General features: G+C 38.8%; 2 protein-coding genes across 5 annotated transcripts; one reads left to right on the forward strand and one right to left on the reverse strand.

The window, feature by feature from the left end:
• The first annotated feature begins 93623 nt into the window (after positions 1-93623).
• CADM2 (cell adhesion molecule 2) lies at positions 93624-764165 on the forward strand. 3 transcript variants are annotated; one of them, XM_055702988.1, is made up of 11 exons: positions 93624-94198; positions 530605-530631; positions 576773-576922; positions 633836-633988; positions 636499-636636; positions 642471-642641; positions 662747-662837; positions 692765-692943; positions 712163-712282; positions 754857-754982; positions 756593-764165. In XM_055702988.1, exons 1-11 carry the CDS (start codon positions 94138-94140, stop codon positions 756709-756711), a joined length of 1335 nt encoding a protein of 444 aa, XP_055558963.1. In that variant the 5' UTR covers positions 93624-94137; the 3' UTR covers positions 756712-764165. The 3 variants fall into 3 exon arrangements, with proteins under 3 accessions (XP_055558963.1, XP_055558965.1, XP_055558964.1); XM_055702990.1 differs by lacking the exon at positions 712163-712282; XM_055702989.1 differs by lacking the exon at positions 530605-530631.
• A 334612-nt stretch (positions 764166-1098777) lies between these two features.
• On the reverse strand, positions 1098778-1127188 carry VGLL3 (vestigial like family member 3). 2 transcript variants are annotated; one of them, XM_055703172.1, is made up of 4 exons: positions 1126857-1127188; positions 1117327-1117579; positions 1111379-1111879; positions 1098778-1104783 (listed from the first exon to the last, which is right to left on the reverse strand). In XM_055703172.1, the coding sequence occupies exons 1-4, from the start codon at positions 1126959-1126961 to the stop codon at positions 1104740-1104742; spliced, it is 903 nt and encodes a 300-aa protein (XP_055559147.1). In that variant the 5' UTR covers positions 1126962-1127188; the 3' UTR covers positions 1098778-1104739. The 2 variants fall into 2 exon arrangements, with proteins under 2 accessions (XP_055559147.1, XP_055559146.1); XM_055703171.1 differs by having other exon boundaries at positions 1117327-1117582.
• Positions 1127189-1153433: the final 26245 nt, after the last annotated feature.

Consider the following 1153433-nt stretch of genomic DNA (forward strand, 5'->3'; position numbering starts at 1 on the left):
AAAAGGTCCAGCAGCAGCGTGTGGTTTTAACTGTTTTGCTGAATAGGCACAGAAATGCTTTTCTGAATGGGAATCTATGCCATTTTTTCCTATTATCATTTTGTCATATACAAAAATTTCTGAGAGACAGGATGTGTTCTGAAAATAACATTTATTTAGTATATGGTAAAAAGTATAAAATGGGAAGGAGGACTCTGTGCTGATTAGTCTTTAAGAGGATTTATGAATACTTTCTTAAGTACTTCTCTTTTGTATTTTATGCTTGCTAACTGTAAGCTTTAGTGATCATAAATCATTCGTCTAAAGGAAAGGCCTTAAGGTTGCATATCCTCAGTTTTATTCTGATTTATAATTTGTTCATAATTGAATTTGAGGATTTCTGAAGAAATTGCACTGATAAATACACCACAATCTTTTATTACAAAATGCTAATAGATTTAGTATAAGATTATCTCATTTATCTTGACATTCTTCTACCTTTTTACTTTTCACAAGTATGTAAGAATTAGCTTTTGCTATTGATGGTACTGTGAATTGTAAGTTGAGAGTTGGCCTGAGGTTCCCTTTTTCAGAAGACACTATCATCTGTCCTTTTCAGAAAAAAGGAAATGCTGACATTTTGTAAACAAAATCAACTGGCTAAGCTGACAGCGCATACAGTGTTCTATATTCAAAGACCCTTAAAAGCTATTATCTGATGAACATTTGTGAAAAAATAAATATTACAATATGTAGTGTTATTTTAACATTTTAGTGAGGATATTTGCATATGGCAAAGACGGGGAGGTTTGTACACAATGTGAAGCTGACATGTTGGCATCACTGAAAAGATGTGGACTAGTCACTTTCGAAAGGTCATTCTCCAAAGGAAATTATTTTTCTGTTATCTCACATACAATTGTTTTCAAACTTTCTGAAGGCATTCAGATTTCAGTATAATCACAGTGGTGCATTCCATTAACTATAAAAAAAGATTACGAATGACCTTTCATCAGGCAAAAGACATAGCACAACTGGCAGCTTTATGTATTTATTTTCAATTAGATATAAAAATGCGGCAACACTCCGGTTTTCAGCTACATACTTGCACAAAGACAGGCATTTCAGACTATGCAGATACTAAGAGAGTTTGAATATTAAATGAAAAAAATAAATATATATGAAAATGAAAGGCATATTTAAAGAAAGAAATGAAAATTAATTGTGGCATCAGTGAGGAGATACAATGTGTTTAAACAAACAAAGCAAGAAAGCAAACACCTGTTTATGGTCATTGCTACAATGCTTGCCCTTTTTCTTCAGGGTTTTTTCTGCTTTATGCCAGTTTTAGGTACACGAAATATTCAAGCAGGAAATGCCAATCCTGACCAAGAGATATGCTTTCTTAGCATTCCATCAAATCTAAACACAGGCTTGATTAAAGCCATAGCATCTTCCATACAGTCTATCAACTACTCCTAAAGTACAGATTTGGTGAGATGTGGGCTGAGTGTTACCGTCTTGCCACGTTGGTCTGGATGATCTGTGCTTGCATCCCAGATTTCTTTCCAATAGGTACCTGGCTGTGAGAGGATAGGAAGAGCAGGGAAAGAGAGTAGAGGAAATGGTATGAACCTAGTGTGTCACACAGGTGGCCAGTCACAGCTTCCAATTTCAGGGTATATCTGCAGAGCACTAGCTATTCCTAGTCTGCTCCAAAACTCCTCAGATAACCCCAGGTACTCAGAGAATTAGCTGTGATGGCATAAAGCTCCATGTTAGCAACACTCAAAACTTCATTGATTTTTATTCTATAAGCAGCTATCACTGCAGCAGAGACATGCTTGAAGAGTTTGCTGATGAAATCTTTCTGAATCCCATCAGATTCGTCTCATCTGGTACACAAATCTTACCTCCAATTCTCAGCTTTCTGTTCCTTATTAAAGAGTTCCATAGGCAGGGTAGGGAGATTTCTTGATTAAAATAATTTGGGTTAGTTTGCCACTCCAAGATCTTCTGGAAGAGACAGTAAACTCATTCAAAGAAGAGAATATTTATTACTAAATAAACCTCAATGAAGCTGCTCTCAAATTGAATCTTGGAGCACCCAAGTCTCACGTACTATGACCTGCACAACAGGAATGTAACTATAGCTACTGAAACCATTTGGCTCGATACCCACTGAAGACCACCAGTGGCCACTGCATGGAGTGCAGTCTACTCATTGTCTTTGGCCTTGGGTACATGCTAAAAATGATGAGTACATTCTGTGATGGGGAAGCCAATGTCAGTTGGGTAGTACTTGTCATTGCTTCATGCATTAATCTTGCCACACACTTAGATGTTCCATATGATAGAATCACTCATCTGAAAACATCATTCTTTATCAAATTCCAAGAAATCAAATGTGGTATATTTTGAGTATTTTGCATTATTACTATCATAATACCAGTTTGTGCAGAATTATAGGATTACAGCTGTATCAAAAATGCAGGAAGGATTAATCTCAGCTTGAGGGATTTGTTTTATAATAACTTCCTTTCTTTTCTGACAGATACCCAGCAGAGAGGTGTTCAAATACTTTTTAAAGGATCTCTGTCAAAATAAACTGATAAAAAGCAATATTGAATTAGCCCATTTCCTGGATGACCTAACTTTACTTCTTCCTTTGTCACTTCTGCCTGTTTATAGAGCACTGAAAAGCAATTCTGACACTGTAGTGGAGTTAGTATTGCTAGACACATGCAAAAATACGTGCTTTTTCTTTAAGAACATCCTACCTCCAAGGACTAGAACTCAAGCAATTTATACAAGACAAAATTCTGAAAGTAATTTGGCCACTGGAGTACTGTCCCCAATGTCAATGTCTTCATTATGTTATCATCCAGCACTTACACAAATTAATTACGATTATATCAGCAGAAAGCACAGATATCTGATGCCTATATGAGACTTTTGAAAATTTGCTTTTTGCAAGTAACTGCTGTGGGTAATTTCAGAATTCATATTCTAATAGTTTCTGCACATACAAATTTAGTCACTAGAAAAGAATAGCACATAAAAACATCAATATCAAACAAAAATTCCCAGTGCCGCTACCCCAGCAGTAGCCAACCACCTTTCATGTAAAAGGAACAGCTGAAACACACTGGATTTCACAATCTAGCTTTTCCAGATTTAAACATAAGAGCTCTACTTCAAGCAAGCTTTTGATTGAGACTTTTTTTTAATTTAGTTAATTTACTCGGTGGAGAAAGGGGAGGAAGGTGGCTTGACATTTGCAGGTTGACACGGACGACAGTGCTTGCAGTAGCAAGGCCTTTTAGAAGAAGGTTTTGTGTTTGCTCCCCAAAGAAGTCAGAGTGGATTCATATAGGGTCCTGGCAGAGTGTGTTCCCTGGCAACTTCTCTTTGACTACAAAACAAATAAACAAAAGCAAGTGCAGTGAAAGCTTTTCTATTTTCAAATTTCAAATTCACTTTCAAATTAATTTTTTTTTGGTGATATTAGTCTGCTTTCCACCTTTGCACATCAGTAGTAGGTATATTCCTTAGGCAGGATAAACAAAATAGTGTATTCAGTCAGTTCTACAAGATCTGTAGAAAAGTTTTTTTGTTAAAATTACAGGTAATAATGAATGGACTCTGAAGTCCCCTAGGGAGAAATTCCCTGCCTCATGCCAGACCTTTTGTACTACTAGTTTGATATTTCCTCTAGTGGCACAAAGCTGGCAGGACTGGCATGCACTGGATGGCTCACTGCCTTGGACTGTGCATTTTGGGGCAGTATAACCAGGACAGCATATAGCTCTGTTCTGTCAAATCAGCATTGTCAGATTGCAAACATTATCCACTAAGGATATTAATAGCCTAGGAGTGTCAATAACAGTAGTTATGAAAAATATGAGAATGCAATAGATACGAAGGTGTAACAGCCAGCTCCCTGCATGCCCACCAGCCATTCCCAGACAAGAAGTTGTTGTGTAACACAGCTCCCAGTCGTCTCTGCCATGTATAGGAGGTACAGAAGAGGCATTTTACTTTTCAGTAGCCCTTCTCACTTCTCTTCCCATCCAACTTCCCTCCTCACAGATACGTCTCAGTTGCTAGCGTCACATATTTTAGTGTTCATATCTTCTATCATAATGGTAAATATATGTATTCCAAATAAACAGATAGTTCAAACATTTTTTTAGGTTTATTTTTAAAAGCATAACATAAAATGCTTTTAAAATGGTATCTAGTTTTGTAAGTATGTGTTAAGATGCACAGACTCATGTCCAGAAATTTATCAATTCTCTTTCTGTCTTCCTTTCTTCCTTTCTCAAGTTGAACTGGAGTTGGATAATACTTTATGGAATTCAAGTCCCCAGTCAGAATTTTGAACATATGGCATATTCCTATCATAATATCAAAATCATTTTTTTATCCTTGAAATACACATTTTCAGTATTACTAATAGTAGGATTCTTAGTTAATTCCATATTGTGCTGCATCAAAATGATTCTGGCAATATTATAATTTCTACTTATGTAATATTGTGATTTCTACTTATATACTATTTCCAAACATTCTAAAAACTTTCCCTCTTCTAATCATGGTTTACTTTCTGTTACAACAAGATTGAAGTGATAAATTTCCATCAAAATAGATATTCTATTGGTCTTGTTTGCAGAGATCAATTAATTATATTCTGCGCATACACACACATACATACACACAAGGGATTTAATTATGCATCCCCTCGCAGCTACCTTACTTACTTGTGGGAAATAGGTGATACATATGAATGAATAGAAATGGCATATATTGCTTTTCATACAAATAGTTGCACACAAACAAAAGGAGGAATGCAGAATGTTAGCAAACACACACACCTCCCTTATCTGATATGGAAGAACGCATCAGAAGTAGCCAACAAACACATTTAAAACAATAATCCCAGTCTAGACAATGCCTTAGAATTTAAAAGTAGATTTTCAAAATTATCTGAGAGCTATTAGTCCTCTAGTTCTCAAGATGGGATCCCAGATGCATTAGTCTTAGGTAAGAGTGAAATAGTGCAAACAGGTCAGTTACAGAACAGACAAAGTGGATAATACACTATTAGCTTCACATGAAAAAGCCAAAAACACAGGAAAGAATTTGAATCATTTAAAATATCATCAGAAAATTGGATTTTCAGAAAATCCTTGATGTGTGTAAAAACTTGTACCTTCACGGAAGATATTTATTAACAAAAGCTAAAAATTATTGAAAAAGTTTTAGCGTCCTAAAAGAGATTAAAGCAAGAAGTCACCTGTATAAAGACTAAAGAAATTTTGAAAGACATCCATTTTTTCCTGTAAATAAGTTGCCAGTGGCTGACAGGTTTTCTATTGATTCTTATTTTAAAAACTTTGAAGATTGCTTAGTTCCCCTCTAGCAGTCACAGGTAGAGAGGTCTTATTCTCAAGATGTTTCCTAAATGCTTTTTGCTTCTATGCTATTTTTTAAAAAGGCATATATATCAAGGAAAGTAATTCCTATAGGCTGGCAACCACAGTTAAAAGAAAATCTATGTTCTTACTAAAGTAAATGACTCCATCAGAGACTTCTCTTTCCAACAAGACCAGCAGAGATAAAAATTACTTTATTTAGAAAGTGAATATGCACCGAACAACATTAGATGGACATAAAAGATGATCCAATCTACCTTCTATAAATACATCCCCAAGCACATACGATTTAAATCTTATGCATGATGAAAGAGTTATTGAAAGCTATATTAACCATGAGGTTTTCTTCAGCACCTGAGCTAAAATGCTTCATTACAAAACACTGATGAGTTTCACAGAATTTGAGAATTTTAATACAAAATCAGACCATAAGTACTATTGGGTAAAGGTGGGTACAATATGTAGAAAGAAGGAACTGAGGCAGAATGTGGTCATGGCTAGCATCTCATCTTTTTGCTGTACTCATGAAAAATGAGCATACTAGACCATTTTTTTCTGTCAGAAGATTCTTGCTGCCACCTTGCTTTATAAAAGTACATTTATTTAGTCAGGCAGCTGACCTCAGGAAAAAGAGAAAAGGCTTATATAAATCTTAGAAAGAAGTAAATATTCCTTCTCTTATATTCCATAAAACATTTTAAACAAAACATTACATGGATGAAATTACTCTCAAATTATATTTTGGATAGCACATTAATGTCATTGTGGTGCCCTTCACATTACATCTGTTTATCCTACGTTGCATATTAAAATACTAGGCATAATTTAGTTATCCCAAAAATCCTCATCTGTTTATCAGTTAATGTTATTTCTCTAACAATAGCAGCAGGATAACACATCCTGCTTCCCTTGCTTTTTGCTATTGAATGGTTGCACTGCACTGAAAGGATTAAGAGTTGCATAATAACCATAATATCAAGATAGGTGTTACTATGGTACAGTACATTAAAGCTCTTTCAAAGTATACATTGTCATTTAATCTTTGTATGGAGAATCAGATGCTCAGCTCCTATAAGAACAGAAGACAAAACCGGGAAAGTTTTTGGTACAGTTAATTAGAAATATGTGTACCATTAGCATTATTATATGTTAATGCTGGACATGCAAGCCTAAAATTGGCAGCAAGTAACATTTGGGGGAAAAAAAAAAAATTTTAAAAAGCAATTATTTTCTCTCTTTGGGCACCTTGCTTAATTTTAACAGCTGATAGTACCTGGAGTATTCAGTGCATATTTGTTGATCCATGATCCTAGATAAGCATTAGAAAGACCAGAAGCATAGATTTTCCCCAACTTTTACACCATAAAGAACCTGTTTCACTAAGCGCTTTCCAGTGTCTCATTTCTCAAAAGAGCAAGCCTTTATATTTTAATTAAGCTCTTATTTGAACAAAACTACTCCTCTGTCTCAGATTTCCAAAAGTGTCAATATAGTGACTATATCATCAGCATATTATCACTTTTCCTTTCAAACACCTTTGTACCTAATAATCAAAATTTACTCATGTTGGCCCAATAGCTACATGATGCATTATTGACAAATCTGATTGAGGTATTTTTGTGATAAAGAAAAAAGCACTTTTTTCTTGCAGTCACATTATGGAAATACTAAAACAACAGTTAGGAACCTGTTGAATCAGCTTTTTTACACTTGGATAGGAGAGATGCAATTTGCATTTTCTCTAATTAAAATTACTGGGATCTTAGCCTACTTAGTGCATTACAAGCTTCGAACCAAAGCATAAAACAAATTTAAGAGCTACAATTGTCAAATTAACACAACATTGATTTGGCAATATTACCAAGATGATGATGTTGTAAAAAAATCACAATTTGTGTAACTCTGGATTATTTTTTTTATTTAGTCATATTCAAAGATCTGGATTAAAACTTTAAAATGCCACTTGTGGGTCATGACAGAGGAGGAATAGCACATATGGGAATTGTGATCTTTTCTACATGTTAAATATTTCATTTTATACCCTTCTTCTTACTGAGTTTTTTTCTATGAAGAGGGAGAATTCTTCAAGAGTTGCTGGATTTCTTGGATGTAGAATTGTCAATTTGGTATGACTGTGGGACTATAATAAAATCCAATATAATCCAATACTTTTGTTAGCTAGGAACTTTGAATGCATGATGATGTTGCTAGGTCTTTGCAAAATGTATTTCTATAACACATAAAATCCCTCTTCCTTTTAATTTGTAAGACAGCAGTGCTGTATATTTTCACTTAAAAGATTTGTCAGCTGCTTCAAACATAGCCATAAACTCTTCCCTTTTAATATTTTTGCAATATTACAAACGGTCAGTGCTGCATAGTCATCAAATATGTTTCTAAGTATGTCAGTTTAGGATAACTGCCTAGAACGTTAGCCTAAAGGTAACCAAATTATGTTCACCAGGCAACAATATCTATAACCAGGACTATCTTATTCCAGCCCTCCCCAAAAGCATTGGAAAGAGTACTGCAGGGTTAAATGAGCCATGGACAAAGTCATAAAAATGAAGAAAATGGAGTATGATTTTTATCTTCAAGGTTAGGAAGTTATTTTAAAAAAGATTGATATTCCATAGCCTCATGTCTGATCATTGCCAGAGAAAGACATCAGGATACCAGCAAACATGCTATGTTGCCTATGACTGCTCTACTGGTAGTAAAAAGACTTGTAACCGTGAAGTATTGTGCATGAATTGTCTAGCTCCTTAGTTGCAACTACAGATCCAAACTAATAAGCGTACTTTCAATATCTCAAATAGGTACATTTTCTCTCTTGTGTCACTTCTTTTCATTATTTGAGAGGTATCTTAGTCTTTTATTAATCTAACATGCATAAGCATATTTCACTGCATAAGTGAAAGTCAGTTTGGAAAAGCAAACAATCTGAATGCTTTCTCAAACTAATATTTTAAAGCATTCTGCACTCACTTATGAGAATTAATCAGTCTGGCACAAACCATCACATTTCTTTGGTGTATCACCTTTGTAATAGAAGACATGGCAGGAGGTAAATGAAAAGGGGGGAAAAAACCCAAAAAAGTTACGGTCTAGAATTCAGACACTAATTCAGTCTCATTTTTCAAATACCCAAGTCCTTCTCTAATAGACTGGGGAAACCTGAGGGGGACACCAAATTCCTTTCTAAGGTCTTTCATGGCACCCAGATTTGGTGTACATAACTTGCACATTCAGTTCTAAAAGAAAAATGAATACATGTATGACTCAAATCTCACTCCTAAGTCTTCAGAAACATGCTACCTTCTTGTGTTTTTTCAAATTTATGCATATTTTGGTTTTGTTGTCAAAAAGAGGTAAGAAAGTACATGAGGGTAGGGTAAGCACTGTTAGAACAAAATAGTTTTGGTTCACAAAGTTCTCTAGGGTGACATTAATGGAAACCCAGTTTCAGCTGGATTCAGCTTCCAAGTCACCAATTTAAAGTATCATCTATCACAGAAAGCGTATCCTAATACTATCCTAATCTGAAAGTGGAATTCATAGTAGAACCACAAGAAAAACCAGGCTGGGCAAAGCAAAACTGAATCAGACCTACGTAGAGGGATCCTCACTGGACGATAGTTAAGACAATCGCAAGTGTGAACATTGCTACATTGCAACATTTGTTGCATGCAATCATACCAAACTTTTCTAACAAAGGTGCTCAACTGTCATAAAAAGTAAATTTTCTCAAACCTTCTGACCCTCCCTCTCTCTTATCTTCGTGGATTAGTAATGCAGGAATAAGACAAGTGCAAAAGACTTAGAACTACATGGATACTTATTACCTCTTCGCTCTGAATATCAGTACTATTATTTAACATAAATAATACAATATTTTTTATTAAGTATTAAAATCTGATTAATATAATTAGTGGGAGAAAAGTGTAGTTTTACATTGGGATTTTTTAAGGAATCTAAAATTTCTGAGTCGTGCTTCATTGTCTTTATGTAACTAGTTGAGCAAGGAGGGGCATAAGTCACACAGGCTGAAAAAATTTACTCTCTCCCTAAAAGTTTCTAAAATTCTTTGTAACTACTGCATCTCAGTTCTGAACATAAGAAGGTACCAACTTAAAGCTGCGCTCATAAAATGCAATCCTAGCACAAAGCACAGATATAACACTTTCTGTTCCTGTTTTCTATCCAATATATATAATGTGATATTAGGTTGGGTAACTCATAATTTTAAAAACATAGAAATTTAACATGACTTACAAAATAATAATCTGTGTTTGTTTGCTTTTTTTTTTTTATTATTATTATTTTTAATCTTACCAGCACTCAACCTTAATATATATACTCAACTTCATTTGAAAATGCAAGTTTAGGTGAGACTGAGGTTTTTTGAAACTAGGGTTTGGAGAAAATAACACTGTTCAATATCTAAAGTTAAGCACACAGGTCTTTCCAGGGTAAAATTCTTACATAATCAGAAATAAACTTTTCTGAGAAGAAATACAGCAGAGGTTTAGCAGATATAACTCTGCTCTGTAGAAGAGTAGCTGCTGTGGAAATGGACTATATTGGTCTTCTCAGTGTGTTCTTATTTATCTGTTACGTCTTTTGAAGAAGTAACTGATGGGGTGAAACCCTTTAGGGGATCCTTGGCAAACAATTGAGCTTGCTCTGAGCAAAATTTTTGGAGGTTACTGTGTGCAGGACTCAAGAGTCAGAGGAGAAACACAGCACCCGATGCGGAGGCTGTAGCAAGGAGCCCAACAGCAGCAGCAGGGACGCAGAAGGGACCTGCAAGAACACTCAGGAAGGCTGGGCATATTTGCTACATTTGCCAGATTCATTTGCTACAATGAAGAAAGTAGAAATTCTGAAGGACTAAGGCCAGAACCTGCAAGCAGACACAGTGGGTAGGAATGGAAGTGTAGATGAGCCCATTTTACGCCGAACTACACAGTTTGAGATCGAAAGGATAAGCATCCTACTGCTTTATTCTAATAGCACCTGGGTTACAGATTTTAAAGTGTCTCAGTCTTCCTTGAGGATCAAGGGGGTCTAGTTATGTTCATCTCAAAACAGGGGCAAATTTACCATCTTGTCAGGCAGCATTTTTTGTCAAATTTTGTTGTTTTCTTTATAAAATGTTTTAGTCTTCCTTTCCATCTTTTTCAAGGAGACTATATCTTTCATAGTATAAATCCAAGAAGAATACTTTTAAGGTATTTGCCAAGACTTTCAGAAAACTGTTACAAAGGTGCAAGGTGGCACAGAGATACTCTATTAAATTATTAACTGTAAATGCTTTGGGATTGGTGGGAAGAGGGAAGGTACTAAAACTGTATCCATCTATGAAATTCAAACACCAACACTGAATTTGGACTACAGCTTAATTTGGTGTAATCAGTATAATTCTTTTGACTTCCATTGAATCCAGCCAGCATGTACAAGTTGATTAGCTGGTTCAGTTCTCCTATTCATCATTACTTCTGCCAAGGACAGAAACTGACCATAGCCTCCACACCGGGCCCCTTCCATACTGGGTTATTCCCTATGATAGACTGGAATATCAGGCTATGTGAACCTCTATGCTTATATATCCATCAATTTTGTTGAGAAGTCACAGAGGCATAAGGGTCCATCTGCCTAAATGTCTTTCTGGAGCTGAAAGACACTGTTTGTTTATTCTTTTCAAAGTAGATGCTTATCAAACTCTACAGATTGAGACTATTTCGTTTTTCAGAGCAGACCTTGTCACATTCATCAAAGTAACTGACTACTTCTTCACTCATTCATTCATCTTTTTTTCTGTTTTTTAAACTTTTCTTTCCATTGTAGCAGTTGCAGTGGATCAGAGCCATATGGCTCTGACTTTTAACTGCTGCAACAAGCTGCTCTACCACCTGGCGAAGGACTGCTACAGACTGACGCCCTGTTCCTTATTTCCAGAAATTCAGTATCTACTTTCACAGTGCCTAGGCTTTTCACAAATCAGTAAAAGGAAAGAATGAATCGAACCCCACTTAACCAACAATATGCAGATTTTTGTATTGATATTTATTGAAAATATGTGTCTTGAAATATTAGAATACAGGATTTAATTTCTTTTTAACATCTTAACAGTGCAAAAGTTGAGGAAATACCTAATGGTGACCAGAATATGTAGATTTTTCAATTAACCCTTCATCTCTTCATCTAGAAGTAGCTAAGTAGACATATTTGATATTCAGATACCACATATCTCTAGAATTCAGTGGCAACCTCTTAAAAAAGCAAACAAACAATCAAACAACAAAAAGCATCTTCAATTTTTGTTATATTTCTAGGGCAGTATAATGGAATCAGTGTTTCTCCTTTCACCTTAGTTACCTTTTCATATAACATGCAACAGGTTTTCTATATTTGTAAAGGTTTACACATTTTTACCTTTAATTCTTGTCAGTGAAATATAAATGTAATTAGTATTCATACTGTAACTGAGAAGTAGCATGAAGGCCCATGTGAAAAAAAAAAAGTAAAACAGGAGTACTTTAAAAAAACAGAAATAAATTATGCACTGAATATCCCTACCTGGGGGTGCATTTTCCCGCATATGCAGTAGTGGTATGCTTCACAAACAGGATAAAATGTACAAACTTTGTCTACACATATCGTATTCCCAAAGCTTCACCTTCATCAACACCAGCATTTTCGTGGATTTGCAATTTCATCCTTAGAAAATCTAGTTAATTTGTTATTTTATATTATACAGACTACTTGGAGTTTTTTGTTTGAAATTCATTGGTCACAACCTAAAGTAACGGTGTAACAATATTATTAATTGAAATGCAAGCTACATAAAGAGGAACTATTTGTTGTCAAAGATTAAGGTTCAACAAAAATGTCACTTCTTGCAAGTAAGAGATGGGGTGAGGACAGATCAAGGCGTGGGGGCTGAAGTCTAGCATGGAAATATTCAATAAGCTACTACTTCATATTAGACCATAAACCACTGACTGCATATGCTTTGTAACAAGACATTTTAAAAAGAAGCTGAAACATGGGAAAGACAGAAGCACTACGGAACAGAAGGAGTGTGAGGATAAATAAGGAAGGCAGGAAGGAATGATTACAGTTTAAAGAAATGGAGAAGATTGGTTCGCCTGTCAGGGAACTGTTTACGTTCTAGTGTCCTGGTGAATGAAAAGAATAAGGACTCTGGTGTGAGCAGTTTTATATAATCACACAAAAACTGCACTATAGTGACTTCTAACATCTCTGAGGAACTGGAGATCACTAAAAGAAGAGCTCATAAAATTGGAGGGGGGATACAGGAGAAGCTAAACTTCTAAGGAAGATAGGAGCCCTGATGACTCTGATTTAACAACTCGTCTTTCATTACCACCTTGTCACGTGTTACTAAAAGCCCTTTTAAATTCCAGCTCACTGGATTTCTGCCAAGTTATAGCATATTTTAAAGTGTACTTTGGCGTTAGTGAAGCTCAACAAACTTAAAATGTAAACCCCCCTTTCAGCTACAGAGGAGTTATATGACATGCAACTGCACCGTGAACTTCATAATGCGTTGTCAAAGGACACAAGAACAGCTCAGGGTCCTTTTTTTCTCTAGGATCCAAGCTAAAATCTGGTATCTTTGTGACACTAAATAGAAATAATGCAGTAGTGCTTTGGAAGTGGAGACTTTTATCTACTAGTCTGACACCTCCTGGTCATAAATAGCCTTGACTTTCAGTCCTCGTTAATTTGATGGGGTTAGATCCTGTCCATTTCTACTCTGCCAGAGGACAAATTCTTTAGAGCTCTATTTTAGCCTTCATCAATGCAAAATACCCAATTTAATGATCTCCCAGTGGAATGGAGTAAGCTTTATAAAAATTTTTTGCAGAAAATCCAGCCATTAAATTATTAACAGAGTTCATATGGCACAGTGTTGCCAATTCGCCTGTCCAGCAGTTGTCACAGATTTCATGTAATTCACCAAATTGTAATATTGTATCACTCTCGACTCCGATGCTTTTCAGTGTTAGGGAAGATGACTCACAAGACAAAGATCTCCCTCTTATGCTACTCTTCCAACTTCTTCCTTCTTACAGTCCAACTCCCCTGTTTCCAGAAGCCTCAGATTCATGCAATGTGTGAATGCAACCCACAGAAAGATGAAGAGAGTCCAGAAACAAAAACTGAATACCTGATTCATTTACACTCACTCAGCTATTTAATTGTCAATTTAAGAACTGCATAGCTTATTTAATTATTTGTGATTTCTATTGTGAACAAACTCATGTCATGGTTACCATGCAGATAATAGACTATGCACACACCTCAGGTTTTGAAAATTTCTACCACATCTTGGAAACCATAGCAATATTAATGGGCCAAAATCCCTGAATACAGAAATGCTATTCTGCTGGATTATCTTCTAGAATCTGGTAGATATCCCACCTGGCGTATCCAGTAAACAAATTATATATAACAGATGCCTTTTCAGAGCCATGGAATAGGTTCCTCCAAATTTAGAAGTCACAGAGACTTCTGAAAATAATGGGGAAACAATGCAGTACACCCAAACAACAGAAGAAGCTATTTGTAAAGAAGTAAATAATAAAAACAAAGTACTTATAATGAGAAAAAGAAAATTCTATCATTAACTAGGCAAAAGTAGGCAATGAAAAATTAAGTTTGTTGCACAGTCTTGAAACATAAAAAGTAGTAAAAAGATTCAGTAACACAAGTTAGGATACAAGGTCAACTAATTACCGAACTTAAAGCATCACATGCATTTTTTTCTTTCTTTCCCTGTTTCAGACAGACAGATAAATGCATGCTGCAAAGTGTGAAAGGATACTTTTAGAGGATACAAGTTACAAAATATATGTCTAAATTTGCTGATGCAGGCAAAATATTAGAAGCCCATGCACCTCTGGTACAGTATGGGTTTGGTTTTGATTTTAAGAACAGATTATTATGAGTATTTTAAAGGAGGTATACATGATTTACTTTATTCATCTACAGCTTTAAATTGTAGAATGTGAAAGCCAAATGATTTTTTAACATCCCGATGTCACTATAGCCCTGACTTATGGTAGCAAACTGACAGATGAAAAATATACACACTTGTCTGAGTCAGTGAAATAAGGGTATGATAAACATCGAAAACCGTTCTTTAGCACCTTAACATAGGCGTGTGTATATGGGTCCTTGGTCAGGAGGGAGGAGAAGAAGTAAAAATACCCCATTTGATTATTAGTATGATGTTCCTATAATGATGCAAGTGTTGAACCATAAAAACAATGAAACCACAGCACTGCAGAGATGGCTCCAAAGGGAGTCTTATTCTTCTGCGTCCAGTAAGAACAGATGCAATACAATTTAAAAATATAAGCTTGTGCTCTCGTATTATCATCATAATCAGATGCCTTAAGAGATTGTGAGGGGTTTGGCTATCCAAAATTAAATATATATGTTACTTTAGTTTCTTGCTGATCAGTGCTTTTCTTTCCACTCTCAGTACTGCATATGTTTAAATTCCCCTTTCTAATTGCTTAGATTAGCCCACCAACCAAAACAAGAAGATACCCCTTCCTGAGATGTTTTTTGTTTGTTTATGGATCCCAGCCTCACACTTCGGTGAAAGGAAAGCCTCGACTTTCAATTTTTAGAGATACCCCACTGTTCTTTCCTGGTATCATTGCTGAGCTGGGAAGGCACTTAAAGATACATATGTTTTTGCCCTTCCATCTCAGAAAGCAGGAATTACTTCAGTGCAGCCACTGTCTTACTTTTCCTTCTGAATTATTTGGCATTTTCCCAAGCTTTCCTTCATACTTTATTATGTCAATGTGCTTCCTCTTCCAGGCAGTCTTGCTTTGAGTCTACTGATTAGTCAGGAACTGCAGGTTCCAAAATATCTTGACTCTTGAGAAATCAACAAGTAGTGTGTCACACACAAAACAAGCCAGGCCTTTAGAGTAAGAGCTAGATCATCTGACATAGCTCTGCCTCTGAAAAGAGTAAAAGAAAGACCTGAGCACCACATTGAGATTAATCTCATCTTTATTTTAAAGGTGGGTGAGGGAAATCTAGTCTGCCTTATGCTCTGGAATATAGTTTTCTGAATAACTTAAAGTTCCACATGACAATTTCTACAAGGAGAAGCAAGAAATTCTGTCAACATGCTATCAAAGCAAAGATTTTGAACCCAAGATTCTGTTTAAATTTCTCTACAGAAAAATTGTATTTTGAATATATGTTTTCTACCCAAAAGTCATTCTGCACTACCTTCTGAACTTAGGATGGTCCAATGTTTTGGAGTGAAATCAAGAAAATACTTACCAGCATGCCTGGTTTTGCAGAATGTTTTAATAAAGTTATAGACATCAATTGCATAGATAATGTCTGCAAAAACTGTTAACAGAGTTATAGGACAGAAGAGAGGATCAGAATGACTAGAACATCAGGACACAACTGATAGTAAATTAATTAAGACAATATTATTTCCTTCCAGTATCAGAAATTCTACTTTCACTTTCTCCATTTGAAATTCAGATTCCTTATACATTTCTGTATGTGCATATTTGGTATCTCAGCAGAACTGCATTCTCTCTCACCACCGGTTTGTGGTATAACAGTTTGAAGAATGTCAAGTGTGTTTAAGGAAGGGGGAATTTGCCAATTTTATAACAGTGTAAGCCTGTTTTGGCAAAGGTCCACACAAGTGGGCATGAATTTACCAACTTTGCTAAAAGAGAACTCATCTAAGGAATCTGATATGAAAAGATCAATGGTTCTTCTTCCCTTTTTGATGAACAGCCTATGGAAAGACCAAGCTGCCACCTCTGCCAGGCTAGCTCCCGCCTAAACAATCTGCCACCAAGGGCTAGCAAGGGGATGTAATTACAGCAGAGAGGAGGGTGACATGGCAAGGAAGATCCTGCTTTGGAGTCATATAATTATGTTTTCTCACAACCAAAGGGAAGACCTATTAAAAAGTGAAATACACAGTACAACAGCTCTAATGAGCATTGTAATAGAGCTGAGAGACAGCATATGAGAATTTCTGCAGTAACCTATTATAGCATTATATGTGAATGTAGTTACCACTGTCTTTCTCAGATTGTTCATCCTTCATTAAAGTAGCTCCTCAATAATTTGATATATATTGCCATTTGAATATTATCCCTATCAACATTAAGTACTTATAGATACCCTGTGATATCTAACCGTTGTGCTCTGCACAGTGCAGAAGCAGAAATATTGTTTAAACAAGTAAGGTCTGTTTTTGGAGAAGTCCTACCTTAGTACTTCCCCATGTTTCCCATCTTCTTTTCATTGCAAGAGCATTTACATAATAAATCATAGAATCATGTGATCAGCTCATTGTCCGCATCAAGGATACATATTAAAGGCAATCAGCTAAAATCTTACTCTGCCTTGTCTGTCAGGGCTTTTCTTTTCAGAATGTAAACACTCACCAGTGTTGGAACAGCTGCTTTTCTTTCCTCATTTTCTTTATTCAACGGGACCTTTTTCCAACTATATTTATTTTCCCACAGAAATGCCATGTTTCTCCTCCCTCCTCTTCCCACTCTAAATATGAGCAGTAAGACAGGTAGATGGGACAGGATTTAGTCTACATTTGAGTTGGTTTTTGAGGTACGGCACCTACAAATTATTGTTGCTAAAAGTGGGTAAATTACACTAAATCCACTCCATACTGAAAGTAATAAGAAGACATCTTTTCTTTCAGTCAAGGGGGATATCTTAGCAAGTTGATCTGTCTAGACCATGCTAAGCTTCCAAAACAGACACGTAAGACACTGATCACACACACACAAATCCTAATCTAAATTTGTTTCGTAACAATAATCTTGTTAAAGAGTAATTTCTGTAAACCATCTAGTTAGGTACCCAACTACTCCAGTCAACACTACCTGATAGATCAGTCCTTGTAAGCTATGTGATGAAGTAATCATTTGTCCCAAACAAATTAATGGGAATTAGAGGTCTTTTAAATCAGTAGGAATTAGTGTTCTCACCATTACTGTTTTGTTTCCTTCAAGTGTTGTATATTCAGAGGAAAAGGGGATTTGTTTGTCAGCCTATAGCATCAGGGATACTCAGCCTGATGAATGACTAATGGAAGATTGATTGTAGTTAAGCGTACAGACACATTACAGAGGGATGTTTGAAGAGCATTATGATGAAAAAAGTGAGCCAGATCAAAGAGTAAAGGCAGGTAAAGAAGGAAGTTAAAAAAAAAAAAAACACCAAAAAACAACCAAGAAATATAATTACACGGGCACAAAATCTGGAGGATCACAAATACAGAAATTACTTTTATGTAATGACACTCTTAAACACTGGCCAAATTAATCCCTAATTTCCAACTAACCATGGAGCTTGTTGACACCAGCCAAATATGTACAAGTACAGGTGCTTCTGCTTTGTTAAACAGAGATGTAAAGTCCTAATGTGAAATCTCCTACACGTACCAGAAGGCCTGTTTAAGTATATGAAAGAAACTCTGCATAAAACATGAGCTGTACCAAAAAGAATGAGTAGAAAGAAGGGTACAAATAAGAAGAAAACAACCTCTTAAATAAGTTAAGTACACTAAACTTCAGGAGATGACCTGAAAAGCTACAGAAGGGAATTTTTAAAAATTTAAAATGTTTAAAAAAACACTCGAGATTTGCATGCCTTGCATGTTCTCCTGTGTCTTTACCATTGTTTAAAGAGAGAAAAATACCAAGGGCATCATACAGCTATTTTTCCTACTTAACACCGTTAATTATTTAGGTCTGATACCCTTTATCTTATTGATTAGCATTTTTTTTCTGGGAGTAACACCTTGAAATCATAGGACCTCTCAGGCACAAGGTCTCTCTCAGTAAGAGCATGGGGTGTCAAAAAAACACCCTTAATTAATCAACATTGAATTATTAAAGCTTTATTCGATATTGAAGTCTACCATTTCTACAATCAGGAGAATAGACAATGAAGGAAGGGAAACTTGGTGTCTCAGAACAAACTAGCATTTGTCATGACCAATTTTTCAAAATGGATAATAAATGCAAACTTTGGCAAGACTGGCTGTCATTAAGCTTGCATAAAACTAAGGATTTATGAACTGGAAGCCCCAGTGTAAACATTTTGTAGCTATGCAGATAAAACATGGATCACTGCTAAACAAATGTTACAATAAAGGGATATTTGTTTATTTGTGATGTGTGTGGTTTTTTCCTGCAAATACAGGAATTTAATTGTGGGGGTTTTAAGTAACAAGTATGAAATAATTTGCATATTATGGCTGCACATATTATCTAGGGACTTAGACTTGATAATGCAAAAAATTTGTTTCTGTCATAAATTCCTTGTTAAAATATCATAGAATCTATGCCTGTATTGTGTCTATTATGATAGTCTGTTTAATACAATCACATTGATGTAACTGTAACCATTTGAAGACTGCAAGAGATCAAGTTTCACTAATTGTCCTTTATTTACACATTCTGAGAAAATAATTATAACCAAACTTTATATTAAAATTGCCTCACATTTGCCACTTATAGGTAGAAGGGTGCAGAACTTTAAACCTGCTGGAATCTATGATTGGTCATAACTTTACAAAATAAAAACTCTCCTCATCTTTCTCCTCCCTGGCCCCTCCCAAAGCACCTCAAATTCAAGAAATCCTCAAATAACATGCAATGGAACAAAGATTTGACAACAGGAGTCAGAGGGATGAATTTTGCCATTTCCTTGGAGATCAGTACAAATTTTGTCAAATTCTGAAACTTAAAAATTGAATGTGTAAAAGTGTATGCACAAGAAAAAGTATATGTAAAACTGAAGTCCTGGCAATATCTTTGAACATTGCCAAAGCTTGTAACATACGGCCTTCAATTTATTATTTTTCTTTCCATGGTTTTAGACACAGAGACCACATGTGATAATAATCCTAAAAGTGTGAATCGGACTGGAGTCTGAGATCCTCCCTCAAAAAAAACAAATTCCATGTTTATTAGGAAAAGAAACAAAACAACAACAAACCCCAAACCAAAGTCCTTATTACAACTCATTCTCCATTACTTCATCTTCTTGCACCATCCCAAATTTTCTCTCCTCAAACACAGTAATTACAGTATAAGGTACCATCCATCCTGCTTAAAATGTTAGCTCTTACTCTTAGATAATGGTGTGGTCCACACCTTATTTTGATCAGAAAGAGTGACATGATTTTTTTATTTTGTTATAATGATACTAATTTGACTGGTGCTTTGATGAGTCTTATCCAGTTAAACACAAGTTTTTTCAAACACAAGTAAACACAAGAAAATCTAAATTTGTGACTAGGCTCCAGGCAAACCCTCAGTTCAGGTAAATTATTTTGAGAACACTATCCCCCCACCCCAAAGTGGAAATAAGGCTCAAAATCGATAACTGTATGGGAAACACAATTTCTTCCAAAAGGTGAATTATGTAATAGCTCTTAGAAAAACATACCTTTTCACTCTCTAGGTATCAAGCAATTGTGAGTTGTCCTCAACAGCAATGTCATTCAGGTGCTCAACTGTGTACTAGTAAGACTTGGGAGCTCATATTGAGGTGATTATCCAGATTTACTCATATATCCATCAGTGAATTAAGGGAGTTCCCAAGACAGAATACCTTTTCCAGATGCATTACCTTGCATTTGGCTAAATTAAAGACCTTTTTCTTGGAACTGATCCTCTATCCAAGTGGTTCAGATTTCCTTGGCTTTGTGCTATATCTTATCGCAGGGATCTTTATTATCTCTAAGCTTCACCAGCAGGGTTGTAGAGCATCATCTGGATCACTGATAGAAATATAACACAGCAAACAAGCTCCGAGCTCTATGAACCGTACTGGATATCATCCAATCCTTCTCAATAGCTACCTCTCAAGATATGTCAAGTCTTTAATCTGTCTAATCAGTTCCTTATATACATATGTAAACTTCTGAACCTTAATGTCACGCAGTATCAAATCGAATGTCTGGAGAAAATCAAATATACTAGATCAACAGATTTGCTTTTATCAGTCAGACTTTTAATCTTGGTGGAAAACATATCAAACCATTCTGGCTAACATTACAATCTAGCCACTACTTATTTTGTTTACAGACCCCATAAATTACCTTTCCATTATTTTATGTGTCAGGCTAATCTTTCTTGGCTTCCTACATTCTCTTTAAGTGCTGTAACAGTACTTAAGAATTTTTCTAGTTTTTCAAAAGTAGTTTAAGAAGCTAGTGATTCAGATTATTCCACAGGTGATTCTTTAAGTTAAAATTATGTGAGCTCATTTATTTGGAATTTTTAAGTTCTTCAAATCTAAGCAGTTATTAGGAAAAGGTTTTAATTGATTTGAGACATAAATTTTAAAAAAAAAAAAAAGTTTCCCTTCAAATTATTTTTGTTCTGTTTTCCTACACTGAAATAGAAGCAGAAAGCTTCATTTCTGTGGACAGCTAAAAATACACTCAAGGTTTTGGAGATTGTGCAATGTTAGTTCTGAAAACTCCCTTCCAGTGCAGGGAATGGTGCCTCCATCAGTGGCTTGCAGGGTTTCTAGGGCTACCAGACTTCTGACAAATTAAATCTGGAGTACCAATATGGCCTTTCAGCTGGCAGGAGCCCTGCCAGCATGCCTGCACAGCATTGCACTGCTCTCCGTACACATACCCAAAGGTTAAACCCTGAGCACTCCAGTGTCAGTGTTTACATGGGCCTGGAAGGCAAATGAACACATTGCTTCCCATCAGGCATCAAAATCTTTTACACAATAGATGGAAAGGGTTAAATGATTCAGAATGAGAATAGCAATAACTTGAATGTTAACATAGTATGTTCTAGAATAAACAAAAGGGAAAATAAAAATGAGGTTTTATGCTACCATCTCTTCTCCCCACCAACCCCATCTGAGATTCAGGCATCTAATTCCAGGCTGCAAGGAGAAGCCGACCTCCACTTCAGGTCTATAATTCAATTGCTGCAATATGGGTTTATAAGAAATTTCTATAAAAATTAAGGATTTACTTCTTCGTACAGCATTACATGGGAGGAAGATGTGGTAGCATTCCCTGCCCATTTTATACTGACAAACGTTCAAGATATGGAAGAGACTGTAAAATAACAGAATTAATTTTAGTCCAGATCTTCACCCTTCAGCACTTAACACGACAAAATGTCATTATAACTTTTTATTCTGTATCTTCTGATCTAGTAAATTTTTCCCGGCTTTCTGCTAACCAAACCAACTTAGCAGGTGAGAATGGAAAGCATCCTCTTCCTCTTTCCTATGCACACAGAGAACAATATATAAATTGATAATTAGACCACTGCCTGGGAGGGAAAAACGTGAGTTTGGACACTACATCTTCCAGCGAGACTAATCTTTTGCACACATGTGGTATTTATATTCTGAGTATGTCCATTAGTTGAGACCTCTTGCAGGACACAAGGAGGCAAACATCTCTTTTCAGGAGCAGATTTAACTATCTAGCTCATCACGGAATAGACTGAATCAGTTCTAGGGCTGAAATTAAACTCTGCCTAAATATTTTAGATAGATAAATTGATTATACATCTGGCTTTTTTAACTCCCCATTTTAAATCTGTGTCTTCAAATTCTGCTGTGGCTTTACCTGCTTTGAAGTCAGTCCTGAAATATATAGGTTGCACTATTACCTTGTTTAAATTGGACTAGGCTAATAGGATACATAGCAATTTACACCTGATTCCCTGATCCTATACTACCAAGAAGTATCACATTATTTAAAATGTTCTTTTATCTAAGTATAAAGTCTATTTAGATACATATTTTATCTTGCATTCTGAAGTCCAGAGAAAGGCATTATTTATGGAGCCTCAAAAATTATGATCAAATTAATCTCAGGTGTAAATTAATTCATAAATATATTTGGCCTGATGTGCTGTGTCTCAATGGTTAAATCTTCTTAAAGAACTGCTGCACTGTCTTCCATGTTCCCAAAGAAAACATTGCTTTGTGAGCAGGGGGTAGATTGCTTCCTCATGGAAAAACTGGTGAAGCCTCTTAAAATTACTGATTCACAAATTGTAGTGATTGAAAGCTAATCTCAATTATAGCACTAAGGTGTCTTGTTGCACAGTGTGATAATGGTATTTTCTGCCTTAAGTGGACTTTGAGTCAAACAATAGGCTCCAATAAAGAAAAGAGAAAAAAGAACCAGTTATTTACTGTATGCTCATTGTAAGCCTTGTAGACATTTTTTTTTAATATAGCAGGTACAAGAATGCCTGTACAGAAAGCAAGAACTTTTTTTTTTTCTTTTTTCAAGGTATTTATCTATTTTCCTACCAGCAATTCTAAATGTCTTTAAGAAGGACATGTAAGATTTCAGCAAGAGATAACAGAATTTGATTGCTTTCATTTAGTGGTGTTGCCATGCTAATTTGAAAGTAGTTCATAGTCACATAAAAGCTATGAATCAGTTTATTATTTAAATAAAACTTAGAAGGAATTTATTGACATTTTGACTGTTGCTTTTGGGAGGGATTGGGGGGGTAGATGTAGGAGAAGTAAGAGAAAAAACAAGCCTCTGTCCTAAGCTACATATAGTTTCTAACACTATCATATGAAGTTTGAAAATGCAGAATCCTCAAGAGCAGTTCAGGAACATTTCCTTGCAAAATAAATTTTAATGCAAACAAATAAATGTTGAAAAGGCACGTCTTGGAAATAATGGTGAAGTCCCAGATGTACTATCAAGTTACGAGAATAGGAAACATGGGGAATATTGCTGTATTCTAGATACAGTAATGAATCCACAAATCCCAGGAGTAAGCATCCATATAAACTACAATGAAGAACATTCACCTATTCTTGGCCTTCTTCCTGGAGGCTTTCTTTTGCAGTCACTGTCAGAGAAAGAACGTGGTTCTTGACATGCCTTTGATTAAAACAATTATTTAACAGGAATATTTTAAATTGAGCGTGAATGAAGGGTAACTTTGCTTTTTGACATTCAGTCTTTAGAGTACATTATATTATTCACCTTAAGTACTGCCAGCAGAACCTCCTCCTGCCTTTCAAAGCGCCCCTGTCTTTTCCCCTTCTGACTGAGCCTTTCCCCCTCACAAGCAGATACGTGGTAGCCCCTTTCAAATCAGTCCCAGACAATGACAAGCTGACTTGCTCAGACCCACAGTATCTATCTGCAACACCACTGTCATCATCAATGCTCCAATAGATTAGTAGGCTTTAAATGAGGATCACACTGTAAATGAATTAGTCAAAGTTTCAAGACATTGATTTGGCTTCAGATAAGCAGCCAGTATACAAAACATATTCTCAGTTTCTCCATGAATATGAGATAAGCAAGAGAATGGAAAAAGAACTTTTTCATTCTGATGAAAACTGAAGTTGCTCCCAGCAGTCCATCAAATGAGGTTTCTTTTCACCACACGAGGATCCATCCCCACAAATAAGACATTGAAACTAATTCAAATGTTACAAGGAGAATAAATTTGCACAGGACAGAAGGGCAAATCATAGCCTGGAGAGAGAAGAGAGCCAGGTGTTTGAATTCCTGCAAAAAGGCCGATTATCCAGAATAAAAAGTTTGTCTTAAATGCCACCACTCATAAACTTGGAAAGTCTCTGACTAAGAAACTTCAGAATGACTGAAATGTGTCTAGAGAACTAGATGTGATTTTAAACAGAACTGTTTAGTTGGGGGGAAAAATGGGCTGTTTATAGGAAATGAAAGTGCTAGAAAGTTTAGGCCTAATGTGTATTTTGGTCTGGTTTTGTTTGTTTGTTTTAATACCATTGTTATATTTTCAGGAAAAAGCCAATGAAATATAGGTCTACCCAACTCTGTTACCCTTAACAGAGAAGCATATAAAATTGATATTCCTCTCTGAATGGAATGTATTCTAGATGATTAACACTGCCGGGCAGTAATTTGCATTATTATTAGAAATGGACATGTGTTACCTGACCACCTTCACAAAAATTGCAGATAAAAAAAGGCTATTTTACAAATTATTTAAATAACAGAACACAAGAGTCTAAGACAGATGGTCTAACAAATAATAGAATTAAATATGGTGATGCAGCCTTCATTTGCCCTGCATTGCAAATACGTAACACTATAGGTAAGCGAGTCACATTCAGGAGTTATATTCAACACAGACAAGGACAGAGATTTAGCATTTTTACGCTGAAAGGCAGTAGAATTATTTGGAGGTGTCCTGCCATACCAGAAATCTTCTTTTCCTGGCTTTGTCATGGATAACTTCATCAAGTTTTCACTTTAGTTATCAGTAAAATAGGGTGGCAGGAGGCTGTATCTACCTAATTTCTGAATTGTGAGTATGAGACTAGCACAGACCATTTTCTTAACCAAGAGGATATTTGGGTAACGGCTGGAGGAATGTATGCCCTTTCTGAATATTTAGCTGTGCACAGACTGCATAGGAAGCCTAGCAGAGATTGGCAGCTTTTTCTCTGAATCCAGCGTGTACCAAAGCCTTTGGTACTGGCGCAGCTTCACTGGTGATATAGCACTCAAAAAGATTTTATCAGGCCCCTGACTATGCTCTACTGAGCATATATAAATGATGATTTTCAGAGGTTTATGCCCTAGCCAAATCAAGACGAATTTTCTTAGAGATAGCAAAAGTCTCTTCAACACAGTGACTATTATGCTGCCAAATTTTGGGTTCCTACTGCAAAGCCAAAGAACCATGCTTCAAAGAAACTATCTCACAACAATCTGATACTGGCAAGATGATTGGGATGGCTTAAGGTTCTTTTTTTCTTAAATACAGAGCTGATGTCTTCTGTTCTGCAAGTGAAGAAAAAAAACAAATGGCTTTAAGACAAACAAACCTACACATTTATAAAAGGTGTCACAGAAATAAATGCAGCTACCTGGTGCATAGTACAATTGTAACTATAATGACACAAGGTGGGCACATATATTTACATCAATAAATGAATCCATAGAAAACAAAAAGCATCATGGAGCCAAACTATTTGCAATTCTGTGTTCAGATTTTTTGCAGAAAAAGAAAAGGGGGGGGGGGGGGGGGGGAGGGGTGTGTGTGACCTTTCAGTAATTTCAGTAATTTTGGAATATTTCCTTTTACCTTTTGCGTAGTAGCTTTCCACTTTCACTTTGAAAATTTGGTTTATATTTGACCTTGAACTTTAAAAATAGATTGAAGTATATTAAATAATACCAAAATATAATAAAGTATTTCATTCTTAGTTAGATACAAAAATCAGTTCAAACAACCCCCAAATTTTTAATTTAAAAGGAAAAAAGTTTCAATTCAGCCTCTACTGTTTTCTCCTTAGTTATTCAGATTAACAGCTAAGCTCACAATCTGCTTTTCTGACACCGGTACTAATGCCTGGTGTCAGAGCCTTGGTACATTTCATCCAACACAACAAAACACCATGTCTCTAAACTGCAGAAAAGTTGAGATCCTTTCTTTGTTTCTAGACACGCACCTTCTCATGGTTTACCTTACACTGACCTGAAGTTTGCCAGATTGCTCCATTGGCCCATTCAAGTCACTATAAATGGCATAAAGCAAGCATGAGAGGGTGGGGGGAGGGGAAAGTGGTTTTCTACTCATTTAGTAAGTCAAATCAGCTGAGGGAAGGGGCTGGGCCAAGCATGCTGGATCCAGTATAAGGAAGGAAAAAGGAGAATATCAGCTTCTTTGGGTAAGTGAACTATTATTTTGGTACAAGTGTATGTGAAATTTTATTCCTTTAATAAAAATTGTAAGAGAAAATGCTACTTTGGAAAAAAATACACTAGGCCAGTCTAGCTCCTAGTTGCCCAATACTGATAGCTGTTACGACAAGCAGCTGAACAATATATGTAAAATACACCATCACAACTGCTAAGCATGCAAGTTTACTTTCTTACCATTTTTTCTAAGCTTATTCAATAATATGCATTCAGTTGTAGATAGGTAGATTTATATGATAATTATGAAATTCCAGGTAAAAGTATAGTTATGTTTTGCTAAAAAAGTGGTTTCCTAAAAGTATTTAGGAAAACATGAAGCAAGTACTTCCATCCTTTGCCAGAAAATACTTTCATATCTACCTAAAACATACAAGTTCCACATTATTCTAAATTATAGCTCTTAAAAAAATGTGTATCTTTCTCACATTTATGTTACTGAATTTTTCCAAACTGGTGTGTGTTAGGCCCTTTTACTTCAGTAGGACTTAATTTCAGAAGCTTTATTTGCAGTGGTGAATCTGAACGTTTTGAATTTGATGCAAGTATCAGGCCTGAAACTGGATCAAAATAAACATACATTTATCAGCCTGAACCAATAATAACAGGCATTGTGTTATGAATTTACCAGCTTCTGCAGTCTCAAATGAAAGATCTTTGTGCTGAAGTTGCAATTACATACTGTAAGAACCACTATGTAGGAGAGATGCTTAAGTGATCACTTGCTGTTGGCCTTGGACTGTGAAGCTGGAAGAAACACTGATATCAACGAAGTTAATGCAATTTCTGTTACTTTAAGATCAGTGAACTCTCTATGATGTGAGTAGAGATTTGATGGACACAACAGTCTCTGGCTACTTGCTCCCAAGAGGCACAAGCACAAATTTTACTTCCAGTTCTTTATTGTCCTAAATTTTACATCTGAGAATAGTGGAGTAGTCCAAGAATCCATTGGAGAACAGTGACTGAAAACAAAATAAAACAAATAAAAAAAACCAAACCAAAACAAAACAAAGTACAGCAAGTTTATTAATTGTTCAGCTGAGCTGGAATAGGTTTTGCTGTAACTGTTTCCTCACATCAAGAGTTTCTGATGAGTAGAAAAGTGAGAAACTTTTACAGGAACTGGACAACAGTTCTTAAAATAGTTTAAAATGAAAGAATTCATCATGAAGTTGTTTCCCCTTGAAGTATAGCAGCATGCTCTGTGTGCCTACTTATTGCTCATAATCCTGGCGGCTAGAGGTTCAAGGACTGGAGGATTACCCACTGCCCAAGTCTCAAGGGAGTTTGTTCCTTTCACCAGCATTAAAGAACCTAAGAAAGTCCAAATCCTAATTGCATTTTGGACCGCAGCATCAGTATCTTCTTTCTGAAGAAAGAATAGTTCTCTTAGGCTCCTACAGGTGAGCCACTAACAATAGTCCCACAGACAGAACTCATCAGGCTGCAGAATTTAATCCATGTTGTAAAACACCTAAACACACAGAAACCACTCAGGCTATCTTGCCTGGAAGGCAGCCGTGAGGAGTCAAGGTTTTCACAGTGCTAGACCAGCAGAGGCTGGCTTGTGCTTTTCATATTCTCCCAGCAGTCTTGATTTATTATAGAAAAGGTTAGTAAAAGTTATTTGAATGCAGGATTTTATAAACCTCTACATGACTGAAAACTGTACATACGTCATTAGAAACATTCAAAAAATGTCATAACTTGTTCAGTTGCTGTTTCGTAGGTGCGTAGGTGTGTTTCTGATGTCTATGAAATGTGAATGAGCAACTGATAATTGTATGATTTGGTTTCAACATTTTCCCCTATAGAAAGTCTGCCTGTCTTGGACTGTGTTAAGTTTTAATTATTGCATACAGACTGGTGGGGGTTTTTTTATATATTTTAATTATTGTCCATGAATTATAGGTATGATCCATGGACCAATATAGTCAGAAGATGAGGATGCCTTTTGATGAAAGAGAGATTTATTAGTGCTCAGTGACTGTTCATGTTGCTATATCAAAATCCAGATATTTTTAGGTTTTCAGAAGGGTGTTTTGTGTGTGTTGGTTTGGTGATTTTTATACAACCAGACTCTGAACACTGAGATCTTCTGTGCATCCTGCTTGGTTTACCTCCCCCCACACACAGCCCACCCCTGACATTTCTTTCTTTCTTAATCACATGGGTGACATTGAACCTGTAGGGAGAGAAAACACACATGAAGACACAGTAAATTGCAAAGTGACCTAAACAGATTAGAGAAGGAGTATCTGCAAGCAATGAAAAATTTGGCCTTAATAAATGTAAACATGCTGCAAGAAAACAAATAGCAGAGATTCTGAATGAGAGGATATGAATGAGCTGCAGGACCAAGTTGATTTTCTCTTGCTTTTTCTTAATTCTGTTTTAGTAATGCTTTTTCATGTCACAGAACACTGCAAGTTAGACGTAAAAGTGGTTGATGTTCATAAGAATTGTTGTTCTTTATTTTCTGAAAAAAATTTCCGCCAATACAGAAATAACTGAAGAGTTCACAGATTTTAGTAGTGGTTGAGATGTGAAAATTAATTCTTAATACTGAGATATTGCTTGTAAGAAAACAAAAGTGAACAGTTAGGCTACTGTTATGAATTTGTTATTTATTTAAACATATATGGCATTCATGAATATACTGGAATTATACAAACATTCAGAAGATATACATAAGAGGACAGGCATTTCCAATGTTATTCCATCTGTATATCCCAGATCAGCTGGAAGAGTGTTCAGTCCTCAAATTTGTTAATTTTTGTGTCTATTGCAAATCCTTGACAAGTTTTCTGGGGTTTCTGTGGTGTTACAATGAAATAGATATACTTCCAGTAGGAAATGTGTCTATCCCAACTTTATTTACTTCATGTAGGCTGATGAACAGCCTTCTGGTGTAAGCAATGGTTTTTTTTCCCCGCATTGGACTTGTAAAAGAGGTTAACAGCTTCCAGATAATTTAATGACATTACTCCAGCAGATTTTATGTCCCAGGTGTTTATGAGTGAGTTTAGTAAATTTAAACTAGTACTTTTTCCTGGTCTTCCTAATATGTACCTTTATGCCACAGATGCCTTAGATGTGGTCCCTCTGTCATTTAGGCTCTGAATTGTAATCCCTGGGAGTCTGGAAGACCCTAAAGAGCCTGATAGTGGTTTCTCTTAATGCCACTTTACACCATTCTAATAGCAACAGAGCCATAAAAATAATGTAAACATAAATTACTCCTGGTTTAATGCCTCTTTATATTACCAAAGTGATGTCAAGTGCCCTTCTTATAAATGAGAATGAGGCCTCAGGAGCCTGAATTGATGTAATTCGCATGCTGATGGATGAAATGATAGGAACAAAGCAAGGAAAACATAAATCCATGAGTTTATTTCAGAGCTTGTGTAATAGGCACCTTGTACTTTCCTTCGGTTCCTTGGCAGGTCGCTTGCAGTACCTTAGTCGCCCTTATGCTTATGCACACACCAGTTTCCAAAGAGGATGAAGGACGTGGCGGTCTGGGCCTAAGGCCTTCACTCAGCTTCACTGCTCAAAGATTTCAGTGATTCAAGCCCAGGCACCTCCTCCCCTGCCAGATCCTCTGGGAGCAATCTGGAAAAGCAGAAAGAGCATTTTTTGCCACTGGTGGGGTGGGAATCTTGGCCCTGGCCCAGCCCCCCCAGCACAAGCATGGGTGGCGGGTGCGGACGTGCTGCTGTGGCAGGGTACAGGCCCTCCCTCTGCCATTTCATCTCAAGAGACATAAGTTAAATGCAAGGCACATAAAAGTCTCAAGGACGTATCTTCCTAAATAGGTATCTTCCCAACAAAAACCCAGATGCCACAGCAGTAACTACCGCAGTATTGGGCATCATTTATTTGCCAGAACAGTAAGAATTTTTGTGTGAACGAAACGAAAATTAACTTTGAATTTGGTATTTGTTGACATTTAACCCATCGGTGCCTGGGGATGGCCAGGCAGTGCCTGACGCCAGTCACCAGCCCTGGTCCGGCCCAGCCTGGGTCGCAGCACAGGGCTGGCCAGGGAGGGAGGGCCGGGCCACTGCGCGCCCTGTGTTCTCCTAATGGCGGCCACCTCCTCCTGGTCTGTCCTTCCTGGGGCACTTTGCACAGAGAGTTCTAGAGTGCCAGTCTTGAGTTCATCTTGGTATTTTACCACCCTAACAATAGGACAGATCCTCTGAGTGTACATACCGCTTCATCGTGCAAGAGTACAAGAGTACAGCCTTAGAAAATCGGCTTGCTCCCCCAGAGTATGATGAAAGAAGAGAGCTTCCTTCTGCATCATCACAGGCATGAGTTATCCCCTGAGGAAGACCCCATTACCTTTTTTTTTAACCTACTTTATTACTTTTGTTGAGAGAAAAATTAATCTCTTTGCACTATTAACAATAATGCTGTGAACAAGTATGTTATGATACATTTTGGCAATATTGGCACTTTGTGTTTGCCCCTTGCTTCAACATTTTAAACAGATTGGATGGCATATCATTGGTCAAAAGTGCACAGTAACAATATCAAAGGATGCCAGAATGAGTACTGAGCTATAAATGGAAAAACTAATCCAAGTATTTAAAATAAGTAATTAAGCGTTTTTTTGTGTAAAGCTTTCTATTAGAAATAGAAGTTGCTCTTAAATGTTTATTAAAACCAAACAGGAACTCCTGGGAAAACAGCAAATTTTGATGTTTCAACAAGAGTTGAAACATTTTATTTCAAATCTCACAATTTCAAAAGCATGATACTTAAAAGTGTTGGTGAAATACCAACATGCATTTTGATTAGCATACCCACTTGTGTGGTGTAACTATACATAATTTATTATATATTAATATTAGCCATCGTAATAATCCCATAAGAGATGAAAGCCCAGATATATCAAGTTTGGCAAAGTAATGACCAGATACCATCGCTTTTTTCTGTTCAAATAGAATAAATAAGTATATCAACTCAATCTAATTCTAGAGAAATCTTGCTACTTCTGAAATAGCCTCTTACAATTGTTCTTCAAGACTCTCATTTTTTTCCTAGCAACCCAGCATGGTGTCAGCTTGGTCTGCCCGGCATGCAGAGAGCAGCTCAGGAGCAGTTAGCATCAGTGTGCTTCTGTGCTTTTACCAGATTCCACAACTTTTACACAAGTTCAATATTGCAATTTAAACTTGGTCTGTTTAAGCATTGTAGCTGAAGATTTTGGTCTTATACAGTCAAACAATTGTTACCTTACCACTCTTGTCTTAAGTGACCACAAATCAAGGGAAGAGTATCCCAGCACATTTCATTAAGTCTAGATAAACAGAAGTTCCTATCTAAACACTGTTGCTCTCAGTTTAATACCTTTAAACCATTGCTTTTATAAGTCAAAAGTTACATTGTATAAAAAGGTTGTAATAATTTAGTAGACTGTACCAAACATTAACATAATTTTTCTTATGGCATTTTCCTGGCAGCTGCAATTCTGTCATTGTATCATGCAAAATATGCTAGAGTCAAAAGGAGTCAGTGTTCCTAAGGGTAAGTGCATGTTTAATTAATCCAGACCTGAGTTATGATGTTAATTGTGATGATGATCAGTGTGCATCATAGACAAGTTAGGAATGCAGTGTTCATCTTATTTGATTATTTAGACAAAATGATGGTATGACTATATTTACCAATATTAACAGCGGCATCCTAACAGTATCAGATGCATATTAGGGGAACAGAAGTACTCGCTTTGCACAACCAAAAATGATAGCAGCAAGAATTCCCATATTGTATTCAATTTCTGAAAAATTTGTAAAAAAACATGGTAAGGGTATGTTACAAATAGCAGAGTCAGCTGAGATTCTAGCAGTCAAGAAGGTTCTCTGGCACTTTTTAATTTGCTTGTATAATCGTATGTACTTATGCCAACAGCTTTTCTTAAAGCCTAGAAAAGAACAAAGAAGGCACATTATATTATATATTGATATATTATACATAAAGCAGACATCTCAGTTCCCGTGGGACACATTCTGCCAGTGTCCTACGAATCTAAAATGTTCTGCACCTTCAATTAATAAATAGTTTCATAAAATTGCCATTTAACTTCTGTTTCATTAAATATATAAATTACATTCCTTGGTTCTTTCTTTGTAAGATATATATTCCATTTCTTTAATCATTGTTTTAGTTCTTCTTTGAAATTTCTCCAGGCTACTGATTTATTATATTTTTTAACTGGAATCAATGAGAAATTAACACAGTATTCCTGAAGCAATTACTTCATTGCCAAAAATATATAAAAATATTCAAAATGGCGTTAATGCAACTTGGTCTCTCAGAATGCATCTAAATAAAAGCGTTGCACTGGGAAATTGAGTTCAACCAATTATTTATCCAAATCTTTTGCAGAATTTCCATCCTCAAAGTATGGCTGCATTTTTTATTCTTAAAGATGTAGTTTTACTCTTGGTCATACTAAAAAGCATATTGTTTATTTGCAGCCATTTTACTAACAATAAAACACTTGCTCTTTTTACTGCATGCTGGTTATCTAACCCTTGTGACATCCACAAATGTTATGAATAATGACAGTTTCTTCCAATTAGTTGCTAAAATCTTAAATAGTCTAAAGCAATAAAGAAACCCTTCCAGGTCTTCAGTTGAAACATGTCTGACGATAAATTTTAAAAATATTAGAAAACCTGGGGTGTAACTGAACTCTTCTAGATACCACACAGACCTTGGAAGGAACTGTTTATCTCCTTGTAACATAAACTATTAGTTGAAAATAGAAAAGTTTTAAAAGTATATATAAAGCCTCCCTATCTTTGATTTCTATATCTTGAAACAACAGCATTGATGTCAGCTAGAAGACACTCTGTGAACAAATTGTGAGTTATATTTTACATAGTTAGGAAGGATAAAGTTCAAGCTTGTATTCAACCTAACTTCCATATGCAGAATAAAAAGAGGACATTTTTCAGATTATTTTCAAACAGGAAAACCAAAAAATCTATACTGAAATCTGATATTTATTTTAATTGCATATTGCTAAGAAAATTACCTGTTGGCATTATTTTTATGAGATATTATGGCAAATAAATTCTAGTTAAATATTTTGTGTAACTTGCAATGTAAAATTAAGAAAGCCATGGGTTTTGAATGTGTGAATAAGGGCTATAATTCCACTGTATGTGCCATACCAGCTGCCCCACAGAGGTAGGCGAGCCAGGAGGCTAGCATGACAGCAAGACATCACAGAACAGGGGGCAATGTGAGCAGCAGGGGTGCAATCCAGTAACACCCGAGGGAGAGGAGCGGAGCAGAGCAGGTCTGGTGCCTGCACCCAGGGTCAACCAACAGCTCAGTGGTCATGAGGAAGGTCCCAGGTCAAATGGGACCAGTGGGGCAGAGGCAGAGGTCAGGGCTGGCTCTCCTGGGTGCATGGCCGGGCGCAGGCAGGGCTCAGGCAGATACCAAGGCTGAGAGCCTGAACTTCAACACAGCCCCCAAGGGAAGGGGGAGCACAGTTCTTTCACACAGCACTGAACCAAGGTCCTACAGCTGCATTCTGGCACTGAATTTAAGCATAGGCAGCTAAGCTTTAGGTGTGTATTGAGGGTCTTGATAGGCAGTATAGATAAGACAACCCTATTTAGGAGGGAAAAGAGCTATAGGGATGCAAGCTGCCTCAGGAGTAGCAAACTGTCATGTTACCTACTGGTACAGACATCACCTCTGGTACCGGTTTGCTGAAAGACACCACAGCAGAGCTCCTGCTTTGTCTGTATCATAAGCAATGAATGCAACCTACCACTTAAAACAAGAACTTTCTAGGTATTTGCAACAAGTTCACTTTCATCAGTATACACAGCACCTACCTAAAACACTAAGCAGATTTAATTCCAGTGCACAACTAGTTGAAAACTTGCAAAAAAAGATGGGATAATCACTTGCCATAGTTCCTGTTTGTTTGTTTCTTTTAAAGAGATGCCTTCTCAGCTGGGTGCCTTGCCATCCAGATGGACATGACTGCACTGTTCATTTCGCATACACTTGGCAGCTTACTTAAGGTGAAAATAGATATCTCAAGATCTCACACACCTCAGAAGATGGATGTGTTGACAACCAGGAGATGCTGAAAGGTACAATACCTTTTTATACTTCCACAATCTGTGATTTGTGTGGTTTTGTCTCTGTTCTTGATCTTCATTGTCATGTACCATATTGAGCAAGAAGATCAGCAAAGAGCAAGCATACCAGGCTTTCACCAGCACATATCTGCAATTTCTCAGCATTAGCATTTCATGACTAATCTTTCTTCTGGGTTAATCTGATTATACTGTATGTCAAAGCTTCCTGTAAGTCAGCTTGCTGGTAATAGAGTCCAGCCAAGGACTTCATTTCTGCAAAGCACTCTGCTTCTCTTTCAGCTGAAGTTACTTGTGTCATCATTGACATCAAATCAGTTTTCTTGTCCCCTAGACAAAAGTTAGTATTTGCATAAATAATCACATGAAACTCGCCATTTTCCTCATTACTGGTGTCAGGAAACAGTTTCAGCTTTAGACAAAACATGGTATGGTTTTGAGCACGCAGTTCCTTGTAATTTTCCCTGCTTATTGTTATTCTTTACTTACTCCTGTAAAACTGTAGCTGCTATACAGCTGTTGTGATGAGTTTTGAACAAATCGAGTGACCTGTGTGGCAGTCAGCTGGAATCACTGCAGTGATTTAAAAGTCACTCAAGCAGGCGATGATAATGCAGTAATATGGGCCTTCCCAGACCACCTTTTTCTTGGTTGGTTGTTGGAAATGGTGCTGGTGATTGACTGGTCACAGCTCATATGTGAGATTACGAAGCAGATATCGCTACTATCAGCACAATCTGTTCTCTATCTGTTCAGCGCATACAGGAGACAGGAGGCCCTATTCCCATATGTCCACTGAAGTCTACCAGAACAAGAAACCTCTCAGATTTGAAGACATCCAGCTTCTGTTATACACACTTTCTCTTTTTTTTTTTTTCCCCAGGGCTAGCATACTGCATAAATTATGTTCAAATTTAGGAAGCACCTTGCAAAATAAAAGTTCATATGCATTCAATGATGATTTATATCTTACAATATTTTTTACAGTTTAGTACTGCTTGTAGTAATTATTTTTTTTTCTTATTGGAAAGCTAGACACAGGAAGACTGTGTTCTTTAAAAGCGATTACTTCTACAATAATTGCATGCTTCTTCAGCAAGTTAATTTTTGATCAGTACCATAATGTTTATTGCATTTGAAGCTCATTTTTATCAGGGAAGTACAGAGATACAGCTGGCTTTGGACTGTTCATTACTACTCAGGCATTACATGTGGTAACAGTAACTTCCTTTGGTCACCTTTGCCTTATATTTGGTTAAGATGGTGTCTTTATGTATATAGTGCATTATCCCTTTATTCCAAGTACCGTATAATTATTTTTTTTTAATGAGGCTTGTAATTCCTTATTTTTTAATGCTTACTGTGGTTCTGTAAATCCTTAAAGTACATAAAGGAGAAATAACACTGTGTAGAATTATTTCATTCCAAGAAAAGAAAAAGAATGATATGTATGATACATTTAGACAAACTAAGAAGTCTCTATAAAACGTAAGATAGTATAGAATTCTAGAAAAAAATTACCTCACTAATTGTTGGTGATTAATTGCTACATTTATACCAGATTATCAAGCAAGGAACTAATTGCTTTCCTGCATTAACTATTATATAAATATACATGCCATTTTTCCCAGTATGGGTCAGATCTTATTCTCATTTGGATCAATAGTAATTTTTCAGTTTTGTTCAACAGGTGTTAGATAAGTTTTTCTGGGAAAAGTATCTTTCTCCAAGCTGATTGCAAGCAGAGAGACTTTCCGTATAAAAAGACCTCTGCATGATTATCCCTTGTTAAAGTAACAATGTAATTGATATTTGTATGTTATGCTACAGGCCGCAGTTCTAAGGACATGCACCCAAAGCAGCACCATCCTCTCGAGATGTATCCTGTACTTTTTGCAAGGCCATTTTCTTACACTCTCTCAGTCTGAAAATATACAAGGGTTCTCAGAGTATGGAAAATTTAGGAGCAGGAGCCGTTGTCCTAGAAGTGTCATGAACAAGTTGTAGGGTTTTTATGGCAAAGTACTGTTTTGCTTGTCAATGAAGATGATACCTCAGTATATTTCATTATTAATTTTAAAAGTATTTTAGATCAAGATGTCTTCTCTGAAAGGCTTTTAATTGAAGCTATAAATTAGGGGCGGGTTACATCTTTTAAAAAGATATCACATCACTTTCACCACTTGCATCTTTCATGAAGCATATTTTTAGACATTAAGAAAGAGACAGAAATTGTCTCTATGTATCAGTCATCTCTCAACGTAGTATCTAGTATGTGAGGTTATACAGGCAGCATTTATCATAGAACCATAGAACTGTTTAGGTTGGAAGGGACCTTTAAAGACCATCTAGTCCATCTCCCATGCCATGGGCAGGGACACTTTCCACTAGATCAGGTTTCCCAAGCCCCGGTCCAACGTGACCTTGAACACACCCAGTGATGGGGCATCCACAGCCTCTCTGGACAACATGTTCATTGCCTCACCACCCTCATCATCAAAAATTTTCTTCCTTATGTCCAGTCTAAAGCTACTCTTTTCCAGTTTAAAACTGTTGCCCCCTGTCCTTTCACTACAGACCCTGGTGAAATATCTCCCTCCATTGTTCTTATGATGCCCCTTTTAATATCAAAAGGCTGCAGTAAGGTCTCCCCCGAGCCTCTTCTTCTCCAGGCTGAACAACCTCAACCCCAACTTTTTCAGCCTGTCTTCATAGAAAAGGTGCTCCAGCCCTCTGACTATTCACTTGTGCTTTTTCCTAATCTTCCTAAAAAATAAGTTAAAATTGATACTGCTCTCCCTCCACACCATAGCACGCAAAATCCCTTACAAAATAAAGGTTCAGTATCTCTTTGGCCTGCTATGTGGTCTTATGTGTAGACACAAACCCCAAAAATCGAATGAACCGAAGTAAAAATTAAATTGTATTTGATCTCTAAAGTAAACCTGTGCAGTTTACTGGTTGATCTGCTGAAATATAACTAACAGTATAAATTAAGATTAACACTTTCAAAAGTTATTTTTCTCTATCTCATTTAAATTATTTGAAATAAATGTAGTTACCTAGAAGATTATCAGCACATTTTGTGCTGCTGAATGTATCATTAGGTATATCACTCCTTAAGTAACAATACATCGCTCACCTGATACCTGCTTACATCGGGTGCTTCTGGGTTGTGAGATTTACTTAAAGGTTCTGAGATACCTGAGTTCTGTCCATCTACCTTGATAGCATGCTAATATTCAACTGTAGACCCACTCTCAGATTATTCAGTATCACTAACTTGTTGGATTTCAATACAAAAGTCTTTAGTAATGTCACTTAAAATCGAGATGTAAGATAAATGTCAAGGGACTGATAGATCCTTCATGACACTTGTACAACAACATTTGCAGTTGGACTGAACCAAAACGTAACCTCCAGCCTGAAGCTTTAACATCTAGAAGTTATTTTTATCCAGCATCAGGTTGGTGATTTCCTATTGTTTCTTCTGATTTAAAAACTAAAAACACTTCAGTACTGGAGTTCATTTTTTTTCTGATCAGTTTCAATGTAAGTCTATATTGTGCTATATTAATATACTTCTGTGCCATGTTTGCATTTCAGTTTGCATTTTTTCATTTACTGTCTTTATGTTACTTCATTTAAAAGACATAAACATCTTCAAATTTCTTCTTTAAAATTTTCCTTGTATTTGGTTGGGTGGCAAGGTGTTGGTGCGGGGCTGCAGGGGCGGCCCCTGTGAGAAGCTGCCAGCAGCTGCCCCCATGTCCCACAGGGCCCGTGGCAGCGGCTCTGGGACGGACCCGCCGCTGGCCGAGGCCGAGCCCGGCAGCCGCGGGGGCAGCGCCTCGGGGGGGGTTTAAGGGGGGGGGGACCCCAAAACCCAGAGCGAGAGCAGCCAGAGAGGCCTGAGAGCGTGCGAGAGCCCCAGCCCCGCAGCCCCCCAGGCCGGGGCAGGAGGAGGCCGGGGGGCTCCAGGCGCCGCAGCAGAGACCCCCCGGCAGCCCCTGGAGAAGCCCCCGGCCAGGCGGGCCGTGCCCCCAGCCCATGGAGCCCCCGGGGGAGCAGCTCCCCCCCGCAGCCCGGGCAGGACCCCCCCGGGGCAGGGGGTGCCCGCAGGGGGCTGTGACCCGCGGGCAGCGGCGCTGGGGCAGCTCCTGGCAGGGCCCGTGGCCCCGCGGGGAGAGGAGCCCGGGCTGGGGACCCCGCGGGGACCCCCCTGGGGCCGGCTGGGCCTGGGGGGCTGCGCCCTGGCAGGGCCCCGGGCTGGGGCAGGGGCAGGGGGCGAGGAGCCTCCCCATGGGGGGCAGGGGCGGCAGGGGCAGCTGTGAGGGACTGACCCCAGCCCCGGCCCGGCCCGGCGCTGCTGGGGGGGCCGGAGGTAGAGACACCGGGAGTGGAGCTGAGCCGGGGAGAAGGGACGGGCGGGGGGAGGGGGTTTAAGTTTTGGGTTTATTTGTCATTATCCTACTCTGATTTGATTGGCAATAAATTAAACTGCTTTTCCCAAGTGGAGTCTGTCTTGCCCATGACAGTAACTGCTGAGCGACCTCCCTGTCCTTAGCTGGACCCACGAACCTTTTGTTGTATTTTCTCTCCCTGCTTGGTTTAAGAGGGGAGTCATAGAGCTGCTTTGGTGGGCACTTGGTGTCCAGCCAGGGCCAACCCACCACATTCTTCAAAGCTGGGAGGATCCTTGGGGCAGTCTGTCCAAACTCGTCTAGATCCCAAAGATACCCCTGAGCACCCTACTCTGAGTCATGAGCCTGAGCAAAGTTCTTGGCATACTGTACTAGTTTATACCTGAAATGAGGGAGAAGTTCAGTTTTCTTAGAGTGAGTGAAATAGCCTTTTCAACCCAATTCAGTAATACTGAACATTCTATTTCTCATTAGCACAACTTTACCCGGGTACGCTCAGTTGTTAGTACAGGATACTGTGAAACCAAGGATTGTAGTTTTGTTTATGGATTAAGAACTCCTATACTTCGGGTGGCATGAATAAGGCTTTTGTGAAGCTAATGATCCATCCAGTGATTCCTGAATCACAGAATACCCTACATAAGCACCTAAACAATGACAGTTCCAAAGAATGAGAGAGTATTCATTGTGTAATATACGGCACGGTGAAGTGCAGTTTGGGGGTTTATGTAGTGAGATTTCTGTTGATACTGCATCTTCAGTGCAGAAATTCAGCTTCATAACGTATAGCTCCTTGAATAAGCAATTTTTTTTGGCATTCCAGTTTTGCATTCAATTAACAGGCCATTTCATCTGAAAGCCAGACAAAGCCAAGGCACTCTCTCTGGAGCCTGCAGGTTTGATGTGATACATTTGATCTGACCCCCATTCCCCAAGCAGCATTATCCCCCGAAGACAAAACAGTCCAAAATCACGTGCATGACAGAGAGACAGTTCCCTGTTATAATAAAGTGAACATCTTAAAGCTTGCTGAGAGACTGTTTTGGCATTGTCAAAGAAACCACCACCACCACACAATAGGCTTCTCAAAGGAAAACGGGACATTGAAGGGAAGAGAAAACTGTCTACAAAATCAATGAAACTAAAAGATAAACACTCTACTGAAGTACTGAATGTCCAATGTGTCTTATACAATTCTTTTATTATAAAAACAGAAACTGACATTTGATTTAACTGAGAAATTAGATAATTCTGACTTCAAAGGAGAAGAAGAAGATTGAACAGACAGATGAAATCAGCTACAAAAGGGTGTTCTTTATCCATTATCAGTAAAAAAGGAACTGAAGATTGAGGTCCCTGCCAGAGATCACTGATGACCAGAACTCAGCTTATTAGGAACATTCTGATTTTGTAAGTGCCCTAGTATAACAGTTAATCTCATTTAAAATGTGGGAATTTTTTTTCTTTTTTTTCTTTTTCATAAATTAAGACTGACTCCCCGCCAGCTATAAGTTCTTGTCTAGTTTCAGCACAGTATCCCTGCTCATTTCTCTAATTTTCCAGAAAGCATTCAGCGCCTAGCAGGTATCCACCACAAGGCTGAATTATCGAACCTAGCTTTCTTTACCTTTTTCTGAAAAATGAAAAGACTCTTGAAATGCATGAAGGTAACTCCGTGAGCTGTTACATTATCAGAATAATTACAAAAAAGTCAGCATAAGAATCAAATTTCTTGTATGTATGGCAAAAGTCAGGAAAACTTAAATTCCCTGAGCCATTTTAGTTGCTGCAGCTGTAATGACTCATTGGTAGGAAAAAAGACAGGATTTTTATATTTGGGAACTACTTAGAAAACAGTAACATACCTTTTTTTTTTTTTTTTAATATTATTGGACTTTTAAGGCAGGTAAAAAGGAACTGTGGGGAAAAAAAGATAACTTTTTTATTCTGACTTATGGGTTTATTGATTTTACTTTTATCTACACACATGTATTTTCTTTCAAGGTTAGAAAATCTTAACTGCCACATAATCTTAGGAACTGATGCAGTGATTCAGAGTGCTATATTTTAACACACACAAACACACACACAAATATATACCTTAATTCTTCAGATGTTCATTAGTTAGCTTTTATTTTCTAGTATCATAGCAAGCACAGATGATTTTACTCCAAAGTTTCACTATCATCTGCTTTGTATGCATCACATCTATGCATGTTTGTGATGTGTCATCTTTCTCCTCTTTATCACAGGCGTATAAAGGACTTGGCCATAAACCTAAGTTTAATATTAAATATTTGTGCCCAGAATCTCTGCTCTGATTTCTGAGCACTGGAGTTACTAGTCAAAATACAGGTCTCTTGAAGAGCCATGTTGCATTTTCCTGGGCTGCACAGTGTCAGTGCTGTTTGCCTGCCTGACATTAAAGAGCAGTTAAGTTTTCCTCCACTTTTGTTAAAAATTAATGAGAGCAGAAGGACACAAAAGCTTTGTTATTCTAAGTTGCTTATAAAGTATTTTCAGGGTATGCTATGTGTGAGAGCCTTTGAGCAGCAGAAATATATGCCATTTGAGAATCCAGAGCTTCTATGCTGAACCCATGTTCCATACACGGTACTGACATTTTACAGAAGGAAGAGAGAAAATGTTTGAGGAGATCTGTTCTAATTAGATGATAGAAAATATGCACAAATCATTGGGGGACAATTTGTCCAGGAAAAGGAATGAGACAGAGGAGAAAAGAATCCAAACCAGAATAATCCAAGTAATGCATTGCCTCCAAAAGCCTTCAGAAACTAGAATTTGAGATCTTGTATCATCTATGGGATGCAGGAAGCTGCCTGCAGCTTTTTCTCAACAGAGAACAGTTGAAAGGGATTTGATATCTCTTCTTATAAAGAAGGGATTACTACTTCGGGTGGATTTTGGCCACTAGAGAGGAAGAATGAAGTGCTTAAGTTGCCTGATCAGTTGCCTTTATCAGTTACACTAAGAATTATTTTCAGCTGCTTTTACAAAAAGTATCCAACTAAGAAGCTAGCTGTTAGATATGAGATGCATATGTTCTGTAATAAAAATTATACATATAATAATAATTCAGGCTTCTTTAACCCTTAATTTCTCACTAAACAGAGGAGAGGATTTCTACGTTTGACACAGCATATTTACCACCAGCAGCAATACAAACAGTTTTGAATTGTTTTGTGTTAACCTTCTGTCAAATCAAAACAACTCTGGTGCATCACCAGACCTAATGTGTCCAGTGAAATTAGCACACAATACTTACTCACAGCAGGTCTGAATTTGGTATATTAATTTTAATTAGAAAATAAAATGTGAAGACAGATTCTTCTTGATGTAAAGCAACCGTCACAGAGGATGACAGAAATACTCCTGAAAATGAAACTAACAGAAGATGGTATATGAGAAAGGTCTAGGAAACAATGAAAGAGCACTGTGCATCCTTCCCAACAGGAAGAAAATGATTCCTGCATCTTCAATTATATCTCAAAACATAATTCTTCAATAAGAAACACACTTTGAAAATTCCACAGAGGATGTTTCTGGCAGAAAGTTTATCTAAGATCCAAGTTTTGTCATCAAAACTGAGCCTAAGGACAGAAGCCACTATATTTTATTACGGGTGTTGCTCTAGCCATTCATGGCAAAAGGAACTGGGATGCTCAGTAAATGCTTGTAGATGACAGCCATGTCTTACCACACTGTTTCTGGGCATCCTGAAAGCCTGACTGTGTTGAAAATATCTAAAACATCTAGATGCATGTAGTAGAAAACAGACCCCTGGGGGAAAAAAAAATTAAAAAGCTGTAGATAGGTGGCTCTCAGAATTAGCAATAGCTGGACATTTACTTTGATGATTATGAAAGATCAGATTACGTACAAATGGTATTACTCCCGTAATTAGTTTCAACATTATACTACGAGAACAGGCAGCATTAAGTTAGTCATGCAAACACAATGTTCAGCTCCAACAACCCTGACCACTACTGCAATCTCCAGACTGGATAAGAGCACAGTTTCTATGCTTAAGATTAAAAATGCAACATTTTTACCTGGGTGATGACTTATGTTTTGCCTCTACACAAATATGAGCATTTTCATGATAGCTAGTTGTGTTTTTTCTCTTATGGCATGTGCTTAGAATTCAAATAAATAACAATTTTAAAGAGAAGACAAAGATGACTTTATTAATTCCTGTTAGTAGCAGGATCCTGGTAAAAAGTTATGATATTGGGGAAACTGCTGTCATTTTCTCAAAATTAAATTCTCACAGAAAAAACTTATTTTTATCAAAACTCAAATTTTCCATGGGAAAAAGCAAGTTTAGACCTCTTTTTTTTTTCCTATTTTCCAGAGAGAGAGTTCAAAATTGTTTCTCCCTTAATACATCACAATTAAATATGAAGCATCATTGGACTTTTAGTGTATCATTTTCTTTGTTGTGAGAAAAAAAATATTTTTTTTTATTTTAAATTTGGATCCCGAAGGCACCAAGTGAAAAACAGCTACATGGAAAATATTCATCAAGTCAAAGATTTCCAGAAGAATTTAAAAGAGCTATGTTAGTATAAGCTCCATATGAAGTTAGGATTTTGAAGCTTTGGGGTTGAAACTTTCCAAAGACTTTGGGTCCAAAAGGGAATTAGGAAACATGAATTTCTTTAATTGTATTAATTCAAATGCAGAAGCATCTCTGGAGAAAAGCAAATGCTCCAGTGTGATTTCATAGAGCTGTATAAAGGAGGGCTACTTTCAGACAAATTAATTTAGGGACATAATATTAGCAAAAACACTGTTGGTAAATCAGTGATAATGGCAATTAGGCACTCTTGGCTGTTCTCACAGTTCACTACTCTTTGTACATCTGCAATATGCCAGTCTTCTCACCAGAAACAACTTTCACCATTCTGTACTGACCAGAACTGTACCAAATATGGGATAAAACCAGTATTTAAGGGGGGTAAACAAGAGACTGTGATCGAACTCTAAAATGTGTTGCTGTAGCTCTGTTATAAACAAATGGCGTTAGTACACACAGTAAGAACATCATAGCTTTTGTTATTCAGGCTTAGGCTACATGACAGTTTGTTGCTATGCTAATATTATGTACCTACAGGATTTAAGATCAAATGCAGCCTTGCAGGATCTCCAGTAAAATTGTGTTAGTTTCATGCTTTCACTGTATGATGCAAAATATTGTCTACTCAGCTGAGTAAATATAGCTTACTATCCAACCCAATCCCAACAAGGGTACAGGATGGTCTTCCTGTCTTTATGTTTATTGTGTTTATAAGTTTCTTTGTTTCAGTTTCAGTACTAAGAGTCCAATTTCAGTTATAGACACTGTTCTTAACACCAGTTAAATAAATACCTGCAATAGCAGGCATAATTATAGCGACGTATTAAGAGACGGGTGTTGTTTCAGAGCAAAATTCACTGCTGCTTAACACTTGCCAACTGCTGCTTGACTATGCTGATTGCTGGAGCAAGCTTTTATTGATACCTCCTTGATTGTACCTTTCCTTAGTGCTGGATTTGTCAACAGCGTAATCTGTGAAAATAACAATAAAATATCCAAGAAAATAGTTTACCTACCAATGGTATAAATGCTAACTGTCCAGAAAGGACTTTCCAAGTCACAAATTTATTCCAAACTATTCAAGAATAGCTGAAGACACAGTATGTTCCGTGCTGTTTCACAGACCTGATGCGTGTAGAGAGAACAATACACATTGAATGTGCCATGATTACACGAGTGTTGCAATTTTCTGTATCACACTTGACTGCCTACATTCTCCTGGAATAAGGAACATATGGTCCCAAACATCTGAAAAAGACATATGTCTACACAACAGATTATAATGAAGTGAAAAGGTACTCAAATATAAAGATACAAATGTGCCTTTCCAGTACCGTAAGCAGCCTCGTTGCAGCATTCAGTAGATCACTGTAAGTAAAGTTATCCTTTTTGTTCACTATACCTTTCCTCTGGAAGCCTGTAGCAAATTAAGGTGTCTCAGAGAAATATTCTTCAAAGCAAACATCACCTCTTCACACAGAGTTCAATATAACATAAAGAAAGGCATAAACCCGTAAGATTTAGTATGTATTTCTTTCTTAGCTGTATTTAATACATTCTTGCCAACTTCTGAAATTCAGTTGCCTTCACTATCAGTGTGGGACTAAGGCCTAATCATTTCAGGTTTTGTGCTTCTATCTGTCAGAATCCTCTCTAGACAGCATGGGTCTGGAGATTTTACTTGAAACACCTTCCAGGAATATTTTTCTATTTCATACCTATTTCACAGAAATGTGAATGCTATTTTGAAATATTTGTAAAAAAAATTTAGTGTGGTAGTTGGACTACTGTTTTATTTGTATTTACCTTTCTTATAACCTAAAAACATTGGGTGGTTTCCATATTAACAAAAAAATTCAACACTTTGGGCCTGGATATCAAGTAGCACAGGATAAGGTGATGGTGATTATTGCCTGTCAGATGAAAATGCCACAAGCTGCCTTCAGCTAGAATAGTAAGTGGTTGAACAGCCCAAGGCTCTGTTAAACAAATGACCAGCAAAACCTGTCAGCACAAGTAGGTTAACTTTTATTTTCAAATAAATGAGTATAGCAAAGTAAAGAGCAGTGGGCAGGCATGCAACATTGTTTTCTTGGTATCTCCAAAAGAGCTGATAAAAATGTGCTGAAAGACGTGAATACTGTAGAAGAAGAAACAAACTATTAATATTTACTCTTCAGAAACATTCAGTACCAAAAATGAAATTTTTGAAAACAATGAGAGGGGGAGTGAAATGTGTTTTCTGTCCAAATATCAGTCACATGCTAATAGAAAATATAAGAACAACTGTGCAAACTACAGTTTATTTTTAACCTCAAGTCTGCAAAGGGTGGAGAAGATCCTACTGTGAGATAAAACTGCCTGCTAGCAAAAAGTTAACAATCAATCTGCAATAATAGTTTTCATGGACTACAACTGAGAAACTGCCGTCTAATTTACAGGATGTGTTAAAAAAATCTTATTATATCCTTCAGACAGAAGTACCAAACTTAAAAACGAAGATTGGAATCTTAGAGCATATCAGGAAAAGGACAGAAGGGGGAGTAGCATATGGATGGATGGATGGACAGATATAGATCTTCCCTTTTGGTCCTTCATGCATATCCTTCTATGTCAAGTACACACTTTCAGAAAAAAAATGGTATTTCAGTCTTTCTATCCACTATGTAGTTCATCAGCAGCTAGCTTTCTCTTTAAGGGAAGAGTAAACAAGTGAGCACCCACAGAGAAGAATTATGAATTTTGATTCACTGAGGACAGTAGTGGTCATTTTAACAGAAGTAATTTTGCATGAGCATGTATCTTGAGTTGCTCTGTGCATCTTAATGTTCTGAAACGGTGAAAAACAAGAAGGCGTATGTAGCATTGCTTCTTTCATGTTGAATTACCTGTCTGGATGATGACAAGCCACTTAATACAAATTTTGGTTCTTTATATGGAAATCATAAAGTGTTTTTTTAAGAAAACAATCAAATACTTAATGGGGGCAACACGTAATTTGTATCAAAATATTAAGAATAGAGAAACAGCAAAATAAATTAGAAATTAAATATAAAATGAAATTATTTTTTAAAAAACTGGCATTATTCAATTGAAACCTTACAGTGGTATTTCTACACAATGTTTCTTCATGTGTTATTAAAGAAAGGGTTTGAAATGTCTCATAGAAAAATATAATGTCATAATTTCTTCAATACCACATCAGCTCTTACACTGACTTTTTTTCTGGCCATCTACATTTCACTCTTTATGCCTCTCAGGAGTGCTGCCTCAAGGTCAAAGCAGTGCAAATTCATGCTCACTTCACTGCCAGTTTTGCTCTTCCAAGCAGTTTCAGAGTAAGCTCCAATTCTATTTACAATTTGTCTCTTGTGGGAAGGATGTTGGTTGTCATTTTTTTTTTTCCAGTACTGTGATGTGGAATAGATATGTGCTGTCAAGCTTCTGAGAGATTTGAGGAAAGGAAGCAACTGATTTCTAAACCAGACTTGGGCATTTATTACATAACAACATGAAAGTCATAGGAAAAATAAAGGGAAAAAAAGGCAAATTACACAAAGAACTATGTGTTTTCCAACAAATTAATTGGTGTTAGCATTAAGAATTGCTTACTTGTTTTATTTTATAGGTATGTGGGGCACATACTGTTTTGGTTATTTTGGGGGATGCTTTTTTGGTTTGGTTTTTTTAAAGACCTTTATCGCAGAGCACTGCTAATTTATTAGATACTCTTTGTAGCTACAAACAGCCATAAGAATAGAGTATAGAGTGGCCAGGCTTTCTCTTCTGCTTATAACTCCCCTTCTTTCTGCCAATACAGATTATTTTAGGCATTTTGCTCTTAAGTGATCTCTCCCATTCTTATCCCAGGAGACAGCACAAAAGATTTCCTAACACGTGCAAAACTCACAGAAATTACGTGAATGTGGCCCAACTCTTCATTCAGCCTAACAGGTAGGAAAATCATAATTCTCTAGGATAATAAAAGCTTTCTTTTGTCTTCTCTGTCAGATAATGAAATGACTACAGAAAAATCAATATCAGGAAGGAAGCTCATGGGATGTACAGGAATACTGAGCTCAGTGTTACTTTTCTACTGATTCCTTTTCACAGTGCAGCCTTATGCTCCTTTAACTCTTCTGGACAGAATTTACTCCAAATCACAGCACATACAAAGGTCATAAAGGATAAAAAAAAAAAGACTTTAGGGTCTCGGTAGGCAGCAAGCTCAACATGAGCCAGCAGCATGCCCTGGCAGCAAAAGGCCTACAGCACCCTAAGCTGCACTAACAGGAGCATAGCCAGTAGAGCGTTGTGTGGAGAAAACCCAAACATTTATCATGTTTGGGGAACTAGAAAGGTTGACAATAGCACAAAACAGTAAGTTTTACCAGAAATGTGTTTTCTTAACATGTTTACTGAAAGTAAATCTCTCTTGTCATGTAAAGGACACATCCACATCCCATGTATCATGTCCTGCCTGGTACTCTATTTTGCTTCTTTCATATCATGCAACTTCTGTATTAGTTGATGACATCTTAGTTCAACAGTTAAATGACAAGTCACATTTATACAGCAATTCTCATATATGTCCTTTACCAAATGAACAATAAAAGGGCCACTATGATATGTGTATGTTAGCATATAAAAGGCAACAAAGAAGTTCAGAGTATTAGATCTTACTGATTTTTCTTTTTTAACTAGAACAGCTTGGATATAAGTAAAAGAGGAATTCTGAATAGGTAGAAGGTACAACAATTGGAATTCATATAGCTATTTTTCCAAAATCCTGTCATTTATTTATTTTTCATCGATATAGTATTACATAAAAATAACATGAACTACTAACAGACAAAAAAGCTGTACCATAAGATAAAAGATACAAATAGCAATACCATCTTCCTCTGGTTTTCAGCACTGGGTTTTTCAGATAGGAAGCATGACAGAGACAAAGGGGCCCAAAAGTCTCTACACAGGACAATGGTGAGCTCAAAAGCCATAGCCCAATCTCTTAATGATGCTAACAACGAAGAGTTCCTATCTAACAGCTACTTCAGGTCTTATGTTAAATTCAACCTAAGAACTCCAAGGACTAAACTAGGACAACTTTTTAATCCCTAGTTGTAGCCATTTCTGGTCATCTCAGTAATCATGATGATAGCATAGCAAAGCTCCTGCCTCTTTCATCAAGCATAACACTCAGTGCTTTACAGACATACTTTTATGGAAAGAAAAGGACACACAGTCAGCAGTGACTGCCATTGAAATTAAGGGTGTAATATGTCAGAAAGTAATCTGGCCATTATGAAACAACCTGACAGCAAAGATATCTGAAAGACTGTTATGAATCAAGGCCTACTGTTAAATACATATTTGTGATAAACAGAGTGAAAAAACTATAATTTCCATCTTAGAAATGCCAGTATAAATTATTTTCCTTTCTGTGTTGCCAGCTTACAAAGCTCATTTTCTCAACCCAGTACGTTCTAGTCTTATTTCAGAGTTAAGTCAGAATGTAGTCACAGTGACAGACTCACCACACAATTTTTAAAATCCGTTTTAGCAAAGGTTGTTAAGCAAATGCTTAGCTTGAAAAAATATTAGAAATTGTCATTCTTTCTGAGGAAGCTGTATATTGGGAAATGGTTTTAAGGAATACATTCAAGAAATTGGAGACTGACTCGTGCCTTCCAAAAAGGTATGCACATATGGAATGATTTCATATACAAATACCAGATTTGTATGCACAGATGCAGTTATGTGCATGACTGCAAACTCAGATCAGCTTTCTGGTTTTGGAAAATTGATATTGTAAGTTGAGCACCTAATTGAACCTTTCCTATTTCTGCTATGCAGTACTTTCCAGAAACAGTTTTTATAGACCAGTGTTATTGAACAGGGGTAGTGGTGACATAACTGCCTCTTTGCTCAGTTACATTTCTTTCTTAGACATAGGGATCATTTCATGGATGCAATATCTATTTTGCCTACTTGAATAACTGGTAGCATGAACTAACCCCTTATCCTGAGAAAGTGTGGAATAGAATATTATTTCTGGAATCGGCTGTCAGCAACTCATGGCCCAGAGGACTCAGACGACTCTGGAAAGACTAATCACAAGCTATCATTTTATACCTGTATGAGAAGATTGCTTCCAATTCACACATCGAATACCCCAATGCTTCTTGACCTCTCCCTTCCTTGTCAACTCAGCTGTTCTGATCAATATAATGCAGTGAGTAAAGAAAGTTGGCTTGTCTATCCTCTTATAGATGGGAGAAAGAATGACTGTATGACGTGAACTTACACCTGCATGACGAGGCTGTGTTGAGGTAGTCCATGCACAGTCAGGTAAAGAAGTTTCTTATTCTTCCATATCCCTTTGTGCAAATGACCAAGCCAAATCAAAACCTAAGACTCCTGACTATTTCACTTCCTAGAAAAGGAAATTTATTAGAAATCTTGGCTTGAAATAGCTGTAATTTTTGTCCTGTTACATTCTGTTCCACTCTTTTCCCTTTTTGCTTTACTCTTGTACTTCCTCTATTTTTCAGTCCCCTAAATACTAAACACTATACCATAACACAAAGTAAGCCATAAATGTTCATACACACATGATCAGCTATTATCTTTCTAAGCTAAAACCAGATTATGCTACTAAATAAAAATAGGAAGTTATGTTGTAAATGTTTCAGGCAAGTAAAGACATGGGGCATTAAGGAAACTAGATGGACAAGGATTGAACCTTGCAGCTGAATGAGCAGGATAAATGATAACAAGCTTTAGTGATAGCAAGACTAAACAACGGGCTTCACTAAGGAAAACAACCCTCTGAACATTGTATGACAGAAATGCACAAAGCCACCTAACAGATTATCCAGGCGAATAACAAAGATGAAATTAGCATTAGTATCTCCAGAGCTTATAAACAACATTATAAAAAAATCACAGGTAAGGTATTTCTGCCTGCATACAAACAAGGAATGTTAAACCACCCCTTTCTTAATTTAGAAGTTAAGATTTATTTGTAAAAGCTTTGTGGATTAAATAAAGATAGAATCCATATCCATGGAAGTGGAAAGACTACTATGCATATTACATTTAAAATGAGAAAGAATTTGGTTAACAAAATGGTAACAAAATACATCAGAACTTATGCTTTTGAGAAATAAATGTACATCAATAACTACACAGTGTATCACATGCATCCAAACCATCTGAATCATAAGGAATAGTCTTTGGTGGTCAACCCATCTTTCTTTCTCAGAAGATATTTTTCTTAATGATAGATCCTGATGATTTTTGCTATAATTACATTTAAAATAAACTAAACAAAAATTAAACGACAACAACTTTAGCCAGGACAATCTTCTAACACTTGTTTTGTGGCCCATATTAAGTCTTTGTCTCTCTAAAATAATTTATAAAATTCAAAACCTGTGACCAACTTGTCTTTTCATTGATAAAGCAGAAGACTGCAAAACAGTTTATCTTTAGAGGCTTTTATTACTTTGGCTTCACTAGTGGAGTGCAAGTTGATTAAAACTTCATGGTTATACATAGATGAACCATAATTCTTCAGATATAGATGGTTACTCCAGAGCACAGCTGAGACTCACTGGTGAGAACAGTGTACAAAAAACCAAAAATGTCATTACTTGAGTTCTGTATACTAATTAAATGGAGAATTATGCTTTCCACAGCTGTTAGTCCAGTGTCTTTCAACAGAACAGTCAGCTCGGGTCTTGTAGAGAGAAATACCTATGTTCACAAAATATAGCATCTACTTTCAGGAAAAAAAAAAATCAAATATATAGAGAATTGTAAGTAACTGTCCATTTGTATTATTATTACCATAGTTCATAGCCAATTTTTATTACCATAGTCAATGACAATAAACCAAGTTTATCTGCAGAAGCTCAACTTCGGCCCTGATTTTTTTAAAAAAAATCAGCAAGAATCAGTTAAAATTTCTGATTTTTCTATGTTATAAATTAAAATCTGATTTCTTAGGTATGACGTGACATCTGAAGTGTTGCTTTTCACATAGCTCATTAATGTTAATAGGTAAAAATATTTCAAAATAAAAGAATGACAATGGAAGAGGCTTTTTGCTTAGTCATTCTCCCTTTTATTTGCTAGACTGTCTCATTGTGGTATGATCAAATCTTCTCTTCAGACTTTTCAGCTGACATGAGATTACGTTTGTAAATGCTTTCCATTTCAGCCTTGTAAATCCAAATCAGTGAAGATACAGGGATAAAGAGCATGTGGAAGTATAATAACACTCTCAAGGCACTAAATGACAGCAGGATAAGAGCTCTTGGAACATTAACTATTTTTCTCCTACCCAGCAGGAATTATTTTTTAAAGGACCTTCTAAAAACATACCTCTTGAGAACCTTTCTGATTGAATTTCTAGCCTTTTTTCCCCACAAAGGCCTTAATAAAGAGGAGAATTTTCTAAGACACATAAGAGAACTGAGGAGTAGACACTGAGCTGTTTGGCCCTGTCAAAGTCTTACATCACTTTTCCAGAAAACCTGCTTTGTAAGAGGCTTTAGTTTACCACATAGCATACCTAGGCTGGAAAGACATATCTTTGTACTAAATTTCATCCTTATTTGAAAATGGTCTTGAAGTATCTAGTAATGTACACTCTCTACATCAAATCAAAGAGTCATAGTTGTCATTGCTTGTAGCTCCCCAGTTATTTGTCTAAAATAAAATATTGAAAAGTATTACAGAAGGTCATAGCTGAAGGTGTGTCCACAGCAGCCAGAAAAAGATATAAAAGACAAAGTGGAGCAGATCAGAGTTAAGTGGAGTAAGCAAGTCACAGTCACAGTGAGTCTTACAGTTCCAGGCTAAAATAAGTATTAATATTAACGTGGATATTGATGGAGACTTGCAGGCAATTTCATTGTTCTTCACAGCAAAGTGGAGATTAGAACAATTCAAAGAAAGGAAAATTACAGTCACAAAATATGGTTTACAGTTAGTGCTGGTTTCCTCTCATAAGTCAAAGAAATCATTAATGTGAAAATATTACGGTGAAAAGTGACAGAGTTCAAGTGTAATGGAAAAGGAAATGTAATTGCCCAAGAGCCTTGCAACACAAGTTCTGAAAACTCTCAGTGTTGCTTAGATGCTTCACTGCTGGCTTTTCATTCCCAGCACTACAAAATTATATCTAGAAATGCCCTTCCTATCTTTAATGTACACAATGCTGTTAATAACCCCACTGTACTTTCTTTAAGATAATTTAAAAAGCACCAAAAAGAAATACCTTGTTAATGGAGAAAATAAAGGAATTGGGTTTTTAAGAATTTTTCACAAAAGTTATTCATTAAAATAGATCAATATGTCTGGTTTTAAAAAAATCATGAGGTCCAATCTGCATATGAAATTCATATAAACAAGCAATCATGCATAACAGTATACAGAACTGTCGAAGAGATCACCACCGTGAGTTGATTATTTTCCATAACACACAAGGGTGCATAAACTTTATCCTCTACATTTCTCTACTTTGTTACAGATTATCTCAAATACCACACAAATCACCAGTAGCAAGTATAACACAAAATCACCACTAGTAAAGCAAACATAATCTCTCTCTCACACACACACACAAATTACTATCACCAATAATATAATGTCAAGGTATAAGATCAATAATATCAGTAATCAAGCGTATACCATTACAGTTTGCTATAAACTTGTCATTAGGGAAGCAACTTATCAACAACGTAACAGCAGATATAACAGGTTACTTATATGGAGATTCATATAAAGATATATAGAAATATCTATAACAGATACAAGATAAATATTACCTATATAGGATAAATTGATATCAAGTGAATTAGATTTCAGAAGGGACCAAACCATCCCAAAGGGGAGGACAAAGTGACCTCAGAGGGGAACCCAAATGTCCCAGAGGCGGGACAATAAAATGAACTGATCCCAAAAGGGGGTCCAAACGAGGACTGGTAAGATAGCAGACAAAGCCTCTCTTCAGAGGTGATCCACGTCACAGAGCTTGGATTCAGCCAGGCATCCTTGGAGACCCGAGTCCAAGCCGTCATAGAGAGGCCCTGCAAAGGATTCAGCCTGTTTAGGAAAAAGGAGAAGTACATGCAGCATGGGATGTTCCCAGGAGAGAGTTTGGAATAAAAATTAAATCCTTGTTATAAGATAAGAGGGTGTAGGACATACTAATTTAAACAGCCAATAGATGCTGTGAATTTTGATTTTTCACCCATAACAGCCGACAGGTGATGATGTTTTCTGTTCTGTCAGAGCAATTCTATTTTTCCAGCTTCTCAGATAAGTTGCTGTTTCCATTCCTTGTTTTTGCACCTGTTGGACGTATATCAGGGTGTCTCTGGCTTCTAGGTCCCCTAGCTGCACTTCAAAGATGCCAGCTGCACTTTTCAAGGATGTTTCTGGTTCACAGGGCTAGTTCCTGGGCTTCAACTTCCAAGCTGGTGCACCTACCTCTGACAGTACTTTTCAGCAGGTGTTTTCTTTTTCCCAGTAATGTTCCCCTTCTAAGCAGGCCACCTTTATTCCTGCTCACATCAACAACATATTCTTAAGTGTTTCAGGGTTATCTTTGAAGCGTTTTCTGCTGTCATCACTACTTACGCAGCCCTAGCAAGGTCTGACCACCTAAGACAATCCAGAAAGACTAAGAAGGGGACAGGAAGGAAACCAGAAAGTATTTTAAATTCAAGGTGCACAGGTTAAGTAAAGCAAGCCATTCACACACCAATTAAGCTTTTATTAGAGTTACAAGTTTTTCTTTTTCTTTCAGTAAAGACCTCAATCCTCAGCACTTGTCTTGATACTGAATTTTCTTAAATTTGGAAATCCCACTGAACCAGGTAATGGCCTATCCGACAAAATCTGTGTCAGCAGGTTTGAAAATGAAACTTTTTTTCTTTCCATAGTAATCTAGAAGTGAACAGACGCACATTTGATGATTCGCAGACAGAATAAAAGTCTAAGAAAATGGAGGAACAATTGGTCTAACCATGCAGTCATTTACTCAAGCAAGCTATTTCCATTTAAATCAGAAAGCACTTCTTACCTGAGCAGGTATTTCCCATCTACATAACAACTTGCAGAAATGGAATTGAAGCCATCCCAGTAAAGTATTACTTAAGAGTAAATGGACAACAGATAAATAATCTTTCAATAAGATAAGCAAAGTTTTAAGAAAATTTTATATCTGACAGTATTTTACAAGTATCACGTAAAAATCTTCCTGAGGAATCAACATTCAAAATATTCTCCAGATGACATAGCACTTTCTCCCTGTTGTATTTATTGTAATGTCTGGTTTTTGAATAGTAGTTTGCTTTTTTGCCAGTGTAATTACAGAGCTAAGTTTGAAACAAACTTTTCTCCATTGTGCATTCTATCTAGGATAGAACTTTATCTAGTTTTCTTGCCTTGAAAAATCTATTTAGCGACATAGTGAATAAACATTTTTATATATACACAAATTTATCTAAGTATTTAGATGTTCCCCTACTACAGAGTCTTTTATACCACATGAAAGCCATTTGTGTTCAAACAGTTCACTGTTTAGGTAAGGAAGGATGTAGTTGTGGATTTTGGCAAGGATGGTGTTTCTTATTTAATAGACTTTCCCAATATTCGCCTAATTAAGAGCTAACTTTAAGCAAAGGATACTGATGTTGAAAATGTAGAACCTTAGGAGTCTCAGGTAGTCACATTATGATACACTAGCATCAGGGGATGAAAGCATATTCTTATCCCTATCCTATTTTCAGGAGGCTCATGAAACCTGAGGGCTGCTTCTGGCAATTCACCTGGATGCCCTTTTTCCCTTTTATCAGTTCCACTGTGTTTTACAAAATGTACAATGGCCTGTGGTGGCAGAAGATCACCCACAGAGTCTAAATCTGAGTCCAGCAGTGCACAGAGCACACGTATGCAAGGCATAAATCTCAGGAGGGACAGAAAGTAACTTCTTCAGAATTAAAAGTAGAAGGGCCAGATTGTGACATTGGCCTGCACTGGAGGGGGTATGGAATGATATTTTCTTGTGGGAAAACACACTGAGCCTTCCTGATTTCTGTAGGAGTTCCCAGTGCTCTTTAGATGGTGTGCTTACACTATCACACCCTGGTATTTTAGCAAGCTCTTCCCTATGTGTCAAACCAACCATAACATCAAAGGGGAACAAAAATAAAGAACTGCCTGAAGTGGTGTCATGCACACAGGTGGCAACAGATCCCTTTTCGCCTTCTTCATTCCTGTGGGTATTCAGCAGGGCCAGGAACAATCTGTTGTTTCTCAGGTTCAGCTACAGAGTTTTAGAAAAAACTACCTACTTAGAAATAAACCATAGCAAACTAAGTCACCATGAACTTTTTACATCTGTTCAATACATAATAATGAAGTGCAGGCTCATGGAATTCCCTTATTTTGCCAAGTCATTAGTTACATTGGCAAAGTTGATTTCAGGAAAAGGTAATGACGTTGGACTGAAAATGATATTTACTCTCTAGTCCTGTTACATCGTTTTATTATTACAAAAGTGGGTTCTAAGCTGCAGATTTCTGATGCCAGAAAGTATACATAGACAAGTGGGATGGAGGAGTGTGTGTTGTTCCTGGAGAAAAGTAGGGACTTGCTTTCACTGCAGTGTGAAAGCACTGAGAGGGAAATAAGACAAATATGTAACACATGGGACTTCATATTAACAAATTCAGAAGGCTTAAAAATAAGCTGGTAAGATGTAGGCACCGTAGACAGCTGTGGTTTGCTGGTGAAAGTACTTAACTAATGGTGCTTCCCACCCATCAATTCAGCCTTATTTCTTCTTTTGTGGTAAAAAATTAATGCATTTTTACTCAGAATTAAGAGACGCACACACACACACACAAAATTATAAACAACAAACAAATACAAAAAAAACCAAATACGAAATCACGTAGAAAACAAAGTGCAGAACAAGGAAACCACACAGTTGCAGCTGTTACCACCTTATTCAGAAAACTAGTAGGTGGCATCCTATGGAAGACAGCTCTGAAGAACAGAGGAGCTCGTAAAAACTAGTGGGTCTTTAAAGACAACATCCTCCAAATACAAGAATGGCCCATCCCAACACTTAAGAAAACAAGTAGGGATATCTGAAGACCCATCTTAGCTAAGCACAAAAATCAAGGCAGAGCTGCAATGAAAAAAGTCACTATGTTATACGTAGAAACAGGGACAGACTACCAATGATGGTGTTAGGAAATCCAAAGCTCAGCTGAGAGTTATCAAGGAACATTAAGCGCTACAAGATCTTCTGCTGCTACTTTCATAGTAGAATGTTGAACAAGGAAAATGTGGGAACATTTGTGAGCCTCCGTTGCACTAATAAACCTTAACAGCCTTGACCAGCTTCACCTGGGGTCTCTATCCACCGCACTCCTTTGCCCACTGCCCCAGGAAGCTGCATTTCAGCTCAAATCTAGACATTTAGTCTTTGCCTGAGCTACATCATATGTATCTTTGCCTCCACCTTTGCCTCTGGTCCCATTTTCTGGCTGAACTTCCACATTGTAGAAAGTTTGTCTCCTGGATAACCCTTCCAACTCCTACCTCCTGCTGCTAGATGGATCCTGGAACTGGTTTGCTACCTCACCTTGTCTGGAGACAGACTCAGGCTGGCCTACCAGCAGCCTGCCAGCGCCTAGGAGTAGCTACCAAGAAGATGGATCCAGGCCCTTCTGTGGTGCACAGTGAAAGCACAAAAAGCAACAGACATAAAATGAAATACGAGAGGTTTGGACTGGATGTAAGGAAAAGCTTTTACCCCGTGAGGCCAGTCAGGCAGTAGGGCAGGTTGCTCGGAGGGGCTGTGCAGTCTCCATCCTTGGAGCTCTGAGACATGACTGGATAAAGCACTGGGGAACCTGGTCTGACCTTGTAGCTAACTGCCCTCTTAGCAGGGGATTGAACTTGAGACCTCCTGAGGCCCTTTCCAAGCTTAATCACCCTACGATCCTACAGTTCTACCCCTAAGAAAATTAGGGTTCTTAATTGAAGCAGACCTGTCGATGTTGTTACCAGGCAAACCCTGCAGTGGAAGTTCATATTTTAAATATTATGCTATTCTTAGAAATCCTTTTGACAGTGTACATATAAAGAATCAAAAAGTTTGTATCCCCCATTAAGACAAAGTTTAACAAGTGTATGTAAAAGATGAAAGGAGTACCAGAAGATAATAAAACCACTGAACACAAGATTACACAAACCACAGAAAAAGAGAGGAGGCTGGACTTAAGACATGGAGAAATTTGCTCATTATTAAAAATATTCCTAATAATAATAATATAAGGCCTTATGAGTAGTCATTTTAGATCACCTGTAAATCAGTTCTAACTGAATGGATCATAATTGCCTTTGTATTACATAAATAATCAGTCTAATCAAGGGAATGAACAAAAAATGGAAAAGAAAAAAAATATATGCACAAATCTACTGGAAGAATGGCTACTCCCATTACTAGAACACAAGAAATGTGGACTGTGTAACATGTTACACCATAGTTCTTTTCTCTGCCTCGAGCATATTCCCCAAAGAAGCAGAGCTGTTCTCTTCCAGCAGTAGTTCTCCACTTTTTTTTCCACTGTTTGCTTTCACTGCGGTGGTTTTCACCACCCCCACGCCCCCAGCTTCAGCTCCTCCATTCTTTCTGGATTGCTGTCATGACCATGTGTCCTCCCAGCTGCTTGTCCTGCTCCCGTATCCCAGTTTGCTGGCTATCACCTCGCACAGTTATGCCAGTGTGCTTCACAGATGAAGTGTGTTTCCTCATTTGGGAACCAGTATCACACCTATCGCTGTCTTCCAAACTTGCAGCAAACCATTACATCTTCAAACTAAATAAAATTGATTGTGTGTTCTTTCCAATCTAAATATGCTGACTCTTGGAAATGTCTTAAAAGCAAATCTCTGATTCTCTATTTAATCTGCTAGATGTTCTCTTTTCTCAAATGCCATGCAAAATGTTTGAGTTTTTTCACTTTTGTTTCATTGCCTTTTCAGGTATCTGGCTTAACATTGACAACCGGGACAAATTTTCATTAGCATCAGATCAGAGAGAACTCCAAAAAGTGGTAAAGAAACTCCTGGTAATATATTTCTTAATGGACATTGTCACTTACTTTATTTTGATATAGGATCTTACTAAAGCAGAATCAAACAGGCATAAGAGAAAAGCTACTATGACAGGAATTATGCTAATGGTAATAAAATGCTATGTTCCTAATTTTGAGTCCCAGGAAGAGAACTTTCCTACACACATACACATACACCCCCCAATATAAATTATATATATATATATGACTTTTGAAATATATATATATTATATTGATATAGTGTCAGAATTAAAATGTGTTCTTTATCCGAGGAAATTCACTCTAAAGGAATTTAGCAGTCAAAATTAGAAACCACATAAGAAGCCAGCCGCAGCAGAACTGATTCATTATTTAGGGCCATTATCTTAGGTAACAGTAACTGACATGGATTAAGATTTAGAGTGTGATTTTTAACAGAAAGAATCTTTTATGCAATAATAATGCAAATTCAAGGAATAGTTTCGTATCACAGAAATCAATAGGTAGAGCAGTACAGAAATTCTGTAAGAGTTTACACTGTGTACATGGGTGCTAAGAAGTTAAAGACAGAAGAATAAAATATTGCGACTCATAGACCTTTTCCTCTGTAACCCATATGTTTGACTCATTCAGTTCCCTTTCCTCTACAGAGATGATAGTTCCATACTATGCAAGCATATGAGACTAATAATAGCATCCATTGTCATAACCATGTTATTAAGGCAGATGATGACAGCAGGAGTAGGAAGAGAACAGCATTGTACATAAATCACACAAGCATAGCAGACAAAAATAAAAATATGAAGGGATTCATTGCAAATCCTGTGCACTGACTTCTCCTAGAGTCTCAGTAAGGAAAGGATCAAAGCGAGGATCTTGGAACCGGTTCTGATACCAGCAGAAAGGGCAAAGAAGAAAGTTACCTGTTAAAGAAAAAAGGTGCTGCAGAAGTTCCATCAACAGGGGAACAAGCTTCAAGGAGCAGCAAGAAACAAAAAAGCCATAGGAAGAAATTAAATTGTTCTATCTATAGCATGATAGCTAGAGATTTTGACAAAGTGTTGGAAGAATAAATGTTTTCCCTAAAGCAGAAATGTCAGTGTATCCTCACTAGACCTAGCTGTGTGCTTCAGCAGTTCCAAGAAGGTGTACAATAGTATCCAGGCTACCATTTTAAATATAAGAAGTGATTCTGAAACACCAAGGCCCAGTATTATAATATGAAGGTCAAAAGATTCAAAAGAAAAAAACAACGCATACACTGTAGGTAAAAGGTCTGAAAAGAAAACTATAGGAGTGAAGAGAGAAAGAAATAGTGCTGTATGGACTGTTATTAATGCGAAGTATGAACATAAATTAGTAAAGAAAGAGCGAATTAAAATCAACACATTCTCAATAGCAAAAGTGCTCCCTAAGGCAGCAAACAGAAGGAAGGTGTATCTTGTGTGAAAGTTCATAGCCTAAATGTTAACACTATATTGTGTCTAAAGCCAGACATCTCTCTCTCAGCATGCTTTCCCTAAAAGTTGAAAAGGGGAAAAGGGGAGTGCCTTGGAAAACTGGACAGCTGGGGTTGAGCTGTGGGTAGCAAAGTCAGTCCCAGGCTGTTAAGCAGCACAGGGAAGAAAAAAAAAGAAAAATAGAAAAGAAAACAAAGGAAAACGGTTTCACTGTAGAAGTATCAGTGCTGCAGCTCAAAAAGAAATTGACACAATGAATTAAAAAGATACAGTAAATTATTTCAAATTATTAATGTTTAAGAGAAAAACAGTGTTCAAGTTATATGAGTTAACAGTAAAGACCACAGATAATTACTCTACTCTAGATATTAATAAAAGACTAAATACTCATGTATGCAAATGATTAATATTTAAAGGCATGTTATGACCTGCTTAATTATCATTGATTAATCAAAGATAATTAACAAGTGATTAATCAATGGATCTCTATAGATTTGAAAGAAAACAAGTTCCTACCTGAAAATAAGAAAGTATACAAGCAAACATTCCAGAAACAACAGAACATAGGGAGACACTATTTGGCAAGAAATATAATTCAGTCCCAATACACAGGAAACTATGAAGACTGACATCCTTATGGAGACCTGTGGAGTAGAAAGGACATGTCAGAGGCACTGACAGAAAGACAGGCAGGGCTGAGATTGCACAAAATTATACCAGCAGGTGGGTAAGAGCAGGAGAGGGGTGACGCTTAAATCAACCAAATCTTAGCACAGGTAAAATCTGAACCTCAAAGTACACAGAATCATAGAATCATTTAGGATGGAAAAAGCCTTTGAGATTATCAAGTCCAGCCCTTAACCCAGCACTGCCAAGTCCACCACTAAACCATGTCCCTAAGCACCGCCTCTATGCATTTTTTAGACACCTGCAGGGACAGAGATTTCACCACCTCCCTGTGCAGCCTCTTCCAATGCTTGACCACCTTTTCAGTGAAGAAATTTCTCCAACATCCAACTTAAACCGCCCCGGCATAACCTGAGGCTGTTTCCTCTTGTTCTGTGACTTGTTACCTGGGAGAAGAGACCGACCCCCCCTGCCTACAGCCCCTGTCAGGCAGCTGCAGAGAGCGATAAGGTCCCCCCTGAGCCTGCTCCTCTCCAGGCTGAGCACCCCCAGCTCCCTCAGCCGCTCCTCATCAGCCTTGTGCTCCAGACCCCTCCCCAGCTCCGTTGCCCGTCTCTGGACACGCTCCAGCGCCTCAACGTGCCTCCTGCAGTGAGGGGCCCAAAGCTGAACACAGGATCCCAGGTGCGGCCTCACCAGTGCCCAGCACAGGGGGACGGTCCCTGCCCTGGTCCTGCTGGCCACACTGTTTCTGATACCAGCCAGGATGCTGTCGGCCGCCTGGGCCACCTGGGCACATGCTGGCTCCTGCCCAGCCGGCCGCCAGCCAGCACCCCCAGGCCCTTTCCCACCAGGCAGCTTCCCAGCCGCTCTGCCCCAGCCTGCAGCGCTGGTGGGGTGGTTGTGACCCAAGTGCGGGACCCGGCACTGAGCCTTGTTCAACCTCATCCAATTGGCCTTGGCCCATCGGTCCAGCCTGTCCAGATCCCCCTGCAGAGCCTCCTGCCATCAAGGAGATCAGCACTCCCCCCCAGCTTGGTGTCATCTGCAGACTGACTGAGGGTGCACTTGATCCCCTCCTTGTCCAGATCATTGATATACAGAACTGGCCCCAGCACCGAGCCCTGGGGACACCACTTGTGACCGGCCACCAGCTGGATGTGACTCCATTCACCACCACTCTTTGGGCTTGGCCACCCAGCCAGATTTTTACCCAGCATAGAGCACAGCTGTCCAAGCCATGAGCATCCAGTTTCTCCAGGGAAATACTGTGGGACACTGTGTCAAAAGCTTTACTAAGGTCCAGGCAGACAGCATCCACAGCCTTTCCCTTATCCACTAGGTGGGCCATCTTGTTGTAGAAGGAGATCAGGTTCATCAAGCAGGACCTGCCCTTCATAACCCCATGCTGGCTGGGCCTGATCCCCTGGTCGTCCTGCATGTGCTGCTTGATGGCGCTTAGGATCATCTGCTCCATAACCTTCCCTGGCACCGAGGTCAGGCTGACAGGCCTGTAGTTTTCCAGATACTTCTTCCTGCCCTTCTTGTAGGTGGGCCAACTGGCCCACCACAAACCCACAAGTCCTTCCCTGTTTGTAAACAGCAGGCCCAGCAGGACATCTCCCCTGGCTGGCTCACTGACCAGCTCTGTCGGGCCAAATCACCCAACGTATCACCAAAATAGCTCTCAACAGTATATTTGATGATACAGTACAGTATGGTGAGTATGACTCATTTCTCAAAAAAGGCACAAAGTGATCAATTTCCAGAATTATTTATATTATTAAAAAAACCCAAACAACTAACAAACCAGAAAGGGGCAGGGGGCGGGGAAAGGATTTGGTTTATGCCATATATGCCAGAGCAGGAAAACAGCTTCAGATATTCAAAATAGGCACAGGTGCACAATTCAGCAGCTTTCCTTTGAGGCTATACAGATGGAGCTTGGCAAGAACTCTGACACAGTAGGCTGGGGTCAGGCGAGGCCGGCTGTGCACGCACAGCAGCCACAGGATGCAGGGGAGAAATGCATAACACAAACACCGCCACTGCAGGGAAAACACTGAGTATCGAAAAGGTATGGAAGTTGACCACAATTTTAATTATTCTGAGGAAAGCACAGAATTATTAAGGTGCTATACCAAACAAATTTGCAAATGTGATGAAGGCACGGAGCACCTTAGGGATCACTGTGGAATAAACAGCAGCCAGCTTACATTCCACCACCTCCTGCTGACCAAAAGGACCAAAGAAGCAACATTTCCTATGCAAAGTACAAATCAGAAAAGCAGAAAGCTGAATGGGTCCAAATCAAGCATCTCAGTGACAGCTAAAGCAAAGAAAAACACAGGAAAGAAAGTGAATTTTTATATGTCCAAATGTCTTAATAATGTACTAATTGTAGGAATACTACAGCCACCTCTGAAGGCTGGGTGATATGACATTCAAGTTACTATATTCACTGTGTAAGGTGAACAAGTGATGCATTGGCAAATGAAGCCAGATTAGAGAAGCGGCCTGCCAACCTGCAGCGTGTCATTTGGCAGTTGCTGATTCTTGTAAATGCCCTTTGAACCTCATCTGCAGAAGAAAGGGATTTTCTTTTTTTTTTTTTTTTTTTCAAAAGAAAAAGCACACAAAGTGCTGGAAGGACTACACAGTGTGGATGTCATAACTGACAAAATTCCAAAGTATAAATTCACAAGTCAGCAATATAACAAAAAATTCATAGCACCGCCTAAAAAATGTTGATTTGCAATATATAGCTGAATCTGCACTCACAAAAAAGCAAGTGGGAACCACACACTTCAAAAACATTTTAGGAAAAAGGTAGAAGACATGAAGCAAGATCAAAGGAAAAATAACCAATAGATTTTCCAGTATACCCACAGTTTGTCAAACACTTTGGGAGAGACAAAAAATGTCTAGTGACATGAATTTGTACTGTAAGACTTGACATTTGCCATAGCATCAATATTCAATTAATGAAAATGCCTGGAACTTAAGCAGGTTTTGTATCCTGTGTTTTGGTAAACCTTATTCTCTCTCCATGCACGCCCTCCTTACTTATTGTTACTGTTATCCTGCATGTTGTACAAAAAGTAAGCACCGAATGCAGAATTAATACTTTCACCTATGCACTGCTATGTGATTGACTTCAAAATACCTGGTGTACTTTGGGGTAAATAAAAGAAATCCCAGAATTAGTTACTTTTAATAGGATCCTCCTGCTTAAAAGACTATTACAATTCTGTTTTCTAATTTCTAGAAGCTTAAAATATTGTAAAAGTCCAGAAAATTACAAAATTGGAATTCAGATGTTATATAATTACTTTTCAGAGTTTTCATCTCTACTATATTTTAAATCTAACCTCTATTCTTCCCAGATTTAAGAAAATAGATGAATATGTCAGCCTTAAAGAAGATTTTCTAGCTTGTAAAATCCCATTCAATTAAACAATAATTTCCAACATATATCACAGTATTAGTAACTACAAAAAGAAATATTAGCTGTTATGCAATAGATTTAAATAATTTCAGAGGCTATAGAGATTAGCATATGCTTTCACTACTGAGCAGATCTGTCACTGAGGATTGGCTTAAAAATACATGGTTATGAATAAAGAAGGAAAAAATAGTGGTTGTTCAGTCCAGAAAAAAGTATTTCGAGGAGGACTTGCCTTCCAATACTGGAATGGCACCATACTCATGTTCATAATCTATCATTTTCCAGGAAACTGGGGAAGATCAACAAGAAATCATTTTCATTTAGAGCAAAGACATACATTGGACATCAGGAGGAATATATTCTAACAATAAATTTTGAAATACCGGAAGAGGTTCATAACTTGGAAAAATCCCCACACAGGGCAAGGATTGATACACTTATTTTTTTGTCACTGAATAGACATAATCAGACACAAGAATAAGATAATCTCTTGAAGCAATCTAGAGTCCTATATTACTGTGGTAAGTCCCAGAAGTAATTCAGGGATTGTTATATTTTCTTTCCATTTAACTATTAATATTTTAAGTAATTTCTTTTAATATATTTGGGAATTTGTCTCTGCTACTGATTAGTTTCTTACTTTTTTGCTATATATTGAAATGGAGATTATAGTTCAGTTAAAAATACATATTTGGGGTCTTTTCAGGGTTTTTTTACGATCAAATCACTAATGAGTGAGTAAATCTCCTTTTCAGTTTATGGTATTTCTTTCTGAATAGCCCATGTATTTCTGAATAAAGTTTGTAACTTTATCCACCTCTTATAACCTTTTGTATCCTAATACAGTAATTATGACTTCTTAAATCAGTAGCTCACACCTCCAGTTTCTGTTTCAGTTTTTGAAAGTTTAAGTTATCACTCGTCTGCTGGAACAGAGAGTAAAGCCGATTTAATTGTCAGTCAAATCTTAATCTGCACTTTTGTTAAACTGTGCAATAGTCTGTGTACAGACTATATCTACTCATCTTTGAGTGCTTCTTAATTTCAGTATTGCAGTCAGTCACTCAAAGTTTGAATTTATTCTAAGGATACAAATCCATACCTGGTCATAAAGTCTTGATACTGCTAATCTTTGTTGTTGGCATGCCTTAGTACTTTGTGATGAATTGCAATGAAAGAGAAACTTATCAAGACAATTTAACCTTCTCCATTATTTCCTTTTCACATGTAGAACTAGTAGAGACAGAACAATCACACTTGTATGAAAATTCCAGATAGGAGGAAGTATCCACAAAAAAAAAACAACTTCTTGGAGTATCATGAGTAAAACCCTGCCTCCAGAGGAAAACAGATAGCAAACAAATTCTTGCACAGAGACGGATGACACCAAAACAACCAATCCAGCAAGAACAGCTGTTATCCAGACTGAACAGCAGAGTCAACACACAGTCTAAATACAAAAGAAACAAAATGTTAAAAGAAAGACAAGTGTTTGCAGAGGCATGGCTATTTTTCAAGACTGTGAAAGAAAATAAATGGATTAATAGTAGGTCTAGTACAAATCATACTTAGTATTTTATTCTTGCCTATATAGCAGGTTCTCTGGAATATGATGATCATGCAGCTGAGCGAAGGATTATTTTATCTGTATATTGTGTTGAAAGTCAAAGTTAATACTCTATGAATGCATACGACTCTTACCAATAGACTGTATAGCGTGCCTAGAGCAAGCACAACTGGTACACATGCAACAGAAAAATAAACATTTAATCTCATACCTTGTCCTGGTTTCAGCTGGGACAGAGTTAATGTTCTCAGTAGCCGGTGCAGGGCTGTGTTTTGGGTGTGGTGTGAGAGCAATGCTGATGGCACACGGATGGGGTTGGTTGGTGCTGGGTGATGTTCATACTGAGTCAAGGACTTCTCAGGTTCTCGGGCCCTGCCAGGGAGAGGGCTGGGGGGGCACGGGGAACTTGGGGGGGACACAGCCAGGATGGCTGACACCAACTGGCCAAAGGGATATTCCATACCATGGGGTGTCATGCTGAGTATATAAGCTGGGACAAGAAGGAGGAATGGGGGGACATCCGACATTATGGCGTTTGTCTTCCCGAGTAACCATGACACGTGCTGGATCCCTGCTCTCCTGGGGGTGGCTGGACACCTGCCTGCCCGTGGGAAGTGGGGAATGAGTCCCTTGTTTTCCTTTGTTTGTGTGTGCGGCTTTTGCTTTACCTATTAAATTGTTCTTATCTCAACCCTTGAGTTTTACATCCCTTTCCGATTCCCCTCCCCATCTCTCTGGGTGAGGAAGAGTGAGCAAGCAGCTGCATGGGGCTGGGTTGCCAGCCGGGGTTAAACCACGACATACCTAAAATTATAACTTCAAATAATATGTTGCAGAATGGCAAATCCTTCAAAATTTAAACCTAATGAAATCAAAGATACATAGGCTTAAAACTACTATTCAAGTTCTGTCAGCCATACTATTAACTTAGTTGGATATTTTTCATGTTGAATAGATTCTACTTACAAATGTCACCACAGGTATATTTGTTCACCAAAATGTATGTTAGCAATTTCAAACCTTTGAGCAAAGGTCCCCCACTGTGACACTTCTGCTACGATCAGGATGTCGGTGTGTTTTGGGATTTCGGCGACCATGGCAGCTAAAGACCTGGGTGGATGTTAAGATTCATTTACTAGTTTTTAATAACTCTAAATGAAAGGAAAAACGTGGAAGGAAGGAAGGAAGGAAGGGTGGAAAGAAGGAAGGGTGGAAGGAAGGAAGGGTGGAAGGAAGGAAAGGTGGAAGGGTGGAAGGAAGGAAAAACAGAGAATGAGCAACTAGCTTTCTGAGTCCAGAAATAAGTTATTCCTTATATTAGTAACAACTTCTCAGCCATATATACCAAAGACCTTTAGCAAAAGCATCCTTCATTTTTAATTCAAATTACCTGGCTATCCCACCATAAATAGGAATTGTCATTCTATTAATAACAGGTGTAAAGAAGCACAATACTGTAAAACAGTTACCACAATGCTTGACTTATCTGATTTATTTTTGCTGTTTTCTAGTCAGTTTGGAACAATGAATGCTTTCTTTTCATTATCCTCTATTTGGAGCTATGCTTCTTTTTTTTTTTTTTTTCCACATATTGAGCTGGCAAAAGGTGAGAATTCATGTTTGAGATAATTGAATTATCAAAAAAAAAAATCAAACATGATTTTTAACTATAGATGAATATGTTATTCCTCTTTATTCCTAAATTCTTTCCTCCTATGAATCCTTGCCAGCCTTTCTGACAGAGACAGCACCTTTGCATGATCAAAATACAATGCAGTGAGTTAAAGGTTTTTTTTATTTAGTGGCATTTCTAGCTACATAAAAATTTAAAACTAATAAAAATATAAAATCCTTACTATTTTAGATTTAGGCTTTCACCTGTTGTGAGCTTTACATTTTAAGAATTTTAACACATAAAACCCCAATGATGTTGGATCTTCTGGTCTTTCTTTTGTGGTGATTTCACTGATCTTACAAATTCTCTCACAAAGATGATATTTTTAATTCGAGTAGCCCAGAAAACTGAAAATTGTCTAGTTTTCAGGTAACTTTACTCCCTGCTGTACTGGGTCTGGGTGGCAAGGTGCTGGTGCGGGGCTGCAGGGGCGGCCCCTGTGAGAAGCTGCCAGCAGCTGCCCCCATGTCCCACAGGGCCCGTGGCAGCGGCTCTGGGACGGACCCGCCGCTGGCCGAGGCCGAGCCCGGCAGCCGCGGGGGCAGCGCTTCGGGGGGGGTTTAAGGGGGGGGGACCCCAAAACCCAGAGCGAGAGCAGCCAGAGAGGCCTGAGAGCGTGCGAGAGCCCCAGCCCCGCAGCCCCCCAGGCCGGGGCAGGAGGAGGCCGGGGGGCTCCAGGCGCCGCAGCAGAGACCCCCCGGCAGCCCCTGGAGAAGCCCCCGGCCAGGCGGGCCGTGCCCCCAGCCCATGGAGCCCCCGGGGGAGCAGCTCCCCCCCGCAGCCCGGGCAGGACCCCCCCGGGGCAGGGGGTGCCCGCAGGGGGCTGTGACCCGCGGGCAGCGGCGCTGGGGCAGCTCCTGGCAGGGCCCGTGGCCCCGCGGGGAGAGGAGCCCGGGCTGGGGACCCCGCGGGGACCCCCCTGGGGCCGGCTGGGCCTGGGGGGCTGCGCCCTGGCAGGGCCCCGGGCTGGGGCAGGGGCAGGGGGCGAGGAGCCTCCCCATGGGGGGCAGGGGCGGCAGGGACAGCTGTGAGGGACTGACCCCGGCCCCGGCCCGGCCCGGCGCTGCTGGGGGGGCCGGAGGTAGAGACACCGGGAGTGGAGCTGAGCCGGGGAGAAGGGACGGGCGGGGGGAGGGGGTTTAAGTTTTGGGTTTATTTGTCATTACCCTACTCTGATTTGATTGGCAATAAATCAAACTAATTTTCCCAAGTCAGGCCTGTGTTGCCCATGACGGTAACTGCCCAGTGCTCCGCCTGCCCTTATCTTGCCCCAGAGGCCTTTCCTTACATCCCTCCCCCCTGCCCAGCTGAGGAGGGCAGTGACAGAGCAGCTCTGGTGGGCACCTGCTGTCCAGCCAGCGTCAGCCCACCACACCTGCCTATATGTAATTTCACAGGGTAGGTAGGCTTCATACAAATAGGGTCACTGCAGAATCAGTTTCCAGATTCTTCAAGCCAACCTAATGATTTTAGTCTTGATCTTTTGCTGAGCTTCATGCAATTAATTCTCTGCATATACAGCCCCACTGGCATTAGCACTGGCTTTGGGGCTGTATTTGTTTTTCAGCTCATTGGGTGCTACTTCCAACTAAATTCACTGGATTAACATTAAGATGGGATTTAGGAAAGTGGTCACAGTTTTCTGCGCTTCAGAAACTAAGCGGGAAATTCTGAAAAGAAAATATGAAAGGAAAACAGATGAATGGAAGGCAATGTGAGCAGCAACAGTACTCATGATCTCCTTCAGTTTTTCTCTTGGTGTTTCTGCAGTGTTTGAACTCCCACATAATCCCTCTTTGACTTTAATTTTTCTGCCAGCTTTCCCTGACCATGACATTTTTTATCTCTTCAGTTCAGTCTCCAATTTTTGAATCGCAATATAATGCTGGAAATCTAGTTTCAGTTTTAAAGGAAACAATGGAAAACCATTATTGTCTTCCCAAGACAACCTCAGTTACACCCTTAAAAGAAAGCAGAGTTGTGATTTCTCTGCATAATGTAAGGGTGGCTTTGGTTTGACAGAAAACTGTTTACAGAAGAGGTAACATTCTGTGACTGTGCCTCTTAACACGGCTGCCAGCTTTGTAGGAGGGGTTGCCAGAACTGGCTTGCTGTAGAGCTGGAAGAAAGAAGAACCTGGACCTCAAAAGTCTAGGGGACATTTCCACTACAATTTATTAAAGGGAATCCTTCAGGCTTATTCTTGATTCTTCTGCCATGGTTTTGGAAGTTTGATTCCCGCTTTTATATCCACCAGAGAGGGGCTGGAAGTCCCCTATGCATTTCCTAAGTTTATCCATACACAAATACATGGAGAACTGTGTAGCTAATTACGTTGTCTGAGTCAAACACATATACATATAATTAAAAAGTAGAAAAATGCATATTTATTACTAACTAAAAAAAAAAATGTAACAAGAATACAGTGTGTCTTTCTGAACTCCATATCCATCACATAGGGTTTTCTGTTGTCAATGTCCTCCGCAACGTTCCTCAGTCTCATTTGCTCAGTCCTAGATACGGTATTCCAGAAGGGATACTCTTCCTTTCTGCTTACAGGACAGGTAGGTAGCTATTGCCTTTTGATCAGCCTTTACCCACTGGCTCTAGTTCCCTTTTTTGAAACCATAGCACAAGTTATTAGGAAGCTTTAAAAACCTGTAACCTCTGTGATTACACTACCACATCCATAACTGCCCCTGCTAGTCCCTAACTGTTGTACAGGACTCTCCTCCACTGAGACACCACAAAACACATGCTGTTGACAATAGGCCCTTATTTAAGCATTTATATTTTGAACTACACATTTTACAGGAGGCACAAATACAAACTGCATTATGACTAGTAGGAAGATGGGTTTCTTCAAGAATTTTTGATATTTTTCTCTGAAACAAATCTCTTGGTATATAATGGCACGGGGCATGAAGGCTGGTGCATGGTTAAGAAATCAAAAACAGTCGTATGAACGGATGGCAGGAACCTTGCTAGTGTCTTAACAAGATACACTAGTATTTAAGATCGAGACAGTTATGATGTTATCAGAAGTATTGCCAATGCTAACTTTTCATATGATGTATCTTCCAGGCAGGTAATATGTTTATATACACGCTCCCACATAGTGAATACACCATGTATTTAATGCAATACCGGAATTTAACTGTGCTGAGGTTATATGCCAGCTTTTCAGCAATGCACAATAACACTATGAAAGCCATCTGTTAAAACTGTGGTAAGATTATAGGCAGTTAAACTGCTAAATGTTATTCGTCTGTCTTTTTTAGTTCTCCCTTCTGTTCACTGAGACTCACTGGAGCATGTGTAGTATTCTGTAACTCACTGAAATAGGATTCACACTAGTTTGCTATCAGAGAAACAATACTATTTTGTCATCTTTCCTAAAAATGTCTCAGAGCAATTGAGAATGATGCTACCAGGAGGTCACTGTTATTCTTTGACTCTGCAGTGATGGCCAGCTCAGAATTTCAGAACTTACATGGCATTACTTATTCTATATATATGCTTGTTCTTCTGATATGAAGGAAGTGATTAGCCAGAAAAGAAGTACTGGTTAAGGTCAACTCTGAATTGTTTGATACCAATTCCACTCATCAAGATTTTTTTCATGAGGGAGTTCTTCCCCAGAAAGCCTGATGTTACCTTCTTCAAGCAACTGTGTGCCTCTCTGCTAACCCAGTCCAGCTAGGCCAACAAAACCAACCCAAGTTGGAGGGAAAGCAACAACGTTGTAAGAGGAAGGGGGTGCACTCAAAATCAGCATAGAAAAATCAGCATTTTTCTTCTTTCTATTCTGAAATAAAAGTCTAAAAGCTAGAGAACAAAAGATGCGCAGAGAAGTAGTAGCTTTAAATTGAGGGATACCCCTAAAAGTGAAGGACACATGGAAATTGTTGCACCCTCTCACCTATGAAAGTTTGAAGGTGTTTTTTTTTTACCAAATAAGTTATAGATGCAAAAAAAATCCACTCTTAAATACCCATGTTTCTGCTTGAATTCTACCAGTTGTGGGAAACATTCCAAAGAACCCGAAATCTCATTCTCTGTCAAGATACCAACTAATCGAACTATGAGGTATAATACAGAATCCAAAGTTGCTAAGTTATCAAATTTACATCACCAGGGCAGGTTGTAAAGTATAAAACCCCACACTTATTATAATTAAAGAAGATCTATTTACACTGATGGCGAGCTTTTTCAAGTCTTCATTTTCATGACTGCCAAACTGAAGTTTACTTCAAGGCCACATAAAATGCAATGAAAGCCCACTTTTTAATACAGATTCAAAGAAAAGGATATTTGTATTCTTCTTCCTCTTACCTATGGAAAGTCAACAAGACTAATATGGAATAAGAACATGGCTTCATAAACTAATTTCAGGTTGCCCTAGCTACTTCTTCAGAAACTGTAGGTACGAGCTTTGCTTCAAACAGTTTCCAGACATTTTAAAAAAATTATACGTATTTCTTTTTTGAATGAGGCCTTCAAACTGTTTTGAGACACTTTCACTTAAAAAAAAAGCTGGTTATATTTTCTTTCTATTTGAGCCCAGTAAAGGGACACCTGCAAATGTGAGTCACCAAAAGAAAATAGCTTTTTCCAGCAAGGCCACCAGATTTTCACACAGAACTTGCCCGTCTACTAAAACCCAAAGTCCCTAATCCTTCAAGTTTTAACATGGAATCCCAACTTTATTGCTGTGCATCCTATTGAAGTTAGTAACACTTCTTACAGTGTTAAGTGTATATATGAATATTTACAGGATTGTTGCCTAACTGCAGAGGGATTGCTTGTTAGCTAAGGACAGGAAACAAGCACCTTTGTACTCATACCTAGTTATAGAAATTGGTGACATATTATATACATAAACTACTTCTCTCAGGAATTTGCTAGAATAAGCGACAGATCCAAGTTTTATAGGCTCTCTGATAAAACACCAGACCTGTTTTCTGACAGCAGAAATGATAGGCTTAATACTTGCTTGAAAAGCATATGTATGAAATTTTAAAAGTAAACACTAGTACTGAACAAGCTGCATGTGTAAGGGGTGTGGTAGGGTCCCTCCGTCCACTAATTTCCATGGCAGAGAAGATAGCCATTCCTGACTTTGTGCAATGACATTTCTTTATGTTAGACAAATCTTTATGTAAGACTAATCAGATGAATTCCAACTGTTTCAATTGGTAATTCGAATCTTACATATCTTACAACTTTTGGATAAGAACGTAGTTCAGGAATGCTGGACAACTTGAATGATTAATGTTTGTGATGCCTATACATGTACCTCTCAGGGGTAAATTTTCTGCATGGTTCATTATTAATGGAAATTGCATGCCTAAATCCCTGTACACCATGCAGAAAATGTGCTCCTTTACATCTATCATGATAGAAAAAGTAGGAAAATATTTATTTTGTATTTTAAAATTATATTCAAAGCATCTCTGATAAGAAGCTAATAAATATGCAAAACAGCTGAAGAGAAAAATAAGTAAGAGTGGAAAGACATTCTAGCAAGAATTTATTCTCAACACAAGGTGATTTGCAATATCTTAATGTAAATAAAAGCATTCTTTAAGGTCATATCATCTTATACTTTCAAAACACAGAGTATATTTTGTTTTTCCAGTAGTAATCATATGAGGTTACATAATGCATATTATGTACTTAAAACTACTATTAGAGAAGCAAAGAAAATAAGTCACAGATAATTCTTTTCTTACATTACCGAAACACGCTGGGAAAGCTTTTCTAGAGACAACAAGGTATAGAACCACAATAGTTTATTAAACCTTGATATGAAGTTCCCCATTTAAAAAAATGTTGATCTTGATCATACAGGTCCCCCTTCAAAATACTGGTAATTGAAATATTCAGTTTCCGAATAGTGTTGCTGAGGTCCAAATTAAACCTTCTTGCTGCCTGACATATGAAACTTTTGTCAAATGAAACAGAGAAAAATAGAACATCTCAAGTTGGAAGGGACCCATAAGGATCATCCAGTTCAAGTCCCTGCTCCTCGCAGAACTACCTAAAACAAAACATACGACGAAGTATCGTCCAGATGCTCCTTGAACTCTGGCAGGCTTAGCGCTATAACCACTTCCCTGGGTAGCCTGTAGTAAAATCAATAAGTGTCATGAGATAAACGAGTATGTCATTTAACTGATATAACCTGCAATATCTCAGAAGACCTTTCATAATATTAAGCATAGCATCAAAGATAGCCCTAGGAATTTTTTTTTTAATAAAAAAATACTGTTTACAATATGAAATACATACAAATATACTATGAAAAATCAGACAAACAAAAGCGGAGGGCAGAAAAAAATACCTACCCAGGAAAAAATAATATTGTATTAGAAACAAAGAAGCATTGGAAAGTGGGATACTCCAGAACCAACTGAAACAAAACACAATTCGGATTTGCTTACAGAGGACTGGATGGGTGAATCATGATGTGACAAAGCCCTTGGTGATGCAAAATTAATCAGAAGGAGAATCAGCGCTAGAAGAGATTCCTGACAGTTACAGAAGAGTCTCATACAAAACACTACAGTAAAATGGGAAATGGAATTCCGTATCAGTAAATGCAGAATGTATGTAACCATATTCTGTTATAAACCAAGTTTCTGAATGGTCTTCAGATGTAAACTGGTATAGACTGTGCAGTCTTGAAAAAAACAAATCCTAGACTGGCTTTGTTTTCTTGCTCCCTGGACATCCGTACACTGGAATTATTTGTTTTCCCACTTTAAGTGATCTCCTGTCATGTAATGAAAATGAGAAAGATTCCTTACAAATTGTTCTAATTTGGTATTCAGCACTACAAATCATCTTTACTTCTGTGGAAAACAAAATATACTACATAAACCTATATACCTACTTTTCATCAGCTTTTTCTGCTGGGTTTTTTTTCCTACAGAATGAAAAATACTGTTTAAGACAACCCATATGAAAGTACAAGTAGTATGAAATTAAAGAGCTGCTGTAATGCATGTGCAAAATTTAGTCTGCAAAAAGTTGAAGCACCTAATCTTCCCATTTCAATTTATATTCCCAAATTTAAGCAAAGTGATTGAATGATGAAGCAATCTTATTTTTGTGATTTGATATGGTTCTAAATGTTAAAATTCCTCCCTCCATTTCTCTTGACTATTCCATATGACTAGTTGGGGAAGTAGGAAAAGAATTCATTAAACCAGAATTTAATATTGTATCCAATTTTTCTATCCACTGCATGACAGAACTCGGTTTGAAGGAGTTAAGACTATGATCTTACCGTAAATATTTATGTCAGATTCCCTGTACTAACAGTCCAAACACTGATGGCACACAGGAGCCAGCTAAAGCCTCCATTGAAATAGGACAGCCTACGTATCGGGTTATTGGCTGTAAAGAGCTTAACACATCAATATATAAAACAGTCTACAGCTAGCACAGGCCTGTAGCATTTTCCTTTTCTGTGAAGAGATAGCAAGTTTTAATACAAGTAGACAGAAGTTGTAAACCTATTGTTTCTGTACACTGAACAGCAAATATTATAGTCTCATATATTGTTTTCTGATATTCAGAGGCTGAATAATAAAGCAGGTATTTCAGCAAGTTCCAGCTAAAAAATAAACTTGCATGGCTCCTAATCCATCATATTATCCCACACGGACCAGAGCATCCACTCACATGGAACAGCAAAGGGGCATATCTCCACTTCAGTGGACCAATTCATGTAAAGGCCACAGGAGTTAATGGGACCATTAAAACATGTACGTTTGAACATATGCTACATCTTTTACTCATTTAGTAACTTTGAAAGCTGTACTATCCAGGACTTCTTGCACCATGCTGAGGAGATATGAAAAGAACACCAGGACAATAGACTTTCACAAAGACATCAGTAAAGCATCCTTGGCATTTCTCCAAGGCTTTAAATCATTAGGAAGAGAACTATTATGATTCTAGTTTTACTGTTATGATGTTAAGTTTAATTGTAAGATTAATAAGCATGGAATATAAACAAGCAGCTATACTGAAAAAGAAACTTATCTGTGGATGAGAGACACTGGCTATAGTACATATGGACATGCAAAGAAAAAGTGAAAGATTTCAGCAGTTTGAGCATACTTTTCTTCAATATAAAACATGCCTTTTGACTTTGTTAGCTTCAAGAGATCTTATAGTTAATGATACACAGCAGCTAAATTAATATATATTGGGAAAACAGTTGGAGTTGGAAAGAGGTTACTAAAGGAGTGTCACAAGAGCCTTACAGCCTATTTTGTTCAATTGATATGAGAGGTAAGTTGCTAGAACGTGATGATGCCAATACACAGACTGAAGAAAGGTCAATCAACATGAAAAAAGACAGTATCATTCAGAAAGTGCTGGAAAAACTAGCAGTAATGACTTATGCAATTTAGTGTAGAGAAGTGTAAGACAACAAGCCCAGGGCCAAAAAGAAGAAAGAGGGAGGGGGGGAAGAAAGAGACAAGCTATTATACACTCTCCACAGGAATACTGTTCTACAACACTGAACAAGCAGAAGTTCTCAGGAAGCAGTGTATAAAGTTTTAAACCTTTCAGAATAGCATTCAATAAGTAAAAACATACTTAATTATGGACTGCATAAATGGATGCATCACATAGAAGAAAACCCTCTGCAGTATTATTATAGCAAAACTGTATCCAGATACCTTGTATAACACTTGTCCCTTTCACTAGAACTAAGAACTTGTGAAAGAAACCACTGGAATGCAGAGAATCAAAAGTTTTTTTTCCATTCTAATAGGTAAGAGAATTTACGTCTGTCTTAGGAAAAAAAAAACCAAAAAATTAAAAAGCAAAGAGAGAAACAGTGAAATTAGTTGAGCTAGTTATCTTGAGGGACCTAAATGGCATGGGAATACTGGATTTCCATGAATTTTCTGATCTTCCATAAAATTCCTCTACATATACGAAGCTATTCACATTGCTACACAACAATATCCTTGACTATGTAATCTTCATGCAGAGGTCTGGTACGTTAACTGACATTAAGTACCATTTTACCTTTTCTCTTTTTTTTTTTCCTTCATGTGCATATATCAATTATAACTTGAAGTTTTGAGTCTTTCCTAACAGCAATTAGTTCTGTGACTGCTAATGATTATTCTTCCTGCTGTACCTATCACTACTGGCAGACTACAATTCCCGTTAATTTCAGATTGGCAAAACCAGCTGTGGATTGTGATTTCACATCCTTTTTGGTCAGGAAATATAAAATGGGCCTTTCCTGTTAGTTTACATTTTAGGTTGCTAAGCTGCATTCCCGAAAACTTTCTTGAATTTCAAGTATCAGCTAGTGTAGTAGCAACACAGATGTTTTTTTCTTTTGATATTCCTCTTTCTGACATGTGCCACAGCTTGACACTGGCTCTGATTTTTAGGCAATGCTTATTGTGAGAAGCCCACTTCATACTCCTAGGACTCCTGAAGCTGCAAACACCGCATACCTCTTTAAGTGCATAATTTGAAACAGTTTATTATTTTAATTTTTGGATAATAGGTTCTATATCAAAATCAACAGCAACTTTTATCATTGAATGCTAGAGATTAGTTTCCTGAAATGGAATTTTTAGACTACTAGAGGTCTGCCTATGCAGCGTTTGCAGTATCAGAATTTGAACACAACACATCCTCTCCGCATGCTGAGCTCCTCAAATAGAAAGCAGAGAAATTCTCAACAAATATAAAAGAGCAGTATCATAGGAAAGAGTAATTAAAAACTCAAAACTATCACCAGATGGGAGAGAAGTTGGTAAATCCAAATGACAGCTTGATCATGTACAAATTCATACCAAAAGAAGAAAGCTTAGCAATTTCAGAGAAATTTCTGATTGTTTAAGCATGAACTTCAATGAAGTCATGTGGAAGGTAGATGATGCATCTGTGCATCACTGACTATATATTGCTAAGCCTTTCTCAAGTGGCACAGATACTAAATGTCAGTTGTATTATACAACTGCCATATTCAGGACATGTTTTAACAACACTCTTTCATAACAAAAGGTCACACAGACATCACTTAGAAAGGGAAGTGCTTCTCAAAACAATGTAGAGAAATATCTAGTCCATCAATACAATAGTCAAATGACTGAATTGATCAGTCCAATGTTGAAATAATGAATGGTAATAGATGCCTTATACCTAAGAAAGCAAATACTGAACAATTGAAAATAAATATTTTTTCTGTATCAATTATATTCTTCACAAAAAAATGTTGTGTACTCTAGGCTAATTCTTCTCATGCATACACTTACATAAACTGAGAGTAACACCACTGAAGTACAGGACAACTCAATTGCTCAGTTGTGGACTACTTATAGTTTCCTATTCACTAAATGTTCATTAATATTATTTGATACTAAATTCACAATTTATAATATCTCCTAATAAAAGTTATTACTTTTATATAAAAGAAAGTTTATCAATCTTAAATGGTATCGGAAGAAGTTACATGGTAGACTCACATCAATATATTCAAGACAGAATTTACTTCATACCACTAAGTCAGCATTTTTATATCAAAAGTTATGCTTTTAGAAATATGAAAAGTAGAAACAGATATCTGTATATACATTTAAAGGCTAGATTTTCTTCAAGAAAAATCTGTACTTTCTGCAGTAAAAAGCATCACTATCTTAACGTAAAAATTACAACCCAAGTAGATTTTTTTTTTTATACCGTTAATTTAATTAAGCTTGTTTGGATTTGACAGAAAAGACCCACCAGATTTGGGGGAAAAAAGCTGTATCATACGTATCCTTATATAAGCTGGACTACTGAGCCTGTCTATTTTTGTGAATGAGGTTTTAGGCAGGTAAGGATTGTATTTTGAATAAAGCCTGGCTATAAGTGGAACTGTGTCATTACCAATATCCCCATTACCTTCTAATAATTTTGCTTCTTATACACATACATTTATCTTTCCTTGTTAGGATTATCATAGAAGCTTCTTCCTGAAATGTGACGACAGCACAAATAACTTCTGGTCTTGTTACCTGGTCTGCTACAAGTTAAGTGGGTGGGGATAGCTTGAGTATATATACGAGAAAGAGAACTGAATTTAGAAACAGGAAGAGACCATGTACCCGAAGAAGTCCTTGCCAATATCCTAGGTCAGTGGAGTGGCAGTATTAAACTCTGATGTGAGGATTGCCATAATTTCTGCAGCAATGAGAGAGACTAGGCACGCATAAAATGAGAGAGAGAATCACCACCTGAGCGACAGATCCAGTACTGCTCTGATATCTGATACTGTTTTCAGGAAATAAATGATATTCCAAACCAAAGGAACACAAAATTCCCACTATAACTGAAAAAGTGCTTTTCTTTATTCAAAGGTAAACTAAAGAAAAATATTTTGTTTAAACTGCTCAGTGCCATAATATCAAAACTTCCATCCCACGACATTCAACCAAAGTCATACCATTGTCTTCAGGAAGATGCTAAGGAGAAAGACAGCATCAAAGAACATGTGCTTTTCTTATAAACATTTAAGACTTATTATAAAAATTATTATTGGTGGCCTCAAATCCCTCCCCCCCCCCGTTAAGCTATTATGTTCATATGTCTATTATTTGTTTCCTTTAAATTTTATTTACTACAATTATCTTATGTTGTTACTAGTGTTCCTTCTTACTAGCCATAACACTCCTGGCCAGTTTGCAGAGCTTCGATCTACTTTCCAAGATGCTCTGCTTCCAGTCAAGTGATAGTTTTCTCCAAACAGGGTCCCAAGTCCCAGCTTCGTCATGGCAACAGTGGAGGTCTTTCCAGGTAGTAATGACCCAAGCAGCACAGTGAGAAAAGGTGAAAAGCTTGGGCTACTTTCACTGGGAGAAGTAGCAAAATGCTTGTTTTCCTACTGAGACTGAAATGAGTTTAAACTGCTATGTGGAAAATTGAGGATTTGATAGTTCTTGATTTTCCTGTGCTGAAAATAAGGGGGAATTTAACTAATTACAAAGTCTGATCATCTGTGAAAAATTCTGTAACTATTCCAAAACTATAAAAAACCACAAGTTTTTGAAAGAAATTTCATTTAGTATAAGTAACCTTCTGAAGGAAAAGTTCAGTTGTCAGTGAAGGAGGAAAATTTCATTCTAGGTCCACAAAAATCTTTGCAAATCTAATGCTTTTTTTGTTGTTGTTGCTTCCTGTACTTCTACAAAGCACCAAAACCCCATTATGCTTCAATCATGAAACTGATACAATTGAATTCATTTGAAGGAACCCCTGTAGGTAAGGATACTTATATGTTGGCAAATAACAAGACACAGTAAGAATAGCTCCACAGAACAAAACTGTTAATTCTGAAAATATAAACATATGGGTGGGGAGGGGTTCCTTAGTCTAACTGTAATCTGGTTTTGTATATTAAACACCCATGAGCTGGTGAAGCGTTTAAACTGCATGCTTAAGCTTGCATTAAGATTTAGTTTCATGTAGAAAAAAATCCAGCTTGTACACTTCCAAGAGTGCTCCATGATGCTATGCAAAGCATAGTAAGTGTGGACAATCTGGAGGCTCACTAACAGCACACAGGATCAAAAATCAAGCACACCAATGTAAACATACCTTAAAGTTTCCATACAGTCAGGATTTAGATTAAGTAGCTAAGTGCCTGCGTAGTTTTAAGCACAGGAATGGTATCAATGGTTTTGATCAAAAGGCTCTTAAATTCATGAACTTAGTTAGCTAAGTTGATATATCATATTATCGGTATGATTTGTTAAAGTCCAGCCGAGCATCATTCTATGAAAGTGTTTTTTACATTGCAAATCTATGTAGATTTTTAATGTAAACCGTATGTTCTGAAACTTGAAAACATCCTGCACTTTCTTAGTATTTATGCAGGTAGTTCATTTAATTAGCTATTCGTTTCCCTTACAGTACAGAAGTACTGCCAGCAAGACATGTCTTAATGAAAAGGAGTATGACATCATCCTCATCTTCTCTTGAAAGTATGAATATGCAGTTGATACCATCAGCTTGGTAATAAAAATTTACAATGACTCAAAGGGTGGAAACCCCAACATTAATGGTGTTCTGAGGGTCATCAACCAAGCCAATATTTTCTGTTTCTTTAAAACCTGTGGAAGAATTACCTCACTCTCATATGACATGCTAAAAACTGTTAAAGACACAAAACATCAATAAATCTGAATTTCAAGAAACTCAAGGAATAATTTTATTTTAATGCTCATTTTTCATCATCCATGAGCTAGCATGAACTTGCATGGGCCTCAGGTAATATAATCAGGTAATTTATCTCAAAGAATTAGTTTTAAAATTATAACATCCTTGTGGTGAATGATTGTAAGCACAGAATACACATTCCAACTTTGCTACACCATACTAACAATCCATACAGACAGACTGTGAGACTATGAAACCACTACAAAATGAATACCGAGAATTAGCTATTTCATGGTCATATTTGGAAGTGAAACATACAGCCTACCATGACAAACAAAACACTTACTAGCAAAATTCAAAGTATCAGACACCCGATTTCTATGTCATATGACGCAACAAAAATTGTAAATCTTCAGCCTTACTCATGACTGTAATCGACAGTGAATGACTAATGATAACAACCAGAATTTCAACTAGGCTGACTTTATATGTTAGTTTATATAGTACAGAGAAATGTGTTAGCTAGATGTAAATCAATTGTTGCACAATACTAGTCAAACACTCACTGAAACTTGCAATGTTTTGACAGTATTCTGATAAGGGACCCATTCAACATGATTGTCCTAAGGATCTTGCATATTTTTATCAAATTAGACTGTCTAACCTCTCAAAGGAGTGGTGCAGTCCAGCAGCCACAGGTTAAAGAGGTCAAAGACTTTCCTTAAACAGCATAAACTGCAAAACCCCACATAGCAAACATTTCCCTAAAATCCTTGAAGAAACCCAGACCAAAACATTGCAGGGAGCATAGCTCTCATAACATCAAGTTAAAAAGCCTGGAAAGTCATTTGCCTTTCTAGCTTTGGTGCTGTTCTTAGTGTAAAAGGTTAACAAATGGCGTACTTAAACTACATAAAACTGCTGGATGTGATAACCTCCCTAAAAACTTGAGATCAAATGTTATACTTTGGGAAATACACTGCAGTGAAGGCCAGAAAATTCAGGAACATGCTTAAGTTTAGAAAGAAAACTAGAGCTAGCACCTACAGTAAAATATAGTTGCTCAGCAGTTGTTCCAGACTGTCCTAGTGCCTTCACTTACAGTGACTTCAGGGTCGTCATAAAACAACTGAGATTTTGGTCTTGATCTACTACTATACTACGATAGTCAGCTGTAAAGGACATTGAAGACAACGGCTGTACTCACTGACCTCTTGTTGGGTGTGGAGGAAAGGTCCACTGTTCAAATTGCCAACTACAACTACTGTACACCAAAAAGTCTGAAATGCTCAGCAATAGTCATCTGCATGATTCACTTGGCATCCAAACTAGTTGCGTAAAAATTTTTGGTAACAAAATCCCTCTGGAATTCTGTCTTTGTACCAATACTTTCCATGAGTAATACCCCATCCACTTCCTTCTGCAAATGTACACACACAAATGACATCACAATTACAAATTAGGGTTATTCCTAAAGGAAAATCACTTTTGAAGTTGATTCCACAACATTAGAAATACTGGAGTACACTCAACTACACCTGGACCAGACATAAGGAAAGTACATAATCTTTTATATGATTAACAGACAGTAACACCACGTACTCCAGCCACTGCAAACTTCAAATTGTCTCATATATGCACGCAGCCAACAACCTCAGAGTACATTTGTATATAGGACGCACAAAAAGAATGAATTGCATCTTCCCAGATTCTGCTGTATCACTTAGTAAGCTTGGTGCACATTTACAATCGGTCATTGCTTTCGGAAATGTTGTACGGGAAACAATTAGGAAAAACAAAGAATCCCTACTCCAAAAGTTTAATCTTCTTTAAATATCTGAAATAAAAATCAAGATCTCTTTTTTAAGGAAAGATAGGCATGTATTTCAGAATGCTATAATGATAATTATTTTTGATATGCTGTAGCATGTTCATATATCAAAACATACTTTGGAGTATGAATATTAGAAAAGTATCCATTCTTACCTTTCATTTTCCTCATGTAGCAGATGCCAACACAGAATGCATGACCTGAACATAAATAATGTTTCTTATTTTTCCTCTTCAACCTACCTCTTATATAATGAATAGTTATTGTATACTGTTAAAGTGATATATTGTAATTATTTAATTAACCTGTTTCACCCTCTGTAAAATGCAAAAGCTATAAATACAGAAGGAAATCAAATTGAGTTCTGCTGTAGGCAAGAAACCAGTCTCCAGTGGATAGCCTGCTGCTCAGATAAAATTTGTTAATTGCAGTCTTTATACTTTCACAGGAAAAACTAAGGGTACATATGCAGTATAGTTGTATTTAGTGATTTTCCATAGTTTGGTACTATAAAAATCATTCTGATCTTAAAAAATGAGACATAGCTTAATGCAATTAATTCAGGAAGAGAAGAATCTCTGTTGTAAATGAAACATTGCAGACAACTGAAACCCAGAAAAACAGTTTTAAAAATCACATTTTGTATGTGTCCCTATTTAACACTATTTCCATATACAGCCTCTAGCAAGGGCTGATTTTCACTCTAACTCATTTTACTCTTATCGTCTGTCACTTAAAAAATTACTGACAATAGGCTACAACACAGTCCTGATATTAATAAAAAACTCAGAAAATAACTTAGACTCATAAGAAGCAAAAATCTTGCTTTTTATGTCACTATTTTAAAGTGCTGCTAGTACCATTATCTAACAACTGAAGTATTGATGGCAACCAAATGTACTTGCCACAAACCAATTTTGTGATTATCAGAGAACTTAGATTTGCTTTAACAGGTACAAGCATCTTGAAATCGTTTTTATAGTTTCTTGTACTCTGTCACAAATATTTCCCTTTATAACTCTTGTATCTCACTGTAATAAGAACTTGAATTATGGATGCTAACTCATTAAATCTCCTGCATTATAATTTTTCAGCAGAAAAAACAAATAATGCACTTCCAAATGGCTACAGATACTGCAACATATATTTTCTTTTATTCTTAATTATATTTTCCACTTAGCAGCAAACTGTCTGACTTGATTTTCATGTATGACAATGACAAGTGATATCATGAAACGCTACTGCATCGTTATGTAGAAGAGAAGCATTAAAAAATATGCTATGTTCACTTCTATGCCTTTTCATTAAATAACATATTAACAGGGCTTGTTATACTGCAGGTCTAGAACCAGAATTTGATCCCTGGTAGACTTCATAAAGATAAATTTAGCAAACTTATGAACATTTGTATTTCATAGATTTCTGTGATACACATATATTGCAATATGATCACAATATTCTGCTTAAAAGTAATTAGAAGTTTTACTTGCAAAACAGTGTCACAAGTACAGTAACAAACACCTCTCACCTAGTCTGAAACAAGCACAGTTCAACAGAGACTTATTGTATTTTGCATAATTCCTTCAGTCTTGTTTCTTTCCAAATATACTTCCACTATTTTTCTTCCATATTTTGGGCCAGTAACAAGTAGCAATGTAAGTAATTCTTTACCTTAGTAATCATAACGCCTGTGTTCATTTGTGATTTATTGGCTTAACACAAGAGATTCACACTCCTCAGGAGAAAAACGTCCTGAAACTTTCACTGACTTTGTGATGATTACACTTCTGAGATACAATAGATGTTAAAAAGCAAGGCAAATATTTCAAGAGAGCATCTAAATCAAAGCTAATAAGCTAATATAAAGAGAAATAAAAGCAAATAACTGAATTCTAATAAATTACCAAATAGATATAAGAAGCTATATTAACATCACTAAAATTGAAAAATCAAAGAGTTAAGAAATGCCAGCATTCAGAATTGTCTATGCAACATTAATTTGTCCTCATTCTGCAAATATATTATAAGTATTTAATTATAATTAACATCAAAGGTAACCACCAATTCCAAGAAGCCAATTTTTATTACACAGCTCTGCATGTTCCTAGTCCAGTTCACCCTGGTTCTAGGATGTCTGCAGTACTTCATATTTCTGCAGATATGACTCTTTGGTATGAAGTTGGAAACTGAGAAAATGAGCATCAGTATCAATTTATTACCACTATAAAAATATTCGGTATAAGTGACTTACCTGACATCACAGAGCAAGTCTATGGCATAGCGAAACATAATCCAATTCTCAAAGGCATCACTCAGTTACTCTAAGACTGTCTTTGCCTCTTCTTTCAGACCTCTGCCATATTGATTATGTATTTTCCTTTTTTTTTTTTTAGCTAATGAATCAGAGATTCTGTCTGTTAAAGTCGTCCTTCTTCCTAAAACCCATGAATCATCCCTAGAGATACTCCTTGGGCTGAATGAGACCAAGAGTCTGTTATGTGGAGGAGGGGTGGAACAAGACAACAGGTGGACAAGGTGTGGAAAACGACAGAAGGGCGGGCTATCACATAGCTGTAGTTCACCATATAAAAAGAGAAAAGTTACATAAAGATTGTATAACCAACAAGTTCCTTTCCTTCATTATGAACACCTCGTAACTGTAAGATCCTTACATACAGCACATGCATGTATTTCCCCAAGATTTATGAAAGGGAATGAAGGAAAAAGAATGTCATCACATCAACACCCATACAGATACCCACCAGAAGGCTTACAGTCTTTAAATCCACCTTACACATTTTCATTTGAGCTCATCAGTTAAGGAGTAGTATAACAAATTACTATTCCCTAGAGGAGAGAGTAACCTCATACATACTTTATCATGAATCTCAGACATTTGCTAAAAGAAGATGCATTATGAAATTGAGATACATTGAGTCTCAGTTCCTGTAAAACAATTTGGGTACAGACATTTCTTATTTTTGTCTTAAAACCTGATGTTTTGTTACTGTAATAGTCCTGGCCCATCCACCAGTAGCTACTTTTATCTTTCTTTCCATTCCTCCAGTTTTTCAGCTCATGCTGCAACAGTTGTACTACTTAAGCCTTGACTTTCTTTTTCCACGCTTTATGACTTTTTTCCTGCTCTTGTCATTTTTGATTACCAGACTTTCTTTTCTTCGTCATCACCACACAGATTCCCTTTGTTACCTCTTTTCTAGTCTTGTCTCATGCTCCCCACCTTGTGGCTCCTTGGTCCAGTTTCTGTGCTCAAGGAATCTCGGCTCCTCTTTGAAGCTCTACTTCATTTTCAGCTTAGTCTTAAACTTCTAATTTCCCAGATGATCTTTTCCTGCTCCTGAACTCCTTGCCTGGATGATCAGACACTCCTTTCCTCCTGGGGTCACAACACATTTCCATTGCTTTGCTTTTCCACACCAACAACTTTTCTTCCCCCAGATTTCAACCGCAGTGCTACCCCAGACATTTATGTCCATTAAGCATTAGTCAGATTGTTACCCCGACTTTCCATCACACCTGTGTTTCTTCTAGAATGAGTTTCCCAAAAACATTTGTTTGAATATATTTTCCCTCCTTTTATTTTAGGCCAGGTAACATAATTTTGAGTCTGCCTAGTGTCAGTAGATTAAAAGACAACACAAATCTCTGAAACCAAGGACCTGAATCTGTTTCCCCCCCTTCTTAGGTACTGTGTTCTCTCAGACCACATCTGCTAGGCTCTAAACCAGAACGGGGCTGCTCCCTAAGAAAAAGGGAGTCAGGAACACAGGGATGCCCAGCCCATCAGGACAGAAGCCTCACCAACCACAGCCCAATCCAATAGCACTCAAGCAAGGGCAGACCCAGATGCCATAACAAAACCAAACCAAGACTCTAGATCATAAGGCATTATCAAAGTAATGAGACAGGTCAAAGATTACACCATAAAGTCAACCTGCAGGTCAGGGTCAGTGATCGCTAGGTAAGTCCATAAGATTAGGCATGCTAAGACCAAGCCATCGATTCAAATCAGATTCAAAGCATTCCATAACTACACAAACACATACCTCACTAACCAAGAGCTACACTCTTCTACCACAGCTCAATTTAAATAGAGCTTCTGGGCCCATGGGTGTGGGTGGAGACCCCAGGTGAGGCTGGTCAGGACCATTAAGGCTCATTAATGCTCTCAGCATCCTGACTAAATGTCAGGGCAAAAACTGGAGTACACAATTTATTGTATTCCATGTTTTCTTGTTAAAGAGAATTTTGGTGTGCATGCCATGACACAATCAATTACATCTTCAGTAAGGACAATTGTGGCATCAGACCTGTTTAGACACAAGCTAAGCAGAGTCTACTTTTTCTGCTCTTAATCATGGTATCTAACATTACACCATGTGACAAAATTGCACTCTCATTCTCATTGCCAGAATGGGCAAGAGTAACTGAGTCTGGCTGGACAGCTGTATTTCATCACTAGATCATCTAACTCCTTAGGAGAATGTTGAGTAGAGACAGAATGTATAGAAATATTAAATGCCATGATCCATTAAGTCAGTCATGCATTTTTTTTATTTCCCTGGGGCCTATGCATTGGGCTGATATTCACAGACAGCAAAAGAAATGCTCTTGGCAGAAAGGCCCTATCAAGTCTTAAAACCTTTTCGTAAAGCATGGATGTGCTAGAACAAGTATCTCTGGCGTCTTAAGTATGGGCAAAACAATGCATTTGCTCAAATCGTTGAGTCTTGCTTTGGATCAGCTAAAATAATTTGACTTGCATTTGAAAACATTTTCAATTAAGGATGTGCTAATGTGAAAACCTTAGTCTGAAAAAACCCGAATGTTGAACATAAATGTTTAGAGCCTCCTTTTAAATTACTAGACCATGTGAGAAAATAATTGTAAATGTACTGGTGTCAGTAAAGATGCTCTTAAGAAAGTAAAATGGTTGACATTATGTTCTACAGAATGAACAACTTCTTCAAAAAACTCAGTTCAAAACGTGAGTTTTTGAGCATTTCTGTGTTACCTCATCTGGGTGCAAGAGAGAGTTTTTTTAACACATCATATAATTGGTGAATAAGTAATAAAACACTAAGCAATTAAATATTACAAAGCACAAGAAATAAAAAATACTAGAGAATTGGACAAATATATATATATCAAATATGTTAGCTAGGATGCATCCTAAACTATACGTAGACATATTTGTCCAAGCATATTTTAAACACAATTAGTCTCTAATTAATTCTATGCAGTAATATGTATATAACAAACCGTAATGTACATTACATGTACATAAATTGTAAGTAAATAAAGGTGCAAGAGATGGTAAAGTTATATAACTCTATAATTTTGTGGTTTGTGGTAAATAACTTTAAAATGTCCTCAGGTAGTTGCTTCTTAGTCGATGGTTAGAAGATGTAGGAAAGCACACACTTTTGCTAATTATCAAACACTTAGGAAGAGGAGAACCTAACTAGAATCTATAGAGAATCACATTATGAGCACTATTTTTTCTGTGTCCTCATTCCACAAATTATATGGTTGAGAGGTCTGGTAACGAATAAAATAATTCTGCTTCCACTCATCATTGGTAATTCTCTTCTGCAACTATTTTCACGAACTCGAAGTGTACATACATTAGGTAGTTTTCAGTAAGAGAGATACCGGTTTGGTTTGACCTTGGTTCCCTTTGCATTGGCATTGCATTGACAGTGGTTTTTTATAGACATTTTTCTCTTCCAAAAGCCAGCGAAATATCTCACATTTATAATTGCTTTATAAATGGGACTTCATCCCACACATATTTTATATGTAGTAATTGCCACATGCAGTTCCTTTTACTTGGTTCATCTTACTAACACAGAACAAAATTTCACTGAATTCATAATATTGCGCTGGAACTGATACATACTGTATATTTACACACCAATATGTTTTATGGAAATGAACACATTTCTTCTTGGGAGCATATTTTCAAACTTCAATTGCTCTTTACTGAAGCCAATTTTTTTCAAACAAAAAAAATGCAATGTGTTTCATGTCTATATATTTTTATTCATGCCAATATATTGTCACAGTTGGATAGATTTAACTAAATTAGTAGTTACAGTATTTGTTCAAACCAATGCATTTTTGCTGGCATCTAGTCAGTAAACGTTACCCAATATTTATTTCTTTTTTAGGAATCGGCTTCAACTGAACCCCTATAATTTAAACCATCAGCAACTCACCTCCACCACACAGAATTTCTCACCCAAACCAAACAAAACCTCAACTCTCCTGTTCCAGCCGATGAAGTATGGTAAAGGGGTAATGTAAAAAGCCAACACACAGACTTCAGTCAAGGTACATCTGATCCTCTGGTTTCCACATAGGCCCATAATGGTGCGCTGGGCCGGGTAACTGCACTTTCTGTGATGGTGCATGTTGCCTTCTGGAGAGGGACCCGCTACCCTAGGGGAGCCGTGCTGCCACTTTCAGGTAGGAGGGGGCAAATATAAGAATTAAGGGCATGCTACTGCAGTGATGGCTGTTACCCAACCAGATTTTTCTTCAAGGCTAGGTGGCAGCTGCAGGGGGGGGGGTTGTATTGAGCTATGTAAGTAAGTCCCACTTTCCAAATTACTATTTTAAATGTGATCGTGTTTAGCAGTATTGCAGCTCGAGATAGAATCTGTCTCTAACTTCTGTCACTGCCAGCTTGCCTTCTCCATACCTTATTTCCCGTGGGTCTTTCTTGTTGTTGTTGGAACTCTGCAATCATATTTTGACTACTTCTTCACTACCCTCTAGATTATACAAAATTTACTTAAAAATATATATCATAGAACATAACACAGAACAAGTGTTTCTAGAGCTATGTTTCACAGCTTGTAATACTGGAAGGTTCTCCCTCCTTAAATTCTCTCTACATCTCTCACTGTTTGCTGGATTCAACAGAACCACAATGTTTTGTCAAATAAATAAGCCTTCCTCAGGTATCATATTCCCTCCCTAATGACTGACCACTGATGCTATCGAGAAGCAACACTACGGTCATGATTATCCCTTCAGATTTTGCTTGTCCTTCAAGGCAAACTCCAGAGGTAGACTGACCCTATACGACACAGACAGCTCCTTCTAGAGGAGCTTTTCAGGGAGATGCTCAAAGTCTTGTTGATCTGGAGGAAAAAGGTACGCAAGCAAATTAATAGAGCATGTAGTGGAACCAGGAGATGAAGTGGTTAGTGATCTGTCTATTGGGGCTGCACGCAGTTTCATTGACTATTCACCAACACCTGTGAAATCTATGCCGTCTAGAAAAGAACAAGTAGGAAATAACTGAGAGGCAACTACTAAGAAAGCTGGCTGCTCTGCTAGAGGAAAGGTTTGGCAGTTTTTGAGTGAACACAAACAAGAAAAAAATTGTGAGATAAGAGAATGCAATATGAGACCTATGCTGAAAGTGTAGGGGAAGCCAGACAACTTGCTATTTACCAATTCAGCCAGAGGGAAAACTAGTGGAATCTTTCTGAATCATGCTTGGAGATTAAATTATTTTGTTTTGTTTAGCATTAGGAGTATTTGCAAGTATCACTTTGATGGATATCAGGATAATGCAGAAGAACTTACTTCTGGTTCTGATAAAATGTTTACCGCCTGCATCTGGTTTTCAGCATTATCTCCTGTTGATGTTTTAGGGTATTACTTTTTACTCTGTTCTGAAGTGTATTTCCCGAGGAGTCCCTGTTGCCCTTTTTGACTGGAAGTAATGAGGCTTCTGGCCATTCTGTGCATGAGCTCCAGCTCCACAGACCAATTACAAAGTCCTGTCCCATTTATGTTAGGTTTAGATGCAAGCTGCTGCTGGATGTCATAAGACGTGATACAACATTTACATAAGCTGTCAAATTAACATAGCTGAATTAATCAGAAGAAGTATGACATCACATCTGGCAGTTCTAATGATTTTAATCATACATTTTTCAGATACATAGTTGGTCAAATAAACCAGGGCCTTCTGCTTGGGATGATTCTTTTCTTGTTTTGAAAAACAGACAGAAAAGTCACGTCAGCATACACAGCATAAAGATCTCTTTATGCATAAAGAACTCCTCTCCATTGCAGTGGTTTGTTGGTGGGGTTTGAAACCCAGGTTTAATATTCTAATGTTCAGTAAAGGCTTCTGCTGTGTAAGGAAGAGGAATAGTGCTAGCCACCCCCTACCCCCACCCCCCTCACCACCACCACCACTGTGAACCAGTTTCCTATCAACACGTTGCTAGCTCCTTTCAGAACTGATTGAGCCAGAAGAGAATGGTAAGAACCAGCATTTCTGGTTATGCTTCTGACATGAGGTGTGATGAAATGTCCACGTTATGGGTTTCTGGGAAGAAAATGTCAGCTGGTGTTAGTTCTAAACATGCAGACTAGCTCTTCCAAATGTACTAACATGGCAAAGACATGGAACTCCCATGATGTACAGAATGATGTACAGAATGGGTGCTTCATTCCTACACCTGCCAGGGGACCTCTTTTCACAGTTTCCAGTCGCTAAGCTGGGAAGGCACTTGTAGCTTTCCTGTAATGCTTCCTGGAACAAGACTACCATCAAAAGCATGTTTTGAAAAAAGTACAGAACTGCCAGTTATCATAGTTAATGCAAAAGCACTTCAGGATGGATTATAGTCCTGCTATAGTGAAGGGTTTAAATTACTTATTTTATCAGATTTTTTTATTCCATTCCCCAATCAAAAATAATTTGATTTATATTTGTTGACATTCTTAATGCTGCCCTAAAAATGATGACGAGTTCTTTTTTGTACTCTCTAAAATATTTTGAGAATCAATCCCCATTCATTGCTGCTTTATGTGCACTTAACCCTAAGAACAATTGTAAAAACTTTGGCTACTGTGTATTTTTTCAGTAGCAATTAAGAAAAAAAAAAAAAAAGTAAAGCAATTGTGTACTCATCCACCAGAGACAGACTTCAAATGCTTTTCTGTCCTAGGTGACATTCCACTGCAACATCCTTGATCATGTTCAAGTAACCTACTAAAGGCATGGAGATGTACGTGGTGTTCATCTGATTCGAAATCATACACATGACAAAACTTTAAAATGTATTTCTGCAATTTGATTCTGTACTGTGGACATCTTTTGGAGACAGGGTGAACTCAATATAAATCCTGATGCAGTCTCAATTGTTGCTAGACATAATCATCACTTGCTAATGAACAAAGTGGAAGATATGACTACAGAATACATAACTTCCCAGCTCCCACTCTAGTGCAAGCTCTTTAAGGTGAAGTTGACAACTGTTAGCGCTGCCTTAATGATCTGACACAACACACTCTTCAAAGAAATGAGCTTTTGAAGAGCTTCCCTCTCATATAGGTAAGGCTATTTCGTCGTTTAACTCAGTAAAGCTCTTTGGTGTTAAAGAATGGGACATCAAGGTGGAAATTCAGAGAGGTACTGTGCAAAATACACTGCATTGTGTTGGAGGGGAAACCTTAATAGAAAAAGGTTGGAACCAGAAGTGAAAGAACACCTGATTATAAGCATTTGGGTGCAGAGGAATCCTGCTCTCTGACATAAGGCAACACAATTCCCTCCATAGATTTTTATAGGCAGATTCAGCAAATTAAACATATGGTACACTGCTGTCATTAAGAGGTTTTGGCAAAAGGTGGACGATACTGTGCTAAACACCAAGTATGGAAACACGAAGAAGTAGCCTGCCATCTTGGTTTTCTTACATTCAATGTCTTATCTGTTAGGCCACAAGCAATTTAGGACTGCTAGCCAAGAGTTACTTACACTCCCAAAGAAAACCTTCAAATTAAAAACCTCCAAACTTTCTCAAGCCATTCAGAGTCCAGGCAATACTGCAAAAAACCCAGAAAGTTCTTTATTGCCATTATCTGTGTTCCTCACAACAGGAGCTGGTCTTACTGCTGCTGTGGCGAAGGCATCTCTACATGTTGAATTGTGAGGATACCGGAGACCCACATCTGCAGCTCTCAGGGAGACGGGAGGGCAAGCAGGGGAGAAGGGGCTTTACGCCTCCGTGGCGAGGACCGAAGCAAAGCGGCTGGGCCCTTCCCGCAGCCCCGGTCTCTGCCCGCAGCTGGCAGGCGCTTCCCCCCCGCTCCTCCCCGCGGCGCAGCGCAGGGCCGGGCCGGGGGCGGATTGCACCCCGGGCGCCGGCCCCGGCCCCCCCTCCGCCCCTGCACGTCACTGGCGCCTCCGAGGCAGCGGCGGGGACGCTGGATTCGCGCTGCCGTCCCCGTTCCGCGGCCGCGCCGTCGGTTCGGTGCGCCTCGCCTCACCGCGCGGCCCCGCCCGCCCGCGGGCTCCGGGCCCCGCTCCTGCCTGTGCCGCCGGGACGGGAGGCACCGGGCGGCGGCTAAAGCCGGTCCCGCCAGCCCGCGCTCCCTCCATCCCGCCCCGCCGCCCGGCCGGCCGCGGGAGGCGGCTGATCGGCGCGGCTCCGCGCATGGCTGCGCAGAGAGGCCGCCCAGCGCCGCGCCGCCCAGCGCCGGGGCTCTCCCGCCCCGCCCGCGCAGCGCTGTCAGGCGTCAACGGCCGCGCCGGCGCCCGGGGCGCTGAGGCGAGGGACACCTTGCCGCTGCTCCCCCGGGGCGGGGCGCGACCGGCCTACCGGCGGCCGGGCTCCCCGCCGCCCCGTGCCGCCGGTGCGGCAGCCGGGAGGGCCGCCCCCCGCCCCGCCAGCTGGCGCCCCTCTGCCCCGGAGCGCCGCCGCCTCTCCTCAGGTGCCCGCTGCCGCGGCCGCCCGGCCCCGCGCCTCGCCGCCGGCCGCCAATTCAGAACCGGCTCTGGACAGCGCCCCGCCGCCCGCCCCCGCCCCTCCCAAGTCGCTCACCGCCCATTGGCTGGAGCGGCGCCGCGGAGCCGAGTCTCCTCGCGATTGGCCCAAGCCGGCTGCCACTCAGCGGCGCGGGAGGTAGGGTCTGGCACCTCGCTCGCGGCGGAAGACTCGGAGAAACGCCCGTTTGTTTTGTAACCTGGCGTCTCGCGCCTCCTCTGCCGCCGCATCATTGGCGGTCCGGCCGCACCTGGGGAGTTTCTATTGGACAGCCGCTGGTGCCAGTCACACACCCACCTGAGGGGGCGGTGCGGGAGCCGATAGGCGGTGCCGAGCCGGTGGGGGTGTGGCCAAGGCGGTGGCAGGGGCGTGCCCACGCGGCACAGGGAGGGCCGGGGTGTGGCGGCAGGGGCGGGGCGAGGGGCGTGGATCCCGGCAGAAAGGGGCGGGGCGGGCGGCGTGGGCGGGGCGAGGCTGGGGGAGCCTCGCAAGCGGAGATTGCCCTTGTGTCTCGAGCCGGCAAGCGGCTGGGAGCGGAGCAGCCTCCCCGCGCGCCGCGGCGCCAGCGCAGCCCCCCGCTCCCTCCCCCCCCCCCCTTCCCCCTTGCCAGCGGGACGGGACGGGACGGGACCGGAGAGGCGAGTGGGCGGGCGAACGGACGGACACGCCGGCAGGGGCGAGGAGAGCCAGCGGGGGCACCCGGCACCGCTCCGCGGGGGGAACCTGAACCTGCCCAGCAGCGCCGGAGCCAGCGGAGTGAGCCGCTCCCCCCTCCTCGTCGTCCTCCTCCTCCTCCCTCCTCAATCCACCCCCGCGACCCTGGTCCTCCTCCTCCTCCTCCTCACCCCACTGGATACAGCGAGGGAGACACTGCGGCGGAGGCGGCGGCGGCGGCGGCGGCTCCTGCGGGGGGAAGGAAGCGCCCGGAGAGCGGAGCGGCGGGAGGCTGCGGATCTGCGTGCCTGGCGCCCACCCAGCCCGAGGGGAGCCCCCAGGATGCGGCTGAAGCCCGGCGCACTCCTGCGCTTCTACAGCCTCTGCGGGATCCTCGTACAAGGTACCGCCTCCTCCCCACCCCTGCCCCACGCGCGGGGAGGGAGGCAGGGACGCCGGGGGGGGAGCACCGCCGCGGCCGGGGGCATCCCAGCCCCCTCCGCCCCCCATCCCCGCCGCCCGCTCCTGACCCGCTCCCTCCCTCGCCTCTCTGCCGGCTCCCTCCTCCCCGCCGCCCTCTCCTCCCCGGGCGCCCCCAGCCTCCCGCTCGGGTAGCGCTATCCAGCGCTAAAGCACCGCACGGCTGTTAACCCTTGCTGCCCTTCCCCCGTCAGCCTCTTCCCGCCCTCGTCCGCCCTCCGCGCTTCTCCCCCCACCCCCGGCCCTCGCCACCCTCCCGTCCCCGCCGCCGCCAGTCGCTCGCCAGCCCCTGCAGCCACCCTTTCAACTCCCCGTCACCTCCCCGCTCGCCCGCCGCAAACGTGCCCCGGAAAGTGCGGGTGCCGCCGCAGCAGCAGCGTGAGCGCTGCAACAACATCCCGGGGAAAACGTGCGGGCTCCAGCGGTGCCTCCCCGGCGGGGGGGTCCGTGCCTCGCCGCCGCCGCGAATGCGTGTCTGTATGTGAGGTATAAAATATATACGTAGGGTAATCGGATGAGCCGGGGGCTCAGGAGCGGATCCCTTCACCATCCTGCTCCAGGCGGCTCATCCTGCAGCTAGTTCCCAGACTGGATGTATTCCTCTCTCCCTCCTCCCCACCGCCGCCCTCTCGCCCGCCGCACCGCCGCCGCCGCTCCCCCTAATTAACGTTTATCCGTCCAAGTCCGTACCGTAGCGGCCGCCGCGGCGGGAAGCCCGCGGCACGCTGCTGGGCTGCCGGCGACCGGCGCGTCTGCCCGCCGGAGCGCTTCCCCCCGAGCTCTCGCTGCCGGGGGGACGGCGAGCCGAGCCCGCGGCGCTGCGCTGCCGCCGAGAGTTTGCCCCCTCAGCGGCGGCGGGATGGCGGCGCAGCCCCCCCCTTCCCGCCCCCCCCTTCCCGCCCTGTGGGGCCCGGGCGGGGCGGGGCGCGGGGGAGGTAACGGTCGGGCGCGAGGGTCGGGGAAGGCGGGCGGGGGGGAGCGGCCTCTCCTCGGGGCGGCTGAGGGGGGCGGCGGGGCGCCTCTCCCGGCGCTCGGTGTGCGGGGTATGGCCGTGCGGGGGGGAGAAGCGAAGAGACGATTAAACTAAGTGACCTTGTAAGATCTATTTCTCACACCCCACCCCCCCCTCCCCGCCGTTTTTTCCCCCCTTCTCTCGCCTCCGTCGTGCCATTTCGCATCAACTTTAATACATTTCGCGTTTCCCTCGGCTGCGTCATGTGTCGGGCGATCTCCGGAGGGAGCCGCGGCCGGCAGCCCGCAGCGGGAGCGGAGGCAGCCGCTCGGGTTTCCGAAACACACGAGCCTCGTCCCGTGTGTGTGTGTGTGTCCCCCGCCATCGGCCCGACACCCCCGGGTGCCCCCGCTCTACCTCCCCGGGAACTCACCGGTCCTGAGGCGGGAGCGGCGGGGGCGGCGGGAGCGCGCCTGGCAACTGCCGGGAACAGTTTAATCGGGCAGGTTATTTGTATTCTTTACCAATGTTTATGAGTTGCCCTGTACGTCACCGCACAAGGGGCTGCTGTGTTGGTGCTATACAGGATTATTTATTGGGGCATGTGTGGCGGGCTGCACCTGGGGGTTGGCTCCTCGCTGCCTTTTACATTGCCCTGTGAATTGTCAATTCATTGCCCTGCAAAGGAGCGGGGGTGGGGGGTGGTGGTGGGGGGAATCTTCTGGACTGACTCTGTCACCAGTAAAATCGGGGCTGCTGCTAGAGGAGGAGGATTGGATCTTTGCTGAGATGCAATCAGCTGCATTCAGTGCATCGCAGTTTGGAGAGTAAACCAGTGATTAAAAACAGGGATGTCTTTCACGGCAGTTGAGGGAGCGTGCCAGGCAAAATGTAACTCTTGTCAACTGCGTCAGGTAAAAAAAAAACCCAAAACCAACAAACAAAAACCAACCATGTTGCAAGAAAAGGGGTGTAATACAAATCTGACTGTAACTGTGTGAAAATAACCAGATTGGGCCTGTCCTTGTGGATGGGGAGAAGCGATGCTTAACATGTTATCCAGCTTGCCCTCCAGGTGTATAAAACATTTCCCTCTTCTCAGTTTTTCACACAATTATTTCTTCACCTCCTGATTAAAACTACAATCAAAAATGCTTAGGTACTCTGTATGCCACACTTCAGGAGCGTGCTGTTTCAGGAGGCACCTTTGCTGGGCACTATTTGATTAAAAAAATATAACCAAGGAGTGGGACATAAAGAACCTGTAACCCTCAGACAGGAGTGAGAGGAAATAATTTCCACTGCCTTTTTCTCCTAAGGTAAGGGCGGATGGAGAAGAAGAAGAGTAAATATTTTCTAGGGGAAGACTGTGCTGAATTAGTGACTGTATCTGACAGAATATCAAATTCATTTGGTCCACCTTACAGTGCTACTTCATAAATGTTGTTTTCTCAGTTTCTGTCATTTATTTTGGCACAACTGGCAGACGCAGTTACCATATTAGACACATTTCTTGTTGGCAGCTATATACCTGCGTTTGAAAGTAGTTTTTTCCTGTTGGCTTGCTTTGCTTCCCCAATCTGTGCTGTGAAGTGGCTCAATGGATTTGTTAGGTTTCTCTGATTTTCAGTTTGTGGGCAATGGGATATGTGGGTTTTTCGTCAGCTGTGTACATAAATAAGATCTTTGTTCTGAGGAGTCAAAGAACTTCTGGATTGTAACTACGGATGGTTCCTGTTAGTGAAACTGAAGTTAGTTAAGTTTAAAGACAAGGTGACAGAGTCAAGTTGACGTGTGTCCTGTATGGAAGTGTGCCTTTCTGGCATGATCTGTGAAGTCTCGCTTAAGGAATCCGTCCTGAGTATTGATGAAGCATCAGCTGAAGGAAGAGGACATAGAATAATGCTTCTCAGCTTGCGTGTGGAATAACATTAACAGCAAGCAGCCCCTTCAGAAGAGAGGCAGACAAGAAGTAAAAGAGCCCAGTGTCAACTGCTTGCTGTGAAAGGGGAGCGATGGAGGTGGAAGAGGGAGTAATAACATGTTGAGCTGAGAAGCGGTTTGTCAGCCGAGTTCGGGTATGATATTAGTCTTCTCTGCCTTCTCCAGCGTTTGCTGTGAAAATAGTAGGATCTCTGGCTTGTGCACTGTAATGATTCTGGAGTACTTAAACAATGTCCAAGGGGGTTAAACTGTTACGTATGTTTACAGTCAGCCTCACGTTTTTGGTTCACTTTGGTTTTTTTCCAATTCAGGAATTTAGTCTCCCTTAGACAAAATTTAACGGTGGGAGGGCAGTTTATATTTAGAATAACTCAAGTACATCATCTGAGCTGTTTTTATGCAACCTGAAAAGTTCTTTATTGTTAAGAGTTATCCAGTGAAAAACTGTAATATTAAAAATAGTTTTGTTGGATTCATAGTATATAGATAAGGGTTAAGATTATCCTGGAATTGTAGCTGCTGTAGCCCCCTGCTGTGTGATAATGCAAATGGCATCTAACGCCTTACTGTGCTCTGCTTCTGAGAAGGCACTGGATAGTGCTGTATGTGGTAGCAAATGATCTACTTTCAGTTCTCTGCCAACACCAGGCAAATCTTCTCAACATGGTTTCTTCAGACACTTCAAATGCTTGCAACCTGTCTAATGAAAATAACGTAGGGACACTTTAATTTGTCTGAAACTGTGATCACTGATGCAACAAATCAGTGAAGACAGATAATTGCTTACAGGTGAGACTTTTTTTTATAAACCCAGCTCTATTATAAACAGAATTAAAAAAAAATATGCAAATGGCTATTGCTCAGATCATCTAAGCTCATTTAAGACAAGGTTGTCATGCATTACTCAATATCTTGTGTATCTAGATTCTGTTTTGAATTTTCAGTACAATTTATGTTAGCGAAATCTTGGCAACCCAATGCTATATGTGTAGGGATTGTCTGGACAGCCAAGTGTTGTTACACTAGTATGGTGTATAGCAGGTCAAGACCATGTAATTCTCTTAAGTTCTGTGAGGGTATAGACAATGACAGAACAGAAGATAATAATTTTGATATAATCTTTATTTGGAATGTTTTATACGTAGGTTGAAACATAAAATACATCATTTACTTGATAGTGGCTGTCTTCATACAACTTCTGTCATCTAACCAAGGCTTGGTAGACTTACAAGGTGTTTAGTTCTCAGGATAGTTCATATTTTCTGATTTTTTTTTTCCTTGATTTCTTAATTTATTGATAGTCACAGCAGTTCACGTTCAGTTTCAGAACGTGAAGTAAAGAAACAATCCAGATTCCCTTTGACAATGTTACACAACTTCCCTGAGGATACATCAATAGGAAACACTCACTACTCATCTTCATAATGTTTATCACTCTTACTCAAAATATTTATGAAGCTTCTATCGTCAACAGTAAACAGTTTTGAAGTTTCTCACTGAAGAAGTAACTCGACAGAAATGTTGAGCAAGGGAAGCACCTCCATTGAAACAAATATATTTTTCTTGTCTATTGTTAGTTATTTGTTTATTTTAGAGGAGTAAAACAGCAGATTTCCCCCTGCTTTTAAATTTACTTAATTGCGGGTTGCAATTTCATTTTAATGTACTTTAAATGTTTTTAAGCTATAGTTTTTTGTTGGTGGGAACCAAGGATTCTACAAAAAAACCCAATGAGCTTTCCCATCACTCTGGCCTGATCGTACTATTGACAAAATGTGTTGAATGTGATTACCCTTATTGTTCCCACCAAAAAATTAGTCTTTTAATATTGTTCTGTGTAAAGATTGGATTTTGAGTGGGTTTTTCTTTTTTAACTTATGCCAGATTGGATGGAACTTTGAGCAGCCTGATGGCCCTGCCTGTGGCAGCGGGGCTGGAACTAGATGATCTTTAGGGTCTCTTCCAACCCAAACCATTCTATGATTCTGCATCACAAATGATGATTAAGTAACAGATAACAACTGTATGTTTGGTAAGGACAATGACATTTGGATGTTGCCAAGAGAACAGCAATATAACCAGAGTGTGGTTGACTTGTGTTAGAACTATTATTCCCTCTTTGTCTAACATTTTAGAAGTAAAAATAGAAGATGCTGTCATTGTCCTCTTAATGCCTTCTCCAAGAGAAAGAAGGAATACTTCAGTTCTGTTTTAAAACATGAACCTAATGGCAGACTAATTCTGCTAGGCACTCTCAAAACAATGGAAGGTTTTCACTGGAAAGAATGCCACTGCCCTGCTTCTCAAAATGCACATTCCAAAACATGTAGAATGGTAAAACTATTAGACATAGCTTAGATGTGTCTCCTCTGGGATTGCATCAATATTAAGGATGTTCTTAATGAACATATCCCTTCTTCCCGAGGAGTTTTTGAGGCGTGTTTGAAAGGAAGAAAGGCAAATAACAAATACCAGTGGCAAGGAGTAAATTGTAAAATCATGATTTCTCTCAGAAATCTGCCCTTGAACAACTTACCTTTCTACATGGTGAAAATATTTTGAAAATAGAGTAATTTAAAAAATGAATGTGGGTGTCTTTGCAATGGTTTTCAATGTTGTGAGTTTTGCTTGTGGTTTGTTGGTTTTTTTTTAATTTTGTTTTTTCTGTGGACCTATTTCATGAACTTTTCCCTTCATTTTATAAATGTAGATTAAAGAAAAAATCCAATTTTTTTACATTTTCTCTTATGTTAATGCACAAATAAGTTCAGGATGTGTGCTTTAAATGGCAATACATAGGGCACTATTATAATAGCATTTTAAGGGGGGAGAGGAAGAAGCAGAGAACATTTATTCCAGTGACAAGACAGAGTGCTAACACTGGAGGCTGTTTATTGCATGTTCCAGTGTGCTCTCTTAATACTGATGTTTTGTGTGTAGGACTTTCTAACATCGGGAACTTGGCAAAAAGGATTTACTGAAAAATGTGGGTAGGTAATTTTGTTGTAGATGGCCTGGAAGACTCACTGTTTCTTCCTTTAACAATGTCTGTCTGCCTATCGTTCTGTCTCCTTTCCGTAACATTTGTAAATGTGAAAAATGAAATCATACTTGCAACCCTTCCCATCCTTTTATCTGCAAAATGGAGATACTGGGATCTGTGTAAGCCTTATTCAGGAGTGGTTTTGCTGTCTGACAAGTTTGGGATGTTGGAGGGAAAGACCATTCATTCCTAACCATGAGCTGAGTTGTGTTTACTGTTTTCTAGGTTATTCATATGGCTTTTGGAGAGTATGAATGTTTTTATAGCTTTCACATTTTAAAAAGCAGCAAATACATTTTAATATAAATTACTATTAAATTCATAAATGTAACTTTTTTCTATTTTATAATGCTCAATTTAGGATTCTTCTGTTTTTCTTTACATAGCTGTTAAAGATTATTAACTGTCTATAGGCAGCTGCTCTTCGGTTTCAGAAAAATAATTAGTGTATAGTCTGTTTGTCAGTTTGAATCCCTAAAGCTCCTTCAGAGCTGAAGGTTTCTCTGTGTAAGCTTTGTTCACATAGAGATATGTTATTGAACTCTCCAGCTTATTATTTGTTCTGTGAATGAAATTGGGCAAGGTTTAGGTTATTTGTAAAACAGTGCATGTCGTTGTATATGCAGTATAGCGGTTGTCTGCATAGCTTTAATATTCTCTCTGTCATCATCTTTCTGTAATCGGTTTGTTGACTACCTGTCTTTTGCTTTGTTGGATAGGAAGGATGGTGCAAGGGAGACTGTTTCCTTACGTTAGAGGTTAAAATATTTTGGTTATATTATAACCTTCTTTCATACTGTGGTATATATCAAACAATGAATCTAATCCTAGCAATTGAATTGCCAAATCTTAGCTTAAGTAATCAGAGTATGCTATTAAATACAAAAATAATTTGTGACCACGCAGGGGAATACAGTTACGCGTATCCAGATATTGTCAATATATAATGCATTGCATTATTACCACTTCTTTGGGCAGAATAGGCCAGCTGTACTGACCCATCTAAGCCTTAAAACTCTGGCTTTTTAAAGTTCAGCAGTGGAAACTCCACAACTGCGACTGACTGACAGCTCTGAAGAGAATAAGGCCAAGTTACTTCACAGTGGCACTTGTAGTAGGCACTTCGGTATTTTCCATTTGTTCTGATATTTATCCCAAACTGACCTACATCTGCTGGATTAACAGTGTAACTTGACCTGCTTTTATTCCTGCTATGCTATAAGGCAGGAAGGCTGTTCTGGTTGGTCCCTAACGAGGGGAAAAGCCATACTAGTTGAAGCAGAAACAATCAATTTTCTTTTAATTAAAAGATTGTACAAAATATGTTCCAGTGTCAAGCTCATTTTATATTTATCCCTTTCAGAGGCTTTTTTTCTTCTTCCTTGAGTGTTAATATGTTTGTGGGTTTTTTTATACATGAAGTTTAAATCTTGATTTGCTAGTTGGTGCATCATTGTGACAAAATTGGTGGATGTAAATTGAAGAACAGTGATTTGTACAGCTTATAAAGAGAAAGTAAAACTTTGAGATCTGAAAACACTTGTTGACACTCCAGGCCATCAACTGAATTTTATTTTTTTTTTTTTAATCTCATCAAATATACAAAAATGTCAAACTGCAGCTGTTTGCAAATAGGTAAATAAATGCATTGACAAGATATACTACTTACTAAACTGATTACTAACCAATAATTAACAGTATCTGAAATCTGTGACAGGTCATAAAATGGTTTAACATAGTGGAATTTACTGTAGTATTTCTTTGACATGAATTCTTTTGTTAACATCTAGAATAATAGTAGTGAAAATAAGAGAAAGTCTTTTCTGTATCTTTGGAGGAAATGTTAAACTAATATTGCAATTTTTCATGAGTTTCAGTAACATGAAATATCTTGTTCGTTAGAGTAAGCATGACACTGCAGTTTCCTCTTAACTTTACCATTTTTTTAGCTTTTCCCTTGCACTTGCAGCTTTCTAAAAACTTTACTGATGTCTCCAGGCTTGTATAGTGTGGCATTGTAATACTATGAGAAATAGGTGAGATTTGGACTAATACGGAGGAGGAAGCTATATAACCATCTTGTTCAATGATAATTTTGGTTAATGAAGAATGGTATTTGTACAGTAAAAAGGGAATCCCTTCAATTTTAAATTAAAACCAATTGTAGCAAAATTAGCAACACCTGGATATCATCTGACAATTAACTAGGCTGTTACATACTAAAAGAGAGTGTGTCTCATCTTTTGGTGTAAAACCAACTTAGCAGTGAATCAGCTTTATAGGCTGTGTTTTCTCTAAAGGCTGGAGTCCTGAATCTAGCACGTTACGGTGGCAGGCTGTATTTTGACTGCTGCTTATGATCAGTATGATGTGTATGTGGACCTGAATAGTGTATAAGTTAAGTATGGGCTAGCACCTTGACTATTTGCCCAGCTTCTTCAGAACATACTCCTTGGATTATTTGGAATTTTTTTGTCAAGTACTTGGCATCTCTCTCCTCACTAAATTTAAGTTACAAACATTGGGTTACAAACTGGTGGCTAATGCTGCTTTTTGGTATGTGAAATGCAATGTACTGCCATTCTTAGACTGAGTCTCATTCACTTCTTGAAGAATGGTCCAGAGCTCACCTAATTTCAGTATTTTCCCCACAGAATAAGTTTGAGTTGTAGAATTGGTTCAGACTAAAAATAAAATGTTTTCTGCTTCCTAAGTCATCTTTGTTTTGCAAACTGATATAAATCATTATTGCTTTGCTGTGTTCTGAATGGTGAATTTAGGAGGTTGTTGGAAGGCACATAATCAATAAAAATATATGGGCCATTTGTTTTTATTTATGGTAGATAAAAACCTCAATGGCTTACAGACTTTATTTATGGGATAGTCACATACGTTTAACATGCGAGATTAATGTAATGTCAAAATAGCTTAGCATATAAGATTGCTTTAAGTGACTAAGCTTTTACATATTTTGAATAAGGATCACTAGATGGTATGTGCCATTTAAAGTAACGATTGTGGAATTTCCCAAACCATCTTTGGATTTTGAGGAAATTAAATGTATCAGACTTTGTATAGATTTGCTTTTGTCGGTTAGCAAAGCAGGTGATACTTACGTTCTACAAAACCAAGATTTTTTTTTTCTAATCTGATGCAAAATGGAGTATCAGGAAATCTGAATAGAAGGCATTTGAACATGTTCAACATGAACATTCTTCTTTTACTGTGACATCTAAAGTGCAGATGCATTTAATGTTCATTAGATTATGCCTGTTCTAAACTAAAATATGCTGTGAGTCTCAACAGGAAACCAGAATCCAGTAGTCTTTATCATTTCAAGTGAAAAAACCCCAAAACATTCAGTTTAATGATCTGTTAATATCATAGGCTTATGTCTTTTAATTGGTCATTAAAAACTCTTGTCATTTAAACTTCTTCCAGGAAGGAGATATCTTCAGAAAGAAATGTCAACATAGATGACTAGCTGGTCACAGATAAATGTGGCTTTGTCTCCCCACAGGCCTTGTCTGCCTAGGATGCTTGGGAGGAAAACAAGTTTGTTTCTTGTGCTTGCTGCTTCAAGACTTAATGTGGGGAAACAGCAATAGCCCTACTGTGAATGCATGAAGGGATCGCCACCCTTAAGACTGTGAGGATAAAGGTCTCAAATTTTGATTCTATATAATCTATTTATATTATTGTGTCAGCTTTGCAACAAGTGAGCTATGCCACGCCAACACCTAAGTGGCCCTTGTGGATGATGATCTTGAAAAAATTTAGTATGTCTACAAAAGTGGACTGACTATTCTGCATGTGTAGCTATGTGGTTATCAAAGTGAAGCACAGACAGCTGTGCTAGTAAAACTTGGTTAAGGTGTCGGCACAGTAGGAGTAGGTAGCTGCTTAGCTGCTGCTGTTGTGTCGTGGTAAACTTCTGGATTGTTCAAAGACACATTGTGTTCTCTAGCAGGGAAATCAACATGAAAACTTCCAGTCAGACTAACAGCTAAAACATCTGCCCCATTTCTGAAAGGTTTCTGCTATTTGCAGAGTAGAAAAGTAAATATGAAACAACTTGCATGACCTATAATTAGATTTTCAAACATGCTGAGGCTTTTGTGATGTTTGTACCATGAATGTATTTTTGCATCTAGAACGCATGTACTATAAAGTGTCAGACTGCTGTACAGGGAAATCGATACAAAACCAGTATTTTGGTTAAATTGGAGAAATGGTCCCACAAATAATAGGGACAGATGAGCAATCCATTCAGTGTTTGTGGTGCTTCAGAACAGGGTTTGTATTGTTGCAGATTCTCTAGCATTCTTGCATATGCAAGCTTCCCCCTGCCACCCTGAATACACTTGTAAAGTATCTACATCAGATGCTTGTAATACCTGACAAACTTGTTAGTATTATTTCCTATGGAAATGTGGCAGATTTCATTGCAGAATACACATACATATGTGAATATAGATTACAAAAATAAATCAATGGATGATAATATTTGGAAACTTTTAAATAGAGAACTAGGTGGTGCTGTTCTTTCATCTTTGTAGCTTTGCTGAATTCTTAAGTATGGACTGAGAACACCAGGGTACTACTTTTCAAGAATGAATTTAACTCTCTTAAATGTTTGAAGAAGTTACTGTTTCTGATCTCATTGAGAATGCAAGTCTGAGAGCTAATAAGTGCACAATACAACACTTTATATTTTTATGTAGAATAGCTTTTGCATCCAACAAATGGTTTAGTTTTATCCAGCATGGTGTTATACTTCCTTTTATTCTCAGTTTGAATGACTTCAGAGTGAATCCTAATAATTTTTTTGACTCTTTTTCTTGGCTGTGTATTCAGGATTATTTGGTCAGATCAGTTTAGCATGATTAGATGCATGAACCTTTAATTCCTTTTCCATTGTTAGTTTCTTAAACATTTTGAAACCAATTTGCTAACAGCACAGAGATAATCCGTCGTAACTTGAAGAAATCTGTTGTAACTGTGTAGTAGCAGTATGTAAACCACAATTAATTAAACAAGGAAACAGATTTATCAAATTTTCTTCCATTAAAAAAAAAAATACAAAGTTTAATTACTGTCTTGTCTCAATGCCATTAATGCTGTAATAGAAAATAGTGAAGCTGGACTATAATGAACTGCCTGGGATCTAGATAGATTTGTCATATCAGTGTTCAATGTTGCAGCAGAATAATGTCTAATTAGAATCCAACTTCTGTATGTAGCACTTTGGTAGAGAATACCTCTCATTGATCACTGCTTAAACAGGAATGTCGAAAAAACAGATGGGAGATAAAGAAATAAGGGCAAAATGTACTTCTGTCCTGAAAAAGTGATGAAAATGTGCTCTAGCTAAGGCAAACTTACGAATGTGTTTGCTCTAAGTAGGTAATTGCTTATTCAAAGAAGAAGCTGTAGCTGTTAATAATCAGAAATGGCAGAGTGAGAAAACACTTTTCCTTGATGTTTCTCTCCCCTGTTCTTTCTAAAGTGCTGCAATGTAGAGAGGAAACTGAAGCAGAAAGTTTGTCGTGTACTTTTTAAGGTTAGAGGTTTTGTAAAATACACAAATAATACTCGTAAGATTGCAAATTAATGTCCACCAGGGTTAAAAGCAGGGTTATGTTGATTTTTGTAAGATTTCAGTGTCACAGCTGTAGTTATTGTTATTCCAGTGTTTAAAAAGTACCAAAAGTTGTTTTGGTTTATTTTTGGAAACTGCAAGGAAACCCAAAACAACTGTAATTCAAAAAGAAATAACTTTAAGAATCTCTTTTCATTCCAGACAATCAAGTATTATTTGTACTAAAGCAGAAGCCACATTTGAATAGTGTGTGTTAATAGACTTTGTACAAACGTTTTGGTGTGCACCATTAAAACTAGTAATAAAACCTCGCTGCCATAGTTAATTCAGTGCTTAGCATTTGCTTGTTCCAGAATTATGTATCGGGGACAGCGGTTCAATTTGCACGGGTTAGCGGACTATTTACTTTTTTTAAAAGGGGTGCATGAAGAGATTGTGTTGCTAACTAATTGGTTACAAGCAGAAGATTTTTTGAAAGCATATTAGAAATTGAAAGTTTGGCTTGTGGATTAGCACATATTCGTGAATATTTGAAGTACTACATTTTTTCAGTATTTTCTTCTTTTTCAGGAAAGTGCTAGACCACTGAAACAGGTCCTCTGTGCAAGAGTCTTCCTAAAGAAGCATTTGACTGGAAAGAGAGATTTTGATTTAAAGTAGTTATTTGCTTTGAATCAGAAAAAAATGAAAAGAAATAAAACCAACAGTTCAATGTATTCTAGATGGGTCTGGGCTGCCTATCAGTAAATGGAAGACCACTTCGAAGTCTTGCTGCACTGGTCCACTCCTTTCTAAACACCTAAGTATGAAACATGTGAAGGAGTGAGGTGTTAGTCAGAGCTACGGGTGTTTTACTGAGAGTTTTTCCTAAGTTACGGTTGCTATTTTAGAATGTAATTTAAGCCAGTTGCGCTGAGTCTTACGATTTCTAAAACGTTTCCAAAATAATTTTTAGATAATGGATGTTAGTTGGTACTAGGATCTGAGGAAGAGAGGTTTATTTTTATTTCTAAACATAGCAAATAAGAAATAAATCTGAATTTTTATCATCTGTTCTGTGTAGATTCTGGGAAACTCAAAGATTCTGAAAGCATCAGTAAAACTCTTATTTGTCTTCTGAGTACATTAAAATAACTCTGGTTTAGGTTGTTTTGCTTATGGTTTGTTGTTTGGACTTTTTTCCCCCCCTTGTTTCCTGGGTATTACCAGATTACCAGTAAGGGGAGAGATCTGAACTAGGTACTGAGTTTTAGGTAACTTTTCTATTTGAAATTACTCAGGTTAGTACTGTAGGGTTTTTTCCCTTGGCTTACATTGCAATGAATAATTTATACATGAAGTGCAAGATAACACCATATATAAGGTTACTTTTCTAATTCAAAAAGAGAACACAATGCAAAGAATCTTTAAAATATTTTGCTTTTTTATTTGTGAGAATATTTTTCTTAAACGTTCTTTGATTTCCAAGGTCCCTTATGCTCTGTATTCCACTTCAGCTTTTAGTTCCTTTTAATCTTTTATTTTATCTCTTTTTCCTGCATTGTCTAGGTTTATCATAAGATTTTATTTTCAGTGTATTGAATGAGTTGAAGATCAAGTAGTCTGAATCAATATGAAATTATCATCTGTCTCAGGCCAAACATATGAAAGCCACTCTTACATGAAAGTTCAACCCAGGGTTTTCTTCTCAGACATAAAAAAAAGTAAAGTTTTATGTGGCTTTTTTTATTGGTGCGTTGTGTTTTTTTTGTTTGGTGGCGTTTTTTTGGCTTGTTTGGATTTGGGTAGGGATAATGGAGAAAACACTAAACGTTGTCTGATTTAGTGAAAAGAACAACCAAGAACAACTTAACTTCCATTGCACTTATGGAAGGGATACAGGTTGTGAAAAGGAGAATTACCTTGGTTTTTGAAGCAGTATCTGTGCTTTTGCTATGGGTGCACCACACTTCAAGTTCTTAGATACTTAATTTTGATTTTTGCAGAGTTTCACTTTGTTTTTATAGTATCCTGATTTCAGCTGGGGTGGAGTTAATTTTCTTCCTAGTAGCTGATACAGTGCAGTGTTTTGGATTTAGATTTAATGTTGATAACACACTGATGTTTTAGTTGTTGCAAAGTAGTGTTTACACCAAATAAAGACCTTTTTTGCTTCTTGCACCACCCCACCGGCACAAGGAGCTGGAGGAGACAGAGCCCAGACAGCTGACCCAAGCTGGCCAAAGGGATATTCCATACCATAGGACAATAAATGAGGGGGAAAGCTGGCTGGGGACTGCTGCTCAGGAACTGGGTGGGCATCGGTCGGTGGGTAGTGAGCAATTGCATTGTACATCACTTGTTTTGTATATTCTATTTATTATTATTATTATTATTATTATTATTATTATTATTTTCCCTTCCCTTTCTGTCCTACTAAATTGTCTTTATCTCAACCCACAAATTGTACTACTTCTACATCCCACTGGGATGGTGGGGGAGTAAGCGAGCGGTTGTACGGCGTTTAGCAACCTGCTGGGTTAAACTATGAGACTTAGTTCTTCGGTTGCCACAGTTACAGTAACTGTTTACTGTCAAATAATGTTAAAAAAAAAATATTTAGTATAACTTCAGTATAGAGTATGACTTTGGTTTGATTCTTCAGACAACTCATGCTTCAGAGTTCAGATTAAAACTAAGTCAGATGTATATAGAGAACTTAAACTTGCTGTTAAAGGGAAAAAAACCCTGAAATCTTTCTTCCAAATATGTAATTTAAAAGAAATATTTCATATTTAGAGCAAACAGAGTACTTTCCCTTTTTTTTTCCTTGATAATGGGATCTTGGAACCTTTAGGTTTAACTTTTTAAATGGTGGGTCATTGACTCTAATTACATTTGAGCTCTAAGGCTATACAGGCTCATGATAAAAATATTTTTTTGTAGACTTGTTTCATAGTGTTTGGCATGATTAATTCCTCTTGAAAACCTCTATCTGTGCATAACATTGCAAACATAGGGGATTTAAATGGAAGTTATAGGATAGACCCAGATTTGTGTTTGTGTATCTCTGTCTATGGCAAAACTGAAAATAAATGATCAGACAGACAGGTAAATAATATTTTACCAGTGCCTCCCCCCACCCTCCCCATCCTTTTCTGAATTTTTTGTGTGTATAAAACTTCACTGGCAACACTTAATAAAATTCTGAAGTCCAACTCTTCTGCCATGAAAATAGTTATCTAAACTTAATAAAAGATGATTGTATCTCTTCATCTGTGGTGGAGCTATTATTTGCAGTTGTTCATTTTTGTTGTGAGACACACAAGCATTGTTATCAATGCTCAGGTAAAACCAGGATTTTGTTAGTGTAACAATTACTTGTATGTTGTCTGTAATTTTTTGCAATTTCAGTTTGAATTGTAGGTATGTGCATGCTGTATACCTGTTTCTGAAAAGTCAAAGATGCAGTCACAGTATGTAAAAAGTCAGTCATGCGACAGTGTTGGTATTTTTATCAGCTTGCCAAGTGCATAAATTGTGTATCTTGAATAATTGCTGTATAGAAACCTCATGCGTGTAACAGGACCATTTTATTTATGCTCGTTTGTCAGCACCTGCATCCCAGAATCTTTATGTTAAATAAGTACTACTATTTTGCACTTTGCACCTGTGCATGCTGTTACATTTTCTGAGGACGCTGGCAAATCAAAACTTCTTCCCCCCCGCCCCCCAAATAATCTGAGACTGTGGAAGTACTGAAATACGTTCACTGAAGTTACACAATATAAAGCTTTTAGCCATCTAAAATGTTGCCTAAATGGTGACTCATCAAAAAATACCATGAGACGAAGTATGAAGTAAAGCAGAGGTTTTTTTTATTCTGCACCAAGTCTTGTGTTGAATCTGTCTTATTTTACATTAAGTATATCTGAGCAGTTACAAGTTCATCAGCTTATAGCATATCTATGTTATGAGGCTGAAAGTAGAGATCTCCAAAGAAGTCTGGGAACTAGAAACATTGTGGGGCTATGGCAAAGTTAATCAGCCTCACGTAGTTCATCTTCAATACGCTTTTTTTTTTACTCTTGATGGTTGCAAACAAATTTAACTTTTTGTTAGTATGTGTCCCTTTCTTCTCAGTGAATTTTTTTCATTTCAAATCATACTGTCACTGTACTAATGCTGATCTAGAAATTAGTCTTGGTTTCTATATATGATATTAGTCATGATATAAAGTAATGTAACAGAATGCTAAAAAATACATGTTGAAATTAAGAGTTTTGAGTGAGATGCAGGTGAATTTACAAAAGTACAGTACCCACTGTGGTCAGTAGAAATCTATGTGAAATGAGTTGGGTTGATTTTCTGTTATCGAAGTAAAAGTATATGGTGTGTAGTCTGCATTTATTGAATATGCATGTTTTAACAAACATCATATCATTTAATCATTTCATTTGCACTGCTTTCAAAGTTGGTAGATTAATTGTCCATGCAGGAGTGCTCCTCTGATGAGAAAGAGTGGGCAAAGCTAAAAAGAACTTAAGTGCAGTATGTGAAGTGGTCTGTGTCACAGTCCACTCAGTGGACTCACGGTGGCTGGTTAACTATGATCTCGAAGCACAAAAATCGAGGCGACCACGCCAAGGGGTTATGCTTCAATCAAACAGCACAATTTTATTGTTTGCCCGTAAAGTGGCGTGCAATAGGTAGAAAGACAGAAAGTGAATAAAAGGTAAAGTAAAAAGAAAGAGGATTATAGCTACCACCACGGGTCCAAGGCGTCCCTATCGTCCCAGGTCCAGGCAGCGTCCCGCCGGTCCTTCCTATCGTCATGATCCTTGGCGGGGAAGATCTCCAAAGTTCAGTTGCTAAGAAGGCATCTTTTTATGCCAAGCAACACACCATGCTCCTCCTCTGGTCCATGGACTTCCGCCAGTCTCCGCCCTCTCGAGCCAGGTTATCTTGCTGCAGTGGCGGGTAGCTTCAGATCAGGAGGTGTGTTCTTGTATTGTTTTCCAGTTCGTTGTTATGACCATAGTTGTGATCCATCTTCTGGACAGCTGTTATGCGGCCTTATTCAGTCCCAGGTTGCAGGGAGCGGCATAGTACTCCTCATACCGTGCAGTTCTCTTTCCCAGGGTCTCTGTGTCTTGGCGTCCATGAGGACCACATTCCATCTCCAGGTCTCTGTTGGCAATGTTGAGACAATATTGTTCTCTTTAGACCGACTCTTACAGTCTGGAAGTGAAAAGTGGAAACTTCTGAAACTGTTTATTTTTGTGCTCTGTAAAGAAGTCACTTCAAAAAGATGTACTATTTGTTTTGAAGTGTTGATGTCAATACAGCTGAATTATGGAAGACCTGTTACCAGCTAGTTGAAGAGAGTCAGTCAGGGTGTTGTTCCAGGTCATTGTAGGTCATCTGGCTAATGCTGGATGTGAAAGGCTGTACTACGTTCCAGCCTTTGTCCGACTTGCGTGAAACAGATGCTTTTCACTGAAGAGGCATAATTAATTTCCGTGAAATAGGTGGATGTCTGCTTGCCATTCTTTAAATGCAACCATTTTAGTCAATTTCTGTTAAATTATTTGTTGTTTGTAGCTGCAGGAGTTTATATGTTATGTTAAAGCTGTGAATTTCTTAGACGCCGAGGTAAGCTGAACAAATGGAAACAAGTGTTTAATAAAACAAACATTTCACTTGTTTTGCAGGCATTTGAGATTATTAACCCTAAAGAAAGTAGTTTGAAATGGAAACAAACATAACTGTTAATGCAGCCTCCTCTTCTCACACAAACAACCTAAAATTTACAGCACTAGGAGGTCACTTGGAATACTTCTAGTGTTGCACTGAGTCTGGTTTAATAATTGTTTTCTTTCTTTCTCTGACATTTCTTTGTTAAGCAGTAGTTCTCCTGTAAAAGATGAGGCTATTTGCTAGCAAGGTGAAAAGGTAATACATCTAATAAAATATGATGGTATGAATTTTATTATGTATTTGAAGTACATCCACTAAATTTGCAGTGGCAGACATGCCATTCTTATCAGCTTCCTTAGACTCAAACGAGGAGAACTGCCAAGCCAGATCTTCTGATTGTGCCTTGCTAAATACTGATATTTTAAAGACTAATCTTGCTAATCTACAGACCTGAGTATGCTCATAGGCATGGAGTAAGCATCTGGAGAAAAGGATAAGATTGGCAAGGCTAGAAGAAGTCAGTGTAGTCCTGAGGAAGAGGCTTCAAGTTAAATCCAAACCTGGATCATTTTCTTTGTCCTAGACAGTACTGGTCTCAGCAGTTAGCAACAAACTGTTATTAGTTGAGCTTGACATAAGTATCCCATTTGAACACCGCTTCTCTCATTCCTATGAGAGAAGGGCATTTTTTCCTCCTATAAATGAAAATAAGAATGCCCTGTTCTGACATTGGCTCACCATGATTTGACCCTGAAACCTGCTAGATCAGATTCTTCTTAAACAGGATTCAAAGAATTCGGAAAGAGCTAGGATTCTCTAAGAAATGACAGATACCCATTTAAGCACCCGTTAAGAAATGTGCTTCATTACTGATAGTTAACTGAAAAATCTAGAAGCAAGCAATGCAAAAAAGGAGTGGAAAACCGGTTTGATACAGCTTGACAGAATTCTTGGAGGCTGGATTCATGGGAGGAATGCTGATAACAAATGTCTCCTGAACTTGTTTCACATTTCCTTTTTTCAGAAGCTTGAAGTCATTTTCCTCTGACGTCATGTTATCTGTAATATATATGTAATTGTGCTCAAATGTTCTTAATTTATGCATGGAAAAAGTTCTAAAGAGTTCGTTGCAATGAGAAGCAACGTCATAAAACAAGTTTTGCTTAGTCTCTTCTAAACAAAAACCTCACATTATTCTTCTTTCTTTAACCACTGTTCACCATGAACAGTAAGTCTGTAAAGAAGATGCTTTAAGTTTGGACTTTCTTTCATAGTGTTTTGCTAAAAATGCTTAAAAAGGAAAGCAGGAAGTTTTCATAGCTGCATTTTCTTTACTTCAAAAATAAGCAGCCGCATGTGCTGGATCAGTTACTTAAAGTCCACGTGTGTGTGTGGAAGAGCAACTGAAATGGAAGCTGGCTTAAATTCATAATGATATCTTAGAAGCACTTGGAAGATCTTCCTATGGGAGAAGAACTTCTTTTGTTCGTATTTTCTGTTTTCATATATGTTGAAAATTTGGCAATGGAGTTTTCGTATGCAGTCCTAGTTATAAGTGTGTCTGTCATCTGAGGTCCAGCAATGCCCTATCACAAAACTGTTAATGGTAAAGTTGTACTCCTGTAACTTTGGTTCAGCTACTCTAATTCTGAGGTTGAACATTAATACTTCCTGCACCTTATCATGTTGCTTCAGTTGGCTTGAACAGTGCCTTGTCTCATGAGACTTTTTGCTTTGTGGCAAGATAATGCTTGATGGCTTTTGCTTTTTGGAAGAACGGCTTTGTGTGTGTGTGGTGCAGTTTCTCAGAGGCCACCTAGCCAAAGCCCATCCTGTGACAGCACTAGTCAACGTAGCTGCAAAAATATCCCCACCTTCCTGGGTAGCGTTAGGTAAGGTGTAAGGAATGGTTGTGGGTTGTGTGTGGGCTCTTTGAGAGGTGGTTTCTTTGCTTGTTTTTTGATCTGTTGATCTGCTTACCAAAGTCTTCAGTGTGCCTTTTTAGCCAGGAAATGGTAAATCTGGAGAGGTAGCACTTAATGTGAAACTAAGCTGCTGGCTGTGCTTGCACAGATTCGAACTTTAGGAACTTTAGAATATGGCAGAAGATCATTCACTGCAAATTTTTTCACCTTCCTAACAATGTTCAACTACGCAAAACATGTCGATGTTTCTGATGGTACTGCTCTGTCAGCTGAGGAGAGATGTGGGAGAAATACTGAGGTAGCAGGCAGACAAACAAGAAAATACGACTAAACTTAATAAGCAGGTCTGTCCCTCTGCTGATCACTTCAAACAGTGGCATATAACTGAAAATTTGAGGAGGGCAGTTATCCAAAAAATAGGAGGCAGGGGAAAAAAAGGAGTGGTAAGTGTTTCGTAGTTTGGTGGAGTGGCATCTTTGCTTATGCCAGTGCAATTAGCATCATAAAATTCAAAACCTTCAGGAAATGATGTAGGTCGAGGCAGGCACAATTTTATTGACTAGGGAAATAAAGTTTGAGCTTGGAAAAATCCCAAGTGAAGTACAGTAGAAAAGAAATATTGGACGCATAGCATATGCATTGGGTACTGCAAATGTAAATATCTTCTTTGCACTTCTTGTTTCTTGGCCCGATCATAGACAAAGGTGTAAAAGAGATGAGCATTGCTTGATGCTCCGCTTGTTCCCATTCCTGGGTAGCTGTATACAGATGGTAAGATGTTACAGTGAGTTAAGAAATAAGAAAATGCAAAGAATTCTGAAGTGGTGGGTGGAAAGGAGAGGAAGAGAAGTAACGTACAGTAATATGGCAGAAGGGAGGTAAATGAACCTTGTGATCTGAGGCGTGAAGAGGGGACTGCCTGCTGTAAGGTATAGGAAACTAGCATAAGTGATTCCAGCAGGGATCTTTGTGTTTCTTTTCCATCTATGTGTAGCTAGTTCAGCCTCAATACACAGTTTAGTCATAAACTTCTTGATTAGAATTAAGAAATAACAGAGTTCTTCATTAGAATTAAGAAATTACATGTTTTGCACCAGCTTCTGCTCCATATACCTTCTGTAATAAAAGAACAAAATATTCTTTAGAGCAAAACATTAAATATCAATATATGGTTACCAATTGATTATTTTTTTCTTTCAAATTGTTAAAGTTTATGCTATCTTATTTCCTCACTTTTTTTTTTCCTGTGTGTGATTTCTTTAATAATTATGATTTACTTGTTTCTGTCATTGGTTTTTCTTGCATCCGATTTCAGAAGAACAACTTGAGTGACTTCCTCAGGTCAATTCTTACATAGTGACAAGTATCTCGTACTTCTATTCCAAATGCTGTGTGCTTGACTAGCCTCAGTCCAGAGGTAGAATATCCCTTTATGAACAGAGCCTATACTAATAGTTTTCAGAATATATATCAGCACTAATCTGCTATTCTAAGCTGCCACATAATATAGTCCCTTTTATGAACTAAGAATTAATTTATAGATAATATTAGGATTTTTTTGTTACTAATCCTTCCTTATTTTTAATGTCCGCTGCTGCTGGATTACTACATTTGTCATTTACAGGCACTGTCACGTTTAGAGGTCACACTTGTGATTTTTAATTTTTTTTTGCTTTGCTTCCAAGTTTTAAGCTGTCAGTTTAAAACAGGAAACTAGTTATAGCATGCAAAAGGAATGAACAGCTACAGTTTTTAATTTCAGACTGCTCCAGTGCTGAAAGTGGTGATTTTCTTTCTAGATGTGAAGCTGTGCTTTCTCCCTATACTGAATAGTAAAGTTTATCAACAGTAAATTTAATTAGCACATTCTTACCTATGTAGTAAGTGTTGCTTATGAAAATGTTACATGAAATTTGTCCAAAGATAAATCTGAGGCTCTCCAAAAATAAGCAGAAGCTGGTAGAATTTATTTTCCATATGATATATGCAATATTTGCTGTCTCGGGACAATCAGAATATTTGGTTCCTACCTTGTATTTTTAGGAAAAAAAAAAGTTTTTAAAATGTATTCAGTATGGCAATTATCAAAATATTCTACAGCTTTGAAATGGAAATCTGCTTTACTTTCTAATCAAAATTCCATTCACATTGCATAAAAAAAGAATACTATACAGATGGAAATATTTCTCCTTCAATCTTCTTTATATATTCTTTGCAAGACTTTACTTGTTGATAGTTCTTTTTCATGAATTTAGTCTTACCTTGTTTGGGTTTTATAAGTTTTTTTGGGTTTTTTTGTGGTGTGTTGGGTTTTTTTTGGTAGGTAGGTGTCCTTGTTTTCAGCAGGATTGGGTGAAAATTGATCAGAGTAGTCTCTTCATGTAGCTATTTATTCAGTAAAGACAGAAGCTTCTCCAATAGGTTTTGGGTTTTTTTCATTTCAAGGTGTTCCTTCCAGACAGATTTACGTGAAAGTGCTGAATATAAGTATCTCCACATTTCAGTAGGCTTGGTGCAGATGCTTTAATTCTTAATTTTGTCCTTCTGAAGTGAAAATGCTTTATTTCAGGCTTGATTTTGTTTTCCTCTGGTTTAATCTGAAATGCTTTCAAGTTGTTCAGTCCGAGGTTATATTCTGCACTCTGTGATTTAGTTACTTAACAGAACAGTAGGTACGATAATGTAATGACTAGTTGATACTTTGTGGCAAGAGATCACAAATCCCATCTCAATCACAGTCCTTTATTCCCGATACTGGTACTCTATGTTCTTGAATGGATATGTGGAAATGAAAACTCTGGAAATGGATTAATTTCTTAGTGTCTGCCCACAGACCAAAACCGCCAAGGTGTCAGTAGATTGTACTTAAAAAGGATGATGTCCTACAGGACTTCCAAAATTCTTCTATGTTAAAATCACTAAAAAGAAAAAACAAATGGCATTTTATTTTTACTATTCAGCTGCTTATAAACATGTATTACTGTCTTTGACTAATATTTTTAAGTACGGGGTTTTCAGACTTGCAGGGATTTTTTATGACTTTGGAATAGCATGTAAAGTTACTTCACAGTAGTATAAAGAAATTATTGCTTAATCAAATGTTAATAATTTTACTAAACTAAAGTTTTCCACTTGGGAAAAAGTATATTAATATTATATTCATTTATCAAGACTTCACTGACTATTAGTGCGTATAGCTTTGAAAGAGATTATTGACCATCTATAGTTGGTTTTCTAAACAAATGTTCTAAATTCATAAAAGCTTCTCATGACAGAAATTGCATTATTGTGCATGTGTATATGTATAATTTTTTAAAAATTAGGAATGTCAGGTGTATTCAATTATGCTTGATCTTTATTTTTTTCTTAGTAAGAAGAAAAATATGTCTCAGCATCTTTTTACTCATGGCAGTTTCATGTAATGTGACTGAGGCTGAAGGGTTTTTTACTTATGCTTTTCCCCCTAAAAAGTTTGGAACTGTAAAGTTTAATGTACTTTAAGAATAACTTTTAGAAAGTAGGTAGTGGACTTAAATCATTCCAAGTACTCACATTCTTTCTACAGTTTAGATATATTGTGTAAGTACATGGGCATTACATGTGCTAATACTCTGTATGTGTGTATGTGTAAACTCTCCTAGAATATTTTACGAGCATGTAATCTAGAAGGTGTTCAGGAACCATCTTCAGTTTCTCCTTTGCTTAGTCAAACTTCCAAAGTGCTCCCTTTGCAGACCGGATTAGAGCAAATCTTTTGAACAGTTTCATCAGAAACTACAGAGTGCTTAAGGCAAGTCAGTCACCAGGATGGCTGCTTTATGAAATCTGCTCATTATATGGTATTCGGGCAGATTCACATTTATCTACGAGTCAATTTAAAATTATGTTCTTTCAGTAAGCGGTAAGACAATGGTTAGAGAAGATTTCTTTCCATCATAGTTACTGAAGGAAATAAAAACAATAGGATCAGGTAACTGATCCGTTTCCACCAGCCCATTTTTAAAAGATTAGTTCACTTTATTGTTGGAGCAGACTGGAAGGTAATAACTAAAATAAAGTTCAAAATTGTGGTTTCTTGCTGTGTTTACCACAAAGGACATCTGTTAAAATCTTACTTAATCCAGTCGCATATGTAAAAGTTATTTAGCTTATTTAAATTATTAGACTGGGTATGACAAATTAAAAAACTGAATCATTGTTTATTTTAGCAGTGTCAGTTGCCAGAAAGATCACTACCCTCCTACACTGTTTCTAAACATTTTTGCTTGGGAAAATGACCAAATCTTTCATCATTTCTGACTTTGCCAGGATGCATTTTTTTCTGCAACTTAATGCTGTTAGATATGCTCTAAATACTCTGAAAATTACACGTCGCTTGGATGGCAGCGTTAGTCAGCATCTTCAGCTGCTGTGTCTTCCAGTAGGGGTGATAGGTAGAGCGTGCAGTGTTGCTCAGCTTCTGCATTTGGCTGCGTGCCTCAGTGAGGGCTTTTATTGTGGCATCCTTTGTGTGCCTGGCAGCTCTGGGAAATGGGGAGCGGCTCCTGACATCTCTGAGTATCTTTGGTTCTCCAGTTGCCCATAGGGATAGAGCCGCAGCAGGAGGTAGGGAGGAGGTGGCACAACAGCCTCTGGGGAGTGGTGAAGGTTTGCAGGAGATCCATAGGGAAGACAGGCTGGTGAGGAAACACTGTGGTGCCTGCGGGAGAGGGGAACAGAAGCTGTGAGGGAGAGGATATGGCAGTGAGACTGGAGCAGAGCAGGGGGGAAGAGAGGCTGCAGCAGTGTGTGGTGAAGAGACGAGGGTCTGTGAAATAGGGATGAGGAGCGTAAAGCAGTAGCTATGGGCCTCGCCAGAGAAGGTGGAACAAGCCAATCAGACAACGTGCTTAAAACTACTTATCCTATTTTGTTTGTGTATTTTATACTGTTATAATCATCGACATTAAAATGGTTCAAGCAAGAACACATACAATAAAATGATGTATTCTTTGTCCCTTCTAGTGATGTAGCAACATAATGAGATGACCCTGGCACTGCTGGAAGTTTAATCCATGAGCTTGGAGTTCAGGACACAGCTGGAGTGCTATTGACCTGTGTATGCCTTTGCACTTGAATGGTGTTCTGGGACACTGAGATTATCTTGCTCCAATTTTAAGACATCTTATGTTGTCTCTTACGCTACATAAAACAATTCTACAGCTGCCAACATTTGCAGGTTTAATAATGTCATCAAATTAGTTCTACATACACATTAACTTCTAAAATATTTTGTAATTATAAATGCTGAAAGAGTTTAGTATGTTTGTCTATACTTCCTTATTTCAATTTGTGTTGCTTTGACTGTACCACACATACTAAAAAAAAAAAAAAAAAAAAAAGCAGCATACTAGAAGTATAGTTGAATTTAGACTGGTTTGGTGTATTAGCACTCAGCTTTGATAGTATGATGCTTAACTTTGGTAATTGTTACAAATACCTTAACTGGTTAAGACAATGAGCCAAATATGTGTGACTAAAAAAAGAACCAACACTTATCAAATACAGATATTATTTTGAAAGGCTTTAACATTTAAGAAAACAATATGAATATTGTTTTATATATATATATATAAGTATAAATATTCTGAGACCTTAAGTAGTTCTAAACAGTGTGGTAAACACTGATTTTGTAGTAGTCATCCAGTAAAGATCAGGAAAACCTTCTGTTTAGCTCTCTTTTTTGGCTTCATGTCTGGCTTTTGCATGAACTAAGGATACTCAATTTTGTTATCCATCCTTAGAGTTGACCTGAAGTTATTTGTCAAATCTAGAAGTTTTTTAAAAAGCCCACCCCAAAACCAAAGGCTAACGCTTCCTGCTCCCTCTTCCTTTTTAAGTGAAAAATATAACAGTAGGAGACATGGGCATACTTTTCTACATGTCAAAGCAAACCTTTTTTGCCCCCGTTGGCCAGATCATCCAAAATGGCTGTTTTTTCCCTCATCCACAGTGGGGTATTTGGGAGGGTATAGCAGGCAGTTTACTGGATCCTTTTGCAAATGCACCTTCCTCCTGGCTTATATTGCCAGTTTTATATCTTTTTTTAGCAAGCTCAACATTTATGGCCCATCTATGAACATCAACAAGCTAGCAGGTTCTCTTAGGCTCTAAGAGCTGCCTGTCAGGTTCAGTGGTAGTTCCAAGCAGAGTGTTATTGGGTAGGGAGGATGTTGGGTGCAAAGAGTAGATGTGTACAGTGTTGTAGTTTGTAATACAGTGGATATTGGGGAGCAGGGAATTAGTGAGTTGTGATTGAGAAGAAGAAAGGGTAACAGATTCTACTGAGAGCTTGTTCTTTCAGAGTACTGGACCTTAAACAGTGAAAAGTAACTTGCAAGTTCTGTTGTCAAAATCTCTGAGTCAGCCACTTGCATGCATACGTGCAGATAATTACTATCTTAAAGATCCTGTATAGAAATAAATGGAAATATTTTACTCAGTTTCAGGGCATTAGGATTCAGCAGGTCCATAACTTTTATAAAGTTGAACAATTTTTGCTGTTGCTCACTGATGTAATGAATTGCATGGATTATTGTGCTTAAATTTAGCTACAGCTCACTGGAACTCCAAACCCCAGAACACCTGTTCTTCCTCGTGCTGGGTCTTGCAGAAGGTGTTTTGACACCACAGGTGTCAATGCTCCTTCTGCTTTGTCTGCTGTCAAGGCCACGTGCTAGCCTGCTACTGGATGGTACTTCAGGGCCTGGAGAATTTACGAATTAGTCCAATTTTACTGTTAGCATTGAATTTGATGAAGACTGTTTACTTGGCTTGAAAACTCTCAGGTTGCTTTTTGAGAACAATATTTCTTTGCACATTAAAAGTGCCACAGCAGAGTGGTTTTATGCAAGAAGGTGCTGCATATTCTTAAAGGTAAATGCAATCATACAGGGAGAATATTGTGGTTACATATGAAAAGGTACAGACAAAAGTGATAGAAACACAGAGCTGTTACTGATCTCTACTAATAAAATTATCATGCATAGGGAACATGTTATAAGTTAAGAGAGTAGGAATTCCAGGTGTGTTATAACCACTCTGTTGTAGTACTTAAAATTGCAATGTAAGACTGAGCTGTTTTGGTGACTTGTTTGCCCCTGCCTGTACTTGCATTTGGTATGTTTTGTCAGCTTTCTCTGTTTAGAAGTAGAAAAATTATTCCCCCCTGCCCCCAACTGTATACAGCGTATGCTTGCTGTGTAATGTGGTGGGGGACAGTAAGATTGCCTGTGGCTTTTAGGAGCTTCAAAGCTAATTAATTAAAATGCTTAGTCTGTTCTGGTGCTAAGTAGACCACTTTATTTAGACTCTGTTCATAGGTGTCAGTTCACTGATGCAGTAAAACATGTTAACATTTGAAGTCAGGACATTTTTTCCAATGCGACTACTACTTCGGAGCATCTGGATGACTTAGTGTTGGTCATAGGGTTTTTATTTATTCTTTTCATGTTATGATTTTCAACCCATGGGAATCATGTTAATAGTTTTACTGTAAAGGGGCAGTTAGCATACAGTTTCAAGGACGGTGTAAAATTGAAAAATATTCTGACACAACACACTCTCATCTGTATGTTTCTCTTTGTTTTTCTAGATGTGTGCACACAGAAAGTACTTTCTGAGTTGCCTTAGTATTTGCACAGAACAGTGGGATGTTTCCAGTGAACGCTTAAAACATCTGGCTGTTGTCTGATCCTTCTGCGGGCATCCCCTTGTAAAGCCAGGTTCCTACTCAGACGCTCATGTTTACCTGAAACTGTATTTCACAAAAGGTTCTCAAACACACAAAACCAAACCAAACCAAAAAACCCCACCTTTTCTTTTGAGGACTTACTTGGGGCTTATTTTAATCCAGAAAAAAAAAAAAAAAAAGGTGGCATGTGTCATGTGTCTGCAGAATCCTCAGCCTTACCCGCTCTGGCTAGGGCCAGCTCCCCAGGCTGCTGAGGTCCCTGTGTTTCACTTACCCCTGGCTATCCAGGACCACTGGATTTCATCAGTCCCTCAAGGGAGGTTGCAACAGAGGGGCAGGTAAAGCGTGCGGACTGCAGCCATCGCTTGCCCCTACTATTGGCAAGGCATGCCTTTGGGAGTGCTGTGCTGGTTAAATTTTGGGCAGTGGTATGTAACAAAATGGTTTAGTTCCCCAAATTCAGTAGCATAAAAATTGGAGCTTTAAGGTCCCAGTTGTTCCTGTCAGTTCTCAATCTGTGTTTAGAACATGGGAGGTCTGGATGAAAGGAAGATTTTAAACATGTGAATAGTTACATTAAAAATAAATATATTATCAGGTTTACCTAGTTTGCTGATAGTGATGTAGCTTCTTGGTTTACATTTAAAATAGTAATGTAACAACTTTTCTATACTTTCAGGCTGGCCTTCTCTTTTCAGAAAAAAATCCTTAAAATGGGATTTGTGAAAGAAAAAAATTATATTTTTATATACATACAATTATTTATATGTTGCTTTTCCAAAAAAAGAATTGATCTTGGTTTTCTGGTTGTGTCTGTTTTATGGAAGTATTGTGTATCTGTCATGAAATCTGTAGCTAAGTAAAAAGATAAACTGTACGTATCTGAAAAATCTTAGAATCAGCATGTGTACAATAACAGTTTTGAATAAACTACCACCAGAGTCTGAGTTGTATGAATACCTTTTTCTAGTCTTTGTGGGCTGGCACTTGATAATAAAGTTTAACTCTAGATAGTTTGTAGTCAAACAGTAGTCAGGATTTGCCCACTCTGTAACCTGTATGCTGCCCCTCACCGTGACAGACGCCTTCCTTGTCTTCTCTTTTCATCTGTGGTTGTCATTATGAAAATGTCTTGAGTTTTCCAAGCAGAATATTTTAACTTTCTAGTCTGTAGGGCAATGGGCTTAATGGTTTTGTCTATGGTGTATGTTTGTGTAAATTGAGGAATGTGTTTTGGTTTTGCATAAGTGAAACAACTGTAGAAAATGCAGACCAATGACTGAGTTTTATATGCAGTGGCTGAGGTCCTGAAGGTTTTTGGTTTCCTTGGAAGGCTTAACAGTTTCACGTACTTGGTTGAAGAGGGGTGTGATAATGTAGGTGTTTTAAGTGCTTTAATGTATCATGAGTTTTGATAGAAAGTGATTTCTATCATCACATCTTACTTTAAAGTAAGCCCTTTATTTTTTTTTCAAGTTCATAAGCTTTTATTATGCGTGGGTAGTTTACTGTTTCAATGGACCATAGATTTCATAAAGGATCATTTTAACAGAAGGAAAGGTAATTTTTTGTTATTGAACTTATTCTATAGAAGATTTTGAGTATCAGAATATACTTTGAATTTATGCAGTCATGTTGAAGTGCAGTGTTTATGAAGTAAGGCAAGAGAGAAACCAGATTTCTTAGCTGGAATTTCATTTTTGATGTTAATGTACAAATGATAGTGAAAGTGGAGTGAGAAGGTGTGTCTGTATGTCAGTCAGTTTTTCAAAAAAATTAAAGAGTCAAGGTAGGAAGTTTATTCTGAAGTTACTGCTTATAATAGTTCTTCAACGTATTACCTATATATTCAGTATATTGACAATGAACATGCTAACTTTGTTATTGGTCCGCTGTGGTTGTAGAAGATCTTTTTGGACATGCAGCTTTTGCATTTAGGGTTTTCAGTTGAAGCTTTCAAGATTTTCTGAGTCTCCCCACCCTTAAAATGTGCTTAAACTTGCTATCAGTTGGTAGAATACGACAGAAAATACAGATAAGTAAGTTCAGCTAAGCTAATAAAAATGTTGAACATGCATACCTAGGATGCCTGGGATGCAGAAATCAACGTTTCTGTAACCTAAGGAAATCACAGGTGCCTCAAAAAAATGTATCAAGGATTTCTTGTTGCATATGAGGTGATGCACTGATTTCTTATTTTCATGGCTGAATTTGTAAATCTTGATTCAATGAAAATGTGGCAAGAATAGTTGGCTTACTTGTACAGAGGCAAACTTGATGCTACTAGTCTAGAAAAATCATTGTTATAAGCTGTTGTGCTTGTTTCATCTAGACATTGAAGCAAATTCTATATTTCAATATTTCCCTTGCTTTCATTGATATTGTTTGTTTTTTGTAACTTAGTTTCACCCTTTTGAGGAATTTCTTTCCACAGAGCTGTTCAAGCAGATAAAAGCTGACTAGAAGGGACACTGTGCAGAGGCTTACTTGAGTTTTTATATACAAACCAGTTTCTGTAATCCACTTCCCAAACAGTTAGATCTCTCACTTCCAGTGTATAGACCAAGATCCAAGCGGAGAAAAAGAAAAGTGGAAAACTAATGTGAAACAAAGAAACTTTGCTTTTGAGGACTTCCTCGTTTTGAAAATAGTCATTTTATTTCCAGACAAAACAGAAATCGTGCCTTAAGGTGTACTTTGAGAATGATTCATTAAGACTGGAAATAAAAAGTATTATGTAAAATAGTAGTACATGTATTGATACTTTGGTAATGTGCTCAGAGTTCTCATAGTCATTCTATACCTCGTACAGCTGTATCCAGATTAATTGCTGAATGAATGTTAGTGTGTTACTGTTAAAGCAGGGGAGTTGGAGAACTCATATATGCTAGTAAGATGGAGGGAGATTTGAGTATTGTTTCAGAGATCTAAGCTGAGTTTAGCTTAGAAAATAAAAGGGGTTTAAAACTATGAAGAAGCAGGGGCTAAATTTAATTCTCTCTATTACAGAAGTCTTCTGGTGGAATATTTTATTATTACCGTCATGCAGCTCTACTGAAGGAGTCCTGCAGTAATTTTGCAGGTAGATGCCAAGCAGGTTTTGTTGTTTGTGGGATTTTTTTTGTATTTTAGGCACTTGGCTTTTAGTATTCTGTGCTACTACTAGCTTCTTAATAACATTGAGAAAATTTTTAAACTACAGCTTCCCAAAACAGAACACTGTTTTGATGGTATAAGTGAAAATGTAGGCTCTAATCTGTACTTGCTGCTGCCAGATTGATAGTGTCTTAGTAATGGTGGATCAATTGACCTTTCAAGCTTGTGATACCAAATTGACTCTGTAGTATTTTGAACTGCTTTCTTTCATTTACTTCTGTTTTCAATATTCCATTTAATTACTTAGCTCCGACTAATAAATGGTTTTGTTCTTACATCCTGAAAGTATAGTTTTACTTTAATTGCTGTATCTGATTTCACATTAGTACTCAGTATCCTAGCAACTTAATTCCTTGGTAGTTTTTCTTACTTCATCGGTATTACTTCTGCAGTTTGACCAACTTTTTTTTTTTTTTACCTTGTCTGTTGCAATACAAATCTAAACATGGTGTTGTCTAATTTCTTCAATAAAATGGAAAATATCGTTACAGAAATGGAGTCTAGATTAGTAAAGTCTACTAAAAACAGATGTAATGTGGATCTTCTTGCTGTGTTAATGGATTTCTGTTCTACATTGTTTATTCAGATGAGGTAAATGAAGCTTTTTGCCCTGAAATATTTCTTGACCCTGAAAAACTGTTTTATAATCTTTAGTGCATACAGAGTTATGTTCCACAAAAATTGGCGTTCACACTGGGGAGATCATCCTGACAAGTGTGTGTTTTCATCTCCAAAGCTGTTCATTTTGGAAAGTAAATGGAAATAACGCTATTATTTCTGCATATGTCTGATGTTGTAGCAAATAGGTTTTGTATATTGGATATCTGAATAGGTCTGTTGTTGGGCTAAATTTTGTTGGTGGGATTTTTGGGTTGTGTTTTTTTTATTTATTTTAGTTTTAGATTTTGAATGCTTATAATATTTGGATGTGTCTACTGTTAAAGTAAAATAGAAAAAGAATACCTTTGTGGAAGGAGTTTGTTTACATCTGGGGGCCCTGAAACAGCAAACAAACATCATCCTGGATTTGAGATTAACATCAAGCTTGGAGAAAATAGGATATTGGAGTGCCGTACAGCTGGAATTATTTGAAAGTGTGCTGGGGAATTAAAGGACAGATGTTTTTCCATGTAAAGTAATACGGGTATGTTAAATATGAAACTAGTGCTGATGTTTATTGAAAATAAGAAGTATAGTATATATGTATTGTTTTACTGAGAATAATTCAAAATGGTTTTTTTTTGACAGTACAAACCTAAACATCACAGTAAATAAAATTAGTCAAGCCCATGCGTAATACTTGGTTACTGAAGTGCTTGATAACATGGATCAGCTTTAAGACTATAGCTTGATTTGTTGAATTTCAATCTTGGTCTATAAGGAATGTGTTTGTAAAAGACAAACTTGACAAAGGTGTTTCTGGAAATAGGGAGAATGTGTGTGACACTTGATAATCTTTGCTAAATAAAATCTAAAATTACTTTGGGGAAAAAAGTACCTTGTTAGAAAAAGAATGGTTGCAAATACCTGTTCCTGTGGTGTAGCTGTCTTAGAGGCTGCAAAGTCAGAAGGCCTGAGAAGACTGGAGTTCTGGAGAATCCCTATGGTCAGGAGATGTACAGAGAATCCCAGCTGCACCTTCTGGCTGCTGCTGGGTGTTGGGAGTCCTTGGGGAAAACAGTAAAGCAGATTTAAATCTGATCTCACAAATCTGCGGAAAGGATAAGCCATCGCTTCAGCTTGAACTCTGCAGTTCTGTGCTCTGCAAACTTAGAATATGTCTATAGTTTTCCTTGCCTTGCTCCCCACTTTCCCAACATTCTGGATTTTTATCTTTATGTAGTGTTTATTCATTGCTTCATCTTCAGTTGATGGATTGAATGCTTACGCCATTTAATAAGAAAGTTAAATCTTTTGAGTCTTCCCAATGGAAGACTCCTTACCAGTCCCTTATCCTGTTGGGTGTTTTTTCCCTGTACTAAGAGTATTAAGAAAATGTGTAGTTGTTTTTAGAACTCGGGGGGGTGGGGGCTGGGGGGCGTTGATTTGCATCTTAGATTAAGAGTACAAGAATTCGGAAAGAAAATAATAGCAATCAGGATATTTAATACATTCTAAATTGTTCATTTTACTAATGAAATGTAATGTAATATATCAACATATTTTCCAGGCAGAAATGAAGAAAAATAGAGATCTAGTTCATTTTAATCAATTTTTATTAATTCTGCCCTAAAGCTCTGCATGGTTTCAGCATGGAACACAAACACACAGAGCAGCAGACAGAGAGAAAATCTGTCTCATTAATCTCTTTTGGATAGAGCATGGCAGAGAGTCATTTAGGATGCAGGCAGGTTTTATGGATAACATGCTGTCCGTGTTTCCACCCAGGCCAGAAAGGCTTCTGTGTCCTGGTCCAAAAAGGTGTCTAACAATTAGTACAGAGAGTGCATCAGAGAAGGGGTGAACAAGTTTCCTGTCTTCAGCTTGTGAGGTGGGGAGAAAAGGCAAAGATCTCGGGATTTTTCTTCTGTGAAAAGAATTATTGATATTAAAATGTGTTTCTCATCAGAGGCCTTGGGTGCTAGTTTCAGGGTAGCTACTGAAGGAACTTCATGCTGTTGCCTGTTCCACATTGGTGATAGCGGTCAGTATTTTGATGAACAGCAGTTGTGCGGCAGGTATGACAAAGGTGATACCCTCAAGAGCTTGTAGATTTTTTAAGGCAGTTTGCTGATAGTTATGTGCACTCTAGAAAGTTGCCAGTTCTTCAGCCAGGAGCTGGAAGCCTTCGTAGACCAGGCTCCAGCTCAGAGCTTTCATGTGCTCTCGGGCAGAGGCACGCTCAGATTTTCTCCTTGGAGCCTGGGCTCCAAAGTGCATTCAGAGTCTCTGTTCCAGAGAGAGGAGAAATGGAAATCTGGGCACAGGAAGGCTGTTCCCTGCCCATTCACCCAAGTCATTGCAGAATTGCTGACATGATGGCAGTCTGTCCTTAAGTTGCAGACAGGGGAAGATAACCTCCCTGTGTGCCCTGAAGTTTCTGATTTTGTAAAAGGTTAATCATCTCTGAGACATTTTGGTGGTATTTAGCATTTTCCAGAATTCCATTAGAAAATAACTAGTTCTATTTAAGAATCAATATTGAAAATGAAGCATATTACAGCTGTATAAAATGAGATACTAATCTGTCTTTCTGAAGTGGAATATAATCTATATTAAATTTTTAAAATTACTGTCTGGAAGAAACTAACATATGCTGTAGCTACAAAAAGTGTATGTTCTGTCATGGATCACAAAGATATTTCTTGTTCTTGGAGACATGTAAGAAGTGGAGTTTTGTGTAACCATATGGTTTGTATTCCTAATCTCCATTTAAAAAAACAAACAAACAAACAAAAAAACCCCAAAAACAAATCCAAAGTTTTGTTTCATTGAGTGTTAAGGCATCTTATTTAGTAATGTTAATGGCCATACACTTTTTCACTTTTTCTAATAATCTGTATTTTAGAAGCTGAATGAAGTGAGAAGCCTCTGATCAGATAACGGTGGTAGTTGGAGAAAAACCCAGCTGGACAGTTCCCTTGTACTTTAGCTTGGTAGATTGTAAAATAATGTGGCCTTTAAGTATCCCTAGATTTTGTTCTTTTCCCCTCCTCCAATATTTTGGGTTTATTGCTGAGTCAGCATGAGGGAGAAAAAAACTGGATTGCAGTAGTGGATTATCTAGTTTCACAGAGAGCAACTGAGTTCTAAAAGTGTAACGTTGGGGATCTTCATAAGGCAAAAAAGGAATGTGCATTTTCTGCTATATTTTCTGTGTTAGAGTTGCATTTTGCCCTTGGAGACCAATAGTGCACTGTCATAATTGGTCTTTTTCTTTGTAAAGTGTATGAATGCCAAGTCCCTATTGTAAACCCTATTTACTGCTATTTTTCCAAAAAGTTCATGTAAAGAGGGGGATTATAGCCAACATCTTTTGATGTCTCACTACATGATGATACAGAATTTCTTGACTGGGTTGGCTAAATATCTTTCTTGACAGACAAAAACCATCAGGAAATTGAGTATACTTTTGGTTTAGCCTGCTGTCTTCTCTTTCTGGTCAGGAAACTAATGCCCAGATTCCCCAGATGACACAGGTGTAGGAGGTACGGTATCTGAAGGGTGATCTTTATTTGTCTAGCAGTCTAGATATGAAGAAAATCATAAACTTCTGGGAGATCTCTCATCATACATAGAAAAGGACCACCACTTGAATATCTCAGCATCTCTTTCATGCCAAATCAGTGAGCAGACTCCCACCTGCCTTCAGGGACTGGTTGATAATAGATGTCACCCGTATTAGATAAGCCCTCTAACCAGAGGGCTTGGAGAATACTGCTTTATGAATTCCCTCTAGTCCGTAAGTTATAAAGTGCTTGCTATGCAGTATTACAATTCTGATAGGAAGAATGTGAAGTAAAACAAAATTCACTTGCTAAAAAAGCTTAATATTCTTTTGGTGAGACAGAGTGGATTAAAACTTCTGTCTGGGTAGTGAGTCTGTACTTTACCATTTTTTCATTACTCAAACCGCTGTGCTTTTAGGATTCTGTGCATCTTACTTAAATGGTGGTGGATCAGAAACACCCTGTTCCCTTCTGCTTTCCTTGTGTTTTCTGAAAAACGAGAAAGTTCCTCATTTTACGGTTCTGTTTCCAGTGATGGCAAATTTCAGACCTGTTTGTCTGAACAGTGTTAGGTTCTATAAGTTAGATGCTTAAAACTCCAAGAAGGAAGTTAAGTTTTCAGTTGTCCAACTTGCATGAATCTTCAAATTGCATTCTCTGCTCTTAAATTATTCTTTTCTGTGAATATTGTATGCAAACGGAAGCCTCAGTGTGGACTTGGACTCCACTCTTAGATAACTGCAGTGTAAATGCTGAGTATCATTGCTCTGAAGTAACATAGCTTATCTGACTATTAAAGATGGCTTCTGCAAATTTTAACATTTTCTTTTGTTTGACATTAAGAAGTTCTTCATAATTTCTGAAGGTTTTTTTGGCCTGCCTTCATAGATTTCTCAAAATTATGTGGTCTCCAGATTTAGGTTGGTTTTTTTTTTGGTGGGTTTTTTGTTTTGTTTTGGTTTTTTTTGGAAAAGCTAATACCTGCCAAGTAAAGTGGTATGATTACTCATCGCTGCTAGAATAAAGATTTGGCTCAGTTCAATGCAAGCCTCATGTAATACTAGTACAATAAGAGAAACAACAAGAGAAATTAGGAATGATAATATTGGCAGTTCTAATGGCATTTGAAAATCCAGTTCACAGCTGGGATGTGTTCTGAAAAACAAATTAATTCTCTATATAGTCTGCCCTAAGAGTACAGTCCTTTTCTTCTGACCACCAAAGTGAATGTTCCAGGCTTATGTTGCTGCATGAGTAACTCCTTTGAATATAATAGTTTTGATAAATTTGCTTGTAGAGGTATTTTTTAATAGGTACTAGCAGCCTAAAAATAACAAAAGTTTCAAGTGAGACTTTTTTCTGTGAAATTCTTTCTGGTTCCATACCTGCCTTCTTTACAGGTTACCTGTCCACCCTGGTTGTGGGCACAGTGGAAAGATGTTGAACTGAAATTGCTTAAGTGATGGAGAAAGAAGAGTTCATATGAACTTTACTTGAGAGGAAGAAATTCCCATCTTTGGGTTCTTCTTACCATATTGAGTCTTCTAGATGGCTGATTACAAAAAAAAATAAAATCAAACCTCTCTAGCCAAGGCATTTAGATAAAAGAAGCAGTCAGTGAACTAAATTCGGAGGGCTGATTCCAAAGATGTTTTCATTATTGTTTCTTACGTTTTCAGTAAAGAGTATTTACTTGACATTAAATATTTATGTTTCAATTAAGATAAATTAACTGAATCTTAACTCTAGCCTTGTTAGGTACTCATACTGGTGACTTTCAGTAATTTACTGAAATGGCTTTAGTATAATATTTGTGTTGTCACTTATGTAATTCCATTTGATCTTGATATATTTGGAAACCACATTAAAAATACCTTTGTATCTCAGTAGATTAAAAATAAGTATGAATGAATATTCTGTCACTTTTCTCACATCCTTAATTCACACAATATTCTAAAACCATTCACTTTTTAAAGTATTCTTTTAATTAGTTGGAACTTGCAAAATGTGTGTTCAGTTTATGCAGCAAAGTCTTTTATATTAGAAATGCTCTATAATTACATTTTTCCAGTCATGAAAAATGAATTAGTGCTGCATTTTATGTGATGACAAATTTTCTTGTTTGTTCTAATTTCACTGAATAGCATACTGTAGCTTCTTGGCACAGCCTAGAATAACTCTATTTAGCTATGAAAGTAGGAACTGTGCTTAATACTAGAAAAGGCCAATATTGTGTGCAAACAATTAACTTACACAAACCCAAAGTACAACAACTATGAGAAGGATGACATGGGGGAATTGGCTATCAGACACCATTACACCAGTTTGTTTAAACAGTTGGGATCAATGAAAGTCCTTGAAATGGAGCTCCAGAGGGACTGCCGGGCAAGTGGTGCAGGTTACTTCTTCTCTGGGAACACTGGTATATTCCTGGCTAACTTCCTTTTGGCAGTGGTGAAGTGGGAGATGGAAGATTGCTGGGTAATCTGATTAGAGACCTAGCCAAACCACCTGGAGTACTGTGTTCAGCTTTGGAGCCCCCAACCTAAGAAAGACATGGACCTGTTGCAGTGAGTCCAGAGGAGGGCCACAAAGATGATCAGAGGGCTGGAGCACCTCTCCTGTGAAGACAGGCGGAGAGAGTTGGGGTTGTTCAGCCTGGGGGATAGAAAGCTCTGAGGAGATCTTATAGCAGCCTTCCAGTACCTAAGGGGGGTGTAAATAAAGCTGGAGAGGGATCTTTTACAAGAGCAGGTGGTGACAGGGCGAGGGTAATGGCTCTAAACTAAAAGAAAGTAGATTCACATTAGACATTAGGAAGAAGGTCTGCACTGCGAGGGTGGTGAGGCACTGGCACAGGTTGCCCAGAGAAGTCATGGACACCCCATCCCTGAAGTGTTCAAGGTCAAGCTGGATGGAGCTTTGAGCAACCTGGTCTAGTGGAAGGTGTCCCTGCTCATGGCAGGTCCTGATCTTTAAGGTCCCTTCCAGCCCAAACCATTCTATGATTCTCTGATTTTTTTTTTTTTTTTTTTTTTTTGTCCTATGGAAAAGTGTTGATTTTATTTTTTTCCATTCCAGAGTAAAATAAAAATTGCACAAGACCAATTCTCAAAAGAAAACATATTTCAGATCTATCAAAACACTTCATTTCAATAAATAAGCCTTTGTTTTAAACCTTTTTTTAAAGATGGTAATCCGTTCGCTTACTATTTGATGTAGTTGGCTTGCTAGGGACAATTCTTACTGGTGCTTCGTTGGTTCACATAAATTGTCAGATGGAACCAACTAGCCATTTTCTTGCCTAGCTCCAGAGAACTGGGAAACACTTCAAACAAATTAAAACCCCCACCAAACTGGGGTTCACTGAACTGCCTCCATTTCATGTAGCTTTCCTAAGCAGATCCAGCTAATAAGTGAAAAGAAGGATTTTACACAGGAGAGAGAGATAATAATGACTGTTCATCTAATTCCTGAACTAGATTGCTGTTCTGGAGCTGCCTTATAATGCCCAAGTTAATATCTATTTATTTGCTTTTCTTTCTGCCATGTGTATGCTTTTTGCCACTGAGCGGCTGTGCTGCTTTATAGTATATATTTAAAGTTCACAATGCTTGTATATTATATCTAATGTAATAAATGCATTGTTCGAACAGTACGGAATACTTTCCATGTCTCTGTGCTTTATTCATAATGCAAGAGGAATCTCTTGTGAGTCACTTAATTCAGGAGGTTTTCTTTTTACTTGTCAACTGGAAGGCTTCCTCTGCTTTCAAATCTGAATGCTGTGTGAGATGATCAAAAGCTTTCCAGAAGTCAATGTGTATTGCATTCCCCATGCTTTCCTTATCTGCATAGACAGTCATTTTGTCACAGGGGGAAATTAGGTTGGTCGAGCACGATTTGCTTTTTGTAAATCCATGTTGACTGCTCCTGATTGACCTTTTTTACATGTTTGGAAATGAATTGGAAGGATTTACAATCTATGGATTATGCCTTTCTTGTTATCTCAGGTGGTTGCCTGATTTCCTTCTAAAATAAAACAAACACAGAAACCATAGTGAATTATTCTGGCTTTGTTTGAAAGCCTTTTGGAAATCTTTGTAAATTCCTTAGATGGAACATCACTAACCATGTACTTGTTGTTTCTCACAGAACTGCTATATGTTTCCAGGTATCTCTTCAAAAAAAGCCATGTTGACTCTCCCAATATAAATTGTATTTATCCACACATTTTACTAACTACTCCCTGTTATGGTCCCTGCTATTTTGCCCAATGTGAGAGGCAGACATATGGACCTGCAGTTCCCTTAACAATGGAACCATTAAAAAAAAAATAAATTTATTAAATAACTGTTGTTTCCACTTCCTAGGTAGGAAGGTAATTTTAAATGCAAGTTTAATATGCCGGCTGTGAAATTCTGCAAGGCAAGGAATATATATTGTGTTGGAGGAGCAGATCCCAACTGCCTTAAAGGTTTGTCTTTTTTTTTTAATACTGAGAAATATGGTCAAGGCAGCCTTGAGGATCCAGTATCAATTCCTGGTGCTGATCAGAACATTCATACGTTCTTTGCTAAATATGATTCTTATAGTTGCTAATACAGTAGCTTTAGGCCGTTCCAACAGGCTTAAGGTATAACACAGTGAAATGTGTGCTGCAATCACCTAATCTGAGTGACCAATGGAGGAAAACCGCCTGCTTTAACAGGGAAAGTTCATGATGTGCCGACTATGCAGAGATCAGAACGTGGTTGTTATTGCAGGCAATTCAAATAATACTGAAGCAGTCATCTTCACAGCGTAGAACCTGTCACAAAATCATATAGCAGAAACAGTTTTGTAAATATACTGGCTATAACAGCTGTCTCCTATTATTTTAGTGTGACCTCTCTTCTAGTATATACAGTTTAAACTGAGTCTGAATGACTTGGATAAATAGCCAAATGATGCGAGTAATGTAAAGTTCTGCATGTGTTGCAAAAGCACAGTCTCAATGCAATTAGGTGCCCACCTCACCCAATGTGAGTCCCTTTTTTTTTATTATTTTTTTTTTTTTAAATATATCTTTTGCTAAAATGGCATTCATGTTTCTAGCTGAGCTGAATCATTAGTCACTTTGGAAATAATGCTGCTCCAGCTGATGTGAATTCCTAGTCATAATCTGTAGGTGTTTTTTCCACAGAATGTAAGACTGGTTGTGCCCACAACAGTAGTCAAAAAAAGATGCCAAAGGAAGAGCAAAGTGAAGATCTGTGGTGAAACTTCCCTGGAATATTATCCCAGTCTCCAATAAACTAGTATTGAGATAATTTCTACGTTACAGTTGATGTTTCCTTTTTAATTAGGTGTTTGGTCTTACTCAGTCACCTTGTCTTTCTCCAATAGCTAAGTACTATCAACAAACTCTGTTACTTTCCCATTCATCTCCTCTTTGAGATAAATTAATAATGAACCATTTAGTTGATACTTGGAGCACTTAATTGAACAGTACCCACCCTTGCAGAGTTCCATCTGTGACGTCTCTCTGCTGTGAACTGTGACCATGTGCTGCTGCCCCATGCCATAGGTCTTTGCTCATGCTGGACGTTACGCCTTGTGGCAGCTTTGTTTCCTTAAGCATCTTCGGAAGGGTCATTGTTGAAGAGCTTTTGCATTTCAAAGTAGACCTGGTCCATGGCTTTCTGACATCTTAACAAGACTCCAGTAGCTTTGTGAGGTATCAGTCCTCTTCACAAAACCCATCTGTGTTCTGAAGCAAAATGTCAAAAGTTTAATCCCGAAGCCTGCTAACCTTAGTTACAGTTTCTACTAATTTGTTTAATAAATGCAACAAGTATACAGAGCTGTAAGTTTCCACGGAATATTCTAAAAAACGTTTCAAATTGGATGTAGGCATATTTTGTCCTTTAATGTCATACTATAGTTTAGTTTTTCAGCTGTTTTATCCTTGTGTTCATTTAGAGCTTTTGGGTGGAAACCATCTGGTCCTGCTTATTTGTTACGTTCACTTGGTGTGTTGGTTTCCCAGCCTTCTCTGGGAAGACTGGAGCCCAGCCCTCCGAGGCCCTGGTGAAGTAGCAGGTCTTTCCTAATGACAGCCAGTGACTTCTCTTTTGGACATGCTCTTAATAAATCATCCTCAGAAGGTGCTGCATACTTTCTGGCATGTTTCCTGCTCCCATCGTGCTTGGAAAAGGATTTACTATTAATTTTTATAAGTTATTCCACAAATGTTCTTTAGTCTAGCTTGCTGAGTTCTAACCTTTAACCCTCCAAATTTTACTGTGCTTCTTTCTTCTCATATGTGCTGTTTTGGAGAACAGCTTGTTTCTGCTATTGTAGTTTACCCTGCTGCCAAACATTTTTTTTGTGCGTTTCCTAATCATCTTTGGTAAATTATATTTATTTGTTTTGGATGTTTCATATTGTTCAGGGTTTTTTTTGTCTCTATACTGTCTGCAAAGATGAACTCTTTTGAGCTTCCTTTCAGCTTTTTTTGAACAATTATCCTTGTTTTTGTGCAGTGCTCCTTGAAAATGAGAACAGCAGCCATAAAAAAAACCCCAGGAATACTGTTAATGCAAGACTATGAAAGCTCTATGTAAAACATTTTTTCAGTGCTAAGCTTTGTGGTTCAGCTGCTTAAAGCTTATTCAGGTATTTAAATGGCACTTTAGTCCAAAATGAGTTAAACCCCATGGGACAGAAGAGTACCTATTGCAGCAACTTTTATGAAAACCCACTTCTAGTTTGTGTTGAGTGTGCTGAGTGTCAAGGCCCTGAGGGTACTAATAGGCCTTAAGTGCCTTGCCCAGCATCACCTGGGACCTCAGCCCAAACCCTCTGACCATGAGCCCTGGAGCTCTATTTAAGCTCACGTCTGGCACCTGCTCCTGCTCTGGGTGTGACTGCCTTCAGCCTTGCTCCTGGCTGGTCCTGAATTATCAGTGGGATTTCCCAGACTGAACTTGGCTTTGTTTCTTTGTCTTCTTCTCACTGGGACCTGTTGGTGGAACTTGTTACTGTCACCTTGTGGTTCTGCTTGACCTGCATGGACCTTCCAGGCCTGCTCTCTGCTGAGGAGGCACCGCTTATGCTGGGTTTGTCTGTGGCTCCCTGCGTGCAGTGTAGCGCTCCTCCTGCTGCCCCCTGACAGCAAGGTTAGCCTATTTTATAGATATAAGGGTTAAGATATAAAGTAACTGAGCCAGTGTTAAGGATTGTTTCTTCTAGTTGTCAAGGAAGATACAATGAATAGCAGGTGTTGTTTGGTGTCCCCCCCCTTGTTTTTTTGGGTTTTTTTTTTTTTTGAGATAATGATGTGGTATGTACTGCAAATAAGCATTAGCGGCGTAGTGTTCTGTGTCCTGTGATCTGATTAGTCTCCCTTCCTCAGTTTCTCATCTGTAAATGCAGATACTGAAGCTTAGTATGCTTTTAGTTCTCACTATGGAAGACTTGTACGCGGATCTTACGTTAGTTTCGGCATTTATACAAATTAGCTTATTCTTTTCAGAAATTAACTGAAAATGTATAAAAGGAGTGCTTTCAATGAGTTTATTAATTGTGGTCTCTTGTTTTTCTTTCATTGTCTTAACTTTGCAGCTTCTGGTTGTTACATAAACAAAAAGGCTCTTTGATAATTTGGTGAAGACAATTACAGTCTAGATTTAAATTGATGTGTTTTTTTTTTCTTTTTGGTTTAGCTTTTTACGCTTTGCGTCATACCTCTGAAGAGATTAGTAGTTACAGAAAAGGCTCTAGATGTAGGTGAGACATGCCCACCTGATGTGGGAAAGGCAGAAGCAGGAATGTGTGGTTGATTTATGGAGTCTTGTTAGCAGAGCAGTGAGAGTAACAGGTTCAACAATGTCAGTGGCTGAGACCAGGTGAGCAGAGGCAGTGGTACAGCCCACACAACACCTCCAGCCTTACCTAGGCCCATTCTGGCAGTGCAATGTAAGGACTGTTTTTCTCTTTATAAAGACAATGGCAAGGGTTTCAGTAGCTTAAAACTCAGCACTAGTATTTTTATGGATAGTTTCTGTTTAGTAATTTTTCTTAAGCAACCCTATACAAATTGAATTATTTAGTTCGGTGCATAACTGTGTTGTATGTTATAATTACATGATATATTATGGGCAGACATGAGACAGGTGTTCTGTGTTCTTAGTCAGCTGTAAGCAATGTGTGTTTAAGCTGATGCATTGTGTCTTTGATCAAGAATTACAGCTTTGGATTCAACATTGCCCCTGTCTTCAGGGGCAGAGCTCACACTGTCAGAGCATAGTTTGCTCACGTTTACCTAGAAAATTATAGGCTTGACTCTTCTAAATTTGTTGTAAAAGTTGACAGTGCACAGTTAGTAAAAATAACTTTGGTGTGTGCTTGGAAAACCCTAGGGAGAGTGTAGAGGTGCAAAAACAGTTGCTGCTTAAAACATGCAAGTGTGCTGCTTTAAGCAGCTTAGGTGCACAATCATATTGGTAATTGAATTAATGTAGAATTAAAGGCCTATCTAGGTCTATTTCATTTCAGGAAGAATCTGCTACTCCATCTTGCTATCAGGATTCTTTCCTGGATGCTTCTGTGATACTGCTTTCTCTGCAGACTAAAAGCTGTGTCTATTTTATGTCTGTTACCTATGAAGTTGTGCTTGAAGAAGCTCACTGTAGAGTGAGGTTTCACAGGCAGCAGCAGGAAAGTAATTTCTCTGTAAGAACTTTTTACCGTGAATATGTACTACTACTAACTGAATATCCAGGTTTAAGTTTGTGGGATTGTCAGCTAAAAATAACTTAATCTTTTTTCTTAAACTGAGCAAGCTCCTTATGTTGTTCTTAAAGGTAGTAAATCAATCTAGGTTAGTACAACCCCAGAGCAGTACCATTTTTTTAAGGTAGATGCCATCAGAACTTGAGTTTTGAGTTTAACTCGTTGATCTTTTTGAAAATGACAAATTTTGGAAGTGTGTCACAAAAGTGCCGTAAAAATTAACTATAAAAATAAAGTTCACTTAAATGACAGAATTTCTGAAAGAGACACAGTTTTGCCTGAAATAGAGGAAATTAATAAATCATAAACTGATATAAGCATATATTCTGAAAAAAGTTTTAAAGCAGATATGCAATAGCATTAAAACTTAGAGCAACGCTAAGGAAGGCCTGATTCTACATGAAAAAAAAAAAAAGTCTATCACAGAACTAGTTCTGCTTTTGAATGCCAAGTTCCAATCCCTTTCTAGCTGTGTCTCTGTGCAGCTTTAGGCTGGGTTACTCAGAGCAGCAGGCGTGTTTTGCTTCTACAGATAGTTGTCAGAGCTCCTCTTTGCATTGCTGCTGTCTCTGCTGCTCGAAGTTAATCTGTACCAATTATTCAGGATTCTGTTGCCAGCAGGAACTGAAGTTAAACTACTGTTGCTACCAGTCGTTCACTAGACCAGACTTTGAGGTTCTGAGAAAAGGCCAATGGGAGATTTAGAAAGCTACAGTAGAAAATGAAAGAATGGCTTCTTACATTATGCACTAAGACACAACCCCCCTCTTTTTATTGTATTAAAAACTCCTTTTTACTATAACCTACCCTCTTCCTCCTCATACCTGCAGAGAAATCCTCTCTCGAGGCAATCTTTTTTTTTTTTTTTTAATAATTGAGATAGGGATTGTGAAAATACTGTATTTTATTGCTAAATACTTTTTGCTTTACAGACTTTTTAGGTTTAAAGCAACACTAGACATTATTACAGCTAATGAGTAAAACCTATGTACAGTCAGTGCTCAGTGAAGCTATATATGTTGTTTATATAGTTGCATATGTATGTATTCATTTATGACTTTCCTGTGTTTCTCATACCCACCCATTAAAGAGGGAATTTTAGTATTTCAGTACTTGTGTAGTAAAACCTTGTACAAATCAGAATACGCATGGAGGCATGAAGTAATACAGCTTCACCTCTGTGGTGAGACCTACAGATCAAGGTTTTCTCCAACCTTCAAATGTACTAATGCTGTAACCACGTAGTTATGACTTGTATATGTCTCTTGTTGTTCCAGCGCCTCATTTGGATGAGTATTTGAATTTTGTACGGTGTTCAGGGGATTTTTATACTTAAGTTTAGAATCTGGCAGCCTTTGCTTTGATAAAAAAAAAAATAGTCATCTTATATGAAATTATTTCATATATGTTAGCCGTTGTTTCTTGGCTGTCAGTGTAGTGTTGTGGTATAAGTTACTGTCTTTGAAGATTTTGTCTCTGTGTTGAGTTTAACTGCATGGTTACCTGTACAGTTTTTCCCTTAGGCTTGAATATTTCTCTGGAGGTCTTTAAACCTGTCATTGCCACTTCTTTCAGTATTGTCTTCGATTTCAAAATACTTGGTTTAGATCTGTTAGATTGTATAAGCATGATGACTGAAATATTTTAGCATCAAATGTTGGGTGAGAAAACTGACTACTTTGTACATATGCTTTAAGTTTTGAATGTGTAAAAACTTGTTTGTTTCTTGTTTTCTTATATTCACTGGAAAGCCAAATGCCATCCAAATATATATTGACTTCAAATATAACATGAAATCTTGCAAACTATTAACTATAAAGCTGCCTTTTTTTTTACTTACTCAAAAAAACACACTCATTTTTTTAATTGAAGTGCATGAATTTTTTTCTAAACAATTTTTGGTTACTGCTCTGACAATGAGACCAGAAAAAGTGTGTATGTGGTGACATGTGGTTTAGGAACTTGTAGATCAAAACTAGTAATTCTGCTCGGTTATTTTGTGTTTGGATCCTTCTCACAGTCCAGATACCAGTATTAAGAGTGTAGGTGGCACAGCAGCAGAAAAAAAAAATGGGAATACAGAGAGATGAGGTTGCTTCCTTTAGATCTTCCAATGTTTAAGTTGGTGTGAAATTACAAAGTATTGGGGATAGAGGAATCTATCTGCAAGAGGGTTATCTGCCATCTCAGTACTTTTGAAGCAGGAATAATGACTAACATTTCACCTTTATTTCTTTCTGCTCTTGGAGATTTTGAAGAAATATTTAATTTTTCTCTGGAAAGGACAGCTGACAGGTTTTGAACTTCAGACATCAGCTGAAGATGCTATTTCAACAGCAAATACTTCTTACAATTAAATTGTTTTTTTATTTGTTCAGGTGTAAGTAGAGACTTGGTCATGTTCTCCTCTGATTACTGGTTTGGTGTTTTTTTCTATTTTATTTCAGCTTTTTTTTTTTTTGTTAAACAATGCAGCCAAATTTGAATTGTAAATATTTTGGAAAACATCCAGTTGAAGCAGATGTTTCTACTGTAATCTATTTAATTACAAAAAATACTTTAATTGATTTTTAAGGTTTGGGAAATCTGAAGTTTAAGTTGGGCTGGCTGTATTTATTTGCAGATACTTAGATTAAAAAAAATCAAATAATCAAAATTTAGAAAATATAAAAGGATGACAAGTAAATCTTGTTCATGATCCATTTTGAAGAAATACTGTAATTTTTATCACTTCATTGAGACTAACTCGGATAATGTCACCTCCTTCAGTTAGTTATTTCAATTTATTTAGTAGACCTACATAGGAAATTATTTACTCATACTTAAAATGTCTTCCTTGACAGGTATTGCATGACACTGAACTGCAAGTTAATGGATAGATGATGTTCAGTTGAGAAAAAGATTTTTATACCTGCCATTTCTAAAAATCCAGCACAGGGTAGAGATAGGATAATTCCAGTTGGCAAAGACCTTGGGAGGTTTCCAATCCATCCTACTGCTCTCAAAGCAGGATCAGCTGAAAGGTCAGACCAGGTTGCTCAGGAATTCATCTAGCAGTGTCTTCCAAGGGCTGAGATTGAACAGAAAGGCTGTGCAGACTGCACCGCTACCAGCTTGCCCTCACGGAGAGGAAGATTCTTCTTGTCGCCAGTCTGAACAGCTGTTGTTTCATCTTATACCCCTTGTCTCTTGTCCTGCCACCGTTACTGAGGACCCTGGCTCCATCTCCTTGATGACCTCTTGTAGGCATTGGGAGGCTGCTGGGTCTCCCCACCCTGCCCACCAAGCTGTCTGTTCCCAAGGCAGAGCAAATCCTGGTCTGTCAGCCTTCCCTCACTGGTCAAATGCTCTTTTGAACTTGCTCCAGTTGCTTGACATCTTGTAGTTTTTGGTCCCCCTATACCAAAACACAGTTTTCTGTGTTATTTTTAAATAACTGCTGAAGGGGGTAGTGGCTTCCCTTGATCTACCACCTTGATCCAGACAAGGATACTCCTGGCCATCTGTGCTGCCAAGGCAGGCTGCTGGCTCAGCTTTTCCCACAGCTCCAGGGCTTTTCCAGTAGAGCTGCTCCCCAGCCTGTACGGATGCTGGGGGTTAGTCTGTTCCAGGGGCAGGATTTGGTAATTGCCCTTACTGAACTCCCTGAGGTCCCTGTTGACCGGTTCCTCTAGCATCTATAGGTCTCTCTGAATGGCAGCCATGTCCTTGAGCCCACCAGTGGTACCACCTCAGCTTGGTGTTGCCATGAGACCAGATGAGAATGCACTTCCTAACCTCTTCCAGGCCATAGATAAAGATGAGAAATGGGATGTGTCTGGTTTCTGTCCAGTAGGTATCATGAGTTTTATACAGTCTGAAGAGAATTGGGAGTCGATGTTATGTGTAGTTTATAATGGCTTAGTTCATAGCGTCCCTTGAGTTGTAAAATAATTTTTGTTGCTAATACAGGGTAGATTTTGTGTGTTGTTCCTTAGTATTAATAAGGGTACCCTTTTTAGAATAAGAAACAGTGTTAAGGTAGCTATTCTAAAAAAAATAATCTTATCATGTTTTAAAGCCTTAAAATTCATTGTGTCATGTAAAATGAAAACTTAGGTGCTTCTAAATGTAGTTTATTTGCCTTTGGTCTTGCTGACAGTATTTCAACTTCTACTGTCTAAGTCTGGGAAAATCTTTCTCAGACGGGTCAGAATTAAGCATAGACCAATTTAAATGGAAATACAGGTATCATTTTAGTTAAGACTTGGGAAGTAGAGTATAGAAAATAAAACCTGAGATTACATGTTAATGTAATATTAAAAAGATTATCAGACTTAAATGTTACTTGTAATTCTGTTTGAAAAACTTGCTTTCAAGCATGGTAACTATGCTTGAAAGAACCATGGATTTTGAGTGGACATTATGACCATCTCTTCTGTTTTCTACACCCTCACCCTGTGACTGAACAGATTTTATGCAGCCTTGTCTCTAACAAAAAATACCCCACCAAAGAAGCCAACAGCCTTAGTCACTTGGTGGTAGTACTTATCTAGATAAGGAGAATCTTGGCAGACTCTGCGTGTAGACATTGCCCATCCGACCTGTATAAGAGGAAAGGCTGCTTCTGTCTCTTCCCACAGTTAGTGGATAGAGAGGGAGGAGCAAGGGATGTTTCCAGGAGAAGATCTGGCAAATAAGCAGCAGGAGGAAGTCACAATTAGTTAGTTTTCCACTACAATGTGCTTTATCATTTACCAAATGAGAATCACAAAAGCTTAATTGCTGAAAAACTTTAGTTTCCTTTTATTCCAGTGAGTATTGCTACCATGGCATTTGACGTGCTACAAGCTGTTTTGCCTACTGCTCTGTGGAACTGGCCTGTTCCATGTTCCCTTAGCCATCATGCCATTTAGGTAACCAGCTGTGTAGCTGCACAGAGATTCAGACTGGAATCACTTCATCACCTAGTTTGGTCTCCCTGATGTCACAAATCCATTATATGTTAGTCAGTAATCATATTTTAAATTCAGTGACTTGGGTTAGGCTATGTAATTCCAGTCCTTAAGACCACGGGACTTAAGACTAAGGCGCCATCCAAGACTAGATGTTAGTAACTAGTAGTTAATTTGCATCTTTTCCATAGAACATCAGGGTGTTATTTCCTGTCCAGGTCTATCAGTTTGTTCAGATTATAAATCTCTTCAGAGCATTTACTTTTTTTGGCATCTGATTTGTCAGTATGCATCAATGATGACACCACAGCAGCAGGTGCAGTCCTAGCCTGAAGAATGAGCCAAGGGAGATGCAAGGATGTGATGATCTCCCCTGAAGCAGGGCTGCGTACGCTGCACTGTGCATTGATAATGGGGTGTTACCTCCTTAACTCAATCTCTGTGTTCCTTCTGCACTTGTAAATTGCTGTCCCGAGAGAAACTTTGCCTTTTACTCTTCAGTCCAGGAGTGTTGTTAGTACTTGCTGGTTTTGGACTGAGAGCAGGAGTGGGGAGCTGGAATTTGCAGTCTTTATACAAACCAAAAAATTGTTCAGTTACTTGAAAGCAGTGTTAAAACAGGATAGCAGCTAGGATTTTGTATTGTATCTTACTGAGTAATGGAAGGAATTGGAACGTCTGAACATTTTCAGATTATACTAATAGATAGATAATATATGTAAACTTAGGGGATGGGGGTGATTTTGTTGCTTTTGTAGGTGTGGGGTTTTTTTTATGGGTTTGTTGTTTTGCAGGGATTTCTTTTATCTCTCTTTTTTTTTTTTGTTAATATGATACTTCTATCATGGAGTCCTTGGAAAACGTAAGCTTACATATCAGACTGAAGAGAACAGCAGTAGCTGCTGGTTCATGTTCTCAGAGCCACTTGGAAAACAAAAGTGCAGCTTGCTAGTAGAGTTAACTTGAAATTGTAATAAATGTATAGCTTAGAAGCCTAGGACAGCTAATACAGGCAGCATTGAAAATGAGGTTTATGTTCAGGCATCCTTAATATTGAATTTGTGTTTATTGCTTCTTCTTTTGCTGAAAGTGTTACAACTTTAAGAAGTCTATCAGATAGTCTCCTGCCATTGTATTTTTTTTTTCTAGCTATCTGTGCTTGAAGCCATCAGCCTCCCTACCTTTTTATTTCCCTGTTTAGCCTTGAGTCTTATTTGCCCTTAAAGATTTGCTGGTGAAGATACTTTTCCATGCGCATATGTACCCATCGTCCTGGAAGTAATATTGTCCCAGGCAGAGAGTATTATGTTTTGCCGCTAATCTGGTTGTAGTAAACTGTTGACAATCCGGCTTACAGTATTGTTTGTTCTGCCAACTGTTTGTATGGCACAGAGGTGTTCTTGTGCTCCTAGCTATCCGTCTTTAATGTTGATCTAGTCTAGTGCTCCCCATGTTTCTGGCTTTTTGACCATTTGTATTCCTAACTGGAACCTTCCCCAGTGCAGTTAATGTGAAGATTTGTACTTGTGTGCAAAATACTAAGCACAGCTGCAATCTCGATTGGAAATTTAAATAGGACTTGTGGTTTGCAAAACATTTGGAGACAGAAAATTCTTTTTGAAGATGGGAACTGAGATTTCTGGTGGTTGCTTTCAAATGGACTTGTAGTTGGTGTCCTGAAGGAATATAAGAAGATGATTATAAACTGTAGCCCTTGTGCTGTATTGTTTGACCTGTGGCTTCCCTCACCCCCCAAAAAAAAACCCTCCCCACTGAACAGTTTTGGAAGCACTAAACAGGAGATAAGAGTTTTGGTTAAGTTGTTCTGTGTTGCCTACTTTGTGGACATGCTTGTGAAACTCTGTTCTCCAAATTTTAGGTATGTACCTAATATGTACCACATATGCTAACATCGTGTGTGGTGGGTTGGCCCTGCTGGGTACCAGGTGCCCATCAAAGCTGCCCTATGGCTTCCCACCTCATCTGGAGGGAGGAGGAAAAAAAATAGAGGCTTGTGGGTGGAGATAAGGACAGGGAGATCACTCAGCAGTTGTCCACATGGGGATTACAGACTTGACTTGGGGAAATGAGTTCAATTTATTGCCAATCAAATCAGAGAGGGATACTGAGAAATAAAAACTGAATTTTAAAATACTTTCCCTGCACCCCTCCCTTCTTCCCAGACTCAACTTCACTCCTGATTTCCTCTACCTCCCCTTCCCAAGCAGTGCTGGGGCTGGGGTCAGTCCCCTCTCACCATCTAAAAATCATACTTACATGAGACCTATTTGGTAGTTATTCTAAGTTATTGTATAATAAAGCAATTCCTAGAAAACCCCTGTCCAACATCGCAGGGTGTAGTGGGCTGGCCCTGGCTGGACACCAGGTGCCCACCAGAGCTGCTCTGTGACTCCCCTCCTCAGCTGGGCAGGGGGAGAAAAACGTGAAGACAGACTCATGGGTCAAGGGTGAAGAGAGATCACTCAGCACTTACAGCCATGGGCAACACAGACTCGACTGGGGAAAAGCAGTTTAATTCATTAACAATCAAATCGGAGTAGGGTAGGCTTTGTTTCTCATTACATCTTAAAAACGCCTTCCCCCCTCCCGGGCTCAGCTCCACTCCCGGTGTCTCTACCTCCTGCCCCCCCAGCAGCGCCGGGCCGGGCCGGGGCCGGGGTCAGTCCCTCACAGCTGTCCCTGCCGCCCCTGCCCCCCATGGGGAGGCTCCTCGCCCCCTGCCCCTGCCCCAGCCCGGGGCCCTGCCAGGGCGCAGCCCCCCAGGCCCAGCCGGCCCCAGGGGGGTCCCCGCGGGGTCCCCAGCCCGGGCTCCTCTCCCCGCGGGGCCACGGGCCCTGCCAGGAGCTGCCCCAGCGCCGCTGCCCGCGGGTCACAGCCCCCTGCGGGCACCCCCTGCCCCGGGGGGGTCCTGCCCGGGCTGCGGGGGGGAGCTGCTCCCCCGGGGGCTCCATGGGCTGGGGGCACGGCCCGCCTGGCCGGGGGCTTCTCCAGGGGCTGCCGGGGGGGCTCTGCTGCGGCGCCTGGAGCCCCCCGGCCTCCTCCTGCCCCGGCCTGGGGGGCTGCGGGGCTGGGGCTCTCGCACGCTCTCACGCCTCTCTGGCTGCTCTGGCTGGTTTTTTGGGGTGAGGGGCTACACCATCTCTGGGCTCAGCCATGGCCACTAGTGGGTCTGTCTTGGAGCCAGCTGCATTTGGCTCTGTTGGATCGGGGGGCAGCTGCTAGCAGTTTCTTCCAGAAGCCACCCCTGTAGCCTCCTGCTACCCAAACCTTGCCATGCAAGCCTAGTACAGGTGGCCATTTGCTCAGTTGTGGCCAGCTGTTTTCCAAACGATGGTAGGTTGATAAAACTGCTGGAATGGATTGTGTTGGTAGAGCTGCTAGGTCTGAATAAACTTAGTGAAATAAGATGTATTGTTTTTCTTAGCCTGTTCGTAACTTCTGTGGCTCTGTGTAGGAGAGTTCCATGAGGGCGAGAACAAGAAAGATCTGCTGCGACTATAATAATGCGGGAAAAGTCTTTAAAAACAAAATGAAATTGGGGTGGGTGGGAATGCAGAAAAAAGAAACCCAAAGCCATTTTTGTGTAGAAGGTTGTTACAGACTCTGAACCAGAGGTGTATCTACAGCGAGACTATGCTGTGCGTGCTACTTAGGAGAAAATGGAATCATTATGTTGGAACTCTAGGTGTGAATACTTGTAGCTGTAACATAAAGGAAGGTCACAAGTAGGCTCACTGTTTCCATAGCTGCTGCTTGGAAGGTCAGGTGACAATATGGAAGTGGATGCAGTGTTGGTTCTCTTGTCCATTCCTTCTGCCTAGTGAGACAGCTGTATAATGGGTCATCTGGCTGTGCAGCAGCACTTTAGCCCCTGCTCTGTATTATGACCATGTCTTTTTCTGTATTTTTCAGCATGTTGGAAGGCATCTGGTGTTCCTAAAACATTATGGGAAGTGATTTAAATACAGGTTTTTGCAAGAAGCTGTATTGCCCATTCTAAAAAAGCAGTAAAAATGGTGACAAATTAGTAAGTCTGGATTTTACATACAAATTGTTGAGGCTTATCTATCTCATATATTAGCTTTTCTGAAAAGCAAAACTGAGACCTTATATGCAAGACGTTGTGTGATACAGATATATTTCATGTTGTTTTACTCTGAAACTCAATGAAAACTCTTTTAGCTAGTTCTCTTTATGGTGAACTAAATAAATTCAGTGTGTGATGTGGTGTGCTGTTTGGGGGTGGGTTGTTCTTTTACTTCATACTGCTTTACCATTTCTGCTTTTTTAGACAATGCCTTTTTTCTGCACTCTCCCATACAAGCAAGATTGCATTGGCTTCATTGTTCTGTGCAGGCTCTCTGAATGAAAGTGGTGTCTGAGAAGTTGGTAAGGCAAAGGATGGCAGGGGTTTTACTCTGACATAGAATTGGCGAGGTTCGTTGTGGAGCAAGGGTATTCACTGTGGTTTTAAGGTCTTGCTCTGTAGCTTCCTTGCCTTTTCAGTCAGATGGCATGAGGCAAAGAAAGTATATTTCAGTCCTCAGAGATACATTTTACATATGCTGTTGATTGTTACTGGACAGTTCCTTTTGGACATAGTAGAGGTAATTTGTTTTCTTTGATAAAAACCCAAGGAAATCTTTGTTCTTTCTCTCAGTTATTTCCTGGTGCCGAGACTTTCACCCTTTATGTATTGGATGCATCGTTTTGAGGGTTTTTGTGGTGTTTTGGAGTTGGGGGTTTTTTTTGGTTGTTTTTTTTTGGGTTGTGGTTTTTTTTGGTTTTTATTTTTTCTCCCCTGCCAGTTCTTGAAGTGGCTTGTTGTTTCTCAGCAATTCTGGCATGTTGATAATTAACTTCCCAAGGAATGACAGGAAACGAAAAGAGCAAAAGGCAACCATGGAATGAGAATCCGGCCTGATTTGAATGCTTGTCCAGACCTAGGAGTGGTACTTGAGTGCATGTTCCTAAAAGCTCTACCTCAGCTTTTGCTGCCAGCATCCATGGAGTATGGCCCATGGATCTGACAGCCTGTTTAATTGGGACTTGAGATCACTGCCAGCAGGAGAAGGAAAAAGGCTACGTGGAGTTAAAACCTCAGTGACTGGACTATTTAGTTCAAACAAGCCTGTGCACGTCAGAGCCACCCCGCAATCGCTTTGCCTGCTTATGCCCTAGAGTCAGCTGGGGAGCTGGCCTGTCAGTAGGACGGTGTTTTGCACCTCACGCTTCATCTGTCCGCTTCAGATTTAGCGGTGGCATCGCCACAAAATTTTTTTTTTTCCTCATCGTGCAACAAGCTACTGATTGGTAACTACCGTGGAGGTTTGCGGAGAAATAAAAAGAAGGAAAAAGAAACAACTAACATTGTGCTTCCAGTATAACCTTATTCTTGTTGATAGACAAAGGGGAAAAAGAATGAAGTCTGGTGACATCAGACATGTGAATTTTAACTGCTGTCTGGGGCGTGGGTGCGGAGGGTCTGTCAGGGGCCGGGGGCAGCCCCTGTGGGGAGCGGCCGGGGCTGCCCCGTGCCGGGCACAGCCGGTTCCAGCCGGCTCCAACGGCCCCAGCGCAGGGTACGGCTGGGCCCCGCAGCCGCCATGGCCGTGGGGAAACCTGTGTGAGGGAGGGGAAACGGGTCAGGGACAGCCCGGCCAGCCCGAGGGGATGGAGGAGGTCATCAAGGTGGCAAGCAGGGGTTGTCCTGCAGTGGTGAGAGCAGGTGTTCCCTGGCAGCGTGTGGAGAGGACTGTGCCAGAGCAAATACCCACCCTGCAGTCCCTGGAGAGCCCACGCTGGAACAGATTTACCCCAAAGGACTGCAGCCCTTGGGAAGGGCCCACACTGGAGCAGGGGAAAAGTGTGAGGAGGAAGGAGCAGCAGAGAAGAGGTGAACACTGACCATCAACCGCTGACTACGCCGCTCAGGGAGGAAGGAGCCAGGAAAAAAGTAGGGAAGGTGTGCGGTGGTGGGGGGAAGGTCTTTGTTTCTCACTATGCAATTCCATTTTAATTGGCAATAAATTAAATTTCCTCAGGTAAAATCTATTTTGCCTGTGTTGGTAAGGGATCTCCCTGTCTTTATCTTGACCCACAAGCTTTTCCATCTGATTTTCACTGGTGAGGAGGAGTGAGTGAGCAGCTGGGTGGTGGCTGGTGGCTGGCCAAGCTCAGCGCATCATGACTGGGAAGCTGAAATCCATGTGTGCTATTGAGAATGCTCAGCACAGTTGTTTAATTTCTATTACTTTACTGCTAAAGCATTTTCGGAATTTGTGCGTTCAAGTGTAGCCTACCTGTGAGGTCAGCAAAATTTTCTAATTAAAAATATTTATCTTTTGAATTCCATTACTATGGTAAGTGAAGACAAAATATTTCTTCCATCACTAATGTAAGATATATATTTTGCTGCGCCTTTTTGTTAAAAAAAAAAAAAATTCTGAAGAAACTCTTGAGCAGTACATACTTCTTAACTAAGGCATGCAAAAGGCAATTTAGTTCTAGGATGCTATGCCAGGTAAAGATTGTTATATAGAAATGACTTGTGTGGGTTCTGAAGTAATGCAAATTAGGAAAACCAATGTTTGGCAAATGAGGAGAACTTGATGGGGTAAATAGTAAGCTTCTGGGAAGATTTGAAATAAAAATTATCATAAAAAATATGTTGGGAATTTTCCTAGAGTATATTTACAGAGAACAGATGGTATGGAGATTATTAATGGTATACAAAGCCTTTTACTCCTTGGTCACGAGTTTGAACTGCCATGAGGCTGGATGTGATTGAAAGTTGTGACCATCTGTCCAATGGCCAACATGAAATGAGTTAGTTGTCTAAATCCACTTAAAGAGCATCACCTGCATCATCATGTAAATATCACAATTAATACCCATTTCTGTCTTATATCAGTTTGCCTTTTGGAAAAGAAATAGCTTTTAAAGAATAGTCAAAGCTCCTATAGATTGTAAATACATTTTTGCTGTAAGGTGAATTTGCTTTGTTTTTCCCCAGATATAATGGAACTGAAAATACGCATTCTTTTCAGATGTCCTAGTTTTAAGGAACTACACTGATGTCCTGCCTTACTATGTTGAATGAGGCATTTTATTTCAGTGGTCAAAGAGTCTTAATCTGACCCTGATCACATAGTTATGCCAGTTTTCTAAATTTCTTTTTTTGGCTCTCCAAAACTCAGAATGATGTTAGCAAACTCTTTAGTCCACTGACCTTGCAAAGCAAATGTTGCTATTTTCTTTTGAAAACTTCAATGGTGTCAAATAAATGAAACCTTTTTTTTTTCTAAGCAGATGTTTGTAAGAAGGCCTGATTGAAAATTATGAGTCTTTTGAATCTTTAGTTTTTAGATCTTAGGCTTGATTTGCAGAGAAGAAAAAAAAAAACAAAACCAAAACCAGAAAATAATTACTGCTTTGAAGGAAACAAACAAAAAAACCTTTGCACCCCTAACTGTTGTCTTTGTTCTGCTTACTGTATGTACCATTGAGAAGAACTTTCGTACAGAGCTGAAAGATTTGTTAAGATATTTGACGTACTTGGTTTTAAACTGAGCATTTGGAAGGACTTGAAATGTTGACTGCTTTCTTTTAAAGGATTTTAAAAACAGAACAGCTCATGCTGAGGATTCCTATGCTCTGTTTGGAATGCTAATAAGCATGTGAAAGGAATCAATGGACTTTATTACTCATCTGCATCAGTCCTGATATGTTTTTGCTATTTTTAGTGACCATGGTTTCTGATAGCTTACCTTGTAGTGAGGGAAGGGAAAGCTGCAAGGGACAGGAAGATAATTCGATTCCAGTTTATCATAGTCGGATCCTTTTATTTCACTGAAAATACGTTCAAATACTTATTTTATAGTTGTTACTTATGTTAATATGTGAAAAATACAACTGAATGCAGTAGATCTTAACCTAAGTAATGTTCTTTTAAAGATTGATCCTACAGCACTTGCACTTTTTAACTTTCATTAATATTATTCTGTCAGTTATGCATAGTATATTGGTTGTGCCTAAACAATTTGATGCATGTTTTGGCTATGCATAGATAGGAGTTCTGAAGTAACTAGGCTTTAGTTTCTGTACCCTCAACAACTTCCCTTATTGACAGATTAATTTTTACCATGTCTAGTGAAATGCAGGCTTTTCTGGTGTGCCTAATAACACTGTAGACCATATTGTGCGTTCTTTACCCACTTTGCATTACAAAAAATGGGGGGTTAGAGGTGGCAATGAACTTCCTTACGTCAGCAAAGCTAAAATAGTTGGAGAACAAGATACATTTATGGTAGAAGCAACAGATAATAGAGAAAAGGTGAAATGCCTTTTTCAAACTTAATGTTACTCCAGGTTGGAAAGAGCACCTGTTGCAACCTAATGAGAAAGGTAGTTTCTTTAGTCAGAAAGGAAACAATTTTGTTTATTTGCTCTCTTGGTTATTAGTCGGGCGGGGGGGGGAAGAAAAAGCCATGAAAGAGGAATTTGCCAATGTTTCAAACAAATCCTGAGAAAACGCTGTTAGTTATATCCATTCACTGGTTCCTCTGAAACAATTCATGTAGCAAAAAGAAACAATAAGGAAAAATACCATTTAGTAGTGTTAAGTAAAGCGTTCACAGTCTCAGTGCCATAGAAGAGAAATTAAGGGGATTAGGTGCTTTGGATACCATGTGAAGGCCTGTAACTTCATTGTATTTTTTTCTTGCCGTGTTTACTTGTGGTCAAAGAGCCGGCAGGTACTGTGTGGGCAGGCTTTGCTGATGGTTAATATACTTTGGGTTTTAGTCTGGTATTAATTAGGAGATTCCTTGGGAGACATACCTCTTTCATCTCTGGGAACATGAGTGAAACTTGCTGTAGACGGGGCATCTCTCCCCACAGTCTGTAACAGTCCGTGCTATGTGCCTGCATCTGATAGTGTTAGTACATCTAGTTTTAACGAAAGAATACCTGTTTACAGATGAAGTTTAGATTCTTTTAAAATCAATGCTTATTTGTTTTTAGTGCTTACTGATTAAGTTTCTGGCTCTTAAGAGAAAACTATAGTCTGTGCTCCATAGAATACTCTTTTTATTGAAATGTTGGCATGTTATGCAAATGTGGGACACCCTCTGAGGAAATGCAAATCTTAAAGGCCTAGTTTGTGGAAGGTGAACACGTGTGTGTGTGTGTTTGTGTGTCTGTTTGCTTTTCTTTATTTACTCCTTCTGACTAGAACGGTGAAAGCAGAGGTTTCCTGCGATCACGCATAGGAGTTCTGTAACTTGGCACTGGTAAAGCTGTGTATTGGTGAGAACCAGCAGTTTGAATTTGCAGAAAGAAAATATATGTCATTATCTAGGAATGTTTTATGAGGTTCCGAAATAATCTTCAGCAGTGCCAGTCAGAACGCTCTTTTGGCATGCTCCATAGTGTCTGCAGTGTTTGCGGTGTTCTGCAGCTGCTAAAATTGTCAGACTTTAAACATAGTATATCTTTATCTACCATTGGGATTGAAATAACATGGTTTCATTTTTGCAGATAGAATATTGGTCATTAATATGCAAACAGATACCCAATTATTATTTGTCCTGCTGTTTTCAATTCTGGCAGATTGTCAGTGCTGGGATTTGAAACAAGCTCCTTAGTGTGAAAGGTCTCTCTTGTTTGTGAATAGTTCTGGAGAGATGACATGCACGCTGACTTTCTAAGGCTTACTGAGTCATTAGGGAATGTTAAATGTATTACTTTTTGTTGTAATTTTCAGGGTGTTTGAAAATGAATTTGGCTAGAGCATTTGATATAATGGAGCTAATATATTTCCAGATACTTGACACATTGCTATTTTTGTCCGGTAACTTACACAACTATGCTGATGCAGTTAATGTAAACTAGTAGTTGTATAACTTTCACAGGGAGTTGAGAAAGAAGCATTTATTTTTGGCTGAGTCTAAAAGCTACTTAACTGGAAGTAATACAAGTTAATATTTTACAATTTAATGTGAACTGTGTTCTCAGAATTGTTAATACCTTAGGGGAAAAGGAATGTACAGAAAATATTTTAACCGTGCATACAACTTTTATCAGCTTTTGTAAAAATGACTAAGTGATACAGAAAATACAGGTTAACTTATGAGTAACTACTGGTGGCGGGGGAAACAACAACAACAAAGCAAACCAAAAATGTTCAGACTTTTGGTAAACTGCACTTCTAAAAGGTTTCCATGTATTCTTATTTCCAGCCTTGAGCAAAGCCAGATGCATATGTCTTACACTTCATTCATTGATTTCACTGATACTAAACTTGGTTTCCTTTGTGCCAGCAACAATTTTTCTGGGTAATGGAACAAACCTTGTGCTTGTGTAAATGTGTAACTCTGTCCATGTCAGAGGAGTTCTTTAGACAAATAGAATTTTTTTTAATTTTTTCAAATAACTTTTTTCTAGAATATTACTGAATTGTCTTAAAAGGTATGTTTGATCTTTTGTTTAAGTATAAGGACTGTAGTTAATAGGAATGTATTTGTCACACTTCTGTAAGCCTTCCTCTTGGAGAGCAATGCAGACTTTAGAGGATTTTTCAGGTTTTGGGGTGTTCCTTGCATAAATGTGCAGCAAGATACAGATTATCGTTCCTGAAGAAATGGTCTTCAAAAATGTATTTATAGTGGAAGCTAATATGGGACTGATAGTCATTATGAGTTTGTCTACTTCTATAAACAGGAATCTTAGCAGCATTGCTCTTGACTCTGATTAAATTTTGATCTAGAAAAGTAGTTTTGTGGCAAAAGTTTGCCGTGGTTTATTACCACATTTGCATAGGAGCTTTGAAGGGTGTTTTGTGTATTTTGGGCTTGGTTCTGGGTAATGATGGAGACATTTGTCTTGATGGTTAAGTCTGACAGACCTTCATACTGAAGTGTGGAGTGAATTTATTTCTACTAGCTTGCATTACTGAGGAGATGTACTTGTTGGACTTTCTCAGGTTTTTCTAAATCTGAGATTGAATAGATTGATAAATAAATCTGGGGCTGAGACTCTGCTGGGTTATCTGGAATCGTTACTGAACTGATGGAACTTTGTTAATTTTGAACTCCATGAAAGCAGGTAGGCTTCTGTTTGAGAAGTAACCATGCTGTTTGGAAGTACTCCCAAATGTGTCTCATGTTTTATGTTAAATAGTGTGGAGCATCAGCTGCAGTAAGAATGTATTCAGGTTACAGGCTTTCACAACTCATGATGCTGTTTATGGTCCCTAGGTAGCTCCTTAAGAAATTTGTTTTAAAGAAAAATGAAGTAACATGATTTTCTTTTCTCTTGATGACTTTAGTGATTCTTATTAGAGCTATGAAGTGTTAACCCTCTAAGAGCTGTGTGTTCAGTGCTGATCTGCAGTTTTGCTAACAGTATTTAAAGGATTCCAAAAGTATAAATAGTAAATAGTGTGTAGATCTATTTAACATTAGATCTATTTTTTTTTTTTTTACTTACCAGAGAGAGGTTCTTGCTGAAGTTTTGTTGGAATGAGCAGTAAGTGGAACACTGAGATGGTGCAGAATATTGACTTATTTCCTATCAAATACACATTAAGATGTTACTACGTCATGTATACAAAGGGTTGTTAAACACATTTGGCTTAACGTGGTTAGCCCCATTTATCATTTTACAGTTTTTGAACAATATTTTGCCTTCTGAAGAAAGAGAATGTTAAATTTACCAGTGAATGTCTTTTATGGTTCAATCTGAAACGTGATAAAATTCAAGTGTTAAGACAATCTAATTTCTTGTGCCTTTTAGTGGCTACAATGTTTTTAAGCAGAAGGAGCTTTTAATTTTGGGGTATTTTTAAAAAAAGGTCTAAAAGACACCATTACAAGAGAGTATGAACAATGAGATGACAGTTTCTTTTGTAATTGACTTGAGGTGGTGGGTTTTCCTTTTTTCTTTTTTTTTACTCTTTGATACTGCTCTTATGTAAAGTAGTTAAAAAATGTGGTTGTGTTGCAAGAATGCAGGTCTAACTTAGATGCCATATTGTATCTGATAATCCAATTTGCTTTCTTCAGTTATTGTCCTAGTACTTAGTCAAATGGATATTTTTAAAAAATAATTATTTCAACCCTGAAATAGACTTAAGGCTTAAGGTAAAAAAAGGCAATTATTATACGATTGCAACTTTCTAGTTTAGAGAACACAGGATTGACAATCTGATATAGTTTATAAATCTATAAAATGTTATCTCTGTCTAAACTTCATATCAAGAACTGACATTATGATAAGGTACACCTGTCTTTGTAGGCTGGAATTTACTTTTGCTACATAACTACATTTCTAACTCCAGTCTTCGGCAGGAAGGCTGGGGTGAGAGCCTTTCCATGAGTGTCCTGTTTCAAGCTTTGCAATGAACAGCAGATATCCTTAACTATCACCTTTGTGTAGCTGGCATGTATATGCACTGTTTTCCCCCGAAAGTTGAATCCTAAATGAAGGTTTTGAACGTACCTGCATCATGTTGAGATTGAAAAGGGTTTATTTTCCTGCTTCTGGCTCACTCCCTCTTGTTACGGGCAAAAGGGAGCCCACCGTAGTATACAGGGCCAAGAATTTATTTTTAGTCATGTTAGTTTTTTTTTTACAGTGGAATACTCCAAGCTACCTAATTAATACAGGAAAAGCCTCAGTAAAAATAACTTTTAAGTCTTTACCTGTATCGATGTAACCAGTAGCTTACACATATCAGAAAAGCAACACTGAATTTGGTTTTCATGTGGTAAATGAATGGCCATCTTCAGCTTGCAGCTCTCTTAATGACATTTATCTTGAGATTTTTTTGTGTTCTTATGCTGTGTTTGTGGGGTGAGGCAGAGGGGACTGAGTGATTTTAGGGTCTATTGTAAATTTATGAATGTAACAAAGGATAGCTTGTGCTATTGCGTATAGCAGCGATTTGAGAGCTGAAGCTGAGTGCAGCGGAAACCCATATTTGATGTAGGAGAATGATGCAGGTAAAAAGCTCAGACACAAACTAGGTGGCTAGTGAGGTTCAGACACTCTTCACTCACAAAACCTAATTCAGCTTAATTTTCTTGTGTGATTTTATTATTTTTATTAAAGCAGGTGTTACTTCACAGGAGCCCATCTTTGAGTTTGGATGATTTTAAGAGATTTAAACCTCAGTGTTTCAGTTTAGCTTGCTTGGGAAACACATCAGCAAATGTTACCACAAAGAAGTTTATGCTCACCGAAACTGATACGTGTACACTTGTGTAAAAGTGATATTCCTCTGATAAACTCTTAAACTTCCCCCAAATTGTGGTATGATGGAGAAGTACTGTTCTGTAAATCGTACAGACATCTTGATGTAAGAAAGGACAAAGAATTTCTTGTTCTGTTTAAACCACCCAAAGAACATATATTTGAAACCTGTAGCAAAGAATGTGTACTCGTGTTTCTTTCTTAAACGAGTTTTGGTACACAGATTTAAAATATTTTGGGGTTTGTGCCCTAAGCTTGTGACAGTTACGCAAAAAATAATCAGATTTCATGTAATGAATCTGCTGATGGCTGTGGAAGTTACTGATGGTGCAGTGTTATGCTTGCCACAGATGATGAGGGGAGGCAGAGCTCCCGAAGAGGGAGCTGCTTCTGAGCTTGAGGGGCCGGCTGCACCAGAGGGTTTCAGGAGCTGCGACTCAGATGAGAACTGCCCAAACTGACGTGCTGGAATTGGGAATCTGCCTTCAAGGACACAGGGACTGAGGGAGGGGTTTTATATAGACCTTACAATTTTATTCCAACTAACCAAGTGACTCTGCTTTTTGTAATAGGTTGTCACGTTGTGGGTTTCATTATGACTCTGCAAAGGGATGTCTGCCCTCTTTGTGCGTCATTGACTTCTTGAGTTGTTTTAGCTGTGTACAGCTGTTGTACAGCATTATTCAGAAATAGCTGGGTTACTGAGATGCTTGCAACTGTATTTGCTATACAATTTCAAGATACGTATACTTTCAGATAGCTTATTTTACAGTAGATTATACTTTTATTCTAGCAAAGCATATTTTGTAAGAGAAAAGAATAAAGTCAAGTCTTCAACAGAAAAATTAGAGCTTCAAACAGGCTTTCCCAATCATGACATCTGTTCCAAAACTTTAAACAGTTCTCTGTCCTGACAGGTAACAATATTAATATACATGCCAGAAAACTGATTGATACATGATTTAAAGATGGATTTATTGCAGTCTCCTGAATACTGCACAGACATCTCAAGAAAGACTTAAGTAACTTAAATGTGGATCTGAATGTTGCTGTGCCTCCAAATATAGGAGAATGATGTACCAATACTGTGGCAGACTTTTCAAAGGCGTATAGTCGTGTGCTTGCTGTCAGTGGTGACCCAGGTGGACCGGAATTTCCCTCTAGCTTTTGAAGACATAAAGGAACTTTTCAAAAATAATACATCTTGCTAGTTCTTGTGTATGTTGTTACACTAATACAAAGGAAGAGGAACACTTGTTTGATTCCCATTTGGTCTTTGCTGGGGGTTCTGTTAAGGTTTTTTTTTAAGGCAACAGTATCTGGACAGTTTGACTTTGACTCATACCTGCATTTTATAGTATGAACATTTGTCATGAATACGACTAATCGTGATTATGTAGCGTTTATGTAGAATACAGTAATATATTTTTGGTCAATGGTTTAAAAATAAGAACAAATACAGTTTCAATACTAGTGCTGCACTAAATATAAGTATTAGGAAGGGGGAGGGGCATAAGTAAGAAAAGTAGGAAAGTTACAAATTTATGTAATCTATCAAAAATATTTTGAAAGAAGAATAAAATGGTGTGAAAGGATCAAGCAAGATAGGAGCATGAGTGTGAGTTTGGGAAGAACATAGAGTTCAAGATGTGGTGAATTGTTGGCTGTTTCAGGAGAAAAATGTACAAATGCCCAAGCTGCTACTTCAGCTGTTGGAAACAAATTCTTACATGCAAAAAGATCAGTGATGCAAACTGAAATGATGTGGAACAGTAGAGGAAGTGCCAGGAGTTTAGAGCTATAAAAAGCTTTCGAAATAAGACTTTGGTATGAACTTCCCTGCAAAAAGAATATTGTTAACGACAGTATTAGGCTGAATGAGAGGTTATTTTCATGAAGCAGTGGGACAGGAAGTACTTGCTGAGATCTACACCTGTGAAAGAATGTATAATGAAAGGTGTCTACCAAAGCAGAGCAGTTCAGCTGGTGTTATAACCGCTCTGAATCTTAGGATTTGACAGCAGCAGTCAGTGTGGGTACTGAATTCTGAAGGATAGCTAACAAACAGTATTTCAGCTCTAGGTACTGGCTGTACTTCTTCAAGCTCAGGGACTCAGAGGTTTTGTTAGTTATTACACTGTAGCAGTATAGTTAGAAAGCAACTGGAAATAGTCAGGATAGTTGAGAAATACAGAGAAACTTTGTTTACTCATCAGTGGACAGATAACGTCCTCTGTGTAATCTGTACATCTGTGCAGCAGTAAAAATTAGATCAGTAGTATGTCATGCGACTATAGTGAATACTGACAGAATTGATTATTGCCTGCTCTCCCACTTGTTTTTGAGGTGTCTGTAAGTTTCTTCTTCTGTTATACTGAGTAATAGTGGGAACCTTTAACAGAGGATAGCTTCTTTTTTCCTATATTTTTGTGTAACCTGGCAACACGACTGGAAATGGAGGGCAGAGATGCAGTTCATCCTGCAGTCCTCCTTCAGCAGCTCATTCCAGAACTTTGTCAGACCCAGAGAAGAAGAATCCAATGATATTGCTAATGTCTATGTTTGCAGCCAATTTCAATCAATTAGGATGGAGGTATGCATATAGGAAAAGTGAATAGTTAACACAGAGGCTGGAGGAAGCTTTGATTTTTATTTTTTTAATTTGCCACATTTTCTATCTACCAATACAGATCTTTCTGTGAATTATGTTCTTAAAGATAACTTCAACAGATTGAAGAAGAATTTTCCACTTAGGAATTACTGCTTGACAGGGAAGTATTTAGTGTCTTCTGTATGTAAGTATAATGATAAAGACATTTGAATGTGTCAAAAGTAGATTGTATAGTGCAGCATTCATCAAAGCAATAAATTTGGTGTTACTTTTTTCTCCTGATTCTAAGCTGAGGTGCCTTTATTTAGAAGATGGGAAAGTAGGAATTGTTAAATGAAATTTTGACTTAAGAGATCTTATCTTGTTATACAGATCTTACACCTTCCATTTTTTCCAGAGAACCTACACAGTGTTTCTGAAGTAGTCAGAATGACAAGTCTTTGGACCTACACTTCACTGTGTAAGGAAACTGAACTTTTGCACGTTGTCAGTTGACATTAAATAATATGACATAAGGTTCCACTTGCCTGTGTGTGATTAATGTCCTTGGTTCTGTCTGTGATAACTTCACACAGGCCATACAGATGGGTATAAAAAAGTAGAAAACTTAATGAAATTGGGGCTTATTGGGTTTTCCTTTCAACAAACAACGTGTTTTGGAGTAGTCCTGTACTCCTTTCAAAAAGAAAGGTTCTAAAAGAGAAAGCAAGCAAACTGCCAAACCACTTTTTCTTATTGTTCAAATAGAAATATATTTTGCCTTTTGGGTATGTCAGACAAAACTTTTTGAACTGAAAGATCCTTTTTTTTTTTTTTTTTTTCTGATTAGGAGAAGTTTTCTGTTTGTCAACAAGGACTTTAACAAAGCAGCCATTTGGTGCACAAAAATGCTAATGCTTGATAATTTGTAAACACTGGCTAAATAGAAAAGTTCAAAATTGTTGGGGGTTGGGTTTTTTTTGGTTTTTTTTGTTGTTTGCTTGTTTTCCAGCTACTCTAGGGGAGTTAGGGTTTGAAGTTACAATTCAGTCAACATTTCAGTTTAGACGAGTTGATGCTGATAATGCAACTTTTGATCCAGCTTTGGATTCGTAACAACAAAGCTATAGAAGACTTTGTAGGCCACGTTTGTAAGAACACGTGACTGGACTGAGTCATGCTAGAGGACCGTATACCATTCTCCTGTCTCCAAGCAGTAAACAGAGTAGCACAAGTATTTACGGTGCTACCCCTGATATCTCTGTATATCTTCATTTCGTGAACTTCTGGAGCCAGATGTGACGTTTTACATAATTACTTACCCTCATTGGATTGTTATTGTATGAACACGTCCAGTCTCCAGTGTCGTTTTTAGCTTTCACTTAGCTTTTGGCAAGGAGTATAGGAGGTTTATTGCCTAGTGCAAGCAAACCACTTCCTTTTGGTTTAAATCTGTCTTCTACTAATTCATTTTGATAACTACTAGCTCACATATCAGAGCATACAGTGGTACTTAACTGCTCTTTCTGTACCACTGAATGACTATGTAGACTTTGTAGTCATGGCTTTGAAATGCATGAGTAGGCTGATGCATGAGTTTGTCATTGCTGTTGCACTTTGAATTCCCCTTCCCCCCCCCATCTGTTTTTCCCCCTGTATCCTTTTAGGTGAGGCAACCAGAACCTAACACAGTATTCAAGGTGCAGACAAAGTGAATTTATGGTGTGGTCTGATGTCCTCTGTTTTGTTCTGTTGTTTCCCTGATTAATACTAGATTTCCATTAGGTTTGGACAACCCACCCCCCAACCCCTCCACCCCGAGTAACAGCTTGATTTTTATAGCCTTATCTAGTGTTATAACAGAGCTCACTCCTGAATTGTGATAGTCAACTTAGCCTTCATAAATGTAAGAATGAGGTTAGGATTTTTGCCATGTGTGTCACGTGACTTGTACTGAATTGCATATACTGTTTTATTGCAAGTCACAAAGTCTCATTAAGAGTATCTGCAATTCTTCAGTTGCTCATTGTACTTACTATTTAAAGTCACTTAATATCATCAGTTAAAGCATGTTAATTTGTTTGTCCCCCTTTTCTAGGTCTGTTTTGTGTATTTAGGTTTACTGCTACCTATAAACTTGTCCAGCCTTTTGCTGTCCTGTTCAGTGTCAAAGTTTCTCTTGCTCCTTTACACTAAGCCAACTTCTGCTGCCTGTTAGCACTTCTAAACTTTCTTCCTTACTGTTCTTCAGATGTATGAGCAGCTCTCCATTAACATAAGCAAGCTGCTTCAGGGTACTACTATCAATTGCAGATAAGTACTAGCCTTTGCCAGTTTCTCCTAGAAAAAAAGTCTTGACTCGTTTCAAGTCATTACATTTTCCTTCAGCTTCTGTGAAGTTTCACTGAAACATCTGGCTGACATGCTGTTCCTTTCTCTGCATTCATTGTTCAGGTATGATCCTCTCCCCCCATTTAGTAGGCATCATAGTAGGAACTTGGTCTGTGTTTTATGAACTTTACTAACACAGGTAAATGAAGTATCTTATGCAGAAAGGAGCAGCTGCTGCTAAATGTAGTGGAAGTCCTATAATCATGTGTGTCAATAAGGACACTTACCGTAGTCTCAGGACTGAGATTCTGGCGTTTTTTTAGATTGTGCTTTCAGGTACATTTAAAAAAAAAAAAAAAAAAAAAGGCTTTCTCTCCTGTTTTTTGGTTTTGTAAGGTGTGATACAAATGGTGAAAGATAAACGTGAGAGGAGATTGTGTTTTATTTTCCTGCACCCTCTTGGTTTTAGGTCTGGCTCTTGATCTGAATGTTTAAACAGTATTAGGATTCATGCAAGATGCCATATTGGTTGGCTGTAAAGAAATCCAGCTATATTTGAGCTGTATGTTCAACAGAGGAAGCAATTGGACTGAAGTGGGGCTGTGTAACACATGCTTTAATATTTGAATTTGAGTTAGGTGATACTAGGGTAGCTTAGCAGGACAAGTTGGCTGGATATGGGTGAAGAATGGGGCTGCTATTCTCAGCTGAAGTGGGAAATAGGGAATATAATATAGAAAGGAACAAACCACCACTAGGAATTAAACCAAGAAGATTAATTGGGAGTGATAAGCTTTATTAGGAGAGGCAGGTGCAAAAGAGGTCTTGAACTGCTTGAAGAATCTGGAAGGCAATCCAGAATTCCCGAGTCTCAGACTTCATTAGATGTTGGCAAGTAGCCATGAAATCCACTAACAGAAAATGTGTGCTCCATTTCTCTCTTGCTGGTTCACACAGCTGTTGTAGGTTATAATCTTATATCAGTTAGGAATGCCAGAATCCATGCTACTTCTTCAATTTTAATTTGCCCCCCATTCTCCCTGTGAGTATGTATTATAATTGTCTTTAATTACATGTTCACACACTGTCTTTTGCTGGATTCTTACTCAATTTAATGCATAGGGTGGATGGTATTTGGAGAATGAGAGTTGTACAGTTAATGAAGCTGTTGTCTCTAGGGTTTCTGCTGTGACTTGGTGCAGAAATTGAAAGTCACGTAGTGACTGCGACAGATAAATGAAGGAGAAGAGCAATGATGGCCTTCCAATGTAAGGCATTCTAGAGGACCAAAGATTACTGTTCTCATGACTTCTAACTTTGAAACTTCTAACTTTGAAGTTCTTTAATCCAGCTTTTTGTATATGTCTCCAAAGCATTGTTTGTAAAAACTACTACAATACCTACTCGCTTTTGTTGTATGTCTTGGAGTAGATTTTCAGACACCAGCACAATGAGGAGGAAAGATGGCTGAAGTTAGTTTGCTGGAAATATGAGGGAAGAAAAATTCTTAGAACTCATAGCTACAGACATTGCTGTGTTGTGCCACGGATCACAGTCTTAAACTTGTGTGACACTGAAGAATAAATATCCTATTTCAAAAAGGAAGAAGGCTTAAGGGATTTCAAAACCAGAATTGTATTGCTACTTTTTTTCTTTCTCCTCCCATCAATTTAGAGGGAATCCCAGAGGAGTACTGTATCCAACATCGTTTAAGGCCGGTCTGTTTCCCTCTTCTTGAACTTCTTTTGTATATAAAGCCAGTGGAAGGAAATGGAAACCAAATCTTAGACTTTTATCACCATCTGGTTAAGGCCCTTTTCATTAGATAATTCATTTAATAATAGAGGCTTTTTCGTGGCTGTGTAATGTTTCATGTGATGAAATAAATGAGTACCAGAGAATGGCATGAAACAAAGGCATATGGTAGAATGATTAGTCTTGTCAGTGTTAGCAGGTTTAGGTGTAAACTGCTCAGCATTTGTATTATATAAGCAGTTGTATTTATGTAATTAAAGTAGATACCTTAAAATCCTTTTGGCATTTTATAGTAGTTGTGCTTTTCTGGCAAATTTTGCATTTAGGAACCCAAAAAGCTAGCTAGCGCCATCCCTTGGCTCTAACTCTGAAGCCAAAACACTGAAGATTTGGAGCCCAGGTTCCTTAACATGGATCCAGTCATGCTGGGGCTTTCCAGCAACAGGGCATTTGTTTCCCTGACATAAAATAACGCCCACAGTAAATGAGGGTGGAATCTCCTTCCTCATCGTCCATATCTGATATTGCCTGAATTGAGTCTAGCTGTGACTTGACTGATACCCAGTGTGAGAAGGAATGAAAAATAAGAGTTGGACAGTAAACCTCATGCTTGTGAAGTGGCATTGTATTTAAACCAGTCATTGGTTGTGTTTGTTTTTTTTCCTTTTTATATATGTGTTTATTTTTTAAAATCAGTGTGTGGAAAGGTATCATGTCACTAACCAGGTTGTTAGGTTTCTTTAAACTGACTTTCACAAAAACATTTTGTCTAGCAAGTTTTTTAATCACCAAACATGGTTAGAAATGCTAGCACTTTTTCACTCAAGTTTAACAGCAAATATGCTGAGAATTCATAATTTGGGGAAGGTGAATAATCCAGAGCGGTTTGCTATGAACAGGAAAATAAGTTATCTGGAGTGTATGTGTGGGGGAATACTTGGTGGTTATGAGGTTATAGAAATCTTAATGGGCCACGGAAAGCAGATGAGGATATTTAATATTAACTGTGATGTTTTATATTCCTCATCTTTAAAGAAAGATATAACAACATATACCTTTACCTAATGGATTTTTTTTATAAAAACAAATCAATGTTTCCAGATTGCTGTGTTGCTACACTGATGAATGAGGTGGAAAAACACATAAGTGCCCAATTGGGAGAAAGATCCAGCTATTTTTCAATAAATGACACATTAGAACACATATGTAAGGATGAGAATTCAAAAATACTAGTGCATATTTTTTATGGTATGAACTTTAAAGTTTTTTCCAGTATGATAGTGTCCTCTTTTCACTGTCACATGTAACAAATGTAAATGTGAGCTTTTAAAAAGCTTTTTCTGTAAATATGAGCTTAAAAAGTGATATTTTGACTATGGGTAATCAGACTCGGTTATATGATTTTATTTTAAAAAGAACGCTAGCAGAGTATTGTGCATCCTTTTGATGATACTGTATTCTTTTTCCCTTTTGACATAATTAACAGGAAAGGTAAATGGAATCCCCCCTCCTCCCTCCCAGGAGGAAGAAACTGGGGATTTTTTGCTTGCAAATTGTCATTTAAATTATTTTCATTATATCATATTCTCAGCTTTTTTTAACAGAGCTGGAACATGATCAGAATAATCAGCCTCATGTTTTCAATCACTGTCTTCAATTCTTTCCTCTTTACTGCACTCATGTTTTCCTAGAATTTCCCTTCCAAAAAAATCTTAATTTTTCTAAAAGATTTTATTATCAGGTGGGCAGTAGCAGATTAATAACAAAAGCAATAAAAAGGAATGTAATTTTAAAATCTTTACACTAACTGTAATTGCTCAATTAGTAAGGGTTTTAGAATTCTTGAGGGTGACCTTTTAGCTGAGTTGTTAACCAGTTCCTATTCAGTTTTCTTCCAATTAGCTAGAGAGCGCTTAACCTGATATTTTGAAGGGTGAAAATCAAAGCTAACCTTTCACCTTTTTTAAGATTTTTTTTTTTATCATTTATGAATTCTGTCCTTTCAAATTACCTTTTGAATCACTTGCATTATTTCAAAGTGTTAATACTGCTATGTAATGATGAACAAATTTTAACAGAGTTAGTGTGAACCTGATCTTCATTAAAAGTTTGGGGAAAATGGAGTAATGGGTGTTTAGCTAAATTGAGTGGATTGTAGAGAAGAAGCTTTTGTTTTGCTTAGGGTTTCCCCATCCCCCCGGCCCCCACAATAGTTTATTTACATGCTCTGTCAAATACATGCACAGCAAATGTGGCTGTCCTCAGACTTTCTGTGCCTTTGATGAAAAATTTGGCTGTATAGGAATAACTTCTCAAGGATTTCTTGTGATTTACCCTTTTTTTTTTTTTTTTTTTTTTTGGTACGGTTAGCCCAGTTAGGTTCAGGTAACTGGAAGCTCTGGATGGAATTAACAACATCGCATACATGCGGATTACCTGTGGTGCCTGTGAAGTTGGTGGCACTGGGCATCAGCAGCCCTGTGCCCGCACAAGCATTTCCATCTGGATTTTTTGAACACCTGCATCCTTGTTAACGCAGCAGTCTCTGATGCAGTTCCTGGGGAGGTAGAAGGGGATGTGTGTCGCTTTCTTCAGTGACATGGATTTAGGCTCTGATTTTTATTTTAATTTTTCTGTAGAGCTCTCCCAGAGAAAGAATGCTTTGCATTTTATAGCTGTCAAAGGACTTCTTATTTGAAGATGTATTGATTTTATGCACCCTAGCTCTTTATGGGGAGAAAGCAAGTTTATTATTTGTTCTTTGTTAAACTTAAAATGATGTGATGGCCTCCCTCAACCCGTCATGTCTTTTCCAAGCTAAAGGGTCATGGTCTATTTGGTTAATTCTGCAGAAATAATTTGGTACCTTGTTCTTGTTATTTTGAAAGCACTCAGCTTCTGGAAGAACAAACTCTTGTTTAAGATGCATCTTTGGCTGGTTCAGCTTTAGATGTTTGAATAGGGGAAAAAGAAATTTAAGTCTTACAAAGACCTTTTAGCTTCAGCTGAAATTAACCATGACAAAAATAAATTTGCCTTTCCTTTTCCTTCCAGACATCCCATTGAAGATGATATTGTGGATTCAAATCTAAACTTTGTCCACTGTAAACCAAATCCTAATGCAGTGATAAGACTTGATCTTTAGGTTTTGACTTGATCACGATAACAGACTAACTATCCATAGAAATGCCATTATTTTTGACCTGAAACCTTTTTGCTGTACCGCCTGTGCAAGATGGAGCTTGCCACTTTGTAAATTTGCCTTCTTTTCTAAAACAGGATACATTGAGAGTGCTACACAGAAGAAAACATAAAATAACCAGTCACATCCAGAACTGTCGGTATTCCACCTGAACGAAAGGCTACTGTACTTAAATGCATGATAGCAGTTTGATTTGTGCTATCTTATGAGCAATTAGAGCACAAAAATTGGAGCTGAAGTGCTTTGTGATTCTGAAAGAAAGATAAACATTGAGACTATGCTGCTTTATCTTTTTGAGTAGCAAGCAAACAGAAGGGAGGTCAAGACATCAAAGATGTTATCACATTTTGCACTTTAAAAGATCAGTGTAGTTACTAGTTTGTTTTTTTTTTTTTTTCTTCAAGTGGCAGGATTAAATTTAAGGCAAAGATTCTTTACCAATGACTGTGGCACAGATTTATTGCTTTCAGTTGCATATTTTGCATTAGGACAAACAAACAATAAAAATAACTCTGTTCCAATTTCAATGTTTGAAAGAATTCTGAACTGTAAGAAACTTGGATAAATGTTGTAGCCGAACAAGACAGAAATAGCTTTCAGAAGTTTCTATGCAGACTTGAAATTTCTCAATTTCTTGTATTAGTATTTTAGTGTTTAAGTATTTCAGAAGAAGGTTAAATGTTCAGCAGGGCCTCATATCCATGCAGCATGTTCAGAACGCTGATGTATACCTTTTCTCAGCCACCTTTTCCTTTCGAACATCAGTGTGGAGATTGGTTATGGTAAGATTTATGTACAAGACAAAATCTATACAACATTAGGACTAAACTTTGAGGCAGACTGGTAATTTCCAGTAATCAATCTGCTTTTAAAAATCAAACTGTAACATTTCATCTATTAACACTCTTTGTTTTTGTTAGATTTTTGTCATGACTGTTATGTTCTAAAATCATTTTAATGTTCAAAATTATTTTAGTGAATCTGCAATTGAGCAAGTCAAATTTATCTCTTGTCCTGCAAACCAATTATAGTAAATTACAGTCATTCAGAACCTAAAGACTGTAATAACTCTGACAGAATTATGAGCAAACTAATGGGTCATTTATTATCAGATAACTTTGCTTTCATTGAAAATGGATATATACTCAGCTATTTTTCCTTTCTAGCTCAAGAATAGCTGTTAAACAAAAAACCCTTGAAAGAGATCCTGCTATATTACTCTAATACAGTTCTACCTACCTCTTACCATGTTAACAAAGATCTATTAAACTGGAATAATATTTTACCAATAACAGAGTTGACAAAGTTAATTTTTATTTCAATGGAGAACTTGTTAACACTTTATAGTTTTCTGGCAAATGAGCATAGTCTGGATAATATTACTTGGGGGGGGAAAAATCATCCAGTATTACTGTTGCCAAAAAAGAGTGTCTGTATCAAAGATGATCCTCACCATTTTAAGTTGTCTTCTGTACCAGAAAGTAGATCATGGTTTTTTTAGTAATTTCTTTGTGTGGTATATGTGTGGAGACAGTAGAATGTCAACAACAAAGGAAGCATCATGGAGATATTAGATGTATGGTTATTCTCCTAAAATTTGACAAATAAAACTATCATTGTGCATGCAGATAAATTTGAAAATACGTATATTCAAAACATAAGTGACTCGCTGCTTTTTATACAGCAACAGTAGTAGTTGCATGCAAATCTGGCATTTATACAGTTGCTGTACAAAACTATAAAAGGCAAACTGAATTTAGATTCTGATTATACGAACATTTTTAACTGCATGTTGTTTTTTGGTTTGTGGATATTTTTTCTCACATGCATATTGATCTATTACTTGCTCTAAAATGGAAAAGTTTTTCATATCCTTAAAGCTGAAGTACCTGCAGATGCATGCCACAGCAACCTGGTGATCCTTTGATAAATATGTCTGATCTATTTTGAAATTTTAGTGCTAGCTTTGTGTTTAATCATGAGCCTAAGAGGGGAAGAACATCAGTTCATCTGTTGTCTATAGTTGGAGGCAGCTTTGAGTAAACGTTTTAATAGAGTAATTGAGTGATGCGGTCAACCAGCCTAATCTATAAAATCGAGGAGAGATAGAAGCTTTTTAGTAAAGGATAGTTGACAAGCGTTCAAAAATATCAACCCAGTACTAAGAGTAAGCAGTATCTAAGCCTTCAACTGCCAAGTTTGCTAAAGGCTGTTAGATCTGATGAACTTAATCCAAAGAGACTTAAGGCAGAACGATAGAATTTGGAGCTATTCATAACTTTTTAATTCAATTTAGAGAGATACCAGGAGACTAAACAGGGACATGTGAAGATGTAAGCCATCAAAATACCTTTTGTTCTTCAAAATTATTGGGAGAAATAAAATACCTGATTATCTTTTGGCGCTTACAAGTATGTATAACATCTAAACAGTGCTTGAAACTAAGGTATTTTGCGGTCATCTCACTTCTGTCTAAGAGAGCAGGTAAAGGGGAAGTGCAAAACATGGCTCGTGTTAATTCTGGTATTTAAATGTACGGCTTATTACTTCCCAAGATGCTTTTAGGGGATCTTTGCTTTCATAGACAGTATGTGTAGGAACTGAAAATGATAATTAGGGGCACAGTTTAGTGGTGGACTTGCTAGTGCTAGGTTAAAAGGTCTTTCCCAACCTAAGTGATTCTACGAATTGTTGACGAAAAGTCACTGAGAAGCTGTCAAGTTTACCAAGATGAGGGGAGGAGGGTAAACAGTTTTTTGGAGAAGTAAACTTTAAGGGACTGAAGGCCTGTGGCAGAATGGCTGTACATATCAACTGGACCCTTTTTGGTCATGTGTCATCAGACCTTAGTTACCTTTGTGAGGCAGAATGATTCTCCGGTATAGATGTATTTGTAGTTCAGTTTTTCTTGAGTTTTGTTTCTCCTATGGTTGTTAGCAATTATTTTGTGTATGTATATATATATATTTATTTTTTCTGGTGTGTTGTGATTCCGTTAAAGCTTGTTATCTGAGGGTCAAATACTAGTAACCTCTTTCTTTATTTGCTGTTTGTAGTGATGGGAGGATTCTTGCTAGTTAGAGGCTGTTTTCTACATCTTTAAGACCCACGGTTTTAATAAGAAACTGATGAATCCTCTGAAAATTCTATCAAGTAAATATGGGTCATTTTTCAGCCCCTTGCAGCACCAAGAATGATTCCTTTCTCCTTTTATAATAATCTGTTATTATTTCATACACAAATCAGTGAAGTCAAACACTGAGATTACACCAGATCCTTAAAGAGGATCTGTCTAGTGGCAGCTAGTATTCAGTGTAGACTTCCCTTTCCACTTTTCATCTGCATCATAATCTCTGGAGCTGCTACAGCCCTCAAAGAGGTTCTCAGCTGCCCTTAATTGGACTTAATTTTGGGGGCTAAATGGCATTTCTAGGTCTATGGTGCATCTCATACTTACCCTGCCCACTTCACTGCTTCTGGCTACCTTTAGTCCTTGCTTAGTGTTGCCAGATCACTCCTCATTCTTTTGAGTTAAATGAGTATTTTAGTTTATGCTATCTGTTACTAGAGTTTGTCAACTCAATTTCATTTTTTTTCCTACTTTCATTTTTCTCCCAGAACTTTTCCAAGATCCTCTGTGTGTGTGTATATATATATATATTTCTTACTAACTTTAATAGAACATTCTAGCTTAAATTCTTGGGCAGTATTAAAGTGAAGGGAAAAGAAGAGTTCAGTGTAAGACAAATTCTTGGGTCTTAAGCAGTAGGGTTTTCATACAACTGTAATGTGTGCAAATGTGAATGTGTTTTGAAGTGCACTGTTTTGTGATAAGTAATTTTTCCAGCTCATTTTTCTGTTACAAGAAAAATAACCTATAGCAGCGTGTCACATGGATACAAAGCCTGTTATATCAATCTGCATTTTTTTATTATACTGGTTTTTATTAACACCATTAGCTGTTAATGATATTTTTGGAGAAAAAAATCAGTAAATTAGAAATAAGAGGTTAGTTGCTACTAATAATTGAGTAACTTTCATTAAGGTATCGTGAAAACAATGTGTTACAGATCACTTCTAAAAACAAAATCTTTCTTATGAAGGAGAAAATCAAATGGACTAAGGGTTTCAAATTGGGAAAACTCAGTCTCTAAATAAATATGGAATGCCAGGTTTACTGTGGTTAAATTCTTTCTTGCTGATGAATGGATACTTGCAATGGCTTGCTGATTAATTTTTACACTTGAAATTATTTTGACTGTGACATTTAGATAACTCTTCCTGCGACTGTTTTTGTTGCAATGATGAAGCACTACCTTAGTCATCATTTAGTAATTTCAGTAATTATGGCGAATATAAAAGAGCAGAAATTTAAAGCCAAGTGGTCTTGGTTTTTTGGTGCGTGGTTGGTTGTTGGTTTGTTTTTTTTTTTTCTCCTTTAAGCCCTATTAAAAACATTGGTCTTTCTTCATTGGCCCTCTTCAATTGCGCTGTTTCCCATTATTTTAGTGTTATTTCTTTGTGGGAGGGATGCTTGGTTTTAAGATGTTAGCTCTTCTAGGTCTCTTTGTGTAGGTGTGTGTTTTGTTTTAATGTAAGACTTTGTGATTTAAATAGAATTTAAAATATCAGATATGTGAAAGTATATTTCCTTTTAGTTTTTCTCCTAGTTCTACAATTTTCTTCTCTAACTGTAACCTCAAGAGTGTCATTGTTTCCAGCCATAACCTTTATTCTACACTCAATTTTAAATGATGTTATTCAGTAGCTAGTTGATCATAGACACAGTAGAATTTTTCTCCTTTTTTGTTTTGATACTCATTATTTTATCTTAGAATTACAGAATGCTTTGGTTTGGAAAGGACCTTTAGACATCAGCAGTCTAATCCCCCTGCAATGAGCAGGGATGTCTTCAGTTAGATCAGGTTGCTTTTCAATTTATTTATCATGATGAATTAGTACTTCATTATCCTTTATATAAAAGAAGCATTGCAAAAAAAGAAGAAAGGATGTTAGACCCTTGCTACTTTGATGGTTTCCCAGTTCTGTAGCTGGCTTACAAGTATAAAGACCTTTTCAACAGTATGGAGCATCCTTTTGCCACTACTCCTTTTACAGGATTCAGATTGTATTCTTCTGAAGCTGGTGTAGTTGATTTAGTCAGTTGCTGAATGAATACTTGATCTAGTTCTCCATAGTCCTGGAAGAATCTGACTGTAGTAGACAAACAACAGTAACTCAGCCATGAATGCAGAAACTAAGATTGAGTACAACTGCACATAATCCTTGGCTGTCGAGTGGTATCTTCATTTTAAGTTTCTGGGTCTGAATGAAAACATCCTTGAACTTGTTGGTTATGTAGGTTAAAGCTCCTTTTGAGCAAAACACTGTCGTCACTGTATGAAATGTGTCCACGTGTTGACTTGACCAAGGTAGTGAGAGTATATAAGTAGTAATCTGAAGGGAAACCATGTGTTTTGTTTTCATGATACAGGACATTATGTATGGCATCTCAGGTTAGGGTGAGAGCTTTCTTTGGCTGCTGTTCAGACAGCCTCTTAAAAGATTTCCTGTATGAAAATCACATTGTAATATTGTACCTAACTTGTGCCGCTCAAGACTTGCTGCTTTTTTTTTTATACAGACATAAAACTAGCAGCCTTTGGTCTGTCTGTCTCCGTATAAACGGAGACAGTGACTTGTTTCATTCAAACCAGTCCTAATATTTCACAGATTTCTGCACACTGTCAGCTATTTGACTAGGTTTTGCTTTGGTAAGATATGGTGGACATGGCCTAGTCCACCTGACATAGTAACAGTATCCCCATATATTGAAAATACCCGATAACCCACGCTATTGTAGAATTCTGTAATGATGTGCCTGTAAAGCAACACAAAATGCAAAGTCTTCTACTAGGATAGTTAAGTCCCTGTGTGACTTATAAAAATATGTATACAACCCTGTCTTGGTCATCTTCATTTCAAAGTGGTGTATGAGCTTTTATGCCTCTTACTTTCCATCTATAACTTTACATTTATGCTAGCAGTAAGCTTCTCATCTACCTGTACACCATCATATAAAGTTCAAAATTAGTGTATATGCATCTAAAAAATCAGTGGCAAAACATGGTGCTCTTTATTTGAAACTTTTAGCAATATTCAAAAGTTGCTTTGACACTTAAGAGCAATAAACCTGAAGAAAAACGCAATCAATTAATATTGTGTCAGGAGTAATGAAATGTGGAGGATTACTCTGACGTTTCTGTTTGGCTATTTTTTTGTTTGATTGGGGTTTTTCTTCATGCTGTGGTATGCATCTGAGTCACTGCAAACATGAAAGTGTGACTTGTGTGAAATTTCCTTTTTCCCCACTCATCTAACATCTATCCAATGTAATGTTTCGTATGTGCTTTTCTGCATTTTTATTCGAATTATGGTCAAATTCTTGCCATCTCTTGGTACTCTGGTGGAGCATTTAACATCTTTCCCTCTTAAAATTCTTTGAGTATTTCCATAAATTACTGAAAATATCTGATAGGGGGTCAATTTCTATTTAGAACTTAGTACGTAGACCATTAACATCCACTTGAATCTGATCTCTGGTTTTTTTACAACCATAGTATCAATAATTGAAAAATTTGTTATTTAATAGTCCCTTATCTAATGCTTACGTGATTCATAGTTTAGCTTATAATGAAGAAACTAGGGTTTTGGGGTAGTATTCTCTTTTGGTTTTTTACTGTTTCCGTTCTTCAGCAGTTCACTGAATAAAACACCTTAACGTAGGATTTCTGGTTATTGAAATTTATTCATGATATTTGGGAATTAATGTTAGTTTTCCTTTACAAAGGAAACTAAATACTAAGCTCAGTTGCAAAATTAGTCTGCTTGAGTATCATTGACAAATCATTTCTGTTCAAAGTCAAAGACACTAAAGCACCTGCAGAAACTGTAAAGCCCTCAAATTTTATAGCTATGTAAGCCTTGACAGGTGAATTATTTTTTTTTTTTTAAGTCCTTTGTCTACAGGAAGGCAGGAGGAATCTAATGCTAAAGACAGGTTTTTAAAATTATGAGTAGATAAAATGAGAGGAATTCTGGTACAATAGGGACAAAGAACTAGACTGAAAATCTAACAACATACTAAAGAAGTGATTTCAGGTGTGGAAAAAAATAAAAAGTTTTATAAAGGAAAGAAAGGGCCCTTGCCAAGTAGGAATCTTAGATTTTGCAGTTAAGGATTGTGAAAGCTTGTGTTATCTAATGGCAAGGCTGATGAAGGCGCTTCATAGCTGAAAGACAGTTGGAGAGCATGAAGAAATAAGAAGTAATAGTATAAAAACTATGTTGTCTAGGAAGAAGTAACATTATTAGTAGATGTTTAAGGGGCCTCCAAAATATGAGGAGTATTAGGTAAGGAAGGTCCAGCTGTGTAACAAGCATTTGAGGGCATTTTAAGCAAAACAAAGGATTCTGTGGAAGTTTCAATTGCAAGTATTGAAGGGGACATGAGAAATAGAATGGCAGGTTTAAATGTTAAGGAATAGGTTTTAAAGTAATATCATTATGTTTTGGTTTGGGTTTTGTTTGTTGGGTTTTTTGTGGGGTTTTTTGTTTGTTTTAATTGATTGCAAGAGTATGAGGAAAGTGACATGTAAGAAAATATTTAAGGGTAGATCAAGTTACCAGAAAAGATGAACTGGTATCTACCAAGAAAAACACATCTTTCTGGCAGTGAAATTGGAATGTTTGAGTATTTCTTTTCCCGCAAGTGAAGTGAGCCAATATAGGTGAAGAAAAAAAAAAAATGGAGCAATTTTGAAAGAGAAATCATTAATTTTCAACTGTGTTAGATAAAACTTGCTATGCTGTAATGTCTTTTTGGCATATCTACATGTAAGCGACAGCAGCCATGTAGTAGCAGGTGTTCCAGAGGAAGTCACCACAGGGTGGCATTAAGAAGTAGTAGTCTCTTATTTTCAGTACTAGTATCTTTAAGCCATCAAACTATGTGGGTGAAGCAAGGCTGAAAAAACTTGGAAAAAAATGTAGTCAATGTCACGGGCAGCTGAAAGACTTCAGTTCTGACTCTAAAACCAAATACCATTACATACTATATACATTATACATCAGTTTGTGGAAAGTGGATATTTCAAATATAATACTGAATTTTTCTGTATTAAGACTATCATATGCCAGGTAGTTAAAACTCAATTAAGTACATCCTTTGATTTCATAAGGTTTGTTTTTGTAAGGTTACTTAGCCTTGTCCTTTATGAGTTGTTCCCTTTATCCATCAACAGGTGTCAAAGGTCTGACTTTTTCCAAACCCACCCCCCCACACACCCCCTTGTAAGTTGTCACTGTTTTCCTGTTGATAAACTGGGTGCTAAGAAATGTTTTTTCAAGTAGAACTAAATTGGATAAGGGGATAGAAGTCTCAGGGATATAGGGGATGCTTAGTCAGTGTCCCTGCTGAATGAATGGCTTCAGCGTGAGTTCACACCTTGGTACAAATCAGACAATCTAGATGGAGCAAATGCCCTAATTGTGCATCTCATTAGATGCCAGAGAATATATTAGAAGGCAAGCGATTAGAAGAATGCCCTAACTGTGTGGAAAAAAGCATCAGTTGAAGTTCAGCTACCAGAGAACTGATGCAGAAACTGAACATATATGGATATATGAACTGCGTGTATTTTTCATATTTTATATTGTATTAACATATATTTTCTAATATCTAGTAATAGAAGTGCTAGGGTGAGTTTTTTGTAAACCTTCAGATGCCAGTTTCAAATACAGAGCTTTGAATGGAATTGACATGGGGTGTGCACACTTTTTTATCCAACGTAAGGCAACTGTAAAAGGAAAACAAAAGACTGATTGAGATTCATAGCATTGAAAAAAGTAACAAAATAGACGTATCTAAAATCTGTTGTAGCATGAAGGATCTTTATTTTAAATATATTTTTTTTAATAAAAAAGTTGTCATTTTAAAAAAGCCTATTTTACAACCTTGAGTTATGGTTTCACATATGTAAAACTACTGTGTTGTTACCGTTTCCTAAATATTTATTTTATTCTTTTAAACTTGGGTTGCTCTGAAGGATGAGTGCGTAGCAGTGTTTGTACCGGTTAAAGTCCATTTCCTAAGGTAGAATGAAGTTGGTCCAAAATAATACAAAATAGATTACATTAGAAGTTCTTGGTATCCATATCTAAACTTGAGGTTGCAGTGCTCTGGTACAGTGCCTCAGCCAGTTCTCGCCCTGGGGTTTTTCTGCAGGCCATGCCCTATGCACATGTTCTGAGAGAACAGGGCTGCTGTCATGCTGCTCTGGTCTAGGACAGCAGGAGGAAGGAGGGTCCAAGGTCCTATTTTGATGTTGGAGCAAACACAGCATCGTGTCCCTTGGCTTTGGAAAGAGAGTCAGTACCAAGAACAAGGATATGCAGCCCAAAAAATATTAGGATTTCCAGTTGCTTCCACACTGTATACTTATCTTTGGTTTCACCTGGTCTGAAATAGCCAGCAGGAAATCTAACTTAGTTTCTCAGTTTCCTGTGCTGTTTAACTTTACTATTTAGAGCTTTAAGCTCTGCATCTCACCTCTCCATATTACCGAACAGAAACTTTATTTGCACTGTTCTAGACTGAGCTGATCATTCTGACCTCAAATTATGAAGTTCAGAGGGCTCCTTGTTGGTAGCACATGAATTTCAACGTCTGACTCGGCAAAACAAGGTCAGTGGAAATGGGGCCCAAGTGCAGTGCCTTCCAATAAAAATAGAATAGTTTCAAAATAACCTGTGATGCCGTGGAAGTAAAGCTAATGGAAATTACTTCAAGTTTTCAAGAAGAAAAAGGATATAAATGTCCATCTGGTACGTATATTGTACATATGTATATGGTTTTGTGGTTTAGTTCATTTAATTTGCTAAACTCATCCTGAGTCCTTTATTTCAATTTTTTTGAGAACTGGATAAAGGATCCTACATACATGTGTGATTATTTTCCTACTACTTCTTATTATTATCTTTAAATTTTATCCTTCTATCTGTAGACATAATTAGAGAAATGGATAACTAGATAAATAATAAGTTAACCATTTTCTCTATAGGGAAAGAAGCTAAAGTATTCCAGGCTTGCAGTATGAATCTGACTGCTTTAATTGGACGTCAGTTGGCCAAACGCTGGAACAGGCTTCCTACAGAGGTGGTCAATGCCCCAAGCCTGTCAGGGTTCGAGGCATTTGGACAATGTCCTTAACATGTTCTAATGTTTGGTCATCCTGAAATGGTCAGGCAGTTGGACTAGGTGAGGTCCCTTCCAACTGAAATACTCTGTTTTTCTTTAATTAACACTGTTACGGTCTAATAGCTTGAGAATGAAGACTTTGAGCCATGAATTATGGATTACTTTTAAAAACAGAAGGGACTGTGCAAAACTTGCTGAAATGCCTAAAAAAGCCTCAGGCTTGGTTATTTTCCTCTGTCACTTGATCTACAGTATATTTATTAAATTGTGGTATGTTATTGTGTTGGCTAAAAGTGGCAAATGTAATGTCCCTAACTAACTGTTTTTCACTTAGAACTGCTTACAGAGTGTTAATACAGCTTATGGTCACTTTTTCTTCAAGCTGTCTTTTTCCTGAAATCTAAAAATCCTTAATTACAGGTTTTCTGGGTAACAAAAACCCATATAAAGTACTTAAAAATGAAACAGCAAATGGTAGGCTATAGCTGATAGGAAGTAAGAATTACAAATTTTGTTTTCTGTGGTTTTAGTTGAAAACAGAAAGCAAACAAGTCCAAGAGTACTACAGGCAAAATTTACTTTAGGACAGAAATATAGAACTTGATAGTAATTTTGATTATATGTATTTATATAGTGTGCACATTAAGTTCCACTACAAACTGCAAGTGAACTACTCTTTTAATAATGTCTTCTGTTTGAATAAAGCTGATTTAGTTATTAGGGGTGGGTGTTGTTCAGGTAGTCCCTTTTGATTGAGATAGACATAATTGCACTTTCTTAGATTTCTTGCAGTCTTGTTTCTTTCTCAGGAGTTTCATTTTCCCCCATTTTTGGGGATAAAGGAATATTACGTTAAAGATACTATTCTGAGGATGAAAAATAGCGTGGTATAGTCAAAGAATGTCTATTTTTATAATTCCCTTGCTATTGTGAAGTTACTGAAAACAGTATACAACCTGCCAGTGCTTACTGTTTCTTGTCACATGTTGAAATGAGTATTACCCTTTTTATGTGACAGAATAAAAATATGAGCTGGGGCATTCTGCAGCCAAAGACAAAAAAGGAAAAGTTTTTGAGCAAGGATGCTGGTAGGGCTTGTTTCAGAGCATCAGAGCATTTCTCTCAAGTTTGGTAAAACTTCTGCATTGCAAGTTCCCTATCATTTCTCTTTCTACTGTAGGTACCATTAGCTATATAAACATTTCCATAGGGCTTGGTGTGTAGATGACTTTCTCTCTATGTAAAATGTTTTAAGTTTATTATACGGTCTTAATTGCTTCAGACTAATTTTGTTTGGTCAGATCAGTGAAACAGAAACACTGATACACTGTACCTCAAACGTATAATTCTCTGAGAACTTAGAGCAATTACGCAAGCCATTGAGCTCTAGATTATGCCAAAATGCTAGTCGTAACATTGTAGTAAGATTATCTTCTGATTGCCGCAGTAAAAGCAGCTACTGTTAGTCAGCAACAAAAGATTTTTAAAGAACAGAAAGATACATGTTAAAATACAGCTGAAGTCCCACCAGAGCTTTTACATTAATATGTGAAGTAAGAGGGCACGTGAAATAGGGATATTTTACCACTTTATTATAGTGTACCTTGAGGGGGTGATACCTCGCCTTTCTCCCAAACTTCTGGATTGGGATGTTAGTGATGCCTGAAGTAACTGTGTTACACAGTCTATGTGTACTTTCAGGGCTAGCTTTTAAATTGTATAGCTAATATACCAAGATGCAGTAGGTTGCTCCCTGGCCCCTTCAGGTACGTTTGTGGTGTTCTTGCAGATTCTTGTCCTCATGAGAGCTTTAATCTGCCTGATTGTTCTGTATTGGCAGTAGTGCCCGTACACATCTTGGTGATTTCCTCTCGAGATTCATTACTTGAGTGGGTTTGACTGAAAGCTAATAGCCTTGCTCCTCCTTCTTTGTGAACCCTTTTATGGGGTCCAATACCTGTTAAACCAGCTATGCATTTTTAAATTCTGTTTTTAAAGTTGTTGATTTGAAGAACTTGCTAATTGTGCTGAGCTTGGTGTATCTAAGTGAAAGGTCTATTATTTTGCTAATCAAATTTTAGTTGCGTCATGACGACAGCATCGTACGAGACCATGTTCTGTAGTGCACATCAAAAAGAGTTCTAGTATTCTTGCAGGAAAAGGCAACGTGTGGTATATTAGAAAGAGAAGGAGCAACAACATTTTAATACTCTTCATAGTTGAAATACCATGGTTATAAATAAAGAATTTGTAGGAAATAATTGTGACAACTATGCGTTGTGTGATAAACTTGTTTAAAGGACTGCCCTATCATTCTGTGAACATGGGAAATAATGCATTCACTGGTTTGTGGGGTGTGTCCCCCCCCCTTTAGATGGTTTCTTTTTTAAAAAAAGTTATGTCTGCAAACAACTTTTTATTGTTGTAGAAGATAGCAAAAGATTCAAGTACTTGTGGCAAAGTACACAAGTGGCAAAAAAGAAGCACTGCTGTAGTTGGTACATTAAACAATTTCACTGAAAGATATTTCTATGAAAAAGCTGATGCATTCCCCTGTGATCATTTGGTTACCTGGATGAATGCCCATTCTTTGTGCTAAAGGCTGCAAAAACTGCAAATACATTTAATTATCCATTGACAGCATCTAATGACTATGTTAATATGATTAGTTAGAATTTGGAGTTTTCAGTGAGATATTAATGTTTTTTGGCAGGGTCCCTGGAACATGGTGACTCGCGTGCTGTAGCTGCATTTCTTTTATTTGATTTCTTCTGTTTCATTTCCTTGAGAGGTCTCTGGCACACACAGATTCAGCACTCCTTGTTTTCTGCCGACTCCCTTTTCGCATACGTCTTTTTCCTAGTCAACAATGCGATGTGACCTTCGGATTCGTGCACGTGCTGTTGTTGGCATTGTTTGGGTTTCTCCTGGGCTAATCTTGAGTTTCAAGGATTTTGCATAGGTAGCAATTCTCCCTGAAGTGTTACAGTGTGTATTATTAGCCAACAAAGCATGTTCATCTGCAAAGTTGTGACATTTTTGCGAAGTCAGCTACTGTATTTTTTTCTTTTGACCTGTCTTTTGATCTTTAAAAGAGACTGTTAGAACATTAAACTGCTGGGTAGTGCTGCCTTTGTGTAACTCCCATTCTAGGTTTATTTTGCAAACCGTTTAGTTGGGTTTCATGCAGACTTGTTTTTAGATTAACATGGATGAATCTAGATCACTGCTTGTAGACTACAACTGTGCACATGGAGCATAAGTCCAGTGAAAAGCTGTGCACGTCAGGTCAGCATGACATTGGGCTGTATTTACTGTTCTGGAAAGGCAGGTGATTAGCTGGGGCATGGTCTTTCTGTCAGGTGATTTCCAGACCAGGATTGTCTTGTGAAACCTGGGTGGGGTTTGCGTGATAACGAGATGCAGCATGTGTCTGTGAATATGCCCTTAAGAAAGAATATTTCAAGTTCAGAAGTGACTTAGGCATTTTGGTACTTTTGCAAGTATTACTCATGTATTTTTATGTTATGTGTGTTACAGGGTATTTGGAATGGAGGCTTTGAGCCTAGGTATCTCATTTCCTTACTCCAAATGCTTGCTGTAGCTTCTGTAGTCTGTCCTGAATTTCTGGTTGGTTTTACATGAAGGAGTTCAAATATTGTAGGGAAAACTTGTTCAAATTAAGGGTGTTTGTCTGATGCACAGCCTCCTTCCTAAATTACTGGTTTTAGCTCCAGAATAACTCTTATAATCTTACCTCTTACTCAGAATTTTTGTGTCCATTAATGCCATTGGAAACAACATGGTGTGGCCTGGCTTTTAAGAAAGTTGCAAGGCTTGTTGTGGCGAAAGGCAAAGCAAGTACCAACCATGCAGGCCATATTTTGGTAGGGTTGTCAGCTGCTGTTGTGCTTCAAAACAGGTGCTGTTTCAGCAGACAGCTCTTCTGAAAGAAATGTTTTTAAAAATGAAAGTAAAATGAAGTGCTTTGAGAGGAAAAAAAAAGTGAATACAAAGCTCAATAGAGTTTACGATGAGATTTCCCTAGAGCACTGGGAGCAAGCCAAGCATAAAAATTAAATGCCTGTCTGCTTTTTGTCTTGGAGAAGTATCTTAAAAGCTGGTGGGCTAGAAATGGTCAACAAAATGATGCACTGCCTCACTACCATCTTCCTAGGGTAAAGCTGCTTTCCTGAAGCTCTGTTAAATCACTTGTATCTACTGCTATGCCTCATCTGAAGTATTAAATGAGTCAAGTGTATGCAGCTTCCCTGGTTATCAACCTCCCACAAATGTTCTCTGTGTTTTGCAGAACAGTCTTCTGTAGAAAAACAATAGACTTTCTAGGTGACGCCATACAGACCTCAGGCTGGTGTTATTTAGTTACAGATAAGTAATTCTAACTAGACAAAGAAGAACTTAGGCTGTCTCTAGGATCATCTATCAAGCTGTTTTTAATTAGTGTTAATTTATTTTTGTGGATTTTGGAAACTAATTGTTACAACCAAAACCCAGAAAAATAATCTTAAAGCTTTGTTCAATGGCATTACATTTGAATATATTAATTTTATGCCCAGGCGAAATCTTTAAATTTCTTCTTGGTCTAAGGTAATCTAAAAATTTCAGATTCCTGCAACTATGACCATTTTTTTCATAGAGAGAATTTGAATCCTTCTGTAATCCTTTGCCCCTGGATGTGGTAACTATTAATGATACTTTCTTGGTAAGGTAGTCTCCAGACAGTGTAGATAAAAGATAAATGTTATGGGGAAGTAATTTCTACAACCAAGCTGAATATCTCAACTCTGTTTTCCTGCTTAGCCATATGCACTGGGTTTCAGTACTAGCAGAAACATTTCAGGTTTTCAGTTGTTAGTTGGACCGTTGCTCATGATGTATCAAGCTAGAATTGCCAGTAAGATCACAGCCTAGGAATTTCTTGTTCTAGATAGCTCAAAAAAATCTTCTACAAAACATGTTCCACATTGTACTAAAATCCAAGGTATGGTTATGAAAAGGGCTTTGTTTGGACAGGAGGTGCAGGAAAAGCAAAAGAAAAAGGTGGGGGAGGTTGATTTAGTTCGGGTTTTAGTTTGGATTTCCTTGTTTCTGCTTTTGCTTTGGTTTGGGGATTTGTGTGTGTGGGTGTTTTTTGTTTGGGGTTTTTTTTTTTTTTGAAGGTATGCTTAGAAACTTGTTCTGGTTTCTGTAATGAGCTGAAGTTCATGAGGAGAAATTTAGTGCAAGGGTAATTATTTCCCCAGCAGGTAGTCTTTCTGATACATACAAGTGGAATGAACCTGAGCAGTGCATGCTTTTGCATGGTTAGTTACATGTTCCAGTGTTTTTGTGTATGCTATATTCTCTTTTTAATCTGTTATTTGCTTCAATAGATATAGGGAAAACAAAGTATAAATAAAACTACTTTTCATTGTGAACATATTCTAAGAAGTTTATTATAACACACTACTTAAACATATTAATATATATCTGAGAAGCATCACATTGTTACGTACTCTGAAAGCAGGATAAAAGGGTGTTGTGATGTTGTATTGCTTATGGAAGGATGTGATAGTCAAGGAAAGTTGTAAAGATACGTTTGTGTTTGCTGTGAGATGTAGGGAGTGTCTAAAGTTGATACTTAAAAAAATGATGACGACACAGGGGTGGTGGAGAGAGGATTTTCATTTACTTGCAATGTATGCAGTATGAAACCGGCAGAATATGTTTTCTGGCCATCTAATTATGTCTGAAAAAGAACCCTCTTAGGTAGCTGACAGTGAGGTGCGCAAAACTGTAGTGAAGAACAACTTTAAATGGAGATTATGGCTGGAAAATGGAAATTCCTTGTCTTCAGCTTAGAAACTTTTGTGAATATTGGATTTTATAATCCCATGAGAATGTGTAATAAAAACTGATGGGAAGAAGACATCATCTGCTACTTCTGTTGGTAATAGTTGACCATAATGTCAATATGAATAAACGGGTGTATATTGCTTCATTCAGAGAGTACTTAACATTGTAAAATGCCCACAAATGTGAAAATATATAATAATATTCCTACCTCAGTTCAGTGACTGGTGAAGAAAAATTTTAATATTATTCGTCTATGAAATATATAATAGCAGCTACTAAGATATACCTGGTACTTAGTGTGAATACAGAATTGGTCATTTGCATCATGAAATTTTCTATGCTAATGAGATTTGGAGGTTTTTACTGCATAAATTTGGATACTAGAACACTGAAAAAATCAAATAAACCTCTTTTTTTTCCTGTTTCATGAAAACGGGTAGAAAACTAATAGATGTCCTGATTTCACCCCACACCCCCCAGTATTTTTGTGGTGGTGGTGTTTTGTTTTCAAGCCAGATCTGCAAATGTAACTTTTCTTTCTACAGTTGATGCAAAGCACTTAAGGAATTGAAAGGGCACATAAATGTTGTGTGTGGAACTTCGATTCAGTGAGTAGCAAAACAACAGCTCTGCAGTAAGAAATATGAAATCTGTTCTAAAGGAAGGCAAGTCTTAAGGAAATATTTTAGATTAATCATTTAGAATAATTTAGCATTGGGTTTTTTTTCAGTGGTGCTTTTGTAGTTTTATTCTTTTTTTTTTTCCCCCACTTTTTTTTTTTTTTGCTATAAAATGTAGTAAATATTACAGTTGCATTTTTCCAACCCTGTGTATGCAGTCTGTTAGCTCTAGATTGTCTGTTGCGGCCACTGTGAGAAAGCTACTAGAAATTACAATGAACAAGAAGAAATAACAACACTTTGTGTCTTGTATCTTGATGAAAAGTAGGCCAGACAGTTTTTAAGTAATTTCCTTAGACTGTCCCTCCTCCAACCCTGTCCCAGCCTTTCATTTTTTAAAAACTAGTAGCCTTGACATTTTTTAGGAACTTAGTATAACTTTCTCTGATTTTTTGTCTGTTTGAATAATGGAGTAATTTAGTGAATTCTTTAACTTGAGTATTATAGATACTGATTAAAATTACTAATTACTTAAAACTATTGCTTTGTTAAAATAAAAAGGTACTAGTATATTGCTTTTAATTTTTAAGTATTATCAGTTTATGACAATTTCATACTTGAAGAGGACTCTAGACTTTTAGTACTCAGATTTGGAAAAGCTGTAAAAGACCCCAGAAGCACTGTAGCAAATGTATGAATAAACATGTGAAGAAATGAGAATATATGCAAACATGGTAATACATTTTAAATTTACTTACTTAAATTCTGTTATTTTATGTTCATGGGAAGAACTGGTGAGCATTAATTGGTTCATGTGCAAGGTAGTTATATTAGCAAGTTGTTCCTTTCTTTTTATGGGGTTAGATGCTAAAGTAAAAATACATGAGGGAAGCCTGAGATCGTAGCAGTTCTTTAGCAGAGCTGGTGTCAAGTCTTGGTTCTGTGCATTTACTGTGAGATCATATCCCTGTACCTTTCCTGTGCTGTGCATTGTTTTGATAATGACCTAATAAATGGTTTGAAGTTTTTCCTTTCTCCGAATAGGAAGTTGAAAAGATAAGCTAGTTCTAATGGACTGGAAAACATGAGCAGCATAGTTCCCTCATTCAACATGCATTTTATGGAACTTATATACCGAATTCATGATATCAGATTAATGAACCCTGGGTTTAAATTTATAATAAAAGAAGAAGAGGTTGTTTCTTAGCTGAGTTGTAAAATATTCATAGACTGGAAGGAAATATGCCTCTTGATTTCATTTTTTTTTTTTTTCCCCATCTCATCCCATGGTGTCTTACAAGTGGAATAGAGTTCTAGGGAAAAAACAGGTTGCCCCTTCCATTGTTGAAAGATTATCAAATGGTTTTAAAGAGAAAATGTAATATTTGTAAAGATGTGTCTGTTGTACAAATGTGAATGTAATTTACCTACCTACCTATGCAATATTTCATTGAGCCAGCATGAAGTGTTCCGTTCATAATAAACCAGAGTTAAGCTTGCCTTGAGCTCCAGCCAGTAGGTAGATCCGGTTTGACAACCTGAGCCAACCTTTTCAAAACCAGCTTTTTTACAGTCGTCCTTTGGAAGAGTTTGGAGTGATAAAGGGTTTTTGGATTTGGGGCAACAAACACTAAGACAAGGTAAATTCCCTTAATTTCTTGTAATCTTTATTACTTAATTCTTCTGTCTGAAAAGCAGTGTTCTCAAATAGATTGCTGCCACGTGCCCCCCCCCCAATACATTATTGACTAAAAACACAAGTATGTGTACAAGGAATGTTGTGTCGCAGCTGTTTCTCTTACTCTTTGCCCTTTTTTAATGTGTTTCTTGCAGTCCAGAAAAATCAAGATTAGTCAAGCATTATTATTCTCTCATATCAGATCTGTTTTAATTTTGAGTATGATGCTCATCTTTCAACATTTCTTTCTTTTATTAATAATGCCATGTTTCATTTTTCTTCAAGCCTGAGAGTCTCAAATTGTTTATAAACAGTAGTCAAAACATTCCCCACTGTTACTCATATTTTCCAGGTCAGGATTATGTGATGAGAGAGATTAAGTGACTTGGTGTCAAACTAAGTATGTACTAACAACAAGCTTCTCTTTTAGCTACAATATGCTTTTCTTTGTTTAATGTGTATAAATACCTATTTATTCCTAGAGACGAGCTAAGAAATAGGGGAGAAATGCTCCATGCAGAAAATGAAACACACTTGTGCATTTACGTGCTGTCAGTGCCTTAAAGAGGGAAAGAAAGGATGGAAAGAGACAATATATGCTGAGATGGAGCTGATAGCAGGTAGTGTTGTTGGGCTCTTGTTTTGGTTGGATTAAGAACAGCTGATATGTTCAGGTGGAAAGAAGGTAAATCAGCTTTCTCTCTGGTAAAGTGTCAGTAGTAGGCTTGTTTTTTAAAGCTCAAGCCTGCAAGATGCAGTAACTTACAGAGCCAGGGCTTTAGAGCGCAGCCCTGGAGCAGGGTCAGGGTGCTGAGATGCAGGGGTAGAGTGAGGCTGGACCCCACGTGTTCACCAGCCCACCGCCTGCCTTGCTGCTGGCTGGCTCTGCAGCGGGAAGCAGGAGGTCCGGAGACCATACATCGAGTTAGTATGACAGTCTTTAGCCTCAGCGAAGCTCCGTGTCTGAATGTCAGGTGGTAAGTTACTAAACTCGTATGTCCTCAAAAGGGGGATGGGACAGTGAAGTGGGGTCTGTAAGCAGCTGCACATAGGGGCAAGACTGTGATTGTAGGAACTAGGGTGACAGGTGGACTTTTATTTCTGCTTCCTGAGCAGGAGTGTTGTACAAGATGTCTGAGCCTGTGTGCTGGCTGGAGTGACCTGTCCTCTCGTGCCCTTCTGGCCACCAGTGGCTCTGATGGCAGTTGGCAACACGGCTGCAATGCACAAGGCTTCTACTTTTACATGAGAGGAATCCTGAGGTAGGAGGGAGTGAAACTCAGTAATAGCTTACAAACACATAGCACGCTCATGTTTCACGAGCAGCTTGCGCTGGTCTGTGAACGGTTTGGGCTTGGGAAGGCAATGGTTTTGCCTGGAGTCCCAGGGTGAATTCAAGCAGTGTCAACTACTTCTGTGTTAAGTGTCAAGTTCTCTGTTCATTGCACAGGAAGAAAATGAAAATGGTGGGTAGGAGGTTATGCAGCACCAGCAAAAGCAATGCTGTTGGCCAGTTAAAAGTGAATTTAACCTGGGAGTAAGGGTGGGAGAAAAGAAAGGAAACAGAATGAGGACGGGGGAAGATACGGGCTGCTGTGTGGTCACTGGGTTCTCAGACAGAGGGGGTAGGTATGTGATGGTACCTTGCTCTGCTCATGATCTGGCTGTGATGGAGGTGTGATTTGCCAAGTGCTGTAATTTTCTGTTCATTCTGTCATTTTGGCCTTGATAAACACTCTTTATATGAAACGATGCCCTGTGGTGGTCCGCAGGAGTTGAGAGATCTGATGGTCCTTTCTGGACTTCTAATTACAGCCATGCCTTATGCTAAATATAAGTGTACATAAAGTGAATTAAGGATTGTAAGTGTGATTGAAGACAAGCACACTGCTGATTATATATAAGATTAAGTCTTACATGTGAATGCTTTGGCTAGGTCACCTTCTGAACTGACGTCTACTGTGGTTCTAGTGTTGCTGTCTTCAGCATGTACTACAGGTCTGGACTCCAGAGTCATATAAGCATTCTCAAAATAATTATCACAAAGACATAAAAACATTCTCATATTCACGTGCTTTTGGGAACACCCAACCCCCTTCCTAGTGTCCAATTTAGCCTTTTGGAAAATTCAGTGAACTTTGTATCTAAAGGTTATGCCTAGTAGTCCCGGATCTTCCACAGACTGCTGTTAACAATCCCTATTATAAACCAGGGATTCCTGCCTTGGGATGTATCATTCACCTAGGTTGTCTGATGATTTGCACAAGGTCGTTTCAGGTGGAACTGGGAAAAAAGCCAAGATTCAACTTTACCATGCAGGGTTTTTCTGTAAATTATGGCTGTACTGCACATTGATGGTGTGGCGCTCTGTTAACCTTCAGCAGCTACCCTGCACGTCAACACTGCTACTGTTTTCATGCTAAGGAATTTAACTGTACTCCCTAGAGCCCACATTTACTCCTTCACATACTTTGAATAGAGCTGCTATTGTATGTAGCTGTAACAACTGGACAACAATTTCGTCCTGGAACTGAGAAAAATCCTCAGTATCTATCGTCTAAGTAGCTTGTTGTTCATGTGGTGTGTATGCGAGTTTAGCACCCTTTTAATGTAAATTAATCTTGTATTCTGGAGGACAAGCAGGGCAATTACTTGTTTCTCTCTGCTAATTATACCTGTAACTAAAATGTATTTGGTAAGCATCAGTGCCAATTCCATGCCGTAGCTTTAATGTGATCTATATAATATCATGTGATGGTTTGGGGTTTTTTAGATAAAGGAACAGATGATATTTCACTCTCTTGGGTTCTTCAGCATGAAATCTTTCAGCTATAGCCAAACTCAGTTCATGTAACTTTGTACAATGGCAAAGTTCTTTCCTTGTGTACCCGATCAATAAGGAGAAAACAAAAAATAATAATGGAGTATTTAACCACAGAGATGTAAAAAGGTTGCCACAGATCAAAAAAACAGATTTTAAAATCTGGATGCTCCTGGGAGGTTCAAAGAACCTAGAGAATGTAGTAAAAAATGGCACGCAGATGACGGGAGTGAATGAATGTGAGGCAGATTTAGGAAGGTGTGAAAGGAACTCACTGTTTTTCCTGGTTTCTTTCTGGCACAACAAATTGGAAAACTATTACTATTCCATAGGAAATCTTGTTATTTAATTTTCATTCCAATTTAGGACAAAAGCTTCGCTTACCATAGAAATACATCTGAAATTAAAATATGAGGATGCTATTGAAGGCTTGTTGCCTAAATCATGTTGGATCGTTCCTATTTGATTTGAAAAATCTAATGTTATGGATTGAAACATAGCAAAAATTGAATAGAAAAGTAAAGTTGTAGCAAGATGGAAAAATCCTAGTTGAAGCATTTTGAAACTTAGCAAGATAGAAAATGTTTTAAAACTTTTCTGAACAAACAGAATTTTGATAAAAATATTCTTGATGAAAAATTTTATGCATTTTGTAAAATATTTTTTAGTCCTGCAGGCTATATCACATGAAGATGAAAATGCGGAAGATGAAACTATTATTTGACAAGGTTAGCTAGAAGGTTGTGGTAAAAGTGATAGGCTGAGATGGCATCCTGTTTCTGCTGCATTTCTGTGTTGCTGCAGAGCAGCACAGTACTGATTTCAAAAGGTGCGTGGTTCTTGTGTGCCTCACAGTAGAAATCGGCTCCACATTTTTAAGGACCGGACTTACAATGTTTAACCAGAATGTTCTTATAACACTAAAAGAATCAATTATTGACAATCAGGCTGCTCGTGTAGAAGTCCACAGAGTTATTCTTCGTATTTTTATTTGTCTAAAACAACTTGAGGTGAGGGGTGTTTATTTTTTCTAAGCAGCTTTTAAGGGATTAATATAAGGAGATCTCCTGCAAAGCCAACTGGAGAAATTACACAGTAACAATCAGTTCTATGTTTGTGTACTTGCTTTTGCATAGAGTTGTACTGTCAACAAAAGCAGTAAAACAGATTTTCCAAATTTGTATAATCCCAGAGGAATGCACAAAAACTATACTGCGCTGATTATACACCTAATGAAATAGGTGTATATGCAAATAGGAGAAGCAATTTTTGCATACTTGCTGTAGACTCTTACAAAATCCAGGCCAGACCAAGAAAAGTCCTGCCTCTTATTTCAAACTAAAATTGTTTGTACTAGAGGATATGCTTAGTCAGCAGTGAAGAAAACTGTTTCAGATTTTTTCATAGAAGGTCAAAAATTTTAAGTACAGTTTTCGAATAGATCTTGTTTTCTTATAGACATTTCTGTTGATACTGTTTAACAAGATTATGAATAGACTACATTGAAGTGAAATAAACCATCGGGTAACGCTCTGAATTGAATGTTGTGTTTATCTGTCTGTTCCTGTGAGGTTTCATTAATATTTGTGCTTGAGTTTTAGGTTATAAGTTGACTGTCATTGCAACTTGTAATTTAAGGAGAAGGCGTCTACTCATATGTAATCAGTAATGTGTGTGGTGATTTCAGATAGCCAATGTAACAGGAATCAAATAGAAAAGCATGAAGATGGAAGTGCCCGCAAGTACTGGTCTCAGTGTATCTTTTCTATGTATTCTTGGGTAAAAAACCCCAACAAATAATACCTTCAGAGAATGTTGATAAAGAAGTACTGGTATAGCAGTATGCCTCTTAGTCTTACCTAAAGAGGAGAAAATAGGTTAAGATAGAGGCTTTTTCCCCCCCTAATTTGAGAGAACGTGTAAGTTGTTCTGGGTAATTACTATAAACTTATGAAGTAGTTAAATCTCCTAAATGAGCATCAAAACACAGTAAAATATGGCAAAATTCAAACATGCCATAAAATAACATAAAGTATTTGATATGGAATTGAATCATATTAGGGTTTTGGTGGCTTTCTGGCTTGGTTGGTTTTGTTTTGTTTGGGAGGTTTGTTTGTTTGGGGGAATATGTGTGTGTGTGTTAAATGTAGGTTGGTATGTTTCTCAGCTTGTGACTGGATTTCTAGGCTTTGTACTATCTGATTTTGTGTGGCGTGGGGGAAGTATTTAGGTAATTAATCCTAATGTATTTATATTCTTTGAAGTTCAATCTAAGTTCTTCGTTCACTTCCACTCATTTTAAGTAATTAACAAATTTATACATTGGCCCAATTAAAAAAAAAAAAAAAAAAAGCCCCAAACTCTTACCAAGAATACAGCAGTGCAGTATTTCTACTGATCTCAAAGATATCTATTTCAGGTCAAAAATACTGTCTTGTACTGGGAAGTATTTTCTATGTTAAGAAGGAGGATGCTAGACAACATTACAATGTGGATGTTCTTTTTCAACAAACTGTCTCTGATTTTACTAGAGATGGTGCTTGTTTCAGGAAAAGAACACATATTTTAAGATATCTATATGTCTTCTATACATACATGTGTATGTATATAAATAAATTAAAAAAAGTTGTGCTTTACTATGTTTTCTCAGTAATTTACCAGTTTTCTCTCTCTGAACCAGAGCAGGTGTTGTTCAGTCAGTAGTTATTAAATGCTTCCCTGAACACTACTTTTAAATACTTACACTCAGTGCAGTATTCATTTGTATAGCTCTCGTTCATTCATGGACAGTCTCTTAACGCTGGATTGCTATCAAATAATAAGGAACATTTTCAATCAGTTGTTTAATTTATAAGAAGAGACAGTGTCTATTCCTGAGTTTACTTAGATTGTATCAGGAAAATTAAGAAGCTTTTTAATAGCAGTTATTTTATCTTTTAAAGTTAGGCTTCTTGGTTGTAGCTTCACTGAAAAATAGGGCATATGAATCTCTATCTTTTCAACGACTTTATTCTTCTAGGTTTAGAAATTCATTTTCTGAAACACTCAGCTAGTTCTGCAGAGATATTTTACTGATAAATCCGAGTTGTCTTCCTAGCTGATTTCCACACCCCACCCCCCCCCACCCCCCCCCAATGTGGAAATATTGACTATGAGCAGAGGTTTAACCTTCCAGCATGGGAAATGTTAAGTGGATCAGCCACAGTCTGACTTTTTTATTTTCTCAAGAGAAGTAAAACCCTTAGGTAAATAACAGGAATAGTAATAATGTATTGGAAAGCCCAGTAATACTTTTGGATTTTCTGAACATTAATATTTTGAATAGCCTGGCCTTCAAAGCATTTTCATACTCTGTCTAGCCATTATAAAATTGATGAGCACTTATTCTGTGTATCTACTTTTGCATAGAAATACCTACCGTTTTCCAGTGTGATCTTCATGCTGCTTAAGTAAATTGGACCTGTAAATGAAGTTTCCATTCACTGTCTGTGCTGGTCTTCCTAAGAGATGAGTGGATATATGAGGAAAAAAATATGTACTATAAATCTTTTACTCCCTTGGATAAGTTGTATCAAAAGGACAATTTTGTCATTGTATTTTTTAAGTAACTATTTTTCATTTATCATGTTTCATTTATAGTGTTTGGTCTGCAGGCACACTTTATTACCATGATCACGTTAGTGTGTCATGTGCTGCTCAATATCTTGTGTGTTTTGGCTTTCATCCTTCTAATTTTTATGCTTGCTGAGTCCTAGTGAAAGATCAAGAAGGGAAATCAAATTGTAGTTGGAGTATGACCTGTTTTGTGGCCTTGATGACGATGATAATGATGACATGACTCTGTGACAGTCAGTCCAGCATGTTGCTGTTCTGTTGAGGTAACTCATCAAGGAGGGAGGCCGTTGTGCTGCGAGAAGTCAGAAGTGACCACACTGTTTCCACTTTCTCTAGATCACAATGCTACGGTCTGAAGGTGGCAAATATATTGTAGCCAAATCCTCATGGGGTAGGAAAGGACTCTGTCTCTCATCCTGGAAAAGGTGATTTTTGGAGGCTCTTTGGAGGGAAGAGTGGACTTAAGTGGTGTGGGGTTTTGTTGTTGGGGTTTTTGTGTTTGTTTTTTTTTTTAACATTAGCAACTTGGTTTTGTGTTAGCCACAGAAACTTTTAGATATTTTTTCATACTCTACTAGAATGTACTTGTCTGCGGGAGGTTGAGGTTAACTTGATTTTTTCACTTGGAATTGAAAATCAATTCAACTACCCGTTGGTCATAATGCTGTACACTACATATGAGAAGCTGATCTAGTGTTGAATTATATCTGTGAGTTTTTGCTGGGCATAGAGTCCTGGCTTTTAGAAATGGAACTTTTTATAAGATGACAGGCTTTTAATTAATCATTTTTTTAAAACGAGTTCTAATAGCATCTGCTTTAATAAGAAGTAGCTATGAATTAGGTTTTCTCAAAACATGGAGGAGGTAGGATTTTTGGACTTGGCTTAGTTGCTGTTGTGGGGTTTAGGGTTTGGTGTTTTTTTTTTTTTTTTGGTTGGTTGGTTTGTTTTATTTTACTTGTATGTACTTGCATACTTCTGCATTACAGCATAATGTAATAATTCTATGTATGATTCCGAGAATCTTTTGTATCTATGGTTGGGTTGCAGCTCATAAAGATTGATTGAATAAACAGGCAGTAGTGCTTAAATGGATGAATAACACTTTGGCTGTCCATGAGACAGACATTTTTAGTGTGTTGTTTTGTGGTTGTTTGTTTTTTTTTTTGTAATGTTCAGGCTTCCTTAAGGTGTAAATCTCAGACTGTAGTTTTCCAGGTGAAATATTTTGTAACTTTCAATAAATCTTTTAAGACTTGTTTTACTTGTGTCGTATTTTTTTCCCCTTAGTCTCATCTGCCAATGATTCTGGAAGTGACGTTTATACGATTCAGCCATTTGAGTCAGTCACTCTCCTGACTTTGCTCAATTTTTTGACCAGCTTGCAAATTGCCATCAATTTGAAGGAAAGGAAGAAGTCCCATTAGTGTCACCACAGAAGTTACAGTTATCTGTTGCATTTGGCCTGCTGACTAATCACATACATGATTCAACTATCAGCACATATATATTTTTGAATTAACTGTGGCAGGCATCTTTTGCTGCAGCTCAGGGTATGATTACATGCAGTAGAACAGAGAGGAGAAGGATGTGGAAGTTAGGGGAAATGAAGGTGTGTTATGGTGGAAGAGTTCATATGAGAAGCTACTTATGGCTTTTTTGTGTGGAAATACAGGATGTGTATTCAGAGAAGGCTGAATTCATTCAGCTTGATTGTTCAGCTTGATCTTTTCTGCTTTACACATGGGTCATATGTGGAATAGCTCTGTAGAAGATGTAAAATCTCTGTGAAAGTGGACAGGTTATAAAGGCTTTGGGACTATTCAGGTAGTTCTAGTTATGAATTTGTGGCAGGAAGAGAGGTGCAGAGAGCATGCAGGTAGCAGAGAGCTTAAAAGAAACCAGTCTATTCAATTTGCTCAGAGTTCAACTACATGTTTATATTAATATAAATGAGTTACAAATTCATTGAAGAACTGTGAACTTCATAGCAGTGTTCAAGGATGTGTTCTCAGTTGTGCTTAAGTGTACTGATTGCCAGCAGTGATGTGGAGTGGCATTCCTTGGTTTTTATTTTTAATGTTGGGAGAGTGTTACCGAAAGATCATCAAATGAAACTTCTAAGTCTCGTTTTGAGGTTTAGAAAGCAGGCATTCTTTATTACAGTGCTGGGAGCGCGGGGCTTATCTCCTTTTAATGTGCTTACCTTGTCCTTGAGTACATGTCCCTTATATATTATATAATCATACATATGCATTACATTTCTCTGAAATCCCATACATGTTTGATTATTTCGCAGAATTCATTTACATTAGTCCCTCCTTCATTTGCACATGTGTAGTTTCTTCTTATTTGAGTTGGAGGGCTGCTTTTGTGACCGCAGAGATGTTGTTTTCTAAATACTTCATGACCTGGTCATCTTAGTCCTTTTGCAATGCTTTCTTGGCAAAACCTGCTAGGTTTCAATGAGATTTAATCAGTTGTTTTGTTGTTTGTTTGGTTTTTTTTGTTTTTTTTTTTAATTCTAGATGTTCCTTTCAAATTGGATCATAAATCTGTTCCATACAATACCAGGTCTTCTCCATCACAATCCAATAATTATACTGATACAAGGACTTACTGATTGCAATCTAATTAGTCTACTGAGATTATACATATACTAAGGTTATACGTTAAACTTCAGGCTTCAAGAGAATAAAAATCTCGGGTATTGATGAATTTTGCAGGCAAGTGTTTAGGTCTAACCTGTTTTCTCTGATTTCTTCAAAATGTGGTCTGGAAACAAAGTTTTCTCATCAATCATGGTGAACTTATGGTACTTGTAAAAAAAAAATTATGAAGAGCCTTATAATTGCATTTTTGTACTGGTGAATGAATCTGTTTTGCTCTAATATTGTAACTGTGACAATCAGGAGTTTCTAGTTTTGATAAACATGGGCCACATTACCACAGATGCTAGTGGGTACCCATTCTGTATTGAAAGTCACTAGAAGTTATGTATGGATAACCTACTGTTTTAGTATCTCTTTTTGAAAACACTACCAAATTCTTGGAAGTGAAAGGTCAAGTACTCATCTTGGATTTTTACTTTAATAACTGTTTGTGTAAAAGTTTTCACTGAGTCTCTTTTATAGTCAGTACAGTTCTATTTTGTATGTGAATTCAGTGGCAACAATTAAAATAAATGAAGTTAATAGCTAGCCCAGATACATTAAAATTACTTGCTTTAATCTAGTAAGACCACTCTGATTTCATATGTTGTGAATGAGAGTAATTTTCTGTCTTTCACTTGGAGCAAGGCACTTGATCTTTATCGGCTTTTCATCTGTCAAAGGGTGATTGCTGTCTTTTATCACCTGAAAGAGCGTAATACTTAAAATGTATATAGAACCTGCACATGAAAAATATTCTATGAGCTGTTATGTTGACATTCCCTCTGTGTTCCAAATTCTTCTGAACGAACCCAAACATTTATATGCAGTTGTGGTGTTTAAAAAACACAACCACCCTACGTGTTCAGGAATTAGTCCAAATAGCTCAGTGGCACATTTAAGCAAGTAAGGAATATTCTATTTTTATCACCACCACCCCCACCCCCCTTTCCTGCCAGTGATGTTGATGACAAAATACAGTATTTGAACTGTGATGCCTAAATGTAAGAAAAATCTAGTGATGTAGTGATGGACCATGTAGGTCTGTGGAGAATTAAAGAATACAGTGAAATAGGTGCCCAGGAGTACTTTTACAACTGTGACAAACACAGAAATGAAACTTTTTTTTTTATGGTAGCTATAAGAATGTGAAAAAAAACCTATAATTTCTGCAGTGTACAGCAGTGAGTAATTCCAACTATTTAAATGGGATTACAATACTTAATTGTACAAACTATCTACCATCCACCTACCATTCCAGGAAGAAACTTGTAGAGAAACTTTTGTATAGATACATCCAATATCACTATTGAGAACAATTATTTCTTGTTATACTTTCATGATTTGTTTTTCATATTAATAAATACCCTAATCTTACCTCATTATGTTTTTCCTCTTCAAGGTAAGAGAAAGCCTTGATGAAGTAGTTCTAGATAGTTTTGTTGTGGTTTTTTTTGGTTGTTTTTTTTTTTTTTTTTGTTTGGTTGGTTTTTTGTTGGTCAATCAGGCTTTTTTTGCTTGCAGTTTCATTGTCTTAGCTGAATTATCTTCAATGTGACTGAATTTCTGTGAGCCTTTAACAATTTGTGTACAACGTTGTGATTGGGGAAAAAAACCCACGAAGTAAGACTAAACACTAAGCCAACCAACCGTTATGTTACTGTAGGTGCTTGTCTGATAAATAGAGATTGTGCTGAATCACAACCAGTGTAATGACTTATCTGCTTTATTACATGTTGTGGCTTGGTAATGTTGACTGCATCTCAATACAAGCTATTTAATTATCTTTTTAGGTCTTATAATAAATGAAGAAAGCCATTTCCTTTAGAACTTTACTGTAAGTCTTCATTTATAAAGTAGTTGTATATACTACTTCAAACACTGCGTACTTCATAAAGCATGAGATTTATCTTTTCAGATCTTGTAGTAAATGGAAAAAAGATGTCAGTGAATACAAACCTGCATCATCTTTGTATGTCAGAAAATGACAAATTCTAAAAAAGTTATTTCTTAGTATTTTAGTGTGCAGGAGATGTTCTGTAATTTTAACAAAACATGTGACATCTTGGTTTGAGCCTCATGGGTAGAACTGAAATAATTTGGAGTGATAGGATTTTCTCAAGTTTACATGCTGTAGAGAAGTTATGTTCCATTTCTATTTTAGATTTTTTAATGAATTTTTTAAAATAACTCTGCCTCCTCCCAAACAATACAACCTACTAAGTCTTGGCAGCAATAAATATATATGGCTAAAGTAACCTTATCTTCTATCATATGGTTCATATGAACTCTGATTCTCTTGTCCCCAATTATCAATGACAATCAGTGACAACAGTAGTCAAGTTAAATTTTTGAAAGTGGTGATGGCGTGTTTTTAAAGAATATACAGGGCATTGTTTTATGGTTGTATTAAATTACTGCAACATCATCTTGAGCACAGTGTGCAGTTCTGTCATTTTAATTTCAAGAAATTGGAGAAGACGGAGAGAGAAGACTGCAATATTATTAGGGGTGTGGAGCAGCTGGCCATGAAGAGAGATCAGAGGAACTCTCAGAATTTCAGTCTGAAGAGGAGAGAGTGAGGGGATATGATTGAAGCTTACAAATTCATGTAAGTGGTCAGGCAATTGCAGAACTGATTGGCAAACAATGCCAATGCTAGGGACATCTGATGGAACGAGCAGAGCTGTATAAAACGTATGAAAGAAAAATATTTCTTTACACTGGGTAGTGAGCTTCTGTAAGTTGCTGCCACAGGATGTTTGTGGGAGATGGTGCCAGCATGTTCAAAAAAGGATTAGATGAATTTGTGAGTAATGGATATAAAAGGATACAAAAAGGATTAAGCAGGGACGTACCTTCTAGTACATCATCTAGTATCCTTAATTGAGCAGCTGAAGATCAGAGAAACAACCTCTGGAAAGAGATCTTGGGAAAGCACATGAACTTCAGTGTCCCACTCTGCTGACAGTACTGGGTTAGGTAAAGCCTGATCCAGTAGAGCATTACTTAAATAATTATGAATCCTTAGGAAAATGTTGACGATGCGCCCTAGTTCGTGTGACTATAATAACACGCAGGAGGATTTTCAGAATGAGGCTACATGTTCTTTCATTTTGAATATTAAACCTTCTCAGGGTTTTAAAGAAAAATCCTAACATTTGGGACAGAGGCCTTTAAAAACAAGCCAAACCAGCTGCACATTGGGTAGGAGATCTTCTAAACCCCCTCTCCTATCTACCCTGTATAATAGGGTTGGGTGACACCAGGTCTTATGGATTTTGTAGTAGGCATTGTTGAAGTTCCTGTGTTGGGAGGTGATATTACTTCCTCCCTCCTCCTTATAATGTGGGGCTTTCTGGAAAGATTCTTGAAAAATTTTGGGACCTTATGACCTTGTGTTACAGCTGCAGTACTAGTGTAGTAAAGTAACCAGTGCGGAGGACTGCTCTTCATAACCCCAAACTAGAGTCTCCTTACAGTACAATGACACTTTGTTCAAACACTATTTGGCTAGTCTGTTTTTACTGAAGTCACACTTTTTATAGTTATTATAAAGGACAGTAGCCCCTTTTTGTGTTTCCTTGACTGTCAGATTGTAGAGGACTGCAAAATTAGTACTAATTTTGGAGGATTAGTTTTGACCTGTTGTTAGTCCTTCCATCAAAGTGGAACAGAGGAGTTGCAGAAAAAGACAGAATTCTTGCTGGGATGGATTAGCAGTAGGTTTTTTAATGATTGCTGTTTCCATTTGGTACCTTATGTAAGCTAAAATGCACCTGTGCAATTCTGTCTGTCTGTGTGTGGTGTTCAAGACAATGACTTAATTGAACCATTTGCAGATAATATGGTGTGAATTTATTAACAGAATTGTACTTATAAAAGGATTCCTGACACAAAATAGGCTTTGTTTGAGAACCTGTGTATCTGGTTTGTTCATAGAATACAGTACATCTTATTTGACTTTATTTCCTTTCAGTATCTTTTAAAAACTTTCACATATACAATAGGAACACAGCCAGATCCACACCAGACAGGAACAGTAGTTAAGTGCACTTGTACTTGTTGCTGCGTGCAGTACATCAAATATAATGGGAACATAACAATAAACTGTTGTACATAGTGGTTTTTTTTAAGTCAGTCTCTTTAATAATAATTTTTAGTGTTGTAGCTTTCTTAACTTATACTTTGCTGTACTTTTAATAAAATATATATAAAATGTAATGCTTGTTTTCCCCAAAATTTCAAGAAATTGAAATTGTGATGTGTAGTGGGGTTTTGGTGTGCAGGTGTTTTGTTGTTTTGTTTTTTTTTTAACTTGGGTGTGAACAATGTATTTGAACTCTGGACGGAGTTGTGATGTATTCATGTTCTCCACATTTTGAGTTAATGGCTTTTCCATATCCCATGATTTCTAAGTGTAAGTGATAAAGAGAAAAGGTTCTTTTTGTAAGATAGAGAAATCCTCATTACTGTGCTTCTATGAAAGCTCAACTGTCTCAGAAGAAAATGTGCAATATTGAATCTGTGTATATTCCAAAATCAGAGGAAGTTACATAGCTAATAAAATAATTTCATGATACATCCCATATTTCCAGGACAGCAGTTACAATACTGAAATTGTACTGGGTTGTTAATTCAGATAACGTTTAAGCTCCACTTAAAAATGTGTCCAAGCCTGAACTTCAGACACGTAGGAGGCGTATTAATCTCTTAGTATTGCAAATGAAATGTGTCACTAGGTATTGAAATAGTTATGGCCATACCTAGTTAAAATCGTATTAGAATAATCTTCTTCTGTGCTCAGGTAACAGGAGCGATAGGGATTGAGGATGCCAAATTTGGTCTCTGTCGTTCTATCAGTCATGAGCCATTGGGTAGCAGAATTGACATCAGTAGAATTGTAGTGGGCATCTGCTGGCATGGATGTCATTACAGAAACGGAGCCATAATATTTATTTAATCTTCAGCTTTTCTTGTGTGACATGGGTTTGTTATTTAAGTCAAATGTGGTCTTTTGGCTGCTCCGTGTCAGGTACTGTCAAAATTTATTGTATGTTAGTGTAACACTTTGTTCACTTTGAAACAACTTTTGGGGACTAATTTTCTGTGGGTTTTTTTGGTTGTTTTTTTTTTTTTTTTTTTTTAAATCATTCTGTAACAGTATCATTACAACACTAATGTGAACATTGACTTTCTGTGGTTTTTTATCATCTTTGATTTTGAATGATTTTCCTTGCTGCTTCATAATTAATGTTTTCTTTATGTGTTTCAGATTAAATTTTTCTTGTTTTGAGACTTTTAATTTCCTAGGAATTGGTTTCATAAGAGGCATTCAAAAGTACTTTTAATTCTCTTTCTTTAGATTTCCCAGAGGGATCATTAGTTGTGAAGGCAACTTGAAAATACAAAGTAATTTATTTAAGCCTGGGTTTCAGGGATGGTTTCATACAACATAGGGCTACACAGAAAACTAAGATTCCTTATGTCCATTCCTCCGTTAAATAGTCCCCTGATAGTTAACTCAAATAGAAAATGTGTTTTTTGACTGTGTTACTGAGCAGGGTGGAATTTAGGCAGTGTGGGTGGGACGTAACCTGTACATGCCAGGGATCCATGAACGGGACTCTGTGGTCCTGGAAAGGGATTTTTCTGTATCTCTTACTGTGTCAAATTCAGGGGCATCTCTTTTCAAAGCGTGTTTGAATTGTAATCTTCAAGGGAAGCGGTCAATTACAGGCAGAACTGCTCTGATCTTTTTAACCGGAGAGTTTCTTTCCAAATGTCACAGTTTTGAGGCCTAGGGGGAAAAAACTCTTTCATTCCAAGATAAAGTAAGTACTGCTAGTGTTGAGACCTTGGGTATACAGTAAAGCCTTAAGGCTGGATCATGAAAAAAATGGACATGACACTGAGAACTTACAAAAATGGAAACATTGGTATTTTATATTTTAGTTTAGCATTGAATTTAAATTACTATGAAACATACAAGATTATCACACTTCGGTGAATCTTAAAATTTTATTACTAATGCAGAAACAATGTACGCCTGCCTTATACATTATTTTTTGAGTCGTGCAGCCCTTTAAGCCTATTTTTAGAGCACCCAGTTGCTAATTCAGCTGCTAAAAATGTACAGTGCAATTGCATGTAAGCAGAGCTTTAATAAATATGAAGATGATGCATACAAATAAATATAATTCAAATTCACCCTGCGCGTTTGGGAAAGTGGTTCAATCTTCATGCTGCTTTAGCTTCAGGCCATGCTTTATAAAGGTCCAACAGAGACTGCTAGTAGCTAAGTGTGATACTTCTTCCCTCCCCTGCCCTGTATATTGGGTTTGTGTGGTGAGGTTTCAGTAGTGGGTGGCTTCTGTGAAAAGCTGCTAGAAGCTTCTCCCATGTCTGCTAGAGCCAATGCCAGCTGACTGCAAGAGAGCCCACGCTGCTGGCCATGGCTGAGCCCATCAGTGATGGTGTCGCACCCTCGGGATATAATGAATTTAAGAAGGTGGGAAAAGTTGCTGCTAGCAGCAACAGCAGCGAGAGAGAGGAGTTGGGAGTACATGAACGCCCCAGCCCCGCAGCCCCCCAGGCCGGGGCAGGAGGAGGCCGGGGGGCTCCAGGCGCCGCAGCAGAGCCCCCCCGGCAGCCCCTGGAGAAGCCCCCGGCCAGGCGGGCCGTGCCCCCAGCCCATGGAGCCCCCGGGGGAGCAGCTCCCCCCCGCAGCCCGGGCAGGACCCCCCCGGGGCAGGGGGTGCCCGCAGGGGGCTGTGACCCGCGGGCAGCGGCGCTGGGGCAGCTCCTGGCAGGGCCCGTGGCCCCGCGGGGAGAGGAGCCCGGGCTGGGGACCCCGCGGGGACCCCCCTGGGGCCGGCTGGGCCTGGGGGGCTGCGCCCTGGCAGGGCCCCGGGCTGGGGCAGGGGCAGGGGGCGAGGAGCCTCCCCATGGGGGGCAGGGGCGGCAGGGGCAGCTGTGAGGGACTGACCCCGGCCCCGGCCCGGCCCGGCGCTGCTGGGGGGGCAGGAGGTAGAGACACCGGGAGTGGAGCTGAGCCCGGGAGGGGGGAAGGCGTTTTTAAGATGTAATGAGAAACAAAGCCTACCCTACTCCGATTTGATTGTTAATGAATTAAACTGCTTTTCCCCAGTCGAGTCTGTGTTGCCCATGGCTGTAAGTGCTGAGTGATCTCTCTTCACCCTTGACCCATGAGTCTGTCTTCACGTTTTTCTTCCCCTGCCCAGCTGAGGAGGGGAGTCACAGAGCAGCTCTGGTGGGCACCTGGTGTCCAGCCAGGGCCAGCCCACTACACCCTGCGATGTTGGACAGGGGTTTTCTAGGAATTGCTTTATTATACAGTAACTCAGAATAACTACCAAATAGGTCTCATGTAAGTATGATTTTTAGATGGTGAGAGGCTGACCATTGTACCTATGAACTGTGCTGTCTAGTTAACTGAATGTGGCCTCTACTTAAGGATTTCCTGAGATTCAAGTTTAAAAATTAATATTGATGTCAAACATAAGCTTGGTAGTCCACCCGTGTAGTAATGAGGATCTCTAATTCAGCCACTGGTAGTACTGGGGGAGGGAACAAAAACAATCCTCCTGGTGATGTTATAGGTAGTTGTCTGAAAAAGTCAACCTTGTGTTTAGTCATGATTATTGACTTTAAGAAACTAAATGGAATCAAGAGCAAGAGAGTAAAGATCAGTATGTAGGTTGAAATTGGGAAGCCACGCTATCTTGAAAAGTTGTAAGTTACAAAGAAGGAAGTTGCATGGCAGGAAAATGAAGACGATAATTTTGGAAAGGTTTCCATTTGAGGTGAAATTAAATATACTGTAGTGTGCTATGATGTGACAGAGAGACAACTGAGAAGGGTATGCCACGGTACTATGCAACTGTGGAGAACATGGAAGACAGGAGCAAAGAGGTATTTTTCACAAAACAGTAACTTGGTTGTAATAATATGAAAGTCTCAGGGAACTAGCTTAAAATTAAAAGAAATTGAATTCACAGATCAAATAATTACTGTGAACTACATGGATTCACGATATTACAGCTGCCAAAGCAGGAGCTCAGAAAGATATTACACAAAATTAGCAGACACATCTGAGTGACCTTTCATACCAATTACATATGTGTAACTCAAAGTGCTTAAATGGCAGGTTATTGCAAGTGGGGATAATACAGAGCCCCCTGCCATAAAAAAATTCAGTTTATTTGTTTTTGGCCATCAGTGGAGGCATGATTGAGAACATGGAAATTGGTTTTCAGTTGGCCATGTGTTGTAGAGGAAAATGAGCTATTTAAGAAGAATAACTGTTTCTCTAAATTCCCACTTCACCCATACTTTGACCACTTAGTATAGATTGGAAGCGATTCAAGAGAAAAATCTGTCCATTATTATATATTTGCAGTCTTTGTAGAACTGTGGTGCTTGTATTTCATATGTAGGAGAATCAAGAAAGCCAAGGAAAACTTGTTAAATTCCCAAGTCAAAAGTTGGGTCTTCGGGCTTCTCCCAAGACTGTAGTAGCATAGCTGTTCAATTTGTACTAAAACTTTCTCTGTTCTTATCCTACTTGAACAGAACTCTTATGGTTTCATAGCTGAGTGAATGGCTTCTTTTCAAGGAACTCAAAAATCCTTCTTGATATGCTTTTTTACTGAGAACAAATACAAATGTTAAAAAGCATGAAGAAGTCAAGAAAAGATAACTTTGAGCTGCTTTGGGAAGGGGTGTCATGTTGGAAAGAGGAAAGGAGAAAAATCCGATGAAAGTTTGTGCTTCCTAAATTCAGGAAATTAGTGGTTAGAGCATCCTTGTAAATAATAAAAAAAACCAAGCCACACCCCATTTCCATTACTAGCTAGTAATCAATAAATTGTAGATTACTTTCTTATTACTTATTTTGTAGTCAAAAGGTAAATTAATAATATGAAGCGTTTTCTGAGATAGAGCAGCACTTAAGAGTACGTAGTGCCATCGCCCCCCCCCCCCCCCCCCCCCCCCCCCCGTAGACCCTTTTTTCTATTGAGGAAATATTGTGCTTATCTTGAATGAAAAAAAAGTCAATAAGTGGAGCATCTGCTGGATAGTTAAGAATTAACAAAAAAAATCTGTAAATCAGGAAACAGATGTTTCACTTTCTAGTATTTTCTTACGTTTTTTGAAATCATTTGTATAGGAACAGTCAATTTTTATTATTACTTTATTAATTCAGTAATATTTTCTTATTCCATGCTCATTTTAGGATGTAACGTAAAGATAACTGAAAGGTACCTCAGTGTGTTTGAAAAGAAACACTCAGAGTTTTATATTTGGTAACATGACTCATTTGTTTTTGAAAGCTGACAGAATAAATGGTTGCTGTCAGACAGGAAAACTTTGGGTTGGTTTGTGTTGGGTTTTTTTAGATCCAGATCTGGTGTGAATTTTGCTATAAATACTGAGGCAATTGGAAAATATCAGAATATTTGACATTTAAATAGAATTGTTAATGTGTGTAAGTTATTTGGGTTTTAGATAGACAAGCTCTAGTTCAGATCTAGATAATTATGTTCAAATGTAATGGAACATTGTCTTAGAATAAATAATCTCTCTCCTTTTTGGAAAAAAAAATATGCAAGCTCCTAGAAAATGTGACATGATAGCAGACCAGAAGTCTGCTAGGATGTGAAATGTAGCTACATTATAATTGCAAAGTCAGAAGAACAGAGATCCTTATCTTAAAGTTCAGGATCTTCATTCAAAAGTAAGATTTCTATCAATATACAGATTTTGTCAATTAAAAAAATCAGTCTGTTAGTACTCTAATCAACACCAGTTGAAATACAGGTAGCTTTATGTCTTTTTTTAATGCTTCTGCGTTAAAAAAAATATTTGATGGACACTAATGTAAACAGCATTATTAATTTAATCTGAGCAAGACTGCCAGTCTATATGTTCTTTATGCTGTTGTTTATTTTCCTAATCTGAATATCTTTATGAAGCCTAAAATATGAATATGAAACTCAAAATAACATTTGCCCTGTTACATGAGGAGAGAGGTTAATGAAATACTGGAACGTTCTGAGGCTTTTTAGCTAGAAGTACAGTAATAAAAAGAAGTAGGTGGGGTGCTTATTTTAATGTTGGTAGCATATGTGGTGTTAGCTTGGGATGCTATAATGTAAGAAATTAGAAACAGTATGGCTTTTTGAATTTTGCAGCTGTACCAAATCCTATTTTCTCTCTATAAATAAATATCATCCCTTTTTTACTACACAAACTTAAAAATGAGCTTGCTTTATCATAGAAAGAAACTTGTGCAATTTATTAGAATTCACAAGAGTAAAATAAACCTTATAGCTAAGCTTTTTTTTAGAATGGAGAAAGAAATAAACTAAAGGATTTAAATATTTAACTGATTTTCAAGGTCTTTTTCAAGTGGTAAATGCTCTCCCCAGTTTCACTGGGCTGAAGGTTTCATCTGCGGTCCTTATGATAGTGCCTATATTTTAATAGGACAATAAATCTATATTTATAATGCTTAGCTTCAGTTAGTATTTCCAAAATATAAAAAATGCTATTGCTTGGATACTTGCTACTAATAGCAGATGCGATGTGGTAGACTACAGACAAATATTTTCTTGTTCTTTCCTGACTTTTAAGTTGAAAATTGGAAAGTAGGGAATTTTTTTTAAAAAGATTTATCAGCATGAAGGATTTTATGTGCACGTGGTTTCGGTATGCATGCAAATTCTCACATATCACTGACAAGACTATGTAGGTATTTTTAATGTTTATGCATTTCTGAAGATAGATTAGTCTTTTTATAGATTAGTCTTTTTTTAGCTGATAATTAGAATGTATAATGTGCCTCTGTATAAAAATATAAAATTCAGTTGAATTATATAAAGTAGTAGTTGGAATACGTGGTTTTAAATGTGTTATGTAAATCTTTTATGTGATGCAATTTGCAAAAGGTAATCAATCCATAATCCAGGTGATGTAAACAAAAATTATTTTTTCAAATTTAAATATTTAGCTTAAATTGCATCAGTGATAGTGACAGAGGATTAAAACATTAGAGGTTTAAATCTGTCAGGTCTGGTTAATCAACAGATTCATTTATTGAACCATGAACGCATTTTTATTTTCCAAGACAGAATCACTCATTAAAATGACCATTGTACATAAATAGCAGTGTCACTCACATAGGAAACTGTAAAACGTTTGTTCAGTATATAGGATTTTGTTCATAATTGTAGTATTCAGTCAATATCATGTCACTGTGTGCTTTCAAAAGAAGCACTACTCCAAAAATATCTATCTGTTGAACATTCCAAATTGTTCACAAAAAAGCTGTAAACTTGAGGTAGTTTTCATTATATATGCGTATACATATAGTTCTTTATAATTCTCAATAAAATAAAACCCCAAAATGCTAAACAGTAAATTAATGCGAAATTTTCAATTAGTGTATTTTGAAATCATAATTAACTTGGTTTTATGTCCGAGATTAATGGGTATATACAGATGCCAATGGAACAGTATATTTAAATTGCTAGTAAACAACCTAATAATTAAATATCATATTCCTTAGTTTGCCCTGGATAATTAAGATAATTCAGATTATACCACCTTCTTAAAACAAACGAATAAAACCTGAACAACCACACCACTACCCCCAAATCCACAAAAGAAACCAAACCACAAAACCCAGAAACCAAACTTTGAAAATTATCTATTCTGCACAGCTCAGTATCTCTTTGACTGTTAATCAAGTGGACCTGAATAAACAGGTTTGGTAAAACTACACATTTAATGCATTATGAAAAATTAATTTAAAGAATGGAATAAAAAAGGAATCCTGGAGGCAGGGTTTAGCGGGCTTTTTTTGGCTTCTCGCAGTCTTTGCCATCACTGTTCATAATGCAGAACATGGCAGGGTAGTTGTGGAAACAGTTCCTCATATAACTCATCTCCCTCAGCAAATACATTTGGTAGTGGAGACTTCTGAGCTACCAAGTTCTGCATTTCTTACCTAGGGAGTTGACCTCTTTTCCTCATGGGTATTTCTGTTCTCATCTCTGAAGATCAACTGTCTTTGTACATGGTGTCCCAGGTCAGCTGTGGATGCTGTCTCAAAATAAGTCTCACTTTATTGCTAGACCAACTGAAGAGGTGAAGTGACCTTCAGTTTAGGTGTTCTGGGTGCTGCGTCTTTTTTTGTTTAGAGAGAGGGGTGGAGTTTCATAGAATTCATCAGTGATATGAGTGTGAGGGTTGCTTGGCAATTTGGAGAGATGTATGAAGAGAGGTTTAGAAGATCTGAGGATCTAAGGGAAGTAGGTGAGGAAGACGCTTCAAGGGATAGACACTTGTGTAGGAGGAGGCTTTGGGGAACGGTGCAGGGTTTAATAAGAAAGATGCATAACTGAGACATTTGGGAGTGTGGGGAAGAGGAAGAATAATGTTTCTTTCCATTCTTTAGTAATCTCTAACTTGGACTATATTTTGACGCTCACAAGACACTCTTCTGTAGTCTTCCTCTCAGACAAGTAATCATCCTTACCCAGACAAGTAATCATAGAATCAGTCAGGTTTGAAAAGAGATTTTAAGAGCATAGGGTCCAACTGTTAATGTAGCATGGCCAATTCCACCACTAAACCATGTGTCTATGTGACACATCTGCATGTATTTTACATATCTCCAGGGATGCTGATTCAGCCACTTCCCTGGGCAGCCTGTTTGAATACTTGACCACCCTTTCAGTGAAGAAATTTTTCCCAATATCCAGTCTAAACCTCACCGGGCACAACTTGAGGCTGTTTCCTCCTGTCCTGTTGCTTGTTATCTGGGAGAAGAGACCAACTGGATTTAAGTCCATTCACCACCGTTCTTTGGGCCTGGCCGCCCAAACATTTTTTTTAACCAGTGTAGAGTATGCCCATCAAAGCCATGAGTGTCTCCAGGAGAATTCTGTGTTAGACTGTGTCAAAGGCTTTAATAAGGTCCAGGTAGACGACATCCACAGCCTTTTCCTCATCTCCTGGGTGGGTCATCTTGTTGTAGAAAGAGATCATGTTTGTCAAGCAGGATTTGCCTTTCACAACCCCATGCTGGCTGGTCTTGATCCCCTGGTTGTCTTGCGCATGCTGTGTGATGGTACTCGGGATCATCTGCTCCATAACCTTCCCTGGCACCGAGGTCAGGCTGACAGACCTGTAGTTCCCCTTATCCTCCTTCTGGTGTTCCTTGTAGATGGGCGTCACGCTGGCTGACCTCCAGTCTGCTGGGACCTCCCATTTAGCCAGGGCTGCTGATAAATGATGGAGAGTGTCATAGTGACTACTTCTGCCAGCTCCCTTGGTACCCTTGGGTGGATCCCATCCAGCCCCGCAGACTTGTGTCTCACTAGTGGTACGCTGTCATTCTTTTTCTAACAAATTATTGTCTCAGATAAGAAAGTATCTACATCCACTAGAACCATGTTTCCAGTATTTGCAGAGCTATTGTTTTAGGGAAGTTTCTGTTATTCTCATTTACTCATGGCTTCACTGTTGTTGGGATTCTGGGAGCCAAACTGTAATCTTCATTTAAGTCAAAACTTTACCAGAATCGTGGAATGTAGTTAGTATCATGTAATAAAAACGTTTTCCATAATGTAGGAGAATTTTTATATTGAATTTCTTTTTATTTCATGGAAGGAGACAAAATAGCATATTTTTAAAAGTAAACACTGTGGAACTTTTGACATTTATTTAACATTATTACTGTAAACATTACCGGTAGGAACTGTGATACAGTTTTTAAAATATCTTTTATAATTCCTTTGTTAAAATACTTTTTCCCATCTCAGAAGCTGGTTAGCTTTTAACTTTTACAAAGGAAAAGGAAAATTATCACTTAAGGCAAATATGGGACAAAACATATATGGGTTTGCTTTATTAGTAATGTTACCATTATATTAATTGAACTACTACAGTTAGTCCAAAAGCAGCCGTTGTAACCCAGTGCGGCTAGACTGCCATCTTTGTAGTGGTGTATATCTGTGTGCTTCCTGTTTGATTCCTTGGAGTTCACTGTTAATCTTCTAGCATATCAGGTACACGTAATAAAGAATATACTAAAATAACACTTTGGGAATTTGGAGAATCAGAGGGTATAATTAGTATTCTATAGAGAGGTTAAGAGTTTACAAAATCTTCCAAAAAAAGAAATTGGGGAGGAATTTTCCTTCGCTTACAAGGTCTTGTGGATCTCTTTGAAAGCCGTAGTGGTGGGACAAAAAGAATCCAAGTGCAGAACTTTTATAGATCTATACAGTAATTCAAGTAAAACTACAATTAAAAGATAAGTTATATGATAAAAGATTAGTTAGTGGAAACAATCTACTATCACTTCCAGTGCATCGTGTTTCAGTGACAATGAACAAATAATTCTGTATTAACAACAGATACTGAAAAAATCTGCACATGGGAAGAATTCTCCTTTACATACTATATGATTTTGTAGTAGTAGAGCTATTGTTGACCTTCAGTACCAAATGGCATAATATGATTTGACCCATCCTATTAATGGATTTTGCGTCTCTAACCATTTCAGTCCAGCCATCAAATTACACATCACAAGTCAAGTGCTTCCAAAAATCTATCAGCACTACTGCTTTTAAAATAAACTGGAAAGAAAAGTAAGCAAGGAAACATTCCCATAAAACTGAATTCAAAATTTATGGTTTAGATTTTAATGTAATGGAAGAGTGTTGACTACAGTCATCACCATTTACAATGATATTGGGAGAAATAACCTTGGAATTTATATTTTAATGATGGATCTTGGTATAAATGAATAATTTACTAGAAGTTTTCAGCTTCAGTTCTTTGGACTGACACAGATTTCTCATTAGTTTATCAGACAGAAGAATATAAATTTGAATAGTTGGTAAAAATGTGAGAAAATCCTACAGAATCCTTTTAAGGATTTGAATTATTTTGCAGTATATCAGTGTTGTGTTTTGAAATGTCAACAAATACAAATCTGACTAGTTTATATTTTCTTTGAAGAATTCTTCTCTTAATAAGAAGTTTTAAGAGTATTTGAATTCAAACTGCATAAGCTACAGTAAAAACCTTTTTATTTGTTGGGAGAAGTATAGTTTGCATTTGTTTATGAAGTGATGTCTATGCCAATTACTGCTGTATATGTTGATAAATCTCTTCAGTCTCTTTAGATAAGATCCGTGTAAATTGCATTTGTCACTCCTGACAGGGATCTAAATTATTTTATTAGTAAATCAAAAAAGCACGAACAACTTCCCCCCCCCCCCCCCCCAGTAGTTTATTATAAAAAGAAAGTGGGATTCTTTTTCAGCAGTTTAAATAGAGAAGAAGTAGCAATAAGAAAGTTGAAATAAGGTAATTTTTAAGTTCTTAAAAAACACCAAAACAACACAACCAAACCAACCAACCAAGAAAAAACACAGCAAAACAACAACAAAAAACCCCACACCCAATCCTCCATACAAGGGAAAACCATTATTTGAAAGTATTTCAGGAGGTTGTTTACTAATATGAATTTTATTCATATTCTCTTTTTTCTTGATCTTTTTTCATACTCATTACAGAATTATTAAAAATATCGTCCTTAAGATAGCACTATTTATCTAAATTAGGAGAAAAACAATGGAAAAGTTACAGAAGTCCAGTTAAGCTTTTTCCTTAACTGTCGTAAAGAAAGTGGTTTTTGGCATGTCATGATTTGAAGTGAAATCTATTGTCAGGTATAAATTGGAATCTTTCAGATGTTAATTTGCTTGTTAAAATTTCTTATTATATCTTTTTACTTTTATGCTGTTAGTAACGCCAGCATATACTTTTGGATTAAGTATCCCATAAGAATCTAAAGTTTACAATACATCAGTAGCATGTTTCTTCCTTTCTGTGTAAAACAATAATACATTGTAAATGAAATGATTCTTCACAGATTCTTCACTTTTTTTTATGTTTCAGGACTCTAAACGAGTATGAATTTAGTTTTAGGCACGATAATCCTTTGAATTATCTTTGTCAAATCAGTATGTTAATGTAGTTAAACTTCTAATTTGAAAGCAAACAAATGTGTTTACTGAAGCTTGTTCTTACGTGTTGTAGTTACTAAAGCGGAAATATATTAAATGACTGCATACAAAATAGCTAAAGTCTTTGTGATAATGATATTCATAGAGTTTAACTTTTAAGTGTGGTTAGTATTTTCTATAAAAAAGCACAGTTCCACAGACAATGCGTGCAACATTAGCTGAGGTCTGTCATAATTCCTACACACTGTCTTTAACATGGTAAATAAAAGTAATTTCAGTAATATATGGAGCTGTAGACAAAACTAGAGATCTAAATCTGGAATATTTTGAAGAAAATAAAAGCTCTGCTTACCTTTTTGGACGAGGAAAATTACTTTAAATTTGAAACTGTAGAGGAAACTTGTTAAGGCCATCTTATCTCTGCAATTTTACCTTTCTGTAAATAGTAGCAACATCTCAGTACAGAGCTTTTAGAAGTGTGAATCTAAACACACAAAACCCCTTCTGTGAAGGAGTAGAACAAACCTGTTCCACCGTAAGTCCAATTTAAAGAAAAATAGGAAAACATATATAGGAAGATAGAAGTAGAAATATAGAATTCGCCAGATCAATAGGAAAGTAAATTTCTGAATATCTTTAATTTGGTTTCTTTTGGTTTTTTTTTTCTCTACTACTATTGAATAAAAAGAAACAGAATGTGTATGTATTTTAATTTAGGTAGCTATTCTCTGTGCAAAATACTTAATGCACAGATTTCATCAGTCATAGAAGGAAAACAAGGTGCTTGAATATTAGCTTTAGAAGTTACAGGATATCTTAAGTGCTTAGAGAGCTATGAAGGAGAAAAAAAATTAAAAACAGGGGGGGAAAATTACTTTTTATATCTGTGTTTTTGTACTTAACCTAAAATAGCTTGACCATTAAAGGCAATGAATTCCTGTAGGTCCACTTCAATTAATTTGTTGGTATTCAGTGATTCAGATCAATTCAGTCTAAAGCTGACCCTTCCCCTGTGTCAACTGCTTCTAAGACTTCTCTTTTCAAGTAATGGAAGGAAATGAGAATGGGAAAGGTAGTGGTTAAATTATTGCTGCACTTCATAGTTGAGTTGTTTGGAATTATGGCAAGTTGGCACCAATGCTACTTTTCTGGAAACTCCGAACACTTCACTTGATTCTTTACATCTTGTGTGTGTGTACTGTGTCAGGGAATTTTCAATTCGGATTTTCAAATTTGTTGGAATTTTCAATGAAATTTAGCACAGACCAAGTATTACTTTCACTCCAGCAGTACTTCATGCTGTTCCACTAGCATGATTCCACCCTGATTTAGTGATATCTCTCCTGTGTTGAGAAGGTTACTTTCTTTTCCAATTACACAACAACAAAAATTCTCTGTATCCTTGGAATCTGCATAGACTTTTTAAGAGTAGAAGCTTGCCTTTTTTGATTTTATATTATTTTTGTATGTATTTTTTTATATATATACATACATATCTTGTCAGTCTTAAAATAATTTTAAAGATGACTCTGTTTTTTGAAATGACAGATTCTTAGTTCTTAAGATAGTTTTTTCAGGAGGGCAACACTAAATAATTTTTGGGGAAATACAGGTAACCGTTATAAGCCTCAAATTAAAAATTAGCTAACCTGGTTTTCTTTAATACAAAAAGTAACATCCTGACATCTGAAGATGCAAAAGTGGTCCTCATATCATAGGCGATCATAAACAGGGGAATTGTGGATGTCATCACGTGTGCTAATAGAAAAAATAGTACTAAAATAAAGTATACTTTGTATGTAGTATACTTTTGTGTGGAGACTGTATTGAAAGATGCAGATCTATATATGATATCTCTTTGTATGTCTTAGATTGTTCCTCAGCATGTGACTTTTGTGTAATTAATGGCTTGCAATTGGTATTTGAATAATCTAATTGGATAGTGATTGTTTTTAAATGGTTACCCTAATTGTATTCCTAACAGTGTCCTGTAACTGCCACAGAGATGAAATGCACTTCACCACTGGCTCTGGTTTATGAAAGTCATGCTTTGTGGATCTTAATTGTTGAGGTCTTGCTTTATGGAATCATGTTGTTCTCTCATGCGTAGGTGGGACCCTGGGCCAATTTCTGATATGGTTGTTCTGATGGCCTGATTTAGCTGCTGATGCTGAAGTTATTCTTCTGCCTTGATAAAGATGTTGATTTTTGGATGATCAGTCGCATCAAAGTATAATAATTTAAATGAAGAACACACATGTAAGGCAATACATATAAAAACTAATAGAATATATATGCTTGAGCTATTCACTTGGACTTCAAAATTACAGGAGCTGTAAAGGTCTAGACTTTCTCTGTGTCTACTTGTTTCTTGTCAGAGCACCACAGGGGTTATGTGCTGGCCAGCTGCACATCAGCTTGTTCCTTTTGGGTCCGGAGTGCTTTTTGTGATGACTCCAGGTCTGTGCTTTGTTAGGTCCTTAGTGTGATCTTTCAGGCATGTGCTTTACATATCCTTGTCTCTAGCCCTTACTTAGACTAAAATAGAACAAAAAAGGGAAACCTCCTTTTATGAATACACAATATTGTCCTTGTTGGCTAGGTATTCATAAAACCCAGGACTTCTAGAAGCTTTCCACTGATAGTGACTGGGGGAATGAGATGCCTGTTCCAATGTGTTCAACATTTCTTTTTTTTTTTTTTCTTTTTTTTTTTTTTTTTTTTTTAAGAAACTCACCCCAAAGGCCTAGATTCACATTTCTGTTCTTTTCCCCACCTAGGAAAGTCTTGTGATAATTGTTCGTGGAGGTCCTGTTCATGTTTCAGATTGGACCAAGTTTCCAGTCTGAACTGGCCCTATAAGGCAGAGAATGAGTTTCATTTATTTGTTCTCACATTGCAATTTATATTGTTTTAAGAGTGGAGAAAATAGGTAAAAATGCCTGGAAGAGTTGCTTCCTTCCTGTGAAGAGCAAGCAAACATGGAGATGAAGAGGCGCTTCCTAAATGCGGGGTGGGTGGCCAGAGGGGAAAGAGGGAAGAGTAGCAGAAAGGATCTGGTGTGCAGTGTGCTTGCAGACACTTGCAGACTGTCAGTGCAAACAGGGTAAAAAAGTAGCCGGACCTTTGAAGGGTGGGAAGAAAAAGCTTCTCAGAGACGGGAAGGCCCTGGGGTAGGTTTTGTTACAGCCCAGGAAGTCTCTGAATCAACTAAAACTGATACTGCAGTTGGTGGCATATTCTCTGTGTAAAAACTTGACCGTCCTAGTTGATATTCTAATAAAACCTGACTTCTCTGAGTTTTGATGTTTTGGGGTAATTCAGTAAAGAATGTCTAGGCACTTTCTATGGTTCTGGTCAAATTCTAGTCCCTTTGTAGGTTCCGTAATAAAAAAAAAACACCCCCAAAATCCAACCAAAAAAAACCCTCTAAACAAGAATACCGTCAAAACTGCTTGAATAGACTTCATCTGCCTTTATAGACCTCTTGAAATATCTTGGACAGATTTTTAACTGTAATGAAATCCCAATGTGCCTGAAATTTTTAAGACTATTTATCAAATCATCATACCTTATGCAATAACATTAAAATAGAAGAGAAAGCTAATAAACATTTACTTCACTGGGAAATGTAATGAAGTAGTAGTTCACTGGGGAGTATGTTAGTTAATGGGCACATAATTTAAAGATCTGAATACCCAACAGCAGCGTAAGAATATGAGATCAGCTGTGCTATTCTTATGCTTGTAGGGTCATGTAGCTTGGCTGTTGTGAGTTCAGCTACTGACTGAATGTACTTCAAGCCTCAGCACTCTGTCCAGAGTAATTGTTGAAAACTCATTTTGTATTTTGTGGACTGTATTTTGCTATTTAGTGAGGCAGCCGTCCTGCCAAGTAGCCTTTCCACATGGATATTTTAGCCATCCACTAAATCAGTTTGATGTGAAAATGCCCCAGGATCTTAGGCTTAGAAAATCTGCTTACTGTTTTGTTCTTTTTTGATACCTTTCACAGTGAGTTTTTTCTCTTCCAAAACTGAGTCTGCAAAACTGACTTCAGCCCTTATTTGATTGCCTTGGCATGGCAGCAACTTGAAGGTTATGTCAAGTCACATTTTATCTGTAATATATAAGCTTTTATAAGCCTTCTCTGATCAGATTTAGTACAGAAGACTTTCCATCTGGACACATGGATCTTGCGGTCTGGTTTTTGAACAGCGTTTGTCAGACTTGTCATGAGGATAAAGCTTTGACTCCTTCCCCCGCCCTTACCCTGTGTGTGTGTGTGCTGCTGAAAAGGGGGGCAGAACAGAAAAACATTGAATTGACCTAAAAGTCTCTAGCCTAAAATCTACCAGCCCCAACCCTGCAACACCTTCTCGTGCCCAAAGGAGGTTATCAGAAGAATAAACAAGCCATGGATAAAGGCATCTGGGAAAGAAGCAGGAAACAAGAGTAGCAGGTTCATACTTTTCATTGGCTTTCATCTGAGGCTGCCAAGTCTTTGGTAATGCAATCTGTGTGCAAAAGATCTCACGTGACTCTTGAAACTGTGCTGTTATTAATCAACTGGTTTCTCTACAATAATGGCTCTTAAGAGTTTATTAAAAATCTGGAAAAGACACTGTGCCATATGGATGCAATTGAAGGAAATTGTTCCATTTTTGAAGGGGAAGTGCTGTGGCAGAAATTAAATAAAACAAACCATGTCGGTTGGGTTGAGTTTTGTGAGAAGCAGATTGTCATGAGAAGAAACAAGTGAATAAAATAGAGGTTTGTTTGGTCCAAATACTGGCAGCAACTGCCATGGAAGAAGGAAAAGGGATAGTTCTTACGGGAACTAGAAGACATAGTACAGGTAATTATGGTGGTACTGTCAAACAAGGTTGAAACAATGAAAGTTACAGAAGAAAATACTAAATTTTAGATGCCACTTAAATCTGCATGGAAAGGATGAAAAGGAAGCAAAATAAAAATAATCCAAATTTCCTGGGTTTCAGTGGTGAAGTTTCACCTGCAATAGGCAGTGAAGGGGAGCAAGTGTGACACAGAATCACTTTTGTGAGTAGATTTTTCATTTTTCTTCCTGTGGTAGCTTTAGTTTGTTTTTCTGGACATTCTTATTTTATGCTTGTGTTTTTTAATGGAGTTTTGTATTTCAGCTGATGCTTTTTAATGGAGTATTCATGTCTTTTGAATCAAGAGAGATTTTATTTGCAGATCTTTCTGCTGTTCCTGATGAGTTTGCATATGTCTGCACTAGTGCAATTTATACATTATAATTTTTTTTTTTTTTAAACTTGCAGGAGATACAAGAGTTATTGCTGACAACCATAATGTACAACCTGTGGTGGTTCTTACTGAGGATTCAGTTTGACTTAAATTTACATTTCACCCATTAAGATCTTCAGTTGAGCAACATTTAAATAACATATATATATATAAATTCTGGCTTGTGATTGGGAACCAAATTTTAACAGGAGCGTGGAGGGGTGGTGTAGAAGGGAAAGAAGATACAGAGGGTTCATTGGATAGGTCAGTAAGTTGGACAACAGAAAGGTACAGCAGTGCTTTTATTTGGATAACAAGGAGTGGAAGGTGAAGTGAAAGGCATGGAGACAAAGCTGCCTTTTTTTTACTAGGTGGCTTGCCAAATGTACAGACAGTAAAAAATTAACCGAATAGAAAGGCAAGAGGGTTTGTGGTTTGTTTTTTTGTTTTGGTTGGGTTTGTGGTTTTTTTATTGTTGTCAGTGGTGGTTTTAGATTGGTTTTCTTGCGGTTTTTATTATTTTTAATCTTATTTGATTCTCAGGTGGACCAGTTTAGTTATATATTTCTAGACTTTCTATATAGCTGAAATGTTCAGATGTGAAACCATTTGAAAGTGGGGACCTCAAAATTTGAGTTATGGACAAGTTCCCTATTACTGGGGGAAAAAAAAATCAAAACTTTCCTCTGTCAAAGCTACCTATCTATACAGAACATTAATATAACTTGTTTTTCATAATTATTGTGGCCTTGCATTAAAATGTTTTAATAGGTGTGGACCTTGTTTTTCAAACATTTCATAACTAGAAAACCAGCTAGCATGTGTGGTCAGCAAGGGAAATGGTTCTGATGTATGTAAAAAGACATCAAACCAACAGCAGTGAAAACCAGGGTTGCCAGCAGAATGACAGGAGCAAACAGTAACAGTGTGATGTCTGTGAAGACTTTGAAAGATTAATAATAAACAGGTATACATAAATAATTATTGTTTTTGACAGTTTTAATGACAAGTAATTCAAGGTAAAAAATTTGCATATTTTGAATTGAAAAATGTCAAGTTTGAGATGACAGAAAGAGGGGTTTGGGAACAGAGACAGGCAGCTTGTCTAAATATCTGTAATACTAAATATAGGTGATTATATTACTTGAAATTAAAAATAAGCAGTGATTCAGTTATTTTTAAATTGTTAGACGGCCTCAGCTGCAAATTTCAGCAGGTGTTAGGAGCAGTTGTAACAACAAGCATGTCATGTGTTACTTAAAAATAACATTCCTAGGCATCAGTGGATATCATTGCATGAAAGGAAAGCTGTTTAGTATGTTGAGAAGCAAATTCCACTTTTCATTTTTTCCCAATGTAATTCAAGATATATTCTAAAATTGTGTAATACAGAAGCAATAGGAAAGATTTTAAAAGGCTGCCTTTTTGAAATTAATATATGGATGAATTAGGCAACTATTGCATATGCTGTGGATATTTTTCTTGTGGTTTAGTTCTAAAGCTGAATGAAGAAATGCCCCTTTTGGCTTGTAAACCATATTTTTTAAATTATTTTGTTTCCCTTCATTGCATCTCATCGATCTCACTCATCTCACTGTAGCTTGAAGTACTGTGCATATCAATAGGTAAAAATAGAAACCTGTTTTTTTTTTTTTTACAGGAATGTGTCAACACTAAATATGTATAGAACCCGTTAAATATGTAAACCCCCCTTTGTTTTTCCCTTGTTGGCCTGTATAAGTAGGATAAGTTGGTCACTGTTCAACAGCTAAGTCAGGAGAAGCCTCAGAAGTCTTACGGTAAATGAAGTTATGCTGCTCTGCAGGTCCAGTGTCCATGCTGTCCTGGAGCCAGGAAAGACTGGTGTTGGAGCAGCAGTGGTGACTGTAACTGATTCTGCTCCTAATGATATGCAGTAATGGTGGCCCAGCATAGAATGGTCTACAAGGTGTGCCAGTTTTTACTGGGGTCAACACAAGTCCAGCAAATGAGAAGCTGAGGGGCATTAAGGACAACAAGAAGGGCTTCTTCAAGTACGTCAGTAGGAAAAGGATGATTAGGGAAAATGTGGGAGCGCTGCTGAATGAGGTGGGTGCCCTGGTGATGAAAAATAAAGAGGATGCAGTTACTGAGTGCCTTCTCTGCTTCAGTCTTTACTGCCAAGGCCAGCCCTCAGGAATCCCAGACTCTGGAGGCAAGAGAGGAAGCCTGGAGAAAGGAAGACTTTCCCCTCGTTGAGGAGGATCCGGTTAGAGATCGTTTAGGCAAAACTGACAGCCACAAACCCTTGGACCCTGATAGGATGCACCCCCAAGTGCTGAGGGAGCTGACAGATGTTATTGCCAAGCCACCTTTCATCATCTTTGAAAGGTCAGGGAGGACAGGAGAGTCAGTGGCTTTCCTCCTGTCCTCAAAATGGTGAGGAGGACTACCCAGGAAACTGCAGGCCAGTCAGCCTCACGTCCGTCCCTGGAAAGGTGATGGAACAGCTCATCCTGGAGGTCATCTCAAAGCACGTGGAAGAAAGGAAGGTGATCAGGAGCGGTAAGCATGGGTTCACCAAGGGGAAAACCCTGCCTGACCAACCCGATAGCCTTGTGTGATGGAGTGACTGGCTGGGTAGATGAGGGGCGAGCGGTGGGTGCTGTCTGCCTCGGCCTCAGCAAGGCCCTTCACAGCGTCTCCCATGACATCCCCAGAGGCCAGCCCAGGCAGTGCGGGTGGGCTGAGGGGACAGTGAGGTGGGCTGAGAACGGGCTGAACGGCAGAGCTGAGGGGGCTGTGACCGGCGGCGCAGAGCCCAGCTGGAGGCCTGTAGCTCGCGGGGTTCCCCAGGGCCAGTGCTGGCTCCAGTCCTGTTCCACTTACTCACCAGCGACCTGGGTGGAGGGGCAGAGGGCACCCTCAGCACCTTTGCTGGTGGGACAGGCTGGGAGGAGCGGCTGATACCCCGGAGGCTGCGCTGCCATTCAGGGAGACCTGGGCAGGCCGGGGCGTCGGGCGGAGAGGAACCTCATGGAGTTCAGCCCAGGCCAGCGCAGGGTCCTGCCCCTGGGGAGGAGCAGCCCCAGGCACCAGCACGGGCTGGGGGTTGAGTGCGGTGTCTGGTTCTGGGCTCCCCAGGTCGAGAGAGACGGGGAGCTGCTGGAGAGGGGCCAGCGGGGGCTACCGAGGTGATGAGGGGACTGGCCCGTCTCCCTTATGAGGAAAGGCTGGGGGAGCTGGGGCTGTTCAGCCCGGGGCAGAGAAGGCTGAGGGGGATCTTACCAATGGCCACAAACATCTCAGGGGCGAGTGTCAGGAGGCTGGGGCCAGGCTCTTTTCAGTCGTGCCCAGCAACAGGACATGGGGAAAGGGGCACCAACCCCAGCACAGGAAGTTCCACCTGTATAAAAGGAAAAAATTCTTTGAGGGTGATGGAGCCCTGGCACAGGCTGCCCAGGGAGGCTGTGGGGTCTCCTTTTCTGGAGACGGAGAAATTCAAAACCCGCCTGGATACGATGCTGTGCAGCCTGTTCTAGGTGCCCCTGCTTTGGCTGGGGGTTGGATGAGATGATCTCCAGAGGTCCCTTCTGACCCAGACCAATCTGTGATTATTAGTATCTGGAAGATTATCATACTACTAAATGTTTTCTATCTCTTGTTCCAGAAGATGATAGTAAAAGAGTCCTCTTCTGAATTTTTTATTGAAGTATGTCTTTCTTTTAGGCTTTTGGCACTGAGAAGATAGAGATAACGTGTTAGGCTTATGCTATAAATAAATAAGGAATCCTTATAAATACTTACAAACTTCAAAAAAATAGCTTTTAAGTGAAGAGAGATCAATTCATTATCACAGTATGATGTGGTATGTCAGGATCTCATTATTTTAAGATAGTAGTTTGTTTTGACTGACAGTAAGTATAAAGGTCTGGTATACTATTTGCAAGGTATTTATTGGTTGTGGGTTTTGTTAATGGCTAGGCAAGGCTTGGCTCAGATAAGCTTATTTAGTTGTCATGTGTCAGGCCTCCAGTTAGCACATGATCTGCTAAAGAGGTATGTTGTTGTAGTTATAGATGTGTCAAAAAACAGACCCATTAAGATGATACTTAAGGAACTGACATCCATAAATTGTAGGGAGTTTTATTTTCATTTCTTGATCTGGAATTTCATATGGTAAACACTAAACTTTGGGAGAAAACCTGGGTTCCTTTTTAATCTTTGTGAATTTAAATGCTGTCAACTTTGAAAAAGCAGAAACCCACAAATCTCTATGCATTTTGATGTGATGCTCATGTTACCATGATTGTCACTAGACTGAGAAAGTTTGTTCAGGACTATGAAGATCTTAGAATACCAATACAAACTCCCAAGTATCAGGTCTAGTATATTTTGAAGAGCGCCTGTGTAGTGTTATGTGCGTGTTCATCTGGCTGTGTCTGAATATACGTGAGCTGTTTTATACTCTTAAATCGTACAGTATGTTTCCAAATGTATTTTACAAAAATGTGAAAGCTTTGATCCAATACTTTAATTTTATCATACATCTGATCTTTTGATAATTGCAATTACTTTCTAATGTACTCATATTCATATTGTGCATAGATGAAAGAAGCACATTGTGTTTGAAAAAGCATAAAAATGGCCTTGTATCTCTGAAGAAGATTATGCAAAATATAAGGGTCTAACTATTCACAAAAATATATTTCTAAATTATTCTGATTGCTTTTATGTAATTGCTGGAGGGAGGTTTTTTATGTTTAGAAAGTGAGTTACATGTAGCTCAAATACGAAACTTCCAAATTTCAGTTGTTTTAAAGTTACAGAATTTCTATAGTTGTGTTGATTTGTCCTATCACCTTGTAAAAAACAATTGAATTGTCCAGAAAATGTGTTTACCTAAATAATGAGTTTACATTTATTGCTATGTCATTACTGAGTGACTAGCTTCTTGTTTTCTAAGATAGTCACCAGAGTGAAGGTAGCTTGTCATGACCCACAACAGTCTCTGGCTTTTGGTACCTGATCTTACACATACATACCTCAGGCCTGCTTGACGTGGTTTCCTGTTTTCATAGTAGTGGTCCATCATCTCAACTGATGCTATATTTCATGAATTTTGAGTATCAGATCAGATATGACAGTTCTTCCCTTACATATCTTTACTGGTGTTTTACTAGGTTTCTTCCATGAGTGAAAGAGTTAATACATCTATAATGGCAAATACCTGTTGTTTACTCAGGAAAAAAATATCCAATGTTTAAGGTTTGACAGAAAATACTGAATAGTTGATGAGAAAACATGCATGCTTGCTACTTGTTAATGTAAAAATTAGCATTACAAGCAAATGAAATGAAGTTACTTTATGCCTGACCCAAGATGAGATGCTAAGAGATGCCATTCATTTCAGAAGAGCATTGGGATGTGGGAAGTTGTGTGAAGAATATCATCACGGTTCTTCAGTGTTTTGTGAAGGATATATGTTATCTGGGATAACCAAAATTATGTTCGTTTCTATTTAAATCGTTAAAGTTCTCATTAAGGTTAATTGCACTGGAAGTTTGAAGAGCTGGTACAAAGTAGAAAAGAAATAAACCTCTTAACAATTTCTTTGCAGTCCTATGAAGAACTCGCTTCAAGTAGTTAAATGATTTCTTTAATATTTAATTGACTGGAAAGTTTTCAGGAATTAACCTCTGCTATTAATATGTAATTGTCATGTGACTTTTCATATGTAGACAGCTGAATTCTGGCTTTGGGTGTACACCCCAACCTTATTTCTAGTTTTTCTACAACTGAAGCCCTCATAGAACACAATATTTTCTCTCTAAACTTCCACATAGATTGCCTCATCTGTTGAGTAGGTAATTTTTCTGTCTTTTGTGCTGAACAGATGTTTACAAAAAGTTCCCCAGTGCTTTCATGACTACTTTAACTGCCACTTTGCTTTATGTGTTCAGGCTTACAGATTGGTACCTTTAAAAAACCAAACCAAAAAACCTGTCTAGTTTTGACCTAAGTTACAGCAGAGAGGGAGAGCTACATGCCTTGCATTGACGTGTTTATGTATTGGTTTTGCTGCATAGCTTACACTTTTCTACTGTAGTTTTACTGATAATAAGATTCCTTCTCCTATCCAGCCTGGATATTGAGCATTATTGTAAGACTGTAGCTAGAAGGTGGTTAGAAGCAACAAAATCTGAAAATCCCAACCTTTAAGATTGTGATTTTTTTTTTTTCCCTATTAAAACCTGAGATGTTAGTCTTTAATACTGTGTATGTATTTCCTTTTAGTTAAAAGTAGTCGTGTAAAAATCAAAGGTGTTAGATTTAAGTGTACACCTCTCCTCTATTCCTTTGAAATGCTCAGTAATTACTAAGAGACCTTTGTAAAACAAGTTTTCACTTTCTTTGAAGAAAATAGTCATTTGGCTTAAGCTACTTCATGTGTCCTTTCATTTGAAGGCTAATTGCGTATCTTTGAAAGTGGGATTTGTCATGACGGCAATAATAAGATTAACTGTAGAAATCCAGTTGAATGCCACTGTAATTGTGAATGAAGCTATTTACTTCCTAGGTATGTATTCCCAAGTGGAGCATGCCATTTAGTGTGCATACATCTTCCTTTAGTGAAATTAGACAATCTAATCGTAGCATTTACTTAATTTACATGAGACATGCACAGACAAGTGCTAGTTAGCCAAAAAAGTACAAAGCAATCAAAAATTCATTGTTAGCAAGAGGAGGAGTCTGGAAATACCAGAGCAGTGTGAAATCTCTGAGGATAACTCAAAAAGTAGGGTGGTGAGTATCTGAAACAGGACCTAGGGGGTGTGTACAGTGAGATGAGAATATGAGGGGGAATGGGAAAGCTGGAAAACAGATTGAGGTAAAAAGAACAGGGGCAGGAAAAGAGGAAACATTAGAACACATAGAGTACATTTTCAGCGTTTTTGCCTTTCCCGTATGTTAGTAGTACTGCATTAAGGTAGAGCAGTATGTTTGCTGCTTTTAAATGGAACAACTTTATGCATAATAGTAGTCTTTGCTTTAGTGGTAACTGTTGCTGCTCTTTGGATAGTTTTCAGAGAAGTCATGAACACATTTTTGTGTTATCAAAAAAAAGACTTTATTGTTGGCAAATTTGTCTATTTTTAAGTTTGCCAAAGAAGGGAAAAAGTAATATTGGTGTTTTTTGCCCCCTGCCAAAAAGGAAAAAAAAAAAAAATCACATGAAGGCACGCAACCAACATAAAAACTTAGGTTACTATGACTGAAGTTTACCCAATGCTGTGGGGCTTCCGTTTTTATTAATTGGATTACTGTATAAAAGCCTTGTAATTCCAAAGGCCCTGATCAGAAATGAAAGTCCCACAGTACTGGGTTAACTGATCAGGGCCTTTGGAATTACAAGGCTTTTATAGAGCACTGCAATTAATAATGGTGCAGACAATTCCTTATTTCTCAGGAATGCTAATTTGTGGCTATGCAGTACTATACCAATGCAATTATTGTGCCAGTATGCCAGCAGCACAGAAATTTGATTGATAGTCTTTAAGTATTAGGTATGTTTTTAACTGGCTACACTTAGTTATGTTCACATTTCCTATATAGTCCCATATACGTTTGAAAGTAGCAACCTGATGAAGAATTAAAAATTTGCTTATGCCCTTTAGTTCAGTTTTTCAATTGAAGTAAGGTTTCATTTAGTCAGGAACAGTCCTGAAAGAGCAATTGTTTGGGCTATCAATAATTTTCAAGACAGTCTCAAGGTCACTTTAAGTATGTAAACCATTCTACTCACTATTTTTGACTAATGACTACAATTTGCTGTCACATTAGCAGTCTGACACTGGGAAATCACAAAAGCATAACGTTGGAACATGCAGTTGGGTAGATTTTTCACTGCAATGCTGCTTTAATTTGAAGTACTTCCTGAAAGAAGTTGCAGGTTTGTGGGTCTCTAAATTATACTTATGTATAGTAGCTGTTTTTAAGACTGATTCTTATTTAAAACAGTAACAAAAAGTAGCTCTCTTTAATAATATTGCAGCAACAAAAGCAATATAGTATATATTAGAACATCACAAGCTTTCCCTTTGCTGGTGTCTGCATTTGTCATTTGCCCTTACGGAAACTGGATGTAGAGAGATACACTTCATGGTTTGGTTTCATAGTAGAAATTTGATGTTTTTCATTAAACTACACAATAATGGTAAATAAATATTTTAAATGCTGTAGGTATTGATTTTCAATTGTTTGCTTTAGAAAGAGCTTTGTCTCAGTAGAGAGTATTTTATACTGCTGTTACGAGTTTTACCTTTTCTAAAGTTAGGTAAGTCTTATCCTTGCTAGCTTACTTTCAAAGTATTACAGCTTTGGACTAGAAACTGGCGGAGATCACAATTATTCTGGTACCGACCACAATCAACAGACTTCTTACACATAATATTAAACAAGTTATAAAAATTAAATAGGTGACGTATTCGTGCAGAGTTGGTAGTCAGATACATGGGGAAAGTTCCACAGCCTCCAGCCACTGGCATGAATTAATCCTTTCTCAGTATGCATGTGGTTTCATCATATGGATTTCCTGTTAAAGTGAGATGTTCAGGTCTGTCTTTCCATAAGTTTTTGGGTTGGTTGGTTTGTTTGTTTGTGGTTTTTGTGGGGGTTTTTTGTTTGGTTGGTTGTTTTTTTGTTTTTACTTGACTTTCAGACCTTCAGCTGTACGTTTCTTCTGCAGTCTTTTCTTAAATGGTGAGACAGGGAGGACTTGATCTCAGTCTAGACTTGCAGTCATGTGCTTAAGTCCTAGGACATGGGACATACCAGCTTGAGCCTCATAAGAGTAAAGATTGGCTATTATCCTGCAGAAATACTTGACATTCTTTTTTGAAAAAAAATGTTATGTACTATTCAGGTTGTTAAAACACTGTCATGTACTCTCTTCGAAAAGTGTAAAGCCTGTTCAAATAAGCAATTTCACTCTAGCAAAAAAAAACAATAAACTGCGTCATCTAAACCTTGGATACATATAAGAGCATAAAATTACATTTAAGAGGTATTATGATACAAAAAAAATATTAGATTATCCACAATAAGCTGGTCTAACCTCCTAGACTTTGTAATGTTTTAATGTATTTGCTGAAGGACCTCTGTAAGAGAACATGAGTTTTTATATTTGTACAATAGAGAATGGCAGGGGTTTAACAGAAGTGCTTTTAATAGTTCTGGGCACACCACTAAAGTGACTGCAGTTCTTGTGGATTATGCAAAGTGCCTAGGTATCTGGATGGCTTTGCACCTCCCTGTTAGTTAAGCAGTCTGGATTTAGCCCTCAGGGTACTGAAGTGAGCTTTACGAGATGCATCAGTGGCCTTCCATGCACTCAGATGTAGCAGTGCATCAGTAGTATCACCCTTGAGACGATAGCTGGGATGCTTTGGGGTTTTGTTAATTGTATTTCTGAAGAACTGTTTTTTAGATTGCTTATGGTTTTGACTGTACATATTGACTGGGTAATGAAAGATACATAGAAAGCTTGACAGATGATAATGGCTATTAGCAGCGTTCAGGAACCTGGGAAATTCAAAGTACTTTCTATAGCAACATTAAAAGATGAAGTAAATCACATGTCAAACCCATTATTTACATGGACACTTTCACCTTTTTGAAGCTACGATGGAAACCCCATGTTGCTTGGAAGCTTTCTTCACTCATTTGGAAGACTAGCAAGTAGTTTTTTTTCCATTTATGCTCGGCTTCTAGCAAGTTCTATTTCATTAAATCCTTTGTATTTTAATTCATTGGCAAAATCTGCCAAATCTGGAAAGGCATAGACTTCCCTGAAGCTAATGCAGTTTTTGTTGAATGTAATACAGGAAAATACTCACTTCCTTGGTAAATAAGATGCTGCTGCTTTTGCTTTTATTGCTTGGGTTTTTTTCCTATTTATTTTAAGCAATTGAGATCTGAGACTTTGTTTTGTTTTTTTTTAACAAATATGGCTTACGCATATGCAGTGATGAATAAACTTTTTATTCTGATATCCATCATTGCTTTCCTTTCACAGTGCTCAATAATAAATGCCGGAGTCATTAAACCTCTAGAAGAACATACCACTGTTGGTACTTATTTGGCACCACCTAAAGCATAGTATGTTCACTTTTCTGTTAAAGAGAGAAGGTAAAAATACATAAATACATCAGTTCAGAAAAGTTGTCTAGTTTTATCAGGCAAAACTTTGGATCTCCCACCAGGCTTCACAGGAAACCTTGAAAGTGATTTTGGTAGTCACAAAAGTTAATTAGTTTTGTAACTATGTTCTGTTAAAATGTTGCTTTAGGCAGTGTATTCTGAACACACAATCTTCATCCATTTTGGTTTTAGAAGATTTTGAGACTCCTCTTGTGGTAGCAGAACAGTATTGTATCAGTGCTACAGATGAATGAACTGGTTGGGTTTTACACAAATGCAACTTCCATTTAACTGCTGTTTTGTGATTCGTCTTGCTATACAAATATTTTCAGCTCCTTCCTTTAACTTGGATTTGAAGATAAAAAATTCTCTTAAAAAAAATTCATAAATATAGAAGTTATTGCATACATTGCAATTTAATACTGTCATCCTCTTCCCCTTGAAAGAGTTCTTATGAATTTTCTTCTTTTTCCTAGGTGAGTAACTGAAGGTTAAGAGAATTCCTGGTTGTCAAGTATGCTTAATGCTTTTGTATAGTATGCTGTGGGTAAGTAAGAAAAATATTGCATATTATTTAGTTTTTTTTAATTTTATTTTATTTTAAATGAGAGCATAAACAAAAATGAATAATTGATAATAACTTCTGCTGTGGTGATTTAATCAGTGTCATAATTGGCTACTATATTAAGACTACGTAAAAACCTGTAACAGATTTGAAAAGGTATTTTATATGGAGAAACTTGGATGGTAGGTGTTAATTTCAGAGAATTTTCTGACTGTTCAGTCCCATTGTAATTGAAATTATATATTTAGGGCAGAGTTGTAAACTTGTGAGAAGTTGGTAGATGTGAAAATGTTTTTTTTCTAAAGGAACAAGTACATGAAAGTAGACTAAAAGTCACAGTTGTACAAATTAGGAAATTAATTCACAGATTTAGAAAAGTTTTGTTCTTGTGTGTACATCTATGAGTAAACGTATTTCAAATTTTGTTTTGTTAATAAATATTATGCTTTTGAGGATATGTTGGTTTTGCAGAAGTTGTTAGGAAAATCTGTTTGTAGTAGAATACTTCCTGTTCCTTAGTTGTCATTTCCGTTTTTCCTATGTTTAAGTATAAGTTAAAGTACTTAGTTTGTGAGATTAGTGTTTAACCCCTGCAGTGTCAGCTTGGTGATTCTTCCTTGTGAAAGTAACAGTGTGGTGTGAACATGGATGCTTTGTTTGTCAAATGTCCGGTTGGTTTATGTATTTTTGGAAGGAAGGGTTTAAAATACGCTTTAGACATTGTTTCCTTAGATTCTCTTGGAAGCCTGGTATATGCTCTACCAGTAATGCTTTTGTGCTTTATATGGTAAAAGTAAGAAGCATGGGTTTATTCAATAACACTTGTACAGTAATATTCATACAATGTGAAAATAGCATACTTCTAGGAATTTAGAGTTTTGAGGTGTTTTTTTTAAACATTGAAAACTTAAAAAAGATTCATATAAATAATGCTGAATATGATGCGCATCATGTGCAAAGAAGAGTACATGAGTAAGGAAGATTTAATAATCATGCATTCATAGCCTCAAGGCAGAACATTTATATTAAAAATGTACTGAATGAGGCTGAGGATGCCTCGCGGTCATTTTGTTACGGCTTCCTTATTTTGGTGCTCTACCATTGTTTGTCAAAGCCCTATTACTTTGCAGTAATAGCTACAATGTATAGACTACTGATTGAACCAAGTAATTAAAATGTGAATGTAGTTTGTAGGCTTCAGAGGTATTTCATATTCATTTCCAACTACCTGGACATGTAAATCTAACAAAAGAAGTTAACTGAACTTTATTGTTTGTTCTCTGTATCAGTTCTGTTGTTGTGAACTATTCACAGCTGCATATAGCTTTATATATAAATAAGCTTAAAAGCAGGTTCACAAGATGAAATATTGAGGTCATATATTTAAATACTAGGTTGGATTCTGTCTAGAAATTTAGATGTGGAAAAGGTATTCCAGGAAAAAGAAAGATAATATGGACTACAAAACCAGTTCCTTCCTCTATCAGTACTTTCTAACATAAAACCAGTATTTCAAAACATGTGGCATTTTTATGGCAGCATTAATTAGCTGCTGGAGAAGTCTCTGGCAGTATATGAAGAGTCCCAACATATTAGTGGTTTATATCTCTTAAATATAGAATAGATTTTACTCTTCTTGCATGTTCTATAGAAATAATCTGAATTGCATTGTATAAAACTCAAAAGTAGAGCAAAAGGAAGTGACATTTGAACGTAGATATGTTAAGAAAAACAGTATTGGGAACAATTAAGTTTCAAAATACCGATGTCATTTTCATGGCTACCCAATTAAGTAGCTCTACTAAATATCTTGTGGAATGCAGTGTGTTTGCTAAATACAGAATTCAGTACGTAAGATGAGCTATAGTTTAAAATTATAGTACCTTAAAAACTTTCTACAGGAATGACACCTTGATTAATTATATCAGCTTTGTTTACCTGCTAACATGATTCTTCATATCTTTCTTTGAGTGGGTTTGTGTTACTAATTACAGCAGTTATGGAAAACACTTGTTTTTGTAAATATTGGAGACTTTTTATAGCACTGTTTAAAAAAAAATATAATTGTAATTTCCATTTTTGTAGCCATGCTGGTATTTTTTTGGTTCACATAAAACTTGATATGAACTCTTAATTAGTTTATTGTTAAAGAACTGAAGATCTAATCAGTTTTAAGAAGAAATCAGAGCACGTCCATCCTTCCATCCTACTGTTCCTCTTCTCCCTCCTGCCCCAGCCCTTTGAGATTGTCTCTTGGTGTTAATTGAACCATAAACTGCCTGGATCTAAAGAATAACTGGAGCATCTTCCCAAATCTTTTAAGGAACAGGTTTCAGATTTGGCTGACACAAAAGCAGGCACTGTACTTGTTATCAGCATCCAAAGGCATTGCATTCATGCTGTCTCTCTTGCAGCTATAAAATCAAGGTGCGGCCAAACTACATAATTTCTGAAGTGCCTCAAGAATTCGAGCAGTCAGGATCATGTCTAATGAAAAAGGTGTGTTTAAAATATAGCTTGGTAAAGGGTTTTCCCTTATCTGTAGGTAATGAATACTTCATTATTTGCCCCAGTTTGAGATGAAATTTAAATTTAGTAGGCTTTGGAGCGCTATGACTTTGCCTTCATTTATTCTAGTTGCAGGCAGAAAAACCTAAAGAAATAAACAGTCTAGTGATTTGATAATACATTATTTATTCTTTGCCTCTTGGAACTTTTTTTGGGTCTGTGTGGTGGTTTGTTTTTTGTGGGTTTTTTTTTTTTTTTTTGTGTGTGTGTGTGTGTGTCTGTGTTGGGTTCCCCACACACACCCCTCCCGACAAACATGCATTTATCATTTAAAAAGATAAAAGAAAAAAGAAAAAAAAGGCTGTTTTTACCCTTTTATTCCTAGGGCAAATAAATCCTTTAGAATGCCTGCAATGTACTTCAAAGTGAAGCAATAAAACAGGAAGTCTAACACTTCAGACTTGATAGGTTTAAGTTTCTTGTATATGGAAGTACTACTTGTGGAGCATTTTTGAGATCTCAGCAATTACAAATCAAATTATTTATTCAATAATATCTGCAAATCTTGTGAAACTAAGATCAATTTGAAGCTTGTCTATTTATACACTTTGTAGGGGACAGTTCTTGGCAGCAGTTATGGCAATATCTTTAGTATCCCTAAACAAAACGTGTTTCTTGTGTAGTTTTCTTTAAATGTTTTTTTGGTAATACCTACATACTCAAAAGGAAGTCTGTGTAATATATTTAAAATCACAAATGTTGTTTCTATCAATGGCTAGTTTGTGTATCAAGTGTGGGTTTCTTCTTTGAATTATTGGTGGTTTTTTTTTTATAAATTTTCTGTACATGGTAGAAATTTTCTATATATGCTAGATAAATTCTTGTATGAATGGTAATTCACAGTGTGGGTTAACACACCTCAAATTTCACATGGTTTTGTAGCGTTCCACTGAAAGGTAACAAGTGAACCTTTACAGTGGCAAGTTAAGTGGCACAGAGACTGCGTTTAAATAAGGCATACTACCTATGCATGTGTATATGAAAATAGTTCTGTGTGGGGTTTCCTGTGCATTTTATCTGCTATTAAGTAGGTGACTTGAGGGCAGCCCTGGGGGGAATGGAAAACAGAGAGCAGAACAGCTAAGGCAGATCAGTGGGAACAAAATATTAGGTAGAATCATTTAGTCAAGCTGCAGCTCTGAAGTGGAGATAATGGCGAATAGAAATGCACATGCCATCAGCTGTCAGCCTGGAAAAGCCTGGAAAGCTGGGAGGTCTGTAACGGCAGCATTAGGAACGGGAGAGAGCAAGGCTGGACGAGCATCAGTGGACGGGCTGTGAACAGGAGCGGGCACCGGGGCTGGGCAGGGCAGAGGGTCCAAGTGCAGGGGAGGGGTGAAGGGAGAAGCTTAAGCCAAGTGGCGAGCTGTGCCATGTGAAACGGGGAGGGAGGCAGCTTCTCAAACCTGGGGGGCTGGGAATGCAAACTGGCTTGCACTGGAGCTCTTTGGCCTCCACTACCCTGGAAGTTTGATTCTGGCCAGTGGCATGGGATGAGCTGCAGCATGTTGGCCAACTTGGCCGGGCAGGGGCAAAGAGCATTCGGAGTTCAAGTTTAAAGAGGGAAATATATGGTGTGTGGTTTATGGATAGCTCTGTTGAAAGAGTTCATGTTTATTGCTAGCAGCTTTGCGCATAGGTATGCAATACTAAATATTTTTCCATATCAAAGCTACCCTGTAATGACAGCCTGCGTTAAGCAGAGTAATTACTAAGGGAAACTTCACAAAGATTTTTCATGTGTACAGCATATTTCTGTGCAGTGAATGGAAGCTGTTGCTAGGGGCACGATGTACTTTGTCTATGATCTGCAATTTAATTGAACATCTTGTTATGTTTTTGTTTTTACTTATAGCACAGAAAATATGCTACGTGACTTCCAATATAAATAAAATATATTATCCTTCATTCAGCTTGCAAATTAGTGCTGTGCAGGAGTAAGGTGATAATAAGGAGAAGGCAGGGAGGGGACATTAAGCTCATAGAGATGGTATTCAGTGGGAGGTAAACCAGTGTGTTGATAAAAGACTCTTGATTTGATGTTAAAGGAATAAAATAAGTAAAAAATCTTTGGGTCTTTGACTTCAGAAGACAGTCATCTTTCAAAATATAACCTTGTACCTAGGTTAGCTCAGGAGAGGCAGTTGGGCAATGGAGCTGCCACAGAGTATCTTGAATTGAAGTCAGTTGTAATTTTTGCAGATAAACTCTAGTCCAGCTTGTACTATGCAGGAATCATGAGAGAATAAAACCTACTAATTTATGAAGTTGCCTGTTTGGATGGTGTCTCTGGCTACCTGGATGCTCTTTTCTGTGATGCTTGTACAATTTTTCAGTGGCGATAAGTACAAAACAAAATTGCCTGATTTACAGGACTGCGGTAGTTAGGTGCCCATTCAATGATGGTGACTTTTGTGAGTGAGCTATTGCTTCTCCCCACGTTCTTCACTCCAGGCTCTTTCTGGTCTGCTATGTTATAGCTTTCATCTAGGGAAGCTCAATTTCTTCCTTCTCAACTGCCTGCCATGCCTTACTTTAAATGAGTTGTTTAATTGGTGGAGGATATTTTTGTTTGGTTGGGTTTTTTTTAAGGAAGGAAGCACAAAATTACTGTCTTCTGTAATGAATGAGGGACTTACTCTGGCTATTTCTGTATAGGAATTTCTGTGTCAGTCTTTTTATTTTTATTTTTTTAGTATCAATAGTTGAAAATGTGTGAGGCCACATCTGAAAGATGGATCAGATAAATAATTTAGTAGCTTCCTTATTTGTACTGTGTGTGGAAACACTGAGACAAACGCTGTTTTAGGGAGTGCCAGTTGCTTCAACGGGAAGCAGAGGCTTTCCATGAATCAGCCAGTAGTAGCGGGCAACTTGTGTGTCTATGGGGACCTGAGATTCAAGTGCTGCTTCTGTGTCAAAGAGAAGAGGAGCCAAAACATGGGGGTTCTAAATGCAAGATGAGGATCGTAAGTGATGTGCTGTTAATGTCTGTGGTGTAGTGTTTCTCAGTGCTTTTGGCCAAAGATTGGCCAAATCCTGCTTGGATTGAAGAAATATTTCCCAAACTGTTAAGTTTTCCAAAATAATGTTAACATCAGTAAAAATTACTACACTTTGATAAGTGGTGCTTTTTTTTTTTCTGAGTTTTGTGGATTTTTCTGGAAAATTCATGATTGATTCCACTCCTATGTCTCGACAACTAATAAAATTTTATATGGAGATTCATCTTCCTATCCTGCTATACTATAAGTATAGTACGTTCAGTATTGTGTGTCACTTAGCTTATTAATATTAGAACAGTTCTTTAAAATATTTTTATACTAAAAACTGTTTGACTTTTCCAAAACAGTTGTAGTTACCTACATTGGATTTATTTTTGCAGGCTTGCAGCCTTTAGCTAAGAGTCAAAGACCATAAGCAACTTAATTTTGTTGGGTCAGTATCATACAAGTCCCTGACTTCTACATCATCTCTTCTAACAGACAGTTAGATAGTTAGTGTTTTATCCTGATTACCTAGTTAAAGTCTGTCTCATGAGCATGTCTGTAAAACCATAGTTAATGAGATGATCTTTAATTTATTGTCAAATCAATGACATATTTGTGTTAATGTAAGTTGCTGTTTAGGTCTATATAGCTTCCAGGAAAGGAGAAACAGTGAAAATCACTATCCAATATTAAGAAATTATTTCATATTAAGAAATGGGAGGCCTACACTTATTTATGTGTAAGAAACCTGATTAAGGTTCAGAGTTTTTCTCTGATACAGGTTTGCTATGGTTTTGTGTTGTTGTGTGGTGGGTTTTTAGTTTGGATTTTAGTTTGGGGTTTTTTTTTTGTCAGGTGGTTTCACTGACTGTTGTGTGTGTGGGTTTTTTCCCCTACTAAACAAACTGGGTGAGTGGGATAGTTTCACTTACTGCTATTTCAGGGGAGTAATAACAGGTTTTAGACATGAGTGTGGTCTCTGTAGTATGATCTGTTAAACAGAATGAAAACCAGTGCCATTTTTGATAATATTGTGTATGGTTTATTAATAAAAACTTTGCCCTCTGATTATGAATATATCCAGGCAAATTGTTTTGAACTCAGTCTGGCTGAATAAAAGCTCTGACATACAGTCAGGTGCATTTACTGAACTGGATCCAGCATCAGGAACTTCTGAGGTTTTTATGGAAGACAGCTGCAAAAAGCAAAGTGAGTGGCTCTAGATCTAGTTCGCTTTGTATGATTATACTTTGTGTACTTACAACTCTGCTTGATTGGAGGGGGTACATTTCAAAGTGAATTAGTGTTACCCTTCCTTGTAAGATAAATTACGCTAGTTATAGACTATCTCACTGCTCTTTGTTAGGCATGTTGGGTTTTTTTTGTCCTTAAAAGGATATGATTGCACTTGATGCAGTATTATAAATTTATATAATGCAATTATACTTTCTTATCACATGCTGTAGTTTCTTAACCCAGGACGCATAATCTATCAATAGGAACCTGTAATGAGATAATTATATTTGACTGAACATATTTTCTGCTTTTGCTGTCTTTTCTGTCTACAAATTCTGACATGTTCTTTTCTAGCTTTCTGGTTTGCTTCTTTCCACTTCATCATCTTGTAGGCTTTGTAACAACTCTTTTTCTACAACTCATTCCTCATTGTTCTCACTTCAAATCTTAATTTTCCTTTCTCCCTTTCTATACATGTTAGATTTATTTTCTTGACTGCTTTGTAGCTTCACTGGACAGTAGGAAAAAGTAATTGACACTTTGATCCTATAGTAAGCTATTCTCTCAGTCTTTGAGGGCAGAAGTAATTCACAGTACAGAATAAAGCTGTATAATATTGCACTTATTTAATGGATTAAGTAGTGCTACAGTACTAACCATATTAATGCTAAATAATCACGTTAAAAGTGATCTTAACTCTCTTGGTCCAATGGCAACAGTCACTATACTCTTTTTAATTTAAAAATTAAGATGCAACAACAATATTAGGACACTCGACAAGTCAAGTACAATGTAATTTGAAAAGTTTCTCCTTTACTTTTAGATGTAGAGGTGATAATTTTCTGGTTATGATTGTTCTAAATTACAAGAAAAGTCTTGCTTGAAGGTGTTTTGTGTGGAAAAAAACCCCTAGACGAAGTAACTTAAACCCTCTTATTACTACTGCTCCTGAGGAATAATTTTGTTTCTATAAGGCAAATTCATGAGAAGTAGAAAAATAAATTTAGATATACCTGTTACTTATGCATTGACCTGTTTGCAGGTGATGTTCTAGAGTAGCAAAAGTTTAGCACATGGATTTTCCTACACACTAAAAGCCAAGGCATACACTTGCCAAGATCAAACCGTTTTAAGGTACAAAGTAATTATTTCTCTAGCAGTAAATGTTTGTTTAAAATAGTTGCTACCTTACTAGTGATTACCACCTTTGCAGCTGAATTAATAGGTTGTCTGAATGTTGTTCTTCAAATCACAGTATGGCTCCTAGCAAATCCAAATAACTTTGTGCTGAAATGACCGGAGTCAGTAATGAGCATCTGGTACCGTAAGTTTTCAATCATTCCAGCTAGCTGTGCCAGAATTCATCTCTCTGCCTGTAGTCGTTGATTTTACCAGGCTTTTTTGCTCATTGACTCACGACAGTGTTGCAACAGAAAGTCTTGACGAGCTAAATCAGAATCTTGTTCAGCAAGGTAGTCAAGGAATGAAAAGATGGGGGGGGGGGGTGTTAGAAGAAAAGAGATAAATCAAGGATAATAATACAAGAGAAAGCAAAAATGCTGGTGTCAAACTCGGATCATTTTCAGAAAGCAGCAGAAATTGATAGAAGCTTCAACTGCTTTGAAAACCTCTGCATCCCTCTCTGTGGTTTCTTTGATCTGGACTAGGACAGAAGTTCCAAAGAAAAAACAATTGTTCTTCAAATCCCAGAAGGTGGCCTAATTGGCAAGAAGGGTTGTATTTCTTCCTAATTTTAGTTCTTTTTTTTATCTTTGCCAGTGTTGAGTAGTTTTGTTGTGTTTACATCCAGTATAAAATTCCAAATTCAGTGTGCAAAACAGCCTACTGTTTCATCCCTTGATTCACTATTTAGGGCACACTTTTTGCCCACCTGGATCACAAATTTCTGCTGGTATGCTGGTTTTAGGTACCATCACTATTTTATCTTCTTAAACTCAATTATTTCTATAGAATAATTCAGTCTGTCATTACTGTTTCTGATTATTGTTGGGAATGTTGTGTAATACCAAACTGAATAGTGCGGGCAGGCTAACAGTAGCTGTGCTAAATATCTGGCTTTAAGTGATGTTCTCTACCAGCTTTGACGAGACAAGATCTTGCTATGCATTCATTTCATGTGACATCCCAGAGAGAAATGATACCTTTTTCTTGCCTTACTTTTTTTTTTTTAATTAAGATAATAATAATAAAAAAAATAATCAAAGAAGGCTGATGCTTTCCATGCCACAGTGAACTCTTAAAGCAGGTTATTCTCTTATGCTGCAGTAATCTGTTTTGGATTAGACATTCAGTAAAAATTCCCTAAACCAACATAGACCAATTGGTAGTGTCAAGAGACTTTTCAGCTGTTTGTAATTTTTCTATTGGCATATTTTTATAATAAAAGTTGACTAGATGCAAGACATTGAATATTCTTTGTATAATCAAGTATCATTAATTTTTTTATACATTTTTCCTATACATTTTCATGCTCCTGTATTCTGTTCTGAATAGAATAACTACCAACTCTCACTGGAAAATCACAGATAACTTTCTGGTACCTTTTTACTTAGCAATTCCACTAGATTTGGAAATGTGAAGGACACTGATATTCTTAATACATGTAATTGTCAAATTTAGCCTTTCCATCACTGATGAAAGACCTGCAGGTGTGGTTTTATGCCTTTCGAACACTTCTACATGGTAGGAACATACAATGATTTATATTAAGCGTATTTTTTGGGGAATGCTTTTTTCGTCTTGTCGTTTTCACTTCTAATTTGGTGTTCTAAACTTACACTAGCAGCTACCAAAAGAACTCTTCTATTGTTTGGTGGGTGGGTTATTTTTGTTTGTTTATTTGGGGTTCTGTTGGGTATTTTTATTTATTTATATATAAAGGAGAAAGAGGCAACTTGGATTATTTCACAAATGCTGTATTGAAAATATTGAAAAATAATTAAAAAAATCTAATTTTTTTTTTGTAATGTAAACATTGCAAAATTCAGCAGTTGTACTTCCACTCCATTGCATTAAAGAATTGCTGAGCACTGCATGAATGGACTTCTCAGTTTCTTAAAAAGCTGAAAATAAAATTACAAACTGGCTTCCTTCTGTAAACCATGTCCACGCACTACACCCAGGGAGCTTGCTTAGCAAACAGTGACTGCTGCAGTTGCTTGCAGACCTCTTCCTTTAACATGTAGACACAAACAAGCACTCAGTTTGACAACTCCGCCTGTAATTAAAACTTTATATAGGAATACATCACAGAGATCTCTTGGTAACTTCAGAATACATTTAGTTGCGAATGAATCGGTGCTATTACATTCTAAAAGATGTTGCATTATTTGGAGTGCCCACGAAGAGGACTTGTGTGCTGATGGCTGAAAATATTTTTTTGCCACTTTTTCCTTAATCGTCTGAAAGAAAGTTAACTTCGAAGACAGGAGATCCCTCTGATTTATAGATTCTAGATGCCTGGGGAGTCCTTTAGTATCAAGGTCATTATACCTCAGTGGCTCATGGTTCAGTCTATCAAAAGAAAGGGGATATTAGGACAGCCTTATGTGTGCTGACTCTGTTTCCTGAATAGGCTTTGTTATAGTATTTGGGAGGTGAAATCATTTGGAAAAAGTGCCTCATAAAATGTCAGAGACACAACAAAAGGATTCATCTGAAAACCGGTCAGACCCCAAGACTAATTTTTGCCCTCCCAAGATAGGAGAGCAAACCAAATGAATATTATTCTTCTGGAGTAATTTATTAAAGAACAGCAAACCTGGGTATGCAGGGAAATGAATTTACTAGTGAAAAACTTATCAAGAAGTATTTATCTCTGATGGCTACTGAATGGTAGTTTTAAGCTCCTAAGGCATACTATATTGTAAATAATTTTTCATAACAAAGAGGTTGTAAAAGTATAAGTAAACTTAATGAAGTGGCTGAGAGCATTCTTTCTAAGGAATAATTAATGGTTTTATTGATTAATGAAAGTGATCTTTCTACACAGATAATATGCTGGACTTTTTATCTGCTCTCTCTGTTTCTTTTCAGACCTCTGTGGGTGGTCTTTTTTAGCAGTCCGTGTTTTCATCAATATGGAAGAGTTTAATCACCGTATGTCTGTAGGAGATGGCTGGTATTAGAGACATGCAAAGCTTTTATAAGCAGTAGTAATTTTGGCTGAGGGATAGTGCAGGAATGAAGAGTTCCTTCAGGATGGGTTGACAGGTTGCAACGCAGAGAGCAGTGGTCTGAGTTGCAGGGGAAGGTATCTTGGAGATTGGCACCACTGACTGACTCCTGCTTAGCTGATGCATTTCTGCACCTGTACCATGTGAAGAAGTTTTACGTGGAATGGTCCCTGGAACACTTGAAATTCCTGAATCATCTAATATTGTCTTCATTCTGCAAGCTCCTTGGGAAATCTAATTGCTTGCGGCTTCTTAGAGGTCAATATTATAGATTGCTTTTTACAGAAAGATCAAGGAAAAGATCAAGCTGTACTTATTTGAAGATGGGAGGGAGGAAGGACAGGTAGGAAAGGGCAGGGAGCTCAATAAGAGAATGTGATCTGCACACTGGGGCACTGAAACAACTTTTCATCATAACCTGTGTTTGATGACGGTGTTTCAAAAAAAAGGGCAAAGATGAAAACAAAACAGAATAATTAAACAAAGCCACCCCTAGGAGTACTGTCCCTGTTAAATGAATTCTAATGGAGAAACAAATGTTTATTGTAAAACCTCTTTTATTACTAAAAAAAATTACTTTGAGTCCAACCTTTATTTTGAAGCTGTTTATATATAGTTAATTAAAATAAATTTAGATCTTGTTAGTTTTTCATAAAGTAACTCTACCAAGCAAGTCCTGTTTGATGTGACAAATATAAGACATACATAGAAGTACTGAACGCTTTTATTTAAAACTGAGAAGATAGCAAAAATGAACTTAAACTTCATCTGGTTTTTATAAAATTATGAGAAATACCTTATTCTACATACCTGACACTGAGTATGTGTCTCATTTTCTTGTGTTTATTCTTGCATCTCTTCAGAGTTTTCCAGTGCAGTTATTCTGTGAGTGCTTTAAGTAACTAATATGAGTTGAATACCTAGAGTATTAGGCAGTACTAGTAAGTAGATAAAGTGAGTGTGCAGCATAGATAAAATAGGGCCGCAGGATAGTGATTTTTGGAGATTCTTTGTGCTCTCACTTCTCGTTATGGAGGCTGAGTTCGGGTTAAACAAAGTGGCAAACTGAAGCTACAAGAGAAAGTGGTTGCTCTGCAGAATCTGTTGGCTGATTAGCACATTAACTATTTAAATTTATATAATCAAAGTTCCAAAATAATCTTCTATTCATTAAAAAACCGATTTATGATACCGAAAGCCTAAGTTCTCTTAGTTTATCAACATGACCAGGCAAGCTTTCAGTTCGATTTCTGTAGAAAATATCTGCAGATTAGTAGAAAATTTGAGTTTCTAAATGGTATCGTCTGTCTGAAAACTAGTAGTTGTAGAATGGGCTTGATAGAACACAGAGCAAGGGAAAGAGACTTGTGCTACATTTATTTAGCTTTTATAATGAAATAGCAGAAGTTGATAGAAATTTATTTCACATTTAAGTGGGATAATTTAATACTAAGAGGTCTGTTTTACTGACCATTTAAGAAAGCTCTGGGCAACGTCGCAATAACACAGTAGTACTGTAATTCTGAAAGTATGTTTTATTATCACCTAATAATTTTGATTGTCATTGCAGTGTTGAGATAACTGCAGTGCTAATCCTGGGCCTAAATTGCTACTGTCTGGCAGCATCTAGTCTCTTAGGCCTTGTTCCTTTACTCCAGGTTGGACTGTGGAAAAATTACTGCAGCAGCTTCTCATTTGCAAAAATGAGGTGGGGAGCGAGAGGCTGGAGGTGGACACCGCGGTGTCACATCACTGCTGGCCTCTGGCTGTTGTTGCAGTGTCTTTACCACGGTGCCATGTCACACTAAAGCTGTTGTGTGTTTATAGGACTGGCAACTCCTGAGGTGGGAAAGGGGAAAGGAGAGGAGGTGAACAGGAGCAGGGGATGTGGTGGTGGAGAGGTGAGTGGTCGGAAATATTCCCAGGTGTACTTGTCAGCATAGTGTTTGGAGAAGCCCTCAGCTTCATCCTTCGTTTTCTGCTGCCCAGTGAGAGCTGAAGGGAGGTTAGAGCCACATCCTATGCTCCCCCAGAACCAGATTTCTTAATATCAAGATGTACAAATCAAGTTTATAAGCAATTATGAATAAAAAAAATGCAAAGAAGCATTATTTTTTAGGCTGTGCAAACTTTGATTTGGGAAACTTAAGTGCTCAAGGAACTCATAATGAGCAAACATATAAAAGGTGGTGGGTTTAAAAAGATTGACAGGACATGTAACTGGACAGTACCACAGCTTGTCATCACTCTGCAGTGAACTTTGTCTCCATTAAAGCCTGAAAGCCAGAGATGCAATGGGACAGTAAGAAGAAAACAAGACTGAAAAAAGACCATCATTGGTGGTATCAGGTCCCTGCAGAAACAGGATCCCTTTTAGGTAAATTGGAGATCGTCTTAGGAAGGACCAAACAGCATACTGCAGGGGAGGGTCAGGTCTGCCAGAACCGCCTGGGTGAAGGCAGGGAATTCACTTTTTTTTTTTTTTTTTTTTATTATTGATACTGTTGTCAGATTGAGTGCTGGCCTGGATGTTTTGTATGCTTTGCTTTTACAATTAGCAGTGTGTTGTCTTACTGTCTGAAGCTGCATTGAATCACATTTAGTTGAATGAACATTTTTGTTTGCCATTTTGTTCCAGTTACCTTTGAGTAGTGCATCTTAAGTGATGCTTCTCTGTAAGACAAATATTTTGCAGGTACAATGATCCAGTCAAAAAAACCACTAGGATGTTGTAGTGTAAATTTTGTCACAGGTACTGTACATACTGACTGAACTAGATTAGTATTTATTGTGGTATTATGATTTCTTTTTCTGCTTGCCTAAATAAGCTTTTGTATTTTATGCATAATTGTTTTGACTGACACTGGATATTTACTCTAATAAAGTATAGAACAATTAAAGGAAAAGGAAGATGACATGAGGAAGACAGGACATTTTCACTAGACTTGATCATTTATCGTTTTTCTTTTATATTAGAAAAAGAAAAGCTGTATACGGTTCTAGAGTGAAGGCAGTGGAGTGTAGAACTGCGTGCCCCTGTCAAATTGATAGAGTGAAGATGTTGAGGGAGATAATAGAAACTTTCTATTCAGTGAGGAGTGGAATAAAGAAACCATTTGTAGTCATTTTTCAGCATTGATTGCCTTCGTGCTTTAGGGTTAGATAAGAATTTACACATACTAAAGAGAAAGTTTAACAGATACGGAGATCCGCTTTGGAAAATGTAGTTGGATGAAGCTTATCCTTTGGTGCAGAGAAATTACAAAAATATTTAACATGGAAATTATCTGTAGTTGATAACTACAGTGGTGATATAAAAAGGACTAAACTGCAGGCAGTAGCTCTGATAAAAAGTAAAATGTATATTTTGCAGTGGAATGAATGGTCCTGTAAAAAAACATATGGCTTCACATTTCTTGTTTGACCTTACCGCAAGGAAACAAAGGCAGTAAAATGAGGTTACGTTTCAGTTGTGGTAGTTCATACTGTTCTTTCTTTGGGATAAATCAGGATTCACTTAAATTTTCTTCACACCTGGCTATATCAATCAGAAGAGATTTACGTATTCTGTACCTGTTAGTACCTTGCCTCTGCAATCATTGCTGCAATGATTAGTATATAAAATTAATCATTTAGGAATTTTATCATGCAACCTTCTGAAGTTTTAACGTACTGTAATTTTAAAGTAGTGTCATTATGGTTACCTGCTGGGAATTTTATGTTTAATTTTCATGATGCTGTGGTATTAATTATTTATAATTTAGAGCTGTCCAGAAGATTGGATTTTGCAAGACTTTGTCCAAGAATGTAGGACCACAGACACTTGTCATAACAATTGAAAGCAGATGACGTCTAAGAAAGCAATCGAAAGAGCTCGTGCTGTTACATATACCAGAATTTGCTGTTCCTGCACCAAAAACTGAAGTAAAACTGATAATGCAGATGTTGAGCATTTTTCCATCTGCTTCCATTAATTCCAAAATATTAAGTTTCTATTAATTGACAGTGGTTTTATTAGCCTGGGGTCAGGAATGTTCATTATAATAAAAGCAGTGGTGATTGCTGTAGCTGAGAAAGAATTAGAATTTCTGAGTTGCAGTTTTCAGATATTCATCAGTTTTGAACATTTTTGCTGTAGAAGAATGAACATGTGAGTTGATGTGTAAATAAAAGAGAAAGCTATCTCAGTATTCTGAAAAACAAAACCTCAAAACCTGCAACAACAGAAAACCCCCATAAAACTCTGCTTAATTTCCTTTATTTTTTAAATTTTTTTATTTTTACATTTTTTTTCTTACTCTGGGGAGGGCAGAAGAAAGGAGACAAGGTTGCAGGTAGTTTTACACCATAAACTGGATTTAAACTGAGAAGGTTGTAAACCATAAAAGAAAAAAAATCCACACGTGGTAAATTTTCATCTGTCATATTACTGTGAGAGTGAAATATGCATGAAGTAAATCACATTTCCTAATTTATTCTGGACAGTTTCTTGTAGTGGAACCATTTTAGCCTTTTTTTAAAAAAATATCTTTCTTTTCCTTTTCTCTCATTGTTCTTGTAGTCAAAAAGTTTTAAAAAAATATATAGAAGGTATCAAAATTTTCCATAATTCAGTTTGTTAGTATGTACTCTGGTAGATCTACTTATATGTTGTTTGATTCAGTCTGACATTGGAGTACGCTGGAGAAGTTTACGGTTAGAGGAAGTTTCATGACTGTCTTCTCTGCTTTAGCCAACTACTTAATGGAAAGACATACATTATTTGGGTCAATCTGATTTGACAGCATTATTCAAACTATTGCTGCTCATCTGAAGATGAAATAGTGAGTATCCATTTGCCTAATTTTAGGTACAGTTGGTTTTAATCCTGGCTTTAAATCAGAAAGATTTGGGCTCTTTGTCTCATTTGTATGCTGGTCTTTTCTGTATAACTGTTAATATTTGTTCTTCAGCTTTGCAGCATTTGTTTTCATGTTTTGACTTCTAGGGTCCCCTCTCTTAATTTTAATTGAAAATTGTGTTTCTGATAAGATTCAGGCTAAAGCAAACAACCAGTATTTATAATATAGCCTGTAAATGCAAATGGAAGAAGGAAGAAAATTTCTATTTAAATCTGTCATTTTTACTAAGCGAGTTGTACTTTATTATGGTAAAAAACTGTTTCCCAATGTTCTTTTCATTGGCTCAGAACTGGAGACAACAATTGAAGTTTGTTATTTATATCTAAATAGAGCCAGATTTTTTTTTTTTCTTTTAAAGTCGTTTCTTTCTGTATCTTTAGGGTTTCAAAGAAATAGAGTTATTAGAATGATAGTTAAAAAGATACTGAATGCACAACTGGTATGTTCTCAGGAGCTATACTGGAATTTAGTGCAAGGTAATACAGTGCTTTGTACCACAGTGCCTAACCTGACTGGTTGCAATTCACACCAAGTACAAACTTACTATTACGTTTCATTTGTTTGAATAGCATTTGTGTATATCCTTACATGCTTGTTTAAATTTTTCAATCTCTAAAATCATTGCATAGATATAACCATTATGTGTGTGTATATATATATAAAAATAATACATAGTTCAATTAATTAGCATTTTGTTGTATGCCAGCGTATCTATGTATATGTTTGTGAATGTGTGTGGAATTAAAGAAATTAGTAGGTTTAAATCTAATTATTTACCATATCTAACATCTACTTCAGAAGAAATTACTGAAAGTGTAAAACAAGCCCTGAGAAGCAGAAGCCTTTTTAGCATTGTAATGAATTATGGCTATGAGACAAAATACTTATTGAAGATGTGATATGAATGTTAAACAAGTGGCAATATAGTAATGGTAGCTCATATATTAGGCCAGATTCCGATTAACTTGAAATAAAAGAATCTACTTACTGGAATTTCTCAGTGTGCAAACAACAGCCGAGGTAACTCATCATTTTAAATAGCCATTCAAGAATTACTTTAGTTGCTAACATTAGGAGAAAGAGCTTTTTATTCTCTATTCTTACTCCCTATTTTATTTTGTTAATTTTAAACACTAGATTAACCTGGAGAATATTAAAATTAAAAGCTCTTACTAAATAAATGAACACAAGTGAAATGAAAACAGTACATTAATCCATTTTTGTGATATTGTTAAATGGTTAGATTTGTTAAATAACAAGTTTGTCTTATTTTCAAGAGCAATCACAAAATTGCAGCCCTGTAACATTGTTCAGATAAGGCATCCGCATAAAGAAATGATTTCATATTGTGAAGAAGTAAAATGACAAAGGTTATGCAAAATCCATAAAAAATCGTGACTTTTAAGTATTTAAATGTGAGCAGCTATTCATAACAAATATTGAACCTCCTTTCCAAAAGAGTTTTCCCTTGATTCCTTGTAAATTACCTAATTACCCGACAGGGTGGAGAGTGGGGAGAAGTAAGACTAACCTTGTTCTTGTAGTAGTAATAGCTTTTTCATCATTTTAATAAGTTTTGTTAGCGGCTCTAATGTGTTGTGGTAGACTCTGAATACAACATATCTGTTACTTGTAGTGAGCAGGACAAGTATCACAGTCTTAAAGTAAACCTGAACTGGGAAACTACATGAAATATCCTTTGCATAGGTAAGAATTAAAAAACAAAACAACTTACAGAAAGGGGAAGACAGGCTTAACAAATTGCCCAGTTGGCTTGGTTTTGCCCAGAGGAGGGGAGTACTAGTTCATTTTTGGCTGAGGTGGTGGTCAGGGGTTTTTTAGAGGTCAGCAAAGGGCTATTAGAAATTACAGAATTTATTGTTAAAATTTATTGTAAAGGGGGTTAATACTTGATACCAACACTGCTCCTCGCTGTGAAAACATGTCTTCCTTGGTTTGAGGGAAGATCTCTCTGACAATTGTTTCATTCTTTGCGATTTTTGAATTTTTATATGTTTGTAAAGCTGGGATTGGGTGAAAAATACATTTGTTGTCTTAGCAGGTGAATTCCACTAACAATCTCATCTGTTTTTTATTTTGTGATTGCTTGGCTTATTATGATTTTTTTTAAGTACGAGATCTTTTTTTTTTAATTATTATTAGACTATCTTCTTCTACTAGACTATCTTAATTCATTAGATTTTTTTATTATATATATTAGAGTTTTATTAGACTACTGTTACCTTTATTGGAACATCTGATCCTTGGCCCTGATGTTTCACTCTTGCCGAGGAAGCCAGGGACACGGCATGGGAAACAACGCTTTCAGCAGGCTGAATTGCTCTGACTCTGTCCTTACCTGTCAGATTTTCCTGGGGCACTAGATCAAAAAAAAAACAAACCCTGATTGTGTGAGTTCAGTGTTTGCAGACAGCTGCCAGTTAGCTAGTAGGAAACAGCAGGGATAATAATTTCCTGATAAATGATGAGATGTTAAGAGGAAATTACTGAAGTTCAGCTCTGTTCTGTGGATTGTGCTGCCAAGTGTTGTGCTACTTGTGACTTCGAGATCACAAGTGCTTCTTGCCACCATGTCTTGGTGTGCGTTGAACTTCTCTTTTTGGGGGAATGTCTTGTCAGCATCGTTCATATACTTGTTATTTGGACATTAGACTAGCAGAATACTTTCTTCATAGGACTTTAACTGTTCTTTTTGTATCTGTTTGCGTAAAGACTGATCACCTTAAAAATCTGCTCTACTTAGGCCTTTCTGGACCTTGTATCAGCAGAGATAGCTGAGATACAGCCCTTTAAAAATAACTAGAAACATTCTGATAGCAGGATGTAGTTGTGAGGGACATCTGGCTTAGAGCTTTTGCCTGTCATTCCTCCACCTGCATCCAAACTGATGAAGCTGCCAGAACACTACAAAAATCACACTCTCCCTTCTCTTCCCACCCATTTTTTCCTGCCCAGCACATGTACATAATCTTTTCATTTGCTATAGTGGAACGAATGGGTTGTGAACATTCATTGTCATAGAGAAATTGCTTTGTGTTTTTATTTGTTTAATATGGTATAGGCGTGTATTTTATGGTCTTTTAAAATGGGTTTGGGTAACAGCCTTCTGAAGAAGGAATAGATACTTGAGATTCACAAGGAGGGAAAACAGTGACTTTCATGTCTGTGCTGTCATTCTGGTAAAATTTTCAGTGGGTAATGAGTGACAGTTGTTACCAGCTGATGGCTACATGATGACCTGTGTGAAGGCAATTGCAATCTTGCTCCATTTCATGGTCTACAGGTGTCTACGCTGCAGAATAAACCAACAAAACTGTCAGTAATTGGCACTGGTTTCAGCAGTCTGTGCAAGAGGTCAAGGAGAATGCAGCATTCCGGGACACTGCCGAGGCATTTTGGAGTTGTCTGAGGAAACTTCAGCAGTTTCCCAAGCTGTAGCTGCCCTGAGGATCAAGTTAGGGTTTTGGTCCAGGAATGTCAAGCGAGTGTTTCTGGGTGTAAAGAGGATGGGCCAGGCTCTTTTCAATGGTGCCCAGGAACAGGGCAAGGGGCAATGGGCACAAAGTGCAACACTTGGATCTCCATCTGAACATGAGGAAAAACTTTTTTACCCTGAGGGTGGCAAATCCTGGCACAGGCTGCGCAGAGAGGCTGTGGGGTCTCCTTCTCTGGAGACATTCAAAACTCATCAGGATGCGATCCTGTGCAACCTGCTCTAGGTGCCCCTGCTTTGGCAGGGGTTGGACTAGGTGATCTCCAGAGGTCCTTTCCCACCCTGACTATTCTGTGATTCCATGAATCTCAGTTTCATAATTATCAGGACTGTCTTTCCATTAAAAAAACCCAGCAAACAAACAGTGAAGGGGTGGGGGTAAAATAACCATCTAGTTCTGAAAATATTAATTTCTTCATCTAATTATGCAATTATAAGAATAGCTTCCACATTTTTAAAATAAAATTGGAAATTACCTTTTAATAGTGGTTTTTCTTTCAGTTTTAATTAAGAATAGTAAGGGGAAAAATAGTTATTTTCATGAATAAGCGTGTACAGATACATGCATATATGTGTAAATTCACATGGTTTTGTGTAAACCTATTAAGCACAGCATATTGTGTGTAGCTGGTGATTTATGACCAAGAAAGTGGCATGATTAATAACAATTAAAAGCCAATAAATCCTTAATTGCGCCTTATGCTGTATGTAGTGGTGCGGTCGTTTCCTTTTTTGTTTACCTAGGAGTCAACTATCAAAACAATTTCTAGGATCCACCATGAATCTCTTTATTTTGTGGGTATAAAATGATTTTGGGGGTTTACACAAAAAATAAACAAGAGGGGTTCTCGCTTTGAGTTTTACTTGTGAAAGAAGATTTATTTGTTCTACTTCAATTAAAGAATAGTTTATTGGTTTTTTCCCCCTAATCTCTGTTATCTTGCTCAGTGATAGTTAAAGAAGTAATAGCAGAAGTCTGCCAGCTTCGAACTGGTATTTAAATATAGCTATCTTGGAGTTCTGGCAAGGACAGCTGGAAGAGACTCATCAGGTGTCCGATGTAGTGTTCAGCTATCAAATCCTTCTGTCCTTCTTTGGAGAGAAAGACAGTGGAAAGAGGAGTAAGGAATTTTCTCTCTTCCAGTGTAAACCAAAGAGTACGAGTGAATGACTCTATGGGGGTGTACGCTGGGCGGTCTATACTCTCTAGCTTCTTGGGAAATAAAGGCTGGGATAATTTCAGCTGAGAACAGTCCTCTTTTTCGACACTTTTGGATTAGGTTTGATCTTAATGGTGATATCCCTCCCTGTTCATACAAGACGGTGACATTCTAACCATGCAATTGTGTGCCTGTTCCTTGCTTCCATAATTTTGCCTAACAAAATTAATGTAAATATTTTAATAGCATCAACAAAATAGATATATTAATTCATAATGCACTTGTATTTTGCTTTAGAGTACTCTGAGGACCGCAAATGTTAAATTACCTAGCTGTAAGTACTCAAAATCCAAACTTGTGCCAGCTCTTAGAAATCAGAGCATACTTCTAGAAAAGAAAAAAACCCAAACCCCACCACTGTAAATATGAGTTATAGCTATCACAATGGCTATCTTTGTATGTTTTTTCCACAATTTTCATTCTCCGAAGTTACTGCGAACTCAGCAAATGTCTTTAACCATTCCATGTTTAAGAAATGGATTAATGTCTTTCTGCTATCATTAGATATATTTGGTGTATTTTTCTCATTACAAAAGTTTAAAGTATTTAACGTTGATGTTTAGCAACATAGTTATGTATGTGTAATAAAAGGATCAATACGTAGTGCTAAAAATTAAGTTTTTTGAAACAAACATTTAACTCTGAACAGAGTTTGGTATTTATCCAAGGGACCTGGAGAAGTTAAATCTTAGTGTAACCTTGTATTTTTTTGGAACCAGTAACATTTTTTAATCCTGTTTCTTCCTTTTCCCAGACCTTTCCCTTCTGTATGTTCCTTCTTTGTCCTTCCCCCCCCCCCCCCCCCCCCCCTTTTTTTCTTTTTACTGGTACACAGAAACAGGATTTCTTATTAGTGTGCATTTGTCATGAAATACTCCCATAATATGAGACTTAGTCATTTATAATCCCATGGGGTAGGAACCTGATATTTTTGTGCTATACCGCAATTTAACCAATAAAGCAATTTCAGCACAGTTTGCATGTTTACTTAAAATTCATGCTAGGTCAAGGAAGGTATTTGTTGATTCTTTGTACTATTTAGGATAAAACCATAATGCGTTCAGATACTTTTCTGCATTATAGTATTCACTGAAAAAGTATATATAGTTACAGTTTATCAATGTTGTTAAATTATTGATGCTTCTAACCTAAGTGATTCATGTAAATGTTATATTTCATCCTGCACTTCAGTGCAGAGTGACAATTTAATTAAAGCACATTTACACAGAACCATTAAATTTCTTTTATAAGTGTATTAATGCTGTGGTTTTGAAAGATACTGAAGTGATGGCAGAATTTGTTTCATCCCATCACAAACAGCTTATAGGCAAAATAAGAGGTGCATGATAGAGGTACTAATGGCAAGAGGAAATACTTTTCTAAGAGATCTGAGATTGACCCGAGGGGGCGAGTGCGAAAGGAGAAATTAATTGATGAAGGGGGGCAGAGATATTTCTAGAAACATAGAGCAGTTCTTTTAAGGCAAAATAGGGAAAGAAAATGAAACATCTTAGAAATTCGTAAGCATGGAAAGAAAGTTGATCAAGTAGCAAGTCTAGTACAGTCCATGTGCAGAACATATGTGACAATGAAAAACTCCATTTCAAGGATAACGATGAAGTTTGGGAAGCTAGGGAGAGACTCAAAAGTGGATTGCCTGATTTGGATGGTGGAATACAAGATTCATTCAATATTAGCTTTTTGAGAAGGTAATAATTAGAATTGGGTTAAATTGTTTTACTATAAATATATTCAGAAGTTTTTTCTAAGCCTGAATAGCTCACCCAACACAGGAGCTTAAGGCATGTTATTCCTCTATAGGGGCTGTTAAAGAAGAAAGTGGGATCGTCTTTTGATTTCTACAGTGCAAATGACCAAGCTCATTCATATCTGGATTAAAATAAAACAGGTTTTCGCATAGGTTCACAGCAAGGCTGATGCATGACTGACATAGTGGTGAGGTGCATTAACTGTATATTAATGATATAAAAAGTAAGTTTAAAGGTAAACCAAATTTTTTGCAGCCCATTTCTAGTAGAATTGTATTTGTAGAAATTTCAGTCACTAAAGCAGCAGCACTCTTCTGATTATGAAGTGGCATATTATAAACAAATTCTGCATCAATAAAAGTAATATTCAATATAATTTGTCTAAATGTGTGCTGCATTAATCATTACCTTTGTGTATTAAAAGAGGGCATCTGTCTTTGCCTAGATGTTTGCTGTCTTTTTGTTTGTTTGTTTGTTTTACTGTGGTGTAAGCTCTTTACTCTGATACTTAAGGTGGGGGTTTTGTTATTTTTTAATTGTGAGTATTTCTGTATTAGGTGTTCATTTTTAAGTCTTTACCAGATTTTCTTAATCTTTTTCATATGTCTGACCAGCTGATTTTGATGCAGTTTGGGTTTTTTTGGGGTTTTTTGGTTTTGGGTTTTTTTTTTTTTTTGCATGGGTTGGAGGACACCCAAGTGAAACCCATTTTGCTACTTGCACAACAAAGGCATTTTTATTTTTACATTCCTTGAATGAATTGTATGGTTTTTCTCTATTTGAATTTGATGCTGCTTTTTATTATATCATTAATGGGTCACTTGAGAATTCTTCGATCAGTGTCACTTTTGCTCCCTTGCTGACTGAGCTGGAGAGTCCATAGTATTTAAATGTACGCTTGTTGTTTATTGATCTGTTATATAAACTTGCTTACCATTTTTTGTCAGACCGTACTGTGTTTTTAAGTATGTGACTGCCACTAAGTCATACAGGTAAAATCCTACGTGGTGATTTAAAACTGCATAGTTTAGGTACTACACGTATTTATATTTGCAGTGTTCACTATACCACTGGTTTGGGATGAGATGGTGGGTGAGTCTTACTCTTGGTAGTGCTTTTTGAGTAAAAGGTGCCAGGAATACAAGATATTACAGATGTTCATCTTCTCTAAGATGATAGTATATGATGAATCTAAAAGTATGCATGGAAAATACAAGTTTCAGAAACTGGAATAACTGTTCAGTTATGAATGTGGTGTTAGAGAATTCAGAAGAAATAGGGTGAAATATTTCTCCTGACACAGCTAGTTTGTGGTCTTAGGGTAAATGACGGAGGGCCAGTAATTTGTTATAAAAGCATCAAACCATATCGGTTTTTATTTTTAAAAGTAACTTAATTTTTGTGTGTTTTGTCCTTGTGCTAGGAGAGTAAAATAATCCAAAATGTAAACACAGGGGTGAGTGAGTTGCTCTAGCAATAGGGTACTTGCATACGTGTGAAAACTCCTGACATGGATGCAGAATACTCTGATAATGTCTAGTGCAAGTTTTTGGTGGTGTACTGAACTCTGTATTTAAGAAGATATGAGTGGCATCCTTCCTACTTAAGAGCGTTATTTTGTTATAAATTGTACAGAAATAAGTGTTTTGTCAGGTTTGGGAGCCTGGCAATCAGGTGCTTTAAAAGAAATGTCAAGAAACCAAGGAACAAAAAATAAGAATCTAGACCTTGATCAGAGCAGAGAGTGGGGACGAAAGAGGAGCAGGAGCCTGTTAACTACACAACACACGTTTGTGACACTACACAAGTAAATGCTTGTGGCAGAACAAGGAAGAGGCTTTTGCAATACTTAGTCAAGAAACTAACTTTAGAAAATATTGAAATTTGGTATATTTTGAGAGTTCAAGATAAAAGTTGTTACTTCTCTGAGTTACAAGTCTTCAAACAGAGTGGATTCCAGCTTCTCTAAATGTATGACAAAGTCAATCACTGAGTTAAATTCTTCTTGATTTTCATATTATAATGAGGGAAAATTGATTTAGTCTTATTGACTTAGTCAAGTAAATCTTGAATGTCATCAGGTCTCTGTCTCCACTGTGACAATAGCAGGATGTTCTCCCCCCCCCCCCCCCCCCCCTTTATTTATGGGGGGGGGGGGGGGGGGGGAAGATTTTTTTGTGGAATAAGTAGGATCTAAGATTAAGACTAACAAGTTTAAATTGTATGATTTTAGTTCCAAACATAACATACAATCAAGGAACTAGAAGCATTACTTGTTAAATCTGTCTCTCATATTATGGTAGAAATTAAGCATTCAAAGTTATAGTTGTAAATAAACACATTCTGCTGTGTTGATTGAAGTAATGTAGCCTCCAGTTCCAGTCACCCTTGTTTCATGGTCTCTGGAGGGAGTCCGGAGGGAAGTATCCGTTGTTCCCTTTCTGTTGGGGTGAAAGAACAGATCTAGAACAGCCCAGCAGTATTTTGAAGTCTATTTGAGGTTTAGTTGCTAGCTATTTTACCCGTGCTATGCTTTAGGAATTGGCTGCTACCTATTTTTTCTTTTACACAGATAGTTTGGTTACAAAGATCTCAATAGTATAGGGTTGGAGAGATGACAGGCAATACCTGTCTTTTCTCATCTGAGTTTATGCTGTTATACAGGGCTTCAGGAGACGTAGTATGTCTGTACCATTCGGCAGCATCCTTAGGAGAAAAGCCGGACTTCTGGAATGCATTGCCGCCTTCTCCAAGGTTTTCCGTTTAATTTGATAAACCCATGTGTTTGACTTTTACTTAGAATGAAATCTCACATGAGGACTTTATGACAATCCCTCATCTTTTTTTATTACAGTGTGAAAGATTTCAAATTTATTTACAGCAAGCCAATAAATCTAAGCTACAGGGCTTTATTAGGTTTATTCATACAGTGTTTGAAGAAAGAAGGAAAGAATAAAGCAACTTCAAAATTATTTTGAGTCATTTGCTCTTTGCACTGTTTACAAAGTTATTTTCTGCATGTGCATAGACATGTGTCTGAGTATATATACATGCATACACTTTTTGTTTTCTAGTGCCTAAATAGCTGACAGGTTATAGAAGAGAGTATTTTTTTTTAACCTCAACTAAAATATGTCTTCAGAAAATAGAAGATGACCCTAGAACTATTCCTTATATAATTTGTGCATTTATGCTGTTGACTGTAGCACGTTATGTGTAAGGCCCTAGATCATTTTCAGTGATATATGTTAAAGGTTTAGGAACTAACTGTCCAAAAGCAGTGCCAGTTAAATATAAAATATCCTGCAAATACATTGCTCATTAGTCATTATTGTCAAATGTTAGTCTTCTAACTATAGCAACACTCAACAGTCTTAAAAATGTTTTGTCTTTCTTGTTAAATTGAAGTTAATTCATATTAGTCAAATCAATATTTAATTATTAGTCACATAGTGTTTTCTGGACGATCAGATTTCAGAGCAAATATTGGAGTTGTACTTATCTGTTTTGTTTTTATTTTGCTTTTGTTTTTGGAAAACAAAATCTTCTATTTCAGATGTTAGTATTAGCAAGATACTAAACTTCAAATTGTCTGTCTGAATATCTGTGATTTAAAGCTTTCACACATAAAATAGGGTGATTGACTTTACCTGGGATCACCTTATTCTTAAAGAAATCTAGCATTTACTCCTTGAAATAGGATCAGAAATAAGATGGTAAAATATCTTAAGTCTTCATCCTGATATTGATGAATTTTTATGGCTAACTTTATTGTGTTTTGATGCAGACAAAATTTGAACCCATGTACTTAATAGGTGTATTGATTATTGTTCAGATAAGTAGTGGGTTAATATAATTTCTGTGAAAATAAATACAAATTTTAAATAGCTTTTTTAAAAAAAGTGCACCATTAAATCTGAAGTTGTATAAATAAATGAAGCTGTTTTTTCCTCAAATTCTAGTTTACACAGTAGAGTCATCAGTCATTTTTATCACCGTTTTTCAGTGAAGTTTATTATGATGTGTCTATGTGGATGTCTTAAGTGTTGATAGGTTTCATGCCCTCCTTGTGAGAGATGTTATTGCTTTGAAGATTTTTAGATTAAACTTTGTCAAATGTTAGGTTATGTTGAAATATTTCTTCTTTGAATTTCCATTGTTAATGTCATTGCTTGCTACTCTGGTGGCTGAAATGGCCATTTGTAGGGATGAACACTGCAGTTCGGTGTATTTCAAAATGCAGCCCTCTAACTTCCCAATATGACACAGTCACCCCTGCCATGAGCACAGGTTTGGACCAGGTGACTTATGAAGGTCGCTTCCAACATAGTCCACGATTCTAAACTTCTCCATGGCTGCCAAAAGTCTTGAGGAGTTTAAGCTTGTAGGCACTCCTGTCAGTAAAAGCAAAGCAAATAGCTTACACTTGCAGGAGTGCTTCACCTGGTCCTTGTAAGAGCTTGATTACTTTAACTTCTGGATTTTTTCCAAATTCTATGGAATAACAGTTTAATGCATAAAATGTTTGCACACCAGTAGCTGCAGCCTTCTTTGAATGTATAGTATTTTGACATCTGTTCTCTAGATGTATTTGTCAAGACATCCCAAGTTTGGGGTGGGGGGTGTGTGGTGTTGGTGTTTTTTTCATTGCTGTGGTTTTTGATTCCCTGCTTGCTTGTTGTTCCATTGCTGTGACTGTGTGTGACTGAGGATAAGCTTGAAAACATGAGGTAATACATATTTTGTGCATGGAGCACTTCTTCCTAATGATGTGTGAAACTTGGAAAAAAAAGAGTTTTCTGGTCAAAACTTTCAATTTATTTTATGCTGTTAATTTATGTCTTTTTTTTCCCCTCATTATCTTTACTTTTATTTACAGATAGTGGTTAGTATAGTTGCTGTAATATGCTAGGCTACCTCTTAGCTTATACATACATTTGAAATTTACTATTGTCTTCATGAACCATTTAAAAATAAAAACTGTTGGAGGATACGGTCACTGGAATATCTTTCTGACAAATAATACTTATTATAATGAGGCTGGAGGTCATTACGTTTGAGGTAGTGTTATATAAATGTCTACTATTATTTTTTATTTCTGACTAATTTGCAATTCCCTTGTCAGTCAGTGACCCATGTATGAATGTTTCTGTATACCAGTCAAAGCAGATCTTTTCTTTCACAGGAAAAAAACCAAGTCCTCATTGCATTACAATATTCTCTGACAAAAGACATTATCATGAGAGAATTGATTGTGCTGGAGAATTACAAATGTTGCAGCACCACCAAGGTCATCTAACCCTCACCAATGTCGGTTACACTGTGATAAGAGTGCTTTGTTCAGAAATATTGCTATTGCAAAATGGTTTAATAGTAACACAAAGAGGATGTTCAGAAATTGAAAAAGCCGTATTTTGAGAGGGAAATGCTACCTAGAAGCACAGCCGATCCTGACAGTGCTAACAGTTTAGTGGTACACTATAGATGGTAAAAATGCTAATGGTTGGAAGTTAAGTATCCTATACCAAGTTCACACAGTTTGCAGTATGGTCTTTATTTTTTGAACCAACTTGGATTTATGAAGACTTGTATACCAAGCTATTCTAGGTGCAGAAGGCATGCTTAAACTTCCTGAATCTCAGATACTGAAATCCAGGGTGTCAATGATTCTAATAATAGTCTGATGACAACTAAGAGGTCAAAATCATTTTGTATAATTGGCAGGATTTCTGTCATCCCTGAGTAGATAATTTACTCTAAGCGTATTATAACAGCAATTCAAGCTGTGGCATATTCATGTCTCTGTTTATGGCAGCAGAGAGCCTTATGATTGATTTTAGTTGTGTCATTAGGATATGGAGATAGAGAAAGCTACAACTAGGAAAAACCTTGTGTGAAAAGGCATATGTCAAATAAAAAAACAGCAATGAGGTGCTCAGATTCATTTGTTTCTCTTTTGAACATATGATTCCTCTACATTCCATATACTTACGCTTCCAAATTAGATGAGATTGAAAAGAATACCCTTCAATGTAATACTTCTACTGCAACAAATGTGTCTTTAGTGGGCTCCTGATTAATGTGAAAACACATTAGCATCAGGACATTACTGCAGTAAAGTTATACTGATAGATGGTACTTTTATTCCATACTTTGTGCAGTAGCTGCTTCAGCAGTTTTGAAGTTGAGTATTCACACATTATGTTTGTTAGGGTCCTTGTTTATGCACTTAGTACTCCTGTGTTGGTGTGATGTATCTAGCGATTACTCATTTTCATAGACAGACTTTCAAGTTGAGTTCTGAATGTGTGTTTTAGTGCATGTATTTTCACCTTTTAAAGATCTGAAAATAGCTTCTCATGAGTGTAATCTGCAGAAGGATCTGTGGTGTTCAAAAGTCATACAGCATTGTAGCTGTCATAAAGACAATGCATCAGCTTTCTGACGTTCCTTCATGCATTCAACGTTAGGTGTTGTGGATAGGCTGCCACAGGCCAAGAAGTCACCCTTTCTGATTTAATTGGCATCTCGGTGGATGCAGAGGAGGGGGGAAGATATGCAGGAGGTGAATGGAAGTTCCTTTAATATGATGCACCAAATAGTAGCTTGATCGTTGTGCTCACCTAAAACCTGTAGTTAGAAAGTCTCCTTGGGAATGGCTGAATAGTTGCATATTTTTATTGTCATGTGTAACACTTTGAAAAGCTTTTTCTTATTGTGCAAAAAAAATAAAATAAAATATAATCAGATCAAGCCAAGATACCAGGAAAATTATTAGACTGTGAACCTAAGGTGTAAACCTAACACCCCTTTGCTCTTTCTCTGATATAGATTATTCAGGCTTTTTTGTAAATACTATTTAAGAAGTTGGCTCTTTTTGTAGGCACTACTAGAACTATCTTTTAAAAAAATCCTTACCAGCATGCAACTTGAATTTCTGTTATGAGAGATTTGACAAAAAATCCTGGTTTTAAGTGGCAAAAAGTGGTCTCAGTGTTAAGACCTCTTTCTTCTATGAGGTGATTTCTGAAAGTAATTAATGTTTGTAATGCACAGCCAGTTAGCAGCGGGGAATGAGTGCTCACACATAGCCTCAGGGTTACAGCAGTGACAGTGACCACGGTCTGAGACCATTCATTTTTCTGTTTGTGTTACTGTCCGTTCTCACTGTATCAGCCCTCGTTCCTCCTAGTTTTCTAGCTTGTTTGCTGTAGTTTGAAATGCTTAATCGTATAAGTACAAGATTTTCATTAGTGAAATATCAGGGACTGGGATTAATAATGTAGGTTCTGAAGTACTTGGTTCTGGAACATGACTAACTTGTTGGATTTCTACTAGTATCTTTTATAACTACTGCTCACTGCAATACTGTGGTATGTCTACTTACATTAAACAATTTCTAGAGGTTTTACATTTAGTTACTTATTTTAACAACTCAAATTCTGTGCTGCATGGGGATTAAACGACGTTACAAATACCAGAAACTGAAGCTCAGAATGGTGAAAAGACTCCTGTGTGATTAAGGACCAATGTAGGCTGGGTCTGAATACCAGGCTGTCTTCATGCCTGAGAGAATATGGCAAGAGTTTTTATCCCTCACAACAAGAACTGTTCACTAGTAGACAATCATTTCCAGATAACCACTGTATACTCTGCTACCAGCTATGACGTTTTTATGGCTGGCTTTTAAGTCATCATTAGCTCGTCCGGTCACTGCCATAAGCAAGATTTCATTTTATCTGACTATTTTGCTCTGCAAACGGTAGCTACAGAGAAATCAAAGGTATATGAACATGGAAAGATGGAAAGATTTTTGGGTTTGGGTTTTTTTTTATGTTGTTTTGGTTTTGTGGGTTTTTATTAAAGTTATTTTTGATACACGTCTTGGGAGTGAATAGCAATTTGAAGACTACATCAGTCTGGGAATGTGAAAGGGTCATTGTCATGTGCTGATAGTCGCAATGGTTAAAGAAATTACGTAAAATGGTGCTCGGATGTCAGATGATAACTTGAGTTTGCAATGAATACGACGAGTTTAGCAATAATTACACTGACAGGAGCTGTTGGGTATTTGAAGGATAAATTGACTTTTTGTTTCTTTTTCTTCAATTTACTTTTTACATGCTATCATTCTTGTGTAGTTATAGAGCTGTACTAATCAAATTGAATTGCCTCTTATTTCTAATGTTAATTACAATAGAAAACTGAATTTTCAGGTAGCTAATTATAGTAAACCCTCTTAATATTATTTGAGGTTTATTTATTTTCATTCTCTTGTTGGGCTCAATTCTGAGGTTTTAGCTGTTCATCCCCCTCTAAATAACTATTAGCACAGTTGCACTAAAATTACTTTGACATAGTTTGATTTTGGTCTTTATTAGTTTGGGACAAGGACTCAGATTTGAAGTCAAGCGTAGGGATAGTCTGCTGTGTTGCCTCAGGACTAGTATCAGGATGACTCTTTAGCTTAATGGTAGGGAGTCCTACTCTATTTACCACTTTGATACAGTGAGGTGCAGTTCTGTCAGGTCTGTATCTAGTGAACACAAGAGTGGTTTTCGGTCAACTGACCCTATAGCCAGTGATGGATTCTCTCACCCATAAAGGAAGGATGTGGGAGATTTAGGAATTCAGCTTCCTATCTGAGCTACTGCCTGCAAAGCTGATCCCAATGCTAGCTGTGTGATGCTCTACTGGTTAGGCCACGCTTCTCATTTAATGCTAACATTTCTGATCTGTTTTTCAGTATTAGATCACTTACTGATGTTGAATTTCTCTCTTCTTTTTTTAAAAACCAGATTCTGGCACTCTATTTGCTTGCTTTCAGTTTTCTTTTGAAACCTTTACTTGCTTTTGGAAAATCTTACTCCTAGATGCTAGTTTTCCTGTGAATTTTCTTTACAGGCAGTATAGATATATCTCTTTAAAAATCCTAACCGTATTGGTTGAACCTTCATTCTTTTAAATTTGTCATTTTAATTTGATTTATCCTCAATATCATGATTTCTTTGTAAGACATTTCCTACAGTCTTCTTGTTTTGACATACCAACATCTCAAGAAGATAAATCTCTACAGATTGTTCTGTTTAGTTACCATACATGTTGACTGATTTATTATTATTATTATTATTATTATTATTACTGTTCACGGAAGTGCTTGACACTAGTTACTGCAAACAAAGAGGGAGTTAAATAAGTCTTCTGAAAGATGACTCAATGAAACATCTGTCTTCATATGCAGTGATCCAATGAAGTGGAGTTTTCTCCTGTAATATTTTCATTTCAGAGTGTTTTGCACTTTTTATCTGGAGAGTTCGATGAGAATGCAACCGTTCTCATTGCCCTTGTGCTAGAAAAGCTTTAAAGTGAAGAAGGCTTTTTGCAGCCTCTAATAGAAAGCAATATTGCTTTTGCTCTCAATATTGCTAAAGCTTTGGCAAAGAATCAACACTTCTGAGAAGAGCTGGTAAATGTGCTTTATCTTCTGCCAGAAGAGGAAGGGGAAGGTTGGAATGTTGTCCAACTTGATTGAAGCTGCTTATAAAGAATGTCCACATCAAGAAGACTGGGAAGTCTCATACCAGCTGGCAGGTGGGCGAAGTCCATGCCAAGCCATCCAGGTGACTGTGTGAACCCACCTTTACTGATGCCAAGTCAGTGTAAGTTTTGTGGAATTAAATGTGCGTTTACTCTGTAAATTTTAAGAGGCAGCAGCCTTTTCACTCAAACTCACTGGCAAACAGAGGCAATATTACTAAAATTGAGATGGGAAATGTGAACCAGTCTCACACTAGGACCACCTCACTGAAAAGGTTTTTTTTAGAAGATTATATTCTGATATTTTTTTTTTAATTTCTTCCTCTTTTAAACAGTCCTTAGTTTTGTCTTTGGCTTTGTAAGTGTGTTTAAAATACATACGGCTATGTTCCTTAAGCAACAGTTAACTCTCCATGCTACTTAGTCCTGTGATTCTCCCCCAGAAGGTTGATACTCCCCAAAAGTTCTTTTTCTGCATCTACCTCATCTTCGCTTTTGCCTTTCATGGGTTTCTTCACATCTGTTTCAGTTTGAAGTGGGGCTATATCAGTGTCTTTTCCTCGTCATGCTGTGTTTTGGTAAATCACTGTGAGCCCTGCAGTTGTTTTCACATTTCTACATATTAAGGTTCCAACAGTATGGCTGAGTTAGACTTGTAATTTCTGAATGACAGAGGTCACAAAGGCTGTTAATCAAGTTTATATCAACATCTGTGGTCTTCTGCATTCCTGTACTCTGACTCCATCCGCTATGTCTGACTAAAGCTGCTCTTGATGGAGAAAAATACCTCTGCATCCACTTATTTAGACAGTGTTCTGATTTCAAACACAATGGGGCTACAAATCAATGTCTTTTCAGTAACTGAATTCTGTTGCTATTGCGGAACAGGGCTTAAGCCTGTATTGTGAATTTACTTTTCCCTAGTCTTTCTCTGCAAGCTGAAGTAAACCAGATTAGTTTACCCACCACTGCACTGCACCTACTGGTAGGCCACCATCCTTCACTACGCTGTGGAGAATCAGAAGCTGTCATTGCAAACCTGTCACTTGGCCATTCACTTGTCATGTTTTACTAAGCCCTTGATAAAAGAAGAGGCTACCTAAACGCAGTATAGCTCATAGCCTTGAGATGATCCTTTTGCCACAAAGTGTTTTAGAGCAAGAACACCCTTTAGAAACAGACTAGTCATAGTTTCTTCTCTTCTTACCGATAACTTAACCTTCCTCTTTTCAGGTACTGGCTGAGATGGGGAAAGGTTTAAAATGTTTTTAGAATGTCACGAGAAGCAGCATTAGAAATTGTTTCTCAAAACTCAACACACACCCCCCCCCCATCATTAATATAAAGCAGAGGATTACATTTCTTAGCTTCTGCAGCAGTGGTAGTGTATTTGTTGTTCAGATTCTCTGTTATGTTAGTATGAGAACTATCAACTTTTTGTAAATTCTTCTTTTCCATACATACACATCAGAAAATAGTCAAAAAAGCATTTTTACATTCACAGTCATGTTTACCCTAGCCTAGAGGACAGAAATCCATCCCAGAAAGGGAAGATTCTTTTTATAAAATGTTTACTCTGTAATTGATACTGTATTTTAAGAGACTGACAAACTAACAAATACTGAAAACCAAAACACAATGCATGGTTTATTTGTTTTTAATACTTTTAAAGTTTATCCCCCAAATTACTGTCATTTTGGCAATATTTAATTTCAGTGAAGAGGAGAAAAAATGTGTAAGATCCATTCAAGCAATTTTATATTGTATACATTCAAAAATAGTAATCTATTTAAGCAAAGATTAGTTTCTCGAAGTTCATGTTATATGGAACTAATAACCTTCATCCAAAGCAAATTCAGTCATGCTTTAACCTTTCTCTCCATCTAGTGAGGAGGAGAAGAAAATAAGACAAAACATAATCTGAGACACAGGCAAAACCAACATTTAGACAATTTTACCTGATTTAGAGAAAATGAGATCCTGTTTCCTGAGTTGAAATATGCCATCACTGAAATAAATACTGTGCACATGAACTACAGGTACATCCCCAGAACTGTCAGGTCACATATAACAGGTAGTCCTTCCAGGTACCTGATTTTCAGGGAGTAGGGAGGTATTTTTCCAGATTTGCAGGGCAGAGGTCAATGTAGATCTTCCTACAGCTTGGAGGATTATAGATAATGAAAATTTACTGAATCCGAAATCCTTAAGACTAGCAGGAAAATCAAGCATTTTTGTTTCTTCTGTGCAGGTTTCACTCAAGACAGGTTTAGTTCTTAAGATCATGAAAATTGAATCTGTTACTTCCTCTCTGCACATTTCTGCTTTTTTAACAAAAAAGAATCTGAATTTACCAGCCTTTGTGCCTTGTTTTTGTTGCTTCATGTTATCTTCTAAATATTTGCTTCTGCTCAGGATATTTGTAGTTTGCACAAGGGGACAATTTTGTCCTTTCTCAGTGTATTGGCAAATCAAGCATATGAGTGGACATGACTCACTGTAGGCAAGGGCATTTAGGTTCTGAAACAAATTAGCTTTTATGTTAAATTGCTTTTGGATCCTGTTGTACCCAAGGAGTAACGTGGGACCCTCTAGAAAAATTTTAATATGTAATGCAAATATGAAAAGGAATAATTTAATAGTTTTTCATGTGTAATGTAGTCCTGTTAATGGCCTGAGTTCTTCAGCCAGTTTGTGTCCCTTTGTTCTATAAAAGGCCTCCTGAATCAGTCTGAAAACAACAGAAGTCACTGTTGGGGATACCCCTCCAGATTAATGCTTGTTTGGAGAAAGCAAAATGTCCATCAGTTATTCTTATTCCAGCCATCCCATGCTGCTGCTGAAAGGAAGGGTTTATGCAAAGGAATTTGCAAATGTTGGAAGTTATGTTGTGGAGCAAGTCTACCTGGAATAAATTTCATCCATAATTTAAGATTTCTTACATTACTTCAATCAAAAAGTCAAAACAAACAAACAAAAAAAACACAACCAAACAAAAAAAATGCAGACTTTGAGTTAGGCTTAGTGAGTATAAGAAGAAATAGAAATTAATCAGCAAGTACTATCATGGTAACGGTTAAGCTTCTCTTTTTTTACAGAAGTTGTAAGAATAGCTATAACTTTTCATAGCAATTTAAATTAAATAGAAGCCAGCTACATTTCAGATGCAGAATTTTAATTCCCATAGCTTCCAAACAGCAGCATGTAGGAGTTTTGTTATCTGTATTATAATTTGTTGCCACAGACAGCTTTTAAGAAAAAAATATAATGAATAGATATGATTTCCTGTGCAACATGTATCAATTGATGAAAATATTCTCATGTATGGAAGCTTTGTATGACCCACATGAAGAAATAACATCTTTTTCTCTCATCCTGTAAGTGACATATATTGGGAAAATATTGTTGAGGGGGTTAGACCTTTTTATTTTTTTTATTCTTTAAATAGCTAACATTTGCCCCACTGTGTGAAATGTATTAAAGCTGGAAAAAATGCCCATCTTTGATAGAAGAAAAAATATTTTTCACATATTTTAATTGCTGAATATAATGATCACTATATTGTCACATGAAGATATTATCTGAATAATTACTCATAACAGCAAAGTGATGTGTTATGTTGATGTTCATATGCCTGCATGTAATTGACACCAGATTCCACTCTTCCTTTATGAATCTCAATTCAGAGTTTCACTTATTTTGTATCAGGATAAATTATCCAAACCAGTGTTTTACAGCCTTTATTAACTGTAATTAATTTCTCATTAATTTCATTTCACTAGAATGGTGTTGCTGTAATGTGGCTTTTAGCATTGTCTAAAAGATCTCTTTTATTTGGGTTAGAAAAATAGCATTTTCTGTACATCAACTTTTTTTTTCCACAGTAGCTTAAGTGTTAAAGCCTGAAAGGATTTAGAAAGCTGCAGTGAATGTGTTAAGACTGTTAATGAAGCCTCTGAATCTAAGGACAAAATTAGCTCTCACACCCACACTGGGCAAAGTACAGCAACTGTCTGATAGAATTGCATCATGACTTTTACCTGGGGACACTAGTGTTATATTCACTTGAAATGATGAAATTGGGAAGACAGATGTCCCCAAAGGACACTTTAAGGAGCTTGTACCTACATAAATTGCTCGACAAAAATCCCTGAAATTTGAATATAAGACCTATGTAAAAACGCTTATTGAGTGTGAACAACAGATAACACATTCTATCATGTAAAATTTGCTTTTAAGAGTGTACAAGAATATACTTTCGATACAGAATAACCTGAGAAAGAGTGGAAGGAACTTGTGAAATCAAGGACTTTATGAACTACTTGATTTCTTTAGAGGGAAGGATATGTCTGCATATGAGTTTGATTCATCAGAATTAAATGCTGGAAAAGAAAAAAAGGGGCAGCTACTTGTTTCCTCCATTTCAGTGGGTGGGAAAGATGCCTGTGGCTGTAGTCATGGAGAAGCAGCAGCTCCAAGATCCAGAATATCCTGTTCTTCTCGCCTCTCAGCCCACACAAGTTCCTTTTTTCAGGTGTAGCACAGCCATCAGGCTCAGCAGATCTGTAAAGAGCAAAACCAGGAGTTTGCTATTCCCTTGGCATCTCGCCACTAGTTTGCTGCTGCTGATTTCATCTATTCCTTCCTGATTTTATCTGTCCATTTAAACTGCCTGTATTTGCCCCAGATCATGAGGACTGAATAGGGCTTGGCACTATCCTGCAATGTAGGCTTGGAATAGGCTATCCGAAAGCATGGGAGCAGGAAGAGGGAGTAGAGGGAGCAGGAAGGAAAGAATAAAATCAGATTGCTATAGAACACGGAAATAAAGATATTCTAGATAGGGGTACATAATGGAAAGTGTATATACCAATGTGAATGGATATAACTGATGGTATGAAAGCACTAAGTAAAATTGCTAATTACAAGAATAAAAAAATTGCAGTTGCATATGCCTTTGAACGGTTGCCATAATTTAAACTGTTTCTTTTCATTGGCTTTACCCAGAAATACGGGAAGTGATCTGCAGGCCAGATGTTCACCAGCAGTACAGTGGTGCTCTTTGTCCAGCAGAAGCTTACAGATAAGCAGAAGTTATAAAAGCATTTCCCTCCCTCCCTGCCCCCCGCCTTTTTTTTTTTTTTTTTGGTAACAGAAAACTTCCAAGAACAGGAGCCTTAAGCAGGTAGTAGTTAAGAAGAACTTTAGTAGAGATGAACAAAAAGGGTATTTGTAATGAGTCTCATCCCTTTTTAAGAATGCTCGTGCCTCTTCAAAAAAAGTACCTAGGAAAGGCACCTTAAAAAAGTAAGGAAGGGTTAAGCTTGAAACATCCAGCCTCCACAACAAACTTCCCAAGACAAAGTATAATTTCTTCATAGTGGGCTACTGAGTGTGCTGATGGCTAACAGGAAGCACTTCATAAAGAAGGGTTTAGTTATTTCTCCATAACATGTGTTGGCTCCAATAACAGAGAACTACACGTTTCAGTATCAGGTCTGCTCCTGTCTCTCTAACTGTCACAGTGCTATGCAGCAATGAAAAACCCACTGGCTAGTTCATCCTGGAGGAGGAAGACATGCTGCTTTTAATAAAAAGGAGGAGATGTATTTGATGTCTGTCATTCCATTAGAATACTTACGGTTATCAAGATAGCATTTGTCCTTCACTTCATGAAGGTGAATGTTATTAAAACTATATAGCCCATCATTGTGAAATGGAATTTTTAGATCTGATTCTTCTATGTGTTCTTAGAACCCTTTGTGGAATTAAAACAAGAGTTTGCAACTATTGAACGACATCTATTTGCATTCATCAAAATTTAGAGTGATTTCGCATCATGTGATAGTAGAAGGACATCAAAGTTTAGGGATTTATTTTGGAAGAAATTTAGTGCACATGAGAATATTAAAATTTTTATTCTTATTATTGAAGTTTATGAATTATGACACTGTTATCATCCCTATTTTTTAGATCAAGGGGAGTATTTTGTAAACATGACAATAAGGTGAAGTAAGCTAAAAAGCTTTAGACTCGTTTTTGCAGCTATGGGTTAAGACACGCACAAAATCCTAGGCCTGTTATCAAATAAGACACATCAGTTGCCTGGGATACTGAAATCAATTTTAAGTAGGACTCTTTGACGAGGAAAATTGAGGAAAAGCATTTATAATTAGCATATAAGGAATATAAAATCCTGTAAAAAACCTATTGATAGAAAGCAAGAAATTTAATAACTTAAAAATGCCTTTAAGTATGCCTACAGGTCACACAGGAAGATGCATATATTTATTCCTTATTTACTATTTACTCAACAATTGATAAGACATTTGATGTGTGCCTTCAGGCTTTTTGTGGCAAAGGTTGGATCTTATTATGTTGGAAATAGATTTGGTCTTAACCACATTTTCATAAAACTATAGTATCCTGCAACTTAGAACACATACTGAAATCCTACCCACGGATCCAGTTATAGATAAACTTAATTTTACTTCTGTAGAGCACAAGGCTATATTTCTTACCACTTGTTAGTCATCAGATCAAGACATAAAAAGGCAGCCTCTACTACAACGTTGCCTATTTCGAAAAGCAACAAACTATGAAGGAAATCTAAAATACAGAGTAGAAAACAGATGTAGTATAATTTTTTTTTATACAATATCTAAAGTTTATGATACAACGAATACATAGGATACAGTTGTCAATGAATTCAGCAAATAAAGTTTACTATTTTAATTGATTAAAAAACCCCTTCAACATTTTGGGGAGTGGGGGAGGAATCAGTGTAGTAGAACTGTATTTTTGCAAAATGTTGGCTGTTGCCTTGCTAAGCCTTACTTGCAAAATTAATTCAAATTGGCTTGGATAAGGGCACTGTCATGTGGATTAAAAGCTGGCTGAAATACTACAAACAAAGGGTGTCTTGAGGGTACCACAGGGATCACTGCTAGAACCAGTAATTTTTAACATCTTTATTAATGATCTGGGAGAGAGTGTTAACAACATGCTAATAAAATTAGCATGGAATACTTGAAAGTTTAAAAAAAAAAAACACACCCCCCCAAAAAAAAAAAAAAAACCAACCAAAAAACCCACACCCAAAAACCCAGATACAAGGTTTACAGAGAGATAAGAAACACTGGCAGAAATACCACAGTGAGCTTCAGCTTCAAGGAAAAGCAGTCCAATTAGATCTCGTGAGGAGATTTTGCAAGATGGATAACATACTTAAAGAAATTTGGAAGCAGTTACGTAGAAAAAAAGCTGTAAGTAGGAGCGATAATCAACAAAAAAATGAATGTGCATAAGCTAAGAGGGATGACAGCAAAAGGAAGCAGCCCACAGCCTGCAAGCCTCTAGGGGTTAGGCTCTCTGCAGCTAAGTTGGAAGTGTAAAAGTTTATTAGAGCAGGCACCTGGTAAATGCTGCAGTGGGGAACAGCCATAAAATGACAAATCAGTTTTTTATGGGTTTTCTTCCTTCTTTCTAATTTCTTTGGATCTAACATGGTGTTCTAAAGGCAGCATCGCTTCAGTGGTGCAGCTATTAAATACAACCATTTAAGCTAATGCTGAATTATTATTCCTGAAGTATCAATGGCTAATATCCGACCGAATCTTAAAAAAAATATTCAAATCACAAATAAATAATAGAAAATACAGTAGCAGTGTGTACCTCTGGGAGTGAAACCATTTTAGTACACGTACAGCAGCAAATAAACATCTTCAGATCTCAAAAATTTGGTATTTCTGTAAGTGAAATATAAGCAGTTTCTACATCAAAATAATAAATGCTGTCACGATTATGTGATATGCCTACTACTAAATTCTTAAAAAAAAAAAATAGATTGGCTGTCTTAAAACTTTATTCTGATCACTTCAAAATCTAATATACTGCTTTTGGAAATCTCAATATGCGGTGAACAAAAATATAAAAAATATAATTAAATTTAAAAAAAAATATTTTAAACAATATCTGCCCCTACCTGAACTGTGTTAGTGTAAAGATGTATCTTTCTCCCTGTTTGCTGCATCTGTCTAAAATTTGCATTTAGACTAGGAAAAAATAATCTAGTGTTTTGGAAGCTTAAGTATTATATAAAAACATAAATTATTGTAACTGCATTCATAGTTTAACTACTAATTTCTTCCATTTGGAACCTTAATTTTGAGTTAAGTAAAATTCTACTCTCTTTTCTGCTGGAATATGTTATTGCCAGCTGTTTGTATGAGAAGTAAAAAAATGAAAAGGTTTATTAGCTTCAAATGCAGTGCCTTCCTTTTTAAGAAGAACAGATTATTACAGTTAAGAGTGTAAAACTACGTGCAAACCATGAATTTTACATCTGGCTGTAGGGGTTTTTCCATCCTAACTTAATATATATCTATATATAAAAAAATAATAATTAGTGTTTTCTTTTTCTAGAGGTCTAAAGGCAGTTCTGCCTTACAACAAACCTGAGTCATTAAAGTTGTGCTCTTTTATTCTTTTTGTAAATATACAAAAATATCATCTTTTGTCTGTCTGTTGCTGACAGGGTGGCAAAATGAATATTCTGTTCTCTGGATGTATTTTGTGATAATTGCTAATACACACATTGACCACATGATTTGCTTGGTGGAAGTGGTGCTTCTCACTATTCTCTTAGTTTTGTTAGCAGTTTTTTTCCAGAAAGTCTGTTTAACAGAAAATTCACAGAACTCCACAGAAGTACCACTTACTTTTTCAAGGATTCTGGATCCTCCTCCTTCTGGATTTGTAAACCTTTTTTATTCACTAGATTAAATCAACCTCTTTATAATATGAATCTATCACCTAAATATTTTAGAAAGTACTTTTTTCTTTTCTCCTTTCTCTTCAAAAGAATCTTTCTAACCAGTTGAAGTTTAGAGTTGCAACAACAAGAATCTGTAAAATAAAGCGTCATTTCTCCAGTAGTGCTTATTGTGGTTTTTCCAACTTTGTCAGTTTGAGGCAAGATTTGTTGTGGAAATGTGTGAAATGTGTACAGAAGATCTTCTTCACCAGCCGTTTATTCTGACATACCTGATTCCAGCTGGCCCACAGTACTTGTTCTGGACATAGTCAAGCAGCTTACATTGTTGGAAAAGCATTTGCATTGATTTTGAAGCAGCAGTGATAGCCCGGGCTACATTTAGTGCAGCAATTGCTTGTGAAACTAAAGGTGAATTATAGTGGAAAAGTGATCTGGCTGAACAGTAATCATTATTTTATCTTTAAGCAGTTTATGTAGCAATGTTATGTATGAAATGCATCCTCAAAAGACAGCATCTCCTATTGTAGGACTGTTGCTTAAATGAGAAGGAGCTGAAAGTCTGTCCGTCACCTCTGGTGGGATATATATAGGTAGCATCAATTGAGGTTTTTGGGGTGTTGGGATTTAATTGTAAGGACTTTTTATTATACATACATTTCTGTGAAATAGCTAACAGAAACCAGACAAGAAAATGCTGGGGGAAAAGCCTTTGTGGTAACTCATTTAAGAGCTACACCTTTTTGAAAAATAATAGAAGTTTGCATCTTCTATAAAATTCTGGAAATGAAATGCACACCAGTTGTGAGTTTTGTTGGTTGCAGTTCCAGTAATCTGTTTAGTATGCTACTGAAACCTGGGTCTGTCTGAGTGCTCTCTATCAATAACAAAGGTTCAGTTGTTTTATTTGCTTAGCGGTTTGCTCCAGCTTTACTCAGCACATTCAAATCTACATTTTGAGTGCTTTTTCGAAACATTTGTTAAATAGATTTTTGTCTTCTGTTGATGATTAAGGTAACATTATACAGTTCCAGACTGCAGTAAAATACACTGGGTTTTATTTGTGATTAAATAAATGCAGATCTGCATATATTTCTTTTCCATTTTTACTTCAAACTGTGGGGCTACGCAGTTTATTGGACATATTTATTCCACTATAGTCCTGGCATAAACAAATAAAAAGCTAGGCATTAAATTAGATTTTGATCAGAAAATGAAGTTCTGTTGAAGTATTCTGTATGTGTGTAGTGGAGTTTATAGTTTTACAATATTTGAGGGGACAAATATAATATGCATCTATATTTCTGAAGACTGAGGTATATCTTTGTCACACCTGTAAATATAAACAAATTGAGTTCGTTAAGTGAGGTTTGTAAACAACTAGAACTTGCAAGGCAAGGTCACTTTGCAAGTTTTTTGCAACTTTTTAATCTTTTAAAGGTTTTAAAATATTAACTATCTAATCCTTTCAAAAGCTCAGTGAGAAAAGCAGCAAATACATTCACACCACTCAACTCCAGGCAGCTAGGACTAGGCGCCACTGGCACCCAGGAGCACTCGCCTGACTGCATTTAAGCATGTGCTCTGACTTCCAAGTCGGGCTGCGACCTAGGCACACTTCAGTCCTCCCCTTTCTTCTCACGCTTTTGCATGTTGTGGTTTTCATGAGAGTCAGCCAGCCTCGTGGATGGCCATGACCATGGAGCACACACCAGAGCGCACCACAGACTGTTCCTGACTGAGGTCTCAGTGCAGCCTAATGTTAGATAAAGTAGGTAAGAGAAAGCTGGTGAAATAAAGTTACATTATTCCTGTTTCAGTGGTGGGGTGGTTTATCAAAATGTTTAAGCAAACAAACAATCATTAGAGTGACCTGCTTGTTAGGAGCAGTGATTGCTCTTTCTTGAAGGCTGTGTACTGCATATACTTATTGATGTACTGTAGAAGTATGGCCTGTTATTAATGAAAAGGCACTTGGCAGGATCAATTAATGTAGATATTTCTTTGATTCATTATAGTTGCTCTTTGTTCTATCAGCTATTTATTGAACTTGGTTGATGAGCACATTCTCCTCAGTTTCAAATTGCAGCAGTAAGATAGATCTTCTGAAGAGTTTCTTTAAAGGTTTCACTTTGACATGTAAAGGCTAAAACTAATATGATACATTGCTCAGATGCTCATCAGTAAAATTCTGGCAGTGATGCTGTACAGAGTTGCACGAGATATGTTGATAAACCCGTCTGTTTTTGCATTTGATTCACAAAGAAGTAAGACAAACATCAGTGGTTAATTGTGTGGAGAACTGGTGGTAAAACCAGGATGACATTGCAGGTAACATGCCAGATAAAATGAAATACAGGAAGTACAAGGCTAGCATCTCTAGAAAGGAATATGGATTACCTAGCTTATTGCTAGAAAATACACAATCAGTTTTCTCTTTGACCTGCAAAGGGACAGGGACATTGTACTTGTGGGTTGCATTTTTTGAGTTTTATATATGTGGAAGTTTTTTTTGGTGGTTGTTGTTGTTGTGTTTTATTCCCTTTTAATATGACACAAAATTAACTCTCAAAAAGGGAACAGAAAAAATATTTTAAAAAACAGTTTTAGCTGAAATTGGTAATAGTATAACACTGATGTAATTGTTGCTGTAATGTAAAGACTTGTAGTGCAGTTACGCAGGTGCTAGAATGGTTTTGTTTTTAGGGAACCTCTATGACTTACCATTGTATGCAAGGTATGTTGTTACTTCTGAAATGTCTTTATAGGTTTTGTTGTTCGATAGCATTTCCTAGTCATTTCTTACGGTTGAGAGAACTTTGTAGCATAAAACCACTTCATAATGTATGGTTTAATTGGCTATAATCAGCATTATTTGAAAGGCACTGAGTCATCTCAGCGAGGAACATTGTTTATAGGATGAAGTTCCTGCACAAATTGCTTTCTCAAATGTAAAAATGTAATCTTTTTAAAATATCTAAACCAAACTTTGTGAAATTATGTAATTTTGTGCTCACTGTATTAGAAGGAAGAAAACAGTGCCTTATATAAACGAGTGGGATATTCTGAATTTTGAGAACACCTGGTGGTGAATGTTACTATGGAATAGTTAGGAGCTTGAAGTATAGCAGCAGTAGTTCGAAGTAACAATTAACACACTGAGAAAAGCTGAAGGCTACATTTTAGAAAGAATCTGGGTACTATGAATTAAGCTCGTGCTATCCAAGGCTGCTTGGGCACTTGGATTTATGTGGGATGGGCTGGAATTTTTCTTCGATAGTCTCCAGCCTGTAGTTTGTGGTTGCCACCTCCTAGATGCTGCCCCATGGGGGCTAAGGCGAAGTGGGCATGGCCCACCTTTCCTCAGGGTTCAGGAGGAGAGAGCTGTGCTGTGTCAAAGGTGGCTGCTCCCAGAGGTGAGCAAACAGTAGGAGAAAAGCAAAAGGGGAGCAAGATGCGTTAAATACTCCTAGGCTTGAAACAATGAAAAGCAACAGGATTTAACTTGGTGGAGAACCAGGGCAAGCCCAGCCTGTTGATGCTGCGTGTGCACCTTGTTTGGATGACGGCTGGGCTCTGACCCTCGCACGTCAGGACAGACACAATTTTATAAGCAGTGTACAGTAAATAAGAATTAAGAGGAGACCATTTTTTTCTCCAGGATTTTGTTTCATTGATTCCTTTGGTCCTATCATGCCCCAGCTAAGAGGCAGTTCCTTAAAATTTAAGTCTGTTCCTCTCGCAAATGCCTTGGAATAAGACAGATAATACTCTAAATCATACATCAGAAATTATTCATAGCTCATTCCAGCAGCTCACCTCCAGCAGCCTTTGAGAGAAGTATCATATTACCCTCTCCATCCACTATGTCACTCCTTGATGCTGCATTTAATAAGAATATTCACTGGTGCCTTTTTTCTCCAGTAAAGTTCAGCAGTGACACAATTAACACTGACTTTTAAATTGTTCAAAGTTTGCTTTTCATTAGCACCTGTTTTGACAAATAGGATCAGTTCACACCTCTGAGTAGCTATGTCAGCCTGTCTGCAGCCCTCCACAGGTATTACTGTAAACCTGACCAAACCCTTTGAAGGTTATTGTCTCTGGCATATATGGACTTGAGAATTTGGGATTGGTGAAGCTAAGGTTCTGGAGTGCAGTTACGAAGGAACCTAAACTAGAAAGGATAATTATGCAGGCATTTTTTGCAGCTGCGTAATTGCTTCATACAGCAGGTCATGATTGTGCTGCAGTAATAAATTGTAATGTTGTCTGTGCCTTTTAAAACGTTATCTTTGCTTTTGCATGCAAGGATATAACAAATAAGATGTATTCCAATTTGCAGGTAATCCAGTTCATTTAATTCCAGTTTGCATACATCACATTTCAGCTGAATTTATCACCACTACCAAAATCACCTCTTAGAAAGCAAAGTCTGAATAATTTTGAATAATTTTGGCAATGGTGCAAGCATTGCTTTTATTTGCATTTGGTTTTGTTGCCACACAGACTTTTCAATTTTTTAAAGTATTTATTCAAGAATTATTTTTTTTCATTTGCAAATGTTTTCTGTTTAGTCCAGCAGCTTTTATAGAATCAATCACCAATTTACAATGAACCTAGTTTTCTTCGAACAGTTGCTTTTACGTTTTCAGAAGCAGTTCACTAACATGTTCAAAGCAAAACCCCTGTAAGGCTCCATGCCACCCATGACTGCATGCTTCTAGCTTTAAAAAAATTACTATAATTTCAATAATTTTAATCATGTTTTAGGATTTTCATACAGAATACTTGTGTCATGTATTCCTTTCCTAAAAGTGAAATTCTCCTTTCATTTTAATAGAGATTTCACTATTTAACAAATGTTTTTTCAGATCCAATTACTAAACGTTTTATTCAAAGCTTTTGCACTAGTCTCAAAGTTAATAAAGTTTGGAAAGAAGTGATTTCAAATGTGAAAGGAAATTTCCTAACACATGGATACTAAGTTTTCACTGAAGAACTCACTACTGGAGAAGTGGAATATGCAGAATTATAATCCATAGTTAAAAAATAAATCTACTTTTAAATGTTGTCTTGTGGAGTTTAATCGTCAATGGAAATGTTATCTGTACATTTCCCTTGTCAAACTGTATCAGGAGAATTTAGATGGACTTCAGTCCAAGCATGCAAACACTGTTTCTTGCTGTCAGGGGCAGATGTTTGTTGTTTGTGGGGTTTTTGGGGTTTTTTTTGGTTTTTTGGGGGGGGGGTTTGTTTGTGTGGGTTTTTTTTTTTTTTTTTGGGGGGGGGAGGCAGGGGGGAAAGGAGGAATGGGGAACCAGTTGTGTGTCAGCACTCTTTTCTGTCCCATTAGGAATTTCAACTTGTTACCTAAAATTTTACTGCTGTTGGGGTTAGAATGACCTTCTCCTTTCCTATGGCAAAGTGGTTAGAATCAAACCTTTATCAGAATTAAGCAAAGTTTATATATATTTGTTGTGTTTTCTGTGACTATTTCTGCATCATAACTCAACAGCCCTGGCTAGCTGGGGAGGTCAGCCGGTATGTGCTGTGGGTATGGGTTAAAGCAAATCGCTACTCTGTAGGTAAATTGAGTGCATTTACCTATGATTCATAACATAACCCCAATATGTTAAAAAAAAAATATAAGAGTGCAAGTTTTTCCGAACAGATTAATGACTGCCTTGGGGTAAATGCAGGTTTGCTTGTTTAAGTTCTCAGCATTGTGTGGTAACAGTTACCCTACCTGCCATTTGATAGCAGGTAGGCTTATCATTACTTAGATGTAAATGTGTTACTGTCTTACCTTTTTCCTGTACTTCTGCTAAGTCTTATCTGTCTCTTAAGAAATTAAATTAGGCACTAACCTGTTTCTTTTTGGACTTCAAAGAGGTTCTGAACCTTTTTTCCACCTTAGTATCTCATGTTTAAATGGTTTAAGCTTGCACAAATCAAATTTCAAATAAAATCATAAGACTTTGAGCCCATTCATAAAGTAATTACTGGATGTAGCAACTCTGCTCCAAACTGACTGCCTATTTGCTAGTCACTGGTGTATCAGCTTTCCCCCTTCAAGGAGAAACACAAACACCTGCCTTGGTGAAGAGGGAAATGTAGGTGATTGGATCCAAGCTGTTTTGTGTGGTGGGTTTTTTTTTTAGCAGTTCTAATGAAAGTGATGTCTGTTTGAGGTCTCCTGCCCTGCTGTGGTCTCTCTTCAACTTCTCCCAAGGATCTGGTGCACCTTTTGTATTACCTGCTCTTAGCAAAGATACAGTCAGTTGTGAAATTGACTGTTGTTTGCTTTCATAGAATCGTTTTGGTTGAAAAAGATATTTGAGGTCATCAAGTCCAACCCTTAACCCAGCACTGCCAAGCCCATCACTAAACCATGTCCCTAAGCACCGCATCTACGTGTTTTTTAGACACCTCCAGGGATGGTGATTCCACCACTTCCCTGGGCAGCCTGTTCCGGTGCTTCGCCGCCCTTTCGCTGAAGGAATGTTTCCCAATATCCAGTCTAAACCTCCCCGGCATAACCTGAGGCTGTTTCCTCTTGTTCTGTGACTTGTTACCTGGGAGAAGAGACCGACCCCCCCTGCCTACAGCCCCTGTCAGGCAGCTGCAGAGAGCGATAAGGTCCCCCCTGAGCCTGCTCCTCTCCAGGCTGAGCACCCCCAGCTCCCTCAGCCGCTCCTCATCAGCCTTGTGCTCCAGACCCCTCCCCAGCTCCGTTGCCCGTCTCTGGACACGCTCCAGCGCCTCAACGTGCCTCCTGCAGTGAGGGGCCCAAGGCTGAACACAGGATCCCAGGTGCGGCCTCACCAGTGCCCAGCACAGGGGGACGGTCCCTGCCCTGGTCCTGCTGGCCACACTGTTTCTGATACCAGCCAGGATGCTGTCGGCCGCCTGGGCCACCTGGGCACATGCTGGCTCCTGCCCAGCCGGCCGCCAGCCAGCACCCCCAGGCCCTTTCCCACCAGGCAGCTTCCCAGCCGCTCTGCCCCAGCCTGCAGCGCTGGTGGGGTGGTTGTGACCCAAGTGCGGGACCCGGCACTGAGCCTTGTTCAACCTCATCCAATTGGCCTTGGCCCATCGGTCCAGCCTGTCCAGATCCCCCTGCAGAGCCTCCTGCCATCAAGGAGATCAGCACTCCCCCCCAGCTTGGTGTCATCTGCAGACTGACTGAGGGTGCACTTGATCCCCTCCTTGTCCAGATCATTGATATACAGAACTGGCCCCAGCACCGAGCCCTGGGGACACCACTTGTGACTGGCCACCAGCTGGATGTGACTCCATTCACCACCACTCTTTGGGCTTGGCCACCCAGCCAGATTTTTACCCAGCATAGAGCACAGCTGTCCAAGCCATGAGCATCCAGTTTCTCCAGGGAAATACTGTGGGACACTGTGTCAAAAGCTTTACTAAGGTCCAGGCAGACAGCATCCACAGCCTTTCCCTTATCCACTAGGTGGGCCATCTTGTTGTAGAAGGAGATCAGGTTCATCAAGCAGGACCTGCCCTTCATAACCCCATGCTGGCTGGGCCTGATCCCCTGGTCGTCCTGCATGTGCTGCATGATGGCACTCAGGATCATCTGCTCCATAACCTTCCCTGGCACCGAGGTCACGCTGACAGGCCTGTAGTTCCCCAGTTCCTGCCCTTCTTGTAGGTGGGCATCACACTGGCTAACCTCCCCAGCTAGCCAGGACTGTTGAGTTATGATGCAGAAATAGTCACAGTTATTTTAGGAGATATGTTGTCTGTTTTTCCTGTCGGTGTGGGTTAAATTGAATTGCTACTCTGTAGGTAAATTCAGTGCATTTAACTACTGATTAAAATTTCTTCAGCTTTAATGCCCGGAACCCATAACCATGAAAGAAAACAACGTCTTTGGCCTGTCCTCCTGTTGTCCTTGTCCTGGTTTCAGCTGGGATAGGGTCAATTTTCTACTTAGAATCTGGTTGTGTGGTGGTTTGTTGCCAGCCAGGGTTAAACCACAACATCCTTAAAACCTTCTATTCCTTTATCTACCTACTACGCTGTATTTTGGTGCTGAATACAGGGGTCTGTCTTCCCTCACAGTGAGAACTGATTATTTTTTTTCCAATTTTTATTGTGACTCTGTTACTGAGTAATTGAATCTGAATTATGCATATACAGACTAGTGACATGAAGTGTGTTACAGGTTTTCCAGGCATATATCTAAATATTTTTTTTCTAGCTGTATCGTATTAATTTGCGGTGGAGGTGATGAATTCCATTTGCCTTACTGAGAAAGTAAACCAGAAAGTTAATTCTGTTTTCAATTAGCGTGTGAAAACAACAGGATAAGGAAACGTAGGAAGGAAAAGTAAATCTAAAAACTTGATTCAAGACTAGAGAAAATACTTATGGGAGCACAAACGCCAGTTTATGCCACTAGAGAAAGCATGTATCCAAGAAGATGTATGGCATATAATGGAGGAAGGTAAGAAGAGAGAGGATCTTGCAGGAGTTGCTTGATGCTCCCAGTGGTTGCAGTAAGTCCTGCTGGACACTCGGGCACTGACCCCGGCCCAGCCAGGCTCCTTGGCTCTGCTGCGCTGCTGAGCCGCGTCTGCTGCGGGCCAGGGAAGCTGAAGCAGTAGTTAACGATCCAGGGTCGTGATTAGTACCAGGACTGAAGTCTAAAAAAAACCAACTCACCGAACACCTTTGGTTTGCACAGAAGCAATGCCAGAAATGCTGATTTGTTACTTCTGTAGATAAATGTTATTTCAAAAATTGAAGACCAGTGCCCTCACAGTTGCTCAGAAAGCCTGTTTTTCTCTATAATAAAACCTCATACTGGGGTTTAAAGAATGTTCTGTTTCACAGAGGAAAACATCCAGCTTTTTTGATATTAGGATTTTTTGTTGTCTTACATATCTTTTAGAACAATGTGAAAGAAAGGAATGGTTAATGATGGGGAGGAGTGAAATGAACATTCTGAACTAACAGAATTGGTATGGTGACATATATAGAACATTGGAAAAAGAGGAGATAGTCAGAACCAGTCAAAGAATCAATGAACATGCAAACTACTTCAGGGATGATATGGATCTGGATATAAGGATTCATTCTTTAGACTAAAGAAGAGGACAAGTTGTTCTAGCCCTTACTATCGGGGATCTGGAGACAAATCTGTTTTGAAAGGGCAGTAAGACCAGCCCTAAGAACCAAATGATAATTTATCTCCAAGCTGTTTCTCCTTCCAGCTTCTCACTTGAAAGATAGTGGAAGTTAAGGTGCTGAAGTTGTGCTAGGATCTCTTTAGCAGTGATTAAATAAGAGTAATTCCCAGAGTAAAAATCTCTAGCAGGAAAGTACAGCTTTACGTAAGATTTTATGCTTATAAATAAGAAAATTATGTTTGTTCTCCAGTGGACAGCAGACTGTTGGTAGATACATTTGTTTATTAAGCAGAAAAGCGGGAAACATTCTAAAAGGGAGAAAATGATTGGGATTATCATCAATGAAATCCAAGATGTAGATGGGTACAAGAATTGTTTGTCAATTTATATTCATGTTACTTTTATGTGAAATCGAAACAAAAAATTTTGCCATTTTCTGGTGTTTTTATCCAAACAGGTGTTTAACAGAACTAAGAAATTAAGCAAACAAAACTCATTCAGTACCTTATTAAACATTATTTTGCCTGTCTCCTCTGAAGCAGCTGAAGTAAAACAAATGAAGCATTTCTGGTCACACTCAGTTTATCAAACATAACAAACTTGTAATACAAATAAAATAAAGCTGGCACCAGAACACCATAAGCTGGGATGGTGCTTGTCTTGAACTCCATGACATTCATTTTGGACCAGAAACTTTGTCAGTTCACAGGCCCTTAAAATATCCTATTTGCTTCCATACAGTTGTGTCTTTGAGTAGAACAAAGTGCATCATCTTATTTTCAGCACAGCAAAATGAATAAAAGCCCATCCAGAATTTGTTTTTTAACTGTGAAACGTTTACATTTTATTCTGCCTTATATATACCGCGGGTACTGCTGGGAGCTGGGGCACCTTGATGGCAAAACTCTTGAGAGCGTAACAAAGGCCAGGTAGATTGTCATACCAGATGTCAAGAAAATGTTTTAATTTAAGGGATACTTATTTATGTAACTGTACAGACAACTTATTTGCTTTGTCAGTGGCTGTATGAGGTGTATCAGATATTTAAAACATCCCAGAAATAGAATGTGATTGACTTGACCTTATTCTGCACTGGTAGTTAAAGTAGAACTTTGTTATGTACCTTGACAGGTTTTGACTCATGGTATATGCGGACTTGTCTAAATACAAACAATCTGCCCATAATACTCACAGCAAAGTAATTGGCATTTCAGTCTGCACGTTCTTGTGACTGCTGGGCCCAAAGATCTATCAACACTGACGCAATTTTGTGAATGCCTGGAATCCTTTATGCCCAAATCAGCATGCAAATAATGTAAATAATGAAAACATGAATCACTCAAGAAAAGTAAGAAGACTCATCTCATTTTTTTCTATTCAGTGATCTTTATGCCTGCATTTATACTATTATGCATCCATATCATACCATACCTTTTCTCTTTTCTATTTTTAATATTATGAATTTGGCAAGGCAACTTTGTGCACAAATTGCAAAAACAGTATGACCTGAACTAATACATTTTCCAGGAGCTGGGCTCAGTTTCTCATTTAGGTGTAAGAAATCTACTCAAAATGTGCTTTTTTTAAAATGTGTGTTGTGCTAAATGTAACCCTTTGATCAGACAGTATATGAATAAGGAATGATGTTTTTCTGAATTAAGTGGAAATGAGGCTTAAGGCAGCCTGCTGTCAGGATCGTAAGTACTAAATAAAATATAAACTAGTTAAACTTTGCAACCTTCAAGGATGGGCATAATTTCCTGTATTGAAAGAAATCTCATATCATGAATTAAGAGTAATTCATCTTGTATCATGTCATATATGCATTGTTACAGCTTTAAATAAAAGGTTGAACTTTAAAAGTACTTAAGTTTTTAGAAAAAACAGAAAAAAATCTTTCTACTTTCTATTAACGTTCAATCTGTAGTTATCAGAATAATATAATTTACCTTTGTATTTTGCTGACCTTCCTTAAAAAAAAAAATATATATATGAAGTTCTACTTATGTTTCTCTTGTAACCTAAAGACATAACAAAAGAAAGTTCATTCTTTATGCAACATTATCTGTCTTTTATGTTCTTCTCTCTTTTATTTCCTATGGCTCACGACTCCAGTAAATAACTAGCACGAAACAGAGATCAGTCTTGACATGATGACCAAAAAGTATATAAACAATTTAACAATATTTGTTCACATTCTTGGAATAATTCTGACAATATTGCTGTGCTCAGCCTTTATTGGGTGTTGGGGAACCATTCATAGTCTCTTCTTTGAACGTGTTATTTTTGCATTCTTGGCTTCTTTTATGGTCATCTGCTATCATTTTTCTTCTTCCCCCCGCCCTACCCCCCCCCATGGTGTTTATATTTCAGTTTTCTCATTTTCCAATATATCAGCTATGTTTTGTGCATCAAAATTTCGGTCATAAATGCTAAAATTTTTAAACTTTGTGATGTAAGTCATTCCACAACAGTAACAAGAACAGAGGAAGAGCCTTGCAGCTCCCCCTGCACCCCCTTCTCTACCTCCGCATATGACCGCAGGCAACCACAGCATTTGTGCCAGCCAGTGAACCATTTTAAAAAGCTTATAGATCAGTAGTGGTGCATGTGCTGTGGTTTAGAAATTCATGCTCTGTATCATTCTTATACCCTGCAGAACTCTATGGGATGTTTTCTGCCCGTCACCAGCACTGACATTTTTTACAGTCCTCATGAGCTTGGACTACATAATAGCAAAATCTAAAGTGTCCTTTTTTTTGGTATTATTGCTTATATATTGCTTAGACAAAAGGGAATGCCACTGAAATCACTCAAGATCAACGTTCCCCTGTTTGTGTGGCGCTCAGGTAGCTGTGCAGTGGCCTGCTGGCTGGAAATGTTCTATCTGCTCTTTGCTGCCCTGTTTGTCTGATGTAGCCTTACAGTGTTGTGTTTCATGAGTGTTTTACTTAATGCATTTTAGGCATGGTGTGCCATTTTTTACTGGTGTTCTAGATGTGTTCATTCATTAAGTTCTTTATTTAATTTTTAGTGCAAACTTTTAAAGCTAATAAACAGAAACTGCTACAGGTGTTCTGCCTCAAAACTGCGGATAGGTGTCTACAACTTTTTTTATGTCCTAATTTTATTCTGTGCACTCTTTAGATAAATTATTGGACATTACCAAAAATTTTCAGTAATATACATATAAAGACTTGCAATATTTTCTTATGTTGCATTATCAATGGTATTTCATTGAAGCCATTTCATATTTAGACTAAAGCTTTTACTTGGCTTAACTTTCAGCCTTCTGTGAAAACATTATCCATAATATTGTAACAAATACCAGTTTATAGAGTTTTTTTTTATAATGCAAAGATGTTAGAAGTTTAATCTGCACAGAGGAATTGCTTTTTTAATCTAATAATCCTGTTTTATATCATACAAAACACTTGATATGGGGCTTCATCACTTAAAGGAAAAGAAGATAGCTGAGGTATTGATTCATTTTCCTGTGCAGTTGTCAATAATGCCACAAAATAATAAAAATTAGCTTACTATTTTTAGGTGCTGTCTGGTTATAGCCCAGGCCAGCAACCAAGCCCCACGCAGCCGCTGGCTCACTCCCCCCGCAGTGGGATGGGGGAGAGGATCGGAAGAGTACAAGTGAGAAAACCCCTGGGCTGAGATAAAGGCAGTTTAATAGGGAAGGCGAAAGCTGCACATGCGAGCAAAGCAAAGCAAAGGACTCATTCCCCAGTTCCCATGGGCAGGCAGGTGTCCAGCCACCCCCAGGAGAGCAGGGCTGCAGCACGAGTAATGGTTACTTGGGAAGGCAAATGCCATAATGCCAAATGGCCCCGCTTCCTTCTTGTTCCCCCGGCTTATATACTCAGCATGACACCCCATGGTATGGAATACCCCTTCGGCCAGTTGGGGTCAAGCTGTCCCGGCTGTGTCCCCTCCCAATTCCCCGTCCCCCCCAGCCCTCTCCCTGGCAGGGCCTGAGAACCTGAGAAGTCCTTGACTCAGTATGAACATCGCCCAGCACCAACCAACCCCATCCGTGTGCCATCAGCATTGCTCTCACACCACACCTAAAACACAGCCCTGCTCCGGCTACTGAGAAAAAAACTAACTATCCCAGCTGAAACCAGGACAGGTGCAAACACAACTTACTGTGTTTTCTGAAACTGGTATTGCAGAAATGCTATTGTATTTCAACTTGTATTACATTCATTAAACTTTGGTAGTTTTTCCATGTGTAGTGAAAAAAAATAAATGAGTGGTTGCCAAAATGGTGACAATAACAGGGTTGGCTGACCTTTCTGCCCATGTCTGCACTTACCTTACCTGTACTACTACTGCTCTTCTTTGGAGTCCACATAATACAGTGACAGAACAGCATGATGCAGAAGACTAGGAGACCAAAATTCCACAGTTTTTTCTGAAAAACCGAAAACTGGCTTTACTCATTATTTTGAGGATGGTAGTAAGCCGGATCTCTTTCTTCAGCACTTAAATATTAAAACATTTACATTCCTCAGTAGCTGAGCAGTACTTTGAGGAGATAGCTGTAAGATAATGATTGCCAGAAGCAACTCGGCAAGAAACGCCAGGAAGAAATATATGATAAAACAGGATTTGAAACAGGAAATCAGGAAGGGTAATTACTGATAACTCTTCAAACAAATAGTTTATACAGATATTCAAACAAATAATTTATCTGCCATTATTTTTTTTTCAAATTAGGATATGATTTTAAATGGGCAATTCCCTTTTATTTCTATTTTAATTATCTTGAGATGTTAACTCTAAATCAAAAAGTTTGTCCATGCTTTTAGCAATTTGAATGTATTTTTATTTTATATGTATGTATATTACATGTGTTACTGATATCTGTAATTTTATAGCAATTTTAAACAAATATCCTACACACGTATTTAGTATACATTCATTGTTCACAGCTTACATGTACTGCGGCTAAAGTTTCACTTTTACAGTATAGAGCAAGGTCTGTTGGAAGCTACGAATAACCATATTCAGCTCTTTATGCGTTCCACAGATAGTTTTTTCCTAGGGTCGGGGCAGGGAAGCATTAAGAGAGTTGTCAAAGATTTTCAATAGCCTTTGCTGTCATCTGGTGTTTGTACTTTCAGGGGACCTGCATTTAAACCACCTGTTGTTCTTCAAGATGTGGTTTTCTGATAGCCTAAGTAATGTCTCGTTACCACAAACTAATCGCACATACATCTTTGTTCTAAGACCATTAATGAATCATTTGGCAAAAATAATGATCCATTAGAAGACATGCATGCATAAAGTAACATGTAGACATAGTGCTCTGGTAACCATTTGCAGCCTGTATTTTCTAGTTACAGTGACTTTTTGGCATGTTATCAAAAGTACTTGGAAACAGCAGTTAACTAGGTCTTCCCCTCTGCACCATGATCCAATTAAGCAGCTCTTGCATTTAGCAGTTAAGTTCTCTCCTTCTGACGGTTTTTTTTCAGTATAAATTCCAGCTCAGATCCTTTTCCTCATCTGGTTAATTCTGTACCCTCCATAATATTTTTTGCAACATAACTAAGAGGGGAAGAATGATTAATTGTGGGGGTAGGAAAGAGGGGGAACAGACGTTGCTCAAAGCATTCTGCTGTTCAGGGGAACATGTGTGCAGGTACACCTTTCCGTGTCCAGTCTGATCTTCCACACATCATCTCTCCTGTTTATTGGAGCAAAGAATGAAGGTGCCAGGACCAAGAAGGAGGGCACAGGAATGCAGGAAAGCCTCCTGACAGTCATAGGGAACTGTAGGAAAGTGTCAGGAAGAGAAAAGCAGGGAGTGGAAGCTCTGAGGCTAAGACTGAAGGATCCTAAGAAAAAGTAGAAGCTCTGCTAGAAGCTGGAGATGTATCGATTCCTAGGAAAACTATCCAGAAGAGTGAGTAAAGCCATGCAAAAGTAACTTTTTTGCTTCTTTCAGGGGTGCGGGGTTCTTCGTTTTATTTTTTCTTTTTTTTTCTTTTTTTTTTTTTTCTTCTTTTTTTTGTTTTATTGGGGTTTTTTTGGGGGGTGTGTGTATTTCTTTGTGCTACTAAGTAAAACTGCACCATGTTTTGCATATATTGTGTTCTCTTTTACAAGTGATTCTAAAGAACATGTGGAACAGAAGTTCTTGTGTATTATCAGAAATAATGTCACCACTGGTCTTGGAGGCCTAAAACAGATTGGCTTTTGGACTCCTTTCCTGTCAAATATTAATAGGCAGATGCCACAGCCAGGCAATATGCGAAGAGGCTCAGGGATTGAACAGTGGGGCATCTTAATACAGTAATCTTGCACACTGCAAAACGGCTTTGGAGTTGGAGGCATTATAGCTTTAGACTAAATTACCGGTGTACAACCTGAGCTAAGCAGCCTTGCTGGCAGCAAGACTTGGCTAACCTCTCAGATGCACTTGAAGATGGCATTGCATTGTGGCCTGACGGTTCTGACCGGGCTCACGTGTGAGCTGAACTGGAGCTGGCAGCGAGGCATACAGACATCGTCTGCTGCTCACAGGAGCTTCAGCAGCTACGTCAATTAAGGACACAGCAAGTATGAGCTTTGCACAGTAACAGCTCATCTAACTTCTAAAGCTAACTGCAAACCTCCAAAGAGAAGGTCTAGCACTTTGCGTTTGGAGATAAAAAGAGGGAGAAAAAAAAAAAAAAAAAAAAAAAAAAAAAAAAAAGCCTTGTTTGGTTTTGCTCAGGACTTTTCTTCCAGCTTGTGCAGGCTCAGGCATACATGGCTGTTATAGTTGCAAGTGAATTGTGTCTTCAACAAGGTCTACAAGATGTTTATTTGTGAACAAGGGACATTTAAACATTTTTGGAGTATTTGTTTTGGGTTCCCATTCCCACCCCACCCCCAAACTCAAAAGGGTTATTGGAATTTTTCAATATCTGTGTTATCTGAAAAGTTTTCTAAAACCTGCACCTATGTGAAAATTTTAACTATGCATGTGACATGACTCATTTTAATCAGCCTGACTTTTGGTCTGAGCTGCGGACAGAAACACTTCTCCCCACTCTCTGCTTTCAACCATACACCGCTAGTGGTGGACTTGGAAGTCCTAGGTTAATGGTTGGACTTCATGATTTTAAAGGTCTTTTCCAACCTAAATGGTTCTATGATCATGGGTCACAATGTGAAGACCTAACATTAAAACTCTCTTTGCATATAGCGTGATTATAACTGAGTCAGAAATAAGAGCGCTACGAGTGTACTAGAATTTTTCTTTGAGAAAAATGCACAGAAAAAAATGTCTGAGGGATATGTAAGAAAGATTTTGTGGAAGAATTTACTGAAGCTTAAAAATATTTTTTTTTCTTTTAAATTTAATTTTTCAGAAATGTTGATTGGTTGATGTGAAATGGAACTCAGTAGTGGTTTTTGTGCTCATTCACTATCTTTCAGGCAAGGGTTTTAAAGTGCATCTCACATTTGTGGCAGAACCTGTAACTGAAACTCAGATTTGCAGGCACATTTAGGATGTAATTAGTGGCCTTGGTTTCATGTGGATGTACGTGGGCAGATCAATACAAATGTATTAATCTTTATAGAACAAAATGGAACTGAGCTAAGTATTTACATTTGCCCTTGCAGGAGCAGGTTCCAAATTAAATTTTATTTTCTCAAATATCTTACAACAGCCACTGAAAACTGGAGAAGCAATTGAATGTGATTAACCCGTCGTCATGTTAATTATATACGGTGTAAGGTTCAGATGGTAACAACGCCTCATCAGTTTTCTTTCAAACACAAGACTTTCAGGGAAGTGAGGATTTAGTAAATTTTAATTCCATCACACATGCTGAGGTTAAGCTCAGTTGGAAGAACTTTTATCCTTGAGATTTCTAGTCAAATTTTAATCACTCGATTAACTTTCGGAAACTAGAGGATTGACCTCAAATCCTCAGACTCAGTAAGAACTTTGCAGTGGGTAAGATTCAGTAGAAAAGGATTCTCTATCTCCAGAAAAACCTTTCTTTACATTCTTTTATGAAAGTGGAAGGGTGTAGTTAGCCTTCCAGTGTCAAATCAGGCTTCTCTGAAATTTAAACTTCATGACTGGTGCTATCAAAATTATAGTCCACTCGTTATTTGACTTTACAGCATTCCTACTTTTTCTCAGTGTAAAAATATAATTAAATGTTTAGCAGTTAATGCTGCCTACCTCAATTCATGGTAGCATCCATGAATTAATGGGAGGTAGCCTCCACACTGCTGTTAGTCACTGGTTTCTTGTTGAGACTGATGCACTGCTGGGAAAAGGTTCTTGTGGTGTCTTAGTATGTTCATCCTGACAAAGAATTGGGACATTTTTGGTGAAAAAGAGATCAACACAGTGTATCTTCTACCTTCAGAAAAATGTGTCGAAATAGATTTCTGCACATACTTTGTATTGTTATTTCTCAGCTAAACTGATTCTCAGGGGTCAGATGAGACTTTATTCAACTACAGCTTTTTCAGACATGATAGCATGCCTCAGGATACTCATTCAGATTGAGATCTGCAAAGCAGACAGTTTGAGTTCATTTAACACTTTGGCAAATTGTTGTTGCTTCAACGTTGTTCCTTACAGAAAAGCAGAAGTGTAGCTTGACTGTTTGCCAGTGTTTTGTGGTATTGGTTATGCAGATTTTTCCTATCCTTGCTTTGTATTTTTTTCAGAATGTTCCTGCTATTGCCTATTTTACCCAAAATTAAAACTTATTCTTAAGAATACTTAACTTAGAATTTATTTTGAGTATATTTATTTTCTCTTTGTGTATTTTCTTTTCCCCTCTATAAAGCTTTTACTGAATGTTACAGGTTCGGTAACCTACTACTGCTGAAAAGCAGAAAGGTAGAGCAAGATTTCGGTCCTTTGTTCACTGGCTGTTCCTTTGGAGTTAGAGTGGTAGCTTTTTCGTGTTGTGTTTGCAATATGGTGTAACATTTAGGATTATCAAAAATCCCTAGCTGCAAGGTACTTGGAGTCCACTTAATTACAATGAGAGTTGTATTCCTAAATCACTTTAGTACAGATTGCCATATTCCCAGGTGTTAACCTAAAGCAGTCATCATACCTGAAGAGCATCTACTGGGCAAGAAATTGGACATTTTCCATCCAATTACCAAATGCTAATTAGAAGATGAAGTAGGTCAAATGAAAACGAATAACTTCTCTTGCTTGTCTTTGCTCAAATTCTTTGAGCAGGCTCCTAGGCAAGGCTTGGGAGAGATCAGACTTCCACAGGCAGATGTTTTATGTGCCCTGGCTGATTTCACTGTGGCTCTTTTACACCATGTGTTTCCTGTCACTAGGGCTTATCTAATTTCTATGTGATTGATAGTTCTTCCTGAGGCCCCTTAACTCATACCTCCTTTTGTATATAGCACTGGTAATTCTATAGGTAAGAGCATTCCTAAATGTCTCCCAAAAATCTAGCGAGACTGGACTTGGTATGGGGAGCCAAATTCAGAGCCAGTATAAAAGATATAAACGTATGCGGTAGTAAATTAGACAAGGAATATGATTCCATGGTTTGTTGGCCATGGACATTTTTGCTGAGAGCTTCTCAGTACATCCAGTGAATGATATTCAACAGTAAAATTTGGAGCGTTTAATACCAAGGTTGATAAAGAATTTGTGATAGTCCTTAAAACATTTTATTGTTTACCTGTGGTCCACTGGTAAAAAAAAAAAAAAGTTTGCATTTCAATCACCTATATTTAAGGAGAGAAAGAGTGCAGAAGATACTGAATTTCTGTAAGCAACAGTTTTTTAAAAATGTCTTAAAATATGATGAATGAATGAGAATACATTTTTTAAGCTTTGTTCTAGATTTGTTTATGTGATTTTTCTTTTCAGTAGTACTAAGGTGGCTACTGTCTACTAATTGCTACTTCTGTACTGCCTATCCAGTAAATTACAGAATTTCTGCAGTGTTTCCCCTCTTTTATTTATGATAACTATTTATGTTCTATGGCGAGGCCAAGACCTCTCCATCCCAGAAGGAACACACATTGTGGATTCTTTTTTTCCTCTTCTACTGTCATTAAATCCTGATCTTATGGATTCTTTTGGGGTTTGTGGGTGTGTGGGTTTTTTTCATTTTACAGGCAGCCGTTCGAACTAATGGAATTTAAACTTGATCAGGCTTATGGAAATATTCAGAAAGGATGGTTTTGAAGGGAAAACGAAACAGCCAAGAACACATTAGAGAGAGTGAAAAAATCAGATAATTTGGCTTTGTTTTGAAGAGAAAGAATGACATCTGCTAACTGCCTGGAGTTAGGAGGAAATTTCCTCTTGAGGCTTTCTTATGTCTTCTGAAACACCTTATACTGTCAATGTCACAGATGGAGCATCCTATTAGACTACTTATGCTGTAATTTTTATATTTTATCTCTAAAGTACAACTCTAAAGGAATCATGGCAGGAGAAACAAAGCACATCTTGAAATACAATGAGCTCATCAGTGAGTAAGCCTTTAATGAGATTAAAAACATGCATAAATATCTTTCTGAATAAGGTCCATGGTATGAAAAGTAATGTAAAAACACATATTATTCAAATCCTTCCAGAATGGACAGTATAAGAATAGGTTTTCATTCAGTGCTTGACATTTTATTCCTTTGCTTAACACTGTTGAAATCTCTCTTTATGCTTTTTTAATTTAAACACTTTTTAAAGGGTAGTATTTTGGAGCAATTCCAAGGCGCTGTAAAGTGGGTGGGGAAATTGTTCTTCCTAGAAGTTCTGTCAGAACAAAGTTATAGCTTTTGCATCTGGAAGTCTAAACCCAAGCACTGAAGCTTTCTGCTTTTACAATGAAAGTTAAATGAGTCATTATTCTCATTATACATTTAAAATATCAATAGAAGTACCCAGTAAGTAGCAGTAAACATCTCTATATAAATTTCCTGTTACATTGATTGTATGTCATATAATAGCACATTACCTGATTGCCGTTGATCAGCAAAATAAAATGAGATTATATTTATTACTTTTCACTGTTGGGTCTCATCAGAAATTATTATGGTAAATGCGAGATGCAGAAAAGTTATTGACGCTGCAATTTATGTTAATTATTCATTATTTTTAATATCAAACCTCTTTAAAATATATATGGAAAAACTTAAACCACCACTTTATTATTGTACATTCAGAATTCAATAATTGTTTGATCCTTTTAGATTTTAGACACAACTGACATCTTTGTAATTTTAAACTCCTGCAGTTCTACAGCTCTTTTACAGTACTGTATAGTTTAATTTTTCCTATGCTGGGAAACAAGAATGATAGTGTAGCTGATGTGCATGTGTGTAGTTGCTGACCTTGGTGACACTGTACTTTTGCATTGATGATCCCAGTTAGAAGGTCAGTGTGCTAATTTCCAACATGGATGGAGCATAAACTTACTCTGAGCTCTAACTACTTTATTAGCTGATTGACTTGTGGAAGTGTCTCTGTTCCCTTGATCGGTCAATTTCCCTCTTGCTAAACCTATTTTATGTGCCAGTTCTGTCACTATATTCTGCAGATTCTTGTATTACCCTCACCTCTGTCACCTGAATGTCAACAGTCAAATTGCCAGAGTAGCCTGGTTTCCAGGCATTGAACTAATGCAAACTGAAAATACTGAGATATTTTTGTGGGCTTTTTGTATTTGGGTCATATTCAAATGTCCTTTGACTGGCAAGAGGAAAATACATCACCAGGCGATAGTGGATTTAACTTATGATTTCAGTGTTGTGCACTTATCCTTGTTTGATGTATCAAAAATCCTTTTGTGTACTGTGAATTATCATATTAATAACATCTCGGAACAGAAGTCTGTGCCTAGGTGTACAGTGTCTGCTGAGCTGGTTCTGCAGCTTCCCTCTCACAGTCTGCACTAAAACTGCTATTTATGTCTTCATTGCAAGCTCTGAGGGTTTCTGCAGGCTGCTCCTGTCAGGAGGCCTTGCACTGTTTGTTCTGCTGCTGACTTGCTCTTGTCCTTAGTCTCTTTAGGCATCGTTGACAGCTAGAATGCAAAGGAACATCGTGCCCAGCTGGGATGGGGCAGTTGCTCATATATGTTTTCATCTAATGTCCCCAAGTGGGGGGATGTTAATGACTCTCTATCTAGGTTGCCTGCGAGCATTGAAGGTCTTCTAGTGTTGCCTATGAGATGGGCTTGAAGCCACTGTGGAGAATGTCAGACCCACAGTGTGTTGCTGTGAGCTTCACAACAAGTTACAGAAGCATAAGGAACCTTGGGTGGGTGTTGTGGAGGACCCTCATTCGGTGACAGCCTTGGGCACTGCATTAATGTATATGGCTCCCTGCAGGAAGGAATAGTGTACTTTCTTAAGTAACAAGATTAGTGTCTCTGCCTCACCTGGAGACTTTGAAATCCCCATTGCAACCTTGAAAACTCCACTTCCATAAAGGATGTCTCTGCACTAACTGGTGGAAATGTTTGCCAGCTACTCTTCAACCCTGAGATCATTTGAACAAATCTTAATCTATGGGCATGATAAGGATTGCAAATGAGAAAATACCATTAACAAAATTCCACATTCTATTGCACATTATTTCTTCTGTGCTTGTGTTTTCTGTTTGTTTTTACTTAAAATAGCTGTGACTTTCAGCTGTGTGTAATAGTGAAGCATAATTCCTTCTATATTTCACAGCGTAATATGCCCGTACCTTTCTGACAAACTAAACAAACAAATAAACTGTCGCTTATGTTGAATTAGCACTTACCCTGGGGGCAACCAAAGGTAAGTGTAGTTTTATGTCGACTCTATGAAATCCTTCTCTGTGTGAACAAGAGTACACAATGGGCTGTAATGGGAATTTCTTACAAATCCCTCCCTGCAGGGAATTACATTGTCAGTAGTCTCCCACATATAATATGCCATAATTGAAAGGCAGCCTCAGTCAGGTGTTTTGTCTCCTAATTATACCATAATATTGTTTTATATGTCATGTAAAGTTTTTTCATGTTTTGTATATATACACACTTTTAGTGAATCTGAAAGTGAAGGTACATTTTATTTTTCATCTTTTTCTTTTCTTCAAAACCAAGTGTATATTCAGTGGCTTTCATACCAGTAGGTTGTTTCCCGTAGTTCAGTGGGGTTCTGCCATAGTCAGAGACAGGTATAACATCAAAAAGAAAGCCTGACTGAGCCTTTCACATAGGCAATATTTTGTGAACTATGAGTCAAGACCTTTATCATGCATTTATTTGTGGCAGAAATGGGTATTTGAAAGCAACTGACCTAATGAATGTATTTCTTGACTAGCCTGAATTACATATATTCACAGATGATAAAGGTGTCTAAAAAACTGGGTAAACTCCAGGAAAAATTAAAACTGTAAGAAAAGGCTGTGGAAGTTGGAAACCTTGACACACTGAGGTTATTTGTGGTGGTCACAAAGATTAAAGTCTTAGGATTAGTCTATCTAGGCAAAGTAATCTTGCAATTTTATTAAGATGTACTGAAAATCAAATCACTGATAGGTCATGTGGCCCATGTGGTTTGTCACCAGTAATTTCCCTAGAAGGTTTTTCCTGTTGCTTAAACCCCAGGATAATGTGAAATTTGGTCAGCCTCTAAGGAGGAAGTGAATCTGAACAAAACAATCTATATATGTACCTCCCGAGGATGAAAAACTGAGACCCAAGCACTGGGAAGCCATCCCTAACAAGCTGCAGTGGTCTGCAGGTGCTCAGATTTGAGGTCTGACCCTTTATTACTGTCCTGGAGGAACATGAGGTAAGCAGGTACGTCACACGTCTAGGCAGACCCTGAGGTGCCATATGTCGCTTTGCAATTTGGCTTCAGCTGAGTAAACCTTTTGCAATAGCTGAGTTAGGAGAGGCGATGTAGGCATGATTGCCATTTTTGTGCAAGTCTAATGTTAAGCAACTTAAAGAGATAGGGTAGAAGAACAGACCCGGAAGACCCGGTCTTGGCATTTAAATGTAGCAATTAATATAGCAATTATACAGTACACAAAGAACAAAAGGCCACATCTCTCATTTTGCCTTTGCTGGTCGATAAAGGGTATAGATAACAGTAAAGGGAAAAAAAAACTTCTCAGATATCCGAGTAGTCTTTCCCTTTCTTTCTGGGCTACTTATCACGTTAGAGTTCAGTAGAGTTTCATCTGATGATGCAGATTGGTAGGTTACTGCTGGATTACGCGACGTGATCCTCTGACACAGCTGTAATTATATGATGTACAAGCTGAGTGGTGGTAGATGGAAATTAGGAAGGGAATAGTGATTTTTTACTTAACTTTGCTAAAACAGTCATTATCATAATATATCTATTTTTAGTATCTGGTCTTAAAACAAAACAAAAAGGAACACACAACCCCAAAAAAACCATAAGAAATTGGAAAGGTGGCAGAAAAGAGTTACAGGATACTTTAGAAATTGAAATTATTTTGACTGTGCAGGCTAAAGAAACTCCAAGCACAGAGTTTATCAAGCGAGGGGATATAACATCCCTTTTGTATCAATTGTACTGTGTATTCTGTGATGCTGTCCATGTAGTTGTCTCCTGTGGTTTCAAGATTTTCTGAATTTTTACTTTACTCAAAAATATTACGTGGCAGAAAGGAGAGTTTGTATACAAACGCCTAGGGGTGCTTCTTGTCTTTTAGGGTGAGCTTTGTCCTGTGGATGGAAATTGCCTGTTCAAGACGGAATGGAGGTGCTTATAATTGTATCGTTGACATAACTTTGGCATAAGAAACATGCCTGTGATTCCTGCTTTGCAGGCATGTCAGACAATTCCACCTGTGCAGCATAAATTGTATAAAAGATGAACTACTGATGTTGAGTGGTGTTGATATATATAATCCAACAATCTGAAAAGTCAGATTTTTTTCTTCCCAGGACAAGTAGGCAGTGCTTACAAGTGTATTGCTTGATTTCAACTTTTCCTTGCAAATAGTGGATTGAAGGATTGAGACTAGCAAGTTCATAACAGTTTGAATATTCACAAAAAGTTAATTTTCAGGAAAAAAACCTGAAATATGAAAGAGTCATGTAATACAGACCAGAAGAAAGCTATATACCTGGTATGTATATGACAACACTTGAAATCTCCAAAATAATAATTCCAGGGGAAATGGAAGGCTAATGGAGGGCTGGAGGCTGCAATGTTTGCTCTGTCATTCCTCACCTATTTACCTTGTCTTCTGTAGAACTGTGTTATTTACCCTTAATAGCAAAATTTCATCTGCTGCACATAAATAGCCATATTTTCTTCAGCAGCATATAGGCTGATATTACCAATTTGTTCTCTTTGCATATCTTATTAATTTTAATGCAACATTGAATAGAAAGGAAATACAAGGGAGGGGAGGGGGTTAACCCTTAGAAGTTCCATTCTATTGTATTTTTAGATGATTTGTGTTCCTAAGTTTCAAAAGGTCTTCCGTCAGTATGGATGTTGCATTAGAGTCCATATGCTCCTCTTCCCCGCAGGGGATTAGCGGGTCTTTAGATTGCATGACTCCTCTTGAAATATAACCAACCGTTCGTCACCGAAGCACCACCCATGATGAAAACATGAGTGTTGAGCAGTGAAGCATGCAGCACTTTAGTTCCATGTTGGGAAAAAGTGTAAATTTGGACTCAGTTACAGATTACTTACAAAAGTTACATATTGGTTCTGAAATGTATTCTAAAAATACTTGGGTTTCCAGGCATTAATTAGACCGACTTTACCACAAACCAACAAAGTTTATTGGTGGGATAGATGCTTATAAGATTTAAAAGATGAGTTGACTTATCTTATGTAATTACCTTCAAGGTTTGTACGAATGAAGGAAAACCACTTTCCTCCCCAAGAAAAAACAAACCAAAAGTTATGGCAGGTTTTTAATTGTGTTTGATCATGGAGAAATAGGAGGATTGTCATTAATTTTTTATAAAAATCTGCCTTTCCTCACAGATTTTTACCTGGAGCACCATTATAATTCACCAGAGCATATTTCATATAAATTTGCTTATCATAGGCATTACTTTAAGCACAACATGTAATGAAAATGTTATTCATAGTTTTCAAGCATTGGAGTATTACAAATTTTATTTTCAAAATGGTATTAAAACACGTGCTACAGACAGAAACAACTTAAAATTCGAAAAGATTCAATCACAGCAAAAAAAATACCCATTTTTATTATCCAAATTCTTATTTTCTAATGCCAGGAGCAGCCAAATTATATGTTGAGGAGACCTTTCCATTTTTTCCCCTCCACAAATTGCTGTTTTAGGGCCAGGCTAATGTAGTGGCATGCCAGGCAGTCAGCAAGAAAACAGAGGATAATGGAAAAAACCTTGAAAATACCCATACCGTTGGGATGTGCAGCACAGCCCAGCATGAAAGCCATCATATGGGCCCAGCTTATTAGTGCTGGCTCAGGTCCATGTCAACGGGACCCAGGCTGGCTCCCCTTGGCTCAGCCCCCTGTTCCTCAGTGTTTTGGATCCAGAAGGAGCTTATTAGCTCAGGTGCATCGCCTTGAAGGGGTAGGTTTTGCTTGGGATTAAGCGGAGGCTAATAGGAACCTGGAGCTCCCTGGAGTCTCCCGAAGCATTGCCATAAGCAGCTGCACCGCTGACCTGGCTTGGCAATCGTTGCGTGGCTCTGCTAAAACATCCTGCTGGAGCAAGGATGCCTCCGCAAACTGCCAGGTCTAATATCTCAACATCTGTGGTGCACTCTAATCTACAACCCAGATAAAACTCTATGCGGGTATTTCAGAGCTGATCATGTTTTTAAAGCATGGCTGTGAAGCTAAACGATCTCTGACTCTTTCGTGCCTTTCTCCCTGTTGGCAGCTTGCTGGTTGACTGAAAGGGCAGCGAAGGTTGAGCTGGGAGCAAGCATGCACTGATTAACAGGCTAGTTAACCAATTAGTTCATAATTTCTCCAGGCCTCTCTGTAGTTGTGTGGGCTGCACATTGCTTAGTCATGTCGGAGGCGGTTTAAAATTGCTGCGTGAGCTAGATATTGTCATAGCTGTCTGCTCCAAACTGGGTTGGGGGGAGGGGGGGCGGGGAGGGAAGTGTATTTATGTGGAATTTGCTAAATCTGTAGTGGGGAAGAAGTAAAGTATTCACAGATCTTTCTGTTAAATTTTAGTAATTTAATTGATTCAGTAAATCTGTATTTTAAAAATTTAGCTGATCTGAGTTAAATTACTATTCTGGCTTGCCATTTTGGTAAACCGGCCAACTGTCTCACTGGAAGGAGAATGTCAGTAGAGAGAAGAGCAAAGAAGAATGTTACATTGCTTTCTTCAATAATGAAGAGATGGGGAAACCAGATGTTTTCTATTCCTTAAATAATTTGATCTCTTCCTGTCATAAGGCATAATAATAAAATATATTAGTAAAACCAAGTCATGTTGGAGAAGAAAAAATGCTTATAACTTTTTTTTTTTAAAAAGGCTTCCTGTTTAAAGTATGAAATGAATTTAAGTTTAAACTATGAAAATCAGCTGGGACTTATTAGTTACTAAGTACAAACAACTGTTTGTACCCTCTCTTTCACTTCTCTTCCAGATATGGTTTTCCTCTTGCCATAGGGAACATTACATTTGAAAGTAATTTGCTTATCTTTAAGCTTTTTGTTTGTTTGGGGGTTCCTTGAGTGATTGAACATGGAGCTGTTCACAGCAGTTTAGTATTATATTGGTGGTTTCTGTCTTCTTACCAAGTCTTCCTGAATCCATGGGAGACCTGCTTTTTCAGGTTTGGATTATTATTTTTTTAATTAAATATTTTATGATACAGAATGCATAGAAGTTAATGGAATTAGATATATGCTGTAAATTACTCTAAACTTTCACCTAATTGTTATGGTACGCTTTATATGTGTATTGCCTCAAAAGATACTTAATTTTCAAAAGCTTTCCTAAAAATAATGGCTAAAAAGTATATTGAGGGGAACCAAGCCATTAATTTACTTTGTTGATATGCAGTTTTATTCTATACAAAGTATTTTCTGTTTCCAGACATAGCCACGGGATTCTTATTGGAGAGATAATCTATTTTAGAGAAGATGGAAAAAAAGAAAGTCAAGAATTTAGGTTCTCTTTTTTTTTTTTTTTTTTTTTTTATTACATTTTATTATTGTAGACTTCAGTACAATTCTAGTTAGCAGATTTTCAAGCCATTTCCCTTCCTTTTGCTTGTGGATTCAGTTACTTCTAGCCGTTATTATCCATGTTTTTGAAAAGCGCCCTTTCAAAAGGAAGGAGGAAAAAGCAGTTATATTTTAAAATACAACTGCTATCCAAGTAGTATTTTTGGTGATTTTTTTTCAGATTGTTTTTTTAATATCTTCTCATGTTATACATTTAATACAATGTGTGACTGCCTGTTGCTGCTTCATTCTCTTCTTCTACTTTTTATGATCTAGTCTACTTTTGTTAACAAAAATTTCTTTTTCTGCAAAACTAGCCCTGTCAAAACACTTTCTTCCAGTCACTTACCGTTATTGGGGTTCTATTACAATCCAAGGGATTGGTCTTTTAAGAATCTCATTAAAGTCTGAACAAACAATACGAAATGAAAAATCCTTCCCCAAGGCACAAAGACTATAGACAATACCACATTGCATGGATAGCTAGGTGGGATAATATTAGACAGTTCCATAATGAAAATATCAGAATGATTTAATAGCTAAAACTGTGCAACAATTAAGGTCAAGAAGGCAACCTTTTTTCTGATTTTAAACGTTAAATGTAATTCACACACGAGATAACACATAAAATATTTTATCATAAGGCATCGGTCAGAGGGGGTCTTTCTCACGGACTTTTCATAGACCTACTGAAAATCTTACTGTAAAGGCAGTACTTTAAAGATCCTCACCAAAAATATGCCTAAAGTTGGTTTGTAATACCTTATTATTAAGAGCAGTTCAAACAAAAAACCAAAGGTACGTTAGCAAGCTTTAAAGCTCACATGCTATAAATATTTGCAATAAATTTAGTAGCATTAATTTTACTGCCTGAGACTTGGACATAACTGTAAGAAAACCTTGCCAGTCATTAATCTGCGGGTAACTTCTGTTAGTTTTAATAATACTTGGTTTTAAACACATGGAGATCTTGAAATAGACTGGTCTCTAAATCTGTATTTTATAAAATCTTAGCTGTAGCCAGGGCTTACCTCTTTTTTTCTAGATTAGGGTTTCTGAACAGCTTTTCTTATGGTGGCTCAGCAGTTTGTTGCTGGACTTCTCTCCTGAGAAGGGAAGAAGCGCTTGAAAGCTCCTATTCCTGAAAAGGCAATGGGATTAGAGGGATGCTCCAGAGACAGTAAAAAAATAGACTCTAAATGAAACCCTTTAAAAATTGTTGTCTTGGTACTGAAACTTAGTTGTGGAGTTCCTGACAATTCCTGTACTCTTGCGGGTGGCCAAAGACTGGTACTGTTCAGAGCAGACAGACTTGTGAGTTGTGCATTTTTTTCTGTTTATAATTTGGATGGAAGGCTGAGTATTTTCCTTTTTGATACAGACTTCATTACAAGTATTCATTGCCTCTATCACCTCCATTTAGAATCTCTTGTTTCTGTAGCTGCATATTTGCCATAAAGACCCCAAGGGAACGTAATCTAATTTAATAAAAACTATCCCTGAATTAAAGCTTGAAGAAAAAGGTAATTAATGTTATCAAAATCCGTACCTTCTAAATAAAGATATACAGTAACGAGCTTTTGTGTGCTTTGCAGAGTTAGGATTTTTATTTTGGGGTGTAGTTCTGTTTGTCTTCATATCCTACTAATGTGTAATTTGTGGATTTACTCAAAGACATTAACAAAGGGTTCATCAATGGAATTAATTTATCAAAACAGGAAGGTTTAGCTATTTGAGGAGTAGGCACTGTCAATTAAGACAGATAGTTATTGGCTGATGGGAAGCTCATGAGCAAGCAATTATAAGAGATGTTCCCTGTTGAACTACCACACAGTATTCATCAGATTTCAAGTGATGTGGGTTAAGGCTGGTGAATTGAGCTGCATCATTTCTGCCTTTCTCCACTAAAGTCACTTGCACTTTTGAATTTTGTTTGGTTTAGGAGGGGGAGGACGGAAGAAAAACTTGTAAGTTCATTTAAGTTGTTAGTAACTGAGCTGAGAAAGTAACGTAGAATCAAAGTTCATGCTTAACCCTGGCTAGATGCAATTCCCTTTTGTACTGAGGATGAGCCCTAGTCGCTCCAGAAGAGGTAAATAATTTCAATGTTCCTTTCCATGGGCTCTCAAGGGTAACCCAGTTCTTGTGAAACTGACACAATTGACCAGTTTTTTTAAAATATATATTTATATATCTATATCTATCTTAGAGTGACTCAAATCACAGAAATATGGGCTGTTTTCCCACGTACACAAGGTTAGAAATTGTGGACATAGAGCAAGGCAGGCTGAAGACAACACTGGGAGCTCTGGTTGTAGGCTTGACTGCCCATGTCCATCTGGGGAATGTCGTTTGGTCCTGGCTGTGTTGCTCTCCATCTCCTGCAGTCCAGAGGAAGGACAGCAGAGTAATCAAGAAGTAGTAGTTGCCTATTTCCAATTAATTACTTACCATGTAGCACAACACTAAACAAGAGTTTAGTGAAGGCAATTCCATCAAGACAGAGGCTACTGGTAGAGTTCAAAGCAGGCAGTGACTTGCTTAAAATCTCTGCCAAAGAAGTTTATTTTTTTCCAGCTACTGCTGTTCACAGGGAAAAAGTGCAGGTATGACTTTTGAAGTGCACTGTAGAAATTGAGGTTTTCATACCACACACATCAGTTTCAAATTCTAAATTTCCACAACCAAATACATGAGAATGATTTTATATTTTAAAAACAAAGGCATAGAGAAAAAAGTTTACTATTTCCAAATAAAAAAGACATACTCATCAGAAAAATCACTAAAAGTATGGAACTGTGAAATTGCTCTTCCTGTCCTCTGACACAACTATTTTTTTTCTATTTAGATAAAATTTGCTGGCTGTATAGGGATTGGATCCCTTTGGAATAAGAATGTCAAGAAACATTATCAATCCCTTAGAAAAAAGATATGAGCCCGTTATGTGCTTTAGTTCTGGAGATGATATTTGTGTTTATTTGGTGTTCATTACTGTAAGTATAAATGAAAAAAAAAAAAAAACAACCAAAAACTTGTGTACATTCATATTGTGAAATAAATAGACTGAATATTAAAAAATAGAGTTTTAAAAAGCAATGAAAAATACCAGGTGAAAGTAAATAAGTACATCTAGGCCCTAATGGGTTGAAAGTAACTTATTTTTGTTTGCAATTGCTTGTGTATGTTAGTAAATTAAAAAAATAGACACCACCAGGCACTCTTGTCTGACTGTTCCCATATGCTGTTTCATACCATGTCTGAACACAACATACAGGAAAAAGAAATGCATAATTATAAAATCGGGACACGGAAATCTCTTAGGCCAGACTGGAGGCTTTTTTTTCTTTATCAGTGGTTAGAGCTTTGGGGACAATATGGTGAGGAGAAACACTAGCAGAAACTTCTGGTATTTATAGTATAGATCTAGTAGAATCTTTTGGCTTCAAAGGGCTGTATCACATACATATGTTGGATTTTGCTTTAGTAAAGACAGTCATCTGTGCAATCTATACCATGAAGCTGAGCTCAAATTATCCTGTCGTCCTTCTTCTGCTTGCACTGACAGTGACATGAATGGTAAACATGGGCATGATTCAGGGGATATTCACTGAAATTACTGGGGCTTGCTAATCTTTAACAGCCTAACAATAATGTTAGAATTTAACTGACTACCAGCTGCTTCTCTCAACGTTGTTTTCTTAGAGGTAAGTTTGTTTGCACATGGGATGTTATGACACCAGGCTAAACTGCAGTGTCAGATGTAGATGTTGTTGCATATGCCTGATTAGGAACACACAAACAAAAACAAATACAAAATTCCACTTTGTTAAGTAGACAGTTTTTGTCATAAACCTGTTTCAGGAACATTACTCTGAACTCTGTGGACCGTATAGTACTGCATTATTTGCATGCTATACAAAATGTCTGGGTTTTCCATAACACAGAAATCCGGTAGGCTATATCAATGTTTCACCTTTGATATTTATGGGTGATTTTTGAAAAGAAAACTTTTGTAGAGTGATCTATCTCTAGACATGTTTTTGTGTCTAATGATGTGATACAGTGCAAGAAGTATATGTGACTTTCAGTGAGGGTGAGATGTGCTTTGTGTGTAGATCAATCTATAAACAAACTTATCTTTTCCAGCCAAACTACTGTTCACTGTGGGCAGTTGGGTTGCATAAATACACAGTGGATCCAACAGCATGCCATACTGAAGCAATCTGTGGCGTATGGCTTCCTTTTGTAATTTTTCTCAATTTTCTGTCCTGATACAACCTCGAAAAACTGCTTTAATTTGGTTGAGCTATAGAAACGCCTGATACTGCAAGTTACCACACATAGAATAACTGAGAAATGAAGTTGTGCATACCCATTAGTGAAATTTGTGAGGCTACTATGTTCAGTTTTCCTCACAACATTTCAAGGGCTTTTCATGTGGTTTGCAAGCCTGGACTGATGTTAATTATGGAGAAGATGAAAATGAAGCCTTGCTACAGAATAATCTTTCACATGGATAATCGAGTGTGATGGGCACTATCCTATGATGCTGAGCCAACCTAGCCCATTCCCTCTCCCCGTTTTGCTGACTATATTAAAAGATAATCAGAGAGGGTTCTCAATAACTGCTATCCATCAGCTGTCGGTATTTACATCTTCTGAACGTTTTAATATAGCAGGCTACCTCTTTTTTTTTTTTCTTATTCTTTTATTTATTTATTTATTACATTTTACATACTAAAGTGAATTTGGGTATAACTTCAGTGCATCATCAGTGTTTTGTTTAGTTTGTTTTTTTTTTTTTTTATTAGAATCTTAGTCAGACAAATCTCATTAGACATTTTCCATGTCGTTAATTTATGAAGAAAATATTGCATGTATTAAAATGTAATTTTCGTTAATGTATAACATGACTAAAATTATTAATTACATTTCTGATAGTCATTACTTTTCAAACCTCTTCCTCCTCAGAAATCTGCAACAGCTGAAATAGCAGAACACTGTGTAAAGATAAAATATCTATCAGATATTACTGAGGATGCTACACAACAATGACAAAAATGTTTGTGAAAAAAGCATACTCTCTTTTTCTGCTCCAGCAAAGCAGGCAAATATCTGCACACTGCTTTCAATGTACTTATTTAGATATGTATGAGAGCAGAGTGCTTTGCACATGGCTAAGTAGGAATACATTTAGTATTTAGGAAAAACAGATGAAACTTAGACTGCAATTCAATAGAAAATACGCTGAGAAGTATGCAGGTGAGGGGGAAATTATCCTAACCTACATTGTTATCTAAATAATTCACTCTGCAAAGTATAAATTCAGTTCACATTAAAGCTAAAAGATACATAGTAAACCCAGTTTCCTAAAGGATGCAGTTCATTAATAATGTTTAAAATATGTCATAATCTGTCCTTTTTATGTAACCCCTTGGATCTTCCAAATTTTTCAGTGTTACTTTGACTAGACTCTGTTCTGTAAATCTTTGTCAAGATGTTTGTAACATCGACGCTGGCTCCTGTAGTCCAAGTGACGTCTGCTGTCTCCCGTTCAGAGATAAAACATTGTTCCAGTCGCTCGCTTGGAACCAATAGATTGCCTGCTGCAAAAACAGGCTATCAGCATTCATTAGTACGGCATTCTTCGCAGGTTTAAGACAAATGAAACATTTGAGAGGGATGAAGCTGGTTTGGTTGGTTGTTTCTGTTCCCCCTAAGAGATGGGAGAACGCTGTTCTCTTTGACTCTCACATTTATATATACACAAGTATATATGTGTGCACAGACCGTGTAAGACTTAATATTTACAAATTGAATTCTGTCCTTAGGTTTTATTGTTGGTCGATTTTACTAACTCAGAAATGTTAGGCATAACACATAACACTTTGAAGTTGGCCATGGTTTGGAAATTAACGGTGCATAATTTTTGGACAGGAAGCAAAAGAAGTTTATTGCTTTAATTACAGTGTAATGTTCATATTAAATATAAATATATTTTAAAATTCTAGTTTTAAGGAGATTTTAATAGAAGCTGGAGCTGATGAGGCAAAGCAATGCAAAAAGGCTGTTCCAGATGGCATATATCCAGAGGGAGACATTTGTGTATTGACAACGGTGGAAATATATGAAAAGAGAAATAAGTGATGAGTATGAGACTAGTGAAGAGAATCCGAGTGAGAATAGTTTAGGGCTCAATCTGTTGTTGTAAGGAAAGGAGTAGCAGTATTCTGTACATGCTATAATCTGATCCCAGGGAAAGATACTGAAAATGCTAAGCGCTTCAGTCAAGGGATAGAGGAATGCAAGAATGAGTCAGCAGGGCAGTTATGGATGAAAGTGCAGAGCAGGAGAATAAAAATTTCGCAAATATGGGAGGAAAGGGAGAAGAAGATGCATTTATAATGAAGGTCAGGCTTGAGGTGATGGTAGAGATATAAAGGTCATTTTTATGGATTAGAAACAGAAAAGGGTATATTGTGTGAGGCTTTAGTTACTGTCATGGGTAATTTGGTGGACAACTGATCTAATCTGGCATAATGGTGATTCTTCCTTGTGTTGGAGGGTATTTTTCCTCTCTAAGCACTCTGTGAAGCAAAATCTTACATTTCACTGCATTTGAAATTAATTAAAATAAATAAGAAAAATACTATTTAAGAATCATTCCCATTTCTTTTCTATGTCTTTTAAAATGACAACACCAATTTTATGAATACCTTATAAATAGCTCAAGCAAAGGTTAGAACTAAATATTGTGTCGAGGAAAGCAGACTAGATAAAATCAAATAGTAGGTGCTACCTTTGTAGGGGGAGTTTTCTTGCAAAATGCCTAATAATAGCGCTGCCTGTCTGTTCACCTTCAGTGCAATGTAACTTTTGCTGAAGGTCCTTACTCTGAAGTTTTTTTCAAATTTGTCACTTAGCTTTTAGCCCAGTGCTATGTGAATATTTTGGGTTAGGTATTTATTGGTACCCCATGGGCTTCTTTTCTTCATCCTATAGCGTGTGCATTGTGAGGACATAGGCACAGTGCACCAAGGGAGGCGTTATTTTACCTCCCCAGTTACTAGCCAGCAAAGGCTTTCTGGGAATACTCCTGGGACCATGAAGGTTTTCATAAATTGCAGATTAATCAAAAATTACCCTGCTTGATAATATATATGCACTACCTTGTAGTTCGTAATTTCCATCTGCAATCTGCTGCCCAACATGGCAGCATCTTCACTCTGACTCTGCTGACCAGAGGACTGGCCGCTGCCTTGCTGACTGATTCTCCTTTGCAATCTGAGATGAAGGGCAACGCGCAGTTTTGGTAGCCACCTTGTAGAACTAACAAGAGGTCGTTCTGGAGTGGAAGTAGGTTCCCTGTGTAATACCAGAAATCTAAAAGAATAAATATAATGAATTAAAGTGTGCTGATTATAAAGTGGAGCTTAAAAAATATGAGAGTTCCTTTTTACTCTGCCAGAAAGAATAACAGTTATGCCCCTCATGAAGTTAAAGCAAGCCTGCTTTTATAATGAAAATTATCATGAGATGGTAGAGACATGGTTCAGTGGCTGTATCATTGCCATCTTATCAGCTTTCTGAAAGCAGTATCCATCCGTCAAGTACTGATTCATTTTCCCATATTAAAATCACACACGATGCTAAAAGGGCACTGATATATACCAAAACAATTCTGTATTTTGCAACACTTCTACTGTGACTGCTCTGTCTTTGCAGTCGGAAAATGGTATCTGTGTCATCCTAATTTATTGTGCAGTATATTATAGATCTGATTTTTTTTAACATGTTTTCTTCAAGTTAGCTTGATAAATACGAAATGCAACAAAATTCAGTTGCTATAGTTCCTGCAGAGAATTGGCCATTTGAAAAGCCCTCCTGAGCAGGAAGGCAACATGGTAACTTAAAACATTGGGATTGTGAGGGGGAAATTTTTCAAATGCATGAAGGGGAGGAATGTGCCCAAATGCCCCTGCAGGGGAGGCTCTGTGGCTGCACCAAGGGTGGGTGGGTTGCAGGGAGCATGTTGCCACCTTTTCCCCCCCTGCCGCACCTCCCCCCCTCCCCCAATCCTTTTGAGCTGCCCAAGTCCCAGCTGGGCAGGGAAGGGGGCTCAGCTCTGCTCGGGAACCATGGGGCTGCTGCTGGAGAAGACAGGGAAGGAGAAAGGAGGATAAGAAACAGAAGCAGTATCAAAAGTCTTGGGGCGGAGTTGGAGGGGTGCAGGGGCACGAATCTATGTTTTGTGGTCCTTTGCTTAATTAGAGTTGCTTTCTAGGGGATGTCTTCTTTATCAAGGTGCGTTGGAGATGGCTTTCAGTTTACACCAATGTAAGCTGCAGGGTCTAAATTATTATGCTTCGCTGTATAACAAAGATGGAAATACCCTCTGAGAAGAACCTGCTAATATAGGCCTGTAATTTCAATTTTTCACGTATTTTCCACAGTTCTTTCATTCTATATTTCAGTAAAAATCTAATCTACCCAATCATTGCTTTAGTCTAATACCCTGTAATACAGTATAGTGTCAAAAATTTCAAACTTAATGTGAGGGGGGAAAAAAAAAGGAGGAACATCCTAAGTGTTCGCTGAAACCACTGCTTTGAATTTGTTTCTCCGTAAGATCTGTGCATTTTCTTTGGTGGATTTTGTGGAATACATATTAGTCAAATCTGAAATAAAAAGGGATGGCAGTACCACTATGAAGCTCTTCCATGTCTAATATAGGTATTAAAGCTATAAATCTGTTAAATATATTTTTAAGAAATCATTGACATGTAAACTAAAAGAAGAAAAGTTTTATGCTTTGTATGTCAGTTATATCTTACTGTAGCTTGTTGAGACTTGTACTTTTTAAAAATGAAAACCTGTGTTATTTTTTGCAATCTGTTGGGCAAGGTGGTCAAAATCTTTACCTTTAAAATAGATTAAAATTTCTATTCTTAAGTTAAAAAGAGAGGACTAGACCCTTCAATATTCATGCTATTTAATTGCAACAAATAGTTTAATTACATGACTCACTCATGTATGAAACCCCCCTGAAATCTCATAGGTAAATTGATAGTACATACAAGATGAAACACCTGCATGTCAATACTTTGGTTTATTTGCATAACTCCCATAAACAGGGAGGCAGTGGAAAATCTGAAACAATGATTTAACAAGTCTTTATGTGTTCACTGCTGTCCTTCCATCTCTCCCATTAATATTTGGTTTGTTTTTCTCCTTCATGCTACAGCAGTAATGCTGATGATGCAACCCCAGACAGTCATTTCTGTGTAATAGCTTTGGGCATGAAATGCTTGATTTGCACTCCTGAGCAGCTCTCACGGGCTTTGCTCCCCATGTCTGTATGTGTGAGGGGTCGTGAATACGAGGAGTTTTCTTAAACTGTAAGGGTGTGGGTTATGCACAGAGTAAAAAAGGAATAGATTAAATGAGTAATGCAGCCATAGTGGAATCGAAGGCAGGAGTAAGAAACTTTTGACTCCAAAGAGCAGCTTTATTTCATTCAGTCCTTGGGTGTTTGTTTGCTTTTATAAAAGAGAAGAAAGGTAACAGATTATTCTTGGTCTGACCTACCATATATAAAGCCATAACTAAAACTGTACATAATAATAAAACCCACATTTTTTCCTCTGGACAAAGGCAGTCTAGACTCATGAGAACTGTTTCTGTACTTATTTAGGTAGTAAATACAGAAGGAAAGACGATTATATGTCAACATATTAAATATTCTTCTTTTTAAGGCTCTCAGAAAGGTCAGTAATTACAGCATTGACTGTTACGGTTTTATATCCGTTTAGAATTTCAAAACGTCCCCTGTCCTTCATAGGTATTCAAGAGATTTTACAATTTTCTATTAAATCCTTCTCAAATGGTCTTAGCTAATATGATAAATGTCAAGTATCACTGAAAAAGTTCAGACAAACTAGTGTCATACAATGAATTTGAGGCTGAGCAATTTGAATCTTTTTGTCCTTGTAATCAAAAGTTTAGAGGAAAAATCCAGAAATAAAATTTTAATTTGCTCTTGTAATATCTAAAATTGTTTGACCTAGGTGAAAATTAATTCATCTGCAGAGAACTGAGCACATTTATATGTGGTAATTTTGATTTTGGGTCAGAGATTGAGAAATAAGAGTAGATAACTAAGAGTATTCTAGTAAAAATATACTATATGCTTTTATGCTACTCTACTCCTATGTACTAATACTTACGAAATATGTTATATCCCCAAAATAGCCTAAACAGAAGTCAACAAAAATGTGAATTGAGTGGACCTGTTCTTTTCAAGTTTCTTTGGCAAAAAGTTGAGTAGCGGTATTCTGAAAAGTTGAAATACCTGAAAAATCATCAGGATGTAAATTCAACGCATGCGAGTAAATTGTTGTCTGTGCAGATAGCAAGAATGCCAGTATACTGTGTCTGCTGAGGGCATTTCCAAATGCTCTTTCTTTTCATTAACAATGCCTTAAAATTAAGTGAAGTAGTCTATTTTTACTTGATTTAGTAGCAATACCCACACTTCGGTCTTGAGTTTTTGTTTATGAGCTTATCTCTACCCCCGCCCCCACCATTTGTTTATAATTGGCAGAGTGGTGTAAAAGTCAATGATAAAGTTAGTCTTGTCCATCTGCCCAAAAAGTGTTTTTTTTCTGGAAGTTCACACATGCATTCATAGAGGTCACTATCCTTGCACAGCAAGCTACTTATGCCCATCTGAATGAGCAGGGTTAACTGCATTTCTCTACAGAGATTTGCTCGTGCTTCAAGTTAGATGTAAACCAAAATCGTATCTTTATTAACTAAACTCAGTGCTACTGGATCCCACAATGAAGAGTTTATTTATGTTTAAAAATAGCGATCGCTGCACTTTCTGTATAAATCCGTATGTTGTTACTTGGTTCAAGGCCAAACATTTGGGTAGGCATGATTGTGGTGTGTGGGTGTGTGGAGTTCCAAAACTGTTGCTCCATTATTCAAAGGTCCCTCACCATCTTAACCTACATTCACTCGTTATAAGTCTTGTTTTTTGTTTTAATACCAGGTTTCCCTTTGTCTCTTGTGCAAGAAAAGGAAGGAGATTCTTAGATTTATTTCTACGTATTTCAGTCTAGATAATTGTTAGAGGTATTCCTCAGATACCAGTCTCCACAGTGTTATTTATGGCAGTAACTAAATATTATATTCATTAGAAATACTGATTAAATTCCAAGGTTTGCCTTTGACTTCAAGGAAAGTGGGGGTGAGTGAGCATCTATAGAAGATTAGCTTTGAAACATGCATATATGTATGTATAGATGTGAAATCAGATGCCTTACTGACACAAATCTATGAATAAAATTATGACAGTGTTACAACGTATTTTCTACTAATCGGTACATGGGCATTTTGCATAAAGTCACTACACTAGAATCTATTAGACAATGTTAAAGAAAAGAAAAAAAGAAAGAAACAAACAATCAAACCCCTTGGTTACTGTTACCATATCCTGCAGTTTGTATTTTATCTACCCTTAATTCACTATCAAGGTCTCAACCTCTTTCAGTTTCTTTTCTTCCCCCTAGATTTTAGATTTTTGTTGATTTTTGACAAACTTGGATCTGAAATGAAGAGCCTCTTTCCCATTCAGTACTTTATAGCAGTGATGGGAAAAAAAAGAAATGGCCAGAGGTGAGGTTGATGTTTTAGTAAACAATAAAAATAAGAATTTAAAAAAGTGAAAGAAATAGAAATTGCTTTAGTAAAAAATGTCATTTAATCCTAAATGAAAGTCTTAATTTTGTATTTTGAACAGTTGTTTTCCAAAACATAAATTTAAGAATGTTTCAAAAGGAAATTTAACTTTAAAAAAGATCTACCATTCTCACCCCGCCCCCATCCTTTTTTTTTTTTTTTTTTTTTTTTACTTGATCAAAAATATTAAGCAAAGCAAAGAGTAACACTTCATTAAGAACAACATCAGATTTGCTTGTAATTCTCATCAGAACTATCTTGGTCTCAGGAGACAAACATAGTTATGACTGGATTCCTCCCTGTACTGTTCTTGAAGATTGTTGAGGCTCTTTAATTTATTCATAATCCTGTGTAGTTCTTCACTGAATTTTTTCTGATATTAGCAATGTATATGTGATAAAACCATGCACAAAACTGTTGCACTGTAGGAAAAACAATGGTGACAAAGATATAATTCATTCCTTTAATCTTTCACAGCTGTGAACTGTGATATCAGAACAATTAAACTGTGACATCAATAGTGTATCCTACAAAAGTAATAAACTTGCAGGAAAGAATCATCAGGATGTGTGTTCATGGCTACATTCTTAGATGAATATAATCAAATATGAATGTATAGATCTTAGATGAAGTGAAGGATTTTTACACATTCTCAATGTCATTTAATCTACTTCCCAAGTTTGGTATGTCATTGCTTCTTAGGTGTTACTATTTATTCATATTTTATTTTGTAAGCATAAGGACTGTATAAAAGTTGTGTGAGAAAAAAGATGAGACTTCAGCTGACACACAGAAGAAGCATAACTGGACTGGAGCATAAATACACATTTTAAGTACTCAACATTTTTCTGGAAGAATTATGAATATATATCTATATAAAAACATGTATAAATAAAAGAAGTCTGTGATGCTGAAATACATCTTTGAACATCAGTAGACAGAACTTCATGGAATCATTCAGAGGCTGAATTTTTTTTCTTTAGAACACCCACTGTGTGTTGTATGGATGCTCATTCTGTCAGTGACCAGTGCATACTGTTCACAAGGATTTTGCTGAGACAGAAAAAATAAAAGGTGTTAGAAAAACATGTACAAGGTAAGGGCTATAGAGAAGTCTCTCTAAACTCCACGAAGATAAAGTTTGAAGAAGAAATATAAATCCTAATCAGGTTCCATCCCAACATTTCCCATCTATGAGACCATGGTAGAAGTACTGGGAAGAATTTCAAAATAATATTTCCATCTTATGGGTTCCCTCTAATCTTCTAAAGGGTGAATCATGATGAACAGTCGTGGCTTTTGCAAATATTAAAGTATTGGCACTGTTTTGTTCATCAAAGAAACAGTTCATGCATTTTCTTATGGTTTTAGATAGATTAGAAATAACATGTTTAAGCTCCGTTTTTCCCATCCCTTAAGTGTGCTTATCACAAAAATAAACACAAAGCAATTGCGAATGGTGAACTCCTGAAACACGTTGGATGAATTTTTTCCTCTGTCTTCTTTACTACCCATTTTCTTTTCTGTTTCTTTATTCCTTTCCTCTTTCATACCCTACAGGTCAAGCTACATTAGAATGTCTGTTGTTGACTTGCTAAGCAACATCACTGAGAAAATCCTGAATGCTTGTTGAGTCACATTGAAGATTGTTTTGTTAGGGCTAGAGTGGCTTCAGGTCAGCTCCTCCTGATGAGATATATAGGATAGCTCTTCGGAGTTTGCTGCGTACTCTCATTAAACCTGCTGTGCTGACACGGTGTCACGGACAGAATCTAAATGTGGATGTGTGAAAGCCACCACTGCTGTTTTTTGTCTGAACATTCACAATTCAGCTAACCCCTCGGTTTCTCTCCTACGCTCAGGAAGTGTCTGGGCAGAGCGTATCGGGCATTACAGTTATTAGGGAAATAGTCATTTGCTCGGGCTCCCATATGGAACAGCTTCACATTGTACGTTCTCTTGTTTGAGGTAACAACTTTCTACGTCCTTATGTAATCAGAATAATTAACTGGGTACCTGCTTCAGAGTTTCAAGTATCTGTCTTGCAGTTTAGATATTTAAAAATTCAGAACTAGCAGAGGAACAAAATACCAAGGAAAAGTAGTATGCCTTCTGCTGGGATTGATACATTAGTAGTCAACATCATCATCTGTACCTGTGTGGTTTGCAGATTTTGTGAAAGCATTTTTGTGTGGGGTACTAAAGCCAGTACCATATGAACTGCGGTAAGAGAGAACTCTTAACAGAAGGACAATGATATAGCTAACTATGTCAGTAATACTGTCTGTAAGAGAACTCATCTGAAATCTTGTTTTCTATGTACATTTTTGATGTAAAGGCTATTTCTAAAATGAAATCTCTTTGGTTTAGACAGGGATGGCCATTTCGTAGAATCAACAGGGTATACAGAGGAAACAGTTACTGAAATGAAAAAAAAAAAAAAAAAATCATTTTTTTAACCAACTATCCTCATAAAATCCAACTTAGTACTTGAACCATTGTTTCAAACTACACCTACACACCCTGCCTCCCCCAAGGTGATTTTTTGGTTGTTTTCGTTTTCAGTTGTGGTTGTTTGGTTGTTTTTTATTTTGATGGGGGAATGTTTGGAGGTTTTTTGTATCTTTTTTTTTTTTTTTTTTTTTTTTTTTTAAGTGTATCTTAGAAGTCTTGAATCAGCTTTGCATAGGAGGGAAACGGGGATACCTACTAATGTCCAAGTGTTGATATAATTTAGCCAACTGTGTTTGATATTCCTACTGAAGATTAACATTTCTATTTGCTGTGAATTAATTGTGTTACTTGTAGCAAATGGAATTTTGCCACTCGCATGTCAAAATAAAGTACAATAGATATCATAGTGGAAAGCTACATTTATTTTGCGTTCCCAAACTTAACATGAACAGTGTTTAAATTAGTTAAGCATCAAAATGTTTACTGAAGCTGCACATTCAAATCTTGTCTTTTCTCAGTAGGCTTTATCAATGGAAAATCCCATAGATATCCATCAAAATGAAACTCTCAAGGACATAACTCATTATCAGTGAAGAGTGTTTATAGCCTTTGGATAGTTTACAGTCATTTGGATCTGCAGTATTAATTCTGCATTACCCAACATCATACATATATTATTTAATATATACCAGACAATCAGCTAAGAGAATTCTTTGTTCTCTCCAGCTTCTCATTTTCTCTGAAAACAAAGCTATACAGAAAAATTCTTCGAGATAAAATGCAATAATTATTTGAGAAAACTGATGCCAGGTAAGGCCAAAAGTGGCTTTAGGCTAACAGTATTGATTAGCATTTTTAAAGTTTGATAGCTAATAGTTTAACATTTTTTTTGCCTGAAGGATTCAGGTTTTTGCACAAATCCTTTGGTTTAACATGACAGCCACATTATTAATTAACAGAAATTGGGAAGAGTGACTTCAACTAAGTGCTAGCTGCATAATTTATTAATTTATATACAGTATAAATACTTCTGGGTGTATGCCAAAGGAATTAATAATCATAGGAATAATATCACTGAACATTCATATCAAGGAGACATGGTAATACTTTATTACAACATTTTAATTGATTTGCAAATTTAATGTCCTTAGTCTATGCTATGCTTATTACAAGTCAGAGAAAAACTGATAACATTACAGAGCTAGAAGCAGGAGAGTACAACTCTGGAAAAAAACACACACAACCAAACTATAAAGGTTGCCTTTCAGTTTGTAATTGTTGAATATGAGTAGTGGAAGAAAACTTCCAACATTATCATCTTTGTCTGGATGTCTGCTGGTTAAAAAAAGAAAAAAAACCCCACAAAACAAATCAAACCACCAAGACCAAAACTTCCATGAACGGCCAATATATATTTACCTAATTGAGCTCCTACGTGTCTCATATTTTCCTGTGTAATAGAAAAGGAAATTAATATTTTACCAAACATGCTTACCTGATAATGATGCTAATAATATTTTTGTGTTATTGAACAGGGGGGAAATTAGCATCTTTTTTGTTATGTTTTGCATTCTCAGATATGTAAGTCTCGAATACTTGAGTATTCTAATGAATTCTGGTCATATTTTTCAGCTGTCCAGATTTGAATAATTCACTTTTGAAGTATTTTGTCCAACTATTAATTACTTCTCCAGGTTGATTATATTTAGATACAGGACATACTGAAAGCAGACATCACCTGGGAATCTACTCAGTAGTTTAAGTTAAATCATTAGTTTGCTCTTCTTTGATGTCACACATTAGCTTTTCACATTCTGGTTTTGTGTGTTGTGCCTCTAGGCTTTCAAATTCAGGCACAGTGGAGGCCAAACAATGCAGTCAAGGCTATGTATTGTTCATTGAAGTGATATCTCCTTAGAATGAAGAATAATGGTGACTAATGACTGCTAGAACATTCCTATGAGTGTTATGAATTGTTAGTGATCAGAAGAATCTACTTTTCAAAAGTCATATGCATATTATCTTCCCAGCTGTTGTTTAATGGATGGATGGAGTTTGTATCAGGACTTTAAAGTTTCCATATCGAGTTTCTTAATTTTTCAGTCAAGGCATTTGTATGCAATCTTTTTCTTTGCAAAAGACTGAAAAATTCTCCCTATATCCTCCTACTAGGTGGATTTCCCTTCTTAAATGTCCTTTTTTTCTGTAGAATATGACTTTTACCTTTTTTTTTTTCCTGTTATACCATGATTTTACTGTGCTTTTTAGATATAGTAGTCTCTTTATATAGGCTCTTTCGTTTCAGCCATGTGCAGTATTGTATGTTACCTGCATTATTTGGTTGGTATTAATGAAGTCCTTGTGTGGAGTGTAATTGCAACAGTTTTATGTGAAGTGTGTGGGTTTCCAAGAGTAACAAATACAATTACTTTTCTTACTTTTCTATCTCTTAATTTCCCTCAGGCTGACAGTAACTCATGGAGACCATGAAAGTTCCAAAATGAAAACAAAAGTTTAAATTATTGAGTTGTTAATAAAGAATAAAGTGTGTTGCTTTTGTTTTTTGTTTTAATCAACAGAAGACACTTCTTTTAATTGTACCTGAGTCTTAACGCTATTGATACCTTTACCAGTTGATGTGGGAAAAAAAAATAAAAATCTTTAAAAGACATAAGAACACTTTCTTTAAGGTACATTTCATTCTTGACACAGAGCCAATGAGTCCGAGTTCAGTCATGTCATGTTACTGAAAGGATTATAACATTTTTCTAATACTCATACAGTTGTAGAGTTATGTCATAAAGTACAAATGGAGAGGAAAAAGCTGATCGTAGGCATAAGGTTTTCATCAATGCAGTTTATTGTTTTTCTCCCATTTGGTGGTTATGCACAACAACAGCAAAATCAACCCCCCAAACAAATCAAAAATACCCCTCAGCCATTACAACTGGCGTGGATCATGCTGAACTAGGTAATTTATAAGACTCAAAACTGAGGAACTCTGGCTTCTGCTCATGTCTGACAATCTGCTTGTTTCAGCTCCCCGAGTTCAAAGGTGTTATACAAAAGCTGATGTGAAGGAAAGGTAGAAGTAGAGGCATTAACACAGCAGCAATCCGTTGCAGTCAGCCAAGTCAGGATCCTGGATAGTGCACAAAACGATGCTATTCTGCGTGGCTCAAACCTAACTCCTTTTAGATAAGAACAGCTATGGAATTAAATAGACATCTAATAGACCTTTTTGCAAGTTAACCATCATCTTGTAAGAGCAATGCTTAACGGTGTATGCTACTTAACTCTTACAACCTTATTATGGTAGATTTGTTTGGCTTATTCCTTCTACTACTCACAGAATCATAGCATACCATGTTGGAAGGGACCTCAGGGATCATCTAGTCTAACGTTTCTTGGCAAAAGCATGTCCCAGCACCCTGACCAGCTGAATCTTAGAGTCCAGTGTTGGGGAATCCATCACTTCCCTGGGAGACTATTCCAATGGCTGATTGTTCTCATTGTGAAAAATTGACCTCTTGTGTCCAATTGGAATCTCCCCAGGAGTAACTTGTACCCATTGCCCTTTTCCCACGTGGGAAGTCTCGGTCGTCTTTGCAGCCACCCTTCGCTCTTACGGTCTCCCTTAAGCCTTCTTTTCTGAAGGCTGAACAACCCCATTTCTCTCAGCCTTTCCTCATATGGCAGGCTTCCCGGTCCTTTGATCATCTTTGCGATTATGATATTGACTTTGTGATAATGTTGTTATGATCAAGAGGATGATTTCATTTTTGGTTTACATCAATGATATTTACTGAGTCTTCAGCTAAGTGGTATAAACAGTGTCCATTTTTTTGTGCTGTATTAGAATTACTCCTTTTGTTCTGATTAATATTTTTAAGCTGTGACTATCAGGTTTATAAGTGAACATTGATAAAAGGTTTATAGTTTCTAACTAAGGGGAAACTGAAAAGGAATTCTTTTTATTTGCTATCTAGAGTACTAGAGTTTTATTTTAAGAGAAAAATATTTAGTCTCATAGTTAAGACACTATGCTTTTGAGGAACAACTGAGTCAATGTTCCAAACTAAATGCCAAATGTCAAAAGAAATATTGCTTGGATAGGGAGCAAAAAAAATCTTAGTGTTTATAAAAGCAAGTATATTGAATATCGGAAAATGCACTTTAAAAGAGAAACAAAGTATGTTTTAATTAAACATTTCCATGACACCCAAGATAGAGGTTTTCCATTAACATTTTTAGAAATATTTATAATTTTGGGGTTTATCTTTGATTATTTTTTTCAGTAATAATGGAGTTGAAATTTTAGCCTGAACTGTAACTCTTCTTTGGTAAGTTCTGCATTAGTTTCAGACAGGTAATCAGAGAAGCAATTAGGGATGTTGTCCTGAGGCTCCTTTACTGCAGGTGCAACTGTCTGATTGCTGTTTTGTAATTACTGTATAATTCTAACCACCCATATGCATCAGATAAGTGAAAACCCCTCTCAAGTTCAAATAAGTACTTAATAATTGAGGTGATTCTGTTACTTAGTCTCAGACCTACTCCTTGTTATATTATTAGGTTTGTAAAACTCAAAGCTAATGGAGATTTTGTCATGCAATTGGTTGAATTGTTACAGAAAAAATGTTGAATAACAGTGTTGATTAAAACATTGAAACTAGAATTCCTTGAAATATGCAAAAAGGTTTAAATGATTACAGAGGCAATGCCAACTTCAGGATTTTTGTTTTTGAAGTCTTTGAAGTCTGACTTTGCAGAACAGATTGTGAATCCCTGGCCCATTACACACCTGCAGAGATTTTGGTGTTTTATTTCTCTTGGGTGAAACAGCAGAAGCCCAAACCATGTTAATCATTGTCAGAACCAGTTGTATAAAATGCCAAGATGCAATGAACCAGGCATTTTATAATAAATATGACAATACAGTTTAAAGTGTTGTTTTGTTAGGCTTGCAATTTGTTGTAATTTATCACTTATGATAGTACTGGAGGGGAAAAATATCTGGGACCTCCAAGTGATCCTTTCACTTGGAAGAAATGGCCCTGTATTTGTATGCTGTTGTAAATATTAAGGAAGGAAAATTGAAGTGCGGCTGAGATGTCTAATGCATGTATTTTAAATACATGAATTTAAAATGCACCAAAATTCTCTGTTATTATCTACTTAATACATGGATTCTGCCTGAAATAATATAGAATTAGTCACATCTTGTTTATGAAAAGGGGCCTATATTGTATTATCCTTCTAGATAATTGTCAGTTTTAGCATGTGAGAAAATTGGACTTGTGTGTTATAGAAATGACACTACAAAATGCTAAGTACTAAAAGCTGAAAAGGGAAACCACTCTCAGCTTCATAACCAAATCCTGCTTTTACTGCTTCAGTATTCATACTGCTCTGTATGAGTGGATTATTGTATCAAGAGTCACTTTTCAATATAGTTTTTAAGCAACTTCGCACAATAATTTTCAAGCAGCCTCGTACAATAATTTTCAAAAGTCTTTTCTTGAAAAGAAACTGCTCCGTTTCAGCTGCTTGTGTCAAGGGATTGACAGTGCTGTTCTAGAACAGAACAGTACTGTTTTCTATTATATTGCAATACATGCAAGTACAGTTCTTATCCTCTAGACTAGTGATTTCCTAAGTTACTGCTTCACTTATCTAGGAGTAACTGAAATAGGCTGAATTGAAAACAGATAAAATTATGGCCCATTGTAACAGAAATTACAGATTCAGGTTCTGATCTTTAACCTGCACATGTGTATGCATATGAATAATTTAGAGTACAAGAATAAGATGGTTTACTCCACTGGAACTATATCTGAAATTAAACACATAAGGAAAACTTTGCAAGGTTAAATTCCTAATATACTTCCTCCCAAGTCTTTGCTGTTGTCTGTTGGCTGCAGATTTCAAAGGTACCTTGGAGGGAGCTTTTGAAGATTCTTGCTTTATTCCCACAGGAAATTTTCTTTGCTTTTGGCATATTGATAGTCTACCTGCTGACCAGACACAGAAAAATTGCCTCTGACTACGTCTGTGTTTGTTCTTCCTCCTGCTGTGACACCTTCTTCCATCACCTAGCTGTATTACGTTCTGGCAGCATCCCTCTGATAGTTCTTGACGTCATCATAGTACCTGTGTCAGGTAGTTGCTGAACCAGGTCACTGGCAACTGAAACACTAGGGTGTGACATAATTTCAAAGATAGTCATAGCTTCTGCTCTCAAATAGGTGATTGCTTATATGTTCTATGAAGTAATTTTTGGTTAGAACAGAGTAAATACGTTTTGAGGAAGAGTACACGTGATCTCCCTGGGAGGGGATCAGAAGAAAAATTACCCAAAACTCAGTCCTGAAAGATACTATCTAGTTTTATGAATCTGTTGTTGTCTTACTCCTAACGTGGTCTTCCCAATCAGTAGTACACCAGCTGATATATTTCTCTGCAAGGTTGATAAAAACAGATATTGTAATTGTTAAAAGTAACTGGTCTTTGTCACACTGGCCATTTCCACACACTGCGTCACAAACACAGCTTTGAAATGGCTATAAATGAGTACTTGCATCCTGAGATGATTAAGAAGGGTATGGTCCCTTGGAAGGGTGGTGAAATAAGTGCCCATATCTATCATAATGCCCAGGGGATCCGTATCAGTGACATAGTCGGATCCATCACTCTTCAAAAACTCTGACAAGCCTTTCATATGAAGCCATAATATTATTTATGGTACTTAACACAACTTCTTGCAGGAGCTCACCTGAAACCACTTATACATTGTGACCATACAGATAAGAGTTTGCACTGTGAGCATTCTAGACTTTTAGAGCAAAAAACAATGTAGGTTGAATGTAGGAGCAATTTTTGGCCTCACTGTATTGCATAGGTAAAAGGTTTTCAAGTATTTCTCTCTTAGGATAATCCATTTGGATTACTGTCTAACAACCCTGTCTTTTAATGCCACAGAATGATGTCACACTCTTATTTTCTCATGAAGAGATAGCATTTCTGGGCTTCAGTTTTCCAAATTTCTTTCCTTGAGTTTTTGATTTTTGCTAACTTCTAAGATTCCTCAAGGAAGAGAAATGAGTTTTCCTATAGGAACAATTGGAGAAAGTGCTTGATTTCTCTAGCTCACACCCTAGAGGAACCGGTTTCTCTTCACTGACCAAGGAAAGAGCCCTGGATCTCCTGCATAAACAAGCCATTGCTAACGATCCACCTCCCGTTCTCAGGGGTGCATGCCGTTCATCCAGTTGCCCCTTTCATTCTCACCCATTATTATGACTTCTAATAGCTGCCTTCCTGGGGAGACAAGTTCTTTCTAAGCCTATATTTTAAAACTATCTTTATTTGCTTAAAACAGGCATAGTTTTGATTTTAGGAGGCTTTCATGTGCACAGTCCTTTCCTCTGCTCCTTTTTCCTACAACAGAGATCTACTCTTCCTTCATTCATAGTCGGACTAGTGAAAGTAAATTGCTTCACTGTTGCTTCCCAGAAAGCCTTAGGTCCGAACAGAATAATAGGCTAGGGGATTCAAATATTACATGACCATGTTTTGGTATGACAGCTTTTTGTGATTTCCTCTTAAAGCCTGAATGATGTTGGTGTGAAGTAGGTCTCTACTGAATGGATCTGAATTGAAACGAGTTCTCAAGACAGTGACTTTAATCTGGTTCCCTGTTTTCTTCGTATTATCTACTTTTATCTCCCGTTTTGTCAAAAGTATGTTTTTTCCCCTCCTTTTTCTGTTATATCTCCTGTACCTGTTTGATAAGCTCTCATGTTTGTTTATCTTTTGATGAAAGAGTTCTAAAAGTCTTTTGCTTGAAAGTCAAACAACAGTCTTGTTTGAAAGTGTCTTGTCTGAAATATCTTTTTTGGATCTGGATGTTCTATTTAAATTTGGCTTTAAAAATATATCAGGAAAGAACTGGGTATCTGTGTGAATGGCTTTATCTTTTTTTGAACCTTTCACCATTAATACCCATCACTGGGTGGGGGAATGCTGTATGTGATATGTTTGTGAAGTATGCCTGCAGTCTAGAGAGTACAAGTTTAGAAATTATAAATGTATTACAGAAAGAATAAGCCCTTTAGGCTCTATAACCAGTAAAAAAGAAAGAGGGAATGGCCATGAGATACTGGCATATCTAATTTATGTTCCTCCTAAAGAATATCCCACAGCTTTCCAGTGGGTTCTCCCCTGAGCGTGGGCTATAGAAGAGGAACTGAGAGTTTAACTCTCCAGAAGAAATCTAACTTTAAGCCAACACACCACTGTACTGGGGAACAACTTGCCACAGGACATTGTAGATGCCAAAAATTTTACATAAGCTAAAAAAGCAACAACTGGGGTTAGAGAATAAAAATAAAAATAAAAAAAATCATTCAAGGCAACTAGATCGAAAGATATGAACTCCAGCACAGGAAATCCTTTAATGACACTTTTCTGCAGGATGCCAGAAACTGCTGAGAAAGCGTAATACTTTTTTGTCCTGATCACATGCTTATCCTTAAGCACCTTCTATTTACTAATGATACTTGACTTTATAAATTGCATCTAGTTGTTCATACATATTTACTTGGAAGAAATGGCTCTGACTTTTGTGGATACTCCTGATGTCTTTTGGTTACTGCAGAACAAAATATTTACACTGTATTTTTATTAAAATAAGGTCAAACTAACTTTTTGGTGTGGATTAAACTGATATATTAATATTCTCATAGTTTTTATATAAGAAGTGTGGAAATCTTGAGGATAGATCTAAATAAGCCCACTGAATGAATGTTATTCATTCCTGCATCCCATTCCATTATACTACAGCTAAGTTTATTAAAACAAATCTTGAGTTAATTAAAATAATTTACACAAAAGTAGACATTTCATTTGTTTGTGTTTTAAAGCTTATAGTACGACCTCAAGCCTGAAAGAATTTAGACCCGGGATAGGTAAAATAAATGGGAAAGTCATGCACTGAACATGTTTTTAGCTTATTTTGTAGATGAGCCTGGTCTTATAATAATAAATTTGAGTTACTTCTTCTCTTAACACTTCTGAAGACTTTCTGTTGCAAGTTTATAATGTTATTTCTAATTCACACATAAAATACTGTTTAACTTTTCAGGTGCGTATCCCTGAAATTTTGCGTATCACTAGCAATCTGTAGCGGTGGTAGGACTGGGCATGCTTGATTTTCAGTGATTACTTTTATACATGTGAACAATTTCTACCACTAACAAGATTGGCTTGTGTTCCCTACTTGCCAATAATAAGTCTCTAACAAGTAATTCAAAAGTTTAAGTATTCTTTTAAAACAAATTAAGTCTTTACGTATAAGAAGATCACTTGTTTACAGTTCAATATATAAAAATAGCATTGTTTTAATTTATTCTGAGTGAAGTAATACTTATGAAAGAATCACCCAACTGAATATCAATTTGACTATATCCCTAAATGTATTTGCGTCTTAAGAACTCTGGCTTTTTAGTACGTTATTGGAGTGATGAGTAAAAATACCATTTCTGATCTTAACCACGTCTTGAATACAGTTAATGTTTAAGTTTCTTACGTGCACTTGAATCTGGGTTTATATATCTAAGGGTGTTGTTGAGCCGTGACAGAAGAACTGTTGTGCCCTTCACAGGCCACTACCTTCTGATAATCTCATTTTATCTTCAGTGCTTGTGTACAAGAAAGATCGCATAAATGTGGTGCTGCTGAGTGATGCTGTGGCTGTTGTGACGGGGTGTTTTGGCTAAGGTTGGTACCACAGCAGAAGGGAGGGGAAGGTTCCTGCGTAAGGAGGACTGCGATGTGATGTTCTCTGGTTGCTTTTTATGGGCTTTCTTCCTACACTCCCCAAAGGCTTTACATACACGGCCTTGCAGGTACGCTTCACAACTGCAGCTGGAATAGCATGGGCAACTTTTCTGCAGTAATAATGGTGGAGCTTATGGTCACATGAATCTGGTGTTATTTTTCTGACTTCCCAAGAGAGCCCTTGACATCACAAGGAGTTGTAGCCCAGGGTTTGGTACAGAGAGTGACTTGTGGTTGCTGTAGAGTGAAGGGAAGATGGGAACAGCTTGCCAAGGTATAGGCAGGGGCTTAGGGCAACTCAGGGGAAGAAATGCAGGTGTAAAGCCTTTAGACTAAATGGGTGTAAACAATGTATTTGTGTTAAGTATAGCATTATACAAGGGAGAGTGCTTTGGGCATGCAAGTGCTTCACCAAGCATTCCTATAATAAAAATATTACTGATGTAGATGAACTGCAAGACCGAAGCATATGTTATCGTAGACACTGGGGCACTGGTAGCAGCTGAAGTCTACCCAATGCCTTTTTTTCTTTTTTTTTTTTTTTTTTTTTACGTATTAGGCAGTATATGATAAGGCTAAATTTACCTAGTTATTGAGGTGAGAACAATGGAAAACATCACTGTGGCTCTGTGATCAAAAAGAAACAGGAACATATCCAGATATGCCCACAACACTCTTTCTAATTAAAAAAAATAATCTAAATTTTTTTTTTTTTTTTTTTTTTTTTTTGAGGGAGGTGTAGGGAAATGGGGGAGAGGAGGAAAATGCAGAACAAACCCAAACTTCATCCATCAGTTTCTGGGTAAAGCAAAATCTGAACATACATGGGTTATAAAATAGGTGATATTAACATTTTAAAACCATGTTCTACTTTTAGTTCAATCAAAAATCCCTATTCTGTAAATATTAAATGTTGAGTAGATAATACGTTAAAACTCTCAGTCAGGGTGTGTTTTTTTTTTTTTTTTAAATGTATTTTCTCCCTTACGCCCCCTTGACACTCTATAATAATGAACAAGTTATTTAGTTAATGAAGAAAGCATCTTGTATTTAAAGATCTACATATTAATGTGACCTTCCTTTGTTCATAGCTGTTAATATTTATTGCCTTTTCTTGTTGAGATTTTATTTGGTGTTCTGTGACAAACAAGAGTATGATTAGTGAAGCTGTAAAGTTCTCATGGTGGCTGCCTGTGTTCCCAAGATAGCAGCATTAGTGTCTGCAGAAGCAGTTAATGCCGTTTATCATTAGTGACAGAGACTGGGAAGGACCTTCTGTGGCTTTTATCTTTCACCTTGCCAACAGAAGTTGATGAGCTTTGTGATTTAAATGCATAGGTGATATTTTAATATTTATATTCATTTCACATAGACAGGTGCACAGGTAAACTAATCTTGTTGATTGAGGATAATTAAAACGATGGTACTGTAGGACTGGGCAGGCTATCAATGGATATGCGTGGAAAAAGTAGTTATTACCACTTACTTTCCTTCTGATTAAGCTAACATTTTCAGAATTTGGGCAACTGAAGTATAGATTAGTACTGTTATAACTGGTTTTCCACTTGATATTTTATTTTAGCTGCAATTTAATTAATTTTAAGGTTTCTTTAGGAAGTTTTGAGTTTAGAATCTTGAACTCTACATCTAACATCTTCAAGTCAGAATAAAAGAATTTTAGCAACTTGTTGCAATGGACCGCACTTTTGAAAATGCTCAAAATTTCTTGTAAAATTATATGGCTTATGGAGCTTCATGTTCAGAGCTCTTTCTATACGTATGTGTTTGTGTACCTTGCATCTCCTCCATTTCAGTGTCTGTACAGAATGTTTCAACATTCAGTTTGTCCAATATGAAACTTTGCAAAGGTGTGTATCTGGAAAACAGATGGTAAACACTGGTGTCATGCCAAACGTGCATTGTACAATTCTACTTATGGAAATAGTTGGAAATTAGTTTGTTTTCTATTTTACTAATGAAACTCCATTTCAATGTAAAGTAAGGTTACTGTCTGCGTTTCATACAATTTCATTTTTTAAGGAAAATTTGTAATGAAAAAATAACACTCAATCACAAAAATAATTTTACCTTTGTATATATGATAATTTAGACCTCTTACAAATCCTTTAACTGTTAAAAACATATTTATTTTGAGAGAAAAAACCAAAAGTAGTAGTCTTTCATGACTACTGTCCAAAGAAGGCTCAGACTGCTAGCTTTCCTGTGAGCCTTAATTATATGCTGGGAAAAGCAAGAGATTTTATTGGATATTTTCATTAAAGTAGTGTCAAAAGAAAAAAGGTGATAAATCTGAAACTAGCCATAGGAAATGTTATGAGCTGAGCTCCTTATCAAAAGCTAAGGGTCAGGGGTACAAAACCTTTCTGAACGTAATGGTATGCAGAGGAAATGGGTCAATGGCATCAGAATTTTAACAGCAATGTGGGTACAAAGGATATGGGCCTTTCCTATCAGCTCAGAGAATACAGTGCCCCTCTGTACAAAACACCTTTTTCTGATGATAGTTATCCCATTTTTTTAGGTGAAACTCTTTTTAAAGTATTGGTGATTTACAAGTATTTATAGGTTGGTAATTATAATATTCCAGAAATTGTTCTGTGTTCTTTTTCCTAATTATTTTAAGCCGATTACAGATGTATTATTTAACCACATTAATAATGCATAGTTGTCTGTAACACTTTGGTGTCTAGCTGGCTGTAGCTGCTTTGAGGGTTAGGGGAAAGGAGTAGAAGAGATGCATGAGTGTGGAGGATTTTGTGGTATATGAAGTGGCACCTATGTAACCATGAAGATTAATTGTAATGTTTCTTGCCTGTTTTCATTATGACAATATTTCTAATAGGTGTTGGGGGAAAAAAACAATACAACTTTAATTTGTTTCTTAAAATGGAAAACTTTAGGACTTTTTCTTAACTTGTTTTAAAGTTGTGTGCCTTTCTAGTTAGATTTGTTCCATTGAGTGATCTCTCATATTTTTTCATCTGAATTTCGTTGAAAAGTAAACTTTAAAGACTGAGTGTTACATTTTCTTATTGCAGAATAGAGTATTAGGATAAACCACACACACAAATACACTTGCTTTCATTATATATTATTAAAGATGGTTTTTATATTTACTTGTTCTCACGAATGCAAGAGCGCTGCTTCAGTTTTAAAGGGTTGAGAGTTAACATTTTAAGTCTGGTTTGTGATGATTTTTATACAGTAGAAATAAGGCAGTTATTTTCCATTACTGATGTGTTTTCTTACATCAAATACCAGCTGCAGAAGCAATGTTAGACTTTCTGCTTGACATCTGTTAAAGCATAATCTAATCTCTACTTAGACAATATAAGTCTTATGTTTTTTTTTGTGGAAGAAAAACAAAAACAAACCACTGTTCTCTGCTTTCTTCCTTTTGCTGTCAGACATCTTTGAATCTACACCTTCTTCCAAGATTTCCAAGATATCAAAGAAAAGCCTATTTTATCTTGTCATTAATAAAAAATTGTCTTGTTTTATATACAAGGCAAATATATTATATACAAATGTTACTAATATAAAGTTTTACTATGAGCTATTTACAATAAGTAAACAGTAAGTTTTGCCTGTAGAAATTTCCAATTTGATTTTCATTTTGTTTCATTTCATTTCTGAGATTTTACCAGTAATATTTTATCCAAGATATATTCTGCATTTACTTTAATCCCTTTCCAGTATTATTTTATGCTATCCAATAAACCTAGTATGACTACATCAAGTTAGTTCTAGGCTGCTCTACAGTTCAGATTTTTACACTGAATCTTCCTCTAGACAGTAGGTGAATGTGAAGTCTGGGAAAGCTGCAGTTACACTTTGCTGAGTACCCCTGTTTGCAGACATTTACTGACATGGACCTAGTACCTACAGCAGAAGTAATTTCTTTCCAAGTGATAGAAGGCCTTTGATCATCCGAGCCACTTTTTTCAGTTTGCATGAAAAGGACGGTATTATGATTTCTTGGGTTTTGTTGGTATAAAGAGGACTGAGGATTCCTAACGACTAAAAATTAAAAGAATGTTGGGTCTTTTTACTAAGCATTAATAACTGGGAAATAAATGATTGGAGTTTGCAAGTTAAGAAAATGGTTTAAGTGACTGAGGATAAAAAAACCTAAAATTTTCTGCGTAAGTAATATCTCTGTTTACCAATTCCTTGAAAAAAGATTTCCCTGAATGGCTAAGTCATGTGTCCATTTTCTCTATTAAGCATTGCAAACAGGATGAGATTATCATATTCACCCAGAATGTAATGGCTATTTTATGTTTTCCAAAAATAAAATCATTTGGGTATAAACAGATCTTTCAGTCCTTTTGGAAATAAATCACAGACCTCACAGAAGTCCTAGGCTGTCTTTTGCAAGAATGGTAACCTTGGGGTGCTCCAGTGGGAGGAGAAACCTGGTTTTCAGGACAATACTAAGAACAGATGAAATACCTATCAGCGAGAAAAAATAGTATGGTTTTATTAGAATTTCTCACAATTGTTTTTCATTAAGCAGAAGAGAAAAGGTTTGAACCCATTTTTCACACTACATTTAGGCATCAAATATTTCAGGTAGTCTACCATCCAGAGCACAGGTAGATCAAAATGGCCATTACTCTCAAGTCTCAAAAAGCTTTTCTCTTTTGTATCTTGGAAACACTTGATTCCGTCACTGTCAGTGAACTGGCTTAATAAGGGTAATTATTTAATAGAACGCTTCTGTAATCTGAGTTTCATTTCACATCCACAAGAATCTGTCTTTCTTTCACTGCTGCAGTATAAAATACCACATAAATTGCTACTGATGAAACACAAAAGACTTACAAACTTTGCTCACTTATGAATGGAGGCTTTGTAGAAAAAGTTAGTAATATGGTTTTAATTTAGAACTCATAAAACTTTTATATTCCCGTGTTATAATATGGATTTAAGCTCTGTATTTATATAAGCTTTTTTTAAATAAGTTACCTCTGCTCTAATCTAACTTAATAGACTTTATGTAGTAGCTGGGAGATTCTTAGAAAACAATTAGTCTAGGTAAGTTCTAACTTAATCTTAAGAGGATTTCATTAAGGTCAGCATTAGTTGTGCCTGGAACGGAAGCATACAAGGAAAAAACTGAGATGAATTTTCAGTATCCATTACCATCAGTAACATTTGATTGTTAGTGCATGCTCAGTGCAAGTAGCGGTGAACTTCACGGATAAAAGTGTGGTCAAAAATTACTTTGTGTTGATTGATTTTTAGCAGGCTGTATTTGCTTATGACTTACTTGTAGAGACCATCTTAAAAAAACCCCAAATACAACCAAATTTTAACTGAGAAAGGAGATTGAAGGGAGTTGATCCAGCAGCTTCTTGATTGTACATATATGTAGCTACTTTTGATACAATTGGCATTATAAATAATGGTTCAGAGAGAAACTTCTCTATGATACATATAAGAAAACCCTGGAACTCTCAGAAGAGAAATGTTCTTAGGTGATACTTAAATTTTACTTACATAACAGTCTTCTCTCTTTCTTCATCAAGAAACAAAGATGTAGATAATGTGGCTTTGTTTGGAATGATCTCTTTTCTTGATCTGGTAAAGGCTTTGACAGTAAATTGTAGGATGCATGTCATCTTTCCTTTTATATTCATTTCTGTCTGTTTTGTGAGCACACCTGTCATTTCTTTTCCTTTTTCAACTAGGTCGAAGGCCCTGCCAGAGACCTTACTGTCTTTCTTTTGAATCAAGATATATGGTGCTTTTAGTGCATTTTGTGCTGTGTGAGAAGTTACAAATTACAGCCTGCTCTTCCTTTGCTTTATTAAGGGAGTCTTCATGAAACCCTGCCACCATCTAACGTAGAAGAGCTTGCACTCACTTTCTTCATTGGTTTAACTAGGTTACTGACCTGCTGTGGAATAAATAGGAAAGCTATTCTGTCCCAATAAGCTAGTATTGATATAAATTGTTTCCCACATAAAAAGCCAAAAGATGGTAGTCAATAGAGAGGCAGGGAGATGTTTATACAAACCATTTTTAGGACTGGAGTCTTAAGAAACATTTTTTAGTCAATTTTATCATGTTGGGGTTTTTTTCCTAATGTTTTCGTGGAGCTGACTCAAGCACTTTTTATGGAATTGAGGAGGAAGAAAGAAAAGACTCATCAGTTTTCAGAAGCTAATAATTTTTTCACAATTTGTAAACAGAAATGGAAGTGGAAAATGTCTCAATTAAAAATACATTGTATATGTGCACGAACAAAATAATTATCAAATTGTTGCCATTTATGGTAAGATGTATTCTCTTTTAAGAGGAAGCGTTCTTCAGTGTTGAAACAGTGTCTCACATTTTTCTGACTATTCTCCCCAGGATACTCTTGGAAGAGTGCTGAACTTTACTTTTCTGTAAAATATTTTAAACGTTCTCCTTTGCACAGAGGATGAGCAGAATGCCAATTAGAAAGAGTTATTCAGTGGGGATTTTAATAATATTTTTTTCCCCTCAGTCTCTTTTTGAACCTATCATTGTCCAAATTTTTCATTAAAAAGTAGTTGTATAAAACTACCAGTCAACAACATTCTGATTCTGATTAAAGAATACACTGGCTCTGTGAGTTTTGTTCCTGCCATGTGTTTGAATCACAGATAGTAGTAACAGTGATCAATTGCAATGGTGTTTTTGGTTTATGAAAAATTTGCTTCAAAATTAAATACTTTTTAATTTTCTAAGTGTTACAATTCAAAGAAGGCTTTTTGGTAGCAATAATTAAATCAAGTAACTCAGGCTATGCTCATATTTCATTTGGTTATATCATGCATTTGCCTTTGTCAGGTTAAGAAGCAGAAACTTTTCAGAACCGAGTGAACCACTTGAGGATTAGAGGCTGCAGAACAGGGTGTAAGATGAAGACTTCGTAGTAAAACTATTTTTTAAGCATGACAGTGTTTGGGGAGTGGCTATAATGAAATAATCAATGCTGGCTCTTCAATTTGTATTTGGAAAGTGCTACAAATCTTTAGTAACACACGGTTCTTCAGAAGCCTTTACCAACACCTTATTTTGATGTTTTATACCAGTAATGAATTTACTGTAGAATTATAGGAAATATTGGTTGGAGGGCACCTCAAGAAATCTCCATTTCAACTTCCTGCTCCAGCAGGGTCAGCTGCTGAGTCAGACTGGGTTGCTCAGGATTGTCTCCAGTCAAGACCTGAAAATCTCTCTGGGCAACATGCTTCACTACCTGACTGTCCTCAGGAGCAAAAAAATTGGTCTCGCTTCCAGATTGAATTTCTCAACTAAATGCCTGTGAAAACAAAACCAAAAACTTAGGCATCTTTGAAAAAATTTCATATTGGGCAGTTTTCTATTTAACAAAGCGAAGAATGCAGGGTAAATTCTGGAGGACATGTGAGTTTTGTTTTGGTTTTCTTAGCAGTGAGGTTTTTGTTAGCCAGTTGTGTGTTTCTGTACAAAGATATTATTGTACTATGCTCTTCCATCATTTTTTAAGACTCTATAGATAACTTAGAACATCCAAATGTATTGACACAGATTTCCATCTGTTTAATATGATGACACAAGAATGCAGGATAAATTCTGGAGGACATGTGAGTTTTGTTTTGGTTTTCTTAGCAGTAGGATTTTTGTTAGCCACTTATGTGTTTCTGTGCAAAGATATTATTGTAGTACGCTCTTCCATCATTTTGTAAGACTATAGATAACTTAGTACATCCAAATGTATTGACACAGATTTCCATCTGCTTAATAAGATGACATCTTGGAAGGTGTTCTACATGTTTTCTGATGAGTCAAGGAAGATCTAAACCCACTCAGAAATGTCTTTCAATATATGTTATTATAAATTGTTACAGCTTTAGTGGCGCATTAGAGTTCTTGGACACTGGTCACTGCCACAGGAGAAAACTTTGGCATACACTGGACATAGTACTATGTGGCAGAAACAATTATTTTGAAGACAGTAAACAGGTCAAAGATCTCAGTACATATGAGGAATCTTGGTGGAAATAAAATGGTAAACAGAACAAAATGAGATGAAGAAAGATCAAAAGAAAAAAGCGATCTAAAAATATAAAATACATTAATGTAAGTGTTGTTTATTAACTAAATGGTAGGGGAAGAGTTTATCATGATCACATTAGACACAGATTTTTTTCTTCCCATTGTTTGTGCCAATTTTTATTGGCTTTGCCCATATTTTATTGCTTGTCAACACTTATTTGGTTGTGATTTAATATTTGAAGCAGAATACATCTCTCATCATAATGTGGGTTTTTACTGTGGGGTGCAAGGAGGCTGAAACAAGGGCAGACCTGATTTTTTTTTTTCCCTCTGCTAATAAATATTGTGATTTATATTGGTTAAAACCAACAGCTATAATTCTCCAAGATCAGTTCATTCATGTAAAGCCTAAACACTATCCTGGTTTTCATGGTGATCAATTAGTTGTCTGTATTGTATTTCATTTCACTGTGTGTTTTTTGTCAACTAAATTCAGTTTATCTGACCATGAATAATATTTATGCACCTGTAGTACCTATTGCTGTGTATTTTCTGGAATGCTTGTCTGGCAGCTAACCAAAATATTTAAAAGCAAAAGAGAATTAAGTATTCTGATTTTCAGTATAACTGTCAGAGATTTACATTTCAGACTGTTCTATTCAAGAGAAGAAACGTCAAATGCTCCTAAGTGAAAATAAGTCCATGCAAAGATATATTACCAACAAAAAAGGCTCCTAAACATTCCCTCCAAACTCCTAAATGTGCCAGGATCCTAAATATACTTGCTTTGGTAAAACTTCTAGCCAAATGTAAAAGATACTTAGGAAAAGAGAAAAGATCCAGGGGAAGAAACAGCGAGATTCACATCTGTGTGTGTTCTCAGATTCCTAAGGTGCTGCAGTTTAGGATCTTTCTGAGCTAGAGGAAATATTTTTTCTGCTCCATAGTCTTGGAGTGATTTTTGTTCTGTGAATTTAAGTTCGTTCTCTCATGAAATCTGTGTATGTTGTTTTATCATCCAGAGCTGTCAATGGCAGTGACTTGCAGAGCTTGGCTACGCATTGTGTAGTAAAAGGACTAGCTCCCACTCTCCATTATTTAATGATTTCATATAATGATTCTAGTTTTGCATTGTGAGCAATAATGAATTGCTTGCTTGCTTGCTTGCTCAGTAATAAAGATGATGTACTCTGCCATATTCAGCATTAAAAATGCTTTAAAAAATAAAAATTAAAAGAAAATCCTGTTAAGCATACCAAGCTTTGAAATGAAAAGGCCTTTACCATATGAAGATAAGTGTAAAGGAAGGATGTTTGATTATTTTTGTAAAAACAATATCTAGTTTAATAATATTATTCATTGTTTTTAGACAAAGATGATGTCAGCAAAATATGGTATTAACTCCAAGCTGACAACTGTTATTTAAATCAAAATCATACTTGTATTTAAGAGTGCTATCATCTCTCATTGTTCCTGGGAGAAGTGCTACTTCAGCAAATGAGAATTTCCACAATTTTGCAAATTACTGAATGTCCACTAGAGTGATTGTAGTTTAGTTTCTGTGGAATTAAAAAAAAAATATCTGGGGCAAGATGAGATCTTGTAGCCTGTCAGTTAGAGAACTCCAATGATGGGTGGTAGTTTCTGAAGCAATAGTAACTTGGTTGCCTTTGGTCCATAACCTTTATTTCCCCAGATGCTGCAATCCTCCTAATTCAGACCTGTGCCAACCACCCATTTCTCACAATAAAATCCCAGTTTGCCTTTACCTGTCCAACTGTGCCTGGACTATATGTCCTTATGTACTATTCAGAAAATGATCAGTGGATCTAATTTTGATTGAGGACTCATGTGGTTCTCTCTGCAGGAATACATTAACTGAAAAAAAAAAAAATATCCTTGAAATATAGTACCATGTAGTAGGAAGAAAACATGTTTTTGAGAAAACATATCTTAAGAAATAAACCCTCCAAAAAGAAGGAAACCAAAACCACTCTGCATAAGCTCCAACACCTTGTTTAACTACCTTCTTCTACATAAGCCTCTAGGGATAAAATCCAGGGCTACAGGGGTACTTCGGTATGTAACACAGCTAAAAGTAATGCATCTCTCATCTCATGAAGTCCTATCTTTTTACATGTTCTCTTTAATGTTCTTCTAGGTCAGCTTCTTTCCTTTCTCAAAACCCACACACATGCCCTGGGAAAGGTAATTCTCTTTTTCTGGAAAGTTGTTGTATGAGGTTGAACAAGGCTCAGTGCCAGGTCCCGCACTTGGGTCACAACCACCCCACCAGCGCTGCAGGCTGGGGCAGAGCGGCTGGGAAGCTGCCTGGTGGGAAAGGGCCTGGGGGTGCTGGCTGGCGGCCGGCTGGGCAGGAGCCAGCATGTGCCCAGGTGGCCCAGGCGGCCGACAGCATCCTGGCTGGTATCAGAAACAGTGTGGCCAGCAGGACCAGGGCAGGGACCGTCCCCCTGTGCTGGGCACTGGTGAGGCCGCACCTGGGATCCTGTGTTCAGCTTTGGGCCCCTCACTGCAGGAGGCACGTTGAGGCGCTGGAGCGTGTCCAGAGACGGGCAACGGAGCTGGGGAGGGGTCTGGAGCACAAGGCTGATGAGGAGCGGCTGAGGGAGCTGGGGGTGCTCAGCCTGGAGAGGAGCAGGCTCAGGGGGGACCTTATCGCTCTCTGCAGCTGCCTGACAGCGGCTGTAGGCAGGAGGGGTCAGTCTCTTCTCCCAGGTAACAAGGGACAGAACAAGAGGAAACAGCCTCAGGTTATGCCGGGGAGGTTTAGACTGGATATTGGGAAACATTCCTTCAGCGAAAGGGCGGCGAAGCACCTGAACAGGCTGCCCAGGGAAGTGGTGGAATCACCATCCCTGGAGGTGTCTAAAAAACACGTAGATGCGGTGCTTAGGGACATGGTTTAGTGGTGGGCTTGGCAGTGCTGGGTTAATGGTCAGACCTGATGATCTCAAAGGTCTTTTCCATCCCAAATGATTCTGTAATTGCTTCACAAGGGTTTGTGTATTTTGAGCTTTTCTGATCCTTATGCTTTCAATCTCGGAAAACAGTTTTCAATGTAATGTATCTTAGGAAAATAGTGTTTTCTCTCAAATTGTGCTTGTCAGTTCTTTTCTGGAAAGAGGTGGCAGTGTCTTCCTGAGCAGATTGTATTAATTTTAAGAATTATAGACATATGGTGAGACCCCCATGAGCTCTAGCAAAAGAACATATTTACTCCGAAAGTTTTTATGCCTCATTATAGTCACATAGTTATCTCAGAGACTACATTTATAAAATAGTTATGTTTCAGTATTCATAATGATATTACATACAATATCCATATCCATTATGTTACTATATAATATAGCTTCCTAAAATCCTGTTCTTAGTATCACTGAGGATGCTTTTAAAATTTCTTGTAGAAGTATAAAGGTAAAATAAATGTTTAGAAACATAGCTTCCTGACGTTATATAGCATGGTCAAAAAAACCAACAATAGTAAGAGGAATACAGGTTGTGTTTGGTGGGTTTTTTTGGTGTGTGGGGTTTTTTTGGTTTTTTTGGTTTTTTTTCCTTTTAAACAGGTGGGAAGTGTCTAGACATCATTTATAAATGCCATTTTGAGAAGGAGACTGTAATGACATTGAGCTATACTTAGTATATGTATACAGTTATTATAACTTAGTTCTATTTCTTAGGGTGCTATTTGTTGGTTAAACGCATGTCTACTGCAGTTCTAAATACAGTAGCCCCAGGACTGTAGCTGCTTCTCTGGAAGGGTGAGAGCTTCCTACAGTCGTTTGTCATAAGCAAGAGAGGCCTGTCACAGGCTGGTATAGGTTTATCAAAGGATAGTAGATGCCTGCAGTTTAGGCAACTGAATTCCAGTTCTAGTGCCACCTCACAGTGCATATCAGAAATTAATGTCATGAATGTTAACTGCATTTTTTTTCTTCTTGATGCTTTCAGCAAAACAAAATCCATCACATCCTCTTTAAGTGTAGAAAATACAGAATATTTCAGTAAGTTACTTGGTTGAACCAGCTATTTTAGGTTACTTGTGTTGTATGATTTTTTGTAGGTCAGAAAGAGGTTGTCATGTTTATACAATTGCAGTGTCTTGTAAATTACCTGTTAATGCATGGATTCAATTTTAGAAATGTGTATCAATTTTCAATATCTCATTTGTGGGGGTTTTTTTCTATAATGATGCAATAATTCTGTTCTACATTAATTACATGTGTATTCATCCTCTTGTTTCTAAGTTAACAGTTTACAAAGTAACAACTTTAGGATTAAAACCAAGAAATAAAGGTTTATGTAAGTCTAGATTTTATGAAGAGGTGTGTCAACTTTGATAGAGTTGAAATTCTGGGCTAAAATATTTGGAATTCTTTTGCGATAGGGGCTGCCTCTGACTGACTGTGTGATTTCAAAGGAATCCATTAAGAGCTGCAATTCAACAGGTAGAACAAATAGCAATAATCTAGTGCTGGGGCAAAGAAGAAAACTTGTAGCATCAAGATTTGCTGTTGGAACAAATGTTGAAAGAAGTAATGGGAAGTTCTGTTTCATGACAACAGCTTAGCAGAGTACATTAGATTTTTCAGAGCATGTCTCATTGTGTAAGCCGTGATTGTCGAGTGCACTTCTAGGCCCTCTAAAAATAATAACAGTTATTGCTAGGTATGCATCCAGAAGTGGATCATAACAGCACTGAACCTGCAAAAGGGGTAGACTGTGTTTCATGATTTCTTTTTTCTATGCCTATAGTCTCTTTAAAAAGAAAAACAAACAAAAAAAAAAAAACCAAAACAAAACAACCCTGCAGAATTCTTAGAGGAATTGAATCAAGCATTGCTATCCATCCTTCATTTTCTCCTGAGCTCTAGTTCGTGTGGCCTGCAGAACTTCAGAAAGACCATGCAGTTTTGTGGTCAGAAATTTGTAAAACCACTGCAGAATGCTTTCTAACTCACCCAGAACTTCTTTGCAAGATTAATGCAAAAACTACTGAGACCCCTGGACATCAGAATTAATTTACAGTTTTGAATCATACTGTGGTTGCTTCCCCTCTTGCTTCATCACTGTGTCTCTTCATCAGTCTCTGAGGCCAGAAGTTACCAGCATCCTTCTCTGATTATAGTGGAACTGTTAGGCAGGATGCTATGAAACCCAGCCGTCTCCATTAGTCTGCAGGGACTGGGTTTACAGGAAGGTTTTGTTGGCAGTACTGACTGCATACAATACTATTCTATACCTTTACCTTTTCCAGAAGACATGAGACCAAAACGCTTGAACTTCCTTCATTTGTGAGGGGGCCCTTGGAGGTAAAAATTAATGAGGTAAAACCTGTTCCAAAGTATTTCTAAATGTGAAAGAGAAAAATCTTATTAAACCATAAGTACACACTTCAGCGTCCCCAACTGTCTGCAACAATGTGAATTAACACACATTCAAATAAGACTAATATAAACATTCAGTTAAATTTTATTTGAATTGTGTGTTTAGATTCTCCTTCACTGTGACATTTCTTAACATAGGGAAGTTTAAATAAAGTTTAACATCAAGGTTTGTGTGAGTGTGTAAAGCTAGGTCCTACAAGATCACGTGAAGGTGTACAATTCTCCCTGTCTGGAGTCCTGTTGCTCTCACTATGACTCCACGTGACAATAGCATATCCCCCGTTTAGGAGATCAGAGAAAATGTCTTCCTTTATATAAAAAGAGAACATGATAATTAGCACGATTGCCACCACAATTTTCTTTGACTGTCTAGCTGATGGGGTTGAAGGCTTGTTCTGTTACAAGAGAGGATTTTCAGAGCAAGGCAGGATTATTAATCTTCTGAGTGCCGCTGGCGGTGTGAAGTGTGCCACCCTCCCCTGGGACAGCAGTTGTGACTCCATTTGCCATTTGGGATGCCTCATGTTCAGCTTTCTCCTCTGCTGTGCAAGGGTCCTTGCACCCTACATGGTGGTCTTGAGTACACACTGGCAGCTGTGTCATGGCAAGCTTCTAATCCTGTAAATTGATCTCCTTGCGGTCGCTGTCACACTGGAAGGCAGCTGGGCGGCTGAGCTGCCATCAGGTTCGCTGTGTGCTAGGCTGGCAGCACTCCTGCCACACTGCTGGCCTTGGCACACGCCATGCCTCGGCCTTTTGGAAATAATTAATGTATGGACTTGGTTTTGTTTTCTTCAAGGGTAGAAGTGTAATTCTGTGCAATAATTGCACTCTTTATGGGTTTTGCTGTCTTTGCTTTCCACAGTAGTTTAGCTGAGGACGTTTTGAGCTGGTTGTTCTTCATGCTGTGCTAAACCAAGAAGAAGTTGAAGTAATGCTTCATTTGTGGGATTTGATTATTTCTGCAAAATATTTGTCATGCTTCTGTTCAGAACTTCCACTTAGCTGACAAAAATTCTTCTGATATGCCAGTGTTAAGGAAATAGCTTTAATATTCTGCTTATATTTGGTAATCTCGTTTGGTCTTTCTTGGAATTATACTCCTAACAGCTCATTCAAAGAGACCCTTACATTACACAGGTGGTGCTTTGAAACTGAGAGCAGGAAAGCATTCAGATATGCTAGTTAGTGTGATAGGAATCCCATTTAATTATGTCAGAAAAATAAAACATTGAAAAGAATACCAGAGGCATACTTACGTATTCACAAATTGATGAATTATTGATTATGCCTATCAATGCAGAAAACAAAGATAAGAGAAAAGACTGTTTGAAAAACTGTGTTCATTCAAAAAGCATTATAATCATGATATACATACTTACAGAAAAACTAAAATATTTTTAAAAGGCGAGACAATCGCACTGGTTCTGATTAATCTTTCTGGCAGTTAAGACAGCTGCTATACATGAAAATGCATGTTTCTCTTGAAACGGTGTGTGGATATTTGACAGAAGAAGGCTTAATGTTAAAACACAAAATACAAGAAAATCGGAGTACAAAATTAATTGAAAGCTAGAAGGAGGTTCTTCTTTCTAAACAGGCATGCATGAGAACAAAATGTGTTTGAAGCATTCAGTCCCCATAGAATTTGGTTATGGAATGAAGCAGGCTATGAACATTTGAAAAGTGCACTCTGAAAGTGATTTAACTCTTCAATGCAGTGTGATGATGCCCACTCAGGAGTATAATAATTACAGGAGGGAAACTGCACCAGTCCAAAGGAAAATCATAACCTATTATCATCTATTATTTGAAATAACTTCAAAAAGTGCCATCATCATTTTTTTTCCTGAATAAAGAATTTCAAATTAACTATTTTGAGTATATCTGACATAACTGCATTTTAGTTCTGTGTTAAGTAGAAATGTCATTTATAATATATTTGGAATGAATCCTTCTTTTGAAAATTTTTAAATGCTTTTAAATATGTCCATTTGCTATCAATGGCTTTCTAAGCAATCCGAAGCAAATTTAGTGGAAAGCTTGTGAAAAAGAAAAGGCTTTATTCATTTTCTTCTGCACTTTTTAAATTTAATTCTATTTAAACAGAAGCTGCTAGAGCAGATGACAGTTTTAAGGGTGTGAGTATTATAACTCTGTACACATCTGTCTGGCATAGACACACATCAGGTTATTATGCATAAAATCCATCTCTTAACTAATTAGCAGTCTCAGCATGTCTCTGAAGTATAAATGAATTATTAAATGTTGGCCCAGGATTGATGAGGAATAATTGAAGAGAAAGAATTACTTCTTTAGCCATTAAGGATGAAAACCAGGGGGGAAAAAAGGACTTTCTACATTTAAAAAAAAAAAAAAAAAAAAAAAAGGAACTAAGTGTAGATTGGTTTGATTTGCTTGATTTCCAGCTGAACTCTCCAAAAGAAGCATACTACATCTCTTCCCTTGACAGTTCTGTCAAAAGAGAGGTAGGGTTTGGCACAGAAATAAAGTTGCAGATTTCTGAGCTAATCCTGAAACCGTGAAACTCATTGTTATATATTTCCTCTCTATAAAATTAACTGGTGGCCTTTTCAGGTACAAAAAATCATTATTTGATCCCTATTACTTTTTATATTAGGTTTGAGGAGAAAAAAAATGGAGAAACACCATGGCTTTGGATTTGTCTTTGTGTTTGTGCTGTGCAAGATTGTCCTCCATATGTTTTGCTTATTTGGTCACCAAAGCATATTTTTCTCAGTGAAGTGCTGAACTCTGATATAAAATGACTATCAGCTCTTTATTAAATACATGAAATGAAGAACCAGACTATGGCAATGAAACAATGTCAGAACAAATTGTGACTGTACGCTTTAAGCCTGGTATCTCACCAGATGTCATTGTGAGGACCCAATTCATTTCAAAATGTACACAGTCTTTGAAGTAATACCCCCCGACGTCTATGCCTATACTGTGCTCAGATCAAAAACTGTAATCTTTTTGTCACTATATATTTTGTGAAACTATCAATCTCATTCCCTCGAGATGCGATCTTTGTGAAGAAACTGTGTTTCACCAACAGTACAGGGAGTTGTAAATCAGATTTGAGTGGATGTTTGTCTAAGCCAAAGAAGAGTTCACCCTAGAAAATGTATCCATGCTGAAAAATGCATTTTGTAATAAAATGTGTTAGGAGGCATAATTTCAGCCTTGTTACAACTTATGATAAAGACAACGTATTTTAAGGTAAGGACTACCTGTTTAAGTGGCACTGCATGTTTAGTACAGTACCCTTTTTCTCACTAGACTAGCTCGATACTTCATAGCGATTTAGTAAGTTTATTCATACTCTCCTTAATCTGCATCCTTGTCCTGTTTCTCAGTACTGCTTTACATATTATTTATTGGCTTTAAGAGGAACCACTGGAAAAACACACTTCCTCTGAAGTGATTAGTAATTTGTTGTACATCTTAAGAAATCCAGAGCCATTTTTTTTTCCCCAACGCTTTTCTTACTATAGTTTCATCTCTGTGAATAAGAGAGAACGTTACAGAAATTTGAATTAAAAAAATTGAGCAATATTTCTGAGGAAGAAAATGCAATTTTATTTTCTTACCAATGTGAAAACTGTAGCTGATGGAATTATTAGCTCATTTTAATTGGGGTCTTTAAGAAGGAACAAGTAGTAGTTTGTTTTATTTTCTGAATAATACCAACTTCTTTGGACACTGGTTTTTTTAACCTTGTAAGTTCTTCTGCTTTGACATCATCTGGCCTTTATGCTGTTACAAAAAAAAATCTATGCATTCAGATGCTTATTTTAATATCAAATGCTAACATTACTTTGTCTCCCCTCTTCCAAATGTTTGCTCCTTCTTAGCTTCGTGTCTCTGTAGAAGCTTGGGGTTTGGTGTTTGGTTTTGGTTTTTTTTTTTTCTTTTGCCCTGCTGTAGAGTTAGGATTCATCTTCACAGTTTCATTGTGTCGATAACATCTTATAGCCTTTAGAAAGCATTTATTATTAATGCTGTATTTTCACATAGGGTACTTGCAATGAAATTAAAGCAGTCTTTTGCCCTCAAAATCAATATGTACCCCTTTCCTGTTTTCTGTATTATATGTCAGTCTCTGAAACAAAATAAAAATACAAAAAAAAAAAAAAAAAAGCTAAAGGTGTCAAGAAAGTCTTACTTTCCCACTTTCTAATGCAAAGCCTGAAACAGAAGTCAAGGAACTATCCTGAAATTATTTTCCTCTCCCATATTTTCTGAAGACAGTGTTTTCTTTGTAAATCAAGAGATGTGCATATATTTATGTATTATGAGCCATTTTTGTTTACACTTTCATGTAAACAGGATGTGAACTGTGTTCTTGTTGCATTAAATGTGGATAAGCTAAGAATTTTTGTGAAGCAACTTTAAGACTTGCAGAGATTTTTTGTCTATTTGTCTACTTACCTATTTCTCTAATCTGCAGATACTAGAATTTCAGAGGAGTGTTTTTATAGATCATAAATGTTCAGCTTTGTTTCAGTTTTCATTTCGAGGGAAAAAATATCTAAAATTTATTTTATCAATTCTTCAAAGGTACATGAGGCTGCTAAAGAATAATGTGCTAAATGTAAATCACTCTTATTTCTGAGGCCAGCCCAGGCAGTGTGGGTGGGCTGAGGGGACAGTGAGGTGGGCTGAGAACGGGCTGAACGGCAGAGCTCAGGGGGCTGTGACCGGCGGCGCAGAGCCCAGCTGGAGGCCTGTAGCTCGCGGGGTTCCCCAGGGCCAGTGCTGGCTCCAGTCCTGTTCCACTTACTCACCAGCGACCTGGGTGGAGGGGCAGAGGGCACCCTCAGCACCTTTGCTGGTGGGACAGGCTGGGAGGAGCGGCCGATACCCCAGAGGCTGCGCTGCCATTCAGGGAGACCTGGGCAGGCCGGGGCGTCGGGCGGAGAGGAACCTCATGGAGTTCAGCCCAGGCCAGCGCAGGGTCCTGCCCCTGGGGAGGAGCAGCCCCAGGCACCAGCACGGGCTGGGGGTTGAGTGCGGTGTCTGGTTCTGGGCTCCCCAGGTCGAGAGAGACGGGGAGCTGCTGGAGAGGGGCCAGCGGGGGCTACCGAGGTGATGAGGGGACTGGCCCGTCTCCCTTATGAGGAAAGGCTGGGGGAGCTGGGGCTGTTCAGCCTGGGGCAGAGAAGGCTGAGGGGGATCTTACCAATGGCCACAAACATCTCGGGGGCGAGTGTCAGGAGGCTGGGGCCAGGCTCTTTTCAGTGGTGCCCAGCGACAGGCCGAGGGGCAACGGGCACAGACTGCAGCCCAGGAAGCTCCATCTGAACATGAGGAAGAACGTCTTTACCCGGAGGGTGACAGACCCTGGCACAGGCTGCCCAGGGAGCTGTGGGGTCTCCTCCTCAAAACCCATCTGAACGTGATTCTTTGCAACCTGCTCTAGGTCAACCAGCTGTCTAGTCAATGTGTTCAATTTACCACTCCCAGCCTCTCTAAACAAACAAAATATGAATAGTTAACTTTAACTTATACAATTTAATTTTTCATTTGCCAGTACTTGTGCTTCACAGGTCTCAAAATATGAGTGCATCTAAAGCATATCCAATTTTTAGGAAATAATGTAGTAAAGACACACAGGTTATTTTAAAAATGGAAGAACTTGAAGTCCATAAAAAGAAAATGAGAAGAGGAAAAAGAACAAAAACCCCACTGGAACAAACCAAGAAACTAAACCCAAACCATGTTCAACAGGAAAACAGCAAATTATTAGGAGTTAAACCACCTGATTTTAATCTGCACCCGTTTGTTGGATTTTTTTTGAGGCACGGCAGAAATGAGAAGGTCCAAATAAAATATCTTAAAGGTACATATAGGCTACACGCTTTCCCTCTCCAGCCCCCACAACTGAATTGCTATGTCCTCTGTGGACCAGCAATCTGCTAACCTGGGTGTTCTTTCAGTAGGGAAAGAAACCAATCATTCCCCTGGAGCAATCTAATCACTTAAATTATTGATCTCTGCATTTGGGTCAGGAATCAACTAGACTCTCAGCAACTCAAGATCATGTGGAAAAGTGAAAAAAATAAATAAATACGGGCTTAAGGAAATCATTCTCCTGCTGTGCTTATTAGTTTGTCTTTGGCTTTTTTCACCAAACCCTGCCTCTGCCTACACTACCACTGAACTGGTCAGCCTGGTCTCAGTTTAGATCATTAGCTGCGAGTATGCTTCCCTGAAAATGTAAGAATTACAGCAGGCAAGAGGAAGCTACAGTAGAAGAAAATATCAATAATAATAAAAATAAATATCTGAAATAGTAAAAAAGTAACAAAAAACCAAAAAAAAAGCCAAACCCAACCAAACAACAACAAATAAAACACACCGAACCCCCCTGTACATAGTTTCAGAATTTACTCTATTATAATCTTATACAACATCCACACTAAAAATGGTTAAGAGTCATTTCAAGACTCATGGATATATCCCATTGGAAATAATGTAGTGAATATGAACAGATTTATGTGCCATAGAAGTAGAACTTCTGTCTTCATTGGGAATTTATGATACAGCTGTTAATCCTCAGACTTCTTGCAAATTTCCCTGTGAAAAGATTATTTTATGTGGTGTAAGTTATTTTATCCCAATACAAGCAACAATTTATTTGGTAATTTAGTCTGTGTAGCCCTGCACAAAGATTAAAAATATATTTACAGTACAGTCTTATTGGAGAATTTGCATGTCTTCTAAACCAGCTGTAAAGTTCTATGAGGCAGAGTAATGAATGGAGAGGTATCACCCCCAAAGCAAAAGGAGTTTTCTGATTAATTGGTTTGTCTCAGTGTAACTGTTTCAGTACTGGGGGACAGAACAGCTTGCTGCAAGAAAAAAGTCCTTCTTTGAAACCAGTGCTTAATGTAATACTACATTCACACCATCTGTCTTGTGAGTAGGAACTTCAGTAGAGTGGATTTTAAAGGTAGTAAGTTTTGGGTGGTTTTGAGGGGTAAAAATCTCTTTTAAGTTTTGATCTCTTGAGGGCTAATCCTCAGGTGCCTTGAAGTCTGTTTATTCTTTTGACTTTGGTGGAGCTGTAAGCATGTATATCAGTTCAGGATCTTGTTCTCTTCCCTGTCTGTATTTCGACCAAGTCAAGTAAGAAATAAATCCTCACTGAAGAGGCAAGCAATTCCCTTTTACTCCTCTCCTGATTGGGATAAGATCTGGCACTTTGACAAATTTATTAGATTTGCAGCGTCCTTTGGTTCTCTGTTTATGTATGGCAAACAAGGCTTCATTTCACTTCTGGGTGGGTTTGTGGGGTTTTTTATTTGTTTGGGGTTTTTTTTGTTGTTGTTGTTGTGGTTGTTTTGTTTGTTTGTTTGTTTTAAAGAATCTGTGCATGTGATACTAGAATTAATTTAACCTGAGATGAATATTTTCTAGCCAGTGTTGTCTGTTGTAAGGCAACTGTTTGAAAAAAGAAAAATCCTCATCCGACAACCAATTTAGGAAGTAAGAAATAGCATATAAAAAGAATTCGGTCAAGCCAAAAGCATGCTTTGACAACAGATTATTCCTAATTTGAATTAGGAAAAGTTTTCACACACTGCAAAACGTATTGGCAATTAAGGATATTATTGTGAGTCAAAATCAAAGAAGAAACTCACCTTTACAGTTCAAGAAGAAAAGTATAGGCAGTATGTTTAAATAGAAAGCAATGTGATTTTAAAGAGGAGTAGATGGGAAATGTTTATATAGTCCCCCAGAAAGGTGTGTCGGGTGTGTTGCAGGACTTTCTTTTAGCATCATTTATTTAAACTTCATTGAGTTGTTTAGTGAGATATCTAATGCTATGTAAGATGCCTTAATGTAGCCAAGAGATCTGCATAGGGTTAGCAGACATGACACAAGACGTGTGGGAAGCCTGAGGCTGTCTGGATTAACAGTTGTGTAACAGGTAGGATACCCCTGAGTATCTCACACAGCACAGGACGCCTGTCTTTGGGCACAGGACATCTCTGTTTGAGTATGGAAAAATATGTTTGGGCAACAGAACCACTCTCAGGATAGCTCAACAACAGTGGCCTGGCTCTCTTTTTTCATCCTTCTCCTTCTTTATTATTTTCATTTTAAACTTTTTAATGATGTAAGTCATCTAATGAGGGAGAGCCTTTATTTAATTCTCTACAGTTTAAGTCTCAGAATATTAAATGGTTTGTGTGTTTATATCATGAGTACTGCTTTTAACATGTCATTCTAACATCCGCTTCTGTGTAGTCACAGAGTTAATTTAAAGAAGGTTTAGATGTCTGCGTTTCTCAATAAAAAGTGTTATAGACTGAGCAATTTGGATAAAGGAAGACACAATGGAGAACAGTACTATCAGGACAGAAAGGCATACCAAGTAGTATGCCAAAAATTGAATGAGCAGATAATATTGCTGCCTGTAGCGGGGATGACTTAGTCATTCACAGATAGTGGGATCAGTCCTAAGATGTGCTCTTTCACTGTCAGACAGTAGTTCAAGAATATCTCCAGGAAGATACAGCTTTTCAAACAGTCATAATCCACTTTACAAGTTTGAGTTTCACAGTCAATTTTCATATTGACTAAATGATGTTGTTCACTCGTTAACTGACACCATGAAAAATATTGTTTTTCAAGTCAAACATAAGCCAAATAGTATTTTCCTATTACCTAATATTTTCAGTTTCCTAGATGGCATTATAAATGTACCTGGCAGATATGACATGTGAAAAGTATGTATTAACATGAGAAGTGACACATCATCTGAATTAGCTGTAGTTGAGCAAGAGCAATAAACAAAAAGTAGATAGCTGACTGTCAGAGTAGTTTTTTAACATATGAAAATCAGCCTATTGCAAGAGGGTGTACATGAATTAGAGTGCTTTGATGACCTGTAATTGGGTTTGGACAAATGTTTTGAAGGCAGTCATATTTAAAATATCGATTATATCTGTCTCCTATGCGAGGGGTTCTACTACAATCCAGCTATTATTTCCTCAAAGCTTTGTAATGTATTACCTCCACATTACTGGTAGTATATTACTACTCTAAATCTGTTTTTTCAGTTCCCGAAAGCATAATTCATATGAATGTTTGGGCTTTTATTTCCCTAAAATGTTTTCTTCTGAGGCATCGTTCTCTTTCTTCTTACAACTGTCATTTTGTTTCTCATGTAAAATTAAAATAGCCTTCAACTTTTTCCTTTATATTATATTAAAATATTGATGAAGTGGCATTCACTGGAAGGATGATATTTCTTCTTTTAGTGATTTTAAGTTTTCACGTTAAATAAGAAATTAGTGTGTCCTTCCTTAGTATTTTATTATTTTCGGAAGAGAGAAATAAGGCTTAAGTCTAGTTTGAAACAATACTACAGTATGTGCATTATGAGTTTTGTAATTTGTTTAAAAATAAGCCAAGTAATATTAAATGATTCCTTCTGCTTCCTTGGGTGTAAAGAAATGCATGCATTCCTGTGTCTAGGTGCAAATGTATGTCTCCATGTGAGAGACAACGTGTATGTGCATTATTTTGGGTACTATCTTTGCCCTGATATCCTCTGACAGTTTCGTTGATTCTTCATTCATCATGTGCAGTCAAATAAAAAGGAAGTTAATTAACCAGCTAACTATAGAGAATAATTACAACAGTGAACAGGAAAAAAAATAATAGAAAGCTATAATTTTTATTCTTTAATTACTGCTTTGCACCATTTACCATTCATCTAATAAGCATTTTTGTTTTCTATTTAAACTTCAAGTGTAATGTTTCTGCAGAAAGTTTTTTCACATCGCCTTATGTGTAGCCATTAATGTTGTTCTGTATTTCTCTCCTTCCTGCCTGAGCAGGGAGATTCTGGGAAAATGTTTCCCTCTGAAGGTATAACCAGGTGCAGGAATTTCAATGGGCAAGTTTCTCTTGCAAGTATTTTATTTTACTTTGCGTTGATTTTATTTTATTTTATGTACTGGAATATTTTTCCAAATTGCTTTAGAATAAGTACTTTGATAAATGGCCAGTTCTGCTTATTGAAATGGAAAATATTTGAGTGGAAAACATAATAGATTCATCATGCAGAATGGGAAAATGGCGAGAATAAATTATTGGCTCTGACACCTTCAATATGCATTTAGAAAGTTCATATGCAAGTCTGGAGCAGTATAGAAGAGCGGTGGGTTTTCTGAGCACCAATCCCAGGAAGCTACTGTGACAGACAACCAACAAAGAATATACACCCCAAGGGAATGCCAGAGACTATTCATCCCTTGATGATTTATATTTTAAAAATTAATATTCTATCCCTGCTTGGCATCTTCAGTCAACTTAGTCTAAATGGACAATTAGCAAGACTATGCAGTATTGTTTACGTATGTAAAGGCTTAGGAAAATTTGTCCCCTGTCCTTTTGTAAAAATTATATGAAATATGCATTCTACAGAGTACAGAAAAATGTTCTTCATGTTTCTTTAAAATACCTTCAATTTTAATGTTGTAATATTAACAAAACCTAGTTATGCTGCTTTCTTGAGAAATAATAAACTTGCACAGAGTGTTCTGCCTGGTGCCTGTCTTCAGATCTTAGTAGATTTTAGATTAATAAACAGGGCCATTTCATAGCCTTGTATCTTATTTTCATAAACTGTTCCTTTACTCTTGATTCTTACGTTATTTTGAAGGAATATATCCTTATCATCAACAGCATACATACTGGTACTCCCCCTATCACTTTGGCTTTTGGAACACCAGTGCCAAGGATGTGTAGCCCTGGACTGAACAAATTCCCTCTGGCTTCAGTTTGCATCAGTACGTCAGGTCCCCATAGTATGGAGTTACAACTGTGGTTGAAATGATTATTTGGAGAACCCCATAGAGACGATTTTATAGGAATTACACTCAAGGAGATCTTCCTGAGCTTTACTGTAGTTTACAGAGTATATTGTGTTTCACTGGCGTGGAGGGCAGAGAGGCAGAGGCTTCTGTTCCATCTATTCTACCTGTCTGGCAAAGAGTGGAAAGAAATGTCTCCTAAAGCACCTGTGGGTTACGGGCTTTTTTCCCCTGGAACAGGGTGGTAGATTGTTAGCCTGGTAATAGTTCTATGATCTGACTTTTAGAGTTGGTGTCTCCCATTCACACCACCACCCTTTGTCTTTACCTTCACATATATGCACGCCCCCCCAACCCCTGGGGTTGTCATAAGAAAATCCTCCCGTAGCTAAAGAAATGAAGTTTTCAAAAAGAGGCTATCTCAGACCAGCGGAGGCCAGCTGAGTCCATCTCCTCTCTTCAGCCTGCAGAAAGGCTGTGACAATGATCGGAAGGAAACCTTGTTCTGTGGCTCTGTCAGGTATGACAAGGGAGGGCTCATTGATGGCTTGACAGGTCTTGGAGTAGCTGATACATTTGATGCAGGTCAGTTCCCAGCTCAGGCTTTGGCGTCCTCCACTAACAGCCACCGCTTGATGGAGGAGCATGAAAGAATTCAGCTCAAGAAGAAATCAACCAGAACGACTTTTCAATCTAAGGGAAAAAAAAACCACCAAAACCACTCAAAACCGATAAATACTCCTGGGAGTGCTCTTGATTGTTTAAAAAAGTATCAAGGAATGATAACACTAAATGAACTTCCATTTTTTGAAGGCAATTCAAATTTATGCTGCTAGTTAAGGAATTTTGAAAATGGATTTATTAGGTAAATTTAAAATTAAACACAATCCTATATTTTAAACAAAGGGAAGGCTATATTAGCTCCTTCAAGGCTAAGGCAATATGTGTAAGTTTTACCTGGGTAATTAATGAACAGTAGTTTTAACCATTAGGGAAAAGTGAATATAAGTGATTGAATAAAGTGAATTTTAAATTGTGTCTTCAACAAAGCAAATTAATCAAATTTTGTAGCCTAACCCTAGGCTTCAGATTGTTACAGTACTAATCAGAGGTTACAGCTGTGGGAAGCCTTCAATGAGTACATTTCCTTTGAATTGTAATCCTATATGGGCTCCCAGTAAACTGTAATGAGGTAGATTACATTGTCAATTATTTAGACAGAATTATGACCTGTATTGATAAAAAAACCCAACATTTTTTTGTTAAAGTGAACAGACCTGAAGGAAGTGGGGTAATTTGGGTTCCAGCATTCCAGTAGTGCTGCAGTCTGTCTTACTGTGCATAGTAGTCAGCTGAAGAGGTTAACAGGAAAAACAATTTACTGTGCTTTTCTGTAGTCTTCATTAATGATGTACTTTACCAGAAAAAGAAAAAGACAACAAATGGGAATGGAACCAGCTTTGCAGGCTGAATTGGTATTCTGCTGTGCACAGTGTGTTTTACTCACTGGCAGCAAGATGCCTTGTTTTTTCCAATTTTTGATGGTAAAGGGTCAGGAAACAGTATTAACTAAGGCAAGCGATTAGAAAGAATTAAATTGAAAACTTTTCTCTGCCCAGCAGAAGTCAGCATTGAAAACAACTTATATTGCTTAAGAGTGATTTATCATTTCACTCTTAAGTGATTTCCTCCTCTCCCCCACCCCCGATGATAAACCAAGTGCCACACACTCAAAGGATGTTATTTGATCCTCTAAGTTCTTTCTTTTTATTAAGGTAGGGAGATACTTTGCAAAGCATATTTGGGGATATTTCATATATGCAATAAGCCTTGTGCTAGCCCTTGTGGGTTTTAAGGAATGGATTTAGTATGCAAGGAATGAGGAAATATATTTTTTTCTAGCTCTATGTTATCCAACAACTCACTGCTCTGAAAAGTATTTTGGGAAGTCAGTGTTGGTATACAGCAAAACAGAAACATTGGCATTCTCATTGCTAGACTGTTTCTTTTCTGTCCTCAGAATATATACCTGATAGTACTTGGTAGCAGAGATTCTATGTTTCCAGTGTCCCGGATCTTCTTTAATGGTGGTAATTTATAAAATATTGTAGGAGGTTTCATTATTTAGTTTTTCAGTAAATGCCACGTTTTTTTCTTGCCTATTTTTGGTGTAACACCAAGTGATTTATGCTAGCTTTTCCAATCTTTTCTGGTTTTGTATTGTTAACGGCAAGATTATTAAGTATTGAAATAATTTCAATGGGAACTTTCGATATCTTTATATTAAAGGTTGTATTTCTATGCTAATTTTACCTTTTAAAATTACAAAAATTTGGATTTATCTATTTTTTAGGAAGACGGTAATATAGAAATTAGTATTTTCCATTTATTTGCTATATTTATATTCTTTGGGTCATGGAGCGAGGAAGAATATTTTTTTTCTCTTCCTTGTTTTAGCATTAGCTTTGGTATATGCTGAGGTGGAGACATAATTTCCATATCAACTCTTCTAAGTTTAAATATTGAAACACCTGATTTTTACTGTTTTAAATGAGTGCTCTCTGTACCTGTGCTAATGATTTTATTTACACAGCCCTCTTCATGAACACATACTTTGCAAAAATAAAGCATAAAAGTAAGGCAAAAAGTCCAGAAAAGGTACATGTTTAAAGAGAAATCCTATAATTCTTAGACTTTCTAGAACATAAAACTATAAAGAACCATTTGTGCTATCAAATAGCATCTTTTCTGTAACCATGGCAACTAGAAACATGCAGTATTCCCCTTAATGCAGGGGTGTGTGTTATATCGGGAAAAGAGTATATAATTAATATTGTACATTTGTTGTTTTTTTAGAGTAAACCATATTGTTAATGTTTTGTTCAGAACAGTCCTCAAAACATCTGCTTCCCTAGTGGATTTGCAAACCAACATTTCCATTTATGAGGCCTGAAATCAAATTTTTAAACAAGATTTAAGGGAGGCATTTCCTTACCATGTCAAAAAAACAAAATCAAGTTATCCATTTACATTTGTATACTTGTTTTGATGAAGTAGCCTGTCCATTTACTGTGGATTATTTTGATATAGAAAATGTATTACTCTAAAAACATTGATGTACTTTCAAGACTTACTTCTATTAATTACTGATTTTTTTCCTTGTTAGCTTTCCTGTATAATTTACCAGTATTTGAATTGAATAGATAGTTTTATCAAAACTTGGTCATTGAAACCGTTTTACAGTCTGTGTGGTGTATATAACACTGTTAAACGATTAATGCATTCTTTACAAAATTTGCCAGCTTCTCTTTTAGTGCTTTTTGGCACAGATTGGTCTTTAAAAATGAAAAACTACGAACTGTTTTATTGGCTCGCCTATTTATCAATATGTTGCAATTAAAAATTCAGACCAACTTGCAGTACACAGCATGATTCTGCTACAGTAGTTATAATATGTAGGAAAATCACAAAGATTTTTTTCTGTATTGATGCTGAAAAGGTTAATTCCCCATTTCCTCCAGATGTATTTGGCTTTTCTTTCTGGACAACTAATACATACCACTCAACATCTATTTAACCAAAATATTTAGTGATCACCATATTACCTTTTGCTTCCAAAAGCCATTTATTTAGTATTTCCTGTGTTGAAAATATTTTAATACATTGTATTAACTGCAGATATTTAAATACTCTCTTGCTTTTAATCTAATGGCTTAAACTTAGACACTTTTGAAATCAGGAAAATCCAAAGTATTTCTCTCAATTCAGTAGTAGAAGTTTATTTGCCTTTAACTTGGTAAACTGTTGTGTGATTATAGAAACAAAGCAAATTTTCCTTTATAGATATCTTTTATGGAACATAAGTGCAGATATGCGTGATATTGAACATATAATAAATTTCCATATGTTTGGGGGTTTTTTCCCTATTTTTTTTTCATTTGTTTTGTCACATGATAATATAATTCTGTTTCACTGTCTACTCTCCCTACCTACTACTCTTCTTAAGTGACGTAATTTTATCCTTCAAAAATATTGTTGAGGGTCTAGTCCTTAAGGTCTAAATTAAAGCAAAAGTACTTGTTTATGTAGTCATTACACAGAATTAGCTCACAGGATGGGTTTAGAGTCAATTCATTATTATTTATGAAATGTTTTGATATGCTTAGATAGGAGGACTAGCAAAATTCAAAACTAATGACTTAAGGTATTTATTAATAATTTCTTACTTTGCAATTTCTTTGTGTTTTTTTCTAAAGATAACACCTCTAAATACTAAATTCTAATATAATTATCGTGGTTGGCCAAAAAAAATCTCACAACTTCATCAGGCTTTGTATCTCTTTTATACTGTATTTAAGACGGTTATTTATACAACTATTTTATGTATAAGGATTGTACAATGAATTAAAAATTCTTGAGAGTGAATGAAAATATATTTAACTGAAAAAGAGTCCATTTTTGTTGGAGATAAGAGGAAGTAAATTTGTGTGTTAAAGACAGTAGATATGTTTTGGAAAACAGAAACCACTAGCTTCTACTGTAAGGCTGCACATTGAGTTTTCATTTATGTTTTTTTCATAGAATCTTGTTAGGGCAGTAGTTTTGGGCTTTTGGGTTTTTCATTGTGGCTTTTTTTATTTTTAATGTATGATAAAATTCTTATTTTTGGGGGGTTGCTTGAGTATCTTACATTGGTTAGTAGCTATCTATCTATGTCTTAACATAGAAAAATTCCTCCTCCCACCTATCCTCTGATACAAACACAGGCATTTGGTTGTTCTTTGAGAAATAGTCTTGAACTTGGAAATTACTAAGGAACTTAATCTTCTAAGTTCTGTTGTATCACAATGTATAACTTATAATTGATTCCATATAACTAGAGCACTGCAAGCCACCCATGTCACCTCACAGATAAGGTGCACTGACCCGCCTCGTAGCAGACCTAATTGCTACCAATGGAAGCGTGACTTGCTTTACTTGGTATTTATACTGTGTATTCACATTTGGTGTTACTGACTGAGAGTTCACAAGCACCTTACAGGGACAAATATATAAAGATAAATAGATAGAGGAATTATAATTAGTTAACATTAACCATTTCAGTGGTTTAAACCTGTTAAAATTTGAACCAATTGGTAAAATAAATTCAGCAGAGTCCTAGAGTATTATGTCTTGCAATTAAACGATAAGATTTGTTATGACTTAAAATGTAATTTATTTTCTTGTAGCATCACATAATAAGGAGATTTCTATTTTATTTATTAAAAAGCCATTTGGCACATTTCTATTAAGAATCTGCATCCTTTGGTCAGATGTTACCCTCACTGTGCATGCTTAAACAATTTACCTCTAAATAGGAAAAGTATTAGAAGGTTAAACAGAGAATGCTGGACTCAGATTTGCTAGATTTACCTGTCTCTTCTCAGATGCTTAAGCTGTTATTATTTTTCTGTATTGCAGTATTAACAACAATAAAAAAATAAAAAAAAAAATAAAAAATCACCTTGCACATTCTATGCAGACGTGCAATTTAAACTTGGGATTATATTTTTCTTATACAATGTTTTGGAATTTAATAGAAATATCTACTCAGTGCTTTCCTGAGAAAATTAAATTCTGGGAAGGCTTCCAGTTCTTGTCACCTTTAACTTGTAGTGGCTACCACTATTGGGAAGAAGATAATATTATTAGTTTTGTGCCAATCTTGGCAAGCTTTCATTAGCTCTAATGTAGTCATTAAATTCTTGTGGATACATATGCTATTTTTCAATTCTCACTATTGTCTTTTTCTCTCCCAGTCTTTTTCTTTCTTTTATCCCTTCATTTTTCTTTCCTGCTTTTCTCTTTCTTTCTTTGTCTCCTTCTTCCTTTCTTTTCTTACTTTCTTTTATCTTTCTTTCTCTCCTTTCTTTCCCTTGTTTGTTCTCTTTCTCTTTCCTCTTCCTTGTTCTTTTTTCCTTCCATCCTGATTTTCCTCCTTTGTCCATCTTTCTCTCTTTCTTTCTCTCATTTTCTAGTTCTCATTATTTTTATTTTTAATATTTTTTCTGTCTTGATAATTCCCTCTCATTCTCTCTTTATGTTTATGTTTTACAGTAGGCTGGGTATTTAGAATCTGCTGTGCATCTCAGCTCTAAGGATGACTCCACAGGACGGTGTGGTGGGTTTGCATAGTCCCTTGCATGCTTAGGAGGTACATGAATCTCTGACCCATCAGGGAAATCCAGTAATGCTTGAAAGGACACTCCGTGTTTTGCCTTTTATACTTGAGAAGACAGAAGCAGCTTATCTCTTTGTATTTATTGCTATTTATTTTAATACGAGATTCAATTGGTAAGTGGCAGGTTGAGAGTCACTTTTTGTCACCTCTATTTTAGTGCACCTTTAAGTAATACAAATGCAATTTATAGGTATTATGATATTCAGGCCATGCTGTTCTGGTGACTAGGTGTATCAAATAGTATCATTTAGAACTGTCACATAAAAATCCTAGTCCATTAAAATTTACACAGTTTCAACAAACACATTTCCCCGTTATGGAAATAAATTATTTCCCCATTACTTCATTGAAAGATGTCAAGATACTAGCAGTTTTACATGCTTTCTTTAGTGATCTAGCTACATGACACTAGTTTTCATTCATGAAGCAGAGGCGCAGATTAAATTACTAAAATGAAGTATTTTTTCAGCTGTATATTTCCTACAAAAAATACTTTCTTCCTGTAGTCAGGCATTCTTGTTTTCCAGTTTTAATACATGTGAGTTTAGTTTCATTCATACTGCCTGTATTCTCCACCAATATTTGTTATTAATAAAAAGAAATAAAAGTGTTACAGTAGTGTCTTCTTAATATGTATTGGTTTTATCATCAAAGCTTTAAATTTTATAATACAGCGGCAAAGATGCAGGGGTAGAGAAATTGGGTTTGTAATGAACGCATAGAGTCTCAGTGATAAACCTGAACTTTGAATTCACATTTTTCATTTGAAAATACTGTAATTGGAATACACAGAACTGAATATTGAATCCATCATTTAATTTTTAGTCTGTGTCTTCTCCAGCATAATCTGCTTGACTTTCACATCTTCTAAATCAGACTGAGGTCTAAACAGGGACATGACAGAATTTCTTAGCCAATAAAATATCTCATTTTGTTGTTCTTTTCATCATATAAAAGTTTTTTGTCATTAGAGATAGTAAGGAAATTCTCCCTAGTCTTTAACATACTTTGACTTGATAGCTCATAGAGACAGAGCCATGAGTAATTTCAAAAATATACAGACTTTCAGAGAAGCCTAATTAATGAAATAAGGTTCTATTTCAAAAGGAAACCTGGTATATTTTGGAAAAAAGCTTTAAAATTATATCTGTTGCAGATAGGATAATGTATAATGTTATTTTAGATAATTTGGGAAATTTGGTGTAGGTTTTATGAGTCAAAAATTATCACAGTTTGACACGCTGGTGCTACTGTTCAATTTTTTTCTTTTGTAAAAATTATTTCAATGAATCAGAAAATAAACATACTGTATTGCTTTGGTGCAGAAATTGTAGTTTCAGAAAAGTTCGCAGAGTATTAGTCTGTGGCTAGAGGTGGAGGGTTTCTTTTAAAAAGATACCTGGGGCTATAAAAAAGCTGAATCATAAAAGATTAAAATTACCTTAAAATTAAAGTAAACATCCACTGTCGGAAAGTTGTTTTATCTAGTGTACTGAGAATGAAAGGAAGACACTTAATACTTGTGGATGAGTGTGATTGCACTTTGTCACCTGCTGGTCATAAAGACAGACTTCAACAGATAATTAACACAGTAGTAAGAATGTAAAATGAGCTTTTGGTTCCATATTTGAGGGGGCAGGAGACTAGTTAACGCAGAAGTGACAAAAGGGCAGTTAGTTTTAAACTGAAGACAAATGAGTTTAAGTCTCTTCCTTTAAATTTCCTCAAATATGCTGAACATCGGATTCACCCACTTAATAATAGTAATAATATTTATAGTACTGGCATGGTAAAAAAGCATCATTTAAAGTGTTTGTTTATTTTCCCCATGACGTATTCTTCTCTCTTCCAAGTAGCTTTATTTTGATCCTACAGTGGCTGTATACCTGCACCGAGTAAAGCAAGCTCTGTCTCCTTAGAGTCGTCAGCTACTCACCTTATCTTCTGTTTCACTCTTCAATCTTGTCGTCGTATTGAGCACTCTCTTAATATTTAGAGATGTCTTCACTTCATACATCACCAACATTTTTGTCCTAAATGGATCATGGGTCTGTAATGCTATACAGGCATGACAAAAAAGACCATGAAATGATGTAGACAGACAATGCACTTTTGTGTTAGTCTATTTGTCAGGTGGAATACAGATCTGACAAAATGAAATATGAATTATTATCTAAACTTAGAGTGTACAAAGAACTTCCTGCAGATAATCTCACAAATAAAGGTGATTCATGTGTATTTTTGTTGCACCCTTAGGAAAAAGCATTGCACAGGCATCCTGCTCAAAGGAAAAGTGCAACACAGCTTAATGAGGCTTTTGAACACAGACACGACATTAAAATAAAATAGAAAGACTGTTAGTATTCTCTATTTTACTTCAGAGGCAGAATAATGTTACACTTTAAGCCATCACTGAATACACATTTTCTGCTTGACAGCTGGAGGTATCAGATTGTGTGGAGCTGGTTAGGTACATTTGGGAACGGTTTGTCTGAAGGTAGCAGCCAACTCCATCGCAGCTGAGGGGAGGTTACGGCTGGAGAAGGAAGGGGACCAGGGACAGGCCCAGCAGCCTGGTGAGAGGCAGGCAGGGGGAAAGTGGAAGGGTTGCTCAACAATGTGGCACAAGAGGAACTGCAAGACAGGAGCAGAACTAGGGTTGCACTGCGGCTAGTAGGGAATCGTAGTTCAGAATGTTAGAAGAGGAAGAAACAAATACCAGTGATGACAAAATCTGTACTGTATCAAAAGCAGGGTCAAAAAGAGCAGTTGAAAAGTTGGGTGCTGTCACTGGAAGTTCTAAAAATATTCACATGACACAATTTCTTTAGGTATTTGTAGTCACAAATGAAATGTTTAAATATTCCAGAATCAAATTACTGTGCTTGTTTGTAGAACTGAGTTATGTCACATAATTGTATTTTGGTTCAGTTTGCTTACATTTCAAAACAAGAGTTAAGTGCCTGGAAAAGATCTGTAGTCTTGGCCATCTGAGCAGACAGAACCCTTTTTATGCATTGTTTAGCCGATTCTCTTGAAACCTAACTTACCTTCTCCTTCAGTGTCCACTGAGCTTTCCAGTAACTCTCATATTTATAAATATTTTCCATTTTGAAGTGATATATAAAAACTTTTTTGGGGGGAGAGTTGTGGGAGAATGTTTCCAGCTCAGTGTCCTCAGGCACAGCTACTTGAAAAAATGTTCAGCCTCTGGCCTATTCGGGTTATTTTGTCTGCAATGGCAAATTACCTATCATTAGAGATTCCTCTTTCTAAATAGTCATATGAATAATTTTATTTGTGGCATTATAAAAGGCTAGGCTAGAACAGGTAAGTTAAAACATAGTTTTGTCACAGATTGAAGTTTGTCGCTGAAATTACGCCAGAGTTGCTTTAGTTGCTGTTTTTCCACGTAATGTAGCCACACTATGTTACACAGTTACATTCCAAATGGTGTAAGATGAAGTCTAGCTCCTCTGCTTCTACAAAACTCGGAAATTTGCACTAAACACAAATTACCAATGGATTCAGCAACAATAATTTAATACATAATTAATTCCCCGTAATTAACTGGCTACTAGCCAATGATGAAAGCAGGAGATCAGATAGCTTACAATGTTTCAATTGTATTTTATTTGAGTTAATAACTGTAATGAACAAGCATTTTATAGATCACCTCAGGACTTTAAATCCTTCCCTTACTTTTGCTTGACAGCCTAACAAGGTACTCACAAGGTTGATTCCTTTCCATAAGAAATTAGCAGCTCTGCTGGCACTTCTTTCCATGCACTTCCAAAATGTGGAACTTTTCAAGTCCCGTGTGTAACGGTTTTGGTGTAATTATATTCCTTTACTCCCTGAACATGTAAGTCCCTTGAGAACTAGCTTTATGCAGCACTCTAATTGGCAACAGTGGAGCTGGGTTAGTTAAATGGTCAAGTGAATCATCACATACTCTTGATATTCTCTGTTGACTGGCACCAGAAACTGGCAACAAGGTCCTAATGATAAAGCATGTAATAAGAAAGTATGGAAATTTAATTATCCATTCGTGACCCTGAATTGGCTGTTCTTGTCTCTGAAGCAGGAGATCATTGCAAATGTTATCATTTGTATTGGGGTGTTTTCTGGAAGCTACAGTCATGAAATTGCAAAAGTGCTTCAATGATCAAAGCTTTCATAGCTGAAAAAATTAGATTTGTTTACTGTGCAACAGAATAGAGACCTGTCTGTACCAGCAGAGAAACGGATATTTCTGAGCTTCATCTAACAATGGGTGGCATAGGATGAGGATATCCCTTGCAACTAACTGTCATCTCCTATACCAGCTACGTCTGTCCTTTTGCTTAAGTAGATGCTTCAGCAGCAGTGGTTTCTAATCTGCCTGCTATTCCTTGTATCGCTTTCTACAGCTACATCAAGAATAAGCAGAATTGAATTGTTCCTTTGTTCTTCCTCTTGTCATAACCTCTATATCAGATGTCTGAGGTAATGCTTCTTTCCTTCCTTTGCTGTTAAAGAATCTCTCCTGTGGGAGATCTTGTTTTGATTATACAGTACCTTCTTAAAGCAAGCAGCATGCAAACTAAGCCCCCTCCTACTTTTGTTTAAAACCTGAAAGTTGTTAACAAGTTATTGCTCAGCAAGTCATCTCATCCATACATGTTACTTTAGGACAAAATATTCTCTGGAGTCGCCAGTTTTTATTTCTACAAAATTCCTAAAAGGAAACTGAAACTTTCAAAGCAGAAAAAAAAACCCAACGCAAAAAATCAACATTCAATGCAGCAATGTCTAGAAGTGGTTTTTTTTAGTTACGTGTTGTCATGGAAAAATGACTTGTCCTAATGAAATTCAGGCATCCAAAATACAAAATCAGTCTCACATTGAATTTCAATTATGCCAATTCTGCTTTAAATACCTCTGTCAGAACCCTGTAATAGGGTTTTAGGAAATCCCAGCTCAGACAAACTGTGGAAAGCATAAGCATGAGTATGAAAAAAATGGTGTGGCCGCTTCTGACAAACGCTTTACAGAGTGCCTGTAAAGAAGTCCCATCCTAGCCTAACTAGTCATGGAGATCTGATACTGAGAGCACAAACCACAGGTTACACTTATCAGGTCCAGTATCAAGACTGATTTCCCAATAAGGTTTTAATCTTCCTAAAATCTGCCTGTTTTGTCTAAATTAAAATCAATTCCTTACATATCTAAATAATCAGAATACAGCACTACTCTGGAAGCCTGAGCTTTTGCTTTAGGTTCAGAACAATGAAGAAGTGACCTTGAAATGAAATAAATCTGCCTAATCTGTCCTTCTCAGCGTTCCAGAAATATGTGAAGGAATAACATGGCTGTCAGTGACAAATTTTTACCAGCGGTATTAAATGCACATAGAAAGCCAGAAAGAAGGTTTTGCTGCTTTGCTTTCCCATCCCTGCTTCCCTTTTCAAGGGAATAAGCGGGCTGGTTTTAACCTCGTTTCGCTCTGCAGGATGGTTCAGAGTTGAACCTTATTGATCATAGTAATTCTTTCATCTGATAGTTGTGTGGAATGCCTATATAAAATGATAATTTAATAAAAATTCTAAAAGGAACAGTATTTTCAAGACTGAAATACTATTTTTTTAAAAATGTGATATAAAATTAATGTGATTTTCTCATATATCTCTGCATAATAGGATGAATACAGAGTAAATTAGGGTGTGAATTTAAAGTGAGACACCTATGCTACATTTACAAAGTAGATTAACCCAAACTAGACAAGGTACCTCTGGGTCAGAGTAAGAGCTCTGAGTCACGAGCTGTGCCTGTTCCTGATTGGCAGCTGAAAAGGATCCTGAAAAGGTGTCCATCCTTCCTGTCCCTCTGCTGAAAGCTTCTGTCTGGGGAGTGGGGGCAATGAACCGGTGGCATTGCTACACCAGAGCCACGCTGTTATTAACTTAAAGCAAAGGACATTTTAGTTTATTTTAATATGTGAGATGACAAGTTGTGGTGCCCGAGACGGCTGATTCACAGTTTCTGCAGGATTTAGCTACAGCTATTGAAGAAATTATGTCCTGCAAACTAACTGTTTATTTTAACTGCCAAACTGGGGAGGGGTGGTGCAGGCAGTAGCCTCTTCAGCTGCTGCAACTTAATCAGGCAAGCATCATGAATCAGAGCCGTAGAGCTGCTCACCTGGAGGTAGCAAAGGAGTTATTTTACGTACTGATTTATTATGCCCTCACTTCCCACGTTACACAATTCTCCCAGCAGTTGTGATACCTTTGGGTTGACTTACCCCGCTCCACAGCACGGAGCCCCCGGGTCGGGAGGCAGTAGCTTCCTCATGCAATAAAACTGGTTAGCCTTTTACCTGTGCCACTGCCAGTCCTGCAGGAGCTGGGGACACAGCTTGTACCAAGTTCAGTGCAAAGGGAGTAGGCTTAGCCTGGGAGGGGACAGTGTCTCTCTACCGTAGTTTTGAATGCTCTAGGTTCCCATGGAGGAACTGTGGGTTTGTATGAGATTTTAAAAGATGACTACATTATAAACTGTCTAAAGAGCTAGTTTACAAACACAGGATAGGGTGAGACGTGCTGCCGAGAAGCACTTCAAAAGAGAATTTATAAGAATGATCTTCTATCTATTGTTAGAGCCGTTTAAGCCTTCAAAGTAATTCTCTTTTGTTCTGTACATATATGCTGAAGTGTCTGTTTCAAAGCTAGTTATGTGGGGAGAAAGCTTTTTCTCCAAAGAGGTTTACAAAGTATAAGTTTGTGGGTTGGTTTGTGGTGTGTGTTTTGGTTTGGGTCTGGTTTTGTTTTGTTGTTGTTGTTGTTGTTGGTTTTTTTCCCCCTTGGCATTGTATAAAGACAATATGACAGCTTAGGCAGGGTAAATTTCACATCGGGTGGTTCTGAGGTTGAGTTTCTTTTCCATATCATATGGGGGTTTTGTAGTTTTTTGGTGTGGCTTGGTTTTTTTTTTTTTTTGGGTTTTTTTTTTTTTTAATGTGATTAGCTAGATTCTTGACATGGCATAAGGGAAATGTCAAAATAGACATCTATTCTTAGTCTATAAGTTATTATTTAACAACTTCAAAGCTTTGACAACTACAAAGTAATGAAGTAAAAACACCTAGGTATTGATTTTGTCTTTTGCTTTGTATCTGCTCCATTAAATGCTATCAACATTGACAACCTCTGAACTCTTCTTCGAAATTCTGTGAGTTTTCCATCTTTAAGGACATCTTTATTTCCACACATTTTACTTCTAAAATCTCTTTGTCATTAAACAATTAGAGCAAACTTAAGAACTGTTTAAAATTAAATCTATTGAAGTTTATCCTTCCCTCATGTCTCTACTGAAAGATAATGCTAAGATAACATGTCATTAATGAATTTATGGGCATTTTCCATGAATTTCCAATATTAGCTTTAGTTACCCAATGTGAGGACTAATAATCAGTCACAAATGGTTGGTATCATATAAAAGTGATGATATAAAGAATAGATCACAGAATCACAGAGTGGTAAGGGTGGGAAGGGATCTCTGGAGATCACCTAGTCCAACCTCTGCTAAAGCAGGTTCACCAAAAGGACATTGCACAGTTGCATCCAGGTGGGTTCTGAATGTCTCCAGAGGAGACCCCACAGCCTCCCTGGGCAGCCTGTGCCAGGTCTTTGTCACCCTCAGGGTAAAGACGTTCTTCCTCATGTTCAGACGGAGCTTCCTGGGCTGCAGTCTGTGCCCGTTGCCCCTCGGCCTGTCACTGGGCACCACTGAAAAGAGCCTGGCCTCAGCCTCCTGACACTCGCCCTTAAGGTACTTGTATATATTTATGTACTTGTAAACATTTCTAAGATCCCCTCACAGTCTTCTGTTCTCCAACCTAAACAGATCCTGAAAAAGATTTTTTTTCAACTGTATTCCAAAATGCATATAATCATACTAGCTGAGGGGAAAAAAAAAAAAAAGAAAAAAAAAAAAAGAAAAAAAGTTACACTTCTACTTAACTAAAATTCATTAGAGCAGTTGGTAGATTGCTAGCTGGGGGTATATTAAATTTTAAAATGAAAAATAAGTAAATATGAGTAAGCACTTCCAGAAATAGCACTTACCTCTCCATGGAAGACAAGATGACATTTAGAAGATGTGTAGATACAGTGCTTATGGACGTGGTTTAGTGGTGGACTTGGCAGTCCTGGGTTAACGGTTGGACTCGATGGTCTTAAAGGGCTTTTCCGACATAGATGAATCTGTGACTTTATGACCATCTGAAACTAGACACAGGAAAACATTTCATATTGCTTTAGCCGGTGCTGGAAGGGTGACTGATTGGTGCAAAAGTCAGTGCCTTTTTCAAACCATTTATCTTCAAAAATAGCTAGACCCAGCTTCATACTAATGTGGTGTTCTTATGGGTATGCATGTGCACATGCTGTGTGGTGCCTTCCATGATGACAAATAACATACAACGTTGGTTTCATTAAACCTGAAATCTTTTCACCTTCCTTGGCTGCATTTCCACTGTGTGACCTAGCCCTCTTTTGCCTCAGTTTGCACATGGGAAGGGCACTAGGTAAGAGGACTAGGGAAAAAAAAAAATAATCCACTAGAGTCAAGTCATTTGAGTGGATAATACAGTTGCCTGATCCCACCAGGCAAGGATAGTCCATGGAAAACCCTCAGCCGATGAAGAGTCAACAGACGTGTCAGAACCTGACCTGAAACTTGGGAGTTTTTGACCTGAAACTTGGGAGTAAGCCACTATTTACAGAGTGGTTTAGCTTCAAATAGTTTATGCTCTTGGTAACCCTCCAGTGAAGGTCTGGACTGCAGCATAAAAAAGACAAGGAGCAACCCCAGGCCCTGTGGTTAATGGTACAATCAGAGCTGTGTTTAAAATGATTCATATGAGTTCCCTGTACAGCACCATGCTGGCCATGCCCACATCAAAAGTCACTTTGCTCTGGTTCCCCAGCCTTTATGGTGTCAGAGTCCATAGATATAACTGTTTTTTTCTTGGTTTAAGTTCAAACTGCATAAAATGTCGGGCTTGTTTTCACCAACCAATTTATTTTGTAGTATGAATGTGCAAGTATGTGTCGCTCTGTCCTGTGGCTGGGGTGTGCCTGAGGAAGCACAAGATGCCAGGATAGTGTTGAGGGGCTGTGTTGGGTGATGGGGGGCAGCTGTGTGTAACGTCACCGACGCTGGGTCTGCAGAGCAGACCTGGGAGTAAAGAGTCTCTGAAAATGGAGAGGGGTTTTACTTTGGGAAGAGCTAGTTTGTTCACTCAAAAAGAGACTCTGGGATAAAAGTAAGAAGCAGTGTGGATGATGAGGGATGATTCAGTCCTCAGTGTGATTTCTAGACATCTTTTATGTTCAGCGTAGTTGTACCTTCAGGGATGTTTACAAGGAAGTTTTATATAGAGGGACCCAAAGATTGCGGAAACTATTGATAAAACAAGCTACAACTAGCTTGAATATCTGGGAACTGTGGTTCTTTTATTTGTCCTTATATTAGGGGAAACTAGAGATGGTTTGTCAATAAACATAGATCATATAATAACACATGATTTCACAAACTTTGACCTTTATAAACGGGCAACCACACAACTTCCTCACTGAGTCATTCCCACAGTGTGCACTTTTGGAATGAGGAATATGGTGCAGAGCAAGTAGTAAACCCAGAGGTTTCTCATTCTGAGAGTGAGAGAGAGATGTGTGATGCATGTTAAGATGTGTGAAAATAATATTTCTTCTTTAGGGGGTAAAAAGAAAAAAAATAGCAGGAGGTGGTATTTGCATATGATATTTTACCTGCAAGTTCAAGAACTTTCTCTAACTTTAATTTCTTCAGCCCTGGAGATACTGTAAATCATCTTTCTCCAGTTTTGTGAATCTGGACCCTCACTGCCTTTACTTTCATTTTTCTTGTTTAATTTCATATCAACTGGAACATATTAGGATGGGCTTAGCCTTTACTTTGGAAAGGCAGGTCAGGATGAAAAAAAATAAAAATGGAACTTTTAAAACTCAGTTTGATCCTGTCAAAATTTTTAATTCAAGTCTTTGGACTTTGCAGATGAAACAGTATTAAGTAGTCACCTTCTTACAGCTGACTTCAGAGTTTGTTTTGGTTCAAGACCTAACTGTTCCTTACAAATTTTATCTGTCTGGCTCTCTATGAAACAGAATTGGAGCTACTGAGGAAACACTAAAGAACGGTGTAGTAAAGTGTGTTATGACTGACTGAATAATTTGTAAGGGTTTTTTTTTTTGGTAATAGTAATATATCAGTAAAATAAGAAACAATTGAATTTCAGCCAAGCAGTAACTGCATTTCAACAAAATATCCAGCTGTAAGCGATGCAAGCATTATCATTGCTGGTTTAGGTGAAGTTTTAGTGACAGTGAATAAAAAAGGCAATGCATTTTTTTTTTAACCACACTTTACTTGTCATCCAGACAATGCAAAACAAAAGGAATGGAAGGAATACTATAATTTCTCTTTTTAAATGTACTTCTATAATGAAAACACTATGAAAGAAAGACCTTCTGATTTTTCCATATGTAGGGAAATTACCATGATTTTCCCATTCCTTTATCTTTTGCAGAATAATCCATAAGGGTTTATTAGATTTCATGGTAGACCTTTCTGACAGTAAACTTGTATTGGATATTGAAGTGTCAAAAGATCTTTGAAATACTTCTAGTAATTTAAGACATATAAGTTTCTATGTGCATTTTATTTGATCATTTTGGGGAAGACAAATAATTTTAAATTCAACTGAAGTCATGAGCCTCTCAGTTAAATTTTTTTATCGATCTCTTAGAGCAGGCAGAGAATTGCTAAAGTAGCTAGGTAACAGAATGAAGTTACTGGTACTTGCAGAACATGGAGAGTTATGTGGATTATTTTAATGGTATTTTTAATTTTAGAGTAGAATCTGAGAGGTGTAATTTTCTTAAGCAAGAAGCAGATTTAAGAATGCAAAAGTTTTAGAGTTATAATTTTGTTGTTTTGCTTAATATTTTGGTTATTATTCAATTTATTCTTCTGTAAGGCGACAAAATATCGTTTGGATATTGTGGTGAAATAGCGAGCAGTTACATCCCTGTATCCACTTATCATGGCCTTTTAGAAGGTATCGTTGTTCAGCTTTCCAGAGAGGAAATTTTTCAGCTGTCAAATTGAAACCTGCACCTAAAATAATTTAGAATAAAATAATAGAACTGTTTAGGTTAGAAAATACCTTTAAGATCATGATGTCCAACCATAAATCTAAATCTGTGAAGTCCACCACTAAACCATGTCCTTAAAATCATTGCTTGAGTAGTAAAGCTTAAAATGACAAATATTTGAGGACCCTCCTTAACCCAATTTATGTTTTGTGTTTCCAAATAGTTAATTTGCAACTAACCTATAGAAATCAAATGCTGTCCAATCCCAAGATGAGAGATGTCAGAGTGATTGACAGATTAAGTGCTGGTTGTTTCCAGAAGTGGGGAGAAAGAACATAACACTAACTTTTTAGAGGGACAGTTGTAGCTTAGCTCCCAGTAGCTTGGCTAGAAGGATAAGCATTTCTGGGTTCACCTGGCTTGAGTTACTGCTTTCTGCTTACACATTTAGCTCCTGTCTGTGTCTCAGTGCTGGGGAGATTCAGAATTTACTCACAAGTAATGAGCAGCAAGCAATTGGCTACTTAAAACAGTTTTGGGTTTTTTTTTTCCCTAACATACAGATTTTAGGGACCTATGGGACAGATAGTAATACACGTCTTGGCATTTAGAAAGTAGTTCGCTAGTTCGCACATCACCTGGTAGATTATGTCATCTCAAGAACTTTTGCTGCTGTTTCCCTAATGACTCACTTCATCTCATCTTAGACCCAGAATCCAAACTTGGAACAGGACTTGTTTCAGTTCCTTTCAAACATGTAGCTTCAGGCTTGTTTCTCAATTGCACCATGTTCCCAATCAAAGAAATGCTTTCTTCACCTTCAACAATTGTAATCTAATTCAGTATAAATAGTTTCTGCTTATGGAGTCTGAAGGAATAACATTAAATGTTACTGTGCTTAATGTTGTTTTTACGTAAAATCATTAAAATGGATTCAACTGCCTGTACAAACCACAAAGCAATAGTTTGTTAAACTGCTCAAAATATCATCACCTATTTTAATGTTCAAAGGACTCCTTCAGTTTTCTAGTAGAGAAGGCAGCCCAATATCATTACAAGAGATTCAGTAAATCCAGGCTGGGAAGCTGAAGGGGAATCCAATTTCAGAGTGAAGGGGCTTTGACAGTGAATGCCCTTCTAGGAGGTCCCATTTTACTATATGCATAGAGCTCTACCACAAAGTTCTCTGCAGCTCAATCATACAACAGTGAAAATGTCTCTCAAGTAGCTTTTTCCCAGCTATTTAAAGGTCACACCTAACTCCTCTGGTTCTATTTGAAAGCCCACAGGTGTAGTAAGTAGCTTAGGTTACAAAATTAATGACTGATAAAGTTGATTCTGCATGACAAAAGGAATACAGAGATTTCTCAAACAAGATTTATTTTGTTATCTGTATTGCTCGCCCTGCTATTTTAACCTCCAGTAATGATGCGACAGCCATCCAGATTTGCTAAAATATGTGAGGAACTAAAGGGACTTCAGGCACCTAAGACTTGACTATTGATCAAGTAGGGCAGGGAGGATTAGGGAAGGAGATATTACTTCCTTTCTAGCTGTAAATAGGTGTCGTACAAAGTTTCACACTGTAGAAAGTTTTCTTCTACTCCATCTGGGCTTTTCTGTTTTTTGTCATGGATGTACTACCAAAGAGTCACTCAGCTTGGTTTTATTTAAAGGTTCTATCTTAAAGAAAAAGAAGAAACGCCCCCCCACACTAATCCATTGGTTTAGAATCTGGGAAGTTAGGGGAAAGCATGACCGAGGAGAGGAAATCCTTTTGTAAAAATTCAGTGTTTCCCGGCTCTGGTTGCCCCAGTGAGGCTGCTGGGGACCTGGGATGCTCACCTCTGCCAGCTGCTGTACCAGGCTCAGAGCTTGGGAGCTGATGACTTCCACTATTGCTGTCAGCTGAGCTGGTGGATTTGTGGGAGTCTGGGAGATGAAATTCCTCAGAGGCTGGATAGACATAATGGCAAAGGACCAGAGAGGAAAGCTGTCGGGAATGACCCAGCACTGTATTTTATTTTGACAACTGATGTGCCTCGGCCCAGTTGTGACAGCCAGCCCTGCACGGTCCGGTGGGGAAACTGTCTGGTGGAAAATTCATGACTGGGTCCAGCAGGGACATAAATTAGTGAGGAGAGTTCCCCACTCGCAAATAGAAGTGGTAAATCTGCTAAGTCCTTCATCTCTTTCTGATTACAGTAGTGCCAAAGAGCCAGTCAGGATAGTTAAGGTCTTTTTAAAATGCTCTCAACTAGTGGTAGGCAGGAAGGGTACAACAAAATTTCACCCAGTAAGCAAGAATACCAGTTCACCTTTTAATCTGGGAGTATGATAAAAGAGATGTATTAAAAGAAGCCTAAGATAAAGGCAAAAAGAGGCAGTAATTGCCTGGAGAATGGAAGGAAAAAGAGGAGAGGGGAAAAAGGCTGATTGTGGCAGCACCCCAGGAAGATTAGAGGGAGGAACGAGTGAACATAAAGAAAAGCCTAATTGCGGTCAAGCAGGGAATCCAAGTCATGCTCTCTGTCTCCTGAAAAATACTTCTTTGCCCTTTATAAGTGGTGAGCTTTGTTATTTGTCAGAGAACTACTGCCACTAAATTGTGATCCCACACATTGAATACATAAATTCATCCTTCTAGTAATTTTCCATTTCATTAATTATTTTTTTTTTTTACTAATTCAGTTAGGTTTTGTTGGGTTTTTTCCCCAAGACGATATTTTAAACAATTTATTTGTATTTGAACGTGGCTGATTTTATTTTTTTCTGTCTTACTTCCTTTTGTTGCTGGTGGTTGGACATTTGAGATCAGGAAATGGCAATAGTCTCATTCTTTCCTAGTTTGTGTCTTTGCTTTTTTCTTGCAGTGCTGGTTTTTTTGAGGGCACTTGATTTGTGACCATCTTGGATGATCAATAATCCAAGAGTGGTAACTAACCAAATTAACATGTAGAAAAATCTAAAGATTATAAATGCATTGAAGTATTCTAATCATGCAGCATCTTGAAACAACATAAAATAACTCACAAAGCAACAGCCAAAACCATCATAGTAAATTAAAGTGTACCATTACCGCAAAAGTATACCCCAGAGCTGTCTGTATGGAAAATCAAGACTCTCACTAGAGTAATACTAGCCACTTACATTACACTTTACATATTTCAAGCATTCACATGTGACAAGGGTTGTTTCACCACATTGTTTCTGAGTGTCTAAATGCTGTTATCCTTGTTTGAGAAGCAGGAGAGCTGAGAGGGAATCCACATTTTTACCATTTGTGTGAAGGCTCGAGATCAATAGCACTAGTCTTTAATTCATGTATATAAGTACATGTGATTCCTACTTCCTTTATTTTTTTTTAATATTCTGAGAACCCTTCCTAGTTTCTGAAAGAGAACTTTGAGAACTACCACAGAAGGATGTATTTTCTTATGTTTCATAATTTCATTCAAAGAGTCATAGACTATTGGAGATGTTCTCATGATGGGAACATTAGAAATGCCTTAAAGTGATGGCTGGGAAACACCTATAAAACAGAACACAGTGGCCTAGCATTCTTATATTTACGCATAAATTATATTGCTGTAGGCAATTTCAGTGGAGGATGATGTGAAAGGTAAGGATGAATTTCAGTTGAAATGAATGGCTGTTGGTCAGGACCATGGAATAACACAATTCTTCACATGCTACTCTATAGTATATATGTGCATATGTATACATAACATGTATGATTATGCAGTATTTACTGTGTATAGGTAATGGATTAAATGCTGACACTTAGGGAAGCAAAATTTAAGTTCTAAAAGTGATGTTGACAGTAGCAGGGAAGAGGGATCAGCCAGCTCTTACACAGATTGGTACGCCTACGCTGACCCACAGTATTCTTTCTGTTCCATTCTTGAACTAAGACAATGGGAAGGGGAAGGTTTCAGCTTTTTTAATTTCGTCTCCTCCCTCCCTTATCTGTGAGTGTTTGCATTGTGTGTTACGGCATCTCTACGAAAACACTATGCAGTCTATGTGGTCAGGACACTTTTGCTTACGGATGATTCATTGTTGTCTATTCTTGAAGACTATCTTCACATCTCTTATTTAGCTGTGCTGGCCGTTCCACACTGTCTTTTCTAAAAACATCTGACTTCTGAGGTAAGAAGTAAAATTTGTGGATGCTGACCTCTTGTTTTCAGTTTCAAGGACTGGGATGCTGTCGAAAGCCGCAGTGATTAATTGAGCCAGACAAGATTAGATAAGAATATATCTTTTCAAGGGAATGTAGGTTTGCAGGGGAGTAAAGCATGGGAATTAGAATCAACTATTGAACCACTGAACTAGTAAGTACAGCATGAACAAATGTCATCAACATGCTACACATCAGAGGCAGGATAGATGGCGGTTCAGTTGTTGGCTTATGCCAAGACCGCCAACAAAGGCGATAATTGTGATGGGCTCCTTGATGCGATGAACTGTCCACCAAAGCCAGTCAACAAGCAGCTGCCACATAGGAAGGTGTTTAGTTAACTAAGACCTGTGGCCTCATTTAAAATTACAATTAGCTGTTTTGTTGGGGAGTGCTTACCAGTTCCAAGAAACACCTACTTTCCGTTTTTTCTAAAATTGCTGCCAAATAGTAATATCATGTAATTTTTCTGAAATCAGGTTTTGTTTACCAATGTATGCTATTCATTTGCTAGGTCTACTTTTGAAGGATCGAGAAACTTCTCTGAATGCTGTATGTGGGTTTGCTTTTTCAGCAACATCTGTGCATAACATGAACTGAGATGCACTTATAGTGTGCGCTTGTGTGAACTTCTCTGGTCATGAAATATTCCTGCTTGTAACAGAATTGTTTCATTTCAGAGGGTTACTACACTGAAAATACAATACATAAATACAATGAAATATAATCAAACTATATGCTTTTTGGTTTTCTCACTGCAACATCTATAAAAGGAAGAAAGGAGGAAAGAGGAAAGTAGTGTTTTCTGCCCTACAAAGTGTACCCTTTAAATAAGGAGTGAAAATGGAGGTACAGAAGCTGAAATGCCCACAATTGTGACACAGAATGGGAAATGTGGGATTGAGAAACTGTAATGAGGGAGTTTCACAATTCGGCCAATTGACTGAGCAATGTGTTTGGTTTTGAGTTACTGCTGGCATTTCTCCATTTAACATTTCGTAAGTTATCAAGGTCCAGAGATTGTTTTACCAGTCAGCATCTCTCCAGGTGGTAACATTTTCTCTGAGCAATGGGAAAACTTGGAGGGACTGTAGAACAGCTGCATTACCTGCTGGAATTGTTACCTGAAAGCAACAGCTATTTTGAGATGGCGGTTTTCTTTGTGTGCTTGTTAAATTGACTCAGAGACAGTTCAAACTTCCCATACAATTCCATGTGCATTCCAGTGTGAGGATTGGTAGGCTCCAGATACAGGCTGGACGCAGTGGGACATCGTGCTCTCACTGGTATAAGTGGGTGAGGAGCTGCAAGGCGCGTAGCTCAAGCAGTGCGCGGTGCAGATCCCCCAACCTTCACCCTACCCTGGAGACCCAGGTGGCAGTGTTTACAGGACTTGCCTCGAGTGGGGCATATTTTTCATAAGCTAAAGAAGAGAAGCTTTTTTTTAAAAAAGATATTTGAAATCTTTGTGGGTCGGTGCTGTTAGTGTTCAGGCTGCCTGTTCCGATCTACATTTTTATCTTTTCAAGTGTTCTAAACAACCTAAGAAATCATCAGTAGGGCTGCCTTGGTTTGTGCAAGACAAAGAATTATTAGTCCTCTAGTTATATGCAATATTTGTAGGAAATAATGAGGTGTATTGGTTTGTTACAACAAAGATGTTGTGTTAGTTTGGTTGGGGTTTTTTGTTTGTTTGTTTGTTTGTTTTTATACAACCCATTTAATAAAATGAAGGAAAACTCTTAACTGTGAAATTTCTTGAGCTTCCAGAAAGTTGGTTGGTTTTTGGTTGGGTTTTTTTCCCCCCAATTGGATCAAATGAAGCCTCTTCAAAATCATGTTTGTGAGTGTATGGCTGGGAGATGTCATTGCTACATCTTTTGTTTTGGTATGAAGAAAGAGAGAAATCAAAGGAAACTACCCTTCCAGAATTGGCCATTCCTACAGTAGAATTGAGATGGCAACAAATACCCAGGTTCTTGTCTTAACTGATGTCTAACATGTAGGTCACTGCTTATAAATTTGGACTTATTAATCCTGTGGAGATAGTAAGTAACATAATAGAAGAGGAGAGATAGTCTTTAGAGAATTACAGATATCAAATAAAAGAATAGAGTGATTTTGATGGTAAAGTCCTACTTAACTAATGTGTCATTAAGCCAGATTTTAATAATCCAAACCTATTAATGATGCCGTGCATGAGACATTTTTTACAAGGAAACTTTTACATTTTGAAGAAAATACAGAAGAGTTTTGATGTTGTTTTTATCTCTGTGCTCTGTCATTGGGAAAGACAGTAGAAAACAAACATGACAGTACATTAATTCATTGTTTCAGTAAAAGATCAGATACATTCAAAATGCACATTTGTTTTCCTTCTTTGACTGTAGTCAGTGCAATAGGGGGAAAGACCAGCTTTCTGGTAGTAGATGAATGTTGCAAGTACATAATAAACCCAGATCTTCAAACACATCAGTCATGTGTCATCTGAAATATGCATTGTATCTCACGTTGCAATTGCTTCCCCAATATTCATGAAACATTCATGCTGGATATATGTAGTACGTGCCACACAGATAGATGTGACATGAAGCAACAACAATAATCAAGTCTTCAGTATAAGAAGGCCATACAGAAGCAAAACAGCCTCAATTTCACCTTTACATATGGAATTAAGAAAAAAAGTTATTACAAATAAAGTATGTGAGGATTCTGTAGTTACACACGTGCGTGCGCACGCATACATACAAATACAAACACACAGACGTACACATGCACACCAGTGCACTCGCTTCCATCTATCCAATCAATGAAGTCAATGAAGAGTTGAGTGTCTAGTAACTCTATTTCCGCCCCCCCCCCCCCCCCCACCCCCAACTATAAGGGAATGACATGGCCCTCTAATCATGGAGGAATCTTTGTTATTAATGGTAAGTTTAGCTTCTTAAGCTCATGGAGCAGTTGGGTATAAGAGAATATCCACACCTTATTCCCACTGCTTGAATAACAACTCTCTTTTCCCTGTTCAGTTAGTCAGTACTGTTTATTTTCCTTGGAAGGTAAAAAGATAAATGGGTCTGTGCTATGGTTTGTCATCACCCATAAATTCTCAGGCGAATGGACTAATAAATTTCATTTTATAGGTACACTGTATAGTTTGTTTTTATTTAAAGTATTTTTATATAGCTTCATGTCTAGATATCTGGTGCATTTGCATGACCTGGAAGAATTTCCAGGCTTCAAGGGCTGGTCAGGTTCCAAAGACATAGACCAGGGAGGCTTGACTCAACCCAGAAGGGTGGGAATCTTTGCAGATATTTTCAGTTGTAAATTTCTTGGTTTGTTTTACAAAACCAGAAAATAAATCTTAGAGGCTGAAAAGGGCTATTAGTCATGCTGGTTTATTATCCGTAGTGCTGTTGCCTTCCTTGAGTGTTCAAATATTTTCTCTAGTCTTATCAAGTGATCCAGGGACTAGAGCTGTGAGCTACTTCTGAAGTACTTGAAATTATTACATCCCATTTTAATCCCTTTTGCAGCTAAAATAGTGAAATGTGTCTGTCATAGTGACAGCTGATAGACACAAAACATGACTATCTTAAAACAGACTTTGAAACCATCACCTGGTGACCTTCCAGAAGAGAAATCCAACACTTTCTAAATGAAACTTTTTATTGGTGGCATACCTTCTCTGCCACTATTTACAGCTTGATTTCATTTCACCATCATTAAGTTTGCATGCAGGCAGCCTTTTTCAATGCTACTTTAGATAAAAGCTCTTAGCTGTTCATAAGAGAAGTTTAGGAGGACTTTGGGCCAACAGATGCAGAAGCTGCCAGCCACTGAATTTTTATTCAGTCAATGCCAGCAGTATTTGAAATAGGTGTCAGAGAGGAAAGAAGGAAAGACCAGAGGCACATGGTGATATCAGCTGCTGAGCTCACTTGTGGAGGTGGTGAAATCTCTGTGGAGATGTGCACTAGGCGGTGTGGCTGTGAGGGGTTCCCGTACGATGTGCTGTGGGTGGCGATGCTCAGGCAGTCCGGTGCGGAGGACTCTGAGGAGGCTGGGTCCATATGGTGATGTACAGCGGTCCGTCAGTCAAGAAGCTGCAGCAGATTTATTCTTCATCGCATGTGGGTATGGGGAGGAGAGAAGCATACCTGAAACCAGCAGGTATGCTGAGACTGCAGTGGCTACAGATTAGCAGGATTTTGTTTCCCTTATAAACTACGTCCGGCCTTTCAGATACCAGATGATACAGAGGATCACCTGAGTTTCTGGCTGTTTAGTTGTCTGCATTATGCAGTCCTCATCCTCATAGTATGTGGAATATTAAGTGTAGGTTTTAAGCACAGTATATAGTCTAATCCTCACATGCACATTTCATAAAAATTGATAGATTTTCCCCTACAGCCATGAATAGCAAAATAACAAATAATAACATACTAGCAAATTATTACCTTAACAAAATAATGGGGTTTTTTTCCAAGAGAAAGGTGTTTGTGTTACCTTTTTAGATGCACTTCGTTATTTAAACCAGCCACCCAAGTTTTAATCCCACAGTGGACCAGCCAAAGAGATTTTTGCTCATTTGTACCAGTGAATTCATACTTCGGCATGAAGAAGAAAATTCTAAATGGTGGGTGCTTGTCAGTCTTTAACTGACTTAGAGAAGGTGTTATTTTTTTTAAATTACCATGTCAATTTAACTGTGACAGTAAGAGAGGCAGGTACCAGCAGCTTTCTTCTGATTATGTTAAAATCTCATCTATTATTTAGTTTAAAACTGACAGCATATATTAAGGCTTAATGAAGGCTTTCAGTAATTTCAAAGACGAGATTTATCTTTGCCGATTTTGGAATGTTCCTGTCATTTATGAACACTATGATTTGAACAAAGGTTAGTCTTGGGAAGAGTTAATCCATTTTTAATTTTTTTTTAGATTTGGAAATAAGGAACTATGAATTTACAAAAAAAAAGTTATTTGAAAATTACTTAAATGTAATCTGGTTTTAAAAGCAACCAGAATTGTGTTTTTTGTTTGTTTTTTTTTTTTTGTTGTTGTTTTTTGGGGTTTTTTTTAAGCATATACTAAAATAGCATTACTTATGTAAAAAGTAATAGAACATCATGAAGAAAAGTTGAAAGTTCATACTGGTTTATGAAAATGAATCTTGTTCATAGTCTTTTCATAGTGCTCATTAAAACTGAATTGAAATGAACCTGTCTGAGGGAGTACGGAGAATTTTTTAAATTCATACTTCTGAAACAGAGCTCAGAGAAAAGAGAGTTTCCACTTTATTTGTTAAGGTAACACTGGTTTTGTTTGCTTGGTTGTTTTGGTATTTTTAGTCTTTGTTTTGGTTTTGTATTTTAAAGAGTTGTTGTAGATCATTCAGTGTTTATGACTTTGTATGACTCCCTCTGAAAACATCTGAAGGTATTGGCTGTTTTCAATCAAATTTGACAGAAGGCTAGAAGTTTCCAAGGTAATCATGTTTCTTCAGATTTCATAAAGACAGACAGTCGAGGGACGGGGGGAAGAGTGAGCTTTGAGCTATCATACATTTGCCTCAGGAAGTTTTGTTCTTGTTTTGGCATGGCAATTTTAAGGATGTCGGAAGTAATTATATTAAGAAAAGGAGGGAGATACATAAGCATATGCACAAATTCTGCAAAATCTTTCTAAATTTAGTTTTTTTAAAAATAAATCAACTAATGGCCATAAAGATTTAGGAAAGCAATAGTTGTTGGGGTTTGGGTTTTGGTTTTTTTATGGGTTTTTTTTTGTGTGTGGGTTTTTTTTTTTGTTTTGGTTTTGGTTTTTTTTTGTTTGGGTTTTTGTGTGTTGGGGTTTTTTTTGGTTTTTTAAACCCCACTGCATTTCCTTGTTTTAACAGCGGAAAGGGAAAATTTAGTCAAGTTGCCATAAAATACCATTAGCTCATCTTATGAGAGAGTTAAGAAAGGAGATATAGACAGGATGACTTTTTTATCAACTGCATTTCTAAACTAAGGCAGTACTTGACAAAGAATAATTTCCATTTTTGAATAGTGTTATATTTTTTTCAAACACTCAGAATTCCACATTTTTCTAATGGCATACTTTGCACAACGACAGACACATTAATCTTTAAAATTGAGCAAGAATTATGATTGGTATTTAATTTTTGCTGTCAGCTGGGGAAACAAGGAGCGACAAGTGGTTATGAATCTTTAAATATTTTTTAAAAGTAAGCAATTCTGAGATTAATATATCTGAAAAGTGGAGATTGCATTTATGTTGTACTTCTACATGTTTTCCTGACATTAACTCTTTTTGTTTTGCACAACAGCACACAGCTGAATTTCAGCCATAGACACACAGATAAATAAAGAAAATTTACTTTGTATGCACAGGTTGAGTGTTGTGATTAATGTGGGGCCAGTATGCTCCCCCCCTTTTTTTTCTAAGCAAATTTGAAATTCCCTGTGAAGATATATGCATTTTGTCTCTATTAGTGCAAAAGTGCAATATTGTTAATAAACTGGTTTCTAAAAAAATACATTTTCTAGCTTTTTAAATTCTTCATTATTAAACCTTTCTTTCTGGTTTCTTTGGGTTTTTTTAGGTGTGTGTGTTTGTTTTAGTTGTGTTAGTTGTTTTTTGTTTTGGTTTGTTTTTTTTTTCCTTGGGGTGGGGATGAGACTATAGATAACGTACATATTTTTTACTTGTCCTACCATCATTTCTTTAAATTTATGCTAGTATTTAATGAGTGATTCAACCATAAAAAACTTGGAATAGTTGAGGTTTGGAAGGGAAAGAATACCAGCCAAGAGGAGCTGAGGCTTGTGACGTGTATCAGAATGTCCACTCTGGTGAAATAAGGTAATTTGCTATCCTGTTGATAGCAGGTGTGTGGGACAGCAGGTTGTCTGGGTTAAATGTGCTAAAATTTATCTCAAAACATTCAGAAACAATTGATTTTAGTCACAAGGTAAGAAAGTATCTAAGGCAGATATTGCATTAATCTAGTTTGTTATTTAAAGTACAGAGTAAAACTCAGAACTTGCTTTTTGTGTGTGTGTGCGACATGAAAAACTTTGAATAACTGAGCTCTGCAATGGAACTTCTTCATGAAGTGGCAGCTGTCTTCCAGAGCAGGCTGGTTCTGGGAAGTGGGAACGTCAGCCATTCCTGCTCATGAGTAGCATATGCACCATACAAAGTATTAATAAACAGCAGCTGTCTTTCCAAAAGGCTTTCTATATCTTTAGAGGTACTAGTTAGTATAAATGCAGAGGACGTCATTTTCTGGTAGGGACCTAGTCCCTGACAAAATTGCCTGTAGACAAGCATTTGCCTTCCTCATCTGTGGAAAGGAGTGGAATAACTGTTCTTTCCAAGAACGACAAAATTCTGACTCGGGAAAAATTATTTTTACATACAACATCATTTTCCCATGTGCCTTAATTATTTCAAGGAAAATCCAAATTATGCAGAGCTCACAAACAATGGAAAACTAGCAATTTGTTAGTGAAAAGAATCAGCCAGAAGTGAGCAGGCGCAGAAGTACAATTCTTATGAGACCCTATCTTTAATTATTTTTAATTCATAAGCTAAGTGACAGATTTAGTTAAAATCCTGAAAAAAATTCAGTCTTTAATTAGAGTGTGTCCTTTGAGCGGGGAAGGTGATACAATGTATCCTTCAAATCAAACAAAGAGGATATTTCGCTTTTTTTTTAATACAAATATCTGAAGTCAATCTTAATACAGGGATTGTTTATATAATATGACATTAAAAGGAATGAAAATTAACATATGCCAAGGCTACTTCAAGGTTGCAAGGCAAGAACTCGCAGCCTAGGAAACGCTGTGATGAAGATTGTCTATGCAACACTGATTGTCCCTTTCAGGCAGGTGCGCTAATATAGTCTTTAATTACCTGCTCACAGACTAGTATTACCCCACAACCTTTAACTTCTGTGGAGTATTGAATGAGCTGCTATTCCCTATTTCCTTCCAACTTCACCATTCCCATCGGTGTGTGACTACATGTAATATTTACAGCACACAGTCCAGTCCTCCCAATGAACGCAGGCAGAATTATTGATTTCCTCATGTGCTTTTACCAGGTATTTCATCTGTTATATCTTACAACTAGATCCGCAAAGGGACAGACATACTTGGCTCTTTAGCATTGTAATGCCTAATTTGTAGGTGTCTTGCCCTCGGCTTAGATTGCACAGCCCTGAGTTAAATTCCCTTATCAGTGCACAGACACCTCCGGGTATTGCTGTTACAGGCTCCTGTAGGGAGCAGGAGATCCTGGACTGTGCTTAGACGATGTGAATTCTTGCAGTCAAGGTGTTTCAGCAGGATTCTAAATGACTCTGCCATAGTCCGATAGAGCTTTGGTGCCAGCACGGCAGTTGGGAAGCAGTGCAGCACTGCGCTGCTTTACCATGGATGCTTGTACATACAAGGGAAGCTTGTACACGTCAGGTCTGAACCCAGGTGCCTTCTCCCACTCCTGGGTCATTGTCAGAAAACACATCCAAGGTGACTACTTAAGTCTTTATTTTTCCAGGGAAGGAGGGCAATTCTTGCATCTTTCCTGTTGGGATGGTAAAACCATGTCCTCTTACGTACCTCTTACCTGTTGGCTCCTGGTTAGATACTGAAACTATGGGACACCTGGGTTTACTTCTCACCTTTTTTTCAGGTGAGCTTTCATATCCACAAGGACAGTGTTTTGGGGATAATCTTGTAACTACCAACCAGGTGATGTTGAGGTGGGGATCTTGCCAACACCTCCTGCCAGCTGCCAGCAGAGACCACTGCCAAACCTGGACTGGGCTCGGGGTCACTTGGAGCCTGGGGTGGGTTAGGTATGGGGAGGGGGACAGCAACAGAGCTGTTGGTGGCCATGGTGTTGTGGGCTGTGAGTAGTGTCTGGGTGAGGCTTGCAGGCAGGCCCTGTGGTGCCAGGATTGGGAGGAACCAGGGCTGGGGGCAGCACAGCAGGCAGGGCAGTGCCTTCAGCGAGCACAGCCCCGTCCTGCGGCAGGCAGCGAGGCAAGCCAGGCAGGTCTGGTGATGGTAGGCCACATTCAGCCAAGGGTCCTGATCATCTGCTGTGGCTGTATGGACCAGGAGGGCCAAGGTCGGGCTGGCCAGGCACCAGCAGGGCTGTGGCACAGCAACAGCGCAGCTGGGATCCAGGTGTGATCCCTGTGACACAGGGATCCAGGGTGAGAGGCTCAGCATAAAAGCAGCTCCCAAGGGAAGGGTGTGCAGCCCTGGCTGAGGTTTCTTCTGACATTTTTCACAGTAGCCATCTTCAGATCACCAGCTATGCTCTGAGCTGGCCCAGCGCCCAGCTAGCCAAATCCCCAGGAGGTGGGGTGCGCTGGGGTTCTGACAGCCTGCTTTGTTCCCACTGGAAAACTTGAAAGTGTCAGAAAGAGCGAGAGAGCATGAACACTTTGAAGACTGTGCAGAAGTAGACCTGAGCTTTCCTGTTGCAAGAAAATGTTATTGTAAGATGTATGCCCATTTATCTATCTAAGCACTAATGATTTCTAAAGCACTGACAAATTCAGCTTTAAAGCACCTCTGTGACTGCAAACCATGTTACTATTATTCCTGAGTTGTATACGGCAAACTAAGGCACGATAATGTAAGCCCAAAAATTAAAAGGCATCGGTTGGGCCTTTGGTTTGCCATGCCTAGGGCATGGTTGTGGAGAGGTTTATGCACTGATAACAGCATTGCCCTTGTCCGTGTTACTGTTGTGAACGCTCTGTGTCTGCAGATTATGTCCAAGATGTCTAAAATTAATTGCCCCCAAATAAGGATCAACAAATTAGTAGCCACGAAGAGGAATTTGGTTTAACATTTTTGTATAACAGTGTATAGGTAGGATCAACTCTGCTGGCTTCAGCCGTAAGATTAATTTTCTATGGTTATTGCCTCTTTCCTCACAAGACAGCTATGAGCTCCCATGTCAGATGTGATGTGGGTGGCACATAAACGATCGTTCTGAGGTGGCAGTGCTGCTTTGAGCGGGTGGGATCCCACAGGAGAAATGGCTGACCTGAACCGGGGCTGTTCAGCTCTCAAGGGAGCTGAACCATGTTTCTACAAAGAAGCATAATGGTAATGTTAAAATCGGTAACCTCACGTTCTTGAAAAATAGTTTTACAAAACACTAAGTAATGTCTTTGGTGTAGAATATTATTGACTTGTAACGGATTGTTTATATCCTTTTGGGGAACAGTGGTATAAATAGACATATATACTTCAGCATATATACATATATAGGAACAGACATATAATAGGAAATGAAATTTTAAAGGTGCAAACGGTGATCTGGCCTGCAGATTCACTCATCACCAAGACTTACATACCCACCCCAGGCCAAAAACGTAACTCCTGTGACCTGTGGCTCTGTTGAGCTCTGTCTGTAAAAGTCTGCGATGATGTAAAAACAAGACTTTTCAGAGGGGTTAATATGTTAATTACATTACAATAAGAAGGGAGAGTGAGAGAATTGGAAATGCCCCAGGTATGTATAACGAGTAAGTAATGGGAACGACTGACATGCATTAATATTAAACCTCCACTGCATAACTCATTCTTATTGGACACAGCTGTCGATAAAATATGCCCTTACTCTTGACAAGTAGCTCCTGTGTTTTGCTTGTAGATTAGCTTGCAGCCCTGCTCTGTATTCTTTATCTTCATCACTGCACCAGTCCTTTAATTAGGCAGTGAAATCTTCTGCATAGTGATTAGGAAATCACATTTAAGAAGGTGTCACAAAGAGAGGCTCTGGAAGCTGCTCAAAATAACTTTCAGGTTTGGAAATTCCTCCACCTACCATGGGAAGGAAATGTGTGTAGGACTCAGAAGGGCATGAAAACTAACCTCTGCTCAGCTGATGTAGAAAATTGTTAGCCTTTACTGTAAGGATACTGTGCTTGATAAAAATTAGTCTGCGAGTGAGTAGCTAGCAGTTCCTTCTTGTCACCTGGCAAGAAGAAATTATACTGAGATTGCCTACTGAAATTAAAGACAACTTCAACAGCTTCATGTTGATGAAGATTTTTGATTTCCAGAGAAATTATTTGACATTCAATCCAAATGTACTACTGAGAATTTGGCTACTTACATTTAAATACAGTCAAGCTAGATTTTGTTCTTCATAGCATTACTCTTTGTAATGTGCTGTATCCCACTGTTGCTGGTTTGGTTTTTTGCTTTTGGAAACATATTACTTCAGTTCTTGGCAATCAGTAGCATTACCTTTTTTGTTTCCCAGCCTCAATCATTGTTGCATGTGAAAGCATATGCATAAACAGTGAAGCAGATTAGATTATAACATTAGTTATTAAAAAAAAAAAAAAAAAAAAAGTCTTTTTCCCTGAGCTTCATGCTTATGATTTTTGGAGAGAAGTTATGTGTAGTGGTGGTACTGAAATGGTGTTAATTCTAGCTGGAAACTGTGCAAGGAAAAGTAAAAATCAAGGCTTTCGTTACATGCTACATTATTACGTATAGTACCTACAGACCAAACTATAAACAGAACAAGGAGGTCTGGGGTTACAGAAACTGGCTGAGGACAGCCCAGTGGTCAATAAAGGGCTCATTACCTTCATCCTTCCTACTATAGGGAATGTGCTTGGGAGCCACACGAGAAGGAAAGGCTTCCTAACCTTACTGTGTGGAGGCAGAAGGTGGTGGAGATCATCTGCTGAGGAGCAGAGTGGTGTTCTTGCTATAAATGTGTGTGAAGAGAAAGAGGAAGCCACCATTTTTCAAAACACCTCCTATTTTTTTTTCTTCATGTTTGTATACCTGCATGTTCATAGTCACTATTGTGAGAAATACCTTCTTTTCAAGCAAGGTGGGGGTTTCTGTGAAAAAAGACAAAACCCCCTTAATCTTTGTATAAAGTTTTGAGTTGAACATACAGTTGTAACAAAAAATATTGAAGAATAAGAGTCCTTTGTGCCTGTGTGCTTTTAGTGGCAGTAACATTTATCCCCCATAGTTCTAGCATACTTTTTTATTTAATGAAAGAGATGTCCAGCATCACTTGGATCAAACTTACTTTATTTTTTTTCTCCTCGTCAGAAACATTTATAAAAAAATTTGGAAATTGTGAGCATTGAACTGTAGATTTATTTCAGGAGACCTTAGTGGTATGCTGGAGAATCATCATTCACAGCATACACAGGATCAGTGTTCATGATTAGAGGTTGTCTTCTTCCATCAGTTTGGCTGCATAAGTTATTTAGTGTCTATGCCTTTTTTTTTTTTTTTTAGTAGGAATTTTTTACTGCTATGAGTTGTCTGCTGTTATTGGAGGAAACCATTTGGAGATTTCTTAGTGTCTAGATAACAGCAGAGGTCGGAAGAGCCTTTATGGTTGGATGAACGAATACAACCTTTCCTTTTGCATGCAAACTTTACCTTGTCAGTTAGATTGGGGAGACTTTGGCTGGTTTATTTGTTTTGTTTTGTTTTTAAATTTTTCCTTTCTGCTTTCTTGTGATATAATGCTATGAACTGCAAGGGGGTATAGCTTAAAAATAATAGGAACTTAGGCAATTTATATTGTAGCTTCTTTCTTATGACAGTGGTAGAGAGTTCTCTTTATTGCAGAGAACATATCACATGATGTCAGCATTACTTGTTCATTCCTGGAAAAAACTTACATTGTGTTTTAAAATTTAGAACTGTACAAGGAGTTGTAAATATTGTGTGTGCACAGGAATGACTCATATCTATTGTTTCTGTGTTTTCAAGAATACAGTATGTGTTATTAGGACAGGTTTACAATGTGAATCATCTTAGTCTTATAGAAACAGCTTTTCCTCTTTATGTAGCCACAGATCTCACTTTTTACTTTACTGTTCTTGCTGCACAATGCATTTCTTCTTTAGGATTGTGAATAATGTACAAGGGAAATCACTGGACCAGGTGATGAGAAGGATACCAGGCTGGTATGAGATTATTTTCAACACTGGTCTCAGTTTTTACATACTCATATTCTGCGTTGGTGTATCTTAAATCAGAATATAGCAGATTTCAAGGCTAAAGTGCATATCTAAGATTACAGAATTATGGGATTAAATGTGTCTGTACTTTGCCACATAAAGTTAAACAGGGAGGTTGAACAATAGAGTCAAATGCAAGGCAAGCAACATGCTGAGCAATAAAATACACCTCCAAGTCAGTGGATAACACTGAAATTTCTGTGTTGAAGAGAAGGACATGAGAAAGAAGCGAGGTGAATAGGAAAAAGGGAAGATGAAGAAGGTGCTGGTGTTTTCCTTCCTTCCTGGCACAAGTGTCAACTTGAAGACTTACGGTTCATGGTCAAAGGCTCCTGTTTGGTTCAGATATCTTGCTACAGCACTGGAGCAGGAGGATTAGACTTGTCTTGCAAGTCAGGAAAAGAGTTAGTAACCTTTTCTGTGTGGGACAGTTTTACTTGCTTGCGGGCAGCCACAGAGCTCCCAGGCTCGGGTTTTCTAGAGGGCTAGCTTGGGTTTCATGCTGTTGCTGCTGCAGTCAGCTGTTGAGCAGTTGGTGATGTAAGCCCAGTATGGGGATAACAAAGTAGAGGGTAAGAGAGTTCCTCAGGGGCAGGGGGACAAGGATATGAAAGAGGAAAATGTCATATTGAGACACTGCTACAAAAGGACAGGCTTTTTCTTATGTGTACTGCTCAATGGGAGACTGCAGTTCTGTTTCCCCTCAGCCTCATTGCTTTTGAATCCCACCTCTCATTTCAGAGGATGTTTGGACATTTTTACGTTTCGTATTATAGAACAAGAGCATTTGCAAGCAGGGTGTAGATTCAAGCGTGTGGCCTAACCTGAACCTGCAGGCTCGGTAGCTAAGCAAGGCTGGGGTCGGGCTTGTATGCTCTTTGCTACTGAATCCTGACCAGTCTGCAGCAAGTTTTATAGGGTGAGAGGGAGAACAGCGAGCATTTGCTTTTGTGACCTGCTGCAAATTAGGCTCCTTTGGAAGGACAGGAGTCCTGATTCCCAGCCCTGCTTCAATGAACGTGTATGTTTATTTTGCATTTAGGTGTTGTTGAATAACAGTATTGACAACCAGGATCCAGACCCTAGGACCCGTTTCCCTTCTCCCTGAGCAACAGAGGCACAGATCTACATAATAAGTGGAAATTTTGGTTTAACTTCCAAGTCCTTAAGCTCTAGCTAAAATGCAAAAGGGGTTCACCTATAATAGTCCTTTAAAGGATATGACAGAGTGATCTTGATTTTAGTTTGGCCATCAGCATGTCACTTCCATTTAAAAGTACCTAACTCTGACAACTTTTTAACTCTCATTTACTACCTGTTAGATAAAACAAACATGGGGGGAAAGAACAAACATCCAATTTTTCAGTCAGTTTTTTTCCCTCTCTCTTTTCCTTCCACAACCCCCACCCAATACAAGTAAATGTGATGCCAGTGGAGGAAACTGGGAGCATCTCCCCTACATGTCCTTTGCTTTACGAGGTATGTGTGGTGGGGTAAGGGTGCAAGAGGCTGAACTTTTAATCTTCCTTTTAAGTTACACGCTGTACCTTGATGTCACTAGTCCAAAGTTGATCGCCATTCTAAACCAGCTATTAAAAACCATTTTTTGTGACTGATTCACCTTGTTAAAATTCAATCCTTCATAAACAATATCATCGCTTTGTATACAATAAATCTTTCAGGCAAAAGATTCAGCTATGTTGTTGTTCTCATCTGCAGCTGTATTTTGTTTTAAAACGTAAGAACCTTTTAGAACATTGCATCTGAAACTCTAAAATAATTAATGTATCTTAAATAATTAGGTTTTGGCAAAGTTTAAATTCTCCCAGTGACATACAAATAGTTTCATTTATACTACAAAAAGGTATTTAATTATAGCAGTCAGCTATACTGCCAAGTTACAAGAATGTATGTGAAAACACTCTTTGGCTGTATGGCCTCTAGCATGTAACATTGGAAAATGGATTTGTAACTTGAGAATTAAGACTTTTTGCCTAAAGTCACAACTATTAGGCATGCATTTTACTTGGCTCTGTGGGTACGTACACCTCACCTGTCACTTAAATCTCTGCTCTTTTCTTTACTGATGGCTGTAGTACACAGCTTTGAGTTTGCTTTTTTCAGTTCTGTTTCCAATAGTTGTTACCTGTCCAGCTTTTTTAAGTTGGTTTTAATCTTCCAGTTATTTCAGTAATATCATTATATATCTCTCAACTCTACATGTCCTGACAAAGTAAACCCACCAGAAAAAGTGCCATTTTTCTTCAGAAAAATAAAGCTGAATAAAAATAAACTGTATTTTATATTTTTCAAATGTGATGTGCCATTCACTGCTGTTTTACATAGCTGTATAGCTCGTCTAGATAAAAGATCCACATGGAGCAGTCAGTCATTGGGCCAGAGTACGAGGAGTTTCTAACACTGCAGGATGCATTGAATGGCTTAACAGCTTCTGGAGAACACTTAGGGGCACTTTCAATAGTGCCATTAAAAGAATGTTATGTTTAAAGGGAATTACACTCCACACATCAGATTTTAACCCTTCAGAAAAATAACCAGAGTTATTTCTGCACTTTGAATGCAAGCATATTTTGAAAGCCTGAAGTCGGACAGCAGAGATTTTTGTGGATCAACTGAAAAGCATTGTTGAGAAAGCCAACTGACTGTGGAGGAATTATTTTCAATAGACAATGAGAAAGCTGTGAAAATTAGGGTAAAAACAGGGTGTGGAAGGAGAATGGATGATGCCACAACTATACTTAGTCCTATTTCTTTCAGCATTGTAAAATGAACTGGCAGAACAAGACACTAAATTAGCTTCCTTGTGGATTTAACTCCTTGTCCTAAATCTGGAGGCGAAGATGTTGCATAAATGAGTAGTATAGATAATTTATTTCCATATTCTTAGCAAAGTGGTTTTGACAATTAAACTGGAACAAAGTACAGCTGAAATTAAATATTCATGTACATTTAATGTCTTGGTCATTATTGTTATAGAAATTATTTAACCCTTGAGACTTCAGGTATCTCTGCCATTTCCATTCCCAGCAAAATAGTAACAGTCAACTTTCACTGCAAAATATTTGTGTGCCAGAAATTACATTTATTTTGTGCAGACATAAGTGTCTGGAGGTCACTTCCTTGGACTTTTAGGTAGGTGAAAACTTCTCTGTCCACTGAGATATAACACTACAAGCCTAAGTTCTTTGTCTCTGCCTGCTCCACCACCATCACTACCACCATCCCTGCGTAGTGATGTTTTCCCTTTAAGCACTGCATAATGAATTAGAATATTTTTTTTGCGTGAACTACCAGAAGCAGTGAAACTAGGCCACATAGAAATGCCCAGGCATATTTGGTACTGGAAAAGGCATAACTCCAATATTCAAAGTGGAATATTATCCTCATTAGCCATCAGAAAAGCCTGTCTTTTTATTCTAGGTGTGGTTTATGTGACTATATGTTTCCAAGTAACAGGCGATTTAGAAATAGATTATTTGAAAGCTTAATAGGGGAAGTATAGTGTGGCATACCTGTTAGTGTCTACTAACAGGCTACTACATCACGCCAGAAACCATTTATGGTTTGTTGGGAAAAAGAACACTGAGTTCTGTATGTGGCACACTGGGCATTTTGTGCTGCCAGTTATTATTTCTGAAACCTGGCAACTGTTGTTACAACCTCAACTATTGCCTCCAGAAGCATTTTCCCATCAGCATGAGGGCTAGAATACACAGGTAAATAAGTACTGAAATAAATGTTTGCCCCTAATAGCCACGACATTTTTTATCAGTTTTGCTCTGCAAGCACATGAATCCAAATCAAAGTACTTACTTGTGCAGATGTACTTACAAAAGTGGTATTTAAAGAAACCAGCATGCGCCTTGAGAAGAACAAATTTTTAGTGCTGGAGAGAAGAGAGAAAAATAAATTCACTGTCCTGCTCTTGTGTCCCACAAATAATTATAGATGAGTCTTTATGGTATACCATGGTGCCATTACATGTGAATCCTAAAGGGCTTGGGGATGCAGTGCTAAAACAGAAAATAAGTATTGATAACTGTAATGTATAAAACACACATTCTGTGTTTACCAAGATGCAATTCCACAACCTGGAGAAGGGATAGGGGAGAGGGAGACCAGTTTTTTAGTATTCTGGGCCAGTGAAAATGACAAATCAGTTGCCAAACTAGGAAGAAACTGGACATGGTTTGTAAAGGCTTTGTATCCAAAACTAGGAATGATAGAAAACTGGTAGGGGAAAAGAAGACAATCGTTGACTAGCAGCCAGCAAGGCAAGTCCAGAAAGAGTTTAAACATATTAGAAGCGAAAGGAATCCTAATGATTTTTATTATAAATAGTCTGTTAAAAGGATGTGGAAAAGATAGGAGGACTAGATAGTATCTTTGTATTTGGGGAGGAAGAAAGGCAGACATCTAATAGAGTCGTATATGCAATGCTGAAATACTTTGTGTTCCCAAAGGAAAGGGGTGTTAGTGACTGTGTAAGTAAAACCATACTGGGTATTTGCTTGAAACTCTTTTAAAGAGAGTTGGTCACACAGATCCAGTTTTTCTCTCACACCTTCATTACTGTGCTGGTGATGCTTTACTCTGTGAATTCAGTCTAAGAAGATCTCATGGTCTCTGTATGGAAGCAGGCAGAAATCTTGCACTCTCTTCTGCACACTCACTTCATCCTCCTCCCTGTGAGTTCATCCAGCTTCTAAACTCACAGCCTATATCTCAAAGAACTCCCTCTAATTGGCAATTAGCTTGCATCTATCAATCTTATTGTTAGCAGGATTGACAGTTGAGACAGATGTCCGAGCTTATTCAATTAAAGCTCCAGTTGCATCCATTGCCAACCTTATGTCAGGTCAGTCCCTTTAAATGCAATTTGCAAAGCTTCATGCAGGAGCTTTTTCCATACACTGTCAAACCTGCCCTTTAAAAATATTTTCTATAACGTTTTGTTAATATTTTCTGAGTGCATTTGGGATCTAATTTTAACTTTGTCTCCATTTTTTTTTATGTGCTTGTCTAGAGCATAGATTCATTATATTTTAATAGTGTGAACTCTTTTAAGTACCAGGCTAATGCTTCATGAATCAGTAGTCAATATCCATAGGTAGCATTTCCAAAGCCATTATGAACTATGTGCAGGTAAACAATTCCTTTTATTTATTTTTAAATTCAAGTCCTTTCTGTGAATTCCACAAAAGAGATTAGTTTCTCATTCAAATAAATGAGTCTCTAGCCAGATAAAATCTACTTGCAGCCTGACTATTAAGGTGGTGAATAAATGCCTTTTGTACATCAGAAGGATTTCATTAACAAGTCAGAAAGGGCATTTTGACTTGTTTCCACCTTTGTACAAGTCTTTTTCATTCTCATTGATCAACACAAAGACAAGCAAGAGATTTTGCTTTGTAATGTTTCAGAAAGCCACAAGAAAAAGGGGTGTGTGTGTGGTTTGTCGGGGGTGTGTGTGTGTGTGTGTTGGGTTTTTCTTTGTTGTTGTTGTGTTTTGGTTGTTGTCGTGTCCGTCCCGTCCCGTCCCCCCAGTTGCATTGGAGGAGAAAGATAAAGCTAGTCTGGTTTTGTCTCCTGAAAAATACTGAATTATTTCAAAAGCACTGGAATTCTTATGCAGAGATTTCATTACAAGTGCCCTCCTGAGCAATCTATTGATGTCATTAGCCTTCTTTGTGAGCTGGAAGGAAGTTGTACCTCAAAAGAAGCTAGGAAGGATTAGAAATGGAAAAAAAAAATAAAATAAAAAGGAGAGATTAGAACATCAATGCTTCTTCTTTCTTTGTAGCATGCTGGAGTGCTACCACTGATGAAAGTAAAAGGTGCAGCATAACATTTCATAACTCTGAGGGAAGTGATCTAACTGGTAACTGAACTAAGAACAGATATTCATACAAAAATCAGTCTGAATAGTGTTGGATGACCATTTATGATTTTTGTTTCTTGTGTTCACTGTAGCACCATATTGTCGTGTTTTGAGGAACAACAAAACCATTTGGATTCAGTCTTGTTGCCCCTTTTTTCTACTTTCCCTTTTTCATTCAGAAAGGTTGCATAGAAGCAGTGAGTCTGTATAGGTAAATTATTTGAATGGATTGAGTCATTGTGTCCCTAAAGTGGGGGAAAGCAATTGAGAGAGATATTTATTTTCAATTTTATACTAGTACTAGATTGCTCAGTTGTATTTTGTGCAGTGTGTATCATCTGTAAACTACTTACTGGTGTGCCTATGTTGGATAATTGAAATGCTCAGCATAAAATCCTCTGCACAATATGTTAGCAGGTATTTCATTTAGCTATGTCGTTTTTCCTGGAAAATCCAGTTTCATTTTTGTGTTGATGTTCTAGTTTGCCTTTATGGGTATGCCTACTTTTTCTTTTACGTGATAGAAGTACTTTATTTATGTACGGTCATTTTTCCTCAGTCTGAACTGGTGCTCTAATTGGTTCCATAGCTCATATCTAGCAACATCTTTCAAAACTGCAGGAGAAGTTATGGCTATATCCCAAAATATTGCACACTGGATTTTAATCAATCTGAATTACAAATGTATTTTTAAAATATGATACATATAATGCCTTAGCCTATTTAACTTTTAAAGTTGTATGGGTAATAATGTGTGGAGGAATTCCAAAAGAAAGACTTCCTTCGTTGTTGCTACGAAGGAGGTTTTCTTATGAGAAGCACTTCTTTTGTTCTCCACTTTCTAAATAACCTTGAAAATTTATAGGCTGCACAACTGGGGCATACTTACTGAGAGTGTTCAGGGTCAGAAATTGAAAACTCTCTTTTTTTATAGTATCCCAAGAGTTTATGTAGAAGTTTTATGTCTTCCTTTATTCCAAGGCGTAAAAAGCCTTCTGGGTTTCTTTTAACATAGTAACAGTATCAGATTTTTGTCATATTTATCCTTATGTATAACCAAAGCCCATAAACAAAGAGATTTTTTGCATTACTTCTATGAAATACCACAACTTGGTTTACCTATGTATTTTGTATGTGCATGCATATATGTTTGTTGCTTCTTACCCGATCCCCAAGGGTTAACATTTTACCAGTGGTATTCTCCATTTTCTTGGGCATTGTTTATGATAGGCAATAACTGGTTAGGGCCAGTGAAAAGATTAAAAAAGTTCATTGCATCTGAATAGGTCTACCTGGGCATATAGTGGCTACAGTAAAGAAGCTGGCCAAGCAAGACAACAGCTTTGCCAAACAGGCTGGTGACCAGCTGAAGGATCATCTAGCATTTTGCCAAAGGGCATTTTGACAAAACTGATTGCCAGATTACTTGACAGTGGCTGGACACTGACAGTTTGGGGAGGGTAGAATGCTGGACGCAGCTACAGGTGATAAGAGAGCCTCCTGTCTTAGAAGAGAACCCAGCATCTTACAACAGGAAGAGAGTGAGCATGCCTAGCAATTTCAACCAAATATTACACTGCAATCAAGAGTAATGAGCGATACCAAGGACACATTTATAAATGTGATATGATTTGACCGCATCTGCATATTAGGGCTATGTTAAATGCAATAGAGATAACAATTTGTGAAAATTGCTCTCTTTTGCTTTAATTGGGGCTCAGAAAACGTAAACTACAAACGTGCCGCTCTGGTTTTTGGTGCTCAGGTATCTGGGGTTTGTAAGCAAATACACAGAGTCCAGAAAAACTATTGGTTTGTTTGGGGTTTTTTTACTCTGATACAGTGAGAAAGTAAAAACTAATCTTCGTGGAATCCTTTCCCAAGATAATTTTTTCCTGTATGCTTTTCTAGAAAACCTGAAGTCAGAGACTGCATCTGATCTCTTTTCACACTGAGGAAGCTTAGCAATAAATGGATCCTGTCAGGGATATAGGCATAGCAATGCAACCAGATTTGATCACAGAAAAGCTTTACTAGAACTAATGTCAGGCAGAAGCAGAATTAAGCTGCTTGTTTCAGCTCTGGAACAGAGTGTTCAGAAATGCAAGATATAAGGCTTGTTGATTCCCAACCCAAACAGAGTCACTTATTATCCAGTTACACTCAGGGCAGTCTAGCCTCAAAAGGTTTATTGGCATAGCACAGTGGCATGTTAATGCGGCCAGACTGTTTCCAGAGCAGGATGAATAATTTCCTGCAGCACTGTATAAACTTGCTATTCTGGGACCTCTCTCTTGATCTTCCTTTCATGCTCTAATTACGTAGCCACTAATTCTCCTACATCCTTCATTCTGAGAAGGACTGTGTCATGATACTAATTTAATAATGCACACTGCCGCTTCATAATGTTAAAAGTGCTTTGGTCAGCACTTGAAAATTTAAGTAGCTGAAATTAGGCATTGTAACTAGAGACCTGGTAATTTGTTCAGGTTGGGGCTGGGGAGGAGAATATGAGGTGCCAATCAGGTTTCATTTTAACAAACTAGAACTGCAGGTGGTCAGCCTGTTGATAAGAAGTTGACAGCATAAGGATTTAGGAATTTAGCTTTAGCCTCTGTATTTTGTATTGCCCTACCTCACTTTTTTGTCAATTATAAATGTAAACACGATGATGTAATTCACTGGAGTATTGTTGCCAAATGCAGTGATGCTTTTCAGTGACAGTGACAAGTGGCAAGGACAGTGAAGTGTCTAAATTTATATATGACTTTTGAGCACTATATGCTGTTTTAGAACAAGAGGGCACTTTCATTATGTGAACTTGTGTTACAGTTGACACAGTGTACAGCTAAAGTTCAAGAGGGTTCCGGTCACTGTTGACTGAGTGGTTAATGGTCGCATGGTAAAGATAACATACATTTCTCTTAAAGAGATCATCAGCTTAGACCTGAAGTATATTTTTAGGTGAAGTCAAGGAGAATACAAATATATGAAGTAAGGCCTAATTTATTTTGTAAGCAAACTGAAGGTTTTCTCCCTTTTGCTTAAGGCTGCTTTGGAGTGCTTGTACTATGTTACCAGCAATGAATTATTTCATTGAAAATACACAGGAACGGAAGAGTGGAATTCTAAATGATGGTGCCGGCGTTATTTTGTCTCCTATTATTGATACAGTTTGTACACTGCACATATGGTAGCGTTCACAACTGAAAAGTGAAGCAAGGGGAAAAAACGTATCTCAGCTGTGGTGAAAAACTGATAAGCTTGGACGTTAAGCTTCTGGGTTGCAGTGACTTAGCTGGGCAAGAGCCAAAGAAAGAGGTTGTTTTGCTTTGGGTTTTCCTACAGTTCATAATGACATCTTCAAAGGTCTTATGACTAGAACTGTGTAGAAGATAAAATGTTAATGGTGCAGTAGTAAAACAGGCTCATGTATCTGATAATTGCTCACACCTTTTATACTGAAGGTTGCCTGACATGTAAGATCACACAAGTTTTCACCAAATATTTATGATGGCAGTGTATTTAAAAGAACAGTATTTAAGGGAGAAATGTAATTTGCGCTACTAAACCTGCTGCTTCTTCTCCATGGGAGTTATCATTTACTTTTGGTCCACGAATTACACCCAGGCAGATACAAAAAAAAAAGCAGAGAGCTTTCTGTAGAGGTCATTGTAGATAGATCCTTAAACTACAACCATGAGAAGGAATCTCATAATGGTAACTTTCTAGTTAGTAGACAATTTTTTACAAGCCTGTGTTGCAAATAATATTGAGTCGAAATGGCAATTAGTGAATATCTGTGGTCACTTGTCTTTCAATCCTGAGGAAGGTATAGTCTATGCTAGATTTATTGGATAGCAGAGGAGGCTTGATGCCTTCAGATTGTGTTGGCTCTTCTTTAAGTTATTACACACCCACTTGTTTACTATATGCTTGCCCCATGGAAAGTGGTTGCTGCCTCAGGCACCTATAGCCCTGCATAAGGACTTCCCTTGAGTTGCAGTGAGTATTTACATGACAAGATTGTGAACTGAATGTAAATGTTGCTTTTCAGCTGACTAAGTTCTCTGGTATTATGCGTGCAGCCACGTGAGTGCTCATACTGATACAAAGTGGTGGTATGGGGGCAATAAGAAGCAGAAGCAGCAACACCTTTTGAAGAGATAATTGGAGAACATTACCCCAGCATTTCAGCAATCACACTACAAATAGTTGTTAGTATAATAATTAGTCTAATGTTAGCATTCTGTTTTTTCTCTCTTCTTAAAAGAGCTCTGAAAATGTTCTTGCCCTACAGTGTGGCGATCTGGTACTGGTGGTTGTCCATGAGTCCTTATTATCTGCTGTCCGAACAAGCTCCACATCTTTCTAAGGTGTCTGGCTACTGCCTAATTACTCAACAGCTCTAGTTATCCTCCTTCAGTGCCTCCACAAACCCAGATTCTTATCATAAGCTCCTGTGTTACCTCGATATGTCTGGACCCTGTCAAAAACACAAATTAACTTTGCTTCTGCCCCTTTTTCTCATCTGCCTTCTGCACCTCTCAGCCTTCCCTGAAATCCAGCTCCTCATTATGCAAGTTCTCAATGTTGATTGCCTCAGCCCCTTACCTCAGCTAACAAGCTGGCGTCCATTTACTCCTCAGACACCTTCAGCTTCCATTTGCCACATCCAGCACAGCTTGAAGCTGTTTGTTTTGCTATAAATTGGAGTTTATGGTAACATACAATGTATTTGGAAATGTCACAATATTTAAATAATGAAGTTCCATACCCATAAGGAAAAACCAAAAAAACCCAAACCATAAGCACTGGTAACAAGATTACAGTTTCTGCAGACTTAGTGACTTAGGTCCATGTCTGTAACTGAAGGCTCTTCAGGAAACCAGAAACCTCTCCTAACTTCAGTGGGTCTTAGATCAAGCCATATGTTTCCAGACAGTCTGCCATACCACCCACCATCATCCATCTTCATCTTCTATTTATTTTTATTGTGACAACTTCTAATTACATTTTTCCTGTTTTATTCTCAGAACTTATTTTGCTTTTACGACAATGTCTTCCGATAAGGTATTTGCAAAGAAACAGATGGTGATCTTATTTCTGTGCTATGAAAGGACAGCAATGCTCAGTTTAGTAAGCAAAGTGAGACCCTTGTGGTATTTGGTGCATATAGAAGGATAATTGAAGCATCAGAACACAGTGTCAGTCCCTTTTCCAATAACTGCAGCAGCAACTATATGTTATTTCTTCAAAACGGCTAGATTACGTCTTGACAGTTGGTACGAAGAGTCAGTAATGACACACCTTTCCCACTGACCACTAATCCATTTTCAGTATAACTAGGTCTTTAATAAGAGTATTTGTTTTCAGGAACCACTGTTACTCTTCTATTCGTTACTCTCCCATGTTGGGAGCACAGAACATAAAGTAACTTTTTACCATTGGATAAAATAACTTCTGGAGTACGGTATCTTTACAGAGGAGCGTGTAATTTCTGGTAATATCTTTATCTCAATTTGCAATTAGGAGAATAAAGATCCCTCTGATCTTGAAATACAGTTCAATAAGAATACTACTTCTGAATGTTCTATAAGAAGAAAGTCTAGAGAAAGGAGATATTTAATATTTTTTTCTTATGGAATCACTTAGCATGTTCATTCATACTTAATAAACTATGTTGCAGGGTTTCTTTCTGTTGTGGTTAACTACCATTACATGTCTTAAAGTGATATACTTTGTAATAATTACTGCATGCTCTTCTTTTTATTCTTGCTTTCTTCTGAAGATTGCCCATCTTAATGGTAACTTCAAAGATGGAAAGACCTAATGCTTTTGTCTTCATACGTATATACTGATATATGAAAGAAAGAAGATTATTTATTTTTTTGAATGTTTTAGAAGTCACAGCAAGGGCAGCTTAATAGGTAAATGGAGTTCTCAAGTGTTGGAAACAGTAAAAAAAAAGTACTTTTTTTAAGGAATTATTTAAAGCCAGTTCAAAGTTACATGCTAGCTTTTATGGTGGTAAATGTTAATTTCATTAACTGCAGATGATAAGAATAGTAATTGTTTTGCACATGTATGTGATAAGAGAAGTTGTAATAAATATCCCATGCCACCAATATCTTATTCAACAACAGCAATACCTGTTAGTCTTGAAATGGCTGTTCCTTCTTCCTTCACGGTTAGATTTAAGAGCTGTGTAAATATGATACTAGTGCAACAAAGAACTGTGCTTGCTAAACCAGAAGGTGGGTTCATGTCTGTGTGAAGTCCATGAGGATTTGTATTTAGTTTCACTAAACGTCTGGAATGGGAAATTTAGTAAAATCATGGCATATGACTGACTGTAACAAATCTGACTAGTGTAACAAATCTGACTACTGTAACGATATCTGATGAGCACTGTAAGAATTAAGAGACATGATAGTAAAATACAAGATAAATTCAATGGGTTGTTTCCTTCCTGCTTTCAGTTTATTTTTATATTTTTTACATGTGGCTTTTTAGTTGCTTCTGAAGACTACTGGAAGAAAACAGATGACTTTTAGTATAAATTTCAGATATATGTGCTTATGGGCACATATTACTGAGATTGTTTCTTCTGCTGAGGTTGGCTGACAAAAACATATATGGTCTGGGTTTTCCCATGGTCAAAAATATTTATACAGACCTGAACCTTTAGTGGATTTCCTGTTTGACAGTAAAATTACCATGCACTGATTTCCTGGTCCTCTACCTGGGAATTTTCAGAATAATTTCTCCAAATAAGTATTTTTTTATTATTATTTTTTTATTTCCATAGTTATGGACTCTACAGATTGCTACATGCTGCTTCCATTATTGGCTAAGTGATTATTTTACTTCTAAACATTTTGGTCAAGTGTCTGCTGACAAGTTAAAATAGATAAGAAGATTTAAAATATCTTGGAGTACTGTTTCATGTTTGTTTATATCACTTGAATTGCTCATCTAAATTTGATAACAAGTAGCCTTTGATGTCTGACAGCTGAAATATAATTGATCTTTAAAATGTGTATACTGCAGTGCTAGGTACCAGTCAAAGAACTACAGTCACAATTAGCACATGAAGTCACCATTGTGTTACTGCCTGTATTCTAGTGTCTGTTACTTTAATTCATTTTAACAAACACTCATGAAACCGTATGTCAAATAATACTTGATTTTAACACAAAGTCTGGCAATAACAAATGGGCAATATAATCACCACTGTATAATGTCTGGTATAACTGGTGGCCCCATGAGAAATTTAACAATTTAATGTGTTTAATATATTCTTCTGACACAAAGATCCACAGGAGTATTGTATAAGAAACTTATGAATGGTAAAAGATGGTAAAAGAGCATGGAGAACGAGCTCAGGCCTCTATGGGTTCTGAGGTTTCTGTTGTCTAGAAATACTGTGATATTTGCTATAATATTTTATTTCTTGTCCATCTTTTATCATGTCTGGGACAAGACTGAAGTAGTCAGACTCATCAGTTAAGGCTGATGCAATCAATTTGATTTGCTGAAGTCAGTAGAACTGCTCAAAGGGTTACATTGAGGTGTGTGCTTATGCACCTTTATTAATTCATTAGAAAAGAGGTGTTCTATGAACATTGCCAATGGAAGGTAGAGAATTTAGCTCATACAGTAGAAATTTGAGTAGATATTTGCTTTATTTTATACAGTTTCATATATATAGGTGGGTGGGTATATCCACAACATTGTTTAGTAAATGCACTATGTGTTTAAATAGGGAGAAAATAGACTATTTCAATGTATCAGTGGTTTTTTATGAAATTTATTGATATGTTAATATTTCATAAAACAATTTGTTTCTTCAGAGTACAAGTATTTTAAATTATTGTTGTAGTCTTCTGCCTCTACCCATTGCTTTATAGTTTTGAATATAATAATAAATTATTTTCTACTTATTTTGCTGAATATGGAAATATAATTTATAATCTTCTGGCAATTAGCTTTTCTCCTTAGTAGTATTTCTGAAGCATTCATTGGTGTTGTAAAATTCTATTAAGATAAGAAAATACAGAGTATTAGACTCCTTTGCTTAATTTTCCTGGAGAGTACCACATAGTGTTCCTCCCAGTAAGCTGGGAAGAGAGAACATGTAATTTGTACTTTCCAAGGCCTTTGATTTGAACTGATTGGTATATTCTTTCCAAAAAGCTGACTAAGTTTTATTACAGTACAAACGTGACCTTCAGGAAAAGGTTAAAGATAACTTTAACAAACTACTTTCCCAACCACTCAAAAAGAAACAGTTAGGAAATGACTGGGTCAGCTCCTCAGGTAAGTAGCCCTCATTAATTGTCTGTTACTGACATACTCATTGTTATCAGACAGTTGACAATAGTTGACGTTAAATCTGGACCAAGCATACACAATCGACTAATGAAATTGAAATTCCAGAATTAAGATGCTGCTACTTGGCTTTTAAAGCTAATGAAGAGATTTCAGTAGTCACACTGGTAGTTGCGAGTGGTTTAATGGGATCCTTTATGGCATTTATAGTTAGTAATATCATGTGTTTTAATTATTTCTGGCATCTTAATATGATCTTCGTTCTTTTCACCTTTCACATGAGGAGACTCATTACTTTTCTCCAAGGATCTAGTATGATAGACAAAATGTCAGAAATAATTAAAACTAATGATGGCCACACACAGAGAAATGTTGAGTGGGGATTCAATCTATCTGGTATTGAGAATTCCCCCTGGAAATATGAAATGAAATGCTTCCCAGTTGTATTCGGGGTCCTTCTCATCAGTCTCGTAGTTTCACCAGTTTGATAGTGTTGTGCTGCTTTGGCACCCTGATTTATCGGTTTGTGGGAAAGAGGTCAAACATTTTATAGCCTCATATTGTTTAGGCTGTCTTTATAACTCCCTGGATAGAATGATTGTTTTGAGATAGAAGTGCCTCCAGTTTAAAATCCAGTGTCCTGAAATTTGTTGTCATGGTCCCTTGGCAGTAAGCACTATGCTTGGCTGTGCTGTAACATTGATATGGGCTTTACTACCAAAAATTAATGTTAGTTGAAAACATAAATTAGGAATCTTTGCAATCCTTACTCATTACATGTACTCCAGTAGTTTTTCCTTCGTTAGAGTCTTGGCAAATTTGCATAACAGTAATTTCATGTGAGTAATAAGATTTTTCCTAAAACTAAATATTTACAGCATAGCAGACACTAGATTTTATTTTCAGAATATGAAGAAATTAGAATAAGATACTGTCTTCAAGTGGAATATGAAAACGCAGCTCTTCTTTGAGTCTTTTGAAATTTTTGCCCAAAATTACTGATTCGGTTTCCTAGCACTGCCTGTAATCTAGGCTAGTTGTGACTGGTAAGCGCAACAAGATTAATAAAAACTAACCAAACAAAAAAACTTTGAATTGAAAATGAGAGGCTTTCCATTTTTGGATGGATATACTGGGCTAAGCCATTACTACTCAAGTCTGGGGCTGCTTTCATTTATACCTCTGTATACGTATGCCACTGCATTTGGTCATGGGACGGGGAAGAGCTGAAACCAGATGGTCTGCAATTTACAGCCAAGGCTTTTAGAACTTGTCGGACAGATCTGTTTGCTTCAAGCCTGGTTCCACAGAATGGGCAAGCAATGTGGAGCTTTTGGTGGGAGAAGGTAGGCAGTGGAGAAGGAAAACAGCATGAGAGTTGGACAGTCAGACAGTCACAGTACTGTTCTTAAGTAATCTATACAACGTATACGTCAGGCATAAGCAGCTGTCTTTTCCATGCTTGCTGTGTGAGCAAAGGAAGAGGGGTGGTGAAGATAATTGTGGAGAGTACCTAGTCATACTAGCTGATGGCGCAGCTCTGTCTCAGCTGGGTTCTCCTCAGCCAGGTAAATTCTCACCAATAGGCTTATTAGTTCTTCTCACTTTTTAGCATTTATTCATGGAAAGGAAACTGAACAAAGTAAAGTACATGGGCAAAAAAAGGTAAGTTTTGCTGATACTCTGAGGTAAAAAGTCTGTCCCTCAAACTGTTTAAGTGCTGGCTGGTTTAATTATATTGATTTCAAATTAGTATCAGTAGTGTGAGCTGCATTCTTCAATGAGTAATTGCTTCAGGATCTTAATGTAAATCTGATTTCTGTAACTTTTTAGCCACAACTAGAAATGATGGCCTGTGTGATTTCTGTAAATAACAAAAACAAAAAAACCCACAACAAAACAAAACAACAAAAAACCCTAGGAACAAGGAGTAAGCATAATACTTCTTAAATACATAAAAATAATGCTTACTTTAACCCCTTAATCACCCGTTCCTCAAATCTTCTCATTGACCAATCTTTAGAAACTGTAAATCAAAGTGACATGGTTATAAAGCTGTAAATTCTAAACGCATGAGAGTCTTTGAGTGAGTTTCTGTCTTTCTTATTTATTTATTTATTTATTTATTTATTTATTTATTATTTTTATCTCTTCCATATGATACAAATACAAAAAATGCTGGGAAGGCGGGGTATTTTGCACACTGAAATATTACTAACTTGGCTTCTTGCATGGCTAGACTTCTTAGTTGTAATATATGTCATTTTCATCTAAGACCTACACCAGACCGATTAATAGAAGTCAAGTGAGCATAAAGGATGGTCCTTCCTTCACCTAGAGCTATCAGGGCTCCTTCCCTTTTCACACAGTATTAGGAACAGTGCTCATTTATCTTCTGATGCTGAATCCCCATCTTTCACACTTGATGAAGCCTTGCTTCAGAATAAATCTTGTGGCATTGTGCTTTGTCTTTCATAAATGAAATGCTGTAAGTAAACCAGTTACACACAGACTGCATCGTATTGCTAGCAATCTACTGTATGTTTCTATTGGTAGATTTAACTGATGTTACTTTTAATTTTGCTTATCAGATCTAACTTCTCTCCATGCATTTTTGACAGCTGTGACTGAAGTGGAAATTGATTCTAGCTTTTTAAGATCACTTTGTCATTAGGCTTGAATTGCTATATTGAAAATCCACAGAGAAAAGGTGCTGATGGACAAGGTGCAAGGATTAAAACTATGCTTCGTTTGTGTTGGTACGTGAGGCAACAGATCTGCAAGACTGAGTTCATTTTCTCCTTGCTGTTGTTAATGCTATTCTAGAAGATGGAAATACAACCTGCTTGTGTCGCAGTATTTTTTCCATCAGTGCATTTCCATTTGTGAGATTGTTCACCAGTGCTAAAACTGCATGCCCTATTTATTTCTGAACAAAAAGCATTTTTTGGTTTTTAAGAGAATATTTATATCCACAGAGTATTGTAAGAGGAAATAGAGGAAAGGTACATGAAATTTTGCACCCAACATGTGGTGAAGTTGCAGGCTTGCACAAAAAGGAAGTGTTCAGCTTTGACTGGAGAATATACAAAAAAAAAATCAAGCATTACTGATAGCCTGAGTAATGACTCCCACCTTCACCCACACACAGCTCTGAGCCAGCATTGTTAGTTTATTCTTCTGATGTTTGAAAACCTAAAATCTAGCTTGCTTTGCCTTCCAGTAACTATCTTGCCTCTGTGGTGCTGAAGAATGGTTTGTGGGTTGTGGTAGAGTTCAGACCTTGAAAGAAAACCAAATTGCTCAATTAGACTCTTCTGAGGAGCTTTATTTGTGGTAGTGAATTACATTGGTCACTGGCTACCATTAAGAAAGGAAAAGGGAAGGAAGAAGGAATCATGCATTCTGAACAGGTCACATTAAACCAGCCAGAAAGGTTCATGGTGTCATAAACATTGCAGAGAGTGAAAAAAGGCTTTGATAGCTGATAACTTAATTATGTGCCACTATCAGTTTGGAAGGCCTTTTAAACATGTCCAAAGTGTCTACCAAAATTTTCAGCAGGAGTGACAGCAGATTTTTAAGTAAGGATAAAAATGCAGCAGCCTTCCTGGAATAAGACTCTGACAGACTATGATGAATTACCTTATTATAGTTGTTCGCATGACAAATGTACTTGATCAGTGTTTCTTCTTGGGAATAGTTGAGCTTATCCAGAGGCAAAAGTTTAAAGGAAATGAAAGCTAACTAGTAATCCTAAGTGGAATACATCAGAATTTCTAGCAACAGAAGCTGAGAAACCTAATCAATTATTGTGTATGTCAATAAGAAAACACTTCTCATGTCCCCCGTAGTATGACTTTTTCCTTTATCTGTTTAATATTATTGATAGAAATTTCACATACGAGTACTTTTATAATCAACTCAGTTAAAATGAAGAAGTCAATTGAAAGCAAAATGCTTTATAAATAATAAGATCTAGCTTTTTTCCATACTACAGGAGCAGTCACAGCACTGACTGTTGAGTACCTACCTTCAGCACAGAGACTGACAGAGAAATTGAGATGGGCCACATTTGCCCGTGGACAAATTACAACTGACTTTGTTGTCCAGCTTTCAGAATGATTTTTTGCAGTCTCGACAGTTCTGGTTACAACGCCAGTTTGTGGCTGTGTACGGGGCCCGGGTGCGGAGGGTCTGTCAGGGGCCGGGGGCAGCCCCTGTGGGGAGCGGCCGGGGCTGCCCCGTGCCGGGCACAGCCGGTTCCAGCCGGCTCCAACGGCCCCAGCGCAGGGCACGGCTGGGCCCTGCAGCCGCCATGGCCGTGGGGAAACCTGCGTGAGGGAGGGGAAACGGGTCAGGGACAGCCCGGCCAGCCCGAGGGGAGGGGGTGGGGGTGATCCAGGAGACCGAGCAGGGGTGCCCCTGCAGCCCCGGGAGAGACAGGGGGGCAGGGTGAGCAGGGAGGAGCGGCAGGGAGCAGCTGCCATGGAGGTACCCAGTCAGGGTTCCGCACCCTTGCTCCATGCTCAGGTGCAGCAGAGGCAGGAGTTGGGGATGAAGAAGTGGATGTGTTCCAGTTGTCGGTTGGTTTTGCTTTTATTTATCTACCACCCAGTTCCGTTTTAACTGGAAAAAGTTAAATTGATTTTCCTAGATTCAAGCCTGTTTTGCCCGTGGAAACAAAAATTTAGCTTACTTGTGTTTTTCTTTCCGTGTCCTGTTGAGGAAGGGGAGAAAGAGCAGCTGGGTGGGCGGCTGGCAGCCACCTATGGTCAGCACACTACAGCTTCTCTATCTGGGTTGTTTTTTGGGTTTTGTTTGTTTGTTTTTCCTTGATACAGCATCTCACTTAAGGCCTATATCTAGTACACACCTATTTCCTCTTTTTATCCCACTTCTCCCCCTTCATGTTTACAATTAATAATAAACTTATAATGTGCAATGTAGAATAAAATTCAGACTTTTTAGCTACCGTTTATCAATGCAACTGGTATCAGTTTTGTATAATGCTAGAAGTGAGACACAATAATTATCACTATTCAATTCTTATATTATTTCAAAATTGATTAATGGCATAGGACCTAATATATGATTATTTAGCCAGTATATCTGAGCTATCCTAACCTGTAATTATCTGATCTGCCCACCTTACAAATTAAGCATGAAAATAATGGAAATCCCACTCCAGAACTTAGAGTTAACAAATAGGCTTTTGCTTAGTGATATCTGTAAACATATAAATTCCATTTTTACCCCAAATTGCCGTTAAGAGTCTACCTCTGACCATTCTGGCTTTGAGAAACAGGGCTACAACCCTGTTTGTCAGGACACAAAATCCTTGAGATTGGGATGGAGAAAAATCTCAGTGGTTTTGGACAAATTGGATGTTTTGGTTTGATACCACATTTTAAAAAACAAAACAAAACTTGACATGGTTTTAAAGTATTCTCAGCTTTGTTTGTTTGTTTGTTTTATTGTTTTGTTTTTTTGGCTGGTTTGGTTTGGTTTAAATAATAAGCAAAGTAGATCTAGGTATGATTTCTAGTACTACTTCTTACAAGACTGGCATTGATTAGTTGATACAGTTGATTAGTACACTAATGCTGTATTGTTCTAAGTAAGAGAAATTAAGCTGAAGTCAAACTATAAGTAGAAACAATCATTTTGTGGTGCATATATCAAAGCTGTTAGGGTTTGGGGTTTTTTATATATATTTTTACTATTCTTCTGATTTAGTCATTTGCAATGGTTTTCCAGTCAGTAGTGTGAATTAAAGACATTCTTCTATGTTTCTAGTTGTATATAATTATTAGTTCCTTTCAAGGCATGATTTGAAAATCAACCACGCATGCAAAAAAGCTTGTACTGTTGTTTATCTTGGCTTTAGAGGACAGATAAGTACATCTGCATCCCAGCTTTCAAAACCTGTCAAAAAATCATTTTCTAAAGAAGAATTATTTTTGTCAGTGCTTAAATTTAAATTGTGGAAAATAGGAGTTTGTTATTGCATGTTCTTTGTAATGCTACATTCATGAAGTGCTCAGCATACTTCAATCGCCTTGATCAAATTAAAATAAATACAGTTAACGTGATGTGTGGTCAGCTATTTTGGGATTAACGTTGCTGATGCAACACAATTTTCCGCATTGTTTTCTTTGATTTGTTCTAGTGTTTCTATGACTTAGGTAACAGGAGTGGGATTCTATTTGGATCAAAAGACAGAGTTTATTGTCCCTATAATCTGTCCAGACCTGGAACAAATAGAATGCCTATGAAAAAATTAGCACCTGGCTAGGTTTGTAGGAAGTTCTTTAGCTCAAGCTCATTAGTTTTTGTGTTCAAAGTGCAGTGTACATAGTCACATCAACTTAACAGGCAGCCAGGTCTGCTAAGTTGTTCTAGAGGCAGCAACATACTTCAGCTATATTTTTACAGTTATAAGCGATAGTTTTTACTAAGTTAGCTTGATTACTGGAAGGTTTTGTACACAACAATAAAGAACTCTGTGGGGACTTAAGTAGAACCTGTTTACTAAAGCAGATGCACAAAAAAGAGCTGGTTTTTTGTTCGGTTTTGTCCTCACCATAGGGAGATGCAAGGCAGATACATGGAGGAGATTCACCCTCCAGAAGTAGACAGTAAGTTCCTACTGCCCTATGTAAATTTACAATTACTCTATATAGACATTGTGCTCAATCATTTGGGGCCAGGGGGGTGGGGTGGGGTGGGGGAACCCCACAAAGTATATTTGCTTTACGGGACTCTAGACTGATTGGGATTCTTCTGAACTCTTCTATATAAACATAATCCTAAACACTTAATGATAATTTTCTTTACATTTACCGAACACATTTCATCTTACTGTTTTTTTGCTTTTACTATAGCTTGTTTTGTAAAGTGAGAAATGGGTTCTCACATTCTCCTGTTAGATGCAGTTAAATTAGGTATAATCTCTACTGATAACTTACATATTCATGTTAATTAACTAATTGTGTCTGAAAATAAAAGGGTTCTGTAGTGTCTATACTACTCTTTGATTAATGTTCTTTTTCAATCACTGTACATCTCAATCAATGTTTAAAGTGAAAAATGGGATTGAAAGGTTGAGAAAGCAAGTGGGGGTTGTTTGAAATAATCGAGGATGAAGCAGCTGGACCTGACAGGCACAGCACTTTATCCTGTTTGGGACTGATTTCATATCTTAATTTGACTCACGTGTTATTTGAGGTGATGAATTCTAACGGATATTATAACTAGACAAAAGAATTGGCAGTATCCTATGAGTCTCACCTGCCTTGTTATCCTTGAAGGCTTCTTTAATTTATACATTCACTTGTTACTACAGTTCTTGAATATTTTACTGGTTCTTTGTAACTCTTAGTTTAGTTTCTTTCCTTATGAAATCAGAAAATTCTAGATTGCCAGTATAAAGCAAATGCTTACATTGAAAAGTAAACTAAAACAGTAAGAGTTTGTGTGGGTATTTTTTTGTTTGTTTTTACTGTGTCATCTTGCACAGATTTATCTATTTTGTCTTTATTTCAGATATTTAACTTACTATTGTGCACAGCATAGATTCAGTCATATGCTATTTCTGTCTAAATTTTAACAAAGCAGTTAAACAGAAGAGTGGGTAACACTGCAAATTAATTGAATGGATAGACTTGGGTCTAATGCTTCTTTAGCTGTCATTTGCTTGTTTTGTTCTGCTTAATTTAGCTGCTTTTCAGCTCATAAACTTCAAAGTCAACCCAAAGTCAAGCTCAAGTAGGATTCATATGATTCAAGCAGGCCTGTTTTGCCTGAGAACTGTGAGCAAGTCAGGTTTCTATGCACAACTGTGGTGAAGATGTAAATATTTATTCTTTTGACTTTGAGGTTTGAGGTCAAGGGATTAATCTGTAGTAAGAAATTAAGAAGGACGTTGCTAACATTCAGTCTACAAACCCATCAATTTTAAGATCTTAAATAAGGTGTCTGTCTGAATGGAAGGTAATTTAGTAGCTTGTGGTTTATAGTAGTTTGACTCATCAGTAGTGATCACAACTGAAAATGATGCTTTCTTTCATTACTGTGGAGTATTTTATAACAGATTTTCCCAACTGGGTTGTAAGAACAATGTATCTGTTTATTCAAGACTGCTAATTTATACTAAGCTATGCCATAAGCACTGTGGTTGATTGCTAACTGGTTGGATATTTATTGAACTCAGTTTATTCCTGGATGGTAGATCATAAAACATTAACTTCTATTTTACATCTCAGTTGTAAAGCTCTGATCTCTTTAAATCATATTGAAATAAACTCTAAACCTTCATAGAAATCTGCAGTGGTGTCCTTTCCTCATGCTTTTTCCTGTTTCTTCAGTCTGTTACACAGATTTTTTTCCTCCGTCTTGTTTTCTTTGCTCCCTTTGACTGTGTCAAATCAGAGCATGTCAGTGCCATTTTGCTGTCCCCACACTAAAGCACTTTCCTTAGTAATTATTACATCTAAATTGCTTGTTGCTCACCAACATCTGCTGCTCAGTTTCCCAGCTGAAAACACAGGATATAATACTCTATCTTATGCTTTTTTTTCCCCCTTTTCTTTTCTTTTTTCCCCCCTTTCTATAAAATGTGTCCTGGCTACTAAAAACTGCAGGTGTTTTGTTATTTCAGATCTAAGTAATATATCCCCATAAACACTCTTAGAATCTCTTTCTCTGTTGCAAACACGAATTTAAAATTTCTCTCACGTAACATGAAAGAGACAGTACTGATGGCTGCAGTTGTGATAGTCATTAATAAAAAGAGAATAATGCACATAAATCCTAAGGCAAATATATTTTTGATTCTGCAGTTTGATAGGAAGGGTAGAAGGATGCAACAAAAAGTAATTCTCTGGAGCTCTTGTATTTTATGTCTTAGACAGATGGTATGAGCACCCAATAGGGGAGATCTGTAGGACTGTGGCAGCACATATAATAGCAGGACTTTTGGGTGACTTGCCCCAATGGGAGTCCAGCATGGAAGTTCCCTTTGATGTTCCCTGCAAGGTGAGGTCTCTGATAGCAGCATCCAGAGACTCTGGCAGGGGCAGCTGTGATTCAGACAGCCTAGTGTTAAAATTGCCGTGGAGGTTTTGATGCTGTTGCAAGGGTGCTGGTGTGCTGAAAAACTTGGTGGAACATGGTTATTTCTGGTAATTATATTCTATAAGGAATTCATAGGATACAAACAGCCATTTTTGTTGTATCCTGTAGATTAACCAATAATAAAGTTAAGTGGTTTGAAAAGATCTACAATGCCAGGATTTTTGCACATGTAGGAAAGTTTGTCTGGAAGGAGCTAAGAAACCTTTGCTTCTTGATCATTATGAGCATTAGCGGATTTGACATAATGAACCTAAAGAGTATTTTAGTAGTGCAGTGTGCCCAAGTATGATGACAGAAAATTACATCTGTGTATTCCAGCAATGACCATTTCACACATTCATTGTAATTTTGCTAAATTTATTTCAGTCATGAAAGAAGAAGAAAAAATAAAAGTTTGATTTTTTTATCTTATTTTCACATTGTGGCACTTTTACATCCTTATTCAAAGTATTTAGCAACCTCTAAATAAAATGACATTTTAAAATCTAAATGCTTTGTTTCTTAAAAAAAAACCCTAGTAGTTTATATTCTTGTCAGAATGTTCTATAATTATTCCAGTGTAATAAAACTCTTATTGGATGTTATATAGGTGAGGCCAAACAGCTTTCCTATACAATAAAAACATAGAAACAAACACTAGAAACCATTTACCATTCGGAAAGTTTCCTTTTTTCTCCATCCCACCCCAGCCCCAGCCCATCAACTCATCCCTGACCTCCTAGTAACAATTAGGAAGGAAAATCTACAAAAATAGTTTTCCTAGCCTAGTGTCTACTTATGCTGGGACCTAATACTTATAGTCCTTTACTGTTTACGAACAAATTATGAGCTCGACAGAGGGAGCAGGAAAGGTGGTTTTAAGGAAAGCTCTATTTTACCGGTTTCAATAGCAGGAGAGAAGAAAAGTTAGCTTTCCTGTCCCCTGTCCCACAGCTGTTCATGGAGAAAATCTATTAGATCACCTTAATGGATAAACAGAAGCAGGTTAAGGAAAGGTTGGTTTCCTCTGCCAGCAAAGCTAGTTTACTTTCCCCACTGAGAGTTCCCACTCTCTCAGTTGTGCCATTTCAAGCATTGCTATTACCAGAAACTAACTCAGGTCTGTCTAAACGTTCCAGTTAAAAAAGAAAATGTTTTATAAGTGATTGAAGTTTAGAGTGGGAAATGTCACCAAGCAGTTTTGGGTCAGTGCATGGCCACCTAAACAGAGCATGAAGAAACTGCAGCTTTTGTGGGGAGAAAGAAATAAGGAGATAACACGGTTAAAGAAATAAGGAGAAAACACAGCTGCTGTCACTGGAAGAAACTGTCTCCAGCGTGCACTTGCTGGGTACATTGGCAATTCTGGGCAAGGACCACTGAAGCGCTGGGGTGCCTGGTGGACTGGGTGCTCTTGGCCAGCCTCCCCCGATCTGAAACCGCCACTACTGCCTCACTGAATCCTTTGCTTTGAAATCCAATGTTCAGATCCAATAATGAGAGCAGTGGACCCTCGCCTCTTTTTGTCGGATTGGTGTTTTTCTAAAGAAAATCTCCTCATCGCTTCATATCAAGTTGGAACATGGGCTAATTGATTGAGGAGCCCTTTCCCAGGCCAGTGTGCGTGGCAGGGCCTCAGGGTAACAGGGCGGGGGGAGGCCAAGCCACCCCGCTGCTCTGCCCTGTGATGGCGGGCAGGCGCTAGGCCCCCGGCTCGGAGCTGCTGTGGGGGTGCGCGCAGGAAGGCTGTTGCCCCAGGCCTTGGTGGTTCCTAGTGTGAGTCTGAGCCAGTCGCCGAGGCCAGGGCCCGTTTGGCCCCAAATGTGAGGGTGAGCCCCAAAGCACGGATGTTGGGGAGGGGGTGGTGAAGGAGACACAGCAAAGTGGTCGACTCAGAAATAAAGGGTATGCGAAAGTACTCCTTGGAGCCCGGATGGGAGGTCTGAATGTGGAGTTGTGCCCTTCAGAGCAGGGTTCTGGCGGAAAGAGTGCAGAAACTGGAGGAAGAGAAGTACTACCTGGGAACCAACAAAATTCCTCCCAACTCAGTGTCAAGGCTCTGGGAACCTCGGACCTCCCTTCTCCCAGGGTGTTACCTCTCCAGGGGTGAGGAGCCCTACACAGTTACTGAAGAAGAACAGGAGGAGGAAGGCAGGTGGATCCCTTTGAGGGGCCATGAGTGAGGGAGGTAAGGGTGCTAAGGCCTGCTGAGGCATCTTACACACGTAGACATGTGCCAGCCCACCCCTGCCTACACACACCCCCCCCATGCCGTGAGGGTACGATCTGAGAAGGGCGTGCTGATGGCAAATGGGAACAGGGTCATTTGGAAGGTTGGTGTGGTGGTGGCCGCAGCCGGGTTAGATGGATGGTGCTGCAGCGCAAACGGGAAAAAAACCAAACAAACAGTAACGGATTGTGGAAGATGATGTGTGGGGAAAGCCAGGGTGATGTAGAAGAATACAGATGGAAATGGGAGAAATCCATCTGGGCAGCAACAAAAACCTGTGTTAGTTTGTCAGGTGAGGGAATTGCCAACATGTGCTGCTCGTGTCAGCAATGATACCTAATCTGGTGGTCAGGAGCAAGGGGGGGAGTTTGCAATAGCTAAATGTTCAGCCTGTTATGATGTTAACCCATGTAGTCTGAGCATATATACACATTGAACATCATTATTTGCTGTTATTTGGCCTCAGGGACAAAGGCAGAATTTAATGAATGTATATTAATATTGTGATGATGTTGAAAGTAGATATTTTTAAGCATACACTTTCAAAGAGTTCTTAAAATACATATTTCATAGAGGCAAGGAGTGCAATGTACTGGATTTAAATGATAGAGTGCGTGACAGGGAACTTGAATTTGGTGGCCATGCAGGGGGAGAGGGTGAACTGCCCTGTGCCAGTCCCAGCTGGCTGTGAAACTGGAGTGCACACTCCATCACCTGGCAGAACTTCAACCAGTCGTGGAGTCTGTAGTGCACCTGCTCAGACATGCTGAGGAAAACATGGCAGCCACTAGTGGCAGGAGACGTGTGGAGAGGCTCCTAGTGAGTCATACCAAGTAGACACTCTGGAAGATGCTCTTGGAGACGCATGAGGGAGAGATTTCAGGGTTATATGAGATACTCCTGGTGTACATGAGGGAGAACCCTAAATTTTCAAACCAAGAGAAATGGAAGGAGGCTTCCAGGCGACCTGGCAGTCCTACTCCTGGACTGCACAAAGCAAGCATAGCCAGAGCCTTTATGCTGACCCACCTACCTTTTGCCCAGACTCTGCTGTGTCTTCAGTAGGGCATGGAGGTCATATAATTTATAAAACCGCACATGTATTTGTGATTAAAATGTTTTCATGTCTGAGTCTATTTAGTCCCCACACTTTCAACGTGGTCTTAAACCATGACAGTGCATGTTGGAGTAAGAGGTAGTAATAATTTCTCAGCGTAGGTAAGGTCACTTCTGTCATATGCTGTTGGACAGGAAAGTATTAAAAGTCTTCAGACTAAGTGGTTGGTCAGCATTAGGTACCTCCTGCAATAAGTTATAGCTTGTTAAAACATACTGTAAGTTATGTTAGTTAACATAAACATTACCTTTAAGTAGATAGAGATGCTACATCATGGTGAAGGAAAGAGGTGAACATAAATGAAAATTACCAGCAGCAGGGCAGTCATAGGTAGACAGGATTTCATAGCATCAGTGAAGTTAATTTAAATGGAGGGGTAATGACAATGTGAATTGAAAGAAAACTGTAGAGGTAGCTTTCCTAACCAACCAAAACAGATCTGAAGGAAGCGAGATTGCAGTGGTGTACTTCAAATTATCTATAAGCATTTGTGCCTTGAAGGCATACTGAGCTGGTTGTTTATGTACTAATTCTTGCTGTTTTACTCATGAGAAGTTAAACCCTTGGTAGGATTTTATACAAGCTGTTGCAAAATCATAAATATGATGGCACTTTATAATCTGTTGATATTTTCCAGTCCTCCCTTCTCACCCTAAGATTTAGATTCTAGCACAGTGAGCACTGGTGGCTTATGCCTACAGCTCTGAACTAAAGGATTAATTTGTTTTATTTTTCTCATAAGGTGAACTCTGGTGAAAAGTGAACAATTCTGTTATCTTGGTTTACACCCCAGTAATCCACACAAGTTTTGAACAGCTTGTAGGAGCAAAGTTTGAATTGTCCCAAATCCATATATTCCATAGCTCAGGCAGTTCAAGTAACTTGTAATTGCTCTGTTGCTGGTATCATTAAAGTTACTTTGCTTAAGAGAATGTGTACCGTTTAAAGAGCTGATTGCTTGCAAACATCAGTATTTCCTAGCTTATACACTTTATAAAGAGAAGATGATATACTAAACAGAAATTCTTTGAGCCTCAAGACGCTTTATACTGCTGACAAAATCTCATGGTACATTTGTCATTGTTGGCAGACTATTGGGAAAAAAGTGGATGAGAAAATGACACCAAAGCAAAGCATTTGTGTAGTATCATTAGACAAAAAAAGAAAAAATAAACAAACAAAACAAACAAAAAACCAAAAAAAACCCAAAAAACCACACCCCACCCCAAAACAAAACAAAAACCCCAAACAACCACCACACAGCTGTGTAGAGTGAGGAGTACTAAACTTGCCATTGAGTTTATGGTTTCCAAGAAAAATTGAATATGCATGTGCATTCATACACTTGCATCATACCTATACATGCATGGACGTGACTCTGGGATTTTTGTTGCAAAATTTGGCTTTTGACCATACTTGACTGAAAAGATTCGTTTTATAGTCATTCAAGGAGAGGAAATGACAAGGCTGTGGTAGAAGATGCTGTCAAATCTTTTGTGTGCTAATGATGCTAAAGACCATTCTACAACTAGTCTACCTAACTTGTTAGTTTTGTGTCATTCGTTCTTCTTGAATTTGCAAAATGCATGATTTCAGCAATACTATGAATTAATTTTTTTATTTTTTTTTTGTATTCTAGGTAAGAGAATATCAGGTTTCTCATTATACTCAGACTACATCAAGGTAACAGAATTCAGATATCTGAAGCCTATAATAGGAATATAATTATGTATGCATGTATATATACATAAGATTCTCTATCATTTTTAAAAAATAATTGTCTGATTCATTAACAGATTTTATTTCCAAAGGACAGGTAGTCATCCTTTGTAAATTTGAAAATCTAATAGAAGAAGTTATGTTCTATTCTACAGTGTCATTAAGTTATGTTCTACTTTTCTTCTGTGAAAACTATATAATTAGTTGTTTCCATACTGGATGTATTTTTATGTCAATATGTTTGCAAAGTAAAACAAAGACAATATGGTCACTTTGTGAAGTGATTTAAGAAACAAAGAAAAAAGGGGAAAATATATTTTGATGCAAATAATAAAAAAGTATTGAGTTCCATGGGTAGTTCACAATAGTAAAGATGAAGGTAGAAAGATTCTGAAATACCAGTATGCTAGAGGGCTACACCATCCTCACTTCTCCTTGTGGATAGTATATGTAAGCCAAGAGTTTCCTAAAGAGTGGGATTGGCACAGCTTGCAATGCTGTGTAGACTAGTGTGCTCAAGCATTCAAAATATTTATATTGCCACAATTTATAATCTATTAAGTCTCAAAACCAAAAGCACTTAAGAAATTTCAAGAATCTTGTGTTTCTCAGCTTTTTTTCAGAGATAAAACAGATCTCTATCCAGCTTGCTTTTTTTCTTTTATTATAAATTAATATTGAGTATGAACAACTTAAAAAAATGCTTTGCTTTTACATCCTTGCTGTTGGTCAAGGTTTATGGATATGACTCCTCTAAGTCTTGTATTGTGAATAGACAATTGAACATCATTTATCAGTCTGGTTATTGAAGTAAATTACAATGGGTTCCTTGTGGCTAAGCAGTCAGCAGTAGTTTCAGGCAAGATGCATTACTAGAATGTCTGTCACCTACAGTTTTTTAAGATTTTCTGGAAAAATTAATTAAAATTGATACAATTTTTCCCCTCACTAATAATGTAGTCCTTGATATGGTAGTTTTCAAGCGTGAATAGTGTTTAGTATCTTGAAAACAATCAGAACATTTATAGAAGTCTTTCTTTCATTGATTTATCTTATCTTTGAAATACAACATTAAAAAAAAAAATGGTAGTGCTGGTTTATCCTTGATAATGTTGTATTCTCAGTTCAGCAACTGAGATTTTTTTTTTGTTCCCAGTATCTGTTGGATACTGGAAAATATAAAATCCTACAGATACACAAAGTCTAGTAAACAGCATAAATCCTTTACTGCTAGACAGAATGCTGTGATGAATCTAAATGTTGGTTTTTGTAAGGTAGGGTATGGTGAGGTGTCCAGAGATTTCAAGATTATTTACTTAAAGTAGAAATCACCCAGGGTTCTTTAATGAATACTGTTGGAATGGGTGTGTCTTTCATTGTCCAGCTGCATTTTGAATGCCTTGTCAGTGCAATTAGATCAGCATAAGATTGATAGTTATTTGATAAAGCAACATCTGTTGTTCTGCGATGTACTTCCAGCAGATGCTCTTACTTTAAATGTAATATGCTATATGTTTTAATCTTGGAGCATCTTACCTGTAGCAGATGAATAATAGTAAAGTTGCAGTGCAGGTTTTGAAACCATAGATTGTGTATCTCTGGTATAATTGATACCTGAAAATTGTGCAGAACACCATTAAGTTTAATAAGTATGGCAGTTGGAACAGTTTCTAAATTTATTCCACAAATTGGCATACAGAATTATTCTGACTGTAGGGTAATTTGTGTTTTTCTTTTTCCTTTTTTATTCCCCCCCCCGCCCCCCTTCCCTTCTCTCCCTTCCATCTCTCCCTGCCTCCAGTAGCCAATCCTTTTCTGTGCCAGGTGAATTAAAGAAACAGAACTAATAAAACTGCATGGACACGCATCTTAACAGAACTAGACAAAACAACCAAAGTTTGTCAGTGTGTTTTTACCTGTCACACCATATGAAGAGTTTTAATGAGAAAAATGTCCAGCAATGAAATCTGTAACATTTTTGCCTGCATAGCATGCTGGCAAGTGGTCTAGATAGAGATCGTTTAAAGACAATCATTGTTTCTTGCTTTATGTAAGTGCATGATAGTATTAAAAATAATGGTGATACCATCAAGTATTCCTGTAGGCAAAGGATATTTTAGTAAAAAATACTCCTTTTCTAACAAGAATATTCAAACCAGAATATTGTACAATGCGATGCTCTTAAATATGTTTACACAGCAGGCATTCCATATTTCTTCATATTAAGCAGTCCTCTTTTAAGTACCATTTCCTTCTTTCAAGGAGTGGCTTGCTATTACTTGTGTGCAAATCACGGTTTCTTTTACAAAGCTACAGCAATCAAGAGAATCTCATAATGACAGCATATGCTGAATGCTGTTAAAATTTTTCATACAAACACGGACAAAAAAGTTTGGGTAGCTGTAGATACTTGCTTGCATATTCCCAGCTATTTAACCAGTGTGCAGTCTAAAGTTACTTTTCTGTTTATTTTTTTAAATAACTGAAAGAATGTTTGGCTTTAATAACTCTGTATGTTTGTTTCACCCAAGGAGAACATAGGAAGTTACCTAAGTCAATATAATAGTTCCTTTTCCTGTCTCTGTCTTCACCCAGAAGTCTCAAGTCACTATGTTTGCAATACCCCTTTGGAGAATTTTATCTGTCTTAGTGTTCTGTGGAGATGTAGAAAAATCTATAATTTTTTTGACTGTGGAGAGCTCAGACCAGGCTTCACGTGGGTTTTTCTTTGACACATATTAACTCTGCTTCTCTATCAAGTACCTATGCATTGAAAGTAGTAAGGTATAGCTTTTTTGATTAAATAATGGTCATTTAAAAAAACATTAAAAAAAGGCCATTCCTATTGCCATTGTTTAACTCTAGCCAGCAACTAAAGGCCCATAGAGCCACTCGCTCAATCCTCCCACAGGAGGATGGGGGTAGAGATTTGGAAGGGTAAAAGTGAGAAAACTCATGACTTGAGATAATTTTTTTTTAATAATTGTAAAAAAAAAAAAAAATTAAAAACAAAAATGACAAAAATCAAGAAATAAAACCCAAAAGAGACAAGTGATGCAAATGCAAACAGTTGTTCACCACCAACCAAGTGATCCCCAGCCAGTTCGCAACCAGTGACTCCCCCACCAATCTTTCCCCTAGTTTTATTGCTGAGCATCATTTCATGGGGTGTGGAACATCCCTTCGGTCAATTGGGGTCAGCTGCCCTGACTCTGTTCCGTCCCAGCTTCTTGTGCACCCCCAGGCTACCCACTGGTGGGGTGGGGTGAGAAGCAGAAAAGGCCTTGACTCTGTAAGTACTGCTCAGCAGTAATGAAAACGCCCCTGTATTATCAATGCTGTTTCCAGAACAAATCCAAAATGTAGCCCCTTACTAGCTACTGTGAAGAAAATTAACTCTATCCAAGCCAAAACCAGCACATCTATATTGGAAGATGTTACCAAAGTACTTAAGAGATATGTTTCTTTGGGTCTGCTAAAATTATTAGAGCTTGCATAGCAGTTTCCAGAAATAGCTAAGCATAAGCATGTTATTGCAGTATAGTGTTAATAAAGCTATATATTGCTTAACCAGAATTACTATTGATAATTCCTGATAATGGTTATTATAATCCATTAGCCATAATTTCGAAGGCAATTTCCAGACATTTTTAAATTGTAACAAGTGTGAGTTGTAAATTATTAAATTAAATGCAGAGGTTTTTGGGTTTTCAAATAGTTTTCACGTACACTACAATGGTATATGCAGCCTTTTTACATGTGAGGTTACAAGAGGGCAAACTGGATTTTTGTCTCTGTACCTATTGTGAATGGAGGTATGGTCTCTTTGTGATAAAAATGGGTAGGGATAATGGATAATCCCTCTGCATCCCTAGCCTAGGAAAAAGTAATTGAACAGAAGACTTGACTTCACCAGTAAAATTAAATGCCTGCAGTATATGAGCTTTCTTGCCAGGGCAGGGATTAAATGAAATGTAGGACTATAAGTAGATTTATCAGGTTAAAAGCATACTGTTTCGTCGTCCATCCCCCTTCATGGCCAGCCATCCCTCCTCCTCCCCACCTCTGCTGTAAACCTATAAACCGTCTAATGCCATGAATGAAGAGGAAGTTGCAGAGAAGCACTGATCTCAAACTAAGTTGTTAAAGCATGCACATGGCTTAAATATGCATGTGCAATCAAATAAGGTTTGTGGAATTTTGTTCCATTATGTGATAAATGGTGGGTTTTTTCCAAACAATAATTTTGCTCTTTATTTTTCAAAATTTAACATTCTTGTGTAATAGTTTATGTGCATATTTCTTAAATCAAACTCCAAATTTAACTTTCCTACAGTAGTTGAACAAATAGTAAGAGAAAAGCAAAGTTACAAATTTTCTATAAAGTCATTTAAAATGAGAAAAAACCCAAAATTTATATCCTTCAAAAATATACATAGTAATTATTATGTCATTTTTTTATAAATATTTACTCCTTCCCTTATGCAGCACAGGATCTTCTGCAGTTCAGATGTAAATAATATCATTAGAATATAAAAGGGAAATTTTAATTTTTTTCACAGAATTCATATGTTGTATAGTACTTATGCTGTGGCTTTATATGTTGTGATGGGCAGCAATGTGAAATGATTTACCTACTGCTGAGATTGCTGGAATGTAACTCAAAATACTCCTTCAAATTTCTCCAAAAGCAGTGCCATGTCCTTGACAGGGGACACATTATTATCTCGTATTTTAGTTTATAATGGCAGACTATAAAATCTTAGTGCATGTACACACAAATTAATAGCAAGCTGAAGCAAAGCTTTTTTCTAAAGTGATCAAATCATTCAGTAGAAATCTAGCAAAATTACTCTACTGTTGTGAAAATTATTAAAGAGAAAACATACTTTGCAAATCATACAGTTTTAGAAAAATAAAGCTAGAAAGCTAAATCAAAACTGCTTCTGTATCAATCAAACACAAATTAATGTTTTACTTGATTATTTAACAAGAAACCTTAAAAATTAAGCTGCTTTTAATGCATTAAAAAACAAATGGAAATATAATCTTTCCAGATCATTGTGTTTCAAACCAAGAAGCAAGTTCTGGTGGAACAGTCAACTAACTTTTCCTCATCTGAGTCATTCAACTTTTCATCATTGTTCTCTCTGTTCCTCTTGATAATGACTGTTCAATAATTCCATTGGTGTCACCCAGTCATAAAAGATACGTTATTGTTTGGGGGTTTTTCACACTTGTTTTGACCAAATTCAGTGTAGAAAACAATACTATAGGGTGTTCCAGCTCTCCTACGTTGAAAAGCAGGTGGTTGTTAATACTGTCCTGCATAGGTGACACTAGTAATGAAGGCTCAGATGTCAGATGAAATTGTTAAAGCCAAATATGTAATGTGGGTACATGTGATGGTGGTTGCTAGCCCATATTCAAGTCTCTGCCTGCACATTTTGTTGCAGTTAAAGATCGTTTGAGAAGGCATAATCACCTAAACACCACACATTCATTTAACTGTATAGTGTTCCCATAAATTCAACCATGTTGACTCCCTCTGTGTAACTGAGTAGTACAACTTGTTCCCATGGATATTTATTCCATTCTAAAAATCATGATATCCAAGTTCCCTATACAATAGTAATGAGAGTTATTTGTTGTGGTTTTTGTTTGTTTGGTTGGTTGGGTTTTTAATGGGATGCTTTATGTTCTTTTGGGCCTGGCTGAGCCCTGTAGCAGCGCTCATAGTGCTGTGCTTTTTGTGTTGGTATCTACAAAGGTGCTGGTAACACACCAGTGTTTGGGCTACTGCTGAGCAGTGCTCGCACAGCACCAGGGCTGTCTCTCCAGCACTCCCCCCACCTCCCCTCCCCAGTAGGCTGGGGGTGGGCAAGATCTTGGGAGGGGACGTAGCCAGGACAGCTGACCCAAAGTGGCTAATGGGATATTCTATACCATGTGATGTCTGCTCAGATAGAAAAGCTAGGAGAAGGGACAATGAAGGGGGGCATTTGTTATTTACAATGTTTCCCTTCCAGAGCAACCACTATACCTAATGAATCCCTCCTCCCAGGGAAGTGGCCGAACATCACCTGCTGATGGGACGTTGAGAACAACATCTTTTGTTTTCCTTCACTTCCAAGTCGATTACTTTTGCTGTTGCTTCATTAAGCTGCCTTCACCTTGACCCACAAGGGTTTCTTTCCATCTTATTTTTTCACACCCCTGTTCTGCTGAGGAGGAGAGCAATAGAGCAGCTTGGTGGGCGCCTGGTCTCCTGCCAAGATCAACCCACCACATAGCGGAAGAAAAAGTCTAGTTATGTTTTATCCACTTCCAGATTTATTAGAAACCAAAAAGGCTTTTGTAGGCACTGATGTTTATTGTCCCCTTCTGACCTGTTACTAAGTCAATGCCGAATGCCTAGCGCTGCGCAGAAGTACAGATGTTAGAACTTCAGTAAGAATCCAAAAAAAATATTTCCTGAGTGTCTGAAGGTTAAAATAAGATTTTTCAGTTAAAGTGATATTTTGTTATTTCTTGTTTTGAGTTGTTCTGTATTCCAGTAATGCTAACCCATCATGGTCTTGGGCTTCTTCATGTTGCCACCAAATATTTACCATGCCTTCTTATGAAACTTGCAGTGCAGGAGGACTTAATGAATGGGTTTGATTTTTAACTATGAGGCTTAAATTCATGCCTAAATGTAAGTACATGGTTAAGATCATTTCCTTCAAAGGAATGTGTTCTATTATTTCATAAGTCCTTAATGGGTTACTTTTGGTAGCAGTAAGTATTGATATTGTAATTTAGAGAATGCCAAGTTCAGTGAAATTCCCATAATTATTTTGGATTTGCAGTGCTATGTGAAATAATAAAAAAAGTGTCTATGAAAACAAAAAATATTTTAGCACTATTGTCCAAGTACACTTGATAATTACTGATGTTTATGTGGACGATGAGTTGAGGAATACAATGAGTTGCAAACAAATAAGTGATTTAAGCTCTTTAAGAGACCTCTGTAAACTAACAAGTGAATTACATGTTATGAGAACCCCAACACATAACTTTTTTAATGTTATACTTAAGTATGTAAGTCTACATACCCAGAGTTTTTGTTCCAGAATTTTTTTTGCTATTTTTGTTAAATAGTTGCCCAAATATTTTAGTTATTGAGCAGAAATATATCAGGCTCCAGGAAAACCTACTAGTAATCCTTGTACTCTTAGAAGAAAATCAGGTGAGTTAATTGACTGCCTTATTACCATAGTAGTAGTAAAAAGGATTCAATATTATTTTTTTCCCTTCTTCTTCCCCTTCGTCCTCCTGCTTGAACAGTCACAGGAATACTCACAGCTGAAAACTCCTCTTCAAAATGGTGTTAATGTCTCTTTGGAAAGAATCCTTTTAAAAAGAGTTCATTCTCAGCATAACACGAAATACCAAGGAGGTGGAATTTGAAGTTGGCAACTATTCCTTAAAAGCAAAAAAACACATTGGAACTAATTGCAAATGTTACACATTATAGTGCAAAAAAAGGCAAAATAATCCCACCCTCTATTCACCTTTTTTTCATTAAGTATTCTTTGTTTCTATTTGCAAAGCAGGTTTACGTCTACAACCTTAATTATTATTTCCTGTTTTACAGACAGGTTTAAAAAAATACATGGTTTTCTTTTTACTTCTGTAGCCCTCACTGTTTTTCCTAGAGTCCATGAAATGCTTGCCTATTACATCCTTAAATATATCCTCTGTCATTTGATTTTTTCAGTGATTTAACTTAGTAGTAACAGGCAGAAACGAAGTAAACTTTTTTATATTTATGCAAACTTTCAGAGGCTAAAAGGTGTTCACAGTAAACATGATTGCATATTCTGTGATACTCAGAAAAATTTGGAAGAGGGTTAGTATATAACCCTGTAATCAGAGATCCTTCCTTTATCATTACCTGACCTTATCTGGATAGTTATTTGTAACACTTCTAAAAAACTGATTTCATAGATCATTAAAAAAAAAAAAAAAAAAAAGCCACAAAGCAAATGGTTTGTTTTCTCCTGAATGATGTATTAGATCCACATTTGTGCCCACGTGTAAAGTCTTTTATTTGCCCCACACCTTTTCATTGTCTTACTTCTAAGCATGTTGGCACAAGCACATATGGAATCCAAGTAGTCTGTGCAAAGAAGGTACATCACAGTACCCAAGGTGCTCTATTTAGACAGAATATGCATCTAAATAGATTTAGATGTAATATTCTCTTTGGCAAAGAGCTTTGGCTTTCACACTTAACTGTAGGAAGATTCAGCAATGAAATATAACCAAACTTAAAGAAGGCAAAGAATTACAGGTTGTCTTTTAGTGCATTCTGATTATGGAAGGACATTTCACTATAATATGTGACTTTATTTGAAATGCAGAACACTGCAAAACAACATGTTCTGTTAACCATTAACATTACCAATCCTCTTTATGTGGCATCTCCTGTCCTCTGGATTTTGTTCATTGGTGGTCAGTTTAAACGTGTGGATGCAGGGGAGTCTACTTGGGATCACCCACACAGCCTACTAGTCACCCATCACACTGTACCTTGCTCTTCTATCATCAAAAATCACATAATTTCCCATCGCAAACTAAGAACGATACTGGATCCACTCTGCAGCAGCACTTCCCTGTGTGCCTAACTGATTTCTTAGTTACTGTCTCTGAGAACTCAAGTCTCCCATGAGTGTTCATCTTCCCATGGCATAGACACTCTCTGCCTTTCCTCAGAGACCCCAGACTTCCTATTGCTTCTCTTTTTTTTCCTCCTTAGCTTCCTTGGTGTAGAAAATTAACCTCTGCCGAAACCTGGAGGATTTGCCAAATCTACAGCTGTCTTTAAAGAGGGAGTGAGCCTTTGGGAACAGTAGGAGGCCTTAGTACTCAAATCTGTTGAAATAATAATGTTCCTTTTAAATAGCTATATTCACATGACGACATGATAATTTGTTCTGTCATACACATGTTTTTGTATGTAAGTGTGTCATATGTGTCATACACACTTACATTACATAACTGGGTGTTGTCCCATTAGGTGATGCTTAGAATGTTAATCCTTTTCATTTAAAAAGCTTTTGAGAGGAAAAAGTCATTAAGTAGCAAATTTAGTTAGATGACAATTTTTTTAACTTTGTGAGGCCTCTTAATTAAATATAGTATCATAAAACTATTTTGTGTCCAATTTATACACTTTTATATTTCTAGAAAAAATCCTGGTAGGTTTTTTGAATGTTATTGCTTCTGCCTAACGTGCGTAGCGTAAGCAGTGTGGAAGGCCCAGATCCCATTTAGTGTTAATTGGCTCAGCTTTAGTGAAGCTAGAGAATGAGTGGCAGTGCCAGGTATGGCCAAGCCATTCTAATGAAGCAACTTGTTTTCCAGTGATCTGCATAAAGAATGGATGCATTGCTTGTCTTACTATACACTCAGTATTGCTGATGTTTTGAACTTTGCATTTAAGATGAAGTTATGTATTACGAACTTCAAGTCACTGATCAGTAGGCAGACATACAGCTCCTTAATTGACCTGAAAATTAATTATACACAGAATTCTTCTGATGCTCCTTTACTGTATTTTATTCAATAACAGTGAGATGCTTATGTGCTATGAATCTGTAAAACTGCAGTGTTCACAGGGAAGCTGTCTGCATCTTGCAGTGTTTCTCACTTCAGATTATTACCTATAATTCAAGATTTTTTAAAGGAATGGATACCTACAAGATAAACATATACGAAGATGAAAACTGGGCTATAATTTCAGAGAAATTGTACAGGATTTAAGTCATTCTTGTTTGCAGATACGTAAAACTGAAGAAATTAACTTACAGATCCTAAGTTACTGGGATTTGCCATAAATTACCTGGTGGCTAAGTGCCTTTAGAAAAGCATTCCCCCCACCCCCCCACCCCCCCGCAATAATAAAGCCTGAAATAAAAATGGAGTGAAAGTAATATATTACCTTAATTAATTGTTCCTCTTGAAAATAATAGAAAATCTGATGTATCCTGAATACAATTATTTATAGAAACAAGCTTTACTTCGATCAGACATTTGACTGGAGTAATTTTTTCATTATTCAAATTAGTGAAGACTTCAACAGGTGGCTGATAATGTGAGGGTTTTTAGTAAATACCTTTGTTTGGCTTTAACAGAGGTCAACTGTCTTGTCATTCTGGTTTCCTGACTTGTTTGTTGTTGTTGCTTTCTATCTGTGACCTTAGAAACACCTTTCCATTTCTGGAAATACTGAAGAAATCAGTTACTCACATTAAGAGCATGTAATGCATTGCAAGCCCTAGCTTTGGCAGTAGAACTCTTGTGGTTTACAAATAAAAATAAAATAAAAAAAAAAAAGTTTTATACTTTTCTGGTGTTACTTCCACTTTCTTTCTTCAGTTATGAAGTGCCCATGGACACATGGAAAATTGCAGAAACATTCGCTCATCTGTGTTTTATTGGTCAGACCCTGCCTGGCCTTTGACAAATACTGACCTGTAACCTGAAAAAGTGGCATTTTATAACAAGCTGGGTACTCTGTCCTGCTCTGAAGTGTGCATGGCAATTCGAAAACTCCTTTTTCATACAACTGAATGCTTTGCTTTTATAATAACATTCAACTGTCATCCATTAAGGCATTTATTTCTGTGTTAAGGCTGGCACCAGATGTTAATGATAAAAGTAAACTGAACGTGAACAATCAAAGAAACATAGATGCATGTAGTTTAAGCAGCAACTTTCTTCTCTGGGAAAATGATGTGACTTGATAATAGTAGATTTAGCGTCTCTTAAGTAAAACAAAGTGAGTACTGTAGTGAAAAGTCCTCTAATGGAAATAAATGCTGTTTTTTCTTGAGGGCTCTGTTTTTCACTGTAGGTCTAAAGTACTTTTTTAAGTATCCAGGAGAGGTAGTACTTCTGAACACCCCCTGTGTGCATGTCTGTTATTGTGAGGAAGGAGGTGAGGAAGAAATCGTGATTTTGTTTAAGAAAAATGTTTACTTCATTTTCTCTGTGAGACTTTTCTGTTGAAGAAAGTGTTGGAGGTTGAGCTCTTCAGACCTTGACAGGTTATATATCCCCTCAGCTCCCATTTAATTAATGGAAAAGAATGCTTAACAATATTTTGATTTGAGAATCTTCACAAGAGGAAGTGACAGAAGTTGAGCCTATTATCCACCTTATCCTGTCTGTTATCTTTTTTCTTGTCCGCCTATCAAGCGCAGATTCAGTGCCTCATCATTCCCCTTGCTGTACGCTACTGACCCACAGGGTCTGCTTCAGTGCTGATACGGGTCAATCAGTCATGGGATGGATTGCTGACTACACTGCAGGAGGTTGAAATGTTTCCCAGGGTTCCTTGGTAGGATGAGAGAAAGGAGGCAAGGGATGTCTAAGGCAACATAAATTAGTACAGAATTTCACTCAAAAGGGTATTTTGATTTAAATACTTCTATTAAGAGTTTAATAGAGTTGTAGCTTCTATCCCCACTGTGCTGACATGTAACTATTTTTCTCCCAGTCCTTACTGTTTATTCTCACTTCTTTGCACCAAATGTCTTTTCCCATGCGATTAATAGAGATATACTTGAGTTGCTGTATATCTCTTGTAGGAATTAAAATAACAATAGGAAATATTTCGGCTTTCAGAGACAAGTGTGTGGAATAGCAATCCTTAAAAATGAGAGGAATTTGAAGTCTTCAAGGACAACTCTCTGAGAGCAAGCAGCATGAAAAGTTGTGAGTTCTGTAGGAACTGCATGGAAGTAGTAAAGACACAGGCAAAGAATAAACATTCCTCATACCTCCTTGAAGATAGAGCCAGTCATCCCTTGCTGAAAAGAAACCTGAAATGAAATTGAGCTTCACTGTAGAAGAGAGAGCTGAAATAATAGGCACTGTAGAAAATGCAACTTGGAGATAATAGTGAGGTTGTATGGAAATGTAGAGGGAGATGTTAACAGAGGAATATAATTTTTTCAAAAGAAATAGAAAAGGCCTAGCAAAAGAAGCCTGCAAAGTGTCTCAGAAACACTCTGATATTACTGTAACCAGGTTAAAATAACTGTATAAATTGATATTTCCTAATAGGTGCATGCTTTGTCAAGACCAAGTCTAAGATTCCTGTTGTAATCAGGAAATACTTTTTAATAAGTTCTCTGTAAATAGGAATGGTTTCTGTACCAGTGAAGACTTCCTTAGCTTCCTCTCCAAGCAGAAACCGTCTGTAAGAGCTCAAGCAGTAACTGGCAGGCTGGCTCAAATGGATAAGCAAATTCCTCAACGCTAGTACCCTCAGTTACTATTTTCAAAGATTATTTTAACTGTTGAATGATCTCATACATATGTGTGTGTATGCGTACATATATTTATGCTTAGATATACACCCATAAATTACCCTTACAAAGCAGGTCTGTGTGGGAGACTGATTTTGGTCCCATTTCCTGTAACCATTCTTGAGAGAGGATCTGTTTGCACTAGTGGTTACATTGGGAAGCACTTCCAAATTACACTTCCAAATGCATTCCCTAGCATATCTCAGCAAATTTTGAACAAATCTAAAAGAATGGCAGGCTGACATAAGGGGTTTGAAGTCTTTTCTTCCTGCACTGACCCGTGTGTCTATGTAATGGTGCAGTATCATCAGGCAAATTTTAGAATGGAGTAAGGAGTCACTTGGTGTTTGCCAGTCCTCTGCCTTGTTTGACACAGGATGTCAAATACTTATCCTTAAGGAGAATATATTCATACTGTGAGTTTGGTGAGTCTTCATAGTGCTAAACCAGTGGTGTCCCTGGTATACTTAGAAATGGGAGCTACAGGCTAAAACTCCTTCTGCCACCAGGAGGGAAGCGAGCTTTGCTACTGTTTCAAGTGGGGGATTAGTAGGGTGAACTGTAGTATAGACTCAGGTCTTGGGTTTAAGCAGCCTGTTATTATAGAGTGTATGCACAAGGAGTTGTGTATGCAATTGCTACCATATAAAGTGCAGAAAATAACGATTTTTTTTTGTTTGTTTTGTCAGATCTACAAGTAATGGTGATAGTCCAGGTTTTCCTGCAGGTAGCCTGCAGTTGTACGTAACGCCTACTATTCCTCTGCCTAAAGCGTGCAAGTTTTGTTTACATTTACATTGATGCCTTTCGGTAGTACTTGATAGCTCCTTACTCATTTTCTTTTCCTTTCTGTGGCTTAAATTTTGAATTTTTATAAATTGTGCACCTATGTGAACTAAAATACCAATAATTCTTGATTCTTTTGTGCAAAGCCAAACCTGTGCAGTTAGCATTATACCTCAGCTCCAGCTGGCTGAAATTGCTGTGTTTATGTGAATTCATACCATATGCTAGCATTCCTATTTTCCATCTTTATGTTGCATCTTTAATAAGTCCTAGATCTCTTCAGTTCATAAATAAAAGACTGTCCTTTCTTCTATAGACAGAGGCAGAAGTTACAAATTAGAGCAGGTGAGTCCCGTTGACTGTAAATCAATAGTGGGCGAATATATTTTCAATTATTAACTAAACAAATCAGCTTATTTTGTTTCACTGTATTTTTGCATACACTGGCAACATTGTTAAATAGAAATTAACCCATAGCCTTGAATTACCTACTGTTTAATATTAAGTACTACTTTCCTGTGGTTTTTTTTTAATGCAGCCTGCAAAGCGTTTTGTCAGTTCTTATCAGTCCTGGTAGATGTTTTAATTTGCCATCTCACTTTTCTATGTGGAGCTCTGTGTCATGGTTGCCTTACATTTCAGTAAGGCTACAGTTCTGCAGAGAGTCTAAGGGATAAGATCCTGTTCCCTTCACCAGGTTTTCAATGATTTTTGTGGCATTCCATGTGTGAATAAGGATCTGCTTAACTCCTTTTACAGAATCAGACCTGGAGCTTACCCTTGCAATATAGTTTTGACATTGTAAGTGTATTTTCTAGAAGGACAGATGAGAGGCTGCTTTTGCAGCTGGTATATAAGTAACTCCGTCGGTCCCCTATGGAATGTTGCAGTGTGGAGCCTTACATGCTGTGATCCATAGAGGGGGTAGGCATTATCACTTCCTCAATCCAAACTGCTATGTAAATCAGCCAGGGCTTCAAGGTTTTAAAAGCTGTCTCTGTTATGGGTTTGTGTGTATATATATATATCCATATATTAGAAAAAATGTAAGAAATGCAGTTCATTATGTGCTGTTAAGTGAGTTCATTTTATATTTACAGACTCAAATGCAAATTACTCATTATACTTTGAAAAGGAATATATTAATTTGATTATTTTCTTACCTTATTTAAATCTTATGAAATGTCACCTGCCATTCAATCTACACACCAGTTATAACAAAAAACCAAACATTAAGAAGAGGTGAAGCATTAAATTTCTCCTAATCATAAGGCAAATGTGACAGGTCTCAGTTTAAGCACACAGACATTGATGAGTATGCTGAAAATAAGGAGATATTTTTTCTCCCTTCACAAAACTCATTAGAATAAAACCTTTGGTTTTAAATGTGTCATGGAAAACAAATACAGAGTTCTCTAAATTTTCTGGTGAGACTGTAAACTAGATTTGATTTTCTGTATAGGCAGAACCAAAATATAAATGAAATACAGAATATTTTGAAATTTCATTTGGGGATTTTTGGAGGGTGGGGTGGGTAGCTGTTTGTTTTAGGATTTTTGTAAGGGTATGCTTTGCTGTAGGCTTTTAGAAATTTTGTTTCTGAAATGCATTCTTTCCTTCATACCTTCATTAGATATAAAGTACGCTATCCTCCTGTGTTCCCTGGGGCATCCTGTCAGTTCCATTACTACAAGAAGGCTTCTCCCAGCTGTCTTTAGCCATACCTCATACTTTGCTGCAGAATGTTTGAAATCTGTTGATCTGAGCTTCTTTTCTGTGAAAGAAGTGTTAGTCCTGTATTTAGGGCTTAAAGATCTTGTCTCGCTTGAGTCTGGGCAGATAAACTTTTTTTATGCCAAAGCTTTACTTACTATGACATAGATGATTGCAGCCTTCCTAAGAATTCTGTGAAATACAATGATTTTTAATGTTTTCAAATTAGCTTGCTGTCTTCTAATGCAAGCGATATTCAATTCTACTATAACAGTATTGTAATTGTTATTGTTTCTTTACTTCATCGGAGGCTTGCTAATAGATTTCTTATGGTGTTAGGCGTCACTACTTACCTCTGATTTAAGACATTTTGATCTCCAAATGTTTCCTGAGACTGACAAAGCACAACATGAATTAGCATTTAAACTTCATATGAACATATATAGATTTCTGACCACATATAAAACACAGGTGCTGACTGAAACAATCTTTGCTTTTTTTGAGAAAGGGATTCTCAGTTTATGAGTGCTTTGTGCACTATTGGTTTGGGGAGCAATTTGCTTACTTGTATCAAAGAACCTATAACACAGGTTAGAATGACCTTGAGTAGAAAGAAATATAATATTTCCTTAGTTAAATATGCATATGAAAAGTATATTTCAAAAATTATTCCATAAGAGAGTAATGTCTACCTAGATTAATAGGGGTTTTTTATTAATGGTTTTAGACTATATTATATCATTTAATTGATGTTTATAAATAGCTTCCTTCCCTGTGGTTATGAAATATAACATTTACCAAACTTCTTCTTTGATGGAATTTACATATGGCACATCATGATGATTAAAAGCCAGCCGTCTTTTCACAGCATGGCAAGAAATAGGATTTGATTTATCTTTGTTGCTCGCCTACCACTTGCTGTGACTGTACTTTTTAAATTTTAATATTCTCATTTCTCAAAAGGAGCTTGTTATGTAAGGTATTATGTAAATATCTTTTATGCTTTGTTTTTGGCTTTCTATGTAAAATATAGTAATTTTAATGTGATGAGCAAGTACACCAGGAAGGTGGAATGAAAAGTCTTCTTACTCAAACAGATTTTTCTCAAAAGAAGCAGATTTCTACTTCAAAATCTGCAATAACTCAAGTACAGTGAACAGTGTGTCTTGAGTTCTTTTCATATGAACTGTTTAGGAATTGATGAATGAATGGCTGGAAATGTGTTAGTTCTAGATATTTATTCCTAACTCTTATAAATTAGTCCAAGCACAGTACAGTGTTCTAAGACAAACAGTAGAGCACAATCCTGTTGTGGACAGATCGATCTCTTCTACTCTCCTCGATCACGCACCCCTCTCAAACTGCCTTCCCAGTAGCAGATACGGTGCAAGGTCCAGGCCTCAGGCTAGTCAGGCTGTTACGTGATAATCTTTTTGGGATGGAGATGCAGCAGTGTGCATCTGCTACAGCAAACTACGTTTTGAAAGAGTAGGGATTGTGTATTCCTGTTGCATCTGCTCAGACTGTAACACTCCCTTTTAAGGCTGGCCTTCCCAACACGAGATTTGATCAAGGTGTTCTTCAAACTTCTGTGCCATGCTGGGAAAGTCTAGTGTAAACCTGTCACCTTCTAATTTTTTTTAAGCAATTAAGCACCTGCTGATTTACTGAGGTTACACTAGGATTTTTACTTTGATTTTTCTCCATATTTTAGCTTGGTTCTTTTTTTCTGTTGTTCAGTTCAACAAGGGAGCTAAAACTAATTTGACTGTCCTCCTTTCCCCTCCTTGTGCAACAGCCTGTGTCTACTAAGCACCTGTTTCTTAGTAGGACGAAAATAAAGACAAATTAAACGTACTCAATGCTATGGTTTAGAAAACTGAATACAAAAGTAAGTACTAAATTCAAAAATAATATTGTGTAAAACTACACACAACAGAGAGAGATAACTAACATCTGTACCAAAGGTTTTAAACAGGAGGTGCACAGTAGGTGGTTCCTATCAAATACAGCAAACCTACAGATAGATTGATTTTATTTTTTTTTAATTGGATGGTGTTATTTTAAAAAGTCCCATTTCCCTTGCCAATGTAGCTACATCCAAAAAACCCAACCAACCAAACAAAAAAACCCCAAAAACTTGCAAAGCCTTTAATGTGCATAGTAAGAAGGAATAAGTATATCAAGGCCAAATAAAGTATATGTAGCTCTGGCAGTTTGAACTAGGGGATGTGAAGAAATTATGTCCTTTGTACAAAGCAATCCTACTGTGTTACACTATGAGAAACTAAGAGGAAGCAATCATATCCCTCTCTTAATGTTTCTTAGACTATTTCATACACTTATCAGTTTTCTTTGCCAGTTTTTAGAAATAAGTATGATAAAATGAGTAATTACTAGTTCTAAAAATAACAGATAAAATAATTCCAGAAGTGGAGCCCTGCTGTGGCTGTAAAGCTGGTTAAGATAGGGTTTTTCCTGGAATGCTCTCAGGTCCTGCCCCATGAGATGCTGTACATCCTTAAATCCTGTTGGATCTGAATGGTAAAAAGGATTAAATGTTTTGCAAGGCAGAGTAAATTACTTCCTGTTTCAGGAAGAATAAACATTTAAAACTACAGCAAAATATATTTTTCTTGCTCCATGCATTGTTATAAATGCTATTTGTTGTGATAAACAGTATATACAAGTAGATTGTAACCATATTACCACGACTTAAACTTGTTTTGCTAGCTATAGGAGAAAAAAATGAGGATTAGGTAGGACTTCTTGGGATTTAGTTTATAAACTGTAAACTGTGGCAAATCTCCATTTAAATAAACCTGGAAGGAAGCGTGACACTCCTGAGTTTCAAATTCAGAAGTTCCTCACTTGCTAGCTGGGTCTGAAATAGTGAACTCATGCTGTTACCAAACAACCGTAAAGCAAAAGACTGCTCTGTCTGGAGTACAAAGGCTTACAATTTCTAGCACAGCAATTTCAGACGCTCTGGTTTTTATTATTTTTTTTCTTTATTGTTTCAATTACACAGCAGTATAGAAGTCAGTAATTAACCAAGAACATATGAGGTGAATTATTAAAATAATTGATCTAGTAAATAGATTGCTATTGGTTATTTGTCTTTAATACACACTTCCAAATCACAGTGAAAACTTTATCAAGATATTGGTTGTGGGATGGGAAATTATATCACACAGGTGCAGTTTAAATAATTTTCTGTGTCCAAAGGATACACTATAAGGAAAACCAAATGGTAGAAATGATTTCTGGCTGATCTTTCATAGCCTTGCAAGAGTATTGTAACAAAGAGGAAAGCATTTTTTTTTGTCTCCGCTATTGTTTTGTAAGATGATTGTTGAGGATGCTGAGCTGACAAACATTCAATTTCAGTGCAGGTATTTTAAAAGCTGTTATATAATGCTAATATTTAAGCTGGGGTAAATATCTTTTTATTCCAATCATACATTCATTTTTGTTGAAACATAAAAAACCAGCTTATCTTTGTCTTGCAGAACAGTGTATAATTTGTATTTACCATTTCTGAGGAATGCTGTAATTACACTTGCGAAGATTAAGACACTGATGAAAAATGAGGGGCCTTTTCATTGCACATGCCAGGTAGGGCGTAGACTACACAACAGTGCTTATTTTGCTCCAGTGCTGGTCTCAGACATGCCCTGTTCTAATAGAGATTTTCTGTGCCTGCTTGCCTGATCTTCTACTAAGCACAAACTGTTGCTGCAGTATGTCTGATAATTTTGTGCTTTTGTACATAGGAAACAATAAAGTATGTATGTGGTCTCATGATGGTGGGAATAGTAACAAACAGATGGCTTCAGTTTATCCCTGCAGTGGGTACCCAATGAGCAGAAGCGAGTTATATTTTGCATTGTTCTCATAAATCTCTCACTGCACTTACTCAAGATGTGACTAAGTTCAGAATAACAGCAGCAAAATGTGTATAAACAAGGCTAAAAAATAAAAATATACTTTTGTGTCTAGTTTTGAATTTGTTAAATGATTGTTAGATACATGCAGTGTTTATCAGAACATCTCTATAATGCTATTAAAATAAGAATATTGCATAGCTTAGTCATAGTATAGATGTGTGGTAGCCGACAGCTATCCTGACAATTGAATGTATCCCTTGTCTATAATGATATTTTTTTTTCCATTGTTTTTCATTGGGGTTGAAGCATTGAGTGTTCTGATATTTGGTTCCATATGAGATGCTCTAGCTAAAATGAAACTGCTTTACCTGATGGCTCAGCTTCAAGACAAATGCATCCCAAAGAGACTAATGCCCAAAGAAAATTAATAGCAGAAAGCTTTGTACAGACCAATGAAGCGTTTAGTGGTTGGGAGAGGGGGTCAAAACTCCTACTGTTCTGATTTGTTTAATATACTTGTAAGACACTTTAAATTATTAAAAAGGTAGAGAAGAAAGGGAAAATAGACAATCCTTTTGGAAGGATGGGAGATACTGTTAAAGTTGCTAGCAGTTGTTGCTTCTAAATCAAGGTTATCTCTACCAATCTGTTGTAAAGAATTTAGCATTACAGTCTTTGCAGTTTATATGGACCAAAACCCCACACCTTATGTGTAAAGCAAGTTTATTGTTAGTCTAACTGAAAACTTAGCAGTCTCATCAAATAGTTATTATTATTATTATTATTGAGCTCTGTTACATACAAATAAAGTTGAAGAATGATATTACATAGAAAGTCTCAATAATGATACATTAAATAATTGTTACATACACTTCCTAGTATATTCCTGCTTGCTCTGATGTTATACTTACCTTGCAGTTTCTTTCTGGGACCTCAACATCTTCAGTCGTGCTCAAGCAGGAATCAATATAAGAGTGGGTTGAAATGAGTCATCAGCATCTTAACTCCTTTACTGGGACAAGTATATTGTAAATGCTTTCTTTCCCCCTCACTATAGGGTTCCTTTGCGGGTGATTTAATATCTTGTTGTAATGTGCTGGACACCTTGCTCTTCCACTCATTTACAGTCCCACATTACATCCTAGATGGTATGTTTTACAAATGCTGGATGCTTGTTCTTTTTTCTCTTATGATCCAGCTCCCAAGATTATATCCTTTAGTGACCAGTAATTGACTACCAAACATTTTTCATCAGTCCTGGGTCTTCCATCTGTAATTTGAAGGCTTCTGCTATCATTTCATGCCTGCAATCTAGCATTTTTACGCTAGATTCATAGAGAGCTTGCTATATACAGAATAACAACTCACTAATAGTTTCCATTAGTTATAAAAATACATCAAAATTCTAGTAACAGTAGGGTTTCCACACACCATTGTACTAGGCCATGCCAAATTAGGTCAGGTAGCAGTTACCTGTTAATTAGACAGTTGCTGTTACAGCTTACTGTGCTAAAATAATGCTCTATGCAAGCCTACAGCAAGTCTAGACAGAAGCTGACAAGTCCCTGTCTTGATGCCTTGTAGAGTTAGTGCAAAGCATTTGATCTGTTGCTAGCAGTGGCATCAACTTTACTGGGTTGCAGAGCTGCACAGCAGCTTAGTGAATGGAAGCCAGTGTTGCCATTCATTACTACTGTTTATATGATTTCATCGTTAAATCGCATGATTATATTTTTTCCTTCTCTCTGTTTGAATTTTTTGGAGTTGTTTTTCTATATTTGGAATTCTGGGTTGTATTAGGGTTGTTCCCATCCTATTCTGAAAGCACTAGATGGGAAGAAAAAACAGAAATATGTCTGTTGTGTTCTAAATATTTTGGGGGTAGGTTTACTTTTGCTTTACTTTAAATTAACAGATTACCAGCTAAATCATGGTAGTGATACCTTAAAAAGGTCATCCCTCTCTGAAAGCCTGAAAGAAATAATCGATATTCAAGGTAGCCTTCAGAAGGCGCTTTGAGGTAGTGGTTTCAGTTGCCTCAAGCTGACTCTCAGCTGGCCTAGAGCCTTGCCCCTTGCTCCCCAAAACAGGCCAAAACCTCCCTCTGGAAATTCTCTGCCATGCTTGGCAAATACACCCAGACAGAATCCCTATAACAGCTTTCACTGTTAGAGATTTAGTTGTCCAGTGATATCCTTTTCAGGACATGTATTTCAATAAAACTCAACGTGGGTAGGAAATAGAAAGACAGTGGCAATAGGTCATTACAATTTTAATTCATGTGCCTCTTGAAGTTAATAGAAAGTATCTGTAAGCAAATCAGCAACTTCTCTGTGAGGCATTCCAGTACAGCGGGCGAGGGGAAATACAGCAGCTTGGCGAAGCACAACGTGATATAAAACACCTGGGAGGACTATGCCCTTAGGCTTAGTTACTTGTATATGATCAGTATAAAATGGTGTATTCCCCCTCATGAGAGGTTCATTAGCTTCTTTTCACAGATGCTTTGTGTATGTTGGGCCAAGGGCTGAGCCGGTAGTCATCTTCAGGGATTTCTTGCAACTAATCTGAATGTTCTGGAGGTTTAATGATAGATAAGTGAAATTATAGATTTAGATGGATTATGTGCATATGGGTAAGGAAGCTGTAGAATGGGAAAAAAGTACTTGGTAAGTATCTTTTCTGTGAAGTAGGCTGGAAATGAAAGATGACTGAGGAAGGAATTAAACATAGGGGACTGCAAAAATAGAGGATTACTAAAATCATGAGTACTAAAAAAAGAGGTAATAGTGTTAGAAATAAGTTTTACAGTACAGATATATAGGTGCTGAATGGAGATTTGTAGGTAATTTAGCAAATTTGTAAATTAGGAAAAACCAAAGGGAGTACTTTTTCAGATTATTCAATGTGAAGCTGATACAAGTTGTTGCTCTAGAATATTGTGGATGGCCAAAATCTGGATGCATTGAAAAACTATAAAACAGATAATGGAAATTAAAACTATCAAGACTTTCTCAACACAAAAAAAGAAATGCCCTTTGTTCTGGGTAATCCTTAGACCTCAGTCTACATGAAAAGCCACTGGAAGCTATGCTATTTTTGCAGTCATAAAATCATAGAATCATTTAGGTTGGAAAATATCTTTGAGATCGTCAAGGCCAACCATTAATGCAGGGCTGCCAAATCCATCACTAAACCATGTCCCTAAGTACCACACCTACACATTTTTTAAACACCTCCAGAGATGGTGATTCCACGGCCCTCCCTCAGTAGCTTGTTCCAATGCTTGACATTTTATTTTTTCCCTAATGTCCAATCTATACCTCTCCTAGTACAACTTGAGGCCTTTTCCCTCTGTCCTGTTGCTTGTTACCTGGGAGAAGAGACCAACCCCCACCTCTGTACAGCCTCCTTCAGGCAGTTGTAGAGATCAATAAGGTCTCCCCTGAGCCTGCTCCTCTCCAGATTAAACAACCCCAGTTCCCTCCGCTGCTTCTCATAAGCCTTGTTCTCTAAACCTTTCCCCAGCTTAATTACCCTTCTTATGACATGCTGCAGCACCTCAGTGGCTTTCTTTTAGTGAAGGGCCCCAAACTGAACATGTTATTCAAGGTGTGGTCCCTCCAGTGGTGAGGAAGGGGGCCTCTCTCTTCCCTTGTCTTGCTGGCCACACTGTTTTGGATGCAGGCCAGGATGCTATTGGCCTTGGCCACCTGGGCACACTGATGGCTCATATTCAGCTGACTGTCAACATGCACAACCGGGTCTTTTTTGGCCAGGCAGCTTTCTAGCTACTCTGCCCCAAGCCCGTAACGCTCTGTGGGGTGGTTGTGACCCAACTGCAGGACCCAGCACTGAGCTTTGTAGAATCCTGTACATTTGGCTTCAGCTCATTGTTCCAGCATGTCCAGATCCCTCTGCAGAGCTTTCCTGCCCTCAAGAAGATCAACACTCCCCTCCAACTAAGTGTCATCTGCAAACTGACTGAGGGTGCACTTGATTCCCTTGTCCGGATCATTGATAAACAGGACTGGCCCCAGCACTGAGCCCTGGGGACACCACTTGTGACCAGCCGCCAGCTGGATGTAACTCTGTTTACTACCACTCTTTGGGCTTGGCCATTCAGACAGCTTTTCACCCATCATAGACTATACCTGTACAAGCTATGAGTAGGCAGTTTCTCCAGGAGGACGATTCAAGATACAGTGTCAAAGAGTTTACTAAGGTCAGGGTAGACAAGATCCACAGCCTTTCCCTCATCCACTAGATGGGTCTCCTTGTCATAGAAGATCAGGTTTTTCAAACAGATTTGCCTTTCATAAACCCATGCTGGCTGGTCCTGATCCCCTGGTTGTCCTGCATGCACCGCTTGATGGCACTCTGGGTGATCTGCTCCATAATCTTCCCCAGTGCTGAGAGAAGCCTGTAGCTCCTGCCCTACTTGTAGATGGGTGTCACATTGGCTAACCTCCAGTCTTCTGAGACATCCCCAGTTAGTCAGAACTGTTGATAAATGATGGAGAGTGTCTTGGCAAGTTCCTCTGCCAGCTCTCTTAGTACCCTTCCGTGGGTCCCATCTGGCCCCATAGACTTGTGCGTATCCAAGTGGTGCAGCGGGTCACTGACTGTTTCCTCCTGGACTGTGGGGACTTCATTCTGCTCCTCCTTGTCCCTGTCTTCCATCTCAGAGGCCTGAGTACCCTGAGGTTAACTGGTGTGACTGTTGAAAGACTGAGGCAAAGAAGGCATTAAGTACCTTCAGCCTTTACCTTGTCCTTTGTGGCAGTGTTCCCCCCCTGCATCCAATAAAACATGCAGATTCTCATTGGCCCTCCTTTTGTTTCTAATGTATTTGTAAAAACATTTTTTTGTTATCTTTTAATACAACAGCCAGTTTAAGTTCTATCTGGGCTTTTACTTTTCCAGTTTTCTCCCTGTGTAACCTAACAACATCCTTATAGTCCTCCAGAGTTGCCTGTCTCTTCTTCCAAAGGTGGTAAATTCACTTTTTTTCCCTTAGTTCCAGCCAAAGCTCTCTGTTCAGCTAGGCCCGTCTCCTTCCCTGTTGTTTGCCTTTTGGCACATGGGGATAGCCTGTTTCTGAGCTTTTAAAATTTCCTTCTTGAAATATGTCCATCCTTTCCTGGACTCATTTGCCCTTCAGAACTATCTCCCAAGGGAGTTTGTTAACCAATCTCCTAGAAAGGCCAAAGCCTGCCCTCTGTAAGTCCAAGATAGCGCTTTTGCTGGCTGCCCTCCTTACTTCTCCAAGAATTGAAAACTCTATCCATGGCCACTATGTCCAAGACATCCTCTGACCACCACACCACCCACCAGTCTTTCCCAGTTTGTAAACAGCAGGTCCAGCAGGTCCATCTCTCCTGGCTGGCTCACTGACCAGCTGTGTCAGGAAGCCATCTTCCACACACTCCAGGAACCTCCTAGACTGTTTCCACTGTGTTTTATTTCCAGCAGACATGGTAAAATGAAGTCCTCAATGAGGACTAGCGATCATGAGACTTCTTCCAGTTGCTTGTAGAATATTTCATCTGCCTCTTCATCCTGCTTGGGTGGTCTATTACAGACTCCCACCAGGATATCTGCCTTGTTGGCCCTCCCCATGATCCTTACTCATAAGCTTTTGACCTTCTTGTTACCAGCATTAAGCTTTAGACAGTCAAAATTCCCTAACATACAGAGCTACCCCACCGGCTCTTCTTCCTTGCCTGTCCCTTTTCGAAAGTTTGTAGCCATCCATTGCAGCACTCCAGTCATGCAAGTTATCTCACCATGTTTCCGTGATGGTGACTATGTCATAGTTTTCATGCTGCACAATGGCTTCCAGCTGCTCCTCTTTGTTGCCCATCCTTTGGGCATTGGTGTAGATGGATTTCAGTTGTTCTATCCATCTCGCCTCCAGCACTGGCATGATGTCTCCAGGCTCATCTCTAGCAAGCCTGGTTTTTTTTCCTCTTCCCTGTTCAAATTTAGTTTAAAGCTCTATCAATGAGCCCTGCTAACTCCTGACCTAGAATCCTTTTTCCCCTTTGAGACAGCTGAACCCCATCTGTTGCCAGCAGGCCTGGTGCGGTGTAAACTGTCCCATGATCAAAAAAACCCAAACAGCCTGTGACACCAGGCCTGGAGCCAGGTATTGTTCTGTGCGATCTTCCGATTACTCGCACCATCGCTTCCTGCAACTGGCAGGATAAACAAAAACACTGCCTGAGCTCCTAATCCCCTACCAGTCACCCCAAGGCCCTGAGGTCTCTATTGATTGCCCTTAGACTACTTCTTTCTTGGACTTCAGTACTCTCCTCTCTATCTGCTTGCTACTTGTTGGTATCAGAGACTGACAACTCCTGGTTCACAGGGATGAAAAATTGAGATGCAGCCATCTGTTCCAAGGGGGCCTAGATATCTGTCCATCAATAAGAGGAAAATGCAGACCTTAAGATTCTCCACTATATTTCTTAGTCCATGTTTATGCTGTCTTCAAAGTTTTATTCTTCATTTCTTAGTCCTTACTCCCTCTTCACAGAGGCCTGGATCACCATATAATTTTGTCTCTACTTTCAACATTAAGAAAAGTGGGTATAGATCTCCCTTCCTTCTTTGCCTGCCTGTGTCCAAATGTTAGTCCCACTCATAGCTGTATAAATGAGTGCTATATTATTGCAAATAACCTACTTAAAATTATCCATTATTTGTTTGAATAGAAACAGTGTGGACCCCTTGGTTTAGCAAAAAAATGAAATGTCTGCACAAAACATTTGAGAAGTAGGCCAGCATTCCCCAAAGAACAAGAAAGAATCTTTCTTCTGCAGTGTTACAGTATTTTCATAGGGGCTGATACCTGTAGTAGCTGGGTTTCAATCTTTGCACCTGTTGCAAGATTAATGAAGTAAGTTTCCATTTCATTTTAGAAATGACTGCAAAAAGTAAGGCTTGGATAGAAGCATTTCTTTTTCCTTAAGCTGAGACATACCAATGCATGTGGGTTGAAGCAATTTATACTATTAAACTTTTATGCAGCAACACTGAAAGCAGAATTTTAAGGCACTTTTTTTTTTTTTTTTTTTTTTTTTTTATCGTTTCTTCTATTCTGCCATGGGCCTTCTTCTTCTGGTAATTAGCTGAAGCTATCTACTGCAATCAATAAACTTGTTAAAGAATAATTATCCAAACCTGTGTTTTCAATGTACTTTGAGTTACTTGTGTGTTTGTTATACGTGCACAGTATTGATGTTTGTACTGTATTAAACACAGAAAAATTAAAAGAATGAACTACTCTTTATTAATAAAGAGTGTTTTAAATGCATTGTTTTTCACTGTCACCAGGAGAGCAGAAAAAATTCCTCCAGTATACTGATTAGGTAACAAGGCATCATTACTGTATGTTTCAGTGCTGGCAATTATGATTTAGACAATTATTATTATAGGAATAAATTATGCACTGTAGGAGTTGACTTGTCAGTTGCATGTGCTGCATATTACTTGTGATTGTTACTTATAACAAAAATAAAGAGAGGAGGAGCAATAGATGTCAAGTTAAGAATTTTGGTGTATATTTAGAGATGTGTGCAGGGATCTTGTGTGTTCATCTTAGCCACAAAGTTAGTCTAATTAACACCCTTCTACAGATGATATGTGTAAACTATCAAATGATCTTTTGTAAATGAAAATACTAACCCATCCAAAAACACCTAATTTTCTAGACGATAAACTTTTTTCCTCCCTTTCTAGCTGTCATTCACAGCATGTGCAGATAGGCATGGCTGCCAGTGCTGCCAAAGCCTGTGTCTGTGTGGAAAAAGTGAGAAGAAGGGCAGGAACAGCTGTATTGTTTTTTGAAGTGACTCTCAGGAGTTTGGATTTGATGCAAAGTTTGTGACAAGCTAAGGGTTATAAATCTTGAAGTGCTCTAACTGTTGAAAAGTTTATATCAACCTTGGCAAATCACTTACAGTCTTTTGTTTGTGAAATTATGCAATGTTAATTAAAATTGCTGGTTTAAGGTATCTGTAAAGAAAGGAAAGCACCTTTTCAAAATCAAGTGTGTACTAATCCTGTAGTATGTGCTTGAATATACTTGATTACCAATCTCTTAAGTTTGAGCGGGGAGTCGGAGCCAAGTGGAAATTACTTATGTTAACATGTGGTATTTCTGTTCCCCATTACAGAGGTACAAGGGCTTGCAGAGTCTGTTCTCTCATGCTAAGTGGGGTAGGTCATTAAAAGCAATCGCTTTGGGTAGCTGGAGTACCTTTTTTTTGTGTGCTCCCTTTCTGCAAAGACAGAGCTCTAAGAGCTCCTCAGGATGTGCTGCTACTGGGCAGAGTCACTGCTGGAGGTGCCAACTATATCTTTGTTGATTTTTGTCATTAGGCATAATCTTTAATAATGGGGTTAGTATGTTGTTACGCCTTTTTTCTTGTAGTTCACAGTTACTTTTAAGTGATTTTTTTAAAAAATAATTCACGTTGTGCAAAGAGCTCTGGGTAATGGCCATGATATTGCTTATATGGGGGACACATGCATTACTCTGAATCAAGATACCTGCCAGCCACTGGCTTACACTATCCCAGAACTCTTCAAGGAGATCGGAAACCAAGTCTAAAAGGGTGTGGTCTTGGTGAGCAACAGTTTGCCAGCACAGCTGAAAGTTTTGCTTAAACAGGGGTTTCTCCACAGCCTGAAAAAATTTTGGCCTTCATGCTCAAGCCCCTGCTTCAGCCTTACATGCTACCTCATTTTCTGGTTCCCAGGAGCAATCTTTGCATCCCTGCTTGGCATCTATATTTTTTATTGAGTCTTTTTGCCTCATTTCTGTAGCCTCTGGCTCCAGAGTTTTCTGGCCTGTTCACCCACTTACACATCTCATCAGACACACAGTAGTGCTAACACCACTTTTTAGAGCATTTTCTTCTGACTTGGTAACCCCCCTTCCCCCCCCATCATTCTAGACATATTTTTTTTTCCCCATGGTATAATTTCACATGCAAACATATCACAACTGTACATCCCTTCCTTTTCTCTGTCTTCCATACTTATGTGTGTGGCAATCATAAGCAAAACTAACCACAGGATAACTGCTACCTCCATGCAGGGGTGGGTGATGCATATTAGTATCCTCTAATCATAACGGATTATAAGAAATGTGACTGTATCATCTATGCAAGCATATGTAGTTACTGCTTGTCCTTCCTTCTACTAGCTTACTTACCTGTCTTCTGCATTCCCTGTGCTTGTTTACAACCACTTGGTGTGTATTGCTGTTACAACAGATTTTAGTCTATTCAGGGTATAAACAGGTGTTTGTACAACTGTTAGCACAATACGGATACAGACCTGATCAGAACTCTGTGCACTTACAAAAAGTAATCTGATAGGTAATTCTTTTAGGGCATTTTTCTCAGCAAGATATTGAGTGAATAAGTAAGTCAATTATTTTTGTTTCTCTTGATGTATTTTTCAGCTTCTGTAACCTTTAACTGTATAAAGAAAAAAAAAAGGGGGGGGGGGAACATGCAGAAATTGAATATGTTTTGGAAGTGCACTTCAAGATTTTGATAGTCACAACAGACAGCAGAGTATTTAAGTAAATCAGACCTCAGTTGGCTTGCATGGTGGGGGAGAGAAAAAAACACAAAACAAACCCAGAACAAATTCACAAACATTTTACCTGCTTGCTATGCTGAAGAATTAGCAGGCATATTAAAACAGATCTTAGCATTTATTTTTTATTAGGCAGCAACTACAATTTTATAGTGTTAAATGTTAATAAAAATAATTGTTTGTTTTAATAAACTCCTAAAAGTTGGTTGTTTTTTTTTTTAATAAAAAACAAAGGCCTAGTCTCATGGAAATATTACCAATGGCTTGACCAATTCTTCATATAAGTTCAGTAAATATTTTTGCTTTCTGACTATTTCAAGGTATTTGCTACACTCCGGTGCCCAGGAGCATACTAGTGCAGCTCCAGATATGAGTGATAGGAGCTGAAAATTGGTTACAATCAGTTTCATCACTTTAAAGAAACTGGTACTATGTCCAACAACACAGGCATGTAAATTGACAGCTATCATTTCAGCTATAGGCCATTCAGCTGCTGAACAACTAACTCCTGGAGAAATTAATTTTTCTTTCCACTGGCTTTGCTTACAGTTTTAAGTAGTACGAGAGTGGAATACATTTCTCCAACTCTTAATTTAGCTGAAGCACAGCATAAAATAAGCCTCTGTTGATTGACAAGGAAAGTTACCAAATAAAACCATTATGTGGAAGACGGTAAACCTGTGCAATTCTAAGTAGCAAAGCTCACACGTGCTTAAATGGCATTAGGAGTTCTTTCTGAATATGCTCCATGTGTGTGTGTTAAGGGGTGGGTTTTTTTGTTGTGGGTTGGTTTTTTTTGTTTGGTTTTTCTGGGGGGTGGGCATGTGGGTGTTGTTTTTTTTAAAACTGAAGTTGTTAGTTCTGGCACTGAATTTAGGATTACATTACCCACTGTGTCATTTGCTGCTTTCCCACCTACATCCATAAATGAAGGGTTGTTTGCTGGCTGTGAAACTGTTCAATGCTGTTTGTAACCAAAAGGAACTTTTAAGACTTCAAAGTGGTGGTCACCAGATCAGGAGGAAGAATCGAAGAATCAAGCTTCATATACATAATGTCATCATTATGTATAAGGTCTTGTCCAGCATTACCCTACATGAATCATGAGGGTTTAGGATCACCATGATACTATATGCACAGTATTTCTACTTTCATTTTGCTCATTTTTTGAAAGACTTTGCAGGAGATATGGCATGGTTTACTGTCAGAACATTATTTTTTAATAAAGTCAATATTAAATACACATCAGTTTACAAATGCAACATATAGTGCCTTTGTCTATTCTTATGTGTTTCTTTGTTGTTGTTTTTTTTAATTTATGTGTTGTGTTTCATTTATTTTTACTGTTCAAGCTGCAACATCAGGGAACAGAAGCAGAACAGAAGCCTGAAATGAGTGGGCAGCTTTACAGGATATGCTTGCTATTGAATATAGATATGAATCTTGCATTACAGGTATGGCCAGAATGCAATTGGCAATTAACACTATGAACATAAATCAAAGTGATATAGTCCTTTTTATTTTATTAAAATCTCAGATAAATTACCTTAATGAGTACTTGTTTTAAAATTATCAAAATGTGCACTATTTAAATCAGAAAGTTCTTTCAGAGAGAATTCAATGCTAAATTGGCTATCATGGAAATGTTAAAAAAAATAATAATTATAGCAATCAAATTATCTTTCAATTATATCCAATAAATTCAGTTAATGCATATAATTCTTTATTTATGAAATTTCTGTTTAAATGTACTGGAATACCTTTAAACACAGGAAATACTAAAGCAATTAAAATTCCACTTTGTATGAAAATTCTCAGTTTATGAATGCATAAGCAGCCTAAACTGGAATTACAGTTCTACAGAAGAATGTGTGGGGTTTCTTTCTCCACAAAGAAAAAAATCTTTAGCTTCCACTTTCTTTGCTTTATTGAAATGTCCATAATTATTATATACTGCCTGAAGTAATGGAATTTGAATTTTTTTTTCAGCTTGTGCACTTCTTATTCTTCCTGACCTTTCTCTGTAATAATGCAATGGACATATACTTATCAAAGTATGTCAGCCAGTAAATGACTTTAGCATTTTGATGTTTTTTCTCCTTGCTCCACCCTATACTCTTCCCAGGTGATTAGTGAGTAAGGACAAATTAGGCACACTCTGCTTCTACCGTGTATGTTTGTACTGGAAGCTTATACTGATGAATCCCGCCTACGTTATTGTTTGGGAGGGTGTTCACACTGGTTTTTTGCTTATAACCTATTTGACATATTTTCTAGAAAGAAAACATTTTTAATTATTGAGCACTCAAAGATGTAACATGAAGTGGAAGCTGAACAAACACTCTTATAACCTGACGTTCTATTGTACAAGAAGGACAGGTGGTAGGAAGGTGAGGCAACAGCAGAGGAAGAATATTGAAAGCATACAGCAAAACAGAGAGTACTGAAAAATAATAGTGAAGAATCTGGGAGATGAGACAAGCCCGTTAGGCTGTAAGCAGGAGTACAGTGATGCAATTTCCCTTTTCACTTCCTGTTTGTATGTTCATCCTTACAAACACATAAGTATAAACAGATTATTATAGATGTACTTCCCCTCAAGCATTAAGGGTCCAACATTAATGAAGACATATTGTTTTATACTCTGGTAACAATATACGTATCATATTGTCCATATGCACAAGTCAAAATGGCAAATTCACGTAACTGAAATTTATTAGCTTAACTTTTTAAATTCTTTTGCTGGAATGTATTACTTGTGTCACTCGATTCCTGAGAACTCTGCAGTTCATGCAGTGACCTTGATACCTCTTTATGCATAGAAGGTTGCCTGAAGTTTTACAAATCAAGATAGGCATTGACATATCCAGCCTTAGAAAATTGCTGCTGTGTGTCAATGTGGATAGATTTTGACCTAGTTTATAAGATCTTACTTACTTCAGTGAAGCAAGGCTTTTACTCATGAATACATTTGATCACTATTCAAGAAATACAGACTATTTGGTTGATACTACTAGCTCTCTTATACTCATGTAGCTTTATAATATCCTCCTGACTCTGTGTATCATTTCAGTCTTGGGGGGTAAGGGGAAACAAAATTGCACTGCATAGGTAAGTGTCTTTTATTTATTTATTAATTGATTGATTGGTTTCAAAATATTTTTTTCTTTTCTCTCCACATTATGCAACAGAGATTTCGTCAAATTAATTTACAGTACTTTTCCAGGCTGTAAAGCAACAAGAGCATAATGCAAAAAGTCATTGGAGAGAAGTTTGTAATCTTTCCCACAGTTTTTCCTTTTGCATCAGAGTACAGTATTACTAATACTCCATCCAAGCATTAAAAATAATGATAATTAAAAAAAGAAGAGGAAAGGTCAGATAAGGGAAAGCCAGGACTGTGAATGTCCCGATGGTTTAATGTCTCCCACCCTTCAGCCCTTGGAACAGTAAAATCAATAGGCAGGAAATTTCTGTACACAGCGCTAGGGATGTGGTTTTGCATTATTGGTTATACCTTTCTCCACCTGAGATTCTTAGCGTGGAATGCTCTCCTGACAATGAACTCTTACGTTATTGCTGCCAATGATTTGAGGGTTTGGCTGCTTGCTTGCTTTTCTGAAAAACAGGAGATCTTTGTATCTCTTTTTCTTACGATGTCCTAATAGTTGGTGAGATAAAAATCCAAGCTTCAAGCCTTACAGATGTTACAGGTAGTTATCGGACTGGGGCCACTTAAATGACTTCTCTAAGCTCAAGGGTCATTGGGACAGTGGGGAGATAAGAAAATAAATTGTAATGGTCACCACTTAAACTGTGCAACCAAAGTGGTGAAAATCTGAATTTCTATTGCTGCTCCAACATCTAGGTATCTGTTTTATGTTGAGTTTTCCAACAGCTGCACGATCTGGCCAAAGCAGCGTTTGAATAGAAATGAGCAGTTGTCACAGCGTGTGGAGCGGAGCCTGTTGAGATTGCTGTGTTAGAAGTACATTTACGCGGCAGACTGAACTCTTTAAAAGGACTGGGTAGAACACACCAAGTTAATGAGTAACCTCAGTAAGGCCTTCCTGTGAGCTACATACTGAGTTATTGAAAGGTTTAGGATGTGTGCAGTACTCGTGGGCTTGGAGTCAGCAAACTTCTGTAGACTATGTGGAAGGGAGGAAGATGGATCACCTCTATCTAGCTTTCTCACCAGCAATGTAGTCTCTTGTAATTCACTGCACACTGTTCCTTACTTCTGCGTTTTTGTCTGCTGCCCAAACATTGTAGAAGGGCAGAAGTGAAAGTCTCACCTCACCAGATTTCATTGTACAAGATCAATAAAATTAGTTCAGTCAGAATTTTAGGCAGGTAGGATATATAGTCTCTGATAAAGCTGCTATATGTATATATATGTGGGTGTTAGCTTTCTGGGGAATATGGTTTTTACAAGCATTTCTGGAGAAAGCAAAACAAAGTATGTAAAACATATGATTGGTTAAAATAGAATTGTTCTTCTCATTCAGTAGGCTTAATATTCTGCATAGTATCTTTGGTTTTAGTATCTGCAGTAAAATATATAATTAAACTGAAAGATGTTTACAATGTCTCATGTAGCGTACAGATGTATCTTTACCCCTATCCATATGTCTTGTCCTTTCAAGGACATCCCACTAGGTCCGTTGCCTTCATAGGAACAACATCATTTTGGAAAGAGGTGATCTTTAAAATTTAATTTTATCAAAGTAAACTAGATCTCATGAGTGTAAGATGGTTGCCAGAAACTAATTTTCTTCATTTTTCATCCAGATCATTTTTCTTCATTTTCCAGCCAGACCTGTTTGTAAAGGCCAAAGAAACGATTGCTGTCTGTGTCATATATAAAAGCTGGATAGAATTAACATCCTTGTCTTGGCTGTGGAGTGTTTTGGCCCTAATCTTTCAATGAATTCCAAATAGATGGACGACTATTTCCCCACAGTACAAAATGAGCCTCAGGGACAGTGAGGCTGAGTTACAGCTCATTACTGTCTCATGGGTTTTGTGTATGTGTGCCTTAACAAAGTTGAATTTGCTTTCTTGTGTTGTCTTGTGATGATGTGGTAATAAATTCTAATGGCTTGATCCTCCAATATCCTAAGGCTATGCTAAACCGGTTTTAGGAGATCACAGGTCTGTAAATTTGACTTCAGTTTGGTGGGGGAACATAGGATTCAACAGGAGTAGCAGGCAACCTCTGTAATAGACGAATACTTAGTAGCTAAAACTCTATAACCCATAGAAGAAAGAAATTTTGAGCTGTATTCTGCTCTGCCACTGTTCAAGTGACAGAGAAGACAAAAAATTCATGCCTTTCTAAAAGGGATTAATTCTTATCCACAATAATTTGAGTTCATATCTGCAAAGACATGAACAAAGACACAGTAGCAAAAAATCCAGAAGTATCACAGAAGACTTGCTTGGCCTGTGACTTTTGATTGAGTATCACTGGTTTTGACCAGCGATAAGGATCAACAGACTTACAATGTTGGGGAGCAGGGGAGGAAGGATTCCAGTTTTTATGTTCTCTGAATCTTACAGCTGGCACATGCGTCACATGGCTGCTGGCTTCAGTAAAAGACCAAACACCGTGCATGAAAGAAACCTCTAAGAGCAGAATTATCCAAGCCAGCTACATAAGGAAGTAGGGCCAAATAGGTGCTGAAACATTTATGTGTTGAGGGGTTTTTTTGGTGTTTTTTGTTGTTTTTTTTTTTTTTTAAAGCATCTTTTTAATTTGTTCCACAAGCTCCCCAGAGATTCTGTTTTATTAATTAAAACTGTCTTTCCGTTTCCGACAATGTCACTGGTGAAGAAGACAAATTGCTGTCTGACACTATTAGTACTGAATACCTCTGCAATAATCACTGTACTTTTAGTAAATGGTTTAACACGTAGCTTCTGTTTTCTGGATTGGCGTTCTCTGACACTGGAGGTGCAGTTGCTGCTGATGTAGGATTAGACCTTGTATACTATATATTCCTTTGCCCTTTTGATTAATTTAATTTTTGATTTAGCAGAGTTTGTTAATTCTGCGTAGCTTGTTATGTGAATGACAATGAAGTCCTCTTTTAATAAAATCAGTCTTTTTATGCTGAAAGAAATCATGGTACCAGGAGAAGAAATAATAAATCCACCAACTCTACCTGAATGCTTATATTTGTGCATAACTATAGCACTGCCAAACTATCAAAAAATGTTTTTTTTGGACAACAGATTTATCCTGCTATGATTTTATGTGCACTATAGGAATATAGTTATTAAATATAAAAGCGGGGGGGGGGGACGGACGACGGACGGGGATGGGGACCAAACAAACACCCAAACCAGCCAAGCAGCACTAACAAATCTATTCAGCTTTCCTTCATGTGGAACTGTTCTGCTATCAGTTCTTAAACAGAACAAGCTTCAGATTTCAAGGAAACTTAGCCCCACAAGCTGTAGTCTGGTCAGGAACTCTTAAGGTTAATGTCCTTCATGGCTGGAGTAAGTGGTGGTCTCTTCTGGTTTGGTCTTTTTCTCTCTCTAGAGAATTAACACTAAAAATAAATTGCCCATGCCATGAAACACATAAAACCTGGGGGTGAGCTCTAGTTAAACTCTCATGTCTGCATTTATTTCTTAGCTTAATGCTGCTCTGAACTGACCTACAATCTTGGCACAGATGTTTGTCCTTGTTACTGTTCTGTTTCACACATTAGGATTGTATTATGATTTGGGGCTTTTTTTTTCCTTTTTTTTTCACCTGAAATATCAAAATACAGGATATGGCTTATTTTTTTCTTCTGTACTCATGATTTGCAGCAGGAAGTATTTTGTAATATGTCTTTAAACATTCGGTGTTTTGTACGAAATATGTACCATGTGGTTGGTTTTGCATTAAACAGCTTATATTTATAAACATAATTGAAAATTTGTTTTGGAAAAAAAATAAACAGATCTTAACAGATCAAACATTACATAGAAACATGTCAAAGAAGGGCTGGAGTTTCAGGCACCGTGACTTCAGAACATGTCACTTGAATATGCATTTGTATATTTTTTATACAGATCTGTATTTTCAGAATGCATTACTGTAGTGGATTATTTTTCACATTGATGCCAAAATGTTATTGCAACACTAGTGATGTTAGGCAGCATAAGTGAGTTTTCTGTGCATTGCAGCAAAGGCTAATGGTGTCTCTCTTCTCTTGCTGTCCCCAGGCAGTCCTGGCACACGGCAGTTCTGGGATCAGTACCTGACACACCCTAGTACAAAGAAGGGTTAGGACCTACTGCTGCTTCCCTTTCTTGATGTCCTTGGAGAAATAATTAGTTTATCCAAAATATCTCCCTTCTGAAAACCATCAACCAACACTTATCTTATGCTCAAACTAGTTCCGTTTTGCTTAAAAGAGGAGGGAACAGCACTCCTGAAAGGGACGGTGGAGGGAAAGATGAAATGTGGTTCGTCTCCAGCTTTTCTGTGTCAGCTGACAAAATGGAGACACAATGTAGGTGCAGCTAGAGGTCAAGTGCCTGTTCCCCAGCAGGGTCCTACTCACTGGTCTAAATACTTATTTTTGCTCTCTGGCAACATGCAAAGGCTTGCATCAGGGTGCTGTTACTCATATTTTCCTGAAGCATGAAAATTTTTATGCCAAACTCTGCCTCTAAATCTGGGAGAGAAGAGACTTTAGTTTGTCTGTGTTAGCCATCAGGTGGCTGTCTTCATTACTGGTTCACAGGATTTTCCAAGTTGAATCCCCTTTCATCATTCCTTTTCAAAGTCTGCTTTTCTCCATCCTTAGTTTACTATTATGGTACTCCTTGTAAACAGAGAGAGGCTGAGGGCACTCTAATCAATTTGGAATCACTTATAAAATGTGCATAGTGCAGATGGAGAAGTCTGATTATTTATTTTTTTTTAATTATTTTTTCCTAAGGCTTCTGAAAATGACACAAGTGAGTGGTGACTATTAAAGATCTCGGGGGAAGAGTTCTGTAGTGAACAGTCTGAGAGTATGCCATGCTATTCTGGGTGTGTTTTAAGCTGTGACAATATAGTTGCCATCGTTACTAAACACAAATGGTGATTTCTGTCTTTGACAGCAGAACTTCAACTACAAAATAAAAAGAACACTTCTAGCAAAAGTCTTCTATCCTTCACACTTTATCTGCATTTCAGACATTGAAATAATAGGGCCGTAACTGCTAGATATTAAGGTACTGAAAATATGAAGAATAATGCCTTTATATACAGGACAAGTGGTGTGTTTTCCCTGCTTCTGTAGTGCCGGGTGTGTTTCAGGAACTGGAAGGAGTGTCCTTTGAGAGCCTGAACACATGTCCTTTGGTGTACCTTCTGGGTGACTTGTTAGAAGTCCTGTGATTCTTACAACCTCTTCCTGTGAGAAAGGATAAATGAATTCAAAGGAATTTAGTCAAGATGCTTATTTTAACAGTCATAAAGCTCTTCAAATTCAAGAGAAAATGCCGCAATAGTCTGCATTAAAAAATATTAACTCTCTTCTGAAATACAATACTCAAATACTGCCAGATTTTGTGTGGACAGAAGTTACTGGAAAAAGAAGCAGCAGCAATGTACCTACCTTCTTCTGTCTCCAGATCCATGGTTTGACACACACAAAATACCTCGAAACACAGTTCATTGAAGCAAGCATCTTTGTCTTCACAAGCTGCTTACTTGTCAGTTGGTTGTCAGTTATACCACTGCATACTAGTAAAAGTAAACGTGTTTTACTAAAGTAACACATTCAGCTGGGGGGGTGTCTGGGGAAAATAACAGAATTCTGTGTACACCCATGGCTGTTCATCTGCCAGGATGTCTAACTGGCAGTCTAATGGGAATATGAAGTACGAGGGAAATAAAAATTGCTTAGCAAGATGCTCTTTACTGCAGACTGTATATAAACTATTTTTTGACATCTTGTGGAGTTGTTTCCATTTTGATTAGTCTGTGTATTCATTATTCAAAAGGCTCTTCAAAGTTGTGAGTTGATCTAGAGATTTTTTTAATATTTTTTTTCTCACTCATGCTTTACTAAGCAATCTGGATGGAGAGTGCTATTTTTTCTTAGTCATGTGTGATTTAGCAAATGTATAATGTGACCTTACAGGAAGATGAAATACTGTTACTGCTAGAATTTCCTGTAAAGTTTGTTTGTGGTTTTTGGTTTTTTTCCAATGGTTTTCCACATTTACAGTGGCCAAACAATGTACACACCAAATGGCTATTAGTGTGCTGCATCCTTCTGCCCAATTGCTACAGGCATTCCTAAAGGGTAGTATTTAGGCTGTTTGTAAACTGAAGCAGTTGATGGATAATATTTCTAGAGATGAGGGGTTATATGTTGGCATCAGTAAGGCAGATCTAGGAAAAGAAACCAATTTAGAGTAGAGTTAATACTTTCTTGTATATGGAAAACTCACAGACTCTCTGCAAGAATTACCTAAACCTGCTCAACATCTAGATTTTCTTTTTTTCATGGTAAGTATGAAAATGTCATTCATTATTTAAGCATGCTTCACAAACAGATCAGATAAGCTCCATGACTGGAAGACAGTGCATGTAATTTCTGGCTGCGTTTTCAAGGTGTTGTCTGAAACCAGTGGAATTTTAAATGGTTCCTTGCTGGCTGAAATGCTTTCTTTGCTTGACACTATAGCAACAAAGGTCAGATGATAAGCTGAAAGTAACCACGTCTTCATGTATCATATGAAAGAGCAAAATGCAGGTGCTTTTTTAATGAAGGCATGATTGTCAAGTCTGCCACATCTCTTCTGTATTTGTCCATCTAACTGCAAATTTGTTTTGACCTCAGACTATTATAAAGCATATCTTTGTTTTGAGGTTTATACATGGTAAGACAGGAGAGAAGATGACAGTGGGTCTCTGGAGAACTTTCTTGTGAGAACTTTTTTACTAAATTTTATTTCATTCCTGGTTTATATGCATGCAAAGCAAATAATAGAAGAATGACACTGGTTTGTTTATAAAATAATACAAATGGAAGTATCCAGATCATCAGTGAAAAATCTGGTAGTTTTTCTAATGAAATTATACATGAGAATGTAACAAATACTGGCTGCAAAGCATAAGGACAAGAGATTCAGATTTACTTTTTCATATTCTTTTATACAAACAATGCATTAAGTCTTATAGTGTGGTGGTGGGGCTTTTTCTTGACAGTTATTCACTCCCTTTGTTTTCTCAGTGAGCTTGAGAAATTAATGTTTGATCACTTTCACTGCTGTCCAGGTCAGGTAGGTTGACTTTCTTAGTAACTTACTAATGGAATGTGTCTTAGTAGTATATCTGGTTCAGAAAATTAAAAATTTCAGCAAAATGGTTTTAGCATAATGATGTGCACAAAATGATTCATGCTCATCTCAAGTACAGAATGTCAGTTTTGGATGCCAGACAACCAACAGAAGTTGGAACATTTTTTAAATAGGAATTAGTTCAGGAGCAGGAATGTTGTTACTGGGAAACAGCTGGTAATGAATGGATCTTTCTGGAGGAAAAGGGGAAAATTTTCTGAAGTTGTAACTGGCATAAATAGGTAAAAACAGTCACTTAGCTGCAATTGGAGGTGATGTCAGAATGTAAGATATTCCACAATTTCCTAAACCTGCATCCAAATGGATTTAAATAATCTTGTTTTGTATTCATGTTTTTCATGCTGGTGGTACAGCCTTTAAACACCTTGTCCTACATCACATTTAGCAATTAAATTCTCTGGAATGTATTATGAGAAAAGTGCCCGAATATAAATTTAAACCCAGTCTTTTTAATATAATCAAAGGTGAAATAGTTTTGTGAGCAAGTTCCTTCTGGATAATGTTCTGGTTTAATTTGGTGAAATGGGTCTTCCTTTGGTGATCACAAAGTTGATGTCTCTTTTTTTCCAGTACCACATACATTAATAGCTCTGCTGTACAGGGAACGTGTTTTAAATGAGGAGGTGGAAATTGGAAAGTTTTTCTCTAGCACCAAGTAGGAGGGACCACACTAAAAATATATGCATGTTATTGCTTTGAAATCAAAGGCCATCTCTGCATTAGAAGGTACTGTGTTATTAGAGGAAGAGAGCTCTAGATTGGAACAGCTGGTGCTGAGGATGCAACGCCCATGTTGTGTGCCTTTTTGAAAGTTTGGTTTGGTGTTAGCATTTGTCTTGTGGGCTGGAGCACCTGCCAGAGGTTGGAGAGCCTTAGAGGTGTTCTTGGAGTACATCTAGCTTAGTTATACCGTCAACAAATCTATTTCTGCCTTTCAAGACTGATGCAAGATGTTAACTGAAGCATTATAACTGGGAATGATCAGATTTATTGTAAGAAAGTGCTGCTCATCTGAACTGAGATAGTTGCATAGGACCCACCCAGAGGCAGGTATATACGAAATTTTATTCTAATGAAATTATGCATTCTAATAATGAGCAACTTCTTGTAAACAGGTAAATATCTAAGCAAGATTTTATGCATCAGGTATGTTCTGGGAAATTATGCCTGAATGAAGTAGCTTGCTTGCTAGGGTATTTTCTCACTTTATCTAGATAAAAACCACTTCTATAAGATTTGCAGTGATCTTTTTTCTGTTTTTAGTGAGCAGTTAGCAGAGGAAGCTCAGAACAAAGGATGTAAGCCTGGCCTTGCCCAAGTCAGCTATGAACTCTTCTTGACTTTAGAGGCTTATCCTGAGTTTTGAAAGATGTTGCCCTTTCTCCATCTGCTGCTTTTTCAACTGCCAGAAAACTGTCTTGGCGGTTGGCTGGACCTATTTCAGATGTTCTAGGGGGTTTACTTTCACAGCCCTAATGGAGTTGGGGAACCAATCCTGCTGTCAGCTAAAATCTAAGTTTTGTCCTTCCCGTTGCATTTCTGAACTTTTAATAGTTTGTATTTACATACTCTTCCTACCATTTTTCTTTTTCAGTCTTGACTTGCCATTCTCTCTTCCCTCTTTCTCTCCCTCTTAACTTAAAATACTCAACATACTTCATTGTGGGGAATGCATGCTGTGGGTTTTGACTTGTTTAATTTGTCCAAGTTTTTTGTTTGGTTTTGCTTTTTTGTTTTGTTTTGTCCCCTCTGTTGTCACCACCACCTCCCCAAAAAGGAATATACCTCAAAGGCAGCGTAAGTAGATAAAGACAAACCAGTGCCCCTGCGCTCTGTGTCAGTCTGCATAGTCAGGAATTGAGGAAGGGGAGAATTTTGGCTTCTTTGGCACTTCCTATATTCTGTATCCAGTTTGTGCTACAGCAAGACTTGTGGTCCATAGGAAGCAGAGAATGTGTGATAACAGAGAAGAGTCTGCTCCCAATTTCCCTATCCCAGGGACAGAAGCTGGGCTCAGGCAGGTTTGTTCCGAGAAATAAGATACAGGGATCAGCTTCTGTAAAGGATATTCTTCAGGGACTCTCAAATGTTTCCTTATTTCCTTCAGGCCTCGATGTGATGGGAAACTTTCCTCTGATTCTAGGACTCAGTCACTGCCACAACAGCATTGGGCCTGGCTCCTGTTTGAAAGGAGATAACCCCGAGCAATGTTTAAAATCAATCTTCTTTAGTGTATCACCCATAAGTATTTAGGAAAGATGCTGTTTCTTCCAATTAGGTCTTCAAATACAAGAATTTCTGGGGGAAAAATTTAGAACTTTTTTCTTTGAATGAATACAGTATATAGGGAGTTCATGCTTCAGGTAGGGATTACATTCACATTTTGGTTCTACAAACTCAGTCTACATAGTCAGTCTCACTAGGTAATAATATTAAACAGTGAAGCATACAAGCACACTGATCTCCAGAGACAACTTGAAATCTAGAGGGAATACACCCATGTTAGCTGCATGACAGCGCCAGCAGGATCTGTCACGAGAAAACTGAAACTTGCCAGATGATTGTATCTGAATTAAACCCCAAGCCCATAAGACATCAGAATGATCATTGTGTCAGAGCAAAGGCCTTTTCAGTATGGAAACCCTGCATTTACCATACAGGTAAAGGTGTTTTTCAAGACAGAGTAACTAATTCAAATGGGAGCAGTTACATCTCCTCATTTTGTGTTGAGGATGGCAGTGAAAACCTATGTCTCTAGAAATAATCTGACCAATACTAAAAGATGAACTTCCATGTATTTTGAGGTGTATGCTGCTGTTGTGGTTTAAGACCACAATTAATAATTCTGGAAAATGATGCCTGAACACTTTAATCACACATGCTCACTTTTACAAGTTAAGGGATTTCTGTGCCTTGCAGGAGAGGTGGTGGTCTGAGAGAGAAGCTGGATGTGTCAATATAAGGATTTCTGTGACAATGTGCTCAGACTGAACACAGGACTCCAGGGTCCCCTGGGTATCTACCTTCGCTTTCTCTCTTCTGGAGTCTCTCGTTCTCTTGTGTACCCTGGGAACCTGTTAGATATCCCCAAGCATCACCATTAACTGAAGTTGTTTTCCCTCTGTGTGTCTCCTGGAGTTTCTTTCAGAATGTCTACTCATGTTTTTGTTTTGTTTTGTTTTTCTCTAAACCCTCTTTCCATGTGTCTCCTGCCACCGTGGCAGCCACTGTCATTCGCACATGTGACTGCTGGGGTGCTGTGGCCAGCACTGCTGGACACATTGGCGTGTTTCTGCCAGTGCTGGAGCTGGCTGCGACTGGCATGAAGCGATTTCTGGCCTCCTTGAGCAACTCCCCACCACATAAACTCTACTAGTTTTGCCCAATTTAACCGTGGTTCATTTTTCTTAACTAAACATTTTCATCAAATGTTTTTGACAACAATAACTGTTCTATTTTTGAACCCATCTAAACTAGAAAGACTGAGGGACAGAGAAGAAAACAAATATCAAGTAAGGCTCCCTGTCTGTAGCTGTGTTGGAGTAAGGCTCCCTGTCTGTAGCTGTGTTGGAGGTTATCGTCTGACCCAAGCATAGACCCCAGACTCTCCATGTCTAGCACAGGGTCACTAGGTCCTGACCCTGCTTTCTTTGATGACAGGAAGTTAACATAGCTCAGTGTCATTGTTGATACCATGACTGAAGATCCTAACTTGTCTATTCTGATGGCTTTAGCAGTGATGATGTGAAATGCCACCATCCACTGCTAGCAGCTACCTGTTTCCTGGGGGTTACTGCTGCAGGGGAGCATACTGCCTAATACAGAGTAATGTACCTTAAGAATGGGGCTTTGGGAAGCAGATTCACATCCACTTCTGATGCCTCCTCAGTTGATAGAGTCATGTCCCTCCAAGTTTTCTGCAAGATAGCTGGGAGCAATAACACCTTCAGTCGCACAACTGAAATTCTTCTGATTCTGTTTAAAAACCGGAGGCATTATGGCGAAGATCTAAGCTAATGGAAGATAGAAGTATTTTTCAGTAAGTTCATTACGCATTGAAAAGCAACGCTATTTTGTTTATTTATTTTCATTTATTTAAAATGTGTGAATCCATAACTCTATTAGCAGATGGGAAAGTGCTATCAATACCCCAAAATCCATTTATCTAATCCCCTTTATGGAATTTACCTCCATTCAGTTTAGAATTGTTGGCTAGTTCCCAACAGTAATTGATTTCTTGCAATGTACCCATATATGTACATTTTTCTTTGGAGATAAAAGCAAAAGTGAAAATAAAAGCAGTTTAGTTAACATAATGTAACACCACTTTCACGTGTTACAACCTGTTTTAGAAATTAATACTAAAAAAAAAGAAAAATTCTCAAACAAACTGAAGTACAGCAGTAGGTGGTACTGCCTGTTTGTTTGGTATTGGTGTTTTGTCAATGTAGCAACAGCTACATTGCAAATGGAAATATGACTGAAGCACAGTTAAGTGCTAAAGTGATATTGATTACAATATATGGTGTGGTGGAACTACTGGTGTGTGTTTATGCTTCTTTCAACTTTTAACTTTGGTTAAAAGGGTGGTATATTGTGTCTATAGGTGGCTCTTGAAGGGTGAATTGAGTACAACTTTAAAACATTTCAAAATCCTTGGAAACTGAGTTGCTTTGAATTTGTATGAATCTGTTAATATCTGTTGTGACCGATACAGTACTTTTTCACCATCCAGTATATAACTTCAAGAAAGCTCTGCAGTAAGACTTTTTTTTGAATGCTCTGTGCTTGAAATTATTTTGTTTTCTGGTATTTGATTTAAAACAAGACCAAATCATCCATGACATTGCAATTAAATAATGAGATAGAGAATGAATGAAGGCAAAATGAGATAATCAACATATAGAAGCAGTTAATCATGCAGGTGTCTTATAAGCACTGACTTGGAGGATTTCTAGTTGTGACGGCCGTGGCTCATGAAGGAGGCTTTCAGTACTGACTAGGTCTAGCTTGAGAGTGTTGCATTAAAGTGAATTTCCCTACAGTTGCTCCACCTGGCTGCCAGACACCAAGACTTTGAACAGGACTGTAACACAGATTCAAGAATAATCTGTAATTCCATAAAGGGAATTTGAAAATAGATTTTTGGTGTTTGTGAAGTCCTTAAATACATCAGTGGAATATGGCAGAAATCAATTTACTGCAATATGCAGGAGTCCTGGTAGTGAAAGGTAATATTTTACTGTTTAATTGGGAATTGTATCATAATATAAAAACCCTGGATTTTACAGGCTGCCTTGAGTCTGGCATTTCTTCTTTTTGAATACTTTGCTTAGCAACTGCCTGTTTATGTGATTTTGTGGATGCAATTTAATATTTATATAGTGGTAGTGCCCACGGGCTTGATCACGATCAAAGACCTGTTGTACTAACATGCATATAAACACAGCTCCTTTGCTGTTAACTGTTTCTCAACTGGAACTTCTGATTCGATGTCATCAAATTAAAGCTTCAGGGGAAATGTGTCATGTTAGAGCTGCTTCTAGATTAACCGAATTGCATTATGACTTTTCAAATAGTAATCTTTAATTTTTTTAGAAGATACTTGGGTTACAGAAACTTCCTTGAAGATGAAATAAAGCTGAAAGGAGTGCTGAAAATGAAGGTACCCGTAAGAATAAAATAGTATTTTTTGGCAGGGTGATACAGGGACAATTTTACTGAATATCCTTTATTAATTTTTTCATACCTATGACATAGTTAAATGAGAGGTAATGGGCTATAGCAGTTTTGAAGAAAATGGCAATGTTTTTTTCTCTCTCTGCCTGCCTGGTACAGTGCAAAATCAATATAAAGAACATAGCACTGTGACTGGGTGTGTGGGGGTGTATGTGTGTCATGCTCTTGAGCATTATCCACATTCAAAAGATAGCATTCTTACTTTTGGAAGAAATATTCAGACCGAATCCTGGGCTAAATTTTCAGTACTGATTCTTAGATCATTTCTCTTCAGTGGACAAAGAGAAGAAATAAAAATATTACCAGGCTTCAAAGATTTACTTTATGAAGAAAGATTAAGAGGCTTATTTTGACTGAAAAAGATTAATATATTTTAAAGTGATTTTAGCAAACTATATATTTAGGGGAGGATGGCTAATGTTAAATGAACTCTATTCTTGCAGGAAGAAAAAAGAAAAGGGGGAATCAAAACAGATTAGGAAAGGTTGAGAAAAATAGAGTTGAGTGAAACATTTTTACACAAAGTAATAAATGTATGGAAGAATACTGGAAAGGTTATTGAAGCATGAAGCATTGATGGATTCTGAAAGCATCTGGTTTAGTTTCTGAGGGTAAGAAGATACGGAAATAAAATGGTCAAATAGAAGTGAGGAAAGTGTAGATAAGGTTCCAAGGTTTGTTTTTATCTTTTCTGGAAATTAAAGTACAAATGTATGTAAGCGAGATGTATGTTAAAGCAAATTATTCTGTTTTTCTTTTTCAAAAATATCCTTATGGGATGAAATCAAGATTTCAACCTCTAATATATCAGATGCCTATTGAGATACACTTTAAGTTCACATTCACCATCCTTTAATAACTGTTAACTTTTGCTGGCTATGATTGTTGAAAAATCCTGTTGTAGTGCTTAACACTTGTGGCTTCTTCCAATTTCAGGGAGAGTGTCTGTGAACTTTTCCTTTGTTAGAATTATCACTGGTATGAATGTAGCCAAATTAACTAAGACATTGTTTCTGGAAAATTAATATGGGCTGCCCCATTAAACATGCCCAGAACATTTTGATTTCAGCAGTAAGCATATGTTAGCATAGTCACTGTTTTCCACGATGTATAAGACAAATATCACTGCAAGATGAGCCCTTTCAAATATCAAATTTTCTCTAGGAAAATTATCCTAAATACTGTGTTGATTAAGTTTTATTCTGGTGCTGAAAAAAACCTGAGATTTGATATTTGTTGCCTGTTTGATGAAATACATGCAGATTTGTCAGGGTTGGCTTTCCGTCTCATATCAGAATTGTAACTAAGGAAACATTAAAAAGAACCCCAATGTTATGGTTTGTCAGGTGCTTCATGTTATTTGCACAAGCATCTGCTCTTTAACCACCTTGCTTTTACTGTAAATTAAACCAGCTGATTCCTGACTGGGGCAGGAGAGGGAGCATGGTGTGAGCTACCTGGTATTCTACCATGAAGAGCTCTGTGCCATCTAGCAGGTCTAGTGTGTCTTGCCCAGATGGCTGACTAAGCCAAAGGAAGGGAAATGAGAGGGAGGGAAAGAAGAACCTAGAAAGACAATTTTGTCTGATTCTTGCTGCTGTCGCAAATCTGTTGATCTTCACCTGTCTGTCCACCAAACAGCTGGAGTAAGCATGCCTCCACAGCACAATCCTGAAAAACGTGCACAGTGGCAGGCCGGCATTGGAGAGTTGGACCTGGTACCCAGACTGAGTTGGTTTTACCAGAAGACTTGTGACACTTAAGTCAAAGAGGAAAAAAAGTGAAAGTGCAAGTCAGCTGACTTGTTGAAATTTGCTTTTCTATCATTTGTGAAGCTGTTACCTCTGCTGTTACAGGGGAAGAGAAGCAGTGCAAAATGTCTGATCTGAGCATAAAAAAAAAATACTGTCTGGTTATTTGGAGTTCTAGAACATAATGCTTAGAAAAGCAGGCTTGATTAGGTCTGGTATTTACAAAGCTACTTGTTATGATTACTGAGTTTAAGTTCTGTTTGGATTTGAAAACCCTAATAGATGGTAAAGTACTTTCTTGGACTCATTTATGTCACTTCTCAGTAGTAACGTCCTCATTACCCTTTTTCTTTTATCATGTATTGGAACAGTTCAAATGTCCATTATTTTTTTTTACTTCTTACGTTATTCTTCCTTCTACTTAATGGGACATAGGCTGCTTAGTTATGTTAAAGCTTTTTCAGAACAGGTTTTCATACCTGGATGCATTTTGGGAGACTTCAGCAGCCCAGGACTATTATAACCTATCACAGGAGTATGCAAGATAGTAGACGATTTGTAAGTATTAGCTCTTCTATTCAGACTTTTAAAAATGCTGAAAAGGCATTTAGCAGCATACTGGATATAGGCAACTACCCTTTTTATTTGGTAGCTCTTCTGAATCTGAGATTAGATACAAACGAAGATATGAGTTTAAGTAAACACCTACCAATTAGCAAGTGCGTTTCCCCTCTTCAGAACTGAGTATTCATATTCCATGCAGGTTGTAGCACCCATTTTTTTTAGAGGCATCTGGATCAGAAAAGGTCTTATACTGTGCTTAAGTCAGTAATTGGTTTACAACTTGAGGAATGCTGCAATTTGCAGACCGTGTGGTAAGACTACGTGGTGTTGCAGAAGAGATGGAGGAAATGTTTATATTATTGTGCCTTTTTATAAATGTTCACCAATGACACTTCTGTTAAAAAAAACGATTTCTAGATTAAATGTGCCAAATTCCACCATATTTTAGTTTTTGTCCCACCAATATAGTTAGATGTTAAATCAAAAACACCATGTATGTAGTCAAGTGCTGCCTAGTTAAGTAGTGTTGTATTTAAGCATATGTAATATGGATGAAAGCAAGTCGCTTGTCAGTACTACTTCTTACTTCCTCCTGTAGGTCATGTGTATGCCAGCTAATATAGTTGTCTAGACTATCCATCCCTTCATATTCAATGGAAAGAAACAAACATCCCAATATTGAGTAGGGGCCTAAAATCAGCCAGATGGATGAAAGAGAAATGCTGGGTTTTCTCCATGGACTCTATATAAAGGGGGGTCTTTAGCTGTCTGAGCAAGACACCTAAAATTAGGTGAGCTGGATTGCACGCTTCTTTCCTTTGCCATGCCATCTCTACAATATATGTTTATCTGTATTAAACCAATTAATAGGAGGATTATAATGCTTTTAGGATTTCTCCTTCATACATAGTGTTACCTGGCCTGCAGATCATAGTAATGTGTTACCTTTTAGACATGGAGATGACTCCTGGCTGTAGGAGACTCCTGCTGCTGTCTTGCCCTAGCTGTGAAAAACATATTTCCAACATAGTGTTAGTGCCTTAGCATGGTTGTTCAGGATTCGGTGAAGATTGGGACCCAATGACTATTGAAGTCATGTTACTTCTGCACTTTTAAAAATTGCTTAAGTGCCTCTTGCATATGAAATCGTTCCTCAGTCAAAGGGTTCATGAATTTGTTACTAAAATTCCTCTAGTTCCATATTCACACACCTATATATAGAGAAGTCTGTTAATTAATTCGGATGTTAATGCTAGTAAAGTATAACCTGAAGCTGGAACTCAGCTAATATAAAACAATCCTCTCTGTTCCAGCACCCACCAAGTTAAACTGTCCATAGGACACTTTTCAACCCTATCATTTCAGTGGCTTTGTATGAACTGAAACTTAAAATTTAAAAGCAATTACAAATAAAGGTTTTCAATTTAGGCTTTTATTAAAACATAGGCATACATCTGCTCTAGACAGAAAGGTAAATTTGTTTAACTGAGTACAGCTGGGGATTTCAATAAAATCTGGATATTTAAAATCATTTTAATTTATGTTCCCTGCTCTTTGAACCTTACCTCATAATGTAGTTATCTTGATAAGTCCTTCAAAATATTATGAAAAATTACAACAGGAAGTATCATGTAATATAATGTAGAGAAGTTTTTAAATTTACTAGTTGTGCTCAGTGACGTGCAAGTGCTATGTGAACAGAGTCCAGGCAAAGTTTTCTGTATTGCTACAGCTCATGTAGGCCCATCGCACCAGGAACCTCAAAATGCTTCAAATTGTGCTGCAGGCACAATGGAGTTTAAGTTTAAGGAACATACTGTAGTAGTGGTAATTATATGTGAAGTAATAATAATTGCCAAGTTTTTTGGTGAAACAGGTTGTTTCAGTCCAAGATTTAAATCATCAGAGGTTTTCTTGGTTGTTCCTCTTTTAGTCTGTTGTGACACTGAATTAACAACTTGGATTTGATACTTTTGTTTTTCACTTAGCAGACCAACAGGGTAACTTAGATCTCAGTTCATACTATGACGTTTTGTTAGTTGGAACATACTGTTTCTATCAAGTGATTGAAATGGGGTTTCTGGACAGTAGAGCGTGTTTGAATTCAGACCTGCTGGACAAACTCACTCAACTTCTGAACCGGCTGCCTGATCCGTGTCTTCCAGGTGGGTGTGTAGTTAGGGTCTGCATCTCTTTGGAGAATTCCCAGAATGTAGTCTTCCTGGTAGTAATCAAACAGCTGTGATACATGCCACTTTAAGCTTGTATCATCCTATAATAGATGGTTTTCTTCTTCATGAGAACCTGCTACAAAATCTCATCCTTTAGACTTTTGAAAGGTCTTCAAGATGTTTTCCTGACTATTCAGATCTGCCAGAAATCACAACTTAGTCCAGAATGTTTTAGTCCTGATGCTAATTTTGGACCAGACTTTACCTTTCTTACACATACTGCTGAGGTAATCCATCATCATGCTAAAGCAAGGGAAATTCAATCCATCAATGTTGGATTCTGATACAGGGCTGTAAGGGGGATGCAAGTCATCTTCCTGGTAGTAATCAAACAGCTGTGATACATGCCACTTTCATCTTGTATCATCCTATAATAGATGGTTTTCTTCTACATGAGAACCAGCTACAAAATCTTCTGACAGATGGACTGTCTTGCAGAGGTTTCTTTTTGTGGAGTTTAAGGCTGTGAACTAGTTATTGACAAATACTACATCATCAGTTCCAGCTGAAGACACAGACTAATAAGTGGAACATTGGCACTAATCCTTATTTAATCAGCCTTAAAATGGTAATTTCAAATTGATGAGGGCATAGGGAATAGATTTTATACTTTTAAAGTGCTACTAAAAATACCAAGAATATGTGTGTACAACCCAAGGATGAAATTAAAGTGCATTCTGCATGTATGGTGAGTGAAGCATGCTACAGAAAGCTGAGGTTGAAGTCAGACTGGGACCAAAGAATTCCTTGTTTTAAAAACAATGCACTCCCTCTCTGAGTTTCATAAAGGGCTTGTGGGAGCACTGTAGCTTTATTTTTGTTCTTTCAGGGTTTTTATACTACTCAAGTAATTTAAAAAACTGTTAAACCATGCTAAAGTGTAAAGAAACTTTAATATTTAAAAACTCTAGCAAGCTAAAGCTTCAGAACTCATGAAACTGAATTCCTTTACCTATCTAATATAGCCTCAATATTGACAATAATTTCCCAGTCTACCTTACTGTATATTTAGAGATCCTAAAGCTGACAGTTAACTTTTTGCTTTGTACTTCGTAATTCACCAATTTCTATAATTCATTTATTTTGCAGGCTGTTTAAAAATTGTACTGGTTATTGTTCTTAAATAAGTACAATAACTATTCATACAAAAGTAGAAATACTTCCTAACTGCTCTTAATGTTTCAGCACAAAAACACACAGTGTAGCAGGGGAAGGTTGTCTGTTCAGATGGAGTAATACAAATATTGTATAAGCCTTACTGAATACATTAGTCTGCAAACATCAGTCTCAGTCCACTTTGCAACTTGGTTAGGTGAGCCATGAAACATGTAATAAGCATACAAGTGCTTTAGTTGCTTTTTGAAATTTCCTAACTTGAATATTTTGGGATTTGAAGTGTATCTGAATGCAGTTAATTAGTCATCTAATGCTGTGAAGTAGCTTCATTGAAAGCTGAGGTCAGAAATGTGTATGGGCACCAAATAAAAGGGTGCCCATAAGATATTTAAAGTATGGTCATCCTGTAGTCTTAAGCTATTTGAGTACAAATATTCATGTAGCTATAGCAGAAAACGTTCAGACTGGGCTGACTTGCACTGGCAAGAAGAGGGCTGAATTCATCCAGTGCTGAAGTCTGTGCTGCTTAAAGGAGATGGCTATTGGCACTGGAGTTAATTAAGTGAATCTGGGCTAGGGTGGCTTGTTACACTGCAGCGCAGACTGATTCTGAGGCAAGAATGAATGATGCAGTATCTAGAAATAATCTCAGTAATTTTATGTGGAGATAGTTATATGTATAACAGGACAGTCATACTACTACGGGCAATATTTTGCTTGTTCTTCAAGTAAATAAGTAGCAGAATTACTCAGGATTACCTTTAAACCTTTCCATTCAGAAGCAGTTCAAGAAAAGCCAAACAAAAGCAGAAAAAATGTTACTGTTAATGAACTTAACCTTCTATTTTCCTCTTTCAGTTCTTGCTCCAAACCTACAAGCAGAGTTAGATCATGTTTATAAAGCTTCTGATAGTTGGTACAGTAAATCTGCTAGAGATAATTTTGTATTTTTAAAACATCTTTAAAATTAATTTTCTCATTTCATTTAAATAGTCAGTAGATTTACTTCCATGAACATTTTTAGTTATTCAAAAAATTTTCAACTACTGTGGCAGTTCTGGATTTAGGTTACAAAAAAGAAGAGGAAATCATCTAAACCTTATTTTCAAAAAAATATACCAGGAATAGTATACCAGGTGATATAGAAAGCCTAAAGCAATTGATAAGACACCTGGAGTACTGAAGATAAGTAAAATAGATACAGAGAAATGGGTCATGCCCTTTGGTAAGTAGTAGAATTTTGAAGGCATGTTATAAGCTTATGACGTGCCTTTCTCCCTTTCTCTATTGAAAATACCTCAAACCTAACAAGCATCCATGTATGCATGCAAACACACAAACAAGGGATTTTTATTTTTAATATCTCTTGCGATATATTGGATATGACCACTTTCTTTGACAGTATCCTATTGTGAGTTAAAATTGCTAAATGCTGGCGAATACAATTACAGGACCCTTTTGTTGTGGTGAGTATATCTTTTGTAAATCTTTCAGAAGTGCAGCCCTGATGTAGCCATTTAGACCAATCCACAGCTATCTCATTCTTTCTATAATCTCTGTCTACCTTCTGCCTTCGATGTCCTCTCCTCAGAGGTAACCCTAGGCACTGTGTAATGAACCCTCTTTAAAGTATTATCCTTCTTTTGTAGAAAACAGTAAACTACACTTTGTAATTGCTCTCTAATAACTGGATTGAAAGTGACTATGTCAAATCCAAATACTAAATTTAGATCAAATAGTTTACAGAAGGAGAAGGAAAAGAAGTGAGACTATGATACACCAATTTTGGGTTTTATAGACTTGCTCTTTTTCAACAATGGCTTTGGTAAAGAAAGCATCATGGAAAACAGGATGCCATAAACAGAATTTCAGTGCCATTGATGGCCGTAAGCTGCAGGCCTGTCTGTCCAGGCAAGAAAGGACAGATGAAGTTTACAAAATTCTGCTGGAACCAGTTCCATTACTCAAACAGAAAACGCACAAAATGACACAGGGGAACTTCCATGATCAAAGTAAACTGTTCCCTTTGTTTCTTCCTCATTGTTCCTGGGCAAACCACAGAAGCCTGTGTCATTGCTGTGACTAGCTCACCACAGGGTCTTTTGTTTGTTTTTCTAATTACTTAATTCCTGTGTAGACTATAACTGGTCAGCCACTGAACTGGTTTAGTTCAGCTTAGGCACCATCTGTCAGGAAGGGCTTAAATAAAGAGATACCTCTCAAATAACCAAACAGTGACAATTAATTTCCTAAATTGCTTTTAAAAAGATGATTTAGTACCCAGTACACACAAAGGTGGGAAAAAGGGGAAGATGATTTGCAAGAGCAGATTCAGCATTAGAAATGACAGACATTTGAGCAAAATATGCATGATGTGGTATAGACGAAGCCTCTAGCACTAACAGTTAGAAACTATGAAATATTAGTAATAGTACAGTTTGGTAGAAGATACTCAATGTTTCATGTACATAGGTTGGAGCACAGGAGTCCTGGAAATCATACTCTCTCGTACTGAAAAATATAAGAAATACTTTAGCAGTGAACAAACTATTTTATCTGGGTCTTTTTCAAATTACTACTCTCGATACCTAGTCAAAACTACCAGCTAAAATTCTAATGCGCACTGCTGACTGAAAGTTGGCAAATGAAGGCTAAGCCTTTATAATATGTTATGTAATACTAATGATTTTTTCTTGCTGAGCTCAGTTTTCATTAATATCATCACTCATCATTGCATTTTTCCTAACACAGATATTATAAAATACTAATTAAAAATATGGTATAATAAGCAAAATAGAAGAGTTCTAGGTTTGTTGAGTTTTTTATTCATTTTTTTTAAAGCCAGAGGACCAGAATGTTAGTGAATAGGTTCCTTACTGGGACATGTGGCAGATTGATGGCATTTGATGTGGTGGCTCATGAGTTTATATGGGCACTGTAAAGGTAGGTATTTGTTTATCTCCTGTCCAAAAAGTCCTAAGTGACATGATGTCGATCGAAAACAAGACAAATAGACTTTGTTACCTCAGCACCACACTGCATGGATGTTACTATGCTGATTGATTCATACCAGTCTACAATTCCAATGACCTGTGTACTAAAAGGTTGATTTGAACTTGGAAAAGGGCATTTTAGTTTTTAGCAAAGGAAAATACCAGCAGCTGTAATAATTTGCTCACAGAAATGAGGCTTGGCCCTGCTTTACCATTTTTTTTTCTTGTTGATAATGTGCAAATAAAACCTGTTTTTAAAGAATTAATTTTTAAATAAATAAATAAATAAAAAATCCAAAGTTAGATGCCCAAAGATCAGTGGTTCGCAGAGTACAACGCTGAATTCAGTGACAGCTTTAATATGAAGTGTTGTGTCTACTTTTTTAAAGTATTATTGAAGGTAATAACTAAGCAACGGTGACAAAAAAAATATTGGGAGTTCATATTTAAAAGAAAATCATATATTTGAGGCTTTTGTCCTGTGCTACAAACCCCTTTCATAAGCATTCCAGATTGTGAAGTCAATTGCTCACTTTCCTGTAGCCAGACACCAAAAAGCAACTGTCTCTCTAACAAAAAGATCGGAAAGCTTCTTCCAGAGGCTTTGAGTTACTCAGACGTGTCATTTATAAACATTAAGCCGTGTTTAGAGGGTCTACAAGTTCAAGCTTTTGAGAAAGCTTCCAAATTGCTACCCTGCCTAACTCATGAAAAGGCTTCTTATAATCTGGACTAGATAAGACAGCTGCAAGAAGTGTAGCACAGTGCCTGCTGGCAAGGGAAAGGGGTTTATTCCAGTTAAAGAGTGTGCAGAAACTGCCAGAGATCTGGCTCACCCTCAATCTGGAAGTCTCTCGATCAAGATAAGATCATGATAGTCAGTCTCTCAGCCTTCAAGGGGAAGGCTGCTAGCTATCTAGTGTGGCCATTGCACATGTTTACAAGGAGTAACTTCCAAGATCTGCAAATATTTCATATTTGCTATCAGGGAGCAATGCTGTGACTATTGCTGCTGTTTCCATGCCATTACTGTGAAAGTCAGAAGTCAAATTAATGTAAAATTTCCATGTCTTTTTAATACATTAAGAGGATACACAGGCAGAAATGAGAGAGGCTGGGGATCGTTTACTAGGAAAAACCACCTTTTGCTGTAGTATTTTTAAAACCCTAAATGTAAATCCAGGAAAGTTAATAATATCTTTTTCTTCAGTGGAAGTCCTTTAGCATTAGCTAAGTTTGTGCTTTTCTTTTTTAATCTTTTTTTCTTTTTCTAATCTTTATTTGTTTGCCTCAACTGTGATTTTTTTGGGTGGTTTGAGAAGTCTTCTACAGCAAAGCTAGACAAAGAAGTTTTAAAAATACTAATGAGTCCTGCTTATCCATACTGAAGTTAGTTTAAATTTAGATGAACATATCAGTAGGAAGCCTGAGTGGTAAATAAATTCACATCTCCTAAGTACAGTCAGTTTCAGCTCCTATCTGATGAAGTAAAGTTTAGAGAGCAGATGAAATGTAAATGCAGGTGTCTTGTTAGAAGCAGCATTCATTTCAGGTGTCAGTGTAACTAATATTCCGAAGCCTTCACTTACATGTAAGACATAAATGTCTTCAGCTGATATGTTAGTTCTAAAGGTATGAAAAGAACTCTCAGTAATTAGAGGAAGTGAATCTTGAGTGTTTTGGAAAATGAATTTGGTTTATACAAAAACTCTTGTGTCATACTGAATTAGTTGGTTTCTATTCTGATTCATGGAAGCATGTGTTCCTGTTGTAAAAGCTGAAGGTAACAGGTTGCTGATGAGAAAAGGATTGCCTGATTTATTTTACTGATGCTTAAAAGTATACATTATCTTTTTCAGCATTCGATCAATCAATTCTATCAGACAGATCACAAAAGCTGGCAGTCAGTATTGTATTATTAAAGAGATAATTTGTATACTAACTCATATATATATATATATATATATTTCTTTTAAAATCCATGTTGCTCAGTGTATTGGAAGCTACCTAGATGGGATGTCAAATAGGCAATATGGTTTTGCACAATTTCCACTGCAGCTTCTAATGTTCTTTGGCAGGTGTTGACCAAAATCTTCTCAAGCCTTCTGACATTTGGGCTGTTTATACCACTGCAGCAGTACTGTGATTATGGAAGAAGTGCCAATGGTTGCACTGTAATTAAAGCTGCATCTGAAGTAAGAACAGTTTGGAGAGGGGGAGAGAGATTTTAGATGAGAACTGAAATGGCAAAATAAAAGTTATTTTAATTTTTTTTGCTTCACTTGATACATTCTGTGAAACAAAGGAAGCAAGAACCCACAGCATGTTATTTGATGAGCTGGTATTTGTGTTGGATTAACTTCCTGGCCCTTTCCACTGGTCTCACAGCAAATCTCTGCTACATGTTCTTTTAGACTCATATGCCCAATTGATGATGATGTTTTATTCGAATAATGGAGGTTAGGGAAAAAAAGTCATACAAAAAACTGACGACTGTGTCTGATGCACCGCCATTTACCTTCCTTTTTTTCCCCCAGAGCCACTGTGTTGGGCCCTCTCTATGTTTTTGAACTAGAGCAGCTTTCTGAGCTGCAGGGCAGAGGATTGGCATGAGCTGCCAGATATTGGGCAGCTCATGAGGGAGAAAATGAGAACTGCAGCAGAGGTGGTGGAAGACACAGTTTTACATAATCTATAATGCCTCTGGAAAAATAATTTTAAAATACAGTATTTTGACTCCATACTGACTAATACTTGTTTTAGATTTCAGGAGAAGCATATCTTTATTACGAGAAAATCTAGCAACATACATGAGAAACTTCATGTATTGGGCATCTTGTTAGCAGCAACCTATCAGTAGCTTGATGCTGAGTTGCTTCCAACTAGCTGTTACTGCTGCTAGTGCAGCATGTGGAAAATTTACCCGATGGAAATTATATTAAACAGAGGTATAGCCACGTAAAAGTGTCTGTTTCAAATAACGTTATGCCTGCTCCTTTCTTCTTTTAAATAAATGTTAAAACATGTGATCATATTACTCCTTTGTATTCTTATTGAAAACTTTAAGTCACTGCTCTGAAGATCTGAAGAGCTATCACTTCCATTTTCTTCATTAGTAGTTATTGATCTTTTCAGTATTAGAAATGGTGGCTATAGGTATATATATATCGTGTGTGTATATTAATTGTGTATGTATATAAGTTTGAGAAACTTCAAATTTCAATGCTTAGATGGGAAAAAAAAACCCCACAAAACAAAACAAAACAAAAAACAAACGAACAAACAAACAAAAAAAACCAACCAAAACCAACCAAACCCAAAACAAGCAAGTCCCAACAAAACAAATGCACTCTTTCTCTTCAGAGAGTTGTTCCCAATGTTATCTCTACTGCGAGATGCATCTTACTATGTTAAACTGTGGGCCTGGATGCTCTTTGTCTGTCTTCCCTTGAGAGTCGAGTTCTAGGGGGGACACCGTTTGTCCATATTGGAGTAGAACACCAAAAAGAAGGAAAAATGGTATGTAGATAACCAGAGGAATAATAGTAAAAAAGCTTGTTCCGAATGCTACAGCCAAGAATATATTTCAACCCAAAATGTTTCCCTTTCCCTCCTCCTCTCACAGAATCCCTTTTTCATCTCATCTTTGCCTCTTGCCTCTTACCTCTACTCCTTAAACTTCAGCATGAAAAACATAGAAAGGCGGGAAGCCGTAGCTGTAGAAGCTTGAGAGTAGTAGAGAAGAATGACACATATTCAGTCATAGGGACAGGAAGACATTGCATCTTGAGAGGCAGAGGTTTGCTACCACCTTTGTTCTTCAATCGTGTATCCAAGAACACTTCTATTTTCTAAAAATTAAAACTAGCTATTTATTACTTTCAATAATGTTATATTAGGGAGTGTGGTTGCGTTGTTTAAGCATGCATTTCCTTTTTCCAAAATAAAAAAAACTAAGCAAAGTTTGTTGTTTTTTTTTTTTTTCAGAGTACCAAGATAAAATATAAGCAAAAAAATCTGGGTCTAGACTACTTTCTTTTTGAGTTTTTACTTTCAATAAGTTCTTAAGGCTCATTTCAGAATCCTAAAAATGAGTTCTGTAATGGGAATGCATTAGTAAGAGGAGCACAGATGTGACAATTTATATGGTCAGATCATCACTGCAGACCTTAGATATCCCCCTGCATACAGCAGAAGCAAAGGAGACAGTATGTGCTGTTTTCAAATGATGTAAATGTGTATTTTAACATCATGGATTACAAAGATTACAACAAATTGCTTAGCAAGAGCTGAATTACAAAGTTAAAAATTATTTCAATTTCTGTTTAGAAGGTTTCTTGATACTGTTTTTTATGTGGTACAGTTCTAATGTGAACGTTGCTTTTAGAGAACCTATGTTCTAAATTAGTAAAATTATAATAACTAGGAACAGAAATAACCTGTATGATCAGATATTTACTGTTCGATCCATTTCTTAAGTAATAGTTAAAAAGAAATAATCTGTGTGGGTTTTTTTTCTCTTTAACTGCTATTTATTAAAACTGGTTTCTAATAATTTGTTGAGATGTGACCTGACTCTTCCATATAATGAACACAGGAAAAGCCTTAAGTTATTTTTCTGTCTGCCTACTTACACTTGAGGGCAGGAGAGACTGGCTGGATATGTTGAACAAAACGCTTCTGTAGCCTGAATAGAAAAATGTGTAAGTATTCTTGTCTATGTTACATGCATTTATAATATGTAGAGTTCTGCATACAAATGTAATAATGATAATATAACGAAAGATGTAAAAACCAATTCAAATAGGTCTCCATAAAAAGCAAAAAAGGAGAGAGAGAGAGAGAGAAAAGAGAAACAAATTGCAAGCAATTAGAACTGGAAACAAACATTTAGTAAAGTCTCACTGCATTTGCAAGAGCTTAGCACTGAATAGTATATTGTACCATTCCATTAACTTCAAAATAAGCATAATTTAGGCAATTGTTCCAGTAGATGAATTTGTGTTTTGTGATGTAGGCTCTCATAAGGATAGTATCATTTGATTCTTCTCTGCTCTGGATCACTCTCACCAGGCTACCCTACCTTGACATTAATTACTTATTAATTTTGTTGACAGAGTATTCGAGAGGGCAGCAGAATGAGAAGGAAACTAAAAAGCCAGTACGTCCACAACGGCAGAATTAGTGTTCTGTTCAGTCTGTGCTATGCCAGAGCCACTACCCAAGTTATGTTTTGTTCAAATTAAAATTAAACAAAAAATGTAAGATTTTCTTGTTTTGGACAGATCTCTATTGATGGATCACTTGCAGAATGTATTTCAACAGCAAAACAATTCCAAAGAATTTTAATAAGAACATATTAGAAGACCCTGATGATTCTCCAGGCTTTTACAACATTTGAAAAACATAAAACCAGCATTAAAAGTACATTTGATACTAAAAAGCAATCTGGCAAGAGAAATAAGGGCCCTGTATACAAATTTTGAGCATGCTCTGAAGTACAAGCTCAGCAAATAACCCGTAACACAGTTGCTTTTCAACAAGATAAAGGAAATTAAGCTGTCAAGTTATTAGAATAGCTCATACTGGGGGGATAAAACAGGTGCAATAACCTATATTAGTATGCTGGTCTACATCAAAACAAAAATATGCAGTTTTCAAAGATTTAATTTTGACACATCGATGCATTTTCATCCTCCAGTAAATAGTTACCCGCTTTTCGATAATAATTTCATTTCTAGAGCATTTTAAAATTTATTATTATATTTTTAATTAAATTAAAAAAAAACAAAAGTAGCCAGCAAATATTCATATAATTCCAAATACATTTTAAAACCAGAAAATGGTTTTGAATTTTAAGATTTAATTCTCTTTTTTTCTGCTACAGTAATGCTGTCTGTAACCAAATGCCATATACAGAGTTCAGAGTTAGTTTATTGTTAGGTTCACAACTTGATTAATCAAAACCAAACAAAACTGTTGCAGGTGAAAACTGTTACTGGACAAGTGATCTTTTTTGACAAATTGCTACTATATCAGAAATTTAGCCAATATTATTTTTTAACCTGGATTACTCCTCAATTTCCTTACCAAAAAAATGGGAAGGGAAGCTTGTAAGGAGAAAAAAATTAAATCTGGGTTTTCACACACACATACATACACACACACATCCCATAATAAATAAATAAATAGTAATAAATAAAGGATTTCTCTAGTTCATTTTCTCCAGTTTCTTTCATGTTTCTTTTTGGAAATTCTCAGTTGCTCAAGTCTAATGGATTCTCCTGGTGCACATACTCTTGGTGCTTTTGCATTAGTTTTGATTTTCTTCCGTGCTTACCTTCATTCGTATTATGGCTTTTTGTTAAATAAAAGCATTCCGGAGAGTGCTTGTCCTGAAGTGGCAATTTTATTTATAATATGAAAGTTAAATATTTTTATTATTCCTGATGATAAACTGTCTGTACGGTATACTACCAACAGGGAAACCAGCTGCCAGATGAACGATGTCTGTCTCTTTGCCTCTTCTGAGGAAAGCAAAGCAAAGCTTTTCTATGACCAGTGGAGAAGTCTGGAAAGATTCAATCTCCAGTTCAATGAACAGTTCTCAGTCTAAAATGGCAGTCTCAAATTTAAATGAGCATCTTGTGAAGTGTGGGGGACTTATGCAAATATTTGCCTAATAAATTACCTTCTTCAAATTGGTAATTTGGAGTAATGTACCAACGGTAGAGGAAGCAGTAGGAATGTAAGACAAGCATTAAAAGCAAAAAGGATATTTTATGTTTCTCTCAGAAAGTATCCCTCTTTCCTGATGGAGATCAATTCCTAATAAAAATGGTTTTATGCAGTTTCAAAATGCTGAAGTAAACTGCTGACCAGCCAGTGAATGCCATGTAACTGTACCATGTACACATGTAAAATAGAAAAATATAACCAGAAGTATGAAGTAGCATGAATATGCTAAAGAAAACGGAATTTCCTCCATACCTATACATTTTGATCTGCAATCGGCTGCCTCACTTAGAATCGTTTAGTTCTACGGTAATCCTGGAGACTATCACTGCCTGCACTGTGGAAAAATGATTTGCTTAAACTTGGTGAATTAACACAATCTGGTTTGAATGGGTGTTTGTTTTTAAAGCAATTTGGTAATACTCTCTTCATGTTTCTTCATCTAACTTGGTTTTGCCAGACCAATCTTGTTGGCTAAGGATTTATTCCTGGCCTTTGACAGGAGCAAAAGAAAGAGTAAGGAAATATCTTACCCTTGGACATCTTACTCTTTCTTGTATGGAAACACAATGGTCACTTCTAAATCAAAGTCAATACTAGATGTCAGAAAGTACAAGGAGTAAGTGGAGCGATAGTTCAAGCTGCTTGCCTTGTGTATTAGCGAGCAGCAATTCTGAACGTGGTTTCCTAAGAGGCTACGTGCACTGTCTGTCTTTTCACCATCACTTGGATTTTATGAACCGATAACTTCAAGAGCATTTCTCAAAAGGTTAGAGGTCTTCAAGATATTCAGTGGACAGAATTCCATGAAAGCAGCAGTGGCAAGATAATTGTAGTAACTGTCTAGGGTGGGGTTGGGGTGGGGGGAGTGGAAATAAAAAAAATAATTGTATTCTGTTTTAAAGCAGCTAGCTCTCTGGTCAGTATAGATATACCAGCTAGAAAATCAGCTCCTGTCTAACCATGGTATGTGTTGTTCCTCTTGTCCAGTGGGTGTTTGATGCAAGGGATATGGGAATTTTTATGATGGAGGGAAGAGATTTAGTACGAAACACAAATCTGTAGGAAGATAATTAGTTTTGCTGACCAAAGAAAACATATTTAAGTCCTCAATGAATTGGAGCATGCTGGAAAATTGTGTTTGGATATTTCCTTAGCAGCACAGTAGAGTCATAATGTAAGTTGGAAGGAACCACCATAGGTCATCTAGTCCAAGCACCTCCTCCAAATGTGTCTAATTAGGTCAGGTTGCTGAGGGTCATGTTCTGTCGATTCTTTAACATCTCCAAGGACAGAGATCCCACAACCTCTTTGGGTAACCTGTTACAGTATTTAACCACCCTCATGGTTTAAGCAAACAAAAAGCTCTAACCCCTTTTTTTTTCCTAATATATAAAGGGAATTTCCCACATTTCCACTTGTCCGTTGCCTCTTGTCCTATCTGCACACCCCTGAGCAGAGTTCAAGCTCCATCTTCTCTGCGTCCTCTGATCGTTGCTTTTCCAGACTGAACAGCCCAAACACCCCAGCCCTCTCAGCATCTCCTTGTATGTTGTCTTCTTCAGCCACCTGACCAACTTTGTGGACCGCCAGTGGTTCCACTCGCATGTGACAATATCTTTCCTGTACTGGGAGCCTGAAACAATATCCAGATGTGGCCTCAGAGGCTGAAGAGAGGAAAGCAGTCTCGCTTCCATAAACCAACAGGCTGCACTGTTACTAATCCAGTCCGAGCATTGCCTAACGTCCTTTGCTGCAAGGACGCGCTGCTGGCCCACGTTTGACTTGTCCACTAGAGACCCAGTACTATTTTCCTTAATAAGGTGCCGTGTGTTAGGGCACAATTTAACTGCAACAGGAATTCTCAAGATGAAAAATTAAGTCATGCTTTTATTACACAGGAAATAATAGCGAATGCTAGTCAGTTTTGTTTATTCGGGGTTTTTTTGGATTGTTTGTTTTTTTTGCCGTTCGATTTGGTGAAGAATTGCTTGGGCACGTTTTGTATTTCTTTTCATTTTTACACATTTGACTTGTTTTAATTAGATTTCTGACAATTTTTATTTCATATCAATTTATTGGTAGAACATACTTTGTATTCTAGAAACCTCATCTGCATCCATTTGAGAAAAATTTGGAGTTTTGTTATGTTCCCCTACCCCCAGCCCTGTATACCCCATAATAAAAGCATTATGATGTGTTCTGTTTTAGATCACAGAAGCAGTAAATTACTTTTTAAGTTCATTCTGGACACTAGCCTGTTATTTTGCTTTAAAAATGCATACTTTATTTGCTTAAGAAAATCAGAAAATACCTCCAATGAGATTCTGTGTCTGATTATTCTTTCTCATTATTTTTAACCTATTTGTTAAAATCACCAGCTGGGTAGCTTCTTTAATTTACTTCTGAATCTCTCTGGAAACCTTTTCTAATCGGAATACTTTACCTCGTGCACATATGAAAACAGCTGCTGACCAGAGAGCAGCTTATGGCTGTCGGAGTGTCAGCCTTACGTGCAACACCTGCCTTGCCTTTCTCATATGCTGTAAACAACAAGGTGAGAAATAAATACACTATGGAGCAATAGAAACACAAAAGGAATCTTAATGTAGATGCACTGTGGATAAATCAGTTTGGAAAAAAAATGAAGCTGCAAAATATGTAAAACCCGCACAATGACTGTTTTGTGTATTCTCCAGCTGCATTTTACGCAGTTAGTTTAATGCATCTTTTATTCCTGAGATAGATGTATATACAGAGAGAGAGAGAGAGAGAGGTAGAAAGCTAATGAGCATTCATTTTTCTTATAACAAAAATTATTGGTATTTAGGTGTAAGTCTGTTGGTGTTACTTGAGGTTTTTTCCAAACATTGAAACTCTTTGTGAATCAAAAAAGTAAAGGGTTGAAGGAGGCTTAAGTGTTTACTTAGCTATGCTTTTAGCAGAGTTCTCTTATACAGAACCTGTATAGTGGGTTTGAAGAACATTCGGTAACAGATTGTTCAGCGGGTTGAGATCATCTCTTCCATTGCTTTAGTTCTTTTCTAGGGGGAATTTCTTTTTCATGCCTTCCTGGTAGTCAATGTGAATCTTTCCCTGAAAACCGAGTCCATCTCTTCATGTCCTCTATCGGAGGACAGGGAAAAGTATTGACCAACTATTCTCACAGACTTTCATATATTGGGAACCTATGATCAGTCTAGAATTCAAGCATTGGATTCAGACACAAAAAACAGGTTTCCCTTTAACGTTGTGCTGTAAGTAATGCATTTTGACCTATGTGAACTTCTGAAAGCTTCTTCCTATATGGGTCTACTTTTATATTTGATAATGTTATGTGGTATTATTTGAAGAACACATACTTTACATAAAAAGAAGTCTTCTCTGTGTTGGTCAAAAGCTATCAAAATTAAAGGGTTTTGTACATATTTTGCTGCTTTTTGATATTAGACAGCCAGCAAGCCATGAATAAAGAAAGTTCAAAGCTGATTTAATCCTTGTTCCCCTACTCTGAAAATCCAAATCACTTCAGTAATTCTGCCTTGACTGGGTCAAGTGTCAGCCTATTCAAATTTCCTGTTGGAAATAAAGGCTAGTTTATTTTTCAGTATGTTTAGTTCCAAACTTCAACTACCCGATTAAAAAGTGTACTCTGTGTGTACCATGGACATGTACCTATTTTTTCTAGCCTGGAAACTGTAAAGTAACATTCACCAATTTTATTTATTTTAGTTGTCTTATTTAATTGATCTTGGTGGTAGTGGCCTGAAATTGCTCTTTCGTTCTCTTTTTGGAAGAGGAGACTTTATCAGACAATGGAAGTCCTAGCTTTGCACTCTTTTTGTGACAAGAATATTATTTTGTAGCCGGTTGTGGGGAAATTTTACAAATGTTGACATTTATGGTTTTTTATTTTATTTTATTTATTTATTTTATTATTACAAATAATTTCTGCAGAAACATCTCAGCTTCTAGTATTTCAGGCTATGAATGATGGCCGTATTTAAGGAAGTACAAGTCATTTGCCTCCATGGCACCACTGCCTCTAGACAACATACCCAAAATCATGTTTTACAGTGCTCTGCACCACAGCTTAGCTGTGCCTGAGCCTATGCTTTCCAGGCTAACTATGTTTTTAATACAGCAACTTTGATATATTTTGGGCCCTTTACCTTGCCACATATGCATTTTTGGTCTTTGCGTAATTTCTATTTTTGAAGGACCCTTTCTCACTTCCTGAAAAATGAATACATACTTACTCTAATAAAAAAACCCCCACATTCTTTTTCTTTCTTTCTTTCTTTTTTCTTTTTTTTCTTTTTTTTTTGATATATATATTGCAGACAAACAGAAGAGTTTCATCCATATACAGCAGTATGTAATCATCCCAGCGTTCTTGTTTCTTTAGTTTTACTTATGTCCATAAATTAGTATATCTGAACATATTTTTGGCTGGTGGTGGTGGTGGTGTTATTTTTCTATATACATGTCACAATTTTGCGTAAAATTTGTTATAGTAGAATTTCTGGTTCTAGCTTCTTCCTTAAACATGTCTTCTTTGTTACTATGAGCCTGTTGCTTACACATCTTTTGGATTCAATTCCATATCAGATTAATCACTGAAGTTTCCAATACAACAGGAGCAACACCGAAATCAGTGGTGCATTTCTAGTCAAGAGATAGTACAGCAAAATTGTCCTATCCAGAACCCAAAGTCTGAATATGATTGCCCACAATCTACCTTGGTGTTTATGTTGTTCACAACATTATAAATATACTGTACCCAACAGTACATTGCTTGTAATGGATGATTAGTACTTAGATTGCATCAAAGAAAATCATTGCATTATCATTTGGTGTGATATCTTAAAATTGTCCTTACAGTTTACAGGTACTGTGCCCTCTATGTATTCTTTCAGCTATGATGCTTAAACTGCACTCATCAAATTTCTGTTAGGTCCAATTTTGAATTACTAAAGCTTGTCAGAATAATTGGATTTATTGTCAATGTCTAGCTTATATCGAGAGTCTTTTTTTAATCAAAATTAGTTGTTCCCTTTTATACTTTCGGGTTCAGAGTACTAAATAAGCATATGTACAGTTACAGTTACACAGTCTTAAATTTACACACCATTTATGACCTCAAAGTCAAAAAGGAGTTTTTTTCTCGACTCTTTCCTATCTTTGTACCTCTTCATAAAATCTTTCCTGCCAATAAATTGAACACATCTGTTTTCCACCAGAGGCTGAAATTTTACTAGCAATGTGCTGGCTCTTTACATGTTAAGAGGCATGTTGATAATAAGTTTAATGCAATTTCACAATGACTATGCATTAAATGTTTTTCACGTTTAGACAGGGAAAAACATAAATACCTTCTATATGAGATTCTATAGTTATTGTAGGTTATAGTCTGCAGCAAGGTCTGTCACAAGAGAAAGGCTGATCTCAGGAGTGATTTCTTCTGTGCCAAATACTAGACTGGTTGATACCTTTTGCCACCTCTGTCTATTTCTTCTAAAATACAAGAACCTTCTTTGACTAAAATTCCTCAGCTTTTTTTTAAGACTAGGTTGCCAGCCAAGTGGAAAGTAGACCAATACTATCTAGAAGTTATTTGAAGAAAATTGAAAAGAACTTTTGGTGACTGTATCTCTAACGGCCTGCTTTTCGTAGCTTACTCTCAATTCTGCCAACACAAATTATGTTGCATATCTAAACGGTGTAAAATAGCTTCTGTCTAGTCACCTTACCAGGTCTATGTAAGTAACAAAGCTAGTTCAAGCTCGTTCTGGGTCTCTGTTCGATCTTCCCATTTTGTGACTGGTTTTCTAGCACTCACATATTACAGACTGTTACTGATGTTTACATTTCTGCTTGTGTGTATATATGTGTATATATATATATATGTATATATATATAACAATTTGATTACATTCTTGCTTATCTATCATTGGAGATATCACATTAAGGAGTACAGATTCTTATCTTGGGAAGACATTTCTTTGTACACCATCTATTTAGCTGTCATTTCTTACTGAAACCTCTGTGATTTGAGTAGACATGATCTGAGAGGTACTTAAGAGGTGATTTAGGATTTCTCAGTACCTTTGTCTAAATCTAAAACCTCTTGGTTCAGTATGAAAACTCTCCTGGGAACACAGTTTTTTTCCAGTGATGGATAAAGATGAGGTAACCACTTTAATGGTTCTGATGATACTGGTGACTATGGTGCAGGTGTTAGGCTGATGTGTGTAACCCCTGAAGCAATGGACAAGGTAAATGAGTGTTTGCTGCTGTCCTTCCGAGAGACCCAAAGCAGTATTTCACCTCTGACTCCCTTTAGCTATGTTTAAGAGGGCAGAGCACTCTCTTAAGCTTTTAAAAGCAGTATATAGTAAGACATGTTGTCCAGTCTTTCTCATTGCAGGATAGGAAATGCTTGGATAGTGTAGAAAATGTATAGTACTTCATGGATGGAACATACTAGCCTTAACAGTTTGCACTGGTTGTAGGCAACAGCTCGGTTGCAAGTAAAATTTGGCGTGTCAGTTTTTACCTACATCAGTTAGATTCTCTTTTCTGGAAAGACTTCTTCTCTCCCTCTGATGTTATATTCCCAAGAACTTTTTATGCTGTAGGAATAGAAACGAAAGAAGTTGTTACTGAAGTCCAATGGCTTATATGCCATAAGAAGCAGGTATTTCACACTTTGCAGTCTTATTGTTACTGTTATATCATTTTTTCCCACTAAAACATTTTGTGTTCACACCAGCTTACGTGTTTCTAGGACACAAAAACGCACAAAGAACTTCAGAAGCATATCGCTTTTAGAACTTTCACTGATTCTACTAGGATTTTTCATTTTATTTATGTTATCCCTAGATAATTGCTAACACAAGTTTCCAAATATTTTAGGAAGGCCTGTTAATCTCTAAGAATTTTTGCTGGAAAAGTTGTTGAAAGGTAAGAAATATACAATGACAAAAATTAGTACAAAACAAATTATGCCTTTTTCTTTCACTATAGGGCAATTAGAATATTCTGTATGCTGCTTCGTATTTTAGTAAAACGTATTATGACATTCTGTAAAATACATAGTGCTGCATCAGTCTAGGTACTTTTAACTCCAAATTTCACAGCTTTTTGGACTACGTTTCGGTATTGGGTCTGGCTGAGCCCTGTAGCAGCGCTCATAGTGCTGTGCTTTTTGTGTTTGTGGCTAGAAAGGTGCTGGTAACACACCAGTGTTTGGGCCGCTGCTGGGCACCACTGGCACAGCACCAGGGCCGTCTGTCCAGCATCCCCGCCTCTCGACAGTAGGCTGGGGGTGGGCTAGATCTCGGGAGGGGACATAGCCAGGACAGCTGACCCAAAGTGGCTAATGGGACATTCTATACCATGTGATGTCTGCTCAGATAGAAAAGCTAGGAGAAGCGACAACGAAGGGGGGCATTTGTTATTTACAATGTTTCCCTTCCAGAGCAACCACTATACCTAATGAATCCCTCCTCCCAGGGAAGTGGCCGAACATCACCTGCTGTTTGGAAGTAGGGAATAACATCTGTTTTCCTTCACTTCTGCATGCACAGCTTATACTATTACTTCATTAAACTGCCTTTATGTAGACCCACAAGTTCTTTTTTCCACCTTAATTTCTCCCACCGACCCCAGTTCTGCTGAGGAGGGGAGCAGTAGAGCAGTTTGGTAGGTGCCTGGCATCCAGCCAATGTCAACACACCACAGTTTTGCTAAAATGTTCCCCAAAATTTCCTTTATGCTGTCCTCTGCATTCCTTCTGTTACACTACATGGTTTTTTATGAACTTCAGGTAACCCTGCAAATGTCCACCTGTTCACTGAGGATTTTCTTGGCCCCAGGCTCTTTGATTAAATCAAGATCCATGGTGATCATCAGGCTATATTTTTCCTTTCCTTTCATTACACAGATTTGTTGTTTAGGGGACACTGTAACAAGGTAACATATTTTTAACTCCATAGAGTGTGTTCTTATAGAATTAACATGCATGCATCTTGTGGAAAATAAATTACAGCTTATATTTTCGACGCACTTTCAAATGCTTTGCAGTATTTAGAAGCAACGGTATTGAAAAATGAGTAGACTGATATCCTCAGTATTCCATTTCTCCTCTGGTCAGTTTAAATGAAAACTTCACAGAGATTTTGCATTTTTTTTAATTTAATCTATTCATCAGTTTTATTGAAAGTAATATAAAGTGACACTTAATTCTGTCATATTTGGCTAATATGTAACTCAGCTGCCATGCACCCAGAGAGATTCTTTAGGGTGTTCAGCTGTCATGTGTAATTTATAATACGGTTTTGTTGAATGAAAAATGAAAATTTCAAGCTGACTATATTTGGTTTTCTTTCTCTGTGAATGGAGGGGACAAAACTGATGGTCTTTTCAAGACTCAATTTCCATATATTTGCTTTGATAATATTGACCTTGGATTTCTATAAGAAAAACAAAGATTCAAAAACTCAATGAAAAAAAATTCTTCCAGAAACTTTCTCTCAGAAATTATATGCCTGTAACATGCCGGCTATTAGGAAGAAAAAGTCAGAAAGAGTAGAAAAGATCAGATGAATTCAAAGTAACAACTCACCCAACGCAAATTACTATAAACACAGTGTTTAATTTGTGTAATGCACTCAAAGTTCTACTGTCTCCTTGGCAGCTCTTTTACTAGGTCTTCCCAGGTGTTGCCTACAATACTTGGTACTCAAAATATTGAACTAAACAGTCTAGCTTACCGTCAAAGGAAATGAATCTCAGTGGAATACATCAAATATGTCACCCATGAAGGGTGATTGTGTTTCATTTTCTGAACTATTGCTGCATGCTAGATTTCTTTCTTATCATACTTGTGAAGTAACAGATGCTACTTCTATATATGACACAATAAACATGTCAGTATTTTTTCAAAATTTTACAATTCTGTTGGATAAGAACTGCGAAGAGAACTTTAAAAAGTACTGTTATTGTTATAATGAACCAACCAGTATTGTTTTTAAACTTTTTTTCATGCTCTAGACAAATTTTCAGCACAAATAAATCAGCCTCTCATGATAATATATTTCAGGTTTTCTCAGTACATCGTTTCTCTGTCATGATTTTAACAATTTATACAACCTCAGGAATAATGTAGAAGTAGCATGGGTAGCAAACCTGATATTTGTTTTTTGTGGTTCAGCGACTGACTCACTGCTTTTTTGTTGAAGTGCTACCTAAAGGAATGATGATAGTAAAAAAAAAAAACAAAAAACAAAAAACCCAAAACCTTGCAGCTTATAACTCTAGTACACTTTTTGTTGCTAAAGGAATCAAAGATACATTATCAAACCTTTATTTGTTAACAGCTGTAGATTTATGACTGCCTTTGGAATTTTCAGATACATGGGAGAGAAACTTAACTTTGATTAACATTGCAGCTTACTCTGCTTCTTGTCTTTTAGTAAATGCTGTGCATCCAGCTTTAATTGCCTTCCTGATGCTTTTTTCATAGCCATATCATAGCACTTTCATTATGGCCTGGCTATTTGGGGATAAGCATAATTTTAAAATGGTATAATTTCTTATATAGCCTCAAAGTTATAGCAGCTTTTTCTGTTAATTTATTGAAAATGTATGAACACCAGTGCTATACATGAAACTATGTTGATGTAGAGGAACAAAATGTCCTGAGACATGTACTGTTTTCTGAGACATTTGGAAGAAAAAAAGACGCTGTGACTTTAGGCTGCTATGATATTGTTCATAATGGACTATCAAGCCACCAGATAGTTCTAGATTACATAACTTGCAGCACCTAGAGAAAGACAAGTGTAAAGTTTATAAAAAAAAAAAGAAAAAGTATTGAATGGTGGTCTGAGAAACTATCTTATCTCTCCTTTAAAACATTCCTGATAAATGAGACTAGTTTTACTGAGGTCCCATCACATGCTTTGTTCCTGAATGACAGTCACTGCTGGCGTCTGAGTGACAGACACTCACCTGATGCTCCACACTCTGCTCTAAAAGATGTTTCCTTCTTCATTAAGGGGGTTGGGGGGTATGCGTGTGAGGAAAAAAAGTTAATGGTAATATTTTTAAAGAAGGGGGAAAAAAATACAGGATGACTGTGTGGTTTATTGATGTTTGCACTGAAAGTGCATGAAAGAACTATGTTGTTCTAGTTCACAGAATCACAGAATGGACAAGGTGGGGAGGGACCTCTGGAGATCATCTAGACCGAACCTTTGCTAAAGCAGGTTGTACAGCATTGTGTCCAGGTGGCTTTTGAACATATACAGAGAAAAAGATTCTGCAATTTCCCTGGGCAGCCTGTTCCAGTGCCCTGTCACCTTCTAAGTAAAAAAAAAATCAGATTTTTAAAATGTGGTATTTGCATCATTCAGTGGAAACCATTCCCTTTTTAAACCAGTAGTTGAATGTGCCAGGTTTTTTTCAGTTGCTGATAAGGGAAAAAAAATATGGGGTTCTTTTGACAGCACTGTGCTCTTCGGTTCTGGTATTTATGGTAAGTTTTATAAAGGCAATTGAATTGCATTCTATGGAAAGTATAGTCTTCTGTAGGCTTTCCAGTATAGATTGTGACAGAAACTTACTTATGTTCAAGCAAGATTCCAGTTTGCATCTTTGTTCCCACAGCTACTTTTTATTTTTGTCCATTTTTAAGGCCTTTCTATGAACACTTCAGCTGGGAAAAGTACATATTTGAATCAGCAAGATTAGTTTTCAGCCTCCTACTGGGATGTACTTCATGTTATTTGGTGATACCATAATGAAAGACATAGATGCCTAACTAAGAATAGTTTGCAACCTGAAAAAATACATACAATACATATTCTGTCTCTATGGGACATATACATGTCAGTTATTAAAAAATTATATAGTCACTGTTTAGACATCATCCTTCTGCATCAGTAAATGTAAATATCATACATATTGACTCATAAATCTTTGCTTTTTTCAGAATCTAAAGTCTCCACTATTCTTTTGCCACGTTACTTCTTGTACTCTTGGCTGATTTGAAACATGCTTGAAAAATCCCTATTTACTTATCCCAGTAGTTTTCTCTTGCCACAAAACATACTGTCAGAAATGCTGTGCTTTATAGTTTGCATGCATTGTATGCACATTAATATAATTTTAAGACACTTAGTCTTCCAGACCTGTGTACTCCTCCTGAATGCAAGCAAAGAAGAAAGGGCATCAAAAAGTACCTAAAAAATTGACCACAAAAAGTACCAGCCTAGCTTATGCCCACTGCCACCAACCAACTATGTACACATTGCTTCTGTCAGTGCACCTTCAAGACCTACAATTATTATACTTCCTACTAGTCTAAAATTTCCATCTCTACTGCACCCAAGATTTTTTTCCAGGCTCTTCCTCCTACCCTATAGTTTCTGTTCCTTCAATACTTTGTGATATCTAGGAGGAAGGAAAAACATGACGGGGGGTGGGAGAGGGCAGGGGTCAGCCAGGGGGTCTCTGAGGGAGGCAGGGGTCCTGAGGAACACTCCATAGTTCAGAAGTCCTTTAGTCCTGACATACTTGCTTCCTTTTGGTTGTGAGCTGGTTCCCATCAATTCTAGCGCATGAGAAACAGCAAGGTATTGTTTCTATCATGTATATGTTGTTCAGCTAAGATTCATTTCTGTGGGTTGACAGACTGGGAGGAGATAAAGGGAGGGGGACAGTTAGGACATGTTCAAAATTATTCCCAGCACATCTCAGTGGAGGCAGCAATTGAAATATATGTTCTAAATAGATTCAATTAATTTAGCATGAGCAATTTTAACAAATCAGTTACTGGGATTTGTTACGATCGTTGCCTACCTCTGTTTCTTAAGAAAGATCAGCTTAAGAGAAGAAAATTTTGATCCTAAGTGAAGGACTAGAACAACACTTAGTGTTTTGTTTTCTGTTTTAGTTGATAATGTAGAAGAAACAACCATTCATTATATTTCTGCCTGCAGGCTTTCTAATATCCCATTTCAACCTATTCTTGGATCCTTACTGAATCAGAATGGGGAAGAGAAAAACATATTATTAGGTACTACTAACTTCTCCTCTGGGTTCTCTTAAGGAAAGGAAACCAAATTCCAGCCTTTCTTTAAAGAATTAATCATTGTGGAAGTGAATTGATGAAAAATAAAGTGTATCTGTGCTTGGGAAGGAAAATAGTCACAGGATCTGAGATAGCCATGATTAGACCCTAGACCATTCAGTGATGCATCCTGTATTTAAGGTGATCAGTATACATGTCCATGTTCGGAAAACAATGTTTCTTATACCTCTTTCTGCAGTCCAAGAACTACTTCCTGCTCAAGTAAGCCTTACTTTTCTTTCTTGGAGTGACTGATCACCCCAAACTAGGTTCCCTGTTTTCTGTAATTTCTATAATTTTCTACAATTCAAGCAACATATATGGAAACATAAGAGGAACAGGTAAGACGTGGTAAAACCGACCAAGGCATAGGTACTGTACTTTTTAATTCTACAAGAAGTCTGTGCTTACAACTGTTGGGTATTTGTGTCTTTTCTTAAAAGTAGACAACATTTTCAGAGTTATGACTAGGAGAATTTTGATGAGAATTGAAAGGTATGTTTTCTTAAATGGACAGCACCATCAAAAACAAAATTTCAGGCTTCACTTTCCTAAAGCTATTAAAAATTCTGAATCTCTGTTCTCTTAGGAGTGTGCCTTAGCTGTCATGTTTTCAAGGATGCGGAACTTGGGTGATCTGTCTATCTTCTTTGAAAACTTTTACACTCTTGTAGATATAAATCAATGAAGCAGAAACTGTAATAACTTCTAGTACAGTGTCACTCACCACAGAATAGGGAAAACTTTTCATTCTAGTGATGTTTCTGTCAGTGACTGTTTACATATTTTGCATACAGAGGCATAAATACAGCAGGTTTCAACTCAAAATATCTTGTCACGTGTTAATTAGGAGTTATTTTACTGTAGTATGGTTATACTTACCTTTGTGTGTTTCTTAAATGGAAAATAAAGACATGGTATTTTCCTCAAGTTAAAATATTTGTGGTGTTTTCCAGTAATATCTTTCATCAGGAGTTAATTATATGATCAAATTGTTTTGACACGAGGCGTCTTGCTAGATACTTGAAAGATTAACATGAATATGAGCATGCAATTTATACAGCTACTAGGAACTGGATTACTTTAGTATGTTAACAAGTGTGATGAACAAATGAATTTGTAAAGGAGGTGAAGATCTGTTTAAGGAGATCCTCAGCTTGCTTTCAGTATCACAGCATCATGTTCTGACACACTATATAACAAGTAAACAAGATCAGGATGAATTCTTGTTGGAAGACAATTGCTTCAGTTGAAGTAATAGTATTTAAAATATTCTTCATAATTTCCTGCTAGACTGAACCAGTGACTTCTTGTTAAAATTGCTGGGGGGGGGGGGGCGGGGAGAAGAAGAAGAATAATTAAAAAATCCCTAGCAAAAGTATTAGTGTTACTTTAGCTCTATTCAAATCTTACTGTAATCTGACACCTTGATCATTATAAATTTGATTGCTGTTGGATAAAATAGTTCTTTATGTCTTCCTAATTATTTTTGTAACTCCTTGCCATGGCTTTTCTTCTATGTGGCCAAAATTAAATATTCCGGATTAAATTTAAAGGTTTCATATCAGTGTCTTGTATGTTCTGTACTTGCCTTGGCTATATATTACCAATATATGGCTTGAAATAAAAGCCTTCCGTTTTTTTGTTTAAGTCTGACCGCTAAATTGGTTTTCACCTAGCTGTGGCTTTGATAAAAGATCATTGGGAAACAAGAATATCTATTTGCAAAATTGAAAAAAATCACTTTGCCTCAAAGAATATGCAAGCTATCAATGGGAGATTAACATGAAAAAGTACAGATTGCAATGAAGGTTAAAAATATTTTTTTAAAAAAAGTGAAAATGACCTCAGAACCACCAGAAATTGCCATCAGCAGATCTATCAAAAATGTATCAAAAGATATGCATAGGAAGATTAACAGCCATTCCACCATGAATTTTATGACCACAGATGCATAAAAATTAAATCCCTAGCAAACTTTTATTCACTACAATTTCATTGCTAACAAATGGAGTATTCATTTGAAGGAAAGGGAATGATAACAGGCTTCATTACTTCTAATTTTCCTATAAAATCTGATGTATGATTCATGATAAAGGGTCTGAAGTTTGTATCTTGCCTTAGCATACTTTCATTGTTCTTCACAAAGTAAACTTGTCAACATCCTGGTTCCTTAGTTCATTTAAGTTACGATTTTTTTATTAAATTACATATATGAATCATTCCAGTGATTTGTTACGTGAACTAGCAGAGGCAGTTATTAGAGCAATGGCTAGAACAGACAGAGAGAACTGTATTCCTCAAAAAATAAATGGAATTTGCTAGGAAAATTAGTTTCCCCAAGAAACACAACCAGTGTCTTCCTGTTGTGTATTGCCTTTCTACAAGAAAAAAAGCTTAAACAATATAAATTACCAGTTTGCTGGTTTGTCACCAGTTTTGTTGTGGTTTGTTTTGGGGGTTTTGTTTGGTTGGTTTTGTGTGTATGCGTTTGTAAGTCTTTGGATTTCATAACACTTTCATTTTTGTAAAGACGAATAAAGTTGCAGAGATCAAATAGATGGACTGATCTGAACCATTGGTCTTCAAAAGATTTTTGCTGAGTGTTTGGCACTCGATCACTTACTACCCAAACTGAATTGCCGAGTTGTTTCGCTTTTTGAAGGAAGAGAGTGGTAGTGTTTTAATTTCTTACAGAAACAACCTTTAAAGTTCTTGATGTTTGAAAAATAGCTGTTTAGATAGATATCATCTCAACTGTATGTTTCAAAGTCTTTGCAAACTCTGAACGTGTGCCTTTCTCTGCATAATCCATTTCATACTGAAGTTTTACTTCAGTAAACATTAAGTTTTTAGTTATGCTTTAAACATAAATTAAATGAGAAATGGCATTTATTTGTAGTTGGTTGAGACCTGGGAGTTAGGTTGAATGTAGGACGTTTCATCGACAGAATCATAACAAATGAGTTTATAGGCACAACATTTTGTGAAGACCATTACTGGCAAAAATTAGTAGTGCTCTGTCCTGTGGTTTCCATTAAAATAGCTAAGTTATTTTCTAACTGTGCTTTCCAGTTTTTGAAATAACTGCCAAAATCACAACTAGCCGAGTTTAGATTGTGCCTGCAATAACAGGAAAATAAAAAATTCTGTGGAGTTATGGTATTGGTTCCGCAGTCCTTTTATTTTGTGTTTTTGAGGTTGTTTTGGAAAGCTTCTCGTTTTTGTGTTCTGAATTGGAGATGGGAAACTCTTACCAGGTTATGGAGTGCAAAAAGTAAAAATATGGTGTTTATTTTTAATGGGCAACACCTAGAACATTATATCAGAGGGAATATATTTATCATCTAATTCATTTCATTTGTATTTGAAATGAGCTTAAAGGGTGGTTGCACTGTTCAGCGGGGAGATAGCTGGTGTTTTGCTGTGGAGTATAATATGGGATATATCAAATGTCACAAAGTCTGCATTTCGTGTTTTAGAAGGTTTCATAGTTACCTTTATTAGTTTCTTGTTCCGAATTCAGTTAAAGATAATTAAGAATATGTCTTATGCATAAGTATTTTACAGGGGGAAGGTGAAGAACCAGCAAGTAGAGATGTGCTTGCTATGATTTCATGGCAATTGTTAAAAAGAACAGAGAGTTCCTAACCTTTTACATTTTGATCATTAGTCAAACTTATATAAATACTATATTGATGAAGCTATAGTTTTAAATCTGTATTTTATTTTTTTTCTAAAATTTATATACCGATTATGAATTGTAAAACCTTTGACAGTAATATCAGTTATGAGCAATCGGTCATTTTTGTAACGAAAGACTGTAAAGCAACGTTAGTACTCAAAAATTGAAGCCTGCCACATCAATGAATTGGTGACACTGTCAAACAGTGTCTTTAGTATTCACTTTCCTCGGCCAAGCCTCTTCCTCTTCTATTGTTCCAACGTTCAGCTAGAAAGCAGAATAGAGAGATGGCAGCCTTTTCTGGGGAAAAAGAGTTAATAGTAATTCAATTAAATCAGCAACTTTGAGGAAATTATTATACACAAAAGGATTATAGACAGTAGAGACACTTTTTACAGCCTTTTTTACTACGGCCTGTTTTTGATGGCTAGATACATCTGGCTAGATAATTTATTTCATGGAGGATGTACAAAATTCATTCAAGTTTGGAACAAAATCTCACCATTTGATTTTTTTCATTAAATGAACTCTTGAAGAAATATTTTAATTATATTTTTTGATTCATAGTAAATATTTTCTTAAAAGCTTATCTTTCAAAGGTCTATAATACCAATACAAGATGTTTTAAAATGTTAAATGAAAACTAATGGTAAAAAAAAAAAAAAAAAAGCCAGGTGTTTTGTAGGAAAAACTCCTTTTAAAATGTTTTTAACAGGCTCCAAGTGCATTTTTGTTATTGACATGTGTTTTCTCAAAAAAATCGACCCATTTCAAGTTTTTATTTTTTTTAACTTAATCCATACTTTATTTAGGACCGTACTTCAGTTCTTTCCGAGTCTATTTTTTTGTCCCAGTGTCTTCTGTACAGAGGTAGACAAGACTGTTTTTTAGTAAATTAGGCGTAAATGGCTGTTGGCACGTCCCCTCCCTGGTCATCTGAGCTGGAGGAGTGTCGTCTCACACTGCTGCCTACTTGCTCAGTTTCCCCACAGCTCGGGCGATGCATGAGTGGGTCTCCATCGTGGTGCAGATCTGCAGGTCTGGAACTGTGAAACCAGAAAGAAAGGAGGCAACTTTCATCAACTCAGATGAGGAAAACTATAGGTAGGATACTCCATGTCAATGACTCTTCACAGAAACAAAATAGAGCAGAACCCCATTGTCTTTCCCATTTCACTGTTGCTTTCAGAAATAAATGAAACCACACAGTCTAATTTCTTGATTCGTGCTGAACTTTTTTATTCTATGTAAGGTAATTTTTTTTTTTTTTATATTACTATTATCTTCTGCATGTGGTGTAGTGCTACTTCTAGAAATTTATTCTAAATAATTATTCAAAAAATGTTGGTTGTTGAAATTCTGTGTTGGTGTGCTCATCCTTTCCAGATACCTTTTGTTTCCTACATAAACTATACTCTTACATTGCGTTGTATTTTTTTAATGTAGCATAGATACCCCTTGAGCTTTAATGGTAGTAATACCACAGCTCCTATCGATGTTCATTCTCAGGACCACATAGAATTCTACAGAGTTTTTATTGAGAGCACTGCCACAATAATAAAAATCAGGATTATTGTTAAAAGCACTGAAATATGGGGAAAAAAAAAAAAACACAAACAAAAAACTAACCAAAACAAACAAAAAAACCCCTATGCACAATATCCCAGTTTCTGTACACTAGTCCTGATTTGCAAATGTGAGTGAAAGATTGACTTTACATTTCCAGAGATGATTAGCTGCCAGCTCTAATCAAATTGAGAAGTAATTAGCAAATCAAAACTTGATTAGCTCTTTGCTTGATTTACTAAAATTACAGTTTATGCAGTTTAAATGATGGGGGAGGGGAAATGTCTCTTCTCTACATATAGCCTAATGTTCTGTATTAGGGGAGCAAGGGAAGAGAATCCGTGCTTGCGCTACTTAGTTACTTCAATACCCTGGCACTGTTACTTCAGTGAAAGTGATGATGGATAAGCAAAGACTTCACCCCTTTTTATCTTTGAAGTAAATGTGCTGTGAGTAGCTGTTGTGAGACTTGTTTGTGATACATGTGGCCCAGGCAACCTGAACCAGTACTCCTCTTCCTTCACAAAATGCTGCAGTATCATTACACAATTAGTAAAATGTGAAGGTTACATACGTGTTTCTGCAATAAAGTTATCTAATTCATGCATATGCTGTAAAGGTACAGGCAAATTTGAAAGAGGAGAGTGATCTTGGCAGTTCTGGAGTTCAGTTTCCATGTCTGCCACCTACCAGCTGTATGGCATTTGCCTTTGCTTAATTCCTGAAATAATGTTTTTATTTCTGTGGAACAGGTGTAATTTATTATGTTCTTTCATCTTATTGAACTTTGAGCTCCTGAGGAAAAAAAAAAATATATAGCTGGAATCTAAAGTGGTCTAATAAGATGTCCCTCTAGCTACATAAAATAAATGCAAAATGTTAGACTTTTATGTGCATGGGGCCAAAAATAAATATATATGTATTTCCAGTATGCAGTTTGCTACAGTCTTCCTTGTCTGTCTTCTCCTTGAGATTAGATGGCTGTAATTCTCTCTGCATTTACATTGTGGCCAGGACACGTTTTAATGCATCTTTTATACTTGAGTCTTATTTGTTACAGAAGTAACTGCAGTGGAGAGCTTCTCTGAATTAATTTAATGGCAGAATTAGCAGGCCAGCTGTAATCCCATTGAAGTACCTTAAAAGCTGCACTTTTTGGAGGTAGCTTTATTAGAAAAGGAAGAGGTTTGAAACAAATTCAGAACAGAGTGTGACATGCTTCATTTTTTTGGAACTGCTATGCCAGTATCTTAAAAATAAAAAGTACAGTTTAATTAAACAGAAGACTAGAGATATAAGCCTAGTAAAATTACAGTATAAAGTATTGCAGAAATACTGATATTTAGGGAGTCCGGTTCTGCTCTTAAATGCTAAGTATGAAACACGAATTAAAGAAAATGGAATCATCATTGCGTTTGTATATATGAAAGCCAAATGGATCCCTCTCATAGTCTACATTTCAGAGTATATTCCCGCAAACTTCATAAAAAAATGGATGCTCTTTTCAATGGAGAATTTTTTCCCCCTTTAGTTTTTAGGGCACTTTACTCTCAGACATGGGTTGTTTATATAGCAATTTAATATATTGAGTATTTCTGCCTGAGGCTGAAAGGTTGTGCTATGGCAGCTGATCTATTTCTCTTTCAGATAAAGTATTTAATCCATAAAATTTTTCCTTTCTCTAGGGGACGTCAGTAGCCTTAAACATTACTCTTGGGCTTTCAAACTTGGATAGACTATTAAATGAACTGTTGTATATTTTTTATCAAAAGCTTTATTTACTTTTTCTTAAGCTCTCAAGAACTGCACCGTGCTTATCTTCCTCGATTTCTTTCCTTCTGTAGGTTCCACCTGCTGTTAGATCCCTGTCTCCTTTTCCTACCCCTACTGATCGGGAAGCCTTTCCTCTCGTGGGACCGAAGCGTGGTCCTACCATCAGTTTGCAGGAACTGTCATGACATCACAGGATGTCTCCTCTAGTGCAGCAGTGCCACATACTGAAGCGCAATTATTTTCACTGCTCACCTGCAACTAATTTGTGCTATCGAAGGAGGCTGATCTCAAGTGGAACAGCAGTGGCAGGAATCCTTAACAAGCAATGATGCCTGATAGCTCCATGAATGGGATTAGCCGATGTGTTCTGCGATATGGGAGGGCTTAAGCTGATCTCTGATGTCCTGTCCGATGCTTCATTCAGGTGCCTGATAGCTGGAACTTCAAGCTGATATAACTCATATACTTAGGGGAAAATCAGACTTTATCATTTTCAGCTGATGTTCTTACAGGAATAAGGAGGACAAAATTATACATTTTTTTTCTATGTAAAGGTAATTTATCTGTTGTAACTGTGTTGGTGTGGATTGATTTCAGTTAGAGAGAACAGAGTTTTCACTTAAGGAGGGTGAAGTTTGATATTTAGACCCAGAAGTGTTGCAGTGGGGCAGGCAACATTTGATGAAAGTATGCATTTGTCAAAAAATGAAATATATTCCTTTAACAGAGAAGATTAGGAAATAGTGACTAAAAAATCATTTTTTAAAATTATGTTTGATATTTAGAGTGTTTTGTTTTGGTTATGATTTTTATATTTTCATCTGGTTGTGTTTCCAACTGCTTACAGTTTTTCAGATGGTTCACACACATGGTGTGCTTGTACTCAATCTTGTTGATAGAATTATTTTGTAAATTCTTTTTGGTTTACTAGTGCCAGCTGTTTGGGGTGAGGTGAGGAAATTGTCAGAAAGGCTTTAGAATCTCTTTTTTTTTTTTTTTTTTTTTTTGCAGACAGCAGGTTTTCAGGCTGTGATAAAGGTCTAAAAGGTATTAAGAGATTGAAATATTTTTTCTCCAGGTACCTCAGTTGCTTGGCTTGGGTGTTTGTAGCACAAAAGTCTTCAGAAATGATTGTTGAGGTTACTTTTGTACATAATTTGGGGTTTTGAGAGTCGTGACTGCATTTTCCATTAAATTTGTACCAAGTCTGGCTGGGACAGAGTTCACTTTCCTCACAGAAGCCTGTATGGTGCTGAGCTTTGCATTTGAGGCTAAAGCTGTGTGGATAACCTTGGTGTTTGGCTGGTGCTGAGCATGCTTGCAGAGACTCAGAGCCTTCTCCTTTCTAGCCCTGCAGAGGCTGGTAGGCTGGGGGTGGGCAAGAGGTTGGGAGGGGACATAGCCAGGACAGCTGACCCTAACTGACCAAGGGGATATCCCATACCATATGGTGCTCAGCCGTAACGGCTCAGGGAAAGGAGGACATTCAGGGTCATGGTGTTTGTTTGCCCAAGCAGCCCTTAATGTGCACTGAGGCCCTGCCTAGGCATCTGCCTGCCGGTGGGAAGCAGTGAATTTTGCTTTTCTTGCACATGCAGCTTTTGCTTTCCCTATTAAACTGTCATCTCAGTCCACGAGTCTTCTTGCCTGCCTTATGTTTTCTCCCCATCCCGCAGAAGAGGGGAGTGACCAAGTGGCAGCGTGCGTGTTTGGCAGCTGGCCAGGGTCAACGTCCTGCAACATGGCAGAGGGGAAAGAGCTTGGTTGCTTTTATCTGTTGGCTTAAAGGAGGCAATCTGTCACAGGCCTGGAGGATAGGGCTGTCCCCAAACCTGCCTCTCTTCTATGGTTAGTGTTAGGAAACAAAACCTGTAGGTACTGTCAGGAGCTAAACTTGGGAGAAAAACTACTGCTTTGTGATTTGAGATCTTTTTCCTCAATATTGGGCTGCAGTTCTTATGTCCCATCCCTATGTTACATCTGCCAACCCTCTGAAACAGGGGCAGAGGTTACGTGGATAGGCAATTCCAGGTTTCTTTTCCAGAGCCTCCAATGTTTTTGGATTATAGTATGTTTTCAGTATACACTTCACAGTCTAAACTGAGTCCCCCTTCAGCAAATTAACCGTTACCACCAGCAGCGGTAGCTGTAGCTGCAGCCATGACATTTTATGTGCAAAAAGGTCTGGTTTGTTCTGACTGACCCTCAGGCAGGCAGCTACTGCTACAGTAGTGCCGTGGCAAATCCCTTGTACCTTTCCCATGGCTGTTCTGTTGTTTCAGTGGGAATTATTTGTGAAATACATTACTTTCAGGTAAACAACCCAATGCTTGGGGAATTCCAAACTCTTATTTATAAGTATTGCATTAAAATACTCATTATTACTGATATCTCACTTTTCCAATAGATACCCCAGTTGAGTACCCATGTAAAGTATAAAAGGTTTTAACCTCAGAAGCATTATTTTTCAACGTATGTGATGCTGCTTCATGCTATGTGTTGCCATAATTAAGTATTCAGAAGTTGGTTTTCTTTCACCAATTTCAGACATGTTCTTGTGATTCAAATTTTAGTGAAGATTGTAACCTGTACTCACTAGTACAATTAAGATAATTGACAAAGGCAAAACTAGTTTGTAAAGTTAATTAGGTTTTTCCATCTCCTCACTTTCAATTAAGCTTATTGTTCTGATGTGTTTCTTCCTGTTTAATTGCCATTATTTTTACACAGCATACAGGTTGTAGAAGTTTAGTAATCTGTCACATAAACCCTGGTTATTGAAATAATCATGGTGCTGAACATGTTTTTGAAAGTTTTGATTTTCCTTTTCTGGTTTAGCAGTTGGGTGTTGTAATTAATATTTACTTCATTTATGTAGCAGCTTTGATTTGCACTTTAAAGTATATTAGAGTTTTTTGTGGTGGGTTGTTTTCTTTTTTCTTTTTTTTTTTTTCTTTTTTCTTTTTTTTTTTTTTTTTCTGGAGAAGAAGAACCCTACTGTATCGCAGAAAAAGACATAGCACATTAAAACAATTGTAATTACAACAGATGAAATACTTAGAGACTACAAATCCTTTAAACTGTTCCTAGATTAAGGCAGAAATTATAGCAATGCTGAATGTTAAACCTGACACCGTCAGAAAAATATTTATGGCTTTGTTAACACAGCAGTATTAAATTTTGGATTGCTGCCCAGAGGATCATACAATTCGGTCAAACACTGTTCATGGGCAACTGTGTTATGACTCAAGCTAAATAATTCACCCCTTTCAAAATATATGTTGGTTTGCAGTACTGTTGAGAAATTTGTTCTTTTGATTGTCATCTAGGTGAAAGGAGGACAAATACAGCTAAAGTAAGACTAGCTGCAAGATCACAGCTAATCTTTATAAAGTACGTATAAATATATACTTTTAACAGAAAATGCATTTCAACATGTGGACGCAAGCGTCTGTCCAGTCCCTGCAATCATGAGACACCAAAATCACTTGGTTCAGTTAACTACTTTGCAGTATGACAAGTAAAAATTTCTGGTTCTTTTAAATCTAATGACATTTTTACATTTTGGAAAAAGTTCATGGTTTGCCAAGTTTGAGGATTGAAACAGCAACTCATATGACCGTATTCTCCATTATGCTGACACCTCCTATATCTTACCCCTCATGAGCCTGGATTTAGCTTTCCTACATGCTGTCCTCCTTTCATTTGCTCCACCTCTCCCCGCTGTATTATGATTTTTTTTTTTTTATATAAAAAAACTTTCCATAACTGACCTGAACATAGACATCATCTTCATCAAAGGGGTTCATTAGGAATTAATGCTGCATCTATGGTTGTCCTGGCTGCACCACAGATCAAGTGAACTGGCTCTTTGGATATTGCTGCAGAATGTTTTCCTGTCATGTCTTCTTTAATTCACAAGAGAATGTTCATTGAGATCCTTGTCCCACAGGACATGAGGCAGCTCTGTGCTGATAGTCTTGAGTTCTCCTAAGCGGTGTAAACTGGGCCTGGGTGAGGTCACTCCTGCCATATCATTGTGTGGCTTAAGGTCCTAATGAAAAGCATAGCTGTATTCTTCCTTGTTGATCACTATTTTATGGACCTTGCTGCAAGCTGAGAGCCTTTGGAGAGACTGAATGATTAGGGCATTGTAACAGGAGTGCTTTAAATGGCCAAAAGCAACTCACTGAGCAGCCAGGTTTCTGGTACTTCCCTGACCAAACAATCTCAGCAGTGGAAGCAGCTGTACAATACCTTATGCATTTTGGCTGAAATACCAGTATGATGCAAAGATCTTCCCAACATTTGAGCGGAATTATATTAAAATGCCCCTCTGCGCAGGAACAGTGAGGGGTGCTAGCTGACACCTGAGCAGCTGCAGAATTCCTGCACATCTGCACATAATACCATCACTGTGGGGGTCTCAGTTCTGGGGTGAGACAGGCACGCTGAGGAACATTTTGACACACTTGAGGAGAGCCTTCCTTGTTTGCAGTTAAAGTTGGACGTCTGATGCTGCCACCAGTGGTATGTCTGGTGATGGTTGAAGTAAATTGCTGACCCTGACCATCTCACAAGTAATGCTAAAATTCAATGTGAAGCATCTGTGAAGCACCAGCTAAACTGCAATGGGTGGGGGTGTTTCTGATTTTTTTACTTGGTGTTTTATGTATCTGGCTTACTGTTGTTGCACTTGTAAGCAATTCCAGTCCAGCTCCCTAAAAGTTTACAGATTTTTATCATGCACGTTGGCGCAGAACTGTGAAATTTAATAATCATATGGATAAATGTCCCTTGACTTCAAAGTAATATTCCCATTCTGGTCTCTGCTTCCTAACAGTTTCCAAGTCCAATGTTACCTAATACAAAATTCTTTGCTACAAATGATGTCTCCAGTTTCTTTGAGACCAAAATCCTTTACTCCTCTGAGAGGAGATGTAAGAACATGTAAGGGCACAAAATTTTGTTCCTCATAGGCATTTGCAGTGAAACATACTTTTTTAAAATGTGTTTGAGTTGATGAAGCAACTAGATTTGTTTTCAACTATTGTTCGGTAAAATCTAGGGGTCTTGTTTGCTTCTTTACTCAGTAGAGAACAAAAGAGACTGCAGAAGTGTAGGACAACAGGTTGGTTTTGCATCCATATTTCCCTAGAAAAGACAGATGAAAACAGTATGATATTTCCCCTGCTGATGTATGCAGAGATTTTTCTGAGTGACAGGGTTAAAATTTATGGTGATCTATTAGGCAATTGTCTTGCTTAATGATATGTTTCAAATATATCTATACATGTCAAAAATATTTAGCTTTCGTCTTGTATTTATTCAGCTTTCTGAAGTACTGTGATCTTCCCATCATGAGAACGTGCTGTTTGAATTAAAAGGACTAAGGACAGTCGTTTTGGAAAGCAACGTGGAAGTATATAGCCTGGGAGGTTTGGGGTTTTTTGTTCTTTTTTTGTTTTGTTTCCATCAAGTATGTTTGGGCTTCCATACCAGAAGGTTAACGGAGCCAGCTCTCAACTAATTTAAGATACAAAGAAGAGGAGATCAGGAACCTTTGAAATCTTTGCAGACTTTCAGACCCCTCAAACAGTAAGGATAGTTCAGAAGTCAGTTGATCTGTGGCATGAGAGCTGGGATGTATTTCTTAAATGGAAGGCTTTGTGGAATCAGACCCTAATCTGTTTTATTATGGGCTATGTGAAAGTGAGAGGGCATGTCTCTTGTTGCACGTATGCAAATAAATGTGTATTCTTTTCTGAAAATGTCATCAGTTATATCCGTTCCAGAAGACTGTCCTTTTTCAAAGCTGATTTCTTCGTGTCATATATCAGTGCTATTCAGATAGCTGCTTTTGTTTTCTTTTTAGTACTGAATAGATAAGTGGGAACTACATACAACACATTGAAAGCCGTTATTTCTGAAGTGATACAAGCAAGGAAATGCAGGGTCTGAGAGTTCTGTGTCTGGATGCTCAAACTGTAATGCAGGTAATGCACTGGTAGAATAGGCTTTTTCGTTTGAGGGCACAATAAATGCACTATTACATTATAGTAAATCAGTGAATATGTATTTGGGATGCTTCTGGATCCCAGAAAAGAGAGAGCACTCAAAAGAGTTCAAACAGAAAGTTTTCTTTCTATTATCGAGATAAGTATATAAATCCATTTACTTCTCTTAGAAATGAATGCTTATCAGTGTGTGATCTATACAGTACTTTTCCTCAGAGTTCACCTGGCAGACACTGCTGCTTTTTTATCAGTTGAAGCGAGGAACACCAACTTCTACACATTCCTCTAGTGGCTTAGTTTATTAGGGAAATGATGCATTTAACACCCCTACAAACAAATCAGTTGTGTCATGGGATATTAACTTTCTCTTGCCTGAATTAATGAAATCTGTTTGAGGATAATTTTTCCCCAACCACAAGTGCCTTAAATAGAAGGTTATTTTCTGGCAGAAGCAAATGCAGTTCACAGGCACAGTAAACTGCAAGGTCTAGTGACTGAACCACGAAATGTTAAAGCTAAAATGATGTTGCATGTTAATTCAGAATTCTCCTCTGTGGAGTAATTCCACGGCAATCAGGCAGCCATGTCAATATTTTGTTTCTCTGAGCGGTAGTTTTAGAAAAGCCTAACTTCAAAAGAGAAAGCCTGAAGCGGAGGGGGGTGGTGGTGATAAGGCAGAAGAGCATAAATCTGTCCATTTTTAGGAAAAGCAAATGCAGATATCCAGAAAGGAAAGCTTAAATTTTGTTTTTAATATTACCTTTTATACCAGCTACTGTCCAGGGAACCTCTGTAGTAGGGAGTTGGCTACTTGCACTTCTCATTGCTATTCTTTAGTGATATTCATGCTTGTAGGTCAAGTAAAAGGTCATTCAACCACAGCAGAAGAGAAGATGCCTTCCAGCCTCAGGTTAGTACTGTCTCTGGAGGTTTATATGTCAGCCACTTGGATTTCATTGCATACCTTTATTAAATACTAGAGCTACCATGTAGTCATTCAGGAGTTAGTGGAAACTGTGTAAATTCTTCTTAATTAAAATACTCTAGGCATATTATAGTTCTGATGTATGTGATTGAGAAGATACCTGAATTTTGAACTGTACGAATTCTGCGCGTCTTTGACTCTTTCTCAAGAGCTAAGACAGAGACACTTGTTTAAATATTGGTCTGAAACTTGTAACCCAAATTCTCTTGGAAACAAATCCTATTTTCCAAACTGAATATAAAGTATGAGAAGTCAGAAAAGCCACGTTTTAGAATTTTGGGGTTTTTTGGTGCCAAATTGTACTCTTAACACTAGTGGGAAATAGATAAAGCAGTCAGCTGCCAGCAGAAATCTCTAAAGGATAGTTCATGTTTTCTTCCTCAGCAGCTGCCATCGTGTTATTTCTGAGTTTGCCTCTACAGGAAAAGGTTCAGAAAGGATGCTGGAAGAAGAGCTCGTGGTAACATTAACCGGTTTAGGTTTTATTCTCTGTAAAATCAAGCCTCCGTCTTTTTTACTTAAAATCTTCTTTTTAAAAAACATAGAAAACATACTAGCCAAAGGGCAGGCAGGCTTTTTAGCACTTAGGAGATTTAAGAATAGCCTCATCTCTTTTTAAAACATTTGACAATAATACAAATGTTTAACTAACATTTTCCTAAGCATCAGTATTTATAAGTACTTTTTTACAAACTGGGAAATAAATTTGAAAATCTATGGTAGTTCTGTGATTATGAGTGAATTCAAACTGATAATTTTATTTCTTTAATAACTTTAATGGCTGGAAGTATTGAGTGGATGGAACAAAAAAAAAAGGAACATCAAAATAATCTAAATAGAGGAAATTTAAAGGCTGCATGTGTTGTAACATAACATTGTAAAGTTTAGGTTCTGGCGCTTCCACTACAGAATGAAAACATTTGGTATCGGCGGAGGGATTTCCCCGACGTATTCCTGTAATGATATTTGCTCTCTGTGGGAGGTGCAGACTTTTAGAGCAAATAGGAAAAAGATTGATAGCTGTGATGATAGAACTGCTTAAGGTGATGAAAAGGAGTGTCTTTGATTCTTTTCTAGTGCTCTAGGTCTTTTAGAGAGTTTGTATTTCTACGTTAGCTTTGTGAGCAGCACTTTCCCTTCCTCATTGTGGGTTAAACAGGAAAAAAAATCCTACTTATCCGATAATTACTGATATCATACTTAAAAGTGAAGCAGGAAGAAAAGTAAAGATGTATACAGTTCTGGGACATGTACAGAGCCCTCCCACCTCTACCTCTCAGCCTTCCAAAAATTCCCTTTCAGATTCGTTTGTGAAAGAAGGTTTTAAGCATCTGCTTCTGGTCTCTTAGTTACATGTAAGTGGGAAATGATCCGATACGTCTTTGCTTCTGCTGAAAAATCATTGATCCTACCATTTCGGATACTGTTCATTTCAGATACACGTTCAGATACAGAACTTTAAGATTCAACTTGTTTGTTGTCCTTGTTAATTAATAGTACCATTTAAGTATAGGTGCATATTACATGTGTTATAAACTTCTTTCTTGATGTAACATCTCAGATTATAGTCATTCCAATATAGATTCTATAGGAGAGGAGACTTCCCTCAGTTTTTCAAGTACTTGGATTAATCTATGTTTTCTTTTATTCTTTTAATAAAAATGCTTGTTTTCTGTAGTTTGTCAGTTCAATCATAGTCTTTCTATTGTATTCATTAATGTTTGTTTTGAATTATGGTTCATCATGACTCATCACCATTAATACCAAGAGCTTAGCGTTATATTTTGACCTCTTATTAGTATTCTTACCATACTATAGAAAAAAGTCTTTCTTCAAAAATTGATAAGATAAAGAAATGTAATGTTCTGCAACTATCTCATTTTTCCTCATTTGGCTCCTTTATAAAGATGCTGCACAGCCATCTTCCTAAGCAGAAAGCACATTCCTTGCCTAAGGCCAAAACAATTATCTGCCATCATAAAGAAGTTAAACCAGTGTGGACGAGGGGGGAAAAAAGGCTTGAAGTGCTAGTTATAAATTCTAGCAGCAAATCCACAGAAAAGTGAAAAGCATCAGTAAGGGTACCTTTTGAAAGCAAAGCCATGTCCTATTTGGTATAGGACACACTAGGCTGCAGAGTTAGGACAAACAGAAAGGGTAAACGTGCTGCAAGGTCTTTGTATGTTTGCTGTTTGAAATGGCTGTGACTTGAGAAGTAGTTTGGCTAAAGATAGACATGTTTTTATGTTTCTATATATAGTCGTATAAAAGGGTAGCATTGCCAACTGGAAGCTGTGGCTTAATGTATTTTCAAGGAGTATTTTCACAATGGCTAATGAAACTATTTGTCCTTTAATGTTTTAAGAATCTGCATTATTTTTGTTTCTTTTAAGTTACTGCATTTTAAATAATGTCTTTATCACTGATATTAGACATAGGCTTGTCTCTTAATGAGCAGTACTTGATGAAGCAGCAAAGTTACCAGAAATACACAATATTGTATCCAATATGAAATCCAATGATTTCAGAATCTGAGGCCTTAAGAGACATTTGTGTTCTTGCACAATTTGTCTCCTTTGCTTTAAGTCAAGTATAAGCATACTGATAAATTTATTACTATTCCTCTTCATGAATAAACTACTAGTTTATGGATGCTGAATGTGTAATAATCAAAAGAGCAGAATATAAAACATATTTTAAAGAACTTTATTTTTCTTGTGATAAAAAGTTCTCATTTGAGTATAAATATTAACGGTTGAGTACATTGTCAGCTAGACACAGCTTTTCAATGAAAATATTTAAGAAACATTTTGCTACAGAAAACTGTTGATTTAAAAAATCCTCCTCACATAATGCCCTTTCCTGCCCTCCCCAGCTCTTTCTGGTACAGATGTATTTAGGATTTTGATAAAGCTTTTCTTTGGAAACATGTGGTCCTGGAATATAAGTCATGCTCTGCTGTTTTCCAGATTAGCTGTATCTTTTACTGAATTTAAAAAGGCAACATCTCAGTAAGGTTTTTAATCAAATTCATTTACATTAGTATTTTTTATTCATTCACTGAATAAGTGATAAGGCTGCGCTGTACTACTTGATCTATAAACGCAGAGGTAAAAGAAGGTCCATGTCTTGCAAGAATAGAAAAGCTAACTAGAGCAGCAAAAAACCAGAATGAAACATGGAAACAGAATGCTGTAAGATGGTGTCACGATCCCGGCTGGCTCAGTGGGCTGTAGTTTCAGTGCTGTAACAGCCTTTGTTGTGATTCTGACAGCAGGAAGAAGGTGAATTTGAAGGGGCTGTTTCAAGAAGACTAACACTTTAGGTTTGCCCGTTTGTAGAATTTGTCATCTCCAGTAAATGTGCTTTGGAGGCCTGCAGCCTGGGTTGAGCTTCAGGAATGGGTATCTTAACGCTGAGGCAGAGAATTGGGATAGGACAAAACGGCTGTGGAAATAATGAAAGGTTATGTTTATGCAATAAAGAAAATTATTCAAACGGCTTTAGAAAAGCACTGATGGATACAGATGAGCTCACGTGGGGCTTTACATAGTTGTACTGGAGTTCGGAATGAAAAGGGTGGAAACATTTCTAGGTTGTGCAGCAGTGATGATGCAGAGGATGTATATTGCAACAGCCATTGCTAGTGGGGTACTGCAGGGTGCTTATCTGTGCTGATAAACCTTTCTTTGGTGGTAGCTACCTTTGGAATGGATTTGAGCAGTGCAAAACTGCACTTATCTAGGCCAAACCTAGGAATGCTGCCATGCAGACGCTCTTTGTTTTCTGTATGAAAAGATGAAAAGAGCTATATTTTAGAGATGCAATGCAAAAGGCATCTGTGGACCAACAAGGTAAAGTACTTAGCAGAGGGTGTAATCAGTATAGTGATTGAATTCAAGTGTAGAAAGCTGAGCTGCAGGTGGTTATTACTATAGGTAGTAGTCATTAAAGAGATTAAAAAAATCTGGGGTGGGTGGGGGGTGAAGAGGGGGATGTAGAATGAAGAGCTTCAGTTGAGACATATTAGAGATACATGCAAGACATCTATAAGAAAAGACCAGAGGAAGAGGCTAATGATATTTTAATTTGGACATAGTAGAAAAGAACTAGAATACAGAGGTAGGTTGGTGAGGCAGCAGCTTAGAGATATTATGTGATCATATGTTGACATTGTGGATGGGTTTATGCAGTTAATGAGACCTACATCAAGTACAGTGGTCTTGAGGAATCTTGCAGAGAGCTGGTGTGAAGTGAAGGGGCTCTGCTTAAAGGTCACTGAAAGAAAAATCACAACACTGAAAGAACTGAAGCCATTAGTAAACAAGGAGGGGGGCATAAGGTTAAAAAAACCCTGGAATTTAGATTAGCTAGAATTCAAAAACTTGGAGCAAAAAGGCACATCTGGAATTAAAATCAGAAAGGGTAGTAGTTGGTTAATTCAGAGCAATTAAGAACATCTAGAATTTGTTCTTCAACAAGTTTGAAAGGACAAACAGAAGTTGGAGAGGAGAGAGACAGAATAGTTACCCAAGAGTTTTTTTCGGTGAAGTCTGCAGATAAAAATTATCCTTTTCCAGACGCAGAAATTAAAGCTCTTCAGTGGCCTCCTGCATTCTTCAAAGTAAGAACTAGATAAATGTCTAAGGAATGATGGTCCTGTCAAGAAAGTAATTAGATTTTCTGTAGAATAAGGGGAAAAGGGGGGGTGGGGGTGGGGGGGGTGTATGTTGTTGGGTTTTTTTCTTTTGTTTTTCTTTCAGGAATCAAAAAGGATTATTCTGAATTTATAGTTATAGTCCTCCAATAAATTTCCATAATTATTTTTATTAACAGCATATTTTATACACAGCCCTTTTAACTGTTGTAAAGAATCTTGCTTATGTAATAAAAAGATGTCTATAAATAATATGGCTATGACTAATAAGAAATTTGTTTGTTTTCCTGTAAAAGTGTTTTAAATAACCTTTCAAAATTAAATTTCACAAAGCTTTTTCAATTTATGCAGAATTCTGTATAATATATAATATATTTTCATTTTAAAATGAGCAAATTAAAAATAAAAAATAATTTTTTATCTGTTGTTTTCCCCTTAACTTTTTAATGGACTTTGTTCAGATAAAACCCCTTGATAATAATGACTTCTAGAACTTTTTTTACAAAATATTCCATGAGGGTCCAGCTATGAATTCATCACTCGCTATTCTGAAAGCTCTTAAGATCTAGTAACTGCTAACCTTTACATTACAGCAACATATATATCTATGTATGTATGTATACACATGTATATACAGATGTGTAAAAAGTCTATTATGTTCAAAAGACAAAGACTATAGAAAAATAACTTTTCAGGTCTAAGACTTTCCTCATAAATGTGAATGTTTCAGCATTGTCACCTAGAATACCTCAGATATTAAAAAGTGAGAATTTTAGATGACAAAGCTGAAATAATGAATAAATGTAAAATGTCCGTAGTTCTTTTCTGTCAGCATGAAGTACTCTGAGGTGTGACAGTGACTGAATTTTTATATATACATAATTGAATAACTTCTATTAATGTGTCCAAAACACTTGTCAGAAAAGGTAACAGGGATGGTTTTATCAAATTTGATTATGATAAAGATTTCCCACCACCCCAATACTACTAGCATTATATAAGCCCAGTTCTTCCAAAACTGCTTTTAGAACTGTGAATGCTTTTTCATTTAAGATAGCTGCCTAACGGTTCTTTTCTTGAGATTTTTGACAGCAGGCAATTTTGCATCAGAGCTGCTGGGGCAGCTTTGCTGGTGTTAAAGTAATTGTTTGGCTTCATACATTAATAGCAAATGTTGGTGAGTTTTCAGATATTGCTATAAAACAGTCAAAACTTGTTTCTGAGGCACTGTCCTTATTAAGATAAGAACCTTGCCCTTTCTCAAACATCGTCTTTTACTTTCCAACTCTTTCAGCAGTTTAGGGTCATCATCATCGTATTGTCAGGTCACCAAGTTTCCGGGGTTTATAGTTGTTTTTTGTTTTGTTTTGTTTTGTAATTTGTTCCTCCAGTCACAAATTAAATTTGAGTCATGAGCATGAAAATTACTACATAATCTAATGCTGTCTTGGATTAAGTCATAATTTTCTGATGATGTCTGGTTTTTTTCTTACTGGACCTGGACATTTCTGAGTTTTTTCTTCTACCAGTGAAAACCCTAATTTTTTTAATTTATAAGCACAGTGTGATTAAGATATCTCAGAACATTAATTTAAATGCCTTTTCCAATTTCATTCACATAACAGAGGGAGAGCAATCTCTGCACACGGACCACTGGTGAACACCAGTGGTTCCAAGCCTGAGCATGGCAGTGCTGTTCCCGTTGGTAGGGGATGGAGACCCCAGCCACTGCTGGAACTGCAGTGATTTGCTGTCTCACTGCACTGAAGAGAGAGACTGAATATTTGCCCCATTCCTCTACCCAAAATTTCGTTTTCCTCTATCGCTGGGCAAAATGGATCCGCTCAACGAAAATTATTTTCTCCAACTTTGAGGAGGAAAACAAAGAAAGGAGCTGTGATTCATGTTCTAAGGGTTCATTAAAATGTATTTTACTCTGAAAGTATTACAGCTAAATATTCCTGTTTCAGTTGGTCAGAGTTCTGCCTGGCTACGGAAATTTCAGATAATAAAAATGTTTACTCGGTTTAGTTCTGAATATGCATTTCAAAGAATTTTATTATAAACATAATGCTTCTGAGATGCATTTGTTGGATATCAGAACAACAGGGCCACCGAGGGATGCAAAAAATGCCCTTTGGTTGGGCAAGTAGCAAATGGTGATAGTGTGTCCCCCTCAGCCGAAGCCTGACAGAACTACCACAGAGCAAGTAGAAAAAAGATACGCTACTTGTTATTTTAGGCTTGCTATGAGAAGTTAGTTTTCAGAGAAAAACAGAAAATTAATACCCAAGCTTCTCTCTAGCTTCTGAGGTGTTTGTATATAGATGAGAGATACAGAGCAATATATGTTTTCAGCAGTCGGCTTCCTGTCACTCATAAATATTTCTTTCCTGAGGGTATCTTCAATCAGTGTACTTTTTATTGAAAAGTTTGTTTTGGATGTCTGAGCGAGAATGTCAGGCTTACTCAGAAAAATCTATGCTTGTTGATTTTGATGTCGGAGAGAAAAAGCAAACTTTTCTGTAGATGCTCTAACAAGTCCATCTGATGATTTTGTATCAGGACTTCTTAGAGTTATTAGCAAAAGTCTGTTAGAGCATGAACTAATGCAGTATTAAAAGAAAGAACCATATCAAGTTGGGGCTATGGTGGAGAGGGATTTTATTTCTTGAAATGTAATGGGGTTTCCTGGAATCTACCATAGATGACAGTGCCAGTGCAAATTATAATTTGAATTTCCTTGACTAGGATTCTGAGAATATCAGTGGTTAACAGTATTCTTTTTTTTTTTCCCCTCAAAAATATTTTTTTCTTTTTTTCCCTCAAAAATATTTTTTTCTTTTTTTGTAATATTTGCCTTGTAGAAATATTTTTAGAAAAAAATTGTTAGAATTCAAACTTATTTAGGTCATGATGATAATTATGTTCTCAGAAATGTGTTACAGAATGAACTATCAAATGACTTGAGCTCTTACATCAGTAGTCAGTTTACTAAGGAAAAATTAAAATAACTCATAGCATACTGTAATATTACAATCTCTGTTAAATCCTGTGCTTATCCTGTGCAAATAGTTGTCAAAGATTTTATAGTATTATTAAAATCTGCTTTGATTCTAGAGTCTCCTTCAGGAGAAAAAATAATCAATTATATACTGTATGTAATGAACCCTTGCCAGAAGCCATTTAATATCACCTTTTGATTAACTATAAACCTGTAATATATTTTATACACAGTGAAATTCTATGCAGGCTGTCACAAGTACTGGCTTGCTGCTATTGTTGCGGTACCAGAAGTACAAGTGGAGAAAAGTCTGTCTGTCTTTGTCTGACCTGGTACTAAAAAAATCAATAGCAACAAAAGTTTATGGCCAGAAGGATGAAAGGTATAGGCTGCTTAAAGAGGCATTATATAATCCTTTGGTAGGTCTTAAAAGGTTGGGTTTCAGGAGAAATTTTAAGGGCTGTGTAGCTAGATGGTGCCAAGGGACAGGCGTACTGGTGTAGGCACAAATAGTGTCAAAGAAAAGGTAGAAGAGAATAGTGGAACCTCTTAGCATAAGATGCTAGGAAGACTTGAGTAAGAAGCTGCAATCAGAAGCAAAACTATGTGACATCTTGAATAAAGAAATAGGCAGCCTAAGTATGAGATTGATTAGAATTTATTAAGATTAGAACTGATTTCATATACCTGGAAGGAGTCATTGCCCTTAAGGGGAAGAGAAGTTTCTGTATTATGGTGTGTTGCACGTAGAGTGTAGATACTGCCATTGGAAAAAGCTCTTCTTACTGGTTTTCTGGTATCACCGAGTGGCAAAGCAAACAGTATAATTCATATTCTGAGCCCAACAGTCCTCATGGAGCAGGCTGTTACCATCTCTCTTTCCATTGATCAGATGGCTTTTAACTTAAGTGCACCCGTGGTGACAACTGACAAAGTGATCTTGGACTCTTGTATCTTTAATCTCTGACTTCATGGACATAATATTTTAAATTCAAATGTGAAGGGACATATTATGCAATTATGCTATCACCACCTCATATTTCTTACTAGTATGGGATTCATACCGTAGTCACTAACTTGTGTAGTAGTTAACTATGGCTACCTTAAGTCTCTATTATATTCTCATCTTCTGTCTCTTTGCATTATATGGGTAAGAACGAAGTCAATAAGTAATTTGATTTGTAATTTTCAATTTGTGAACTGTTTCCTTTCACCTCGTTCCCAGTAGAATAAGTTTGGGGTTCCCCCTAATTTTACTGTAGTAAACATTCCAGAAAATACACACAGTGATTTCTGCTTTCAGAATGGTGGGGGTGGAACTATCTGATCTGCAAGAGAGAGATACCCTCCTCCAATAGCCTGTTTGCCTTAGTAAATTTTACCCAGTGAAATCTCCTTCCAAGCTGTTAATTTCCGTGCTGTCATTTTCTTATTTGAGAAGTTTCACTGGTGCCTGACTGCTAAGGCTCTGATATTTTATCAGTTTTAGGTGTTCATAGTTAATTTCACTTTTTTTTGCCGACAAAATAATTGTATTTTGAATATAGATAGGGTCTTTAACACCTTGTGCTGGGTCTGGTTGGGATGGAGGTAATTGTCTTCGTAGCAGCCTGTGCAGCGCTGTGTCTTTTGTGATTTGTGACCAAAACGATGTTGGTAACGCACCGGTGTGGGGGCTGCTGCTGATCAGGGCTTGCACGGCATCAAGGCTGCCTCTGTTTCTCACTCTGCCCCTCCATCAACAGCTGACCTTAACTGACCAAGGAGATATCCCATACCATATGTCATGCTCAACAACAAAATGGGGAGGGGGTGGTGGAAGTTTTTCCAAGGTATCCATTGCTCAGAGAGTGCCTGGGCATTGGTCTGCTGGTGGGAGGTGGTCAGTGATTGCCCCTTGCACCAGTTGGGTTTGTTTCTGGTTTGGATTTTTTTCATTTGTGTTTGAATCATTTGGACTTTTTTTGGTCTGGTTTATTTCTTTGTTTTTATTAAACTATCTCAACTCACGTTTTTTCCCTGATTTGGCCCTTCCTTTTGTCTCCCCCATCATGCTGGGGAAGAGTGAGCAAGCAACTGGATGGGGGCTTAGGTGCTGGTTGGGGTCAACCCACCACACACATCCATTCTTCAGACACTGGGTGTAAAAGCTGTTCATAGTGTCAGAATCTGGAAAATCTGTCCATTTCCCTTTCCCTTTGAGAACAGTCGATCCTGCAACCATATTTAAGAACAAAGCATTGACTTGGTCATTTGGTGGTGTCTTTCATCTTACTCATTAGGGTGGCTAATGCATTTGCCTTGCATTATGGTCATTTGTTTGAATAAATGTCATCATTATATTGATTAATATTCAGCCTTTCACAAGACCCATAAAATTTTCTGTCTAAATTCTCATGTCCTATTTTCAGTGATGCAGAGCAACTATTTTTCATACTTACAACACTGATAATCAGTTTGGAACAAAGGAGTAAATGAATGGAAAAAATTTCTATAAAATTATTCTGTCTTAGGAGGTATTGAAATAAGGCCAAAATGTCCTGTAAGAATCCAGACAGCTGCTTAAATCTGGGTAACAGGTGTTTCCCCTATTTTGCATGGTGGAATCATCACTGGACACCCACAAACTCCCTACTGGTGGAAACGCCCAGTGCAGCTGGGCATGGACTTCAGTAGACATGAGCTAGACTGAAGAACTGGGCAGAGAATGATTGATGTGAACTTGGTGCGTAGTCTCTTGCGCCCCATTTTGCTGTCTGTGATGCTCTCCACTGAGCACATCTGGCAAGACTTAGTGTGGGAGCCATAAAGTCTAATGTGTCTTTTCGATCCAACTCTCCAGCCATTCTGTGCAGCAAGACAGCTCTGGAATTCAGTATCAGTAGGGCTGACCATAATATAGCAAGAGAGGAGAAAAAAAAAAACAAAACCAAAAAACCTCCAAATTTGTCTTTGAAATACTCTAACAAAGGGGCTAAACTGTTCACATCTTTTTATATAAATGTGACTTGTCAGATCATCTGTATGACATGATAGGTTGTGACAGTTTCAGCAAAGAATTTTCTTTTCCTTGATCAGCTTGCTTTCTGAGGAGGATAAGCCTTTAATATTTTCTGTCTCTTCTCAAGGACTTCCTCTGTTAAGGACACAGCCCCGAGTACTTTGTATATTGTGCCCTACTAGCTAGTGTACAAACACATGAATGGAGAGCTTTAGATAGTATCTTAAAGTGGTTTTAACTTTGGTGGATCCTTACCAGCCTCAAGTTGTCTGTGATTCTTTGTTCTCAGCCAGTCCTTTGGTCTTTGCTTTATTGTTGTGGCACAGTGGGACAACTGGGTCCCATGCCACAGCAGAAAATTTTGTTCTCCTCTTCAGGGAATTGCTGCTGACTGTATCTCCTATGTCAGCTGTTAAGTCCGATACCTTGAGCACAGGCTGCTTTCAGTGTCTTCTTTCTGGGCTTAGCTTCAGTGGTGTTCAGCTCCTTCTGCCAGTGCTTTCTCAGCACAGACTGCAAACTGTTTTGCTCGGTGTTAGTTAGATTTTGTATGGTAGCTCTGGCTCCTCCTCCTCTTCTCTCTTGGCTTCATGCATGCGATGAGGTGGCGTCAGCACTGTTTAAGGTACTGTTTCTTCAGCTCACAGCTAAAGCTGTGCGAGCTCATCTGTCTGTCACATAGAAGACAGTCCTGCAGCCGCTTCCCTTCTGGAATGTTTCCATGCTGTTATCTTTGGAAGCTGCTTCTCTTGGCCTCCACCTGGCAGTGGGCTACAGCCTCTCTGAATGACACTACGTTTTGCTAATAACCCTGCTACTGTTTTAATGTTGATGGTTCTTGCACGCCAGTGTTTTTTCTTTCTTTCTTCACATTGCTTCTATATAATGTGCCTCTTTTATAACATGTTTCTACATTTTTCTGCTGAAATTGGAACTCTGTGCTCTTTCAGAAAATGATATATAATGAAATGATGGAATTTGGTACTTATTGTGATGATAGCTACTCAATTAAAGCTTTTTTTTTTTTTACCCCCATGAAAAGCCCTTGATATTCTCTCCAGCACAAAAGCTGGTTTCATAAATATTGCTGTCTGTAGTCATTCTGAGAATAATAAATTTCCCATATTTATTGGAATATAAATATATACTTGTTTTCTCTCTCAAGAGTGGTGAAGATGTACTCTAGGTGATACAGTTTTAAGGAAGCAAGATTTACTTGAAACTCAAAACCTTCAGCATCTGAAGATTACTAGTCCTATGATAAGTTCCTTTTTCTGGGTAGATAACCTGTTAGTTCCTTTGTGAGTGGCCCTTAATTTGTACTGGTTGCTTATACTTGTCAGTTGTTTTGTAGATATTTGTCAGGGAGAGTGTGTGTGAATATGTACTGTTTTCCTCAGTTTAGAAACAGCTTTGAATATTCTTTTATTGTTAACTAATATCTTTGTTATTATAGTTCACAAATTAGCAGTGTAGTTAACAAATTCAGCTTGTCTTCTTTTGCACCTTGTATTGAGTAGTAGCTTATAAAAATGAGTTGTCTAAGTGCAGGTATTAAATAATTGCCACTGCATACTGGAATAATTTGGAGCTGTTCATATATGAAAAAATGTTTCTCATAGAAGTATATAGTTAATAAATAATTGCATTAATAGCAAGTACACAGGAGGAAGTATTAATCATGGTCGGTGTTATTATAATATGTTGTGTTCATTCACATGTCAGATGTGCATTACAAATGCTGATTAATCTGGGAAGTAAACTAATAGAAGAGCAGAAAACTGAATGTCACTGCAAGCATATTTATGTGAGATTTTGATTTATTCTTTGCCAGCTAAGTGCTGTAGGTGAAGTGAGAGAAGCTTCTACCTGTGAAGTTATATTTAATGAATACGTTGGAGATCTAGTCATGGGTGGTTCGATGGATTTCATAAGTGTGGTAATCTGCTCTTCTATATAAAGAAGAGATTTCAAATGTCTCCATCTTCTATGCATTGCAAAACAGTCATTGAAGAGGATGCTCTTCAATTAAATGAGAAATATTGGGATAGATGGGGGTGTTGGTGTTGTTATTTTTAGTTTCACAGACTGGTGTTTTTTGGGTTTTTTTCCTGTGCATCTATTCTTTTTTCTCTGTATGGATGATTAAAATATCAGTATCATCAAATTATGTTTTTCAAAGTGCAACACCTTATTTTAAAGGCTATACGATGAGAGTTCCATCATGCAATGTCTGTACCTCCATGCTACAGATAATGTTTGTAAATAGAAAGCATTCTTTAACTTGCTGCCACTGTAAGAGGTATAGCTGGCTTCAGCTTTTTGTGAATCAGATTTTTCTGGGGCATGAGTAAAGGAATATCCCTTTGCCTCCTGTTCTAACCATTTTTTCCCCTCTGGATATCTGTTGGACATATACAGACAAGCTGAACAACATATTTGCTATCTACAGGCTAGCAGAAAAATTAAATAATACAAGTAAGAGCCTAAAGAGGAGTGAGTATATAATAACAAACTGACAAACCCTTACAAAGCAGCTGAAGAAGGAGAGCTGTTTGATAGTCCTGGCCTTTGTTAGCTTCCTTTTTTTTTTTTAGAACAAATGTTTAAATTAAAAATCTATATAAGGTGCTGTGTATTTATAGAACGAGTGCCGTTGGTTGGTTAGTTGGGTTTTTTTCTATTACATTATGTGGTACTTGGAAGTCGTAAGGTTCACTCATGCATGGCTATATTCTTAACGTCTGGGCTAGGTGTGCAGTAAAGGAAAGGACAGCCAAGAAAAAGGAGGCATGCTTATATTTAGCAACTCCTAATCCTAAAACTAGCGACTTTTGTCTAATCCAAGGGTGCAATTGGTAGACCTTTGCAGGAAGGTGCTACTTGCTCCCTCTGCCTCATAACCTGACAGGAGGCTGCATGAGTGCCACTGAGCCCAAGTTGCAATGCCAGTATAGCAAATAGTGCTCTTGTCAGCACTATTAATTTTGACTCTGTAATATTCGCTAATACTCTGTTGGCATGTTTTCCAGTAATTATTTGGATATTCCATAAAGTTTCCCAGTGATGTAAACATTTTTTAGTACAGCAAAACAACTGTGAAGGTTTATCTCAGAAAAATCCCGTAAGTTTTAGCTGAACTGGGACAAAACGTTCCCGCCTCCCCGGGGTTTAAACCCTTTCTGAAAACAGGGTTTTTGCTAAAATAAGAATAAAAATCATAGTAGAAAAAGCAACTTTCATGGGGTGAAAACCATTCTCACTTTCTCCAAAACTAGAATTTTGAGCAACTGAAAAGTTCTATTTGTAACACGCAATCACGTACCGTTTCTTAAAAAAACCTAAAAATTAAATCATTATGTGGAGGTATAAAATGAATTGCAGATTAAGAAAAAATATTAAATCTATAATGCAATTTATTGAAACAAAACACTTCTACATTTCTTAAACAGAATATTTTTAAATAAGCAGAAAAAGAGACTTTTCTTCCAGACTTGTTTTTTCCTGCTGGTGAGCACACCTGGGATGCGGTGATGCGGTTGTGTGTCCAGTGGAAGTCTGTGCTGGCCTCTCTCCTTTCCTCTCCCGGAGGGGTGATGGTGGTCAGTCATTTGCCTCTTCCTCAGTCAATCCAGACGTTGTTCTTGCTAGTCTCTCCTGGTAGCGTGCTACTTACTTACGGTGTTTATTGCTTAGCTTTATTATATTATTTCCTAGCTAATATAATATTATTTTTAAAATAATAGCTGATTAAATCACTCCTACAGGACACAATTTCTTATATAAGACAGAACATATACAGAGGTAGAATGTACACTTGTCTCCTGAAGTTTCCTCAGTTTCTACTCAACATTCCTCTTTCAGGAAGAAGGGGGGGTGGGAGAAAATAAAGCATGAAAAGCTGCCTTAGAATGTCAATAAAGGAATGGCAGATTAGTATGAGACCTGAAGTAGTGTCTGTTGCTTTTGATATTTCTGCAGTGGCAGCCTAACTAACCAAATGCGTGCTACCTATAGTTGTTTTAAACTGTAGCACACTGGTCAGCTGAAAACTTGATTTAGAAAATATGGAAATCACCATCACTTACACTTGTATTCATTATTTTTACACAATTTCCCAGAAATTTCAAGAATATCATGACCCCTGTTCTGTAAGTTAATTTGTACAGTATGTCCGAACCACTGCAATAACACATAGAAAAGGTCATATTGTAACAGGTGATTGGTGTTTTCATGCTTTGATACTGTCCTCGCTTCCTCTTATCAGAGTTGAAGTCAGTGTTATGAAGCTAAGTAAAAGCTGTGTGAAGATTTATTTCATGTTACTCTGACCCCTGTTTTCTACCCTCCTCAGCCTTGTCCTCCCCAGAATAATAAAAAAAAACAAAAAACCCAAATCAACCAAAAAACCCAACAAAAACCACAACACACTAAGTCTCTCTTGAGTCAGTTTCACATTTTTCATAACCATAGGCGGAGGGATAGCTACAGCATTAAGGGAGCTTCTAGATATTTCCCCCCCCCCCCCCCCCCCCACCTGAGTCAAGGATTTTGTGGAGGGTTTTTTCTCTTCCTTTGTTTTGTCACTATTGAACCTGAATACTGTTGAGTCTATTTTTCTTAAAAAATGATAATTCTTTTACCAGAATAGTGTCAGCCTAATTTATCCTGCTTGTTTTATCCTTCCTTTTGTTCTTCTTCCATCTGCCTTTGTTCTTCAGCTTTGCTTTGTAACATTCTTCTGCTATTATCCTCTCCTCCTTTTCTCCAAAATGCCTTTGCTACTGGCCCAGGCATGTATTCCACTCCTTTATTGTAAAGCCACGTAACACGTGCTAAGAGCCTACGCAACTTTCTCGCTGACTTGGTTCTCTTGTCCACCAGCTTAACAGTTCTCAGGGTAAGGAACGTGTCTTCCAGTGTTTGTATTAAGGAACGTGTCTTCCAGTGTTTGTATAATGCTCGATGCAGTAAGGTCTGTAACCACACTAGACTCTTGCCCTCTGCTGTGCTGCTTATGGAAGTGACCATTCAAATGTCAATGTACAGTCCAGCCATTTGTTGCTTTATAGTAATCCCATCTAACCTTAAAATTGTGATTGCTTTGCTCATGGGGTTGATCTAGAGATAATTTAAAAGTTGCAGCCTGTTTTAACTAGCCCCTTAAGCTGTGTGCATGCATGTTTTGTGCCATCAGATTTTTGGGAGCAGTACTGATACTGAACAGACTTTTTTCTAAGTTCTATTTTCTTATAAATTGTTATCAAATGGTAGAGCCTTCAGAGCCTTTAAAATACATATATATTTAATTCAACACCAAAAGTATGTGCAGGGAAATATCCAGGTCATCTACCCATATGCACCAGTTTTAAGAGAATCCACAATAAATGGAGGGAGAGGCAAGTTCCTCTAAAGGGCAAATTGGAGAGGAAGCATCACCTAAATGCTCTGAGCTCCCGCTGCTTTTCCATTCATTAAGACACCTGGGTTTTTTTTCTTTTTTTTTTTTTTTTTCCAGACATCTCGGTGAGGTGACTAAGTTTGAGTAGCATAATTAGACGACACTCCCCTTGCCCATCTTTCCATACAGCTGACCTAAAAGGGCTCAAACCCAGCACCTTGCTCCACAGCAGCCAGAGCTGGGCTGCATGGAGCTGCGTGAGAAGCAGGAGAAGCACAAAGCAGAACCATGCAGGCACCTATGGGTGCGCTCAGTGCCGGCCACCCAGCTGCTTCGTAATGCACATGGTAGCGTTCCCTCCCCATGGCAGGGCTGAGAGCAGTTCTTTGCACCCAACAGTGCAGTTCCCCAGTACGTGAAGAAAAATCTAAGCAGATTCATCTGGCATTGATTTCTAAGGTCAGGAGACTTTTCTGTCAAGTTCCAATGTATTCGAGGTGCTTAATCAATGCCAGTGTTAAACTGCCACCCATAACCATTTGCAGGGATATTTTTCTTTGATTTTCTGACTTACTCGTATAACGCCATGCATGTCTTCACAGACTAAAAATGGGAAGAATAAGTGTGTAAATGTTTTTGATTAATAGGATCTTTAGTAGAAATTTAATAAACTCAGATGTAAAATATTGATCTGGTAGTACTCACTGTTATAAATTCCTTTAAAACGGTAACTTTTTTTTTAGTTGCTATTGCATGGAAAGACAAACGCAGTCTTAGCAGCTGTAATATAACATGTGACATGATGCAATGTACAGTTTGCAGCCCTGAAGGACAGGAACTTGGATGTTATTTATTAGAGAGAGAGAGAACATTAATTGCTACTGTGGCAGGAGGGTGTATTTTTAGACAGAACTGGAGCATAAGGGAAAGAATTTGTGACATGTTGTATGCCATACACCTTGAAAGTGACTATGGAAATCAAGTGCATTGATGAATTTTAGTAAATGCATTGACAGCAGCACCAAAAAATATAATAATTGAGTACTCACTATCATATATTTTACAGAAGCATCTGATGATGTATATAATAAAATCCTCCAAATGGCTAAAAAACACTGTTAAGCAATGTTGTGCTCTGAATTTTTGCAGCTACTCTTGCTCTGGAATGAGAAGGCTGGTCTCGGTGTGTATCTGAAATAGCGTGACTGGATTAAGCCAGCATTTGAAACAGCAGAGAGTACTATCTGTGGTGAAAGTGTGATAGAGTTTTTACTGTTAAAGCAGGAGTGGTAGGTAAACTGTTTTGGTGTTTTCTTTGATATTTACTATATCATGGTCTGTAACTGTTTCAGGCGTCTGTATGCTACAGAACTTCCCTGGCCAAGTTTGACCATAGTCAAACGGCCTGGCTAAGTTTGACCACCTTTCTAGCCGACTCTTCCATTACCAAAGTGGCTTCTTAACACCTTCCATACTTCGGTACTCTGAGGAAAACTTTGGTGGTGTGGGCACAGTTACAGTTTCTTGGGGTTTAGGATTACCAAACTACTAGGTTTCAGATGGTTTAGTGTTTGTTTGGTACCTGTTAGTCACCCTTAGCATAAACTAGTTTACAATATCATGTAAAATTATTAAGTAATTTTAAGATTCTAACTGTAGAGAACCTATTTACATCTTTATGAGCTTATGCTGTTCTTATCACTTTCTAATCTACTCAATCTCCTACTTTATATCATCTGTCTAATAACCAGTTTGTAATGCAGTAGTAAAGGTTTCTTATAGAAATCCTTAATTTACAACTAGAGGGAAAAAATCCTATTTTACCCAGACCCCCTTGAAGTTCCATGCCAATTCAAATCTTAACTCCATCAAGAATAATACATTTAATTCCTTATATACATCAGGGATGGCTTTAACGTTTTTTTCTCTAGGTGATTTAAGAATCAGGGCAATTAGTAAATACTAGAACTGTAATTGTATGAGGAGATACAGCATTCTTTTTCTACTGTGATCAAAAGTCCTTTTAGTTCTTCAATGTACCAAGTGTATCATTTCTTATAAAATAACCAAGATAAAGCTGAAGTTCAGCAGTGCAAACTCGGAGATGAGATTATTTTGGGTAATATTAGTGATACATTATGGAGCTAATGATGGAGTAACTGTAGGCTGGAAAAGTCCTCTGGAGGTCACATGATCAGCCCCATGAGCAAAGCAATCATAATGTTAAGGTTAGATGGGGTTACTATGGGCCTTAATTGAACAACTGTTGAGCTTCTCCAAGAATCTGAGATTCCTCAGTTTCTCTGGCACCATGTCCCAGTTTTTGAGTACCCTCATGGCTAAAGTTCTCCATCTGCTGCAAGAGCAGATTGTGATAATGACTTTTCTGAGGTGATGATTGCCTGGGGTGACTAGCTTCTCACTCTTCAAAGGATTCCATGATAGCGTCTATGTACAGTTTATTAAAGGAAACCAGGCTACAGCTCCCAGCAGTGATATCTGTAATGCCCTTAGCCAGCGAGCAACTTCTTAGCCCTGTGTGCTAGGGTGCCAGGCTTGAAGCTGGCACGTCTGCCATCACATTTATTGCAAGAGAGAAATAAAGCTCAGATTTTAGCAGGGATTGTAAAGCTGAGGTGAAGATGGATGGATGCCAGTGTTTTCTGCTGAGCCACAAAGCAGCCTGGATGTGCTACCATACTGTGCTGACTGCACATGGGTAATTTTTTTACAGTCCTCTCAGCCATTGGGACGGCAAGAGAGAAACTGTGAGCTACACCCACTTTACTAATCCACTTTTGTTTCTTAGTCTTTTTTTTTTTTTTTTAAATGGTAAATGTATGTTACTGTTTCCGTGCCTTCCAACTGATTTAATAAAATATTTTACCTCTATCTATGAATTATATTGCATTATAGCAAGAACTTAATCAGCCATAGAATAGTTTAGGTTGGGATAGACCTCTGGAGGTCGTCTGGTCTAAACCCTGGTCAAAACATGTTCACTTGCAAAGCTGTTGTTAGAGATACAGTAAATTTAGACAATAAAAATAAATGTCTGTGTGTTTTCTTTTTGCATAAAAATATATATAATTCCTAGAATGAAATGACCATCTGTTATAACAGAAAAGGCTTTGACCAAGCTCATGAATTGCTGTCAAGGTAAATGGAGTGAACACGGTTCTGAACCTGGGTATCTGTTGAAAACTGTCTTCTAAAATCATGGCTCTGTTAGCAATTCTGAAGATCTCTCTTAAACCTAAATGGATAGGATGACTATTAATATATTTTAACTAAGCCTACCATTAATAAAACAAAGCTGTTAACAGTAAAAGGGAGGTGGAGCTTCTATTTTTTTTTCCTTTCTTTTTGCAGATAACTGGTTTTAATTCATGAGTGAAAAATGTAGGAAACTAGAAAAGCTCTCAAAGCTCTCAATTTAGTTTTCTACTTCTGTCTCGTTTATGTCACTGAGATGAAAATTGTCACAGGAAAAAAGCTGGTTATTTTATTTTTACTCTGTGAACTCTGAATATAGATACAACTTCTGTTCAATAGAGTACAGAAACTGCAGACGAAGGAACTCAGAAAGGCACATTATACTGATGCTGCGGCAGATGGCAACTCCTGAAAGCCTGGGGGCATGGGAGAATATTGAATCTAACTCAAAATGCATTTACTCAGATTCTTGTTATAGGGGTTCTGCAACCTGTTTGTAGTCCGTGTTGCTGCTGTCGCTTGTTCGCGAGAGCCGAGGAGTGTAAGAGGTTGAGGAAGCGCATGCCCTTGCTCTGAAAAGGAGCAGGGGCAGCAGGCAGCATGGCTTAGCTTCTCCTGACCGCTCTTTGCAGTAATTGGAAGGAAAGAAGTGGCAGAACCAGCGTGCCCATTCTCAGCAGCCTCGCTGACAAGTTCCAGGGACACCTCAGCAGTGAGGGATTTTCAGCTTTGATTCCTTAATGATGAGTGCCTTACCAGCGGCGGTGCTGCAGGGATCAATAGTGCGGCCGCCTGGACTCCAGGTGCGGGTCAGCCGTCTTTTGGCTGCAGTTCTTCACAAACTGTCCTCCCAGTTACTGTATTACAAAGTACAAAAAACATTCATCAGGAAATATGGCAGGTTCCTGTAGCTTGCCTGCTTTATTGGCTTAATGTTATTTGACTCACCATTTCCTTTCGTAGAGGTGTTTTCTGTTTGTGGGACACTATTTTTACATGCCTTACTGGTTTCAAGCAACATTGCTGGACTGCTCCTACCAAATAGTTGTTAATTATATTTACTATTTTATTTCTTGTTGTATATATATGACAATAGGTGCCAAAAAGTGATCAGGTTGCAAATCTATTTGACATCACATATGTTTAATAAAATGTCGAAGTCCTCTTTCAATCATTTAATAGGTGCACACTAATAAACTTAACTTTTGTGGGCTTCCTCAGTATTCGTAATAGACTTACTGTGAAGTATTCTGAAAGGTGTTGTCTTAAAGCTGTAAGTTTTCTGCTAAATATCTGCATAAGGCAAAGACAGTCAAATTTTGTGTCATGTTTTTATGGCTTTCCACATATATGCGCTTCCTTCCGCTTTTCCTCACTTTTATTAATTTTGCTGGATCAATAGCTTTTATTCACATTTTCTAATGTTTTCGCTTATTGAAGTGTTTGGTCACAGAAGAAGGTATTTAAGTATTAAAGCAGGAAGTAATGTGCATATGTTACATTGCCAGTGTCCAAATAAATTTTAAAAAATTGTAATTCTTTTTAGCAATTAAAAATAAGTATTTCATAAGTATGCAATGTACCTTTTCCATGTTTTCCAACCCCTTTTTTGCATAATGTGCTTTCTCCGCTCTCTTCTCAGTTACACTATTGAAAAAGAAGCAACAGTATAGGAATTTCAAGAAGATAGTTGGAAAATGTAAAATTTGTTTAGTCTGTATTTCCTTTTATTGAGTAATTTGTCATGCTCACTTTTATTTATGGCAAATGATTTAGCATTACGTGGATAATACTAACGAAGGTGTAGTCTTCTAGAGTTTGACTAGATGAAGGGTATTTGAAGAGGGAGGTTTAGTTCTGCTTTTCCCTTTCTGATAGCATTGTAGCACCTCACATAGAAAAGTAGGGACTGCCAGACCAAGTCAACCCAGGGATTTCTCTAGTCTCATATGCTGCCCTTGGCAGCGACAAACAGGTTAAGAGGCGGGACAGATAACATAATTCACCTAGGAGTTTACTTTTATGGTATGAAGAAAATGTTATTAATAATATTCATGCTGTACTTTGGGCAGAGGGATTCTACTTATACCTTGAAGCAATAGATTTAATTACTCTTACATCACTGTCTTTGCTTACAAAGCTGCCACTGTTGTTTATTATCAGAAAATTATCCAGCCCTTTTAAAAAGCAGCTTTAATACTTGTCTCAGTGAACTTTCACAGCAGTAATTTCATAAATTAATTAAACCCTGCCTTAGAAAAGTGGCTCCTTTTTGCAGTTGAAAGTTTAGTATAATTTCATAGAAGCAGATTTTTCATATTCAGGGAATAAAGTTCAAAAGAAATTGGATAAATTTTACTATACCTTTCATTATTTTATTACACTTTTTCCCAACTGATAAATTGATTGGCTGATTTAATATAAAATGTGGGCTTCCTCCTCCCATACCCCACAATCCCTTACCTTCTTTTGGACCACTTCAGTCAAAATTTAAATATATGTTAGAATAACATTATAAGAAGTGTTAGTAATCTTATGTTCTGTCTTCAGTAGCTCTATTACTGATAGTAAATTTATGATCTGTCAGAAGTACGTTCCTCTAAAGCTACAACTTTAAACTTCAGTCAAATTTAGCAAACTAATTACAAATTAGCTTTGTTAAATATCTCCTGTTCACAGATGCCAAAATTTTCAAGTTGTATGGTGGTTTTATTTGGTTTTCTTACGTTAGTATTCATTTCTTATTTGTGAGGCAAGGTGTAGATTATATCTGATAGCTGTTTGACGTTCCTGACATTAATTATAATGCATGTTATATAATATTTGCACATTAAAGATGGAAGGGAAGGGCAATATTGCTTTTTATGACAGTGACATATAAAACAGTTATAGTTATATATAGTGAAGGAATGTAGTTTGTAATTAGATCCGCAAAGATAAATTTAAGTCCAAACCACAACTGAATCCAAAACACAGCAATGCAAAGAAATTAGTTTCAGCTGCATCAGTCCCTTCATCTGACTCTTCATGCAGTTGAAAATGTATTGATCCTGGCATAAAAGGGGGTGATGGTCTGGGCACAAGTGGTTGAGGAATGAGCATGAGAGTACAGGAACATTCACTCTAGATTTATGGTCACTTAATTCAAAATGTAATTATGGTCTAAAAAAATCTATATGTCTTTCTAAAATTTTATAGTTCCTGTATAAAAAGGCCTAATGTTAAATAATGTAGCATGTCAAGATGACTGTCTTCTGGTATTTAATTCTCTTAATTACTATTACACTTTTATGTCCTTAATGTTTTCTCCAGTACTCTGAACTGCATGTTTTTAAATTACCTGGGATTATTGTTACTATAGTTTTTCATGGACTTTTGATGACTCTGCACTGGCTCTGACATTAAGCTTGAAGAAGACCTTCATCTGTCTGTCTTGCATATAATTATATATTTATAAATGACCCCGTACTCCTCAGTGGCAGTTGCTTTACTGCTTTCAGAGATCTAGAATAACAAATAATTTTCTATACTTGAATGAACTATGCAGCTTTTAAAAACGTAATTCTTGATAAAGTTACATGCTGCTTCTCAATACACCACTGAATTTTAGGGTGAAAGTATGAAATTGCATGTGGCAGTTTAGGGAGTAAAATCATGGCATTGACAGCCAGTGATCACCTTACTGGAAATTTCCTTTTAGTTGTATTGATCCTCAACATATAGATGTGAACAACAGGTGAACCATGCATAATACCCACAAAGAGCCAGAGCATTTTACAGTTCCTTGCTCTGTTCTTACGATACTTTTTCTTTTTCTTTTTTTTTTCTTTGTTACTAGATGAACTTCATGAGCTAGCTGTTTGCTATGACAGTATTGGTTGCATACTGATTGCTGGATCTTATTATATGAGTTAGCAAGTCTTTGAAGAAAGTTTATATTCGTTGTGCATACTCTCACTAATAAATTTTTTTGGTTAGTTTATTTTGTCAATGATTTACATTGTGCAACAATCATTAATCTCGCCTGATAAGTATATATAATAATATATACATGTGACTACTGGTAATTGCTGCATTAGAGGATGCTGCAAAATGCAATTCCATCTAGCCAAGGTTGATATCAGATTATACAGATCATCCTAGGCCTATTCCCTTTTTTCCGTTTATTTTTCCTCAATCACTATTATTTTCTTTCAGTAATCTAATGGTATAATTATTGCTTGATTCATAGTCTACTAAAGTCAATCAAAATATTAATCATATTCAGGTTACTGAGATTTGCCCAGACAGCACAGCCTTGTTTTCCTCCCTTAAAACACCAAACCAAAAACCCCAAAAAACTTAACAGTGTTCATTTCTGTTGTCTGCAGAACAAGACATGGCACTACAGTATTTTCTTTGCGTATTTACTTTTTAAATGTAAAATTTGACCATGTGTTGTACAAAGTACAATTTTACAAATCTGTTAATAAAATATCCAATCATTCTAACTAAACTTGCAACCAGACACTATTTTTGCTTTCCAGTGGTACTGGCTTTAATCATCTGATAGTCTGATTGTGTTCTTCCTGTGCTTTCCCAGATGTAATGGAATTTAAAAATCATACACCATGGGAATTATAGAAACAGTAAGAGAGCTTGCAGAAAGAGACCTTACTGAATATGAATACAAGTATCAGAATGTAGCATGGTGTAATTAAAACCTTTTTTAACATTAAAGCTTTTTTTTTTTTTTCATTTTAATGATACTTTGGTCTGGTGTCAAGACAGCATTTATTGTATTTAAAAAATAATGAAGGAATGGGAAAGTCACCTTTGCCATGGTGAAAGCATAACCAAACATCTCTGAAACACAACTAGTCAAAACAGCACTGTAAAAATGTTCATTTTTGACACTCTTGCAGCTCATCAATCCAAATTATTGTTTTCCTTTAAATAATTCTAACATACAGGTCCTTTGCCATTGTTTAGTTGTAAATCTAATAATATGATTGGAATTGCTCAATAATCTTCTGTCTCAAGCTTTTCTTCATTTCTGATTCATTGTGCCTATTATTAAACCCAGCTGTTGATGTTTTTGAACAAACTGATTTCTGAATTAACTCTGCATTGTGTTCTATAATAATGCCACTTCTGAATTATCATGGGCTGCTCCCAATTTACTTTTAGATAATTAAAGGCTGTCTTTATTTCTATCCAAGTTGCCTGTTTTATTTCCCAGAACACAAGGATGTCATTTCATTCGTGCTGCTCTAGGGGTCTGAAGTTGATAATCATTTTTCTACATCTGCCCTCATCAGTGTCATCTTCCAATATATGATGTTCCAGCGTTATTCCTTGGCTTTACTCATTAACATTCACAGTGTTGGTGCTGTGTTGTGCTAGTCTGCCACAAGCCATTCCCTATTGTTTTCCTGAGAAGTCTGTACCTTCGTGCTGTGGAGTAGCCCTGCTTTCTAGCGTACATTCCTCCTCCTTTCATTACCCTTTATTCATGTAAACTCTTTCCATATCAAAATCAGCGATACCTTAAAATCAAACATTCTCTAAATATTTAAATAGGTTGTATATGATTGAATATAAACATCAATAGGATCATCACAGTGTATCTCGTATGTGGTGCATATACTAATTACTAAATTAAGGACTTTAAAATTAAGACCTCAATATAATACATTCTAGATAACAATATCAGGGGGTTCTGTAAGCAAGCTGATATATTGTTGTTTTAAATAAGCCAAACAACTAGAACCAGACAAACCCAAAGGAACAGCAGCCCAGATGTACTTCAGATGAAAAGACTGACCTGTGACATGCATCATTATAGGGTCTTACATAATATCTGATTTCCTTCTTTCACCAGCTCATGTCATTGCTAAATACAGTAGGAAGACTTCCTAAAAAAAAAAAAAAAAGAGGGGGAAACAATAAGAGTTTAACAGCAGTAACCCCCATAATAATTAAAAAGAATTATCTTTTTTATCCACACTTAGGTTCATAAGAAGAGGTAATTTAAGCACTTAATAGACTTTTTAATCTTAGTGTTAACCCCAATTCATGAGAGTAGTGTTTATTTCCCCTTGGCATAAACAAGAATTTTAATTTGTCCTGCTGCTTTTTTTCTTCCCAAGGTGAAATATCTGAGACTTCTTCCACATTTAATAATTGAGACCTTTATGGACTGGTTTTTTTGCCTTTGTTATTTTTCGAGGGACGGCTTGTGGTACTTCTAACTATAGTAGTAAAGCTGGACAATGGACATGGCAAAGACTGATCTTCACTTTACTAATAAACAGGGTTAATTATATAGGGAGATAATTTGATATACAAGACGTGCAGGTATTTGCTCAAAGATGTAGTAGCAAGTTCTTCCGGGTTAACATTGCCTTCGCAGAGCAACTACTTTTACGTGCTTGCTGTCATGTTACTGCGTACAAGTGAAATCTGCACTGGAGGCAGTGTATTAAGCTTCTCTTTGCTTCATGACTTTATATGTAGGAATTTTCTGTGTTATTCCTCAAGAGGCAGCACTGTTAGGATGCTGTGTAAAATTTTCAGACAAGTGCTGAGGTACTCTTAACAAAAAATGTGTCTTATTTATGATGTGTCAAATTACTGTTCTGAGAGTAGACCTTTTAGGTTGCATTCAGCCTTTAATTTGACTGAATTTAAATAGCGTAAAACGCCTTTTAGTTGGAACTTGGCTTGCATATTATATCTCTCATTTCAATGAAAAACATTCAGATGCAAATACGGTTTGTTTGGACTGAGTACAAATGCCACTATCATGACTGATGAAGGCTTTTGATCACACATCTACAAACTGAAACCTTAAAAAGGAAGAGGCTATTTGGACTGGCATCTGCAGTGCCATGAATTATTTAGTTCCCATTATTCATAAATCTCTTTGAAGAGAAGGCTTATGAGGTTTTTAAGGAGGAGTAGTCATAGTTGTGTTGCCAATTTCTATTTATGCTGTGACTGACTGCATGTGCAAACTTCTAAACTGCAAGAGTTGTACTGAATATGAAAGAGGTGCATGTACAAACTCCTCAGGAGTGGCCCTGAAATGTTTGTTTGGTTTCCTAGGATAAGGACGGGGATGCCTCTGTTGTTGCCATCTGCCTTGGCATGCTCCAAGAGGTGGGCAAGGCAAGAACATGTTGGTATAATTTGGTGAGCTACCCAGTTAGCTGCTAGGGTCCTGGTTGAATCTCACAGAGCACATGTTCACAGCTGGAGTTTGCTCTGCTGCTCCGTCACTGAACTACAAATCTCTTTTGGCTGTGCTGCGCTGGCAAAACAAAAATAGCAACATCACCTTCCTTTTTGCATTCTTTCACTGAGAATACTTTATTGTACAATGTTTTTACTACAAAAAGGTGACATTTCAAAACATTTCCTCTATTTCCAGCAATGATTCAAGCTAAACGCTGTATATAAACACTATTCTGCTGTAAAGGGGGTTTGTGTGCTTGTTTAGTTTGTTGTAATTGTGTAATAATGTTGTCTAGAAGATGCATGTTGGCAGAGGTGTCAAGGAATGAGTTAGAAATACCCAATAGTAACTTCTTCATCTGTCTTGCAGGCTTCTTTAGTGTTTGGTCTTTTGGTCTTTTTCCTTTTTTTTTTTTTTCCTTCTCTTCTCCCTGGGAGGATTTCGGTTTGCATTAATGAGGGATACCATGGGTAGTTATTTGTCTGGGATATGTTCTTCATATGAAACATCTTCAGGATGTTTTCAAACTCACACTATGAATCAAAATACTATAAAGACTCAATATGCAGTTGTTGTACCGTTCAGAAATGTACTGGGTTCACAAAGCATTTCTTTACTGTAACACATTTTTCATCATAGAAGTCCTAATAATATTTTACTTCAGAAGTCGTAATTAAGAGGATTACTCCAAGAATTTCAACATTTCCTTTAAAAAGTCACTCAGACTATACTTGGTTCCTTTAATTTCCTAAAAAAATATTATTCTAAAATTTCTCAAAAGGATTCCACGAAAGTGTTTTCATCTTTCATTTTTCAATTGACTGTACATGTTACTCTAATTGGATTTCATTCATCGTTCATATGTACCAAAATGCATTACACTTTACAGGCAGTAATGTGTGTGTGGACACACACACTTTTATAAGTTATATAGTATATCATTCATACCAATATCTCACACATAAATTGCTTTCATAGGAGATTTTTTCATAGAATATAATAATGGATGTTATCTATTGTATAGTGATGTTACATATTTTATAATTACCATAATTAGTAAGTTTCTATAACAGAATATGGTTATCTTAGATGTACAAATATATATCTTAAATTTATATATAAATAGTTATACATTCATATTCTTTTAAGTTCTGGGAGTGTTTTCACTGATGTGAAGGGAAAAAGAAACATGAGAACTGAGAAGTGCAAGAAGCACGCTTATTTGCTTATTCCTTACGTGTAAGAAGGGAGTTTGTTTATATAAAGTGAGTAATGTAACAACTTTGTGGCAGTGTTGGAACGAGCACAGGCGGAGACCATTGTAATGATAGTAAACAAGCAATTTTTAGTAAGTTGAAAACTTTCCTGTTGTGTTACTATGTTAAGTATTAATTTGCAGTTACTGTAGAGGTTAAGTCATTCTTCGTGTATACTGTATCTCTTACTGCTTTAGAAATACTTTCTCAATCTTGAAATGCTGAAAATACAGATGACTGGACTTCAAAATTTTGAGATTTCTGTAGTAGTATGTTTCATATACATTTGTTTCTCTGAGTTTTGTGATCTGGATCTTAGAATTTAATTGTCTTCCCTTCTTTCCACTTAATCTTGGCTTTTTTTGTTTTGTTCTTTTTTTCCCCCCTCTTTTCTCTCATTTCATCTTTTTTATTTCCCTGGTTTTTAGTTTTTCTTCTTGACTCTGAAGATCTTTTTCTTTTGTCTTCTATTGTTTTTTAATTCATCTCAATTTATTAACTTGCTACATCTCCTAGACTCAGTTTTTAAAGATCCTGTGCTGTCTACAAGCTGTGATGCTTCACTCTTTTAATTTTCATTCTACCAAAGCAGAAGAACTTGCAGGATGTTGTTTTTCTCACTTCGGTCCTTTCTAGCGTCACTCATTTGGTGCTTTCTCTGCAGTGGACCATGTGCCGTCATTAGTGAGTCTGCTTGCCAGGTGCATATGCTGACTATACTGTGACTGCGTACACACACCCTGATGAAGATGTTCTCTAATAAGTCCTTATTTTGATGACTCATAGACAGAACTGAGCAGTTGATGAAATGCATCTGGTCTATTTTGGAACCAATGCCAACACGTACACTAAAGACCAGGAGAGAAGGGTGTATAATGAAAGGCTCCGATACAGAACAAAGCTGTGACAACCATGTCAACAGCTCATGTCAGCAGCCTGTGGATGTTCTTGAACTGGCAAATTGTGAGCCACCCCTTTTGAATCTAATGCAGATGAAATGCAAGCTGAAGGGAGTTTAAATAGAAATGTAATTTTCTGACATTAATTGCTGACCACCTAAGCAGAGCTTCTCAGCCCATGAGCTTAGTCCCCAGTGTTAAAAATCACTTTGTTTTTTCTTGCTGCAAAAAGCTTCCAGATTACATATTCCCTTACAGACACTGCTTCCAGCTTTTTTAATACCAACATTTTAGACGTATTATTGCATATAGTAACCTGAGAGTGATATGGAGAGCCAGGACTACTGACAGCTGCTGTAAATGTAGATCAACTCTTAAATGAATCTTGCCTACAAACAATTTCAGTAGAATGGCATTATAATTAAAGGAGGAATAGCAATGTTTTTAATGCTCAGATCAAACAAAATTGCAACTCAAGTTGCAATTAAGAGTATCATATTTGAACATATTTGAACAATTATGGCTTCTTCAAAACTATTTTTTTAATTTCTTTAAGTTTTTTAAGATTTTGAATTTAATATTACTTTTTCTGCCTGAAAAGCCTAATGGCTGTCTTATGAGTTTTCAAATTCTGAATATTCAGGCATATGCTTGTAGGTTCTGCATATTCGTTTCTGCAGTCTCATTCTAATAGAGCATGATCAGCATATATTTCTTTATACAAAAAGGGGTGAGGGGTGCATGTAAGTTCTTAAGTCTGGAATTGTGAGTTGTTTGAGTTTGTGAATTTTCAGCTATGTTTCTTGTAACTATGGGGAAGATGTAGAATGGCTGACAAATTTTACTGCATTCGTTTGTATATGCAACACATGTATACATTTAAAACCAGACAGGGAGATTAGAACTACATACAGGAAATGAAATGGTTTTTAATATGACTAGTCAATTGTGAATTTAATGCAGATAGGTAAAATTTCAAACATGCAATGAAACGTGGTGTGAGGTCAAAAATATCTATAGTAAGGATGAAATTTATCTTTGGACAGTGCACCTCTGTAAAAATAATCTGTCATTTAAATGTCTCATCCAAGCTACAAAAATATGTCTTGCTCAATAAGTATTGCCAAGGCAACCTTTCACCCTAACAGCAATAGTAAGCATCAAATTTTATATTAGCTGACAAAATTGAGTGGCAGTGAGTCTTTTCTATTTCTGAGACTGAAGCAGAGTCCTTTTTTGTGAAGTTAGATGTAAAGAACAAGATAGTACTTAGCCTTATGTTTTAATATGATTATGAATAGCAGATGATAAATTCTTGGTCAAATACTTGAACTTTAGATATAGTATGCAGTCTTAATTGTTTACTTACATTTTACTCATGTTTCTTGAACTGTCAGAAAAATGTAGAAAAATGGCAGTAAATCACATTAAAAAAAAAAAGCAGGAGTTCTTTTTTTGATATTACTTCACTAACAGCAATATGATCATGTTGAAATATTCACCCTCAGTTCCACATCATCCAAACTGGGTGCAGATGCAATGAATAATTCATATGGAAAGCAATGTGTCTGTCTGCCTTGTTTTGAAGAAGCAATAATGAAGTATGTGTTTGAAACCAGCTTGTTTGAGTGTGGTTAGTACTACTTTAGCATAAGTTTTATTTTGTTCTCTAGGGGTCTTAAAAAACCGCCATGATTGATTTGCTATTACACCTTCACCACTTTACTCATAAAGACATAAATTACATTTTTAGATTTTGATTACTGTATAGATAAGGTTAAAGTTTTTAATTTGCTTTGATAAATGAAAAATTGCTGAGCAAATTGGTTTCATTACTCTTCAGAAATTAAGGCAAATTTTAATATGTATAATATTATGCATTTTTAATTAATAGAATTTTCATCAAATTATCATCACATATAAATAGCTATTTTCAGGAGTAATGCATACAGTTCCTCAATTTGGAAGGTATTTTAATGTCTCTAAATTATTCTGTAAGGTAAGGCTCACTGCTTCCAAAGGAGCCATGTTCTAGAATATTGAAACTTACTCTCCAGGTCTCAGGAGGAATGGCTATAATGTGTCAGGTCAAGACAAGGGTTAAACTTTCCAGTGTATTTCTTGACGTGTCACCTGCAGTGATTTTAAGTGGTGGTGAAGAAAATTATGTGCAGAATTTTTAATGGCTGAATAAAATCATCACTGAAAAGTCACTATCTGAAATTCCCATTCTCCAACTGGAAAAGAGTTTAGATTTAGCACATATTTACTGACATCCATGTAAATTTATGAAAATCCTGTTGATTGAGCTCTGCACTTCCCTTATTATGGTATTGTTTCACCAGTCTTGCCAGGTACCCAAGTCTGCCTTCTGATATCTCAAAAAAGCCTAAATTGATAATTTATTAAATTTTTTTGGTGGTGTGTGGGAATCTTACTTTTCTGTTCAAGGTTTTCATTCTCTGTCCTTTAAGTTATGTGCTTGTTTCCACATGCTTCAATTGCTGTCCCAGTGGCCTTTAATACGCACCTTAACCTTATTCAGAAATCATTTCATACAGGAGGTCTGTTTTTGAAGTGATGTAATACTTTTTATACAGGTGTATACTTTATGCAGACATCCCATGGGCTATGATATTTAGTAAATAAAAAAAAAAAAAAAAAAGGGGAAGGGGGGAAGGGAAGGAGGAGTAACCGTGCGATGAAAGCCAGTTGCCTTCTCAAAACATTCTTAGGGTTTGCAGTAGATTAATTAGTTGAATGTAGAAGTAACATAAGGAGAACTCTAGCTGTTTGCCTGCCTACCTAGGTCCTTGGTTTTGATTATAATGTTTCTGATTTCATCGTGGTTGTATAGGGCTTATTTTCAAAAAGGAGAACACATAAAGCTTTGTGGGTTATCAGATCTGTGGAGTGTGAATGGTAATTAATGTATATAAGCATCATAGACTCAGAAAATGTGTTTGTAATAATGTAGGAGAGCATCTATATTAACAAACAAACAAAACCCCAAAACCTACCATGAGACCTGAATGTCACAGGTTGCTCTTGGGTTTAGCAACATGGACGAGGCACAGTTTCAGGTGTTTTACATGCACTGATCTGCAGATGTGAGAAGAAATGTAAGCTCACTGCTTACAGCTGATTGTGCCCAGTCAGGTATGTGATGACAGCCAAGCTGTGCCTAAGCAGTTTGCTAAGTGTATCCAAGCAGGACATTTTCCTTTCTACTCGTTCTGGAGACCTGACATAAACAGGGAAGCTGGGCAATTGTGTGTATGCGCATTTTGCATGACAAACAATTTTGATAGGTTGTCTGAGTTGCTGATTGAATGTCAAAGATTTTCAAATATTTGGTTTAAGTTTTGAAATACCTGTTAAAAGAGATCTTGAGGGCAGAACTGAGTACTTGTATCTCTGCCTGACAGAACCACACTTACAGACTCGTGGAGTTCATCATTCCACTACTTTGGAGTTGCTTTTATACACCCTTTTTAAAACATTCTATTACCTTGATAAATAAATATAAAAATTGCATTTACTCCTGTTTGCAAACTGTATTATTTATTTGCAAATTAAATTTGTGTGATGTTTATGGAATCCCAGCAAATTATGAAATTGCTTACTTGCAACTTGTGTTGCTTGATGTGTCCAGCTCTAGTATAACATGCATAAAGTTGGCATTTTGGGACAGGCAAATCATGTTGTCTGGATGTCTTTAAAAGGAGCCTTTAGGGCATGACTATACTCATCTTCTAGTTTCGCTATACACAAATAATACTGTTATCTGTTTCCAGCTGCTAATTTGAATCAGCTACAGCTGGAATCCTGAACTCTAGTGATGTTTAGATTATAAAATGCTTCTGCTGATCTCCATCATGCCAGTTATAATGAGTATCGAGAACAAAATTACTATATTTATAGTCTACTTTTCAAAAATAGAATGAAGCTGTATGTTCTTCAATACCTTGTGATTAGTATGGCATAATAAAAGTCATTGCATGTGATAATCTAGTCACAGTTTTAAAATATTTAATGTTTTTAGCAGCATATTAGGAAGTTTGAAAGATGCTTACAGTCATTTCAGCTTTTCCATTCCAGTATATGAATTGCTTCTCATTATCTGGGTTCAGTAATTACTATTTTGCAAATCTGTATTCTGTTGGGTTAGAAAGAAAAGATTCTGAACACCAGAAAATATTCTGTCATTACCTGACATTGAATTGTAGAGCGATATTGCTGGGGGAAAACCAAAACACTGAAGTCTGTGCTCTTTCACCACATTTTCTTTCATTTACATTTTCTGTAAAACAGAATTTAATAGAGTTTCTAGAGTTTCTGCGTATACAGAAAAGTCTGCTTTAAAAACAACTTCTGTAAATGTTACTTTTTTTCTCACAGAGCACAGTAAAAAACATACAGCAGCTGCTGTTTTGATTTTTTGTTTATCATTTAGTAACGGAAGAGCCCACTATTATTGCCCAGGATGTATGGTCAGTTTGTATATTTGCTAGATGCAGTAGTATATAGTACTGGTTTGTCATTTCAATCAGCATGTTAGTTTATGTAGTATGTTTGTCTTGCTTACAGGTTTTACAGTGTTTGTGTAGGAGGGACATGAGGTACAATGGATTAGTTTGGTTTTGTTTAGCAACAAGTTGCTATTTATGTTTTTTTGCTAATTATGGGCTGAATGTAAAAACGCTGAACACAGTCGAATTCCTTTACATCTTTGTTAATCTTGCATTTGAACATCTGCTACTGCTGTCAGGAATTGTTATATTCAATAGAGTAGCAAATATGTAAAAATACTGTGGTACAGTATGTATATCTGAAATAGGTTTGTATTTCATAGATTAAGAGCCAAGTTAGTATTTATTCATGGAATTAGACGACTGGGTTATTTTTCAAGATGGGGAAGAAACTTGAAAGCAGCAGAATCTTCTAAAGACAGGAGTGAAGCCTGATATTTAGAAATTATAAAATAAATATGTGAAAGTGAAATAGTCAATAGGCAGGTGTACAACAATATGGAAAGGAGGACTAAGGGATCATTGCGGAACACAATGTGATGCTGTTCTCTTAGAGGCAATTGCTCTTTTGCAGTGCACAGCCAAAGAGCTAGGTGGAAGGCATCATAAGTATTTATTCCACTTTGCCCTAGTGCCACTTCAGCTGGATATCTTGCCTGATTTTAAAACAATGTAAATGAATTGTAAAAAATTCATGGGGCAAAAAAAAAAAAAGGAAAGACAGTAAAAAGGAAGTTGAAAAGCATATGTTAAGAAAGTGGAAGAACATGATTGTTTAGGCACGCAGGAGAAATCTTAAGTCTTCAAATTTGCAAAGGGTTACGTTGAAGGGGTATGTGTTCTGTTGTTATTTATACTCATGAAAGGTATGAGAAGGGTTAAGTAATTGGGCTAGTTTCTTACATATTATGGTTAGGTTATATGTCAGGAAATCAATTTGCCATTGAGAGGAAAACTATGCACTAAAACAGATTACCTGGACAGCTTTTGGAATCCCTGTCACCAAAGGTTTTCACAATATGTTAAGCAATCTGTTAAAAGAAGTCCAAACATAACTCATGCTGCTTCAAACCCAGAGGATGCAGTAGCTGGACTATTCACAAGCCTTCTGTATTTGCATTTTTGTCCCCTTTTCAGTTGTTTCTTCAACAGTTCATTGTATGTTCCAAAAGGAAAAATTATTACAAATAACCATATACGTAATCCCTAGTATACAGCACATATTAAATACATACCATATTTATACCCATTAATGTTATAGTTGCAATAAAAGAAATGAATCAAATCTTTGTCATTGCAGAATCACATATTATTTTGCATACCACTTCACTTGTATTTTTTCTCCTAAACCCTGAGGGAAAAATGTATTAAATGAATGAAAAAGCTTCTTGTTTTTTCAAAGATTGAACGATTATGTTAGTAAGTGAAATGTGTCTCTTTCTGAGGGAAGTTACCTGATGTCATCTTAGGAACTTATGTCATAGATAGAATGATGCAAATGTATAATAAATAATAGAAGTTTGCATGTTTTAACTCCATATAATTCCATATGCATGACTGCACAGACCTTTAGTGGTTATACAAATAAAGAGATGAAGACTTATCTAGGAATATATGCATTCTAATTATATCTGCAAATGCTACTAACTAGTACTGTAGAAATCTCCATGAGAAGAGTGTGCAGAACTTAGGGGCAAAGAAGAATATTCACTACAAAATGCAAAGGCATATCAATAAAGGCAATCAAACGAGAGGTCAAAAAATCAGAAGTAAACAAATTTAGCTATGAAGGTGTAATTAGGGTTTTTTTAATGGTATCCTAATCTAAAAGAACCTTCCAGGGTCCCATGTTTCTCTGTCATCTTTTGGCCTCTCCACGACTAGGCAGCAATATCTTCCTGAATGCAGGAGTCTCAAAGTCCCACCAAGAATTTCAGGTGACGGCGGTGGTTTCTTTCTTCTTCAGTGGCTTTTGGAAAATGCTGTTGTTGAAAAGGCGGTGGTAGAGCATGCTGTGTTACGGTACATACTGGGACCTTTGCTTTGAATGGGTCTCTGCGTGTGAGAGCCTAATAATTTGCATTATACTGTGGAGAACATGATCCTGCTAAGCCTTCTGTCACACAGAGGAGCTTTCTCTAATTCCAGTTAGAGAATCAGAGCTGGCATTTAGGTGACCTAAATGACCAGTGATAATACATCGGTTTATCCAAAGGGAAAAAAAAGGGAAAAAAAAAAAAAAAAAAAAAAAAAGCTGTAGTTATCATCATCATCAAATTAAAAAAAAAAAAAATCCAAATTTAGGTAGTGTAAAAATAACCCCATTTCTTTTGAGAATTGGCAATCTGCATTATATGTTGGGAGTGTTGGGGAGGGAGGTTTGTTTGGGGTTTTTTTAATGTATGCTTCTTCTCTGATAATTTTTAGTATTGCTTGATTGCTAAAGTTTTTAAGACTGTAGTAAAAGTACAGATGAATAAATATGTCCATCATATGCATTGTTGATATCTTAATGTATTACTGAAGATGAGAGGACCTCTGGATTTCCTGGAACTGTAGGTTTCTGTATTCAGGAGAAAATCAATGCAATGTACTTCATAATTGTGACTTTCATCTTGTTTCTTTTCTTGAAAAGAGCTATTTAGTCATTATAACATTTAGATATTTTGCTGGTTTTTCCTCTAGCTGTGTTCTTAGTACCTGTAATAGGTGAAATGAGAACAAAACACTGACCTCAAACCTTTCACTTTTATTCTTTTTCTTTCTCCTTGTTTTGTGAAGTAAAAGGTTAGGTAAGCTGGACATCTGGGGGAAATACTTTTCCCCCTTTTTTATCTTTATTGAGCTATTGAAGTAATTGGAAGGACATGTTTTTTTCCAAAGACAAAAGACAAAACCCCAAATCGAATAATAAATCACATATACGAGAAAAATAAAATAAATGCTATATCAAATCTGTCTAAAAATGTCCACAAAATTGAACAGCATAGAGACAGCTGAGTGGTGGAGAAAATATTGAACAAGTTGGAGCCACCATTTATCAAAGAATGTAATTTAACAATTGTTGGCATACAAAAAGCAAGAAGTCAGAAAGATATATCACAGAAAAATAAAGCACAATGTATTATTGATATTTGAGAGAAAGGGTGTATTAGAGCTTTTGAAATTTGAATCCAGCTTTTTACATTCAGGCAATGATTTTTTTAAAAACATTGTTTCAGCAAAACAGCTACAGCTGAAATGCTTTTCTGGTGTTAAAATGCCCTAGAAACGTAAGTTCTGTGAAAATTAACTGCCACGATTCAGGACTTGGCACAATTTTCCTCCCCTTTCCTGATCCCTCGGGGTGGACTCTCCCGAGATTTCTGACCGTGACTTTTTGCTGCTCTGTGATCCCCTCACTCCCAGACCTTTCCTTACTAGCCAACTTTTTTTTTTTTTTTCATATGCTGTGACCAGAAAAGCCTTCAGAAAAATAAAATGTTTTTTAATCTTGATAGAACTAAGGATTACTAGAAGAGAGTTGTTGATATTTTTTGTTGTTGTTTGTTTCTCAATCTTACCTAGAAATCTAGTGGCTCTGTCATACTTTTCAGCCTGACTTTTGAGAATATGGTGTTTCTTCGCTCTTTGTCTTTACTCTCTGGTCTTTGAAATCTTCCTTAAATTCCAGCAAAGGTCACTGTTCACACTTTTCTGTAGTATGCCTCCTTATCCAAAATCAATTTCCTAAGAAAGGCAAGGCAGAGTAACGAAAGAAAAATGCCCTTGTAAATGTGTTCTCTGTTTTTAAAGAAATCCTTGAACATGGGGAAATACCAGTAGTCATTGTCTTTCCTTTTTACCAGTTTCCCAACTGGCTTGTTAATTTAGCCAAGTAAAGTAAGTGCCAGCCAAATACAGTAAATTCTCCTTTTCATGTTACATTGTACCCATAAATAATTACTGGCCAGACCAAATCCATTCTAATTGTGTTACAGACGTTTCAAATTAGTATCCTACAAGTATACTGCTTCGAGAAGAGCTTTTTGAAGAGCTTGTCTCTTCAGGCAGCAAGCAAGGAAGTCTAGGTGGGGAAAAAGAGAACATGTTATGTGAAATGCAGAGAAATCAGTTGACTTGCTGAGCACGTAAAGCAAATGTAGATCCTTTGTAATGTTGTTTGTTGAAACCCACAATTCTTTTGTAACTGACTTCTGTGGCATAAAAAGCGAAGTTATCCCATATCTGGTGCTCTAACCAAGAGATCAGCCTTCCTCTGCTAAATTTCAGTCTTGATGATGCTGATTTGAAACATTTATCTATACTTGTCTCCTCCTATGACTTTTCATTTATTAAGAAGAAGAAGAGGTGGATAAAAAATCTCAAACATATTGGATATAGGTTGAAAATTGTCTTCTCTTTACAGCAGAGTGACAAGGAGACTAGAGAGGGAAGAGAAAAAATATTTCACCTTTGAGAAAAGAAACACTGGCCTCAATGATGACAATGAAAAGGAATTTTCCCTCATGCTAGGTATCAAAAAGATGGGTCATTGATGGAAACAGCTCCAGCTAGTTCCCTTCTGTAGGCAGAATTATATCTTGAAAGACCATTTTCAGCTAATTTGGCTGTTGTGCAGTTTGAACTTTACGAATTGACTTGTAATTGGACTGTGCTGTCAATGGAAAAACTTACAAGTATCAAACATGACATTTTTAAGAAGGTTACTGTCATCTAGTCCTCTATTAGTGGATTTGCAGAGAGTTATAATTGGACTAACAAGCTTAGTAACCTGTCCTACTTCCAATTATAATGTACAACCTCATTTATATCTTTTCTTTATTTACTGATACATGATAGGTAATCATTCTCTACCTAGTGCTCATGCTTCAAAATAAAGCTGTCTAATCATAGAACGGTTGGATTCTTTTACTATACATGTGTGTGTGTTATATATATATACATACATATATATATATATACATATATATATCTCCATACACAAAGATTATATAATTCACATATGCATATATCTGTGTGTTTATATTCTGAACAATTAAAAGTACATATTTAATTTTCATATACACACACACATATATATATTATTCTGAATGAATAATGTGATTATAAAGTCCCCTGTTGCTTTTTAATCACTGGGGGAGGGTGTGTTTCCTCCAGACCTTTCTTATGTTTATTCTGGCTCAAAGTGACAATGCATTCATGTAGATGTAATTCTCAGGACTGAAAAAGAAGGGGAAGCATAAGAAAATGAACAGGCTGATGAACTCAACGCATTCATTATCAACTTATATTTGCATGAAGGAGAAACTGTTCACTTATTACAAAATTAGAATGGCACCATTAATTTTGTTTACTACAGGAGCAATTTTTATTGCATGTAAGATTTACTGGCTGTTTTGTGGGTGAATATGTGTTGTTGAACACCCATATTTAAAGAGCTCTGCAGAAGCATCATGATTTGTTGTACCTCCACCAAAGCAGAGCTCTTCCATGGAGTACAGCTGATTTCATTCATCACGGGACTGCTTTTCTTTTTTGCTTAGTTTCCACTGCCAGGAGAATGATGACAATGCAGAATAGTACATCTGGAAATAGAGAAGGAATCAGTGAAGGAATAATAAAAAATAATAATAATAATTTAAAAAAAAAAAACACAAAAAAAGTCAAGGAAAAAATCTAGAGAACTGACATTTTTTAATGCATTCATACAGTTAGAAGTTTTATTATTTCAACAATTTCTTCATGTATGGCAACTTGGCCTTTACTGCCATGCTTTTTTTACTTGTCTAAGTAGCGATCGATTGGTGAGGCATCTGACTAGGTAAGGTGAAAAAAACAAAACCAACAAAAACTGACATAGAACCTTTCGGTGTGAACAACAGAAGCAGGGAAAGCAGAAAGGGATTTTGGTCTTTCTCCTTTTTTTTTGTTTTTTTTCTTCTGTCTTTTGGTCACAATTCTAGCTGCCTTTGAATTGTTCATGTAGCTCTGCCTTAGAAGGGCCAGCAGAAGAAGAATTACGGGGTTTTTTTCTGAGGTACCTTTTTTATGAAAATGATCTTAAATGAATGCCTGTTCAGAGTGCTCTTGAGAGTTTAAAGACTTGTGGGTATTATCTTCTGTGTAATTTACAGCTAACAGTGTATATAACAGTGTACAGTACAACAGTGATTCCATTTTCTCTTCAGGTTCTGATTAATATTATATTTCAGCAACATTATCTATAAGCCTCAGAAAACAGAAAGTAATGATTCTGTTGATCTGGCAGTAGGGCAGATGATAGCAGAACATTTTAAGCTATCATTTTTGTGACCGTGTTATCCCTTTAGAACTCACAGCATTAAACGGTTGCTTCGGGAGATGCAAGAAGGCTGTAGTGTCTGTCCCTTTTTCTCTGAGTCTGAACACTGATCACTGCTTGTTAAAGTATTGTCTGCTCCTTCTGCCTTGCATGCTCCGTTACAATGCACAAACAATCCGAAGATACAGACTTCAGTGAAGGAAAACAACAACCGTATAACATAGGTTATTAATAATGGTAACAGCAGCTTAACTGATGTTTGTTTGCATGAGCTTCACAGGTGAATGGTGGTTTAAGAGATAGGAGCAAGGGAATGACGTAAGGTTTAGGTACTTCAGAATATACTTCAGAATGAAGCAAGGCAAATTGTGCTGTAAGTTTCAGAATTCACAAATCTGTGTGCATATGTTCTCACTTACTTGTGAGTAATGGTCCATGATTTTTCTGCACTTCTCGCCATGCTTTCTGAGTGTGTTTTGTGATATATTTTCTAAATTCTCAACACACATCATCTGACAGAATCATAGATCTGACTATCTCCTAGTACTGCAGTTTCTCAAATAAATAGGTCAAATAATCCTAGAAACGGTGTTTGTTAGCTTTGAATCAATAGTGATAAAGTTTCTCTGTATTCTTAACTTGCTCAATCTTCTGTCTAATCTATCTTTGTTCTCTTCTTCTTGTGCAATCTTTTCCTTGCTGCCAGTGGCTGCTACAAAGAACAAAGCTAGAGGTGAGTTTCTGCCTGCACTCTTCAATTTGCATTGCATGGTTCTGCAGCCCACATATTTTCTCACAAGGTTTTTTTCTGCTTCTCAAAATGAAGAAAGATATTTTTAGGTCTCATGGTATAAGAGATTAGGTTTTTACCATTTTGTAGTTGCCCCTAAGTGCAGACTATTTTCATTGTTTATCAGTCATCGCTACTCATACTCTATTTTGTTACTAGTTTTAATTTAGGAAGTTCTTAGAAAAAAGATAAAACCAAATGTATTGTAGTTAGATTTCTGACTTGCATTATAGTAACGTAGGGTTATTGATGGCATTTTGATCGAAATGAAGATATTGCATCAAAGTGCTCATAAATATGTAAATGCAATTTATATTTTTTTATCTCTAGATATAGTCATAAATATCTGAACAGAGAACAATGAACAGAAGTGTCTCCTAAGCGTTCCCCATCTTTTTGCAGTAGTATAAAATGATCATCACTGTTTCTGATAGCATGCCAATATAGAGAGAGGCATCCTATAATGTCTGCAGAGATTTATGACTTCAGAGCAGCAAGGTGATTGTCACAAATCAGTGTGGCAAAGAAGTAAACCTTTCAGAACTAATCATGTAAGGTCAGTTGTGCCTTAAAACAGTTCCTGAATTTCAATGAAGCAGTGATGTAGCAAATGTAACCTGAAGGGTGTATTTTTTCTTGCATATACGTATAAATGTATGCATACATGTTTATATATACATATGTGTGCATATATATGTGAACATATATTTTCATATAAAATCATGAAAAGTTTTATTTTACTAAATTCATCTATCATTTCCGGTAGATAAAGTCGTTTGATAATTAAACATAGGATTTTAAGGCAAATGTTTATGCTTGGGTACATGCAGTGTGGACATTAAGAACTCCAGTATTCACAGTGTTCCTGAGGTTCAATTATATACATTGTCTAGCTTGAAGATGTGGAACAATAATAGTGATCAAAGAAAACACAGACAACTGATGGTGTTTATGTGTTAGAATAATTAATTCAATAACTAAAATACTGCTCAAGTTGTGGCGTTTTGTTTTTTTAAACCCTTGCATGGCTTTTTGTAAATTCTTTTTCTCAGAAACTGCATGCATTGGATGTCCTGAGTGAGGGGAGTAGATGATGAATTCACATATTCGTCTGTGCATGCTATGAAGTTTGCTTTACTCTTTTCTGTACTGCCATATACTCCTCTGTGGTGCTGTGTAACAGTGGTCAGGAGTTTAAGACTTTCATAATAAATCTAAAAAAAAAACCAAACAACAACAAACAAAAAACCATCCACGGAAACAAACTTTAAGCACAAATAAGCATAATCTCATCAGTATTCAGCAATTACTTGATGTACTCATATATTGCCATTCACACAGAAACTGCCCTGGAGGCACAGGAATTATGAGTCAGAATTACTCATGGGCCCCACTCATCTGTGAGCACACTCTTAATTCAGAAGTGCACATTCATATTGAATAAACAGCTGAAACTATATATAGTAAACAGGGTTTGGCACCGTGATAAGAGGAAATCTCATAATCTGTAGCTATACATTATCTTTGGAGCTCTCTTGCTGAGTTGCACAGTGACTTCAGGAAGTCATCAGCTTTTCCTTTGGTGCTGAACAGCCCTGTGACAGACGTACCCGATATCTACAAGGAATTCAGTCCTGCAACGGTTCTCTTTTACCAAAAGCATAGGACCCATCTTGTAACCCCCTGTGGTAGAAGACATAAAGTAGCTGACATCTTACTGCTTTTCACATTGCTCTGTCCGAGCAGTAAAGAAGGATCTGTTCCTCCTTTTGAAGAACAGCTGGCAAGCAGTTGTCTAACACAACACTGGAAACAGCAACTCACAACCAAGAGAACGCTTTGCTGCAGAAGTTTCTTTTTGGGGATTTATCTCCCTGAAATCCAGGACTTTTAAATCTGTGCTCCTATTTATGTATCTTCAAGTTTCCTTTCTGAACGTTTGGTGTTTGTGCTGTCATTTGCAGTGAGGTGAAGTTGATGCTAATGCCTTCCCTGGGGTCTGAGGGTCATGTTATTGGGTGATACACTGTTGGACCGGACCACCTGTCTTGAAATTTTGTTTGTGCTTTGTTAGAGTGAGAAAACTGCTGCTGGTCTCCGTTGTCGTCTATAAGCAGAATATCAGAGGCCTTGTTCTCAAACATTGCATTCAGCACTGTTCCCTTAAGCATTTTCTCAGGCTGTTGGAGGGTGTTTATATTAAGTGGTGTAAAGCAACTGTTGAACTCTCTAGCTGACCCTTACTTTGTGGCACTTAGAATCAGTTTAGTTTGGAAGGTCACTTGGTCTGCAGGTCATCTGGACCTAGCCACCATGTAAGACCCACTCAGATCTGGTTGCCCAGAGCCTTCCAGTCGAATTGAAGTATCTAAGGGTCAGAGATTCCACAGTTCCAGGTTAAATTTGCGCTATCGTGGCTTTATTTTACCATGGTTTTCTGATTTCTTTTTAATACTTTCTGTTGCCTAGAAGAAAGTACATGAAAATTTTTGGTGGTGTCCTAAAAGAGCAAATACTTGGATTTTACATAGAAGGAAGGCTCTTCCTTTGGACTACCTTGGGTTGCCACAGATGCTGCCACAGAACAGTCATGTTCTGAACATAATACTTGCGACATTTTCAAGAAATCTAGTTCAGAAGGATTTGGAGGAGTAAGGGGTAAAAAATTAAACAGAAAAATGGTCATTCGTAGTGCTGAATATGGTGAAGCAAAAACCAAAGATGTCACCTGAAAATCTCAGACTGACTAGAGTGGTTTCGGTATATGAATGTTTTAAGGACTGTTCCTAAATACACCAGATGAGATTTGTTCAACTTGAGCTGTATAAATGAGCATTTCCTCTATCAAAGCACCGGTTTGAAGACCTTCTGACCTCTTAAGAAGGTTAAGAAGGGCTGTTGTGAGTTTTTGGTGACAATACTGTTGCAGATTACCTTCTGGCAGCAGTTAACACCAGTTTCCAGGCTCAGTGGTCCTGTCATAGCTGCTAATGATGTGTCAATTCTTAGTCAGCAGGTGAAAGAGAGAGGCCAAGTGTCTTCATTCAAATCTAATTAGCGGAGAAATGGAGTTCTGTGGTCCACATTTTCACTTTTCTGATACAGTCTGTGTCAGCTGGTATTAAAAAAGTTATTTCCAGAACTGCCCCACTAACCTCATGAAGTTAGGCACTTGACTTCAAAATTGAAATTGGAATTTATGATAGTTGGGGATGAGGGGGCTGGTGGTGGTGGTGGTGATTTTTTGTGGGTTGTCTTTTTTTTTGGTATTGGGAATTGTGTGGAAGAATATGATAATATCCTATTAAAAAAAAAATTAAAAGGCCAACAGCTGTTTCAGGAAGAGAAAGGAAGTTCCCCAGAAAAAAAACTTTTATTAACTGCCTGTTGGGAAGTACAACATTCCTTCTTGTTCCTAAGACTCCTGAGGCCCACAGATCACAAATGGCGAAATTCCCAAGAGTCCCAAGTCCCAAGAAGATACTTTGCAGAGGGGAAGATGTAACTGCCTTAACATTGCAGGATTTGTGCTATCCAATCTCCATAAAAATGTGGTGGATTGGTAGCTATTTTTGCCATGCTTCTTTCCCCCATTTTAGCTGTGTATGAAATTCTATTTTTAATTTCCTCAGGGAGAAATAACATTCATATCATGATCCCACTGTTTTTTTATAACAAAGTGCTACTGTACCGTCCACTCAGTCTATACATACACAGCGCTTTGTTCTCTCTCCAAAACTGTTGTAAAAGCTGTAGTTCTGTGGGTTCTAGGGGATGTCCTATTGATAGGGGTTACCATCAAACTTTTTTCTGATAATGCTACACTTTTAAGTACTGTAAATGCCTTTAACACTAATTCACTTGCCTCACAAGTTTGATATTGATAGGTTGATTTTCTATAGCCCGTTGGATATCCAGGAGATTTTTGAGATGCCTCTTTTCTTGACTTGTATCCCATGTGTCCTAAAGAAATCGTCATTATTTTTGCGTTCCATGGAAAAGTGCTTTTTTTTTCTTTTAGTCATGTCTTCTACAAATACAGAGGTATGTTTTTTATGCTTTGCTTTTAAAAGAGGAGACTGATTTTCCTTCAGAAACAGAAGATTAAATTTAAACTTTAACAACACTACTTAAAGCATACAACTGGATCTCTAATATAAATCATCATAGCAGTTGATACACCGTCTAAATGCATCTCATCCAAGAGGCAAAGATCACTCTGGACTTCATTCACTTGATTTATTTTGTTTGTTCTCATTATGTCAACAAAATTGGTATCAGCTTATTTGAAGTTTAAGTCAGGAGGGATTGTGTGAAGAATGCTGTACAAATATACTGTTACTGCCTGGATAGTTGTGCAATGACTCATGTTATCTTTTACTGAGGAATCAATTTGTTTATCAAGAATTCACTGCATCTTCATCAATGGTCATGTTCTACCCAACTGTCTCTCTGATTTTCTTACAGCATATGATAAAGTTTATTTCATTGCCCTACATAAGTGTTTGTCATCTTGGTAAATAATAGGTTTGATTCATCGCGTTGCTTTGCCTGAAAAATCAGACAAACCAGGATAAATTGTGTTGCTCAGTATTCCCTGTGTGGAAGACCTATGTTTTTGACTCTTTCGTACATGTAACTAGCCAAGCAGATATCTCCTTTGAGGTATTATCTATCCCATATTTTCCTGAAATCAAGAAGTAACAGAGCAGCTGCCCATGTTAGGAACACGATGAAATAAATGTACACAAAGGAGACCAAATACTGCTATTTGTCGTCTTTGCATTATCTTCACAAAGTTGTGAGCTCTTCAGCTATTAACACCAGTCAGGCATTAGCTCTACTGTAACAGAGGTGCTCTGTTTTGTTTTGTTTTGTTTGGGCGTTTTTTTGTGTTTGTTTATTTTTATTATTATTTTTTTATTGAGGGATACATAACTCATGGCAAAATTTACATAAATATGACACACGTTGTGGAAAAAAATACAAACTCGTGGAAGTATACAGATGTTGAAAGTGTGAATCCAATACAAAGCCATGGGAAACTCCATAACTCACAGTAGTTTGAAAGAACATTTACTTATGGTTACAAGCTTTCACCACTGAGACATGTGGAAATGAAAACCTGTCAGATTCCACCTTTAATACAAGGTCATTACAAAAAACTTGCTAAGGCTCTTGTAGTACCATAGCATGATCTGAAGCTTGATTGAAATTTTTCAGATATTTTCTAGTGCTATTGAAAAAAAAGGTGATCTTCTTTGTAAAATATTCTGCTGATATTTTTATTCAAAGTATAGTTTTTCCCTCTAATTTTCATATGTCATTGTAAGGCAGTAAAAGCACCTTTGGTATTTATAAATCATTGTACTTTTGGAGGGGAATAACAGAGCTAGTGAAGCCTTAATAACCATTCCTTTACTGTCTGTTTGGTATTTCCTCCCCTGTAGTTAAGTCACTGCTTCCAGTACATAACTTCTGAGATGCAGTGCTTTTCTGTGCTAATTAAATTATGTCCAGTGCCTAAACCTGTGACTTTGAAAGGTCTGGATATCATTCCTACATCTGCCATGGTTTTCCTCAGTGGTTTCTCATGGCACTCAAGGCCAGAGTTTTCTCATATTCGGTGTTTCTGATGGGGATGGAAGTGGTGATGAAGAACAAGATTTGATGCTTGTCTGTGACAACAATGCACAGAAAAAGAAAACCATAAGTTTGAAAATTCCCATATTAAGAGTGCAGAAGGACTGTGAAGGCATACATGAAACATTGCTAACACTTACACAGGAGCAGGTATTTGGGAAATTTATTTAGGTAGGCAATTGTTACAGTGTTCCTCCAGTTCTTCTTTTAATTTGGTGAATAGAATGTGGAATTTTCAATGTAATGGTTAGTCTCTAAATGTAAAAAATTTGTTGGGTATTTTATTTAGTTTTGTTGGGTTTGGTTGTTTGTTTTTGTTTTTTAAATCCTTCTAAACGCAGAAGTCCATGTTCGATCAAGATCATAGATTATTTCAGTTCCAGTTTTCCGTGAGATAGCATAAAACATACAATTACATTAGACTTAAAAAAAAATAAATATATATCTACTTCAGTATAATATATATGCCAGTTGTCAAAAGCAATTTGGAGAAGTAGTTCCCTGAGTGCTGAGGGTCTATTTAGAAGATTCACAGATTATATTGGTGGGCTGTTGTTTTTTTTTTCCCTTACAAACTCTAATTGATCCTTGGAGGGAGAAAGCTGTAATTATAATGATGATAATAGTTCTTCACAAAGTTGTTGACTGCTCTTTACCCTTTGCAGTGATGTTTGGGAGATACTTGGCCCTGGTATCTGTAAGATCTTTCCAATACTGAGACAGCTGAGATTTCCACATAATGTGCGGTGACAGTCCAAATGCTCGCTGTTGTCGTTCCAGCCAGCATCCTTCTGCCATTCAAGGTCCTAACTTGTGCTACCTACTAAGGAGACTGAGAAAACATGAATTGGCTTTTCCTTTCTTAGATTGAGGGACTATGTTAGCAGCACTGCAAACAGCAGTTACACAAGCCGATGTGTCCTCTCTGCTCTTTGAATGCATTTTATTTTGGTATGTTTTCCAGAATAGATGTAAACAAAGCAACCATTAATAGTCTCAGTAATGTAACATGCTCATTAAAATTGTTGATCACCATGACATAAAGTAGCTCTAGCAGCACAGAAATAGCAAAGGAAAGTACAAAGCCCCAGTGAGAAGAGATTGGTAGGGGCAGGCTATTGCTGTTGACGTGCCCTTTTCATTTGAGAGGCTTCTACATGGAGCCAACATGTCAGTCATGTATTGACTAAATAGTTTAATAACCAGTATAGAAGAGTTTGGAATGGAGTAAAATAACGTTTGTTGTCATTCTTGTGAAGTGCAACATGGTTATGGGAGAGGGACTCTAGGGAGGATGCTCCCTTTAGAAGTGGACCCGGTTATCATCGACTAAAGCGTTTTGTCAGTTCTTATTCCCCAACTTTCAGAGAGGCGACTTTTCCCTCTGCAATGGTTAATACAGATTCTGATTGCTTTTTTTCAATTTGTCTGCCCTCGTTTGGTTGTTAAGTATTTGAGACCAGACTGTCAAAAGCAGCATATTAGGAGAGCTTGCCATACTTGAATAGAACTCTGCTGGAAATTTAGTTGCTTTATTTGCTGTCTGAATGGATATACTGTTGTAAATCTGGTCATGGTATTGAGCATTGAGCCCTTATGGCTATCTGCAAAGAATTTTCATAGGCAGTGGGTTGCATTTCGAATATGAAAGTATTGTGAACCCATGAGACAGACATATATTGCTGTGTGCTCGCCCACTGAAGTGAATTTTCATATTTCAGCCATACAAAACTCTTCGCTTCAGAGTCTAGACTTTTAATTTAGGCACAATCAAAAGGATATAGTGAGTACCCAAGATGTGTTCAACCTGTTTTATACGTGTTATGGAATTGCTGGGCATGATTTCCTAATACCTGCCAGCTGGATGGAGCTGCTGCTCTCAAGTAGGTTGTCAGCTTCATTTTGTCCCAAATACTTAAATTCCTCAACTTGTATTGAGACAAAATTCTGATAGAGAAAAGGGCTTTGATGGCAATACCTAAAGATGGGACAAAACATGCTGTTGGTGTATGGGTTACAGCAAACCCATGATCACCGATTTTTACTTCTCTATTGATAGTTATAGACACTTTTAAAAGCATAGGCTTTTCTTTCAGGCTTGGCTTTGTTCCATTATGCTTTTATAGCCAAAGGAAATTGAGAGAGTGCTTTTAAATAAATAATAAAAAAAAATTGGTTGGTTTTTTTTTCTTTTCTTTTCTCAAATGCTCCTTTGAAAAAAACATAGGATTTACACTGATTCTTCACAGTAGCTCATTTCTCAAGATTTGCTTCTTAAAACTCTGTGTGAGTTCAGATCTTCAGAGAATTTGTTTTACTTTAGTCGTCAGTGGTCAGTGAAACGCGTGGTGTTTAAATGGCTGAGGATTCACTATCGCTGCTAACGTTTTGTGCTTTATATTAATACTTGCTTGGTTTCTTGGATTGGGCGTAGGGACAGAAGAAAGGAAGTTAAGACTTTGCCGTGTGTGCTACCATTGTTCTATAGAGGATCACTAGAAGTTCTTTGTAATTATGCTGTGCATAACTGTGTGATTCTTTCAAGGGCTAATAACTTCAAGGTTTTCCTCACATTTTAATTACATTATGGACTGGATTTAAGGCAAAGGTAGTGGAAGACACTTGAGCAGAGTATGTAGGGATTTTTGTCCCTGTGCTGTTCATACACAACGACCTAAAAAAATCTGGTCTGATTAGAAACAATGATGGGATTATTCATGTGCATCTATTGATCACCACAGCTGGTGGATCATTAGAGAAGGGGGGAGGTACACAGTGTTCACTTACTATGTACCTTAGGTTGTTGGTTCTGAGTTAAGATCTTGACTTACTACTCACCTGATTGCAGAATACCCAACACCTTTTCCATTAAGCTGATAAAGTGAATTTCATCTCTTACAATACCTAGCTTGCAACATCATATTGCCTTTATTTAGCTTCTTAGCTCAAGTGAAAGAACCAAAGCTCTATTTTGTCCCATTGCAAATAAATGCAAATTTCAGTAGGAACCTATTTCTTTTATGTTTTGGAAACTGTTGCTGGCTCTCAGGAGGCTAAACAGATGAATAAGGGTGTTCCTGTTCTTCACAGATTGCTGTAGCTGTGTCAGTAGTAGTATCCCAGGAAAGTGAAAAATCGTAGATTTTCCTTTTTAGGAGCATGATTCTATGAAATCAGGTCCAGAAGCTGATTTATTGAAGCTGTAATTATAATAAATAAATATTGTTGTTTTGTTGGGGTGGTTGTTGTTATATTTTTGTTTGTTTGGGGTTTTTTGTGGTGAACACTTATATACAATATCTCTGAACCTGGTAAAAGATTTAATAATAAAGAAAAAACCACTGAAAATGTTGGCTCTTTTATTTGTTATGTCAGCATTCTGTTCATGGGCTCTCCAAGGAGCTAATAACAAACAAAAAGTCATTATACCAACCTGACAACCTTCTATGTTTATTCTGGTGTTTATAAAATATGAGGAAAATTCTTTAAAATGCTGTAACTTGACAAAAATCCTTTAAAGGGAAATTAGCAAGAGAATTAAGGAGTTCAAAATAAAATTAAGTGAAGCTTTCAGAAAGGAGGGAAACACTGGAAAGAGGGCAATGGAGAAGAATCGTGTGCAATGGCTAAAAATGCTGTGGGCCTTTGCAGTGGCCAGCACCAGAGGCTCTACCTGGTCTTTGTGGGTCCCCACGTGTCTTACAGCTGCTATTAGAAATCCCTGTCAGTTTGCCAGATTCTGGCTTTCCTGACTGTACTGGTTAAGAATGTGTAAGCGAAGATAAGACTATAGACTCCTGATTTATATCAGTACCTGTGCATGATACAATACATCCAGCTGATCTCCCACAGGCTCAGGTTTCATTTGTTTACTGTTGCTGAATGTACTGCAACCATTTTTCATTTATGATGGATGGCTTTTCTATTCATGTTTTTTTTCTAATAATTATTGTTATTTCTGTATACATGCATAATACATGTTGCATGTGGTGCATCAGGAGAAGTACTTAAAGGATTTATTGTCCTTGGATTTGAAACAATTGTACATAATCATAAGTTTCTCAAGGTAGAATTTTTTCCTTTTCATGCCATACTTAGTAGATTCAAGGTGTCTGTCATCTGCGATCCCTTTGTTTCATTTCTTAGTTTCCTTCAGAATTATTTGTTTCCATTTGTTTTGGGGAATAGTACTTACTGTATTTATTTGTCACTGCTTTCTGGAAGTGTAAAGTGTGTCAGCTAATGCTTCCCAAGTAGCAGCTCAAAAATGAAGGGAAACTATCAATCCCTGCATTGATGTCCATTTACATTTTAGGAATTTACAAGTGTATAAAACTAATGAGCTAATAATTCTCCATTCTTTTCAGATAATTTTATGTACAGCAATTAATGGGATGAATAGGCTTTCCTCTCATGGTTGGCCTTCTCTTACAGAATTTAATTTTTTGCAATGAGTATCATAATGGACTGCCCATCCGATTCCAACAATAAGTATTCCCCAGGAGGCAGACTAGTAAAATAAATGCTTCTCCAGAGCAGACATGATAATATTCCTCTGATTTTTGGCTTTTTCTTTCTCCAGAAGCTCAGGAGAAAAAATAGGTCTTTGTAACACTGTTGAAAGGTTACAAATTTCTGGTTTCTGGGACACCAGCTAGGAAGCAAGTTCCAGCATCAGGGAAATGCACTCAAAATGTACTCTGCCTGCATTTCCCTTCTGTTTACTTTCAGACAGCTTCTGCCCCTGCCGATTCAGTGTTTGCAAGGTGATGTGCTATACTGTGGTACCCACTTTGCCTGCCAACCAATATAGCATGTTCTCCTGGTCCTTCCCTCATGCTTTGCATTTTTTTAAATTTTATTTGTTTAAAATCCTTCTGGCATGTCCCACTAAGACAGGAGTCTGTTTTGTAATCTTCTATCGTTCCTTCTCCTCTATTCAGCTACTATCTTGGTTTGATCTAAATATCTTTCAAAATATATTCAGTCATTTGTGTAGGTTAGTGTCAACTATTTTAATAACTTCAGCTTTTTCAAAATAAATCTTACATTCTTTAGTGCTTCTGTGAAAAGCGAAGCATTATTTTTCATGACAATTCCTTAAAATAAGATGTCGCATCAGGGATTTCAGCTGTAAACTTGTCAGTGTTACCTATAGAATGTTACATGTTTTCCAAAGGACGTGAAATCGATTGACTTTTTGAGGTACAGTATTCTAGCCCTTTGGCTGCTTTTTAAAAGCAAATTGTGCATGGTATTCAGGAATGTTGGCAGCTATAAAAGATATCCTTGATCATCAAGTCCAGTTTCTCTTTATAGACATCACATACTACCTCCTCCGTACAGTCATTCTTCTGAAAAGCTGGGGGTTCCAGTTGGCTGGGTGGGTTTTGGAAGGTTTTTTTCTTTTAGTTTGGTTTTGGTTTGTTTTCCTCTTCAGCTAGAACCCTTCCTTTGGAAGTGTCTGCTGTCTTCTTCTAATTCTAGAATCAGCTTATTCACATTACTTTTTCTTATGTCAAAAATATCTTTAGTTCATGTCTTCTCTTAGTCTTTGTTTTGGTAAACAGCCAGATATTTTTCAGTCTTTCCTCTTTCAAAGAGGGCCTGGGCTATATTATACTTCTCCAGCGTGCCGCAGTGTGAACTGGCTGCTGTGGAATGAAGTGAGCAAAATGGTCTGCAGTGTTCCACCTGGGGTTCACCCTGTCTTTTCTATCAAGCCTTCCTACTGCTACCAGGACTACTTCAACTGGCTTGTCTTATGACTGCTTTCTTTGAAGCTGCTTCATATTGGTCACCCATGGTCATCCAGTGATAAATTAAAAACTGTTTTTTCTTCCTGCTCACTTTTTTTCAGCTGACGAGTCTAGTATATAGTTGAAGCTTCAATTATTAATCTCCTAGTACAAGTCTTTTTTTCTCATTTCTATTACTGCAGTCCTAAAGGTTGTCCAGCAATTTCTGAGAGACGTACCAGCCCTCTTCTGTATGAATGATATCTTTATAAAGATGTGGTCATTAACTTGCTCATGCTGTCTGTTCAGAAAATTATTATTAATATAAAAAAGAAAGAGTGAAGAAGGCTCCTTGAAAAAAGCCCAAGCACCAGTGACTTCTCTCAGATCTCTCCTTGCTTTCAACTCCAGCCTAGACACCATCTCCCATAAGCAAGTTCTTCATGTTTCCCACATTTCCTATGCTGGTGTCTTCTGCCTAATTTACATGCTGTGTTTACGGGATTTCATTCTAACACATTTAAGTAAAGATTAAGCTACTAAATTTCTGTTGCTTGCCAGCAGTCGGATTAGACTTGACTGATCTATGTTTGTTCACTTTGTATTAATTTCCTGGTCTCAGTTGACTACAACAGAATTTCTTATCCCTTCTTTCACCTCTTTCTGGTCATTTCCAGGGAACAAATTCACTTACCCTTTCTGATGACTTGATGGTGGTTTTATTAGCTAGGTTTTTATAGTCAAGACAACTGATATTTAGCAAGCGTAGTGCTGTTTAGTGGTGATAAAACCAGCAAGCAGAGGAATTTTACAAATACAAATTATGTCTAATCTAGTCTAAATTACAGCTATACTCCATAAAAAATGATTTCCTGATAGGTGGTTTTTTGCATCTTTCTTACTATTGTAATTTTCTACTGGCCATTTTTCATTCGCTTTGTAGTTGGCTTGTTACTTTTTCTGTACACAAAGTACGTATAGTAATTCTTGTGCTACGTATCCAGCAGTATTGTACTTTGCCAAACTATATATGTTAAAGGACTTTATTGGACATTTCCTATTTTTTGCACCTTTTTGCATACAATTCCACAAATGTCTTTTGTGTATCTTCCATAGTCTTCCAACCTGCAACATATGTCGTAAATCCTATTCCATAATTTGTTACCTGTATGCTTATTAGTCACACTATCTAGTTCATTAGTGCATCAGTGATGGCCTTTAAAATGATTATATATTTCTCCTCTTCTCCCTTCTCCCTTCTCTCCTCTCCCTTCTCCCTTCTCCTTTCTCCCTTCCCTTCTCACTTCCCTTCTCCCTTCTCTTCTCTATTTCTTTTCTTTTCTTTTCATTTCTCTCTCCCCTCCCCTCCCCATTATCTTATGTTATGGAACTAGAATATTTCCCAATAAAATCCCATCTGCCAGCTTCTTCAAAATGAGTTTAGGCCAAACAAAAATTTTTCTCCATCTCTTTTTTTCATGCAGTTCCTATTAGGACATGGCTAACTTCACCTTTCTTTATCTTTCAAGAAAAAATCGTGCTCTTGTGGTACTCTAAACATGGTTTCTATTCCATCTTCTCTTCATTCTCTAACAGAAGGCACTCATCTACAGTTCCTGCATTTTGCTTCTGTTTTCCTTGCATTAACGCGTAAATACTTTACTTGTTTCTTATCTGTTCACTAATTGAATGAGACACCACTTTTCACCAGCACGCCTCTTGCATGTGAATGCTCTGTAAATCCAGATTTAGGGCTGTTTTTCTCATCTGTATATTTCTCATATGGCTGCTACAGTGATAAATCCAAATTTATTGTGGTGTCCTTACTGCCCTCCTTCTATCTACTAAACCAACATTTGGTGATTTACACAAAATCTCCCGATCTTCTCTCTTCATGTCTTAGTCTGAGATGCTTCCTGTTGAGCAGTTCAGCCTAAATAATAGAAAACTGTTTTGAGGAGGTCTGTCCTTTGAGGAAGAGTTATGTTTCCAGTGAAAGCATTCAAAATTTAATTTTAATTTGTCTAGTCCTTGAGGCATTTACTGCTGTTAGTTGTCTTTGTTATATTCCTTGCTTCTCCCCTGTATTTCCTTTACAAAGAACAGGAAGAGCTATGACCTAGATTTCTTAATCTTTGCATATCTTTTTGGTTTGATTTTGGGTTTGGAGGATTTTTTTCCTCTTTCTCTTTCATCGTGATTGTTATACTTAACACCATGTTGATTACTAACAATATGTAAATATAAAAGCGCTCAAAGGGTAAGCATAGAAAAAATGAGAAAACAGCCTGTTGAGTATATAGGGATTGCCACTGGATCCTTTTGAAGTAAGGCAAGAATACCGTCCCTAAATAAACAAAAGCAAGAGCACATGAGTGCTTTTGATATAATTTTCCAGATTTTACAAGCTATTTTGTTGACCAGAAATGTATGGGTCATCATTATGAGTTGCTTCTCTGTAAGCACATGCATTTTTGAATTGCCTGTGCTTTCCTTTCCTCATGAATAGCATTTAAACTCTCATGTGAAATGGGAATTAAACAGATTAATCTTTCCAAGAAAGGATCATATTTTGCCAGTCTTCACTGTAAGAACTCCAAATCTTTTGATATATTTGTCATGTTAATGTGTTAACAATAGTAGCGGCCATGATTTTTTTTAATTTAGTTATTTTAAAATTATTTTTTATATATCCCTTGATTTATGTAGATTCCTCAACAGAAATTTGTTTTGTGAATGAATGGGTGTCCAAACAGCGGTTTGAGCTATAGGTGACTTCCTAGCACCCTGCATGACTGCAGTGATCTGTGCACCCTTGTGCCTCCTCTCATTTTACGCAATGCTGACAAAAGGCAAAGCCACATAACTGGAGCAGGGAGCAGAGTATTAAGAGACACGGTGGGAAGGAAGTGGCCCACAGTGGCATTGGGCAAATACCTTCTAGGGAGGGCTTTTCGAGTCCTGTCTGTAGCACAGCATGATAGACTTTCTTCTGCCTCACAGCCCTGATGCCTGGCATAGCCAGGGATGCCCCATGTGGTGCACGGGCAGTGACGTCCCAAAGAGGGTCCTTGCTCTGAGCCTTTACATGAAGCCACACAACCCAGGAGGCAAGGTGTAGAGATGGACAACAGGTTCTGGGTGCAACAGCTGTGGGTTCCAAGGAAGATCTGTATTTGGTAAACTTAGGAGAGCTATATCTTGTTTAATACTTTCAAGAGGGAAATCAAATAACTTTTCAAATACTTTGTTATTACTCAGTAGAAAGTGTTATAAATTGGAAAAGTTGTTTATCTCTGTTATAAGTATTATTTACATTACAGCAACATAAACCAAGTTCCATACGAAAAGAGTTCAATTTTAAACCATGACAGACTGCATTTGATAGGAGTGTCATTGTTTATTTCAGATATATGTATACATTCCCATTCTCAGCTTCAAACTTCTTCAGCTAGAGCAAAGCTAATTCTTTCTGTAATGCGCTGTAGTTGTCTACATTGTGCAGAAAATTTCATTTGAAGAAGGTTTTACAGCTTTCTTAGGTAGAGAAGTGAAGCATCAGACTTGTATGGATTGTATATTTGAAACTTGATCCTATAAGCATTTACTTATGTGCTTAAAGTTAAGCCTGTAGTTCTCCTGAAGTCAGAGAGTTTACCCGTATACGTAAAGCTGGGGGTAAAGTCAGCGTAAACATCTGAAATATCTTAGTTATCATACCATATCTAAGAAATAAATGCCTTCCTTGATTCCGAGCCAGCTTTTGTACCAGTGCATCTGTCAGTGCCTTTGGGTCATAGGTTTTCTTGCACATTGCTTCCAGTGCTTCAGAAAATGCTGGTAAATTTATCTGCATGAAAAAAAGACTCAGGGGGGCTGGGAAGCCTGAGGGGATTGATTGGGTTTTTTTTAAATAAAGTCAGACCAACTGGCCAATACAGAAGGAGTTTCAAACGCCTCATAATAATTAGGGTAGTAACAGTGTTGTATTAACGACAGAGGCTCAAAAAGTAGTTTGAGTGCCTTCAAACTGGCATCAGAATTCACACAAAATTATCTGAACTTGCTCGGTATCTGGTATAAAGAAGCCTCACGCTCAGAAGATGTGCTTCTCAAAGAGTTTATTCCTAAGTTAGTTTAAGGTGGGTTATTTTTTTTTTTTGCTTTGTGTTTTTTTTTTTATTATTCTTAGCTCACTAAAGGAAGTCAGCTCATACGCTGGGTGTATCTCAGTACTCGACCAGACAGCACTAACAGAATTCATCAAAGTCTTTTCCTCCCTCCAGTGACCCTCAAACATTTTCCCTTGTTAGCCCAAGGCTGTGGCATCTATTTGTTGCAACAAACACTCATGCCTCATAAAATTACATCTTATTGCAGTTTCTTGTCAAAATTGGTATTGTTAGTGACAATTGCAATCCCCATCACCTAGCAGCAGCTTTATAGCCTGGCTGTAAGGTACCACAGCGTGCTCTTCCTGCGAAGTCGGCGCTTGAATTAAGCACTCAAAACATGCCTCTAAACTCTACGCTTTTTTGTCACTTTCATCTCTTCAGTGCTCTCTCTTATGCTAAATGAATTTTCAGCAATATCTCTCCAGTTTTTTTCCTAGTTTTATTGTACTACTTTTTGTCACAGTTGGAGGCTTCTAGTCCAACATAATAGCTAACCATGTACCGGATTTTCTTTTAATGTCTTAGAATTTCCATAGTTTGATGTTTCTTTTCTAATTTCTTATTTTTATTCCTAGGAAAACAGATTCTGAGTCTTCCAGTTTTCCATGGCACATGTAAAATCTGTTGTATTTTTTTTAAAATTATTTTTAAGTCTCCTTGCTATCTTGAGAAGAGTCAAATTTGCCCTATACTTACAAAACTGTGTATTCTTAAACATTTAAAAATGTTTATTCTCTGTTGACATATCTGTGTGCTTGAATCTCATTTCTCTCTTTTGTTTCTGTATTCGAATTGAAAATATGGCAAGGGGAAAAAGTAGGAAAATACAAGTGATAAAAAAAATAAATCACTATAACTATAAAGGTAGAGGCAGCCAGATTATCTTGAAGAATGTTTCCACTAAGAGTCTGCGCTTCTCGATGAAAAAGACCACAGGTAAAATTTCAGGAATGCATGGGTATCTGAGAAGAACATAAAAAGAGGGGGGAAAAAATACCTTCAGATTTCAGCCTGTCACCTGATCTGAGAGGATTTTTATTACTGTTTCTTTAATGTAATTAGTTTGTTTTGTTTAATATGTGTGGGCATCAATTTAACATTAAAGTTATTAAGGAGAAAGGTGAATGTGTATCAGATGATGTGTATTGGGAAAAAAAAAACTATATAGATGCCCTAAGTGCTATTTTACCTTTTGTTTACAACTTAGCATGGGAAGGTAAATGTCTATTCGGTCACTAGGTCTGAAGAAAGATTATTTCACAAATACTTACAGTTTTACTTAAAGATATTTTAAAAGATCCTGGATAACAAAATAATATGGAATTCACTATGGAACTGGGCACATGAGTAGCTAGGTCTTAGGTGTGCCAGAGTCAAAACTCCACATACATTTCTCTTTTCCAGCTGATCACCACTATATTGCAATTAGAGTAGAAGGTAAAATGCAGAAAGATTTAAATAAGGATACATTTTATTATTATTATAATATTATTTAAATAATAAGATTTATTGGAGGAGACATTCACAACAAAACCAAGTTGACCAAGCAGAGTGAGGCCCTACATTGATCTTGATAATGCTTCTTGCCCCATATTAATATATTTGAATCAGGTACAACATATGGAAAGATATCCTACACACTGATAGAATAAACCTGTTATTTTGGGAAGATAGCTCCATGTGTAAAGTTCAGAGTAAAAAATAAAAGCTCTAAGTACACAGATTTCCCAAAGTCTTTCCACCCCATTAAAGTTCCAGTGTTTGAAACCCCACAGATGTGATAATGGGATGCTCACAAGCTGGCCAGCTGAAACCCTTGAACTGCTTGGCCAAGGGAGTACTGAAGCCCCACATCTCCTTGACCAAAGAGCTTCGTGCTGCTTTGGAGTGCTTTTCTCTTAAATCTTATTTTACATTCTCCTTGAGAGGTGAGATAAGAGCTGGGCTTGCTGCAATCAAAGCTGGAAAAAGGTTTTGGTTTTAGCAAAGCAGAGTACTTGAACACTTTCACAGTACCGTGCTTGAAAAGGGTAATTGAAAAATCCAGTGTGATCTTTGCATCTGGTGGGCTAATCTCAAAGCATATTTCTTTGGGAAGCTACTGGCTTCATTTCTTGAGCTTCTTGGGTTGAGGTGAAGGTATCAGTTTCTATAAGGTTAGTAGCTTAGTCCTGGGACATAGAATAGATAACATTAAGGGAGAACTTAAAACGGGAAGCAAATTTAAGGACTTTTCATTAGCAGGAACCTAGTTGTACAGAAGACAAGTGCACACGACTGTGTGAGTCTTGTCCACTTGTTCATAAGTACCCTGTCCTGTGCTGATGGGAGTAGAGAGGAGGTTGTCTGAGCCCCTTCTGTAGATTCTGGTCAAAGCCTGTGTGCCAGCGTTTCAGTTTTCTAGGGCTGGGGGCTGCAACTTGTTACAGAAATCAAGACAAAACAACAACAGTTTTATATACTCAGGGCCTGTGTCAAGGGTGATGGGAGGAAGAAACTTGAGATACCCCTGAAATAAGCAGGGGAGGATTTTGAATTAAATGCTTAACACAGATTTTACATATTGATTAAACAAAACCATATTTCTAGTGCTCAGATCTTACAGCCTCTATACTGATTTGAGTTTCAGACTTTTTCCTGGTGGGCCATCCCCTGGTCTCCCACCAGCCCCTAGGGTGGTTTCTTTTCTCCATTTTCAGTGTTGGTCTATCACTTTTGTCATTCAGGTATTAAGGCCTTGCAGCTATAGAGGTCTCTGTAATGGTACTTGCTGGGCTGTTCATGGCAAATTATCTTACAACACATTGTTTCCCTGTTTCTCTCAGCTTTGTTCCCTTGAGTGTGTGATCTGAGCTTCTATTAGACATAAATTGTGTATCCTGGGGGAGCATAATAGAAAAACACAAAACGCCATTCAGTCTGTAAAATTTAAAGCCGTGCTTAAAACGTGTGGGGAAGAGCTGGTGTTTTTTAGAAGAGGAACACTATGCTGGAGGAGCGAGAGATCTGGGCTGGTGTCAGGAGGATGCCAATGAAAGGCTAGACAAGGCTTTCTCAAATTGTGTCACTTATGATTGGAATAAGCCATTTAAACCTAAAAGCTGTTGAGCTTTGTGTTTCACCCATTGCTATTCACTTATCTACAGGATGGTAATGTATTCATTATGCTTTGTATTGCTGTTGAATGCATTACAATGTGAAGTCAGATGGTAGCATGAAAGTTCGCTAGAATGCTAGGTCTGCTTTTTCTCTAAACCAGTGTGAAATGAAGCAGAATTCTTCTGATCCCGAACTCCATGTGCTGGCCTCCAAAATGAGCAGGTGCTGCCTTGCATACCTCTAGATTTATTCTTAATCAGAAGAAGAGACTGCCCAGCTGAGAGAGGCTTGGGCAGCTCAGGAAGCCTAGAAAAGTGATCTAAAAGAGCAGCTGTACAGAAGCAGCACCTCAAACTTATTTCCCATTGATTTAAATTTTCTATCAGAAGGTAATGATTGCAGTGTTTTCTAGTGGGGATTGACATCTATTTTCCTAAGAATAAAGGGCAAAAACGACATTTGGATTCTAGAAAAGATGTCATTTAGGTATGTCAAAGAAAGTATCGGGGACTCTAATGACCTAGTTTCCTGCTAAATCTCTAGGCCATTGCTGAAGTTAGGAGCATAGGGAAAATACATTTCATCTTCAAAGACTTCAAGATGAGGTTTATAACTTTCTTAAAGAGGAAAAAAAAAATGAATCCTCTGTGCTGAAATGAGACAGATAAAGTTTCAGCCCAATATGGATATTTTTCCCTGAAGATCTGAAAATTAAACCACCTGCTTTAAATGAGAAGTCTGAAAAAAATGCAGTGTGCTAAGCCACTGTTCACTGTGAAAAGGGAGAGGAAGGAAATTATATGTTTTTACTTATGTATAGGTCCAAATAAATAAAAAATACTTTGAATTCTGAAAATAGTACAAGGACTAAAAAGTACTTTCATGTTGTTGAAAGTTGGAAACAGAACTGCTTTAAGGATTTGGGGAAAAAATGCATTGTTTGGTAGCATTTTTTATTTTCTTGCCGTGCTGTGTCAAGATGAGTTGCATATGAAGTGTATTTCACTGTTTTTTTACCTGTATCTGATACCTTGCCTACAGATTTTTATCATTCTCTTTTAGGAAACGATAAGCTACTCACAGTCACATGCGGCCTAGCCACACACGTGTCAGGTAACCAAGCAAGCTCTCCATGACTGTATGGGTGGGAGTTTTAGGCTAATCTTTTGCTCCAAGTCTCCTGCAACAAGGCAGACAACTGCTTCTTTGTCCCTCACATATTTCTCCACAGCAGACTGCTGTCTCCTTATGTGCTCCAGATTTGGATGGGAAAACTTGCATTTCTGCTTTGGTTTCAATTCTGTCTACTAAAAATCCCTGCACACCCACCAACTTGTGGAATCCGGTAAGGCTACCAGAAAGAAATAACTGACTTAGGTCTCAAATCAGAAATAGTACAACTAGGGCATAGCTATGCATCAAGGCAAGCTAGGGATATCAATAGGAGCGTATCATATGGCTTCTGGATGTTTCTGGCTTAGAGAGGGGAAGAGGTGATGCGTAGTGCTCCTCATCGGGCCATACAGACATTCCCCACACTTCACTAGTGCTTTAGATTCTTCTGAGTCTTGAATATAAATGAACCTGTTCTGAAATCATCCTTGTTTTGGAAGAAGCAAATGCTTTTTTTGAAAATTAACTCTTCATGATGGAGGTACCTCAATTGACATACCTGCTGGCTGTTATATTCTCAAGTGCTATTTCTGTTTATGGAATTCGCTGTATCACTCCAATCAGTACTTCAAAGATTTATGCAGTTACATCACTTGAGGAAGGCAAGGGGGGGGAGAGGGAGCGGGGGGAGAGAGGATGGCGGGGGGGGGAGGTGTGGAGGGGAAGAAAGAAAAAGAAGAAATGGAAGGGAGGTGGAGAAGACAATCATTTTATCTGACATATTCCAATATATCCATTTTTGTGTTAGTGGCAATTACTTTTCACAAAACTTTGGACCTGAGCAAAAGGAAAAAGGTGATATTTTTGTCTCCTGCTTATTGTACGACTCACAAACCCTCATGTACATGAACTCTGGCAACTTAACATAGTTGTGGTGTTGGAACTTTCTGCATAATTCATCATAAAAGAACATGAGGCATTCTGCAGTCAGTGCTCATTCAGAGATGTTCTGCATTACTAGCAGCACTAGTAAATATGCCTACTCCATACATAATTTATGGTTTTCAGCAGAGGTAGTTTTATGCTTCATAATAGGCTATCTTTGATCCCTTAAAATTTGTTTGTTAAACTTAGAGGTTGCGTACAAAACAAAGACTTTAAAATCTTTCCTGCATTGCTTGTTTCAACAGCCTTCATTTCCACATCCTGTTAACAAGGTTGAAATTGATTCTGACCCACTTTTGGGGAAATGAGCCTTCCTATAATGGATTTTGTGTGTAAGACTTTTTATTAGCCAATTCCCTCCACACCCAACTTTAAGTAGAATGAAAATTGGTTTAGAAACCTTTGTATAGTCTGTTCTGTACCTCTGCTTAAAGAATTTACTGTTATTTCTTGTGACCTGTAGGAAGAAAATGTAGATAGACTTTGTGTTCTGTGAATCCTTCTTTTAGCGCTGTGATGCAGCTAGAGACCATGTACAAATATAAATGAACGTTAGGACTCATTGAAATGTCCTGGGTTTGTTCTGTGGGAAAGCTCCAAATTAAAATAATCCATAATAGACAAAAATACATTTAATCTTTCAAATTCAGTAAGGTTTCATGGTAAAAAAGGGGGGGAAAAAAAAAAGATAAGCTTAAAAATATTTCAGTCTGCTAAAACTTAAATGTTTTCTTTTAGCTTGTTTAGCATTCATTATACAATATGTGCATTTAAACATTATCAAATATAAGAGGCAGTATTAAAAAATACCCCACAATCTAAAATGCATTTCTAAAATACAATTCACAATGTTTTCCTCTCTGGTGTTTCAAAGACTGTGAAGTGTATTTTTTTCTAAACAGAATGTCGTCAGAATTGATGCATTTCTGTGAAATGTTTCAGTGCTGACATACCGGCACTTTCTGACAGAGTTTGTTCTTTCACCTTTCTCCCCGTTCATCCAATTTTCTCTGTACTGTTTCTTTTTCTTTATTTATTTCCAGTTATCATTATAATTCAACCTGTTATCATTCTTTGTTTTTAAAAGCCTTGTTCACACCAAGCTATTTCAGCAAGAACTTTTGGAAATTGCTAGTGGTTTTCAGTTTTTCAGAAAATACTACAATCTGCCCTTTGGAAACTAGGTTTCTTTTATACATGTCAAGTTAGGCATATTAAAGACCAATTAAAAATTGCTCGTTGCTGTTCAGACATCTTGTCATAATCTTTTTCTCTCCAGCTTCCCAGTGTTTCAGCCATCTGCAGGTAGTCTGCCCAAAGCAATGATTTCAATATTCTCTCTGCCTGAACTCAAATTCAGTTACTCCTTTTTTCTGCGCGCTATACCAGCCTTTTGACTCTCGCTGCATTAGATTCAATTTCTGTAGTGTCGTCTGCAAGGCATCAAATCATTTTATTCCCTCCTTTGTTTCTGCTTTTACACTTTAAAATTCTAAATGGGGGTGGGGTGGGGGGGGGGTGGGGGGTTACATAATGTGGTTTCCTGGAGATTTGTTAATGATAGTAATGGAAACCTACATATACACCATGAATGCAACATAAAGAATGAGGTAGGACTAGCTCTTTTGCCAGCTCTTTGACATGTCTTCTGCAGTCATTAATCCATGGGTGATCACACAGAAGCAAAGGTTTTTCTGGCTTATTAGGAGTGTGCTTGCTTAGAGGATAGATACAGCTTTTCTATCTCATCTGTAATAGCACAGCCACACTGGGCAGCTGTATGAGTGCTAGAAAAATTATCTTTTACTTTTTACCTCCATTTGGTATTTTAATATTTTTGGTGCTGTTATCTGTAAGCATATGAGCGAGAACAAATAAAAAGTTTACTTTCCTGGCTAACTTTCCTGGCTGCTAGAGCTAGCAAGTGTTGTTTGTAGTACAGAGGGGAGGGGAAGTCTCTTAGCATCTCATTGGAACTGTTTCACCACAGCTCTTGAGGTGTTATGATACCTTTAATGAGATGAATATGATTTCTGTCATTTGAGAGCAAAAATTTGATTTAATCTACCTTTTGCAATAAGTGTATTGGCATTTACTCATACTGGACAATTCTTCCTACTGTTGTTTGTTGGGGTTTTTTTGGCAGCAAAAAAAAAATAACCTAACCCCACAAACCTCTGCTTAAGCTTCACTTAAGTCCATGCAGATCAACGTTTCTTGAAGGCCAGGCCACACATCTCACCTCAGAGGCAGGGAGAGACCCAAACAGACCTGCTGTTCGTGCAGAGTATGTGTGTGCAGGGCTGTTCACAGGCAGCATACGAAGCGTTTCCCAGAAGCCATGCGTTGGCTGTACCTGAATCGAGTGGCCACCCTGCACAGGCCCGGAGGGCTTTCTGCGAGCGCTGGGTTTGCTGTACATTTTGTTCCAGTCTTTTGGAACAGAACTCCTGTATACAAACAAATGTGATATTGCTTTGAGGGGTGAGAGGGGTTGCTCGTTTTGTTGATTTTTTTTCCTTCTTCTTTCTTCCCTGGGATGTTGTCCTTCTGTATATGAAGTCCGAAGCAACGGTGTCTGTAACAACAGTAATTAGAGCAGTCAACAGCAAGTGAGTTTTCTGTATCCTTGTACCAGTTCTCAAACATAGAACAGCATAGAGCTTTTGTGCTTTTTCTGCTGTCGTAGCAGCAGCTTACTGGATTTGGTGTGGCTTTTGGAACAAAAGAATCAGAGTACTGATTGATTCTTTCACATTTTCATTTGTATATGAAGAAGAGAGTTGTTATGTCCTGCTGTCCTGTGACAAGTCTCATGTTGTTTGTTGTGGTTTATTTCTCTTGTATTGAAGCTCCAGCTCTTGGAATCACTGGATTATATTTTTTTTTCCATATGGCATTGCATATAAAAAATAGAAATATTTATGCAAATCACAAATCATAATTTCAGTTGTTTGCTTTCTCTTCTTATTTTCATCCTCTCTTGGAGCAGGTTCATTTATTTTAAACAAATTTTTCTTGATGGTATATTTGGATGGAGTTGTTCTGCCTGTTGTAAATATTAGATTAATTAAAAAGTTCTCTTTATGGGCCAGTGCATGTCTACAACAGCTGTATATAGGCAGTTCTTGCTGAAAACATTAGCAGGGTCTGGTTTTGTTTTGGATTTTGGTGGGTTTTTTTCCCTGCTGCCCCAAAGCAAAGCCATTAAGAGCTGTTTTTACAGAGGTCATCTTCTGAGGACCTATATATACTCATAGAAAAGAAAGTTTCCATGCATAGGGAATGAGATCCGCTAGCTACAGTGAATTTATTTTTTCAAAATAATTGCCCAGAAGCAGCGTAAATAACATTAGACTCTTTCAGTGGAACAGACACTGTAACAGCAGCTTGTTTGGAATCCATAACAGTCACCTTGTTTTGTTCTGCTCAAAACATGGGACAGAGTTATGTTTAAGTAAAAGCCAACCAATTATTCTTGCTCTTTTAAAGATGTAAGCTTCCTTTGTGAAATGCTATTGCAATTTGTTTCTGTAAGTGAGTTTAGTGTAATATTAAGTAAGAGAACTCTCCAGCTATGTTTTGAGTCACCTTTTATAATCCTATTGCATATTCAGCACATATTTGCTGTGTGTATCTGCATATAAGTTTTTCTTGCACACAGGAAATCACAGGAATGTGATTTGAGACCAGTTTTCCCTCTTAAGAGTTGATGTCAGAGAAGTTCTACCCACTTCTCACAACCTGGGTTGCACTGATTCAGCTGTTCGCCAGCCAGTCTGGGACTGTGGAAACCGAATCATGTCATAGATTTAATTCAAGGTCTGGCCAGCCTGACAGCTGAAGCGGTACAGCAATACACCGGGCGAAGGGAGCAGGACTTGGCAAGGGAAATAAGCATCTAGAGAAAAGCAGCAGAGACCTTCTAGAGTGTTCTGCCAGTGAAAGGGTAAGGTAGACTTACTGATCCCAGTCTGCTGTACGTGAGAAGCGTACTTGACAATAAGCTTCAAGGCAACTGCTTTTGATGGCACAAAGTATAACCTGTAAATGGAAGAATATCTAAATTACACATGATTTAATTACAGATCAAATTAATGGAGAAGATCAAATGGTCTTTAATGCCCCTGGTTTTTTTTAGAAGTCAATGATTTTACAACGGGCTACATTTCTCCTGAATTTTGTCTCATATAGGCATTACTGGGTTGATAAATCTGTTTTCATCAGTGGATATTATTCTGGGAGAACTGAAGAATGGAAAGTCCAACAAATGCTATAAGAAAGATTTATAAGTGCATGTAATAGACTGTAGTTCCATGGTGCTCAGGAGAACTCACTCTGGTTTTTTATACAATGCGTGGTGCTAGAAGATGTCTTCCTTACTGTCATTCTTACTGTTCTCAGCACCGAGCAGAAGGAGCAACATCCAAGAGTGAGTAAAATAGCACTTGTAATGTCAAAAGGTACAAGCCTATAGAATAGCTCCCTTTTACTAAGAGTTTATAAAGATATTGTTATGGATTTTGCTGTATCTTCTTGAAATGGGGATACATAACTATTGAATTGAAGATAGTTTAAAAAGAGTGATATAACAATGTTGAAAAGGACAGTGATCTCTACCCTAGAACTGCCTGGCCCAAATGACAGACATGGTAGATACACTCTGGTGATAAAATTTAGTTTACCTGAATCATTTAGTTGATACGATTTTGTGTTTGTGGTTCTTTGAAGGAAGCTCAAGAAGATCAGTAAAACTGACAGTTATACTGCAAATTAGGGTATGGTGTGGAGGTAGCTGTGCTTGCTGTAGATCATAAATGGAGAAACAGCATATATGAGACCTTGCCTTGGTACTGTAGCAGTTAGCTAATTCCCACAGCCTGTTTTGAAGCAAAAGCACTGAACACTGACCTACAGACTGGGGGGAAAAAAAAAAAAAGGAAAGAAAAAATCTAAGTGCAACAGATTACTTAAGGCTGAGTATTGACTGAGAAAGGATTTGAATCATGGGCAAAGTCACCTTTTTGTGTTGTTTCACGTGCTCTGTGCTCAGAGACACAGAACTTCGTGCGCTCTTTTTAAACTGGTATGAGTTCATCACAGAAAATCCCCGCTACATCATCAGCTTCCCTTCCCAAATGAAATGATTTTTGAATCTTTCTATTCTTAGCTAGCTACTTCAGAACAAAGCTAACCACTCTGTAACAGCTGCAGAGGAGTCAATGCAGCAAACACGCAGATACGTGTGGGTATAAAATTTGCAGCAACCATGGTAATAAAACACAATATGTTCGAAGTGCTTGCTTGTTTGCTTTGTCACCGTACATAAACAAGTGCACAGTTCTGAGAATGCAGAAGTCTCGATACTCAAAACAAATGCACTTGTTTGAGGGAGATCAGTTCTTTTACCTTCCCCTCATACATAGTCTGTCAGGCAGGGGTTCTGATTGCCCAGAAAGAGGTGCTTTGTGCAAACAGAAAGAAAAAACGTGGTTGAATGCGAGCAGGCAACAAGATTTGGATATTTTCATATTGCATTTTCCACTATTTAGGTTGTTTTGTTGTTTGCGTTTGGGTTTTTTTTTTTGTTGTTGTTTGTATGTTTGATTGTTTTTTAAAGACCAGATAGAAAAAATTGATTTATTTTACTCAGATATAGAACATAGTGTGGTGGTCAGTTGCTCAAATTGTTATACTCATTCTGAAGACCTAAATGTATGCAATGTATTTTAAAAAACTTACTTTAACAATCAGAAGTTCACAACCTCTCATTTAACTTGCATTACTCCACCCTGAAACAGATTATTTCAGTGTATTGCTCTTTTATTTCTTCACCTGAGAAATGCACTGTGCTGTCCAGAAAGTGGCTAGTTGTCTCAATCTGTGCAGCAGATGTTAGTCCTTGTGTCTCCTCTTCTCCTCTCCTGCCCTTCCCTCATATGCAAATGTGGTCTTTGGCATTTGTATTTCCCTGATGGGGAAATATATTGGCATGTTTAGACTAGTTGTTGTGACTCTTGAGATTAAAAAAAATTAATAATATCTCTATAATGAAGCTGATAAATCAGGGTGTTGTTTTTTTCTTTTATTATTTTATCAGATACTCTCCTCTGCCATGTAATAAATTCTTTACTAAGTGGGAGATTTTTCTTCTTCCAGAGTGTGGGCATGCCCCTACATTTTCAAAAATGAATTTGTAGCATATTTTAAGGCATTTTAATTCATGTCTGCTCTGTTTGCCCGCTGTTGTGACTAAAACCCATCAACACTCAATACTAATGTAATTAGCAAACACTCAGCAGAACAGACTGCAAGAAGAATCACATAAATGTTGCATGTGATTGTGGGGCTCACAGATTGCCAGGCTGCTAACCCGACAGCGATACAGTAATAGATGCAACTGAGAAATTCTTCTTTTCTTTGCATTTTTTAATTACATAACAGCATTTTTGTTAGTTTTTCAAATGTTTCATCCTTTAGGGTGATTAAGGAAACAGCACACCTGTGGTTGCCCCATATGTTCCTTCCATGAATATTGCTGCTTCTTACTCCATGAGCCACAAAGAGGGGCTGTTTATCCTCACTTGCTGAATCATTTTTTTTTTCTTCCTCACTCTCATTGCAATACACCTTAGTTTCATTTTTGTATGGGCATGTGAGTATGGCACAGATTCAGGTAACAACCATGTGTGGATATGTCATCTGAGCTACTGACGCCCATGCTAGCAAGATTCCAAAGATGCTTGCCATTCAGCAAGCAAACTTTCAACTGCACTACACTTTTTTTTTCTGATATATGGTCACTCCACAGCCATTTTCCTTGTGGGCTTAGAAGAGATGTATGTTATCCTGCCTTTTGGTCATGAGAAAATAATGCTATGATTTAATAATTTTTAAAAAAGCATATTTGTATCAATTTATTATGTACAACACAAGAATTAAGATAATGTTAATGTGAGCGATATCAGATTTTTTGGCCATCCTACAGTATTTGATGGAAGCAAACATTTTCTCAACCATATGCAGAATAAGTGTTGTTCTCTCTTTTCTAGAAGAAACTCATTCAAGTCAACATTTTGTTAGGTACCAAATAACCTTTAGAATAATTCAGTAAATTATAAAATAAAAGGCTTCAACTAAAATATTCTTGCAGCCAAGTAGGAAATGTAGTCAACCATTACTGACATGGATTCACTGATCTAGAAAATTACTTTAATGCACATATCAATATACTTGCTGATTTCTTACATTTCAGTGGATTTAAAAAAAAAAATGTTATTGCAGAGAGCCCTTGTGTTCAACATGTTATAAAATTCACTAAAACTTTTCTATACTAAAGCAATTATACAGTCATTGTATCTCCTTAGGTTGACCTTTTTTTTTAATTGAAATTAATGATTTTTTAAGTAGAGCTTAGCTGTAAAAATATGAGAGTGTTTATATGGAGCTGATAAATTAACTGCAATCAAAGGCAAAAAAATCAAACTGTGAATCTCATTCTTGATCCGTAAGGTATTCTTTGTGTAAGAGGACATACCAAAATGTGATTTTAAGAAAGACAGAACGTTTGAATTATTGCATTGACATCCCCATTGTTGTCAGGATTTGGAATTACTTTCTAAGAAATATGCAAATTAATTAAGTAATTGATGATCAATTAATAATTGATGAATAGAGTTATCCTGTTGGCCTGTTGGATATACAGTAGGCTTTTTTAGTTAAAAAAGAGGCAAAGATTTCAGGTGACATTGAAGCTAATGGTAACATTTTACTGCTTTTGCAGAAATTCAGCAGTCAGTGCTGAGTTCCTAGTTCTGCCCTTGGCTTCACATGGGTCTACCTGTCCTGTCCCTTTTTGTGCTTTCTGAGGAGTCAGAATTTAACTGGCTCCTGAGACAGGATGAACAACTGCCTCGATCTAAAACATACACTTCATGAGTGCATAAAGGGAAGAAATTTGAAAAATGTTTTTCTGCTGATTCCTTGTGTCATTCCAACTCATTACCCTTAAGAACAGTAAGGACAAGAATTTCAGAAAAATATGATATTTGAGTTGAAGCTTTTTATTCCTAGACCACTGGAAATGACACACCCCATGTTACATTCTCACAGATGAAAGGGACCCAAAGGTCACAATCAAAAAAGAAACAGGCTAGAATAAAAACTTGGAGCCTTTGAAGAAGAGACTGTTCCTTCCATCTACTGTGAAAGTGAGGTCAAGTGATAAAAAAATTATTTTCTGTACAGCTATTTTTGAGGGCGGCTGGAGAATCCAGGCATATAATTTCCTTTTAATTAATCTATTATAAATAAAAATTTTAAAATTTAAATTGTCTTGTACCTAAATCCCCTTAACGGTTTCCTTGACACAGTCCGTACAATCTGTTAGGGACATGATGCTACGTGCAGCTTGCATTTAAGTGCTTCTAAATTTGTCTTGGCAGGGAAAAAGAAGTCTAACACATGAATCTGTCTTTTTAATTAATATCTGTGTATTAATCTAAGATTCAATAGCACAACAGGGTAGTGTCTAGGGATATGTTTAAAAAAAGCAGATTTAATGTTTGGCTATATATGGAGAGTGTGGCATTTGTAAATAACCCTTTCAGAGAGGACTGGAAAAACCCACAATTAGTATACAGCACTGTGTATGGCTGGGATAGAGTTAATTTTCTTCACAGTCATTAGTATGGGGCTATGTTTTGGATTTGTGCTGAGAACAGTCTTGGTAATATGGAGATGGTTTTGTTGCTGCTGAGCAGGGTTCACACAGCACCAAGGGCTTTTCTGCTTCTCACTCAACGCCACCAGCGCGTGGGCTGGGGGTGCACAAGAGTTTGGGAGGGGACACAGCGGGGACAGCTGACCCCAGCTGACCAAAGGGCTATTCCATACCATATGGCATCATGCACAGCATATAAAGCTAGGGGGAGAAGAAGAAGAAAGGGGGGGATGTTTGGAGTGGTGGCATTTTGTCTTCCCAAGTAGCCGTTACACATGCTGGAGCACTGCTCTCCTGGGGGTAGCTGGACAAGTGGGGAATGGATCCTTTGCTTTGCTTTGCTCACATGCACAGTTTTACTTTCCCTATTAAACTGCCTTTATCTCAGCCCAGGGGGTTTCTCACTTGTACTCCTCTGATCCTCTCCCCCATCCTGCCGGGGAGGAGCGAGCCAGTGGCTGCGTGGGGCTTGGTGGCCGGCCGGGGTTAAACCACGACAAGCACCAGGCTTAGCGAAGCCACAGCAGCTTTTTCCTGTCTCTATTGCTACGTGGCACACATCCAGATATCTGCTGTACTAACATTTGCTCGTGGGAGAGACTGAAGGAAAAAAGGTTCCATAAGGTTTCCATTGGCCTAGACAGCTGAAACATCTGCTAGATTCACGAGCAGCTGGCTGGCCCAAGTCAGCGGGGAGATCTGCTGCGGATCAGCACTGCCATAGCAATAGATATTTCATAGACCGTAGGGAGCGAAAAAGAAAGTCGGTTAGAGTAAGTGGTTGTATTTCAAAGTACACCAAAGTCTTACGTGGTTTTATATAAATGGATATCTAAATTGCACAGAATTAGAGCCACAACTACAACAGATCGGCAGTGCAAGACTCATTAGGGAACAGGTACATGAAGGGATAGCAGGATGCCATCCTAGTCTTCTAATACCTGCTAATAGGAGCACCTAGATTCCCAAATGAAATTTAACAAAGAGCAGTCACCTGAGAAAATATTCCCTTTACTCTAGGCTTCTAGCTTGTACCAGAGGAAGCCTCCTCCATCTCTCTGAAATACAGATCCTGTGAAGGTGGTTGTTGGAAGGGAACTGGCCGTTCTTTATCGGGACACACAGCAGAGAAGAAGAGCAAGTGTTGAAGCAGTGAGGGTGGAGGACAGAAGAGAATATACATACTTGTTTGGTGTAAACTGCCTTTCATTTCTTTAGTTTAAGCCTGGTTTCAGGCACCTACAAGTGTAGGCTGGGCTACATAATTTTGTTCTTTGTAGTTTGGTGCCACTTATGCTCATAAAGGGCTATTTGAACTGTATACAGCGATCGTGCTCTGGACTGAATTCCTGGTATTTTATTGTGTAAACTGAAAGAGAGTCAAAAAAAAAATATCAAGAACTAAGTCCATTTTAAAACTGTTCTTTCATATTGAAACTTTTATCAGTTTAAACAGAGCTGTGTTTCAGAGAGCTCCTCTGTACTAGAAAAAGAGTCAAACATCAAAGAAGGTAAATATTGACATGGTGGGTGAAATGACCAGTAACAAAAACTTTGTGAATATACAGATGATCACAAGAGGAAAACCTTTTTATTAATCATTCAAGCTTTTGGTCTGTGAGAATCAGAACTGCTTTCTTCAGGGAACGTTCCCAGTTGGTTGGGATGTGTCTATGTATTGATCAACACAAAGTCATTAAGGGAGTGCCTGTTCAGATCAAAACCATCTGCAGGCACAGCTTTTCCAACTTTTAGACAGTACTGCCTTGTAACACACACACACACACGCACACCCCTTCACAACAGTTTTTACAGTGAATATATTTGTTATCAAAGTGATTTTATTTGGAAGTCTGTTTAATTGGTCCATATTGTGTTACATTGGCAGAACTCATGTATCTAACTGCTTGACACTGATTCCCTTTTACCACTAGGATACTTTTAATCAGGAGATTTACAGCTAGAGTATTTCACTGAACACCACTGGTAATTACAGATAAAGGTAACACCACATGTAGTGTCTCTGATGAAACTCTGATTTTTCTACCTTTGCTTTTTCTTCATTCACCTTGGAGGATTACATACCATCTGAAGCAAACTGAACAGTGAAAGTGAAGAAAGTACAGGTAGCAAGGATTTATCTGATGTACTGGAGCAATGACAGGTGATACTCATTCAGACTTGTTTCCAAACTAGAGGCAGTAAGACCCATGTTTAGATATACTGTTCTATTCTAATTAAAATATACTATCCAAATCAAAAAGAAGTAAAATTAACAGAAAAAAAAGTGGGGGTTTATTGATGACTATATTGCTGTTCTTTGTGTTCCCCTCCCCCCCCACACCTCTTGTTTCTGTACATATTTTTAAACATTTACAAGATATGCATTTAAAAGCTGTTGTGTGGGCACTTGCTTAGACAAACGTAAAACAGTTTTCATTTTCACTTTTGTTCAGCTGTTTGGTATGGTGAAAAAATCAAGCCTCTGTTTGAGACACAGAAGTTTAAAGTAGTAAGCGAGCTTTTGCCAGGGTTACTTGTAAATAAGGGTAAACAGTTCAGTGATGGTGCATACTGGGGATTCCTGAACCCTCCTTGGGGTTACAGATGTTCAAAGAACAGCACTACTTGAAGCTGTCTTGTTTGCATAGCTGTCTCTTCTGTCTTTCATCATCTGTTTTGGATGTGATTTCAGAAGGTGATGAGACAAAGCTAAAAGTAGAAGGATATTAAGCCTTGTGTTCTGCTCAGATGGGAAGAGTGATTGAACAGAGAACATAAACAGACAGAAAGAATGTCCTTGCCAGATGGGTTACCTGCATGTTGGACTTCAAACTCCATTGTCTTATTTTAAGGGTGAAGAAAGAAAACTCTGTTTCTGGAGAGATGCAATAATACTTTCTTTTGTAATGACTCAATGGCTGGAAAGCCTGGCAGAGTGGTTTTCTTTCAAATAGATTTCAAATGTTTCAGAGATGGGAGCAAGGAAATGAAAGAGTTTGTGGCAAAATGAGGGGGAAAAATTAATCCAATTTACTGATTTAATTGTATTTTTTCTTGGTTATGTGATTCTCTTTCAGTAGAATGTTTAGTTTGGGAAAATGAAAACCAAGGTGCTTTGATTTTTTCTGAATACAAATGGCTTGTTGTTAATACTTAGAGAAAACTAATATCTCTAATTTTTTCAGTCCATCTCTACTTTTCCTCTAGCCAAAACTATCTTCTCAATCATTTCTGAATTCCTATTAAGTTCAGTCTTCCTTAAACATTAGTTTTTTGCAAGAAATGTACTATTTTCCAAAATACCTTCTCCCAATATTAAGGTCATATACTTTCATATATTTGCAGCCTATTTCAAGCCAAGATTTAATTAGGGTGGAGTTGTAGGAAAGGCCATGATTAGGCTACTGAAGTATCTGTGAGATCAGCACAGGTTCTGCAAGCAGATCAGTTGAGAGATCAGTTGAGTTTCTGACTTGACTGAAGGGGTAATACATGCAACCCGTGGGGAGATGCTCACTAAGACAATGCTGGACACTACCAAGTTGTAAGGAAACACAAGAAACATGAGTTTAACATGCAGAATCCAGCAATGGTTGCAAATGTCCAGTGCAGAGTTTGACCAGTTAGTGACAGTTGTTAACACTAAACAGCTTACAAAAATTCTCAGTTCACAGAAAAAAATGAAGCGTATAGGATTACACTGAAAACCTGTGGATCAGATTTAGGAAGTCTGTGGAAAAGACTCGTTTACTGCTTTGGTACATTAGCTGTTATTTGTGATGTGCTCCATATTAAAGCTCTGTATATGAATATTTGCAGTTCTCAGTGGATCCAGACTAGTACATTCTGGAAGAACAACTTAGAAAAAACAATGTGGCAACCTAGCAGTCTCCCCTTCCTATATAAAAAAAAAAAAAAAAAAATCAAAAAAATAACTCCAAAAAACCAACCCCGCAAAACCCCTTCAAACAAACAAACAAACAAAAAAAAGCAACCCCAAAGCCTGCATTACCTTAGACGGCTGAATCGTCACACTAATCCTAAAGAGTTTAAGTACCTGTGCAGCATTTTTCAGAACCCTTGTTCTAGGCTGATACCTCTAACCTAGGATTGGGAGAGTAACTTTGTCTTCTTGTGAACGTCTCTCAAAATGACTGTAGTTTTATAATTTTTAAACTGTTTGCATTTCAGCTGTTCCTGTTGCTAGAGGAGAGAGACATCTGCTTCTCTTGATTACCAACCTTTCAAATGAATAGAAAGATAAAAGTGCTTGTGTGAGCCTCTAATTAGCAACTTTCAGGGAATTCTTTAAGCCACATGTCCATGTAATCTTTCTAGTAATTTCTTATTTGAGAAAAATTAGATTCCCCCATTTATAATTGTTGCAGAACCGTGGCTGATAATTTAATATTCTTCCCTGTCCCCCTTATTTTCCTGTGAAACTCTTTCTGGGTGGAGCGTGCTTGGAAGATGATCAGTGGGCTGCTGTAACCTGTGGGCATTGCTTCAGGGCACTTTTCCCAGTGTTTCCTGTCTAGGTGCTGAAAGAGTTGCTGTTAAGAGTATTAAAATATATATCTACACACCCACATTAGTTTCATATTAAGTAATTCTTGGTTTTGTGTTTGTTTAAGTAAAAAGAACTTATATAATGTGCACTTTAAAGAGCAGGTGCAGTTTGCATTACATTTAGATAAACATGTAAGCCTTTGGACGCTTATCAGCATTTTCTGGATATTTTGGGTGTAGAGAACTAGAAAGAAAATCTCTCACACAAAATAGTCATTCAGGCCTTGTGACCGTTTCTCCAAAGTGGAACCGTGCTGTGCCAGGCTGGAGTGCATCAAAACACTTGTGTTCTTTTTTGATTTATGTTTTTGTTGGTGGTGGTTGGTTGGGGGTTTTTTTGCACTTGTTGAAGTGCAGGGTAAGTGGCTAGGTCATGCCATCACAGTGCCAAATACCTGGGGCTTGCAGTGAGTTATCACATAGAGACAGAACAGAAAATGTGTGAAAATTGTGTGCTTTAGATTGCATTTCATTGATTCCGTTTTAGAACAGTTATAAGTACTTACTAATAGATCATTTATATTAATGTGTTGTATGCCAATTACACCGACAGTGTATTTTAAATTATATTTTATCATTGCGAAACATGTGCATGGTAGTTTTTTGATGAGATATATAAAGAATGGACAATCTATAACATGTGTAGCTGCATGCCTTACTTTTAAATCAACAATGTAGATGTAAGTCTTTACATGGTGTTGAGGCTCAGATAGTTTTCTTATTTTCCTGTTGCACATCAGGATGATACTGGTGTCAAAACATTTTTAACACACATACTACAGAATTGCTGGCTTACTGATGAGATACTGGGAGGGGACAACCCTTGCTCTGTTACAGGTATCGTAGAAAGACCAGCAATGTTAAGTTCTTCTCACCCTTTTGTAGTCATATGGGTAAACTGTTTACATTTGTGTGTGCTTAAGTAGAGTCAGATTGTTTACTTGAAAGTGCTGATTATTCCCTTTGTCTGACTCTTATTCTATGGAGATTTTCCACAGTGAAAGAGAGGAATATCCAAAGCAGAGTATTTTATACTTTTAACTGATTATTTATTGTAGGTCAGCAATTAATCAGAAGACACAAAGTAATGTTCAAGCAGAGTGCTGCCTCCAGATTGTGTGGTGATCAGTTGTTGAGGTCTCCAAATCAGACTGTTAAGGCAGCAGTCTGGAGAACTGATTGTATTAAACACTCTTGATGCTGAACAAAAACCTGAAACCCTGACATAGCAAACACCAGCAGTATAGGCTGACTGGCTGCTGGTTTACCTGTATGATGTTTTTTGAGGGAAGGTCTACACGGGGCAAGATAGGAGCTTTCCTCTATTCTCTGCAAAAGTCACTTTTTTGTTGAGACTGGTTGAGTGTCATGTATATTTCTATTGGAAATATATTTTCTAAGTTTCATTTCTTATCTATGTTAGTTTCATTACTCACTCTAGAAACTTTATTGTTCACTTATGTTCTTACCTTATGTTGACACGCTTCACATTTCCAAATGTGAATTTCACTTTGTCCTTAAACGCCCTAAATATTATTCTTTCTGGAAAACTTTGAGCCCTATCTTCAGTTCTGTCACTAAGTCACCTGTCTCTAAACCTGTCTCTAAAGAGAAGAACATATTCATGCAAAGTCAGAGTCAAAGCCCTGGAACTATACTGCTTGCTTGTACACCTCCAAGAACCTTATGTAGTGTGGTTGTTGATAAGTCCTTAGAAGGCTGATAAGTCATCTGTTTCCAGATCTTAATTTTCTTTGAAAAGAGCATATCCAGAACTTTTTTTCATTTGTTACTCAGAGGAGAAGATTCAACAGGCAAGTAAGAAATGTAGCAGAAAGTATTTTTAGTAGCACAAATGGCCAAGTACATAACTGATGGGAAGCTGATAGTGCCTGATACTGACTTAAACCCATGGAGGTTCCAGACTGACTGTTGTGTACTTGTTGTTGTTGTTGTTGTGTTTTCTTCAAGAAGTACCTGGTTAATTTGATTAAATGCTTCGGTTTGGAGGAGAAGAAAGTACATGGTACGTTCTAACTTTGTAGCCAGAGATAGATTCCATGTGTGCATACGTGTATTTGTCTCCACCACAGCTTTTTATATATTTCTTCAATTACCCTATCATCTGGCTTCTGTGTAATTTTTTTTCTGAATTTTATTCCTGGAGCACTGATGTGAAGTAAGAATACGCCAGTACTCTCATTGTACAGATTAGGAAACAAAACGTGGTGACAAGGAGGCCCAGATCCACAAAGAAATGAAAGTGTCCAATTCCTTATCCTTCATGTTAGAATTGGGTACCTTCCTGCATTTAGAGAAAAAGGACTTTAAAGTTTGTTGAGGCACAAAGAATTGAGCACAGGATTTTAAAGTGGAAAGTGACACAGAGCTCTAAACCAAATTTCCTCATAGGATAAGCAGAAAGTTCAGCATTCTGTTACCACAGCTGTGGTAAGATGAAGTTCACTTCAATTATTTCTGGGTTTTTAACTTAATTCAGGAATTCAGAGTGGTGGAGGGGAATGCCTTTCCCCCCTTTCTAAATAAATAAATAAATAAATAAAATCACTGGGTGCTCTTCTCCATTCACAAGCAAATAATACCATGATGACAGTCTGAAAAGTATAAAAAATAGTCATTTATGCAAGGTTCCTAGGAAACAGGACTTTTTCTACATACTTTTTATTCCATTGTTTCTCTCACACTTTTTCCTGTTTATCTTTATGGAATAATTGTACTTCAATATGTAATTTTCTCAAATTTATATCTGCAATCTCTTTCACTGAAATATGGTCTGAAACAATTATATCTTGACTTCACTGCTGTTATAGAAACACACACCTGAAACACAGGGAGTGAAGAAAGCAACAAAGGCTTCCTACTTCTCTATTATTGCTGTCTAACATAAATTCTATAGTCTGAAATCAGTGGCTGTACCGGCATGCTCTTGTCCTTTGCATTATGCTAGTAATTGCTTAAACATTTAAAAAAGCCCCACGACCTTGATTGCACAGTTTGAGGGTAGCAGTTGGTTTCTGAGTTGTTTCTTCTCTCTCCCTCCTAAAACTGTCATTCTGGCGTAAGTTTCTGCAGTGTTCTTATTAACTCCAATTTTCTCTGCAAGTGGTTTTGTTACTGGAGCATGTAATAGTAACTAGAGCACAGAATTATTTTTTCTTGGGTTTGTTTCTTTTTTAAACAATGTTTCTTCAGTGAGCAAACAATTTCAGGATGTTGTCTCTGGGGTTAAAATCTAAAAGCTATATGCGACCCAGATATGAGACTAAATTATTGCCATTTAAGATAGCAAGTTAGGAAAAGCCAGCTGAGCCAGTTAAAGACTCTCTGTGTATTAAATTATGCTCAGGCAAATTTCTTTTTTCTTTAAAACTGTTGTATGAATATAGTATGCAGGCTACATTGTCATCTTTTCTTTTAGAGTAAAGCAAAGCAGGTAGTTATGTATCGAGTTAAACTATCTTCTTTAATCTGTAGTCAATATTTTACCACGTTCTCTAAGACTGTTCTTAGAAATGAAATAATCAGGCCAACAACAACTGTAGTTTTGTCCAAAATTTCCAGGACGCTACCCTTCTATATGGTATTCATGCTGAAAAAATAGAGAAGGGGATTCATTCCTATTGAAAAGTTAGAAGAAAAATTAGTTGCACCATAATGCAGACTTCAGTTTATGCTTGCTGAAATGCAGTTCAGATATCATTTTTCTTTAAATTAGATAAAGACAATCTAATAACATTTCATCCCCTTGGAGAGATGTTTGCATTATTTCATATATAAATTAAGAGAGAAAGTCAGGAAAATGATTCAGTATATATAGACGTTTCATTATAATGGCTTTTGTTTCTAATGATTTAGTTCCTGTGCTAAAAAAAAAGGCAAAAATTGATGTATTCTCCCTACAGATGCAAGCTGCTATTTGAAGTAGTAAGTTGCTTGCCTCCCCACCCAAATATTTAGTCTGTTGTTTGGTGTGGTGTTTTTTTTTTTTTTTTTTCTTTTAGGGCCTGGTTCTATTGAAGTCAATATTAAAATATCTGACCACTTTGAAAAATTATTTGCTCAAGACTTATTTTCTTTATTTCCTCTCATATAGTTTTGCATTTTTTATGGGCTCTGGTTTTGGCTGACATCATGCTATAAAGGTATCAAAGAAAAGGCTTTGCCTATCTATGCAAGATTGAAAAGAAAGAATTTCTGCTATAGGCGTTCTGTGTGAGAATGAATAGAACTGTAGGCTTTATTCTTTCCCTCGCATATGCTGATAAACTTTATTTACCTCCTAGGGATGCTGGGCAGCCAGGCTTGCAGGAGACGGTAGAGCTGATTGGGCCAAAAAATCGCGCACTCACTGCTGGCATCTCTTGCCTAGTCCCTCCTCTCCTTCCACACCCATTTATTTTTATAGCCTTCTGATACATGCTGACATGAGTAGGCAGAGCTTGCTGCAACGATACTGGGAAACACTTAATTTATAACATAACTGTTCCCTACCAAAACAGACCTTTGCGGAGACGGAAGCAGAGGATTATGTTTTCTCAAGTGCTTACAGCCACCAAGTATCATTTATAATTAGCCTGGTAAATTGATTAGAATATACAACCTAAGCATCAAATGGAAGTGTTGAACTCATTAAACAGCTTTCATTTTAATTGCAAAAAGTATAACAAAACCCCAAACCCAATCATAAACAGATAAACATAAGATGAACTCACAAGATGAATGTTTCCAAACTGGACCAAATGAAGGTGATTATTTTCTGTAGTCTTGTCACATACTGAGGTAAAAATCAGTTTTAAAATCTGTAAAAGCAGTTGAGCCATGATTTCTGGGTGGGGAAAAAAATAATAAAAAAAAAGCCTTTCCTGACTGAAAACAGCTTGTGGCTAATGAGATATAAGCCTGTCAATTGTACTGGAAAGCAGTATTGGTCCTCCACAAAGCATCGCAAAACCAACCTGATTGAATGTACTTAACTATAGCTCCATCTAGTCAAAACAGTTGAAATAATTCTGCTAACACAGCTTCCTAAAATGAGCAGAGGGACTGGGATACAGCATGGTGACAGCGATACCTAGCTGCTGCCTTCTTTTTGCAATAGCTTCGTCGCTTATTGTAATTCATCTCTGTATAACCTTGCAGAGTTTTCCAATGAAACATACTTCTTTTTCAGGTACAAGGGAATTGTAATGTGGACCATCAGTTGTTCTTTGGTTTTGTTTTGGGGTTTTTTTCCCCATTTTTTCTTTAGTAGTATACTCCTAGACAGACAGAAAAGCGTTTGACTTTCCTCAAGGTTTGATCATGGAACAGAACTGTATATACTGTAGTGGATATATATGTGTCTGATTGACCTGACCTGCTGGGGGAGGGTAGACGTGTCATTGCCAACCAGCTGTTCTGAAGAAATCAAGGAAGCTGGATGGGTAGCCCTGGCTGTAGAATGGTGATCTTCTGAGTCACATTGATGATCTCAGTCATACCTGTCAATCACCCCAGTTAATAGTAAAGTAAGATGTAAATTGCACTGAACTTACCTAAAAAGCTGTGTTCAGAAGAGTACGTATTTTTTACGTGTGTTACATTTTCTAGATGTTTATAAAAATCAAATGGCCCTTTAATACTTAATAAATAGCATTTGAGGGGGGGGGGAATTTTCTGATCCAAATTAAAACTCAATGTGAAAGGTACAACTTTCACCCCCTCTCCCCTGCCCCATCTTACCTTCTTACCCACCCCCCCCAGCTTACACACCCACCTTCTGTTTCTTCATCTAAAAAGGGATAATTCCCATATTCCTGGCATTGAGCAGCCTCATGTGTTTTTCTGCATTCTCTGAAAAGCTGACAGGCAGCAAAAACCTGGAATGCATATGAGTGCATATTTTCAAGGCCATTGCGAGCCCAGTTATTCCATCATCATCATGTAACCCCATATGCTAGTTGTTCTCCTGGTGAATCTCCTAAAGCAAGTATCAGTATCTGCCCTTAGTACAAGTACCGATTTTGGGCATCTTTTCCATACCTCCAAACTGAAATATGAAATTACTAGTGCTATTGCATAACTCCCTGCTAAGGTTTCTGGAGTGGCATGTAGTGCCCTGACTGGTTGTGTTCAAGGAAGAGAAGGGCTGCCGAGTTGCTCTGCGAATGGAGGGGCCATCCAGTCAGAGGATAATACATCTTGGTTTGTTCAGCTAGCACAGTGCAGAGTTTCCAGGTGATGTCCCTGGAAAAAGCTTAGTGCACTGATGAGTAGTGCAAGAAGTACTTAAAGGGCTTCCACTGGATGTTGAAATTTAACATATAATCAATATTAAGTCATATACTGTGTTATTTATTCCTTTCTGCTCACATGTAGTGACCATGTAGGAGTTTTACTGGTATTGTTTGCTATTGCTGTGCGTGCATTTTGTTACTGCCATCATAATTTGGGGTTTAAACAAGATAAATTAAGAACAGCGCAAGAATTTTGATATTGGTGAGTCCAATTGAGAAATTAAAAAATTTTAGGTAGACTTGGATTAACTCCTAAAATCTGAAAGTCGTCTTAAAGTTCTTGGAAATCTGCTGTTGTTTTGATTATACTTCTTGGTGGTGTCCAAAATTTGCACATGCAATATAATTTTTTTTCCACAAATACAGACATTTATATATATTTTTAAGTTAACATGATTAGAAGGGAGCTATGTTTAGATGGGAAGAACAGAAATTATGTCCAATCATTTGTAGGGTAAAGATGAGTATAGATGTTGTTTTGCAGCATATATGATTAGACCAGAAGATACATGTGATTTGAACAATATATGCAATGAAATAAAAATTTTCATGCATATATTCAAATGAAAAAATGCATTTTATCACTGTTTTGAGCCCCTGTTCTCCATAAATAGCTTCCTCTGTGCTATATCAGCAGCAGTTTGGGCTGAAATCAGGTGAGAAACAGTGGAAACGTATATAAAAACTGAAAAAGGCTCAACTTTTAATACAATTTTTAATCCAAATCTTTCTACAAGTTGAATAAGCATCATTATTACTTTTGCATAAATTGGTTAGCAAAGCATAGATTAAATGGATTGCCTGAGGTCATGTGAGAAGTCCGTGGTAGACTTAGGAATGTTCTTCAAATATTTGCAAAAGATTTCACTTAGTTTCATGGAATTATGTCTGATTACCATCACCAACGTTAAAGGAAGTATGGATATTAGTTTGTAGCTGTATTTTCTGTCTTAACAGAAACTTTTATCGTGCTCTATTTTAAAACAAAGCTTCATTGAGAATTAATTGCTTTGGAATTTTTTTAAAAAATATACTCATAATTGATTATAAATCAATATTTTCATGGCTTCTTAAAATACAGTTATGTCTGGGAGAAAGGTAACCAGAATCTTCAAAATCTTTCTGATGGCTGCAAAGCCTTTGACTTGAAATAGTATGACATCTTGGGTAATAATCATCATTCAAAACCAACCTCACAAGAATTAAGCAGATTAGAACTGTTGGGAAAAATAGGGTGAAAGCGTAATGATAAATAAGAACTCGCCCCTGTACAGTCATGTTCTGTGCATTTTGTCTGCATAGGGAAAAGTGGTTGGTACTGTACTGTTTAGATGGTTTTCAGAGTTGGTTTTTAGAAACACCCTGGGTAACATAGTTTTTGTCAGCGGTGTTTGCAGGTGCCACAGACTGTGGATATACAAAATAATGAAGATCACTGCACTTGGAGGAATGTATGTTACAATGCAGTGAAACACGGACATACACCTAACAGCTACAGGAGGAGATCTGGAACAGGGGGTTGATTTTGGAGCAGTATCTGAGAAAAAAACATTGACATCATGGAACATCCATCAGTCAAACCTGAGCCCCCATCTGACCCTGTGACCAAGAGGACTCATTTAGGTGTGCAAACAAGAATATGCAAACAAGAACATGAAGTGCTGGTAGGGAAGTGGTGTCACCTTTGTATTTTTTTCCTTCTGTGACTGCTGCAGTAGGGTTTCCAGGTCTAGACTCCACGTTTCAGAAGAAAGATGACAAATTGAAGAGGGCACAGAGAAGAGCCACAGGCTAATTAAAGGATTAGAAAAACACGATTTCTACAGAAAGACTTAGGAGCTCAAGTTATTTAGATTATCAAAGAGAAGGTTAATGGGCAATATGAACACAGTCTCTAAGTGTCTACAAAAGAAAAAAAAAATTGATAATAGATGGCTTTCCAGTGAGGGAAAAAGATATAATAAGGACCAGTGGACACTGAGACAAATTCAGACTAAGACTAAAATCCTGTTTTCTTGTTTAAACAATGATGACCGTTGCTCTCCGGAGTAAGTTACTGAAGATGCCACTGTTTTCCATTACTAGACTTCTTCAGTCAAGGGAGAATAGTTTTGTTAGAGGATGTCATCTTGTTCAATCTCTGGTCACAGAGTTAAAGAAGAAGTAAGAAATGGGAGTGTAATAACTATATTAAGAACTATCCATACTAGAGAACTACAATGGTAGTGTCCAGTTGTTGAAATGATGATGGAAACTGTGTTTCTTTTAACATACTGGCCTCAACCTGGCAGGGCCTTTAGGCTTGCTCTATTCTTGAAGGCTCCTCACCAAGTATTCTCGATTTAATGGGAATATTCACATGGATCAGAATCTGCGTACTCAATGTTGGGAGGACAAATGGGTTTTTTTACAATGGTAATAATTTATCCTAGGTGTAAGGGTTTTCCAAAGTGAGTCCTTTGGGGAATGATGGGATTTCAGTCAGTGGCCTCCAGCCATGGGTCACCATGCTGCAGCAGGAACATGCTACCCCTGCAGCTCAACCGTGGTACCTAGAAGTGGCTGAGGACGCCTTGTCTGTGTCACCAATGGCCTGGGTTCTTCATCCCACTGAGCACTTGCCTTGGATGGCATCTCTGCTGGCATGCTTCCTGGGCACGTGCTACCGACCCATGTAACAGAAGTGAGGCATCTCCCACAAAATAGTGTCAGTCTCCCCAAGAACCAGTTTTGATCTTTAGTGGCACAAAACCACTTGTGTGACACTTATAATGCTGTATTAAATGGCACAATGTTAATGTTTTCCTAATGTTTATCGATCTGGTAGAGGCTTTTACAACCTTCTCTGGTCCTTCCAGCCCCCAAGTTCCTATTTCAGTAACACAAGTTAGATACCGGTACAAACAATAAAGTAGATCTCATAAATGTTTCTTTGTTGTAGTTTTCCCGTCAGTTACTAATAATTTTGGTCTTCATTAAGAGGTAAGCAGTATCCATTCTTTTGATCTTGCTTTGTCTGTTTTTCTCTGTTCTGCACAGGCTCCATTCTGTCCCCTTTGACTAGTTTCCAGATTTAATGGCTTGTTTTCTCTCCACCTCTTTCTCCACTCCAAGCTTCCTATGAGGTTCTCCAGATCCACACAGCATCTGCATTGCTAAGAAACAGGATGAATGCTTTGGTTTCACTTTTATATGCTAGATTAATTTTTCCTTTCAAAACATCAGAACACAGTGGAGAGGCCATAGAAAAGAAAGTTCCTCTGACTTCCTTCAGTTCGTGGCATCCACAGTTTCCATTTAATGATTGATCAGAATTCAAAGGTTGATCAGAAAAGTTTAACTCCTAACCACTCTTCTGGTCAAACAAGTCTGTGACTTGGCAATCATTAGCAAATGATAGGCTGCATATGCACTGACACCTTCCTGATAAGAACTATAATATCCAAAAGATATTAGAGGTTAAATCTGGGGAGATCTGCCACATCATGTTAATAGGGTCCTAAATAATTACAGCAGTTCTTTATTAAATGATCTTCTATTCCTAGTCTTTAATATAAATGACAGATTTCACTGTGCTACTCTTTGGCACTAGGTTCTGTTTTATGTTTCTTGTATGCAAAAAATATTGTAGCCCACATAGCCTTTTATCCACAACTCATACTTTAGAAGGTTATTTCTTTGCTAAGATGCCTGTAATTTAGTGGAAGTAATAACAGGCTGTGTACATTTTTCTGGATTTTTAAAATTCTAATTTAAGCAATAAGCAATTTATGCAATATCTTGAGGTTCCTTGACACATTAGAATTGAAGGAGGAGAAATGGAAGGAAATGACAAATCTTTTCTGTTTTCTTTTTTTTTCTACCCTTGTTTATGATTTTTCACTCATCAAGTATTTCGCAACGTGTGGTTTTCAAGAAGCAGGGTTTGATTAATGAAGTGTCAGATACAGAGGATGTCATGAGAATTTTGGCATTTATTGTTTGCAGCATTTAAATTAGCCATGGTGTTTTCAATATTCCTTATTTTTTATTTACTATATCTGTTATCCTGTTGATAGTAAATACTCTTTTATAGTAAATATCAGTACATAGTAAATTTTGATCTTTAGACATCTGTAGGAAGTTGATATTTATACAAAAATTATACTAGTTATTCAGATTTGCATTTTGATGGAAATCCTTTATTCATTAGTTTATTTTTAACCAAGACAGTGGAGAGTATTAGACTACCTTAACGCTAACAGTTTCAGTGATGTAGATGCTTATATACCGGGCCTAAGGCCATCAAAATTATTTTACATAGGAGAATGGACAGCTATCAAAACCTGGCTAGAATTGCATTTTTTAAAATATCAGCAGGTCAAATAGAAGTTCAGTTGTTAATCTTCTATTTACTAATGCTTTACCCTGGTCATCTGAAAACCTGTACTAGGTAATAGACTTCTATATCATCATGGCTTCCGTATAGAAGGCATGCCTTGTTTTAACTTAGCAGGGAACAACTCTGAAGAGAGCCACTGAAACAGGGTGTTACTGTGAAGGTTCTATGCCAGATTTGTGATTCCATATTGGTATAATTACTGGCTATTGTATATATAATTTTCTTGATGTACTAATGAAAAGTCTATGAGCTTCTTCACTCCCATAGGACCGTAGGGAGATTTTTCACTTCTGGCACATCTCACTTGAGTGTCAGTCTTGGCATTTTACTTCTTATGCTAGCAGCTCTACCTGCCCTTGACTGCTTCTTCTATTAATAGAACCTGTATAAAAGGAGCAGAAGAAAGAAGCATATATTTGATTTAGAGTATTGGATTGTCTTTCTTTTGCATTGTATCCTTGAATAAATTAATGTATCTTCCAGATAATGATGTATCTTGGTCATTATTGAAGAACTTTTCTTCCCTCACCCATGTTAAAGAATTACTTCCATGTTTTTACTGTGCTCCCCTGCTGCAATACCATTTATCAGAAAGTGTTATGCTTTTTGATGAGAGGGTTGCCGTTCTCATAAGACATAAATGCTTTAGTCTGTGCCATTGGAAATGCTTCTGATTCAAGAACCTGGGCGATACTGCTCCTGTATTGTGTAGATGTATTTGGAAATCTTCCCAGTGACTTTCAGCAAGCATTTAATGTGATTCATAATGCTCTGGGATAAAATTACAGATATGAAAGAGACCTACTACATCATCACTTGCATTTTCATCTGAGATCAGGTAATATTCCCTTCGCAGAGGATGCATCGAGTATTAGATTCACACTACATTTGCTCTCCAACAACTTTCCAAACCTGGCAAGAAAAACAGCGTGCCTGAGAGCTCTTTAAAAAAGCGTAAAAAGAAACAGGGAGTCAAGGCTGGCCTGCTCTTTTTTAAAAATCCAATGTGGATTTTTTATGTTACGCTTCCAGTGATGTTTTCAACAGCCGTTTAACTATATTATCTGTACTGAGACATCTGTGTAGGTGTGTAGCATGTGAGCCCTGTGCGGTGGTATAGCCTGGATGTATGGGTATGTATGTGTAAGGAGATAAAACTGCAAGGCATTTCTTTGGAACCAATTACTATAACTTATGGGCGAGGCGGGGGAAAAGGGGAAAAAATCTTTTTTTTAATATATTGTACTACCTTTCTTTGGCCAGAGATCACACTTAATTCAGGCTCTGCCATCTGTGGGAACTTGCTGCGATACATTCAGTTCTTCAACTTAAATGCTTTTTTTTTTTTTTTTTTCCTCTCTTACTCTCTTCCCTTCCCCATCCCTCCCCTCCCTCCCCAGGCAGCCAAGGGCAGTTTCCACTCACACAAAACGTCACGGTTGTTGAAGGGGGAACGGCAAATTTGACCTGCAGGGTCGATCAAAATGATAACACCTCCCTCCAGTGGTCAAATCCAGCTCAACAGACGCTGTACTTCGATGACAAGAAAGGTAAATCCTCTCCCGAACTCATGGTTCTGCATCACTTCTTCTAAGAAAGAAAGGTTGAAAATCATTTCCCTTTCATATCTTAATGTGAACATATCTGCTGGGAATATATGTTTTCAGCTATAATTATTAGATAATATTTTGGAGGAGGGTCACTGGAGTACTTTTTTGCGTATGAAATTTTATTTTTTTGTTAAAGGAAAAGAATAATATGTTAAATTCTTACTGCAAGCTAAATTGGAAGACATATCTCAGAAGAGCATTTATGGTTAGTGAAAAGGCAGGCAAGGGAAGAAGTAGTGCATAAACCTTGTGACTTGCTTTTATGTGTGTGTGTATACATATATATATTTATATTTTTTATATATGTATGTATATAATCCCACTATTTGCTTCAAGTTGCTAGTGTAATATGCAGTTGCTGTGGTAGGTGTTCTTAACAGCTAATAAAAATGCTTGGGTTTAGTGCCCCAATTTTTTTCCAATTATACCATGCACAGATTTTATAATTTTAGTTCAATTAGTGGGGAAAAAAGAAAGGAAAATGTCCACTCCTTACAAAAAGAAGGGCATTATCACTGCAGTAGGATATACTTTCTAAGCCATTTATCTTAATCTGAAATGAAAAAGCATTACATTTTACATAATATAACGTTAACATAAAGTTTGCATTAGATTCCATAAAGAAATTAAAACTAAAGTTATGAGGAACAAAATCATCACTTGGCTTTAAAAATGCAAAAGCTTTGGTGTTGATAGGGGTACAGAAGTTTAACAGTATTTTAGACTGAATTCTACTGCTTGAATTTATTCCGAAAGGTGCTACATACTCTACAATACTCATATTTTAACAAGTGCAGTTATTCCTCTGCGTAAAATTAAAGAAGTGCTGTCCATATGCTTTGCTGAATGATTACAAGATTTTAAAATGCCTTGTCAGACTGAAAATGCTTTGTGGATCTATGCACTTCAATAAAAGTAGAGTCTAAAACCTATCATTTTATACCTGCAGAAGCTGCAATCAAAATATGTTTTTTTTACTATTAATATAATAGCTGAACAGAATCTCTTGATGGTGTTGAAGTGGTTCCTTTTTCTTTTATCTAATTTCCTGTAGCGTGTAATCATTTGATTTGCAATTTCTTTGAAGTCATAAGTACCTTTTGAATGTAGAATTCAAGAGGAGAGATTTATAAAGGTACAAACTTTTGAGCTGGAAGTCTAGTCCTGTAACCTTTACTCATATGGGCCCATTTATTTTAGCTGTAGTCATTAGTGATTTGGGAAAGGTAAATAATATCTGCGAAACTAAAGGCAGAGAGGACTTGTCTGTTGATAGAGCACATCAATACTCACAAAAATCTATATCTTTTATAAAATAAGTGACATTTTAAGGGATGCTGACAAGGACATGGGAGGACTGCAAATAGACTAATTTGAACTTTGTAGCCATTTTGGTGTGAATTGAATTTTCTGTGTACTTTAGCTAAATCTGTACTTTTGCAACGAATAATTGAAGTTTGTATTACTTTTTAATGTAATGAATTGAAGCAACATAATTTGAATGGCATGCAGCATAGTAAGTACTTAGAAGCCATTTGTATTCCCCGCAGGAAATGTGAGGAGATGAAGTGTGTAAATTTAAAGGCCCGCACTCTTTATTGAACTTACAGCTTGTCCCAAGACCTCAAGGAATACTGGATGATTCATTTTACAGAGGGGTTACTGTGCATCTATTAGACAGGAAAATTTCTTGATGTGGTCAAGAAAAATTCTTTCAATCGGAGATATTTAGTCTTTCTTACATTGGCGAAGCTTTGCATTCAGCATGACAATTCCAGGCTCGAGTATACTGAAGGGAGTAAACAGTGCATCCAAGCGCAATAGGGAAAACGTTCTGCCTTTTCTGGAAATGAAGTTACAGCCTTCATTGGCATTTTTTTCTGTGCGCATATCTGTGTGTTCTTGTAAGTAAGAAAGATGTCCTTTACATGTTTTTGATGCTTGCATTATTGAGCCAAAATGGAGAGAGATATTTATGGCCCTGATATCTTGGTGGTATTCTCAGTAAATGATGGCAAGCACAACTGTAAAGGCTTCCACATTTCCACTTTTTGTCTTTTTTTTTTTTTTTTTTGTACCCCTTTCCCACTTCTCTCAGCCAGGCATGCAATTTGGCTATAAAAGCAGCTTTCTACTAGATCCAGCCATTACATTTGATTTATTGAGAGCTGTGCCTCAGCCAGAGTCTTTTCAAACCTGTCTCTTAATGTTAGCCAAAACCAACCTTCAGATCTTCTCCCTTCAACACCATGAAAATTGCTATTTAATAGCTGTGTTTCTCAAACCCTGAAAATTCATGAAAACTGTTGAGCAGGTGTAGGGTACACAGTCGTGTAGGCTTAAGTTCTGTGTAGGAAACGGAACATTAGAAGAGGAGCGCTGCCTTTATAGCCATCAGAGCTGAGTAACTGTGGATACCTGTGGTTATCACATTTACAGCTAAATCAAATCTGCATGCCTTTAACTTTACCTTCCATTCAGTAAGTTATCGTCTATATATGTACTTACATGAACGACACATATAGGAATGACAGTATGTTTCTTCTATGTCTGGAAGCATTAAAAAAATCAGGAAATCATTCTATTGATTGCTCTATATTTTAATAATTATGAGAGTCAGCTAGTAAAATGAGGGAAGGCAGGTACATATCAAAACAGGGTCCAAACTGCAGCAGCAGATGAGGGAGATGACAGCTGTCAGGTGCCTAAAATAGAGCAAATTGTCTGTGCAGTGGAAAGCCCTCTGCTGCTAGATTGTCCTTGGTGGGACCCCTTTCGCGTCCACACTTCTTTCTCAAGCAAATTCATTCCCCTGTCTTGCAAAAACATTTTCTGTCCAAAACAGAACTTGCCGTGTGCCACAAAAAAAAGAGTCGCTTCGCACATGGAGGGAACGTCTACTCCCCAGCGCCATGCCTTTCAGCAAGGGGGTTGTTATTAGTCTCCGTTTTATCCAAAATGGGTGACTGTCACGGTTCAACCCCGGCTGACAACCCAGCCCCACGCAGCCACTCGCTCACTCCCCCTCACCCAGAGAGATGGGGAGGGGAATCGGAAAGGGATGTAAAACTCAAGGGTTGAGATAAGAACAATTTAATAGGAAAAGCAAAAGCCACACAGCAAGCAAAGCAGAACAAGGGATTCATTCACCACTTTCCATCCACAGGCAGGTGTCCAGCCATCCCCAGGAGAGCAGGGCTCCAGCACGTGTCATGGTTACTCGGGAAGACAAACGCCATAATGCCAAATGTCCCCCCCTTCCTCCTTCTTCTTCCCCCAGTTCATATACTGAGCATGTCATATGGTAGGGAATACATCTTTGGCCAGTTGGGGTCACCTGTCCTGGTTGCATCCCCTGCCGGTTCCCCGTGCCACTCCAGCCCTCTGGCTGGCAGGGCCAAGGAACTGAAAAGTCCTTGATTTAGTATAAACATCATCCAGCAGCAACTAAAACCGTCAGTGTCCAGTCAACATTGTTCTCACATCAGAGCCAAAACACAGCTACTGAGAAGAAAATTAACTCTGTCCCAGCTGCAACCAGGACAATGACATACTATGAAAAGCATTCGCGTCATTTTGCTTTCTTCTGACCTGTGATGCAGTCATTGACTTTGAAGTTAGGAGTCATACTCTTTCTGTTTTAGAAATTCTAAAGAAGTATGGAAATGCAATGAGCCAAGTACACTAATGCTAAAGCTGCATTGTTAAAATTATTCTTCTGTTTCTCCTCACATACTGTGGCTGGTAAAGTATACTTCCTCCCTCACCCTTCCATCACTTTAATATTTATTTGATACTTATGAAGATGACAAGGACTATTTTTAACTTGAGACATTTTTGGCACCCAGCCTGTACAGTCTTACAGTGATATAGATAGAAAAGGAGTAGAGGGTTGGGTGTTGTTTTTTTTTTTTAGAAAAGGCAATGCTATAAATTTAGTGAATATGAAACCACAGTTCAGAGGTTGTTTCCAGGTCCTCGTCACTTGAAGTAGCTGATTTGGTTTTTTTCTTTTAAGGCCTAAAATGTTTAACTCATTCTGGGAATGGCAGAGGAAAGAAGTCCTATTTTCCTATAGGAAAATAAGTTATAGCTTTATTTTGTTAGCTAAGCAAGGTAAAACAGTTGCTTCCTTCCAATTCTTGTTTTGACACTCCAAAATATATTAAAGCTGGAACTAACTTTGCCTTCATTATTATTTTAACACACAGTAGCTAAAGTATGTGAAAATACAAATGTTTGATCTTGTGGATTTGGTCTCGTTGATGACCTGGCTTCTTCAGCATGCTGTGTCTCTGTTCTGGTACCTCTTTTTTTCTGGTTCCTCTACCTTGTAATTTCAAGGACGTTGTGTTTCAATTTGATTTTTAACTGTTCCTCTTTCATTTAAAGCACAAAATTTTTACCTGACAGTCAAAAATAGATAGTTTAGTTGCATAAATGGATAAATGATCTTAAATTTCAATACACTTGACAACCTTATGAAGACCCCCCTTGGTTTTCCACCCCCCAGACAGAATTTTAGAGATTGTGTTTTCCTAGAAAATATGAATTCACAGCTTACCCTGAGCAAGTTCAGAATCTTTGGAAACAAATGCAAATTGTATGCTGCACACGAAACGAGTTTTTCCTTACACAATTTTCAATTAAAATGAATAATTGCCATAGAAACCTCCGTATCACTTTATGCACCCAAGTACCTATAATTGTATAGCTGCTTTTGGAAGAAGCACAATGTGCAACAATGTAGAACTGGCAGATATGATTTTTAAATTAATATAGGTTATTTTATTTTATCTTCACTGGTGGAACTTCTTAAGGATTTTAAGTGGGCAATAAACACAGAGAGTCATAAACATGAATGCAGATGTATAACAAAAAGGCTGTAACATGGAAACACAGAGATGGTTGATAAAGAAAAGACTGAAAAGAACCTTCATTTAGCTTGTTGTAGCAGCCGTCCTCGTATTCCCTTTTGGAAGGGAATATAGATACATGTGGGGCGGGATATTGAGTTATAAAGGAGACATGTACAACTGAACAATGGCTGTTGATGTCAAAGGTGTTTAATCTCATCAATAAAAAAAGATATGCCATCAGAGTATAAAAAGGAGAGAAACGGTACCTGGTTTATAAATACCTAACAGTTTGGATCAGTCAGGCAAGTGCAAGTGTTAAAATACCTGCTCTTCACCTGAACAGGGAAGATTGCAGGTCTGTTGATAGTAAAACAAGTGCTGTGTTGACTTTGATGATGGTAAGTTTGCCACAAACTGACACACCACATTTTGACGAGACATATGCCTGATCCTCATCATAGACGGGTACATGTCCCTTATGCTTTCATCTAGTAGCACTTCCATGTCTTACTGAAAAATTAGAAATTGTATTCCGACCTCAGGATTATTCATCCCTCAGCAGCAGAATGTATTTCTTTAGATGACCTTTGATTTTTTACATGTAAGACTACTTGGCATTTATGTAACTCCCTATCATCTTGAAAGCTTTCAGAGATACTGGTGCACTAGGCTGGGGTGATGAGAGGGCACTGCACTTGCAAAGCTCCCAAGAGCATCCCCGATAGGCACAGTGCCTCAGGTGAGCTTGTGGAAACATGTTTGGGTAAGGCAGCTGCCATAAGGTGCTGCGTTTGCTCCCTCTCGGGGGTGGCCCTATTACATTAGAACTTGAGGGTAAATTTAGAGACAGGATTTTTTTTATTATTTATTTTGATTTTGTCTCAAATCAAAACGTCATGACTTTTGGCATATCAAGCTGTACCACCTCCATGAAAACTAACTCCATGAAAACAAGTCCTAACCATTTTCTTTCTCCATATAAAGATATGTAGAGGGAGACTGAGATTCCCAGCGCACAAGGTATGGGATTTTAATTACAGTGTCACGTATGTCAGTTTAGGAGGATTCGTTAGTGCAGAGATCTTTAATTTTACTGCAACACTGTCAAAACTAAATGGTGATAGAATTGCCATACAAAAGGCTGGCATCTTCAGGAAATAAAATCCTGTCTCTGATGCTGGAGACATACAACTGCTTCCTAGTTAGCTGTATTAACCCTTTGACTTCTTTTGTGGAAGCCAGACTCTGAATATTGAATTTAAGTATCAACCCAGCTTACAGCATTCTGTGGTGAATCAGCCTCAGATTCTAACCTACATAAACAAGCAGAGGCACTTGTGAGCTACAAAAATAATTTGAGAATATTTCTGACTGAGGGGAAATGGTGAAATTCCTTCCTGTAGGACATTTAATGAGTCTAGTAAGCAGCTGAATTTAAGATGTAGGTATACATGTATACAAACAATCCTCAGACAGAAGGAGTAGGTTCGTATAAAAGTCAAGAAGCAAAGAAAATAATGTTTCTCTTTTTTTTGCAATAGAAAGGAAAGTAGAAAATACATGCTTTAGATTAGTTATGCAGACAGGGGGGTAGACAGGCTGCATTGTTGGGAGGACTGAGAGTGTTAGCATTTAAGTAATGAGAAATCAAGTAGCAATGATGAATGGACTTATGTCTCCACCTTCACACGCTCTGTTTCCTGTTACATAATTGAGTGAAGATGGTATCAGACAGTAGATGATGACCAAGCTTAAAGCCATCCTAGGCTACACATATAAATTAGAGAATCACTGTTACTTAGAGTTTAATAGACCCTTTCATTGACATAATACCTTGTAGTAAACCTATAATGTAGCATGAAGAGCAATAGTAAAAATGCAAGAAAGCTACACAGAAAAATATCAAAAATTGACTTTACAGTTGGAAGAGCTGGCAGGAAGGTATACAAAGGGACAGGATTTTCTTTTTTTTTATTTATTTATTTTTTTATTTTTCCCCCTCCCTGATGTTTATAGCAAAAGCTTGTAAATGCCTTTTAACATTTGTGAGGTTTCTAGCATTTAATGAAGAAATTGTAGGAAGCAGAAATCTGGTTTTCACAGAGAGCTTTCCATGAAAAGCATTCCATGAAGATCTTTCAGAATTATTTTTCCAAAACTGTAGTTAAGTTTAATTTGTTATGTCAGATATGTTGATTTCACAGTTGTGCCACATGACTATCAGTAGCTGTCTGGCCAGCTCTTACCTTTCCTTGAGGCTCATGGTATAACATAGAGGGATTGGTATCCTGGGTTAAGTCTTTCAGCTGCAATTGTGTTCCTTACTAATGGGTTCTTACACTCACTCACTCCCCTGCTGTGAGGTGGAGGGGAGAATCAGAAGGGTAAAGCCAAGGAAAACTCATGGTTCGAGGTTAAGACAGTTCAATAAGTAAATGAAATAGAAAGAAAAAGAAAAAAAAAAAAAAAAGTGATGGAAAAGCAATCACTCACGCCCTCCCACCAGCAGATGGATGCCCAGACGGTCTCTGAGCAATCCCCGCTTGGGGAAAACAACTCCCAAGTTTTATTGTGGAGTACAGCACCATATGGTATGGAATATCCTTTGGTCAGCTGGGGTCAGCTGTCCTAAATGTGTTTCCTCCCAGCCTCTTGGCCACCCCCAGCCCACTTGCTAGGGGTGCACAATGAGAAGCAGAGAAGAGCCTGACACTGTGCAAGCGCTGCTCATCAGCACCCAGTGTGCTGGTGCATGAGCTGCGCTGTTTGCATCATGAATCCAAAACACAGCACCTCATGGGTGGCTATGAAAAACATTAATTCCATCCCAGCCAGACCCAGTACACCTTTCTTCTCAGCCATGGGCAGGAAATGAGCTTAAAAATGATTCTGGAGAGTAGTTCCTTAGGACTCAGAGGAAAAAAAGAAGCTGTCTTAGAGCTTTCAAGATCAAGGGGTACCTCACTGGATCCTTAACAGCTAAGGTTTCAAAAATAAGGTTGCTGCTTTTGAAAGCCAGAATACTTGTGTTCATGCATCTAACAAAAGATGACATGATAAAAGAGAACAGGAGTCTGTTAATATCTTGACAGTTATTGTCTGTATGAATATGAAAATTACTTTTAAAAACCTATTACAATGCATTAGAATATTATTTCATTGCAATAAATTAGTAGAAGTACTCCCACTTACAGCATTTATTTTTTCATTTCATAGCAGTATTAAGAGAGTAAATGAGCATGTTGTAGAGATGGTTAGAAAGTGTAGGAGTTTACATTATAGTGTGCAGAAGTGTGGGTACGTGCAGAAATTAAGTTTGCCAGCACTCCAGCTAAACAGAAAATGAAGCTGATACATTGGGGTATGATAAAGTGAAGCAGCAGTTGTGATGACACTGCCAAGATTGGTGGCTATTTTTGTTTTAAATGGAAAAGAGTCTTCTCAGGAGTGAGAAATTCCGGGTGAGGGTGGAGGCATGTATCAAAAAAATAGGTGGAAAGAGGAATTTCATATACCTGGCCTCTCTGTGCTAGTTGTTTGTGTGAATAAGCAAAAGTTCCTGGGGTTTCTGAAGAAAATGAACTTAGTACATTAAATTCTGAACCTGTTGTTTTCTTTCAGACAACGCTTAGAGTAAATGATTGCGAGGAACAATTTGAGTGCAGAGAAGGGCAAGTGGGAGAATACGCTCACGATGATAAGCAGTAGATCCAGGAGCAGTAGAGCTCAGCATTGTACATTGTAAGGAACATGAAAGTAGGCAGAAAAAGACATTTCGTTTTTAATCAGGAACATGGTGAACAGTGTTCCTGAGGGAAAGTGAAGGTTATTTTTTAGAAGAAACTAGGTGACAAGCAAGAGTGCTGATTGTTATATCACAGTGTATTCAGTACAGTAGTCATAGGGGTAAGAGAATTACCAGACAGAGCAGAACCTGAATGTTTTGTTATATAAGTGATTGTTGAATCCAAGCAAACTTAACTTTGGAGAATGTAAAGAACTGACTTTGCAAAGAATAGCTGATATTTGCAGGGCTGGTGAAAAATATGCTTCTAAAAGGAAAACAGCAGCATTCGAAAAAGTCGAAGTGCAAATATTTAGAAATGGCATATCAGATCATAAAGAAATAGATAACGCTTTAGGATAAAAGTAGAAAAATATTTATAATGAAAAGGTAAAGACAATCACAGAACATTCGGGTATTCCCGGGACAGAAAGATGTGATATATTGCGTACAGATATAAGAAAAAAATCCACATCACAAGTACAGCCGTGACTATGCACCTGGATGACAAAACTCTTAGAAGGGCAAACCAGAAACCCCTGAAAAAATGAGAATATCAGTATGGCACAGTGCCATGAAGAGACATTTGAGCTAGCACATAAGCTAGCTAAGATTTTGCTGGCAGGTCTGTCCAGCTTCCACAAGGTTTCTTCAAGAAAATTAGGTCAGCTGAAAAGAAAAGCCTTTTTATCATGGATTATAAACATGGATATAGCTTAACACATAAAAAATCTAAGGTTCTGCAACACACTGTCTAGTGATACTGGAAATAATCAATCAAAAGCTGACTTGGAAACAGAAAATGAAATTGAATACAATATAATCACAGCAGCCCTAGACTCACAGCAGGTGGTACAGTCACTGCCATTCCAGCTGCTTTTAGAAGGGTTAATGTGGAGATTAGCTATCAGTCAGTAGATGCCGGAGGAATAGAAACACAGCAGGTCAAGGAGAAATGTAGTCCAGAAGAGTGATTCAAGAATATATTTTTAGACATTTACCCAAGTGGATGGAAAACAACTCCAAAGGGTATGACTGAAGGACAGTGACTACTGTGTAGGAAGATCGTAGAGGAACAGGCAGACCCTCTTCTATCAGCATAACACAGAATTCCCAGTCTCCTTTAACTAGACCTGAGACAACTGGATTCCAAACCCAGCCCAGAAGCCGGTTTGATAATATAGTTCTGCCTGTGGAATTCAGCTCTCTGCCTTCTGAAATTACAGCTTCTCCGAGAAGAAGATGCCTTGCCAAATTGTGTGAACATTTCCACATCGCTCAGTCAAATGTGGTAGAGAAGTCCCAAACCTAGCTGCGATCCAAGATGGCAAGTCCCCGCAATGTTGTACTAGTAGGGCTTAAGAGTTTATTGGCTAGGGGAGATAAATTCCCTCTGAGTTAGAGCTAACGGGCATACGCTGAGTGTGAATGTCTCTGCAGCATGCTTTCCTACACTTCCATTTTCACACTTAGCAAGGGTGAAGACAGCTTGGGTCTTTTTTCACTGGCAGCATGGATTTGCTTTCCTTTAACCTAAAAATGGAGACTGTAATACTAAAGGCTCGTTTTCAGCCACTCTGTATGCCACAGGAAGACTTAACGGTGAAAGACTGGAGTTCTTAAAGACAATAGTGAAGCAGAATACCATTTTTCTTTTAGTCACTCTAAAAAAATAAGCCCTTGTTGACTGGCAGTAGGTGATACAAAGGAATGAAATGAAAAATCTTAATTTTGTTTAGACTTGAGAGCTGCTAATAAAAAAAAAAAATCACAAAAAAACCCTAACCCCAAAGAAATTATTAAAAGTGTGTATAATATATCTCCTGAAACAAATCTGTAAAAGATGAGTACCAAATCTAACTGAAATTTTTAATACTTCCCGCATATTACAGTCACACCTTATCATGTGAATATAAATCCCGCTATATGATGAAAAATAGAATACCTTGTTTAAATTTCCATTGGCAGTGGGAAACAAATTAAAGACAAATTTTACCACATCTAACATCAGATGTTATGAGCCAATGCCAAAGCTAGATTATTAGTTTATAGGAGAATCACAGTATTAAGGTCAGAGAAGCTGAGGATTTTAAGATATCCAAAGATTTAAATAAAGGCAGTAAATGTACACATTCCTATTGTCTGGACATAAAGATATGACTATTTTCAGTTTCTGCAGTGGAAGTGAAGGATCTACCATTATTAGAAATGCTAATCTCCCCACTCCCTTCCTGGTAGAAACTTGTTTAAGGAACTTCCCTTCATGATTGTTTCAGCACAGAAAGTGTAACAAATCATCATGTCCTGGATCTTTAAGGATCTGTGTGCAGGATCAGTAATTGCTGATGAGCTGCTTGATAGGGGGTGAAAATCCTCAATAACTCAGTGAGAGTCTGTGTGATGGTCTGCTGTGAGCCAAAGAAAATAACTTTAAATTGAACAGAAATGAGAACTGAATCAACCTGAATGAGATTACTTTCAGAGGTATGTACTCTGGGTAAAAGAAGCTTGAGGAAACACAAAAACCAAAGGGCAATTGTGTAAATGAGGAAAAAACCCAACAAACCAGCAGCACACAGAGTTCAAGAAGTGTTAAGAGATGTCAAAAATAAATAAATTTAAAAACCACACCTGTAACAGCTAATCTACAGTAATTGATGGATAATTATTTTTGTCAAATATTAAGAAGTTTTCAGAATGCTGCTGAAAGAATATAAAATTATTACAAGTCTCAGAAGTAAAATAAAGCTTCTGAATTTTAAAATAAAACCAAGACTTAAGTTAAGTGTATAGGCTCTAACAGAAGTATTTTTTCTATCATGGAGCCTGAGAAACAAAAAAGCATTTTTTTTTTATGTGGCAGCTGTATTAATACTTGGGCTGCATCCCAAATGCCTTCCAGTTTGGTGAGATATGGACAAACTGCTGGAACAACTATTATCTTTTCCTTCCTTGAACCTCAGCTTAGCTTTTGAAGCAAAGGCCCATTGATCAGTGTGATCAAACATTTTAAACGTAACCTGTCACAAGCCATTATTATTTTATTTCTATCTGTAGCTTTATTGTCCAGTAGCAGCCTAAGAGCATAAAACCAAGCAAGTACACTGACTGCTCAAATGTATGTTTAATGGAAGCAAAACCAACTTAAACAGAATATCTTGTTATCTAAAATGATATTTAGAGGAAAAATACAATTCTATCTTACTAGATCATTCTTCCCATACAGATTATCTGGTTGTGGGTCAGTTTATGCCACTGAACAAAAGCTTGTTTGATAAAATGTGCATTGCAGCGTACAATCTTAGCACATGTGCATTCCTTTTCATTTCATACACGTCATATTTTCCCTTCTGATATTCTTCAGACTTTGTAGTCAATTTTTCAGCCTAGAAATAATGTCATCTGTATTTTTCCCATCTTGAATGAAATTATCAAGTATCTCAGTGCAAATCCCATAATATCTATTTCAATACTATGGTCATGCTGCCTAACAGAGAGAGAAAAAAAACTGTCTGAATTGAACCATATTAAATGCATATACCGAAACCGACTCGACTTGCATGAAACTTCTTGTAGTGCGGGTAAGTATTACACAGAACTAGTACTTACAATACTTGTATATAATACAAATAAGTGCAGATACAATTCAAAATCTGCCTTATTCAAAGGAAGAAAAAATTCTAATGACTTGCCAAGCAATTCATAGCATATGATTTTGGGGATATAGTACCCTTAAATCCTTTTCATCTCAGTTACAGACAGAATAAGTTGTATCAGCCACTAAAACATTTGTAAATGAAGAGTTGAACTGTTTATAGTAGAATCAAATAGTTTTCGCTTTACTTACTTTTTGAGCAATTGAGTGGTGAGCATACTTCAAAATTGTTATTATATTAGAAATATATATGAATAATTCAATCTCTTAATTGTCAAAGATTGCTAAGGAGTATCACAGAACAGTCACATTCCATTTCTTTTAGCAGCATGATAGAAAGTTTTTGTACACAATTAATGCAATGATTATCTGAAAATGAGAGATAGGGTCTGAGAAGTAAAGAGTTGCCTCTGTTGAGTTGAACCATGGGGAATTTCTGGAAGATTTACAATTGTATTGGCTCATTGCTTAATCAGATGGCAGAAAGATGTTCTCAGTATGTATTCCTTTCCTTAATGAAAGAGGCGATTAACCCATGCCAAGTGCTATCTTTAAAGGCCTTTTTCTCCAACTACCTAGCAAAATTTAATTTAATCCCTATTTTGGTGCTCTACAGATGCACAGTATGTTCTGCTGATGTGCTTACCAGAAGACTTTTTTTTATCTTTTTCAATTTTTGAAGGATAAGTGTTTGTCATAGTCACATCTTGTGAGAAAACCAGAAGAGGCATGAGGAAAGTCTAAAGGACTCTGACAGCTGAGCTCTTGGCAAGTCTAGTAGCAACACTTTAAATGCTCCTGTCTCCAGTTGTCTGTCCTGCCCGCTGCCAGATGTTACTTAAAGGCATTGTGAAAGCAGCAGCAGAAGGGAATTTGCTCTTTGCCCATATAGGAAAATTTGCAGCTGGTTTCCTTCTGATTCTGTTCCTTTGTTCTGATTCTGTAATGAGAACGGTAATTGCCAGTGCTGGGAATAGTGTCTGAGGCTGTTTCTTAAACCACCATTGCTAATTCCATCAAAGCACTTACGCCACAACTCTTAGACTGCTACAGAATAACTCTCCTCTGCAATCCTCTGGTCTGCCTGCACAACTCTCCTGACAGTTCTGATCCACTGGAAAAGCAGAAATGTCAACTTTAAAAGTCAGACTTGTATCTGCATTAGTCAGAGCTTTCTTAGCAACTGCCTCACACATACGGAAATTTCTCCCTGTGCCGATAAGCCAGGCTTGTGAATGGGCATTTTTTCAGAACTGTTGAAGGCTTCAGTATGCCCTTATTAATGTTAAAAAAATTGCTTCTCATTTCCCTTCTTGCAGTGCACAGGACTTTGATGCTGCCTGGTCCATTTTTTCATATGGCTGTCTTCCTGCAGATGAGCATCTGTTAGTGTGGGGCTGGGGGGAGACACGGAAGGGAGATCTTATTCCTTCTTTGTTTGTTGCAGTGTCCAGTTTCATACTGGAGTTGTTCTTGCACCCAACTGGAAGGATCACTTTAGAGCTGAGGCAAGTAGGAGCCTTGAAATCATGCAGCTTAATGTTCCTCTTAGATGGTGCTCAGCCCCCTGACTGTGGCGTTCTCGTTAGAATGCCTGTGTCAGTCTCTATTCACTAGTTCTTAGTAGAGCATTTGACAAACTTCATGGAGTTCCAGTTCCTTGTAGCTGCTAAGGATCCTTCCTATGTGTTTTGCAGGTAAATTTGCTCCTCAGCAGTCATAGTATGATTTATGTTACAAACTAAATATCAAGGCTTCATGTGAATGGCACATGCCTGATCTTTCACCCTGAATTACCCTCTGTAAAAGGCTGTGAAAAGGGAACATCCTTCACAGTGAAGAACAGAAAATATTTGGAAAAAAGTACCAGACTACTGTACCCTCACCATCTGTAACAGGCATCCTTAGTCATCGAGACATCTTGCCTTTGCTTGTCTTTCAAGCATAGTTGTGTATTCAGGATCTGCAAGCTTCTTTACTGAAGCTGTTGAGCATTAATAAGACACTTACTTCTTTTTTAAAGCTATTCTGCTTCAGAACTTACCTGGAGTGAGATCTGGACTTGCTATTGTGAAGGAAATATCACAAATTTAATATTCTTCTTTTCAAAATGCAACAAGTACTGAACTTGATCTGAGCAGGAGAAATTGCCTGGCATAAGCAAAAACCTTTGTTAAAAATTTAAATGTTTATTTTGGTTCACCTTCTCATATATATATATAAAATGGAAAATTGTGCTAAAATGAAAATACTGCATTTCCATCCGATCACCACAATTAATTTTCATTTTAAAATAGAAAGTAAAAAATGAGGCATTGCTATTATTGACGTATATGTAATAATTATTGACATAGCACTATTTAGTGTAATTTTCAGCGACTAATATGCTTTTGCCAATGCTCGTTTTTTACTAGTTTTGTTTAGAACACAACAGCCCATCTGCACAGTTTACTGATGAAACATCGTTCATTTTTTTGTGTCTGGCTTCAAATTGAAAACTAAATTTAATATAGGATTTGGTTTTATCACCTTACTTCACACAGTGTGTTATGTCAGAGAGTGGAAAGGTCCACTTGAAGAATCAGGTTCGTATCTGTCAGACTTGACCTAAAACTCTAATTTTCAATCCCTTGGGAAATAGGAGCAAGGCATGAACCTTGGCACCAAGAAGTAAAATGCCACCAGAACAACCTGTTTTTCAGAATGATTCTTCCTTGCCAGCGGTTCCTTACTATCAGAGCAACGTCCTGTTCTCCCAGAGGGAGGATCAAGCCGCTGGACTTGAGAGCTGTGAGCTCCATCCCCTGCTCCATCACAGATCCACTGGGGGCTTGGTCCCACCTGCCAATGCCTGGATGTAGGCAGTGAAGGGAAAGAATGACGAAGGAACGTGTTGCTAAATAGCATTACTTCGTGTTGTGAAAATGCTTGACAGTAGTATAGCTGGGTCATTTCCGATTCCTTTTGTGTCATTTTCTGATGGGGTTCATTCCTGGTAGAAACAGAAACAGAAAAGATGGCTGCTGCTTCTTCACTGGGGCATCGTAAAGGTGTTTTTTTTCTGTTTATTTCAAGAAAGAAAGCATCACCAGTAGGGACAAAGAAAGGTACAGTTTACAAGTCCTTTAACACTTTATTTCCTTTCTCATTAAAAATGAAGACCTTGGTCACAACTGTGCTCTAAATAGGAGGGTAAGAAACCACGATGTATCATTGTTTGGATGCCCTGCACTTTCGCTGAACTCTTCTACTCTTAACTCCTGAGGAAATTAAAACTGTAGCATAAAATATGTTGTGCTTTGTGTAAAATAGCTCACTTTTTTAATGTTAGACTTTCAGCATCCAGCTTGGTTTGAGTATTGAGGTTACCGCTGAGGTACGTACTTTTACCCATTTATAAGCGAAAGTGTGCTAAGCAGAAAGAAATATTTTACCCAGTTTTGCAAACTATGTCCTTGCTTCATTACTCACATTATTCTCTGTCTGACTGTATTCCGGTTGAAGTGATGTAAGAAAAGTTAATTCCAAACATATTTCTTTCTGCTCTGTCTCCGTTTCTCGAGACAGAGTTCATCACCACAAGATGATGCAGTGCCACATCAACACACAATGCCAAGGCTCCCGACGACAGTCATAAACGCTTTCCTATCATGTTATGTTTGAACCGCTTCTTTTGAGAGCCTATAGAGGAATTCAGAAAAGCTAATGCAACTCAGGTCAGCTTGTGCTATTTCCCAGATTTTTAAGCCTGGATGAGCTTAGACTCATCCTCCAGATCGATGTGTCCTAAAGCGTCTATCATTTCTTTTTCAAAAATGAGAGGATTTACTGTCCAAAAAATGTCAGCCTTACTGCTGAAGAATTTAAGAGGTGCAGTTCATCTGTGTTTAACAAAATGTGCTGGCAATGATGTTGTCAATTTGTAATGTAGTAAGTTAAGGGGTCTGTATACAATCTATCAGCGTATTGCAGCTTCCCAAGAGGATGGTTTTCACACCAGTCAGTAATAAACCCATTTTGCTGAAAAAAAATCACTCCCCTATTAATATAGATTACCTGTTTCAGATTGTGACAGAATCTTCCCCTTTCTCCTAAGGCACTCAAATAGCCTGCGTCTATGTTTATGTTTTCAAACATGGGAGAGACTAGCAAAGGAAAAGGGCAAATGGCAGTGATAAGAAAATTTCCTTATTCATTTTATGTGCTTTGTAACAATTTTGAAGAAAGATACTCAGGCAGTCCTGTTTTGTAGCAAGTTCCTATTTCTTCTTCTAACTACCAACAACAAACAGATATTTTTTTATGTCAAACTGATCAAGGCACAGTAGATCAGAATTGTCCTTCAAGATGTAGTAGAGGTGCTAAGGATTAATTTATTATTTTAAAATGTGGAAATTACTCTCCTTGTCTGAGAGCAGTATGTCACACCACCATCCCCCCATTACCACTGTTTAACTTATGATAAAAAGGGCCTTGCATCTCACTATATGGGCATGACATGAAGGAGACCTATTAGTAAAGATTTAATAGGCCTAGAATAGAGGGTAATAGAAATTGAATTGGTGTAATTTATGTGGTACTGGCAACAAGATGATCGTAGAATCTTCAAAGGTTTTCCCTTCTGTGGTGGTTTGAAATGAGCAGGTATTTTCAAGTCATGTTCCTGCAGGGTGTGTACTGTCAGTGTAGTTTTTTTCAGGTTTGTTCTGGAATTTTGTGAGTGTGTGTATTTAATCTGAAATGTTGGAAGAAAGATAATTTTTAGCCAGTATTTCTAGTGTATGGTAGCATCTATGATTGCACCATTGATAAACTCACATTCTTTCCTTCCAAATGCTCCCTCATTAATATTTGAATCTGTTGTGCAGTTCCAACCTGTTCGAAACAAAATGTGAGTATCAAATATGTATAAATTCATGTGCATTAGGAGCAGAAAACAAAAACTGATCTAAATTTATTCTGCTACTGCGGGAAAGGCAGGTAGAATTTTGTTCTTCTCCACTCAAAGAGGCAGAGATCGACCAGGCAGCTGAGACAGAAGATCAAGGCAGTCAACTCATGCAGAGCTCATGCAGATGGGGGGGTGTGTGTGTGTGTGTGTAAGTCCCATTCGTTTCTTACCCAGCAGGGAAGGGTGGAGAAGGAAGCTGAGAATTTTTGTAAACTGAGCAAAGCAAATGAAGTACTGTGGTATAAACAGGATGGGTATAACTTCTTGGGAGTTTAGGTTTCAGTAGCATTTTGCTGAACAACTAACTGAAAAAGCCATGGATAGCGAGTACTTTGAAAACCTTCTCTGTGTTCAGGAAATAACGTTACAACAGGTTGAACTCCAGACCCAATCCTAAGGATAAATACATACTAACAACTGCCTAATAGACAGATTTTGTTGGTAACAGGCCAAATCATGACCTGGTGTAGCAGATACAACCCTGTCCATTTCAGTAACATTAACTTGCTTACGTAAGAGTTTAATTTGGCCCCGTGATTCTAGGTGTACTGAAGTGCTGCACCAGGCTGCAGAAGCCTGTGATACGCAAACGTAAAGATGCTCTCTTTGCTGGAGCTCAGCTGAAGTGAACACAAGCAAGCGCTCTCTGCATGCCAGTTTTTATTCCCAAGGTAAGGAGCAGTTTAAAATCTTGACTCACTATAAAAAAGATAAAATGAAGGAAACTTTTGTTCAGAACAGACTAGGAGAAAATGATCCATTAAATACCCATATTAATGACATAAACTGTCTCTGCAAGTAAAATTTTGACCATGTAAGGGTGAGCTTTTTTATTAAAAAAAAAAAAAAAAAAAGCTGAAAATTGTGAGTAATGAGGATCTCTCCCACTGCTCAAAATTCCTTGGGGGTAAGAATGCAGTAAAGAAGAAAGTCAACACCATTAAACAGATTAACTCACTATTTTATGCTTAAAAACAATGCCAGGTTTATGAAAAAGTGGAGTAATGTGACATGGAAATCTTCCTTAGGCATGTCGGTAATACCAGATTGCAGCCCTTTGGAATTGACTAATGGGCTTCAGCAGTCATTTCTTGATGTACTGTACACCAGAGACAGGTAGGGTTTTTTTAAAAGAATAGGAAGTGGAACTTAAAAGTATTAAAATGAATTATGGAAAACTTTACTTCTCAGCTGAGGAGATTGTCTTTGCAAGATTAAAATAACAAAACAAATCTGATAGTTCGCTGGATATCTGTGCTACCCTTAGCTATGCTATCATGTTTTACAACATATACTTATTTGTTCAGTGCCTGTGGATGGTGACTTAGTAGGATAATGATACTGTTGAAGATTTACTGGGAAGAATTCCCCTCATTGTTTCTAAACCATGATTCCAGAATAAAGGTGCTGGAAGTTGAGTATTTGGATGAGATTCGCTTAACTGGGGCCATGACTGTGACCCTTCCTACAGGAGTTACAAGATCGAGTTTTAGTTAAACAGTAAGCTTTTAACATATTTTAGAATTGTTTGACAAATAGTACTTTTATGTTCATTTTCATTCTACCTTTTGTAAACATCTGGTTTTGTCTGAATTATTTTTCTAAGTCTGACACCATGATATAAAAGATGTACAACAACATACAGGAAATACAAGCACCTTACACTCACTACAGACACCCCCACTTCAAGATTTAGCACCAAGACTTTCCATAAGAGAAGAATTTCTGGCAGTTGGCCATAATTTAAATGTTACTTGACATCAGGAATTGAGTTTTGCATCCTAATCCTAAAACAAATGGACTCCTAGATGTTAATTACTTGCCCAAGGCGCTAAGGCAATGAGTTTCAAAGCTAAGATGAAAACACCAGAAGTCTGGCTTGTAAGCACCCTGTTAGGCAAGATGGTCTCCTAAATGTCAAGTATTAGTTTATAGAAGTAACTGATACAACAATAATACTGCATTGTTTTTGATTGATGAGTCATATTTGTTTACATGCAAGACCTAGGAATTACTTATAAAGTTTCTGTATTAAGACCCTTTTATTCACAGGCAGTTTAACACAGCATGTCAGTCCTTTTGTCTTTTGAGGTAATGACTTGAATCTTATTCTGTAAGTGTCACCCAGAGAATAATTATCTTTGTGTTACTATTCAAAAACAGAGTTTGGTTGATTTCTTTTAACTTGACAGCCATGTTTCTTTGGTTCAATAAATGTTATCAGGCATTCTTTGGCTGCTCCTATTGCATCAACTTTAATTAGGTTTTGATTGCTGTTAATTTCACAGCTTTTTCTCCTTAATAAATTGCATCAAAACTGCTTTAGTTTTTGTTGCATCAGGTTTAATTAGTTTTGTGCTTTGCTTACTCTATTTTGCTCGTTCTTTTATAAAGAAACCCCCACGGTGTCTTCCTCTGAATTTACCTCTGAGTCACCGATTCTGATGTTGATGATTAAAAGAGGTTATAGAACCTCTGATCATCGAGCTTGTCTCTCTCCAGAACTGGGAGAGTGCTCCTGCCTCACCAGGGTACACTAGTGAATGTGGTGCATGATAGAAAGGTCACCAATGGGCTTTGCAATGGTGCAATTTCCAGTGCATTTTTTACAGTACATCAGAAGCAGAATTCTTCAATTTTGGTATAAAAAGAATTGCTGCAGACTTTAAATGCAACAAATATTTCTTCTAAGCAACTCAGAACAAAATTGAAGTCTGTTTCCTTGGTAGGGTAATGTGCAAGTGAACTGCTTAGATAGCTTGTAAAAGTGGTATGCCCACACCATTATTTTTTAAGTATAATAGGTGCTTTTGGAAGGCCATGTCTTGTGGGAAGTGATAGGATACTCCATGAGAACCACCGATTCCCACCCAAACAGTCTGGACCTAAAGTAACTTTAAGTTCAGATGCATAGACTTGGAAGTAGACCCTTGGCATTTTCTAGCTTTCCTGCCTCAATACTTCATAGGTGAAGTTTGGTTCTTTCCAAACTCTGTTTAACCCATTGTTAAGATGTAGTTTTAATGGAAATATGTAATTTTAATCTCACTTCTGGCATCATCTGGAAGTCTCTGTGTTCCTTGTTACTCCCTTCACTTTTTCATGGTTTCACTGAAGGTTTCTGTAGGACCAAAGATTTTGAGTGAGTGTCAGAAAGGTCCTTGAATAACATCAAGAGATGAAATTTCAGTGCTCTGCTTCTCTCTGTAGAAGAAGGTGGAGATTTCAAAGAGACAAAGGAGGCAGAAGCCATATGTGGGAAAAGAACTGAGGGATGAAAAAGGAACATAGATGGCTTCAAAGGAACTCAGAAGAACATCTAAAAGAACACTACAGGAAAGAAAAAGAGATTGTTTTAATTCACCTTCAAATACTTTAGCTTTCAGTAGCAGAATGACTTCTCAGTAAGATCATGGGGTAGAAACTGGCTCCGGGGGTGGTAATTACAGAAAAATAATTTTATGCTTAAGGCACTGGGTTAGGATTCACGACTCTTTCAGTCAAAAGCTTCTTATGTAACCTTTGGTAAATAAAATAGAGTATTGTTTTCAAAAACACCATGGTACTGGTGAGACACCTAAGCAAATCAAATGTTTAAGAAAGATTTAAGCAAGACCATAAAATAGCATTCAGTGAATTTTAGATGTCTAGAATTGGATAGGGGCGTGCCTTTTTTTACTGGAAAGCTTACAAGATGGGTAAATTTCTACTTCTGCTCATGTCCTGAGCTACCTCAGCTAAAGCAGCTAAGTCCTACCAGTATCCAAGGCAAAGTTTAAGTTTTCTGAGTAGCCAGTCTCTCTCATAAATAAATATGATCCTTGCAAGATGTTCATGTTTCACCCATTTTTTCTTGTAATGGAGGTAATTGTAATGCTTAGCCATATTTCTGTAGCATTTCCCTTGTTCAAACATGAAATCAGCATTTTAAAAAAATCATACCCTAATGACTTAATATTCAATGCCATCTTCAATTTAAAAAGACTCCAAATGTATGTTTTTAATTTCTCAGATAAGATCCTTGACCATCAGGTAAAAGCTTGTAAGGGCTTTGATCATTTCTTTAAGAAAAACTATATTGTCTGTTTCCAGTAACAAGTGCTCTTGTATCTGTCCTCATAAAATTGTGGTCTAGAGAGAATGAACCTTCAGGGCTTTTCACAAGCTTGTATGTGTTTTCAGCATGAGGGTGGGGGTTGGATGGATATTTGGGAGCCCTGACCTCTTTGGACATCTAGGGAGACAGTCTTCAGATGTGGTTTCTGTTTTAGCAAGTAAGACCTTTGGGAAATACGGCCATCAAACTTTCTCAGCTTTTATATGCTGCCTGTGGCTTGGAGGGTCTAAATTTTCATTCTTTTGTCTCTTCTTTACTTCTTACACCGTGGAGGGCAGGGTGTCATTCCCTTTGTTAGTGTGTAGTGACTCTAACTTAAAGATGTGTTTTTAGGTATTTGTATAACAACTGGAGCAAGTAGTAATTGTTATTTTCCTAGCAGTGGGCTTTGAGGCTGCTTTGCTTTATTCAAGTTGAAAGTGTGTAGTATATTGAATAACCTGTAGCAAATTTAATAATATTGGTTTGTTTCCCTATCAAGGTTCTTTCAGAGTTTCTAGCTAGAGTCAGAAAAGATACATTCTTTATTCCACATATGAGACTTTACAAGTAAGTTTTTTCCTTGTGAATTTATGAGTTTCCATCATAGCCTTTCCCTTAGCAACACCACATATAAAATTATTGCCAATGTTTCAAATTGCTGGCTTATTCTGAACAATACCTACCTTTTCCTAAGACCCAATATTTAACGTGTAGAACCACTATGCTGGAAATCATACTATAACCAAAAAATTTACTTAGCTTCTCGTAGCTTCCAGAGTCCAAGAGTACTTTATAACAGACATCTGTCTTAGAAATGAATGTATTGTTCATGGTAGCTTTCAGTGTATGTGTAGCAACACTCCTATGAATCAAGGAGGTAATCAGATGTGTGGGAGTGACCTCCACGGTGCTTGATAGCGGTGTAAGTTCTTCCAGACTTAGCTGACAAGTAGCTGTAGGAAAAAATTGACAATAAATCTATGAATAACAGAGTAAGGAGAAAAAGAAAGAAAAAGAAGCAAACAAGAAAGAACTCGATGTACTCAGGATTTGAAGTTCCTTCTCAGAATTCTAATTTCATGTTGCTAGCTCCTAATGTGTCCTGATGCCACACAGCTATTGTTTAATAACAGTTCCTCTATCACAGCCTTTTTGAAATATGGTCACTTTCCATCAGTAAGCTTTCCAGGCTCAGTCATGGCACTTTTCACTTACTTTCTACTTTTTTCCTCTGTATTAAATGGGCTTATTGGCGCCATGACCAGACTCAGCATGCTGTCTTTTTCTCAGAGGCGTTTTGGCTATGTGTTGCACAAATTCTATATTGTTAATGAAACTGAGTAAATAATTAGTGGTAATTTTAATGCAGCAGTTTGATAGAGTTATTAATTGCAATGCTTCCTGTGAGTTTGCAATGTATGTTAAAGGTCACAGTTGTTTGCATATCAGATATTTGTCATAATTATAGACATATTGGACCAGTGTTCCCTTTTCCAAAGGCACTGTAGATTTAACTGTAAGAAAATATTTTCCCAAGGCAATAAGAAATTTGCAGGTCATATGCAAGGAAAGTCGTTATTGGATTAACTGCTGCTTGTTGGAAACAAATCAAGTAGTAGTTGAATGCTGAAGGTGTATATTTTGTATTGGGAGATTATTTGTGGTGTTTTCCAAAAAAACCCAACCATACAACAACAACAGAAAACCACCAACAAACAGGGTAAAAAGTGGAAAGGCAGTGAACTAGGGAGTTTTATTTGTATTACTTGAAAGATGTACATGCTGATACAAAATTCTTCAATCTAGTGTTCTACTTTGGGAAAATATATTTAGGGGTTTATGAATGGTTGGTTCAAGAGTACAAGTATTTGTCTGGATCTTCAAGTTACGTCAAAGCAGCTCAGTGCAGTATGGCAGGAGGCAGATGAAATCTGGTGTGTTCCCTGTATTTGGTAGCCAGTACTGGGGTATCTCTAGATTCTGGTGCACCCACCCACTCCTCAGTCGGCATCCTTATTAGTGTACCCCACTCATTATGATGTGGGAGTGTTCCTAAAATCTAAGGCAAACCCAAAGCCTGCTGCCTACCCTCTCACAGTCATATGCCTCCCTGTGCTAAGGGACGTAGTGACAGCAAACTGCTGCTTCCTTCCCTCTCCAGGATTCGCCCAAAGCTTTGTGCTTGGGGCCGGTTGTTTTGACGGTTCAATAAATCTGGTTTGCAGTGCAAGCTCAGGCCTGCCTTCAGATTAAGATATAGATATGTGTCATAGGAGTTAGTAATTGCAGTGAGTACAAGTATAAAGAAAGAAAGTATATAGCACCTGAAGCGTAGCGTGACAATGTCAGAGGACCATTCTCTTCAGCCTCCGTGCAACTGTGGCTCCTTTTCCAGTTGCAGCAGCAGTAGGTGGATAAGCTTGGACATAGTTAGCCCTGTTTGACATGTCTTTTCATTCCACTCCTGTTAATTGATTACTACTGTAGAATCCAGCAAAAAATTAGATTTAGAAGGAATCAAACTGCTATCTTGTCTGAGAAGTAATGTAGAACTACAGTTGATACAGTAAAATATATAGCAATCTAAGCATTTCTTTAAAATATTGTGAGGAGACTTTTTGTTGTTTCCTCAGTATCCAGTGCAATTAAAACACAGGTCAGATAAAACTAAATAAAATAAAGTTTGTCACAAACACTTAAAATGTGATCCCTGAAATATAAAACCGTAACTTAAAACCCTAGTTTTATGAATTCTAGATTTTTAACTCTAAAATTTTCATATTGTTTGGCCAACACTAAAGGCTTTTGTATGAAGCTTTCATTGAGCACTCAATTCCAACAATTAATCATTAACTAATGATAAAAGGCAAGGACAGAGTGAGTAACGTTCAAATGGGCTTTTGAAAGTGGTTTTAGTAGTTGGTTTTCTAGTTTTTTTCCAGCATGCTTTTGAGATGGGTGGTGACTTCAGATAAATACTCAAAGAAACTGTAAATACAGGGGCAAAAGTATTTACACAGACAAAAATGTGCTTATTTTCCTGAAGGCTGTGGGGGTTATAGTGGCATCCTTTTTTTTTTTTTTTTTTTTTTTTTTTTACTTTGGCCAGTCATAATGTGCAGAGTTTATTTTTCCTTCTGCACTTATGAAGCCTTGGCTTTACACACATTTGTTGTACAAACAGGATCAGAAAAGTTTTCTTGGATTTTATTTGCAATGGAAAGTTTAGCCTCTTTTATTACTTTCACTATTGATTCTTGATGTTTTCTTGTCTCTGCAAATACTGCTGAAATAGCTGTTGTCAACCGTTCTTTGACATGTTTAGGCTGGACAGGTGCTTTAGGGTCAAATGATGGCTCATTCAGCCAAAACTGTGGTAGGAGCAATTGCCAGCCTCAGGCCAGATCCTGCAGTTTAGATTTTCAAGACTGCAATGTGTGATCACCTTGTAGTTCTTAAAACTTTCACCACACAGCAGTGCTGCAGTGCTGCTCCTTGTTAAAAGGAAAAAAGAACCCAAACAAATAAAAAGAAATTTTAAAGTTCTGTTGATATTTGTCCTGGTTTCAGCTGGGATAGTTAGTTTTCCTCTCAGTAGCCGGTGCAGGGCTGTGTTTTGGGTGTGGTGTGAGAGCAATGCTGATGGCACACGGGTGGGGTTGGTTGGTGCTGGGTGATGTTCATACTGAGTCAAGGACTTCTCAGGTTCTCAGGCCCTGCCAGGGAGAGGGCTGGGGGGGACGGGGAATTGGGAGGGGACACAGCCAGGACAGGTGACCCAAACTGGCCAAAGGGATATTCCATACCAAGGGGTGTCATGCTGAGTATATAAGCTGGGGGAAGAAGGAAGGAGGGGCATTCAGCATTATGGTGTTTGTCTTCCTGAGTAACTATTACACATCCTGGACACCTGCCTGCCCATGGGGGGTGGGGAATGAATCCCTTGCTTTGATTTGCTTGTGTGTGTGGCTTTTGCTTTACCTATTAAATATTTCTTATTTCAGCCCTCAAGTTTTACATCCCTTTCCGATTCTCTTTCCCATCCCTCTGGGTGAGGGGGAGTGAGCGAGCGGCTGCGTGGGGCTGGGTTGCCGGCCAGGGTTAAACCACAACAGTATATTTCTAAACTAGTACATGTTAACTGTTACCTGTGTGCTCGGGGATGCAGATTATAAAGGAAGTGGGTAAGTGCTTGTACTTCATAGTGTTTCACGGATGAGTCCGATATGGTTTAATGTAGCTATGTCTATGGTCAGGAATTGATTAAACCATGATTTCCAAGATGTTGGGGTTCAGTGCTGAAACAAACAGCTGGTGTTTTCAGCTGCTGCTTATGGGATTCATTCGTGGGATCCCTAGAAGTTAGTCCATAGCAGATGACAGTTCAGTAAACTCAAACATGTGTTGTGCATTCCTTTCTTTTATCGACAAAGCCCTTTTTTCATCTGGTAAGAAATTTTTCAGATTTGAATTTTATAAGAACTTTGGATAAGATAAAGGAAATGAGAAGATTTGGATACATCAGGCATCCAGAAGCAGGAAGGGGCAGCATTCATGCTTAGTTAAGTTTGCTACATTAGTGTGGATACTATCAGTATCTGTCATTGAAAAGGATGCCAGTTCTCACTGAAAATGTAATGTAGAGCAGGCTTTTTTAACAAGTTCTCTTCTTCAACAGCTTCAGTATTTGGTCCTTCTACTGAGTGTCTGCAGGACCCAGAGGAATCTCTTCTACCGGTGGTATTTCAAATGAATCAAGTCTTTAAATAGCATTGTGGTCCTGGTTTTGGCTTGAAGAGTAACATGGGCTGGTCAGAGGTGCTAGACTGCAGTATGCATAAAATAATCCCCAACATTTACTACTATTTAAAAAAAAAAAAAAAGTGTACTAAACTTCTGATAAACCTACTTACATCATTCTGATCTATGGGTCCTTTCCAGTATTTGTTTTTGGATGTGGGTTTTTCTTATTGTATGTTATGTGCTGCCGTAATGAAAAGTACTACCTCTGATAACAATGATAATTAAACCAGAAACTGTTAACAGGATAAATGTCCTAGCAGCTGCTACTATAAGTAGATTGTGACCTTGTTAAACTCCACAAGTAAAAGCTGCAAGTAACAAGGGCTTCTGTCTGTAGAAGTGTTAATCACAGGAAGTTTCCTTCCTAAGTGGTTTGGAGAGGCTTACCTGTCTTTTTAACTCAATTTTACAATATTCTTAAATTGACTGACAGTAACATTTGAATACTTTTAAATACGTGATAATGACAATTTCATGTAGGTTTATGCCTTGAGCTACATTTTAAATATCCAGATTATTGTCATATTTGCAGTCTACTCTGATGCATACTAGCAGTATTCAGAATTTGTTTTCTTTACTGATGTTCTTTCTGCCAGTACTCATTCTATCAACCATTCACAAAAATGAAAGGGTATCACACAACAGTTTGCTCTTTCACATGTCCTAGACTGATAGATGATGAACTGTTGCAAATTTGGAATTTGATTGGAATTGGGAATTCAGAGTGTTGCTTAAGGACTCAGTTCCAATCTTTTCCTGAGCTCAGAAACGATTTTATCTCAATCTTTTCCTCTTCTGCTGTGGAAAACAGTTATCTGAATGTGAAAACATTTGTTGCTTTATGTTTCATTGCCATTTTGAAGTACCTATGATTGATAACACTAGTTATTAAGTGAACCATACAGGTAATATTAGATATTATCTTTAATATTTTGTGTGTTTATATATATATATATAATATATACTATTTATTCATTCATTGTATGATGTATTCATTTTAGTAACTTAAATAATGTCACTATTTTTAATGCATTTTACAAAATCAAGAGTTGACATTTATAGAAAAGGACCACTCCTAAGTGACCCTGCAGGTACCTCAAAAAAATATGGTTAATTTCTAATTTTAAAATAATTCTTTGGAGAAGCTCATCAGGTATTTGCAAGAGAAGCTGTATCCACCAAACTCAATAGGATTACATGTTTATACCCGGGTCCTGAGAACTTAGTTTATAAAAAACTGTCTCATTTTCAATTACAGTTCTTGAATTCTTAATTTCCCTTTATTGTCAGCTCAAATAGGGACAGAATGTTCTTAAGTTAATGGACTTTTCCCTCTGAACTACTTCTTTTTTTTTTCTTTTTTTTTTTTCCAAAAAAACCTTCATCTTTGCCTCTTATGTTTCCCCTTACAGAACACTCATTCACATTTTGTACCAACAGCTTTGAGATAATAAGGCTTTTCTTCTCTGCTGAATGAGTCACTGTTGTAATTTTCCAATAAGTCATATAAACAGAATAATATTTTTACATTCATTAATATTTTAAAGTGAATAAAAGCTCCATAATTAAATGGACCATTTTCTTTTCTTCTGATATCCATTTTCTTAAGATTTGTTACTAAAGTAGATAAAAGAAAGTAATACAACTCACAAAGGATATTTGAGAAGTTTACTCGTCAAATTTCAATTTGTAGCTTTACTGAATGTTGTTTATAGTTTGTTCCACTTTTATTAAGTCATTTTGTCATAAATGTGGTGACTGTTGTCACTTTCAAGATTCATATGCACTAGAAGCAGGCAAATCTATGCTACAGTGACATAAGACTATTGCCCTGGGGCTGTGAAGGATCTTGTGACTCAGTTATCATCTTAGGGTTTTTCTAGAACTGCAATATTTCAAGTTTATGTGCCCATTTTCATGCTCTTACAGTGATAACAAGGTATCATCCACATGAGTAACTGTTTGCAATGATGTGCCTGGAAATACTGTCACAGGTGGGTTAGACCTTATCCTCTGCCATTAAGTAGTTCTCAAAACATCTGCTTCCCAGCTGACTGAGATCAAAATTAAAGGCTATTCCATAGGCTTTCCCAAAACTCCGTTCTTTCCATTATATGAATGGCACTGATGTACCTCAACTGAAAATACTGGCCCTGGAAACACTCAGGAACAATAACTTTAGTTTTTATAAGGACTTTAAAAATTTTTATGTTATGCATCAATAACTGCATGACTCATTATGACTTTAAAAAGTAGCAGCCATTGTATTAATGGAAATGTTTCCTTCTAAATACAGATAAAATAGGAATATTTTCTATTTGTCCCCCCTTATTTTAGTAGTCTGCACCCTCATTTATCCTTTGTACAGAAATTAAGTGTGCTTCTTCTATCTGGGTATCCAAAACTTAGGTACAGTTACAGTTTTATAGAAAAAAAAAATCCAGTTGGACTATATGCAGATTCAGGTATTCTACCTTCTTAAGAAGCACTCAAAGCATCCAGCATTAAAGTGCAAAAAATAGCTCCTCTACCTCCTTTTCAAAGACAGCTCTGCAAATATCTTACCCCTTTTCTCTACTTTTAGAGTTGCCACAATGCTGATTAACAGAAGAGTGAAAAGTAACAAGTAAATGAGCATTGCCAGTATGAAGAGCCCAATTTAGGTGGCACCATGTCCTGTGCAAAGAAGGGCTGCTGCAGCACGTTCAGGAAGGCAGCAGTTTTGGTCAAAGGCAAGAACAACTGCAGAATTAAAAGCCAGGCATGGAAAACATTTTCCCTTCATTTTTGTCTGTTCTGCACTGAGCCGTTTCCATTTTAAGCATTTCTGCCTATCCCAGCCTTGTGTGGGAAGAGACACTGTATCAGCCGGAACTGTGTGGCTCAAAACTACATCTTATCTCATGCCTGGAGATCAGCGAACAGCCAAGGAGATCCCTGAACAGTTATGTGCAGTTTTGGCAATATATACTTCCCTTGAGGTATGAGACAGCATAGTATGTGTTGCAGTACTCTGGATTAGGATTTTCCAAGTAAACCAACTGCTAATTTATTCTAAATCAGCACAATAGTTGTGCCTTTTTAAACCCCTTCTAAAATGTATGTCTGAAATATTTGAAGCATAATTTTAGAATAGCTGGCATCAGTAAGAAAATTTGGCGAACTCTATCCTGCACAAGAATAAGTAAAAACCCATCCTTTTGTATTTTTTCTTCACTTTTTTCTTCACAATGTCTTTGGCTGTAATTTTCAAGAACAGAAGTCTGCTAGCCCCCTCCATTCAGTGAGCATGGGCAATCCTTGTGATATTATCCAGGTCCTCCTCCTTGGACACAGCGGTTGCCTCAGTTCTGCCTGCCTGGAGCTACAAAGACAGGAGCTATGCTTCCGGGCCCTGTTCCGAAGGATGTGTAAGGCACTTGGCAGCAGTAGTTAAACTAAGCAAGATATTAAGGATTTACCAAATGCCATGCATGTAAAACATCACTGCCCTCGCTTCTCACTAACCTTCCGTAGGGAAATACAGATATATTGATTGATGGGTATGTTGAATGAGAATGGGGCTCTGTATGAGAGAACACCTGAGGTAGAAAGTATTTGTGTAAAATTGCCTTCTTATTGCCTCAGAGAAATAAACCATTAAATGGTAGCCAACTGGAATTGTAATTGAGAAACAGTTTAGCTGGTAACCTCTCCTAATCTGTGCTAAAACAAAGCAGTATAAAAGAGCACATGCCTTTTATTTATTTTAGAAGCCTATCTGCAGTAGTTACTCTCATTTTCATAAAGGCTAAGGAGAAAATGATGAGTGCAAATACTATTTTTTTTCCTTGTCAGGCTGTTAATAGGAAAAATAGGAACCAGGGCATTTATAAATACAGAAAAGTCACATGCCCGTACTTGGTAATTCTCAGTGCAGCAAAACAGTGTGGTTATACAGCTCGTGGGAGGCAACAGTAGCAAGTCTCCCAAAGGTTTTGCATCAGTGGTGTGTTATGCAACCTGGGCCTTGGGCCATCGCTGAGAAAAGGTTTTGAGAAAAGGACCAAACATCCAAATTACTTGCTAAAGGGAAGCTGTGAAAGTGACTGTGACCTTCTTGATCCCAACCATCATGGTCTTCCCCAGTAAATAAGCTGTTCATTTAGAGTACTTCTATAAACGGGGATTTCTCACACAGAAATGGTATTTAGGGAAAACAAAAAGAATTAATTCTTTCTCTTCCCACCTTGTGGAGCACTTCATGTAAGAGAATGAGGAGATGCTAACATATGCATCAAATGTCATCTCTTTTTCATTTCTCCCATCTGCTTGATACATAATACTTATCATTACATAAACCATTAGGGAAAGAGTGGAATGTATCAAGATGGACCTTTTCATCTTCTTCTTTCATTTGGCAATGTGAAGCATGAATGCTCAATGCCCCAGTGTGTCATTCATTTGACAGTTTTTGCTGACACAGAATGAATCAAGGCTGTTTCTTCACAAAAGGATTTTAGAGGACAGCAGTTCATTCAGTATTCTGCATTTCCAGTGTTTTCTTCAGTCCCGTCTGAGGCTGTCCCTCATTCCTGCATTTGTTTAATAGATGCTTGTAATCGCCCATCCTGGAGTCCGATGCAGATTGCTCTGTCCATATTCTGTATCACCTGAGGTAGCTACATGTTTCGTCTCAGACAATGACTAAAGTATTGATTCTCAACCCCACCTTATTCTCATGGATTATACCGTTAGTCTGGTGATGCCTTACTTTAAGAGTTTTAGGCACAAGGAAAAAAACAGCTATACTGAATTATTCTCTTTGATGATCTTAGGCAAACTGTGGCATAAGATGAGGCTAGGCAAAGGCAAAAACTTACACCATCACCAGACAGGCTTGGAGAGACTGAAGACTTTGCCCACACAAATTTAACATTTTGATATTGATAATGAATCTCTTTCTTCACTGAAGGTTACGTCCTTTCTGGTTCAAGATGGTTATTTTTGGGATATCATTTCCAAATATTTTATTCAATTCAATTTTGAAAGTTGCCCACAAAGGGTCATCTGCTGTTTCTGTGCAGAGGCTATTCTGTGGTCAAGCTCACTTGTATTTATTTTTTTTAGGAAAACAACTATTCTTACTTAGGCTACAGGTGTAGTGCATCTAAGAAAATGGTCCTCATTTTAGCTATGGTTAGCTAAAACAAAGAACTGGCATATAGCTACAGATATAGTTACAGCAAGAGAGATTATCGGCTGCTCATTTCATACAGTCTCAGTGTCATTAGCCAAGACACCCATCATCACACGTAATGTCTCGTGTGTTGCAGACTTTGGAACATAGACCAAGGAATCAGCTGCAAATGCATCACTTCACCATAAGGCCTGCTGAGCCCCTTAATCCTTACACGATTGCGGATACAAGCAAATATTTTAAGGGAATGAATATGAATCAAGAGTTTATTTTTACTCTAATAGAGGAAGTTAATTTATTTCTGATTAAATTATGCCTGATTGAGTCAATGAGAACAATCTAATATGATTGGCACAGAACATTTCAAAGATAGTGTGTTATGATGCAAGATTTTATTTTCATATACTCAATGTGTTCCACTAAATTGAAAGGCTCGAGTTTTAATAAGAGTTTTATAAATAATAATAAAAAAATATAAATGCCAGGGGTTATTTATGGCTTTGTTACAGAGAATGCTTTTTGTCTTGTTTTTAATATGCTAAAACTTCATGAAGAAACAATTTAACAGAACGTGCAGTTTTTGTGACATAATATAATTGCATAACAATCACAGAACAGGAAGAACTAATTAGATTACTAGAATAAGTATAATCAGAAATGGGAAACTTGTCAATTCTCATAATATTTTGAGAGTAACTTTAAAAAGACTGGAAAAAATGTTAAGAGAGAACTGGGAGTTTACTTCCCACAGTTATTTTGCACTGTAACGGAACTATAGATACATAGCATTAACAAAGTAATTACCATTACAAAAACAGGTAATAATTGAGAACAAGTATTCAAAAAAATAAAACAAATGGTTATGTAAATGCATTAATAAATCAGGTTTTTTCTTTATTTGCTAGACTAAATACGTATTGTAGAATTGTACCTCTGAGATGGTGTTATTAAATAAAACAGAACAAAACCCCTGCTACTTTATATATAAATATGAAATCACAGCCAGACATAACTGAATTATTTGCCACTCAGCCTTCTTTTCATGTCTACCTGAGGTCAGTTCCAGGTGTACACATTTTGTATGTTTATGAAGTGGACAGCTTAGAACATAAATATGTTTGGAGGGGGATGGAAGGGCAGGAGAAAAACAGGAGGGAGAAAAACAGGAGCATTGAAAAGTTTCGTTGAAATACCTGCCACACAATGGTTTACCCCTGTTCTAGTTGCCAAATAAGTAATTGTTGACTTTTGCAAATTCTGAAAATTAAGTGGTTTTAGGAAACAGGAGGGTTTTAAGTAATGATAACTAAAGCTTCTTAAAGAGGAAATTCATCATTAGTGCAGGCCTACCAGTTACCCTGTCTTACATGGAGCAGGAGACTGGCCATTACTGTGCCATCACTATGTCTGCGTCTCGTGCAGGCAGCATGGCTCTGAATCCATTGCTCCATAACCTTCCTATGGCATGCAAGAAGAAATTGGATTAACACCTGAAAGCATGCACTTTAAATTCTGACTGGTTGATTGGTTGTTAAAGAGTATTTCCATTAATTTATATTTTCAATATAAGTATGGAAATAAAGAGAAAAACGGCATGTGAAAGTATGAGGAGAAAGAGACAGGGGAGCTGAGATATGACAGTTTATGCATTCTTCAAATGTTTTTTAATACTTAATGTGATTATCTCAGAAATCATATGGAATAATTTACTATTTAGTCCCGTTCATGTTATCTTATCTCTTAATATGCCTGTCACTCTATTGTGTTCAAATGGCAGTTTACAATTTATTTATGAAAGTGTGTAAGCCACAGCCATCATGGTGTTGGGTACAACCGTACAAAAGACCTTACACACATTGTAATTAGTAAAGAGAAAAGTCTAACAAAATAATATTCAATATAATTAGATACTGGCAGCACAACTGAGTAATTACCTTGTTAATAAAGAAAAAAAAAGGAAAAAGAAAAAAGGGAACTGAACCGAGATTCAGGCTGATTCCTTCCCCCTCTACATTCATACGTCCTCTTTAGGATGCATGGTAGCTTGTCTCCTACGGTGTACTTCAGCACACTATAACAGTACTGAGACGTGAAAGAGGATAAAGGGAAAACAAAAGAAATAAAAGCAGTAGCATATAATAAAGAGACAGCATTAAAAAAATAAAGACTAGTAAAACTCTAAAAAACAAAGTACGTTTGTGAAGTACAGTGACGTAAGAAAGGAAGGGAGAATGAAGATAGGGGAAGAGTACGTGGGAAGAAATCTTGAAACAGAAGTAATCATAATTTTTTTAGGGCTTGATTTATTAAATCTGAAATGCTGTGTAAGCCACAAAGAGCGAAGTAAAAGAAGCAGAGACATTATTCAAGGAGAAAGTAGCTCCGAAGATTTTGAGCAGCATAAATTGGATTGTAACAGAACAGGACTACACTAAGATAATTGATGAAGGATTTTATGTCACTAACTTCCTATTTCATGAAAGTAGTATAGTCTAGTATACCTCTGAGATGTGTTTTGGAGAATATTTTTTTTTGTAAAATCAGTGATAATAATACTTAATGTGAACTATGGAAGTCATGATATTAACTTGAAGAAAACAAGTTGTTTCAAGTATGCCTGCAAGTACTTGAGAGGTTTTTATGTATTTATATACTGATCTGAGAGATTGTCTGTCTACCGTGCCTTATAGTTTGGAAGATAATGTCATGTTTACTATCAGTTTTCTCTCCTAAGCATGCGCTGTCTTCTTCAGTGGCACTGCAAATCTGCATCACATAGGTCTCCATCTTGGATACAAACTAGGTAGATCTTGCAAATTCTCTTTGTCTATCAGTTAATCTGATTACAATTCATTAATATTGTGCCCTTATCCTAATCTCAGTAAAAAATATACAGTCTTGTCAGTATGTTTTTCACTTCCTCTTGGCTCAAAAGAGAACACAGTCTGGGCAGTTAGATGAAGAGCTACATGGGTTCTCATAACTATCATTTCCAAGTAACCGGTTACATGGCCCATGTCTGCTTCTCTGTGAGCCTCTATGCCTTAGGATAAGAAAATCATGCACAAAACTACCTGCCCTGGTGCTGATATAACCAGGTACCCACTATGAGTCCTTGAGAATGTCTTTGCTGAAATACCACGTTCTCCTGTTAGGAGAAGGAGGGGAGTGGAGGCATCCCTTTGAGTCAGACTGTGACGCACTTGGACCAAAGGCTACCACAGGCAGGAACTGCCTCATAATTGATTGCAGCAGGGCTTCTTGCCAATTAAGATGCCTCTCAGTATGAATAATAGTGATGGATGCTGTCTTGACTAAAGAAGTGTTTCACTGTAAATCTCTAGTGTCAGTTATAGAGGGCTCTCACTGATCCTAATATTCCACCAGATCTAATAGCACAGAGTAAAAAGACATCTGTGAAAACACTAATTCTAGAATTCCTACAGCAGGTAACTTGCCTATGCCTGGCTGAAGTTTTGTAAAATACAACCGTGTCTGAGCTATGGTATAGCAGCTATCAGCTCTGTCTGCTCAGGTCAGGTCAGTAAGAAACCTGTTTGCTATTTCCCAGAACAGTTTTCTTTGCCCTTTGAAAAGTAATTAAGTTTATCTGTGTTATATATTGTCTGTGCCAAACAATCTTTTATGGTGCATTGATTCTGGTAGTCTGATTAACAAAAACATCACCTTGCAATAAAAAATAGAGAATAATTTCTGGTTTATCTTTCTGTTTATAGACTTAAGACCCATTTTTTATTCTGTACTATAAGAACTTGTTCAAAGGACTACAACTCCCAATATGATTTCCAGAGATAATGAGCATAGGAAAACTACTTAAATGTAGAATAAATATTGCAATAGATGAATGATACAGACTGATCAAATATTTAAGCAATCAATGGCCCTGTAAATCGTTACTGTGAATTCTGATGCACTCTTGCTAGTCCTGCTGGACAAATTATTATTATCCACTTTGTAACGGCATAGTGCAGTATCTGAAGGATAAAAGGTTTCCTTAACATGAAGGTTACACCTTATTAATTACAAGAATAAAACAATTCTCTGTTTTGTGGGGTGTTTTTTTCAGCAATCAATGTGCCAGTAAAATCAGGTTCAACTCAGTAGACAGGAAAAACTTGGAAATTTCCCACAGTCAATTTCAGCATTGCTATGTTAGGGAAACAAAAACCTATCAAGATGTCTTGAAAAATATCTATGGCTCAATCAGCAGGCAGAGATACTGACTGAGACATGCAGCCAACCAAAGTACTGTGCAGAAACACCAGCATGGTTCCCCAGAGTGGTATAGCCATATCACTGTGCTTACCTTACTGCTGCTGAGCCCAGCTCATGCAGCTGGTCTGGTCTCAGATGCCTCTGCACTATGCTGTTAGCTGCACGCTAGGTCTGATATTCTTACCGTGGTACTACATCGTCCACTGCAGAATCACCTTTTGTTCCTTATTATAATGCACACTTTGTGGTGCTTTACTTTGAGACTATCCAAAAGGTCATAATTCGAGCAGTGACTAACAAGAAGTACATTTGCACATAGAAGCACATGTTCATTGTGTATTATATCCTGTTCCCACTTACTTTCTGGATACAGCTTAGCCTAGCTTTCTTCTTAGTCCAGCCTTATACAATGGCATTCAACTATGTTCAGTGACATTGCACATTTGCAGTGAGTGTCACTTCCATGCATATCCATAGGAGATCGTGACATGGTACATGCTTTGGCCAGATAACAAAGGAAGTTACAGTAGTAAACTGCTGCTCAGGTGATGTCCCTTCAGAGTCACCACTCTTTCATCATATAGGGGATTTCACATGCCAAGTATGCCCAGACTAAGAAGTAAACACTTCTCTGGGACTGTGCATATACAAGATGTTTCTACTGTGGCTGGGAGCACAGGACGGCTGCTCCACGGGGTACAGCTGGGTTGCTAAAGTTCAACACCACTGTGCAAATCTTTTTTCTTTTTTTTCTACTTTGATTTTTCTACTTTGAATTTTTCTTCTACTTTGAGTCTGGTGTTGATATTTTTCTTTTTTATTTAAAAGCTAGGATGTGTGGTGGGCTGACGCTGGCTGGACAGCAGGTGCCCACCAGAGCTGCTCTGTCACTGCCCTCCTCAGCTGGGCAGGGGGGAGGGGATGTAAGGAAAGGCCTCTGGGGCAAGATAAGGGCAGGCAGAGCACTGGGCAGTTACCGTCATGGGCAACACAGGCCTGACTTGGGAAAATTAGTTTAATTTATTGCCAATCAAATCAGAGTAGGGTAATGACAAATAAACCCAAAACTTAAACCCCCTTCCCCCCGCCCGTCCCTTCTCCCCGGCTCAGCTCCACTCCCGGTGTCTCTACCTCCGGCCCCCCCAGCAGCGCCGGGCCGGGCCGGGGCCGGGGTCAGTCCCTCACAGCTGTCCCTGCCGCCCCTGCCCCCCATGGGGAGGCTCCTCGCCCCCTGCCCCTGCCCCAGCCCGGGGCCCTGCCAGGGCGCAGCCCCCCAGGCCCAGCCGGCCCCAGGGGGGTCCCCGCGGGGTCCCCAGCCCGGGCTCCTCTCCCCGCGGGGCCACGGGCCCTGCCAGGAGCTGCCCCAGCGCCGCTGCCCGCGGGTCACAGCCCCCTGCGGGCACCCCCTGCCCCGGGGGGGTCCTGCCCGGGCTGCGGGGGGGAGCTGCTCCCCCGGGGGCTCCATGGGCTGGGGGCACGGCCCGCCTGGCCGGGGCCTTCTCCAGGGGCTGCCGGGGGGTCTCTGCTGCGGCGCCTGGAGCCCCCCGGCCTCCTCCTGCCCCGGCCTGGGGGGCTGTGGCTCTTGCAAGCTCTCAGGCCTCTCTGGCTGCTGCTGTTGCCCTGTTTTTTCTCCCCTTAAATACATTATCCCAGAGGCACTACCACTGTCATTGATGGGCTCTGGCTCGGCCTCTGCCAGCAGAATGTCCATCTTTGTAGTCCCATTAAGAGCTATTCTCTTCCCAGTACCACTGTTTATTTCAGGTTGTTGCATGTAGCTGCGTGTGATTTCCATTTACTATCATAAAGTTCTTCGGGATGTTGCTTTAGCAAAGCACTTAAGATTTTGAGGGAGAAACATAACTGATCCAATGTCATCTGAGAATCTGTTTACAACAAGGGATGTGTTAGAGCAGGAATTGCATCTGAGCAGTTCTGACTGAGTGCTTCCCTTCATTGCTATTTCAGTCAAGATCACATTCTTTTATAATCAGAATAAAGCTACTTTGACAGGAGGCTGACATCAGGGTGTAAAGAACACAGTGCTTTCAGGCTATCTTTTAATATTTTTAGGCTGCCCTTGAAACGACGAATTTGTTTAAATGCTTTCATTTAATTGTTGCTGGGTTTCACTATGGAGTGTGGCATGGAGAGAGGAGTAATGACATGGTATTGTGGCTGTATATTTAAGTGACTGTCAATGTATCATGTTACTGCTTTAAATATATCAGATGAAATTTGTCATCAGATTATTTTTATTATAAAATTAACAATAGCAACAAGTCCCTAATTTCCAAACAAAAAATGCAGACAAAATAAGGGCAGATACTCATATTAAAATGCAATGATTTCTATATAAAATTTCTAGGGATGTGCGTGTAAGAGGCACAGATCTCTTTAAGAAGGCTAACAGCGGTACTGCAACAAGAAGAAGCAGTTGAGCTCATGCGCACTTCTGCAAATAAAATCCCACTCTATTCCTCTCATGCATTTCATTCATATATTTTCCTCTTATCCTGCCCCAAGGAAGGCAAGATGGCTGAAACACTGGCAGATTCCTGCAGCTGAAAAAGCAATAAAATACTCTGTTATTACCAGAAATGTGAATGGAGTGCAGGGCAAGGGGGTGGAGGAACACTTACCTGCTGCTGAGGCCACTGGCTAAACAGGTTTTATACGTTAGTGAAAGGGTAAGACATGATAGGGTGTGCATTTCTGAGCTGGGGGGGGGGATTCAGGTACCGAGATGTGATGCCAAAAAAAAATAACTTCAAGAGCTGGAATAATGTGCCTGTAACACTGTGGTGCACACTGACACGTCTCATTAAAACATATCTAACTGAAAGGAAGGGGAGTTTTCCAATTATCCTTCACATACGTTGGTTGGTGTTAAATATACTGCCAAAGCACGACCTTAAAGATAAATTATTTGTTGAAACTTAAAAAATGTATTTGTCATCAGTCGAAATCACTGAAATAAGGGAGAGGAGGATGCACTGGTTTGGTGTCAGGGAGGAGATCAGAACTGAAACTTCCGTCTCAAATGCCGCAGCAGCAAACACGTGGACATATCGTGAGGGGGCTTAAAAGCATAGGGGTATGCTTGTTCAGTTCAGCTGTTCCAGCCAAAGACTCTTCCTGTCCTTGCTGCTGGTGCCCCAGCACTCAGTAACTGGGAGATTAACAGAGCTGATAAAACACAGCTAATTTGCATTTCTGTGTCAATAAAGGAATATTTTCCAGTCCGCTCTGGAACGAGATCTCCACCTTTCTCCTGCACCTTGCCTTTCTCCTAGTAACACTTTACAGTGCGTGTTAGATGGAAGGAAAAGTCACTGTTGCTTTGTGGGGTTAGAAATCATAGGCTCAGTGAGCTAAAGTGCCTCCAGACAAGGTCAAACAACAAACTGGGATCCAAAGCAGAAGCAGATGGCATGTTTCTCAGGAGTACATTCAGCACTTTGCAGGGGAGCAGGCCAGTCTCAGTGGGAAACATATTGCTCCTCAGTATTGTGCCTCTCAGTGTTAGTTTCTGTATGAGGGGAAGCGTCAATCAGGATCCAAATGCCCTTCTTATTATTGTGTATATTTGCTTTTAGAAAAGAAGATATCTCTTGGAAGTCTTAAAGATGTACCTTGCTAGCAGAGGCCTGTGTAACCCCTCCAGTGAAAGGAATGAATTGCAAGACAGTGTGGCTCTATAGGGTTCCTTCTTCAATTGTATGACAGTCTTGACTAATAAAGCAGAATAATTTGAATTTTACTGGCATTGCATCCTCACACACACACATTTACTTAGGGGAAGATTTTGAAAATGCTGTCTCCTGTGTTTTCAGTAACACAGACTTCTTCATTGAATTACTCTCCAGGACTCTGAAAGATACTTGGTTCATTTCAGAGTATTTTCTACCAGTTGTTTCCTACAGAATGATTGAGGCAATAACCAAATAAGTCACTTGTTTTCAGCAACTCTTCACTATGTAAACTGTTCCTTGTTCTCTCTCTTTGTAGTTTTACCTGCCTTACAAGATTTATGTGCTAAAATTAAATGGTGCTGCTTCAGTGTTGTGTTCTACAGAGACCTGTGTCATTTTCCACTTTTAGTAGCTGGGAGCTGATGTAGCAGGATGCATTTAGGCTGTTTTCTGAGATAGCTAAAAATAGATATGTTTGATAATATTCCATTATTCACCATGATAGTACTTAAGGGGTTATGCAAAACTTAGGTTTGCTTTCAACTAAATTGGACACTTGTTCAGAAGGTGATAACTGTTAATGAGTTATGAGGGTACTGCAATATTAGGAATTATAACTACTAATCATGAATTTAAAAAAGCAATGATAGCTTTTAAAAAGTTTTATCAAAAGTTTGTGAAAGATCACAAAGGTAATGCAGAAAAAAGCAATAACAAGCTACCCCTAAAACCATCAATACATTTTTCAAACAGCGTGCAAACTGTATGCGTAGGACTGTGCCCATGTCTGTTCTGTCAATCACCAACCTCCCTTTATTAGTCTTAGATAGAAGATAAACAACAAGACTGACAGCTTTGTGTCCTTTGGCATTTTTGTGTCACCATCACAGAGTAGGAGGGTATTATGTCATCACTCAAGTCTGTCAGGTTTAGTTTAGTCTGCTGTTTGTCTTAACGATTGTTTTCCTCATTTTTTCCTCTAAGTTGATACACATACCCTGTATAGATTGTATATTGTTGATGTTAACAGAATCCATTTTTCAGATGAGAGATGTCTTTAACTTCAACCATGGAAATGTCACCCTTTTTCCCTGCACACCAAAAGAGAAATTAGAAAAATAAACATCTTCCTCACTCAGTCAGTTCTGGTCTATACAGAACTCTTCATACCTCACACATTCAAATATCAGTAGTATTAATATTACAAGTAGCAAGAACTGAGATGTTTAAAAAAGTTTTATTAAGGTAAGTTCATTATGTATGCCTCTCTTGTGGAATCTGTATAGACTTTGGCACTGTATGTTGATAACTCATGCCCAGTACCTAAGTTTACTTATATCATTCGTTAGATGATGACAGAAAAGAGAATCTTACCTGGTGTTCGGCTTTTGAAAACAGTCAAGTAGGTGTGGTGAGAGGTTGAAGAGTCAACACTTGGCTTTTGTTAGTGACTTTATCACACGTGACCATTTAATGAAAACCAGTTTTTCCTCATTAAGGAAACAATAGATTGGTTCCACAAAAAGCACTTCTACCTATAGTAAATATACTCAAATTACATATTCAAACTCTCTGAGAAATGTACCGAGAGATCAAGACAAATTAAGAGTGGGGTTCTCCAAAGACAACAAGCTGAAGCAGAAGTTTTGTAAGCAAAACATTAGGAAAAACCTAATCAGGGGGAATAAAGCCTGGACAAGCAACTTCAGCCTAAAGGAAGGTATTTAGTGCTTCTTGGGATTCTCTACTCTCTCTAAAAGATGTCATTTAAACTGGGTCAGATCTTCCTCACACTGAAACAGACACAAATGGAAAAACAGACGAGGCTGCTTGGCATAGCCAGTAGCCAGGTGGTTACAGCAATCACTGATAGCGGGATGCATAAGGGAGGGACAAGGTTTTCAATTGCCACAGTCTCTAATAGAAACCAGAAATAAGACCCGTGATCTCCCAACCTTCTCAGAGAATGCCCTGTCTAGCCACTGTACTTTCTTAATAGGCTTTGCCCACATCTTCACTTACTGAATCTATTCCACTGCAAAAATTCACAGCAGGCAAGAAAAAAAAAAAAAAAAAAAAAAAAAAAAAAAGATGAGCTAACAGGTGGGAGACATGGGGGCATAATGTTCAAGTCTTTGCTTCAATTAATGTGTATTTATATGTGTATAGTACGTATTCATACAAAGTAGGACAGTTTCAAAGGAGGCTTTTAATGGCAAATGCCCCAAAGTCCAGTAGCAATGGCATGCAGATGGGCAAGTGAGTTGGAAATTCTGGGTCTGCCCCTTCTGAGGAGGCATTCTAACCAGAAGTTTGGGGGTGACAATGAATAGGCAGGTTTTGGAGAACCACAGTTTGCCTGCAAGAGGAGATCTAGCAAGTTACTCTGATGATGTCTAGCGGGTGAGTTCATGGGTAAAACAAGTGGAGGAGCACCTTCTTTGTGAATTGCCCTGATGCAGACCCAGGATCTACCCCCCATCCTCCACACAGGTAAGTGACCCAGGAGAATTCAGGCAGTTGCCGTTAGGTATTTGCGCATCCGAGACTTGAGCTCAACAACTCAGCTAGGTACCTGTCGTTGCATGATTGAAGGGTTTCAGCGGTGCCCAAAGATTTTCCTTAGGCACAGGAATTCATGTTTCTGATGTTTGCTATAGTTTTATGTGGTAAGTTCACCCCCAAGTAGAGCTAGGCACTGTTCCTCAATAACTTGACAGAAATATCAGAGACCAAATAACAGTGCAGAGTGCCAGTGAGTTTCCTGGGTATTGTTGTAGTGGCTTTTTGACATGTCTGTCTCAGCTGCCAAATTTATTCCAGTAGAGATCACCTTACGAGATGATACTTGATTTACATTATCTGATTTGTTCCATAATGGGGGAGATCAGAGCAGAGTCTTTGATTTCATTTTCACAGGGAACAATATATCTTTAATTTTAAAATGGATGATCAGCGCCTACATTCATAGAATAATTCAGGACGTTACTTTGACTACCGCAGTTCACATTGCAGAGCAATACAATCATCATTCCCATCCTGCTTTGTCTGTCACAGTCAGTAATGTTTCATCTAGGCTCATCTGTAGCTGTCTTGGATCTAGACAGACACGCCAAGGCCAGATCCTTCAGTAGTTCCACAGTCTTTTACCCCCCTTCCCCTTTTTCTGAATTTAAGCAATCTCCGAGGAACTTTATCCTCTGAAGTTCTCTTGAGGAAGACAAAGGGGGGGGTGGGGGGGGTGGTTGCCTCTTTTTGGCTTTAATCCACTTAATGTTTTATGGCTGTGGGAAGAATTTGCATATGAGAATTTCATTTTGTCTTCATCCCCTGGAGATCAACCTGGTCACAGACTATGCTAATTATTGGTGTAAAGCTCATGATCTAAATTTTACACTAGGAGCTTCCCTGTGCTCTCTTACAGAACTTCGCAGTGCCTTTGCATTAGCGTTAATCCATGTAGTGCTGATTACCCTTCTTCTCCTGGCTCTAAAGTGAAATCTGCCGGTCCTCTTAAATTGATAGGATTGTCATTTTCTGTGCTCCAACTGTTTGATTGCTGGGCTTTTTTTCCCCCTTTTTTGGGGGGAGGTGTGTGGGTGGGAGGGGGTCTTTTATTCTGTTTTAATCTATCAGTGTTTGGTGATACTTTCCAGGATTCAACTAGAGAACATTAAATCTTCAAAGACAGTTTCAAATTTAGGAAAGCTGAGAGAAAGTATCAACTCTGAGCATTTTTCTACAAAATAATTGTGTTTTTTTTAAAAAATGCAGATTTTTAATTGAGGTTTATTAAGTGCTGTATGATTTGATTATTTCCCCCCCTGCTCTTAGAATGGACCTCTTGGAAATAAAGTAATCCAGTACGATTCTTGGCTATCAAGCCTACAGGGTTCCAAAGCATATTCAATAAGTCAGCATTTACAGACACTTCATAACTGCACCTTTAATAACTGGATTATAGAATTAATTTTTTTGTCTACTAGGGATTTTATTAACTAGATTTTTTTGCCTCCAGATGAATCCTGGTAACATCATGGGATTGCTGTTCTGAGGAGGAAGCATTTTAAATTCCTAGCTAGCAGTAACATCCATTCTCAATGAGGAAATTAACCCTAGGTACAGAGGTAATTTATTGGGCTTTTCAGTAACCCTGAAGGTGTAAGCTGCCAGAGCTTCCAAATAACTCTGTTGTTGTTATTACTGACCATGATGCTGTAATTCAGTGTTGATGCAAAAGTTTTCTTGGGGAGCTGAAGCTTGTGATATCCTCTAAGTAGCTAACACAGCTGAGAACAGATCACAACCACCTAGAGCGTGATCCTGGAGCATGAGAGCGCTCATCCGTGCGTACTCACCACCGAAGTCTGGCAGGCTTCCGTCTCTCCAGCTTCTCCCTTTCTGTTGTTCTAACTGGACACATTTTCAGTGATGCAATCAAAGGGGTTTAGATTTGTTGTGCTGCAAAAAGACATGTTAATGGGAGGCCCTGCTCAGAACAGCACTCATTTCCAGAGGGCATCACATTAATCTGTCAGCATTTTAGCAATACCAGGTAAAGACTTGTCTCTATGGATGGATAGTCCTCAAGCAGTTGTCTTCAGTACAGTTCAGCAGAGTGCTATTCAGGATATCAGTTGTTCATTATAAGAAAGCAATTTAAAAGCCAAAAAGGAAAAGAGGAATGCTTGAAAATGTTGGAGGTTTTTTGTTTGTTTGTTTTTGGGTTGGTTATTTTTAGGTATTATGATACAGCTTTTGCCTGTATGAATCAAGAGAATCATAGGCTAGCTGAGGTTAGAAGGGACCCCTGGAGACCATGTGGTCCAACCGCCCTGCTCTTGCTGGGTCAGCCAGAGCAGGTTGTCCCAGAAGATGGTGTCCAGTCAGGTTTTGAATATCTCCAGGGATGGAAACTCTATAATCTCTCTGGGCAGCCTGTGCAGGTGTCTAACCACCCTTAGAGTAAAATAGTTTTTTCTATGCTTAAGTTAAATTTCCTGCATTTGAATTTGTGTCCATTCTCTTTTGGCCTGTCAGTACACACTACTGAGAAGTGCCTCGCTCCATCTTCTCAACTCCCCTCATCAGGTATTTATCAACATTGACGACATCCTAAGCCTCCTCATCTCACCTCATCGTGGGTGAACGGTCCCAGCGCTCTCAGCTTCTCCTTATATGATAGATGTTCCAGTCCCTTAATCGCTTTTGTGGTCCTTTGTTGTACTCGTTCCAATATGTCCCTGTCTCTGTTGTACTGGGTGAGCCCAGAACTGGCCAAAAGAGTTCAGATGTGGCCTCACCAGTGCTCAGCAGAGGGGAAGGATCATCTCCTTAGACCTGCTGGCCACATTCTTCCTTATATGGCTCAGGATGCTGATAAATGTAAAGTAATTTAAATTCAGTTGTTACATTTTTGCACTTCTGTTACAGAAAAGATAAAGTGTACCTTGGGGTTTACATTTTTAAATACAAATAAATGAATTATTTTTATGTACTCTTCCCATTTAAAGAGTTACTAATGAGTATTCCAGATGTATATTTCATATGCAGTTGGTTTAGCCCATTCTTATTTTCTAATTTCTTTTGGGTGGCCTCATTCTTATAGAGAAATTATGTATCAAACAAAATTGCTTACTACAGAAAATGGGAGCATTGTTACTAGGAGGGATGTCAACAAGTTTTTCTATCAATTAAAGACTGATGGAGATAAGAAGAGACTAGATGGAGGAACAAATTAAGTCAAAGACAGCTTATTCCAAGGTTTTCTAACACCCACATATATGTGCAGTCAGGGAAGATTTCAAAGAAAAAGAAGGAAGGAAGATGAAGAGTAAGAGGAATGAAAAATCAGGAAAGATGGGATCACTGAGGCAGGACAAATACTGTCAGTTGGGAGGTGAACATACATTGAGTATACTAAAGGCTGTTACGGGGGAAAGAAATTAAATATACAATTTAATTTAGTAAGTTTTGGTTGAAGAATTTGGAAACACTGATTAAAGAAGGGCAAGAGGAGGATCTGAGGAAAGCATCAAACTTGGCAAACAGTTTGCAAGCAAAACGGAAATCAGAAGAAAAAGTGCTGCTTTTGTCAAAAGTGGTAGTGTTAAAATATCATTGTATACCAGAGGAAGTATATTTGATATCTGGAATTTTTCCAGAACTGTTGAGTCTACCAGGACTTGTGTAAGATGGGAAAGGAGATTCATGTGTATAGACAACAGGTTTATTTTTCTAAAAACTTTTTAAAATAGAGGTCTTAAGTTTTGTGCCTGGAGAATAGGGAAAAGAAGATGAATGCTAGGTAAAAAGGAGTTAAATGATCAGCTCTGAAGTGAAGAGAAGAGAGAGAAGGAGGAATCAAGGACACGGTATAATTAAAAAATGGGCTATTATAACTTAGATATCAAAAACATTCATGTATCCAGTGTTGCAGATTGTTACTGCAGCACTCTTTATTACATCTGATGCTGTGAACATATTATCATCCAAATGTGCAATTAATGTCCTTTGACGGGCACTTTGTCGACAAGCCCAAGAAAGAGTACGGTAACAGTCACTGTCCTGAAGGCCAAATACCTTTGCTTATGCCATGTCTCAGACAGCTTGTGAAGCAGAATTGGAAGTTACTCTTGATCCATTATGTATGATTCAGTAGTACACAGTAAATACAGAAATTCTTCTTAGACTGTATCTCCAATACTCAAGTGATTTACCGTCTATTAAAAATAGCCACAAAAATCAGTCAACATTGAAACAACTTCTTGCATTTTTTAAATATTCAATGCTACCTTTTGTATGGCACACAAATCTATCTGTCAAAAGTAACAAACTGAAGACAGGTTAGTTATGGTGGTTTCTTAGTGAACCTTCAGACTATACCAGTTAAGAAAAGTGCAGTATGAGAACCAATATAATTAATCATCCGTTGCAAGTGTGAAGGGTAAGTAGCATTCTCTAGCTATGAAGCTGTAAATGGTAGTTACTCTGTGTATTTGCTTTTCAAATTAATGTCTTCAATCCTGTATCTACTGCTATAATTTCAACTGCAGAAACAACCAACCAGAGGAATATTTTTCCCCAACTCTTAAAAAAGAAAATGCCTTCAATAAATATTTGAATGAAAAAGCCAGTATGCAGTCAGCTGTTTTTTGTCTATACATATATGTTAAGCGTGGACAGGTTTCTTCTAGTATACTCAAATATATCTGGTGTATGTGAATGGCCCCAAAAGTGTCAGATATTGGGGACAAATGCTACCAATGGTAGCATGATTCTACACTTCTGTTACTGTCAGTAACTGTTAATTCATGGTAGAGTTTTTGTTCAGTGCAGCTGTTAGTACTTAGTATGCCATTTATGCCATTGTATGTCAAATATTTGTTTTATTTTTCCAAACAGTATTCGGTAGTGCTTGATGAATATGTCTGGCCACCACTCTGGACTCCAAATATTGTATGGCTGCACTTCTGAAGCCACCACCTTCTTGGAATATAGCTGCACAAAAAGTGTATTTTCACAAATGTAGATATGTAGATTCTTTACCCCCAAAACATCTAGAATAAAAAAATCACAGAATGTTTCACATTGGAAAGGACCTCTGGAGGTCACCTAGTCCAACCTTATTCTCCAACTCTGTCCAGTTAGACCAGGTTCCTCAGAAAATTAGAGATCTAGAAAGTTCTGCTGCCAAATTTTTCTTTTGAATTTGGATTAAGTTCATGATTTGCTGCTTCTTCATGCTAAAATTCCCAAATTTCTCAGCCTCTCCTTGTATGAGAGATGCTCCAATCCCTTAATTATCTGTTTTGATCACCATTTCTCACTAATAGTTTCTTTCACAGCGCACCTGCATCTGGAAAACTAAGACAAATCCCACAAAAGAGGAAGCATCTATGTACTTGTAGTTCAGAGGCAGATTGTGTGCTGTTAGGCTATATGGGAGACATCATAAAAATTTAAAGGGCTCTGTCAGAAAAGATGTTGAAACCACCAAAGAGCTTTCTGAGAATCCTCCCTGGAATTGCACTCGTCTCAGATGTCTCCTGATACTTTGTTCCGTATTTCAATTCCCTAGATAATGAGATCTGCGAGTCATCACTAGCACCACTAATATCTTCAGTATTGACGTATACATTAGTGGTTGACTCTACGTTGGTACTGGAATCAATTGGTAGATTGATTGCAGATAGACTTATCAATCGTTGATGATTTCTTTGCTGTTTTGTTCAGGTTCTGAATATTTTCAGGGCAGTGACCTGTTCTTAATTGGCCTCTGGAGGAAGCTATCTTGCTCCACTAACTGCAGCAGGAGTTCAGGGAGTCTGACTTCATAATGTAGTTAGGACATATGAGTATTCCTACTGCATGTCTGGCCAATGTAGCCATCTGCTACAGGAAGAATGATGTTAATTCATGTATCTACATGAATGATCAAGAAGTGCAGAAAGAACAGACACATATTATACCTGTTCTCACTTAGAAAGCAATCTCTCTTTGTTCTTTAATAAGTGAGAAAGTCTTTCCAAACCCTGCTGAGATAACACATTTGAACAGGACTGCACTCTTTAGAAATTAGAAGGCTGTGACTTTCCAAGAAATAAGAAGCAGTACCGTAAACATGACTCTGCTGTGAGTGTTACTTATTTGTGCCACTAAAAGCATTTTCAGTATGATGGGATCATTGTTTAGCTAATGAATGAGCAGAGCTGTAATGTCACCATCTACAAGGTTAGAGGAATATAGGTATAATTCAGTTCTACAGCTTCCTTAAGACATGGTCAGCTGCAGACATGTATGAAAAGCATATTGCACATGGGCAGATTTGAGGAGAAACTGAATTTCCAGTAGTGCTGAGTGTAAAATTTGGTGGAGTTGTTCCGTGTTCCCTACCTTTAGGATTCCTTGCACCCAAAGGTGACTAAAGCCAGTGCATGAAGGTCACCAGCAATGACTGTAAAGAGCAGTCTCCTAAAGAAAAAAAGTGAGTACACTGTAACTGATGTTCTTTAAAATATGTACAATGTTTTGGTAGAGCTCTGTGCTGTTCGGCTAGACATTTTTTAATACCTATATAAGCTTAAATCTGCCTTGGTCAGCAATCATTCAAGTACTGTTAACACAATTATTAGTATCAATATCAGTAGCATGAGCAGAAATTACCTGGTCTGGTCTTCACAGAAGAGCAAACTTAGAAATCTGCGTACCTTTGTTTTAGTTTGCAAGAGGATTAGTATTTATCTATCCCTTCTACTTCAATAAGGTCTTTATCTTACATTTCTCACTTACGAAAAACTATCATTTAGCCTGAAACTTACTGTTTTTTCAGTATTACCCTCAAAATTATAGAAAAAAATTAATTTGTATTAGTATTTTCTTAGGCAGGTGTGGACTGTTATTACAGCTCTCTATTGTATTATTTGCATTTTTGTAGTATTACTTATGCAGTAGTATTTCATTGGTAGACCTTCAGAAATTACCTTCCCAACTGAGAGCCTCTTTCTACCTGTAATTTACATTATATGACACAGTATGATGTATGCAGTTTTGGAATATTGTAGCATTATTTTTTCCTTTTACCATAATTGCCAGGATTAGTACAACCCAGAACAGGATTCATCTTTTTAGAGTGGTTTTGCGTTTGAACATAATAGTTAAAGAATTTCCTCTTTAATCCTCAGAGCTTCTGTCCTGCATTACTGCTTTCAAAATACCAGTCTCCAACTCAGTATATAAGATTACCAATTACTTTTATCTATTGAATCTCATTTATTTTAATTCTGTCCATTTCTAACCTTGCCAGATCATTTTGCAATTTTAATTTTTGCAGCTGCACATTTGAGAAGTATGATCTTTAAAGATTTTTCTAGGGTACCATGCTGTGGCACATGTCCAGTTGCATTAGTATAATAGGAAATCCTGTAATTCCCCATTGCAGAAGGAACCAGATGAGCAGACCTTGTAAGATGACATTTCATCCCGACTAATGTGGTTCTTGCTTTAGTTTTGGAGGTACAGTTAAACGTTATCCCAATGCAATAAAACAATAAAGCATCTTTGTAGGTCAAAACCTGTATGTTTTGGAAAGATTTGAAACTTAAATTTCTTATGTGAAAGTGAGGCAGCCCTCATCCTTCAGAGAATAAATGTCATCCTTATGATTCTCAAAAGCAAGCAGAACATAAGTGCAGTGCCTCTCTAATGCCAGAAGCAGGCATTATAAACACTCTAGAAGGCAAGTTCTTTTTTTACATATTGCCATGTTTCTTGAATGCTCTGAAAAAGAGACAAACTGAAGGCAATACAGAAAATTATTGTGGAAGAAAATATAGCTCAGTGCAGAAAATCTGGTATGCAGGAAAGTTTTACCATATTTATTCCATTCATGAAGGGCATATAATCGTCCTGGCCTTCTTTTGTCAGTTGGCAACAGTTGGTGAAACCTCACTTGGCAGATGTGTTCAAGATTGTAAGTCATTGTAAGTCACCTTAAACTGTTTTCATTCCATCCAGACTGCAGGAAACGGTGAATTGTTTCACTGAAGAAATTACCTTGCAGTTTGGATCTTCTTCGTAAAGCATCTAAGATTGTTCTTTAAATACAGCCCACTCTGATAAGTAATAGCTAACGGTGTAGGGACAGGTTCTGGATCCCCAGTGCTCTGGCCTTTTCAAGGTGAGCACAGAGAAGATGCCTCTGTTAGTGAGACAGTCAGAACCTCTTCTAATGAAGGGAGTTTGCTGTACTCCTTGACATATGCATTATCCAATGTGCAAAAAATCTGAAAAAGATAAAAAGGAGAAAGCAGCTTGCTGCTGAATGTTGTTCTCTAAGCTAATCAAATATTTCAGCAGTATTTCTCAGCTAAAGCCGTCTAGTCTTTGCTTATTATATTGCAAACCAGAGCATAAAGTAGAAGCTGACCAGATGATTAGAGATAGAAGAAGTATATTCCTGTTGCCCCCATTGTTTCTTCCTTTTGATTACCAAGTACTTTAGAAGGGTTCAAAGAGAAGTAGAAATGCACTGGAATTAAAGTAAAACTAATCTCTAAGGATTGTTATGTCATTCTTCCATTTCAAACACGTTACTTATCATCCTCAGTGATGACCTGGATTTATTAAGTACATGAATGGGTTGGGAAATTCAGTGGAGTTGAAGTATCCACAGCATCTGAGTGACACAAAACTGTGAAAGATGCTGTTTGGAATGTCTCTTTGAACTCATCTATGTTACTAATCACCTTCCTAATGGGGGAAAAAAAATCATTATGTATCTGCAAATTGGCCAGATTACTGTTCCACACCCAATTAGCCAAAGATCTGTCCCCAGTATTGTGACCTTCAGGTTTTGTTACTTCCGCTAATTTTACTTACAAATGATGTCACCTTTAAAGGACTCCAACGGTACATGCATCAGCCAATCTAATAGGTTGCATAGAAACTCCTAATGTATTTCCATGAGCTTTTCTGTCTACATTAGCATTACCTGTGCAAGTAGATTCAATTTCAATGTTTCTGTCCCAGTACTGAAATCTATCATGGCTCTAGACTGATTAGGAGTTCATCTATCTTTCTGACCTTTGGACTCCGTTGGAATCACGACCAGGTAGTTATAAGAGCAAAGGTAGTAGTTTCACAGCTGCAATGCTATGGACTACATTTCCAGTGAGTGGAAATGGGGTGAGGCAGACGTGGCCTCACCACACACATAAAACAGGAATAGAAAACGTGATTACTAAATATCCACACTTCTGCCTAGCCTTGTATGCCTCCTTGTATGAAAATAATCAAATTGCATGACTAGAAAGAAAGAGGAAGGAAAAGGATTTTCTTTCCACATACAAATAATTAAAAAGTTTGAAAATATTTGGAGTTCAGATACCATGCAAGTAGCTACTAGATAGGTTAGGCACCAGTGTACTAACTGCATATCAGTTGGAAATGGGCAAACTGGTAGTACAGTAACAAACCAATGTGTACATGATTTTTTTAAAGGACAATTAAATGTTTTGATAAGAAGTATGAAGGCTTAGAAGACTAAACACAGAAGAAAATAGTAGTTCGGGTTTTTTTTTCCATTTGCTACCCTTCTGTCTCTTTTTTTCTTGCTGTGGTGGTCGTCTGTAGCCTGACAGATTTTGATGTACAACTATAAGCGAGTGCTGTAGATCATCCCTGTGGGCATCTTGGTGTATTGAATTAATTAGGGACAAAGCAAAAGGCCTTCTCAAGTATATTCAAGTATATCTGGAAACACAATATACATTCATTGAAAACTAATTCACATTTGATGACGGTACTGCATTCAGAAAGTTACAACCTGGAGATCAGAGGGATTTTTTCAGTTTCTTAAGTATTAAATTTCTGGGACTTTAGCACAACCTGTAGAGCATCAGAAATTCTTCTGGTTCCAGCTATTGGTTACATTATTCCCAAGACAGAGGGAACAGCTCTAACATGAGGAAGAAAATTTTCTTGAGTGAATCCCAGGGTGGCAGCATATGTCAAGTTAGTATTGTCAAAACATCTGCAAATTACTCTGGAGGATTTAGGGGTTTTGTTGTTTATTTCTTCCTCATTCTTCAAATATAAAACTCAAAATACTATTAAGATATAGTCTTTTTAAAGAAATTAGATTAAAGATGCTGCCCTCTGGCTACTACATCTAACAAATCCAACTGCCTTTTATGCCCAGGATGAAACGTGGATTTTAATTTTTTTTCCATGACACTGTGTTTTTAAGTTTCTTTTCTCTCTTTGATATAATTCCTATTGCAAGATTTCACTACATGACTACATATGATGGTTGTGTTATTTTTTGCAAAAAGTAAAGTACAGGTTTTTGTGCTTGTGAACCAGACCACCAGTTTGTTGCAGTGGTTGTCAGTCTCAACAATTGCTAATTAATGCAGCTGAAACACTGCATTAATACTAAAATTTACTCATAATAACCTAAACTATGCAAATTATCAAGGTTACTTGTTTCTGTCTCAGAAAACATTCTGAAAGGAAATCTTTTCCGCAGAAAAAGAGAATGACAGGTAAAATAAATGAAGTGTGTCTGCTTAGGAACAAGTATTTTATGCATAATTATTTCATACTTTGCAAACTAATTACATCATATGTGCCTGGGAATTACAGAAAACTGAAATAATGTACTTAGGGCATATTGGAATTTATTATGCAATTATATTTTTTGTTGCATTTTATTTTTTTATAAGCGCTTACAATGTAAGAATCCAGGAAGGAGACATCAGTGGTGGTATACTTTATTACTCTTTTGGCATAGGTGTATTTCCCAGAAGTCAAATATATATTCTGCTTCTTTAGCCGTTTTCTGGCATCTCTGTAACATGCAAAAATTCTGGCATTTCAAGCTATTGATAAGGTAATGATTCGGGAATGTAGGTCAGGAAGAGGCCAAAAAGGTGTATTGGGCTTCTAAGAAAGTGAAATGGGGATTAAAAAAAAAAGAAAAAAAAAAGAACTTCCAGAGAAGGTTCTGAAAGAGCAGGGAGAGTTAGGAGTGAGGCTAGGAAACCATGCAAGTCCATTGAGCATGGAGCTGGCTGAGTCTTTAAGGACAAAGCTTTCTTTTCTGTGCTCTACCTGGGCTGTCTAGTCGTTGCCGCAGTGCAACTAATAAATAGTTTTCAGAAACTACCCATGGAATACAAATGCAGCGATAAGTACAACCTTCTTAAAAAGTGGAGGAATAAATACTGTCACCTGAGTACAATATAGAAGCTGTATTTTAGTATCAGACACATTAAAAAGAAGCTTGGTGTCTCCTGTTACCTTCTGCGGGGAGCCAGAAATATTTACTACTGTTTGTATTGAGCAACCCACGGACATTTCAGTATATAGAAAGTCTGTTTAGTGTGTACCAAACTCCAAATTCTTGCAGAATGTCCCCCCAGATTCTTGCAGAATGCCCCCATACATGTTCTACTGTTTGTTTTTTGCTGTTACTTAAATAAGAGAGAATGTTCTGCATTTCACTTTATGGTTCTTTATTTAAACTATTATAGCAGAGCCTCGAGTAGGCTTGAACCTTGTGGTGAAATTTCCTGTTTTTGGGGCAATTCTCACTACAAAGAAAGAGCGGTCAAAAAGCTTACAGAAAGCTTTTGAAGCTCATGTCCGTTAAATAGAGAATAATAAACTAGATGAGATCACTCTTTAAACAAGTAGAACGTAGGTCTTATGAAAGAGATTGAATAGAGAGTATTGTAAATAAATCTCCTTCCCATCCACTAGCTCCTTGAGGAGTATGTCTTCTCCTTCAAGCTTTTGCTTGCCAGTTGAGACCTTTCAGTAGCTGGCTTCTGTTCAGGCTCCACGGGCTTCTTTGCTCCAGCAACCAGGCTTGGCAAGGGTTTACCTTCTGCCACACGCAAGACCCCTGCTCCACTCAGTCTCCATGCCTGGAGATTGCCAGCTGGCTAGAAGTACTCCTGGCTTCTCCAATGCTGTCAACTGTTCATTTGCTGTCCAAGGAAGGAGCAGCCATCCTCTCCCAGAAGGACCCCTGCCCCAAGGTGCGGGAGCCAGAACTAGACAGTTAGCCACCTTTGTTCTGATCTAACTTTACCCTTTTAGCAAAGTATACCTGACGCAGAAAACAGAAACAAACCAGTTCTGGCATCCATCACAGCCATCAATTTCGCAAGAGGAAATGGTGTATTTCTAAATAGATATAGATACTGATATAGTCGTAGATGTAGGAATAAATTTTGAAAGTAAGATTCTAAAAAGATTCCATGTAAGCGCTAGCCTTGTCTATGCAATAGCAGAGTTTTCTCACTGGTTTGCTCTCAAACCTGCATTAGACAGGAAATCTTACAGTTTGAATTGATTTGGAACTCGGGTTTGAAATTGATGGCACAGATAATTAATTGCATTTAGACTTAGCACTTATAGAAATGCTTCTGACAAACAGCTTTCCTGCAAAGGAGTATATGTCGGTGCTCTTTGCAGCACTTTTTTTTTCAAAGGCTCAGTGTTGGTATTTTCATTACTATTTATTTCTGTTCTTCCAATAAAAATTCACTCCAGGCTGAAACATGGAACATCTGATCCTAGGCCTTGGTCAGTGGTTGTTTTTACCATTTTTCCAGAAAACTGATTGAACTGAGGTTTCTATTTTGTACAAAGGTTAAAAATGGTGTGGAGGGGAGGAAATGAGGGAGGGGAGCAATAGGAATGTAGCTGATGCAGGTGGTTTGTATTTCAATTGTTTTTTTTTTCTACAAGTAGGATCTAAATGGAAAATTTGTGTTCTAGTGGAGTTAACTGCAGTTCTGTTTAGTGCATGAAAATCTGCACATTGTCCCATCTATAGGAAAATATTTCAACTGCTACATAAATTTTTATCATGAGACAGTAGCAATTGAAAATTATAAGAAAGTAAAATACGCTGTAGGATGATATACTGCATTACTTTTAAAATAATTTCTGATTAAGAGGAGGCAAAAGTCACCACTTTCAAATTATGGGTTGCTGAGGTTTTTTTGTAATTCCTATGCTGTTCTCTAAATTGTATGTATGGGTGTGGTAGTAATCAAACCATTTAGAAGCACTGGGTCATTTTGAAAATATTTTTTTTGAAAGGTCAGTAATGTGAAATAAACTACCATTCTTATGTCTGCTCAGTTTGCATCTGACTAGAATTGAAAAGCTGAGAAATGAATTCTGAGTCCCCATCTACTACTTCCTCAAAGATAGCAACAGCTTCACTGTTGTGAGGACTTTTGGCTAGTAAAGCCACAGTCATCAGCTTTGCCTGCTATTCTGGGTTGGTAGAAGCTTGCTTCTATGTGTTTTTTGTTTTCTTGAGCTTGTTTTTCTGGGCTGTTTTGTCGGCATATTGGTATATACATGGCTTTTCATTTGGTGGCTTTTGTTTTGCTTGCTTCTTTGCATTGACGTTGCACCTATTTTCCATCATCATGTGCATTTTATATTATATACTACATAATTATTTATTTCTTGCTGTTGGTGGCCAGCAGATGTCTCGGTTATGTTTGGAATGTGTCCATTACACACAATCGCAGTCACTTCGATGTGCCTTGGAGCAGTTTGTGGCATGCTTGTGTGTTAGGACTGCTTAAGCTGTCACCTTTCAGTTGTCTGACCCTGCAGAGAATAAGTCAAGCTTTAGCTGTCCTACCCTAAAATAACCAGCAAATTCAGCTTGAGTTCACTGTAAAGAAACCTGAACAGTAGCTTTAGAAGGCAGCAAGTTCAAGTGACGTTTTTGCTGAATCTTCATTGTAGCTACTTATTTCAGTGTAAATCTTCCTGCATTGGCAACACTTGGAGAGCCTTGCAATGGGGCAGAAACATGTAGATATAGTAGCAAAAGAACCATGGTAAAGCTTTGCTTTTATCGTTGGCAGATATAAATGTGAGGAGAAACAAATCTATGAGCCTTTAGGGACTTCAGAAAGCAGCGAGTGAGAGCATCATTAGGGACTTGCACACCTTGGTTATTCTCACAAATCAAAGCATAGCTCTCCCAGTAATTATAATATTTTATATTTTAGTTTTGGCTTTCAGAGGCTTACTGTAAAAATAGACTTACTGACGATTCAAATATTGTCATGTTAAAGATTTGAATCTAGAGGTATACAGCAAAACTTTCTGAGTTACAGAGGGGTTTTTTTATCGTTCGCTTAGGAGAATTATGTCATTTACTTACTTATGATGCTAGTATTTCTGTGCTGTGGAAAGACTTGATTAATATATGTAGATTCCTGAAACAGCTTTAATACAGAGAAATTTAATGTTTGGAAATGTTTTGACTGTTTTTCAGAAGAAAATGTGGGTTACTCTAAATATAACCTTTAAAATATTTAAAAGTTTAAAACATTAGCTAAAGTGACATTTTGAATTTAAGTACATCTACCTATTCCTCTTCCCTCAGTGGTTTCATGCAAAGAAAATCTTGCTAGGAAGGATATTCTGATAGAAGATGAGTAAAGTAAAGCCACTATACTCAATTACCTGAACTCTTTAAATGTATTGTATATGCATGCAGAAGTAGAACTTTCAACATATTCATGATAAGAAATACCCTTACAGCATTCCAGAAATCTGATGTTCCCATTCAATATGAGTAGTAGCGGATGTAAGAAAAATCTATAGGCAAGCTATGCAGTGCTAGACTTCTTACTTGCAAAAGGTTTGTTACTAGAAAAAAAGGGATTCTCAATATTCACCCACATTGATAAATACATGAAAGAAAAAATGGATTTAGGAAGGAGTTATTTTAGACGCTGTACAAAGCTGCTAGGGGGCAGAAATCAAAGTCAGTGTTAGTATTTTTAGGGGAAGGTCAAAGGTAACTAAAGTTCCTTAGTTTCTAGATTGATATACAAGGCAGTAAGCTATTCAAAAACTTGCTGGAGTCTTGTACTTTACTCCACAGAGAAAGCAAACTACTATGCATAAAGACAACTGTGTCCATACCCCTGTATTCTAGGGTGTGATTTCACTAGGCTACTCATAGAGTCTCTTGTACAATATACCATGCTTTGTTAACGTCCTGTTTCCTACCTTATAACACGATTTTTTGTTTTTCAGCTCTGAGGGACAACAGAATTGAGTTGGTCCGAGCCTCATGGCATGAACTGAGTATCAGTGTCAGTGATGTGTCTCTGTCGGATGAAGGGCAGTACACCTGCTCTTTATTTACTATGCCTGTCAAGACTTCCAAGGCTTTTCTTACTGTTCTCGGTAAGTATAAAGAGCTGAGCATAAAGAAGCAAGTGTTAAACTTCTCAGGCTTTGGAAAATTATGATAAGAACAAAGTTTTCTAAAGCTTGGCAGAAGATAAATGTAAATGTCTGATCTTGTTTCCCTGAAGTTTATTGTTTCATACTGCTGTGCTGAAAAATAACATCCCTCTTACTAGTTGCACTGTGGCAGGAGATGAATTAGGGAGCACACACAAATACCACCGTATGAGTGCTCCATAAAATGGACATAACCTCTACATCCCAAGCACCAGAAGTGCGAAGAAGGTGCATGTGTTCATCTCCTAACAATGTATTGTATAGGGCAAAGGGGAGAAAATCAGAGAGCATGAAATCAAAACGGGCTTTAGAGCTTTATTGGTTTTCCTTAGCTGTGCATTTTCTTGGCTCATTCTGCCTCGTTTTTTCTCTATAAAGTGCGTATCTTCACTGGGTTTGCTGCTGCTTCTATGCTTTATCCTCTAAATGCTCTGCTGTTTTCCCCAAAGGTTATAGATACACATAGAAAAGCAATAGATTTCGAGAGATGCCCAGGAAATAAAGTTTCTGCTCGAAGCTTTATATGATTCTATGAATGTCAGTAGCCCAATCAGCTGAAATTGCTATAGTTCATTGAAACACACCTGCGTACCTAAGAGGTTATATGATTTTACAGATTGATTTTTATTCTTTTCTCCTTTTTCTGTCCCTGAACTTGATTCTTTCTTTCCTTTTGTTTTATTTTTATACGTAGACAGGCAGACAGATGAATTTAATAGGACTAATGTAAGATGTTCTCTGTGCCAGTAATATTCACATTAATCCAGCCAGGGAATTGGTTTTGTGCATAGGATATGAAATATGTCTCCCTTTTAGTCCCTGTGAGACTATTTTACAAAAATCCTCACGAGTTTGCCATTAAGGACAAAAAACACCCACTCAAAGCAGAATATTCTGCAATAACAACTGCCTACCTTTGGTCTTTACTGTAGGGAGGCATCTCATGATCTAAACAGTAGATGAGTAGACCAGTTCAACCTTTTAAATGGCAGAAAGACATAGAAAGGTGTTACAAAGATAAAAAAAGATCTAGACAATATTAATTAACCAAAGTAGCTTGATCTTTCACAGTTCAATATTAATTAACCAAAGTAGCTTGATCTTTCACAGTTCTTTTAGTTCTACCTTCATTTTGGGGAAGCATTTCATGAAATTTTCCCAACATCAGTTACTAACCTTCCCAGAAAGCAAGCTGCAAGCTTTAAGATGCCTGTCTTTTTTTTGTCTTTTTTTTTTTTTTTTGTAACTTTCTATTTCAAATTAACATTGTAAACTCTTTGACCACTTTCTATCTGAGAAGAGGTTATTTCCCATTGAAATGTAGTACATCTTTCAATCAATTAAACTATCTTTTTATGTACTAATAACCTCTTTATCGACTGCTTCTTTATGGATTAGAATATTTAAGTGTCAAGGTATTATAGTAGACATCATTTTGTGTCCTGAAAGAGAGGAGTATATTTATTACAGAAATATACTATGTTCTAGGGACTGCTGCTTGGGTTTCATGTACATAATCTCTCATTTTGGAAAAGAGATGTAAACAAACCAAATTGTGAAATACAGGGCACAGGGTCAATTACTGTGGCTGGTCTCTTTTTCTAGCCACAAATATGAACACATCAAAGTACTGCAGATGCAAGTTACAACAATGACATTTGCAGAGAATTTAAAATTATGGTTGTCAGGATCACTTTAAAATAAGTTATTCTTGTGTTTTCAGTAGTCCAATGGATTTATACAAGTAGTGATCATATTTTTCCCAATTATCTTCTCTATTTTTTTTTAATTTTCCATGGTTCATTGAAAAACAACTATTTCCAAATTTAATATTACATGTATAGTATGTCATGATCATATGACCTCCTCAAAATAACTTGGATTTAGCTGAAGAATTCTCCGTAGCGAATGGAATTGTGATTATACCTGTTGGTCTTTTGATTATGTGTTCTCTGAAGATAAAGTAACTCCTATATTTATTTTAGTCTGACCTCTTCCCTGGATTTGGTATTAAAATCTTCATAATTCATGCTCTAAACATGTGCTCTGAACTTAGATCAGTTCAGGTTTTTGTTGCCAGTTACATTTTATTTTCACCCCTGTACTTCTAATACACTTTGTCATCCTGCTTGCTGTGAAGACCGGTTTAAACCCTATAATAGCAAGTCAGACTAGACCTGCACGCCGAATAAATGCAGATAAGATAGTTTTAAAAATACAGTGTTTCCCTTAGAAAATTAGATAATTTGTTTTCTTTAATTCTTTAGAACCAGCTACACTTCAGACTGACAGTTTATTTGCAATAGGAAACAGGGTTCACTCACAAGGCAAAGAACTAATTATTGTGTTTCCAGAATTTAGAGCGTATGAAGAAGTGAACTTTAAGTTGGTTGTATATTCATGGCAGCAGCTGACACTATCAGAGACATTTTGCTTGTTTTGCTTGTTAGGTGTTCCGGAGAAGCCACAAATTACTGGATTTACCTCACCAGTTATGGAGGGAGAGAGGATGCAGCTAACTTGCAAGACATCTGGTAGTAAACCAGCAGCTGATATTAGATGGTTCAAGAACGACAAAGAAGTTAAAGGTATTTAAAAGGACTTTTATGTAATTTGATCCAATTGTCAAAACTACACATCATTTAGAATTCAATTTTATATATAAATAGTGTTTGTAGTGTTTCTCATATTTGATCGTTACATGAATCAGTGATATAGTACAGAGATAAGGAATTGATTGTACAGTACTAGAGTGGTCATATAACCATCTTTTTACTTTTTCTTCAGATGGTAAAAACTGATGTTTTGAATTGATCTGAACTCTGTTCAGCATGATAAACTCAACTGTGATGCTCCATAGAGAAACAGTTTATGGATTATTGTTATCAGAGCCATACCACTCACACCAGATATTTTACCTTGTCATGTCTTTTTGCCTTTCTAATATGATGTATGTCTGATCTGGTCATAGCCAGTTTTATGTTACACTGCTCAAAGTGACCATTTGTGGCAGAACCGTCTGGAGGAGATAGGAGATTGTATTTCCCATAGGGGAGCCACAAAGCCAGCACCAGTGAGGAAGAGTCGCGATGTAACAATTGAGGGGAACCTCAGCTTGGAAACTGGGAACCTGCAGCTGTGGCACGGATGCTGACAGTCTGCAGTGAGGAGCAGGGAGAAAATAGATTTTAAAGTGGCTGAGGAGAACTTCACAGGGACCTGGGGGAGCTGGACACTGCTGTAACTGAAAAGTCATCAGGTGACTAAAATTGAAGCTCAAAACAAGGATTTGCCTTTGAGGATGCAGTGAGATAGGAAGGAGTTGCATATAAAAGCTGTTTGGTTCTTTTCTGTCTTCTGTTTCACTTTGCATGTATTTTACTTAAAACTTAGTTTTCTAGTCCATATGCTCATAAATACTGGGATAGTTTAAAATCCTTTTTGGTGAATGAGTGGAGAAAGCTTTCTATAATGGAAGGTTTAGTCACATCTTCCACAGCCAACTGAGATGCCCATTATACAGTAGATGAATAAAAAGCATAAGGTGGTGGTATTTACTCATGTCACCTCTGTTCATTCTGCTATAAGACTAAATCAATAAATCATTCAAAATCCACCTTTTCTGTGTAGCTTTTCAAAAAAACCCAAACACAACTTTTATCTGCTTTGTCTCATATTTGTCTGACATTGTGGATGTTGTTAGCTCAATAAACTGCCTCAAACAAAATCACAGTGTTAATTACAGAATCCATTAATCTTCCTTTGCTGTTCTCTACCACAGTTCAATGTACATAACCAGAGCTCTGATATAAAATTGGTAAATAAAGGAGATTGCAGTTGAGTGTTCAAGGAACCCAGTCCCTTCTAGAAGTGTCTTTAGATTTCTGATGAAAATCAGGGTAGTGTTGAAGGAGACAGGAATTTTAGGCTGTAGTCATTTGAAATGTGTTTGAGCACTTGTAGCAAGGGTAGAAAATGAGGAAACAGAACCATTCTTTTCAGCCACTGGAAAATTTGAGGAAATTGCTGGAAGAAAAGCAGTGCCTCATCAAATGTAATTAAAAAAGAAGAATTTAGCAGCACAGCTAACACACATAGCACAGCACAGATTCTGTCATCCAGAAAAGATGAGAGGATGAATATATGTATTCAAGACATGTAAATATTGAAAATTACTCTAAGCAATGTCAATACTTTAAGAGAACCACTGATGCAGTTGGTCTAACAGCAAGGCAACACATCTGAAAAGATGTTATTTTTAAAATTATATTTTAAAATCTGGTGGAATAACTTTGCCTTTCTTTCAGCTGACATGTAATTGAAGCCAGCAAGCAATTTGGTGATTTGACCCTTTAACTAATTTGCTCTTCTCAACAGTTCCTCAAGGGATTATTTTTTTTAAATAAAGGAGATGGGGAAGGAACAAAGATGATGTGTGAAAAAGATAAAGGGGAAAAGAAACAACAACCAAACAGAAATGAGAGGGAGGCACTGAGCACATTCATTTCAGTTTCGTTTTCTAGGTCTTCTGAAGAGCACATTGCCATTTCAGAAAGGTTAGAAATAAAATCACCTAACCAGTTTGCAGTGGCATCAGCAGAAGTTACATTAGCTTTGTGCACTGTAAAAGGTGAAATGATAAATCTGAGAAAATAGATATGAAATTATATGCTAATGCAGCTGACATTAAAGGTTAGGAGTTCGTCTGTCTAGCACCAGTAAATCCAATTGTGTTACAGTGTATTATACATGGTGCGAAAGAATAAATGATGCATTGAGTTCAGAGTTGCACCAAAGGGGGAAAAGCCATTCTAAAATTGTAGCTCCATTGCTATTACTCAAAAAAGGAATCATCATCTGGTAAAGGAATACTGTTTGATAGAGCAAGTGTTAGTAATGAGAGGGACTGAATGGGAAGCACTGGGTATCATACCTTTTGCTTTAGTGTTCTGTCTCTCACATAGATGCACCAAATTAAATAAGAGATCTGTACTTTAGCATTCTGGTGGCATTTCCAGAAGATTATTAAAAGCAGAAATACCGGAGAAGCTAAATACATAATTTTTCTGAAAAAAAAACCCCTATTTTTTCAATATTTTTTTTTACCTACTATGTCAACAATACTATGTAAAAAGTATGTTTTTAGGTCTCAGGAATATTTTTACTGTATTTTATTTTTTCCCCTAACAAAACTGGGCTTCAAAAGTAGATAAGATAATATGTTTGTTTTGTTGCAATAGATTAAGTCATTTTGAATTAGTTTATGTATATTTTAGCATACACAAAGAACTCAGAGGCACAAAACATTTTGTCTTGATAAACCTCTAAACCGAAGATTAAATTTGTTTAGATAAGAAGGTCATTTCATGTCAGAACTTGATTTAAAATGTAAACAGAAATTATATTTGCCTTGCAACAGCAGAATGGTCTTACAGTGTTTATATATATATAAAAAATATATATAATTAAAAGTGTGTGCTTTTAAAAATAGATGACAATGAACAATGAATGCTAGGCATTCTATCATTTCTATTTATTATTTTCACTATCAAACATCTATACTTGTGAGATATAAACTTGTATTAGTTAGTACAAGCATATCTGTATGTGCATTTATCTGACAGACTGATGGAAGTGGGCCCATAGTTGACATTTGGCCCAACCTCGGTTCAAAGTTTAAGTCAGGTTGCTAAGGTCTTCTCCAATCCAATTTTGAAAAATCTCCATGGACAGGGATTCCATAGTCTGTCTGGGCTAGATGTTTCAAGCATTTCAAAGCCCTGATTGTGGAGAATTTTCTTTATATGTAGATACTTCATGATACATAATCAGAAATTTTCCTTAGTGTAACTGGTGTTCATTGTACCTCAACTTTTGCTGTACGCCTCTGACAGGACTCTGGCTTTTTCTTCTCTATGACCACACGTTAAGTACTTGAAGGCAGCAGTTTGATCTGGTTTTAGTCTTCCTCAGGTTGAACAAACTCATCTATCTCAAGCTGTCCTCGTATGTTTTATGCTCCCACCACTGACCATCTGTATGGCTCTTGGCTGAACCTACTCGGGTTTATCAATATCTTTCTTGTACCCAAAAGCCCAGAAGTGGACCTGGTACTCTAGATGCAGCCACGCAAGTACTGAATAGAGAAGAATCACTTGTCTTGACTTGCTGGCCATGCTATTATTAACGCAGGGCAGCCCTTTTTTAGCTTACAACCCTGTAAGGGCAAACTGTTGACTAATATTCAACTTGTCCTCAAGACCTCAGTTCCTACTCTACAAAGCTACTTGCTATCTAGTCATCCCCCAACCTGTTTCATTATAGTGATTTCCAGACAAAGTGCCTCTGTAACGTATCATTTAAAAAAAAAAATCAGTGGGTATTTAGGAGAGAGAGGAGTAGCAAGAAAATAAATTAAGTAATGGACAACAGTGGACATATTTAAAAGCTCTGTAAAACACCTGGGTGAATATTTGGAACACTAGCATCTGTTAACACACCCAGTACCTGATCTGCACTGCTCTTACAACCAGGTGGGCTTACATTCCGTTAGCATACATTACCATTACACCTTCACTTTGCTATGAAGAAACTTTTAAGAAGATAAAGCTGATAAAGTGGACAAGCTAAGTATTTCTGCTGGGGATGTCAACAGTTTATAGAATAGTATCACATCCTTTTCACAGAGGTAATTAACTCCAAGAGTTGAACTCTTTCAAACAATAGATGTCTAGAGGAAGACTTCTAAACATCCGTTTAGGAAATTAACTGCTTTTGTTTTTCTAAGGGATTAAGCATCCACAACCTCTCACTGAAATTAAAGTTGACGTTTTCGGGAGCTGTCTGTCCTCCTACTGAAATCAGTAAACAAAGGAATGTGTACATTTCTTATAAGCAGAAGGCTATCTATATAGGTGCTTATTATTAAATTTGGAAACCTAACTCTGGGAAAAAAATCTCATGTGTTTGCTTTAAATATGAGTGAAGACATTGGTTGTTTGATTATAATAACTGCACTTTAGCCGTGGTCAATATTTCTCTCACCTACTGATCCCTAAATATTAATAGTCAGAAATGGAAATCTCTTAAAGCCTAGCAAACAACAGGCAGGAAAATGCTTGTATGCAAGAAATAATTATTTCTTAGGGGAAAATGTGTGTCTTTGTAGTGTCTTGGTCTATCTGGAGACAACAAAAAAAGAGTACCTTTCTGAATTCAGAGGTATTTTAAATTTAAGGTGATGTAGCTTAAGCCGTTTAAGACTTGCTTTCTGAAACTTATATTTCATGTAAATTTTATTTAGGTCATCTTCTCTAATGGGAGTTAGTATAATTTTTAAAACTGAAACTTCTCACTTCATTTTTTAGGACACAGAGGACATATGCAATCTCAGTGTAATTTAGTATATGTGTTTATGTATTTATAGATGTCTTCAAAGGCTTTCATTCTAACAAATCAATATAATGAGCTAACTATTTTGCTGAAATAAATTAAAATCAATAAGCATTATAAGTAGTTGGGAACCAAGTAAAACTGTTCTAAATGATGTGTAAGAAGACCTCATTGCAGTTAATGCATTAAAACTTTTTAAAATAAATGTTCAGTCTTTGGGATCTTCAGCTTTGATCTGACAGATATGTCCTACAACAGAACTTTCTGAATTTGAACCTTGAGATGAGTTGAATACTTATTAATCTGCAGACTGAATCTGCACAAAAGCAGAGGGCAAATTTAGCATGATATAAAGCAGTGAGTGGAAGGTCTCTGAAGTGATTTTATTTCCAGTCTTCTTGGGACTTGTCTGTAGATTCCAGTGAATACTATGATGTGCTCTATTTACAGTTCACAACCATTGATAGCTTTGATAAACTTTGGTTTAGTTTAATCATAAATTACCATAATTCTGGACAAACAAAAAAATAATCAATGAACAAAGTAAGCACAGGATTGATGTGACTACATGCATACAACTCTTAGTTCACATGACTTCAGTAATATCCATATATCGCATTACTATGAAAGATCATAAGCATGGACTTGGAAAATGTAATACTTAATGACACTATATACATAAGGGAAGTGAGGGTGGGAGGAGGACACTTTTTTTTTTACTAAACTACAGAGAAAGTTTATATCAAATTTGTCCCTAAACATATGAGAGATAATGATGAAAGAAAATTCCACTTGAGTGCAGCGTCATGTAACCAATTTTAAAATTTTATTTTTCAATATATGTCTCCTGCTCTGACAATTGGAGCAAATTGAGGACCAACTACAGTCTAATTACTTTTGTTTTAAAGAGATCAATACAGATATGAAAGAGGTGTCTTTTCAACAGTGTGATAGATAATTTAGCTGTCTAATGCTGGACTAATTTTCCTAAAAATATTGGAGAAAATTGTTTGTTTCTTCTTTCTTTCAGATGTTAAATTTTTAAAAGAAGAAGATGCAAATCGTAAAACATTCACAGTCAGCAGCACACTGGATTTCCTAGCAGATCGAAATGATGATGGTGCAGTTGTAAGTTGCAGAGTAGATCATGAGTCGCTAAACTCTACACCTCAGATAGCAATGCAGGTTCTAGAAATACACTGTAAGTAATACACGTTATATATGCTTCTTTTTATAGTGGTGTTTTGTTTCAGAGTTTTTATCATGGGAAAATTAGAAAAATCTCTGGTATGGTATGGATGGGTAATGTTTTTCTATTAGCCAGCTTCTCTGGTTTGTATTTGGTTGGTTGATGGGTTTTGGTTTTTTGGGGTTTATTTTTTACAGAAGTCTAAAAAGTTTAATGAGAACTTTACCAGTGAAAACACTGAATCTGAGTTGCTGATTTGCTTTGAGAAATGGTAGAGAGGAAATGCATTTGTGTTTTATCTTTGTCATTCTAGCAATGTGAAAGATTTCTTAAAAATCAAAATCATGGTAGCTCACAATTTTCCTTGTAAGTATCTAGAAACCTGAAACAAGGGTATGAAGAAACAAAGTTCACAGTAGCCTGCCTCAGTAACTTTGAATCTTGCTAATGAATCTCTGTGTAATGCTATTAATAACACAAGTCCAGGAGAAAAAGCCCTTTAGAATTTATTTTTAGGCCTTGTCGATACAGGATATTATTCTAGATAATCCAGTATTTCTATATACTGGTTTATTTTCTTCAAACAGGATTTCTGGAAACAATGTTTTCCACAGTGCATCATTCCAAAGCTGAATGAACCTGCCTGTGTATCTGTACGTTACACTCTGAAGTCATGTTGTCCTTTGAGTCAGGGTTTTTTTTTTCACTTATAAACTGTGGGACACTCAGGTGAACACTTTTTCACCATCAGATGACATTTTCATAATCACTTGCATTACACCCACCATTCTTAAGGGGACAGCTATTTGGATTTCTGCAGAACACCTGCACTTTTGATTGCCAGCGGACAAAACCAGGCATCTGCGAAATATTGTCAGACCAGGTGAAGGGGAGAGACCTTTCATGAATCTGTTCCTAGGGTAGGGGTAATCAACCTGTTACAAAGCAGACAAGTTTGTCCATAAAGCAGACAAGCTTCCAGTTGCTGCAACTAGCTCCTGAGATACCATGTCAAGGACTGCTGGCATATAAAATGTGTTTCTAAACAGGGATATTTCTATCTGAGCATCTGAGACTCAGCACATGCAAAATGCAGTAATGGCAAAAGCACTCCATGCATAGAAGCTGACAGCATTGCTAAAAATTCCATCTGCAAAAAAGTCTGCAAATGAAGAGGATGTGGATTAGCATCCACAAGTAATAATCTACTGAAAATAACTGTTTTCTGAAACATTCTACCCATCATCTTACTGAGGGGCATCAAAGCCTTTCTTTACCAAATGGCTATAAACACCTGCCTCCCCTAATATGTTCAAATGGCATCTGTACTAGACACATGAACCCTTAACAGCTTCATTTCCTTGAACTCGAAATCCCACAGCCATCGGCCACTGAGCTGGCCTATGCCTTCACTTCCAAATTGCTTGCTCTTCTTCCGCTACCCTGCTCAAGGTGGTGGCACTACAGGAGATGAACCACATTGAATGAAACAGTAGATACAGAAACATGACAGCTATACAAGGTTTAAACTAAGTCACAGTGGCTGAAATGTGATGTGATTCAAGGTAAAGGCAGGAATCTTCTTTGTGCCACCATCGAAAGATCATAAGGCAAACAAGCTTTTTTGTGGCTCTCGTATATAAAGCTTCTTTAACATTTGTTGTTTCCTTCTGATTTGCACCCTAGGTAGCAAGATACTACCTTGCTAAATAGCAGTGGGGTGTCTCTTCCTCTATGCCTGTTGCTTCGTTTTGAACATGACCTTTCTCTCATCTGTGCGTTCACTGAATTTCTCTAACAAGGACAAACTTCATTGGGTGTTTACAATTACTAATGTCCTTTATGTTACTTCCCCCTCAGACTGCCAGCTTACCAAAAGCCACAGTGCACAAGTAATTAATTATTCTCTATCATTCCTGCTTGCTCATTTTCTACCAATCAGTTTAATACTCTCCAGCACTAGTATAGAGCCATTATATATGGAAAGATAAGTGAGAAATGTGCCAAAAGAAGCTCAAGTTTAGAAGAGAGCGTGGAAATACCTTTTAAAACCATGGAGAAAGCAGTATTTTTTTATTCGTGAGAAGAAGACTAAGAACTGGCAATTACTGTCCTTTTCCTTACCACCTACATACATACTCAATATACTCAACTCAGTCAACATACTCAAAGGTCTTATACCGGAGAAGTTTCTAAAGGAAACTTTATAAAAAGGGGAGATTCAGGGAACTAATGATGTGGTTCGGTAGAAAGCCTTTAAGGAAAAAAGAGGAGAAGGCTGATTTACTAGAACAATAGCTAAGACTGAATGGAGTACACTGCACTGGAACTGGACCTCCTGATTTTTTTCTCCTGGTACTGTGCACCATCATTGTGGGTATTACTGGAAAGTGCTAACTTTTTTCCCATCAATCTATAAGACTCCAAACATGTAAGAGACATCCTATTTGTATTAATGAGAGGGATGCTCACAGGACCCGGTGTGAGCTGACCCAATATATCCTCAATGCCACCTGACAGCCCTTCAAATATAGTGCTAACAAAATAGATGAATTATGGGAACCCATGAGAAAAGTCAGGAGAATTTGTTAATCTGAAGTCCTGTATAGGCTCCGAAATCACAACCAGGTAGCATGGCATTGCTCCATAGGGTGCTTGTTCTGAATGTCCCAGGGGTATTTCAGATGAGCAGAAGCTATAGGAGAATGATAAAGTACCTTAAAACGGTCAAACAGAACAGCACAGATGAGCATCAGTTTGGCAGAGAACAGATGCACAATGAAGGGGCATCACCCACTAGAACTGCACTTGGTTTTTAAACTCCTTCCTATAATCTGAAAAGTTTTATCTGTGGTACATGGATGCTCCTTACAAATTATCAGTGTATCATCACAGGTTGGAAACAAAAGGCAATAATACATTGTCTAGCCATTTCTGTCCTGTATAATCATGCTTGAAAGTAAAAAAGTCATCTTTCTTTTAAGCAAGTAGCCCCTGACAATGAACAAAACATTTGTGGCTTCATCAAAACAAAACCAAAAAAAAAAAACCAAACCCAAACCCAAAAACAGGCTAGGAAAAGGAAAACAACAGAACAGTAGGAATTACAAGATTGTTTTTGCATCCAGTGGATGAGAGGTAAAGAAAAAGGAAAGCAACGTAATGGTTGGCATGACAAGTTTTTATTTATGCGTAGTGAAAGACAGAATAAAATTAATTCTGTCCTACACGATGAGACTATGTGAAACAGATATTTGTAATGAGTCCACGGAGTGATGTAGGTAGAGGTGCTTATGAGTCCACACAGCTGCTTTTATTCTTTAACAGGAAGTAAACTTAACAAAATGAAAGCCAGTAATGCCATCAGCAGTGATATCAATATGGAATATACTATGTTCCGTCTTCCCCTTACACAAATCTTACCTTTTATTAGTGTGACAGAGCAATCAAATCAGCTTTCTCCGGTAGTACTACATTACATGAAGTGAAGGTGAGGACTAAACTTTAAAGATAAGAAAGTTTTAATTTTCTTTTAAAATGTATATGTGTATGTAACAATAATAATGTCTGAGTCCTTCTGCTGCCTTTTTTTTTTTTTTTTTTTGATCAGCCCTTGTTTTCACAGGGCTTTCCAGATTAATTTGGCAGGCTTCAAATATTAAACTAATAGGGATGCTTTTGGGGTAAGCATGCTGTACCCCACTCCAGACTGTGGGATAATTAGCTCCTCCAGCCTTTTGAGTTTTATTTATCACTAATTTATTTTACGTCTCACTTGTGCTTAATCCTGCTCATCTGTATGTCATGCTCTGTGTACTGCAGTGCAGCCCAATTGCCCAGGTCTTTCTGGTGTGCTGAAAGGTTTAGCCATAATTTAGTTTCTGCTTGGCCAGCAGAGGTTTTGTGGTTGCATGACACTGCTTGCCGAGTTTATTTTTCCCCTGACCCTTACTGTCAACAGGAAACCTAAAATAGACTTGTATCCCCCGTGGCTTTGCTCTGAAGTTTGCTCGTCAGCCTAGCTGCCACTGATTATTAGGAAGTGCTTCTTGTAAATGATAAATACAAATCTCAAAGGGATATTTCATTTCATTGTTTACTTCTGCATTCAGACTAAACTAAGAATGCATTCTTTGTTCCTGTATTAAAGAATCACAGGTGCAGTACTTCAATTTTGAAAGCTTCTCAGTACGGTATTTGTGAGGATGTATACTGCGAGTCCTCACGCATACTCCTGAAAAGACATTTTGAGGGCAAGTAGAACTTGTGGTCCACATCTGGGAAGTGAGTGCATTCTGCTCATTCCTCCTCCATGTCTCAGACACGTGCTGTTGCACAGAAGCAGCATCTTCACTTTCCTCCAGGTCTTACCTGAGCAGAAGCCAGCCAACACATTGCTTCCTACTGAACAGAGTGCCGTAAAATCACCCAGTGGCAATTACCTTACCTTAGTGAAGATTCTCTGACTACAGTAAATTACCCAGCAGACCTCAGTAAAAATTAATTGTATAAGGCTGCCCCAGAGGCTGCTTTTGAAGCTTTAAAGTGAAATCAAATCATTTGAACTTCAAGCCTAATCATCGCGATTCTAAAATGGCAGCTGTGATGTGATCCGTGTTAATGGATTCAGTGAGATTTTGCTCAAAAGCTGACCACGCTCCCAAATGACAGCACTAATAAGCTAAATATGTGTTATATAAAGAAGTGCCTGGAGAGGCAATTTTTATTAAATTCTATATTGGCAGACATAGATGTGCAGATTGTCAGTCTGACCATTCTGTAGCCATCAGCTACCTTGCTTCTACAGGCTGTTCCAACAGTGTTTGTGCAAACAGGCTGTTTCTTCATTTGTGGGTTATTAGATTCTTTTGCAATGAAGGTCTGAACTTGACTTTAAAATTAAGCAGCTATTCCAAGAGAATGTCGGAATTATTGTCCGGGAAATAAGCTTATTGATTTTGAATTAAGTAAACAAAATGCTTCAAATGCGGCAGACTGCAGATAAGCAAATCAGCAATGCACTTGTGCAGCCATGTAGAAAATGGTGTGTATGTGTGTGCATGTGTGTCTAACAACAGCGTACTGCTGTGATTTCTGATATATTAACAAATGGAGGTTGCTCTGACAATGGGATGGGTTTAGAATTTCTGCTGGTGTAAAGCAGAGTAATTTTATCAAAGAGGTGCACTAGCTTATGCTCACCAAGAGAATTTAGCCCATTATTTTTACTTGGCTGGTTTCAAGTTTTTGTTGGAACACAGTTTCTACAGTTACATGTTCTGAACAAAAATAATATGAAAACATATGAAACTTAATATCTATATACTTGTGTGTGAATATGTGAAAATAAAAGATACTATATGTAATATTTCTTACAATATACATTCATATAATACTACATGAAGCAAGACATTATAAAGGCAAGAAAAGGGTCGTGCATGGTTGACTGTTAGACCCTTAGTCTATGAAGAAAAGACTTACAGTTGCATATGAGAATAGCATTTACAGAAAAAAAACCTCTGTGTCTTCCTTAAATCTTAATGTTTAATTCTCATTAATTAGTGACATTTTAAATATGTTTGGTGGCTGTTCAGGATGACTGTCTCAACCGCAGACTTGCTGTCTTTTTGTAGCTCGGAAGAGGCAGATGCATGCCCATGCAAAAGCACACAAACTTGGACACCTCTTAGCTATGATAAAAAATGAGGCTGGAGGGAAAGTTTTCCCTGTTGCCTACATATGGTCCTTCTGTACTGTAAGTGGGTAAAATATGTGTCACACATTCATTTTCTTTCAGCTGTGTGGCTGAGGCAGACCACTTGTTTTCTTGAAGCTGTTCAACTAATACTTAAGATTTTAATTTTGGTTTAGTGTGCTGCTTTCTTTTTACTTGCTTTACTTATTTGTGCCAACTTTGTGCTTAAAAAAAATTCTTTTACTCTGGCACTTTGGCATGAGTTCTGTCCTTTTTCCCTTAGCGTCAGGATTAATTTATTTATTTGTTTGTTTGTTTGTTTCTTTATTTTTGCATGAGTTATGTCTCCCAGAACTCCCCAGGAGTTAACTGGTACCCATGCTTTAGGAGCAAAGGCACATTTGTCTGTTTCAGAAGCAGCTTGTGCTGTCTAGGCAGACAACATGTTTTTCCAAAGTGAAGAAAATAGAGAGTTCAAAGATGTCTCCTTCAGTGATCCTGATCTTTCATTTCTGACCAGTCAACAGCATTATTGATCATTCTCGTTTGCTTTTGACCATCTCTTGATTACGCTGTGTGACACCCTAAACCACACGCGCTAAAGTAAAATCTGGGAATATTTGGCATAATTACACACTGCCTCAATCTTTGCACGAACAGTCTGGCAAGTGATACGTCCCAGGGTCAGGAGATGCTTTACTAACTAGGAAAATGAGGTGTCACAGCCTTCCAATTTTTCATTTTATTTTTTTTTTTAACAGGGCCCCAAAATACTGAGCCAACTCAAGTTAATACAGATAGACTGTATGTTGAGTCAGGAGTGAAAATAGCTGGGATTTCCATAAGAACCAAAACTTGCTTTGGCTTTGCCATGAGGGAAAATGTTGATCTGACTATACCTGTAGTCGGCAAGCCTAAGCACACAACTCTTATGTAACTTCTGATACAGTTAAAAGATTTGGATTTCCAAGGGGATAGTTCTCTAAGGCCATAAAACAAAGAACTCACTTGAGATTTGCACATCCAGGGCTTTGCAGTTCTATTTTCCAAATTAGCACAAATTGCTCTTTTGCTATAAGCATTTTATCTTAGAGTAATTCGAGTGTTTTGGAACTGTGATACCTCAGAGACCTCTAGAACTTGTGGAAGGTGGCCAGTATCTCAGGCTTAAGCCTTCTTTCAAGAGTCACATGATGGCACAGATGCAGTGGCATATTCTCTGGCATGGTCCATCCTACTGCATACTCTTCATAACAAATGGCAAAGAAAATTTCCCTTTGAGGAGACAGAATTGTTTTGTTCCAAACTGATGCACTCTTAATGTTTTTGTTGGCTTTAATGCTTTATTCTTCTGAGTTCTTAGACTCAGCTCTGGGAATGAGACACATCTAGGCTATGTGTTCTTTTTTTTGTGGAAACAGTCTGCTGTCGGTATTGTACAGCTACCTAGACCCAACCTTTTGGAAGTCACAAAGTCATTATCAGACTCTTATCTCTTCTGCTAAGCATACCTGTTAAAGCTGGGTATGAATAGTAGGGCACAAGAAGGAAACCCAGAACATTTTTTTTTTTTTTTTTTAATTTTGACTGATTTGTCAGGACTGTGGGTGCTGTAAGAATGTCTTTGCTTCAGACAGCAGCGTGCTAGGTTTTGCTCCAGCACTGGTCTATCGCAGGGATGTTTTTGACATGTGTCCTTTATCCTTAGCAATGAAGTATATTTCCCATCCTGGGTTAATGGAGGGTAGTAGCTGGTTAGTGTAAGATACCACCCAGCATCTTGATCACCTGGGCATGGCTATGGCAACGTTGTTCCTACAGAACAGAAGGCCTGGCCTCGAGTTCTTAGATCTCAGCTTTTCAGGTGGGTTTCTCTATCCGACCTTCATCTAACAATTTAGATTGTCTTACTGATTAAAGCCACTTTTTGTTCCTGCTTAAAAAGCAAGAGGGCTGTGTTTTCTGTGCGATGGGCAGGCAATCCTTGGTCTCTCACAAAACCTTCCTCTCTGACCATAGGCAATCTTTGTAAGCCTAAGAAAACAGGAATTTCCTTCACTTCAGTGAAAATCTGCCAGCTGTTTGAATCCCTTAAAAGCTCATGAGGAAAAGCTAGATGTTTTCTTAAATGGGTACCTGAGTCTGAAAGAGTCACCGTCTCTTGTGACTGATGCTCCCATACTTCAGAGGTCATCTGAATGTGTTCCTGGTTTTCTCTTCCAATGAAGATGTTCTGCTGGACTGCAGTGACCTTGAAAATGAGAAAGTTTCAAGATATTCCGGTTATGCTGTGAGATAAGTTTACCCTTCATACACATTGAGGTTTCCACCCAAGACTCACCTATGTGGAGATACTGTTCTGGTGTTTTACCTGAACTGTTTGGGTTTTTTTATTCGTCAATCATGGTGTGAATGTTAATGTGGACAATAAATATATCTCAATGTTATTTCAATACTTCAGTGACCAGCTTTCCATTCTGTATCCCTTAAAATAGGGATATTTCCATATTTACTGGTGTAAGATGTAGTTAAAAATAGTAATAATAAGAATGCAAATTGAAAGATACAGCTTCAGCACATGTTCACCTCTTCACATTGAATGAAAAGTAAGTAAGAAGCTCTTCTATTTAATTATTTAGCTCAATAATTATGTAAACATCATGTTAGTAAGTAAAATTATCTAGTTTAGGCTTTTCATATTAGTGAATGCTTGGAACAAATGAAACACAAAGGATAGTTACTGTAAACAGTAAAGAATGATATCTGTGAACATGAAAGTTCAGTGCCACAATTTGCATGTTTAAATGAGATCAATTAGGTTAATGATGGATGAAAATAAGAAATCCATAATTTAAATGCAAAATAATTCAAAAACTTGTAGGACCATTTACTGCCAAACTTTCAGCTTTCAAAGGGGGTATCTAGTTCAAAGGGTTAATGCACAATCCTGACCTTTCCCATCTGGTGGCTTCTGTTCAAATATAGCTTACAACTGAAATATAATCTAATATAATTTATTTCTTGCTAAAATCCTTTGTAGGAAAATCCACAGAGTGACTTGTCTATTCTGCATTGAAACTAAAATACAGTGTGGGCAGGTTGTTTCGTTTGCTTGTTGTGTGTTTGAGGGCTCAGGAAGGTTTTAAAAGAAGTTTGGGAGGGAATGTTTAATAATATTAAAGGTAGGATGTTCAGCAAGTAAATGTATATGCATAATTCCATTCCAGCTGTGTAAGCCTTTAGACATAGGGAAGAGACAACCCAAGGATAAAAGGCCTGTAAAGACAGAGGGCATGGCTACGCTGGGAAATGGAGCACAGTGAGATCATCCCTGAACCTGTTCCAAATGCATGTTTGAACCACGGAGCGCTTGGCCATGTGGACATGCTAGCTTTGGTCAGTGTGGTGATGTTTCCAAATTAATGAGCACTGGCAGGCTAGCAACTGTTTTCTCTCCAAAGGGGAGGCTGGGCACAGAACCTTGCAGAGCTCACTGTAGGATTTTGAGGTCGCATAGTTGATTCGGTTCATAACTGGCCACGTGCCATTGTCATCAATAGGAATCCCCCACAGTGAGTGAGCCAAGACGCTGGAGGATATCCTTAGGTGGACATAAGAAAGAGAACAAGTTAGTTCATCTACCTGAAAAGACCAGAAAATTAGCATAAAAGTGTAAAAAAGGCAATGCAGCTGATTTCCTGAAATGATAAACTTTTCTCTACATAAGGAGATAGGTTCCAGAAATAATAATCTATCACAGAGACCCCAAAAGCAGTATCCCCCAGACTGGCTGACTGATTTTTGAAGCTCCTAAGTAACATGTAAATAACAGTCAGCTACTATCAAAGGGATTTAAAACATCACTTCTCTGCATTGTATTTGATAAGATGAATGCCTACATGGATATAATGTGAATATGTTAGATTATCCGTGTTAGAGATATGTAGTGAAAGGTTGAATTTACAGAAAAAACAGAAAGCAATTTTTTAAAATATATGTGTTATAACAACTTTATATTGGGTAGCACTAAGAGGACAATAAAGACTGAGTAGCTGAATGAAGGTCCATTGTCTGAGCAGTTCCAGGTGAGGTCCCCAACCAGAGCAAGAAAATTTCAGGTACATGACTAAGATCCAATAAGATCCATGCTGTCTTTGAAAATATGCTTAAAATACCTTTTCCTGTTTTGCCTAGCCTAGGCTTGGTGTTATTTCAAATGGAATCATCTTGGAAGGAGAGTGATGATTATAGAATCTGTATAGCTCACCCCCCAAGTTACAGCTCTGGTCACCTTCAGCTAGTCAGCCTAACGACAGGAGGGCAGAGCTCTTCCAGACCCTCCCTATAGAACAGTTTGGGAGGCTGCTTATTGCCAGAACTGATGACTAGGAAGCAGGTGAGACGGTTTGGAGAAAACCACATACAGAGATTGTTAGCAGGACCTCCCAAGGAATAGAAGTTTGCCCTTCGTGAGTGTGTGGTATATATTTATAAGGAAGAAATCAAATTTTCATGCCCTGATACTACTGCTCAGTTATTTTTATATAAAGTTTTATAGTGTCCAGTATCTGATACAAATGTCAGAGAAAGGCTTGAAGGGGTATTTGGGTATGCTGAGCATCCAGAGCTCTTCATTTACTCTTTCAGCAGTTTTGGATGTGCTGCAATTCTCAACCCATATTCAAGATAATTTAAATCAGACACAACAGAAGACTGAAGGCCTTAAGCAAAAGAAACTGAGGATGCGGAAGACAAAGTTACAGTGAAAGGTCATGTTCTGACTCAGAGTTAGGTATTTCTTGATAACATACGTGATTTAGGCAGAAGGCTTTTTTTTCTCTTGCTTTTCTTCCTTACTCCTCTTAGGTGACATGGCAAAAATGAGATAGATCAGTTGGAGAGTGCATGGTGTAAGGCAATAGACATTAAATCAAACAGATTGTTTAGTCTGAAGAAGTGGCATGACAGAAATAATTAAACAAGTTAACAGTTGTAAACCTAAGGTTCATCACTTGCATTCACTGAAGGAAACAGAACAGAGTTGCCAAAGAAAATGTATTTTCAATCATATCCTTCATGTGTGTATGTGACTTAAGGGATAACTAAGAAACCAGTGACCCATTCTGCAAAACCCTGTAAGGGGCAGTAGCTGTAACTGGTGCTAACTATCTCCATGAAGGGGCACACATCAAGAGCTGTGGTGACAGTGCCGCTCCGTCTACCACTTAATCTGGCAGGGTCTACCAATATATCCAGTGCTACGCTCACAGTTTAACAATCATGTTGGAGCGGCCTGGTATGACTGACAGGTGAGATGTTGAAACAGGTGCTAGGAATATTTTTAACGAAGTACCAGGTAATCAGTGTTCACAGAATTAGTAACCTAAATGGTTTTCTGCAAAGTTGGTGCTTCGATTCAGGCATTTGAATTATGAGTGTCAGGGTGGAAAATTTCATTCATCGAGCTTTCTTTTCCCCCACATTGCCATTTGGCTTGCTGTTTTGCATCCAGGAGGGTGTTTTTACAGTCTCCTGGTACAAATTGTTATTACTTTTTTCTCCAACAAAGATTGTTTTAAATAAATTAAAAGAGAAGAGATAAAGGATGACATAATAGTCATCAAAGAATCTCAGATTACAAAGGGACCATATGCTGCTTCTGGTCTTGCTTGACTGTAAAGTAGTTTTTGAAGGAGTGTGAAAAGAAGATAAAGGAATATCCATGTGGATATGTTACCAAGTTTTCACTTTTCTCAAAGCTAAGTATTTAGAAAATATTATAAAGCTTAATTTTACAGTATCGTCGAACACATTTATTGAAATGAAATACCATTGCCCTGACACAATCATTTGATCTAGATTGTCTCACCCACAAACACTACTAATAAAATAGCTTGTCAGATACGTAATACTGAGTTTTTCTTTCATCTGTTTAAGCAATGAGTCATTTGTTATATTCTGAAGCAGAGCATCAAACTGGCTGTATGTCCCAGGGTAATTTGATGACGTTTACCAATGCAGACTTGCTTTGCAAGTGCTTAGTCAAAGCAATAGGGCACAGGCAGAAGCCGTGCTACTTGTCATTTACAAAGGGAGCCCAGTTCTGGGGAATGCTGATTCACAGCTGTAGGATGCAGGCAGCTGGGAAGTGTAAAAGCTATTAAAAATGGTGAGCACTTTCACAGAGCTGATTAGAGTACTCCTCTCTCTTCTTTCAGATCTCATTTGGGATATCCAATTTGTTGTTTATTTTTGAACATACTAGAGTGGTTTGTCCTTGGAATTTACTTTGAAAGTCTTTTTGTTCTAGGCTTAATCCCGTAGGCTTTTTAGAAATAGTAATAAAATTGTGTAGGAATACAGAATTTTCAAGGAGTTTTGTAATCCATATATTGCTTTGTCATAATTTTTTTGTAATCTATATATTAAAATTATGATCTTCTCATGGTTTCTGGGGGATAAAAAAGATACCTTAAACTGTCCTGTGCTTACTCCAGTGCTAATTATCTGGGAAGTAGATACACCATCATTTTTGGAGTTATCTGCTTATTTTATCTTGGCATCTGGAAATGATGGAAAGCTTCCAAGGAAATAAAAGAGAAAAAGCACGATGAAAAATGTAGAAGACTGTGACATAAATAGATTTTGCAAACATGCCTTTTCAAAAAACAGGCAAAAACAGGTAGAGAATAAATGAATTAGTCTCTCAGGAAATGCTTTAAAAATCTTATCATCTGGCAGTCATTTATTACCAGGTAGCAATAATCTTTTATTATTGGACTGTTAGATTTTTATAACATTTTTTAAAATGATAGCACCAGAACTGTTGTTGTTCACTGCCACAATAAAATATCAGAGAAATTTATGGAAGCTTTTCAATATTCAGAAGGTTTGCGGTCATAAAATAAAACTATGAAGTAAAAACATGCTGCTGCTAGCTCATAATTTAGCTAAACCTGTAAGAAGAAAAGTGTGTTCTAATGAATCATTCATAGTGATTTGGACTCTGGTACAAAAGGTAGCGGTGGTTAGCGTGCAAAAAACTAAACAGGGTAAATAAATTAATTAGAAGTGACAGAGTAAACCTGAGTATTGTAGATCCAGGCGGGAGATGCTGCTGCACACAGTGAAACGATTATATCAGAACTTACAGTGATCTGGGAACAGTCAGTGGGCAACGGTAGGAAGGTGGGGGGCTAATACATGGTCTATCCCTTTTGGTAACAAAAGAAAATGTGTGAGTTTTCCTGGGTAGTGGCAATCACTGGCTATGCAGACAGCATGAAACAATAACTCTCAGTGAGAGAAACCTACCAGTTCATCTGAGCAGGATAGTAGTATCATGGTCCATTGCTCTTGGGACTCTAGTTAGAAATAACTCAGCAGGTTATGTCAAGAGAAGAGTGCGGGGAGCCTCACCAGCCAACCACAGCAGATTTTCATATCTTGCAACAAGGCACAACCTGCTTGCTGAGTATATGAGAATCCTCCTGTTATTCCTAGAAATCCCAACTGAATTTCCCGTACAGAAGGAGAGACGCCTCATTCCAGTGCCTTTGCCAAATGAGCTGGCAGCCATGACATGGATGCTATACCATAGCTAGGGCCTATGGATTTTGTTCTGTGGGCTGCCTGGAGCTTGAGGGAGTGTTTTCCGAACTGGTGAGTAGTTAGTAAGACGTGTTCTTTGTGTTGCTTAGGGTTTGTGAAGGTGAAAGCTGGCATTCATGGTAAGCTCACTGATCACAGTGTGAAGAGTTGCTCTGTCACACAGTCGTAGCTCTCTCCCTGAATGGATCCAATGACATATTTAATGTTATGGCATCCAATGCAGAATTGCATTGTTAAACAAAGCTTTTTTTTTACTAGCACTACTTTTAAGGCTTTTTAAATCGTGTATAGACAAAAACTTCTAGTCATAAAAGGTAATTAAAACCATCTAGTCACCATTCTAAAAGATTAAATAAGAAGGCAGTATCAGTGTTTTTAGAAGGGCTGTGAATGACACTTGTAGCACATCCTGATGTAGCACTTGCTTCCTCTGACAAACCCAGCAAGTGATGTATTTGTCCCTCCCTGTACTAGTGTCTTTCCTATTACTGTTAACATAATTTACACTCAAACAATAAGTCCCTCAAGGATCACAGACTTCATTACAACAAACTCAGCTTCTTTTTGAGGGTGAAGAGATGTTCATAACATGAACTACAGAGAGAGAATCACCTTCAGAGAAAAAACACATCAGAATCAAAGTATTCCAGTGGAGGCCTAGGGTCAAATTATGTTAATGAGCTGTTTTCAATTATTTATAATGTGATTAGAGACAGGATCTGTTTGCCCTGATTTTGAAATAGGCACCTGACAATTTGGTTCCATGGAAACTAATCAGATGGGAGGGTATGATTAGGGGGATTTAATGATGTTTGTTGTAAAACTATATTGTATAGAGGTATACATTTTTGTTCACAACAAACATGTTTGAACAGCTGTACCTCCCTTTATTTCTACCATTTTCACTAGGTTTTTTGATACTAGTTTGAACTTGGAAGACTAAATGGGACATGGTGAAAAATAAAAGAAGCACAGAATCCCTCATGTTTTAAGAAAGAGAGGTTTAGACAGTATATATCACACTGACGTGTGCCATGCAGAGAGGAAAGAACCTTACCTTTTTTTTTTTTTTTGAACCCCAAAGACTCATAAACTACAACAACTCAAGAGATGAATCTTTCTCTATACACTTTATATATCTTGAACCTTATATGTTACTGTCACCAAATGGGACATTTTTTTCTGTGCCAGGTCTTTTAATATCCTACAGACCAGAAAAAATGCATTCTCTGATGAAGGGACAGCAGTGGAAGCCAAGAGAAATGTGATTTCTTCTTGACAGTGTCACCCATGTCCTTAGAATGATGTGAATCAACCTTCCCAAAACTATAAGTTGAGACTAATAGTACTTTATATACTGACTCTTCCTTAAACATCAAATAATTTCTTTTATATTTATTATTGGACTGCTTTGATCATGAAAAAGACATGGTAGCCAGGTAAAAAGAGAAGATCCAAACATTTTACAAAATCACTGTGTAGCAAGCAAGACCATGAATGGATAATACTACAGGAGATTGTCGCTGAAATTTTTTAGAACCCACATCTTCTGTTATGCCATTTTACTTTGAGAAGTAGAAGTTGCAGACTTCATGCAACAAACACCTTTAAAAACCCTGGGGAAGAGAAGGCTGAGGGGGGATCTTATCAATGTCCACAAACATCTCAAGCGTGAGTGTCAGGAGGCTGGGGCCAGGCTCTTTTCAGTGGTGCCCAGTGACAGGACAAGGGGCAACGGGCACAGACTGCAGCCCAGGAAGCTCCATCTGAACATGAGGAAGAACGTCTTTACCCTGAGGGTGACAGACCCTGGCACAGGCTGCCCAGGGAGGCTGTGGGGTCTCCTCTGGAGACATTCAAAACCAGCCTAGACGTGATCCTGTGCAGCCTGCTCTGCCAGGCTCTGGCTCTGCTTTAGCAGCTTTAGCAGGTGATGCTGATCTCCAGAGGTCCCTTCCAACCCTGATCATTCTGTGATTCTGTGATCTTTGAATTACACTTCCAGCACTGTGTGAATTCTAATGGCTATGAGGTCACTAATATTTCTACTCCTGACTAGTCTACTACTTTCAATAATTTTTAAAAGTCTCAACATAATTTATATACTCCATCTACCGTAACATCTTCCCAAGGAAAGAGGTGGTCTTATTTTCTGTTTCTAGCATTGTAATTGCATTAACTGAAGATGAGTACATTAGGGAGAGGTTATTTGATAAGATAACACGATGCTATCATATCTTCCTCTTAATGTTACCCTTTTGTCTTATGAAATGTTTTTTCTTCTGAATTCTGGTTATTCCCACACACTTTTGGCTGGTTAATGCCCCAGGATGCATAGGGGTCATTTAGTTACTCAGCCAGTAGCTGGGAGTTCCACAAAAAGGTGTCAGCAGAAGCTCTGGTAATCCAGCTTGCAAAGGACTGAGGGGACTGAGGACTTCTGAAGTTACATGGGGAAGAGAGGCCAAATTACTTTTTTACTATCTTGGCTCTAAGAAGAAGCTAGTAGAAATTAATTTTCTGATTCTCTTGGTGACCTGATTTGTGATCTTAAGAAAACTTGTTTACTTTTATGAATTCATTTTCCGCTTTCACACTGTGGTTGTCAAGGGTTTACACATATAGTTTAACGTAACATCATATGGCAATCTTTCAGGAACTTCCATGTGATTAATTTACATAGGTAATTTATGTGAAGAAATTTATATGAAGACATTTAATCCTGCATATTATTTATATATATATATATATATATAACCTTATAAGGGCTTGGTGATAAAATACACCAAATAATGAAATCTTTCTTTCTTCAAGCAATATAAAAACAGCAAGTGCATTTTGGAAAAAAACAAAAGCAAAACCAAAACCTACAAAACCCAACCCTTTTAGCATTGAATATCTGATTAACAGCAAAGGTCTGGTGACTAAGAACCATAGTTATTTTGAAATGGCTTCAAAGAGATTAAATCAATCAGTAAAGCAGTTCCGCAGGTATTAAGATGGTCATTAGTTATTACTAAGAGTACAACAAAAAAGCCCATGTGCTGAAGTGTTGAATTTCTTCTTATATCAGATAACATTAATTACCAGTGTAAACTGAAATCAATTTTCCACATGTATTCACTGATTTTCTTATGTTGCTCAATAAAGATGATATTGCCTGATCAAAAATAGATACATTTTCCCAAAGCTTTGAAATGGCTTCTCTGGCCATGTGCAACGAGAGGTACAAAAAGCCTAGAAAGATGGATGAAATAAAGTCACTCAGTGGAGCTTTTTCCTTTGGTCTGCTGAAACAGGAAAGGATATATGAAAAAACCCCATGCCATAGTTTTTGTCTGTAAGTGCTGTTAAGCTATTATTTCCAGCAAAAAAAAAAGTAGATTCCTGGCATAGGAGGTGTAGAAGATGTCTTGCTATGTGTCTAAAGACATGTTTGAATCTCAGTTCAGGCTGGTGCTGTCAGTTGCAGCTCGTAAGAACCTCATTACTAGAGGGCCAAAGAGCTCTCACACTGTTGGAGATGCATGTAAACAAATAAGTCACTGGGTACTGAAACCAGTGTGTTTTACTGTGAAGGCTTGCTCTAATACCTACACTCACAGAAACCACTGCGTAGGTGGGAGGGGTTTCTTTTTGGTTTTGATTGGACTTAACACATGCCTATTCTTTTTGAAATATGTATCTTCTCCATAATGTCCTTAGAGCTCAGGATAAGGGTATATTTGTGGGTATTGTAAAGAAATTTTAGTGACAAGTCTGTCATTCATAAGAATTCTGCTTGAAATACTGTTCTACAGTATTTTATTACCATGAAATTACTGGGCCAAATCCTTAAAAAGATGCAAATTGTTATAGTACCGTAAGTTTAACTGATGTAAATTGCTATAGTTCTACTGTCTTTAGAGGAGGACCAACAGAAGATCTGACTCACAATACACCCCTGGATCCTACTCCTTTTGTTTGTTTTGGTTGTAAAAGTAGAGATTTTTTAGACATACCTACTTTACTTATAACAAGCTGATGAGCATATCTGATAATAAATCAACCCCTCTTACTGTATTACTGTTCTTTATATGTTTTTCTTTCTTTAGACTTTGTTTCCTAGCAGTGGTGGTGTTTGCTGGAGATCAGGTGATGTTCCAGTTGTTATGAGTAATACTTCTGAGTGTGACAGGTGAAAGCTCACAGTATTGATAGAGTACATATATACTTGTCAAATTCTTCAAAAATGAACAGTCGTAGCAGAAGGTAGTATTTTGTAATAGCTTTTTGTGTTCTGGAAAAATATCAGGCAGCAGGGGTTTATTATCTTTCTTAAAATAACATATTTAGGTTCGTTTTGATGCAATTATTCTAAAGATTTCATCTCATTTTAAATACTGATGTGAACGTTAAATGGGAGGGCAAGTTTCTCTTAAAAGTTTTCACCTTCTAAGTGTACACTTTAATTCTAGAGAGGAATCAAGTACAGCACAAAAATGAAGTGGAAACAATAACACTGAGAATGAAGCACCCAAAATAGAATATCAACTAGTTTTTGAAAAGGGACTATTAATAAAATACAAAAAATGTCAATTGTAAGCTTCCCTAAAAACTATATATTGAATTAAACCCTATGTTTCCTATTCTAAAGAAACAAGCAGTTACTGTACAAGTCAATTAGTAAGGAAAACCACAAGGGAGTATTTTTCCTACACTACTTTATTGTGCATTAAAGAGTGAAACATAAATATAAGACCTTTCTTATTCTGTGTTATTAAGCTCTGTTTAGAAGTGCACGGAGAACAGAGAGCTGTCTGGGGCATTAAATAAGTAGATTGGGCACTTCAAGCCGAGGGAAACAGCATTGCATTGATCCATGCAAATCAAAGCTTAATTGTCTGAAGGCCCCTTCTTTTACATGGGTCATTTACAGTAATGCATAAAATGCTGATAATTTCTGAAATATATAAACCAGTAGTGCTAGCTACGTGAGCCTTTAATTTCTTTCTTAACCTGTGGCTATCATGATTACCTCCATCAAAGTTTAGCTCTTTTTCGTATTTCTCTGGAAACCTCTTGATCTCATTGCATTAGTTGTCTCCCTCCCTCAGTTAAATTCTTCATGTATTCCTAACTGACACTAATTTTTTCCTCTGGTTTAATGTATAGTCAAGAGAGTAATTTATTAATCTTCAATAGCACCACTGAAATCACAGAAGTACTCGATGACCTGATTTATTAAGGCACTTGAGGTCAGTGCCTTAAGCATGTGCTAAAAATGAAGGAAACACCAGCACGACCTCCAAAGGATTAGGCACCTGCATAATAGTTTGCAGGGTCCTTAGAAATAGGAACTTGTGGAACAGATTTGCTGCTGGTGTACAGTTAGCGCAGCTGTACTGAAAGCTAAATGATGCTGACAATGCTTTCAGTGGAATTATGACAAGCCTGCACTAAGCCTTCCCCTTTTCTTGTCTTGTGCCATGTTGATACATTATGATATGCCAAAAAAATAAAAATCAACCTTAGAAAAACACTTCTGACTTTTTCAGTTTTTCATATGTCATTTAGCGTTCAACAGGACTATTAGCGTCTCAGTAAGAAATTATATTGTTACAGTATATAATTTTTTCCATTTGATTGTGTAGGGTCATATTGTCACGTACTTTCACATTTGCTTGATAATAGGATATCTGTGTTGTCACTGCTACCTCACTGCTAATGATTGGATGAGACAAAACTTAGATACCCTAGATTTGCAGGTTAAAGGATTTCTTGTGCCATAGGTGAAGATGCGTGTTTTGTGTTAGGAAACTGAGGAGGAAACAAAAATTGGTATTTTCCTATTGAGTCTGAAAATTTTCCTCACTGTGACTATGAACTCTTTCTTCCTTTTCCTAAGGAAAAATATGTTTCCTAAGGAAAAAGATGTTTCTTTCTTTATGGTCTTTTTTTTCCTTGTAAGAGGAGATTTTACTCATGTAAAATACTTTGATTATGAGAATGTATCCTTGCAAGCCAGCTGGAAAAAATTTTTAAAAGTTAAATATCTACTGCAAATGTTTATTTTGCATGAATTCACAGTAGCTACATTGTATATCTTTTTTGCAATTAAAACTATAAAGTTAATTCCAATATGTAGTAATAATACTTTTACATTTTCAGGGCAGATTGCAGACTTTTATATAGTGCTTTTTGCAGATATTTAAAACATTCTTTTTGTAAATTTTGTTTTAAAAAAAGAGAATGTTCTTTTATAGGGGGAGCATTATTGCATTTTGGAAATAATAACCTGTGAAATGCTTGTAACAAGGTATTTTATCTGAAAGCCCATTGTAGCTTTCTTATTATGGGTTTCAAGCTTCTGCAACAATAAAAGTGTTCTTATTCAAATGTATATTATTGCATTCATTCCTCTAATAGCAGCATTCCATCATATCAACCTATAAATAGATAAAGAAACAATTGCACACAGTACTGCTTATGCATTCTCAATATTTTTTATTTTATTGTTAGGTATCAGATTTTGGAATAGTAATATGGAGTATTTGCATTGAATACAGAAAGAAAAAAGTTATTTCCTCTGAGTATACACATGCTTTCTATCTGTGTTTCCTTGGGATATAAAAGTTACTGGTTTAGTTCCATGGGTCATTTTTATTGCCATGCTGTAGACAATGAAAATTGCACAAGGCTCCATATAAAAGCATCTCCAGGTGTAAATTAAATCTATGGTATAGTCTTTTGTAAATGGAGAAGAATGTACTCTTAGATAATAAATCTTTTTTGTGTATATCAACAAGATGTCTATTTTTTTTCTTTCTAGATACACCTTTAGTTAAAATCATTTCTTCCAATTCATGGCCTGAAGAAGGACAATCTATAATTTTGACTTGTGAATCCAAAGGAAAACCTGTGTAAGTGATTTAACAAGTAATATGTTTTTGCATTTTCCTTATTCTGCTGTGATTGCAGTCTTCAGCTGCAGAAAACTACTGGTTTTGTCTCGTCCTAGGGTGTAAAGTAATCTCTGGTATAGAAAACCCCTTGAAGCCTGTCTTCATTAAGTGTCTGTAGAGGATTGGTCTTTTACTTTGTTATCTATTTTAGTTTTCAGGAAGGATTCCAGCTGTGAGATTTTTTTTTTTTTTTTTCCAGTCAGGTTTATCAACCTGAAAGGAGTGCAGGCTTAATCAGTCACTGTTTACATCATTGAACTGATGATAGAAGAGAAAATGTCTCATGAAAATCTTCCTACATCAACTAGCCTCAGGGAAAATATATTGAACTTTCTGGATGCTTTGGCTGTCATTTACAGGGGAATTTGAAGTTTAATGATATGTGCAAGTTGGCTGCCTGTTTCTACCAGAATTTGAAAATATGTAGCCTGCTTTAAGAATATAAATCATTTTACTGGGAAATTAACATCTCTGATAGCAATATTTTTTAAAGGCAGATCTGGAGAGATTAACTCTTGCACAGAATCTACTATCTAAATAGACTTCACTCTTTAAAACAGCATCTTCTCATATGAGGTGCTATATATTTACCCATAAAGATACATAAAAAATCCAATTGCTTAATATTAAGTTAATAAGAATCAAGTTGTTTAACTACTGACCTTCTGCTCAAAATATTAATATATAATGCTATATGGAGTTTTGATACACAGCTTTAGAACAGTCTGGAAAATGATAGTGCAATAATATTTTTGTTCTAGAAAAGGTGCAAATTACATGCCAGAAATCACGTCACTTAGGACTGAATTTCTCCCTGGTGTACCTTTAGTGACTTCATGGAATTGCTTAATGTAGGAACCTGAAGTCAGATTTAGGTCAAGTCAGGCACTGAAGTCCAAAGTTTCTATTTTGAAAAGCCCTTCTGAATTTACTCTGGCATCATCTAAACTCCATAAGTACTTTTCTTTTTTGTGTGTTATATGCCTGTATCATTTTAAAGCAACTCCTCCATCCAAATCTTGACTGGGCTGAGCAACTCACATCTAGATCATGCTTTTACCCTGCTTGAGACCAGAACACTGGGGGTCCATCCAATTAGTCTTAAATGTGCCCAATGCAATTGGGCTTCTGTGTACCTATGCACAGCTGAAGTAATAGGGGTTTCTGAGATAGATACCTCTGTATGTAACTCACAAAAATTAGTTGCAAGCTATCTCTTGCTTTTATAATATACTTGAAAAAGAAGCAATTACCCATTTACTTAATAGCCTTTGAGCATCCCCCTAGGTATCAGGAGGTACAGAGTCTGTTTCCCCATTATTTTCAAATTCAGCAGAGGATGTGCAAGTGCTTAATTTTAGGAAAGAGGTCAGCCCTGATTGCCCTGAATGCACTGTTGGCTAGGTGGTATTTAGGATTTTCCCTGTTGCAGTGTTTTCCTCATGACTTACCAGGTGACAGCAACATGCCAAGTGCTGTCTTTGGCAAATAAAGACTACAGGCATTCTAGCCCCAGGTGCTTGATTTTCATTATTCATCTAACATTCACTGTAGGGATACAGATTAGAAGTAAAGCAGTCATTATGTAGTTTTATATTCTTAATTACCTGCTGTTTGTTGGGGAGGGGGTGCTGTTTGGTCCTTCACATTTGGAGTCATTAGATAACAAGAAAATCTGGAGGTTATGGGTTGATTTCTTCTTTTTGTTCTTTTTAGTTTTGTGAGACAGCTGGAGGGTTTGACAGATGGATGTAATCGGTATGTGGATGTATAATACCAAAGAGGGGTTCTAGTCCTCCAATGGTTTCACCTGCCTCTGAGTATTACACAAGGAGGCATGGTGCTTTTCATTTTCTGAGTGTATGGGAGTCATTTCAACTGCCTTTAAATATCTGCACAGTAGATATTTAGATCTGAGCTTCTCCCTTGGGCTTCCCTTTGCATTGAGTGGAGAGATATGGGCACTGTTATGACATGACTGGTCTGCTCTACATTAGACAATTACAGAAGAAAGCCAGACTGGATCATACCTCTGTTACTTTCTCTCTGCTATCTACATGGAGTTTATACAGTTAATTCAGTCAGATATCTACATTTATATTTTGGGATAGCAAATACAGATATCTAAATATAGACATCTATATGAAATTCTGTGTTTAGTTTCTATGAGATATATCTTGCTCTTTGTCTACATCATATAACCACATTTTCATACTCTTCATTGAAAATGGGCAATCAATTTGATCACATGCCAAAGGCATTAGACTCTGTTAAAAAAAGAGACAATTAATCCTCTCAGATCTTAGATTTTGCTTGAGAGCCCTGTGTTTTTTAGTCATTTCTGAAGACAGTAAAAAGCCCAATAATAGTGGTATGTTTTTGCTTGACATACACAATATAATCTGTTTGGTACACATAATATTGTAGATATACATTATATGTCACCCTTAGGAGACACTAGTTAAATCAATTAAAATGGAGCTTCAACTGAGGTGTTTACCAGTTTTTTTTTTTAAACAAAACTCAGTTGCATCCTTGATGGATTCAAATGCAAACCTTACATATTGTTTTGAAAGGGCAGCCAAATAAAAACTCCACACCAGTGAATTATCAAGGCAGGGCACCTGTATGTGGTAGCCTTTGGGACACAAATATTTTGCCAATAAATTCACCTCTAATTGTCCATGCCACAAGAACTGCCAACATCAGCTGCTCTGTATTGCTTCATTAGGTCAGTCTTTCACGGCGCAGAGCCAGTAATAAATAGGCATCCTCCTGGGAGCAGTTTGCAGTTGCTTAGCATGAGAAACAGTAATGTCATGCTCCCAACCTACATTATGATTACCTTCTGGCTTGTAGAGGGAGAGAAATCGGAGAGGTCCACAGAGCCCAAATGCGTCAGTGTCACAAGATAAGTGATGAACTGTGGACTTCATGGAGAGCTCAGAGACAGCCATGGTCCTTCATAGCCATTTACACAACATGGGTTAATTTCTATACACTGACAACTTCACGTCACAGTTACAACAGTCTCTCCAGTTTCCTATAGGCAACCGTGAATCATACCAGTAAATGAACACTTCCTTATAGGTACATTTCTCTTGTATCCCAGAGCAATTTTCACAAGTTTCAAAATGACATTTGAGATGAAAATGGAGAAAGAATGAAGCCAGGTTGTGGCTGTGGTGACATTCATGATACTTAATAGTTGCTGCAGAGTAATTTTTTCCCCAAAAGGGAAAACAGAATGAGGCTAAAGCTAGAACACACTTACCCTGTCTTTTCATTTGGAAAAATTCTACTACGTGTGTTTGTGGCAGAGTCTTTTCTTATGCAAGACTCAGTCTCTGCCTTGTTCACACTGGCAATTTTAATAATATTGGTGTCCAGGTTTCTTTTTTTAAATTGTAGTTTAAGAAGTATTTAGCCATTTCTCTGCATAACTTAGGTCAGGACACCCTGTTGCTGACATCACTATTCAATAGCATTCCTCTTTTGGAGATACTGTTGTATAGTTTCAAACTAAATTGAACCTAATATCTTGTCTTTACAATCCTTAGAGCTATTTTGTGTTTTTCAATATTTTTGGCTAGATCCTTGGACAGTTGTCAGGCTAAAACATTTTGGTTAATGAACTTGCCCAACATGTCTGTAAGGTGTCAGTGGCTCTTTTTAATTTCTTTCTTATTTAGCATAATATAGTTTTGCCTAGGCTTTGTTTATTTTCCAAATAAGGAAATCTAATTGAGCTTCAGAAATCATAGACATTCTTTTTATGAAATCACATGCAAAGTCTATATTTTTCTGAAGTCATATTGCCTGACAGTATTTTGAATATTTTAAAATAGACGGCTGTAAAAAATAAAAAGCAAAGAACAAAATGATAATTTACAGTCATCTGTGCTTACAAAAGATTTTAAAAGTCAGTGTTTTCATATTGCAAGTTGTAGCTTCTATACACTGTGTTGGCTTAACAGTACAGTCTCATGACTCAAAAGTGCTCCAAAAGTGAACTCAAAAACTGCCCCATAATGAAAGAAAGATTCATTTTTTAATATTCTTAGTCAGCGCTTTTACCAAAGCATGCATGAAATATGTGGGGTTTTTTTAAGTCAGTGTCATTTCAGCAGAAAGGATGTAAAAATGTAATGGAATAATTAGGGCACAGGAAACAGGGAGAGTTGGCTGTCTCCTGTGTGCTGTAGAGAAATCTTTCCATTTCCATACAGCTCAGGGGAATCATAGTATAGTTGGTTGCCTAATGTAAAGTGAATATTTGGCCTTGTTTGAAATAAATAGGAAGGGTGTTTTTTTCAGGAGAACACTCATGTATGCATCCTTCATTAGAATAACTTTATTCTTAAGGTCATGAAAAAGCTGTAGAGAAAAGCACAATTAATAATAAACACTAATGTTGTATGTACCCAGTAATATAAAGTATAGCCAAATACACATTTTAATATCAGAAAAATTGATTGATCCCTTTCAGAAATGAGGGCACACCAAATAATAAAGCTTGCACAATAAAGCTGTTGTAAACTACATGTATGGTATCACCACAGAAAGTTCTGTCCTTTCTAGTATCTATTTAAAGAAGACTCCGTTGAGACAAACATTTTGCAAATGCTGATGGAAATAAATACTAATGATAACAGAGATACATACAACATCACTCTGTCGGCGACCCCAGCGAGTGACTGTTTCATTTGAGAAGGACCTCACAGGGCTCCAGGTGATAAGAGAAAACTTAGTGAAGAGAGTTAGCTAAAGTTCAGTCACCTGAAAGCAGCGGAGCCGGCCCTCATACTGGCTCATGTTTAGCCTACTGTCAGGCAGGATCACCAGGTCCTTCTCAGCTTAGATGCTGGATTTTGCATCCATCCTTGCTGAATTCCCCTGCCTCACATAAGGGAGCTGTTGGCCCATTCCCCCAGCCTGTGGAGGCCTCCCTGAATAGTGGCCTTCCCTCCAGGTATACTCAGTACAGTAGAGATTTGGTGTAAACAACCAACTTAATGAGAAGAAATTCTACCACCTCAACCTGCTCTTTGATATTAAACAGTAAAACAGGACACGACCCAGGACAGGCTCTTGAAGAAGTCTGCTTGTGACCACTCACCAGGCAGTGTCCCTTCAACCCAATCAATGGTCCAGCCTGTTTTTCACCTGTTGAGTAGTACACACATCCAGAAGAACCGTAACACACCAGCCTAGATACAAAGAATACCACTGGAGACAGTGACCAAAAGCTTGCTGAAGTCAAGGTAAACAGCATACACTGTCTTCTTTATCTACACATCCTGTGTCATTTCTTAAGAGTTTTCACGTTTGGTAGTGAGAAAATGATAGAAACATTTATTCCATGAATCGTTTTGTCACAAGCTCAAGGCTAAAATGTATTATAAAGAAAAGAGTAGAAAATCTCTTCCTTCCTCTGAACAGTTACCTTAGTTCAAACCAATTCAAAGTGGAAAGGCCTCTGAACCTAAGAAAGGTATTTTGAGAAACGCTAAAGGGACACATTTGGATTGCCTGATTTTCACTATACGGTGAGAAATATCATAATACTTTGCTCCCTGAAAACTGTGGCATTGTGGGAAGGATATAGCTTTTCAAGAGGATTGCTGACTCCTTCAGTGGAATAGTAATTATGAATGGTAGCTATGAATGATCTGTCTGACTCAGGTCTTATTTGATTCATGCCCTCAGAATACAGAATTAAAATAATTTCTTCACAGGTGTTCATATTTTTCTTCCCCCTAGTATCTCAGGGCTTGGCAAATATTTAAATGTTTATTTTTATCACACCTGAGGACAATTAGGGTATTCGATTGCCTCAAATTTACAGCTGGGAACTGAAGCAGAAAAAGAATTCTAAGATCAAAATTGACAAATAGATCACGTACATTTTAGGTCTAATATTGAACACAGTCCCCATTTTCCCAAGAGTATTTGATGTGACATAGCATCACACTCAGAAGATAGCTCATCATTGGTTTGAATTGCAACAGTGAGTTCTTAGCATGTCTACAAATCTGTGCTGGAGAGTGAAATCAGAACTAGCAGAGAAAATTGTGGAAACCCACTTGACATTCAGCTGTTACCATTTTGATGTAAGTAGTGTGCCAATAATGCTTTGAAACTACATCATAATGGCAGGTTTAGATTCTGAATCATTAGTCTAATGGCCAGCTTTTTGTCCATGTACAATTCTTTCTTTCCTACTTTGACATGATACACTTCCCAGCTTTTCTAGCAGGTGACATGGAAGTTCTGTAAGAAATTATCTCATTTTCTGCATAAATTTTATTCACTGCAGAATACTATCTGGATTGTGCCATGAATACCTAGCAGCCTAGAAAGGAATGCTAGTATCAACTCCGCCTGTATGAATTATCATAATGAATCTGGAAAAGCATGCATGTTTCTGTGTTTATAAATCACCTTGCAGAATGAATCCACAGACCAAGCTGGATGCTCAGGCAGTATCAATAAATATTAATGATTTGGAAAATTGGGTGAATTTGTCCATATCCAGGATGAAATATTACTCTAGCAAAACATGAATGTGATACCAAAGTATTTCTCCCTTAAGCTTCATACATATTTGTTCATAAGAAAACCTGTATTGTAAGAGTCTATTTCCAAGTTTCTCTGGAAAGGACCACCTAAAACTGAAATCAAGTAGGTGAAAAGAAAAAAAGAAAGGAAGTTAGATATTGGAGTTCCACTGTTTTATGTTTAGATCTGGACAACCTTTTTCTTAGCAGAAAGGTAGATGGTTTGAATTTTGTCGTAAGTGCTATGCATTTAACAAACTGGCAGTCTCCCTCGCATCCTTCACCTTGATCCCATTGACCTCCGATACCTGTCAGTAAATGAAGTATCTTTTTTATCAGATTCATGCTTTCTGAGCACTCTGAGTTTACAGTTAAGTTTCCAGGGACACGTCACACAGCTTTGGGCAAGATTCTGTAAATAAATTCTTGAACAAATGCTTACATGTACAGGACAAAGTATTGTATCTGTGTGTGTAGACTTGTACAAAGGTAAGGACCCCTCCTCACAGTTCTCAGCCCTGTGTTCCTTGTCACAGGGGAACAGGTCTCAGGATAGCTCAGGCTCTCCTATTCCTGTCTTTTGCCTTGCTCTCTGTCTATTCCAAGTTGTCTTTCTTTGAATTTGGCTTGTTCGGCAATTAGATAGAGCCTGTCTCCTACAAATACAGTATGTATCTCTGTCCTGTCTGTCTCTCCTGCCTTGTTCTAATTCCTTGAAAAGTTTCTTCCTTTTTTTTAAACAACGCTTTTTCATCTCTTTATCTTTATCCCATTTAGGGTCTGTCAATATTCTTTTCTGTCTGGAGAATTGTGAACCTCCATTTCTCCAAGAGGAACTGATTATTTTTGAGTAGGTGATTGTTAACTCAAAACCAACCTACTGTTCACTTGATCTGATGGCATATAATCCATGTCAGCTAATGTTAATCACTCTGTATCCCATGGTTATTGTCAACCACATAGAAAGGTCTTATCATCAACCAGATTTGTAGGTTAAGAATCCAGATTCTCCACCCACATAGGCAGCAGTGTATATATAAAGAAAGCTTTGCCAATATGAAACACTACATTTCAAGCTCTTTCAGCCTGGAAGGTAAAGAGAAAGTTTATCATGTGCAACACAGACTGATCACATAGCACGTGACAGAAATGTGGCAGATCGGAATATACATAACTGTTAATAACAGAGAGCCTTTTCAGTATCCGATTCTTATGCCCAGTTAATTTTTAAAAAAATTCTAGTTAATAGTCACTGATGCCAGCCCAAATCTCTGTTGAAGCCAAACTTGGCACCATTTGCCAGTACTTTGCCATTGTTGCTATAATTACTTTGGATAGTTGACCAATTTTTAAATTATTGTAATTTTGAAGGAGTTCATACTAATGATATCTCCTGCCTTGATTTAATAGGCATCTGTTATATTCTGTGTTGAATGTGTGCTCATTTGCAGTAAAATGTTCTAAAATCTTGCAAAGAATATCATATGAATTGTAGAAAAAATCTGCCTAGTGAAACTTTCCAGATAGGTAGTTTGTCTTTCCAAACCCCCAATTATTTTAAAGGATTAAGTAAATATTCAGCTTGTAACTTCCTACACCAGTATCTCATTGACATTACACCTCCACAGTAGAGTCATGGTGTGATGTAGTAGATAACATAAGAAGCAGGTAAAATTTTTGCTGAGATACAGCATGTATATTCAATAGATGAAATTTCAGTTTGTGTTAAACAGCCTAGCTGTCTGAGAGGGTTGTATCTTCTTTTTGCAGCTGGGACCTTCTATGCTCCCCCCTCTCCGCCTCTCTTCAGTATTTTGCAGAGAGTAAGGAAATTGGTGTTATAAAAAGTGTGACACAAAAAGAAACAGATGGGAGCATTAATGCCTGTCTGAAAATTACACTTTACAATAAAGCCTCCCACGGTGCTTAAGAACTTCCCCTTTAGTGTTCTGTAAAATGATCACATTGCCTAATAGGCTCAATTCAATAATTGCTTTTCCTCTTCTTTAAGTGTCCCTTTTCTGCAGTGTTTACACATAAAATGGTGCAGCAAGTACAGTGTGAAAAACAACTAAATGCAGCATTTTTAGTGCTCATTAAATCCATTTTGCATGTATTTGCCTTTCAAAAGAATTCTTTTCCTTGCTTTTAGGTGGGAACACATTCTAAAATGAAGAAAGGCCCATGGAATAGAGTAATAGATAAACTGAGATACAGCATGGGTAATTCTAATTGAGTACTGAACTGGAAGTTAAAACATAAGAAAAAAAAATAATTGGGAAAGGATATGATGCCCAGTCTCTTAAATGCTTGTTTCTATACGTAAGAGATTAGCTACACGTGCAGGTAAAATTACAGCAGTCTTGAATCAACCATTTGCAGTAGAACACAAGAAGACATGCTAGTGTAACTCCTTCAGTGCAAATCATCCTTATGGTATCTGCTCTGTTACACAATTACAGAAACAACATTTATTCCCTGTATAGCAGATGTGATCTGGAACACGCAGTGCCATGGAGAACACCAGCTCATTGCATATCCACATTTTTATCCCACATTTATAGCAACATAGTACCCTGAAAACATGTACATGCTGTAACCTAGCAGGGTAAAACACCATCCTTCTAAAGGAAAAGAAGTGTGCATTTAAAAAACAACATAAGGAAGGCACTTTAAAGCCAAATTAGGACTTTGTAATTATTTCTTTTTTATTTATTTTCTTCTTTGTATTTGGTGTCCTTTCATTCAAAAAACATCTCCTTTTCTGAGGACATAACCTCTCTTTATGAAGTTGGACACTGATTTTGGAATTGGTAGTTTTTTCCCTATTGAGAATAGTTTGCTTGGTTACTTTCACCAGTTATTTTAACTTTTTCAGTTCATTATTTTCAATTAAAAAATGCCTTTTCACACTTCCCTAGATTACTGGGACTATTAGATATGATTTTTCTTAAAATACAATTACCTATTTTTTTCCCATTTTTAAGGTGCTCAAAACAGGTTTCTGTGACTTGATTTATTATACATAATTCTGTACGTTTACTGTGATCTCAAGCTCTTGGTGTGCAGATCTCAGATCAGAGATTTTTTGAAATCACAGAATCACTATGGAGGTGTAGGTATTGGCCTGTTCACCAGTCATTGCAAAGCTGAGGCTCATATACGATTAATGTGCAAATGAAGTGCAGAAAATGAACATGAGAAGAAAGGGTTTAATCTACAGACTCAAATGTAACCTGCTTGATCATCCTTCCAAAATTAAAAATTCTCAGACTCTGTGCAAACTTAAAAAGGGGATATAAATGGGGTGAGTATGGGAGGATAACAATACAGCAAGGTCTGTTGGCATACTTTTGGAATGGCTGTCATATGTGAAAGGCAAAGCCACAAGTGAGTTGCAAAGGTTTTTTTTAACTGAGCATTGAAGCCTGTCCCTGCCACGTTCCTACCTAATACTGCACTAGTACTCATGCTGCATTTGCAGTATATACCTATTCAGTAAATCCAGTGCTCGCTTACAAATTTTCTGTAAAATGTGTTGGCAATTTTCCTTTTCTCACAAAACTGAGACTCATAGTCCCTATTGGCAGGAGTTCTCTTTGCTACAGGACAACGCAGGAGAAGTATTTTGAAAGGTGGAAGTTTTCCGCTGCAATGGGAGACACTGAATTTCCCAGTGTTGCATGCATATTGGTCTTTTTTTCATTGTTTTCTGGAAGAAGCTCTTTACTTTCCCTAGAGTTATTGCTGGGAGAAATCACTTGATACAGATTTTCTTGGTTGCTCTGAGAGAGTACTATTCTGACATATATTTTGACAAATATGCCAAGCGGGTGGCATATTTACAAAACATATGATATTCGTATGGATGGAAGGAAGTGGATATCTCTCCACACAAAGAATTTTGTGGCACTAATCCGGCCAATTATGTCACCTGCTAAGGGCTGGAAAACAAAGGCAGGAAAAATATCCAACCAACCTTTTTAGGTGTGAAAATGTAAACTTAACACTGCTCTTTGGTGTGTGGGCATAGCCCTGGAACAAATGAAGATGACAAGGTAAGTGGGATTGTGGTTCGGACAGGCATGGCAGGAAACAGGTAAGAGAATAAAAAAATCAACACCATGTATTATTAGTGTAAATTACAATTTAGATGTTCATTTTAGATAGTCTTTGTCTTTCTATTGCAAGGAAAAACTCAGAGATTTCTCAGACTAAAGTTTGTCTAGTTGAAATGAAATTTCCACATTCAAGGCTTAGTATTTAAGCAAAATAAAAAACCACTGCAAACTGTTTCCCAAACTTGTTAAGACCTGAGGAAAGACTAAGTCTGTGATTTATAGTCTTGCACAGGAGAGCAAAAGAGGCAGGCTGGTAGGATGCAGAACTTCAAGGAGATAAGAACTGCCAAAAAGCTGCCATAGCTGGTTCCCAGGCTTCTCCCTCATGTAAGAACCTGCTATAAGAAGCTAAGGGGTTGAGCAACCTCTCAGGGCTCTTAATCATGGATAACCCAGTCAGGGAACGATCTAACTGGTTGACAGTGGTGAGTATGCTGGATTTTAGCTGGTGGGGCCTGAATAAAAAATTTCATCACAGATGTGTGCACTGAGCTGAATGCATACCTGCTTCTGTGCATTACACAGCAGAGGCTTGAAGGAACAATCTTTTACAATAGAGTAGCAGCACAGGTTATTCATTATCAAAATAATACAAACAAGATGAGAGTATTCGGTGTTTATACATTGGAACACAGAAAACAATGGCTACTGTTTAGTAAAGGACCCTGTAACTGTTGCCTGTGCATCTTCTTCCATGCTGCAGGGGAGCTGCCACATGTCCATCTGTGCTGGGTGGCCCATGGCTGGCTGCCAGATGCCCACCCAGCCGCTCTCACATGCACCCTCCGCAACAGGACGTGGTTTGAGATAAGGGCAGGGAGACGCTCACCAGTTACTGTCACGGGCAAAACAGACTTGGCTTGGGGAAAATTGATGTAATTTCTTGCCGGTTAAAACAGAGTTGGGTGGTAGAGAAACAAAGACAACAATGGAAAACACCTTCCCCCCACCCCACACCTTCCTCCCTGGCTCACCTTTCCTCCTTCATTCCCAGCTCCTCTATCTCCCACTCCTGGGGACAGGGAATGGGGGCTGTGGTCCATCCCTAGCAGCTCCTCCCTGACACTCCCTCCTCACACTGCTCCAGCGTGGCCCCTTCTCCCGGGGCTGCAGGGGCACCCCGCTCGGTCTCCTGGATCACCCCCACCCCCTCCCCTCGGGCTGGCCGGGCTGTCCCTGACCCGTTTCCCCTCCCTCACGCAGGTTTCCCCACGGCCATGGCGGCTGCGGGGCCCAGCCGTGCCCTGCGCTGGGGCCGTTGGAGCCGGCTGGAACCGGCTGTGCCCGGCACGGGGCAGCCCCGGCCGCTCCCCACAGGGGCTGCCCCCGGCCCCTGACAGACCCTCCGCACCCGGGCCCTGTGCAGCACCTGGGTGAGCGCGGGGACGGGCAGCAAGGTCCTGGCTGAGGGCGGCTGCACAGGCAGCGTGGGCACGAGGTTTCTGTAGTGAACGTTATGGCGTGGACCTGCTTCTTAAAAGACGTTGCAGGTTTCCGTACACACGCACGTGTTTTGTTGCTGTCAATGATCTTTTATTACTACTTAGAAATACTGCACTGGGCACTTTTAAGAAGAAATTATAAAGATTGTGTGAAGGAGTAAGAAGCAGTGGCGGGGTGGGCTGTGATGTCCCAGCAGCAGGAGCGGGACACCCAGGCGCCACAGGGCTGGGCCCGCTGACAGGCACCGAGAGCGTGGCTCCTGGCAGGGCCGTAGCAGGCAGGTACGTGGGAGACAGATCAGTGTTTCTCCTTATTATTGCTATTTAATTGTGATTTTTTGGTTTGGGGGTTATTTTTTTTACTTTCCATGGGTCTCAAACAACCCTAGCCTATCTTCTTACCTCACACATACAATTTCTAGAATGCTCCACATGGAGTCAGCTTGTCCTGGGGAGTGACAGTCTGAGGGAGCTCTCAGCACCGTCTGCATTCAACTTGTTCTTTAAAATGTATTTACTTGCAGTTTGCACCTAGAGGCAAAAAACAGAAGTCTAGACAATTATATGGTAATCAACATCAAAAAGGGGAACTACATAAAACCGAAGAATCTTGTTAAGAAGAAGCTAAAAGGGGCAGCTAAGAGAATTAAATCTTTCCAGGCAGCCTGAGGACTATGTTAGAAAAATAAAGAGTTTAGAACTACAGGGTCAATACATATAACCTAGCAGAAACACTTGAGAAGGAGAAATTGGTGAGGCTAAACAGAAGACAGCAAAGTAATAAAAACAGTGAAGCCATACTTGAAAAATCTGAAGTTGTTTTCCAAAGAAAAGAGAAGATCCTTAGATTTTGGCAGATTAAATATGAAAACACAGTAAGCCAAACCACCAGAAAAAGTAAAAGGGAAAAAAACCCAACTTTTTTTTGAGGAGCAACTAGCAACAGGAATTGACAGTAATGGTTAATCTTTCTTGAAATATATTGGGAAGTGTGCAAGTACATTTCTAGAATCAACTGAGGATCAAGGTATAAGAGGAAGCCAGATGAATTTGTTACAGCTATGTTTACTGTGGAAGAAACTGGGTATATTACAGTATGATTCTCTTTTTTTCTGAGGTGCTCACGAACAAGATTTTCTTAAATGGACTGTGGAGGAGGTTGTGGGACAAACGGGCAAAACAAGCAGTGACAAGCCAGCAGGGCCAGATGGTTTCACCCCATCATTCAAAGGGAATTCAAGGATGAGATTGATGAATTAAGAACAGTGACAGGAAACGTAGTGCTTAAAACCACCTTGCTAACTTGGAACATCAGGGCTTCAGAGAGATCCCAGAGTATGCAAGTCTGTAGAACTGACGTCTGAGCTTCACAAATACTTAAAATTTTAAAAAGAACTAGAATTAGCAGATATCTGATTAAAAACTAACTTTTGGGGGGGAATCCAGGGGGAAAATCCTATCTTAGAAATGTCTTAGAGTTCCTTGAAACATACAGAAAATATGCCTTGTGGTGGCCTATTTGATATAGAGGGGAAATATTACAGGTGTTTCTAAAACTTTAAGTGGACTGTAAATGGCAAAGAGATGGTTGTTAGGGATTGTTGGTGCATTATCTCTTCAAATAGAAAAGTTTAAGTGTAAATTAAGCTGCTAAGAATCAGTTTTGGTACAAAGCAAGGACGTCATTTTTCATACAATGACTGGTAAACTTTGGGAATTTGTTGTCAATGGATATGGCAGATGGTAAAAATTCATGGTAATTCAAGGGAAAACTGCGTAAATTCAGGGAAAGGAAAATCCTTAAGGTCTACAGAATATTTTAAAAATGTTCTTGCTGTCAGAAGTGCCTGAGATAGTTGTAGATAGTCGCAGGAGTGCTTGGGGAGGCAACATCTGTGTTTGGCCTGTTCCCTAGACATCTGCTTATCCCTGCTGGTGGAGATAAGGCACTGGGCTAGCTGAACGTTTAGTGTGATCCAGTACAGCTGTTTCTGTGCTGTTAAGTGTTGAACGTAGACTGTTGTGGCTTGCTAGGACTAGATGCTGATGGAGCTGGATCCCATTGAGAGCTTCAGGATATCTCCTTTACAGGGCTAAAATTATTACCATGGAGGTATTAATGAATAATTTTCTGTGTGAGAGAAGTTTGTGTGAACTAAAGCACTCCCCTCTGTCTGGAGATAATGATACATTTGGGAGAAGAAAAGCAAACTCCTATAAGTAAATAATGTTTGTCTCTTTTTTTCCCTTTATTGTATTACTGTTTCATAAGTTATTTTTAGATGTAAAAGAAATTGACACAGACCAGTGTAGGACTTAGCTCTGAAATATAAATAATCATAAATTCCCAATATATTGTTATTAAGATTTCATTATATTATGAAATGAAAGCATGAAGCTTATTTATTATGATCTGATACACTGTGCTTCACATCAGCCTTCTTTGACACTGGCGAAAAAATGTAACTGAGGTACAAAGATTTTATGGTGTATTTCCATTCCTTGGTGCTCCTATAACCCTTATAAATATCAACAAACATTTGGTTACCTGTTGAGAAGAGTCATGATTCAACTAAAGATCTTAGAAATGTCATTGTTATGGCTAGTTATTAAAGATATCTTATCTGATGAAAACAGGCTATTCTTCCAAACTTCATGATGTTCTTACATGCAGTGGAAGTCAAGAAGTGCATACCTTGGTTAATGAGGGCTGGTACTGAAGACTTTGCACAGTCCTTGCTTGTCATTCAAGTTGCAGCACTGGTACTTTCATCAGCTCTCTGGGTGTTGCCTCTGCACCTCAAGTGCATGAAGGAATTTTAGTTTAATGAGGCTTCTCCTTGGCTGTGCCTTACATTGACAGCGAATAATTTTAAACAAGTAATATTTGGACAAGCAAGTAACTGTGAATGAGACTTTTGACTGTTTACTTCATGGAAAAAGCAAAGTGAATTAGCTACTTTTCATTTTCCTCTTTGATTCTTGTGCCAGCAAGCATTTGACCTTAGCTCAAAAAACGCAGCTGGTGTTTCATAGATGGGATTTCTCAGCTTGTTGTGATAACAGAGTTTCTTGTGAGTGTTGGGACACAGCTCTTACTGAAAACAGTACCAGTTAGGCATGTGAGTATCCATCGGTGTCTCAGCCTGAAATATCTAAACAGTCTAAAATCCTGACTCATCAAATGAGAGGGGGGAAAAAAAAAAAAAAAAGATTATAATAATCTTTGCTCATTAATAACTTGATATACCCTTCGGGTCTCAGCTGGCAGTGGGGATATCACCAACAGATGTAGTGTTGATTAAGGAAAAAAAAATAAAAGGGAACTGAAAATGCGGTGTGGCAGTAGTTCCCTCCTGTTCCCTCTTTCTTGCAGTCTCCACCATTATCTTTATGTGGCATTTCAGCATAGCCTATGTAAGCCAAGCTAGTTTCAGAAATTGTATATTTTTTACTCCTGTAATATGAAAATGTAAAAAATTTAAAATAAGTGGTGGTGAAGCTCTTCTGCTTTTCTGTTATTTCTGATAAATCGATATTTTCCCCAGCTCTTGTTGCCCTGGCTGGGGATGCAGTACACTCGTAAACTTGTATGAAGAAACACAATGTTATAAATGGATGTGAAGACATGCCAGTTAAGAAGATGTTATTTTCCTCTGTTCTGTGAAATGCATAGTAACTAAGGTGTGCACATCCTATCATTATGCTTTGCTGCTGCTTTTCTATCCCCAGCAGTACTTCATTAACATTAGGAGCATAGTTCCTGGCTAATCCCAGTAATTTTCAGCAGCCATTCTGATGCATCCACTTGAGCACCATATTATCTTAATACTGCTGACATTTGCATGTCTTTGAAATACATTTTTTTTAAATATTGTCCATTTAATCCACTGCAGTTTCTATCGTCCTTTGTTCTTATAGTCATGCTTTACTTACAGCTGATGAAAAAGAATAATCTACTAATTTCTCAATAGCTCTTAAAGGTTAAGAAGGAATCAACAAGGTGTAAACAGCAGCATAAGAAACTCGAAGATTTAGCTGTTTGAACACAGACTACATAATTAGAAACCTATAGAACTAGAATTATAGTGAAACCAGGCCATTAAGATTTCTATGTTTAATCAACGATTTTTCATGTGAATGAAATTCTTGGATGCCATTTATCATCTCAGCTGTATTCTGACAGAAAGGAAAAAGCCCCTAGGAACAGCAATAAAATATTTAAGCAAGGTGTGACAATTATACTTTATATTCTCTTATCTGTATATAGTTTCTCCTTTCCTTTCTGCTCCCCACCCCACCCCCACCCACCCCCGATATCATCTGTGAGTGTAGATCTTAGCTTATAAAACTGAAAGGAAAGGGATTTGTCTTTCTAATTTGCACATCAATATATGGCACTGATCCCAGGCAGAACAGGGGAAGGGCTTATATTACCAATGTGCTCCAGTACTGATCCAGAGTACTTCCAGCTCTGGAATTTAAAAGGAGCTCTCAGGGCATCACTGTTGCTCTGCTTAATCTTTTACCCATTCCCTGGGCTGGAATAATATCACTGGCGCCCTGAGTGGACTTCACTGCTTTTCCTGTGTGAGGTTACCTGGCTACCAGCATGAAGCTCGGGCTACGCTGACTTTTCATTCTCTAGATGAAGCAGGAACTTCACCGAGTCTGCCATCCCCCTCTGCCTGCCGCAGTAAGGGAGATGCACCTTACGGAGGAGGTCTCTCCCCCTTCACTTTCTTGCACAATCTCCTAAAAGCAAGGCTGTCACTTACCCTTAATTATTGATATGTTGTTAAAGATATCTTATCCATTGCCTGTGAGAGCTGTTAAATGACTGGATGGCAGATAATACATTGTGCATCCACCTGAACAGCTTGTTGTGCAATCTGTCTGTATCAGGCCTTCAATACAAGATTTCTGATACAAAAGCAGCATCTTTTCTACTTTACAGAAATTGGAAAACACTTTATATAATCTGTGGTCAAGTCTGGGCTGACCCTTGGATATTCTCTGCAAAATATTACCTGGTACCATGTCCTTGAGCTAGTGTCAGTGAGCTGGTGGTGGTGGCAGTCACTTCTGCAAGGCCTCCATTCCCCAGAAAGTAAGACAGATTTATGAGATAAGATTTTTTAATGTTTTTTTTTTTTTTTCTTTCCTGCTGCTGTACTGATGTACACCTCTCCTTCTTCCTTTTTAGCCTCAGGAATCTTTCTGAAAGAGATGTTGCGCTTCTGTGGAGGACCTTTTTTTTTTTTTTTTCCCTGGTTAAAAATTAAAAGAAATATACATTAATAAATAAACTGGCAACACAAAGTGAATGGTATAGCCATACATACCATTGTTTTCTATAGACAGAAGATTTTAAAGTGCACGTTTCTTGAACGCTGTTCATAAGCTGTAGAGGTTATAGTGTTTTCTCTGAATTTAAGATGTTTGGAGCCTCAGACTTTAAAATACATATAAAAAAGAAGTGTTGCAAATAGCTGGCTACTAAAAAAGTTCTAAAATACTAGGTATTTTGATTTGAAGTACAAAAGATGCATGAAAATATCCAGGTCACTTTTATAATAAATTCAAAGAAAACGAGGTCAGTGCCTGTTCCCTGACCTTCTAATGGTGTCTTTAAGAGAAGTCTAAATTTTTTGTTTATGGTATGCATCAGTGTGCCTGTGTTATTCAGTTCACTGTTTGCTCCTACATGATGGTCTGTCCTCGAAAGTTGTGAAATATGGAAGCCTCTTTCACCATCCTCCATATTTTTTTCTACATTTATAACTGATGGAAGGCAAAAATAAAGTAGTAGTTCAGCAAATTTTGCCATTTATAGGAGTAATTGCCTGCCTGGTGCAGGAATGTCTGAAGACTTGAGAAACTATATAGAAATAGAAATGTCCAATCTGTGAGATGAGACACCAAAAGTTTGAAAGTAGATGGAGCATCTGACAAGTGTGGGAGAGGTTTGAACAAAATGGAAAACCAGGTGAGGTTAGAGAATGAGCCCTATAAAGACTGAAGGCACTTACTGTTCTCTGCTATGAACACCCATTAAAATTATCACATCTGCAGCAATCCCAGTTTCTGGCAGAGGAAGTAGAAGAGGCAGATGCCCAAGAAAAAGAGTGAAGTAAATCAACAGCCCCTTAGAAAGCATAAAATGTTTTGAATTTTCATTTGTATCAAGAAGGTGGAGGGTATAAGCACAAGATTCTTCTCTTCTTTTTTCACTGTGAACATTCATGTATACGCAAGATGGAGTGCACAGCTCCTGTGCAAGAGACACGGATCTGTAACACCTTTTTTTCCCTCCCTTCATTTTCTTTCTTTTTAAGACTGGCCTAAAAACCCTACCGGTTGTGTTGCATCAGTGTGTGAATGAAAGCTGCTGTAGAATGAAAACTGGCAGCCTTCTCCTAAAAAATGTTTAGATACATGGTATATACATTGTATGCACAACTCATGTAAACTGCATGTGTTTCTATGATATTAGTCTAACTATTTAAAAATAATGCAGTTTTGAATTTATGAGCTCAGCCTACAAGTACGGCTATATCAAAATATTGGCAGGGCCTAGTAAGCACAAGGAAAATAGCAGTCAGTTTTAAATAGCAAAGGAGGAAAATAGAAGAAAAAAAATCCATTAGTGAGGACAATAAGATTTGAATATCTTGAAGAAAATTAGCCACAAGTTCTACCACTTAATCTGATGAATAAGTTCCATTAGAGAAATTAGCAAATTGGTTGGATACCAATAATAATAACAACAATAAAACACTTAAGGACTGTAGGAAATTTCACAATTCAACTGAAGAGTTCAGATCTCAAAAAAAACCCCAACAACAAAAAAAAAAAACCCAAAACACCAAAAAAAACCAAAAACTAAACCCAAAACACAAAAGAAGACCGTGCAAATAGTTTTGAATGAAACTCAAAAGAATTCCCATAGAGATGGTGTCAGGTTTGGAACTGAACCAGATGTATGCTTGAGGAAATATTCAATACCACCATAAATTAGTTTAAAAGTAAAATTGGGATGAAAAAATAAAGGATTTCTGAGGTCTTATGACGAAACTTGAACATGAGAGTATTGTTCATCAACAGAATAAAAATAGAAGTATTGTATATATATATTAAATAGTAAAGCTAGATTACCTTAGAAGAATATTATTTGGATTTATTTTCTTGTTTTAAAGCACAAACTTGGAGTCTGAAATAATTCAGAGATTTCATTGCACCAAAATAAGACTGGCAATCAGTAAGCAATTAACCATTCTTAAAACAGCTATAAAAACTGAAATACATTTTGCACTTCCATGAGAGTTAAAAATATTTTTCTACAGCTTATCATGAAACAGATGTCTGAAGCTACACTAAGTAGAAAAGATTGGATATTTAGAATATTTCGTAGATTTGCCTTCTTTAGAACTTGCTATTAGAAAATATGGTTTATGCACTGGAATAATATAAAGTATTACATCTTTGCATGACTATGAAAATGGTAGCTGAAGCAGGCAACTATCATGTAAACCAAAGGACTTTTGTTCTTAGTGATACTGATCCTCAGAGTGGGTTTGAATATAATTCTGAGTCTTACACTTTAAGAGCAGAAAATATTCTGGATGTAGTCTGTTGTTAAATACTAACAAAAAGTACGTTGAGTGAAAGTTATATTCCTTTCTTAAGAATTTTTATATAGTCACACTGTTTACTCATTTCAGTACTCTCAAGTCATTATGGTAGTGCTGGGTTAATTCTTGATTCAGATGTGGACAGAGTAATTCATTGATCAATGGACATAATGTCCTTGTTCATATGAATCAGAAAGGGCTCCACTCCAGAATGTATACCAGATTTGGATGGCTAGGATTTTAATGCATTTTCACATTTTAATGTATAATCTGAGCTGCTGTGGCATGGAAGTTCTAGACTTGGGAAATAAAGCATACTGTGTGGTGCAATACCTTTAGGAACAGTTTCTCAATATGGCATATTCAAAGAAAAATGTTTTGCAGAAATTATTATTGCTAAAAGATAGAAAAAATAGAAAGATTACTTTAAAAATACAAGCTGGATAATTTAAACAGTCAGCATGAACTGTAAGCCTTAAGCAGCAGCAGATGCCTGTCAGTTCTGATCTATCTTTACACGCTGGCACACAGCTAGGACCTTTTGTCAATAGTTCAGGAGTTTATAGTTAATTTTCATTTAAGAGTAATCAAGCTCTTTAAGACATAAAATCTGAATTTGTTCACTCTACAGGAGATCCATGTGATTTGTAGAGGCTATGAACTTTGCAAAAAGGTTTCTAGTTCTTATCTAAATTGAAGATAATAGGGTTTCTCATGTTAATCAGGAAACTAAAAATAAGCTTTTCAATTTATAGGGTAGAATTCAGCAAATAAATTGATATATGAATTTGAAGTTATTAATATCAGTTAGAAAAGCTGACTTTCTGAGTGTCTCTGCAAACCTTCCATTATTAAAACAAAATTTAGCTGTCTGTTGCAATGGAAGGGTAGGTCAGGATTTGCTGGTACCTCTGCTAATGGTGTTGGCTGTAGTAACAGGGGGCTCTAAGGGAAAGAACTGCCTTCTTTCTGGCTCATGTAGTAGTCAAGACTAACCTCATACCGAGGAGCTTCTAATGGGAAAGAAGGGAAGCCAAGTGTAGGGGAAAGGATTAATAAAGTTAGAAATACAAAATAGATTATATTTCTCTTCCAGAGCAAGATGCCAGCCTTGTTTAGAAGGACTTTTTTTTTCTCTAGTCTATTATGACCACATAGAGGAACTTTTAGGAGAGGTCTCCTTCAGAACTTACTGAAAAATGTAAGGCAAAACAGTTTGTCTGCATTCTTTAAAGACAGATGAAATTTGCAAGAGGTTAGCATGTTATTTTTATGGCATGCAATGGTAATTTCACTACAATGTGAGTAATAATTCTTGAAAAATAAAGGAGATTCCTTCTGATAGAGAAGAGTAGAATAGATAAGATATTCAGATAAAAGCCTTAAAAAAATGAATAGTATTAGGAGCAGCACTGCTGAAACTAGCAAAATAAAACATGTAACCTTAATGATTTATAATAGTTTCTTAGAAAACTTTATAACAAGAACAGTTTTTAATAAGATGCATTTTTAGGTAAGTGTTTTCCTGACTCTGAATAATTAGAGGTACTTGGGGTGATAAATGGTGTTAGCAACCGACTGTGCACAGTTTGATATCATGTCTCGCTGCACTTACTCCGAGTTGGCTGTTTGCATGCTCTGCTATTGGGGGCACAAGAAATCACTTAAGTAAGTAACTGTTATCCCATACTGCAGTGATGGCTTTCTATGTATTCCACTATTGAGAAAATCTGCTGAGCTGACCTCAGTTTTGATGCAATGCTCAATATCACAACAAAGCTTTTTCTGACAATGACCCGTCAGCCATATTGCACATTTGTCAGCTCTCTGATTTTGTGTTTCCTTCAAAGCTAAAGGACTGGCAGTGCTAGCACAACCAAACTGACCCTGGCAAAACACTGCTTGGCCAACATATACACAGTGATTCCTGATAATGAATTATAATTCTTTACACTATTTTTTCACTTATAATGTGGGTCACAGGAAGACAGTGGATCACCCACAGCAGTAAGCACACCAGTTTGGTGCCCTCTTTTTCCTCCTGCATTAAACTTACCTTAGGGAGGATGGTGCTTTGTGAACAAGCATAGGAGGCTCCCCCACATCTGCCTTCATGTGGCAATGGATTTTGAGTTTATTTAAATGAAATTCTGGACTACATCTTATAGCACCTCCCTTACAAAGTTGGTAGGGGTTTTTTGAGACAAACTTTTTGTCCATCTCTAGCCTCCCTGCTGCTTACAATAATAGAATACAAGGGATATTTCTGATGCAATTCACTGATAAGTTATGTTCTCATTTCATATAAGTTCTCTTGTTGATCTGTCTCATGACTATGAGAAAGCCAATCTCCAAAATATTATTCACAGCAGGTTTTTTATACTTCTTCAGGAACATTGTGAATAATACTGGAATTGAGAAAGAAACTTCATATACATAGATAGATACATAGATAGATAGATATGGATTATGCACTTTTCAGGATATTTGTTTGATACTGACTTCTTGAAAATTGCTAACATAAAGGAAACATTTTGGCTCCGGGGGGAACAAGAAATGCACAAAAGGCAAAGGGAAAGACTAGCAGTAAGTAGTTTCAAAGAAGTTAACATTGATCAGTTGGTAATGAATTAGGAAAAAGCTATCCAGACAGAGACCAGCAGCATTACACAGCTGTGTTAAGGGCTGAAAGCCTTACATCAAATGGCATCCTAGACTCTAAAGATACTAAAGGATAAAAGGAAATGGGTTATCAGCCTGATGAGAGGGAGATACAGAAGGAAGGAGAATTATGGCAGCAAGAGAACAGTCAGGTTCTTACAGGCAAAGAAAGGTAGGTATTAACTGACCTGAAAGGAACCTTAAAATTGGTTGCAAGGAAAGATTAGCATGTAGATAGGGAGAAATATGAATATGAAAAATTACTTTTTTACATCTTAGCAATCTATGCTTTATATCTTTCGTTAAAAGAATAAATAACTTTGCTTTGAAAAGACTCTTCTTGAGTCACTTTAATCAGTTGCTGTCACAGACTGATGAGGGATAAGGACTTTTGGCTGCAAATTTAGTCTATCATATCAACATGGTTAGCAACTGCAATGCAGTGAGCAAATTGGAAGGTGAGAGGGCTGCCTCATTTATCCAGAGCAAGCTACAGGCAGGGAGGCCTTGTCACCCAAGTGCATTCGTGATGGACAAAAGAAAGGCTTTATCTGTATCCAGGACAGAAGGTAAGGAATGAAGAGGTTTTGGGAGGTTTTAATTTGGTTCGTTTTCTTCCCTTTTCTCCTTTCTTCCACCCCCCCCCCCACACCCCCCCACACCCCCTTTTTTTGGTGTTCTCTTTTTTTCTGTTAATGATGAATACTGCAACAGCATTTGAGATTCCTGTCACCTCTTTATCATTGAAGGAACTTTTTAAAAGGCATAATTCACTGCAACTGCCTTCAACAGTTCTTGTTCTTGTCGTCTTTATAGCTGTGAATTCCTGTCAGATTTTTGTGATATAAAAGGTAGAAATCTCTATTTTGTTGCCACGTCCTTTTTAACATAGGTTGGTAATTTAATTCTTAATTCTTTAAAAACAATGGTATAGAGCATCATAAATATTCTTCGGCTACATTATGTCTGCTGAGATGCTTAAAAGAGAAAAGTAGAGACAACTATAATACTCAATTCAGATGTTCAAAGCTTCCTTCTTAAAAAAAAGAGAACTTCATAAGAGGTACTTACGATGTTCTTTACTAATTCTTCTGGGGAGAAAAACACTCTGTGAAGGTTACTCAAGCTTTGCAGAACTACAAAATCACAAAGTTCTTATCTCATAAAATAAAAACCATCTATCCAAGGCTTTTATGAAAGGCTAGTGACTGAGGATATTGATGTTTTTGATAAATGAAATGCTCCCAAACCAGCTCATCCCAACATGACTCATCAGACTGAGACTTTATATAAACAAGAGGTTCCCTCAGGATTCAAACTTTCAACTGGATGATTAACTGTCAGAGCTAAAAACTCAGATTCTCAATACAGAGAAACTATAAATTTCAAATTAATGAAGCAATCATTCCCTTAGATGACTTTTAACATTGCAGCAGGATTTCAGCAAAAAATATTCTGATAGATGTGGTGATACCTTTTCCATTACTCATTTGAGCATAGCTGCTAGATTATGTTATTATGGACTTCAGAGAATACAAGTGTCCCTGTTTGGAGAAGTAAAAGACATTATTCAAGTGGGCCATACTCAGAATAATTAATTTACTTGTCTTGTTAGTGTTCCACAAATCCTTATTCCATCTTTTTTATATTTATCCACATTTGTTGGGGTCTGCAGCGGGTCTGCAGACAAGTTAGTTGACTTCAAAGACTTAGTCGTGTACCTTTAAGACAGCCACAAATTGTCAGGTATGTAAACAGGATGTGAAGAACCTGAACTTAGAACTGCAGCGTACGGGCACCTACAGCAACAGCAAATAGCAAGCAAGAAGAAGGACACAAAAACCAATCAGGGTCTGACACATGTACTGTCCAAGATATATAAATAATTTGTATATACAATAAAGGCCAAACCCAGCCATGCAGACGTAGTGTTTTTTCAGTCCGCCTCAATCTGCGAGTCTTTGAAGTCAACTAACTTGTGTGCAGACCCACTGCAGACCTCAACACACATTGGCTACAAAATTTTGAGAGGATGCTTAGATACCCAGATGGGTGATAATATCCTCAGTGAGACTGAGTATGTAAAAAGCCAGAACTGTAGGGTTTGGTTTTATTGCTGTTTTGGGAGCGTTTTGAGTGTGATCTTAGGGAAATCAAAAGGTTATCCTGTGTTAATATTATGGGCCAGTAAGTTATCTGAGTGTTGTTTACTACGGTCTCAGTGAAGAACACTTTGTACGTGAACTTTCTGTACACAAAAATCAGAGAAGGGCAACAAAAATGAATAGGGCCAAGAACTTTCAAGTGAGAATGGATTGCATTGCTCAAATTCACTTTGTTCAGAAGGAAGAGGTGATACGGTAGATCTATCATTTTTAAATTAAGGGTAAATTAAGATAAATATAATGTTTAGATATAAAGATATCACTAGAAGAGAGGATTATATGAAAGCACTGACACATCATAGTCCTTTGGTTCAGGATGGAGAAAGGGATGTAAAATTAACATCTGTTTTAAAATACTACTGTGTAACTTTAAATGCCTAGAATATAAAAAAGATTAATGTGAACTTAAATATTAACTGTTGACTTCCATGTTACTTGTTGAAAAGGTAAGTCTGTGCCTAAGAGTTCTTTTCTAATCAAAACTAGCTGTAGTTTTGAATTATTTTTTTTTTTTCCCAACACATTCCAGTTCGCCCTGAGCTTTCTCTCTGACTTATTTTGGAAGGAAAGGTTTCTTAGCCTCAAGATTAGAAAATAATTTTGCTTTACTTACAAATTTCGTGTTAACTTCCTTGCAAGAAAACTCCTGTAACATAAAACATGTATCATCCTAAAACATGATAACAGTTTTTTTATATCCTCGTTGCAGTCCCATTTCAGTTGGAATGGGAAAAAAGCTACCAAATTCTGTTGCTTTTTATGTCAAGTTTTGTGGCTAACATGAAGACAGTTAACAAAATATTTTATTTATATCAAAACAGTTCCTTTCTGCAAGTCAGTTACTGAAAGCTTCTGGGCCTTTCTACTAGGATTAAGCATACATTGTACCAAAGTCTAAGCCCATTTAGAAGTTCATCAGAGACAGCATAGAGTTCAAATGTATTTTGGGGGGCTGGAAGAGATCTCATTGGTCATAATTAAGGATATTTAGTATGCTTGTGATTAGTACCTCTGTCTTCTTTCAGTTTAACGCAGCCCTGATAGTGCTGCTGTGGGCAGCTGAGTGCAAAACCAAATCAGTTAAAGCAATGCATATTAGCCAAAGAAACAGCATGGGCTGTCACAGTTGAGCTGTGTCTTTGAAAGAATTTCTTCAGTACAGCATGCTTAATTTGTTTGTTTTTGTTTTAAAAGGTGTCACACTGGGAGCAAATTAGAATAGGTAAGCCAGAAGCAGAGCTGTGTTTTGGGGAAGAAAACAGCATCTTGGTGCTTCAGCTCTGCTACCTCTCTCAACCCAGTGAAGGGTCTCAGTGGTAGCACAGCTCATTTCCACTTAACTGCATCTGCATGGGAGGGATTAAACCTCGGCTATAGAAAAGCACCTCTCATCCAAGATGGGGAAAAAAGGCAGGACAGACTTGTTCTTTGGGTGACTGCATTGGTACCAGCAGGCTGCATGCTCTTGTTAAGACAGAGCAGGTCAGTGAGCTTGTTTGTGCCATGAAATGTGTGAAGGCAGTAATGTGCAATTGCATTAGTGGCCACAGTGCTAATCTTGACTTTATAGCGATTGTGCTCCAAAAAAAAGATGTTTTCAGGATTGTCTGAGAAAAATGGGCATTAAACTGGTGTCTTCTTCACACTTCAACTTGAAGTAAGCCCAAATGCAAGACACAGGGACACCCTGTTTGTTCCAGTCCGCACAGTAATAGATAGCATTATGGCAACTCCTTAGTATGTGATGAAAAGCTGAAATTCTGCAATATTAAAGATGTTTGCAATGGAGAAAAGTGTGCAATATAAGGAGTGTACATATTTGCCAGGTGTTTTAGAATATCAAACCTAAATATGCCCCAGTTAATCCAGAACCCTTTCAACATGTTGGGTAAGAGCCAGAACCACTGTCTGGTGTGCAACCATGAACACATTTCAATAGGATCAACAGTGGGGAATTCACACGTCTTTGTGCCTTGTGTCACAGAAAGAAGCTTCCCCATCAATGCTTCAGCTGCATTTGTGCTTTGGACAATGAAGGTACTAAAGGAATTATCAAGGAATAGCCAATATGCTCTAAATTTATGAGTCCTTTGCCCTTTTTTCTCATGAGTTTTCTCTTCCCCTGCCAATGATCTCAGAAGGTATCAAAATCAAACAGACAAAGAGAGGGAGAGAGGCCTATGCAGTACAAGGCTATCGTAACTTACAACAAGGTTATAATATGCAGAACCATTACTTAACATATCCTGCAATATTCATTGCCACTGCTAGGAGGTCAGTGTAAGACAGATAAAAGTAAATATCTTTTTGCACAGTGGGTAGGGAACTTCCAGAATTCATTGCTACAGGAGCCTGGGTTGACAGACAGTATAAGCAGGTTCAAAAAGATATTAGAGACATTCATAAGCAAGATGTCGGAATGCTAAGGAGATACAAAAGAGAACAAGAGATGCCCTCCAACATCCCTGTTAGAATGATTGTGGATGCTGGCAGAGAACAGGGGGAACAGACTGCGGGAAATGGCCACACTCACTTGCTTTCCTTAAACAGCCACTTCCCTTGCCACTGACCACAGCAGCATGCGGGCCTGGGCGCATGAGCATGTCTCATGTTCTTAGCTCACTTCTGCCTAACTAACGAATTGTTTAGACCAGAGCATCTCAAAGCTTCTCAGCAGTGCAGGCAAAATTTAATTTGGTGGCTCTGACAGAATTTCTTCTTTAGGCACCGTCCCCCCCTGAGAACAGTGAGATGGAGTCAGAGCTATGGCCAGCCACCGTGGTGTGTTGACTGTGGGTCAGCTGCCCAGGAATTGCCCTGCTGCTGCCACTAAGCCAGTACAGGATATCTTAACGTTAACTGTTAATTAGCAGCTTCCCTGACACCCAGAGAATGTAGATCTGCCTCTCTCTAAGCCATGAATTTTGTGGCAGCATCATTTTGCAGCCACAACTAAGCACTCTGTATAAGACTAGAGTTAGTATATTACAATGTGACAAAGGTCCCTGAATAATTTATATCTAAGGCTCCATTTCATACTTACTTGTTATCCTATGGGTTTTCCCCTAGGATATGCCATCTAATTTCAATTTAAAATGTAAGTTCCATAAATTACCACTGCACAGAAGTTGCTTTAACATGCCATTTATGAAGATAATGGTGCACATTGTAGCAGAAGTGTTTCAGAGTTTCCACTCCTGGGATTACAGATTCACAATAAACTGATAAATGGAAAACAATGAGGAGTTTCCTAGAAAATTGAACAAATCCACCTTAACATATCAAAGCAAATCACACCTTAATCTTGTGAACTCTGTAGGGCAATGTTTCTGCAACAGCACGGACATCTAGATTCCCTGTTCACATTAAGCAGAAACGAAGCATGTATATTGTCTGGCATGGTTTTTTAGATACCAGTTCTTTAAAGTCCACTCAGGAAGAGTATGAAGATATATTTATGGTATGGTAAAGTAAGGCCTATTACACCAACAGTTCTTAATCCTTGGTTTAAAATTATGTGAATCTTTATTCCCTCAGTATATGTTTTTTCTGAAAAAGTCATCATTTTGGAGAATAGCCAGTCTAGCTAACAACTTCAACAACAATTTAACAAGGTGTCATCCAAATATTACTAAAATATGTATAAATCTCTACTATCTTTGAAGAAAAAAATGTTACAGATTTTTTACTTACAAAATTAATATAAATTAAGTGGCATTAAGTACATTTCAGAAAAAATCGCTTTGTTTACATGTCTTGCCTAACTTAAAATCATGTCATTGCAGTCATTAGGACTATTTGTCTGCAGGAGGCCACAGTTTGACAAAATGTCTCTCCTTAGGTATTTAGATTTAATTCTTACTCTTAACACTTACTATATTTAATAGGCTTTAAAAGCTGCTTAAATTAATGAAATTAAATATTTCTTGAGTAAAGCTGGCAAGTAATTTGGCATCTACTGATGTTAGAACAGCATTTTATATTTTGTTTTATTACCTAGCCATACTACTGCAGACTTCAATTGGAAAATATAATGTAACATTCTCCTGCCAAATAAGTGTGCAAATCCAGAATTGCTTCTGACTGAAATGACTTAAGTAGTGTACCCAAAAGAAATGGATTGATAGTTGGACTGTGGTGCACAAAGCTACCAGATACAAGTAATGTACAGTGGATCCCCAGGCTGTATATATCTTGCTTAAGTGACTGGTATCTAAGGGCCTGAGATGCTCTGCTTGTGAGAGAGTCAGGATTCAGGTAGCCAACTTTTCATTCCCAGTCACGGACCAGTCTTTTTGGTGATTGCTCTCACATAAACTTGAAAATAGATCTTGTTATGTGTAAGTAAAGACCACATACCAGTAAAAAATACATGCTGGTGTGTGTTAGCCAAATCTCATGAAGTGTGGAGTTTCTGGAGTCTTTAGGAAAGAGGTATCACTTGCCAGTGGGAAAGTGTTTGTGAACAAGGCTGTCGGTTCCCTTCCCTGCAGTGCCCTTAACTTGCCTAGGGGGTTATCACTGTCAGTGCTTTGCCTTTGGCCTGTTTGATGTGAGTTAATGGGGCACAAGAGGAAAGGTTTCACAAAAGTAGGATATCCAGGATTTTAAGTTACATCTTTCATTGTTTGTGATAACATGTGTAACAAGCAATTATTTGAGGGAAGGATGCAGAAAGGGTGGAAAAAGGGATGGGCTGTGACACAGTGCCGCAACAGAAATAAATTTAGATTGTGTGTAAGATGTGCTACTTTGAGACTGATATGCCTGGTTGAGGAAAAACATTCAGTGCATGCAAGCACACTTGTGAATGTGAATGGCCTAAATAATTTTAGAATCCATTTACAAACCACTTACATATACCTCAGCCTGCTTGCATGATTTCTGATGCCTGTCAGCCACACAGGACCATATTGCTCATCACACCAATGGAAAGCTGTTTTCACTTAGCTTGCCAAGCATCTTGTTGAACTGTGGGTTCTGAAACCTCGCGAGAACTTTTTTTTTTTTTTTTTTTTAAATTTAGGAAAGATCTTGGCCTGTTCCAGTATTGTTCTGCTTCCTTTTCTGTTTCTCTTCTTTTCCCTGCTTGTTTTTTTTTCACTTTCTTTAGTAGTTCCCATCTGGGACAGTGAGTTTGTAATAGTGACAGTTCATTGTATTCAGTAACTCAAACAATCATGTAATATTCTTTGATGGCAGGTTACCATTTGTAAGTTTCTGATGCTACTGTTTCTGATGTATTGTGTTGTATATACGTGTTTCATGTATCTGATTAAATGCATTGCTCTGGATCCAACAGGCCAGAACCAGTACTATGGACAAAGGACGGTGGAGAGCTACCAGATCCAGAGAGAATGGTTGTCAACGGCAGGGTCCTAAGCATCAGTTTCCTAAACAAAACAGACAATGGCACATACCGATGTGAAGCAAAAAATCCTATTGGCCGAAACAGCACAGAATATGTCCTGATAGTACATGGTGAGTGTGTTCTCAATAGTTTTTTGATGCATTTTATGCATACGTAGCATTTCAAGACAACACAATCAGTTGCTTTTGATCATTACCAAAAAAATAGGATGAAAAAGCTGGAACTCTAATTGCACTTTTATTGATGCTATCATCTAGCTGTGGGGAGTGCGTTTACTTCCTTTTATTGGCATGCCTCTCTTCATACAGTTTAAGCAAAATATAGTCACTTATGTTGGAAAATTTTTGCAATGTAAGCATGTGTAAAAATCTTCTTCACTATGTCAGAACTGTTTTATAAATACTTGCCTCAGGCACACACTGTTCAGATAAAGCTGGTTGCAAAAGGATATATGAAGAAAAATATGGAAATACCAGAGAGATGGGTGCTTGAGTTTTTTTGTTTAGGTTTTTATAGGCCACCAAAGATAGGACATCAGATACTTTTCTTACACAAGTTACAGCCTGCTACTGAGAAACTTCAGCTTGTAAAGGTTAGCTGATAATCATCCGGCCTATTATGACAGTCAATGATCAAAACTATGTCATGTCCTAATTTCATGATACTTCTAATAAAATAAAAAAATAGGAGGGTTCACATTAAATTTCAGTTGATTTGTTTTCCTTAATTAATTAGGCAACAATATATGTCACATGGAAAGTATAGCTGGCTTTTACACTGATCATGAAATATAGGAGAAACTATAATGCAAGGTTAGCATTTGTCTTTAACATGGCTTTGCAATATGGATCTAGCAATCTCAAAACATAATGCCCTCTTATCACAGATATGTATGTGGTAATTCCTGGAAGATTATGAGTTCTGTAATTTGAATTTTAACCTAAGTGAATGTAGAGGTGAAAGCACCACTATAGTTTATGATGGTACTTTTTTTCCCTCTAGATTTTTTAAAAAATGCAACTTCTTGGAACTATGACAAAAGAAACTGAAACAATCTAATAAAAATTGTAGTTTGTAAATAGACATGCAAACTATATAGATTTTATTTGCTTATGATGAATTCAGGCATAACAAAAAACATGTTTATTTGATGTTTGTAAGGTCTCAAAACCATTTTTCACTAAAGGTTTAATCTGCCTTTAGGTATTTGGCAGAAAACTTCTAATAAGTGCTACTTTCAGCTTTCAGTAATGAGCTGTTTATTGGCACTGTGGATGGAATGTCATTTATCAAAAGAACCCCTTAGATTACTTTTTGTCTTTCTTAAAGTTCACTATTAGTTTATGTAGGATTAGTGGCACAAGTAAGGAGGAGGTCTTTGCATGAGGAATACAGATCCTGTACTGCTACGTGAGTATTTCTGTATTGAAGACAAACAGAAAAACTAAATCCTTTAACCTCTACTTACATCGATTGCTACAAGAAAAAAAAAAAAAATGTCTTTTACATCCTGGAGGTGGTGCTGTATTGGTTGCTGGCAGCAGGCACAAAGGGCACTGCCTTTGATGAGGTAATGGCTTCTGTGCTTACCAAATGTTGAAACTTCTGTTTGTGTTTTCTGCCCAAATTATTTCTGTGATTATTTCTGAAAACATAGCTGTTTATAATGGTAGATTTTTCCATCAGTAGTGACTTTGCAATATACCTCTATCAAAGAATATTTCACAATCTCCTATGTGTCTCTCGCATAGTGGCATGCCCCCTGTTGATCTGATTATCTTGCAACAACTTCCTGGCAGTCTGTAAAATCATTCATTATCAGGAAGGCATTCTGTTATGTTTGGCAGCACATTAGGCATGTTATCAGGTTTAGCTTGCACATTGCTGACCTTTTCTGTTATGAGTACCAGAGTTTTCTTAATTGCGTATCTGCAATTCCAGTGTTAGAACTAGAGAAAGTAAATGTCAGGTGCTTCCAAGCTTTCTGAAGCAGAGTACTGTGACAGAGTATGTGATGACGTTTAGTGCTTAACAGCTTACTGCCTTTCAGAGTCGTTAAGTTTAAGTACAGAAGGCACTGACACAATTATTTTATCAAATGTAGCACAATCAGCTGTATAGATCAATTTAAGCAGTCTTACCCCTTCTTTAGCTCATTACATTCGTGAATGTCTCTAGTGAAACAAAATCCTCCCCAAATTATACAATATTCTCTCTCTTACCCTCTCTCTTTCTCTGGGGGCTAGCAAACCTACTTTTTATCATTTTCTGAGATGTGTTCTTCCATTTAATAGAAGATGTATTTTTTTTTTTCTATATCTTCCTAAATATATCTGGGAGCATCCTTTGATTTCTCATGCCTTCCCCTGTGCCTAATGTATTGATGTAATTCTTTTGTCCTACCCCTTTGTTAGAGCTGATTTATCATATAAGTATGCCTTCTTACTTTGAATGTTAGGTCTCTAATACAAGCACCTGCCAGATTTAACATAAGGGGAAGTACGTTAGCAAAGATGTGGGAGAGGAGAGGGGAGGAATCTGCATGAGGAGAGAATCTCTGCACAAGAGATTCTTCTAAATTGCAGGTCAAGGAAGTAACGTCTAGGAAAAGTGACGTACCAGCTGTGTAAGGAGTGAGGTGTAAGTGCCCTGAGTGCTAGTAGCCACAGCCTTAATGGGGCCTCTGGAAGTCCAGCTCCACAGCTGTTAAACAACTGTTTTTCTAGGTAACTCTCGAGCCCAGAGGAGTTGCAGTGATTGAGAGAAAGAATGATAATGACATGCCTAGGTTTAAAGAGTGAGAATGGCTGATGTGGTTTTTCCAGGCAAGCTTGTGTGGGAAGGCACAGAGGACATCAGTGGAAGGTATCCTCTGCAGAGGCAGGGACGTGTAACCTGATTCACAGCTTTGCTTTTCTTATCCATACCGTGATTTCCTCTGCGTTTTTTTCCTTTTTTCACTATTACTACAACAGATCTGTCTTTCTCTTTATTAAGTCTGTAAAAGTTTCATCTGGCTTCTATTCCTTTTTTCCCCTATGAAATCTCCCTCTCAGCAGGACTCAGCCTACTAATTCTCTGTTTCTGGTTATCTTCCTAACTCAGAGGAGATTTAAGCAGCTTTAGCACAGAGAAGCTTGCCTAAAAATGGAAGGTATAGTTTGTCATAATTAGAGATTAAGCAAAATATTTATAAATACTGATTTTACAAACCAAGCAAAGAGTGTCTCATGCCTGTAACTGGACAAACCTAGACACAAAATTGTACAGAAAAGTAGTATTTTTCCACTGTAAATGATGATGAGGGAATACTGTTTTGATGTTAAGTGATGGCAGTGGAAATAAATATTGCTATAGGCAGATGAATGGCAATCTGTCTAATATAATTAGTATCTGATAACATAAAAAGTCTTTTAGATTTGCAGTATAATTAAAGAAATCACACTTCAGAGGAATTGAATATATTTGAATCAAGTAAAAGGCATGGGCTATTAAATATGCTCATGCTGCTTTGCTGAATCAATACAGCTGCTACTTTAATTTTTCTTAACTTTTATTATTAATAATAAATGTCAAGAAAATACTTCATGAAGCAGGAAGGTGGGCACAAAGTCAGAGTATATAGGCAGCAGTACAAAGGCAAGACATGTACTTTGCTCAAACATCTGTCTCATGCAGTAACAAAGGCACAAGCTTTAATGCCTGTAGCTGTTGTCATTTCTGTATTCTAATTGGCAAGCTTAGTGCTTTAGAAGTGCATATTTTGGCTAGATATATTACACTCTTTCTTTGGTAATAGGCCCCAGGCAATTTTCACTCTCGTCCAATTTATTAAGAATTTTTGTTTACCTTTGTCCAAATACTAGTCGTTAATCATCAGTAAACAGAACTAACTGTCAAACTCATGATGCTCAACCCAAAACCATAGATTCTACTTGTAAAGCTTAGGTAATAACTGCATTGATTTAGCCAGAGTAGAGAAAGGAGGTGGTCCATCATAATCAAAACGAAGACACAGCTGTTATGTATATAGCACTAGTTCATAACCTCTGGATGTCAGTGCCGAAGACTTAGTTCAACATCAAACTGAGTGGGTGACAGAAGTCCACATCATTGGGAAATCTTCTTAATGGAAACAGCAGCATTTGATAATTTGCAGACCTATTTAAAATACAGTACCTTGGTGAAATATCCTGATCTAAAGACACACATTCCATTAATTGAAATATTAATGGCTATAATGTGTCATTTTTCAGTTATATGTCAAAGTAATATAGAAATTAACATGAATCAGCAGCTGTGGATGGTCAAGGCAGTTCTTACTGTCACAATTACACATACAGTCGAAGGTGATTAAGTCAGAAATTCAGTATCTCTGGAGAATAAAAAGTGGCATAGCATATTCCCTTGACTTCAGCCTTTCAAGTATTTTGTATTTCTTTCTTCGTCAAGCTACTTTTTGCAAATAAAGGCAATTGAAAGACCGAGTCACATCCTCGTTAATATTTTGAAATGTACTTTCAAGCAGAAGGTCTCCTACAATGAGTAAGACCAAAGGTCCCACTGCACCTTTATTTGGACTATTATGTATTTATCTTCCACCTGCTTGTCCAGTCCCATTTCAAAACATTTATCATCTTAGTTTTCACAATAACCTGTGGCAACAAGTTTCTGAATTGAATTATGTGCTTTGAGGGAAAAGTATTCTCTTTTGTTTGTTTAAGCCTGCTGCTTGATCTCTTCACTTCCCAACTTTCCAATTTATTTGACCTCTTTTGCTGTTTGTGCTATAAGTATGCAGTTAAAGTAACTTTTTTATTTTCATGCTGCTTCCCTTGAACAGATTCTGAAGTATTTCCTCCTCGCTCTCAATTTCTCACTAATTACGATCTTGGACTCTTTATTTCCTGGGTTCCCATCCCCTGTATCCACTCTTCTTCTTTCATGGTCTCTTTTTCACCTTTTTCTTCCTTTTTGGTCTAGCAGTAAATCTCTGTGATAGAGTCTTCTCCATACCTGGAACAGCACTATGCCGAATTTGCAACAGACAGTTTATTACCTCCAGCCTCCAAATACATTTACAGAGATTCACCTTCTCTGGCCACCCATAATTCTAGCACTGTACTTTTACTTCCATACAAGTTTCTTTTCAAATTAGTAGAAAGTCTGTGGTATCCAAAACATGTCTGAAATGAAATAAACTCCATTATCTCTATCTGTTCTAGATTCCTTTATCTTTGTCTGTTTGTTCGCCCACTATCACGCTTTTATTGTGTTGCATTATTGTGATGTTCTCATAGGCGCCTTCTCTCTTTCCTTTATTTCTGTAACTCACTTGCGCACATCTTTCACTCAATGAAAGTAAAAACTAAGTAGAAAAGAAATTTGAAATAAAACTGAGAAGGTGATATTTTTTTCTGTTTTCTTTCAAAGCTGAGCTTACCTGATAGGCAATAGATCTCATGGCTTGCAAATATTTTCATTATAAGCCTCTGATAAATCTTGTGCACTGTTTTTTGACATTTTATCCTCATAAAAGTATATAAAAAAAAACCCACATAAAAAGTATTCACTGGAGGGGTGGGAGGGAGGTGGGAAGGAAAGGAACCAGCATCCATGTGAAACAGCACACTCATCAGTAGTCTAGTTGCCCTCTGTTTTGGCGTTAAGACCCTGGACATTATGGTAGCAGGACAATTTCTGAAGTTTTCTCCTTTATAGTTCCCGAGTTGAAATGTCTCATTTACAGACACATTTCAGAGAAAAGACTTTTTTGCCTATGGGAAAATCCTACATTTTGAGTGAATAAAGCTTGGGCTTTGCGAAAAGAGAATTGAGCAGACCCATAGTGTAATGGAACAATAAGAACATGTATAGCTAAATAGAGGGTGTTTTTAGTAAACGAATAATCTTACCATTACAGCAATCAAGACATATCAAGTATATGAGGCCCAGAAGACTGCTTAGGACTTCATTTGAAATTCTATACATGTGAATACCTATGCTTTTTGGTTTTGAGATTTTTTTCCGTGTTTGAATTAAAAGAAAGAGAATATCTCAGATTTGAGTCCTTAAAACAGAGGTGAAAAGTCTCTCCTATTGCCATCTTATAAAGAGTAAAATTAACATTAAAAAGTACAAAAGACAACTCACGGACAGAGGAGCCTGAGCTTTCAGCTGAAAAATAAATAAATAAAAGAATGCGCTTGAATAATTTCTCCTTCTCAAAAGCCTTCCTTCCCCCAAACCATCTTTTTTTTCTTTCTTTTTCTCTCTTCCCTTTCCCTGCTATGCATGCATGCATACACACATTCACAGCACACACGCATACACACACAAACAAAACCAAGCAAACAGAGGTCTAGTCACTTATCAAGAAAGAGATCTTTTTCATTTTTCATCTTCACATCTTTTGAAATCCACAGCAGCTGGATGGTTTTCTTGCAAAAGCTGAGTTCTGGAGAAGTGAAGTTTCTATGGCAGACCTAAGAAAGTAACTCATTATAACCCTATGTTAGAGGCAGCATTACAAATACACAGAGAATTTCATTCGCATGTTATTCTGCAAAGCATAGCCCTTTAAATTATGTTGAAATATTTTGATTTAGTATATACATCGCTGTTCTAAGGTGACATTAAGGTATTAAATCATTACCATAACATTAAAGTTAACTTCTCCAGAGAACTCTTGGTTGTGCTAAAAGAGGTGGCCCAGACTTTAGAGCACAATGTAGATGAATGCTGAACAATCAGATGAATTAAGAAATCATTGTATAGCTTTTATTATTGGACTAAAGAAGAATAATGTTTAGTTGACATTTTCAGGTATGAGAAGTCTGTCAAGAAACTTATGGTGGAATTGTTGGCTTAATTTTATGGATGAATTGTCCAGCTATTATCCCTGAACACTCGCAAGGCAGCTACTTTGAAATTGCTTTTTGTTGATAAATACTTGAATAGTGGGGTTTATACTTGAGCTGTGTGAACTGATATTTCTTCATTTAAGGTGACTTTAGAAAAATAACATACAAATTTTTTTTTCAGATAAGCGCAAAATCATTGTGGAAAGGTCAAGAAAATAACATTCCAAACCACAGTAACACTTTTGGGGAATCTGTTTGACACTTCTGCATTTTTACATTAAAATGCTGGTTTTGATGAAATAAAATATTAAAATAAATTTATTTTCTTAGATAACATATGGAAGATTTTATTTTTTTTCCCCATACTGGGGTACTCATTGACATTATTGAATTCAGACTATTTCAGTTAAATTAAATCTAAATTTGTCCTGGGTTTACTTTCTTTTTTTTTCTCCTGGTTGATGCAGCAAATCTCTCTCCAGGTCCAACCTATAACAACATATTCTAACATGTATAGCTCATTCTTATTTGAATAGAAGTTGTACTTCTAAAAATCTGTAGTTTTGGATAATGTATTTTATAACACACAGTACTTGAAAATATTTAATTTTATATGTACACATATAGTTGGCTAAAGTGATGGTTCTTAATTTGGATTCCCTATGCGATCTCTGAAAAGAAAAAGATTGCATGTTGGTTTTGAATTACGAAGTTTTTCCTCCATATGTAATAATTACAGAAAGTTAAAATTTTGGGTGCTTGTATATGGGTATAGCATCTACAATAAAGTACTTCTTGAACTAGATATACTACATATGTTGCTGTTGCTTTTTTGAAAAGAAACTGGTCTTAAGAAACTGTTTTAACTGGTCTTAAGCGATGTGTATTTCAAAAATAGTGCTGTTGAGTTTATTATCACTGATTTGCTGTAGTAGCACAGCTTGCTCTCTAATTTTTCTGGGCTTCAAGCTTTGCTGTTGTTTATACCTCTAACATTCTTGAACTTTACTTAAATTGAGCTTTTTTGTTTGAGCACTCATAATGTTAAATTACCATGTCTATGAACATCATATGCAATCTTCTTGAAAAAAATATAACTGTTAACAGAATAATGTCACTTGAGACTGATGACAAAGTTATAGTCTAACAGTTGCTAATGGTCTTCTGTTTCCATCTAGATCATTTATTATTCACAAAACTCCAACCATAAAGAAATTATTAGTGGCTTAGTAATTTTCTAAATCGAAATCTCTCCTGCACCATTAGGTGCTACGTGGAATGCAGATAAGGGTGTCCTCTCTCTGTCTTTCTCATATGGTGCTTCTATAACTTATCTTTCTTTTGAGACTAGGTTGTTCAGTTTTACACTCAATTCAAGAAAGGAAAATGGTACACTATACAGTGATACTGCTGCAAATGTCAACTGGTGATGCTAGCCTGGTGATACATCAGTACCATGTTTTGTTCAAACTGAGACTACAAACCTTGAGAAGGTGGCAAAAATCATTGGTTCTGAGCAAATGAAGATAAATATAATTGCTTTGGGGAGATTACAAACAGAATCCCAAGTCTGGGGAGGGTAGGTAAAGCTTCTGTAAAAATTATGCCTCTTAGAGGGCTTTGAGAAGTTCATATCTTAAGTCTCTGATCACATGTGAAGATGAGCAGAGAGACTTAGTGAATAGACACTTAGAAATTTGCTCATCTCAAACCATTAATATTTCTAATATCCATAATTTGATGTTAATAATTATTAGTTCTGATTATTCTATTTTTACTATTTGTAATTTTAATGATTAATGATGTGTGAACTTTTTCTGGAGATTTTCTTAGCCTGCATTTCTATATTGTATAAAGGAAAACATACTCAATAAAACATTTCTTACAGTATTTTATGTACAGCAAATAAGGTTCCCCCCCTTGTTTTCAGTATTCTTCCAACTGAAAACCAAACCAAACTGACAAAAATTTGAAATTTTCCTAAAAAAAAATTTAAAATCATCATAACATCTTTCTTCACAGTATAGGTTCAGTCTGAATTTATTGTGGGACTCAAAGTGTCTGTAGCACCTCCTCCACCTAGGCTGCAGTCGCAAACTATTTTTTCTAGCTCTTACTGCTTGAATTCTTGACCCAATATAACAAAATTCTCTTTGCTTTGTAATTAAAATCACTTTTTTTATTGCTAAATCATACCATAGGCTTTTTTGCAATGGATCTTCCTCCGTCCTGCTGTGCCTTACTGTGGATCTGTGTGATTCCCATGGAATGGAGACAAGACAGCAAAAGCTAGCCAGGAGGACAGTAAGGGTATATCTCAAAATCATCCTCAAGTTGCAGGGAGAAAAAAAAAAACAAAAACCCACAGAAACCATTGCTAGCAGGTGTTAATATAGATTTGCAGAAGTTGATAAAGTCGGCTGGAACGGCCAGTGCCATATGGGGATCTCCCACAGCAGCCTGACTTCTTTCACAAGGCCGTGGGTCTTTCACTAGCATCAAACCCCTTTCGATGAAATTTACCCAGCAGGTGCCTGTGAACAGGTCTCCAGATACCTGCTGCAGCTGATGGAGTTCATGTTATTGTGTAAGGTGATGTGTCATTTGTGAGTAGTCCAAACAGTTTTCAGTCAGGATTACTTTTGTTAGAAGGCCTGAAGACAGAAGGATTAGCGTTGTAATTTCTTTTTTCCTTTATCTACTTTATACTCTGACACAGATTTCCTTTACTTTTTACTTTTCCTTCACTGGTATCCACACAGTGTGTTTACTCCCCAGATATGCCCTTGAATTAAAAAATCGCATTTGCTTGGTAACCTCATGCCTACGGAGGGTATACCTTTCAGCTGAAACTACCCATATTAATCCTCATGGCAAGTGAAGAATGAAACAAACCAAAGGAGCAGAGGAAGGACAGAAAAAAAAAAAGTTTGGCAGGGTAAAACTGTAGGAGTTGGTGAAGTGTTTTATTTTTCATATATTTCTGTGGGTCATTGCACTAGTGGATTTTGTTTTCGTTCTGTGGTTTCTGTGTTTTGTATTTCCTGCAGGTTTCCTAATCCTTGATTGGTAGGAGGCAGGGAGGAGTTGAAGGAGGGTGACATGTTGAAGTGCTAGTTTGCTGCTTGATTGAGGAGAGCTCTGGATGGCTTTCATCATTCACAAGCAGGAACTGAAATCTTTTTGCACGGCTTTGTATATAATTTTGTTTAAAATAAATTAGCAGGTATGACCAAGCATTCTTTGCAACAAATACTGTGATATTCCATTGGTGAAATGTCCTATTTAATGGCTTAGTAGTTAAAGGAACCAAATGTCTGCCTACCTGAAAGGAAGTTGGATAATATTAATAAAAATAAGTATTGACTATATTACGTGTCCCACCATTCATAGCATTATGTTATGCAAAGCCAAAAAGTCAGGGAGGGAATTCAACTACATGTATAGAAGTCTTTTAAGCAAAAAAAGACAGAGCAGAAAAGATCAACAGCTAGAAAGATAGGGCCTTGTTTTCTCAGGCGATGTACTATGGTGATGAGATTGTCTGAATTAAGCCAAAGGCAGTGCAAAGAAGTGCAATAAACTATGCTCTAGGTTGCAAAGATGCCATTACCTTGTGCAAGATGATTTTCATTGGGATACAGCTATCCCACTATGATAAAGCATTTCAGATTAGTGTTTGGACCCCTTTGATTTTATTTTGAAATAAAGTAATTTAAAATAAATAACATTCCCTGTTATCTCTTTTTACTAACCTTAAAATAATTGCAGTGAGTTTTGAGTTGTTTAAGCAATTTCAGTGGTTTTTGCTGAATTTCTCAGAGCAATGAAAGTAGCAACCATAATAAAATAGACATCAGCAATCTGTTTACCTCCATTTAGTTTCAATACTTGTCTCCTTAATAGGGAAATTTTAGAAAATTCTCCTTGGCCTCTTTCTTCTTCCTAGTGGAGTTCTGGCTGAGCTTCTTAAAATGTTTTGCACAGAAAGAGTCAAGTGTCATTCTGAGAAAGCTGTCATCTTTGTTCAAGGCTGCTAGTATCTGAATTTGTATTGTACATTAGCTTTTCCATATAGGTTTTCAAGGGCCAGCTGCCGGTACTTTATTTCATTTAATTTTGAATACTCCTATTTTATGGCTTGGAGAAACAAGGAAATATGGCTTGTCTGTTTACTTAAAAAGAATAAAAATGAACATCACAGCCTTAATGTGATTTTTAAGCAGTGGCAATGGGCCTAGCACACCGTATTAATAGTGATAGAATGCTGCACTTCTGGGGCAAATTGTGCTGGCTTTATACATACAAGATGTTTGGTGCCTTTTCTAGTAACATTTTGTCTTGAATGCAGTGAAATTGACACTGCAGGTATAAGGGCAACTGCTTTTTTAAATAAAATTTTAAGCGGGTTTGTTTTCTTTCGTGTTTCTAATTGTTTTGGGTTTTTAAATAGAGGATTAAAATGGGACTTGGGAGAGCTGTTCTGAACTCCCCTGTCAGGCTCAGAAGTCTGTAAAATATAAGACATTCTACTTAATTCTTCTGTGTTCATTTCCCCAGCTATGAAATGGGAATAATGCTACCTCCTTTTCCCTAACACTTGATCTGTACTGTCTAAATCATGATCTTACCAAACCACAAGGCAGACATCCATTCCTTACTGCATATGTGTGTGTGAATGTAGAATTGTGAACAAAATCGAGGCTTGTATAGATGCCTTTTTATAAGTAAAACTTCTTCATTTGAGGCTGCAGTCTCAATGCTCTAAAACTCTACCTTTTATTTAAAATGTTGAATCGCAAAATTCTTTTCCGTAGCCTACTGCATGCTCTGCAAATTTTACTTAATTCCTTTCAGGCAAGTTGCATAAGCTTCAGTGACTTGCTCAGTGCAGTATTTGTAACTACTTTAATTAGAAAGATGGGCTTTTATAGAAGATAGAATGACTCCCTTAAAACAATAGGCTTTATTAATATTACTGCTATTAAATGGGAAATTACTTTTATTTAACTACTAGCAAAACTTATGGTAACTCTAGGAAAAAATGGGTCTTACAGAGTACTTCTGGAGTGATCTGAAGTATGTATTGTATTCATATAACTCCAGAGCATGAAAGATTAATCTTTCTGTTGAATACTTGTTTTGATTTGTCCTTAAAAGTACATCTGCTAATAACCATTAATAAAGTAAAACCTCGAGCACATTAAAACAGATTCCACAATATTAAAGAATTTGCCTACTTGCAAATTTAGATTTTTCTTGTACTAAGATAATCTGCAGTATCTAATCACCAGGTCAAGCTACTATCTTATCAAATTTATCCTTTTATGTTCTCTGTTTATCACTTGGTTTTAGCACAGTTAGAATTTAAGAAATAATGCATTACAACCTATTTGTTTTCTGCTGTAGAAATCTTGCAATTCATATAATCTGCCCCCCCCAAACTGAACAGCAATAGGTAAATGTATTGTGAGATACTACATTATGTTACCTGTTAACCTTCTGCTTCACTGAATGCAAGAATGGTGAGCTTTTCAAACGGCTAGACTGGTGACAGATAATGAGTCTGATGGACAGTGAAATGGGAGTGTGCTCACAGCATCTCAAGGCCTTCAATGCAAACTTCTCTTTCTGTTTCGAGGGAGCTGCAGCTGGAGAGTGCTTTTGCTTATCACAAATTCAGTGGGGTGGGGTGGGGAGCAGCGTGATCCCTAAAATACACACTGAGGGCTTCAAAGTTCAAACCCTACATTTTGAATGTTATCAGCCACTAGTGCAATACTTAAATGCTCATGTTAGATGTTTTTCTGTGAAATGCTTGATTCATGTTTCCTGTGGTCCCTGTGTGTGCAACTCCACCAAAATGTGTGTGCAACAGAGGTGTTAAAGCCATATTTCTGGCAACATCTGTGCTGTGGAGAAAGGTCATATTTTTCTAGCCAGAAAAAAAAAGAAAAAAAAAAAAAAAAAAGAAAAATGCCTTTTTTTGTGTGCTTCCTGCTACTTTTTGAATTCTAGCAAGTACTCATGAGCATTATAAAGCACATAGACCCAGTGCCTACTACTCCCAAATTCTGTTCTGTGCAACGGGAGAGGTTCAAAGGGAAGAGTGGAAGCTTCCTCCACTCAGCATGCTCTGCCCGTAAGAGTCCCCATGGAAGGTGGTAGAGGTGGGTTTTATCTAAATACCCCTCCCCAGCCACCTGCCTCAGGACCCCACAGCACTGCCTTCCCGATGCTTCTTGTCACCTGCCTGAAAGCCACAGCTCCTTGTTTTCTGACAGCTCGCACACCTGTCCTGGTGGAAACCTGGGTTTACTGGTGTAAAATCAGCCTTTCACACACTCATAGTCTTTGTAAGTCCTACTGTTGCTCTCAATAAATAAATAAGATATTCAATAGAGAAGTTGTTTCAGGACAATTAAGGGTAGTTAACTTTTTTTGTCAATTTTCAATGTATGAGATGGCATAATCAGAAATAATTTGTTACTATACCTTGTTTTTTCGTATTCATCACATTCTTTTATTTTGTCATAAACAATTGTGTTAAGAGCATGTCTTGTAAAATGTGCTGTGGTGTGCTACCAGGTCCTCATACTTTTAAGGGATTTGGGGTGACACCATGCTGCCACTAGTAAGTACTAGTACTGAAATGGCCTTTGTCCTTTCATGTTATAGTCTTAACTTTTTAAGGATAAAATTTGGACCAGCGATGTGTAGATACCAATTTTTTGATTGGCTCTTTGAAAACAGGAGACATTGCCTTTTTTGCTGTATTTTTGTAATACTTCGTCCTCCTTCATTTGCTACTGAAACCTATTGCTTTTGAAATAGGAAAAAAACCCCACAGAAATCCACCAACCTATGAAACCTTCTATAGGAAGAGAGAGCTATTGTTCTTCCCATTTCCTAACTTAGGAAAAAAGAGCAATGAGATCAAAATCCTAGCATCTCTTAACCCTTGGAGTTTTTTCCCTCTGTCCTGGCTGTTCAACCAAACTATGTTTAATCAAACTTTAATAAGCAGTCTCACATCTTCCAGCATTTAATATCATCTACAGGCCCATGAAATGTCTTAGAATCATGGGTCTATGTGAATTGCTTTTCTAAGCTGCCTAGCCATTTTAGCTGTATGTCATGCAATGTGAACACATCCACCAGACGTCTCTTAATGGTTTTAACTAGGGATCTAGATCTACATGGAGCTTTTGTTAAAAGGGTTTGGATATTTTTCAATGACATCTGATTTGCTAGCAAAAATGTCAAGCACATAATTGCCATTTCAGAGTTTCATAAATCCGAATCAATTAGTAAAAAGAACCCCTTGACCTCATGTCCGTGAGCCTTCGTGATCATTCAGTCTAAGTGCTAAGGAGCTATTGGCACATGATATTCAAGCTGAATGATCCTTTTGTTCAATCACGTTTTCTCAGAGCAAGGCTAAATGCAGCTCCCTTTGAATTTAAAACCTTGCTAAATTATTTAGTACTACATACCACAGACTGATTAAATTTTGCACAGAGTAGTGAGATTGTTTCCCAGGTAGGTCATCACTCAGTTCAGTTTACCACTTAAAATTTCTTTCATTCTCAGTCAAAATACAGCAAGGGCCATCCATCATTATCACTTTGTCCTTTAATTTTTCTGTCAGCCTTTGTCAAGCTTGAAACAAAAGCCTTTACATTTTTATCAACTGCAGCTATTGTTGTCTGAGTTGTGCTCAGTCATTTCAGAATATCGTCGTGTTTTTACCAAACAAGTCAAATATTTTCAATAGGTCAGGTCTATCTTTCATATAAGCCTGCTAAACCAAACAGGACCATTTCTCATTTCTTTGGAAATGGAAAATAAAAATGCTTAGGGCCAAATCGACAGTGAGAGTAAATTGTCCAAGCTCCCTGCACTTAAATGGATGAATGTCTTCTGCCTTAGTAGAAGAACGTGGCGTCAATTCAAGAAAGAAGGAGAGGTGAACAGGAAATTTTGATCAGGCAAGGCCTGACAGTGTTCTGAGATGATCTTGTACAACACTCTTCTGCCACTCGTAAACAGACCACATCTGTGCCTCAGCTACAGAGCAGCCTCCAGACCAAGCCAAGCATTACATGCTCCTCCTTTTTCCACTGTCCGCTCGCAATTAGCCATCAAATTACCTTCTGTCTGCCTTCATCTTGACAGTGCTCATGTAGCTTAATGGCTTGCTAACAGACAGTAGTGGCCATCAAGAACACCTTTCTAGAACCTTCCCTGTAGTTTTCTTTGCATCCACTGAGCTCTGACATTACCTCTGGTCCTCACTGAAAGTTCTTGGCTGAACATTTGTGGCTCAGCCCAACCCCCTGCTGTGCCACTAGGGAGGGGTTAGGAACCCATCTCTTTCACTGAAAAACCAATTCAGGTCTTACATGTATAACCTGTGGGAACATACGTGAAAAAGAGTTGGAACTGGAGTCAGTAACTCCTCTTAGCATGAAGTCTAACCCCTTTTCCATTTCCAGCAACTTTCATGGAAACAATTAATTCTCTGTGAATTGTTTGTATTTCAGAGGTAGCAAGGTGATGAAATGAATGCCAACTTAAATACAGTATTGAATTTTTGACTGCATATCTGTCTGTCAGCAAACATCCATTTTTGATGATTTTGAGTGAGGTCTCAAAATTAGTGGTGACAATTGCTTGACTTCTAGATCTCTGAGCATGGCTTTTCTATTTCTTTGGTTCCCCATCTGCAAAATATAGCTATTTTCTGCTTCACAGGAGGCTAAGGATTAATACCTTAGTATTATTGAAATAGTGATCTGGTGCATTGATTTGGGTATGGTTACTCGAATTAAAAAGTTCCACTTTACAAGGTCTCTCGGTCATAATGATCCCTCGGTATTTAGTGGCATGAGAGCCATATTCAAAACCTCTTTTTCAGTTGGATGTTCGGTACAACTATCTCCAGAAATTGCAAGGCCAGAAAATGGAATTAAATTTCACTCCGCCACAGGTTTTTGGGGTAGAAGTCTGCAGATCTGTTCTGTTAAGTTCCTTCATGACAGAGAGCTCAGAAGGACAAATCTACATGGTCCCGTTGATAGTGTGTTTCTGAGCAGCAGCCAAGAGGGGGCTGTGGGTAACATCAAGTGTGCCTCGAGATAGCTGTGCCCTGCGGTGAAAACGATGACCAAAAAAACCTACAGGACTAGAAACAGGTCGAATTGTAATTCCGTTTTCTGTCATGCATGCAAATGAAAAAGCACACCCTCTTTAAAGCACAGTGGTTCATATGCCTTGAACAGACGCTTGGGCTGCTGAGTATCAGTTTATACCTGTAGTCTGTCTGATTTTGGAAACTACCAAACCTGCTTACCTCCTATGCCCACAATGCTTGATGGGATAATGAGGGGCACTGAACAGTACTTCTCTTTTTTTCTGAAGTGCATATTTTGCATTTTCTTACACAAAAACATTTTCAAGGCAAAGACAAGTAAAGTTTTTGCGAGCATCTATAAATCTTCTTGGAAGAACTGGTAAGGAGCCTTTCTATCAGGCTCAGTAGGACTGGGGGGTCCCGTACATCTAAAACTTTCAAATGAGGGGTTTGGGTGTTTTTCAGAATGCTAATCTATGCCTGGATTTGGGCTGTCCAAAATAGGGGTTAAGGATGGGATATGGTCCAAGAGCCCCAAAATGTGTTGTCTGGAGAGGTGGGAGCTATGCCGTTACTTTACACATACATTCCTGTTGCACCCTGATGTCGTTGAAGATGTGATTCTGCTGGGCAGAGTCTTGAACCTGAGCAGGTATGAACCAGGCATTTCTATAGCCCAGAACAGACTTCGATTTCATGCTTGGGCAGTGCAGGGTTCTTCAGGCTGCTGATTCCTGCTTTGCCTACTTGCACTGTAGTCTTTGAGAGCAAGTAATTGTAATGCGGTGAGCAAAGCAGACCAACTGCAGTCATTTGCATGGTGAATTTCACCTTACTCTGCTAAGAAAGAAACAAAGACAATGTTATTGCTTGTATTTACGTTTATTTTGAGAACATATGTTTTCCTTTGAGGCTTTTGACAAGCTGCCACTTTGATGTTTGGCATCAGAGTTTGTGACTTTGATCAGGAAACTAATTTCTGCACAAGTTTTCATTATTCTTGATCTAATCAGAAAAGATGAATCTATCACATCTGTATTAAACCACTGATATATCCTAGTTTCTGTTAATTAGTCTGTTTCCTAGGTAGCTTTTCTTTTAAAATAAGAAATCATGTTGGAAATACTTCCATGAAGAGAAACCAGAAAGCAATGAACTTCTAAATTCGACGGTGACTCATTTAAGCTGTTAAGTGGCAAAATAGGCTGGCAGTTTGTTAGCAGAATAGAAAGCACTGTCATAAAACTATTACTGTATTTGCCAGTTGCAGTTACCTTGCTATTGCATGGTCTTAAGTAAATGGTATATTTAAGAAAGATAATTAATGGAACCATAAATCACACTAATTGGGTTTTACCTACAAGACTGATTTGTAAAGCTTTTCTAATAAACAAGGCTTTGCTCTCCTTATGAAGCAGGTGGGGTTTTTCTGTTTGATTTCATTTTAGGCAGATACTTATCAGGGAAGGAGTTTCCCTTTTTGGGAAGCAATTCCATAGATCAGTACATGTGACATGTATCTTTTTAACATGTTAATTTATTTCTAATGCTTGTTATACTCAGTTCTGTTTAATTATTGTTGTACTCACACTCCAGGTTGTTACCATTTTTCCTGCTGATTAGAGTGGCTACACTGTAGGGTTTTTTTAAAAGCCTGTTATAATTTTTCTGGTTTGGGAATATTTTTACTGAGAAATGTATTTAATAGCAGTGTGCAACAGATGAAAGAGGGATCTCACGCCATTTTCTGAGGGCTTCAAAAGTGGAAAATCCCACAGGTGTAGATTCCAGGAGAGTAGTGATGATGTTTATCAAAACCAGAGGAATACAGAAAATTGTAGGTGACTCATAGATGTCAACTGGCAAGGAGACCTTTAAAGTGACAAAATAATCTGTCATCTAGTATGAAAATAAGGTAAGCATGCTAATTTGAAGTCTTAAGAGAGCAATTATGCAATGCTGAACTCAAGGACCCTTTGTCTGAAATGTATTCTGTAGGGCCCAGTACTGTAAAACTGTGAGCTACTTCAGCTTCCATTGATTTCAGTCAGAATTGATGGTACCGAGACCAATTGCATTTCTTTCCACAGCAAAGGGAAGACAGATTGTGGGTCAGATTTTTAGTCTTTTATTGCATTGAATAGCACCCTTCAGAAATATTTTCACTGAAATCAGTATGGAATGGGTTACTCACCATCAACTGCTGAGCAACTAGTCCTTTCCTTTCAAACCTGCAGTATAAATAATCTGAAAAAATGTCAGATGCTTTTTATGTCCTTGCGGAAATGCTTTTCTCTAGTTCTCTTGAGGGCTTTTTTTTCTTTGCTCTTTAAAACCTGCATTCACCTTATAAGCAAAAAGATACTGGTCTTTATTGGTTTTGGCAGTATAATCAAAGTATTTTCTATCTGTGCATCTGGTTATGTTCTACTCTGTGCTGGAGCATTTTGCAACAGGCATTGTTGGTTCCTCTGCAACGAAGCAGAGGCACACCTAAGCCTGACATACCTGCACTTGATCAAAAGCTGAAGGGTTTTGTAGGATGCTATCATCAGGGCTATGCATTTTTTCTGACTAGTGAACATTAGTATACAATAATATATATTATCATTGTGACACAGGTCATAATATTATTAACAATTCTGATTTTTAGTTCTAAGCTGTTTTAGAGAAATACTGATATATGTATTAATAATACATTTTAAGTAGTAAGGTTGAAAGATGACTGTGCCTGCTAATTAGGGTAAAGATTTTGAAATATATTCTGCTCTGGATCTTAGCAGACAACTGTGTCTTAAACAAATGTGTGGGAAGAAGAAAAGCAATCCGGAAAAAGCAGCTCTTATAGTTAGTAGCATTTTCTCCCCTTTCTCCTTCCATTGAGTCTGTCTGAAAGTGGGTGTTTTAACATACAGCCATTTCTCGTTAACATGTGTGTGTTTATTTTAGCATGATGGTGTTGTTTTTTCATCTCCCACTCTGACACAGCATGTTTCATCCGTATATGGTTTCTAGTATATGAGACATTTAAAATGGCTCAGTGAAGAAATAGATTCTTGTCACTTAAACAGTCACTCTCCAGATCTGTGGAAACTTGGTCATTTTAACTGTGTTTTAAATTCTGTATGCTCGAAGATTGACTATAAAAATTGAGAGTGATATAATGTCAAGAATTTAAAGGTACTCTGTTGTACCAGTAATAATTTATGTTAATCATGTTTTAATTTAGTCATTTTTACATACTTGTGTTTACAAATTAAACCACTATTATGATTCTCCTTTGTTTGCATGATATGATTTTATTTTATATTTTTTTTTTCCACTCACCAGATGTTTTCAACACTTTGCTTCCCACTACTGTCATCCCCTCCCTTACCACTGCAACAGTCACAACCACTGTAGCCTTAACAACCAGCACAACCACATCGGCAACAGCCATCAGCACCAGAGGTACAGTATGCTTCTTTGTTATGGCCTGGAAAACACATTCTAAATAGGAAATGACAGGTTTGATTTTTAAGAAGGATAGAAATTGCTAAAGCAAGGGTTCAAACACTTCAATATATATTTTTAATAGAACAAACCACAGGATGGTACACGTTAAGAAAGATTTCGTATGACCTTGGATATTTTCATTGCTCCAGCAGTGTTATGTGAACTTTGACAGGTTGCTTAAATTATTTGTATACATTTGCATTTATTTTTTTTAAGGTTAGTAAATTAACTTTAATGTAAAATGCAAGCATGCTATTTTTAAATAAACATGACCTTTTAAAACTGGTTATTTTGGGTGCTAATGTTTAAAACAAGATAGGCGTCTCAGCATTGGAATTACTGTTGATGCAACCTTGCTTGGTAACAGAGGCACTGCATTACATCACCTTGTTAGTCTTTTATATTTTAAGGTATTCCTGTCTTAGGGGTGTCTTTATCTTACCAGGACTAGAGTAAATGAGCTGAATTTTCTCTCTCCCCTCCCCGCCCCTCATCCTGTTGGGTTTTTGTCTGTTTACAGCTTTTGAAACGTTTCTCGTAATCCTTTGCTTTGTTATGGGCAAAGTATAAGGCTTAATTTTACTGTTGTATTCAGTGACTGATCAGATAACTGTTCAATAGCAAAGATGTGTGTGTAAAGTTTTGCAGATTATCATCTTCTGAGTAGTTAGTAATCTCTCATAGTGAGTGAAATAGCAGAAGGTTCCTATGTGGTTGTTGAAGGCTTTCATTGTGCAAGGAGACGGGAAATAATATTCACTTACCACACTGCAAGTATTCACATGATGAGATATAATTATTCCATGAAAGTTAAGACAGAGCTATGAAGTCTTCTCTTCCTGGAAGCATTGTTATGAATGAGTCAGTTGTAGTAACCTGCCTAACTTGCATGAATAAGCTGACCTAAAAGCAAGTCCATTGTATAAAGATTGTGATAGTATCAGATCACCCGACTTCTGCCATAGGGCACTGGTATTTTAATATTGTGGCCTTTGTGTAATAACCTGTCATCACATCTGAGATTACATTTTTAAGCTTTAATATTACTTATAGTGTGAGAAAAATATTGTTGTTCTAGTGAAAAAGGGAAAGAGTGTTAGAGTAGTCCTTTCCATCCTGAAAAAAAGGATAGACCATGAAAACAGTGCTCACAGGTCTGAGTATTTGCAAGAGGAATTTCCTGAAAAGGGACAGAATGACAGGAATGAACATGTATTTATAAAAGAATCTTTTGGGGGTCAAGCAGCAGAAGCTTCCCAGCTTTCTGACGGATCAGATCCTGAAAGGAAAAAGTGCTTGGTGTGCCATGTTGGTGTTTGCTGTCCTGAATGAATTCTTTTCTTTTTGTTGTGTGGTCATGACTAAAGTATGTCACTGTTGTGATTGTACATTTAGTGTACCAATGTTATTAAGGCATTGTGCTAACTCTTTAAGTGTGGTTTAGGACCTCATTTTCCTTTACTCTGAAGTGTTTGTTTTCACCGTTTGTGTGCCTGGCATCAAGAGAAAGATCTGGAGAAGCAGAACCCTCTTCTCAGCTTCAGCTCTAATATGCATGAGAATGCACGTAATTTCATGCTACAGTAATAGAGACTGCTTTAAGAGAAAGCAAAAGAAGGAAATCTGGGTGAAGGTGATCAATCACTGTCGTGGTTTAACTTCGGCTGGCACCACCACACAGCCGCTTGCTCACTTCCCCTCACCCAGAGAGATGGGGAGGAAAATTGGAAAGGAATGTAAAACTCAAGGGTTGAGATAAGAACAATTTAATAGGTAAAGCAAAAGCTGTGAATGCAAGCAAAGCAGAACAAGGGATTCATTCACCACTTCCCATGGGCAGGCAGGTGTCCAGCCATCTCCAGGAAAGCAGGGTGCTAGCATGCCTAACAGTTACTTGGGAAGACAAACACCATGTCAGATGTCACCCCCACTTTCTTCTTCTCCCAGCTTATATACTCAGCATGACATCATATGGTATGGAATATCACTTTGGCCAGTTCGGGTCACCTGTCCTGTCTGTGTCCCCTCCCAATTCCCCGTGCCCCCCCCCCCCCCCCCCCCCCCCCGCCCTCTCTCTGGCAGGTCCCAAGAAACCAAAAAGTCCTTGGTTTAGTATAAACATCACCCAGCAACAACTAAAACCACCAGTGTCCAGTCAACATTGTTCTTACATAAGAGACAAAACACAGCACTGTACTAACTACTAAGAAGAAAGTTAACTCTATCACAGCTGAAAACAGGACAATCACTAAAATACAAGCACTTGCTTTTCCCAGAAAAATAATTGAATGCAGCAAAATGGATGAGAAGATAAGACTATTTCAACCTTGAGGAACTGGTAGATATGGTCTCGGGCAGAAAATCTAAGAGACAAAGGAGTGTAGAAAGACTATTTCTTGAAAAGGTGGTATTTGAAGGAAAGTGGCAGTCTATCCCATGAAGAGGGAAAATAGGACACTTGTAATAGACTAATGGAAGTGCCTATCTAACAATTTAAGAAATCAAAAATCACAAAAATGTGAAAACGAGATTACTGTAGGCATAGGTCATAGAGTATACCAATGCTGAAGAACAGGAAACCAGGCATAAAATCAGAAACAACCAGATGCAAAAGTAACTGTAACTAGCAAGGTGTGAGAAACTTATCAAAACAAAATGGTTTAGAAATCCATTAGGTGAAATACAGAAATAAAGAAATGTAGTGATCCTATTCATGAATGATTAAGACAAGGCTGAAGTAATTGGTGTTTTATCTTGCAATGTATGACAACTGGAGTGCTGTTTCTAATAGGGATGTCACCCTGAAAGATGACCACAGAGACAGATCAAAGAACAAAGACAGGAAGTCTAAATACATGCACTACGTGGAAGCTGAACGCACCAGTTTGTTTGCTTTTGCTTTCACAAAAAAGAAAAATCAGTATGACTGATGAAGAGTTATTTTCCAAGTTCAATGGGAAATTAGTAGCAAAGGCATTTAGTGGGGAAACTTTCTAAGTGTACGGGAGACAGTGACACAATGTAGCTATTGAAGTTCTACAACTTTCTTCAGCCTTAATTTCTTTAAGAATGCTTGATTGCCATGGCAGAGGGAAATGGACAATATGCTCTCCTTAGGTTGCTTCCTCCTCTATGTTTCTTGGATCCATAAACAAATAATGTTCACAAACTTACAGTGAATGCTGTGAAGGCAGATTTCTGCCATCCTGAAATGCTAGACTGAACCTTCTCTAGACTGTCAGAGCACCTACACACCAGAGATACAAATGGTATAACAACCATTTTGGAGAGGATCAGATTTTCAGTAGTATCTGTTTCTGGCTGAGCAAAAAGTACCATATAAACATATCTTCCTTCGACACTTTGGCTTCTTATACTGACAAGATTTTTGACATGAAGGAGTATATAAGAACATAAAGTTGAGAAGCTATTCATGTATTTTCAACCTTCAAAACTTTTTTTTTAGTTGAAAGCAACATTTCTCTCTTTCTTTCTTTATCAGATCTTGTTTGATCATGCCTTAAATAAACAGAAGTTCGTCCCAGATCATCAGGAGGTCCATACTAATTAATAATATTTTTTAACTAGATTTCAAATACCTGATATAATAGTCTTGCTGGATGTATTTCACTAATTCTATTCTAAAATTATTACTTGATATTTATGAATCACCTCAGGTACATTTTACAAGACATTCCTCTATTCTCCGTGACTTTTATGTAGTCCACCTTGAGGATATGTTACTCAACATCCAGTCACAGGAGATGTATTTACAGGAATGTGACACAAGATATAGAGAGCCCAGACAGTCTGTAAATCTAAGGCATTTTACACTATGATCATCGTACCTCATCATTACCATACCAAAAGCCTGAATTAATAGGAAAAAAAATATCTCCAAACCATCATCAGTTAATTCTGGAACTGGGACCCATCTCTATCTTAATTTGCGTAGCATTTAGTAAACAACATGAAAAAAAGCTACTGATCCAGTTGGATGACAGCATGATAATTCGTAAACATATTGTTTAGTCAAACTTTTCACTTTCTCAAATGTATGCTTGCTTTTGTGCTCAGTCCTTTAGGAATTAATTATTCTTTTACTGGTACATTACCTACTAACTCAAAAATTCTAAACACAATTTGATGCCAGTGAAGAGTATTGCCCATTATATGTTTGTCAAGGGTATCTTAAAGCTTAATAAGCATGATGAGTAATGTACAAAAAAATGAGAATAAAATGTATGAGAAGAAACAATTCTAGAGGACTACAGAAAGGATAGTTATGCTCTGTATGAGTAGTTTCCTTTCTATCAGGTTTATGTGATGTTATTTGTGAAAACTATGCATGGATCCATGCTCGTGTTCCCTTTTGTGACTGGGAAGAGGCACAAGAGGATTGTCGATTTGCCCCCAGTAGTGAAACAAGGGATGCCTCCCTTGGAGAAAATTTTTGTTAGCATGAAATTAATTTAGATGGTTCTGTGCCAATCCTTCATAGTTGTGTAGGTGGAAAGGGAGTGTGATTAACAGTCTAGGAGAATCCACCTCGAGTGAGAACAGCTCTGTGTTCCTGGATTCACAGAGGAGAAAGGCTTGAGCACACAAATATACATAAAACCCTCCCACAGGCTGGCATTATGTTAATTACACACACACACACACTGTGATTTTTTTAAATTTAAATCCTTTTCTTGTCATGACAAAAAGTCAAAGCGGTTCTAAAACTTGGAATCTTTGACTTACTATTGAAGATTGAAATCTCACAACCATTACCCAGATAGGTAAAAAAATAACATTGCAAGAACATCCCAAATTCAAAGGATAGATCCATTCCATTTGATTGCACCTATCAGGTTGATTCAGTCTCAGCTGACTCACTTGTCTAATGTCTGTGCCAGAATATTCAAAGCTTTATATAGCAACGCCTAAAAACATCTCCAAAAGTCATTGCATATAGCAGAGACATGGTGCTGCTCCCAAGCAGCTGCACTTTGAAGTTCAAGAGTTTATTTAATAGTCACGGTGACCAAAAAGCCAATGTACACATTTATATATGAATGAATGAAATCCCTGCTTTATTATAGTCTAGTTTTCTTTTATTGTTTTTGGCTCTGGTATAAAAGAAAGGTTTCTTAAAGTAGATCTGTGAAGCTAAATTTAGAAGAACAGTTTACAGTGGGTTAAGGAAGTGTTTGAGGATCTGATTATTTTGACAACTATTGCCAATGTAATTTAAGTGTATTTCTATTTAATAGCATAAATTTCAACCATCTTAGCTAAAATACTATGTTACTTTCTTTTTCTCCCATTTTTATCTGGATCAGGGGTGTGTGTGGAGAAAAAAATAGAATACCTGTTTCATTATAGGCAGTTTAAATGCAGAAACAACTTGGATAGTACTTGCAGTCCTCAGGTTTTTTCATATAAAAAAAAATGTTAAGCATTACCAGTTCTTGTTATTTCATTTTTCTTACACATAATCTGATTGATATAACTTGGAACTTTGAGATATTGACAGAGAAAGAATCAATAAAGCAAGGAAAAGGTGCAGAATATGTGGGGGACAAGGAAGATGAGGGTAGACGTATTTTAAATATAGTTGCGTATGCTTACTTGCATTCAACCCTGCTAATAAAAAAATGACCATTGTCTAATGTTATAATCAATTTTGTATGGCAGCATGCTAAAAGCTAGTTGTTTTATATACTACTCCTTAGCTGTAAAAGTAACACAAAATCTAATTTGTGTCTGGTTTTACTCAATCCATGTAAGAAAATTACAACTTTTGGGGTTTTATTTCTTCTTTCTTATCTTCCCTTCTCTTATAATGATCTCCTACTGGTTTATCCAACTTCTAGATTTCCCAGGAGACCAAATAATTTGAGGTTCAAACCAACAGTTCTTTAAATTATTTTTTTCCCACCTGACATTCAAGTAAGCCTTTAGCACCCATCTTGCAAGAACTGCCATGTCTTGATTTTACAATTACTTCTTTCATTACCTTTGCTTTTCATTCTGCTTGTTTCCTGGCTGTTTAGAAGGTGTGCTAATAAATCATGTTAAACCTAAGTTAGACCATGACAAAATCCCAAACCTATTTTACAAGCTTCTTTTTGTTAGTCTTGAAACCTCCAGGGCTGTCTGGTCAAAGCTATCTGTTACCCAGGTGAAACATCCACAAGCTACAGCTGAGCAATAGCTGGGAAACCTTCCCTAGCCAACATGTGCAGCCAGCTGAGAAGCCAGGAATAGAAAGTGGCCTTCCATTCCTTGGCACTTGTATGGGCTAAATAGAGATGACCAGGAAGAGAAATGGTGCCCAGTTTCCCAAGGTCCTCTACTAGCTAACAGGTGCAGAGGGTCGATGCAGGAGTCTAGCATTGTCTGCCTTCTTTTTCTTGTGCTCTCAGCTCCCAAGGGCTCTGACATTGGAAGAAAAACTCCGCAGCTGTGTTGATGTATGGCCTCGGCTCATCGGCAGGCAGGTGGCTCCTTGGGCCAAATCCTAGGTGTCTGTGCAAGCAGAAGGACAAACTCAAACCAGAGAGCCAAAGTACCCAGAGAGCAGACAGTAAGATGGCAAGATTTGAAAGTTACTGTTTTAGGATCAAACAGTTGATTTTTTTATATCAAAATATACCTGTTGCAGTGTGATTAAAATATGATGTTTATGGAAATATAAGGAAATTAGAACCCAGAGTTTAAAAACCAAAAGTATTAGGCAGTTCTGTGCTCCTCTCTTCTCCTGTGATACCTTCAGGATGCACAAGAACGACGCCATGCACAGGGGAATCCAGAATACTTTTGCCCAACATGAACAAGGAAGGTGAATTTTATAAGTTCTGTCTGTTTTCTTGTAGATTCCTCAGTGTTTCTTCTGACTCCTTCAGTATATACAGCTAATTTGGTTTCACTTGCTGTTTAAGATGCATCACTCCTGCTAATTTCTAGAGTTTCTGGAAAGAGAGAAAACCAATAGCATTAAAACAGATTAAAAACACCCAAACCCTTTGATGTTAAAGTCTGTTTTGCCAGCTTTTTCTTGAGAAATTATTCTTCTAACGTGTACCTGCCCAATCCTCATGCATTTGTGCCGTCTCTGGCTCCTTATGTGTTGAACAGAAGATCTACAAGTGTATTTTCAAGAGACTTAGTAGTCCGTGGTGTCTATTTGAGGGGAAACAGAGTATTTATTCCTTTCCCTAAGCAACATTTAATTAGGGTTTCATTCCACTAGTCGGGCTTGGTGGTACAATTAATGCTGCAAATTCTCAAAGCTCACAAAATTAAGATCGATAGGAGACCGTAGCATCTGTTCTAACTCAAAAAACCCTTTGTTTTTTAGGTCTGATAGATACACAACCAGGAAAAGCCTTCTTATAATATCATGAAAATGGCTTTTGAGAATATTAATGCAGTGGATAATGTACACAGATTTGATAGATACGAAAAATTTTAAATTAGGAGTCCTCAGGTGTTTCTCTTATGCCTTAACCTCATGGTATAAGGTATCTCCCCATAGCAACCAAACAAAAAAAAACCCCAAACAAAAACAAACCAACCAACCAACCAAAAAAAAACCCCAAAAAACCAACCACAAACACACCAAAAATCCAGACTCAAGTAATTTCTTACTTTACTGTCTAGAATCCTACAGATTTCTATGTTCACAGAGAATTAGAATCATGACAAAAAGTATATGCTCACATGCGTGATGATCATAGGCCAGAAAATGCTAGCTGCAAGCAAGAGGTTGTACATAGTGTGAAAATAGTCTATGGTTATTTTTTTTTTAAATTAAAGCTAGGAATTTTGGGTATTGTTGCATCCACAGAAGGTATCTACCTGTGGCTCAGAGGAAATAGGACAACAGGGTAGTAAATAGCATTGGATTGTGGTTATGAAAGGAAGTACTTTTTCATGCAGTGTGAAACTAAATATGAAACCGTTTATCACTACATGCTAAAAAATTGGAAATATCCTGATATGTATATTGTGAGCAGACAAAACTGAAAACTGAACATTTCTGTGTGGAATCCCCAGTTCTCAAATACTGTTAAAAGGATCTTCATAGTTGTAATGTCAATCCAAGAGTAATCGTCAAGTCAGCAGGCGTAGCACTGAAGCAGTCTAGCCACAAAAATTCTGGCAACATGACCCACATCATGCTACTTACCTCGATTGCCATGATACACACTTTTGGGCTTTTCAATTTTTATCTTTTACAAGCTAAAGGAAAGAAATATGCAGTTTAGAAAATTGTCATTTTCTCCACTTAACAGCTGTTGTGATGCAAGATGAAGACTGTCGTCATTATTGTGTGTTATTTGGTCATATTATTCGTGAAATGAGGCTGTTGCATTCTGGAACAAATAAAGATAGATTTCATACTCTGAACAGTTTGCCATGTAAATGAACATCATAAACGAGACATAGATTACAACACAGGCATGCTGAATACATGAAAGGAATGGAAATATCATAATATCATATATTAGGAACCTGCTTTTTGTGTCTGGAACAAATATTTCTAGTGCTAACAAATCCATCCAGCTGTCAGCTTGCAGTAATGAAGTATGCAACTTAAAAAGTACACAATGATTTCCAGCCTTGATGGATTATCACTTAACCCAAAATGCAACGCTGTACAGATAAGTATCACAAATGGGTGATGGTCTGATAAAGATTCCATTATATAGCTGAGCTCCGGAGAGGCTTCAGCAATGCGTCAGGATTTCAAACATTCCTAAACCTGAGCTCTAATCACACTGGGGGGGGGGGGGGGGGGTAGGGTTTCTACTGCGTATGAATTATGCAGTCTAACAGTCTCTATTGTAAGCTAGCAGTACAAGAGATTTTCCAGCTTAAGAGTCCCTTCTGCTGGAAGCGTGCTTACTGCTTGCAAAGAAAGTCCTTTGCTCTGAATTTATCCTGAGATTTCCCCTCAGGTGCTACAGATTGTAGGGTCTTAGTACTCCTTCTGCCCAGCCTCCACACGTAACTAGCAAGGAAGCACAGGCCTTTCAAAACAGTGCGTGGGAAGGACTGAAGTCATCAGTATCACCACCTCTATGTCACATGTAACACCAAAGTCAGTATGTGCCGAAGCCTGTAACCATGCTGACCATTTTCGTCTGACCTCAGGCATAACGTTTCCTACATTTTATTAATATATAGTCGTTTTCAACATGCAGATGTGAACAAGACATGAAACCTATATTTTTATACTGTCTTCATACTAAATGAATACTCCAGTCATGCTTAATAATCTTGTGACTTTCAAAATAATAATTCAAAAAAATTAACTATTCATACCTGCTGCTTTGAAAGCCAGAATTCAACTGATTTCAAGACACTTTGGGGATCAAGTATTTACAGTTCTACTAGTGGTTTGGCTTGCAAATTGTTTACGTGAGTTTATCCCATCTAGCTGACAGGTAGTTTTGAGGTTTAGATGAATGTGGATTTTCCAGTCCAAAGAGAGACAGACTATTTTTAGTGTGTCGCTGTTTAGTGCAGTCTGTTGCCTGCACATATGTGAAGAATTTCCTCTATAGAACTATATAGGCTGTAATATCCTTTCTTCTATGTAATACCTTACATATACATAAGCTCATTAACTGTCAGTGGGAGTCTATGTAGTTTAGTATGTTATTCATAGATAAAATCTGTGATCTGCTAAGTCCAGAGGGACCCATTGGGTCAGTTAGCCTAAATTCTTGGATAGATTCCACTGTCATAGATTTATAGTGAAGAACAGAAACCTTTTTATTAAAGAGCATTCACTGGAACAGAAGTAGACTTAATTTAGGAAGGAAATAACTAAGGAAATGGAAAATCCACAACTTCCTTTGGTGTTTCTCCTTGACAATTAACTATCCACTTTGTTATAGACTTGAGCCTTGCTTTTCAGTTAAATTTCTCTGTGGTTAAGCTATACATTGGTTCTTGTTAAACCTTTCTCCAGTAAAAAGGCTTCTCATTCTGTACATATTTTCTTCTCAAAAGTGAACATTTATTGTAAAGAAGATGGTAAATATGCTTCCAAATGTATTGTTGGACTGTATTTGAAATAATTGAATATATGGTCTTAAGGATCTTATTAAGACTTTTGGTTGAATTATTTATTTTAAAGATGTTGTCAAGCAGATCTTCAATGGTGAGTTTTAAGGGAAATGCATTTCTTATAACAAGGAGAAATATTAGGCACATAGTTCCTGTTAAATATGTTTCATTGTTGCTGTATTTATATCAAATCACAAGGCTAATGTAGTTCTATTTTATTTAGGGAGGTATTTATGGCATTTAAAGATAGTACCAGCAAAGTCCAAGATCTTTTTTTCTCACAGTACTGCATAAGGCAGTTTTTGTTAAGTTTTTTGCTGTCAGGATACTGATGAAAGGCTTCATTGCTAAAAGCAAAGGTATACAACTAAGTATCGTTACAGTTAATCACAAGGACAACTAAAGCAACTATTCCAGTGCCATGTGGGGTGTTAAAAAAAGACTGAAATGATTCCAACAAGGTCTACAAGTGAGGAAAGGAAAGAAAATGAGAGGAAAAAATGCTTATAGTTTCAAATTTATTGCTAACACCTTTAATAAAAAATGCACGTCTTTCTCACTAACCAGTGAACTAAAGTCATCAACTGTGCCTTTGAAGCTGAAAAGATTACTCTCTCTGCCCTTGGTTTCTCTGACACTCCACTTGAAACACAGTTAATAACTTCCAGTGTAAGCCTCACAAAATACAGAATTGATACTAATTATATTAAGTTTTTTCGATGAAAGATGACCTTGGTAAAACTCGAAGCTACAGCATTCCCCAGAACAATAAAATAAAAGCAAAATCTACAAAGAGTGACTTTGGACATGATTTAATCTGACCTATTAATTTTTGCATGTGAGGTTATTCAGGCAGTGAATACAAAAAAGGGTATTCTTAAAGTAATATTTTAGCATTTTCTGAAGGATTGAAATCAATTGCCTAGCCATCCCCTTTTTTTGCCGCATTAGTGATTCGGGGAGTCTGTTCTGTGTTGACTTCAGAGACTGAGCCATGGAGAAAACTGGGTGCTGTGGTACTGGGAGAGGCTGGCTTGTGTGCACACATCGTGTGCCTGCCGGAACGCTAAAGGTGCCTGGCCTGCTGTGGTGGTGGTGCGTGTCTTGACGTCACTCTGCTTCTGACAGTGGGGTTAAAATGTGTTTCCATGTTGCAGCTAAGACTAGAAATACAAAGAAAGCGCTGCTGTAGTTCTATTTCTTTAAATCAAAAATCTTTAAAGGCTAATATTTTCCTGCGGTGTGGCCATCACATTGGGTGCAGAAAAGCCGAGTCAACAAAGCTGAAGTGAAAAAAGGCAAAAAAACCCCAAAACCCAATGTTTTAAAAGATTAACTTTAAAGACACCTTAGAGGAAAGAAGCAGAAGAGAAGTCTCGTTTGAAGTGTACAGTGTCGTAAATGGCTGTACCTAATCACAGCCCAGTTCAGTTTTTTCGTTGTAAAAATTGAGAAAGCGAGAGAATTACAAACTCATCTACTCTGAGAAATACAGGGTGGAAAACCGTATTCAGTAACACTTGACTCACTGTTTGGCTGAGTATAAAAGAATGAACAGGAAAGCACAAATGGAAGTGACTGAAAAAATGAAATTCAGAACCAACACAAGGAAGTACTTTTCTCTCAAAGAGAAATACAATTTTTCAATAGCCTACTGAGCCAAGTTTGGAATTGGAGGCATTGGGGTCATTAAAGAAGAAGGGAGATAGTATTCTGGAGGAACTGTGTTAACCAAGATGACTTGCAATGGGCTGAATGGCCTTTTCCTTTTCCCAAAATTTATGTTCTTTTTGAAAAACTTTGATTACAAGTCATCCTGCTGTGATTTAGATAGCATGAATTTGAAAAGAATGTATCAAATCCTTTTCAGTCAAGATGCTTGGGTTTCCTTCCAGCCTGAATTCTTGCAAGCCTGTAATAGAAAACCATCAGTCAAGGGGAAGAAGTATCAGTAGTAGCAATTTACGTTAATATACAATTTCCTTTTACAGCATAAAGGGTAAGAGACAAGGATCCTGGGCAACAAAGGCCACAATATAAATCTTTATGGGAGTATGTTATGGGTAGTCAAAAAAAAAAAAAAGGAAAAAATCCCCAAGTCTGACAAACCCCTAAGATTGTCAGTTTGAGGAGGCCATTTATTTATTTGATATACATCTTTTCTCATGGCTAACAAGTCTCTACTGTACACACATCAGGTCATGAAGTACATTCAGCACCCTGCAGGGAAGAGACAACTTTCATTTTAAGGAATCCAGAGTGCCCCATCCATTTTTAGCATTAACTTTGGACTAGGTGCCTGGACATACTTGACAGAAGCTAGCTTTAATGACTATATTAATTCATTAGAAAATGGGAATATCATAGAAGGTTAATATGTAAAGCCTTTCCCTTTTTATTTTTTTTTAATGTAGTTTTGAATACAGACCTAACAAACATTTTTAGTGTTTCGGTTTAAGTTTGACTCAATTACTGTCTCCAGTGCAGGAATCCGCTCTGTTCCTGGTCTGAATTGGATTCTTGGGCACACATTATGATGCTCTGGCACAATTACTGCCATCAATCCTGAACTTGTTTATCCCCTTCAATGCAGTTTTGTTAGTGTGAGTGCTGGGTTGCTATTGTACATGGCTATCCATGTCAGAATGTCTGTCTGGTTTTGTTCCCCACCCCACCCCACCACCACCCCCCCCCCCGTAGATAAGCTGTGTGTTTTAAAAAACAATAGCAGCCCTGGGTTATTTAAGTTTTTAAAGGATGCTTAATTCCAGAGCCCTGTCCCTCCAGTTCATCTCAGAAGCATCTGTTCCCAGTATTTCTGGAGTTAGTAATGCTAAGAAGAAATCAGTCTTTTATTACAATCAGGTTGGCTCTTCTCCACCACAAGACCTTGTGCCAAGTAATTTGAGTGGTTTTATAGAATCCCAGTCCCTATGGGACTTTTTTGTTGTTATTATTATCATAAGTCCCTGTATTGTAGCATGACCGTTGGGGAGTGTGCTAATTGTTTTTCTGTGATTGAAATGTCCACTTTTTTATTTCATGGTGCTTTTGAGTAGTATCCACTAATTCTTACCAAATCATTTTTGTGGGAGAAGTTACTGCAAATTCCTACTATGACATTCAAAGATTTTGGTTTCTATTTCCCGTACAGAATTTGCTTCTCTATATTTATTATAAAATACGAGTGAACTGTAGGAATTTTACATAATTTTAAATTCTTCTCAACCAAATAAACATTCAGGGGACTAATTCGCACATGAGAGAAATTCACATTAGTCTGTGGTTGCCTTCAGCACAATAATAAAGAAAATGGGTTGTATGCAGTGCGAAACATCTTGCTCTTGGTATATTTGCGGTGTGATGGAGAATTTCAGAACATCAGAAAAGTTCAAAGGCAGGAAACTTTTTCTTCTGTTTTTATAGGCAATACTTGCATGCACTTGTATATAATAACTGAATAAATAATGATCATAATAAGAACAACACATGGGTCTGTCTAAAATACATTTTCTAGTGTGTCTTTTATTAAAAAAGTGATGAACTGTTAAGCTGTGTTCTGAAGACAACACAATGATCAGATTCTAGGGCTTTGGATGTTAATGCTGCTCAAATAATTTCAGTATGTTGGTTTTTCTTTAATTCTTATTACTGATGAAAATATATCTGAGATGTCTTGCGTTACAGTCTACTAACCCTGTTCATACTGTCCCAGTTTCTAGTCAGTCTGAACAACTTTAAAAATCTTAATGTATTAAAACATTTTGTGAAGAATTCTCTGAATCTATGGTGGATGCATGCCAGCATTTGAGCTTAGTTCTGTATTCACATGCAAGCCTGAATAATTTTTTTTTATCTCAATGCAAATGAAAATTAAACATGCTTAACAGCTAGCATGTGCTTTAAACAGGGATCATATACAACACTGTCTTCATTCCCTTGGGGATCATCTGATTAGGGGTTTGTAGGAATGGACATATCTCAAACTGTTCTCTCTCTTGACTTGATGGCTACAGAATGCTGCTGCTAATTCTCCATGGTTTCACAAACTTCAGGGGAGAACCTGGAGTAAAATTTAAATGAATGTTTAAATCACAAGTGTCTAAAATTGAATGGGTCTGTCATTGGCCAAACAAATGGTTGAGAAAGGCGATAGGAGAAACAGAGATGGAGAAATGAAAGAAAATGAGTGGCTTCATATTCATTAAAATTTTCTGTGCATAGTAACCTCTCCAAGTTCTGTATTGTCCATTTCAGCCTTGTATTTCTCTATCACACTTTTTGTTATTATCACATGCCTTTTATTTATATCCCTTTTATTATTGATTACCTGATTTTTAAAAGGAAATAGCTTACCTGAGGAAGTATTTTGGATATGCCTATATTTAAACAGTTCTATTCAGTCAGTGTCTTAGATTTGGAATTAATTCATCATCAGTGGCTAAGGACTCTGTGTTTGTCTGGTTTGGAGAAAGGGGGGCTGAAGGATGATCCCCTTGCTTCCTGAAGCAATTGCTTTCCTGACACAGCTTCCTGAGGAGGGGAAGTGGACAAGGAGGTAGGGACGTCTCCTCCCTGGGATCCAGTGATGGGACTCATGGGAATGGTTCAAAGGTGCTCCAGAACAGCTTTGAATGTTAGAAAACATTTCTTTGCTGAAAGGGTGATCAAACACTGCAACAAGCTTCCTGAAGAGTGAGGTGGTTGATAGCCCATCTCTGTCTCTGTTTAAGAGGATTTGAACAATGCTTTTAATAGAATGCTTTAACTATTTGGCAGCCCTGAAGCAGTCAGGCAGTTGGACTAGATGATCCTTGTAGGTCCCTTCCACCTTGACTATTACGTTCTGTTCTGTCTGTTCTACTCCTATTCTATTCTATTCTATTCTATTCTATTCTATTCTATTCTATTCTATTCTATTCTATTCATCCTTAAGATTTATATCATGGTGGTCACAGCAGATACCTGATGTTGCACTAGAAATCACAAACCTCTACTTGAGATAGGTTCCTGAAAAGATCTAAGTTTTACATTTAATATCACACATGACAATTCAGGTCATCTTTACTTCCAATAAATTATAATCAAGGGATCTGAGCTATTTAAGAATGTAATATAATTAAAAAAGAAGACAAACAAACATTATAAGTGTTACCATTGTAGGTTTCCCCATATGTTGCTGGATTCCTTCAATACATGGCTATTTAATGCTTCAAAGAGCTATTTTAATTCTCTTTGTAAAGGTTAGAAGATGATCATTTATACTATGTTCAAAAGACTAATGTGGGAAAAGTACAGCTATTTTAGCCATACTGCAATATTAACAGTATGCTACAAGGAAGTCTTCTGGAAAGGGAAGGAATGAAAATGGCAGTCAAATGTCCTCAGAGTTAGTCTTAGTCAGCTGAAAGTTCCAAAAATCAGCTTTATTAGTCATGAACATCAACTAAAACCTAACTTCTAACTTCAGATCTTGGTCAAAAAAAACTGTGGATGTTTTATTTCTTAGTGAATGCACTAAGTCTGTTGGGATTTTTCGACATGATTATCGTGAAAGTGGACAAATTTTCTGTCAAAAAAGCCTGTTCTTTATTTAGTTTTAATTAATTGACCATTGTCAGTAAATTTATTCTTTCCATCAACATCTTATATTTTAAAATCTGTTTTACCCTCTGCTATTTCATTAGCATTAATTACTGTCTTTGCATTGCCTGTATCTTAGTGAAATAACAATACAGATAAAACCATAGAAATGCAGCACTGAAAAAAATATTTTTTTAACATTGTGGCAATAAATGCCATAAAATACATGATGACCACTAACAGTTGCAGGAAAGTGAACTAATTCTGACTGCATCCCAGTGCTACTCTTTCAGCAATCAAAACTAAAATGATGTATCAGCAGCAGAGCTGTGCTGCATTGGAAGCACTACTTACATACATAGTAGGGCAAAAGTATTAGAAAGAATGGGGCCTGCAATCTAGCAGTGTGTTACTCAGTCTAAACTTTATAATGTCATCTTTTTGTCAAGGCCTGGACTGAAATCTTAAGAATTTTTCATCAGTTTTATGTAACATTAAACATACACGTTAATTGAATTAGTTTGCAACTACATAATCACGCAGTATGTTGTTAACATCAGCACTTATCAAAGTGCTTTCCTATGATCTGTGATTTTTTTACCTTCTTGACATCTTGACATCTTATCAAATGTCATTAATCAGGCCGTAGATACCAGCCCAATCCTGGAAAAGCTTACCTGCACACTTTGTGTGTTATGGGCAATCCAATGGGAATCAGGGAATCATAGAACCATAGTATCACAGAATCATTTGGGTTGGAAAAGACATTTGAGATCATCAAGTCTGACCACTAACCCAGCACTGCCAAGTTAACTGCTAAAACATGTCCCTAACACCGCATCTACGTGTTTTTTAGAGACCTCCAGGGATGGTGATTCCACCACTTCCCTGGGCAGCTGTTCCGGTGCTTCACCACCCTTTCGCTGAAGGAATGTTTCCCAATATCCAGTCTGAACTCCCCAGGCATAACCTGAGGCTGTTTCCTCTTGTTCTGTCCCTTGTTACCTGGGAGAAGAGACCGACCCCCCCCCGCCTACAGCCCCTGTCAGGCAGCTGCAGAGAGCGATAAGGTCCCCCCTGAGCCTGCTCCTCTCCAGGCTGAGCACCCCCAGCTCCCTCAGCCGCTCCTCATCAGCCTTGTGCTCCAGACCCCTCCCCAGCTCCGTTGCCCGTCTCTGGACACGCTCCAGCGCCTCAACGTGCCTCCTGCAGTGAGGGGCCCAAAGCTGAACACAGGATCCCAGGTGCGGCCTCACCAGTGCCCAGCACAGGGGGACGGTCCCTGCCCTGGTCCTGCTGGCCACACTGTTTCTGATACCAGCCAGGATGCTGTCGGCCGCCTGGGCCACCTGGGCACATGCTGGCTCCTGCCCAGCCGGCCGCCAGCCAGCACCCCCAGGCCCTTTCCCACCAGGCAGCTTCCCAGCCGCTCTGCCCAGCCTGCAGCGCTGGTGGGGTGGTTGTGACCCAAGTGCGGGACCCGGCACTGAGCCTTGTTCAACCTCATCCAATTGGCCTTGGCCCATTGGTCCAGCCTGTCCAGATCCCTCTGCAGAGCCTCCTGCCATCAAGGAGATCAGCACTCCACTGCCAAACTTGGTGTTGTCTGCAAACTCACTGAGGGTGCATTCCATCCCCTTGTCCAGATCATCAATAAAGATATTTGACTGGCCCCAGCGCTGAGCCCTGGGGACACCACTTGTGACCGGCTGCCAGCTGGATGTAACTCCATTCTCCACCACTCTTTGGGCTCAGCTGCCCAGCCAGCTTTTAACCCAGCGTGGAGCACAGCTGTTCAAGCTAAGGGCAGCCAGGTTCTCCAGGAGAATGCTGTGAGCAACAGTGTCAGAAGCTTTACTAAGATCCAGGTAGACAACATCCACAGCCTTTCCCTTATCCACTAGGTGGACCATCTTGTAGAAGAAGATCAAGTTCATCAAGCAGGACCTGCCTTTCATACCCCATGCTGTCTGGGCCTGATCCCCTGGTTGTCCTGCATGTGCTGCATGATGGCACTCAGGATCATCTGCTCCATAACCTTCCCTGGCACCGAGGTCAGGCTGACAGGCCTGTAGTTCCCCAGTTCCTCCTTCCTGCCCTTCTTGTAGGTGGGCGTCACACTGGCTAACCTCTGGTCTGCTGGGACCTCCCCAGTTAGCCAGGGCTGTTGATAAATGATGGAGAGGGAAGCTGTATCTTTTTTTTAAGTGAAATGCATGTCTTTGTGAGATTAGGACCATTTTTAACATTAGGCCCAAACCCCATTCTTTGAGCTTTATTTAAGAAAATTTATGTGGAAGGTTGTGTAACAGGCACTGTGACATAATCATGCCCAAATATTCCATTAATTTGATTTTTTTTCTCCACTTATTCATTGCATACTGAGACAAGTAGAACAAAAAGAAGTTCTTGGTTTGTTCTTTTTTCTTGCTGCTCAGTCTGTTATTATAGATAAATAATTTTCATGATAAAGTTAAAGCATTTATATTGTTATGCACTTACCAAGCATTTACTCTATTTGCTTATTTTGTGTAACACTTCACAACTTTGATAAGGTGTGAATATTAAGATAAGACCCAATTTCTGTCTGAAGTGTCCACAGAACCTGCTTCAAAGAAAGAAAAAGTAACAGGACTTCACATTTTTACTTCTTTTCAAAATGTATATCTGAACATCTGTAGTACCATAGTAGATAATGCTAAATATTACTGCTGCTAGACAGCAATAGTATAACTATATTTTTATGACAGAAATTTAAAATAAATTAAAACTATACACTCATATGCTGTAAAGTCCCCATTCCCATTTCACAGACCTTTTACATAGTGAGAGTATTTAGCAAAACTACATGATTACTTTGCAATTCACAAACCCTTTGAAATCTCTTTTATGATAAAATTGTGAGAGTTTTATATTTTTCAGTGTCGGAGTATTTATAGTAGTCTACAAGTGATTATGCATATTTTTCCTTCACATAATAAGGGAATAATCCCACCCTACCCCTCCTGCCCAGTAGTGCTATTTTCACAAGCCACATGTAAAATAACTTGAGATATTTCAAGACTGTGAATAGTACAAAAGTCTTTCATTTGTTATCTGAAGTGGTATTAATTATTTCACTATCATGAAACAAGTCATAGGGCCCTACTGTGTCATTGACACAGTCGTTTGACCCCACAGCGCTCTTGCTTTTTGCTGGGGAGGGAAAGGGTGACTGCCAAGCAGAGAGAGGAGGAGGAAGAGCTGGATTGCTCTGAGCAGGGAAAGGCTGCTAAGCAAAAAGACGTGACCATTATGGGCATGTGACATGTAACTGAGACAGTTTGTGGAACCACAATGCACAGTTGCAGAAGCAATCTAATGAAAATATTAGAAGTGATGAATGCAAGTGATGCATTGGTTCTAGAAAACCGATTCAACTGTACACATCTGAACAGCGAATGTGAGGTCTGCATGAGCTGCTGATAATACTCCGTGAAGCGATGCCAGATCATTGCAACGAGTTCTTTGAAAACAAGTCAGGATTCTGTGACGATACAGAAAGGGAGCTAAAATGGTAGCACCAGCAGGAGAGGAGTAGAAACTCAAACAGAAATAATTGTGTGTCATTGCATAAAACTATGGTTTATGCACCTTAAATAGTGCACCTTATGGTATGTCTTACATGCTTAATACTACATCTCTGCATTGGAAATTCTGCATGAATTTCTGGTTATCTGGAATCAAAAAGATATAGAAATGAGGAAAATATATGAGAAGGATGGTTGGTGTTTGAAAATGGTGTCTGAGCTAAGAGAGATTGAACAGACTAGCACTATCCAGCTTGGTAAAGAGATAGCTGGAGAGAGAGGTGGTAGCAGTTGAATTAAATTAGGAATTACACCAAAAAAAAGTGAATTATGTGAATACAGTCACCGATGCAGAAAGTTTCTAGACTCTGGAGTCAGAAAATGGGGAGTGAACAAGGGGAACTTTAGGTATTCCATTTTTCATATGGTTGTAAACAAATTTAAGACTAGATGGTGGTGTTTTCCAATCTAGTACAGCCATTCCTATGTTCCGAGATCTTTTTTTCACAGGAAAAGAATTATAAATCTTATACTGCTCATCATTTAAATGAATAAAACTGCACCAACCTCAAGTCATAGCTTTAATTATTATTAAACATAATAGAATTAAATCAAAATGGGTCTTTATAACTGTTAGACTATTGGCTAAGATAACTGTAGACTACAAGGCTATTTGTGTTGCAATGGTAAGAAAAGTAAATTTGAGTATGTTAATTTAATAACCACAGATAAAAATACCAAAAATTGCAAGATGGCTAAATCACAACTGCAATAAACCTCTACCTTAATCCAATGTAGTTAAACTAAATCTTCTAGCAGTATAATATCCTGTTAAAAGCTTACTGATGTACAAACCATGTAAATATGCTGCTATCCATATCAGAGTTAATTTACCACAGCAAATATAGATAAAACATTTGGTACAGTTCTTATGAAATCTCAATAAGTTGGTGACCATTACACAAATCTAAATTTCAGTGTAGTACCAATGAGGGTAGATTTATATGAGCATGAATTACATTGTGAATAATTTATGCATATGCATTATCTTTTCCGCCAAAAATCCCCACGTCTCTATATTCAGAAGTTACGAAATCCATGAATGAAGCCATAAAAATAGGGATCTTATACAGTGGGTTAAAGAAAATAATTGAATATGATGGGATTTTGTGTTTAGTTTTGGTTTTTTGGCTTTTTTTTCCTTTGAGAAAAGAGCTATGTAATTAGAAACTTTTCATTGGCCTTTTTTCTTCTGGTGATATGCATAAAATTCAGGCTGGTTTTCATGTTCATGAGCACTCCTAGGAAGATCATGCAGCAAAGGTGATGCTGTTCACACCTGAGATGCATCAACAGAGCTCTTACAGCTTATTGTCTTGAAAGAGTAAGCACTGGAAATTGGCACCCAACTGAAGCTGTGTTCTGGTTCTTTCCACAGACAGCGAGGAGAGGCATGCTGCTGTCTAGGTCTCAAGCTGTGCCCCTGCTGTAGACCAGCAGTGAAGCTGCTGCGGTTCTTGCCACTTAACTAGCATGCCCTTTTCAATTTCTGCTTTTACTGAAGTGCTGGATGTGAAACTCTAGCTGCTAAGAGGATACATAACTTGGTCAATCTATCCTCTTCCCTCTGACACATAGGCAGGTGAAAGCACGGTTGATGCACATCCAGTTATAAATCAGAAACAGTGACTTTTAGCTCTGAAAATTTTAAAGCATCTGGATTTTCCTCTCCTTTGGCAATACTCACCCATTTATGAGGGAGAGAAGAATAACTGGAAACAACTAGAGAGGTGTCAACAGGTAGAAGTTAACGATCTGTGTAGACATTTTCATCCAAATGATCTGGTTTTACATACCCTGAGCAGGCTTCCTGCTACTACACATCAGTGACGGCTGTCGAATAACAGCGCTCAAGCCCTGTGAGTCTAACCTAGTAACTCCATGTATGAGATATTGTGCATGTTACATTGAATACGTGAGGAAATATTCAGGGTTGGATTGTTTGGGGGAGTTAGGATAGGTGGGTGAAGAAGGTATAGAGTTGACTCATGGCAAATCCATTAAGTATGTCCTAATTATATATTTTGCTAAAGAACAAAAAAAGCAATACCACAGCTTACTACAGTCCTATAACTGGAGTAATATGTACGATGCTTGAAGAATGTTAAAGAATATATAGCAAACATGTAACAGCACTTCAATTCCTCTAGATGATGCAGGGAAGACTCTGCTTCTGTGAGTATATTCAGGCAATTGAGCTGAGCATACACTCTCAAGGCATACTTTTGTTTGCAATATGAATGTTGAAGTTTCATTTCAGCAGAGTCTCTTGCCTGCTTCAGGCAAAAACTGGAATCCTGGCTTGGTCCCAGCAACTTGAAAAGAATCTGATGCCTATACAAATATACATAATGGCAGTCTTAATCATTAGGAATTATGTTATTTTTCTGTTTCACCAGTAATGTTTCATAATGAATCAAAATGAGCTAGATGGTTTGCTAGTAGTTTGAATACTAATTAAATGGAGACCTTCAGCAGTTTGTGACTACTTCTAATGCTTCTAATTTCTGTTTGTTTATATTTGTTTATCAGGGAGGCTTGTGTTGTAGGAAACCCCAGTGTAACAGAGGAATCTTAATTTCTCGCTTTCTTTCCTTTTTTTTAACAAGTCAAGCTTCAAGATCTACAGTAAACTCTTACTGCTCAGACATCAGGGCAACTCAGACTATGCCAACAGGGTTTTCAGCTCCCTGAAGAAGGGATTCAGAATATTAAGTAGTTTGGAGTAGGATTTACAAGGATTTTACCTGTATTGTTGCCCCATCATTTTCTCAATTCTTTTCTTCAGTTTTGCTTCAATGGACAGAAAATGAGATTCTTTGAAAACAAAAGGAATTTAGTGACAGCAAAGCAACCAACTAATTGGGAAAGAAATAGAAAAAAAGGAAAAACATCCTAAAATGTCTATTGTTTGCCCATCTGGTTTTTGCTAATCATACAACAGTGAATAGCATTGGCTAGTATTCTGGCTTGAAGTCTGGTTTTGCTAGTTGGTGTTTCTTGCTGACTGAATAGGGACTGAGTTTCACTGCTGTAGCCATTCCCATCCTTATTCTCCTCAAAGAGGATATAATTTCATGTCTCTGCATCCCCTTTTTGATAGCATTAAATACTTAGGAACACATGCAAAACATGAAGCAGAACCCACGAGCTCAGTTGTGCCATTGAGGTTTTAACTGTTGTGACTGATGAATGGGGCAAGGTTCAGAGCTGGTTCCCTGCTAGGAGGCAGCAGCTCTCAAAGCCTGGGGAAGGGACCCAGCACTCCCGTGCACACCAAGGAAACAGGAGCATTTCCTAAATCTCGGTTTCTGCTTTGGTGGTGTTCATGTAGAAAATCAAAGATAAGCGGGGATATACAAGCATGCATGTCATTTCTCTGTTGGTATGCTTCTGTTTTTCAATGCCGTAAGAATAGAAATGGGCAATAGTGCAATCCAGGGAAAGATGTATCTTAATTCCTTTTACTATTCAAAGAATGCCTCATAGTTTCTTTAAAATGGTGTGTCAAGAGAGCATTTGGAGGAGGCAAACAGAAGACCAGTCTATAACAATTATTCTAATTTCCCTGAATGATAGAGAGAACTGTATATGTAAATAAAATAGTACTCATACTCCTGCTACTAGCAATAACAGCAATAGCTAAAAGAAGGGCATGATCATTTTAATTCATTATTCTTTCAAGGAACCTCTGCAAATATGCCATTCTTTTCCCCATCCCTACCACACAGAGAGAACAAATGTAGCCAGTATTTTTTCCTGGTCCTAGTTGGTTTCATCCACAGTTTTAGAACTCCTTCTGCTGAATTTCATAGCATTCTGTCATGTAGGAAGTACCACAAATCAGAGAGCATGCCTGCATCTCTATGATTCAACATTATTTATGAACATAAGTGAATGAAATGGGAAAAATAGAAGGAAAGAGCTTTGTGTTCACAGGATAGATTCTTTTCTCCCTTCCTGTCACTCCAGTCTCTCCTGTTTATTTGAAATCTCTTAAAATATTGCATTTCTTCTATCAGTGATGTTAATAAGCATATAATGCTGTAAAGAAGAGCATGGCTTTGCTTTTCCCAAAATTTCCACAACCAGCACAACATCTCTTTCGTTGTAATTGATTTTCAAGTTTGTTTAAACTGTTTCACGAGGCGTAACCTATTGAAATGAGTCATCTAGTTTTCAGGGCGTTCTGGGAATAAAAGGTTCCTGTACGATTTAAGTGTAAAACCACTATTAAAATGTTAGCACTAGAATAACTCTCCCTAAATATGTTGAAAATGAAGTTTGATTTTTTGATTTGAAAGAACAGTTCAACTCACCATCAATTACACTCAGAGCTCATTATGTTTGTTCTGCTATAACTACCGGTCCTTTTATGTCTTAGGTCTTTCTTGTAGCTCTTTGGAAGAATATTTTGGTTTTGATGCACAGCTGCTTGTTTCACACAGGTTCTACCTCAAAAAGGAAGATCTGTTATCAAAATGCTGTTGTCAGCTATGAAAAGCAATCACAGCCACCATTTTTTATGTTTCCTCAAAAGGCACATATGAGACATTTCAAAGTGTTGTATTGGAGTGTTTCACAAAACTCATTTTGTTCTCTTTAACCAACTGGTACTTTCGATGTGTCATGGATCCCATACACATTGTTGCTTCTTTAAAGGCCAATACACTGAAGTTCTTACACTGTGTGGTATTTTACTCCTCAAATAATCCTATCCATATTGCTGTTGGCATATGAAGAGGTGGAATAATTTAAAGTCAGAGTCTGAGAACTGAGAGTTAAAAGGAGAGACTTTCTCTAGTGCTCCCCTCAGTATTTGTTTCTCTACGTGAGTCTTTGGACTAAACAATTATTATTTTTTAAAATATTTTCCTTCACATGTCAGCAATTTAAACAAGGATTTCTGTAATACCTGATTATAAAGCTTGTCTGGTCTCTAAAAAATCACCACTCCATAAAAAAGATTTTTTATTATTATTATTATCATTATTTTAAAATATACAATTTGAAATTATATATATTATGCTTCCTGAAATTCTGCTGCTTGGGCTTGGCAGCTGACAATGTACCTGCACAAGGGTTGTTCTTTCCCACTTGGCTGCGCATACTTCCTTGAGTTTATCTCTGCTCTGAGATAATGCTTGTCCTGGTTTCAACTGGGATACAGTTAATTTTCTTCTTAGTAGCTGATGCAGTGCTACGTTTTGGATTTGGTGTGGGAATAATGTTGATAACATACGGATATTTTTAGTTGTTGCTGGGTAATCTTTATACTAAGTCAAGGACTTCTCAGGTTCTCAGGCCCTGCCAGGGAGAGGGCTGGAGGGGCACAAGAAACTGGGAGGGGACACAGCCAGGCCAGGTGACCCAAACTGGACAAAGGGATATTCCATACCATGGGACGTCATGCTCAGTACATAAACTGGGGGGAGATGGCCAGGGCATGCCAATCACTGCTCAGGGACTGGCTGGGCATTGGTCAGCAGGTGGTGAGCAATTGTATTGTGCATCACTTAGGTTTTTCTCCCTCCTTCCCTTTGGATTTTATTCCGCTCCCTTTCTCCTCCTTTTCATTACATTTGTTGTTATGAATATTTTTTAAAATTTTATTTCAATTAAATAGTCCTCATCTCAACCCTCAAATTTTATCTTTTTCCGGTATCTCCTCCCCATCACTCTGAGGGCACAGGGGAGACTATGCAAGCAGCTGCATGGTACTTAGTTGCCAGCTGGGGCACTTCCATTAAAGATTATAAATCTGGTTCAAGAAGTCTTCTTGGTGATTCTGAGTGTTAATACATTGCAGGCCACAACATGAGTATATGCATGAGATAAATACCTGTACAGTGTTTTTCAGAATGTTTTTTGTATTCTTGATATTAAGAAGAAACACAACTTTGACCATACTACACACAAATAAGTGTAGTAGTCTTTATTGGCTGAGAAACATCTCCATCAGCCAACCACACTTAGTAGTATTTTTAAGTTGTTAAAAATATTTTAAAGCTGAAATGTGCATTGAGTCAGATGGGAGAAAGGCTACATCCTTAGATACTGAAATAAAACAAGCATGAAGCATATACAATGTTAAACTGTTCATGGTTAAGCCTCTGGTGGGGAGCTCAGCAAGATAGTATTTTTTTAAAGTGTTGGCTGGTGTAGTTCTCCATGGACATAATGGAAAACCAAAGCATTTGTTTTGTTTGGGCAAGTTTTGTTTCCAGCATATTTCAGGAAAAGGCGAGTCAACTTTTTTTCTCTGCATCTGTTCTGTGAAATGACAAACATCTCTTCTGGAAAGGAAAATCTTGCAGTAATTTGTTTATCACCAGACAGGTAAATAAAGCTTGAAACCCAGATGTTTCAAAGAACACATTTAAGCAATGCTAGACGATGTAATATACATTTAACTCTGCTTCTTAACCTCTACAGATTTTCTTTTAATAACTAGAAAATAAATTCTGTAAAAAAAAGCAGTGCTTGGAAGAAAACTTTCCAAGAAGATTTCACATACACTGTTTTCTTCTATGGTCCCATAAAAATATTAACAGTTTAGAAAATTATTGACTGAACTAAAAATTCCTGTCATACCATGTTAAAATGGAATTGTTTAAAGTGAATATTCATGAACATTAATGAGTCATGTACCCTATCAACTGAATGTAAACGTGCTTTAAAATCACAGCTGCTGTGTCAGCAGTACACACCTCTGAAGAGATGCAAGGTGGAGAGAGAAAGAGAAATTAATTTAACTGATTAAACATACAGTCAGGAATCGAACTGATCATTACAGAAAGTAACAGAACATGTTAGTGGCACCATGTCCTTCATATATGCTGTATTCAAAGACAGTGTTCCAGTTCATCCATAGGTGATGTTGAGGAGCTGTGCAGCTGAAGGTAGTTCATGTCTTGTTAGGAATGCTGGGAACCTTTTGATCACGCCCAAGGCCAAACCGTTCCGTTGCTGGTCAGCATACACTTGCTCGTGCATGAAAGGGAGATGAGACAAGAGATGTGTCACTGCATCCATCTTCTGAGTTATTTGCCCAGAAGGAATTTGCCTTTCTAGGGACACCTAGTTAACAGAGAACCAGGCCAAAGAAGAGGCAGTCTGACAGTCGGTGCATGATGTTAGGCAGGCATCGGTAGGGGAGGAGGTCCGTGCAGGCTTAGGCATTTCAAGCAGTTCTTTGGATACAATAGTTCAGGTGTTCACTCTACCTATACTCCAATCCAGTTCCATTCAAAAGTGGTGTTTTCTTAAATTAAGGTCACAAAACCTTACCTCTCCGATAACATGACTATCGGCTTCTGGGTGCTTGACTTCGTTTCTGTCTCATCGTGCAAAGGGGCTTATCATGGCTGTGGCGTGTGGTTTTGTTGTAGTGATTACCTTACGATTTTCAGGGGGGTTCATTCTCATTCATGCATGCCAGAAATGTATTTATTCTAATATTCACTGTTAATTTCCACAGGGCTAGTGAAACATAATGATTCTGCTCCTCTTCATGTTGCATTTTGAATAAAATTGTCTGTGGCCAGTGCAATTTGGATTTAATTCAGTGTTTTCAAGTGTGTATTTAACATTCCTGAGGTAAAACGAAGCAATTGGGCCCTCAGGCAACTCGGGGCTAGAGACACCCACTTTGTGAATTTAAAACAACTTCATGGGGCAGGAGGTCACACAGATGATCAACTCAGCCAAAACAATGCTGCCTCTAGGCATGCACCGTACAGCATATTAGTTATCCAAGGATGCATTTGTCAGGGACACATTTGTCTCCCTGTCTGCTGAATGGCTCAAACCACCCTTTGTAAACACACTTCACAACTTTGTTGCTCAAATCTGACCTAAGATGTATTAAATGTATTATAATGTGCATTTGGTTGTCATCCTGAGTACACAGGAACATTGAATAGAAGAAAATGCAAGAGGTCTTGGTCTTGTGGAACCTACTTTTGGGACAAGGAGAACTTCTTAATTTCCAAAGCAATAGCAGGAAGTAATAACAACACAATAGCAAGGCAATAACAATATTTGTGTAGACGTTTGTGACACTGGGGAAGTAATTTTAAATTACTGTTTTGCTGAAGCCGTATGAGCATCTTTCATGAAAAAGTAACAAAGAATAGTGCTAGACCTGTGGAAGGCAGGAGACCCAGAAAACTGTGTGGAAGCACACTCCTAAATATAGTTGGGCTACTATATCATTAGCAGGTTTTCTGAGAATTTTTCCTCTCCTTGAAGTCAAATTACCAAAGAGGAAAGGACTGGGGACAGCAGGAGGAAAAGAGAGATGGCTGAGGCACTCCAGAATGTTTTCACACAGAACTTGGGGGCAGAGGGTAATTTCAGATCAGACTTTTTGCAGCAGGATTTTATCTCCCCAGGTTTGTGGAGAAGATTTGGACCATATATTTAGTTGTCAGACTGTTAGATGAGGGCTTCCGTGTGGTAGTCCCATCAGGGCCCCTACCGTGTTTGGGGCCAACAGTGTACTTAGAAAGATGCGTGCTCACTGTTATTACATGGAGATAAGCTGCAGTGTATTTTTATCTACGAATGTTTTGTGCATTGAATATCAAGTCTGACAGGCAGAGAAGCAATTTCTGTGGTTTCTGGTTCTTACTTGGTGCTATTACAGAGAAACACCACCAGCCGGATTTTTACTTGCACAATTTCTCTAGTGAGTAAAGAGATACAAGAGATTTCAAATGAGTTGACCTTGCTATAAATAAACCTAGCTGTACCTGAGAAAAACAGAATTACACTAGTTTTCTCAAGCTGGCCATAAAACTGAAATCCTCAGACTGAAAATACTGCAATTGTCACAGAATGCTGAAATGTCAGCTCATTTCTTTGCAAATCTAACCTCTCAGTAATTGTAAACATAATTTGATGGAAAGTCCATTGGAACAATTTGCTGACCTTTGACATTCATGTTATGTATAATGCTTTGTAAAACATTATCTGAAATAATCTAGTACAAAATTATTATTTTTTCAGAATGGCTGCTGTGACCCTGTTTTTGAGATAAAGAAAAAAAATATTTCAAGAAAAAATAAATTATTAGAGCGAGACAAGGCCCTTTTTATCACACAGAGTTTTCCTCTGCCAATGTGCAGCTGCTTTCTGTGGTATAATTTCTAAGGCTTTATGTGAACTCCTGCTCCTTGATTCAAGTGTGTCCATTACTAGAAGGTAGAGAAAAGTAATTGAAGAGCCTGGTGAATTTTTAACAGTATATATATATAATAGTGATGGCAGCAATAAGACAACATAGAAAGAACAGTACATCTTAAAGCAATTGTAGAATCTTAGCATCCATCTACTGGATTGCAATTAATTATTAATTCTGTTCGTTTTAAGGTGCAGAAATCTGGAAAACCTCTTTATTTTTTTCCATGCATTTTTTGTTTTGTCAGCTTGTGACCCATTTCCTACAATTGTAGAATAGTATAAGCAGTAAGGGACCTCTGGAGATCATCTGGTCCAAGGCCAGCTTAGGGCAGGGTCACTGTACATCAGGTTGCTCAGGGCCTCACTCAGGTGAGTTTTACATTTGTCCAAGGATGGACAACCCACAGTATCTCTGGATAGGTTGTTCCAGTGTTTGACCATACTTGTGGTGAAAAAGAATTTATTAACATGTAGTCTGAATTTACAATTTTCCAGCTTCTGTCCATTTTCGGTCATCTCTGCACACCTCTAATAAGACCCTGGCTCAATCATCTCTTCTCCTTCCCATGTAGTAGCTGAAAATAGCAATGTTTCCTCCCTTAGCTCTCTCTACTTAAGACTGAAAAAATGTAATTCTCTCAGCATCTCCTCATACATTATAAGCTCCAGCCCCCAACCACCTTGTTGACCCTTACTGTCTTATCAGTGCAGGCAGCCACTAACTAGCTGACGTATGCAGGCTGTGAATTTGCTGGTTTATTTTATTTTTGTCTATCATTCACCAGGATCGTCATGCTTAACATGTGAAATATATTATATTATGGCTTATATTTGCAAAGCCATGGTAACTTTTGGAACAATACTAGTTTATAGCACCACGAAGATTTAACTGCTTATACCCTATGGCAGCAATGAAAAGCACAAATGCCCTTGAAATATCTAACATGTTCTTGTGCTTGAACAGTTACTAAAGTTATTAAGAGAAATCACTGTACCTGTACACATATTATATTAAAACAGAAACATTTTATGGGTCTATTGTGATTGTTGTGATTGCTTTTGTTGCTCAGTTGTCACAAAAATGGTAAGATTACCTTGTAATACTATTCACCGAAACCTTGACAGCTAAATGCGCGTTTGTGTGCTTCATGTAATTTCACAGTTCAAAACTGTGTTATTGCATTTGATTAACATACACATAAAGGAACTAACCTTTAAATGCTCCCCTGAGATTTTAGGAAGTTAGTGTAACAAAATATGAAGAAGTTCTAACTGTAATTTTCTAAGTTTAATTGTAATTCATAAATTATTAGTACTTGTGAGAAAGTAGACGTTACTGGGATGAAAAAGTAAACTGAAGCCAGGAAACTATAGCTGTTCATTTTTTAAACATAAATTCTCTGCTGCCTTCCTGTGTCAGCTGACATACATCTCCAATGATTAAATTATTAAAATGGAACAACTTTTCCTGTTAAATTCAAGGGTTTTTATGAACCCAAGGGTTGATGTCGACCTGTTTAACAATGTTCAACATTTAACAACATTCCTAATACTTCTCTGTTCCTATAATCTGGAAGTAGATTCATCGAAGTAGATTCATCCTATTTCTGGCTCATTCCCATATTTCTGGTTATTCTTATTTTCACCAATTACCTGGTGTTAACGGCTTTCAGTAATGTGGCTGTGTAAGGCTATCTTGTTCAGTCTCATCTCTTGGAAATAAAGGTATCCAACTATTAATTTCTTCATTATGCAAACACATAATAATATATGTTTGGTTTCCTTTTATTCAAAGAACAAAAAAAATATCCAACAAAAGCTGAATAAAAATTAAACTCACTTTTGTGAGTCCGTTTAAAACGTTTTCCAATACTGTTATATAGAACGTTGTAAGGGGACAGGCAAAGTACCTGCCTTACTCCTACTACCACGGTATCTCAAAGTCATTCATTGTTTTGTAAGTCATTCTATGAGTCAAGATCATACATTGTTTGTGGGCCTCAGTTTATTATAGGGGAACTGAGGCACAGATAAAGAAAACACTTTGCCAAAGCACACCCCCAGGTATTTGTTGCATGGCAAGCATTTAAACCTGATTTTCCATGATTATCCTTGGAAAAAACTAACCTTTCTCTCAAGGGGTTTCACTAGCATGGTGTTCTGGAGGGACACCTCACCAAATCCAGGCCTTATGTGTTGATTGAGCAGACTAAGTCATCACTAGGCAGAGCAAACATACGTTTTTATGGTAATGTTGGACTGCAAAGTGTAAAAAAAACCCTTCCACCTTAAGCACTGAACTAGATTTCGCAGGAACAGGCCACATGCTGCCTCCTTGGTCCAAGTGACAAGAGCAGCGCTTTGAAGAGAGGCTGCTACCAGCGAGGGGGACTCTTTGATTATGCACTGCCCAGCGCCGCAGGCTCACCGCTGCTGCTGGCACCAGACCCAGACATGCTGGTGTCAGAGAGAAACTGTCACAGTGGGCTCTGAATTCATGAATCTCACCTCCGCAGGAGGAGGAGCAGCTTGCTAAAGATTTGCAGAGGGCAAGAAAGGCTAAGAACACTGCTTCTTACAGCTAAAGGAATCCTAGCCTCTTCTTTAGTTTATCTCTGTCTCCTTTGGTAGCCAGTGTCTTCTAAACTAAAGCTGAGATCTAACACTCCAGTTTGAACTCAACAAAAGCGCTTAGTCTTGTTTTAATTCCCATTTGTTGTGTACTTACTTGTTTTACTGAATTAAGGGCTTTAACACCAGAAAGCTTGAAATATCCACATTTGGCTTCATATGCTCAACTTTTCAGAAATGATCTCTGCTTTTCAGCTGAATGTAGTGTCCACTAACTTCATCTTGGGAATGATACTATTAGAGCAGTTAGTGAGTTAGTCATAGTTAGTCATAACCAAAATTTTGCTGACCAACAAAAGCCTCTGCACTGAATGGAATGTCATAATCATCAGAACTGAATTTTTGGAGTGCATCTTTATTTTTAATCAGTTTAAGCACACATACTTCAGAGAGAAGCATCATGTCCCTTAGATGGCTAAAATGTAAAGGGAACAGACTTATTAGAAAGGAAGGGAAGAAAGATAAGAAAGGTTGCTCAGCAGTGGCATTTGGAAGAGTTGTGTTAATTCCAGCTTTGTTTGGAATGTTGTTTTTACTTTCACGTTTTGTGTTTCCTAAAGAGATGAGTAAGTTTTTAGAGGCCTTTTAGGAGGAAGTGTCATTTAATGAACCACTTCAGTTAAGTAGGAGTGGATGCCAAGTGATGTAGGCTAATGAGACAATTTAGGGTGAAGGGATTATATGGAAAAGCTCATGCAGTTAAAACAGAATAAGAATTGAATAGGGAAAATATTGGAAAGTTACTTGTTGGAGTGATCAATTATGAGATGAGCAGAAGATCTGTACAGAAAAAAAAATGCCATGAGATGTTTCCCAGGGTCATGAATGCTTCCAAGAACTTTTTCCAGACCAATGACTAGAAGGAAACCAGTTTTAACCACTGAGATACAGAGATGCTGTCCTATTAAAATCTGAAGAGTCCTGTTGCTACAAGGGATTTCTGCTAAGCTTTACAGCAATAATTAAAGGGCTAAGGTTCTCCTTGCTGGGCAGCACCTTGTTTTAAACAGTGTCCTGGCAAAATGAGTGCTCGACAGCAAGTACATATGTGGCACAGTAAACCAGAAATATCCATGGTTTGGCTTGGGAAGGAGATCAGTATGTTTTTTTTAAAAAAATAAGCACTAGTATTTTCAATGTTGAATTAATTTTTTTGTTGCTCTGTGAGTTGTAAACATCAAAAAGCTATAAATCATAAGAAAGAACAGCCCTTCTCACCACAATTAGTTGCTCTGTGCATATCCCGCACGTTTTTCCCCAGCCTTTCTTTCTTACTATAAGTTTTTAAAAGACCTTCAGTAATGTAGCAGATTTTGACTCTCCACATGTCACAACCACCACTGCAAGGGGAGCTGTAAAGTAAACGGAGAAATGGCAGCATCATTTTCTATTTTTCCCTTGAAATTTCTATTGTTTCTTTTTTGGGTAGCTGTTTAAATTTTTCTTAAATGAAAGGTCCTGAATCTCTGAATTTCTGTTCCAAGAGAGGCCTTCATTTTTCAGCAGTTAGAGTATAGTTTCAAACTATTGACATATTTTGCAGGACTTTTCTGATTTTTAAAGTTCCTCTCAATAACTGCGCCAGCATATGGCTTACTTATACTTGTTTCCCCAACATTAGACTTCTTACAGCTTTCCAGCATCAGAAACAGGCTCAAACTACTATTAAATTGGGTTTGCCATCTTCAAATAGCGTGAGCACAATTGGCATTTAGTTAAATAAACATGGCCCCATTATTTCTTAATGCCTTGCTTAACAACTTTAAGATTAGACCACATCTCCCATACTCCCAGTAGGCAGCACTTAAACAGTGAGTAATATTTCTGTCTGCCGTAGTCAAGTAATCCCAAATGTAAGTAATTTACAGGATGGCATTAGGGACTGTTACAAGAGACATATTATAATATGTCACTGAAAATCAGCCTGCCACTGCACGTTTGATCAACAGCCAGATGGAACCTTTTATCACATTTATTTAATCTGAAATATACATAGTAATTACAGTGGACCTCTGATTTTTTCAGTTCTCATTGCTGTCTCAAGAGAAGGTAGGAAATTAATCTGTCAGTTGCAAACTGGTTCGGAGTTGACCCACTTGGTAGAATCCAGATATATTGCAGCTAGCGGTGCTGACAATAGAGTTCATGAGTCCTGTTGGAAATAAATGCATGCTGTTGAGATAAAAAAAAATAGGCCCATAAACCAAAACCTGTGTAGCTTTATTTTTTTGTGAATACAAAAAGCCTTTAGGAAAGCAAAGACCAACCTTATTCTTAGCAAATCCATTACCAATCAATGGCATTAAAAGCAAACAGTCTCTTACTAATAGCTGGATGGTATTTAACTTTAATGCATCTGAAAACAACAAAGTCTTAATGTTCCCAGAGGAGAATTTGGTTAAGATATTGAATTCCATCAAGCATGTCATTATTAAATGGGGAAAATATTGTTGTTTCCATTAGTACAGAGTTGGCAAAAAGAATGGATAGCATTCAATTACACTATGGGCAAAAATTCAAACAAATTGAAGGGGTTTTATTGCTTGGACAGAAACTTCACTGATGGATAATGCCATTGTCCCAAAGAATTTGCACAAGATTTTACGCCCAAATTAAAACAGCTATAAAAGATGCCTTACATATTAACAGGAGTGCTCAACTTCCTATTAATAATTTACTTTTCTATTACTCTGTGCATTACAACAGACTGTCTCTGCTAATGTCTCTCACATCTTTGTTTCTGAGATGAGCTGGGTCAGTCAACAGCCTCTTTTGGATCAGTTACCCTAACCGCAAGTATGCCTGGCTAATCTTCTAGAGATATATTGACAGATAAAATATGCTATTAACTGCCAAAGTGGAAATTCTGTTACAATTACTCATACTGAGTAGTCCCACGACAGATTAAATTGCAATTCAGCGTGAATAAGGTGTCAGATTCTGGCTGTAAGTGGCTGGTTTACTGGGGTGTTTTGATGTCATAATAGGCTTACAATTATTCTAATCTGATTTGGTAAGAAAAAATTAGTATGACAAGCGTAAAGAATTCATTTGAACAATATGTTTTCTTCCATCACAGAGTAAGTTTTAATTAGAGCTGTTCTTCAATTAAATCAAAGCTGCCCTTCTTGGGTTTAAAACTCTCGTGAACATACCCAGTGCATTGTATCTTGTGTGACTGTGAATCTGTTCATGCCTCTCTGATCCTTATACAACCATTCATGTTCTCAGCTGACATTTTATGTCTGTGGCTCTGCTTTACTGGTGAGAAAGCCTTCTCCTCCTTAGCTTCCACCACTGGGAACAGCTTTGGCTCTCTCTTCTCCATTTCACTGAACCTCTGTTTGTTTCGTATCATTTCTCAGCTGAAGGCATGTCTTTCTTGCACTGCTCACTTGAGGCAGTATTTATTGTTTGAGCTCTGCAGTGGTACTGATCAGGTCTGAGAAGCAATCTGTGAGGGAGTTTGTGTAATAGATAGCATAAAAACAAAGTGGCAAAAAAATCACAGTGGAATCATTTATACTACTTTCTAGTAGAGTTAAGCTATTGGGACTTCCTTAAGGTTAGCAGAATAACTTTCTTATGTGCTTTGAGCCATTACTCTCCTAGCACTCTCTCCATAGTCCATGATACGTACTTGTGGTGATGTGTTGCTTTCTTGTGGTATGTGACAGATAAGGCTGCCAGAGACCACCTGGGTGCCTGGCCCCAGCCCCCGTGGTGGCAGGCAGCAATAGATGCCCGTGCCCAGAAAAGTGCTGAGCCCGTGCTGCTCCCTTCCACATCATGTTCATATTCCCTCTAGCGAACCAAAATCTGTAGGAAGTGACCAAAAGCCACAACTATGAGGTACTACAAGGAAGAGAGCAGAAGAGTACATTGGCTTCTCCAGTCTCTGTGTTAATTAGAGAATGGTTCATTATTTATATAGATAATTAACTTCTGATGACAGGAAAAGGAGTTGTGTGCACACACACACACCTACTCCAGCTGGTCTGTCCTTTTTTTGATGAAGAAAACCAAGAGGAGCAGGGATCCTCTTATATTTATGGATGGAAAATCGTCAGAAGAAAGATGACAAATAGGAAATGTGTTTTTTCTCACAAAGTAGGAGGTCATGCATCTTGATTTCTGGATTTCCTAGGTAGGGATGGGTTTTTGTTTTTTGATGTTGGGTTGTTTGGTTTTTTATTATTATTAATAATAATATTTTGAGTATCTAATAGGCTGAACTTTCCAAACTTCAATCTGCTTTCTTTTATTTTCTGCAATGAAAGCACTGAGCATTCTGGAACTTCACAAGACAAACCCTAAAATGCTGGAATCAGAGTGAAGGCATCACCTGCCAGTTGCTGCAGCCCACGGTCAACTCATTCAGGGAGAAACTTAAAGGGAAATTCTACAGTCATGTGTGCCGGTTGTCTCAATCCCTACAGCAGTCAGAAGTTATAGCTGGACAGGCTGCAAGTATTTCTCCAAACCCTGAACAAATTATCCTCTACAGGGAACAGGAAGAAGCCAAAAATTAGCAGATTTTAGTTCTTTTTTTCTTAAGACAAAGTCTGAAGCGATTAATGATTTTATTGACAGACAAAAACATAATGTTGTCAATAAGGAAAGTCTTTTATGTGCTCTAATTAGAGGAACTGTTCCCTTAGGAAACTGGAGCTTTTAAAGCAGTATTACGGGGAGGTGGGGGTAGGGTGAAAGAAAAGAAAAAAAACACCATTAAAAAAACCTGTGTCAGTGACACAAGGCACAAAATCTGGAACAAGGCTCTAAGGGCCCTGAAAAATAGTTATACTATTCATCTTAACATTGTAGGTATACAGCTCTCTTATTAGCATTGCAAAAAATGCATTTACAAAATAAATAAGTATGGGTAATGCTTTTATTTACCTTTGACAAGGGCCACCTACATACAAATACACATCAAAAGACATTTGGGTTTTTCTCTCCACTGAAAGAAGTCTTAGATTCACGAGAACAACATGAACTCTTCAAAAGGAGCTGCAGGTTCAGCTGCTGAAACATTAGTGTGGGACTTCTATCCTTCTGGGATGTCAGCTCTTCTTAATGGGAATGTATATATAATTCAGTAAGCACTGTGAAAAAAAAACACTTAGAGGCAAAATGGGCCAAATGCGCTACTGCAGTAACACGGGAAGAAAAGGCTATCAATTCTTTTGAAGGTTTACAAGTAAACTTTCTGCCTGTCTTCTCTATGGTTGATGATGTTCTACTATTAAAATAGCAGTTTATATATGCTGTATATTAGTACACTGTTTTGTTCTTCTTTGCTTCAGGCACTGAAGGAAAAAGAAGCTTGTCACATATTTTAAGATCAGAATTGGTTAATAATAAAACACATTTTCAATGAATGTCACAACCAGCCCCTTTGGGCAGCTACTCTTTGCAATTTAAATGAAGGTGCAGAAACTTTCTTTTCCCCCTTAACAATACTTTCACAAGTTTCACATACGTGTATTTTAGTGGTTAGCAGTATATTACAAAGGCAGATTAAAAGTACCTGTTTCAGCACTCCAGGCCAGGCAAGGGAAATTGAACTCAGGGGTGGCCAAATTAAGATGCTAAAATGGATAAATTCTACTTCCCAGCATTTATCACAGACAGCACTACTGCCACTTTTCCTAAAGCAAATACCTTGTCAGCTATCACTTCAGTCCTACCTCCTATCCATATTGTGAGTAATTCTTATTTTACTCTTTTTTCCTACTGCTGCTAGACAAATGATTGAGGTTTTTGCTTGGTGGTTGGTTGGTGTATTTTTTTATTATTTTTTTTTAGGTTTTAATTTTTTTCCAAATGTTACATTTGTGGAACAGTTAAAAAAAAGATATGGACCCTATGATTAATCTGACAAATTATATTAGCCTAAATACATTTTTAAAACCAAGTTCGTTCCATAAGCTGTAGAGAGAAATCTTTTCTGATTTCCGATAAGATAGTGCCTCATGGCTGACTGCCTTTTTAACGGAGTTGTGCAAATACTGCAGTGTGCGCTGACCCGTTATGAGACAAGGAGAAGCAGGAAGAGTGAGTATGGGGGAAAGGGGAAGAAGGTGAGGTTGGAAGGGCTCGGATGTTATAAATGCCACCTAACCACATGAAAAGCTTCCAGCAGGATCTGTGCCATATTGGACAGCAAAGTACTTGCAATGACGAGAAACCTCTAATGAAAACTTGATTCTTGGGCACAGATTTTGACTGAAGCTCATGTCTCTGCTAGGGTTTTTCTAAACGAATCCTTCCTACAGGTTTTCTGATATCTAATAAGGTCTGAGTTCTTGCAGCAACTTGTCCTCTCAGGCCAGTTATAGGAAAACAATAATCTTGAGGTATATACTGTCTCTTGAAGTTTGTGGTAATGAATCCGTGAGTAATTTGGACAGAGTGAGAAATCATGATCACACAAGCTATCCCTCCTTAGGAAATTAATTTGAAATGCTGAGAAATTTCAATGGGTAACATTTCTAATTTAACTTACATTCACTGGTGGACTTAACAAAATCCAGAACTACTTGCTTCCCATAGTTGTTTGGTCTCCTCTGGCTGGGGCACTGAAAAGTCGTACAGGTTTAGATGCCTCATGATTTGTGGTTCCTTTCGTTCCTTGCTAGATTTTCTCCAGAGATACTCACTCTGTCTGGGAGAGTGGGGTGGGAGCCCACCACACATTTTCACTCTGCCCTCATCTGCAACAGTTCAACAACCCTTCAAATATGGCAGAGCAATTTATTTAATTTTTGTGCTTTTTGGGTTTCCCCACCCTGAAATGCTCATTGCTTTACCAATCTGATTTTGAACCAGGCCCTTCAAACAATTGCTTTTGCAAATCTACAAAGTATTGGCAAGTTGGACAGTTATCACCTGTGGTCTCTGAATATGGGGAAAGAAGCATGAGTCACTGGAAGAGGTTTTTCTTCCACATAAATTACAACATGGAGCCATGCCCCAGGCTCCCTTACTGGAGCGGTTCTACTTTGCCTCAGCGATTGATTATTCATTAAATCAGTAAAAGTGACTGTAGGCTGGTGTTTTGTGCACTTCTCTGAGAAGTGGGACATCCCTGTTTTTTTCCCAGCCTTAAGGAACAGTACTTTATGAATAATGCATCTGCATAATACATCTTCATTTTGTGAATGCTATTTAAGCTCTACAACAAATTAAGAACTTTATTTCCTATTTTTCTTTTATCAGAAATGGTCAAAACAAATTGTTATTTTGCATGCCTCAAACCTGGGTACCTCTCACGCTCAGAGTGATTTTTTTAAAACTTCATAATCTGAGCCAAAAATACATGTTAGCGACGTTCTGCAACAGAGGGAGCTACTTGAGCATATATTCCCAAAAATATGCCATTTCAGCATTCAGAAATGTGTTTGTTCCCTTTGCTCAAGGAAGGGTTATCTGACCCTTTCCTGCAGCCTGCTCAGTCAAGTCAACTATGCATAAATAAGGAGGAAACTTATGCACAAGAAAATGAAATTAGATTAATAATTAACATATACTTTATGCAAAAGCATGAAAAACTGTTCCAGAATTTCTCTGCTTAACTAACGGGTGAATTCATATAAAAATATTCTACGCTGAGACTTTGTCAGCAGGTCATAAAAACCACATACCTATTTACTAAACGCATCTAAGATTTATCTGCTGTGTTTCATTTCTTAATGTTTGATACATTTTTTTCTTCTTATCATTTTAAGTGTGTTAATTCTGCAAGTTTCTGAACAAACAGTAATGGGCAAAACCCAGAAGTTCAAAATGGGTGCAGCTTCACGGCATCAGCAATCAGTATTTCGAAGAGGCTTCCTAAATTGGGGACAAAAACAAACAAAAGAGAATTATGAGCTTTTGTGTCATTATCTTGCTATAAGATTTCCTTAGTCTCATCAAAGAATGAAATAAAGAGAAGAAAACCCCTGATCTTTGAAGAAGTTCTAGTCTGATTACAAAAATTTAATTTCACTGTTTCAGGCCATGACTACTGTAGCTGTGCTCATGCAGTAAAAAAAACAGTCTACATTTAAAACAGGAACAGAGTAATCTATATTTTTTTTTAATGGAAACAGCTGGATTATAAGTATTTATTGCACAGTTGCATACCTAAGATTTCATTTGCTGGAGTTATGTGTGTGACAGGGTAGTTCTTACCTGGTAAAGCCCATGAAGCTTATAATAGGATTCAACAAATAATCTGAATACTGTTCTGTTTTTTGGAAAGCAAACTGTGGAGTGGTCAGTGCCCAAATACACACTTAGCACTTTCAGGTACTTTAATGAGAGTTTCTAATACAAATGCCCAGAACGCTTGGATAATTATACAAGTTCACTGTATAAATAGCTAAAATACAAAATTCCAAACCCCTGTATTTCTATCTTTCAAATACTGTTCAGGCACATTTTGACATAGTAATTATTTATTTGATGATAGATAGCCCCAGATCTATAATTCACTCATGGGGCTTAGGTCATTTCATGAAAGGCAAAAGTATAGTGCATTACTCTGTATGCATAATGTAGAGCATATTTATATTTAATGCTAACATTATTTTTATATGAGGAGAGTATTTCTATGAGGTGCACTTCCTGTTCAGAATATTGTTTATGTTGTACAGATTTTCATTCTGAGATGAAAGAATGCTTGTTTCTCAAGAAAATGTTTGTCCACTTTTGAGGATCTTTCTTTACTCCCTTCTTTTCCATCTCTTCCTTCCTCTCCTTCCTTTCCTTTTTTCTTTTTAATTAATCAATTCTTCACTGGTAATATAATGGTAATAGGTCACGCTCAAGTTTTTTTCCTGGACAAACTGGTCTAGCAATACTAATGAACATAATCTGGTTTTGATACCAAGGTTAAGAGATTACATCAGAAATGGAATACTACCTTTGCATTCCAATGAATACCTAAATTAATTTTAAAAGTAAAAGTTTTCAACCTATAGCAGCAGTAGAATCTCATTAATCCACACTAATAGGTGGGAACCTTTTATTTCTGCTGGCTTTAGGTCACTTCATGTAGTCACATCAGGTATGTCAGAGGGGGAGTGAGTAGACATGGAGGAAATCACCTAGGGATGAAAACACAGATGCATACTCATCTCAGTGTATTATGAGGACTTTTTATCTATGATGTTTATTAAAGCTCATAGAGGAGATACGTTGTAAATCTGGGTATTGAGTTGAGGCTGTACGCTGCAATCAGCTTTTCAAAAAATGCCTCTAAATAAAGCACTGTGCAAACCCCTCTTTGGATTATACTCTGCATCAGGAAGTATATTATCCCTTAAAATACCTGCAGGAGGAGTTAGCTTTTAGTGGGAAAACACGGTCATGCTGCGCCTGGCCCGGTGTTGGGGAAGAGCATCTCCTGCAGGTCACATGCAGCTCCTGGGGACATTGGTGCTCCTTAGTGCCCAGATGGGTGCTGCCTTTTGCTGCAGGCAGGAGGTTCACAGCAACATTGCTACAGGCACTACAAAGGGAGGAATTTGCTAGATGGCTCAAGCAGGCTGACAATCCTGCAGCAAGCTGTCACCTTACATTTTCTCAAGCAAGCAGTCACCTCCTTCCTACTCCCATTGGAAAACGGAGCCTCTGCAAGTGTGGGAAGGGGTGGCTGCATGCTCCAAGCTCTTGCTTTTGGGGAGGCAAGACTTCAGCAATCTGGCTTTTCTCTGTGAGGCTGCTGGTGCACAGAACTCCTTGGGGTCATTTCAAATCACCAAAATAGAGACAATGTCCCCTTGGACTGATTCTGTGTGCTCGACGTAGTGCCACCAGCAGTAGCATCATGCCAGGAGGTTCATGGAGACGGAGGAGGGTCAGGCACAGCTCACTTTATAAGGTGTTTCTAGCTTTTTTGAGGCCCATACCTAGTATTTGCCATCATGTTCACAGAAGTGCTGTGGCCAGCTTCCCTCTTAGCAGCCAGAATAAAAAGACAGGGAGCTCAGAAAGCCAGCAATAAGTGACAAAGCCATGCCTGATGGCTTCAGTGACTGTTAAGAGCAGAACTGCAACAGTGGTCGTGCCACTCTGTGCTCCAACAAACCTAAAAGTGTAGTTTCTGTATGCCTGACAGTTTACAAAAGGAGGGGAAAACACAATTCTTTTATTTCATCTATATAACATTATAGTTTTGTACACTTGTATATGTGTAGATATATCTATACATCTTACTCTTATATGATGATCCTGGTCAGCAGAATGTAATTATGGTATCATGGAATCACACCTCCTTGGCATTATCAGAGGTCCTTCTATCATCTTTACAGACTTGCCCTCTTTTCTGTATAAATATTTTTCCTGCCTTTCCCTTTAGCAAAGCAAAGAAGTTGTTTGCAAACTATTTGTAGAATATAAACAGCTCCTACAAGGGAAATGCCCTTGAAGCAGTGAGAGTAGACTGACTGCAACATACAGTACATGCTAATAGCATCTTCAGAGAATTACTATTACTTCATAGCAGAGGCTTTTTCATTAAAATAGAAATCTTACCATGATCCTTAGATTGAATTTTTACCTTCTTTTGCATATTTTAGGTGAGTCAACAGTCACAGGTTGCTGGTTCATTGTTCAAAAGCTCCAAAGAATTACTCACCCCTAAGCAGTGCCATTTCCCATGATTGCCTCTTTGCAACTTTTGTGAAGTACCAGGCAACAGAACAGGCAAATGACCAGCACAGAAAGCTTCAAATCCAGCAGTATTCCTAGCGCTCTGCAGTTAGTAAAATGAACCTGCTGATACGTTATTATGTCTATTACAGCCTGCTAACGTTGGGTGTTAATTGAGTATTCATAGTGAATTCACAAACTGATGCTTGAGACTGAATGATGTTCTTTCAGGTTGCCTGATACCTTTATCTGACCAAATTCATGCAGACTCAGCCGTGTGCAGAGGAACTTGGCATGGCTGCACTTTATCTGCCTTTTTATTTCTGGTGCAATAGGACAGGAACGAGAGGAAGAGAATATATAAGGGTTACCCACTGAGAATCAATTCTATAAATTATGTATTATGCAGACACTATTCTGCTGATGCTATCTGATCCCCAATTCTCAGTTCCTTGTTTTTCTTTCTATAAATAGCTATGGCTAGGTTTTCAATTGTAAAATGATGAGGACAAAACCAGAAACCTTTCCCATTTAATAACCTCTGCCAAAGAAGAATAAGGTAATATTTTTCATAACCCTGATGTCCTCAGGGCTTTAACAATCTGGGAATACAAGCAGCACTATGTTGTTGATAAGATACTGGTAGTAAAAGTGGGAATAACCATGCTGAATATTAAAGAGGGAAATGCCCTATTTTCAGGATGATTGGTATAAAACTTGGTATTGTGAGTTTTCCTGTCAATTTTTGTCTGTGTAGGACGACTTTTGCTTTCTGTTTCTCCCTCTAGATCCAAATGCTTTGGCTGGACAGACTGGACCTGACCACGCTCTTATAGGAGGAATAGTGGCTGTAGTTGTCTTTGTAACACTATGTTCTATAATTCTCCTTGGTCGATACCTGGCAAGACATAAAGGTAGGACAGATTAAGTGGAAGTTCAGTAACTTTTGGAAGTGAGGCATAATTTCATCTGGGAGTGCTGTGCCCTTTCACCTTCCCCCACCTGCTAAATGGTTTGGCCAAGAAAGCTGGGTTCCCAGTCTAGTTGCAAGTGAAGTCCCTGTGAATTTTACCCACTTTTCCAGTGGACTGGCTAAGGCAAAGGATGTCTAGCCACGTGCCCAAGGTCATCTCAAAAGTCAGGGATTTAGAGACTAAGAGGTAAGATTGCCCCTTGGTTTTGGCACGTAGCTGTAGACACTTCATTACATAATCTCATAGTTTTAACTAGTATATCAATTCACCAGCATATGTATCTATATTAAGTGAACAAGATTTTTCATTTTAATAAATTGTGCTGATGCTTTAAGTATGTATATAAGCGGTGATATTAGAAGCCAGTGGTGAATTTTCAGATGAGTGACTCTTTTACCAATGATTCCACTGGAATAAGGGGTTCTTTCCTAGGCCAAGCTTTAATTTATTCAGAGATTTCACCTTAAGAATTTACTCCATTTTCAGTCCCCCCTGCCATTAGAGATAACAGGGATGGAGTGACACTGACTTCTAACTAAGCTTCTTTATGATCCTATTTTGACCTAGTTAAATCCAAAATAATTTATTGAGATTTGACCTCCAAATGGCTTGTAGACCTACCTATTGTTAAAACTTGATTGATTCCCTACCTGAACCGCTAAAAAAAACCAAAAAAAACCAACACACCAGAAAAACCTGAAGAGCAAGTTAGTGTTGGTATCAACTCATTAAATCTCATTTTAGATACAATAATCATATGGCTAGCACACATAAGCTGATAAAAACATATTTTTTATTTGATTGTACTGTGTGTGGGGGGAAACAATTTTATTTTTTTTGTGAGCCAGTGAAAGTATGTCCTTTTTGTTTTACTTTCCTGAATGAACAGTTAGACATCTTTTGGCAACATAAATAATGCTTTTCCCAATGGGAAAATTGACTGTTGCACACAATTCTTTTTGTTCCTCTCCTTAGCATAAAAATATCTGTGATAGTATCATGTGAGTGGGTTCAGTTAATAAAACTATCTCAATTTTTTAATTCTTGGAAGTGACTATGATACAGTTCTGTAAAATTAAAATATAGATATGATCAAGAAAAAATAGAAATACCAAAATAATCAGTGGCCATTTAAAAAAAACCCAGCTGTTTATGAATATCTAAGTGTTCAGAGTTGGTTTATTTTCCATGGGTAGCTGTTCCATGAAATAACCAAGATTTTATCACTTATTTTATAATTGCAAAATATATTGCATATTACTACAGTTAGATAAAGCAGGTTTTTATTAGAAGATTTCCTTAATTTATTGTGGATATACTTGAATTTGTGTATGTGCATTATCAGTATTAATACTATAAATATTTTTTAGGCAAATTAGAAAGTTGAGCATACCTTTATGATATATACTGAAACTGTGTAAAAATATTTGTCTATTCAGCAAGCAATTGGAGCATTGTTAGAAATGTACTTCCTGTAATGCACTGTAAAGTTAAAAATCCCTAATCTTTCCTTTTTTTTTTTCTTTTTTCTGTTGTACTGATTCCTATAGGAACATATTTAACAAATGAAGCAAAAGGAGCTGAAGATGCACCTGATGCCGACACAGCCATTATCAATGCAGAAGGCAGCCAAGTCAATGCAGAGGAGAAAAAAGAGTATTTCATTTAGATGCAGAGCTAGAATCTTGGAGTTTTACTTATCAGGCTGACTGCTGGAGAAAACTGGCTATCATTTCTCAGAATTCATTTCTGCCATCTTCTGCTATCTTTATTAACTTGCATACCTGCTATAAGTAGCCAGTTTATGCCAACAATCAGCTGTTGACATCATCATTCTATAATTACAGTATCATGCTTAAAGCAGGACATTTCTTATTGCCTAAAATTCATATCCACTGCTCTCTTAACATACAGTGCTTGAATATACAGCCTTAACAATGTTAATCATCATCTTAATCCAAGTTTTCTACATTTTTAAATGTTACGCAGCTTTCTTTTTCAGTTTTATTTTATCATGTCCCTTCTAGTGTGTCATAGAACAATATTCATAACAAATACTATTAGGTAAGGACCTAATTTACTTACATAAAATGTTGTCTAAGATTAGAGGTTTACAAAGAATGTTTTATACATGTCTATCTATAATTCAAAAAGTAACTTGGTTTTGAAACATATGCCCTAGGAAACACAATTTGAAACCTTTTTAGTAGAGTTTCCTGTATGCTTGGATTCGGTGGAAGAAAACTGAATTCAGTCCACTGAATTTTTTGTTTTGTTTTGCTTTGATTTGTTATGTTTTAAATGGTACCTTGACAACAGTGCCATGTTTCAATGGTAAAAACATGCTGAATAGCTATACAGATTCTGCAAAGTTAGATAATAGTGCTTCATTTGAAATAAATTTGTCCTGCCCTTTTATTGCTTTTTGGGATCGCAAAGATTAGAGAACTTTCTGAGTAATTTCTGTTTTTATAATTTATTTGCTTCACATGAACTCACCTGCCTACTCAAATTTGAAGTGTTCATGGGGCACAACTGCAAGGCATTTTAGTATCTGTATATAGTGCATATAATAAATTCAATTAAACATTATTTGATACATATTTAACTTTTTTGGCAGTAGCTAAGTCAGTCACAAGTAAGCATTTTCTAATGTCCATTATATCCCTTTAGATATGACTCAAATCAGTATTCTGAGTAGATAACATGTATTAGTATTTTTTGTCTGTATGTCCTAGCACTGTTCAGCAGCAAACTTTTCTAGTTCTTGTTAATTTTTTCTTTGTTATACAATGGAAGCACAATGTTATATGGAAAGGTAGTTTTAAGCTAACAACCAGTGCACAGCCTCAGGTTTTAAATTACAACCACATTTGATTACTATCCTTAAAAAGTACTATTGAGTTGCTAAAATTATCAAATTTTAATTTGGCAGTTCCAGAGCTGCTTCTCTATGTTGGTTTGCCAAAAAAAAGAAAAAAGAAAAAAAAAAAAGAAAAAAATAGAAGTGTTAAAACAAAAGATATATGTTTTGTGTATACAGTAAATGGACTAATTCTTTATATTAAATTCCTGTCTATGCATTTTGTGAGGTACAAACTTATGTCACCGTGAATGATAGAGAATTCCTGCCATGCTTTTAGCTCCACAGTGAAAGTCTCTGGATTATTTCTAAAATTTTTGTGTAATTGACAGCTGAAAAATCACATGCTCTTAAATATGACAACAAAACACTGTAAGCCCTTCGGCTTATTTCCTCTTCCAATGAAATAAAAAGGTTGCCATAACAGCTCTTGGAAACAATTCTGCAATGGGGAATGCAAGTTAGTCTAGTTGGAGCTTCTCTTGCTCCTACCTTCTGCACCTTTGGCAAAAGAGTATTTCTCTCTGGTTGCTGTACTTGTGAAGCCTAAAAGCATGATGGTCTGCTGTAAAGGACTTTCTCCTGGGATTTTATTTTTGTGTGGGGAAGGGAGAGTTTGGAATATGACATCATGTAGTATGGTAAAATGGAAGATAAAGGTGCTGTGTCAGATTATTTATCAGAAGAGTATAATCCTTTTAAGGACAATATTAGAGTATTTTAATTGTTTTTCTTGAGACATTTATCTTGTTAATTTCTAAGAAAAAAGGGTGACATCAATCAAAGCAGCACTTTTTTTCAAAATATACAGACATAAATAATATGATGTGGTTGAGTGTTAACATAATAAATCATATACAGTATGACATTTTAAAGAAATAAGTCTGCATTGATGTGATTGCATGCTTGTTTTTACAGTTCACTCCATACCCATCTGTGGAAAAATGCAATAATATGTTAATATAATATGGTAGTTTGAGAGAACCAGGTAGGTGCTACTAGACACATTGAAAACTAGTATAGGTTTACAAGATATTCATGTCTTTCAAAACATACACATGTAAAAAAAGGCTGGCAAAGGAAGTCATTCAGTTTAATACCAAAAATATGGGTTCTTGTCACAACAGCAAGTTACATTAGCTACAGTAGAGTATGGCATATGACAAGGTTTTATTTCAAGACCTGGGGCCCAGTTCAACTCAGCATATGCTCAGCTTCAGGCTTCAGAGGATTTCCATTGGACTGTAAGGCGCTATTCATATGCTTAAAAGTAAGTGCTTCCCTGGATGAGGGCCTTACTTGCTCAAGTGGAATTCTCCACCAACAGGGTGTTTATGCCTTTTTCACTCTTCTGAACTCCAGCTTGCTTGAACTGTAGGGTTGTTACTTGAACCATTACCCAACCAAGGTCAGGTAGGACCTTCAAAAGCAGGATTGCCCTTGGGGTAACCATTTCAAACCATTTTCTCCAGTGGCGTAGAAACAGCACTTAAACTTTGCAAGAGATACAACTTGTACACTTAAAACAGGTTATTTCATTGGTTTTCAATTAAAACTTCTCACATGTGCTTGTTTTTAATGCAGTTGATCTTCCGTTACCTTGCACCTGGTGATGTCCCTTGCATCTGTGCAAAGCAGGTGTGAAAAACCCCACACCTAGCGTTCTACCTGGGTAGCACTTTGCAGGCCTGTCTGCTCTTCACGGGTTTAAATTACTACACTAGGTGTAAAAAGGTATCCCTCTTTTTTTGTAGGCAGAGCCATGGCTCAGCACTAATGACATTCAGTAGGCTAAAAGCCAGTCCTCCGTTCTCTTTGTCCAAGATCCCATTCTGAAATACCGCTTTTATTATGGTGTGAGGTATCCAGCAGGTGTGTAAAATCGAGGCTCTGAATGGGAACCGCCCTCACTAAAATGTCTGTGACATTCTCTCCCACATGCACTTGCAGAGTAGTTTTCTCAAGGCCAGGTAGCTAGTTTCTGCCAGTGTACTGTTTACAGTGTCGATTGCTGATTATTTTTAAACTTTCTGATGTAGGTTTTGGGGTTTTTTTTTAATGCTTCAAGGACATTCTCATGATTTGAACAAGAAAGCGGTGCATCAGAAGACAAGGGGTACATCATCCCACTCTTTTAGTGTCATCTGACAAACCAAGAAACAGTGTAAGGAACCTGATGTTTAACTTGAGGCTCAGAACTTAAGCTAAAACACTCTAAAAAGTTTCCACATTATTTAAGGATGGTTCGTCTTGCACTGAGACTCCCTCTGTAAAGGAGTACATGAAGAAAACCAACTTTTCTAAAAAAGACATGAAAGTTAACATCTTGTGTATTTTCATTACAGTATAATATATATATAACTATTTCAATGAAAAGAAAGGACAGAATCATCTGTAATTATGTAATTCATGATTGTAACAGCACTGAAGTTACCATGTACGCACATGTACAGTAGCTATTTCAACAGTTACAGTGTAGTTACATGTAATTCCCTGTAACATAGCAGTTATAGTGTAATTTAGTGCCACTTATTGTAAAGTGTTACCAAAAGGAAAATGGAGTTCTTACCTTTACAATTCCATTAAAATTAAAGGTAAGTTTATTAAATTAGCACCGTAAATCTAATATTGCATTTCTTAATTAAGGAGGTGATTGAAAACTTCATGTTCACACTGCAGCTTCCCACACCGCTTACCCAGACTCCTCCAAGTGTCTAATCTCTACACTCCTAGGAACTGGTTAATCTGTGATGAACATACCAAAAATCCAGCTACTTCAACTTCAATTGAATAAGCTGTCTAACAGAGAAAAACAAACAACAACAAAAATAACGAGTAATGCTTTTTATTAAGTGGCACAAAGTACACACTAAAAACTATGCAAAAATATAGGTAAATACAGTGTACTTACATGTAAGTATCTTGTACTTGCTGTGTATGGATATTGGAAAACCGTGTAATTATAATATGCATTTTGATTATTTCAAGCAGGGGGATGATCCCTAACAGTCACAAGGAAAAGCTGGAAGGTACATATACAAGCAGTGGATATCCTAATGCAATATGTGTAATTCCTCTACTTGCAGTGACAACTAATTTATAAAAACGCTTATACCACTCCTCATTCTCACTAGCTTTGCTTTCCATTTCTTTGAGGCCCATTACATACCACTGAAACACCTTTAGGCAAAGTAAGACACTGACTCCACTAATGGCTTTGCTGCCAGCACTCTTTATGTCTGGCAACACTGTTCTGTAATCTATTTCTGGCTCAACAGCACAAGTTTCCTCTTTTTTTCTGTCCTCAAGGGAGCCTAGTATGTTAAGATGCTGAAATATGCTGCCATATGCCCCGGTATTTTTAGCATGAACAACAGAGAAAGAGAGAGAGAGAGAGAGCGCTGCATTCTTCTGACCCCTATTTTGCTGAATCACCTCACCTGGAATTTCCACTACTTGCTCAGTAATGCCAGGTAATCTTAAATTGTAAGTACAAAATGCTTCCATCAAAGTACAAAGGATGCTTTTAATGATAAAGCTAACATTTTGTAAACGTGAAGTTTTGTATTACTGATCTTTTTACTTCTCGCCACTTTTCCATCCCACCCTTCCAGAAGGAATGCACCAAAAGATAGATAACACAGAATAGCAAAAGAAGAAAAGAATAGCATAAACCTTCTTGTGGTTGCCATTGCTATGACCCTCCTTTGTTCCTGTGTAACAGGATGTATTTAGCAACTGCCATTAGCATCATTCCACACTGTACTGTTCCTAGAATATGACATCTACCTCTTAGTCTAAATACTAGCTATGAGATGTTTGTATACATTTTAAATATTACTGAATCTTTGGTCTAGTCTTGAGGTCACTGGGGTTTTTTTCTGTTAAATATAGAAAAAAAAAATTGCCTGCGTTCATAATTCTTGCCCTGTTCTTTACTAATTTAGGAATAGTTTAAGCTTTTAACAAGGCATAAGGACACAGCCTCAGCTGGTATAAATCAGCTTCACTCTATTGCCTTAAATGTGGGCCAATTTACACTGGCTGGGGATTCATCCCAAACGGCTTAAAAATAAACTGCTATAACACATCAATATTTAGTCAGCACTAGATAATGATGTGCTATCCAACTGAAACACAAACCTTTCCAGTAAGACATGCAGGTTTGGAGAGAAACTTTTATAAGCACATGCAAGCTTTTGAATTAAATATGCAATACCAATACTGTTGAGATATTCTGATGTCTCTTACTTATTTAAACATAATATTGCCAGAGCATGTTTACATTAAAAACAGTCAATGCATGTGGGACAGGGAAAGACTACTGCAAACAATAAAAGAATATTAAATGGATAGAGCAGCCTTTGATGTCAGCAGAGTAGAAACTCTTAATCGAGAGTAGGACTTCCTACATGGTTTTTCACAGTGGACTTCATAACTCTAAAGCAAATGGGAGCTGTCTACTTGGAGTTAACAAAAGCTAGCAGTTCCTGCTTGCTATCGATGAATCTAACCCAGCACTCCGCACTTGTTTTAACTCAGGAGGAAATAAGGGTACAAACATGGTTTAACAGCACACTTCTGCATCACTCCACATCCTCAGGATGCTCCAAGCTTTGTGCGCTTCCAGCAGCCCTTAAGGGAATTCTTCCAGCATCTAGGAATCATCTTGTTGGCAAGCCATGTTAATTTTCTGCAGCAACGTTTAATGTACTCAGAACCAGATGGAAGATGTGGAGCCAACATGATGACTCTACAGTACTAGGGGCTTCCAGAGCCTCTCAGTAGATGGCAAAAAACCCCTATATATATATATATTCTTCATGGCTTCTGTGTTTACTAGAGATCTGCCCTCCATGTTCTGTGTCTAAAGTCATTTATTCTCTGCTGGGCTAAAGCAGCAATCTTAATTGGAAAGGAGGTAGGGGAGAAAAAAAGTCCTCTAAAAGGAGCAGTCTGTGTTCCTGTTAAAGAAAAGTTCAAGGATTTTCATTTCTTTTTTTTTTTTTTTTTTTTCCTTTTTTTTTTTTAAGATTTCAGGTGCAAAGCCAAGCCTGTTGGGGTCAGCACTTTAGCACTTTAGCACATGCCAGCAGTGTTTCTTGTGTGAGCTCTGATCTCACATTTCAGCACAAACTACAGACAGCCTTACCCTGCCCTTATGCATAGTGCTGAAAATCACTGATGCTATTTTCTTCTAAACATATTCATTTTCTTAGTCTTATTCTACAATGAAATCATTGAAGGGTTTTTCATAATAGGTTCAGAAGGAGGGGTTTTAATGTAATAACTTCTAAAGAAAATAATAGTGATGATCATCAACTGTTCACGTTGATTATGAAGAGGAGGAAAATCTTTAATTGCTGGACTGAATTCTTTATCACTTCCTCCTTCTCTCCGTTCTATGCATATTGATTAATGTTAGTAAATATGCAGTTGCACATGTCCTTTTTCAGTGAAAGCAGATTTGCTTATACCCCTATATAGCTTCCATAGAAATATGCAAATATGACCTACGATCATCTGCTTCTGCCTAAACAGTGAGCCAAGAGAGTGAACTCATAGATTACTGGATTCATATATGTCCTGCTTCCATAAAAGTTGAGTACAATACGCCTATTGATTTCAAAAGAACAAGGCTCAAGTCCTTAATGCACATGTTTGAGTTGCTATTTAGCTCTTTTCCAACAGAATTATAAAGCAATCCTTGTGCATCCTTTACTTTTAGCCTAGATATTTTATAACTACAAAAAACCTTCAGTTCAGCAGGAAGTTTCCTAGAATAAGTAATAAGGCGTAATTAGTGAAGGGTCTATAACAACTTCATCTATTCATGGTCAGTGTAAGTGTATTCTCCTAGGAGCTCCAGTGTACTCTGCTTGTACACTGGCACTTTATGGCCTTGGGAAGGATATATGCGAATGGTTCAGAAATACAACCACTAACCTGTAAACAAAATTCATGGGAATTAAACATATTGCACTGAAGATGAGACACATTTACTTCATTTAATTTCCTCATTAATAACTTTAAGCAGACAAAATGCATATTGTAATGTTAGGTACATGACACTTGCATGTTGCTATGCCTATATACTTACAAAGTATTCAATGTGTACTTAGTGGCGCTTAAAAAATGTCATGTACAATTCTTTAAACATTCTTACAGGGTTCCCATTTGCACTTCATCTTTCAGAGAAGTCTTGTCAGAAAATTGTCTGATGAATATTATTGAAAAAAATAAAATTTCAATTTTAGTTATCTGTTGGACATTTCTGAATTGTCTATTCATTTAATATATTTCCTGGTGCTTGCCCGCTTGGCAGTGGAGTTGATTTAGACCAGTGGCTGTATACACAGACTGTTCACTGAACAGATTTTGCTGTTTCTAGTGGAATTGTTATAAGCATTTACTTCGCTAAATATTGATTCTGAGATTTTTAACAGATATCCAAGAAAATAATCTGTAAGACACTGGTATTTTACTGATAATTATAAATTATTTTATTTTATTTGATGTTTATGTACCATTTACTGTGTATTGCTTTATATTTTCTTCTGACTGACAAAGTAACAACTTTTGGATGCTGTCCTCACTGTAGGAGAAATTCATCCTTATGGAGAGGTCGAGTGCTGAGAAAGCATTTAAGCCTTTGGGACTTACATGGTGGCTTAGCCCTCTTGAAGGAGCTAGAGAATTCATGCAAGGTTTTCTGCACCACTTACCATGCCTGAATTGATGTTATAAAGGGCAAGAAGGCCACTGGTCTCAATGGGAGAGAGGCAAATGTCACAGGGAAGAGGAAATTCTTAAAGGGTCCATGTTTATGAAAAAGAAACAAGTCCCGATCACAGAGAGAGACACAAATAGGGTTTGGTACCTCCATGCAGAGGATATCCCAGTGCAGTTGCGCATCTCTGATGGCAGAGCTTTCCTATTGTCTTAACCGAGCATACATTTGATGAATGTACAACCCTGTTAGATTCAGCAGATTTGTTCTTATCTTACTTCTTTTCACTAAACCAAAATATGTCCCCTTAAGCAGCGTTTAATGTCCAGTAACATATATTTTAAATACAGCAACAATGCAGATTTCTACGTGAGCCTCAAAAGTCCTATGCCCATGGTTTCGGGCAAAGCCTGCTGGAAATCTACAGTGTACCCAAGAAAAACAACACAGTCCAGAAAATTATACAATTCGCTATTGGATTTATAGTTTTCTGCATTTAAGCTGTATCAGTCTTCGAGTACTGTCCTGTTTGCCTTCATCAGCCAAAAGTTCCCCCAAAGATCACCGCACTTTGCTCTGTGCCTTTCCATGGCCGATAGTAGATTCTTACAGTGATCACCCTAACCTGGTATGTCCCTCACATGATTCCTTTTAAAGAAAAGAGTCCTAAATCTATAAATGCCAGTAAGCGATCTCTTTCATCAACAGCCAACAAAATACCTGCCCTTCTCCCCACCCTCTGTAGCAATAAAGACAAAAGTCCCTTTTTGTCTGGGTATTTAAATAGAATTGGTTTGGTTTGGTTAGGTTTGATTGTTTTTTTCTGTTTGGTTTTCTTTTTCCCAATATGAATACTCTAAGGGGAAACAAACACGACTTCTTTTAAACCGTAAAGGCTGCTTGAAATGTCATTGAATACTGAGAATAATTTTGTTGAATATGGTCACTGTACCAGACTCTCATTATACACTGATGTGAAAGAGAGTCTACTTACCCCTTTTAATAGCCATCAGGCACCTATATGGAGATACACACACTTTTTCAAAAGTACTGTTATAGAGCAACACTTGGCCAAGCTCCGTTGGTAAGTGTAAGGTAAAGGTAAGTGCAATTAGTGATATTCAGAGATAATCAAGTGGGGATAATGAAGATGACTCCTCGCTTGACGGAAAAGTCATAGTACATTGCCTTCTGGTTCTGCTTCAAGCACTTGGCAACATACTGAGCCATGGGAGGGCACTTTTGATTAGCTCTGGGCTGCTTACTTGCCGTAGCTCTTGCTCCTGCTGAGTTCGTAGCAATAGCTTCTCTGCTGCTCAAGGCTGAGAGGCTAGGGCCTTATTGATTCTGCAAGCTGCATGCAGGAAGAAAAGAAGACAGAGAGTGTTTTTAAGCAAGCCGGAAAGGTTTTTTAGAAAGAGGCCTCTTCTTTATTCTGTGGCAACTTACAGGAAATTAGCACTAATGTCAGCTGGTAAGGATGGTAACCATCCCTGCTTGGTGGATTGTGGGGGAGTACATCCTCTGAGTTATGCCAGCTGGCTGGATGGAAGGGGGAGGGAGTGGAGAGAGGAGGCAAAGCTGTGCGCATACCAGAAGCATGGCAGGCAGGTTTGTCCTTCTGTAGGTGTAGGACCAAAAGGGAGCCTGTTACTCTTCTTCTCAGTCTGTATTCACTTCTAGAGCTTCACCTGAAAGGGGTGAAAGAAGGAACTGGTCCAGTCCGCAGAATCACAGAGCTACTGAACAGCGAGAAACGTTCTCCAGAACACTGATGCCAACACCTGGCAAACAGACAGCGCTTTCCATTTTAAGGGCTTTGAGTTTATTTAACTTCTGGAGAGCTGGAAATTTATAAGATACAAAGAAAGTAAAAAGAAGAAGCAAAAAAAATAGAATTTGGACTTTGACAGATGAAATTAGATAGAAAGTCAAGTAACTGAAATGGGAAACAGACCTTTTGCAAGGGCTTTTTTTAGTCTGGTATCAGAGTATTAGCCAACCCTGTTGTCACCGAAATCTCGGAATGAAGAACTTATCGACACCAATGTGATGCAGATAAGCAGACACTTCTTTATTGACGGCCGGGTGCGTGAGCGAGTCCTCTCACGATCAACACCCACCAAGTTTCAAAATCATACACCATATATAGAACTTATCCATGCATATTCATTAAGTATTTGCACATAATCATAATAATTCCTGAAATTCATTAACATACTCTCCTCCCATATTCGGTTCTGCGCAGTAAAGGTTAGATAGGTTCAGAAATGGGTCTGGGGTACGATTTGGGTAGGTGGTATATGAGTCAGTGGTCGCGATCTCCCCCCTGCCGGAATTACCTTTTACTAAAGTTCACGGTTTCTTGGCAGGTAACTACAAGTTGTTCCAGTCGACTCTCCCCAGTTCCCATTAATTCTATATTCGGACATTTCAATACGCTTTCTACATACAGAAGACTAGTCAAATACAAAGAAATCTGTAAAATCCCAAATTTGTTACCTAAGTTTTAAACAATGATTCTAGCCCATTCTTCTGGCCTCGGTACAGAGCTGTACAAAGGATTTCATAGCAGCTTTTGCTGTGCAACTACAAGTTTCATTAAAATATATCTCTCATTCCAAATGATTTTATAAAATCAAATAAAGTCAATTAATTCTAACTTATTAGCAGATCTGTAACACTGTCTCAGGACAAAGAAAATATTTTGTACAATTCTGTAAGTTTTCCAAGTGCGTTTTGATTCTTTCTGGAGCATCTAATCCTAACATCCTAACCTCAGAGACAAAAGTGCATATACCATGATGAGATCCAGTTAAATGTACATCATTATATTGTACTTACTAATGCAGTATGAGATCACCTTCCGTAACAGCAGTAAGCAACACGACTAAGAGCTGCCATATTTATTTTCTCATCCACTCCCCATGGAAGAGTGTGTCTGCAATGAAGCGTTGTCATTTATTTACCTATTTTCTTATTTCCCCTATGTTTATGTAAAAAGTTTAGATTGAAAATGCACTTTCTACTCAGAGAAGAAACGAATGCAGTTTGTGATGGTCCCTTCTTCCTGTGGAATTCAACGTTGCAGTTTTAGAAAATTCTCCCTGTACAAACTTCAGTGTGATGGGGGAATAAACTTATTGATGATGGTCCACATTTATGAGCTCTAGGAAGCCTTTCAGCTATGCTCAAATCTGGCCTTTAAAATAAAGTTCAAAACCTTGGACTAAATTCCAAAAACTGTAAGAAGCCAATGTAGGCTGCAGAGAGCAGGCTGAGCTTGGTTGTTACTAGGAAGATGCATCCAAGTTTTGCACGCCTTTGAGGGCGCGTGAGGATGTTCTTCACAGTCAGCTATATTGCACGGCTACAGCCCGCCTGGGAGGTGACATAAATAAATTGTTGCCACCACCTTCAAATTCATTTATTGCCTAAAGGTGGTAAAAACCAATGGCCATGGCTGTTGCAGTAGAGAAGGGTAGCAGTACCCTTGCTGGTAGGGTAGCAGTGCTGCTGTGTCAGTTTGGAGCTTGTTTTTGGCATCACCCAGAGGCAAACTGACCCCTAAACGTTATTTGCTGGATGCAATTCATAGTGGTGCCCTCTTCATGCAGTTAGCAGATGACTGCAGAGCACCTGACCAGCCAGCCTCCTGTCTGCATGGGGAACCTGCAGCTGATGGTAGGAGAGGATTAATCTCATGGGACTGGATAGCTGAAAGATGGAGGTAAGGTTTCCCATAACTACTCCTTGGGTGCCTCGTGCCAGAAAAGCTGAACTCAGTACCTTCCCCTTGTATAGCAACCCTTGTGCAGCACACAAAAACCTTTTTGAGAGCTACATATTTTCACAGAGTAGAAGGGAAGATGGTTACTAGGTCATTACAGAGAGTCTCATTTACACATCATAAGCTTCTCCTCTGATGGGTGGTTTAGGGACTGTAATAAGTCTGTTCACATTTAATGTCACAGGATACTGAAACATGAATGCAGGGTCTTCTGGTTCTGTATGAATATAGCGGTGGGCTATAATTTAGGGTTTTCTTTTTTTCAGGTTGTATGAACTCATAAACACGCAGGCACAAATGCACAGAAACATACACACACATAAGCACACTTTGTGTATTTTCCTATGCGTTCTTACCCCACTAGATATCTTCTACTTGCTCTGCTACACCAAGCTGATGATTTTACAACTACCATAGCCTCTCAGGACACGGCTTTCTCTTTTTCATGTGGTTGGTTGTTGTTTTTTTTTATAACTGCACAACTGTCAGTGATGGTCTGTGTGGAACAGGTAAACTAGCTCTAGGTTTACTCATTGATCAGCAACTTTGGTTGAAAGTTTTTTTTTACCAGGAAGCATATTCAGGCTTTCTAAAGAAGGTCCTAATATATAAAAAGAGGAGTAGGGGAAACATTTTGAATTTTCCCACTGTACTCAGTACATGGTTGAGTATTAGGCTGTAGTCACCAAAGTAGGAAAGATTCAATGTCAGTCCCTGAAGTTGCAGATCGCTGCACCCAGGATGGGAAGGAAGCTGTTTGTTGTGTCACTGCTTTTTGGCTCTGCTGCAGCTTGGCAAAGTGTGCATGTCAGCAGGAGCTCCAGAGCATTATTTGACCACCAAATCACATACTTTTCTCCGCCAACATCATTCTTTATTTCTTTCAGAGTGGGAGGGAAATAGCATGGCTTGTTTCAGTGCCCCTGGGGCTTTGAATCTATGTTTTCATTCAGGAAACGAATCATGGTCATCCTGCCTTGCTGTAGGGCAAAACCAGACAATATGGTATTTCCCTTTAATACACAAAGATAACAAACAACTGCTCTTGTAAGGAACTGGGAATAGAGGGAAGAGAATTATATAAGCTGGTTGGGGTGGAGAACAAGAAAAACAATAAAAGTGAAAAAGAAAAGTGTTGGCAGGAGGAAATGCTGCAATACCTTGCCCCGCACCACGAGTCTCACAATTAAAATCTGAATGTGAGTTTCACAATTAAAGAAGTGGGACAAAGCTAAAGATTTGGATAAGAAGACAGAAACTGTTGAGGGCTCACAGAGGGAATGAAAGAAAATTCAAAGCAAAGACAGAGACAGTAAAAGGCCCCTGAAAGAAGATGACGGCAGACTGACAGCATCACTCAGTGCTGCTGATATGCCTTAAAGTCCCCAGAGCTGGGACTGAGGCGGCATCACATCAGGTTCCCGACAGAAAGGACTTCCACTGTCACTCACAGGCGGCCTTCGAACTGATCAAAGGGTACTGCTAAAAACACACACTGAACTCAGGAGTTCCAGGAGAAAGCAGGTTGCCTACAGGCAACACCTTCAGCATAAAACATGTAGCAGACAACAAAGCAGAAGGCAATTGCTTGAGGTTCCTGTAGCCACAAGAGAGGCCCTCCCCATAACTAATGGGAAATGATAACACTGTCTAATGCATTCCTTATTCTTTTGGGGTAAAAAGTATGCTACCAGCCTCAATTGGAATGAGCATATTTGATATAAATATTTACAACTGCATAACTCCCCTTCCTAACCATACTGGAGACATAAGGAACTCAGCAGCAGTTGCTTCAGGCCAACGCTCTGCTTCAGCTATCACACAAAAACGGCAAGTGCAGTCATAGCCTTTGTCCCAGCTGCCACCCACTTACTCGGGCGCTTGCCAAAAAGAAAGACAAACAGTGACTCTCTGACAATGGCAGAGGCATTTTCACTCCTTTATAGCTAAAAGGAACTCTAAACCCCCTCTGTTACATTCATACTGAAAGAGGCTAAACCTTGGTGCACTATTAATATGCTCAAGGGAAAAAAACTTGGAAATCTCTCACCTTCTTATATACCTCAGGCAGGAATTTCCTTCCCAGAAATAATCCCCTTTATAACAAGGCAATGAAATTTGTTATAATTAACCAAAAGAAAGGAGTGAAGACCATTGTCAGAGTTTCATGAGCCACCGAGTTCATTGTGCACATCATGAAGTTCTCTTGCAAATGGAAATGAAGTGTTCTGCAGAAACTGGGATCATTATATATGAGGATAAAGGAAAGCCCTTGCTGCCCTAACTGAGCTAATTTATGGTCTGACTTAGTTTTTTCTAATAACCAGCAATGATTTTGCAGACATCACATATGTATGAAACAAGCTGAACCAAAGAACCACAGAAATAAGACTGAATTATACCAAAGCTATCTCAGTTTAAAATCAGCCTCACTCTCTAGACTTTGTGAAATTACTCCTGATTCATCTGGATGCAAGTAAGCATAGAACCCAATTATTGCTTTTGCAGAGGGCTGGATGTAGTGTCATCCTGGGGCAAGGAATGAAGAAAGGTTTAGTTCAGGTTTTTCTTTTTCTTTTTCCTTGTCTTTTTTTCCCCCCGTGAATGACCTCTTTTGTCAAAGTTCTTATTAGGCAGCATCAGAGATGTCAAAAAAAAAAAAAAAAAAAAAAGAAAGCATGAAGTGTTACACTCCTGCTCACTCTGCCCCACACCTCGTGTAGCCTTGAAAAACTCAGTAGCATATTAATGCACTGACCTCTTCCAAGAAGCAGAGACAGCTATAGAGCTTGTTTCTAAGCTAACGCATAGAAATTGGGAGTGGGAGGATATTGGAAAGGGTGCGTGTTTGGCACAGTCATGTGCTGGTAGTGAATTGTCTGTGTTTCAGGTTAGAAAATACACAATTACAGCTGGACCAGGAAAAAAAAAACAAAACAAACAAACCTGAAAATAATAGAGGGGCTGCGTATTTGTTTGTTTGTTTTATCTGAAAGCCTATATATTTATTGGAAGTCATGGGAAAGCAGGGGCTTTTTTGTGATAGGCTACAGGAACATTTGGCAAATATGACAGAGGAAAACCGTAAGCAGATATTACTAAGAAGAAGTTGTTATGTGAGTGAATTGTGGGCCTGCAGGGAAAGGTCTGGGAATTAAATGTCCTCGTAAAATTCACTGGGCACAGCTGCTTTCAGTAGCTACGCTAAGTTCCAAGAAATGCAAATGACTGATTTCTAAAGAACGCAGAGCCCAGTACAGTGTGACTAACACAGATCCCTTTGCTCCTTGCTGGCCCAACAGCCACTCTAAAGCTCAGTTTGCTGTGAAAAACTCCCTCTTTTGCTGGTGCAGAGCTGGCACCAAGAACCAGCTAAATCTTGTATGATGGGACCAATCTAACAGCTTCATCTGGCTGGTACAGGGTCACAGCAGCATTTCCCTAGTGGAGAACCGGGCTTCAAACTGAAAGTGCCTCTGCAAGACTCCTGTGTGAAAGGTCCCTTTTGCATATCTTCTCCCACCAGGGGTCTGTCACTTTCCCATGAACTGGTAAAAAATACTAATAAAAGCATTAAAAAAGTCTTGACGTCATCCCTTAGCTTTCTGATGTTCCCTATTCTTTTCTAAATTTACTTTTACCAGGTAACATTCCTTAGGAAAGATCTGATATTCAAAAAAACCAAGAAAACTGGTAAGAAAGAAGGGTTTAAATGGTATGCAAAGTTTTGCTGTGGTTTTTTTTGTTTGCTTGTTTGTTTGTTTGTTTTTAAAACACAAATACAATCTGGAAGTACCTGGGTTTCTTATCGCTTCCTACTGTAATGAATTAGAAAGTGTATTCGCACAGGCAAAACACATATTGCAAAACAGCATCTCGGATGGGACTTGAGCTGTGATGAATGAGGCCAAGGATTGCCTGATTTACTAATGTGCCGTGCCTCTTGTTAACCAGAAATCCCATAGCAGTATGGCAGATCTATATCTGATCTGATCTCAAAATGTATTTGAGATATGTATACTGATATCTCTAAATATATTTATTCAAAACCCTAGGCGTCTGAAAAATCCTTTTGTCTCTGACTCTCTGCCTATGTGTGCAAATACGTTTTGTTGTCAATGTGTTGTGGGGGGAAAGACTTATTTTAGGAGGTGTTTTCTTCCCCAAAGCCCTTTAACTGACAGGAACAAAATCAGTGTCAGGATACCTAGGTTTTGTTGGGTTTTGAGCAAGTCTGGTATCCATTACATGTTTTCCACCTATGAAATGGAGGTAATCCTTAAGGCACTTTTTAAAAGTACTTTGAAGATTGTCATATTAAAAATTAGCCTTTGCCTCTTACTAATATGTTGGCCTAACACCTATTAAAAATCCCATTAGATTTGCACTCGCGTTAGATCGTATCAGGAAGCAAATGTCTGTGACAACCACTGATGTAGAAAGCAACTGAATTCAGCAGGATCTACTGAATTTGCTAATAATCCCAATTCAGATATCTGACAGAGCGGGAACTGCAGTACCTAGTCTGGGAATAAGCAGGTACCTCTGAATCCTGACACTGGAAGTGTCCCCACCACAGGGCAGCTTGTCTCCTGCTGTAATGCCCACTGCCGTCTTCAGCAATGTAAAGCAAAACATCTTTGTCAATAGATGGGCTGTGCGACAGTCAGATGTGTCAATATGTTGACTCTTGAGAACAGGAGGTTGTAATTAAGGTTTTGCTTTCGTGCAGGAGTTTTGAGACTAAGGTATTGTTCCTGGTATCCGTTTCAAATAGAAATCAGTAACTTACAGGGAACTGACAGTAGTGACAGGTATTGAAGTGGCAAAAGCTACTGGAGACTTTCCTCTAACTTTTGCTGCTTTTATAAAAGGTTTGGATAGTCTGGCTAACGCAACCTTCTTTGTCCACCCAAGAAAGATAAGTTAATGTGTGACTTAATTAATATTAATGATATAAAGATATTGCCTGATACTACTGTACAACCTGATTGCACACAGTTATGAGTTCCTGTACAGACCAGTTCATTTTTTTCACTTTAGCTTTTCCTAGCTGTATTTAGAAGTAGTCAGATTATGTTTTCCTACTTTGTCTGTGTCTCTAATATGGACTAAACAATAAGTATTACTAGAAGACGTGGCAGTATAACAGTACATTTTACTGGAGCTACCACTGAGTTAGAAACCTTGCATCAACACTTCTACCAGACTCTTAGACATTAGTGCTTCAGCTTGTATGGTTAGTTCAAAAGATTGCAAATGCAAACTTTACAGAAATGTATGACAGTGATATATTTGCCAGTAGCAAATTAGTCCAAGTGAGTTGTAAAGCTTGCACTGACATATGTAATTCTTAGCAGGTTTCAAACTGTCTCCTCCAGGCTATGATTAATTTCATTAGATATTCTTAAAGTTAAGAAAAAAAGGAAGAGTAATAAGGTAGTCTGTCAATCACAAGTTCTAGGAAAAAAAAAGTATCTCAGATTAAGTAATCTTTCCATACTGCAGACTTGATTCTCATCTCACTGACATGAGAATGTTTCTGCTGCACTCGTAACCCACTCACTAAAGCAGATAAAGATTTAATTTCAGCACTAAGCGCTGAAATTAGTCTGATGTATTATTCTGAAAAGATCTCCTCCAAAATGGAGATAATGTAGCAACATGTTTTAAATTTACCTCTTCCCAAATAATATGAAATACCATATATATGGTAAATTACGTGCCCAATGTAAAATGCCACTGCATAGTTAATATGCAAAACTATGCATATTGTGCAACATAAAGTATTTATGCCATAAGTGAAAGATGAAAACAGCAATTTATAACCAGAATTCTGCATTCATATGGTCAAGTTACGAAAGAAATTTATACATTTATTGTAAAGACAGATCTTATATGGGAAGGCAACAAGCAGCCCAAGTATCTAGTAACAGAAAACATCATTAAGAGGCCCCATTGGCTAAGGACAATGTGGCTTGTCTTAGTCTTTGATGATTAATGATTTTTTTTCTCTGATTATTCCATCAAAGATTTGAATTCCCAAAAGAAGCTTGACCTACTGATAACAATGATATTTTTAAATGGGGGTTAATTCACAGCTTGGGCACCATTTCTCTTCTCTGGCAGCATCCAGTTCTCTCTCCCCTCCACACAGGCTTTGCCCATCTCTTGCTCAATTGGCTGATTGATTTCTGTGACCAGGAGGCAAAGGCAAAGCCTTTGCCATGGTGTTACCTGGCACCTGGCTATCAGTGGCCTCAGCTGTTGGCCTTTCCACTGACTCTTTCATAGGTATGGGAGAGGAGGGAAAAGGGAGGAGTAGCAGTTGCTTATTTCTTACCTCTGCCTGCAGCCCACTCCTCCTCAAATGCCGTTTGCTACAGCTTTCTACATGAAAAACCTGACCTCTCTCCTCTTTGTTTTGCTTTTACATCATTACTGGATTTTTAGGGTTTGGGTTTGTGGGTTTTTTCCTTCTTTTTTTTTTCCCCCCCCTTTTTTTTTTTTCCCCCAGTTTCTTTTTATTCTCTGCCTTCTTGACTAATGGGCTTTTGCCCCACTTCCAGCTCTCTGTGATAGCACATCTAAAGACAGACAACGGCAGCTGAGCAGCATGGCAGTGAGTATATAAAACCTGCATTCAGCACAGCATCCATATTTTTTTGGCGATTACTGCTTTTATTTTCACAAGAGGCCTGTGATAAAGGGTGGGTAGTGGTTTCATGTCACAGAGAGGAATCTGAACACAGAGGTAAACTGGTAAAGGGGTTTAAAGATGAAAGTTATGTGTTTTGGTATCTAACCTCTGGTGTCTACCTGTTAGAACAGAGTCCAGAGCTCTGCATCAAATCTATGTGGGTGGATCTGGGGGCCTAGGACGTGGATCCTCAGCCTTAGCCCACTGAAAAGATGCATTTAAAATTGATGCAGAGTATTAGACAGCAGGAGATGCTTACAAAAGGGGGATGTGTCTGAACTTCTACCCTCCTCTGGAGCTTTGCCAGATTAGCTGAGAGTGTAATAAATCAGCTATTCATTTGGGCTCAGTACTGCAACCTTTTACCTGAACCTCTTCCAGAAATCAGGTCAAACAGCAGATTTATCAGGAAGGGTAATGGGGTTGTATGGTCCCCAGTGTCAGCATTCTCAGTTCTGGCACGAGTGCTCTTCTGTAAAGTGATATAGCTGCAGAGACACCCACATTTGCTTCGGGGTTTGTTAGTCACCACTGGCCACTCCTGAAAGAGTAAAATTATGACTTTACTGGGTCAATGATGATGGGAATAACTCATGAGGTTAACAGCTAGGGACCTAACCCATTCTTCTGCAAAGTCAGATCACCTGGCAAAGGAGGGGAAGAACACATTCCTCCTCCTCCCCAGCATTGCTTTTTGTTTTAGCTGTGTGGTAGCTGCACAGGTGCTGGAAGATGTGAGCGTGAATTACCCCAAGTGGACTGACCTTCCCTCAATTCTGAAGTGAAATGAGATCTCCAAAGCATGTGGCTTCTTTACACACTTAGACCGATGTAAGGTGTGAAGGCACTGTTGGTACTGTTTTCTGCCTGATTTTTGAGACAAAATGAGATCTGTTAGTGGTTCTCCACCTCAGCAAAATGTACAAAGCACAAGGCCATCCATTTTCTTGGCATTGGTCGACCGGTGTGAATAGCTTAAGGGTGACCAGGGTGCTTCTCACGTGGGAAATACACCAGCCTGCCAAGAAGGGAGTTTTATATGTCCAGCTCAGGCAGCTGCAATTTTCCACTTGGCACAGCTTGCTTAGGAGTTACCACTAGTGCCAACATCAACTTAGGGACTGGTTCAAGAAAGAAGCTATACTTTATACAACCATTTGCACCCCCATTCAAGCCTTTGTCGTCACAGTAGATCCTTTTCAGTCATCCATGGATGTTGTCACATGGGTAACTACACAAACTAATACGTGTAGTCATTCTTCTAAAATCTGTGTAGGATTATAATGCAGTGTAAAAATAAGAGCTAATAGCAATGCTTGAGCAGGTGAAGGGGAGTTGGGCTTTTGCTGTTTTCTCACGATAGCTCCTCTGATGCCTCTCACTTCTGCTTTGCAATAACCCCTGCTACTCCCATCACGTGAATCTTGATCAGAGTCTGTCAGTCATGGTTTCACTGTGCCAGATGTGATGTTATGTTATGCCAAATGTGGCCTGAGCTGAGTGCTAGCATGACTTGTTATCAAACTGTTTTCTCCTGTGAGCTAAATAAGATTTAACAAAAAAAAAAAAAAAAGTGGCTGTGGGGGAGATTTTAGGCATGACTGTTTTGTATGTTGGCTGGGTCTGCTGTCTTAGCTCTTTACACATGTTAAAAAGTAGTATATTTACTAGTAGTAAATATACTACTAGTATATACTAGTAGTAAATATATCTAGTAGTGTATTTACTAGACTTTGTTTTTACATTAGTGAACAGTGAGTGGCCTCAAATAATATGGGTAGAAAATAGCTTGAAAAGAGGATTCTTTTTGTTGTAAAAGTGCATGGATTTTTGGGGTTGTCTGGAACAATTTCACAGAAACAAGAGCAGATTAAAGGAGGTAATGACATGTTTGTAATTTCATTCCTAAGGCTCACAGTGTCCTTGCTTCTGTCTAGTTTTCAGCCTGAAGATAAATCAAGGGCTTCAATTTCCAAATCTGTCATAGAAGCTTCACAAATAAAAATGCTGACAAAAAATATCTGCTTTTAAATGGCTACTTGCAAGCGCTGACAACTAGCAGTCTATACATCTTCCACCTTACAGGGAAGAGAAGCAGTGTGTATTGCCAGGAAAAATGAAGAGGAGAAAGGCAGTGCTCCTCTAAAGTAATCTAAAAGTATGACAACAGTAAACCATTTACAGTCATGTTTTGAATGCTAGATGAAAATAGATTTCAGGTGGTGTATTAACAAAGCCTTACAGCTGCCTGGCGTGGGAAAAAAAATAAATGGTTGTGGAGTTAGAATATGAAGTAGAGAGACCATGTGGACAAGCAAAATTCCTTCCCAGCCCCAGCTGCCTTCGCAGCTGCCGTGGCTGCTCCACGTGCCCACCACCGTGCCCACAGAGAGAGCTTGTGCATGACTGGGGAGGAGTGGGAAACGGGCACCATGAAAACCAACACAGATTATGCTGGTTAATACTGAATAACTTGCTGTATCTGCTAGCTGCAGGCTCTGGCTTTTGCAGGATATGAATTCCAGTTAAAAGGCAGAGCTGAAGCAGTCAATAGTAATAGGTAAACTAGGCCAGTTACTTTGCCGAAACCAGGGGTGATGGAGCTGAAATGGCAGCTAGGAGTGTTTCATCTGGAAGTGGGGCAGAGTCCCTGAACTCCTGGCCATGGCCCGGTTTAGTGCCCCCTCATGGGGACCTGTGTCTGGGGGTCATACCTATAGTTTCTTTTGTCTGTGGGACTGAATTTTCTACAAAGTTTGTAGAGTCATATCATGTTCTTGAATCCCCTTCATAGCCTTGCCAACATTAGAGGTAGAATGGTGCGAGTCAGGCCCTGCACTGTGCCCAGGTTACCTGGCTTCGTGAAAGATTGGACCTGTGTGGTGGGCTGACCCTGGCTGGACACCAGGTGCCCACCAAAGATGTTCTGTCACTGCCCTCCGCAGCTGGGCAGGGGGGAGGGAAAATAGCCAGAGGCTGATGGGTGAAGATAAGGCCAGGGAGAGCGCTCGGCAGTTACCATCGCGGGCAGCACAGACCCGACTGGGGTAAAGTTAATTTATTAAGCCAGGATAGGGTAATGAGACAAAAAAGACCAAATCTTAAAACCACCCTTCCTTCTTCCTGGGCTTAATTTAATTCCTGATTCCTCTTCCTCCTCCCCTGGAACGGCACAGGGGCTGGGGTCAGTCCCTCACAGCTGTCCCTGCCGCCCCTGCCCCCCCATGGGGAGGCTCCTCACCCCCTGCCCCTGCCCCAGCCCGGGGCCCTGCCAGGGCGCAGCCCCCCAGGCCCAGCCGGCCCCAGGGGGGTCCCCGCGGGGTCCCCAGCCCGGGCTCCTCTCCCCGCGGGGCCACGGGCCCTGCCAGGAGCTGCCCCAGCGCCGCTGCCCGCGGGTCACAGCCCCCTGCGGGCACCCCCTGCCCCGGGGGGGTCCTGCCCGGGCTGCGGGGGGGAGCTGCTCCCCCGGGGGCTCCATGGGCTGGGGGCACGGCCCGCCTGGCCGGGGGCTTCTCCAGGGGCTGCCGGGGGGTCTCTGCTGCGGCGCCTGGAGCCCCCCGGCCTCCTCCTGCCCCGGCCTGGGGGGCTGCGGGGCTGGGGTGCTCACATAGTCTCACACCTCTCTTCTGATGGTGCATGTTACACACCCACCCACACCCACCCACCCACACACACACACCCACCCACACACACACACCCCTTAATATGCTATCCCAGAGGTGCTATCACCGTTGCTGAAGGGCTTGGCCTTGCCCAGCGGTGGGTCTGTTTTGGATCCAGCTGGCACTGGCTCCATCAGACATGGGGGCAGCTGCTGGGATCTTCTCACAGAAGCTGCCCCTGTAGTCCCCCTGCTACTAAAACTTTGTTGTGTAAACCCACTACATCCTGCTTCAGGCTAAAGCCAGATTAATTGGCACACAGGCTGAGTGGGGTTCTGGTCTAAGTGCAAGATCTAAACTAATGTGGCACAATAAATGCACCCACCCATTCTTCCCAGGAGAGCTCTTGCTCTTCATTCCCTGGCAATGTGTACTTGGCACCTTCCATTTGGCTTGTCTCCTTAAAGCTTCTGTCTGGGAAATCCTGGAGACATGTCCAGCAGTTCCCAGATTCAGGGAATGAACGGTACACGCTTTAGGCAGCTGACATGCCCTATGTAAACTTTTCATGCACAAGCACCATCCTTGTGGTGTGTGGCCTCTAGGATTCGCCTATGTGCGTGTGGTGGGCAGGATCTGCGATGGTCGCAATTTCTTTTCGGCCAAAACCATGCTCTTCTCCTGCGCAGCAGACAAATGGCTGTAGTCTGCCTGGATCTGATTTTTAAGGCTGAAAAAGAGAATATGCCAAGGGAAACGTATCTAGTGCCACCACACTGATGAGAAAGGACAGGGTATAAAAGATAGAGGGCCGTGTTGTCTAACTAAAATAAGGATTATTTGAAATGCATGAAAACTACCTGTGGGACATAATAGCTTTCTAGAGCAGGAAACGTGTACACACATACCGCTGCCTTCTATCGATGGGGATATAAAACCTGCTCAAGACTGATTATCTTCATCGCTGCAGCTGGTTGGATTCAAAACCAGTCTGGAGAAGGTGAGTGCTCTCATTTCACTCTTCACAACTTGCACTTCAAGGTCAAGCAAGCCCTGTGAACCTTGCCATTCTAATTTTGCTTCCAGTTTTATCACAGCTGTAAAAGGAAGGGTTAGGAAAAGTTTTTACCTGACGTAGAGGACTTGCCACCTCAGAGCCATTGAGAAACAGGGCTCAAAGTAAGTAGCTGTCGCTGAGGTTTTATTTCAGGCAAAGTTTTAGAAAAAAGAATACTTTAATCTGCAGATCTGGAAAGTAATCTGTGAATAAGGGCAAAAAGGGTTAGTATTTTTAGGACATATTATATGTTCAAAGGGCTGTGCGCAGCGCTAATGCACAGCCATTAACAAATTGATCTTCAGCCCCTGTGCTCAGTTAAGTGGGAAAGTTTTACAGATGGGAAGACTGAGACAAAACCTCTTGCTTGTGGCTGCCCGGTGACAGAACTGGCTTCAGAAGTCAGCATCTCCCGTCTCCTGTGTCATTCCTCCAGACAGCACTGCCAAGCAGCAAAAAAACCCCGAATCAGAGGCACCTTTCTGTGAGGCCTAAAAAGAATGACTGTGAAATAAATATAACAGTTAAAGCAAAAGGCAGTTCGCATGGTTCCGCTGCATTTTGAGTGCCGGGGTCTGCAGAGCAAAGCCACTGATATTTTGGTAAAACTAACACCAAAGACATTAAGTTTTATTATCAATATCAGATCATTGCCCATCTCTGTAACCACTGGACTGTGTGTTTGATAAAAGAACGTTTGAGAACTGCTAGGCTGTTATTATATATAATTGCTCTTTACAATGACTGGATATCTCTAGTGAAAATGAATCGGTGATCTCCACTGTAGCAGAATCTATTAAATAATTGGAAAGCATGGCTAGTATCTTTGATGTTGAAAGGAAGAAATTCAATAAGCGGCCTCATCAGACTTTCTAACACAGCGGAAAAAAAAGGGCTGCAGGCAGGAACATACCGACACTACAGGTCAGTGAAGGTTTATGGATTTGTGTGCCTTAGAAAGAAGGCAGAACCTAGCTGTACAGGACTGTTGAACCATTAGATACCTCAGGGGGTGTCAGAGTATTGTTGTGTAGCCTTCTAAAAATATAAATGGTAGGGCCAGACATCAAATGTCTCTCCCCTGCCCAGATTTTATGAGAATATTGTGTGTCCTGAGGAGATGTCAGAACTGTGCTTCAGCTGTTTTGCTACTTGACACTGGCACATTATCCTTAGAAGATTCATTTTCACATTTATTAACCCATTTCTACCTTACAGACTCACATCTTTCCATCAAAGAACTGCCTGTTTGTCTTTGAATTAATAGCTTAGATGTATGTAGTGGCCTTCATTACAAAAAAGCATTCCGCTCCCTCTGCTAGATGGAAGACAGCAGGCAGGTACTTAGTACATTGCCCTGGGAGGAGAGTGCTTGGTTGAAGAAAGCACAAAACCCCCCCCTTATTCTCCTCTAACAAGAGGTACCCTGGGACCTTTAATGTGACCATGGGATCAGCTTTTACTGGCTCCTGTGAAAAAACTGCATACAATACACCTCATGATGCACTCTTTATCTGGAAGGCTGAAGGAGGAAAATGGATCAAGGAGCTTTGGGAATCAAATTATACCTCCCTAATGTTCATAGTAACATTTGTGCTGGCATTAGGCTGTAGAAATGATATTCGAAGAAACAGTTGAGATCGGGTTAGTGATTTCCTCTGTAAGGATGTATGGTAAAGCAGAGCAAAGCACCCCAGCTGCAGAGTTAGTTATTGCTTCTGCAATCTACTGGGGGTGGTTAGTACGTGGTGCTGGGACAGTGTCAGTGGACTGCCCCACAGCTGCGTGGTGGCCAGGTCCTGTATGACACCTCATCTATCCCACCCGCCTTGAGGAACAAGTCAGACACATTGAAGGAAACTGCTCGGAAGAAAGCACAAGCACTCTGCCCGTGGTGACTTTTCAGTCTCTAGGGCAGAAAAACAACCTCATTGTGTGCTCAGGGCGAGCGGCAAAGCAGTGAGACAGGTAATTGTTGCCAGGGTCTGTGGGTAGGAGTGCTGTGCTGGAGAAGCTGGAAGGACCTTGGTCTCATTCTCTAATCCCTCTACCAGTCCTGAAGCTATGTGGCACAGGCTTGGGTGCAAGCAATAAAATGGGGTCACCCCAGTGCCTTCATAGACAGATATCCACATCTTTCTGACGTGTAGGCTATCTGTGAAGCTACTGTCTGTTCTTTTCCTTGGTACGTCATTGAAAATCCTCTGGACAGCATTATGTACTATGCAGATCCATTACACAATGTTTGCAGTATGTCTTGTCGAGTCCATGTTACTGTTGTTCCGTATCAGTTCATCTCGCATTCATTAGCTGTTTGTTTCAAAAGTCATAAATACAGAGCTAATTTTAAATGTAAATTTTGCGGTTGTAAGGTTTTAATTAGTAATCTTATTTAAAAGGTTCTCACTTCTAGTGAGACTCATCTCCTGTACAACATGATGATCTAGGCACTTCAAGGGCTATATGAATATAAAATATCTTTTTTCACTTTGTGTTAAACTCGGGGGGGGGGGGGAAGGAGGGAAGTATCTGAAAGAGACAGATTTATAGTATAAGTTAATGCTTTATCAGAAGTCTCAAACGAAGTTGGATTGCTGTGAAACCATTCCTCATAAAACCTTCTCTTCCTTGTCCACCTTTTTCAACTTAAGCAAATTAAATGGTGAAGTCATACACAGATCAAAGAGAATGTTAACTGTAACTTTCTTGACTCGCTTTCTCTTTTAGGATCAGTAACTTTTAATCTCAGATATAGTGTTTGATTAGCTTTTTTCTTACCTCAATGCTATGCTACAGTATTTCTATTAAAATTGCTTTGCAGATTCATAACTCCCCAATACAGCAAGGAGCTGAACCCTCCATGTTGTAGAAATGAAGCTTTGCTTGGAGTACATAATTAAAAAGGGCAGATGAGTGCAGGAAAGCAAGCTAATCCCAAGGGCATACCGAGCTTCAAATATCGATCCATGTTTTAGACACTACTTAAAGCATCCTTTACAGCTGTTGGGTTCTGTAGGAAAATGATAACAAGCTTGTATTTTTGAGCCAGCTTCCAAGATATCGCAGTATTTTTGCACTCAAGGTATACTGGTGCATGCTTAGCCACAACAGGGCAGATAATCTTTGTTAGAATGTGGCTGTGGGTAGATTTGGGATTCAGAGCTTGCAGCTCTCGAGGGCTGAGGCTTTAAATCTCTTCCCCTGTGAGCAGGGTATGAGCTGAACACAGAGCTGGAAATTGGGGGGTGTATGTTCTGCTTGTCTGGCAATGAGCTGCTGGTGCTTTGTGCTGCCCAGTTGCTTTGAGGCAGCACTCCTTGCTGCTGTGCATAGCATTCCAGCTACTCTCCAACAGCATGCCCCAATTATATGTCTCTATTTTTTAATTGCCTCTGTTGTGTCTTTTAAGTGAAAGAAATTATGACCTTTTAGTTTTTCATTTGTACTTCAGTGTGTATTTTTCCTTTGATGCCAAACAATGAATTCTTTCTTCTGATTTCCAAGTTATGAGAAGTATAAGCCAGATCATGCGTCCCATTTTACCTACGCGACCTCAGTGTCGTGCAATGCTCATAGCTCTCTGGCCTGGGGTCCTCCCGGGGGGAGGCACCAGCTCTCAGCAGCACTGATGTGAGGGCTCCAGTCCCCCTTCCCTGCAAATCCCCAAGGTGGGAGGCACCTAGTTAAGAGCAGGGCAAAGGAAAAGGAGCTTCACTCATGCACCACAGAGCTTTGTGGTTCTTCCACCAGGATATATTTGGAGCCATGTGGCTGTTGCCACTTACAACAACCCTGAGTGTCTCCATGTTGTAATGGCGAGAGCACTGCAGTGTGTTTAAAAGCTGCTTTTGTGTGCTACTGTGCCTCAGCTGAATGTGGGTATTTTGCTACAAAAGCAGACCAAGGTCCTTGGGGTACCCTGGCTTGTGGAAACAATAAGCCAGTGTAAAATGGCTTTTCTGTCCCTGAAATAGAAAATAACTATGGAAAAATGTTTTGAATAGTTTCTTAGAGGTATCTCCTCTAAAAGCCTATGCTTTCCGTATTTCAGATACCCTTTTTATCTCATTCAACGCTTCAGTACAAAGACCATCAAGGTTTTAAATTGGCTCATTTTATGTTTATGAAGACTTTCTATATTTAAAATAATTGTCAATTAGAAAGCTTACTGGTATATACTGATACTTCAAAAGCAGTAGAGAAAGATGTATGTTTCAAGATAGTCAGGACTCCTGGGGTGAGCTGGGTTTCATATTTTGGCAGGGAGACATTCCATTAACTTCATTTAATTAGCACCAAAGAAAGGTATTTATTTATTAAAAAGCTTAACATTTTTATTGCATTAATCATCAAGATTGAATTTTGTCTTTTTTTATCTGAACACATCCATTTTATATTTAGCATTGAATGTGTAGTTTTTGCCATACTCTGCTGTTATAAAGTTAATATGTACCCCCCCCCCCCCCCATTTATCACAGAGCATCTCGCTTTCCACAGCCTCAGTTCACTTGCCATGCTTAGATCCTTTGCTGTTGGGGCTTTACAATTATCATTTTTACTTTTCAGTTTATTGTATAATTTGAAGGACATTATCGTATATGTAAGATTCATAATTAAAAGTCACTGGATTTTTTTAAAGTTATCTTACAAAAACAGCAGTAAATTAAAGCAGATTCACAAGATAGCTTTCTGAAAACAAACAAGCTGACCCCTGATCTACTTTCCAAATACCATGTAACCAGTCCTATGCCAGTGATGTAGCCCATTGGAGTGGAAAACATGGAGCTGGATTATTATGTGCTCAGCTGACTCTTAGTTCATGGGTAGAGTAACCTCAGCTGTTCTGCTAGCTGCCCTAAAGTGGTCCCATAGCTCCTACAAATTAACTAGTTGAGGTGGGAAGTGCTTGGTCCTTTGAATGATTCAAGATAAGGAAAAGTAGAGGCGCAACTTTAAGCTCCAAGCAATTTAGAATCTGATTTTGGAGGAATATGATACACACGATAAGAGTAAAATTGTAAGATAAGGTGTGATACTGACAGTATTTAGAGCACTACTGTCAATCTTGGTGAAATGTAGGTTATATGGAGGCATTTGAAGGAAGAGAACGAGAGTGCTTTGCTGACAAGAGAGAAGGATTTTTTTAAGTATGAGAACTTTGCTTTGAAGAGTATAGCAAGTTTAGAGAAGGAATAGACAGAAAAAAGGAAGATGCATGAGCAGTGGTATTATACTGATGCTAATATCTGCAGTGTTTAAGAAATAATGAGCCTAATGACATACGTGAAAATTCTTTTGAAAAGTGTTGCAGGGAAACCTAACAAGGTATTTCTCATGGTTAGTGGTTTCTAAAACCTACTCTGCCCCAGAGTTTCCTTTAATTGGTTACAGAATTAGCTATTGCCCTGAATGTATTTGGAGTTTAAATAATATTTGTTCAATATTTTCTCTGTTTAAAGAGGAAAGGAATAAAAGAAAAAGTAGATGAATTCTGGAAATAATTTTAGATCTGTGTTTTCAAAATAGTTAAACACAGGACTGCATAAAAGTGGCACATTCTTACTCATCCACTTCATTGAATTACCATATTTACTTGTTTTACTTATTAAACTTCCATTCTCTTAGGGTGGGCTTGTAAATTCAATAACAAGATAGAGAGAAAACTATATTTTTATTACATTCTTATATTAGAGCACTGAGCAGTTCCCTTGATTCTTTACTTTAAAAGTCTCTTCCTCCGTTGCACTTACTTGTGTTTACAATGATCCTCAGCTGTGTTACCCACAAGGATAAAGAAAACAGAAGTATCAGAAGTGAGCTAGAAATATTTCCAACCTGGTTAAATTGGACAGGGAATCCTTATAAGAGAAGGGTGAGGTTCTGGGAAGGCAGCTTTACAAGCTGCAGTCAGTCCTAGGTGGCTGCATGGACCCTGCCTCACTGTATTTTTGTAGTACGTGATGCCTAGACCTCTCCTGTTTGTTCAGGAAGAAACTTATTCTTGCTGCTGCCTTGCCTCCCTCAGCCCAGGTTTTATACATTTGGGCATTGATTCGTGCTATGAAACCCTAATGAAATGTTTTCTGTCATCTCTGAAAGTAAAGAGCGAGTTAAAAAGGAGCAACAGAGACACGTGAAACTATGAGAGTTTAGGATTTGGTGTCCTATTGAGGATTTCTGTCTGTGCAACAGAGCTCGCTCTCTCTAAACCCACCTGGCTTTTTCAGGTAGACTGCTGTAATGAAAAGTGAGGCCAAAGCTTTTCTGCTCAAGTTAAATGTGTGCTGCTGTTCTGTGCTTATAAGGCAATCATTATATCTTAATGGCATACAACAGCCAGAACTATTTTCAGTTGTTCAGCTGTTCCTGATTGGGGTTAGAGGACTGCAGAGTGAGCCCAGGCAGTAGCAAACCTCTAAGGAATACAAATAACTTAATCCGGGCTGTTTCCTGCCTGCCGAGTGTAGTGGCTAATGTGGAACAAAGGGCTGGCACTCAAGCCCTGGATTCCTCCCAGCTGGTCGCCCCTTTAAGGGAAAATGGGATGCAAACATGTGACAAGAGCATCCGGTTAATTTTTCAGTGAGACAAGTGTTTATCGCCAAAAAGTGGGAGCCCGGCTTCTTTAGAAGACCCACATTTCATAGAATTGAAAGCAATGGATGTTTTGTAGCTTGCTTAGAGTGATTTCTGTTAACATGTCTTACTGATTACTCCGATAGTTAGGTGATAGTCAGTGCTTCAATCCACCTGTGCACTTCCATGTGAATACAGTTTTAACTCGGTTTTCAGCTGTTGTTCCTTATTGTGGTTTGCTACTGAAAAGATCAGTCAACTTCCATTCATTTCTATGTTTCAGAAGAATCTCTATTTTTGAGCCTAGATAGTTTAGGTATGGGTGAAACTTCTCTATGCAGGAACAAGCTTGAAGAACAGTCAAAAGCTTTTAAGCACACGTGTTCTCTTGCCTCCTAGATAGAGAGATGTAACAGCATAGCAAAGAAAAAAAGTTTGTGTAGAACTTCCCATTCTTCTGACCTTAGGAAGGAGAGCATTAATCAACATCTTATAATAATCTATAGCAATCTAACTACTTGAACAAACACTTTGGAAACTTTTTATAGAAACCTACATAATTAATTTTTTAATAGCTCATATTTTATTTGAAGTAACTTTGAAGTGGGTTGACATCCTTTCTTAGTACTAAACAGCTGTTTAGATACTTTGTCTCAGGTTTTCCCTGAATGTGAGTGATAGTTCACTCAGAACTTGGAACTACAAAAACATTGGCTTTAAGAATTTATTTTAGATCTGATTTATCAGTTACTCTTTTTGTGTCAAGAGTACATAATGACTTCCTGGATATGGTCTTTCTAATCTGAAAACGTTTCCCTTTCTCTTCTTTTCCTTCAAATTCATCTCATTGTTCTGAGACGAAGTTCTCCTCTTGGCAATGCTGACAGAGCTTGCAGTTTCCTCCTAATAAATTGGCCTAGCTACCTAATTAATCTTAATTTTCCCTGCAAGGGGTACTTTCTCTTAGCAATTACTTGGATTTCCAATACTTCTGTTTTCTTCATGAAGAAACTGAATGTGTTGGATTTGCATGGCAAGGTTTTGGTAGCAGGAGGCTACAGGGATGGCTTCTGTGAGAAGACACCAGCAGCTGCCCCCATGTCCGATGGTGCCCATGGGCTCTCAGACGGACCCGCCGCTGGCCGAGGCCGAGCCCGGCAGCCGCGGGGGCAGCGCCTCGGGGGGGGTTTAAGGGGGGGGACCCCAAAACCCAGAGCGAGAGCAGCCAGGGAGGCCTGAGAGCGTGCGAGAGCCCCAGCCCCGCAGCCCCCCAGGCCGGGGCAGGAGGAGGCCGGGGGGCTCCAGGCGCCGCAGCAGAGACCCCCCGGCAGCCCCTGGAGAAGGCCCCGGCCAGGCGGGCCGTGCCCCCAGCCCATGGAGCCCCCGGGGGAGCAGCTCCCCCCCGCAGCCCGGGCAGGACCCCCCCGGGGCAGGGGGTGCCCGCAGGGGGCTGTGACCCGCGGGCAGCGGCGCTGGGGCAGCTCCTGGCAGGGCCCGTGGCCCCGCGGGGAGAGGAGCCCGGGCTGGGGACCCCGCGGGGACCCCCCTGGGGCCGGCTGGGCCTGGGGGGCTGCGCCCTGGCAGGGCCCCGGGCTGGGGCAGGGGCAGGGGGCGAGGAGCCTCCCCATGGGGGGCAGGGGCGGCAGGGACAGCTGTGAGGGACTGACCCCAGCCCCTGCGCCGTTCCAGGGGAGGAGGAGGAAGAGGAATCGGGAATTAAATTAAGCCCAGGAAGAAGGAAGGGTGGTTTTAAGATTTGGTCTTTTTTGTCTCATTACCCTATCCTGGCTTAATAAAGTAACTTTACCCCAGTCGGGTCTGTGCTGCCCGCGATGGTAACTGCCGAGCGCTCTCCCTGGCCTTATCTTCACCCATCAGCCTTTGGCTATTTTCCCTCTCCCCTGCCCAGCTGCGGAGGGGGAGCGATAAAGTGGCTTCGATGGGCACCTGGTGTCCAGCCAGGGTCAACCTGCCACACTGAAGGCTAAATCGAAGACATAACTGATATACCTGAAAATTAAGTGTAATTTGCTCTCTTCAGCTCTGAATTTATAGTGTAGAGCCCTGCGGTGGGTGCCCAGACAGGTGAATGGGCAAGATTGCCTTCTTCCAAGTAGCGTGCCCAGAGCCAGCTATGCATCTTAAAGCCACTTAAAATTGGCATGCTGGACATGGGGCTGCCTTTTACTAGCAAATAAAAACCTTGGAAGATGTGACCAGCCCTTATCTCCCAGCCCTTCTGTGCCACATACACCCCTGAGGGAGCAGGTGTAATGATTTGTATGGAAACCACCAAGTCCCACTTCCTAAAGTGTTGAGTTTACAGCTCTTGACTGAGACCGCTCTCACTTTTAACAGGCATTAACTGGAAGAGGTGGGGAGGAGGTGGATGATATCACTCCCTACTATCTAGTAACTTAGTATGTATTGTCATTCTCTGTCTGAGGAAATAAAAATGGATGCCTACCCTTTACCTGAGTGCTGCTTTAGTAGCAACTCTTCCTTTTGAATTCCTTCCCACAGATCTCCAAAATCCATTGGAACAGGATCAAAAAGCCCTGTCATTCTATGGGAGAGTGCTTCCTGGAAGTAGAAAGACCTAGGTTCCTGGTCAGAAGCTGTTTGCTATTTAATATGTATTATATAACATATTGAACTTTTGAGAAAATATTGAAACACACAGATTACCCACTGTCTTCCTCTCCCTCCAATACAGAGTACAAATGGGCTTACCCATGCATGCACATGCATGTAAACTCATCCCTTAAGAGCATTACCGGCCAGAGTACTATTTAGTTGTGGTTTTTGCCCCTTGCCTCACAGTATTTGCCAACAGGTATTGCAGATTCAGCAAACTCCTGGCCAAAAGCCTAGTGATTTGGACACTTTTTAGGGAAGCAGCAGGATTTTTTTTGGTTTTGTTTTTTGAAAGGAAGGTGCAGAAGCATTTATTTTGTGAATGTTTTAGTGGCTAGTCTAATGCATCTCTCCCTCTTCCTCCTCTCCTGCCACCCCCTCCTTTTTTTTTTTTTTTTTTTTTTTTTTGCTTTAGTAGAGAAAATGGAGATTACTTGTTGGGCTTTTTCCCCTTAATGCTTCTTACCAACATGGAGAAAACTGAGTATGGTCCATTCCAAAAGAGGAAGATGCCTGTTGTCTCATGTTTTCATGTTCCAGCCCTTCTCTGCTCCTTAACCACCACTGACCTCTTGATGTTGAGCAGGAGTTTGCAGACTTTATTTTTCCTCTCTTTATATGTGTCTTTGTGTGAAGTGTCTTCAGGCTGATGTTCAGTTGTTAGTTTGGACACTTTCTTGGGACTACATCACTCCCTCAGCTTTTTCAGAAACACCCTCACTCCAGTCTGCCCAGCACCTGCAGTGCTTGGTTTTCTCTGCACCAGTAGCAGGTGAATCCTGGGTGATCTGCCTTTGCCCCGGGTAGTGGCAAGGTGGACCTGCAAAACCATGGAAGAGAATGGAGAGACAGTTTTCTGTCTGCAGAGGCAGTCAGGATGTATGGAACTGTGGCTGCTTACTTTGGAGCTGAGGAGCTTGCTCAGCTGCTTGGCAAGGGGCATTCTCCAAAGGAGTTGTTGCTTTGTCCATATTTTAATTCATGTGCAAAATTATAGTTTGGGCAGTTTAAAAAGTATGATTTTGATGCAATATAGGGGTTTGCAAGTTTAGGTGATTTGAGGGCTGAATTTCAGGTCTGCAATTTGAGATCTTCAAGCACAACTTCTTTATTTTCATTTGCCTCGTAAGGGTTTTACACCCATAAAGTAGTTACTGGGAGAGGTATTTATATTTCATGCTTTGAATGACAGATATATCTGATCTCAGAAACTATTTTTTTCTGCCTATAAAGATTGTTCCTCTACATAACCCAACATTTTTTAGTTTTTGAGTCTTCATACATCCATGACATTTTGAGGATAGTGTTTTAGGTTCTGACTGCAAAAAACAGACCTATAGTAAAACAGACATGAAGTCTTAATAAAAAGTATTCCCTTTTTAACTTCTTCTTGAAGTTTAGCTAGTTTCATTTTATAGGAGTGAAATGAAGAGCAGGGATTTATTGAGTAAATGTGCTGTTAAGCTCCTACAGCTTAAGAATATATCTGATGTTTACTGTGTTGACCAATTTGTTCTGGCAGCTCTAATTCCCAGGTTGTAAGGTATTTTGGCTTTACCCTTTGGAGAAAAAGCTAGGGCATAAAGGCTTACTTCTTGTGTATGGTCAGTAAATATCAATTAAAATTATTCTTGAAGATTTTTGACATTTGTTGTACACCCTTGACAACCAGATTGACATGAAAGACTATAATAGCTCCAGAGCAGCTGTTAAATTCCATTGTATCAATGATCTGTGAACTGAACAGAAGTTGACTGATAGACTGTAGCTTGCTTTGAAGAAGCCATCATGGGCCATTGGGTCAAAAATGGTCTTTTAAGAAGGGGTCTAAGTATAAATTCACAGCACCTTGGAAGGAAAATTAAATAGCCTCAGGGCTGTTTGGATTCTATTTCCAAACTTCAAATGCTTTTCAAAGTGTAAACCCTTAGAAATGGAGTTCAGGCTTAATATGTGTCCGTAAAGCACTGAGCGTATCTACAGGTGAGTAATCACCATACACCCTGATGGCATATGAGCATACATGCCACATCTACAGCTCTGAATAAGAGGAACTAGTCCCTCACCCCAAGGCTGTATGACATCCACCAGTTCATGTCCAGACTGCATGAGCAGATTAACCAACTCTGTACTCATGTGGTCCTTGAACCCGGGATTCCTCTGGGTCCCCAAGACTGCTTTATTATTAAATAGATTGTGCGGTTTTCTCAGTTTGAAACATCTCATATCGCATCAAAGATTTAGCAGCAGCCTAGAAGAGTGGATTTCCTTTGTCAGGAACCTTTCGGGTTAGAAATAAATAACTGTGTAGAGAAAAGGATCCAGATCCTGTGAAGTCTCAACTATACCACCTCTGTAGTGAGCTGTATCTCTAGATGGACTTGGGTACTGTGATGGAAAGGTATAGTTGAAAGAGTCAAAACAGCCAGGAAACAGCCAGTCTGGGTGGTCAGGGTCCAGTGCCTAAACTCATTTCCTGGTCCTTTTTTAGTGAATGACAGAGCCATAGCTACATGTCTCTCTGTGCCACCCCCCCTGCTTGTACAGTAGAAGCAATAAACTTCTATTCAGAGGTCTGCATTATCACAGAAATTTTTGTTTGTTTGTTTCTCTAAATTAGTGAGTGTCTGCTGTCTTATTCTTTCCACACCTGGCCTATTGCCTTTTGAGTAGCTAATAAAATCCCCATTCAGGGCTCCCTTGGGAAGGTGTATGAAGGAAACAGCTGTCTGTGACAGATAGTGCTTTGTGTGCCTCTGAAAGGTGCTAAGCATTAAGGAGGTACAAGGCTTCTATGAAAAACATCAAAAATCAGATGCACAGTTTTGGTTAAATGCGGATAGCAAAAATAATTTTGCTTTTGGTGTTGCAATAGTCCTTTGGATGTATACAGCAAATCAGTGGTGGGCCTCTTGTAAAAACTGACAGCAGGGCTCTGTGGCAGGCAGTGTCATGTAACCAGGAACCTCATACCAGTGCAGTAGTTGCAGACCTAAAGGTGTAGTATAGTGCATTTATGCATCAGATTCCTTCCCACCCCAACAAAGTTTGGGAATTCCTCTTTCTGCCTCTTTACCCATTATTTTTGTCTGTCCTAGGATCAGATGAGTGGACAAGTGTGCAGGTGAGGGCACTGAAGAAGTTCCTTCTGACCTGCTGCAGGTGCAGTTTAAATTACTTCAGTTGACTTCTGTTGAGGTGCTTGTTTCCCTCTGCTACTTGTGGTTTGTACTGGCTATAAAGAATGTACTTTCCATGCTTAACTGTTCTTCTGAAAATGAACTTGTTCAAGGCTGGAAGAATTGTCCAAAAGATCATAGTTATTTATTCCCAAGTAAATTGCTGTGAATTAGCAGAAAAAAGTTGGTAAGATTAATAGTCTTAATTACCCACTCTAACTAATAACCACAGCGAAGTTTTCCCCAGCTACTCACACAAATCGTTTTTTTTCAAAGTAAGAAGATCTCCCTGTAAAGCTAATTGGTTATGAGTTCATGCATCTAGAGTTGCTCATCCTTAGACCTATAATGAGCTTGCATCTGTGTGTCGATGAAAAGTGGAGCAAACACTTCCTTTTTTTAGGAGATCCACATAAAGCTGATGAATGGTGAGTGATTTGCTTATGAAAAATATCCTGAAGTATGACAACTGCCAAGCAAAACTTTCTCTTCTCAAGTCCTACGGAGAAATCTGAGGAGCAATGAATACATGCTTTTGTTTATGACAATGTATTAAAAAAGGAAGCTGCTGAATACTGAGAACAATTTTCTTCTGAAGATACACAGAGAAAGCTGACAAATGCCAAATGGATTTTTCTGTAATAATGAGATGAGGAGAAAGCTAACAGCTACAGCATAGATGGTTTGCCCTATGCTTATTAAAATTTATAGAGGAGAAACTAATTGTTCACTTGCGGAAACTCAGTCAATGGGCCAAAGATATTTGCATGATTATGAATACTCTTGAGCATGTGGTATTAGTATACGTTGCTTGGTTAGTCTAAGTATCTTGCCTAGCTGATTGTTTGCCAAAAGAAGGGATGCAACTGTTTTTGCTCTTGGTTATGCAGAGATATTCTACAAGCACCTCACAAAAAAAGCCATTTTATTAGCAGATACTACTTGCTGCTTGGCTAAGGGCAGTATGAAAGCACAATAAAGTTAAAGAGTTCCAAGCCTGAATTACAGCAAACTAGCTGATTTATGTTGGATTTATGCAGCTTTGTTTAACTGATACTGCTAAGAGTTTGATGGCGGGGAGGGGGGGATAGGAAAAGATTTCCCACAAATGGTTAGAGCTCTTCATCACTGTGGGTTTGACACCAAAATATCCTGCATGAATCTCTGGTATTAAAGGCACTGCAGTCCATAGCAGAGATGTGACAGATGAGAAACAAGGATTGCTAAAGATGAAAGGGCACGATAGGTAGTTGAGTCCTGCCTGTAGTGCCCCTCCTTGCCTTCATCCCTCGGAGCAGACTAGATTTGACTTCTCTGGTCCACAGTAGATCTGTGACTTCAGGGAAGGCATTAAGTGATTTAAGAGTTGAGGCTTATCCCTTTCTGGGTAACATTTACTTCTTAATTCTGGGTTTTCTGCTAGAAGTCTTTTATCTTTTGTTTGCTCACAACCGATTTGAGACTATGAGGGAGGATATTGTTTTTACTTGCTTGCTCTTTACTTTGTATTTGGGGAAGAAGTTAGGGTGGAAGGCGTGTGCCTGGTGCTAGCTCTTGGCTGGCTGCAGTGCTTTGTGTCACCAGGATGGTTTCTGGAGGGAGGGCGTGAGGCAGTTTCACCCCAATGAGCAGCAGGGCTGCCTGGAGAGAGACGGATCATGTAGGAGGCAGAGCAAGAGGTGGCCAAAGGAAGAAAGCAGAATAAGGCAAGGAGGTTGCTTAGGGGAGCAGAAGCACAGTTGTGCTAACAGCCCAGCCTAAGAGGACACAGTGTTCAGGAGAATTCAAGAATAAGATGATTTGCCAACCAGTCTCACTGGCAGATCTGAGCTGTTAAGAGTTAGTGTTTGCTCTGATAAAATATTGTGTTAGTGCTTGCTTTTGAGAAGAGGCATTAAGACCTCAGAACTCTAGTTAACTAATGGTAGCAGCACAGAAGCATTTAAATGCTTTTAGACATAGAAAAGACAGTTCTTTTTGTTGATCTTTTTTTAAATATTTTTTTAATTTATCCCTTGATGCTTGATTAATTTTTGTTTCTGTTAAAGCAAATGGAGAACACGTGAACTCCATAGTTCAGCAACACTTTCCAGGCCCTGTTCCAAATTATTCCATTTGTACATGGGACTTTAGGAGAGGAAAGGAGAGTGGGAAATGCCATAAAATTATCTTCTAAAACAGAAGTCAAATCTTATTCTTGGTTCCAGTGGGAGCTCTACTTGCTGACTCAGGATGATCCTGTTCTAGAGCAAAAGATCTCCCCCACCTTTCACACAGGGCATGTATCCTCTTTATTTCAAAGAGCTAATTACGCTGCGCAGCTAGGAAAGGGATGTGTCTTGTGTTGCGACTCAGCTGTCTGATGATACAGCAGTGTCTACCATTCAGATATAAAATCTGCAAGAACAATGGTTGTAACAGTGTTTGATCACAATTCGGTCATAAAATATGGATTGCATAACTAAAACAAGTAGATCACAGCTCTGTTTTTCAGATGGAGACTCAGCTGCTCTTAAATGTGCATTGGCTTGACATGTATCTGTGTTTCTTTTTTGTCTTGCTAAAACCTGAATAATTTATGTAAGGCACAGCCCTTCTTTCCCTCTGCTATCATAATGCAGATTTTCGAAGTCCCCCTAATATGTATTCCAGGAAGGCTGTACATTGTGACTGCAGTCGTCTTCTCCAGTCACCAGTCTGCCCTCCTAATGATGTGCTTTGGCTGTGCCATAGGCTAATTCATGAAGAGGGCTTGTAATCAGAGCTAGCTTTCTCTGAAGCCCTCAGACTGGAGAGGGTTCTGTGCCCTTCACTGGGAGATGAAGGTGTCTGAGTGGCGTATCTGGGGGTGGTGATGGCCTGGCATCATCGGACTGCCCAGGTGTATTTAAAGCAGCCCCCGCTATAGTCTTTGGAGGCTTCAAGATTGTGCTTCCATTGTGCAAGAGCTATAGTTCAAATGGACTTTTCTCCTCAGGCCACTACTTTTAGCCCCCTCTGTCCTACCACCTTTCTGCTGCAGCATGACAGCCCTGAGTTAACATCTAAGAACATATACTAAGGTGACTTCTTTTAAGAAGAAAATTAGCGTACAGCTTCCCATCCTGTAAAATCACGTGCCACCTAACAGGGGCATCACCCTTCCCTAAAAACACCCATTTCACTTCTTGGTTCCCTTTTGTATATGCTGAAAAGGGCATTTCTGTGCAGAGTTCTTATGTGTAATTAAATTTCCAATTTTGGTTTAGAAGCTGCCTTAAAATCTGAAGGCAAAAGTGTTTCTTTTACTTTGCCCCACCTGTGAGGAGAATTTGAATTTCTTCTAGAAGAAACTGCATCCACTGGATTGGGTTCACTCCTACCTTATTATTCTCCCATCCATGCCCGTGCAAAAGCACATAAAGAGAACTGCATTAGGAGAAGCCTGTAATCCAAGTCCCATCACAGAAATCCTAAGCGAGTCAATCTTATTCTAGGCAGCTTCTGGTATTTGACCATTAATTTCCTTTATTCTTCCTCCTGAAATAACACATAATAGATGCACCTGTCCAGTCATGCAGAGAAAATGAGGGCACTGCATGTAAGTTAAGTAATGATTCTCTGGCCCTAAATGTTTCCCCCAGCACTTTGGTCCCCAGCATGTAGTGGTACATATTTTTTGTCACACTCTTTTGAAGCAAGACTCAATTCAATTCTCTCCAAAGTGTCAACTGCTGTGATTGCTTTATTACAGTCTTATGCCACTCATGGCTTATCAGATTTTAAATTACCATATAAATCTACATAGTTAGACAATATAAGAAACATAATTTTAAATGTATCTAATCTCATTTTCAAAGTTAGATAAGAAACAATCAACGGTTTAGAATGAAAGTGATACCCCTAAGCTAGAAAATGGGAACCTAACAAAATTATCTACACTAATCATCATTAACTATAATAGTATTTGCAAAACAAACAAAAAAAAAAAAAGTGGTGTAATTAATTGTAACACCTAGGGGGTAAAAGAACCAGACCAAAAAAAATAATTCTCAGATTACACAGTTTACTTATTCTACTGCATGGTAATGTGAGGGTTTGCTGATTATATATGCTAATATTGCTTAGTTTTTAGCAGAATAATTGTAGTGTACTGCGTGTATTATAATGTGGTAGGCACGGCATAACCTCTGTGAATCTGAACTCCCCAAGTGGAGAAAACAAAAATTAAGTTAGTAACAGTGCTTGGCTGGAAATCTGTATACAATTACCTTGTGGTCAGTGGGAAAAAAAGCCTGCTGCAAATACAGACCTGGGAGTGATGCTGTATTAATATACGGGAGGAAGATAGTTTGGAAGAAACTTTTGCATGCCTTGGGAAGGGAAGCTTTGGCAGGAGTTGAAGTGGGAATACTGTACCAAAGAAACAAATCTGGAAGACTTGTGTTGAATTTTATTAGTTGTTTGAAACCAAGCTCTCAAAAGTCCTATTACTGAGAGAGCATTCGGTCTGATTCCTTAGACAAGAAAGGAAACGGAGCTAAACATGCCTGAGGCAAGAGTGGCCAAGATGCCGTACCATACCGTAAACATGACCTGGGCAGTGTAGACCTGGGTCTCGGCAGTTGAGTCTCAGAGGACTAGGAGATACACTGACCAAAGACACGGCCGCCTAGTGAAAGCTTGACCTCCTGTGATCGGAGCGGTGTGTTTCACAGGTGGAGCTTCTGCAGCAGCAGCTGCCTGATGGCATTGGCATTCTGCTGCCTTATGCGCTTGCTCATAACTGCAGTGCTCAGGGAGCATTTCTAGCTGCTTTTCTATTAACTCCTGTTCTGAACGCATAGTGAGGAGACTGCAGTGCTTCCTTAACTGTTTTCATGCTTTTGCTTGGGTTGATCCTGATTATTAAATATTCAGTGTGTGTCCTGGGCTGTAAGCCTTCCTTTTGTTAAAAGGATTGTTTGACTACGTGAATAAGAATTGACATGAGTAATTGAAGCTTAAAATAATGTGACTTGGCCCAATACATATGAAATGAAATATAAGTAGACTGAAAGGAATGGGACTTCTGAGGAGAGTAGTGCTGCCCATCAACTGGATGGATGGCTTTGTGCTAGAAAAGCCTGCCTTCACCTGCATATAACTTCTGACTTTAGGAGTCATACTGAAAGTTTCTAAGACCTGTGCCTGCTTTAGAATGACTAATGTGTGTGGGGAGTGGCATTTAAAAGTTTCAGCTTGATATAAGTTGTTCCTAAAAGGAAAACCACAGAATTTTCCTCTGGTAAGTTAAATATGAGCACCTGACTGAGAAGCTACAGGCCCCCTATGATAAGGGGAAGAAACCTGCTGGATTTACCCAGGGGAAATATCCAAATCCCACAGCTGATGCTCCAGTAAAGATCAGCCTGCGGCCAGATGGCTGCCTCTCGAACCCCAGCAGCTGAAGCTGCAGCAGGCAGCGCCTGGGCTGATGCTCCTGGGGGATGGCTGCCCTTGCTGTGCTGGGCCGGGCAGTTGGCGTGCGGAGACTCAGGACTCAAAGCAGAACACCCTGGCATGTCCCCAGGTGGTCCCCAGGTGCTGGCAGGAAGCGAGCAGTCTCCATGCATGAGAGGAGAGCTGGGAATGGGAATGCCAGGTTCTCAGGGGATTGCTTCAGGCTCAGGTGAGTAGAGAGGCTGTCCTGGGCAAAAGCAACTTACTCTTCCCCTCTTCTCCCACCTCTTCCTCTTGTAGCTGCACCACTGTGCCACAGTGTGCCTCTGCCATGCCCCATGGGGCGTGAAATGCCACATGGCCACTGCCCACAGAGTGGGGAGGCAGGGAAGGGGATGGCTGGTCAGTCACGCCTGACGGAAGCTGGCAGCCCTTGCCTCTGCACTCTCCTCTGCTGGCACCTGCAAAGCCCATGGGCAAACCTGGCTCCCTGGCCTGCTGGCCATTGTCAGGGAGGCAGAAGAGATCCCTGCTGGCACCTGTGATGCCCAAGGTGCATGGCCACGGATGTCAGTGGGCTTCTGTACTGTGTGGCTTCTACTTGAGCAAGTGACGTTACCAAACAAGTCTGAAAAAGTACTTGTAAGGATGGCACGGTCAAGCCTCCAAAGATAACTAGGAGAAACCCCATCTTTTCCTGATTGTCAAACCATGAGACAAAGTCCCTGGTGGTGCTAAACTCATTTGGCTCTTGCTCTATTGGAGCTCTGCTGCTTCATCTGGGCAGACAAACTCATTCAAACATAGATAGTGTCCAAGATTCAAATCACTAGCTTGTAAACAATTGAAAAGCACAGGTACTTGCTGTAGGGAACACTTAATATTTTTAATTGCAGGAATAGAGAACCTATGATTTGCATTTTGTCCACTTGTTTTGTTCGTGGTTTCCCAGCACTTCCAAGTCAAGTCTCTTTATCTGTTCTCTCTTCCTGTTAAGATGCATTTCAAGAAGACAAGCATAGATATCCTCAAATCTTGTAGAGCTGAATTCTAAGAAGTCTTATACTGTACTCTTTTCCAAAATAAGGAAAGACTGTAATTCTTTTCTCTTATTCTGTGCCCACCCTCCTCCCTCCAGTGGAAACTATGTATAAATTGCTGTTTTGTGAAAATAATTCTGGCTGAATACATCTGTGGTTTTTTACCTTTGTTTATGTACTGTATTTGAAAATTCAAATCTACTAAAAATGTACTGAACAGGAAGCTGGGCACTTTGTTGCTAGTTCTGCTTTTTGGAAAACTTACAAAACATGAACTCAATCTGTCTGGCATGCAAAATTCAGTGCAATATGGGTATAAAATGTCTACTGAAATCTAGTAGAGCTTATGAACTGTAAACTGGTCAGCCCAGTCTCTTTTCTTTAAATATTAAAGTTGATTAAACATTCTCAGGTGAAAGCTAAAAGACAGATATATACTGTCTAAGAGAAATGATGTTATAAAAGTGATGATGTCAACAGAACAAAGTAGGATAAAATCCTATTTTCAAATAAGTATCTGGCATGTCTACCATTTCGAACCTGAAACATTTTTCGTTCACCTCTTGTTCACTAGCTCTGTGGTTGCCATGGGTCATCAGATTTTTTTTTTTTTATTGTTGTTTTTTGGGTTGTGCGTGTTTGGTATTGGGCGGGGGGGGTGGGGGTGGGTGGGTGTTTGTCCCCCATTCTGACTGGTTCAGATGATCAGCTTCAGAATTTGAGAGGAAGAAAACCTAGGAAATATATTTCTCTAGTTGCTTCTATTCTGTATTATGACAGATTTGCTTTCTGATATTCATTTTCCTTCTGACACTTTATCAGATTACTGCAACTTATTTTTAGGCTGGGAAATTGAATGAAAAGTTGAAGCTGGTGTATGAAGTAGGCCTGCTTTATTGATAGTAGATGGAAGAGGCACTTGCTGTGCTGTAAATGATGTAAGTCGCCTCCACTGCAAAGCCACTTTCTAGCCTATCGGTCCCCAGCCTGTACTGTTGCTTGGGGTTATCTTGTCTCAGGTGCGGAAGTTTCCTTTTGTCCTCCTTGAACCTCCTGAGTTTTCCTGCTGGTCCTTTATCTGCTGTGTCAGGGTGGCAGCCCTTTGCTGTTACCTGGTGCCATCCACAAACTGCCTTGAGGGGTGAGCCCCCGCCATCCAGCTCACGGGTGATGATATTTAACACTATCAGCTCCACTATCAGACCCTAAGATATTAAAAAACCCCAAAAGTTATGACTGGCTTCAAACTGTTGACCCTAAAAATCCAGCCAGTCTAGCCACCTCGTAGACGACCCCTTCAGTCCCAGTCATTGTAACTTAGCTGTCAGGTGACACAGTCTTTAGAAACTGAAATGTCATTCTCTGCTGTCTCATGGTTCACAGAGCCAGTTGTTTCATCCTAGTAGGTAATCATGCTGCTCAAGTGCAATTTTGTAAATCTGTGCTGACTGTTCCCAATCACCTTCCTGTCCTTCACATGCGTAGAAGTGTCTTTCATAAGGACTTGCCAAATAAAAAAATTTCCCACTGACTTAAGGGTACATTTGTAGCTCATAGTTCCCTGGATCCTAGTCCTGCTGTTCTGATTTTTTTTTTTAGGTTTTTTTTTTGTTTGTTTGTTTGTTTTTTTAAGATAGCGGTAACATTTGCCACCTTCTAGTCATTTGGGACCATGCAAGTCAGTACAGCCTTTTGAAGATGGTGGAGAGTGGCCTCATGGTGATCATGCCAGCATGCTTTGGTATGCTTTATCCTATTCTGTGGATGGGTATGCGCTTGGTTTACTCAAGCATCCCATGATTTGATTCTCCTCTGTCTGGTAGTTCCTCTTTACCCCTGCTGACACAGACTCACAGCAGACCTCCTCAATAAAGACTGATGCAAAGAAGGCATTAAGTGCCCTGCCCTCTTCCATTTTTTTCTTATATAGGCCAACTCCCCATTCAGCAGCAAGCTCCTATTTTCCTACATCTCGATTTTGCTACCAAGGTACCTGTAGTCTCCCTCTTTGTTGCCCTGCTCAACTCTCAGCTGTTTCAGCTCCAGCCAAGCTTTGTCCATCCTGAATCCAACCTTGCACATGAGTGATCTCTCTTTCATAGCCTCTCCCTGCTGCCACTTTCCCCCTGCATGCTTTCACCTCTGGACCCCGTCAGGATTTCCCAATCATCCAGGGTGTGCCTGCCCCACTTTGGCAGGGGTATCCTGCCAGTCCCCAGCAGCTCTTCACCCTTCAAAGAGGATCCTGCTGTCACAGAAGGCCAAATACCAGCAGCCGAGCCAGCCCTTGGGTGCAGTGGAGCAGTCGGTGCAACAGCCCCAATATTGTCAAGAAGTCAGCAAATAGCTGGGGGTGGCAGAAGGGTCCTAGCAAACTGAACCTGAAAGCGAGCCTATCGAGATCCTTTCTGACAAAGATTGGCAATATTTGAGCAAAGGAATTCTGTTCCATTACTTGTGTCTGCTTTATTGATTAGGCAGGGAAATTTTTGTGCCTTGTATGAAACATACACAACTTAAACCCCCACAGCAAGCAAGCAATCAGTAAGATTTTTCTCCTCAAGTGTCCTCCTGACCTTCATGAGTCTGGATGAGTAATACTTTAATTTTCTTTCCCCACTGTTACTGATGCACCCTTCTCCCCCCCCCCCCCCCCCCCCTTTTTTTTTTTTTTTAGCTGGTGTTAGATCCCTGCTTTTTGGAAAACACAGAAAAATATAGCAATGATATTAGGAGCTCAGGAAATAGAAGAGTGAGATCAGTCCGTAGAGTATTGTTGTTCTGTGCTGCTCAGGTGAAGTGGGACTAAAGTAGTTTTGTATCAGCATTCATCAGTATCCCCAGTAGGGAAGATGACTGGGTTGCTTTGTTAATGTGCTCTTGCTGTTCTCAGTTACTGAAACAGCTGTTAGGGGTCATTGACACTTGGGCACAAACTAGGGCTCTTCCCAACAACTCTCAACAAGGAGAGCAAATGAAAGTGATATTATCTCAGGTCAGGCTGATAAATAGATGCTCATAATCCTCTTGTCGGCATTTTCCCCCTTATTTCTTCATTCTGTTTAAGAAATCAGAGGTAACTCGTGCAATGTTATTTTTAAGAGATGCAAATGAATATAACTGTGCTATAATTCCCACGCAACTTAGGCAATAACAAAATGAAGCATTTGGGGTGTGTGTGTGGTGTGTCTGTGTTGTATTTGTTTGGGGGTTTTGTGGCTTTTTTCATCTTTCCAGGCTGTATGACTTTAATTTCATACCTTTTAAACCCCAAGAATGTAACTTTGGGAATACTAAGAACACACGTAATTGCACAGATGTTTTTACACAAGCTGGGAGTACCCACCTCAATTGTAATTACAAAAACAGTGAACCTCCAAAATGTCTGTTTAATTAAGAATGAATTTGAAATAACAGAGGACTTCTTCCACCTTGTCTTGGATATTTGGAGTTGTGTTTGGGGTTTTTCGTTATAGTGTATAATACAACATAGAATATGGAAAAACATATTTTGACAAGTTTATTATTGTGGAATTATGGGTTAAGGAAATCCTGTTCCTAGGGTTTTCATCCAGGTACAATTGTTACCATGTTACCAGGTACAATGTTGCTGTTTTTCCTGCAGTACATATTGTTTTAGCTATAATTGATTTCCAGATTGGCTTTTACTTAACGATTTTTCTAGTTGTGTAGAGTCTTTTCAGATTACTGTGTGTATGCTCGTGTTACACAAAATTCAGACCATCTCCAGTATGTCTAAAATATATGGGATTTTGCTTGTGGAGTTCTGTGCCTGACCGCATTACAAGATTTGCAGGAAACAATACAAATAACCCTGTTAGGTGCTGTTACATGCTTTCCCCTGGATTTTTGTTTGGTGGGGTTTTTTGTTTGTTTTGGTTAGGGTTTGTTTGGGGTTTTTTTCCTACTTCAGCGATGATAGTCTGATTATTGATCTTTACAGTGTTAAAAGCCAAATAATTTTATTTTGATGTTTCCTTTTTTCGTTATAGTCAGTTTATCTTTCTTTCTTTCTTTGTGTGTGTGTTGGGGTTTTTGTGTGTGTGTTGGGGTTTTTTGGTGGTTTGTTGTTTTTTTTTTTTTTTTTCCTTATAAATCGCTAGTAGAAACTTGGTTGGTCTTGGTTGGTCTTTCGGCATGGGCATTGTGTTACTGATTTCAAGCAAAATGCTGGTGATGGGGGTCTCATGCCAACTCCATCCAACTGTGACATATAGATTCTTTTTAAAGATTATATGCCATGGCTGTGCAAAAAACAAAAATGATTTTCTGCTTTTACCCTAACATCTGTTCCTAGAGGTTGATGGGCAACTCCTTGCTATCATTACCTTGGCTGTATGGTTAGATTTTGCTTGTTATTCTGAGCATGGAATGGCAATAGGGAAATGGTGTCTTTCCTCACAGAGTGCTGCACACCAATAGATTTTAAAAAAATGTTATGAGGTCCAGGCCTCAATGCTAATAAGATGACAAACTGTTGTCCACTGTCATACTTCCTTTTTTTTGTGTGTGTGTGTCTGTAGAATATCACCAAGAAGGTTTTGCCTGGACAAAGACTGGATCTTGTGAATTATTTTAATTTTCCAGCCCCTGTAAATGCATGGAAAGATCTGGTAGAGAATGAATGTTCTGTTAGCAAAACATTTTAGTTTTGTTCCATAACTGCAAAGCTAATTCCTAATTCCTTTAGATTTGTGGCTACCTTGTAGGTGAGTTTTTTGGTTTTGTTTTTTTCTTCCACTGAGTGCATGTAACTGTTAGTACACATCTTGCAACAGATGAGTTAGAAGAATGTTCTTCTGGTAGCTCTTCATACTTTGTATTCTTATCTTCCTGGGACACCACAAAAGCAGCTGTGAGCAAGGTTCACTCTTCGCTCTCTCCCAAAATCCTCTCTCAAGGTGTTACAGCAGAATACATCTTTCTTGCTAACTGTCTACACTGTAGGAGCATTCAGGAGCAGGCATGAAATGAAAGCATGCAAATTGTTGTCTTAGTTAAACTAGTATAATGAAGCAAACAATGTCTAAATGAGGGTCTGGGATTATTAATTAGGAAAATGTTAGTCTGTGTGGACCGTGGTAGCACTTTGGGCAGCTCCTGAAGCTTGCAACCAGGGGAGACAATTCCTGAACTGAGAAAAAGCACACTGACCTTCATGTCTGTGTGTCTGCCCTGTGTCTCATGGATGTTTAGAAAAGGAAAGAGTGAGCAACAAGAAGTGAAAAAGACAGAAAGTCAGAATGACTTGCCATTAAGGCGGTGTTTGCAATGTTCCAAATTTGGGTTAAGAACTTCTGGTCTCACATTTCTCTGCGTTACTGGATACGATGTTCACAGGGTCTTCCAGGTACATCAATAAACCCTTTTGTTTAGATGAATTCAGTCCTTTTGGCTTCATATTCAGTGGTCTAATGTTTCCTTTTGAATTGTCATATTCCTACCCAAAAGAAAACACCAGACTCCAGTACTTTTGCAGTGTATATGTCTTCCAGGTGAGACACTACGAGCCTTTCATCTTTCCTGTCAGCATTAATGTGGTTGGAGTGCTCTCTCCCAGCGTGGAAAGGTGAATGGAAATTTAAGCATATATTTTTACTGGTTAAGAATGGGAGATCCTGAATCCTAAGTGTACCAATTTTTCCAGTTTTGCCTTGCAAGATGACAACTGCCGTGTTTGCTCTCCAAGCTGATTTTGAATAATAAGCCTTCAAGCCTTTATTACTTAAAGGTTAAATGTTAATATACTCTATGTGGGACTGTACCTTGAAGTTGTTTGTAAGCTGAATACAAGATCCAAACTGTTGCTTGTTATGCTTTGCTCTGCCCACACCTAAAGACTTATCAAGAATTATGTCAACTATTTGATTTTAAGCCTCTAAGGTTTGATTTAATGCAATTTTATGTCTCCTTTGTATTAGAAGTCACAGAAAAGAGGAAAATCTCAATGGACCTGTGACATGACAAACAATATCAGTTTTTCAGTAGCCATTATCATTTCTCATGTCATTGCAAACAAATAAGGAACCTTTAATCCAAGGGCAAACGTCATGTAACACTTTTATCTGTCATCTCAATATACATTTTCATATTAAAAGTATCATGCAGTGTTAGCAAGCTATTGCACTGCATATTAAAAATATTGTGAAAAAGTCATCAAACTAGTTGTGAAGACTCATTACCTTGGTTCTAGTTAAAACTTCTAATTGCAGTAGATTGTTGATTTGCAGGATTTTTCTTTTCTTTTTGTTTTTAAAAGGAAATTTCTCAGTTTACTCTCCAAAGCTCCATAATTATATTTTTAAAACCTAATACCACCAGGTAACGGGTAAGACTGAATGTTCTGTTAATACAACTGGTAGTAAATTTCATCCAGGGGGAAAAAAAAAAACAAACCAACAAACAAACAAACAAATGTGAGACGGAATTCTTAATCACAAATTGAATAAATAAGGAAAAGAGGGTGAATATGTCTTTTAGCAGAGAGACGAGACTCATTACCGCATTTCATATTTGTTTTCACTTATTGTGCAAATGAGCATAAAAAATTGCTTAAAATTTTCAACATAAGGCAAAGGTACATGCCCACCTAATAATCTCTACAGTTGCTTCTAGCATCTCAATAAGGATCTCAAATTCATTGCCTGTTGAGATATATAGGGTTTCTTTATATATAGTAGCCTGATGCAAGAACTCAAAGAGCATATCTACCTATCTCGGTTCAAGAAAGTATCAATGGGATTGATCTAAATGTTCAGCAAACAAGGGTTACATTTTAGGTGTAACCCCAAACACTGTATGACTAAGAAGGTCCAGGAATCACTGTGATCTAGACAGTTCTCTGAATCACTGCGCATCCTTCTTATTTGGAGGGGACAAGAATTTCCTGCTAACCTGTTGTAGTACATTGCAAAGTTCTTTCCAACTCTTCTTTGCTCAGCTGCTTCCATCAGTGAGTTGGAGGGGGAAAGCAAAGGGGACAGTCAGCAGCTAGCCTTTTCTCTTCTTAAAAATGCTGATAAGCCAGGTAGCTCGAGGATGATTTCCCTTATGTAACTGTACGACCTGAGACAGAACTGAATCTGACTAAAAGATGTTCTTAAATACAGAAATTATTTACTGTACTTTATTATCTCTTTATCCAAACCCAAGAAGAGCTGAAAATGCAGAGCAGATTATTTTTTTCTTACTGATTTTATGTTCATTGCTTTCTTTTCTTCACCCCCAGCCCCCATTAGAGAGAAAATCCCCTTCTGCAACTATATGCAACTGCTTAGCCTGTAGGAAAAGAAGCATAAAGATGGCCATCATAGTACTTCCAACATTTTCAAGTCACTGCTTCAACCACGTAAATTCCTATCCATTGCATCACTGCAGCTGGCTAGCTACTGTTAAAGTGTTGTTGGACCTTAGTGCAGATAACATCTACTATCACATAAACCACTTTGCATCAGTGGAGTGATTTTGGCTGGAATGCTTTTAAATAGTAAGTAGGATGTGTTATACACAGTCAGTAGGTAAAAAGAGCCTTGGACCACTGGTGCAGTCCACAAGTTTATTTTTCACTACCATCTTTAAGAAAGACATGTTTTGGCCCTTCCTAGTTATTTTCCTTTTTTTATGTGATGGACTTTAGTTTGTTCCTACTCAGTCTCCCAAATGTTGTCTCTTTCCTCCTGTAATAACTTCTTAAACAAAAACAACAAAAAAAGAAAGGGTGAGGGGGGGAGAGGACGGAAGGCAGAGTGAGGAAAGGCCTTCAACTCTCTGAAACATTTTTATGATCTGTTGGTACGCCTTGTCTCATTTTCTTCTTCCAAATCTCACCCTTTGTCTTAAAGAGCCTTATTCTTACACTCCATCCTGCTGGGTTTATCTTGAAAGTCTTGATGCTCTTTCCACTTACTGTCCTTCCCCTGCCCTCAATTTCTTCTTCACCTTTTCTTTTTCTTAGAATTTCCCTTTTGCTCCTTGCAGATTTCCTACCCCTGTTCCCACTAAATGATGAGGTAATGTGGGTGTCTGCAGGCACCAGCTCCTGTGATGAGTGTATGTGTACTCAGAGGTGGAGGGAGAGGGGGAGCAGAGAGGGACCAGACACTTGCTGGCAAAGGGCTCTCTCTGCACCTCCCTCCCAACTCTTGAGCATAGCATCCCTTCGGTAGCTTAGGTGGGAAGCGAGAGTGGCTCAGTCCATCCCGCGAGCACTGTTTCCCTCCTATATCCCTTTTTTTCTCTTCACGGCCAGCCCAAGATAGGAGTAAGTGTCATGGACACAGTATGTGACATATGAGGTATGCCTTAAACTTTTTGCAAACCTGCAGAACTGGGAAGTGGCAGAAGATGGTGTAAGGGGCTGAAAGAAATAACATGCATTGATGTCCCAAAGATTGTTGCAAGGAGCAATGACAAGAAGTTGGTTAACATGGGATGTGGAGGGCGTGCCGGCGTGTGCGCAGTTCTGTGCTCTGACGGGTCCGGCATGACAACACACCTATATGGCCAGTGACCACACAGAGTTTATTTGAGGAAGGGGCTCACAAAGACCCCAAAAGACCCTTTGCAGCCACCCCCCACAATGGTGCCTGCACAGAACATCAGGAGTTACATAAGTATGTGTGTGTGTATATATATATATATATATATATAAAAATATATAAGCATAAGTGTCCCCTGAGGGATGTAGCTGGTGCAATCAGGAGGCAGGGACTAGATTACAAAAGGTGCCACTCCAAGGAGCCAAGTGTGCACCCATCACCAGAGGACTGACCCACCCACCACAGAATCCAAGGGTAGTGTTATCTCTTTTTCCTGTCATTTCTGCTTCTCTTCCTTTCTTTTTTTTCCTTTTCTCTTTAACCTGCTCTAACTCGCTGATAATATATGGCATAGAAACTTCCACTTTGCTTGTGTAGTATAGCTTCATGCTACAAAATAGTTAAGATTGCACTTAGTCATTCCTTTTGGGTAGTCAATAAAAGTTTAATTGGATTTATCTGTCGCTTGGTGTAGACTTCACCTTTATTTGTCCACGGGGAATCATGAAACCTAATGCAATCCGTTTCAAGACACAGGGTCAGAGATTCGGATTGCGACAGTAAGTGTTCTGGGCCCTGAAGTGGAAAAAGCACGTGTGGGCAGAGGAAAGAGCATTGCTCCCCAACCTGACTCCCACTTGTAATATTTAGCTCTTAATGTATTTTTCTGTAATAACTAGTGTGCAGTTCTTGGGGGGGGAGGAGGAGAACTGTGAAAGCGTCATTTTTAACTTCCCTAGGGTAGGGTTTGTCTTCAATTGGTCCTATACAGCGATGTGAATATGTGATGTAATGTGAGCAATAACATTTCAAATAAATACAAGAATTATTTGCCTTTGTTAGATTCTTGGCTGAGAACTGACTGGCTGAGGAGAATGAGCCACTCTTTCACTTGTAAGTGGCTGCCTCCAGCTGCACAGGAAGGCAACCTGTGCTATACTAATTCTGTGGAAAGATAAAGAGCATCACTCTTCAAGAGCTCTTAGGATTGCTTAAAAAGTGTTGCAGTCTGGAAATAAACAAACAAACAAAAAAACCCCTCACAAACCCCCAAAACACCAAAATATTAAATAAACCTGAAGGGAATGCAAACAGAAGGAACTGGGAGTTAGGTTTTCCTTGTTGCCAAACTGTACAATAAGTAGATAATGTTAAGTATCTGTAGCATGGGATTTTGTGTGCCCTGCTGTCCTCACCCCTGAAAATCAGAGTTGCTCTCTACTGAATGTTAAAGTTAAATGCTGATTCTAATTAGCCACCAAAGAGTCTTGCTGTTGACTTTCATGGTACCAGAATGTCAATCTGTGGTTCATCAGAGGAGCAGAACTTCCAGAGCTCTGGGGATGAACTAGAGGGAATTTTATAAATTTAAGGAAAATATAGAAGAGAGGAATAGACCACATGGTTTCTAGGCAAGGATAGGAACCATACCTATGGAGGGTGCCAAGACCAGAGCAGCACCTAGATGTTCCCAGCTCCCTTTCCTTGGGAAACTCCCTGCTGGAGAGCTGGATCAGGAGGATTTAGCCTCTTCCAGGTGGTATTTTTCAGCACCCTTACAGAGCAAAGAACCACATCCCTATGCCAGATAATGCACATTCAGAGTTTTAACAAAAAACAGGGTTTTCTTGGTAGTGTCTTGCCAAGGAAAGTGTTTTGCAGTCAGTGATGAGTTGGGACACAAAGGCAGTGTGTCAGGCATCTCCCTTGGGACCATGAGCTTCATCACAAGGCAGCATGCTTTGCCCTGGTGGGGCTGGGACCACTGCAGGGGCGCAGTGGCTCTGGATCTGCTGTGTTTGCAGGCATTGGTGGGAACCAAAGCTCCTGCTGAATTCTGAAAAGCCGTGAAACAAAAAGCGTAATTTGCCATAGCCTGTACGGCACTACTTCAAGCACTCTGCACAGCAAAAAAGAGACAACAGCAGAGCCAAGTTCCCTATCTGCTAAAAGCCAGGCTGCTGTAGAAATCTGTGCCCTGTGGTTGTCTCAGACTGCACACTAATAAATCAAATCTGGCATTTTTTTTTTGTAAGAGTTGAATTTTGCTTTGGACAAGATGAGGTTTTTACCTCTGTTTTAAAACATCTTGTAGCGTGTGATCCTTTGGGGGAAGGAGAAGGAAGAGTCAGGGAATCATACAAACCTCAGTCCTGAGGCTGAGTGTAATGACTTGGAATAAATCCTAGATTCCTTAAAACAATAAATGGATGTAAGAATGCTCTGAAATTATATGCCTAAATGTATGATCTTACCTCGGTGAAAATGGAGGTAGCCAGCTGAATGAAATGTCCTGTCTCACGCCATTTATTTTTTTCCTGGCCCAATAATATACTAAAACAGAGGAGCCATACGGGTGGAGTCCATACGTTTTATTTCTGTGAGAAAAGACCTGATAAAATGCAGAAAGAAACAAGATGAAGGAAAGCTGAGCACAGTCTTTGTCTTCCACAAAATTCATTGCCCTTGCATCTTTTCTGTTCAATATCTGGAACTAAAATCCTACTGCTTTCTGTATTTGAGCAGTCTCAGTATTTTTAGAATAACACTCAGTAACAAAAATCTGAAACAAAGAAACCTACTGAAGGCTGAGTAAGCCAAACTCCCTGCCTTCTTCCCACTACCTTGAAAAAACAGACGGGCTCACCAAGGTTTTTCTTCAATAATGTGGAAAAAACTCCATCTGTAGCCTTGTGAATTTTCTGTGTGTTTCCAGAGATTCCATGTTGGAGTTTTACAAAATTATCCTAGGAAAGGTTTGCCCTTGTATGAACTTAGCATAGAATACTACTAAACCCTGGAAAGAAATGCTTTCATAAGCACCCCATTGCCTTTCATTTTAAATCCTTTGTGGTTTTTGGATGTGGATCACAACACTAGTGGAAAGTAAAAGTGATGCCGTTTGAATAGTTCCCACCAGCACCTGTGAAGGCTGCTGGCTTCTGAAGAAAGAGCACAAAGCTCTGAATTAAATCTTCTCTCTGTTAGCTCCTGACATGTCAACAATTGGTGAAGAGAGAGGCGGAGAAGGAGAAAATAACATTTACATTTTCTCGCTAATTTAATGAGAAACAAAAAGACAACGAGAGAGGGGTTGGTTAATTTTCCATTCAGCATCGACTTCAATCCTTTTACAAGGACAGGCTAAGAAAGGCAGGGAGCTGTACAATATAATAAATCTAGAGCTGGGGGAGGATGCTGCGATGCTGAGTTCTGGGGGCGTAATGCCTTAATTCAGTGGTTCCAGCCCAGCGAGTGCCACACTGCTTTCCACTGAGCTCATTTACGATCCCAAGCAGTTCCTCACTGTCAGTTCCTATTTGCATCTTCTCCTTCCCAAGATTTTTCCTTCCTCTAAAACCTTCCGTCATATTTCATCTTCATTCTGATTTCTCGTCATCTTTCCTTGAGCTGTTTTAACTTACGTTTTTCCTCCTATCACCCACCATTTCCGTCATTGAAGGGTTAATGAAGCAAACCACCTCTAGGTCCCCGGCTCAAAGCATTTCATATGTTTTCTCTGTCTCAAAGCAAGTATAGGTTCTTTACATACTTGCTGTCTCTATATCTTGTTCTATATATATCTATATGCCTAATTTTTGCAGCTAAACCAGAAGTTCTGCTTCTTCCTCACATCAAGCCTCCAACAGAAGAGCCCAACTGATGGACTCTTTACAGGGCAGTGAGACTCGGTGGCGCACCATAGCCAGTGTATGCTGACACTGTCGGAGCTAATAGTCATTTATACTAAAGATGGATGTAGGCTATTTCAGTTGCAGTCTGATATTTCTTGATCTCCCTTTTCTGTTTAATACTTTTACGTTCTTAAAGCAGACAGATTAATCTTCATCTCTTTCTTCTTGTCTGCAGCTTCTTGAGACTAGGAACTCATTGCAAATTGATTTTAATCTGAGTACCTCTGGGTTATTATTTGGCTTCATCTTTTATATAAACAAGTAATAAATTGCTGGTTTATATTTTACTGAGCCTGCAACTGGAACAGGTGTGTGCCATTGCTGTCTTCCCTAATTTCCTGTTAGTTTAACGCTGTTCCTCTCGAGCAAATTCCATTCCCGTCTCAGCATTAGTCATGCATAATCTTATATCCATGAAACTTTCCTGTTGTTTGGTCAGTGACCCAGCTATCTCATTCTCCTTGGCAATCCTGTCACTCACGGTTTCAGTAAGCATATCCTTTCAGCAAATATATTCTTCTGTCAGCATTTGCCAGTGTTGTTCCACCACATCTCACTCACTTGGTTTCACAAATTTTCACATTATCTCATCCCAGTCCAGTTGTCAGCATCTTTGCTGTCCTGCTGATTTTGTCATGTCTTTGCATTCCAGCAACATTCATGTGCCACGAGGTGCAATGAGGCTCGGTAACATCAAAAAAGCCAAGCTGACTTTCTCATGGAGACATCCTCAGTGCAGTACCACTGCGGGAGTTGATAGGCAGGAGGTGCAACCTCCGAATCCTGATGGTTCTTTAGCCTTGGCTGGAATGGCAAGCTGAAGAGCTGCTCAGCTAAGGACTAGGAGTGGAAACCCTTCTTAGTGTGGAAGTGCACCATTTTCAGGACCTCTTCCCCAAGTACCTGTATCTCAGTGATGGGCAGGGTAAGAAGTTTTGCAAATGAGCACCATCCCGGAGTCATCTTATGTAGCTCAAGGCAGCTGTTACACTTGCCTGAGAGCTGCTTGACACCGGTAGGTTTGCCGAATCTGCCATCTACTACATTTGTAGCTGTGAATCTGAAGAGTGCATTTAGTTTTCCTTTCAGTACTTTAGCACGTGCTCCAGCTTTAAACCAAAGCTTTTTAATAACTGACAGTTCCATCATAGTACATTTCTTTTGGGTTGAGCAAAATATTTTGTTACAATTAAACAGAACTTTTTGCTGTTCAAGTGGTTTTGGAGATTTTCAGAACTATATAAAGTTTTGCACGTACATAAATATGATATGTTTTTAAGAATGGTGTGTACTCATAGGTGAACTGTGGTAAAGAGGTCATCTTGTTATAACAGAACATTTTAGGGCAGAAGGGAATTGGATGAAGTTTTGTGCTGATATGACTGATTATATATATTCTCTTCACCTTCTGAGAAAGAATTGCATGTGAGAAGTTTGTCCAGAACATTTCAATCCAATAATTATTTAAAGCATGTGTATACAGTATCTGTTCTTGTATGAAAGACACTCACTCTTGAACATAGAGCTAACTCTGTTCTTCTTAGAACTCCTTAGTTTTTCTTCTTTCTATGAGAAATATTTTGGATAAAACCCCATTTAGATGTTACCAATGTGTATTGAGACAACCTCCAGGGGAAAGGGAACAAAATGGTACAGACCAGTATGCTAGTAATAAAAAACAGTATTAATATTTAGAAGCCATGAATGCAAAATTTCCAACAAGGACATGTGGCAAGTGATATAGCGAACTATTTGGCATGGCGTGTGGCTTTTTTCTCCATTCCTTGTAAATTTGATTTTGTTTTGTTTACCAGATCTCTAGATAGCTACTAGTGGTGTGCTCAGGGTGGACTGGTCTTAAGTTATTGATATGCAGAAACCTAAAAATAAATAAACAAATAAAAGTGAACAGTTAGCTATTGCTTCAACCTAAATGATAGGAAAAAAATATGCTTCCGTTTGGACAATGCTTCTGTGACCACATGAAATACTCAGGACTGTGGGGTGACTACAACAGGATGGAACACAGGAGGATTTAGTTAAATAATAAGAAAAAAGTATAAATTCTGTTGATTATAAACCATTTTCTGCAACAGAGAATAGATATTTGATTACAAAAGGTTGAAAGGCCCAATATTTTCACCTTTGTAAAGAGCAAAAAAAATGTTCAGACACCAATAAGGTCAATGTTTGAAAAATACTGCTTATTTGGGGTTTTTTTATTCCTTTTCTTTTCTTTCCTTTTTTTTTTTTGAAGTTTGGGGTGGTTTTTTTGTCAGATGGAAAAAGTCACAGTAGAAATAGAAAGCTTCATCATGAACAGACCATAGACCTAAGTCATGCTTGTAGCAATTAGTGTCTTATTCATATCTGGCAATCATACTGATTAGTTATAAAAAAGTATAACCTTCTCAAAAATATTTCCACCACATTTTTTCAGGGTAGCAAAAGGAAATATAGTGGCTTAGTAAATATTTTGAATGGGCAGGGAACTGACTTCAAATCATAGATTATAGGGTTTAAAGGGATTTCAGGATGCCCTGAGGGAAGACACTGCAGAAAATGATGAGACAAACTTTGTCTGTATTTCCAGAAAAATGCTCATCTTGCCTGTTCTTAAAAAATTCTGGTGATGGAAAGTGGATTTCCCTGGCTGCAGTTTCAGCCCGTTATTTCTTGTTCTTTCCTTTGTGGACATGGAGGATAAATTAGTCTTTCTCTGTCTCTGCAAAAGCCTTTAATGTACTTGAAGACTGTTTAAGTTAGCAACCCCAATTTGTTCAGCCTTTTCTTGTAGGGTGTGTATCTTAGATCTCAGATCTTCCGGAATCTTTGCAAGCAATGCACATGTTTTTTGTGGGCAATACCCAAAGCTGAACCCATTACTACAAAAAAATGGACGAAAGCTGAAAAACACAGAAGCAGTACAGTTTGTGCTGTTGTCTATAATCCTGCCTCAATGTCCACCTTTTTTTTTTTTGCCAGAGAATTACACTGTTGATTGACGTTCTTTCTGTGATCCACTGTAATACCATGTATTTGTCTGGTTTTACCAGCTTGCTTTTCAGTCTATATTTGTGCAACCATATTTTTTTTATTTTTCCTAACTAGCTGGCTATGTGGAATGCCATTTAAAAAAAAAAAAAAAAAGAGGTCCTCCACTATGCAAGACAATTTTAAGGTGATTTTACCTCACAGTCTCTTGTATTGTGCTTGCTGCCTCTCACATGCTGGTGTCACCTTTGTATTTAACAAATAGATCAGTTCTGTTCCATCACCCAAACCACTAATGGAAGTATTAAATTAAAATGGTACCCATTGGACTAAACCTGATGCATGTTTGGATTTTTGAGAGTGAACACCTAATAGGTACTCAGAAGACAGCCCAGGAAAAGTTATATGTGGTATTATTCGAGACTTCAGTTCCCTGCATTGCCGCCCATGACTTCCTCATAAGCAGCAGAGTCAGTGCATGATGTTTGCTGGTCTCCCTATCACTCAAGGGTTAAGGTCAGAAGATCCATTATCCCACCATAAATAGACACTCGATAGATTTGATAAAACTTTTCACAATTAATGATGTCCTTGTTTCCTTGCTAGTTCTTAAACGTTATTTGATTGTGCTGATAGCTTTTTAGGTACTAGGTCAAGGCGACTGATGTATAATTTCTACAACTCTTTTCTGTGTCAGAAATACATGCTATATTTGATCTCTTCCCATTTTCTGGAGTTTTACCCATGTCCCAGAGGTTCTCACAACCAGCCATCAGTGTGAAAGAACTTTCAGATGTTTAAAACTTCATTTTGGAGAATTTATCAGGCTCATGGAGTCTAAAAAACAAATTGTAAGTCTCTGAGTCGTTTATTCCTTGCCCTAGCCTTTTGCTGCTGACATCAGTTGTGCATCATTTTTCTCGTGAAGACTGACAACAAAGGTGGCATGCAGTACTTCAACTTTGTGGGTATCCTCTCTCTCTGAAGAGGAGGTCAACTTTTTATTTAATTTTTGGCCTCATGTTTGTGTACTTCTAGGGTGATTTGTTATTTTTTATATTCTTCACCAGTAAACTATGTTTCATATTGCCCCTGCGTACTGGTGCTACTCTTTATTCCCATCCTTAGTAATCTTGTGTGGCTTCCTCTAAAATGAAGGCAATGTCAACTGACTTGTGATTTTTCCAACAGGGGTCTAATTAAATTTTCTGTCCCTCCTTTACACTGGGTTAGGTTGCTGTTGCCCCCTTGTTATAATTTAAGGAATTTTTAGCTCCCCAGAATCTTTAGGCTTATCTCTTCCCTACAAAGCTATGGTCTACCAGTTCTCTGAATACATTAGCTTCATTCATGAGATTCACTATTTTTATTTTATTCTTCTCAATCCTTCCTTTTCTAAGAAGAGTTAATCCTGCCATTTTTTCCTGTCCTAAATTACTCTCCATTTGCCCATTTTCCCTTGCCGGATAAAGTTGTATTTAGAACACATGCTATTTTAGTTGTTTTCTCTGTATTCTGTAAAGAAAATAAAAAATTCACAAAAGTAACTTTAAGAAATGTACTGATCTCCCTTAATACTCAGCAGCTCACAGGGTTCAGTGTCAAGCCGCATATGCAGTTTCTGCAGGCTTTGATAAATACCTTGTGTCTGGAAGAATACCAAAGACCTCAAGCAAAGCATGGTCCGTGGCCTTAACGGTTTGACATCACATTACCAAGCAGAGATCCTACGAGATGATTTAAATAATGATTTCCTTTTTTTTTTTTTTTTTTTTGCATTCTAACGCAGCCATCTTACATGCTGTGCTTATTTCTTTTCTGTATATTCTTTCATTTGGAAAAACTTACTGGATTTCACTGATTAATTTAAAAAATAATAAGATATACAGTGATACCTGTGAATCTATACAGTCCCAACTGACAATTTCCAAATACATTTTCTACGTATGCTTATCTAAGATAAGATCTTTTTTCTTGCTTGCTTTTCTCATGTATACACATGTACCGTCATATCCAGTCTTCGATAGAATCGAGTCAGTGGTGAGGACAGAAGCAATAAATCTCTTTATCTCTGTCTTTTATGGAAGCAACAGCTTTTAAAATATTTTTTTCTCTTGACTTCTTTCATTCTAGGTTGCTGACTGATCTAGGCAATGGAGCACTGTGGTCAATTGAATCTCCCAAAATCTAATATTAAAAGATGAAAGGGAAGGACCTTTGTGTCAACAGAACAAACTGAGAAGTGTTCAGGAAGCACCAGTAATTCTCTCTCAGGAAAGCAGAAAAATGCATTTATATTTTACTATTTTCTCTCTGTGCTTGCTCCTGACTTCCCTTCATTACTGTTACAGCTTTCTTGTGTTACCAAGATAGTTCCTAATTTCTCCTAGACACTTCTGATTTGGACAGTAGAAATGTGTTGAAGAACCACATTTATTTCTTTTTTGATGAATGTCTCCTATTTAAGAATATTATTTTGCAGCATACAAAAAGAAAGGGAACATAAATTTATTTTCACTTAATAAATGCTATCAGGGACATGAATGAAAATAATAAATACTGTAGCAACAACAGAAAGCTCATTTTTAGTTTATTCATTGAGTTATAAATATAGTTTCAACTTATTACTGAAGTTTTCCTGTCTTCCCCACAGTGTCTCCCCTCTAGACACACTGATGGTGTAATGCAGGTAAGGGTCTGTTCACATGTCTAGTATGCTCCTCACATTTTTTAGGTAGAATTTCTGTAGTTAGAGTTTTCAGATGAATACGATACAGCCAGCACAGAGATTAGAATAATATGTGCCAGTCTTGTTTGATATAGAATTTTGGCATAGTGAAAGCTTCTTATTTTTATATTGACATTTCTAAAGGTGCTTCTATGCAGACAAAACAAATCCAAGCAACTCAGCACAAAAGCCTCTGGTTTCTCTGATTAGCCTTGCATCAAAAGCAGTGTTTCATCTCCATTTATCCATTTCAGGCTGAAAAGTCTTTCTTAGACGTTTCCTCTAGTACCATTGTGCATGAATAAATGAAATGTCTACATTTCCAGTTTTACTGTAAAGATATTAGCAGAACAGCTCAATGCACTTTTGCATTTCCATAGGACTTGCTCACAGAACTGCTGCAAAGCCATTCTGTGGTGCTTTTCTGGTTTTACATGTTGGCCTGATTGTCTTCAGGGCTAGTTACATTAGCACATAAATTGTTATTGTGGAGTTAATGGCTTCATTTGTCCCTTACTTTCTTGCAAAGCAAGGTCTGGGTGTGGTACCTATTATAGTTTTACTTTAATGCTGAAAATGTGGTAATATTTTAAAATTATACCAAGATTACTACAAGTGTTTCCTCTTTGATGAAATGAGAGATGTAATAGGCTAGGATATGTATTACCTGCAGGCACTGAAGCACATCTTTTCTGACACATCAGGGCTATGGCATAAAGAACCTTCACACTAACAAAAGGTTTCCAGCAGATAATTTCTCCCTGTGACCCTGGTGCAGAGTGCAGGCACCTTCCGTGTCACTAGCCGTGATGTCCATGCACATCAGCTAGGAATGAGGGAACATTTGATGACTTTCCTTGAAACTCCATCCTGATGGTGTTTATCATCCAGTTTATAAGCCTGATATATTGAATGAGTTTTTAGAGAGGCTGCCCCAAGCCCTTTAAGACAGAGCACCATGTTGGAAGGACAGTGTCTACGATTCCTCCAGTCCTAAGAACAGTAAAGCATAATATTTGGTGTATGAGTACTCTTGGTTCCTGCAGTCAGTAGCTGCTGACTCAAAGCATAAATGAGAAGTAGCACTTTCCAAATGACTGTGAAAAGAAGCTTTATTTAAATTATTAATGTCCTGTTTGTGTATGCCAGCATTTTCTTCGGGCAAAGACATCCAATTTATACACGACTCTGCAGTGACAGCGAGGAAGTACCAGAAAGCTGTGCCTGGCCATGGGAAGCCTTGGAGAGGTGTCATGGGGATGACTAATTCTCAGACATAACCTCTCTGAAGCCTCCCATGGTGGGGCGAGGCTTCACAGCATCTGGTGAACAATTATTTCTGGGCCACCCTGGCCTGTGAAAGGAAGGTGCCTACCTGTATGCTGTTGCTTACAGCCATTCTTCCTGTTTCGGTGGTCGACCTTGCCCTGGGAGCAGATAGATGGCAGCTTTGATGGCTTTGCTCCTGCATTTCTCTGAGCGCAGAGCCTGTAGCTGCAATTCCTTTGCAGGAAGGGAGCACACAAGGGGCTGGTGCCTTTCCATGCTCTTCTGCCTCCTTTCATTGGGATGAGATCCACCTGAGGGCTGCTTACACTCTGGTTCCTAGGATTTGCTTACAGTACTATGCTCTGAGCATCTAGGTGCTGTATTTGTGCATGCCAAGGAATTATAGTTATGCATTACAGCAGATGTTTTATGGTAGTTCTGTAATTAGCACTCTGCACTATTATGCCAGAGGCACAGATTTGATCTCTTGCTCTCTGAGCTGGCAGGGGATGGGAGCACTGCTTAGGCAGTGTGCAAAACCCCAGATGGGCAGGGAAAAGGAATATTTTCCATTGCTCTGCAGTGGCCCTTATAGCTAATGATAATGGCATTTTGTGCTGTTATGCCTTTCATTTAAGGATCTCCAAGTGCTTTACAAGCATTAAGTAAGACATTCTGTACCCCAGTGAAAGAGCTACTGTGGGGTACAGAGGGATCACTTCATCACTTACCTCTGGGCCATAACACAGCAGCTGTCCGGCAAGGCAGGGCAGAATTAGTCAAAATTTTAGGACGGGCAGTAAGCGATATAGCTTTCAATTAAGACCATGGGGAAAATCGAGGTAGGCAGAATGCAATGGTACTTGCACTTAGCCAGAGCATTTGGGCCAATGCATCTATTTTAAGGGGAAATTGCTGGGCTTCTTAATCCAAACATACAAGCCTTCCATCAGCACCGGCCCCTCCCTGTCCCCAACACCATGACGGGTTGTTGGCTTAGTGATTCAGTGGGAAAAGTGCCATTCCCTGACTGATTAGAGGCCCACAGTCTGGCACTGTGAATTTCAAAAGAGCCAGACAAATGATCTGAGCCTCCACCACTCAGAATTTAAGACTTGCATCAATAAATGTGGATTAAGGCCTTTGTGCAGCAGCCATCAGATCAAGCTTCCAGCTCCATTTAGCAGCTCCTACCAGGACTCCGTGTGCATTTTGGTGAATTTTTGTTGGCTTCCTCTGTTGTTTCCGTCAGACTGTTTAGTCCTGTAATGTACTTCCCATGCTCAAATTAGAAGTGTTTTCATCTCAGATGTTCAGCAGCGTTGCCTTGGTAAATACAGAAAACCCAAAGACATTCATTGAATTTGCTAAGCTAAAATATGTGTGTAGGTTTTTGATTTAATCACCTTCTCTCATCTCTAATGTGTCTACCTTCATTTCTTTCCTTAGTTCTATTTCTTTTTCTGGTATAGATTATTTTATTGTCATTTGTTATGCTCCCCTTTAGCCATAGGGCCAAAATAATTGTCTTATTCTCTTTGCTTTAATCTGGGATCAGTGCAGACACCTACATTTTGTATCTGTCTTTTTATATATGCATATATATAATAGATTTTGTGGCTGTATTTATGTAACTGTGCATGCTGAACTGTGACATCTTCACTTTTCTGCTGTTGCTGTGCAGTTACAAGTGACAGTGTTAATTCTTCGTTCATCTCTGTTGTTCAACAAGTGCAACAGCTGCAAGCAGGTTGGTATTTCCATCCCAAATGCTTGAAATCGAATACAAGCTGCAGCTTGAAAAGCTCCTGGATTATCATCTTTTTATTTAGCTAAGTTGTTGACTACTTCTACAGAAACAATCAGCAATCACAGGACATTGCAGAATTTGAGCCTGGGAACTCTGAATACTAAATGACAAATGTAGCCATTCAGCACAGCACATCAGAATCATATTACCACTGGCTACCACCAAATTTTCCTCTTGCGTGTATAAAGCCTGGTTAGGTGATCCAAATTGTCCATGCTTGATTTGTTTTGATTATAATATGAACTAATATCAGGCTTGCTGTCTTCTGAAATAGCCTTGTTGTCTTCAGTGCAACATGATGATGCTACAGCTTTTCCTTTCTTTGGCGCCTAGCTTACTAGCACTCTGGTCTGGTGAAAACAGAACACAGATGCTTTCTTTGCACATGGATGATTTGGGAATAACTCCATTGGAACCTCATGTCAGTTTTTCCAGATCACATCAGCAGTTGCACCAACAGCAAAAGTTCCTCTGCCAGGTTCCTCTGCAGAAAAAAATGCCATTGTGACATTTTAACCTTTCCTTTCTGTAGATTTCCTGTTATCTGGCGAAATCAGGGATATTACTGTCTCTTCGTTCCACCTTTCCTGCATGTTGTCATGAATGCATTTCTCAGTCAGGGGACATCATATTGTAAAACCACTATATCAATGTTTGTACCCCGTAGCTCTGTCCTGTCTTAGCAATACTGGTACAATTACTTGGTGAAGTTTTCCTGTCATACTTTCACAAAAACATCTCTACACCTCTCTGAATGCAGCCACCTTTCATTCTCTTGTCTATTTTTTCATGTTAACTTTTTTTTTTGCAGAGCAGCTAAAGCACAGCAAAATCTGAAACTTTTGCTTAAGATATTGTGATGCAAAACATTCAGATGACCATGGCTATCCCATTAATTCTTTCTACTATCTCATATTGAAAAGTGCTAATCCAAAAAATACAATATATTTTATGTCTATCCCTTGATCATACTATGTCGGACAAACTCTGCTGTGGATGGACAGTATTTGCTTCTCTGTTCTCTTATGTATTAGCTCATAATATGCCCTGGTGAATGTAAATTTAGTTAGTTTATTTGTAACATCTTTTTCCCTCCTTTGTTACAATACATTGTGGTTGGTTGGTTGCACAGATCCATACCTAAGCGTGGTACCTAATTAACACATGTTGTTATGTATCATGCAAATACCTCTGCAAAGAAGCCAGCTAGGCAAACTCGTTAACTCTTGTTTCCATGGATGGTGGATCATTTTCAAGAGAATGCTATTGTAGACATCGGTGTCTTCCAATTCAGGAAAATTGCCAACATTCTTTTGGTGGTTGTTGCTGTATTGAAATGGATAAGAACAGCAACTTTTGGAGGAAAAGTGTATCCCAGTTGTGCCGCGTAAAAGGGCCTGATTCACCTCTGCAGAGTCCAGCCAGTCAGGCAGGGTATTTGTAGAGGTCAATGAGCTGGGGAGCAGCATCTGGTCAGTGACCAGCACAGACCTCTCCTCCGGGTGGGCTGGCACCCTGCTTTCATTCTTGTCCTAGAGATCAAGTAGACGTGGAGTTTCTGGAGGCTATAAATTGTTATCAAAGACTTCTACGCGCTACCCAGCGAGAACAAACGACAAGATTGCTTGTCAATACTTACCGCAGTTCAATACACTGACCTATATAACTTGGGGCTCTCATGGGTTCCGCTGTGTGAAAGTGGGCCATGCTCCATGGGGAAAAAACTGAGCTATTACGTTATGGAGTGTGATTGCTATAGAAATACATATGTGTTTAATGTTCCATTGGTGTTATCTTTGAAGTGCTGTAAAGAAGGCTATTGCAAATATTGCTGACTTGTAATAAAATGGCTTTTTTCTAAGGCAGCATAAAGAGCTAGACAAGTAAGGGTTAAACAGCATAAATAGTTTTATTTCATCTTTCAAGTTACCCACCTATTTGATTTTTCCACGTTATTCTTTTACTTCCTTCCATGTTTATTTATATCTGACTTAGAAGCCAGAGCTTCAGTGTTCTGGGCATTGCACAAATACAGAACAAAGGCAGAGCCCCTGTGACAGAGGCTTTGCTTTTTTTCATCTATTTCTTGTAGCCTGTTGTGGAAAGGCTGCCTTTTGACAACTAAAGACAAAATGTGTGTGCACCTGGAAATTAACTGGAAACTTGGGTTCCTCTCCCCCCGCTCCCTCTTTCAGCCCTCACCTAAATAATTTGCTTTAACTTTGGCTGTAAAGAGAACAAACTTTCTCGGCATTTTTCAAATTCAATTATACAAGATATTTCATCCTCTTGTTTGCTCTTAGAAGGAAATAATTAGCAGACATTTCTGTTTTCCGCATGGATCTTAGTATTCTGGAAAGAAGATGACATTATACCTGGGTAAACAGCAAAGTGATTATCAAAACAAAGTCAAATAAAACAAAGGAGACTTTCCTTTGCTTTCAGAAACTCCTGATACTCTCCAGTGTTTCATGTGTAACTGAATCTTTTCTTCTCAGATTAATTTTTGTTATTGTACACATGGCTAAATATAGACTAATCGAAGTAGTTTTAAGACTAGTAATTTATTTACGATAATTTTATTGGCCTTAATTCTCTTGTGATTGCATTGGGTTTAATTTGTACTACAGCAGCCTGCATGTAGAAAAATAGGTTTAATGATTTTTCGTTATGGAACTTTATTTTACAGCATGCTTTGTTCTTTATTATTTGGCAAGAACCGTTCCTCCTCTTCCTAAGGTCAGAATGATTTGAGCTTCAACTAGTTATTTAGAGAGATGTGATAAAGAAATTTCATCTCTGTGGGTGCTGGCTGGTGATGAACAGAACCCCAGGTTTCAATAGAGACTAATCTTAACTCAGGAGGGAAAATTCAGGAGGGGAAAAGCAATCTGCTCTTCGGTGACAGATCGCTGACAATTTACTTCCACTAGCCACCCCTCTCTTCCTGCCTAAACTGTCAGAGTGCCATGGAAGAAAAAGCCCTTTGTGCCTGTGTGCAGAAAGTGACTGTCATCACCATTATGAATGGTATTTTACATAGGGCTTGTAAAGATCAGCAATTACTTCATCCTTCCTGCCTCTTCTTTGTGCTGGTTTCTCTTCGTGCTACAACCAGCTGAGGTTCGGCCCATAGGACATCTGCTTCCCTGTGGCGCCGGTACCTCTAATAGGTTGCCTCGTGCTCCGGCTTCTTTGTTCTAGTTGTCTTCCCACATCTGGGGGGGGGAACAGCTTTCCCTTCGTTCCCAGCAGGCTGGGACCAAGATTTCTAACTCTGATTTTGACTCGGAGCCCTAACTCAGGCTCAGGGGCAGCCGCAGTTGCTGACCGTGGTGGCTCCGGCCCCCACGAAGCCTGGCTGGCAAGAGAGAGAAGGTGGGTGGGGGAAGTGAATGGATGGATTTGGGGGAGGGGGCAGAAGGGACAGAAATGGGTGGGTGTGCTAAGGAACATTGTGAATGGCAGTAGGAGCATGAAAGCTGGATGGCAACTTGAAGTGGTGTGAAACAGCTTGAAAATCTGCAATTTCAACATTTAATTTTTCCCTGGATTGGGAGGAAAATAAAATATTTCTTAGAATGGAAAATTCTAAAAACCTTGAACTTCCAGAACTTGTTAGGCTGGGTGTTACACTGTGTCCACCTGAGTGAGACTAGCACCTTATGAAAACTGAAATACAGCTCTTTGTCTCCTTTGTCTCAAATTTGGGCTCAAAATATATCCTCCAGCAGGCACTGTGGTCTTGTGACTCAGATGGTGTGTTTATCTGCTTAAATGGAGGGGATGCTGTGGTGTGTAAACGTAGCTGTGGTTTGACAAAGGTGTCCACAGGGAAAAGGTGAGCTCTGGAAGGAGCAAACTATTGCTTCTGTAGCAGCTCTGGAAAACAGTAGTGGTAGATCCAGCCCAAAATGAAGAGGCACAGATTGGTTTAAAAAGACGGCACTGTTCTGTTTCAGATCAGGTGGTCTCCGAAGTAAATCTTCCTTCCTTCCATCCTGAAAAAGAAAACATAAAACATTGGCATAATAGAGATTTTCCTGTATAAAGCATCTGGGTTAGGCAAGGCACTTTGATTTCCATCAAATATGCTTGTCACAGTAAGATTCCCAGTCCCTGCTAGTCAGTGAGTCAGACAAGTGAGATGAATAGGGGTGAGTCAGGGGTTTTATGACAAAGCAGTGAGTGAAGATTGATGTGATGAAGGTATCTCTGGTGTGGGTGAAACGGGTGCGAAATGACTTTGTGAAGGCAAAGTTTGTTGTGAGAAGTCAATGTGTCTGACTGACACTAGGAATGGCTTTTTAGATAAAAAAGGACAGTCCTTGCACACAGCTAGTGAGGATTATTATTGCTCACATTTTTAAGTAGCTCCTTTCCACATTTCTTTTAAATCCGATGAGTTCTAAGTTAAGGATCTTGTCTGGATGCAACAGCCAGATCTCTGGTTTAGGTAGAGGAGAAGCCTGTATATGGTCTCTGCTTTCCTCATTTTCAAGAAACCATTTAATTTGTGGGTGGGTTGTTTGTTTGTTTGTTTTTTCTTTTAAAAACCAAATTAGCTACATTAAAAATTATTTACCAGGTTCTGTGTATTAGAAATGAGATATTAAACAACTCCGATTACCATATGAATTTAATAAGAATCATATAAATTAGAAGGTCAAAGGATAGGAATTTCTTTAATTCCTGATCTGAATTGTGGGATCTTAGCATTACAGTCAGGTGGTTTACGTACAAGAATCAGGGTGGAAAAGGAGATTTCACTGCTGCTGCTTCTTCGTGTTTTTCTGCTATTACAGTGAATTATTTCTGTGCTATTGTTTTCATTCCCTTACTTGCTTTTCATCTCCTTATGCTCTGTCTATATCCACTCTATGATATTTATCTCATTTCCTTTTTAATCATTTGAGCAATTGTCCTTCTAAATATTCTTGTTGTTTTAATGTCTTTGGAACTGTTTAATGTTGGTGTCTGTGTTTTTCAGTGGTTGTTTCCAAGGAGATGTTTGTTTTGGTCCCCTACAAGTTTTATGAATATTTCTTAGTAATATGTAATACAAATATCATTCTTTTTAAAGTGTTTCAGTGGTTTATTTATTTATTTAAAATTTGCTAAATGAATTATGATTCACATTTATAAAGTGCGATCACTACCTCTCTGGAGCAATGGTAAATATACTGCAGAATCTGGAGGAGGTGAGAGGTCTTAGACACTCATAACCAGTAAATTTTTTCACTAGAGACCAATGTCAAAACAAACTTCACTGTGTAGTATTTTAAAATGTAGAGAAGGTTCTGAGACCAGCAAAATATACAAGAACTTGTGTCTGTTTTGTACGTACTAAGTACATAAGGAAACTGTGGTGATGCTCTTCGGCCTAAAATAGGTTTTTACTTTCTGCTCAGAAATCCACGAACCCTGGCTGCAGTACACATGCTTGTGTGTTAAATGTTAGTGTCCTCTGAGATACGAGACCAAGGACATACTGTACTGTCAGAAGTGGCTCTGCACAAGCTAACTCCCAGGTCAGAAGAGGTGGGTACTGTCTCTCCCATCTAGTGTCCAGGAGCAGAATGTTTTTTTTCACTTAGGCACAGTGCCTGAGGCACAATAATCAGTTGCAGCAGAACTGGTACGCCCAGCCTTGGCTTGTGCCATGTAGGACTACTGGCATCAGCAGGTGCTAACTGAAAGGTCTTCACACCGCAGCCTGCTGCGTGATGTTGACACAAGAAAGAAGAGGTGAGTGAAGGTGCCTCAAAACTGTGCAGGATTGCAGAGTAGTCTCTGCTACAAAGTCTTGGATTTCCTCACTTGCCATTTCTCAATGCTTGGTATCTTCAGCGCCTACTCTTGCCTGCTAAACCAAGTAACATATTATTTCGTTGGGGGTTATCAACTCCATGTCTAAAGCAAGACGCTTAGAGCTAGAGACAGCTTTTTCACTCCCAGTCAGCAGGTGATAAACCTGAAGACTTTTAGTTTCGAGTATTTTATTTTTTTTTTAATTGACTCTATGGTTTTGGGCAAAGCACTAAGCTCTCTATCATAAGGTTTTAGCCTGTAAAACTTAGAAGACCAATAACCTGTTTCCTGAATCTTGGGGGATTCTTACTTTTGGGGAAAATAAGAGTATCTTATTCATACTGTCTTATTAAGTTCTTACTGTGGACAGGGGTAGGTAGGTCTCTTCTCCCAGGTAACAAGCAACAGAACAAGAGGAAACAGCCTCAGGTTGCAGCAGGGTAGTTTTAGATTGGCTATTAGGAAAGATTTCTTCATGGAAAAGGGTGCTCAATTATTGAGACAGGCTATCCAGGAAGGTGGTGAAGTCGCCATCCCTGGAGGTGTTTAAAAAAACACTTGGATGTGGTGCTTAGGGACATGGTTTAGCAATGGACTTGGCAGTGCTGGGTTAACGGTTGGACTTGATAATCTCAAAGGTCTTTTCCAACCAAAATGACTCTATGATTTTATTGCAGTAATGGCAAGTGTCATGATATTTCATGTTCATTTTTCTCTTAACATCCCAGCTCTTGCAGGCACATGACTGTATAAAAATTTCAGCTTTATCTGAAATAAGTTTCTAGCTCTTGTGGTTGTAAAGAAAGGAAACCTTGATAAAGTCACTCTTGAAGACTAAAAGAAAAATTAGGACAGAAATAAAAAGGACCCAAACTATGCTGCTACTTAAAATGAATAATATCTTACAGCCTAAGCCATGGTGTGTGAGTGCCAAGTCTGGCAGATTACATACATGAACAGCAAGGTAGGACTGTAAATGTTGAGCATGTGCAGACAGGTTGATAGTTAGGGAGTCATCAACCAGTTGTCTTCAATTCAGAGGAAACATTTGTTGATCAGAGAGTGTAACTGAACAAAATTCCAGGCAAGGGAAGCAAACATTAAGGATGCTCTATTTCCACCTCTCCCTCTGCTTCTCCCCTTGGCACCTTGCATCAGAGGAGTTAGGTGCAAAGTTTTCTCCCCATTTTTATTGCAACCTGTCACTCTTACCAGAATTAGAAATTAATAGCCTTAGTTTACCTTCACTATTTAGAATTTTTGATATGCAAGATGATTATTTTAAAATTACATTTAAGTAAACAAGGTGATCTTTGTAACCTCACAAATAAGAAAAATCAGTGTACCTTTACTGCGGGTGCCAAAGGTGTAGCTATAGTAATGTTGGTTTCATGCCATTGCTACATTTTGCTTTCCTGTTTTTCCCCAACCTTTTGTCTAGACTAGATCTTATGTTTTAGGTGATAAACTCATAAAAATGCCTCTATCTGTGCCACACTTTTATGTCCACCAGTGTTTTCATCCTCAGCCCTGCATACTATCAATGTGACTATGAAAAACCGGAGCTAAAAGAATCATGATATGTAATAAACTAAGGTTAAAAAAAGGAATAATCTCCTGCATACATCATTAAAAAGAAAAGGAGTACAAATTCCTTTGCAACATTGCTTCTTAAGCAGTTTAAATTAAAGGGACAAATCCCTATGTGGAATAAATTGAACATGTACCCATTGAAATCAATGGAGCTATGCAGATTTAAAGCAATTTGGTATCTGGCCCTCTATTGGAAATGCTAGATTAAGTTGGAAAGATATGTACTTGAGATCAGTTCATTTCAAAGCACGCCTTTCACTTGGGAATCTATAATGACCCTAAAAAATCTGAAATACTCCCCAAAATGTGATTTGCACAAAGGAAAAAAAAATAATAATCTGCTTTATATCTTTGTACTGCTTTTACCTGGGAAGATATACTTGAAGTAGTTTTCAAAATGACTGAAGCAAATCTGACAATTTATCATAATTGAAAGTGTCTTAGGAAAATGTCTTGGAGGCTCAATTTCCTGCTGAGAAAGGGAATGTCACTGTTGTCACTGACCTGTGGCTGTAAGAGGCACATGATCAAGACTTATTAATTACAACATTAAATGCCAAATATATGAGATACCACAGACATTTTATTGGATGTGGGAACTAATCAACTCGCTACTGAAGTAATTCAATTCTGTGCAGGTTTATTATTCAAGCACTTTAAAGCTCAAGGAATGACAGCTGATATATATGAGGGAAAACTAAGAGAGACAGCAATAGTTCCTTTTAATTGTATTTATTGTATTGGATAAAAGTGATATACAGCTTTCTTTTTTGGTCTTGAAGTGACTTGTCTCATGCTTAATTATCATTTAAGTATCAATGACCAGAATGGAAAAATAACAGCCATCCTGAAAAACACAGTCATCTTCAGAGAACTTCTGCTCTGCAGGCACCATGTGTGTGGGCTGCAAGGCAAAGGTGCCCCCACTAGCTGTAAGTTAGCCATCCCCAATACCTACAGCCTTCCAGAGCTCAGTCTGAGCCAACGTGCCTTCTGAAGCTTCTGAGGTGAAGTGTGTCCCCTCATGTCACTATAGACAGCAGGTGCCCAGGCTGCCCCCCAGCAGCGATGCCCTCCAGGCTGGACTTTCAAGGCAGGAGCTGAGCAGTACGTGATTAGCTCACCGTACTTTGCAAAGGTGGCTCCATGCTTTTGCTGCCTCATACGTGAAGAAACTTTTTTAGCCAAATTTACACTTCTTGACTGCCCAGGGATCAGTGCTGTGTGCTGACCGAACCAGCCAGCTGACAAGCTGGAGCTCCCTTGCCAGCTGAAACCGTGTTTTCCACAGTCTTGGTGGTGAAGAATGTGGGATTGCATTAGTTACAAATGAGGAAAACCTACTAAATTGTATTTCTCTGTAAGTACAAAGATAATTTGTTAGTGGAAGGCAGGCAGATGACCATTTCAGTAGGACAGGATTCTTGATGGTAGGTTTTTCTTTCACAGAAGTGTATTACATGGCATATGTGAGGAAACGTGCAACTTAGTGAAAACAGAAAGATGTTGATGTTGTTGAATGATGAACTAGATGGGGACTAGATGGTCTCTTTGCAGATGATGCAACTCCTTCAAATGGGAATATTATGGCTTTGGAATTGACTAAACAAGACAAACTGATGCTTCCTCAGTTCTCAGGGACTGGATGGTTATGATTTGAATTCATTAAAACACATTTTGTTTGTACTTTAAGTTTGAAAGCAAGATATGCCCTTGGCTTGGGAATGAAACTTCGCAGGAGAATATGCATCCACTTAGCCTCTAAGGCTGAAACTTTCTGAAAATATTTGTTTTGTGAGTTTTGCTTTTGAATTTGAAATGCAGACTTCATTTCTGTTTACCCTAAGTTCAGTCATTCATGAACATATTGATGCAAGTATTAAAGGTATTGTGATAGAGTCTGTTTGGGGTCTTTTTTAGAGTAACCTGAAAATACCCGGTTGTTATTTTTCCAGCACGGCAGTAGAAGGACAGAAATATTGTTATTTTTTTGTAATGCAGTAGGGAGTCCAGAGATGCTAATAAGATCAAAGTTTCTGATTATTTTTTTTTTTTCTATATTATGGCTGCTCAGCTCTGTTTAAATAGAATGTTCATATTTTGTTGCCCAAAGATTTTCTAAAACAAAAAAGGTAATATCTGTAGATCTATTTTCACTGTTTTCAAACTTGTCTGCACATTAACACCTCTTTAGAACATTTACACTTCTGCCTGTATTTACAATGGGTAACGAACTCATTCCTTGTGTTAGTACCTAAAGCCTTACCTGTAAATCAGGTAGGAGTTGGGAAAGAAGACAAATATGCACAGCGGCATTTAAGGTTACATAAAATCCTGTGACAGTTGAATCATATGCTTGCACAGATTGACAGTGTTAGAGAAAAACTAGAGAATCATTAGCAAGTGATTTTTTTTTTTTTTTAAAAAACTTTTTCAGGTGATTTAACCGGAGGAAATAAGGAGGAAGTGCTAACATAATTAGATAAGCGTTTCACGTGTAGCTAACAGTCATAAACACAGTGATATCAGCTAAATTTTGAGTTGGAATTTTGGGCAGCAAGCTAAGCAAGGGAAAGTGTGCCCCCAGGAATATTTCTGTTATTCATTCCTAATGGAGCTTCACTTAGATAAGGCAACGGTTGTCATCTTCATACAGTGCCTTCTGGCTAGAACTAGCAATAAAAATACACAATAGATTTAATGCGGCTTGGCTGTCCTCTGACCAGCAAGTTATTCTGCCAGTTGGCTATAGGCAGGGGCAAAGAGTACACTGAGCTTCTTCAGCCTTACTCTTAAGTCTTTTTTTACCAGTGTTATGGGGTGGCCATAAGATGGGCTGCAAGTGACCCACGGAACCTATGAAAATGAAGAACAGAATAATAAGGGTGAAAGTATAGACGTTACCAGAAATGTAAGCAATCTTGCACTAAAATAGAATTTTGAAATGTATTTGTAAACGCATTTTTGGCATTCTTAATTTACTATGTTATTCTTAAGGATATGATTACCTACTCCCCAAGATTTTTCTATTTGACAGTGTCACGTTTAAATAATGTTTAGGCAAGGACATTACTGACTGATGATAGTCATATGGAAATCCTATCCTAATCAAGCACAAGTTTGTTTTGTGGTTGACTATAGCAGTCTAGTGTGCAAGACAAGTTCTTTTTAAATATGAAACTTAATTGAAATCCACAGCTGAATGTTATACAGTACCCTGTGCATAGCCCTGGTGCATATAAAATGTTTTCCCTTTTGCTGAAATGAAGGTGGAGGAAGCATGAAGAATGCTGGTGCTAATGGGAGCACAAGGTACCATACTGCGGTGTAAGCTCTACTAGGACCAAAGTCCTCCGCTCAGAAGGTACACTTTCCAAACAAGTATGCAGGTACACCATGCTGGAAATACATACAATTTTTTGTCCTTCGTCAAGAGAGCTGAAAAAGATCAGGAAGGCAACAGGTTCTGGCACCGCTCAGATTTCTAACCAAGGCAGAGTTATTGATGATTATTAGCATGGAGCAGTATTGCTGTTGTTATGTGTAGGTGAAGCAGGTTACTGGAGAATTTAATCTGTAAAGAAATCTAGCAATAATTTATTTAGATTCCAACCATCAGCATCTAATAGGTAAATTACAAATTAATTTAAATGAAGAAGACAGACCTGGGTCACCCATCCAAGAAGTGCAATCCAAAGACCCTCTGTAAGACCAGAATCAGAACAAATGTGCGGATTTCTGTTTCCTACAGTGTTAGTTTCCTTTTAAGTGGAAGCGAAATTATTTCTGATTTATGCTAGTGATGTCTTGAGCAGGTTTGTGCCCATTTGCTTACCTGGTTTACAAGAGGTATATTTGTCCTCTGGGCCAGATGTTGTACTCCCTGTAAAACAAAGGTTATGGCACTAACACAAGCTACTTCCTTGAGGCCAAATTCTACCTACAGTTTCTCGAATGCAAATCACTGGCATTACACATGGGTAACTGAAAGCCGAATTTACCCTTGAGTGCTCAGTTCAGTTAAAATTATTTTGCAGCTTCCCTGCTGATGGCTAAGAAATCATCCAAACCCAGTAGCGTATCTACCTTTCATTCAGTATTCCCTTGACAAATGTAACGTAAGGGTTGCTTATAAATTTACATGCTTTATTTTAAAATTGCTATTGAAATTCACTGCTTAACATACTACAGGTATAGTGAAAGCAATATCTGAAAGCTCATAATTAACCATTCCTTTTGTTTAGGGAATGCAAAGTGGGCTAAGTCTTCAGATATTTTATCCAAGTTGTCTGCAACAATTCTTTGCACAGGTGTGTCTGGTTTATGGCAGAGCTGTACTAGTTAACATTCCTGATCATCATCATCCCTGCCAATGCATTGTGTCTAATGCTTCAGATCCAATCCTGCCCTGCTCTGAGCACAAATAATTTAACTCCCCACTGTAAATCCTTTCTAATTAGGTTATTTTTGTCTTTTAATCTCTTACTCTGAGAGCCATTAATGATTTTGAACTGAGACATGTATAATTTGTAATAATTTAGCTTATCTGGCTTTAAAAGACCATTTGTTTTGCTTTTAATCTTTAACAACCCTATTTGGATTTAAGAATGTGTGCAGTAAATGCCAAAGCTAGTAACAATTTTGGTTACATTATGCAATTATTAACCTAGTGCTGAGGCCTCCAGCTGCAAAGTTTATGATGCCACCCATGAAAGAATTTAAAAACACAAACAAACAAAAAAAAAAAAAACCAACAAAAGAACCATCCCAAAGCAAACCACAAAACCTGGAGGGCTTAGATGATAATGGTTGTGGTGTGTTCATATGTTCATTAATGGGTATGCTGCTGTACCAAATACCAAACTTTGTGGTATTCACTTGCCTATTTGAACTGGAAGCTTCAGCTTGATTTTCCATGATGAAATGTCTCAGATTATTGAAAATTTATTCAGTCTAAACTTTCAGAGGTTATCATGGACTGCAGGCTAAATGAGACAAACTACTTTGTGCATATCTGGTTTGAAAAACTATGCAGAAATTTGTTTTAGTGGAAAACAACAGTGAATTCCTTATTCACATATCAGAATTACATTACTACATTAGACAGTAATTGGAAGTAATAGTAGAAAGGCCAGGAATTTAATTATTTTTTCAAGATCTTATCACATGAGGTTGCTAGATGCTCCTCTATAATGTGAAATATACATATAACAGTCAAGTAGGGCTTAAAATCCCTGTTCATTCATCATATGTTTTAAAAAGCCTTGCAGAATGATTTATTTATTTTTTTAATTTATTGTCGAACCATAAATTTAAATGGAAAGCTACACATGCTTTGAAAACTTCTGGAAGACAGTTGTCAATGAAGAAAAGCATCATTCTTTATTGGAGTACATTACTTTACTCAGTAAGCTCTGTAGAATCCCTGGGGAAGTCACTATATTTTACATCACTTCTTCCTATACATCTAAAAAGTTTTCACTGCCAACACTTCCTATTTTGCTGCCTCTTGGAAACAGCTGTTAACTCTTCTACGGGGTCTAGCAATGCATTATTTGTTGCCTTAACTCTAGTGCATGTCTGGGATGTTACTGTGCTACTAACAGTTTTGGTTAATCAATCATTTATGGCAAGACAAGGTGTTTAGCAAAGTTGGACAAAGACCTTGAATACAGATGGTCCTTCAATAAAATGATCTGTAAAAGGATTTTCATGGCAGTGTAAGGATCAGCCAGCTAGTGATTGTTTATGAAAGGCTTGGTTACATATAAGTGAAGTTTTTTCTTGTCGTTGTTAAATGCAACAAAAAGGAAAAGAAGTTTCAGACGTTCTTGGTTTATTTAGCCTTCCCACTGCTTCTGCTCTACACAGCCAGACAAGTGCACGCCTGTGAAACTTTGAGAGCTACCAAGGGTGCCAGTTCACATAAAACAGCACTTAAACATATGTTCAATCCTTCTAGACTTCAAGTCAAGCATGTACTGAGAGCATTTTTTTGGGGGAAGGATGAGCAGTTTCTATTGCAGTTGCCCATGACTTTGTCGAAAGGATAATTTTACATACCAGTCAAGTAGACTGGATGAATCTAAAACAACTTGAGAAAATTAGCATGAAAAGTAATTAGAAGAATAATGACATAATAACTTATTTATGTCTATCTGTGGAGATTGCTGTTGATTTCTGATCGATGTAATAGTCTTTGAAAATTTCAGCTAAGTATGCTTGTAAATAGGTATATGCAGGTTTAGGTATTTACACTGTGGCAAAACCAGATGTAACTGTAAAGGGAAACAGGTTTTTTGCATAAGAGGTAATTTTTTTCTTTTGCTGTTGCGAGTCTGTCAAATATTGACCTGGACTAAATTTCCGATGTCGGTAACTTCACAAATGGCTTTGAGCTAAGGTGGGTTTGAGTAGTGCACAGAGCTGTGACGGTGCTGGACGCACTGCTGAGGGTGCCTGAGGGGTGGGGTGGGGTGGGGTAGTGGCCTCCCTCCCTCAGTCCTGTCCCGTGGTCCTCAGCAAGGCAAACTGTGCTGGGCAGGGGATGGTGACAGAGTCCGTTGCAGCCAGGTCACCCCCAGGTGCTGGTGTCTGGCCAGGGAGATGGTGATCCTTCAGTGGGGTACTGGAGCCAAGTGAAAATGCAGCCCCAGAGCCAAGGGGCATCATGTGCATGGAGGACCCAGGGGAGGCTTATCCTGTCTTTCTCTTGGCTTAGCTATTTTTTTACAAAGGCTTCTCCAAGGCTGCATGGTTACGCTGTGTCAGAGCACAGGCGGATCGCTCCAGCTGTTTCCTGTAGGACAAAATAATCCCGGGTAGCAGATGACCTCCTGCTGGCTGTGTGAACCTGCACAGTGTGACGGTCCACCTCTGAGTCCAAACCCTCTTCAGTGTGAGAAGTGCCACTGACCAGGAAGTGGAAAACTATGTTAAAATGGCTTTCCGTGTTGGGAAAGACTTCGACAAAATGTGTTTGTGGGAGAATAAATGGATCTGTCCATTACTCTGTTGCTTTGTTCCCAATAACCACAAAATAAAAATTGTCCCTCCCCCCAGATCCACGTTATTGCAGGCTTTCACTGGACTGATCCCTTCACATTTCAAATCTCATTGGAGTTGGACAGTGACAGAAGTTGAAAATAAAGTCAGCAAGTTTTTTCTCATCAACAGGGGAGCCTGATTGTAATTCCAGTTCATTGGGGTGAGGAGATGGTGCTCATATGGACAAAACCCCACCTGAATACCCCAGGACTGGAGAACTGCCATGAACTTTGAGGATGACAAGATACTTTCTTCATGCTTGACAGTCTAGAGAAATTGAGCTGCACTTGTGACATCAACTTATTTCTAGCCTTTCCAGCACTTCTACATGCTCCGACAGGGCACGATGCTTTCACTGGCACCACGTAGACTATACTTCCTTTTTCCTCTCCATCCAGCCTTATTTGCCTGTGTGGCAGAGACTTTTCGGTGGACACAAGTCCTCTTATAAATGGCAGTTTTTACCCTGCTTGAAATCTGAGAAGAGGCTTAACTGCTGCCTTCTGTGCACAGTCTCTTAAGAAAGAAAACAAGTCTCATTGTGAAAATCTCCTTTTTTGCTGGAAGGTTCATGCATGTAAAAATCCCCTGGTTTAATGATTATCTTTGGTCAGAGCTTAGTGTCTAAATTTGCTGAAAATAAGCAGAAAAGCGCTTCTTTAGAATGGGAAGACAGGTGGCCTAAAAAGTAGACCTTAATATCCTAGAGTCCTTTTTTATTAACTTCACATTTGAGGAAAAAAAAATCTTATGACTTGTGTCAGGATCTTTTGTTCACTTAATGAATTTTTCAAGGTATTAAAAATAATTTGTGCAATGTGATGACTATTAAGCTAGTAGGTGAGGATGGGAGTAGAATATAATTTCAATTAATATCCCATCTGAAATAAAAAGAACATTCTCAAAGATTAAAAAAAAAAATCTTCATTGATTCAGAAAAGAACGTCGTCTTTGTTGGAAACTAAGCCATATGACATGGCAATAACAGCTCCATAGAAAAGAGAGTAGGTGGTATGTTGAAGTTCAGTCTTTACATTTAACACTTCAAAAAATGAACCTCAGCAAAGCTACCAGGCAGCCATGCTCCCCGTGCACACTCACACAATGTATGTGTGAGGAGATATATACATATATATGTGTGTATATATACACCTCTCCTCCTCAATTTGCTAATTTCTGTGGGTGTTATGATTACAGATCAGGAGGAGATTAAACCTCAGAGCACAGCCACATGGTGGCTCTAAGCAAGTTTACTTTGGAAGTGTTAAATGTGTGAAGTGATCTTCAATATATGCAAATTAAAAGCTTCTGGGAGTACTGTGCATGCAACGAAAAGAAAATATAGCCTTCTGCAGATGGAAAAAGCAAGCTTATTAGGAATTAATAACTGTCTCAGTCCTAGGGAAATAAGAGAAAATGGTGCATCTAAATCTTACTGTGGCAAAATGTAATTAACAGGAAGGTCAGAGGGCAAGGACATAGTATGCAATTAAGTCTTCCTCAATCTTGCACTACACAGGTAAACACAATACAAGTTTAATAATGAACAAATCCTCTAGTACCTCATTTACATGAACTCTGTGGGGATCTTATTTCTTGCTATAGTGTGTTTTGCAGTTCTATATAGAAAATTTAGGGAGACTCTAAAGACGTTTTACTCGCATCTTTCTTTAGGTTTCCTCTGATCCTTCTACCACTGAAGCGTTACCGTAGTTCATTTTTCTGCATGTTACTTGAGATTTAGTGCTAATGCAGATAAGGTAAAGCTGTAATAAGGCTGCTGCTAACATGTGAAAGCTGTGCTTTGAAGTGCTAGTGTAATGGATACCTATGTTAGTTACTGCTGGATACGTTCTTTACCTTTCAAATGTCAAGCTATTTTAGGAGGTGATACCCAATTTATTATTTTTTTTTTCTTAGTCCTGGACACTTGGTTGAGGATATAGTATTCATTACATGCCTGTTCACAAATGCATAGTTGGAACGGATTCTGCTCTGATCGTGCTTTGAGCAGAAGGTTGGAGTAGATGACCTCCCAAGGTCACTTCCAACCTGAATTAATCTATAAGTCTAAGATTTGCATGCAGATCTCTGTGGTAGTTTTTTTTACAGTTCTTTTAAGGAAGCAAAACATTTCAGCTAAATATTGGATTTCACCTGCAGTATATTCAAGATCTCAGAAGTGGTCTGCTTTTTATTCATGCCCCTCTGCCACCACTTTATTTCTCTTGTCTCATTTTCTGTCAAGAGCTTCCAGACTTGCCCTTGATTTCTGCCTCACAGCGAATCTGACTAAGACCCACTTCCCGTTCTGCTTTTGCTTTCCCAAGTCTGTCTTCTCGGTGGCTCCGAGCCCAGAGAATAATGTATAAAATGCTGCAAACCATAACCCAGAGACACAGCACCTAGCAGTCACTGAAATGGGATGCAGTTTTACAAAATAACACCAGCAGAAAGCACTATATTGTAAACTTACTTTTTGAGGCAGCATCAGCTAAGATTTATGCAAAGGGGCTCTCTAGACTCAGAAACGTCAAGAAACATATCAAAAGGGCAAATTCATACACTAAATCATCCCCTAACCCCTCATGTCAGACTTCCCAACCTTATACTGTGGATAACTGTGAATGACAAGCTAGCACCTAATCTGAAAACTGTGTAGTCAGATTAAGGATGAGTGCAAAACTGACCTGGTTCATCTTTTTTGTCATCAGTGGAGAGGCCCTTGTCATAAATGTTACAGGATTATTTTTTTTTTTTTTTCCCTTGGGCAAGCTTCTTTGTGAGCAGAAAGAAAACTGCAGTAAAGGGTCAACGCCCTTCCCCCAAACAATCTGCAAAAATCTAAACTGTGCTAATTTAAAAAGGGGGGGGGGGGGGGGGGGGAAGAAAAGCATATTAAAAGGGACAAGTACATTAGTATGTTGACTAATTAGAAAATCAGGCCAGAGGATCTGATTTAGCCAAAATATTATCTCTGTTTCTCGGGCTTTTGACCCATGACATTTGAGTAACAGTAAGAAATCATTTTGAAAATTGGGGGAATTCCTATTCAGTCTAAATCCTCCTGAGATGGGAATAAAAGCCCCTGCAGAAAACAATTTTCATCTCAATTAAGGTAGAAACAAGGACTAAAGAAGAAGAAAGCCATTTTTGTCTCCTTTGGAAAAGACAAGTCTGAAATTCAGGTAGCGGGTCCCCCTCTGCCAGATGTATGAGATGCGAGGCGGCAGAAGAACGAGTGCCAGTGTGTGAGATACGAGCTTGCTCCCACACACACGCCCTTTTTCCAGAGGCTTGGATGTGAACTGAATTTCATGCACTCTGCTGCTAAAAAAGGTGCATGGTTATTTTTTTTTTTTTTCCCCAGACAGCCATACTTTTTACTTCATCAAAGCAAGAAGAAATGAACCAGTGACATCCTAGCAGTGAGGAGTGCAGGGGGTGAACAGGGGTTACCTTTGGAGAAAAGGGCTCGGTGACTACGCGCGACACGTCCACCTCTGCTGTGGCCCCAGCTCGCAGCCTCGCACCTGCTTGTGCTGCCTCGGATTTTGTTGGCGCCCTCATCTTCTGCTCCCCCAGTTGCCAGTCAGGGCTGGTGCTGGAGGCTGCTTGGTCCACCCCAGCTGCGGCTCCCCTTGCCAGCGAGGCTGGGGGGGCTGCCGGCGGTGCACAGCAGCTCCAAGAACATAGCGCTAATTAGGCAACAGCTCTGTAAAACGTTCCTTTCTTCCTCAGCTTTAAAACTCATTTACCCTTTCCATACGTGTCAAAACATGTCAGTTACCATGAGCGCGATCTCTTGAGATCACGCTAATTCACGACTCCCTTAATCTTACAGCTCTTTTTATTGAATGATTGTGTTATATTTTATCTTCATCTTTTGCTTGCTTGCTTTCTCTGGTAGAAGTTGAGGTTATGTTTGTTTTCAGGGATATGACTATATTTTGTCTGACAGAAAATAGGTGGTTAGTTTGAAATATCTGTTATTCTGTGCATCCCCCCCTTTCTTCTGGAGGAAAATAGGGAGGTAGAAGAAGATGATCGCACTGCAATGCTTGTATTGGCAGGGGAAAGAGTACAGATATTTTTGGTTTACTGAATACTGCATACAAAAAGAATAAAAAAATCCCAAATGAATCAGAAGTAATTTACAAACAAAATCATAGTAAAATTATTACGAGCTTGAACAATCCTAAAGAAGGTAGTGCAGGCAGATTCAGTATTTTAAAATATTTTCTTGAACTTGTGGATTTGGTGGGAAGAATGAGTTTCTTTAATATTAATAATCTCCACATAGCTGCATAGAACAAACGGTGATAGGGGAAATAACCTTACCTATACTCGGTAGTACATATAATGAGACTGATATTTACAGTTCTTTAGACCTATATTAATTTTACAGAGGAAATCTCGTCCTCTTTTTTTCTCCTTTTGTGTTGGTATTTGCAATTTAATATTTTTAAAAACCAGGAGCAAACCGAAGCTGCTGCACATACGCTTTTTCCTGCAGATCTCATAGCTGAAGAATGATGGTGATAACCTGACCAAGTTTTTAATTTTTGCACTCAATCAGAGCTCAGTTTCAGCCATCTTATAAAATTAACACTAATATTAAGGAATGCATTGTCTTTGTCATGGTTCAGATATCAGTCTGAGATAACTGTACGGAAGTGTGTTGTGCTTCTTACCTGAATGCAGTGACACAATAAATACATTAATACTAACTGATGGTTTTTTCTCCTTACAGTGACCGAGGAGCTTGTGCTTCTTGTTTTATCAGAAAGAGAAAAATAACCTGCAGCTGACTTTGGTAGGAATACTGCCTGAACAAAGACTAGCGGCTGCAGTCCAAATGAGATTCCTTTCAGTGCGTATCTGTTTCATTTTCTAAAGTTTCTATATTTTGTTAGCACATATGGGAGCGACTTAAATTTGAGCTTAAAATTGCTGCTTTAGGAGACTAAGCTGCTGCAGTGGCGTTGGGCTCTTACTCATGTGTAAAGGCTCCGCTTTGTTGCCTACCTGAACACTCGGAAGTTGCTAGTGTTTATCTGAAGTCCACGTGAGTAGCTAGGAGGATTTTGTGCAAGGGAGAGGAGGAAGAACAGCAGCTGCATTCGTAGAAACTTTTTCTTTATGTGAGTGCATTCATCCACGACAACCATCCTCCACCCTGACACAGGACAAAGGTCTTGCTAATGCTGCTCCTATCCAGCGTACTGAGGGCTTTGGGCACGCTACACAACTGCAGGTTGGCAAGGGCACGACACTATTAACCAGAGCTGTCTCTCAAATCTCAACTGACCTCAATACCAAACTGGAACTTGCAGCAAGTCCTTACTCCCGTCAAGTGCTGATCAGTCCTTTTGAAGTAGATGGGGACGTAGGGTTTCAGGCTTCAAGCACAATTTGCAAAATATGTTTTACCCAATATAGAGAAATTGAAGGAAACTGCATAGAATGTCAGATTTAAGAGAAAGTGCTTCATCACTGAAGTATTAAGTATGTCCTTTTAATCTGTATGTTTTTAAGTGTGTACATGTAAGTAATATATATTTATATGTATACACATTTCTGACATATGTCCAACTGGTTTATTCAAATCTCGGCAAAACCTATTAAAAATGGCTGGTTATAAATATAAATACCTGAAGCAGATATTTGCTTTACCATTACTCCACCTACTGGTATTACACTAAACTGACTGAGAGATCAGAGCTTAGTCAATAAAATAAAGGAAATAAAAGTATCCCCAGAGCACAGGCACCGAGTGATTAATTAAACAGCAGTTTGGGGGAATAATGGTTTTAAGGAATAAATAATGGTTTATTTCAGATGGATGGAGGCTGTACTATGCCTTTCTGTCCATTAATACATCAGTGGTATTCTTACCGTTAAAAATACCTAAAACTTAATTTCAGAGGAGTCAATAACATAACAGATGTATCTGATTATATATTTACAAGAAAACCACGTGCGTGTATATTATTTGAATAATGGTGTAGAATTACCTTAGAACAGTAAAATATCAATTAAAATTAAGTCTTCCAGCAGCTACAGAATGTGAGTAAATAGAGTATGACACTGTCTAAAAGATCACAGTGGGGAAAACAAACACTGTCACAAATGGACTATGCTCAGCTACTCGGGGCTGAAGTTTACAAGATATGAGTTCTTATCACAGTGTAATTGCTGGAGGAGCCCAAGCTCCAAGATACGCTTCAGACACCCCCATGGAAGCTGTCAGTTCTGCGTGTGACGTGGCCCTTTTTCAAGGGCAGTGGATGCTTGTGACATCTAAATGAAACTCAGGTAAATTAAACACAAATGTAGGGCCACTCCACGCTCTGCTGCAGGAAAAAAACCCAAAACCAACAAACAAAACCAAACCACACAAGAGCCTTTTGCTTTTCTAGGGTCTGTAGCCCTGAGACAGCTTTGTGGTTGCCTGGTTTTCCATTCTCTCCACCCTCACTGTACTAATACAATACATCCTTTTGCTGGGGCTATCAAAGGGTTTCATAAAGAGCCCACCACGCTGTGACATTTGTGAGAAGCCCTTTCATCAGTGAATCCCCTGTGCAAGGCTATCTGTGCTGGCTTTTAATATTAAAACAAGCTAACAAAACCCCAAAAAGGAGACTGTGATGAACTGAGTCCACTGTTGTTTGGCAATCTTGCCGGTATTATAGATGTTTGTCATACGTATGCTCAGAGCCAGCTCCCTCATTTCCGTCTTGTGGGTTACCATCTTGTCAGTCAGTCAAATTTTCTTAATAGGTGCTAAGAAAGAGTACACTTATTTTAGTGAATTTAACAACAGTGTAAGTATACAAAGCAGAAATTTTAATTTTTGTGTCATGGCTCCCTGCAAAGGCCTGGTAGTGAAGCTTTTCCTCTGTTTTTGTAATTGAAAGGATGACGAGGGCACAGTACATTTTACACTGTCAGACCTGCTGACACGAACCAGAGAAGAGTCCTGTTAGTGGTAGTTTAATCATAGAATCATAGATTTATTTAGGTTGGAAAAGCCCTTTAAGATCAAGTACAACTGTTAACCCAGCCTTGCCAAGCCCACCACCAAACCATGTCCCTAAGCATCACATTCATGAGTTTTTTTCAACGCTTCCAGGGATGGTGATTCTACCACCTCCCTGGGCAGCCTCTTCCAATGTAAAGTCTATGTATTTTCCTTTTCTGTAGAGGACTCCCTGCATGCAACAACAAAGTAAGACCTGATATCTCCACCCAAGGGACCAGGAATCTATGATGGACTTCTACTGCTAGGTGTAACCAGGTAGCCCACTAAAGCCAGGCTCCTCAGCTAAGCCTAAATCAAGGCTGAAGGGGAGGGTTTTTTCATCGTTGTGGGTCTGTGTGCATTGAGCTCTTGAATCCTGGTTTACAATAGAGAAATACCCTATCTGGACCAAGCAGTTGGCACACTGTGCTCTGCTCAGGTCTTCATCTGCATGACAGATCACCAGGACCATGGCACATGCCGTGGTGCGTAGCTGTCACCCAGCCCTGCCACACTCCATGTTTCTGCTCTAGGTTCCAAGCCCCATTTGGCTGAACCCCTTCACACAATCACATCGCTGGCTGTGTAGTCTTACTGGTGTTGTATCTTCCTCTTCTTCCCAGCTGCTAATGCCTTTCCTTTAGATAACTTGACTGAAGCCTTGGCACAGGAACAAGTACTCTATTGTGCCAAAAAAGCCACCCAAGGGTTTAGAAAGAGAGAGGGCTGAAGAGAGGAGTGTGCAATGACTCCTTTGGACTGGCAAAAGGTACCTCCTATACCCTGGGGATGTAGGAAGACCACAGGTGGAGCCCCAAGGAGGGAGCAGTGCATGGGAAGATGTCATTATAGGAGGACTTGTGGCAGGGTAATTAGGTGAGCTTGCTCCATTTCTGTGCCGTAGTGCTGAACATGGTGCTTATTCTCAGCAGTGCAGAGGTTAAGAAGCACAGGTCTAAATGGTCATCCAAGGAGTATGCAATTAGCTTTCATGCGGAGCAAAGCCAAAGCCAGAGAGCTTGCACCTGTGGATTCCTGATGGGAAAACACTCTTGACTGAGCATAGTCTAAAGTGAGATCTTTTTTTCTGTGGAGCACAGAAAGGCTGTGCGCTGAATACAAGAGGATCAACACAGCTGGTTGCTAGCATCTTGATGAGGGATGGATGAGCTAGTTTGGATAAAATAACAACTGGTCTGACTGTGCACAGACCTCATACTGAGCCTAAATTTGGTAGGGGCTAAACAACACAAAGCTTATATTATTATTTTCACTCCTACGCATTAACATCTGTCTGCAGTTATTGGTTGTAGCAAAGTAGCTGAAAGGCAGTGCAAGGATGGCACATTTCCTGGCTAACTGGAAATAACAGAGGTCACTCGGTCTCTCTTTCTACCATCAGACAGATTTCTAGCCACGTATCCGAATGTTTGCCCATCTCTATTTCAGAGTATTCAACCTGTAGCAGTTAAGAGAAAACTGCCAGTAACATCACTATCCCTGAAAGGTTTTTTGAAGTGTCTGTGAAGTTTCTGTAGAGGAGGTTGGTCTGGGAGCACTGAAAATTGCCACGTGGGCTATTGCCAGTGTTTTCTCATCATGCTCAGATGTCTGCGTAAGCTCGGTGGTGTGGCGGCTTTGTATGTCACAGCCAAAGGGAGGCGGGTACTTCTTGCTCAGTCATGTAAATGGCATCTTGGCTATGTTCAGAGTTGTGGCTTTGTGGGAACATTTTGGAAATATCTGGATTCTGATTTAAAGTAAGCATCCACCTGGCAGTTGTGCTGGAACATCTGTTTTTTGAAAGCGCATCTCAGTATTTTACACAACAAAATACTAGCGTTGTCCAAAAGATATCTTAACATACAGTAATAAATAAATTAAAGTCCACTATTCTTATTGAATATACTCAAATAGGCCTTTTTTATGTCGCCTTTAATTTCATGAAGATAGAACATAGGAAATGCTGTTCTGTGACCATTCATTTAAACCGTGGCTAATCTTTGGAGAGCTATATTTTACAGTGAAAGCTGCTATTTAACATAGAGAATAGGGTGGTTTTTTTTCTCTTTAATTGCACAGAAGGGATTGTTTCCAGTAAATTAAATTTTTTTTGACACCAATTATTTGGCAATATGAAGATGTAGTGTTTTACCTTCATTTCATTTCCCCTAAATTAATCTGATGATGATTAGATTTAAATAATAAAAATAATTAGGTATGTTTCCTTCTCTAAATTACTTCTTTGTCATGTGTGCTTCCCTTTGTATTGAACTTGGTGACTTATTTGCTTTCAGTGGTTCTGAAATATTCTGACACTAATTACATTTTGAAATATAACCTTCCAACTATGTTGCTTCTGTTTTTTACTCATTTTAGATTGGTTTAGAAGCACTGGCTTGTTATTTTATTGCTGAATATTGAAGCTGAGAGCCATATTACATATATCAGTGTGTTTTCTTTTCCATCTTTAGCTTTGTTAATTAAATTCTGTATCCTCTATATTGCTCATGATTTGTAATGTCTGTTGCCAAATTTCAGGCTCTGCGATGTAAAATCTATTCAATATAAATATTTTATTTGTCCAACTGGTTTTGAAAACTAGTTCCCCCATAATCTCTAGCATTTTCTTTCTTTGCAGTATAGCAAATGGCCATAGCGTTATGTAACAAAACCAAAGCGAAATGTTGTGTCATACTCCGTGCAAAAATAACAGATTATGCATATATTTCTCCTGCTGCCAGTCAAAACTGAAAAGATCTGTCATTAAGGTTTCTGGGCTATATGCGACAGAAAGACAGCAGATTAGCAACCACAGCAGATGTGCCCAGTGCTCCTTCTAGTTGAGCACTGGATATGGGGCAGAGCCCAGGAACAAGAGTATGAGAGGAAGTTGCGAACAACTTTGCATTCTTCAGTTGTTATATTTTAATCCACAAGGATTAATATGATGCAGGTGACACTTGTCTTATATCCTGAAGCTATAAGCACATACAGTCACAGTGGATCAGACTAAAGATTCATCTAATGCTGTATTCTGACTCTGTAGCAGTCTATAAGTGAATGTTTAGCAAAAAGTAAAAGCAGAGTAAGGATGTAGGATGCTTCCCTTTGGTATTTTTTCTGGTCTCCAACTGTATTCAGTTAGAGCTGCTTCAGTCAGGGAACTCTGTAGGCTGAGTTTGATCTCCTTCTGTTTAGTAGTCATCAGTGGATTTCTCTTCTATGTTCTGTCTCCCCTTGAATCCAGATTTTGCATCTCACAGCATCATGAGGATCCCAGGTACTGCACAGACAAGCAGTTCCTTTTTTGCATGTGGAGCCTGGCTCCGGCTATCTTAATTTGATGCCCCCTGGTTCCAATACTGTAGAGAAGAAATTAAACAGTTCATCTCTATCCACTCTTTTCATACTAGTCAGGATTTTGTAAAGTTTTCTCATATCCTCCCTCAATCACCTCATTTCCATGCCACAGATTGTTAGCATAGTTGTGCCCTGTACAAAAGCTGTCCTACACCTTTGATTTGCTCCTGATTTTTTTCTGCACGTATTTCACATTATCTGTTCTGAGACTAAGGAATACACAACATTCAAGATATGGGTGTACCATAGATTTATACAATGGCATAATGAAGTTCTCCATTTTATTCTCTCTTCCTTTTGAAATAGTTTCTGAGATGTGATTTGTCTTTTTTGACTGCTATCGAGCACTGAGCAGCCATTTTCATGGAATTGTCGATCATAATCAAAAGATCACGCTCTGAAGCTGTAACACCCAGTTCAGCAGCCATCTCTTTAAACGCGGAGTTGAGATTATTTTTCTTTTCTCTGACTAACTGTACTTTCACCTGTATTGAACAGGATCTGACATTTTATTGCTCAGCCTTTTAGTCTCATAAGATCTTTCTGCAATTTTTCATGAGTCTCGTCCTTCCTGCTTTAATAACTCAGTATCATCAGCAAACTTCATCAGCTCGCCACTCACCCCCTTTGGGAGGTTATATTTATGACCATATAGAACAGCAGGGGTCCCAGTGAAACTCCACTGATGGTTTGCTTTCACTGCTTGAGATCCCATCGTATTACATCTTCTTTATCCCATCCTTAAGCCAATTATCTTGCCAGGATTTTTTCTTTTGCATATGGCCGTCTAGTTCTCCAAAAGTTTTTGGTGAAAGCATTTGTGGAAAACTTCTTGGAAGAGTAAATAGGTTACATATGATCTGTATCAAGATTTATGTTGAAATCCAACACTGAGAACCCACAGGTTTTTAAAGTATTGCTTCCTTTTTGAAAAGACATGTTGGCTTTTTCATGTTTGTCCAGGTTTCTATTCTTCCTCTCTTTTATTAAGGCTTTTACTAACTGGCCCCGTGCAGGTACCAGTTGTCCATCTTGCTCCTTTGGCATCTTTTTCCTGCCTTCATTTTATTTTATTTTTTAATGACACCATTTTTTTTATCTCCTAGGTACAAGCACAGTTTTAGGCAGGAATTTATAACCCACTGTTTGTCTGCTTCACCCCCAAGCTCCCTTGAAACTCCTGGGTGGACACCATCTGGTCCCGATGAACTCCTACCATTCATTTTGTCCATTTGTGTCATGACTTTTTCAACAATAATTTCATTTTCATATGGATCCTCGGACAGGTCTCCCAGGCAAAAGGATTACAACATGGGAGTCTATTGTACTTTCCATAGTGAGCAGTGGTGTAAAAAAATGAATATGGCTTCTCTGCCATATTTTCATCTTCTCTGGGTATACTTTTTATAGCCTTATCATTTATTCGTCATACAGATTTTTTGTTGGTTTCTTGTCCCTGTTGGAAGGATTTATTATTAGGTTTTGTTGCATGTTTATATTGAGTCTGTCAGTTTGATTTGTGTGTGTGTTTTCATTAGTAGGGCTTAGTCTATTTGAAGGACAGCTTAGAATACCCCAAACCCTATTGTTTAAAGGTTCAGGTGGCTTCTTGCTGTTTTAGAGGTGTTTCTTAGGTGTGTTTATGTGTTTTTCAGAAAACTCTGTGTATTTACTTTGCCATTAGCTTTCGATATTTGGGATATTCAGGCTTTTTGATATCCAGTTGCCATGACTGTTCCAGTAATCTGTGGATAAATTCTGAACACACAGTTAATCATTTAATCAGATATATAGAGTAGCCTATAACGGCTGTTGCTGTATTTTTTCAAATTAATCCATTTGTAGTAGAGCTAGCGAAAAGTATCTAGAATTCTAATCAGCTGATTTCTTGTTAATTTGAATCTGTATATAAACAAGTTTTAAATGAAAAGGGATATGGAAATTGTTGAGAAAGGGAGACCCACAGAGACTTCTATGATTGCTATAAACATGAGGGATTCCAGATGGGATCCCCCACAGGAGCTAACGTATGGAAACCTGAACATTGTGCAGATTCTGTAAAAAATCAGTATAGTGAAGATGCAGGTTTTTTCTCTGTTGGTTATCCATTTCATTGCACATTAAAAAAGAAAATATTTAAAAAAAAAAAAAGGTTAAGTACTGTCAAGGTTAAATTCCTGTCTTGTCATAGACTGAAAAATTACTGAACACCTCTAACAGCTCCATACAATCTTTCTTTTCTAAGTTATGCAATGTTTATTGAGGTTATACCGTGGGCAGTCTTTCCCATGGTTTTGGGGAGCTATTGTAAAGTGGAATACCACATTATGTTGTCAGTTACAGAAATTATTCAAGATCTCCGAGAAGCACATGTGAAATTCTGTTTTATGATTTTGATTCCAGGAGAGGGACCAGGAAAGGCGATAAGAAGGAATCCTAGAGTCCAGAGGTGAGATGAGGTTGTGTGAACAAAGGGTCTGGAAAGGCTTTTGGAGTAGGGGGTTGGTTAGGAGAGAGTGAACTAGGAAGGTTGTCCTATCCCTTCTGGGAAAAGAGAGAAAGAAATGGGCCAAGGGTCTTGAAAGCAACATTGCTAATGAGGGAAGGGATAAGAGTGGATGTAGCAACAGCACCCACCCCACCTTGCCTACAGCCGTCTCTCAGAAAAGCTCATCAAAGAGGAGCTAGTTGTTCAGACTGACCCCGAACCAAGCTCATGAGCCCTACCTAATCTGAAAGGCTAAATCTGAAATCCAGACGTTTTCTTCAATCCAGATACAGATGCTTCCACAACCACAGCCTGAGATTTGCTTAGTTTGTTCATTTACTTGGCTTGTTCCCTTAAACAGAATAGAAGAAAGATACTTTACAAGCCTGTGAATAGGAAATTTACTCAGTGAGAAGTGACTTCCTAAACTTTTACTGACTAGACATTTTCCTCAATTACTCATTTTGGATATGTTGATTAGTGAGCACTCAAATAAAAACCTTGGCTGTTGGGTAAAGGCAGGCACTCACACGTCTGTGCTGTTAAGCACAGAGAAAATCTCACCTTGAAAACTAGATATATTTATCTTAATTTATCTTATTTTTTGTCATGCACTAAGTTAGATTCCCATGTTGGAGGTTGTCAGTGGCCATCACGCTCACAGCGCAACATGGAAAAAGGCTGAAGATTATCTACACAGCTCAGCTGTGGAATAAACCAGTGGCATGATGCTCCATTTTTGTCCCTGTTTTTTTTGGGGTTTTTTTTTTTTTTTTGTGTGTGTGTAGTGGCTACCGCATTATAAGCGTTGTAAATGGAGCTGTAGAGGCTTCAATTAACCTTAACTGCCTCATAACTAATTCCTACCAGGGCATCTTTTTCCTACTCTCACAAGAAAAGCTAAGCAGCATTAGTATCAAACTTGGAAATTAGCATTGAAAAAGACCCAAGAAGCATAGGTATTTGTTGGCTAAGGTCACAAGGTCATGAATTTTCTGCTCTCTTAAGTATCTCTGCAAAGATTGTTCCTGGGTTTCTCCATTTGCAATGTTGTTATTTGAAACCTAAGAAGTAGCCCAGAGTTGTCAGTTAAAAAAAAAAAAAAAAAAAAAAGGGATAAAACTGGGGATACCAGAGCAAAACAGTTCATGGGCCTCTCTTCGTGCACACACTGGCACAAATAATAGAAGCGGATTAAATTTAATCTGCTTAGAAAGAGAGGCAAAATTTAAATGAGGTAAAACATAGAGGGAAGCAAGAGAAGCAGAGACGAGCAAAATCACTCTCCAGACAGTTAGTCAGTGAAGTGTCCATTAGTTAAGTGCTAACACGGCACAAGATACAGCACTTTATTGATTTTATTTTATTTTATCGGTAAAGCAAAGCGTTGTGTATGTGCATAAACTACATTTCTGCAGGTTAATCTTAGGGGCATGTATTTTTAAGACATATAATTAATGGGAGCATCTGTAAATGATAGAAAAATCAGAAAAAATATAAATATTTCATCGGGAGTAATTCTACCCCACTCTTCTGCTATTCAAGAGATAAGAGCTGAAATGCAGCTTGGAGAGAGACTCAGGGGAGTAACGTGCATTGGAACTTTATGTACAGGAGCAAGAACAAGTCCCATTTCAATGGAAAGTCCTCTTGCAAGGTTATGCTAAAGAATGAGGTCATATCACATTTATTCCAGTGAACACAGCACTCCAAAAGCTCCTGAAGAATATGAAGTATAAGAATTAATTAAAGTACTAGGGAAAGGTGCTTCTGTCTGGAAAACAATAGTGCAACTGGTGGTGCTTCTGCACGGGCAGCAGCAGGCAGGCTGTCGATTTCTACTTGGTGAAATAATTTTCTCTGGATTTCTAACTTTCTTTGTAAGTAACAGACGTAACTGCAAAAGTAGAACAGCACGCTAGCGTGAACAGATGCCTGCCTATAATGCCATGTTTGTGTACATTCAAGACACCTACTTACCCTGTTGCTAGTAATGTGTTGATTTGTAGTTTAAGCTGGCGTTAGGCACCCATTGGATTTCATGCGTGGATAATGAGGAATTCAGAGAATTGGCAGCTGACAGAGAGAGCACTACAGTTCTAGAGGCGGCTCTCTGCTGGCGCTGCAGCTTGGCAGTCGGCACTCCTTTGGGGGGAAGGGGTACTCTGCCGAAACACGGCCTGGGGCTCTTGCTCCCATGGCTGGCAGAATGCACATGCTTTTGGGATGACCCACAGCTATGAAAACCAAGTTCTGAGGCTTCCCGGGCAGTCTTGGCGCAGTGCTCAAAAGAGGTCTCCTGCCCAGTCTCTTCATAAGCTTCAAAGGAAGCTGCTTGCTGATTTCTTCGGAAAAAAAAAAAAAAAAAAAAAAAGGGCAAATTTCACGTTCATACTAATCTAAATTTTTGGAGACATGGCAGAGGAAGAGGGGTGGGAGGGAAAGTTCTCATGTCACCTTCAGGCAGACTGTTGATAAGGACAGGAGGGTCATGGCCAAGGAACCTCAGTGGTCTCTCCTGGAGGATGACTTCGTGAAAACCTTGTCTATTTATATGTCATCTCACATTTTCTCTCTTTCTCTTTTTTTTTTTTTTTTTTTTTTTTTAACCTTCAGAGACAGATTAGAGTTAGAAGGTGCTCCTTTCACATAGGGTCAAAACACCTGCTTGTCTTGTTTTGACCTTTCCTGCCTAAAATCTGACTAGGTTTAGTGTACCTGGTATATGATTCAGTGACTACTGCTGCGCATAAAATACTAGAATCTTATTTTACGAAACCTAAATCCAACCAAGGATGAATTCACTTGCTTTCAAATACTGGTTTTCCATTGGATAATGGACTGAAAGCTGCTTCATAGGTGCTTTGACTTTCTTTTCTTTTTTTAATTTATTTTTTTTAAGCTGTTTTGTTGCGCTGCTTTAAGAGGACTTTAACTTAATTCGCCCTCTTTACTTCTGTATATCAGATTATTTACCTGCTCTCCTCCTTCCCCTTTAAAATGGCAAAGAACCATTGCACAAGGTTGGCTTATCCCAAAAATGTTGCCGTTCCTTTTCATCTGGAGATTATACATGCAATCATTGAGTCATAATCTTCTAAGCCTCCTTTAACTGAGATGGGGATGGAAATCGTCGTGGTGATTAGAATATGATTAAAGAACACTGTGTTCCTTATCAGTTGTAAAGAGAAGGATAAAAGGTTAGAGTGTCTAAACTTCAACTGCAGAAAAGACACCACATTTCTGCATGTCTAGAAAAAGGACTTCAACCTAGGAGATCTAAAAAACACAGATTGGGGCTTAGCAGTGCTGGTGATCAGCACTGTTTTCGACTTGCTTCAGATATTTGGCTTGAAAATGAACCCAAGAAACAAGTTTTGCTAATCTTAAAAACAGTGATTCAAACACACTACTGTAATCTCAGAAAACTTGGCATACATATTTACCACAAAAATAAGCACTTTCAGAATAATGACGTGCCTAATGCTGAACAGTGCTCGTCCATGATTTCGTGTGGTCTTCTCTCCACTAACAAGTAAACCCCAATCTAAGTTAATAATATAAGGCAATTAATGGTGTTCTACCACTGAGGTCATTCATCAGCCTATGAGCTTCTCAAAGATTTAATATATTGATCCTTCTTTGTTCCATTTTCCTCTACATCCAATATCTTTTGCACAGTTGCTAATTATTTATTTTAGTAAAAATACAAATGGTCTAGTGATCATTGCCAATAGTTCAGCACTAATGAGCAGCAGCCTTGTTAACTAACCATTGTGTGCATTCAATATGAGAGAGCAAATCGCTAAGGAAAAAGCTTTAAACAATGTTATGTTGTTATAGATAATAGTGAGGAGTAAAAAAAAATTATCTTTGCAATTAGTAAAAAGTTTGACTATCATTCTGAGAACTAAATCTTATTGGACTATAATTATTATCACTTTTGCTACCATTATTATTGTTACTGGGAGAGCAATGTTTTGTTCGTGATAAAATAACAAAGGCAGTGGAGAACCACTGTTTGCAGCAGTTACTTTCTGGCTGAATGGGAACAAGAAAAGCTTTTATTTTATCTTAAAATGCAGTTCAAGGTAGCCTATAAATCCAACACATTTTTATCTCTGTCAGATGTGTCAGACATTGAACTCTGTAGAAAATCCTTGAGGTATGAGTAGGAATTCGTAACTTTTCAATAAGTTAATTTAGCAGAGGACAGGTTTGGATAGCAAATGGTTTATTCAGCTTTACTAGAACTGTCTTCTTCAGGGTCTGCACTAGTAGTCAAGACTCCATTGTATCATCTGCTCTGACCACCTGCATATCCCTTGGCTTTAGCATTTCACCAATTTGCCAAAAAAGGTGGTCCTGTGATATGGATTCTTGGGAGCTTGCTGTGGTTTGAACCCATGCTGCAGTCTTTCAGCAGGAGCTTCAGTAGGATCCCTTTCCTTACTTTCTTGTTCTCACAGAAGTTCTAAGAGCTTATTATTTTTGAAAATAAATCAGCCAGTTAATGTGAAAGATAGTCACACATCCCACCCATCTTCGTTTTGGTATTTCTAGCATTCCTACGTCTGCCATGAAGTATGCACTGGAACTAGGTGCATAAATTCCAATAGCTGTCTCACCCATGCTGGGACCAGTCATCTCCTGTCTCCAAAGTCTTCATTAGGCCTTTTAACAGTGATACTTTGCTCACAGTTCATCAACAGGCAATCTCTGACCTCACCTTCACCCGACTCACTGTTTTCAAGGCTGTCCCCCCCCAATGTCTAATATATATCCTGCGATCCAGATCTCCAGGTATTACCCTGAATTTTTGGCTGACTTAAAATATATAGTGATGGACCACTATTATTTAACCAAGGGCTTCATTTCACTCTTTAATGATCTGCTGCATCTGGTTGCTACCCATTAACCCTCCTGTGCTCTGCAGATTTGAATATGCTTATGCCCTTGTCCATGTCATGGATAGATGTGATTAATACCGTTGTAAAATTGTAGCCATTTAAGTTCTTATTGTAATGTAGGAACCTTGTATCCCTGTCTAGCGTGTTACTTCAGCCTTCAAAGTTGGGTGTACAGAGACATTCAAAATGTAGATACAACACAGACATGAGTTCTGTCCCCAAAAGTTCCTCTACTTATTATTAGTTCAAATATTCTCTGTGTTTGTGATTTAGAAGTATGTGGCTACTGAGATGCCGCTTCAATCCAGTGCATTGGTGGTGATCACATATGAGATATTCTTCAAACCTTAGTGGAAACAGAGATTCAGATATGTCTTTTTTCCAGAACCTCACAGTTCATCCAATACTGAATTTTTTTCCAGATAAATTTTTATTTATTCTATGTTTCAAAAATATTTGTCTTGTTGTATTTTCAGTTCTTTGTTTTGCATTCGTTTCTCCTCAAAATAATCGCTAACTTTAGTTAAATTAGGCAGTTTCCTTTTCTCAGCACTAGACACTTCATCAATACATAATTCTTATAACATCACAGCTTTCTTCAGAAGAATGTCTTATTTCATTCAAATGCAGTGAGCGCTAATTCTGAAAGTAGTCTCACTTTTTTATGAATGTCATAGTGTGAAAATCTTTTCCAGTTATGGTCTTTTCTTCAGCCTAAACGCTAGTGAATGTATCTTGCACTGATTCCCGATGTGGTAGTTGCTGTGCAGATAGCTGCCTTCTTGCCTGCTGGCTCCGGAGCGCCGGCAGCCACTTGTAGTCGGTAGAAAGGTTGCCTGGGATTCTGATAAGCAACGTATCAGCCCCTTCGTAGGCTGTAGCTGTTGTGCTCGGAACCCCCTTGCTTTCATTTATTAGCTGTGGTGCATTGTGCGTGTTCCATAGGGTTCACACTCTTCCTATTGCTTCTTACAGATGTACAGCAGCAGCTGCCTGCTCAGAGCAGAGTAAGAATGCGTTGCTGAAGGTAATGGTAGAGAACAGGCAATGGAAATCAGAAAGTTTTGAAGTTTTAGAAGATATAGTGATTGTATGAAATAGCTTTGCAGGTTTGTGCTGATAATGTACAATTTGTTTCTTTGTTGCAGACAACGTTTCCCGGAATTATGCAGACAGGCCTTTTAAATTAACTGATTTAGCTCTCTCTTTTTCTTTTTTTTTTTTTTTTTCCAAAGACACCATCTCATACCACCAAAAGAAAAAAAAAACAACACTCACCACTTCACCACTAACACAACACAAATCCCCGTCCCCCCAGTCTCTGTGAAAGCACTGGGCATACAGATACAGAGCTTAAGATAAAGGATATTTGTTTATTCCACTGAATTACTGTGTGGCAGAAGTGACTCTCAGCATGATCCATCCCCTTCCTGTATATCATCACAGCTGCAGTACGTGCTTTACCCGCATAATCTCTCCGGGTCTTGGGCATCGTTGTGGTTCAGCTGGCACTCAGCCATGCTCGTACAGTGGGTGAAGGCAGAGAAATCAGACTGTTCAACCAAAACAATGAATTATAATGGTTTGGGGTGGGTGCTGACGTGATATCTGTTTGCTTTTCTGAATGTCAAGGTGAGGAAATATATTTATACAATATTGAGTAGATGTTGTAATTCAGGGTAAAGTGAAACTTAAGAATTATTTGGGAAAGGAGACTTGATGTTTATCCTGTTCACACTCATATGCTTTAGGGAGGTCATTGGAGCAGTGCTAACATACAGGAGATCACAGATCAGGCTCAGATTCATTTTTGCAAGCCCTACAATGACAGATAACATAAACAATGTGCTTTAGATATACCACATATTTTTTATTATCCGAGCAGCCTTTCTTCCAGATTGTCTCTGCACAACTTACTGAATTTTCTAAGAATACTTAATACACTCTTTTAGGTTTTCTTAAATTAATATTTCATTAATTTAAATTAATTATATCTTGATATCAGCTTGTTGAAGGTGTTGCTGTGGAGTGATTGAAATTGAAGAGCAATTCTTGGTTACCTTAGGCAAGGAGAAGGAATACAGGTTTTGGTCCCAGCCCAAACCTATCAGCTATTAATAGCTCAGACATAAACATCGGTATCTAAAATGGATGTTGAGGTGCAAAAAACGACTTAGTTTTTAGGGGAAGTGAGGAGGCAAAAATCTTTCTCAGGTTCTTTGTCATGTTTCTAGTCCACTGAGGCCTTTTTTAACCAAAACAGCTCCTATATTCTGTTACGCTTCAGATTAAAATAACCCTGAAGCGAAAGTTTTGCAAGGAAATGATGTCCCTTTGTTGAAGACGGTTCCTGCTGAGGAACAGTCTGGCTTGCTTCCTCCAGTAACTCCTATAGATGTGTGTTAATGGAAGTGTTCCCTCAAGTATGAATGGGGTGGAAGAAAGCACAGCAGGGAAGACAGCAGCATTCACATTCCCACCCTCTGCCCCTCGCTCTCCTTGTGCTTACCTAAACCTGCAAACAGAAGAGCTCTCAGGGCCCATTTTACTTTGTGGGTAAGAGGGCTGGTTCTCAGCAATGAAGCCAAAACTCAGGTTTTGTCAGGTTTTCTTTCTCAGCCTCCCACCTGTTACTTTAATATTTCCTGTCTTTCCTAAATTGTAGATGTTATTAAGTAGTTTCTTTTTCTCTGTGCTGCGTTAGGGACCGTGGAAGCACCTACCTGGGTGCAGAAACTTCCCTCACGACTCAGAAAGGGTCTTGTCTCCCAGGCACATCATGCCGTTCCTCACCCATGCTATGGGGAGAAGGCTGCCACTGGGAGCAGCTGCAGCTGCGTGGCCGCTCGCCTTGGTTTGCTGGTGGGCTGCTGGCTGCTGCGGTGGGCTGCACCGGCACCTCGCTCGGTGGCTGCTTCCACGATGGGTTTGGGCATCCCTCCCAGGAGGATGGCACCAGCTTGAGCTGCAGGAGGTAGCAGGAGCTTGAGGCCCCTGTCTGAGGTGTAAAGGGAGGGAGAGGGGTTATCCTGGCAGGAATTGCAAAGCAGTGAGGTAGGAAGGAGAGGACAGAGGAAAAAAAGTCCTTCTCTTGGTCCTTTTTGAAGATCTACACAGAGCTGGGAGTGAGCACTGGTAAGGGTAGTGATGCTTGCTGCAGCCAAGCACAGAAAGCTGAGAAACCACTTTCCAAGCTTTTGCACCAGATGTGGAAGATTTTCAATTCCTTTTCAGCCTGAATACCTTCAATTCTGTATTTCCCATCTCATAGAGGAGAGTCAATTATGGGATGCTCTGGAAAGAAACCATGCTACACTCTTCATGGTGAAGCTGTTCCAGTTTTCAGAAAAGATTGTACGATCTGTTGGGCCAGAGATTAAAAAAAGAACGACAGGAGCATCTCTGTACAGCCTGTTGGTTAGGCATTCCATGACTGAAAAGAGATACAGGGTTTAGTCCCTACTTCACACAGTATTACTGCATTTCCCTATACTGTAAAATAGATTAAAAAACAAATATTGGAGATTAATTATTTGTTTCCAGTCAAGATAACTGACCTTGAAAGTCTGAACCTAGTAATGTACAAGGTTAATTGTTGATGTGGCAAGAACTGCTGAGATTTATTTTCATGTTAATTTCTGAGGCTTGCCTTTAAGTCAGCAGCACTTACAGAGATATGGGACTATCTCAAAGGCATGAGACTTCTTTTAAAAACTTTTCCTGAGGATCTGCCTAAGGTTTGGCACAGTGCCCTGTTATTTTTACAGTATTTCTTTCTGTAATACTTCTTTCTGTTTTCCTTCCAAAAAGACTTTTTTCACTTTTTTTTCTCTCTGGCCTAAATTATTCCCTCCCACAGAAATATTTAGCTGTGTTTGGCAGCATGGGAGCCTAACTTAGAGATTCTTTTAAGGTGTATGAGTTTCTCCACTGACTATGTAGGAAGCTGGGGAAGATTAAGGTTTCATGTCGTCTAATTTCAGATTTCTGCAATATCTAGATCTGTGCTAGTTTTCTAGACTCCACTTATCATCAAGGGAGAGAGATGTCAGTACAAGAAATTATTTGATTCATTCAAAGTGACAGAGACTGGGTCAGAGGAGCCGCTGCCTAGAACTAAATACTTCTCTACACTGACTGAATATTCCATCTGCACACAGACACATATTGAGGTACCTAGTCCGTTACAAAATAGCTGTGTTTGACCACATGCATAGCAGGCTTTGTTGTATGCCTGCTGTTGCACTGATTAGTTCCAAGGATCTTCTAAAATGTAAAACACAGTGAAAAAACAACGTACATGGTTTGGGAAGTAGTTAATGAGATATCACTGTGTGTTTAATACAGTGCATAAAGTTACCAGTCAGCCCGTTGGTCACTGGTTATTGACTCCAAAATCTAACGTAATGTCTGCTGGTAGGATGGTAGCACAAAAACAAGCTGAATGCTGAGTTTCATCTTTGACTTTCTAAAAATAGTCACTGCTTATGGCATACATTTGTTTATTTGGGTTGCTAGAAGCATGGGGAATCTCCTTTTAACTCTTGGTGGTCCTCACGTATCTTCCTTTGCAAGGCACTGGGAGGAGACCGGTGTTTCCAGTACTGTGTGAAAGGATTGTGAATTGAGCATGAAACTAGAAGCTTTGTGACTAATTTCCCTCTGGAACCTTTTCTTTTGTTTTCCCATTTGATTGCCAAGTATGTGGTCAGCCAGCAGTGCTTCCAGTCTGGGGAAAGGGGAGAGGGTATGGTAACCCATGTAATGAGAACCACAGCCTTGCACGGGAGTGCATGCCAGCTTCCATTAGGAAAGGCAGCCGCCTCCCAGGTATGGGAGCTCATCAGAGTCTGGGAACAAGGAGGGGCTGCCTCTTGTGGAGCAAAATGCTGTTAATCAGCAGTTCTCTGGGCAGCCTGCTCCGCTGTGTCCAGAGGAGCTCAGGAGGCTTCTAACTCTTACCTGACCATCTCTGTGCGATACAACAGTTCTCTCTCAGTTTCTGCAGAAGCTTCTCCCCTCCTTAAAATGCTGTAGTCCTGGAATGGTTTAAAACGTTTTTGGGGTTGGTTTTTTTTTTTTTTTTTTCTGTTTTTTTCCCTTTTTTTAAATAAAAATTAAATAGTGGCATTTAATGTGTTGAACAAAACGGAGGTCTGCAAGAGTCAAAGCTACAGGCGTTTTAGGTCCTGATCTAACTTTTAAAATCCTGCTGTGCTCTCAAGTGCAGACGGATGTTTGGTTGCAAATGGTTGATTCCCTTCCATGTCTAGCCTGTAGGCTGAGGACATATGGTGTATGTACGTTCATTAAGTTTTGAGGTTCCTTGGGCAGCTCGACAGCCTTGCATTGCATGTCCTGAGCTAGCTTTAAGAAACTATTATATGGCATGCTAGTATGCAAAGATATTAATCTGGACTCCCAAAACCCAAGCAGCTATGATAGGCATGCTGACTAATAGACCCTTCCTCTTCATAGGAATCGTTCTGTTAACTGTGCTGTGCTGCTAGAGTTGCACTGGTTCCAGTTGCAGACCTTGCAGCAGTCAGTGCAAACACAGCTATGTATGCACCATGCACAGTGTGACCTTTTCACAGTTAGTGACAAAAGGAAACAAGGCAGAATAACTGCCCTGAGCATGCAAATATTGCTTTCAAAGCTTCAGAAAACACAGAAGATTGTGTCACCAGCCATGGGCGGGGGGGGGGGGGGGGGGGGAGCGCGGAGGGTTGGGAAGTATTTCCAGGTTGAAGTATTGTCACCAAAGTGCTAATTGTGAGAATGATTTTAGAAACTTCCAAACAGGAAAGAAAGATATACCACAGCCTAAACCCATCTTAAATTGAGAGAGGGTGAATGATAGAGTACCCCCCACATCTGCATTCACACAGGGAGAGAGAGAAATGGAATGTCTCACTGAGTGGCAAATTTAAATGTACATCAAAAGGAGACACACCAAAAAAAAATGGACTAAAGCTTCCCTAGAGACACATGCTATAAATCATGGAGTCCTTTTGATCGCATCAGTTCAATAACTACAACAACAAAAAAGATTATTTTTTAATAACTTGGTCTCCAACTAGGCCAGTACCTTGTAAAATCAAGAGAATAACTGACAGACGCAAATACCTTTCAAAAGAGACAGAGTCCCTTTTTAATAATGCAAGTTCGACTAAATTATAAATCATTTCATAGTCTTTGCCCAAAGAAATCCCATGTCACCGGCCTCACTGATAGTAGCCTGTAGCTCAACACCTATGATGCCAAAACAGCTGCTCAGATACAAGCTTTCCTTTTTTTTGTGTGTGTGTGTGCAATTTCCCCATCATTTTTCCCTCTGTCAGTTTAATTGCTTAGAGAACAGATTCCAGATCAGATAGCCCCCATGGACAAATATAGAGAAGCGATGCCATTGCTGCAGGAATGGAAGTTGTGGGAGCTTCTCACAAGAATTATTCCTTCTCTTTGGGATCACTTTAAAAGTTTGCCAGATTGCCCCTGGACCTTTTTAGAAGTATATACAGGTGAAAGGAACGTTAGCCTGATAAATTGTGCAAGTCAGGACAGTCACAACCTCCCTGCTTGATAAAGAGCAGGAATTCTTCCATCCACACAGTGTCCCATTTCCAAAGGACCCTTTATGCCCCTCATGCATTCTGTGCGGTCGTGGGGGGCTGGATAAGTGTGGTTTCCCCCCAGCCCACCACCTTTCTCTAACAGCTTTTCTGCACTTATCCAGCGGCTATGCTGCACAGCAGCCTATTACATCCTTTCTTGTTTCAGAAAGCCAGCTTCAGAAGAGCTAACATTCACTCTTCTTGCTTTTGGTTCATCTTTAAAATGCTGTCTGAGATGTCCAGTATGGAGAAGGAAGACATGTAAAGGCAGTCCTGCAAGCCTGCCACCCCGCTGAGGAAGGCAAGGGCAACGGAGAGCATTTCTTTGTGTGTTCTTGCTGGGAAGGCAGTTGTGATGTGCTAGAGAGTATTAAAGAAGGTTGTGTGATTCTTTCTTGGCACGTGATTACCACACGAAGGCTTGACATTAAAAATAGCTGGCATTAAGGCAGATAATAAATGAACGCTCTTACATGCCCCAAGTTTTAAAAAATCTTGAGAATACCTTAGAACACATGAGAGAGTTCTTAAAAATGATACATCAAGGTTTGTTTTTCTGTTACCTTTGCTTTTTATTTCTGTGTTGCTAGTTTGCATGATGGTAATTTTTTTATTCTTGCTCTCAAAAACGTGTAGGCTGGAAATTCATTTGAAAGAAAAATCAAGGTAGTTGATATATTAATACATTCTGATAATTCTGGCACCAAGGACTACTTGGAGGAATAAAAAGCAAACCAAGCAAACAAAAAAACCCAGGACTAACAGACCTCCATGAGACAACCAAAGTGCTAAGATTGGCAGTCTTGATCGAGCTCCCTCGGCTTATATTTCTGGAATATTTAGCTGTTTTAATGAGTGTTGCCCAGCAGTAAAAGAAGAGTGGCTACTTTTTAGCTAGCAAGTGTTTGGAAATAGCATGTCACTAATGAAATCTTTCTTACTACTCTCAGCCAGCCCCTTTTTCCCACTCTATGTATGAGCTTGTGACTTCCACAAGTACATAGTTCCCTCTCATGAGATGGGGATGCCATGCTGAGTAGAAGCATGTTTTCTGCAACGACAGACTTGGATCCAGTTTTTGCTGTCCTACTCAGATTAACTACTCTACTTTCTGTCCTTAGCTGAGGACAGCAACAGTATGATACTTCCTCAAATGGGCTGGTTTATTCAACAATATTTAAATCCCTTTTATGTGTATTTGTGTGAGAATGAGATTAACGTGTTATACAACTACTTACATGTGCTTAAAGAAATTTTAAAACAAGAAATGTATTAAAGATGTTAAAAGGACGATTTGTTCTCCGGAGGGTTTCTGCAGTGTTTCTGTAAAATATGGTCTCAGAAAAACCCACCCAACAGCAACAACAAACCAAAAAAAGAACAAAAACACCCTGGAAATTTAGTACTGTTGCCTGACTTGTATAGGGAAAAAAAGATATAGTGAGGTGCTATATTCCCTCAGCCAGCACATGTTTCTGAGATGTTTCTAGTGGGTAATAGTTTGTTAGTGGGATGATGTATGTTACCTAGTGGAGGCAACAGTGTACTGTCATTTCTACAGTTTGTCCAAAGAATTTTTGCCAACCATCCTATTTTTCTGAACAGAGCGCAGCTACCCATTCTGTTCTGACAGGGCCGGGTATGCTGATATAAATCATACTGTGGTTCCCGAGCTCCGATGAATCTCATAAAATGAGAGGATAGTCTGCTGTAATTAAATTGTGGAGCAATCCCTATAGAAAAACATACTTCCCTTAAGGTATAATATGTTTTTAATAAAAAGGATAGATCTTGATGCAGTGTATTCCATCCCAGCTGCCTGACAGTGCTTAGGTATGCAGGATGTTAAATCAAACCCTTGCAATAATAAAATTTGAATTCTGAGATGCTGTATTTCTTTTTGATGAGGAACTAATTGTACCGTATCACTGACATGCTGAAGAAATGTTGCTTAAAGATCAAGCCCAAACATCAGTAAGCACTTTTTGAAGTTGAAGCTGCAGACTTTCAACTAGGAGGACTTGTTTGTGATCTGTCAGTTATGTGAGCTTGTGATTTTCAACACTACAGCCAAAAGCAGTCCACTGAGGTAGCAGCTGGAAATATGTTGATCTTTTCAGTTCTGTTTGTTTTACTTAATAGTTTTTAATTTTAGTATACAGAATTAATGAAGATGACTGGTATAAAATAGTTCTCATAAACAACTCAGCTAAGTAAAAGATGTAAAAATTCTACATTCAAACAGCCTGGCCAATGTCTATCAGCATCAGAAACCTTCATTTCATGAAAAAGAGGTCCTCCAGTGAAATTCCAGTAGTAGCTGTCTAAATGAACTGTTTAAATTAATTGTCTCATTTGGGGGTTCTTTTGTTCTCAAAAAATGCCGTTCTACCACCTGGAAATGTGCGTGTGCCTGCACCCACACACTTGAGAAAGCTTCGCATATGGAAGGACCTGGCCTTTGCCACCTGGCAACAAGGCATGGAATACCTACTTAGAGATGGCCCCCCATTTCTTGCGTAAAGACCAAAATAATTGTCACATTTGTAGCTGGGAAGGAATTTTCCATTTTAGCAGTTTGGTAAACACTTTTTGTTTTCTTTCCCAGCAGGGCTGAGTAAGAGGGTGATTCATTCTTATCTAACTTTTCTGAGATGTAAACTGGATCAGGATATTTCACTCTGGCTTTGTATGAGGGCATGTTTAAGAGACAGTACTGACTCATCAGTTCTTCGGTTGACCGGCCAGATTGCCAATTTATTATAAAATTTTAAACCTGAGGGCAGGATGGGGCTGCCTACATCCAGCTTGGCTGGCCACTTTCTCTGTCTTTCTCATGGGTTACACTTCCTGAGCATTTCCAGTTGCCATAGGAAGACGGACAGTCGGAAAGAAAGGACAACCCTGTATTTCTCTAATATACCTATATGATCCTCCCATTACTGTGGTGTCTGAGCAATTCCTCTTGTCTACTGCAGTTACCTTCATCAAACCTGAGCAGCGTGGAACATCCCTGTTCTCTGCATCTTACTGACAGGAGCTGAGAACCAGGCTCTGTCTGTGTGCATATTGACAGATTTCTTCTAGGGCTGCCCTTTTATGCAGAAGTGTTGTGGTTAGAGCATTTGAATGGGAAATGCAGCCTGAAGAGGCTGAATTTTCACCATCTATTTTCTCTGGGAGTACTGCAAAGGCCACACTCTGGGCAGCTGGGCTGAGACAGGGGCAGGGACTTTGACTTCCTTGGGGGAGGCAGCACAGGGTGCACCACAGAGTAAAAGATCCAGGATGCTAGGAAAAGATATTAAGAAAATGTTAACCTGACGTTATGACCTACTGAGGATGGGTGTCCCTTAAAAAAATGTGTCTGAGAGTGTGCGCCGTGCTCGAGGGACTGCACTGGAATTTTTCAATTTGAGCATCATTAAGTGAAATGTATAAGCTGATCACATTGCAGTGCTAAGAAGCGGGGACAGCTCTGCATGAATCTCTTTTGAACGAGGTAAAAATAGGGTGACTAAAATCAAAACTGAATTGGGGGTGCATTATGAAGGACTGCCTTCCACTTAGTTTCCCGTCAGCCTTCCCTGAGGCCAGGATCGAAGCAGAGGGTGCGTTTACTTCACCGTTGCTGTTGGTTTGTTTGTGTGGGTTTAGACAGGAATCCATATACCCTTAAAGACAGAGCTGTAGTGCCATTCCATGAAGATCAAAAATTCCCTCAAACAGCAAAAGGCCAAACCAGACTAGATACTGAACCAAATCCAATGGAATTCAGCAAAACTGTTTCTGTTTGTGAATATTCATCCCTACTTTGCCCTTTCTGTCCCTCGTTTTCCAGCTGACTGTAAGGACTGTACTCAAACACTTCAGGGCCAGGGGTGCCACTGAGCAATGACAGTGTTTATGCATCAATATCCTAGGGACGTTTTTCCATCAGGACTCATAATTTAAAGAAGCTTTTTTGGGGGGGTGAGAAAATGGGTGGGAGACCAGCAAGGAAAATCCAAGTACTGTTGATGACTTGATAAACACCATTGTTTTGGGGGTTTATTATTGACTTTACACCATGACCAGAACCACAGAATATGTCTGTTACCAAGATGCTGTCTCTCAGCTGAGAGAAAAATCTGTAATTCAACAAGGAAATGTTGAACTTGGTCTCATACTGCTTTTCAAAACATAGTCATAGGCTAACCACAGTGTTTTGCCTATTTGATTGGTTGCTTTCAATAGGTTCAATTTATTATGGATTGTATTTTCTTTAATTGCATGGAGACCTAAAGATGCAGACATGCTGGTATGAGTTCATAAACCTTGAGGATTAAATCCCTATTGATACCAGCTTTGAAGCTGCTGTAGTCTTTTTTTTTTTTTCCTATATTGTTGTGCAGTGATCCTCTGTGTTGCTAAAGCACTTCCAAAACTCATTGCAACCATGTCTGCATTTTAATAATGGGTGAAATGATCCTTGCCTGCAGTTTGTGAAACGCTTTGATATCCTTTTGAATTAAAGGTGTTATAGAAATGTAAGACCATTATGTGGTTTTAGATTCCTGAACATCTCCTACATATATTTGAATATTGATAAACTGGTGGCTTAAAAATGCTGCGGTTGCAACTTCAGAAATTTCTTCTGTTCCAGTTTGTTTAACCAAAGCTTGTTTAACATTAAATATTTAGTAAATTTCTCTCCTCAGATCAGCATACTCATTAATAACTTAAAATATAAACTATCGTACATTAAGCATGCAAATCAGACTTTTTATTCAAACTGGGTCCTCAGTCTCCTACACATAGTTATGATAAATAGGACCCTCTGCCATGAGTCACAGCACTGTTTCTGTCAAAACGACTCCCCGAGCAGCAAGCGAGACAGAGCGCGGCAGCAGCGGCTTTGGTGGCTTTGGCCGGTGCTGGCTGCCTCTTACAACACACCTTTAAACTTCTGCCCTCCCTTGCCCTGTTACTGTGCTCTGGCAATGCATAAACTCTAACTCACTTCATGGTGTCTTTGCATGGGGACAGTGACAAAACTTCTTTTAGTGCTGGGGTTTTGGCAGCTTGATCTGCCGCACGTTTACCAAATTGTCGCTACAAACCAGCTTGTCCATTTTAGGAATACTGGGAGTTGGAGACCAGCCAGCCTGGTCCAAACTAGAGTTTTGTGAAAGAAAGTGAGGCTGGAATGTGTGGATGTCTAGAGGAACGGGATCTGTTTCATGGTGTTGCATATAGGTACATAAGACAAACTTTTATCATATCTCAGTCATTGGTACAATAAGAGACTCTAGAGTATTCATAGATAGGAGATTCCATCCTCATATGAAAATTGGAAGGGTCACAGTGAAATACAGGCAAAAAAAAACCCCTACACATAATTTTTTCTGAGTGACACATTTGCTATAGGTTTTTGAGAAGAGTTCCCAAAGGCATTATGAGGAATTGATAAAGACTACAAGAGCTATTGAACCCTGGGGGAGACTTGGATGATGGTAAAAATAGGAATATATGCCGAATGGTTTTGACTCTGAAAGAAGCTACTATTTTGTATAAACAATGTAGACCCTGGAAATAATAAGTAATCACATCCAAGCTTAAAAGCGTAAGTAAAAATTAATTAGTCTTTGTAAGGAAAAAGGAAGTTTGAAGAAACAGTTAATACAGCCTGTCAACTCAACTTTTGGCAAGGAGGGAAACTGAGGCAATGCATTACCCAGCCCTAAAATAAGCAAGCTCCTGTAGTCAGGTTGAGAGCATTTGTTATTTATCTTCCTAAGTCTTATCTTAATGCTGAGTTTTCATATCACATCACATCAGGATTTAGCAGACGTGCTGCTCCTCTGCCTTCAGCACAGCCTCGCTGCTTGTCTGCAATGCCAGCAGGCCAGTGGTGAGCATACAGCAATTTCTTACACGATGTGACTTAAAAAAAAAAAAAAAAAAAAAAAAAGTCACTTCATACATACATTTTTTCCTTAAGATGAAACAAGCAGTTTTAAGGATTTTTAAACAAGAATTGCCTTAAAAGACTAGGATGGTTTGAATATTTGATTATTTAATTCTGAAAATGACATAGTTTTAGTATTTGTTTTGTTTGAGGCTCTGTTATTAGATAAAAGCCTTACCTGCAGAAAAGAATTTCAACAGCTTTAGCTAATGCTGTGTCATACCTCCTATTTCAAACTGTTTTTAAGCTTGTAGGACCCAGGCTGTAAGACCGTGAGACAGAGGGAGACTTGTACAAGAAAGGACAACATTAGCAGGACATGGATTGTACTAGATTCCACGAAGGACTTTAATTCATATGCATTTTCTGGGCATTAGTAGTCTTATTTTGACTCCGGCATGATATTGGTAAATAGCAGACTTTAAATTCTGAAAACTCTGCAGTCTGTAATATGGTGGCTTAGTTTATATCTGAGCTCTTTGTTTGAAGCATATATAGGTCTTACCTGGTTATACTCTTTTTCCTAGGTCTCATACCAGTGATATTTATTAAAACAGAAAGGGTCTGAACATTGCCCTTCAGCTTTCAGAGCATTTGGCTAAATGGCTATCACACTGCAGGCTGCCTTTTCTTTTAAACTATTTATAATGCATCTGAGTATAGAAGCAGTTTAGTGCACTACAGCCATGTGAAAAGTGTTGTTTTCCTTAATTCTTTATTTTCCTTTCATCCTAACTGATTACCACCTCAGTCAGAATTTATCAGCACTGCTCTGTGCACTGGACTGTGTGACCTAAATTTTATGACCTTGCATCCAAAATCTAATTCTCTGGTACAAACTCATATTTCTCTGTTGATCTTTCAAAGACATTTTCCTCATTAGCATGGCAGGAAAGCATGTGGAAGCCAAGTGAAACAATATGCAATTTTGCATTACGCTCAAATTCCTTGCTGCAGTGCACTCAGCTAACCTTCTGTTAAAATTATATTTTCTCCCCATATACTTGTTTTCTCTTTTGCAAACAAATAATCAGTGCCAACGAGTAATTTATTTTGTCCGTCTTTTGATTAATCCTGTTAGCTACCATCCTTCAATTTGGCCATTTTTCTGTGGCTACTCAGGTAACTACAGTGCTATCAAAGCCTTTCCAGTACTTTAAAAATCCTCAGCTACTGTGTTTCCAGTGCAAGGCTACCTTTTTTTTTTTTAAAAAAAAAATTGTAATATTAAAAAGAAACTATATACAATAAGAAAATAAATCAAACTCTCAGCTTACACAGAAATCAGATAAGTGATTGTGAGTAGCAGCTTTTTTCTTTTTCCCTGCAAGAGTTCCACAAGAATTTAGATAATTTTAATAAATGTGAAACTAAGGACCTCTCCCAGGCATTTATATATCCGTTCTCAGGCAAAGAAAGGTACTTGTATGTAGCTGTCAACGCAATTTTGTTTGATCATGTCACTTCCTAATAGACACACAAATTCTTATGGGTCACTTGCAAAGCTGTGTTAACAAATTTCTCTCCAGAAATAGCTAGGATCATCAGTTGAACAACGTTAGATACAAATTTAAGGTGCCACAGCCAGTGATGAAAAACAGGTTTTGTACTCTATGCATGTAGAAAAATCACCACAGTAAGAAGTTGGAAATAAAATTAAAAAAATGAGGATCATCTAAAGGATTTTAGTGATGCATGGCATAAGCACAGGCTGACACATTTTTGTTTTAACTTCTTTGGTGAATTTATTGGTTGCATTTACATACAGCTGATGTAGATGACACGACACCTTCAAAAATACTGAACTGGAAAAAAGATGTTGTGTCCTAATCTTGTGTGTATCTTCAAGATATTGCCTGACCCTGGAACGTAACACCTAAGCTGGATCCCAGTTGTGTTCCTCCTCAATACGCCACAGTTAACACGCACCAGGCACGGGTGAGGATTTTGTTCTCATTTATATAAGACCACTCTACTTGTCCTGTGGTACATTGTACACTGCATATTGAGTGAGTAGCTGGAGAAATGCCTAGTAGAGCTATTTGGGGGAAGTGAGGGAAACACACTGATGATGAAAATGCCTGACGTTTATACATTTCTGTGGTTTCTGTTACGAAGAATTGGCAGAACCCGAGGCTCTGTGCAAGGTAATGTGGTCCTTTCCTAGTCAGCACAAGTGAAAAGCAATTTTACGGAGTTACAAAGTTAGGAAATCCTAAAGCATGAAACCCTTTTTTCCTTTGTTTGCTGCTATTAAAATATGTGTAGCTTTACTAGCTTCAGAGAAACTTTTCACTGTTCACAGTTTATTCAGCACACGATAATGCACTTGATTAGGTACTAAACCTCCTGTTAAATTCATTGACTCTTGCTGAGTTAAGGAGGGTTGACTTGTGTGCATGCTGAACTGGATACCTTTGTTGTATGGGTTTTTTCTACTAGCTGAGAACTTCAGCATCCCAAGGTTTCCTGCTGTCTGTCACAGGTGACAAGAACTGCTGCCATGTTCTTTGTCAAAAGTAGTCTGGGAGGCCCCAGTTCCCACCATAATGACCCTCAAGTATCTTGCCACCAGGAGCATCTCAGCCAGCCATTTATAACCCGGCAGTGGTCAAATGCAAACACTGATTTAGCTGAAACGTGCTGAGATCGTAATTCCAAGATCCACAACATCATTTCAGTCTCAAGAATGCAAATACCTTAGTTCTGAAATAATTGCATACAGAAGCATTCAAAGCACAAATAATAACGAGACAATATGCAGTGTTTGCTATGGCAACATGAGTTCAAAAGCCAGCAATACAGTAATGATGCCTCTGAAGAATAAAATGTGGAATTGCTCTGGAAGGCAGATTTGGAGACAGCTAGTGAATCCCAAAGTAAAAAGATAGAGCGAATCCACATAGGCAGCTCTTCTAATGCTGGTGTGAGGTAAACTGAAATCATCATGTGGCCACATTAACAGAAGCTACTGCTGTGTTTGGTTATATTGGCACTGCTACAGTCCACCATCCAAGAAAATAATTCTGGTTCTAGACAAAATGGTGCAGAATGGCTTGCATCTGCACTATCTCAGGGTGTTTCAGCACTGCTTAACACTTGTTCCAGACCTCACCTGGGCCCCACCATTGCCCCCTAAACAAGGTTATTTGTATATGTGTGGTTTCTTGCCTCATTCAAAATGTCTGAAATAATATTACAAAAACCTATAAAAGTAGTAGTATTTTTCTAGCATGAGAGCCAAGTGTCTGCATTGCATGCTTTGGAACACAGAGGGAAAATTTATTTTCCTTTAAAAAGATTTTAGGATGCAGAAGATTCTGTGGTACGACACTTGGAGGACGACACTTGGTGAGGAGAACCAAACCAGTACAGTGTTATTTACAATGCAATATAGGCAACTGTCCCTGCAGTAAAATATTTGGAACAACTCAGTTTTGGTTTGGTGGAGACTGGTTGGTTCACTTCAGGAAAGAACCTAGAATTGAATTGACTTTATATACGGTTTGGACAAAGCAAGGTACCAGAACCTGGGCCTGAACTGTGGAGTGGTGTTGATAACAAAGAAGACAAACCCTTCATTGTGTTTGCTTCTCTGTTCAGTGGTTGAAGGACTGAATTTTGTATATAAGCATTCAAATGCTTTCTAAGTGTTACATTCCCAGGACGAACGATTTGGAAATGTGTTTATAAACCTGTGTGGAAATCAAAGGCCAAAGTACATCAGAATCTTTGGATATATCTTCTATAACCTCTGGGGCTGCAGTGTCTTGAGTGACAATAACAAAATATTTCAGAAACAGCTAACATCAGATCATGACTTTGTGTTGCAAAAGAGATAGTTGAACAAGTCAGATGGCTCTGATAGCTGAACGATCACGACTTCGCTCATGTGTTCACTAGTGCTGCGTTTCAATAAGACTTGGAAAAGTATTGTCAGAACCCATCTGCTACCACAGATAATGTGGTTAACATATTGACTGCAATTAAAGCAGCAGAGCTGCCCTCTCATATTAGATGCTTTACACATTCTCAGTTCAGTCACTGAAAAGGGCCTAAATGTGCACCAGGTGAACAGTGTTTGCATCATTTTTCCAAAGCATCCACACAGCAAATACTGTGCTAGAAAAAAAAAAAACAGCTCCTGCTGGCTGTTTCCCAATGTAAATTAATAACAGATGTTCCAACAAAGTTATGACATGTTATGTAGATAGTTAGAGCAACAATCAGCTATTAGTGCCACATTATTGTCAAAACAGGTCTGAAGAAATGGATAAGACCTCATGACTTCTTTGAAGGTGATTTGACAGGAGTTGAAAGTGTCATCAGGATCCTCGAGCCCGTGCCGCTCTTTCTGACAAAGCCACGCCTACAGCTTCAGTGATCCATCCGTGTTATGAAATGATGCGTTTGTCACTGAAAGGTACCAAGCCTGGATTAGCAGCTCATTGGTAACAGCAAGGAAAACTTCATAAAAAGCTAGATATTATGAGGGGTGTGTGTTTCTTTGGACAGAAAGACATGCTCACACACATCCACACACATGGGGGGGGGGGGGGGGGCGGGGGAGGAAAAGATGTTCATTTTTTGCAGGAAGCTGTGTATTGGATTCCATATGCAAGATCTGTTCCCATGAAGAAGCCCAGAAAATTCAGATTTATGGTAAGTCCTGTAAGTCTAGGTCTATAATATTGCATGGGCAGAGACACACACCTTTAGGGGGTAAAAGTACTTCTAATAAATCTTTAGAAGTCAAATCCTCACAATTTACCCCCTATCTGTGAAGTCCTCAAGTGCAAGAATTCCAAAATGTGAGCTTGAGGAGATACTAGTGGGTGTTCTGGTACAAATCAGGAGGGTATTAAATAAGCTCATGTATGAGATTACCAGCTGAAAATTGAAGACAGTAAAATGTGATTCCCCCATGTGGTTGAAGCTGTGCAAAACCAGGTATTCATTACTTTCAGCACTAGCAAAGGAATACCCTACATGTTCCAGCAATTTCAAGTAGTTAGTGAAAGAATCTGCTCAGCTGCTAGTGATATAATATGTGTTCAGAAGTCTGCCCCTCTGGGGAGTATGTCAATCAACTCATTATCATTAAAAAAAAGAAGCACAGAGGAAAGTTTGAAGTGTGGATTCTGCTACCCTGGATTTGCAGTGTTTTTGACATGCTCCTTGTTCGTTAAAAGCAATTAATCTGCTTTTGTCAGAGCTGATTTCATTTGGAAACTGTTGCAAATGTCTTGTGTTCTGTAGTGGCATATACCTTAAAAAAAATATTACAATATGTATGATACTGTTGGGGATGCTTTTTTCCATTGCTGTTTACAAATTACCTTAAAGAAGCTTCAAAATTCACAATCGTTTAGGAAGAAAGTCGCTGTTGTTAAAATGGGCTATCTGAAGCACGGTTAAGAGATGTGGCAGTTGATAGAAAATGTCATGAAGGAGAGGAAAAGGCTGATGATTACCAAAAGGAAGAAATAAGAATATGTGGTATATCCAAGTGTATGTGTATGTTCCACGAAAGCTTTGCTTGATAAACTTTAAAGATGAGCTGTAAAACTCCAAGATTAGGATACTTTTAAATGTGATAGCTGAGATCAAAGAGAAAATCACAATGTTAAATATACAAAAGCACTCATATCTCTAGAATACATTACTCAGTCATGGTAAGCAATCCACTTTAGATTTCATGATTACTTGAAAAACACTTTGTGGCTTACGCTTTGCAGACAGCACTTAAGATACGCTGTCATTCACGTGTTGTAGGAAACAAGTTAGGAATTGCATAAAAATCTTACATCTATTGCATAGGAAATCAGCTAGGAAGCTTAACAGTAAAGGTTGCATTAAGATGTCAAAGGCAGTTCAAGAATCCTTTGCAGGTTTTTCCTCAACTTCACAAAATAGACATGTGATCGTCATTGGCCTTAATCTTTCAATAACTCACTTCTTAGGGAACAGAAATAGTGTTAAACAAATGAGAAAGAGTGAAAGTTGTATGAGCACAGCTTTTCCAGTTCTGAGACGCAGAAGATAATGTTTATTCTGTTAGGTTATTACCTCTGGTCAGGGACAGAAGGCATTACAAAGGCTTTTAATTAGCATCCCTAGAGCCCTTGTTACAACAGCGGATAATCAAAAGTACAGAGGAAGTTCCCATTTGTATCTTTCTCCATATGAAGTAACACTTAGAGAAATAAAAGTATTAAGAATGAAAGCAACAAAAATAGGTCTTTTTCCCAGTGGCAATAATTGTGAGTGTTTAGTGACTTAAACACACTAAATGGATGTTTCATAAGAGATGGTGATGATCCCCTTGAAGCGGATGTCTAGATAATGACCTGTGCAAGAGGAGAGAGTAGGAGAAAAAACCACCTTATTTTGTGTAATGAATGTTTAGGCATAACTGCACACTGATGGAGACAGTAGTGTCATAGGGAGAGCCACCAGTCACCTATTCTTAGTGTTTATATAACACTTTACAAGCTTAAAGCATTAAGGACTGAACAGTCTGTATTTATAAAAGTGAGTTTAGCTCCCCGTGGGCTTTCTGGATAGTGTTGAAGCATGCTACTTTTGTTGCGTTTCTTGTGTTTTGCTTTGTTTGGGGGGTTGGTTTTATTTTTCCCTCTGCAAAGTTACGGTCTCTTCAACAGGCAACACTGCATAATTGTCTTGATCCATTTTAGCAGAAGAAGGATTTTTTGACGATCTCATCTCTGAGTAGTCATCTATGGAGACATGTCAACTGGTTCTTGTTTATGAAAAGTGCAGCCTGGCATTCTTTTTTTTACTGTATTCTGGGCTCTACCAGAAACTTCTCTCACCGTTTCACATTTCAGTAGCAACTTGTGATGAATTTGGAGCTGCTTGGTAAGAGTGATGTGATAGATTTGGAGCTATTCAGAAGTAATTTATTAGTTCAGCCAGGAGACTGGTACCTTTTCTGCTTGATAAGAAAGTGTAACTTCAGTTTCTCCTCACAGGAGGCACTGTAATGGTCCATGACTCTGAAAATCTTTTCTGTATAGAACTGGCACATCCATTTTCAGTCTGGTGCTTTCTTTTCTTGTCCTCAGCACTGAGAGGATTTCTCAGTGGAGCATATAAATCAGGCTGCTTTTTTACTGCATATCCCATCTCTTACTACTTTGTTATTTATAAAATTATGAGCATTCACTGGTGTTTTTAAGACCACAACCTGTTTGAATAATTCTTTATGCTTGCATTATGTGTCAATTTTAACCCCAGAGTGACAAAATGTATGCTGCTGTTTCCTTCATTTCTACGGATGACAAGCTTACTAACAGGTGCCTGTAGTCACACTAAGTATGGCAAATCTTTGTTTACTTTCATTCTTTTCTTTCCTTAACCTTGGTTACTGTTGTCTCTTTCTCCATTTGCTGGAATCAGTTTTATTTCTCTTTGCCTTTTTCTTCCCTGTCCTCTTCCAGCTTCTCATCTTTAAATATTGTGTATGGGAAATTCCTTTTCTCCTCTGTTAGCTCCTTCTTCAGCATTGCCTAGCTAGCACTATTCCACATGCCTGTCCCAAAACGTGCCCTCAATGTCCTGGATTTAGAGTCAATCAATGAATCATACCCTGTATCTCCTCCAATATTTCTTCAGTGTATTTGAATATCAGCTGCATCTCCAGACGCAGGAAACTCTTTTCCATGAAGTCCATTAATGAAAAGTTCACAGAGGACAGAGTATTTCTGGTTATGTATGCTATCACGCTCCAGCTGATTGTGTTTCCTTTTTGAATTGTGGCCTTAAGAGCAATGAATTCTTTCTGGACCTTGTCAGTCAGATGTAAAATTTCCTCTTTGTATAGGTTTCAGCAGAATTATTGGCAGGGCACAGCAGGTAGTATCAGTCCTGAGACTTTACACCTCTACCTGTAAGAAGAACATCTGTGGATAGCTGTGCCTTAATTTCTGCAGGGGGGTGGTTTTGATGTGGTTTAATGCTCTGGTGTATTTCTGAAAGGTGGTGATTCTTTTGGTTTAAATCCCTTGAAAACAACAGAGTAAACTACATGACACAAAACAGTCCATTCCTGTGAAACAGTTTCCTGTAAGATTAAAAGCAACCTTGTGTTTTTGCAGCTGGAAAAAAAATAATCCTGGAGAAGGTGTTTTCCCCAACAGGGAGTAGGTGTTGGGACTTGACAGCTATTTTCACATATTGCAATCTGAAGCCAACCATTGTGCTTCAAACCATGACTGTATGCTTTCATTTTGGCTTGGGGCATGGCATACTTGGGGAATAGAACTGTTGTCCCTCTTTCCAGTGCTGAGATTGCACAGGCTGTATGGGTTTCAAATAGTTTTGTATTTATGCAGCTAACTTGAGACAAGAAGGGTTCTTTGGCAGGTAGCTCTCATTAAAAACACGAGTGCTGCTGCAAACTCTACCGGTACTGAAAAGTCAGGACTTTGGATAGTGGGAGTGCATGTAATCATTCAGTATTTTGCAAGTTTGAAAACTGCTGGGGTTTGCATGCTACAGAGAGAGCTTTTCAAAGGTATTGAGCACTGAACTAGCTCAGCTCCCTCGGCTGCTGAGAGCTCCTTTCCATTCATTTGAAGCAGTGCTCAGTCAATACAGAGTGCCTTTGAAAGTATCATCCATTCCACATTCACCACCAATTTCACAGCTCCAGAACGTCTTCCTTCCCATTTGTGTTTTCTAGTACATTGTGGTATGTGGTTCTCTTCTTCAGTGCCTTACTTGATAAAGATGATATTCAGAGTTAATGACTTATCTGATGATGGCTGGAGTCAGTTTTTCCACGTCTGAGGACTCTCTGGGCTGACTGGGTTTACTTCACTATCTGGTTTTGCTCATTTTGAGGTTTTCTTGGTTTTGTGTGGAGGATGCTCAGCATTAATATCTTGTTGCTACTCTTGTTTGTCTCTGGCTTGCTGGTTTTTATTGAAGAGACATTTATAAAGACACAGGTTCTTGCAAGATGTGTGTGAAACCTCAGGTATCCCAGAATTTAAAATCAGGCAAATTATTTCCATATACTATTATGTATTTTTCACATGTGCGAAGGTACAAAACTTTTTTTTTTTTTTGTGGCAAGTTGAAGATAATGAACCCTCACATAAGTGTCTGCATGTAATATAGCAGAAAATTACTTTGATTTATTACACTCTAATTGTATAGAAAGCCCATAAATTGATATGTCATATGCTCAATGTAATATAATTTAACTAGAACAATTATGTAGCTAAGTAGAATTAGAACTTGATTGCTAGTCTATAGTAACCTCTCACAGCAGAAAAAATCTTATTTATCCTTTTTTTTGCAGTAATGAAACTTAAGATGGTGTCTTCAAACTTCAGGAAGAGAAGGCAGAAGAAGGAAAGATGAAAGCAACGTGGAGATTGGAACCGAATGTATCTGTTTTTATATAGTGGTGTTTCTTTTCTCTGCACAGATTAAAAAAAAAAAATAACCCAAAAACCCAAGCAAACATCACAAAGCCAAACTTAAGCAAAAATCCCCCCCCAAGAAAAAAAAAGTCTTTTTTCACAATATTCTGGTTCAAGCCCAAGATGGAACCAAATCCTAACCTTGACCCTCGCAAACCCTCTGCTGTAACCTGCGTGGATAATTCTCCCCATGTGCCATTGTAATGCAAGGCTGTACTTCATAGGTACTGGCAGCTGCACTAACTAATGCTGAAGAATCAAGTGTGTGGTGGTGTGAAAATTTTATTGTGCAAAACTTGTGCATGTCATTGTTGTACCTGGCATCAGAGGAGAAAAGGAAAGACAACGTCTTACACCAGTGGTAGACTTTTACAAGGTGTCTTGTGAATTTTCAGTAGCAATCAAGCTTGCTTTTGATGGGTAAGTCTGTGGTTTAGGTACCAACATTTAAAGGAAGTGAAGCTCAGGAAAAGCAGCAAGGCTAAAATAGGAGACTGATGGACAGGAGTCCATAAGGTCCTTTACCTTGCTGTGACATTAACCTCTTCTGTGACTTCTGTGACTACACCTCTGAGGCTAATTTCTGATTTGTGCTGTGATGCTGTGTTGAGAGAAAACAGGTTGCAATTATTCGCAGCTACTTCACAGAAGACTCATTTAACAGGTTTTGAAAGGTGTAGGGTCCCTACTGATATGTCAGATACATCCTACAGCATCAATTGTTAGGCTGGTATGGTGACTTATGCGGTCCCTCAGCAGGCCTTGACGCTGCTGCTCGGGCAGGAGGGGCTGGGGGTGGTGCAGTCTGAAATGCAATGACCTTCGCTACCTACCTGAGGTAGCAAAGTAATGTGTTTCACCCTCTACTTATGGTAGGGTGTCAGGGAGCAAGTTTTTTTCTTCTGGCAGTGAAACAGGGAGGCATACTGATTAGTGCATCCCACCACCCACGAATGCCAGAGTCCAGCTTGTTTCTCGTTACCGGCAAAACGAACATAAGAGATGCCTTCTGCCAACATGTTCCCACAGAGCCAGTAGGGTAGGAAGGAAACAATTAACTGGCATGTACTGCCAATAATAGTTGCTCTAGGCAGCACATTAAGCAGTGCATTAATTGATGTATTAATTGATTTATAAACACCAACTTCCTGATTAGCTTGATTATTGCCATCGTAGTGGGATGAGTAGGATGGTGGGGTTCTGAATAAGCCTTAGTGACAGTGTAATTAAACATTTCTTTTGTTATACTCTCTGTGACATTCACTAAGACAGTGCAGATATGATGCATTTTTTTCTGCTTGATTAATGAGTTGGATTCATTTCAGCAAACTTTGCAATACTCAGAGTTGCAAAAGGGTTTTCTGAACTACAACTTACCTAAAAAAGAAGGTGATTTAGTGAAATGAACAATTAAAAGATACAGGGGTCTGGAGAAGGCAGAGATGGGTTAAGAAACAGATGTTTAACTGTAAAAAAGCATGTAAGGAAAGCACACTGCCACATCTCGACCTTAGAAGACAGTTTGCCTGACGACGACTTTCCAGATCCCTTCTCTGACATGAACAAGCTCTAGACAGTCACAAGGAAGTAAATTGTGACTTTGTGTTACTCATTAAAGCAGAGAGATGAGTGGTACAGCTCTCCTTCCCTGCTGACTCTGCTTTTGCATACAGGGCAGGTGCTGCCACTCCATGCCCTGGGTATTTCCACCTGCAATGGGCAAAGGGAAAGCCAAGAGGAACAGGGCAAGGAGCCTGTGCATCCCTGGTCAGTCTTCCCTGATGCTGGGCACAGGGGAGACTGCAAGAGTGTAAATTACATCCTTCAAGGGCCACAGGAGAGTGTGTGTGAGACAACACAACTACACATTTCTTCTCAACAGGGTTTGTACCTAAAGGTTTGCGCTGACCCAGGCTTCCTCTTTCTCTGCAACATCATTTGCTCACCTTCCCCCTGCAGCCTCTTCCTCCTTATCTATCTCTGCAGCCTGCTTCTCTCTTCCCAGTGGATCAGCTGGAGCTGTGACTCATTCTACATCTCATACTGAAACTCAGAACAATATTTAATCCCTTGACATCCCCCTCAAGTTTTTAATGGACTCTGTTTCTTCTCCTTTTGCCCTCCTATCACACAGGGGCAGAGAAGCATCTCTGGGGTCCATCAACACTTTGCTCCATTGGTTGTTTGGGCATTGCCTCTGTGTCAGCAGCAGGCATTAGTGGAGAGCCAGGAGTGTAGGGAGCAAATCTATTCTAGGTTTGAAGTGGTGCAATGTTGCGGTTTAAAATACAGATGCTGGCCAGTGCATAGATAGGGTGTCATGGAATCATTACTAAGTGGGTGCCCTGGGAAATTAGAAAAAAAGTTATATACGTGCATCCCCCTCCCCCACATACCATTTAAAACATCTCATTGATTTTTTTTTAAGGTGAAAAGGTTTGTCATTACCTGAAACACAAGGATGGAAAGAATGGGAATCTGCAGTGGAAACACAGAAGAAAAATATTCATCTGAAAAAACCCCTGATTCCAGGATTTTCCTGTGATTACCTTTTCAGTCAGATGTCTTACACTAATTTCTAGCAGTTCAAGATATGTGTGAACTCCATGGAAATGAAGTTCTACTCATCACTCTCTGTATTTGTTATGAGCCAAATATATTACCCACACCAGTGAGGTTTCATTCTCATAGACGTGAATTATTCTTTCCCCATGTATGAATGCTTGAGGGCAGTGTAGTGGTCAGGGCATGAAGCTGGTGCATCTGGACTTAATCTTCCCAAGTTGCTAGAATTGTGTTAATATTTGGGCAGTGAAGGAAGCTACTAAATCTAATTGTACCTTGGGAAATGCTGCAGACATTTGTAATCTGGGTACCAGTCTGGTGAAAAGAATGCCTTAGACTTAACAAGGAGAGTGAAAAGCAACTTGAAGCAAAAGTCTCATTAGTTTCAGTGGAATTTGTGTTGCTGGAATCTCTTAGATATTTTTTAAAATCCCTTTTTAGCTTGGTTAGAAATGTTGGAAGATTAAATATGAGATATGTTCCTATGCTAAATAACACTCTAGAGTCTATCTTTCCCTGTTGATTGCAACTGACAATGAGTAGTCTTTTGTTGCTTGGGTCATTGGCACTGTTTGAATAATTTGGGGAAAGAAACAGAATAACTTCAGTAATGTTTATCTTTCATTTATGTTTATAGAATCTGCCCCAAAGGGACCACAGCTGAGGTAAGAGTCTGTTTCTTCTTTAACAGCAATGCCATTAGCAGCCTGCTGGTGGAAGAAGGCATCTGGATACAGAGGCAATGAGGTTGGGAACTGAGGTTCACAGGCTAATGCCAGGGTTCAGCTTGAAATGGAAGCACGGGGATGATTTTGTGTTCCGTTTGCCATTTTGCTCACCTTCAAATCTGGGTATTTTTCCTACATGCTCTATACCTCTGTTTTTTCATGGGCAAAAAAGTAGTAGCTCAAAAGCAATGCAACCATCTGGTCTCTTAGTAAATACACCATGACCCCCTTATATTACAAATGAATAAAACTCAGAACAAATTTCATGTAGCTCAATATCTTACATAAAGGCACTTCATCTCTAGACAATTCATTTCTTACCATTGAGACAGTTCTTCTGGCTAGTCCTTTTCTGCAAGAGTCCTTTCCTATAATAGATGGTAACGCTGTTCTTGAACTGCATGCAAAGTTTGTAGATGAAAACAAGTTTATTCTTTATAAATGACAGGAAGATAATATTAAGTTTAATCCTTTCATATATTACCACATAATAGTTTTGTCCTAAATGCTCCAGAGATACTGAATTCAGCCATTCCAATACATTGGCTTACGTTGTATAATTACTAATAATTTGTTAATGCATTGTTTGACTGATGGTGCCACTTTAGAGTGGCAGTCTTCCTGACTGTGGAGATGCATGCAATACCTGATCAGAAGCTAGGGACAAGTACTGCATATTAGCTGTTATTACATGGGTATATCAGTGTTGCTAAGTATTGTTCATCTATGTCTCTTAAATGGAATGAACAATATGTATTATTGCTACCTTCTACAAATAGCAATGCAGCAGCAACAGATGCTATATGTGTGCTTTGTAGGGAGTAACATGCCTAAACTGGTGCCTTTTAGTATGTTGTTTGCATATGTATTGCTGATACTCTGGACTTACCATGCAGCAAGCCAGGTCCATCCACTCTGGAAAACTGAATAATTCAGGCTGTCTTGAATTTGATGCTATAGTAATCAGAAAACCTCTTTCAACCTGTTCAGGAAATAATCCCATATGATGCAAAATGTTATTTCTGAAGATATGGATTGTGACTGTTCCTTCCCTTCAGTGAAGTGAGCATGAGCAGATGAAAGACTGTCAGGTACTCATAGATACTGGAAATGGGGTATCTCAGCTTTTTCTGGAAAAGTGACATAGATTTCTCCTGTACTACTAGGGGTTAGCATCAATGACACACATTAGCATCCAGTCTGTAAGTTCATTTGAGCCACAGAACAGTCACTGTGATTCTGGGGGGGCAAAAGTGGGGTGAGAGCTTGTGGTTGGGGTCCAGCTTGCATCTACAGCTCTGTTACTGGTAATTTTCCTCTTGGGTTTGCTAGCATTCTGTGATTTACTATTGCATGGTAGAACAGTTGCTTACCTGAGCTATCCTGCACTCATAATAAACAGCAGCATTGCTGATATTTCAGGGGATATCAGAAGATAATGGTAATTCTTCAGCCCACCAGACACATTAAGATGTTTTCTGATTACTATTTGGGTTGCAGTAATACCTGGAGTCTCCACTTGCAAATTAGGCATTTTTCTGAGCTGCCACAAGTGGAAGGCAAGCCTCCTGCCTGATACTGTGTGCTGAAGATGTTGGCCCTGCAGACATCAGAGCAGGATTGTCACAGAAGTTGGTTCTCGCTGCCATTAGTAGCAAAAGGCATAAGGTTAACTTGAGGGAAGGGACTCTCGTGACAGCAAAGACTCTAACTGTAATTAAAATAGAAATCACAGATTCACAGAATGGTCAGGGTGGGAAGGGACCTCTGGAGATCATCTAGTCCAACCCCCTGCCAAAGCAAGTTCACCCAGAGCAGGTTGCACAGAGTCACATCCAGGTGGGCTCTGAATGTCTCCAGAGAAGGAGACCCCACAGCCTCCCTGGGCAGCCTGTGCCAGGGTCTGTCACCCTCCGGGTAAAGATGTTCTTCCTCATGTTCAGACGGAGCTTCCTGGGCTGCAGTCTGTGCCCGTTGCCCCTCGGCCTGTCGCTGGGCACCACTGAAAAGAGCCTGGCCCCAGCCTCCTGACACTCGCCCCCGAGATGTTTGTGGCCATTGGTAAGATCCCCCTCAGCCTTCTCTGCCCCGGGCTGAACAGCCCCAGCTCCCCCAGCCTTTCCTCATAAGGGAGACGGGCCAGTCCCCTCATCACCTCGGTAGCCCCCGCTGGCCCCGCTCCAGCAGCTCCCCGTCTCTCTCGACCTGGGGAGCCCAGAACCAGACACCGCACTCAACCCCCAGCCCGTGCTGGTGCCTGGGGCTGCTCCTCCCCAGGGGCAGGACCCTGCGCTGGCCTGGGCTGAACTCCATGAGGTTCCTCTCCGCCCGACGCCCCGGCCTGCCCAGGTCTCCCTGAATGGCAGCGCAGCCTCTGGGGTATCGGCCGCTCCTCCCAGCCTGTCCCACCAGCAAAGGTGCTGAGGGTGCCCTCTGCCCCTCCACCCAGGTCGCTGGTGAGTAAGTGGAACAGGACTGGAGCCAGCACTGGCCCTGGGGAACCCCGCGAGCTACAGGCCTCCAGCTGGGCTCTGCGCCGCCGGTCACAGCCCCCTCAGCTCTGCCGTTCAGCCCGTTCTCAGCCCACCTCACTGTCCCCTCAGCCCACCCGCACTGCCTGGGCTGGCCTCTGGGGATGTCATGGGAGACGCTGTGAAGGGCCTTGCTGAGGCCGAGGCAGACAGCACCCACCGCTCGCCCCTCATCTACCCAGCCAGTCACTCCATCACACAAGGCTATCGGGTTGGTCAGGCAGGGTTTGCCCTTGGTGAACCCATGCTTACGGCTCTCGATCACCTTCCTTTCTTCCACGTGCTTTGAGATGACCTCCAGGATGAGCTGTTCCCTCAGCTTTCCAGGGATGGTATGTGAGGCTGACTGGCCTGTAGTTTCCTGGGTTTCCTTGGCTTTTCTCCAGTCCTCAGGCACCTCTCCTGTCCTCCATGACCTTTCAAGATGATGAAGTGTGGCTTGGAAATATCTGCTAGCTCCCTCAGCACTTGGGGGTGGATCCCATTGGAGCCCATGGATTTGCAGCTGTCAGCTTTATCTAAATGATCTCTAACCTGATCCTCCTCAACGAGGGGAAAGTCTTCCTTTCTCCAGGCTTCCTTTCTTGCCTCCAGAGTCTGGGATTCCTGAGGGCTGGCCTTGGCAGTAAAGACTGAAGCAGAGAAGGCACTCAGTAACTCCACCTCCTCTGTAAAGGAGCTTCTTTAGACTAAATGGGCATTAGATCAGGTACTCATTGAGAGGTAAAAAGGAAAGACTGAAGAACCTGCCTGATGTCTTATCTGGTTTTGTCTCATTTTGTTTCCTCTAAATCATCACCACTTTTATGCTCAGATTTTCCCAGACATGGAAAGAGTCGAAGGCAGGAAGATTCTTGAGGGCTCATTGCTATGATGAAAAGTGCAGAAGCTTATGCCGGTGGGTTAATTTTTCATTCTCTTGGCTATTGGAGAATGAAAAAATGTCAGTTTACGACATAGAGCTCCAAATATGCACTCTTCTGTAAGGCTGGATAAAGCAATATAATGAAATTACTGCTAATACAATGAGTTATGGTTTAGATTAGTGTTCACAGACAATGCCCGTTGATTATTAGTTTTTCCCCCTGTAAGCAAAGCATTTTGATTTCAGATTTAATAATCTCTAATAGCTTCTTTTTTAAGGTCTGCTAAACTAACAGTATGGGGTAACTACCATTGATCTTAACTTGATTTATGGTCTATAGATGACCAAACAAAGACTTGCAAAACTACTTTCCACTAAAGAATAGTTATAAACTCTGCTTTCCCATCAGAATGGATTTTGTTAGTCTGAAGATTCTGGTAGAAAAAACCTTGGTATCATGCTCACCAGATAATAAATTATCTGCAACCTTTCCCAGTCTGCAATCAATATGTTATTTGCTATTTATTTCCCAATTTTAATCAAATCTAAAGACAGAAAACTCAGAAAAGCCAACCCAGGACAAAACTGATGATAACAATGACATTTATTGACATTTCTGAGGCACAAGGAGATTTAAATGAAGTTAAAATACCTTTCAGCAAATGACAAGGGGTGTAATGAAAACCCAGTGAACACAGTAAAATATGCACTGCCAGCTGCATGCAGGTCAAAGATGGAGTTTACATAAAAGTAAGATAACTTTGCTTCTGTGTCAGTTTATCCTGCTGCTAGACAGCTGCCTGGTTGTTGCAAGCCACAGCAATAACATGCTGTTCAGGCCACATATCCTTACTTCTGATTATCTAAAAGGGAAGGAAACTGTAAGGAAGGGATGAGGAGCATAGACAATCCATCAGGTAAACCTCAAAGATCTTTAGGTATTCTTTTAGTCATTTCTGACATATATATATTTAACTGCATTTCTATTTGCTAACAGACAGATTTAATTATTCACATTTCTGATTCTGCTGGCTACATGCATTTTAACATCCCATATGTTTGGTCCTCACGTTGCTGACACATTTTGTCCTGTTCCATCAGGTCTTCTGCATGTACAGCTGTTAGCAAGCCCAGCTGCAATTAAGGAGCCTTATTTTTCCCAGTCTCACCAGGGACAACGTTATTTGACGTTACTCTGCTCAGTATAAGACCCTCAAAATATCTGACAGGTCCCCTCCTAGCTGTCACCTATCATTTTTATGATCACTTTGGCTCTAACCTGCAGCAACAGAGGCAGCTGGATAAAAAAAAAAAAAAAAAAAATCAAACAAAAACCTTTGAGGTAAATTCCTGTAGCAGGTGACTATCTTTGCGAGGCTGAGTAAATAAAAACCTGGCTAAAATCTACCTGAACTGCCATATTGCAGTGCTTCTGGCCACTTGAAGAGGCCATTTTTAGAGGGCAGGGCTGTGTATGGACAAGGGATGCTAGCCATTTGCAAAACTTAGGTTTCAATTTCTAGACTCTTTGGAGCAGGTAGTGGCATTTGTTCTCTTGGCACCTAAAGGTTTTAATCGTAGAACACAAACAGTGATTTAGCAGTGTGGAGGGATGGAGCAGTATACCTGATCAGCCTGCCATACAGCCATGGGAGATGTTTAAGGGAAATGGGTTTTGGAAGCTGCAGGAGAATCCAAGACTCAAAGCAGCCTTTGAATGGTAGGGCTGATTTTGCAAGGATATTCGTATACTTGTGAATTGTACATCATAAGGCTCTGTCAAAAATTGCAATGCTATTGAAGCACTGCACAGTAATAACTATTCTGTTACAATTCCTCCAAACTGCTTTTTAATGGCTCTGAAATAGAACTGTAAGTCCAATGAGAAGTTTAAAAAATTTGGGAGTAACTTCAATTTTCACAGTCCTATCATGCATGATCAGAGAGATTCAGGTTTTATTTAGAAGTGCAGTGGTGTTTAGAACTGAGGCACTGCAATTGCAGACCTGGATTTCACACTGCTACATCCTTGTCTGATCTTTAAATTCAAAATCACACACACAAAAAAAATAGAGGCGATACTATGAGATTATATTGGTAGCTGATGCAAAAAGGCATCCAGTTGCCTTTTTGAACACTGGATCAGGCCCTTGGTAAATACATACAGCCACTGTATATTGTTTATCAGTCTTTGTACTGTAAATAATTGGGATACTGAGTCTTACTCTGTTAGTAGTCATTTTGTATGAATAATGTATAATTATTCCTTTGCAGTGTCAAAAAGCAGGAAAAAATATACAATCAAGCAAAATTTGTGTGATACAGTCATTTAAAAGGTATATTTTTAATATTCCACGTACAGAGAAACGAAACAAACTGATGTGATATAAATGACAGCTTCTGAAGGGGTGCTTCCATTTACTTAATTCTGCCTTTTTACTCTTTCCCATTGTATAGCTGATGACTTGCTTTTAAAGCTGTTACTTTGTATGAATTGTGTAAATACCTTTATTGTTCTGGGCATCTGTTGAAACATTTTTACAGTTAGGCAGCTGAAAGCATTAGCTTGTCTTTTATTATAGGTTGGGTTTTTGCATTTGTCTTTGGTACTTCATGCTCTCCTGTGATCTCTTTCTGTCCTGATAAGGTGGAAATCACAATCAAATAAAATTTGGATTGATTTTATATTTATACTTATCATCCTACATCATACAATTTGTTGAGAAAGGAGCTGTAGTAAAGCTGCTGCTGTACCTACTAAAGTCATTATACCGTAGCTCCATTGTGCTGTTTTATGAGACCATAATCTGTTTCCTTATGAGGCAACTAGATTAGTGCCTCATAAAAATGGCAAAAGCATCACGATTACTGTTCTACAAGTTTTTATGCGTTGCTGAATTTTATCATTATTATTATTGTTGTTTTACCATTAGCGTGGCCTCGTGAAGCTGTGGTTAGAAGTGAGAGTTCTTTGTCTATTAAAAAAAAAAAAAAAACCCAAAAACAAACCCAACCCTCCACTAGCTTGACAGAAGTGTAACTCCCTTTGACAGTAGCAGGAATTTTCTCTGTGGGTTTTGTACAGGATACATGCCCAGGCTATGTATCCATCCATGATGCTGTTGATGGGGATATGTGATGTGTGAGGCTAAGTAAGTATGCAAGCCTGACTTCTTTACGTGGGGTGAAACAGTTGACATCAAAACTGTTGAACTGATAAAAGGGAGAGATCTATCTCCACATTTAGTTATTTAAATACCTGTAGCAATATTTGATCACTAAACTTCTATAGCTCTTATAGAGCCCCTTACTTGTCGCTATTGGCACGCAAATTTATTGACACATACCCGCACTTTCAAAACTATAGCCATTTTTTAATATCTCCATTTCAGTCATGACGACAGGCTTTAGCATGCTGAACTTGTGACAAAAGAGGGGTATTTTGCTTCTAATTGTGAGCAAGCAAGCAGTTTTATACCTGTTTAGTCTGTGTGGAAATTCCCTAAGGAAACTGAGGGAGCCTTGTCTGTCTATTTACGTATGTATTTAGTACCTGGGAAAGCTATGAGCAGTCTTTTTTTTCCTCTAAGTGTGCCCTCAATTTCAGGAAAGCAGGATAATCATAGGGACAGCGGTCCACAAGTTTTAATGAGCAGTTCTGCAGATGCAGAATGATATGAATTATGTCCCTTGTGCCAGGGGGAGGAAGGGAAATCCTTGGAGTGAAAGGGAAGGCAATTTGTCTGCCACTGCAGCTTTTGAGGGAGAAAAGACCTCTTTTAGGGGGAGGGAGCTGTTGTTTCTCGTGGGCTGCTAGCCAAGGGAAGAGCTGAAAGCAAAGTGTCTTGGGGGCAGGTGGTGATGTCCCCTGTCCCTTGCTCTGAGCACTTTGCCTCTGCCAGGACACAGAGCTCAGGGCTGACCTTTGCAAAGGCTTTTAGGTGCAAGGAGCTGTAACAGCCCATCATAAATCATTATCCCACCTGGCTGAGTCAAACCAAAAGAATTAACTAATTTCTTTGTAGCTATTTGATAACTGACTTGAACCTTTTAGTTACCGTTTGGTGCTGCAGTTTCTGAACACCCTGCCTTTGAAAGTTCACTTTTCTTCTATTGTATCTGGTGTTTTATACTGAGCAGAAATCATAATTGCAGGCATAAATAAGAATATTTGCTTTGACATCACTTTTGACATATTTTAGCAGAGTGACTCCTGAGTGCCTATTCAGCAAAATGCATCCCTTTGGGTGGGATCATTGGCTTTTCCTTAACCTGCCAGACAGAAGACTATTTCAGCTTTAGTCTCAGTATCTTAGCGGGCCTCTTGGTTTGAATTTATTAGAAGCCAGGGAAGTTGCCCTGCTGCGGAGTAACCTTGGATGTCTTACAGGTTTTTCAGCTGCAGTATAAGGGCAATGCCCTGAGCAGATACAAATTTAGCTAGACATGAGAAATTGCGAAATCCTTTCTTTTTTTTTTATCACCAGCGTTCAAGTCCCTTGATTTGAACATCAGAATAAATTTTCTATGATCTCATAACTTCAAAGGCTGTCTTCATTCCCCTTTTCCCCCATCTGCTTAACCAATAACCTATTCTCACAAACACTGAAAATCATATTATGAACAAAGTTGTCTTGATAGGCTTGGAATGTACTGTGGATCCATGATGAATTAAGTTATATGTGTGCTGAGACTATGCAGTCTAGAGTAAAAGCAGGACTATGCAGTCTGGAGTAAAAGCAGAAAAGCAGGACTATGCAGTCTGGAGTAAAAGCAGCTACTTCTTTTTCTTTCCCTAAGGCAGATTTTCTGAAAAAATACCTTTTTTTCAGGGAAAATAATAATGCATTTGGGACAAATTTAGAAAAATGGGGATGATTTCTACAGCTGAAATTGAGCTTCTTTATTCAAAAATATTATAAATCATCAAGGAACATGGATAGAATTTTTTTCCCCACTAATTCCTGATAGTACTGACAAGTCAGTGACTTGTTTATTTTTTTCCCCTAAATAATTCAACTCAATGTTGTCAATAATCTCTCTCTTAATAAATACACATTGAGTATCCCAGATCTTAATCCAGTAGTAGGAAGTGAGGTTGGGGGGGGGGGGGGGGGGTGTCAGAGATGGTGGTTATCATGGGGGATACTACGATGCCTCTCTTTAAAAACTGAAGGAGCCAGTGAAGTATGGCTGTATTGTATAATCAACAGTTTTAGAAAGATGTTATACAAAAGTTCCTCCAACCATTCTAAGCACTTGGAAGTTAATGTAGAGACAAATAGTTCCAGAATGGAATTTTTCTGGGAACAACTGTGTCAAACCAACCTACTTCTGTTCTACAGCATACCAGAGAAGAAGCACTGAATCCCTTGTGGTTTGAGTTTGGGAAGTCTTCTGACCCTGTCATTCCTGACGTTCTCAAAAGTAAAGAAAGCACGATCTGCAAAGATCTGTGGCAATGTGTATGCAAAACTGCAACTTCTATACAGAAGGTAATTATCAGTTTCCCTATCAAAACAGAGTGATATATGGAACTGCCTTGTACTGCTCATTGTTCATTAATGATCAGTACCCTCAAGGCGTTAACAAGTTAAGAGGAAGGAAGCGAGATGCGCTGGGCAACAAGAGCAGAATTCAAAATGATCCTGGCAACCTGGGGAAGATGAGCTGAAATGGAAGAGCGGGAAGTGCATGGTACTTCACGTGGGCAAGCTGAGTCAACTGCATAAATAAAGAATGAGGAGCAGCTGGCTAGGAAGCTGTTATACAGAAAAGGGTCAGGGGTTGTACTGAACCACAAGCTAATACATATGAGTCATGAGTTAAAAATGTCATACTGCTGTGGTGAATCCAAATGCCATACTGGGAGACAGCAAGGTACCTGAGGTAATAGTTCCATTCCGCTCGACTTTGATAAAGATTCAAGGGCCTCAAGGCTAAAGGGCTATACTGAATTTGGGGCCCTCACTTAAAGAAAGATCTGAATCAGATGGAGGCACTTTAAAAGGAAGTTACAAGAAGTATTAGATACCTAGAAACCATCACCTGAGATCAGAGAACAAACTGGAATTGCATAGCCAAAAAAATAAAAATAAAAAAATAAAACAAAACAAAACAAAACAAAACAAAAACAAACAGAAAAAGAAGATGGAGAGGAGCACATGATATTTTTTAGAACCACAAAAATTTATGGAAGGAAGGAAGGAAGGAAGAAAGGAAAAATGGATCTCTCCTTCCTTCTGATGGGGTAAACCCCACAGTCTGTAGTGGGCTACAACTGTAGTAGGATAAATACAATTTACTGGAAGATGCATGAATATAAGGAAGGCTTTGGGAAAGGGAAGAGTTCGGGAATTTCTTGACTGTGTAAATAAGGATTAGGAATTGTTTGGATTATCAGGCAAAAAGTGGTGTAGTGTCACTGGTAGGCAAGTAAGAAGCTGGGATAGTTAATCTTGTCTTTCCCAGGTGTATAAATGTTCCAGATATAGTTCTGCTGACGTGTAGAAAAGAGGTACTGGCAAGGTGACAGGAAGGAAAGTGTGACAAGGAACAACCTGCTAGGTCAAACTGACCTGGAAAACAAGAATAAAGGACATACTATTTATGGAGGAAGAAGAAAAAGATACTCTGCTAAGGAAATAATATTGCTATATTGCATACACCAAAGGTTTACATGCAAACTTTCTTTGTATTTTTCTGTTTTAAAAGACAAGAAATTAAAGTGCTTCTTTTGAAGCTTTAGGAGATTGAAAACACTCAGGAGGGTCTCTGACAGCTCTTACTCTACCGAAAAAAGTAGTCAATGTACAATGATACGTGCTTGTAAATGGTCCAGAAACTTTCTATACCTCCTTTGGCTGCCACTGCATGGTGAAATGCACATCGTCATTGCTGTGTAACTATCAGTGTGCTAGGCAAATACACTAGCAAGGAGTATATTGACACTTACAGGTATAATTACACCATTGTTCTGCTTTGTACGTCCCCTAAAGTGCAAAAGTCTTATAGAGTGCCGTTGGGCTTTGCAGGATGAGGTCACTTTCAGGGGGCAGAGAGAGATGACCAGTGAAATTTCATCTTTAATTAAGATCCCATTCAAATAACATCATCTGTGTCTTGGCTCATATTAAAGAAAATATGTAAGTCAGGAGGTGAACTCAAAACCTCAGGTTACACTGTCAAAAGAATATAGAAAAATTCTATCCTTCAGGGACAAAGGAGGGGAAAAAAACCTAGAAAAAAACCTGGATCTGACTGATGCAACAAAACGTTTCTGAATATTTGGCTAACTGTACAGAAGAGAGATGAAAAAGAAGGGCCAGGAGGGGAGCTGGAAGATGGAGCAGGGGATATACTTTTTCTATTTGTCGTGGGTTTTGGCTAGGATGATAGGTAAGACAACTTGGACTATGGCTACAGAAAGGGGTTGTTTTGCTGTAACAGGCATGCTCGCTTGCAAGGTCCCTTCACTAGTGCCTTCCTTTTGTGAGGAAATCCAACCACCAGTGTGGCAATCTACTGCTGTTCTGTGTCCCAGGCTGCTATCACCATGGCTCAGAGGAAAACAAAAATCACAATCAGGCTGAGTAAGGATGGGTAGAAACAAAAATAAAACATGCAGAGACACCAACATGTTAATTTTATGGAGATGTGAGTTAAACAGGTCTGACCCAACCGGAGTTCTCAGTCCTGAGCAAATTTTAGTTCACCCCTATAGCCGCACAGGTTTTGGGATGACTTCCTTGTTCTTTCTTAGATTTTTAGAGTATGGTACTTTAGAGTTCCTGGACACTGAACATATCCATAAAAATGGCATTCTCACTGAAATCAAGAAAGACATATGGTCTCCTAAAATAGTGTCTGAATTCTAAGCAAGAAAAACAGAGAAAGGAAAAAGAAGAAAAGAATCCCTCACTTTCTTAAGATGAAGAGGCCATTTATCATTCTATCATTAATCTTCCCATACTGGGGAAAGATTATGGGAAAAGTGGTAGCTCTTCAGTTACTTCATTATCTCTTTAGCCATGTGTCTTCTGAGAAACTTCAGTGTTTTTCTGACCCAAACATAGCAGTGAGATAACCCCACTTCTTATTAACGTTGACAGAGGTACCTTGTCTCAACAGACTCCACAGATCTCTCTTCCTTTGGCATTGTACATCACAGAGTCCTTGTATGAACATCTCAAGGATACGCAGTAGCTGGCTTTGCAGCCGTGTCCTTTAAGGCTTTTCAATCTTTCATATCACTGCCCCCAACCTTTGGAAATCTTGTGTTATCCAATTCTTCACATTAAGAATTTACCATTCCTTGGGATGCCATGCTAGCATCCAGCCCCTGTGCTGCTTAAAAAGATAGCATTTTTTCATCGCTTTAGTCACTGTAAGAGTAACCTAGTTTTCCACGCACTTTTAAATAGGATTGCTCTTACAACTTTGGAGTGAGCTTTAAAAACTATTTGAACTCACCCCATAACCTGAATATTCACATTCTTGTCACGCCCATCCGTTTGGATCTAATGACATCATAACAGATTTGGGGAAGGCTCAGGCAAGTGGCTTTTCAGCTTAAGTAATTCTGGAGAATTCTTTCCTCATAAAAGCTAAAGCACATTAAAGCCCTTAGTGTAGGAGCCAGACAATGTAGCTCTGCATGCTTAAAACAAACATTTAGCTTTGAAAATGCACTGGGAAGAGTGGAGGAGAGGAGCTTTGGAAACCGTTTGTACCACGGCAGCCAGGAAAGAAGTATTCAGGACTCTATCATTTAATGATAAAATCCACATTATTTATCCAATCTTTTTGCCACAGATCCTAAGAAATAAATCATATACCAGGGAGGTGCAGCATGGAGTTCAAGTAAGTGATAAATATAATAACCTAATCTCATTGGGGATTTTTGTTGTGTGTGTCGTGGGGGGGGGGTTGTTGTTTTGGTTTTTTACCTATATCCTGCCATTTGATTATGCAGTGTCAGTTTTCTTCACTGCCATACTAGTAATTTTCTTTTCTTTTCTGGGTTTTATATTTTTTGTGGTTTATTGCAGAGTGCATTCTGCCATCCATGTCACTGCTGTATAGCACACATTCTGCCCTCCCAGTTACAGCAGGAATATAAAGGGAGTAAAAGGCTAATCAGGGTGAGCACAAAAGGAGACAGAATGTAGCCCTGAATGCTTAAACTCATCAAGAGAAGGCCTGCTGCCTTTTCTATTTTGAATGCACAGTTGGTGCCCAATATCAAATACTTTTCTTATGGTAGTGAGGTCTATAGTCGCCTGCACTGAAAGCATTATGATCCAAGAACTAATTCCTATTCCCTCCTCTATTCTACAAAAAGTTGTCAGTGCTTACATGCACCCATTCAAGCAGTTTAATCCTACTGCCTTTCTGAAACCTGAATAAAACCCTACTCCCTGCATGGTTTAAGGGCTGAGCAAATGTTTCCATGGGACAGAAATGAAAACAGGGGTATTCAGGTCAATGGCATTGCAGAGACATTAGTCAAGAGCCAAAAAAGACATGAGATGTAGCAGCAAGTTAAAGATCCCTGGCAGGCTACCAAAGGTAGGGGACACCAGGACAGCATCTGCTAACTCCCCCACTGGTCCCCTCCTACCAAAGTATATATACATTTATATGAAGGAAGAGGTGAACAAGGGTGTCTGTGTATGTAGAGCAAGTTACATACAACTGTACCTATATTTGCACATGCAAAAGGAGGAGCATGCTTTGACTGGGATGTAGCTGTAAATACAATAATGTGCCACAAAAAGCGAGCTCCACCAGAGGCCAGGAAGAAGGGGTACATGGGATACAATCCAGGCTCTGTTAGGTATTTGTAGTACTCTGAAATTTAGCAGGATCAGACATAGGGAAGCCAGAAAAAGCCCAGTAAAGAAGAATGTCAAGGTAGAGATAATACATATGATTATTCTTTCCAATCAAAAGAGATTGGAAATACTTTTCAAAAAATAATGTTCATTTCATGGCCAAAAGACATAAGAACACATTTTGAAAATAACTTCTTTATTTAAAGACCTAGCAATAAACCAAGAGAATATTAGGGCCTTGGTATCAGTGGTAGAATTTCAGCTGTCATAAAGCAACATCAGAAAATGCACATCGTGGCAGCAAAGAAAGATCTACAAGACCAGGTGTGTAACTAAAATAGAACAGACTGCATCAAGACACGCTTCACAAACAGCAGTGGTGATTCAGCCCAAGGTCCGAGCTTTTAAGAATAAATTCTTACAGAACTCTAGCACACTGGAAATGTAAAAATCATGGAAGGCTGTAGTCACACTCAAAAATCCAATTTTGCCAGTTTCCAAGTGTCTCAGACGTGCATCGTGCAAGGGTAAAGGAGCAATTACAATAGGAATGGGCTTGATCTGTGACTTCTGCTTTCTTTCATCTCACAGTGCTGTGCACCAAGGACAACCCAGCTTCCCTTGTGAGGCAGCTGTGTTGCTCTGCGCAGAGATGGCCTTTTTCTGCTTCATGTTAAACAACAGCATTTTCCAGGAACAGCTCAAAAACCTTTTCCTGAGGTCTCTAGGCATAAAGGTTTTATTTCTTCCATCCTGACCGAATACCTTGCTGTACCCTTCCCTTAGCTCTTGTGGGCCTTCATGCAAATAACTGAGCAGCACGAAGGCCCTCATGCCATTAGCGGCTTGCAGCTTCTGCCTTCCCCAAGCCCTTTGCAACCTCCAGAGCAGCGTGTTAGCCATAACCAGCATCTGGAGAAATTTAGTGGCATCCACTCTTGCGCTGCACCCTGATACCCTGGGACCCCTTGAGAAGGTTGCTTTTTCTCTGCAGATTTGGCCTTCCTGTGGGCTCACTGTGATGTGACAGGGCTCCCGAGGTACGTTCCTTGAAACGCATTCTCTATTCTTCAAATAGTTTCTTAGAAAAGACTTCAGGAAATTTAGGATTGACTTTTCTTCTTTCCACAGCTATCTAAAAATTTGTGTTTCCTCTGGTAGATTTGGCTGGCAGTGGGGTAAACCTCCCTATTTTACTGGAAGACTCACCAAGAGTCAGAGGTCCTGTACCGCCTAGGAGTTGCTTATGAAAAAGTGTTTTGCAGGCCTGAGAGGTAAGGATGGCAAGGTACCAGAACACTAACTCTTAAGCACTGGACAGTAGTACCATAGGTTATTATGAACTAGAATCAGCAAAACACATTCTCTCACCATTTTTTGAGACCATCTACTACCCCTACTATGACAGACACATGGCCAGCATCCTTCTCTATTTCAAATGGATGCCAGTGATAAATCAGGAAGACCTGTGACATTCCCTATATCCCTAAATCATGCTATACAAGCACTGTGTTCTCCCCAATGATGTTATGAACGAGCATCTGCAGAATGTATTGCTCTTTTCTTGTTTGTTGTGAAGTGTTTACAGTGCTTCCTTCTCTGATGCTTGCATTCAATGAAATGCATGTCTTTATTATGAAATTCATTAGAACACAGATGACCAAACAGTACTCTTCTCTCCAAAAAGTTTCTATAATTTCTTCATATGGCACTTAATTGCAATATTCTTGCCAACACACAGCAAAAAAGGCAGGCAATTCAGTACTCAGGCATACTGTTAAGATCTTGCAGGACCTCTCTGATCCGAGCAGAGTCTTGGTAGATTTTCATAACTGCCTTTGTATCTGGATGTTGAAAGTTAGCAAGCACATTTTATAGTTTTAATGTGCCTTTAACCTCTGCTGCTAATAGTCACCTTAGTTTACAAAGGTGGTTCGGTACATTGTACATAGCAATAATAATGGAAACATTAACTTTGTTAATATCAAGCTGATTCATGATAAATTTTCAAATTCTTTCAGGAAATGAAAAGTATATTAAATTTAAACTGTGCATATTCTTAATGGTTAGTTGAATCTTTGTAGTACTGGTCAGATGTCTCTCTTATGGCACCAAAAATCAGGGAAGCAAAGGATAGAATTACCCTGATATTGTAATTCTAGAAATGTGGAGGGCTTAGTCAAGAAAAAAGGTCCCTGCTTGCATCTTCTGAACATGATACACGTTCCTAACAATGTAAATGTTATGCCGCACACTGCCTTTGACCAGCCAGCACAGATATTCAGTGAAATGCTCCCACTTGAGACAGGTGCTTATATAGCTGAAGAAAATGAACAGCTTTCCTGTTTATGTGGTCATAGGAAAAATATCTCATTAGGATATAGGTCCTATCTCTGACTACACTGCTCTTCAGGAAGCTATTTCTTTCTGACTGTGTACAGAAAAATGCAAGTAGTGGCTTTGCATACTTGATTGACAGCCCTTTTCTCTGTGTATCTTCTGACCTGAAACTGATTCCCCAGTGACTGACATCTGCCTGGCACAGGCTAGACTTGTAACCTGATGATGTTCACCATTCCTTTTTCCAGTGCCAAAGTTAACTTGTTTTCTGCTTCTGAGCTGTTGAGTTGTGGTCTAGATTGAACACTTCCTGGCCAGAAGTTCGGCAGCCATTCCCAGTAGGTCCAGATTTTCATGAAAGAGTAGTCCTCTCAGTTAGTGTTTGTTTCTTAGTCCCTGAAGTATCATTCTTCCTTGTGTAACTGATAGATGCCTCCACTAGCCAGCATTATTTGCTCGTTCAGTTCAGTAAACCCTATGTCCTCTTCCTGATCTCTTCAAATGCTCTTTTAGTTATACTTGTTGAATTTGTGCATATGCAGAATTGCCTAGGATGTATATGCATTAGACATCAGAATGCTGCAGATCTGTTCAGTGTCCATGCAGGTGGAAGAAAGACTAAAAGTAGGAAGGAATGCTAGGATGTTTTCAAAAGGGTATTTTAGGATATTCAGAAAACCTCGTAGGATAGAAGAAAATTAGTTAAGCATCTGACATTCAGCCGCCATCTCATTGTACACTGCAGCTGCATCTCTGTGCAGCCTGGCACATAGAGCCACCCAAGAGATGGGGAGCACAGAGATGCTGGCCATGGGGCACTGACTGCCACGCTTATCAGCTGGCAGTAATGACACAGGACTGCTAGTGTGAGCACCCAGAGTTCACAGGCACAATTAAAAATGCAGTACCGTTGACTAATAAAGCTTCTGTAAGTTTCTTCCAGAAGTAAATTTGGCTGATCTCGGCAGAGATTTAGATCTAAATACCCACCCAACTGATGGCAAGGCTTTTAAATATTTTTTTTCAGTGAGGAGAAGTTACTAAATGTGCTTAAGAGCAAAAGAACGCCAGCCCGCCCTGCAATCACAACTTGTAGTGACACCAAGGTGACACACTGAGGCCCATGGCTGGCTCACGATCAAAGAACTGAAAGGAGCAGTTCACAGGAGGCTGTTATAATAAAGGTGTCGCAAGACATAGTACTTCCCTGTTAAAAAGAAACAAAACAAATATAAATATTTCTTAACTGCCTGGTAAACGTGAACTTGGCTGAACTTTTTAAAAGTAGAAAGAACATAAATGATGCTTCAGGTATTTATTTTCTTTTTTAAAAAAAAATCTTTTTTGAAAGGAAAACATGTACCAATTATAACCCTTTAGGAGCAAAATCCTTTAAAATAAATTGTCAGGAGAGATCAAAGAATGAAGCAGGAATGTAGGAAATGCTATGTCATATCCAATAAATAATGAGCATTTCTTTAGCGTGTTGCTAAAGGTAGCTAGGATCTGGTCTTTTGCATAAAGCACAAGAAGCCTTGGTGTAGGTGCTGAGTTAACATGCTTGAAGAAAAGAGGAGGAAAAAGTAAACCAGGAAAAGTTTTTAGCATCTTCTTTTGGCTGTAGATTATTTTTCACAATCTGTTATTTGATCAGTTGTTGGGACTGGTCAGACCTTATAGCAGATATTGGCAAGGATGAAAGAAATGTCACAGACAGGGAAGGAAGTTGCTGAGACCAGCAGCAGCACAAAGATGACTCATCTGTAAACAAGATATGGGTAACGAAGAAATCTGGTTGGTTGTACAGCTCAATTAAAAAAATATATATAATCAGGAGTAATCTCACTGCAGATCTCTCATTTTTCTCGTTACTCAGAATTTTCTGGAGTGTTGCAGTTGCTTTTTTTTTTGACTTGTTACTTTCAGGTATCACATCTTTAGCAGGTCAGCTGCTTTTCTGTAGATTACATCTGAACATATAGTGCTTCTGTGGTTGTCCCTAGTAACAATGAGTGACCGGTTCTCTGCCTCTTCCAAAATCAAGACATGATTTGAAATACAGGATTTTTAACACACACACCCCCCCGCCCCCCAGAAAAAAAAAAAAAAAAGGACTCATCAAGTGGCAGCTCTGGAAAAAAATTACTGTAGATTGAGAGCAGACCCTGCATCCTTGCAAGTTTCCTCACTTTCCCCATACACACCTCAGTTTGTGTCTGCTGTATTTGTCAGGCACCCTGACAAATCTGTTTGGAGGCTGCGGGTGGGCTACAGAGTCATCGCTGCGCATTGCACAGCCAAGAGTTGGTAGGCATTTCTGTTAGTCGAGCTCCTGAAAAGCAAAGCTTAATGTCACTGGCAGGATACCCTTCTGACTTCCAAGGTGTGACTGCTGATATGACACCTAGCTCAAGCAGAGTAATGTGAGGGGTCTATACCACAAAACATTTAGTGCTTAAAGATAAGCATGACTAAATAACTAAACGCTCTGCTAAACGCAGCTGCATGCCAGAACCAAGGCATATATAAAGTTTGCCTTTTCATGTTTCTGTATACTTATATATCACAGGGGTAGTGTTGTCCTGAGATGGGTACCAGGAGAGTTCCTGTGGTGGTCATCACGGCACAGAATGCGTAAGGAGTTGTGACGCACGTTTTTGCAGCAGGCTGCCCGGCTGGCGGATAGCGGTGTCCTGGGTGGGTGGGTGGGTGGGTAGCTTTGCAAATACGTTTCATGTGGTGGGAGTGACTCTTCCCATCTGACGATAGACACGTCTAAACGGGGACCTTGCTGAACTTTAATTAGCTAAAATTAATCGTTCTTTTAGCACAATAAAACAGTACATGAGCTGGTGAAAGATAAAAGAGGAGGGCTATTGGAAAACGTTCCTGTGAGTCAGTGACAATATCCAGCTAGTTAGAGAGGGTGGGGTTCTTGTTTATTTACTGTTTTTTTTTTCTTGATGAGCTCTCTGGAAGCCCCGCCTCATCTGCAATTTCAGAAGTAGGCTTTCCCCGGGTGAGAAAACAGATTATATATTTTGTTAAAGTTATAAAAATAGAATAATGAATGAAGAAACTGATAAATTTGTATTTGGATAAAAAATTCTATTTCGGAATACTTATTTTGCTTGAAGTTTCATGACTTAGGCCCGATTTTCCAGGCAAGCAAGAGTATATGAACCTGTCGTGTCTCAGTCCTGCTTCCACTGACTTCTGTACTTGTTCCCCAGTTCAGCCAAGACTTGGATTAGGAGATCTCAAAGATGAAAGTCCTATTTCATGAGAACTCATCCAGGAGAAAAACTGGAATCCTTGCTTCTATGAAGAAAAATTCACAGCATCAGGTCAACAGTTGATTGCCCCACTGGCCTGTAGTCTAAATAAATCCAGAACTTGGGAGGAGTGCTACGGCTGGCTTTCTGAAGAAGGAAAGTGGTAAAACCCTGTTGGCACAGGGAATAAGTGTTTAAGTCATACGCAGAAGTAGGAGTGTTCTGGTAACAGAGAGGGATACCATAACCTGTCTCTGAAAAATCTGCTTATGATGGAATTAGTTGTGTTCTCCCTTTTCCTTTCAGACCAGCTGGTGAAGTGAGTTCTCACCTGGAGGTAAAATTATATTCATGTCTTTTTTTCTTCTTCAGCCTTTTTTTTTATTTTATTTTTTTTTTTAAATAGTGTTATCCCTACCTTTACCATGGATTCTGTGGAGCTGAATTGAGCTCTGCATTCCAGAACAATTCCTTAAATCCTTCGTGGAATGATTTCCATGTCTAGTGTTTGTGCACCACACAGTGGTAGTGCTGTACAAACAATGCGATAATAAGCATGTGAAGGAGTCTCAGTAGAAGATGATTCATTTATAAGCATGACAAGATCCCCTTCCAATATCCCTTCTTAATTCTCTATGTCAATTTTCAGCTTGGAGTTCTCTGATTTTAGCTCCAAGGTCTTTGCTTAGCTGCTTTCCTAAGTGGACAGAGAAATGCTTAGGTGCATCTCACTCCTCTCTTGAGTGCCTGGAAGCACGGGAAGTCGGAAGATTGAAGGCAGGTGAGTGCAGGACGGTGACAGGTTCTCTTTTCTCTTGCCAGCATTGCTCCATGAACTGCTCTTGTAGCTCTGTACTTGCTATTCAGCTGCTGAGCCCTGGCTCAAGGTAAGACCTGGTCTGCCAGAGTCTTGCAGTGACAGCTTGATGAGATGCTTCTTCAGTCATTGTGTGCAGAGAGAAACAGGGGATGGGATTTAAAAAAACAAACAACCCAAACCCAGGGTTGACTGCACCTGTCTACAAAACAAGACTGCAGGAATTGCCATGCCCTATTAGACCACTGGTCCATTGAGTCTCGTGTCCTAACTCAAATTCTGGCCAATGCCAGATGCTTCAAAGTGTGAAACAAGGCACTGTGCAGCAGGCAGCCATAAGTAGCAGGAGGTGTATCTATTAATAATCATTTGCTTATATTTTTTTATTGCCTGCTTGGGTTTTCTTGAATCGTTAAAAGAATTTCAGCACATTCCTTTCTCCTAACCTTTCCTCTACTTAAAAAAAAAAAAGTTCATTACTTCTACTGCAATGGCAATTTCCCCATCATCTTTGCTAAGCAGTTGAAGGATTCACTCACAGGGAGAAATATGTGTTCCCTTAATAGTGGTTTATTTCTGTAGGGATTGAAAGATGAAGGAATTTGTCTGCAGTTATATCTGCTCTTTGGCTGTGTGTAGTAACTTCTCAGGCAGGTCATGTACTCCATTCCACTGCTATCTGCTGTTTCTCTGTATATTTTCCTGCATTTTGCATTATCATTTGTTAAATACATTCCAACCTGCAATTTATCTTAGTCAGCAGATTTAGGACCTTTGTGTCTCTCTGGACACCCAGGGAATTCAGAAATAAATCACTGCTCCTAAGGGTTGTTTTTAATGCAACAAATGTTTTAGAGAAAGTCAAGAGGGGCTTGGTCAATATCATCTGGACTCTCCTGTGCAATAAAGCATTTTCCACATGCTTTCCCAGGTGGTAGGAGAATCCTGATTCAATAGAATTTTCTGCACTTGCTATTTTTAATTTTTAATATGTATTTTTCATTGAATTCCAGCTCTGATGGTTAAATTTCATGTATTAGAGATAATACAGGCAGTAGTCAAAATTATTTTTATACCACTTATGCATTGATTTTTGTTGGCAGGTTTTACACAAAAATATTCTTTCTGAAATGTTTTGTAGGTTAGATAACCCAGAATAAGCTAAAAACCCCAAGAAATCATATACAGCTCAAGTTTGTTTGTCAGGGTTTCTTAGATATTCAAAACCATAAAATATTATGTATTTAATAAGATGTTTCCTAAACTACCTTGATTTACTGGGGTGGAAAATGCATTAATGTAGGGCAACCATGAATTTGCCTTAAAACCTGTCAAAAATAGGGTTCTTTGAAGGGGGAAGTATTTCTATAAAGATCTAGGTCTCCCTCCTGCAACCATTAAAACAAGTGAAAACCTTTATGCATCCCAGTCTGATCTGGCACATGTGGAGGTTAAGATCCAGCTCCCAGTGAGGTGAGTTGTAGCTGCTAGTAAATGGGCTGCTTTGGTACTCAGTGTAAACACTTGCGTCTCTGCACTCTTCTGGCTCAAAACCAGAGCACGTGCCACTGGCAGGGTTGTGCCATCACCCTTGATGTCCCCCTTGGGTGCTGGGTAGGTGGGTGGTGAAGCTCCTCTCGTCACCACGCATGGCATGTTCTAGCCCCTTGCCCACAAATGCTTGGAAGCAAAGGCTGTTTGCCCATCCATTTGTGTATCGCTCTCAGCAGGATGAGTCCTCTGCAATGACGGGAACCTCTGAGCACTCAGGTAATAATGTGTAATAAATAATCACAGAGTAAAAAGATCGTTGCAAGGCTAACGTCAAATAGATTCAAATGGGAGGCAATTGTCACAACTTAGTTCAAAACCAAACCCAGTGTTTTTTAACAGAGCTGTAGCTGTAATGCTTCGTTATTGCAATCAAGTTTCTGTCAAGAGCTAAGAAAGGCTGGGAGCTCACAGGGACCCCTCTTGATAAAGAAGTAACATTCACTTTTTGTTTGTGAAATTAGTCCACGGGTTTAACAAATTATAAATAATTGCTGAAATGAAAAATGATTGAATAATGCATTCAAGGGACAGTTTTCATATTAGCAAACTGATCTGGTGTATGTTCAGAGGAATTCTCTGCTATGTTATTTAGCAGCAGGGATCAGAAATACTCATTTTCTCACAGTAAGATGCATCTAACGCTTTTCTTAATTTGGAGACAATTAAGACTGGAATGCGGAGACTATTGCAGTGGAGTGACTCATGCCATACTTATTGGGGGACAATAAGATTACTTTGGTTTCTGAAGCAAAGCTAAATCTCTGAACTACTTATTTTTAAATAACTGCAAACTATATACGAATTGGGATAATCGGATTCTAGAGATTTTTCTCTGTTACTGAACCAACAAAAAGCTGACACATCTATTTGCCGTGTCTGAATAAAATGAAGAAAAACCCAACAGCTTAGAGAAAATGACTGAAGTTTACAAGTACAATTGATGTTTGCATGTGTGTGTTAATATTCTCAGTGTGTTTTTTTGAGGTGCTCCCAACAGTGGTAAATGAAGTTATTTTCATCTGAGGCAGTGGGCAGGTCTTTGCAGCTTGTACTTCCTTATCACTTTGTCAGAAGTACAGTCCTGATATATGCAGACAAACTCTGAAAGAAGGAAGATATTATCTTGCCAATGCACCTACCCTTACCTATTTGTTATGTTGCAAGACTGCTATGTGTGGTAAACGTGGATTTAAAACACATGGTATGACTTTGCCTCCAGCCAGATGGGCATAATTCTCTTCGAAGTTGTTTCCTTTTCAGATAGGCATGTGACTTTCAAATGGTCGTCTTTCTGCCTTATTAGCCTTAAAGTCACCATCTTATAAATGTTTTGCCAGAAAGCCCATTTGCTTAGACATCTAGGGCAAGATAATACAGCTGAACAAAATGTGTCTACGCTTCTCAGGTTTTGTAGTTTTATTGGCTTAAACAAAATTTCACATGAAATTCTTCTTGTAGGCTTCAGTGTTAAAGATTTTATAGATAAGAGGTTCTGATGTTGCAAACAGATTTTGAGCAGAATTAGGGAATCACTGAAGTAGGAAACACTAGCAAAAATGCTCAATAATGTTGAAAATTGGAGTGGGACTACCTGTGCAACCCTTTTGGCTTTCTTATCTCATCTTCTTTTGGGGAGAGATTTGCCTTCACTGAACTTCAAGTGTAGAAAGAGACTATAAGGAAAGAAAAGGTCAGTTCTGGTCAGAGGAAGAGTTTTATAGAGATGTGAGGGCAGAGTATATGAACTGAGTGGGGTGAGAAGGAGAGCATGGGAAAAAAAAAAAAAAAAAAAAGAGTATGACCTTGCTGTAGCTGCAGCAAGAAAGGCAGATGAACTTGTGCTGGAGGCAGGGAGAGGAGCAGAGAAATTGGGAGGAGGAATTCTAGTCGTTGCAAAGGAAAGAATAGGTTTAGCAGTAGGAATAATGAGGAATGATCAGCTCTAAAACCCAGAGACAGAGGTAGCTGTTAGGGAAAGGAGGCTGTACAGGGGTAGCTACAGGGAAAGGATGACGGAGAGGTAGTTGCATAGAAGTAAATCACAAAGCAATATGTCTGTATAAAGGATTTAAGAAGAAATTCAGTAAAGAATAAGATTTTTTTAATACACTTTCAGCTAGGTTTCAGCTAAAATAGATTTAATTTAGATATTAGCTCTTTTAAGGATTGGTGAGGAAGTTCTTTGCAACATCCTTCTGAGGAAGGACCATTTGTGGCATTTGCTAGGAAGTGCAAGGATTTTCAGAAAATAGTATTGCCTGTTTACAGTTAAGCTTCCAAGAAAACCCGAAGCATTTTAAGGCATCAGTAAAGTAGCCAGTGGCATGCTGCTTGAATTCTCCAAAAATCCAGACATTTTTGCAGACGTAATTGCTGGACACTGAACATTTTTTGAAAGTGTGTCCTACTGTAGTCACGAGCGTTTAAAAATCAGCTCCTCAATGAAAAATCTTCTTTTCTCCAGAGACTTCTGTAAATTTTTTTTGCCTTTTCTTCAAAGTTTTATCCAATAAAAGAATCTAATAATATATCATCAATTTCTTCTTGTCAATTTTGACAAGGGCACTCTCATTACGGGCTAATACTGCATATCCAAATCCACATACTACCATCAACAGGATAGCTGGTGAAAAATTAATTCAGTGTCATCTCACAAAAGACATCTGAACTGATAAACTCTGAATACCTCAATTGGATTTGGTAGAATTGTGGATGCTTTGAAATCACAGGGGAGTCATTCAGTGCTCTTTAAGACCATATCAGCAAAAGAGCTTGATAGAACAAGAAAAAATGCTATGAGTTGCAGCAGCATTGGGATAACTTCACTTAATAAGATTCCTTTTTATTTGTCTTACTGCGTTGATCATTGCGATCCTAAACATAGAGGAGCTTAGGAAAAGCAATTTACTTATCCAATTTCTCAGGGAAAAAAAATGGCACAAGAAGAATACCAAAATTCAAAAACTAAAAATGTAGGGAGCTCATGACTCGGTTTGCATCCAGCTGTGAGCCATTACTCACATGAGTAGTCACACTGATTGCAGTGGATCTATTTGTGGAAGCTGGAGCTTATGCCTGGGAGCAGAGCCAGCAAACAGCATAGGAAACATAGGCACCAGTTTAGGGAGGCAGGCTGCAGCAGGGAAAGGCTGTTTGGCCTCTGTTGGAGGACATGTAGGTCAGCATGGATGTACTCCTACAGTCCCAGTCTCTGGTGGCATCGTCATGCATGAGGCATGAGGACAGCTATTGCTTTATTACCCTGGGGCCTCTGCTCTGCACATCCTCCCTGGCCCAGGGGCGACAGAAGCAGTAAGCAAGGGACTGGGGTAGGTCTGTTTGTGTCATGGGCAAAGAAGTGCAAAAGAACAGAAGGAAGAGCAGCAGAAAATGAAGGTGAAATTCCCAAGCTGGGCTTTCTTCTCCCCTCACTTACCTGGTTATTCCACCAATGACCCTCTATCCCTTTCCTACTCTGCTCCCTTTCCTCCACGAAGAACCCCAGCTCTACCTCTCCTGTGGACCCCAAATTCCTTCCATTTACCCAGTAACAGTGCAACTCTGTCTCATCCCCCTGTAGTCCTTTCTGCCACATGGAGAGCCTCAGAACCTTGCTACCTTCCTGCTGCCACACAAATACCAGCTTGCAGCTCCCTGTGCCCCTCCCGACCCTTCAGCCACCCCCAGTACCATGCGGCGCGCATACCGGCGGGCCACTCTCAAATCTGGTCTGTCGCTTATGCTGCTCGGTTGAATTTGCTTGAAGGATCAAAGGAAGGACAAAACCGAATTTGTAGCTGAGAAGTTTTGAGCCTTCTCTTCTACAAAAGAAGGTGGGGGAAGAGTCCAATTCAAATCCAGCATTTAGTGATTCATATGTAAAATGAGTTTCACAGAAATGTCTTAAATGGGCAATGGCACAGAACTTGGAGTTCTCAGCTAACAGCTCTAAGCCAAAAGAATAAGGCGTGACGTGTTAAATCCCCTTGCTGACAACTACTTACCTGTTCCAATTACAGAGATGTCTCATCAGGTGGCTGAAATATGCTCTGGAACCTACTCCCCAAACTGTTTTTATGGTGGCAGAAATTTATGGTCAGTTCACAGAGAAGCAGTGTGACAGATAAAAGGGACTAAAAAGACCCTTTATCCTTATTATAATTTTCCTCCTTGGATTTAGGACTTGGGAGGCTCTGGTTTTGCTACACACACAGAGTGTGGTGGGCAGCTGTATGCATCTCAACTTTCACATGACAGTGGAAAACTGGAAGGGTAATTCGCCTAACCTGTTTCTCTTTGACTTGCCTTTTTTCCGTTGGTGTCTTTAATATTCCTTAAACAGTAATTTGTTTTCAATATAGAATTCAACTGAAAAGATCTAAAAGTGATGTACAAGCAAATACAGTTGGAAGGCCAGCTTCAGTGTCCCTGGGAAGCCAGTGCCTCATTCTAAGAAAATATCTTAATTTAGTATCATATTTAGACAAATACTTATGTTTATGGTAAAATAAATATGCATTGGAGCAGGTGCTTCACCATTTGCATGGATCAGAGACTAAGATTATAATAAGTACCTAATTCAAATTTATTTTGATTTTAAATGCTCAAAGTATATCTGCAGGGAATCCAGACAGTTATCCAATTCCGTTAATATGTAATTTAATAAGACAGCAGCCACTTGACATAAATTATGTCATTTTATTATATTTCTCTTACACATAACCTGAATGGTCCTTGCTTATTGCTGGGGTTCTATTTCTCTTTCTACAAAGATAAAGGCAGTCCATAATTCAGTTTTGTTGGTTAAAAGCCACTGTGATATTCAAGACAGTCAAGCTCAGTGGTCTGTCCCAGATGTAGAAATCTGTGCTTTCAGGTGAGTGGCTAGAGTCACCACGATGTGTGCATCCCATGTTCACATTTGGTTTTGTAAGAGCAAGATGCCTAGGCAGCTCCTCAAAACACATTGCTTAGCTCATTGGAGATCTATACTATTACGTGTAAAACTGCTCAAATTAGATCTGGCTGTGAGTGTGCCTTGTGGTATCTAATCCTGAGAAGGACTTAGCTCTGATCAGCTGTGTTGCAACCCACAAAGAAAGATTTTCCCCCCTGTCTCATCCATGTGGCCACTTCATGTCAAAGCAAAACTACTCGACGCTTTCTTACAGAAAAGATGGCAGGTCATGGCAGACATACTGTACCCTTTTTATTTTCCCTTACTACCATGCTAAAAAGTAACATCCCCTCCAGGTTCCCCCCTTCCTCTTTCTTATACAGTTATGACTTCATTATCTAACACGAACCAAACTATTTCCAGCATTGAAAGTGAGAGCCTCTGATCACCCCTGAACACCTGTCACTCATGGCTAGAACACCTTCCCCAGAAGATCAAGAATACGAGTTCACATAATCTTAAATGACATTCTCCCTATTTCTGCCTATAAACTTTAAAATGTCTGCAGACCTACCAGGCTGTGCATCTGCTGAGCCCAGCAATCCCAGAATGTGTCAGATTTAATCTGTGCGGTATCCAGCGCATCCAAGACATGCTGAACTCGGAGCGCATTTGCTGTAAGCTGATCCTGAATCTACAGTGGCATTTGTCTGGCACATTGGGGCATCCAGACTTCCTGCTCAGATGGTCAAAATCCTCACGTTCTGTTGGCTGGAAAAATAATTTCTCTGAAGAAAACCTAGGTAGTTTGGCTTAAAAGGAAAGGTATTTGGGCATGCCAAAAGCCTGACTTTGCCCATGCAAGGGGTTAAGTATGCAGAAGACTCTGAAAGCCTGTGTGATGGACTTTGGCAGTTAACCACACAGTCATTAAGTACAGGGCAGCCATTACCACAGCTACTATCCTCGGTAGTAGCTAGACTAGCAGCTAGACCTAGACACCACAGCAGACCTAGACACCTAAATCCCAAGATGATGGAGAGAGTCTTAATCCCAAATGGAGATCAAAGAGGGGTACCTCTCTGCAGCTCATCGTAAGGCACCTGCACATCTTGGAGAAGGGTAACTCTGCGTCTTGGGTTACTTAGGTGACTCCTTCAGGAAGCTGAGGTTGGTGGAAACCCGTACATAGGTACCCATTTTTTCTAACACGCCGCACACCTCACCCTGAGCAAGGGAGGATGGTAGTAGGTAGTAAACACTCTAAAGGTTGAGAACTGCAGCATGGGGTTGGAAACTTTGGTTTTATGGATGTCTGGGCTGATCTTGTGACTTTCATTCAAAAGGAAGCAAATTCACTTTTTTCAGCTTCATACAGAACTTTGGTACCCGTCAGATGCTTTTGGAAGTTGTGCTCTGCCTTTCCTCTTTCGGTAGGAGATGACTTTCAGAGCAGCTCACTAAGTGTGCAGTGCTGCTGAGGTTCACAGCCTATAAACTGCAAGATAAAATGACTTCTTAATGGATGCCCACACTAAAAGACAGTAAGGGGCACAGGTGTTCCAGTAATGGAGATAATATAACTATTGTAGACAAATTTACTGAGATTATCTAAACTAGATAAAATATTTCAGATGAGACAGTGTGTTAGGATTATGGAGTGCAGCAGCCTCAAGTTTTGTACTATGTGTTCATCACCGTTGGAGAGCTCAATGATGGCAAAGGTATGTACTGGCTGAACTGGATACCCTCAGAAAAGTGAATATTTTTAGACAACATTGCATGCAGTCATGTACATCATGCAAATGTGTGTGCTCTTATATGTGCCCTTGATTTCTGCATACCAAATGGTGCTGTTTCCATCTAAACAGAGTTGTGCTGAGGTCAGATGGAAACAAGACCAGGTATTCTCATTAGTCATTTTAAACTGTTATGCATTTTTAAAATTCATTAACATTTGTCTGAATGCATACTTATTATTACAAATTTGAAAGAGTTCCATTTATATTTTTGAAGAGCAAATTAGAAATTGTTTTGGCAATTTTATGCACTGTGACATAGTATCTTTATGCATAAACACTTTTTTTCTAGTTTTCTGGTTTTCACTACTCTAACCATTGCTATGTTCTAGAAACCATCTCCCCACCCTACTCTGCAACACAAGGTTGATGAACCCCAGCATGTGCCATTTTGCCATCTCTGACTGCTCGCTGAACTTGCTTGGGTTAAAGCAGGTAAATATTCTAATTTCCATTCTGTTTTCCCTGATTGCTTTTCACATGTCTGAGGAGTTGTCATATTTGTGAATTTATGAAATGTTTCAAATATTATTATAAGTGCTTCTTAAGTGTTGTCAAAGTTAGGGCAGAAATGACAAAAGTCACAAAGTTTTCAGTAAAGTAAAAAGCATTTATCTCCTGCTGCTTTGGCCCATATGAATTAAAGATGACATGACTTTCTCAAATCAGCAGAGAGAATACAGCCTAAAATAATGCATTTTGAAACAAAATATTTGAATAACAGTTTGTCATTTTGGCCCCAGTGTTGCACATTTATGCATATATGTAACATTCAGTATATGCATAATAAGTAACTTCAGGTATGTATGTATGTATGTGTATACATAAATATGCATGTACACATATATATAAACACTCATACAAATAGAAGTATTTGTAGTATTTGAAAAATAATGTTAAGTTTCCTCTGGAACACTTAGCAATATTTCAGATTGTTGGCTATTAATATATTTAGGAGCAATGCTCTTCCTTTTAAAGAACTACCTTAAGAAACCAGCATTTCCCAAAACTGAAAAATAGCACTTATTTTAAAATATTTATGTGCTTAATAAACTTTCTTTTTATGAAGTAGACATATATGACACTTATTTTTTTTTCTATAGCTTTAGATTCCCTAGTCTTATTTAATATAATGAATGTGGTATTGGATATCATGCACTAATATTTGTTATTTAAAATACGATACATGATATACCCATGAAACATATTTTCCTGATGAGAGAAAAAATTACCAAGAGAAAATAGAAATTGTAAGTCACACATGAATTACCTGGAGAATGAAATTTCCTTCTATTGTATAACAACTTTTATAAAGACAGTGGTCCCACTGAAGATTTCATATTGCTAGCTCTAAAATACAGCCACTTACATGAACTTATGACAACACAGAAATGTTGGAAGGAAAGTGAATGCACTCCTTTATTACAGTAAAGTTATTGAGCTATGGCAACCATTTCTGTGGAGTATATATTGACCGAGGGAAAAAATGTGTGCTGGATGGTAAGCCATTGGGCTGAGAGGAGATCTGGGTTTATTCATTTTGGCTGTTCTCCCAGAAATAGATGGTGGACCCAGAGCACACTCAAATCCACAGTGTTTGGATCCAGGCCCATTTTAAGCTGCAGACCCTGTTGGCATCCGAGAGCTTGGTGATGGGGAACCTTGATTGGTTGCCCAAAGCCTGCCACCTCTTGCAGTACGGGTGGGCTGTGTCCTCTCCTCATCCTGTAGTGCCATGGGGTTGACCGACAGAGCCAGCAAGGAGTGGCACAACACAATGTATGTGTGTATGTTAGTACTGCAGTCTGGGTCAGGAGAGTGCTTTTGAATCAGTTATCCTCACTTTCTCATGTGATTGAGCTTGGGTTTGTACCATGAAGCAGCCTCAGAGCAAAACTGGATTCCCTTGACATGAAATTAAGCAGGAAGGAGACCTCCAGCATGTTATCAAGAACTCAGCCCACAGGGCTATATTAGTTATCTCAAAGTAAAACCCACTGGAATGCTAATGGTGTGAACTCTGCAAGTTTGCCACCAGCTGGGAGACTCAATAAATCTCCTACTGAGTTGCTCTGCACAGCCATGGTGTGCCGTTGTGTTGTTGAAGATGGGCAAGCATTGAATTAGCCTCATGGTCTTCCTGACAGTGGGGTGTGTGGGGTATGGGGGGGTACAGTATGTACCAAGTCCCCTCTTAGACCAATGCACGGCAGGATAGACGTGCCCTATTTGACTCAGAGCAACTGGGTTTCCAATTATTTACCATTTTCCATTTTCCATTTTTTTTGCATTCATTATATTTCATTGGTATTTATGTGAATGTGAGTCCAGGACCACTTGTAACATTCCTACAATGACAGAGATTTGATCTCATCTGAGTCTGCTAGGCACTGCTCATACAGGTAAGATAATGATGTTAGTAGCCTTAGAGAACTTGTAACAAGGCACTGCAAATTTGGAACCGAAGTATTTAATCCAAAGCATCTTCTCGATTGCAGTTTAGTTTAGCACAGTAATGTGAAACCACTGTGTTTCTCAAATGTCCTTCAGTTTGAGGGTTCTCTTCATGTAGAACATAATTAGAGTCAAAGATATCACCATTCTACATAGTTTAAAAGCTGAATTTCCTCTCAATTTTCTTGTTAAAATTACCTTTGGGACAACACTTTCCCCTCCCCCTCAATAAACAATGATATAGAGGAGTTGTTTCTTAAGTGGAATGAAGCCTATGGTGTTTTAAAGATGTTGAGTTTGGGATGCTTTTTTTTTTTTTTTTTTTTTTAGTAACTATTTGGAGTCTCTCATTCTGGTTCTTTGTTAGACATTATGCAACACATGTGGACTCCAGCAAGCTGGGAGCTATGGGAATAATTCTGATCTGAAACAGCCTTTTGGTAAACACAAAAATGAGTGCATACCCATTTCAGAACCTGTCTATCTAGAATTACCAAAACAAACAGCTTTGAAATTGGAAATGTGTTTACCCTGGCCCTTCAGGCTGGCAGGGCAATCAGGCCCCATGGAATGGCAACTATGCATTTGAAACATCACAGGCACTTTAAAGGATTGGAGACCGAATATGGAAAAGACTGTGAGCATTCTGGCTTGAAATCCATGAGGAAAGGAGGAAAGAGCTAGATGGGTTCACAAGATAATGTGAGACCCTTTGGTTGCACAAAGCTCTTCATTTTCCAATGCAAGCAACTAATGTAACTTCAGGAGCCTGGAATTCCATGAATGCTGAAGTAGCACTAATTATTTTTCAGTGGCCTTGAAAGCATTGTCATGAGAATTGTAGTATACTTTTGTACTATCAATTTATCAACAATAAGAAGCAGGATATTATTCTTTTTAAACTCTACAGCGAACAGTCTTGGAACTTTTTGGCAAAAAAAATATGCTGTTTTCTATAACTTACATGATTACAAGTTAAAATTACAAATTTTACAAATTAAAATATCCACTGGAAAAATTAAGAAGTAGTTTGATAATCCCAAACTTTAATGATTAAATGGTTTTATTAGGTCTTCTGAAAAGGTTCTGGATAATAGTAATAATCTGAAGTAGGTCACATTAAGAAATTTTGTACATTGTTAAAATACATGCTGCTTGGCAGGAGTTTTAAATGTAGTGTGGTTGTCAGGGTTGACCATTATTTTACACACATAAGGGGCCAGAGCTAACTGAAAACAGTTTATCTTAAGAGTACCTAAGGACTAAGTAAGTGCTTAAGCATATTGTTGCTATATTCTGTGAATTTAGAGGGATCCTAAGAAGGAAGTAATTAGCACATTGCAATTTTATTTCCAACATCAAATAGCACTGCGAATCCGCGCCAGGTTCACAGATGGCACAGTCAACTTTAACTCCACTGATTTCTATTGTGCTGCCCTTATTTAATCCACCAACTATTTCAGAATTAAATATTATTTCAACATTAAATCTTTAATTTCATCTTTTCCTTGGTGTTGCTGAACCATTCTAACCAGTGCAGTCTAACTTACTTGTAGTTATAGTCTGGATTGTATTCAAGATACAGCTGTGAGCTGGTTGTATTTCTCTCCAGATATATTTAGGCACAGAGGAAAATTACTGGCCTTCCTAAAGTTGTGTATATCATAGCAGGATATGCTAGACAATGGAGAGGCTCAGGGCAGAAAAGCAGGTGGTGCTGAGGATCCTTCAGACGCTGTAGGCATTCCTGCATTTTCCTTTGGACTGGCTCTAGGCTGTTCCCAGGGGCTGAACACCCAGTTCATCAAGTGCTCATCAAGTGCATCCTTTGGTTTTGCTCCATCTGAAAGGAAACAGTTTGTGGGCTCCGAGACTGGTTTGTGATGCAGATCAAGGCACGGTGAATAGGGACAACCAAAATTTAACTGCTGGTCTGAAATGAAATGTTATCCTAGAGGTGTTTTGTCTAAGACGCTCAAAGTCATTTGGAGCCTGGATAGGAGTTTGGATAACCTCATCTTTCAGCAATCTTGTTTCATGTCAGAATCACACAGCCTAACTTCTGTGTATTGGTGAGAAGTAATCCATGACACAGGTCTGGAATTCCTTCCAAAATACTCTCATTGTCTTCCCTCTTTTTTGTTTTACAAAGTCTGAGCATCCCTCACCTTAGGGAAGGAAAGATGCAGTGATTTGAGGGTTTTCCTTTTCTTTAATACTGTGAAGAAAAGACCAAACTATGAAAGTAATTTTGTCCAAAAATCCAGTGCAGTGATGGAAAGAAAAGCAATGATTTTTCCAAAGACATAGTAACACCATGGAAGATAAATTACCAAATTAGACAGAAAGGAAAGTAAGAAGTATTCAGGGATTCTTCAAGTAAGTACTTTGCAGTACAAAGCGATGGAGTACAGGATTTTCGTAAGTGTTTCTGGTGACATCTAAACTGCAGTAACTGTGTGAAGCTGTTGAGATTAAATAAGAGTTTGTAAGAAAAGCTAGATCACTTAACCAGTCCTTGTCTTGTCTTTGAATGGGTTGCGGTCTTAATGAACAAGTCATCACACACCTCTTACAAACTTTAGCCTGACAGTTTCCAACGCTCTGAAAGGCTTTACCGTTTGGCAGCCAGTAAGCACTTCAACAGAATATTGTCTCTTGCTTCTTCATTGAACAAGTTATGAGTGCTTTGTTGATTTAATGAGCAGATACCTCGTTGGTGCAGCAAAGAGCAGAATTTTTACCATGAACAAATGATGTCAAGTCCTTGACTTAGGTGGAGTTTTTAGGTGAATAGCGTTACAGTATCTGAAAAATTTACACCGACAGCACAAACCTTCCTTGTTGCATGTTCTAGCAAGACAGCATAACCATTCTCCTCACCAGTCAAAGTATGTACCCATTTGAGCATGCCATGTCTAATCAAGCCTACCATTTCCAATAGCTGTAACACTTCTAGGACATTTTTTCGACTCTTCGAATAAACTTTGTGCAGTGCTGGTAGAAGAAGGTGAACAAAGGCGGTTCTTCAATTATAGCAAAGTTTCCAGGAGTACACCGAGCAAAACCACTCAGCTGTATAGTGACAGAATCACAAGTCTCATGTCTAGCAAGTGAAAATTATTTATATACAGCTTTTTAAAAAGTAATTTGGGTTGATATATCATTGGGGACCTCTTCAAATCTTTTTCATCATTATATTACATGAAACTACAATCCCATCAAATGGTATCTGCTTTTTCTGGGTCACTGCTATGCACATCAGTGCTGGCTGATTCTTTCACTTCTTTACTGCTTCCTGTAAATTGGAATTGGGGTTATTTCATGTCATCATCATAGATTATATTTGATTTTATTATATATTATATCTATAGGTATGTCTGTGTACATTTATCCTATGCCATTACATATCTACATCCATGTAAATTTGTGTGTTAAAGTGCATAGATAGATAAATACATGTCTCTGTGTGTGTGTGTGTACAGAATGAATGAGCTTCAAATGAATGTTTGACTGGGTTGTTGTTGTTCTTCCTAGTATGAGAAACGGTCACATAAAACATTTGCCAGGATACTGTGGAATAATTTCTTTGTGGTTTCTGTAAAATGCTACACTGTATTGAACATGTGGGTGTATTCTTACAAGCCAAACAGGCTGAAAATCAGTCCGTAAATAAGATGTCTCTTTCCCATATAATTATTAATTCTTCTCCTTGCTGTGTCATCATCCAGTTTTCCTTTTTTTGCATGATGTTTTGGTCTGCCTGTTCCTGATAACAATATACCCACTTATAAGAAAATCTGGAGTAACTTTTGAAGTTATTTCATAAAACGAGGCAGGTGAGACACTGGCTGCGTTCTCTGAGGGCTTTTGGCCCTTTATCATTTTCTTTTTCTGAAGCATCATCAGTCACAGATGAGGCAAAGCTTGTACCGTGCAATGCCAGACCCGCAGGCAGCTGTTAAGAATTTGCGCTGCTGTGACTACATGCAGAACTTTTCATCACTGGGTGTCTTCCTGACTGCAAATTGTTCACTTTGGTTATTTGCTACTTGAATGTTGTTGCTTTACAGGTTTGTTTTCGGGGAGTGCCACACTAGTTTATAATTCTTTCTCTCTTTGAGGTATGAGTTCTGTCACAGTTGAGAGTGTACAGCATCCCTCGTGGTGCATGAGTCATCGAGTGGTCAGTCCTGCTTTAGACTTAGAGAACTAAAATAAATTCTGTGGCTCTTTGTACCTCCCTTTGGGTTTTTTTTTATATATATTTTTTTTTTTTTTCAGAGAAACAGCATTTGGAAGAAATCTGCAGACGATGACTGCAAATTACCATGAACCCTGTAATAAAGTAAAATGAACTGAAATGCTTTAATCTTCCACATGACCAAACTGTAGTTTGTCCTCCACCATTATCTTTATAATTCTGCCTACTAATGAGTTCTGTGACTTGCTTCTGGATCAAAATGCATCTTACCAATGTCAGTGAACCTTTATCACTTTTCCCTTAAAAGTTGGTGTTCTGAGCCTTTGGGCTGGAGGAGTGTTGCTAAGAGAGATACTTTACAAAAGAGCTGTTAGTCTTGTGCAACCTCAGATCTGACAACCTGGGAAGGTTATGGAGACCATTTACCGGTATCATTTCACATTCTTTAGGCATCTCCTTCTGCAGCCAAGGAAAGATACGATACCTGGCCTAGTTTTCTTACAAACCTGTGAGACATTGTAGAAAAGTATTTATTTTGTTACAGGTTGAAATAGGACATTTCATCTAAGTGTTTCTTAAAGGTTATTTTTACACTATTACATTTCAAGGTAGGCAAATATGTTGGTATACAAACATGCACAGTAGTTGACATAAAAATAGCTGCATGTATGTTTCTTAGGCAAGGGACTTAATCAGTTTAAGGAGTAATTTATTCAAACGCTTATTCAGAAGCTTAAAAAATTTCAAACTTGGAGATGCATTATTCTATGAATTGGATTTAAAACTACAGCTCACTTCGCAGTGAGGTATAGGTCCCTGGTTTAAAGAGTGGGAGGCAGGCTATATTTTTTCCTGACATTTTTGATTGGATTAACGTTAGGTACAAATAAAACTACTCTGTAGCTCTGAGCACGGACATTTTTCAAAAGGACAAAAATGCATGCTGTTTAAATACTAGATATTCGTGTCAAATGTTACTTTTGTACATATTCTCTGAGTATATTGCTATTACCTAGGTTTAACTTACCACATTTCTACTTGAGGAATTTAAAAAATATTATTTTCTGGATGTGTTTTTTTTAACATTGACAGTTTTGTCACATCCTTCATGTCAACATTCTGCTTCTCTTTGGGAAGTGATGCTCTACTGGAAAGTAGCATTAGGATTTCATGACAACAGCACGTTATCCAAGACAGTCAATTACAACTGTAATTTCTCACAGATGTTTTAACCCAGTGGGTTTAAATTGATATCCAAGTAAGTTTTAAAAGACTTCACAAAATGGATGTATATCGCCACTCTACATACGATTACCTTCCTGACAGTACAACTTATTATCTGTAAGAAAACACCATATGGCTTTAACTCAGATGAGACAGCACCACTGTGTAGTAGATGAGTTTCTCTAAAGCTGAACAGCAAAACTTCCATGCACCATGCTAAAATGCATATGTGAAGAAACCAAGAGTGTTATAAACACAGGTGACAGCCTGGCAGGCTTTTCTGGAAGCATCACCTGTCCTATCAAGATGGCACATGATGAAATATATTGGCTGTAAACCTTCTTCTTCCTTACTTAGTGCTTGGTGATGTTTATATTGCTTATACAGTTGGGTTCTTTGGTAGTTCAATTAATAATGTTGTCAGTTTTGACCTCTAAAGACCTATGCAGTAAATTACATTCTCCAGTGCTTTATATTAGTCAGTCGACTCTAAATCCATGGAAAATGCATGTATTATAACGAAGGTTTCTTAAAAGTTGCATTTCCCACTGGGCTGCTGTAGCAGTTGACATATGGCTTCATGTTATGTGTAAAAGTTAGCACTGTACAAAAACCGCTGCAACTCTGATGAAATAAATGAAGAACTGGCTTAAACCAGAAATCTCACAAAGAAATTGGAGTAGGGGCATTTTTTCTGGGGCCGTGGAGAGATCTGTGTTTTACCATTGTTATTCAAAAAGTTGCTTGTGCCTTGGCTTTTGCAAACTGATGCCTTGCCACTTGTCACCAAAATATTTTGGTGTTTGATATTTTGCTGAAATATCTTCAATTTGTGGAAAATTTTGGTCAAAATGGATTTTGTTGAAATGCTGTCACTGAGAAATAAAGTTTAAAAAAAAAAAGGAAGAAAATGAGTTTCTTATTTGACACAAGTTTTCATCTTAAAATGTAAATATGAAGGTCACCAAAGGTGAGTTTAGCACTTATTTCTTCTGAGCCTAATTGGCAACACTTTTTAAATGGGATGGGTTCTTAGGTGAGACATCCTGGCCTGTGCCAAAAATAAGATTCCCTCAAGGTTATATTGAGAATATACTATTTCTTTAACTCACCCTGGGTGTTGGTTGACTATTAGATGCCTTTTTTTTCCCCCTCATCATTTTATGTATACAGGAATTGCTTCTTTTTTTTTTTTTTTTTTTTTTATGCCTATATCAACCGTGCTTTATCTACTACTAGGGCAACATTTTCCAGTAGGCTGGGTTTAGAATTACAACCCTGGATGAAAGCTGATCCAGTACCCAGGCTCTCAGCTATCCAGGCCCCACACAACACACTGTCAAATGACTTTAATTTATGCAACCATTGTAAGGTTTACTGGAAAACAGCACAGGAAGAATATCACTCTGCCACATCTGTTACCATCATTCTTCTTCATCGCTGATATCACTTAAGAAAACAGCACAGAACTTCATTGCTCACTCTCTGCACAGAACAAATGAAAATTCTCTTTGCAGAGTAGGGAGAGAAACCTCAAAGTAATGAGACTGGGTGCTTTCCCATTCCTTGCTGGAGTATTTTTTAAGAGAATGGTTTAATTATCTAAAATGACATGATTGTGACGGCAGAAGTATAACCTGAAGACTTAAAAAAATAAGAAGACATTGAAAACTAGGAATCTGAAGATTTGACTTTGACAAGGGTGAAACGGTTGAGGAAGAACTCCTAGAGATCTTGCCAAGCTGCTTTTTTCTGCTGAACATCTTAATATTGTCAAGAACTTTTTAAAGCCTTCTTGTGCCCCTGTAGCTACTGAGAAAAAAAGGCTCAGTGCTGTTTTGAACAGCTCAGTCAGTGACAAGGCTTCAGGAGTATGGAAAGCAAAACAGAACCGGTAACACAGAAAAAAGTATTTAATGCTCTGAATTCATACTGACTATTCACCTCAAACAGTGTAGTTTTCATGGTACGTGTTAAAAAATGGGTGTGGAAAAAAACAGGTTAATTGGGGAGTAAACAAGTGTCACACACAGTAAAGTACAAGATCCTAAATTTATACAGGGTTGTTTTTTTGGTGTGGTTTTGTTTAGTTTTTTTATCATAGTGCTAAACTGACCTTGGCTTTCATTGCCACAGGATGAATAAACAGAGAGATATTGATGTAGAAGCAAGTATAAAAAGAAATAGGCAGTTCTCCATTGAGATAGCATGTTGTTGTTTTCTACTTATAGTAAAAGAAATATATATGAAAACTTTTTGGCTTCATGCTTCAAGAGAGGAAAAAAAAATATGCCTTTACTTAAAATATTTGGTATATAGAAAAGAAAAACAGAGAGATCATTGATTTGATCCATGTTATGATTACATTGTACTTAGCCATTATTGTAATAATAATTCTAAAGTCTTTGAAATGCCTCATTCAAGGTAGATGGGTTTGTTCCCGAATGCACAGAATGTTAATAAAGATGACTTAATCTTCTTTTAATTTAACAAAAATGAAGTAAAATAATAATGACTGCATGTATATCAATGAAATTCTGTGTTCTTTAGGGTGTATATTCTCCTTCTAACTCAGTGTTAGTTGGGGGTCAAAGTTTAAACTGCCAATTTTCTACCTCATACATTTGAAATTGTGTCCTCCATCCTGAAGAAATGTTGAAACAGTATTTTTCTTTTCATAAAAGCAAGAGCACTAATTCAGCAGCATTGGCTGCCACAGTGGTTACAAGAAAAGAGCAGAACTGTCTGTGGCAATCATTCCCACACAAACAACAGCGAGGAGCCAGAACTCCTCCTGGAAAGTACATCCTTTTGAGAACATCGTTATGGCATTCAGCTGGGAAATGTTTCACACTCCAAGATGATAGGTCAAATGACCACGGCGAGTAGTAGCTGCACTTTTTTAAAATTCTTGGAATTATTTTGGCTCATTTCAAAAAATGTTATACAGTGCTGAATTTTAATATTTGGAATTTTTATTACAAGTGTAGTTTTTGCTCATCAGGGTTTTTTTTTAAGATTTCTTTTTTAATGCAATTTTATTGTAAGTGACTTCGGGAAAGATAAACATTTATACTGGATATCTAAAGTGTTAGTGGATTGATTGCCACAATCCTTGCAGAAAACAATCAGGTGGTATATAAATTATCTCGTCCTTACAGAATTAGGAGAGCGAGACATGGTATTCATGGTACTCATTTCCCTTGGCTTTTAGACTTGTGAAGCTGAGCCAGTTTCTTCACTGAGTTCCAAGTGGCAATGTCTTCCTGCATTCTGGAGAAGTAACAGTCTTAGCAAGCAGCAGTGGTCATGTATGTGGAGTTCACCCAAGTTGGCAAGACTTCCAAGTTGGCAGAGTCTTCTGCCTGGTATTTGTTCATCCATTCACTGATGGCTGAATGCAATACTTCTAAATTATGCAATTTTCTTGAGTAGTAAAAATGCATAGGTCTCTGATACGTTTACAACCAACACCTCTGATATCTTTATAAACAACTCTGTAATGAACTTTATTATGCCAAATATTGTGCAGTGAAACTGGTGAATTTCCAGCTATCACTGTGAACAAAGTGGAATTATTTAAAAGAGAGCTTAGATGGGCTCACCAAATAAACTGTATAAATAATAAATTGCATAGATTTCCTTAATCTCTTTTCCCTTCCTGCTGATGCTCTCCTTCCAGTTCCTTGAGGTTCTTTCCACATCATTCCTGGTGTTCTTTTTCCTTAAATTTATTTGTCCCCTTCTCCATTAGTCTCTCTTCTCCTTTGCATCTCACAGGTTTCCTCCAAAGACAGCCTCCCTGTGTTTAGCCATCCTCCTTTCAAGGCACACACTCTCAACACATGCTTTAGGAAACAGAAAAGCATAATTTACTCTCATTATTGCTGCAGGCAATACAAAATCTTTTTTCACCTTGACATTTATTTTTTAAAAAGCTCAGATTCTTCTCCATTCAGGTCTCTTCCTTTTATGATCCTCAGCAGAAGGATGTGATTATTCAAGAAACTAATACAGGTTAGACATGGAGGCGAATACAAGAGATTTCTGTTGAGAGCCAAGAAAGTGTGGAGCAGAGAAATACAAAGCAGGGGTAAGGCTGAGGAGGAAAACACCAGGAGTTGGCCACAAACTTGTGAATGGTCTGTTTGAGAGCTGCCTACATCATGCCCGAAACTGCATTTCCAGACAGTTCAGTAACAAACCCACACCTCCCATCTGCTCTGGAAGCTCACCAACACCTTTAACCTTCTCTGCACCAACTTTTCATGAGATACACACATTTTGTACTGCCTCACCCATGATGTAGTAAAAAGCAACAGGTAAATGAAATTTGCCAAATATTCTAAAAAAGTTTTCAATGGAGGTTGTTTTTTTTTTTGAAGTGCGAAGTGTTAAATGATCTCATCTCTACATCCCTGTCCCAAACAGTACCACTATCTGGATTCCTTCTTTATATATTTCTTCTTTGTGTTCCTTTCCTTTATACAGGTTTCCAGTCTTATTCAAAGTGGAAACCGCTCCTACTGGGAAGCTGATGTGAACAGCCATATAGGTGACATGATTATGAAGGAGAAAAGAGTAATTAATAACAGATAGGAATAATAAATACACTGTAGTATCATCATGGTAAAGATATGCTCTGTTCAGGATGCCCACAGTTTAAAGCACAGTGAAATCAGTTTCATATGATGACTTTGTAGACAAATCAGTTGTAACTACTTTTATACTTTACAGTGCATTTCAGGTTTTTTGTTTGCTTTTGTAGGAGGCAGGGGGAGAGAACATGGGGGTTGCAATATTATTCTGACTATAGAAGTGAATTTCCATTCTACTCTTGTTCACTGCAAAGACATTTCACTGTGCAGGCCTTTCAATAGCTCAGTAAAACGTTTCAGATCTGAACTCTATCACTCCACTGACCGAATTTTGCAATTTAAAACTGATGTGCTGTTCCACTGTCTAAAGGCACTCCTGATGGGCAACTTTAACATTGTTTAGGTGCCAGGTAATTTACTACAACCTGAATTTCCTCTTCTGCTTAATGGCTGAAAGTTAAATGTTTGCCATCAAAAACGGGTGGTCTGTTGAGCAGTGATCCATATGAGAACAGTGAACCTGTGTCTCTGCAAATTTGTTAGTCATCTATGAGGCAAAGCAAAGCTGACCTCGTAATGTCAAATCCCATTTAGAGCTGGTGCATAGGCTGGAAAGAAGGTACTTGATATCTTTTGAGCAGTATTAAAAAATACACTGCTGTGCAGAAGGATGAAAGCCTGAGTAAATTAATGTGGAGATTCTGGCCTTTCCAGATAATTTATAGTTGAATTCTGTCTTTTAGGAGGAAAGGAATGCAGTTAATAAAGGTTGTGACTTCTGTAAACAGTTTCAGAGAGTGGATACTTCCATATAAGTGTTTGAAGCTGTAGCTTTGCCCTTCTGTGTGCATCATTTTCTTTGAGTGGTCTTTCCTTAAACCTCATTAGTCATTACACTTTCTAACTTCACTCAAAAGCAGTCACTCGCATCACTTTGCTAAAATACCAGGTTGAAACTGAAATGTCATATACGTAACTGCATTTTTCTAAAAGATGCAGGTTTCTTCTAGTCTATATTTTGCTTAAATTCTTCTATTCATTGGCTATAGGTCACAGGAGCACCTAGGCACAGAGTCATGAAGCTGGCACTGATGCCCACAGCGAGACAACTCACATTAACACTCCGGACTAGTCATTCCATTTCTCTGCCAGGTGACTGTGTTGTTCTCACTTAATCAATTCACTCCCCTGAATGTCAGCTATGAAACTTTAAGGGCTTCCAGTCTTTCACCTCTAAGATCTGCCTCCAAAATCTTGCAATTTGCTGCATAATTTACTGTATAGGCATCTACTTTATTTTGGAAATTGAGTGGCCTTTTTTGCTGGTTTAACATTAGTTTTTGCATATAAGGAATTAAATTTTAAGGTTGGTTCTTCTTTTTTTTTTTTTTTCCCCAAACCATATTTTCAAACCTGAATCGAACTGCAAATATTTAGGTAACCAGGCTTTCACTTGTAGGTCTCACACAGGTTCTGAGCAAATGAAAGAAAGATCTCCATCCACTCTCCTGTCAGAGTGCCACCCCACCTTCTTAGACACAAATCCACGGGCAACACCCAAGGTAGCATGTGAAATAAAAAATTCTTTTGAAGGGCAGCAACAATCGATCAGAATTGTCAGAGACCAGTGAAGAGGGCAGTTGCTGGGTATAAAAATAGGATGTGACTGTGACGGTTGTCTGTGCTAATATATTTATGAGTTTGGGCAGAAGGATGACCGGACACTTCATCTGTGTCTAATGCAATTTCAAGCAGATCCTCACCAGTTGTGACCTCTTTGCATTGCTCCAGAATGTTATGCCTGAAACAGCTTGCCTTCTTCATCCCAGTATTTTTAGGCTTCTCCTGTGGCCAAAACCTACAAAATCTAACTATGCAGATTGTGAAGTGCAATGCTTTCTGAGGAATTTAAGAGGAGCCAAAACCCAGGCTCCAATTAGACAGCTTGCTACATTCTCACCATGGAGAGGAGACAGCATGTAAACTACCCGTATGCATTAATTATAATCTCCTTCCCCACCTTCCATTTTTCAGCTTGCCAGGTTTCTCCCCTAAATGAATTGTCCTGGTCTTCCTTTATGGAAAAGGAGCAGTCATCTGGCGTTTGGTGATGGCTAAGATTAAGGGGTTTTCCCCATGAAATTAAAAGGAGATGGACACAACTCAAAAAGGCTGATCCACGGGGACGCAATCAAGCTGGTGTATGCTTGTTTGATTTTTTTTTTCTTTCTTTTTCACTGAGTCATTGGTGGTTAAGAACAGTGGGGAGCAATTAGTGTTTTCATAAAACTTAGACCTAGGGCTGAGGAGAGAGCAGGAAGCAATTTATCTGTGGTAAGCCTCAGGAGTCATAATTTCCCTGTTTGTGTTTCAGTTCAGATGAGTGCCATCCTGTTGTTTGTTTTATAAACTGTTTAATAAACTGTAATGTTTATTAACAGTAATCCATTAAGATTGTCTCCTTTGAGACCTTTTCTGTACAGTCAGTGTTTTGCACTTCAGCTAGGAACCCAGTTTTATTTTCCTCTTGTTGTTTCTTGCTTTCACACCCATTCAGAAACTTCAATGATTATACTGAACTTTTATACTGTTCTGCACAAAGAAAGAGCTCTTAAAGCTGTTTAGATAAAACCTCTGCCAGCTCCAGAAATACAGAAAATATTATACGTACAGAAAAATAATAAAGTCTAAAATATGTGTATGTAAGCCCCATAGTCTAAACTTTTAGCAGCTCAATTTCCTTGCTAGGAAGTGGGAAAATTAGCTGTGCTGTGTCATGTGGTGGATCAGGGTGGGAGGTAGTACAGGTGGTCATAACAACTGCAAAGGGTTTATTATATAAGCTCTTCTCATTTTTATTAAAATTGTCCTTGAAACCCAGCTAGACCAGGAATTAATAGGAAGCTTGCAATGATTATTTTTTTTTCTCAGTAAAGCACTCTGAAATTTCACATGGTGAAAATCGCTTATCAGTGCATCTGAGTTTTATTTTAAAATACAGTTTTTAATTAAAGTTTGCAATTCTGAGCCTGCTGCTAGTACCTGATATCTTGCTAAAAGGTCACAGCACTGGTAGCATTAATGGTATGAGAACCCGATAGAGGAGATTATGAACATTTGAATTGTGTTTCAGTGCTGGTTTATCATTAGGAGGGGGTGCAGCCGTTCCTCGCTAAAGGCAGGCTTAGTGATGAACCTCAGGGACTCATTCTTTGGCTTAGTTGTCACAGGCAAACCAGGCAGGTCCCTAGGGGTGTGTATGTGTGTGCAGGGAAGGGGCACATGGTTGGCTGTGGTCTCAGCTGCCACCTTGGAGGATGGGGGGGCTCCAGTAGCTCCCAGCATAGCTGCTGCAGTGGGGTGGTGGGCAGGGTGTGGGTGGTGACTGGGGCACAGGCACGCTCTCACTTCTGGAGATGATAGGGACAAAAGTTCTACCTCACCGTCCAAGCCTCATGATTGCTTCTGAGCTGTCCTTACCAAAAACAGGGACCACTTGATGTGGCTCATGCCCCTGACTCCTTGCGTGCCAGGAGTGACTCTGCCTGTCCTGCTGGAAAGCCTTGAACTGCTTTGATTCCAGTTGTATCTGGAAATGTACATTGGAAGATGCTAGAGGTGCTTTATTGCAGCTGACTGTGATACAGGGGAACAGCCGACATTCGCCAGGGGAGAGGTGGGTTGCAGCAGTTCTCAGAGTGACTCTGCAGGGAGCTGAAGAGGAGAAAATTTAATCTGGAAGCTTTACAGGTCCTTGCAAGAGAGAAGCAGAAATAGGGGTTGTATTGCACTTGGCTGGCGTTAGTCTCTTCTGAGCTCCTGAAGCAGAGCAGCTTCACACTCCTGGCTCTGGAGGATATCCGAGGAAGTAAAACAGAATGTGGAACTCTGCACTGGAGCTGGTGCAGCTAGTGCTGCCTGAGCCAGAAACCCCACGTTGCTGCTGTACACAGCCAGGGGAAGGACAGGGATTACAAATCCTCCAGTATGGCACAGGGGAAGATGTTAAGGAGGCCTCAGAGCCGAGGTTCTCCAGCGCTAAGCACAGGACTAAGCTGTCTGCAAACAACCCCAAGGGTAGATAGGATACAGCCATATTACCACTCCGGTCATAACTCTAAATCGCTATTCCTTCAAAAATATATTGGGCTACCGAAGGCTGAAACTGAGTGGAATGTACTGCCATTGCCCAGACGGTTCTGGCATCCAACCACCACCACGAGCAGAAAAGATTATTCGCGAACAGAATTGAAACCAGAGCTCTGATAGAGGCGCATGCTTCAGAACATCTGCCAGATAAGCCATGGCAGAAATTCCAGTGTTAGATTATATGTGTTAGGCTGTTGGGTTTTGTTGTTATTTTCTTTTAAAATTATTGTTTGGTCTCAGATAAAACGATGCCTCTTTGCCAAAGCTGCTGCTGAGGGTGAGACTCCAAAGAAAGCAATGAGGACTAGCACGAGGTATCTGAGAGACCGTATTTCTAAAGCTGTTATCTGCATATTATCAGTATGAAAGTGAGTTATCAATAGCAGATAAGTGTTTCTTATTATGTACCGAGATGTTCAGAATGCTTCAGAAAATAAACAAGCAGATAAAAGGGCACCTTTAAAAGGAATTCATTTAGGAATGGAAAACCTAAGCCATAGGCCTAGCCATGCTGAGGAAACTACTATTCCAAAAATACCTGCAACAGCTAATAACACCTATACAGTGAGATAATAGGCTTCTTTCTGTTTACTTTTCCTATATAGAAAAGAAACCGTGCTTGTTCTAAACTATTATTTTTGTATTTCTGAAGTATCCTTTCTGTAAAACGACAAACCAAACAAATTTTGTCATTCGGAGCCTTGGGAACTGTGACACTTTTGAGAGAGTAAGTCTATGGAAATCAGCAGTGAGAGGCAGAGGTCGCCGGTCACAGGGATATCAAAAAGGACTTTTGTCATTGCAGGGAAACACGTGCTCTGGCAGAACGGGTTACATCAGTGAGCTGCCAAAATGGGAGGGAAGCAAAGGTCCTTCTGCCCAAGACAGCTTTAGATGGGCAATAACCACCCCGGGATGAGCCGGCTGAACCTGGAGACATGATTCATCTGGTACTAATGAGCTTTTTGCTACCTCGGAGTAGGTGAGACAACACAGGGTGTCTCAGAGATTAGCTGACTACAGTTAGCAAGTTGTTTTTATGTATTGGAGATTTTTTATTCTGCTGACTGCTATTAGGGCTGTGCCTGGCTGAGGAAAGAGGAGGAAGTGGAAAACTATTATTCTAAGAAGATCTTTGTGCAGAGGTTTGTGTTAAAGGTTCAAGGCCAAGCAATAGATCTTAGAAACTTGATGAGTTTCTCAACACAGGTTTTGTGTTGCTCAGCACCCGGGAAACTGACCTGAACATAATGACTTTTGAGAAAGGTAGAGACTAAACATCTTTCGGTTTCCTCATTAAAATCTTCTCGTTATTTAAAAAGATGTTCACCTAGGACGGCAAGTTGCTGGTTTGTATTTCAGCTGTCCTCTGAGCCTGGGCCTCTGAAAAGTTTATACTGTCAAGCAGACAGAAAGAGTAAAAACCGGTAGGACCCGATTGCCCAAGATAACAAAGCAAATCCAGGAAATAAATCCAGGCTGCCTTATTCCCCCACCCTGCACATATCCTGAGGATGCTCTTTTGGCCAATAAACAGGCTACTCTGTACTAGCAAGTGATACATTGGCTAACACATAGTTCTGACACTTAGGAAAAAAAATTACACCTGAAAAGAGTCTCCATATGACTTGTCCTTTTAAAAACAAAGTTAACCACTGGAAGAGGCTTTGCATGTCAATGAGATTGTCTTCGGGTTTCAAATCTAATAAAAATGGATGCAACTTTCATCTAAAGGATATGCAAACTACCTGGTCAAGCATCCTTCAGCCTCTTAAGTTTATCATGAGCCTGACATCAGGCTGGAAATCCCAGCTTTCTTAAGAGATGATAAATGTTATCTGCCAATCTATTCCACTGAATAAACTCTGTTTGATCTGCATTAATCACACTTGGCAGAAGCTGTTCAAGCCTGCTAGCAGCAATCCTGGTGAACAGCTTGGCATCATTGCTTAATAATGAAGTGGAACAGTATGAAAAACAACATGAAGGAGACTTCTTCTCATTCCCACCCCAAAATTAATGAAACACACATTAAAGTGAATGGTTTAAAATATTCAATAGATCTGAAACTGCCTTGTTGTAATCATACTATTACTCTCAAGGGCAAAACATATTCCTCTCTATTTTACTTTTCTGCTAGAATACTATGTGCCAGAAGTGCATAGAACGGAGAGATACCAGGTAACTTCAATAATTTTCAGTATTTTTCATATTTTTAATAAATAATGTTCAATTTTCCAAATTAGCCTTCACAAATTTTGCCCAGGGGATGTTTGATTCACTATCAGCTTCACTCCAACAAGGCTGATCACAGATCAGAGCTCAGCCCGTCCTTGTCATTTTTCTTAGTCAAGAGAGGGGCAGAGATGGGTCCGTGCATCGCTGCAGTCCAACAAACCCTGTTGTGAGGGGCTCTCCTGATATTTAAGAGATTAGTAGAATACATGCTGAGTATTTCTACAAAATGCTAGAGCTGGTTGTATGTTCTTATCCAGCAAATGCTTCAAAATTTTTTTTCAGTAAGTTCACTTGAGTGTGTAGATGCAGGAAACTCAGTGGAACGGGTGACTCAGGGAAAGTTCAGCACAGAAATAAGGTATTGGTAGAAACAGCTAATAGACTACTCAGGGAGGGTGAGAAATGTACTTCTGTGGGGTTACTTAGCACCTGCCTTGGTTTGGAATAAATGGGAAGAGGGAGCAGCAAAGAAAGAATGCGGGGAGGGAAGTGCAGAAAGCAGAGCCGTAACACGGAAAAGTGAGGTGGAAAGGTGGAAAAGAAAAGAACTGAGGAGACAAGGAAAGACCAGAGTGAAAACAGTTTAATAGTGGTCAGATGGAGAGAACAGTACTTTGAAAAAGGGAAAGATCTTATTCAAAAATTTCTGTGACCTCCCATACGAATTGTGGGGATTCCTCATGTGTGGGGCCCACTCAGCTGTGAGTTGCAATGTTTTCCTGAGGAATCAGTCTTGTAAAAAAGAGCACTGGTAAAACCAGCACGACTGACAAAGGAAAAACCACCAATGAACTTTTTCCCCCTCAAATGGATATTAGACTTTTCATGAGACATTTTAAAATATTTCCATGTTAGGAGAGTATAGGGATGTAAGGATAACACAGTTGAGCTTGATTATGAATGTGTGCTCATGTCTGCCTAAACCTCAGCCATCTGAGACTAAAAGACAACTTCCATGCAGGTTTTTGGAAGCATCATCATTTTGTGATCCCCTTGTCCCCTCTGGGCCATTTCGTAAACTTTCATTTCTGGATAACTGAAGTTGCTTTAAATAAACCACTTAAATAAGTAAAAAAAGCTTATTTCTTCCCAGTACTCTGACAGAATCAGTGAATCCATCCTGTTCAGATATAAACTTCCTCCTCTAGCCTATAATATAAACAAACTACTGTTTGTTTTCTAGATAAAAACTATGTAATCTTAATTCTGAGAGGCAGATGTACTATGAAAACAGTTAACATTGCAGTTAAAGTAACAATTAACCTTCCTATTTTTCTCAGGAATTTATTGCATTGCACAAAAGTTTATTACAGATGGGAAACGCTCAGAATAAGTAAATAAAGAAAGGAGGGCATAAACATATATCAGATAAGACATTAGCACAACAGTATGACATTGTTCTGAAGTTTGTGGATCCAGCCTACAGGGAAATCAAGAAGAAATAAATTAAGTTATAATGTTTTGAAAGATGTGTTCAAATATCTCAGCTTTGTGCTGGTCACAGATGCAACTTGGGTTCTTGAAGAGGAAAAAAAAAATAATTGTGACATAGCTCTTCAGACAAAGCAGTAAGTCCTCTTCTGTGCATATTCTGGTTTTGGTAATGTACCACACATTCATGACTAACTTGAAATCTGCAATGAGATGAATTTTGTAAAGTAGACACACCTACCACTTCACTAGTCAGAAGCAATGAATTAAATCACTGCAAATCTGAATTTTTTAGAGCAGATGCTTCTGCTGTCATCGTGGAGCTATACTACTTCAGTCCGCATCCTTAGCAGTTGATCAGTCTCTAGTACAGGCACAAGTTAACGAAATTTCAAAGAGAATCTATACATAAGACACTTGGAAGTCTATGAAAATATTTAATTACTAGTGTACCAAAAAATTTCCTATTACTAGTAACATATGTTTTCTTTCTGGCACACACATGCACACAATGTCTCATTAATTTAATCAATTCACTGCATAGTCATTTCTCTGGATATTCACTTTTGGTTATACCCACAAATAGCCCTTGCTTCTAATTTTTGTTCATTAAAACTTACAGTAACCAAATGGCAATATATATAAACACATAATGTATTAATCCAAATTGTTCTCTCTTCTCTAAGAAGTTGTCAGTTTAATGAGACATCACAAATAATATGCTATCTGAAAAAAATCTCTCAGCTATCATTGCTCAAAGTGTGCATTCTGTCTCTAAGCTGCATTTTCACTGCATGCATAATGTTTCTAAAGTGATGCTGGCTGTAATGCCTCATACTCTGAACACTCAGGACCCTCTGAACACTGGCTCGAAATTCTTTCTTGGTATAGGGGGGAAAAGTAGAAATTGCTTCTAGACATCTTGGGAAACCCCTAGAATACAGATTAGATTCTTTACAAGTTTTTGTTATGTCAGGAGTCCACTCTGAGAAGCATTTAAGCTAATCAATAATGAGGCAATGTTAATTACTTTATGTGCTTGTTCTGAGGCATCATCTTACATACACATAAGAACTGTCAAAGGCCACATTCTGTTTTTTCTGATATTTAAAGGAGCTCTTCCTAAAGCCTCTACTGAAAACTGAATCTAACCACACAAAACAGGAAGCATATATAAAAGGAAAAAATATAAATGAGGAGAAAGAAATCTATGAAACAAGAATCTAACAAAAAAGCATGGACACAAAAGCATGGAAACAAAAACATATAGATAAAATTTTCAAAAGCATTTATTCCCAGGTTCAGAAATGCCACACTATACTGAACTGAAATTTACACCCATCCCCCAGAGTATCTGCTCTCAGCCACTTTTAAAACCCACAAGTCTAAAAGCAGTTGATGCCCAAGGTGATTTCTGCTAGGAACTTCTGAATTTAAATGCAGATGTTCAGACAAAAAGTCATTTATAATGGGATGATATATACATACTGGTAACCATAATGTCTCAATTTAATTTTCACTTTTGATGGTTTGGTTTTTGTTTTTTTTTTTTTCTGTAAGTGCAAGGTTCCTGTAATTTCAGTTCTCTCAACACAGCTGTTTTGGTGGGAAAGGGTAACTTATGAGGCATAATACCATTTTGGAAATATGCAGCGTTTTGTATCAATCTGATTTTTTCAGATAGAGGGTCAGAGTAAAAATTGTCTTGAATAAAATAGAAGACCTTTTAAAAGGTCTAATGTAAACAGCAAGCAACCATTTAGATTTTTTAATTTTTTTTTAATGAAGATTAAAGGACTTATTGCTGTTTAAAATGAAACTTCAGTGCCCTGGGAGGGAAAAAAAATCTGCTTAGAAATTCAGATACACACTATGGGGTGAAATATCTGAGAAAACTGCTGCTTAGCCTGCTTGAAAACTTCAAAGATTATTAGCAAGACTGAAATGTTTCCTTGCTTCAACATATGTTTTAATAGTCATATATTTATACCATAGAGAAAAGGGTTATTCTTTATCAGTTAATTCACTTAACAAATCAAAATGAAGATAGTGAGTACTCTGCTGTCTTTCAAACCATACTGTGGTTGCAGACTAGTCAGGGCTGTGAAGTACTTGGAGATTGACAGGTGATCTCAGTATTACAACCAATGAACCTAAGTATATGCTGAATAGATGAATTTGATTGAGATGTTATAAACACTACTCTTCTGGAAATGTAGAAGTGATGGAAAGACACTTCCTAAAGATGGTTTGCCAGGATGCCTGGTGAGCACCTCTTCAGGTTTCATTCTTCTGCCTTAAACTTTTCTGTTGGCAACCAAATAATTCCCCAAGTTTTAACTTCACACCTACTGGCAGCTGGGACCTCGAGGTGAATGTACTTATCTTTTCAAGGGAAGAAATCAGTCATTCTTCCGGAGATCTCAAGGGCTTCTAGTCCTAATTTTCTTCCTATATGGATTTAACTCTCTGGGTAACCTGCCAATTTTGTTTGTTTGTTTGTTTGTTTGTTTGTTTGTTTTTCTTCCCCAAGTTGTGGCCATGCCTGCTGTTGGCATTCACTAATGCTAGGTGTGTTCATCAACACCCTTTCCTTTCTGGTGACCATGGTAGTGTTTTCACTGCAAATTTATCAAGAACTACTGACAGAAATTGAAGTGTAAACAAATAAACAAACAGGGCTGGTCAGAGTCATGGCAGATTTGTAGTTGTCTTCCAGGCAGCTGACAGTGACTTAATCCTTTCCAAGTAAATGCCATCTTTCTTTGAGGGAAATGGCTATTGCAGTATCTGAAATGACATGAAAACCTTTAAAATAACAAGACAAAACACAATAAAGCACACAGTAATTTTGTCACTTAAAACCAAAAATCCAGATTCAAAACTAAAATAAAGACATGGTATACTTGAAGTTATTTTTCCAATTGGATCACATAATGCAGATAAAATCAAGCATCATGTGACTTAAGGACAGAAAAAAGCTGTTTGAACATAAAGCAATGAATCTGATGGGGAGTTTTTGTTGGACTGTTGTTAGGGAAGCAGAAATGTAGACCACTGACTGCAACGAATGTATTCAGAAACACTGGCTACCAATATTAATATTGATATCTGGAACCAACGGCAATTTTTTTCCCAGTATTGAGATGGAGTAAGAAGCACCCTGGAGTAATATTTCATTTTCTTTAAACTTTTATTTAAACAGTGGAAGTTATACTATTGAATCAAGAATTTGGAAGAACGTGGCTTTGAACATATGTGTGCAGGTTTAGTTTCAATATTTCTTTTAATACTTGTAGCCAAGATTCGTTTTCCTCTTGGTTTAACCTTAGTGTATTGCCATCAGTCTTCCTTGGAAGTATTTTGTACCTTTATTACTTTAAAAAAAATTTAAAAAGCATCAAAATATGTCAAGGTTCTGAAGGTGAACACCAGGACGTACCTTGACAGTGTTAAAATCTTTGTAAAAATGCTTGACAAAAATATGTGATAGTGTCTCCAGGTCACATATCTCAGTCAACACAGATTCCCTTTATGGACATTGGTTACTATTTCTTCAAAGAGTTGATTTGATTGTCTAGAAGCTCACACAACAGATCTTCCTCTGTTTCTGCTTATGGGATTTTTGAACGCTCCCCATTTCTCTGGAGATACACTAGACAGATACATGTAGGTTAATTTGATTATTTACTATAACACAGACTTTGAGACCCAGCTCTATCATCATTTATCTGGCCAGGTGATGTTTTGCCTAGGATTTTTTAAAATAGGACCAGTTCAGAGAAGAAAAGCTTTTTGCACTTTCAGGGTTAACTCTACCTTTGACAGCCTGCAGCGCTTCTTTCAAGGCATCTCAGCAGGCATCTGACCACCAGCCATCACCTTTGTAGCCCTTCAGCCTTCATCCCATGCTGTGAAGCTGGGTTTATGGATTAAGCCCCTTGCCATAATCAGCTTAAGAACTCTGACTTCAGTTTATTATTTGCAGTTGCTGTTGTCTCTCAGGGCACTGACAGAGTTAATGGCAGCCTTCATAAAACGCAGCATTTTTTTCCCTGTAGACAAATTAACTGCAGGAAAAAAATGCAGCTATGAACTAAATGATTAAACAAACGTCCTTAAACAAGGCATGCTACACACTAGGCAATAGGTAGGAAAGAATTGAAACCTTGTTTGATAAAAACACATTCCTGCTTTGTCTTCAGATATGTGTCCTGCCCTGAGCTGATGGACAATTGTTTAAATTCTTTTCCCCTAGCCTCTTCCTCAAAAAAAAAAAAAAAAAATTGTTATTTGCAGTTTGACTGTAGAAGGAGAATGGAAAGAAAGCAGAAGGGTATGTTTAGAAGCTCTTAAGGCTGTTGTAATCTCAAAAAATTTGCAACAGTTACTTTTTGATCACTATGTAATATATAAATTATGGACTGTAATAGGGTAACAGGTTGGTGCTTGGTTGCTTTTTTTTTTTTATCCTTCTGTGTTCATGACCTCACATGACCAGTAATGGCTACTGCTTCACACTGGCACAAGCAGTCAAGTCTCAACAACTGGCAAACTGATACATCCCCCGTAGCATTAAAGTCCTTCCTTGTCCTAGTAGCAATGGGCACAGAGAAATTTCATCTTTAAATGGATATGTGAAAAAAGAGAACAAAATTTTCTGTAATGTAATTGCACCTGAGCTTTTTAATAGAGACAATAAAAGGAGCATGCATTTGTTATTGACTGAGGGAGGAAAGCTAAATGCTCTGCCATCTGGGGATTTTATCGAGCATCAGTTTGAAATATTCTCAGAATGAAAGTGAGCAGACTGATCCATGTGTTGGAAAAGGAGAGAACGATTTGAAATAAATTTGCTACTGTTAGTTCTAAGAGAGTATTGGTCATTGTAACCTTGGAGGTAGGAAAGGTGTAATTGCCTTCCTGCAATGACAGGTGGAGTTCATATAGGAATACTTCCTAAAAAGACAAGGGAAGTATCTGCAAACAGCCTACTAATACCAGCCAAATTATCTGCCCATAGAAAGAGATATGACCCCATTGACATTGGAGGCGTTTTATCCATTTACAATAGCAGGGATCTGCCTTCTTACTGAGGTTTATTGTACACATTCTGCCCCAGGGTCATTCTGTAATTACTATAGAAAATAGTGTATTCACTTGATAACTTCTTCTAGCAGAAAAGCAATTAGCCTGCCGAGTGACTTGATGTTCCTAAGAAGGTACTGAAGTTTTGGAGGCTGGAAGTTTTAGTAGAAAGAAATAAAAGTAGAAGAGGGAAAAAGTCTGGTTGGCAGGCAGCGTACAAAGGAAAGGGCTGGGTGGGCAGACAGACAGAGATGGCCATTTTAGGCGATACAGCTCCCAACAAAAAGCTCAAGCTTTAATGCAATACTAAAACTAGGAATATACTTTGCTAGCCCACTAACTCCTTTCAGTACTGACCTCTTTGCAATACTGAGAAAGACACCTGAACTTTCTATCTGAACAAATTCATGGCTAGGGGAGCAGTAGCCACGTTCTACAAGATCAATTGTCAGATCTTTCTGATCTAAAATATTGATGCGAGAAGAGGTCCTTCTACACAGAGGAGTTATTAGCATATGAATAGCATTTTCAATATGTAAAATACTGTTTGACCAGTTTTTCAGCCCTCGTTTACTGGATTAGCGTGGTGCTGATGAAATCTCAGTTTATGGGGCACAAAGGCAGAGATGGAAATGCTGGTGGAGATCTGATTGTTGCAGTATTATTATCACAATAGCACAAAGTGTTAATATTTTGTTATGGAAATCAAGACAATTTCCCTCATACAGAAAATAGATGCAACTTATGATGGTCTGTGCTACGTTTGAAAAAACTGCTTAGGCAGTTAAGGAATGGAAGAATAAATTAGATAAAGAGCAGCAACCTTAAAGCATAATAACCATTTTTTGACTCTGTTAGAGGGGAAAATGATTTTGCAAACTGTGATTTACCTGGTTCCGTAGAGCAGACTGTATTGCATGCCTCTGTTGCATTTTCTTTTCTCTTTATAACTGCTCAAACAGCAATTTAGAATCAATAGGTTGTGGAATATTGGAATGTCAGTTTCTATTGAAAATGTGCTGGTTTATGGTGATCTCATATAATTAAAATCAATGTCGATATCTTTAGAAAAATATGTTTTCTTTTGTTGGTGAAGCCATATAGGGATGTTAGGTAAATAAAATGCTCCCAGATGTCTGCTTTTTTAAAGGAAGTCTTTATGTGAATTGAATCTCTATTTATCGTTAGCTTATGCCCTTTTTTATTTCATGCAAGTTAGATTTAAAAAATAAGACTGATCATTCACACAAAGACATATTCTAAGAGATAAGACTACATATGTATAAATAAACGTTATTCCCAGGTTGTACATTACTAACATATAGTTGGAACAAATAGAACGTTAAGTCCACATGTACCAAAAAGCTCCATGTTTTAGATGCAGGAAAAATCCTTGAGTTGCATTCCCCCCCCGCCCCCGACTTTTCAAAAATGTAAATAAAACACCAACCATTAAAAAAAAAAACACCTTTGAAAATCCCAGACAAATTCCTAGAAGCCTCCTAAGAGCCTTATTTCAGTTTTGTAAATCATTATAATGTAAGAAGGATGTGGATTTGTGCTTTTGCTATATAGTGCTTCTCAGGAGACAAGGAACAGAGACTAGATCGAAGAAAATGTTGTTTTACTTTTTTTTTCTTCTGACAAAAATGCACATTCATCTAAGTTCCTAATTTCTTCTTGTTCTAAACTAAAAAAAATGAATGTATGGGAAACTGTTGCAAGTTGATATTTGTTAAGGGAAACTTTTAAAATTTTATTTCACTTTAAGTTTAAAAGGAGAAATAAAATTTCTGTGTCCATGAAAATAAAGTTTGGTCAAATTTAAGTAGGCATCCAGCTCTAGGGTGATAATGACACTAGTAAGAACATCACTTCATGCATATCTCCAAGGAGGTACAACAGCAGGAGTTCCCACCACTGGTCAGGGACTACATACAGGTGGTGGGAGACTTCCCTAGTGAGCAGGAACAAGAAGGCAGCTGTGCAGAAGGTCTCATAAGCTCTGGTGGGCTTATCCTTCTCTACTTTCTAGGTTTTACAGGGACAGAATCCTGCAGGTGCATGTACAGGGATCCTATGGATCCCTGGTCTCACTTAAAGGAGTGAAATTCCCAGGTTAAGGAAAGCACTTACAGGTAAGGTTTGATTTGCAGACACATTATTTTGAGCATATATTCTTGTTCAGGGAAATTAGATGAATATTATTAGATGAAAAAATCCTCAAAGTTCAACAGGCCACACCAGTGCAATCAGTTTTAATCTTGCTTCAGTCAGGAGAGATGAATCTAATACTCACGTTTGGTTCATAGGTTTAAAAAAAGGCACTTGCACTATGCAGTTACCAGGGACTGTTGTACTGAATACAAATCTGGGATTTCATTAGGACAGCTCTAATAATCTTACCTAAAAATCAGCTTAGGTTCCTTTCTTCCACACATACACAAAATGCTAGCATTTTATGTATTCTATCACTGGACACATGGAGAACACCACTTTCAACTTCAAAGCATATATTCTGCTTTTTAGGAGATACATGTTCAAATGCAGAAAAGAATGTACTCAATTAAAGTCTACATGCACTTTTGTAGAGGTGTCATCGTGTTACTTTGACATGCAGGGTCTACACATATAAGGGTATGCTTAAGTTATATGTATATTTAGGAAAGTATTCAAGTGTAAGCCTGTCATAGCTGCAAGCTGGGAGCGATAGTTATACGCAATAGAGTTCAGTCTGCCAGTATTTGACATCCATACACAGTGTCAAATAATTTTCTAAGGCCAGATAGTCATGAATAAAAGTTCATAGAGTAATTCAACACTTTTCTCTGCTACACTTTTTAATGAGTTCTCTCACTTAAATACAGATTTCCATAAGGCAGCCTGTTAAAAATGAATTTCAGATGCTTCCACCATCAATCTGAGCATGCTAGAACATTACAGCTCTACTAGGGCAAAGTAAAGTTTGAGATATCTTTTTTTAGCATCGCTTCTAGTTTTGCATTGGTTTTGGAGGGCAATTGGATGACAATTTTTTGATCTTGTAAAGTTTATTTTGGTATCTTGCTTTCGATCTGCACTCTATTGTAATAACTTGTACGTGTGTCTATCCCACATACTGGGACAGATCAAACATTTTGTGATGAAGCTTGTACAAAGTAGGCTGTGTACAGTCACAAGTATAAATAGCGTTATGCAATTAAGTCAGGTAATTCCAAGAGCACAGCTTGAAGTAATGCTTGTCCTGCCACTGTAGAGAACTTTACACAAGGGGAAAATGTCATGTAATTATCAGAGGTGACTCCTAAAACAAGGTGTCTTACCTACTTCTAACATTTCCAGCTATGGAAGTTTCAGAAACTCTGCCATAAACTCACCCTCTCATAAATCAGTGTGCTTGGCTTTGATGCATCCCATTCCTTTGACTGCATTTACAGCGCCTTTTCCCCTCTCATTCCACATGTACTCCCAAATTGCCTGTGCTGGCAGCTGTTGCAGTGAGCTAGCATCACAGTTGTAATAAGGTGGTGTGTGGAAAAGTTTTTTCTCTGAAGGCATATCAAGCATTGCAGACCTCTAATTAGTGGTAGTCGTAGTCAAAGTTCAGTAGTTGGGTCTTTTGAGGCACTAAGAGATTATATCCTTTAATAGCTCTGAAATGAATGGAAAACATCCTTATTTCCTTCTCATTTCTTAGCTTTATCAATTTCAGGACACAGTTTGTTGTCGGGGAATGTGTGCATTACGTGTGATCAAGAGGCTATGCTGGTGCATTGGCAAATCACCAGAACAGGGAGAAAGCTGTTGCTGATAAAAGAACAATAACAGCCAAACAATTGAGTGAATCAAAATTAATGTGTGTGTGTTTGTTTCTGTCAGGGAGAACTTCTATTTCTTCGTCCTTGACTATGAGCTTGCAATAGATCAGATTGTCCCTTCTCTTTCATTTGACTGACAGCAGAGCAAACACTGGCTGAAACTTCTTCTGGCTCCTTGTGTTTCTCACTCCTTTTATTTTTTTAAATTTAATTTTTCTCTCTTCCTCTTCAGAGATCCATCACAGCAACACAATTCCCAAGTGTTACCTTTGATTTGTTTGGCAGTGTATATCTAAATCAAAGAGAAGGGGCAAAATTATCCTGGCTGATGTGCAACCTTATAATGATTTTCTTCCATAATCACTCACAGAGTGCCATTCAAGGAAAAGCAAAATAATTACTTTTAAAACAAGACCTTAGAGCTTCATGATCATGTTCTGCACATCAAAAGCTCATTCTGTATCTCAAGTGTATGAAATAGCCTGTCAATCAGTCAGTCAATTGAAAAGAACATCAAAAATCCAAAACAAAAAGAAGCCAAAACCTTGAAATATACCCTGACAAACCAGTAATCCCAGGTAGTTGGACTAGTCATCAGGCTTGATCCCAGATATCCAAAATATTCCCTTCTGTGACTACTGTGACTAATGTGCTACAGCAAAAGTCAATGAGGACTGCCTTCAGTTACTTTCCCACCAAATTAAGGGTATTAAGTTGTCAATATACCTCAGGCTTTATAGATCATATCTGATGCAGCTGAAATCTGCAACGTAAGAGATTTGTTTCTTTTCTACTGCAATGTTCAATTGAAGAGCGATTTCAATTGTTTGTTGTCAACATCAAAAGCGTTCAGCAAATTACACTCACATCTCATTTCAAAGATAGCTTAGCAGGAATTAAACTCCTTTTTATGGACTTGCTTATATGTTGTAATTATGGAGGACATTTATTTATCTGTGAGGTTTGCAATACTACTGCCAACACATCTGTTTACTAGATATACAGATTTGCTTACTGTATTTTGGTTTTAACTGTGTGTCAGTACACGTACAATGTATGTATAAGAATAGTAAAGTGCATACATGGACTTATATAAAAACCAAGTGTTTATTAAGATACACCTTGGTTCATTGCTGTGCATATTTTGACACATTTAAAGGAGGATGACTTTTTGGTTCTTGAGTGCAACTGTCCCAGAGTTGAAGCCACTGTAAAGGAAACATCTCAGTGTATTTTCAGGATCTACGCCCCTGTGATAAAGTTATGGCAGAAGAAAACGTGTCAATGTCTGTTTCTTCAAAGCTGAATTAATTTTACTTTTTTCTCTCTTAAGTTCTTCACAATTTTTTAAAATATATTTAGCTGTGTGACATGTACCCAGCTGGACACCCTCATCTACAATGTAAGAATGACACTTGCAAGCTACAGCCTGAACCATAAATCCCCAAATGTCTGTTTTGGTCTGTGAGATCCCCTTGGCACCTAAACTTTTACTTTCTAAGCTGTTCAAGTTCTGCTAATGTATATGCCTAGTAGCACAGCCATCATGTCTGAGCTAATGGCAACAATTTCACACCTTAAGACCATTTTCTATGCTTTGAGAAGTCTGTTCTGGCGGGCAAACTCAGTGTATTGCCTTTGCAGTCACAGCAGTGATGGGCACTTCCATCAAAACTGCAGCTGGAGAGGATGATGCCATTCTCTAATTTTTGAACAAGTTAATAACATGGGCTCCCCTCTGGGAAATGGAAGACTTGCCTTCTTAAGTATCAGAAGGTTCAAACCTATATTACTTTCCTACCAGATGAGCATTCTCATTAATGATTGGAATTACAATTTTGTTCATCTCCCTCTATTATCTGTTTGGTCTTCTGAATCCTGGATTATTAGTTTTTGGGGGTTTTTTTCAGTATGGTGGCAATGAAGTGTTTCTTTTCCTGAATCTAGTGGATGGCCATATGCTTAGGACATCAGACAGGAAGGTCAAAGCTATGGATTTAAACTACTTCTGGCTAAGGAAGGTCAAGAATTGTACTTCTAATCTCAGGTAATTTATCTTGGTGTAACTGTAGGATAACGTCGATATGCCCCCTTCTTGTCCTACTCTCCTAAAGTCCTGTTATGGTCCTCAAAAACTCAGCTTGTGCTAAATGCAGGAATACATTTCCTGGACATATACCCCAGACGTATATAGATTATAGCCCTGAGTCAAAGACATCATTTCAAATTTGCATTTCTTTGGGGAACATTTGTGCTGTTTGAGTTGTTATGAAGCTCACTCTTAACTGGAAATCTTGTTGTGTCTCTCCACTTAGGAGAAAATTTTGGACCTAATCTGGATTTATTAACACAAAATTTAGCACTAGGTTGCTCTGGCCTTTTATTTGTACACATGTACTGGAAATATACTAAGTCCAGATTTCTGAACTATGGAGATGACCATCATTTCTATCAGACTTCCTTGTGTTGTATTAAGTAATGGTGCAAGCATGGAAAATTTTCAATAGAGACAATGGTGAAAGACTTGGAATTACCAAAGGAATTATCACTAATTTCATTCTCTTTTTCATTAAAATATTCATAAATCTGCTGTAAGTGAAAGTTCATAGTGTTGGAGTACCTTATGGAATCAGTAAACCACAGTCTTATTTGATGTCCAAATAGCATTCAAAGTTACATAATAACATAATTATCATTTATTATGTAACTTTTTTCAGGTTCTGCATAAGTGAGTGAGACTGCGCTGTTATTAGCGATTCAGCTAGTGTGCAAAATGATACCAGACAGCATAAAAATAGAATTCAGCTTGACGTAATGCTTTTATTCAAGGCTTCCCAAAATGCTTTACAGAACGTGTTGTTGTTAGGCATTATAAAAGACCGCCCATTAACTGGGAAAAGCTGTTTGATGACTTCAAAGATAATTGAGAATATGTTTCTTAATGTAGGAATAAAAAGAAAAAAAAATTCACAAACGAACTCATGCCACAGAGAACAATCTGGGGAGAGGACTGACATTTGTCCTCTCTTGGTCAATAGATAGTTATTAAAGCTCTAAAATCATATTAAACAATATTTTAAGGAACTGACTTAAATCCACAAGGGGAATAAAAGAGAATGAAGGCAGATATTTATTCTGAAATTTCATACTATTGTGACTGTATTTCAGAGGCTGATGACATACTGTGCACATGTTATTATTAACCTCGGTCAGACAGCATGGGTTAAGATTAGGAATGTCATCCCAGGCATTAGCCATTAATCTGGGTATCTCATTGCTTTACTGAGGTTTAGGTTACATGGAAAATAACTCCGGGCCATATTTTGACACCTTTATTCATGCTGAATAGCATCTTATGCAGCATCAAGTCCCACTAAAATGAGGTTGTTTCCAGAGAAATGCATTAGTCAATGTAGTGGAATATTGTCCTTTGGCAACATCTGTAGATGAAATTGTACTGTAAAATGTTACCACATCAGTCAGAGCAGGGTATCAAAATGGCTTTGTATACAAATTTGAAACAGATTCTGAGATAGCGGCTCCTGATAATGCCATTTCAGTCTTTCTTTCAATGTGTAATTGCTTGCCACAGAGCAGTAATGACAATACAGCACTAACATTTTATCAAAAAATGACAGTCAAATCATGGATATATGTTATCAAAGTTATGACACTGAGACATGTTTGGGGCTCAAAGTAAGGTAGAAATTTAGTGCAATGATCTTAAAAACTGCCTTAGTTCATTGTAGACCATCCTAGTCTATGGGGACACAGACCTCTTGTGTATTTAAAGAATTGCAGAGAGCTATGTTTTAGACATATATCACAATTAAATGATGCCATTTTAATGTTTGTCTTTTTTTATTGTAGGGTTTTATGGCTATGTTCTACAAATAAAATGACAAATAATTCTTTTAAAGCATAGTTTAAACTCCTTTTGATAGCCAATTAGGCTCTTTCAGAGCCTTTTCAGTCTACTTGAGTCAGTGTGACAACCATAATATTGGAAATTATTGTAAGGCCTGTAACTGTAATATTGCTAATGGCAAGTCCCACTCCAATAACTTCAAAGAAGTACATTTTCAAAGAATTCACAGGGAACTGGCTTTTGGAGATATTAACAAAACAGAGAAAAGAAACAGCAAAAATTAACAATGGAAAACCTCAAGTTCAAGGGACAACAGAGAAATTATTTTTAGTCACATATCCAGTTTTATCTTGACCTTAGTAATTTACATAACCCAAAACCCCTCACATCAACAACTGATGGAAAACAAATGTTATCATATAATTCAAGACTATACAATAATGAATGTGCACCAGGTACTCTTGCCAACAGAACTAACAGTTCTTTCTTCAAGAAGGAGAGTTATAGGAGAACCTTGGACCTGATTTCAAGCATCCCTGCCATTGGATCTCATGTAGCTACATCTGTGTCTTCAGCAAGCTTTCTTCGGGAGACACAGGTGTCTGGGCACATGAGAGCATCCTAGGGTGTCTTCTGAAGTAGTGAGAAAAAAAAAAAGTAGAAAAAGCATTCCATTGCTGCCTGTCTTTCAGAGGCTTGGTTTCCAGTGCCACAGACAGCTTAGAGAGAAGCTGATGAGATGTTGGCAGGAGTTGTTCCATTTTCCCAGGCAATAGTTAGTTTGCCACTGTTGTAGTTGGGGTCCAGAACAGTTTTCCTCACACGGGGCACCAATTGTTGCAGCACAAGCAAGCTATGTTGCAGCACAAGCAAGCTAGCAAGCTTCAACAAGGCTTTTACTGAGACTCAGATTCTACTGTCTGTGCTGTTTCTCTTTCCTCCAGAGGCCAGACAACACTGCTCCTCATCCATCCAGCCTCTCTTCCCATACTCCTCAGGGGTATTTAACCACTTTGCAGGAACGAGCTACAGTTGCACATCATCCCCATCAATCAACCCACTGCCTTCTCAGCAAGGCCACAGCAGCATATTATCAATGTTAACCCACTGCCTTCACTCCTCTACACTCCACTGCTGTACAGCACGTTATCAGGCAGCCATGGTAGGTCCCTGCACCATGACTTTCGGTAACATATGACCAAGAGCTTGCATTGCTTGTGGAAACTGGGAAAACCTTTTTAGTTTCCAATATTTTTGACACAAGGGGCCAGAGTGAGTGACCCCTGTATCAGTGATCGCTTCCTGAGAGTGTTCAACCCAGGTAAGATGTGTGGGCTCCTGATGAGAGCTCACTGGATGGAAGGTCACAGCCCGGAAAGAGACATCTGAGCTGGCCCCCAGCTCCTTTTCAGGAGCTCGCAGCCCCTCTGTGCATCAGTAAGGATGGGCTCATGCTTCAGGAGGCATAAGGATTCATCGAGTGTGCCAAGGCCAGTCGTCAGGCACACACTCCCTCCCACTCAGACCAGTCAGATTGCTTTTTTATAAGATGTTGTGCAATGTTTAGCATCATTACTTTTGCCATGCTGAGAACTTCCGCATCACTTAGTTTATCAGTCAAGGACAAAATGGTTTTGACCATAAAACGTGATCTCACTCATGCCTCCCTCCATCAGAGAGTTTACCCAGCAGATCCTCTCAGGACTTGTCCTTCTGGTTTCCTCTTTCTCATTATCTGTGAAGGAGATTTTAAGGGAAACTATTAATTATATATTTATATATTAAATATTGCATATATATACCTAATCTAATAAAGGAAATTAAGAATTTAACAGAAATTATTAGATTGCCCCAATAAGCTTCTGTGTATTTTGTTATGTCAGGGTAGCATGCTGCTAGACTCTTCCACTCTCTTCAGCTGCTGTCCCCTCTGAAGGTTTTTTGGGCTTTCTAACCCTATTGCTGTCTTCTTTTCCTTGCCCACCTCTGTTCCTTGTATCCCCTTAAAAAATGCTCCTTGAGCATATAAAATTAAGTTTTGCCAGATATTAAAACTTGCCTGGTTATAAGTCTTTTCTATGGGAACAGCATGGAAATGTCTGTGACATGAGGGTGACTCCCTTGTCCCACTCCATACCATCTGCTGCTACTGCCACTTTGCTAAATGTTTTCTGCAGAGCAAGTGAACGTTAGAGATTCTCAATGTAATGGTAAGAAAACCTTATCCTGCCCCTAGAAACAGCTAAAATCATTAATCTGATCCCAAAGACCCTGACATGCCTCAAAAATTAGTCCAAAAGAGAGACAAGCAGCTTGGAAAATTTCACATTAAGTGACAAAAGCCTGGAAGCTTTAAAGTAGATGAGTATGAGAACAAAATACTAAAATGCGAAGTGTTGTGCAGCTTTAAGATTGGCTGAAAATAAAAGCCGGGCTTGTAATTAGGTTCTAGATAGTGAAAACAACACGGCTACTGATACCAGGGCTAAACTCTGCCCTTGGTTATGTATATTCTAAGGAGTTCCTATCAACTGCCAGCAAAAGCACTTGCACAGGTCCAGTTGTGGACTTCAGCCTGAGTTTGCAGGGAATCGTGTTTGATTTTGTACTGGAATCATTATCAGTTACCACTGCCATCGTTTATCTCATTATATATGCCTTGTCATGAAGAGAACAGATACCAGCAGCGTGTTAGCATGGTAAAAAAGAGGAAAAACTTTAAGTATAAATACTTTATAATATAATCAAATCATACTATTGGGGATTATAATGCATCTATGACATGCACAACGTTACAGATGGAAATTTTAATTTTTACTATTGATAAGATTATTTCTTTATTGCTTCCTTGAAATTTTCATTCTTCTTAGGGGAGAGTTCCAGGGAAACAAATGTGAAGTAAACGGAACTGAAATGTGCAGTATAGGTGATGAATCTGCCAAGTTAAATTACTTTGTTCTGGGTTTATTGGTTGTAGACAATTCTTTTTGATTTATTAAAAGTTAAGAATGTACATTAAAATAATTGAGACTCCAGTGAAGTACAAGGAATGAAAGACATCCTTTCCTAGACAGAAATGTACAAATACAGTATTAATGTTTAGCATAGGTAATGTAATAAATTGTCCACTAAACAAATTTGAATGCATTTGGGAATCTGAGCCTTTCCAGGAATTGATACTGATGCCAAATGGATTCATGTTCTGCATCCAATATGAGTAATATAGTAAAGTGAACACTTAACTCATATTGTGGCTTAGTAATTAAATTGTGGCTCTTAAAACAGTCCCCCCACAAAAGTCTTTGCAAGTAAATGAGTTCCCTGTAAGTGCAGTTTTAATAAAATTGACTTAGCATTCCAGCCCACTTCTATATCCATGTGCTTTTTAAATGTAACACAGTATTTCTAGTTAATCCTTTTTAACACGATCAAAATTTCTAAAACATTTGCTCTGAGATTCCACATTAAAGTTTAATCGGTGAACTTTTGTCTAGCAATCAAAGAACCACTGCATCATATTGATTGCTGCTGCCAAGTGCCTCTCAGTCCTTAGGACTCTGGGCAATTTTCTTGGGGGATTGGAGCTAACTAGGGCCAGTAGCAGCTCACCTCTGTCTCATTCTCTGACTGTTCGTAAAAGAAAGTTCTTTTCCAATGACTTGAAGTCTTTGATTTGCAGGCTGCTCCTCCCACAAAGCAATAATTTAATGGTTAATCTCCCTCATCTGTTGCCACTCTCAGTTGATCACCAAATTTCAGCTCCCAGACCGAAGTGTCAAACTTCTTTGGCTGCAAAGCTATTGCACAATCTTAAGCTTATTTTGCACTCTGTTCTTCCAACAGATCTACATTGATTTGATTTTGTTACTTTTTAATAGGAACATCTCCTTCCTGAGCGTGGTCTTACATGGTATGATTTCATACACACCTGTGATGTTAGTCTAAGAACGTGAGAAGTGTCTGCTTCAAGAAGAGCTTGCATGCTTCAAAAGCTGGTCACTTTTCACCCATGGCAGTGTGCCCAGTAAAACATGTTCCCTCTCCCTCAAGATCCTGCCATGTTGAATGCATTTGTATTCTGGGCAAAATAACTTGCTACAGCAGGACTTACTCCCCTGATTACTCTACATGAGAAAGAGCAGAAGTGGCTAGCAGATATGGCAAGCAAAGAGAAGTTACACTCTGTGCGGTGCAGAGGCCCATTTAATCTTATGGGGTGCAGGCATCAACCTTAAGGTGCCGTGTTGAAAGCAATACTAACACTTCAGTCAAAAGAAAAAAAGATATCACAAAAACCCACAAAACACCAAACTAAATTATATTTAGGAAAATCTTGGCCCTCTTGAAGTCAACAGCAAAACTTCTGCTAACTTTGGAGAAGCCAGTTTTTCTATTCTATTTTCAAATAGTGCTGAGTGTAGAAAAATGGAGCCTGAGAAACTGCTCCACCAGCCAGACACAGCAAGCCAGCAGCTGGGATATCCCCCATTCCCGTATAGAGGGCAGTTGCTTGGATCCGTTAGCTCCCAACATCAACCTTCCTGTTTGAAAGCAGCACCTAGGATCTCAGGTGATACTACAAACGATGCTGTACTTCTGTTAAAACCATCTGCCTTGGTACTCTCTGCCTGCACAGCTAGAAACAACCTACAATGGAGTAAAGCGAATGCTCCCAAAGTCACCCACCGGTTTCCAGTGATGAGGTGAAATGGGGATTAATTCTTTTCATATATGTCACCATCACCATACTTTGTGCTGGGAAGGAAATTTCTCCTTGAACTTTATCAGTCACATTTTGAAGCTTTTTTCCCTGTTTTACTTGGTGAATAAATACAGGGGACACTTGCCATCACGGCTTTAGACGGATGCACTGCATTTCACTGAGCTTACAGCTATCCAGCAGATGTAATACACAATTGATGTGATGAGTATTACGACTTTCCCATTTCACTATCTTGGTCTAGGTGGACCGTGTAAAACACCTTTAAATTTTCCACAACCGTCCTCTGAGCTCCAGTCTCCTGAGAGCAAGGATCAGGCATTCGGCTCAGCGAGTCTGCACTGCTCTCTATGGCAGACCACGCTGCTTTGCCTCCTGACTTTTTTGTCTCCTTTCCAAGGGAAAGAGCTTTTCAAAGGACCCCCGGTGCTGCTGGGGGCTGCTTTCTGGCTGAGCAGGTGGGATCACCGCAGCCGAAGCCAGGGCTGCAGCCACAGCAGCACACTGTGCACAAGTGCTACTTCTCGTGGGTCCAAGCTAGCAGAAGGGGAAGGGAGAAAAGGACAAGATCTGGGAAGCATTCTCCATATTGCTTTTCTTTCTTGGCTTCTTTAACGTTTAATTTTCCATTTCTCAAAGGCAGAGAGTGAAATGGTTTACAAAAATATGATTTCCTGCTCCCTTTGAGGCTATGTCTTGTATAGCTCATGGAGTAAAAGTGTTTGCAAACAGCACAGGGTCACTGCAACTGAATCCCTGTCCTTTAACAGTGCTGTAAATACTACTTTTGGGGTTTTGTGGTTTTTCTGTTCTTTTTTTTTTTTTTTTTTTCTAAGTGCTTGTTATTTTTAAATGTCCTATATGTGCTTGGTTCCTTCCACATTTCAATAAATACCACTGACACTTGCCAGATGTTTTCTGGGAATTCAAAAGGGGGAACAGACAAAATTTGTTAGCACTAAAGTCTTTTTTGTCATCCTGTCAGCTTTACTACATGACAAGGGATAAGGTTTAGAGGAAACGGCAGGACTGATCCTACATCAAAATAAGGAATGAGCTCTTTTGCTTAAAACTGTGCTCACATGAATGCAACCATTGAATGGTAAGTGAATCTTTGAAGCTGAGTGTTTTCAAATAAGATTTCAGCCATTTAAAAATAAATACACATGTGCATGAGTCGTTCTGAGAATTTGACAGTTCTTATTCATACTGTGCTGATGGTGACAACTGGATGACCAATCAAGTGCCCCAAGCGCAAACATCCGTATCAGCATATCAATAAATAACTGTGCCAAACAGTGCAGAGACGAACTGGGACTTCTCTTACCTGCAGGCATCCCCACTAGTTTAAAAACAAACAAACAAACAAACAAGACATCGCCTGCCTGTTATTAAGAAGAAAAAAGAAGCACACACGAAGCAGTGAAAACTCATTGTGAATGTCTGAGTGAAACTTTGCAAGAACTTTTTGGCTATGGATGCTGCTTACTCAGTGCTTTGACTTCCATTAGAAGCTTCTCGTTGCGTTTGACTTGTTTATGTATTCATTGCAACATATTTTCATGCAAAACTTCTGGTTTTTGGTTGGATATCGCAGCCCTTTTCACAAAGTGTATAGCATGGCAGTGAAGCAAGAGATGTGGTGGCCTGTAATCAGCTTTTACAATGAGGCAAATGTAAGTGTTTTGATCAAAGGCATGGCTCAACTGAAAAGAAGCAGTTGGTCCCATAATTTCCAGTATAGGGTTTAATGCAATTGCACCGGTTCTTAAACTTCGGCCATGGAGGCACAGAGAAACGAGGTGATCAACCGTGTGTGGGTTTAATATTACAGAAAACAGTCTATTTTAGCTGTAGCAACTCTGCAAGGTTTGTTACTCTTATCCCAAATGGCAAAAGTAGAGTCACTATTGCCATATCTGCCCTGCGATTTGAGGGTCATTTGCTGTCACCGCCACAGCACGGCAAGAATGTTGAAACTGAATTAATTGGGGACCGTACAGCCAGGGAACACGCAGTGGATGGAGGAGGCAACAGGAGCAGAAAAGTGATGTTGCATTTCAGGCAAACAGGCTCAGGATGAGAAAAAGCCACACATACACACACAAAACACCCAAAAAAAGTAGAGTCTGGAAAGAACAGAGTCAGGTGAAGGCTGGGTGGATTGAAAGGACCCATGAAATTATAAGACATTGTGCCACATTTGCAATTTCCATTCTCATCTCAGCTTTTCCCTTGTTGCACTAGGCTGGTTAATGCCTGACAACATGATTAGACTTTTGGTCTTTTGATTTCACAGAAGAAAATGCAAAGTTATTTCAATGCTTCTTATTTCCCACCTCTCTCACTCCATATCTTTAAAAGTTTAGGATTATTTTTTTTCTTCCCTCCCTTCACAATACTCTTTAGCATACCTTTCTCCATGAGCAATATTTTTGCATACTGCAGTTCTGTACCCCACTGATGTGCAACCTGCAATAATATACAATTAAGTGATGTTTTATAGTAAGGCATCTGTCTTGTGATGATCTTTGTCTGCTGCCAGTGCAAGTGTCAGTGTTTGCCAAGATACGTTTTTTGTAACAAGAAGAAATCATTACTGAAATCAGATTAAAACCAAGGGTGTGTTAGTACAACTGATGCTTTTATATTCCTCACAGATTTTATTCATCTTTACTGTGGTTTGAGAGATTTTGCTCCACGAGTATATGATTCTGTAAATAAAAACTATTTAAACTTCAAGTTGGAAAAATAAATAAAGAAGGAAGAAATTAACTATAATGAGAATTCATCTCTTTTTCAGAGAGATTATTTGTATATCCAACCCCCAGCAATTTGTCGGTGTGCCACATTCTGCTTTCATGTCTTTATAGGATTATTACTTAACAAGTTTTATTGAAATTTTTGATACAGCATAAAGACAAGCGAAGCCGGAGGGACAAAGATTTTGATTTATGTATGTTTTCCTGTTTGTGATAGTAAACAAACCAAAGAGCAAATAAAGTTCTTCACCAGATGTATAAAAGTGAACCCATAGGAAGAAGTTTCAAAGGAGAACAGGATTAATGGCAATTTTAACACAACCAAACAATCAAAGGAATCTCTGCTGCAGTACTACTTTAATAAGAATACTGGTGAAAAATTTGCTAAAAGGAAAAAAAAAAAAAAGACTTCTTTTCTCAGTGAAATGATGACAAGGCCTGCAGAGCATGCTAAAAAGAGCAAACTAAACATGGTAATTAGACTTTTTGCTTGTCAGTGCAGCCTCTGAAGACTTCAGCAGGTTGAGCTAAAATGTCGAACTAAAAAGGAGAAATTGCCTGCAAAAGCTATGATGGCTGAATGTTACTGAAACATATTTTGTATTTAAGTTTTTTGTGGAGTTCTTTGCTTCTTGTTACTTCAGTCCGAGCCGTTTATCCCTGTGCCTCACTGTCACTGCCAGCGTTGGGGGATAACCTGGCCCCGTGAAGAGGTGGCAGCGTGGCTGGCTGTCAGAGTGGCATGCAGGGGCATGGTTCCCTCTGCTTGGGACTGCTGTGTGGAAATAACATCATACCCCTGCTGCTTCAAACTGAGTTTCACTAGCAGCAGTAGCAAACAGCTACATAAAGTGTGACCCCCCACACCTTTAAGCAAGAGGACTGTATTTTCCCACCATAAGGCTGATCATCTGAAACACTGCCCATGGGTTTTTTTTCCAAAAAAAACTGGAATTATTTCCCGTGACAGAGAAGTCTTTGGTACAGGATTATATTACTGAGAAGGTTTTGGCTGCTGCTTCACTTCATTGGCAATCCAGAGGAACTAGTCAGAAAGATGACACTAAGTTGTTCAGTTATCAGTTTAATAATCAAATCAAGAAGCAATTGTAATTTGCAGTGACATACCTAAACTGGATCTTGAAAGCTCATTTATTCTGAGAGTCATTTCCCACTTTCTTGGCCATAATGATTACTGGGCTCCAGAGGCAGCTGGTCTCTGGTTGCAAAGTGAATCTTAAGGTGTTTTGTGCCAGCGTTAATACAAGCACCGGGTGACACGCAGGTGCCCTGCATATAGATCCCCCCAACCACTTGCAATAAATTCTGGTAGAAGTCATTTGTACCACAAATTACAAGAATGTTGGAAAAGTCTCTTCAACTAGCCAGGCTCCTTGCTGCCAAGGAGGTTTCTTATGTCAAGGGCTGGTTCTCCACTCTGGCACATCAGGTGAGGCTGGAGTTTCTACAGGTGCCTCCAGGCTATCTCAGGAGTCAGGCTGGAGTTTCTACAGGTGCCTCCAGGCTATTTCAGAATGACTCCTACAGTGCTGAAACCTTCCGCCCGAGGGCTGCAGCCATAGAGGAGAACTGGCACTCCTACTGTAAATGTTCCAAGAAATTAGGTGCTCGAGTAAATTTTAAGCAAGTTTCTTCCTCTGCCATCCCTAATGTTCTTGCTCCCTTGGCCCTGTTAATAATTAAGCTTTTGTCCAGTTGAAGCAGCCTTTCTCTCAGTACTCCTCTGGGACATCCCACAGGATCAGCAGCTTTTTACCATTTCTCCATCAACCACCATTTCAGCTGCCTTCACTGGGAGTCCCTCTACAGATGGAGCCCTACAGCAGCAGCAGCCCCTCCTCTTGTCCTTCATGTCAAGCCTGCTCAGGTCCCTCAGCCATCCTTTTGCTTTGGATAGCAGAAATCAGGTGGAATCAAATACATGTAGGAACAAATTTGCCCCACTGTCCATTTCATGAGGTCTTTTTATTCCTTCATAATATGTCTCTCTTCTGACTCGTTACCTTACCCCCTTTTTTTTAATTTTTCTTTTTTTTTTTTTTTTTTTCTATTCCCTTCTATAATTGTAGCCCCACGGTGCTCTTCTCTCTCCATGCATTTTTGTTTCATGTGTGTATAACTTCATCTAAATCCCCTAATCAGCATATGAGAACAGCTCCTCTTTCCAGCTCTCAGGCAGCAGCGGTTTCTACCAGAGGGATCTAAAGTACTTCCCCCCTTGACTTTAAACTGGTTTTGTTCATCTTGTTTTCAGTGAAGAACTTGGAGAAGCAGATGAAAATAAGAAGCTCTAACATTAAGAGACTTCACTACTGCAAAGATGGTCATTGAAATCTTGAGATTAGTTCTCAGACTGCAGAACGGAAAACAGTATTTTATTTTTTAGAAAATGAAAGAAAAGTACGAGTAAATGTAACAACCCATTAAAGCATAGCTAAGTATAAACTAAAGGCTACAATTATAGCAAAGTGAATTGTTTTTCTATCTCTTAACATCAGTCATACTTAAGAAGTTAATTAATTCTGTAATAGACTTCATTTAAAATAGAAGGAATATCCTCTATATTAAGACACCATTTTAAGAAGAGAGCTTACATGGAAGCCGCTATATGTCTTTTAGAAAAAAATAAGGAATTTTAAAAGAATGAGTTTCAGAGTGAACTGAATCTGAAAAATTAAGTAGAAAGCGTTTATACAGGATCAAGGTATGTGGTCATGTCCCCACTTGCTTTTCCTGGGGATAACAGTAATGAACTAGTCAGGTCTGTTTCTACAAATTTGCAACTGCTGCTTCTGATTTGTTCCACCTTGATACAATCAATCTGAATTCATGGTATCACCCTGTGCTGCCACAGAAATGACTCGTGGGAAACAGAGCAAAATGAAAGGGATCCTGCCCTAGTACAAACAGGTGTGACACAATGTCATTACTACAAGGTCAGTTAAAAGCAGGCTGCCTATGACCTTCTTCTTGCTTGTAAATTTAATTGCTTTGGTTGTTAGCTAATATCCTGGAAAAAAAAGAAAAGGAAATAAAGTAACAAGCTGATCTATATTTATGTATTCTATATTTGAAAGTTATTATTTAATAATTTAATATTTACCTATTAAGAAAGTCATTGCCTGAAATTGTGAGTGTTACCTGAACGTGAATATTTGCAGTGCTGATGTTCCAGAATAGTTTACTAGATTTTTGTGGTTTCAGGTGATGGTTTATTGCTTATGTCCTTATTCAAGGATTGCTGTCCTGACTGCCTTTGGATGTCCATACATTTAAAATCAAGTAGGCTGCCTGGTGATGGGGTCTGTCCCTGAAAACCTCCCTTACAAACACCCCATTCACAAGGCAGAAATGAGAGGCATTACAGTTCAGATTGTGGGATTCATGTGGATTCAGTTGCAGTGGTGTGAAACTGTGCAATTATGTGTATGAGTTGGGTTCTTTTCATGCCTGGTATGCAGATGGGCAGGAGGGCAAGGGAACCACTGAGACTGTGATTTATAAACAGTTAGATTTCATCTTTGGGGATTATTTCCCTTACTTCCTTTAAACTGGGAAAAAAAATAAGAAAAATTAAAAAAGAAAGTGTAGTGTGTGCTTTTCCCTTCCCGATTCATTTAGTCACTTGCAGTGAAGACAAGCACTAAGCTAGGTTTGGCCTGAAAATCGAACGACGAGATCATTAAAATGCAATGGGGGATGGTCCAAAACCTTTTATTGGTTTTGTTTACATTTTTCTTCAGTTGTGCTGTTCACTTTCTGGAATAGTCTTGTATCTAGCTAGAAATTTTACTGACTTGACCGTCACTGAAGCGAAGTCCCCAGAAGCATCTTCCAGCCACTTTTGCAACTTTGACTAAATTAAAATGTCGGTCACTGTAGTGACACTGTCAGAAAAAAAAAAAAAATCACTCCTGAGACACCCTAGTAGATAGGAACGTTGTTAATTAGCAATGGGAAATGGGAGTAAGAACAATTTTCTTTTCACAGGGAAGGTATTAGGTTTTTGTTTTTTACTTGGATATTAAAGCAATAAAGCCTTGATATGTTAATTTGTTGGATCTGAATGTACTTAGACTCTGTGATGAAGCTGTTTTGACATTGGATGATGGGGATGTTTTGATGGTGCTTTTCTGAGGTTGGGCTGTTTTGACACAAAAGGCTGTGACAAGATGTTTGTAAGGTCACTGTGACCTACCGCTGCTGTTAATGTGGAAGTGATGGAAATGGAAATGCACTGGTGTCTAATCAATGGAATAAAGTACTGTGGGATATATGTAAATTGAGATGTAAATTAGCTAGTTTGGGTTATAAATGAGCATGTTTGAAAAATGATTCATGGGAGCTTTTTTGGCCATCTTGCTCTTCCAGTCCTGGGGGGAGAAGTGTGTTTAACTATGAAAACCTTATGAGACTTTACAGTGGCCTTCCAGTACTTAAAAGGGACCTAGAGAAAAGATGGGGAGGGATGTTTTATCAGGGAGTGTAGTGATAGCATGAAGGGTAACCATTTTAAACTGAAAGAAGATAGATTTAGATTAGATATTAGGAAGAATTTCTTTAGTGTGAGGTTGGCAAGGCACTGGCACAGGTTGCCCAGAGCAGCTGTGGCTGCCCCATCCCTGGAAGGGTTCAAGGTCAGGTTGGATGGGGCTTGGAGCAACCTGGTCTGGTGGAAGGTGTCCCTGGCCCTGGCAGGGGGCTGGAAATGAGATGTTCTTTAAGGTCCCTTCCAACCCAAACCATTCTGTGATTCTCTGATTGTATGAAAACAGTGTCTGGCTTTGCAGAAGTGCCTCTTTCCACTCATCAAGACAGGGAAAAAAATACGTGCCTTTTGATTTCTGGTTAAGCAAACTTGTGACTTTCTGTAATAACCTTCCAAATCTGAATTTAGCAAAAGCAACCACCTTTAACTGGGCCTTGTATAATCTCAGCCTAATCCTCTGGTCAACCCCTGAAGGGAAAGCTGCTGCTTTAGTAGTTGATGTAAAAACCACTTCACAAAATTCATTTTCCCTCTTACTGAAAAGAGACTGCTGTCATTTCCACTCCTGCGATAACGCCTGGGTAAAGCAGGCAGACCCAGCAACACGAACTGCTGGGCTGGCAAAGCAGAGGGAAGCAGTTAGGCAACAACCAGCGAAATGATGCTGCCCTAGGCTGTGGAATGCTTGTGGCTGCTTTTTTGTACTAGGTTGTGCCAGGCTAGCCAGCTATTGAGAATTAACAGGGGGCTGCTACACAAAGAGAGCAGCCTGTTACATTGGTGTGTTATGCAATTAAATGCCCTAAGAGGAGCTGGATCAATATCACAGCAGGAGAGCTAAGGAATCCAAGGAGATTAGTCACAGAAACTGAAGACTGAAGAGAGAGAGGAGGCTACAAGAAGAAGAAAGTTTCCTCCTCTCTTCCAGAATTAATAAATTAATATTCTTTTTATTTTTTTTTCTTTCAGATTTGGTATGTGTGCCTATATGTATTTGGGGTTTGCTGGAAGACTTTTCCTAGGGCCTATTTCTGTTTTGGTTTTTTTTATTACTTTTTTATTATTATTATTTTTGCAATGATGTCTGTTTTGTTGCCCTAAAACCTGCCAGAGCTTGATGTCGGTGAGTTGCTGCCTGAAGAGCTTGTACTGACGTCTATTTCCAATCCTGTACAATCTCAGTTTAATCACTATGGCAGTCAGCTAAGAAGTGCTTATAGGTGGAAAACATCACTATAACATGGTGCAGTTGATTTTACTTCGGCATGGCCTTGAGACAAACCAGTAACTCCTCCTTCCCTGTACCAATTCACACTCTTGCAGATATGAATTTGTCCTTTCTGAAAACAATTTTAGAAAACGTACAATAAGCCACGGTTATTCTTTATAAGGTAAGAGCAAGTATTAAACAGATCGCAAACAAGGCAGCCTGACAGAGAAATGTAAGATATCCTATTAAGTAAATGCATCATTCCTTGCTCCCTTCAGTACCCTTTCACCCATCTTATCACTTCCATCAATCTTCAATCACTCTAATCATCTCCTTCCAGCCTCTGCAGCCTGCAAAGAGCATAAAAAGCCCTGCACTGGCTTTGTGGTTTCATTTCTCTTCTCTTCGCTCCCAGCAACACAAATAAGTGATTTTACAACCGTTGGGAAGGGGGAGCAGAGGGGAAAAAAGATTTAACCTACCTCATCTAATCAGAAGCTCCTAACAGATGGAGGGAAACTGCTCCCTGCGCCTGACAGGGAACTGAGCCAGGGCTCTTTCCTCACCACCAACTGCTGCCAGCTAAACATCTGAATTTCCTCTCTCCTGGAAGCTTACAAAAGCTCTAATCCAAGAAATGGCACCTTGTTCTCTCCTTTTCCCTCCCTCATGCCATTCCCTTCTCCCACAGCACTCAGCAGAACACCCATCCAGCTTTATGAGTTTCAACATTGTGACAATGTCTAAGCCACCACTTTCCACCCACTGTCAAACCCAATGTTTAAAAAAAACCAAAACAAGACAAAACAAAACAAAACAAAACAAAACCAGCAAAAAGTGGTAATGCTTTCCTTTTGTATCATGGCCTCAAGCTTTTTGTCAAAAAGGTTCAGAGCATAACTGTGCAGGAAACAGTTGTTTTGCACTGTTTGGACCATAGTTTCTGAAATACCATGAAGAATTCCATTTTCTCTCAGGAGGTTAAAGGGTATTAACCAGGGCAGAAATAAGGATAAACATGGCTACGAACAACCGAGTCAAGGAACTGATTTGTGGTTTGAGAAACCTAAAACTCAAGCCTCTCTCTAGCAAAAGGTGGCATCTTCTAGCCAGCCCCTTGCCTCTTCCTGGGCTTGCCTTTCCTGTTAGGAAGAGAAATTTCACCCTGCACCTGACAAGCCTCAAAACTGAAGATGATACCTGGGTCCCTTTCAGAGCACCAACTTTATTTGCCAAAATTTAATCGCCCATTATACCAGTTGCTCATCTCCAGCTATTTGCCATGTCTGGGCTGAGTAACATGTATACATGATAGTATATTTCGAAGTCCAGCTCCTGCCCTGTTATCCAGATGGAGGAGCACAGTCCGTATTCCTTTGCTCCCTTCCTACAAAGTATTGTTGTGTAGAGGATGAGGCTGTTGGGCTACCCAGACAGGGGGCTACGGCTAGTCACATCCAAGGGCTGGAACACTGCAGTGCTCCCCAAGTTAGACATAGCTTTACAAGTTTCCATAGTAAGGAAAATTTTGTAGACAATAAAAGTGAATATAATTAGTATTCGGTCCCAGGGAGGCCAGTGAGTTATTAGCTCATGTGGACTTGAAACAGAAAAGCGTTACTTGGTACTGACCAGGGAGGATCTGTGGGCATTTGTTGCATAAGATCTGCCCAGTGCAACCCACCGGCAGAAGTTCAGCAGAATGATCCTTGACAAAAATTCAGGTTTAATTCACTTCATCAGACAGATGGTCAGTGTTCTGTGTTCCGTCTCCCTTAAAGGAAGGAGATACCCCCCCTACATAAATCAGTTTGAATACAAGTTATGTAAGTAGCAAGCTGGGCACTAATGACTTTCTGAGGAGGGAACCAGAAGAAATGGCTATTATAGCACTGAAGTTTATGAATTTTTGATTTTAAAATTGCTCAAGAGTCATGCAGATAATATTTTTGATAGTCACCACGGTGCTTCTGCTGAAACTCTATACCAAAGACTCCTAATGGATTATCCAACATCCAGTTTTGAGATTCAAACACAAAATACATCTAAGTTTGCATTTCATGTTTTCTTCAGAGACCTAATGCGCATGCACCCACACACATGCACGTGCACACCTCTCACATACACCAAAACAGAACCTAATAGTAAAAACCAAACAAGCTAATTCTCCTATAGTTTTAAAGAGGGGACAAGAACAAAATTATATTTCTGTCTTCATACCTACTGATATTATTATAACAAGAATTATTCTATGACTTCTATTCCAACATCCACTGGGAAAAAAATCTTTACTTTTGTATAGTGCCAGCATATTTGTCATATGCATTACAGTGAATAAGACATTACTTTTGTTTCATAAAGACTTCCATATATCTAGTAGCACAAATATCTAGGTTGATATTACAATTGCACTTTGACAACTTCTGCAGAAAAATAGATGCACATTTGTAGCTGATTTATTTTTTCTGCAGAAAATACCTTGCCAAGGAACCTGTTTTGTAAGTGTAATGAGATGTGACTTTCAAAAGTAGTAAATGGGCAGAAATTAAATATAAAAAATTCTTTTTAAACAAAAGGAAAAAATGGGAAATCTGTTTTTACTGTGAAGGTGATTAAACACTGGCACAGGTTGCCCAGAGAGGCTGTAAAGTCCCTGAGCTATTCAGACCCCGACTGGGCATGGCCCTGAGCAACCCGCTGTAGGTTACACTGCTTTGAAACAGAAGGGTTGGACTACACCACTTCCAGAGATGCCTTCCAGCTTCAGCTACTCTGTGATTCTAAATAGTTGTGCTTTCTGTACAGTCACAAAGGGGTTGTTTCTTTTTAGATAGTTCCATGAATTCCTCCCGTTGTCAGATTCAATAGCATCAGTCATCTCTCTGTTTTTGTAATAGCTGAAGTTTATCAGAAATGAGGGACAATTCCGAGGCGATTTCTACCTTTCCCAAAGAGAGTGCTGAGACAAAGGTGAGCTTTAAAGCTATTGCAAATTATGGATGCTGAGTTAGAGATAACAGAGTACACCTCATTTAAGTCGGAATTATTTACAGTCTTTAATTTTAATAGTTCCTCTTTTTAATGTTCAAAGACTCCCCATTCTTTGAATGCAAAAATCTTTCAGGTAAATTAGAAATAAGGAGAGTTAATGCACTAAGTGATTGAGACAAATGAAGACTTGCTGTATTCCTGAAACTGCATCCTAAGCGGATATTCTACAAAGGGATGAAACTAAAAAGAGAGGGATAAAATGTGGTTGGACCAACTGTGTAACTCATGTGTCAATTGTGACCAGAGGAAGAGAATATGATAAACTGTGAAGGTTAATTACTGATGAAAAATAAACACAAAAACGGAGGCTGTTAGGGGGTGAAGAGAGGAGAGACAACTCTGGAGTTTGCAATGATTGAATGCAGCCTGCTTAGGGGACTGTTGCCACACATCTGCTTTGTGACAAGTACAGTAAAATTAGTTATGGATCATCAAAGAGATTCCTAGCACTTAACAAAATGAGACTGAAAATGCTTTTTTTCCCCCAAGTTCAGACATCTGGGAAAACATTAATCAAACATACAGATTCAGTGGGAGGAAAAATTTGGAAAACAGCAATGTTGAAAGAGACTGAGTGGATAATATTGGCAGAAAACTAGATATGAATCTGCAATGCAGTATCACAGCAAAAGAGCCATTTTAATATTGTATTTTCTTTTTCGTTTTTCAGTCTGAGGATGAAGAACCATCATACCCTTATTCAGGAAGGAACAATAATCCCATTCTGTTTGGAAATAGTGAGATGTAAAATCTTGGTTGATCCCACAAGGTGCTTAATGTTTCCTACCCAATACCCTTGGGTGCCTCTGGCGCAGAAGGGAGCTGGCCCTCGGAAGGCAGCGCTCGGGGCTGGACAACCTCTTACCATAATGCTGCAGAGCAGCTGGAAGGGAATTCAAGGAACTGCAATGCTAGTGTTTGCTGAAGGGACTGGCTTATGAGAAGAGATTAAAACTTCTCTGATTATATCTGTGCCTGGTGGGATGTGGTGAGGATCTTCCTAACAAGCAGACAGCAAAAAGAAATTTTGTGGTATTGGCCACTGCATAAGGTCTGATTTCTCATTTGAGGAGGCGAATTGGCTCTTCTTTCTCTAGCATGTAGAGGCAATCTCTTGGGCAGAGCTTGGCTTTCATCTAATTTGCTTTTAGCTTATCCTGAACATTTTTTCTTAAACTAATTTACATTGGCAGGCTTAAGAGTCTGACTTTTTTTTTTTTTTTTTAATCTCTGTGTTCTATTTATCATTATTTCTAGTGAGTAGGTGATGATATCAAACAACAAACATTTGCAAGTACAGAATATGGGGAGAAGAGTCACTCTACAAATGGCTGTAAGGAAGAGCAAGAGAATGATGCTCTGAAAGGGACAGCTGGCTTTGAACATCAGCAGAAATAGCTTCTCCCAGACCTGCCTATGTGACCTGTTTGGTTTGCACAAAAGCATGACCCCTTTAGCAGTTGCTTATTCAGTACCGCACTATATCTCTCCCAGTGAGCTTGCTTCCTCTTCCCTACCCACTCTGCTCTATTTTTTGTGTGTGTAGGCAATAAGCATTGTGATTTTTTTTTTTTTTTTCTTTTGGTGTGCTGTGGACCTTACCTCTCTGCAACTGCAATTCTGGGACCAATTTCACACATACCTATTCCTAGATCTGGCCACTTTTGACAGGCTGGAACCTTTGCAAACTGCTTTGAATAAAAAGCGCTCAGTGTTGCATTGCTGGTCTTTACCAGCATGTATCAGGTTGGGAGGTGGGATGTATTCAACCTCTTGCTGTCTGTGGGGCTCAGCTCTGCAATTCACTGCTCTGAGTCAGACCGGTTTCTGTAACGCTTTTGGCCTTATACATTATTATGGCAACTTTATCAATATCACTGTAGCATGATTAGCAAAAGCACAAGATGCACTGCTCGCTGGTAAGCCATACCTATTTTCTTTAGTGAAACAGATAACACTGTTCCCGCCACCTTGATCACATTAATAGAGATGACAGAACATTTATCCTAGGAGACTCCGCTAACTCTCTCCTGCCTTTTTCTAAATAATAAAAATTACAAGAAAGAGCAGTTTGACTATCACTTAAGCTACTGGAAGATGATAGAAGGTTTTGGGAACGGAGGGCAGATGACATTGCACTGTAAGTAGGCTACCAGCTGCTGGGCAGTACCTACTCCTCTCACATAATGGCATGCGACAATTTGTGCAGCTAAGAGAGCGGCCAAATGAAGAGAAACTCCCTCCCCAAAATCACATTTGCCCTGGACACTTTATCAGAGAGGGCTTTTGTGTTCTATATGGAAGGTAAACAGTGATGGTTTAAAATTCAGAGTTTAGGGGCTATATAATTTTCCCCCTTTTTTTGTATGCAACATTTTCTTGTGTATTTCAAGAACATTTAGTACATTATTTCTTAGGGAGCTCACAGACTATGCTGTGAATGTTGCATTGGTATTGAACAAAAACCTTTTAAAGTGGGGAAACACTGCTTTCATTGTGTACATGGTGTGGTTATATTCCTACTGTTATCCCATTTTATTTTAAACTTAGTCCATTGAACCATGAAATAATCTTAAGTATGAGAAATGTACTTTTCTTTTATGTAGCTAGTATTATAAGCTTCATAAAAAAACATATCTCAGATGAACAAAGCAAATCTTGATTTTTGCAAAATACAAGAAAGAAGATATAACTATTTAAACACTTCTTGAAGAAACTGCAAAATTATACATGTTGCAACCAACATGTTGTTTCATACCCATGGGTGGAAATGAAGCCAAGTTTCCCACAGATTTGTGCCCTACATCCCTTTCCCTTGCAGCCCCCGCATGTGCAATAACCCCGTATCTCCTCCTACAATTACCCCTCCCGCACATAGCACATCACAGCTATATCCGTCCATACTCACACACTGTATTCTAACTTTCCCTCTGTTCCCCCAGTATTCCTGACTGCAGTCAGCCATCTCCTCTGCACACATACGGTACGCAAGCAGCAGCACATGCCACCAGCGGTTTGGAGCTAGGCAAGAGGAGCCTGCCCAGCCAGGCTGTGGGCTGTGCCAGCCCTCCCTGGCCTTTAGCGCACTTCTGTCTTCCACCCAGCCTGCATTTTCCCAAAGTTTCTTGGAGCACCGTGTATTTAAAACCTGATGTTCTTGGTCAAACGTAGCTGAAACGCTCCTGTCAGTTCAAGTTATTGCAAGGGAAGGAGGAAAGGCAGGCATACAGGCGCACAGAAAGCTTGCTTGTATAAACTTCATTTCTGCAGAAAACCAGCCAAGTTGAAGGTAGGAAAGAAACAGCAAGGGCCGTAAGGGTGGGACGGTTTGACATTGTTCGTTCACAAAAAGAAAGAGAAGCGTGCAGCCCTTCAGCTTCGTGTTGCCATGAATTCTTTTCCTGCTGCTTCCCACCTTGGATTTGCCATGCCGTAAATTCCCCATCCCATCTCTTCAGGACAGGCACAAAGTACACAGAGGCAGCAACAGTGTTTTGAAACAACTCTCCAGAACATCAGGGGTTAACGACGTCCACAGCCTCCTGCCTCACTGCACACTAAGTCTATGCATTTCTTATACAGAGCTGATTTACAGCTGCACTGCTAAGTTTTATCCTGGGAAAAAGCCTCAAAAATATGTTTCTGCTACAGAAATTCTGTAATTGGGGGAGAAAACAACTATAAAATACGCTATAGGGCTCTATGATACAGCACTTTGAAACGCGCTTCATTATGTACCATGAAAGCTGGAACTTCAAACCCCAGTGAATAAAATGAGAGCATTACTGTACCCTGTTAATTAGGATATAGTAGTTAACACTACTCTTAGTTTGCACTATGCACAGTAAGTACAATTCTATTAATAGTCTTTTTTTTTTGGGGGGGGGGGGGGGAGAGAGAGACAGTGTTTATATGGGGTTTTTGGGGGGGGGGTGTGTTTGTTTTTTTTGCATCCAAAGGCAGGAGCCAGCAGTCACCATTCTGAGAGTGCTATGGGAAGAGGAGCTTTGCTGCCAGGAGAAGCCAAAGAAGAGTGGAAGAAAAAAATATATGGCAGATGGCAGAAGGGAAATGGGGAACGGTTAAGAATGGATCGCTGAGATGCAGTGAACTACTACCTTCTCATGACATCTTTTTTTTAAACCAGTATTTCTGGGGTTCAACAGGGAAAATCGTTACCTGTAGAGGAATAAAGGCAGGTTAATTATCATTGATAACATACAGCTGTGGGCTGGCTTCAGGGGCGGTGGGTTGGCTGATGTAGACAAGGTGCAGCTGTGGCTGGTTCTGTTAAGGGGTTGGGCAGCCGAGAAAGAGACAGGAGGAAGAAGCAGAGAGAAGAGAGAGTGAATACATGCCCTGGCTGAGGAGAGACAAGGAGAAGGCAGCAGAGGGACTGGCATGATGAGTATGTTAGTATGAGATGGTAAAAGACCTTGTTGCAGCTTGATAGTTTGGAGAGTGCTGTGACAGTTACCCTTCTGAACATCTAGGGGAAAGGGTTATCAGCATGCTGGAAATAAAATGGGTCTTGTGCAAATACATACAAATACCTGTTTGACAGTCAGATTGGGAGCAGGGAATTTTAAATGTACTCAACAAGCAGTGGGTCGAAGGAGCTTTTTCTCTGCCATAGTCACAGCATTCAGCACATGAGGAAAGATGAAAAATTCAAACAGCTACAAGTCTCCAGCAGATACGTGGAAAAAACAGGTCCTGGAGGTGTATCAAAATATATAATATTGGTAGCATCTAATGGAAGCAAAAGAAAAGGTAAAACCAGGAAAGGCAAGGAAATTGATAATCACGAGCCCAGATCACTTCCTTGGTAATAACAAGCTGCCTGTGCAAAGTTCTGAAAAGGTTTACACCAGCAGTGTAAAAAGATTCATGCTGGCCCCTCACTTCAGTCCAGAAGAGCAGAAAACCCCAGCACTGACCCATCAGCAAACCAGTCACTTGCAGAGGCATCCTTGTTGCCACATTTCATCACCCAGCAGCCCCCATCGTCACCTTTCCTCTTGCAGGCTGCCTGTCCCACACTCAGCAGGCGATGCCCTTACACCAGGGCATGGTTATATGAATCAGGGTGCATCACCAGTGCGACCTGCAACCTCGGGGCTGCGTTTGCCTCCAGCAAAGGGCTGGCCACAGCTGCTTGCCAGCATCTAACCAGGCAGCAGCACCTGATGGAGGGAAGCAAGGGCAGGAGGGGCAGGCAGGGCTGGCCCAGGCAGGGGGGGCTTGGAAGCCCTCCGGGAGAACCTGTGCTCCAGCTGCACCCGATACATATGAGCACACTCGCAGTAAATGCACTCCAAATCTTCTGCGGTTTCAGAAGGAGCACAGAATAAATTTTATCTCAGCAGCTAACGCGCGGTAAGATTTGCGCTGTGTGGATGCAGGTCATCTGAACGTGCAGAAACCGAGCGCCGAGCGAATGTGCAGGGAGCCCCTGCTCCTCTGTGTAAACAAGTTCTTAATCTTTCTAGGCTCTACCTGAGAAAGGAATTAGGATGCTGATCCTCAATTTTGTCAGTCTCCTCTCCATCATCTGTGGGTGTTTACTGAAGTACTGTGCTGGTTACATAATTTTTCACATTATTCTCGCAGGCTGCCCGATGGATGAAGTCAGCCTTTAATTGAAGTTTCTATTTGCATGCTTCACAACCATTAAAATATTCTGCTTGGAAACCCAGATGAGGTTAATTGAGGACCCTCTTGATGATGGTATTATTGTAATTTGAACTTGGAGAAATCCAGTATTAATTCTGGGAGGATTCTGTAAGATTTGCTTTTCCTCTTTAGGTTTTATCTTTGTATTGAGAATTAAAGTTTGTAGTTGGAATGAATTACAGAAACTGTGCTTTCCTAGAAATAGGATGATAGCGTTGTATTTAAATATTATTATTTGGATTCTACAGCCTATGAGACTGCATTATTCCCTTTTTGGGCTGGTATGATTTGGGGGATTTTTATTTCCTCTTGGCTCTATGCAGGAAATTATTTTTCAGGTTTGGCTGAGATCAGCTGTAGTTACTGTTCTGGGCTGCTGCCTCGCTGTGCCTGGAGCTGTGTATTTACCTTTGGAAAACTGACTGTAAGGGTAGTTTTTTACCTACCAATAATGTTGTTTAGGAATCCCCTCCCTTCTATTTTCTCCTCCATTTTTCAGCAGACAGATCATCTCCACAAGGAAAAGCATTTGTCCCTGTTTAAAATACAGGATAGCACTGTAACAATCTAAGTGAAAGGAATCTTTGTTAAAGGATTGAAGCATCCATTCAGATCTTTTTGAAGATCTGTAAATGCAAACTTTATCACACAAAAGCTATGGAAACATTTCCCCCCCCCCCCCCCCAAGCATATCTTGGCATCCATCGTTCTATCATAGTAAGCTCATGCCCTGTTGAAGCATCAAATTTTTACCTAGTGTTGGCAATATTTACCATGTTTACACTGGATACATTTATATGAATTCTGTAACCCAGCTATGTAGTGGTACAGTAATAAATGTAAATTCCTGATTCATTAGCAAACTTATTGCAAACTAAAACTTACAATGACTTCAAAAAACATATATAACAGCTTTAAGTCCAAACTTTGGTGAGATATATTGAAAGCCTCATACCAAGGATAGTTTACCAAATGCTTTAAAAAGGCCCGCGCTGACTTAATAGCTAGGTATTCCCTGCACAGTTTACATTTTCCATGATATAATCCTGCATCAATTGATTTATATTGGACAGCAAACTGAACGTTTGTTTCCTAGCACATCATACTCTGCTCCCATAGAACCGAAAAGGAATTGGGATATAACTGTGATATTCTTGCAGCGAATCATCAGACCATTTTTAAAAATCTGTATTTCAGGCAAAACTCTACATGGATTTGTTATTTCAAATGTTGTGTCTGATCCTTCAGAAACTAAGAGAGGCAGACTTTTACCTCCATACGGAGTCAATGGACATGTTCCAAGGGTCATCTGCAGGGGATTGTTTGAAAACACCAATTTCATGCTCATGTTCATATCAGTTCATGAACTGATGTTCATGTTCATATCAATTTTATACAGTATGACTTTGCTTTGCTCTGCTGGACTGTTCAACAAAGTATCTTCCTGTTTTTTAACTTAATATGCTGACCTTTCATTTTTACTTCTCTGCACACCTGTGTTTGAGTTGTGCACTGAGAAAAAGTGAGACAATGTTTTATTGTAGAGCGATCAAGTAAGCATTCTCCTGCCCCACAGCCATTACAGTTGTTTCTGTGCAGAGGATACTCATTATCCAGTACATGAAATTACAATGGGAGAAAACAGTGAACATCTCAAACAGAGATGTAATTACCATGTACCATAAATTATAGTCATGTTGGTCTTTAAAAAATGATATGAAAAGTTTTTCTTTGTTTCTTTCCTTTTTTAAACTTCAGGTGTTTTAAAGTACTGTGGATTTCAATACCATCATCCTTTTCTATCTTAAATATCAAAGCTTTTCATACCATCTTGGGCTATCACTATTGCAGCAACAAATGTGACATCACATTATGCAACTAAATACCCAGCTCCTAGATGTTCAGTGGCCAATTACAGAAAACAAAAATGTGCATAAAAAAAGCATTTTTATTTCTTTACAAAAGAGCAGATGAATTTAGCCTCCTAAAAAACACTCACATGCTATTCTGAATAGTTCTGAATAGTACTGAACACTGGAGTAACTCAGCAATACAGCAGGAACACATGGTTCATAGGTAAGGATGCTGTAAAAGTCAAATGGATACCTTATTTTTGTATTTTTCTTAAGCAAGGGCTAAAGGTCAGAATCTTCTGCTCCACGATGTATAGACTTATAGCAAGGAAATCAGAGTTTACCCTTCTCATTCTTCTTTTATAAAGCAGCCAACTAAACTGCCCAGTACAAAGGGTCAGTCACTAAGGGCCAGAAATAAGAATTTGGGCTCCCCTGACAACACTGGCTTTGTTCTCCTTAGCTAAGAATCTGATCCAAATACACTAGGTCATAAAGGGGAATGGGTCCTCACCATAGATTTATTTTCATTCATTTTCGCATGGTGCATGAAAGCTAGATTGCTTTCAGAAAGGATACACATAAACAAGGAAGAGATCCTTAGTCTCACTTAGCCTTTGCGGAAGGCTGTCTTTTCTCCTAAAAACTCCACATTCCCCTGTGTTTCACTGCATCAGGAAAAGCAAGCTTGGACTGCTCAAATCCCCGCGTGCCACCATCCTGTTGATATTAACTGCAGATCACTGTAACACGTCTAGCCAGGAGCAAGGGGAGCTGTTGTGAGGGGCATATGGATCACTCTGCTCTTTCTCCATAGCCTTTCCCTGTGGATTTTCAAGCTGCTTCTTATCCTGTTCCCTTTAGATGGGAACTTACAATTGTCTTTCTCTACTGGCCCTCTCCCTAAGGTGTTATAGCAAGGGGAGGTGATTTGTCCATGGGTTATTAGAGCAGACACCACATACACTAGGAATTCCCAGTATATAAATAATGTCCTTGCTAATTAATTTATTTGTGTTTGAGTCTCTCCTCCTGTCCTGTTAGTGACATTTGTGATTATTAGAACAGAAAGCCCGAGTCCTTTCCCAGACTTTGTCAGATGGCCGCTTCCTGTGTTAACTAGCGGGCTGCTCTGTATACCGTCCCTGGAATGAAAATCAACCGCTTTGCACATAGCAACAGCAGAGGAAGACTAGAAATTATGGTGTTTAAAACCTCACGACTATATGTGATTTTTAAATAGTGTACTGCTGCCACGGCAAACCTGAAGATTAACAAGTCATGCAAAACACCAAACTGCTGGCTCGATGAAATGAGATGCCTCCTTTCTTGCAGAAGGAGAAGAGTTAAGCTGGTTATGACAAAAGCACATCCATTCATGTCAAATGAGGATTTCATTACAAGTAGTAAATAGCAGTTTCACTCTTGCGTTGCCCAAGTGGTGCCGTGTGGATCTGAAGTTGTTGCAAATATCTGGCCCAGAACTTCCCCCAGCCAAGGTGAGCTGCTTACTGAGAGGAACCCAATGAAGACGATAAAGGCAGCTCCTTTGGTGTCTCATAGGAGAGGGATTACTGTCGAGGAAGCAAGCTGAAATTTCAGCTTGCCAGCACCGTTAGGTCGAAGAGATCAGAAAGTCACGGTGGATAGGAATTGCTCTGACATCCATGGGAGCATCCCAAAGGCGCAGCTCTCAGTGTAATTGCAGCGTGTCCCCTTGTCCTTCACCAGCCTCTTCCCAGCTATGCCTGAGTGGTAAGGAGACAAGATCTTCACTATGAGATGGGATATAGTAAACAGGGTGCTTTAAAAAATGGTGTTGCTTGTCTGACCACTGTTATCACTGCTAGCAAATGTCACTATATGGATTTCCAGTAGCTACAAGAAATATAGCTAGATCTACCCCAGCAGATGTTCCAAACACTGTGGCAGAGTCTTGTCTAAGTGAAGAAGACAAAAATAAATGTATATCAAAGAGTTCTGATTGCTAGAGAATAGTCACCCTGGCTCCTAATGGAAAGTTTCATTTTGCAGAACAATTTATAGATGCTATCTCACAGCTGTCACAGTGAAATTACCTTCACAGAAGTAAGCCAGGAGCTCTGCTAGGAGTCCTAGAGTTTGGAAATGTCCTGAATCCAAGAGTACCTCAGTGGTGTAAAGTTATTTCTCATTTTCATTTCAAAAAAAAAAAAGAAATAATGCAGTAGGGAAAGACTTGACATTATTCTTTAAGATTAGATGGAAACCACATCAATTCTGGACTGTAACGTTCTTATTCTACCCAAGAGTAATTTGCTTCCTATGCATGAGTAAACTGCTATTTTGTTTTGTGCATCTCCAGAAGTATGTATTTTGTTTCCTGCTCAACAGAAATTCTGTGTGAAAAGAAATATATAAATTACTTCTAGCTCTGTATGGTAACTATGCAGAGTGCCTGACTTACAGTTCAGAAGCTTGCGAAAGAAGCCTTTTCATTTTATATTAGTATTTTTTCCCAAACAGTGTCTATGCTGAGGGCTATGGAAATAATCAATAAACTGAAGAGACAACTAGCAACAGTCACCACAGAAAAGTTCAGGAAAATCTAACTTATGAAAAAGTTAAGCAAATAGCCTACAGAAAATACAACAAGGAATCTTTTATTTTTTTCTCTCTTTATTTTCTGTGAGTGAAAAGCAGGATGCTATAAAAATATGTGGTTTGGGCATTTTGTTTTGTTTTGTTTTCCCAGGGGCTGGACATGTGCAAGAAGCAACTATGGCCTAAAATTAAGGTAAAAATGTGGACTACCTAGTGGAAGGCATTTTGTTACAGTGAAGGCTGTTAGGGAAGTAAAGTAATACCCAGTTATCGAAGGCAAAACCACACACAAAACTAAGGTGGATTCTCTATAAACCGCTGAACAATGCATTTTCAGAAGACATGAGTCTTGGCTTTTTATTTTTAATTTAAAATGTAAGATCTTTTCTCCCCCTTATTCAGTAATACCTAGGTTAAACTGGTCTTCACTGCAATACGTACTCTAAAAGACTTTCCAGAATGGAAAGCTGTAGGTTCCTTAAAAGTCCACATCTGAAGAAGGACTTTGTATTTGGTGGCTAGAAGTGAAAGGACAATTTGTCTTCTCATGGGTTTAAGACCAAAACGGCAATGTATAAAGGGTGCCAGAAGCTGTTTTAACAGAAGCTGTGGAGGCAGACAGAGGACTGTGTACTAAAGCCATGGCCAAGGCTTGATGCTCCTTAATGAAGAGCTGTCAGTAGCACGTTAGCATGGCATTGCTTACTGCCTTGGACAGAGTATTAGAAAGACAGACAAGTTCTGACAAACAGTGATCTAGTTCTTGCACCCCAAATGTCTAGATCCTTCAGAACTTTTAGCATTCTGCCAACACCAGCTCTGCAATACTTTTGTTTCAAAAATAAAAAAAAAAAAAAAAAGAAAAAGAGCAAGATTGTGCCTGTTCTTGCTTCTGGAAAGAGGGCACATCTTTTAATTCTTTCTTCCCTTCCTTCGCCTACAGCTTTTTCACCTACTTCTGGCTGGACACAGTCCAGTGCTGAACTACCCACGTGCGCAGCCAGGGCTCCCTGTGGCTCTTTCCTTGTGAGGAAGCTGTACTGAAGCCGAAGCCATACCTCCTGCAAAATGCATACAGCAAATTGAGCTTTGTATCAGCCACCCGCATCTCAGCAGTTCAGGGCTGAGAAACGACAGGCAGGGCTGCAGAGTTATGGGGGGAGGGAGAGGGGAGAGCCCTTTATTTAATTATCCTACTTCGGTTTGATGGCTACAGCGTTATCTTAAAAGTGAAAAGATTTGGCAAATACATTTCTAGTAATTAGTGTTCAGATACTGTAATTCTAGCACCCCGGATCCTTCGCCGGGGATTTACTCACACTAGAAAGAAATACTCAGCCCCTTACATCCTCTGATCTCTGCAGCAGACCAGCTCTGGGACACGCAGGCAGGCAAGCGCTTGCGGATCAGAGGCACTCCTGTGGCAGGTAATGAAGAGGGGACTACGTGTCGGGGCTGGAGAGAGAGAAATTTCATCCCTCATGATGAAGCCCACACTGGCTGTGCTGTACCTGCATGTTTGTAGGCATTTCTGTCACTGCTTCCTAATTCCAGGTGATATTCTGCCTTGGGTGAGGCTGAAGTCCAGCACATATAATAAAAAGGAGCTATAAGCAAGTGGTGGAGAATGAATATCAATTTTGCAAATTGTTGATGTAGTGTTGGTAAATTAGTCAGCCTACAGCTGCAGTACATGGGGAAACCAAAAGAAAGTATCACAAAAACATTAAGCATCACCAGTGCCCTTCCACAGTGGGAAGTGAACAGCGCTGTTACCTGGAAAAAAGTTATCTTTATATAATGATTCACAGAGAATCAGGCTGTAAAAACTCTCTTGGGGGTCTGTACATGTAACATATCCAATGGTAGAATATCAGCAAAACCGACAACACTGTTTTCTACAACTACTAAGGCAGCACATGCAATGTGAGACAGGTCAGAACAGAGCACTTGCATGCCCCAAATGCCTGCTCACAGCTGAGTGCAATCCCTCCATCACCTCCTAGACCCGTACCCATATCAGGAGACATTTCGGAGTATATATTGGCATAAGCAGGCATATGCACCAAAATGAAGGAGTTTGCCAACATAGAATAGAGGAAACCTGCTATCCACCAGCTGGGAGCTGGGGCAACTCCCACCTAAACACCTGTTTGCATGTAACGAACGGTGCTGTGGCACAGGGTCAAGCGGTGACGTGAAGCTCTTCACATGGACACAATCTAGGTTTAAAGCTCCGTAAGCAGCTCTTAGCTGGCAATACCATGTGATTTTATTTTTTATTTTTTTTTTTTGTTGCATGCAGTTCGTCCTCAGAGTAAGAAGAGCCTCTGTGCTCATCTGGGCTTTGGAACATCAGTTCTCTTGAACACAGCAGGTGTTCAACCTGAGGCTGGCCGGGTTCGGGCATGGAGCTGTGCAGTCTTAAGTATGCATGCTTGCCTTGCATAAAAAGGGATTTATGAGTTGCTACTAGGAGCAGGCAGGTGTTATTTGAAAATAAGAGAAAATGCATTCACAGAAATTCAATTTAAGTTAAAAAAAAAAAAAAAGAGAGACCTACCTAGTTAATTTTAGGAGAATTCATGAGCTAAAATATAAGACCTTTAGTTAGGAAATAATTGCATACTTCTGACCTGAGGCAACAGTCAGAATTTGCTGGGAAAAAAAAATGGCACATGTCATTAAATTTAATAATACTTAATTATAGAATCATAAATATTTGAGATTGGAAAGGCCCAGCAAGTCATTTAAGTCCCCCTTCTTATCAATGCAGGGCTGTTCCCCATTGCACATATACTGGTATGTTTTCCACAGACTATTAGAATTCATTGTCAGGAGGATTTGCCTTAAATTCTGCCTCAATTTTCCATTTCTTAATTTCATCCCATTACTCCTGATATACCTGCTTGTTTCATGCTAAGTAATTCCTTTCCCTCCCTAGTGTGTATGTCAGTCAAATATTTGTAGATGGTTAGCATGCCTCTCCTTAGTTATCGCTTAGCCAAACTATACATGTTTATTTAGTTCTTTTAATCTTCCTCATAGGTAAATCCCTCCAGCCCCTTAATTATTTTGTTGCTCTCTTCCGAACTCTCTGTTTTCAAATCTTTCTTGTGGTCATAGTGAACGCACTATCCCAGTTCTTACCATCCAGTACAGCAGAAAAATCAGGGGGGCTATTGCATCTCTGCTGCAATGCGATGCGTCTTTGTGTCTGACCCAGCATAATATTTTCCCCCCTGCTTTATCATGCTGAGCATCATGCAAGTTTGGAGAGAGGTCAAGACAACCTCTGTTTTTGAAATTCTGCCCTGAAGCTATCCCTCACGGTGCTGTCAGCAGGGAAGACATTTCTTCTTCTAAAACCTTACTTCTGATAGTTTTTCCATCTAAAGGTGTTGCAACTTGAGCCTTCTTCTGCATTGGGCAATAACTTCACTTATACTTCTCCCCTCTTTCTCTGCTGCTTTGCTGTCCTCTGCCCTCTGCGTTTCAGAGATCAGTAAGAATGAGAGAACAGACACAGCAAGAACAAAAAAAAAAAAAAAAAAAAAAAGTGGCTGACTGCAACAGCATGAAAAAGCTTCATCTCCTCTCCTGGGTTTATCATCCCACAGATTAGTAGCCAGGATGAGGAAAAGGCTCTAGGGAGGCACTGTGATGAAAAACGCAAGAATGAAGACTAAAGGGAGGAGACAAAGTAGTACAGAAATAACTTAGTGGGGCAAGCTGACAGGGGAGATGAAAACAGGGAAGACAGCGCATGTATTATCTTCCTGGCCAGCACCTAGCAACAGATTCTCTTCTTAAATAATTGGTACTGCGTTGATTGCTGCGGATGGCTTTGTTTGGACATTTCCTTGTCAGTTTTGACATCTCCATTTGCTCTCAAACACTTTCTTCTTCCTCAGCCCTTGGTTCAACTGATCAGAAAGGTGGACCTTCCCGGCTTTCCTGGCAGGGCCACCGCCCTTACCGCAAGGTCCCCTAGATAGTGAGGTCCATCTCTTAAATGTCTTGGGTACTCACCATGAAGTGGTTTCTAAGAGCACATTGTGGAAAACCTAGGGGACTTAAAGTAACCTGGCTGATGCCTGGGGTTAGAAAGGGACTAGACAGCAACCGCTACTCTTGAGACCCTACCCGATTAAATGGAACACAAATATTGCCCGAGAAGTACTAGATTCAAATAACACATATCGGTTGTATCAGTGTCCAAGCTGAGGGATTTTGTAGTGTTTGACTTACCCTTACCTTTTTAACTTTTTATTTCATCTGGTAAATCGTGTCAATTGACAGAGCCGTGCAGGAATGTTAAAAGTAAATGCAAAAATCTGCAAACATAGAGGTATATATGTAAATATTCTAGTACAAGGATGAGTGCCTACCTAAAGGGCAACCTATTTCTTCTTCCTTTGTCAAAGTCCTCAGCTGTCCTGGGTTTTTTCCACCTGAAAATAAAGAAAGGGTGACTTGGAGAGGTAGGACAAGCTGTAACACTATAGGGTTCTAGTCTTGTAAGGGTATTTGGGCACCTAGCTGCCAACATGCCAGACATGAGGTTGTGTTTCCATTTTTTAACATTTTTTAATTTATATGTCAATTGCCACAATATTTGTTAAAAATAGTAGAAAATATGTATTTTTTAGTTTTCATGTAATTGCCAAGTGTCTCTCCTGCATAAATTACACCTGATAAGTCATATTAGCAGAATAACTGTCTAAAACCATTCTATAGGAAGAAACTGACCCTTACAGGGAACCTGTTTCAAACAGTAGAGGAAGGACACAAGCAGGGAATGTTTCCATCTTTAATACAAACCACTATTTTGCACCCTAGCCATCAATTTTCTGCACATCCAGCCATACACAAAACAGTGCCCACGTGCATGTTTGGATGAATAATCAGTACCTGAGGCTGACAGGATGCACGGAAGCCATCACCTGCATGTGAAAGTCATGGTGCCTAAAGAAGGGATTCGAAACAACCTTTTGCAGTTGCACATGCACGTGAATCTAATAGCCACAAAGCCACGAAGGCAAGGAGAGCAGGGTACTGTGAGACCACGCTCTTAAAGCATGGGCTTGGCTCTGGATGTCCACAGTCCCAGGAGTATTCCCCTTGTAAACTTTTTGAGTGCTACAGGAACATAAATAAGGTTGAAAACTGAAGTCCTGAGATAAATGCAGATGACAGACACTGAAAGCTTTTGCCTATGTCAGGCAGCCAGCATAATGCAGGAAGAAGGGTATTTGTTTATGCAGCATTTTTCCCAAACTACACCAGTTTTTCAGCCTATGCCTTGAATGCTGATACTCTCAGTTGTTTCGTCCCCTTTTAAAAAGATTTTGAGACCTTTTTTTTGTAAAAAATATGCAAAGTATATAGAGATTAAACCCCAGCCTCTGAATCTTCTTATTTCATATCTTTGTTTCGGTGGCTCAGAAAATGAAGGCTATTGGCTCTTGGATTATGTAAACTGACATGGTACATTTCGTTTCATTTTCTTCAGAGTGCATGCATCAATTTATCCATAAAGTATTGATTGCAGGGGGCTGAAGCTGTCTTCACAGTGTTGGCTGATTTTAGAAGAGATTTTACTCACAATTCTGCCACAAAAGCAAGGTGTTACTGTTATTTATAATAGGAAATATGCAGTGCTAAAGATATGCAGGTGTCTGTGGGAGAGTGTCTTGCACTTAATGCCCCAGTTTATGTTTTTAAGCACAGTATATGTGAAAACATGAAGAAGTCACTGCACATGAGTCATTCCTCCGGGGCAAATTGCCTTCAAAGCCTTCTTTTCCCTGCTACATCTGCTACACTGCTTACTTTTTCCTTTCCACACATGTATATCTGCAAGGGATTTCCCAGGCAGAAGTACGTACATACGCGCCAAACACTTGTTCTGTGCACAAGCAGTAAAGATAATGTTTCGGGGATGTCTCATACACTGAGCTCATTCTCAGCAGATCCGTCAAACACATCCTGGAAGCATCAGCCTTGCTGAGCAGAGCTACATGGCACAGCTACAGAACGCCTGAGCATCTCAGCGCATGCCTGGACCACAGCCACAGCAGAGATGTAACGTGTCTGAGAGGACCGGGCATGCGGTAGAGCCCTGCCACAGCTAAATATCTCAGAGATCTGGGGAAACTGCAAAGTCTTCAATATGACCTGGAACAAACTTCCTCAGACAAAAGGCTGTTTCCAGGAAACCCACAACCATTACGTGGATCTTGACACAGGAGTCACTGAAGGGGCTGCACAAGCTCCCGGGGCAATGCCACAGCTGCGCCTTCTCCCTTCCCCATCCTCCTCCTCTCCTCGAGGAGAGGGCAGGCTTCGCCGCCTGTGCTTCTTAGAGTCACAGACAGTGCGTGTTTCTTGTGTATACATAGGTATATGCTTTTGTCTTCGGGCTGAATGGCCCAGCCGCCTGACCCAGGGCCCCGCAGCACCGGGGGAGGGGTGGCCCCTGTGCCTGGTGCACAGGGAGGTGGCAGGGCTGGGACCCCACGAATCACCTCCTGTTCGAAACGCTTGCTCCATCTGCTATCCTTTGCCTCCTTTCTTGCCTCCTCCTCAGCCCTCAGCTCTGGAGGCAGCAGCACACCCCACTGCTTTTCCGATTAATTAATAACTAATTAATGCCAAGGATGCAGCGAGGCTGGGGTCCTGGGCTCCAGCTGGGTACGGGTGCTGGTGTCCCACAGTCCCCCACCTGCATGGCACTCCCGTAACAGGTGCTCACGCTACAGCCTGCAAAGAGCTTGCTAATGTTTCACAAGATTTTTTAAACCTTCTCTGACCGCCGTAACAATTTCCTACCTGCATTCAGCATAGGTCAGACATTTTACTACTGAGATGCGATGAACACAATCTTGCTTGACTACCAGAAGGTGTTAAGCATTTCTGATGTTTCGTGATGCTCAAAGAGCTGGTGTTATACACAAAATGGACATCGCTGCCTGTTGGACTTTTATTTTTTTAGGCAGCAGTTTGCTGCCTTCTGGCTCCTCGGAGCGGCCGGCGCTGGCAATGCTTCACTCCGCCGGGCACGCGCCGGGCTCCCACACGCGCTGCGGGCGGATTTTTGGCTGACCCAGATTCTGAAGCACCGCAGAATAAAAATGTACAGCTCCTAGTAGTCCTGACTGATGACTGGATTAGTAAACTGATTAGGTAGCGAGGTATCTACGGTTTTTGCTGCGTCTCTGCGGTGTGGTTCCGTACTCCATGCCCAGCGCTTTACACAAAGCATGCAAAAGATTTTCGGCAGCTGAATTTGCCACCCCCGTGTCACACTTTTTTTATAGGATTTCAAAACCAGAGAGGTCTAGCTAATTAATACAACTCTATAAACATATGAACATATATTTAAGAATTTTAATAACACTGTGTTGCAGCAGGTTTTTGTTATTTTATTTTAGGGAATCAAGAAAGACAGAATCAATCACTTTCTCAGACTTTGTAGCCCATCTGCCCTACACTGGAGATCCCGGGAGATGTCATTACTGAAGTGACAAGACATTCTGATTTAAGTGCTTGTGGTCTCTGCAGAGCAAGGACCTGGGAATTAAGTATGTGTCTTATGCATAGTAGCGCGGAACAGCATCAATAAATGACTGTTCTCCTCCTTAATGTTTGCTTTTAGATTTATTCATTCCAGAATGAACTAGTGCCAGGCCAAAACTCATTTATTTTTAATTCCTGATCAGGCCTGTATTGGTGCTGCTGAACTTTGTTGTGCCTCTGGAAAGTGGACATGGCACTTGCACTTACCACGGAGCTGCTGTGCTGGTCAGCTGCTGCTTCTTTAAATACAATAGTGCTATATGGGAAGGAAGGTGTATGTCTGTAATGCAACAGGGCTCCAGTAATGATCCTCGGCTAAGATGAGGACCTAGAGACACTTTACCTGCCCTGTCCAGTAAATTGCGGGTGTTTACCCACTGTCTCAGAGGGAGAATTATTTCCTTTTTTTCATGTAGTTCTTCTGCTACGAACACTTCTATTTCTTTCTTTTAGCATATGCAATGTGGCATGTCAAACATGTCAGTGTTTACAACACGTTCTCCGGTTTGTATTTTTGTTGGGATCACACACATTAGAAAACAGAGCAATCACCTGATAGCAAGGTAAGCTTTGTGTTAAGGTTAGCACTAACATCTAGCAGAACTCTTTGTGCTTAAAACGCAGCTCCGGTAAGCTGAATTATTGTCCCTGTGCAGTTTTCATAGTTATTACTTGGTAGGTTGCCTCTTCAGTGTCAAATTAGAAGTCATTCAGCTAGAACCATTGCAGTGGTGCCTCTTGAGGTTTGTAGGCCCACACACTTGAAGTATATTACATATTTTTTCAGAACAGTTGTGCTTTCACAGGGGTCTGTATTAGAACAGCATGAAATCTGCTGCTGTTTACCCAGGTTTCATCTAAACCTCACTGGTGGGTTTGCTTTGTGCAATGTCAGCAGCACTGAGAGTCAAACTCTGTCTCTGTTTCAGGCAAACTTGAAACTTAAAAGAAAACTTGAACACCACCTCCTGAATTCCTTCAGTGTCTTTTTTCCTTTGCATTCCTTTCTTCAAGGGCAAATTGGCATTTAGCTTTCTGATGTTTTGTGAACACCAAACAGCATCTTTTCCTGCTTTGCAAGAGCCATTTAACTTTGCGGTTTTGCTTCCCCTTCCACCCTCCCTTGCAGACACTCATCCACGTCTCATACTTACTGTGGTATTCTGAAAGCAGGATGGGAAGCGAGTAGAGATTTCATTCACCTTTGTGGTTTAGATGTTTGTGCCCATGGAGGACAAATTTTCTGTGTTAAAGTGTTTGTTTAAATACTGGCTGCAGAGACCGCAAAACAGAGGGCAGGGGAAAAGAAGGGCTGAGGAAAACATTCGAGCAAGCAACTGCTTTATTCAGGTGAAGAGGAACTTTGGGTAAGAAATGCTTACAGGTTAAAAAGATGAGGCTTATGCTGGGCATAAAGGTAGAAAGTCTTTTTCTGTACCTTAGTAATTCAAAATTGGACTGGTTGGTGAAGCAGAAGCAGAGAAGGGTCGTGGTCCTCATTTCACTGTTAAGGGATCTACAGCTCCAATAGTTAAGTGAAGGTGGAGATACATAATCAGCTTACATTTCTGTAGAAACATGGTAAAAGGGCTAGGGCACCAAATGTAAAAGTGTTGGATTAAGCGAAAGAATGATGAGTTTTCTTTAAATACTCTCTCTTCACTGGTTTATATATGGATCTTCTGCTGTTGTTATTTTGTTTGGTCTCACCCCCTTTTTAAAAGAATTGATCTTTTAATAAATGACACGAGCAGGTATTGTGATACCTTGCCCTTTAGACTTGAACTGAAAACTGGCGTTATTTTCCAGATAGTGACTTTGCCTAAAAATTATCATTACAATGTCCTCTGGAAAACAAGAAAGAAATCTGAGTATGGTCAAAGACAAATCTGTGCATAGGATTAAATCAGAGAAGAGTTCCAGTCTTCCCACAAGATTCTAAATCTTAGAAAGTAAAAAAACAGATGAGATAAAAAAGAATTATACAGAAATTAGAGTTAATGCTTTTATCTAACATAATAAGAGGAGGTAATATTTTAAATGCAGACAATTATTTTTACTTAAAATTAATGAAACAGTGTTATATATACATTTTTTATTCTACAGGGCATGTCAACAGAATCTCCAGGGAACCTCTTAGAGTTTAAAATTCAAAGCAAAAAACTGTGACTGAAAATCTAGCCTTGATCATGGATATTAAAACAGATATCATGAACCTGAATTGTTCCTTGTACGGTTTAATTCCTTTGTGTAATAAGATGAACTACCGTAAACTTTGGTTTGATACTTCTTTTTCCGTTCTGGAGAAAAGATGAAAAAATTGCCCTCTATTATATCTTGTATTTGCAAAGCATGATGGATAACTGGGTTCAAAGTAAACTGAGCATCCTCTAAAATATTTTTGTTATGTTCGGTGTGATTTTTTTTTTTATGTGAAAGCATGACAAATTGTAATAATCAGGAGAGAGCCCTTATAAGCCTTTTTCTATTAAAAGGGCAGGCATATGTGTGACAGTTCCTTTATTTTTCAGACATGAGAATATATAGAAGCAGCACCTTCTCTAATTCCTTCCTCTATACATCCATATCTATACACATACTTGTATACATGTATATGTGTATCCTGGTTTCAGCTGGGACAGAGTTAATGTTCTCAGTAGCCGGTGCAGGGCTGTGTTTTGGGTGTGGTGTGAGAGCAATGCTGATGGCACACGGGTGGGGCTGGTTGGTGCTGGGTGATGTTCATACTGAGTCAAGGACTTCTCAGGTTCTCGGGCCCTGCCAGGGAGAGGGCTGGGGGGGCACAGGGAATTGGGAGGGGACACAGCCGGGACAGCTGACCCCAACTGGCCAAAGGGGTATTCCATACGAAGGGGCATCATGCTGAGTATATAAGCTCGGGGAAGAAGAAGGAAGGGAGGAGAAAATAGGACATTACGGCATTTGCCTTCCCAAGTAACCATTACTCGTGCTGGATCCCTGCTCTCCTGGGGGTGGCTGGACACCTGCCTGCCCATGGGAAGTGGGGAATGAGTCCTTTGCTTTGCTTTGCTCGCATGTGCAGCTTTCGCCTTCCCTATTAAACTGCCTTTATCTCAGCCCAGGGGTTTTCTCACTTGTACTCTTCCGATCCTCTCCCCCATCCCACTGTGGGGGGAGTGAGCCAGCGGCTGTGTGGGGCTTGGTTGCCGGCGGGGGTTAAACTCCAACAATGTGCACGCATTTTACTTCAAGAAGACCTTTCTATGGCCCTGCCAAACTTTTTCCTTTTATATATGTCAATGAATTTGTTTCATTTTGCTGCTGGGAAGAATATTACATCTGGATTATAAGCAGATCTCTGCAGAGCAGGTGGGGTTGTTGTGTTGTCTAGGGGCGGCTGTGATGACTGAGACTGCTTAATACTGATGGGGGCTCATGGGCCCATCCTTTGAGGGCCCCCTTTGGGTCCATTCATACACTGCTGAATCAAATACAGAAAGCAGAGGGTCCATGGAGCAGCACTGATGCCGAAAGAACTTGAAGTTTTGGGGAGGGATACTCTTGGCTTTCCTCAAACCCTGGCAGAGACTAAGCAAGGTTAATGGGAGACCGGGCGCTTTCTCCAAAAGGCTTTTGCAAAGCCTTGGTGGGAGAGCATGGCTGCAGCTACACCTCTGAATGCTGTCTAGAAAAATTTTCATACGTCACATATGATGTATTGGCCCAAATGTTGGAAGCTACACCAAGCATTCTGCTCAGGCTTCCCAACAGGGAAGTGTTGCTTACACGAGAAGATGCTGGGCAGAGTCTGCTGTAAGATTAATGAGTGTAAGTGACAGCTCAACAGAAACGGCAAGGAGAAGGAGCAAATGAAATCTTCTCCAGGCCTTTCTTGTCTGCAGAGTATAACACAAAACCCTCAGCTACATAAAAACCAAAATAAATTCTTTCTAGGTCATTTTATTTTTAAAGATTAACTTGAGATCAGAGACTTGCATCATGCTGTGCTGATGCCTCTGTGTTTTGCAATATAGTTATTGGTACAGATTTTTAAGGACTAAATTGTCAAAATAGTTTAGTAGTCCTATGAAATCCAATAATTTTGCACAGATTACAGTACTTCTGTATTTGAAATGGATTTTTAAATTCCAATTGCTGCAACTGTTTCTTTAGTCGTTCCTTGATTGTTTGTATGAATGCCTTTGGATCCAGACAGAGTGATAATGGCTTTGAGCACAGAAATGGAGTTGCAGCTGGATTCTCAGGAGAGCTTTCTACACCGGGTAATAGCTCACATATTGAAATGTGCTCATCGAAGAGGCATTGTGGGGGCAGTAAAGAGAACCAAGATTTGCCTACAAAGTGGACATGAGAAACAGGGACAGGTAGGAAGAATCTAATTTCTCATGGAAGATCTGGTAAAAATCAAACCCCATTATTTTCATTACTAATTTTAGGCCAGAATCTGCAACCGTTACTGAAGGTACCCATTACCTTGTTTCCAGTGCAATTCCATTTATTACAGTATGTGTCAAAGAAACAAGGAAAATTGCTCTTCCCAGGGTAAGCTGCTGCTTAACATAAGTGTCAGAAGTGTCTAGCCTTTATTGATTCAAATTCTGAGTTCTTTATATGATAGAACCATGCTAAGCAGAAACAGCTAATGCTGCTGAAAGGTAATACATTGTATTTGCAAAAAGAGCAGCGTGAAAGGATATATGTTCCAGTGTTGTCTTGTTTTCTTTACTGTTGCTACAGAGTTGAAAGCCCATCTGTCCTCCTTATTATGTTAAATTCATTCAGGAGTCACTTAACTGAAGTATCCTTAACCTAGTGCTTCTGCAAACTAGTACATCTACATAGAGAATAGTTTTTAAAATAAACATCTCATTATCAGCATTCTAATGCAGTACCATTGTGAGTAATCAATGAGGTGTCTGGCAATCATGGGAATTATGCAATATAATTGAGTTATTTATAATAAAATTGCTAAAGAGTTGCTGACCTTCCCAGTTAAATCTTTTTTTTCTTTTTCTCGTACAGCCTGCTGATCTTGCTCTGATTTTTTAACACACCATGTTTTCTTCTTTGTCCTAATGCAACTTTAGAATAGAAATCTTTTAAGTTCAGCTCAGGTTAATATAAGAAGAATATTATCATGGAGTTGCATTACAGAAATATGTTGCATTCCTTAAGCTTTAAAACCATCGCTCCAGATAAGAATTTGATGCTCTCCTCCTAAATGAAATAGAAGCTGAAAAGATACCATATGAGAAAAATTTCTGTGTTGCTTCCACTTCATACTGGCAGTCTATATTTTGCCCCTTTTATCTTAGTCTCTTAGCCAGCCATGCAGTAAAGCGAGTTTGAATCCCCTGCACGCCCATTACAGAGAACATGTAAGAATCACGCCAATGCTGAAGACCTGGCTCTGAGAAAGCAAATATGGGAACAAGAAGCTTTCATCAGACACAGTAATGGCATATAAATGCCTTTTCTGGGCAAGCGTGTGCACCCCTCCCCCTTTGTCCCTGCTTCTCCACTGGGGGTTACGCACGTACAGAAGCCGTGGTAGAAAGCTGCTGGTGTCTACTCCTCACCTGCCCCAGTGCCAAGGCTTCCAGCTTAGCTTAAACTGATGATGAAGGTGATGTAAGATAACCTTGCAGATTTAACACAAAAAATGAATAAAAGAGCATCCATGTTCTGCAGTTTCAGAAATAAGGGCAGTGCTCTCTATCAGGTGAGTGCTGATAATCACCTGAAGATAGTAAAGTTACTAACCACATCCAGAACAGGGTATTTGCCTGCTCCATAACTGGGAAGGGAAGGGATATGCATGCAGTTGTGATTTTGCCCCCTAGACTGTCTGACAATGTAAAACATGGATGTACTGGTTATCTTTAAATTTATTACAAGTATTTTCCTCTCTCCATAAGATGCTCCAGCAATTATTTGGACCCTCAGAGTTAGGTTGTCATTATAAGTCATTGTCCAGGTCTGCATCAGGACAACTCTGTTGTGAGACCATCAGTATCAGTGGGTTTGGATGAGTGTCAAAGGGATTGGAGTAGATGCTGTAGTTTTAATAACATATTAAAAAAAAAAAAAAAAAAAAAAAAAGAAGCAATAAAGAAGCAATAGGCTGGTCTCCTTCTCGGTGGGTGCAGGATTTGCAATGCTGTGCACTGTTTCGGGAATGATAGGTTATAAGCCATGCAAGTGACCAGCACAAAAATTAAAGGAATCATATTTAGAGAGCCTTTTCTATGTCAAGAAAAAACTCCAGAGAGTAACAGTTACAGCTTGCTTATTTTTCAGGCACTTGAGTCTGTAAGTGAGCTGACTCTCAGCTACGGTGTAGTTGGGGAGCTTTTCTGTTGACTGACAACACTGAGCTGAGAAGGCCACCCCAGAAGTCAGGTGGGAAAAGGTTGCTCCCTGCAGGCTCAGTAGTCCTTCCAAGCAGAGCACTTAAGGACACCGTGTGTCTGTGGGAGGCAGGTGAGAGAGGCAAAACATGACTGTGACTGGCATAAAATAAACATTAGACCTAGATCCCCTAGGCTTGGAGGGTCTTCATCCTGGCTGAGGGACAAACAAGGTCACATCACATGAAGACTTGCAGGAGATGCTGCCTTGCACCTTTTGTTATGCATAGGAGTGATGATGGAGGAGGGGTCTTGCCAGCTCTTCTTCCTCATTTGAAAAGCTGTACTGCTGTGTTTCATTTTACTTCACCACACAAAAATGGCAGAAGGAGGGAGGCAGGAGAAAAGCATCCACAGCAGACACAGCAGAAGGAAATACGGGAGGAGGGCGGAGAGGTGGGCTGGTGGTGTCTGGTTTATGGCCCTTCTGCGCCATCCGAATGGTACAAAAGGCTAAAAACCAGCTTGAGCATCTGTGTTACTGTCTGTGCCACTATGATAATGAAAATCCGCAAATGCTTAGAGGAATAAACAACATTTCAAGTTTCCTGAGGTTATATAGAATAAATATTTATTCTACCCGAGAAAGAGTATGCAGAGAAGTAGTGCACTTAAAAAAAAGGCGTAATGCGTTCACAATGCGAAGGAGCAGAGCAGCACAGTGAGCAACCTTAACTAGGCTGTTTCCAAACTTTTGACTGCCTAACCACGCAGCCTTAATGCTCTGTTACCATATTCGTCATGCACACGGTATTATATAGATATATATAATACCAACTGTCTGGCTAGATATAGATATCTTATTTTTATTGGAATTTTATCCTCAGTCTCTTCTCTGCTTCTCTTTTCACAGTTTTTCTTAAGCAGAATGTGAAACTAATACTTTAAAATTTCAGCTGCACTTTTGAACCCATGATATTTGAAAGCAATTTTTTCTCATCACAACCCAAAACTGATATGTTGTTACACAGGAAATGTTGCACATCTCAAAACTCTCCACTTACAGAAGATGCAGCACATATCCTTTCAGAGATATGGGATGCATGTGAAAAAAGGTATCAGGATTACTTGGCTCATTGGAAATTGTCACTGCAGCTCTTTTCTCTCCCTTCTTTTTTCTTTAGACAAATGACAAAATTGTCTCTTAAAAATATTTAAACTTCATACTCCATCATGTAGATCCTGGAGTTTATTTTCAAATGTGAGCTTGTCTGTGAAAGCTATAGTATGTAGTTTGGGAATTATGCTACATAAAAGTATTAACATAAAGTAAATCCAAGCTGAAGTGCATAATTACTTCTAAAACAGCAATTAAAGCAAATCCTGCCTGCCCAATGAAAGACAACCACACTGGGCTCCTCCAGCTCTTAGATGATCAGAGGCTTTTAGCACTCAAGTGGCCCCACAGATTTAGGTACCTAAATCTACCACCTGAGGGTGGGCAATTTCTCTCTATTTTTTTACAAAGGCATATGATTTTGAGGCCAAAAAGGAGGGACAGAAGATGAAGCACAGTCCTGTAGTCCAGTGAGGACAGATGTTTTGAATTTGTGCGCATTAAAGGAAATTACAAAACAGTCCCCAAAGCAAGAAGGAGAAGCCCTGGTCCTTCCATAAGGAAGGAGGAGATATCAGGAAAGTGATGCTGCTTTTTGTCACTTCTGAGCAGGATCAGGTGCAAGATAGGCTACACCAGGGAATTTTCTGTTGAAATTCCAAGTATCCTTAGCCTTTTGGGTGCTGGGAGGTTAAGCAAGGGTTTCATGAGTTGCGTTCTTGGATTCAAGTGTCTAAATCTCACAGAAAACCTATTTGGAACATCTGCCTCTGCTGAATCGTGTTTGTTTCCCAGTATTTTACAGGTGAGACTGAATCCCTCCCTATTCCTCTTCACTCCCAGAGTTCAGTAAACCCTACACAGGAAGCATTCGGCAGGCAGGAAAAGCTCTAGTGTTGATTCCGGCTCCAGTAATCACCCATCCATCTAATCCGTCATACTTGACCAGATCATATGTAAATCTGATTAGCTCACATAAGAATGTAAAAGAGTTTCTTACTCCCTTTGGTAAGCACATCAGTCCAATAACGTAGACGTCAACAGAAACAGGCTTTAGACTTTACAGAGGAAAATCAATAATCCTAAGGCTATGCCTATTATGAGTGCATACAACCACCAGGAGGGTTGCAGGCAGCAGAAAAGAGAAATTCTTCATCTCTTAAGCTGGTCAGACTCAAAGATTTGTTTGGTTAGCTAATTATGCTTTGTTTGAGAAGACCTATGTGCTTAATGCAACAGCTCAATATGCAACATTAATTTTAATTAACAAATTGCTTGTGGACCTATAGCTCTACCATAGTGTTACTGTAGCCAAGGTTAGGAAATTGTCTGAAGGAAATAAATTTGAAGCAATTCAGGCACAGGTAAATAGCCTGTTATTATCTATGAACCACTGTCATTATGGTCACTTCTGAAGAATCATGTGTTTCCCATGGTTCATTAAATCTGTTTTACTGCCTGAATAAATGAGCTACTTTGAGCTGTCAGCTGTGAAGACTGAAACAACCCCAAACAGAAGGATTTATTCCACTAAGAAAGATGGCAATCAGCGACATGAAAGACCTTCCAGAAAACATCTCATACAACATTAATGGTTTTATTAATTCATAAAGTTAAATGTTTTTAACAGCTAACTAGTCAGAGGACTTCATCAAGATGTGCATTCATGAACAAGGGAAGGCACTTGCTTTTCTTTAGCAGCTTTGCTCTGATACCTTTATTCTTTCAGAAACAAAATGAAACATTCTCAAAATGGAAATTTTCAGTTTCAGCAGCTCTAACTACCAGGTTGTCTGCCAATTTCTTCAAAACGGCCAGCATGAGGCTTCCACCAAGTCCTATCCATGACTGAGGAACAGAAAGCCCCCATGTTACGGTCTCAGAAAAAGGCAAGAAAGCAGCAGGGGAGCCGGCAGCGCACTCCTGCCAGCCAGGAGCTGTGCTGCCCTTGCGACAAACAGGTTGTAGAGCCGGCCAGGCTGGTTAATGCGATTGTAGCTCCTGAGCAGATATTTACATGATGGCATATTCTATTTAGATAATGCAATATCATTACAGGAATGCTGTGAAGAGGGGCAGCAGAGAGGAAGACTGGTCTTTGTGACTGTACTGTGGTTTGAAGGGGAGCACCCTAGAAAGAATGGAAGGAAGGGAAATCACACCTTCCAGAAGAGCATCCAAGCAAGCTAGATTGCCGATCCTTCTGGAGAGCAGGGTGGGACAAGTGGTGGGAGAATAGCAAATCAGGGAAAAGCCTGGAGTGGAGACTAGAGGACTTCCAAAGAGAGAAAGAGGCTACCTGCGGTGCAGGGCAGACCGACACTAAGCCTCAGAAATGACAGCAAGTGACCTTCTTAAAGACCCCAAATTGCAGTCAAGGGAGAGGACACTTTCTCTCAACCACAGAAACACTGAAAGCTGCTAAATCTGAATGAAAGCCTGGAGAAAAGGACCCATCTTTCTCGAGATGGATATTGGTTTTCCAGCTTTCCATATGTTCTATTTCTCACTTTGTAGGTTCTGAATTTTCCCTGCTTAGATGGTTATCTTGTTTTAATGTGTGTGAGATTTGGGGATTTTTTTTTCCCCCTAATAAATCTTAATTTTAAAGGCTACAAAACCATTAATTCCAGGTTGACAGAAAGGATTCGCTTTCTCTTTCATGGCCCTTCTGGTGCAGGGCTTGTGAGCAGGCAACCCTACACCACCACCTGTAGCTGTCAGTACTGACAAACCCTACAAAAGTAGCAGGATAGTTAAGGAATAATGTTGAAACACCATAGGAGAGGTGCACACAGACAAAGAGAGGTAGATCTTCCTCCTTCCCTCTTTCATCGTGGCACCAAAATCTGGGGAGCATATATCTTGAGTATTTGTGATCCCTTGGAGCAAAGTGACACCACCTAGCCTCTAGGACCTTTCAAAGGCAATATATAGCTGGCCTTGCACATGAAAAGTGACGATGAGGAAATAAGGAATTGGTTGCTAGAAATCAATCAATGGCCACCCTGAAAGCTGCCTGTGACTTACTCGAGGGTGTACGGCCAAAAGATTCATGTTGATGTGTATCTGTATTACAGTCTACTACACGATGGCTCTTGTGTACGCTCCCCAGCAAAGCATAAACCTGTCCGCTACCCAACACCGCCTGCGCGGCAGCCTCTGCTCCGAGCCAGCCACAGCCAGGATATTGGACGTGCTTTTTTCCCCAGTGCAACAGGGTATATATGGGATATGTACAGCGTATTAGATTGGTTTCCAGCCACCTGCCAGAATTTGACGGCAGGAAATTTGCACGGCTCTTGTTGTAACCAAGTGACAGATAATAAGAGAAAGGTGCCATTGTTGGAACTATCAGGATCAGATTTTCTAATACAGCCCTGTTGTAATGAGATCACACACATTGCTCAAGCTGCAATCAGAACTTCCACTGAAGGAATGAGCCTGAATAATAATAAAAGCAGAAAGCATTTTAAGTAAATAGAATTTCCCAGATACTGCATAATGTTGTTTGTTATTGCTATCTTTTATGAGCCTTGAGAAATATATTGTGTAAGAATGATTTCCTTCAATATAAGCTGTTATCATGGAGGTCTCCTATGTCAATTCTTATTTAAAATATATTTCCTTACAGTCTAGATATTATGAAAGCATAAATTAATGTGACCTCTTTGCTTCCATTCCATGTTCTTATAAAGCCTCACCGTAGCTCTCCAAAGAACAGTTACGTGCTCCTTTCTACAAATGTAGCCTAAAACACTCCAAATAATAAGATCCATTTTGGCAGTAAAAATTAATTTTATGTACAGCTTTCACAACCCCTGAAAAGCCAAGGTCTTTCAGTGAATGTTGCACACAACATTTTTTTCTAAACTCAAGTGAGAGTGAAGAAGCATGTAGATGATCTCCCTCTCTGGTCTCCTAATGGAAAACCTCCATGAGCCTAAACAAGTGCCGCTTCTTTTGAAGAGCTTGTGGGAGCATAAACAAGGAGACTGTCAGCGCTAACAGCCAGTGCAACAGCAGCACCCCGGCAAGTGTAGAAGGGAGGGCAGACTATTTCCATGAGCTGCAGTAGTACATTATTTCCCTCTTGCCTAAAGCTTGCCACTGGCGAAAAGACAAAGCCAAAACAAACGCCCATGGTGAAATGTGCATTCCTGATTAACATTTCCCTAATAAGACCATCTTCCTGTTTTGCACAGTTTGCTTTTTATTTTGATATGTATTTATTATTGCTGGCAGCGTATAACAAATATTGTTTCATCCACATTAATTTCTGACCACTGGCTCTTACTATACTATTTTCTACTAGTGTAAAAGTGGTGTACGTTTCCAAAATGTCTTCCTTTAGGTAGTTAAAAATCTTATTTACAGGCAAAGAGGAAACATACCATATACATAAAGTCAAAATTTATCATTAGTACAACTGAAATCCTAACTCTCTAATCCAAGAATCATTACTAATTCGGATATAATTATTACGAAAAGAGAAAGAATATATCTAATGCAGAAAATACTTGGTAACAATAATAGTAACATATACACACGCACTGAATGTCTACCTCTGTTTCTGATGTTATTCTCACCTTTCTGGTGTAGTCCTAAGGTCAGGGGTTTCACTCTGGTGTTGGTGGTGTTAGCAGCAAGCTGTCAGCATCTGAAGTTCTTTGCCAGGGGGAATATAATCTTCACACTGATATTTTCCTCTTTTTTCTGTCTTGGAGTCATTTGATGTCATTTTTATATGTATGCTACCATGTTTTTATACCTAGCCTTTATTCCATCTCCACGTTACAGATTTTTTATGGTGGATTTACATATGTTGGATACTATTTCTTTGCTCACTTTCTTATCCTAAAAACCAGTTTTGTCCAGCTCTAGGCCTGCATTTCTCTAGTTATTGGGTCTTCAGTCTCAAGCCTGTGCCCTATATCTTATCATCCCAAGCCTGTACCCCTCCACATGCACCCTGTCATCGCTACCTGGCCTGTATTTGTAAAAATGCTGGTAAAGCCATGGTGGCACCACACAAACACAAACATAAGGCAGATCAGCCATAAAGTCCTCAAGAGTTAGAGAAATCGCTGTCATAACTAAACAAGTAAAAACAAGGCTGCAGGCAGGTCAAGGAAAGTTCAGACAGAGCAAGTCCTGTCCTGACACCTTGCAAACTCAGAGCAAAGCTTATGGCATGTTACTAGCTGTGGCGATACTGTATTGCAGATCAACATAATCACAGTAAGTGCTTGTATAATATCTTTTCATATCTCTTAGAGACATGAAACAGATTTATTTTCTTTAGGCTTTTACCATAAAATATGAATTTCACCCCCCAAGTAATTCTGTAGTTCTTTTAAGTACCTTACTTTCTTTGGTGATCTTCGGTAAAATGTTTCTATGAAAGTGATAAGAAAATAGTTATATTATGTAATATGTATAGGTTAGTGAAATTCATCATAAAGGACAAGGTGTCAAATTTTCTGGCTGTCAGCTGCCCGGACAGTGCTTCATGCTCATTTAGGCTCCAGCATTTTTGATTCTGTCACCCACATGGCTCAAAACAAACCTAGAAATTGTAACATACAGATAAAAAGAAAACGCTGGTAGGCGCAGAGCCTTTTATAAGCAAAGGCAACTGTTGGGACTGTTCTATATGCTTTATTTTAAAAATCATCACATGTCCAGACCCTATCACTGGGTAATCCAGCACATGTCCACCACAATTGGTTTTAATGAAATCTCATAGTCTTATTTCCTAAGGACTGCCATTTCAGATCATGGTACATACACTGATATTTTGTTTTGATCTGTTTCCCTTTCCTTCCAAAAAGTTTTCACACCATTTCCAACAGCTGTCTAATTCAAAAAAAGGGTAAGTCAGCTCAGAAAATACTGGTTTCTTACTGAGGGAAACGTGAGTTCAATCATTATAAAATACAGCAAAACCCTATAGACAACCCAGACACAAGCCGGCGTCTCACCAGTCTCCGCTGGGCTGCGGCTCATGGAACAGCTTGCTGACGAGTTAGTGGCTCCCTGGGCAGTGTTCAGTGCTAGCCATTGTGACAACTCTTGTCCAGCTGAAAAAATTTTGCTAGATAAATGAGAATAAATAAACATAAGATGGGGGGATGTGGGTGAGGGTGTGTGTTAAGACCCTTAAGATTAAGAATGCTGTGGCAAGAACATTGAAGATAGAAACTTACAAGGGTCTTTATAAGTTTCTGTCTTCAATGTTCTTGCCACTGCATTCCCAGTGCAAGACCACAGTTTCCCCCTGATTGCCCATGTATCAACCTGGGAGGTGCAGCAGAGCTGTTGCAGTGTATAACAGCTGGGGCTAGAACAGCTGGAATGGGCCCCTCTGCATCAGCAGCCCCACACTACAAGTCTGCCCCTGTCACACAGAGAACGTAACAGGATGAGGGAAAAGAAGGCAATGTAGTGCTCCTCAACCACCTGCATCGATGCTATGTCCACTCTGGTATCCATACTGGGAGCTTTCTTCTAATTTTCCAGTTGTTGCTACCATCAGCACGTAGCACAAGCGTGGAGATAGTTGCAAAAACAGGACCATGAATAGGAATGGAGGTGGAGATTTATACCACTTAATGTTCGGGTCAGAATACAAAGGACTAATGCTGAAAATGCTAGTATTACCACAAACCCAGTTTACAGTTGAAATATCTTCAGGACATTGCTGTTGCTACCACAAGTATGACATTTTTGCAGTCTTTTAGTACAAGTCTTGTAAGACAGTAGTTGTCTCTTTGAAAGAAAAAAGTCTGTCTAGAATTTTTATCCAAGAAAGTGTACAGCCACAAAGTAACTGGTAGAGTCTTTGGTTGTAAAATATCCCTTCTGTTTTCTTGGAGGTTTTGCTTCCACCTAATTCCTACTAATTTGGTAAATTATAAGATTTCATAGAGAAATATTTCTTTCCTCTGTGGCAAATGCACTGACATCACACTACCAGATACTCATGCAGAACTCATCTGAGTGAGAAATAGCAGTTCGTATTCTGCTGCTGCTGTTTCATTTCAGTAAGATCTAGGTATCCCAGCTGGAGAGAGGGGACAATATACAAGGTGCTGTCTACGTATACAGCGAGCAGCAGCTTCTGTTCTGATAAATTCATGATTATCCACTCCATTTATCTCAATGAGATGTGAACTTTTAAGCTTGCATGGTCCATTAGGGCCTCAAGTGAGCAAGGCATTTAAGCATGTGCTTAAATCCATCCATATTCAGAAAACCAATTAAGCACATGCTTAATTTTAATGATGGATCCTGTACTGAGGTCTGTAAAGCTACACCACCATTAAACTTGGACAATGTCCCTTTTCTTTTTCTTTCAAAAAGTATAACCTAGGAAGTTATATGCAAGAGCTCATGCTCGTGCAAAACAAGGCTTTTCATTTCCCACGTGCAAATAGCAGGGACTGAAACAGTGAGAATTAGTTGTGATAACTTTAACCTAGCTAGTACACTAATATGCAGGGAGGCAGAAGGGTTAATTCACAAAAGCTGACTTCTACCTAGTGAGACAGGGCAATTCGGAGCGGCAAAAGAGGGCTTCTGCCTCTTTGCTGACTACAGAGGCAGCCTAAGGAGATTAATACGACTGGTGTCAAGCTTGTAGTTGTTCAGGACTTGTGTAACCATACCTAGATTTCAACACTCTCCCATAGGAGACAATATAAAAAGTACAAAGTAAATTAGCTAATGTTACATTTCTTATCCTGACTTCTGTGCATTTTCCTCTGCAGCTTTAATTGTTCCATTAACGGTGCCGTAAATGCCTTTATTTTGTTTTCTAAGCATTGCTATCACAAGACCAACCAAAGCTATAAAGTTATTTCACACTGCGATATGTATGATGCCTATTGATGTCAAAATTAAAGGTTTCTGAAGAAACAGCGTTGCAACCTTATTATTAGTTCACTAATTGCTCATCCAATTTGGACTGGGTATGACATTTCATAATAGATTCCATTTCACCCTCTTCACCACACTATGCAGGGCAGCTAAGTACTTTGAAAGCTTTAAGGAGGTCTTTCTATTTATGAGGGCAAAGGTGATGTGTAGGCATTCCTTAATAACGTAGGTCTGAATCAGCACAAAAAAAGTTAGAAATTAAGCAGCAGCAGCAGCATATTCAAAAGGAGATTTAGAGAGAGCTGAGTTTTGCAAAGCTATTGCTGGTATTTGAAAATGCTGGGAATTACCTGATGCCACCACGGAATTCAAACAAGGAGACAAATAGCATGGCTTAACCCTGCAGGTACCAGGAACAGTGGGCAGAGTCTGACCCGTCCCTGGAGGACTGGCATTGACCTATACTAACTGCTTAATCTATGGAGTTCAGTTTAACGCCATTAGAAAAAAACTGGGTACACGTTTAGCAAGTGAACAGACATAAAAATACATCAAAGCTCATGCTCAGCTTGTACCACTCAATATGGCTGTTAGAGCAACATTGGCCTGGGGCACATGACAAGTGGTAGAACAAGAAGATAAAGGGGCAGCAATATATTTACAGATACTAAAATTATACGTCTGGAAAGAGCTATGAGTTCCCTTCATAAACATACATTTTAGCAAAAGGGTAATGTTTTCTTTTAAAGGAGTGAATTGATGAGCTGTTTTTTTCAGGAGACAACTATAATAAAAAGGACTTTTTTTAGTAGCATTTGTGTCTGAAATTCAGCAGCATGCAGGTGTACAAGCATTAGAGATGGGAGGAAGGCACATCCTTACCTTTTCCCTCCCCCTACCTGTTTGTCAACTTTCCATTCTGTACCCGGGTTCCCTCTCCTTTTCCCAACCACCGAGTAAATTGGTCCAGACCTACACGTATACGTGACCCTCCTTACAAATGCTGTATGTCCCTGGAAGGAGGAGCTTTACTGGCAGCCAGTGTGAGCTCACGCGTGCACTGTGGGGTACAATTGCCCCTGGGAACTGGGAGAGCTCTCACAATTCCCTTTTTTGTGGCGTGTGAGATTTTGCAGGGTTTACAATATGGAAATTATTTTCAGGGATATGGGAGAGATCTTATGTTTCCATTTATGAGAAATAGTTAAATATCTACTGAGTCAGAGAGAGAAAGCAAATGTGCTGCAGAAATGAACCCAAGATGCACTGGGACAGAAAAGAAAGAGAAGGTCCCTCACTTCCAAGGATGTTTATCCAATGCTGTCTTGTTCCAAAGTATATAAAACACTGAAACAGTCCAGGGAGCAACTCTCGTTTTCTTGTCTGTTGGTTGACTGCCCAGATAACAAAGCTGTTGTGTGAAAAGTGGGCCCTCCTCCTTTGACCACATTTTAAAAGAAAACATCTGTTGCCTCTGTATCCTCTAGACATCCTCCACAACCCCTACAGATCAGCCCCCATTTGGAGGAAGGTTTTGTTTCCTCGTCCCAGCTGACATGAGCTTTGCTATGAGCCTCTGAGAAATGGAGCAATTCTTCATATACCTCCAGGGACATAAGAAAGTTGCATGTGGTGTTTGGGCATCTCCAAAATTAGAATGCCAATCAGTGGGGGTGTTCCAGGGTTTCAGTGGTAGCTTTGGATGTGGCTTTGGATCTTGTCCCTGAGCCTGCAGGCAGGCAGGAGTTGTGTGACAGAGCTCTCCTAAGCGTTTCTCACTGCAGGAACCTTCAGCCTTTGCCACAGTATCTCAGCCGCCTTCTTTTTTTCTTTTATATGTATCTGAAAATGTCCTAAAAACATATGCCTTCAATCTTCTTTAAGTCATCAAAGAGCCTAAAACAACACTCCTGAGAACCTGGGGACAGAATTGATGCTGTGTGACCATGAAATTTGACATTTTGCTAAGGTGCCACATAAGTCAGTGTTTTACTGCAGATTTAATTATTTTGCTGCTTTCAGAAGTCTATGTGAATTTTAATTTTTTTGGGACCCATTCCTTAGTGAGACTGGATATAGCTGCATCTTGCTCTGCATTCCTCCTTGCAAAAGAGGAATTCATTGATTGCAGTGGGGGTAGGAGAACAAAAGCTATATCACTTAGTCTAGAAAAAAGGGTGAGAGCAAAGAAAGAAGTGCTTTTTACTAACCATATTTGCCTGTTGGTTAGAGAGATCATAGTGTAAAGCAGGGTTATGAATTCTTTGTATAGGGACAGAAAGCCTGACAAGCAGAGAAGAAAATACTCCTTAGCACCTGCTATGACTGCAGGAAAGTGGGAACAAAGGAAAATCCTGTATAACCTTTCCCATTACCCGGTATGCCCATACCCACACAACACTTGGATTCTATTAAAGCTCTTTCTTCACTGCACACAGACTTTGTTCCTTTGATCTTGGTGGACCTCTGTTCTTTGGATGAATTTTTCCTTGGATCATAAAAAATCCGCATGTTTTGGAGAGGAAGATTTTATGCATGCCACTTGAACAGGTACTAAATAATGTTTGCAACCTTAAAAGGGGAGTTTGATCCTGATAAAGGCATCAATTAGAAAAATTATCTTAAAGATATGCCCAGGAATATGTAAGGGTTAGGTCTGCAGCCAATGGGAAAGTGTGTAGGTGACATGGACCGCTGTTAAACTGCACTGGTGTTCACCACCTGTGGATCTGGTCCAAGGTCAGGATGGAAGAATCAGGGCAATAATTAGACATTTTGCTTTGCAATTAGAAATCACAGATGAAGTAATTAAAAGCTTTCCAGAACATCACTTACTATATTATTGGGTGGGGGCTTTTTAATTGGCTCTTAAAATTAATTCTGCTTAAGTGACTAAGTAAACAGTGACTGTTCGGCTTGGGAAGTGCAAACAGGCTGGGGTAACCAAAACAGAAAGGACTGAATTGATTTTCATATTAATAGGAAAGTTCATTCTAGAGAGAAAAGGTTAATTTGCTTTTCAGTGAGTTTATGAAGGGAGTACTCGTGGCTAAGGTGATAATTCATAGCTAAATCATATGTTTAAAGGCAAAAGTGATTACAGAAAAGCAAGGGACAACATTTGCAGTATTATGCAACAGAACTGTTAGCAATATTCTCTGTGCTTTTCAGAAACAAGCCAGCATGATAGCACTGTCAGTTCTGGTCTTATATTTTTCTCTACACAGCAGATATCTCAACAAATGTGGAACCAAAGACACTGTTGTCCCAACCAGCTTTAAAGCTGCTCTGATAGTCTGCAGTTACTCCTCAGATATGCATGGCTTTTGTTGGACTTGGCTTCCCCACAAGGCAGCTGTCTGCAGGTACTTAATTTTCACCTGATTAACATACAGATCCTTGAGATTTGTGACTTGTCAGAGATACAAGCAAAGCAATTTATGCCTGTGATGAAGACTTGACATATAGATAAAATCATGGTGAATATGGGTTGGTTGTTTTTTGGTGTTTTTTTCCCTTCTGTTTTATCCAAGAAGAAGCTGTGATATTTAGACAACAGAGTATGAGATGGGCTAACGTGTTTCTTCAATCCATCTGGGTTTAGTAGTTGAAATTTTGGCTAGCCACCTATAAGGTTAACTAGCAGTAAGTGGTAACTGTGCTACTGAGTTAAGTGCTGCTATAAATGTGACTTGATGCAAGTGACTTAGAAGGAGATGTTAATATAATAAGGAAATGTTTGTAATGGCATTGCGCTGATGTGGGTGAGGAGCAGCGACAGCAGCTTGCCTGTCCTACCTTTAATGCCATAATAAAGGCTTAAACAAACATGCAAACCTAGACAAGCTGAACAAACAAATACATAGCAAGGCTTGCCCTTCAGAATTTTTGAAAGAAAAAAATGTTAACTTACCACCTTTAGAACTGTGATTTTTGCAACACTTGCCATAGTTTGGATGGTGGAGCGAGAAGCCCCAATCAGGCTGACATCCGAAGGGCTGTACGTTAAAATTCTTGTGTGAGTGTGCGAACTTGCAGATTTCTAAGGCAAAACCCCTAAGAAAATAAAAGGTTCACTCAAAATGTATCATTTAGCAGTACCTGAAATAATTAACCAAGCAATGACAGTAACACTGGCTTTCTGGTTCCACCAAATTCTCTTAAAAGCCTCAAACGTCCCATTTGTCTTTTAAAGTTAGATGGAAACTTCCTTTTCTGTGAGAAGTGTTATGGTCACATATGGTCACAAAGCCAGCACCAGTGTTTTAATGATATATTTCATGGTCAAATGAAACCATTTGAATTTAAAGTAACTGTTCAGGTTCTATGCGGGTTTTATTGTTTCATAGTGTATTAACTGTAACTTTAATCAGAAACTTACCCAATATTCATTTTTTTTCAATGTACTGCTGTTTTTCCTTTGCCCACAGTTGCCCACAGGTTTTAGATAAATAAAGTGCAATCACTGTCAATGAAAGTTACCCATGAACTTCAAGGTCTTAATCCTACAAACATGAGCTGTGCCATTCAACTGCACAAGGGTTTTTACTTGCTGGAAGTTTCTTAGGCAGAGATGATGGAAAGATCAAGCACTAATACATCACATTCATTCAGAGGAGAGCGTATACCTACATTGTGTAGCTTATCCAAAAGGAAAATGATGGGCAATGCACCAATGTCATCAGTGGGTTTTATTTTGGTTGGCTGTCATCAGAGGTTTGGTGGGTTGGGGGTTTTTTGCAAGACAGAAGTGGATCAGTAGAACAGGAATGTTCAAAACTGAAAGTCTCAGTCTCAAAAGAGTTGATGACATATGAGAAGAGCAATAAACAGTACAGCAAAGGCACACTGGATTTGTCCAGCTCTAGTAGAATATGATTGGCATTTAAGCAGAAGGGAAACCATGGAAGATCTATAACATGTTTGAACATCAAGTTTCACTCACATCTCATAGCTGAATTAAACTGGTGGCAACTTGCACGACTGATGCATCATTTCGTCCAACTAGAGACACCCTGGTACTTCTTTTGTTCCTGCCAAATTATCACTATTTTCACTGTGAAGGAGGTGGTAGATATCTCTGCCTGATATAAGAGAAAAAAAATGTAAACAGCTTGTAGCTAAAAAGAAAACCAACAACCCTCTTTTAGCATCACGGCAGGACTGGAAGATATTTGAGGATGTGGAAGCAGTCGAGCCAGCACACAACGCTGCAGAAGCGGGTTTTCAAAGGGTATTTTTACATTTGTTATTACCTTAGTTTTAGTACAGCGATGCCCATGAACTTCAGCCACAGACCAGGATAACACTGAACAGCAACAGTAAAAAGCCTACTTCCAAGCAGTTTGAAATTGCACCAGACAACCCTCTTTCTGTACAGAGCAACAGATCTGCACAAAAAGGGCATCGTTTTTTAATGCTGAGAGCGAATTCTTAAGGACAAGGAACGGGTGGCGTGCCTGCAGGGGATTTTTATAAAACTTGATAGTAAAAAGTAACTGGCATTTCAGTAGTCAGTGCTATCCTTCAAAAGAACCTTCACTTTTCTTTATGCCAATAGACAAGTTTTGCGGTTTGAGGCTGAACCTTGCAAAATATCACAGCTCGTCTCCAGGATAATGTCTGAACTTCACAAAGGTGGAGAAGACAGCTGAACCGTTCACAATGCAAAATCAACTCTGAACACCTCTGAGAGGGAAAGGCATATATCAGAAGATGATCTGAGGCTGGTTTATTCAGTGGTGCTTCAGACTAGAACTATTCTAGGCTCATATTCTAGTACAGAAAGTTCCTGATGCTCCTGAAGCAATGGCGCAAAAACAATAGAGTACTCCTGCACATTAGAAAACCTCTCAGCTGACATGCACAAAAGTACATACAGGCATTTTCACAGGCTATAAAATAAGAGTTCAAATTGACCAAGAAATAGATAAAACCTGTAATCTTCTGGATGCTATCTGCAGTAAAGATTATGTATTGCAGATCAGAAACTATGTTAAAAGAAGTATCTTCCTTCCTATGGCAAAAGAACGGTTGCACCTTCCACATTTCCAAGCTCACATGTGGGTATGATAAAATCTTAACAACATGCCATTAAATATGCCTTTACAACATCCATTCTGCCTCAGCTAGATATATCTGTGAATCCTCCCTTTGCGCTGGAGATTAAATAAACTCCCTGGACAGCTGAGAAGAATTAAAGTATGACCTGATAGTTTCTCTGCTTGACAATAATATTGTCTGTCGGTTTGTGCTGTATCCAAGATACTGTTCTCTGATCCATGCTCAGAAAACAGATATTGATGGTTTTAGCTGATTAGCATCTGTATACCATTTGGCATTTCAGGCTCAAAACATATTTTACAAAATGTTGCAGCAGGTGGTTTCTAGGCTGTGCAGAGTGATGCTCAACGCAAATATTTCCCTGCATCACCTAGCTAATGCCTCAAAACTTCTTTCTGTCTTAAACAGCAGTGCTGTTGAGTTTGGCCAGTGGAGTCCAAGCTTTGGACTGAGACATGGCTTGCACCCAGTATGAAGGTATGGGAAGGTTGTCTAACCATTCCCATCCTCTATTTTAGGACTATTATAGGACTGCTAGCTGGTCCAAATGCAGGTACTCTGACACCCCAAATACCCAAAATTACTGGATGTAAGGGATCTGGACAAGTGACAACACAGGGAAGGAACTCACTGTTACGTGCTCTAAAGCATACAGGTGCTCCTTTAACACGACCATATTCTCACTTACCACACAACTGGAATTCCCAGATTTTAGTCAAGCAGCAGATGTGCACCAGGTGATGTGAGAAGGGAGGAGATGTGAGGATCCCTCAGGAGAAGGGCAGAGGAGAGCAGGACACAGGGCTACTCACACGGGCTGCAGCCTGCTCCCTGCCCTGCCTTTAAGAAAATGTTTGCTCACCCATGGTTTATTTAATAAAACAGTATTTCAGGCCTTTCAGTCATTCCAGCTTTACATCAAAATTCCCTGGAATTCCTTTAAACACAGAGTATTTTGGCAGCCGGTGAAAAAAGCAGGTAACTTTGATGCATCTCACAGGAACCCTGACTCATCCTGAAGGCTCATGAGGAGGGAGGGTGGACATGAAGCTGGGAAAGACAAGCAGCTTCCAAGAAAAGACACAGTTTGACATCTGTTACCTTTCTTCTTGTAAACAGACGGTCCAGTCCCAAAATTGAGGGAGTGCATCAGTTTTCAGAATGAGGAACAGGGTCACTGTGCAAAAAGTCAAAGTCACTCTTCCCATGAAAAGCTATGGAGAAGAAAACTTGTGAGACCATCCTCAGAGACTTCCCCTCCTCAACCAGTCCATGGAAAATGGGCAGAAATTTCAGGAAATAGCACTCAGTTCACAGCAATGATTCAACTCCCTCCAGCCCCTGAGAGAACAGGGCCAGAGCTGCGAGTCACCCACCAAGACCTGTCTCCAGACAGGCTCTGCAGGAGCTGAGCCCCATCAGCCCAAGATGGATGATGGCACCATCACAAGCTGCTGGTCCCACACCGACCACAGGGCAGCTGGGGAGAGATTCGGGCACTGCTGAGCCCCCATCCCACCACCCCTCGGCTCCAGGCCTCCAGAGAGACCCAGGGCAAAGGGAGAGAGAGGCGGCAGCTGTGGGGGTTTGGCTCCTGCTTGGTTTTGGTTTATGACCAAGATGTCCTGTTCCAGCTTCAGGTCACAGAGCACGAGCCTGCCATGCCATGCAGATGGCATCTGTGTGAAAAGCAGTGAAAAGAGGATAAATTAGCCAGAAAGTGTGTGGTGGCATAACAAGGATGATGAAGTACAATCATGGTTGCATAAGAATATTATATGTTCTAGTAGGTATAACAATGAATTAATGCTGCTATGAAAACACATAAATTCTCCTTTTTATTTTTATTTTTTTTTCATTTTCATTAACTTCAGCTGGCTTGGGAGCCATTCCTGTACACACTTCCAAATTCCATGAAGTGATTTATGGACCCCTGGAAATTATTTTAGATATTCAGGCCCATGTTGCAACAAACTTCAAGCTGATGGCTGAACTATAACTTTTGAATCCAATTTAAATTGGCCATTTTAGCACAAAGCTACACACATTTTTTTATTGCAAATTGATAGAGGAGACATTCTCCGTTGTAAAACAAATTGTATTTTGTTTATCTAGCATTTAAATGTCCAGTGGTAAAGCAATACCAAAAAAAAGAGCTAAAGTAATGAATAAGACAAATTCCAACTCAGTTTGACATTTTCCTCCAGCGTGATGGTTTTCAACCTTTTTTTCCCTCCATTTTCAGACACCTCCTAGCCTTTCATTGCAAACTGCTCCCATTTGAATCCATCTTTCTTAGATATGGCTGATTAAAACTGGAGATAGTATTGCAGATGAGGTCTCAGCAGTACCTTGTAAAATGGCATGAACTCTCCCTCATCTCTACTGAAAATATCCTGTCAGGCATTTTTGGATTGCCATTGCCTTTTCACAGCACTGGTGGTTCTCAGTTGTCCCATGGCCAATACACCCAGATCCTTCTCTGTGTCAGTCATCCCTAGCTAATGAGCTCCCAGTATAAAGCAAAAAAGTGGTAATAGTCCCCAAGCCCAAGCCCATTTACACCCTGTACTATATAATTTAATTCCACTTCTATTACTTTTTTCCCCTGAGGTCATCCAGTTCTCCCCCCATGACAGCCTGATGCTCTTTACACCGGTGCCTCCTTATGGTGCCATCAGCAAATTTCATTTGCGCCCTTCGCCTGCCAACACCGCTGAAATAAATATTAAGTAAACACAGTCATGTTCTCTATCTCATTGCTCTGAAAACACCCATGAAACTAAAGCGAGCCCGTTCTTTTAACAAGGGCACAGATATACAGCTAGAAAAGTGCTTAGACAAGTAGTAGCCATACCTATGAGCCCCTTCCCATGCCACTGCAGCTCCATCCCCCTTAGGGACCTCACCGTAGAGCTCCTTTGGAGGCATACTCTGAGGGAGCAGCCCACGGCGGCATGGACGTGCCAGACGGGAGCTAAAGCACTTGGAAGAAGAGCCATGAGGCGAGCACAGGCCTCCCTGCTGCACCAGGGCTGCTGAGCCCCAACGTACCCGTGTGTGCAGCAGCTGTCAGGGCATCATCACCCATCACCACCAGGGCCCCGGCAGCATCAGCCCCGCAAGGTTGCCAAGAGCAGGGCCAAACCACAGTAGCCACACGGTGTATGGGAGCAATAAGAGAAAGAAGTAGTGGCAGGGCATAGGCCCTCCAGGTGGTGAATACAACAGGTGTCACGAAATTTCATTTTGATAATCTTCAACTCGTCTTGCCACTGGCTTTAAATGCCCATGTACAGGTGTCACATCTTTGTCCTCGAGCTCTCTCCCTGGTCATGTAATACACACACTTTTATTTGAAGGAAGCCCAAGTAAGCAACAGTCTGTGGCCTTGGCTTTTATTCTCAGGACCCCATGCAGGTTTTCTGAAAAAGAACTGTTATAAAGATTTTTCAAAGAAATTGGGGTCACCTGCTGCAGTGAACTGAACATAATTGGGAAGTACTGTAGATATCCTCTGTTTGGAAATGCATTGCGTGTGGATGATGGCAAGTTCAGTTTTGTATGAGTTTCTGGCTTCTTATGCTATTTCTAAGAGCTGTAAATGGAGCAGGTCTTGCGCCCCCCCTCCACACTTTCCTCCTACTCACTGATTTTTCATCTTAAATTAAATTGGGTACAAATACTGTAACAAATAATTTTCTCTCTACATTATAAGATAGGCATAGACAGAAGTTCAGACACAGCATGTAGCATCTTTACAAGATAAGATCAGCAGCATGGCTTTCTGTGACAGGGTTTGCCTTTAAAAATTGTAATCATCAGCTTAGTATGTTTATCATCCTGTAAGAGGGATACTCTTACCGCTGCCTATGAAGAGAGATGGCTGATATAAAAGATTACCTTTATGTTTATCGGAACCTTTTAATTGCCCACAGCATCCATCCCTGGAGGATCTAAACTGTGGCCCTCACAAGCATTTGCATTAAGGTGTAGCTATCATTGCAAAAGTCATTCTCAAAGCTGCCTGTTAAAATGGATGCACCTCCTTCAGCCCAAATGTAAAAGAGGAACAGAGAGGTTGCTGGCTTCCCCAGCTTCCTTTGCCCGCACAGGAGAGAGGAGCTAGAAGGCAAATATCACTTCCCTCCTGCCTGTGGCGGTTTTCTGCTTTTTGCACTACTGAGGTGAACAGAGCAGCCCTGGCTGCTTTATTTGTTCTGGTTGAACCAGGAGACTGGTAGGAGCAAAATCAGACCCCCCTCCTGCCTTGCTCAGCCTTTCACGACTACCAGCCCCAGAACTGTTCACAGAAGATGAGTTACAACTTGCTGATTCAGCCCAAGCTCAAGCTTTTTTAACTTGCTCCAGCTACTGACTGTGTTATAGAGTCAGATGCCAGCTAGAAATGGGTTGCCCCAAACACCACAAGTAAATGTTCTCCTAGCGCAGTTTCATACAGCAAAAAGCACAGCACAGAAGATCCTCCTTTGAAGCACAGAGGGTAGCTTAGGGAGTCTTTAGAGCAACTTGTGCAACGCACAGGTCAAGAGGATTGGGTATTATGGAGTTAAGTCAGACCTGCCAAAAGAGCTGTCATTTTTAATAGTTCTTCCCTGAATCCTTACCATTTCTATCTTACTTCTCTTACAGGTCTCAGGACCATTTCCCCATTGGGCCCAAGCAGTCAAACAAAAGATGCAGGGTCTCACTGTCTGTTTCATCCAGGAGAACTTGGTGAGGACACCAGATAAGTTGTAGATAATTGTGCCCTTTCTCAAGCACAGGCAAAGTCTCCCTTTTTACTATTTCACAAGGAGTTGCAAAACATACACTCATTCCATTGCTATCAGAATCTGTCACAGCACATGTAAAACCAGCAAGCTGCAACAAGGCTTTACCGTTGGGCAGATTCTACTGTCCATGCTGTTTTTCCATCCTCCTGAGGCCAGACCACCCCACTCCTTGTCTCTCCTACATCTGGGTTCTTCCTTCTCTGGGCTCCTCCTTCATCCAGCCTCTTCTCCCACCCTCCTCAGGGCTGTTTAAGCACTTGGCAGGAACGAGCTACAGCTGCACATCATCCATGCCAATCAACCCACTGCCTTCGTGGCAAGGCCACAGCTGCATGTTATCAATGTCAATCAACCCACTGCCTTCACTCCTCTACAAGAACCAAACCTCCCTGAAAGGGACCTCCCGTGCCCTTTCTTTGGGCCAGACTTACCTTAAAGATTTGGGTTGTGCTGGAGCAACCGTCACTACCTGCCTGCAGTGTGTGTGTGTGAGCGTCACCTACAGCTTCAGCTCAATATGGTGTTGAAAGGAAAGCCCGTTGTTCTGGCCAGTGGGGTTCCGTTTGCACACACCTTTGGCTTGAACAGAGAGGAGGGCTACTTTCTAGGGTTTGGAGATGAGCATTACTTCAGCTGTCTGCTTTTAGGAGCTCTAGAAACTTCTTGAAGTCAGCTTGAAGGACTATGATTTTTTCCCACCAGTTTGGCCCAATCTGCAAGGCAAGAGAACAACAGTCTCTGGCTCTGTGACACAAGCCTTTTCCGTGCTGCAGCCAGCTTGCCAGGCATGCTCTTAGTGTCTCTACTCTGCTTCTAAAATTCTTCTAAAATAGACTGATTCTAGGTAATGAGAGAATTATGGATCTAACCCATTTATTTGCTATTTTCCTGAGGAACAACTGAACACTTCAGCACAAAGGCTCTGTTGGAATCCCACCCTGATCGTTACAGAAGTGTTCTTTGGAAAAAGCTATCCCTTTGCTGCTTCTCACACATTTTGTGTATGTACTCACCATCTATTTGCCCTTCAGTGGTTGGCATCCATTACTATATCAGCTCAGAAAATACAGGTGGAACTACAGCAGATGGTGGCATATCCTTGCAAGCTTAATCTGACAGAAGTAATATTAAGGGCAGCTTCTTCAGGAAAAGCAGAATTTTGCTGAAGGAGTAGAATATGAATATGTCCAGATACCAAATATTATGAATCCAGCAATAACGTAGCTAGCCCGATAATGACAATGGTTTGTAATGTTTTGTATTTGAATAGATCCGCCTGCATTACCAATATCTACAGTGTTGCTTGGTAACTATTTTCTGATACCAGAAGACTGAAAAGCACTTTTTCAAAACTAAATTCCAATTCTTATACTACGTTTGCATTTTAGTGGTTTCAGCCTGTCCTCTATATCAGTATCCAGCTACAGCAATACTCTTGGTGACTTTTGTATGTGGTGTGCACTTTTTTTTACTTACTTGCCTTTCCTATAAGATGCCAAGTGAGTTTACAACTAAATATTTTACATTCCTTCCTTGGAAGTATATTGATGTAAGAAAAGTCAGTGAAACCGTAAAAAGAGAATGCAGGTGACCTCAGACACCAGTTGCATAATTCAGAATAAGTTTAATGATCTAAGTAGAAAGCAATTCTAAATTATCGGTGGACGGAAATAAAATTAGAAAAGCAAATTATATTAAAGTGTTGTGTGGAACAGAGGTGAATATGTTTGAATGTTAGTCACACTTCTGTGTATACATTTTGCTGGTGGTGCAGTGACGACGTTCACTTATTTTTCAGAAACTGTGTTGTGTGGTCATGAAGATAAAGGAATAGAATAATAATAGTAATAACAATAATAACAAATGTATCATAATTCAGTAATGAGTGAAATATCACAATGCTCTACTAATTTACTTGTTAAAATTTAACTCAGACAATAAAAAGAATAATTGAAAAGAGGAAGGAACAAAACCCCACTGTGCTATAGTTTAAAAATTATGTCTGCTTATTTCCTCACATGTTGCAAATTTCTGCTACAAAGCCATTTCCTTCCAATTTTATGAGGATTAACAAGTTCACTTCTGCCTTCTATGCTAACAGTGACAGCACTACAGAAGGTGGTAGGACGCTTGTAAATGCCATGGTTTTGTTGATTTGTCAATACTTCTGTGACTAAAGAAATGTAGCCGTCGTGTGAGACAGCCCCTAAAATCTCTTTTTGCTCTCTGACAATGCCAGATTGTGCAGTTAGCTGGCTAGGGAGCTGTGTTTGAAAATGAAATTCCCACCTCCCCAAATATATGCACAGTGACTTTCTGAAACATGACTGGGTTTAACAAGAATCAGTTGTATGTTCATTTGCTTTCTAAATGGCCTTTTTTGACGGAAGGCATGAAACTGGCAGTTCAGAACTATAAGGGTAGGAGAAGATCAGAAGAAAGCATATAACATTTATCTAACACCTATCAGGAGTAGCGAAATTTTAGCTGTTAAGTGGGTAAGTGATTATACCGCTTCCATTTCATAACTCTTACAAAAGAAGAAGAGCTTTAAAAGCACTTTAGAACACCCTTTCCCTGGCTTTGAAGGAACAGCAAAGCCCGCACGGTAGATGATGGAGAAGTTCTGATTCCCATAGAAGTCCACAGCCAGCGAATGACTTCCTCAAAAGAAATCTTTCTCAAATTATGGCCAACCAGACAATTTGGTGCACCCTGGAATTTCAACAGTGGCAAGGCTGTAAAATAGAGAAATGGACATCTGTAGAAAAAGCAGCAGTCTAAAACTTCCCACAGTTCACCAGCTGAAACTGTCTTCTCATGTTTTAAAAAAGAATTGGAAGGCTTGCTTTGTAGCCCTGGCCTTAATGTGGTCCCCAGGGCCCAACTGTGTCCTAGGTGCAGCCTTCCTAGGGAGGCTCTGGAGCCTCCAGCAATAGAAGTTTTTAAAAAACAGGTTAGGCAGTGCTATCTGGAGGTCAAAGGAACAGCCCAGAGGTCAGCCACCTCAGGAGACCTCACTCCCATCATTAGGTTTCTAATATCATTAATAGGATCCAGTAATAATTGTACTAATAGACTTGTCCTTTCTCTGCAAACACTGGAAGTACTTAAGTCATGCTCAGGTAACTTTCAGAAGGAACGCTGTGCTGGGCTCCAAGAAGCAAGTGCGGAGATTTTTGCTTTGCCCTACAGAAAATGTCAAGCCCAACGGTTGCAATGATACCCAACAATTCTAAATTCACGTAATATATATCACACCATTTGTTTCTTCATTGTTTAACTACAGATGTACTTAATATTGCCCAAAACCAGACATCAAGGGGGTGTGTGTGTGTGTGTAAGTTCTTCACTCCGCTCCCCATTGACCTAAGAAATATAGCAGCTTTGATTCTTCAAATTGCTGTAGCATGGCTCATTCAATCACGTAGAAAATTCCTTGGACAGTAAGGGCAGGATATAGTCTTCGTATCCCCAAATACTCAAAAACTATGAAGTCCATGCCAAGAAACAATGGTTGAGAAATTGTTGGTTCTCTTTATTTGTTTTTGGGGCGTTTTGAACTTCTAGGGATCACATCAACTTTTTTCTCAAAACCATGAAGTTCTCCCGAGACTGGTATGACACAGTCTGGTGGAGCTTCTCAAGTAGTAGTATCCTAGAGTGGGCAATGCTGCTGACAAATTAACAATAGATTCTTTTCTTGCTGCTCTTCTTGCTGAGGGGAAAAAGGGCACGTTGTTGGCTGGTTTGGCATTTCATGGGTGTGATATGCTAAGCACTCAAAACTCTTCCCAAGGTCTGGGCATTTAACATCTCAAGGCATCAAGCCACGCAGAACCAGAAATTACTGTTGCTGTTACTTTGGTGATCTTTTACAATTAAACATTTTCCTCATGTGTTCTGATGCTTCTGACTGCTAATATTGCACTGTTTATTTCTCTCCTTTTATTACAGTCAAAGCTAAAACTGTATGTGGGGGAGAAAGGCACTCAGAAAAGATAGATTCCAGTTTTATTCCCACGCCCACACTGCAAAATACAGCATACAATAAATCTGCGAGTGAATCTGGATTCGTGACTTACGTGGGCCATTAATATTTAATATATGCGGTACCTACTTTTTTGCAGTTTGTCCATATCCTATTATAATGTCCTGTAAACAGGCTCCAGATAATTTCTGACATCTCTGGAGCAGGAAACTGCTATGTATACAAAACTCAAACTGTGCTGAAGATGAGAAATGATGGCAGAAATAAGTATTAGAGCCCTTTGATCCCCTCTTTCCTGTCTGCAGCAGTAAATATATTCAGAAAGGCAGCACTGTAGACTTATAAATGTTAGCACTCTGAGTGAAGTCAAACTAATTTACTCTATGAACTTCTCTGACATTATGAAAACTTTACAAAGAGATCACTGCGTGTGAAGTATTAAAGTACTATTCTTTTAACTTAAAAACGCCACTCACCAGTCATTTAAGTGTCTTTCTGTATATCTTCTGTGTTTAGAAGTGTTTTAAGAGTAAGTGGGAACACCATAAAGATGGCAAAATAAATTATGCCTCTTGAAGTTTAGGAATAACACCAACATAAAATAAAATGGCATGAATCCATTTTTCATAGATCCAGACTCAAGCAGTAGACCCAAGCAGGTAGGGAGAAGTGTAGAAGGAGCTTGCTCCGAATGAATCGAAGGCAACGAGGAAGATAACAGCACTACTGGAAATGTCTAGCAGGGTTACAGAGGGATTGAGCATAGGTACTTTGTGAGGCTGGCCCTGCCTTTGTCCTGGGGGAAAACTGTTTGATTGGTGTCAACTCAGGACTCAACTAGTCACAAAGTGGCCGAACGGGGTGTCTGGCCATCTTATCGTGAGCACTGCACTGGACCATTTTCAAGACAGATGGCTTGAAGCTGTAAGTTAGAGCGCTTTGCCACGCTGCTCCAGTCTGGAAGGCACGCACTCAGCACCGCTGCCTTGCAGGGGCAGATCAGCCAAGGTAGGCGTACAAACCGCAGTTGAGATTTCAGACCTTTTCCTCTGCTTGTGCTCCATGCCGAGAGCAGGAACAAAGGAAAAATCCCAAAAGGAGGCAAAGCCTGGAGGCTGGATAAGTTCTTCATCTCATCTGAGCAGATTATCATCTTTTTTTGAGAAAGAGGATAAATAACGGGTAGAGGAGTATTTTTCCTGCTGATGTGAAGCTCTGTCTTAGCAGCAATTGTAGGTACTGCTTTCATAGCATCTGTAACAGGCTAGAAAAACCTTGATGCCTTAGTTCAAAAGGGTGCTCTGCATCTCTTTGGCTGCAACAGATCCATAAGACCTTTGTTTCACTCTTTACGGTGATTTTCAATAGATTTTAAAATCCTGTCCTACCTTTTGGTTCTTGTCTGAGCACATGCTTCAGTGGCCATCTGTGACTCTGAGGTAAAGGTCATACATGACACCTACATTTTTCTGACATTTGGCTTGGAGACCTGACCTCTCCTGGGTACTGGTCAGATGATGCTTCTCACCACTTTCTAAGCCGAAAGAAAGTAATCTAACGCAATCCTAAACAGCAACATATATCTGCTTTATACAGCTAACGAATGTGACTATCCAAATTTCAGTATCCAAGTTTAGACTGCTGAGAGCTAGCTCAGATACTTTTCTTCACAGCACCATCTAGTGCTACTTAAGCAAGCCACAATTTTCTTTGACCCTGCCTTCTCTCACGTAAATACACAATCACATATATGTTTTAAAATAAACACATGATAAACCCAAGTCCTTTCCAAAAGAAGAACTTGAATAAATACCATGGGTTTATGTTCCGTGGGGAAATATTGAAAGAAAAAAATCACAGCAACAGATGTGCAGTGACTTATTGCACTCTAGAAACAATGCTGATGTAGACGTTACAAGAACCTTAAAAAAGAAGGCTAAAATAAAATAAAATGAAATTAAATGCTGCTTGTTTAAAACTACACGTTTTGCCTGGACTAAGAAAGTGCTTGTGGTATAGGTGTGGGTTTGCTAAGGTAGACTCTGTTCTCTTTAATATGCCTTGCTCATGTTCTAATCTCAGACAAAGCCTTTTGCTTGACCTTGTTAAAACATGTTTAACTTCACTGAATAATGAATGCTGAAGATAAAGATTGCCTTTGCCAATAGCTCAACAACCATCATCAATTACAGCATGAGTTCTTATGGTAAACATTCCCTGAGCTTCCATGATGATCATTGCCACAAGAGCCAAACACCCTACAACTTCTCCCCCAAAAGCTGATTTGCCCTTTGCTGTGGTAAAAGCAAAAACAAAAAACACACACACAAACCCCCCCCGCCCCAAAGTTAAAAAAAAAAAAAAAAAAAAGCAAAGGGAAAAGGAAAAAAGGAAAAGGGAAAGGGACACAGGAAAAGAATAAAGGGAAAGAGGGAAAAGGGGGAAAAAGAGAGAAAGAGGAAAGAAGATAAAAGGAAAGGGAAAGGGAAGGGAAGGGGAAAGCAAGGAAAGGTAAACACAACCAGGCAAGCAAAATGCTTATTTATGTTGTTTGTTAAAATCCTGATTATAAATAAATAATAAAACCTTTCCAATCATCCTGAAAATTGCAAGCGTATGGAGGAGGAAGCTGTGACAGCAGCCAGAGGTTTGCCCAGGGATTTTTCACACGTTCATCTTGTACTACTGCCATAAATTCTTACAGAGTCTTCTGGAGATCACAGTGGGAACCAACTGCCATTCAGACAAAGCAGAGCCACAGAGAGCTGTAGTGAATACCAGAACACTATAGACTGATAGGATTTAGATGTACGAGTATTCTCCCACCACACAATAACTTCTCATCTAGTCTTATATTCATTGATTGTAACTCTGTAATTTGACCTTGACAGCTTGTAAATTTTCAGGACACTATTCTTAAAAGCAATTCTGGCAGGTTATGCTTTCAAATCACTAGTTTCATAGTTGGACTTTATAGGGAAAGGTACATGTTTTAAATAGCTTTTGTGTAAAAATCCCACAGGGTATGCCAAAGGCAAACTAATGACCACTGGTGAAGCCACAAATGGAATTGGGTAATATATTGATAGGAGTAGTAAACAGTATTCGATTTTAACAGCAACTAGTATAGAATAACATGTCTAATTTAATTTATGAACCTAATTTAAACGTTGGGGAGACTTGACACAGAAAAACTAGTCGCCGTGTTGTTTCTGTATTTTTATTTGCTGCCCATCAGAAAATGGGAAGGGCATTATAGTAGTTGATGTTAATTTGTTCATCTGCTTATGCTGTTGGCATTTCTTGCCTGCTTGTGGCATTTTTGCAAGTAATTCTAGCTGTTCTTCATCCTGATTCAAAGAAACAATTGATTTTCTTGTTATGATTTATTATTATTGATCAGTCTGTGAATAACACATTTTTGCTTTTGGCACATTGTACAGCCACAGCTGAGGTTACCAACCTTTTTCTATTTCTCTCTGCAGGGAAGAAATAGCTATGGCTCCAGAAGTGCAAATGTTCTTTCTTTGTGAGCAGCTCTGCCCGTACAAGCAAATCCCAGTGAAGTCACTGGGATAATTCACGTGCACAGGACTGTGATGCTCAGGACCATGACACTTGTATACAGCTCAGCTGGAAACACCTTTACTCTTCTTTTCTTTATGGTATACATTTTAAAGAATTCAGCACTGGTTTTATTAATAATTGTGAAAGCTGAGGGTCTGAGCCTGCCTGAATTGTATTTCTAGTATAACCCTGAGAGACAGCAAGGGTCCTTTACAATGAATAAACAAAAAATCCAGCTTTGTGTTTTGGGTATTTGAGTGCTGACCTTACAAAGTATATTGAAATGAAAGAAAGAAGCTTGCTGCCAAGTTTTTTGTGCAAATTAATAAGCACTGCTAACTGCTATCTCTGTCTCATTTTCAGGTCTTATAGGCCTGTCTTGTTTCACTCCTACTTTCACTAAATAAAAATGATCATTATATTGTAAAACATAGCTAAAGGGGAAGGTTTCACTCTGACAACCACTGACAGACAAAATGCACCAGAAAACATATATATATATATATGCTCTAGAAGATACCTTTTAGTATCTAATAACAAAAATATTTCTGACCTTCACAAGGAAAATTATATTTACGATTCTTATTATTCCCTTGTGCTGGTGAATAGTGTGGCTTTCACTTGGCTTTTGGTATCAAACCTTTGCAGGAACTCTCCATCCTGTACAACAGGAGACTTCCACGGTCACTAAGGAGGAAAGAGAGGAGGAGTTTGATCCCCTGTGACCCCCTCCAAACAATTACTCAGGTTTTCTAGTTCTCAAGAACGGCCCATCCTCCAGGTGACTTTTTAGAATCAAGGGTGTGGGTCAAAATGACGTTAATGAAGAAAGTGGCACTGCAACACAATCACAGCATTGCACCATCTACCTCAGTTGCATTTTTGGTGTGCAACATTTTTCTCAATGGGATGCTTTTTGCGTGTAGCTGGATATCTGCAAAGTAAAGCTTAGCAATGCATTGCAAAGCAACGTCGTGGTGTTTCTGAGCTTTAGCAAAGTGGCTTTTAACAAGACATTTTCAGCAAAAGGCAGGTTTGCTGAAATCAGAAAGGGATGACCAACAGCTTGACAGAAAAACAGTCTAGTTTTAATGATAGCAGGATCTGGCACAGCAAAGGGAATTCTCCTGCAAGGGTTAATCTGCAGTATCAGAGTTTTTCCTGACAAAAACAAACAAAAAACACAAAAGGGGTAAATTATTTTATAGCTCATCTGGGTTTTTTTTTAGCTAAACTATGCTTAACAAGAAAAGAAAGATGTCATTTATTTACCATTCTGAATACAAGAACTTGTGACATTGAAAGTCTTTTACCTTCATAAATTTACACCCTGTGATTGAGTATCCAACTAACGTTTCACGTATACTGTCTGAGACAACACTTAAAACCACAGGTAATGCAGGTTAGTAGCAGTTAAAAAAAATAAATCCTTTTTTATATATTTTTACTCTGAACCATCAATAGCTAGATAGCTGAAAGTAGAAATTCTTTATGTACATGCAGAGAAAAAGTAGATTTGGAGTGGAAACTTTTTTGGTAAGTATGAGTGTAACAGTATTTGAAGTAGATGAGATATTGATCCCTAAAATAAATAAATAAATACAAATGCCCAAACCATTTAAACTTCAATTACCTGCAAAGTTAACAACTTCACACTCAGAAAACTGATTTAAAAAAAATCCCTTTCTAAAAACTGCCATGAAACAGGACTTCTCTCACCTTTCCTTTCTGAGGCCCACAGCATGCCCACACTTTAGTGTAGCAGGAGGAAAAGTGCACAACCTCAGGAGTGGCTCCTGTACTTTGTGGTCCAGGCCAGTCCAATTTCATAAACAAAGTTGTATAAAAAAATACAGTCAGTGCCCAGATTGGCTCTTAAAATAAAATTCCCAACCCTCCAGCAAAGCTCATTCAGGTTTGGAGGCTCATTTTTTTCCTCTGGGTTGTTCCTGGGAACTGAATACTGTTAATTTTGCATCATACAGTTGACCAGAGCCAAAAAGATACATCTTCAGACTAGTAGCAGTTCTAAACAATGCTGCAAGTTCTCCAGGTGTGAATCAGCTCCAGTCCACGAGCTACATAAACATGGCTCCAAGCCCTAACCAGTGTACCTTGCCTTTCAGCTGCACTTTATATCTTATATCAAGTTCCATGCTCTCGGGCTGTGAGAACTCAAAGGAAGCTGTTAGTATCCAGCTGCCCTGGCTCGTGGCAGCAACATTTTTATTAGCATTTTTTATTATTCCCCAGTAAAGTCCTACTGTTCGTGCAGAGGCCATGCCATTTGTACGCACTAGCTCTGCTTGCAGCTGAGCAGTGATGTGAAATCAGGAGCAGCACTGGTTTGAAACCCACGAGGCAACAGTCCTGTAGGTCATATCTGGCCCCAGCTCTGCAAGGCAGAGTACTACCTTCTACCTCCCCCGAAGGGCTCAGCAAACTCCAAGCACATCTGCAGGAATGTCTCCAGAATGTCTCCAGATAGGTGTCAGTTTTCAGATCAGACTTGAGGGCTAGGATGCAAAAAAAAAAAAAAAAGGAAAGAAACTGCCCGTAATGTTCAATGTTCAGTAATCTGAGAGGGACATATCGCATAGCAGGGTCAAAAGGATAAATTAATTCTCCCAGATTTATTTCACCAAAAGGCTGCAGGAGTATTTCAGCTACAGAAACAGCAAGCACCGGATGGGAACTCTTCTGCTCCTGCAAAGCCCTCTGATGTCCAGCACCAGCAAGAAACATTCAGCCTGTTTTTCTGGGGCACAGGTGGCTCCTCCTGCAGCCTTGGGTCTCAGTGGTGTCAGGCAAAGCATCTCCTAACTCCTGAGTCATACACTGTCTGCCCAGCTCTCCTCAGGCTAGAGCAGAAGTTTGGGTCCTGCTTGCTTGCTTTCTCATTTATGACTATCAGGAGGCTCACGCATTTTTCAGGCTTTCCTTTAAAACAGTTACAAATTTCCTCTTAAAAAAAAAAAAAAAAAAAGTCTGAGAAAATGTTATCTCTACAAGTAAAGTAGGATGAATCCAAACACAAGGCATCACAAAACAGAAGATAAAATTTTCAGAGCTGGCAGCACTGGAATATGATTTTGGTACATATTTTGAATAAAACAGAGTATGTCACTAATTTATCTCTCAACAAGGAAGCAGCTCCCTGAAAATGTGTGTGGAAAGAAAACTTTGACTTACAATCAAGATCCACCGAAACAGGATTTTATTTATTTAGTATTGTTATTATTGCTATTATTTCAACGTTGATCCTATGTTACGAAAGTAAATTTGGCACTGATGGAATGACTTAATCTGTAATACATAACTTTCACAAAGAATAGGCTATCTAGTTCATTTATTTAGTGAACCTGAACATATCATACAATGAAAGAGAAAGCAGTCTTGCATCTACAAATCGTCATTTCTTCTAAAATAAAAGCTTAGCCCCAGCCTACGGGCAAGTACAAGATGTCACAGAAAGACAAGCAATTATTATGAAGAGGTATATCTGCATGCACATACAGTGCAGATTTTATGGAAAGACAAAATAAATCAAATAAAATCCCTTTTAAATATAAATTGTCACTGCATTCCAGCTGGGGACGAGGGTGGAGGAGAAGGGGGAGAAGAGAGTTAAAATCTGAATAACCTTTAAGTCCTTCCTTGCAGCCTTCGGTCCTCTCCTCTACCTCTTACGAGTATCTGGTATTGATTTCCCAGTCTTAATAGACCATTATGGATGAAGCAGTGCTGCACTCTGACATGCTCATTGGTAGGAATGCGCAGTGGCTTGTGAACAGTTATTTGAAATTTTGCTACCAGATGGCTGCAGCTTTGCAAACCACCTGCCACAAGACCAAGCCATTCTGGCTCTGGCGTGAGCAGGAGCAGCAACTGCTGCAGCTTCAGCTTCCCCTTCTAACTGCACCAAGAGAGAGCGAGATTGCAGATAAAGATGGGAGGGTGGAGGATATGGAGAGGCATCTCCAGTAGGGACATGTCTTGGAATATCTGTAGTCTGTGCAACCAGCATCTTAGTGGACTTGGGGGAAGGGGGGAAGAAAAAAGGAAAAAGAAGAAAAAAGAAAGATCAGAGAGTGGGTACAGATGTACAGATGAAGTACAGCATGCCAGTCCTCAAAATGACAGATACACCAAACCAGCATATGTCTCTAAAATGTAATTTATTAACACAAAAACCCTCTCAAGTACAAAAATCAGTGTAAAAACACTGACCTTATTGCACCCTGTTCTCTACTTTTAGTGTACTCTTTACTGACCATATCTGTCTAATCTAGATTTCATTTATCTGATCTGCAGAATTGATACAATAGATTAAATTATTTATCTTAACATTCTGACTATGTATAATACATACGTATGTAGATTATATGAAAGTACAATAGATGATCCAAAATGTGCAGCAAGCAGTATTTATTTTTTTTACATGAGAATTAGAGGGATCTAAAAAAGAGAAACCTGACACACTTAAATACGCAAAAGTTCCAGTTTTCTTGAAGAGATAGATTCTATCTTCCTGGCTTGTTACCTACATGTTGCTATAATGTATAGTATTTTAATTTCACTTTAAAAAATAACTCTGAGATGTTGATATTCAGCATCATATCCACTAGATGTCACTCAATAGTCATAATAATTTCCAGCATTGACGTAAACATAAAAAAGCCCCCAACATTAAAAGGGTAAAAAAATGCTTTTTTCTTCACACTCGGAATTATGTTCTTTCAAAAATTTGGATAGTCAGGTGTCTGAAAGGTTGTTATCATCACTTAAAAAATTGTAACTTTAAGCTTGTATGCTGACCCCATTTAGAAACCCTGATTGCCATCAGAAAGTTACATACTTCTTCAATAAATCTGGTTAGTTAAAAGAGGAAAAAAAAAAAAAAGAGAGAGAGTTTGGAGGGTGGTGGACTGATGCTAATAGGTAATTGTACCTCTGGACCGTGTCTGTTCAACACTTTGATTTGCATGATGCCTAATGACGTTGATCTTCAGTTATGTTGTTTTCTAGCTTATATGCTCACACCCTCTGGGTTTTTTCCATTAAGAGATGTTTTGAATCCACATCACCCCAAAACCATCCATTTAACCAGGACGGATGGACTCTGTTACGCTGCTTGCGATGGTGTATTTCTACCTGGACATTCCCTAGATCCCACTTCCAGGCATTTGATCTCATTTGGCTTCCAGGTACTGTAATCACATCCCTATGCAGCTGGCTTTTCTTGGGAAACTAAACAAAGACATTTTTCTCTAGCCTTCAAATTATTTTGTTGGCTTTTTCCATATTCCCTCTGGCTTCCAAACAGCCTTTTCAAAATATGGGTACTAAAACCGTTGCCAATATATGCAACTGGAAACATTGCAGATGAGGCGAAAACAGCTTCACACACCCGCTTGTTACTGTTTTATATCATTTTCATTCAGAAAGAGGCCTACAACATTGCTATGATATATTTGGTTCTTAAATTATTTCAGGGATACCGTGCTGTCCCACATTACACTAGATTTGTATTTTCCCTAATGTGGCTAGCATCCGTCATGAATTCATATCTTCAAGATATATTGATGGTTCACTTATTCCCCCCAATCCCAAGGGAATCCTTTATCTCTGAGGAAGGCATAAACTTTTGTCACCTCTTACCCTAATCACCAGTGACAGTGACATTTTCAAACATGTACTGCAAAGACACGCAACAAATTCTGCTCAGCTCTGTATTCAACCCTACTGCTCAGAACAAGGAATGCTAGAAACATTCATTTACTCTTCTGTGCAAATTACTTCTTACATGCAAATTAAACTTGCTATATAAAATTTCCATAAAGAGCCTTCATGGAAGGATGAGCTCACCATCACTCTGAAATGGGCTGAAAGGTCCAGAAGAAAACAAACCCTTTCAGCTTCTGAAGAAAACTGCCTCCTCCATTTGGTAAGACAGCCCTAGGCTAAGCACCCGGTCCCTGGGGAGCTGCACCTCAAAGGCAGAGGCTGTTACCCCTAAAGGCCGTAGCCAGGTGGGTTCCACTGCACCAGGACACCTCAAGCACACAATGAATAATACTTTTGGGTCAATTCGCCTTGTCTTTTAGCAAAAGACACTGGTTTACTCACAAACATCAAAACTGAGCTAATCTTGGTTCATTATAAAACTTGCAGTGCTTATAAAGCCCACATTATCCCTTTTATTTCTTTCCCACAGACCCAGAAGATGACATTTTAATCTCAACAGGTTTCTCTTTTCAAATGCATTTAGAAGCCCTGATGGATCTAGACCCACACCATGAGATGGAGTCTAAAAATTATGAAATTCTCTGCATGATTTAAACAGGCCCCAAAATTGCCTATCCCTTCTTAAACTCCTACTTTTATATTATTGGTAATGACAATCCTGCTGATGGGAAGTGGGCCATGTTTCTGTCGCAAAGATACAACCCTATTACATGCAGAGGTTTTAATTTTAAAGCTTATTTTCTACCATTTGTCTAGTGCTGCGCTGAAGAAACTTTTTTATGAGACCTGCATCTAACCCCTGCTTTGCTGTGTTTAGCTATAGCAATAGGCCAAGGGTGTCAAAGGTGTTTGTGTCATCTTGGTTTTGGACAAAATTAAATTCTTGCATTGATCTGAGGTTCCAAGGGCAAAGACCATAGCCTCCTTAATCACATGGAAAACAATAATAGAATAATAATTTTCACAACTGATTATTACAAGGGCATAGCAAAAAAAACAAAAGAAGGAAAAGTTACAGAATTGAATAAAAATTTCTCTTTTTTTCCAGCCTTTGTTATTCTTCTTCTCTTTTGCCACCAGAGTTTTGACATACAAAGCGTGCTGTTTGGCAAATCTATCAGAGGGTGCTAACAAGGGAAATAACAGTCCTTTTGATGGCAAAGAAAAACAGATGCTGAAGTGAGATGAAATTATTGTTGCTACTGCTGTTTCTGTTGTAGCTTGATCCTCTTTCCTCAAAGACAAAGCAAGATTGGAAAGGGCAGAAAACAAAAAAGAACTATGGAAATTAAAAAAATGCAGCTTCTCTTTCTGAAGTTGTCTCTCACTTACTATCAGAGTGCGGCAGGTCCCCAGCACAAGGTCTTAAGTGCTGTGTTTCAATCTGACAAACCTCTACAAGTCAGGCTATTTAAAACTTTGCTTGAGCAGCCTTTGTGATCACAGGCTCTCTGACATGCTACAAAGCGATCCTAGCCAGCAAAGCCCAACTCTTGAACAAAAGCAAAACAAGAAGAAGAGAAGGGAAGAAATACGCAATACACTGCAAAACGGGGAGGGGCGTGGCGAGGAAAGAAAGGTGTTGGTGGGGAAAGTGAGAGCAGGACTGCAAAACTTCAGGTCTCGTAGCCTAGCACTGGCCAGGATTTTGTTGAAGCCAATGGAGATGGTTATGATTACGGTTACACATGGGTCACTTTCAGCTATTCAGTGCAATAAGGACGTGGTTGAAGAGGAGGATGTTATCCCTGGTGGTGGTTTATTTCTGATGTAAGAGCTCACTATCCCCTGACACTCTCCAGAAGCACTGTTGTTTCCTGGATATGAGGAAGAGACGATGGACAGAATAGCTTAAGCTTTCATTGCTCTGGTCAATATTGGATTGAATGCCCAGCACATCGATATTACTCCATTATTTTTTATCCATATGCCAGTTGTTTACCCACCTTGATATCACCACATTTGGTTAGCCTATTTTGATAGACTAATTCACATTCATATTTGTTGACTTCCAGTCCATTGGCTGAACTGAAGCATCACTTACTTTAGAAGGTTTAGAGCACTAGTTTCCAAGGAAATATCTCCTGAGGCCACGTGATACAACAACTGGAACTGCACATCATTTTAATCCAAACTGCAAGACTGCACTTGCTATTAGGTGAAACTATTTACTCCTGTGGAATTTGGAAAGAAACAGGTAGGTAGGAACCGCGCTGCTCCACTGCTTTGTTTTTAAATAAGACCTATTTTAAGTTATCTGGAGATGTCAAGAAAAACAGAGGTTGTACAAACAAGCACAGGAATGGTTTCTCCTGCACAGAGTTCATATGGTACAGAAGTAGGCACACAGTCAAGAAGCACAAGGAGGAATAATCCATGTTATTCAAGGTCAAAAAGCCACTTGATAGATTTCTGACTTCCACTTCAATGCTTTTTCCATCCCATACCAATAGGAATGAGTATTAAGGGCAATCTTACCACTCTGAAATAACAGAGATTTGCTTTTCTAGTAGTTAATTCAATGCGGAATCTATTTTCTGAACAGCAGTAGATGTGTCATCTGGCTTACTTTGCTGATGTATTTGATCAGATACATACATTGTCCTAAGAAAGATGTATTACACATCTCAGCATGGCAGAAGAAATTACTGCACTTATAGGAAAAGAAGGTGTATAGCAAGGAAAGAGTAAAAATCAATGACTTGACTTTACTATAATTCCTTTTTCACTACTGTGAAGGTTGGGAAAAATGGTCGATGATGTGAAAGTCGGCATGTAAAAATAATTAGCCAATGAGTCCAAGTCTGAGATGAGGAAAATAACTTCGTGAAAACTCTTTCCAGTGAAGCAGCTGTTAATTGTGCTTATCAGTCCAGTGAACGTAGAGGAAAATGAAATGAACTCCTGACCGACTGCTCTTTGGAGAATTTTTTTCTACCATGTTCATTCACTGTGCTGGTTCTGGGTGCCTGCACTGAAATAGCATGCTTGTTGCAGGCTCTGAGCCATTAATACTGTCACTACTTTTTGGACCTGCATAAGCATTTCAGTACTTCTTCTCCACAGGATTTGTGATAAAGGAAAAAAATTCAGCACCAAGATATAAGCCCCATGTCTCTTGAAAGTAATGCCTCATGCCTTCTCCAAGAGCACAGAGTGTGCTCCAGAAGGTGAGACCAACACAACTCAGAGAGTCTCTGGGCTTGTGCCGAAGGAAATAACTCAGCCTCCTACCCTCGCCTCTCTCTATTCGAAGTGGAGTACAGAAAAGACACACAGCTAGTTTAAGAAGTGTTCAGAGGGAGTCATATTTTGTGGTACACCCCATTCCCCAGATGCTATTATCCTTTTTTTTAAAAAAAAAGAAAAATATCTCCCCTCAGCAATATTCCTCTGTTGCTGTTTCTGGTGTGTTGTTCCTTTGCAAAGATTCTTTTCTTCTTTTCTTTTTTCTTTTCTTTCTTCCTTTCTTTCTTTCCTTGTTTTACTTTTTTCTTTTCTTTCTTTCTTTTTTTTACTTTCCTCTTTCTTTTTTTCTTTCCTTCCTAACATTTTTTATTTCTCTTTAATCTTCCTGGAACAAGGGCTTCATAATCTTCCCTAATCATGTCAAGATTGGCCTTGTTTCCCTAATAAACAACACAGATATGAAGACATCCAAATTGAGAACAAGAGAACATGAAACCATGTTATGTCTTCAGTGGTTGCTAAAAGGCTTCCCTCAAGACAAGACTCAGGTACCATCACCAGGTGACCCTGAAAGCTCACACCTGAATTCGAGCAGGATGATCTTTGTGCAGTGTATGAGACCCATACAACCCAACTTTTCTGGTCAGGTAACAACACCAGGCACACTCAAGCAAGCTATCCACAGGTAGCCTATAAACTGTCCAAGCAGACAGACCAAAGGGGAAGCCACTGCATGAAATACTTGCAATGCAGTTGCTAGGGAATTTTTATTTTTTTTCCTTCTCCCCACTTCCAGAGTAGTGTTGCATGGTCACTCTATATGAAATAAATATTTGACAATGGAAAGCATCTCAGACCAGAGAGACTGCTTAATCTGTGGTAAGCTTAGGTAGCTGTTGCTAATCTTAAAGACTATACAAGCAAAGCATCAGATTTCTTACTGTTTTCACAGTAAGTCAGAGAAAAAAAACCACAAACACAAGACTTAAACATACAACTACTTTTAAAAGCTTTACATAAGAGAAAGGGAGTCAGCATCTAAATAAACTCAAAGCCCTACAGCAGTTACATTAAAGGGACTAACCCTTCTGAAAACCTGAACTGTCTTCTTAAGAACTGAAAAATTGATTTAAAAGGAGATGCCATCAAAAGTATTAAAGGTAAGTCTTTCTTTTGAAAGGCAACAGGTTGGTGACTACAAAGACAAAGGAGCTTTTAAGGAGAACTCTGAAACCCTTATACCACTGAGCTTTGTATAATGAGATTCATGCAATAAGGTACAATTGATGCTAACCAAAGTATTCAAATTAATAGTTCTAAAATTTAGATTTACAGATTATTTCATTAGTTTCTCACTGAGCAAGGTATACAATAGATTTTAAAAGGCTACCTGTACTAAAACTACAAAAGAAAATCTCTTAATGCTTCTTTTGGTTAGGCAAATGTGTATCTTTTCTGTACTCTACATCTCTGCAGCAATAAGTGGTAAGGGTAATTAAGTACTAGTTAGGAATCTGCTGAGTGTTGCATGTCCTTAATGTGCTTTAAGGAAATTCTAGCATTACAGATTCATGACATTCCTATTACTTGATAATTGCACTTTAAAATTTGGCATTTTAATTATGCTAATATGCATGGGGTTATATTTTAAATTTAGTATCTTATTTTATGTACTGAGTGCTATAAGTTCTTGCCCCTAGATTAATAAAATTTCATGGAAATCTGGATTGTAACATTCCATCACTTTATCCTCATATTCTAATTAAATGCTGACATTGTTTAAATGAGTTAAATCGAGTATGTTGGGTTTGTGTGTGTTTTTCCAATTCAAAACAAATTTAAATTAAGAGCCTTTAGGAGAGTTTCATGCTCCTTCTGGCATGTTGCATTATTATATCATAATAGAGGTAATTTAGAAGATTATGTCACTCCCTAATTCATTCTCTCAGTTGTTTAGGAGACAAGTTTGGGCTCATCAATTTAGGTTGAATATTTTGTCGCCTGTCTTGGCTATGTAAGGAACCAAGTAACTCTTAGTGAGTCACTTTAAAATTTGAACAACTGCGGGATGCTGTGGTGGGGTCTGTATTTTTAAAAGGGACTGGTGGTCCAAATCCCAGTTCAGTTCTTGAAACACCTGCCTTAAGAAACATGTAAACAAGCCTCATTTTCAGAATAGAGGTGCTTCACTTTTTCTAGAAAATACCAGTCCTCTTAGGTTTGTCATGTCTAGCAGCCAAAATAATTAGCTGTTTTGAAAGCTTAGGCTAAAAAGTAATTAAAACAGAAATTCTCAGAACTGATTATCCTTCTTAAAATGGCTTACATACTTATAAACACTGGCTTTAGGCTGTACTCTATTATCTGCATTTAAAGTCTGTTTATAACCTATGGCTGAAAAAATAAATAGGGACGATCAGTTGTGTCCTGTCTATGTTAATTCTGCAGTTGCATCAAAACAGATGAACAAACGAATGTGATTTGGCTACAAGAACATGGCACCACTCCAGTGACCAAGGAACCTTCAAAGGAGGGAGGAAGTGCAGGAAAAAGGGAACTTACCCTCCTTAACATGAGAAAAGCAAAATACTATAAAGCTGAGGTACTTTTAATAACACCAAAAAAATGTATTAGGACACCTGGGCAGGAAGGAGTTCAGAGAAATTAATGAGAGTACGAAGGAAAGGTGACTGGAAAGGGAGGACAGTGAAAAAACAGAAAACATTCTGAATAGCAAAATTAGTATCCATCAAGGTGACAGATGAAATACGATACAAAGTAGAAGAAGAAATACAATAAAGCTATCCTGAGCTGAAGTAGATTTTGAAGTTTCAGGGACATTTTTACAAACTCATCATCAGCTTTCAAGGCTACTTAACATCTGAAAGTCTGTACTGCATATGAGATTCTGTTGAGATGATTTAAGGTATCACATTGGTGCTTAAAACCGTTTGTATTTATTTACCCGTAACTCTTGTTTCTTCAAGCATTTATTCTTGCCTTTGTTTCATTTACAAGGTTATGGAGCGCTAGGGCGAACTCAGTGAAAGAGGTAAAACTAAGAGAGTGCACTGCCAGCAGGTAGACTTGCCATGAATACGCAGTCAGACACAACCAGAGCTTCCAATGCCACACACAGCCTAGAAGGTGTGAAACATAACTGGCGGTCTACAAAGTCTTATGAGGACTAACGTCCTTGGGGTGTAGAGGGAGACAGAAAAGGATGGAAAAGGAGAAGACAGCAGAGAGACAGCTGATGGCTATGTATAAATCAGAGTCCCTAAGGGGAGATGCTGGCATGTGTACAAATAGGATAGAAGACACCTGCTTCATGAATAAGCTTGAAAGGTATCACACCTGATAACCCACTGTGCTTCCTCTCCACTAATCAAAAGGTAATCACTATGCTTCTGACATGATTAGGATTATTTTTAAATTCTCTTTGTAATTGCCTATCTACAAGAGGAATGTTTAACCAAATTAAGGCAAATCAAATACTGGCATCAAGTCAATGTCTGCATTCCAGAATCATCTCTTAATTTTTGATCCTTCTTACTGACCTGACCCATGTTACAAAAAATCTGAAAATTTCAAAATGTCAAGTACTAGGACACTTAATTTCAACATGCACAGGATCTCAGCCATGCCTTACTCAGGAATTTGCCTTCTGGCTAGCAAAAAAGCTGAAAAGAGGAACCCATAGCTTCCCCCAAACCTGAAAAAGTAGAGGAACAATGATTTCTGAACCAGTTTCTTGTCTTTTAAAAGTATCTGACTCCAAGTATTTTAATTGTTACAAGTTTACCTTTGTATTTCAGGCATAATTCCCATGCTCCACACTGTCAAAAAACTCCAGTGCCTCCAAGCACGACTCTCTAAGCAGCTTCCTCCTACAATCTCAGCATTTAATAGTCATGGGGAGAATGCAGAACCAGGAATGACCATGCATCTTCATCACAGGACTTCTCACCAAAACCCTTGAGGAAGAGAACTGAGAATAGAAACTTTTAGGAGCATAAAGTCATATTACTTTTCCTTGCTAAATAAAGAAACTGAAACGAATGTTGTGATGCTTTTATAGAGACAAAGCTGATCTTTGCCTTCCACCTGACAACCCAGTAAACCAGCAGATGATCCTTCTAGCACAGAACAGAGCCATTCACCTCCTGCCTGCTCTGAATAAAGAGCCGCCAGCATCTAGTTTCCTGAAATAGAAGACATCTCTGCTCCCATTACAACAAATTAGTCTGGACAGTCAAGAGAGACTTGCACTATCTGGATTTGAAAGCAATTAATCCCAGTGACCAGCTTTTTACTTGTTAGCCTTTTCCCACCAGGCAACAGCCAGTTCAAACCCAGACCATTTTATATGCTTGTGAAAAAGATTGCATATAGTCATATAATTAATGCATGCTAAGCAGGGACAAAGTGGAACAAATTAATTCTAGCATTTCCTAGTTTCTGAATATTTGGCAAACATTTTTAACCAGTATGCTGTTGTAAACATTATGAATGGTTTATTAGAAATACCTGCATCCTAAGCTCTTGGGAGAATGTGGTTTGGACTCCAGCGATGGCTGCCATTTTGTGCAGGGAGTCTAAGCTCCTAGTCTTAGATACTAGGATCTTACTAACCTAACTACTAACATAACTAACTACTAACCCTGCAGATACAAAAAGCGTGCCTCCACACATTAACGACCGCAAGGGGTGCGTTACTTGTCACACGGCTCTACAGAGCCTAGAGAAAACTTTCCTTCTCCTACATCGCCACACCAGGGCCAGCTGTACTGTGGCCTTCTGTCAGTCAAGCTGAAATTGTATTCTATTTCGGACTCCATAAGCAGTGAAACTGTCTACTGTTCTATGTCTGTGTGTACCAACATTCATACATCTTTTCTAATGCAGCTATTAAATTAAAAGATCCTGCTGGTTCTGATTGGTCTTCCTGAGCCAAAGTGTTTTATCCATTCCACTTTAGGTAAAGCTCCATAGAGAGTCTATTTATAAATGTTGCCAACATGTGGTTAATGCTTTTGACCTTTGATGGTAAAGGATTCTAATGGTTGTGCAACACAGCAGCAACATTTTTCGTTACCATTCTGGATGTTCTTGTTTGGGAACAGTCTGATGGCCTCTATTTCCCTTTCTCTCTCTATTTTTTAAAGTCTGCCAAATAAAAGGAATTATTTGCTCAGAGTGCAGACTGAGTTTTGCAGCAGCTCATGAGCAATAATCCACAGAACAGTGCACATGTCAGCTTCTGAGAAAGATATTGACATCCACCCCATTGAAACGCAGTCCTTGTGCCAAGTTTTTTACCATATCAGAGCCAAAATGAACATGAGGGGAGGAGGTACCTGCACTTGTGTTCATAGGATAAAGTATCTGCAGTTGCATCTTCCTCATATGAGTGGTGCAATTACTTCCTGGATCCTGAGTTAGGGCAGATGAGGGGAAATTAAGCAGGGCCCACTTAAATTAAGCAGTTGCTTAAATTATAAAGGAGGACTGGGTCTACTTTAAAGAAGTGATAACTCAAACTTTGAAGAATTTATGAAATACGTCCTTTGAATTTTCATCAACTCTTGCGTTTATTTTAATTCACTGCTTTAGAGGTGTCCTACAATTCTACCCTAGCTCTGTTTGTTTAATATGCAATGGACAGACTGGTGCATACATGATTTCAGGGTGATAGGAGGTAATAGTGACGGGTCCTAATCCTGACTGTTTGGAGGTGCTTACTTAAACAACAGCTGCTGCTGTTATGGGAGGCGTTTGTCTTCAAGCACTTCCCTTCCCAGCTCAGCTTGCATGCTTCCACCCAGTCAGTTCCTTGGTACTTGTGCCATGGGGTCAGTATCTCCAGATAAATAGATACTGTACCACCTATATTTGTCTATAGCTGAGTTCCTTGTGCCCCAGGTTTTTCCAACAGTAAGCTAAAGTAAGCTAGCCAATATTGACCATCCACTTCCTAATCCAGACACTGGATCAGGAGCAAGGGAGCACAGGGCTGGTAAAGAGCAGGTACTGCAGATGAAGGTGAGGCAGGCAGACGGGGCATGGTGCAGGAAGCTTTGGACTGTGGAGGTGAAAAGTTTGGCTTGATAGTCACAGAGTTTAAATCCCTCTCATGTAGGTAAGTGCAGGGGGAACGTGCTGCCGGACAGCTGGGGACAAGGAGGCAGAGGGGTTCCTCCTACTACATTTACAGATAGTACAGCACAGAGCGTTTGCCTTCAGTGCCCTCTGCAGTAACAAGAAAAGAGTTCCTGGTCTCCTACCTTCCTGAATTGCTGATTCAAGATGTTTACATTTTAGCTGTGTAGGAATTAGATCTAAACCTTTGGTGTGCAATGCAGAAGAGGGAATCTGTGATGGGAGAAATATTGGCAGTGTTCCTTCATCCTTTCTTGAGCTGTTGGAGTGAAGCAGGATATGCTCTCCTAATTTTTGAGTTCTCAGCAAAGAAACAGGATTCCCAGCATGCATTCAGGTCTGGGAAAAGGCCAGAGCCAGTAGTACCATGCCAACCCAATGTCATCACTTACTGGAAATCTGCCACAACAGAAACTGCACAGCTGAAAACTGTTTGGTTACACCAGTGGTTCAGCTTTTCTTGCTGGAAGGATGCTCATCTCCTGTATTGAACTTTAAGAAAAACATAACTCCCCTAATCCTAGTATTTCTCTGAGGGGGGAGACTGGGCAAATAAAAAAATGTTCCTCTATATTATCTAGATATCCCTCTCAGAGAGCTCCTGGGATCCTGGAGAGGAGATTACCATTGTATTTACACTTTATAAACAAGTGAAGCAAACCATGAAGAAGGTAAGGACTACATCCCAGAGAAGCACTGAAAATGTCACTTATGCCAAGAAATTCCAGTATGAAATCCAGATATGTAGTTTAAATGCTCAGGGACCCGGGATACTATAAGCATCTTCATGCACCATGCATCTATCTTATCTCCTGCCCAGGGAATACTGATGGGCAACACTTTGCTTCTAGCTGTGTCAACAACATGTTTCAGCCCAGACCAGGAATTACTTTTGAAATGATCCCCACTTACAGTACTTTAGTTCACGTTGTGGACTGGTCACAACACACGCACGCACATACACACATGCAGTGGCTTTCAGGTAAACCTGTCCCAAAAGATGAGGATGAGGTGTACATCTGATGCTCTCCAGCTGCTAACGAGCTCTCTGCACACCGGCCCAGACTGGCACTAGTCCAGAGGAAAACCCCTCAAATGGTGCAACTGCCAGCTTCTCTGCACTAATTGTTTTGCTCTGCAAATCTACTCCTCTTGGCCTACAACTTGCTGAGGGCACCTAAAACACAACACAACAGCTGCAGGCATCTCCCTGTTAGAAAGAAACATTCAGAAGCACTGGAGGCCTCACCTCTTGCAGCATTAAGTTCTCAGTCATCCTCAGCCCCAGGCATGTTCACAGCTGTGCCAGCTGCCTCCCTGGAGAAGGGTTTAACCACAAGTCCTCCTGAAGTGCTGGTGCTTGGAAGAGCTGAAATATTTACCAAGTGGATAGCCACACCACCATACATGCTAGCCAAATGGTAAAGGCACTTCCCTGAGCAACAGCTCTGATCTCTGCCTGGAGGTAACTTCATATACATCGTGCAGCAGAAGACAGTAACTTCCTTGGCATTAGAAACCAAACTCAGGATTCCCCAGCACTGGCACCCACCGGTCACCTGCCTGAGATGCTGTATAGGCAACGTATCTTGGGAGTTTAATGAAAATAAATCCATAAACAGATATTGCACAAGGGCCATGTTTCCTGCAGTCACAAACCACATGGCTGGACTCTCCCGCATTGCCCATGGGCTGCCTGAAGTGTGTCCCTCAGTTAGCTTTTGGGGCACGTACCTGCCCCCATGCACTGCGCAGGTAATTTCAGCAGCCAGCTGAGGTTTGTGAATTGTACTCCTGGAAGCATCTGCCTAAAATTTAAGTGTAGCAATGCTCAGCACAATTACTCTCACACTGACTAGTGGATCTGGGCCAATGTGACAGGTCTGGGGCCAGAGCCAAAACTAGGAGTGGAACTCAGGCATTTTTTTTTTCATCTTTTGACTATCTAAATTGCATTCTCAGATACACGAGTCACAGACCAAGGTGAGTGCAATAGATGCACACTATCTCCCCTTCATTGGCACAAAAAAAAAAAAAAAAGGAAAAAAAAAGGTATTGTTAAAAAGGCAGACTATAATTTGGTTGTTCTTGTTGTTTATTGCTACTACAATGACAGCCTTTAATTCAGTGTTAATTTGAGACAATAAGAGATTGCATATGCCAGCAAAAGAGTACAGATTGTGATAGTTACTTTGACACACCGCTTGCAATATATAGCCTCCAAGGACACTTCTATCCAATGTCTTTTAACCTTCTTCAGTTGTGAATTACAATCCAGGAATTTCATTACATGTTCATCTGTACAGTTGCATATGGCAGAGTGACTTACTCCACATGCCCCAGTAATGGGACTGTGAGAGTAATTGGAGTAATGTGTTAATATATGGCCCTTGGAGGACTTGTCTGACAAAAAAAAAAAAAAAAAAAAAAAAGGAAAAAAGAAAGAAAGAAAGGAAAGAGAGTCATGGAAGAAGGAGTAATTGACAGAATTTCTTCACACCCTTAGCCAGACAACATCTGTTCAAATTAGACTTTGTGAATTTGATACTATCTGAACAACAGGCCTGGTCCAAAAGCCACCAATAACTCTTTTTCCCTCCTTCTCCCTTTTCTACAGAAATAATCAGCTCTAAAACAGATTCCTTGGAAAGAGATATGTGCAAATGGATTTTTTTATGCCAAGCAGAACTTTATTAACATCAGTAAAATCAACATGGGTATAAGGGATTGCTCATTAAAAGGTGGAATCTCCATATTCTGCTCTTCCAAGAACTGAGATATTTTAAACACAAACATATTTCTTATTCATCTTTTCCCCTGATGACAAGTTGTTATTGGACACCTTATTTAATAGCTTTGCAGACACTCCCTGCAAAGAGGAGTGAGAAAATTTATCTCATCTGAAAATGGATTTTCTTTGAGTTGGAAAATCCACAGATCCAGCTCACTTGGCATGAGGATTACCATTCTGAGACAAGCTTAAACTGCCACATCCATCCAAACAGCTTTTTTTTAAATTTTTTTGACCAGAACGTTTAGAAATAGAAGAGGAAGTGGTACCCTATAGTTAAAGCCTCCTTAAGACCTGTAATTCTTTGCTGGGTATACCAGATCTATGGACCTGGCTATTAAAAGAAAGGAAATTTAAAGCAAGAAAAAGTTCTACATTTAATTTTACTACTAGAACTCACTAAATGCAGCTTTCAATGTCCCATGCAGAATTCCTGCAGACAAAACTGTAAAGTCTTATGCATGAGTATTTGAATCAGAAATGATGGCGTGTTTATTTAACCACTGTATAATGCAGTGTTTACAGCCACAGAAAAACAGAAGAACAGTCATAACAGGTCATATTGAAGATCCATCTACTCAGAGTGCAGTTTCTGATAGCAACAAGTAGGGGCTATGTACAGATAACGCACAAGGTAACCCTTCCCCTGTACTGTCCTTAGAAAATAGCAAACTAATGGCAGTTAAAATAATTCATGAACTTCATCAGATGCTGTTAATAAAATTAAATTCAGCTGTGATCTGGCCATTTGCATTCCACAAGCAGAAAAATAAGAGCCAAAATTAGTCATTACTCATCCCAAATTATTTGGTCACATCTAAAACTATTTCAACGGATGAAATTATTTACAGATGTTTCTCTTTAGCTAAATATTACACCACACAAAGTTAAGTTATGTGTTTAATGTGTAGCTACAAGTTAGAAAACTTCTGGGACATCGGTAATCTTAGATCCACTTTTAAAGACAAGGACAGATACTTTTAACAGCTTTAACAGGAATTATTTTGCCTTCTAGGCTGATCCAGAACAGCAAATCAATACCACAAAGGTTATGTTATGCCTCCTTCTGCTGCAGAACAGCAAGCTGTTGATGATTTGCTTTTTGTAAATGGCTCATTATAGTAGTAGAGAAGTCATGCATTGTCTGCCTCTGAAATCACTGTGCCTTTAGGATTTTTCTCCCTTAATGAACTATAGTGGCTCTGGAAGCTAGTGGTTTAAAGAAAGTTTGCTTTATGGAAAAAAAATCTGAACATTTACACATGATTTCATATATATGGCATCTTTGTCATGTTAGGATTGAAAATACTCCCCCACAGCTACTGAGGAGAGTTCTCAGCTTTTTTAATGCCATTCAGTTATTCATGTTTTATGCTAAGTAAGGAATATCATATAACAATAAAATTAAGCTGCTTACAGGAAATGTGCAATAATCCATCCTCACTCAAGATTGCTAATGAAAACTGGGATTCATCAAATTCTGCTGAGATAAGAGACTAACTGCATCATTCTGGCAACAGCTTAATGTACAGCCTCTCTTTTCATTAGCAAATCTGTCTCTCTCATTTGATTCTGTGAGGCATAAACATGAATAAAATAAAACTCCATGCTGCATGTACCAACTTATAAGTTCACTAGACAGAAAGGATGATTCCAAGAACATTCTCATTGGCAATCAAGGCATCTGTGCTACAACCCATTCAAATCGGGGATCCCTAACTAAGTGCATGCTTAAAAGGTCAAAGCATTCCGACCTCTTGCTCTGCCGGTCACTATGCAAACAACACCCCAGAAAGAGAGCCATGTACTTAAAGGGGATTTAAAAAATGTAGGCATAAAGTCAACCTGCTGCAAAAGGAGGTGGCAACACTGAGGATAACAACTGTGCTTCAGATGAAGAGGCTGAAAGGGAGTGGTAGAGCCAGGATTTGGAAATGCTCAGAGAAGGGGAAGGCTTCCCTGCTATCATGGCCTGTGGAGTCAGTGATGGAAAAGGAAGCAGCAGCTGGATCACCCCATAGCCAAAAAATGAAACACAAGGTCTGTGCAAAAGCATTCGGCTATTTAAGCTGCAACTGCTAAGGGGGCATGGTGCTGCTGCCCCTCCGCTGCGGCCCGCTGTGTTGCTTTATCTGGCCATCAGGGAGAAATATGGGAGCTGAATCTAAGTGGCTCTCGTCCTCTGGCTCTTTTCTCGCTTTCCTGGTTCTCCGCATTTATCTATCCTTCCCTCCCTCTTCTGCTTCTGTAAGTTTTATTTCTTGGCTCTATCCATAATACACCAAGATTATTTTTCATTAAACTGTACTGAAAAGGCAGGATATTTGTATTGCTCAGGCTCAGGTGGGGATAAAAGAATAAATGAAGCTGGAGGCCGTTTGCTCAACAACTTGATAATTTCTATTACAGATCTTATTGTTAAGAATAATGGAGAGAAACTGCTTTTGTCCTTAATTGGGGGGGGGGGGGGGGGGGATGGGGAGGAAGGAAGACAGGCATATTACACTTTAAATTCGTAGTCAGTACACTAGGAAAAAGACACATTTAAGCAAATGATGAAAAGCAAACAAAATTGGGGTTTGCTCTTCCACCATCCACAGCAAATCAAGCCCCACTCTTTTTTATGCTTACTGACCCTAGGGAAAACACACTTTTAAATAAAATATAAGTTATTACACAAAAAGAATTGGCCAAATGACCGCCAGAGCACAGGCAGAGGGCACAGCGGTGAGCCAGGCTGGGCCAGGGCTGGTCACCAGGATCAGTCACAGCCCAGCCATCCCCCAGCACTACCACAGGCCCCAGGCTGGGCCTGGAGGGCAGCCCCTGGGCTGGGGCAGGGCCCAGGGCACCATCTTGAAAGCAGTGAACCTCTTCTTGCAGTGTCCCCCCAGTCCTGTGAACGTGCTTTGGCTTTCATGGTTGCGGCCTGGTGGAACCACGCACCAGGTCTCCCCTCCTCCACCCATGGCTCGCGGCCCGCAGGGAGCGCGGCAGCCCCACGGGTGCAGCACCTGCATCGCAGCGTTTCAGCACGCACCATGCTAGGCCAGCATTTCAAAGTCAAATCTAACACTTTTTACTGCCTCTCATTCAACATTGCTCCCTTTTATTTCCCTCAGAAACGTTCCCTGGAGGCATTATGTTTATAGCTAGGCGTGGAAGCTACCTTTACCAGTCTTCTGCCAGGAGGAGGGCCGTCACTTTGTCACAGCTGGGGAGGGCAGGGGGACAAACCCAATGGCAGGGGAGGAAAAAGAGGAAAAAGTGGGAAAAAGCCTTGTCTCACGCTCCTGGATGCAGGCTGTGACTAAGCCAGCCTCAGGGCTGTGGAAGATACCCAACTGCTTTGGTGGTGCCCAGATAAACTACATTTGGCAGCACCTGATCTGGATGACTTACGGAAAAGAAGCAGTAGAATATAGCCTGTATGTTTAAGAACAATAGAAATAAACTAAAATAATTTTGGCTTCCATGAGTCTCTTCCTTCTATATATATCAGAGGAGTCTTTTGAATGGGGTGGTTTCGTGCACCTGTACATATACTCCTAAAAAATTTCTAAAGCATTATGGCCTCTTCCCAAGCCATCTCCTCAACAGGATCTTGCACACTCGCTAATGCGGAGGGAGGGAAGGTGTAGCGTGGTTTGAGCTTGTACTCTTCTCTCCTTTCAGCTGAGATGCTTTTTCTCTTTCCCATCCATTGATACTCTTTGTGATGAAAACGTTCAGCTTCATTGTAACTACTCTTCTAATGCTCTTGGGGCAAAAGGTATGCTAAGGAATGTAAGAGATTCGGCTATTTCACCTGTACGCAGTGGGGTTTGGCAGCCAAGATATCTTAGAGCTTATACTCAAATAAAATTAACTACACTAAAGCAATACAGAACATATAATGTTGTTATCCTGATATGAATGCATCTTTCTATCAATACTCTTTGTCCCCTACAGGAAAGCAATAACAGCAATGATATAATAGGCATTTCCAGACTGGTATAATTAAGTATCCCTTTGACATTGCGGTGGTTTAGCTGTATTAGGAAAAAAACCCAACCCTGTAATTGACTGACAGCACTAACCCATACACAAACTCTTCTGAAATTCTTCTAAACAAAGCTATACACTTTGGTAACCAATACAACATATCATATTAGCACAGGAAACATGCAAATATACTGTTTAATGAACTATGGAAAGATTTTCATGTATATCCTTCCCAGTGACACACACAGAACATTACTAATATATTTGCAAAACACAAGGAAGAAGATGATGTAGACAATACTAGTTATATATTTAAATGGAAAACTGCAGTAATTTTTTTTAATTGCTTTAAGCAACTGTAGATAGCAACCTAGTATTCACAAGCTAAACCCTAATCTGGAATGCTGTTTCATTTGAACATTAACTGCTTTTAAAAAACACTCTGATGTGTGAAGGGAAAAGAAATAGGTCTTGTTTTCTATGCTTTCAATATCAATGAAGAGCTGCAAATCTCACTTCTCATAGCATTAATTTCAAGTGGCTCTTGCTAGGAGACAAAGCTTCTAAACCTGTTGACTAAAATATTTTAGACACTTGACTACACATAATATTTTCTCTCTTTCCCTCTTTACAGACTAATACAAATTTTATGTAGTGTCAGAATAATGCCACAAACACTATGGCAGTACGCCACGTGCTAAAAGAGTGCACGTGCTCTCTCACGACACTCGAGCCCTGCACCTGTAGGCTTTTGGGATGTAAACATCCAAAGCAATACATTTCATCTGCGGTGAGAAAACTTAAATTCTGGAAGATGGAAGTGAGTAAGAATGCCGGCCCAGTGGAAATTAGAATCAGTTTTCAAATCCAGATTTCTTAACTGCAGCTCAGTAACTTAAGTTTTAAGCATAAAGTTTGCATATATTTGGACTATGGACTCAGAGGAAGAGCCAGGCACAATGGTGCTGTGTGCCATTTTCACATCGTGTCTCTGCAGATTGGCAGGAAGCCAGCGAAAAAAAAAATTATATATATATATTTTTTACCAAAGAGAAAAGCAACTTTCCCTAGATAAAAATATTAACTACCCTCAAACTGAGAATTCTTTAGTTTATTTCCTTCTTGCCCCAAGTTTTAACACTCAAAAATGTCCAGTAACCTAGCATGTTTCAAATACGTGGTCTATTTATTTCTGCATTACTGCTACAAAAGACTTAACATAAACAGAACATAAAAAGAACTCTTCTGCACAATGTAATACCATTTCTTACAGAAATACTATTATTGTATCTTACAGAAGGGGGGTGAGGTTTGAGAAGCATCTTTAAAAAAACCTGCAAACAATTCAAGGTATCTCTCAGCTCCTCAGGTGCACTTCTGGCCCTGTAACTCCACAGTCTGACAAGGACTCCTAAGAACATCCTTGCCTCCAACATACCGTTAAGTCCTCAGCGGTATTAATCCCTTACAATGATATTAAAACTCAACCTCAGTGTATTCGTGTAGAGAGAATGATATGTTTTGAATCTACAATTCAAATTTTAAATAACAGTATTGAAGGTTTCTCAACAGTGTACTTGGGAGCTAAAAGCCCTATCAAAGCCAGAAAATTACCTTTTCTCTTGTCTCTGTCAAGGCTTGGCTCACCTAAATGCTAACCTTAAGAAGAAGAAAAGCTTGTTAAAGAATGCTATGGCAAGGTATGTATTATAATGCTGTATTTGGTCTTTCCCATGGCACATAGGAAGATTCTGATGCTGAACCATGAGGCTAGAAATCAAGATCTGAGATTGGTTTTCAGCTCAGTCAGACCTCTTTCTGATATTGTGACAGCTAGTAGTTTTTCTATGCCTTTTTTTGGGGGGCCACACTACCCATCTCTGTCTCCTAATGACAGAAACAGACTCGATACTTCCGTTTTGTGTTTCCAAATCGTTTTTCTTTTAGAAGTGCTTTATAAAGAGTGTAGTTTCTACTCCTCACATGTGTTTCACCAAGTGTATTTGCATTACGTGAGCTATAAAAGTATGGGCCAAACTCTCTCTTTCTTGAAAGTCCTTGACACCAAAGCTTGTTAACCAATCCATTGAGGCATAAGAAGTGGAATGTTAACTAAAGTACTGTTTCTGAAACTGCAAAATACCTCCCAGTTGGCTGATCATACAGGTGACTGTTGTTCCACGTGTACAACTGTTACATGCTACAGAAACTGGAAAAATGTGAAGTTACATCCCTAAAGAGGAATAGATGAAAACCAGGTTATTTCCCTCCTCTGCTTACAGAAAGAGAAATTAAAATTTTAGGTTATTCCAAAACCAGACACAGGTTTATTCGAGCTCTTTAAAAATCTTTGAGAAGAAGAGCTTTAACATTTCACTTTGGCAATATCACATAATTTCTAACTTTTCTTTAGCATTGAACAGTTTACCAAGTTTAATCCGAGTTGACATAGTACTGAATTCTTCAAAGAGCAGCAATTTTAGGAGGTAAATCTACCATTTCTATGTACCTCCATTTCTACCACTCCGTTTCCACATCAGCAGTAGATACTTTGGACTAAAAGTGAGGTAACTGCTCCATCAGTAAGTCTGAAGAAAAGCTAGTCAATCACTGGGACATAGGACCGAAGGGAGGTACGCACTCATGCCTGGCTATTTTTCTCTGAGAGACAGAGTACTGTTCAAATACAAATTGCAGGCTCGATGAAGGAATTACAAGATGTTATGGCCAGAGTTATACAGGAGATTAAACATAATTATATTGGTTCCTTTGAGTGTTCCCAATTCAAAGTTTCCTGTTATTTGAGTCTTTCACAAAAGGCAATACCATAACCAATGAAAATGAGGAATATCTGTGCCGCGGAAATATTCTAGAAGTTTGTAAGAAAGCCACTGGTTTCATTTCACTAGCTGGAGGAAGGCAAGTATTAGAAAGTACAATTTTTTAATGACATGACAGCATACTGGCAAATATGAAAACCCTTTGGCAGGTATGAACCAATACCTTGTCTTTCTGAAGCATAATAGCACTGGAAACACACACCAAAAAATTCAATCAAACTAAACCATCATGCTAAGTAATTTTAAATTTTAAGATATAAAATATACAGTAATCCAGGGAGACAGATTCATTACGGTAGATTCCAAACAACAATAAGATGACTGCATTCAGAAGGTATGTGGTATAGCGCTCATTTATTTACTGTTGTGACTTCAGAACATAGAGCATCTCTGATGAGGTCAGTATAAATAATGTCAACAGAAGCGTTTCTAGCCACTCAGGATGCTTAGGAGGGAAATTAAGTTGCTTTTTTACCACTGGCAGAGTACTAAAAACATTCTTCTTGAATGCTACTTTAGGAACCAGCATTCAAACTTGGTGGTCAGGTTTAGAACAGAAAGCATCTCCGTATCCAAGTGCACGTGAGTGCCACAGAGGCTAGGTCTGTAATGACTGCCATTAAAGCCACACCATCATTTACCCCGCCACAGCATTTTCTCTTTACTTTAGGGCAATTTAGCATAAAAACTAGACATTAAAACCAGTTGTAATGTTAGGACAAGGATGTCCCATGACATTTCAAAACCTAACCATCCACATATTTAAGATTTTTATTACAGAGGCTATTCAAGATCTATGTTATACTCTGGTATCAGTGAAAGGTAGCACTATTTCAGCTAGGTTATTTGCTATTTAGGACTTGAAAGCTTTGTGCTGAGGGATTTTACTTTCACAGGAGTAAAACCATTTCATTTAACTTTTTGGTATTTAAATCCGGGGTTTGAGAGAAACTTCCGGTGGAAGAAACGTAATTGATGGCATTCTACTTATTAGTGTATGTTGAAAAGTTGCTAGCAGGGAGGCTAAGGCAATTTCACAAGTCAGTGGCTGATAACGGTGTGAGCGCCTCAGGTTTTAGGACTGTCGAGTGGGAAAGGCCATCTGTAATTGTCCACGAGGTGGCAGGAGAAGTTCAGGAGAGCTTCCCCGGCCCCTTCGTGACAAAGTAATGCAGGGGCAGCAACTGCTTCCACTAATTAGCAAACCCATCATGAGCTGGGGAGCACAAGTCACCATAACTAAGGTGACAAAGTCTGGATCACGCATGGATTACTAAAAAATAGAAAAGCCTCTTCTGAATAATTGTTTTTCGGATCTAATGTCTGTGCCTGTGTAATACGTGCAGTTAAAAACACACTTTTTAAAAGGAAATCTGATCAGCAACAGCATTCCAACATTGTAATTAGTATCTAGAGTCCAATTTCATTTTTATTCCAACTTCATTACAGCTTCATTTTATAGAATGTGGTTTTGCAATACTCAGTTTATCTGAAAGGCAACAATTTAAAGGAATCCAGTGGCAAAAAAAAGAAAGAAAAAAATTAAAAAGCTGTGACCCAACTGAAAAACCATCCATCGCTGATGTTCACACTTTGTAACTGGAACACCAAGTATTTTTACTGAGAAATCTCATTAGTACTTTCAAATTTATCCATATTGCAACAACAAGAGAGCCCAGGCCACAATACTAGATTTTGTACAGAAAAAGTCGGTCCCTAATTTGAGTTAAAAATAAAAAGAATGAGTAATGAAAAAATCAGCCTCTGCCCATATTTCCTAGAATTGGAGCTTTGTTCATCCTCTTCTAATTATTTCAAACTCTATTTGTCACTCAGTACATTTTCCCCTTCTTTCATAACTACTGTGAAGAGGAAAAAGGATCAGTCTTTCAGGAATCACATATTGGTTAAGCACCAGCCATTAATTAAAATTAATCGAAGTTTTCTGGGTTTGTAGCAATTATTAAATGGAAATCACTTAATTTTGCTTCAGCAGCACACAAAATACATTTAGAGAAATTATTCCAATTCAGCCAAAATACAAGCCTTGAGAAAAAAATCAGGAAAATGTTTTTCAGAAGTTGGTAATTCACGCAAATGGATAGCCTGGGGTGAGAGTGTCTAATACCATTACTTATTCTGATGTTTAAATGATCAGATTTTCTTTTTTTGTTTCTAGAAGCACAACTACCACAGTACGTAAGTTACATCTGGAGAAGAGGCATGAAATAAACAAGTTCTCTTTTGTTATATGCAGCACAGAAAATAGCTACCCCCAACATGCAGTGAACAGTTTAGGAAGCAAACAACCTTAGCACGTATCAAGCTTCTAAGATACCGGATCAAACCACACCACAGGCAGCCTGTGACTGAGCTCTGCTGCAGATTCATGTGTGCTCTGCTCATAGGAAACCTCTTAAGTGAGTGTGTCTTAGTAATTAGGAACCTTCACCCAAGTTAATTGACAGTTCTAAGTGCAATGGGGAGTTAGTCTGCACTGCATTTTCTCAGACTTGTATCTGTCATTGCAGAATGGCTATAAGATGGCATGCGATGTTAAAGACCATACTAATATAAGTAACAGAAGAAAGTCAGTTTTCTCCATAAAACAACAGAAAGCCGGTATGCAAAATGCAACTTTAACAACATCAAGGCAGCAGCGAGCACAACAGCCCTGAAATCAGACTTCATCTCATTCAATACTGACAATACATACTGGGACCAGGAGAAAAGACCTGCTGGGTCAGGGCCATCATACATGCACACATTGACAAGGTCATGAAGGCAGAAGGCACAATTCTAACCCAAGCAGAGTGCCCAGGCATCTTCCCTATTCCTCAGCTCTGTGAATGTCCCACAGCCAGAGAGAAAACTCAGCGCTGAGCTTGTGCAGGAACAAAGAAAGCAGAAGTAGAGAAGCCAGACATGGTGCAAGTCTCACGCCCAGAGCACAAGATGCAACTGTTTCCTTCCCTAGCCAACCCCCGTCTTCAGATCATCAGATGCTCACCAGCATTTTGTTACATCATTCATACTTTGTTTCTGATCACATGGATTTAATTCTCTCATTAGCACTATTTTGATGAGTACTGTTATGCCAGATTCGCAGTTACGGAGCAATGCACAAAGATGTGTTTGCCGTTTACTGACTGCTTACGGTGGCAGGCCTCCGATCCTAACCAAAGGCAAACCCATCAATTCTGTATATGTAGGGACCCTGAGTTTTTCCCTTTCAAGGATTTACTGAGGATCCTTAGGAAGGTGAGAGCTCAGCCTCATACTATACTGCTTTGGTCTCCTAAGGACACTAGTAGGCTAAATTCAGTTCCAAAGAGAAGAAAGGTCAGGAAATAGTAACTTATTTTTCAAAAACAGCATGAAAATGTTGTCTTTTTAAGATTTCCTTCACTTGCATCAGAATTCAGTACCAAAGGGTAAACTGTTTTGCTTTGCCATTAACTTCAAAAGCATGCAATTTTAGTACTCCACCACAGCAGACAGGCTATAAATTAACCTGTGTTCAGCAGAGGACAGATGGCCTCATCTGAAGTTCTCCTGGCTCCTCTGTTCATTAGCAACCTCTCTGCAGTTGCTTCTTGGATCCATATGGAACAAACCGTATCAACCCCATTTAATTTCCCTGTCAGACAGGGTAACTAGCCTTGGGACTAAGAGAGAAGTAAACATTGTATCTTCATTTTAGTAAGACCTGGTGGTGTTCTGAGTCACGTTCTTATTAGAAAGGGCTATGTGGCAGGTTCAGAATTGTATATTAAAAAAAATAAAATCACTTCAAGGAGTTATTGGTGATTTCTTTTCTAAATGAAAGGGAAAAGGGGGAGAGTAGTGCAGGAAACTGTGTCAGATTTGGTACCACTACAAGTTTTCTAGAAAGACCTGAATAAGGTGGGACAGCTGGACCACCCTAGCAAGGGCTTCGAATGCAAGAAGATACAAGTCACAGTAGGAAGCAGTTGGGGGTGGGGGGGGTGGGGCAGAAAAAGCTTGAAGATACAGTGTAAAAATCCCTTCAAGTGAAAAGCACAGGGGTTTGCTTATGGGCAAGGATAAGCAAATGCAGAAAACAGGATGGGAAACTGGTCAGGAAGCAATTTTGCTGAAGATGACCTGGGATTAGAGCAGATTACCTAACAAAACAACCCCCAAAACAAAACAAACAAATCCTGGGCTGTGTAAACAGGAAGCCTGGTAGTCTCATACAGTAACCCTTCCATTTTACTCTGAGCTTGTATTGGAATACATAATTTTAAGTATCACACTTAGAAAAAATAACGGAGATATCATAAAGAACAGTTTTGATGATTACAGAATACATGATTTATGGAGATTGTCACTTTTCCTTACTTCTCCACATATGAGCAGCTAATTAAGTCTTCAGATACAGAATGGTTTTAGCAATGTGATTTTGCCACAGTGAGGCATTCTGGGAACACGGAATCAGGAAAGTATGGATCCTTTATGCTAGGTCAGAAATGTGTTAGACATCTACTGCAATATATGTAAGGGTCTGTTACAAACATCCTCCACAATTAGAGATGAACTTCAGAGACAATAATTTAAATTCTGTTATTAGAAGACATTAGCTTCCTCTATATAGAATGGAAAGCAAACACAAGTAATAAAATGCTCAAAGCACTTAAGCTTAATAGTTAGTGCCTGAAGGTAACTTTCTAAGGCAAAAATGTTTTAGGTTAGGGTAATACTGGTTTAGACACAATTTTGAAACGTAGCATGGGCCTTAGAGAAAAGCTGATCATAAAAATGGCCCTGAATAGAGTTACCACAAGATTATAACATAAGAGACCTGCAAATCAAGTTTATGATTTCAAAATGGCAAATCTAGAGAGTCAGGGAATTCACCTGGACTGAAAACTCAAATATCTGAATTAAAGTTTAACCAAGTACACCCTGAGGTAGGGGATCAGTGATGTTGTCACATTCTTGTATGAACATAACACAGGACCAAACATACTTACCTCCAAAAAGAGGAAAAGATCAAGATAGAAGAAACAAGGGTATAGTCACAGAGATTGACAAAGGGACTAATCACTAGAGAAAGCTTCATGTTATTGGTCATCAAGCATAAGAATAACACAAACATCGCTAAAAGTGGAGTCAGAACTTATGAAGCAAATTAATGGAAATAACATATGGCTCAGTAGGCATACATTGGGGGGATGTAAAAGAATAGAAGTTAATCACGTACCAGAAGGAGTAATTTCAATTTATTATTAATTCAATTAATTTAAAAATTAATCCGTTCAAATTCTAAGGCTAGATTAATATTCTGGCTCTGTTTTCAGGAAACTTATTTTGAATGCAGAACGGAGAAGTAGCTAGCAAGACGAGGAGTCACTACATGTAATATAAAAGCACACTGCCAAAAATGTACACACAATACATTCAAATCAGAAGAGTTGGTTCTTTTCTAAAACATTGGCAGATTTCATACTCGAAATCACAGGTTCTGTAAGAAGGGTTTGAGGTTTGTTTTGTGTTGTTGATTCGGTTTTGTGTTTGGTTTTGGTTTGGTTTGGTTTTCTTTTTTACTTTAAAAGATGTCAAATTGAGGTAGCTGCAGATTAGCAAGGACCTACGATACTTGACCATAAAAAGGAGAGAAGAGATACCCATTAATCTGCATTCAGTAAAAGAGCTATGAATAAGTTTTGTAGGAGGTAATTAGAAACAGACATAAACAAGAAAATGGGAGAAAATGCAACATGCTTTCACTAATGATATCTTAGATAAACAACTTCTTTTTATTAAGATAGAAGTTTTACCACCAAAGGAATTGCTTTAACCTAGAATACACTTAGCCCATTTGATGTCATCTAACGCACAAAATGTGTAATGAATATATTTCACCTACCACTTAGTAAAAGAAGAAATTTGTAACGCAGGTTAAGAACTGGCTAAGGGAAAAATGAGAACAGCATTTGCAGACAGGGAGACTATTGATGTGGAGGAAAGTCCTGAGTGAAACTCCACAAGCTTGGGTACTAAGTATTTATTTAAAGGTGATGGTTCAAAAATGCAACAATATACTGAATAAGTGGTATGGATGAAACGGTTATTCATTGGCAACTTGAAAGGGATTGAAACATCATGCAAAAAGGTCTGGAGAAAATTGAGGAGTGACATAAGTGAAATGAAATAGCATATGAAACAAAAGATCATTCAGTTACTATTTGATATAAATATTTCCTACAAATCCATGTTCATGAATCAAAATAGATCAAGAAGAGGGAAGACACAGTGCCCTACAGAATGGTGAATCCACCACTGATGTATCACCGATAGCAGGCTACATTTTTCCACAGAAATAGGAAAGTACACACTAGTAAGCTCTTCACTGGAGATACAAAACACCTGAACCATGAGCAAATTCATGGAAGACAAAACACAGCTGTAGACCATTCAGACTACTAACGTTGTAATCAGAAAATCTGTAAAGAGAGTGTTTCACTAGGCCTGGTAACATGAAGTAGTTGCTCTCTATCCCAGTGAAGTAGAAAACTCCTTTAAGCTAAGGGACAACATCACCCAATGAGTTTTAGTAGATCAATTCATTTTGAGCAGAAATTTGAAAAAGGTCAAAACATAAGGAGAGCAATATTTTGGAGCAGGTATTTTTCAAAAGCAGCCAGCACAAGAAATTACAGTAGTATAGTTCAGAAAAGAGATAAATGACTCAAATACTCATGGCAGCAAAACCTGGACCTCTTTATCTAGGTGGTCACTTAAGGTACAGACTCCAGATTAGAACAAGAACCTGTGCACTTTTTTGCAGCCAGCATAGTTGTGAAAAGTTGTCTGAATGAATCCAAGTTTTGTAGGTTAATTTTGATTTGGGAGTTGGGTCAATCTTCTGGTCAGAGTTGTTTTTCTTCTCTTCTCCATCTTAAATATGATTCACTTATTGCTAACATGTGCTGTGTCTGAGTAGCAGGAGGAAACTGTTCTGCCTCTGAAGCACAGGATAAAAAAAAATACAGCTGGCTTGTGTATACACTTGAAAAAAAACAGTCTTGCTGGTTTTACTCCTTTAGAAGTGTTGGGCAGCTTGTACTATTAATGCCATATCATTCTTTGAAGGCAGATTCTGATATCTGTGCCAGGAGAAGAAATAACTTTCATCTTTTAAAAAGAATTAGTTGCTGGTGCAAGAGGTCGTTACAACATTTTCCTGTGAATCATGGGCTGGATAATAAAGCCAATAGTCTAACAAGACTTTGCATCCCACTATTGTCCTGGGATTCTGAAGAATGCACACTGAAAAACTCAAATGCAAATTATCTGTGACTGCACTCCACACAATTGCTATTGTTAAAAGAAAACAATCAGTAAAATTCCAGAGATATATAAAAATGTTTATCACATTAGTGAGAGTGATGCACAAAAAACCCCTGGCAGGATAGTACAATTATATCTTTTTAAAATTGAGTTTTCTATATAACTGGATACGATCAAAAGTATTTATATCACTTTATCTTCATAGCCTGCAAAGTCACAGTGGAGCTGTCTCAGGCCCTAGGAACTGTATTTAGAAGGCTTACCTATTAATGCAAGCATTCAACTACACATCATGATATTCATTATACAGTCTGCCCTCTAGTCAAAAATTCTCAGATATCTCCACATGATTCAAATGATAGGCCCTAGAAGAACAGAGTCCAGCCCAGGGTTGAAGCTGTAGTGAAATGTATCTGTGAGGCACAAGGTCAATTTTTAATTACTTCATATTTGGGAGATGGCATGACTAAGATCTAAGAATCAAGAAGCTATCAAAATAATAAGTACCAGACCTGTTGTTTTTTTTTTTAAAAGCAAATGTACAAACAACACTCACCTGCTCACACACCCATCTTCATGTTTTCTTTGTGTTCTGCAAATACAGACCTTGACACTGACAGTGGCCAACAAGGCTGATTAAACACAGGAACTGGTTGCCCAAAGATACGGAAGGACTTCCAACACTGAAGATATTCACAACTCACCTGGCTGAGACCCTGAGTTATCTGAGCTCACCTCAAACTCAGGTCCAGCCAAGTCAGCAGGAAGCCTGGAACCATGGCCAGGATTTTACTAGAGTTAGCCAGTGCTGCCACTTAAGGAACATCCCTGCCCCGGGACATACCAGGGATGTGCTCTGCTACACAGTAAGACACAACCACCTCTCTCAGTAAGTGCAAAAACTGCTTTCCTTTCCTTGATGACTTCAAGAACTCTCACTTCTCTTTCCCATGCCCCTCAGAATTAACCTCTGTTTGTGACTCTATCATAGGTGTCTAGAATTCCTTAATCCAAAGTGTTGAGCAGGTGACTACAACCACCAAGCCTGCCTTGCAGAAGACTCAGAAATGTGACCACATATGAGCTGTAGAAGGGTGGATATGAGTCAGAGATGAGCCCAGCCCATCCTTCTCTCTTACAGTTATGACCAGCTCTGTACCAAGAATTAACCTACACTGCATCACCGTATTTTTTCTAGGAGTAAAATACTTGGGAAAATGCTTTGCATGTGAGCCATTAGAAACTGGATCACCGTAGTGGAAAACAGGAACATCATCTGATCTCCCATTGTGATTAAAAATAATGGGTTTTTTTAATTTAAGTTCAACCTCGTCTTCTCCTTTCTCAATGACTTTTTAATGTTGATAATATTTCCATTGTTTCAGCCATTTTTTTCAGTCATTTCTTTTTTACTTATAGGAAAAATTATCAAATTACTAAATACCATACAATACCATGGCAAACCTTTCAAAAAATTCCTAGCAATTTATTGGGAATTTTTAAAAATCCTACACCCCAGGCAGCAGCAATTGCTGAAGTCAAGGTCCAAGCTCATACATCTGGAGTGTCCATATATTAGAGAACTCTCTTATTAAATTCTTACACAAAGGTTGCTGATTTATTGGTATGTACACTGTATCACAGGCAAAGAGATATTTTCATACTATATTTGAACTCAGCTATCAAAACCAATCTCCAATTAAATAGGGCCTGATACACCTAAATAGGAAAAAGTCAGTTTAAAGGGGTCCCGCAGTAAAATCAAGATTTACCTTTTTATCTAGATATATATGTAAAAATACACATTAGAAAAGCCACACATACATAAAACAGGATCTCTCTTTGTACTTGTGAGACACCAAGCTGTCACCAGTGAGCTAGATTTTTCTCATGGTGCAGGTCTGGAGGTTACACAGAAAGATTTGCAATATCGTCTCCGTTTACCATAGACTGAGTCCTCACCGACGACACTAACAGAGCTTTCTCTCCATGCAGAACTCTCATTCGAGCCCCTTTTTATTTTTTTTGCAGTTATACCATTTCCTAAATTCTATCTCTCGACTTTCCCTTCTTCAGTCACAAGTCCCTTGTGAGCAGTGCCTCACTATTGCCTCAAAAACACAGGGACAGCAGAAAAAGGCCATCTCTTCTCAAACCAAAAAGGCAGAGTAAGAGTGCACGTTTCTGTTGACTCGAACAACCCTGAAGGATGCGAGTCCTTTCCTATCCAAAGATAAGCCAGTACATCTGGCTCTCAGCGTATTCTCCTACTGTTCCAGTCCAAATGAGTATTGAGCACTGGGGCACATTGTCACCCTGGAGAAGATGGTGTCCCAGATTTGCAAGCTTTGGGGGTTTTTTTCCTCATAACAGTAAACTTTGTTTTACTGGATTTGATGAGAATTCAAAAGAAATAATTTTTGAAGGCTAATGTGTAACTTATGAAGCATTAATCTTTCTTTCCTTATGTTACTACTCAGGTAGCCAAGCAGATGAGAAAACAGTGATTCTAGCCCAAGGCATGTTTTATCTTGAGGAAAATGAAATCTGAAAAATGGAATTCTTCCTTATATGGAATTATGAATCCACGGCCAGCTCTCATAGTTTCATCTTCTTTGCAAGCACCATTCTTGCAATGGTGCAAAGTACTGAGACACAGCTCCTCCTAGGCAGAACATCACAAGTTTTGCTGACTGATATTTCCATCGCTTCTCTCTTTGATGCAGATGTCTTGCTGAATAACATTTTCATTTTGTCTAGAACTATGGCAACCTGGGCAGCTGCCAGAAGGCAGCTTTGGTTGACAACTCAAAGGAGTGATTCTCAGGCAAAACAATTAGTGGTAACTGCTCTTTTCCAGGGAGGCAGACTTTTTGGCAAATTGCACAACTAAGTCAGAGAATTCAGACAAGGAGAAATCCAGCCTGCTTTGCCCAAAGGAAGGAATGCAGGTTTTTATAGCATGGAAGGAGGAATGCTTTTGGTCTCTCACTGTAGCTCCAAATACCAAAGCTGTCTGTAGCAAGGGTCTGCCCTAAAGCGTGCTCCGTGGTGGCACAGTAGGCACCATCAGGGCTATTCAGGGTGCCGCAACATCACAAGCTACCCACAGAAATAGCAGCACTGAAGCTTTCCTGTGGGTACATTAACCTCGCAGCTACAGAATTCTTGCTTCTCAGGCCTGGTGCTGCCCACCCAAGAACACCAGGTTGCTCGGTTGAGTGATGCACCCCTGCACTATGCTGCAGGGAAACGTCTGCAGCAACCTGGAGGTTCCTGCACAGGGTGCCCTGCCAAAAAGGTCAAGTTCATCCTTCAAGGGTCTGTTTTTGAAGCAGAGCCTGGCAAAGCCCATTGCAATTCCCACTCAGCAGGGCGCTCAGAGCAAGTACTGCTGCAACGAGCTCTGAACTCCCTTAGACTCCTACAGACTGTTTCTAACAATCCCACTCTCTCCCCTCAGTCCTCAGGCTTTCTAGGCACTGGCCTCTCATTCCCCCCGTGCTGCCAGGCAGCACCAGCCACACCTAGGAAAACTGCTTTACTCATTAGTAGCACAGTAGCAATTGCAAGGTGAAAAACTTCCAAAGAATTTGCTTAAATCATGCCTGGAGAGTGGCTGAAATTGGTTGCAAATTGCTAAGCTTAAGCCCACGCTTTCCTTACTTCTCTGTTCTTGATTTGCAGCTTTCTTTTTGGTCTTACTTTCCCCTCCTCACATGTCCGCTGTATATACATTAGCAATTTGCAGCTTTTTCCATTAACAGGCACTAAGAGTCAGTGTCTGTTTGTAAGTGCCACCCTGCGCAATATGTAATCCAATAAATTTGCTGAAGATACCTATGCATTAATTTTGTTTTAATCTGATTGTTGCCTTTTGAAATATTTCAAACCTATAGTCTTTTCATTGGTATGTTTTATTAGATACCTGTTAGATAGATGTTCTGTATCTGCTCTCTCTACCAACAGTTTATAACTATAGCCCAAACTTACAGGCCAGTTTAAACAAGCTGTAAGGCAAGACAATTAAGAAGACTCTGTCCCCAGGGAGCCTGCAGACTAATTCTTGTACAAATAGTGTTGGTTCACTTCTAGCTAGGAGTCAGAAATCTAATGCTGTATAATAAGACATGCACACACAGAGGAATTTTTCGCTGACAAAATATTCATTCAAATTACCCCTTTTAAACAAGAGGGAATCTTATTTCCCCTCCTATATTTTTAATTTGATGCTTTGCGTAATTTTGCTTCCACAATACCCAGAAACAGCTAATACTATTATTTGCTTTCCATTTGTTTTTGCTTCCTGCTGTTGAATGAACAATCAGTGTTTACAGATTAGCAGCAGTTGTAAAGTGCCCTGACTTTCTCTGCCATTTCAAAGTTATGAGCGAGAAGCACATTATATTGGTTGCTCTGGCATTTTTGGAGTAGCTTAGGCATTCACAGTGCAAACCACTGTTATTCATACTGTTATAATTCCTCTGCAGTTAAGTCATTACTAGCAATCAGAGCAAGCTTGTAGTACAATTCCTTATTTGGGAATGTCATGTGAGATGCCCAGAGCAATATGAAAAAATAAAGGCCAACTTGTCTGGCTGTGGAGGGATTTATAGCAGACCCACTGGCAGAGATCTGCTGGGAAGTATTAAGAGCTCCTGCTTAGCTGATCATATAAACACCCAAGCCAGCAGGTGCATTACATTTGTACACTATCTTTTTCCTTCAGGTGCAGTATTAAAAGTCCTGTCATCACAGCATGTTTATAGAAACTTGAATTATAATGGCCTTTTCCTGCAGATGGTTGAGCTGAAGTTTTTCTGTAAGTAAACGTGAGATTCATTTAAAATCACTTAAATATTTTTGTTCTGCTTTTTAACAAATGGCAATATTGCTAAGAAGAATTCTACTTCAGACAACATTTTTCTTTTAGTAAGAAAGAAGCCTCTCTTCTAGCAGAAATATCTGATTATTAGTTAATAAAGACAACATCTGAGGGTGTTTATTTCCAAACAGCTGGCCTCAAACCAGACTCCCTTCTTCCCAAAATACGGCTGTTTCACCCAAATGTGAAGCTTTGGATAAGTAGCTTTAAACTTGACTCAAGCCCATAACTTTTATTATTTGCAAATGTCTTTTTTTTTTTTTTTAATGTACAGAACATTTGTTTAAAGTAAAATGGGATCTACTTAGTAATAATCATACCCTAGGGAAAGCCAGGACCGAAGTTAATGAATGAAATTATATCTGGTTACGGGTACAGTAATAATTAAATTATTAGGAAGAACTTGCAACTTGCTATTTTACATGAGAAAAACCCACCCACCCTGTGTTAATGCAACCATCTGCTTGGATGGCCAAAGAATTACAGTTAGGAAATGGATAAATTAATGTTTTATACGTAATTTTAGCTTAGCTCTCCATCTTAAGTGCTTTAATACACAGACTTCAATTGCACAATCACATTCTTTCTTGTTCTCCATAGCAGCCCTATGTGATACAGAAATATTTTCTACTGTAATGCTTGATGAGTCATTACTGTAGAAGAAATGGAGCATGTTTGTGAGTGTATTTAATGGCACTATAATCAAGTCGAGAAAATTCTCTCTTCCTGTAGTCTCCTTTTATGGATTTCAGGACAACAAACCAGAACAAAAGCTTAGGAGAGGGAGGAAGGATGATCCCATAGGTACGGTGCCATACTCACCCTTGAAGACTTGAATTCAGTCTAAAATCCAGCCTATTCAGCCACTGGTGCCGTGCTGTAATATGAATTAATAAAGTGTTGTACAACATACATGCTTTCTTTTTGCTTTTCAACAAGTGGCTGTATAGTTACTAAAGTCAGCTTCAGAAAATAATTATCTCTTATTAAATAAAAACCTCATTTTGTAACAGAAATACCCCACTTTGTGCAAATGTTTTGCTTAAAGATGCCACTCCTCTTGCACCCATATCTGCTATTTTTTGAAGCCTCTACATTGGCAGAAAATTAATCAGCAAGCAAGAAGAGCAGGTTTCCATCAGTTTAGAGAGCAGAACCACCCACACTCATCAGGGTGTGAGATAAATGCTACTGCTAGCCCAAGAGAAGTGGAGAGATGATCTTTCATCATCAGCAAGCTACTAAATGACCAACTCTGGAACCCCATTTTGACTCTCCACGTCTCATATCACCCCCTGTCGATATAAATCTGACAGCACTCATGACTTCATGGGGATGTTATGAGGATAAACACACCAAGGGTTACAAGGCACTCATTACAAATACAAGGGCCTTACATAAGCAGTGGGCAAATCTGTTTACTGCAGTGATATGTCTTATTCTACAGAGGGAGAGTTTGTATGCAAGTGTCTTAAAATGGAAACTCATCTCTTTGGTTAAATACCTTATTGTGATAGAGCTGGTGTTCTGTCTCCATGTAGTTTTGCTAGGAAGATCCAGAAGAACTAGCATTTGTAACAAAGAAGTTTGCACATATAGCACTGGCTCAGGGTTTGATTTTGAGAGATGATAACCACCCCTTGACTGAAGAATTTGGTGCAAGGAAAGTCTGTGCCAAATTGCATGTGTTGTGCTGGAGACCTCCTCACCTAGCACCACCTTAAGTGTATCCTCCCTCCTCCCCACAAAAGTCATCCTGGCATTTAGCATTTGTGGTGCAGCAAAGCAGACACTCTCCTGCTCTGTAACCTCATATGTTATGCTGATTGCTCTCATCCGTGATCTGCTCACCAGCTGCTCCTGGTGCAGGAGGGCTCTAGGGAGGAGGCACAGGGCTCTGCAGCATGTCTGTGGCAAGGGCTGCACCAAAGCCTGCCCTTCTTCATATCGAAGGAGATCCTCCCCTCCAGTGCAGCTGGTAGTGCCCCCAGTGTGCTTGAGTACCCGGGGTATCCATTGCAGAGGGGTAAAAATATGTGAGAGCTCTGCAAAGACTATGGAAAACCAGACAGAAATAACCCAATACATGCCAGTGGGAGCCCCAGTGTCAGTGCCAGGCTGAGCAGTGATTTTGATGAGAGTAGGAGCCCTGCACATGGTGATTACTACTGCCAACAGGACCCTGTATCTGCAAATGCTCAAACACTCTAACCTGCGGGATTTGAAATGTATAGAGGAATTGAGTGCGAGTACAGGACCGGTGAGTTTGTAAGCTTGAGAAGCCTCTCTGCAAGAGCTGATCCCTCTTAGCCAAGCCAGTGTGAGGAAACGAGCCAGCTCCTCTCTCACAGACCTTGTGTGACAAGTCAGGCCTACAGGGTTTAATGACCTAGTAGGCATGCTGGACCTTAAATAAGGCCTCTCTAGATCACATCTGCTAGAAATTGTCAGACCTGATCTATATTGTTAGAACTGATCTTTCCCTGGCAGAAAAGGACCTGAGGGTGGTTGTCAATAGCTGGCTGGGCAGGAGCCAGCATGTGCCCAGGTGGCCCAGGCGGCCGACAGCATCCTGGCTGGTATCAGAAACAGTGTGGCCAGCAGGACCAGGGCAGGGACCGTCCCCCTGTGCTGGGCACTGGTGAGGCCGCACCTGGGATCCTGTGTTCAGCTTTGGGCCCCTCACTGCAGGAGGCACGTTGAGGCGCTGGAGCGTGTCCAGAGACGGGCAACGGAGCTGGGGAGGGGTCTGGAGCACAAGGCTGATGAGGAGCGGCTGAGGGAGCTGGGGGTGCTCAGCCTGGAGAGGAGCAGGCTCAGGGGGGACCTTATCGCTCTCTACAACTACCTGAAAAGAGATTGTAGCAAGGTGTATGTCAGTCTCTTCCCAAGTAACAAGTGTTATGATGAGAGGAAACAGCCTCTTAGTTGCACCAAAGGACATTTACATTGGATGTTAGGAAAAATTTCTTCACTGAGAGGGTTATCAAACATTCGTAGAGGCTGCCCTAAGAAGTGGTTGAGTCACCATCCCTGAAGGTATTTAAAAGACATGTAGATGTGGCATTTAGGGACATGGTTTAGTGGTGGACTTGGCAGTGCTGGGTTAAGGGTTGGACTCAATGACCTTAAATGTCTTTTCCAATCTAAATGATTCTGTGATTCTATATTTTTGCAAGAGAGTAGAATATGCAGTATATGGGAGAGGAGGATGAGGATGTCACAGATGTAATGGCAGAATCTGCAGAGGAAGGGTATATTTTGCGAGGTTAGGAAGAACTGGTTGGCCTAGAAATATAAAGGAGGAATTGAACATGGCTTTCCTCATGGCAAAGGGCATGTAGAATTAGACGGTAGAAGTTTCCTCGAGGGTAAAAGAGAAGGCCAAAAGCTTTTTCCTCTCTAAGATAAATCGATGACTGTTTGACTCCAGCCAGCAGCAGTGATTCCTAGGTCTTGTTGTTAGGAAGCAAGAACTAAGACTGGATGTGTCAGGAACAGTCCCTCTTCTACTAGTCAGCGCCTAGAATTGCCATCCTTTTGTGGACTGTTTTGCTTACTGTGCTGGTTCAGGCAAATCTTTCTCCTATTTTCAAATTTCTTTAAATCATCATCAGCTCACCCTGTGCCTAAAGTATGTACTATACATGTACTAAGTGTTAGATTACAAAACTTTCTCTATTTGAAAGAGATTCAAATTTTTTCCTTTCTTTCAATTATATGAAATTTATGTCATGAAGTAACAACTGCTAACATTTTGGCCACATACCACTTTTAAACAACTTGAAAGAATTTTTACTCTTCAGCAAAAGCTCTGATTGTACCCTGGAGAGTTTAAAGTACACTGATAATGTTAAAAGAAAAGAAAAGAAAAAAACCCCACACCCAAAACCAAAAGAATAAGGACATTAAAACTATTTTTAGTCTGAAAAAAACTTGCTTTGTCCCCATAGATAAAATGTGCAAAATTAATTTGGTGAATTGGGATGTTCTGCACTTTACCCCGTAGTGCCTTTACTGGCACTTACAGAGAGCTTTGCAAATGCGTAGTCTCTACTACGCTTGTTGTACTACCATTACCAATTGGACGTTGTTAGGAATCCAGCAACCTTCTAATCACAGAGCAAATGGGCAGTGGGGGACAGCTACACCCTAGAAACTTTTCACAGTTCATTTGGAGTTCAGCCTCCACAAGGCAGCACCAATGTTGTATACTGCACTGTGTCACTGAAGCGATGCTGCAGTTTCTGGGCTTTCATTAGTTATCTTTCAGTTTAATGGTGAAACTATGGGACTGATGATGGTGACTAATCGTGGACAGTCTCTGTAAACTTCCCTTTGGAGCTCAGCTGAGGTTCCTCTCCCAACCCATGTTAGCCTCAATGTTGCACAACTTGGGGTCTCCTGAGGAGAAATTGCAGATCATGCCAAACTGCGGAGAGTATAATGGCAAGGTGGGGAAATACTAATTAGGTGTCAGGTTGAGACCACCAGTCTTATTTAACTGTGAGGTCAAGCTGACTGAAACCTTGTCTCCAAGTTAGATATGAGCAAATATTTCTGATAAAGTCTTCTTTTTCTTCTGTTTACACACAGGAAGCAGACTGAAACTTTCAGAGATGGGTTCTCAGTTGTTCATTGAACCATTTCTGCTTGTGACCACAGAGGCATGTGTAAGGGCTGGGCTATCTGTTTTGCTTTGTACTGTCAGCCACCCAAGTGTGATCAGATCCAAAAGATAATTCATGCTTTCTCCGTCTTTTTAGACTCAGTTAAAACAAAACAAACAAACAAACAAACAAGAAAAACCAACCGAAAACAAACATAAAAGGCATTTGGGGAGCATTTGTATCCATCCAGAGAGTCCAGGGAATTTTGATCTTAACTCTTCGGCCAGAGTAGATTGCAGTACGTGCAGGCTGGACTTACAAACACACCGTACTGACTTTTATGGCCCAGCAAAAAGCCTGTCAAGGTCTGTCGGTTCCTGGTGGTGTATCTTTTTGCTTCTGGGGCACAGCTCTGAAGGATCTAATACTGTGTTCCTCCACTCTGACTGCAGACTTTGAAGAACAAAAATTTGTCCTGAGGGGGTTTGTTTCCCCCAGCAACAGAACCTCTCCTGTAGCTACTGTGGGGCTGCGTTTCTCGTTGGACATGACACAACTACCTCCTGTAATGTAGCCCATAAAGACTGCACTAGAGACAACACCCAGTTAGAAGCTCTGTATGCCCAAACAAAGAAACATACTTCTTTGCATAGTGTAAGTGACAGGGGGACAGCACAGGGCCATAAATTTGAAAAGTCAAACAAGAAGAATATTGTTTTCTTCTTCTCTCTCTTTTTTAAAGACTTTCTCTCAAGGGCACAGGAAACCAGTTTAATTCCAATGATATAATACTGTCTAAACTGGCCATGGTTCAGCTCCTAGTAGTGACAGCACTGTAATGCTATGCCTTTTTTCTGAGCTAAGCTTGTCTGACTTAAGCTTTCACTTCAAAGATACTGAATGTTTAAAAGGGAAACAAATGATGTAGTTTACATTTGACAAGTGTACTAATGTTCTAATTCTAAACTATAATGAATCAGAGAAAGAAGAACATTCATGTTAGCTTCTGAGAACCAGGTAATGAATGACTTCTCTGTTGTAACGCATGAAACCTTGATACACGAAGGAAGAGAGCCGGTACCTATTAGCAACCTGTGACACCACAGAGGCCATGAAGGATTCCTTCCTTCCAAAAGAGTGAAGAAATTCTTAAAATGCTACCCAGTTCAAAATTTAAAAAGTTACCAAATAGTCTGACTTAGAGTATGTCTGTCTGGCATTTGAGAAATGGGACTATCTCATAGCAGAGACAAGTAGTTGTTTTCCTCATGAAATAGCCACAGGAGGAAAACTTAATGCTATCTTGCAGATCCTGCCAACAAATGAATTTTCATTAAAAACAGAAATGTTTTGAGACTCAATTATTGCTTTTTCTGAACACATCAAAGGGAATAAACAAAAATTGCTTGCTAAGCTTTGTCATATGGAGGTATAAGAGATCTCAACCTCAGTGCATTTTCCTTCGGTTTGTTTCGATTTAAACCAGTGACTGTCAATTGCATCTATGAAATAGAACCAATTATACTCCAAGCAACAAATGGAAAGGAAATGTGTTTTTTCTTTTTCCTCTAGTTACACGCTCACTCTGTATTTGTCAGCATGTATTAGAGAACGATTACAGGAAAATTAGGAAAAACTAGTTGGATGGTTCTTTCCTTAGATTTCCAGGCAAATAAGCTGTCCAAATTTATAATCCAAAATAAATTAAAAAGCCCGTGCCTATGGAGAAAGGTAAATTATGCTATGAGGCATCATCTATGTAGATGTCTGCTTATAGTGCACTGTAAGCTTTTGTCATCACCATTGTTTCTGTGCCCTTTAGACTAGATTGTCTGCTCCAGTAGCGCAGCTTTCTCTCCATATATATATGTACTCAATGGTTGTGGTTTTCCTGCTTCCATTTGGAAATCCTTGGGGTTAGGTGTGGTTTTTATTTTTTTTATTTTTAGCCTTGGTAGAAAAGTCCAATGTTTAAAAATAATGATTTAGCATATGATTGTTTGAAAAAGGAATAAACCCCACTTTCCAAAATACAGGCAATACAGTTTTAATTTTATTCTATTTTCCATTCTGTTCAGTCATCTTTTCCCTACTAGAATGATTCTGTTCCTCAAAAGGAAGAAAAATTACTCTGTTGACACCTAAACAAGGGTGTGGTATCTATTTGTCATTTTAGAGTTGTAATAAAAAAAAAAATAATTGACATTTATGGTTTTAGAATTGCAAACAGATTATGAAGTATGTCTTGCCCTCTGCTAAGATAATTCATGTCAAATTCAACATTGAAAAGGACACATTAAAAAAGAGAGATCTCTAATTTATTCTTGAGTTTGCAGCTAGTAGAGAAGCAATACTATTCCCCAGACTATGTGCCTTGCTTTCTAAAATAGCTATACGTGTGATCACAAACCCTGAGAAACTAGTTATAATTTCTTCCTCAGATAAAAATAAGTTAAACAAAAATAATGTAAATTTCTTCTTTTTTATTTCTGTCATGTTTTAGTTGAAAAATGGAAAAGGTATGGACTCTAGATTTTCACTAAATGCTAGTATTTTTTCAATGGTGAGCAAGTGGAAGTTTTCTGTGAAAGTTTCTTGAATGAAAAATGGAAAAATAGTTTTCATTGGAAATCTGAAAATCTATGGCCAGTTACGTAGCAACTTGTATCATGACACAATCATCGTCTTTGATTTAGAAACTCTCTCCTGACGGAATGATAACTGAGCACCTTTTAATTATCCTGCAACCTCCCACCTACTGTACACTATATTTTACACTGCCTAGGTTCACCAGGTCTCCATACACCACTACCCTTAGTCAATGCAGAAAGATTCTTGGGACTGGTCTTAGGACAGTGGCATTTGGGGGAATCTCAGTTATGCAGGGCATTCACAAATGTATGTAGTGCCACTCACTGACTGCTACAAAGGGCCTATTTTTTAAACTGTCAAAGAAACACTTGTGGCATTGCGGAAACCAGAGAAAAGCTGTCAATTCTATTATTAAATTGACATTCCACACATGCTACTTTCTGATGATAGTCCATAATAAAGTTGCCCGATTTCTTTGCCCTCTATTCATGTCACTACCTAAAGTTTTCTCTTGCATCTCCCTCAGACACTGACTGATAGAGCGTCAGACATGTAAGCTCAACAAGAGGTCGTCATTGTGGTGCAGTGACAGACGTTTACAACACCTGAAAAAAAGAGGGGACGAGGTCCTAAAGCACCCTTGGTACGCTAGGCTATTACAATGCATGGAGCAAGGACAGTGACATCTCCCAGGGTATTGTCAATCAAGGAGTACCGAGACAAAGACAGACAACAGGGGCCATTGTAATCCCATTGGAGGGAAAAGGGAGAAAAAAAAGCATAACAAGGCTTTGTCTTGGTCTTCAGAACACAGACACATCTGTGTGTTTCTCTAACTGCTGCAAGCTAATAGGATAACATGGGTTGATCTAACCCTAATGGGAATTGATACAAATTGGATGCTAATTCCATTGTGTCTAGTTCTTCAGCGAGGCCATCCGTGCCAAGTGGCCTTCCGAGGAAAAGGAGCTCCCACTCTCCATGCTTGTTTGGTTTTAGACTTGTCTGAAAGATATAGGTTGCAGAAGCCTGGGTTTCCCAGGTAAGCTGTCCCACCATGCTTCCTGCTGGGAAGCTTCTGTGAAGATAGCAAAACAACAGAGTAGCTAGCTCTCACCCTCAGGGGTGTCTTGTTTAGTAACAGCCTGTGATTGACAGCTGTTAAGAAGAATGACAATATATTTTACATCTGTTTAGTGTCTTGACTGTCACCCATTCCTTCCCACACTGGCTATTGTCATTCTTCCTATATCCAGGAATCCTACTGCTGCCAATGCAAATGTCAGACCACTGTGGAGCTATAGTGCCATGAAGCATACATTAAATAAGAAATGAAAAGTGGATCAGGGTCATTGCATAGGGGAATGCAATGATTCCAAAGTATGTTCGTTATTCCAGACCTAAGATTTTGGACCAATAATTGGACCACCAGCTATTCTGTTGTGCATATAAAATTTGAGAGGAAATCGAACACACATGGAGCTTTTTTCATATTTTTTTCTTTTCCTTGCAATTTACTTATTATTTACTTTGCAGAAAACCTTAAGCATTCCTCCAGTGACGGTGCATGAATAATGCAGCACATCTACAGCACTTATTATGCATGGAAAACTCATATTTCTCCATTCTTATAGCATTCACAGAAGAATCATTAGGGTCTTTGGACTTTCATGGTCTCTTTACTCACATCAAATTTGCTAACTATTAAACAGGGCTTTTTGTAGCCTGAGAGGAACAGCATATAAAATAGGATATAAAGAAAACCATACGCTCATTTTGGAGAAACCTGATAATTTTATCATATGACTTCAAATACTAGTTACGACAAAACTGAAGTACGTGCTGCAAGGAGAATATTTTGTCCAATTAATAAGGGCAACGGTTGTTTTTTTCCTCTAAATCTGGCCCAACAACCACAAAAAAAAAGAAAAGGAATAAAGCTCACAATGCGAAACATAAATGACCTGCCCAATGAAGACTATCCAAACTAGAAGAGATGTATAACTGCTTAAAATAAACAACAATTATAATGAACCAATTCAATCTTCATCACTCTTCAACCCACTCCAAGTCAAAAGACTGTGTAGATTATGAGCTCTGCAGCATGCCTGGAATGTTAACAAATCTGGGCTCTGGAGCAGTGGTGGTAAGTGATCTTCAGAGTGAACGATCCTTCACAGGATTTTAGTCAGCTTCAGAAGTATCATCATCCCTCAGCTAAAAACATCTCAAGCCATTTTAAGCAAATCTAAATTCAGCTCACCATTTTTCCACAGGCAGAGCAAATTCTTGGTGCAAAATTCTAATGCATAAGAAGAGCACAATGCTTCCGAATTGTCCTTGGGTCACATGCATCCTCAAAGCTCAAGCTGGAAATGGTCTGGGTAACACCTCCAATATTTTCCTGCTATCTTTTTCAACCCAAGGAGACATATCAACATCATTCGCTTCAGGAGCTCACTACAGAATTACATGTGACAAAGCCACTGCGATTCTGCATCCATGCTAGTCTCCTATGGGATGCTAACATGGACTAATCAAAGAGACACAATCTAGTTCCCTAGACAGAAGAACTGAAAAGTGTGTACCTGGCAATTAAGAGGGATGTAAAATTCTTATAAGTGTATCTGAAATACAGAATCTTCAAAGATTTTTCAGTGAACTCAGGTGATTAATTTTGTGTATCAGATGTTGTTATGTACGTACCAGTCAGCAGAGAAAGGGACTTTTCTACTCATCTCAATCTCTTTCATTCTTTGTGAGTGACATTCTTTGTGAAGGGAAGAAAAATATGGAAATTTATATTCCTTCTTTTTCCTATGGCTTGTAGTACTTGCTCTCCTATGTTTTCTCACTTACCTAGTGCTGGTGAAAACAAAGTCCTTGAGCACATGTGCAATGGGCATTCAATAGGTCACTTGGTCCACATATTGTTGATAGAACTGTACTGAAAACACATTTCATGTAACCCACTGAAAAACAATCATCCAGGTTCAAATTACTGATTGCAAGTCCATTCAATAATTAAAATCTGCAATAATCAAATCTACAGATTTGATACAAAAAATTCAATGTAACTGCTACCAGACTTACAGCCTTGTCAGATTTCAGCATAAACAGTACTGTACAGCCTAACAGTCCTAATATATTCACATTGCTGCATCTCCTAAATAAGTTGAAGATGAGTTCTTCCAAATGTACTTTAAAAACACAACGGTGGAAAAGCAGTGCAAGGATGCAGGTTTTGCTTTTTGCTCTCTAACCCCTGAGGTCCACAGAGAAACTCTGGCTCTGGTTTTATTTCTCCAGCAGACAGCTTTATTATTCCTGTAGAACACAGTTGTTGGCATAACAGAGGAACAGGAGGCTGGCAAAATGGCATGAAACAAATAGTCTAGATCTTTTCCAAGCTGTTCCTCCTGCCACTACATAACTAAGAGCTTAATAAAATGTGCTACCAAGATGCAAACATCTTGCACACATTCAAGCATTTTCTATATTAAGTGATAAACCTGCCCATTCAATGCATATGTTCAAATCCTAGCAATCTTGACCATCTGAGCCAAAATCTAATATAAAAAAACAAAGTGATTTTCAGATGATGATGATAACATCCAGCATACTGTTGCCCCAATTCAAAAATAAGAAGATGGAACAAGTTTCCTATAATCTGCTGGTTCACAAGAGAGAAGAAACTATTGTGTGGGTTTGAACTCTGGTGTGTTGCCTTTAAGCATTTGGTGGTACTCACTACTGCTTAAGAAGATATTTAGAATTCCAACATGAAAGTTCTGTTTCATATTTTAAGCCCAATAAATCTCGATCACAGCTCTCAATTGAGACAGCAGTCTGGCAAAACTACATGGACAGCAGACACTTTACTGTGGCTCTCTCTCCCCACTCAGCCTGTCCCTCCCCCACCTCCCCCAAATTGAAGTTTATTGTTGCCAGAAAAAACAAGAAACAGCATATCTGAAATTTAATCTTCCTTAAATTTGCAGAGCAAGCCTACAGAGAAGATTAACCATATAAGCTGGGCATATTTTATTATTCCTCTCAGGATATGCGTCATGCTTCCCCCCACCCGGTGTTTGCTGTTGTTGTTGATTATCGTGTTTCACCCCTCAGCAAACCCAACCTTAGCAAAAGTAGGACTGGTTTTTGGTGGGTTCTTTTCTTCTCCTTTTCAATACACCTTTGCCATGAAAACAAAATCAGCTTGATGCAGCTGCTGCTGTGGAAATATTATTGACAGATGAATACACTGGGAGCAAACAGCAGCCTCTTTGGTGCCTAACTGAAACATATTAGTTACAGTGAGTCAACAATGGTGTTAAGCAGCACATCTTTTCAGTAGACTTCAGAAAATTCTCCTACTATGACTTTCAACTGGGCCCAGAAGCTGACAGCTATAATGCCCCTCCCCTTGCCCACCAACGCTCATCTGACAAGGATATTGCTATAGCTAGCTGAAGAATAGCTGGGTGGTACAGTACAGTTTTTATTGGTATTAATCTTTTTTGAGACCAAAGCCTACTTAGGCATGATCTAGAGCCTGATGAAGCCCATGGAAATCCTCTGGTAGCCTCAGAGGGTTTTGAGTAATGGGTAGATCTACCAGCTTGGTTTAATGTCACTACTTACCAGTACTTGATGCTCTTCCTGGTAATTATCTCTTAGGACTTGAACAGAGAGGATGTGTGAGTACTCTGTGAAGTATTGATGTTCCCTTGTTCTCACTGGAGAGGTCTTTCTCAGGAAAGCTATCAGTGTGATTACAAGCTAAATGTGAAAGCAGAGGACGCCAGCAGATTGACAATGTTCCATTTCTAACAACAAAATGTTAGCATTTAGCTGTACAGATGCCTACAGCTTATAGGCAGGGAAAACGCAGACTGACACATCTGAAATGTAAGTGTAGATGAGTTTGCTTGCAGACAAAGTTGGAAATATAACTGAAGGCAGAACGAACACTTACTATTATTACTGTTCATAGATTCACCGCTGCTTGAGGAAGGAGAACAGTGAGCAACTTGTCACATGCTTTGAATGACAGAGGATATAGATTTGCATCACCTAATTCCTAAACGAACCCTGTAACTTTTTGTTGACTGAGACCACGTCTGTAGGCAAGCCTTAGTTTCAATACCCTCAAGGATGAATTAGAGTTAAGGTGTTACTACAATAGGGGCCTAAACTAAAAGCAGTAACATCTTGTGTAAGCAAGTATATGACTGAACAGCTTTAATTTTGGTAGAAAAAAATGGTACAATAATACCACTTTAATTTTTGGCTCTGCTTTACCATACTCACATGGCATACGTGAGAACATGTGTGAGTCCAAAAGAATAGGAAGAACAGAAAACCTAAATCCAAGTAAGCAAGCTTGATCCAGTTTGTGCTCCAAACTTTCTACAAATCTGGATGCAGAACTTCAGTTTTACTTGCATGACTGATTTAATGTTATTGTATGTGACAAAACCTCATGATATCCATGATTTTGGCAATTTTATAAGGCAATCTATTTGTTCTTAGAGAATAATTACAGAGGCCAGTTAGAAAGTGTATTCTGAGTGTTAAGGGAAGGCTCTTATTAGGGAAAGGCCTCTATGAAGAACATAGCTGTTCTTCAGTTCATGCCTGTGTCGTACTAAAGCTCATGCACTGAAGAGGAGTTCTCACAGCAAAAGACCTGAGCACTGGACGTCACCCAGAAATTATACCTGGGGCATTAAAACAGATGTAGAAATAGGAATGCTGGAAGTATTTTGAAGTAAGAGGAACTAGTTGATACCAAGATCTTGGTCCCTGCCCAGCTCCATCCGGACGATTCCAGTGCCATGAAGGGATTGCAGAGAGGTCAGCTCACGATCTGAGGGTTTATTTTGTAACTCACAAAGAAGTTGCACACAGGGGTAACTATGCACAGTGTGAAGTGGTCTGCCTTCTACATGGCCTGATTCTTCCAAGTATCCTGGGAAGAGAGACTTAGAGGGAAGTGCAGAGAGGACAAATTATACATAAATTGGGTAAAAACCCAAACCATATCCTGATGTTCAATTTTCTTCCCTCTGATAACTAAAAGAACCCTTTTGGTTTATTTGGGGGTTTGAGTTTTGGTTCTGATTTGGTTTCTCTTCAATATGTTGTTCTCAGTTTTGTAGTACCACACACAAGAACTTCCAGCTCTTTCACTTCATGGCAAACAACACTACAGGCCAAATCAAGGGTAAAATCTGCTGAACTGACCATTTCCTCCATCCCTGCCATGACTCAGTGCAATCTCATATTAAAAGCAATGCAAGGTCACATATCATGCAGTTATTGGTTTTTTTTTTCTTCCTGCAGAATTACTTTAATCACATTGTGTTAGTGGGATTTTGTTTTCCTTTAGAAGGCAGAAAAGAATGGAGGAAGAATATGGAAATGGTAGCTTTTCCATGAATAGTTTTAATGGAAATAGTCCACTCCTACATATTTCAGGTTGCAACACAATTTATTTTTTTTTTTACAACCATCTGATAAAAAGAAGGGGGCACTCCACTCAGCAGGAAAAAGAAAGCCCAAAGGCCTTTATTTTCTGAGCAGCAGCATTCAGAAGTCTCTCAAATGACTTTCTTTATAAAGCTGTTACTGTATCACAGGCCAGATTAAAGTGAATTTACTAAGTCCTAGTTCTCCTTAGATCTAAATCTGTCTTTAGATGACCTTCCTGATTTAATCCAGATCATGAGCATGCTCAACATCCTTTCCTATATATTTGGTAGAAGTGACTGAAATGGAATGCAGTATCAGAGCTGCCCTTATTTGTAATTTATCTGGGAGGTGTTCCTATAAATGATACGCACAGTTCTCTCTTTTTTTTGTTATGCTTTTATGAAGGCTCATCTAACCCACTGATATCCTGAATAGGTGTTCCATTATAAAGTACATGGTGTTTTTGCTATTGTAATACTGTGGATTTTTTTCTGCAAAAGGTATTAAGTTTTTGAACTTAAAACTACTAAGGGGGGGGGGGGGGGGCAGAGAGAGAAAACTCAAAGAACTAAAAATAAAGAGAAACAGCTCTTTCTCTGTTTTGTGGTGTGGTTTTTTTTCTTTTTAAATAGCATAATCTATATTTAGATGTCATTGCTCAAAATACACTCTATTTCTAAACCTCACCTAGCTTAAATTGTAATGCCATTAGTGTCTTGTCCTCCAAATCTGAGGATCAAGTAAACAAGACCCAGAGAAATATATTGTTAAGACATGACAAACTGTACTGTTATGCTACTGTACTATTTTCACTATCCAAAAGAGATCTGCTAGGTCTACTTCCTCTGTCTAGACCTTGCAGGCTGAAAATTCCTCAGAAAAAAAAGTTGCATTGTTCCCTTTAATTCAGTATTCTATCACATTTATGACTCTATGGCAACAAAGTGAGGATTTCAAAAGATATGGAAGAAACAAGACTTAAAAAGAACAGGGTCAACTCAAAGCAAACATTGCTAAAAGCAGAATCTGTCATGTGATGTCCTTAAAGTTCAGCCTTTAAGGAATACTGTGTTTACAGATTAGTTACGAGTACTATTGTTAAGTTCTTCGACAACCTGACATCACGATGTTGTCCCAAATGAAGACCAAGAATGATCCACATCCCAGAAGGTGCTGAAAAGTGTTGTACTAAGTACAACCCAAATTAGAAATTACCTATAGCAACAGAGGGAAGGATATGACTTAACAGACCGGTTTGAATGCTAACACATTTAAACATATATCCTATATCATAACATTTTTTCCCAGACTGCACATCATTTTCTATCATTATAATAATGATCTGGGTGTCTTTGTATTAGACTAAAAGACTATCTCTGTTTACCTAGCGTTTAAATGACTGTTGGAAGTGTAATTCTCAGTCAGCAGACTACATCACCAAACCTAACGTTTACTGAGCACTGCATTTGAACTCTGTTGGGAACTATTTGAGCAAGAGTTTCTGACACACAGTTGAGCTGGGGTAGTTTTCAAAAAGGCAATCCTTGTCCTTGGTAAATATGAAAGGCAAAGCAGAGTTTTCCTACCAATACCCGTTCTGCAATCAGAGAGCTGCAGCACCATTCTGATCCTGAGTGCCCAGGAACTCCCGGGTATAACTTATAGAAAAAGATTTATTGCTTCCAGCTGGAACCCCCAAAGTTATTCCTAATATAATTTGCTATATTGTGTGCAGCTCAGATGTTAAGTATATCCATGGTAGACAGACAACACAAGTATAAGAATAACTGTCCCCACTTAACAATGACATATAATATTTCCACTTACATCCAATGCTGACGTAAATTGAAATAAGGGTGTAGCTTCAATCCACGGTTCATGAAGAAGAATAAGGTGCACATTGTACAAGAGAAAAACAAGTGTATTACCGATGGCAGAGGCTCTGTGACCCAACCTTCAGATTCAAGCATACAGCCTACCTTGACACCATAAGCATGCTTGGAGTAGGCAGCAGCTGTGCCTAAATAACTGCAATTTTCTACAACACTGGAAGATAGAAAATATGAAAAGCTCTTCAGAAAACAGCCCTAGTACCATGTCATTAAAATTGTTTATCGGTTAGTGAGTCAAGAAATTAGAGCAGTAAAAAGATGGCTGTGGTGGAGGACCAAAGAACATAAGTCTATTACTGAACCCCAGCAACCAGCAAGCACACATTTTCCTTCAAGCATGTGACCTTGTTTTCTCTCTCTCCTTTCTACCTGTAATTTACTTCCTAGCTGAAGAATAATCTTCTTCCTCAGCAGACTGAACCTTGTCCCAGTGTCTGCCTTCATGCTTCTGCTACTTACACACCCGTTTCATTTCTTTCTCTTGAGCTTGTATCTACTTCTGGCTGCGTGGTCTACCAAAAGGCATGTTCAATTGATGGTTTTGCTGTGAAGTGAGGGACAGAGCAAGCCTGTTTATTAGGAGTGCTCATGGCAGAGCTGAGATGTCCTGTATTAACTTTCTATACTTAGGACAATAATGTGGATGGTCACATTTTTTCAATCAAAACATTTTTCAACAAAAGAAGGAAAAGGCCTCTCCTGAAATGGATACTTTTTGAGACGTGTTTTTCTTTTTTGTATATAGCTAAGCAAGCCCGAAATATTTCATCTGTTTCTAAAAGCCAAGATTTTATCAAAACATTTCAAAAAAACTGGAAAATAAAGCTGGACTTCTGGGTGCTCAGCTGTTTTAGAGTTGAACCTTCCTGTTAATATTTTTAAACAAAACATTTCTGGATTTTTTCTGTTACATGGAAAATGCTTACCGTTTTCTAATCAACCCCAGTTCCAGTAGCTATGGCTTTGGGCTGAGGAGGCAGGGTACCTTCTGGAGGCAGAGAGCTAGAAAAAGCCCAGCTGTCTCAGAGGTTGGTCAAAGCCCTTTGCTTTCTCACAGATACCTCATCACCTCAGCTTACTGTTCCTCCAAACCAGCATTTACTACCACTGCTTCCCAGTAAGCATGCAGACAACATACAAAAAGAGGCTTTCAGCAGGCTGGTTTTAAACTCAGTTTCCACGTAGACAGGAGGAAGACATACAGCTCTCCGTTTCACACCACCGAGAGCCTCAGAGTGGATTTTCTTAAAGACCTGCTTCAAGTACGGAGAGTTGTTGAAATTACCCAAGGCTTTCTAGTTGCTAAAATATTCCCTCCCATATGCTGAGCGTCCACTTTGAAAACCTTGCTCATTCTTTCCTGCATCTGGCATAGATTTCCAGGGGGGTGGGGCAGGCTCTGCGGTCGGCATGAGAGGAGCCCAACTTCACAGCTGCTGCTTCCTTCCTCTGACAACGCAAAAAATATCTTCAAGGAGGGAATCCCATTTAACATGCAAGTGGTAATACCAAAGATGCTTTAGCTTCTCATCCTCTTTGTGACAGTGTCCTGAAACAAAACAGTGCAGCTAATATTAGCCTGTAGGCTCCCTCCCCACCTCAAGCCATTATCCCTTTTCTTAACTCCTGTTGTGGCAGAATGCAACCTAAGTACCATAAAGTTACAGTGTAGTTTAGTTATTTACAGTGAACAATTTTTTTGATGAGCTTCATCCCCTTTCAGATATTTTTTTCCAACCGCCTTTGATTTTTACACACCATTTCACATTCAATTGTTACGTGCCAAGTAGAATACCAGTCACAGACAATTTTTTCCCCTATTTTCAATGGTATTTCTGCATTCTGGAAAAACTGGGTACATGGTATGTTTTGTGATAGGATAAAGAAATCATACCAGGATCAGGGTATTGTCCATACATATACTGGAAACACTGAATGTTACCATCTAAACAGAAAAGGAAGAGGCACCACAGATGTTAAAGTTTAATCAGAATCCCACAGCGAGCTTATGTAGCCAAAACTTAAATACAGTATGAAGACACTTAGCTGTAGCAGTTGGAACCAGGAGAGACTTCAGGCCTGTTTCATTCTATATGGAAAGGGATTTGCTTATTTAATTAGAATACAAACAACATGCAGCTTGCATTTAGCTGCAGGTAGGCAAGCATTTTTATGAACTTTAACCACAATCGTATTGTGCCCAAAGAGGGATTTTTCCTACACCCTGGCTCTTGTTTCTACCGTCACATTACTGGGTAGTAACAAGTCACCACTCTCCAGGGCACCTGTGGAAACCACTGCCGTGGGCTCTCGCACTCTGTAGGCAGAGGTAGGTTTAGGTAGCCACGGATCAACAACATGGTTACTAGCACCCTATGTGTATTGGGGTGCTCTGCTCTTTGTTAGAGCCAATCCCACATGGGGGCCACGTTAGAGCCCAGAGCCCCTACTAGGGGCTACCAGTTGTGCCAAAACCTGGCGTCCAGCCTGCTGAAGGGGGCTGTCAGCTGTGCAGTGTTGATTACCGCCAGAAGTGCTATAATCACGCCCCAGAGCAAGGTAAGGACTTGTCTTTGATCCTCCTAAAAATTTCACTGATATGTTTCCGAGCTTAGCCAGAATATGCTAGTGAGGAAGAAAAATAAATAAATAAATAGACAGATAAAATTAGAAAAGAAGTGTATTAATAGATGGGGGCTAAGAGATGCTGGTTCCGTTTCTCCAGTCCACACAATGTGGCTTATCCTGAGCTTAATGGAGAAAACTGCTGAAATTGTTCAGGATTAGCTAGTGGGCATGAACTCTGCTCAGTCAAACTTAAGCCAGATCTCCCCATCAGGATTAGTCCCTGAACCAAGATGCTTCCCTGGGCATGCCAACCCAGCCCATCTGGGTACTTCAGGAGGGGGCTTCGGGCATGCTCAGGGACCAGCGAGAAGCTGGCATTGTGGCTCGGCAGGCAAGTAGGAGCTGCACAGCAATGTCCTTGGCTCCTGCTTGACCCGCTTTCTTCCCTGCCCGTTCCTCTTCATGGCTCTGGGCAGCGGGGAAAGCATGTGCCGCAGCCAGGTCTGACATCTGTCCCAGGACACAGGAGGGAGTGGTGTAGCTTTTCCCTCCTTGTACACCCACAGCCCAGCTGGGCCCAGCTGGCCCTACGCACTCACAGGGCTGGGAAAACATATGAATTACAGTCACTTAGACTACCTGAATTAAGCACTGAGAGTCTAAGTGCTTTAGAAAAGTATTGCCTTTAGAGGGGCTTTCTCTGCATGCTTTGCTTCTCACCAAGAATACAGAAGTATTTTTGATCCAACTGCTAGATCATCTTATTTTACACGGGGCTATAATTTTCAGTATCTTTCCATCAGTGCCATGCTTGTTATCTATTTAGTTGGGAACGTTCATTCTTCTTTTTCAAATAATGTGAACTATAAAAGTGGATTTTAGTCCAAAACCAAAAAGCTAGCAAAAAAGATGCATAAAACCTGAAGCTGCCCCTATGCATCGAGTAGTCAATATTCATTGCATCTATGGCTTTTGTATTCTCTGCATCTGAATTTTGGCCAGTGGAAGTATTACCATGGTGGACTGTAACTTAAGAGATGAATGGCTATCTCCAGGAAAAAAAACCCAAACAAACAACAACAACCTCTACACAGCAATGACCAAACCAGGGCAAAGACTTATCTGCCTGTGAATTGTTCAGACTGGAGGGATCTCAATGAGCCCTGGGTGACTCAAGATAAACATATTAATTTCTCTACTGCCACTGCAACAGATTATCCATGGATAATTTCTACAAAGCTTTTCCCTCTTTGCCCCTTCCCAAGTTGTTTGTTCTTAGCCCTATGGAATCTACCTCCTGCTATTATGAACCAGGAGTACTTTGATTTAAAATCTGCTAATTAGTGTATGCAATATCCTCAGGCCTGTGCCTAAGCAAAATTAAAATACTCTATCTCCCTTAATCTTTCTGATAGGGTTCACATGGTCAAGTCCTTGCTCAATAGCAGAGTTTAGCTCAAAACACTGTTCAGCTGAAGCAAAAATGAATCTTCACACAGTGAAATAAATACATTAAGAGGAAGATTAAGGATGACTGAAGTTTTGTGGTGTTGTTTTGTTGTTTTCAGGTTTTTTTGGTTCCGTTACTTTTTTTTGTGGGTTTGGGGGAGGTGGGGGTTGGGGTTTTTGGGATTTTTTTTTCTTTTTAGATTATCAGGTATTGAAATCCACAGTGAAAAACATACATTCCTCCCTTTTACGCTCTTCTTCCTAACAACAGTCAGATCTTTTCAAGGGGAAGAAGAAGTAGTAAACAAAGAATATTTCTTGTTGATGGGTCAGTTGCAGTTTTATGTAGGCTGAAAAGTAGATTGTAATCCTGTGTAACGGCAGCATACTTTTGTTCCTCCCTCCCTGCCCCCATCCTGAAAACACACATGGCTTGACAAAATGCCACTAGAACGTGCTTGAAAACAGTGATCTCATTGTGAAGGCTGAAAACTTAAGGCTCAGTATAGTTGGATGATTGAGAAGCACAACATGCTCAACAGATGTAAAAACTGTATAATTCATGGCTTTCTCAAGTGGGGAATGAGCTTCCACAGCCAGTTACTAAACCGCTGCAAGAGGTGTAAAATATCCAGCGATTTCCTATGCGAGTGCACCAACTATTTCAGATATGCACATACTACTTGTGAGTTTTGGCTAATGGTCACTGGGGTTATTTCTCCCTGCTCCGTTCTGTACTTGTTTTGGGTTTTTTTAATGAGAGGGGAGAGACTTAACATTTTATCCTTGGTTTTACTATTAAATGGCAGGGAGGTGGGGGGAAGGGAACAAGCAAACAAACTCTAAGCAACTTAAGTCCAGAGAAAACTTAAAAGGAGATTACAAACCTCGGAGTTCCCACTTGTTGTAGTGAGCTGGCAGGAAAGCCAGTTTAAGCCAACTGGGTTTGTTGTTCCCTTGGGTCTGCAATCCTGCATAGACCTCCCTGGCAGACTGAAATTTTGGAAAGCTAAACTCACACAATCCCTTTTCCTTTTTTCCATAGAATTTCCATCTCTTGCTTTCTTCTGAACCTCAAAACCCAAAGCGATTAATTTCTGAAACTTTTCTAAAAATTCCCAGATTTTGTTCCTTTAAAATTCAGCATCTCTCTCTCTGCTACTGCACATAGTTTCTGCAGGGCCTCACAGGGGAAGGTTGCTGATGTGTCTTGCTTCCAGATCCAGCAGGCAGCTGGAAGACATTTTACCTTCCCATACTACAGGTTAGAATAGTGTCAAGGCAGCTTTAAATTGTGCCCAGAGGACTTGCCCATTGAGGACTGTCATTCCTATCTTGGCTGCACCTTTTTTGGCTCCAGACATATTCCCCAAAATGGGAGCACCTATCCCTGCCTTTGTAAAACTACTTCATACCAATATTGTCAATACAATCGTGCACCAGAAAAGTAGATACAATAAAATCAGTGTGTGGGTACAATCGTTGATGCCATATTGCCGACATCTGATCAGAGAATAAAGAGTTAACCTGGGGAATCAAGAAGTCAACCGTGGCCCATCAGATGTGTCTCAATATATGTATGTTTTGAAAGAGGATCTCTTCAAAAGAAGAGTGTGAATGGGGCAGAATCATGGCATATCCACCACCTACTAGAGGTTTGAAGAAGTCTTCCCAAATTAACATGCCTCTTTAATTTAGACTACACAGAGCCTTCTAGGCAGCTTGCCAGCATTCACAGCTGTTGGCAGGTAGAAGAGGATGGAGCAGGAGATAAGAGCAGAAGAGTGAATATTCCTTTTGGGACTATGCAACCTCTGAAGGCAGATGTTGATTTAGAGATTTCGTTTGGCACCTGTCAGAGGTTACTGTGATGTTCATAATCACTGCCCCCTAGCATTAGTTTATGACTGCTGCCATGCAGTAGCTATTTGTGACAGTCTTTTTATGTGAAACCTCATTTAAAAATACTTGTAGCTTCCCCTCCCTCCTTAACTGTTTGAGTAAAAATTTCTCATACTCATTGAATGCCCAAGCTGTATTATTATTTCTGGACACTTCTGAGGCTGTCCACATGTAAAAAATAATAGGTTGTCCAGCTGTTACATACAGTCAAATTCTTTATTGAGCTGGAATAAATCAACTCCCCTTCTCTCCTCATCTCTCTCTTTTTTTTAAGGCTTCAGATTTGGCAGGTACCTACTTCTGAATGCTGAACTCATGCTTTGCCCCAAATGAAAAAAAATTAATTTCAGAGAACAGAGGAATACTGTGTCAGGAATAGTGAAAATTAAGTATGCAATTAGTTTTTATTTTTTCCCTGGACCTTATGGAAACAGAGCAAGGTGCATGCCTCCAAGCAGATACAAGCTCACAATAGACAAATGATCTCAATGGCTGGCAAAGAAAAATATTTCTAACCCTGTCCCAGGGGAGTGAGCGTCCCCCCCCCCCCAACTCTTCTTCCTGATGCAGTTAAAAACACCCTTTCCCTTCCCCTGTTTTGATCTCCTTCCTCCACCTCAAGATACAGTCCCATATTCATGCACAGAATGAACCAGAAAAACAGAAAAAGTTAGGTTAAGATGCTTACATCTAGGTCAATATTACATAAGTATAAAAATAAACAACCTCTTCTGCCAACTTTGCAAGCACGAACAAGCCACATTTCTATAGGTAATGGTAGCATGAAAAAATTGTAGTACTATGTAATAAGGTTGCAGAGCCTTGACTTCCCTCCAGATTTCACAAGTCAAACTGTCCGGTTTGTCTTTTGGAGAAATTTTGGCAAAAACCAAGTGCACATCTTGTCCCAAGTTTGTTTTAGTTGTAACTTTAGTTTATAAAAAAAGAAATTCAATTTTGTGCTAGTTTTTTACCTGACTTCAGCCTGTTAATCCATTTTCTGCATGTCTGATTCTTGTATTCCAAGACCAGGATCACACATCAGAAACTCACCATTTTTAATAAAGCTTCTCAACTTTGTCAGCATAGTAAGAAAAGCCAGGAGCATGTATGCTTTCATGTCTGCAGCTCCAGTAGACTTGCGGTAAACAAACACCAGATTTTAGAGAAATAGAAAAATAATCCAAAAACATTATATCCTAAACCTCTGAGCTTAATAAACCCTTTTGATTGTCACAAGTCACACAAAAGACTAAGATTGCCTTACTGGCAATGGTATGACATGACTTAGATTATGCACTCACCACTGTCCAAAATGATGCCCACTCCAAGCACAGTGATAAAAACTCTTCATGACTTACCTGGTTCAGAAAGGCAGAGGACACTAAGAAGGAACAAGAAACGGGGAATCAAAAGACTAACTATGATGCACAACTCCATTTCATTCACCTGACGATCATAAAGGATATTTTTGCATTATTGCTGAATAGCAACAATATGTGCGTTAATACATAGCAAGGAAACTGCTGAGGAAGTGAGTAAGAGACTTTGATTTCAGTCCTTCTACAGCTGAGAGGGCTTTCACTGTTCTGTCACAGCTTACCCAGCTTCACTCAAATAGGTTTTATTATTGTTTGCTTGAGGTCCAAGACACACAAGAGCAATGTTTATTTTTGTCCTCCAGTTCACTGTAAGAAAATCCCCTCGGTTGCAGTTTGGGCAAAACCTGTTGCTCTGATACCAGTAGAGTTTGCCCACTCCATTGCGGGCAATGCCATTGACTTCAGCGGAGCCAGACTTCATTGGTGACTTTATTTTGTGAAAAGAAAGACACACAAAGTCAGCCTTTTGGTGCAACTTCAGAATTACGGAAAACAAACATTGCCAGAATTGGCTTACCATCACTGTGATCTCTTGAATTTGTCTCAAGGACAGGGCATATCTCTTACAAAGTAAAAAATATATCTAACAAAGTTATTGTGCATTTTCATTTGTGTTCCTTCCTCTCCAGAAAAGTTGTAGTTAAAATGAGAAGCCAGATCATTCATCTCTACAGAAACTGGGAGAAAAAGTCAGTGCTGAGGGATATATTTCATATGGCTTACATCAAGTAGTTCACACTGAGGTTGGTGCTTCATACCGATGGCTGTTGCATCTTCTAACCTTGTTCCCTGAGCATCAGCTCTCCTCTACGACAAGAGCAAGAGGTAACCTTCCAGTACAGATGCTTCAAGTCACATCTGGAGGACTCTTCTCCTTTAAACACACAGGAAAGCAGGGTTGCCACATGCAGAAATTCTAGGGGACCAAAGCATACTCCAAACATGCAATTTGCCAGTTTTGCTTTCCATGAGCTGTGCGGTCTGAAACTGAGTAGCCTGCGAATTTGTCTTGGAGTTACTGCTACAGTTCAAACCAGCAGGATTACTGATGGTATCAGGTCCCTGTTGCAGAGGTGGGACTGGTTCAAGTGATGTTTCCATTCAGGGTCACCCACTACTCATCCCCTCCTCAGCCGTCTCAGGCCCACACCAAAATCTGTTAACTTTCAAGGAACCGTATAAACCAACATTATCTGCTGAAATTCTCAGTAAGGAGAGCACCGTGTGGAAACAAGGCAAATCATACAACTGCTGGAAGGCATTTGTCTTCTTCCTAGTTACTTATGTTTCAGAATCTGGCTTAATCTGAAAGGCTTTGTCATTATTTATATTTTTCCTGTATTTATAATCATCTGTGTGAGTATCTGGTGTTTGAGGACAGGCACTTTTAAAGTAGAAAATAAACATTGGCTCAGCCCATATTCCAAAATATTCTAAATAGCAAAGTCCTTCTGAAAGTGTATTGGTGACCTTGCTTGGCCTTGCTGCGGCGTGATTACCCTCTGTTCTCTCAGGAGAGGGGAAAGTTGGATACTTCAGTCAAAATAAGCCGGCTGGCTTACTTAAAGGCCTACTTACTTACTAAAGTAAACCCACAATAATGAACTAACTTTGATTCTTAAATAAACATCTTCAAGATTGTTATTTTAACACATCTGGTAACATGGAATGACCTATTCTGAGTCGCACAAGCGTCCATGTATACGAGTCCCAGATCCTTATAGGCACAAATGAAGCCACTTCAAATTCTTATTTTCCTACTTGCCTTCTGTTTTGAATCATTTTAACCAGAAGTGTCGCTGAACCTACTGTACTTTTTAAGTAGGTGATCGTAGAGGCCATAAGTATAAAGCAAGAATGAAAAATAAAGTCCCTGTAGATTATGAATAAGAGAATAACTGCTGGAGTCTGCAGGACATTTGCGTTGTGTGGCAAAACCAAGAATAAATCCATCCTTTTTATTCCGAGAGCCTTTCCAATCCACAGCACCCATTTGCTGCACTGGATTACAGGGAGTTTTGCTACTAGCCTCCAGGGCTGGCAAGCAGATAAGAGCTGTTATCAGGGAACCCCTGTGCTCAGCAAAACTCTTGCAAGTACTGAAGAAGTTGTTCAAGAACAATATTGCCACACGATGTGGGCCTACTGGTTGAAGAAAAAAGAAAAACCCTCTCAAATGTTGTGAGGGTACCTAATATGTATTTCTTAAAATGCTTCAACTGACTGAATATATATGGTATTTTAAGGGTTCTTCTGATCTGAGAGAGTAACTTAGGTGCATGAATGTTTAAGTTTACCTCAAAACAGTCTAAAGGTTAAATCTATTAAAAGTAAACTAATTAAAGAATAGTGTGCTTAAAGTCTGGGTGAATAAAAATTACAGATTTTCTATTTGTCAAGAAGCAATATATCAAATCACGGTGAATTAGATTCTTGTAAGAAGGTCCTTATATATAGTAATACTATATACTACACTATTGTTCTAACTCTGTGCTTCCTGTATATGTAATTTTGTGGCATTATAAAACTATTAATTCTTTGCACATCTTTAGCTTTCTTTCAGAGAAGTTTCCACAACTTCTGGCTTCTGTAACTCATGGCAATGATGCAATCAAAACTAATCCTGAAGTCAGAAAATCAGTTGTCAATATATCATTGTGATTCAAAAATGCCTTTCAGGATAATAATTTTTAAATATATATATGTATGTATGTATGTATACACACACACACCCCCATCTGTCCTGGTTGCAGCTGGGACAGAGTTAATTTTCTTCTCAGTAGCTGGTGCAGGGCTGTGTTTTGGCTCTGATGTGAGAACAATGTTGACTGGCCACTGGTGGTTTTAGTTGTTGCTGGGTGATGTTTATACTAAATCAAGGACTTTTTGGTTTCTCAGGCCCTGCCAGGGAGAGGGCTGGGGGGGGCACAGGGAATTGGGAGGGGACACAGCCAGGACAGCTGACCCCAACTGGCCAAAGGGGTATTCCATACGAAGGGGCATCATGCTGAGTATATAAGCTGGGGGAAGAAGAAGGAAGGGAGGAGAAAATAGGACATTACGGCATTTGTTTTCCCAAGTAACCATTACGCGTGCTGGATCCCTGCTCTCCTGGGGGTGGCTGGACACCTGCCTGCCCATGGGAAGTGAGGAATGAGTCCTTTGCTTTGCTTTGCTCGCATGTGCAGCTTTCGCCTTCCCTATTAAACTGCCTTTATCTCAGCCCAGGGGTTTTCTCACTTGTACTCTTCCGATCCTCTCCCCCATCCCACTGTGGGGGGAGTGAGCCAGCGGCTGCGTGGGGCTTAGTCGCTGGCCGAGGTTAAACCACACCACCATCCCACATTAATCCTAAACATGCATTCATTGACTAAAAAACTTCAAACATTAATTTCTCCATTTTCTTTATATATATCTGCAGGCATTTTATAAAAAAAAAACCCACCAATATTTAACTTTTCATCTGCTGTAAATCTTGATGTTATTTTCATAAAATATTAAAGTGATAGTAAGTTCTTTACTTATAATTCCATAAAGTATTCCTTTCTTTCTGAAGTTCCTTTTTTTCTAAAACCCCTTAAATTTCACATGACCTTATGCATCCTATATTAATTTGATAGATTTGTGGTCTGGTATAATATGAATGATCGCCAGGCAGACTTTTCGTTTTGTTGAACTGGTATAATGAGACTAGCCTCAAAACTCAGAATCACATGTTTTAGTCAATGCTTATTCTACACAGATGAGAAGAACCTGTTACCAAAGTGCAAGCGTATACTATATCCTGAAGATGTTAAGGACACTCTTTCCAATATTAATAAATATCCCCCAACTAGTATTTACCTTAGTTCTCTTAAACGACTCAAAAAAGGAAAAGTCATTGCAAAAGTCTTTTTCGCTTATCCAGTGGAGCAGATAACACAGATAATTTCTGCAGTTCATTCAGACAGATGTCTGCTTTGCCAAAATGCATGAAACTTTAGATCTAGTCAAAGCAGGGTTTGGTCCATGTGGTATGTCACTAATACCCCTGTGGTCTTTCCTTATGGAGTAGGGAAGGATCAGTGATTTTTTCAAGATGGCACTGTCAGAACTTCAAACCATCTTTCTGCCTGTGTGGTTACAGTGAATCAGAGAAGAAAAAAGAAGTTATTCTTTGATGAACCTACCAAGGACTGGCTGCTAGTAAAACAAATTGTTTCTATTAAGCATTTGCGAGTTGTACCAGGTGCTTCAGCCTAAAAATCTCAAAATGTACAGGGGATTCATTATCATTGTAATATGAATAATTTACTGTACTTTATGAATATCTCACACATCCCTGAATAAAAAGCAATGTCACCCAAGAATAAGAGTATATAAAGTCAGCATCCAGGAGCAGAACCGCTTCCTGCCTTTTGCTTTCTGCTCTCTGGATACAACTTTCATAATTACCATCAAACCAGTCCAGGGAAAGCTGTTAGTCCTCTGTGATCCCAGGGAAAGTTAATGACTTGCTTTAAACTGCAGTAATTAATAAACATGTTTTTCATTTTAATGAAAGCAAGTATCTTCTTCACTTTTCCGGGATACATAGAAGACCAGAAGCCAGATGTCTTGCATAGATTACTGTGAACATACAGCCAGGCTTTTTTTTTTTTTTTTTTTTTCTTTGTGAATTTTCTCATCCTGAGCTCCTAGGTGTTACAAAGCATAAGACAACATGAGGGAAGGTGGCAGAAATTCACCTCTGCTTCACCTCTGCAGCAGTAGGATTATCAGCTAAATTTAGACTAGAATTTGGGCAGCCAACAGTAATTAATCACTGGAACAAATTGCCAAGGGCAATGATAGTGACTGCCACCAAAATGTTTAAACCAAGTGGCAGTTTTGGGCTACTCTGGCATCCCTACGCTCCACTACACCTGTACCACTGAGGATGGCTTAGTATTGCATAGACAATGTTGCTCCCTTGGCAGGAGGAGGACATAGTTGGCTGCATGCCCACCTTACTCTGGTTCAGCTTCACAAAAGAGCAATGGAATGAAACCTCAAGCTCTTCTTGGTTTCCTCAACTATTTTACTGCTCTCTGGGGGGAAACTGGAGAAGAGGTTGAATGGTGATTCAAGGATATTACTGGAATTCTTCAGTAACTTGGGTCAGAGTTTAATCACCATTACCCACGGGTGCCAGGTTGAGCTCATCACATGGCACAGAAACTGTTGGCCAGAATTAAACCCACGCAAGAAGAGTTACATTTGCAAGCAAAAGAAAATATCATTTCTGGGAGGCAGTTGCCACAGAGCTGTCTCCAATGGTTAAGGGCATGCACCAAAGAGATCCTCAAGGAGAGACCACAAGTTCAAGACCTGCATTCCTCAATGACTTGCAGGCAGTGCTGCCTGTAATAGACCATGGCAGGTCAAAGACTCCACCAGCTCCTCACTGCCAATGATCTGACTCCAATTACACCAGCTCTTGTCCTTTCCATACATGATTACAGATCTGGAATTAATATGAATCAGAAATAGGCAATCTCGACAAAAGATGCAAAACTCAAGATTCTCTCAAGTTGCTCCTCCTGAGGTTTAAGTCTGTCCTTCATAAACAACCTTCAAGGTTAGGCTTGAGTTTAACTGTGCATTTAAGTCCTGCACTGTGTTCTCATTTGCTATCATCAGCTCTATTCGTCACCGATACCTCCTGAATATAAGTGCTTCACCTTTCTCAGGTTCAGGCCAAAACCCACGCAACCCAGCATCAGCTGAACCCAGACTGACAACCACCCAAAGGCACTCAATTTCCAGTGTTCTGCACAGATGCACACTCAGGTCTTAAAAAAAACCCAACCAACCAGGTAAATAACTATCTCAGTAACCTTTCTATGAAAAGAGATTGTAACAAAACTTGATTGATCTTGTTGACTTTATACTGACTACAGAAGTCTCCCGATTCACTTCTAGCTGTGAACAGCACTCAGATGCTACCACGATTAAAGACAAGACACTGCACAGAACAGGATTTTTAACAACTTCAGGTGCTTGGCTGTCAGGTTGGATTTCATTTTTTTGTTAAACACCAAGTAGTTACTCTGAGGAAGTTAAAGCCCGTAACAAGTGGGGGAAGGAACTGAAGACTCCAATGCTTAACTTGATGCACACTCACTTTCTGAGATTGAAGAGCACAAAGGAACTGCTACAGAAAGCCAGACTCACCAGACAATGCAAATAATGTTTATGCAGTAAAGGTGCACATATACTTGTATAATGTGTGTGAAATAATAATATATGGTCTTAACACAGGTTTTTCTCCCACCCTAAAGCACAGGCTTCAGGAAAATAAGAGTACACGTTAACCAGGTACTTTGGATGCTTCCAGGAAAGAGTTTCCTTGTGATCCCAAGAGTTTGTAAATTTGAAAGATAAATAGCCCATTCCCAATGGACCTCTTTAATAAATATGATCGCTAAGGAAACAACAACAAAAAGCAATGAGGAAGCTCCAAGCCTACACTTCAAAAAAACTTAACTATAAATTGGTAAAATCAGTATGAAAATTATATCCAAAATTAATTGGACACAAGGAATTATGCACTACTTTTTCCTGTAAAAGCTGAGCTAATGAGAAGGCATATACATAGATCAAGTGAGGGACTGACTGATACAGGAATAAACCACTCCTGCTATAACCAAATACTATTCTGAGGTGCGGTGTACAGCTCATTTCCGAGCTGTCACTTCAGAGAGGGTATTTCCTTCTGTGTTTTTTTCATACTGCTCTCTGGAAGCAGTGGGACAGCAGAAGGGTCTGTCTGTGAGGTTTCTGGGCAAACACGAAGTCTGCCACAGAGCAAGTAGCATAGCGGCTTCCCGGTAGGGTGCGGATGAACTCCTCCTGCTCCAAAAAAATCTCAGTGTGGTACCTCAATACGTGACCCCTCAAAGGAGGAATCATTTTGGACATTTAGTTCTTGTTTCTGTTCCCTGTGATCCTCCAGTGTTTGCACAGCAAGGAGGGGAGGAGGAGGACAGAGACTGCAGAGCTTACTTCTGATACACAGGGCACCACGAGGGCCTGTGAGTTGTTTATGCTGTCAGTGATAAACCTCATTTCAAATGTGATTTTAAAGTGCATGGGCAAAAGCGTGGTTACATTTAAATCCTTTTCATGGCCAAAGGCCACTGCCACCATGTATGCCCTTCCCCAGGGGGCTATGTCTGGAGTCAGTTTAAAGCAGGGATAAATTTGCCTCCTTTCCTCATTTTTGAGCTTCATCCTACTCCTCCAGTAGAGCCGTGTGATGTAAAACACAGAGGGAGTAATGGAGGCAGGCCCAGGGTCAAGCCAGAAATGATGGTACTCAGACATCACACAGGAGCCATGGCCACAGCCCGTTGGGGTACCGCCTAGGGCAGGGCAGATCCATTTTTCACTGTATTCTGCTGTTGCACAGCAGGGAACTGTGTCCTGGTCGTCGTTTTACCACAGGACACCACATGGGGTTTGTAGCTGGGTCTTGAGCTCCATTGACGCTGCCGTTTTGCAGCACAGCCTTCCCCAAAAGGAGGATGGAGGAGATCAGAAAGTGGTACAGCAGCTTTTGTAGGATGGCCTGAAATATTACCTTTCCAGGACCATGGCCATCCCTAAACATAGCCCTGCTCCAGGCTGGACAGGAGTGCATCTTTGGAGTGCTCCTTGTCAAAGCTGCGGAAGTCAACTATTGTCATGGTAACACCTGCATGCAGAGGGTACCGTTTACCTCAAACATTGGGCTCTGAATAATCTCAGCTAGACTGTTGCCTCATTTAAAGTTAGATCACCATGGCACCAGACAAATGACTTTCAGAGAAAAGCGTCTAGAAGTTGGCGTAAGTGTCAATTCAACCATTTTGACATTGGCCATTTGTGTGGGTTTAGACTGAAAGAAATCTGATTTATCATAAAAGGAAATTCTAAAAATAATTCCTCTGGCCTCAACTTAAATACCTGGTTAGACAAAACAAGGTCCACTTTTGCCTGAATTGTGACTATTTTTTTCAAGTATATACAGATTTATAAAAGGTAGAAGGAAAGAAGAAACTGTGAAAATGTATTTTTGGCAAACAGAGTTAAAAAAAAATGCTATAAAAACAACAACGCCTCAAACTCATCTCCACTAAATGCTTTTATTTTGACAAATGACTATTTTCTAGGGGAAGGTGAGCCACCAGCTGTGCTGGCGTAAGGCAGAACCACGTTCGTGGGACTCACCGCTCAAAAATACTAGCTACATCAGTAGCTAGCACTGAAATGAGCAAAAAGCAGAAAAATCAAAGGTGGCAGATGACTAAGGAGGAAACACTAGGTCAAGTAAAACTGCTACAAACACCCAGGTTCAAGTAGTCTGTGTCTTGGATCAGGCAATAAGTAGTTTCAGCTTCTAACTCATGAGAGTACAGAGATTTTCAAATAAGTAAGCCTTCATGCCTATGCAAAGTGTTATTGATTTCCAGCTGGGGCAATGGTTTCTTTTGCACTGGAAGGGTTTGAAACAGAAAACCAGATTATGGAAGGAAAACAGTGCACCAGCAACAGTATCAGGTACTTGTTTCTACTGGGACACAACAAGGAAGGATGTTTCCAAAGGCGCACACAAGTGACCTGAAACACTGTATGTAGGTGAGCTCCACAAGTGCCTTTCAAAAAATGTACAAGACTGGCAGGAAAAAGGAAGGGTTTACTCCTCAAGGAGAGACAGAAGTTGTGTCTGTCTTTGTTAATCAGTCTCACAGAATTGCTGCCATCTCCATGTGCTCTACAGCCAACAGTCAGGCACACTCTTGCCAACACATATGTGGCTTAGACCCGCCGACTCCAGAATTTAGCGCAGAGCATGCTTTCAGCAGCAAGGGGCATATTTTGCGATCTTGAAGAAAACTTACCTTCTTTCTGTTCTTAAAACAAATGGGATCGTTCCATAGATCCTGGATATCAGATATTTATTTCATAGCAATGGTGTATTACAGTGATGTATGTTTACAATAAAAAACGCTGAAGTGATATATTTCCTAATTATGTTCTCAAATAATTCACATCCAATACTGGACTCTGAGCCACCTCCCAAAAGCAATAATAGGGGTCCTCTCCACTAGCCTGGGAGGGAAAATAAGCCCATGAGTCATAGAAAATTATATTTTAAATTCTTTCTAGAGGGTAAAGTGCCCTCTTAGGTGGCTCTTGAATAAATGGAAAGCAGCCCACAGGAATCCTGCCATTAATTTTGACAGTCTTTGGATCTGTCCCTATTGTTTCACTAAAAACTGGAAATAAGTCTGGTCTACTCACATAATTTGAACCATACTGTAGCTATGCAAGTATAATTCACTGCAGTCTAATCCTCCTATGGGGATAGAGGCATAAATCCATATTATGTGAAAGGGACATAATCCATAATTGCATCCACAAGACGGTTCTGACCTGTATAATATTATTGATCAGAAACCACCTGCCTTCCCCCTTCCCAACGCAGGCATGCACATGGCACAACAGCTGTTCGTCAGGGGGCTTCTTTCCCACAGCCCTTCTAATTTGTGCCTATCACCCATGAGCATGCACACAGAGCTCTTTGGCTTCCATTTGCTAGGTCTCTCTGCTAATCCAGAAAGCCAGGACATTAAGAAAGCCATTAAATACATGAGAAAAAAAAAAAAAAATGACAAGTAGCCAAAATATTTCGCATAGACTTGAACTGCTGATGCTGCTTCTGAATATGCACTGCAGGCTTTACAATGGGCATCTCAGGCAGATTCCCTAAAAGCAAGGAAGTGTTTGAGTGCATAACAGAAGGACACAATTTAAAACACAAAAGCAACCAACAAAAAAAATCCTTGGCCAGCAGACTTCGGATCAAAGCTTGATTCCCAGCTACTTGACACCTCCAGCCCATTCTGACACCAAGAGCATTTCATTTGTTTTAATTGCACGGAGACTTAAAGCAGGTATAAACGTGAAGTGGCCCACTGTTACAGGTGCTCCCCTTGCTTTGCAACAGTGGACATCTTTTAATAAGCTTTAAGCTCTCCATCTAACTACTTATACCTGTGAAACTAGAGTATAAATCACTTCTCTCTCCCCACCACCTTCTTTCCACGCAGAGAGAAATGAACGCACTGGGTACAAGGAGGAGAGACCCTCATTACCTCTGTTCTCTGCCTGCCAAGGCAGTCAAACCCACACACCATTTCTCTCACATCACATGATTTATGTCAAATTTGTTTTCAAACTAAAAGGAAGCTTTGGAAGTTTGTAATAACCACTGGCTATGCATGATGATTAGGCAAGGTGGACAACCATATCCACGTGCAGAAATGTCAGCATTGTTTCCTGGTAACAGGAGAGGAAGATGGGTGGGAAAAAGCAGGGAGCCAGGATTGCTCGTGGAGGAGGTCACTGCTGGCTCCCAGCCCATGCAGCAGCCCTAGGAAAAGGGTAAGCAGTTCACTTATGGGGAGCACTCACCCTCAGCTGCTTTCAGCTGCTTGAGTTTGGCTGCCTCCCTCCTACTGTTCACCTAATAGATGTCACTAAAGTCAATCAAAACTTTTACTGATGCCTCATGGAATAATTACAAGCCAAAATGGATGTGAATGAGGAAACGCTTTTTTACTGTGAATATGGCTGAGCACTGGCACAAGTTGCCCAGAAAGGTTTTAGAGTCTCCCATTTGGGGATATTCAAAAGCTATCTGGACATAGTCCTGGGCAACCAGGTCATGGTGACACTGTCTGAGCAGGGGACTTAGACAAGATGACCTCCAGAGGTCCCTTCCAACCTCAACCAGTCTGTGCAAAAGTGAAGTAGCAATGCTCCACACACATCCCCCCCCGCCCCCCCCCCGCCTTTAGAGCTGAACTTAGCCACACCTAATACTTTGAACAGAAACATTAACTGAGCGTGTACCGCGATTATTTTCAAGTAAAGTCATTGTCTCCTTCTCTCTCCCCCACTAAAATTCAAAGTCGCCTTCTATAAACTTTAAAGATTGTTTTGAAATAACTAGCCAAGATTATACACGTTGTGCATAGTTGTACAGAGCTTGCAGCAACACAAATTATAGTCTGGGGTGGATGAAGGAAACCGAATCAAAACATATCTCTGTACAAAATGCTTGCGGCTTAGCAGAAGTGGTCTTTTTCTTTCCTCTCATGGTTAAAATATATTGTGTTATGAGCCAGTCTCATGCTAAGAAGCACAGAGAAGGAACCATGCTGGTCTCTTAAATAGACAGTTGTGGGACCAAAGCTAATCCACAGAAAATTCAAATACCTTTGAAATGGAAGAGTTACATTGCTGCCTCTCTTCAGAAGTCTGACAATGGCCTCATACTAGATTTTATCATCAAGATCATAACAGCATTTTCACAGCATTTAGAAAGAGGGAGACAAGAAAACACCACCTCTGAATGCTTGGAATGTGCTGTGGTCAGAAAAGTTAAAATAAAAGTTCAAGTTTTACTCTCAAACCAACTGTTACCCACCACCAAATGAGTGCAGCTGCAGGTTGCGTTAGTACTGAACCTCAGCAGATTATTTCTGGTACAAATATTTAAACAGCACAGAGCTCAATGAAGGCCAAAAACTACCTGTGCCTTCCACTCAGCCCCAGTGACGCCAGCCTGCGTGTTGGGTCCTTCGTGCCCTGGCTTCCCTGTGATCAGCCTCCGGACAGGAACGTTTTGGCACCTTAGGTGCATCTTTATGATCTAAACTCAATCTGTTTGGTTTATCACCCAGACATAAAAGCAGCTATCTTCCAGTAAGAGAAATGCTAAGCAATTCAGATGGGTAAATAACAACATTGTTACAAAAATGGCCTGGATACCATTAAGTTTCCAGGTATCTTCCATAAAATAATCTAAATGCAGCTAAGTGCTCAGTCAGTATAAATAACTTTTGTATCATGCACCAAGCTGAAAATAATTTTTCCCCTGAGGGTCAGGTATGCCACAAGCCGCTTGCTTTATCACTCTCATATGAACAGGTCCTATTTTGTAAACTTCTTCACAAGGAGTCATTGGACAGCTTAATTAAAGTAGTTCCACAAATCATATGGCCTTACGCTTCTGTTCTGGCATCTCACCTCCTTGCATTCATAGTGTTGAATAGCTGGTTATGATTTTCATGCCACTTCACACCAAAAGGTGCCAGAATACAGCTCTAAGAAGGAAGCACTAGGGAGAACGTACACAGTCTGCTTATGTTTAATAGGCAGATATTACACACTCCAATTACTGTCCTTCATGGACTTGTGTGGTACCATATTTGCATATCCTCAGAATAAGGATATGTTTTTTTCTTTAAGAAAGTAAATAAAGTCTTGAATATCAAATTTTGTACTTCCTGGTACCATCATCCTTCTAGCCCACTTGGAGTAAAAAAAAATCCTCTCTCAGCAATCTACATTTTGCTTTAGATTTTTAATCTTCAATAACAAAACCCTATGCACAGTATATACTCTAGCATAATTAAAAGAAACCAAACCAAAATAACCACAGTTCAGCTTTAAGGCTGATGTCAAAACAACTCAAGTGCTTTAATATTCAATACAGCTTTCTCAAGATAAACCTGAATGTGAAGGGGCAGCTGCATTTCTTTTTGTGTTTGCTTGCTTTTTAATTGGTACAATGGTAGAGCAGATAGATGAGAAAAAGCTTTCTCAGAGCATCTCATGTCTTGTGCTGTACTATATAGTGTGCTCATTTCAGAGTCAGCCAACTGGTTTTAATCATCCCAGTAGGACATGATCTTACTCCTAGCAGGGAAGATTCAGCAAAAAAAATACTAAAAAATTTTTACAAATGAGAAACACTGAGCTGGCAAAGGCACCATTATTCAGATAAAGTTTTACACTGAGGTCCATCTATTCATCCATTGCTGAACGTGGTCTTCTGGGAGTCTGAGTTTATGCAGAGAGAGAACAAGGGTCACCTCGGCATCCTTCCCAGCATCTCGAGAGAATGCTTTTGCTTGCTGAAGGCTGTGCATGAGCAACTGCTAGGCACAAAGTGACAGCTGTGTTTGTCTATACAGTCTCGCTGCAATACCACCATTAAAGAGACTGCTTTGGGCCAAACTACAAGTTAAAGGCATTCAGTTCACAACTAATATCTAATCACATATATACATATATAAAATACATATTTATTTTCAGAGAACTATCTTAATCTCACAGGGCTCACATGTCCAGTGTATTGGGAGAATCTGTACTGCCCTGGCTCTGGCCACAGTCAACCCCCTGTCTTCCCTCACTTCTGTCCTAGTGGAGCAAGAGTCGGACTTTTCATCCTGAAATGGCACTAAGATCATTGCATCACCCTCCTCCGGGGACGAAGAAGGGTCAGGCCAGAGCAAAGGAGTGCCATAGGGACAGTGGTGACCCACAACACTAACTCAAGTACTCTCTAAGTTCCTCTGATGTGTGCCAGAGGCTTGGTTGGCCTGGCAAAAGGAAGATGATGACTTTAAAGTTTGCTTCAGCTTTCCCTCGAACAATTAAACCACATGTTCTTTTCTCTAATTTTGTTGGTTTGGTTTGTTTGGGGTTTTTTTAAGCTGATTTATTTCTCCAACATTGTTCACTGAAGGTGAGATGATTTCCTATCCTGGAAAGTATTATCTCCCTAGCATACCTACACGAGCTCCAGTGTAAATTTCTACACCCTGTGCCTGCAGTAACCTTGTCTCTGTTGAAACATCTGAGGCCCAAATTTAGGCTTTAACATGTGCAATAGCAGACAAAATTTGGCTTTCCAAGTGTGAAATAGCTCAGTTGTCCACTGACCCAACATCAAAAAAAGATCAGCTTGTTGGAAAGGATTCATTTTCAAAACCTGAAGTAGTAAGGAGGTGAGGAGAGGGGGGAAAAAGGAAGAAAAGAAAAGAAAAAAAAAAAAAAAAAAGAGAAAAGCACTTCATCTTTTATGTAGCCCAGTACTCATTCATAATACTCTGTTGAAAACATTGACACACACAACAATGTTTTATTCGTTCATCCCCAAAAATAACCAGAATATTTTTCTGCTATCTTAAATTTCTCTTTCCTTTCAGCTTTGTTACTAATATTTACAATGCATTTGGTGATACAATTATCCTTAATTAGAACTTACAGGAAGCGATCCCTATCATACAATCTGAACTCAGGTACCTCCGAGAATAAGCGGGTGCTACTTTCTGCGGCTGGCTAGGGTAGCAGCAGGTTTCATGCTTATTTTCATTCCATATTTAAAAGGAGGCTGGCCATAGCCTCACAATCCTTTAAAAGAAACCCAAACACAGAGCTCATTCAATGAGATTTTAATCTCCAGTTCAAGCACAACCATAAGCTGTTTCAGAGCCCCCCCAGCGGGACACCCGGCTGACACGGAGCAACTGCACCTGCTGCGCGTTCTCAGCGTGGGCAGCCCCGCGCTGCCAGCCGGGATGGGGAGGGAGCAGCTTTCCCTGTACCACAAAACCCTCACTGACTACCCTGGACATTCAGTTCTAAGCGCAGAGATGTTTTGCTGGCTTGTAAATGCACATATGTGAACATACATGGAATTTAAAAAGAAAAAAAAATGACCAAGACCCACAGTCTTTCCATGCAACAGAAAACGCGCTGCTACAGATGATGGGAATAGCAGGACTCGTATCTGGCAGGCACAAAGTACACCCCTTTGTTACAGTATTGTGAGACACAGAGATGCCCCAGCGACAGGCACGGCACAGGAACCTGATTAGGTACTGCAATACCAAGTCCGCTGTTATCCCTGGCTTCACTCTTCCTTCAAGCTTCCCACTGCACATTGCTCCCACCCATCATAAAGACAGAATGCAAAGCCCAGGGATTTCACTGAACAGAGCTCGGAGTGGAGGGGATAAAGCTAGAGGACCTGGTTCCCGGTTACATGAAAGCAAAGGATGCCAAAGTCTTAAAGTACTTTGGCAGCAAGATAACGCCGTATAACTCAGAATGCAAGCTCTGTGGTTAGTTTAATCCCTGGAACAGCTTGGCAGATTTCTGAGTAATATTGCACAGGGTGAGTTTGGCTGTAATTTTTTGATATCTTTAAATTACTTACTGCTGTATTTTTCCTTTCTTGTCTTTTTTGGTCTTTTATATTATATAAGCTTTCCTTTTAAAACATACGTGAGAAGTGAGAAAAAGAAGTATCTATCTGAAAACAGGCGGCAGTTTCCACTGTAGAAAATTTGAATCCTGGGAGAGAAATGAGTTTCAGTAGCCACCCAAGCAGTGACACAGCCCCATATAGAAAGGATACATCTGCTGCCTCAAGGAGTTTTCAAGGAAAAGAGCATTCCAAGACCCTTTATTACTGTTATTACTCTTTTTATTGCCATTAATTGGGTCTTAGGCTGCTAAAGCTGCACCAGCCTGTTTCTGTATTATTGTCACTCTTGTGTGCCCAGAGAAATAATGTCAGTAAAGAGATGGAGTAGAAAGGGGAATTGGAGTTGCACGAATGAGACAGATGAGTTGGAGTTATTACAGGGTATTTCAGGAACATTATTTTTTTTCCCCCCTCTCTTCAAGCACAGGCTTAGCATCTGAATACAGAAGTCTAGCTTAGTGGAGCAAGGAGAGAGAGAAATGGCTTATGGTTCCCATATGTTTCAGTAACTTTAAAATAAAGGCATGGTAATACTTAAATAGTATTAAGCTCGAAACAGCTGGTACTGTGTTTGTTACTATAATCATCTGTCTAATTATATTGGAATGTGACAAAAAAGTAAAAAAGAGGGTTGCTTTGACAGCTCTGCACTGAGGATTCCCAACAGGCCACCAATTAGAACCTGGAAAAAGGAAGGAACTTGTAAAACCTAATGATTGCTCAGCAATAGGATATAGACCTATTTTTGTCCAAAAGTACTTTTTTTTTTTTTTTTTCCCCCTCAACAAGAAATCTAGCCTACTTTAAAGAAACTTTCTTTAGGTCACATGCATGATATAAACAAAATTAATCTTTTTGTCAGTCAGCACTTCTGTTTCTTCCGGTTCTATCACTTGGTTTCTATAAATATGCAAAACCTGCCATAAATCTTAACATGAACTCCTGATGATGAATGAAGATATTCTGATTTCCAGAAGTTCGTGATCAATCTGAAGGGTTTAAGTTAGTGGCTGTACATACACTTGCACAAAAGGATTTAATTCCCACAGCATTCAGAGGACAGCTTTTCAATGCACTTGTCCAAGCACTAGCCACTAGTGATGGATTTCTTTTCTCTCAGACTCAGGGACATCTCCCATCCATAAGAAAAAAAAAAAAAATAGGCAGAATGCTGAGCACTACTAATGTTATTTAAAGCAGCATGCAGCTGAAAAAGCTTAACAACATACAGGATGAGATGCAAAATATGATCCACTAAGGAAGTCAGTTATACAAGTTGAAGGCTTAATCCAGCTGCACAGAGGTTAATGGGGATCTTTTCCTTCACTCCAGTGCAATTGGATTTGGCCTAAACTGTTTTCTCTGTAATGAAAATAAATGAGCTTTTTGCCTCTGCCACATTTCTTTTGCCACTGCACTGTAACATCCATATCTTGTTTTTTCCACCACTCTTGTTCACATTTTAAAATAGAACTACGTTTCCACTGTACAAGCATAATAGTATGTGAATTCAAATCTCATTTAGGTGAGGGTAAATAAAGCTTTTCAAGTGTTCTCAGATCTCATTTCTGGTGCTCGTCTGAATCTATTCCACGATATTTGGGAACTCAATATTCTGGTTTGAAATTGCACAGAATGTTTTTCCACAGATAAGACTTGCCTAGGTAATTCAGTTCAAAGTCAAAGAAAACCAAGTTTGCACAGACTTTTTTTCTTATTATTGTTTTTAAATCCCTGCCTTGAGGTTGTTTGTACCCAGAAGCTCTGCTCAATGACAGCTGCACAATCAGAGCCTCAGCTGGAAGAAGGGCTGTGCTTGGTATTACAAGTCTGTCATTTCAAAGGGAGATGGTTCAAGCAAGAGCCATTTATTCATGTTCACACATGGCATACAAGTCATTTTGGCTCTGTATTCAAAGGACTCCTTTTAATTTTAGCATTTACAAAGACGAGTGTTGATAGGGGAGGTTCCTTTTTTTAGTTGGGTGGGTGGCTGGTTGCTCAGTTAGCTTAACCCTACCTTAGTTAAGAGCAAAGATCCAGATTCAGCAAATGACTTGTGCCTAAATAAAAGTACTTATATTAGCGCTACACTTCCCCCAAGTTGAGATGACAGTGAAAAAATGTGAAATTGAAAAAATAAGAATGCACTTACAGTTTATACTCAAATACTTCTCAAAGAGTACAGCTTACAGGAGTAACTGAACTCATTTTCAGTGAGATTTTTCTATTAATGTTTTCTACCCACTGATTCTTTAGTGCTCTCACTTTCCAAGGAATTTCCTTCTCCATTTTATCTAAATATGATAACAACCACATATCTTTGAATGCCTTGCAATGAAAACTGAAAGTAACGTCCTTTTAAAGGTATACAAAGTTGTTGTCTTTCAATACATGTTTTTAAAAGAAAGAACATATTCAAGAGATGAGAATCTCATCTTTAATACTGGCTACAATCTATAATATACAGTAAAAGTTCCAAGAGTTGTACTATCAGTTAGCCTGTCAGTTATTAGCAGAAACATGTTCAGTTGCTCCATTTCTCTTCGTGGCATTCCTTTGGTCACCCAAATTCCTGTATTTATTTCTGTAACTATAGCGATGGAAAGCATTTACTGAGAGCAGTGACAGAAATTTTAAAAAGGTATATGATATAATTTTGATTGATATGATATTAATTTTTAATGATTATGAATATTTACTTAACACCCTAGTAAAAAGGCATTTAGAGGAAATTGTTTGAATAGGCATTTCCTATTATTTCCAATTTTGCAACAGGAATTCAGTAGACTTTTCAAGAATCTTAAAGCTTATCCAGAGGTGTTCCTACACCATAACATTCTTGCCAGTTTTCAGTGTTAATAAGACTATCTTGTTTTGCAAGCTTGGTTTGTGAATGTAGTTAATTAATTATTGCATTTTTTCCATTAATGATTTCACTGGAATTAACTAAAATTGCTCTCAGAAACTAACATTGTGTTCTTCCATACTCTTCAGCTTGTTTTCTGCACTCATGCAGCACTGCAACAGTGATTGACGTGATGCAGTTTGCAGGGCACAAGTACAACCCCCTTGTCTTTACCAAAAGATATCTTGGTCTTATTAATGCAGTGATTGCAAAGGCAGCTGCACTGGCCTGGCTGCTGAAGTTGATATTCAGAATACATAAACAATTTCAATTTAAAAGTGATGGAGTATAAACAAAAAAAGGTAAGCCCTCAACAGCTACAAGGCAAACATACCTCACCAAAACACCTGTACGCCCACACACGCAGCATGGGGAGCAAACAGGAAGAATTACAGATCTGCGTGCCGTTGCAGGGCCGTGATCTCTTTGCAGTTAGAGACACGGTGGGAGCTCGCACGACCGGAATGCTGTCATGGATGGCTGTGACTTCTTAGGAAAGACAGGCCAGCAAGGAGGGTGGGGGAGCTGCTCTTTATGTGAGGGAGCAACTGGAACCTGTTGAGCTCTCCCCAGGGGTGGATGAAGAACAAGAGCTTATGGGTAAAGATTAAGGGACAGGCCCACATGGGTGACACGGCTGCGGGTGTTTGCTACAGGCCACCTGATCAGGAAGAGGTGGTCAATGAGGTCTTCTACAGACAGCTGGGGGTAGCTTCACAGTCACAGACCCTGGTTCTCATGGGGGAGCTCAACCTCCCTGATACCTGCTGGAAAGACAACACAGCTGGGTGCTCACAGTCCAGGAGGTTCCTGCAGAGCATTGAAGATAACTTTTAGATGCAGGTGGTGGAGGAGCCAACAACGTGAGGTGAGGGTGACCAGCCTGTAGTTTTCTGGGTCCTACTTCCTGCCATTTTGAAGACTGGAGAGTAAAAGTGGCTTTCCTCCAGTCCTCAGCCACCTCTCCTGTCCTCCATGACCTTTCAAAGATGACGGAGAGTGGCTTCGAAATAACTCTAAGCATGTGGAAGAAAAGATGATGATCAGTAGTAGTCAACATGGATTTACCAAGGGGAAACCCTGCCTGACCAACCCGATAGCCTTGTGTGATGGAGCGACTGGCTGGGTAGATGAGGGGCGAGCGGTGGGTGCTGTCTGCCTTGGCCTCAGCAAGGCCCTTCACAGCGTCTCCCATGACATCCCCAGAGGCCAGCCCAGGCAGTGTGGGTGGGCTGAGGGGACAGTGAGGTGGGCTGAGAACGGGCTGAACGGCAGAGCTGAGGGGGCTGTGACCGGCGGCGCAGAGCCCAGCTGGAGGCCTGTAGCTCGTGGGGTTCCCCAGGGCCAGTGCTGGCTCCAGTCCTGTTCCACTTACTCACCAGCGACCTGGGTGGAGGGGCAGAGGGCACCCTCAGCACCTTTGCTGGTGGGACAGGCTGGGAGGAGCGGCTGATACCCCAGAGGCTGCGCTGCCATTCAGGGAGACCTGGGCAGGCCGGGGCGTCGGGCGGAGAGGAACCTCATGGAGTTCAGCCCAGGCCAGCGCAGGGTCCTGCCCCTGGGGAGGAGCAGCCCCAGGCACCAGCACGGGCTGGGGGTTGAGTGCTGTGTCTGGTTCTGGGCTCCCCAGGTCGAGAGAGACGGGGAGCTGCTGGAGAGGGGCCAGCGGGGGCTACCGAGGTGATGAGGGGACTGGCCCGTCTCCCTTATGAGGAAAGGCTGGGGGAGCTGGGGCTGTTCAGCCCGGGGCAGAGAAGGCTGAGGGGGATCTTACCAATGGCCACAAACATCTCGGGGGCGAGTGTCAGGAGGCTGGGGCCAGGCTCTTTTCAGTGGTGCCCAGTGACAGGCCGAGGGGCAACGGGCACAGACTGCAGCCCAGGAAGCTCCGTCTGAACATGAGGAAGAACATCTTTACCCTGAGGGTGACAGACCCTGGCACAGGCTGCCCAGGGAGGCTGTAGGGTCTCCTTCTCTGGGGACATTCAAAACTCACCGGGATGTGACTGTGCAGCCTGCTCTGGGTGACCCTGCTTTGGCAGGGGGTTGGACTAGATGATCTCCAGAGGTGCCTTCCCACCCTGACCAGTCTGTGATCCTGTGATACAAAGCCACTGGGAAGCCCAGGGTGGAACCCCGTGGCCACTCAGATCCTGCAGTTAAACAGGTTGCCGCTTGCCACTGCCTGCCTGGCTGTCACCAGAGATGCGCTGTGCGCCTCAGCCCAGCATACCCACCAAGCTGCGCACATCAGTTTACCTGTTCTTAGTTACTAATAAATATCTAGAGCAATACACCTTTTAATGACAATCCACCTTTTATAAGCTTCATATCCAACCCTTATTCATGTTAGAGAGTAACCTCTTGGACAAAATACAAGGGACAAAAAGAGAAAAATATGCAAAACTTACTTTTTCCTCTTTTCATACACCTATGTAGGACTGCATCTTTCCACCACACCTCCTAGAGATGAACTTATGCATCAGATATTTCCATGCAACTAGTTAAATTATGTTTTCTATTTATTTCATAGAGATTTAGCCTACATACACACACACAAAGAAGAATTGTCAGAGAGCAATTCTGGTTTGCTAGTTTTCTCTAACAGTGCTGCAGCCATTCAAAAAAGATTCAAATGTGATCTTTCCAGCACAAAAAAAAAAAAAGTTTTATACAGAAATACTCAGTAGTGATGAACAATGCTGCTAACAGAAATGACAGTTTAGGGAGGGCTGGAATGCATTCAGTGAAACCATCACCAGGAAAGGCTGACATCTCATTGAACGCTAGCAGAAGGAGATGGTGTCTGTGATCCACAGCTCCAAAATGATGGTACCGATGACAACATCAGGCTCAGCTTTAGCCTTTGTCCTCAGCCCTGCCTCTGCTGGGAGCCTTCCCCCAACAGCAGACCTGGGAGGTTTTTGGCGGACAGCTGTGGACAGACTGCTTATGGACATAACCTTTCCTGGTGCTACAGGTCTAGCTTAGAGAAGCTCTCCCATATTGTAAGCTCTTTACTTGCTTCTAAAGCTATACAACTTCCATTCTTGTTCCTGTTTCATTCCCCTTCCCGCACATGCACTAGATTTTTAACCAGTGTAAAAACTTTCCTTTTTAACTTACATCTGAGACCACACTGTGTGCCTCTATTGGTATATTAGGTCATTATAATAGCACAGATTTATTCTTCAGCAGTAACATGAGTATGTTAACAAAACTGAAAACAAAAAGTAAACCAAACATTACCGTAAAAGCAGGTACAGGTAAAGTACACAGCGCTCTTGAATGGCCAGTTTCATACTGTTACATCATTACCCATTTCACCTCCTGCTCAACAGCTTTTTTTCTCCCCTTGTTTCCCAGCTTGACTTCTTTAGATGAGATCAGCTGTTCATATCCTGTCCATAAACAGCTGGAGAAATCTACCCTGCTGTGAATGAGACATCATTTGTATAACCAGGGAAAATTAGCTCAATCTTAACTTCTCTGTTAAGGACAGAAAAGCAGCCTGCTGTAATAGTGCACCACAAAAGCTAAGTGCATATACAAGTGTCTTCAAAGTAGTTTCTAAATATGAGAGCCTGTACAAGGTCTTTAAGGGTTTGAATCTCTGTCTTAAAAATATGAAAACAAAACCTCTGTTGGTATACTTGGTCCAAAGCCATTTGCTTTCAGTACGGTTCATACAGCTACTTTTCAAATTAACAGTTCAGTGCCACTGAAAATGCTACTGCCTCCAACATTAATTAGAGACGTGCCAGTAATGGTTTTGTAATTAAAGCTGATTTAACTTTTGTATGTTAATTAGTCTCAGTTAGTATCAATTAAATAAAGGAATAATGGGGTCATTTCTCATTTAAATCACAGAAGCTTCAAGCGAGAGGAAATCAGCTTGCAATTAAACAGTGTTATTAATAATTGCTTCTAAATGGCAACAGCCAAGCTGTTGCACCGGCCATACCTAGTGGTTACAATTACAACCATCCACACAAAAATTGACAGAGGTAAATTCCGTATAATCCTTTCTCAGTATTTCAATCTGCTTGCTTTGTTTAAGTCTCCTGCCTTCATAATTAATGTTAGCCATCAATGTTTGTCAACAAGCTGTTTGCTTCTCAGGGTACTATAACGTGCGATTCCACAATACTATCCCTGTCCGCATTCACCTGCCTCCTGACAGCAGGGGGACCTCCCTGTCCTTCAAGCTCCTCTCAGCTAGGTTTACAGACAGAAGGCAATTTTTCCAACGTAAAGAATTGTATTTACATGCAAGAGTTAACACAGAATAAGCCTCTGATCATACTAGAACCTCTAATGTAAAATTACAAAGTAAGAACCAATATTAATAATATTATCCACTGACATATTTAGACCTCCTTCTGCCTGCACAATGTCTATATGAACAGCCTAAAACCACAACCAAGCAACTGGTACCTGCTCTCCTTAGAGAAAAATATTTACCCTTGTAACAATCTGAAAGTCTTAAGTTGTGTGTGGGTTTCTTTCTGAACAGGTGGGGAGAATGCTCATGCTTCTCATAATTAGATACAAGCAGTTTGAGAAAGCAGATAAAGAAAGAGACCTTATCAAAGTCAATGTCAAAACACCATCTACCTTCAGCTGGGCTACAATTTTACTCGGGGACTTGGACATCGGAAGATTTTGTGCTGTCCCACCCATTCCCAGAAGCACACCTATTATTGTGCATCCAGCACAATAAAAGACACCTTAAAAGGTTCAGTTCAAACGCAAGCCTCTTGTGTGGCTAGCGCCAGCTACTAAGAAGAAAATTAAGTCTATCCCAGCTGAAACCAGGGCACCTCTCTAAAAATCCCCTAGAGGGAAAAAAAAATAAAAAGGGGAAGGTGTGTGTGGGGTGTAACTTCAAATGCAGAAGACTGCATGATTCTTTCAGCGAAGAAACTAAATACATAAGTAATAACCATACTTTAAAACACAGGAAACACACCAATAATAGTATCATGATACGTCTCTAAGCTTCCTCCTACTTAAGAATCTCAACGAACTAAGTTTTACTAAGTGAACAGTTGTAGGATAGTTATTGATGAAACCAAGCAACTACCTTGACTTCAGGAACAGAACCACAGAAAATCTAAGATCCACTCTGACTGGTATCATTTGCTTAGCTGATTTTAGTGCTCCCAATCAGTCCCTACAAAAAACAGAGAAGGCACTTTTACTGCTGAAAAACAGATGATGGCCTACCTGAGTTTTCACCTTTGTTAGTGATGGTCTGATGAAATACAACAAAAGCTCTTATCTCTTCCTTCAGCTTGGTCAGCAGCATGGTCAGCTCAGCTGTGAATTTCCATGCCATTACCCTGACCTTTAATTAGTTAATCAAGCTACTTTGCTTTCTATTGGAACATGCTGATCGCAAAGTATAATGTTTGTCCCCATCCTGGAAGTGATGTCTCCTTTCCTGATGCCCTTTTAGCGAACCAACACCTACAGAAACAGAGCAGCACCCATTATACTGTGTTTTCTAATCAGTGTTTCCCCCCTCCAGAGGCTGTGTCACTGCTGCTAAGTCAGACCATATTCAGCTGTGTCCTGAGAAAGGCAATACCTGCTATAGGGCTCTGATGTGCACAAAAAAGCCAGACTCAAGGGAGGCTCTGCTTTTGCATAGCACCTTGTTATTGAAATACTTCCATAACAGAACAGAAAGAACCAAGTGGAGGAACTGTTTTGCTGAACTTCTTGGAGAACTGCCACAGAAGGCTTCCCCTTAGCAGGGCAGCTTGAAGGTAGAGGAGCAAAAACATAATCTGAAAAACTGGTTTTGTGTTCGCATTTAAATTTTTAGACCCCACGGCTAGGGCAGCAGTATGGAGGTAAACGTACGGCTAAGGAGCAGAGCTGCACCGCTGGCAGAACTGCACAGCTCTCCATCTGTGCTGGCAGGGGCTGTGGCTTTTTCCCCAGAGGCTGAGCACTGATCCTAGCAGCTACAAGTTGCATCTGTATCCCACAGTGCTTTCTCTACTAACTGCTTATGGATGGTCTCTCCTTAAAACAGGGGTCCTCAAACTACGGCCCGCGGGCCAGATATGGCCCCCCAGGGTCCTCAATCCGGCCCCCAGTATTTACAGAACCCCCCCACCCCCCGCTGGGGGCTGGGGGCTGGGGGGGGGGGTGGTGAACCAAGCAGCTGCAGATGACTCCCTGCCACTTCATCCACATGCCAGACCCCTGTTTAAAAAGTTTGAGGACCCCTGCCTTAAAATGTCCCACAGATCAGTTCAGAGCTCAGTAAGTTAGCATCACTTAAGCCACTTTCTTTCTTAGTTTTATGGAAGTTCTCTTGTTATTTGAGCCTGTTATCCTCCTTCCCTCAAGGAGGGACAGGGTTTGCTACAGATGCACCTGCTCAGAGATCACAGTGAGGCACTTGCAACTGAATCTGCCATATGAGAATTCATCTCTTAAACCTACAGACAGCAGCAAACCACATGAAAACGAACGGCTCTGGGAGACCAGGACAGCCTCAGCAAATTGAGAGCATTTTGTATCCTCTCTTTTCCATTTCCAAAGACAGCAATGGGCAGCAAAGGAATAAATGTACAAGTGAATATTGGCTTCTTCTTCCAGACCTTCAAAGCAAGCAATGTAGAAAGCAGATCTCCAGCAGCAGCATGGCTGCCAGGGGAGCAGAGGTGGGCTGGCTGGATGCGGCTCCTTTGCCTTGCTCCCACATTGCTCACTGTGGGAGGTGGTGGAGATCCGACCCACAGAGAAGGCAGGGCTTGTCCTGAGGAGTCTTGTTGAGGCAGAGACAGCAGGATGCTGGGGATGGGTTTCTGCTGTTTGGCCACTTCTGGGCTCCTTGACATCAGTGTTAAGTGGATGCGAATGAGCATAACCAGTGCTGAGGGGGAACATTTCACACCCACTTTGTGCAGGTATGCAAAGTACAAAAGTACATAGCCTGGAACGCGGTGCCTTATGTGCTCCTGCTAAGGCTGCAAATAGTACATGTCCAAGCACTATATAGCAAGCACAGAGGTAGGAGAAAATATTCCCTTTGTGAAAGTCAGTTCTGATGCACTGAAAGGTAAATCTTGTTATCCTTTCCAACAGGAGTACACTCATAGGGTTACTGAGAGTGACATGTATAGGATTTAACCTCTAGTCTGTGATCTACCTTTTCTGGGCTCCCTGTGTTGATATTGCCAATAGATCTCCAATGTCCTGGTTTTCTTGTTGAAAGTAGGATGCCTTCCCCCACCCCCCAAAAAAAAAAAAAAAAAGAAAAAAGAAAAAAGAAAAGAAACATCCTCAGGGCTTTCCCTTCCTCCCACACTAGCCGAATTACAGCCAAATTACAGCTGCACAGTACTGTCCCATTTTACCTTCATCCAAGATAGGCTGCGAAGCTGTGTCTTCTGAGCTATTTCAGAAGACAAGCTATCTGATGAACTATTTCCAAAATTGCTTTCAGTTTGAGCTGCTGTACAACATGTTCAGTAACCACAGAATAACAAGAGTGCAGCTCAAAACTTGTGCACTGCAAGTGTTCAGATGACTTAATGATAGATAATAGCTCACAGTTCATGAATGTCTTATTCACTTAGTTTTATCTTAGCTCAGGCACATTCTGTCTACAGACGTATACAGGCAAATTATTTGGGGGAAAAAACACAACGTGAATAAATACCAACATGACAGTGTCAGCCCTGGTACATGGAAATGATACATGGTTGTCACTTCAGAGCAGAAAAATACACCTCCCAATGACTTCATAGTGTATCCCTCTCAAAACTCATGATGAAAGGACAAAAACTTTATTGTTACCTGTCTTGTTGCTGATGTTAATACTGAATGTTTAAAAAAAAACCAAACCAACAAAAAACAACAAATCAACACACAAAACCACAGCAAAAGTCTGCAATTAAATGGAAAAAAATTATGTCAGGAAGGCCTTGCTTTTATAAACTTCACACCGCCAGTGAAGAATCACACTTCTACATGGAAAGACACCTACAAGTTGGCACGAAGATTTGGAGTTTTAGTCCAGTTTGGGAATTAATTTGTGCTTTTTGACAATTCCTAGCTTGGTGCAAGGAAAAGGAAGTGTTAGTCTTACAAACACGAACAACAAAAACACCACCAGCAAGATGCATGAGGTCCCAGTGGTGGATCTGGCTTCCACACAGCCCGAGCTCCTGTGGAAAGGCCTGCTTTGAAAAGAAGTAATACTGGTATCGCTAAGGAGCCACTAGTGTTTGGATACAAAGTGGTGAAGTAATCTCCTAGTCCACGCTGGGAGGGTTTGAGTCATAGCTCCTGGTGTCCGTCCTAGAAAGCTCTGCTTTAAGCCCTTTTGCATTGGCTGCAGTTGTTAATCACAGGGCCATAAATTAAACTGAATTATAAAAGCAATATGTCATGACAGGTACTGGAAGCGATGGCTGCAGCCTCTGCCACGTGGTACGTCAGTCACAAAGCAGTGGTGTGTGTGATATATGGTGACGATCACTGAGAGAGTCACCCGCCTCGTGCCGAAACCGACAGGGTCTCACTGAGGCCCAACAAGAGCAGTACGTAATTCAGTGAAGAATTCCCTCTGAATAGACCTGGAGTATGGCAAAGTAATGATCTTGTTTACCTCATTTAGCCCCAAGTTCTCCAAGTAAGAGCTGGCCATGAAGAGTTCTTATGCTCTCTGATATCCAGCTGGGACAATGTGTCCTGTCTTTGTTTTCAGCCATCAGGCTTGTGTCAAACACACCCCGACAGCTGCAAAATTTTTTGGTGAAAACAATAATTCTACTTTTCCTTTCCATCTGCCTGCAGATGGTTTAAATCTGACCCATCAAAATGAAAAAAAAAAAAAAAAAAAAGTGAAAAATAATATTCCAGCTGAGATGAAATTATAATGATTGTTGATTTCATATGAAGAAAATAACAGATTTGAGATTTGCAGAAGAATCCTGGCAATGATGAATTAAACTGTGCATTTACCAGCTGAACTGCATCCTCTGTACTTCCTCTCAGACCTCTTCAAATTAGCAGCCAGCCACATGAAAACCAATCAGCAATGTCTACCATGGATGACAGCTACTTTTTCTCCTTTACTAAGGAGAACTTTCCTTAAGATTCACTGAAATACAGTCAAAAATATTTCTGAAGGGTTTTTTGAAAAATCTGAAGCTTGAGGATCCTACTTGGTTTCAATGTTCCTCTAAGCCTGTATGATGAGTTTGTTCATAAAGAACACCAAGGTATGGCAGGTAGACCACCTAGCCAGCTGCTTTCAAGTGCTTGCTGTCCTCACGTTTGATGAGACCAGCACATGCTGCAAATATCATAAACACAAAGCAACTAGAAGAAATTACCTTCTGCCTGGTGATCTGGGGGTGCAGAATGAAATGCCGTCTATTGTGGTGGTCTCTTCAGGACAACAGGCAGATATTGCAGTGAAGGGGAAAGCGAGAAGTTCAGTGTCGCATTCTTGAGCTGTTTCTTGTGCTGGCTGGCACAAGCCTGGGCCCTGCTGCACAAGTAGGGCATTCTAGTCTTTTGGTATCTACTTTCATACAAAAAGCAACTATTTCTCCATCACAGAAAGCAACAGAAAATCAACCAGGCCATATACGAACCACAAAACAGTAGAATTTTTTCAGGACATGGGCTTTTAACAGTGGCCTCAAAGACTTTACTGCATGGTCAAGGCTTGTAGCAATTTCCAGTCACTGCAAGGGGAAACTGGTGGTAGAATACATGCAATCACTGGAAGATGTCATGCAGGGCAAGAACTGAGGAAACAAGAGTTGAGGAACCTGTCACTCTTTGAACTAGGAGAATATAGCATTAAGTCATTATAAAATGCTATACAACGTTTGTGTCCTGTCCCATAGCGTTGTTTTTTTGCATCAGGATGCAAGTAAGGTGAGGATGATGTTCCTAACAGTACTAGATCTCATAAAGATCCCCTCAAACCTATTTACACAGAAATTATTTGCATGTCATTGACAGCAAGGTAAAAAGTCCAGCTAGACTAACTGGGAGCAAGGAGAGTAAGCAGCAGCAAATCTCTGTAGGACACACTTAATCTATTTCCTTTGCCAAAGTAAATGGGGCTTTTTCTGAGGGAGCCAGAACATCTCCTGGGATCCTGCTGAACAATGCTGCACTTCCACTTTGCCCTTCACCCGGGGCTGTTGTTCCTGCCAAGCATTTCCATTTGCTGTGACTGAAACCACCAAACAAACAAATGGAGCTTGCATTTGTGTGGCACCTTCTGACATCCATCCACATGTCCAGGCGTCATGGCTTATGGACAGGTCAAACTCACCATGCACACAGATGCTATGTGTGACACAGAGTCGCTTGTGCCATGTCACTGGACATCCACAGTGCCAGAAAGCCAGGAGTTTGGAAAACTGCCCTTAAAGCAGGAGAACTGGAAAACAAGACCAAGGATAAGGGTGGAAAAAAACTGTTAAAAACAACAGGTGGCCAAGTCACACAACATATCCTGTAGAATTCAGAACTGGTGTGGAGACTTATGTGCATAGAAGACATTGCTCTCTCTGAAAGGTTGCCTAAAAAGCAGCACTGTTCATTTTTTAAAAAACGTAACGTGAAGAGTCTAGTAGTGCTACGGACTGAGTTTGGGGGACTTTCTCTTCTTACTGCAATGCTCCCAAAGCCTCCAGTAAGATTACACGTGTATGTAGGCTTCAGCTCTCCCTGGCTAAATAAAGGACTTGAGGCTACAAAACTGTTGCCCTTTCCTAAGCAACAGATTCAGTTCAGGAAATTAAGACTCATACGCTGGTGACTAATGCTTTTGTCAGGCTAGTTACGAAGCACCAGCGGATGGCCACGAACCCTGTGTGCTACGTGTTGTGCCTTGCGCTACCGTTCTTGAAAGGCCAAGTTCAACTGGACCCAGGCACCATCCCACCTCTAACGAAAAGCGATTGCTGTGTCCTGCCCTCAGGGCACGTGCTTCTGTGCTCTGTGGAAAGCAGGTCTTGCCATTCAGTAGGAGCTTCTTCACAGAAGTTCAAGCAGACTTTAGGGCATCACACAGGCCCATCCAGCCTCCTCCCTCTTTTTCCAGTGGGAATCACAGAGAAGTGATTATCTTGGAACAGACACGGATGCTTAAAAAAAGAGAGGATGATGGAAAAACACATTACACAAAGCCTCCTCACGTGAGCAACAAGTACACGCCACAGCTGTTAGCTTTGTTTTGCATATTTTACATATTTACATACACAAAATATTTCCAAACATCTCTGTGTTTATTTAAAACTCCATCAGCAACATGTCTGGCAGAACAGATCCAGTGCAAATATATTCACTGTGTGACACTTCCCTGCATCAGTTTTAAAATGCATCGGGGTCCAAGGCTACTTCTACTGAAGTCAACAAAAAAAACCCCTCAAATTTCCAAAGGAGGAAGAACTAACTCCATAATACCAAAGTATTCACCTTACAGCAAAGGCCTTCGGCCAAAGAGTCTGAAAATGAACGAGGCAACACTTCTAAAACAAGGACAGCTGGTGCATTAGAGAAAGGGATTTTTTTGCTCACATGTCACAGATGCCAGTTGCTTATGGGTGGGTGGTGGGGGTGGGATGGAATGGGAATAAATCCTTCGAAGGAAAGGCTGAATAGCCTTCCTCAGATGGTGCAGAGAAGTTAAAGAAACTGCTGAAGATCAGAAAGGGGGGTGGGTGGGGTGATGTTCCCGCACCTCCTTCTAAAAGCACATTCTAGCTTAAAAACAGGTAGTGACACCTACGTACATGCTCATCCTCAACAGGCATTAACTCTCATTCAAAAAAAGTCAAGTGATCACCCGAGGAAGCATTTTCACCATTAATATTTGGCATTGACATCCTTTCTCTTCCAGCCCATCCAGCCAGGCAGGGAACTGGGCAGCCCCACTGCCCCTGGTCATCCTTTGTGGGCACCGCACAACTGGAAAGTCTGGCCATGGGAAAGAGCACAGGAATGGTTTCCCACACGCTACCCTCATGAGAAAGCCAAGGAGGCAGGGAGCACGGGGTGATGCTGCTGCTTCGTGTTGTCTCGTTGATCTTACTCCTCAGGTGGAGCTGGGGTCTGTCCCTCAGAGTGAAGTAATTAACTTCACAAAAGCAAACCAGAAAGAAAAGGGTGAAGAAAAAGCAGGGGTAGTTGTGCAACTCACAGAGTTCCCATTCAGCATTGGCTGTGTTGCTCAAGAGACAGACAAAGCAGAGCAGAAAAAACACACCAGCAAGTAGGGAAGATTTATCCAGACTGCCACCCCAAAAGTGCTTTACTGATGGGACTCTGCAGAATTCTCCCCCCTGGCTTCTACGCAGATGCCAAAAAGTAGGCTCATACCTTTTACGCTGAACATTTGAGAGAGACTAGGGAGTTTCCCACTGAGAAACTGGCTTCCTTAAAGTTGAATTTTCTCTTTATCCATCTCCATCAGAAGAGAGTGTTATTCTTAAAAGGGAACAGATTTTTTTGGTTTTGGCCAGAGCTAGAAAGCTTTGTTGCTATATTTGGCTTCCAATGTAGGACTCTCTGCTTGCTGGTGGGAGGAGGAAATTAGAGCTGGTGTTATCCGTAACTAAATGGGCACGAAAAACAAACCACCTCCCTTTGAACCTCAGTACTACTATGGGCATTCACATAACAAATCATTTTCAAAGCCTCTGATACCTCTGTACATGCAATGGCCAACATCAAAACTTTATTACCCACTCATTTTCCCACAGTGATAAACCATTGCAGATGTACAGTTACTGTCAAGGAAAAGACATCGGTGCAGTTCCTGGTACTGGTTTGTTGTTTGGTTTGGTTGTGTTAAGTACTTGTCTTCAAAGAAAGCAAAAGTGATATTCTGAAGGAGAGACAATTACTGGAAGGCTGTGGCATCCAGCCCCCCCTCCTCCTCCCAACAACCCCAAAAAAGAAATCAGCTAAATTAATCGGCATCCCAGCCCAATGCACAGCTCAGCCGTGAGGAATTCTCACCAGATGTCTTGGTCCCCACCCGGCCTCCCACGTCACGCAGGCAGCATAACCCCTCGGAGTCCGAGGTCCTGCTGGGATGGCCAGCCCCACTGCACCTGGAATCTCCATGGAGGGCTGACAGCACCCCTATCCCACCAGGGCCAGCCAGCCCCAGCAGCTGGCACCTGGCCACGCTCACCTCCTCCACCAGCACAGAGGATGCCATCCCTGCTTCTCGCATTTTCCGTGGTGTTTCCCCTATGCCAGGTGGGCTGAGCACCGCTGAGGTCACTCGGCTGGATCCTGGCTCTGAGGGAAGCACCTCCCCCAGGTACCAGCCTGCGACCTGGTTTCCAGCTGATAACACTCGAAACGAGGTTTATCTGGATGTAACCGATGAGATTCTCCATGGGTGTTAAGGTCACTAAAGCCAACTGAGTGATGCCGATTTACATTAACAGTCCCAAAATAATGCTTGCTCTTGAACATCGCTTCCCCTGCTGTCGTTTCTTGATGCGATGAGAGTGTGTAGAAATAACTCCCGATAGCACCTAGAACCTCAGGTGTGGGGCAAGGCAGCTGGAGCCCTACTCTTGTGAGAGCAGAAGTTATGGGGTGAAGAAAAAGCACTTCAGCTAGCTCATCCCCCAGCTTAATGCACTCTTGCTTCCTAAAGTACGTTGGCTTTGCTGAGGACAATTGTGATTGTCTTAAAGCAACAGGGCTCCCACATCTTTTCTCACAGACTAAATCACAGTGTACACAGCTCACTTCAGAGAAAGAAATTTCCTGCAATATTTATCCCACGTTTTCCTCTACATTTTAGTCTATACCAAATTTCTAAGTCCTCACATTATTCTGGTATTTTTTGATGGCTGTCACATCCCACTCTACCTCTTTCATGTATTAGCCAAGCCATCATTAGGCATTATTTCCTTATTTTTCAGTGGTCTGTATCCCATCTTCATCCCCACTGCCCATGGAGACCATGTCTCTCCTGGTAGCTCCTAACCCCACTCTCCTATAGGAAGATTTTGAACCTAGTCTCCTCCTTTCCTGGCCTTCCTCTCCCCGAGTTTCTGGCTGGCAGCTCTCTCCATCTCTTCCTCATGGCCTAAGAAGGAAGGACACGGTGATTTTGCACACAGAAAAAGCACCCTGCTTGCTGCCTAGTCCTAGAAACCGCGTCTGGAGCAGGACGTATGGGGAAAATCCTGCTCATCTCCTGATGCTCTGAAACAGCACATCCCATATGGTCAGGATCTTCAGAGGATTTTGCAACTAAACTCTTAACAGCTCCCTGCTGATTGCGTGCAAGTGGCAATTTTTCAACAGCTGAGTGCTTGGCCAAAGTTGGAGGGCTTTTTTTTTTTCCCCTCTGTTGGAACAGTTAATGATGAATCTGTTACCAAAACACCAAACCTTCAGCCCTTGAGCCAGAACATAGACATGCAAACATTTCTTAATTAAACAGTTTTAAAATAATTTCAGCAAGGGCAAAGTTACCTCCTTAGAGGGAATCACGGAGCTTTGCCAAAAAAAAGTAGATTTGAGATAAATACCTTGCATGGAAAGTCTCTACTTGATGACTGTCCAAACTGCCAGAAAATAGTAAAACGTAAAAGGGTCTTACGCTAAGAAGTATCATGTTGTGATTCTACTAGGTCTGAGTGTAAAATAGCCTCTAGTGTTGATGCAGCTTAAAAAATTATTTAAGGGGTATTAAAAAAAAAAAACAAAAACGACGACAATTGTAGCAGAAACAATTGACAGTAACTGAAATGGAAACCTAGTGCCATCATGAGAACCCTGCCTGAAACTCCTTTGATGCTAGACTTTCACTCCATCCAATTTTAGTAGAGAAAGAGTTTATAACACTTGTTTTACAAGAGAAGACAAACCCTTGGCTCTAAAAACTCAATCTCATGGGGGAAAAAAAAAAAAAGGAAAAGAAACTCAGGATGCTGTAATTTACAAAGAGATTTATGAGTTCTTCAGTTGCATAAGAAGAAAAGAAAGCATTAGGTAATTGTTGAGAAATACAGACCAAACCGAAAATGCTACATAAAAAATATAACAATAAAATTCACATTAAATTATTTATTCAGTAATTAAAACAGTGACATTTTTCTTTATACACAGCCCCACCACCAGTTTTGATGAGAGGGGCAAAAAAAGTTCAATGGAGTTTTGAGGGAAGCGGGGTTGGAAAACAGGTGGGAAGAGGAGAGGGACCCTGATTTGACTGATGGTTTTAAACAACAGCTACAAACAGCTAGCAGGGAAAGTGCAGCGTAGTTCTGCAGATATTTTACTAATTACTGTAAACCTCAACTGCTATAAATATCGGTTGCCTATAGGTACTAGCTACCTGAGCCCAAGCTCACTGGAATCAATGCCGATTCCAGCTGATGTCCACCAATGTGGGACCAGATCCCAGGCCCCCATGCTGTGCCAGCCAACACCGGACTGCAACTCAGGCATTTGAGGCTGGTCCCAACAACCTCAATGCCATCAAAGATTTCCAAAGACACCGGGGGGGGTCCGGGGAGGAAGCAGTATTTGGGCTCCTGTATGCAAATGGCCACCGTCAATGATGCACAGCTGATCCATCTTGAAGGCTTGAGCCTTTGAGCAGATGCATGAGTTAACTGTGATGTTTTAATCACCCCCATTCCTCAAGTATCTTTATTGGGAGCTAAGAACATTCTGCACTTCACATGGATCCCCAGCTCCGCTTTCATAGGTGCCACCATGGTGTCATGGAGACTGCCGAGCAAGAACAGGGAAAGAGTTACTGGGCACTGTGCAGACCAAGGGCAGCTAAAACACAGGTTTCCAAGGACATTCTAATTCCCCTTAGCAAACGGTTCACCCCACAAGTGTAGAAACCTGCCAATACAGTCTGATTTTAGTATGTTGAGCAGTGGCTGCCCAAACGCCTACATACAACGCTGGAGAGGATCACAGCTCTACCAGCTCAACCCCTCAACCCCTGCAAGACACCTGCTCCTGCTCTCCTGTCACAAGGACTGCATTTTGACCTTGCTCAGCCAAGAGTCCATTAGTCTTTAAAGGGACATCTTCCTGCATCACAGCTATCAGATCCTGCCCATAGGGCTAATACGTAAAAGAAGTATTTAGTTCTGCATACATTCCTGCTTTACGTGAGATTTCAGTTCCAAACAACATGCATCAACTTTTTTTTTTTTTAAAAGATCCGCACACAATCAATATTTATCATCCAAATACCCTTTAAAAGCTCAAAGGTTGATATGCTAAAGCCAAGAAGTCGATTTTAAAAATATATATATTTCTAAATTGTTTATAAGAAATATATGTTGCTGGTCCATTGATACAGAGAAAAAGCTTGTACCTGAAGTTATTTAAAAGAACCATATTCAAAAAGATATGCTTGTCTGCTAAAAGGCAATATATTGCACCTCTATATAATTCTGCTGACTCCACGGTCACCTTTACAGATACAACAAATCAGGCATGTCAGAAAAGGGGTTTTTTTTTCTGAGTTTTTGTTACTGTTATTTGGGTTTGGTTTTTTACAAGTATAGGAAAATTCCATTCACTCCTGAGTTAACAGAGAACACAATAAAATGCCTACATTTTCTCAGTCTCAGATGAGATTTAGTGATGTCTTTCATTTCCAAAAGATGTGCATTTGAAGCTTGAGGGTGGCATGGAGGGAAACAGGTATAGCTACACGTGAGTGTGTGTATATATATGTATATCTATATAGATATATACGCACACATAAGGAATTCTGGGAGGAGAAAGACTGCCTGGAAGTAGAAAGACTGGGTACAGGCAAGGCAATCCTAGTGCAGGGGGAGGGAAACGTGACACATTTCCCCCCCCCCCCGCCTCCCCCCGCAACCTCTGCTTTCTCTGAAAGCTGTGACCAGAGATTCATTCTCGAAAGTGAGTCCTGAGGCAGAAGTAGACAACAGAGAGAAAACTGCCACTCACTGAATATCTTCACACTAGGAAAAAGGTATCAGATAAACTGATAACTGATTTTGTGTGTCTGCTGAGGGGAGGAATCGGAACAAAGTGCAATTTTACTGCAGCCAAGTATAGCTCCTTCAGCTCTCCAGAACTCAAACCTGCTGGGCGGTCAGTAGCTGCACTGTTCCATCATCTTTTGGGGATGGAAACGTCCAGTTGAAACAAACTGGTATATGCTTTTCAAAAACTGGTGAGCAGCTTGAACCTTCCCAGTCTTAAAAGGAACAAACAAAAAATAACAGCAGATTTCTCAACGTTAATAGGAATAAAATAAAAGCCTGGACAACTTTAAGGAGTTTAGTATGTAGATTTTCTTGAAATAAAACAATGATTTCCCCTATGTTCTCCCAGAAACAGTGACAGAGTACATCATGTTTCATAAGTCCTCGCAAGATGAATCATCCACGTTCTTGGGACAGCATCAGACCTCATCACACATAAAAAGAATGAAACAACTCCTTTAGTAATGTGTTAAGATGCATAACTTGTCTGCGACCTGATTTTAATGGCCTTTTTTTTTTCCTATTTGCAGAAACATGAGCAGTCTTAACATCTCCGTTTCTTTCTCACTGCCATCCATTCTCCGTAACTGCAACGCTGCGAGCAAGCGCTCCCCTCCTCTTTCAAGAATAAAACCATCACAGCATCTGCTTCTCATAAGCACGTTTGTGCGTGTGTAAGTGTGCGTGTATGAGAGAAAGAGAGAGAGAGAGAGAAGTAAATCTGCTGAATTTAACTTTAAAGTTTGCCACAAGGAAGGAATTTGTCTTTCCCATCCTTGAAATTGCAGAACACAGAAGTAGGGGTAACACTATGCACTGGCACTTTTACTTTCAATTTAATTGTTAGTGCGGGGGACGGTTAGTGCCTGAGGAAAAAAAATGAATTTATTTGACTTCCAAAGTCAATTGACCAGTGCGTGGATGGATACAGATACAGATGATAGCAGGTTTTTATTGCCACTTGTCTCCCAGAGCCTGCAGAGCGACAGAAGTTCCTTCGGCACACTCACAGCTTCAGCAGTGGAAAGAAAATGGGCACGTGATAGTAGTCCTAGAGGTGGAAGAGGCACTAGTTTCACCACATAATCCTCCCCACCACCCATCAACTCCATAAAACAATCCAGAAAGGGATTCCAGTGCAAACTGTGGGCCTGTTTTTCCCTGTCCCATTCTGCTTTGACATCTATAGGGAACGGCAGGAGGTCTCTCATCATCTGAACTTGCAAAGAGGAAGGCAATGAGCTGACTGTTTTTGCTAGACTTTATACTATTTCAGGGCATCAAACACACTACACCCCAAAAATAAATGCTGCATTTTCTTTTGCTCCCCCACCCCACCCCCAAACTCCCCAGCTCTGAAGTTCAAAGAGAATACACTGCCGCTTAGCCTTCCAGCTTTGCCAAGGCCAGAAAAAAGTTAAAATATATATATATATATATATAAAATAACCTTGTATTTTTTTTCCTCCCAGTATTTCTAACGCTGTCAGAATGTCCAAGTCAGACCTCTTTCTTTTGAGATATCTCCTGAGCTATACTGTCCTGATAAGAAAGCGAACCATGGTAGCCGTTACTACATTCCCTCCCGTACACTTTTCCCACTGCAATACGAATTCGTTGACAAATTGAGGAGCTCGCTCCACCAAAGCGGCAATAACATGTAGAACTGTCATGAGAGTAAAATTTATTAAGAGAAAGAAATGCCGATGGACTATAAAGATGAGGGGAAAAAAAACCCCTACATTTAATTCAGCATCCCAACACAGAAACTACAACCCTACTATTTCAAAGTAATATTTAAGCATAGTCCACTCGGCACTTACACGCTGTCTCAAACTTCAGATCAGCAAGGTACACACTCAAGGGTCTTGCCAAATGGTGACATAATCCTAATGCCTCCAGTGCCAGCGTGTCAAGCCTTCTCACGTGTCAAGGGAGAACGCTCAACACCTCATAGGATCAAGTTCAAAAAGCCTGGAAAGAAGCAGCAGCGCAGGGAGGGAGGCCTGGATCTCGGAGCAGCATGCACATCCCAGCACTCCTCCTCCCCTTTCACACGCGGACCCATGTGGTCTCCACCTGACAAACCTACATTTACAACGCTCGTTGCCTGAAAATTAAACTGTTTCTTATCTCAGCCATGTGTTTATGTCTTGGTTTGCATTTACCTGGTTCGTCTTTCAGACGGGGGTGTCTGAAAACAGCGGTGACTGAAATACAACAGGTTATAAGGGCCTTAGGAAATACTACAGAGGGACCCTGGGTGCACGGAGCAGAAAGGCAACATTTCTAAGCAATAGCAAGGATCTGGCACCCCCGGCCCTGATCCTGCGCTCAGTCCCACCTGAGCAGACACATGGTGACACCGGCTGGCATCGCTAAGGGCTGGACACAGAGGCTGACCCAGCTCCAGCCCGTCGCAGGGCTGGGGCTGTCAAGGGCAACCTTGCAGCCCTTTTATCAGCACAGGACCGGGCTCACCTTGGCTTCAGCTAACGTCCTTATCATGCAAATCAGATCCAAGGGCCAGGCCAGAAATGGGGCTCCCCAAGCACCTTGCAGAGCGCTGTGGCTAGATGTGGCCACGTCGTTTCCAAGTTCAGATGCTTATCCAGACAGCAGCCAAGCCTGAATCTGTGCACGCAGAGCACGTGCAACTTCTTACAAAACTCAAAAGCTGCAGCTGCGGTCTCGTAAGGCCCATAGCAAATCTTAGGTCAGATAAAAAGAGTTTGAAGTCAAGAGGAGTTGAAAATTTCAGCGCTTTCCATGAGATGCTCAGCAGACAGATCAGGCCAGTTGAAAACATTTTGTTTCCACAAGTCACACATCTTTTTATAAAACTGACATTTCTTTCCTGAATATCAGTGTTCTAATTTACCACCCTTGAAATGGCTTAGGTGAAAATCCTGCCCCGTGAGTTAAAATAAGATTATACTGATATTTATGACCACTATGAGGGCCTGAAAGATAACCCATAGGGGAACTGTGTTCAACAGCTTCAATGTACGCCAGATGAGGCCCAAAATCATGTTTTATTTAAATCCATGAGAGTATTTGGTCCATTTTGAAAGGATGGATGGGTTGGAAATGCAGTTCCTGTAACCCCAAGCTTTGCTCCATGCTAAAGGTGTTTGCAAGATTCTGACAAGCAGCATAGCCCGAAGCCACCTTTAGAAGCAAGAAAATAAAAACACTCTTACTACAATCTAACACCAGGAAAAATATTTGGCTGACACTTTAGGTGCGAATTATACTGCTTAAGCTAGAACAAAAGGACAAAAACATCAAAATCGAGTAATGTGGAAACAAGGAAGGTTTAGCTCTTTAAAAAGAAAGGAAAGATAGACATTTGAGGTAACAAACAAAAAACCCAAAATGCACAAAACACATCACAGACATCTAAAAATAGCATTTTATACATTTTTTTTGCCAGTGCTTCTCTGAGAGCAAGTTCTTTAAACAGAACTTAACAATTTTACATTTTTTTTAAAAAAATATGTCATCCTAAAATAGCCCATCAATCCTTACCCAAACTTTCTGTATTTCTACAAAAATAGATGCACAAAGAGCTACAAAATACTGTATTCCTGAAAGGAGGCGCACTGTAGTCAAGGGAGAGTCTTTTTCCTGACAATTGAGACTGTTCATAAAAATATCAAGCTGAACAAAACAAAACACTGTTAAAGGAGCAGAAAGGAGTTAGGTTGCCCAGCTGCAGCAGGCTCAGATGAGGAGAGAAAGAAAAGTTAGGTTTTTGGTTTTTTTCCAACACTGTGGGACCTATAAACGGCCTTACAAACAAAAGGCTCAATAGCAGAACCAGAGTGGTTGGCTCTTCATCTTCATGTGTGTCCTTTGCCCCATGCAGGAGGAGTCAACGACTGTTCTATCGCCCGCCCAGCTGCTCTGACTCCAGCTCTAGCTGGTCTTAATTTATCTGAACTTCAGAACCAAGAAGTTTCCTTGCTCTTGTCCTGATGCTGTAGACCTACATTTCAGAAAACAAAACAAAATTAAAATTTGATACAGCTTTTTCCTCCCCCTCCCCAAGCAACTGAAGTAAGAATAAACACATTTTGATCTAAAAAAACCAACCAACCAACCAAACATACAAAAAACCAAACAAAAACCCCTCACAACTTACCAGCCTAGTGGACTTGTTAGTGACATTGCTATTGTTCCCTATTGTTGCGTATATGTGGGATAAGCTTAAACCATACTTAAGTTTTACACTGGCTCAAGCAGTTCAGGAACACTGATAAAATCCTGGGTGCACTTCCTTGGTTCGACCTCATTTGGAGCATGGCATAATGTGGTAAAATCCTGCAGGTCTGCAGAGATGATCCAGTATGCAAGAGAATAATTTTTCCTGACAAGGGGTCAGCCAAAGACCCTACCTCTTTTAGAAAAGGCCTGTGACACTTCAGGATCTCGCAGTTTCTGTGGCATTTCACTTTACAGAAGAGAGAGGGAAAATATTCCTGCAGCATGTAAAAAACCCAAATAATTTCACCTACAGAGTGTCAGATTTTTAGCCAAGAACGGCTAGTGCTTCCACATGGGAAAAATTAATGATTTTCAGCTTGCATTTGTTATGAGTTCCTCTAACATTTTCCTTTATAAAAAGTGAGGACTATCTAATAAATGTGGTGCTATGTTGTGGCTTTAGCATTATTGACTTGGAACCTGTGTTGTAATCTGGGATTTCTCTGCCCCAGAGGGATTCAATCTTCGCTAGATTTACACCCAGCAGGGCGTATACCTAAAATCCAGACAATTGAGGGGGAGGCGCGGATGAAACTTCCCAAAGAAGATACATTCTTGCTCATTTATAGGAAAAGTAAAAAGGAGAGAGGTGCAGGCACATATTTTCAGAGGCAGTAAAGCACTTTGGACTCATCAGTTTAAAACCTGCCCCTTGATGTTTTGAGCCAAGTAAATCACATTTCGTGAGATGAAGGTGCACTTCCCACTATAAATCACATTGCTATATAGACAGCAACGCTCCACTCTGTGTCATACTGTGTAGTGCCCTGCTACATAGAGTACCAAGACCAATGCATCAACTACCTGATCTGCCAGGAATTTAGGGGCAATCTCACCACTAACGTAAGTAGGTGCAACTCTAGACTTCAGTGATGTTGTAACCATTGGAGCTCCGCGTTGATTTGATCTTTAACCTGTGAAAAGTGACGGACCCATGTGCTAAGCATGGATTTCTCGTTTCCGTATCTGATCATATAGTGAAACGCAAAGGAAGACCCGTATGTTTTTAGAAAGCCTAATAGCCATGACAGTTCACATCTGACCACTACCTCTGTGTTATAAGAGTATAAACAGCTAAATAGTTAATGATGATCAACATAATTTCAGAGTTGAGCTTCAAAGCATTTAACAGTCATACAAAAGATGACAGCGCATGGCTCTATCCATGTGAGGATTCCTAAGCAGCATCCAAACGGTTGTGGGTCCAGCAGTGACACAGACAAGGAAAGCACACAGGCAGAGCATGCCAGAACCTGTTCAGTGGCTTTCTGCTCCATTCCACATGCACTTGCACCTACTTCTTTAGACTGGAAAAACTGGGATATCCCTCAACTAAAACATGCCTACAAAAACATGTTCAGGGGCTCTCTGGTCACTGAAGACGTCTTCTTCCTGCTTAAGAATTACTTGTTTTCCTGGCAGCATCGTTCCCAGGCAGAGTCAGCATAAACTGCTGTTAGTTTCCTTCAAAGCTCCCTCAAAGTTAGTGATGACAATTTTGTGTTATTCTTCCCCTGCTGTTTACAACTTTTTTTAAATAAAGATGACAACAACGATGACAACAAGAGAGAGTCAGGCAGCAGAAACCTTTCAGAGTGTAAGGAAGTCATTTAAGTTCACCAGTGGAGCACTAAAGGCCACCAGAGGCAATGGAAGCCCCTGAGAAGAAAACAGGTTACATGGCTCCTAGCAGCTTTAAAAAACCACACGCACACCGCCCCTCTTTACGAGGGTGTCCCCCTGATAGCAGCAACTGGTAGAAGGGGAATAACCAGCTGAACACGCACCTTCCTAGTTAGGTGTCTTTGCAACAAAAAGAAGTAACTGTACAAAGGTTTAAGGTATAGCCAATAACTCTTACGAACAGCCAGAGAAAACAATCCAAAAAACCAAAGTTGCCTTAGTTACAGAACTGAATGTGGAACACTGCTCATGCCTTTTCCTCATTATATTCCCATCTCCTTCATGGCAAGGCTGTCTGCAGTCCTCATACATCATCCAAGTGCAACCCTGCCACTAACGGAGAGCTTCCACTTGCAGCCTGCTGCGAGAACATTTTCCTTTTCGCACGGACACCCTGCATGAGTCAGTATTGCCACCCCAGCACAGCTCCCTGCCGCTGGGATACCAACGTTACAGCTAAGTGCCATGCAAGCAGAACCCATGGTCTGTGGGAACATCTAAACAAATGTTAAGAGCTGTGACAAGCTTGTGGTGCGTGTGAACAGCGGTAACTCTACAGCAGGCAGCAGACTGACCAGCCCAATTCCGTATTGAACGTGACACACTGACATACAGGCAATTCCAAAAGCGGACTTTCCATACTTGGCCAGGACTAGCGGATGTCAATTAATTCACCAAAAATTAAAGTTATGCACATCAACGTGCATAACTTTGCATGATAAAGGGTGTACACCTCAATTTTAAGGCAGACTTACAGCCTCCAGATATGCCAAAATCCTGCTCTGCTTTCAGCGTGCTGGGGCTACAGGAAGCCTCCTCCAGCACATCTGTCCAACAGCAGGACAGGATATCCTCCGGGGCTCTGCAGCAGCACAGTAAATTGCTCTGCTCTCCTCCCCACGGGGCTGCCCAAAGGCCTGGCAGCTGCCAGCACAGCTGGATCTGACTGACCACCTGAAGTGCCCGGTATGCAGGGCAGCCTCCTGCCCTGCTCCTGAGGGTAACACTGATGGCTGGAACCATCAGCTCTGCTGCAAGAGAGCAATTCGCCTCCCCTTGCCCGTGGTCTTAAGTGCTCAACTCAGCCTGCATACCCTTAATGTAAACACGAGGGTTCAGCCCCAGCGCCGTGGGATTACAGCTGCAGCCATTCTCCCTGTACAAGGGCTGTGAACTGCAGCCAGCGCTGTTGGAGGCTGACCTTGCTTTGCTTGACATCAGCGGGGCAGGGAATCGTGGCCTAAAGCACAAACATGCTGCACTTCTATCGATGTGTTTGTATCAATACCTGATATAAAACATACTTTTAGACTGAGCATCAGAGCTTGGGCACTTCAGCTTTGGAAAGACACTTGCATAACAGCAGCCACAAACATCACAGGTTTTAATAGATTTTGATGCAGACCAGCATTTTCCTTAATCCCACCTGTACCAATAAAGAAGCTTCTAAAAGGGTTAATTTGCAACACACTACATGAGGATTGAGCCACATTTAATGGGAATCAGGTAGCTAAATCCCTCTTCATCCCCTAAAGCAGGACCATGTAAGTTCAAACAGATGTGCAAGACAGATCAATACTTAGCTCTATGAATGGTGATATGATGATGTCCCACACAATCTGTTCTCAAACATAAATTCCCAAATTATACCATGCATGCCAGGGGAACCCCCTCTTCATCTTTGAAGTGATTCAGCACCATCCATTCATGAGATCGAATATTTGGCTTAGTATGGCAGAGATGCAACAATGTAGCTGGAAGAGGGTAAAATTACAGCCAGCCTACCCTGATCCCAACACTATCATTCCATATAAGACAGCGTGAGGAATTTTGCAAATGTTTCTATAATCGCATGCGACAGCAGCACAAGAAATGTGACCCATAGTAAGCAGGGGGGGAATCATTTTCATATCGGAAGGGCTCTGAAAAGCAGCATCTAGGTATATACACCAAATGAGCTTGTTTTTTTTGGGTTTTTTGTTGGTTTTTGTTTTTTTTTTTTACACAAATCATCTGAAGCTCATGGAATCTGATATATTGACAGCTCCACAGGTTGACGTCTTATTCTCCAGGGACATATGAGCAAAGACTTCCAGAATCAAAGTCTCTTCTTGCCACTATGGCTTTATCCTACTCTGCAGAAATGACTTCTGTGCTGCAGAAAGCCAGTACACTTCTCCAGGCCCTTCAGTTTTTAGCCTCTCTGTTGAGATTGCTGCCTCACATTAATGTAATGAAATTCCGTGTGATGTGAAGACTTATCCAGTATAATCCTCCCCTGGAGTGGATGTGCAGCAAGAAAAGCTTCATCTGTGCCGGTGAGGGCTGGATGCAACTCAGTGCGGTGCTTCAGCAGCTCCCTCCTCTCCCCACCAGCACAACACACCTTCCCTGGGATGATACCATTTGATGTGCATGCAAAACACTGGGGCAATTAAGCTCCCTCTTTTCACCCTGATCACGCTTGGAATGCCTGTCACCAAAGCATTTGTCTCAAATGTACAAGCTGTGGGCAATCCTGCAAAGGGAGCTCAGAGCCTGCCTGCCCTTCCCAGCAAGCCTCTGCTTGGAAAGCACGGGAGAGATGAGCGTGCAGGGTAAGAAAGCAAATAATTGTAATGTCACAGGCCACCACTACCTGCTGTGTTCCGTTGCTTGCTCCCTTGCTTCCAAAGCTTTATGTGCCAAACTGGGGCTGCCTGATAAGTTTTTGCTGTTGCGTTTCAGTGCATGGCCGTTTTGAATAGCCGCAAACAAGTGAGACATCGGTCTGCCGAGGTCCTCTGCTTCTGCCCCCTCTTTCCATTCCACCACTGGAACTCAAGGACTAAAACCCACACATCAGGCACGGGCCAGAAATTAACAGTTCAAGCCTTTTCCACTGCCTCCCCTGCCGAGTATACAAACTGCAATACCTGCCAGCCATTTTTGAGCGCTGCCAAAGCAGGATCCTGACAAAATTAGCATCCAACTGTCCCCTTCCACAGGGATCGTCACAAGGAGCAGGCAGCACCAAGCAAAGGCTGTATTAGTCCTCTACGGCAGCGCTAGGACCCATAGTCCTTTCTGAGGTACTGCGGTGTTACAGGAAAAAAGCACCTGGTTTATTAGATGTACTACTACCAACAAAATTGCAATAAGCAAACCCAACTTGCTCAGTACTGAAACAGCTCATGGTCTAGGCTGAAGTTATACCTAAGCCGGGTAGAAGTTTCTCCTGACTAGCACCCCTTACACAGCTCTCGGCTCCGTCCCCAAAGGTAAGTCAAATAGCAGAGCTCCGGAGCTGGACTGCTGGGGCTACTGCCACACCAGGGGGCTCGTCACCTCTACCAGGGGCAGCGACACTTCGCTCACCCTTCAGAGAAGGCAGCTCATTATGGAATCTGTCAGAAGGGCAAAACTTGAGATCCCAGTCTTGTCAGATTGTCATTTTATACCCAAAAGCATAAAATGCAATTCCTCTTGTATCACTGGCATGGCTGGAAATGTTATTAATAGATACAAAACTGTCCAGTGCTAAGACTCCTATCATGCTTTCTCTTAATTTCTTGAGGCAGCAAGTGGCACGGTATTTAGAAGAGATTATTGGTTCCCAGCTGCTATCAAGGGAAGAGAGAGATTTGCATTAGGTTCATAGTATTTCATATTTAAGAAATAGCATGTTTTTTTCTTTACCAATTCTTTGTTCCCCTGCACACTAATCAAAGCAAGGAAGTGCTTCTCGCACATTGAATCAGTTAGCTAGAGCTATCAAGAAGAGAGACAGATACTTTAAAGAAAAGGGAACAGAGATGCAAACCTAGTATTTCCTTAATAAATAACATAACGTGTTTCAGAAGTACTAATCTGCAAGGATCGCTGCTGGCGAGATAAATACCAAGCAGACTCAATAGTGCATATGAGCTCCAGGACAGATGCGCTGGAAACTGTTTGTCACCCATCATCACCTGATTGCAAGCAACTACGAGCAGCGAGGGCTGCTTGACTGCTCCTAACACTGAGATGGGAGCCTGCCAGGCAAAGCTCGCAGATGCAGATGTAGTTCGTGGAAGCTGTCCTACGCCTACAGACCCTGCAGCAAAATGGATCTAATTCACAGCCCTTTGCCTATACCCTACAGAAAGAAGTTTGGTTTGATGGTGAGCACAGCTCAACCGGCATCTCTGCTCTCTCTGTGACACCTGGATACTGCACAGGAAGGAAATGCCGATCTGTTCCAATTTAGATGAGTAGGATGCGATCCTCGTGCACTGACAAGTTATTAGTTCAGTCCTCATTGGAGCTGTATTTTGGTGAATGCACACATGAACTAGCTGGACAAGCTGGAAGCTTCCACATGGAAGTTTAATTAGCCATTTCCCACAAGATTTAAACCAAAAAAAATCTATCATGTCACAACTCATTTGGCTTGAATGGAACCAAGGCAGACAAAGGTCTCTCAGCAAAAGGCAGCGAGAGCTGGATGTTTCACAGCTCATCTGCCCTGACAGCAATTTTAGGAGAGATTCCCACCTGGAAATGTATTTGTAGAAGGCTCTGAGAACAAGCCCTGCTTCAGCTGTGGGGAGTCCACTTCTTTGCTCAAATCCTTCCTGCTAAAACAAGTCACAGACAAAATCGAACCACCTTACCTGTGTCAAACCCAAAACTTGGTACAATGTCCACCGTTCCATGAAAGGCTCCAGCCCATGCTGAGGTAGCGCTGGTGACAGCAGCGGGATCCGTCTTTGTCACGTCACACTGGGGAGCAGGAATCCTGGCTGCGCGGACTGAAGGCATCAGCAGGGACCCATACCGGGGGTCACGGTGTGAGCTGGGATGGTGATGGTGCATGTGTGGATGAGGGTGATGGCGATGCATGTACACGTCATGCATGTGTGCATACGAAGGGCTCACCTGAGATGCTAAAGGATAATGCCAGGATTCAGATGCAGCAGGGGGAGGAGGTGGGGCAGTCTGATGAAGGCCGTGTCCTGGCCAGCTGCTGGGATCTGGTGTTGGGAAGGTGCCTGGTGCAGTAACGGGGAAATCGGGGTGTACTCCACTTAAGCATGGTGGAGGGGGAGGCTGGTAAGAGCTGGTCCAAAATGAAGCTGGGAAACTGCTCCTTTGGCTTGAAATTGTTGAGCTTTCTGTAGAGAGGAGAGAAACGAAGTATGACTGAAGCTGAACAACAAATGTAATGACAAAAAAACCATAATGGTTTTCTACTCTCTGAAATTTGTAACACTGAACTCAAGCTTCCTCAGCAATTACAGACTGACAGAGCAGCTGAGGTAGGAGGGAACCTCTTGAGATCATCTAGTCCAACCCTTGTGCTCAAGCGGGATCAGCTGGAGCAGGTTGTCCAGGACCAGTAGATTTTGGCTGAGATCCAATCCCCACAACCTCTCTGGGCAACCTGTTCCAGCGTTTAGCAACCCTCAACAATTTAGATTAAAAGAAAGAAAAGCGTTTTCTTGTGTTCGGGCAGAATTTCCTCTCTTCTAATTCATGCCTGTTGCCTCTCCTGTCAGCAAGCATTGCTGAGGAGAGCCTGGCTCCCACATCTTCATTCCCTCCCATCAGGTATTTACACATATTGGTAAGATCCTCCCCAAGAAGACTTCTTCAGGCTGAGTCGTCACAGGTCTCTCAGGACCTTGGTACAGGAATCATGAGGAGAAGCTAACTCCTGACCAGAGCAGACCGCACCATTTGGGAAGGCAGCTGTTGTGGCTGTCAATGCTTCTGAGGACAGAGAAGCAGATCACAATGCAGAACAGGAGACATTTTGCTAAAGGAAGAATACCAGATCTTCTCAAACCAACTGCATGCTTTGATGGGATAAAGGTCGTATCTAATGCATCTTATGTTAATCACTTATAAAATATATCATGTTGCCCTGTACCCAGGAGGATCAGACAAGCAGAAATTTCTACATAACTGAAAGAGGTTTTTGTCCAAGTAAAAGACTCGCTGCTCCTTACAGCTAGGGCTCAACTTACATTATAATGGATTCTACCTCTACATTACAAAATCACATTCTAAAAATTCCTCTTTTGAAGGAGCAGTTAAGTGTTCTTGATGTGTAGGGAAGTACTAGCACCTCCATTCTCCCAATCCTCTTGCCAGCTCATGTTTGAAAGTACTGCTTCATGCAGTATGTCTCAGCTCAAAAAGGGTTGTTTTTTTTTTGTCAAAGATGGAAACACAAAAATACAGGACTTCACCTCTGATTAAAGAACAGTCATAATAATAGCCTACAGAGAAATAAAGCCAGGGAAGTTTAATATTTGATGAGGCAAGGAATCCTCTCTTCCTCATATAACATTTACCATTTTTATTTTTTTCTAAATGACCTTTTGTTTTACTTTGTTGAATAAGCAGCTGGAATAAGACTTGGGTGAAGACACCATTGAGAATGAACTGATTCTTCAAACGGTCCTGCCTCTGAACTTTGTTTACACAAAAATATTTTGGAAACAAGAACTGTAAAAGAATTTTCTGACTGCATCACAAGCACACTCATGTATCTGTTTTAAAATCCATTAAAATCACGGAAATTTTTCCTTGCCTCAATTAGCTTTGGTTTAGGCAGTTTATTGAGCCTGATTAAATTCTGATATTGGAAATAAACTTCACAAACACACTACGGAGAAACATAGAGAACTGCTTCAGAGGCTGCAAGCTTGTCTAGCAAACTGTACTCCAATACGGCTATCTTCATCAAAAGGCTGCGCTTTTTTAGCAACATATTTCTATTGCAATTCATGCTAGAAGACTGGACAGAGCTTCAAGCATATTACAGAAGCCTGAGCACCCCTCCAAAATTAGTATTGTTCCTTGTTCAAAAGGATTAGGCCAAGATGGAGAGCGCACATGTCTTACAGTGTTGGCAGCGGGGCTGGCAAAAAAAAGCAAAACCAACCTTCTTCGTGTGCAGCCTGTTGTTTTCTTCGTTGCTTAACAGAGGAGCACAGCTTGACAGTGCACTGCCAGTATTCTGGAAAATGAACCTCTGTAATCGGGAGTCTTTGGAACCTATCCGGCTGTTATCTGCATGGCAAAGCCCTAAATCCAAACCATGTCACTTCGAAAAAGCACAGAAAACCACAAAGCATCTGCGGGACAACTTTTATACAAGGAGAGAGCACTTCAAACCACTGGATGTGCCAATATGAATTCGTCCCAGACTGCAGAACAGCTTGGCTTTGCCCATCATGCAGAAGGTCTAGGCCACAGAGAGCATGTTGTTTGGTCACCTCTGTTTTTCAAACCTGTGCACATTCCCCAAAGCCATTACCACCGCCAGAAACTGCCAATGAGACACCGGAGTAACTGCAGAGGCCAGCCTCACCGGTCAAGGTCAAGTCATGTCACTGGAGGGACAGGGTCTATCCAAGTTATGTGAACATGCAAGAAAAGTTCATCCACCCTGAATGCTCACAGAGGATGCTACCAAGTGTGCAGCAATCCCAACAAGAACCATCCCCATGTTGAACCACAGCCCTCGACCACCACATATTTCCACGGTGTTTGAAGGGTCTCCTTTCCTTCCCACCTTTCAAACAGCAAGCACAACCAATTATCTTTACAGACGGCATCATGTCAGACACCTGGCCTCCGTGGGAGACGGCAACGGAGAAACAGCCATTTCAGCACTGTGCTTAAGTAAAAAAAAAAACCCAATAAAAAAACCTGAGTAGCTTCCACCAGCTTTCAGGAGGGGGGAAGGAGGAATTTAACAAAAATTGTCTGCCAAGAAAGACACTACAGTTACCACGATTTCCTATTCTAAGTGCAGGGAGGCAGGGAAATGGCAGCATCTCAAATACCACGAAGTGGTGACTAATGCGAATGTTCATGGTGGCTGGCCAACACGCACTGAAACCATGCCAAAGCCCGCATGCTGTAAAGAAGACAATGTATGGAATTTTCTGTAGTGCAACATTACCTCTCAGTTAAGGCAGAAGGAAAAAGAAAAGGAAAAAAAAAAAAAAAAAAAAAAAGAAAGAAAAATCGCAAAATCTAGGAAAGAAAAAGCCCCAACACTTTCAGCTAGGAAACACATGCTGATAAAAATACTGTTAAGGTAACATCAGTTTCAAGATATCATTAGTTTCATTAGCCCTTGCAAGAGATTTCAGGTAAAGATTTCGAGTAGCTACACCTACAATTCAATATTCAAAGTCCGTGTTACTGCAACACGTTGCAGGGAGCTGTATTTTATAAAAAGTCAGTTTCAAAGTTAATTTTATTTCAACACAGAAAAGACAAAAACTTGCTCTTCTCAGGACAACAGGTTCTATTTTCTGTATTTCTATTATTTTCTGTAAACAAAATCCCCCTTCAAAACAAAAAAACCCCACAATATCACCTTAATGATGAAATTACAGTTTGCTCTTCCATCAGCACACTAAAAACCCCTACAACAACAACAAAAAAAGCCCAAACCATTACTAACCCCTCCTTTCAGGTAAAGGAGAAATAACAGTGAGCTGAGTAGCCAGTCCTGCCCACACACTTTCCGTTTAAATCTGTATCTTGCAAAACAGCTACTGCAAACACAACAACTTTTTTTTATTTTTTTTAATTTATCTTTGAGTAATTTATTGACATAAATTCCAACTGCCCATGAAGGTTATTTACAAAAGATCTTCAAGCTCATGCTATTTTAACTTCTTTAGGTAATGGGATATAAATTCATATCCATTTGCTGTAACCGAGCATCTTTGACAACTGTACATGAACCAGAAGACCAAGGTGTTAGCATCGTCCCTTCCCCACTTTTTCCAAGCAGGCACGTTTCAGAAACTCGTTTGGGCCTGATAAAACTCTCGTCAGCTTCTCCTCTCTGGAGAAGCAAACACCTTCAGCTTTCTCAGCATCCACAGTGCAGAACCAAGCGGCCCTGCCCAGCAGCCTCCCCAAGGGTTTTCACACTGCTTCAGCAGGTGCAGTGACGGCAGAGGGCATATCCCCTTACTTTATTCCCAGAAGATGTTCGGGACATGCAGACCTCCGTTCCCTGCCGAGGGTACGGGCCACGGCGGGTCAGGAGGCAGCATGGCTGAACAACCCTTACGCCAGGCCACCGTGTCCCCAGCAGAGCCCCTGGGGAGGGCTGTGCAATCCTGTGGGGAGCCAGGGGACAAGCGGCAGGGAATGTCGGAGGCCAAAGAGGAGACACCCCACCCCACCCACGGTACGTCTCTGGGCTCGGTGAGGAGCGCTCGCTGTAGGCATGAGGTCTCTGGGGACCGCCTTGATCCCATCTCTGAAACATTTATAGCCTGTCTGGACCGTTTATAAATGCCCCAGTCTCCTTTTTAGTAAGCATAGGTTCAATCCTGCTCTCAGTCGAGTCAACGGAAAATTTCCTATTAACATTAATGGTCCCGGCTCAAGCCATAAATTCCTCTAGCTCCCTAGCCACTTGTGCTGACCTTTGCTTAAACTTCCTCGGATTTGTCATCATCCTTCTGGAAAGCAAGTCCTTCTGTGCTATTTTTCGCTTCACAGTAGTTTCCAAAAATCCTGCCTGTCTCTTATCTGTGGCTTTCATCAACACACTCTCACCGCAGCATCGCTGACTATGACACCACCCCCACCCCCCACCCCACCCCCCAAGGATCCGACCCTACAAGGATCCCCGCGGTATCCCTCTCACTCAACCCGATGCAATGTCACTGCTCATGACACTTAGTTTCTGTCCCTTTGCCAGTCCACACAAAGAAACAATGCAGCTGTGGATCTGAAGAATGACCCGGACTGCCACATTCAACAAAATGGAAATAGCATCCTACCAGCAGGCTTTCTCGTCACCGATTCTGAAATTTTATCTGTAAGGTCTGCCTAGCACGTCTGCCAAGATCTGCTCTTCATTACGTTGGTTAGATGTGTAAGAAGACACAAGCGTTACGGCAGTACGCAAATGCCTCGCAGTACCTACCACGTTTCTACTCTCTGCTCGGAAGCAGAGTAACACCATCCCCATTTCACACGTGGGAAGCCAGTAACCAGCCGCTTCTCCCCCGTGAGCTCTGCCCATGGGCGGGCTGCAACGCGCCACGCCATGCGGCTGCAGCCACGTGGACCAGGGCTTGCACCCCAGCCTCTTCCAGCCTGTGCTGGCTCCTCCCCACCTGGAAAGCAGCCTTAGATGAATCTTAATCACCTGGCAGAGTCACTCGAGAAGGCTGCATGGGTCTCCTCACGTCCAAGGCCAGCATCCCAAACAGCTTTGCTCTTGCCTCACAGGCCAAGTTTCACACTTGGAGCTTAAAAATAAGCCTCCAACCTTGCAGCAGGCGTTTGCGAAGCCATGTGAGCTCTGCCCCGTTCCTTCCAGACCTTGGCAGGGCCGCGGGCTATGGCAAGAGAGGGAGACGCCTGCTTCTTCCATGCCTTTGGGACCTTTCTCCCCCTTTAACACTTCAGCTCGCTCAACCCCAAGAAGCTCCTCGGTTCTTTCAAATTTGAGGGGGATTTTTCCACCTCCACAGAGGAGGAAAATTTCAGCTGCAATGCAATGTGCGTTACCGTGACACGGACAGAGTAAGCCACACCACAGAAGGCGAGTTACTGCTCCTCTTACCTCTCCACAGAGGACTTAGCCCTGCCTTGCTCTTGGTAAGGGCAGTTTCTGGATTGAAGCTACTGGCTTGGCTCAAAGCTCTTGAGAAGTGTTCATCCACTACCGAACCAATGTCTCCCTGGAAGTAAGTGAAAAGGACGCAGCGAGAGTTAAGGTACTCCATCTCAGCAGGCTGGTCTTTCTCATCCTCCTCTTGCTTGCTGGGAAGGGTCACTTCCAGAGACTCCTGCATCTTGTTGTATACAGCTAACTTCTTCTGGGATTAAAAACAAAACAAACAAGAGATGTATCACTGATGGCATTCGGTGCAAGCTCAACATCTGGTTTCCTTAAAGAAAAATAACTGAATACATTAAATATTCATTTCGTAACGATAGCTAGAACCCAGGGATATTCTGCACCGCCATTTCACAAAGAAGAGATTACCAGCCCCCCACAGAGTTTTTATTCCTCACATACAGATGGACCTGCTTCTCTGCCACGTTTCACAATCACAATTTACCGGCAACAGCTTCCATTCAATACCTTCAAAAGAAAACAGACAAGCTCTAACAATTCACTCCTGACTCCCAACTGGAAAGGATACTCCCGCTAGTAAAGCCTACAGGGGTCGAGTCCAGCCCTGTGGAAAGGTGGCCAGATATGCAACGCCTGCATTTCACCCGTGTAGCTGTACGTGCACCAGGCTTTGCCAGCTGCACTCCCCCCACCGAGAGCACACAGCCCTCCCCACCCCACATATCCACTTGCTGCTGAAGGCGTAAAGATGGGAGAATCTGGTGCTTCCTGAAAAATTTTCCACTGTATTATCAACATTCGCAAAATCCATACATTCTCATTCCCTGCCAAGAAAACTTGTATCATAGGAAGCTACACCTTAGGGTGGCGACTGCAGTTAGGGGTGGAGTGGGGGGTGTTGAGGGGTTTTTTTTGTTTGGTTGGTTTGGGGTGTTTTGTTGTTGTTTTGGGGTGGTTTTCTTTTATTTTTTTCCCCTTTTCCTTTTTCTTTAGATTTTCTAAACAAGAGCTTCTGGAAAAAAAGGACAAAAATTCAAGTCATAAAAAAGTAAACATGTGATCTGGGGGAAGAGGGGAATTGACAAGTCTGCAAACATATGCAAAAAAATCCACCCCAAACCAAAAACAGAGAAGCATATAAAAAAATAAAACCCGCACAAGCCATCTGTGAATGGCTATTTCAAAATCATCTCTCTCTCTCTCAAATCAAACCTGAATGTCAAAATAAATGTGTGTGAAGATCCATTTTGCATGGAACATATTTTTCAGATGTTCCACTTTACAACTGTTTTCACAGAAAAAAAAAATCTCCCCGCAACAGTCAAGCTGCAGGAATCCTTGTTTTTAGCTCACTAGCCACTTCCACAGCTGACTTTATGCATAAGCAGCTTCAGGAACCCTGAAACAACTACAGCACATATGTCGAAGTATTTCATAGCTTTTCTATAGAATTACTTATCTTACACAACTTATTACTGAAGTTTGACTTATCTTTTACGGTTGGCTTAGCAACACTTTAGCGCCATCAGATTCTCTTTAGGTTTATGGCTTTTTTCCCTTTCTCCAAAGTTGTTCTATAGAAAAAGTTAAACAACTACACAGTCTATAACGTTCCATTTATCCACTAAATACACTTGTCCAATTTAGAAATAATTTGAAGTCTTTTTCAGATCTTGTATATCATCAATGTATTTCCATCTAGTGCTTTCTAAAATTGTATAAGCCGATACAAATTCTCTCATTGTAACACAAAAATGATACTCTGGGGCTAAAACTTAATTATGATTATTTAATAAATACAACCCGTAAAAAATAACTATTGGCAAGTGGAATTAAAACCTATAATACTAAATGCTCATAGCAACTAAGCAATATTGCAGTAGGTTGATAAACATAAAACAGCTCAGTAACACCTTTAATTCCGATGCTGTTGCATGAACTGCAATGAGGGATGTAAGTAATTTTATTTTACAATCTGGGATATCCAGACAATAGTCTGGAATTCAGGTGAACCTGTGCTTCACAAAGCATGGCTTTGCTTAGCACAGTCTTACTTATTTACTTACGGGTTTATCCCAAGATCCTATAAAATATAAAGAAAAACTGTGAGATTCATTTTAAAGAAAAAAGCAAAGAACCAAAGACGGAAACAGCAAATTAACACAGTTTAATAGAAACTAAAATTGCCAAAATGAAACATAGTCTGAGGCTCTGAAACACATTTTCACAAACACAGAATTCTGGCTGACCTATACTTTTTTGGTAAATGCTTTTTGCCTTCTATGAACAAAGCAGCAAACAAAAAGTCTCCTTACAGCTCTTCCGAAATGCTTACTAAGATAGCACTCACAGTGAACTTCACAGAACGATGAGACCTCAAGACAGAAATGGTTGTAACAACACTGCATATACAGAAGACATGCATTAGAAATCTGTGACACATCTACCTTAGTGCCTCGCTCATTCTTAAAGGTACACCATAACCCAGTCCCTCTTAAAAATGCAAGACCAGTGCCTGAGGAGGGTGAGGGTTTTTTTCATTTTTGCTTTTGGTTGGATTTTGTTCTTTTAAGTAGAGACAAAGTATGAAAGAGATCCTTTACAGAAGTCTAAATATACATTGATCTACCACATCTCAGTCGCAGTGTACACGCTTGAACACATGCAACACTTTAAAAGTTGACTTCGATCACAGGTACACTACTTGCATTTCTACTGCAAATATGCAAACAGATATACAAGCATGCAATTATATACAGAAACACACCGTTTAATACAGCCCCTGGCTTGACTTTGTTATCAGGAAGGAAGTCTTTCAATGTTCCTATACAAAGATTGGGAGCTCAGGAAATTAAAACTTATCTCCAGAGTCGCTTCTCAGTGCAGGAATGTCCCCCCTTCCACAGCCTAAGAATCTAATTCATTTTCCATTTCAACTCTCTTCCCTCTCCTCCAGTCCATGGGTAGTCATTACAAGATACTCTGAGCAACTGCTGCTTTTGAGAACCCCAAATCTGATTATTTTTTTTTAATGTAAAAAAACATGACAGTACTGATGGATACATACAAGGCCTCGCGTATGGACTGAAGTTATTTATAGTGAAAAGATGTGTTTTGAGGACAGTTTTTTGCAAAGGATGACAGTTCTAAATTATCTCTTTTAAAAAAACCAACAAAACCAGCTTCAAGCCTGTGATCAGACACAGTTCTAATAAACTTGTATTTCAGGATGAAATTATCAGCCTGTAATTACAGAACTCTTTAAATAAGAGACTACAGCAAGACAGAGTGACTCAGTAAGTTTTCCCTGTATGCAATGTATATACATCCCTTCCACTGTATACATCCTTTAACGTTTTTCTCCCCCTCCACTCCCTTAAACACCCTGTCTGCACCCAAATTCCGTGTTACTTGTTCTGAACCTTACTTTTCATAGCATTTCTGACTGCACTTGCGTGAGTGGAAAAGTACACGAGATCATCAAGTGCTAAATGAAAGATCAAGGTCTAAATGAATTTGTCCCACCGTAAGGGGTGGGGGTGGGGGGGGGGGGGCTTGAACAACCTATTCCCACCCCCCACCTCCCAGAAAAACCCTGGTTAGGTCTCTGATAAATAACCTGGGCTAGCCCAGTTTCACTTTGTTTTTCATAAGAATAGTTCTGGCATATATTGAAGTAGCCAAAGCACCTGTAAGATCTTATGAAGAGTATTTCCTGACCAAACACAGTGTGATTTCGTGCCTATGTTCAGATCACCAATACTTTAATATATTCATGAAATCCACCTCTCCCTTCCTTACAAACTAGAGACTGACATTAAGCAGCCTCCAGAAAACAAAACAAACACCCAAAAGCTCATTTTGGCCAAGACCCAGAATACAGAATTAATAGTCAGCTTAGTGTACTGGGAAATAGGGAAATTCAGCGTCTATAGCACCTGATGCCAGCTTAAGAGAACAGACTTCAGTTCACGGCTGAAGGATGAACGGTACAACCTCTGAGTAAATAGTGCTGCACACCATGGGTTGAATTCGGCTTAAACCAACGCTACTTTTGTTATTTCATATATTCACAAACAGGGTCTTGCAAAGAGAATTTAAACTCTTAACCACAAGCTGTCTAACAAAAGGAAACTAAAGGTCAATAGCAAATCACCACTAATGCGGGAATATTAAAGAGAAGGTTTACGCTGGCTAAGCATCATCCTGTCCTCTGGAGAAAATCTGACCACTTCTAGACCAAGAAAGCATGTGGTCCAAAATCTCACACAACCCCCCCTCTCAAAGATTCCTGTTATTTTCTTACATAGCCTATCCAGAACCAAGCAAAACGGTTCCCATGCAGTGAAATTCTGGCCACATTAAAGCCAATGGCAAAAGTCCAACTGACTTCAAGGGTCCCGGATCTCACCCAGGGTGTCTGGTAAAAATGTCAGAACATTCCTCTTCACAAATTGAAAAAAATTCACTTCCAGCTGAAACCAGCTAGTAGGCAGCAAAACAGAAAAACAACCAAGCAGAGCTGAGAACAGAAAAAGTTTCAGTTTCACCAAGTTTGAATAGAAAATTCAGGCCAGCTCTGATTTTTCATATAAGCTGGTTGCCTATTCCTACAGCTCCCCATCTCCACACATGCCATTACACAGCACATGGTCCTTTACGCTCCCAAGCATGAAAGTGTGGTGTGCCTGTGGCCACCTGTTACAGATTTTCCATTATGAGGGAAAGAACAGGAACAAAAAAGAAAGAATAACTACGCTGAGGAAACGCTATATGACCCTATCCTGAGAAAAAGGCTGTCATTTGACATAAGCTTCTGCGAAGGAATTTCAGCAACAAACTCGAGGCAAATCACGGACAGTCCTCCATTTGTGGAGCTGTCTGCCAAGCAGGCTCCCACTGATAACACAGAACGTATTCAAGGAAGGAGACAATTTCAAGCAATCAGGGCACCGAACGCTGGGCCTGAAAGCAGTATTGACGGCATGGCCTGAAAGCATGAAATGCTCACTGCTCCCCTCGCAAATGAGCAAGGCAAGAGCAAAGCCACACGCTCGCTTTCAGGTAAGCCACTGGATTTGCAGCAGCAGAGCCTGGGGCTCCTGCTATGCGCTGCCGATGGAGGGAAGCAGTGGAAAAAGAATGAATTTCTACTTCTTTTGCTGTACATCTAAACAGAGGTGTACCATTCAAGTCCAAAGCTCTATTTTTATGCAGATGATGATCAAATAAAGAGTTTTGTCCCAGTCAGAACGACAAAGTAAAGCAAGCCAATTTTTTTAAATCAGCAGCATCTCATGGGATTAAACAAAACAAACCAACAAAAGCCCCCCACACAAGGCAAGACTTAATCTAGGTTTTGCATCCTGTAATTCTGAGAGTAGCCTTTAAAGGCGAGTTACGTAGGTCTGATTCAGCTTCCAGCAAAGTCGGCAGTAAGGCAAACGTCAGGCTTCAGAAGAAGTCTTGGGAAAGCATCTGAACTACAGAAAGTGAATGCGAAGCTCTCTTCTGCTGCGTTAGCTACGTGGACTGCCACACAGTAAAAGCAGGATAATAAACTCGTCCTCAAAGTTGTGAGCATGTGATACACAGAATTGTACTGAAAAACTAAGTTACAGCACGTGAATTAGGGTTTAGCTACAGCCAGCTGACACAACGTTAAACATGACTTGCCCTTGTCTGCAATGTTGTTAGTCTGGAAGGAAGAGTTGAGTTAGTGACCTAATTTTCTAATGAAGACAAGCCCTTATCTGGAAAAAGTCTGTCTACAGCACTGCCAGCAGAAAGTCTGCCTTGAGCACATCACAACTCTTCATGCAAGACTTGATTTAGCAAGGATGGTGTTGGCTTAGCTCTCTACCTCTACATACCATGAAGAAATTCCAAAACTACCATTTACTGTAACTTCCCATCTCAAAGGTCTTAAGCTCAGCTGTTAGTGAGCCAGGGTGAATCCTACCTTAACCTCAGCTCTGCCGCTTGCTATACCTAGGCTGCCAGGGCACGGCAAGCCATCACAGCGTTCCGTGCACGCCAGGAATACAGTGGGATTCTTCAGCAATTAGGTGTTTCCAGAGTCTCTTCAAATGAGCAGCTCCGTTACACCCATTCCTCTGACCCAGCCCACGGGAAAGCCAAACTCCTGCAAAGCCCCTCAGGAAAGCGTACGATGCAAAGCGGCTGAGTTTCACCATTCTGCAGTGCTCTGCCCTCACGCCGGCACGGCTCCTCACCACGCACAGCAACACATTTGTGTTGCAACACCGGCACACGCTCGCTATGTCTTTTGGCAAAGGAATATGGAAACCCCGATTTATCTGTAGAATTAGGGCCACACCCCATTTTCATCAGCGCCTTCTGGCATTGTACGAGCATGTGTATATACATACTCCGCTCACTGCCCTCCAGCAAACACCCTAGACTGCAGCAATCTCAAAGATCTAAGGTGCTAAGCCTCCACTCCCATTAACATTCAATAGGAATTCAGGCTTCAGTCCATTAAGTGCTTTTAAAAAAAAACCCACCGAAATTAATTTGCCAGCAAGTCCTTTCTTGGCTAAGGATTGGTGAAAGCTAAGCTTCCAGAAATCCTGCATTTCTGTGCAAGGCAAAAATCAGTCCTGCGCTGAAAACTACAGATACAGAAATGTAGGAGTAACTTTAGAGCGGGGTAACTTAAAAAGGCATGATGGACCAGCCCCTATAAAAAAATATATTAATTAATATTAATAAGTGTCACTCCTGCAAAACCCAGGTGCATGCTAGTCCACCATTTAAAAGCAATCCGAGACCTGTTATTTAAAAAAATAAAATAAATACGGAGAAGACCATTCAACCCTTTCACTGCAGTGGCATAATATCAGCTGTGTGCTGGAGATGCTTCTCCTGACCCACGTATGCAGTACGTAACCTATAGAAACACGATGAGGTTAGCTCTCCAGATAGACACCATGGCCCAGAATTTGAGCCTATACATCTGCAACGGCAGCTCCACAGCTAAGGAGCTTGCTCTGCTCTTTAAAAGGGACAAAACTGATACCAAAAACCGGCATAACAACAACACAGTTGTTGCAGATTTATTAAAAATACCTACAAAGATGCACAAGCTTTAGCAAGAGTCACAGACCTTCATCTCCTCGTACTGAGGAGAGAAGGAAAGCCAACAGGAGCACAGCACAGAGGAGCTTTCTCTCTCAGAAAACAAACTGGGTACCGAAAAGACAACAGCGTAGCACACTGATACTGAAAAAAGCTTCCATGGAGTCCTTGGATATTTTAAGGGTGAGCTCCACTTCATCAGATCCAATACAGAGCTTTAGTTTTAAGATATCCCACTAATTCATCTTCCCTCGCTGTTATTTTTAAACCACAGTTTTTAATTCTGGCAAAGAAGAACATACTTTAAAACGGTCATGATCCTCACAAAGAGCGCAGGAGCATTTTACATGTTGAACGCATGTGTAAGAAGAAACAAAAACCTGGCAACAGTTTCTTCACCCTTCTTTCTTACCTTCTGCACCAGACGATTAAATGTCCCTTGACAGGATAATTCTAAAGAAACAGACACTTGCCCAATGTCATGCTTTACGCAAAAAAAATAAATCTTTCCACTACCACTACAGATGCATGAGGAGTTAATTCTGTTTACTTTTTTATTGTTATTTAAAAAACATTGGATTCAGAGAAAATACATGCACTGCTCTGAAGTTCGCAGCTGTTGGAACTAGAGGGTGCAACGTTCTTAGTTCGGCAACAACAGCTCCGTTTTTCAGTCTGACATTTCACTAGTTTGCAAAGACCTGCCAGCTCCATTATATTTCAGGAGAACTGGTGCAAGCAGGATGAACTGAAAGAAATTGTCAGTAACATGTTGGATACAGCAAGGTTTAGAATGTTTTTTGGTGGACAGGGGATATACGGTGCTGGCCACAACTCACAAGCTGTATTGGCTCAACAGAGCTACCTATGTTCCCTGCCTTGCTATCTACCTCCACTTTTCTCAAGCAGCACAGCCCACAAGAACTCAGTTTATTTAAAATAAAATTTCAAGAAACTTTGGCGCTCGTTAGGGTGCCTCTGGGACATTTCATATACGGTGCTGCTTTCAGCTGATGGAGAAACTTCATGATTCTGTTTAAAAATAAAAAGCAATTGCACTTGAGCGTGACACAGCTGCTAACGCGTTTAATAGATTTTTCACATAGGATGTGTTCTACACTCCAGATCTGGAAGACAAATACAGCTGATCACCTACCAAGTTAAATGCCAAAAAGTTCACTGAAGTTTCAAGTACAGTTTTCTACTTCTAGGTCTCTTAGTCAAAGAGTCAAGATATTTGGGATTATTTATTGACTTTCCCTCCAAGTCACGCAGGCTAACAACTGGAGCTCCAGATATTCAAACACAAAAGTTTGTAGCTAAAATTACTGAATAGATGGAAGGTTCTGCAAGCTGTGACCTAGATTAGAGAAGGAGTAATAACGAAGGCATGCTGCGACAGACGAAACCCACAAGTTTTCCAGAGCTCGCATTTACGCTGAACAACGTGAGCAACCTGGACAAGTTCGCTGGGGTATTGTTTCTGCAGCGGGCTCCCTCTCTCAACAATAAAGAAAAGTCACAGTAACACGCGACAGGAATTTTAATGTTTTAGCCCATATTCGTGTCTCCCAGGCAAGCTGATATTAGGGGTCACTTCCCATGTACGGAGAAAACAATCTTCATGGATAATAATGATAAAACCTTATGGAATGCAGCAACAACCAAAAAATGTATTCTCAGATGACTACATTAGGGCCAAGTCAATATTAGTCCCACTTCACCCACGCACTGCATAGTCTAAAAATGCTGTCAGCCTGATAAGAATTTCCTGATTCACTTTTTTTTTTTTAAAAAAAAAAAAAACACAACCACAACCAACAAACATCTGATCACCAAATTCAGCTGGATACTCGCCGGAGCCGATCTTGCAGGAGAGCCGGGGTGCGCGGTGCGGTGCGCCACCCGTCCGTGGGGAGCAGCGGGGGTCCCCCCCCGCCGGCGGGCGGAGGTTGCGCCCCTGTGCGCGCCCGCGGAGCGCACCGCACCGGCGGGCGACAAAGCGGGGGAGCTCGGTCAAGTACGGAGCGACGGCGCAGAGGGAAGGGGGGAAGAAAGCAAGAAAAAACTTTCTCCCCCGTCCCCTCTCCAGCCCAGCAAGCCAAGATCCACCCCACAAGTACATGCGTTTGGGGGGGAAATATATTTCTTTTTTAAAAAAATAAGGTCTTACCAGGCTCCGCTGGCCTGGGGCACCCTCAGCAGCTCCCCGCATTTCCAAATCAGGCCGGGGGCTGCACGGCGCATCGCTGGCTGGCCGGGGCGGTGCGCTGGCCAGCGATGCGCCGTGCAGCCCGCTAAGGGGGGGGGGGGGGGGGGGGTGTCCCCCAAAAGCGCCCTCACCTCCCAGCCCGCCCCACCGCCCCGCCTTGCGCGGTCCCCCGCGCACCCCTTCCCTCCCCGCGGCTCACCTGCGGGCATCCCGCCGCGGGCGCGGCCGCAGCGCCGGCCAGATAGCGGGGCGCCCCGCACGCCGCCGGGGCGGGCTGCTGCATGGCCACGTCCGAGCAGCTCATGGCCGCGGCCGCCCCGCGCCGCCACCGCCGCCTCCCCCTGCTGCTGCTGCTTCTTCTTCTCCTTCTTCTTCTTCTTCCTTCTCCTCCTCCTCCTCCGCGCAGGGCGGCCGCGGCGGGGCGCCGCGCAGCACCGGCTGCCAGCGCATCTTCAGCGGCCGCCGCGCCCCGCGCCCGCACTTATAGCGCGGCGGCGGCAGCGCGGGGCGCCCCGGCGGCGGCGGCAGCAGCGGGGCCGGGGGGGGGGGCGGGGACCGGGACCGCGCCCCGCCCGCCCCCCCCCACCTCCCCGCCCGGCGGCTCCGCGGCCGCGCAGCACCTGCCCCCAGCCCGCCCGGCGCTGCGCTGCGCTCCCGGGCAGCCTCCCCCCCCCCCGACGCGTTTATGTATTTATTCGCTTTTGGTGCGAGTCCCCCCCGCTCGCTGCCGGGGGGCGGGGGTCGGTCGGCGGGGAGCGCGGCCAGGCTCCAGCAGTGAGGCCGCCAGTGTCACCTGCAGCGGCGGGGACTCACCCTGGGAATTCATCTGAGAGGGAGGAGAAACCCGCTGGTCCCACAGGAGCTGGCAGGTTGGATGCATTCTCCACCAGACAGGCTGGGAAGGTTTGCTTCCCTCCCCACATTCAATCCACAATGCTGAAGAAAAAATAATAATAATAAAAAATATATATACACACACACCCCCAAATCAATTAAGTGCACTGCTCTATTTGAAAAGCACATGGAGAACCAGGGTCTGGTTGTAATGGCTCCAGTCCCACTCAAACACGCTTGTGGCCTAGCTCTGGGTGCGCATTTTTGCCAGCGAGCTGCCCTGCTGCAGCCCCGGACCCGCAGGCTTTCAATACCATTCCACACATGGAAAAGGACTGGGCATATGGCTCGTCAGCATCACCCCAGCTCACCAGCCTGGGGATTCCTACATTCGTTTGCTCTTGTTTGCTTTTGCTTGGCCTAAAATGAATTTTTTCAACTTTCTTTTTCACAAAATTTGAAGGTTATCGACATTTAATAGTGGCCAAAAATTGAAGCCTTCAATCAAAAACTCTAAATTTATCCTCTCTCTTTCTCTGTATATATACACACACAGGCATCTCCTTGGCCAGAACAGTTAGATGAATACATAAGGTTAAAATAGCTCTGTCTGACCCCAGTAGGATTCCCTGTTTATAGAAAGCATTTCTCCAAAACATTCAACTGCAATACTTTGAAAAAAGATCCAATTTCCTGCAGGCACGTTTTTGGTTGGTTTTTTTGTTGTTGTTTGTTTTGGTTAGGGTTTTTGGTTTTGATTTTTTAAAAAAAAAAGTTTTGGGTATACAGATTTTAAGGCAGCTATATACTTTTTTAATAGCACTCTGGTAATTTGTTCCTGTTGCATTTTATGTATCTACCTAAATGCATTCAGCCTGAAGTGTTAACCTCCGCAGCCACTCAGAAGTTTCCACGGGGGCACTGCACACATACAGCACACACTTTGCTAAACCAAACGTATGGGCTTCTGAACAGTTTCTTCAGGGAAACAGAAAATCCGAGTGCTGATTGCTATCTACAAATCTCTGCTCGATCTGGGCCCTATTAATTTCAGAAATCTCTTTCCCCTCATTTCCTACTGCAACAAGAAGCCTAAGGCAGGAACGTTATCCCGACAGCGACGTCCGCGGGAGCCAGAGGCCGTCGGTCGGCAATAACAAGCACCACCTTCTGAAGTTCGCTGTTCCTGGACACGCGCCTGATCCTGACCTGGAGGTTTTTACCGCTAGCGTACGGCTGGGCTGCCTTCAGGCATTCCTCTGGCCGCCCCGTCTGCTGGCACCCGGCCTCCTCACATTTGGACAACTGGCTGCTATCCACCCGCGCAGATCCTCTCAGGGAAGCAGTGCTGCTCGCTGCAGAGGATTGTGAAACATGTTTCCTGTTTCAGGGGAGATGTTGTTTAGCACCGTTCTGTCAGAGGTAAAATGCTTTCAGATGCAACGGCGATGCAGCCTGATGGTAGTTTATTAAAAAGGAATAAAACACAAGGGCAACACAACACCCTCCTATACTTAATAACAGTAACAAAACAAGTCTGTAAAATCACAAATAGGAACAAGTTCTTTCAATATTGATGGATTTTAGGAGAAAATCCACTATCGGGCCTTAAAGCAGAACCAGATCAAAGTAGAAAATGATTTATCATCTACTACGCTAATACAATACACTGAGGTGGGAGTACATTAGCAATCATTTTACACTCAAGTACGTGAGGCACTTGCAGGAGATGCATAGATGCACTAACATAGATACCACTGTTTTCCACAGGGTGCCAAAACGCGCCGGTACTCATTTAGCACACATTCCTTATTAACACGTCCTGCCACGATTCCCAAGAGGTGCCTTTGGGCATGATACAGTGGCATGATACCTCATGTCAAAAAGCAGAACAGGATCATTATCAGGCAGATGTTTGACGTGATGCATCATGTCAGGCTGCCAGCGGCAGGCAGCCATCGCTCAGAAGCATTCTGACGCGATACAGTGTGCCAATGTTGTAGCACAAACCCAGCACGTTCCAAAAATAAGGACAAATTCACCTCTGGCATAAGCAGAAGTAACTGCAGTGACTTCACTAGATTTGCATCTGCTTATGTCAACAGTGAGTTTGGCCCGTAATCTGGAATTTATATAAAAAAGTGGTAAGTGGCTGGGTTTTCAGACATTTGTTATATTGCTTTCTATTCCCAGCATTCAAGCATCATAAGACAGTTGGGGTAAAACTGCCACCTTTCTCAATTCTTTCCCCTCCACCCCACAAGAAGCAGCATCAAGTTTCCATTTTTAGCAGCGTAACGATACCTCAGAGTACATAAAGTGTCACTCTTCCCAGAAGCATGGGAAAATGTGAATTTGGGGATTTCACAAGGAACAGGAATTAAAAAAAAAAAAAAAAAGAAAAAGAAAAGGAGGAGAGAGAATCTCTGCTTTCTGCCTCCATACCATTTCACAGCAGTAGCTTCAAGTACTAGGTGCACAAGGACAGCAGCAAACTGTAAATTTTCAGTGGCAATTAGAGTAAAAGAATGGCATAGAAAACAGCCAGGATGAAATATGAGATCTGATAAGATTTGGAGATTTCTTAAAAGGCACTGTAATTTATTGTTGTCCTCTTTCATCACTCCGGAATGAAGAGCACAGCTTGCTAAGGCAGATGCCTCACACTGACAAAAGGAAAGGAGGGGAACAGGCTAAGGTATGACTGGTACGAGGTCTTTACAGAAGAGAAACACCCCAGCTTTCTGTGACAGTCTGTTTCTTTAATGAGGAAAAGAACCAACGGGCTGCATTTTAATTAAAGTTCATTCATCTTTGCTGTGTATTCTAGCTTCTTAAATCCATCAGGCTACACTGATTCTTAGACGAGCTTAGCTTCAGCGATGCTAAGGGCAACCGTAGGAAATAAGACCAGAAAACCCTGAGAGAGCACTAGGTGAGCACCACAGCCAAACGTGACTTGGTACAGCAGTTTTGTGGGTTATAACATCAAGGGAACGCGACTTGTGTGTTCTGGAGGAGAGAGGTAACAACGGGGTGGAAACTGCCTGCACAGGCTCTTCAAGAATTCATTTGTTTGTTTTGAGATGAACTTTTCCTGATGGAGTTTGGGGTGCTTGCCACTTCCACAGATCAGAAAATTTACGTAGAGGTCTGAATAAATGCTGGAAAACAGTTGCAAGCCTTCCAAACCTTTTGAACAATAACAACAAGAAGTCAGGGTCCTCCCCCTCCCTTCTCACCACTATGCAACTGCTTCCAAATATTTCTTTGGGGAGACAACTCTGTACAGTTAACAGTTCCACAGAGATTAAAACAAACAAGTCCTCTCCTTTACCCATCCCCTCCCTCCCCCTGCCTCCTTGTTTCACTCTCTGATGGCATTCTATAAGTATTTAAATCATTGGAAACCACACCCTAGCTAGCTGTGGCTAATATTTACAGGCAAAGCCCCTTGGCTTTGCTGTTACGGTCTGCTCAACAGCCAAAAATGCAACACATTAGTTTTTCCTAAACAAGGAGACCAAATCTGAAGATATGCACGGCATCCCAAGGAAATAAACACCAGGCGTTATCTATGCCTTATATATAAAGGAATAGGAAGGGTAAAAATAACGTTTGCTCACAACTGCCTTGGGAATTCTCTGATGAGATGGACAAAAAAAATAAATTTTTAAGTAGTCAGTTTTAATGAAACAGCATTTTTGTGGAGATGACGAACACCCTTTAAAGCAAATTAGGTTTCTGGTGGAATTTGCCACACAAATGTCTAAAGATTTCTCGCTAACTTACATGATGCTGGGTAGCCTCACTAGGGAGTTCAGCTTGACCTGGGGACCGAAGGGCTGCTAAGCGCGTTCTTGTAAAGCTGCAGTGCCATCACCACCATGATCTACGCTTCCAGCTGGTACAGTGCAAGTTCCAGAAACGCAGCAGGCAACAGAGAGCTCCAACTCCTGCATTGAGCTCAGGCTCTCCCCACTCCTCAGGGAAGATGCACAAGACAGAGACAGGCAGCCTTCCTTCATTCCTGAAGAAAAGGAACGGAAACATTCACAGACCACCCCGAACATCTGAGGAGGGGGAAAAAGATGAGAGCTATTTCCTTTCCTGAGGACAAGATAAGAGTTTCTCTCTATACAGACTTAAATTGCTCTAATTTGAAACAATACAGAAATTGAAGGGTTGGGTGTTTGGGAAGGAAAGCAGCATTCCCTTTTACAATGCCGTTTTCATTCATACAGCACCTTGGGGGTAAAGGAAACAGGCTCAACGTTTCCCTTATACACACAGCAATTACACACTCGCCACGGAGGTTTTGACCCCTCTGAAAGAGGAGGCAGCAGCTCACCTGTGGCAAGTATGTTACCCTTAGATTTTAGGATCTCGATGCAAATGCGATGAAATACAGCAAAACAGTGGCCAAAGTTAAGATCACGAGATGCTCAGCAACTTCTCCATATGATGCAAGGATCTGGATTCCTCTCTAGTCATCTCCTTCATATTTTGTAATACAAGCAAAGCCGTAGTGCCGATTGCAGCAAGGACCTTTCTTCAAGCCACTAACAGCTTTCACATCTCATGCCTATAATCTTCAGCAAATAGATCAAGGACTGTTATTCATTTTAATGCCTAAATGCATTATATTTATTCTTGTTATAATGTTTTCTGTTACCACAGAAAATGTTTGGCTCCCAGAGAAAAAGAGGGAATGTTGTCAAAAATCTAAATTCTTCCTTGAAACGCAAACATTTTTAATAGCTTTAATGGAAGATATGCGTTGGAATCCAAGGGCACAGTCTGGCACTGAAATCCTCCATCTATATTGGAATTTTTCACCATGTCTTTTTCATAACATATTATTAAACATGTTTCCATCTCAGCAGTTGAATTTTGGGGCCCTGTTGCATCTGAGAGGGAAGTGCAAAGCAGCTGGGGAGTAACTGTAAAGAAGCAGCAGAAAACCAATTGAAACATTCAGATGTTGGAGGATGCCTTTCTTCTCCATCATCCCCCTCATGGAAAAAAAAAGCACATTGGGGTGCTCTTTCAAACTTCTAGTTGGTAGAGAAGCAGCAGCTGGCCCAACACAGGGTATCTTCAATGCTGTTCCCAGTTACCCCAAAGGTTTCCTTGGTCCCTAACTGGCCACAGTTTGAGCACAGACTCACTCCCTGGTCCCCCTGTGAATCACTGGGGCTGCAGCCAAAGCAGTGAGCATGGAGCGATTCAGGATGAAGCCCAGCAGCTCCTGGCAACTGGAAAACCTGGGACAATATGGAATTGTTGTTCTGCAGACTGGGGACCAGTGACTGGTTCGTGAGCACTGACTGACACTTCGCTCTGAAATCAGTCTTGTTGTCATCAGCATAGCTGCTCACAGAACATGACAGTGGTCTTCCAGTCTGATATGCCACCTGTAACTGCTGGACGGCACGCATACGAACACCTTTTTTGATGAATTAGCCAGAACATGATATACAGCATCTGCCAGTTTTATGCAGCTGGGGGCAAAGCTGACAATGCCTGGTCTGGCATGAAGCCCGTAGCAAAACATTACCCCAGCAGTTCATTTAGATCAAATCTGAACGAGCAAAGTGAGTTTGTAGCAGACTATGTTTGCATCAGCTAACTGCCAAGGGTTTGATCCAGTGTAACAAATCCTAAGGTAGGGCTCAGACTTCTGATGACACTTAAGCCATAACTGCTATTAAAGACAAAATAATCTCTTTGCTTACCTTCGCTTTCCCTTGTGTCAGTGCAGACATGTACATCTGTAAGGTTAATAGGACAGAGGCACCAGTGTGAGCTAGGTCTAACTCAGTAAAATAATGATCAGTTTTATCTTGGATTAATTCTTAGTTTAAAAAAAAAAAACACCACCCCAATCTTGCAATCTGACTTCTCCACAGCCAAACGATGTCTAGATTTTCTACAGCCATCCCTGCCGGCATAGCTAATGTTTGCCTCCCCCTGCCCTGAGTCTTGCAATTTAGATGTTGCAATCTGCAGAAAAACAGGAATAATTTTACTCTCCTGCTTCACCCTCAGACTTCTATCACAGTCATACAGTTTTGTCACCAAACATGGCAAATCCATGTTTCCCAGGAAGGGAATGTCAGCTATCTTCTTGTGAAACAAAGGAATTGCAGTACTGCATGCAGTTGAACTGCACTCACTTTAATTCCTCCTTTCACTCTGCTTGTCAGAAGTGATTTCTCTATTAATTTAGCTAATTAACACTCCTTATGTTTTATTAGGTGTGATTAGTGACTATAGGAGCGTTTGATGAAGACTCTTGCTTGCAGAAACGGGGCAATGCAAGTCCTTTCTTTGACTTAAATGACAGAAAGCATTAACTACGAGAAAAACTGCCATATTTTTAACACTATACACCATTTCCCAACTCTAAATATATATGTTAAATGGCAGTGAAAAGTTATTAATCTAACAATTGCTTGGGGTTTTTTTTACTCCTTTTGCCAAGAATGTATATTAGAGTAACAATGTAACTTTCTCCTATACTAGATTATCACAACAGTAAAGTCTGTCAGCATTTCCAAGTTTCTTTTCCTATTGCTCTTGTGATATCATTATCATAGGCTTTTCATTAGCTGTTATTCGCTTATCAAAAGAACCTGTGGTAAAGGAAATGGCTAGAAAAAAAATTTCCAGATTATCATCAGTCTCTTGGTAAAAAAAATAAAATAAAATAAAAATGCAGCTATCAATAACACTTAGCCAGCTCTTCCCAGTTGTCTATGGCATCATTCCTTCCCCAACACAAAAGCAGAATACTCTGTATGAGTGGGAAAGCAAGTCGTTAGTTCTTAGTGGATTAATATTTGTATAGTAAAATGCATAAAATATTTATATATACATGTACTAATTTCCACAATGACAGTGTGAGCAATCACTGCTATTTCTTTTAGAGCTGGAGATACAGAGGCTGTGGGCTTAATCAGCTCAAGATGATGGCCAGAAATTTTGCCATTCAGACATGGACTTAAGTCATGCAGCTTGTTTAGTCTTCTCCAGGGAGCAAAATTCATTGACATGGTTATTCCGCTCTCCATGGGCATCTCTGTGCTATTGGATGCGATTGCCTTAATGAAAAAGGAGGTCTTTAAATGAGCAGAACAAGCATCCTGGAAAGTCTGGAAAAAGCAACTTAAAGTATACTGCTCACAGTGATGATTCTTCACTTCCCAGAAAGCCAGAGGATGGCAGAAATTCAGTAGAATAGCTTTTGCTTGCACCAAAACTAAAGCAAACTACTGAACAGAGGTAATATTCCCAAAGTCAGGGATAAGAGAGCTGAAGATTAAGCTCCATCTTTTTCTCCCATAACAGAATTTTCTCACCCAGTAAACAGTTGTTACCCATATACACACCCGTGCATTATCCTTAGTATCTAAAAGAAATACTGTGCTTCTGCTTTAAAAGTACATACAATGTATAATGCATTTCAGTTTTTTGGAGGAGGTGGGTCCAACACAACAGTGCTCAGTGTTGTATTTCATTCATGTTAGCTTTTCTGGAAAAAAAAAAATAAATGCTTTCTTCTAAACTCATCTTTCATATTTCAAAGTGAGACAGAAAATTGTCACCTCTGGCTAGGTACATTTCTGTCAAACAAGCCCCACAGGCTAACAACAGCAGCATAGCTACTATAGCTTGCTATGAATAAAAAAAAAATTACTTTTCGAAGTGTATCAGCACCATAGTTCCCATGAAAACCATTAGTTTTGATGAGGGGTTGAGATTTTCTTGTTTGTTTGGTTTTTTTTTTTAAGCTTGCAGCAATAAATTAGAAAGATAGAAAGGAGTTAACAACATTAAGACTAAACCAGAGCGTTTGAATGGTACACTAGAGTTTATTTCAGAGGCATCTATAATTTCAGTTAAGCATACTGGGGGGTCTCTTTGCAGAAACGTAGTCTCAAAGCCTTTAATTTTGTGAAGTACTAATTGCCTTCCAAATAAGAGAAGGCTGCACCACTGGAGAAGAAGCCATGCCCTTTCACTGCAAGCAGCTTCTTCTTTGCAGGCCTCTCTCTGAAGTATTAAACAGCTACATTTTTGATTGCTATTGCACTCGCATCCCAATCCCAACAAGCAAGCGAGCAGCAAAGAGAAGTTGCTCACCTGTTCTTGAAACTCTTGCAGAGAAACCCCAAGAAACAACATGAGCAGGATACACAGGCAGCGATGGAGAAACATTTCCTCTCTGGGGCCAGAGAGCACAGCAACACCCCTCGCTGACAGCGTTTTCCTTGAAAGGAGAATAGAAGCACGTTTGTCTCCTCTGTCCTTCCACACCTAAGCCCTGGGGTCCAGGTCTGCTGCCATAACTCCAAGTCAGAGGTGGCAAAGCCCTTTCACTTCGTCTAAAGGCGACTATTTCTTCCACTAACAGCATCTGCATATTCCCAATCAGGGAACACTTGTAATAAGCAGCAGCATCTGAGAAAGGTGGGCTGTAGAGTCCTAATTAAACAGCAACTGACATATCGCTTTTCAAACTAAACATCCAACTGGGATGCTCAATCTAGCACACATGGTTTGTAAACAACCGAACAGAGCACTCCATAGAGCAGCCCTACACACTCCTACCACAAAATGCTGCAGAGGCTCCCTTCGCCCTTGTAACAAATGATCTAACGATTCTCAGGAGGAGGAAATGAGGCTGATTTGTAGCTCCCTTCAATAGGCTAACCCAGTTAAGCAAGGCTTCTTAATTGCCTGCTCTTTATTATTTAATGTATAAGAAGGCTAAAAAAAAAAATATCCTTAGGGCCAGATCCCAAAAAGGTATTTAGGTATCTAAGCAGGCAGCTAGGCAGAATTTAGCTGCAATTACAAACAGTGACACTAAAAACCTCTGCTCAGCTGTTGCCCAGCTCTGAAGGCTCTTAAACCTAAGTAGGTACCTATTTCAGTTTTAAAGTTCTCCAGGTGCCTAGCATTCAGCTTCTGCACGTGCCAAGAAACACTTCATTCCTGACAGTGCCGAGGAAGCTCGTGCCGGCCCAGTGCTGAGCCTCTCGAGAGCTGGGGGAAACCTGAGAGGTTTCAGCCACGATGAACGATAAATGTCTGGTGGACAGAAGCATCTGAAAGCCTGCCTATATCTCTTGAACGGGGTTCTAAATAAGGTCATCCTAATTATAAATGATAATCTGGTGAGCAAACTTAAGGACTGCTTAAGGGCATGTTAGGCATCCAGCAGTTACATGACAGGAAGCAATACAGCAGAGAGTCAGTCCCAATGCTCTCCAAAACATTCAGATCTGCAAATTATGAAGGATGAATGAGCTGGGTACCTCGCCCATAGCAAGGCAAGAAACATGCTTTTTAGAGCCCTGCACTGTCTCCCTTCAGGCCAAAGTGTGAAGATTGGTCCTTTAAGTTCTGTGGGACCCAGGTCAGACTAACATTTGAAGCTCATCTGCTGTAGCATCTGAAAGCCTCTGTAGCCTTTCCCCACTTAGAGTCCTGTCAGGAACATGGAGGGGGAGACAGGAATGAGAGTGGGAGCACTTTGTCCCCTCTACTCACACATCCCATCAGTGGTTTTATATATAGACCATTTGAAAAACCTCGCTTTCCCAAAGAATGGCATTTGTGCCATGCAATTTAGATATCACCATTTTGAGAAAGTTTGTTTGTTCTCTTTTTCCGCATATAGTCTTGCTCTCATTGATATCTGCTTGAGAGGGATGGGGCACTCTCAGGAGAGCATTTGGGACTGAGCTATGTTCCACATACAACATCTAATAAGACTTATTGCCATATTTCATTAGTTTGCTGTGAATTCAAGTTCCACTAATGGAACAATGAGATAGACCCTTGACTTGGTAAACAGAAAGTCAGAAGAAAAAAGGCTTATGTAAGAGCCTATAAAAACAAGATGGTTCAGAAATCAGACAGCTGCTCTATTCTTAATTCCCTCCATTGTGCCTCAGGATGGACAGACATCAGACTGCCAGATCTCTTACCTGCATTATTGTGTTTTCTGAAGTTTGGGCATAATGGAGAAAATGGCAAAGATGAAAAGGTAGTGTTAACTTTTCTGTTCACCTTCTGACACTTTAAATGACTTCATGTGACATGGGACTCCTAGGAGATTTGATTACTTTTAAAATTAATGCTGTGTAAGAAAAAAATGTCCCTTAGGCATATTGCAATATTTATAAAGGTAATTGCTCTTTCCTCAGAATATTTAACCTTGGCAGAAATATTCACCTTATTCTGAATAGCATCTATGTAGCAAACCAGTATCAAAATAGGTCTTAAGGTGCGGGAGTAGTTTTGATCTATGTCCCACTTGTTGTCATGGTCAGTGCCTGGAGATGGCTCCATACTGAAAGGCTGCCTGATGCTCCATACTGGGAACTAGTTGGAAACAAAGCCTGTTTGGCATGAGGTTTCTGCCTCTCCAGGGTGAGGGCAGAGCTTCTAGAGTGAAGGCGACAAAAATGTCTACAGATGACAGACCTTTCTGCAGACAAAAAGGGGACAGCCTCCCCCAGAGTCCTTGCAAACCTCAGCACTGTTTCCATCAGATATAAGGGATTGCTTTCTGCAAAACATACACAGCAGCAACTATAGCCATTTTAGTAACGGAACCGACTCTTTCCCTTCACACCAGTACCTCTCTGAAGAGGATGTAAACATTACCGTGCACAGCTGGAAGGTCCTTAGATAGTATAATAGTGTTTTGTATTGCTATATGCAAGGAATAGAATTGGGTGCTACAAATACTAGTATTGACAGCATAACTAACATTTTTGATGTGCAAGGGAATGAAATTGTTATATTCATTCACGATTTTCCCTCTCAAAAAGAAAGGTGAGTGCATACAGCGAATTTTAAGTGAGTTAAATCAGAAAGTGAACCATTGTTAGCCATAGTTAAGTACCAACACACATCAAACCATCACTTCCCAATTGTCAAACCATTTATTATGGTTTTGAATTGCCCAAATGACAACTTGAGTAGGGTTTTATTGACCTTCTCTGTTTAGAGCAGTCTTAAAAGGCTGTTAGAATTAAAATTTGTTGAGAATTCTTAAGTGTGTTTCATACAGAATTGCTGAGTTGTAACCCTGGAGCTTCCCACCAGAGGTATTCCATTTCAGCCGAGCTTCTTTGCTGTAACAAGCGTGCAAAACACATCACAAGAAGCAAATGTCTTGTCAAATTGCAAACATCAATTTTTAAGAGAAGTTAATGGTCAGGAATGCTGCCCTACTCATTCTGCAAAGCATTAGGGACAGCACAGCTCACTGGGTAATTAATTAGCCTGATAGGGATATTTGAAGGGGGGAAAAAAAGCACACAGCAGGACACCGGGAGCTCAGAGCCCATCAAAGCAAGACTTGCAACCACTTTCCAGTTACACTGCGGTTACGGCCCTTCTGTTAAACAACTGAAGTAAATGATCACTGTGTTGGCTGGGATTCAGAGCCACCACGCATCTCTCAGTTGCTCACTTCACTCAGGCAGCACGGGTAAAAAGAGGCTCCGGGGGAGTAGGTGACTGCAGCATATAGGCAGCAAGAGTGCTACCCTTCCATGTTGACATGAGGGGAAGGTGTGGAGAGCAGCAGGATTCCCATTTCTGGCAGGCCAGCACTTTGGTCTAGCGCTGCAAAACACTTTACTTTTGGACAATTTTGATTAGATGGTCTCAAAATCACATGACATTTTTAAAAGGGTTCTGTGATTTCTTCCTTGATTATTTTCATGGATTATGGCAGTCAAAATGATGAGGGACTTGGGATACTCCCAAATATTCATATAAATGTAATTGATAGGAAAACCTGTTTGTTAATCATGCTAATTCAAGATTTTACCTTTCCGTTTCACAGGGTTCCTGGTTTTGAACACAGTTCGGGTACACTGTGCTGTTACATATGCCAGCTGTACATCTCCTAGGCAGCAAGATCTAGTGCACACCAGTAGGAGGATTCATTTAAGTCTTTCAGGAGTCTTCCTGGCATCATGTCTGCTGAAGCAAATGGAGAGGGATTGCAGAACAGCACCTTTAATTCATTCATGCCGTTTAGATCTCTCAGACAGTGATCCATCATTCTTCTCCAAAATTTCCACTTGCTCTCTGGTGATAAATTGATCAGCAGGGAACGAGACAAAGTCCAGATTTTGAACTTGAAGAAAACACCAGCAACTTAATCAGGATGTAGGCAAGAATCTGAAAAAAAAAAAATGGGAGCCTATATCTCTGTCAAGAACGATAGGCTTATTGAGGAAAGCAGCCCATCAGAGAAACTCTCTCGCAGGCTCCAAGAATTTGCAAATAAACCTATTTCCTTAAAAAAAAAATAATAAAATAAACCGCTTTTACACATGTGGACAATGCTAACATCCCTTTTATGAAGGCGTTGGGGTTTGCTGCTGCAATATCGCCCTGTGCCCACTAGATGGATGTCATTTTCCAGAAGTTGAAAGGTTTGGGTCTGCTCCGGGCTCCGGGGCTCACTCTCATAGCCCCAGCCGCTATTTTTTATTATGCGCTCTCTTTTCTGGTTAACACTTAACAGGGACTTGAGTAGCGATAGCTGAATAGAATCATCTCCACTGATGATCTCATACGTCCATGCCCACACTGCCGTTGTCTTAGCAAACACAAGTATCGACTGTGACTGTTTCCGGAAGGTCAGAGGTAAAAACTGTTGATTTTTTTCCCTGTTTTAATAGCCCAATTACAATAAGGTGCTATTTTTGGACTATTGCAATCAAAACTCACCAATCAGTGTACCCCTAAAGTCATAACTTACAATCAAAACAAAAAAGAAATTACTGTAAGAATGAGCCCATCTGGATTTCTTGTTAAGACTTTGAGCTTGTGAGCTTTTGGGTTTGTTCTGGTTTTACCATGCCTTGGGTTTTAGTTGGTTTGGATTGTTTGGAAAACACTCTTGTGTTTTCTCAGCAATTCTAAGAACAAAATTTGGTTTGCATTTTAAATGAAAGGTAAGGAATGTAAAAAACAGTAATCACGTGACTCAAAGAATAGATACGCAAACCCAGCAACTATTGTGTAGTTTGCGACAGGAATAACAAGTTTTGGCAAAACAGAAACAAATTTCCTTTCTTACTGTTTTAGGCTCATATTTTGCATTATACATTCAGGCATTTTGGTAAACACATGTAAACACATGGCTTTGCTTGACACCATACATGTTTTTAAACTGAGACTTGAGTTATAAAAGCCCATTTTGAATACCCTGCAAAATAAACCTAGCTTCTTCTTGATCTGAATGCCACCTGGCTTCAAAAACAGAACTAAACTCATCAATGGATTTCTCCAAGAAGTTCTGGAACACACTGAACCTCTGAAAGAGGCATTTTGCAACAGCTGCATGGAAATGCAGAGCGGGCTTGAAGTAAGAATGAATTAGTATCATAACCTGTAGAAAACTGCAGGATCAAACAGGGGATAAATTCAGTTTATGAGATCACCCAGTTTCTTACATGACTACCACTTCCACTTTCAGGATTAGGTTCTGGTTTAAATTGGCAAAGTGCTTGGTTTAGCCAGAGCACACAAGATTTTGTCAATCAAAGATCTGCCTTGCAGTATGAGCCGCCACTGTGTATGAATTACATTAATACCCTGTTAATTAACACTACAGAGCACTACTTACTCCAGAAGTTATTGTTTCTAGGAAGGCAGTCTGGTGCTAGCCAGCCGGCCAGCCTGTGGGTATTTCTGCCTCTGGTTCAGCCAGCAAGCCAGAGAAGGAAGGTAAGGCCGGTAGGGAGACCTGTTGGGTTTGAGGGACGAGAGGGAAGTGAGAGCACAGCGGAGGAGCCAGCAATCTCAGGGATGACCTGGGAGGCAACAGGAAAGATCCTAGTGGGAAGGGTAAAGGAGACAGGGCACAGACCTATACAGACAAACTTCATTATCCTAAGGATCAGGGAATAACTCATTAGTGGACCCATCTGCATTTAGCATAGTTTTCAAAAAAAGCGACCAAGTGAAAGAAGCTTTGATAAAAAGCCGTTTGTGTTGCTTGCAGAGGAAATACAGATATGGTGCATGTAGATTAGTATTTCTAGACAACTGCCATACAAACCACTGCTTAAATCAATAAGCTTCTGAAAGACAAACATACATTAAAAAATGAATTAACCTCCAGGCTGCAAAATTTTAATAAAAATAGATCTTAAATAGATGAAGGGCAATGCTTCCAAAACCCATGAAATTAAATTGCTTTTATATATCCTTGTTCTTCCTATAGCCTTACCACTGAATAATATTTTAATTTTAATTGCATCAGCAGTTTTGTATTGTTCTTCAAAGAAAATCTGTCATAACTCAGGCTAGCCATGAATAAACCTGGACTATTTTAACTGGGTTATATGACCATTGTTCCTCAAGGGAAATAAAAATTCTGCTCCTGACTGTAGTCCAGAGTCATACCGAATGATGCCTTCCTGTGCTTGGTGAGAGGAAGTTCCTCATCATGGGAGAAGAAATTCAGATGGTGACCCTAACCCATGGAGTTCAGTAGAGCTGTGGAGCAATTGACGCTGACTCCTCAGGCACCACACCAGCAGTCTCCTAAGTGAAACCTGCACTTTTCTGGGAGCACAGGAACCACAAGCATCACAGAAAAGGAAGCTCGTAAAGTAGTCCTCTCTGAACAACTATGGAACACTGTCTGATTTCAGTCTCGATGGGATGGCCTGAATTGCAGGAGCAGCCAGAATACAAGAATGAGGCTTTGCCTTCATGCCCATGGGTAGATAAAGCCACTTCAAGTGAAGTAGGTTTAACTTCCTGATAAAACCCATCAAATGTGATCATAAAACAGTCCCTCAAAGTATCAAAACTCTAAGTTTTATTCTACATTCCAATAAAATTACTTTGTTGTTGGTTTGCTTGTTTTTTTTTAATGGGGGTACATTTATTACCACACTGGGCTTAAATCAGTTCTTAGTAAAATTCATGTAAGTTTAAAGAAAGCCTACTGAGGATGACAGCAGGTGCTGAAGAAAATATCTTATCTGATTAAAAGTGAGTAATATGGATGTGCTAAATTGCTGGGGAGTAGTTGCCACAAGATAGTCAGTGATATGATATCAATCAGCAGAGAAATCCACAATGATGACTTACTGATGGAAAGCCATAGGAAAACACCAGTTCTTTGCTAGGCATCTATAACATGGATTTACAGACACAAAATGAAATGCAAACTACCCAGGTTAGCTGAATTTTATTCATTCATGCCTTCTGTCTATTTATCTACTTTTCTTTTAAGTGTTTTAATCTGTCATTTTCACATTCATTCTGCAACTTGAAGCAAGGTTTCCTTTGAATGATGATTTCATTAGGACTTGTTCTGTCAGATAACGATGCCTCCAGAGTTATGTACTACGTTAATTCTGTCATATCTTGTACCTTACTTCTATTTTTATTTTACGGGAATTATGGAAAAAAAATCTACATGCTGATAGGTAGATGATGTTATGTTCATGTATTTCTCATAATACAGATGAGAGCTGAACCTTCAAAATAAAACACAGGTCACAAAATAGGACTGCTTCATTCTAATGGAAAGATACTGTAGCTTATTAGAAAATTATTTAAAAGGAAAAGAATTACATTATTTGGAGTCAAAGTCAAGTAATTTTTCACTACCTTTAGGAGCTCTTGGAAAAGATAGCACCTTCAAAATATCCTTCAGCTCTACATGCTCCTTACTGCAATCCTTTCACTCCTGGAATTATACTGAACTGCTCTCTCAGAAGAGAAATACTACGAAGGAAAGGTCATGATAAATCATGTAGTCAACAGAAAGCTAAGTAATAGTAACAAACTCAGTTCACCTGCCCTGGTGTAAGGCCCTTCCATTTGAAAGGGAAATGGAAAGGGATACACTCAGTAGAACGACTGTGTGCTCAAAACAGGCAGCAACATTTGCATTGCCCCAGCATGAAGAAGCACTCACTGTCTAAGAATGAAAGTGAATTAGACCCTACAAGCATCTTCACTTCAGCAAAGGACTTCTGCCCGCTCAGTTAGAGCAAGAATATCTTGTTGGTTTTCAAGCAGTGACCTTTTGAACCTTGCCAACAGAATATGTTGAAAAAAAAAGTGATAAATTAGCCTATTCCTTCCTAACTACAGCCTTTCCCCCACCAAAAGAGTCCAAGGAAAAAGGCATAATATGGGAGGGAGCAGAATGAGCAATCCTTTGTGTTTCTTGATCCTTCTGGGCTTTTACCAGCATCATCTGCTGTCATAACTCTCCAGAGAAGAGGGTCCTGGCCACCTGGCTAAAGCAGCAGCCCTCAGTATACTACAGTGCTGAGCTAAATCTATCTGTTTAAAAAAACATTTCACACTCCTGCACCAAGGGCACTGAAGAGAACTGTATACCGAAACAAGGCTGGTCTTATTATGAAGAAAAATGAGCTTGCTTTTAAATTAGCACCTACGGTATATTAGCTCCAATTTGAAGTAGGAAACAGAGATGATGGAATAACTGAAGGTTTGTTGAAAATAGATAAAGGGTTTGTGGTTTGCCTGGTAGTAGCCAGGATAGCTTACATACCCCTCACCCAGGCTCAAATTTTGAGCTGTGCTAAATACTGATAAATGCCTTTTCATCTCTGCTAGTACGAAATGTCGATTTTGTTCTAAGTACACAACATATTGAGACAATTTACATGTGGAAGAGCATCACATGCCCTGCAACTAATTGTTCCCAACCTCTGCATCACCCCCAGATGACTGACAAATTCAATTCAAGCCCAAATTCAGTCCCCAGATGAGTGACATATGCAGTTCAATGGGTAGGACTGTGTTGATAATGCAGTAGAAGAAGATTTTGACCCTGTAATACATGGAAGCCCTTCCATATATTAAAAATGTGAAGCTTAAATGGGCTACAGAGGCTCGTTCTGACTTTGTGCCATGAAGTCTGCAGGGTAGGTTTCACTCCAGTATATGTCTTCTTCTGATGTATGGGCATGGAGTAGGACCCAGTAATCTGTGAGAAGAGCCAGACACAGTAGCCTCACACCAACACACATCAACAAAGCGGTTCAAGACCCTGCATGCAGAAAGCCTCTGAAGGAATTACTGTGGGCACCTTACTTGCTTGAACACTGCAGAAAAAGTACCCAGCCAATTATTTTTCCTATGTTCGGTCACATCCAGGTTTACGGCCAGCTACGGACAGCTGTTTGATTCTTCTGTTCTTACTTCCATGGATCTGGGGCGTTTAAGAGAAAGCAATGCGTGGTACAACTGATCAAATACACAAGGTGAAAAAGTCACCTAGGAAATTGTCATGTATTTAAGTGTTTCATCACACTTATGGAAACAGAATTTGTATTCCTATTACATTTTTCATGTTCTCTGCCAGAATAAGGTAAGATGATATGACTACCAATTGCTGATTTACAATAAATTCAAATCAGCATCTGATGTGTCCCCTCATTTTTTAAAATATTCCACTGCTCAATGAGTACAATATGAAAAACAAACAGTCCATGAAACAGTCAGACACTTCATTAATAAAAATATTGCGTCAAGCCTTACTGATAGGACTTGATAGGAAAAAAAACTTATTAAAATCCTCTTATAGTGCTCCAGTGGAGAACAGTCAGCAATTACAGACAGATCTCAGCAGAAGGTTTTTACTGCTGGATAGGTTTTTAGAGGGTAGAATTAGTATTTATTTTAGTGAGGCAGAGGTAAGGTAAGGGAAATACTGAGCTGTGACAAGGAGAGATATAACACACTGGCTAATTTTTTTACTTTTTACTACTTTTTTAGTCTTTTTACTAAAAGTCACATAAAAACACTGAGGTAAAGTCATTAGCACACATAGGTATAGATCAGTGTAGTGATGATAAATGACATAAAGAATCAAAGAGGGAGAGGGAAAAAACAATGAGGAATACAAAGCGAAAGAGGTCAGGCAGTGCTCAGCTGAGTCCTGACTGTGCCAAAATCTTCCAGGCAGTCTGAAAGTGGTCTAAGCAGATGGGAAGCGTCAAATCTGAAAGGTCTTGTGCATGGTAATGAGATGATGTATGATGCAGCAAAGGCACATGGAGCCTTCCAATCACTACTGGGTGAAGATCTTTGCCCTACAGCATCCAGAACCAGGAGTACTCCACTTTTAAGCAGGCCCAGCACTGTGAGATTTGAGGAGGTGGCAGCTTGGATTTCAAAGGATGGCAGAGCTACAGCCGCCTTTTTATCTTGTTTGAGCAGGGTGCATTACAGTACAGCTAGTTAACAACATGGATGACAGAGACTATGTGAGTCCATGTTAATGAGAGTTCATTGTTTTTTAAATTCTTAACAAAGCCAAAGGACTAGTCTTAACTAAACTAAGAACATACAGATCAATATTGGTCCTTTTAAATCATTCCTCAGGATCAAAACAACCTTCTACTTAAAAAGACTGGGGGGTTTAAAATCAGTCATTGCAAGACAGTAAAAAAAGTAGCAGTGCTGTTCTATCCCCATAACATGGTAGAAAAGAACACCCTGCAAAATACCAGATCTGTGTTGAATTATCCTGACCTCGCAGTCCACCAGAAACACTAAATTTGCAGAACTTCCTAGGAAAATTTTAGAAATGCTGAAAATTTAAAACCAGGTTAGCTGGTGTGAGATTCTCTAAACAGCTTCAGTACAAGAGTTGATGTTTGAGCTCACAGTCCTGAATCCCTTCAAAAAAGGGCAGAAATGGGTGCTTATAGGATGGAGTTTATCACATCCCATGGTTGGTGGCTGAAATAGATCAGATCCAATTGAACACTGCTGGCATACAAAGCTACAGGTATGAATAGAAAATACCAAACTTCTGTTAGTTTCAAAATAAGCATTCCTTTCATTCAAAGGCCTCAACCTTAGCCCAGGTGGAAAAAAAGCCTCAAACTTTGCACTCAATATAGCATTTCTTTAAAAACAAAAAAGGCACTAAATTGATGCAGGTCTACAAATTGCTGCATTAAGTCTGCTATACACAACCCACGCACAATAACATAAGGGTAATGTTAAAACATGCATTAGGGATGAGGAAGAATCTCTCCCCCTATGAAAAGATGAGCTGAGAGCTGATGGTGGGTGAGTACTGCTAGCGAAGCAAACACTTCACTATCTGTGGGTGAACATTTCGTGCATGCTCTTTGTTACAAAGCCCACTGAAAACTTAAAGCTGCTTTTCTAAAGGAGCTGTTGTGTAACTGACATCTGGGGTTTTCAGTCGCTGCCCTGTTTGAACTGGTTATGGAACACATTAAACCCAGAAGGCTCCACTTCAGCTGTTTACAAACCTTCCCCACATGCCTCCATCATCCCAGCTTTGTTGACAGGCTCCAGTTCAGCACTGGGGCTGAAGGCTCAAGCCTGGCTTTCTTGCATAAGCACCACCATGGGCTGCAGCAGGTAGAAACCCTCATTTCCAACAGTGTATTCTCAAGGGTCTAGCAGAATTAAGACTGTTGTTTTCAGAAGCTGAATCTGCTACTCCACCTTTGGATCCACACAAACAGGCTGCTGTATCTGTAAAAAGGACTGTTGATTCCATGCTACATATATGTAAAACTATGTATGCTTGTAGCTGTATAATTGATATAACTTGCATACATACTTGCAACCATACACCATACTTTCATCTGTTTCTCTTTCATTATTATTATAGTCAGGAATCAGGCAGTAGGTCCATGCATGTCATGTAAATAGCATTATGAAAAAGTTCAAATTAATAAATCAAATCATTCCCTCTTTCTGTTCACAGCTTGTAAACACACTTTGAATTTGCTATTCAAAATAATCAGGAGTTTATCTATACAATTACACACACACACACACACACAGAGTGCTCAGAAAAACTCAAGGCAGATACTAGAGCCCCAGAATTCCTATGCAGGGAACAGACTCTCACAAAGTTTTTTGGATGCCCAGGCTGTAGGGTTTTAAAAAGCAACTAGGAAATTTCATGAAAGAAACATCCAGCAAGCTGCTATTAAACCTAAAACCACTTTTGGATCAGGATGTCTTTGAGCTGCAAATCCCTGGAAGCTTGGGAAAAGTGCTGGGAAAGTAGTATTATAGGTATTCCCTCTGCTTTTGATCTACCTTAAGCATCAAGGCCAGTGTGGGAAAGAAGAGACTGGATGAAACCCACAACTGGCCATACCTTTATCTCACCCACCACTGCCTTTCTTGTGTTTCAGTGTCTTCTGACATAGATAAAAGTATCGCTCTGCTTTGCTGATTTCATAGTTTATGCAGCTATCTGCTGCAGTAAAAAGTCAAAGTCTTGACAGATTATATTTATGGTAGAAATTACCTTTCATAAAACACTCAAAAATCTTCCTTATCTTTGTGTAACCACAGTATTTTAAGCTGAATTTTTCCCTTCCAGACTCCCAAACATGGGAGTTTGTGGAAGCAGAGTATCAACAGATTCAAGAAGCAGCCGCACACATTTGTGGACAACAGGTCTGTAAGTGGATGCTAAGAGGAACAAACAGTAATGTTCCCTTGATATCTCCAATCCAAAAATTTTGACTCTGAGACAGCAGGAAGGGAATGAACTGCAGGATGTGGACAGGCTCATATGCTCTTCCCCAAAAGCTGCTGTGATTGCCCCAGCCCCAGCCATAACGGTGTTGGGCTTGCGTAGCAAGGTTTTGGTAGTGGGGGGCTACAGGGGCGGCTTCTGTGAGAAGATGCCAGAAGCTGCCCCCATGTCTGATGGAGCCAACGCCAGCTGGATCCAAGACAGACCCACCGCTGGGCAAGGCTGAGCCCATCAGCAACAGCAGCAGAGCCTCTGGGACGGCGTATTTAAGAAGGGGGGAAACACCTGCACAACAAAACTGCAGCCAGAGAGAGGAGTGGGAGTACATGAACGCCCCAGCCCCGCAGCCCCCCAGGCCGGGGCAGGAGGAGGCCGGGGGGCTCCAGGCGCCGCAGCAGAGACCCCCCGGCAGCCCCTGGAGAAGCCCCCGGCCAGGCGGGCCGTGCCCCCAGCCCATGGAGCCCCCGGGGGAGCAGCTCCCCCCCGCAGCCCGGGCAGGACCCCCCCGGGGCAGGGGGTGCCCGCAGGGGGCTGTGACCCGCGGGCAGCGGCGCTGGGGCAGCTCCTGGCAGGGCCCGTGGCCCCGCGGGGAGAGGAGCCCGGGCTGGGGACCCCGCGGGGACCCCCCTGGGGCCGGCTGGGCCTGGGGGGCTGCGCCCTGGCAGGGCCCCGGGCTGGGGCAGGGGCAGGGGGCGAGGAGCCTCCCCATGGGGGGCAGGGGCGGCAGGGACAGCTGTGAGGGACTGACCCCAGCCCCGGCCCGGCCCGGCGCTGCTGGGGGGGCAGGAGGTAGAGACACCGGGGGTGGAGCTGAGCCGGGGAGAAGGGACGGGCGGGGGGAGGGGGTTTAAGTTTTGGTGTTATTTCTCATTATCCTACTCTGATCTGAATGGTAATAAATTAATTTCCCCAAGTCAAGTCTCTGCTGCCCATGAGGGTATTTGGTGGGTGCTCTCTCCGCCTTTTCTCAGCCCACGAGCCTTTCACATACTCCGTCCCCTGCCCAGCTGAGGAGGGCAGTGACAGAGCCGCTTTGGTGGGCGCCTGCTGTCCAGCCACGGTCAGCCCACCATGACAACACACAGCTAGTCCAAGCCAGCAGGCAATTTCTTAAATTCTTATCACAATTACAAGAAGGGGACTTGGCTACATAAGCTATTGCTACTTTCTGTAATATGCCTCAAATGCTGAGTAAAGTGAACGTGATCAAAGAAATTAACATGGAAGCGAGCCAGCAATCTCAGCCGCAGATGTCACGCTGTGGGTACCGCTGTGCTGGTTCGGTCAAGGATCTGTTACTGGTCGTAACAGCAGAGAGGGGAGAGTTTCTCCAACAGTTCAAAACCCTTACGGGTGCAGCATTTGTTTGTTCTGTTGAGGACAGAGTCATGAGCACTGGAGCTACAAGGAGGAGGGTAGATTGGTAGGCCAACACAAGCCAGCAGGAAACTGATTAAACTGGCAGCGCTTCCAATTAAGGATAATGATGGTAGTCATCATCAGGACATCCAGCGCAGAAACAGCAGCTGAAGTACAGCACAGCACAAATACAGTACAACAGTTCCCTGATATGGGCCAGCAAAGATTTGCGACTGTAGAAAAAGGGGAAAAAAAGATCTAAAGATGGGTGTGCAAAACACTTCCAGGGGAAATAGTTACAGATGCATCTTTTTGACTCTAGCTTTCTGAGAATGATCTGTATACTGTAATTTTGATCAGCTGTAAGACTCCACAAGGTGTAAAATAGGCACCCATATCAGATAATACAAACACATAGCCACCACAAAGAAGAAACAGTATCTAAAAACTTATTATATCGGACCTAACTGAACTTTACACAATAAAAAACTTTCTTTGTTTAGGGAAGCAAACTTTTATATTTCTAAAAAATTAATACCTGTAAACAGCTGCCAACATATAATCATCTCATTAACTAAGACTTACACTAGTGGTAATATAGACAAGAAATTATGCAAATAATTGCATAGAAATGTACGAGCATATGGATAATACTGTGCTTTGCACGGCAATGACAGCCACTTGGACCTGAGACTTCATCTACCCTGAACAAAAAGGGTTGACTGCAGCTTGAGTAACTCTGCTCATACTGATTTTAATTTAAGTAGGTCGGGTGCTGACAGTTGAGTAGCTACAGCAACATGGATCTCAGCACAGAGTGATGGGCTGGAGAGGTACTAAACCTCTCTGGCAGCTGCACTATATTCTGTGCAGTTGCAGCTGTTTTCTTACAGTGACCCAAGCAGCTAGTTTAAAGCTAATTTGGGAAAACCTACATGAGGAACAGTGACATCATGAAAGTATCAGAGACCCACTATGAATGATATTTGGTACCACTCTACTCATTACTTCCCTGGTGCAATACACTTATGGGCAAGCTGAGAAAGACGAATTAACATTTACTTGCAAAATTAAGAATGTTTATAGCTTCCAAGTCCAAAAGTTTCTGCTTAGCCCCCCAGCTTATCTGTGCAACTCTACTTGACCTGGCTGATTTCACTTCTGTCCACTTGAAGCACTGGAGTTAGGCCAGCACAAAGTTAGAGCAAAGTCATCATCAGGTGCTTCTTACTGCAGCATTTACATGCTGATGGGATGTTATGAAACCACCATACCATTCCAAAATGGTATACAGCACATTTCTCAGTATATGAAATATGTTCTACAACAGGCTAATCATTGATAAAAGCCTCTAAGATGTTGCTGTTTTTACCTGTAGAAAAGCTACTAAGAAGAATAACAACCCTGACAGCTAGATTCTTGGGTGATGTGAAGTACGTACAGGTTGCTGTGCTTTTATTACCTAAGCACTAATGGCAATTTCAGAAAAGGAATTCAGGCAAAGTGGCACATAATAGGAGAACAGTTATAAGAGTAATAAGTCATGTCAAAAGTCAAGCAAGTGACTAACATTGACAGCAATATAACCAGTCAGCTGGCTGTGGTTTTAAAGAAATTAGCTAATACATCTACGGCATGAAAACAAAGACGATATCAAAGGATTTGGGGGGAAAAACAGCATTTAAATCCTCAAGATCAAAGTCTATCATGTTACCACTCTCAGTTTTACAGAATCCAAGAAATGCGAAGAAGCTTGTAAAAAAGTCAGCCAGAATATCAATTGCAGATTCAAGATTAATGCAGGAATCTTGCCCCACTGTGGTGTGCATGCGCCTTATTTACCCAGTAACATAGGTTGCTTGTTTTGTGAGGAGGAAAGTGCAAGAGTCTACCTTGCCATATAGCAAGCTGCATTTTGATACAGCTAATCATTACCTAATCAATGATAACCTAATTGAAAAAAAAACATTCCTTTAAAGAAAACAATGGTTCCCCACAACGGGATGCTGAAGTCAGACAACAGAATTCCACATCAAAATGCAACTCTGCTGCTAGTTACGGCTAGCAGAAACAAGTGCTGGACTCAGTCTATCTTTACTATATAAGCATGCTTCTATTTTTGGCTTTGGGAAATTCAACTACATTTTTCTTAGTCGTTTCACAGCTGATTTTTCCAATCCATAAGAACTCAGCTGTCCTTTGGGAACGCAACACCACAGCTGCCTTTTTATATGGGAAGAAGTATAAAGTAACCAATACATCTCACATACAGCCCTCTATGGACTGGCTTTTGCAAACACAGGGCCACTTAGGGCCTTAAGTGGCTTCTTTCATTAAATACATCCACGCCTACCACACAGACATAGCAAATCCTGATTTATCGTGGATATACACAGTGCACGTAATACCTCCATGGGTCTATTGGAATATGCCCGACTTACAACTGAAGCAATGACTTGCTTCATATGTGCAGCAGTCCTGCTGCTAGCCTGCTCCCTGCCTGCGTGAAGAGCACCGCAAAAGAAGCTGGGAAGGGGTTGTTTTCCCCAAACGTTCCTCCAGCCTGAGGGCTCCTAGAGCAGAAGTCCTGTATGTGTTTCATGCTCTCTAGCGATAACATGTTTAATGCTGCCCCGCCATGCATTAGCTGTTTGGCCATCAGCATGTTTCCAACCAGTTACTGTCCAGCTAACTGTGATTCAGGGCTCACTGTCACCCTCCCTATAGATTCACGGATGTAATGACAAAACACTCACACTCTGTTCACTGTCCATACTTGCTAAGCATCAGTCTTCTTACCAAATTGAAATTATCCAAGCATAAAATTAAGGTGACACACTTTAAACCATGTGTAGTTTCCTATTCACTTTCACCAATCCAAGAATCATGGTAATTGTTTTTTCTACAGTTAAAACAAATTCCAACCAAAGCAACAGATTTCAGCCAATCCAAAACCAGAATGTTTACTAATGAAGTCATAATGCACAGAGATTAACTAGCAGATTTCTCACCCCTCCACCCCCCCTTCTCTTTACTCCTGCCACTGCTCAGTTTGGGAAGAAAGGAATTCCATTCCTGCAGGTAGTCTGGTCTCCAGATTTGAAAGGGAAACCTGCAAGAAAATGGCTCTGTAAAATGGCTCTATAAAGAAGTGGTACAGCATAAAGAAAAGGTACAGCATAAAGAAGCTGCAGAAGCGTGACAAATGCAGATTTCTAGAAACATGCTGAAAGCTGAAATTTTCCTGAGGTTTATTTCAGGACAAAGAGTGAGAGCCTCTGAGCAAACACAAACCTGCTTCAACTGAAGCTAAAGATGCCATTTCATGCATAGATCACACATAAATAATGAAAGAAGTTTTGAGCCGTTCAAATCATTTTCACATTGTACCAAGCATTTATTTATAACACTGCTTGTTTAGCAAGTCAGCCTTCATAGTTTGCAAATTAAAAGCTTCTGTTTAGCTGTAATGAAAATGGATGGGTGGGAATTAATTGACAAATTTCAGAGTGCTAAAACCTGTGTGTTGACCACTGAAAAGCAGTTTGCAGAGTATGATCGGTGATACAGGCACCAGGAATCGTGATGGAAGAGGCAGCTCTCAGAGCTCCATGAGAGCACGGAGACCTGCAGAACGCCAGGCTACGTTACAGGGGGCAAGTGTCTTCTGGTGTATAATATCTATTGTGATAGTTGTACAGGTATTAATGGGAAAGTTTGTAAGTACTTGAAAGAAACTATAGTTATGAATATTAACTAGCTAATAAATCATACCAGAGGCTCTGATTAGGTACTTGATCAAATCAAAAAAACTTATGAAACTGAAGTATAGCACATACTATATGCAGATTTCATCAAAGTATCTGGTACACAGATTCTTAACTTTTATGTATAAAAACATATTTTTCAGTTAATGACAGAGGCCAACATGGGGAAGCTTTATGGATAATTATTATTGCTAAATTGATCATTTTCAACAATAAATTGATTGCCTGC

Source organism: Falco cherrug, chromosome 2, assembly GCF_023634085.1.
Source record: "Falco cherrug isolate bFalChe1 chromosome 2, bFalChe1.pri, whole genome shotgun sequence".
Lineage (NCBI taxonomy): Eukaryota > Metazoa > Chordata > Aves > Falconiformes > Falconidae > Falco > Falco cherrug.

Excerpts from the sequence above, each read along its gene's own strand:
- CADM2 (XM_055702988.1), top strand. The coding sequence starts at position 94,138 with ATGCGGCTGAAGCCCGGCGCACTCCTGCGCTTCTACAGCCTCTGCGGG. Across the intron at positions 94,199-530,604 it reads CTGCGGGATCCTCGTACAAG|TGGCTGCTACAAAGAACAAA; the intron begins GTACCGCCTCCT and ends CCTTGCTGCCAG. Across the intron at positions 633,989-636,498 it reads GGCTTTTCTTACTGTTCTCG|GTGTTCCGGAGAAGCCACAA; the intron begins GTAAGTATAAAG and ends TTTGCTTGTTAG.
- VGLL3 (XM_055703171.1), bottom strand. The coding sequence starts at position 1,126,961 with ATGAGCTGCTCGGACGTGGCCATGCAGCAGCCCGCCCCGGCGGCGTGC. Across the intron at positions 1,117,583-1,126,856 it reads CCGCGGCGGGATGCCCGCAG|AAGAAGTTAGCTGTATACAA; the intron begins GTGAGCCGCGGG and ends TTTTAATCCCAG. Across the intron at positions 1,104,784-1,111,378 it reads AAGTTTTGGGTTTGACACAG|GTCTACAGCATCAGGACAAG; the intron begins GTAAGGTGGTTC and ends TCTGAAATGTAG.